Here is a 1092585-nt window from a genome sequence, read left to right as displayed (position 1 = left end):
AAAGGCCAAGCAGCAAACACATGTTCTTGGGTGTGCCTGTCAGCATTAATGGGGCAGTCATCTTGGACTTCCCATAATATTTCACAATTTGAGTGTCCTGCATTAGTGAAGATGTAGTAATACTCAGGATTTCAGCAGTACAGAAACTCCTTTTTGTATGTGGTATTGTGATACATCAGACAGAACTTTTTTGAAAGCATATTGAATTTTTCTTAATTGCTCATTATAAAAAAAAAGACAATGGATCGGATATTACAAGTTGTAGTTCTTTCACTGATAAACATCCTGACTTGCAGCCTATGTGTCACAGTATGGTAGAGGTTAGGTGTTTCATGTCCCAACTTCCTGCAACAAACTGATGTCAGCATTTGTTGCATTTGTCCACTCCTTTTTGTTGTCCAAAGCTGTTCTGTTTTGTTTGAACTTCATCGAAAGCAAAAAAAAAAAGTGTTCAAATGACTGTACTGTCGATGAATTTTATTTTTAATTATCTATTTATTTTACCATATACTGCTATAGCAAATGAAAAATAAATTAATATTTATTTATATGTAGTCTATGGTTAGAATCCCACCAGGGTCAATTTCTTTGGACAGCTTGCTGTGTAGGCTACACATACAATAACATATAGACACATAAATAGATTAGTAACAAATAATAATAAAAATGTGCCAAGGAGTTCAGTGGAACAAATGAATCTATAACATAATATGCTCCAAAATTATGGAATACTCTTCCAAAAACTATACAAGAAGTGGGCCCTGTTCTTGTGGTCTCTGTACTTTTTACTTTGGCTTTTTACTACAGCCTGTCTTTTGATTGTCTAATCTTATATTTGTGTGTTGCACTTTTAGTTGCATTCCATGTATAAAATTATGAAAGGTGCCCTATAAATAAAATTTATTATTATTGTTATTATTATTTATTATTATTATTATTATTATTATTATTATTTTATTAGTTATAAAGTTTGATTATCAATAAAACAAAGAAAAAAATAGTAGTTGGTGTAATATTGAGCCACTAAGATTAAAAGAGACACACGTTTTGTTTATGCTATTAGCCCCAATATCAATTACTAATTTTCTAATCAAACATACTCTAAAACAGTTTTTAATAGGTTTTAACACTATTAAACCCCCGTGAAAGCCTTATTTTCTAGCTGATTCGAGCCAACTCAACGTACCTTTGTAAGGTTCGTTCGTTTTGTGTCACTGTAGTTGTGTTTTGGTCATAAGGCAAAATTAACTTTGCCATCTCTTTTGTTGAATCAGCAGCAACATTTGAGGAGTAATCTTGTGAATCTTGCTACCGTAGTTTTGGGGCTGCACGTTAAAAATGTAACCACTGCAGGCGCGCAAACCTTGCAGGCAGGAAATCCGCAAACGGTTTCTCAGACAACACACCGCGTCAGTGTTGATCGGGCGGCGCTGTGCTGTTAAACAAGCGGCCATTGTGTCTTTGACGGGTCGTCTTCCATCAGAGTGGATCAGTTCAGTTGGCTAGCGGAACAACAGCAGCAGCAGCAGCGGCAGCAGCGGATGGTACAGATTCGGCTGCCAGCCTCAAACCGAGATTTGTTACTGCTCTCTGTGTTTATGTGAAACAAAGGTAAAGTAACCTTTTTTGTCAACGCCTACAGCTAGGTTAACTACAGCAGAATGAGTACACGAGCTAACGGATTGAAACGTTAATGTTAACTCAAGTAGCAAACGGCAACGTTGTGTTAGCTTTTAGCTAGCTTGTTAAACGGAAACGGATTTGTCATGGATTAGCTAAAATGGTTAACGGTGAAGAGCATCGTTGTACAATGAAATTGAAGCTATGGAAGTGAAATCATAAAGAATTTGTAATTTAAAGCAGACTTGACATAGATAGCCTTTGTTGTCGCATTTAGCTAGCATCTTAACATTCAAATGCAATGTAGCGATTAGTCACGTTTAGCTGATAGCTTGCCTTGAATGGTGAAGTGTTAGCAGTCAGTTCCTGTATGAATTAGCTAGTTAAGAGGATTAGTAACAACCAGTCTGCATCAGACTGGTTTCTGCCCATCAGCAACCATTACATTTGCTTGCCATACTTGATGTACAACTTCCTGTAGCCTCGTAGGGATAAATATGTTTGTGTAATACATTATGTAACGCTAAGACATGTGCTCATGTTGTTATTTTTTGTTGCTGTCCAGAACAGTCTGTGGAGGTTGTTGAGGGGCAGATGAGTTTGATAGGTGAGCAGATCAGTCAGTGACTAGCAGCTGTTGACTCTAAGTACTGTGGACGTCCAGTTCATGATATACAGTATGCAAGAAAGGAGCTTTTGTTCCTAGGACATCTCAGTCTGGTTCATCACAAAGCCCTAGTTACAAGCCCCTGTTTTTGTTTTTCTCTAAACTCAGTCTTTAGAATAGTTTGTCAGATATTTTATGAAGAAACTGAGATGCAAATTTAACTAATCTTCATTTAGATATTCCAAGGATTTGGCCATTTTTTCAGGTTGGTTATATGCTTTAATCCTTTGAAAAACTTGGCAACAAATTGGCTAGATTTCTTTCACAAACATGCAATGAGCATTTGCTTCACGCTGGGAAAATGGATTAACTATGTAACACCCAATAGATGTGATTTTATTTTCCCAAATCATTGATTATATGCTAAAGAAAAGATCACTCCCTTACTGTTCATAGTTTACTCCTTTTTATTTATTGATACTCTGCTCTGAAAGACTACTATGGAATCTGTGACAGCTATGAATGTCTGATGTGTATTTACAGTGTATGTTTAATGCTAAATACCAAGAAAAAGTAAATTACAAAACACAAACATGCAATGAGCAATAACAGAAGACATGACCCCCCAAAAAACAACAACACATTTATAATAATTCTTAACTATTTTTAAATATGTAATTATGGTACAGTTTTCCCTAGCTTTTTTTTTCTTATATTGCTAGACATTTTCCCCAGCTGTTTTAAAATCAATTTCTAAATCTACCAATTTCTTGCAAGTGGTGGAACATTTTGTACCAAGTTGCTCATTGCCTTTTTCCCCATGCTTGTGAAAGAAATCGCACCAATTTGCTAAAGGTTCAAAGGTTTAAATACAAGTACAAGAAAAGTGATGTCGCTCCAGGTTACAAAGGGTTAAAGCTACACCACCTTACAGTATCTTTCAATGTGTCTGTACAATGTGATAATGTATTTTTCCCCTCATCTCAATCAGGTGACGTTGTCTCGTATGGAATGACAACCTCACACCGATATATTGAATCCAAACCAGCGGGTAAGTTGACACTGCAGTCAACGTGCATACTGTGTGTCAATTCAGCATGTGTTGATGTACTCCCCTGATGCCATTGTCCTGTTTCACACATATACGTTAGCTCGGTTTGCTGACATGGAGTGGCAGACACCAGCTGTATCAGAGAAGTTCCAAAGCCGCTTTGGCCGCCGGCCTGGAACATCGGACAGCGGGGACACTGGTATTGGCACCTCGGCATCTGACAGCACAGAAGGTGATCAACTTTGCTTGTTCCTCCGTTGCCTGTTGTGTGAATTGTTCAATAGTTTTTTTGAAGTCTCTGTCATTGATGGAGCTCCAGTTTGAACTCTATACAGTCAGAGGTTGTTGATTCTTGTCAGCCTGCTCCTTACAAGCTATCTGTGTTCTGCAACCTGGTTGTTTATTAAGAAACTTCCATACTTTTATATCGGTGTTACGTTGAAAGTTGAATATCATGTAGTGAGAAACTTCACGTGGCCCTCAGACTCAACCACAACTTACTTTTGCTCAGGCTAGAAGAACTTTGTCTTCATGTTTGTGTTGGTGTTTCTTAGGCTATTTATAGAGTGATAAAATGCTCGTGATCCACTGTGGGTGCTTGGGAGATTTGCAGAGGTAGATTAAAGCTCTAGCCAAAAATGCCCCAAGGCTCTGCTGCGCTACTCTGGGGTTACGGTTAATTGGGAGGATGGGGTGTTGGGATGCCAGGACAGGGCAGCTAAATGGAAACTGAACCTTGCCATAGGTGTAAAATGACAAAATCAACATTTTTAATATATTTTTTGTTTGATATTATGTGATATTGATATTGATATTATTTGATATTATGAAAATATCCCACTGGAGAATATGTGAAATCTCACTGGAGATTTGGTGTGTGTGTGTGTGCGTGTGTGTGTGTGTGTGTGTGAACTATATTTATACTTGACTACACCAAGTGGAAATAATAACAGACACACAGTATCCATGTATTGAGTGACCAGCTTGGGACAACAGGAAACATTACAGTAATAATAGACTGAAAAAACATGAGAAGTGTATCAACACTGAAGGGTTTGAACTTCATAAAGCTGGTATTTATCACAAAGCTAGCAGTTGGAAACTGTTCTTAGCAACTGCAAACAGGTTAACAGAGTCCTTACATTTCTCAGGTAGTCATAAAGATACATTTAACACATTATTCCATTTGCTATATAATAAACATTGTTGTGGATCTTTAAAATCCTCCTGCATGTCAGTAGTGTCCATAATCACTCTGAATAGTTGTGTAACTGCAAATGTATATGTGACCATTATCTACATTATGATAATTACTTTTTTTATGGACACACTATGGACACTGATTTTGTGTTTCCCTTATTGATATTAGCAATTTCAAGTCCTCTGCACATCTCTTGTCAACTGTCCAGTCACCACATCTAAAATCACTAAACCTGAAAGAGTAGATGTAGAGAACAACTAGTAATGTAAGCAAACGCATATCTTCTCCATCTTCCAAATAACTGATAAGCCAAGTCCTGAGGTATCCAGTGTTATTTTACGACCATTCATTCAGCTTGTATGACAACATTCCTAGGAGGATTGAAGCTACATTCAAGCAAATTGTGGCTCAGCTTCTTTATTGAACTGTTAACATTTATCAGTTATTTAGTGTGTATCTTGTTTTCTAACCTTGTGCATGTGTGTGTTTTTGAATATGTTTCCTTTATAGTTGTTGTCTTAATTTAAGTGTAATGGAACTACTTCTTACAAACCTCGCTTGTTCAGTTACAACTGTTGAGCATGCTACTGGTGCTTGTACAGCTTTGTCCTGGCACTTGAGTCGACAGCCGTGCCTAGCAACATGACAATTAGCCCCAAATTTAGCCACAATAACGACCCGTTGTGGATAATACGGCGTAGCATACTCGGTGTGTAAATATAACAGCTTTAGACAACCATTTTTAAAAATAAGAAGTGAAAATTGGGTTTACAGCTGCAGGTACCTTTCATTATGTTTTCTGCTCTCCAAAGGCAGGAATGTCTGCTCAGCAAACATCTAGCAAATATTTTTCGTGCAAAGTAGTTTAGACTTGTTCTAGCCAGTCATGTTGAATCATTTGAGCCTGGAGGCTTGTTTTATATGTGAAGTTATACCTTCCTGAAAGCTTGATGTGTTTCCATAATATTCTTGCCTATTCACTAATAACTATTTTCCCCGTGTGCAAAAAAAGTTTCTAGTTTAATGAAGTTGTGGTATAACTGGGCAGGAAAAACATGTCCCATTCACACTTTGACTTTGAATGTACACATGTGTGATGTTACAGTGGGAGGAGGCAAGGTGCTTAAATAAGCGGCACCCACAGATCACTCTGTAACATGAGAGGTGCGCTATAAATACCCCTAACCTTTCCTGTGTACGCCTGTTTGTGTGTGTGTTTGCTCAGAGCTCGGTACAGGCTGGTTTGGCTGTTGAGGACAATACAGTTTTGGGCACCGGGCGTGCCTGCTGTGCCGCTGTCAGTCTTGGCTTCGTAGGTTGACTTGGTACACTCCAGAAATGGAAAGGACGGACTTTTGTATTGATTTAAAGCATTCTGCAGCCGAGCTCACCTCAGTTCAGCTGTAGAAAACATGCTACAGCTAATAACATGTTTGTTGCGCTGGAGTGATTACCAGGTTTCCAGACTTCAACAGGTCGCTCAGGTTTGTAATGCTGTTGAAATCAGAGTTATGTAACTCTGGATTGTGTTTAGGCTTGTGGAGATATCTGTAGCCTGGTTGTAGTGATCTTAGCCGTCTTCTTAAAGTTCTCTGTATGCATAGTGTGATGTCTGAGGTTTTCAAATGAAGATGGCTAACATTTTTGTGTGTGCTTAATGGAGTGGATGGGTGTGTACTCTGAGGGTGCTTCTCTTTGTATGTTGTTGAGGGAATAATCATAAGACTTTATGACTTCTTCTAGTCAGCAGTTCTGTTGTAACAGTGGATTATAATTGTGTTTACATGTACACTCAGCGACTTGACAACCAACAGCTTTATCTGTGCTATGCAACAACATATGTTTCTGTTAATCATGTAATACAGAGCTTTTATTCTGCGCATTGGTTTTAGTCTATTATAAGCCTATTCCCTGGGTTGAGTCAGTCAGAGCCAGTTAATTCTTTCAGTGGTGACACCTCATCATCAAAGTAGGCCACCCATAAACCCTGCTGCATCTACTTTACATCACTGACTGAAAATAGAGAAAATGGCCTGCAGTATTGCTCCAGATATTCTGCACCGATTTAACAAGGTTTACAGTGAGAGAATAACAGTTAATGCAATTTCCAATGACGCATTCTTCTTTTCCCTTTTTCAAGATTTCTGCAGTTCCAGCAGCAGCCCCCCTTTCCAGCCCATCCGCAGTCAGATCCCCATACCCACTGCACATGTCATGCCATCCACGGCCGGAGCCCCGGCCTCTAAGCCCAAGTCATGTGTCCAGGAGGACTCCTTGTCCTCTGAGGGTCACAGGTCTTCCTCTAGCTCCAGAACCCCAAGTGGCTCCACCTCGAAGTCTTCCTCTCTCTCCAAATCGGCATCTTCGCCCAACCTGGATGCTCAGGCTGGTGTGGGAGGCGATAATGTGGGGCCAAAGCCAGACTGCCTGAGCCGCTACCGCAGCCTTGTCAATGGACTGGACCACTCGCTCTTCCCCTCGGATCACACGCGGATGGATGAGGGCCAGAGGTTTGACACTCCTGCTGTGGAGCCCACGCTAAATCAGTCAGCCCTGTTGGGGGGGTTATGCCCTGATGTCAGACTCCGATTACAGGCGACCGGGATTAGAGACGCCCCAGACTGTGTGTCTGAGGCCTACAGAGGAGGCATGGAGCACAGCTATAAGGTTTTGCCTGAAGCTAGGCCCGGGGTTCCCGGCACGGCAGAAACCTCTAATCAGAGGGGCAGTCAGCCTGGTGCGGCCGGATCTGCTGGAGTTTATGCAAACCCTCTCAGCCTGCAGACACAGGCTCTGCTGAGGGAGCATGCAGGCTCCAAAGGTTATGAGCCATTGCGGCAGGACAGATGTGGTGAACTGTCCAGCTGGCAGCAACAACAGCAGCATAAGCAGCAACTGGAGAGTTTACGCCTGCAAGTGGAACAAATGCAGGTAAGCATTTATCCTAAAAATTCTACTATATTAGAGGTAAAGAAACACATCAAACACACTTTAGAGTTTTTTCAGGATTCCGGCAGAGCCTTAAAAAGTCCTTAAAAAAAAAGGCATTTCATTTGGTAATCTAAAAATAGGCGTCAGTTGGTTTTAAAATGTCTTAAATCAATCTGTCAAAAGTCTAAAAATTGTTAAAAGGATTTTATTAATTGTTTTCTTCTCTGATGTTGCGTTGTAAACTCTCAATAATTGGCGATAAACAAGTTTAAAATTATTAACAGAATGCCTCTCACATTACCTTCAGATCGATAAGGATAGAGGAACCAACAACACATTTACCACATCCAATGAGATGACAAATTAAAACTTTTTTTTTCCAAGGAAAACCAAATGGATACTTTTATAATCATAAATATTTTCCATGTATTCAACTTTAGAAGGTTTTCATTTTTTTTTTTTTTTTTTTTTAGCATTTTAAGTAGATCATCCAACTTTTAAACTTGACCCAAAAAGTTTCAGTTTATTTTACAATAAACATTTGGACAAAATTGTTTCTAATCATCAGTAATTGATGTGGGTCCATGTGTTTTTTTTTTTTGGCTTAAATTTTGGTTATTGTGAAAAAGGTGTTAAATTGAATTTGTCCTTGGCTGAAGGAACCCTGTTGTTTTATTTGTTTCATAACTGTCACTGCTCTTTCGGATCATAGTTTAGAGGATAGAAGATCATGTCACTTACTCCCACAACATCACCTCTGTGGGCCAAAACAAACTTGTTTCTCTCTGAGGAAAACACCTTGTTGACGTAACAGCTATTAGAGTAGACATGTGGGGCAGTCGGGGGTTTGTGGACATTGAAATCTGGCCAGAAATGCAGCTCATGACACATATATAGGTCAACGTTGGGAAATAACGTTCCATTAAATAAAGCCTGAAGCCATACAGACGGCGTGTCCTATTTTATGGCAGGATTTGTCAAGTCAATCGGCCAAATCAAAATCACAAGCGCTTCAGAGGGTTTCCTGGTTTCTGTGATTAGGTTCATAAAAAAGTTATACTGTATTACTTATTTGATAAAGAGAATTCTGTGCTGGACCAGGGCTTAACAGCTGGTTGCAGCTTCCCTTTTGCAGTCTGTAAAAAAGTGTTGAAATGCTTAAAAGCTTTTTGTTTTTTTGCACAACAGTGTTTTACCGTTTCAGCTGTGTTTAGAATTTTTTTGCCCAGATAGCAGATAATGACTGAGTGCCACTCTGAACTGACCTCTGGTCCTTTGAGCTGACACATTAACAGACGATCACTTGCTTGAAAACAATTTTTAAAAAAACCTCATTTGAAATACTGGACAGATTATTCAGACACAACCAACAGGGATTTTTGCTGTATGAAGACATTGTGGACCTTCTTGCAAGTTTTAGTCACGATCATCATTCAAACATTGTCTCACAGACTCAGTGATTGGCTTTTAAAGCTTTCAGAGGAGAGAATTTATTCATGGTGCTAAATGTATTCTTCAGTGCACCAGAATACAGCGACATTTGGCAGAGCTTCAGTGTGTGTTGGAAGAAAGACTTTAAATAGTCACTGAGGTGGAATTACATTCTCCTCTGAAGAGAGATCTGCACTTCTTGCTGCTCATCAAGAATTATAACTCTATTGTAATAGCTGTTGGAAATCGACCATGCTGTTTTTTACAAAGTGTGTGTTACTCTGTTGTCAGGTGACTCCCGTAAGAATCATTTCATTAGGTGTCAGGCTAAGCAAGGCTAGCAGTGATTCCTGAGCTGTTTGTATTATGTTTTGTCACTATTTTAGGAGTTGTGTGTCAACACCTGTATTGCATGCACTATAATCTATCTATACAGTGCTGAGATAAAGTGTCAGCAGTACACACAGTTTGTTACAGGGTAAGAAGGGTTTGTAAATCTTGTCTCATCACCATTGTATGTTTTCTCCACATGATGCAGCTCTAACTGTCACATGGTGTCTTTGTGTTCCAGTTGATGAGTGCTGGAGTAGGTCAGTACCCATCTCTGTACTCGACGCCCGTTCACTCAGAGTCTGGCAAGTGGGACGCTCTGGTCAAAGCCAGTGAGAGTCTGCTGAAGGAGAAGGAGCTCATCATTGAGAGGCAAGTGTTTCTGATCATATTACACCTCATGTGGGGACATTTGGAGGGGAGGGCGATGATGAAATTTGAAATGCTTTGTGATACACTTCATTTAGACTTGATACTGTGGCATTGCATCATTTAGTCGGTTTAAAGGATTTAATACATGGGAGAGAAATTTAGTTCATATATGTGTCTTCTAACTCAAGGCACACACTGACCGCATTAGCAGTGTGTGAGCGTCGCCGAACCTGTTCATTTTTTCTTTCTGCGCTTGTGTTAACAAGTCAGAGCAGCCATACTGGCTGCATGAGCAGTGCTGGTCAGGCGTGTCACTGTCAGCTGCGGCACATATAGAGAAATGATGCATATCTTGCGGCGTTTTCAGCAAAAGTATACCGTGAAAATGGCGTTTTGATAATGATATTGAATCTATACCACCTTTTACTTCAGTTTAAAAGTCTCTCTCTGTCACAGAGATGAGGAAATACAGTGATGTGTTTTTTATTCTCCCGTTAAAAAGATAAAAACCCTTTGACAATGTTTCTGTCTGCAAATTCCCATCATTTGTTGACACAAGGCATTTTATTGTGAAATATTTGCATGACTGGGGCTGTTGACAATGCAGAAGCTTGTGCGTCTTTCTAAATTATATATTATATTAGTGGAAATACAGTACTCAAAGCAGCGGGCAGCCCCGCAGAAGTGCTGCCAGTGTGAACACCACGAAGCGTGAAACGACAGCCTCGCATTTTGGCGAGAGTGTTTTTCCACAATGATGCTGACTTTGTTTCTCTTGTGTTGACGCTGGTTGTACTCGGTCGTCATGCAGACAAAAGCAGCACATGTCCCAGTTGGAGCAGCGTCTGAGGGAAAGCGAGCTGCAAGTTCATGGAGCCCTCCTTGGTCGAGGAGCTTCTTACGGGGATATGTGTATGCTGCGGCTACAGGTTAGTAAAAAAACATGCACAAAAGAACAATTAGAGCCCTGTGTTGTATTATCATTATCCTTACGAATGTTTTACCCTCAAGAACCTTCATTAAAACTTTGATATCACATGGTGGCTTTACAGGAGGCTCAGAGGGAGAATGCGTTCCTAAGGGCGCAGTTTACCGAGCGCACTGACTGTGTTGCCCTGGAGAAAGCAGAGGCAGAGCGCAGACTCGGGGCCGTTGAGGCTGAGACACGGCGACTGACTGACAGCCTGAAGGAGACCTGTGAGAGACACGCAGAGGAGATGAAGAAACAGGAAGAGAGGGTTGGTGCTTGCTTAACACATCTTCCTTTGACAGGAAAAACATAAATGGCAGTGAAAAGTTCGAATCATAACATCCATGTTTACAAACTGTCTTATTTTTGTGGCATTTATTGGTTGAGAACTTTGAATTTCTTCCTTTTCATTTAAATTTCTGTAAGATTTTCACGTTAGTAATGAAAAGAAGTTGTTTAAATACTGTGAAATTTCATGCCACAACAGTACCAAACAACTGATTTTTGTTTAGAAAATATCTCTCTCCTCACTGGAGCTTAGATGCTATTGATAAAATCCCTGTTAGTACACAAATAGATGAATAGATGTTGTGTTTAACTGGACGCTTAACAAGTTCAGTTACCCATTTTCAAAGAGAAAGATGAAAGAAAGATGCTCGAGTGGCTTCCCGGAGGCCAACATGTGACTGTAGGAAGAGTTGGTTACATCTTGAGTGAGGGATGGGGTTCACACCTATTGCTTGTTACTTTTTGAGCATATTATCATACTTACCACATTTGCATGTTTGTGCAGATCCGCAGTCGAGACAAGCACATCAACAACCTGAAGAAGAAGTGTCAGAAGGAGGCGGAGCTTAAGAGGGAGAACCAGCAGCGTATTGAGACTCTGGAGCGCTATCTAGCTGACCTGCCCACCTTGGAAGACTACCAGAGCCAAAACAAGCAGGTCAGGACAGTTTCATCCGTTCTTACTGCGTCTGTTCCGAAATGCTCAGGTCAACGTGTGTAAATCTTTAAACCTGGACATGTGTTTGTTTTTTGTGCCAGCTTGTAGAGGCTGAACAGCAGGCGGCTCAGCTACAAGAGAAGGTACGAGAACTGGAGGTCTGTCTAGAGACAACGCGCTCCCAACTACGGGAAAAAGACGCACAGCTGGAAGATCAGAAACGCAGGGAGAGAGACCTGCTGACCACCATTACCGAGTATGAACACACATACACACACATATACACACACTCTGGCAACACTATGCCATCTTCTCTGTGGACATGTACGTTCAAACACTATTAACTCTACATAATGTGCACGTGTTTATTTTTGTCTCCGTCAGTATGCAGCAGCGGGTACAGCAGGGCCTTGAGGATGGAGCCAGGCTGCCCTCCCTGGATATGGAGAAGCTCATCGGAGAGAACAACGCTCTGCGAGAGGAGCAGCAGAGACACAAAAAGGTCTGTTATTTGTCTGTTTTGTGTGTTTTCTCTGTAAAAGCTCATTTGGGTACACCTTATACTTGAAATACTCCTTGGACATTAGGAAATTTGAATTGAAACAATTATTTGTTATATAGTATATGATTTTTTTTTTTTAACACCACTTAGCTCTGAGCAGAAATGGTTCATAATTGTTGGTTTTCTTTTACCATCAGGTTGTGTTGTTAATGCGTTAATTAGCTAATAAGCATCTTGATTCCGTCCTGGTTGTCTTACGGTTTCCTGTTTTTTCTAATGACAACAACAGACAGTTATTTTCTCCCAGGTTGGCGGAGAACGTAAATGCTACTTGGCTGTAGTCTTTACGACTGTTCAAGTGCAAGCCGAGATACAGTCAACGTGAGGCGACACGGGTGTCGGCCTTCATCGCTGCTAGTTCTTAAATGTTTGTTTGGTGTGTCTCGGTTTTCAGGCAAAACATTATCACTAAATGCATCACTTGTACAGTTGTTGACTCTCACAAGATGAGCTGGAAAGTGTTCTTTTCTAGTTAATTCACATGGTCACATGTCCGCTCTTCCGTCGTCTGTTCAGAACTGTGTTGCAGCCCCGAGATACCAAGAGTGCAAGTGAACTGTTTTAAATTGATATCTTCCAAATAAGTCCACATAAACTGTTTTACTGTTGTTTGACCCCAATTGACTTCAGTTTGAAAAAGTTGATCAAGTTGAGCTTAGAGGAAGTTTGAAGCAACAAGAAGTGTTTATTTCTCTGGAAGTGTGTTTCTGTAATAAAGTGTATAGCATTCATCACCTGTTAATTGGTTTTAAGTAATATTTGTCGGTCTGGTTTGTCTTGTTTTTTGAGTGTTGCCGCACTTTTTACGTCTTGTCTGCAATGTTAACCATGCTGCCAGAGCTAGGTCACAACCTGCCAGTCCTACACTACAAGGGAAAAAATTCATGTTTTTGATCTTAAAATTTAAATGAGAGGGAGTTGACTTTTGAATTGTGTTTCTCTTTGCAGGTCATTGAGAAGCAGCACCGGATGATGGAACAGCTTGGCTCCCAGATCCAGGTGTCTATCTCTTCACAATGTGTCTAAATAATTTGTATGGTTACTGTACATTTTATAGTCTCTCAACATGTGTGGGTTATTGTTTGTGTCTGCAGGCGTTGGAGGAGCAGATATCTCAGGAAGAGAGCACCTCTCAGGCTCTCAGAGAAGATGTTTTGGCCAAAGAGCAGAATGCTTTAGAGCTCCACACAGCCATGAAGGAGGTGAGACAGGCTAATAAAAAAAAATCTGGTATCATATGCAAAAAACCTGTAAGTCCTTAATAAACCTGTTGACAAACTGCCCGACTGACTGACTGCTGTGTTTCAGCTGTCGGCACAGAACCAGGAGCTGATGGAGCAGAATCTGACCCTACAGGAGCAAATGAGTGATCCAGAGCAGAGGAGCACGAACCAGGCCTCCTCTGCCCTGCAGCCAGCCGGGGCTCGCCTCACACAGAGGCTCCATGTAGAGATCGCTTCCTGTCTCAGTGACCTGCGCTCCCTGTGCAGCATTCTCACCCAGAGAGCTCATGGACAAGACCCCAACCTCTCGCTGCTGCTCGGTCTCACATGTAAGCACTGCTTAAATTTTACGATATCAGTGTGAGAAATTGTTTCAGGAAATAGTGTTGTGAAATATTAAAGGGGACTTCTTTTGCTTTTCCATATTTTCTGTCATAATGGTACAATGTTAGATGTTCATGTTGAACGTGGCCAAAAGTTTCAAATAGTGAGGTAAACGTATGTAACACCCGAGCAAAAACCTTTCATACCTTTCTCAATACTTTTTTTTTTTTTTTTTTTACTTTTGAGACAAGCTGATGTCAGCTTGTGATGGATTTGTTTATATGATCATCTGCTCCAGACACACTACTGTTTACAATACATGCTACATGTAGCTACATGCTAATGTCAGGGAAACTATAATCTTGGTTCCTGATAGTTTTTTACATTTCTTAATCGATTTTTCGATCACATTCCTGCTGAAACATGTTTGATTGTGAATAATTTGGTTTAGAAGCTTTTATTGGTCGTTTTTAACAGGAGAAAGTGCTGCTCAACTCCGTAACAGTCGTGCAGTGACGTTGCAGAGACATCAAAAGCGTGGATGTTGAAGACTTGAATTTTCTTCAGAAGTAGGGCTTAAAGACAAGAGCACTAAAACAGAACAGGCAGAGAATAAATACAGGTTTTTCCAGCACAGACTATATCAGGAGAATAAAATGGTTTTTTTTTTTAATATTAAAGCATGTGAACATGTTCTAGGAGAAACCCAAAATACTAGAAATATAACTGAAAATGAGACTTGTGTTTTGTGTTTTCAGCTCCCCCACCAGTGACAGAGCAGGACGAGGACTGGATGAGTCCAGAGGTGCTGCAGAAGAAGCTGGTTGAAGCTCAACAGCTCCGTCGAGATGTCGAGGAACTACGCAATGTAATTCTGGACCGGTATGCGCAGGACATGGGAGAAAACTGCATCACCCAATAACATTGCCCCACTTCACGTCTGAGGCGTCTAAAATGAGCTTGTCTTTCATGACAAGTTACTGAATGTCAGAAAGAGGACTGGATTTTAATTTACTTAAAATGAGGACAGAGGAAAGCCCAAATGGTTTAGCTTCTTCGTCTCCGGACTGACTGTACGCCGATTCTCAAGCCTGCCTGTAGCTCAGAACCCTCCCTCCCCCCCGGTGAGTTCATCTATTTCAGTCCAAGGGCTAACGAAAAAATAACTTACCTCTAATACTTGATCCTTAAGCATTGTGAGTGTGTTTTTTTTTTTTTTTTATTGAGGATGACATGAAAACTGTCAGTTACCAAACAGTCTTATACTTTTTTGTTCCACTCTAGTGGATAACTATTTGTGTAGAAGTCCCTCAAATATAATTTATTTAAATCTTGATTTCCCTCTCGAGGGGAATTAACCAAGATGTGGTTGACAATCAACTGAAAATATCTTAACCTGTGCTTTTTAACTGAATTCACAAGGACGTGTTACTAACATGCCATTATTTAAAATGGTGAACACTGTAACATAAGACTCTGCTGTGAGGTATAAGACTTGATACTGAAGGGTTTAATACCAAATCAGCTTTTCACACCAACAGGCCTACAACAGTTTTACTACCAAAGAAACTCTGGTCGAAGCAGTTGTGCAAGTCTGTGAATGTTTGTGAGCGCTTCTCTCTGCTGCAGGCCTCGTTCTGAATGAACACCAACATGTGCCTTTCTGTCACATTTGCAGCCACAAATGCTAATTCATTTTTAGACCAACCACAAAGGGCTGTTTGCAGCTGACTCTTCCAATATGACCTTTCTCTCAGCGTATCAACCAGTAGGATAGTCAATACATTCCCTGACTCTGAATGTAGCAGATAATATTTGGGCCTCATCACAGAGCTTGTGGCGGCTCCCTACACTGTTTTTGTTCGTGGTAGATATAAGAAGAGTTAAACTCTTCAGTCTGGGTGACGTTTGTAGACTCTGCTCTAATTTTAGTTTACTGTACATTTCAGGTTGGTAATGGCTGACTCGCATTCGACAGAGTGGTTTGATAAATGTATGACTGAGAAACAGTATTAATCTTCAGTATTATTTATTTTGTATTGTTTGCATTGACAACTCAGTGTGAAAGCCTCCTAATGTGTTGCTGTAATAATGTGCTAATGTGTTTAAGCAAAATTTCATAAAGGTCCCATGAAGTGGCTTTAAGATTGTAATTTTCTCTTGTGGTTTGACGTGTCGCGTATTAGATAAGATGTGATGGGATATGATTGGAGAGTTTAAAGCTGTGTAGCCGTCACTGAGCATCCTTCACCTTCATGTCATGTTTTAATGTGGTGATGATGATGATGATGATGATGGGAGGGGTTGGCTGGATCACCCTGAAATCACCATTCACACTGTACTGGATGGAGTTTTGTATTAGGTGCAGGATAAGCCATTTAAAAAAACTTGACACTTTAGAGGAAGAGAAAGGGATTTTAATATAAATATATGCAACAATGACTCTTTTTGTCAAAAAACAAACAAAACGGCACACCCAGGAACACACAAGCCATTTTTTTTTTCATTTCATGGGACCTTTAAAAACTCTAGCACAAGATTTATCTTTGGAAAGTCAGGCTCCGCATGCCTTAACATCTCAAATGTTTTGCAAAAGGGAAAAAGATGTTTATATTTTCATACTTTGGTCCTTGTTTGTATTTGCATATTTTAGAAATAAAGATTTTCAACATCTTGTTTTGTTTCAAGTTGTTTTGAATTTTGTTTTGATTTCTTTTTGGTTTATAATTAAAGATATACTGTGCAAGATTTTCCTACAAAGCCTTGTCCCCCTCAGTCATCACATATGACCTGCTAGTTTTTGCTGGGATTTTTCTGCAGAGACTGGTGTATTTTCTTATTTTGCTGTGTTCAGGACGTTCCTGGGTACAGTGTGCAGATGAGATCAGGACTGGATAAAAAAAAGTGACTTAGGTGCCGGACCATGTGAAGGGTGCATCCAAGAGGAAGCTACAAAAGTCACACAGTAAAAAAAAAACAAACAAAAAAACCCCAAAAAACTCGTAAATATAGTAAAGTGAAACATCAAGTGGACAACACTGGGGTTGGCTTTCACTTTTGCTGCCCATACTGTTTACAAACAGTATTTGATACTTCCTGGATAGTGTACCTTTATATTATACAGTATTTTCATCCCGTCTGTGCAGAAAACAGAAGTACCAGTTTTCTATAGACCAGTTCATTGCTATTCTGTTGCTAGGGCAACAGTTTTGGACCCTGCTTACTTACTGTCAGCTACGCAAGGAAACTAAACTTTTTTAGTTTTCTTGCAGGTACCAAGGAATCAACACCTTGAATACGTTCCTCATCAGCTATTTCAGCAAGTATGTTGTCAAGTGAAATTGTCTATAGAATCAGTGCAGCTGATTTTGTGTAGACTGTGAATCTCATTAAGTGGATTGGGTATCAGCCTCATTGATCCTGATAAAGTATTTTTCTTTTGTCAGGATTACAAGATACAGTATATTGTTTCCACTATCAGTTAAATGATTGATTCACGGTGGATCAATAACTCAGTTTTCAGAAGCACAGCTTTCTCTGTCCTCATGTTTTGCAACATAAAATGATCCCAGCAGTCAGAGTGCTGGTATTGTTCATGCTGGTTCACTGTCATGATTTAAAGGTCCAGTGTGAAGGATTTCTATCTATTGGCAGAAGTTGAATAGAATATCCATAACTATGTTTTCTATAGTTAATAATTACCTGAAAATAATCAGAGTTGTGTTTTTGTTACCTCAGAATGAGCTGTTTATCTCAACTTATGAAGTGAGACCTCTTCCCTGGAGTCCACTATGTTGTTTCTGCAGAACAGACAAACTGTCTCTAGGTAGAGCCATTCGTGTTTTAGCGTCGGACACCGTAGTTCTCCTACACACTTGGCAAACAGGATACTCACTGCTAAATGCCACTAAATCCTACACACTGGACCTAACTGGGACTCTAAAAAGGAGCAGAGCCATCGTTAATGTAATCAGTAACACCTGCGCTTTTCCTGGCCGATAAATGACCCCTACAGGTTTATGTTATTGACTTCAGTCAGTGAATGAGAGTGCTGCTTTTTTCGCAGAAGCAGAGCAGCGTTAGTGGTCAGTCCACATGACTGTAGCGTCCGGTGGTCATCATCATAGCAGCACTGCGGGTAAGCACTGATGATGTCATAACCAGGGACACTGCGCCCTCTGTAATGCAAATATTGAAAACCATCAGTCACATGTTGTAAAGACAAAAGGATACTTGGTCCATGCAGGAGGACGTTGGTCTCACCTGTGTTTGTCCAGATGCTGCCGCAGGAGGCCGATTGTTTCAGAGAAGCACATTTTCAGTATGTAAGTATTGTTGCCGTCTTCTGACTTCACCTTAAGCGTGATGACATCACTGGAGCTGGACGTCTGCAGTCTAGTGACAGTAAACAATCAGACAGTCATTACGTGGACTATTACCCGGCTGCAGTTTAAAAGCATAAAATTCAAATCACACTTGATGTTATAATAATGTCTCAGACCGGTCTGAGACGCCTTCAGGAGGTCACAGATCACAATCTAACAAGTGCTAGCCATCCACGGTGACCTGCCCTATTTTTCAGACCAGTGCATACAGTAATCTCCACAATCTTGACAATCAGCCACTGCGGCCAAATTCAATCAGCCTTTACATCATGTAGTGTGTTTTTGGATCTAGTAATTCCTTTAACCCCACAAAACCTGTTTGTCCTGTAATTTCTACACGATTGTAGAGATAAATAAGGATTTGAACACTGTTTTAAAAATATGCCAGAACTATGCATCCTTTTATAGTTTACCCAAAAATTCATCCTGACCTACTTTGTTCCTTTAGAAATGACCCTTTATCAGTTTATGTGACAAAATGGTGTATCATGATTGGTTGTATGCAAAAAAATAATGGATGTGAATTTTTTTAATACCTCTCTTTGCTGGTTTGCAGTGCTGGCGTCTCTACCAGGATCACTGAGCTGCTGCTTTGGGCGTCAGATGAACCCTGATGAGAGTAATCACTAAATATTGAGCATACTGAGGTAAGTGTACATTCTGCACAAGCACAGACAGCAGCGGCGTGCCTCAGAGGGGGAATAAGATCTGTTTTGATTTGGAGTTATTTTACATTTGTGTGGTGTCACTCTGTTGTGTTGTGACTGGTAGGTCTATTTATCTTTAAAACTACACTATAAACAGGAATGTAAGACACTGCAATGGTAGTAATAAAAGTCGGTATGGGTAGTGGAGACAGAAATGGTAAATTAAAGCCATGCTGATTAGGGGTCGACCGACATTGCTTTTTCAGGGCCAATACAGATATTTTGAACCGTTGTGCATTTAATGATAATCTGTTAACCCCTAATGCTGCTGCATGTGCCCACAGCAGCACTCATACTTCACGGCACCCCTGCATAAGTGCATAAGTCAGTGCCCCACTTGGGCCACCATGGTTAAAAAAAAAAAAGAAAAAAAAAGGTACATGCGATTGACAGACAGGCAAGAAAGTGAATTCATGATCTGCTAAACACACAAGACCTATGAGTACAAACGCTTTTGGTAACGAGGTGGATCCTCTGCTGCTCACCTGCAGGGCAGCTTTCACTGAGTCCCTGATATCGATCACACGACCAGCCTTCACCACCACCTTTGGTAACCTGTTCAGGAACTGATCCATGCTCAACTTCTTGCCTGTGACCAGAAAAAAACATGACAATAAAGATGAAGAATTCAGACTTTTAGGGAGTGTCTGTGATGTTTGCAGATCAGACCAGGTAACTGAGAGCTGACGGCATTCGACGGTTCATTTTTCTCCCCACGAACAGCTTGTCCTTCACCAGGAAACTTATTCCACGGTGCAGTATAGATAAAATCCTCATCTCGCTTGTCATGAACCTGTACAAAAAAAAAATCTGAAGAAGTAACAAAGTCGCACATTTACACATTTGCTTGCAGACAAATAGAAACAAACCTCAAAAGGCACACCATCTGGAAATCTGTCCTGGAGCTCAGACGGAAAATACCCATCCATCAGATCTCTCATGCACCGCTGCGAAAACCAGAGCAAGAGCATTTGAACCACCAAAGAATATCAAGTATGGTAATATTTTCAGTACAACTTTGTTTAGTAGGCTAACCTGGGTGCTGTGCTCCTCATAGGAGCGGAAAGGACCTTCAAACATGACGATGCCGTTGCCGTAGAGACTCAGTTGAATAGGATCCTTTTTTGCCAGCTGTGCGCCCGTGGATGTTGACTGCACAAAACTCTCTCCGTCTCCAGCCAGGATGTTTAACTCCTTGATCCTCCGCAGCACGAGGTCAAAGTTCATGTGGAAGTTTGAGACCACAGAGGAGTCTGCAAAGACATCCAACATGTTAGGAAAATTTAGGTAGAAGACACAGCGATAATCCGTGTGAGGTAAATGTTTAGGATGGAAACTACCTGGCTGCCAGAGGCCTCTTGCTGGCTGCGCGCTTTCAGCTGAGTCACTGCTCTCATCGTCTCCCACCCAGATCAAACCGTAGTCATTCAGAAAACGCTGCACGATAGAGATCAGCAGAATTTTATTTGTTATCATCATAAAATGAAGATGTTAACCCTTTGAAACCTGGATTAATATAGTGTTTTTGTGCTGTGTTCAGACCCATTTCACAAGCTATTTACACTTTCAAAACCTGAGCAAATTGGTTTCTTTTTTTTTTTTGGGAAAAATGGCAGTGATCCACCTGGTGAAAAATTCCCCACAACTTTAATTAAAAAAAAAATCAAGCAAATGACCTTAAAATTAGTTTTAAAACAGGTATGGGAGGGGTATTAGAATTTTTTCGTCTGAAAAATTATATTTTTAATTATTCAAATTTTGTATATTCAAAATTATGTTAGAAAAATTTAATATTCTGCATCTTTAGGTACATTTTTAAGGTAATTTCTTTTTACTTTCTTTTAATTTTTTTTTTTTTTTTTTTTAAAATATAATGGTTTTTTTTTTTTTTTCCTTATTATTTTTTTGCGCTATCTGGTTGAAGAGGTGTGTTTTCTCTTCTCCACGTCTTTGAAAGAAGTCAAACCCACTTGATCAGGTTTCAAAGGCTCAATAAAATGTTATATTTAATCAACTTACCTCCATTTCACACACTTGACTTTGTAGCTTTTGACACCTTCTTTCAAGGTCATCTCGACTCAGATCATGCACGTTCTCTAAATCCACCACTGGGAAGGTAAGATGCAGCCACAATCAAAAACTTCATGCAGAAATTCAGCATAAATGAAACTCATTTCTGCAGCTGGTACCTGATTCTTTCTGGGGCTTTTGATTTTTCTCCAACAATGAAATCCTTTCATCCTTTAAGAAGAAATGTAATTTTAACATGGTTGAAAACTGTATTGTATTTTGGTATTCATGTTGAGGCGGTGTGTGTTTTCACCTTGCTCTTGATCTCCTGTGCTTGGGTCTTCACTTTTTTTTCCAGCAGACACACACGCTGCAGCGCTGCGGTCATCAGCTCAAAGTCGCTTGGTGCAGCACCTGAATATTAGGGTCTTAGAATACGTAAAACCATCCTTTGCACTCCTAAAATATATATGTTTTATATAGTAATCTCAAAGTTGCCATGTATTCAGCAATACATACAAGAAAATACTTGGTTTAGGAATTAAAAAAAAAACCTTTGTATTAACATATACCTTTCTTTACTGGGGATTTAGACTTTGAAATTGAGCTGGAGGCAACGTTGGCCGGAGCGTGAGAGTTTGAGGGAGAATTTAGATCAGAGCATTCATCATCAGCTGCTGAGGATGACTGAACTTCTAAAAAAAAACAAAAGACAGAAAAAACATAAACAAAAAATAAGCAAATAAAGTCAGTCAAAAAGCAGTTTACAGCATGGGTTTGACTTAACATACAAAATACATGAAGGACTTATAAAATATTATGCTTTGTTAGAGATTAAATCATCCAACTGTACAATAACAAGCCAAAAATATAATTACAAGGGTAAGCTGGGTAATTGTGATTGACATTTCTCCCCATTTTCTGAATTTTTACAAACCAAATAATAAATAGCTGACTTACCCCATGGAAAAAAATAATTAGTTGCAGCTCTATATGAAATAGTTTTTAAAAAATGTTTTAACTTTTTTTTTTTTTTTTTTTTTTTAAAGCGCCACCTTCACCCTTTGAAACCTGGAGCAACATATCTTTTCCTTTGCTGCCTGCAGACTTCTTTCACAAGTATTTAACCTTTGAACCCTGAGCAAATTGGTGGGATTTCTTTCTAAAACATGAGGAAATGGCAATAAGCGACCTGGTAAGAGATGTTCCCCTACTTGTGAGAAATTAGTAGGTTAGGAAAATTATTTTTAAAAGCTTGGGAAAATGCCAAAAAAAAAGCCTGGAAAGAAATATATTCATAAGTCATAATAACATATTTAGAGTTATGTTAACTTTACTACTTTACTTATTGGCCTACATTTGATGCTGATGATACTTACATACTTTTACTCTGAATATTTCCTCCACCACTGAGTGCTGTTTCAGTGACCTGTCAATGCAGTGTTTTGCCTTTATGTTTAGCATAAGATTTAAAAACATACCTTTTAACAGATTCTTCCTGAAAGGCACCTTTTGTTTCCCCCTGCAGGTCAAACACAGTTTCACATGGGTCTTGTGCATTAAAGGTTCACACTATAGTTCACCAGTGTTGCATTTAACCCACCATTGCTCATTCAGAGGGCCCTGCAGCGGAGTGCGCCTCGTTTTCTTCAGCATCGACAAAGGTGAGCTCATTTTACCTGAGACAGAAAAGTCTGAAGCCCAAATATCCCAAAATGGCTTGAGTGTCTTCACGAGAGGTTTCTGCGCTTTTTTCAGTTTGTTTGGAGTCCGTTGCTAATAGCAACGCAGAGCATGTAGCTGGAATGAGGTGAGACTTGTTTTTTCTGATTGATCCGCAGGAGGTCGCTGTTACTCAGTCTGTCTTTCTGTCTGTCTGTCAAATCAACTCAATAGGCTTTGCTGGCAGGACATTTGACATGAATTGTCAATGCACAATTACAATTAAAGTACACACTAAAAGTAACAGATCACATGAATAACGATATCATCAAAATAGAATAAAATAGGCAATTAAACTCGAAAATAATATTTATATATCTATGCATATATCTACGTATCTCTATACATCTCCCCCATCTCTCTCTCCATATATATATATGTGCGTGTGTGTGTTTATACGTTTTTTTAATGGGAAAAAATAAGACAAGGTCAGGTTCAGGTGACTTTATTTATACCCGTAGGGTAGATTTGTTTTTCAGTAACAGATTGCATCCACATTACAAACATACATTTAAAACACAAGACAGATACAGACAGTATGTTTTGTATGTTTTTTTTATGCTTCTGAAAAATGTTACTGATATCCAACCTCTGACTCAGTCTGATGTCAGCATGCTCTCGTTGTCTCCTGGTGTGGTCGCTTGCAGCCGCTAGTGGGCCGCTGCGGTGCAGCCTCACTGTCCGGTTCAGCCTCGCTGGTTGTGGGAAGTGTGCGGGCATTCAGAGAGGATGCTGAGGCCTGCCAGTCCCACGACTCATCCGTCACTAACCCGGGGCTATTAGGCTGGTCCGGGCTATGGCTGCACCTATCGCACATTTCGACGACGACTGGCCGTTTTTGGGGGATGTGAGCATGGTTTCAGACCGGAGGCTGCTGCCGCACAAAGGCCGAGCGGCCGCCGCGGAGGAAGCGGCGCCGAAGCTCCTCCTGGATGAGGATGATTTCCCGGAGCTTCTAGACAGCAGCTTCTCCCCGACGGAAACCGGCGTTTTCAGGTCCATGGAGGACCTGGTGAACGATTTTGACGAAAAGTTATCCGTTTGCTTCCGAAACTTTGACGCCAGGACGGACAGCATCGCTCCCGTGAGCGATATAACCGAGGAGTCTCTGCTGGAGAAAGACCAGTGAGTGTTTTGTTTACGGCCTGTCCGCAGGCCAGCGGCTGCTCATCATATGTGGATGTGGAGGTTTGACTCACTGCTGCAGGCTGCATGCTGAAAATCGTGCAAATGTGTGTTTTTTCTATAGTTCGACATTTCCCTGGTCACGAGCATTTCCTAGAAATGGTTAACCTACATTATCTGTTGATGATGTCATGGGTCTAATACCATGATACACTGCCACCATCTTTGGCCAAGCCATCAGACCTCAGAACATAGATCCGCTTCATAACACTGGAAATGTAAGCTTCATTCATTACACATACACTCAAACAGGAGCACTAATATCAACACACTATTGGCATCTGTCCCTAAATGGCTTTAAAATACAGATATTGACCGATATGAGCGCAGCAAGAAGTCCTGTTTTTGGTTTAGGTGTTTATTTGGCACGTGATTTTTTTTTAATTTACCCCCAAATCACCTTTATTGTAGGCCTATATCTGAGTGTGTTTATATTGTAGGTTATATTAACCTTATATATCTTTTTCAATTTATTTTATTGTCTTAATTAAAGTGTTAACTGTTTTTTATATGCTATGCAATATAAAAAATAATTTACCATTATTATTATTCATATTATTATTATTAATTAGTTCATAGGAAATTAATATGCAACTGTTTTGATAATCTATTAATAGTTTCAGTCATTTATCAGGAAAAAAGCTGGGGCATTTAAAAATAATGTTATTGTTTTAAAACTGCATATCAGCATATTACCCATTTTAAAGACAGTTAATGTGTTTAATTTTATTACATCCTCATGATTATACTTACATACTCATTTAAGTAACATTTTGAAAGCAGAACATTTACTTGTATTTGTGTATTGTCAGAGTGCGGTATAGGTATTTTTAGTTAGTAAAGGATCAGATTACTTCCTCCATCAATGGTGTAGAGCATAAAAACCCCTCCAAACATGGAACTGGCACTAAACATGAGTTGAGTGTCCCAGCAGGAGACCTCGTGCTGCAGCTTTGGGCTTCTGTGATGCCTTCAGATATCGTCATCTGTGGTGTTTTCAACTTGATAAGCTCTGTTGAGGATTATACTTTCAACCGCTGCATCTAAACTGTTTAATCCGATTGCGACTTGTGGATGTGATGTCTAAAAGTATTTCTGTGATGTCTTTGTGCACAACATCTCTACCACTTCCCTCGCTAGAGATATAGGCTTGTTTTCCTTGAGTTGCTGTTATTAAAGCGTTTCTCACTCCAGTGATTCAGTGCTGCAAGGAGTGCTTATCCTTCCCTCTAACCACTTTTCCTGTCTGTATATTTTCTGTTGCTCTTGAGTAAGACATCCTGACTGAAACAAACAAACAAATGACAGCACTCAACATTACATATCCTGAAGTGTAATTCGGTTGCACATTTTGTTAGACAGCCTCTGCTTGGTAAATGTCCACGTCTCTCAAACTTCATGCTCCAGTTTGTACATTTTTTGAAGTCCAACTCTCTCCAGACTGTTTTTCAGCATTTTGGACTGAAATGTTGTTTGTCCCTCCACAGAATCTGGAAGTCTTTGACCAATAACTATGGCCATGTGATGCCGGTGGATTGGAAACAGTCTCGAACATGCTCCCTCCACATCCCCACAGTCAACCTGGAGGACAAACCTGTGAGTGACTACCCCTCCTGTCCCATCTCTGTCCCACTTTCCCCTTCAGCCCTCAGCCCCCTCCCTCCCTCCCAAAATCTCTTTTCTATTCATCTCAAATATTTTTTGTGTCAGGGTTTAGCGCTCTGATTAAATTCCCTCCCCCTGCTCTGTTCCTGGTTAGAGAAAGACTGATGTCACAGCAGAGCTGTCAGACGACGAGGAGCTGAGGGAGCAATTGGACATGCACTCCATCATCGTCTCCAGCCTCGCTGAGGAGCCGCTTTTCACAGCAGAGCAGGTGAGTTACTTATAAACATCAACATCCTGTATCCCAGACGCAGCCACACAGTTCAGGTCTATTAATACAGAGCAGCAGCTTAACATGGCTGAAATCCCTCTGTGTTTCCCACAGAGATTTAGCAACTGATGGGTTATTTTGGGCGCTGCCTCTCTCATGTGTGCGCTGGTGCTCTGTGCAGGTTATCGAGGAGATAGAGGAGATGATGCAGGACTCTCCCGACATGGAGGCAGGGCACAATCCCTCTCAGTCGGACCTCTCGATGCTCTCCCTGGACGTTCAGCGGTCCACACGGAGTCCCACCTTTGAGTTGAGTAAGTGTCCACTGATCAGGATTTGAGGCGGGACAAATTATCAGTAATATATCATCAACCACGCTCTTGTGATATGATGTCTGCACAACAACATTTCTGACTGAGGTGTTTCAGTATCATGATTTTTCTTGTTGAGGTTAATCTTTTGATTTGTTACTGATGCAGTGGTGTATCAACATCTTACAATGTATTCTTGATTAAATCCTTTTATAACTTTGCACAAGTGAGGTATAGACCAGTGTGGGCTTCAGTACAAGTTCATCAAAATTCAAGGATAACTTTATAGTTGTTTTTTTTTTTTTTTATTGTCAACAAATCCCATGAAAAGAACCAAACCAACAACAAATCGCTGCAGTGTACCACCCAAAAATGATTAAAAACACATCAATGAGCCACATAATTACACTGGGGGACAATTTCCTTAAATACAAATTCCTATATTGTTCCTTTATTGATTATACAATACAAGTTTTGAAAATGTAAACCCACTGAGTTCACTGAACTTGAGAGAATAAATTCATTTAAAACCTTTGCCGGGCTTATCCTTTTATGTTATCAATGGACGATGGATTCATGAAAGTACAGTGTCAAAATTTACCCTGCACATCCTTGATCGGTATCTGTGTGATAACGGATGGATGATGGATCAAAAAACATTAGCTTCTGTGTTTTTTGTGTGTGTTTCAGGAGTGAGGAGTCTGAGTGTTGCGGAGCTGAATGAACGTCTGGAGGAGACAGAGACAAACATCAGGAGGTTCTCAGAGGAGCTGGTGCAGCAGCTGGCTCTCAGGGACGAGCTGGACTTTGAGAAGGAGGTGAAGAACAGCTTCATCTCAGCCCTCATTGACGTACAAAACCGACAGAAGGAGCACCGGGAGCTGCTGAAGAAGAAGAAGAAGCCCAAAGGTGGAGCCGGGACGTCGCAGGCCCACTTGGAGAAGACGCCTGGATCAGTGAGCATTTATTTTTTCTCCTCTGTTTTAAGGAAACATCACCTGCCTGGCTTCTGGTGATAATGTGATATCTTTTTTTTTTCCATTTCCACTGTTGGCCTGCATTTCTTGCTCTTGTTTAATAACCGACTGTATTTTTCTGAAGTCTTCTCCCGTCTTTGGTCTTATGTTTCTCCGCTTTACTTCGTTCCTCCTCAGCGCTTCAGCATGGAGGGAATCTCCTCTGTCATTCAGAACAGCTTCCGGCAAACTTTTGGGAGTGGGTGCAGTGAAAGACAGGTTTACTTTGTATTTCTCTCTCAGCTGCTTAATTTCATCTTCTTGTTTTCTACACTTAAAAGATACCCTTTGATAGAAATGTCATCCTGCTGAAACAGCCACCACAGCGCTTTCATCTCAGCCATCATTTTCTCTCTCGTCTGTGTCTCTGTTTTTTAGTATTTGACCACAGTCATTCCTTATGAGAAAAAGGGACACCCTCCGTCGCTTGAGGACCTCCAGATCTTAACTAAGAGTGAGTTTCTTTATCTGTACCAGCAGTATTTGATTTACAGAAGCCGTGATTGATCCATTCACTCCTCTGTTTCTGCTGCCTTACAGTTCTACAAGCGATGAGAGACGACAGTGACAAGGTGCCCAGTCTCTTAACAGACTATATTCTCAAAGGTGAGCTTTTGTCCTTTTCTCTTCTGTTTTGTTTACACGCTGTAGATGTTGGTGGTGTGATATGTCGGCAGTGTGTCTGCACTGGATCAATGACTGATCAATTGTGACTGGTGCTGGTGATGTGCAGTGAAAGAACCACAACATACTGTGCATACTGCAATACTTCACATTATGTTTGGCCATTTTATCACATATTGTGGCTGTTTAGGTTGTGTTACCTACATCTCAGTCAAGAGCGTGGTACATCGTTAAATTATCTAGAAACCTGCTTGATATCTGCAGTCGGGTCAGGTTTGGTTAAGTTATATTGCTGTTCTACTTTGAAATTCAGGCTGGTGCATTAAATTATGAAACCAAATGTAAACTTTATTAGTTAGCTGCGATAAAGCATCACTTTTCCAAACATTTGTAGATTCAAAAAGCAAGAAAATATTTACAGTTTTAAAAGCATAATTTAAATCTGGTACTAAAAAGTCTGGCAGCTGACTCTGAGGTCTCAAATGTTGAGGGCTCAATAAGTCTGAGCAATAGTCTTTCTGCAGAGATGGACGACACATCTCCCCCTCTCCCACTTTATAAGAATGAAGCCAAAATATCACTGATAACAGACGCTTCCATTTTGTGCTGGTATAACATGGAGGAGGGCGGGGTTTAGGACATGTAATGAAGCCAGCCACCAGGGGGCGATCCAAATGTTATGGCTTCATTTCATGGAAGCTGTCATGATGTCCATCTCTATAGAGTGGAGCAACAGTGACATGTATTTGTCGACCAACCCAGAAGTTAGAGTTGCTCTTGTTCCCTTGTTGAAAAGCCAGAGGGATTTTTCCATTTGATTTTGCTTTAGCACAGAAAACCTAACCAAAAACTCATTCAAGAAACCCATTGACTTCAAAACAAGGAAACTCTTTGCCAAGTTGTAGGACTCGTTCGTGTAGCACTCTATACACAGTCTGTGGGTTAAAGACATTAACAAGAAGATCTATCCAAACAGTTTCTGTGTGTAACTGCATTACAGTGCAGCAGTTAATGCAATCTTAGACAAAAACAGTCCACGTTAAGCAAGTTGCGACTGTTGACTTCCACGTTGTACTGAAATCAGTTTCAGTACAGCATCAACAGCTGCCTAAAGGCGAGAAAAGTTGCCAGTGTTTTAGAAAAAAATAGCCATTCATGTAAAATGCTGTCCTTTCTGCAAAAAATGCACTCTGTCTTTGATCTCTTTCATGTCCTTCCTTTCACGTGTTCTGTTTTTATTCTTTCATGTTTTCTGTCTCTACTTCTTATGATCTAATTTATCGCTGCCTTGCGCTCACTAGCTCTGGTGTGAGCGACGGACGGAGAGGTTTGTTTCACATGTTGATGTGCACTATTGTGATTGTCGCCGCTCACACTGGGAGAGCGCCCCCTCTCTACCACTGAGCTGTAGTGCAGTTTGACCCTGATGTTCTCCTCACTTTACACCCCCTCTCCCCCCACAGTGACTGGCTGCAGCATGATCCCTCTTAATGTCAACACCCACCGACAGTGACACATATTAATGCTCTATTTACTCTATTTAGTGACTTAGGATCATAAGTCACTAACAGGTGTGCTAAAATTTAGATTTGTCCTTTTGTTTTTCCTCTCTGTAACTCCTACTGTGTACTGATCCCCTCATGCTGAAGCTCCATCCCTATGTCACTCAGAGCTCTGCTAATATTCATCTCTACTGTTATCACAGTGCTTTGCCCAACGTAGACCAGACGGACGGTGCCCGACGCTCTGCAGAGGCTTCAGAGAGTTTGCCATGGCAACAAGACAAAGACGACTCATTGTATTATTTGCAGACATGAAGCACACTTAATTTATTCCTGCATGTTTTTTACCTCAAGATATGTCTCTTTGTGTTCTTTTCCTGATTAAGTTGTATTTATTTTGTGTTGAGCATTGTGATTTTGCTAACGTTGTGTGTTCCTGTGAATTTTGACTTCTTTTCAGTGTTTTTTTTTTTTTTTTTTTTTAATTTTTTTTGTTATTTTCCTGCACTGTAAGAGTATCTTAAGAAAATATAAATTCTATAAGAAAAATACCCAGGTATAAACCGAGCTCTGCTCCTTGGTTATAATAAGTACGAGCTGAGGTACAATGCAAAGGGCTTTGTATTTATTTAAAGTGCTTAACTATTCACCAAGCAATGAACAAATGCACCAAGCACGTTGAAGTTGCAGTAACAGAGAATTATTAAAAGAGCTTTGATGCATCAAAAGTGTAAAGCTTAAACAGTAAAGTAAGATTATTCTTGTTTGGTATTATCTTCAGGAGGAAATAAATAAGTATTACAGCAGCACATGAAACAGATCAGAGAGGTATGAAGGAACAGGATACAGATACATAAAACACAGTGTAATAATAACAAATAAATGAGTTAGTTACCTTAAACCAGTGTGCATAAACATAATGATAAAACCATCATAATTCAACACATGTTGCAGCAGACAAAATGTGTCATCTGCTTTCATCTCAGCTGAACAGCACGTACATTATCATCATTGTTCTATGGAGGATGACGTGTTGATGTAGTCTGGACTGAAATTAACTAACTATGCATTTAAGTGAATTGTGACCCATGCACTGTCTGTACTTTCGTGACGCTGACTGAAACTCTGAATCAGAGGCCGCGGCGTCGACGTGCCTGCTGCGCACAGGGCAGCTTGTTATTCTGTATCGTGTATTTACAAACTGCCTTTGCCTTTGCCTGAACTTTTGTACATTATAAATAACTTATTTTCAATGAATGTCAAATTGCTGGACTACTTACAGAACCTGCTTCATTGTTTATTTATATTGTTAATATTTTGTTTAAATATATTGATAAAAATGCACCCTCTTTGTCTCAATGTATTTTATTCATTTCATGATAGACATGCAAAACAAGAAACACAGTGATGAAGAATTAAAAGCCTAAAACAGTGGGTTATGGTTATAAGTTAAATAACATTTAGCACAAAGTAAGGAGTGAATGGAAAAGGTGGCATAAAAAACAAAGCCCCTTATATAGAATATTAAAAAAATATATGTAAATACTCATAGAATATATAACTAGCCTTGTGGTTGGGTGGGAATATGTGAAGTGGTAATTAACTGCCAATGCTCCCATTACCAATTGTTTGCATATGTGATGAATGACCCGCAATGGCCGTAACAATTTAAGCTTAATTAGTTGAGCATTTATTTCTTTTCCATGTGTTCGAAAAATTAATGATCCAAATTACTTGCCATGACAGCTTATGCTTTACTGTACTGCAAAGAAACATGTTGGGTTTTAACTGGAATGAAAAAAAAAATCAGAAACATTTCAGAAAAAATAAATTAAAAAATGAATACATGAATGAGTGAGCTTCCAAGGCAGGCAAAAAAAACAGGTTTGTCCATCTGGAGAACAGGGGAGAGCAAGAGAAGGGTTTTCCTTACCAATATGGTTTATGCTCGGTAGTTTTCACTATTGTGTGACTTTGGTTAATGCAAAATAACCCTTTAAAATAATAGCTAACTCAATGAGGCAGCAGTAGACCAGCAGCTCCCGTGTTCAGTGAGATAAAATTACTGTTTTTGTCAGTCAGGTCTGGCTTCAAAGAGAGCATAGATCATTTTCACTTTAACAGGAGTTCTCTGACACACAGTGCTGTCTGACAGTCCTTAAACTGATACTTAATGGGGACGCTCTTTCCTTATCTGCTGTGAGGGTCCAAGAACAGAGGGGTGCTGTATGTTGTAAAGCTCTCCAACACTAATTATGATTTGTGACATTAGACTTTAAAGATCAAATTGATATTGGATTGTAATCACTATTTTTACAGCCCTTTGAGGCACGCTTTGTGTTTGGGCTTCAATGAACTTTGACTTGATTAATCTGTAAAGCACTTTGGGCTGCCTTTTGGTATAAATGTGCTATAAAATAAATTTGCTTTGTCTTGTGTGAGTAGGCCTTTTTTTAAGTGTCTGTAAGTTTATATTGGGCTTTTTAAAGATATGATCAAGTAGACTTATAGATCCCAACTGAAGTATCTGCGAGGGAGTTTTAGGAAAAGTAGTCATAAATAATCATAATGTTAATACATAAATCATTAGAAATATTTAAGAACTCATTAGAAATCTCTCTAAATAAAATAAGAAAGGGCACAGAGAAAGAAAAGCAAAACAAAAACATTCATATCACATCAGGGAGTTTCACCAAATAAGTCTTTTGTAATATTCTAAAAGCTTGTTACATGAGAGAAAAGCCCTGAGTTATCTGTAATTAATTTTAAGTTATTGCTTTTTTGTCGCTAGATTATTTATTTATTTTTACACAGCTTTATTTAACAAAAATATGTACAAAATATGTCAGGTAAACAAGAACACAAACATCCATGAGACATCTTAAGGCAATTGACATTCTACACATACCATAATTAATAGTAAACAATCATAATACAATAACATAAACCAGTAAACAACAACAACAAACGTTTATTTTGTTGTAAAGAAAAAATAACGTACGGACCTGGATGCGGCTGGAGCGTGCTCCTTGATGACGTCACGTTAGTAAAGACCAAAACCTCTATGAATGGACACCATTCTCGCCGGGTGCGGTGGCGCGCGCCTGTAATCCAAGTCACCGGGAGGCTGAGGCTGGCGGATCGTTTGAGCTCAGGAGATCTGGGCTGCAGTGGACTGTGCAGATCGGGTGTCCGCACTAAGTTCGGTACCGGTATGGTGATCCTGGGGGAGCTCGGGACCACCAGGTCGTCTAAGGAGGGGTGCACCGGCCCAGGTCGGAAACGGAGCAGGTCAAAGCCCCCGTGCCGCTCAGTAGTGGGATCGCGCCTGAGAATAGACGCTGTAGTCCAGCCTGAGTAATACAGCGAGACCCAGTCTTTTCCACTGTCAACAATCAGCTGTGATAACATACATTTAACACCCGTGTATTTGTATGTTACAGCAGCTTCGTCACTGCGTCTTTATTTTCTAGGTGCCATTAAAAAACAGCTCCTTTTGTTGGTCCTGCAGCACCTCCACCTGGAGGAGAGGAGCGGTGCTAAATCAGTCACCACAGATTCTATAAATCAGTCAGTGAACTTGATCCAATCCAAATGAATTTATAAAGCACATTTACAAAACAACTACTGACCTCACTGAGCGTGATGGGATATATGGCTACAAAAGGTCACAGAGGTAGGAAGGAGCAGCTCATTTAGAGCTTTATAAGCAAACAGGAGGATCTTAAACTGTATTCTAAGGTGTATAGAGAGCCAGTGGAAGAGACGCTTGTACAGGAGAAACTTGATGGAGAATCTCCTCCAATGAATAGTTGAGACACTTTTTTTTCCTACTGCTTATGTAAATTGTGACAGCCCCTGTGCTAGGATCCTCTGCTTGTTTCCTTGATTGTTGTGTCATTCCAGGTCAGCAGACTTGATGAGCACAATCAAGTGTCATGAGACACACCTGGAGCCGCTGTGTCCCATGCACATAGGTCTACAATGAGAAGCAGTCAGTCTGAGGCTGGCAGACCCCCTCACCGCTCCTCTGCTTTCTCTGTTTTTGCAGCACTACATACAGCATATTTTCAACCACTTACACTACTGATGCTACAGATTTCTCTTTACTGTGTTACTGGTTAATTGTATCCTGGGTTGTTTCATCCTGCATATCATTATTTGATGATAGATTGATCAATAGTATCACCTCTTAGTAGTTTATGAAAGATTTTTCTTTTAATACATATCCTTCACAAAGACTGTGTTTCAGGCATACACCAGGGTAGGCTATCTAAGACATTCATCACTGCTGTGTTTCCTGATGTTGTTACTTTATCAGGCACCAGTTTAGTCAAATCATCTCAATGATATTAATCAGAGTGAATTATATTGTGGACACAAGTCTTTTTAGGTGTAAAGAGGCTGACGTTTATTTTACGCTGCTGTACTGTCATCATCAAAACTCAGATTAACACTGGACACACATGATTTTGTGCAACTTTTGTTTGTACTCTTTCCTTCTCTGCTGGTGTTGGAGAAGAACAGCACAAAAAAAACATATAACAGAAGCACACATACGATGAAACAAAAATACCATCACTTTATACCACAAATATTTACTGTTAAAATGAAAAATAAGTGACATCATCATGACTAACACTAGCAGCAGTGTGATCACATCAATAGAGTGGTGCTGGATAACTGAATAACCTCCTCACATCACCATCTGCTGGTGACAAACATGACATTACAGCATTTCCTGGTGTTAAAAATTCACCCTGTGACCTGAGTTAAGTGAAAATGAAAGAAAGTTTTGACTTTGTTGAGACGCCATTACAGCGTGTGAGATCTCTGCTGGACAACATATGTTTGGAGTATCTGAATAAGTCAAAGAAAGGGACAGTAACTTGGTGAGTCTTGCTTTTAAAAGACAGTTTAGATACCAAGAAAAATGACTGAGAAAATTGCTCTCTTTGAAAGCTTCCTGAACTGCCACGTGTGCTCAGAGACTTTCAGAGATCCTGTGTCTCTGAGCTGCATTCACAGATTCTGTTCGAGCTGCCTGCAAAAATTCTGGGAACAAGCTAAAAACAAAAACTGTCCCATTTGTAAAAGAAAAGCATCAAAGGAACCAATAAGGGACTTTGCACTGAAGGAGCTGGCTGACTCCTTTGCTGGCAGACAGACAACTGGATCATGTGAGACAGAGAAAGGAGAGACGAAGGTGGATGATGTGTGTGGTAAACATCAAGGAGAGCCCAAATTGTTCTGCAAGGATGAAGACAGAGCTGTGTGTCCTGTCTGTGAGTTTTCTCTCCACCAGAATCACACGGTGGTTCCTATAGATCAAGCAGTCAGTGAGCTGAAGGATGAGCTGAAATCTGACTTAAAAGCTCTGCAAGAAAAGAAGAGCAAACACCAAAAAGTAGAAAAAACATATGATGAAATGATTCAACACTCCAAGAAGCAGCTGTTGTCCACAGAAAGGCAGATCAGTGCTGAGTTCAACCAGCTAAACCAGTTCCTAAAGGAGGAGGAGGAGTCCAGACTGGCCGCTCTGAGGGAGGAGGAGAAGCAGAAGGGGAAGACTATCAACAGAGAGAGGAAGATGATTCAGAAGCACATTTCCTCTCTGTCAGACAGCATCTCTGCTGTTGAAAAAGAGCTGCAGAAGTCCAACGTGGCGTTCCTCAGCACTTACAAATCCACTCAGAGCAAAGCCAAAGTCCAGTGCTCACTGTCAGATCCACAGCCGGTCTCAGGAGCGCTCATAGATGTGGCCAAACACCTTGGCAACCTGTCCTTCAGAGTGTGGGAGGACATGAAGCAGAAAGTCCACTTCAGTCCTGTCATCCTGGACCCAAACACTGCAGCCCCCTGGCTCCACCTGTCTGGAGATCTGACCAGCATGAGAAATGACACAAAGCAGCAGCTTCCCGACAATCCAGAGAGACACACCAAACATACCATGGTTCTGGGCTCTGAGGGATTCAGCTCAGGGAAACACAGCTGGGAGGTGGAGGTGGGAGACCATCCTGACTGGCGTGTAGGTGTGGCTAAAGAGTCAGTTGACAGAAAGGGAGAGATTTGTGTGTCACCAGATTATGGAATCTGGTGTATCATGCATTATGATGGAAAGTACACAAACGGTCGTAGTATGAAGATCACAGTGAGCGACAATCTCCAGAGGATCAGAGTCCAGCTGGACTATGACAGGGGGGAGGTGTCCTTTCACGACCCCAAAAACTCGACTCACATCTACACTCACACGGACACGTTCACTGAGAAACTCTTCCCGTTTTTCAGTATTGTATACACCAGTGATGCCAAAAATGCTGAAGTTAAAATCTGTAAAACTGTTTCTCTTTGATGTTAGCGTTAGTTAAGACTTTACTGTCCGTCTCAGTGGAATAATCAAGACTAACATTTGCAATGTTGTACTTATACTGAGACTGCATCACATTATCAGGTCATAAACTTTTATACAGGTACAAACCAATTCAAATATTTGAATATTAACTTCTTAGTCTGGTTATCAGCATCCTACAATTTAATACTGTATCCACTATAAACAACAATGTCCAGATCAATGGACTCCACAGATTATTTGTTTATTTGTGCAACTCTAAATTGGACATGTGAAGGCTTAAACCTCTTCGTTTAGCGCTCTGAGTGGTGGCTGAGACTGCACTTCCTCATTCTATACAACAGAAGAAAAGTCATTTGCACTCAACTTCCCAAGGTGCCTTTTCCTGCAAGTGTTACACACTTCAGTTTGAACATGTGATGTCACCAGGTTGATAAACTTCAGCCTTTTTTTTGCCTAATCTCTCTTTGTGTGAGACGTCCACAGAGGTAGGACGTCAAGCAGCTGTAGCTCCTTCCTCCACCTTTTCTCCCCTGAGCTCTCAGCAGGATTTGCAGCCGTGCTCCCAGAATAAGAACATCAATAAAAGCTAAGCAAGACTGTTATATATCTGAGTATATGTAACATGTATTGATTTGATATTTTTAGTCAGATTTATTCTTGTTATCTCTTTGTAGTAAGGTTATTGGTGAGTCAGCTTTGCCAAAGGCCAAGTTGATAGTTTTAAAATGCTAAATACTTTTTTATTCTTCTTACTTTTCAATCAGTGTCAACAGAATATTTGTTCATGTTTTTTTGTTGTGGGGGAGAGAATACAAATAGCTGAAACTGTATTAGCAGTTGAAGAATTAAGCTGTGAATAACCCTCTTCATCAGCATCTTGTTTTTAGTGAAGACCACATTGTATAGACGTATCAGTCATCAGATTTATTTTTTTAAATTCTTGGGTCCTTTGATGATTTATTTCAGTTTTGGATCTGTTTGGATTTTAATCTGAGGGGAAAAAACTGTTTCATTCTGTATGCATTTTTGTAGTGTATATAACATACATGTTAAATGACAATATCCAATTTGTGAGCAACATAACAGATTTACACTATGCGTACTGCAGTTGTGAGGATGTACTGCCAAATTCACGGGAACAATATATGAGACGATGTCATGATCTAAATTTCTGAGTTATTTATTTCCTGTTTTGTTCTAAAGGTCCTCATGTGTCATGTCTTGTGGTCCCTCTGTCTGTTTTCTACCTTTTTTCTGACACACCTGCCTTCTATCAGTCTTGTCAGTCTTCCTGCACACCTGTTCTCTATTAGTCAGGTTTGCTCTACACTAGTGTTACCTACCGTTCCCTCATTGTCAGCCAGCGCCTCTTTTTCCCTCTGTTTGAAGTTCCTGCGTAATCCAGCTGTGTGTTGTTGTTGTGATTAGCTCTCTGTGTATATATACCTGCATCTTTCTTTCCTTTTGTCACTTTGTCAGTGTTGATGGTGTCACTCCTGGTCTGGTTTGCCTGTCTGTGTTGCACTCTTTTGTTTTTTGCACCTTCGTGCTTTGTTATCAGTTTAGTTTAGGTCTGTTTGAGGTGTTTTTCCAGCTGCATTAAAGCTGCTGTTCTGCATTTGGGACCTCATTTGAACTGAAACGTAACAGATGGCTTATACTGGTGAAATGAACATGCAGTTTATGGGAAATGCCTCTGGTCTATGTTTCTGCAGTCAGTATTCCAATGGCACGCTTCCTCAAAACTTTCAAAATCTGTTGTCTGATAAAACTGCAGATTTAAAAACATACCTCTTTAGTAATTATGTGGTCTTGATATGTCACAGCTGTCAGGGGGATCTTGGAAAAGAAGTGCTCACAAACATGGATTTTCTCAAATTTGCAACTAAAGTTTGACATAAATAAGCCTTTTATGTGATTAAAAAGCCATAAATCTCTTACCTATGAAAAATTAGAACAAAAGCAACAAAAGCAACATATATAAATTACTATACATAAATCAATTAGAACTTGAAAAGAATGACTAAAGATAAAATCAAGAGATGATCCTAATTATTTTGTGTTATGTATTAACAGCAGGAGGCACTAACCAATTTTCCCAAAGGTTTAATTTTAGATGTGTTCAGGTCTAATGACCGGTGTTGGGATGGTTACTTTTTAAATGTAATAAGTTACAGATTATTAGTGTTAAAAATGTAATGAGTTACATACCTATATGAATTACTTCATTAAAGTAATGTAACTTATTACATTTGATTACTTTTTGGTTACTTTTCTGACGAATGTTTTGATTCTACCCCCTTTATAATCAAAAAGATTTTGATTAGTAACTGTATTTTAATTACATTTTTTTCTCAGAACTGTTTGCAATCACATTTATTTTGTAATTTAATTACTGTAACTAGTTGCATGTAACTAGTTACTCTCCAGTGCTGATTATGACCACAATAATAAATACTGAGATGAAGAAGGAAGTCACTCTTCCTTAAAAATCAAGCTGTTCGTCTCTGAATATAATAATGTGTGACAAATATTATCCACTTGTTATAGAAATGAGTTGCAAGCAAGAGCCAGGCTGTTCTGAGTGCATTTGCTCATATTTGAGCTTTTCAGTGCATCACTTTAATTTGTTGTTATGTTGTGAGGTGTTTGTGTATTCAGAGAGTGAAATGTGGGATCACTGAACGTTTAGAGACATGAACCGGCAGCTTTGTTGTTGCTTGCAGAGGGCTGGTCTTTCAGAAAAGAGCTGAAACATAAACAAAGATTAAATTCATAACTGTGTTTTTTATTGTATAAGTCTCTGCCACGTGTCAGCTGCACCTCGCCCGGCTCACTGAGGACTGATGTAATGCTGTGAGTGAAAACACCAAAATATCCAACTTCTGGCCTGATGTAGCCCTGAGCAGAAACACAGCGGATCCTTTGACAGGAAATAAAACGCAGTTCAGTTATAACTATTAAAGTAACAGTTTGTAGCTTTGTGTGTTGCTCTTAAGGGACAGACAAGGATACACATGATTTAAATTGTGCTTATTATAAATCTGACACAACACACACAACACACACACACACACACACACACACAAATAAGGCCCTGCTGTAATTTATAGGTAACCCACAAACACATGGAGTCTGAGTCACGCTTGTCTGGACGCTGTTAAACTCCACACAATCCTGCTCACCATCCATCTCCCTTCAGCCTTTCAAGAGCAGCACAAAAGTCTGTTAAACATCTGTAAAACATTTGTTCTCTCTCAGATAAGATTTCCTCATTCAACTCTGTGCCGTCACCCCGGGCGTGTAAAACACAACAGCCTGTGTCCGGCCAGCACTCAGAGCAGTGAGGAGCGTTTTTGTGGTGCTGTACCGAAACGGTTTCTTTGTGGTGGATTTCTATTTCTCCAAGTATCATGGACGCTCGAAGGGCTTGTTTGATGTTTTGCCTTCTCCTGCTGGCACGCTGCACGTTCCAGCAGACTACCTCAAAGAAAAAAAATGGCAAGAAAGGTAGGATATTAACATGGCAATGGAAATGAAAACAAAGTCCTCATTTGGTAAATCCATGAGGGACTTTCACAGAACAACAGTGAAGTACTATGAGAGTTCACCGTTCATACTGACTTAATGCATCATGCTTTAGGATAAATTTTGCATGTTTTTTGCTTAAATGTACGCCCTTTCAACAGACTCTGCAAACAGTGCTGCAATAGAGGAGCTGAAGAAACAGATTGCTGACATTGTTCAAGAGCTGAATTTGCTGAAAGAGCAGCAAGCTTTACAGACAGGTATTCTTCCTGCAAAAAATATGTTGTAAATAAAATACAATTGCTTTTTTAAAGATTGTGTAGCTCAGTTTATGTATCACAAAGAAATACCCACGGCCCAATCCACTAAAGTAGGGGAGAGCGGGGCCAATTGTAACATTTTTTGGTTTTGATGCCATTACTCAAAACATCTCTTGAGCTATTTGGATACAATTTTAACTTCTTTCTTCTTATGCCCTCTGCAGTTTGCCTGCGAGGGACCAAGATCCTCGGTAAGTGTTTCCTGGCTGACCCGGTGAAGAAGAATTTCCATACAGCCAGTGAAGACTGCATTGCCAAGGGAGGCAGTCTGAGCACTCCTCTGACAGGAGATGAGAATGACCAGCTCTACAGCTATGTGCGTCAGAGCATCGGCCCAGAGGAGCACATCTGGCTGGGCATCAATGACATTGTGACCGACGGCCAGTGGGTGGACCAGTCAGGCTCCAGCGTGCGCTTCAAGAACTGGGAGACAGAGATCACCCTGCAGCCAGATGGAGGGCGCAGCCAGAACTGCGCCATCCTCTCCACCACAGCCAACGGGAAGTGGTTTGACGAGAGCTGCCGAGCCGAAAAGGCCTCTGTGTGTGAGTTCAACATCGTTTGAGGGTCTGACATTAACATCACTCTGTGCAGATGAAACACTCATCAAATGCTGCTTGCAGAAAGGAATGAAACATGAAGAGTATCAGGTACATTTATGCAATGCATGAAAAATAACGTGCTGCATTTTTTCTAAAGCTCACATTTTCTTGATCAAGCCATTTAGATGCAGTGCACTGACTTCACACAGTGGTCTGGGATACAGTATGTCACTGTATAAGCTAAATATTTTGTTTGAATTGTCCAAAATACCCCCACTGTATTTTATACTATATTAAATAATCATCAAGGTAAACACCACTGGATGGCTTGTCTTTGTTATATGTATTTTTATGTTATCTGCTAATCAATGCAATAAAACTTTTTTTTTTACTGAGTATAAATCATGAGTACCTTTTCTAAGGCACTGTCTTCATTTCTACTTATGGATGTCAAGCTATGCTGCTTTTATTACATTATATAATTTTAATAAACATGTCTCCTAATTTGTAACCTCATAATTGTCTTTGTGCTCACAAATTCAGCAGATAAGATGGGAATCTTATCAGATAAAGAAATGCTTGCCTGAGAAATGACTATAAAACTCTTAAAAAGAAATATGCTGTTGCACCTTATAATAATAACCAAACAAACTATTTTTTGGTTTTAGGTTGCTGTCTTTTTTTCCCTCTTTTCTTACCGGGCCAAAGGAGGTAAAAGGCTACAAGTAGTCAAAATTTTCCTTTTAAAATAAGACTCAATAACACTAGACAAAGGAAATAGTAAACATTCAACAATTAGGTCTTAGGATAACCAGTACAATGTGGATAACATTTTGTCTTGACCAAGTATCACAGCTTTATTAAACATATTTTAGGCAGAGAGGACAGGGGTGTGAGATTTGTCTTAACATAGAGAGGGACGCATGCCAAACAGAAGGTTTGGGCCCTCCCAAAAGAAATTTTGAGCATCAAACACTGCATTCTGTTGTTTATTTCTGAATCAACGTGTGCCTTTTCTGCACAAATTCATGCTGTTAATATCTTTTTAAATTATTTTTAAAATACCTTTGCCACTTTCATGATTTTATTGTGGGGTACAAATTCACATTCTGAATTTTGAGTGGATGTGTCCTTGCATTCCCCCTGAAATCTATGCCTATGAAAGAGGAGGATGTATGGGTGTAGAGATCAACATTTCCCTAACTAAAACATGAAACATTTTCAGATTTCAAACGAATGCACTATTGAGCCCTCTCGAGGTTTCCTGGTCCAACTTTTCTGAAAACATCTGTGAAGGAAAGTCCCAACTTCATGAGTCAAATGACTTCTTGTGTCTCCACCCTACCCACACGTTTTCCATCATGGAAAACCAGTTTCTGTTTTGGCACTTTTAGTAGTTTACTCATTTAAAGCAGGGTTAAAGCAGATTGCCATGTTTGGACGTCTCCATGGACATCCACCAACATCAGAACTCAGAAGTAGCGTTCACAATGTCAAACGGTCAGACTGTGAAGTATTTCCACTCATATTTTACGTGGCTGTTAACCAAAGTAACTCCATGTATAGAGTTCTTGCATTGTTTTACAGTGGACACTTTATTTCCTCAAAACTGAGAATGGATTTATGGCAACTTTGACTTTGTTTCCCTCTGCAGTTCATTTTCTGAACTGCAGGAGGCGACATGGCTTAACAAGAAAACACAACACAATTTATTCAGCCTTTTCACACATTTTGTTTGTCACACTTAAATCCTATTTCCCCCCAGATGAGACAAGTTAATATTCTGGCACCTCCTAGTTCAGCCGAATGACAATAGATACCCTAAAAAATATTTTAATACACAATGTTACTGTTTCCTATCCCAGTTAATGCAAAAAACTTAAATTTCACAGAACAATAACCTGTACTTGACTTTAAATCAGTTGGGACTTGGTTTTAACATGACCTTATTGATCAGTTTGTTGTTCTGTCTTCACAACAACACACTCATCACACAAACTTGTTAAATTATATGACTCACACAGATTCTCTTTTACAGCTAACAGTAAATAATAACACAATTTGGTCCTAAAACAAAGAAAGACATTGCCTTTTTCTCACTGACAGAAATTAAGAATGTACAAAGATTTTAGTTTCATGTCAGAAAGGGCCTGTAGTCCCCAAAACACACTGTAAAATATCTCTCTGACTCGTGATCTCTGACAGATCACTTTACAAGCAGCAGATCAGTCTTTAGATTCCCAAAGTGTGGGTCCAAAAAAGAAGTAAAACACTCTGAAAAGACACCTCAAATGTCCTTAGGTGTATCAGCGGGGGTGTGTTGCCCCCTCTGTAAGGCACATTTATGGTGTAATGACATTGTGTCTTGACACTCCAAGCAGGCGATAAACAATAGAAAGATATTACTCTGTGCACATACACTGCTGCTGCAATCTGCTGCAACACAGACCATCATCAAACCATCATGTTGTAATGATGCTATAAAAATGCAGGGTATTGCAATGGAGTCCTTTCTGTACACTGCCTTAATGTGAAAAAAAGAAGAAAAACTCAGCATGTAAACAGCACACACGTTTGCTCCAGTATAGACAACTACGATGCATGCAAAATCTCTCAAAATTGAAAAATACTCATTGCCTTAATGTAACACACAATCTTTTCTTAAAACTCGCATAAAGAGGATGGTTATGTACTGCCTTTATCTGAGATAAAACACGGTAACAGCTGTGGGCAGGTTTCAGCAGGGTTATTTTTTGTTCCTGGCTTTGGTGCAAAACTGCGCTCAGGAGAAAACGCTTCTCGCAAGGCAGGTAATCACAAAGATACCAGGGAATGAATATCTCAGAGTTCAAGTAGGTCAAGAGAAAAGCAGAAAGCTGAATCCAATCTCCTGCTCAGTTTCCTCCCTCTGGCTCCAGCCGCAGCCCCAGTTTTGGAGAGTCTTCACTTTGGTCCTCAGTCTGGTAAATGACATTGTCCACCAGGGGCTGGTTGTGGCTCGGGGGCCTGACGGGAAGTGGAGGAGCCTGAAACTGCTGGTAAGTCCCGACTGGCATTTTGTCGTCACCAGCGTCTTTAGAGACCAGCGGCTTTTGTGAGTCTTTGGGTCCGGGGAAGGGTTGATGTGTGTTATACTCCCTGTAGATGCCCATCTCTTCCCCCTTCCTCAGCAGGTGCGTGTAGACCAGCGCGTCCTCTATGGAGGCGTAAACATGGTACTCGTCCTCTTCTGTTTTTGGGAGGCTGTTGTGTCCTGGGAGGAAGCTCACGCCATTTGGATTGTAGATGGAGACTTCATGATTCAGCTTCTTCTTCTTCTTCCTGTTTGATAAAAAGACGAAAGAGCTTTAGTTCTGTAAAGCATCAAACTATCACACTATTACTAACAAAACATTAAATGAAAGAGAATACTGAGGCAAACACAAAGTTTACCTACCTCTACCTCATTACTATACTTACAAAATAATAACTTGCAAGTGTGCAATATGAAAAAACAAAAAAACCTGCTTATAAGGTACGAAATATAAAATTTCAAGAAAAAACACTCACCTAATCACCACACAGACCACGACCAGCACGGTGACAAAAATGACCAACAGAGCAGCCACCACACTCAGGATGGTCGTCAGCAGACGGTCTAAATGAGAGAAAACAACAACAGATACAATCTTTCATTAATACTCTCTGTCATACACTAAATTAGGCGTGCAGTCATTATAATTTGATATTGTCTATAAATTCTGAAATAAGCTTCTGAAGACTGAAGATGAACAAATATTAACTTCCTATGAACATAACAAAGGAAAAAAGAGGAAAGAAAAAACCTTAGTTCTGTTTCTTGGGAATATTTGGATTAATGTCACTAATGTCATTCTCACGTACACACATATGCAAGTGTATACAATCATAAAATAAGAGAGCCATGCTTCCACATGAGGTTGTGCTTTGGCACAGTAGTGCTTGGAGCTATATGCTAATGTAATCTTAGCTGAGCATTCATGCTATTATTCATTAATTGCCAGTATACTAAAATTACAGCTGACACTGTGTGAATGTTAAATGTCATCATTTTTCATATTGTAATGTAGATCGAGTAAGCCTGCAGAACGTCCTCTTACTCTTCTGCAGGGTGATCTTGGTGATGACGCTGAAGTGTCCTCCGTCTACTTCAGGCATACAGTTGGACATGTTGAGGTAGAAGTTGTCTGAGACAACAATCTCAGCCTCGGCCTCCTCGTCCTCCCTGCGGCTGTACAGCTCCTCCGGACAGCCAACCCTCTGCACCCTGATGTTAGTGTGCCGTTCGTTGCACTTGGGCTGGCTGAGGTTGGCGAACATCAGGTGAGCCTCCATCTTAGGGGGAACGGAGATGATCCAGGAGACGGTGGAGTAAGACCTCATTCCTACTGGCCAACCCGGAGTAGCCAAAAGGACAGGATTGTCTCTCTTTAGAGACACATTGAATATGTAGCTTTCTGCATTTAATTAGAAAGAAAAGAATATTAAATATCACTGAAAAACATGCATTTATTTCAGTCAATTGAAGCAGTTTGTCACCTGATATCTCCTCTTTCAAAATGGCATTTAGCACATGTTTGCTTGTCCGCAGTGCTGTAATCCCCACGCCGGACACAGTGACAGAGGCGTTGTTGTGGATTTGGACCATCTGTATGGCTCCTTGAGTGCAGAACTGTCCGATATGATTGCCATCGTCTTCGTCCACTTTGATAGAGATGCTGTTGTTGCATTGCTGCCCAGGTAAGGACTGCTTGAGGTGCCCAGAGGCAGAGGTCAGCTCCACGGTGCCGTGTTTAGGAGGACGGAGAGTCCACGTCACACTGCTCAGAGGAGCAGGGAGGCAGCTCGGCAGCACAGGCACCGACAGACGGACTGGGGACTTCTGGCACTCCATGGGTTGATGACACTCTGACACGAGAGTACATGTAGTTTAAATCAAGAGAGGTTTGGAAATTAGACTGAATTTCTGCTTAAAGAAACTATAAAAATGACAAAGTCAGCTCACCAAAATCACAAAAATAAGCTTTTTTTGCGCTTCTAGTTAGAATAAAATGACTTGAAAATAATTTCTACCTATAACAGTGTCAGATATTCCTATGGGCAAGACATGCCGCTGCCTATTCCCCACCCCCCGGCTGTGACTCAGGGGTAGTGGTTGGCATCCTTGGGCAAGACACTGAACCCACCAATTTGCTCCTGATGCTGTGTCATCAGAGTGTGCCTGCGTATGAATGGTTTCTACCTAGTAGAGGGCACCTTGTACGGTAGCCTCTGCCACTACTGTGTGAATGTGTGTGAATGGGTGAATGTGACATGTCCTGTGAAAGTGCTTCGAGTAGTCGAAAAGACTAGAAAAGCGAAAGCCAATTGGGTGAAGCACAGAAACAAGAAGATGAATTTGCAAATTTGCACATACTATATTCTCTTATTGTTTGTTATTTGCTATCATAATGAGCAATATCGGTCAAAAAACGCGGTCGCAATCATTTCAAATCTATTTCCAAAGGGCGAGGCTTTGAGGGAAACAGGCCATATCTCAACTTTTCTTCTGTTTAAACTCAGCAGACACATACTAAAGACTTTGAGAGAGCAGTTATTGAAATACATTGTATGAAACATGCGTGTCTTTATATAAATGAAACGACTTTGACGAGTCTTGTGAGGTCTAATATCACCAAGCTTGATTTTGGCAACTGAGCTGCTTCCCTCCATTGACCAAGAGAGGGCTTGATCCCGGACTGCCACGTGTGGCTATATTTGTGTTAATTTCTTTATTAGCTCTTGCCAGTAATTAATATGATGAATATAAATACTATAATAATAATGACAATAATAACTATGAATATGATCTGCCAGGAGAATCTTGCCTCGGGCGCTACATGTGTGAAGTTGAGCACTGCCTTAGAAACTGTCTCTACAGGAGCTGTTAACTCTGATCTATCTGGATTAACAGGGACAGTGTTTCTTTAAGGGATGTTGAGAAAATAATTCCATTCATTCCACTGTTTTTGAGGTGGAGGGAGAAATGTCAGAGACATACCTCAGAACAAGGACAAATTAAAAAAAATGTTTTTTGATACCACTAAAAGTAAGAAAAATATCTTTTATCATAATTTTAAACACCATGTTGATTAGGTTGTGCAGAAATCGATGGAAAAATACCATGAAATGTGACAAAACTGGTAACCTACGCTATGAGATTAACTACTCTGTGTAAGTCAGGGCTCCAATATTTACTTCATCAGATACCTACATCAGATCCAAAAGACTTTTTTTCAATAACTGTCAAGGTCTTGTTTTGTTGAAAGACAGAAACTGTTTAGAGTAAGATATAATGTTATTTATCCAGAAAGAGATTGTTTTCAGTCATGATTTTTGTTAAGATATGTGATACAGTATTAAGCACTTGAAACCACGATCAACATTTTTCGTGTGCTGCTTTTAAACGCCTTTCACACACATTTCAACCTTTGTAATGAAAGCACATTGGTTTGATGCTTTTTCAGAAAGATGGGATGAAAAGCAATCAGCATCTTGGCATGACATGTTTTTCACAAAAAACATAAAAGGTGATGAGAAAATGACCTAAAAATAACCATACAAATATATTGAGAATCATTAGAAAGTAATCACATAACTAGGGAAAAATATTAAGAAAACTATAATTATTATAATTGTAAATTTAATATTAGGTTACAAAAATCTTCTCATTATTTCTATCTATTATTTTGATTCAATTTCCCACTTTTTCGTGTCATTTTTTCTTTCAATTTATTTTACTTTGCTTTTAGCTAATGTTACATAATCTTCTTGTAGATTTTTACTAATTTTTGCAAAGTTTTGGGTTATTTCTTGTTAAGTTACCTTTTTTCCACATTTTTCTGAGAAATCAAGCTAATTTGCTCAGGTTTCAAATGCTTGATCCAAGAAAGCGGAGTTTTAAAAATGAGTCATCTGCGGGAAGCCTCCACGTAACAATCAAATCAGGATTTACCTATGACTCTTGTGGCGGTGACTTGTACGTCTTCAGGGAAGCAGTCCTGGAAAGTCAGCTGACTCCCTGGTGTGACTGTGATCTTGTCCTTCAGCGCTGATCTTATTTTCATCTTGCAGTTGGAATCTAGTCTCGACTTCTCGATGTGCAGAGAAAGGCCCTCCATTTTGTTCAGATCCACTTTACACGTCACTACAGAATACAGCACAATGACATTAGCATTTCTTCTGTTCCCTTTTATCTCACACACATTCAAATATGTGGGCGCGTGCATGTCAGATCCCGACCATGTCGAACAGGAATTTGACTGTGATTTGACTGATAGTGATCGTTGCAGGAAGTGTTTCCTAATATTGAGCCACTGCTGTCATTCATGACTCAACGATGAGGCAATCTCAGAGCTCCCCTAACCAGAGACCTGAGGGCGCTGATAAACACTACGAGCCCCACTCTCCACGTCACTGTTTCATTACTCATCCGCACCGACGCTGTCTCAGAAAAACTGGGAAATTCTATCAAACTCCTGACATATGAGACTGCACCCTTGTTTTAACATGATAAGAGAACTGAAAATGAAAGATTAGTTATAATTAATAATCACACGCCTGCTGCAATATGTCAAGGAGACATAAATTATCCTTTTTTTCTGAACAGCAAAACCTCCACCAACACAGAACAATTCTTCAAGTTGCACATAATCTGCTTCCATATATAGACTGATAAATCAAATAGCTGATTAGCAAAAATGTTTATCTGTTATACTTCTGAAACCTTATAGATTTGTTGCTCATTTGAAGCTTTACAGAAATTAGCTTCTTTTTCATTTGAAATCATTCATAAATTAATAATTTGGCACTGACAGACTGATAAACTGAAATTAATTTGCAGAATGTAACTGCACCTTGCCAAAGTTACTAATACTTATTTGAAGTATTTCTTTATAGCAACAAGAGTTGATTTTGTTTTTCTACCACAAGCTGTAAAAACTGACATGATCTCTGCTGACATGTTAGCAGACCTCCATCCATCAGACACAAAGCAGCATTAGTATACGTTTGAAGTCGAGTTTCTGGTCACCTGGCAAATATGAGACTCTGTTTACACTTGGTTTAAAAATGTATCTGGTGCAAACACACCACAGGGTGACAGCAGTAAACACAAGTGTAAACGACCACAAAAACACACAGTGATCCGGTGACTCAAACCACTGTCAGACCACATATCTTTTGTAGTGTAAACACTAATGTGTCCTAATGTGCCTGCCACAAGAATGTAGCAGAATAATCACCGATGCAGGACGTGGTGGTTGCTTTGGACGAAGTGTTGCTTGACTGTTGACTGCATGCACAATAATAATGGTACGTCATCAGTATGGGCAGATCTTGGCTTTCAAATGAACTATTGAAATCGGCCAAGATGCTTTTTCTTATTTTGCACAATGAACCAACATTACATATTCTTAAAAACATTGTATTTTATGTCTCCATCTGCTGGAGGACCATCATGATAAGAGCATGCATAATATGATGTTAATTCCACTACAGAAGAGACTTTATGATCACTAAAATTACATGGGAAAAAAAGTGGATATACCAATATCGGTATCGGTTATCGTCCAAATGAGTTGTTATACAAAAGCTAATCAGATAACAGCAGAAAATCCAATATTGTGCAGCCCTATTGACTGGCCATCATTTTCCTCTTTGGAAAGAGATGTATTAGATTCTGCTGACAGCGTTATCTCCAGCTGTACCAACACAACCACTAACATGACCAGTGAGAGTGCTAGCAACAGTGTGGCTGTAATAACTGTGCGAGGGGACCTTTGACCTTCTGTCCTGAAGAGCTTTCAAGTTAGTATAGATGTAGAGCCAATGCTAGATTGACAGGGGGCGTGTTTAAGTAATTAGGACAGACGATTGGGACCAGTTGTGGGACTGCAGTTGCTGAGAGATGTGTCTGAGTGCTGCGAGTAAGACGGATGGTGGAGTTTCCTCCTTTTCTGTGTGAAGTTTTAGCTTCAAGTGATTGTTTGTGTGTTATTGTCTACAGATGAACTGTCAGTGGAGGACCAATCCAGTGTTGGACCACAGAGAGCGAGCTGAGCGAGTGACATCTATTGTATCAGTGCCAGGACAGCAAGGCTGCAGGTAGGCCCACATCCCTTAACTTTAGCCTGACAGCTGAATGCTCACTTTCTGGTAATATATGTATGAGCAGCCAAGCCGTTGAAGCTCTAGAAAACTGTTGACCTTCATGATAGTATTAAGTGCCCAGCCAGCAGTTTGTGGTGACAATAAACAGCGATGTTTCCCACATGTCCATTTGTATTTGGATTGCCAAAACGCATTTTAACACCAAGTATTCAGCAGCTTATCAAAAACGTTGTCTGTGTGCTGAAAATAACTGCCAGCTGCAGGTGATGCTAAGGCAGGGAGAGTGAACCAAAACAACAAATTTACAGCCTTGAAATCAAAACGGATGTTAAAATTCTCCTCACAGATAAGAAATCAGGTAATTATTCAATGTGGGTTTATCATTAGAAGCAACCTCTTGATGTAAAAAACATTAATTATGACAGCTCTAAATTTCAATTAATCATTTAACCCTTAAAATCATCCTTAGAAATAAGCATAAATCTCAGTTAGTATCATAGCGTGGATAAAACCACAATCATCTACAAAATCAAAGCTTTTCTCTGGCTCCAGGTCTATCCACAACTTAAATATTTGAGATGTAAAAACATCTTCAGAGGGCCCATTACATAACTGTCTTGGCAGAGATCAGTTAAAACTGATGCACAAACCTGGTAATCCTGTATGTAAAGATGACACCTTGAGGCTTAGCGACAGTCCTGGAGAACCAGCACGTCTTCTGTCCATCTCGCAGTTCGTCAGCGTCAGAGCAAAGTTCCCCTGATCCTGGGCCGGCTGGGGGTCCTTCAGTTTCAGCACTGACGCCACTCTCCCTTTGCTTTGGTACTTCACTGCTGTCTGCTTCTTCAGACAACGCGGCTCTATAAGATTTAAGAACTGAACGGATATCTTGTGTTTGTCCGGAACCTGAAAGTACCACTCCATCACGTCATCATCGGGAAAACTGTCCGGGTAGTTTGGGGAGAACAGCTCTGAGGACGAGGTCCCTCTCGGTAACGTCAGGGTAATTTTGGCGAGGGCTGTAAGAGGAAAAAGACAAACAACATTCAAACGATGTGATGTCTGACACACGAGACATGAGAGATTATTCCCCAAAATCTGAACTCACATTTGATTTCTTCCCCGAGAGACACGTCAAACTGGCCATTTTGCAGCTTTTGCCCTGCTGGGACGTCCAGAGAAAAGCTCCCTTGATTCAGTATCTGAGCACTGCTGACAGGCCCCGTTTTGCAGTATTTCCCTACGGCCACATTCCCTGTTGTCTGGAAGGCCTTGAGGGAGTAGCTGTGACCGTCTGGACATCTCTCTGATGGATTAATCTGTTTTAGACCCGTGTTGCCGAAGTCTATTTTGAAAGCTTTCGGCGCAGAGGCCCTCAGGTTCCAGGTGAACGAACGGTTAAAATCCAGCAAGCCGAAATCAGCCGGGATGATGTGGCCACTGCACGACTTTGTGGTACATTCTGAGAGGAAATATTAAAGGGTTAGTTAAGATTTTTTGAAGTGGGGATGTGCGGGGCACTTATCTATAGACCGTATCTGAACTGAACTATATACTTCAACTATCCCTTCAACAACAAATAGAAACAACCATGCTGTGTAGTTCAACATGATAATTAGATTCCTGAACAGGATTATTATTTTACAGCAGTACTATATTTACCTATATTTCGCACAATGTCCACACTGAATACATCTTGAGGTTTGGCGCATTCAAACTCCACTGAGACAGGAGTGTTGTCCTTTAACAGAACAAATGGATCACATTGCCGTGAGCGTCCTGCACCCGTGCACACTTTGCAACCTCTGACCTGAGAATTACTGATATTGAAGGTGGTGCCTCTGTCAGGGGTGATGGTCAGCCCTGAAATGAGAGGGGATTAAGAAAAAAGGGAGAAACATTGGTAAAAATAAATAAATTAATTAAAAAAACACCACCAGTACTGAATATCAACATGAAATCACCACTTAGATGTCACTGAAAATTACACTATAAAGACGTCTTGCTCAGTATTAAATACATGGCTTTATTCACTGTTAACAAAGTCCCAGTGACTAATGTGTTGAGGCCGACAGCTTGGCTTCTCTCCCTCTGTGACTAAGCAGGCCTGTACTGAGCAAACAGAGCCGTCTTCACACACACCAGCACCTGATGCACTGCTCCAACCAGCTCTCTATTGTCTCACATATCCTGGTTTAAACTGCATTATTTCTCTTTCTAAATATATTTCTGCATATGTATCTGAAGTGGACAAAACAGACACAAGCCTATCATCTGACACATGACTCATCAGATTAGCTCCGCCAGCCTTTTGGATGATGAGGTTTCTGTTGAACAAAAACAACAGGAAAAAAAAGCTCACTCAACAACAAAAACACTGACGCCACAAGGCCCTTCTCTCAGTTTAGTCCTCATCCTGTTCCTGCCTTAACTTCATTTACTCTGACACCACTAATCAATGCGCTCATTAAAGTCATCCCAGCAATTCATCAGCAGCCACATTTACTAGTAATCAGCACAATAATAACAGCTTAAAATAATTAATAGCCTTATGATGTCTGATGAGACCTCCGTGTTTCTTCCTGCAATCACTGTCCTGTAATTTCAGGGATAATCAGAGTCCATATTTAAACAGATCATCAGCATTTCAGAGTCAGTTTGTCGCGCTGGTTAATAATTCAGTTATTAACGTACCTGATACAGTGGAGGCGATGAGCGTAACAAGTAAAATCTGAAGCGTGACTCTTGATGTGGACATGCTGTCACACACACTGTACCGTGACTCGTATTTGATCCGATTTGAGGGAAATCAGTGAAAATCTGCGAATATTTCATTTCTTCTCGTCCAGAACCTTCATGCGCCACATTTTCCCCGCGTTTACGTAAAGCTCGAGCTTGAAGATTGATAAGAAACAACTCCTCCACTTCCTGTAAGTGTGAGTGTGTCACAGGGAGTGTTACAGCGCCAGGTAATGCAAAGGCGTGGCCGGCTCCGCCATTTCCGCAGGTACACACTTCATGAATGTGTTATAACAACATCCAGTCATATTAATGTAAGTGTGCCACGGGCGTGTTGCGGCGCCAGGAAATATATATATATATATATATATATATATAATAAATAAATGAGCACAGTTACGTTACTTCTTACTTACTAGATTATTAGGTAAACACTGCCTACTTTATACCGGTTTTAGTCATTTTTAGCTTGTTTTTATATCCTATTTTCTACTTTAACCATTTGAAACCTGAGCAAATGCGGCCTCAAAGACATGGGATGATGGAAATGAGTTACGAAAAATTGCGTGAAATTAGGGAAAAGTACAAGAAAATTACTTGAAAATAAATTGTTTTGTTTTTTTAAGAGAGAGAGAATTGCCTGGAAATTAGAAAAAAAAAACCTCAACAAAAAATAAAACAAACAAAAAGAGGAAAAACATGTAAACGACCTGGAAAGATGTTTAAAAAGTTAAATAATTCTGTAACTTAATTTTAAATGTGTATTCTTCTTTTTTCCCTAAACAATATCTTTGCATGTTGCTTGTTGCCTTTCCTCATGTTTTTGAAAGAAATCAAACAATTTTTCTTAGGGTTCAAAGGTTTAAATGCATGAAAAAGCCATCTGAAAGTAGCACATAAGAAGAGCTGTCACTCCAGGTTTCAAAGAGTTAATTAATTACATTTAATTGTCTTTTTATTATGTGTTTCTCTCACACTGTGTCTTGATGCTTTTGATGTTTTGTGTGGAGCACTTTGAATTGCCTTGTTGCTGACATGTGGTTTATAAAAAAAAATATGCCATGCCTAAAACAATAATGCAGTCCACTACAACTGTTGTGCAATTAAGCCTGTTGTCATGGAGGTTACAATATGAAATTGTTTTAGAGTTAATTTAGCTGTTTAACTGTGCTACATTATACTGAGAGGTATTTCTGTTATTTTATCAACCCCACATAAAACACTAATGAAGGGAGGATTTATTACAAGGCTGTTGTTGTGTTAGTATCTGAATAAACCGCTTACCAAGTGTATATTCCCCATAGGATTTAAATAATCAGTAGCCTCTCTATTAAAAGCTTTTTCACCCTTAAAGATATACATCCAGTCATCAGTGTGTCATCAACACAAACTGGTCAGTCAGCTCAGCAGGACATAGGCAGTTTTATCAATGAATCTGACTGATAAAGTCTCATAACATACATTGATAAGTTACAGTTACACATCCAGTCCTTCTAAATAAAATAAAAAAGCGAACAGGTTGTATGTGGTGGAACTTTTTCAGTTCTGGGGGGCAAGGCCGCCCACGTGTATGGAAACATTAACATTACAGTACTAAAACAACCATTTGTAACAGTAAAATATTTTAGGAAGGACAGAGATGACCGTACTCTGATTGATTTTACACATTTAGCAGTCTGATGAGCTTTTGTGAACTGCTGGATATAAAGCCACCAAGCAGTATGAAGCAGCTACAACATTAAAATGCTGCTCATTTCACATCAATCATTTATCACTCTGAAATAGGCCATTGTCATTTTGAATATTTTGATACTGAAGTAGACTTTGCAAAATAATTCCACATCCTCACCTAACAAAAAAACTCTGAAGTAATGTATTATTAAAGCTGCATTAGTTCGTATAGCCAGACAATGTATGAGATAATGAAAAATCAGTGTCTATTTTTATATTTTGCACTGCATACATGTTAAAATATGTTGAACTTTTTGATCCCTTTGGAGGTGTCATTTTGTGGAGTGAGTGCATTGTGTTGCATTATACTGACGGGCATTTCTATTTTATTGTCCATCCTATTCCTATGTGAAGGTAAGCTGCATAACAGGAACACCTCTCTGCATAACGCAACACAGTTAACAGCAACATCCTCCAGGATGAATGCAGAGTTGAATCAACACCTCTCTCAGACAGCTTCAATCAACACTTTAACCTCTGGATCAACATCAGTTTTTCTGTGCTGCGTTCAAATGCCTTTCAGAAGCATTTAAATCTCTGAAACCTGAGGATATTGGTTTGATTTCTTTTGAATACATTGGAAAAAATGCAGTGAGTCTCTTGGCAAGAAAAGTCCTGCAAACAAATTGTGAAAGTTGACAAGAAAATTATTTCAAATTTAGAAGGGGGTGGGGGTATTATTAAATTATCGATTATTGACAAACTAGGGAAAAAGTCCAGAAAACTATATTTGCAGATCTTATATATTAAGAATTATGTCTCACAAAGAAAACTCATTTTTAATTTTCTTCTTTTTTTTTTTACAATTTCTTATTGGTGTTTTTGTTGTTGTTATTTTTACTTTTCCCCTTTTCACTAATTTCTTGATAATGTTTTGGCCATTTCTTTCGAATCTGCTTTTGAAAGAATTAAAGCCAGTTTTCAAAGGGTTAAAGCTGAACATTATAGCCAGCATTAGTTTTATCTTAGTGTACCTACAGTAATGAACTGGCAGTTCAGTGTTTGTTTTCCAAAGGCTTTGGCACCGCTGACTCAGAGCCTTTCAACCTTGGATCACATGCTGCGTTCGCTTGAAACAAGTCTGTCAAGTAAATTGATTTAGGCTACAGAGAGCAGGTCAGAGAGAATCTGAGATATATTTATACCCTATAATCAATTTTATTTTAATTGAAACCGTTGGAACATGAATACAAATATGCACATGACATTATAAATCTAACAATATAATTATTGAAACCCTCTCTATGTCAATCATAAACAACATCTATTTTTCAGAACGCATTGGAAAAAACGTTAACATTTACTTATGAACATGACTATAGGTTAAATATGTGACGTCACACTTCAAAGTTCAGCTTTCAGTGCAAAAGTCCTACACATGAGATAAGGCAAAAACGTTCTAGAAAGATTAAAAACTATACAAACACTGTTTAAAGAGAAAAGTTTGCACAGTTTACGCTGACATAATCTATAGGAAGGCCTACAAGGGTATACAAAACACATTGGTCCCAGTATAGATTACTATTGGCTAGTATAATCCATCATACTTTACCTTGGTTGTCCTAGGAGCTCTAATAAGGGTTAAAGAAGAGCCCAAACTAAAGCGTCTCATCAAAAAGTTCTCCAAAGCTCCACAATCATTCACACTGTAAAATCTGACAAGTTGATTTTATTAAAAAATATATATATAGGAAACCAATTGCCTTAAAAAATGTAAGCAAATATAACTATTACTCCTATTTTATCTTTTCTTTATATCTAACTGTCTAAATGTGCCGTTTAATGAAATCAACCTTTCCAAGTTTTAGCAACTGCTGTAAACCAGATTTGCTGTGCTATATATCTTTATTCTGATGGTTGCAAACTTGTAAATCATATTTGTGCTTTCTTAAACAGAAGTCACAGATTTCATTAATTCTTCATTGGCAAAATCCCCTCTGTAATGATCATATTAAGTCAGACTAAACGGGAGGGAAATCCAGGCACTCCAAAAGTGTGGAAAAACTTGAAAAACGAGGAGGAATTACGTTACAAAGCCTTTATTATAGGGGCTAAATCATTAAAAAAGCCAACATGTTTCAGCCACTACCAGTCTTCATCAGGGTTTCAAATAGAAAAAAAATATATACAAAAACCTGTTTTTGAAGCCCTGACGAAGACCAGAAGTGGTCGAAACATGTTGGCTTTTTTAGTGGTTTAGCCACTATAGGCTCCTCGTTTTTCACACTTTTGGAGTGCCTGGATTTCCCTCCCGTTTAATCCTGTTGGTTCTTGTTTTCCATCAGCACCCCATACAAGTTGGTGACCTACATTTGATCATAGCTTACAGAGTAACCAGTCATCTCATTTTATTTTTTGTTTGAGTCAGACTAACTTGATTTACTGTAGTTGCTGACACTTGGCTAACCACATTTGGCCTTTTTTAAGTTGCAATAACTTCACAAAATTAAGTAGCCTAAATACAGCAAAATTTTCGAGTAAACTCAACAGTTAGATATACAGCAAACGTAAATTAAGACTAATGGTTATATTTACTTTCCTTTTTCGAGGCGAGGGTTTACAAAATTATTTTAAGTAAGATGAACTTGTCAGGTTTTACAGTGCAGGTGAACAGTTGAATGGCTACAGTTATAGTATAGGCAGCACAGGCTAATTATAATAAAGATTATTTTAATTATCTCGGTCTCCTCTGTTCCATCCCATTGGGCAGAAATCCTGCAATGATCGGGACTGGCCATATGAGAGCAGCAACACTCCACACAATGATGACCAAAGTCATGAAACAAGCCACAAGTGTCGACTCAATGGGCTTTCTGTTCAGCCTCCAACTTTTGTCCCCCTTCAGCTCGTCGAGGCTGAAATCCACGCAGCAGAAAGTGATCTGATCTCCGCTCTGCTGGCCCCTCGACCTGCCCTGACCAAATCTCCGGTACCGGGACATCCCGCAGCCCACGCACAGCCGCAACTCCTGCTGACCCCCGGTGACCCCGAGGTGCTCGATGACGACAGGCGAGATCGCCCTGTTGAAAGACGCGGAGAAAAAAGCCCTTCCGTGGTTGTTGGTGGTGTAGATGAGCACATCACACTGGAAGCCAAAGCTGCTGTCCCAGCGGGCCACCAGCGAGGTGGGCTGAAGTCTCTGGACGCTCACGTTGCACTGGGACAGCGTCTGCAGGGAGGAGGCGTCGGGCGAGGCGTCGCTCTCCTCCACGGACCTCTTGGCGAAGCGCACGTCCACCTCCAGGTTGGCCATGAACCTGTTGGAGGAGTTGATGGGCGGCAGGAGGAGGTCTTCGTCGCTCCAGCCTTGGCATCGCTGGAGAAGTCCGGCCACCGCTGTGAGAGCCAGCAGGAGGGTCGGGGAGTCGTTCAGCATGGCACAGGGCGCGTCTCTCCTGCTCGCATGGTGCTGTGACGATCCGCAGGCGACGGACGCAGGCGTGCAATGTTTGGAAAATGCCAGTCGCCGGTGATTTTTAACAACGCAGCTCCCGATGGATGGAGAGATTCAATTCCCTGCCCGACTGGTAGAAATGGAAACGTCCAAAGCCTGTCACATGCGCCCGCCCCCCCTCCCTTTGGATATTTGCTGTATGACTTGTTCTCCAAATTTGCCCTGCAGTCGCTTTACAGTAGAGGCAGGATGGGCAGCGCCGTCATCACAGCTCGGAGCCTCTCTGAGCTTCTCTCCCTCTCCGTCACTTCAGGTGTGAGCGCTCAGCTCGAAAACACAGAGGAGTTGTGAGGGGAGAGCCTCCAGTGCGCAGGGACAGCAGTTTAACACACATCTTCCAATCAGCAATCCTCACACACACACACACACACACACACATACTCAATGCAACTTTATCAATGAAATGATCTGCGTGGCTCACTTCTCTACCTGTTGAGAAAAGACTCTGGATGACTTAAATGTGTGGTACACTGTACCCGTGACAACAGGGGCGTCACAGTTGGGGGACTGATTACCGGGACCCTCTAAAAGTCTGGAATGAAAATGTTGGTTTTGTTTGCAGTTTTTCAAAATCTTGGTAAAGCAAAATCACTGCCTGTTCAAGGCAGGAATATCACACCATTATGTTGCCTCACTGTTCTGTGTATGATGCACAATCATGGAATAGGGGGGCCATAGGTGTATCGCTTTTAGTCCACCGCAGGAGGTAGTAACGGAGCCAAAAAGGTGCCTGTATAAACCATAGACTGTAAATAAAGATGCACGACAGGCCCCCACTTACCCCCCGCTATGTTTAAGCAAGGTTGAAATATCCGAGATTCGGGCGTTGCCATCTTGTGATGGTGATGTCATTGAGAGCTGGATTCTGTGCAGTAGCGATATCTGTGGTGGGGGACCCACTGCAGGAGATTTCAAAAGCAGCTAACAGCATTTAGCGGTTAAAGAAGAATAGCAGCTGTAAATTTATGCAAAAAGGAACAAACAATGACATTTGGGAGCTCTTTCTTCTCCTATAGCAGAGGACGAGATCAGCTGCCATATAACAGAAAAACGAAACGATAACTGTTGCCGTTAAATGTTATGCCTCTTTTGATTGCAGGATGTCAGCATGTCGGCTGTAATCACACACTGGAGCAGAGTGATGCCACCATCTTATGGTTGAGTGTAAAAATGCAAAGGAAGCATAAAGAGGGGACTTTGTAACGGCTCTATAGCGTGATTTCTTTTTAAACTTGTCAGTGTTGAAAAACCAGGAACTATGCAGTACTGAATTGGAGAGTTAGCTTGTTCAACTGTTTTTCACTATTTTGGTGTCCAGGATTTCTTGGGTGGGCCTAAAAGCCTTCTCGATGACACACTAGAGCCACCTTTAACATAATCCCACTCCCACAAAATAAAAATGAAGTCGCTGCGAAGCAACAGACTCTTGTAAAAAGCTCAGTAGCCTAAAGCACAAGCGTCCCTTGAGCCGAAGGATGAGCTGCTGTGCAGCTAGAGACTCGTGATCTGATTAACCAACTCATCCTCATTTTGAAGTCATCAAATACTGCCGCTTTCGCAGTGATTTCGGTGTATGATAACAATGCCAAAAGCTCACTCTCAAGCCTGTATGGCATACCACCAGCTGGCGTCAGTTTGAAATGCAGCTGGATGGAACCTTTTGCAGTGTTATGATACAATGCCAGTTGGCTGGACGGCAATATGACATGCAGACAGGCGGCATCAGTTAATAACGCGGCCAGCACCAGTCTCGGCTGTATGGCATATGTCATATGTCATATTTGTAATAGTTTGTATTTTTCATATTTATGTATTCCGCTGATCTGCTTCATTTTCCGTAAATAAATTCTACGATTATAAAGGTCTAAATGTTTCTTTATGCCAGGAACAGAAGTCTGGTGGGAAAGCTGTGATAGCTTTATCCACATATTTATTTTGTTGTCTTAAAATGAGTCAAATTCAAATATGCTGACACAAAATATATTCAATTCACCCAATTAAACACCCACAGTGTTTAACTTTTCCATCTGTGAAACATCCCCAGGTTGCTTAAACTTGCCGTAGAGGACAAGAGCTCAGTGTCCTTGTGTTATAGCCCTGGATATGAGGAAAGAGATATAAAGTATTTTCTTGCCTAAAGTAAAGTTTAATAGATTTTTCTGAATTGCTTTGATACTATTTACATCTAATTTGGGCTTTGATGCAACTAAAGCTTACAATTATCTGAGGAACATGATGGGATTTTAGGTGACAAAGGTTACATCAGTGACTTTCACTGTGATTGAGCTAAAAGATCAGAAATTAATCTACATCCCACACAGAAAAGATTAACTTTGGAACCTTTATGTAACAGATTACCAGAGTCACTGCGCATGGCGTGAATTAGCAGCCCACTGGACCGGCAAGGGCTTCAGTGCCTTGCTTCAGAGCACCTCGGTGGTGGAGATGAGGTGAAGGTAAGAGCTGTTCTGTTACTTCACCACCAAGATCTGTTAACCTTTGGAGTCCTTGTGCCGCTTTCAGATGCCCTTCACAAGTATTTAACCCTTTGAACTCTGAAAAAGTTGGTTTGATTTATTTCAACCACATGGAAAAAGAGGTAATAAGCACCCTGGTAAGAACCGTTCAGCAAATTGCAAAGAAATTAGTAGCTGTAGAAAATTATTTTGAATAAGCTTGGAAAAAATATTTAAAATCATCACAATTACATATTTAAAATTATGTTACAAAATTATTATAATTTTTAAACATTTTTTCCAGGTTATTTCCTTGCAGTTGTTGTTTATCAACTTTCTTTTCTTTTTTTTTTATTTTCAGGTACTTTTTACAAACACATTTTTGATTAAATTATTTTATCATTGCTCATTGCCTTTTTCCTGTGTTTTAGAAAGAAATCAAGCCAGTTTGCTCAGGGTTCAAAGGGCTAAAGTAGTCTAAACTGCCAACATGTTTATCCCGCCATTTAGTGATAAAGTGAGTCAATTGAAGAAAACCAGCCTCGTCCCAAGAGGGAATGTTGGCATCTTACATTTCTGCAAAGCATGTATATGTTACATTTGCACATTTCATACGTATAATATCAATGTTTCTAAACTGATGTAGTACACACTACCGTAGACTACTCCTCAAAACCAAATAACAACATCTGCAGTCTTTTGTCCACCCTTCACAGTGTTTCCATTAGTATTTTTGGCACCTGACATGAGTGTTTTCACCAACACATCTCGGTATTCAAACCGGTGTTTGTGGCACATGGCAGTCTTCCCCGGAAGCGTTCCAGCCACTGAACCTGAGTGTCTTTTAATGACCTGTCCATGCTTTTGCAGCTGCTTTTGTGCCACCAAACACTGGTGTTTTTTTTTTACCAACACATTGTGGCTTTTCCGCCATTGTTTAAGCCATCAACCAGGGTGATTTTCACTGACCCATGCTGTTTTGTAGTGGTGTTTAAGGCATGAGCCTGGGTGTTTTAAGCCCAAACATGACCTTTTCTTAACCATAAAGGTGATTTTTGTGCCTTAACCTCACCACACTTTGACTACAGTGTTGTTGTTGTATGTTACGTTTCAACACATCTGCCATAAATCAATGTACAAATACAATGTCCATTGTTTACAGACATACTCAATATAAACAATATTTTTCTAGTGAGTGGGTTGAGAATACAAACCATTGTCATTGGAAACCCAGAAAAATACTATCATTCATAATGTGCATTCAGTCATAAAATCAACTCTTTGTCTGCACTATATACGCAACGAGTTACTATGGTTACCTGTACTGTAGTGATGTTCAGCAGGTAAACAGACTGTGTTGAATTTGTTCTTTAACTGGTATCCTTTAGCATCATTATGTGTCAGAGTCCATAATTCAGTATGCTCAATGCCCAAAACAAAAAGCCCTGCTGCATTTGCGATGGATTCAAAATGTAAATTTCATTATTGTCAATTCACAGCACAGTTTGTTTCTCTATACTTAAAATCAGTGGGTTGTAAATTGAACCAGTGAAGATCAATACACAATATGGCACAAGACTTTGTGGTTGTTTTACTGGCTCTTACCCATGGGTACTGGGTTTTATTTCTCATATCATTATTGCCTCTGCATCACATATATAATGCAATAAAAAACAAAGACAATAATAATAATATTAAAAAAACGTTGTGTTGTGTATGTTTGTAGCTTTTGTATATGAAAACATCTCTGAGAGGTAAACCCGGCAGTCCGTAATCCGTCTGCTTGTTTGTTCATCTGTTCTCTGCTCTGAGAGCTTTCTGTACGTTGGTGTTTGTTTCTCTCAGCCATATTGTGCACTCAGGGGCAGCCAGACACATCAATAAACATGTGCCTCCACAGCGCTGCAGCAGCAGGGGTTTTGTACACAGTGTGTATCACCTGGCTGCTGCATCTGATGCTGAAGAGGAGGACACACTCACCGCCACCCTCCCTGTCCCTCTACCCTCTTTGTGTTTTGGATCCAACACTTCATCACAAACAGCAAATCTGATTACATTTACAGCTGGGGACACAGCTGCAGTTAATCTCAATTTTGTAGAGTTATAATAAAAGTTTAAATATTAGGACTAGTGGTTGAACACCTGGTCCATTTTGGCAAGGAGGGTCTCAAGCTGCGGTCACTGTGTGAGCCAGCGTTGGCCTGAATCACACTGAGCTCAGAGTCAAACGTGGAACCCAAAAAAATGACGTTTATGGTCTGAGCCTGATGACCAGGGGTGGATTATGAGAAACTTGGCCCCTGGAGACAGACATGGAAAAGGCCCCACCACCTCTCCTACATAGGAGCAGGGCACGCCACTTTTTCTTGCATCTTTGTGTGGTTTTGTATCTCTTTGTGGTCATTGTGTGTCTTCCCGTGGTTGTTGAGTGTCTTTGTGGCTGTTTTATGTGTGAAATTGAGATAAGTTAGTGTCTCTTTGAAGTAATTTTGTGTCTCTTTGATGTAATTGTGTGTTTCTTTGAAATCATTTGTATCTTTTTTTGTAATTTTGTGTATCTTTGTTGTCATTTTGTGTCTCTTTGTAGCCATTTTGTGTGTTTTTGAGCAAATTTTGTGTCTGTTTTAAATAAATTTGTATCTGTTTTGTTAGTTTTCTGTCTCTTTACAATTGTTTTGTGTCTCTTTGAGGTAATTTTGCATCTCTTTGAAGTTTATTTTGTGTCTCTTTGTAGAACCTTTGCTTGTCTTTGTGGTGTTTTCTTGTTTCTTTGTGGTCATGTTAAGTCTCTTCCTGGTTGGTTTGTTGCCCATTAGGCCCATAACTTTTGTTAGATTTACCAAGTATCAATTATAGAATGAAATACCATCTTTAAATGACATCCTGTTATATAATGTGTTATATCTTTGCTACAATTGCTCTATACTGCCTTTCAATGCATACAAACCCTTGACATTTTGTGCAAAATGCACTCTTGACCTCACATTGTGCAAAATAGTAGGCATGTGTTCTTAAATTGTACAATTCATTACAGCATGGCAAACTAGACATTAGAAAAAAATCAGCAGTTCTTTCACTTTTTTTTCAAACAAAATGAGGTTAGTTATATTCCTTTTGTTATTCTTTAGGTGTTCATGTCAAAGATGTCAATCATTTAATTGTCCATACGTCTCTCCTCTGGTAACCACTTTTTAAAGGTTGAGCTTTTAATGAGGAAACAGTTATGCCAGTGTATTCTTCCTAACAATGTATACATAATGCATCAGAAAAGATAATATGCTATTAACAGAATTGGGTCATTGACCAGAGGCAAAATCGTGATGAATTATTCTCTTTGATCTTTGCAGGCTAGGAAACATGAATGCCACTTGTCTGAATTGTTTTCTTCTGTGCTGTTTAAATGGTGTAATTTGCTCTCGATGCCTGCCTCCATGTATTTGATGTGAAGGCCAGCTGAAGTGAAAGATGCTTTGGTGTCAATTTGCACCTGAAAGCCCTCGTCCCCCTTGTCTCCCTTTGATTATGGCGATGTGTTTTCTCCTCCACATTTTTTGCTTTAAAACAATCATGTGGTTTGGTTCTCTTTCTGCACACTCAGACATCTCTCTGGTGCTCACAAACACTCCCACACATTTCCAAATGCTGGTCCCTCCGCATCAGATATGCTCTAGACAATGTGCTGGCGAACAGAGCAGGAAAATGTAAATGACTTTCTTGTCCATTAATTATGCTATAAAAATGTAAATCACTTTGGTGACAAAAAATGCAAATGGGACTAAGATAAAAGTCTCTTGTGCCAAAGGAGAATGTATGAAAGATTCATTCTCTCAAAATGTGGTTCTTTATTCAGGAAACTAAAAGGAGGACCTGTTAGTGGCTCCTGGCTGACTCGGTGCCGGATCAGACACCATTAGTCTGACCTACAGGCTCACCCAGACAACTGGCTCAATTAGAAGGTGAGGATTCGGGTATGTGCATCCTTATAGATACAGTGTTCGAGCTCCTCTCTTTACATCTGAGCCTCTTGGATCCCCTGTCTGTCTCCAGTCGCCCCTGTCATACCACCAATCACTGCCAGTACTCATCACCACGGCAACAAAACAGGCGGTTTCCCTGGAAGCGGAGGAGCAGTGGGGTGTCGAGGAAATATTCTGTTTGGCTGATAACAACCATAAAACTAATAACATCTCCATCGCTGTTATTGTCCTGTTTGGTGTCAGCGCAGAGAATATTGCAGGAACAAATAATCATAATGATGTCATGTCCAGGACCTGTCTATCAAAAAAGAAAAAAGGATTCACAGGGTTGTTTGAGTGCATCACAAAGCTACAGCTTCCTCTCTTATTTCTCTTCTGAAGGAACAATATGAGTCAGAGGATGACCCGCTCAGCTAGCAAACAGCCGGAGACAAAGTCTGGGCAGCAGTGAAGCACACAGTGATCCTAAGGTAAGAAATGGATATAAAATATCTGTTAATTTCAGTCCTTGAAGATACCAAACATTTTGAAAATGGCCTCATCTACACCTGCAAATCATATCACTTACATACAGTGATCAGTGGAGGACAGTTACAAAGTTCATTTACTCGAAAAAGAAACTGTACTTAAGTACAGTTTTTTAAATATCTGTACTTTTTCAAACTTATTACTTTGACTTCACTACATTTGAAAGAAAAATATTAAATTATACTTTTCTGAAATACAAAAATCCATAAACAGTGATCATGCATTGGATGAGGGGCCCACTTTAGAAAAGTTTTTTACCCCCTTGCCCAGAATTATAACTGGCCTGCTCCTGGTTTCCTCCAATTGGATTTTCTGAATGGATTTTGGAAATAAGAACTGTGGAAAAGTTTATGATACTTACCTGTTTTGTTTAGCAAGATAATCTCTTCAAACTAACACCACTTTCATGAATTTTGAAGCCTAAATTCAATTGCCAAAAGTAAAAAGCTATTGTGAGGCTACAAAATGGACTACACAATGGCCACATGATTTCAGCATTGCCAACACAACCAGGCTGTAAGGCTGTGTTTGGCCCAACAAGTCTCATTAAGCCACTGGTATGCAAATGCCTTTTTTAAGAAACACAAAAGCTTCAGAATGTATAAGTGCTGTATGTCCTGACGCATTTCATGTCGTAGAACAAAAGGCGAAAATCTGTTAAGCTTGTACTAACTACAGATCTTATTTAGGCATCTAACTAAAAACCCATTGACCTCTAACTGAGGGAACCAAGAGTCCTAAAATACTAACTCATGTCTAGTGTTTAGGACTCATGCTGCATTCAAAGTCGGATATCAAAATTTCCCAGTTGAAATTTCCAACTTGTATTGAAATGTATTGAGTCTCTTAAATGAAGTGGAGTACAAATAAAAAGTACTCCACTGTATTAAGTGCTGTAGAGTACTTTATATAAAGAGTAAATATGCAAAGTCACTTTTAACCACCGCTCAAACATCAAATGTATATTGTTTTGTCCTGATATGATTTAATATATCTCTTTTACTCGTTTACTAGAAAACAAGCCTCTCAGTCTCACAATTAACGTTTAAGTGAGGGCAGTTAAAATGCTCGCGAGCACATATAGAAATGCATTTAAAACTCAGTGCATCCTATCTTAAGATTGCCACCAGAGCCTCTATTACAGCCGGTTTGAGTGCATCCAGGAGAGTGCAGAGGGATCTGAGGAGTTGTAAACTAATTAGCTCCATTAATTGCCGGGGAGCTGCTCTGAAATCAGGCAAAGTGGATTGGGAGTCAAAAAGAAGACATAACAAATGTTTTGCAGAACAGCTTGTCTGTTTCAGAATCTGCATTTTTCATGTTGAGTGAGGGGAAGTCGTGCAGAAGCAGAAAATTAGAACAGGACAGATCGTGATAGACAGTGAAGCTGGCAGACGCTTCTTAACAGATTCTTTAAGATCTTGTTCCAGATCCAAACCTCCTCATCTCCTCTGTACTGCCATGTTTCTCTCTGAGGCCTTTTGTCCTCCATGAGAACTGATAAGTGAAAGACACAAGGGGCTGTCGATGTGAAACAGGCCCTGGAAATAACATCACACTTATCAGGCTCTCTGAACCACAGCCAGAGGCGTGCAGAGACCCATCAGCTCCTCGCAGGGCTCGGGGAGCTCTGATGGTGTGAGATTGCTTCTCTGTGGCACCACCGGTCTACTCCTCATCGGAGTGGATGTAGATTGTGAATCACACACCCGTCCACGAAAGGTCATCTTGGACAGGTGAAGACAAGTCAGCCCCCCCTCCTTCTCCTCATCTGCTTTCTAGCTAACGCATTGCTGCTTTGGCCGCTCTGTATGGTCGTTTGTCATCGGGTTCTCTGCTAGTGAAATGCAATCGTCCTCTGAAGCAGGGAGAGAGGGGGTGATTACCATGGGTTGTTTGTCATGGCGGGAACGGCGAGGCGGATGTCGGTAGAGAAGGAGGATGATTGGTTGCTTTCAAAAGTGATTTGTTTGAAAAACAACAGAGGCTGCTCGTACCTGAGAGGCGATGTGGCGGTCCAAAAATGTGCAACTTTAATGCAACCAAAAATAAATGATTAAAGGGCTTTGTCATTAGACTGCGGAGTGGTGCCATGCAGGTTTTGTTTACTGTTAATTACAGTGAAAAATAAAAGAAGTGGAACGCTGAGACAAAGCTGGCAAGTGGAAAGAGGATGAGACTTTCACAGAACTGATTCCATGTTTTATTTCAGTGTGTTCTTTCTCCGCAGATTTCCAGCAATAAATTGGCTTTGCTCACTCAGACGCTCCCTGAGGACATCGAGCTTCCATCTGCTCCAGTTATATGATACCTATCATTTTTCCTTAAATGTCATGTTGTTAGAGGAACATTATTTGGAAAAGAATATTGACCAGGGGCAGACAAATTTCTCCAAGTACAGACCTCACCGCATCTGATGAGGAAATAACTTTTGTTTTTACTTTTATGATTTCTTAGTAAGAGTTATGGGTCTCATAAAAATATAATATTGATATTTATTTGGACTGAGGAAAACATAATGTTTGATACCAAATTAGGAACTACCAAGATGTTTTTCCCCCTGGATGACTTTTCTTTGTGTGTGTGTGTTTGTGTGTGCGTGTGTGTGTGTGTGTGTTTAATGAAATTACTGAAAATTAGTCATCATCCACAATGAAACTGGATGCATTTTGTAATTATTGGTCACCATGATATGAGCACACGTTTTTAAATCTGTAAGCACTGAAATGTACAGTCAGCTGAATAAAGGGAACATCCGTCACTTATATTAACTCTAAACATGAAAGTGCTCCAATGAAGTCTGAGCAGAAAAAGTGACCCTCAATCTAACATTCTTTTAACCCTTAATTGACCTTTTCATCCATCCTGTAAGTACACTTTCTTTTTCCTTGCTTTATGAAATAGACTCCTCGGAGAGGAACATTTTTTTTCCAGATTTGTGCAGCATTTCAGCAGGAATTACAATTTTGAACAAATGATGAAAGCTCATTCAGCAGCCCCTCTGTGAAACACTGTAACCAGGAGGAAATGAGTATTGGATTCATTCATCAGGGAGTCTCCCTCTTTATCTGCAGACAGATCTGTGGCTCTATGTGGAAAGGAAGAGTCTCAACTGTGTCAAAAACCCATTTCCCTCTCTCATTCCTCCTCTTCAGCCACATCCTGTTGTGCCCTGAGCAGAGGCGCCCACTTAACTCTGATATACGACGGCAGGCCGGAGCAGAGCCCGGGGTTTAGCTCTCTGACGTCAGGCCGAGGAACTCTATCTCCTGCTAATGATACCCCACCCCGCTGTTTCTCCTCCCTCACCAGCTCGGGCTTCCTCTCTCCTTCACTACTTCTGTCTGCGCGTCAGATCAAAGGTGAGAGCCACAGGGAGAACTCGTGGAAAAGAGGCTCTGATGAGACACTGCCTCCTCCTTCTCCTCCTCCTTCTCTTACTCCTCAGAGCCTCTCTGCTAAGTTATGAAGATGAGGTGCTCTCTCAGTCAGCAATCACTTTACACTGGAAGATGGCATCAAAGAGGTAGTGCTCCTCTCAGAAATCACGTATAATGAAAGCCCCCGCAGTGCTGCTGGCACTAAATATGTGTCATGGAATTATTTCAGTCATGTTGTATGTTCATCCTCCTTATGTGGAGCTATGATCTGAGTTAATTTACTTTAGTAAATTTTAAAAAAAACAGTCTTGTACATTTGACCCCAGAAGATAAAATAAAAAATAAAAATAAAAAAACAAAGCAAAGAAAGTTTCACTTTAAAAATACGTCAAAATCTATTTTCACTGTGGTCCTTGATGAAAAATAAAGTTTTAGGTAAAATATAAAATATCGGTGTGTAGGCATTTTATATGATATTTCTTAGTAGCCACCCTACATTACGAGATTAAAATCTAAACAAACTGGTTTATTTATGGTTAAAAAATATTTTACAACAGTTTTAAAAAGAATTAAGTCATGAATGAGAACAACTTTTTGGCTGTGAAAAGGTCTACTTCCAAATGACACTTTGTATTCATAGCTACAGGTCCTTAGTTCATCAAGAAAACCTGGACACAGGTCTCGTGGCAACATTAGCGAGGGGACGCTTATGAGACTGGGGGATTCAGGATCCTCCACCAGAAACTGCATTTGGCCAAAAGTCAAACACTGAAATTTCCTGTGTGCTGGTGAATTCTCATGCACTGATTTGCATTTTTTTTGCATCAATTTAATGTTGTAAATATCTTTAATTTTGTTAGAAATTAAAGACACTTACTGTTACTTTCATGTTTCCTTTTGGGAGGACAAATGTAGCCTACAAGCTCGAAATATTGAGGACGACGTCCCTCCTCAATCCCCCCTGGAATCTATGCTTATGACCCTTAAATTGACTGTTTGACCATCTGCAGCAGAGCCTCTGGACCAAAATCCCTATATTAAAAACTTTTTAATATTTGCAATTGCAGTGTTAATGGCTTATTGGGAAGTAAAAGACCCACAAGTATCTATTATTGCATTACAGACATGTCTAACATTGTTACCAAATAGGAAAGACACAATCAAAGGGATATTCTTCACAACCCTGCAACCCAGACGTTATTAATAACTATTTATCATTACCAAAGGCAATGGTTAAAGCCTGTCAACCTTTTTAAATAGTTCTTTAAAGTGTCACCATTAATCAGAATTATAAAAGAAAGTGAGGCTCTTGACGATAAATGTAATTTCTTCTGTCAAATTATTTCAGCTGTAGAAAACAATTTCCATATCTCGGGGCAGTAATTTAAGTGGAATTAAAATTAGATTGGAATTTTTTTGATGAAAAATGAAAAATGATGATAACACGAGGGGATTAGGCTACAGGGTTGCTAGGGTAACAAGCAGAGCCATCACTCACTGAAATCACTGAAATCAACGATGAAGCTCATTGTCATTTATGTCATGCACAAGCACACACACACACACACACACACACACACACACACACACACACTGTTTATATATGAAAAAGTAACAAGTTTTAGAAGAAGAAAATGCAAAGAGATAAAGCACACAGAATAATCTTACTGCAGGTTTAATGAAATATACCATGTAAAAAATATGTATGCTTCTTAGGGACTGTAATTTATTTACCAGAGTGGGGGGTGGCTGAGGTGCAACCTTGTTTTTTTTGATATCATGACCTGCTCCAGAGCTGCAAATATTTTCTTTGAACCTCCCTGAGTTGCTGGAGGAAAATGCATGACCCTCCCTCCACCATAATTAATGATATTTTACAGTTTCGGGCTGTGATAAATGGTTTAATTTTGGTGATTTTTAAAGAGAAAATGCCTTTCAATCCCACTTGTGGGTTTTAGGTTTTCTGAAGGTATTTAAAATTATGATGGAGGATTAGGGCCATGTAAAGGGGAAAGAAAAGTTAGACTTCGAGAATAAGGTCATAATATTACGAGAATAAAGTCCTAATTTGGAGAATAAAGTCATAATATTATGAGATAAAAACTCGTAATATTATGAGAATGAAGTCCTAGTTAACAAGAAAAAAGTTGTAATTGTACGAGAATAAACTCATAATATTATGACAATAAAGTTTTAAAGTGTAAAGTTTTTAAGTTTTAAAACTTTTTTTTTTAAAAAGTTAATTGTATGAAAAGATGTATAGGGAAAAGTCATAATATTATTAGAATAAAATTGTATTTTTTACGAGAAAGGGTATATTATATTACGGAAATAAATAGATGCCAGCAAACTATAAAACAAGCGAGAGCAGAGGTCAACAGGTTACAGCTTTTTTCTTATAGTATAACGACTTTATCCTCGAAGACTCAAGGAACATTTTTTCCTCAATGTGGCCCTAAAACTCTGTGTGAAATAAATACAAAGTACATCTGTTCAAAGTTGAATGCCCCCCCCACGCCAAAACAAAAACATCATTCCCTCCCTAAAAAAATATTTGATTTGCCTCTTCTGTTTTGCACCGCCCCCTGCCCTCAGATGAATGAGGAACAGTCCCTAAAATGATCATTTCTTGCGACATTCGGTTGTCGTTGTCGACGCGCATAGTGTTGATAAAGTTAATTCAAATCCAAGATGGCGGCGCCTATGGCGAAGTCGTGATCCAGGAAAACAGGTCACTGACATTGTATTTTAAAGCTGAGTTTGACATTTATAACATGGACTGCTGGATTTATGTCACCACGACCATAACGCTGAAACAAAGGACCCGGAGATAAAACAGTAAGAACCTTCAAACTGAGGCTTTTTGTCTAAAATGTGTCTCGTGTGTTTCGTCTTCCTGTGAGATCAGCAGACAGACGGAGGACCAGCAGCAGACACAGACAGCTCTGTGTGCAGCTGCAGCTTCTGTTTGTAGCGGCTGCGGTGCAGACAGACACGTTTTTATGCTTTTATGATGTAAATTAATGTCATGCTAAGTGTAAAACATGCTAGCATCAGGGGTAGAGCTGTTTTCAAAATGCGACTCTGCTGTATATCAGCAGAGCGACGAAGACCTAAAGTTAGTTCAGAAGTTACATTTTTACTTTTTTCTCTGCGTTTTATTGTGTTTAAGGTGCGAAGTGGTGATTTAACCCTTTAAAACCTCAGCAAATTGGCTTTATTTCCTCCAAAGTCATGTGAAGAGGGCTACTTAACAATCTCCCCACCACCACCAAACAAATAACAAGAAATTAGCAAATAAGAATATATACTGTATATATGATTATTATTATTATTATTATTTTCTGTACATTTTTCCTTGTTTTTTTTATCATATCTAATAACTCCACTCCAGCTTATATCAAGATCATTACCTTGTCACCTTTTACAGTTTCTCATAATGTTTTTTTTTTTTTTTTTTTTTTTTTAACCATGTTTTTGAAAGAAAACAAGTTTTCTCAAGTTTCTGAGGTTTAAATGTTTGTGAAAAGGCATCTGAATGCAGCACAGGAAAACTGATGAAGAGACAGGTGGTAAAGGGTTAACCCTGTGAAATCTGGAGCGACATCACATTTCTTGTGCTGTCTTTCATCAGTATTTAAAGCATTGAATCCTGAGCAAATTGGTACCATTGCTTTCAGTTTCATGGGAAAAGGGGATTTAGCAACTTTGAAATGTTCCACAAAATGCAAGAAAGTAGTTTACTTATAAAATGATTTTAAAAAAATCTTAAAAATGTCTTTTTTCCAGGTCATTTCATCATTTTTGTTTTTTAACTTTCTGTTTCATATTTTGGGGTCATTTATTCTTTCATTGATCATTGCCTTCTTCCCATGTGTTTGAAAGAAATCAAGCAAACTTTCTCAGATATTAATGTGTTAAATACTTGACACCTCAGTTAAAGTTGCTGTGTTGATTTGAAGGGGAGAACTTGTATAAGCCCACGGGGCCTCTTTCCTCTCCTGCACAGATAACTAACCTGTTATCACTTTCCTCCACAAATCATGCAAACAACATTTACGGGTATCATCATGATAGAGAGATAAAGTGATTAACAGGAAACAATTACATGAAATTAGGGACTGTGGCTGGTGTGTGACTTTCTTTTATTTTAACCCTTGAAACTACAAATTTCTTTTTTTTAGCCTCCCTTAGTGAATGTCAGAAAATGCAGAACGGCTTTAAACTCAGATTTGGTTATGTTTTGTTTTGCGTTTGTTTGTTTTTTTTTCAGATTGAACCGTTCGTCATTCATGATGTGTCCGTGGACCATCTGAAATGTGAAAATAAAGTGGTAATTTCTTCTTTTTTTAAAAATTGAATGAATTTGAATGAAACCATTTAAACTTGTATGCCACTCCAATTAACCAAAAATGCAAGAATGAGCTTAAACATTATTTGACCAGCATATATATATATATATATATATATATATATATATATATATATATATATATATATATATATATATATATAAACATTTTTCTTGTATGAGAAATTTAAACTAGCTAATATTTGGAGTTTTTGCGTTAAATGTGTACATGTATATTTGCTGATTTGTTTTCTGCAATTTTTTTAATAGACTTATGGGCACAGGACTTTTTGTAATATCGATATTATGACCAGAGAGGCAATCAAGACTTTCTCACAGAAATTATTGATTTCTTTAAAATTGTATAATTACCATTATAAAAACCAAAATCCCAGAAAAAATTTTGACATTTCGCGATTTTGATATAACTTTACATCGCTGCAACATTCTGACTTTTGTCGCAGATACAAATATGATATCTGAGTTTTTCTTCTGATACCAAAACCATATATTTTTTTCTATTTAACAAAATAACTTAACTTTATTCTGACTTTTGCCAGAAGAAAAACAGTCTGAACTGAACAAAATCAATTTAATCAGTTTAAATCTTAAAAATTAGTTTAGGAAGTGCAAGACCAAGCATCAATTCCAGCTTTCAGCCCAGGACAGTTTAAAAAAAAACCATTTCTGTTGTCACCCAAAAGGTATTAAAGTTTCACACTGGGCTCTACAGGTCTGATGAGGATACGGCTGTTCAGATGAAGCACAGCCTTCCTCCGCTGTGTGAACCAGCTCGTTGTTTGCAGAAGTTACAGGAGACGCCCGAATGGATGAGCCCAGTCACCATAGAAACATTTTCTCAGTCTCTCGCCTCAGCCCACTCACTTGCACGTTCAGAGATGCACACAACCTTGAGTGCTCGGCTCTCCCAGCCTCAGCCTGAGGGAGGAGCGTTGGCTGCTGCGATGCTTAGGTTATACTCGAGAGGATTTGGTGAAAAACACGTTCCCACAAGAGGGGTGGATTGCGGAGAGGAGAGAGCACTTTTTGCTTGTTTTACACTCATTTGGTGGAGTTATCCCCAAAAGATCTGTTCAGCCCGATCGGTAAATCCCTCAGGCTGGTCAGATTCTTACTAAATGATGTGGAGACTTGAAGTTTGAGCGAAGTTTCTGAAGCCCTTTTTTTCATGATGTGTCTCTTCTGCGAGTCAAAATAACTTAATCTCTTTCTTTGCTTTTGTAGATCGCTGTTTTAATGATTTATTTCCCTCCTCAGCACTGAGCTCTTTCTCTGCAGTAATCTTGTATTTTCATCACATCATTAACATCACAGAAGATAGAATAACCTTTTCAACAACTTCTCCACAACTTCAGATAAACCGATCTGATTTCCTTTTTTACCTAAGTTCCACCTTTATCTCTGGTCTTATGGTGTGCAGATTATCTTTTCTTCTGCTCAGCAGCTACAAAGGTCTCGCTGTCAGAGATCCAGATGCGTCACTGCTGTGAAAATATTCTCTTGACAGGTCAGGTTAGCAGCAGTTGTCCTCTGCTGCCGGGGAGGCAGAGACTGTACAGATATCTCAGGGTACCTTGGAAACTGTGTGTGTGTGTGTGTGTGTGTGTGTGTGTGTGTGTGTGTGTGTGTGTGTGTGTGTGTGTGTGTTTGTGTGTGTGTGTGTGTGTGTGTGTGTGTGTGTGTGTGTGCGTGCACTAAAGACAAATTTAGGTCAAATAGTTTTTTCTTACATGCAGTTGACAGTCTGACCCACATTAATCCACTGGGAAGCCCGCAATGAGTGTGTTGTTGTTAATGTAGGATTGAAATGAAACTTTGAATGAATGAATGAATAATTCTGTTTTTGTACATGCAACATATCGTCCTTTCATTCTCCAAGTAATTGCAAACACATTTTGGAAGCAGGAACTTCCATCCAGGTGATGTCCTGAGGACGTTAAAGCGGTTCACATCCTGTAATGCAAAGAGAAGTCTATAAAACTGCAGGGATCAGGGAATGATATTGTAGATCAGTTGATTGAAAAGTGTCATCCTCACATCAGAGCAGGCGGGCAGTTTAATAAGAACAGCCGGTCTGGAGCAGAGCATAATCACATCACGCTGACTAAACCTCTTATTTCACAAAGTCATGCTGTTGTGTGAGTGACGTGGTGCAAAGAACACTGAATGCCAAAGAAAATCACGTTGTGAGCAGCAGAGCTATCAGTCACTCAACAAGCAGACTCAAATAAGCCGTTAAGGTCCACAGACTCAAATGTCTGAAAACGTCTGCAGTTGTTTGTGCTGATTTGATGTTGAACGTGTGTAATATTGCATTCTGTGGGCATATGACATTGCATATAAAGCCATCGCGAGTGATTGTTTTCATCATGGGGGAAAATTTCTGTGGACAAGATGTGGATTGAACTTATTTGATGCCTATGAAACTAGTTGTTCCCCAACTGGTCCAGCCACGGGGTTCTGATTTTCCATCAGTTATTAGTTCAAGGTCCACATATTTGATAAATTACCACATATTCAGTTTTATTTCACAAAATGTAAACTCCACATTGATTTAGAGCACAAAGAAATAACACATATTGCAAAAAATTGACAGAAACAGCACTTTAAAATAAAAGCTTTGTGCCAGGAATTCACTGTTACTTTAAAATAAAGTGAGGTTTTTTTTTTTTTTTTTTTTTTCCACAAACTTGACACCCCAATAAGAATGAAGTCATGACAGTCAGCACCCACCAGTGGGGAACCATTGTATTAAACCGTGTAGTGACCGTAACATACTTATACAGCAGTAGAAACTGCCCTGTGTTACTTAGGTTGTATAAGTGATGTTTTCTTTGGACGGAGAATCGTGTAGAAGCATGAAAACAAAATGTATTCCTGAAGTTTAAAGATTCTGAGAGGAAAATTGATGCTAATAATGCTAAATTGCAACCAGGAAATACAGTAACTTAGTGGTGGATGATGATTCAGTATTACGTGGTTACCAACCGCAACAACTTTGCCAAAAGTGGTTTTGTTTTTACTTCTGTCTATGAGTCTGTGTGTGTCATCATGGCAAGCTGTTTTGAGTACATAGTTTTCCAGGTGTTTACATGTCTGTCTGTCTGTCTGTCTGTCTGACTGTAGACAGGTTTAGTCACAAGTGTGCAAGAGGCAGTTACTTCACAGGTGTTAAGTTCAGACCACAACGAAGGCTGAGTGGTCTAAACAAGTAGGGAAGGGCCAAACATTTTTTTTTTTATAATTTCAATGGATTGGTAACATATTGATAATATTATCTTTTAAAAAAACAGAAAATGCTGTTTTTTAAATGAATGATTCCCAAAAAGACGTTGCCAAATACTAACAAATTAAGATGAAGTTGTTGTGTAGCTCTTGTAAAAAGATGATGTAATGTTTAACAGTGGAGAACAATTCAAACCTGAAAACATCAAATTCACGATGCACCTAACAATTGTTTTCATTATCGATCAATCTGTTGAATTTTATTTTTCGGTTAACAAATTGATTGAGTCAGCTGGGGCTAAACTTTTTATATATATTCCATTTACAGAGATAAAGAATATAGAAAAACAGCAAATCCTCACATTTGATAAGGAAAGCCAGGAAAATGTTGCTAAAATTTTGCTACATAAATTAAAACCAAATGATCAAATTATTTGGCAATTTAATTTTTGAAGGTCAATCAGTTGACTGATTGTTTGCTGCAATTCTGATAGATCATTTTATGTGTACCAACTGAATTTTTCATATCATATTTGAAAAAAAAAAATCTTTAAGTGTAATATTAATTAAAGGCACATCTGACCCACATTGAAATAAATCTTGCAATAGTTAACCCACCTCTGGATTATTTCATTGACCTTTAACATCATTAACAGCACCTGGACCCTGACTGTCCATCTGTCCCTGTTTCAGGTGACAGAATCATGCAGGTGTCAGTAAGAAGACTGGTTCTGTGTCCGCTGGGTGTTACCTGGTCCGGCCAGATCAGGGGTACTCTTCTGACCCCTGTAGCTCGTCTCCTGTCCCCCAGCACCCGCACCCTGTTCAGTGAGACGGGAGTTTGGGAGAAGGACTATAAAACAGAGACCCGACGCAGAGTGGAAGAATGGTGGCACCCACGAATTATGGCGCAGTGGCGGAAGGATGCGCTGGAGGAGGTGAGGGGGCCTTTACGTTTCATTCAGTTTGTTGATGTTCTCATAATCCAAATTACTTAGTGATGATTGTGGTTGTGTTGTGTCTGTCTGCAACTCAAGTTATAGAGTAATTAGTCAGGAAAATAAAAAGATCAACTGATTGTACGGCCTATTAAATGTCAGAAGAAATTAACAAAAATGTTCACTAATCACAAATTCTAAGAGCTTAATATGAAGTCGTCAAATGTCTTCTGTTAAACCGAAAGATATTTAGTTTACAGTGATATGAAATGGAGAAATGCAGGAAATCTTCATATTTTAGACACTGGAACCAATAAATTTTAGGTAGATATAATGAGGCAAAGTCCGTTCCCTTCCAGTGTCCCCCATGGGACCTTATTTCTGAAAAAAAATATGCACAGTTCTTAACGACAAGAGACAAATAAGTCTTTGATCCAGTTTGAGTTGTGCCATGAACTACATGTTGATGTTTGTCAATTTAAAAGATGATTTTGCAAGTCAAGAAAGTCACAGCTTTTCTTAGTGCCATTTATTTTTGTGTGAATCCACTCAAACCATGAAGACCAGTTGCTCGTGTGAGTGGCCTACATCCAGACGTCTGCTCCCCTGTTGAATGCTGTTAATGTGTAGCATGCCCCTTGGTCGTAAGAGTGAGGGATAAGGTTTGGCTCATGTTTAAGTGAAAACACTACGGAGAAAGTCATTGTGTTTGGTATGAAACACATTGTGGCTTCAGCGAGAGAGAAAATAACGACGTTACGTAATCAACTTGTCTTTCTAATTATATATATATATTTTACAGTATTTTACTTCAACAGTTGTACAACAAACTGCAACGTTCTTGACATGCAATATTATCTTTTAAATTGACGTGCATCATATGTGTAATTCATGCCACAATAGAAATGGAACCAAGAATGTCTCGCACCATTTACCACCGTCTATTTTTTTTTTCCCAAATAAGCTCCCATGGTTCTCCACCCTAAGGGGAGGGACGTCACCTTTCTATGCCTGCAAAAACGAAGGACTGAAGCAGTTATTAAATTATCTAAATAGCTGCAGATTAATTTTCCTGTCAACTGTTAATGTATAGAAATTGTGGCTGACCTGTTGATAAATTAAAACACAGATAACCAGAAACCTGCATGTATACAATGATATCCATAACCAGGTTCCTCAAGTTCAGTGCAACTGTCACGCCCCCCCAAAAAATGATGAAAACTAGATGAGACTCAAAACCGTGAACCTAATGTTCATGTAGTAAGTTTTCAGAAGAGCTTGCCTTTCGATCTGCCCTTTTTGTGACATTACTGGTTCTGTATAAACAGCTGTCGGTCTGTACTGTTGAATAAATAAAATATGAATGAATAAAAATATTGAAAAATCGTTATATCTATACATTGGAAACACCTTCAGCCTTTTCTTTCAGAGTTATTGATTAATAGGTCATTAAGCCTCCTTTCACATGTTTCCCATCTATTACTGGCACTCATCTCAGTCCCAGAGCTGATTATATATCCTAATGGTCTTACTGGTCGGCCGTCTAGGACACGCTGACAGTGATTAAGTGCATTCATGACAGTGCTGGTCCCTAATTAATTTATTGAAAAATTCATGACTCAGGTTTCCTGTAATCATGTATAGCCGGGTGTAACCGGTACTTACCGCGTTGCCGTGGTAACAGTGTTGTGACTATAAACCATCCATAATCAGTGCCGCCTCATTTTGTGCTCTGACACCATAATCAGACGCTGTAAGAGTCTCAAACAGAAACACAGCAGAAGTCATTGAGTGCTCTCTCGCTCTGTATGTGATGAGTTATTATTCCTGTCCTGACCTCGGCAGGTTAATGCAGCGTCTTTTATACAAGACTCATTCAAAGCCAGAGCGATGATGGAGAAAAGAGCCCTGTCCTGTTATTTTAGTCTCTCGCAATTAAAATGAAGTTTTCTGCACATCTTATGAACTCTGTACATGATTTGTTTCCCCAGAGTTCCAACAGGAGGAAGTTTTATGTCCTGTCTATGTTTCCGTACCCATCGGGGCGGCTGCACATGGGCCACGTGCGAGTGTATACCATCAGCGACACCATTGGCCACTTCCAGAGGATGAGAGGCCATCAGGTATGTCTGCTTTTAGTAAATGTGTTTTTATCATTTCCTGCTATTCCCCCTGAAACAAGCAAGGTCAATACACTCAACACACGGTGAGCTCAGAGTTTTTATCTGGAGTTAAGTACTTAGAAGAAGAGGAGTTAGAGGCCTTTTTGATGGAGGAGGTTTTGACTTGTCACTGAAGGAAAAGCATGGCTGAATTCCTTTTAGCTGCTTCAGTTACAGGCTTCGGGTGTCGTGCACGCCAGCTAACTTTCATAACTGACTGGGACACTTGAATGAAAAGAAGCTATCATTATTATTATTAGGCAAGAGAAAGTTATTTATAAAGCACATTTTATACCCAGAGTCCTTGATAGATTTAACACGTAAAAGCACAAGAAATAAATTCTAATTAGTCTGCCCAACTGTCTGTCGTGCAAAAAGCCTTTTAGCTTTAATCTACTGTAAATATTCATCAAGTTGCTAATAGTGTCTTCTCATAAGTACGGAGATTAAAGGTTAAAAGCATTTAATGAGTCACTTACCACTCTTTCCAAAAACTAGAAAGAAAACAAAATGTCAAATGTATTATAATAAAGTAATGTAACATGTTAAATCAAGGGAGCAATGAGATGCTAAGTGGAGCTCTTTCTTTGCCTTCTTTGGGTGTTAGAGCTCACAGATATAATAGAATTAAATATTACATTTCCCATTCATTGTCTAAGGAATTTTTTAACTACTGATGTCAGACATTTAAGAGTTATTCCCTGTTTTGCTTTAACTTATCACTGTGAAGTAAATGTTGAATGCACAATGTAATGGCTATAGAATAAGAGCACCATTAGATCAACCCGGCCTCACTCCCAACTCATCAAATACTGATGCTTGGTTAGTGACCCTCAGCACTCTGAGCAGCTGCCTTAGGGCAGGTGGGAAGGGAGATGGATTGGTCTGACAAACTTAGGACTTTCACCCAGGAGACTGCTTTTTGTCTCCTTTGTGAAACTGAAAGTCAATTGATTTATTTTAATAACAACAAAGTGGGCTACAAAAAATTTCGCTATTGGCGTAAGTCGCCTGACACATGTGATGTTTGTCACATGACATCACTTTACGTTAGTAACAAACCACTTATTTTCAGCCGAACTGTGATGTGTTTTTTTCTAAAGCTAACCATGTGCTTATTTATTTTAAAAAAGAGGCTGCATAGACTCAACGAGAGGAAACTGTACGTTTTCTTTGAAAACTGAAGTTTATTTTGAAAACACACAATGCATTTAATGAGGGTAAATTGACGCACTGTTCCTGAATGTCCAAAAGTAATGTTGGAGAGGTACCTAAAGCGTCACAATTTGACATGTAGCGTTGATTTTTGACTAGTGGGGAGAGAGAATACGTTGTTTGGCCTGGTTCCCTGTAAGCCTCGCTCTCACAATGCAGTTCTGTCTGCCAGCAAGTACCATCTCTCAGGAAAATGAAGGCTCAATCTACGGCACAAACAAACTGCATCAGCATATTCTTTTTTTTTCTTTTCGTAATAGTTTTGATTTTAGGGGTGTTTTAATGAACATTTAAGTCATTTTTAATTTTTAATTTTTTTTTTCTAATTATACTTACTTTTATTTAAGAACCATTCTTAATGCAGGACTTTTACTTGTGTCTGAGTATTTTTACAGTGTGGTATTAGTTCTTTTACTTAAGTAAAGTACTTGAATACTTCCAAAGAATAATACCACTTGGTAGCGCTAGGGGTGAAAAAGTATTCTGTTTCCACTTTAAGCAAAGCGTGTATATGCTCTGGAGTACTGACTCAACTCTTCTTGAATATGTATAACTCCTCACATTAAGCGGCTACCCTTTAAGAATAAGACAATTGTGACTCACAGCTTTTAAGTTTAAAGTTATGCCTGGGTTTGCTTTATTGTTCGTTATCTAACCCTCACCACAAGTCCTTTTCTGTGGCATAAATGTCCATGTTTTATTTCAAATGTGCAGTATACCACACTGACTTTTATTTCCAAAAAAACCCAAAACATGTGTTGTCCTTAGAGGCACTTTGAGGAGCATATTTTATTATAGCAAACTACCATAATGGTGAGACATCTGCTTTCCCGTCTTAGTTAATGGTTTGAAAATGATTAGATTTTGGCTGTTCCCATGATAATACTGGTAAACCACCAGTCTGTACTGGAACAGTGAGTGTTCCATTTAGAGATAATGGAAATCTCCTGTATTACGTTATACAGTATTCACTGTCTGATATCTGCTTTCACACTGAAAGCTGATCTTTTTCCTGTTTGACATCACTCGCTGTGTACAACATTTGATGAAGAATCTCATTAATATCAGCTCTGTTTACTCTGCTGCAGCCTCTGTTTACACTCGCACTGAACTGTGATGCTGCATATCTCCTTACTCATATAAATGCTATAGTTAGTGCACTATATGTACACTGTGCAAGCAGAACATAAGTACCATTAGTAGCATAATAATAATACCTCCTGGCGCCACTATCTTTCAATTACATGGCCAAAGTTTACACTATTATAGGAGCATGTAATTGGATTTGTCACTGCTTGTTGCACTTGTACTTGATTTTTAATTTGCTGTATTGATTTCTGCCAGCACATTGCACATTTTCACGTAGTGTAGTTTGCTTTTGTAGATATTCATTGTGCAGTTTGTAGCTTTATTATTTCAATAAATAAACTAGGGTTGCACATTCTAATTATTTTGCAGTATAAGGGGCGATTTTAATGGGAATGGCATTTTTTGCATTTCATTTTCACACAAAAAAATTAATTAAAGATTAATTAAATTAAAGTTAAGAATTAAAGAAATTATGATAAAAATGATTGTGATGTGATTTTTGCTAAAGTCTTTGCCAAACAAGCATGTTCCCTTACATCTGGAATATAATCTGCAGGGCAGCACTATAGCACCTCAGCGCTTCATTTGCGATGGTATGTTGTGACACATATTACCTTTTCAAAATATTGCAGCCCCTGCAATTTGGATATCACACAATATTACTGACTTGACTTGACTTGACTTGATAATCGTGCAGTCCTATTATGAACATGTTTTTTTCTGCTAATGGGACAAGTATCAAATGTGTCATCCATTTATGTTGTTGTGTAAAAACAATGAAATCACTGATTTTGGTTGTTTGTACTCAGATTGGATGATTCCATGATCCTCTCTGTGAGCTAAGAAATATTTATGACACCTTGGACCATATTAACCTTTTGTAAAATAAACTCAGATAAATATGAAGCTACAAAGTCAGATTAGAGGCAAGTTGTGCAGTTCTTGTAAAGTGACAATTGGGAAAAAATAGCAGGATTTTAACTTGCTGTGATTAAGGTAAGGTGAAAGTAAAATCCATACTCAATTCTTGTTTCAAATCAAAGTGTTGCAGACAAAATTTAGGGCTCTGTTTGATTTCGGTAAAGTGCGGCTGTGATCAGTGTCTGTCAGACAAATCATGCTCCTGCGGTCACACACGCTTTCTGAAATGATGGTGGCAACCTATGTTAAATTCTTTGGTTTGTTTCTCACGTCACCCATCCCTGTCGTAATCCTGATGAAAAACTGGTGTATGACAAACCTCTCCTTTTTTTCCCTGGTGCAATTTATTCTTTTGTTTCCCTCCCTGAACAGAAATAAGGTTTCACATGACTGGCAACTACCTCCTGCCCAGGAGTGTAGTTTCTCTCAGCATCTGTCAGAAAACGAGCCTTGTTCCGCTGTATGCACACAGTCTACTCTTTTCACTAGTTAATTAAGGAAGGAGCATCCTGTCGATTGTCACACCCTAAAGCTATTTTCTGGCTTTTAAAGGGTCTTTCAAGTGTGAAACTCTCCTTTAAGTTTTCATAAAATAGAACAGTTTTATACCCAGACTCAATGTTCCTGTTGTTTTACATCGTATCAGCAACAGATTGTGACCAAAATCTCATCAGTGGAGTAATGATAGAGTTTCTCAGCTCCTTTCCCACTGGACAAAACAACTCAGTAACACCTGCAAACATCTGTCTTTGTTATTTAATAGGAAAGGTTACAATTGACATTCAGTCCTGGGTCAAATGACTGCAGCAGTCCCAGGTAATTATCGGCTCCGGCTTTGATTGTCTCCAATTAGCAGTGATGGAAATATGACAACTGGTGGAAAAACGCAATTTCTTTATTTTGCCCTGTGCCATGTAATGATATGTCGGCACAAAATACCATCCATCTGCATCCAAGCATTGCTCAAACATGGTTAAAAAATTAGTGAGTACAGAGTTTGAGAATGAGACTGAATAAGTAAGAAATATATAGAAGAAATAACATTTTCACTGGCCTCTATGAACAACTTAGTAAGAAATGTACCACAAATTGCAAGAAATTAGTTGTTTTTTTCAAAAGCTGGGGAAAAAAGCTAGGTTTAAAAAAAACTATATAATTATCATAATAACATTTTTAAAATGATTTCCTTATCTTTTTTAACTCTTTTTTGTTTTTTAACTAATTTTCAGGTAATTTTCTTGTACATTTCACTAACTTATTGATAATTTTTGGGTCTTTCCTTCTTTTGTTGCTCATTGCCCTCTTCCCATGTTTTAGAAAGAAATCAAACCAGTTTGTTCGGGTTTCAAAGGCTTAAAAACAAAGTGTACTGTGCAAAACATAGTCAGCAGTTAGAGTTAGGCTAGCTTTTTCCTTTTTCCTGTTTCTTTATGCAAAGCTGCCCAACTGCTGGCAGCAGCTACATATATTAACAGTATGGATATTGCAGTGGTATCAATCTTTCATCAAACTGTCTGCACAGGAGTTAATAAGTATAAGTATTTACCAAGATTTTGAACTATTCCTTTAAACAAAAACTATTTGCATGTCTTGGTACTACAAAAGCTACAGTAAAAGATAATGTGCTTTTGTAATTGGGTGAAATGAAGTTTTCTTCCGTCGCCCTCTTCTTCCACTTGTCCTTTGCTTGTTAATTTCTTGCGCATATGAGCTCCTGTGTAAAACGGTGCTACTTAACAAGACATAAGAGTTGAATATTACTGGTTTGGTTAGAGTCGATTAGAGAGATGACAAAACAGACAAATGCTGGAGTTTGCATTTCAAAGCAGCCACAGATGGAGTGAAGCTTCGAGCTGGAACTGTGTGGGCGGACACTGAGTGGCCTAACATTCACAAAATCAGCCACCAAACCCTCCCTGTCCCTGTAGTCATCAGCGCGAGCTGTGGATTGATGTCTCAGCTTGGCACTGACTTGCTCCACATCACAGTGGACAGACTGTCATAAAATGTGCCTACACTGACTCCCACGTCCATCTTCCACTGCCTTGTCACTCACGCTCTGAAATGTACTGGGAATCTCCATGATAACAGGTTGCTGAAGAGTTGGACGAGCATTCGCGCTTTGTGTGGACACAAGGATAACTGGAGCTGAAGCTATCAGCAGTGAAAAGATAATTTTCCTCTGCTGCTGTCTTTGAACTTTGAGAATTGTACTCAGTAACGCAGCCTGTCCATCACAGCCAGTCCCTGCAACGTCCCCTCATGAATACTGTCTCACTTTAATGAGACTTTTAAAGTATTTACACTGAATAAACAACGTAGTAGTGTATCCCTCCTAATGAGGGATGTTATTTACATAGGCAGTCTCTGGCTTGTGCCTCACTCTCAGTGCGTCTGTCTTCCTCCTGAGCAGTCACAGTGCCCTGCCTTGCTGAGCGCTCTTAGCCTAATACCATCCACCGCTCGGCTTTACAAATGAGGCCCATGCAGTTACCAAGGATACCAATTCGTCTGAAACATCAGACCCGTTAGAGTCCATGCGATGATCCTCTCCAGTCCTCGACTCCTCGTCACTCTGCTTCTCCTCTACTTTACTCACGCCTTCCACTCCTGCACTTTCATCTCGTTTCCCTCTCAGTGCGCAGAGACACACAGCCGAAGCTCTAAAGGGGAAAAAGAGATGAGTGAAAGAGACGTCGTCTTGGGTCGACAAGGATTTATGTAAGGAGGGTGTGTGTTGGGTTGGGACATGGACACAGAGAACAGAAGGATAGAGGGAGAAAGGAGACAATGAGTGGCTGTAGGTTGTGACGAGGAAATTGTATGTAAAATAGCTCACTAAGTAATTTGCATCAGGTTTGCAACCTTGCTTCCACTTGTTTTTTCATTATGTAACATCTGCAGTTACATAAAAATTGTAGTTAGTCTGCACGCATCAAGCACAATGTATAATGGAGCTGAGCTCACAACATGGGGATTTTCATGTAAGGGTCAACATGTGCTTCAATTAGAGGACCCCAATGCTGTTTTGTAGAATAAATTACCTCAGACAATGATCCATTTTTGTTTAACTATTTGCATAAATCCTTTTGTCACATATCTTGCAAAGTCAAGCAGTCATTTTTTGTAACTTTTAAAGTGCCCTCCACTCGAAAAATTAGTTTTGCTTATTGCTGCTTCACTTGGATGTTTGACCTTGCTTGTGCAAAATGATGAATACAAGCTATATTGATGGAGCCTTTTCTCTCCACTAAACAGCCTCGTCCTTCATTAGAAAAGTAGGCTATGTGCTTTAAACAACTAAAGAGCTAATAGAACAATGGCTAAGTGTCAGGGAGAGGAAAACACTGAATTTGTCAAAAAAGAGGCCTTTTAATTAAGTGGTATTGTTAAAAAAAAGAAAACACACACATAATAGATAGAGAATTTTAGAATAAGTTCCTCAGGAGTTCAGGAGAACTCATCTCTCAATATTCATAGGGAATAATCTGCTCAAAATTTGTTCAAATAGCTTATTTTACACAAACTGAAAAGTTTTATTGTGAAAACATTTCTGGCCATATCACCTAATGTATGTGTACTTTGACACTAGAAAGCTGCTCACAGGAAAAGTTTCTCTCTGCTCATCTTAAATGTCATTTGAACACATGTTCATGTATGAGCATGATTTTAGGACATTACTACTAGTTTGGCAGCCAGTTATGGTTGAATAGGCAACTTAATGCCTCAAGTGCATACAGTACATACTGACTTGTAGTAGGAGACATATTTGTATACAAAAGATAAACTTATGAAAAATAACAGTCTTAAGAGCTTTCAATGAGGGAAAATGAGTAGGTGTAATTTAAAGAATATTTAAAAGGAGACTGGGCTTTTTCAAACATAAATCTTTGTTCTTTGTTTTTATATGTCGTGAAAGGTGTGAGATGATCTTTCAGGGTTATTGCATTGTGTTGTGGAAACTGATGCACACTACATAAGGGCTTGATGCAGGGTGAACCTGTCGATTTTTTTTCTCCATTTAATCATTTCGTCTATAAAATGTCAAAAAAAGTGATAACAGTCATGTTTTTTGTCAACATATTTAATTTGCAATGATAAAAACACCAGAAAAACAGCAAATCGTCACACTTAAGAAGCTGTGAACAGAGAATGTTTTTTGCATGTTAAATTACTTGAAATGAATAAATTATCAATATTATCCTTTATATAGTGATTTCATTGCTTCTCAGAATAGTTTTAAAATGCAGCTGAAGAAAATGGATGCCAAGTTACTTGGTTTAGTGAAACTTTCTGTCTTGGACAGTTGTCAGTTTTGTCGTGGTTTCTGGATTTCAGTGGGTATTATTGTTTTTCATGACTGTAATGTTGATATTTTTATATGGTGTATTAGTTTAAAATTGTGCTGTTAGTAGCATAGACATGTCATTCCCATTTCCTGCCTGCATCTAACCTAGACTCCAGAACTGCAATTAAAATGAGTCATTTGACTGATTGATTTTTAAAAATTAAATTTATAACATTAAACAACACACACAAAATTCACCATATTACCGACACATCACAAAACCATCAACATGCTGCAAACAGATGCCACAAAACAAGTGATTTAATGATTTTAGTACTAAGCACACTTCTGCCCTGTATTTTAATGTATCAAATAAAATAAATCAGTCGCTCATAGTTCCTAAATGCATCCGCAGGTGTTGAATCCAATGGGTTGGGATGCTTTTGGACTTCCAGCCGAAAACGCAGCCATCGAGAGAGGTCTTGACCCGGAGGAGTGGACTCAAAGGTACCTTAAATATCTTGTCTGTTCTGTGGAGTGTCTGTTGTTTTTACAGACCTTAACGTTGCTGTTGTGTGCCGTCTCCTCAGTAACATCCAGTCCATGCGGGAGCAGCTGGACAGCCTCGGCCTTTGCTTCAACTGGGACCGGGTGAGGAGGAACTAAAGAGAACCGAGCGTCAAACAGAGACTTCTAGGTATGGTTTGCTTTCTTGTGTGTTACATCACACACTGCTGACATGACTCTGGCTTCTTCTAACAGGAAGTGACCACCTGCCTTCCAGACTACTACAAGTGGACTCAGTATCTATTCATCAAGCTCTTTGAAGCAGGACTGGCATATCAGAAAGAGGTAGGAACGGCCTTCGCTCCAAAGTGCTTATCCTGGTTTTCTTATGAAAGGAATAATAAGATTGGTTTAGGTTTGAGGTCGCTGACAGTTACAGAAATGATTGAGGCAGCTCACCCGTTACTCGTGGAGGGAAAAGAATGAACTGAAAAGAGGAGAGCTTGGTGGCCTTTTGATTGTGTTTAATGAAATGGGACGACCTTGAAATAAGCTTTTAGTCTGTCTATTAAATCCGAGCTGCTTCTTAAGCTCTGCTTTTTCATTTTATCTGTGTGTGTGTGTGTGTGTGTGTGTGTGTGTGTGTGTGTGTGTGTGTGTTCATGTGTGTTTGTGTGTTATCCAGGCTGTTGTGAACTGGGACCCTGTTGATCAGACAGTGCTGGCTGATGAGCAGGTGGATGAAAATGGTCGCTCCTGGAGATCTGGCGCCCTGGTGGAGCAGAAGCTGCTCACACAATGGTTCATCAAGACTACAAACTATGGCAAGGTATGGCTTTTGTGTGTGAGAGAGCTCTGTGTGTGAACATGACAAGTGGCGTCTGAATGGCTGGCCAGCAGCTTCACATGGGACAAAATGAGCAGCGGACCCCTCTGATAACAATCATGGCTGACACTTTTGTAGCAGCAGCTGCAGCCCTGCCTCTCTTGGTTTGCAATCAGACCCCTGGATGCCGTCATTTGTAGCGTCTCCCGACCAAGTAGAGAGCGAGTGCGGGTAATGCCAACAGGAGGCCTGGCCAGCTGATGAGAAGCCTCCACCTTTTCTGCACAGCACAGGCCTGTTGCAGGGCAAAATTACCCCCCTGTGGATCTGTGATATGAGTCATCCACAGGAAATAAGGTTCGTGCATTGCACATGTCAAACATGCATGTTTGGCACGTAGGTATACATGTGCTAACACATTCAATGCACAGAGTGGTCCTCAAGGGGAGAGATGCTTTTTTTATGTGGATGTAGAAAGTGCTTAAAGTGTAACTTGACTCCTAGGTGTAAGCCTAACTCCACCCACAGCTTAATTTTGAAAAACGCCTAAAAAAATCTACAGTGCGCTAAGAGGGAGTGTGAGAAGAGGATGAGGGGGAGCGTGGATGTGTGAGGTAGGAGCTGAGTAAAGGGAACCAGCATTTATCCCAGCAACTGGTATACAAAAAGTAGATGCCACGTTGAGCCATTTTTAACGCCTAATATGCAGATTTTTTAAATAAATTTGGTTTAAAAAATGTTAGTTTTAACACCAGCATTGATGGGTTTCATCATGTTTCAGACCTTTGACAATGAATATTTAAACTTGAGTATCTCCTTTTTTAAAAAAAATGTTGAATGTTTTAATTCTTGGGGGAGGTGACATGCAGCAAAGGGCCGAGGCCAGAATCGAACCCGTGGCCGCTTTGGCAAGGATACAGCCTCTGTAGATGGGGTGCCTGCTCTACCAACTGAGCTACTGGCAGATTGACAGATTATTTTAATCATTAATTATTCTATCAATAATTTTTTTCAATCGGTTTGTTCTATGAACTTCCAGAAATTAAAAAAATTATCACAACTTATCACAATTATTGCAGTTTTCTATAGCCCAAATTGACATCTTCACATGTTTTGTTTTGTATGACCTACAGTCTTAAACCTAAAGTTATACAGCTTACAATGATATCAACCCAAAAGTATATAATAAAAGTAAGTGAAATTTAATTTATACATCTTTCTAAATCTGTGTTACAAATCGCTGCACAAAAGGAAAGCCATTAAAAGAACAACGCAATGGTACAACAATAACATCACAAAAGGAGAAAATGGCACCAAGAAAAGTAGCTTCACAGCTCTTTTCTAGCAAACTAGAGTGACTAGAGTGAATGATTCATGCACAAAAACACTTTAAAAAAATTAAAACACTTAGATCTTGAGCTATGAGACCCACGACAGCAAACACACAGTCCCGGAGTGTTTTCAGTCTTGAGTGAGTTACAACTAGTAGACCCTGTTCAGAGGACCTGAGGGGCCTAGCAGGGACATATGGCATTAGTATTAGGGAAATACGAAACACTGGGGCAAGATTATTAAAAACCTTATAAGTGAGGAGGAGGATCTTGAGTTGAATCCTAAATTTGATGGGTAGCCAATGACGTGACATCAGAACTGGGGTGATGTGAGAGCAATACAAGATCTCAGGGAGTAGTCTCACATCGCCCCAGTTCTAACACTTTTGAAGCTAAAACCAGGGAAGGATTGACGTTTCTGCTTGGAGAAATGTTCTTCAAAACATGACTTAAATATCAAAGTAGTTGCAGATTATTTGTCAGTCAACAAATGGATTTATCCAGATTGTTTCAGCTTTACTTGTTACATGCAAAATAGTGAGTCAAGCTGATGCTATGAGGAGAAAAGACAGAGCAAGGTATAGCATAAGCAAGTTTATATAAGTGTATTTTCATACCTTACTAAAATAAAATAGAAAACAAAGTTTGCCTGGAAGGTGTGAAATCAATCCAAGCACCTCTATGATTTGAAAATAGGTCAGCAATAATGGAAAATACGTTTGATTTCTTATAAATGTGTTAAAACATGTAAAAACACTTTATAGTCCTTTGAGGGGTTTTGTTAATTCCCTTGCCAGTCATTTTTAGTAAAACATCAATTTGTCCAGAGTCAGGTGTCACCCAGTTTTGGCTGCAGCGATGAAGTCGCCCATGCTTGTCCATGTCAGAGGTGTGAGAGGAGGTGGAAGCGGCCTACTGCGACAATGTGTTCCTGCATTTCTAATTTTCTCAGAGAGAAGTGGGAAGGAAGGAAGAGGAAGGTGTCGAGGAAAAAGAAGTGAGAAAGACAGATGGAGCGAAAGGAGGCCTGTGAGAAAGCGCAGCATGCCAAATAAAAAGTGCTGTAATTGGACTGTGATTTCCCGCGTGTGCGTCTCTCCGCTCGCCTGTACACGTGTTCAAGTATGTTAGACAACATTAACTTCAGACAATATTTACTCAGCAGTCATCAGTTTAGCGGTCAGGTTGCTCCACGTCGTACTGAAGGAGTTTCCTCATAAATCGGAAACATATTGTTTGTTACAGGACACAGATGACTGCATGTTATTACTGAGATAGATTTTTTTTTTTTTTTTTGGAAGTGGAGTGTGCAGGATGCTAAATGATCACGTGTCGGGAGCACAGTTTTCAATTTCATGCATAATCACACTTGTTGCACTCATGCACACATGCCGCCTGCCTATTACATCGCGCTGACATCTAAATGATTCACAAACCGAGAGCTCAGTGTATGGCTATAATATGAGCAGAGGTGTTTTGTGTCATTTAGGTACATTAACCACAAACAATTTGTGACTTGGGCCATTTGTATTGTGTAATATTTTAGTCAGACGTGTACTTAATGTGTTTGTCTCACACACACACACCCCTGATTATTGCTATACCATGCTTTTTATTTCAAGCTTGTCTTAGTTTCCATGGAGACTCTCGTCCTTGCTGTACATCTTTCAGTTACTCTGCATCTGGCCAAACTATATTTTCTAATCCAGGAAATGAAAACATTTCCTGCCACTGCCTTTCATTAGTTGCCCGTCATTGCTTTTCCTGTATTTTTTCCTCATTGCCGGTAACATCTTTGTTTTGCTGCGTCTTCTCCAGGAGTCTCTCTGTCATGCTGACACAGATTCGCCAGGATTTATGTCTCTGTCTCTTTCTCCCACTCTGGAGCAAATCCATAGCTGACACACTCTGCAGCCGAGCTGGTGATGACTATAGCCAATGTTTATGTTTGTATTGATACGGCTGTGATGAGGTACTGCATGCTGAGCGGCACAGTGAGGGGGATTGTGGGTAATAGATTGTGACAGACTGAAAAGGAAATGGGGAGTTCGAACATCTCTGGCCTCGGCCCAGCTGTGGCTTTTTGGCCTGAGCCTCGTTGATATGCATAGCTTCCTTTAATCATGCAGAATAACTGTTGTTGTGTGCGTGTGTGTGTGTATGTGTGTGTGTGTGTGTGTACGTATGCACTTCATAGACGATTGCTGTGATATCAAAGAAAGTAGGGCGAGTGGAGGTCAGGATTTTTGAAAATCCCTCTTTGTCTGCATAATGTGACCTGGTTGGCTCTGCTGCTTTGTCAAAATAAATTGGCTAGGCTTTGAAAAGAGGCCACACCGAGTCAATTGCATTATCCTAGACAGCCACAAACTTATGAGGAGCTTGTTGCCCCCCTCTTCAAAAATGATCTCTATTCCACTGTGAAGTGGAAAATGAGCTATTTTAAACTTGTACAAATGGTAAACTTGTGTCTTTGTTTCTGTCTCCTCCTCCAGCCGCTCCTGGATGCCCTGGCGGACCTCCCGGAGTGGTATGGTGTCAAAGCCATGCAGGCAAACTGGATTGGAGACTGCACTGGCTGTTACTTCGATTTCAAACTCAAGGTGAATCTCAGCTCCCTTCCCCCTTCTCACTTTTTATTCATTCATCACTCTCGCTTGCTTTCAATCTCTCAACCTTTTTCCACCCAGTGTTTCCCTGTTGCTCTCCGTTCCTGGGTTCCATTTTTCATCTCTTTCTCCCCAAGCACTGATTGCTTGCTTTAAATTTAGATTCCTCTGTTTAATTTAAGTATTTCTATTAAAAATCATGCACCAAAACATAAAAATCTTGTTGCCCGTGTTCAGCGGGTGCAGCCATCTGCAAGCGGCAATTTACACAAACAGATGATGTCGCAGATTTGTTTCTATTGAGTTTTCTAAGAGTAGTATTTACAGTTCTTTGCACGTCTGTCGTTTCAACCTGAGTGGTCGCAAAAAGCCCACTGAGAGCCCTCTGAGCACCCTTATTAAACTGTTCTCCTTGAAAGAGAAACAGAAAAATGGTTACTCAAGTCGGTCTCTTAATTTAAAAAGTCTTCATATTTCTAGAGAAAAGAGCATTACAGAATGTCAGGGTGCTTCTGGGTTTTTTTGGTCTTTATGTGAGGGGGGTTTTCTGGCAGAATGCATAATTAAAGTGCGGACCAAGGGCCGTTAAGGAAATTGGATGGCTGCTTGTCTAATATTACATCATCATACATTGTCAGAGGAACTCTTCACTGAATGATCTCCCCAGGGGGCAGGAGATATGTGTTGGTATCTCTTCTACAACATGACATACACTAATTAACCCAGATCCTCTTAGAATGAATGTCATCTATAAATAATTATAGGATTAAAGACATTGCAGACTCCTTATGTATCAAAAAGCTTCGTTCAGCACATGTCGCATATACATATCACAAGCCCAAGATTATTGAATTTAAGCTCTAAATGAAAATTTTATCAATTTATTTGTTTGGCATTTATTTCATAAACAAGCCTTTGATGAGAAACACCCTTCATACGAGGTACCAGATGGTATGAGCACCAGACGATTGACAGCCATGCTAGCAGCTCTGTGTGGCTGTAGGTTCATGGTTCAAGGTAGAATTTATTGTCATTTTCTAATTATGTAATACATTCTAATTATGTATACAGAGGCACCAAATTGCTGTCCTTCATTGCTAAGGCAAACACAATAAGAACATACATGAAACACAGAAAAAAAGAAAGTAAATTGCAATGACTGAAAAGTGCTGTCACACATGTGGGAGTGGTACAGGTGCTTTAAGATATTTATTATATGCTCACAGTCATGATGTGAACATGATGATGTTTGATGTTTAGCAGGTGTACTTTTTACCATGTACGCCATCTGAGTTTACTGTTCTCACATGTGAACATTTCCTTATTAGCACTAAACACAAACCACAGCTGAAGCTGAGGGGGATGTCGTTATGTTAAAGGTCTCATTTTGTAAAAGGTCAGATTTCCATGTCTTTTGCTGTACTAATATTGTGAAAGCATGAAAGCTCACAATATTGAATTAATTCTCACAAGTTGTAATCAGAAACTTTGCCCATCAACGAGCCGTCAGAACTTCCTCTAAGTTGTGATATCTCAATCACAATATATAAATGTAGAAAGTGCCGCTACAGCGCTGTTACACTCGCTCCTCTGCTGCAGATGTGGAAGACCCAGTTACCCTGTCCAATCAGAGCAGACTGGGCTTTACCAGAGGAGGGGTTAAAGAGACAGGCACTAAAACTGAGTGTTTCAGACAAGACGGTGAATACAGCTACATTCAGGCAGACAGTGTGAGAAAAATAGTGGGGTTTTTTTTTACATGAAATCATTTAAGCATGTTCAGGTAGTAACTCAAAAAAAGTATGAACTTCAAAAAGAGCATAATATGGGACCTTCCAGTATTTAGTCATATATCAGTGTTTAATCAACAGTATAAATTAAGAAAAAGTTATGGGATCACCAAAGTTATCAGAATTCATCCTGAGGGAGCATGACTGTGTGTAAAACGTCACTCAAAACCACAAGTGTGAACCTCATGGTGGTGCAAGAGGAAGAGTTGGTGTGGGGATTGGGGATCACTAAATTCAGCAGGATGAACATCTAGGAATCATGAACTGCTGTGCAAAATTTGGTCTCATAGATGTTAAGATATTTCACAGGATAAGTTTAAACTGTGATTTTGTTAAATATAACTTCTTACCAGCCGTCTGCTTCATTAAACCTATGTAAAACTTAATAAGCTATTAAAAATGTCACTTCCCAGTCCAATAAATAATTGCTGATTGGATTGTTTCAACACTAAAATGCATTAATCAGCGTTATGTAACTACAGATGCTTCTGTACATAAAACTGTAATAGAATTTTGTAATTCTTCCATTCAACCTTTAGTGTTGGTCAGAAGGAGAGGTAGAGACGTCAGTTACAATAAAGCCAAGTGAAAAAAATTAACTAAAGATAATAGGCACTAAGGACATTAAAAAGAAACTTAGATAAAAATGGCATTAAAAAAGTAACAACAACAAAAAAAGCCAAATTTGTAAAACAATAAAATCTTAAGAACAACCTAAAGCAATTAGAATTTAAGCAAGTGAATCAGTGACAGCAAGAACAGCTGGAAGTAAAATAGAATAAAAATACAAAAATATTTAAAATAATATGTTAGAATGACAGTGTTTATCGCACATTGTAGACATTATATTTTAGAATAAAGCACTTGTGTGGTGGCCTGAGGAGCCTGCAGGTCCTCCTCATTAACTTGGCGGCTGAGAGGTTCCCACATGCTTCTCCTCTTATCTCTCAGGTGAACGGGGAGGACACGGGGGAAACCCTGTCAGCTTACAGCTCCTCCCCAGAGACGGTGTTCGGAGCGGCTTACCTGGCCATCCTGCCCTCCCACAGACTGCTGCATGGGAGCAGCTCAGTCCGCTCGGACCTGAAGAAAGCCTTTCAGCCAGGCAGAGGTGAGCCTCTCCACACTGATCCATCACTCTGTGTTTTGGTCTGTTAAGGTGTGTGATTTCCTGCTTTTGAAGTGGAGGAAAAGTGTTTTTTTGTTTTTCTTTTAGAAAAGGCACACATTTAGATTTTTCCTTGTCAGCAGCTGCGTTCATTACATTTTCAGCGATGAGACGGCTCACTCCTCTACACCTACACGCTGTCAGTGCTTGAAAGGTTCTTTGCAAAGGTTGTGATCCTTAACATCTCATGTGTTTTCCTTATTGAGTGGTGCCTAATTAACAAAAGCAGTGCAATAGTGGAAAATCAATCCTCACATAAAGACGGTACTACATGTTTGGTATTTCATTAAAGATTTGCACATGCAGATATGTTTATTTAACTGTCAAGGTATGGATTTAGTCGCTGCAGCGGAGTGAGTGTTTGTTAATTGGGATTCCCTCGAGGTTTTCTCTGTCTCGGTGGTGAGTGATTTTTGATAATGAGCTACCAGGGGAAGCAGCGCTGCCTCTCTCACACCTCCTGCCCTCTGCTCTCCAGACTCCCTGACAGAGGTCACCGCTCTCAACCTGTTCACCGGCCACGAGGTTCCTCTGGTTATCTCACACAAGGAGACATTTGACGGCTATCTGGATACTGTGATTGGTGAGTTATTGGTATGCATGTGTGTGGGTGGGTTTTACTATCACCTAGAAATCGTAGCTGGTAAGTAAGGAAACCATTTACTTTCATCTCTGAGCTGAGAGGCTGAGTAGACTCCTCTTCATGAGGTCCATTGATGAGATGAATAATCATTACCCCTTTTTGATTTTCCCCGCATTAAATTTGTACCAACGATAAACAAGGAGATATAAATAATGTTTTCAGCTGTAGTGGATTTCATTTTGCAAAAAGTGCTGCCGTTACACTTTATGCATTTTAAAAATGGATCCTTTTTCTTTATGTCTTTGCCATGTAGTATTGTTGATGCTGTAATGATGTGAAACCAGTGGGTGTTTGTCTCACGGAGAGTGGAGGTGGATCCCAAGAGATTGTTAATGATTAGTCACATAACAACCTCAGGGTTTTTTTTTTTCTCTCAAGAGATCACTTATGTGTGCTTATTTGTGTGTCCATGTTTTATTTTATTTATTTTTTTTACTGTGTTATATGTTGATGCTACTCCTGTGTGTGTGACAGGTATCCCTGACTGCAGTGAGGCCGATCTGTCTGTGGCCACAGCTCTGAACCTGAAGTGGACCACAGTGCTGAAAAGTGATGAAGACGGGACACAAACTCTGATCAACTCAGATGAGGTCTGCTCCGTTGATGATGAGTACAACATTGATAAATGACTCATGATTATGAAAGACTAAGGGCGTGCGTCCACATAGCACTTTTATTTGGCAGATAAACAGTGGCAGAGTGGTGGAGTGCCTCCACCCAGCACTTCATAAAAAGAAAAACATGCTTTTTTAAATTAAAATAAATCCACTACCAAGCGGCAACTTCAGGGGCTGAAAATGAAGCCAACAACAAAGTGCCAAAAACACATATTTAAACAGCCACTTAACAAGGGTTCTGAAAGCCAATCATTGCCCATAGATCCACCATGTTAAAATGTATAACTTTACAGCAAAAATAAGCATGTTTACAGCCGGAAACAAAAAACGGTTTTGGTCTCTATAGCAAATTTCAACATTCATGACAGTTGTACAAGGGGGATTTTTTTTACAAGTCACCTGTTTACATTTTATTAAGACCTAAAGTTAAACATGAGTAAGTTCAGGCTGCTGAGTGACAGGCTGTCTGCCTATAGTGTCCTCCGCTTCTCAGTCAGATCCACCCCTCGCTCCACCACAGCTCAACCTTCTCGTCCACATTTGGTCACTTCTGGCCAAAAAAAAAAACTCAGGATGGCAATGGCCGAAATGCAGAACTCAAGGTGTCAAAATGGGAGTCCACAAACTAGTGGGTGATGTTACAGTAGAATCTTAAGTAACACTACATTAACAGAGGGTTGACTACACAGTCAGGGACACCATATATGTCACCTGCCATCAGATCAGCCAATAGCAAATTACGTTTTTTAGTAGCTGGGTTAGGGATGCACGATATTGGATTTTATTGCTGATATCTGATATGCTGATGTGTAATAACTCTGATCCCTCTGATAACCGATACCGTTATCAACATATCCACGTTTTTCCCCACCTCATTTTAGTGATCATCAAGTCTCTTTTGTAGTGTTTAGTGTGCACGTAATATACAGTCATTTTGCGAAATAAGAAAAATATTTGATGTTTTGTACATGTTGACTTTGTCAATAATATATATATATCAGCAGAAATCAGCATGTTGGCCAATTCTGATATTTCATTTCAAAGCCAATATCTGCCGATACTGATGACGTGCATCCCTAGTTTAAACCAGTAGAGGGTAGTTTTAATATGAAAATTCAAATACTTCGTACTAAAATGTCAAGATTTGGACCTGAATACATCAACTACCCTGCTTAATACCCATGTACACTGTTTTTTTTGCTAAAAAAAAGTGTTTTGGGGGTTTAGCTACTCCGTTAACTATGGTTTTTCACTGTACACCTTCTCTCCTATAGACAGTAAAAACTTAAGCGGTCTTTCATCCTCTTTTCTTTGTAGTTCTCAGGCCTCACCAGAGCGCAGGCATTTGACTCCATTACCCAGAAGGCCAGAGAGCAGAAGAACGGTGGCCACCTTACCAGCTCCAAGCTCAGGGATTGGTTGATATCAAGACAGCGGTACTGGGGCACACCCATCCCTGTGGTGCATTGTGGGTCTTGTGGTCCAGTTGCTGTCCCTGAGGAGGAGTTGCCAGTTACATTACCAAAGCTGCCGTCCCTCACAGGAAAGGGTGCGTCCCCACTGGAGGACGCTCATGATTGGGTCAACTGCAAGTGTCCCAGGTGAGAATGCTGAGATGTTTTATTGGCGCACGCAATCTGCTCTCTCATCTTAACGTCAGCATATTACATTTTTAGGTCCCTGTTATTATCTTATATAAATGCCATGTTTGATTTTTTATTTATTTATTTATTTTTTTTACTTTTTGTCATTGGCACTTTTGAAGAAGCTTATTATGATTGTGAATTATATCTCTCAAAGGACCTGAAACAAACCGTTGTTTTCTCCCACAAACTCATAGTATTTAATACCAATCAATGTATTTTTACTCTGTAATAACAACTTTATATACTATTTTCTTGTGATGTTGGCGATGTCTCCCTCCTAATATTAAAATGCGTACAGACATGATGCACACCAGACACACAAAAGACTCAACCCCAAAATCAAAAATATATGTTTTCTCCAATCTGAATTATCTTATATCCGTGTTTTCTAACGTGCAATTGTCTTTTTCATTTTCTAAATTGGTTCATTCATATAGTTACTTCTCCCTGGTGATCAGTGGAATAAACTGTTGGCCGGAGTGTGTATTATGTTGCCTGCGTGCAAACAACACAGGAAGATGCATATAAAAACGTTGCTGCATAGCGTTGAAAACAACATCTCCACAGGTAACACAAAGAAGTCAAACGGTAAAATCACTCGTTGGTTGATCTGGCCATAACTCACAGCCAAATGCAACTTGTGACAACTGTTCATAGGAAGACATTCCTTTATTTTGAAGGGTCATAACCCCAAAAGTTTTGGAACTACCGACTTAAACAAACAAGTAAGTCACTGAGTCTCCTCCGCCTCCTGTCATTCAGTGTTGATGTTGTAAATAGGATGCAGAAAAGGGCATAGGCTGTGTTATTTCTTTTCTACATGACATAAGCGATTTGGGAAATGATCCTGTCCATTATGGTGTTTGTGGAGTGAGAATTAAATTATGTGCAGAACCTCTTCCTTGTCAAGCCTCTCCTCTGTACTTCCTGTATTTCCTCAGGAGACCAGCACCGACTAAATGAGCCCGCTGTCACTATGAGGCTGAGAGGATTGACAGCTTTACAAGAACACAGAGCATTGAGAGCCCGTGAACTGTGTGATTAATACTTTTCCTCTGACGGGGGTTATGTAATGAGTGGCATCTGTGACAGGAGCAGCATGAGACGATGATGGAAGTTACATAAGCCAGCTGTGCCTCGAGAGAGACACACAGGACGAACACTGCACACGCACATTAACCTTTTGTACACAGGCATAATTACTCGTGCACTCACCAGCGAGTCATCTCAGCGAACGTGTTTGAAAATGTCCCTCGCTGACATGGGAATTCCCCCCTGAATAAGACTAATCACCGTCATGGCACCATGTTGATTAAAACAATGGCCCACTCAGTCGCAGATGGCACAAGTCATCAGATTGTGTTCAGTCACTTCCACAAAGCTACTATAATTCCTCCCATCAGCGGTGATTGATGGCTATAATCGCCAAGACGCTGTTATCTCCTCTCCTCCCATCTCCCCTCACTTGTTAAGTGTCGGTGGAAATTTGTTCTCTTCACTCGTCGACCATGTCCAATTAAAGTTTGAGTGGAACACAGTCGAGCAGGGTGATGAGAGATGGGCGACAGAAATGGAGTTTTATTTGTCCTTGAGGAAGTTATTTCCTGTGTGAGCTCGTCTCGTCTCTGACCCTCTGCTGCTCTGTAAATTGACCTGCCAACTGAACCCCTGTCTCGGCTTAGCCTGGCTGGGAAGGTGTGGTGCGTGTGTGTGTGCTGTTCCATGAATTCACAGGTAAAGAGAGGGACCACCTAGTTAGCTCAGCACACACACACACACACACACACACACAAGAAAACACACACAGCAGATGGAGGGCTATTTTCCATGGGAGGAGAGCCTTGTGGAGTGGGCAGCTGCCTCTCTTGCCTCATCTGTTCGAGAGCCTTTTGGCTCTTTTTGGCTCATCCTGCAAACACACGCACACGCGCACACACACACACACTCATTCACACTCACACCGCACTCACTACAGGTTGCCGCAGATTTAGTTACCTGCTGTCGTTGTTCGGCTCCTTTCACAGCTTAGAGAGGGTCCATCTCCAGAGAGAGTACCTCTGTGCGTTGATCCTCAGTCGTCTGACTGTGGCCACTACCAGCCATCTGTCAAATGACCACAATCTGGCCTCTGATTGGCCGGTCCGGTGTGAGATAGGAGGTATTGAATCTCACGTCCTCCTCGCTTCTCCATTTTTTGAAGTTAATATTTTCTTTTGTGATGGAATGTGCCTTGCTGGGTTTTAACACCTGGTTTCCAAATATTAACTTTGCTACACCTTTGTCTTGTTGCTAGGCAACCTTCAGCTCATACCTTATCATCGTTGCCTTATTATAGACCTGTTTGGTTGGTGGTCAAAGGGTTTTGCTTCTTGATGTGTGTGTGTGTGTGTGTGTGTCTTTGTTTGTGTGTGATATATTTTTATAAAGTTGACTTTGATTTTACACCAAATCTTATAATGTTATCTGACATTTCCAGAGAAATTGTACTTAAGTGGCATGATAATTCTCTACTTTAACTTACATAACTTATTACTTATTTTAAGTGTTGATGTGTCTGTTAGGACAGGTATGGATAAGTTAATCATGTTCTGTCCACAAGTTTATGTTGTTTAAGATTAGAACAAATGCAAAAATATGATGTGTAAAAGTCAAAGGAGATAATTTATGGAATGATTTTAAAAGGAATTAATAAGTTTGTCAAACACCTGATAGATTCAAAAAAATAAATAAAAATAAGACGATTAACAAATATAAAACCAAGTTATGAATGCTTGTGTGTATATGAACATTTGTTTGAGGCTTTTAGTTATATATAATATATATACAATTTGTCATGATTGTTTCCTTCATTTTCATTTTATAAATGTAATGAAAACAGTACAAAACGATTAATGTGAAAAACAGTAGGTGCCATAAGCTAACCCCACACCTTTATTTTTATTCCATGTATTATTGTGATTATTGTTATTTTTATTATTGTTGTTGTCATTTATTTATAATTTTTAAATGTATTTTATTGTATTTATTTTATTAAATTGCCTTAATAATAATTACATGTGGGAGAAAGAAATTGTGAAATGGATGTTTGTGTGAGTGAAAAAAACAAAACAAGAAAGAGACCGACTAAACAGAGACATCCCATAAGGTTCAGGAATGATACCTGCTCTGCTGCACATAGTGAAGCTCAGAGCTTTGCTTCTGTTTATCTTTCTGGGACACTGATTTTAACTCTGTTGAGACTCATTATAAAGTAAAAGGCAGGCACTTTCGCTGTTCCATTAAGTGCTTTAAAGCTCTCTTTTTCCTGTGTCTTTTGCAAACGTCCTCTTCTCCACTGTGAAAGTGAAGTTGGCAGATTCGCATCACGTACCCCAAGTGCTGTTTGGCTTGGATGGAGAAGGGGCACGGGGTGGCATTTCCAACACAAACACATGATCATGTGTTCGGCCCGCCAGTTCCTTCCCTGTTAGCACAGCCTGTTAGTCAGGGCGCAGGAACAGAGCTCTGGTGCCAGTCTGGCTTCAGCTGTGCTTCTCTGCAGGGACATGACCCCCACAGCCAGATGGAGCCAGCTTTACACACACATACACACGCACACACACACACACACAAATCACATAATGTGCATACAAACAGAGATCGTTCATTTGTTCGCGTTCTAATTTGTCAGCCTAATATTGATTTTTGTGCTGCTTCTGCCAACTCTCTTTGTCTCTCTGTCTCCTCTGTCAGATGTAAAAGACCGGCGAGGAGGGAGACGGACACCATGGACACATTTGTGGACTCCGCCTGGTATTACTTTAGATACACAGACCCTCATAATCCAGACAGGTATGAACAGCCTCCTCCTGAGACTTCACTTTCTTGTTTTTTCAACCATTCTCGACTCAGCGAAGGCAACTGAAATGCGAGCTCTTTATCTTCTCCCCTTGCATTTGTTTTCTCACACTGTGACAGATTTTTTAGCACAAATTGCACAGGTCTTATTTACACTCTCTTCGCTCAAATGAAAATGAAAAGAAGAGAAAGCTGTGGGTGGATAAGCATATCTGTCTGTTTTTAGATACTCAAAAAATACATTTTCTCTCTATGTAATCTCTGCTGCGTCAATAGAAACTTGATTTTTCTCTCTTTCTTCACAAACACACACCCAGTTCTATATGTGAAAGTTGCACTCAAAACACATAATTATGCTCACTGTAAGATCACCCACTCTCTCCTACTTGCCCATTTCAAACATGCATACGCTGCCTATGCACACAAACACTCGCCTGGAAGTTGCATTCCCTGCCAATAGAGATTATGGAGCTATGGCTGTCACCTGCTGGGATGGTTGCAACACCCTGAGCTCAACAAAAGAGATTAATTTCCCAGTGCCCTGACCTAGCTGTAAAGCTGCTTTAAAAGGAGGGGGTACTGCTCTCCCCATCACTTTTCTTAGCGGGACAGATTATGGCACAACAGAAAAAGCAATTACACTATTTGTGCATTTCAGTTAGCCTGCTGAGCCTTATGTGCACGAGGGGGAAACGATAAAAAAATGGGAAGCAAGAGATGTTGAAAGTAGCAAGAAGGAGGAAGGAAATAGGGAGAGTGTGTTATTTAGGCATGTTTGTGTGTGTGCGTGTGTGTTTGAGAGAGAGAGTTCCCTGGGCTGAGTCCAACAAACCGGCTAAATTATCTTCAGCCTTGTGGAGTTCATAACTTTTTTTCCCTGGCTCAATTATCCGGAGACATCATCAGGCAGAGAGGGAGGGCGAGAGGCAGAGAAGAGTGGAGGAGAGAGTAATGACTGGTGTGAAAGGTGACACACAGAGATAGCAGACTGCCCTAAAAAGCATCATTAGGTGGAATCCCTGCCTCCTGCTGACCATCATGCTGGTCAGGCAAACCACATGCGGCTCGAAAATCTGAAAGAAACCAACCAGTTTCGCTTCATCTCAGATAGATTTCTTTCCACAAATACTCAACTGTTGACATGAGAAGCCGAGTTAAGAGGTCTTCAGAGCTGAATTTGAAGCGCATATTACTTCAGTGAGGTTTTTTTTGCTTATTTTGTGAGTGTGAAGCCAGTGAGATAGAGGAGGATACAGGATGCTTCATCCCTGGATCCTTGTGTAACAGCACGCCCCCTAGAGGAAGAGTGTGTGCATGTATATGAAGTACACTACCACTGCTGCTGTGTGACAAAACGTTTACAAAGAACATGGGAAATTTAAGTAGATAAAAGTCTGCTTTACTACTGCACTCTCAGTTGCAGATTCATCTAACATTTTTTTTCAACCTTTATTTAAATTTTAAACTTTAAGCATTAATCCTTCACTTGAATGAGCAGAATAATGGCTATTGGACAAATTTAGTGACATATGATGGCAAGTTGTCATTTAAGTGGAACTATGCTCATTCACCCTCATTGTGTTTTCCGAAGCTTTAAATAAAATAAATGAGAGCACGGGTACATGAGCTATATTACAGTAGAATAAAGCTCATTTTGGTATAAAAAAGAAAACAAACATTCAGTGGGGCCAAGAAATCAGGCTTCCATTTATTATCTATACAGCCCCTCTAGACTTAATACTTGTTGACATCCCAAATTTGAGACTACTTCTCAGTTTGTCAAGCTTATGTTCGCAAATGTTGATTGAACTTGCTTGTGCCAGGGAGATCAGACAGTGAAATTCTTAGTTTAGGTGGTGTTCCCCTTTAAGGGCTTTATAGATATAGATAGAATCTAATGCCTGTCATGTCTAAGATTAAACTTATTTATATCACCTTTTAAACAAAGATACAAAGAGCTTTACACTGTAAAATAATAAATAAATTAAATCTATATTAAACATTTCAGCACCATATTTGGAGACAGTCTGCAAATAAAATAGAATAAGATGTACCACAATGAAATAAGGTTTAGGTAAAAGAATGAAATAAACTATTCTACATAGTAGAATAGGAAAAACAAAACAACATTGGTTAAAGACTTATAATCTAGAGCTATATAGTGAGCCTGTATCTAGGTCACCAATGCTCTTATGCTGTTCTAAACATGTAGTGTCTCTGTTTCCTGGAAAGATAAAGATTGTCAGTGGAAAAGGAAATCATGCATTTGATATGTAGTTGGAGTTGTTGGAGTAGTTGGCAGGAGCAGTGAAAGCAAGGGTGGATAAATTACATGATCTGTTTGTGAAGTTTATGTAGGTGTTTTTCTTCTTTTCTTTCAAAGAACCAAAAAAAGATGTCACTGTACTTGACAGTGTTTGACATTTGATCTTTAGGAGTTCAGTGTGTCACGGTAAGAGAGGGCTACTTAAACTGTTTATTGAAGATCTTTAAAAACCTTCAACTTTCCCACATTAAGACTTGACTTTTTTAATGCATTTTATTAAATCTCTCACACTATGAATTCAAAGACAGCTTCAAAGCACAGCTCCCCCAAACTTGCTCTTCTTCTCCAGGCCCTTTGAGCGCCACCTAGCGGATCATTGGCTGCCTGTGGACGTGTATATCGGAGGGAAGGAGCACGCTGTCATGCACTTGTACTACGCTCGCTTCCTCTGTCACTTCTGCAAGGATCAGGGTCTCGTCGCTCACAGGTACAGTGCTTCATCTGCTTTTGTTGAGCATGTTGTATGTGTGCATGGTAATTAACCCTCTTTATGTTTTTCAGGGAGCCTTTTTGGAAGCTGCTGGTGCAGGGTCTGATCAAGGGCCAGACCTTCAAGCTGGCAGACAGCGGACAATACTTAAAGAGAGAAGAAATAGACTTCACAGGTACACTCGACCTAAATGTTCAGGTGTTTGTTAGAGTGACAGATGGGAGAGGAGAGGGCTTCCCTCCTCTTGGCTCAGACAGATAGAACAAATTATGACAACGTATATATATTTTTTTATTGTAGTATGTGGTAACATCGAAATCATCTCTTTTTGTGCTGCTTATCACAGATTTTCTCTTTTTTGTGCTTTACTGCATCACCCTTTTGAATGACAAGTTAACCAGCTTCAATTGACAAAAGACAAATCACAAGCAATCCTTTGAGGAGACTTTAGAGGTCTCTTATAATTGGCTTCACACCCAAGGATCTTCATCCTCTCTCTACTGCTTGGTAACAGAACAGATCTGAGAAGCTGGCAGCTTTCATTAAAGAAAAGCCTCTTGATCCTGGTGTTAGAGACTCAGATTGACTAGGCCTTACATATATTTCTTTCCCTCGTCTTTTATTAATTGTTATCAAACAGTAGCCAGTAGGAAACAGTAAAAGTAGAAGCACTCTCAGTGAGATTAAAATGTGGTTCTTAATTAAAAAAGCTTGGAAAGTGTGTGTGACCTTGTCTGGCTGTATCTGACCTCTGGCTCCTAACCTGTCTCTTCTAGATAAAGAGCCAGTGGCGCGTGATGGTGGTCGCGTCGAGGTGACGTGGGAGAAGATGAGCAAGTCCAAACACAACGGTCTGGACCCACAAGAGGTGGTGCAGCAGTATGGCGTGGACACAGTTCGACTGTACATCCTTTATGCTGCACCGCCTGAACAGGACATCCTCTGGAACGTCAAGAGTGAGACCTGATTAAAAAATACACTTAAAGACACTTAAAGTTAACATTCAGCATAATAAATTCAATATGACACCGGAGCATGTTAGTTTTGAGACTAAGCGCCCTGACACACCAAGCCGACCGTCAGTCATTCGTCAATGTCAGGCCCTTGCCCGGTGTCTGTCGCCCTGTTTTTTACAGTGTGTTCTGTGCCAATGGCACTACTCAGCCCTTGTCAGATTTTTTTCTGCTAAATAACATCTTGAATCTATCCTGTCATTCTTCCGGTTTCCGTATTTGATTAAGGAATACAGACTACCGTCACCTGCTGGTATCAAGATTTATTTTCTCTCACACATGGGGCAGACAACTTGTTAATTGGCTGCAGGCTGTAGTCTTTGCGGTGTGCTCAGGTGCAAATTTTTTGGCCAAGATACAGGCGAAGTGAGCAACAGTCAGCCTTTGATGTCAGTTTGGCGTATCCGTGCCTTAAGAAACTATTATTCAGTTTTTGTCAGGTTTTTTTTCCAGATGAAAAACATCAATTTTTAAATGTTTTTTTCCCGACAGTGTGTCAAAATATCCTTTTCTCTTGTGTCAGCGGATGCCCTTCCCGGGGTTCTGCGATGGCAGTCTCGTCTCTGGCAGCTGGTGACCAAGCTGCGGGGAGCTCGGCAACTCGGAGACATCCCAAACCCGTCCCTACTGAAAAAGAAAGAGCTGGGAGAGACTAAGAAGATCTGGCAGAACAAGAACTACGCTATTGGAGAGGTATAGCTTCAGACTGGCATCAGTCTGAAATAAATGGCTGAAAATGTCTCATGGTGACATTACACTCACAGTTAGTTATTGCCACAGTCATTACCAGTAGGGGTCAGTAATGGGCTCATATTCAAAATTACAACATTTCACAGCAAGTTGAGGTTCATCTTCCTTCAATAAGATAGGTGAATCACCCAGTTGCAGCTGTCACCTTTGGTCTATTTTGAGTTTTTTTACCCTTTATCTGCGGGGGGTTATGCTTTTTCCACTGCACCACACTCAGTTATAAGGTACTGTATGATGGCATGGTCCAAAGTAATATGCCACTCATTACACAGCCCAGCAGCACATAGTCCTGAGCTCCAGCCTTTCCATCCAACACTGAACATCCGCTGCAACCTGAAACCCCCAGAGTAAAGAGTTAAAGAAGGAGGGGATGGAAATTGATTTTAAATCCACTCCGACTCTTTTCACACTTTATAAATAGCCTCCTTTGGCTGCCAGGTTTGATTCTCTCTGTACACCCCTCAGGGCTGGTGCTTTTAAAGGACCTCAGGCTGTTTGCCATAAGCCCCCAAAGCCGAGGCCGTCCTTTGATCCGTCCTTCAGAAAAGCCTCAGTGATCGACCTCCTCCTCCCTAAGGCCCATCCCAAATGGGTTCTTCTTCCCAGAAGGCTAAGCGGGGCAGTGTTTACATGCTGTGTGCCTTCAGCCGGTTCACATGGTGATAACAGGAAGGAGGCTCTTCTTTTGGACCTGTTGTTGTTTTCTATTGAGTCTTCAGAGGCAGACTACTAAATAATACTGTTAATCATCTGGGAGTATCCACATGTCCAGTAGCCAAAACAGAACATTGAGCGTAAACTTTATAGTTTTTACCGACTGACTTTGTCACATGTTTTTTATTTGTGCTTTCAGGTGACATCTCACTTCACGGAGGACTTCCTCTTCAACGCAGCCATTTCTCGCCTGATGGGACTCACTAATACACTAACTGTAAGTATGACTTCCGGTACCTTGAAATAATGATGTCACATTTATTACTAAACAATGTGGAAATCACTTTTTTTTACCCATGTCTGTGTTCAGAGTGCAACAGTCAGGGTGTTGCAGCACAGTGTTGAGTTTGAGGAAGCTCTGGCTGCACTGGTTGTGATGACAGCACCCATGGCCCCTCACCTTGCTTCTGAACTTTGGGCAGGTTGGTGACATGCACATTATTGACACATTATAAATCATGCACTTAGACACTGGTACACCGCTCCCTGTCATGCCTAAAAACATCCCCCAGCTGTTCTAAAATTAGTGTAATCCATGACCTCAAGTGGCTTTATTGCATTTATAAAAATAAAAAACATTCATAAATAGACACACAGCAATAAAGATACAATAATTTATTGATGATCATCCTTCCAAAAAGCAATGTAGTTAAGGCATTCAGCAAAGTGGTTGCCAAGCAACACACACAATATGGAGCCAAAGACGATCACCCCCATGGGCATTTGTATACCCAATGTTAGGAGAAAGAACAAAAAGTTCCCATAATGTTGCAGTTCCACATATGTATCTACTATCTGCAACTATTATGCTCACTTACCCCGAGCTGTGTTACTTACCAGTAATATAGTTTTGTTACAGTGCTACGTTACTTTTTGTTTCTACACTGTAACACACGATAGCGCTAACGATTGACAACACAGAGAAAAGTGAGCATAATAGAATAAAGATAAAAAATGGAAGCTAGCTAAAGTTACATTGTAAAGTAACATAGTTAACTTAGCACAGATTGTTAGTGTAGTATGTTAGCTTTGGATGAGGCTAAAGGGCAGGTGGATTGGGCGGCCAGGTATTTCTCCAACAAAGTGACAGCACACAGTGGGTTTCCTGACTGCTCAAACATAACTCCCCGGAGGCTGTCTTTGTTTCTTTGGTCAGCGCCTTTGTTATTTTTTGTGCATTCATTGAATGATAGCATAGCGTGGTCCGGTGATGATGGTTTTCTGTAGGCTGACGTGGCAGTTAGAGCTGCCCTGGTTCCCTTGTCAAAAAGCCTGTGAGTTCTTTTCCATTAGGTTTTGGATTACTGCTGAAAAGGATTATGATTAATTATGATGTTTACACATTTACTTCAGCAAGATAATCTTCCCAAATGAGCATGACTTTTAGGATTTTTGAGGCATAAAAGCAGTCGGCAGTAGTAAAAAGCTAACATTAGGCTATGAACTACACTGCTGCCGCATGATTTAACATTTCTACCATAACAACGCTTCAAAGCCGTATTTGGCACGATGATGTTCTGTAGTCTCCTTAAGCCACTTGTTAGCAACCGCTTTTTTAAGACGCACAAAAGCTTCAAGGTTTGCGAGTGAGGTATTGACTGACATATTTTGTGTTGTAGAACACAGTACCTAAAACTCTCTTAGACTTGCATTAACCACAGACTTTATTTCAGGCCTCTAATCAAAAAACAGTTTAAAAAAACACTGATTTTGAGACGAGACAACGGGATTATTGAAATTCTAACAAATCTTTTGGTTTGGGGACTCATTCCTGAAGCACTTCATATCATTGCAGATGATAAATGACTCAGGCTTCAGTTGGTGGTAGCCCTCTTAAGCTCTGCCTCAGATATGACAACAGACTATTTGGTGCATAAACTGTGATGTGGTCTCAGATGTCTGATTATAGAATATTTTACAACAGCTTTGACTTTCAAATGACAAACCTGGAGATGGCACATCTTGCACTTAATGTACATTGTTATTTAATACGTTTTATGCATTTGTTTTAGATTGTGAATATCAGTGAGATCAAGGATGAAATTTTGGACTGACACGGTGACAAAAGTATGTGAGGTTTGTGGTAAAATGAGGTTATTTCAAATGTCTGTAAGGGGAAGTTGGCTCAGACAAACGTGCTATTTATCTAATACCACTGAACAGCAGGGGTGTAACCAACAGCTGTTGAGTCACCAACTCTTTTAACTGTAATAAATCCTTGAAAAAAAACAACAAACCACTTATAGAGAACCAACAAACCTGCTCTTTATCACATGAAAAGCACTCAAATTTGGTAAATTTCAAAATGGTTCAAATCATGTACAGAATTAAAAAACATCTACCACCTAAAAGTAGTTTCAATTAAACGGAAGTTTACATGTTTTAGAGGAATTTGTATTTTCAAAAAGCAGTTAGTGAGGACTAACATTAGATATCATTGTATTAAAGTTAACAGGGTTAGTTTATGCAACAGATGTAGTGTGGAGTAGAAAACATTTATCGAATTTCTTTATTAAAAACAACATATTGAGGGGACATGAAATGGTAGAACAGAGAGTAACGAGTACAGGCACAATAAGACAGGATACAAGATAGTGCTTTTGATAGTGTGACTTTGTTTTCTGCATTGATGTGCTTTCTTTGTTTTGTAATGTGCATGTGTATGTGTTTTTTTCAGACTGATCTGTTCTTGTTTTGTCTTAATTCTTGTTTGACTTGATTGCTATGTGGCTGGTGAGTATTGGGGCAGAAACTAGGAGTATTTATGTTAAAAATTAAGTTTTTTTTCAATATAAAATTGAAAACATAGGGGGTAGGATTTGATAAGTAGTCACTTCCTTCCGCTCTTTTTCGGACATGAAATGCTTAGAATGTGTACTGAATATGTCCAGTGGGTATTGTGGTGTTGTTATCTTGATTTTTTTTTAAACTTATATTTTACTTTTATTCTCCCATTTGATTTGGCATGTTTGAAATAAAGATCTAAACAAAAAAAACTAAACAAACAAACTAAAGCCATACAACTGTAGGCTTAAATATACTCATTGTCCATCAAATGAAACTGAAAGTAGTGATTTTTGTCTTGGTCAAGTGTAGAAAACAAACAAAGGAAGGTGTAACGTCACTTTTTGTGCTGTGTGTGAAACCTTGCCCCCGCACTGGCCTGGAGGACATCCCCTTATTGTCGATGACACACGTACACTCTGCACACAGCTGAGAAAAGAGGTTCCGGAAAAACATATTGTCCAGCTGATAGCGGCGGTCAGGAAAACCTGACAGATAGCCACTGGGAGGAAGAGGTGTGTGTGTTTTGAATGAGTGGCTGTGTGCATTTTGTTTGTGCTCACACGTGTAGTTTTTACGACATGCTAGTGAGAAACTTGAACTCTCCTGCTCCCAGTCACATTGTTTTTTTCGCTCCTGCTCGTCTGTAACTCTAACACACAGTTCAGGATAGAGGAAGTTCACATCCTTCCCTTGGGCCTCCAGAGGGATGTTCACTTAAATCAGGACAGGGGATGGTGGTGGTGTTGTTTGACCCTTCATCGAGTTTCTTTTTCCTGACATGGAAGCAAACAAATCTGGTAAAACAGCAGCATAAAAGTCAACCAAAAAATTTATCTGGTTTGCTTCAATAAAAGACAACCTGCTCCGGTCTATTTTCAGTAATTGTTTTTCTTCCCGCCACTTGGCCAAGTCAGTGTAGTTTCTGTTTAAGAGAGCCTCGGCTCAGTGAATCATCTCTGCAGCGTGAAAGCAGGTGTTTCAAATGTTGTTCCTGTGTTTTTTTTTTTCACAGGTCTTTGCCAGGTGAAAAACCCCCTCACCCCTGTCCTTCAGCGAGGAGGAGACGTCCTGCAACAGTTCTGGCCAACTGTGGACCCCGAATACCTGGAGGCCCCTGATTTTGTGGAGCTGTCTGTAATGGTAGGATCACACACACACACACACGCATGCACACACATACTCGCGATCTTGTGGATGTTTTTTTTTTCTGTGAATGTATGGATTTGGATAAGCAGGGATCTCACAGTCCTGGAAAAACCTGGAAAAGTCATGACATATCATGATCTAAATTTCCAGGCTTGGAAAAGTCATGACATTTTGTTGTGCGTAATGAATCTTGTAATGAATCAATGATCTTCCATGGATAATATTCCTTGTAATGTAACATAACGGCAAAATTATTCTCTGAAGGTATTGATGTAATAGCTCAATTACGCATCGACGTGTGACGTTTTGTTTGTTTTTGTACATTTCTTCATTTTCTCCCAATGTTCTGTCGCTTCATCCATGTATGCCAGCTAGCTGAAGTTGTGTTTCAGTACAGTTTGAATCAGATTCGTTTGGAAAATGCTGGGCAAGTAGAGCAAAAAAAACAAAAAAAATTATTATGGGTTCTTGAAAAGTCCCACACATTTTCATGGACAACATTTCAAATGTTTCCCATGAAAATGTGTGGGAACTCTGAAGAAAGAGTGGACAAACGTTGTGCCACAGTCGTGCTCATGAAACTTAACCGCACCAAAACACATAATTGTCAAGCTAAAAAACGAAGCTCTTTCTTTTATTTTATTCTTTTTGAACATAAATGTTTTCTCTCAGCCCTTTGCTTATTTATACATAACTTTATTAATCATTATATGAACACGTTTGCTCTTGCAACCAGAGCCATTTTCACTCACTCTTCACTCTTAAACCATATGTCTTTGGTCCATGATTACTTTCAGAGTCTGTAATTTTCAAGAGAGCCTATGATTACCGTGTGTGTGTGTATGTCTGTGAGTGTGCGCTTTTGTGTGTGTGTCCACACGTGTGTGTGTGTGTATCTGTGTGTCTATGTGTCTGCATGTCAAGTGGTGTGCTTTAAGCTAAAAAGACAAGTGGGTCAATGATTAAAAGCCAGGAACAGAGCGGCTGTGTTATTCCTGACTCACTGTTACTCTATCACTCTCATTTCTTGTGCCTTTTTTTTCTGCCGTGAGCTCAATCACACACATAGAGAAAGCTCTCGGTCTGGCAGTGCATGTCATCATCGACTGTGTGTGTGTGTGCATGCACATTCAAAGGCATTAAGACAATCAGAGAGAATACGAGCTATTGTTCAGAAAACCAACTTGGATCAGATCGAGACATCTCACATGTTAACAATGGCATGGACGAACACACATACGTGTCAGTCTTCAGTGTCCTCAGTATTGGCTCAGTTAAGAGATAAAAGATGAAAGTGCTTTAATCTGACTGTTTTCTCTCTAGAGGGTCGTACCCCCAGAAAGAACCTGCTAACCCCCACCCCCACCCACACACACACACACACACACGCGCACACCCACATGATCTGTGACGATAGCAAGAACGCACAAGACAGATATGAAAGAAACCCGTAGAGTGTGTGTGTGTGTGTGTGTGTGTGTGTGTGTGTGTGTGTGTGTGTGTGTGTGTGTGTGTGTGTGTGTGTGTGTGTGCGCGCGCGTGTGTGTGCGCTATCTTTGTGAGGACCAATATCAGTTTAAAACCATGGCAGTGATGACATCTCTGCATTGTGACTGTTGGAAGGTTAATACTTGGTTTTAAAGTTAAGCTGGAGATAAACTTGCTTTTAACTATGTGTTTGCATGTGCATGATGGGTTTCCCCATGCATCCTACTTCTGCAATATGCACACGACTGCTAGAGGCAGTATAGTGATGACGTGTTTGTTTTAAAGCCCTTACATACCATCTATGGTGCCTCTATTTTCTGCCATAATCTGTGAATTAGGATCATAGTAACCTTGACTGTCACTATGTTTATTGTTTACATCATGCAAATATTGAAGTTATTTTCAGTCTGAGTTCTTTGGTACCCTCTAGTGGAATTGTAACACACATAAGCAAGTATGTAAGCAATTCCATTTATGACACAGCTGGTTGTCTATAAGATGGCGTTGTTAAAAAGCAAGTACACCTCTGCTTTTAGGGTTAAGATTAAATGTGTTTATGTGTGTACAACTCTGCTCTCTCCATAATCATATTTGCTCTGTCTGTGAGCGAAAATAATTCTCTTTTACACATCTTTACTTGTGTATTCTTGTTTTGTTCTTGTTCCCTTCTTGTACATCTCTCACACACAAGTCATAAATCCCATACACCCAATGTAGTATACACCCTGTCTGCCCTCACACACACACAGTACATATATTTGAGCTTCCAGTGCTCTATGATGATGTTGATGTTGGTTTTCCTTCAGACTGAGCTCTCTGTTGTGGGCTCCCTCAGCCCTGTGGAGGCAACCTCACTCCTGCTGTCCTTTAATCACGTACTTGGGTATGTCCCAGAAAGGAGGCCAAGGCTGAGCGGCTTCAGACACACACACACACACACACACACACACACACACACACACACACACACCATTGACTTTCAACCACTTCCAGAAACATGATCACATTCACGGTGTGCACACATGCACTTGCTTCTAAACATTACAAGACTGAGTTGCCTGTCCCATACCTACCACTAACTATGTGTTTTAAGGGTTCACTGTATATGTGGATGCAGAGGTGGAGCCTGTTATTTTGGGCCTGTCATGCCAGGAGAGAAAAGTTTGGGTACAGTCTGAAAAGGCAGAAATGCTTTCAGATGGATATTTTTAACAGATTGGTAACTTGTCCCATCTATTTATGTCTTAATTTTCACCCTCAGATAAACAACAAGGCCTGCGGGACAGTGACCGTTCCTCTGCAGGTGTCCAAAGATTTGGAGCGGGTGCAGAAGCTCATCCTGGAGAGCCCGTTAGGACAGAAGCTTCTTGGCGAGCGCAGCATCAAGAGAGCCATCCTCTCTCCCAGGACAGCTCTCATCAACTTCCTCATCGAGCAGTGATGTTTAGGCATTCACCGCTACTTTTGTAACTTCTAGATGGCTGTGAGTGCCTGTCAATCAGTAGCTCTTATTACACAGAGATCGCGCTATATGGCCTCTACAAAGACCCATCTCTACACCGCCTTTGCATTTCTTACACAGAACCAAACAACGGCTCCAGTATGTGATTTGAGATAGCATGCCAGCATCACGGAAGCAGAAATAACGTGATGGATGTGACCCACATAACAAAAGCTTGGGCCTTTGGTGACACTTTCTGAACAATAAAATTGAATTCTAATTCTAATTCTAAAATTCAAATGTATTTAAGAAGCCCATTATATTGCTTAAAGGCAAGACAACTCTGTCCCCCCAATTCAGAGATTGTACTTTTTATACAGAACGGTGAGGTGGCATAACGGCACGATATTCCCACCTTGTAAAAGGAGCTACTGACTCTGACTGGAAAGAGAAACAAAAGAACTGGACTTTTATGTAAATTAAGACAAAGTAAAAGAACAGTTGCTTAATATTAATTATCATAACTTCAATGTAAATATGTCTAAAGGCTGTTTTATTTATATTTAACCTTTTTTAATAAAAGAGGCAGCTGAGTTTGTCGTGTTTTTTTTAAAATCCTGAAGCCAGATTTACCACCTGTCTCTTTCACATCATCCCTGGGTCAAGTCAGACCCTCTTGACAATCACACATGAACCAAACACCACTTTAGATTCCACTCATCCTTCAGATTCCCTTAGTCTCCCGTAACACCACTTCCAGCATCGCACCCCAGACCACAACCTCACACCTCTGTGTCTGCCATATTCCTGTCAGGGCTGAGTCACACAGTCCAGATCTACCTTATCAGGGTTTGTCTCCACCTCTGCTGCTGCTTTTAGCCACAGATCTCTTCTGAACATCGTTTGGCTTCATGGAAGTGACACTGCTCTGTGAACCCTGTCGCCATCAAAAGGTTTATTTGAGGTTGCTGAAGGGCCTAATGTGGTTGGGGATTTTTCAGCTTGCCACCGTATCACGTTTGTCCATTGTTGCACTGTGCCTGTTCATCAGCTTGGTGCCTCTGTCTCAGCATATGGTGACATGACTCAGACATCAGCGCTGTCCTGGCAGAGCAGCAGCAGCAGCAGCAATGAAATGTACCCATGTATACACCCACTGGCCTATCTTTACAGGCTCGGTGAGTAAGCACTTACTTGATACGTACAACCCCTTTCAGGGCTCACGTCGCCTGTGAGAGTTTTTGGGAGCTGTGCAGCAAAAGTCTCATATTTTGTCTGGTTAGAGTCAGTGTTTGAATGAACAAGAGGTTATTAGATCTCTTTGAAAAGTGAGATGCACGTTTGCAAGGTCAGCTTCCGTTTGAGGAAGTGTTTTATTTTTATAGCATAAGATATTCAGCATGTGACTGATAAAATCATGCTGTATCACATTATGAAAAGCAACAGAGGGCGTGTTTTTTATTAAAACATGATAAATAAAAAAAAAGGTGTAGACAGACAGAAAAACATAACATTCTTCACTTAGCCTTGTTTCCATATTTCTATCTCTGACCATCAGGTGACAGGAAAAAGCTCCCAGGAGACACTGAATAACAGGAAACCAGGAATAACCAGGAATAAGAGGAGGTGAGCAGAGAGCCAACGCTGTGTTAGTTATTCTCGGTATTGTCTCAGATTCCATGAATTTGATCCCAACCAGATGCTGCAACAGCACAAATCAGGCAGTGGGTGTATGCTGGAAAAAGATAGAGTAGCATTTTTTTTCTGTCACCTCATTTTTTGTGTGCTGTGTTTTCTTTCATGATTTTAGACTGGTTACATGAGACTGGATGAATGGGAGGTAGTTTCTTACCTCTGATCTCTTCTGTTATTTTGTGATATTGCTGCAATTTTCTCTCCTTGCTAGTAGCACCAGCTAATGACCTGAACTGAACATTAGGCTGCTGTTGCCATGTAATTGGAAAGAGCATCATTGTCAATTTAGACTTGGTCAGAAATAGCCGGAAACACTTAGCAGACTGATTTTGTTTATTTTATTTTTTTAAATAAATAGATAAGTGGGACATTTTTGAACAGTGCTTTCCAGCAAAATGAGGTCTGAGCCGAAACTGATGCATTCCCTCTCATAATTAATTTTGTCACTAACAGCCCCTGGAGTCATATAACACTTTTTGTCAGCTCTGCAGTTTCCATGACGACTAGAATTATTGAATAGGCAACAGAATTCAACTGTGACTCCCTTTCTCTTCAGACCACAGTCGTCATCTTTCGTACACACAAGTTGTACAGCATGAATTTGCTTTGATGAGTTCTAGAAAATCACTTCCCTTTCTTTTAAGAAACTCTGCTGGTGAAAAAAAAGGTGGGTGGGGTGCACAGCGGTGCAGTCAGTCACCCTCCACTGCACCAGCGCAGTCCCTGGACAGGGCTGAGTATTCTCACAGGGGGACGCAGTAATGCCACAGCTCATTATCTCGCAGGCTGACCTCAAGGCTGGTAATTTGGTCATCCATGGATGTTTCTTGTGTGAGCTCATTGTTTAAGCAGAAGTCCTTTTGTTGTTTGGGGGATAAAGCTTAACTCTTGGCATGCATGTGAAGAGCACCATACTTGCCAAAGTTGTTCATTTATGTACTGTACATCTCCATAGTAACTTAGTCTTTTAGTTATTTCGGCCTTTTCTGAAGGTGGAATAGGCTATACTCAACCCTGTGCACAGGAATGATGCACATATTTGTGTTTGTATTTCCTATTCACATATTTGAACATGTTTACTTTTCTCATACATTTCTTGTTCTTAAGCAGATATTGTACATATTTCTTACATTTGTATGCACATATTTGTGCATATTTTTATATTAGAAATATTTAAATTTTTGTACACGTTTCATGCATTTGTATGTACATATTTGTACATATTCCTTATATTTCTTATGCACATATTTATATATGTATTTGTTATATTTTTATTAGAAATTGTAGCAGGAAGCAAATTTTACCTTCTACTTCTTATATCTGTCTAATTTCTTATTATTTTTCTATGCCTATATACTCTTTAAGAGCAAATGTCACATATCCCAATTTTGACCAGAAATTAGTAGTAGTAAATATTTCTGAGAACACAGATGTGATGTTTTTCCATATCTGTGTTCATATTTGTGATTTTATACACTGTATGTAATCCTTATTGTAGATGGAGTTTATAGTACAGTATAGGTGTTGGCCAGTATTATTTCCTCATACACACACACTCTCTCTCTACTTTCTTATCTGACACAGCTGTTAAATCCATCCATTTCCATCCATCCAAAACATCTGTTGTTAAGTACTCAGCACACTGTGGCTGTGTCTTGCTCATTGCTGCAGCTGTTTAAAAGTAAAAGCCTGCTGACCCATTTGAATTTGACTGAATTTTGCAGTTGCATATGCTTTTATGCAAATATATTTGCTTTGCAGTGTAACAAACCAGCTCAAAAACCATCAGTCTAAGGGGAAATGGTGTTGTAAGATGTGCGGAATATAAAGCCATCTGGATAAAATAAATAAAATTGACTTCACCTGTTTCCCACATGATTGCAACGGATACCTTAATGAAATTTTGAGAATTTGGCTGCCTGAAGAGATAGTACTGTACATAGCAATGGAATGGATTATTTACATCATCAGAAGTCAAGGAAATATCGTGAATGTTTTTGCCTATCCCCTTAATGTGCGAAGTGTTTCAGTACTGGTCTAGTTTAATTAAGTGCTAAGGACACCATCGGGCAATTCAACATAACTGGTGAAAACAAATGATCTCAAGTTTTCCAAAACTCCTGTTGTTACAACACATTAGAATTAACCTTTAACTGAGACCAGGAGATACCACAGAATGCAACTGCAAATCACAAGCACTTAAATGTTAGCAAGATACCACTCAAAAATGTCCATATAGGTTTAAATTTTTAAAGTCAATCCGTAAATGTCAGTTGAGACAGCTTTATTTTTATAAGTGCCAATATATCGAAACTTTGTAGCTCCTGTCATTCATTCAAATACTGACTTATATGAATAACAACAGTTTGCATGTGAACATGAGCTCTGAGGTTTTACTACAGTAATACCCTCAGCTTATTGTACGTGTGAGAAAAAAGAGTGAGTTAAGCCTACTGCTTGGAGGGAATGCTGCGTTATGGTGACTGTTTCCCAAACATACAGATGGCTGTGCCTTATAAACCTTCTGTTTTAATTATGCAGCCGGCAGCAGCCTTGAGGCCCCCTCATCATACTGGCTCAATGTTTTTTCACATCAACTGGTGCTGTCAGACAATATATTTAAAACTCAGGCTCCATCCAGGACACAAATAAAGTGTGTCCCCATGTGTTTATTGGGGGATTGAGCATTTGTTTCCATACACTTTATGAGTTCATCTGATTGTACCCCAACTCTGTCTCAAATATTCCAGCCAGGGTCAGGACACAATGCGTAGGGGTCACTGTGTGTGTGTGTGTGTGTGTGTGTGTGTGTGTGTGTGTGTGTGTGTGTGTGTGTGTGTGTGTGTGTGTGTGTGTGTGTGTGTGTGTGTTTCATGAGCAGGAATGTGTGACGTCATTCATCCAAAACAGAAGGGGCACTGGCACTGTAAATAGCCCCCCTCAACCACAAAAAACACACCCATACAGTAGTCACAGTAGTTTTATGGGTTCACTTTACTACATAGATTGTTTATGAGATTTGGGAAACTTTAAAAAGTTGTGTTGGAGTGCCACAGGACTTCCTAGATGCATCCTAAAAATAATTATCCGCCTCCCATTTGCTTTACTTTAGATCTCTTTCCATAATTAAGCAAGATACTTTTGTAAAAACGGCAACATTACACTGTAAAAACACTCCAAAGCTCTGCATTGAAGGTCTTAATTAAAGGAATACTTCACCCACAAAATGACCATTTATAAATTAATTAGCCATGCCATGTTACCTTGGATTAGAGAAGAAAACGTTTCTCTCACATGCCTTCATGGAAAACAGCAAACATATTGATTTATTGATTGGTTGGAGACCACATTTAACAATAGCAAAAGTATATTGGTAAAGATTATCTATCTTCCAGTCAGGATAAGTGCTATACTTACACTACTAAATACTGTCCGTCTCCAACTAAGCAGCGCTAAAACATCAATTAGTCTGCAAGTTTTAAAGAGACTGATTAAGTAAAAAATTGTATAGGTCTAAAGAGAAGTCTCCACCCAAGCAGTGCTTACATATATATCCAAATTAGTCGGCTCTGAGTTTTAAAGAGGAATTACATAAGTCTGAGATAAATAAAAACAAGTAACCACCATAAAATTTTCACAAATCTCCATCCATGCTGCTTTCTACTGTTTACCTGAATGTGACACACCCCAAAACAAAACAACAACAAAAAACCTCACACAGAAAGGCATACTAGTCTGCTGCAGAACTGTGCACACAGTTCTGGTCTACTCGCAATGGGAGAGAAGTCTATAGCCTACTTTGAGCAGGTTTACCTGTGTTTAAAAAACCTGTGTGCATGTGCTTATTTTAGTGGAAAAAGAGTATAAGAGAGTGAAAAATGTGCCAACCAGCCCCAGTCTCCCCTATGTTAGAGTGAAATGAAAGCACTCAAGGAAAGTACCTCAAATGTACAGGCCTACTTATGTTTAGTAGGATACGATATACTTAGTTATATAACTATACTTAGTTATATTCTACTAATGTCCACTTTTTATACTCCCTGCTCAGCTCTTTATTTTATGGAGCAAAATGAAAAAGTCTTTTGCTGACTCAAAGAGAAGCGGCTGACTCAACTAGCTCTGGATATTTTTAACAATGTCACAGGATGTAAGTGAGCAAATGAATATCTGCCCCCAGGTTCCGCTATTTTAGGACCAGACAAAGCTACTTTTATGTAAGCTAACGTTACTGTGTGATGCTACCCGCGCCGGTCTCAACTCAACTTTTTCTTGAGGCACAATTTGAGCACTGCACCTTTAAAAACAAACTGTTCCCTGTTTTCAGTCGTGTCGACCGGTGGCCACGTACGGCTCGTGCTCCAGCGGTTATCCCACGGTCTGGTCGTCAACGGTAGAGACTTTTAGCAGTTAAACGTCGTGATTTTAACGACATATTAGCTGTTTTATCCACTTTTAAGTACTTTTTTCTTCACAGAGGTGCGGAGGGTAAAGTTTTGAATGAAGGTTCCCCGCTGAGACTGTAACGTGGGAGGAGGAGGGGGCAGTTGGCGGGGTCGTCCAGGCTATCGGATCTGAGATCTGCTCACATTCATAACCAGACAGACGGCAGCTTATTCAGGACAGAGCTGAGCTGAGCGGAGGAGCAGCTTCACCGAAGAGGGAAGCTTTTTTTTTTTCTTTTAAACTTTTAATCCTTTACACCGGACGATACAAAAGAGCACCAAAGTTTGGATTAACAGTAAAGTTTCTCGCTGTGCGCGGACCCTCGTCTCCTGTCAGGACTAGGAGCTGCTGGACTGTAAGCTAATAATTTACTCTGGAAATATCACTCTTTCACAGACTAGTGATTTAGTTAGGCTTAAGCTTTAAAAAATCACTACTTGTTACTTTACTTCACTGAAGCACACACACGTTTTCAAAATGGATAAATACGAGGATTTAGGACTCGAGGCGAGTAAGTTCATCGAGGACCTGAACATGTATGAAGCATCCAGAGATGGTTTGTTTCGGATGAGGAGGGATGCAGGAAATAACCCCGACTTTGAAGAGACCAGAAGAGTTTTTGCCTCTAAAATGACTAAAATACACATGCAGAAACACCAAGAGGAGATGGCAAAAAACAGCCAAGTCATGAAAATGAATGGGGGCCACAACAACACATATTACACCAAAGACAGACCGCCCATCAATAGTTACAGACAGCCGGTTGAAGCGGCAGCGAAGCCCCCGATACTCTCTGGCCCTGTGCCGGGCACCACAGCTGGGAACCAGTACGCCCAGTTTGACGGTCAGAAACATCATATTCAGCCTGAACTTCCAGTCGGCAGGGCATATGGCTACGGAAACAATTACGATAATAAGGAGCGTTCAGAGCCACAGTCATACCAGCACAACACCCCTGCCCCCCCCAGCCCAGGAAACGCGTCTCACAGCGCGCCCACACATGCTCGTCACCCAGTCAGCCAGCCGACTGCCTGGGCTCCATCCAGAGAGAGCCAGCTCTCTCCTACTTTGTCTGGGTCTGTGGGTAGCAGTTCATCTCAGCAGCAACCCCAGCGTCAATCTGCACCTCCTTCCGCCAACAGTCAGCAGAATCAGGCTGTCACCCCCTCTGTAAACCTGAGTCAACCCTCCTCTGCTGGGCCAGCCGGGGGATGGACTGCAGAGCCCACAGCCAAACCTGACCTCATCCCTGGCCTGCCTCTGAGTGCCTTCACAGCAGGAGCTGACTTCCACAAGCAGCAGCCCTCCGCACATTCTGCAGCCCATTACACACCATCTTCTCCTACTTCGAGATCATCTACCAGCCATAATGGTCCGGTGACAGCCTCCTCGCTCCTGCCTGCACCCTTTGAAACACCTCCACCCAAAGCCCAGGTGGCATCTACTCCCTTGAACCCTGGTAATGTGTCCAAAAGCAGCAGCCAGGGTCAAGGTCAGAGCCAAAAACCTGTCTGTGGACATGCTGTCAGTGCTGAAGCTGACATCCTGTCCACCCCCAAGCCTGTCCATCCCGGCCAGTCTCTCCTTACACAACAACATGAACAGGGGCCTTCAGCAGCTGAAATAAAATTAGAAGCCATCACCAATCAGCTGGAAAGAGAGATGGATGCCCAACCAAAGGCTGACTACTTTGGTAAGACAGTTAAGACCAGGGCTATTCAGTTAGTTTGAAATGGTATCAGTTCATGACATTGAGCCAAAATTAGGGGTCAGAGAATATGTGAAATGACGTAAACAGATACAGAAATGATGACAAAACACTGAAGGAGTGAATATGTTGTATTTTGTAAATGCAGAACAACATCTGTGTATTGTATTCTATCATGACACATAGGTTCGAGGCATTTTTACATTCAAATGGTAATACCACGGTCAAAAATAATTCCAGGTGAGCCATATCAAGGCCATATCACAGACATTTGGAAAAATGCATTTAAGTAATAGACAGCATTTAATTGCACACAACTGTAACAACACAACTTGACAGCCCCTTGTCCTCTCTTTACAATGTTGAGATAAATTCCAATATAAGCCCTTGTTGATGCTGTGTAGTCCAAACTTTAGACTCTCCAGCATCAACAAGGGGCGTCTGTTACTTAGGCCACTGCTATGAAACCCGGTGGACGACAGAGCTGCCCACCCACAGTTCAAAACATGATTCCACTTGTTTCTGAGTTCATATTCACGCATGCACACACTGTCACCCTTTGTCGTCCTTCTGTGTTTCCCTCACACACAAACACATTATTATTCTGTGTGTTTCTGTGGCTTAATCAGGAGTGCGACCCAGTTGTCCTAATTCTTTGTTTGGTGACATTCTTGATGGTTTTTGCAGATAAAATAGCAGAACTTATTAAGCAGACACCACAGGAGTCCGCTTGCTTTTTTTCTCCTGTGGAATGCAGACAGAATAATTTTCTAATTTGTTCCATGTCTTTTTTTTTTTAAATGATTCATTGTCTGCCCTCTAGGCAGCTTGAAAAAAACCCTTTAGCAATAAAAGGTGGGGCCACAGCCAGAGAGAAGAGTGTTGCCCTTGTATCTCCTCCCAGTGATTTAGTGGATTACTATTGATGACATAACTCAATAATTAGAGCTCGATCATTTCTCTCAACTCTGTGCTCCATTAAGTCTGCAGTTGTTTGAATGTTCCTTGACCTTCGCATGTTGAGTATGTTTGACTGGCACAGTGGCACTGTTTGCCAAATGATGTCACTACTACAGACCTGTGCTTGCACATTTTCACGACTCTTTGTCAGCATGCCATGCATGCTTATGCAAGTGATCTACACGTGCGCACGGGGAAATGATCATAAATTACAACACCTGGTTCTAGCACTTGGTGGCACATTAGGAAAAAGAAACCATGGCTGTTTTTTTTTTTTTTTTATTTAGACAACTTGTGTATTTGTGTGGGAGATCACTTGCTTGTTGAGTTTTCTGAATATTGCAAGGAATTTGTAGGTATCATATTAATTTTAAGTATAAAGGGCTGGGTTACCCCAACAAGGATTCATTTAATCTAAGATTAGCTCCAATAAGAGTTTCAAAAATCTAGGTTTAAAATGAGTTAATCCAGATTTAAAATTAAGCAGAGCATCATTAAAATTCATCTTTATTTAATAAGTCCAAGTTTATTTGTTTAAACAGAATTTAAACAGATTTTAAATACAAGTGTCATATTGAAAGAAAAATAATAAATAAATAAACAAATACATAAATGCATACATAATTAGCATGCTGTCAGCACCTATTAAGAGAGGTGGGGATGGGGGTAAACTGTTGAAACAGCTGCTTTTCTGTAACAATTAATGTTGCATTCTTTCTAACAGTACTCATGATGGCTCGTGAGAGGGGCTCAAATTTTTGTGAATCAGCATTTTAAATTTTTTAAAAAAAATTAATCATTACAAAAGGAAAGTGGGTTCAGTCTGTCCCTCAACTTTCTTCAAGGATCTTTGTTTTTTGCTCAACCCATCTCAAAAGGCAGCCATTGTTAAAGTTAAACCTCCGCAACTGTAGGTTTAAACTGTGGATCACAGTTTTAATTTGAGTTTTGGTGCAAAAGAATCAAATTTACTTTTAAGCTAGTTTTAAAGTTTGGTACAACAGAATTTAAACTTCAACTTGTCCTTGTTGGTGTAATCCAGCCATAGGGTAATATTATCATCAAAAGAAGAGAATAGGCTTGCAGGCTGTAGCTAAGATTGCAACAAATACATGAGGCCACTTGTCGAGTAATAAAGGTAGGAAGGGTTGTTGAAGAATGTCCATCCTCAGCAGAAAACACTGCTTTCTATTCCTCATAGCACTGCCTGCAGCACTTCAGCTGCTCTATCGGGACTGCAGGAGCGCTATCAGGAAATGAATGCAACATTGTAAAAACACATGCTTTACTGGGAGGTCAGATGACAGGCTGTTGTCATCAATGCAGATACAGTAAAAAGGCAGGACATACTGTTAGTTGCTGGGAGTGTTTTTTTTGTAGAGACAGCTGATGCTCACGGTGCAACCAGGTGTTTTGGAGCCAAGGCCATTCATGAAAACAGGACGTCCCGCTACGAAAGCACGACAGTGAGAGAAAGAGAGTGTGAGATGGGTGATGTAAGATAGGTGATATCATGTTCAAGACCACAGTGTACCCCTATTACACACACACACACACACACACACACACAACCTTGCCTCCTTGTTGAAAGGAATTTCCTGCTGGAATGTCATGATTGTAATTCACAGCCGTCCTCAGCCCCCCGGTGTGCTTGTATTGGTTTGTCAGGGAAGATATTCTGGCATACGTCACCATCACGACATGGCTCACAAATAGCACAACGATGTGAATATTACGGATGTGTGGGAAAGCACAGAGCGCAGTCAGTGAAAGTGTAGGTTTTAAAGTAATACAGTATATGCCTTCTTTCACACACACATTCCCACATAGCCCACACACGGTTCTTGTATGGAGATTTCCACAAGACCCTGGCTCATCCTCTGAGTCACGCTTTTATGCTCGACTTTTGTAGGTTAGTTTCATAGTTGTGAATAGTATATACAAACTTTTTAAGGACCTTCAGTACATGGTCATATTGGTACGTAGGTCCCATCAGTGCTTGATGATTGTTCGATTGACCCTTTAAAACCTGGGCTGACATTAGTTTTCTTGTGCTGCGTTCAGATGGCTCCCATAAGATGCTTAACCCTTTGAAACCTGAACAGATTGGTTAGAATACTTTCATAAACACTGGAAAAAAAACCGCAATGACCAACTTGGCAAGAAATGTCCCACAAATTACAAGAAATTAGTAAAAGATGACCACGAAAATTACCTGAAAATTATTTTTATAAAAGGAGGGAGAAATATTAGAAAATTATTAAAAACTAGGTAAAATGTCTAGAAAACTATTTTTGCAATGATTATAATCATTTATATAAATGATGTTACAGTAAAACCCAAACATATATTTTTGCTTACTTTCTGGTAATTTTCTTGTAACTTTTTTTTACTAATTTATTGCTATTTTTGGGGTCATGTGTTGTTAAGGAACCAAAAATAAAACTAACCAAGTTTCAAAGGGTTAAGGCTGAGGTTTCTTTGAGCCTGACACAGGACTGAATATAATGTGCTTTTATACGTCTGCCAGTGCCATGGCAGTGTTTAACCCATCTAGTGAGGTGTGTCTACACACAGGGCTGGGATCCATCAGAGTTCCCGACTGTACACCAAGTGCTGATTGGCAAAACTGCAGCTGGAGGTTCTGGGAAAATGAGTCCAGTGCCAAATGGCTGCACTGGGGGAACACTGAGGAATGTCTGAAGGAAGAGAGCAAGGAATTTTAGAAATGAGGTCTTAACATACAAAGGGGAGGGGGGTCCCAGGCGATTTTAGAGGTGCCTGCAGTGCAGTTGAATGGATGAGTTGACAAACGAAGAGATTTAGTGACAAGTTCGTGGATGCTTCTTTATCCCTGGCAACAAGAGCCTGAGAGGATGTGAGATTTATAGCCATGTTGATCCAAGAGGGGAGAAGTGGTGGGACATCCCAGTGTTCTGCCTTTCCTCTCTCTCTCTGTCACACACACACACACACACACACACACACACACATACACGCACACACAAATTCACTTGAGCGTTTAGTGTTGTGTTAAGATGGAGGATTAATTTATCCCATCTGGCTGTTGAGTGGAAAGCTTCATCTTAACTCTTCCCAGGGATTCTTGGCTTGTGCTGTGGCAGGATTTTGAAAGCTGACTTGTGTGTTTGTATGTGTGTGTGTGTGTGTGTGATATCCTCTCATGCGCATCATTGTGTCTTCTTTTCTATGAATATAATGGCCTGTAGTATTTGATTGAATTTAATATGCTGAGTCACTTCTCTGGGTGTGTCTGTCTGTGTGTGTTGTGTTAAAAGTTAGAAAATGACAAGCACATCCTAGTGAATGAGAGTGCAATGTACTTGCATGTATATTGTGGTGAAAGTGTTATGGAAGGAATTGAGTCATTTTTTTAATGAGAAAAGTTTTCATTGAAAAGTCCTTTAAAGTTATACTGAAGAAAAATGAGAAAAGAGCTAATACAAGCACTGCTACTCTAATGGCTAGCAGCAGCTAAGCTCAAAGCACTGTGCACACTTTGCATCAACTTGAGTCATTTGTAATAGTGAAAAAAAAAGAAACCAAAGTCAGCTAAAAGTAATGGGTTAGCATTGGGGCTGCCAGACTCAGAATTTGTTAGTCACTCTAATCGGATCAGGCCAAGGAATACAAATATTCAACTATTGGTTCCTTTTTTTCCATATAGAGCTAGCTAGCTAAAGCATGCTAATTTGCTTGTGGAATTGTGCGACATTATTTTTGGCCAACACTAGATATCAAATGAAAGCCAGAGACAGTATTATATGTTAATAAGTTGCTGATGAGCTGTAAATTCACCACTTCTTCACACATCTGGCTCTGTAGCTGCCTGTACCGGAGAGCAGCGTGACAGTCAAGAGCGCTCACTCTGCAGCTAAATCTGGGGATGTACACTGCACACTGGCTGATCAAAGAAAAAAACAACAACAATAAAAATAAAACAGACTGTTCGACTTGAAGACTCTCAGTCGACTGAGAGGTCTCTGACTGAAGTTTCGAATCATCGATTTTAAGGGGGCAGCTGTAGTAAACATTTAATAAAAACAGAAGTAATGAAAACAGTGGAATAGTAGAAAGAGGACAGATATACGCACATCACATAGGTGCAAGGCCATTTAAAAAAATAGGGTACATGAGGAAGAAAGTAGTGCCTGCACACTTACTCCACGCCACAAAAGTTATTTGAAGACGTTTCCGATCCTACTTGATCTTCTTCAGGTTAAATGTTTGAAAAGATTAAACCACACTTATATTTCTACATAATGCACAGCAATAGGTTAATGAGCTTTATGGTGGCGGGTGTGGTTTACCATCAGTCAGGGTGGTAAAACAAATGACCATCAACAGTTCAATAAATTACATAGGAAATGCACAGAAGAAGTACATAGGGGAAGAAAAACAGTGATGTTGAGGTCATATTACAAAACATCAAACATATCTCAATTGATAAAAACATAACATTCTTTATATCAAATTCACCTTTTACTAAAATTCATTACCAGTCTTTGCATTAGTATGCCGTATATATAAATGTAGGTGTGGTTTCATCTTTTCAAAACATTCTGACCTGACGAAGATCCAAGTGGGAACAAAACTTTTTCGTCATTAAACTTGAGTGGCATGGAGTGAGTATGCAGGCGTTACTTTTTTTTCCAACAGTGGAATAGTAAGCAAACTGAAATGGCTAAACAGTAGTAATAGTTTTGCTATGGGTGCCAAGGTAAGCTTTGGAACCACTGCTACAAGATGCAACACAAGTCTATCCATGAAATGTTTTTCATTCTTTTCACCGAATGAGATGTCGATGTAATATTTGTTGATTTTAATCCCTTCGTAGATGTTGCAGATGAATCTGAAACCTTGGGGCTAACTGTAGAAGTGATGACACACAGTTCTCCTTTTCACTCAGTGGCCAGCAAGCTGCCATTTACTGGGAGTTTTGTCAAATGGGAAAGGTGAGGGGGCGGTAGAAGGGGTAAAGTTTTGGCTGCATGTTTTGCTTCCCCTCCCCCCACTTGAAGCGAGCAGTCAGTACCCTGAATAATCACACTGTTTTGGAATATGGGACTCTGGCCAAAAGCAGATTTGTAGTGGCCCAACCGGTGAGGAGGTTACTATTAAAACAAGGACTTTTAAGTTGAGTTTAACTGATTTTTTTGTTCTCATGGGGCATCCAGATCAAAGCTATAAATAATTTAAAGGAAAGAAAATCCTTGTCTCAGTGTTAGATCTCGAAAAAGTCCTAAAAAAGCACTGCATACTAATATCGTATGTGTATGGTTTCCCTGAGAATCTTATTCCTGCTGTGTATTTTGTTTTCTGACATGTTTATAGTCAACATTTACAGAGGAAAAGAAGAAAATGTGATTTAAAGGATGTTTGCGCATTCATTTCAGAAGTTTGAAGGCAACTTTTTTTGTGTTTTCATGTCAACAAATAGCTTATATAAGAGCAGCATTCTTCTACTTTCTAATAATATCCCTCTATCATCTCTAAATCTTCTTTCCAGCCATTGGGGCCCCTGATGAAGTGTCCTCTGTTGTGGCATTAGGAGAGGCTTTAGTTGAATTATATATAACCCAGTTGTATATTGCATTGCTGAAAGCAAATGAAGAGAAACATTTGAAGGTTCTAAAATGTAACAGTGTGTTTTTGGAAGAGGCCGCCTCGTGATGTGTGTTGGATACAGTGGAAACAGAAGTTTCTTTGTCAGTGTTCGAGGAGGACCTGGGCTGGGCCGGGCTGGGCTGGGCCATGCTCTTCTGCTGGGCTCTACTTCTCTGTCTCCAGGGAGTTTTTCTATAAAAACACACACACAAATAGCCTCATGCACTCACATCCTCGCACTAAAAGAGAAGCTCGAGGTCTTGCCTTCATCCTCCCTCAATGTCATCGCCCCTTCTGTTACTTAAACTACATGCTTAATGACTGGAAGGTGAAATTGTGCTGTAACTGATCGATTTAGCAGCTAGCTGACTAGCCATTATGGTCAGCAGTGATGGGGTTTGTCACTTGTCACAATCCATATGTCAGTTGTTGTGTCATGCTATGTCATGCAGTGCATGCTCAGATGGAGAGATGGAGATTGGCAGGGAAGTGAAGCTAAGAAAGATAATATTTTCATGCCAGGTCTTAAGAAAGTCATGTTGCATCCTAAGCAGCTCCAAATAGAAAATGTTGTATATTGATCACATGTGTTGCTCATGAGCTGTCCAAAGTCAAAGGCGAGATTATGTAATATCTCCTGGCATGCTCTCATGTGATTTGTCTTTTTAAAGACCTGAACTATTTTTCACCCAGCGCACAGGAGAGAAAACTTCTTGCTTTCATGTGTTTTGGGCTTTTATCTTTATTTCCTTTTTTCTTTGCACATACTTTGTAGATCTTGTTGGCTTGGATAAGTGGATAGATTAATATTAAGTGGACTCCAGTGTGTTGGGTAGGAACAGTTAGATTTTTATCAAAGTCCGTATTAACAGACTTCTCAGTCTTGGAGCCAAGTTAAATAAGCAAATCTGGATATATTTCCCTTTTCGATGATACAGCCCGCTAACCAGCTTCCTGACTTTTGTGAAGTGTTTTTTTTTCTCCGTCTCCATTGTTTTTGTCTGGTTTAATCTGGATCATGTCCTCCACAACTCCCCTTCATCCTGACAAGTACTGTGACTTTTCTAACTTGGTCATATGCTGTGTGTTCCAGGAGTCTGCGTCAAGTGCAACAAGGCTGTGTATGGAGCCAGCCAGGCCTGTCAAGCTATGGGTAGCCTCTACCATGACAGCTGCTTCACCTGCAGTGCCTGTAGTAAGTACACACACGCACACCCTCACTTAAGCCGTTTTCTCATATGAACTTCAGACAATGTCCAGATTTTTTCTTTAGCTCATGTAGCACACGAAAGAAGACTGTCCATGTCAGAAGCGTTCTTACCTACTGGAAATACTTCATTTGGTTTAAGCGAGGGGTGGCTTCTGGGTAGAATATGCAGGAGGCAGGACATGATGTGAATACACCACGGTCATGTAGCTGATATGTAATATTGTCACCCCCTTTTGTTCCTTGTCGTTCCTTTTGTCTGATGCTTTTGGCTTCGGCCCTTGTCGACAGAAGTTCCCAAATCTCGTCATCTCTTCATTTTGATTCTCTTTCATTTTTCATTGCTGCCTATGTGAAACTGAGCATTTTTCTGCACCCTTTGGATGTTTGCTTTCTCCCGCATGAGCTGCATGATAGAAACATCCTCAATGTCCCACTCAATTGATGTGAATGCTTCTGACAATTATACCCCTTTTTCACTTAAATTAGCGCATGTATGCAGGTTTTTTCAAACACAGGTTAATCTGCTAAAAAATAGGCTATAGAATCCTTTCCCATTGCCAGTAGACCAGAGCTGTGTACATGATCGTGCAGCAGATAAATATGCCTTTCTGTGTGTCTGGGTTTTTTTTTTTTTGGTGTGTTAAGTTTGATGTCACAGACAGGCTGCAGAACAGGTTTTTAAACAGCAGAAAGCCGCATGGACGGAGGTCTGTGAAAACTTTTAAAGTGGTTAATTCTCTTTATAGATCTCCTATTATTCAGTCTCTCCTTCAGACTTGATACATGGATTGATTTTTTTGCGATGCTTGGATGGAGACGGATGATATTTAGTAGTGGTGAGTCATTGCATCTCACCATTAAGGGGTTAAAATTAGCGCATTCTCGTGGGTGTTGTATTTCCATCCAGGCCGGTTGGAGCTGGAGTTGATAAATACCTGTGACTACCCTAGAGTCATTTGATGCGGGTGTGAATGCGGATTGTTGCCTTTTCCATTACATTAAAAAACCATTTAGTGGGTGTTAGTGGGGTTTTTTGTGCAGTGGAAAAGGGGCTTTACCTGGTCTATTCACACAATGGCTCTATCAGATATTACACAGACTTTGTACCAGGGTGCTGGCAGAATAAAGTCTGTTTAAAATCCACTCCAACTGATTCAGAAATTTGAATTCTCACAGTCAGCTCCTCGGGGCAATGTCCAGATAATTTTAGGTTTGCAGTGCCTGTGTGAAAGGGGCTTGATCCTTTTGCTCCCATTTGAACACTTTCACCTTTGCTCCTCTGTCGGTTCCTGTGTAAAGCTCATGTCACCTCCTGACTAATAGATTGCCAAAGACCATGTTCTCTTGAATTAAAAGTGGTACCTTCTTCTTCAGTCATTCAATGCCCCGGGCAAAAACACACAATTATTTGGGGATTACAGTACACTGCTGCCGGTGTTTGGTTTCTGGGAGTGCCAGTCACTCCTCCGGCCCACACAAAGACACACAGAGAAAGACTTTTTGCCGACCTAATTCATCCATCACCAGTCAGTAAAATAAGTTTAAGTATATGTTTTAACACATAGAATGTATCCAAGTCTTGTTTAGAACTCAAGATTAAAAATCTTTGACTTATAAAAACCACAGATCATTTGTGAGAAAGACAGGGATTATAAGCATCAGCATCTACTTAGTGGCTTTTTGTAATGAAGCAATAATGACTTGTAGCTCTTTGTGCTGGTTAGCTACAGGGCTTATTTGTTTAGAAATACTTTGGCAACAACTTGAAAGGCTATATCTCTTCTTTGTTGTGCTCTTTTGGTTTTAATTACCAGAGGCGGATGCAGTTTTAACTTTTAAGACAGAATGAGGTTAAAGAAACTGCATGTCATGTGTTGGAACAGATAAAAACAATATAATATAGGACAAGTTGCATAAAGATTTTAGTGCTTGAAAATGAACTGGTGTGTTGTGTCAATATTGTGTGTCATAGCGTCTCATTTAATGCTGCACTGACCTGGTTTTTGTTTTTAGTTAGACAGTTTACGGGACCAATTAGGTACAGCCAGGTGTCAGTTGGGGTTCATAACCCTGGCTGCACTGTCCGATGTATGAACGACTTGTAGCTTCCTGGCTGGACAGCAGCACACTTCCCTCACTGAAACATGACCTGGCTCTCCTTACCAACCAATTAAAATCGCTGTCCCAATTATCAGATGGTGGGTATGTGAAGTATGTGCGGCACTGTGGTGACCTCTACTCAGGCCCATTATTCTGCAGCACCTTTGACCTTGCTGGTTACGCCCCTAAATGTATGATAAACATCTCTGTGTTTTCTTTTAGCCTCCGTTCAGTGTTTATATGTGTGTGTGTGTGTGCATGTGTGTGCATGTGTGTGTGAGCAAGGAGACTAACAAGAAGAGACACATTGTGGCTCAGAGGAAAGCTGATGTCTAAAGTAGAGGGAGAAGAGAGGAGTTTACACACCACATACCTCTCATAGCTTGCTCCATGTGAAGGCATACGGGTTGTGCTCGCTGTGAGTGGCCCCAGGGAAAAGCATCTCAGCTGGGGAGGAATGCAGGCATAGGGGCCCGCACTAGGTCTGGCTCAAGGAGGACACTGGGTGCCGTTATGTCAGCTGGGTGCAACAAGATGTGGGAGGCCATTTAGTGGGAGCACACCACACGCAGCCAGCATGCAGGGGCACGCTGATACATGCATATGTATTCATGCATGTGCCCACACAGTAAACAACACAAAGCAGTTGAATATACAGTGACTGTATTAACAGCAGCCTTTGTCATCTTCCTCCAGAGTCTTTATGACAACTTTCATGCTTCTCGAGTTGCATAACAAGTCTTTACGACCGTGAACTTCCTCCCATGCCCTAACTCCATCACTTCCCCCAAGGTGATTGAGAGGCAGGAGGACATTCCTGATGGCCAGGAGAGCTTAGGCTATGTGTCTAGGATTCAGCACTTTGCTGCAGGAGGGGCTTTCCTCCTGGTTAATCATCGACTGTGTACCAACATTTAACAGTTAAACCCAATTCGGTTTGGGGATTAAACTCAAGTTTGTGATCAGTAGAACTAGTTTACACATTAGCCAACTCAAGTAATCTGTGGAAATGTCAGAAAAGATGGAAATAAAGAAATAGGGCTCAACATTAAAAATTTCCCGATGCAAGTAAAATGCTTCTCCGGGCAAATCTAGCAAAGCACTTACCCATAAAAAGAATTAAACACATCGTTTTTTTGCGGCGCTGATTATGGTAGTAGCTAAGGAGTGAGCCATCTCGCTTCCTTGAGTTGAATCTGAGGAAGAGCATTTTTTTAGCTCGAAACGTCACTTATTTTCACAGAATAAAATCCTTTAAGGGGAGCTCCCTGGTGTGTGGACCTCTACTTTTTCTTATTTTGCTTCCTTCTCATCTGTGTGGAGAGCTGCATGTGTGGAGAACCGATTGGGCATCCGCAAGAAAATGGTGGCAAGCAAAGACAAAGTTTATAAGTTGAAACGCAAACAAGCATTTCAGTTATACTGGAAACGGGAATTGAATTGGGTAGTATTGAAAGATGTGGGCGTAACTCCAACTCCGTATTGCACAGTTTGCCGCAAGTTTGAGAGTAAGGTGGATAAAACGGCTGTTTTTCAAAGTCATGTCAAGCTCCCGAAAAACGTTGCTTAAGCGACATAAAAAGAGCAGACGGCGTCTTGCTTTTATTGCAGCTAAGCGGGCTGCCCACAACTCCCCCTTCTCCTAAGCCTTTTTTGTTATTTGATGACTGCTAATAAATAAAACAGTTTGTATAAGGTGGGGTAAAAATTTACTACGGACAAAGAGATTTCTGATTCACCTGCTTGACCAGGGAAGTTTTATTTTATTTATTTTAAAGATCTCATCCTTATTGCTATAATGTTGACCCTTTTTTTTTACCTGTTTCTTTGTCTGTGCTGTTTTACTCTTGCTCTGTAAAACACTTTGGGCTGCATGATTATATGAAAGGTGCTTTATAAATAAAGTTTCATTTGATTTTGATTCCAAGTGAAAAAAAAACCTTAAAAAAAACACTTACGTTAAACCTTGAAGACTCATGTATTTTGTTTCGCAAGATTTAGTTTAAAATGAGATGCAGGTAATAATGACTTCACAACACATGAAGTGTCTTTTCTGGGGTAGTTTTACAAAAACTAAAGCGGCAGCAGTCCAAGGTGTGACTTGAGTTTATAAGGTACTGTGGTACACAGACCCTCTCAGAATCTGCTTTCATAACATCAGCCCCTCATCCCAGCAAATCAGCAGGCTTTTGAGAATACAAACAAGGATCTGATTGGTTCTGAATCCACTGGCATGCTAACATCTGGTGGGAAGATTGTCAGGACCTTGACCAAATGTCCCAGGTGCTGTTCATAGTCAGAGAAATGCATTCAGACTTCCAAAAAGACATGTAAACCCAGGGAAGACTTTCTCTGTCAAAACATACATATCTTTAATGATCTGCAAATGTGGAATTGTTATAATAGAGATGCAGCTCTTTTGCTGAGATGCCACACTCCAGTAATTTAGGAAGGAACAAGGGTGAGGCCCAGTGAGAAAGCCATGGCAGTGCCGTTGTGAATTTCTTATTTTTTAAAAATGGGATTACATAAGGGAATTCATGGGATGTTTTAATTAGAAAATGGCCTTGTGTTTTGTTCTCTCCCTCAGGTATTTTACATTTTTATGAAAGCGCAATAGTCACAGCTCTTTCTGGTGCTTTTCAAATAGTCAGTCCTCACTCCTGACTTTAATTAAGCTCTTATCTTCCTGCAAAGCTCAGAGCCTTCCCTCTGTGACTCAATGGGAAAAACGACAGGAATGTAAAGAGCAGGAATGACTCGTATCTCACTTTCATCCTCTTCATCCTTCCCTCCTTCGTTTAGGGACACAGGGCCAAGACTGTCTGTCAGTAATTACACTTGGTCAACTCTGCACCTTGGCCTGCTGAAATGACTCACCTCCTTTAAGTTGGTAACTGTGTTAGCCTTGGCCAGACGGCAGTTGCGTTACCATAATTATTCTGTAAAATAGTAAGATCATGTAATTGTGAATAACTGGTTCAGTCAATTTCGTATGCCACAGATGAATCACAAGGTTTCAGTTTTTTAAAAGTTTGTTCTCTTTGTTCTTGCCTCTTTATTTCAATGTGTAATTTAGGCTTATTTCAGTCAGTTGTCGACTGATTTTAAGATAGCAGTTGATAGAGTGGAAGAAGGTCAGCCTCTTTGGCTGAGCTCCTTTTCTTACCCAGTAGAATTAGACTGTAATTTTCTTTACATTGCAGGTTGATTGAACTATGCAATATATATATATATATATATATATATATATATATATATATATATATATATGTATATATAGTTGTTGACTATATTCTCCAGAAATTCATCTGCAGAAAGTGCTGCATGTAAAGTGTCCTGTAGTGGAGGTCTGCCTGTGCCTGCATTTCTTCCCTCTCTTAAAACTGAAACTGTGAAATTCCTAGTGGCTAAATGAGCGTGTGAGACTATCTGGATTACAAGTAATCAGGTAAACAGAGCATGAGATGAAGCACGGGAGATAAAGAAGGCTCCTGTTCACTAAGTTTAACCCCTCCCCTCCCCTGCTGTCCCCTCCCTCACCTCCCCACTCAGAAAATGTCAGGAATGTTTTCTCTTCCTGTGGGACCTGGGCAAGAATAGCTATGTGCAGTAGTTGTGCTGTGTGTGTGCGTGCATGTGTGTCTGCGTGTGTGTGTGTGTGTGTGTGTGTGTGTGATGCTTAAAAAAAAGCCAGCCGCAGACCTTAGAACTATTAAGGCACACAGACAGACAGGAAGCACATCCACCATGTGGAAAGACACCAGAAAAGAACAAAGACGAAGAATAGCAGGTCATTGTAGGCCTTGCCCTGTGTTCGCCATGAAATCCAATAGAGCATAAGTGTTTAATCTGTTGCACCTGTCTAATAATTGAATTAAATCAAAATTTTCCCCCACGTGTGTCTGATCCAGATGTGTCCCCCATCCTACTGTAACCTGCTCTGTGTCCCAGCAATATTATATTAAGACACCGGCACACCAGAGATCCGTTTGTTTGATTTATCTGCCTGGGATTCAGCAGGATATAATGAATATTGCAAAAGGGCCCATTACCTTCGAATGGATGTAATTAATCACCACAGTCTTTACGCATTAGAGCTGCAACTATTTTCTGAGACCGGGCTCATGGCTTTGCAAGACTTTCCAGTAAAGCATTTAGACACTGTATCATTGATGGAGCTTTTCTTGTCTGCTTTAATCCACTTATTGTAATTCAATAACTAAAAAAAAACCTTGTTTTGTTTTGCCGTGTATTGCAATGATACAAATGGACTTTTCTGTGTGTCTGTTTGTGCAGGTCGAAGGCTGAGGGGGAAGGCATTCTACTATGTCGGAGGGAAGGTTTTCTGTGAAGAAGACTTTCTGGTGAGTGCAATACACAATCAATACTCAGTATAGCTCAACTGAGGTAGCTGGTCTTGTGACCTTTCTTGCATTCGGTTCAGATAACAAACAGTGCCTTTGCCTCTCTGAGCTGCATTCACTTTCAGCCAGTATATATCTTTACTGTCTCAAGGTTTACAAATTATGTATTTATGATTAAGAAGAGGCCATCACTTGAATTACCATTCACAGGATATGCCTTACACACTTAAATGCAGGCTTAAATCAACCTGTCATGCTTCAACTTAAATAAAAAATATCGGTTGGAGACTTTAACCTTGTGGCCCCATTTTTTCGCATCTAGTGCAGCAGATTCATATCAGTTTCCTCCCTTGAGTGGGACTGGAAGGAGGTCAGTAACTGGAGAAGCTGTTTTGCTATGGTTTATAGTGTGGAGGGCGGTCAGGCCATTCACACCAGTGCAGAACAAAAGTATATACTTTGCAAAAACTGTCGTAATTTCTCGCATGCATTTCTAGCCAGTGCACATGTGTGTTCATAGAAAGTCCTTGCTTTTTTTTGGTTACTGCAAGTATTTCCCCAGCTCATCCTTGTGTTCACACTGTCAGTAACTCTGTGTGTGTTAACCCCAGGAGCCCTCCGTATAAAACCTCATCTAATTGCCTTTCCACCAAAAGCTCTTAGTTGCTCAATTAAAATAAAAATTTATACTAAATTAAATTTGCTCTGACTCTTCCCCCTCTGTGTGCTGTTAATTACGTCTGCTCTTCTGCCAGACCTGTTAGTGGGGCCTCTGCTCACTGACACTGCTCATACATATTAACACATAATAAAGCTGAGCTGACTGATTCTAATACTGTATCAGTTAAATGTCAATCACAGGAACCATTGACTCTGAAAGGCTTCCTAAAAAAAAAAGCATTTCACACAACACAAGTGCAAACTGCACTGGTTGTTGTGATTGTTTTTGTTCTCAGACGGGGAAATGAAGGATTTTAAGCAGTTCTAAGGAGGATTTTAGTACAACTATGCCTACTAAACCTTTAAGGCTACTCTGGATTATGCCTTGAAGACATTGTGGAGCAGTTTAGTGCTCAGTCTGAAACAGAGAGTCAGAGATTTCAGTCATCCATTAAATAACCTCATTCCAATGACATCACTGTCGTCTTTTCTCTGCCTGTTGAAGTACTCTGGTTTCCAGCAGTCTGCAGACAAGTGCAACGCATGTGGACATCTGATCATGGACATGGTGAGTGTCTGTTACATCTTTCCAGTTGTGTGTACTTTTGTGTGATTTGTCTGCAAGTCTGTGTTTGTGTGTGTGGGTCCTAGCCAGGTGATCTCAGCAGAAACTCAAGAGTTACTTCACCCTAAATGAGCTTTCTGTGGGCACATCTGGATAAAGACTCAAGAGGAAGCTTTGGCTCTGCATGTGCTCCTCTCTCGGTCACACACACATGCACACACACAAACAGTCTCATGGGTACAAACAGAACACACACACACACACACACACACTCAAAGCATTGATCAAGTCAGGAAGTGTCGCAGCATGTGAGGGATTTTTGTAGACATTGGTCTACACATGTTCTCCATGCAGTATGCTGAGATGAAGGAGATGTCTCTGTTTCATTTATCTTTCCATCTGCATATTTAACATGCTTTATCTCACAGCACAAATCTGTTTGTCTTAATTACTGAGACTGTATTTTGTATGTTTTGTAAGTTATGGATATGCTTTTGTATTCAACATATGGCATATTATCTGTCTTTGTCTTAAATTTGCAATTTGCTGTATTTTTCTTTTAGATTTATTTGAAAGACATGTTTACTCATATATTATCCTGGGTACTCTGGGTTGGTCTATTCTTATCTTTGTCCTGTCCTCAGCTGCTCATTTGACCTAATATACCCTCAGGGATTATTAAATATAATATCTATTATAAAGGCAAAGATTTTACAACAATAACTTTTTAAGCTGACTGGAGGTAAATAGTGAGAAAATATGCTGCAGCAATACTAGAATTATTGGTGTCCTAACACCAATCTCTTTACTCATTCCTCTCTTTATAGATCCTGCAGGCCCTCGGGAAGTCGTACCACCCCGGCTGTTTCCGCTGTGTCATCTGTAATGAGAGCCTTGACGGAGTGCCCTTCACTGTGGACACTGAAAATAAGATCTACTGTCTCAAAGACTACCACAGGTGAGTGCCACAGTTCACAGTATTTCTAAGGAACACAAGCACATGAGATTGATTTATCTGTGTTGAATTAGTTTAGCGTGACACAAAAGTCTAGGTTTCTTATCCCGAGCCCCTAAACGTTCCTCCGCTACTGCTGGATCTGCCTGAGAAGGGTTGACTGAGTCTCTCTGCCACGTGTGGCAGACACATGAGAAGTGTAGTCAGGGATGAAAGGAGAGGGAGGGGGAGGGAGGAAAGATCACTGTCCAGTTAGAGGTGTGAAGAGTGGCGTGCAGCCATGGCTCCTCTTGTCTAACAGTAACATGCTTTGTAGGGACAAAATCAGAGCTTCTAACATCTGAGTGAAAAAAATCAAGGTTGTGTGTGTGTGTGTGTAGGAAAATATTATGTACCTGTTAGCCACTTGTAGAAACTACAGTTAAAGTTATCAACAGTAGCACCTGTAGCACCTCACCAGCAGCGCTACAGCTGCAGCTTTTCCTCTCCCTGCTAGGACAACTTGTACAGCTCAGCCAGGCACATGGCCGATCACTGTCCACATGCTTTCCACGCTGATTAAATCATTATTGTGTATACAGTATGTGTTTGACTTTTAGCCACAGTCATGCCCATCCACACTGAGAGGCCCTTTGTTATTCTTTCAGACATCCAGGTGCCAGCCATGTGTGTGGAAATAATGAATTCACATTACTTTTTTGTTTTTCTACTTCCTTTTGGATTTTGGGGGAATCACGTGTGCAAGGGAAAGCCAGCACATCTGCTAACCTGGCATCTCCTTAGTGGAAGCAGAATAGTCCTAGTCAGAGGAGAAAGAGAGAGAGAGAGAGGTTTAAAGGTCAGGAGAGGGACATCAAATATGAACTGTAACCTTTATGGTCTTTGGACAGAGTAAATTCAAATTCAGGTCATTAATGAACTGAGCGCAGAGCGAACAGATCTGTGAAAACTTGTTTCTTTTTTCTCTCCCAGGGTCCTGGCGCCTAAATGTGCAGCCTGTAACCAGCCCATCCTGCCCTCAGAGGTAAGATAACAGTCACTTTTATTTAGGACTGAGTCATAATAATTCACTATTATCATATACAGCATAGTCTCTTTATATTACCATATTTTGAAAATTCTCATGTCATGGTATCATGGTTTTCTAGTGGTGGGTGATGTCTTGTGGCTTGTTCCACGAGGGATCTATAAAATGAACACATTTTTCACATTTTTCTTTTAAGCCACCAGCACAAAGATGATATGTCACATCCAGGCCACTCTCTACAGCGCGATAGTGTGTGAGCAGGCAAGGCATGTGTTTTTGTATCCGCAGGGCCCCAGACTGCAATCCATCTAGTTGCATTTTGCGATCATTGATCACCAGTGCAGCTTGCAAATATTACTATTATATGAACTGGAGAGGTAAAAGTTTGTCTCCAGCTCACAGCAAATAAATCCTATGTTTAATAGCTCCCCTTTAATGGTTTAAGTCTACAGCAGCTGCTAACAACATCTTCTCATTGGAAGCTTCAAGTTCACAGTAAAAACATTAACACTTTTGGCCCAAGACAAACCGGATACTTTAAAAGCGCAAAATTGTTCTGCTGTAATTTACTTTGTTAGTACTTTGTTCAGCTTTATTTAAACAGTATTTTATTTAACTTTGTTATAACAGTACTTTCTCTTGATTATAATAGTATTTTATCTAACTTTATTATAGCAGTACTTCTTTAATTTTATTCCCGCTGTGTTTTTTTTTTTTAAATTTACCACAACAGTACTTTATTTAAATTTATTACAACTGTGCCTTGTTTAACTTTATTATAACAGTACTGTTACTTTTTTGTAACAGTGCTGTATTTAATTTTGTTGTAACATTAAGTTGTTTAGTATTATTTTAAAATTTATATATTGTGCAGTGTGATACAGCCTAAAAAGCAATATTATTTATAGGCCATATTACCCAGTCCTATGGTTCACTTTTTACTTTGAAAATTTCCCAAATTATATATTAGGAATTTAAGCGGATAACTAAACTTGTTGATGTTAAAGGTATGCCATTTAGGATTTTCTTAAATTATTTTTCCTAAATAAGATTCGCGTGTGCACACCAAAAATGCAAATATAGCGCGGCTGAACCTCAGTCTGGGGTTGACAATTCCTGCGTAGTATACCTTTTAAGATGACGTTCTAATAATTGGCCCAGTACTAGTCTTATATGTGTTACATACCCATTTGAATATTGAGTGATTTGTTCATGCTCCCGGCAGTTCATTAGTTTTAGGTTGAAGCTCTGTCAAAACACCTAATACAAGTTTCAGTGCAGAGGAAGTGTCAAATGAATCCCAGCATGGTGTGAATGAAAAGCTTTATAACTTTATTACATGTAGAAGTTGATCACTTTAACCTGTGGCCCTTCAGCCACCAGGAGCTCAGCAGATAATAAATCCTTATCTGCTTATGTTTACTCAGTTATGACCCAAACAGAACTTAGCTGTGCAAGTAGCACATAGTTCAATATCACCATATTTCCCACTAGACCACAGATCAACAGAGTGTGCGGCCTAATATCTCTGGGCTTTGATTTGATGTGGTGACAAAGAGAAGCCGATGGACGGTTGAGAGATATATAACTCACACACAGGCAGGACGTGCTGGCAAAAGCAGAGAAATGTCCAAAATTAGAGTTGACTTTGCTGGAATGTCCCCTGCCCTCCCCTTTGAGTAAGCAGTGAGGCCGGTATTTAGAGGAGAGGTGGTGTGTGTTTGTGTGTGTGTATTGGGGTAGGGGTCTTAGTCTGTCTTGTGCCTTTATGTAAGCTGTTGTTACGGATGTTCAGGGGAGTTCCTCTCAAGCTGATATTGTAACCAGAGAAAGATGACTGAAAAAGAAACGGGGACAAAGAGCACACGCACAGAGATACGTGATCTTTGTACATATTTGTAAATGATTAACTAAAATCATTGGCTTTGTTGTTACATTTTATGTCATTATTCATGTATGTGATTTATATGCCATTTTTTTTTATTTCATGGTTTTCAATTCTAAATTTAAAAAAAAAAACTCACTGACTGTATCAACAGAGTGGGTCTATACTCGACGATGGACGACTGATGAGCACTTAAACTTTAAGGCTGTCATGTAGAAGGGTGCTTAAGTACAGACAGCTGAGCTCTTGGCTTACATCAGTGTGCGCACGCTTTTTTATCGATCTTTTGAAGCTTTTGTCAGACTGAACAGAATTAGACAGTGGAGCGTCTTCTGGCGAGATTGGCTTCAGTTGTCCGTCTGCATTTCTTTCCAGGGGTCTGATGAAACCATTCGAGTGGTATCCATGGACAAAGACTATCATGTGGAATGCTATCACTGTGAGGTGAGTTAAAAAGAAAAGTCGCTTTGCATTTGAAAACATTCATGTTTAGTGGCTTAGAGTGAGGAACCCTCTGAAAGGCTCATTAAGAGAAATCATAATAAGTAGATCCCTGATCTTAATTGCAGTCTCGGCGGTAATGACATGCTGCTGAGGAGAGCAGGTATGCAAGGCCTCATCATCCCGTCTCATCATTTTACTCAAGTGCCTCTTCTATATTGCTAAAGACTGATTGACAGCTGCTGTTCTTTCACTTCATGAAAATAAAAATCAGTGGGCTGTGAAGAGCAGCTCCCTGTTCAAGTAGTGTTTAACTCTTGAGTGGCCATGTCCTCCCAGTGGTGTTTAATCTTTCACAGTGATCACAGAGGAGCATCTTGACTCTAAAATTTTGTCTTTTTAAACATAATTATTTTTTTTACTGCAAGCTATAAGGCATAACTATGGTGAATTACAAGCAAATGTCTACATCTTGAGACGGTGTTTGGGTTGTCTGTCTGGGCTACTGAAGAAACACGGCAATGCAACATGGTGAAATTTGCAGGCAAGGATCGGCTCTTTATGTAGATTAAAATGTCTCATTTTAAAGTAACAAAAACACCACAATTCATATTTTCGGGTAATGATACACTAAAGGAAACACTTTTTATACTTTATTCTGTATATGCTAATATAATGTAAATCCTACTCACTGTACCTTTAAGATCAACTAATAGTGAGTTGAAATCTTTTTGTACATGTAGAAATGAGCCTAAAAATGTGCTGTCTTTGCACACTTTCGAGGTAATTATTGCTGTCCAATCTGTCAGTGCTTGGTAACAAGGTCAACTCAGAGCAGAAATCAGCCCAATTATCCTCTCCTCTGTAACCTGTCAGTGGATTTGTCTCACCAGTTGTGCCTCCTTTGTGTTGTTCAGGACTGTAAGATGGAGCTGAACGACGAGGAGGGTCACCGCTGCTACCCTCTGAATGGCCATCTTCTCTGCCACTCCTGCCACCTGAAGCACATGGAGCCTTCCGGCTCCTCTCCCATTGCCGCCAACGCCTCCTTCTAACTTTGCTGCAGATGGAGGGAGACACCTGGTGGATAAATGGAGGAACTGCCAAAGCATAAATGACAACGGGAGCGGACATGTGTGCAATTCTTGTTGTAGAGGATTGATTAATGCAGTGCATCAGATCATGCCGTGGTTTGATGTGTATATCCAGAGGAATTTTTCAGAAGTTTCAGTTATGCCTGAAGAGGTTTTCGCCCAATAATGAAGTACTGTAATACACCAAAGCCCTACTTTGAATTCAGCGTTGCGTTATTTCCGCTGCACATGGACTTCGCAGAAGTGTTGCCATATGATTTGTTTTTTATGTAAATAACAATTGCATTGGCTGTGTAAATATCTGATCTGTCGACTCATTTTCAAGTCAATCCATAACTGTTCTGTCTAATGCTTCTTTTGGCTTATTAGCCTAGATATTGGATAATGGTTTAATCATATGATATAGCTTATACATGCAATAATAACTTGGTGTGTATTTCCAAAAGAAAAATATACAAGAAAAAATACTAAATTGGGGTTGAGAATTATTTTCAAAGTCATAGCATAACAATACTTTAACCATTATTTAGCCAGAGTTACAGATGGTGTTCATCTTCTTTTCAAGGTGTTAACTTCACAAACACAAAGGCCTCTATTTGGCTTCATATGCAATAAATTATATCAAATTTCTTTTTAGCATGACCATTCCATAAAAATGTTAACAGCGCCATTATCCTCCAAGTTGCTTTGGCTTTGTGTGCTTAGGTTATACTATTTCATTGTCATATAAAACATTTAAATGTTTTTTGTTTGTTTTTGTTTAGTCTGAGCAAGAATGCTTCAGAAAGCCAGGTTATACTATTCTGTAGTAAACAAACAAACAAAAATACAATCTGTTCTGAGCACTTAGAGATATGTGAGTTTTTAATGCAGCTATGAAGATTATGGTATCAGGCCTGTAGATCCATGTGTTCTCTTATGGTTGCAAACATATATTTAAAAGATATAATATATATATATATATATATATATATATATATATATATATATATATATATATAGTATATATTAGGCCTATATTAATTTACTTTTATTGCAAAACCTCTTTAATACTAATTTGATTTGCTGTGGGGAGTACTGTTTTGATTGCCTACCTTTGCCATCCAAATATTCATTTCTTGAGTTTACTAACTTAATACTTGCTTGTCATTTGAGGTCCTTATTTCATATCCAATTGTAGATTAAGATGAGGAGCAAACATATTCATGTAATGCTGTATGAGTGAGAAAAATATTTAAATAAATGCATTGCAAGAGGCCACATTTTCCATTTATATTTGGTTCTTTTTTACAGTAGAAATGGTACAACCATAGCTTGCTTTCAGCACAGATTAAATATCTATTTATTGGACATTTTTCAAGTAGATCTGCCTTTATATTATTTTTTAAATAGGTATTTAAGGGACAATGCAGGCCATCAATAGTGGGGCAGCATGTGATTGGTCAAATATTGGGGTGAGGGCGGGCGGAACCCTCAGCCCCTCACCACCTCCACCTCCTGGAAATCGACGTCAAGTTGTTTCAAACCCATGACTGACATGTTTTGACATATTTCTGGTAAGTTTAATTGCCATTACCGTGTCTTTCATATTCTACCATTCAGTTCAGTTATTGAAAAGATGTAACTTTCCACCTCGGTAGCTGAGCAGTTTACAAACAACCGTCAGCAACAGTTAGCAAATTAACAAACAACTCCACATCCATAAGCAGTTTACCTTAACTCTTAACAATAGGATATTTATAATACCCCATTCCTTGAATAGAAAACAAATGCAAAGTCAATACCGGACTGGCTATTCAGTAACAGACTTTATCTAACAATTAGCATTTGTCAATGTATTTGTTTCTTGTTTTTGTTTTTTTTTTTTTTTTTGCTGAATATGATCATTTAACCACTGACTGTGCATAGAAACTGTCTCGTAATGTGGCAGACATTTTGCCATTGTAGGAAAACCACAGGTGCTTTTAATATCAGTAATTATAGCTGCATTTCACTCAGGAGAAGCCCTGGTATTGTGAATGCTGGCTTATTGGAATAGCTTGCTGAAACATGACAGCAAAACACACTAGCAGTTATTCATGGCTTATTTCAGCAAATTTCTGCTTGGTCTCAGCCTAGATTTAGGACACCAAGAACTTGTAAAGCATCGAAATGTGTTTACTGTTTCCCTTCTGACAATGAGAAACACATATCCACAAGGAAACATTTTTGGGACACATCAGAAACAGTACTTAGCTTCTTCTCAAAACTTCAAGTGTGAAAAGATCGAGCCAGCCAGGAGTCGAACCTAGAATCTTCTGATCCGTAGTCAGACGCGTTATCCATTGCGCCACTGGCCCGGATAGAATTTACTACAAAAGCTAGTTTGTTTTTTAAAGGGACAGTCCGTAGTTAGTTCGTATCATAATCATTCAGTAACACTAACTAGATGTCGAGGAAGCGGTAACGTAGACAAGCAACTGTGATGTTCTTTGATAGCGGATTTATATTTAGAGTAATGCTGTAAATATAGCGTACTCTTACTGATATTGCTCTTTAGAACATATTTGGGGCAATTCTACATTGTATGAGAGAGAGAAGGGGCGACATGCAGACAAGGAGCGGGGCCGGACTCGAACTCGCGTCCAGCGGTAATGATTCAAACATAAAACTAACTAAATATCTCGTAAACAATTTCTGACTCCCAGTGACAAATTTATGCTAAAATACATTGCCTGTTACATAGCTACTACATATATATATTATATAGCTCCTAAATCTCTATATATATATATATATATTTAGTGTAGTGTGCTCGAAGTTCATGATCTAATAACACAAAAACAGCCTACACATATAAATAAATAAGACTACATTGACTCTCGTTGCCCGCTATACCGCCTTTAGCCAGCAGATGTCGCGGTTGGACTTTGATATCCACTAGAGGCTTTCACCTACAGACTTTGCAGTCAAGGGTGTCAACAAATATCTAACGTGTCTGTATGTTTATGTAATTATTTACATACATGTTATACTGCAGTGAAATATCTAAGATTTATAGTACTATAACATATTACTAATGATGAGGCGTGTATCAGAAGGACCAGGCTGTAAACCTCTAGATGCAAAGAGGTCATGGGAGCTTTTTACCAGCATGTTTGTCAATGGTTAAATACTCTGACACACAGATTGAATGAATTAAATTAGCCTATAAAAACCAAAAAACTAAGGTATCACTACTGTAGAAAGAAACGAGGAAAAGTGATGCAGCCCTCAGTTGAAGGTTTGACTGCAGAGCAAGCATAGACTTAAGGCAATCTGCAATATAGAGCCCAGCATGTCTTTCCCAAATGGACTGTGCAAAGTGGGAACAGACCATGATAATGCATATAATGCACTGCAGTGCCTTTACCATAATCAATGCCCTCATTATGTCTATGACAAGTTTTTTATTAAAGCTCTCCATTGTGGGCTTTGTGTTTGGCATTGGCTATGTTACATCTCATATGTAGGTTATATACTATTACACATGAGAACATTCACACACAAAAAAACCCATTACTCTGCAGTACACACACACACACACACACACACACACAAACACAGTTATTACTGTAGCCAATGAGCAACCAGATGACTTCATCTGTACTGGGTGGAAGCGCTGGTTTTCTATTCACTTCAGATACAGAAACTTTTCTGCTTCACATTGCAGGCAAATTTTCAGGCATTTACTTTATTAAATATATTTCCTCTGCACCATATTTGTGATACTTTAAACCTGCTTCTTTTTTTCTTTTCAACAAAATCTCATCCTTTGTCATTGTTACGCAGCTTAAAAGGAAAATAAATGAGAAAAGGGCCTTCATGCAATTAGCTACTTTCTCCAGTTTGTGCAATCAGGTATAAGTGACTTTAATGTTTAATTTGTGTTGCAAAGCTTTATAAATTGTTTTGAGAAATAAGTTTTCTTTGTGTTTGATATTTTTAACAACTGCATATCTTTAACATATCCCCACTGTTGTCTCTGCGATATCTGCACACATCTCCTTTTTCTGGGCATGTTTCAACCCATTTAGTGACATATGTGATAAACTGAGCATCACATGAAGATGGCCTGTGTGCCTGGAGGCATTTCTGTGTTTTTGTTAATGTTTACTTACAACTTTCCTGCATGTTATCTGGATATTTTTATTACCTGAGATTGTATTCTTGTTATATTTGTGAGATAGACTAGAGAGTTATTTGACTCATATTTGTGATGATCAAGATATGGGATTTTGTTAAACTTTAAGTGAATAAAGGCTTTTTAAATCATAACCGTAAAGGAGATTTAGAGCTGAATCCAACATAAGAGATACCATTTGGTCAAGAAATCAATGCAGTTGTGATGCAAATGATAAGTCAATGCACAATATGCTGCTACTCTTGTTTTGTTATTATGATTTTTTTTTACTGGATATTGCACACTTTGTATACTGTTTTCTTTTTTCCCGTTGTTTGCTGTTTCTAAAAGTTTGCTGTAGATCCTGTTCACAGTGTCAGCGGTTTTTGCAAAGGAAAAAAAAAACAGACCTAACCACCAAATCACCAGTTAGAGTAGTGCTCTCATACTGAGCAAAATAAACGGAAAGGTGAGTTGGAAGGATGGTGGCTGATGAACTGTTGGTTTGTGTGGATGTTTTGTTATTACACTGCTTTCTGTATGTAAAGTAAAAATGTGTACAAACTAAAAGTACATCCTATGTCACCACCACAATAATTCTTCGCAGGACCAGGCGGTGTTTGAATCGAGCCACTCTTACACCTCTCTAACCCCGCCCCTCCAGTTAACTCCCCCAGTGACGACAACAGAGTCCTCCCAATGCGGGGGCTTTGTGGATGGGCTCTGGCTGCGCCGTGGAGAAAAACGTGCCCGCATCCCGTGTGGTGTGTGTCAGTGACAAACAAACGCTCAGAGAAAACACTCGGCAGTTTTCATTAGCGTTGCATCTAAACGGCGTCATACAAGCAGAGGCATCCACGAAGGGAGCGCGGCATGCATGCATGCATTGATGTGTGTGTGCAGATATTTGGAGGTGTTGGAGGTTTTCGAGGAATTAAAAGTGGACTGGTGCTGGCTCACTGAGGGCTGGGCTGAGACTTGTGACTGCCTGCATTGTTGCCTGTTTCCTGGGATGGAATAATTTCCCTCTTCATTCATCAAAGGAATAACTGGCAGACTTCTCTTTCCACTTTCAATGGTGCTTGAAGGGTAAGAAAAAACCGAGGTGTCAGTGTTTATTCTCTGAAATCATCACCGCGTGGATGCTTGCATGCCTTTGTTTTTCAACCCATTCGCTCCCGAGTGTTTGTCAGCTAGAGAGCGACACGTTGTTGCACAGCATTTCTTTACTCACTCACAAAAATGTCAATTGCATGTTTCCCGTGCATTTCTTTGTGTGTGGCTGTTTGGCAACAAAAAAACAAACAAACAAAAAAGACACCCTCTGTGCCTCTTGTGTTTAGCAGAGAGATGGACGGCATCGGGAACACCATGCAGAAGAAGGCTGCGGAGCTGGAGCGGCTGGCCGAGGTGCTTGTCACCGGAGAACAGCTGAGGTAGGTCGGATTGTCCCAGTCAGAAGTCCCGCTGATCCTGGGCGTGCTCGCAGGACACACATGGAGGAAAAGTGTAGCTCTCTTGTCAGAATTATCTGCAAACCGGCCACCAAATTTTGCCGTCCTGACTGAATATCTGATCTTATGTACCCTGTATTAATATGTCATTGTTTAGTAAGTTTTCATGCCAAATCATGCATGTTGTTTCTGGCCTTGGTCTGTATGAACAAGGACATGACATTACATGATACACTAAATATGGAAAAGTGGCTGTTGTAAGCATGTTTGACAGTAAGCTGATGATCATGCATGTAGGTCTCCCTCATTGCAAATTGCGACTACAGGCAGTTTTAGCCTCCCTGCAGCATGCACAGCCAAACAAAGGCATCCACACATGCACGACCCTCCCTGTGCATGCTGCACCTACAAAACTTGCACATATCAACCCAAGGCTTCGTTATCTGTAGATTCTGCAGAATGCTTAATGACACAGGAGTCATTTGTATTGCTCCAGTAATACAGTGCCCTTTGAGCTGCACGGGGGACAATCAACCTACAAATCATTACCATGCCCTGCCCATTCATCCTATCAGGGAGTTGTACTGCTCACCCTGGTAGTGTTGTTGGCATGCTGCACCGTTTGACCTCCCGTACGTAAAGAAAGGCCCCAAACCCCCGGTGGTGTTCACGAGCGCACGCTCCCAGCAATGAATAGAGGCTCAGTAGGTGAAGCATGGCACCAATGCCAGGAATTTCAGCTCCCCACAGAACTATGAGGAAAATATGCCACTGAATTGTGTTTTCCAGCTGGGTGGGATAAACTGAGTTATCTGCTGTTCCTGAAAAGGGAGGCTACATGTTGTAATGTTCTGTTCTGGAGAACCATAAAAAGCAACACTAGTCATCATCATCACCTCAAGAGAGTCTGGACAAACTCTTTGGTGTACTCTTGCTTAGCACCAGTGTGTATTCCTGTTTGTCATTGTAGCGTGTGTGGTTGTGCATGTGTCAGTGTCCCTGGCACAGCTGCATACTGAGGCTGCCAGCTGGCAGTGTGGCTGGTGTCAGTGAACGATGGGTTGGTCAGGGGTGAGTGTCCCAGAGCCCTCTGCCTCTGAGACGCTGCTGTTCTGGGGTAAAGGGCTCAAGGTTGTGACATTCAAGTCTGTTTCTAAATCTCTGTCTCTCTGCGTGTTGTACAAAGCTGAGAGCTTTTTTAACCGCACTGGCAGCAACGTCCCCTTTTTTTTTTTTTTTTTTGGTCAGCCCCCACTTTGGTCTAGACTGAATTATTTCAACAACTTTATGACTTAATGACATTTTGTACAGACATTCATAGTCCCAAGAGGATGGATGTTGCTGACTTTGGTGATCCCCAACTTTTCCTGTAGTGCCAACATGAAGTTGAAATTTTTAGTTTTGAGTGACATGTCAATAACCATTGGATGAACTGCCATAAAAGTTGGTGCAATGTTGTTGGTGCAAATTTAATGTTATCGGACCAAATGGATAGTGAAATCTGGATAGTGAAACAAGCCATATCGTGAGGGTTGTGATGCTAAAAAAAACTATCCAATGGCCTACATACTTTCACAATGTAAGTCTGTGGGAAATGTCTGTTTGGATCCAATGGCATCACATAATGGACCTGAAAGCTGTAATTCCACTTTTTTGCCGCTACAAAAATTGGCTTCACAGCGCAGTGCACCTTCTGGCTAATATACCAGCTTCGCATCAACATGTTCCATTTTCACTGTGAGTTTGTTGGCATGTAGCTGTTTCTAAATACAGTCTCACATAGACTGGCTGTAGGCTCTTAGTCTCTTTACACTATGCAGTATGAACAACGGACAGTTTAATGATTGATGTTCTCCCTCAGTATTTCACCTTGAATTCATGAAACTAAAAATAGACCTGATATGAAACACTGCTGGTACAAAAGAAAGAAGTGTACCTAATCCACACCCTTTGTTTGATCATTTTTATCATAAGCTCATGGAGCATGAGGGACATGGTTCCTGGTACTGATAACAGCATGCTGCCTGTGTTTTTTTGGAATACCTTATCACAGGTTAGTGTCCCGTCATGTCTCCTGCTCTTATCTTGGAGCAGATCTGTTTCAGGCACAGAGCTGAAAAACAGACAGAAAGAGGGATACCGTGACACACAGACACATGCAGCTGCTGTGGAAAGGCTTGTGACCACTTCATAGTTGTGAATAGAAGGCTTGTTGCGCCATGGCAGACTGTAACAAAGAGGGAGGCTTCGTGAATGTTTGCAGCCTGGGACTCGGCATCATTATTGTCATGCTGGGAGCCACAGACTTATTCAGAAATGCTCTCGCTTTTCATTGTTTGATCCACCACAACTTTAGGAAATGTTAAAACAAAGCATTAACAACCAGGCTGTTATTATGCACCATTGGTACACAAAAGTAATACACCAGAATTTATATATAACACACATAATCATGAGCCAGTAATTTGTATAACTATGTTATTGTGAAGGCTAGTTTATGTATATATAGAGTGAAAGTCCGTCTAAGGAAGTAGGTTGAGGTGGTGGAGGGGTCAAACAAACACGAAGACCCCCCAGGAGACCAGTGTTTGTGTCCCATGCAAAACCAAGTGAACTTTGAGTTATTTGAAGGCATGTTGTCACCTTACGTTAAGTACATAACTTTACCCTAAGTAACGTGATGACACCCAATAATCTTTGTTTTCCTAGACCTAACCAGTAAGGGTGCTTGTTGACTGGGTGCCATTTCTTAAGATATCATATGCACTGTTATACGCACCTACTAGAGTTGGCTGATATGTCAGCCCAGACGTTTCCAATGGCTGATATGATCACACAGATGTACAGTATGTGAAAGTGTGTTTAAATAGCCAATTTGCTACGTTTCACATGCTCTTATTTTTCTATCGTCTTAAACAGAAATATACAACTGAATACCTTCTGAGTTCAAGTTTCTTTCTATAACTGAACTAAGACTAACATAACATAATTGTAAAATCACCGTAAACACAATTCAAACTTACAGAAACAACTGTCTTTGGCAGCCTTTCCATTGTTCCAACAATCACCAACTCTGGTTTTGTAGAGCTGATCGAGGCAAATCACTAAATCAGCAAAATAAAATTAAGAGAAAAATCACACATCCCAAAAAAACAACAACAGGCAATGTACTCAGCCAGTCGTCGATAGTTAATATACATGTCCAATTGCCCAAATCTAACACCTGCCACAACATAAAGTCTGGCACCTGAGCCTTCCATAAGGAAACAGCAGACGGATGATTTTGCTTCCAGCATCATGTGAAATGATCTATGGGTAGATTAGACTGAGGCTGAACAGAGGAGGAGAGGAGGATGCGCTGTTTGGTTGGAAGTGAAATCTGTAACTTGTTCAGCTGAGGTTGTTTGCCCAGAACAGTGTGTGTGGGTCTTACTGGGCAGGCTTGGACCAGGGCTGTCACTGCTAATCCGGAGTGATGCTGGCCAGCTGCACACAAACACAGCACGGAGTGGAGCTGGCTCGCCGCAGGAAGCTTGGCTCAGGCTGTGGTGGGCTGTTTCACAATAATCAAGGTCAGGAGGAGGTCACCTTGATGATGTGAAACCAGCATCTAGGCCATCTATAGAAGTATGAGAATATTGTCATGTCATCACGCAATATAGTCACGTTATAAAACCTCCAGAACCCCATGCCTTCACTTCGAGCCCAGCAGAGTGCTTTGCTCTAATTTTATAAACATAGATCTGACCTTGTAGAAATGTTGAGTTTAAATCAAGTTTTCTACTACTAGAAAACATATTTTAAACTTATTTATAATATGCAGCTCACATAGATTAAACTCAGCCACCTTTTACATTTGTTGTTACTCTCGTCTTTTAACTTCCAGGAGGTAATGTTGCTATTATTGACATTTCAAATGGGCACAGTCTTTTGCTAATAAATCAAAAGTTTAGCATCATTTTTTTTCTATTGATGTATGTATTGTGTTGAACATTGTAACATTATGCATATTTTTATATTTATGAAACTTAACCTTTAATTTTATTGTATTGTGATGTAGTACAATGCACATTCATATATTTTTCATATGTTTCACACTGTATAAATGCAGAGCATTATACATATTTAAATTATTAATATTTTACATACTAGTGTTAGCTACTGTACCGTAACGCACATATTTTTTTATTTTTATTTCCTTTTTTTTTTACTTTACATGCTTATTTTCATACTGTTATTTCTACTTTGTTTTTTATAGCTCTGTATGCTTTATATCAGCAGCTGTAATAAATCACAGTTTCCCCAGGGATCAATAAAATATTTCTGATTCTGATCTCTTTTTTTTTTCTGTGGCTTGTTCGCTGCCTTCCAGGCTGCGGCTCCATGAAGGAAAGGTGATTAAGGATCGGCGGCACCACCTGCGAACTTATCCAAATTGCTTCGTGGCCAAGGAGCTCATCGATTGGTTGATCGAACACAAGGAGGCATCGGACCGAGACACGGCCATCAAGATCATGCAGAAACTATTAGACCAGAGCATCATTCACCACGGTAAGGCCAAGCTGTGTGTGTGTGTGTGTGTACGTGTACATGTACATAGTGTGGACGGTTAGTTTTATACTGTATGCACTTCTGTTGTAGTTTCCATTTTCCATAATGGCGAGGGTCTCTCTCTCTCTCTCTCTCTCTCTCTCTCTCTCTCTCTCTCTCTCTCTCTCTCTCTCTCTCTCTCTCTCTCTCTCTCTCTCTCTCTTTGTTTCTTGACATTTTCTGGGAACGATCTGTGCCTCTTAATAGATGATTCTCTGAGTCTTTCAGCCAATTTGGCTTCAACATAGCATCTCACTACCTGTTTCACATTTAACCAGACGCTGAAAACAGAGACAGAGGGCTAACTCATTGTCTCTAGTTAAATTTTCACTGAGCCAATTCAATATTAACTCATCCCAGCTGTAGATTAATGATTTAATGATGCTTAGATTTTAACCGACTGCTGTATACAAACACAATCAAAATTCCCATGATCCCATTCTGTGACTCTTGCACTTTTTTCCACCATCGTTATTTACATCCACGCTTACTGGTTGTAACCTTAAAACTAAACCTCCATGTATGTGTGTGTGTGTGTTTCCAGTGTGTGATGAGCACCGAGAGTTCAAAGACCTGAAGCTGTTTTACCGCTTCCGGAAAGATGACGGCACGTTTCCGTTGGACAGTGAAGCCAAAGTCTTCATGAGGGGGCAGAGGATCTATGAGAAGTAAGAACACACAGAAACACATCATGAAACGCAAACACAACCACTCAGTCGTGTTATTCGTAGAGGAGCCAGAGACTGTGGGCTATATAAAGATGGACAAAATGACAGCTCCCCAAAAGTGAAGCCAAACATTGCAGTCGTCCCTTGGTGGCTGGCTGCAGTATAGGTCATAAACCTCGCTCCCTGCATGTTAGTGGATTGGACATGGGCCAAAATAAAACATCTAAGATGTGATATATATTTTACCCAAAGATGGTTTCTGTCATTTAAGGTAGTTGTTATCATACTCAAGTGTTCGTTTTTGTGATAAGTTTGTTTTTAATTACTTTTGTCATGCCATAAAAAGCGGGTGTGACATCATGATTGACAGCTATAAATAACTTGTGATTGGGGCGGATGAGTGTATAGGCGGAAACTCGATCCCGCGGCTACACTCTCCAGTTGTTTCTGCACAGAGTCCGGCTTTTAGTGATGTTACCAGGGCAAGATGGCAGCGTCCATATTTTGGATATTTTGACTTTGTTTTAATACAGTGGGAAGAGATGCAGTTTCTGTCTTTATATACAGTTATTTCATAGAGCTTTGAGAGTGACTGAAAGAAATGACAGAGATTTCCCCAGGCTCTTTTTGGGCATCTCTTAGCATTTCTGATTGATTATCTCTTGCACCATTTTAGCATGAAGCTGAAAAGGAATATTTCAGAGGGTTGCATATGTGTTATACTATTTCTTGGCCTGGATGTATTGCAAGGCAGATTCTGTTACATTTAAACAGAGCCAAGTTACCTAATGGGATGCTCTGATACAAATACTGATTGTTTTTAAGACATGAGGCCTACCTCCTCAAAGATGGTTCTGGTGAAGCTCGTTGATATGATGGACAGTGAACTATCACTTCATAATCAGATAATGTTTTTTAAACTTCATGGCCACTTGAAAACAATAGCACATGCCATGCATTGTATTTCCTGCCTTCCTCTTTGCTTCTTTGTATGAGAGTTCCCCACAGCAGGCTGATTAAGAGTGTCAGAAATGCCGCCCCCATTAACGTTTAGAAAGTTTGTTTTGCTGGTAAATTTCATTAAATTAGATCAGGGGGCACAGTATTGAGCTTAACTGGTTTTTAACCACAGTGAAAGCCTGCAGGGATTGGAAAATGAGAAGATATTGGAAGCTTCTTGACAAGAGATGACTCATAGCATTTGTCCAGAGACAGGCTGAATTTAGAGGAGGGCAGAGGACACCACTAATGGGACTGTTTATGTTTGTCATCAGTTTTGTACCCATGATGCTGTTGTTCCAATAGTGAGACTAATTGTTTCTATAGTAACCCCAAAGACGTCCTGTGTTTCACCTCTTGGTGGCATCCCTACAGTTTTGGCCTCAAGCACATAGACACACACACATAGACACACACACATACACACACACACACACACACACACACACACACACAGCTTGACTCCCCTTCCCTCTCCCACACATCCTACTATCTCTTTGTGACATGAGTAAACAATATTTCTGTGCCTCTCTTAACACACACACAATTTCACTATTATAAACAGAGACCTATTTTTCATGCCTGTTTCTGAGACAACGCACACGCACATACGCACACGCACATACGCACACACACATACGCACACACACAGCAGTTGCATAAGAGGAAGAAATAGTCCAAGGGGAGACATCTGTCGTCTCAGCTCTCAAAGCTATGTGTTTATGTAATCGCCACGGTGCGGCCCAGGACACAAACACACGGACGCGCACGCGCGCGCACACACACACACACTCACACACACACACACACACACACACACACACACACACACTCAGACACCCCTTGAGCTTGCTCTGGTGCTTGCAAACTAGAGTTGCTTCATGATTACACTTATGGCACAAGTATCAGTCCTGCGACATAAAAGAAATAAATCACCTCACCTTCTCTTGTGCCTGAGTGCAAATATAAGCTTTGCATCTTTGGTCAGAGGTTTGGAAAGAGGCAACCAAATTTTGGTGCTTCTAAATCAAATGAGATGTTTCACTGGGTGTCAGAATATTAGAGCTCTACCTCAGCATATGCACACAGCAGAGCAGAACCATTCACTACCTACCTTTTTTATTTTTGTGCTTTCTGACATAAGTTTTGTTGAGTCATCAGTGTCAAATTTTATTTATTTATTACATAAATACTGATTTTCTTGACTCATTCCTGAAATTCACCAAAGGCACCGATTTCTCTGGCTTCATTGTATCTCGGTGCAAACCTTGAAAATGCTAAAGAGAATCTGTGCACACCTGAATATGTGACAGGTGTGTGGGAGGAGGGAGCAGTCTATAAACAAAGAGAGAAACTCCTGCACATGTCCCACATGTTTATTGAATGTAAAAAATGAACAACGTTTCGTTCTCACAGACCTTCATCAGGTTTGATGGCAGCATCAAAACTTTTCTACATATACACAAACAGAGACTGCCTCAATTTTCATCATCATCCAATCCAATCTTGGTGCATACCTAAAATCTCAATTTAGCTTGTCGAGCAGCTCAAGGGACAGTGATGTAGGTCAGTCCTCCACTTTGGTCCATAAAGAAATATCGCAGCATTATAAGCTGGATGATTGCCATTAAATGTGGTACACAGGTTCATGTCTCCCACAGGATGAATTGTAATAACTTTAGAGATCCCCTGAACTTTCCTCTAACAGCATCATCAGGTCAAAATTTAGATTTGTTAAGCATGTTTGTGACAAAATACTTTAAAAACTAAAGACATGTCTCATTATCTTTAGCTGTAGTTTGTGTTTAGTTTGCTAATTGCAAATGCTGCCATACTAACAGTCTAAAATAAGATATTGAACATGGTAAACATACAGTATGTCACCCTTCCCTACAGCCAGATTCACATCTAGTTTTTTCCATTGGAAAAATGAAGAGGCCTCCACACATTGATTTCTGGTGATGTCAATTGTCAAATCAGCACACACACACACACACTCAAATAAACAAACTGCAGAGAAACAGTTGAGGTGTGTCAGACAGGACAATGTTTTACCGACCTTTTAACTCGTTCATTTGTCATATTTAAATGTCTGTGTGTACTGTAGATTGTGGTTTAATGGCATAATTTTTTATGATTTAGTCATGTTCATATTAAATAATTGTAAGGAAAATGACCTTTTGAATGAATCATTTCAAAATACTTTTCTGGGTTAGATTTAGTGAGAATGATTATTTTTAGTCAGCCTCACTGGGGAAACTACGAGTTATGTATGGTGCTGAAGGTCACTCAGTTGTAGCATTTAGAGGATTCAAGCTTTGCTCCTTCACTTCCACATCCAGATTTATCCTGTCAGTGTAGATATCAAACCAGCAACCTTGTCGAAAACCTACTTTTCTAGCCTACTTCTGTTGAATTTGAAATTTAATGTGATTTAAAATTTGCATTCTCAATTTTTGGTGTTAAGCCCTTTCACCTGCATTAAAAAAACCAAAACAACCCACTAACATCTGCTACTGTCTGACTTTTTAAATTTAATGGGAAAGGTTACAATCAGCATTCACACCCAGGTACAATGACTGCAGTAATAATAGGTACATATTGGCTCTGATCGGTAGTGATGGAAACATGACACCTGGGTGGATGTGCTACTTTTAGCCCCTTTACTGGTGCAATGAAATGACACGCCAACACAAAATACCATATGTCTTTTTCCAAGCAGTGCTAGAAAATTGTTCCAAATTAGTCTGCATTGAGTTTAAAAAAAAGACTGGATAAATGACAGATATACAAAAGAGGCAACCATAGTAACATTGTCACCGTCCTTCATGCTGCTTTCTCCTGTTTACTAACCTGTTTTTTCCAGTCCATTCGGGACATCAGTTGTGAAACACCAGAAAAACAAAAAACAAAACAGAATACTGTTAATACTGGCATACTAATCATTGTCTCAATGCCTGTGTGCCAGGACACAGCAGTCTTTTAAAGAACCATTTTGCAAGTTTAACTGCCTCTACCATTAACGGCAATTTGGAATGTCTTTGGTTATTAAATCAGGTCCAACACACAGGGTTATTAACAAAGGATGTTTAACTTAATGGCATTTGAACATTTCATCTTTTAACAAGGCTGGATTATCTAAAAAAAAATGCTAATCTATACTGAAAGTACAGTAAGCAATGATATCAAATATTTGCTGTTCCAAAAGGTCACTGTGGCCTTTGGAGACTGTTACCGAGATTAAAAGCTGTACAAATAAAACAGCTTGACATGAGAAAGGTCGATGTCAAACTGTTTGTGTAACACAGACGCATACAGTAATAGTGTGTTTACATGGAAACTGGTAGACGGTAGACAGCACACCAGATATCATGTCATTGGACAAGAGCAAGATGATAAAATTAGGTAAACCAGACAGAGCATACCAGTGTTTTGTCAGAGACTCTTGATATGTTTTCGCGTCATCCTGTGCCATCTCTCTAAATTTGGACATTGTTGTAGGTTGCAGCGCAGGCAAAACTCATCTTGAGTTATTTTTTATCCTTCATCAGCAGTTTGAATCGCAGCACGGATAATGGATTAGTTGATCCAGTCAGAACTGATCAGTTCATTGAAGGAAAGGAGAAGCAGAGTGTAGAGTAAGTGAATGCATATTGTAAGACCAGTACAATGAATGGTTACGTTTCACTTTCACTGCGCCTGTTGTTCGGCAGGGACAACACAGTGGTGACAACAGTATCCTCAGCACTGAGAAAGTGATGCAGTGACTAAATATCTGTATCTGTGTATATTTTTTTTGTGGCAGCAGATGTTTATATTGTGGTGGTCTGCCACAAATAAATGAATCTGCTGGAAACCCTGCTTTTTGATACAATACCTCCAATGGTAATGGTAGATGGCATTGCTGTTCAAAGTTAAATTATTAGAACTTTTTGCCATCCTCTGTGACAGATGTTACATTGGTCCCTCACATAAGGAGGAAACGCAGGCTATCTTGACATTACTAGAAAAGTTATATAAAGCAATAAACACAAATTAATTTTATGTAGTATATTGCCATCATGCATGTTTCATTTTAACATCCTGCCTGTTTGTCAGACTGTTGGTTTGTTTTCTACGTGCCATCGAGAAGGTTTTGTCCATCTGTCTGATTCCATGTGAAGGCAGTCATTCAGCTGTTAAGTGGCCAAAATGCAGCTGAAATGGGGTCATAAAGTGGGAAAATGTGTTTGCATATACAAACATTCTGAGATAATGGTTATGTGGGAAATGGCAACAAATTTGCTCCTGTTTCTAATTTAGGGTTCTTGCTTTTCTTGTATTTGTAATGTCTCCAGATAACTCCTTAGACCAGACCCACAAGCAATTTAAACCCAACAAGGATAAATGCACTTTATAATGATGCAGACTTGTACCATCTCATTTCATATATAAAAATCTAACTTGCTAATAGAAAGTGATCATCTAAGTCTAAGCTTTGTTTTATGAGTAATGTTCAATATACTGAGCTGTGGGCCTCTCTTATTAAGCAAATGCAGCAATCTAGAATTAAATTAGAAGAAGGCTATTACATCTTGATTTTCTTCACTTCAGCTCTACTTAGAAATAAGCTGTGTTTCAAAATTACTTAGGTTCAGCATTAAATAATAATTAAATAATGGTTAAGAAAAAACACATTTACTTTCCTCCATATCAACCTTCGGGTCTAATGATTCCAGGTCTGATGTTTTTTTATAATCTATTGTTTATCAGTTGTTAGTTTTTTTTAGATTGAAGCTTTTTCCATAAAATGTTTTCCTGCCTGCGACCCTGTGACTTGCTTACTGTATAGTGCTCTCACATGTCCCTTTAATGACCCTTAAAGCTGTATTTTGTTGTTGCATGGCCCTTGAGAGTCATTAGTGTCCCACCTTCATGCAAGACCAAATCTGAGAGCAGGTAAAAGCCTGGTGGTCCTACACCCACGTCTCAGTGGGCACCACTCCAGCGGAGTTAGGTACGCTGGGTGAACAGCTGTGCTGAGTGCATATTCAGGTCATGGCAGCTTGCCTCAGCCCACTTTAAGTTATCATAATCCTTTACATACTGTATATACAGTCTCACGGATTGCATAATATGCTATATAATACCTAAGATGTTATCATTGGAAGCACTGCGCTTTACTTTGAGTACAGTACTTTGAGTCAGTCCCTGTGAGCTAACATAACATGATCTGTCGACTTAACATGTTTAAATAGATTAAATGGCTTTGTGTACACAGCCACGTCTCAAAGAACATAATGTCCCATTCCTTTAACAGTTGCATTATGATTTTGGCTTCTAATGTGGGTCATATGTGGGCTGTTGTCCCCCAGATGCTCCTAATCTATCAAAATTTGACATCTAAACAAAGTTATGTGTTCTGCAGTGTGTTGACTTTACATGAGAGAAGGACTTATGCAGTCCTGGGTGTGCACCTCACAGGATTTTCGTAAAAGCATTCAAACTGTAGTTCTCTTTTAATTCAACCCAGGGTTGAACTTTGAGAAACACAGTGCCGTGACTTTTACAATGTAATGACAATGTATTTCTTGTCTTGCAATGTGGACCTGCAGCTTTGGATCAACAGTCACTGTTAATTGAAGCACGCTTAGTGCATGGTGCTGGCAGAAAGAATGAAAGAGTGGAGGCTTTTTACCGGCTGCAAGGTTTCATTCAGGTAATTTCACATATTTGGATCCTCATTTAACTAAAGTGAAAGCTGTTTTTCTGGAGCTGCTCTCTGTGGAGGTTTAGCCATTAATGTTCTGCAAGATGCTAAATTGTCTTCCCTAAACAATAGCCATACCGATGGCTTGTCCATGTCAGACAGAAACAGGCTCATTTGCTTTGCTGCAGAAACTTTGATCAATACAACTCTCATGTCGGTATGGTAAACATGTAGCTAAACCCTGCAGCCAGTTAACTTAGCGTAAAGACAGGAAAATGGCTACCCTGGTTCTGTCAAAGAGTAACATAATCTGCCCACCAGCATCTCTGAAGCTGACTAATAACATATTATATTTAGTTTGTTTTATCAGCTCAGAAACTAAAGTGTTAAACGCAGTTATGTCCCAGACTACTTCTTGGCCAGGACCAATTTCCATGTTGGCTTGGATCTGGTGATTATGCGCCGTCGACTATAGGATGCAATTATTCAGTATCTTTATCTGACAACTTTTCAGTTAATTAAATGTTCTGAGCATTTCTATGAGTCTCCAAGTTGCTATTACGTCCATAAATGAAATCTGCCTGTCTGTATTAAACTGTTTGGTTTGTTGTTGACAGTTTAGTGAATGATTGATAGCCACTAAACCAGAGTGTGGGAAAGTAATTACTGCCAGCAAAACCCAGCCAACAAAGACGTGGAAAGTTTAATATCTCTGTGTCTCTGATGGTAGCTACAGCTCGTTGTGGGCACATGTTTTCACAAGTCCAGGTGTGCCACAGAAAGCTTATTGTTCCTTATAACCACTGACTGGCTGATTTATACTGTGGGTACTTATACTTTGGGTGTGAGTGACGGGTGTGAGTGTGTGTTTAGAGGGAGAGAGTCAGCAATTGTCTTCTGTGCATGTGTGTACTTGTGTCTGATTTTGTTTGCTTGAGTGTGTATGTGTCATCTAGTGTCATCCACAAGAGATCACACCATTCGCTTCATATAATCCTTGCATAAAGACTATTCAGAATTGCACACATCTCTAAATGAAACGGCAGTGAATATAACTACCTTTATGAATGCTTAACCAAATCTCCCCTGATTGTCAATATAGACATAATGTATGAGTGAACTGCGGAAAACTTCCCTCCATCTAACCAAAACTTTGCTTTTTACAATATCTGCAGTTTTACTGGACACTGAATGCATCTCTTGGATAATTAAACAGCACTATAGGGTCATGTAACAGGTATTGATGATGAACGTTGCAACATTTCTGAGAACTTGCATTTATTTTCCGTCAGATAGATATGCACTGTATAAAACACTAAAATACTTGAGCACTGCCAGCTGTTGCTATGGAGACATCGACCAGAGCTACAAAATTAATGTTCAGGCATATTCTCATTGCTCTCGCTGGTACAGACATGAGTACTGCACTGTGGGTGAAAAACTAATTTGATTCTGATTGCTAATTTTATTTCTGAATTTATTTACAGTTACAAAAAGCAAAACTTCAGAGTGACATTAGTGGAGTGGTTTGCTTAAATTTAAGCATGGCTTGGACTGCCTTTTAAATTCAACACCATACTCCATCACACTCTTTGATTCCCAACTGCTTAAAGTAAGGAAACATTGCTGTCTTCTCTCCACAGGCTGATGAACACAGAAAACAACTTATTACAAAGCAGGGAGGAGGAGGGCGGGACATTCGAGCGGGCGCTGGTTGCCTCTGAGTTCATCGATTGGCTGCTGCAAGAGGGGGAGATGGCAACCAGGGAGGAGGCAGAGCAGCTGGGACGGAGGCTCCTTGAGCATGGTATCATCCAGCACGGTGAGTAAGATGTGGGAACTGTTCCTAGTGTGTGCAACATGCATCATTCAGTTAGTGTTAGGCGTGTAAATCACTAGTTTCATCACAATGTGATATTCATTGATTCTTTGGTTAACGATGTGATATTTACTGATACCACAAAGTCTGCCATGATATGATTTCGATTTGATGCAGTACATAAATAATTGTAACCAGTTATGTACAGTTTACTGTACTTTAAATTGACTCTACTAACACACATAAAACTTAACAACAAGAACAATCAACAAAAGTATAAAATTTGGTTCATAACTGTCAAGGTTCAGGTTTTCGTTCACTCATTATTAGCTTAAGCACTTGTATATTATTTAAATTAGTCCAGACTTTCCCTTTATTCATAACTTAACAATTGACATGTGTTATACTTTTTCTTACTCACAGCTTGTTTAAGCCACTGCAACTCACAAAGTAAAAGCACGGTTGAATTTCAGCCTGCGTGCGCGTTTTTCATTGTCACATTGTTGAAACAGAGTAGCTAATATTTCCACGGTGCTGATACATTTTCAAGAGAGGAGTAAATATCATCATCATCTTTTTTTGGCTGCTTTCCACAGACGTGCCTTGGGAATTTCAAAATAAAGGCGCATCTTAAAGATAATGACATTGATCAATGTTTTCACTTTGCATGGATGATATTGAATAGTTGATCCCTGAATAGATATGAATGGATTACTTTAACTATTTAATATATACAAAACTAGGATGAAGTTGTGGGTCATTAAATATATTCACACAATCTGAAGTACTTATAAAATGTATTACTTCTTGTTGTGTCAGCTGGGTTGCAGACAGACAATATAGAAAGACTGATGATCTGTGAGTGACACTTGTTGACAGTAAAGCCAGTAGCCTCTACAAGTAGTCATGTCTCACCTCAACATGATCCTGTCAGAGAGCTCTGCTGATTCATCATGGCTGCTGATTCTGCTCTCCTGGCTCTGTGCTCTTTTGGGTCATGCAATCTGATAGCTCTTGTAGATACAGGATGCTTTTGCACCTAACTTGTTTGACTCGGTTAGAACAAACTCAGTTAGTCCAGTTTGTCTAATCATTTGGACTGATGTGAAATCTCTCAAACCCTGGTGCTGATTACATAGCCGAACTGAGACCACTTGAAAAGGAGCAGTTCATGTGTGGTTTGAACACAAACAAACCAACCACAGCATTTTATGATAGCAGATATATGATTTTAACATGATTTCAAAAGCTAAAATAAACTAATAAATCCCAAAACTAATAAATCCATCCGTTCTGATCGTGAAATTTGTTCAGAAAATGATCTTATAATTGATTGTTTTAAGTATAAAACATATTTATGAAAAACATTTGGTAAACATGATGTCACATAACACATAGAAATCAGTGTGGGTATTTTCCTTGATCAATAGGTCAATCTACACCACCAGTTTTAACTCTGTGGAGATCCATCTGACTACTTATGTCAAGATAGATCTGAACTGGATTACAGTTATACCTTTCTATTTAGAAAATCGTACAAAAAATCCTCTATCTGTCACACTTACAATAAAAAAAGGTTAACCCAGTCTCTCATGGGAAATTGCAAACATTTAAATGGAAGTTCAGCAGCCGTTTTCGTCCACTCACACTGGCTTGGATTGCATTTCACTGGTCGCGTGTCTCAAAGACCTGACCTGACCTTCTCAGGTCCACGCTCCAGAGTGAGTAGGGTTACTGAATGTTACTGAGTAATAAAAATGAGGAAAATGCAACCTGAATGTCATGGGTCACGGGCATCAGGGGGTCAATGGGTTTTACTGGCTACAGAATAGGAACCAGGGCTATTGCGTTATCTCTGAGAATATCTGATATTTATTCACTTGTTTAATGTGATTGGTTCAGATTATGGTCTTAGTATTGATGAAGAGGTGTTTAAATACAAACACCACTATGTGTACATACTTGTTTATTCAAAATGTAGCCAAAGAAAAATGTTTTAGTTGAGTATGTTTTAATACTGGATCTTCACAAATGTATTGCACAACATATAAGCAGCAAAAGTCAACAATAACAACTTGATTACAAAGGACAAACAAGACAAATTTCTGTTCTTCAAAAAGTTAATGCTAAAATGTTTATCTAAATACAATATCTACAATAAAATTATGGGGCAGCCTCTAGCTTAGTGAGTAGAGTCCTTTGCAATGGCCCAGGTTCGATTCTGGCTTGTGGTCCTTTTCTGCATGTCTCTCTCCCCCTTTCCTGTCACTCTATAGCTGTGCTATAATAAAGGCATAAAAAGCCAAACAAATAATCTTTAAAAAACAAACAATAAAATCATTACAATATATGTTCATTGTAAACGGAAAGCTGTCAGAAAACACATACAGGTGGATCTACTGCATTCATTTGCTGCATTTTTCACACTGTACATCATCACTGAAGTAGTTTTTTTTGGGTAATTTGACAGGGGCTTAAGGAATTCTAATTGCAATTAAAAAGAGGATTAATGCCTCCTCTCTGTGTGTGCAGTGTAATGAAACATGTAACTTCACGGTGAAAATGTGTGTTTGCAGCCATTAATCCAGTTAAGGGCGTAATCGATGCCCGTTGTTTGAGTGCTGTAGCATGACAATATGAGCCATAAAACTGTTAGTGTCTTCTTGCTCAAAAGATATTTTGTGTAAGTATTAGACATTGAGTGAATGCTGCTGACACAGCTAAGATGGTAGTTGTGTGCATGTGCATATTTGTCTCTTAGGTGTGATGATCATCACTGCACAGTGAGTCCATGACAGTTTACATTTGAGATTCTGTTTAACAATGCCCGTGGATGTTGAATGAGTTTTGCAGGATCACCACATGACATGAAATTTGATTTGATGCTGTGGTCTGTGGTTATACCACTGTATGATTAAATTAAGAAGTATATTGCTGCAGAGGAGTCACATGGCCGTGGTGCTCGATGTTTTTTTTTTTTTTTATTTGAATAGACATTATTGTGCAGATTTAACTGCATGATAGGTCTATGGAGATAGATACACAATAGAAGAATTCATATTAAGTTGAGGCATTGAACATGTGGTAGAATAACATTCAACACAGCTGGGAGTTGACATGTGGAACTATTTTGATGTGCACGGACTGTAAATTTCAATAAGGAGCAATACATCATAAAAATACAATTTCCACTCAGTTAATGTAATACAGAGTCTGATCTGCTTCCTGTTGACCTCATTGTGTCATCTTCCCTGTGGAAATAACTGCTCTACCAGTGGATGATATGCAGACTTTGCACTGTTCATATCTTCATATAAAAGTTATTTAAACCAATTAAGTTTTATTGATAATGTGTTTACAGGCCTTCAATTCTCATTAAAAACACATTCTAAACATGCTAATCTGCATTCGTGCTCTCTGCTGTGCTTGGCAGAGTTCATGCTCACACATCCGCAGACATAATGTTGTATAGAAGGCACGTCTGGAGGGATCCACATTGTGTTGTGCTATAATTGTTTACGGTGGGACAATATGGTAGCTGTTGTGGTGCATTATTACTGTTATCCATTTACCTACACAGTTGAAGGTTGGAGCTGGAAAGTACGTCACAAACGTGTACTACAGTTGATGCATGGTGCAGCCATCTTGGATTTTGAAACTGGGGTTGGTAATGATCCCTTTTTTCCCAGCTGGAAATTCAGGGGGCGTTCCAGTTAACATTTCCAACTTGGAACTGACATTGCAAATGACAGTCACCAGATACATCTGACTATCTGTGATGAGAAAGGAGGAAGCTTTGAAATGGACCTGGATGTAAAAGTTGCAACTTGCAGATAATGTACATACTGTAAGCAAATTAAGAATATAAATCACAGAAATGGTCAGATTAGAGTTGCTGTAACGCTGTGCCAAAGGCAGTTAGCCAACAGCAGGCTGTAATCATACTGGGCAAGGCTTTCTATAGTAAATCTTGAACGGACTCTGTTCCTGACACAAGATCGTCCCACAGTAAATCAGTTGAAACCAGCATTAGAAGAACTGAAGAAAAAAAAATAGTAAGAGAAACTAGCAGTCCAATTTCACAGTGTAGTTCAGTCAGTTTATTAGTGTTGAGAGAAAAACATTCCTCTAAAGGCTGATCCATATTGTGTGTTTTTCTTTTGTCACATATAATAAAAGGATTTTGTTCAGTTGACAAAGGCTTTACACCCACAAAAGGACATATGAACTAACCACAAAGCCAGTGTGTTTCGTTTATTGTTCTAAAGGCTGGTAAAATAAACTCTCACTGAATCACTTCACAGTGGAAATACACTAGATTAGCATGTGGCTGACATGTTGGTTAAAGATAGCAGTGATACTGTAATTGGCGGACAGACAGTAAAATAAAACTGCCTTTAAAGTCTTGATCAATTCTAAATCTGCAACTGTTAGAGATGCCGTTTTAATGGGACCTAGAGGTTCAATTTTATTTTTTGTTTTTACAAAATTTGTCTCATTTGATTTTTCTATACTTTTGTAATAGTCCAAGTACTGTGCATTGTCGACCAGAGTTATGTTGAGAGGCAGTCGGGTTAGAGGAAGATTTTGGAGGAATGGATACGTGAAGAAAAATGTTAAAATATTAACCTTTCTTTGCTCTTTGCACAATTTTATGTTGCATTTGTCTTTGTAAGCAAAAAGCCTGATAAGGACCTAACTTTGTCGCATGCTGTTGATATTGTCGGCTAAATACCCTGCCAGTCAATAAATGGTCCACTAGCTCAACTACAGCCCCAACTGATTTAGTGATTATTGATTTTAATGTGGATATGTGGAGGAAATATCTTTTTCTAACATGTTTGAATTGTTATTCTTGCTTACTAGTGCAATATAATCTAATTACATCATGGAAAGTTGGAAATTATGGTCTTTTTTATCATTTAACCCTTTGAACCCGGAACATATTTCCTTTTAAAAGCATGGTTAGAAGCCAATAAGCAACTTGAGAAGACATGACCCAAAAATTAGCAAGAAATTGGTAAAAGGTAAAAGAAAATTACCTACAAATTAACAATAAATAAATATATAAATGATTAAAAATAAAAGCTTATATTTAAATAATTTGTTAAATCTATTAATTTTTGTCAATTTACGTGACATTTCTTGTCAAGTTGCCAATTTCTTCCTTCCCATTTATCTGAAAGAAATCCAACCAACTCACTCAGAGCCCAAAGGTCCAAATACTTGTGAAAGGCATCTGAACACAGCACAAGAAAAGTGATGTCGAGCCAGGTTTCAAAGGGTTAACTGAGGCGGTGGAATGAGAGTCGGGGCCATGTTTGATCTTTGGATCTGCAAATCTTATTGAAGGAGGTTGGATGAGAGGAACAGCTGCTGCTATTGAGGACAAAGTTGGATAATTGAGCACTAAATCAGATGGGTCATGTTATTTTTAGGGGGTAAAGTCAGTTGATGTACATTTGATTATTTGTTCTGTATGAATTGGCCCCACGAAGCATCTAGAAATGACATTACAGCAGCCTCTGATGAAAATAAACCAGTTTAAATACAGCACAAGAGGAATGCAGTCTTCCTTATTTAGCACAAGCTGTTGGGTTTAAGTTATAGGCAGGTTTCTGATGTATGTAGCGGAGTGCTCGATGGACTTTCACATTTATTTTGATATAATAATTGTAGTGTGTATATGTGTGTGTGTGTGTGTGTGTTTCTTTTCTGGAGCCTAAGATTTTGAACTTCTTATGAACAACATGAACATGAACAAACAAAGGCATTAATCCGTGCCAAAATAGAGGAAATTGGAAAATTACTAAAATAAGTTCAAAACAACCAAAAAAAGAGGCAAATAGATTTGTGTTTTTATGAAATTGTTCCATGGATGGCAAATTTAGTTTGTAAATTGTAGACTGTTATATGTGTGTGTTGTTGTTTTTTTTAAAGTTATTTTTTAGGGCGTTTTTGCCTTTAATTGATAGGACAGCATGAGTGTGAGGGAGGGAGAGAGAGAGGGGATGGCATGCAGCAAAGGGCCGAGGCTAGAATCAAACCCGCGGCCGCTGCGGCGAGGACACAGCCTCTAAACATGGGGTGTCTGCTCTAACCACTGAGCCACCAGGCACCCCGTTACATGTGTGTTTTGTCCTGAGAGTCTTAACTTTTTATCTTTCATTTTCAAAAATTCTGTCTTGACAATCTCTAAATTTATCGTATATTTAAATTCTTCATTCTACATCATAAAGCAAGGCTGAAACATTCACACGTGATTTTGTCAGGAGAGAATTCATTTAGATAAAATTGGACTCTGGAATCTCCTCAGTCCAGCTGGTCTTATCAGCTCAGCTGAGGTCGACGCTCTCTGAGGTTGGTTTATGTTTGCTCAGCGCAGGTGATCTCAGCTCAGTGCTCGGTTTGTTTAGTGCTGCTCAGTTGAGCTCAGAGTTTCAGGCTCAACTGAGCTCAGTTCAGGTGAGAAACATAAATCTGCAGGGTTATTTTTTTCAAAGTTTGTAAAGCCATTTTGCTGAAAAATATTTTTTTCTTATCATACTATATGTAGTCTTTGGGCATAGATAACTAATGTTTACTCTGTATATTGCATTATATCTTAGGAAAGAAAGGTACTTCCATGTGCCCAAAAACTTCATACAAAGTGATAAGAAAATAGCTCAGACGACAATCAAGTAGTTTGTATGAGCTTTATAACAAGTTGAATATCCAAAATATTCACACAGATGAAGTATGGGAAAAAAAAGTTTCATATTGAAGACATTCAACATTTGTCTATGGAATAATATGTGAATTTTCATGTGATCTAAAAATGTCATAGTTGTACTGGCAGATACTTGCACAAAGTATGCCAGAATTGGAGGCTCATGCAGACCTTCAATAACAGGTGCGCAGGTGGAAAATGTTCATACACTGTCGTGTTACTTGCAATAAACTTTATTTAAATATACAACATTTCAAGTCCTTGGACCTTCTGCAGATAAAATGAGTGACTTTACATGATGACGGTAAAAGGTATTTAGATAAAGATTTTAGACCAGTTAGACGAAATGTCTTGCCATATTCCCTTATACTAATTATAATGTTCGGGCACAAATTGGCTTATTTATTCTTCCAATGTCCATTTTCCTTTGTCACCAGTCACCAACAAGCACCACTTTGTCGACGGGCCCCTCCTCTTCCAATTCAGAATGAATTTCAGGCGACGACGGCGGTTGATCGAACTTCTTCATGAGCGCGGCCGCAGCATCCCCGAGAGTCACGACAGCCCATTCTGTCTCCGCAAACAGAACTCTGACGGAGGCAACAACAGCTTCCTCTCAGGTACACGCGGTACTATGTACATGTCTAATTATAAACTATATAGTATAGTATGTAGTATAGTTAAAGACAGACAGGAAACCTTTAATTTCTTTATAAAAGCTTTCTTTCTGTGTTTTTACTATAAAATTTACAGGCTTACCATTTATGGGATTCTGTCTTATATGACAAAAACACAGTGACATATTCACCCCTCCTGCATTATCTCCTGACACACATTATCACCTCACACTAAATGGTGTCCTTGATGGTATCTGTTTTAAAAGATAAGAGTAGAGCTATTTGTGTTGCTAGGCAGAAAAATGTGGTAAAAAATGTCTAGTTTACTTTGCCTCTAAAAATTTGTATTTAAATAGAGACAGAGGTCCCAGGGGAATAAAGTGTTAATACAACTAATGTTTTGGACAGTTATGAAAAGTTTAACCATGTCTCTTTGTCTCTGTCCGACTCAGTGAGTCCCACTAAAGAGATAAAGTTGGTGGTCGGAGTCCGGCGGAGCAGCATGAGCAGCAGCTGTGGCAGCAGTGGTTATTACAGCAGCAGTCCTACGCTCAGCAGCAGTCCACCTGTCCTTTGCAACCCCAAATCTGGTGAGATGACACTGATACACGCATAAATAGAGTCTAGTTTGTGTGGGGCCTCGCTGTGCAGCCCGTAACAATAAATAGTAGAAGTGTAAAAAGTTAATTTGTTTTTTAGTTTTAGTTCATGTGTTAGCTTTTATTAATGTGGTTTGTAAATCTCTACGACTGTTGTTGTATCTATGACATCACTTATAGACAGGGCAACTTAACCGAGTCGTGTTCCTGGTTTTCACCCAATGCAGACATTTCAACTGTATGCATCTCATATGTAGATTGATGTAGAAGTTGAAGGGATGTGGAAGATGTAAATACCGACAGATTAATTCCTCCTGGTCAAAATTTTGTAACGTTAACGCATTGATTATAACTTGAAGCTAGGGTAGGCAGTTACATTTTTGGTGTCATTGGGCAAAAATTCCACATTATTTTTTGGCATATTGTAATTCAGATGTTCTGAAAGAGACTTAGAGACTTAGACCAATCACAGGCCACTTTCAGAAAGAGCAGCTGTTAATCATGCCGGTCATTGGGCAGGTTTCCATAACAGATTTTAGCAAAACTTAAGCCGTATTTGGAAAATGTCGATAAAACATAATTGCGAGATAACTGCGTTTACAGTGATGGTATGTGACCTCTTCTCTGGAGATAACATTGTAAGAATGTGGCAATACATGTTCAAAACATTAGCAGGTTTATTTCTATTGCAGCCACTGCACAAGCCGTCATTATTTCCAATTGAAGGAGACATAGACGTGTTATGCGGGATTTCTGGGAGGTGATAGTCCATGATTACACAGAGGAATTGTGGATTCATCACTTTAGTATGAACTACTCAACTTTTGAAGAGTTACTTGATGCAAAAACACCTCTTGTAGCGCCTGCTGCATCATGCCCGAGGGAGCCATTTCCGACAGAGACAAGCACATAGCAGCATGTGACCTGTAAAAGTGAAAAAAGGTTTTCCATTGCAGTTTTGGGAAATATGGCTTTTTCGAAATCGCCTGAAATACCATGTCATGCGAGTGTAAAAACTTTTTTTTTTGTGATACATTGAAGTTTTTTCAAAACTGATGTGTTTCATCTGGCGTATTTATATTTGCAGCTTCAATTTGCGCCATTTGAGGGTTAACAGAAACCCGCCTATTTGTCATGTGTGGCCAAACAGGCAGCACTGATCAAATGTGAATATGAAGATTCTGCATTGCCTATTTCTTGTCTCAAATGTAAGAGGAAACGTGTATGTTCAATTTTGGAGTGAACTGTCCCTTTAAAGCTAGTTTCTTGTAAGGCTAAAAGTACAAAAACTCAAAACAGGGTACACCAAAAAATGACCCAAATCCATCTCCCCTCCATTCATTCCTTCAGAAATTATATATTGGCCTGATTTCGTTTCAGTGGGCTTCAAATGACCTCTTATTAACTACAGAGGAAGATCAACATGAGCTGCTTGTAGCAAGTGATCATCATGCACATCATGTAGTGGAGATCTGAATGAAGTGGTGCCTTTGAGCTGTGTGTGTGTGTGTGTGTGTGTGTGTGTGTGTGTGTGTGTGTGTGTGTGTGTGTGTGTGTGTGTGTGTGTGTGTGTGTGTGTGTACAACTGTGAGCTTTCCTTTGATGTGTCTAATCCAAACAGGGAGTCCTTGACAGTCTCTTTATAGCAGCAGAGCCCCTTGACATGAGTACTCACAGATGCGATACACAATGAACAGGAAAAGGAAAGCAGGCAGACACACACACACACACACACACACACACACACACACACCCCTGTGTCTCACATTAACTTAAGTAATGGTTTGTCTCACACGATGGCAAGATAAGGAGTCCAAACAGTAGATGGTACCAAAGTTTGTGGTGTGCATTTCTGAAGCCAGGCAGATATAATAAAAGGTGTTGGCCTCTTATATGAAACTACAGATGATAAGGTATTAAAAAAGAAGTTGCCCTGTAGGTCACATCAGGATTTCCACTGAGAGATTGTGGAATTGTTCAGAACAGGAGGATAAAAAGGTCTCTCTCACTTCACTTCCTCTGTCTTATCAGATTAGGCTGAAGCACTACTGACCACAAGTGAGTCATCAAGAACACACTGACTTAACAGTGTGTTGTTGTGCTCTCAGGTTTGTTTGGAAGATGTCAATCCAGTGCAAGCCTTTTAAGCACTTTGGATTGGAGTGTATGTACATGTGTGTGTGACTGCAGAAACACAGGGATAATGGCTGAAAAACATTAAGCTGTCTAATGAGATTCAATTTGTGCCTCATGTGTCACTTTATTTCATATGATCATACTTTCTGTGGAAAAGCACATGCTTTGGTCTGAAGTATGTGAGATGTGTGCACACACATTCTTCTGTAATATGTTTATGTGTGAAAAATGTATGCTTGGTACAGTATGTATGTGCATGGCTCATAATTACTGACCAGTGAGCTAAAATCTACCAGATTTCTGTTTTGCCGTATGTCATCATTTCTACTGAAGGAGTGGATTTAAAATGAAATAAAAATCATTTTTTTGAGACACAGAAGTCCAGTTACAGCTGGTGTAGAGTCATGCTGAAGTGAGTAACAGTTAGGGGAAGTTGGAGGAGGGGAAGGTGAGCGATACTGTTTCAGGAAGCAGTGAGCCTCCAGGCCATGTTAGCATGTGACTGACATTAACACTTTCTACACATTTTTTTACCATGGCTGTGTGTATGAGTGTGTGCATGTTCATACCTGTTTTTGTATGTGTGTACATGTATGTAGTCCCAATTATCACTGTAGCAAGTAACATGATGTGTGTGTGTCTTTCTCTCAACAGTTCTGAAAAGACAAGTTAGTCCAGAGGAGCTGCAGACACCAGGAGGACCTTTTATAAAGAAGACATTCACTGTAGGACACACACACACACACACAGACACACACAGACACACACACACACAAAACAGAGCTCTAACAAAGACCACTTCAGCGAGGATGTTTTCACACGTACTCACAGTCACACATTCCCTGTCACACCAAAGTCATGTGCACACACACACACACACACCAACACACACACACTAATCAATCACATTCTGCTTTTTGTCTGAGATGAATGTGATTGCCACAGGGTACCCATTCAATAATTCCTTGACACAGTGGCACAGAACCTAAATTTGATCTTGTCTTTTTGGGACCAGTACGTGTTGGAGAGAGTCTAACCACAAAGACTAAATGACAAGCTACAGCCACTATCTTTCCAAATTTTAGCTTAAGTACCAAGTGTGTGCATTATAAACAGTGAGATGTCACTGTATCAACATTTCATGTGTTTTGGTTGCTGCTCAGATTGTCGGTGATGCTGTGGGCTGGGGCTTTGTGGTGCGAGGCAGCAAACCCTGTCACATCCAGGCTGTGGACCCTGGTGGACCTGCAGCTGCTGCTGGCATGAAGGTAAGAACCAGACAGATGTATGAGGCCCTGAAAGCACCGTGAGCCCCAGCGTGCTTCCTGCATCTCTTCCTCCATGGGGTTTCTGTTTTAAGCATAAATGAACTGTAATAGATTGAAGGTTAGATGAGGATGTATTGCAGTTTTGTTTTACATGTGTGAAGAGATACTGTAGGTTATTTTTTGGGGTTCTGTTATTTTATCACTCGCTTTATGACAGTGGACCCACAAGGCAGTATGGGGAAACCCTCGTTAAAGCCTTGAGATTGAATTTAAAACGTAATGTTTGCCTTTGATATTTAAGAGAGCATCTTCTGTGTGTTTTTACTAGGTTGGTTGCTGAAAGTACACTGAAAGTACTTATTTAAACAGTTTTTCGAGTGGGTTTTTAAAGGGATACTTCACCAATTGCAACCAGCATTTGTATCATTTGGGTAGCATGTGTAAAAGGGTAGTTGCTCGAACTATGGGCTGTACTTTCGCATTTTCATATTGCCTACTACCCATGCCGACACCGCGGACACAAAGATTATAAACAATATGTACATCAAGTGACAAACTCGCCCCTCTCTCTCTCTCCTTCTCTTTATCTGAAAGTAAGACTGAAACCAGGCAATGCTGATCGAATGTGAACTAAGATTATGTAACTGCAGTGTCCATTTCTCCCCTAAAATGTTTTCTGAAACATGTTTTAGTTGTTTTTCAGTGTTTAGCTTTAATTATGAGAGTTTGTGAACAGGAAGTAGCACCATAGCGTTTCCTGCATAGTGAGAACGGACATCAAGTAGTAAAACACTGCTGATCAAATATAAAACAATATTCTGTTACTGTGTGGCCTATTTCTCGCCTCAAATGTTTTCAGAAACATGTTTTAGCTTACTGTTCAACTGTGATACGCGACGTTTGTTATCAGTTGGTCGCTTTACATCACCCACCGGCAGAGCGTTTATTAGTCCGGTACAGCGCAGTGCATTCTAATAATTATAGGTTTTCTACCCCTTGAGCCAAAGGGAGCCACAGCCACTTTTCTCTGTTTTCCCTGGTCATGTAGCACCAATTTCAAAAAATATTGTCATCTTTCTACCGCAGAAACAGCCTAGCTTCTTTCCAGAAGTGAAATGCTTCTTTAAGTACGTACCTAAATATGTAGTGATATATTTAAGTGTAGACTGTGTCACAAATGTTTGACAAGAATGGAAGAGGGGAGTAGGAAAGGAAAGGAAAGTACATGGACACATGCCGTAATGAGGAGGATGGTCGGGACAGGAGCAGAGAGCAGCAAGAAACGTGTCGAGGGAGGGAAAAAAGTCACAAAGAGGGAAAACAGGGTAATGATGGCTCTGCTGCCACAGCTGGCATGAAGGTATGTGAGCAGAGTGGCAGCAAGGAATCCTGGGAATGCAGAGCATGGCGACTTAAACCACAACATGAAGAGAGGAGGAGATGGAGCTAAGACTGAATGAAAAAAAGCAGTAGGAGACAGAAAGATGAACTGAGAGAGCAGGGGGGAAATAAAGCGATTAAGCACATGATAAACTATTGGTTATATTTTAAAAAGTCAGGGACTGAATATTTTATAAAGTATTGCTAATGCCCAGTAGACACGTGAAATTATAGTAAACAATCAAATTTGCATTTGACATGTCATTGTATCAGTTTAATATGGAAACTCAAAGGTGGCAACCCTTTTTAAAAACTCTAAATTTGAAAAATCTGAAGCCACAGGGTTTTAACAGAATGCACTGACTCAAAACACCATGCGACTTTTCAGTTTGATTTAGAAAAAATAATGCAAATTTACTGCTATTTCTCCCCATAATGGCAGCAAAATTAACTATTTCCAACCAAGTAAAGTAAAGGGTGAGAGGGTCAGAGTCCCTCTGACTCAGAGGGAAGTCAGCCAGAAGATACATATGCCAAATAGTGTGGAGGAAGGATGCAAAGGATCTTGAGTATTAGCAGTGAAAGAGGAACTGGTCACTGGAAATAATATCACTTCTCCTTTTGTTACTGTTCACTGGTGTATTTTATCACCATGGAAACACGTGTCTTGGTTCACAGTTGGTCATAAATGTCATAAAGTGTGTGTCTCTGTGTCTTTGTGTGTGTGATTAGCTCTGTTGATTTGAGCGTGGACTGATTGTGAAGCGTACTGCGAGGTTTGAAGTTACACTTGACTTCAAATTTTAAGTCATTTTAATCTTTTTAAATTAAGTCTGGACATTAATATAATTTTTCTATATACAGAGGGAAAAAAAAAAAACAACTAACCACAATGTTAGGACATAAACACTTAAGACTACACTCCCAGTGTGCAGCAGTGTGTCAGTGTCACCAGTTTATTTATCAGGAGTTCATTACACTCCCTGCAGCTTCTCGAAAGTTACTCATGTTCCTCCTCACCTGAGTAGTTTTATTGATGTGTAATTAAGCAGTAACAGGGGATGCTGTGCTGTGAGGTGCTAGCACTGAGGTCCAGACAAAAGGCCAAAGAAGAAACTTATACCCATTGACCTCGGGGGCGGAGGTCGTAAAAAGCCCCATGAAGCTCTTCCCATTTCTCATCATACACTTGGAGTGTACTGCGTCTCTCTCTGTATCTTTTTCCACCTCTCACAGACACTCACATCAGCATCGGCCTGACCATAATGGATCCGAGCACTTATGTAACTGTACATCATTGTTGGAGCCTCTTCTAATGCACTTTTATAATGCAGCAGGTAGAGCAGGATGTGTGTTTGTCTCACTTTATGTACATTTGTGCATCCTGGACTGCACTGCATGTTTGCACACCATTATGTGTCCTGAACAACATGTTCTCTGGCATTATTTGTACCTCATGGATATAATCATCAGAGCTTCTGCATTTAAAAGATTTTCAACCCTAACACTAATTATTTCAAAATGAGATGATTTAAAGAAAACACTCTTAATACTGTGTGTAAGATTATTTGCACGTATGACCAGTTAAGACTTGCGTAAAGTATGTAGTCTGACTCTCTAAAATGAAAAGTTTGACATTTTAGGAAATACTGTTGTACACTTTGTCAGCCTGCTGAGACGCTGGAGTCTTATTGTCACTGTGAGGTTGCCAGACAACCAAAAGACTCCAGGAAGCAATTGCGAACTGGAAGTGATGTGTTTTACGTCAGCAAGCCAGAGCAAAAGGGGGAAAGTTTTATTATTTATTTTATATCAGATTTGTTTTGTTTTTGTTGTCTTTCTCTTTGTGGTTCTGTTTTTTGTCTTGTTTTCTCAGTGCTTCATCTGTATGTGTGTGATTGTGATGTTTCCTTCTGATACTGTGTGTGATGAAAGTTTTAAATACAGATCTTTTTAAAGGAAGAGGAGAAAGACGATAGTGATGGAGCATCAGCTAAGAACAGAAGCTCAGTTTTATGTGTGGTGGATGCTTCAGATAAAAAATGAAAGTTTGCATTCAGGGGAAGGATTTAAGTCTAAAAAAGACTTGAAAAGAAGGTACACAAGAGTGGAAGAGATGCAGCCAGCTCACCTGCAAAAATATGTCACAAGCACATACTGACAGTGTTTCTGTAATCACCGTCAATAGCAGACAGTGGAGACAAAAGTTTCACACTCCAGCTTAAGCCTGATTGGTTGCTGCAACTAATTTTGGATTTGGGCCAAATTTCTGTAAAATGGGGCAACCCTTGCTTACCTGGTAGAGTTTGTGCCCGATATTGGCTGAGTCCTTTGCAGCGACTCAACTTCAATTCCGACCTGTGGCCATTTGTTGCATGTTTTCCCTCTCTGTCCCACATCTTTCCTGTCCGTGTCTTATTAATAAAAATCAAAATGCCCAACAACTAATAATAATTAAAAAAATAAATATTAATTTATGTAAGATCGTCTTTTGTTTGATATTCAGTTAAAGGGGACTCATGATGCCTTATTATTTGCTCAAATTATTACTGATCCAGCAATTTGATTGGATTTCAGGTGTGTGTGGTTTCAATTCAGTCAGTTGTTGTTTCTCTGGCTTTCTGATTCCTCGGGAGACATGCATGCAAATATGGCCATAGATCATCCATCACCTGAGTATTTATATTTTCGACACAGCTGTTATGACTAGATGAATATCTCTGCATGTTTGCCTACTTCTGCCTCTTTCCTCTCACTGTGCAAGCATAATTTTAACCCTCTGAGTGCAAGGAGCCATTCAGTCCAGCTGGGCCCCAGCCAAGACTAACAACCCCACAGGCTGAAAGGAGAGAAGCATCCGTGGGAGAGAGAGATGGGGGAGGTGTCAGAGTTGGAGAGAGTTAAGAGGTTGAAAGGAATGGTTGAACAGAGATAGAAATGAAGAGAAGTGGAGGAAAGGAGAGTGTGTCCAGAGGACTTTGACTTATAGGCTGCAGAGGTTTAGATGTGATTACAGTCAGAGTATGAAATTCCTCTGCAGCACTGGATTAACAGTCTGAGTCTTTTTGTCCCCTGCGTTTTCCTCTATTACTCTTAATCTCTTTTTCTACTCATACCCTCTGCCTCTTCTGACCTCTCCCTTCCTGAAACATCTATCAAGGCCGGAAAAAGATTTAGTCGCAATTGCTGTGGAAATAATTAAAATAAAAAGTCACTTTTATCTTTACGTTCTGAATGTAACATCAGTTAATGTAAGAAAATAGCTGCTCCCGGTAAACTATTTCCTGAGTCAAAAGCTCATGAAACTCATCTGTAAAGGTTTTTCTTCTCAGCAGTCTGAGTCTGCACTATGTTGATTTATAGGCAGTATGAATATCAGCATGATTATGTGCTTTTGTTCTCTGGGACACACCTCAAACCTTTATTTGCATCTTGCAGAGCTTTTGGAAAAGTTTTAGGAGCCAGTGAATTGGGAGGGTTGCTTGCATGTGTGCGCCTGCAGGAGCTTGCCAAACCGAACCACCGCAGCAGCAGCAGAAAAAGCAGCATCATGTTGCAAGAACGGCAGTGAGAGGCAGCTCAGACACCAAGGCTTGCTTCTATCAGAGCTGCCAAGTTGGAGCAGGGGTTAAATAACGATAAGGGAGGCGGGGTGCAAGCGTGACACTTGAGTGATTTGAGCGTGGCTGTCATGTTGTACCTGGTGTCATTTAGTCAGGCAACACTATCACTGTTTTTCTTCACTGATGGAGCTTTGAGTGTGTTGTCATTCCTGTGTTTTATGGCTGGTTAAGTTGTTTGGCTTTGTTAGCTGCGGCACTGTGAGAGGACAGATGGTTTTTTAAGGAGCGCTGCACCAAAAAATATGTCATTTGAGTTTCAAAAATTCATCCTCTGTACACTTAAAATGTGGTTCTGTAATGTTTGGAGCTTGCTATTTTGCAGAGGATGACAGTGTGGCCGGAATAACCTGTTCAGGGGCCTTTAGGGCAACAGTGACCTTCAGAGTTTATTTTGTGTCATTCTGCTACACGTGGTTTCACAACAAAATACAAGTTGTAGTTCCTTTAAAGCTACACAAGAACAAGAACTATTTATGGTGGAGTACAGAGGCTGAGTTGAGTCTTAGAGCCTGAGGAAAGAAGCTGCTCTGTAGTGTGGTGGTGCGACAGCAGATACTTCTGTATGGCTTGACAGACGGCAGCAGGGTGAACAGGCTGCTGCTGGGGTAGCCTTATGCAGCATGAACTAAATAAGTCCTTTTTGACATATAGTTTAATATTTTGGGATATGCTGATTTGGTTTCAAGCTACAGTGGGCATGGTCTAACTCAGAGAGCAGGTCTCCCAGCAAGTTCAAAAACTTGGCTATTAGGTCTCTTGCATCTTTCTCCTCAGTATTTTTCGGAAGTCCCAGTACTCAGAGATTTTGACGTTTTGAACATAATTCTGAATCTTCCACTTCAGCTTTGAGCAGCATGTTCTCCTCTTTCGCTGATCCCAGGTCAGACTGGAGTCCACTCACATCAAGTTCAAGCTTTTATGCTGTCGCTGTTGTCAGTTCAGCTGGTCTTCATCTCCCTGATAGTGGAGGCTTGAGTTCATTGATGATACTTTTCTCAGTTTTTCAAGCTCTTTTCCTAAGCTTCTCCCTTGTTGACCATGTTGCTAACATTAGCACGCTGGTTTTGGGCTTGTGTTCTTGTCTTACTGCCCTTTTTTGATGATCTGCTCATTCTGCCTCTCCAGCAAAGTGGTTGCTTCAAGGGGAGGACACAATATGTGATGATTAATAGTATTTTCCGAAAGGATTATGCTGAAGTGATTCAGTGCTCGGACAACGTGCATCTTAACACATTTAACCGGTACATAACCGGAAGTCTCCTCTTACAGTGGATTCTTATGGAGATCCAGAATCTCTAAAATGTTCATTGAAACTTCTCCAACCACTCTTGCAACATAATCCACTTCTCCACAGATCCAAAATTTTCATTGCATGCCAAACAATGCAAAACACTGCCAGTACGCTATTTCCTCATCGTCCTCCCTTAACTCTGTTGATGGAGTGATGAATGTTTTATTCCCCAAAGGCAGATTATTAGTCTAGTATTACTTGTCTCTTTTACTTGCTGATTCCATTACTTTCACTTCCACCTGTGTGACCCTTTTTATTGGTTTAAAAGTTGAGAGCATGACAGCCAAAAGCGTCAATTATCTCTCCCTCTCTGTCCGTCTTTTCTTCAGGTTTGTCAGTTTGTGGTGTCGGTGAACGGACTGAACGTCCTCTCTCACGACTACCGGACCGTCAGCAACCTGATCCTCACCGGACCCAGGACAATCGTCATGGAGGTGATGGAGGAGGTTTGAGGAGAGCTATGACAGAATCCATCATAGATAGTAGTACAATAATGACGTGGAGACTGGAAGGTTTAGGACTTGACCTCAAAACCACAGCGACAGAGCAGCAAGTCTCTCAATGTCCCAACATTGTTTGGACAAGGTGGATGACTGAGAGACTGTTTAAGAATGTGGATATTCAAGTCAAGTGAATGATTCAACCTGTAGACAAAACACACAGGTTGTTATTTTTTCTTTGAGTTTAGAGGCGCACTCATAAAAGAGGGAAAGTGCAAGAGCCACAACTTCTACGGATGTGGACGCAGACTGCTTCAATGTGTCGACAAAGACCCTCAGTCTTAATGAAGAGGCCCCAGATTTAATGTGTGAAATAGGACGACTCATGTTCCCTGTTTTTCTTTGAGTTTGGAACTGTTTCATGAATATGTTGCTGAACATGATGAGCGTTTAAAAGAAATCATTAGAAACCAGGAGATGAACAAGTACCAGCTGAAAGTGTAACAATAAGGAAGAATATTTCATGCTGACACATTCAGTGACCTCTCCCCCAGTTAGTTTCCAACAATGGATCTGATGGCTGAACACTGCCCTCTGCTGGGAGAGACAGTACAACACAGAACATTTATACAATGATGATGAAAATCACAAGTTTCAGGGTGTTTTTTCATTGCTTGGAAAACCAGCTTGTTAAATAGAAAACAAGATGAATTTCTAAGCTTGTCATGTGCAAAAACCACTTAATTGATACCCAGGTAGATTGCTGTGTAGCTGCAAGGAATTAGTTTACATAATAAATGTGCAGTGATAAACTGTACGTGGCATAAACGGGCACAATGTATATAGAAGAGTTACAAAAGAGTTAACGCACAAACAAACTGAAGAAGTCCTGCTTTAGAAAAATAGTGTTTATCAAACAGAAACTCATAATTGTGCAATTTAAAATGAACTGCAGTACTGAGAATGTCTCGAAAACTTTATAAATAATTGTTTTGTGTAGGAGTAATTACCCCTGAGCTCTATAAGTATCTTTTAGTTGTTTTTTTTTTTTAAAACACAAAGATATACAAACCAGAAAGTTCCACAATGACATAGAGCAAGTCTCTATTATATGTGTTGTTAAAATATTCTTAACTCTAAAGTATTTGTAAAAATTAGGAAATATGTCTAAGAGGTGTTGCATTTATTGACTAAAAAAAACCCCAAAGACTAGGAGTGTTTCAAAACACTGGCAACACCAGATGAATCATAAACTATAAAAGTCTTGTTATACCTGCCAGATTTAATTTGGAACTGTAAAAGATTTTCTTGCTGCGAACAGAAGATTTAGTTAACATTAGATACAGAAAATGTATCTAAATATTTTTGACGTTTGAAGAATTAAAGGGTCGAATGATATAATTAGCACTTGAACTATTAAACATTCGTTTTTTTCAGTAACAAACACACTTAAATGACAAAAACATTCTTCTTTTTTAAAAATAAAATATAGATTTTGAATTTGTATACATATATATACACATGCAGGGACTTAGACTCTGAAAAGACCTTCTTAGTTCTTTTAATACATTTTTATCAGTTAGTTACCCTGTGTTATCTTGAATTCAGAAAGAAAACAATGAATTGAAGTCATAGTGGATCATGTTTAACTATATCAAAACATCAGTTTACAAACTCTCTCACAACTCACGCAGTATAATCCAAGTCTCATTTATTTAGTTGTATGCTCAGCACTTCCCAAGCACATACATTTTCACTGAAACCTTACTATTTTAAAAAACTTTGGCATAAACTGCACATGTGCATTACTCATTTGTGCGTGAGGCTGTTATTGCAGTATTTCAAATAGTAAGGTTTGTCTTCAGGAAGCACTGAGCATACTATCGAATAAATGAGACCTGGATAATACTGCATGAGTTGTGTGAGAGTTCGTAAGTGTATAAGGGGTTGACCGATATTGGTTTTTTTCAGGGCTGATACTGATTATTAGTAGTTAATGAGACTGATAACCAATATTTGGAATCGATATGCATTCACAGTAAAAATGAAAATATTTCTGGCAGTATTTAGAAATTGGAATATAACCAACTCCAACACAAAACTCTGTTTAAATACCTTTAGCAAATGTTTAATCAAAAACTGAAACATTCAACATCATATACAGCAAGTTCCCTGCAACAAGTCGAGTGAAAATATAAATAAAAATGAATACATAAAACATAGCTCCCTGAGGTTTGACAAAGTAAAAGTTCCTCCCATGCTGACACTTTTTGTGCACTTTTTAATTAATTAATTTTATTAGTGATCATTAAAACAAAATGCTGTCGCAGATAATTGGCAAAATACTAAGAATCAACCCCAATAATCGGCCAGGCCAATAATCTGTCGACCCCTAAAATGTATGGTTTCATATAGTTTTGCTGATGTTAAACTTGGTCCGCAGTTGCTTCAATTCATGACAAATGTTCGCCTTTTTTTAGATTCTTTGTTCAGTCTGGAGGCATGTGAGAAAAACGTCTTCTTTCTAAATTTAGCACAGCACAGGGTGAGTTACTGATACACACATACAGATGATTTTAGGGGTGAAGTATTCCTTTAAAGAGGTTAACTAAAAGTTAACTGCACTAAAGCAGACTTGACATTTAGATAAATGTGCATCATTAGCCTCCCAAATAACATGAGAATTAACTGTATGTTTATAGACTGTGCCATCATGTGCTCACACATACAAGCATGAGAAGATCACCTTTAAAAGTTCATGATAATAAATAGAAGAGCATGGATAAGTGCTGCTTATGTTGCTCATAGAGCATGTGTCTGTAAACCATGGTTGAGTAAGTAAACACTTATTTACACATTTGTTTTAGACAAAACAACACCGCCTGGTTCATTGAATACATACTTTGTTCAGTTCTGAAGTGAAATTAAGATTCAATACAAATGCAGTAACCCCTTTTTTATCCAACATGAGCATATATTCAGGAAATCCTTGTTGCCAAACTGTAGATGTAACTCAGACATTGTGTGTGACAGTAAAATGCCTCCAAGTCTCTGAGGTGGACATCTCATTGGTTTTTCCTCCCTGAGCTTTGATGTTGTACGCAGTGAAATGCATGATTCCTGTAATTCTGTGCTTATGTAGCATTAGTTTCTAATCCAAAGCACTTCTTCAGTCTATTGATGTGTAGGACTGAGTTATCTGACAGATCACTTCAGAAGTAAAGTAGATTTGGGCCTTCAAAACTCTTTGTTTCTCAATGCTCTGTGCAACGCTGTGCAGGAGAACAGCAGAACAAAAGTTATATAGTTTAGTTTATAAATTTGTTATATAATCTTTGATGTTCTCATGACATTTTGTGTGAGTCACTTAGCTCAAAACTGTCATACAACATAGTTATAACATTGTTCATGTAAAGGTCATGGATAGTTTGTTGTTTCGGGTTTGCTGTGTTTGGTGAAGATATAATAGGACCCTCAGACACAGACTTCAGTATTTCATTTTTTTTAACGCACCATTCAGCAGGTAACATGGCAAAAATCGCATCTTCTTCTCAGTGATTCTGCAGTCAAGTGTTTTCTTTGGTCACGTCCTTAGTCTTGAGCAGCTGAGATCTACACTTGGCATGAATTCAGTTTTTCTCAGTTTTTCTATTTTTAAGTAAAGGTATACTATGCAGGAATTATTGTTACTGTTTGTAAACAGTATCATCTATGAAGTGAAAGTAAAAGCCGACCCTAGATTGGCATTTCGCCTAGCTATATATGCATTTTTTTCAACGCCGTGTCCATGAGTTTTGTAGCTTCCTCTTGCCTCATGCCTGTTGCTTGTGGTCTGGCACCTGGTATCTACCTTTTTATAAAGTCCTGACGTCACCTGTGCGCTGTGTCCAGGAACGTCCAGAACACAGCAAAACAAGAAGAAGGTAAGAACTGAGGATCTCACAGCACACATCACAGCACACTTTTAATCAGTCGTAAGTGATGACTGAGAGGGATTACTTTTGTATGAGTCTGTACATTACTTTTATAGGGAAATACTGCATAATATACCTTTTTAAAAACTTGCCTACCTGCAGTTTTCAACCCAGTATTTGTTCTTTAAACTGTGTCTGGTAGCAATGTGGCTGAACGGTTGTGACTCTTGAGGATTTGTTGGCTGTTTGTCTGAAGGCAGTTTGGAAAGGATACAGTGGTTGATTGTGGTAACAGTTGACTTTTGGCAACTAGAAATATGCAGAAGTGTGAAATGTTTGTATTGGACAGTCTTGAAGGAGTTCTTTGTGTTCTGAAACGGGTTCACTGACCGCTCAACGATAAGCCTGAAAGCATTTGCCTTAAGACCTCATTTTGCTGCTAATCACAGTCGGTGGTCATCTAATCTTTTGTTCTGTTCCCAGATCTGTTTATCTCTGACTTTGTGCATTAAAATTGCCCGTTGTACCAGGCGATCATGCGTCAGTTCTGTTGACAATCAGTGTTTTAAGGACATCACCTTCCTATAGCACAGTAGCGGTTTCAAAAGCAATGGTGTGACAGAATGTTTCTCATCACCGTCTTCTACATTGTGCTGTTGAGACTGTCAGCTTTAAACATCAAATTTGATGATTCTCTTGTTTAATTAAAGGGATTCTTCTACTTATGTTCACCTCATGAGGCCACAGTGATGGCCCAAATATTTTCATTGTGTTTTATTTTCTCCACTGCGTTTGAATGTTGGGTTTGACAACAGTATAAGCTCACAGTACCACAGTTTGTTTTTGACAAAGCAGCTGAAGCTCATTCTGATGTATTAAACAGCTGATTAAGTGTTTAATAAACAAAGTGATTCTACTCTGTGCTTATGGTTTCATCCCCAGGACTGTTGGAAGTGTTTTTGCTTACTAATTGACATGATTTAGGCTCATTTTTTGGATTTTGGCTCTGATTTAGTGCTTTTTCAGGCCCACGAGTATGTTGACTGTACATGTCTAAAAATCCAACAAAATCAGGTAAATTGTGGAAATTATGATGATGATGATGATAATAATAATAATAATAATTGAAACTGATACCTTCACTAAAGTCCAACAAAGTATGTTATTTATTAAGTGTTCCACAAATCAGTTTATTTCCTGAATCAACTAAACTAGCATTATTGAGTCTCAGCAAGTTGACACTTACTTCCCACTTTGATCCACTTTGTGTGAACCAATGTGACAGCATCCAGTCAAGTTGCAGGAGAGAACCGTGAAGAGCTAACATTACTTTAGTGGTCACCTGTTAGAAAAAATGATACCAAAGATAATTTTGTCCACATACAAAAACCTTGTAGTGGTCAACAAAAAACATTGCAGGATGCAAAACATGCGATTTAAAATTAGGAATGTAGATGCATTAACTTTCAGCAAACTTATTTTAACAATCTTGTAAATTCAATATATTACTCTGTTGTTAAAATTGCATTGCATTTGGTGAAGAGCGCAGTATGACTGAAGACTTGACCCTCAAAATTTTGGACTTGACTCAGGACTCGTCAATCTTGACTTGGGACTTTCTTGTGACTTGCAAAACAATGACTTGACTTTGACCTTTAAAAGTGAAGCAAGCCTCTGATGCATCTGTCCTCGCCACATGGAGCTTCATCATGTTCTATTTTTATTTGGCAAAGACAAATTAAAGGGCATCTTCAGAGGTAGATCAATAAGTGTCTGATGAAATCTGATAACCTAAAGCAATGCATTCCATATCTGTGAGCTCACCAGATTAAAGACAAAAGAAAAAGTGAATTTCCTTTTGATTAATTTTTTTTTTCACAAATGACACATTGCATACTTTTGCCTCTTCAGGCCAATAAAAATCTTTCAAAGCAAATCTGAAAAGAAAAAAATCAGTCAACGAATATGACTTGCTAATTTTTTGCATAATAATAAACATAGTGCAAAAATATGAAGACATAATATGAAGTGAAAATAAGAAAATTTACAATAGAAAATGAAAAAAATTGTACAAATCATACAATTATTTACTTCGTTAAAGTGTCTGTTTTAAAAAGTGTACAGTTGTTTAGGAATTTGTCTGTTATGGAAAATCTGAGATGAAAGAAAATATTGGAAATATCAAACTAAAATGTTGCCACTGATTATGAGGTGAACACTATGCTGTAAATGCTCCACCTGGGTTTCTTCCCCTCCTTGACTGGCCAAAAGTAAAATGACTACTATACTTTTTAGATGCACTACCAAAAATCTACCAGCAGGGGGTACTGCCATACTGTAGTCCCTGATTCTTTTAACACACGTCCAGCCACGTCTCAGCCAGTGTTGTCTTTGAACAATTTTATGGATTTCAGTAAAGGACCGCAGACCTTTTAGAATAATTTGACCGTCTGTTTTGTGAAAGGTCTGAATGTGAATACCATGTACAGGAATTAAATATGTCTGCATTTCAGTGGAAGAAATTGTGAGACTGACTTTACTAGGATATTGTTGATGTCAGGTCACAGTTACGTCATTTATCCCCATTCAGTCTATTTTTTACAGCAGCCCTGAGAGCCAAGTGAGGAAAACCTGCTGATCTGTTTTCTCATCCCATCTAAATTGTTTTCTCTCCTGTGTTTATGGCTGAAGAACAGCTGAAAAAAAAAGGTTATGCCACCATACGTAAAACTTCAATAAATAGCCTGGGCTGTTATTTGCTAAAATCACTGAACTCAGCTGGCTTATATTTGGGACAGACATCTATATGGGACAGGTTTTAACTCCTTTCACACAAAACTGTTGCTCAGCAAAGACGGTAAATACATTGAAAGTGCTTATTTAAACCTATTTTTTTGTATGTCTCTCTTGTTTATGATGCCAGTATTACAGTTTACTAACCATGTGTGTAGCATGTCCGTATTGACAAAAGTTTAATCGTATATACGGGTATTTGTATGCACAATCTAAGAAGGTAACTAAGCAAACAAAATGGTTTTATATATCAAAAGAACTTCTATAAAAATGAACTGCATGGTGACTTATTGACCTAATCTTTCTAAGTTCCTTAATTTTTTTGTCATCAATGTCAATCAATTATGTTAATTTTAAAACATTTTTTTTAAATCTGTATTTCCAAAAAAAAAAAAAACAAAAAAGGAAAAAAAGGCTTTTTTTTGTCAGGATTTTTTTCTCTCTCAGTGTTTGTTGTTGTAAAACTCAATTTGGCCACAGGAGGCTGAGGTGCACCCCTACCTCATGTTCTAAATAGGACTAAACCAAGCCCCCAGGAACAATGCTGGGCTTTGAACCCAGTGTGACATACTGGCCAAACTGTGTAACTAAAACTAATGAGTCTGTCGTATGATGTCATGGGGCCCAAAAAACTTTTCCCCCTAGACTTCACTGTGAAAGAGACTGTAATCTGTAAATCAGTTCTTAAGCGTCACAACTCTTGCGAAATGACTCATTTCACTGTCACAATTTGATCAGTTTAGTCCGAAAACATTTTGAAATCTAGAAGAGCTGCATGATTAAAGTAATTGATCCCCACTGAAGTTATTGGAGCGCTAAACTGGCAAAAGTCTCTAGTGTGCTTGCTCTATGAGGTCCAATGATGTGGAAGATCTGGGTAATTTTATACTCGGATAGTCAGACTTTCTGGCTTCATTTGTCACCGAGCAACTTCCATAGCAACGAACAAACCTCCATCTCCAACAATATATCCAGTTCTTTTTATACATCAATGGAGTAAACATGTTCATGTTTTCTTCCAGGTGACCTTTAATTTGTCCGTACGCTCTTAAAAAAGATACAAATATTGTGTGTTAGCAAGTTTTGTAACATTACTGTAATGTCAAAACTATTTTCCCCACCTGATTGACATATGTTTTGAAAATTAAGGAACTTGCAAAGATTATCATGGCAAAGCCTTTTTTCGCCTGCCATTAAATCATAACCACAGATGAGAAAACAATTTAGATCAGATCAGAAAATAGATCACCAGCATTATGTTTTTCACTGGCCTCTCATGGCTAATTTTTCAAATTTAGATTTACTTGCTTTGGTGTTGATGACATTGGATGGATGATCTTTTGAGCTGTCTGACTCCTCTGTACATTTCCTGTGGACTGGAGTAATCATGTCTTGTGAGTTGCAAAATACTGATTAATGTTTACCTACACTACACAGTTTTGTCATTTTGGAGTGACACTGCTCACAGTGACTTCACAGGCACTTGGTCCTCTTCTCTTTCTTTTTTGCTTTTCCCCTGCTTTTTTTTCCTAGGAAGACTGACAGATACACTAACGAGAAAAGGTGTTATCAGATGAGACCATGGCCACCTTTCATCCACCTATCTGTCCACCTATCTGTCCATTCATTGCATTTAGAACATTCATTGATTAGCTCAACAACCAACCTTCACGTCGCCTCGATCCATTCATCTGTCTGTCTGTGTATGTCAGTAAACAGAGTGATACATACACACAGGATATTAGAAACTGTTGCACACACACACACACACACACACACACACACACACACACACACACACAAACCTGAGAGCGACAGCCTGCTGGACATTTTTGGGAAAGATAAAGAAGAAAGATGAGGGTACAACATAGGGGATTAAACTGATAAGAAGTGTGTTTATTTAACAAAAAGTGCAAAGCAGCAAACTTTGGATACAATTTGCACCGACTGTATAAAATTCTAAGTTTAGTTAAATTATTCAGAGGTGTCCGTGTTAGAACAAATATGTGGCAAATAGTAATGATGTGTTTGGAGAATTGGTGGGCATTTTTATTAGCAATTTTTGTGCTTTTCATGGGCCCTCAGAGAGTAATGTGTTGATTCGGCGTGCTCGCTGTACACTTAATCACAGTCGCACTGCCAAAGTTACTGTAGCAGTCCAATTCTGGGCCAGCAACACACTAAAAATGAATGCGCTCAGAGAAGTCTGGGATGAAAGCATTCACCAAGTGGCATAAATTATAAGATCATATTAAGGTTTGAAAAGCCCAGTTGGCCCAATTAAAGCAACACCAATTGAGACGTTACAAGCCAAGATCAAGTAATTAATATGCTTTTTTTTTTTAAAAAAAAAAAAGTGCTCTCATGACAGAAGCTGAAATAAGAGTATTAAGGAGAAATTTGATGTGCAGTGAAAGCAGGTTTCATTCAGAGTGTTAGACAAGGACAAGGAAAACTTTCTCATTCCTTTCTACCCCGACTCTACTCTTCCTATCAGTGTTTCCTTAACCCTTTGAAACCTAGTGCAACACCACTCTTCTTGTGCTGCTTTCATACACCTTTCACAAGTATTTAACCCTTTGAACATGGAGCAAATTGGTTCATTTTCTTGAGAAAAACATTGGAAAAGGGCAATAAGCAACTTGGCAAGAAATATTTCACAAATTGCTACAATTTATTTAATCATTTAAAAATATTTTGAAAAACCCAAGCAAAAATGTCTAGGAAAAACAAAAAGCTATGGAATAACTATATAAAAACTATATATGGCTAGTTATCATAATTACATATTTAATTTATTAATAATTAAATTTTAAGCACTTTTTCCAAGTCATTTATTTTTTCTTCTTCTACTACTTTTCTTGTAGTTTATACTAATTTCCTGCTGATTTTGTGTAATTTTCTTCTTTTATTGCTCATTGCCTTCTCCCCACTTTTTTAAAAGAAATCAAGCCAGTTTCAAATGGTTTAATTATGATTAGTTCTAATGACATTTTTTTAATTAAGTGAATATCATCAAGCAAACAGACCTTCATATCTGTTTGTAAAGTTAACAAAAAATCTTCAAAAATATATATGTATTTTTTCCAGCTCCTCTGTTGGCATTCTTTCCAAAGTCTCCTAATCTCTCACCATATTTGTCTTAATGCTGGGTGATATTAAAGATGTGGTGTCAGGCTGTTATTCTGTTTTTATATCCATTTTTATTATGTACCACAATACATTATGGCAGAGCAAACAATGTAATACCAGAAAAATGAAATTCAGTGAGATTCAGTGGGGGAACACAATCTTCAAAGTTTAATTAGCTTTTTGACACAGAGTGCCAATAAGTGCGGCTGCTGCTCTGATTAAATAAAGGTTATCAGTGTGATCACATGTGGGAAATATGAAGCTTTTTGAATATAATCCAGAAAAGAAAAGAAAAGAAAAGAAAAGAAAAATGACGTGTAGCTGGAGAAGAGGAATGTCTCGGTGCCCACTCACGCTGATGGACTGAATGCCTTTGAGGCATGATTACAGTGTTTTCAAGTGAATTGTCTCCTGTCCTCCACTTCCCTCCCCACAGGCAAGCAGCTCAGGACAAGTCACAGCAAGCAGAAATGTTAGCCACCTGCCAAATGCTTCTTGGACTGTGGCTGCCAGCTCGGTCAATTTGGCGAGCTACTCTGGCAGGAAGTCATCTTTTGTTCAACTGGCATTTCTTTCTAAAAACTTATTTGACCAACTGGATGGTGGGACTGGAGATCACATTTACATTTCATATAGTGTTGGTACTGGAGTGTTGCTTTTTTTCGTGGCCTGAGTAGGATGCAGGTGTATGAGTGAGGACAGTCTAATTCACAGTTCAGAAAATTTTTTGACACAGTTTAGCCAGATACTGCCATAATCCATTTCTTTCTTAATTTTTGTCTTTACTGCATTTCCCGCCTGCACTATATAGGTTACTTGCTGTCATCCAGTCAATGTCTTCAGGACTGAAGAGAGAAAGACAAGACTGATGCTAAAACGAGTTGAATACTTATGCTATTGGTCAAAATGACAATGCTAACATGGTGATGTTAAGCAGGTATAATATATAGATATATAATAATAATAATAATAATAATAATAATAATAATAATAACTAGATACCAAGATGGTGCTTATTAATACTATCAGAGTTCCCCAAGGATGACATTTTTCTATAGGCTAAAGCAGAAGTTAGCATTGCCCTGTTCCCTCGTCAAAAGCCTGTGGGATTTTTCCATTGGATTTTGGATCATTGCAGAAAATAAGCTCTGTAGTGAACAAATGTTCATGATGATTACACGTTTTGTTCAGCAAGATAATCGTCCCAGATGAACAGCGAGTTCTGTAGTCTCATATAACCTTTAGTCTTAGTCTTTAGTCTTTAGCATTTAAAGAGCTATAAAAGCTTCAGAGTTCGTGAGTGGGGGATTTACTGATGTATTTTATGTCATAGAATAAAACATAAAAGTCTACTACTCTTGTCTTAACAACAGATCTTATTAAAGCCTTCTAACCAAAACTCATAAAAAAAAAACACTAACTTTGAGACTAGGGAACCGGAGGTGCTGAAATGCTAATTCATTTACAGGTTTTAGGTCTAATTCCTGGAGTTCTTTATGGAGTTGCTTTCTTGGTGCATAAAAGTTTCTCTGCTCTGGACTGAGGCTACTTTTTGCGATATGTGTCCCCTTGATTCATAGACTTTAATAATACCTACACAGCAGCCCAAAGATGGCGCCTGTTCACTCCAGTGGAGTTGCTTGCCTGGCATGTTTGCCAAAAAAGTTTTCTAGCTTCTGAATTTGCTTCCGCAGTATGTGGCCCACTGACTTTGCGCAGTAATGTTTCTTCCACTGGCCTCGCCTGCGAGTTCCTGCTCAGCTCATAGACTTTACACTGTCATGAATTTTTAAATCACTTTTCTCTGCTCAGTGAGAAAAATTACAGGCAAGGCTGCTGGCTCTTGGAGGCCTGGTATAATGTTTACATCGTTCTCCATCTTAGCTTGGTGTTTGGGCCCCATGTTCACTAAGCATTAGAGCTGGCCCCTCCATAACTGGGTTGCCCATTAAATGGGTGAAAAAATTCCCCTATTGGCGAAGATATTGATCTGAACGATTAGCTGATGGAATATAAACATACTTCCCATTATTACATATCATCAGTTGTGCAGATATTTGGTCAGAAACCAAATTACTAGATGATGTTACTATGTGAAAAATTAAATTCACCAAAGATATTGCAACTTATAGGACCACAAGAGTCTGCATTAAATTTTATGGTAACCTATCTAATAATTATTAAGATATTTCCGTCTGGACCAAAGTGGTGAATTGACTGACCCACAGACCAACAGTGTATTCCCTGGAGCACGGCTAAAAATGGCAAAAAAAACCCCAAAAAACAAAACCCACCTCTGTGCATGGATCAGAGATGACGTAGTGAACTTTCTGTGCATGTTACAGATACCTTTGGTAGTAAGCACCCATTACAAAAAAAAAAAAAAAAAGTTTTTGGACAAGTACTCTCTTGAATAAATCACCTCCATCCATGCATCTCACCATGACAAGTTGCATAATGTGTCATGACCTTAAGAGCTGTCAGGTTAGCAGCCCTCTGGGAACAGCAGGCCTGTTACCAGATGACAAGCTGCCTAATAACTGTGACTAGTTGGGCTAATCAGTAGGCTGTGGTCACTTCAGTCTGCTGCTGCCCTCATATTAACCTGCTGCTTGTTATTAACATGCAGCTCAAGAGCCGAGTGTGTGTGTGTCCAGGAGAAAAAAAAGGGCGAGGTGTTTGTCAGCGTGTCTGAGTTCATGTGTACGAGTGTGTCAACTCTACTTGAACTCCAGTTCTTTAGCTTGAGCTTATAAGACAAACAAACCATGTTTCTTCTGCTAGTTTAAATGCAGCTCATTGTGTGTGTGAATGACATAGTGACACGGTTGCTAAGCCCCTCACCTCGTGTTGTCTCTGTGTTGTAAAAATGTAGGGCAGGGGGCTTCAGGTGTGTCCGTGTGTGTGTGTGTTTATGTTTGAAAGGGAAAGAGAGCAAAAATGTTTCAAGTTAATGCTTAGGGAGTGTTTGGTGCATTTTATGCACTTCTCATTATTATTGTTTTGATTATTTTGACTGTGTTCATGCATATGGCATTCATTTTGGCAAAAATGTGTATTTATGTTTAATTTTGGAAATTCCAGCTCAGCTCCTACATTAAGTCTAAAATAAACTGTAAACAAAATTGTTACATTCATACTGTTAAGTGCAAGAAAAAAAAGCATAATTGAAACTTATTCAAACTGCAATTTTTGATCCCAAGCCATCAAAGCATTAAAACTTGCATTATCATGACAAAAACCTGGCATTTAAAGGGTTAAAATTCTAAAAATGAATGAATATTTGATATTTTTGATTAAGACTGATTGGTTAAAAATAAACTCAATGAAAGTAAAAAAAAAATCATATTAATGTAAAATATTTTTTAAAGCTTGATTCTGAAAAGCGCATTTTGTGCGCAGAGCGATACGAGTGTGTGTAATATTTAAGCGAGCCTTAAAGGTTAATATTACGTGTCAAATTAAGTGTCAAGAATCAAATAAAAAACAAACAGCCACATTATTGAATGCCGCAGTTTCTGAACTGCAGGATGTTGCATTTTTTTAAATTTCTGTCACATTTTTGAAGACATGCAACTTTTTCGCATTAATAACAGTGATATTTGAGAGAATGTTCTGCTGTCTGCCTCTTGGTGATTGATACCTTCCAATAAACATTCGTCTTTCAGCCAGTTCAGGCTTAAACATGTGCTTGAATAAACACAGATGAGGGGGTTCCTGTTTCCTGGGAGAAATCCTCTGCTAACAGAACACGATGCTTTCTGTGTTTGTCAAAGCCAACAATGGTGGCTTATTTGTAATAATTACAGGAAGGTAGAGGAAATACAGGAAGATGAGGTGGAGTTTGATCATTTTTACTACTGCAATATATTGGTTCAAAGGAAGCACCTGAGAAATTGCTGCTTATTAACAGCAGTGCCACCAAAATAAAGAAAACAGCTGTTGCTTAAATTAACAATTAAAAGGTTCCTGACTGGTACCATACAACTCATCTAAGTTCATCTAAAAAAAGTAGCATCTTGGAGGATAAAATATGTATGAAAAATTAAATGGATGATGTTTCAGTTTTAAAAAAAGATAGGTTTTTTTGTGTGCAACACTAAATCTTTTCAGTGTCAGACCAAGTATAATTAGCTGTCAGAGTTGTTACTTTTTATCCATACTATCACAGAGTCCCCTTGGTGCTGTAACATCCAGGTTTTACAAATCTGAGATCTGTCACATATCACCTGAGTGAGACAGCGGATCTAAACTGCACACATTTTTCTAATTCCTGAGGTGCATTATACTGTCTGTACAGCTGTTGAAGGTGAATACTCCACATGCCACAGATGTGCATGCAGACTTTTATGACATAAATCAGGATGTTGTGATTTTTTCACTTTGGTAAAAAGCAGTTCCTGTGTGTGTGACAGTAATGCTAAAATCTCTATGACCACTAGGAAAGAGAAATACCTGCCGAAAACAGATATTTGTTGCAAGTGCAATGACTTTAAAAACTTTATGAGGCTTCACAGTAGGACCATATGGCACCGAGCTAAATGACCTGTGGATCAACTCTACCATGTGACTGATGCATTTATTCATCAGAGCCACAGTTGGGATGGACGGCCAAAGGTAGACAGAAGGAGGATGAACAGATTAGGAGTGGGGGTGAAAGAGGAAGAGACTAAGAAGGAAAATAAGGAGGAAATAAAGTTATAAAGGGACAGATAAAGAACACAGAGGGAAGACATCAAGAGAAATGAATACATGAGAAAAAAAAAAGGAAAAGCGACATGCAGGGAGGACAGAAACATGGGTCACCCATCGGGCAAGTGTTTAGGTCTGTTGGCCTGTGTGTCCTCAGAGAGGAGCTGTCAAACTAAAACCACCTGGGACTGCAGCCACTCAGAATACAAAGTTACACCAAAAATTTCTACACATTATTTTTCATACAGCTCTTCGTTTCAGCCAGGTGCATTCTAACTCTACTGTTTTTTCAGAGAGCACAAGTAGCTGTACTTAACTGGTTTTAAAGGTCCAGTGTGTAGGATTTAGGGGAATATATTTGCAGAAATGGAATATAATACAATAATTATGTTTTCTTTATTGTAAAATAATCTGAAGATAAGAACTGTTGTGTTTTAGCTACCTTCGAATGAGCCTTTTATATCTACATAGGGAGCGTGTCCTCGTCCACAGAGACCCGTATATTACAGTTGAGCCAAATACTTGCATGAAATGAGTATCTGGTATGATAATGTTCTTTTTATAACTACGAGTATTACACCATTGAAATGTGTTAGTATATGTTCTACCATCAAAGAAAAAATCCTCATTTGCTTAGCTGTGTTAAACCTGTAACATTTGTATCAAAAATGCACTGAAGCTTGATTCTGAGATTGTTCTGTAAATATCGTTCTAATAATAGCAATTCTGATCAACTGTTTCAATTTAAGGTTAAAGATAACTTCAGATTAGGCCCCAACCATTTTAGATTTATACCCTACTGACTTACCGCTTAAATCTGCTCATTAGGAGTACAGACACAGATACAGATAATGCTGTTCTCCCTCATCCCTAACCACCATGTTTCTGCAGTAGCCCAGGATGGACAAGCAATAGGACCATTTACATTTTCACTACTTTTTTTCTTTTGTTCTTTTGTGTAGACTTTTTGGGGGCTTTTTGCCTTTATTAGATAGGACAGCTTTATGCTTGAAAGGGGGAGAGAGAGGGGATAAGATGCAGCAAAAGGCTGAGGTTGGAATCAAACCTGTGGCCGCTGCAGGGAGGATGTAGCCTCTGTGCATGGGGCGCCCGTTATATAAACTGAGCCAATGGGCACCCCGCATTTTCACGTTTTTATATCGGTGGTCGTGGTAAGCAGCCCCTCTGCCATGAAAGTGTTTGAAAAACATAATTTTTTTCCTTTTCCTTTTTTTTTACCAGTTTAAATCAGCGGATCGGTTTGTTTTGGAGAGGAGGAGACCTCAGCAGATGATTCGCCACCTGGTAGAAACCTCCTGAATATCTGGATCTTCAGTTATCAGACAAAATAGGTGAGAACTCATTAGCCTGTGCTACACTAGCGGCCTGTCTACAACATGCTGAACAGTGTTGAAAAAAAACTGTTTTGTAAAATGAACCTGCTTTATTCAGTGTTTGTACTGGTTCTATTCAACTGGTCCGTTTTGTGCGGATAATTCGGCTCACGCTAAAAACCTTCTGACCGCCTGGTTCAGAAGTAAATTGAGAACACATTAAGTTATCACAGAAAATAGGTGAGCACACAGTGAAACACTGATTTTTTTTATTCAGTGTTTTTACCATTTTAAATCACCTAATCTGTTTGTTTAGGGAAGGACGAGAGCTCTGCGGATAATTTGACTCCTGGTATTAACCCTCAGAACAATCAACACTGAACGAATTCTAACCGGGATAAATTTCAGCTGGGTGTAATCTGCAATCCATACAGCTAGATGTCACTAAATCCCCCTAAATCTTACAACTGGACCTTTTATGTTGTCTATTATAGTAACCAAAATTGTTTTTTCATCTTTCTTTAATATCGCTGGATTAAAGTTGCTCAGTCATTTGGCACGTCTTAGTTTAATCCAAGAATGACACATAGCCATGCTCTAATTCATTAATTTGTGTATTGATCTTACCAGGTCTGAGAATGCAGTCAAAAGATTAACTCTGAGGACTTATATGTGATGTATAAAATATTCAGACCTCAAGTTCTTTCCACCTGATTTGACCAGGCAAATGAAAACTACAATCTTTGAATTTGCTTATTAAAACGCCTGGCTGTGGATTAAGAGGGTGCAGCCGGTCCAGCTGCAGCTGTATTTGTTTGGTGTGTGGTCTGCTGCAAACGGGCAACAGATGAACGGGAAAAGAGGACGACAGACGGACAGGAAGGGAGGAAGAGGCTGAAGGAAGAAAGAGGAGGAAGGAGGGAGGATGACAGAGAATCCTTATCCACTTGATTATAGTGCTCATGGCATCTGGACAGTTGTTTGGCTAAGGCGCGCATGTGTGTGTGTGTGTGTGTGTGTGTGTGTGTGTGTGTGTGTGTGTGTGCGTGCCGTGCCCCAGGGACACACCTGGAGTATGGCTGTTCAGCGTTTTAACTCAGCCAGCCACTGGCACATTTCACCATCCTCTGTTTCCCATCACTCCCATTCTTCCCCCCTCAGGGCAAGTCACAAGTCTCTTCACCAGCAGAGGAGCCGAGTGTATAAATAGGATTACAAAGTGCGCTCAAGTCTTTTTTTTGTCTTAGCCCAATAGAAGAAAGAACTGGTCTTGACTGATCCATTGTAATGCTCATTTTACTACTGTCATATTTGTCTATTTAATATGAAGCAACAGCCAGGAGATGGTTAGATTAGCATTACATTTAAGACTGGGGGGAAACAGCTTTTCAGGCTCACAAACCCATCAAAACCGCATCATTTTTACACGTGGATAAACAAACAATACACAGCATGTGAATTTGTGAGCAAATTTAGCAGCCTTGTTTATATAAAACTCATTTAAAACAGCAAATATGTTTACAGTAATGCAGAGAAAATTGCATTTCCATCAACATAACAAGGAAATGTTGCAAATTATCATATCTGGCAAGTCACAGAAATGCTAATAGCCTACTTAATAGCTAAATCAGCAAAATGTTCACTAAAAAATGTATTTCAGTTGTTTTCTGAATAATGGGCAATATAAGTCACTATGACTGGATCCAGTCATAGTGACAACAGCGTTATATTTTCTTACTTTTTTTTTTTAATTTAACATTTTACTTAAATCTGGACAATTCCCTTACCTTAACCAAAGAGCTATTTTTCCTGGAGTCAAGGTTCTATCTATCCCAACCATCTTCTTCCAAAGCCTACGGTGCATGAATGTAGTGCTTCATTAATTTAAAGAAAAGTCATCTCTGAATATAATCCAGGTGGCTATTATGTAGCCACAGCAACTTAATTAAGAAAGCAGTTTAGTAACACATACATGTCATTCTTAGGAGATAAAGTTGGCTTTAGTGAGGCTATTAGGCAGATTTTTCCTGGCTTTTGGGCAGAGCCAGCCTTTGTTTCCCTCCTTTTTCTGGTCTTAATGCTAATCGCCCCCTGGCTGTGGCCTCATACACGGATTTCCCCAAAAAATGTCCAGTTCTTCCTTTAAAAAGTTTTAGGGTTAGAGAGAGATAGACAGACAGATAGAGAGATACACACGCTGTAACAAATGTTCCCATCAAATTACATTTAACAACTGGCAGCTGTAGTTGCAAACATCCTACTGTCATTTTACAGTGCCACTGCCATAAATTACTTCAGCTAGATATTACCCTTAAATTTATTACAGTATTCTAAAGTACCATGTGAGGTTGTGACTTGGTTTGTGTTGTTTTGCATTTTGAAAAACTGTATAATAGGGCAGAAATTTGGCTTTATTTTTACAGTATTTTTTATGTTTGGTATGATTCAAATTTTCTAAATCTAACGTTTGGTTAAAATTATCTGACTAATCTCCCAACAGGTAGCATGCAAGATTACTGTTCTGTGATAGAAACAAGTGAATTGATCTGCAGTCACTATAGATTCAATCAGCAACTTCCCAGTTGTTCTATGGGAAGAGACATATCACAATGGACATATTTGAATCGATATTAATGGACATTTTTGCGATGGAGAAATCCTGTAACTTGAAATGCTCCGTGTTGCTTTACATTCCGATTGTCAAACTTTCAGCTTAGGTTACCTGTGTCATTGTGCCTTTAACATCGGAGCTCGCAGCGCAGTAGGGCATGGCAGCGCACCTGCTCTGAGCGCACTGAGCCATTTTCAGCCGGACTTTTTTTTTATTCCTACAAGTCAAACACACACACACACACACACACACACACACAAAAACAACACGCGTTTCGGTGAGGGCCATGTGGCTCCTTTAAAGCCACTGATTCCGGATATGTGCCTACGACAAGTCCCGTCGTGATCGCGGAGGCGCACATAAAGGGCCCAGAGGGGCTGAAGCCGGATTGAAACCTGCAGGTTGGCAGCGGAGGCTTTTGCGCAGCGGCACTGGGTCTCTCTCTCTCTCTCTCTCTCTCTCTCTCTCTCTCTCTCTCTGTCTCTCTCTCTCTCCCTCCCTGAAATGAACCGGGGCGAAGGAAAGGGTTGGGACAGGGAGGAATAGCTGGAGGGAGGGATGGCTGAATAACGAGGAGAGAAACACCCACACTCCGGACTGACCGAATTGTATCCGGAGTGAGAGAAGAAAGGAAGAGAAGGGAGAGAAAGAGAGTAAGGAGACAGAGGACCCCAGCAGTCTTTGGTATTCAGAGGATTTCCTTTGGGGATAAAAGGACGCTTTGATTTGATGACTGGAGAGGTACGATTTCATTCATTGTGTGCGTGTGTGAGAGACTCAGGTGCGCGGCGCTGGAGTGTTTGAACGCAGCGTCTTAATTTGAATAAATCTGATTGTTTGACCCAAATCTGGCAGAGAAACTTAATTGAATTTATAGCACTTTGAAATGATCACCGGTGAGAAATCTTGGAGCCACGGTCAAACTTGTGCAGAGTCACAGGCAGGTGGAAAAATGTGGATTTTTATTTGACTAAGGACAGTTTTCCGAGAATAAAACAAACGCGTGCGATATTCGGTCTTGTGATGTATTGTTTTTGAGTCTGCAAACTTTGTTCCGAAAATAGCCTTAAAAGACATTGCCTGCGTAATTTTAATGAGGGCGACGCCTGTACCCTGTTTTTCATTAACCAATTAACCAGTTGCAAAGTTGCCCTTTGGAATGGAAAGAGGGAATTAGGCACGCAGAAGACAGAGAAACTTTTTTTTTTTTTTTTTTTTTTTTTTTTTTTTTATGTTTTGCTTATTAATGTAATTTAAATTTGGCTGCAATGTGCAATCTGTTTCAATTTGTGATTTTATAGAGATCATTTTTTTTAATTGGACCTCACTCTGAGACACTCTAATCTCAATTTAGTGCGATTAACTCCCATTTGTGTATGTTAAGGAGAGAATCTGTTTAATCTTTCTCATTTCCCTCTTCATGTCCTGAGGCTGATCTGTTTAAAAAAAATCAATTCTATTTCCTGCAGTAGTTCCCGCTTATCAATATGCATTGTCATATTCTGGCCCTTTGACATTGTCTGGATTGAAGGAGCTGGTCGTCCTTTAAACACCACAGGGTTACCTCCACATCAGACCCTGAAACAACTTTTGTTGCACGTGCTGTTTTATTCATTCGTCTGTCAGTGAGTGTGTGCTCCCCCAAGGAGAGGAATGATAAGTCTGTGTGTGTCCATCCTCGGTGTGTAATAATGAGTGGCACACTGGAGAGGAGGTGGTGAAGGAGGGTGCAGAGAACAAAAAAGTGAGAGGTGAAAGGAGGAGATGAGATAGAGAGAAGAGGAGCTGTTGTGTTTGCTCTTGCTGTCCAACAATGGCTCTCAAGAAATGTTCCCTCACTGTACTGTCAATCAAACTGCTCTCCCCCTGTCTGTCCATCACTCTGTCTTTCCTCCTTCTTTTTTTCTGTCAGCTCTTTTGTTCATTTCTTCTCCTCTCTTCCCTCAAACAAAGTCCTCCTCTGTCTCAGCTTGCTCTATGTGGGCGGGTGGCTCGACCGCTGCTCTGCGGTCAGTCTAGACTGTCAAGCTACTGCTCTGTAATTGTATCAAAGTGGATATTAGACAGGAGTTAACTGATTCCAGATCAGCGTCTTGGGGCTGTGTGGGCAAGGTGGGTCTTCTTGACCCACAGCCTCTCTGCAGCTGCATTCATGGGCGCTGAAATTCCCCCTTCTGTCTCTCTGACTGCTTTTCTTTATTGCCCCCTCTTTGCTTTGCATTTTCTTCTACTGTATTGCTCAACATAATGTTCCTTCTTCTGTACAGGTCTAGACTGCTGGTTGTGAGGATGTTGTCAGCGCGGCAGATTAGTTGGTGCTTGTGGGCTCCACTGGTGCTACTGGCCTTCGTTTCCCATTTCCCCTCGAATGCACAGGCCCAAGGTAAGTACTTTTTCCTCTTCTCCAGTCCTCTCTTCTTACCCTCCAGTCCCACACCCACACCCATCCCCTTCTTCTCCCTTACCCTGCCCAAGTAAGCCCCCATCCCGCTTTTCCACCACATCAAACTTTTCTTTGCTTTCAAGTTTTCCTCCCCTTCCCACCTTCACCATCCAACTTCTTCCCATCTGTTCCCAGCATCACTTTTCTAGGTGTGGGCAATATAGGCTTAATATAATATCAAAATAATTCTGGCCATTTTTGCGATAATAATATTCCTGACGATGTTACAAAATCATGGAGAATATTTTAGTGTTAATTTCCAGAACATACAACTGCAACATAAACAAGTAGCTGTATATGTATGTCAGCATGTAATGGTTCACCTTCAAATATTCAGTAAATCTGACCAAAACTTATTTCTCAGGTTATAAGTGTATGTTTAAAATATATATAGTACAACAAAATAAAAGCAGTTACAAATTAGAAATCGCAACAGTTGCCAAATACAAGTTTATAGTTTACTCTAACTTGGAAGTTGCAAAAAGAGATTGAAAAGTCAGGGCTGTTCATTTAACAGTCAGGACGCCCAGGTCAAATGATGCCACTGATTCAACCCAACTGATATCGCTCCTGGCTGGTAACAGTTTCCTTTTCTGCCATGCTTGTTTCTGCCACACATAATGGCATGATCACATTCTGTCAACAAGTTGAAATATTGCCATTATCACAATATAAATGTTTAGTTTAGTTTAGTTTGGTTTAGTTTAGTCGTTTCACATAATTCAAAACACGATGGGGATAAAACATAAAAAGTACATGCGAGGGTGTGGTAGAAACCTATACTGGCTAATATGAAAACCACACCAAGAAAACATATGAATAGTGAATTACAAGCAATCAGAACATCAATACATTTACAGTAGTTGCTTAAACATCCAAAATCTCACAGTATAAGTACAGGGTTAAAAAAATAAAAGCAAAAAATAATCATTTTGAACATTTTAACATCAGTTAATGGATGGATCATTCTTTATCCAGAAAAATAAAAGGATCATTCTTTATCCAAATGAGTGTTGAATGTTTCTTATCATTTTGGAAATCATAGCAGTATTATTGTGAATGATATGATATGGCATACCCCTACACTCTTCTCTCCTCCCTTCCCTCACCTGACCCCTCTCTGTCTTCTCCTCCCCTGTTTCAGCATCATTCCTCCCCCTGCCGTGTCTCTCTGTTTGATGTGCAGACTCAGTCCAATCAGATTACATTACGCTCATGATCATATCACCTCCATATCATCATGCCATCTCACCCTGGCGGCATGGCAACACTTGCAGCCCTGCTGCCAACACTGCCACGCTTCAGAGGGGCTTTAATAAACGTGTTGTAACGGTGCGCTTCAAGCTGTGATGATTTGCTCCGCAATGTGCTGTGCAATATCAAAACGCTCATGAATGCTTCGCAATCAACCTCACCTAAGCAAATCTGATTTAATCAAACTGAGTCTCATCAAAAGTGGGCTGGTGTCTGTTTGGTCATGGATGTTCAAAATCTGGATGCACATATGAATGTCATTATGTGGCATCAGCTTATCATTTATTAAAATGCATTAGATGTATTTTTTCTGAATGAGAAGGAGCAGGAGGTTATGTGATTTAGTAATAGATGTTGGAGCCTATTATTTCAGCTCCAGCTGTAGGATGCTTTGACTGAGCAAATTCAACTTATTCCAACAAACCGATCCAAGAGCTCCTTTCTTAAGCTTATGACCGCAGTGCATGTGTGTGTGTGCTACTTAGTGTGTGAGTTCAGTGTGTGGTTGCAATTGGCAGCTTATGAAGTGCTCAGGGTCAGACCTACTGTAGTTATGTGGATAGAGATCATATAAAAATGACCCCAAGGGACATTTAAACATTTAGCTGACCCTGCTTTGTGTGTGTGTGTGTGTGTGTGTGTGTGTGTGTGTGTGTGTGTGTGTGTGTGTGTGTGTGTGTGTGTGTGTGTGTGTGTGTGTGTAGCTCACATTCCTTCCAGGATGTGGAGTTAGAGGAGCAGGGAAGCAGCAGGTCTTGTGTAAAGGAACACTACACATAGATATTAGCGAGAGATTTTCTCTCTCGATTTATCTGAGGTTGTTCAAAATCAATAATCCACGTATGACACAAACCTGAATGGATCTGTGTGTGACTGCTTTGTGTTTATTAGTCAGTGAAAGTCCTATCTAAACAGTGATTGCTTTGAAATGAAAGGAGGATTTTTTTCTATTTTCCTTTATCTCTCCTCCCCCATTTAGCTTTCACTCTTTGCTCTCTCCTCGTCTTTCTCTGTGTTCTCTCCTTCTATCCTTCTCGCTCTGTTTCTCTTCAGTTATTTTATTCTCATCTCTTTTCCTCCCTTCTCCTTTTCTCTCTGAACATTTTATCCCAATTTTCGTTAGCAGTTCTGTAGGTCATGTTTTTCATCGCAGGCAGACAGAGACCTGAGGTGAGACAGAAGTGTGACAGCATAAATTAGGCTGGGATTCGATCCCAGCGATTGAGTCACAGCACATGTGACGACCTCCCAGACACTATGGGAGCGTACCCCGCTCAATCCCTTCATTAGGGAGCATGTGATAGCCATTAATTTTTTAGCCCGGTCTGTCCCTATAAGCTGCAACATCTGGTCTGAGGGGATTTGAGCTTGAGGATTAGTGTGTGTTCTACCCACGGAGGATGTTTGTATATACAACACAAATGTCTGGGTATCATCAGCAGCTCCCACTACCAGTGAGTGGGTTGGTTCAGCAAGGGGTTTTTCTCTGTAAGAAATGACTAATGCAGCGAAAGATCTGGCATTAACACCCTACACGCTTCTTTTAAAGATCATTTTAAATCCAAGAATATCATGCAATTGTTTCGTAATTTTATCCGGATCAAGAACTCAAAACTGTTGCACAGGCTTTGAAACATAACAGAAGCTACACTGCAACATCTGAAGTGAAATTTCATTCTAAAATTGTCTGTGCTGAAATTTAAATTATGTAAACATATCATGATAGTTTGCAGAACTGTCTCCAACAAAATTTGCTGATATACTACAAATCTCTGAAATATGTTGAGATGGAAATGTTATTGTGTCAATATGCAGAGTTGTTTCCAGCATCACTGTAAGAGGTGGGACTTTCTTTAATCAAAAGTCAGTGTATCATATGTCATGCCTGAAGTCAGTAATTACTTTTTAAATATTTACAAACAACAATCTTTTCTTAACATTAACCTGGGGCTTTAACTTTCTATAAATATGTTAATCTTGCATTTGGAGCAGATATTGTTGAGAAAACAACTTCAGTTTTACATTAGTTTTGCAGGTACTTGCTCACAACCCAAGGTGTTGGATGAATTAAAATTTGGACCAAATGATGGCACTAAAATAAAAGTTAGATGATCAACAAAATCATTAGAATTGATCTAGGAATCTTGAATTTGCAGCAAATGTCATGGCAGTCCATGAAGTAGTTGTCACTAGAGGAAAAATTAAAAGACCACCAAAAACAGTATAGGACTCATCCTCTGGGGACAAGGAGTGTCTGTACAAAATGTCATGACAGTCCATCCGATAGTTGTTGAGACAGTTAAGTTTTTGAGTGAAAAAAATGGGACTTTCTGGTGGTGCTAAATTAAAAGTCAGGGGATCATCAGATTAGGATTAATCCTGGTGGGAATGTCTGTTCAGAATGACACGGCAATAAATCCAGTTGCTCTGTAGATACTTCAGTGTTTTTTGACCATTAGACTGTATAAGAGTGGACGTAGCCTTTGTGTCTGAAAACTAACGACAATTCTGCAGCGCTTTAAACCTGCATTCTTTCTACTTGCCAGCAGGGGGCGACTCCACTGGTCATAAAAATAAGTTTAATTGTTTACAAGTCATTACAATAAGTGGCCCCATACTTCTCCTTGAGGTGTGACTCTAATAAATATTTTCCTTATGTGTTTATGGTCTCAGTCACTAGTTTCAAGTCTTCTTCAATACAGCATGATGTTCTTTTTGTAAATTCTGGTCTAATTTAAAGTAAAGTAGACAATAAAGCGGGGTATGCTTTAGATAATAGCTATCTTGTGAGTCACAAGTCACAACCATGTCAGTGTCCTTGGGTCCTCAGTCAGATCCACCCCTCGCTCCTCCACAGCTCCAACCTCTTGTTCAAATATAGTCACTTATGGCTCCAAAAAACCTAAGATGGTAACAGCCAAAATGTCAAACTTAAGGCTCAAATCTGTAGTCTACAAATGAATGGGTAACGTTGGAGTGGCTACGCCCACTTTTTTCCCATACAGTCTATGGTTGAGATTTGTTTTTACTTTGTAAGTGAAAACTTGCTGGTGGTGCTAGATGAAAAGTCAATGGCTGACCAAATGAAGTAGTATTAATCCTGTGGGCAACATGGATGTCTGTACATCATTTCATGGCAATAAATTCAGTTGTTCTTTAGATATTTCAATTTTATCCAGAGTGGTGGACTGACAGACAGCCATCGCCACCATGGTGGGCAAACAACCTAAAGGTTTTGCTAGAAATTGTCTTTGCTTATTTTAATTTGCTGCACTGCATATGAGTACAAGATTTTAGGAGACAAGATTTCAACACAGTGTACAATCTGTCCTGCTTATGGCGCTTCAGTTGCACTTTCCTGTGGGAAAGGCTCTCTTGCTGTTCTTAATGCAAAAATTGAGAGCTGTGCAACACAGTGGATTGTTTTTTTGTTCTCTGCCTGTTACCTTGGCCTTGAAAAGTATTGAAAAGGGAAATGTAAATTTGGTTCTCAGCTCACTCCTCAGAAGGTGCATAGAGTGACCTGGCACATTGTGTTGCTGTTTTCGATGCAGCAGTGACAAAAGCAGGATAGATGGAGGAAAGATGTCTGATGGTGGAATTCTGCCACCACTACATCTAAACCCTGACCTGGTTTGTTATGCCTTATGGTTAATTATGCATTTATTTTTATAGTCATTTGTGGTCCCTGAATGAGTCAGGTAGACATTGTAGAGATGCCAAATGCGTGTGCGTTGTCCAGTGTGTTTGTGTGTGTGTGCATAGTTAATTACGGTAATTGATTTTGTTGATTGTCTGACGGGTCAATACCGTGCTTCAGAACACATCACACCAGATTATGAGCTTGAAAACACATTTACAAAGATATTGCAATTTTGTGTTTTTGTGTGTGTGTGTGTGTGTGTGTGTGTGCGTGCGTGCGTGCGTGCGTGTGTGCGTGCGTGTGTGTGTGTGTTTAGTTACAGGACAGCCTGGTGAATTAGTATGAGTGAAAGTGTTGGCCAATAATTTCCGTTATAATGAACAGGGAGAGAAGCCAATGATGAGAAATTATTTATTCATAAACAAAAGAGAGGATGAGATGGAACAACCTGTTTTGAATTTAAAAAATGCTAAATTATCCAAACCCGGACTGCTGGTAATCCAGCATGTCATAATCATCCGCCACTTTGGACTAAATGGAGCATTGAATTGTTGGAGCAGTGATGTGCAGGGGGCTTTGTTTTTACTGTGGTTGTAAATAAACAAAATTATCTTTAATTAATGGGAACATGAGCTAATGATGATTTTTAGGAAAGACGAGGCTTGATACAGAACAAAGGCTGGCACAATGTTTAATAACATCACCCTGGATATCCAGTTCACTCTACCTCCAATATGCATGCATATGCCAAATTATACAGTATGGGCACCACATTGTAGGTAGGAATAATGAGTGTCAGGTGAAGTATTTGCAGTCTGAAAAGCATGAAATAGGATACCAGCATTTTGGAACACAGACATGCCTCCTAAAATCACAGAGTGGAATAGCATGCAGAGCCTGAAGTGGCTCATGTTTGAGCAGATATTGTTGTAGTAGAAGGTTGTAAATCGGCTGCTTGGGTTCCTGGTTTTCTTGAAATAACTGAGAAAAACTGCCATAATGGTGAGAAAATGACACGTTTAAAATGAGTCTTTGCTTGCTGCTGCAGTTTAATATAAAAAGGTAACAGGACTTTTTAAGAGTGATCAACAGATCTTCCATAAATAATCCGAAATTTAAGGTATTGTATGCATGGGGAGCTGTCATGATGATGATCTTTATTATACAGTCAACGATACAGAGGGTCAAATTCAAAGCAGGAAGTCATCTATAAACTTTGATGGCTGTTTATGGACAGTTTGGAGTATAATTTTACTTGTTTTCCATCAATGGCAAAAGGTGCCTCATTGGCAGTGTTGGCATTGCCCTGGTTCCCTTGTCAAAAAGTCTATGAAATTTTTCCATTGGATGTTGAATTAGAGCAGAAATTAAGCTCTGTGGCAAACAGATGACTAAAATACTCACACTCTTTGTTTAGCATGATAAACTTCACAAATGACCACCTTTTTCAGGATTTTCAAAGTCTAAATGCAATTGCAAGAATGAAAAAGCTAACGTTAGGCTATAAACAAACTACACCATGGTCGCATGACTTAACATTGCCACCTCAAGGCTGAAAAGCTGTGTACAGTGTGGCTCAGCGTGATGACGTTCTATAGTCTCATGTAGCCACAGCAACCAGGTTTTAAAAGACATGTAAAAGCTCATAATTTAAGAGTGGGGTCTTTTTCTGACATGTATTGTTTTGTAGAACAAAACACAAAATTCTCTTAAGCTTGTGTTAACCACAGACCTTATTTGAGACATCTAAACAAAATTCCATTCAAAAAATCCATTGAGATTTTAAAATGAGGGAACCAGTAGTGCAAAAATGCTAACTCATTTCCAGGTTTTAGGACTCATTCCCGGGGCTCTCCATTTCCAAAAAGGTTTGGCTAACCTGTCGGTTTGTCTGACTGTTCTTGTTTCATACTCCAATAGATTTATCGAAGTAATGTTGCTGCTAAATACCAGGGTGTAGAATATAAATGTTGCATTTCATTTTGTTAATGACCAAAATTATGAAAACAAATAGTTGTGACAACTACCCTTTAAATCATTCTGTAAAGACTAAAAACAACAATTTTTGAGGTGTACACAGCCTAGATCTGGAAATGGTCTGTGTTAGAAAAGCTGACGCTATAATTTAATATTTTATTCTTGTTTTAATGTTAACCATCTCCTGCAGGATTATTTGAGTATTTTATGGTGATATTTTCTTGGCTGGCAGGCATGCAGAATATAATGGCTTCCTTCACCAGACTGCACATGGAGACGAATCATCCAACAGACTCTTAATATTCAGCCAGTCGTTAAGAGAGATTTCACACTCACACACATGCACACACACGCATACGCACACACACACACACACACACACACACACACACACACACACATACACAGACACACAGACACACACACACACACACACACACACACACACACACACACAGACACACACACACACACACACAGACAGACACACACACACACACACACACACACACACACACACACACACACACACACAATGCAACAGAGAGATAAGAGTTGAGGGAAAAAGGCATCACTTACACAGGTAAAACGATGAAAGGGAGAAAAAAGGCGTTAAGCCACTGAAGGACAGGAGTGGAGGGGCACAGCGAAGGAGAAGATAGGATGAAAGAGCAGAAGAGAAGACAAGGCAAGAGGAGGAGGGGATGGAGAAGGGAGTTTAAACCCGAGGATGAGAAGAAGAGATGTGATAAAAGAGTGGAGTGCTCCATGAGAGCGGCAGAGGAGATAAAAAAGAGTGAAGAGGTGGAAAGAAAAAGCCAGAGTGGATTTGGGTTAAGTGCTATCTCGGTGAGCAGAGTAGTTCTTGTAGCTACGAGACGCCGGCTTCATCAAATGACGCGTGCTGCAGCGCTGGATAGGCACTAAACACACGCACACATCCCCCATCTCCCTCATGTACAGTACAGTAGCTATCTGGTGGTGACAGTGAAAGCCAGCAGTTGTCATCCATAAATCCTGCGTATTAGTGAAGCTACTGTAGCCTGAATACTCACTGTGGAGTCAGTGCTTGGCTAATCTGGAGAGAGGAAAACAGGGAATTAAAAAGGGCTGGAAAAAAAGGAGGGAATGGAGGTGTAGGAGAGATAAAAGCGGGAAAGAAGAGGAAAGAGGAAGAAGGAACTACAATATAAAAGAAATATGAAGACAATGGAGTGAGGAAGTAGATGAGGATATGAGAAATATTATGGGAATGAGAGGACAGAAAAGAAGAGCTAAAGGGGCAGAGAAAGGAGGCCACTGGGACAGAAAAAAGAGAGACTGAGAAAAGCTAGAAAACTCAGAGATGACAAAAATGTGACAAAAAATGGTGGTTGAATGGAAGTTAAACTTTTGAACCCTAGGCAAACTGGCTCAATTTCTCTCAAAAACATAGGAAGACAGCAATGAGTACCAAGAGAAGAAATAACCCAAAATTAGCAAGAAATTACCTAAACAAAAAAAAATAAAATAAAAATGAAATGAAGAGAAATAAAGGACTCAACAAATAAGGCAAACAAGACTTGGAAAAGGTGCTTTAAAAAAGTATAAATATTCTGTAACATATTTTAAATATGTAATTATGCTAGTTATAAATATAGGGGTTTTTTTTATCCTTGGCTTTTTCTTTTTCCCTATTTTTTTCCTTAACTTAAAAAAAAAATCTAAATCTACTTTTTTTTCCCTATGATTTTGAAAGAAATTACACCAATTTTCCCAGGGTTCAAAGGTTTAAATACATATGAAAGAAATATGAATGCAGCACAAGAAAAGTGATGTCTCACCAGCTTTCAAAGGGTTAAATAGAGATTACTGAGTAAAAGAAAGAATAAGAAAGAAGGAAAAGTGAAAGGAAGAGAAGGGATAGTATGAGAGGATGGGACAAAGCCAACATAGAGCAGGACGTTGAGCCAAATCAGGAGATGGGAAGAAAAAGCTTGCAGAAGAAGTTGAAACAGAGACAAGGAAGGAGGGGAGGGCTGGAGAGAGGAGATGAAGTGTAGCAGAGGATTGGACAGCATTTACTCATCTAACAGGAATCCCTGCTTGCTTTTACCGCTGCTAATCCTGGGAAGAGTCATCCCTTCTCAAACTGGGGGCGTCAAGCTGCGCCTGTATCGCTCTAACCCAGATAATTCCAGTTCATACTGGGCCTCCAGTTAAAAGACTCTCTAGCTCACACACTCTCCCTATGGAGTTGGGAGATTAGAAGCTCATACTTCAAATTAGACCCTTTTTAAAAGCATCTTTGAATAAAGGTTCAATTGCACGATGTGAGAACATGTTAAATATATTTTTTAAGGGATTTTTGGCACTGAGGGTTTGTATCTTTTTCATTGAGGCTTCAGTGACTCAGACTATTTACTGGAGCTAAATGTTGTTGCTAAGCTGTAGTCGCCAAAGTCCTGCCAAATGGCTGGACCTGCATTTACTACCTGGCAAGAAGCTTATGCAAGGAGCTGTTGGGGGCTTGTTGATTCCAGCAGTGTAGCTCTCTCAGATAAATGGCTCCAGTTTGTGTGTATACTGTTGAGTTTAAGCTCCGTAAGTTTTGGGTGGAGAGTTTAAGCCATCCAGCCAGGGTCTCTACAATATTTACACAAAGTGTCTTATTGTGAGAGGATGTCTGATGCGTTTCAGCAAAGCATCTTGGCACTTAGATTCAGAGAGAGAGTGTGAAATGTTGAGCTCTTGGATGATATTTATGCCTGTTCGGTGGTAAACAAGAACAGACGTGGCAGTTTGCGAAGGGTAATTTATATCAGAGACCCTCATGTTCTGTCAGCATCCGCAGCTATTGGAGCTATTATGTCCATATTCATTAATCATAGTTGCTGTCACTGGAATAGCCTCCAACTCATAGACCTTGACATGCATTCACAGAATAAAGAGGGTCATAAGTTTTTTATTATAATGCTGTGTGTGTTTGTGTGTGCATGTGTGTGTGTGTGTGTGTGTTCATTGACATGCAAAGCAAAGATGAAGGTTTCAAGGCAATTTTCACCCGGTTATTAGTACCCTGTCTGCCAACTCAATTCACCTACCATCAAGCACACACTAAATGATACCAGAGTAATAATCTACCAGCTCGATCACAGACTTAAATTATTCATAGGTTCGTATTGTGTGGTGTAATTATAGCGTTTCATCCTATGCATTTTGAGTATATGATAGGTGGCACTGTGTGGTAACGTCAGAAAAGGAGTGAGCAAAATGTAAAATGGTGAAGTGCTGCGCTGTGTCTCTGCAAAACGATCACACAGCATCATGAGATCTGGTGATGAAAAGTTCAAAGAGAAGTTGACCTTGTTTGACAACTTTGAGACTTTATTTTGTTATTTTGGCTTCAGTTGGGACTTTAACTTGTGAGGTAATGCCATGACTAAAGTATTAAGGATGTTTGGAAGGAAAATCATAACTGATTTTTTTTTTTTTTTAAGGGTTATCAAGAACACAAGAACTTTAAAAAAACTTTTCTCTTTTCTATGATAATTGTTTTCAATAGAGAGAGAATATATTATATATATATATATATAATATATATATATATATATATAATATATATATATATATATATATATATATATATATAATATATATATATATATATAAATAATATGATATTATATTTTTTAATATTATGTATGTTATGTTATATTGTATTTATTTATTTCACATGCAGTCTATATATATAGTATATACCAGGGCTGTGAACTCAAATCACGTGACTTGGACTAGACTCAGACTCAAGTCACTAATTTGATCACTTAAGACCAGACAAAATTTGAAAAGGACTTGCAACGTGACTTGGACTTTAACACCAATAACCCCTGTATAAAGAATGTTATTTTAAGTGTGCCACGCATCAATTAGTTTAGTGTCATTTCCTGGATCAGCTGATGCGACTGCTATTCATTTCAAACAAGTTGAGAACCATGAAGAACTAATATTATGTTACTCAGCAACAGTTGGAAAAAAAACATACCAAAGATATTTTCTTCTGCCTAAGAAAACTATGCAGTGGTTGACAAAAAAATTGCAAAATTGCAGTATACAAAACGTCCCAGTCAAAAATTATAGAGTTGTGACAAAGTCGCCCAAAAAATAGTAAGCCAATGCTAATATTAACATAGAGTTCTAATTTATAGCTAAGGTTATTAACTCTTATTAAAATGGCATTATTTTGGTGAAAAGCAAATTATGACTTGTTGGAGACTCAAAGTTAAGGACTTAGATTTTGACTCAGGACTTGTCTGTCTTGACTTGAGACTTGAGTGCAAAGACTTGAGAATTACTTGTGACTGGCAAAACAATGACTTGGTCCCACTTCTGTTATGTACTAGATTATAAACAAATCACCGTATTTATTTTCCTAAAAGCAAACTAAATCTACAGTTTATCACAATTTTTCCACCAATGTTGATCTAACTTCATTAATTTCATTTTAGGATTTGTGGAACGAACCTAAAAATGTATTTTGTCACTCAGCTAACACACCGGGTGATACACCTACCCAAATGGGCATTTCTAACTTTCACACTCACAAGATAACAATACGATGATGCACTTTTTAAAGAATGATGCTCTCTGAACGGGATTTTCCTTTGAGAAAGATGGAGGTCTGTTCTCATCAGCGTGAAAATCCTGCACAGTACACCTCAGGTTTGTCATCATCATATCACCCATTTTTTTTCTCTACACAGTTTCTTCATAGTGGCTTACAGTCTTTGCATGTCAGCACTCTATAAAACATCCATCACATGCCATTCATTGACAGTTCAGCATTTGTTTTTGAAGGTTTTAGGATCGGTCTTATGGGTCAGTTATTAATGTGAGCGCTTCTTCAAAGTTTGTTATAACTCAAAGGGATTCTTCTGCATTTAAAACTGCAGCTCAGTAGTATTATTATCCACTTATCTCCAGACACCAGGTAGTTAGAGGTTGTGCTCAGTTTTTTTTATTTATATAGACTGTTGCAAAGTTAGCTCCCTTACTGACACAGAAAAATTATTTACTTGTCCCAAAATTCTTATGATTCCAGTTACTGCTGATCTGTCTGAGTGTCATGTGAATCTGAGTCAAATAGTAAACACTGTGAAGGTGCAATATGTACAATATGGTCAAAATTTTAGATAACATTCTAAAATAAACTAATCTTATCAGCAGTAACAGTTTTGACATTATATCAAAGAAGTTTATAAATTGTGTTGCAGAGATTTCTACTGAAATATGCATGCTAACCAGCTAAGTCTGGCCTATCTTGTCTTATAATACTAATTATAAACTTACTCAAAGGGCCATAGTGAGTCACAGTAGCGTCATTGTAAGCAGTATGCCCTCAGTTCAACATGAGAGGACAAAGAGTCCTATATTAGTTTTAGTTGTTTTGAGATACCTGCCATCTCTCCCAATGCAAAGTTCAGCGATCTTTTTACGTCCTTGACTTCCTCTTCCCTAATTGACAGCCAAGGTCAGAAATCCACAATACTGTTGTGGTTAGGTCAGCTATTTCAGGCCAGTGTACAGACAAGTTTAGCTAGCTAGGCTAAGTTAGATTGCAGGTTGACCTTGTTCAAATCTGTGATCCTAAATCATTGTCTTAATTCAGCTTAACAATAAAGTAAGAAAAACAGTCTTAAATCTTCTGCAAAGTTGTTGATTCTGTTGATGGATCTTACAGTTTGAGATATTTTTAAAGAGTGCTGACACGTAAAGCCACTTTACATTTGCAGTGTCATCAGATTTGTGGATGACAGTGTCTATTCATTTGTAGAAACTTTGTAGAAACATGAAAAATTAATGGTTTGGGGTAAATTTGTATGTAAACTAACCTAGGATGATATAGCAAAGCAGTGAAATGGTGATATGTGCCGCAGACATAAAGGTTATGTCAGTGGCTTTTGTTTTCATCTGAGGTGAATCTGTAGTATTCCACAATACTACATTCCTGTGTTGCTGCCGTCTGTTATTTTCTTCAGTTGTGTGTCTCTTTCTGAAAATTAAAAACAGTCAAATTCTCTTTCACTGCTTTTCTCAAAATATGCTGTTTAAGTGTGTTTGTAAGAAGCAACACACACACACACACACACACACACACACACACACACACACACACACACACACACACACACACGTACAGAACCATGCAGAGAATGGCTGCTGTCACCATTTTTAACAGGCCACTGCAGATCTGTTTTCCTTGACACAAGGCTGGTTTTAGCGCGCTCCTGAGGATGGTACTGTACACCAATCAGTTCTCCCTGATGTTGTATAGATCAAAAATGTACACTCACGAATTGGCAGAGGCAAAAACTTTTTTTTCTTGCTTCACTAGTTTGTGACAGAAATTTAAATCACCCTCCTCGCATCACTTGTCCTTGGAATGTGTTTTATGAAGAGAATTTGACTGCAAATAGTTTCTTCTAAATCTGTGCCTTTTTAAACCTTTTTCATGCTATATTGAGCTGAAGCTGAGCTGTATGCCATGGTGAACCTGCTTTATGTGTTTGCTCTCATGCGATACAGGAACTTCAAAATTGAAATTCACTCAGCCCCTCTTTCTCTGTCTTTCTGTCCATCCATTTATTCATTTCCTTTTTGAGTCATTTTGATTTGTGGGTTTTTGGGGTGAATGTTTTGGTTTTGGTGGTGTTTCTGGATTTAACCACTGGCATTTTGTTATAGTCTTCATACAGTATATGTGTTGGCTGGTGGCTGGGAGCTTTCTGTTTAATATAACCGTCATTCATCATTTTCTAATTTCAAATTATTCCCTGCCTTTATTGGAGCTTTTTAAAAATGTGGTTAATTGTTTTTCAGTTCCAGTTCCGAGGAGGCTGCGTTTTAAAGTGCTGAGCCCAAGCAAACTCCTTGTCTCCTGGAAGGAGCCCAAAGGAGACTTTGACAGCTATCTATTCCTCTACAACAGTTCACCAGGTAGGATCATTTTGCTGTACACACACACACACACACACACACACGCACTTACTTCTATGCCTAAGAGATGTGGGACTTGAAGTACATCACTCCCGGAAAGATAGTCTTTTTATAAAACTAGGTTGTCTAGGCAGTGGAAAGACACAACTGCGATTGAAATTGGTGCAATGAATAGAGAAAACAAAGGAAAAGGGCTGTGGCATTTGCTTTTCTCTAAAGGTAAAAATCTTACAACTACCAGAATGCACTGTGCCACACCGCACCAATAAACGCTCGCACTGATGGGTGATGTAATATGAGCTTTGTCGTTTTTTCATAGGAAACAATATGGCAAGTGGCTGATAGCAAACAATCTCAACTTACAATAACACAGTGAGCTAAAACATGTGTCTAAGATTTAGGTGAGAGATAGGCAATGTACTAACAGAATTGTGGTTTATGTTCAGTGCTGCATAATTTTATTGTTTGATCTAAGATTTTTCATCCTCCGCTTTAATAATACAGGAAACAGCATATCACCCACTCACTGTTCACAAATTCTTTTATTAAAGTCAAGCGGTACACTAAAATTTGTTTCTGAAGACATTCTACGTAAAAAATAGACAGTGCAGTAACAGGTTCTTGGTTGATATGTGATCAGCACAGTCCACTTTTTTTAGTTTAATTTGAGTTTGGTCTGAGTTTGAGAGACAGAGAGGGGCTTTTTTTTCTCTGTCCTTATCCCACAGATATAATTAAATAAAGCACTGGAAGTGGGACTCATTCATTCCTATGAAAGTTGTTTAGTTGTGCGTGAAGCCAAAAAAACTCATTTCCATGGTAAGAAATTACTTGGATGATCAGTGCTACTTCCTTATCACTGGGCCTATAAAGATGCTGTGCTAGAGACGTCAACCAGCTGAGCCAGCTACTTCCAGTTTAGCGCTCTGCTAGCTTGTATGGAGATAAAATGATTTAATCTTCTGCACTTTCCAAATTTCACCAGACCAAATGGATTAAAATCCTGATAGTGAAACACGCCATTTCTCAGGTTCTAAGTGACACACAAAATAAATCTATTGATTTACTGATTTACAGACATCTCTTTCCCAATTTGAGTCTTGAAAAAGTCTTTTAAAGCCAAATGGAATAAGGTGACGGACTCAGAAGTCGCAATTCCATTGTTCAGCCGATACAAAAATTGGCTTTGCAGCCTGTCGCACGTCCTTGGGGCCTGCTCTATCTGCTACTGTACTCTTTGGATCTATGTTAGCATGTATATGAATTCGCGGAGGTAAAATCTGTAGTTTGAGCAACAGCCCATGAGCCAGAAAAATCATCTGGCAAAATTGGGCTGAGAGATGAGCAGGGTGATCTTGATACTGGTAAGATTGAGGGAAGCTGAGGGAACCACAGTTCATTTACACATACTACCCACCTTGTTATGGTACAAAGCAAGTTCAAAATCGGCAGAGTATGCCTTTAACTTTGAAATTTTCAGGGGGAGGATCCCATCATGACTTGGATTTTTTGTCTGTCAGGAAGGATTATGTAATTTACTTCTTATCAAAGCTCCTTTGAAGGGATCACACTCTTGAGAGATATGGAGGACTCAAAGTTTGTCCTGCACCTCTGCCAAGTTTGAGACAAAGGAGTGTTTTTGCTGCGTACGTGGAGCCTGTCAGCAGTTTTGAAAATGGGACTGATACGTACACAGGACAGTAGAAACACTGACTCAGTCCGGGACAGATGACAGACAATGGCAGCCAAAGCTGTCATTCATTCAGCGTTAAACTGCATTATCACTGTATGGAGCTGTGAGCTTGATTGACGCCTGACATCCTGCTTTTATCCTGCATCTGTCAGCAGCCAATCATTGTACAGACACAGGGGCATGACCTCGTCTCGTTCTGGGCATGCACAGTGCAGACAGTAATCACCCTAATTGCCATTGACGGCTCCTTCATGTAATCACAGTGCACCTACCTTCACAGCCATACATCTCCTCCGCATCAATTCTTTATACCTTTGTTGGTATTAATGCTGTGCTGAACACTGCAGACGATTCTTTCGCAGCCTGTTGTAAAAATGAATAAGTGGGACTGAATAAGCACTCTGTATCATAAAACTTGTTTCTCACAAACAACCCTTTGCGAGAAACGCCTCGTCTGACAATTTCTCGCCGCCTTCGACAGCTGAAAAGAGAACAAAAACTGAAATTTATGGCCACTTCCTCTCTGGGAGGAGTGCAGCAGTAGCTCACTGGTATTCAGCAAATGCAGTAAAAAAAAAAGACTTTCTCAGTATCCTCACTATATCCATGCACTATGTGGTAAATGAAGCGGTCTTTGTTAATAAGCAGGATGAGGACACAAACACCTATCCTGATGTCCTGTCTTTTAGTCCATCTGAGTCAGATGATTTGAACAACACCCACGGCAAAGCTTGTTAACATTGGCTGAATCCTTTTTGCTGAGAATAAAACACCATTTTTGATCACAAAAGGAGCTGTCAGTGGCGGCTAACCTTTGACTCAACATAATGTACTTTTTTTCCTCTGAGTTTGTCTAAAAAGGAGCAACTAAAGTGCAACTAGATAAGAATTCAGGTTTTAGGAGAAAGCAAAAATGACTCCTTTACCCCTAAATGCTTATATTCTTTAAAACCTCGCCCCTGTTAGTGTTGCCCCCATTATCAGCTCTTATCCTTGTGGATAATGTAACCTAAGGCTTATTGCATCAACTTCAGCCTGTGTTTCTCTGTCCAGTGGCTTTATTCTCTGTTCTATGACAGTGCATGAATTAAACTAAAATAAGCAGTTATTGGAAGTCTGTTAGCCTGCCAAAAATTCTGAAATTCAAATAGTGTGGAGTCGTGTCTGTGTGTACTTGCATATTTGTGTATTTATCAGTGCCAGATGTCTATATTTACTCTCTCAAATCCCTGTGGAGATAAAGCCAAACCCAGGAGAAGGAAAAGTTTCAGTTTTTACTGTAGTTAATGCAACTGCAACTTAATGTTGCACTGTTGCTGCATCCAATTAGAGGAATAATTTGGGCATTGGGGAGTTTGTTTAGTTTCCAACCATTGGGAGGTACAAGTGTAGAAACCAGCTGTGAGGTTTATAATAGGTTGTAGTATTTACTGCAGCAATACATGAGAATATGTAGAAAGCATTAGAAAGCAGAAACACGTGGATGTTGCTTTGCACAATTCATGCAGTGCAGTTTAGTTCATCAATATAAAACATGTTAACCTTATGCACTCTTGCATAGATAGATGTTTTAACCATCACATCACTAGCTTTGTGTAAACAGGTTGTCATTCAACCATTAACTCACACATAAAATGTGGACAGCCAATCAGAATGAAGTGTTATTGTAGTTGCGGTGGGGTAAAGAGAGGTTACCAGGAGATATGGCTTATTCAACTTTTGACAGCTGCATGTTAATTATGGATGGATCCAGAAAAAGCAAAAACAAGTTACTTCCTTTGTTCCTCAGAAAAAACAAACAAAACAAAAACAGCTGGATAACATCAGCTGGCCTAGGACTTTGATAGCAAACAAGGCAGCTGAGAAAGCAGCACAACAGGTAACATTTTAGATGTCTTATTTATGAAGGTGGAGGTTCTGGTGCAAAAAAGGGCGAGGCATGTCAAATAATTTGGGGAGGGTCTTAGGTCTTTCATTTTGCCTTCAGGGAGGGACATGTTTTCTTTAGAAACAGCCAAAATTACACCACTTATCATAGCCAGAAACTGTAAAAACATGAATTACTATTGGATTTTGAAAATTTCTGGTGGTCCGTAGACAAATCTGAGCTTAAAATATTGATATTTCATCAAAAACACTTTTTTCTAAGTCTGCCAAAATTAAACGGTTTGTGATATCTAACCAGCATATATTACTAGGGTAAAACAGGCAGATGGTAAGAAAAAAATATTTTAGCTTCAGTAGTAGCCTACCTGAAAGCTGTAGGTCTACTTTAAGAAAAGTACAGATTTCTCACCAGAAAATTACCACTTAGTCCTCCTCCTTAAACTATTGTCTATTATAAAGCAAAAAAATGCGGTTTGAAAACACTCTTTTAAAAGGATAAATGACACAGCTTTTTGTTTGTTTGTTTTTATTTTTTATTAACAGTTTTGAAAGCAGTACATTCAGTGGTCAATAGAAAATATTGATAAAAATACCTGCATACCTGCATCAATATAAAATATTAAGTTATACCATAAAGCTGTAAGATTTGCATCAATAAATAGTTTTGGTTAGTTTTTTATTACATAGGCCTATTTTTAAGTTTGATATTGTTTGAAGATATGCTAGTGCTATGAGGGCAATCAAAAAAAATATCCATGAATGAAAAGTTTGGCTTAAATAATAAGCAAATTAATTATATACTGTATATTCTTGGAGAATTTTTTATTTTGATATTTATTTATTTTCTCTATTTTTTTCAACAAATCTGTTCTTTGAGAGAAATCTTCTTGCCAAAAATCACACCGCTTGTGTCGCTTGTCCAGATCAGTTAAGGCCATTAAGGCACTGGTCCAAATCCAAATTAAGCTTTCTAGTGCGTCGTTTCCTTCAGCTGACTGTGGTGCGTCAAACCGTAATGGACTCGTCACTGCCCCCAGAGGCCGAGGGTGAAACACACCCACCGGTACCTGACAGGACGTGTGTCTGCTCTCCTTATGACGGCCACGACAGGCCTGTAACACTCGAAAAACTTACACAAGCGATACAAAGGTGAGGTTTACATAAAATATTCTTCTGCTTAACAAGAGAAAGTACTTCAAGGAAGAGAACTAAAGGGTTGTTTCCCCAAATATGCGTATGTTTAACCGCCCCATCTCCATTAAGAACCAGTGGAAAACAGGTGGCTTCAGGGTGTGCTAATTGCTAACCTTCTCTATTAAGCTGTTAACCGATAGTAAATGCTACATTTGAAGCAGCTCACAGGACTGATATTAACGCTCAACGACTAGTGGAAGGATGCGTAAACGCATTCAGAGATTGTGATAATAAGAGTGTCACATTTCGAAATGTTTTAAAACGCCAACGTTATAATTAAAGTTAAGGAAAACTTGTAACTGAAAACATAATATTTGGTTGCTGAGGGAGTCTGAGATGCGACAAAAAGGCAGAGACTGCAGTGTTGTAAGCTGAGCTATACAGGTTTTTATCATTATTTCTCTCTCTGTGTGATGGTAACATGTGTATTATAGATTATGGTATTCGCCTAATATAAACTCAGTTTGTTTTATTTTATACAGTATTTTTGCTGCTGTCTTAAATGTATGTTTTTGGCCACTGTAAAGAAGAACATAGCTGTTTATGCTTTCTGATGATTGTACCAGGCCTGTTTTAAATCTGTGGTGGTAATGTGATGGTTAAAAAGTTTATCTATACAAGAGTGCATATGGTTAATGTGTTTTATAATGATGAACTAAACTGCAATGCATGGACTGTGGAAAGCATTCATGTTTAGCAGTATGTCATGAATTTCCAGCCAATATGTTTATTGTTGTTTAAAGTGAATGTGACAACAGTTTGCTACAAGAGCTACTTAAACTTAATATGAGAGATGGGGATTTTAATAGGTTTTCCACAACTGAGTCATTGCACAAAATATGAGTTATTTTTGTTATGGAAACAATCTGATCAGCATTTACCTTGTTTGAACAGACTCTAAACTAATTTAAAGCAATAGGTCGACATTTGGGGAACCAAATGTTTGTTTTCTTTTCAGGAGTTGCATGAAAAGATCAATACCACTCTCATGTCTGCATGCAAGTATGGAGCCAGGAGATGTTAAGATAGCATAAAAACTGAAAGCTGCTAGAGGAGGAATGTTTGAAAATCTACAACACACCTCTGGATCAAACTTGTTTCTCATTTTTTCTAATGATAAAACTGTTATTCAGAAATAAATAGCCACACTTTTACTTTTTTTGTGTACGTATAATACAAATATAATAGAACTTTTATTATTGAGATTTTGAGGTGCTTGTTTTTGAGTGAATATTTAGTACAGACATGAAAGTGGGCAAATAATTGTTATTTAACAATAAAGAGCCACAGCATGTGATTTCTTCTATATCGACAAAAAGCCATTTTTTACACTTCTGCTTGTGAACGTATAATACAAATAAGATAGAACTCTTATTGTTGAGTTTTTTGAGGTGCTAATAGGCTTGTTTTTGAGCGAATATTTAGCACACAGACATGAATGTGATATTGATCTTTCATCCAACTCTCGGGAAGTCAGTGAATAAGAGTATTCTTCTAACTGTTTATTTAAGTTTTAACACCTCAGGTGTTAGGTGTTCTTGTGGCTTTCAGCCTGAGATAGAAATGAGAAAGGAGGTCTCGTGCCAAGAGCAGAAAATATGGAGGCCCAGTTTTTTTCCAGCAAAAAGACTAAGCAGACGATTGCAGGTGAAATCCTAATCTCTTTCTATAGACCTTTTTCACAGCAGATATTTTGACTTGTCATTGTAGGAAAAACAGTCGTGTCCAAGTAAGCCATCGCAGTGAGCCAACAGGCACAATACCGGCAACCTGGATCTGGCTCACCTAAATGGAATGCAGCTGTTTTTAATGTCATCAATTACATCTGCGCTTTTACTGCCACGACAAGTTAAAATGCTGTCTATTAAAAAGGTCCGTCGTTGCCAACGACATCAACTTCAGTCATGAACAAGAGATATATCTTGTAAAGGAAATGTTTTATGAAACCCTGTTGAGTCCTGTGTAAATTGAGACACGTGTCCTCGGTACAACAGTTGTCATATGTTGACTATACCCATATATTTGGCTGATTGACAGTAGTTTAGTCTCCTCAGCACAGACTAAGGTTCCAGTTTGTGGAGTGAACACTGATCCGTGCAGTTACCTCTCCTGACCTGCTGTACCCTCCTGTAGGATTTATCTCTCTTCTCCTTGGGGCGTCATTAGTCATCACCCTGCAGGCACAGGGGACAGAAGAGCTGAGGAAGCACACACACACCTTATTGATGGCGGGATTGATTGCAGGGTCAAAATTAAAATGGGGTGATAATGTGACCTGTTGGCCTGATGGGGATTAACTGCTAAGGAGAGGGCACAAGCACACACACACTTGTTTCTTTGTGACGATCCATACAATTTATTTCAGGAATACTTTTCATTTTCCTAACGTCAAAACCTTAAACTTTCGGATCTTTAATCTTGCTAAGCTTCTCACAAGCCATTAATATAACATCAAAAACAGAATAAACTTTGCACCACAAAATGTCTCGGTTTTGTATTTTTTATTCTTTTTTTTGTGGCACAAAGACACACACAATAGTAAATTCACTAAAACAAACAACTGTTTTGACCTTGAATGTAATGTTTGTCTGCCTTCAGAATGGAGTATGTTAATCAGCTCTTCTGCAAAATTAGCTGCATAGTGGCTCCGTCATGAGAATATTAATATTTTGCTTCCAAGTATATTAATATAGCAACAAGAAACAGAAAAACCCTGAATGAAAAAATATTCTTTAGTCTAATCTTTGTCTCTTTTTCTGTCTCTGCCAGGTGGTCAGCAGAAGGAGATCATAATATCTAAATCTGACAATAAGGTGTTGATAACGGACTACAACCCCTTTAAGGAATACACGGTCAGTGTCATCAGTGTCAGCGGCAGCGAGCAGAGCAGACCACTAAAAGGCAGACATAAAGGTGTGTTCGTGCATTTTCCTTCTTTACTTATATTCTGTTGCTGTACTATAATGTCTAGTTCCACATACTCTGTTCTTCTCTCCTGTTACGGTATATACTCCTCTACTCTACTGTATTATAAACTGTTGTGGTCTTCGCTCTTGTATCAAAGTCAACCTTGGCTCGACCCATTCACCTCCCTTCCCGCCCACCCCATAGGCGCCCTCACACTTCCTATATTACGTTGTTACTGGTAGTGTTTCAACCTGAAGCTGTTCTGCAATATTTTGTGTGCATGCGACAAGTTCCGTCTGGCTGCGTTGTCAAGTGACGCTGCCTGGGCACATGTGAGGCGGATGCGGCAGGTGCCGTTCGGCTGTGAAGCAGGGTTAAATAACACCACCACCGGTTCTGTCCCGCCGCGTTTTCTGCTGACCCTGTCCAGTGGCGTTGCATGTGAACATGATAGATGCCTTTTGGCTTCACATACTTACATTGACAGCGCTGAAAGCGCGGCGCTATTCTATGAGTTTGGAATGAAAATGGACTTGCTTTCCTTTCCTTTCCTTTCCTTTCCTTTCCTTTCCTTTTCCTTTCCTTTCCTTTCCTTTCCTTTCCTTCTGTTTCCTTTTGTTTCCTCCAGTTTCCTCTCCTTTCCTGTCCCCTTCTCTGCTTTGCATAATGCTGTACTAACTTTATTCTGATGTGCTGTACTCTATTCTTTTATCTTGTTCAACTCTGCTATATTTTAATCGCTTCTTTACTGTATTGTCTATGTATCAATCTCTGTGCTTTCCTTTTTGGTACATGAAGAGCCAGATAAAGAAAGGACTTTCTAAAGTCATTGTTTATTCTATGTGGTTTGGTTAACTTGTGATTAATCTGTTTAATCTGCTGCAGCTGAAAGAGTTGAGAGTGACGGAGAAGACAAGACTGAGCCCGAGAGGCTGACTGAGTCAGTTGTACCTCCTGAGGATGCCAACGAGATCTCTGGAGGTAGGACAAACGCACACAAACACTGTTTCCAGGAGAGGAGGCCATATACAAATCCATGTGCTCACATGGACGTATAAAATTAAATGAATTGCGCTGAGTCTTACTCCTCCTAAAGAGTCCTCCAGTCAGTTGCCATAGTGATGTTTGGAGGGAGGAAAAACAGCCATCCGTGTTGTCTTTAACACCAGCTCCATAGATCAGACAGGCAAAAATATGAGTGTGGTGTCTGTCCGTGTCCAGTTGGATCCAACTGCAGAGTGTTTCCCCCCCCATGCAGAGTTTGTGTGCAACCAGTTAATAGCAGAATCCACCTTTTAAAGCAATACCCAGACAGACATCGGCCTGGTGGTCTACTTACCCACCAAGTGAGAGTAAAGATGCCAAAACCATCTATGCTTCAATGGTGAATCATTCACAGTGGTGCTTTGTGGAAACTCTTTACCATATGCAATTCTGAGTGAGGTGACCGTGACTCCTGATATTAGGCGATGAGTGTCCCACAATGTTAACGTCTGTGCGGTTGACTGTTAATTTAAGCTCTCCTCCTCAACAAGACTGTCTGGCTTTCTGTCTGTTTGTTACTAAAACCAAGATGCTCTTACAGTTGGCAGAATTATTGTCTTCATATTTAAATGGCTAATATTTCAACCTCCACTGAAATGCGAGTATGTGCTTGCATAGAAATGGTCCTCTTTGGATTTCTTTACCATAACTGTGAGTTAAGTGAGGAACTCGTGGTATTATTGATCGTGTGTGTTGTGTGTGCGTCTCTGTGTGTGCTTCTGTATGTGTTAAAAGATTGAGCTATTGATTTGCTGACTCTGGCATGAATGATTCTTGTGGCTGAATCTGAGACACTCCAAATGCTACTGATGTGTGAATGGGATTGTTTTTATAAGATTTATAAGTCACTTTCCTTGAATTTGGTGGTAAGGGGCTTATCGCCACAATTTTTGCTAATTGCTTGGCTCATTTGTGTTTTGGTGTGCATGGTGATCATTTATCATGGGCATGCAAAGGAAGATACTCAGGAAATTGTGATTGTTGAATAGGGTTTTAAAAAAAGTCCATCCTCAAGTTACTATGAGTCAGAATTTTTACGGATTATAACCCCCTATGTATTATTTGCACAGTATAATTTCACTCTTGCTATATGTGCGGTTCATATTTGCTGATAGAGCAAGAGAGGCATTCACACCAGACACACACACACACACACACACACACACACACACACACACACACTCACGCAAACACACAGAAAGCAAGAGAGAGAGCATCACTGTGCAGTTAACCATGTTATAAAATGTATTTATAGACACTTTGCATTTGTGAATACATAATGAATTGGCTCTTGGGTGGAGATGAAAACATCGATAGTAAATCAAAGTAAATTTCATATTGACTGCAATCTCTGGTAACACTTAAGCGCCCTTATCACAATGTATTAACCTGTATACCGAGCTATGGAAAAGTATTAAATTTGCAATAAATAGTGTGTCATTATCATATCTATATTCTGATCCTACAGTTAAACAAAAAGAAGATATACTTTTTCTTTATGGAAAATGCTGTAGTGTCGCTGTGCACAATGCTTTCTTTACAAAAAGTGTTAAAATGAGCTGAAACACAATACAAACTAAAACAGCATTTTACTGAGTAAAAAAAATAGGCCTTGTTGTTTTATCAGAGATGGTAATTTCAGCAGATTAATTTTCAGATCCAGCGGATTGATTTTGTGGTTAATCAGGGCAAGTCATATCAGGTCAAAAATCCACAAAATCAGTCATAAATTGTGTGGTGACTAGGGATGCACGATATTGGATTTTTTGCCGATATCTGATATACCTATACATAACAACTTATTTGGCTGATAACTAATATTGATGTATCCACTTTTTTTTCTCCACCTAATTTTAGTGATCATCAAGTCTCTTCTGTAGCGGAATTAACATCATATTATGCATGCGCTTATTGTGATGGCCCACCAGCAGATGAAGACATAAAATACAATGCTTTTCAATGTATGTATATTCATTTAATGCGCAAAACAAGAAAAAAATACTTCAACTTATGGTTGATTTTGTTGAAGACAAATATCATTTCCATTTTCGGTTTCTTCAAACATAGAGAGCAACATGGTGTGTCAGAGCCGACCCCGGGCTGATTTTGTTTTGGTAAAATACACAGCTGTGCTTGTGAGATAGTGGTGTGCTCAAAGACTATCTTTATCATAGAAGAAAAATCTCAATCTCAAGAAAAAAAACACAGGTGCTGTTGAAGAAAAGGGTCACTACATGGGAAGGAAAAACAAACTTCAGTCACTCATACGTGGTGCAGGAACAAATGCACTTGCAATAAGTTAAAAAAGCCTTTATTCAAAACATAGCTACTTGCATTAAAACACCCAAAACAACCGACCGGTTTCGATCCTAAGGTCTTCATCGGGGTGTAAAAGGGTTAACAGCTGGGGCAGCTTAGACAAAAAAATGTGAGCTTGCATGGTAAACTTGCCTGCCATACACTTAATCACTAAATAGAAACTTTAACCACCACTGAACCCATTTAAAAACTCACCCATAACTTTTTAAAACTAAAAACCAATGAAAAACATTTAAACTGTAATGACACTCTCTCAAACACACACAGGTTCAGATTGTTCTTTTCCTCTTCTTTGCTTCTTGCTCTCCTCCTTGTCTTCCTTTCAGTAGGTAGATTAAAAACTGGTTTTCCTTCAGTTTGCTGTTATCAGAACCACTCACCATTCACTGCAGCAGAGGTGACCTTGATTGGTGTTCTGCTTCGTACCTGTTGGGGATTATGATAATATCCTGCTGTGCTTCAATAGAATCTGTGAATCTACCATACTCTGTGTGTGTGTGTGTGTGTGTGTGTGTGTGTGTGTGTGTGTGTGTGTGTGTGCGCACGCACACCTGTGTATGCAGCTTTATGTACTGTAGTGATGATGATGATGTCTCAGTGTGGGAGACTGCTCTTTTATGTTGCACCGTAACGTGTGGCTGCTTCTCTATCTCTGCTTCTCTATCTCTGCCTCTCTGTCAGGCTTTGTGTGTGTGTGAATGTGTGTGAATGTGTGAATGTGTTGTGTGTGAATGTGTGTGAATGTGTGTGTGTGTGTGTGTATTTTATGTTACAGTGGTGATACCAATGTCCACAATGCTTCATGGCATTATATGAAGCCTGTGTGAGTGTGCGCATGTGCGTTTGTGTGTATATTAGCAATGCTAACCCAGTCCATCAACACTTTGTTCCAGAGTAGTAATCAGCTTGCTTTTATGTAGGGGTGTTTTGTTTACAAAACCTTTCATTAACAGCTGGCTCATAGTCTCATCTCCTCTCTGATGTGTATATGTGGGTGTGTTTGTGTGTGTTGCAGACATCAGACAAGTTGGTTTTCTTTTTGTGTGTGTACTACATTGTATATGTGGATCACACCTCAGTCATAAAATTTTGCAAAGAAATTATGGTTGTTTATTTATCATCATGAAAAATGTATTTATAAATACACTTAACGGTGTTTTGCATATCACCTTGGCAAGTGAAGGTCAAAAAATGCAGAAAATTCAGAAAAAGAAAAAATATTCAGCAAACTTAAGCTTGTTATCGTTGGCTGCCTATATCAAAAGCTTCCTGGAGCACAAGAGTGTGCTTGTGCAGGTATGTGTGCACATGTGTTTGTGAACATCTAACTTGATTTGAAGTTGCTCAGAAGTGTTTTAAAGTAGAGGGGGGAGGGCCATTAGCTAAAGGAAGTGTCACGAAACTTCCTCCTCTCTCAGTAAAATAACTAGCTTAGCCACCCACTTTTCTTCTAAAAGTACGCAACAAATTACTTAACCGCATCTTGCAGAGTGTAAGCACAGGCTGCTGTGAACTAAATACGGACTGTCCATGCCAGGAGATTTAAATGAAACTAATTTTCTGTCTGCTCTTGGGGTGTCATTGACTGAGTCTGGCTCTGAGCAAACAGGAAAGGGTTTAGAGGCAGATTTTACCTTGGTGCGTAGTTTGTAGTCTGTCCAAGTTTCCCATATTGATGTCCGTCATTTGTACAGTAGGTCGGCACCCTAAAAATCGATGATTCGAATCATCGGTCAGGGACTCCCGAGTCCAATCTCAGTTTGGAGAGAGGACTGAAGCATTTTTTGCAGACTCTAAATCAATCAGTGATCTGAGCACCGGATTCAGCTGCTCACTGCTGGAAGATGTGGAGAGAATTCCTTCTCTCTTTGAATATCAGTTTCTGAGTTGAAGTGTCTGACTTTGTTTTTTCTCTTTGCTGTGTCATTGTCTGCAGAGAAAAGCAGCATAAATACCTCAGCATGCTGCAGTGATTTAAAATCATAGTCTACTGTGCAGGATAGAAATAACATTCAAATGATAGACGACTGTAAATCAGATTCATCTTGGGAATTTCTGAGTCACATTGAGCCATCGTCATTCACTACCGTTAAATGAAGTACTATATCACCCTGTGAAATCAGTGAAGTTATTCCTTGCATAGTTTGTTAATGAGAAACAACAGAGAAACATAATTACTGTGAAACATAATTGCCTTATCTTTATTCGCCACTAACCAACCTCCAGTAATTACAATGAATAGACAGGACACATAACATGTTTTTATTTATAAGTTGAATTGAAAACCTGAATACATGTGTCTAACTTTTAGTTCTTCAACTGTTTAAAAGAAAGACTTTTTTCTTGAGGACAGAAAAAAAGAGGTGGGAGAGACAGGCATACTGGGTGAATCATACAGTGGCATAGGCAGTGGGGAAATATTTATGTTCTTTGTGAAACTGTACATGTGTGTGAATCCTACATAGGTCGATATCATCATAGCAACTATAAAAGAGAAGTTACTTCTGAGAGCACTTTGTGAGTGTGTGTATGCAGTTAGGTAACACTCTTAAATATTAAGTTTTATCAATTATTTCTTGCTGCTAAGACTTATGTGTTTGCTTTATCTTGAAAGGCTTGGCGATAGAAAGTACTTTTATAAGTTATTTGTCTGGTTTCAATTTTGTTCCAACCTCCTCGACCCTGATTAAAAAAACAAACGAAAACTATATATGGTGTAAATTCACATTTATATTAGAAATGTCCATTTCTCAAAGAAAATGTTCATTTCCGAACATTGTCATAAATTTGCTTGTAATAACAGAAAGGCAGATCTACAACGAAGACCGGGCCTCACAACCACAAAATTATTTAAAAAAATAAAGATAATAATAAATGAAAAAAAAAATAGCAACTTGCCAGTTGGAATGCCAGCAAAGTTTGTCCGTTCACTTTCCACATGTTTCTGTCGGTTCTGCCAACAAAAGAGTCTCTCCGGACTCCTTAATCAACTGGCTGCATTTAGAAATGGCGGTTTCAGTGCTTGACATTCCTACTTTAGTCTTGCAGTCCAATGTGTCAAAACATCAACATCTACTCTTTCCAGTTTGGACTGAGACATGCAGACAGAGCAAATACTGTATAATGCTATTACACATGGGGCCATTTGACATCAGCTCAGGAGGTTGCCATTTTTGCTCGGTTGATTCAGTGGTTCCATTTTGGTTCATCGCCTACAGAAACTTTCAGAAGCCTCTCTTGTGGCAACATTGCTCACATTTGTCATCTCTGATATTTATATATAATTATCCCAAATGGATTTTACATAGATTATTTTCATAGATTTTCATGTTGTTTTTACCCATGCTAGCATCATGACTCTCAAGATTGCAATGCCGGTTGGTTCAACCCTGTCTCCTAGAAATTACGTTTGTATATTACTAAACTGTTTCTATAATGAAATTGCGGTGGCAATGTAATCACTGCCTGGATTATACTTAGAGACAAATTTTCTTCAAGTACATCAAACACTGCATTTATGTACCGCACTGAAATGTCAGGGAGGTGGTCATTGTGGATGGCGGGCGTACAAAGTGCAGGACTGTGAGCAGAATCCTGGGTTGGGGTCCAGACTTCTGTCTGTGGTTAGTTTTAGGCAACAAATCCCATCAGCCTCAGCTGCACTCTGTGTTTGGCAGTAATTAGCAAGCTAAAACACTAATTTCAACAAGGTAACAATGCACATCAGTATGTTGTCATCATGACTGTGGGAAGCAATGAAAAACAACATTTTGTTATTTAGGTTAGTGGACTTGATGTATGGGCATGTCATTCCACTCTCTCTGCTGTTCTTTACTGTAAACGCTACAATTAAAGTGATATTTTGGCAAAATGTCTTTTGCTCTTCAAATGATAAATGTAATGTTAAAGCCATAGCTTTTTGTTCTATTATCTACTGTATTAACAGTTGGCCATTACTCCTGGTTTCATCCGTGTCTCATCCAAAATAAAGTCAGTCAGGAATTTTGCAGCCAATAATAACAAATATCTTTGTTTTGCTTATCAAAAACAAGAATGAATCCATTAGTAGTCCCCTGTGCAGGACAGTAATATATTTTCTTTGGGAATTGGCCCTAAACAATGTTTCCTCAGAAATAATAGTCATTATTTGGACAGCTGCGTGATTTTTAGATCAGAGGACATCTGTGTATGTGTGTGTGTGTGTGTGTGTGAATGTGTGAATGTGTGTGTGAATGTGTGTGTACTGTGGGTGTGTCCATGGCTGTATTTGTTACAAATGTGGGTCAGTAGCCTCCAGTAGTAAAACAGATGGTTGTTGCCCTGCAGACCATAAAGATCTAAGAGATACTGTAAGTCAGCAGAGGTTTCTCTAATCAAAGCCTCAAGCAGTAAATTTCTGTTTTCTTTCCACTGACACTGAGTTTTCACCTGGCCCATTTTTTAAGAAGCTGACTAAATGGGTTTTAGTTTTGATCTGTTGAAAAATAACCAGATATTTTTAAAGAAACCATACTGAAACATGTTTTTAAAATTACACTGTTGATTTTATTTCCTTTATTGTACTTGCCTTTCCTTAAAGTTACTTAGCCAGATCAACTTTGGTATCAATACCAATTGTCTAATTAAATGCTTGACTTGCTTTTGTTTTAGCTTTTGCTTATAATCAGAGAGCTGGGCCAATAGATTACACCAACAACTGGAAATCATTGAGCAATAAAGGGCAAAAGCCTTTCTTTTCTTCCATGCTACAGTGCCTTTTTCAATACATATCGCCTAATAGGATGTGAGCCGAATGTTGCCTTCCTCACTCCATGACTGGAGCTTTAAACCAGCGCTCACACAGACTGACACGCGCAGATTGCACCCAAGGGACAGGCGTAGTTAAAGTTGAACTAGAGGCCAATGAGATTCTGTTGACATTCACCACTGTGATGGTGAAAGAGGGGGAAATAGTCCTGGAGTATCCATCACATCTGCAGAGGGTAACAAACACACACCTGGAGAGTGAGGCTTATATATTTATAGCCAACCTTAATTCCTAACATTATCATTAATTTCAGCCTTGGCCCTCCTGAGATAAGTGTGTGTTCATCCTTCCATATTCATCATGTTGTTAATTCCCAGTTTTCACATTGATTTCGTCTCCATCTCTCCATCTCTTTGTGCACATGTGTGTGCATGTCTGTATGTGCGCTTGTGTGTCTTACTTTATTTATTGCCCTATTAGTTTCCAGAATTACCAGTCACAGACTTACTCTGTCGTTTTATATTTTGCCCTGTATTTAACTTAATTCATAGCCTCACCATTCAGCTGGTGTTATGCTCAGTGGCTGCACAGGATGTTTGTGGCCAATGAGATGTGTCACTAGGCTAGCATATAGTCAGAGAGACTGAGCGAGTTGGCCAAAACCGATACCACAAATGAAAGGAGACAAAAGTGAATTCATGCAGCCCGTTCAAGTACACGTTTAGGCTTCAAACTAACTGGCATATGATGCTATCAGTTTCTGTGAGTACCTCTAAACATTACATCACTTCTTTCCATTTGAGAGCAAAAAGAGCCAGCTATGCATGTCAGCGCTAAAAGGCATGACAGGCTCCAAGAAATTTAAAATTGATGTCGTAAATGGGATTCACAAATGATGTGAAAATGCACAGTTTCAATGTGAGCTCATGTGTAGTGTGAAGGGGAAGGTAAGGAGAGCGCTAAAGAGAAAGTATTAAAATAAACCGAAATGAAAAGTGAGGCGGCAAAGAGTGAACTCAGGTAAGTGTCCTCCAGAGATGCACTTTTTGTCTCCATTTGTCCCGTATCACTTAACACTTTTTCTATCACCGCAAGTTGTGTTTTACATTTTACATTGGACGTTTGCCAGCTGCTGAATTATTCCTGTTGAGAGGAGCTAAAGAAATATCATCCTCACACATGGATGTGCGGTTGGAGACTTGGGAGTAGGTCAGCCATTGCTCACTTGGACGTGTGGGTGTGTGTGTGCATGCGTGTGGTCTCTGTGCTGGCCAGACTTCTGTCCTTGTCCTCGATTAACTGAGGGGGTTCATGGCTGAGTTGAGCTAACTGTATGACAGTGCTTAACAAGTGCATGTGTGTGTGGATGGGTTAATGGCATTTCGCTCATTAGTCACAAGGACTCCTTAAGTGCAAAGGTTAATTAGAATAATAAGCGTCCTTTCCCTCCCTGAATTTCCCCTGCTATAGCTTCTCTTGTCTCCCTCTTCATCGTCACAAATGGAAGTTTTATCACACTGTATGATTCAGTGTGTGTAGTACCAGCGAAGCCACTTTGGCTTTACCAGTTTTCTGCAGAAACAAGTCCACTGCACATGTTGGTTAACCGGAAATTAGCCAAATTGAGAACAATGTGTTTGTAAGAATACAAAAAGCACCGGCTGTGGAACAGCACATTTTTACATCAAGTTTAACTTTCACATCATATATATCAACTATTGTGGGAAAATGTTATCTTAGACAACACTGCCTGAAATACAATACCTATCTTGACATTTTACATATGTGATTAGAAGTGACATTAGTTCATAAAGTAATTTAAGGTCTACATTTAGAACCAAAGTACCGTAAGTTCATAATTTATTTGTTATCATGCTTTTTTTTTTATTTATAGCTCTGCGCCACCTCCTGCTTTATATAACACCAATTTTTTTCCCTCCTTCCCTCTTTATGCATTTACTAGTGTTTCCAACACTGGAGAGGCAAGCATTTTTTTTATATGTGTGTCTCTCTGTGATCATTCTGTGTCCCCTCTCTAAATACGGAGGTTTTTGCGGGCCCGAGAACAACTCTTCATGAGTTTTACTCAGCAGTTTGTTGAGTTTGAGTTGGGATTGAGAGTTGAAGAAAAAAAAAGTTTAATCATTACACTCAAGACTCCCTCTCAATCAGTTTGTGGTCAGATCAATCAGAGCTGATCAGGTCAATGGATTAGAGGAGCAGCTGCTGCAGAGGCAAGTAAAAACAAAGTTTGTTTTGCTGGTTAGACCCAACACTGGACGGCAAGGTGTGCCGTTCCCATGGGAATGTGCCTGGTTTTATGTAAAATAGGTTGAAGAATGATAGACAACATTAAAACTATAAGAATTAAGGAACAGTTGAGTTTCCTTTTCGCTGTGCTTGGCACTTTTTTGCTGCATCTGTTCCCAGACTACACTCAGCCGTGAGAGAGAGGGCGAGAAACACAGCTCCAAAAAATCTAAATGTGGCAGCAAATGCTGATAATATGGCGGTGCGCCACAAATAACTGAGTGTTTGGGAAACCCAGATTTAATCACTCTTTCTTCATCCGCTCCTCATGCCTTTTTACATTCTTTACATTTTTCCACTTTGTTTTACTACCTGACCCTTCTTAACCCCTTTTGTCCCCTGAGCTATCTTGTCAATCTCTTTCTCCTCTCCAATTTTCTCCCTCTGCTGATCCCAACGGTTCAAACTTTGCAGTTAACAAAGCACATCTGATCTTGAACTGCTGTTTGACATTTTGAAGAGAGAGGTTTTCATTGTTCAAAAGCTGGTGGTTTAAAAACTGATGTTGTATCATTTGTGGAATATGGGCAAATCATACCTCTGTTTTGCATACGTTTCCACGGTTTTTCAGTGGCTCATAATAACTGGTTTTGCTGCAGTAAATCCTTCTTATACAGCTTCCTGACTTTGCCACAGAAGTGCTTACAGTTACTGTACCTTCACTTGAGTTGATAATTACATGCATCTGTCAAATAAATAGATGCTTGTGCTTGAATAAGTCTACAAAAAGCGACTACAAAATAGAAACATGGGGTGGGCTGTCAGGCAAAAGTGTCCCTCCTGCAGAATTGATAAGTAAGCTAGTATTGTATTGAGCAGTGACACAAAAAAGCTTAGTATGAGAGCCACACCCATCTCTAAAGTTGTGTGTGCATCGAGCTAAAAAATAACCAGACATGATAAGAGGGACTCAACTTTCAAAATAGAAACCCACTCAGTTCGACAAGTGTGTGTGTGTGTGTGTGTGTGTACCAGACAGAGAGATTAGAGGAAGACAAATAGAAAGAAAATAGCAGGCAAGGCAAACAGAGACAGGTAGAGATGGAGCGACAGACTGAGGTAGAGAGAGAGAGAGACAGTTTATAGTCTATGTTTTGCTTTCAGCATACATATAACGTTTGTTCTGTCAGAGCGTCTGTGTACTCAGTGAAGTAGAACAGAACAAGACAGTGGATTAAAGATCAGGAGGCCAAGCAGGGAGAGGTCTCGGGTGTACAACACAAACCGCCTAAAAACAGCTGTCGGATTACACCTCAAACCCCACTGGATCACACTACTTACACAAACACACACACACACACACACTCACGCCTACACTCACATAGGCCCACAGGTCTCACAGATGAATATGAATGTTTGTGCTTGGCTGAGTTTGTCTTGAGTTGCTCTGAGGGCCACTGAGCAAACGACAGGTGTATCAATCTGCTGCCTGTCTCTTGATTGAATAAACAAGCCAATAAAACAAAGAAAATCTTGTTTTTGAGCTCCTGTGTGCCACCAGTGTTTATTGGGAGAACCAGCCTGCTCTGAGATTATGCTCAGGTTGTTTTAGAGTCACTGGCACCAGCTACTTCATTTTTTATTTATGAGAAAAAAGTGTATTTTAAAGCAATACTGATCTTTGTTTTACTGGTGTATTGATTATTTCCAGTGCCACAATTTTACAAAATCTTGACAATCTCAACTTTCAGGTTCATTTGCTTGCTGTTCTTGGAGTTTCGTTAATATTACATGAGCCATAATTGTCTGTATGTTTAAATTTATATTTTTCGGTGCCCTTTTTCTCCACGTTGACATAATAGTCAAGCTTTGAAAACATTTGACAAAACAATGCTCACCTTTCACAATCTTAATGTCTATTAAATAGCTAATTTGGAGTTTTTGGATCATATCACATGATTTCCATCAGCGATGATGACCAACAAATTACCTATTATATTCTACACTTAATTTTATGAAGACAAGAGGTAATGCCTTTTCTTCAAAAAATACCTCACCCACAAAATAATCATTTATGTATCAATTATTCATGTTGAGTTACCTAGAATTCATAATGAAATCTTCTCACATGCCTCTGCTGAAAGAATCCATATACCGCAAACATTGTTGATTAATTGAAGTAAACGGGGACCACATTCAAAAACAGCAAAATTATATCAAAACATTTGTTTACAAACTCAACACAAGTTGTGCAGTATAGTCCAAATCTCATTCATCCAGTTTTATGGTCAGTGCCTCCCAAAAACCTTGCGTTGCCTTGCCTTCAGACCTGTCTGAATGGGACTAAAAGTTAAAGCATAGATACGTTTATTTTTTCCCCTTTTTCACCAACATGGAATAGTCCCCTCGCCTGATTTTAAACCGTTAAGCATTTCCAAAAATAAATTGGTTGGAAAACCAAAAAGTTGATTTTCAGCTGGAACCAAAAAAAAAATAACATGATGACATCAGTGGGCGTGGCATATTATATGAATTGGAAAGTAACAACAGAGAAGTCAAGTAATGCATTATTTTTGTTTTTTGATTTTTTTCTAGGTAGGCTATCGGTGGGATCCACCATCTTGCTTCTACCGTTTACGTCTGTCAAGCATTGTTCAATGCCCTCTGTGGATGACACATCCTTGGTTACAGTGGTTCTGGTCAAAACTGGGTGAATGGTGGTTTGCTAGATAGCACTGATGTTCCAAGAATCCTGAATAGAACTGGTTCAAGAACCAAAGCTTATTTAGTGGAAAACAAGTATTTTAGTCCTGGCAATTGATAAGACGTTCCCTAATTTTGGCAGCAAGCTAGCTGTGACCTAGCTAGAAATGACCACAGTGTGAACATGGGATTTAGTTGGTCAAACAGTTATTTTCACATGATTACCATCTTCTGGGAAGTGAGAATCATAGAAATTTAGTATAAATTAACCATAAAGTTTTGTCTCTTCTTTGGCAAATGCAGTTAAACAGGTGTACATGAAGTTATGGTATGGAAAAGTGCCTAGAAAGGTCATATTTTCACTCCATCATGTCTGTCTCTTTAAATGCTCTCCACATTTTCATCTCAGTTTGGCAGAGCACTTAGCAAGCACACCTACACATGGGCAGATGAGGTGGAAAGGAGCAGACTGTATTGATTTAAAGTGGACATTTTCTCTACAGCATGCAGGAAATAGCTTATATTGAAACATTAACTTCTACATGATAAACAGCAGACAGGAGAAATAGATCCTATTACTATTCATCCTGAAATGATACATTGGGAAAATATCATACAAGGGTGACCATAAAAGTGGGCAGTTCACCCACTGTATAATATTTCCATTTCATCATTTCACTAGAGTGTATTTTAGTACCAAGTGGATTAATACATCAAAATTAAACAAATCAATGTGTGTTAAACTATTTGGGAATAAATGTGCAATTACTTTTGTAATAAATTACCTTATGTTAGAGGTGAAGTGCTCTTCTGAAAGCTGGTTCACGCAGGAATCAAACTTTTACAAAGAGAATACAGGAAATGTTCTCACTAATGTGGGGACTGTCGCTGCTACTATCCATCTATCTGCATGCCTGTCACTGTTCGCAATGTTAATTCCAGACTCGGAAACACAATCACAGTGGCGGGGGAAATAAAACTTAACTAGAGAGAGATTGAAATGACAGCACACTCTGTCTGATCCCTGGCTAAATAGAGGTCAGCAATAAATCACGTCCGGCTGGAAAGAACTATTGTTAATGAGAACAGAGAAAGCGAGGATGGAGATGATGACAAAGTTTTCTAAACTAGATAAGAGTGTGTGTTTGGAGATCTGTTGTGTGTGACTCTCCGTATTTATTTGTTTGTGTATTGTGCATTACTCTCCCAACTATATCCATATGTTTGAGTGTGTGTGTTACTTTGGGGGAGTGGGGGATTACAAAGCAATCTGCTTTGCTTCAATTAATCTGGTCTGCTTTGCGATAACATGTGCATGTGTTCATATGCTATATTTGTGTGTTGCTGCTACTTTTACAGCTACTGACTATGGCATACACTTCTTGTCGACCCGTGGTTGGTATAGCTATGTCACTTTCACTTTGATGAGTCAAAATGGTGTTTATTTCCTCTGTCATATGGATGCTCAGTAAAGCCTGGACTTCCCTGTTGGACTGTTTGTTCATGTTTTCTTACATTTTTTCGTTAAGAGCTGTTGTGATTTGTGTTGTCTTTTGTCAACATGTGTAACAGCTTTTTAAAAATGGCGGTTTCCGATGCTGCCTTGGCTGTGTTCAATCACTGTACACCTATGTCTCAGCCATTTAATGTACAGTAGAGGACTTGGAACGGGCGGTGTTGTCTTTGATGTATGTGGGAACAGGCAGATGAAAAAATGTGTGGGTCCCAGATACTAATTAACATGAAGGATGAACACATCAACAACTGAAGTGGAAAAGAAGCAGGACATAAATATTCAAAATACAAAAGAAAAGCAATGCAAGTTGAACATTTGGACACATTTGAATCCCAGAGACACCAGAATAACTGTAATTATGAAAGTAATCATGCACTAACATAATTTCGCAGTTTACAGTCAGGTATGCATATCTTTCTTAATACCACGTTAAAATAATGGGAGGGAGAAGCAATATGGGGGGAGACTCAGTATATTGATAATCAATCTGTTGTGCAGGTAATTTAAGGTCAAAAGGTTTGCGGGTGTGGGAGGGAGCTGACACACACTCTGTGGTAATTGGCGGTAGAGGTTAACAACTTTGCAGGAGCAGGTGATGCGAACACAACAAGAAAGGGGTTTTCTTACAGCTACGCTCTTTTATCTATGAAAAAGTTTTTCTGGTCTGAAAATGCCCGACGTCTTCGTTGCAGCATGTCTGTTTTTGCTCTGCTAGAAGTTGCAGCCACCCAACAGTGGCTTCCATTGTTGCATTCACATTTTTAATACCCATTTCTCCACTCCCACACAAGTTAATTCAATTGTATAGGAGCCACATACTTTTTTCCCACAGCACTGCAGACTGCTCCATGGGTTGTAAAACGTGGTCCCTCCCTCTCTCATGGACACCAGGTGGACAGTCTGTCTAATCACAGGCTTGCATGCCAATTATGGTTGGTGCTTGTCCAATTGTGTACTCACATGTGAATGAGTCTGATGATGGCAGCGTCTTTTCTAATCACGTGCTTCTATGCAAATAAGGTTCAGATGTAGTTCAGCCAACCTCATGCTTCACAATCAATGAATATGAAGACAGAGACGCAAATCTGCAAATTTAGCCTGATGACATCAAATGTGTCAGTAACACTGGGGCACAGTACTGGTCTGCAACGGGGCTTGATGGTTTCGTGCCTTTTCAATTAAAATTTCAGTAATTTCACCACCCTTTATATTAGAAGAGAAATGGGTTGTGACATTGTTCAGAAAGTCTGGCCTTCAGTGCCTGTACTTGTGTTTATTGTATACAAGGTTCTCAATAGGCCTTTTCTTTAGATGGTCTTATGAAAAGTAACATCTGGATTTAGCTGCTTTGGTTTCGGGGTCTTGGTATTGTTCATGATGACTCATTGTCTCACTGTCATGGCTTGCTGAGACTCTTGAACGAAGCCATCATCGACATAATTAGTAACACCAGCTGGGAATAAAACCTCTAACATTAGCCACGGGTAAGGTCTGTTTACCTAGTTGTGAGTGAACATTTCTCATGTATATACACCTGAATCTATGTATGAAGTAAAATGTGCATATCTCTGTGAACACCTGGGAAAATAGCTGTGTAATTGCATTTGCAAAACAGCTGTTGAGTAATGAACATTATTGCTTTACTACTTAAACTAGCTATGGTTAGCAGCCATGCTCATATCTACAGAAATTAATAAAAAACCATATACCGACACAACTTTTGGTCGCTGAAACATTTGCTCAGCAGACACATTTTCTCGCTCATGTGAGTACCGGTCATTTCCTGGCTTGATTTTTGAAGAATGTTTAAATTAAGCCAAAGAAATCTGGCTTGAAACCATGAACACTTTGTTTAGTTTCATTTCCATGGTAAAGCTCGCTGTAACATGTAAAGTAAAGCTCAAACACTTGGTTCCTGTCATGTATACCAAGAAGTCATTATATTTGACTGAAATGAGGGTTTCGTCTCCAACAGCTGGCTGAAGTGTAATACACTCTCCAGCAGAGAGAAGAAAACTTGCCAAACTGTACTGCTGTAGAAGTATTTATGTCATCCATGACGTTAGAAACCGTCAGTGGATGGTGGAACTAAAAAGGTTGTTAAATGTAATACAGACACAGAGGATTGGCAAATTATTTAGGTACAGATATTTTGTTGCATGACTAATGCACTATGTAAAAAATGGCAAGTGTCCCTTTTTAACTCAAGCATCAAATCTGACCTAAACTGCGGCGTCTCTGCTATTTAAGGTCTGTTAAAAAATTAAGGACTGTGAATGTGTCAGCTCGAGAGCAGTTCAGTAATTCTTGCTCCTAGGGACGGTTGGTTCCCATATGAATGCATACAAACATTACAGCAGAGACTGACAGGTCTTGTGCTCTGCCATGGTGGTTTGTTTTAGTTAGTGGAGTGTTTAAGAAGGATATCTGTGCCAAACAAAGCCTGTCTCTTATTAGTTAGCCGCAGAGATGCACAGAGTGACGCAGAGGAGTGGCGAGAAGCACAGAAGAACAGGAGTAACCGTAGACTTGTACAAAGGAAAGACTTGGCACCACATAATCTGTCAATATATCTGTGGTATTTCATCAAATCTAAATACAGAGTTTTGCCCGCTCACCATTTTTCTCTATTCCTGCTTCACTTGTTTCCCATCTTCCCTTTCTCACTTTTTTCACCCTCACGCGCACAAAGACACAGTTCCCTACTGTTCCCCACAAACTGCACTTTGGCCTGCAGCAAAGGCGTTAGACTGGAAGAAAAAAGGGGGAAAGGACTATAGAAGAAGAGGAGGAGAAGAAAGGCAGATGGGGCTCAGAAGGAGCGTAGGGACCTTTGACAAGCCTGCTATTGTCTGGCAGAGAACAGGGGAGAGGGATTCAATACCATCTACGGCAGTCAGATACTGGAAGCATTCTCTTTGATATCCATTGTTGGAGGACAACACTGTTGTGTATCCCTGAACTATATTTCTTTGTGTCTATGTGTCTGTTTTACAGACATCTGCAACTTAATTGTTGAAGAGATGTTTATGTGATAGCAGATTCTTTTCGAAAACACTGAGGAAATTTAATTGTGAAAGTTGACAGTTTATTGACAAATTATATTCAGAGAGATGCTATGTTGAAATTGATTCAATACAGGGCATGATGTAAAACTGAAGAGGAATTTTAGTGAATTCACTGCCATCTTAGTCTCTGAAGACCCACTACTGCCATCTGGCTTTTTCTTGATTTTTCTTTATTATTTTATGTTTCTGACATCATCAGTTTTTTAATGTGCATTTTCTGTTATTGTTGTTTATTTACACACTGTGAATTTGTATTTTATTGTTTCCTGCTTTCTTTTATGTGTCCTTGTGTGTGACGCACTTTGTAACAGTAGAAAGGTGCTTTATAAATACAGTTATTATATTTTAAAAAAAACAAAAAAAAAACGATTCAAGTTCTTAACAAAAACTTCGACTCCTGTTACTTGAAATTCAGTCCAGCAAAAAATACACTCAGGTTTCTAAGGTTTTGCATAGACTTTATGTATCTCTCCTGTTGGGTGACTAGCTGCAAAACTGAGCATAATTTGTGATATTGGACTTTATTGATCATATTGTGACCACTATTTGTACAACTCAACACGTGCCCTAAAGCATGCGTTGTGTTTGGGCCACAATGACCTTTAACTTGACTGATCTGTAAAGCACTTTGGGTTGCCTTTGGGTATGAAATATGCTCAAAAAATTATCACACTGATACGAAAACATACAGTCAGAATGAAATAACAGTAAGATTGTGAGTCAAGGTTTCATGTATACTAAGATGGATTTTCTACCTTTAGCAATTATGGAAGTTGTTTCTCAGACTATAAAAAAAATGAATGGCAGCAAATTACTTCTCGAAGAAAAAAGACTCTTGATATCCAAGTAAACCGACAGTTTACAGACGTCAGCAGGGATAATGTCAAGGAGAGGGGCCACCTTGATTATTGGTTCATATGTAAAACACCAGTTGAAGGCCGTTCTCACCACTCTGCCAACAATAGACTAGGGAATGACCAGCAAGCTGTAATTAGCAGTAATTACGACCCTCTAATCCTTTGTTTACCATCTCCTTCGTCTGTCTCTACCCACAGTGTCAACAGCAGTTACTATAGATACTAAAACCCCCTGAATGTCTCTCGCTTTTTATCACAGAATGGTTCCTCAGCTTTCTTTGTGTAAAGCGCTTTTAAAGAGAAGAGAAGAAGCCTTTCTGGGGCTTAGACGTGGTTCTTTCTTTTCTTCAACCTTAGAGTTTCTTTAAAGGCCATGCTTGTTTGTTTTGTATGAAAGGAAACTCTACAAAGAATCATCTTAACACTCTTTGGCCTCTCAGCCTTTTGCCATTTTGGTGGAACTCTCAAACTAAGCTAAAACTTCTCTTTTCAGTCGTATAGTTGAATAATTAAAATCCTTTTCTTGTCCAGTTCAGGCCACTCTAAAGGGCATCAAATATATTGACTTTTTTAAAAGAATGCTCCTTCCGCTTCAAGAAATGGGGACATTTTGGCAAGAATAACACCTATGACCATTATGCACTTGAACTCTGTAGAATATATTCATAATTCTCTTGGCTTTTTCAAAGCATCACCTGAAGAGCATTTTTAAAATAGCATCTTGGCTTTTTATGCTATGCATTTGCAAATCAAAGATTGTCACCAGCTATCTCTTGACCTTGTTGTCTTCTCTTCGCTGCTCCGTCTGCCGTCTGTAGCAGATGGATGGTTCAAACAGTCAGACAGACACAGACAGCAGACAGAAGGCTCTGTCTGGAAAATCACTTCTTGAAATGAATTCCTGTGTGGTTTACTGTTACACAAGGTGTCTTTTAAGAATTTCAGTCTTGAGATAATTTTGGCTTTACATGATAGCACAGGTGGTACAGTAAATGTTACATATTTTTTAGGGAGGAAAAATGATTGCTTGCCAAAATACAGTAGTCTCAGCTCTTCCTGTCCATCTAATGTGTCATTCAGAGTCATTCGTGTGTGGATTCCTGACAAATTCGGATAAGACCAAGAAGGATGTTTTTCTTTTTTTTTTTCTTTAAATAGCTACTGAACTCATCCGATTCTGGACCATTTTACAGTTGATAGTTGACATAGTACAAAGAAGGGAACACAAGGGAAATAAAACAGAAACGAAGGTCTTGGGACTCGCCCAGGACATTGCAATTACCCAGTATGCACCTGAGCCACTAAACTAACATCTGTTGTCAGGGCGTAGTGAGAAATTAAACCTTTCACTCTGTGTTCCTAATGAAAACACTTAAAAACCTAGTCCCTTTTGTGTTTAGTTTGAATTGATTTTGGTGAACATATTAACCGTCAGCAGTTGTATTATCTGTCGACACATATTGTATCTCCCTCCTCTGTAGTCTTTGTCTTAATGTCCTTATGTGAACAAAAATGCAAAGTGATAATTCTCATTTTCTACAGTCAGCACTCTCATTTATCTTTATCATTTAGACACACATTTCCAACCTGATCAGCATGTTCTGGATTATTCACAATTACTTTTGGAGACTGATGGGGGATTTATAAGCAACTTTAAGTGGATGTTTTTATTCTTAGGATATCACAGAAGTAAGGATGACACGATAAGCAGTTGAGGAATTATGAAAAATGAAAGTGTGTGTGTGTCTGTGTGTGCGTACTTACCAAATAATGACTCATATCTGTCCATACTATTTAGGTTTCAGGTGTAGATATCCCTTTAAAACTGTCTTTGAAATGAAAAGTGAGGTTGTTTAGAGATTAATTTCAAGAAGAGGAGCTTGTGAGAGATACCGGTGGAAAAAAACACCAGAGTTCAAAGGAGCCTCTCAAAATGCTCTGTTTACATCATGTATTGAACATTTTCTCGAGCGAGATAAGGAGAGGCGATGCAGGATATTTGTCAGAGCTTGGACGGTTGACTAGGGTTCAGATTGTGTATTTGTACTCTCTTTGTGTCGTATGCTGTAAGCAAAGCAAATGGGCTGATTTTTCCTTTTGTTATGAGTTATTTTTCTGGCTTTGTGTTCAATAAAGAAAATCTGAAACCTGCAGACATGATGGGTGCATTTATTGTGTTGTCTGAGTTTTGGCTGAGAAACCTGCACATCAAAAGTAAAAGCACAATGTTTTTAATAGGACTCATCTTTTCAATAAGCCATTTATGAGTCATCTATTCTGTTTGTTTGTCCCAGGCTGTGGTCCGTTTAAAATTCATGTCAATCTGTCTTCTCTCCTTCTTTTTAGTTGATCAGTTCGTGTGCCACACTGAGGCCATTGCTGACATTGTGATCCTGGTGGACGGCTCCTGGAGTATCGGTCGGCTCAACTTCCGGCTGGTTCGCATGTTCTTGGAAAATCTGGTCAATGCCTTTGATGTTGGCATTGATAAGACAAGGATAGGTGGGTCCCTGCTACTTTCCCTCTTGAACAGATGGGTACACTGTGGGAGAAATATGGCCTTCCTAATTTTGTTTCAGTGTTTTTATTGCCTCATAGCTGTCACATTTTTACTCTCTTTGTATATCAGCCACATATAAGCAACAGCTATATAAGGTATAAATTCAGTGTGTGTGTGTGTGTGTGTGTGTGTGTGTGTGTGTGTGTGTGTGTGTCTGTCTGTCTGTCTGTCTGTCTGTCTGTCTGTCTGTCTGTCTGTGTGTGTGTGTGTGTGTGTGTGTGTGTGTGTGTGTGTGATTGTAGGTCTGGCTCAGTACAGTGGTGACCCCAGGATCGAGTGGCATCTAAATGCTTTCTCAACCAAAGATGCTGTGATTGATGCCGTTAAGAACCTGCCATACAAAGGAGGAAACACTCTCACAGGTGCTGAATTTCACAGATTTTTTATTTAGTTTATTTAATTTATCAAAAGGACAGCGTGTGATGACATTGATGATTTATAAGAAATTAAAACATGGTTGCACCAGATTTGGTGAGACGCTAATTTCCATCTGTACACTTACAATTAACAGACTGACGTACAAAAAAATTATATATAACAATACCGAACACGCGAAAAGTATATGCCGCACACAACAAAGGAAAGTAGGCAGACGCCTGATAGCATAAAACACAACGTGATGTACCCAATAACCACGTCTTTAAAGTGACCAAGTTACTTCTGCAAATGAAACCCACTGTGCAATGCAGAAGTCAGTATGAACCACACGATAACCTCAATTCAAGTGACCGATGCAGATATCTAGCACTGTAAAAAGTAAATACAAATTGCACCATAATAAATACAGTATGAAATACAGAAAAAAACTAAATTTAAAAATGATCATGTTACCAGTGCATATATTATAAAGTTGTTTTGCTTTTGACAGTGGTTTATGTTGTTACAAAGATTCAAGCCATTTCCCTTTCTTATTTTGTCTTCCTTTCTCCCCCCTAAATGAATTCTCCTGACTTTCATCCATTCTGGTCCCTCTGCCTCTCTGTTCCTCTCAATCATACCTTTTCTTTTTCTCCCTCTATCCCTTACCAGGCCTTGCATTGACCTACATTTTGGAGAACTGCTTCAAGCCTGAATCTGGCTCTCGGGTGGGTATACCCAAGATTGGGATCCTCATCACAGACGGGAAGTCCCAGGATGATGTCATACCTCCGGCAGAGAGCCTGCGAAACGCTGGTGTTGAGCTGTTTGCTATTGGTGAGGGAAAACACAAGCATACACCTGCAAAAGACAGTGGCCCTCATTTATCAGTCTAACGTATAAACCAGCACAGAACCAAGCGGAGAAATCATCCTGTGATAGGGTTCGCAAGTAATTCATGAAATGCTCTTATCTTGTGGATCACAGTGTAGGAATGAGCAGCCGCTGATAAATGTGGCCATTGAAAACAATCGTCACTTACATTCCCCACCCCAATATATTTACCACATGAGGGAGGAGAAAACTTTTCTGGAGATAGAAAACCAGACGTTCTGCAGGCCGCTTTAACCAACTGGTTCTGTTTGTCAGCCTGAAAAGTGTTATCAAAGGAAGTCAGAAAAACGCAGTAGGGAAAGAAAGCAATGCTGCGGTCCACAGCGTTATAGTGGATCATCAAACTCCAGCTGAGATTAGGATATTTGATTTATGCATCCATGATATGAACCGACCCACAGCCTACACATATTCAGAATACTCACCCATATATTATATTATACAGATATTGTTATGATATATATTTACCTAGAATATATAAATTACTAATACTTTTTAAATTATATAAAGATGCTTTGGCTTGTCAGTGTTTAAAATAAAATTTGCACACAAATTAGAGCCAACAGCAGCGGTGTTCAGCCTTCAGTCAGCCTGCAGTCAGTCCCACAGAACCAGGACACTGCAAGAGAGAGAGCACTGATGTAGGCCGTTACAACAGTGAGCAGTACACTAACAACGGTGTTGCCTCTAAATGTGATGCTAAAATTCATGTTTGACCTTGTTTCCCAGGTGTTAAGAATGCTGATGAGAATGAGCTGCTCTCCATCGCCTCAGAGCCGGACGAAACTCATGTCTACAATGTGGCCGACTTCAACATCATGAGCTCCATTGTAGAGGGTCTGACCAAGACTGTGTGTGAACAAGTGGAGCAACAAGACAAGGATATAAAACAAAGTAAGGGCATTATAACGTGTTGTACCACCATGACGGATATCACAAGTGCTTTTAGTTCGTCTGAACAGCCATGCTGGGAGGGGGAGTGAAAAGCCAGTTGTTATTGAAAGGGAGCGGGAGACACTGTATTGTCTAAATATGGGGAAAGAAAGTGCACAATTTCAAGACTGTCTCACCTGAGAGGCATTCATCGTGTTGCACTCAGGTGTTTGCATAAAAATTGTCAAAAATAGCTGGACAAGTCAGATAGTGCACACCCTGCACAGGTCCTTTCCCACCTTCACACAGAGATGCATTTTTATCCAGATAGTATGATAACAGTGAGTGATTGCACTCGAACCTCTTCTGATTTTATAAGGCCATTTAAGTTAGGCTAAAAAAGTTTTTTTTAAGTGTGATCACTTTGGGTCTTCCTAATGTATCTTTGCATGACTGGATTATAAAATATCACATTGAAATGACAAGCCTAAAGGCAGCTGAAGCTGTTGGAAGTGTTTATCAAGTCCTGTATATTTAGATAGAGCTTGAGTGGCCAGAGATTGCTGTACTTTCTCCATCCTCCTCCTCTTTCTCACTCTCTGCTCCAACAAGTTGTCATTTCTTTGGAAATAAAGATGCAGAATGGAAAAACAAGAAAGAGGATGTCCTTAAAGTTACACTGTAAATCCACTCTAGTTTGTTTTGATTATACTTCAACACTATCTCCTTTACTCTGATCCTGCTTGGGAGTTATTCTGCGTAAAAGTTCCTCACTGGGAGTAATTAAATGTTATGTAATGAAATCTGATTTCTTATCCTTTCCTTTTCCTCTCCTTTTATTTATTCAGAACAGATACCAGAGAAGACGGGGGCGCCACTCGAGCTGGTGACGTCAGAGGTCACGCCCTGGAGCTTTAGGGTTTCATGGAGCCACGCCCCTGGAAACGTAGAGAAATACCGAGTGGTTTATTACCCTGTTCAGGGAGGAGAACCGCAGGAGGTTAATACTTTGTTTTTTTTTACCTGGAACACAAGTGGGTTTATGTGCTGAAAACTAATTTTTATCCATTTAATTAGGAATAGCTGAGGGAATAAATAACCACAAACAAAGCACACATTGCAGTTCACTCTTATCTGAAGGTAAAACATGCAGACAGAAGCACAAGCAAGGCCTAAAAAAATACTGAGGTCAAGAGACTCAGCAGGAGCTCAGAGAGGAGAGTTTAGGCCGTGTTATGTGCTGTTTTTCCATCATATTTACTACACCAGAGGGAGTTACCGGGTCTTCCGGGCAAGTGTATGGATTGAGCTCAATTTTTCCCTGAGATGCTGGTGGTATCATTCATCCATCCCTCTCGCTCTCATCCCTCCATTCACAACTCCCGTCAACATCGGTGCAGGTGAAGAAGGCTCGCTAGAAATTATACTCTGGCTGATCGAGACACCTGCTTGATTTTTCCAGAACATTTTACCACAGAAACCATTAAATCTTTTGCTTAGCTAGGTTTACGGGGACCAGATGTTCTGGAGCCACATGTGAGGTGACCCTTCCAGCTGGCTCAGCGCGGACCTAATCTCTATCACAACTGTCATCCATACAGATCAAAATGAGAAAATATTCTTTTGCTTTAGACGTTTGTTCTTCAGGCCGTTCAGTAAATCGATTGTGTTTCCCTTCCTCTACTATTCTCTTTCGATCTTTCTTTCCTGCCCTGCTTTCCTCGCTTTCTTCTCTTCCATTTGTCATTTTCATGTTTCCCCCATTTATTGCCCCACTTTCCGTTTTCCCTGCCATTCTGTCCCCCTTTTTCCCTCTTCCTCCATCCATTTCGGCTCCCCATCTCTCTGTCCTCTCCCCTCCATCCATCTATCAACCCCCCCCACCGCCTGCACCCCCCCCTCTCCCCACTCACGCTCCTGTACCCCAGGCGGTAGTGGACGGCAGCGAGACTTCAGCAGTGTTACAGCATCTCAGCTCTCTCACTGAATACCAGCTGGCTGTGTTTGCTGTGTACGCAAACGAGGCAAGTGAAGCTCTCAGAGGATCAGAAACAACCCGTAAGTTTATTCTTACACACAAACACATATGCAGAAATGTACTTACAAAACCTCACACCAATGCTTCAGTCAACATCTAAGATCACAAGTTGATAACAATGGCTTATGTTGCATTGACATATTAAAAATGATGCCCTGATGATACAGCAAGATTAAAGCGTCCAGGAGGACAAGACAGTGGTTTTTAATCAAGACCAACTGAAAAGACTCTTGTTTATTAGTATGATTGAATTGTGCTGTTTGTTTATCTGTGTTTTGTGTGTTTGTGTGTATGCAGTGGCCCTTCCCACAGTGACGGGCCTCCAGCTGTTTGATGTGACTCAGAGCACCATTAAGGCAAAATGGGACACTGTGGATGGAGTTTCTGGCTACATGCTGCTGTATGCGCCGCTTACAGATGATGGAGAGCTGGACGAGAAGGAGGTATTGAAAGAAATGGACAGAAAATGTAAAAAGGAAAAGGTATACAGTGGTTAAATAATTCAGTTCATAGTTTTAAACAGCAACTTGGCAGCTCAGAGTCTTAGAGACCACCTCCAGTAAAAATCAAGTTCTTAACCTTGTTAACATTGCCATGTGGAGCATTTTATAAGCTATAAAAGGGAAATGAGCAGTCAACACTATGGCTGAGCATTTCTGCCTTGGAGTTGTAGTGACAGTCTCAAAAATGCAAATTCAGTGAGGGTATTCATACATCACATACGAACCAATCCGTCAACTATCAGAGAAGCCAGGTGCAAATATGTATCAATAGTTTGTAAACTAACTTATCAGCGCTGATGTTCATGTTCCACAACGTTTATCTAACATAACATGACGTCAATCATGGATAACACCACTCACCCCCTGCATGAAACTGTGGGGGCCTTAATCAGCTCCTTCAGTAACACACTGTGACAACCACATGGAAAGACGGAGCACTTCCCCAGGCCCTTCATTTCAGACTCTTTCATAAGACAGCGTAACATTACGTAACACTGCTGTTGTCTTTGCCTCCATCACCCAACACTTATAACACAATAGCTACTTAGTTCTTTATTTACCTAAAGTTATAATCATTCATTTATTCATAATCAAACATATCTACATGTGCATTTTCTTTTCAATATCCTTTATAATTATAATCTAACATTTCTGTGCAATTTCCTACTGTTGTTACCACTTGCTGTGCAAGAATAGTTACAGGCTTTTACACTAAATATGCAACACACCATGTGTGTATAACAACTGTCCTGTGCAACTGTTGATCATGGACTATTGATCATGTATCTGCACAAGTGAGAGGTGTATGTACATTTACATGTATCTCAATTTTTATTTGATCTAGTTTTTTTCTTTTTAATTTTTTTTAGCCTTTTTTCTCTTACTTCTTACACTTGAGCTTTTGTGATTTTCCTTGTGTGGGATTCATAGTCTTATCTTATTTCATTAGCAACAAACTATTGGCTGTTTGACAGTGTAGTCAAGCCAAAGGATCATGTAGTCTATTACCGTTAAGTTTCTAACATTGTAGAAGGAGCAGGTATACTCTAGCAGCAGCCAAGCAGTTGAGAGGTAGGTGGTGATAGAGGCAGGGACTAATCTGCTTATTCATAAATCTGGTGTGTAGAATTAATCATATGCCATTCGAAGGGACGGAGGGATGTTTTTTATGGAAAAACATCTCTTAATATGAAATTGTGATAAGTCAGTATGTACGTCTTTAATCAATGCCAGGAGAGAAACTTAAAGTTCAGTTTTAAATGTTTGTATTTGTGTGTATTTTTCTCAGGTGAAGGTGTCGGATGCAGTGACAGAGTTGGAGCTGGATGGGTTGATCCCTCACACTGAATACACCGTCACTGTTTATGCCATGTATGGGGAGGAGGCCAGTGACCCCATGACAAACCAGGAAACTACATGTGAGTCACACACAAACACACGTACAATTTTTAACTTCTGTCCCCATGAGGGCCCTCATCCTGAACCTTTATCCCAATCTTAACCTAAATTAAATTTTATATATTGACTTATTGAAAAATAAATCGTAACCCTCGAGCTGCCCTTAAGAGAGGAAAACACTGGACAAATGTTCTCTCTTTTCAACACGTTCTCACACATGTTCTCACTCTCAAAGTCTAAAACTCAAATTGCTACTCACAAAGCTGTAAGTGTAAGAGCTACAAACATGTTTCAAACAAAAGCTGTTTCTCTTTCTCTCAGTACCTCTTCGTCCTCCCAGCAACCTCCAGTTCTCTGACATCACTCACAACTCCGCCCACATCAGCTGGGACCCCGTGCCCAGAGGAGTTAAAGGATACCGCATCATGTGGGTCAAGACGGATGGATTAATCATGGAGGAGGTGCGTTTGACATGCGTTACGCCATGACTTTATGTGTTTAAGATGTCATTTTTTGATATGATTGTTTTTGACAGCATTTTAATTTACGAGCGTATGTGTCTGAATGAGAAAGATGAGGGGGAAAAGGAGAGAGGGAGGAAAGAGCATCGAGAAGATTAATTAGTGTCCAGTGCAAATTGTTTTCCCTACTGACAAACTTGGCCTGTAGATCAGTTTTGCCAGCCCCATGTACACTTTGGAACCCTGTCAGTATGTCAGCTACTTGTGAAGTTTATTTTGGCGAAAAGGCTGGTCAACTTCCAGTTGTTGAGGCACTGCTCTGAACTACAAGAACTAGAAGAAAACTTTACAAATAATTAGTGGATTTATTTCCCTTTTCACTGACCATGATTGCACTTTTGTATTTTTGTGGGTTTTTGTGTGGATATGTCATGTCTCTGTTTTTTGTGCAGGTGGAGGTGGGTCCAGTGAACTCTTATGACCTCAGTGAGTTGACGTCTTTGATGGAGTACTCAGTGGCCATCTTTGCCCTGTACGAAGAGGGTCAATCAGAGCCGCTCACAGATGGATTCACCACCAGTACGTCACTTTTTTAACTCTTTAACTTTAATATTTAGAAGATTCTGTAGATTCTGCTTGTTTTGGGGACTCATTGTAAACACTGAGTTCAAAAACAGGCAGATTTAGATAACTACTGTTGGTGCCAGTAGTAATTATAAAGTACATTTGTTAATTTGTTTTTCTATTATAGTCCAATTTGTCTTCTACATCTGTGTTTTGATGTTTCCCTATCACCATCTCTGCTGAGGACCATTTTGTCTCAATTTCCTGAAAATAATTGTACCAATACCATTAGAAGGGAAACTATTTCTCTCAGTGCCAAACAGTGTTGAATTGTATTACGCCTACTGGTCCTTCTTCTGTTTTGGCAGTATGCCCGTCTCATTTACACCTCGGCATAATAGCCCAGTCACATTAAAAGGTCATTTTGCTGTCCCTTACTATTCCGTCACGCTAACAGATATTGATTTGTAGGAATATCCCTTTAAGCAATGAGCAGCTGGGCTGCAGTGCTGAGTCAGCTGAAAGGAATGTATTTCTGGCAAGCGTCTATTAAACTACTCACTGTAAAGGGCCTTGTTGATTTTTTTTTATTTATCTTTGCAAACTTTGTTCAATGGACCGGGATTAAGTTAGGGAGCTTCATGAACTAACACAAATATATCAGCACTTTTTATGCTTTTAAAATGAGGATGGGGGAAATGGTGGGAACCTGCATGACAGGCGCTCACACCAAAAGTGCTGTTATAAGTTAAGATAGTTGCTGATGTTCCAAACTGACACTAGCTTGCGGCTATATGGCTTTTACATTCAACTTGTTGCATTAGTGTGCATGTTTTTCACTGTGTTTCAATGACAGACGGCTTTAATCTTTCTGATGTTCAGTTCTTGGCAGCTGTAGTTATTTGGGGAAGCAAAAAATGAGATAAAGAAAAGCAAATTTTTGTATTTGTATTTTAATCAACCACGCTAAGCGTGGTTGCACCGCAGCATTCAATGTTTCATGCAACATTTCCATGAAAGTTTCATCAAGCAGTGCAGTCCCAACCAAGCTCACTTTGGTCAATTCTCCTTCTATTGCCTAGTAATGCGATGCATGTGCTGCTTAGTGGGAGGCATTAGAAAAAACTAGTGCAGTACACTGCAGAAATATCACAGGAACCTACAGGAAAAGCACACATTATTAGAAATGGTGTGCAAATGACAACTTAACAAAAAGTAAAGAAAAAATAATATACAAAAAATGAACTCTCCCTACCTTCCAGCTCCAGTTCCTGGTCCTCTGGATCTACTCGCCAGTGATGTCGACACAGACAGCTTCCAGGTCAGCTGGGATCACTCTGCCAATGACATTGTCCTCTACAGACTGTCTTGGGCTCCGTTCGCAGGTGGCGACACAAAAGAGGTCAGTATTAATAAAAAATGGTATGTGAAGGTGTTTGCTTCAGACACAGTTTTCTTGAAGATGTTTATGCACCCACAAAAAATGAATTGTGACAGTGAATATCATCCTCACAGATCATGTTAACAGGGTTCCCATGGTCTAAAATGATTTCAAATTAATAGCACAGAAAGTTTTAAATATTTATTGCTTTGGCGATTGTTATACACATTTTGATGTCCGGATAAGCCATATCTCGCCATTTTGTTTGGTTGTGGATCTACTTATATGGGTGAAGCCTCTTGATGAGACATGACAGCAGTCAACCTTCTTATAGCATCACATATTTTGAGGTTCAGGCAAGATTGCAAAACAATTATTGACGGGTCCATAAGAAAAAAAAAGAAATATATGTATAAAAATTGTCAAAATCATAATCCAATCACACATCAAATGGCACTTACATCTATCTGTCTTTAGATTTTCTATCCACAAAAAGAGGGACACCTTTGATGTTTTGTGTAGTAGCCATTTGTGGGGGTCTGGTCTATTTGCGTAAGCAGCCAGTTGGCAGTGGGAATTTCTAATGAGCGAGTAAAATTAGCAAGCTCTAGTTTTTTCCTTATCCACAAATACCTGGGAGGTGAGTGTTTAATAATGTATTGCTGTATCCCAACACAGCCATATCCTTTTTACATTACTTAAATTCATGGAAATGGGGTAAAATGTTGTGGAAAAGTTATAGAAAAGTTTTGACCAAAAAAAAAAAATGTGTGGGAACCCTGCATTGACAACACTATAGGCATGAAAGTCTGAGTCCTCGGTTCACCTGTGCGCTAGCTACAAACTTGTATTATCACTTCCTCAAGCTGACAGATACTACACCAATAACCTGCATGGATTTTGATTTTTTTTTTTCATATAGCCAGGGGTCCACGTATTATCTCTGTTTCCAGAGGAGGCTGAGCTCTATATGCTCAGATAAATGGGAGCCTATAGACTTGCATATAAGCTTAACAACACTACTGGTAGCTGGTAAAACCCCTGGCATGGCTGAGTATAAATAAAGGCTGAATAAATCTAGAAATTAATGGCTTGGGTGTTTTATTACCATGATCTGGGGTTTAGAGACAGCTGGGCGGCAGCGATAGAGCCCTTAGGTCTGTGTGAGTGTGTGCGTGTTTGTGTGTGCATGTTGTGTGTCTGTGTGTTTTGCTGAGAGTCATCAGAGCTGAAAATAACACTCTGGGGAGTTGGAGTGGTGGGCTGGTAATTCCGCCAGCACAGAGAAAGGGATCTACGCAGCTTTTCTCTGTTTCTCACCCACATACTCTACACATGTACACACATAAACACACAGCTGCCGAACGCTCTGTATTGTTATATCTGAGAGGAGATTAAACATAATTCAGTCAAGCAGCCACACAAAAACAGAGTGAAAGATTACCCAGATTAAAATATATGATAATGTACGGCTCCATGAGAAGAATAAATTATATCAATGTTGATCGTGCTGTTTTGTTTGGATTTAATTTGTTTTACCAGCATCCAGATACCTTTGAGAAAACAGGTTTTGGGCCTTTTTGTGCTCTTTGTTAATCAATAAAATGTCTGTTTGACTCCACTCTTTAATCAGACAAATACCACAGAGGGCAATGCTGTAAAATAAGTAAATCTATCTCAATAAATGCAAGGAAATGTTCAAAGAAAAGCGAGAGAATGAATCACTAAAGATGCACTTGCTCCTGGGAAAGCAATAATGGCCTGCCCCACTGCTGAAATTAGCATGTAACTGTGCCTCAAAGGGCTCTCTAAAGAAACAAATTCCTGCACATAATATGGTTATTGAGTCATCTACAGTGAATTCCAATTTCAGTGTTGCTCTCCATGGAAGTAAGCTGTACTCTTGATGACCTCTTTGTGTTTACCTTGGGGTCTGACTCATTTTCTTGTGTTGGACAAATTGTAGTGGTCGTTTGGACTCCTGCAGCAGCAATTGATCCAACTGGCTACGCTGTTGTATTCAGGAGAAACCAGACATTTCTGAATGACTTAAATTATTCAGCCTTTATTTTGACAAGGGATTATACTGAGACCAAGGTCTCTATCTACTGTTGTATTGAAAGACAAAGAAGTTTGAATGACAATGAGTTTATTGTATTTATTTTATATCTGGGTCGAACTGACCCCTTTGTTGCCATACAATTATAAACAAACAATTGTTTACTCTAACTAACAGAAAGTAAATAATACCAGTTTTTGTCAGATGACATTAATTATATGAGAAATCATGTTTTACAAGAAATAAGTTAACATTTTGTGATGTTTTGTGATGTGATGGTTGTTTTTACAGTAATTGATTCTTGGGGTCTCCGGGGATTCCAGTCACGAGTCCTTGTATTTTAAATATGTGGCAAGATGAGGAAAAACATAATAAAAATATAGTAAGGGCATCTAAATGACAATCAATGAATTTCTTTCTGCATCATTTATTTAACATATTATTACAACCAACTCCACATACAAAGTACAACAGTTTGTTTTCATAGACACCAGCTTTTGAAAATATGTACCACCATTTCCTGCTGTTTTCTTGCCTGAAATCATGAGCACTGAGGCAATTTGTTATTTTATGTTTTTAGCAGCTTTCTCTACTAAAACTCAGTGGTGACCTTGGTTTTGAAAGTCTGGTGTTGTACTTAAAGTATAAATAAGCTTGTCAGGATGTTGGTTAATGCCCAACATTTTTATCACATCTTGAGGGTAACTTAGGAGACTCTTCCTGTTTATCTTATAATGAATATAAGAATAACAAATGAACATGCCACACACAAAAAAGTGATCTTAACAGCACATTGTGAAAGACATGATTAAAGGTATCGAAAATTATTTATTATTTTTTTTTATTATTTATTATTACAATTATTTATTGATTGCTTGTTTTCATGTTTCTTTTTCTCTAATTCCCAGTCAAGTTTGGTTGTCACTACAGAGACTTTAACTTTCAATATTATCATTGGCCAAAACTCAGATTAAAACACCGAATGAAAGTGTGACATGACGATTAACTGACAACTGTCTCCTGTAATGTTTTGACCAAAATGAACTGTTGAAGAGAGGTTATAAAACAGCAGGAGCACACAGTTGACATGTTTGAAAATATCATCCAACCTCCTTGAGGAGTTGTTTTATTTGGAAAGAAGATTTTGTTGGAAGTCAAATGAAATATAAAACTTGTATGTGTGTTTCTCTTCTGTAGGTGGTCTTGAGTGGAAGTGATAATAGATACATCCTGACCGGTCTGAGTCCTTCCACTGAGTATGAAGTTATGTTGACGGCTGTATTTAAAGATGAATCGGAGAGTGACACCGTGTCTGTTATAGAGACCACATGTAAGTGACATTTGACTCACGGCTGTTGTGTTGCTGACTTTACTGCTTTATATGATCAATACACAACTCAAAAAAAGTCAGAATCTAAAAACTTTTCCAGAGATAAGAGAAAGAGACAAGGGTAATTTTATAAATGAAGACACTTGCAGGGATGTCAAAATTATCCAGTGACCTAACTAACCCTCTTCACTGAAGTGCAACTGCCTGCTGAGAATAACAGACCAGTCCAATCACATTAAAATGAGTATTTCTGAGCTCACAGCGTGGCTCTGCATGAGCCCATTTGCATTGACTTTGTTTGTTGCACCTTATCAAAGAAGAAGAAAATCTATTTTCCTGTCAATGATTTGTTATGTATTTCTGTCTAATTACCTTAGTTATTGCTACAGGGAGTTGTTGCTGAAAACTTCTATTATCTGTTTTCTCTTTATTTTTCTAGTGGCCAAGACAACAACGATTGCTACGACGCCCGCAAGTAAGAAATGTCCAAATTGTTTGTGTGTAATGAAACATCAAACTCAAAATTGTACATGTATAATAATGACCAAACGCTAACTTGAGAAGATGTGGCACAATTGGCATGACATGTTGGATAAAATTGTGCTGTGAAACGTATATTTTCATTATGTTAGGAAAGTGTTGCTTTAAACATTTTTGCTTGCATGTGTCCAGTGGGCAGCAGGCTAAGTGGTACTTGCTCTGAAAAACCCCCCTCGCCTTTTAAAGACGCTGGCCAAATCTTAATCACGATTCAAGCCAAGGCATCTGTCTACAACGTCTACTGCCATTCAAATATGAAAGGCTCTACTAGTTTCCAAGACATGTTCTTGTTGCCAGAGTGCAGCCGCAGTTCTAGCAAGTTCCCCGAGCAGAGTTTTGGTCTTTGTCGCTAATTTAGTTTCAAGAAGCAAAACCAGAATTACTGAGAGCTTAAAAGAGCTGCTCCACACTGTCTGTTCTGACTAAAGTTGATGAATGCAAAACTGAAACATTGATTACATTCTCAAGGAGGATTCACCTTATGAAAAAAGTTTGAAAGCCCTTTTGTGTTTCTATAAGTGTGTTTACCAAGTTGGCTTCACCCAGAGACTATAGTTCAAACTTCATTATCTCAGAGGCGACCCGGAGGCCATCTGGATTGTGTTCTGTATGAGGAGCAGGCCACAGCTAATCGAGTCAGAGCAGTTTCTCCACTCAGGGCTTTAAAAACTTTGAAAAAGCAACATGTCTCCTTTTATTTAATTCCCAGCTCACTATCCTAGAAACTTAAAAAACAGCACATCTGCTTTGTTTAAAACTCCAAGAGCTTCTGTGAAAATCACAACTTAAAGTGGTCGGGTAAAAGACAGCAAGTCGCCTCTATTTTTAAAAATTGAGGCTCAGAGTTTAAGGCTGCATTATGTATGGAGCCCTCACACTGGTTTGCATCTACCCAGGACTGCTTAGACTTTAAAACATGCCCACTTGGTTTAAAGCAGTTATCGAGACTGATGAAACACAAACACTTTGTTTTGTTTCAAACTCGAACTGTTCCTGAGAAAAATGAAGCTCTATTTGGGCCAGATTTTACTGCAGCTCTATTATTCAGCGTGTTACAGCTGTCTAAGCATATTGGCACTCTGACAGTCACTGTTGTGATTTTCTTTTGCATACTGGCATTTTGACTGACATTTTTCTGATTCACAGTTTACCGAACCACATTAAGTGTTGAGAAAACATATCTTAAGCCAAGATCTTGTGTAAATGTTTCATATATATCTCCTGCAGTAACTCAGTGCACTAACTTTTGTCTGTGGTGTGGTGTCACAGTGGCACGTCAAGCTGTGAGAAACCTTCTGCTGAGTGATGAGACCACCCAGAGCTTAGAGGCATCATGGGAGCTTGAAGACCCCCATGTGGAAAGCTACAGGATCTCCTATGCCGACCTCAGGGGTGACCACAAAGAGGAGTCTGTGAGTTGATCAAGTTGTGAGCTACAACTGTAAAAAATCAATCCTTCACAAAAAATCAAGTACAGATTTAAGAGGTTTAGGGGCGTGTGCTATAGTTGATCTGTGGTTTTGTGCAGTGTTTTCTGATCTCTAAAGTCCTTCTCTAGACATGTTTTTTAAGTTTGTTAAAATATTCTGCTATAATTAATATTTGTATTTTGTTTGTTTTCCTACATAAAAAGTTCTTAGCCACATGGCTCACAGATCTGAGTGTGGTGAACGTAAGTGCAATATATGTACTGTATATATGACTCACCCCATATTTTGAGAATCTGACTGGTAAATTTTGACATTGATTTTTATTCTTAATTTTTATGTAATGTTACATTTCAGAGAATGGAAAAATGGAAAAATGTGTGTTAACACTTACTATGCTAATGTGAACTTGCGCTCTCTGTACTGACATGTCCGCTCTGTATTGGAGGTTTCAGGGTTTTTTTTGCTGGTGTTGTGTTGAAGTCTGTCACTCCATTGATATGTGTTTCTCTAATCGAGCTTGTCTGGGGTACATTTGAGTCTGAAATTTTAGGGAAGTGCATCTCAAGGAATGTTAAAACACCCCTCATCAGTATAGTCAAGGTCAGTCATTTTTGGTGGCATAAACAGAAGAACAACACATTATTGAGTGTAGGGTGACTTCAAATATTTCTCTCTTTTATGCGCTATTTTATATCCGTGTCTATATTTTAGAAAATCTCCTGCCTCATGTTCCTCTGCCACTTTGGACATTGTAGCTCTCATGCACATACATGAAAACACACACAAAGTTCTTCCATAGTGAGCCGTGAACACTGATTATATGGAATAGACACCACTGAAGTTGTATTCGGAGGAAGATTCTGGTTATTTCACATCTCCAGCCGACTGGATGGCACTGCAGCGGTCAGTGTCGGGTCATCTGCTCCAATCAAAAAACTGATTACACTTTTAGTCCCGGTCCACTCAGCCTTTCCTTCCTGATTCCTCTATCTGTGGTAAGAGCCCTTGAGCTCAGTGCCATGTACTGACCCTGATCACTGATGCACACACACACACACACACACACACACACACACACACACACACACACATAAACTATATATATATATATATATATATATATATATATATATATATATACACAGACACACACAAACTCTCAAACTCACAAACATCTGTCCCTCTATCTCTCTATTTTTCTCAGTTTTCCCTCCCTCCTGTCGTCTTCTCTGTTGCCGCCTCCCTTTACTTTCCTCCCCTCTCTTTCCCTGCCCCCTGTTTTAATTTCCCAACGTGGTGTCAAGAGCCGTAGAAGATGGAGAGGCCAGGCCAAGCCAGAAGACATTCCATTATCTTTTCAGCAGCCATTTACCTCACTGGGAGCAGAGATGGAGGGCAGCAGAGAAAAGAGCAAAAGAAACAAAGGGAGGTGGAAAAAGAAACAATAGCTAAACAAAATGGGAGAAAGGCTTAAACCTGTCCGCTGGCTGATAGATAAGGGTTGTTTCAGGTCGCGCCTCGTTCTGAAAGTTTGGATGTGCTTTGATGTGGATGTGTGTGAGAGACAGATAGACAGCAAAAGAGACACCATAAACAATTCTCTTTGTTTAATAAGCTGGTTGTGTTTGTTTATGTTATTTCAATGTTTGAATGTGTGCGCGTGTGTGTGCCTTTCTGCTGTGACACTGGCAGGTGTTTCAGCACCGCAGTCAGAGTGGACAGCTCCTCCAATCTGATTGGCTGTGAGAGATTTACCTGGACCTCTCTAAATGCACTTCTCTCTCTGTCTTGCACTTTCATTCTAACACACACACACACACACACACACACACACAGGCTTACATTGGGCTGGGGATCAGTGCTGTTTGCACAGTAAAGAAAAGTTAATCTCTCTGCTGTTGTTTATGTTAAAGTCTTGTTTTGGTAAAGCAGACAGTTAAGAACAGACAGATGAACATTAGAAGATGTTTTATGTGCATATCAAATAGTGTTTTGGTTTACAAATAAGTTAATTAAACAGGAAGCAGGAAAAAGTTTACTTTTATTTAAGGCATATCAACACAGTCTTCATAGACAGAAATTTTGCTTAGTTGTCATAAAATTGTAGATGCAGCATAAATTAAGTGTAAAGCTCAATTTTTAATCCAACATGAACAATACTTCGAAAGTTCTCAGAATAACAAACATTAAGACATCTACAGTTCCATAACAACTGAGCAAATGTCATGTGCTAATAAGTGGTTGAAAAGCAGAAGAACTAATTTCTATGGACGGATTCTGCATATGTACTGGAAATGAAATAGCACTGCCTTGTAAAGGGAAGGAACGTCTTACTCTGCATTACTCTGCTTCTGATTGGCTTACCCTGACACTCCTGCCCTAACTCTAACCAGTCCCACTCCTCTCGCCCGAACCAATCCAACCAAGAAAGGTGACGAGTACTAGCCAATCAGAGGGAGAGTAGAGTCGGTCATTCCTTTGCTACCCTTTGCTTACAGAACGGGAAAGATTATGGTATTTTAATTGTTCTGATTTCCATTTGTAGTCTAAGTAGTATTGACCAATCAGGTTTCAGCAGCAGGTAAACTGTCCATGTGGAAGGGGCAGTTTTTTTAAAATTGCCTGCATTCATATGCAGATAACTGCATGCTGATGTTCTGAAGTCTTGGTGTGAATATCCATTGGTGTCTCTGTATCGGCCGTAGATATTGGCCCTTGATTGCAGAGGCTGAATAGTCTGCAGATGATAGCCGATAGAATCTGAGATTGCATTAGAACAGCGGGAACCTTGAGTGGGGATTGCACCGTTGCTTCCACAGTCAGGAATAAATTGTAAAGCTTATCTATAGAAAGTATCCATCTGGATTTCTTTTTTAAATGGCAGCTTCGGTTTTTATCAGGTTTCTTTATCTTAGTGTCAGTGTACCACATATTGTTTTTGTAGGGTACTTTGACATTTTTAGATAAAGAGGTACCTATTTGTATGAAGAAATAGTTTTAGAATGTACGGATGCAGAGAAAGAACTTCAACACTTATAAGTTAAAACACAGCAGTAATGGGTTTTTCTCTGCTTTTTTTTTTGCCTCACTGTTGGCCTCAACTGATTTTATTGACTCAACTGAAGTGAGCAGAATTCTTGAACAGTTGTGGTTCAAATCCCTGAAGGTATACATAACATTCTGCAAGCCCTTACTGTTTCACCTAATTAGGCCTGGCCTTAATCTTTCCCTCCAAATGTTCCTATAAGCCAGCAAAGAGCAACATATTCTGTGTGCAGTCTGCTATATGGTGCATGCATCCTGATGCTTGTGTGTTTTTGATTTGTATGCCGCTTGTGTTTTGGGCTTTGTGCAGGTTTGTCCCAAGTGAACAGAACTTGTTATTGTTTTACAACTCCCTCTTCTACACTTTAAAATGCTCCCCTAATGTGTATATGTGTATATATGTGTCTGTGTGTGTGTGTGTGTGTGTAGGTGTTAATTTCAGGTGGTCAGAGGAGAGCAGTGCTTCAACCTTTGCTGTCAGACACCCAGTACAAAGTGACAGTCACTCCAGTGTACACCGACGGACAAGAGGGCATCAGTGTCTCTGTCATGGGTGCAACATGTAAGCCACAAAAATACATAGACACACACACACACACACACACACACACACACACAGACTCTAAATTATTAACCACGAGGGTCAATTCTCGGTTTTCATTATACAAAGATGCAGTTTCTAGTTAAAGAGAACACATCAGACAAAGCTGAAAGCAAATGAAAATTAATTTTATTGCAGCGTGCAGAATGTTCATTTGCATTGCATTAATTTCATGTTCATCTACATTCCTGAAGGAGAATTTGAATTAATGCGCTGACAAATAATGATGCGTCCTTAATTGTCTTAACGACGGCCGTTATTAATTACAGCAGCTCCTTTCATTAATGGGACGATTAAATTATTTTGCTCTGCACTAATTGATTTTCTCAACCATTCTCTTGATTACCTCTTATGAGCAGTAGTGATTGTTTCCTCGTACAGAGAGTTGAAATGTCAGATGAAATTTGTCATCTTATTAGATGGGGGGTACTGTAGCTCGCCATATTGCAAATGAAAATCTCTTCTCAGCGTGGAAAGCAGCATAGTCGTAAATCTGAGCCCAGGCATACTCGATAAACAGTAAGTTATTATCTGAAGGAGGAAAAAATCAGGGTTTGTAGGAATATACAACCATGTGATAACTCAAATTTAACCCGTCCTATCACTGTTTAGAAAATAAGTTTTACAGTGTTACCATAATTTAGATTTCACTGTATGTAAAAAAATGTACAATTGGACCATACAGCGCTGTTTATCAGCAAACTACACACAGAGTGCTGTGTCTATTTTAAATTGTAATCAACAACAAAGACTGAAAGTCATAAGCCATGATAAGGCTGAAAATTGATCATCGCCACTTTTATGGACTACAATAGGTCTGTAGTACCAAATTTAAAACTGTCAAGTACTAAAATACGAAAAGGTTGTATCAAATGCCTCCTCCTACTGGTACTATTCTTGAGAGCGGAGACAATGAGTTGAGTTGAAATTAATAAGCATCCTTTTTTTAATATTTTTTATTTTATTTTATTTTTTTTCTACCTTTAATGCATAGGACAGAATAAGTGTGAAACGGGGAGAGAGAAGGGATGACATACAGCAAAGGGCCAAGGCCAAGGAGTCAAATCTAAGATATATTTTCAAGCAAAATTTACAAATGCTTTCTGCATTTTGTTTTATGTCATTGTAAATGCAATGTCCTTCTGTTTTGACCTTTTAAATAAACAATAATTTGAAAATGCCATCTTTGACTTTGATCGACTGTTTCACTGTTTTCTGACATTTTATTGAGAAAACTTAAAAATGAATCAGCACATTTATTCAATATTATGTCTTTTATTTATTAATTATATAGTTAGTTTTAGCCCTGCTCTACATATTCAAGACTGATTTAAATCAAAGTTTTGCTGATTTTATACTGCATTTTGTTTAGGCAAATTTCTTGTGTGGCTTCTTACATTTAGACAGCATTTATTAGGAACCCATGACGACATAAGACCTTCGTAGAGGATTTGATTAATCTTTCAAAACTGTCTGTCCTTTTTATATTTTGCTAATCATTTTTTTTTTAAGATTACATTTCCCTGTGGAGTTTTAAACCTCTTGTAGTTATATGGGGACGTTTTTTCTATGAGTGGGTCCTTGTTTTGTTTATCTTGTGCATGCACATTGGTGACATGATACACACTGGAATCAACTGTAGTACACCATTACACCGATCAACAGGTGGTAAAACACCTAGTTATGCTGCAATGCTCCAATAATGGCAAGGAGGAACAAGACTATAAACTAGTAAACATGGATGTTAAAAAAATGATTTTGCAAATGTTTTATGAGGAAGGATTTGCAATGATACATTTGCACAATGGCACAATGCATTTTTGTGTGTAACACTAAATGCAAACATAACTTTTGTCTGTTTACAAGAAAACTTCCAAAGTCAAGTTCAGAGAATCACTACTCTTTTCTGATTTTGTTTGTGCTTCGGCAGTACCCCTGCTGTCTCCTGAGAACCTGCGTGTGTCAGAGGAGTGGTACAACCGCTTTAGGGTCACCTGGGATCCACCTCAGTCTCCTGCAGTGGGTTTCAAGATCGTCTACCAGCCTATCTATGGTACAAACCCACACAAAAACATGCACACACACACACAGAAGCAGACACTAATGCACTCATGCTAATCCTAACATTATGTGTATAATCAAGCCATAATCCCCCGAGGATGACTTGCAAATTGTAAAGATTGTAGAGATTTTCCTCAATCTTTTTTCCTTCTTTTATTTATTGTGATGATGGAGCAAACACATTCACATTTATTATATTTTGTGTTTTCATACCACACAAGTACACCTTTATATATTATGTATACTTTAGTATACACACATACACATACATACACACACACACACACACACACTGAGTCACTGTTAGACAGCTGTTAGTTGTCAAGCACAGGAGCTCTTTTTTTTTTGTCTGTGCTTTGCCCGGAGACTCAGGCTCATCCAAACACACTAATCTGCTGGTAATGGGAGGACTCACCAGCAGCAAACCTGTGACAGGCCCATATAGCACCTGAAAAAAAAACAGACTGCTCTTGGAGTGGTTTGGCTTTCCTGATAGTGACTTCTCAGTTTTTCTTTATAACAAGATGCTTGAGGCATCAAGTAAAATGTCAGTGATCCAGAGCTGAAATAAGACATTACCCTTCTTTATTATTTATTGTCATGAAGCATCATCAAAAGCCCATTTTCACTGTTCTGCTGCTTCACTAGTGCTAATTGTTTCATCCTTACAAGACGAGGCTCCAAACGTTATAGTTTCCATGTCTGTTTTTAGTCATCTAAACGCCATTACTACTTCTCTGAGGATTCAGCTTCAAGCAGACAGGCTGCATTAATCTGATTTAAGGTATTAAGTTGAAGTGAAATTAATTTTTACCAGGCTGCTGTTTTCACTTTGAGAGTGTTGGTACATGGATAGAAGAAAAGTGCCTGTGTGTGCGAATGCCTTCAAAGGGAGACAGGAAGAGAGAACGAGAGAAAGATACCTCCGCTATATACTTCATGTAAATTAAAACCTCCTAAATGTAGCAAATACATTACATGCACACATATCTCCAAACACACATACATGGAGACACAAGTATACACAGTCTGTTTCCTATTAAACAATGTTCCAGTGGGTGGTGTGCTGTAAAGATAATTGCCGCTCCTCCTTTATCTGTTTTTTATTTTTCTTCTTGTATTGGGTTTGTTGTTGTTTTTTTTATTCAGCCCTTTGTTATATGTTTGCAGGGTTAATATTTTGTAAAGCACTTTGTAGGGATTGTTTAGAAAAGCTGCATTAATAAAGTTTGTTTGTTGTTATTATGATGTATGAGTATGTTCTATTTTAGTGGCCCAGAGGAATGTGTGTGTGTGTGTGTGTGTGTGTGTGTGTGTGTACGTGTACTTCTGGGTATCTTTGTTTAGTGCAGCCAGCTCGTGTTTACAGCAGAGATGGAAACAGTGCCATAGTTCAGTAAGGCTCTCCATAAATGCATGCATTCATGTATGTCTGTGTGGGCCTGTGCATATACATGAGATGATTGTAATGCAGTTTACTATGACAATGTTTGCAGATTATCCCTTGAAGTTCTTTAGAATTTTTGAAACAATAGTGTCTTGATTTCAGACAGCGGCAGACAAAAGCAGCCTTTCATTTTTGGCATGGCGACAGTCGATTTTGGCAGCTGAAATAACAACTCACTAGCTGATTTTATCAGCCGTAGCTAGCTAATTAAACCCGTGTTAATGTAGCTCCGTGAACTGCCCGAAAATGCCGTCTCCAACTTCATACAGTAAATTATGTAAACATATAAGGCTTAAAGCTGCATGTACCATGTAGCAGGCCAAAAGACACCATCCTCACCAGCTGATGATCCATAATGACAACCTGAAAATACAGAAAGGACATTGTTCTTGTCTTATATTGTAGAGCTTTAGTTTCAGTATTTATAAGTATCATAAGAAAGATTAGACTAAGTCATTTTAACCTAAAATCTATTCGACTGTGTGTTTTTTTGTTTGTTTTGTATGGGTTTTTTTATTTTTATTTTTTAATTCACCACTGCTCTCTGTATGCTCGGGTTGGATGGTTTGCTTTTTCCACCCATAAACTAAACTCTTGTCTATACTGATCTGGGACGAAGGGTGTTTAAGTATGCTGCTCCCTTGGCTTGTGATTAATTGCAAAACTACCTGAGTCTTCAGGAGCTGGTATCATTGGATGCATTTAAAGCTATTCTTAATTACCTTGAAGACAGCACATCTGGTTGTAGATGCTGTGAATGTTTTTTGATATCTTGTAATTCTGTTATTTATTCTTTAATTTGAAATTGTTATGTTTATATTACATCCGTAATTGTCTGATTTGTGCTGCTGACTTTCTTGATCAGAACACTCTTGAGAGAGTTTTTTATTCTTAGTGAGTTATTCTTAGTTTACTCCTGGTTAAATTAAGGCTAAATAAATTAGAAAAAAATGTAGGATTAGGAAAACTAATGTGTTGGGTACATGTAATACTGTCTCGGGACAGCAACACAATGTGCAGGACCTAACCCACCAAGTTTCAACTGAGATTAAAATATTTCTGCAAAGTATCAAATTCCTCTTTTTTTGTATCTCCTGATAAACTCTTTGATTTACTCTGTCCTTCCTGTCCCTGCTCATGTACACGTGTGTGTCTTTCTCAGTTCCAGGACCAGTTTTGGAGACAACAGTTGGTGAAGATGTGAACTCCATGCTGCTTCTGAATCTACTCAGTGGGACGGAGTACAGTGTCCAAGTGACGGCTTCCTACCCTACAGGACAAAGTGAACCACTGCTGGTGAATGCTAAGACATGTAAGCATCTCTATCATAAATCATATGTAAAGACCACTCACACTTTGCTCTAAGAGTAGGTGTAAATTGTTGATATGATATCTGATTGTGGAAAAAAAACCCTTGGTGTTTTCCTTTGTAAAAATGAAACCTCATCTGGCACTTGTTGACATGGTTTTGGCATGACTGTAAACAGAGGAGGCTGTCTCACTATTTGCTGTGGTTAATAATGAAAGTGAGGTTTGTGAAAGTGATATTCTAAATGTAATTTTAAATTGAACTTTCAGTGATGATAACCTAATTTACTTTTGGAAAGTCAGAGTAAATTTTGAAATCAGACATTCCAAAATGAGCCCTAATCGGGATGTCGCCATTACCTTAAGTTTCCAGTGTAAATTTGTCAGTGTGACTATTTTCTGCAGCAGCAGCAGCAGAAAAGCAAACTAGTTTGAGGAAAGGTACGACGTGCATATTAACTGCCTGCTGATACTACACACTCTAATTTCCAGTGAGACTTTAGCAAACAGACAGATTGAAGGATATTAATATTTCCCAGTCAGTCAGTAAGAACAATCCTTTTTGCATATAGATTTGGTATCAGTAGGTGCAGTAAGAACTGATGCAGGTTTTACCATCCCTCACATCTAAATCAAATAGACTGTAAGAGAGTGAGGTAATAAGAGAGTGAGAGAGAAGTGTATGCAGTGTAAAGATGTGTGAGCATGCATGTAAGTATGTGCTCTTATTTCAAACCCACTCTGGCAGACTGTCAGAGTTGAGCTGTGTCACTGTATCACTAAACATTTACATTGTCTTCTTGGCTTACTGTCTCTCTGCGAGCGTGTGTGTGTTTCTGAAAACTGCTGTATCATTTCTTACTTTTAAATCTACTGTTGTCTTCTCGGCTTACTGTCTGTAGGACAGAAGGGACTCGCTGAATGGTGGAGCATCAAACGGGATGAAAACATACATAATCTAATTTCAATATGTCATGAATTTCTCAAGCACATTAATGTATACAACAAAAGGAGATTGATTTTGTTAAGCTTTAGCTTCATAGAACAATCTTGAAAAATAAAATGTAAAGACTAAATGCAGAGGGATTAATCATTTTACTCATTGTCAGCAATTAAAAGGGTGTTTCCTTAGATACCCAGATTTTTTTAAAAAGTTTGTGCGGCAGTGATGTGCCATCCTCAATATGTTCTTCAATCAATCAAATGTAGGATGAGTGACAACTCCCTCACTCCCTCTTGTCTCTATACAGTTCTCATAATGAAAAATGCTTTTATAAGAAGGTAAAGATGAAATATGAGGCAGTGACATGTAGATTAATAAGCCCTCCATATTTAAACTTTTCACTCTGTCCCTGGTGTGGCACTTGAAGTTCGTGCCTCTACGTCCAGCTCACTAAATTTAATAAGACTTTCTTGGCTCTTTATAAGCCCTGTTTCCATTCATACAGTGCTGTATGTATAATAACTTTATATACATTTCAGATGTATCAGATTTTCCCATATTACATGGGCCGTATTTAGATTCATCATCCATATTTTTTCCACTGGAGGAACTCTGATTTATTAAGGGGGATGCATTCAGTCATTTGTCATTCTAATAAGGGAGATACAGTAACATATTTCCCCGGGTACACTGCATTCATTGCAGCTGCACCATGGGAGCCAGCTGGCATGTTTACACCAATAAATTACACATACTAGCATGTAGCATAAAATGGTAATTATTGGTACCTTGAGGGCCATTGAATGAAATGAAACTGTTTCCCCCAAATGAAGTTTTATGCAGTTTGTGTTGAGGTGCTGAAGCTTCAGATACACAATAAAAATGTGTTTTTCTCAGGACCACTTAGGGGTGCTCATTCAATCTGGTCTTGAGAAACTTCATAGAATTAGCACAAAAAATTGAAACCAAATGTCATTTTTTTCATCAAAAGTGAGAGAGCTGTGTCTCAATTCTGGACACGGCTTTCGTTCCAAATTGAACAAGGTGTCCCAAATGAAGTGGTCTTTAGTCTGAAATGTGTCTGTGAGGGTAGACTAAGTCATAGACACACCATATGGTCCACCATGGTTAATAATGATAGTACTCATGTTATTTTGACCTTTCTGATAATTGTATGTATTTATTTATTTATTTTATTTTACTTACCCCTTCTCTCTTTTAATTCTTTTTTTTCTCATTTTAATGTTTTTCTTCTGTATTTAAACTGAGTTTGCTTACTTCCACTTGAACCTAATAGTGTACTCAGTAGTGTCTTAGATGCCCCTCAAAACAGTAAATAAATATTAAGTTTTCCTACTACAAATAAAACTGTGAAATAAAGCTAAAATATTTTGCCTAAAACCAACATTTTTGCTGTCAGCAATTGCAGTCAACAATTTTGCCAGTTTGGCTGTCCAGCCTGAGCACTCACAGCATTTGAGTCCAAATGCAGAGCTTCATGTTGGTCATGGACCTGCTTTTTTCCTGTGAAAACATGCCACAATGATTTTGTTTGAGAAAAGCACCAGTCTAACTCAGTTTCTTATTGTATTTACACACGCGCGCATCTATGTAATTACACATGTCCGTACTCATATTTTGACATGCACATCTGTGAATGTTAGTGTGCATTTTGCATGTCTGTGTATGCAGGTGAGTTTATGTCTTCTATCTTTGCTTAACATTGAATGAGATGATGGATTGTCATATACATTATTCACTACTATTTGAAATAAGGCACCTGCCATATGGTCCCAGTGTAAAATATCCATTTACTCGAGCTAGAGCCAAGTTTATTTTATACCATCAGCAAATTCTGTTAACAAGGCAGAAAGAGAGAAAGACGGAGAGAGAGAGAGATTGGCTCCTGGGAGGTGTGCTTGCCTATGGTACACTGAAATCTCACTACCAAACAAGCTTCAGCTATTTAAATTGCTTGTGGTGTTTTGCATTTTGCTGCATCATGCCTCATTGTCTCTCCATAAGACAGTTAAACACCAAGCCTGACTCAATTTTTGCTTTATGATTTGTTCTAACATCTGCGCAGCTGAGTGTTGTAACTGGACTGTCAGTATAGATACATTTGCATTATTTCCACTTTTATTGCACACTCTTACGTACTGTGTGGTACAGTAGTGCCACTTGTCCATTTGTTGCAGTTCCAAATCTAACTTTTTAAATTTTGAACATTAAACATCTACACTTGTCTTCACACTGTTTTCAGTCAGTCAAAGTTTTAGTGGCACATTATAAAGTATTTACATGACTTTACATTTGTAAAGCCATTTTACTTCTTTGAACAGCCAGAGTTATCACATTTCTGCCAAAGTAGTTTACAGTTTACTAAATGATGCATCTCTGCAAATTTAATTCCAATGCAGCAAGGTTGTAAAAGACACTTAGCAGCCATCACCAACAAAATAAGCTTGTCAACCTTCTTTCCATGATGAAGATCAGACTATGACAAGATGGCACCAGCATTATTAAACACTAACTGTGACTTCATATCAAATCAATATGTAATATTGTTTATGATAAATAACAATAATAAAATGTAGCTTTAAACATAAAAATGTATTCAGAACCCTTTGTTTTGTTCTTTGACTAAAAACAAAAACAAAACATTGTAGACTTTTTTTTTTCTCAATTTGGCAGTTCCATTTCCTTCTTTACATGCACCATATCAGGAATACACCAGCACACAATCAGAAGTTTGAGTAACCTGCTTACTTAATTAAACAAGGACAACAATGGGGCTCAGGAGAATAAACCAAGGTGATTATTGGGCCAAAAAAAGAATGCATTGCTTTATTTGAAGGGGAAACAATGTGGCCATAAAATAGTTGGTTAGAATACTACAAACATGAAAGACTGGCCAAAGAAAGACTGACAATGTGTAGATTAACTAAAAGTATAATGAAATAGTTTTCTTTGACTAAGATGAGGCTAGAATGCCTCAACATTTAGTCAGCTAAAAACAGGATGAGGTTTACATTATTAAAACTAACAAGGAAGGACTAAGACTAAATATAAACAAAATAGCTGACAAAACCTAGGTGAGTCGTGGGTTGTTGTGGGAGTTGGGTGGTAGATGCCATTTACCAGACAAGTAACAAAAGGGGCAGTTAGGAAAAAGGAAACCATTTGTCAGAAAGCATTTTTCCAGTAGTGTTAAACATACTTTGGATACTGGATATCACATTTCGCCATTTGAAAGGAGCATAAACCAGTGTGACAAGTGATCAGAGTCACAAATTTTCAAGGTGTACTATACAGGATTTTTCTGTCAGAAAATATGTAGACTCATACAAAAGTAATGCCTATCAATAATCAACTATGACCCTCTAGAAGTGCGTGGCGGTGTGTTTTTCTGCAGACTCCTCTTTCTGTATTTTCGTCTTTTCTTCTCATTTACTCTGTTCAGGACGTCTACGGGCATGTACCCCCAGGGCGCTCACGTGAGGTTGGGCTTTCTAAAAAGGTAGTGACTAGGTGCATGACCGTAAGAAGCAGCCATCCAAGAGACACGGCACTGAAACAATGCAAATATTTGGTGGCAAAATGCCAAATGAGTGTGAATCTGGGGTCGGCTTTTACTACCAGTTTTGCTGGCGAGCGTGTTTTCAAGCAGTATCTTACAAATTATGCATAGTTTAACTTTGAGGTTCTGCTTCGCATTTTTTGGTTAAAAACACATGTAAAAAAAAAGGAGCTTTCTGTCATTTATTTATCTTCCCATCTCTCTCTCTCCAGTGTACCTTGGTGTCTCTGGCTTGTCAACCTACCAGATACGTCCTAACAGCATGTGTGTCCAATGGCAGCCTCTCCTACATGCCACACTCTACAGAGTCTCCGTACAGTCGACACTCAGTAAGTACATTTAAGGTTCGTGAATGTGATGAAAAAGAGTTCATTTCTTGATTGAGTGCCTTCATTAGTGTGAGAATATGACACCAGACAAGCAGCTCACTCCAAGCAGTAACCTGATTGACTTACCTGTTTTGAATTCAAATTAAGTGTAACTTCATCATCATGCTGAAATGTGGTCTGGATCCCACCTTTCTTTACTGCAGTTTTAAAAATAAACTAAGCAGCTCCACGCAAGAGTTAAATTCACACTAAGTTTTCAGAAACAAGCTGTAATCCTAGAACTCATGCACGGCCACACAGTCGACAGCTGTTCTCACCAACATTTCAGTGCGCACCTTTAGTCATCCCGACAGATTTCAGCGTTCCACGTGGTGAGAAACAAGGCTTTTGCCAGCTAAGTGACTGGAATTTAAGTCAGTCAGTAAATCTCAAGTTTTACTAGAACTGTGGTATTCGGAGAGGTGGCAGGATTGAACTCCAAATTTAGAAAAGATGAACAGTCTATCCTTGAGACAATCCTCCTCCTTTTATTAACACCACAAAGTGAAGTCATCTCTCTGGTTGAGTGTCCGTGTACATGATGGCTACGCGTGTTGGTTACATGTGCCTTTCTCAGTCTTCTGGATTCATGTAAATATGAGCTTCTGAGGAAATATGTGTTATATATTACTGTCATTTCACATGACAGGGGTGTCTGTTGTAAAGGATATTCATAAATCTTTCTTTTTGCAGAAAAGAAGGGAGTATGATATGTACACGATCGCTCACCAGTAAATGACATGGGAGGATATCGCTTTGAGAATTACTTATGTCATCGCGTCAGAAATAAAACTAATAAAGACACAGAGTATGACCTTTAGAGGGTGTTTACTGCTCAGCTCGCTCAGTTAATAAAGGGCAAGGAAGAGGGAAGGAAAAAAAAGGAGTGAACAAAGGAAGTAGATCTTAAAAGAAAGAAAGAAAAAAAACAGGAGAAAGAAATAAGCAAATATCTACTGTAAGGCTGCCTTCTTTCTGCCTTAACTTTGAATTACTGAAGTGGGTAAGGAAAGCATGGGGACAATGCCTTCTACATCTGTCACTTTTATGCCCTTTTCATCAGAAGAACAACTCAACAGAACACACAAGGTCATTCATCTCTTCACATCTATCATATCAGTACGCGATCTAAACCATCCTTGACCTTAAAAGGAAAGTGCACCACATAATATGATCCCTAATTTTAATTTAAAGGGGAGCATACATTATAATGTATGAATTAACCATTAATGAAATTAACTTATTTACCTAAATAAACCAGAGAATAGAATAAGGATATCTACCAAATAAAACAAATCTAAAAAATAAGTGTCATCTTACATTCCTCCTCTTCCTGTTCTCATTTCAAAATCTCATGAAAAATAAATCTCATCCTACGCTTCGATAATCTATTTCTGAAAAATCAGTCAGCAAAATGAAAAAAAAATCCAAGTAAACCTCACTCATTGAATCAAATGTCTGAAATATAAAAACCTTAATAAAGCCATTGATCAATATGTGCTGTCGGCATGAGGGCATTTCGGAGCTGGTCCACTCACAGTGAACAACTTCAAGCTCAAGTTTTATTTCATCTGTCCTCAGAGGGCAGTTGGTTTTTGCAGCAGGGGTTCATATAAAATCTACTTTTGAAAAATATTAAGAATGCTGTTGCTGTTTCAACACTGATATAGAGATAGTCATCTGTATAGCAGTCTTCACAATGATTGTTTACATTAAGTGTCGGCCTATAGCAAATGTCATATAGATTATTGGTTATCTCAGTGAGGTAGGCCTTTTTCGGTGTATGAACCTGTTGAAATGTTTATTTCTGATTAGGATTTTTATTATTTATCTGTTTCTTGAGAAATCTTTCGTCTACATTTATTTTTCAAATGTCAACTTGTATCAAAAGGTCACATGGACCGCAGCCTCTTGCCAGAAAGGAGGGTTTCGAAAACCCTCCTTTATGGCTGCGGTCCATCAGGACCAAAATCTCATGCCTCAAGAACAGTTTCTTCCCCTCTGCTGTCACAATCATCAACAGTACTCCAACCCCATCCTCCCCCCTCCCCCACCACCCACATGACACAGGCTCTCACCCAGCCCCAGACTCTGAAAACATTATATTAACGTTAGGCTAAACAACTTTTTATGCATTACATGAACACACACTGGACTGGATTTCTTTACACTGCAAACTTTTAGTTAACTTATTTATTTAGACTGTAGATATTTGCACTGGAACTCCAACTTCTGCACATGTGTACTATTCCTCCATTGCACCTTTTTTACGTATATTTTGTGTTATTTATATTCTATTTTTTCATTTTATATTTTCAAATTGTTTCTGTATTTTTTTTATCTTATGTCTTATATTATTTAAATTCAATATTTCTATTCTTCCTTTATGTTAACTGTTTTGCACCACAACACCCACTCAAATTCCTTGTATATGTAAATGCACTTGGCAATAAAACCAGATTCTGATCCTGATTCTGACATAGGAAGCAGAACCTGATGCCGTGTCGATAGGTTTTCAGGTTGCAGTGAGCCATGAAATGGTTACATCATGTAATCCCCATAAAATAATAAAATACAGGGTTAATTAGACTTTTGGGCAGACAAGCTGTTTCCCATTGCTTTCAGTCTTTACACGATGCTCAGCCAATCATCTTCTTGCTCTAGTTTCTGAGTATCTTCTCAACTAACCTTCATCAAAAAAAAACCAAAACGAATAAGCAGGTATCCCTGGCATCAAACTTTCACTTTAAAATAATCTTGTCTTGCGCCATAGAAGTCTTGTAGATAGTCTTCAGGAAGAAATTGGTCACATTACAACACCTTGTAATACTAGTGACATAAACCTAACAAATTCTTTTTAACAAACTGATTTTAAATAATTATTATTAGTTGCACCAGTTTGGCAAGTCAAAGTGTCTTCTGAGAGAAAAGCCGACAGTAAATCAAATGGATTTTCCCGACAGGGTTTCAGTAGAAGAATGGAGGTTAGTTTTGATTAAAATAAATGTGCATTGGCTGGTATTAAGACATAAATAAAACTACTTCAATTTGAAAAATTTGACAAAACAAAGAAGCAAGACTTCTCCTTTCCATCATCCTTCCCTCCCGTATTTTCCTATTGATCTCTGTGTCTACCTCCCTCCTGCCCGATGCAGCGACTGGGTATTCTAGCTGGAGTTTAGAGATTTGGTTTAATCCACGCAGAGCCAACCAGCTGCTTAAACACCTTCTCAGATGGAAAAGTGCACTCTCTCTGTGACAGCTGTTTCCCTAAACTTTATTATCTATGGCTGTTTCCTGTGTGGAGGAGGAGCGAATTTGTCACTCTCCAAGATGAGAGACACATTAGGAAATAGAATTAGACTAATGAAACTGACAAATGGCAGCTATTAGTGCATGTGCATGTGCACTCTCAGTTTCCAGTTTGTCCCTTTTGGCTGCCAATATAAATTCTCATTCATATTTTTCCCTGTAATGCTGTTCCTCTATGGCTGTTCAAAATAAGCACTAGAGTGTTGTGAAAGTGTTTTCAGTCTGAAATCCAAGGGACATTGACAAGAGAGGAGGAAATAAATCAATAGATTTATTTTTCATGCGATATACTGGTGTTGTCCTGCATGGAATTAAAATGCAATTTGTTTTAGTGGACATAGACTAATGATATTTCATACACTTTTCGTTCTTTAGTGCACGTCTGTGAGCACTCCTTTGCTGTCAAAAGTCATACAAGCATGTTGGTGTGCTCATTCTCCGGGGCTATATTCACGGGACAGTCAACACTTTGATTAATGTCTTTTGGACCAATGATTAAAAGTGGGGAAAAGTAATGGCTGCAGAGGCTTAATGGTTGTCCATACAAAGCATATAAAACATGATTTCAACTTTGGAAATTTCAAAAAAAGCATCAAATATTATCTTATTATTTACTTAAAATGAAGCATAGTCAATTATGAATAAAATGTGAGATATCATACTATCATGCAAGTGTCTGTTTTGACTGACTTGTAGTATTGGTTTGTAAACTTGTTCAATAATCATCTCAGTAGAGTTGATTTAAAAAAAAAAACAACAACCCAAAAACAAATTGTGACTGCAGTCTGAGAGTGCTGCCAAACACTTTTTGCCTGCCACTGATGTTAAAAATGCCCATTTAAAACCATTTATTCAATGAAAGATAATATATATCAACTTGTGAGGGCATTTTAATCAAGACTACAGGGCTGTAAGAAGTCTAAATTAAGTTGAAATGTATGCTTTCACTGTTCTACTCATTTCACCTGTCAAGCTGCAGTCAGGACTAGAGCCTCCCCTCCCTTCATTGTCAAGTGCTGTGGGCACAACTTTGTGAGAATCCACAGTAACAAATGTTGTGGAGGTCTCTTGCTTGGTAAGGGATTAAAGAGGGGGAACTAAAGGTGAAATACAAAAATTTAATCTGTATGGAACAGCGTTAGTCTATGCTGCCTTACTCTTCACTGCATTTATCTGAGATAAATCTGCCAGAGATTGGAGATGTCTGATGTTTCAGTCAATTTTAACCTGGTTTGTTGGGAAACTTTGGAATTAAGAAAGTCAACAAAACATGAAGCTCAAACGCTTATTGCCTTACAGGTAAATGCAAAATTTTCACGTCAAGTTTGAATATCTAGATAGCCTGAATATGTCTGTGCAGGACAGTGGGGGATTGCTGCTTCTGTGCTAACCTTTAATGTGCCAATAGCCCTGCTTAATATCCAACTCTGTAAGACATGATTATACTGAGCTGCTCCCAGGCTTAAATATGTAAATCATGGCCGAAAAAGAGGAAATGTGAATAGAGTTAATGTGAAACAGGAGCTTTGTGGAGATTTGATCTTGTTTAGATTGTATAACTCTTAATCTGAACTCATTTGACTGTAAGTCATTTTTTGTGGTGTTGTTTGCTTGCAGATGGTCAGAGGCAGGAAGTGAGCCTTGGAGGTGGTGCTTCCCGACAGTGTTTCTATGACCTCACTCCCAGCAGCCAGTACCAGATCAGCGTTCACACCCAGATGCAGGAAATGGAAGGACCTTCTGTCTCCATCACTGACATGACGCGTATGTTGCAAATGTTTTGTCTATACATGCATAATGTTCTCATGTCCGCCTTTGCACTCAGGACAAAAGCAGCTCAGTGGAATTTATTTGCATTTTGAATTTCATCTAATTTATTTCTATGTTTATCCACATTTGAGGAGCTTGACTCACACTCAAACCCTTTATTCTAATTATTTCTTGTCCAGCATCCCACACTGACTCATTTCTTCATTCTTCTCCCCTCACCTTTGTTTCCACAATTAATCCTTCCAATCTCTTTTTTTTTTTCATTTGAATATTGGCTTAAAAATGAAAAAAAAACTCAACAAAAACATAAAAGTACAAATTGATTCAATATTTGGAAAATATGCAAAACCATAGTATAACCATACTGTATTTTATACATAACATGTATAAAATACAGTATAACATCAAAACTGTATTGTAATGTAATTTTGTATAGGTGTCAAGATACTGTGTAGAGACAATTACATGTCACATTCAGAGACGTTTACACATTGTGCAGCTAAGTATGCTGCATGTCTCTCTCCTAAAGGAACCTGTTGCTTATCAGTATCATTTAGCTTTGTGAAGTTTGGTATTAACAAATTTAAAGTTCTGTAAGTATTGAACTCTGATATATATTTGCAACATGGGTCTGTCTCACCTCTGCAACTTTCTCTTCTATTTTTCTTTATTGTGGTCCCTCTCTCTCTCTCTCTCTCTCTCTCTCTCTCTCTCTCCCCCTCCCTCTCTCTCTCTCTCTCTCTCCCTCCCTCCCTCCCTCCTGTCTCTCCCTCCCACCCTCTCCCTCTTTACTCTCTGTGGAGATCGAGGCTGCTGTTGCAGCTCATTGGTCAGCTGTGGAGCTGAGGTGAACTGCAAAGCTCAAGGGACCAGGACAGCTCAGCTCACTACCTGGGTTATAGATAGACAGATGTGCATGCATGCACACATACATACACACGGATTCCAGACTGATGTTGTTGATCCACAGAATTTGAGTAGACAGCTGTGGACCAAATTCAACAGGAACCTCTGCAGTTTGATTTCAGCAACAGTTGTTTGTCCATAGACGAATGATTGCTTGGGCTCCAGTAGTGCTGCTTGCAGCGTCCTCAAGAACCGCTCGTTCAAACAGCTTCACACTCAGCACTGCGCTTCCTTGAGTCCAGAGCAATGCACCTGCCGTGCCTTTGCAACTCCTAGCAATGGTAGAGTATACAGGTCATTTGGATGTACAAGCTCAGACAAATATTTAATGGCCTTAATGAAGTCAAAGTCCATTTCTGGGAACAAAAGCGTTTATTCCAAAACGTTACATCACTGACACTTAAAATACTTGAGTTTGCTGCAATGTAAAATCTCTGGTCTATTTCTCTTCATTTGTTGTTGAATGTGCTGTGGGGAGCGATGAAAAGCAAACTGTGCCCAGCATGCTGCTCTGCTGTGTAACAGTTAATAGGGGTCCCTTCTCAATACACTACACAGTGTGTACGTAACACACCACTAATAAATATGCCTCATAGATCTCCAGAGCTTACACTCGACACTGCACCTCCGGGCTTTTTCGGCAATACACCTGCGTGTTAAGTTGTTTGGATGAACAGAAAATTGAAGGACAGACTTACAGACTCCTGCCATTTTAGTTAGATACTAATGTTGGACTTGGTGGGGTTGAAGCTAATTTTAACTACTGTATATATATATATACTATACTGTTAGGTAGTTTATTTTATAACAGTACATGATATTTTATAAGGTGATCACAGCATTTTATATTTCTGCCAACTAACTATAGCTGTCAGACAAATATAGTTGAGTGGAAAGGGTAGTACTATTTCCCTCTAAAACATAGTGAAGTCTTATATATTAGGTTAGGTAAGAGTAGCTCAAAATTACTTTAGTACCATGATTGTAAAGGTGCTTTTATTACTTTCAGATACCACCCGCAGATACTGTGATTGCCTTTAGGGGACAGATGGGAAACAGCAGATACAGAGAAAATGACATCAGCAACAGTAATGAGGTGGTTCTCTGACATGAACATCTCCTTAACCCCTCAAACTCCACACTGTTCGTGGTTCAGTGACATTTGCCACAGTCTCACGTCAACAGTAAACTTCATGATTGAATCAAAAACATTATTCACTTAACGTCACTTTTGTCAAAAAAGTTGTTGAAGCTGGGGAAACATTTGCTGAGATCATTTGATCTGCTTTCATGAAGTACGTTCCTCTTCTGTGAGTGGTCGTGGATGTTTTCAAGATGATTTGCTCTGTGTACCCTGGTTTGACAGAATCCACTGCTTTCTGCTAAGTAATTGGCTCGGCACTGAGGCATACCTTAACCTGGAGGCTGTTTTGGCTCTAAAAAACAGCCTGTGGTCAGACAGATACTAGACTGATGAAATTGGTACTCCTGCTGTCCCCGACTCATAGAAGGAAGGGAAGAGAGAATAATAGAAAGAGAATAGAAAGATAAAGTGTGATTGCCGTTACTCAGAGATGGAAAGAATGATAAACAGCGAAACACAGCAGCTAGATTGCTCATGTACACGTAGGTGGTAAATACAGATTGCAATAGAAATCTTTTCTCTGTAAAAGTCCAGAACTCAGCTGTCAGAGGAAGGAAGAGGATTAGGAAAGTTTCAGGTTAATAGAAACAAGCTGCTGCTGTCTCTCATTGTGCCAGCTTATTGACTGTTGCTGTGTGTGGTCGGCACATAAATCCAATGATGGTGCCACTTGTCACTGCCGTCATGATCGATGACCTTGTCTTGTTTGCCTCTGTGTGTGTTTGTGTCCAGTGCCAGCGCCCACACAAGCTCCGACTGAACCCCCCACCACGGAGCCCCCTCCCACCATCCCACCTGCTAAAGAAGGTGAGCAAGAAGCTAAGAACGTAATACACACTCTCATATTACTATTCCCCTGTTTTACAGGTAATCTTCTAAGTGGTGTAATTAATTTTTATGGTAGCTGTAATCACCTGACAGAATATTTTATCAGCTCTTTAAATGCTTTTTAGTTCAAATTATGCAAAGCCATGCAGGCAAACTTTAGGATACGCCAACAGTCGTATAGGTGTCATCAACTAAAATTCTGCACAACTTGCAGCAACAAATGCATGCAGTACTTCTATGTGTCTATATTTATGTGATATCTTATCTGCATACTGCAGGCTTTTACATCACCTAGGCAGTATTTTGCGCGTCTTTGTACATTTAAAAACAGACACTTCAATAACAGATAGTTTTACATATTCCCATATTATTTCATATTCATTTAATATACAGTATATTATATATCCTTATACTTTTTCAGTGTTTTAGTGGTGTGCGGGTCAAGGTTTTTTGTAAGTGGTTAAAGTGGTTATGTCTTAAGTATGACCTCAAGCACACAGCTGACATCCTACGAGGTTTGTTTATGTGAGCACACAGCTGACAGCTACAGTGGTTTGTTTACATGACGTTACAGAAGTGCATATTAAACAGATTCAGTGTGGACAGAGAGGTACCTGCTTGCTGTTCGGACAAAGTCTTAGGCCTATGTGTATTTGAAGAAGAACACTATGACAAAGAGAGAGATGTCAGACTTTAACAGATTATACTGGTCAAAAGCTGATAAACATCAAGCCTGAGCGTATCAGTGGTGATGAAAAAGCTCCTTGTTATGTGAGAGAAACGGAAAAAGGGGAAGACAAGGTGAAGGTTGTACATTTGTCATTAGCAGTTATGATAATTCTACAGTTTGCTCATTTTGACATTTTAAAAGAAACTAAATTGTTTGGCTATTCTGTTGTAAAGTATGTGTGCATTCATTTTTTACTGCATTTCTTAACCTTGATGTGCTTAAGTTGTATGCAAAATTTGATCAAGGTTTGTTATGGCAGATCTTTGCTATCAAATTACTAATTAAGGGATACAATTCAGGAGCAAAAAAATGTAACCAAGGATGCAGAGCAATAGCTTTGCTCTTAAATTCAAAAGGAAACAGAATAGTAAACCTATAATGGAGTAACTTCACTCTGTCGCTCTGTTCTTGTTACACAGCTGTGAACTGTGTTTAGTTTCAAAATATCAACAGTGACCTGGAAGGAACTTTGGGGGTGCTTTAACAAAATCAGGGAGGTTAAGATCCATAAAAACATTTACTACATTCCACAGTGACTTTATTGTGTGAACTGCATGCCGGCCACTGTGGGCTGCAACCTACGCCAAAATAAAGAAACACTACTCTAATTCAGGTTTATGAGGTTATTACCTCAGGTTCAGTAGAGCAAACCTAAATGCTCCCACCCAGCTTCCGCTTCAGTTTCTGCTTTGCACTCAGTCCAATGACTTGTGACAAACAATGTGGCTCCAACGTACAGGGTCCACCTGTGATTTACAGGCGACCAGTTATGAATCTTTGCATGTGCATCTTGGCTAGTCTTCATGAATCAAGGAAGCTATAATGTTAACAGTAATACCCAGCCACACTAATTGTGATATCAGTTTTCTTTTCAAGCATTTATTGAATCTCTTAGAAGCTTAAATAATAGAGGAAATCCAAACTTTTTCCATTTTTTTTCCAAACCAATTCAAGCTGCCGCAGTAAATGACTCCTGGCATAAAACAAGCAAAACATTCTGACTTTAGAGGATTTTTCCAAACAAGACCAGCCGAGGAATATTTGAAACAAAGGGTGACAAGTTCACAGTCCGACCCTCCACCTCCTACCCAGACCCACCTCCTCCTCCTCTGTTCCTGTCTGATGGGCTCCGGTAAAAGAGCACTGCAGACTCCACAGACATGAACCGATACACCCGCTGAGCCCGTCTGTAAGTGTTTCTGTCTAAGTTTCTGACCTTTGTCAGGCCGGTGCCTGCGTCTGTAATGACAGGCAACCTTTAATCAGGACAGAACCGTAAAGACAGGAGAAGGAGAAAACAAAGGTGCGGACGGTAAAAACAACAAGAGTATGAGAACGAAACAAAGTGATGGGCAGGATGAGAAAAACAGGCCGAGATGGGGCTGCAGACAGAGAGCAGAAGGGAGCAGACAGAAAAAGACAAATGAGCAGAGAGACTCTGTGTTATTGAAACAAGTAAGAAAAGGACGTGCTGTATAAAAGCAGATATAGAAAATGATGGCAATGAGTGGAGAGAGTGCAAACAGAGGGAATGGAAAAAGTTTCAGTAATATCAATCAGCCCATAAAACTGATTAAAACATTCTCCAGCTGACCTTTAATGTGACATTTCTGACAAGCACGAGAGCTTTACTTTTGAAGTTCTGTAAAATATACAGTAATAGCATCTGTCTCTCATGAAAAACAGTAACATTGGCAGAGTAGATTTTTATGTGAATTAATTAAAATTCATTTCTTAATATGCTCTTCTCTTGTACTTTGTTGCATTTAGAATAACAACCACTTTTTTTGTTATTATTTGTTTATTTAAAAGGGACATAAAATTTTCCTCATATCTCAGCACGATGATAGTCTGACACGGCGCTGGATCGTGAATGACAATGTGTGTCATAAGTGACAATCGATCGTTTTATTCAGTGTCATGTGACATGGTAGAGGACAACCAACACTATGTCTGGAACACGTCATGACATTCTGACAGAAATTCTACCATGTTTGATTTATTTTTTTTAATTTATTTTCTTTAAATCTCGTTCCAAAAATTATTTCCATCACAGCCATCACTGTGAGCCATAGGAACAGATAAATCTGCTGCTGTGGACAGCTGTAGCAGCACCCCAGCCTTTTTGATATTTCCTCTAAGGACTGACGTTACCACCATAGTGTAAAAACAGAAAAATGCTTTGATTTCAGCAACCCAGTAAGTACTGCCATTAGCATCAAGCTAGCAAAGAAGGTTCGGGATAGATTAGACAAACATAGCATAAACCTAACAAATAGTGTCAGGGGTTTTACTCACCACCACTGCAAAGGGTTCCAGCTTTATTTGAAACAGGCATAGGCCTTTATTGTCCCATTCCCTGAGTGTGTGTGAGTGTGTGTGTGTATGTGCGTGCGTGCGTTCGTTCGTGTGTGTGTGCATTCATCATTTCAGTGGAGAGAATCCCTTCAATTTCTAAAAAATCCTTTAATTGTGAAACATTTGCAGGAACTTCTTGTGGAGAATTCGTCATTCGACTGTAACAATCAGATGACATGACGAACATCGCGAAAGAGGAGAAGCGATGGATGTTTGCGTACAAACGTTTAGTCTGTCATGTTTGTCAGCAAAGTCACACTAAGATTTAATGACTCCAAAACTGCCTAGTCTGACGTAGTGACTGTTGAATTGACAAACATGTTATGTTGTCTGAACCAGGCCATTAGATAACCATTAGATAAATTTGAGATATTTTCTGGCCTTATCAAAGCTGACATGGTCATGAACAGAGTTTGGAATTTAGCGAAGGACTGAAGTTTGAAAACTTGTTAAACCCACAAAACAACTTTATAGCAGGAAGGATGAAGGCCACTGGGAGTCATTTAGAAACCTGAGAAGAATAAAGGAAGAAAAGGGACTGACGGATCAGGAATATGAATGAGCAGCATTTAGACAGACAGAGAAATACACAAACACACTGGATGTAGCACATTGTTGTGGTCAGAAAAGTCCGTTTGAAACTTTTAATTTTAGAGCATGCACTATACTTTTAATCTTATGAACTTTACAGTGTGCAAATTAATCTGAGGACCCAGCCTTCGCATATTTACCCTTTTGCAGGGGATGTATATTTGCAGTGCTTCATTCTATGCATATTTACTCAGTCTCAGTCTGAGTCTGAATATATTAGGCAGCCCGTTAACATTCAAGTTATGCTCTGTCCTCCGAAGACCTTCACTCTGTATGAAATTACTTCTTTAAATGCAGAGACAAAATGATGTGCTGACTAAATCTATATAATCTCTGTTGTCCATCTGTCCATCTAGTGTGTAAGGAGGCCAAAGCTGACCTGGCATTCCTGGTCGATGGTTCCTGGTCCATCGGAGATGACAACTTCATGAAGATCACACGTTTCCTTTACAGCACTATGGGATCACTGGATCTGATTGGATCAGACGGCACCCAGGTCAGTGGGTATTGGTGAAAAGCTCTGCTTTTAAGGTTGTCAACCAAATTAGAAGTACTAAGTACCAATTCATGTTAAATCTTTGTGCCAAATGTTGGTACCTGAGAGTGCATCTGGGTGAGAGCGCCAGTTTAAGACAAGTGACGGAAGCGCTGCGAAGCCTGGAAGCCAGCTAAAGAATACTTTTTAAGATGGACAAAAAGTTTTCAGGTGCTTTGCCAAGTTCGTTGTGGAATTGTGATGTGCCAGTTTTCTTTGGCATATCAGGCACTCGACTTTTTGGGGTGTCATCTTCATAAACTTTGAAACTATTCCAGATACTTGACATTTTCAACGTCTTCCTAGCATATCTGTAAGCTTGTCACATGTGGTCAAACTGTCCCAGATTCAGAAGTGCTGTCCTATTAGTGACTGACATTAGTTTAGAGTAACAAAACTATAACTAAGTTTTAAGTGTCTCTTGTATGATAATCAAATAATGTTGATGCATAATGAATAATGCTAAATAAGTATTTCTTGATTCATGGGCTAGCTGGGATTTTTGGGTTAATTCAAAACATTCTTGTCAGCTTTAGAAAAAAGGTACCATCGGGTACTGGAACCGAATTACAGGTACCAGTACTGATGTCTTTTCAAATGTGAACGGTACTTAACCCCACAAGTCCATCATGTGACCACGGGAAGAATGTCAAATCTCAAAAGAAAAACTCAAGACTAAAACAGTAATGAAGTTTTACTTGTATGCTTGTACCGTACTTCCCATTTTCCCAAATGCATCATTACACCGGGAAAGATTTCAGAATTAAAAATGTTAGAATTCAGTCTTGACCATCTGTGTCTGAATAATGTTGCAGTGAGTCACCTCGGAGAGCTGGTATTCACATTTACGACTGCTCGTGGTTCTTGTGTCTAGTCTAAATGTCTGTGTCTAGTGAAAATTACTGTATTGCGAGTTTGTACAGTACCATAAGTTACCCAGCAGAAATACAAATGTGCCCAAGGCTTTTAATTTTTGTTCACCCGCTTTGTAATTCATTCTCTTTGTTATACTTTTTTCTCTCTGAAAAATGCATGCTCATGGGATATTGAATGTAAAGCAGATGCTGGGGATCCAGCCAAAAGTAACCACAGAGAAAACCATAAAAATGATTAAATAAAGAAATTACATGTCATAGTGTAATCTGTGGGTGAAGAACCCATTCACAGACAAGAGAATGTAGTGAAAAAATATATATTTGTTCATTTTCAAATAAATGTTTGTAGGATAATTCCCCAAGGGAGAAACACGACCAACTGCTGCATATTCTGCAGCGTTTGTAATGTTTCTAGATGTGGTGTTTGCAAGCGCAGCACAGTCAGTGTCTAACATGTCATAAAATTCACATATCCAATAACCCATAGCCCCCAACTCCTCTGCTCCAGCCAGCTGCTTCATCCTCTGTCCCCCATCTCTCATATACTGTATCCCATTTCACCTACAGCTCCTCAGAAAGAACAGAAAGAGAGAAAAAAAGTCTCTCTTTTCAAATCTATCAGAAACTAGACTTGCATTCAGTATTCAGTTTTTACCCACTCGTAAACATAATAGCCAGATGTTGAGGAAGTTATTTTGTAAATGAATAATCTTAGAAGGATGAGAATATCGGAAAATAAGGGAAAAATGTCCTGAGGACTATGTATGCAATTATTATAAATATGTTATATAATTATATTACACTTTGCTAAAAAGTGCTTACAGTATATGTGCATATATAAATGTGTAAAAGAAAAAAAAAAATATATATATATATATATATATATATTTCAAACAATGTCATGGCCCAGGACAAATACTGATATATATCTAATACTGGTATATATATATATATATATATATATATATATACCAGTATTAGATATATATCAGTATTTGTCCTGGGCCATGACATTGTTTGAAATTTCTAGTAGTGGGCAGTCCCAAAAAATATGAAAGTGATCTGCCATTGGTTTACTGCACAGCCTCCAGCATTCATTCTGCCCCTGAGAACCCTGTTGTATAGATTTTAATTTTGGAGTCGCAAAATATTGTATTATGTAGAAAATACACATTTTATATTGTGATATTCATTAGAAGTGACACACAATAAAGCCAACAGTAAGTAGGGTGTTATTAGTGTTAAGCTCCCTGGCAATTTCCCTCCAGCTAGATTTCACCTTATTTAGGTTTTTGTGAAATGAGTAGTTATACTATCAATAACTGCTCATTTTAACTTTGTTAATCAACTGTTTCTTGTCCATCGTGATGCTTTTAATGCATGCAACAGGAATAAAGTGTAATGAATGGGGTGTTAAACAAAAGTCCAGCTCGAAAGGGTGCATTGCATCACATTGCGTTGTTTGCTACTAGTTAGGAGATTTCAGTAAAAAAACAATACAATCAAACTGAAACTCTCTGACCCTCATCCTTGTCACATCCAGTTAGGACACAGTGTAACCTGCAAGCTGTTTCTTCCTTCTTTCTTTGTTGACAGAAATTCTGGATGTAACAGACATTTGTGCAAACAATGAATCTTGACCAACCTGAGTTTACTCTTTATCCTTTCGACCCATGCGGGCTTGGCTCATTTATTGTTTGAGGAATGCTGCTGCTGTTGCCATTAATTGATTCTGGAAGGATGCTTTGGAGCAGAATTTCACCCAATTTTCTTTTGCTGTCCCCTGACAAATCAGCATGACCACACAGCCTTGTATCTATAGAAAAGTTTAGAAAAGTGAGGAGGAACTTTAAACCCCAAGTGATTCAGTCTTTACTTTCTGGAAAGAATTTTCTTTTTAGTTGCTGCGCAGTATTCGATTAACTCTGCTCATTTGCTGCCACTGTGTTTTGTGCCAGAAAACATTACTTTTCTGGCAGGAGTGGTGATCGTAATAAGTTAAGTCTAGATGCATTAAAAGCTGGAATAGAGTTCAGATGGTTCAAGCATCGACTAATGCGCTATCAGCTTGATTCTACCATGAGCTATCCTTTGAATTACATTCGTACAGTGAATATTACCACCTCCACTGCCTCAGAGGGTTTCTCGTGTATCTGGTTCATCAGTAGTAATGCCAGGCTCTAACTTGGGGCAGTAATTCTCTATTGTCATTGTGAACTAATTTCTTTGTGCTACTTGCCCCTGCATGCCCCCCCCGTGCCAGCAGAGCTCAGCTGGTTCATTTGTCATACTGTAGAGGTGCTTGCTAAACCTTTTTCTTTTATTTGTGTAATGTCGGCTGTTACGCAGTTTGCTACCCTTGGTGTGCCCCATAACCCTCTGGCAGTGGGCTACCAAGTGCAAAACACAGGCTGTAATGTGAGAGAATTGGCTGTACAGTAAAGAGAGAGTTTGGCTGGTAAATGTAGGCCTCTCTGAGCCAACAACAGCACCATTAGCAGTCTGGAGGTAATGATAGTTGTTCTCCTCTCTTAGAGAAAGCCAATTAGATTGATTATAGTGCTGATTTGGGAGTTATATATATGTGTATATATATATGTATATATATATATATATATATATATGTATATATTCTGTGAATTTTCACCTACAGACTTGCATAGTTAAGGCTGTAATATTCTAGTTCGACATCGTGGTCTTTTACTTCATCGCTCAGTGTTAAAAATATTAAGGCCACCAGCACTAACCAGTTTAAATAGAGTTGAAACCTGTGACCTACTGCTCTCACCCATTAAACCATGAAAATGTCATCATGTTGGCTTCTTGTGTGTGATGCATAGTTTAATTTGTACAATATTCACTTTGTGGGGCTGTTTCAGCTGCACACCCAATTTGTATAATTACAGTGTTTCCTGCAGCGAACCAAGGCAGCATCTGTTTGATACTGTTGATGCTCTTCTGAGTAAATGCAAAAATTGTAGGTGATAATGGGCTAAGTATTAGGTTTTAGGCCCAAAGCGCAGAAATTTGGCTTCATAGCATTCACAAAATGCCACATAAGGTGCTTGAAATAATTTGCTTTCTTAGTTTTCATTTTGGAGCAAGCTGAATCAAATTTGTACAAACCAAGCAACAACCCCCAGGGGTGAAAAATGAAGCCAATGTGGAAGTGCCAAAAACTGCAGTTCTTTGAATGGCCTTTTGAGGTTGGCTCCCAAAGCAAGTTAGTCCCCAGTGACCCCCATGTTAAAGTCATAGACTGTAAAAATAAAAGACGTAGCCACTGTGACATCTGAGACCTTGAGTTTGGCAGTTTGGCAGTTGCAGTCTCAATTGAGTCCCAGTACAGTTTTCATTAATGTTGAAATTAGCTATAGACAGCAAAACACCTTTTTTTAAAAAATTTTTTTTTTTTTATCAGGCTGTAGACATGTTTATTTCTGCTGTGAAGTTGGGCATTTTGACGTAGGGGTCTGTGGGGATTGACTCACTTTTGAAGCTAGCCTCAAGTGACTACAGTTTTTGGCACTTCCACAATAACTTAATTTTTCAGCCCCGGCAATTGCTGCTTGGTTAAAATGCCCTACTTTACAGCACAAATAAACATGTTTACAGCTGCTACAAAACAGAGTTTTGGTCTCTGTTGCTAATTTTCCCATTCACTGTAAGATGGATGAGTTTTTATGTAACTCACCCATTAAAATTCTTCCAGATATGGTCATCTTGGGTCACTTCTGGCTCCAAAGCCCATGATGATTACAGCAAAAAAGGAAGTCCACAAACCTCAATGGTTGAAGTTGCAGTGGCCAGGTCATTTTTTAAATGCAGTCTGTGGCAATTTTCAGTGGTATTGTTGCTGACATGAGTGTGAGCAGATGATTGAATTTTCATTTTTGGGTGAATGATTCCTTTAACAAAAGTTTAAAACACCAGGGGTCCAGAAGATGGGAATTCAACTTTGGTTAATTTGAATGTTACCTGAACTCATTTTTTCTTGTCTTTCTGTTTCTCTCTGCCTCTCTGCAGGTGGCCATCGCTCAATTTAGTGACGACGCACGGACAGAATTCCAGCTGAGTTCCCATGGCAACAAGGAAGCGCTGCTGGAAGCGATTCAGAGAATCAGATACAAGGGAGGAAACACCAAGACAGGTGAGAGCAGTATGTTATCGGATTAGTGTATACATTTTTCCTGCAATAAATAAAGACAGGTAAATTCAGGTGTCTGTTTAAGTCGAAATTGATCTCAACCTCTTCACAAAACAATCCCACCACAAGGTCCATTGGTAGCTGTTTGGGAGCTTTCAGTTGTATCACACAGTCATCCTCTGTAGAAAAAGTTTTTCCATTTTTCAGAATACTTGTGCGTATTTGTCCAAAATTTCATTACAACAAGGACAACTCTACATCTTGAAAAAGATTGCATGATTCAAGAATAAACTTTAAACCTTGACTTATCAAAACCAATCTTGATAAGCAAACTTAATAAAAGCATGTGAAATATGGAATATCTTGGAAGATAGAATACTGTGTATACCGATTTCAGGATACTTGTTGAAATGATCACATATTGCAGAGAGGAAGGACTTTTAATTTGGAGTTGCAAACAGTTTGGGGTCGTAATAATGTTGTTACATGTGACAGTTTGGGAACCATCCAGCTGTGCAAGTACACACAAGGTGAATGTCAGTAACTTCTAAGTGTTGATGTGGCTTCACAGGTAATACTAGTTTTCAGAGGACTTGCCTAAAGCCTCAGTCATGGCTCAGTTTTTGTTCCAAGTAATTGTGTCCTTGAGCTCTGCTCTCAGCTCCAGGGCTGATCATCTCCTCACTTATCCCTGCCTCTCACTTCTTACTCCTCTGTCTCCGCTTTCCTCCCCTCAATCTCCTCTACTCGCTTACCAACCTCCTACTGTCCTCTCCTCGCTCATTTTTCTCTTCTTCTCCCTTTTCATTGCTTTCCATCTTTTTCTCTCAGCACTCCTTTTTCTGTCCTGTTTTTCATTTTCTTGTTTTCTCATGTGTTCTTTTTTTTGTCAGTTCCCCCCTACCCCTTATTCACCTATCTGCTGCAGTGTCTTATAGCTTAACAGGTGGATACAGGTGGTGTTTTAGCTGACAGGGCAGTGTGTTTGTGTGTGTATGTGTGTGTGCGTGTGCATGTGCGTGCACAAGGTCTTCAGAAGAACAGAAAATAAACCATGAAATTTCATCTTCCCCTCACAAAGAGCAAGAGGGGGCAGCCAGCTCTCACAAGGTTAGGCTAATGCTCACAGGCTCACAGTATTTCCCTCTCCCCCTTTCTCTTTGTCTCTCACCCACACATGCACACATACACAATTAATCCCCTGGCTCACAAATAATGTCTATTCTTTAGGCTGTTCTTATTTCCAGCTGACACCAATGCAACATATTGTATATATTCATACGTATAATCAAAGCTCCAAATCCTTTTTCTGTGTACGTGCACGATTCTTACCTGCACCATTTTTTACTGCACCATTTGGTGTATTTTTTCTTCTTTCTTGGCACTTTTGACCTGACCATGTACATATTGCCAACTTTTCAACTTACTTTGAAATGAGATAGTCAGCTAACCTATTACCTAGATTTTTTTTGACAGTTAGAATATGAGGAAATATTGAATGTTAAATTGTAAAAGGGAATAATTGTTTTCTTGAAAATTGAGCTGAATTTCAAACACTGTTCAGTAAAATAATTTAAGATTTATCATGGTCAAAGTCAGGGTGACTCTGAACAGAATCACACTGAAATCTGTAGCAAACCTTTGAAGGAAAAAAATAATTTATTTAATTTATGAGCGTTAAAAAAAAATTCAATATTTTCAATGTGTTATAATATTTGAATGAATTATACCTCTTGATTATAAAACATATCTGTTAACTAGAACTTGCTCTTAATTTTGGAGGTTTGGCAGACTATTCATGCAATATATATGTATAATTTAATACAATAAATAATAAAAAAAAAGAAATATGATTGATGTATTTGTAAGATACTTAAGGAAGAGCAGTATTTCAGAATATGAAAAAAAGTTTTAATGCTCTTCCTCTGTGAATCTTGATGCTAAACTGTATAAACACATATACAGTATATTAGGCTGTGATACTCTGTACCTAAACCTCCCTACTTACATCTTACTCCTCTGGTCCACTTACAGACGAATAATGAGTGTCTCTGGCTTGCATTACAACCCCAAAGTTCGCACTCCAAACCCAAACTATTCCCTTTTTTCGTTCTTTAACCTCAGCTTCTCCTCAGAGACCCCATCAGGGCCCCTCACTGGGTCTAAATCCCCCAAAGCCCTCAAATAAAAAACTGTAGCTTTCTGCCTCTTTAACCCCGCGCCTCTGGCACATATATCTGTGTGGATACAACTGCTAGCCAACAAGAAACCCCACAGCTTTAATGCCTCTTTTATGCTTTTACTGTAAATGGCTAGCTTACTTTATATCCCTTGTCCTATATCCCTCAGGTCAAGCAAACACATTGTAAATGCATTTTAAAATGTGCTCAAAGCTATGCATATATCCGCAGTAACGTTACTAAGATTTTGTCAGCTCTAGAAATGATTCATTTGAATCTTTTTTAGGGGCATACAATTGTATAGTAGATGTAGGTTTCTTCATGATGTTTATCTATTCCTAAACATTTTGTTTTGAACCAGCCTGCATCAGCTCTTTGGCAACAGTGCTTCCACTGTAACTATGGCGGATAAGTACTTTGCTCGATGGCACTGCGGAGGTTCACGGAAGAAAGGGCAGCTACTTATTCAGCTTCCCTGCCAACTTCTGGTTGTAAGCCTTCTCTCTCGACCATTTTTATAAACAGTATGTAAATGATGCTGCCTTCTTTAAGACTTTACAGTCGTTTTTTTTCCCAGTGTCAGTACCCTCTCATATAAGTGAGGGCAGAGCATGTTGAGGATTCAGGGTGTTGAAGCTGATATTTAGGGATCTGGCTTTTCATTATGCATTTATTCATTAAGGTATTAGTACGCTTCTGACTGGCTCTGGCTTGGTGAATGACTTATTTAAAGTAGCTGTAATAGTCTTTATCCCTGTATATATATTGTAGTGTGAGTGCGTATGTATGAGTAAGTGTGTGCGTCTTCTGAGATTGATTTTCATGCTCTACATGAGTAATTGTGCTAATCCCCGACACAGCTTGTACAGTATATTCAGATTGAAAAATTGTGAATAAATGTGTGCTTGTGGGCAAATGTGAAGATTTCCATGTGTGTGTCTTAGATGATTGACTTCCAGTACATAAAGTAATATTCTTTTTATCTTTAACTGTGCAGTTATATATTCCCACATTGGATTATTTGAGACATGATTGCCTTTGTTCTATAATTTAAGTTTAGCTGCCCGTCTGACTACTTCAACTGTAGTAATGCAGCTGTGTAAGACCCCCACACAATTTTCAAGGTTTATGAGTATTTTATGAGTTCAGTAGTGGATGTACGAATGGCCAATGGATGAGTTTCACTGACTATAAAAGCCAGTGAGACCCATTCAAAATCCATTGTATATTTTAAATAATACATTTGATGTCCAATTTTATTTCTTAGGAACCTATTGTAACTTTTTAGAGGTTAGAGGATTTTATAGCTCTTACTGTTCACAATAACCCCACAATAACTTATTATTATAACTAATATCACAAGCCATGTTTCCATAAACATATGTTTCTGCACTTTTTGAAGTATCATAATAAAAAAGCAGTATGGAAACCATAAAGTTTGATAAAACTTCCTCAATTGCACAAAAATGTTTTTATGCTTACTTGCGGTGGTCACACTATACCTTTACCTAATTAGTTCTTTCATAGCAAACATTAAAATCATATGAGTGATCTGCTTTTTCCGCTGTTAGCATCTCCTCAGATATCCCCATAATGACAATGGTCTTTGTCTCCAGACAGCATGAAACATGGCCAATACTAGCTTGCCTAATTGAATCAAATTGCAAAAGACTTCTCACTGTTACTCATTATAGATGGGTTACCCCAGATTTCCACCAGATCCGTGTGTGGATCAGATTCGCAAGCCTCCTATTTTTGCGGGATGCCGGATCACTCCACATAAATTTAGTCGAATTTAACACAGAGCAGACAGGAAATTGGTTAGCGATACAACATTAAAACATACTGTTGATGATTAATGACATTTTAATCATAACTTTACCCGGACTTTAAGAAAACGGCAGCATTTTCGAAACAATAACAATGGCATAACATGACAACAACAATCATTTACTGTCCCTGTTATATGGCGACTAATCTCGTCCTCATTTCCAGCTGCTGTTCTGCTTCTTTCAGTTATGCGCTTGGCAATTGAAAGAAAACACAGCTACAGTCTACTCCTAGTCAAACAGATTTCACCTGTAGCCACAAAAGAAAAGAGAGAAAAAGTCTCTTATTTTTCAGTATATTTCACCAACACAATGGTTGCTCTAACAGGAGAGATGCTTTGAACTTTTTTTTTATTTTCTCTTATTGTTTCACTTCTTAAACAAGAGTGAGAAAAACTCTTGGACAGACAGACAGACGGGAGGCTCAATCCGAACTGATATCGATTTTTTTTCATGCACAAAAAAAGTGATGGATCACTGACAGTTGATGGGCTTTTGAACCCAAGATCCACTGACATGTTTTGTTTTTGTTTTTGCTTAACCCTTTTCCACATCTGACCCCTCTTTATTTTCTTCATCCATATCCTTCTCTCTCTCTGTGCCCTCTTACCCGCCCTCTGCTTTCATCTTCCACCACCCATCCAGCCCCTCCTCTGTCTCATACCCCATCTCCTCTGCTCTGTCCTATGTCTCACTTCATGCCTGGCTAGCTGCTGTAATTCCAGTCTCGCCCAGCGTGATCAGAGGACAGTGTAGAAACAGATGTATCACTGGCAGATATCTGACAACACAACACTTTACAGGCCAAGCACTCTATCATTTGTCAGCACTGACAGCTTGGTGAAAATAAAAAACAGGAGGAGGAGGAGGTGGGGATGGAGTCTGAGGGTTTGTTTGGTTCGAAATTGGGAGACAGGGACACCATACACACTCCCACATGTACAAGAAGTGTTTGGTCAACTGAAAGGGCCATTTCCTGCTTTTGTTTTTATTGCAAAGTTTTCTGATCTTTTAATAACTGATACTCACTCTTGAACACACAAGAGGAGTGAGAGGAGAGACTGTTAAAGGACAAAGGAGTTAAGAGGATTAATGGCAGTGATTGTCCATGTAATTATGGAAAGGTCAGGTGGAGATGAGTAAATGAGTTTTCTGAAGTATTAATGCAAATGATGATGGACAGTATGCAAAAACTGGCATTAAATTAAAATGACATACTTGGAGAGACTGTGATCATTGGTTTCCATGCACAAATGTAGTGTATGTGCACACACATTGTCGCCTATATGAGAAGTGTTTAGCACTCTAAAGCAATTAAAGCCATGAAGGACACATTGCAGGTCCCCTTCTCTCTAGGTCAAGTGATTGCACTTTGTTTTATGTCTCTTCATAACAAAAATGAGCATCCTTAATGTTTTCAGAGTTTGTTTCAACACAGCCCAGTCCCCAAACAAATAAGGTTGGCATTATACGTTTCTGCAAACCACAAACATGTAACATTTGAACTTTTCATACATGTCATATCAATGTTTCTAAAGTAATATGCCAGCCGACTCTGTCATCTGAGAGTGGAGGGGATGCTGGATGGTGTGACACCTTGGCAAGACACCAGCAAAACTGCACACAGACCACTGTTCAAGACCAACAAACAACAAATCCAGTTGTGATTTAGCAAATCACCGCTGTGTCTCCAGTGATTTTTTTTTTTTTTTTTTTGTAGCAGCCTGTCCCTGCTTTTTTCCAGCAGTGATTGTGCCCACAAAACCGGGTACTTTAAGCCAAAACATGATCTTTTCTCAACCATAACCAAATAGTTTTATTGCCTAAGTCTAACCACACATTAACCACAGTGTTGTTGGAATATTAAGTTTCAGTGTATTTTTCACATTATAACATTCAAATGTAATGAACAATGCAAGTATTTTTCTGGTGTTTGGGTTGTTCAACAGTAGTCCAGTTTACTTTTTATCAGTAGAGAGAAAGTTCTCTGGAGGCTAATAGATCAACAGAAATATGATTAAAAATACAGCACAAATGAGCATAATGCTTTTGATTTAATCTTTAGCCTTGCTAATGTACTGACTGTTTTGAATTCTATTTTGCAAAACTTTACATGTTTTTTGAGAGGCATGTAGCACAATTGTACAAATGGTATCATTAAATCCACTGACAAGTATGCATCAAAATCACATTGACTGCTTTGTTGTGGGTGGGGATTGAAACCTTTTAAAGCTGTCTAGACAAATTTTTCTGACTGATTAAGTCCATTAGCAGGTGACGTGCACACTGTCAAGAGTTCTTCTAGTTTTAACTTTCTGACAGACTGGATCGAACATTTCCATGTTTGCCTCATCTCTTAGTGTTCACTTCTTATTTAAATACATCAGACACTGTCTGCTTTCTGGCATATTTTAAGTGCATGTGATAATTAGGAAAATTTATTTTTATTAATGTCAGTGGGAGAATAAAGAATACTTGTTTTTATTAATTAGCAAGTACATTACAGTTGTAGCAAAGGTCACAAGCATTCACATCCATGCTAGAGGTGGGGAAGAGGATTCCCTTTAGACTGTTAATGAAGATATCTGTGTTTTCAACAACTCTGGTTTGCCAGCCATTCATTTCTCTGTTTCATAGTCTTGCACCCATGAGGAAATGAAGCTTTATATCAGACGATGGTGTTAAAGTGGCTTAAAGGACCATACAAGTACATCTTGAATTTCATTTTTACTATAAATGTATATGTGATATCAGTTTGTATCATTGGTTAAAATTCATCTAACTTCAATGTGAGAACAATCTTGCAATAACTTGAAAATGGTTTGAGTTTGAAAAAAAATTACTTGGAAGCTTTTATTTTTCCCAGTTGTTATAGTTCAATCACAGACACTTATGTCAAGGAGTTGACCATTTGTAACAAATGTTTATACAGAGGGATTTGGCAGAAAAAACACTGCTGTTTGAGGGAGCTCTCAAAGTATCCGAGCAGCAAGGGGATTCTGCTGAGAGAGCCAGTCCCTTAATAAACATACATGAACATTAAATCAACAGTTCGAAATATCACATATGGAGGAGCCGCGGTATTGGGGCGGTGGGAGAAGCTGCGTCAGCAAAGGGTGCAGGCATGAACGTAATCAGCAGAGTAACAGCCATAAGTGCCAGGTTTTAATATCCTGCTGTAAACCTGCATGAATATGATTGGAAGTCACACACAGTTTTGGGTGAGCCAGTGACTGTTAAGTATAATTAAAACAACTGATGCCAATCAGACAATACATGTGTCGCTTCAGTGCTTGAGCTTCAGGCAGCACATTGATATAATGTTACAAAACATTGACAGAAAAAGCAGATACAATGTCTAATGTGATAAGTTATCTAAATTAAAGGTATGCTAAGCAGGAATGGTCACATACTATTTGTAAAAATGCTTGCTCTTGAAGTTAAAGCCAACCCCAGCTTTGTCCTAGCTATATATATAGAAAAATTTGAAAGAAAGTTGGAAAATACAGACTGCAGAGTCTGCGGATAAATACACCACCACACACTTCTAGTGAGTCATAAGTGATGATTGAGAGCTGCTTTTGTATGAGTATGTATAGTGTTTTTTGGAAAATCCACCATAGTATACATTCAGTTACTACAAGTTTATTTTACAGTTTAACAGAAATAGATGGACTTGGAAAGCAGAAATAAATGGTATGTACAGAAACAGATAGTTTAAATGTTAAGTGTAAAAAGGAATATAGGCTAAACTATGCAAATATACTCGTCTGGTAGTTAAATCAAGAGGTTTCTTTTTGTCTTTGTTAGGTCGGGCCATCAAACATGTGAAGGAATCCATTTTCACCCCAGAGGCTGGAGCTAGAAGAGGTGTTCCTAAAGTTTTGGTTGTTCTAACTGATGGACGTTCGCAAGATGATGTCAACAAAGTGTCTAAGGAGATGCAGATGGATGGTGAGTATTTTATAGACAAAACACAAAAATAAAATCATTGGTAGTTTGTTAAAGTTCTAAAAAAAATTAAATTAAATGCACAATGTGGGATTCATTAACACTGAGAAAGTAAGTTGTGTTTGTTTGTACAGATCAGGCAAGTTAGAGGACAGATCCCCATTTTTCCTCTTAATTCTCTGATGTTTTATACACTATATGTCACATTTTACTGTTTTAGGTTATCAGACTCTTCAACCATTGGTGTAAAAACAGTGTGTTACATTATTCCACTTAATCCTTTCTACCGACTTTAAGCTCTTAATTAATTCTCTTCTTTAACTATTCTCAGGCTATATCATCTTCGCCATTGGCTTTGCGGATGCAGACTACGGGGAGCTGGTGAATATTGCCAGCAAGCCCAGTGAAAGACATGTCTTCTTCGTGGACGATTTGGATGCTGTGAAGAAAATAGAAGAGCAGCTCATTACTTTTGTCTGTGAGGCCGCCACCGCCAGTGAGTAACCCCACTAATGTTTAAAATGAGACAGAGAATTTAGAAAGGTCCTTCAGAAAGGACTCTTTGTGGTGGAGAGAGACAGAGAATGACTCAAAGCAGACCCATTATGCTTTCCCTTATTTTCTGTTTTATATGTTAGATGTTCTTATTAAATGTGGCCGAAGTTTTAAATAATGAAGTAAACTTATATAAAAGTGTGACAAAAACATCCGGCTTCCCATCGTCCTGAATAGTCTAAACAGGTATTGTACTTTTGAATTTAAAGCTGACGTCAGCTCGTGAGAGACGTTACTGCAACTGTTAACATCATATAGCCTACACTGCTACATGCAGTTATATGCTAGCATAAGGGAAACAAGCAATCTTGGTTGCTGTTGTTTTTAATTTTTTCCTGATTTTGGATAGTATTCCTGCTGCATGACCGATTGTATAGATTTTGATTTAGGAGATTTAATGGGTGATTTTTTTTTAGGGTAGAAAGTGCAGCTGTACTCCGTTACAGTCTCTCCCCAAGTTACAATAACGGTGCCGTGATGCTGAGAAACGGAAGACCTTGTGACACTGATCAATCGGTGCAGACTTGGCTTTTTGGGTAGGATGGTTAAAGATACAGGTGATTAAACTGAGCATATAAGACAGAATACAGTATGAGGAAAATACATGTTAACATGTTCAAGTAGAAAAACAAAATACAAGTACAAACTTGACAATAGATATAAAAGATCTCCTTAAAGAGAAAAAAAGAATTAAAAATGTTACAGATGAACTTACAGGCTCTTTTGTGTCTTTCAGCCTGCCCGTCTGTTTTAATGAGTGGTAACACAATGGCAGGTAAGAGGTGCAAATGACAAGAAAAAATGCATATATACTGTACAACAGTCACACAGGTCCACCCAGTGTATCTAACCTTGATGGAAAGCTAATTATGATGATGATGATAATAACATAATTATGGTGCACACTGTCTGGGTATGAATCATGGTAATAAGAGTGATCACATGGAGGAAGAGGAGGATGCCATTTGTGATGAGGATGAAGGGAATGATGATTTGTCTCTTGCAGGTTTCCGTATGATGGAGAAGTTTGGTCTCGTAGAGAAAGAGTACAGCACCATACCTGGAGTTTCTTTGGAGCCGGGTTCATTTAACAGCTTTCCCTGTTACAGATTACACCGAGACGCCCTTGTGTCACAGCCCACAAAGTGAGTATATTAGCTCATCAGATCTGAAATCACGGTTTACAGTACATGTTCAGCTGACTCATAAATGCAATCTGTTAACCATGGCTAACACAAGTCCTGAAGCAGCCAAGTAAACATTTATCCAGTCACTGTTGTCATCGAGTTCAAGATCACGCTGAGAAGAAACTCAAGGAACAAACACACAAAGCTATAAAAAAGGCTTATTTGCTCTGTAAGAGGAATCATGACACAACACATTTTTGCTTAATCATGAATAGAATCTGCAAATGTCTGCATGTTAAGTTCATCATTTCTTCCATACACCATCTCCATGAAAGCCATAAATTATTAATTTCAACAGAGTGCATGCTAAATTATGCTCATTTTCAGATCCATGCCTGTATTATGGTTTTCTACTAGAACATGTTTACATGCTTTAATATTCAAAAAACACTTTATTTTCATTATATTGTCTGCGCTGGAATATCTGTATTCACCCTCTGTCTGAGACGCTCAGTTTTAGTGTCCTTCAATCAAATTTATCAATCAAGTTTATTTATAAAGCACCTTTAAGAAGACAGCAGTCGATCAAAGTGCTGCACATAGGATACAGAAGTAAGAAATAAATAGATAAATTACAATAAAAACAATAAAATTAAAACACTAAAATAAAAACAGTAAAAGTAGAAAAACTGCAGTGCCTGTGATTTGTGGGCTCATTTATGAAACGCCAGGGAGAAAAAGAAGTCCTTATTGTCAAGCCTAAATTCTGAAAAAGCCCTGTCTTGTCCGTATCTTGGCGTGTCTACACAATCATTACAGCCAGGTTAATGATTGTAACGGAGCATAGCGGCACTTTCTATGGTAAAAAATCACCAATAAAAGCCTCTAAACCAAAATCTTCACAAACTGACACGTTCCAGTTGTAAGTTTATCCAAAATCTGGGAAAATTTAACAACACTGGCGACCAATTTTACATATTTTTCCTGACGATAGCATGTCGCTTCATGTAGCAGTGTAGGCTAGGTAATGTACACTCTTGCAGTAGCCTGTCTATTGCAGATGATCATATGAAGACATCTGACATGAGCTGACATCAGCTTGTCTCCAAAACAGAAAAAAACACATTGGAAACCGAGTAATCAGAATGATGCAGGTTTTTCTCACGGGGATTACTTTTACATATTTTACATATTATTTGAAAATTTGGCCACATTGAAAATGAAGGCTGTAACATTATATACATTACAGAAAATAAGAAAAAAACCACAGTCAGTCCCCTTTAAGTTTCTTCTTTGTTACAGAGAGGTATTTGATCCTCCTCCACTGTTTATCCATCTATGTTTGCTTGCTAAGTGACTCTCCCTTCCTCCTCTGGATGTGGGGAGTGGTGACCGTCAGCGGGACACAACACCAGAGCACTTTGAATCATCAGCCAGCAGGACACACAGGATCCTACAACTATTTAACAGTCCTGCCAATGAAAATGTCCCAACTTTCTGGCTAATAGTAAAGCGATGGGGAGCTAACATGAAAGACAACGTGACAACGATTTTTCCTTTATCTTTTTTTGGAATAACTTTTTAGGACACAAAGGTTTAAGTCCCGCTCATAGCGCCTGGGCTGTGTAATACAAACTATCTTGCACGTCCCACAATCAGTATTTGCCCCCTATTGCTGATGACAACAAGCAGTGTAATTGAATATTGTAGAATTTGAGCCATTCACCATTGAAATACTGTTGAAAAAGGACTGTATTTCCATATATAGTTGCCAGACTCTTAGTGACACTAATTTATCTGATGAATTCATGTACATAGACTCTGTGTGCCCATAAGATTTATTTCAGTTTAAAGTGTTTTTCAAAACTTACAGAGAATGTCGTTTTTACAAATGGTGGAATTTCTCCAATAAAAAAGGAAATGTACGGAAAGCTGAGAGCAGAAGCAGATTATTGCAGTAATATATCAAACATGCAGTTTCCACTAATCCCTGCAATTCCTACTGCCAATTAGCACAAAAAGCAAATTGGCAATTTCAGATCATTTTCTTTCAGGGCCTCAAAAGCTCAATTGTAGAATGTTTTTTTTTTTTTTTTTTTTCAAAATAATCACAGCCTGCAAAAACTGCATCTCCAGCATTCTCTAAGCTTCTGGGAGGCTCTACAGTATGCATGAAAAACAAAACACATAGATAAGTGCACTAATTAACATTTACTGCATGTGCCACCATGGAACAGAGTCTGTGTGAGCAACAAAGAATAACCCCCACAAATATCTTCTAAAATTATAGATTGTCTGCTTTCTGCATATGGAAATACACTGTAGATCTTGCTGTCTATCTCTTTAAATTCTATCTAATTTTCATTGCTCACACAGGACAGTTTTAGGACCTATTATAGCGTCAAATTTTATTAGACCGTGCCCAATCAGTAAGTATCAATAAAAGATTAAAGGTGCTAAGGTCCTGTCTTCAGGTCTCATTAAGATTTCACCTTGTGCATTTCAAGTGGGTTTCAAATTGCAGATTTAAACTGTGACCAAAAGTAATTAAGAGGCTTCACAGCATAAGGAGACGCTGGACACAAATGCCTGAAAAATGTTCACTGGGATGCATGCAGGTGCAGGTTAGAGGTCAGAACTTTTCCCTAGGACTGCACTGCAGGAAAGTATTCAAGTATGAAACCCATGCACACAAACACTTACAGTAACAGGAGCATGAGTGGCTTCAAATGTGCTTCTGTAATGTCTTTCTTTCTATAATGTTGTCAGTTTGGAGATTCTCTTGGTTTTCTTACAGTCAACCAGCTTTAACTTTAGCTTTCTGCTCTATGATTGTTCACTCTGTGAAAAATGACATTGACGAGTTCTCTGAAAAGTTGAAGCTGAGATAATTTGAACCTGAAGTGCTGGAAGGCAGCTGCAAAAAAAAGGCTCGGCTTTGAGATCAAAAAGAGGCTTGCACTCGGAGACAGTCTCAGGCAGCCGAAAGCACTCTAAAAGCATTCACAAGAGCTGAAAAGAGACAATGGCACTTTGGAAAAGACACCTGTGGATACATGCCTTTAGGGCTCAGCCAAGCTCACTATATGTGTGTGTGTGTGTGTGTATGTTCTCTCATGTGTGTACCAGGTACCTTCACCCTGAAGGTTTACCCTCTGACTACACCATTTCTATGATGCTCCGGCTTCTTCCTGAGACCCCGCAGGAGCCCTTTGCATTGTGGGAAATCCTTAACAGGGACAACGAGCCATTAGTGGGATTAATCCTGGACAGTAAGTTGTGTTTTGTTTTTTGTTTGTTTGTTGTTGTTGTTGTTGTTGTTGTTTGTACCTTCAAGTACTTACTGCTCCAGGTCACCTGAGAGATCACCTGCTATCCAGTAGACTCATATTCATAAATACATAAAGACAAAAACATTAATGGAGAACACCTTAACAAATCTGGATAATACATGTGGTGACAAGAAAAAAAAGATGAAATTGCAAGTGTACACATACACAGATAAATATAAACATCTACATAAAAACATATAGCCCCAATGTACAGTACTAGAAAACCGCTAAAAAACCAATGTGAATAGCACTAGTTTCAGATGAAAACCTAGTGTACAGTACCTAGAGTCAGTCAGAACCACCTGAATATCATGGCAGAAGATCAGTTTGTTTTTCTTCTCATACATTATCTCTTATCCAGCACCAAGCCTATTTGTATCTGGATGTGCGTGTTTTTTTGAACTTTTAGCATCATCAAATCAAAACAGCGGATGCTAATAATGCCGCAGGTTGTAGAAGTGTGGCAGCAGAAAAATCTTTGCTTTTTTGATCCAATATAATATACCTCTAGATAAGCAATGTTTTCATCTCACCTGTGTATCCTCAATCATTAATGACATGTAGAGATACCAGAGCACTTCTGTTAGCCTGTCCTGAATGGGAGAATCTGAGTACACACCATGATTGCAGACACAGAGGTGTTGATCCCCGTGTGCATTAGAGTCAGTAACTGGAGATCACAGTTTAACATAAAGCCAGTGTTTCTCAAAGCCAAAGCAGATGGGATGATGGTGTCATAGGATCGACCATGGTGCAGTGGCTGTGTTTGAATCCGACTGCGGTAAGTGATGTTACAGAAACACTGCACACTGGGTGAACTCTCACCAGGCGTCAACCTTTACAAGTGTTTCGGACACTGACTTGGAGGAGGCCCAGGGCAGACCCCTGACCTGCTGTGGAGATTATATTAGCAGCTGCGATGGATGCTCTTGAAATCCACAGGAGTATCCGGAGTAAGTTGAAGGGAAAAGTGATTTTGCAAGAAAAATTAAGCTTCATCTCAAAGTCCAATGGCCTTAGAAGCCTGTAGACTTTGGAGAAACAGCTACAAACTCAAGAAACTGAAGGCACTCCCTCCCATACCATACTTGACCTAATTTTGGATAGGCCAGTTATATTTTTTGTGTTTTGTGTTGTTCAGTGCAGTTTTTTTCAATTCAAGGAGATAAAAGGCACTTCAACTCCAGTTATTGGTATTGTTTTGATTTTCAAAGAGTATTCATTGATTGCCCAGCGTGTTATTCATGCTGAGTGTTGGATGGCTGTCTTACAGCCTACACATAGACTCCTCTCTGCAGCTGCTGCCAGGCAGAATTAGCTTCTTGATGACCAAAGACATCCAAAGCAAGATGAGCTGAAGGCAGAGAATGGAGGATTGTTTTTCTCAGGAGATGAAGGGCACTACACCAACTCAAGTTGATTTGTTTTGATTTGCAATTTTTGTTTTTTTTGTTATTTTTATTGACAAAAGCTCCAAGAACTGATTGACTTCCCACCTCAGTGACTAATGTTCTCCTGTTTTGCACATTTTCAGTAAAGATTTATTTCTATGGAAGTAATTTGTCTGGTGATTGTTTAAGTGACTGTTTTATATTGGCTCAGCCAATATGATCTATGATGCCAAGTCTAACTGAAAACAGGTGACACATTTTAAAACATGTAACTTTGTTCTGTCCTTTCTCTAGAGTACGAGTGAAATAATCAGGATAATGTTCATACAATATGTTCTGTATATACTGTACATATGTAATAAACCACAACTGTTATGTTCTGGAAAAGCTTGATAATGCAACATGAGAACTGCTTAAAGATGACCTTGCAAAATGTGCAGGGACCCTGCACTTTGTTTTGTTTTGCTTTTCATGGTGACCCCTATACAGTTAAGCAACAACAACAATAAAACATGAATTGTTGTTTGAATATATTGTATATTTAATTGTTCAGAAGGATCCCTAACTTGTTCATGTTTAATGCGCTGAAATTTCAAACAAAAGTGAGAAAAAAAAGGTAATGATGTTATGGCACACCGGCATGATGACAGTAAATTGCTCCAGAGGTTTAAAAAAAAATCTTAAAATATTTTGACAAAAGTTGTACCAATATTATATTTGTGACATGTCAGAGGTTATAAAGCAACAAAGTAGTCAGCATGCTTACTTAAATAATCATGTTATTGCGCACAGACAGAAGCAAAAATAGCGTTAGACAATAGACAATTTCAGAGACAGTTTTTATTGACTTAATACAAACTCATCGTTCTTATTGACACCATTTCCCTTCACATACATTATTAGAATAATGGGGAAGAACTTGATTCGCTATATTACAGGGTTTTTCAAATGAAAGATGAAAGGGATTTTATACCAAAGTCACAATGAAATGATCACTTTTATCAGTCAAATGACATCTTATCAATTTTGTATTTTTCAACAGTAAAATAAGGAATGCAGACAAAGCAGCACAGAGATCAAGTTGTTTAATGCTAATATTATCCAGCTCATTTAGTTCACTGTTGTTACAAGCCAGGTCTTTATTTGAGGGGTCAGAGACAATATAGGGTCAGAGACAATATAGTGTGTACAAGGCAAGTTTCTACTTGATGTGAACATCAACCTTTTTTATTCTCCCTCACCACCGACTCTGTCTTTGCCCCCCGCAGACTCTGGAAAGACCTTGACGTTCTTCAACTACGACTACAAAGGAGACTTCCAGACCGTCACCTTTGAAGGAACTGAAATCAAAAAAATCTTCCATGGCAGCTTCCACAAGGTAAGTCCTCAATATATTTGTGCTTAAAATTATTAAAGTGATGAAATGGATGAATAATTTTGAGCTTTTTATAAAGTTTTATTCTAATGTGCTTACTTCTGTATTACATTATTATAGGAATATAGGAAGCGGTTTTGAGCTGCTGGTTTGAATACATAAGCAGTTGTAAAGACAAAAAAGTTATGTAATTACTGAAATTCAACGTCAGTCATACTGATTTGAAAATCAGCGTTATTCTACTCAGAGAACTTAATCAACAGTGCCTACATTTGTCAGTTTACTCTACATATTAGGATCACACGTACAAACCGTCATTACAACATTTTGGTAATAGCTTTTCAGACAAATATTCAGATCTTCTGCATTACAACTCTGCGTAGCATGAGCAGACAGATGGAGCAAAAGCTTTCTGTCCAGCCGTTGATAAAGAGACAAAAATGAGAAAGATTGACTGTATTTTGATGTTTTTGAAGTGGTGCAGCCTTCTGGGTGGTTTTGTCCGTGGCTCTCAGGCTGTATTTTTTCTCTTGACCTGTCAACACTGCTGTGATGAGTGTGTGTGCAGGTGATGATAACCCTCCTCTCTCTTCTGTCTCTCCCTCCCACTCTCCACTGCTTTCTCTACACCCATTTTACTTTTTAAACTAGTGGAGTGTATAGAGTGGGAGTAAAACTGCAGATTTCATCACCCTTTCAGATCTCTGTGTGGTCTCATATGATGAACTTATACGGGACATTTGTCATTATATCTAACATTTAGGGACCAAATAGCTAAAAAAAATAAATAAATCAGTAGATAAAGAGATTTCCTTATAACCCTTTTACCAAACATGAATGTTACATAAATCACATGATTGTAATACCTCCAACAAAGTACATTTGATGTAGACCAGATTTCATTGCCATAGAAGTAACTGTAAGTGGATTTACAACATGGTGCTCAAAGTTTTGACTACTGAGTCCCAAATTAGGGAGCAAACATATAATCGAGGGCCACACAGGAAAAAAGCAGTTGCAACTTGTCCATAGAAATTGCAAACTTCAGCCAACGGCACTAGCATTGTAATGCATGACACTCCTGAGATGTTGCCAATCAGCTTTCTACGGGTTGTCATCCCTTATTAGGAGACGCTTATTAGGAGGGCGCAGTTCGATACAGTCTCCTAGTAGTGTATTAAATGTAATGTATTGAATTGGCCTACAGATTATTAGAACAAAATGCATGCATCTCGTGACGTTCGGGGGCCGCACAAAATGTTTTTGAGGGCCGCCGTTGGCCCACGTTCCCCACTTTGAGCAACAGTGATCTGCAACATCTTTATAGCCAACACTCTTTGGTATGTGTGGTAGTTTACCTGACTTTGTTGTCACATTATCACTATTCCCTTTTGACCTCTGACTGGACCACCAGAGAGGATAGTAGTTTGTCCTCCAGCTGATTCTCTGACAAAGACGTTTCATATATGCCTCAATCACTGGAATTCTATCCAAATATATTTATGTAAATTATGTTTTGGCAAATTAGTCAGACTGAATTGAAATGGCATTTTTTGACATTCTCCAAAAAAAAGACAATTTTCTGCTCACTTGGGACAAGAAACTGTTTTGTGAAAAAATAAATTATGGAATAAATAGTGAGGCAAATGCCTCAACTGAATAAATAATAACATTGGTTTAGCCTCAAAAGGCCTAGTGAATGACAAATTCATCTTGCAAACACTTTGTCATGAAATATCACATTAGTTTAAACAAACAAACAAAAAAAAAAATTTGCCGAATAATAATAAATTCTTTTGTCTTTGTGGAAGTGTTCTTTGAATTAGGAGATATATTTACTTCAGCAGGGCTCATAGAAATGTTTGTTACACTTAAAAGAGTGGGTAACATTTGCTTGAAAAATGGATGGAAACACAACTTGAAATTTCATGGAGTCCAGCCACAGTCTTTGTAGATAGTATTTATTTGGTATAGAGGGGCTGTTGTGTACTTTATTTGTTAAAACTCCCTCTGGATTTTGCTGGAAAAAAAAACAACACCAGCCCACCAAGTCTCTGTCTTTCTTTATCTCAATTCTCAAAATGTCAGGGAGTAGCTGTCCATCATTCTCTGGGCCCTTTTGTCTTCTTCCATTGTTTTCTGTCTCTGCTGGAGAACATGACAATGTTGAGAGAGGGAACAGATGCAGAAGACTGCCTGGCCAGAGGAAGTGTTCGTCTCTGCTTAGACAGGATGACAAGTGAATAAGAGGAGCGTACTTGTGCGTGTTCATGTTTGTGTGTCAGTTATAAAGGGATTACCATATGAAGACGCCTCGTGTGAAAGCAGGAATACCCAGCAGGATCTGTCACCGCTCAGTGAAGCACGCACAGACACACAGACTGAGAGAAACTCAGAAAACAAACAGGTGAAGGAGGGAGGAAAAGGAGCAAAGGAAGAAATGGATATGACAGTGAGCTTGAGACACAAAGAGGAGCACAGACAGGAAACTGCAGGGACAAACAGAGACATGTAGACATAGAGAGGAGAAGTGAAAGTTATCCTCAGCATAACTCACATATCGCTCAGAGCTATAACACACTCCAGAAGTGTATCAACACGTTCTGTATCTCCCTAAATGATTGAATGCCTCATGTTAAAAATGTTAGAGAGCACTTAAAGCTGTCCATTTGCTCTGTAAAAATTTACACTCAGGAAATTTGCAGCAGTGCCTGTGGAGCTTTCACAGAGTGAAATTCAAAATTCACAACTAATTCATTCGCCTATAAATGGTTATTGTAAAGCTGTTTTCAAAAATGTTGGTGGCTTCCTGGATAGGAGACGAGGAGATGATGATGTAGAAACAAAAGCAGCAACTAGAAGTAAATGTGTTGTTCCCGTTGGAGGGACAGGTTTGGGAAGACTTAAGCTGTTTGTTTGTGAAAGGAAAGGAGGAGACGGTGTGGCTGACAAAGTAATGTGGTGGTTGGATCTGTTTTCCTGACGATTAACAGCTTGATGATTAATCCAGATAGATCCACACACTGCAAAGTGAAATATAAAATGTGTGCTGACAGTAGTTTGGAATATTTTCATGATATTAGTTTTAAAAGCTTTTCAAACTTTGTCTCTGAGCTTGTTTGTATTCAGCTACAGACGTTCAGCACATTTCTGTTTTGATAGGGTAAAAGAGTACAATAAACTCGTCCCCTTTATCTGGATTTGGGTTGTAGGAGACTGATGAGGTTGGAGGATTTAGAGAATCACAAAATAGTGAAGGGAAATACTGTCCATGATTGATACTGAACACAAATATAAATAGGACACTTATATTTTTGATACCGGTTTTCATGAAGTAAAAAAAAGATCAAAGATTTTTTTCTGTGCCCCCAAAAGACTTTTCTCTCTCAAATTTTGGTCACAAATTAGGTAGAAGCCATGTCAGTAAGCACAATTGGATGTCCTGCCAGATTTCTGGCAACGACATTGGAGACGGCTTATGGTAGTGAAATAACAATTTGGCTCATGGGCAGCAGCTCTGGTGGACAGTCACAATGGCACACTCCTTTAAAACTTCATCTGTGACATTGTGTTGTGTGATCAACCTTCACATTTAGAGTGTCCTTTTGTTGTGACCACCCTAAGGCACACCTGGGTAATAACCCTGCTGTTTGATCAGCATCTTGATATGTCACACCTGTCAGGTGGATGGATTATCGTGAAAAAGGAGAAGTGCAGATTTTAAAAAATTTATACATAACATTTTTGAGAAAAAAGTCACACTTTGAACATAGAAACCCAAGTATATTTTGCCTGCAGCTGGAAGTACAGCATCAGTGTCACATACACTAGCATTCGCAAATCAAGACACAGTACTATCAGTGTGAGATATAAGTATTACTTTACTTCAGTCAGAGTAACCTGGAGAGAAAAAATAGTAGCTCAGGACCAACCCTTTTTCAAAGTAACATTTCAAAGAATTAAGCTTGTAACCCGAAGCAACACCTGGAATTACACTTGAGTTGCCTGTCAACACTGCAAATGGTTCTTGTTTTTTTTTAAACATATTCATCATGAAAATTGTTTTCACAAATACCAGACGGAGATATATAGAGCTAACTTTTTTTTTTTGATTGTAATTGTAAAAAAAAGTTGCAGTTGCCAAATTAGTCATTAAACACTGTTAAGTGTGCAGCTGTGATGAAACGTTTAAAAGTTAAAACGGCAGCTTGTTAATAATTACTTTTAAAGTTTTATGATTCCATTTGGAAGCAGCATTTTAGGGTTTATTGTGCAAATATTGCTGATAAGAAAAGACAGGAGATGGGAAAACACTCAGTGTACATACACAGGCGAAGAAAAAGTGCATATGTATAAAACCATAGCTGCATAGATGTAAATGCTGAAACAATCAGAATGTGCTCCAAAAAAATCGCACAAACTTTAGAGGCAACCATTCACTTACAAAAATCACACTGCACACACACACACTCCATCAAGCAAGTATAAGCGAGCACGCTAGTGCAGATCAGAGACAGCCAAGTCAGCAGAAATATTGATGGCCTCATCTGCTTCAACCCACATTATCTACAATGCATGTTTAAAAACTGCCATAACAATTTAAGTGTGTGTGTATTTGTCTGAGCGCCAGTTTTCCAGTCCGATCATCATAGCAGGCAATTCTTCATTTTGTGTTAAGAAGTTACCAAGAGGTGAAACAAGTGAATATCCTAGTTCCAGGTCTCATATATGTTTCTCCCCAGTTCATCCTTGCCTTCCCTCTTCTTTCATATTTTGTTAAGTTTTTAATCCTTACTCTAGTGTGAACTCATTCATGTCTTGCAATCTGCCATAAAGTATACTTTTAAAAAACAATAGTTTTCATTTTCTCATGACAGTAAGTCACTCTGCATTGAGCGATAAATACACCCAGAGCACAAAACTATTTAAGAAAGTCCAAGCTGTCTAAAATTAGGCATTATTCCTGTTGATTTTTCCTTGTTTTGACATTTTTATTCAGTGAAGAGAATGTTAAGCTGATAGCTGAGTGTTTTTCTGGATTTTTGCTATCAAAGTACAACAGAGTTGCAATTTAATTTGCAAGATTAGTGCTAAGTCACATGCACAACATGGCAGAGATAATATGCCTCTGTCAGTGGTTTAGAAAATAAAGTAATTTGTCTTAGAAATGATAAGAAAAAAGAATTCTGATAAAGAAAAAAAAAACCTCTGCTGACAGAGAGGCACAAACAAACGAGGTGCTTTATATTACAGAAAGATACCGCTGATGTGTAAGACAGCAGTAGCATTAGAGAATACAAGACTGTGTACGTCTGAGAGGCTAATTTATCTTGTGCTGGCAGTAATATTAGCTGTGGATAGATCCTGTAGTTTCCAGCCAGCCATCTGACCTGCCAGCAGCAGCACAGAGTGAAAAACATTATGCCACTGATATTTTTATATTTCATCCTCATTTTTGTGGTCAGTGCTTTTTTGTTTACTTTGTTGTGGATATTTGCCTATAAAACTGATCAAGTCTCAGTCTTGAGGTTTGTCTACTGTCTGTTAGGGGTTAAAGAATGACTCTTGGATGAACAAACATGTTTGTAACATTTAAATTAGCTTCAAATTCACTCATTCATGATGTTGTAAATGTCAGAAGCCCATTCAAAGTTGGAATGTAATTCTATACTAAATATGCACTATACTGCTCTCAGATACTCTCGTGTGATTAATAAGTGGTCACAGTTGGATTTGACCAGAGAAACAAGTGTATGAAAAGTTGAGACGTTCTAGTGGTTTGCTTAACTTTGGCATGCTTAACTTCTAGCACGTAAAGCTTAAAGGTACAGTTCTCCTCGAGAAGCTTAGCTGAGCTAACAGCACACTTATTTCTGCGCAGGGATACGGTTTGTGGGTGTAGTTTGGTGAAAAGACAATATTTCCTAATTGAAACTGCTCACAACAAGGTCTGTGGATATCTTGAGTAAATGGGTCATGATTTCTGAAAAGGGGCATTGCTGTTGAGTTTTTCAAATGTATTTTTTTGGCGCTTTGAGCACAACAAGCCGAGTGCCATCTAGTTTTATTATATTGGAGAGAGGACAGAGATCTCTACGGCTAATATCTCCAACACTCGCCAACTTAAAACAATCTAGATTGATAAGAAGCACTACAGATAAGAGGAAATACGTATATGTATTTTTGAGTTTTGGGTAAACTGTCTTTTTAAGAATACTGGTCCTTCATTCGTTTCACTGTGGTATTGACTTTGTACTGGCTGAAAAATAATGTTGTGTTGGGGACTTCTGAAATCCATCTTTACATACAGCTGCATTACCATGCATTTATAACATAGCCATTACAATAATAAAATGTTTATTTTTGTATTGTACAGAAAAAAAGGAAAGTAACAGCTGACTGGAAACACTTTACCATAACTATCACAGAGGCTGACCGTAACATGTTCACAGGCTGTAAATGTCCGTTTATGTGAAAATATGGTGGTATTATATTTTCCTATGAGGTTTTCATATGCAGGTCAACATTTTATAAGGGTTGACTTTAATGCAATACAAGTAGTTATTTCTGAGTGTAGCCATTCAAATATTAGATATATTATACTAACCTGTGAGAATATATCCCCCAAAAAGCTTGATAACAAACAGCATCTTTTCTGATGCCTACTGCAGTTTTTTTTTTTTAGATTTCATATAGCTCAAGTTTAAGAACAGAGGGATGGTTCAGATAGTCAATTTTCAAGAGTAAACTTCCTCCATACTGAAAATAAGTCTGAGTCACTGGTGGAGTAAATGAAGGAACCAGATAGCCTAAAGGAGAGTCTCTGACACACACACACACACACACACACACACACACACACACACACACGGAAACATATATTTCTATACCTTACAATGCTCCAGACCTCAACTTCAGCAACTAAAAGCCAAAAAATACCGTAAATGCCTGCACCTTAGAGGATTTTCGTGATCTTTGTATCACACAAATATAACACACACACACGCGCGCACACACATACACACACACACACACACACACACACACACACACACACACACCATGCCCAGTGAAGTGTGCAGACTGGAGGATGAGAACAGAAAGTCATTATAAAGCAGCCGTCCAAACGTCAGCCAAGAAATGGGCCCTGACACTTGAATATGAACTTTGTCTAACTCTGCATTAGCCGAACCTTGTTACTGTGTGTGCAAATGTGTATGTGTTGCGCACAGGCTCTCATGTTGCTTTAACTTAACAGTGCATGCATATTTTTATTGAAATATGCATGCACTATACGTTATAGAAAACATCCTATAATGGTTAAACGTGTAGATACTAATAGTCTATTTTTTTACCATCCTCCTCATTAACCATGTGACCAGTTGAATTTCACAGTTCACGGCTCTGGCAGTGGTTTCCTCTAAAGAGACAGTTAGAGCTCACAGGCACTCTGACTGGACAGGCCAATTTGTGTGCTTAGATGCTTTTAACCTGCATTTATAAAAAAAAAAAAAAAAAAACACAAGCAAAGGGACCCATTGTTATTGGGATTAGTCAGTGAAGAGGTGGTCAGTTGTTGTTGGTAGAAGAGGTTTTGTGTTCTGGCTGATCACAGATAAAAGAACTGTGAAAATGCTGTACTTCAACTGATGTTACAACGGTTTTATTGATTCTGTATATGCAGTTGTTAGTGTTTATGTCTGACAATGTGTTTAAGACAATAATGTTAGGCAGTGTTGGGCTCGTCACTCAAAAAAAGTAATTTATTACTCTTTACTCTTTTAAAAAAAAGTACTTATTTGTCCCTGCCAACAACAATTCATCACACTACTCGTTACACACCACAAAATTGGGCCCTTCAAACTTTGCATTTGGTAATCTAACACTATATAATTTGCAAATGACTTATACCTGGGGGTCTCCTGTTGCCTGTGACTGGTATTTTCCCAAGATCTGTCTGACAGATTGGAAATCTATAGGGAGATTTAAACGGAGGGCAACATTTCATCCACTACATATCCAGCCAAAAGCTTTATTCATTCTTTGCTGCTTTTAGCCTCCAACAGTCCATGATTAAAATCCAGTTTTAGTTATTTAACGTCATACATTGTTGTGCTACAGTCATCCTCTGAAATGCAGAAGGGCTCATCTTTGTCGGGGTGTATTTTTGCAAGCTTCGCGTTATTGTGCTGCTGTAGTAGGTGTTTCAGGAGGTCGTGTTCTCACGCTGGAAAGAGTCTGAGTACCACTAAATGTTTTCAGTTTACATTTGACAGCAATATCCCTGTCATCTTTCTCCTAACAAAATCAAAGTAATCTAGCCAATGAATGTAACTGTTCCGTAACTCTTTTGACCTAGCTTGTTGCTTTGTAATGTGCATGTGTGATGATTACAAAAATTAGTCCAGGAATGTAATGTAATTCTATTTCATCCCTCCTGACCAGTCATCTCAATTATATAGAACCGCAGTTTGTTGGATTACTGTTGCCCAACAATAATGATGGGTATTACAGACAACAGGAGTATTGACTATTGAGGCAGAAATACTTGGTAAAATAATACAAACAGCCCACCTCTATCTTCTTTAAACTGTTGCTGTTTTATCTTAATCTCAAGTTATTTGGGTCAAAACAAAAGCCTTTTCTCATCTTATCTGCACCACAGGTGTTAGATGAATGTGTAGTTTGGGAAATACTCTAATCTCAACCTTCTTCTCGCTCTCTTCCATTACAGCTCCATGTAACCATCAGTAAGACATCTGTGAAGGTGGTGTTAGATTGTTCTGTGATTGGGGAGAAATCCGTCAGTGCTGCTGGGAACATAACAACAGATGGGTTGGAGATCCTCGGAAGGATGGTTCGGTCCAGAGGCAGACGCGACAACTCCGCTCCAGTCAGTATGAATTCTTGTCTGCATCATTGATATGTGCACTCTGAAAAGAGAGTGATTTTCATGGCAATGTCATAGGTGTTCTAAAGACAAGAGGGTTATCAGCGAAGTAGATTATGGCAGCGGCAGCATAATTATTAAATCTTCAAGTTAGAGTAACATGCCAGAATTTATTTCACAATCTGTTTTCACATAATTATTGAGATAAAAGCTTTTAATGTTTCCTTCCACAGCAGGTCCATATGATGTAAACCAATGTTAAAGGTAGAATACATTAAATTCTGCTTAAATCAAATCTGGCTGTTATAATTGTCCCTTGTGCATTGATTGCAATGATAAGTCAGCAAGGTGTATGTGTCAACTATAATGGCCCATAAAATGGCAACCATTAATATCCAAAAACATTTTAGTGAGTCACTCAGGAGGAGTTCATTTTATTTATTGCAAGAGGAAATTACAAAGTGCTTTACTTTGTTAGCTGTTCTCTATCCATTAGGTAGCACAAGCACTTAAAAAAAACCCTTTTGGCACATGCAGGCAGGGCAGAAGTTGAGATATTGTGTGCTTCTGGGAATACTGAGTGCTGCTATTAGTAAATTTATACTTCTTAGCTGCTCCAAAGAAAAGTATCAGCTGGAAAATGCTGCGTGAAGAAGTTTTTATGAAGGAAAATATGACATTTTCTTCACTTGTCACGAGATTGTCCTTTACAGACCAGTAATGGATATTGATTCAACACTACGTGGTGTTGGTCATGTTTGGAAAGGTCTTTTCAGAAAGTAATCTGAAACCATAAAGGCAGCTTTACCTGGCGTCAGTTTATTCTGTTTTACTGGCTGTACTTTAAGTTGGCCAGAAGTGAAGGTTTTAGCCGAATAGTCATTTTATTTTAGGCACCACGATGAGGCGATATTTCTGTTTATCGAGAGACTCTTATCTAGGAATGGCTTTATGGAATTTCTTCAAATTTGGCTCAAACATCCATTTTGACTCAAGGATTAAGGCAGGATCATATTTTGGTGGTCAAAGGTCAAGGTAACATCACAAAGCACATTTTTGGCCATGATTTAATTTTGACAACACTGACAGAATCTCATCCAAGTCTACAATCATGTGCTCGTGTCATTATGTATTTAACTTCCCAGATAAAACAGTTCTACAGTCATTACGTCTAAGTGAGAGTTTTCCAAAGTTAAAGTTGTCTGTGATATATATATATATGTGTATTAAGCTTGATATAGATCTTTGTTGAAAGTTCGGGTAATGAAACATCAGGTTTCTGAGTGGTTTAGAAATGTAGATACTTGAAACTGCTCTACTAAAAAGAAATGAAGACAGTAAATGCCAGTAGGCTGTTTCTTCAGTTGCGATGATAAACTTTGAATCAGATACAAGCCAGTGACCTAATTTATAGCCTTCTCTATAGTTTAAGACTAGCGGAGCCTCACAGACATTCATTCTGTTTGTTGAATCTATCAGCCAGGCTTTATGTATCTCCCAGCATTTTTCACTTGGTCATTAGAGCTTGTAAACAAACTGTCCGTTCTTGTTTCTTATCACCACTGAAACACCACAAATTTCCATCTTTACTAAATACCATGCTTAATATTCCATTTGTTATGTTGCCTCTGTTTTACATCTGAAATGTGTTAACTGATAATATTGTAATTACAGTAAGAATGGAATTGCTTGGTGTGTTTGAGTGTAGTCATGTGTACTTGTGTATGTGTGTTTACAGTTCCAGCTCCAGATGTTTGACATCATCTGCAGCACATCCTGGGCCAGCAGAGATAAGTGTTGCGAGCTGCCAGCATTGGTAAGAAACTAACACATGCACATACTCTCACACAGTCATGTGCTTACACACAATGCTTTACTGCCTCACCAAGTGCAAAGTAGTTTAGGGCTCTGAATATTACAGCCCTAGATAATTAGAGTTATAATTGTGGTCATGATCAAATTAAGTTACGACGAAACCAGCATTAAAGACAAATTACTTTGAATGTGTATGAATGGCTATTAGCACTGGCAAAGAAATGCCGCTGCTGACGGTGCCTGTGGCCAGGTGGGTAATTTAATTTATGTGATAGAAATGCACCTGATGAGCGATGTTGTCTTTCTCACACATATACAAGTCAAGTCTGAGCGTGCCTGTATAAGAGCACTGATTATCAATTAGCACCCCGGGCATAAAACATAGCCACATAACAAACAGATACACCATGTAACCAGTTAATTAGGTTACACCTCTGCAGTCTGACAGAATCCATTAAAGCAGTGTTTTTGCGATGCCTTTGTTGACATTCGGAAAGGTCAGAAAAGTTTTCATTTAACTTTGTGGTAATTGGTAGGCTGTTGTTAGTGATGGTAGTGGATTGCATTACGTGACTGTCTAGTTTTTTGTTGACAAGGGGCCCATTATACAAGAAACAGCCCAGTATAATACAGCCCCATGAACTCTGTGTTATACCATTTAAGGATCAGTGTGAAAAATATGGTGCAATTTACAACCAACCAACCAACAACCAACAAAATGCCCATACCTTCTCTCCCCTTCATATCCAAGCTTGTCGTAGAGCCTGTGGTGGCTGTCAGGTAACGTAAAAACATGAAAGGCTCTCTCTAGAGCCATTGTTCGGTTTGTCCATTCACTGTTTCCCAGAAAACTGAAATCTGTGTATGGCAGTAGCTGACAGTGGGGGGATCAGCAAACTCATAGTTTTTTTGTTTGTTCTTTTTTTTCTTTTTATTCTGTTTGTGTGTGTGTGTCCTGTTGTTTAGTTCTGTGTTGCTCTCTAAATTTGGAGGTTTTTGTTTGTGGAGTATGAGCTGCGGATTGATAATTGATAAATCGAAGCCCATCACAGCTGTGCAGATCAGATAGCTTGATGAAAGGAGCAGCTACTGCAAAGGTCAATGAAAGCAAATTTGAGACCCAGTGCAGTGAATGGTTAACTTTCACTTTCACCGCATTCTGCTGCTCCGTTTGTGCACAGAGTATGCTCTACGCTCCAAAAGAGTGGTGCAATGAATAAACTGAACAGTATATGTATTCCAACATCCTCCAAAATCCTGACATGGCCTCAGGTGTTGTTATCGTGAATAAATAAATTCACAAATAAATGAGTGTGTGGCAAACTGCTGTTCTGGGCTACTGAAGAACAATGTTGGTGCAACTTGTCAAGTTCCATGAGGTATGTGCCACCAAACAAAGAAGTTTGCCTATTGTCCCACCCCACTGTGCTGTGACTACATGCTTTGATTGGAGCGTTGAAGTCGGAAGCAGTTAGGGTGAGGTCTAAGAGGTCATATTTAGGGTTAGTAGCACAGTAGGGCTAAACTGAGTAAAACGCTTGTTCGGGGGGTACGTTCTTTATTCCCTCTGCGTACCCCCACAGGCCTCCAACAGGTAAAAACTACTGTATATAGAACTGTGTAAAAACACAATTACAGTCTGTTTAAAAATGATTAAATTGAATGCCTCATTGTACCGCCAAAGATAATGCAATGCAGCGGAGCTACCTTGTGGGTGTTTTTACATTTTACATTGAAATAAATCAATCAAATCAATGCATCCTGTTGTTAAAATGGACCAGTTGGTTAATTAAATACAGGTTGATAAAGCCTATGTTTCCTGAAAACAAGCTGAAAACCCTGCTCTTCTCTGTCTTCATGGCTTGTTGCTTCCGTATCATATGTATTTTGGCTGTTAAACACCATAATTCTTATTTTAAGGTGATTTTTGAAACTATGTTTATATATTATCAATTTCATATACCATGCCTGCCAGCAGATCCCCCTAAGTCCTACACAACGGCCCCTTAAATAAACTTCTCAGTGCAAGCAGGGCATTCTTTTAAAGTTTTGTTTGGATAAAGTATTTTATCAGTAGTCATAGGGACCAAGAAAACATTGATTTGTTTTGTACCATAACTCAGCTCAGACAGTTGGGAGTCAAAGACCTGAGAGAAGCTGGTGAATGATGGGGATGTTTGACCATCGTTATTTTTCTGCTGGTTAGCTCTGGGTGTATGTAGGTGAAGTTTTAAATGATGCAGCTCACGTCTTTCCTGAATACAGACCAAATGCACTGTACATCTGATGTATTTATGTGTGTTTTCAGAGAGTTGAGGAACAGTGTCCCTCCATGCCTCACGCCTGTACCTGCTCCCAGGACAGCAAAGGACCTCCAGGACCCTCTGGACCCCCTGTAAGAGAGATTATTCATTCATTCATTCATTCATTCATTCATTCATTCCAATCTTTTATTCTTTCATGTAATTGCCTATTCATACTTTTGTGGTCGGTCTAGTATCGTCAAAATTTCTTTCAGTCTATTTCTGTCTTTTTTCTCTCTCTGTGTTTCCACTGACGTGCTGAATTCCTGATGTCTCCCTCCATTTCTCTGCATTTGTTTTCCTGCTTTGTCTCTTTTATATTCTGTTATTTACGGTATAAATACACCAGTGCATTCATTAGCAAACTTTCTCTGTCGAAGAATGAATACATCAGTTATCCATTTTGACTATCCAGACTCTCATTAAAAAGTTTGTATTTATTCCAGAGGTGTTTGTACCGACAATAGTAAGCACTGCTGGTAGATGTCAGAGTAGAGCAGCCACTCTAACGCCATAAAAAAGTTGATTACCTGTTGTGAATTTTACAAATTACTTTTATTGAAAGAAATCAATGTAATCCAATATGAAAAAACAGAAAGGCAATTCATATATACAATATAAGGAGCTTTTAGAAAGTTGATTAGATGCAAAAATTAATGGCAGTGACCAAGCATTACCAGACCAATAGTGTCCACCACCATGAAGACACATATCAGAAAGTGCAAGTGCAGGTGTCAGTCTGTACACATGTTTTTTAGTATCCATACATAGGTGTTTGCAAACCAAGTCCATATATTGGGAATTTGTTTTAATAACTAATAAATATGTTGCCATACGAGACAAAATAGATGCATTTGCTTTCTTCGCTTCTTGCCTACATCTAGCATTCGGCACTGCGGCTACATGAAGAGGCTGAGCTGTCTTCCCTCTCTGTATTCACACTGTCGCTCTCTCTCTGTCTGTATGTGATCCTCATCTTCTATTAAATCCTCCTCCTCGTCATCATCATCCACCTGAATATTACTATCTGACCTGTTAAAGGCAGCTGTTTGAGTTATGAAATGATACTGTGCGCCCTGTACCTTCCTCTTATTGCGGATGTATGTATCTTGCAGATTATGGCACATTGTCTTCAGTGCATCTCTATCAAACAACTCTAAGGGCCTGTGATGATGTTAAAAAATTACAGAAAAGTAACGCGTTCCAAAAGCTTTAATGACGATAGAAAGTTTTTGAATCTGTGTAAATGCGATTGACACAATGTTAAGAAGTCTTTTTTTGTTTGTTTGGTTTTTTTAAACGTAACAACTTCTGATCAAAATACAGACTTGACGTGCAGAGGTCTTTACTCTCTTTGACATTGAGCAAGTTCTATCCAATTACAAGCTTTTTGAATGAATCCTGTGAAATGTGGAATTAGAAATCTTTGGGCGTTTTCATTGGGGTGGCGATATGTTAGAGAGAGAAGGGATGAGCTTGTGGTGCAGCTGTATTCCCCTCACGCAGCCGCAGGTAAAACCTGATAGGGGCTGAGAGATGAGAGCAAGTAAATGAGCTCATTTACAGCCTGAGACTTTTGTCTATATTCTCTCCTCTTTTTCTCTCGCTATTTCTCTCTCTTTCTCTATCTTCTGCTTTGCATTTTTCATTCCCTTCTCTCTTCTTTCCCCCATTTCTACATCTCTTTTGTTTTCTCTCATTTTCTTTCCTCTCTTTAGTTCTCTGTCTTTGTCTCTGTCTCTGCCCTCGGGTAGTGAGGGCATGAGAGGGGTTTGGGTCAACATCGGTGTAGTTTAAGAAAGTAATTATGTTGCAATTCCATGTATCACAACTGATTACAATCCCCCCAATTTCCATCCCTGTCCGACAAGCCGGATCCACTTACTCTTCTGTAGGGTTATGTCCACAGGCCACAGCCCCGTCCTCTAGTTTTCTACGTCCTTTTATTTCTGTCTGTGTTCTTCTTTGAGATTTCAGTGTTTCATCCTTTTACCAGAAGAATATACTAAAGATGTCAGTTAAGACAAGCCATATGGGTTTCACTCATGGCTAATGCAAAATAAGTTGCTAGTTGCTTCGGGATTTGCATTTAAACTACTGGTAGTTGAACTTAATTTGAAGAAAATGCCATGAAATTTAACCTCATGCTCTCATCTCTTGACTTAAAAAATACATTGAAGACTTAATTAGCAAAGACTTATTTTCTGTGTTTTTTGTTTCTCCTCTCTCATTGACTTCTATCGCCTCCATCTCTTTTCTCCTTTTCTGTTTTTCACTGTCGCTCTCCCTCCAAACTAGATCAATAGCAGTACTGTAAAGCTTTCAGCTCCTCATTGTCTTTGTTTCTTCTTTTCTCTGTTTTCTCTTATACCTCCACTTCATCCACACGCCTGAGGCTCTTTTCTTTTTTTCTCTTTTTGTACCACTTTCTGCTTCTCTCTTTGTGTCTGTGTCTGTCTCTCTGTCTGTGTCAGTATTTCTCGCCAGCATTGAATGGGCTTCTTAAATCACATTTTAACTGCAGCATACGGGTGTAGATGAATGGTTTAATGGTGAAATCATAGCCACTTTGGTGCTTAAACGGCACCCTATAGTCGGCAGGGTTTTGAGTAAGGATGAAAAGTCAGTGCCATTCCCCTTGTTAACACAATATAATGGTTGTTAACACAATAAATGTATTGTATCCCCTGTGGAAGGCAAGCTTCCTACAGACAGGAAAACTTTCAGAGTCCTAACAGACTGTGAAAACAGAGGCTTTCAGTATAAACAATGGATGTGTACAGAATTTGTTGCTGTGCTGCAGAGACTTTGCTCACTCTGAACCAAGGAGTATGGAGAAAAACAAATAATACCTGGATCTGTGGGGATACCTGATGTAGTGTCTAAACACACAGAAAGCTTGCATTAAAAAAAGACAAGTGGAGGGCAAATAAGCTGGAGAGCAAATAATTATTTGAAAGGATTAAAAAACTATAGTAGCTGGCATCTGATCATTGAGATTTTTGGAGCTTAGGCATTCCCAATAAAGGTGGGTTTTTTGTTGGTATTGAGCAGAACAAACGGACTCTTGTCTGTAGTGTATCTACACAGACAAGGCAGCATTTTGGCAATCTAAAGTATGGCTACAACAGAAACTTGCTCTAATATCACCATCCATAATGCAGTTTTGCCTTCCTGAGAGTAATTTCTGTGTTTGTGTTCGCTGTCAGTAGCATGTCTTTTCCTGTCTCGCACAGCAGCAGGCCTGTTCAGTTCTTTAAATTTTTGAGTCATGTTTGAAATAATATTGATTGCCTCAACTGAATTGCAATCTGTGCCGCCTGATTTGGCACAGACTCAGCTCAATACCAAACATCACTCAGCAATCAATCTGACATTAAGGAAAACAAGGCTGATGCTGCCTGCCATCTCAGTTTGTTCAGATTGAATTGTGCCCATGCTGTTCGAGATGCAAGTGTTGTTTAAAAAATGTAAATTCGTCCTTGGCATCAAATTGCTCAGTTAAATGATAGTAGCGCTGTACTTTATTCTGTCGCCATGAAACACCCATGAAAAATCCAAACACAATTATTTGTATTGCTGCTAGTCAAAGCTGATTTCAGTTTCTCTGCAGGTTTGCCCGACCTCCAACAAGTAGTCACATTGTTTGAGAAAATCCATTCAAAACAACATGCAGAGACGAATTGCTGAATTGATGAACACAATCAATCATTTTGAATAACACATATTTTTGTCCTAACATGAATTTACAATTGCATAATTTGATTCAAAAGTGCTGTAATTAAAGTCATTGCCTAAAGTTTAATTGTGTCTTTTTGCTGCCAAAAGGAAAATTGAAAGAAGTATTTCACTGCCTGAAAATGGTCTTATCATAAAACTAGGCTTTTTGCATGCATTTTTGCATTAGAAAGACAGAAACACATGACCAGAGAAAACACAGAAAAGGGACTTTGGCATTTGGTTCTGCTCATGAGGTAGAAAACGAACAACTACCAGAATGCGCTGCGCCATGCCTGAGCAGCTTCTTTCCCCAGGCTGTGAGACTCCTCAGCTCCTCCTTTGATGCCAGAAAGATGCAGCAGGATGTAGGGTCAACTTTAATTTAATTTCTTCTTAAGCCATGTTTAAGAAAAATGACAAATAAATCTACCTTGTACCATGTACCTATACGAGACCAACCTATTAGGTGACGTAATGTGTACTTGTCCATTTCACTCATGGGCGGTCAGCTGGTAACAAATGATCTCATATTACAGATGGTCAGCTAAAACATGTTTCTGAAAAGATTTTAAGCAAAAAAAGGGCAATGTAGTAACAGAATCTTGGTTTGTATTTTGTCAGTGTTGCCTAGTTATACCCTTTGTTTGGAGTTTCATCTCAGCTTGTGTTGCCTGTGCTACATTATATTAACTGTATGCTAAAGTAATATCGATTACAAAGCATTTCGTAAACTTGCCATTCAGTGACAGAGTGAAATGTATTATTTTGAGAATCTTTGCATGCAGGAACCCTCACACTGAGTACGGGGGCCAATCTGGCACAAACTGGACTGTTTGTAAATTCAGAGCTCTGTGGGAATGTACTATTCAGTTATTCAGAGCACCGCACTGTGGGAGTGTCAGAGCTAATGACTCCTTAATGGTAAAGCAAACGGTAAAACTTCAGATTTTCACTGGTATGTATAGAGAAAGTGACTGTGGTATTATGCTAATAAAATGATATAGATTACAATCTGGTAAAAAACAAGAATATAATGATTCCATTACCACTTCCTTTTACCACCTCTGTGTGTCTCTTCTCATATTCCTCATTCTTCTTGCAAACATCCCTCCTGTCCCCTCTGGCTAAATACTGCAGGAACTACCTAGTCTCACCCTCATTCCCAGGGGAGACCTATTTAAGCAAACACAGGAAGAGGATGTATCCCAAATGAGCCAATGATTAGCAGATGTGTGTAGTTTGTCCATGAATAAACCTTGTGGCTCGAGGGGTCAGTCTGAGGTTTACAATTCCAGACTTTCTTACAGATGCAGCGTGATAAAGTGCAGAGCTCAGAGGGGCAGTTTACAGCACAGATCAGCACTGGCCTCTGTCCATCAAATTCATAATCCATTAATATCAAAGACCCGTGCAGTTCCACTTTTATTAGATTTTTAAAAAAAAATGAAATCCAATTTCCATCATTGAAAGGGAGGCGTTTTACAAACATGTGTTTCTTAGCTGTTACTCTCTTTGTGGGTGCACAACTTGCAAACACTGACTATGCTGTTTTTACAGTGTGCGTTTGGCCTGTGTTTCAGGGCGGGCCAGGCATAAGGGGAGCCAGAGGAGACAGAGGAGAGCCAGGAGTGACGGTTAGTAAAATGCACTTAATTTCAGAGACCATTTATTATTCTGCAAAACCTTCAGATCATAATTAGTGTCAAATATTGTCTATCTTGCATCTTTTATATGATTATGTTTCCAAATGAGAGAGAAGTAGCAAGCTAACAGAAATGGGGCTGCTCAGACTGGATTTCTCAAACATGCTGAGCATTAAAGAGCTTCATCCTGATTTCATGTGCCATAGTTCAGTCAGAGGCATCGGGTAAGTTTTCAACTGGAATCAATTGCACTTAGCTCTGTACCTCAATGTCCCACTTCTTACACATTTTACTCATAATCTGAACAGGCAGATCCAAACCTCTTTCTCCAAGGACAGAACTGCCCCATCCTGATAAAGAAAAGAAGTTACTTGACACACAAACAAAGAGCCTTCTCAACAACAGCCCACTTCATCCTCAAGACTGGATGTGAAGCACCCTTGGGCTAAAAGAAGTGGTCATTTTGGAAAACGCTTTATCAGTTCTCCAGACTACCTAATCTTCCTTCTTGCCTCAGACTGAAGGCAGTCTCTTATCACCACTATCACCACTGGTACTGTCCTGTCTTTAATAGACACAGCTCCAGCAAAACCCTGTCTTGGACTATTAATAAATGATTTACTGTAGAGTTTGCATGTGCTACAGATTTGCTATGGCAGTCTGTTCCAAACTCTTACCATGCATCCAGCTGTGGCACTCAGTATAAGAGCTAAAGCTGCAAGTTTCTCAGTTCCCATGTTTGTAATTTAATCTTAGGTTTAAAAAAGAAATGTGTTTTGAAGCAGCAGGGGTCCTGCCACTGCTGCTTAGACACGCAGGGCTGTCAGTCAAGACACTAAGCTTTTTTTATGTCCCACTTTGACTTAGCGACAGTGCATCGAGTGCAGTACTTTAAGGGGCCCACCCAGAACTTAAGCACATCCCAAGCCTGAGACAAAGACGTGATCAAACCCATGCAAGGCTTTTTGCAATATAGTCCATATGTGTTACATTTGATGGGTGTGATTGTGTTAGTTTTGGAGTCAGATTTTCCTGTTGGCACACACATACTCCACAGTGCACACATATATATTAAGACATGCCTGCCAGATCACACTTGTCTTAGCTCAGCAGCATTTATACCTCTGCAGCTACAGCCAAGTTTATTTGAATAGTTGGATTATTCTGTTGTGTAAGAGCAGCTTCTCCATGAATTCATCCTTTTTCATTCTCACTAACCATTTGTCTATGTTACTTGTTGCAGTGTAAGAGCTGATAAATGGGAAAATAACTTGTGCAGTTATTAAAATAAACCTTTAAGCAAATTAAATCGATTCATCTCTTCATGTAGTCTTGCGTTATATTTTACTGATATTTATCATTTAGTTAAACATACCATGACACATTTTAGTCTTGTTTATTTTTCCCCCCACTCCATTCATTCATATCTGATCCAAACTTTTTTTTGATTGCATGGATAAGTAAGACATGAAGCCAGTAACTATACGGCTGAACAGTAAAACAATAAATACAGCCTGAGTGAAGATTACTTTGGCTACTGCTGCTGCTGAGCCAACAAGCTACGAATGCTGCGAATCAGTGGCGGTTTGCAGGAATTCCTCTTCCCTGACTCCCGCTGCAGGAACCCTGTCAGCAGCTCATACACATGGATCAAATGAGCCGCCATACCAGCGCAACCTGATTAGAGATGGATGGACAAGTGTCCAAATCTATTTCCTGTGGTAGATTCATTATGGAAGCAACCAGTGGTAGTAAGCATGTAGCAATGATGTCTAATGAAGTTTGTATTTTTAAGTTGATGGACAATGTATGTGTTGATTAGTCGCAGACTTTGAGGAAATGGGCACACATCTATTACCTCAGCGGATATAAGCGTTACATTTTCATATAAACATAACATTATTTAGATTTTTGTAGTTGTGATAACAACTACATTGCTAAGACCAGGCATTGTCATGAACAGCTAATATTTTAGATTTGATATTTTTATCTTTCCAGAAATCAGATCTAACTTCCATGTTATTTTAAATGCCACTCTGGTTCCACATCGCTACTTCTGAGGAGCATACAGTTTAAGAATTCTTACAGTGATTAAAATATGTTTCATGAATAAGTGATATTATTGAGCTGATGAGGCTTCTAGCAGGTGAGAAAATCAATGATAGAAAGAAGAATCTTCATAAAATTGTGCTCACAAAATCTTCTCATAGTAACGTCAGTTTAATATAACTGTCCTGGTCACATGATCTACAACTGCACAGTGGTGATTAAAGATGTTCACATTTCCATTTGTTCTTGAGCACCTCAAGGATTCCATTTCCATTTTTCTGCAAAGTTGAGTAAAAAAATCTTAAAATAATTATTAATAACAATAATTAATAATAATTATTTCCACAGGGACCGCAGGGGCCAATGGGAGAGACCGGCCCTTCTGGACCCTCAGGACCGCCTGGTCCTCAGGGACCCAGTGGTCTCTCTATTCAGGGACCCCCGGTAAGACTTTGCTTGTGTTTGTATGTGCAAACTGACAGGCAGTTTAATATCACATTTTGGAAATTTCCACAATTACTGAATTATTTCAACATGATGGTAGTGTGTGCATAACTCGGCTACAGCTCCCTCCCAAAACAAACAACTGTTACTCTTATATTTTGATAAAATACGCTAGTGGTAAAAAATTGGAAAAACTGAAAACTGGTACACACATTATTTTATTTACATCACTGCAACATTAAATTTTGATGGAAACATAGTCACAAAGAGTGTGCTGTTTGCCTTTTCACACACTTTTCCCCACTAAAGTCACAGAATGTGTGCAATTAGACACAGACACGTTATTGTGCTGTCAACCACCTTGCTCTGTTAACTGACAAATGTTGAGGCATGCTTCAAACAGACTTCCAGACACTCAAAGGATCTTGTCCAAAGCACGCTGAAGCTGTTGAGGGGACGTGTGGTGGCCGAGCATCTTATTAGGATAACTGATATTGGTTTTTCTGGTCCTTTGGTAGCTATCGGTGCGACCACTGGTCCAGCTGAGATGTAATGACTGTTTGTTTTACAGGGTCTTGCTGGGGAGAAAGGAGAGAGAGGAGAGACTGGTCCAGCCGGACCAATGGTAAGACAACATTTCCTAAAAAAATGACATTATAGTAATACACAGAGGTGAAGTTTGTGTTTGGGCAAATTGATTTGATCCCAACATCTCAGTAGAGTCCAGAGGGGCAACTATTTTCCAATCTGCCTGACATGTAGTGACTTCTCCCTCTGTTTTTGTATTGAGTGGTAGTATTGGGTTTTTACCAACCCCACTGTGTGTGTGTGTGTGTGTTTGTGTGTGTGTGTGTATGTGTGTGTTTGACTATTTTTATAAATTGTCCTCCTCTGTGTGTACGTGTTGAGAATACAAATGAGTCCCACATCCATTATCACTGAGGTGCCATGGCCCTGCAGGCTCACAGAAATGAGACTTGTTGCCCTCTGAAGGCATATTTCTGTAACTTAAATCCAATTTTCATTATTTTTCTGTGCTTAAACATTTGACTTTCATCTCTAATACCTCACGTTAGACCATCCTAATATATGTATTTGTTTATACACTTATCTGTCAACTCTAAAGGAGGTTATCTATGTAATTTGTTTTGCCAAGTAACTGCTCCTGAAAATACTTTTTTTCATGTGAACATTTTTTTTTGTGAACCAATAACCTCAAGTGTGGAAAAAAACAAAACACTTGGACCAACACACACAAAGGAGGCTTTTTATTCAGGCTAAATTGCAATGATTAAAACTGTTGCAACTAACTAGGCTTCTGACGTGGAAATTTGTTGACTTGTTTTTAAATAGTGAATATGTCTTGGTGCCACAGAGTGAAAAAATAATTAATTTATTCATATGTACTGCCCTAAAGACAGAGAGCAGTATCTACTGAAGCAGTAAGGGTCAGAAAAAAATGTTTTAATTTTTCAGTATGACTCTCAGAAAGCCAGTAATCCCTCCATGGCCTTTAGACTGATACTTAAATAAATTTTGCTATCATACCTTTATATGATACCTAAAAAAAATAAAAAAAGGAACCCCACAAACAAACTTGCTATGACTTTTGGTAAGCTTAAAGGAAAAGCAACAGAAAATTGTAGTATCTAAAAACTAAATGTGTATTTTCATCTTTCTTTTTCAACCTTTACTTACATTGCATTAAATGCATCTTTGTGTGTCCTTTGGCTATTCAAATATTTATTTTAAAATTAATACGAATATATGATTTATGTAATGTATTTAAATATGTGCTTTAAAAATAGCTGAACCAAACCAAATAAAATCAATTCCAAAGAGTCAAAAGCTGAGATAGCAATTATTGATAATCTGTTAAGCTGGATGTGTTAACTTAAGGATTCTTTTCTCTATTGAAACTGGACTGAACTGCCTCATGTAAAATAACAAACAGCATTATCAAGATGTGGCTTCATCAAAATTGATATTATTTAATTAGATACAACAGCAAGGGATACATTATTAAGACAAAGTTGACTGTAGTTGCTGCAATTTTCTAACTCTGCATTCCAGTTTAATGATGCAAACAAAAGAAGAAAATAATTATCTGCTACACTTTTGGTTATTCTTGTTTTTATTAATTTAGATACGGGCCATGAAGAAGGTATAAATGTTCTTTAATTAAAACAATAATACATTTTAGCTAAAATGCTGTATATTACAATGTCTGTCAGACCTGTATATGCAACACTGGATTTATCGTACAGTTCTGTGAAACAGTGAGAGACCTATTAGAAAGGGCATGAGTGAGGTATGGAGATGAAGCTTCACATGGCTACGTGTTTGTGTGTGAGTATGAGTGTGTGTGTGTGTGTGTGTGTGTGTGTGTGTGCGTGTGCGTGTGCGTGTGCGTGTGTGTGTGTCTGCGTGCATGTGCGTGTGTGTGTGTGTGTGTGGGGGGGGCTGTGTTGTTGCTGACACACATGCACGTTGACACAGACAGAGCGGTCTAATGGAATCATCGAGATGTGAATAATCATTACCAGCGTCTCCATTATTGGGCAGTGAACCAATCAGAGGTAATACTGAATTAATTAAATGGAGTTCTACTGGGAGCCCTGGACATCAGCAAGGACCGAGTCAATGTTTCTAGGAACTCTGTACTTGGAGAAACGTTTACTTCACAAAACTTTGTCATTAATGTGTCTGGATGTTTGTAGTGACACTTTTTTTAAACATCACTGTAAACATATCTTTCATGCAAAACACACTTGTAGTAGCTAGCTTTTGTCTGCCTCGTACTCTCAAGGTCCTGCACACCCCCACAACTGTTAGTTATTCTGCTTAATTAGACCTTAGCTCAGGTTAAGGTTGGGTAAAACTGCGCCGCGAATTATGTTAAGCCACCAAAATAAATGCACCAAAAATAATCTTTTGTAAGTTGTCTCACCGTAATAGATGCAACAAGAGGATCAATCAAGTTCAGTCCATACACACACAGTGCTGAGAAGAGATCTAATCAGGCTAATTAAGGGAAAACACCTGTCAGTGCCAGTGCATGCCACAGGTGTGAAGAGCCTCTCAATCCATCCAGTTTTTGGGCAGTGATCTTTGCCACTTCATTGCTACTAGACTGATGAATCAAGTATTAAAGGCATGATTGAACCTAATGAAATGTAATGATGTGTCTGCCATTCACTTTACCATTATTTGTCCTACAATATGTTTTGTTAATGACCACTTTGGTGATACATCGCAGTATGGGCTAATAGGGGAATACATACTGTGTAGAAGGTAGAAGGTAGATTTATTGGTCATTTTTTAAACCAAGTTTAAAAAACAAAATTACTTTTTTCCTTGATCCTGCTATATCGTTGTAGTTTAAGGATGAGTTAATTAAAATCAGCAGCTACTATGAAAATTCTCTCCAGTTCCTTGGGCATGTTGCTGCTGGTGGCATCATTAAATTCCTGCAGGGCATTTTTTGAATTGCATCAGAGTCTTGTGTCCAAATGACTCCCACAAGGTCAGTCCATCCAGTGCAACAGCTCGATCCGGGATGTCAGGGTTTTAAGTATGTCTCTGTAAAGATGTGTGCAGAGCAATCTCTGATCTCCCATTCCTGAGTGAGCCTTAATCACATCTCATTCACTCCACTCTCCTGCAACCGGACATTAGCCAGAAGAAGGCTTGGTAGAGGAGAAGCTCTCGATCCAAGTCGGGTCAGCCTTGCCTTGATGCCGGCTCTCCTCCCCTCTCTTTGTCCAGCGCTTTAAGGTTTCATTTCTCCCATCTGGTCTGACTTGCAGCTCAGCACATGCCACCGGTGGGGATCTTCTCGAGGTCAGCTGAGTACAGTTCAAAACCCACACAACTTTTTGTGATGTTGATAAGTGCTTCTCTATCGTAGAAAAGTCGTGCTTCAGCAGAAGGGGTCATGGTAATGAAAATACAGCAAAATACAGCAAAAAAGTAGCAAGGATTTGAGGAGCTACTGACTGCTGCATCTACATGCGCTACATCTCATAAGCTCTAAAAAAGTTGGTGTAGGCTTTGTGGGTTTTTTTTGTTTGTTTGTTTTGAGCTTTTGGGCAAATATTCCATTGTAAACTTAAAGCATGCTGTAACTAACGTGTACTGTGAAAACTAGTCCGTGATAGGAGACTTTGGCCAATCACAGTTCATTACTGAAAAAGGGCATTGCTATTGCTGTTACACAAATTCAAATGTGCGTGCACATCCCTTCAGATGGTGAAAGCCTGATTCAATGGTGGAGAATCCTGCAGAAAAATTTGCTATTCCAATATTGGTAGCAGGTACCTATGCCACAAAACAACCCAGAAAAGGAAGGAATCATCAAAAAGAGTGTCAATAAACAAAATAAAGCGTGTTTTATGATCAGCAAAGTGTTTCAGAAATGGAGAGAAAATTCTGATAATATTATATTCTTCTGCTTAACGGAGCCAAAGGCTCATGGCTACTGCTAATTAAAGTTCATGTTTTGTAGCTAGCTAGAAATTCAGTGTGTTATTTGAAAAATATTTACAGGCCCACAATTTTGCAAAGAAAAAAGAACAGTTACTCTCATAGAATACCTGCCGTATAGCTGCATCAGGATAACAATCACGACCATGATCACTGAGATGAACTATAGTACTCATACAGGTTATTGTATTGAGGCTTAGGAGACACAAGACACTTTTGCCTTTTAAAGAAAACTACACACCCCAGCTTTAATTTGTAACAGCGCTAATGGAATAAACCTTGGTTTACTCTGTTGTAGAGTGCTCCCTGACAGATAGTTTTCTTAATTCTTCTCAATTAATTTTACTGCCTTGGCTGATTACCTCATTATCACCATATTTGAGCATCAAAATGTCCTTTAGAGCTTAAACCAAGTGTACCAAAACAGATACTGTGCATACGTGTCCACTAGGTTGACTGCCCCCTTTAAAATGTCTTCAATGTCACAAGACACTTTTGCTGAGTTTACTTAAAGAAATCTCTTAAATTTTTTTGAAAGTGGAAAATGTAGGAGCCAACATCCCTAAAGGCTCTTTCAGGTACATACTTTTACACACAGAGTCAAAGTGGTGCAGCACTATCGGATGCAGGTTTGTCCTACAAATACTTCTGCTTTATACCAAGCTCATGAACTGGAAAAATAACACTAATACTACATTTATAGTCCTCCTGGCTAAAATGGATTATTTTTCTTTGAGAAAATCTAGTGAGATTTGAAGTGAGCAGAAGCCTGCACACATTATTTATCTAGGTGCATCAGTTAGTGTTTTCCATTTCTGTGTTGTCTGAGCACCAGAACAAATTAGATAAGATGGCTGGTTTTCATTATGGCTCTTAGCCCAGATTCACTGGAGGATGTCACAGAGCAGAGGTACTAACCAGTCCGATTTAGGGCTCAAGGTTTGCCTGTAATGGATTTTTGAACACCCTCATAGATTTTTAGGAAAGAAAAAATACTCTAATTGTTTTAACATGGGCTAATATGGTTGGCAATATACATGTCAGTGGTTAGTACCTGAACTCGTAGTTAGAAGGTCTTGATTTTTTCCCTGTGATGAACTGACAACTTGCTGTTCTTTTTTGTGCCCTCTACCCACTGCATCCACTGGGGATAAGCCACTACAACACTAATCTGTATAGGGAAAACAAATTTCAGACAACGAGTGGATTAAGTCGTTTTAAATTCATTACAACCAGATTTAGCTGCAGTCAAGCTCTCCACGTGGAGCTGACAATGCAAAAGTTTTGATTTTGAGAGACAGCTCCTGCGGACAGCATAAAGGAGCACTATTATATTTTTTTCCGCACCAAAGCACAATTTGTTATAGTCGCTGCTCCCATCTGCCGATCACATATCTTGTCAAACTTATCAACCTGCAGCAAACTGCACTTTTCTAGGATGGTTGTATTTTTTGTTTTTTTTTAAATAAACCCCCACTTAAATACTGAACTTAAGGACTGCGGTCACTCTCTGCAGGGTGTCTTTTTAGGTTTGAAGAGTATTTGTAGTGACTGTGAAATCATGCTGATTAATTTAACTACACAGAAAGTTTGTGTCAACAGGGTCTTAATTATACATTTTACAGAGCTAAATGAAACTAACTGTATCGGACAGGTGTTTATTTTAGTGCTGATGAAAAAGAAACAGATGCAGCTGTAAATTGTTGTAATGCTGATGCTGATAATCATGTTTCTGGTGATTAGAGTTTGCTCTCTCTGGATTTTTATTCATTTATATATACACTTCTGTAGTCTAGTTCATGAAATGACTCAAATTAGTTTCCTTTGTTAAGACTTTCGTGAGTTGATGAGACTAGAATCCAGTCACTGATTGGAAGTCATACTCAAACTGTTTCTGAATTTCTACAGAATTTCTACCACACCTGTTCAGTTTTTAGTTTTTCTAAGAAACGAATGAGCGCAATAACAACTGGTCTCTGAGCCAGCTCACGGAGAGCTGCAACACTTCCTGATGCAGCACTATCTAGCTCTCTCTCTGCCTGCATAGTCCTATTAATAAAAGCTGGCAGTGCTGCCCTGTGCCGCACTATGTTACCGAGTAATAATGTGTTTTGTCAGAGAGAGGAATATGAATGGGTGTGTGTTGTTGTGTGTGTGTGTGTGTGTGTGTGTATGTGTGTGGCTCAGCGGGGGAATATTGTAGCTTCCAGGGCCCTGTTGTAATATATGAGGGACCACAGAGAATATCACAACTCTAAAACATCAATTACCTCTCTCGCTCGCTCTCTCTTTCCCTCTTCTTGTTTCTCTCTCTCTTTCTCTTCTTCTCTTTCTCTCAGTCTCTCTCACCCTCTCTCCGTCTCTCGCTGCAGTAAATACAATGTAACCTTGTCATCAGCGTCCCCTCCACCTCCGTTTCAATTTGACAGTGAAAAATGCAGCTGCAATGAATAGCAGTGTGTGTTTGTGTTAGTGTGTTTGTCCATCTTTTTCATCTCCCTCACTTTCATTTGGTTTGTGTGTGTAACTGTGTGTGTGAGTATTTGCGTGCACGTGTGTTATCATATAATCTTTTTTTTTTTTGCGTCTTAGAGGGGTGTTGATTGTGTGTTTGTGTGTGGCAATGATTTAAACTTGGTGTCCTTCTAGATCTTCCACAGATGTAAGTAGTTGCCCCTCTTAGCCCCCCATCTAACACTCGCTTGAATACTAACAAACTCACAGCTGTGAGTGTGTGTGTTGTTCTGCAGCAAAGCAATCCCAAGGCTAATGTTTTGAATTGGAATCATCCATGTGCTTGGATTCTGATCATTAAATTGGTTTGCCTTGTTGCTCATAGTATTCTCAAGTCTTGCTCAAGAGGCTCAGATAGGTGTTTATACTGGGAAGTTGTGTGTGTGTGTGTGTGTGTGTGTGTGTGTGTGTGTGTGTGTGTGTGCACTTGTATCTTGGCATACATGCCAGTTACATAGCCAAAATCTGAAGCACTTTATTTATTATTATTTTTATTATTTATTTATTTAATGTAACACTAAGCAGACATTAAGAACATACTTAACTTAATTTATTAAAAATATTCATGTTTTTGTCAACAGTTATAAATTCTCCTACAAAGCATCTGATATATAGATAGCTTATGAGTTACTGACAACATAGAATGGCTGTTATAATGAAAGTACACACACACAAATATTATAATGAGGTTTTTTGTATATCCTTTTTAATCTTTACATTTAAAGAATACTTTTCCCCCAAAATGATTATTTGTATATCAGTTACTCACTGTGTTATCTAGATATCTTAAAGAAAATGTTTTTCTCACGTCTTTGCAGTAAAAGAAGCAGTCTCATTTATACAGTTGTATGTGTACTTCCCCAACAGACGTCCCTTTCTGAGTGGGAACTAAACTGAAATAGAAAGTTATCAATGCTCTCTTCAAAGCCAGACTCTATTGACAAAAACAGTCATTTTACCTTGCACTTGGGCCTTTGAAAGGGTTAGTTCTGATTCAGCAAAGTCACATAATAACACATAACAAACCACTGATCGGGGTAGCAGTAGACCAGCAGCTCCTGTGTTTATTGAGGTGAAATTGCAATTTTTGTCAGCGGAGTCTTGCTTTGAAGAGAGCAGATAGAAAGATAAATTTCGCTTTTAGTTCAGTTCCCCGTCAAAGAGGGCTATCTGTTTGGGAAGTACTGAGCATACATCTGGATAAATGGGACTTTAATTGTACTGTACAAGTTGTGTGCAAGTTGGATGTATTGATGTAGTTTTGGTGTTGTTAAAAGCGAACCCCTTTGCTTCAAGTTATCAAGACTTTACTAATTTATTGGATTTTCTTTCATTGTGAAGAATTCAGTGTAATACAGGCTGAGTAACTGATATACAAATGACCATTTGACGGGTGAAAAATCCCTTTTCGTCATTTAGAATCAGAATCAGAATCAGAATCAGAAAAAGATTTATTGCCAGGTATAGTTAACACAATACGAGGAATTTGTTCTGGTGGGTTGGTGCAACATAAATATAGAACAAATTCCTCGTATTTAGTCAGTAATCGCTTCTCTTTCATTGCAGTAGACTATTTCAACCAGTTTCAACCAGTTTCCTGAGCAAATAAACTTGTTTTATAAAGTATATAGTTTCTAAAATCACATTTGAGTTCCTTGATTATTTGTTTTAAGACTTTTTTAGATTTTTAGAAAATTCTTAAAACAAGTTGCTGCACTGTCTTTTTCCTACTCCTTGTGTGTGCGCATGTTGAGGTTTGTAGATACACGTGTGAAAGCAGCAGGAGAGATATTATTTCTGATGTCTTGGGAGGATGCGCATCAGCCAACATCTAAACAACGGCACATCATTAATCATAAAAAGGCCTGTCCTCTGTGACCCCGGCCTGTAATTTGTAGGACCTTTAACAGTGTTAACTGTCCTGTTTTATGAGCTCTCCACTAATACTGAAGTGCAGAGATAAATCACCTCAGCACTTAATCCATGACTGTATTTTGGAATCGACTGTGTGCATTGACCTGCAGAGAGGTGGATGAAGGGGAAATGGGGCAGGAGATGGCGCAGCATGGTGGCCTGCTGATATAGAGACTGTCCCATACCCTGAGGGTTAGAGGTTGACTCTTTCCACAAATCAAATTTATGTCCACTGCTGTCAAACCATCGTTGAGCAAGACAGCAAAGCCATATCTGCTTTGACTTTTGGTTGGACTAGAGTGAATAAGTGAGATAAATCCAAAAGTCAAAAAGCCCTGCTCTTAAAGAAAAATCCACATTAATTTGTTTTCTGTTGCAATGATGAAAATTTAGCAGTGCTGATGCTACTTTTCTTAGGCTCATTCCACATGTACAGGGCTATGTTTAAAAATATGGCTTTTTCTATGTATTTTGGCCTTTAGTCCTCATATAAAAATCTTTTTAGGTCACTGAAAGGGAATCTTTTCCAAAACTCCAATCAGTGTGAAGATTTACACAAACTCTTTATTCAGTGTTGACGTGTAAACAAAGAAAGCTGAGTTTGTGGTGTGTAACGGGTACATTATCTCCTTTGTGAGGTGTTAAAAATAAGGCAACACTTTTGTGTAATTACGGGCATGACCAAAATAGCACTGACTCTAACCTCACTAACAGGACTTTACATGTTTACACATAATTGTACAGTTATCTTCCACTATATTGAGGAGCAGAGGCATCAGACTGCTCTACGGAGGTTACAGCTCCTGGTGGCTTACTGGTGATATCTATTTTTCAGATTTCTAATTGGCCACCATCTTTTTTTTCATTGTGTGGCTTTAGGGTGATAGCCGCCTGTTGGTTAGGCATGATAGCACTTCAGTTGTGTCATGTTTACATTTGGATGGATTTTTAAAAAAAAATTATTACAGTGTATGTGGACAGGATTTTTTTAATAACGAAGGAGGGAGAAACTATGTTCACAAAAATACCCTTGTATGTGTGGACTTGTCGTTAGTTGTATATCCTAACTAAATGTAGAGTGACGTGCTGTATTGTATGTAACCCACAGTCAGTGTTGTGATAGTAATTTAAACCTGCTTATTTGTCTTGTTTTGTTTGTTTAGGGTGTTCCTGGAAGCTCGGGCTCCCTGGTAGAGACGGCCCCCCAGGAGCAAGGGTAAGATAATACACATTACCTCTAATGTTACCCAGCACGGCTCTTGGCAATATACAGTGTAGTATAGAAATGTTTTGATGCTTATGTCTGTTTTGCTGCAGCATCAATGACTTACAGTGTATGCAGATGCAGATATTGTAGAGCAGTTATAAAAATAAGTCCTTTTTTTTTTAGTTTTGAGTTAATAAGGCATGAAAACACAATCCTGGAAGTGATAGGGCAGTTTTGGTGTAAATGAAAAAAAAAAAAAACCCATACAATAGACAAAGATAAATGGTATATACAGTATATGATATGATGTTATATTTATTCTGACACCATCATTACTAGTTGAAGAGACATTGCTCTAAAATAAAAGAAAAGGCAAATTGGAAATGGTTTTCAGAAAAAGGCAAGTAGGCATAGCAATTCAAAACATCATGGAGATCTAACAAATGTTTTTATGATGTTAAAGTGAATAGAGCAAGCATAAAGAGGTAAAAAGATGTGCTCTAAGATATACAAAATTGTTTTTCAAGCTTGTGAAAATATTTGTGGCACTTTTCCAGTGGTGTACAGTCAGTATGTTAATGTTTGTGTCTTTGGTTTTATGTCCCTTCATAAAATCAAACATGTCCTCTCCCAGTTATAGCAAACAGTGTAGTAGTATCTGTAGTTGACAGAGAAATCAGGCTGTACAATACCCAGCTGGGCTGTAAATACCAAAACAGTAACACAGCCATAGCGTAATGTTTTGGTAAGCAGAGGAGAGTTAATTTTATCCAAATATGTAATGTGATAACAGGAGTTTTGTCCTGGACTGGCTTCTGGCAAGGTGAAAGACACTACACATAATCCATCTGCTGTCTCTCTGTTGGCTGACAGGGGTCTAGACGCTCATCCCCTCAGTGGTAGTTTTCAGGACATAGTTTTCAGGCTTGTCATGTGGTTTCCTTCAAGACAACTGTAACAATTTAGCGGGGTCTCTTCTCAGAGTGCCAGAGTTCATGAACTTTTTTTTAGCAGAGCAAGCATTAACTCGCAATCTGCTTTTGTTCAATTAAAGGTGCCAACAACAACAACCACAACATAAAGTTACTGGTATAAAATTAGATATTGGTACTTTGTTTTGTACTGTTGTTGTTTGGATTAACAACAGTACAGTACAGTGTTTGCTGTACACTTTTACATGTAAATCATTGTAGTGATTATAGTTTTGATCATATGTTATGATATGTGACTATCAGTACCTGAATATATATTATATATATATATATATATATATATATATATATATATATAGAGAGAGAGAGAGAGAGAGAGAGAGAGAGAGAGAGCGACAGAGAGAGAGATTTATATTAGTATTAAAGACTGTGTTTCATTAATTTGTTCAGCCTTTATACATCGTATCCCACACCATGCAGAATTATGTGTAATTTTTAGAGGAGGCAAATCAATGTTGTGTTATCTTCGATTCAGACCTTTGGAGTCGGGAGTATCTTCAAGGTTGTCATCTTATCTTAACCTCCAGACACCCAGAGCCTCCTCACATGCCTCCTGCATGCCAACAATAAATGACTCTGAGGACTTTCAAAACGTCAAAACTTTATCATGGGCAAATCATACATTTATGAAGGCATTCACATACCTTAGGGCTGCACAATTATTTGAAATATTACTGGAATATTATTGGAGTTGCAGTATGGCCAGGTGCAACAGTCAAATCTCAGGAGCTGCAGTTCACCTTATTACCATATACTGTTACAAATAAAGCATTGTGGTGCTACAGAGATGCTCCAGCCTACAAATCATATTCCTGACGTAAGGGGAACATGCCTATTCAGTACAGACCCCAGCAAAAGTCACATCATCATCATTTTTATATATACTGAAAATTAGAGGCAAAAATTACAATTCTGAGTAAAATTGTGACTCATACTGCAATTGTAACGGGGGGGGGGGGGGGGGGGTTAGACACTCCAGCTACATCTTATCATAATTTGAAGGACAGAAACTTTATGTAAAATATTATTGATTCCTTTATGATACCATTAACAAAGCCCCGTTCAGCAGTTTACTGAATCCAGTCCTCCTCAAAATTTTAGAATAATCGTCTCACAAAGAACTGTGCAGTGATTTACCATCAACACGCCCACACTCTCAGAATACAGTACATGTTTACTAATGTAATTATTGGGTGTAATCATGTGAAATTGCTAATCAGGGTGCAATTTTAGCTGCTATATTGGGAAAGATTCCCCCTCTGCAGCACTGATTATGACAGGCCTCTCACATCCACATTTCATCAGGATGTTACAGATCAGTTCTGTATTTTATATTTGTGATTTTTATAGAGACCACAAGAAGAGACATCCACCAGTGGTATGAACCACACAAAGAGCTGATTATAATTTAGTTTCCATACACGACAAGAAACATCTCAAATCAGTTCTTGTATTGTTGCAGAATAACCACAGCATTACACTCTGATGTTTCCAGCAGAGTGTAATACTGATTCCCTCCAAATGTTTTTTTCAGTGGATGCGTTGAAAGCAGTAGGGAAGGAGGACGCAGTGAATACTGATAAGAATCAATTCACATGAGGTCATCAACGCAACAGCAATTTCTGTTATCACTATTCATTTGACAGCGATATAGAAAGTAGAGTGAAGCCAACTGAACAGTAATTATGAACAAGAAGCAGCTTTTGAAAATGACTTCACTCACAATACTCATGTGACTGTTTGCCACTAATCTGTATCATCCAATGTGTACAAAGCAGAGTGGGGAAAAGCAGATAGCCCTTTGTTGACTCACAGTAAAACTTACCAGCATCGCACGAGTCCACTGGGCATAAACACTGTACAAAAGTTTTGTGAGGTGTATAAAAGCCAAAAAAACACTCGGGCGAAGACTGCACCGCAGCGGCCAGTTAGATCACTTGAAACAACAGTAATTGTCTCCAGGGTAGTTTATTTGTCCATATCGCAGTGAAACGGATCACAGGAAGCTATAAATCTTTATTTTGTCATTGAGGCTTGCATAACAGAACTTTTAAAAACTTTTTCAACTTTCGACCAAACTGAGTAGATCTGTTTTTTCTCTCCAAGATATGGGCTCGTAAAGAAATGCTGCCTGGTACACTTGTCGTAACTCCCACCTTTAGTATTTAAAATATACTGAAGGCAGAGCATAAACATGTTGCAGCTCGGACTATAACAGCAGTGATACATTTTCATGAGCCTGACCTCCTGTGAGAGGAGGCAGGAGGCTGAATTTTTTATTTGAGTAATAGAAAAAGAAAAAGTTACGTTTGGATTATAATATAGCCAGTATTGGGGATGTTTGTAGTGTAACACCAAGCTGTCTGATGTCTCAATGTCTCTGTCTAATGTTTGTTTAATTCATAGTGGCAGACTTTGTCACCCTTTTTGTCTTAAGGTGATTATTGTTTGTGTTCCAGACGTTATTCTGCTCAATTTGAAAGGATGTCTAAGTGTCATTGTGACATTGTGAGACTCGAATATTTGGAGGAACTAAGTCCTCCTCCAGAGTCCCACCAGGGCGAGTGTTTACTGTGTGACACTAGAGTGACTCTCGCAGAGGGGTTTTCAGTCGTCGCATTCAGGCTCAGCTTTTAGAGAAGCTTATACACATGTAGTTATTTAATAAATTCGGCTTTGTTGTTTTCAGTCAAACACTGTTTTTTGTATATTTATTAGGAAGGTAAAGATCCCCACGAGAATTTAACAAAGCTTGATGCTCTGGTTGTTGTGAGGAGCATTTAGGATGGAACGCCACAGGGGAGTCTCCCGCTCTAAGATGTGATTTCCCTCTTTGTTTTACCAAGTGGGACAAGAAAACTGTACAACCAAGACTCAACAGAATATGTGCTAAGAAGCAGAGCAAACTAACACATAAAGTGTTGTTAAATGCTCCTTCCAAGTTTTTTAAAGATTCAGTGTGAAGGATATAGGGGGATATATTGGCAGAAATGGAATATAAGTATGTTTTCTTTAGTGTATATTTACCTGAAACTAAGAAACTAAATGTTTTTTACATAACCTTAGAATTAGGTGTTTATATCTACATAAAGGGAAGGGTCCTGATCCACTAAAGGCCACCATGTTGCACTGTCCTGTTTCTACAGTAGCCCAGAATGGACAAACAGAACACTGGTTCTAGATAGGGCCATTCCTGTTTTAACAGTGGTCACTGTAGTTAGCAGTCCTATGTGACATTGCTTTATTCAGTGTTTTTACACTTTTCAATCACCTGGTCCATTTGTTTTGGAGAGGAGGAGACCTGTGTTGTTTATTCAATTCCAAGTAAAAATCCTAACCGGAAGTTCCTGCCAGGCCCATGGGAACAGTTTTTGGTGGTTGCAATCTGCAATCCTCTACTTTATGCCACTAAATCCTACATACTGCTCCTTTAACCTTCCATAAAGCACCCACAGACTGCACACTTCATTAATGGCTTACACAGGTTAAACTGAGTGCCCTATAACGAGTGTGTTCATGTTGAAATGGCATCAGCCTCAGCGTGTGACCACTAAGTAACTTCAGACATCCAAGCTTAAAGGAAAGGATGAAACGGACCTCAGGTTGAGCTGTTTTCCAGGACATTCAGCTTCCAAAATGTGTATTTATAACACAGAATTTGTTCAATTTGAATGCCCTATAAATACTGAGATACATCAAAGCCATCACTATGTTATTATATATCACGGATATACCTTAAGAAAGCCAGATCCTACCGAATTGTCATGCAGTAGGTATGAATGTGCTTCTAAAGCTCTAGTTTCATATTCACGTGCTCTCTTCAAACCACAGCATCATGGAGAAGACATTAACTGGCAGAGATGATTTTATACACCTTGAGGCAACTAAAATACACGTTGTGAAAAAATCTGAGTTAAGAAGAATGTACCTGTGTTTTGTACAAAAAGTTCAAATGTTGATTGGAGGCATTTGTTGGCAGATTTTAAGGTTGCATACAAACCAGTGGAAGCAGCAGATGCAACAGCTACTGAGTTTGTTTTCCATCAGTCGCCTGCATGTTAATTGTATTAGAAAATAACTGTGTTACTGTTGGTGTAGTCTGGAGACTTTCAGGAAATTCCTCAGACCATTTAGAGAGGGCTTGTGCAAAACAAAGTTCAACCTAAAATTATGAAAGTTTAGTTAATATTAAATATACTGTCTGTTTCCATCTGCTTTTCTCAGGGTCTGCCGGGCAATAGTGGACCACAGGGACGACAAGGACCTCCTGGACCTGTTGTAAGCCTTTTTTCTGTTTATTCTCAGTATGTGTTTTTCTGTCACATCATCCTGATACATGGGCTCACTGATCCCTCTGCTTCCTGTCACCTTCCACCTCCGTCTCTTTCTGCTACTGCTTTTCTTTGTCTCAGGGAGCCCCGGGAGCACCAGGAGCTCCAGGACCTGGTGGATCAGCAGGGCCCCCAGGAGATCAAGGACTTCCTGTGAGTGAAAATGTTTTGTTTTATTTTGTTAAGATTGATTTGAAGAAAAACAATATGAGATACTGAATTTATTCAAGATACAAGAACTATATTCTAACAGCCTGTATGTTAGTACAGTCAAAAGAGTTTGACATACTTATCCAAATTATTACTGAAATAAGGGCTGTGTCCCAAAATTCTGCACTAACATGCTATTTAGTACACTTTAACAGTGTGTGAGATTTTTTAGTATATCTGACAGCATAGTATCAAATCAACTGTACTTGTAACAACAGTATTTCTGGTGAAATATTACAATATGCAAACAATGGACACTACGACAGCATGAATATCCCACAGTGAACTGTGGTAGACCATCACGTTCATAACAGACACTGACTGAAACAGCTCTGTAAGGTCAAAAATACTTATATTTAAGTCTGAGAATTTACTTTGCTAGGCATGATATATTTAGGTAAGTATTTTTATATAGCCAGAGCTAAGGTTGACACTTTTTTACAGTGGTTATGTGTCTCCAACAGGCAAGAAGGCTCTCAGGCGCTGACGTGTTAACAACAGTTCAATGCGTCAAAAAAAGATAAATGTTGCTGTTTACTCACACAAAATTATGTTATGTTGAAGGACATGACCTCTCAACTTCCTCCTCCTCCTATTTTCCTCTTCTTTAGTTTTTCTACCAATGTGCCTCCCTAAATTTCCACGAGTACTACAATCTCAGAGTCACATCACAAAGTTACAGATTTGTTTAAATATGAATAACATTGCGGTTCAGTTGCATCGATGACAAGAAGCTCATGCTTTTCAGATTGTTTATTTTTCTCCTTTTTGTCCTTCTCTTTTTTTCCGATCTCTCTTCTCCTGACTGGAAAACAGCCTGTTAGTATTGGACAAAGTCCTCCCAATTACAAATGTATCATTTAGTCAGAAATTAGTTTTGCTGATTCGGCTTATCTTATTCTTCTTATCTCAAAAAGACAAATCTCATAAGGTTACTTAGGATTTAAGGATTAATAATGAATCTTTTGAAAATCAAAATATGCAAGAACAACTTTGATTCCGAGAGTAAAGTAAGTCACTATGTTAAGCCCTGCAAAAGAAGTAAAAGAAAGATGTACAAGTGACACAAGCACAGAGACGGAAGCGGAGGAGAGGATGTTGGATTCCAAACTTTGTGTAATGCTAACAGGAACAGATGATACTGTGATGCTGGTGACAGCTAATCTAGTCTTGGGTCAGCTCTGCAGGCCAGCACCAAAGTTTGGCTCAGAGAGGGAGAGCTATAAATCACTTACCGACACCCCCCCTCCCCACACGCACACCCACACACACACACGCACACACACACACACATAAATACAGGAAAAAACACTGAGAGATCACATCTGCCTCCTTTCTGGGCCCTAGAAGACACACAAACCCCTTATGAATGTATGCATATGCAGCAAACATACAAACAGAAAAAAGAAAATGCAGTCTTATTTTCCTGAGCCATAATCTCTTTAACATCTTAAACTTTTAGTTTCAAACTTCACCTCAGCTTGAAATTGCTGATTCAGTCCCCATTCTACCCTGTTTAACCCCTCTCCACATTTCTGCTGCAGGAGAATGTTTTCCCTTTTTAACAAGTGGGTTTTATCTGAAATAGCAGCTATTTAAATCTGCAGGGAAATTTTAGCATTCTGTTTCATCGTGTTGTAACTGACCTTAAGATGTGGAAGTAAGTTTTGTTGAGGTGGACACGAAAGTCCCACTGCTCTGAAAAATTTGCTGAAGGACAATGGATTTATAACATCCAAGGTAAGATAAGAATGGGAATGAGTAGGACTTTAGTAGGAAACTTTTATCAGAAGGAGAAAAAAAAACTTTCTTCATTTTTGCTGGAACAGTCTCTGTATTCACACAGCACTAAATGAGACAGTTAACCTTTCAAAAAATCATATTGCCCCAGCTGGTCTATTGCTTTGCTGCATTTCTAATGGCCTTACTGCATGTTAACAAAAACAACCAATCAGGGCTGAGAGGGCACTAACACAGCTATCAATTACGTCAATCACTTTTTGTGAACGTCGGTCACACTGTCAAACTTCACAGCGCTCATCAAATATGAATCAAGATTCTGTAACTGCATTGTCTTGTTCTCTCCTCAAATGTTTTCAGAAACATATTTTAGTGTACTGTTTAGCTGAGAAAGATGAGAAAGTAGATCCAGCTGTTCGGTGGTACTTGGTACTCCCTTTCACTGTTTCCAACATGCAGCAAACTTTCTCACAGCTAAACATTACACTATTTTTCTGAAAAATATTTTTGGTGAGAAATAGGCAGTATAGTAACAGAAGCTTTATTCATTTGATCAGCACTGCTTTTTTGATTAACAGCTGCGTGAGACTCCTCAGCCCTGACTGGTTGTTTTTGGTGTGCTGTGGTCTGATTCTAGGAAGTGCCAACTGAGGCAGCTGGAGGGGATGAGGGACATTATTTTTTCTTTTTTTTCTTTGTCATGTACTACTTTCAGAACATAGTGGCAGTTTGAGCACATTCGACACAAACTTATTTTCATAGCGGTTACCAACTGTGGCTTTAAAGCACTCGTGCCACTCATGTCCTCACGTCTAATGTGGAATCTAAAACTTTTTGTTTTAGGAATGACATAATTAATTTGGAAATGTTATGCTCTATCTGTCAAGGTCAATATTCATAATATCGTAAATCGTAATAAGAAACAGAAAAAAACATGTTATTTTTACTTCAATGTCCGATCTTTGTAAAGTGGTCAACTAGTTCAAGTAGTTTGTGTCTTGAGGAGGCAGAAGTAAAAGATGTTTCTTGTTGATAGCAGCAGAATCCACCTTGATTCTGCATTTGATCTGGTGATTAAAAACTGTTTAATTGACTGTTTCATATACCTCTATATTTACAGCTAGCCTCACAAGTCTGACGAATTGTTGTAGCTTGAGTGTGTGTCAAATGAGTCCAAGTGTGTGTCTGACCTAGACAAAATACTGCTTTTAAATTTCCAGCAACTAGACCACCTGAGGGTTTTTTTTTAAATTTATCTTGCTTGACTTGGTAGGACGCCACCCCATGTTTGCCAGTTACAAAAGAAAAATAAGCAACAATCTTCTTGTGACTGTTTTATCAGTTCACATCGAAGAGCTGTGCAATAGGAAAGTCATCATAAACACACTTCCCCCTGCGGATGAACTGTAAAACATTCTGAATGAAAAAACATCGACTCTTCAATTCGGACTCTGCACATGCAGGGCACTGTGGGAAGATAGTTTTGATAAATTAATTTAAAATATAAGATTTGGATGACTCTTGTCTTTTTCATATTCAGATGCTTACTTTGGCTCCCACACAGTTTAATTTGGTTTTCCCATGTCACCCTGATAAGACGGTAGACATTTATATGCCCATTAAGACTTAGAAGATCCAGGCAGACACACAGAGAAGGTCCAGGAAAAGACGTTTATTGTGGAGACCTTCACTCCAAATCAACGGCTGTGTCAAATGTTGGCACGGGCTTCGTATCATCTGCAATATAATACACATTCCCTGTGATATGCCAGGCCTGCACAGTGCACGCACATTTTCTCCATCCTTCTCTATCCACCAACTCGGTTAACACACAGCCAGACAGTCGGTGGTCAAGGACATGTTTCCCCCAAGATAAACAAGCCTTTATTCAAAAGCTGTAACAACATCAAACTGATATTTATCATATCAGCACATGGCTTTGTGGCCAGGAAATAGTTGTCTTTTATTTGCCTCTGGATCACAATGCGTTACACTTTGATATGCATTCGCCGGCTTTATGTGGTTGGCAGTTGTTGTTTTTGTGTGTGTGTGCATGTGTGCATGTGTGTGTGTTGTGATCAGATATGCATCTGTGTGTTTTACAGTGTTGGCAGCAGCAGAAAGGAAGCGCATCCAAGGCACAGAATTGCTCTCTGTTTTTTGGCACATGTGCTTTTGGGCTTATGTGTGTGTTGTCTTTAGGACACAAAGAACATGGACACAAATTGAAATGCATGTAGTCATAACACCTTTTAGATCAAAATAAAAAAGTGTGTGTATGTGTGTGTGATGAGGAGGCAAAAAGAAAAAGAGAGCGATGGAGAGTAATGGGGTGGGGACATTAAAGGAAGGGGGGGGGGGGGTGAGCATGGCTATTTCTGAGCACACATCCCACTCGAATGTTTATTCTCCTCCTGTGCTTTTATGTTCCAGGGTCCTGCTGGTACCAAAGGCGATAAGGGAGAAAGAGTAAGTCATTCCACTCACACGCTTCAACCACTGTTTAGAGCAAATCATGTTTTACTGCTCTATTTTGCGGTGGAAATATTGTTATTGTGCTGAGGTAAAACTCAGACTATTACTCACTAATGCTTCACACCCTTGTTTTGAAGAAACAGAATTACCCTCCAGTAAACATTCGCTATTTCTTGTTCATCATTTTCACACAAACATTCACTTCATTTCTCTCTTTCACTCCCTCAAACTCATTGAGAGCAAATCAAATCAGTGTTCATGGATCAAATTTGCAGCAGAGCAGGGTATTTTTGCTGACACAGTAGCCAGGCCATCGCTGCCGAGGGCTTGAGAGACACGCAACTTGCCAGCTTGAATCAAACCTGTAATTTCTGTTTCTGCCCCATTTTATCAACTGTTAGGGACCTTTGTACTTAGCTGCAGTTAATTTTTGTTCAAAGACTCAACATGAAGGTCGCTTAGAAAAACATGACAGGATTTTCTCCTCTTTGTTGTGCATTTTGTGGGGTGGCCTAGTTGTAAAGAAAGCTGGTTAAAATCTTGTTAGTATCTTCATATGTGCATTCACCCTTAAAACTGATTTATACAATGATTTAAAAATAAACATTTAATACAAAGATTTTTTTTCCATACATTTTTGTGATTTACACAGTAAATGTATGTCTCATCAAATGATTGTATGATAATGATGACGACTGGTCCAAGGCAAAGTAGGAGAGTGCCAGCTGTTGAATTAATTGTAAACATCAGTTAATCAGTGAGACCTTTATGGTTTAAAGGGACAGTTCAACCCCAAATCAAAAATACAGATTTTTCTTCTTACTTGTTGTGCTATTTATCAGTCTGGATTGTTTTGGTGTGAGTCGCTGCATTTTGGAAATATTGGCTTTAGAGATGTCAGTCTTCTCTTGTAAGTAATGGAACATGGTGGCACTTGGCTTATGGTGCTCAAAGCGGCAAAAGAAAAGAAAAACTATTAACAAACTCAACAGCAATGTCTTTTGACGCAGTTACTCAAGATAATCCACAGATCTGGGGTAGTGTGCATCTATAAAAGGCTCATGCTCATGACAGCGCAAGATGTAAACATTAATGGTGTCCACGGCTGAGCTGTAATGTTAGCTAGCTCAGAGGTGCTAGGTAAACTAGCTGTGACGCACACTTCCTTCTGAGATGTGATGCGGTTGACAGGTGTAGTTTGGTAGAGAGAAAATAATGCCTACATGAAACTGCTCACAACAAGGTCTGTGGATTATCTTGAATAACTGATTAATTATTTCTACTATGGATATCTCCAACACTCGGCAACTCACACCAAACAGTCTTTTTCAATAAAATACTGTTCTGAAGCAGTATTACAGTGTTTTAATATTGCACTCCTATAAAGTGTTGTGACCAAAATTATGGTCAAAATCAAAGCAACATATTGGCTTTCCTGACCATTTTTTCTTTTTTGCCAAGAGCCAAAATTGTTAGTTCCTACACTTCCCAGAATGCAACTCTACAGCACCTTTCATTAGACACTCCTCTTTGATTTCTACTTAATTGTGTAATTTACAGATACTTTTCTCTCACGAGTGTGATATCTGCTATGGCCTATATAAATATAAGGGACTTCAGAGTGTGGAATTAAGGTGGAGTGCACTCGTTAAAACACCCAATAAACATCCACCCACCAATTCATCAACCACTGGTCTGGGCGTTTGTTTTCCTGTGGTTCCTCAAATAGAAGTAGTATCTGTCTCCTATGTGGTTGTGTAATATCAGACCATGAGAGCTTTGTGCTTGTTCTTCAGGGTGATGTGCAGTCCCAAGCTGCAGTGCGTGCCATCGCACGGCAAGTGTGTGAACAGCTCATCCAGAGTGAGTAATCGCTGATATTCACACGTTAACACCAGAATGTTACTCAGGACAGATTTGTCTTGCTGAAAATATTTCTGACATCTTCTGGCCTCATTGCTTTTATTTTATTCTTCCCTCTGTTAAATTTTGTTATTTGTTAAAACGTCATGAAAGAGAAATACATCGAATAAAAAAAAGCTAATTGTAAATGATTTCAAACAACTCTGCTCTTCTTCCTCCTGCAGGCCATTTGTCTCGATACAACTCCATACTGAACCAGATCCCTGTCCAGTCTGCGGTGTCTGTCCGTACAGTACCTGGACCACCTGGAGAGCCCGGTAGGAGAGGCCTGCCAGGACCTCCGGGAGAGCAGGGACCAACTGGCAGGCCAGGCTTCCCTGGTACCAACGGCCAGAACGGACGACCTGGAGAGAGAGGTAATAGAGGAAAATGTTTAATGATGTGTTTATAAGTAAAGACAGAGATCGACAACACACATCAAGAGAGAAAAGGACAGAGAAAAATTATACATGGCAATTTCAATCCCTATACCTCTTATTCTCAGTAATATACAGACTGATCTCAATCCATTGTCAGTCCTTCACTGTTCAGCTGGTGTCTAGACACTGTGACTGAATGCTGTTGTTTATATTAGCATCATAAAGAGTGAGATAACATTTGAGAGTTTATTAGACTGCCTTGGTGCAGTGAGCAGTGGTGGACTCATAATAGCCATAACTGGAAAATAAGATGACAAATAAAATGTGGAAAAACTACATTTTGCAATAAAGAAGAGTACAAGGTGTGGTTTAGGAAAACATTGTCTATATGAAGCCTTTGACATCTCTTTTATCGAGTGTTTAGTTTATTTAATGATTTTGGGGCATTTTATGTCTTTTTTTCAGAACTGACAGGAATTGGGGTGGTAGAGAGAGAGAGAGAGAGAGAGAGAGAAATGGAGAGTCACGTGCAGCAAATGTCCCTAGCTGGACATATTTTTGTCAAAGCTTACAAATAATAAATCAGTCACTAGTTTGGAAAGAGGAATCATTATTTAGTTAAAGGGGCACTGAGTTTGTAACATCAGAGTAGGACTGGGTGATATAGAGTAAATCGAATATATCAAAATATTTTTTAACAAAACCTCAATATAGATATTGCAACGATGTTGTAGGATTGTCTTTTGGTGCTTTGACAAAATATATTTTTACACAATGAAGTTATTAATAAATAATCATCAGTGATATGGATATAATGACTAAATGGGTTAAGATGTATATTAGTACAGAGCTTCAAAATAGTACAGAAATTCTTAAAAATGTATGTAGAGCCTATGTAAAAATGTGCTCTAGAATTATAAAATGTGTTTCAACAATACATACATGGATGCAAAACTTACAGCCTATTTTAAAGTGAAGCAAAACAATGCGAAGTTTAAAGAGGAACTATGCCCATGTTAAACATTTATAAATGTTATTCTGATGGTCTAAGACAGTCCAAAAGTATTGGTAAGCATGAAAACATCTGCTAAAACTTGAATTAGTGATGTCATAGGGTATAAAGTCTGACACTGCTCCATAGAGAATGAATGGTGAAAGGTGATCGAGGTGTCAAAGAGAGCGCCCAGGTGAATGTTCATTTTCTGTTCCAGGACTGAAAACACTACAACAGAATAAAGCTCATTTGGGTTTAAAAAGGAAAACATTCATCGGGTCCACAGAATCAGTCTCCCATTGCCTATGGGAGACTTCCAGATTTAATACTACTTTAATACTTAATACTATAGACATCACAAGTTTGCGAGTAACTTCTCTGGTTTCTGGCTCTGAGAAAGACTAGCTTGTGTTCACAAATATTGATCGAATCTTACTTGGCCATGGAAATAACATATTAGACTTCTTAATTTAGGTGGTGTTCCCCCTTAAGAAAACCCAAAGGAGAGTGTATATCCTTTGTGAAAAAGTAGGCTAAGCAGAGATGTTGCTGATGTCTCAATTTCGTCTTCACTTCCATCTCTGTGTTTCCTGTGAATGAATGACATAGCCAGTTATTTGGACAAAGATAGTTTTTGTGACGTGGCAGTATAAAGGCCTGGCGTTGTAATAAATGTTCATGTGTAACAGGAGTGTCCAGCTGTTGAGAGCATAGTGTGGTTATGAGATAATCAGATGCATTACAGTATGAAAAATGTTGCATTTTCCTTGTCAACAATTGCCAGAAGCTTTTACTGTGAAGAGAACATAAAATTTGCTCCAGTTGGAGCTTAAACCTGCCTGCTTGTTGGCTGCTTTTCGTGGTCTGGCCTGCTCTCTGACTCACAGTCAGGGTCAGAGCAGAAGGCGGTATATCCATGAGGTCATTCCCCTGCCACGAGCCCTTAGTGGTGTAGCGGCCTTTATGAGGCTCCGTCTTCATCACGCAACCCAAACTAAAGAACCGCATAGCGAATGAGTCTGTACACACGGAGGGTTAGGAAAGCTGAGAGCGGCTGTCAGGAAATGTCCAGCATGGTTACCTCCTCCGCAGTGGTTCATCCCTTTGAATTTTCCCCAATAACATTTACAATCTGCAGTCACCACACATACATAGACACACACTTTATTGTTTATTAGCTGAACTGAAACCAGAGCAGGCCAAATATTATAAAAGATGTATGACAGGCTCAAGAGTATTAGACATGTTATTATAAAGTCAGATGGTCCATGTAAGGCTGATACCAGGAACAAAGCTGCGCTCAGGCTCAACAGACGAAACCATTTATTTTTTGCACATACAATATACGCCTGAATATAGAGACTCTGGGTCAACTAGTGGCCATCGTAGAGAGAAAATCGCAAAACAATGCTGACAGTGTAGAGAATAAATCTCATTTTTGCAATAATGTAAAATGTTTTCTCCTCAGCCTTACTGTACTTACTTCCTCTTTACTGATGCAACTGATTATGACAGTAATAAAAGCAGCAGGACAGAAAATCTGCAGATCACCAGTTTTGTGTGGTTCTCTAATATTAGAGTGTACGAAAAATATTCCATTAGGTCATTCAAACAGCTGCGCCGCTGGACAGCAGTGCAGAGCCAACTCTGGGTTTTATCATTTTATTACACTCATCATCCATGCATAATTAATGCACCACATTTCTCCAAAAATCTGCAATGTAATACTGCTGTTGGGATAGAAACTAGTAAAAAGAATTATTCAGATGTTCTTCTTAAGTAAAAGTACCAACAGCACAGTGTAAAAATACTCACACTATACAAATAAAGGAATTACTGCCTTATGTCAGAATACATAAACAGCAAAAATGTACTTAAATCTTAATCTTTGGAAATACATTGTATTTATAAATGTAGAGGAGTAAAAATGTGCAGTATATCTCCCTGATAAATGTCACGGTGGAGAAGTATAAAGTAAAAATACTCAGGTACAGGTACAATCACCTCAAAATTGTACTTCAGTGATTTACTTACCTGGGATAGTTAATATTACGGATCCTTTATTGAGAGGATCTGTGTGTGCACCAATAAGGACAAAAGTGACATGCGATTTTTGAACTAAACATGGATCTCTTTGATCTGTGTGTGTTTCCAGGTGTACCGGGAGAGAAGGGAGAGAGGGGAAGCCCAGGAGTTGGAACTCAAGGACCTCGAGGACAACCTGGACCTCCAGGTAAGATACTGACAAACATATAGACAATCCTGAAGACACTGGATAAGCTAAACCAATTAAATTCAGTCTCTCCTGTCCCGATGCTCAAATAACTTTTGGAGGCACTGGAGGTGGTTCAAAATATGATAATTTAACATGATTCTGTTCCCGAAACTTTTTTTGTGTATGTTTTCTGACCAAAATGTTTCAGATATTAGAACAATATAAAAGCATAGATACTTAATGTATTTTGGATCTGCTTTAGTCTTTGTTAAATCTCTTTCTGAAAAAAAGCAAGCAGACGTTTTGGACCGTGAATATAATTCTCTGTATTGATTTTCCCTCTGCGCTGTGCAGAGTTTGGGGTTTGTGTTATGAATATATGTCAGCTGGGATTTTCTGTTTACTGTTGTGCAATCAATACTCACAAAACAGGCTGACAAAACTCCTGGAAACTTTTCTATGATTAGATAACTGTTAAAAAATCCTGAAACTTCAATATATGAAAAAGGAAATCTTTTCTGAGAGAAAGGTACGGGGCAGAGCTCTCCGCCTTTATTAGCTGTGCTTTTCTGGAATATTTGTGGGATGTTAATTTTAGCTCTTGGCAAATGAAACTCCCCTCAGAATATTGATTTTATATTTCGGCTGACTGCTGAAGTGAGTCCTGATGGAGCACTTTCTCTTGTGTAAACAGAAAACAGAAGCCTCTGGCTAAATTTCAGCAGAGAACTGTTACTCCTGCTCCTGCCCTCAGGACATTTGCTATCATCTCCCACATTCAGAAATGACAGTCATGTCTTTTCTGCCATGTTGTCCCAACAGCCAAGAGAGATTTAGAAGATATTGAATAGGTGATGGTACGGTGACAGGATGTAGCCCCTATGACACATTTTCAGTTTATTTTCCTCTCTATCCTACTTTATCCCCTCTCACCAGAAATCACAGTGGCAGTCGTTTTACACAGTGTTTATTGATGACTGACTTAATGTACTCACCTGTCTTTAACACAAACGTTCCATCCTCAGGCCCACCAGGTGAAGGACGGACAGGCAGCCAGGGCCCCACTGGTCGGCCTGGCAGCCCGGGGACACCAGGGAGGCCAGGAAATCCAGGTACCACAGGACCAGCTGGCCCACCAGGATACTGTGACCAGAACTCCTGTCTGGGCTACAACGTCGGAGGTAACGAACATTCAGCTGCTTTTTAAGCACTTACTTTAACCCCCCTAATTTAGCACTTATGTGCAATGTGCATTTTTTAAACACATTATTTAGAAAGCACTATAATGTAGTTGTGAGCAGAAACAAGGACATTTTCAGTGTTTTTTTACAGTGTCCAAGCTACAGGACAGCGAGGGGGAGCTTGTCTCCTCTTAACAGGACATGTGCTCCCCTAAGAGTATTAGTAGTAGTGAAATTTTTGAGGGTCTCTGAAACATTGATAATATGCAGTTATTCCATACATTTCTATATCTTCATCTTCGTGCATCGTGTGTAAAACTAGGCTATTATTGATGTATGATTAATGCATGAGTGCAGTGATTAATCACTCATTTTATTTATCAAAGATACCGGCATGCCATCGCCATCCAAGCGTGGTGGCACAATATCATAAACTTCATCACTGTAACTCAAAGATCAGAAAAAAAACTTTCTTAGGCTCACTCAGTCTTCGTGACAAATCGCCATTTATCATTTTTCAGTTTTGGAGTTTGCACACAAATGTGAAAAAGAAAACAAGGAAGTCTGGAGATTTTATACATTTGTGTGTATAGGCTTTTTTACTGTTTAACCGATCTGTGTCACATTCGTGCCATTAAACTATAGAACATAGTACATCACTCTCTAGATAATACTGTGCACTGATGTAGTTGGCTGTATTAAATTATACTGCAATGTTTGATTTTGATACCTGTGTGGAGGTTTGATGTGATCATTTACTGATTATTGTCAGCATGCTTGCATATGTAAATGTTTCTTTGCAACAAGAGTCACAGTCAGTTTCTCAAAGTCAATTCTAAACAGAAATTAATGAAAAATGACTTCTTGGTGATCTTGTTGTCATTTAGATTTTTTTCAGTTTTCAAAACAGGCTTTGGCAAAGTGTTTTTTTAGGAACCGCTAGACGAATAACACACACACACACACACACACACACACACACACACACACACACACACACACACACACAGTAGGTCAGGTTTTGGCAATTGAAACAAAAACAACATTTCGACTGGCATATTTTCCCAAATTAGGTTACAACACCAAATATCCAGACTTTACAAAAACATTCTCTGCTGCTTATTTAGACCTTATTTGTCCCGATTTGTCCTTTTGCAACTGAGCATTATTCTGTCATTTTACACTTTAAAAGGACTTGTTCAGAGCAACCTCAGTGTGATTGATTTAGATTATTTATTTTATTGTTAGTTTTAGTAATTTATCAACATAAAAAGCTGAAATCATCTAACCCTGCCCAGTCTTTCTATCTTATAAACCATCTTTTACATGTATAAAACATTAAATATTGTTTTCATAGTGATGGCCGGCTGTGAGATAGTTACAGTTCTCATAAAGCTCTCAGAAAATTGGAGAGTGATCTGGCTTTTATGGTTGTTCCACTGTGAAGTTTATACATTCATGTCCACACTGATGGATTAAGAACTTAACTGTGTCACTGACCGAAGCTATTTGTCTATATTGAGATGTAATAAAATATCCTCTAACACTCACATTACGCAAACACACACACACTAGACATCTTAGAATATTGGTAGTTATGAGGACCTTTATGGGTCCATTGTCTTGGGCCAACTCAACAAGAACATTACGCATCAAACAAGTTCTGAAAACTCATCTTAATGAAACATCATCTGCTAAAAGTAGCTGATGGATGAGACATTACTTCATCCATCAAACCATATTCATTTTATATATGTGGATTCCAGTCAAATGTTGTTTTTTTTGTTTTGTTTTATGGCTTAGAAGAGTCTTGCCTATTATTCACAACCGTGCAAGGATAAAATGTTGCCTCCCTGACCACTTAAAAAGAAAATACCCACTTGGAGTAGTATTGTTACTTTTACAGCAGCTAGAGTTTGACCTTAAATTTGGCATTGTCATTGTCACTTTAAGTGCAGTTTACTAGTAGTTTTCCAACATACCTAAACCCATGGTTGTCTTATTTAAAATTTATTTTTCTGTATGCAGTTTAAAGCTGAATGAACTATGGGGTTAGCCTATTGAATCTCCATTACTAAATGTGCAGAGGTCAGTATCAGTGCTGCTGGAAGATGAATAGATAGTTTTACTCTCAGAATTGTTTCTTGGTATCTGTGACCCCACTCCTCACGTACAACGTAGCATTTTTTTTTAAAATTGTTTGCGTGCTGGAAGTATGATATTGCGTTGTGTGCAGAGTGAAGTTAGCTAAATGTTTAACCTGCTAGCTAGCAAGAGAAAATGTCACTATCAAAAAGTCTAGAGAGGAAAGTTGACAGCGAAAATAGAGCATTCATTAAGGAATGGAAAGTTGGTCGTCTGCAGTGAAGCTGTCGCTACTTGCAGAGATTATAATATTAGATGGCAAGTCAATGGATGGATCACTTCCTCCGCAAAGCAGGTGCCCCTATCTGCGAGACCCGCTACTCACTGCATAGACCAGACACGCTGTCGAATGCTGTGTCTTGGCACGCTATTTTATACAATTTTCAGCTGTTTTTGGGTACGTCATATTTTGACAATTTTTGCCATACTGTGGTATGGCATTTTCAGGGGATTTTTGAACATACTTTTTTATGCTGTCTTTGGCCGTTTTTGCAACATCCTATGCTATGGCGTGTCTCAGCACGCAGTTTATGTGGTTTAAAATGGTTTTTTAGCAGTTTTTTTAACATGTCATTTTTTTATTTTTTTTTAAATATTTACCATACTATAGCCTTGCATTTTTGGTGGATTTTTTGACATGCTATTTTGTAGTGTTTTTGGCTGTTTTTGCAAAATCCTAAGCTATGGCGTGTCTCAGCATGCTGTTATGTGGTTTAATGTAGTTTTCAGCACTTTTGTGGATGTGTCATTTTTTGAAATTTTTGCCATACCACAGTATAGTATTTTTGGTGGATTTTACATGCTGTTTTTGCAACATACTATGCTTTCATGGGTCTTGGCAGGCTATTCTAAGCTGTTTCTGGGGGATTTTTGACCTTGCTATGTTCATTTTTGGTCATTTTTTCAACTTGATAAACTATGCTGTTTTTGGCTCTGTCTTGCTATGCTGTGTCTTGGAAGGCTATTCTAAGCTGTTTTCAACTGATTCCAGCTTCTTTTAGGATGTCAAATTTTGACATTGTTGCCTTACAAAAGTCTTAAATTTTTGCATTTTTTTTTGCATGCCAAATTTTACTGATTTTTCCTCTTTGCAACTTTCTATGCTATAGCATATCTTGGCAGGCTATTCTAACGGTGCGTACCCACCAAACGCGATTAAAAATGATCGCGCCTCAAGATTACATACAAAGTCAATGCAAAGACGCGATTTGACGCCTCATTTTGCCGGGCGACGCGATGGACGCGATTGCGCGGCGCGTTGGACGCGTCCAACGCTCGAGTTGAAATAATTGAACTTTTGCGGCGGCGTCGCGTGAAGACGCGCCGCGACAGCCTATCAGCGTTGAGATCGTCATCGACGTGCTGACGTATGGACGTCCTGGTGTTCCCTCGCAAAATCTAATCAAACCGCCAGAAACAATGGAGGAGCAGCTTATCGTCGCCGTCACCGCTCACCCAGAGCTGTACGACAGTTCCTGTCCCTTGTTGCAGGAGACGGTGGAACTCGCTGAGCTCACGCCGCATCCGTAGGGTAGCATGCATTTTGCAACTTTCTCTGCTATGGCGTGTCTTAGCAGGCTATTCTAAGCGGTTTCCAGGTGTTTTCAGCTGTTTTTGGAACATGTCAAATTTTGACATTTTTGCCTTACTATAGTCTTGGATTTTTGGTCATTTTTTTGACATGCCAAATTATGGCGTATTTGGCTCTTTTTGCAACTTTCTCTGCTATGGCGTGCGTTGGCAGGCTGTTCTAAGTGGTTCCAACTGTTTTCAGCTGTTTTTGGGACATGTCAAATTTTGACATTTTTGCCTTACTTTGTCTGTACTTTTGTCTTGAATTTTTTGGTCATTTTTTTGATACGCCAATTTACGCTGTTTTTTGCTCTTTTTGCAACTTTCTCTGCTATGGCGTGTCTTAGCAGGCTATTCTAAGCAGTTTCCGGGTGTTTTCAGCTGTTTTGGAGACATGTCAAATTTTGACATTTTTGCCTTACTATACTCTTGGATTTTTGTTCATTTTTTTGACATGCCAAATTATGGCATTTTTTGCTCTTTTTGCAACTTTTTCTGCTATGGCGTGTCTTAGCAGGCTATTCTAAGCAGTTTTCAGCTGTTTTTCGAGACATGGCAAATTTTGACATTTTTGCCTTACTATAGTCTTGGATTATCTGTCATTTTTTTGACATGCCAATTTATGCTGTTTTTGGCTATTTTTGCAACTTTCTCTGCTATGGCGTGTCTTAGCAGGCTATTCAAAGCAGTTTCCAGGTGTTTTCAGCTGTTTTTGGAACATGTCCAATTTTGACATTTTTGCCTTACTATAGTCTTGGATTTTTGGTCATTTTTTTGACATGCTAAATTATGGCGTATTTGGCTCTTTTTGCAACTTTCTCTGCTATGGCGTGTCTTAGCAGGCTATTCTAAGCAGTTTCCAGGTGTTTTCAGCTGTTTTTGGAACATGTCAAATTTTGACATTTTTGCCTTACTATAGTCTTGGATTTTCTGTCATTTTTTTGACATGCCAATTTACGCTGTTTTTGGCTATTTTTGCAACTTTCTCTGCTATGGCGTGTCTTAGCAGGCTATTCTAAGTGGTTTCCAGGTGTTTTCAGCTGTTTTTGGGGCATGTCAAATTTTGACATTTTTGCCTTACTATACTATTGCCTTCATGGCCATTTCTTTGGACATGTTAAATTATCAGGTTTTTGGGCTTTTGGGGCCTTTATTTCCACTTTGTATACTATGACACATCTATACAAGCTATTATATGTAGTTTTTCGCCATCTTTAGGAGTGGTCAAAATTAGACTTTTTTCGACATAGTATACTATGGTATTTCCATTTTTTCTACATGCGAAATTATGAGGTTTCTGACTTTTTTTCAACATTGTAACTATGGCGCTTTTGGCAATTTTTTGATATGCTAAATGATGTTTTTGGCCTTTTTTAAAACATTGTATAGTATTACATGTCTCTACAAGCTATAATATGTTGTTTTCAGCCATTTTTTATATGTCAAAATTTTACATTTTTCGACATACTATACTATGGCTGTTTTTTTGACATGCTAAACTGAGAAGTTTTTGGCCTTTTTTCAACATTGTATACTATGACATTTTCAACTATTTTTTGACATGTCAAAATTTGACATTTTTTTACCATACTTTACTATGGCAGTGTTTGCCATTTTTTTGATATGCCAAATTATGATGTTTTTGGTCTTCTTTTATACTATGACATGTCTCTACAAGCTATAATATGTTGTTTTCAGCCATATTTTTGACATGTCAAAATGAAAAAAATTTTGAGATACTGTACTATGTTTTTTTTCAGCCATTTTTTGATATGTGATATCATTACGTTTTTGGCCTTTTTTTCAACGTGGTATGTTATGAACATCATAGCATAGTATGTCGTCAAAAATGATCCAAAATTCCTCAAAAATGTCAAAGTATAGTATGTTGTCAAAAATGACCTCAATTTGTAATAGTATAGTACGTTGTCAAAAAAGACCTCAAAATGTCATAGTCTAGTATGTCATCAAACATGACCCCAAAAGGTGTATGTTATTTCATCAAAAGTGACCCAAAATGGTTTAAAAATGTCATATTATCATATGTCGTCCAAAATGATTTCAAAGCAACACAGTATAGTATGTATAGTAGGGCTCATAGTAAAGTGTGTTGTCCAAGATGTGACCAAAAATTCATACGATGGTATGTTGTCCAAAATATGTCCAAAAAGTCATAATATAGTATGTCGTCCAAAATGGCACAAAGTCACACTATACTATGTCATCCAAAATATCATAAAAAACTCATACCATAGTATGTATATCACAAATATCACAAAAAGTCATATTGTAGTATGTCATTCAAAATATAAAAAAGTCACATCATAGTATGTTGGCCAAAATATCACAAAAAAGGTATAGACATTATAAATAGCAATTTGTAGTGAGAGCTTTTCTGGTTGGTTGGGGAAATAGCAACTCTTGAATACATTGATATAATAGATGTTTTTCTTAATATATAACCCACTGTAATTCATATTTTTGCATCGCTGTGCTCATGATATGAGTGATCTTCTAATGAAAATTTGAGTAATATGTATTAAAAAACAGCAGTTTTATGGTATGTAACTTTAAAAAATGGCTGACGTCAGTGTTATCATCATTACTCACAAGGAATGTTATTTCTTAGTATACTCTGTACACTCTTGTTGCACTACTTTCTTTTTCTGTGTTTGAAATCTTCATTTATACTATCTCATGTACAAAGAAAAAAGGCATCAGACACATTTTCCCTCTCTCAAATTATTGTTTATAGTTGTCTGTCTATTTATAATAGCTAACATTATTTTAAAAATCCTCACGCTGTATGTATTTTTCTCCTCTGCAAGAGAAAAGCAGATTCCAACATTCATTTTTCTACCTTCAAAACTGCAACCCAACAGCAGGGGAAGTTCTGTCAGTGCGGTTTGAGAGGTTTAACTCTTTGGTGTTGCTGGGTTTTCCTCTTGACTTGAGGTAACATCTTCTCTTTATCTCTTATTTTTTCTTTCCATGTGTTCCCCTCCCTCTGTTTCCCCTCTTTCTGACTGAAGTTCAACAGGACTATGGGAATGATTACTGAGGAGCATTCTCCAACCGTCCTCCTCTCCTCACCTCCCTCCACTCTTCTCTCTGTGCCCTGTACATTAAGACTAAACACTGAGGAAACTGATAAATTATTCCTTCAAGGCCTCCATATTTCTTGGGATGGGTAATTACCCCTGTCCCCGGTGTTTAAACTCTAATCCCTGCAGCAGCGGTTTTTACTTTTTGTTTTTCCTGAGACATTTTTCCAAATTACTCTTGCAACCAACACTCGATTTTAACAGGATCTTCTGTATAACTTTTTTCTCCAGGCCTGAAGATCTGTATTCAGTCTTAAAGTTAAAAAGCAAGGCAACTCTCTTAACAGTACAAGGGATTTTTTTTTAACTCTGTGCCCCCTATTTAGACTCATTATTTAAACTACATCATCTGTCTTTATGCACAAGATGCTCTGACTCCTCATTATGAATAGAAACTGGATTAATTTCTACTTTCAGATAACTTTTTTGATAGAATTGGATTATTTATCTGGCTGCTTCATCATTTGACATCCTCTGAGACAAACATGGATTAACATACCTTCCCATAAGACCAAACAAAACCCTGTAATGCTGCTGCGATGATCCCTACCACTGATCTCAGTGCCATCTGTCAGTGAATACTTTTACATACAATGGTTTGTAGCAGCAGCCTTTACTTAAAGCTCAAATCTCATCGAAGCCGGATGGATTGACTAAACAATGATGAGTTGCTTTGATGCTGATTGGCCACATTCATTACTGAACAACCTCTCAATCAGTACATCTCATGTACTGTAAACTTTCCCCTAATGTGACCCAAATGTGATCTTTTTATTTCAGTAAAAATGATCCAATCTGGGCATTACTGGTTAGAAACCAATTTCTCCTAAATTTCATTAACATACTTCTACATTAACCAAATCTTCCTGAAACTCGTGGGTCCCAAATCTACCCCTATTTAACTTGTTCGTTTTGCCTCCTCATTGATTTTAAGTGATTAAGTCAGCCTTAACTCCGCTCCATGCTCCCTCATGGTTGTGGTTTTGTTAGCTGCAATGATCCAGAAACAATCACACACTGACCCTGACTATTCCCACCACCTCAGTCCAACAACTGCCTCACGGCGGCTACCAGCCCTACAACCAGCCCTACAACCGGCCATACAACCCTGCTGCTGTGGCTTACAACAACGATGAAGGAGGCAAAGACGATGAGGAGGATGAGGAGGAGGAGGAGGAGGGAGAGGAAGAACAGGACCCCTATTACCGTGGTTACAATCCTCGGTACTACCCCCAACAGCCCTCACAACTGGCTCATGGCTACCATGGTTACCGCTCGAGCCCCACCAATTCTGAGGACATGGAGGTGAGGTCACCGGGCGTCTCCAGGAGGTTTTCACGTGACACCTTCGTCATCAAGGAGAGTGAGGAGGGAGGACTTTAGAGGAAGGATGGACACACCTGAAGTGCTTGAGCCCTGCACGCTATAACACAGACTGATTTTACACACACAAGTCAGATACTGACACGCACCCACACATCGTCCCCTATCTGAAACTGTGGTGAGAGCCCCCCCTCGCTGCGTATCCAGTGGTTTTCTCCACCTGGTAAAACTATGTAAATAGCCCCATGGACTCTTGTACGATATCTCTGTAACAGGGGGGTCCGAAAAAGTGCCTGATCTATGTTAGCATTATCCAGTGGTAATGTAAAGGTAAGACCTGTTTCTTCTCATCTCACAGTTGATTTCAGGACTAAACCCGTCTGTTTGTGTGAAGCTGCATGTCTCCTTCGAGCCAAACATTGAGTGTGTAACTGGACATGTGCATCTTGTTTTGGTTGTATGTAACTAGCTAGATTATTTCACAAGTCAAATGGGTGATGTTGGGCTGGCAACATTTGTACAGGCTGCTTTTTATAAGGATGAATCACAATTCCCCGGCTACAATGCAGTCTTTTTTTTGGTGTATAAACGATTATTGAAATGAATTGGAAGTGATTTTCTCCGTACAGTATTGTGTTGTTTGCTTCTTTGTTGAACACCAAAACTGTCTGTAAAAAGCATCTCTCTTTTTTTTTTTTAATGAAACTCAGGTATTTTTCAATCTGGACTCTACTTCCCTGTGTTTTAGTGTCTAAATGACTATTGAAGAGTTGTTTTTTTTTTTAATTTGTTCAATATTGACAGAGACCACTGCAGCCCCAACAGTGAAACAAGCTGCAGTGTCATTCCTGCGGGCAATTGTGCACAATTTATGTCCATTAAAAGTGTCTTGTTTTTGCCACGGCCAAGCTCAGATTGTTATTAAAAGCGTCAGACATTACGGAAAGGACCCTGCAGAGAAAGGCAATGTTTTCCCATACCTTCACTGATCCAGTCTGTCTGTTACTGTGACCACGTCTCGCTCCAGCAGCAGTCTCGTTCTCAGATCTGGAAAGATGTGGCTTGCTGCAGGAAAAAACAATTGAAACGTTAGTGAGCAATGGAGAAGGAGTGCTGAAGAGTGTACAGAAAGTGCAGCTTAGCGTTACTTCAAAGATTTCTGATGTCATGGCAATTTAGGGGATTTCAACAATTTAGAAAGTGTGCAGGATTTCAGAATAAGACCTCTCCTTGACCGAGACTTGGTAACACAATAACGCAGAGATTGGTAATAGGAATAAATTTTATATTCTCTTTCATATCTTTCTGTTTTCAGACACTTTTAACAATCTGAGTCCGTCAGTGTCAAAAACAAGGACTTTTAATGGACATAAATTGACTGTGCACCATTTCCTGAAGGTAAAACATACCAGCCGGTTTTGTCTCCACAGCTGCAGTGGTCTCTCTTTCAATACTGGATCTATATCAAAAAATGTACCTCCCATTAGTCACTGTGACACAAAAAACATGTGAAAATAGGGTCCAGGTTGTAAAATACTGTTTCCGTTTAATACTACCTTACTACTAATACTACTACAACTGTGGAACACAAATGGATTACTTTTTTAATTTATCACTTTTATTCAGAGAAATTTGGCTTCAATCACATTTTGTGCTGCGTAATTTCATTCTGTTGCTACAAAGATGGACCAGGTGTGTTCTGAGTTTCGATAATCAGACTTGTGGTGAGTTAAGAATACACATTTGTGTTGTTTGTGTCTCGAGTTGCTGCCCCAGTTTGTTTCATTTATTGTTCTTATGCAAAGTTGGGCCTGCTCACTGTGGAAACTGTTTGCTCACTGGCTGACCTCTGACCTCTTGCTGGAATAAGACCTGGATCCAGTTATTACTCAAAACAGTCGACTGCCTCTCTGTGAAACCAATAAGGACTGAACCACACAAGTGTAAACTTCACCCCTCCTGCACTGCAGTCTGAAAAAACAAGCACTAAAGTAACTAAAAGTTGAGCTGTGAGCCGGCCCCGCTCTATTTGAGATCCAAACTTGAACAGTTTTAATAAGGAATGTGTCTCGCCACCACGCCCCTTAGTACAATATGAACTTATTTATTTTATATTTTATTTGCTTTTATAACCAATAAATCTGTAATGAGACTATAAATGTGTTTTAGGTCATTTGTTTAACTTTAATGACAGAAAAAGGTTAAACTTTAACTAGATTTTACATTTGTGGAAAAAAGCTACTTGACGACAAAAGTTTTTTTTAAAATTGTTTATTAGATATTTTATAACTTACATAAACCGAATACATTTATACTTTAACTCACTGACAAGACAAAGAGCTCAGGATTTCTTGATCAAAGTTAATGTGATGGCCTGAATGTTGTCATAGTAACACATTAATTGGTTTCACTGTGAACCCACAAATTTTCAAAGGCAGGATCGGCACTAACAAATGTCATTTTATCATGAGCCAAACCTCATGGTTGCATAATCAGAGGAAACCCATAGAATCTGATTTTCACTGATCAGAGCTGTGCCACAAGGTGAAACCTCTAGCTGGTTCTGGATAATTCAGGTCCTTGGTCACATTGGGCGGTCTTTATTTCATTTCATCTTGTAGTCCTTAGGTCTGTGGAGAAAACACAAGACAACACATTAGTATGGGGACGCATAATAGTCTGGAAAAAGAACTGATAACAGGGAGAGAAACTGACAGATGAAAAACCAAACAGATCTTATCGCCTTTTTTTTTCCTTTTCAAAATGAAACCAGACAGCATCCTCTTTTTGTATTTTTTCCCTTTAATTTTGAGCCGAGATTGCAGCAGACAGATATTATCACACCGTGCTGTATTGGTTTTGATACAAAGTGAAAAAAATGTTATCAATTGTAATAGCTCTGCTATCAACTACAGCGGTATGTTTATGTTGTTGATTTTCTGTCTGAGCTCCGTGTGTGTGGGGAGTAGGGGGCCGCATATCCAATAATCATCTTTTTCCTCTGCGCCAAGGTTTTCAGAGAGAATATTAACTATGTGTTTAATAAAGGGTAACAATTGAATCGCCCTTGATGACCTCAACCCCATCTCCCCTGACACACACATATATTTGGTCAGTAAAATGAAAAAGACAGAGAATATTAATAAGGGCTAAGGCCCATCCCTTAAATAAACCAGGATTAGCTTGACCTTGACGACCGCACCGCGACCGGCCTGAGCACACGCACTGATTGGCTGAGGAGATTGGACCAGTAAACAATAAGAAGTGGCTCATTCATCACCATGCGTGCACACACTGACAGCAATACCGAACGCAAGGCAGACATGCTGTACGCACAAGACACGCACACACACACACACACACACACACAGAGGACAGGAACTGAATGAAAACAGTTTCTGGATCAGAGCCCTCTGTGTGGATTCACTGTTTGCACTCATTCATACCAAATGTGGGTTATGTTTTGTTCATGTGTCTGAAGCACCAGATGGAGGGTTTACCCCATCGCAATCACTGAAGTGGTGTCAGCATTACAGTAATTTTTAGGATAATTTGTTGGTTTAAAGGGTCAGCCTCTTGTGGTAGCTAGCCATGCAGATTTTGTTTTAGTTGTTTAGGTTTGAGAGTCTAAGATTTCTGCAGCCGCCCCAATATAATGGAGGTGAAAGGGATTCTGTGCCTCAACAAAATCTCAACGTTGTTTCGCAAAACAATTTTGTGTCCCTGTTGCTCTGCATAATCAGCAGAACATGCTGTCCAGTTTTAGTTAGGTATATTTCTTTTTTTTCCAATTTAACTGGGATATGACTTGTTGAACAATTTAACAATTCAATGTGCAATTTTTAGATATTTTGAGTACCATAAACAGATCTCCATCCACTGTATTGGGGTAAAGGAAGACATTTCAGAGGTTGATATACTTTTTAAAAAATTGACAAACCCAAAACTATCTGCATGAATGAATAAGGAAATAGCCTTTCAGCTGTGTTGTCCTAATATTCTGGTACTCGTTATGTCCATGTGGTTGTAATTTTAAACCAAGAATTGTTGGCAAATAGTGTTCAATCATAATGCAAAAAGAACTCCACTAAACTGTATGTGCATCAAATTATTGATGATGTTAAGAAACATAAAAAATGACTGTGTCTGCATGACTGTGTTCCACAGCAGTCTTGTTAGAGGTAAACTGCTATTTTTCAACCTGGAGATTACTTTTCCATGTTCTTGGGAATAAGTGACTAATGCTAACAAGAGTTTTTGAAAGCCGTCCAGGATTGAGAAAGATCTCTGCTTCCGCAACAGTCAAACTATCTTAAATACAGGCTAATCCCTACAGGCACGTGTGCACCATCAATTTACATCCAATAAAAGTGCTGCACTACAGTCTGTTTAGTCCTTCTCAACACTGGACCAATTTAAAAAAAAATGTTATTTCAGAACAAAAGGATACTTCACACATCTGCTCTGGAGCAGCTGTGTAGGAGAGGGACAGTCGGACACAATTTGCAGAAAAACTTCTGCACAACTGTCTAACTTACATAAGAAATACATTTATTGCAACTTTTCTGTAAATGTACGCAATATGCCTGATGAAGGTACAGTTACTGAAACATCGCCATAAATTTATTTGTTATGAAAGTTAGACAGTTTTGTGGACAAAAAAAAAAAAAGGTTGTTTCGATTAGTCACTTAGACACAAAAAGGTTGAGATTGAAAGAAAACTGGGTAGTTGGAAACACCCTGGACAGTAACAGTGTATTGACTGCAGTAATGACAGTCTTACTGTATGTTACTCACCAGCACTCGCAAACTCTGAGCAGTTTAAATAAAAACAACCAGTGGACTTTGGTGTCGAGCCACTGACGCTAAAGATGAAGAGGAGCAACGCTGACCTGGATAAAATGCTCGGAGACAAACGACTGGATGGATTGATGGACGTTAGAGCTGAGCAGGTGGAAGAGAGAGTACTCTCAGTTAACCTGTCAGAATGATGTTTATGACAGCAGAAGCCAGAGAAATGCAACAGGACAACATTATCATGATCAGCGAGGCATGGGTCACAGTGTCAGTCCAATCTCCAACCAGAAAATACTTTACTCAAAAAGCCATGAATATGATTATGCCAAATAACAGATGCTCTCTCTCACACCCCGCAGAGAAACCTTGTATGTCCACACAGGAAGTGGAGGGAAAACAGCCGACTTCCCCCACATGTGTTTGTGACATTTCACCATCTACATTCAAATGTTTGGCACAACAGCCGAGCCGAAGAAAAACACAAAAATCTTTGAGATAAAAAGTTTCTGTTTAACAACAGCTGACACATCTACAGAGCACAAAGCTGAGAGATCTGATCTATTACAGTGCGCTTCAGTGTTGTGTGTTTTATAATAGCATAATGTACAATGGGCTTATTTTATAAAGCTTTTCAGGGAAACTCACAATGCACTCCAGCACAACACCAAAAAAACTTTATATGCACTGAATAAAAATGTCAGCTCTGGGGGGAAAAGGTCATATATTCGGGTACTAGAACTGTTCTGAAGTTTCTATTACTGAATTTGCACAGGAGTTACATCGTCGCTGTTCTCAGCGCATTATGTCACATACTGACCGCTCTCTGTTCCCTGACAATCACTCACACCACAGCCACATGTGTTTGTAGTTAGAATGAAATTCTTAGTTTTTCCAGTATGATTTATGTGTCAGAGTGAAAAGAGTCAGCAAGCTTTAGCATGTATTGTATTGTATCGATTCATACATATGTTGTGTAGTAACTGGGGGGGTGGTGAACCCAAATAGTTGACGGTTCAATTTGAGGAGTCGGGCTAGTCGTCAAATCATCGCAATTGCTCCTAATAAACAATGATACATAACCTATTTATTCTTTCGAGCACTCACATAAGACTGTCGTGCTCGCAGGGCGCTTAGTATTTTTAACTTATGAGGCCAACAATGAGCCCATTAGAAACAGTGCGTGGAGACACTTCTAAAAAGCTGTTGATGGTTAGCATCTCTCTGTCGAACAGAAAGTTCTGTTTACGACCAAAGAAAGCAAGCAGGACTCAAACACACTGACGTAAACTTTCTGTCCATCAATCTGTTCTGCTCCATTTCAGTAATTTGAACAGTGCTGCATCTACACATGCACCCCTGACACACTAATATCACAAATGAGAATATGGATTAATGACAAAAAAAAGACTTCATAAACCAGACTGGACTGTAAATTATTGGTTGGGGACACCCCCTGGTAGTAAGACCACAAAAATAACACAGAACTGTGAGAAAGCGTCTGCACTGTTCACTGCTGAAAAGGTCTGAGCAGGGCGAGGCAATCCCCCGCACTCATTTACGTAAAGACTGTACGGCACTGGTTAAGTGACACACCTCCCACTGTGGCTCTCCTCCAAAGTCAAATTCACCATGGCATTGGTACCTTCACCATCTGCTATCAGATTTCTAAACTGGTATTTCTTCAGAACGCTAAATACAAAAAGATATCTGCTTAAAATGGCTGCTAAAAAGCTGTCAAGGTAAGTGAAATAATCATTTTACAGTAAATGACTTATTGCAATATTCCAAATAACTGAAGGAATACTTATTGACAACTGTTGTATCGCAGAGGCAGGGTGGTTGAAGGGTGTGAGAAGTAGAAGCATGACACAGTGCTCAGATCAACATCACCCCCTTCTGGCATTTTGTCATCAGTACAAGACATGAAAATATGATTGTGTGTGTGTTTGTTTGTTTGTGTGTGTGTGTGTGTGTGCAGTACTCTAATGGTACAAAGGACAAAAAGATGAAAAATGAGTCTGAACTCAGATCATTTAAATGTTTATCAGGCAATTAAAAAAGCCAAGCTGGAAGTTATCATTACCATTACTCTTAAAACATTTGCAATACTGATGCTTTTACTGCTTTTACTCTCGTGGTCATTGATGTCTGTTTTTGTAAAAAGCTATTAAATACTATGTTCAGGCTGGACTCAAATATTTATTTATTCTGATATTTGTTTAGTAGGTTTTTGGTTTTCAATTTGGAGATTTGGAGATTCATCTTTTGTTTTTTGGGTTTTTTTTAACAACTGACAAAGAAACTCTGAACTGACATAAATCTTACAAATATAAATCTCAAATTTTAAGTTTGTTGGAGCTAGTATGTTGTTTTATGCATATGTTTCACAGCGCTTTTAGAGGCTTTGTCTTGTAACTGGAGCCTTTTATAATGAACATTGACAATGAACATTTATGATCAATCGGCCCATAGGCCAACGCTACTTGAACTGAAGATGTCAGTTCTGGTTAATTTTGTTTTCAATAGCTCAAAGCCCATTAACTGGTGACTAACTGTAATCGCCAAGCGGCACCGCTGGCTTGCTCTCACCAAATCTGGTTGGTTTTCCCAGCAGATAATTGAAGAGTAGCAAAATTATCCTATAGGCTGACATGCGTAGCTGTTAAAATTATATTCCCTGTGTTTGAACAATTAACTTTTGACATTCCTATTTCAAATATTTGCTGATGATTACTACCAAAGCAGTAGCAGTAAAAAAAAACATGTATTTTGGGTAAACTGCTGTTCATTTCCTTTTGGATTTCCAATGTGGGTGATTTAATTTGATTTGATTTATTTATTTAGGTCACAAGCAAAACAATGCTCGATGACAGTGAGGTAGGGCTGAATTAAAAGACAGAAGCCATAATGTATTAGCTTCACTATCTTATTTTACAGAGACTCTTATGTGAATGTGAAACACTCCACACAAACACACACCAAAATGTCTTTGAGGAAAACAACGATAAAGGGAAAGAGTTAATGATCCTAAGTGTAATACAGCAGATAGATTCTGCATCCATCACTTTCCATCTGCATTAGCATCCACTGTATATGCAGTGACACTGATGTGCACTGTGTATCGACAGTGTCTGCTCATGTTAGTGTGTTTGCAAAGACTGTGTGTGTGTGTGTGTATGTGTGTGTGTGTGTGTGTGTGTGTGTGTGTGTGTGTGTGTATGTGTATGTGTGTTTCTACATACGGTGTCCACAGCCTGGGGAAGGCGTCTATCTCCTCCTGCGTGTACTCGCTGAGTTTCCTGGGGATTTCTCTGGGCTGTGGCAGCTCCTCCGTCAGGTTGGCTCGGATGTCGTCTGGCAGCTCCTAGTGAGGGGAGGACACGGAGAAGACAATGAAATTAGAAATAAAATGTTGGCAGGACAAGAAATTGAAGGGGAAAGGAAGGAAATGAGACATAGAAAGAACTGAAAGGAGGTGACATGAAAAAGAAGGTGAGAATAAAGACGGCATCAGTCGCTTTTTCTAAAACACTCATAAGCAATTTTACATTGTCTAAACTGCTCTGAGCTGTAGATGAGACTGCAGTCATTCACATCGCTCAGGAAGCCCATCTGCTAGTAATCAGGGATGCACACTGCACAACATCAATTCTGACGGCGGATATCAAGTCTCGACCAAAATAAACGACAAGTATCTGACTCTGCTCAGCACTGACTTGTGACATCAAACACCTCATGTATTACATTACAAGTCAAAACTCAAAGATCTGGTTTTTTTCCCAGTGCCTTGAATAAATGATCATGTTCTCTCGCATGGATAGAAATTACATCCTGTTAATATTTGGGCAGACCGCCCAGGTCAATTAACGGCCTGTTGAGCACTTTTTTGTTTCAATTCATTTCAGAGGCTGTGGTGTGTGACGCTGGTGGTTCGCCAACATCATTTTAAAACAATCACAACTGAATGCTCCCTAATGCCTGCAGATCACTGCACCAACAACGCAGTGGAAGTTTCCTCTTTTGAACTAAGGAGGCAGAGTAGACGGGTTGATTTATTGAGAACAAGATGGAAACATGTTAGTCATCAATATGTTAATGTGATCAAAGCAGTATTCATTGATATTTAAGCCACTGTAACAAGCTATATTGTTGAACACAATGCAGAAAGCACAAAGCACTACACTGATGTCAACTATCAGCTGCTTATCTGCACTTCCCGCAGACACAAAGAAACATTAGCATCCATTTGTCGTGTTTCTGGCCATGCAGTGAGTCTAAGACCAATATTCACTCTTCCTTCAGCTCTGCTTTGGTCTCTACCAAATCCTGAGGGGAAAATACCTGTCTCCTGAGCTGTTAAATTCTCCACTTTGTTTGCAAGATACTTCCTAACTGTGTCTGTTTGCCATTCTGTGTGGAGCAGGTAGGGCACAGAGCATTTTTTAAAAAATGTCTTAAAAATGTCAGAGTAGCTGACTGTTGCAACTGAAAACAACACAATAAAAGTGAGATTGAATTACATAGGTAAAGTTGGGGGTCTCAATAGTGTGCACATCTCCTTTCCTCCTCGACTGCATATCAGACTTTATACAGATACTTCCATTTAAAATAAAGGTTTCAAGTCCCAGTTATAAAAATTTAGTTTTTGAACCCCGAGAACCACTTTGTTTTCTCTCCTCTTAAGAGTCACTGCAACTGATACAAGAGTGAGAATGAGTTAACGTTCTGCTGAAGCAACCTCCAAATCAGCTCTTCAAACACACATACCAGCTGAGACAGTGTCGGTGAAGAAAAGGATGAATACTTATCCATACAGGGCAACAATCAGATTTAACTACATTTAATCATTCTATAGTTATTAATTGATTAAAAGTGTCAAGGTGACCTGGATGATGGATGATTAAAACTGGATCATTCTTTTGTGTCAGAATCTGCTGAGAGATATCAGTGCAGCGCTCCCCATAATGTGCCCTCTCTCTGATTATCCTTAATAAGCCTTGATGATTAAGGTGGTGAGTGCAGCAGCCTGAAGAATCATCAGCACGGAGAGATACGGAGAAACTGGACTTACGTCTTCAGGAAAGATGTGTAACCGCTGCATCATGGTGCGGCGTAGCAGGTTCCTTGGCAGCATGCCGTAAACCGCTAACTTCACAATCTGGTGAGAAGAAGCACATTAAAAAAAAAAATTGATATGCAAACAGCTCACTGTCTGTTGTTGTGAAAAAGCAGCTATTGATAGCAACCTTAAATACTTTTTTCCCCATTTTTTTCTCACATTTTCCTCCAAAACTGTTTTTCAAAGAGAAACTGGTTGTACAAATGTGAATTCGAGTTGGAGAGAGTTACTGGACTGAGACATTGGACAGAAATATTGGAGAGAGACGTTGGACAGGGGCTGTGCTGACAAATCATTCATCTGTCCAATTCTGTTTCTCCCTCTTCGCTCGCCAACCCTCCAAACCTCATTTTAACTAAACCGCCATCAGGACACACGTCTGTGGTCACCGGCTGGACTGAAGCCTGCATCAGCACAGAGCCAACAGCAGAGCAAACTAATCGCCTGGTTCTGTAAACTACAGATTGGAAACCAGTGCAGGTCATTCACCTACGGTTAGTGTTTCCCACAGGATGGGAGCAATTTTACGAGCCACATGTGGAAAAAGTTGACAAACCCTTTGAGTTTGGCTCCCATTCTGCTGTTGTGGTTGACATGTTAAACGATTCTGAACAACCCCATTGTTATTGTTAAGCATCAAATCACTACGGACCTGTGAAGCTCAGTATTTGGATTAAACAGCCCATGTTCCTCTGATAAGGCCCAATACAATATTCGCATGTTGTACAACAGAGACACTTTGAAACATCACTTCAGTGTAAAGTAGAAGGCAAGTGTTACTTTTATGTATTTGTCAATGGTAATAAATCTCATGAAAACACTAAAAATGTGTTTTTCCAGCTCGCAATACTTTCTGAACCCGAAGCACATTTACTGTCACCAGGAGTATACAATTTTTACAAACAGGCCACAAACACAAAGTTTTATCGTTTAAAATAGACTAAATAATTTCCCACAGTGTTACTCCAATAGGAGTGCATTTGATAGAGACTATTTTCAGGATCAGATCATAAACATTTGGTGTTCTGGTGAGTATTTACAGCAGCAGGACGGTGTATGTGTGATCAAATCAAAAATAAACTTAGTGTCTATGCTTTGGCTACATGAGAAATGCTCCTTAGTGGATCAATTTATTATTGGTTTTGGTCTTTTCATGGAATTGGTTGACAATCAGATACATCTACACTATCGCCAGTTTTGTTCTTCACGCTCATGAGTTGTTGTTTTTCTCTCCAACAAAGAGTCCGTAACCCTGAAAACCATGAATATGTAACACAACCAAAACCCCCGGAGTTATCCTTGAACTGACACGTACTGAGTTTCAGAACACACCAACCACCACCATCACCAGTATAAATTCACTGCTGTTTAATCCCCACTCTCTGCCCTTCACATTAATATGCACGAGCAGCACATATGAAGGCAGGGATAAATGTCAAACCACGAAACACCTGCTCCGCACAGCATGGGGCCGACAAAGAAATGCGACTAATCCCTGAGAATGTGGGTTAAATTATACATTCGGTATAATAAAAATTCATGTTGGAGGGTATGTGGCAATGGCACATCTGAGCACATCAGCGGTTTTAGAATTCTCCCTAAATAACAATTTTAAAAAATTAGAAATAATGTTGATGACACTTACAGCTTTTGGGTCTTTTTGGTGCAGCTGGGCCGCTGTTACCTGTTTGAATCCACCCGGATACCTGTAGGAGAAAACAACAAGCTTTGTCAGTCCTTGTTTCTACCATCAGAGGATAGAAAATTGTTGAGTTTTAACATCCCTGAAACTTCTCGTGCAATCCATTTACAGCAATTACAATGAAAGGATGCAAAGACGAGACTTGACAAAGAAAATCTTCTACCAAACACAACTGATTATTATATTTACTGAAAAAATTAAAGAGCTTTCTGTTGCTTGATCTGCACTTTTAATCAAATTATTTTTCTCTTTTGAACAATAGAAATACATTAGCCATCTATTAAAAATGGGAATGCATGTTACCAGTTTTTCAGCAGTGAAGGGATATTAAAGTATCTAATGCAGACCTGTGTGTCCCTTCAAAGTGTCGTATTCAAGCAAACCTTGGACTAACACCAGTCACCTCTAATTCCTAATTTACGTTCATAAAGTACTTAACTGAGGAGAATTGGTTATTTCCAGCAGTTTATTGCCACAAATCACTTTCTCCAGAATAAAAATGTAACGAGACTCTAACCAACCACAAAAGCTTTACGTTTTGCAGGTCTAAAAAACATGAATGAGGTATGAATGTGACAAGAGGCTAATGACACATAGAGACATGCTTTTCTTGAAACATTTTCTGATCGGTTTGTAGGTTTTTACATAATGAAGAGCAAAGAAAGACAAACTGGAAAGAGCAAAAAGGAGGAAGAGAAGATAAAGAGACTGGGAGAAGTAAAGTATGAGGTAATGTGCACTTACCCCGTGTGTGATGAGTAAACTTTCTGCTCCCACTTGTTTCCAGAGAAAGCTATGTGTTTGGTGTTTATTACTACAACATGGTCACCACAGTCACCTGTGAAGATAATCAGAAGATGCATATTTCCGGGTTAATCGATATGGCGATATTTTTGACACGATATAATTGATATTCTCCATTTCAACTGAGAGACAAGTGCAGACCCAGCTGGTATGACAACGATAATGCCAAAAACAGTGGCTGGTTTGTTATGCCAACTAAGACCAATCCCTTTTTTTAATCCTTATCTGCCACCATGTGGCCATTTCATGCCATGACAACATCAAACTCACACGGGTGTGATGTGATTTCATAACAGAAAAAAAATCATTTCATATTAGGAATGAACAATAATATTAACATGTCATCAGTATGTTCAGATATTGGCTTTAAAATGAAATATCAGAATCGGCCAACATGCTGATTTTTTTGACAATATCACAAAGCATTTTTTTTTATTACTGACAAAGTAAAAAAGTACAAAATGTAAGTTGAAGTATTTTCTTACTTTGCACAATAAATGAATACTACATACACTGAAAAGCATTGTATTTTATGTCTCCATCAGCTGGTGTGCAATCACGATAAGAGTATGCATAACTGTAGTGCATAGTGCATATTTCTGCTACAGAAGAGATGTGATGATCACTAAACTTACGTGGAGGAAAAAGTGGATGTATCAATAGCCAAGTAAGTTGTTATATATTGCATATCGACAAAAAAATCCAATATTATGTATCCCTAGTTTATACGTGGCGTAATGGTATTTGAAGTTACTTATAACCTTATATGTGTTTGTGTTCTGTGACAGGTGGACTCCTACTCACTCAGTGCATGGTAGATAGGTTTGTGTTTCCCCTGTAATCTAACAGCACACATGGTCGCAATCTTCCCAGGAGGCTGCATTCTGGCATCGATCAGGAACCAGGAACGAGCGAAGGTTGCCCATTGCTGAAAGAAGAACAAGAGAAAGACTTGGTTAGATAAACTGACTGGCAGGAGACCTTCACGTGATTAATAGTATGGGAAACAAAAGACAACAAAATCTTTTGTGAAGAAAGACCATTTCACTACAGACAATCTGACACGTTACAAAAGGAAAAGCACAGGTGTACATAATAAAATTTTGATGGCTGAATTCCATTTAGCTGTTTTAGTTTCACAGTCGTGGTATTGTGCATGCTGGCTCGCTGTCACACTCACATGACTTACTCTAGAATATAATGGAGTCATTGTTAATGTTATCAATTACACTCGTGTTTCTTCAACTACGACAATTCAAAACATCTGCTGTGAAAAAGATTTGTGGAATAAGACTGAGTGGCAACTTTCTGTCTCTACTTTTCTTCTAGAATGTATCAGACAGATGGAACATTACTGATAATGAAACAAAATTAATTCATCAATTTCTGTTTCTTAATGTTGCCATACTCATCCTTGTAACTAACCTAGACCATATAAAGATGCTACGATAACCCCATACACACAACACTAAGTCAAATAAAGCCCAAGTTATTATCCCTGGACAGACCTTATTACACTGATTCACAGAATACACCAAACACCACCATCATCAGCACTAAAACACTGCTGATCAATCCAAGGTCTATGAACTTTACGTCAACCATGATAAAATTTAAGGGTATGTGTCAGCAACAACTTCCTTAGAGGCATGTGGCAGATATAGAAATCATATTTTGTGAATGCAGATTAATGTTGGGAAACTCAGATTTTTTTTTTTGCATGCAGATGATTTTAAAATGCTTGACTAAAAGCACTAGCAATTTAAATGGTTCAGATTATTTTAATCAACCATCATGCAAATGTGTAAAAAAAAAAAAAAAAATATATATATATATATATAATATATATATATATATATATATATATACACACACAGATTAAGGAAAAAAAGGATTAACTTGGTATGGTACAATAAATTGAGCAATTTAAAACTCACATCAAAATCAAATATATTATAGTCTGATTTCTATGTCATTTTCGATGTTAAAATGGCCGGGCGACATGGAGAATATCACATATTACAATACTTTGACCAAATACCTCCAATTTGATATTGCGACTAAATTGTAGGGTTGACTATTGATGCTTTCACAAAATAATTACACTGAGATTTTTGATAAATAGCCATCAGTAATATGGATATAATGACTAAGTGGGCAAAGGCAAATAATAATAATATAACAGCTTGAACAATCTGGCAGGTTTAGAAAAAATGCATTATTTTATTGTAATGCAGAATTTAAGTCCAGGAAAAGACAACACCTCGATATTACGATATCCCAAAATCTAAGACGACAGCTAATCTCATATCATGTTATCGATATAGTTATGATATATCGCCCAGCCCTAAATTTGCAGCAATTGTCTCCATCTCTCACTCTTTCGGGATATACGATTACTCACACCGTTTGTAAACATGTCAGTGTGTAGGGGATACGAGGACACGGAAACCCCCAAAACAAAACTTCAGGCTAGCACAATCTGACAGAGCGATTTTAAAACATTATGTGAGAGTTTGCAGTGGCTGACAAGAAATAATGTTGGTCTTACAATTAAATCGTAATGCTTCTTGCAAACGATATTGTTGGTGTTAGGATACAACAACTGACTCTTTTATTTTGCTAACTCGCATAGAAAGGCCATTTATTGTGTTACTAAGTAGCCGCACACACTGCGGCTAGCTCGTTAGCGGCGCGCGTTAGCTAACTGCCTATTTGTGCTTTACATGAACAAAAGCACAAATACCGGACGGCAAAAGTACGAGATACCAATGAGAACATGTAATGCTTTGTTATAATATCTGCGTTTACCTGAGCAGATCGTGAGAAACTTGACATTTCGATGAGACAATCAGCAGCACATCCTCAAACATTTGACCCTCAACGTGAGCGATGGTCCGTTTGGTAAATATTCCCGGTTGAAACAAGATTTGAAACTTCGCGTTTCCTTTGTTGCGGATCTATCTATATTTAGATCGTTTAAGAAAATGTACCGCCATTTCGTGGCTACCTTACAGGTAATTGCTATTGCGTCTAAACGAAAACCCTTAAAATAAATGTTCGAGTTTTCTTTTTTTACATTTAGTTTAAATTTCCCTCAAATATTTTCTACCCGGTCCTATTTTGACGTAACACCTCAACGTCATTTCCTTCCTACTGCACGAAAGAGAGCGGGGAATTTTGACAATCGCCCATTATTGCTAAACAACATTTTTTAGTTGTTTTTTTTACTTTGGAAACAAGTACAGTTTGAGACAGTTTGTTTCGCGAGTCAAAAAAAAGTTTATTCAACAAAACGTTATCGATCTAACCCGCCGTGAGAGCCAAAATGAGAACTTTAGAGGAGGTTCAGGCCACTCTGCAGATCGCTAAACTTAAAGAAGACGATCTGCAGAAAACCATCCACTGTCTGTCTTTTGGACAAAACGTTTCATCTGCAGACTACTGTCTGATGGAGCTGGACGACACGCTGTGCAAACACATAGAAGCTGGGCAAAGGTAACGTGAAGGTGTCAATATTGTGAATGAATGTGTTGAGTTTGTGTATATGAAGCACGCGGATAGAGAGGTAATATCGCTTTATGTGCCTGTGTTTTGTATTTTTCTTTGCAGTCATTAAGTGTGAATTGCATGGTAAACCTTTCAATCTCTTTCCATTTAAAAATAATGAAAAATACCCTCCATAAGTTCTCTAAAGCTTACAGTGACATCTTAAAAATGTTTGTTTTATCTGATCAAAGTCCAAACCCATAAGGCTATTTAATTTAATCTCTCTCATTTCAGAGGGTGGAACAAGTTAACCTTTTTTACTTGAATTACTTTTAGAAACAGACTTTCAACACTGTTACGTTATTTTGCCTATTTTGATTAATCGATGAATAAACTCATACTTTCAGCACTATTATTCATTTGTTTAAAACCTGGTCAGCAGGTACTCTGTAAACTGCTGTCTTCCCTGTCTTTTTTTCTTGTGTAACTGAAATGATTAATGTGGTTGGGGATAATTAACTGATCTGCAGTTCAGTGGCGCAAGATGCATGATCAGGATGGATGTAGATGTGTATACATTTAATAGTAATTTACTCTTTTTCCAGTCTGGTGATTCGAGGGGACACAGATGAGCGTGCTGTCCTCTGCAGTGGTGACAAGACCTACGATCTGAAAATAGCAGACACATCTAACGTTCTGCTGTTTGTACCAGGATGCAAAACACCAGAGCAGCTAACAAACAGCCAGGAAAGCTCTCATGTGGTGCACACTCAGGTATGGAAATGACTCACTCACAGGTACCTGCTCAATGTACTTTAACACCCAAACAAACACACAACCTTCTGGGTACATATGCAAATACAATAATGGTTAACTGCATTTATGACCCACATACACTAACAGTATCCTGCCTCTGTTGTAGATCTGGGGATTTTGTAACAGTTACTGGGAACTGAGGAAACAGCGTCCGAAATTGAAGAAGCTGAAGAAGATGTTAATGGAGAATCCTTATGAAGGGCCAGCTTTAGTGGGGCAGGAGGAGAATACAGAAAACAGGGTGAATACATATTTTACAATGAAGTCGTTAATATCTTGTATGACTGTGTGTACATGTGTGTGTGTGTGTGTGTGTGTGTGTGTGGTGGGGGTATGGGGCTTATTGAAAGTAGCTGACTAAGATGATGTGTTTTGAATGTTTCAGTGTTAAGCGTTCCCTTGTTTTGAATGTTATTGTAGCCGTTAGTCAGCATGTGTTCCTCTGTTACAGTACACAATGCAGGATCTGCTGGAGAAGATCCAGGCCAGTGAACAGGAGCTTAAGACCAATTTAGAGACCATCCATGCCTGTCAGATAGACGGTAAACTGTGACATTTTTTTGAATAATAACAACATTTATATTAATTGTTAAAGTTTTACTAAAAAGCAATAAACAGGTACAAAATCATCATTATGGAAGTGGTCCTGGGAGCTACAACGCAGGAAGGATGAATCTCTCTATTCTTCTGTATATTTCATATAACTTTTTTAAAAACTAGATATTTAAAACCTCGTGTTTACAGAAAGTGTCATTTCTGTCTTGCAGGCTACTGGCGAGTGCTGGACTTTGACTACGAGATGAAGCTGCTTGGTCACGTGTGTCAGCTGGTGGATTCTGAGTCATGGTCCTTCAACAAGGTTTCTCTTCAAACCAGTCTAGAAGAGTTAGCTCCACTGGAGCCAAAGTAAGTTATCGTCTGTGATCATGAAACAAGAGATGAGGTTATACTGGCTTCCTTCTATTTTGAGGCTTGATAAGTCTTATGATAAATGTTCAGCCAGTTTCCAATAATGATGTTCTCTTTTACAGAGAGATGATCGAGCACTGTTTGAACTCTTATGGGAAGCGCTATACTGAGAATGGTAAGAAAAAACAACCTATGGCGACTCAATTGACAGACTTGAAGTTTTCATCAGTAAAACTGGTAGCAGAATCCTACACAATATGACAGTACAGAGTACTAACATCCCTGTATCTTCCTTCCTCTGTATAGACAAAGTTTTCTATGCACTGCATGAGGACAAAGTGTGTCGGGGCATGGCGCTACTGCTGCTGCAGAACGCTGTCAAGTTCAACCTGAGGGAGTTTCAGGAAGTCTGGCAGCAGAGCGTCCCAGAGGGCATGAGCACAAGACTGGACCAGCTCAAGGTTTGCCCGTACCTCTCTTATATACTTATTTTATCTTTTTATTTACTTTTGAAGAGAATAGATAGTAATTTACGGAACATTTTAACAATTTGAATTAAATAAAGTAATTGCCCTAGACTGAAACAAATCCTCTCAAAAATGCAGCTTTGTACTGTTTCTTGTTATAAAATGGCATAATTGCATTCTTTATAAAGGTGACAAGCTGACTAAAGTAGTACCGTCATAGAGCTTTATGGCTCCTAAGAGTCAAGAATCTATTGAATTCACCAGACTCTTATCTTGTTGTTTTTCTCTTTTATACCAGTTTCCATTTATAGTATCTGATGATTCAATTTCATTCTGTCTCTTTCTTAGACCAGCCGTAAATAATCATGCTTCTGTAAGAAAGGAGCAGTCGTTTCTCTCTGCTCATTTTCACTGACCTTTCTCAAGAACATTACTACCATGCTGACGGTGTTGTAAACCTTCCAGAGCGTTGCCCTGGTGGATCGCAGCTCCCGTCCAGAGACCATCTGCCTGCTGCGGGTGGAAGATCTTCCAGAAGACACGCTGGAGCGCTTCAACCACCTCTTCACACTCAGAGAGAAATGGACAGAGGACGACATCACACCATACATACAGTAAGTGTCATCCATTTAGGAAATTATTGTAACATTCAATAAAAGTGGGAGAATAACCCACAATGGCAGTTACCTGACCATTTATGTAGTATCAAAGGTACACAATTTGGTTTTGTTGACGAAAGTGCAAAAAATTAAGCGTCTTATCTGATTATAATGTGTCATGCTTCCTCTGTCTTTTTCTCGTTCAGGGACCTGTGTGGAGAGAAACAGACCACCGGAGCTCTGCTGACCAAATATGCTCGATCTTCACTGCAAAATGGGATCAAAGTCTTCAACTCCAGACGGCCTGTTGCTACATGAACATGAGCACCACCAAATTATACATTTACATATGAGAATGAATGTGGTTATGTTTGTTTCTAGAGTGATTTTTGCAATGGTCAAAATTGTTTTAACTCATAATTTTCCCTAACTATGCTCAGTTAGCACTGATAGTCTTGCAGACACTTAATGTGTATAATTCATTTACTTAAAATCCAAATGTTACGTTTTCTCACTGAAACCAAACTTCATCTTTATTTCATATTTTTCTGTAAAAAATTGCTACATATTGGTAATAAAGTAAGTTTTTATAATATTATCAGATGAGGGTTTTTCTCGGTGTCCTTTTGTCCTTAATTAACCTAACTTGAACAAATTAGATTCATTTTAATTGACAACAGGAAAATAAAATGATAAACATTAACTTACCAGGCGGTTGTCCACAAGGTGGTGCTCTATATTGATGAATTCAGTATGAGCCCCACACACTTACTTGATCATACAATATGTGCTGATTTACATCCAACTGCATTGTCTGTTGTGTACTGCAGTCAAATGACACAATGATTATGTTCACAGAATCATACAGATTGATGATTTCTGAGACTGTTAAAAACCATCAGGTTTCTGCAGAGACAATCCTAGTCTCAGCTGCATGTAGAGCTGAAACGATTTGACCAACAACTATTCTGCATGTGTTTTAATCGATAACAAAGATTAAGTTTCCAGTTTTTCAGAATTTTTTTTTGTCTTTGTATAATAAACTGACTCTTCTTGGATAAAAACACAAGATGTCACCAATGGATCAGGGCATCTCTTTGTATTTGCCAAATTTGGTATACTAAACGGTTAATAATCTGTGGATTTATTAATAAAGGGCCACAAAGAGCACAATTCACGGTACATCCACCTTCTTTGCTCACCTGTGCCATTCTCACTTCAAGAGCTTTCAAGTCATGGGCTGAGCAGGTTGTATACATTACATGCACCGCAGCTATCATGTACAGATCAAGGCACATGAAACAAGTAATGTGACATTACCACATTTTTGGCGTAATCTATTACTCAGATCTTAGAATTAAAATTCATTTTTTGACTAAAAGCAAACACATTTGTCAAGACAATTTAATGTGGAGACTGAATTCAAGCCATAGAGAGCTGAGCAGTGAAGCATATGTGATCAGAGTTTCTAGCTGAATACAAATCAACATCACCTCTGCTCGATTGATTGTTCACAGCATTATTACAGCTGCTACAACACATTTGAAAAGACAGATCAACTTTGATCACACAAAAAAGTGCATAAAGCACAACAATAATAACACAGAAGTAAGTGTAAAAAATGCAGCAGAGATACAGAGAAGAAAAAGAGGTAAGTGCCTTTTAGGTCAAGTTAATGCAGACAAAACAGAAGAGATGAAAATAAGAGAGACAAGGTGACAGAGCAAAGGAGTTGGGTTAGAACAGATCAGACTAAGTTCAGAAAGCATTAAAATAACATTAAACCAAACTGGCTGCTAGTGGGGCTCAATGTGTTCCTCCAGAAATTGAAAACCTCACACACGGGTTCAATAGATCAAAATAATCGTGGCCTCTTTTAAATGATATACAAATGTTTATTTTTAACCAGTCCTGTCTGTCAGAAGCCTCACGTTAATGTGTGCATGTTGTTTTCAACAGATGATGTCTGTGGTGCATTTGTGTGACTCAGTGTGTGTTAACCATCACCAGACTGCGTATTTTACTAACACAACTGTCTGCGTGTGAATCAGTGTTACTGGCACATGAGGAAGTGCTTAACAGACAGAAGCTACACTGCTTTGTTTCAACACAGACAAACACCGACTCACACACATCTGTGTTTCCAAACTAACTTTATCTGCACTGGCTGGCTGACTCACCCTGACATCAGCCCTCAGGAGTGCTGACTTATCAGTTCATTGGGCAGAGGGATCCCAGCTGTGTGTATTTTATATCTGCTGCATTGGTCAGCGAGGCGCTCCGAAAATGATTAATTCTCTTTACTTCCTCTCCTCCTCTGTATGATCTCTGCTGTTCACCTTTTCACTCATCGTGCCCCATGTCTCTCCGTTCCTCTTTCCATGGACTGAATGCGTCTATTTTGTCGTCATCCTTCTTTCCTCTGCCACAGAAACTGCATGATCAGTTCAAATTCCAAGTATTACAGCAGAAGTACAAAAAGAGGTGACAGGGGTAGACCCATGCTTAATGATTTTATTAATCAAACACTGCAATGACTTTTTTGCGTGCATCAAGGGAAAAATAGCCCAGTACAATGTAGGCAGATGTAATACTTCAAACCTCGACCACAACAATTAAGAAAAAACATAAAAATTAAAAAAGTATAATTTTTGTAGATGACTTCTCTTTAACACTGGAAACTAACAGAAACATTGGGGATTTGGGCATCTCCTCAATCTATCAACTCAAATATTCTTATTTATGAGCTCCTAGTTAGTGTTTGATTTTGTAACACCTTATATTAAGGCATTAAACCAATATCTCACCCACAAAATGACCATTTATAAATCAATACTGTCATGCTGTGTTACCTTTGGTTTGCAAAGAAAACATTTTCTTGTACACCTCCATGGAAAAACATATTGATCTATTGATCGATTGGGGGCTACATTAACAGCAGCAAAACTATATCAAAACATGCATTTACAATCTTTCACACACAATTGTATATTTTTTCATCAGATAATGAATGAACTAAGAACCAGGTACAATACAAATATTTATATACATATTACACATGTATTTTATTGACATGTATATTGAGACATCTTGTTCACGTGATTGGTCACGACTGTTCACATATGTATTTAAGATGGCGTCGCATATTGTAAATCTAGTCTGATGAAGAGTTGTCCTGCTGGAAATGTCACCTGGGTGCGTTAAATAAGTAATAACTGGAGCCCTGCAGTGTATGAGATATTGTTTTGCCTTAGTACTTTTCACTCATGTTTGGTTCAGCATCTGCTCCAAGTTTGGATTGGATGTGTGTGCAAAATTTCACATAACACATAACTGCAGTATAATTCAAATCTCATTTAGTCAGCCTTATGCTCAGTAGTATCCCAAACACATGCATTTTTGCGAAAGCCTTACTATGTAAAAGTGAACTGGAAGTGAAACTTATCTATGCTCCCTTCAAAGCAAGACTCCAATACATTTTTTTTAAGCAAAAATGCATGTGATTGGGAAGTATTGAGCATATGACTGGATAAATGAGACTTGGATTATACTGCACAAGTCAAGTGAGCATTTGCAAACAAATGTTATATTTTGTGATGATATTTTTTTTATTGTCAAAAATGGTTCTTAATCAAACAATAAATCAATGTGTTTTCCTCAAGAATTCAAGGTAAGACAGCATGACTAAATGATACAAAAATGGTCATTATGTGGGTGAAACTTGAGAAGTCCACAAATTTTCTTAGTGTTGTCTCAGTCAGTAACCCAGCATTTAGAAAACAGCTTTTTACTTAAGAAAAAAAAGGTAATTAATTTGTCTTAGTAATGCGCTCCTCTCTGCTAAAAGTCATTTAAATCATTATGTAAGGTGATCATATCAGCATCTATTATGTTGCTCTGGATTTTCAGTAAAACCTTGACATCTGTAGTCCTGACTAGATTTTATCCTGCTTTACATTCAAGATAATCATGACACTGCCCACTTACAGAGAGGTCACTTAATCTCTGTTTTATCTTCTCTCAGATTTACTAATTTATCCCTGGCTGATTCACATACAATTTGTAAACAAAGATTTCTTAATTCATCCACTCAATCCGTTTTTTTTCTTTTGAAAAAACAGCTGGTTTTGAAATTAACCAGTCCAGCTGTTCATAGTCATCATCCTGTCTTCCTGTTCACTAGGGGCCTCAGTATCATGTTTGCTAACTGTCTACCTGGGCAACATGTCCTGCAGGTCTGCCACGACGTAGGCAACCACAGTCCACAGTGCTGAGCAGAGGTTCATGTCATGAGGGTCCTGGACAGTCATGGTATCACCCTCAGTGTGGTGGAACCAAAAGTATCGACTGTCTTCCACATGGAGGGTAGCCCCTGTTAGAGAGATGGAGGACAAACACACGCAGCTCCAATAAATGCTGAACATGTTGAAAGGTCAACTGTCCAAATCATTAGATTTTACATCTGAAAGAAAAAAACATCATCACTGCATCCGGTGTAATCCTCCAGGACATTTCTGTGGGAGGGGAATGTAGGTCTGACTAATACACAGAGTGGTTCAATTCCTTTTGAAAAGAACTCATCACAGATGTATGTCTAGTCCGGCCCTTACATGTGGAAAACAGCCAAAGTGATGAAATACTCAAACATGGGTGTGACAGTGATTGGGCACGCCGGGCCCAGGCCCAGGGGCCCCCAAGCTAGAGCCTCTGTGTATTTTATTATCTTTGCATATTTTAGGGCTTAGTCAGTGACAGAGCCTCGAAAGTCCTGAAAAATAAAAAGTAAAAACTGAAGGAATTAGCATCACCACCGATATGTTGCATGAAATACACCATCATGATACATTTTAAGTGGGTGTTAGTCCCCTCCGTTTACAGGACTTTGAGTCTGCATGGAGAAACAATAGCATGAGCCTTTTACACTTCCAGGCCAAGGGAGCAGTTTTGTCATAGTTCACCTCTGCTCAGTAACTGGTAAAGAGAGAAGGAAGAAGTCTCAGTTTCGCTGAAACAAATTTCATTTCTTGTTCTGGCTTCATTTCTATTTCAAACTACTATCTCATCCCCCTTGATTTTTTAAAAAAATTATTTTTAAATAACTAGCTCTATTTTGAGGATTTATCTATGCACTCTGGGACATTATTTACCCTTGAGGACCTTTTTGTCCCCAAATAATAATGACATTTTCTGTTAGAAATTTAGTAGCTATTCTTACTGAGTAAAAATGTAAACACACCAATTCATGTAATCAGTGGTTAAATTAAGTACATTTATTCAAGTATATATATGTATACCAATACCAAAGCCTAACAAAACAATAGACTGAGTCCCCTCCTAAAATGTAGGGACTTATTTTTGATTGTCCCTCCCATCAGATGACATTTAAAGAAACTCCTCTAATTTAAATTAAGTTTTTAGCCTTGTTAAGATGTTCAGTGGTGTTTTTAGATGCTACAAGACATACAAACACCTTCATATACCGAACCTTGTCAACTAGCAAGATGGGGCTTTCCATATTATCAGCATAACACCAGGACCAAACGAGGGGTATAGGAGGGGAAAACCAACAGAATTGGAATAATGCAATAAAAGAAAGACACTTAGATAAACTTTAAAATAAATTATGAGGAAAGAGAAATAGTGGAATCAACAGTAATCAGCAAGTAATTATCAGTAAGAATTTGTCGTGGTAACCTGAATAGTTAGCTTTTTGTCATGGGGAAACATCTTACAGTTGGTCATTGTTGTCAAGAAAAGGAGACAGTGGAGCACATCCTGATTTCATGAAGGAAGTATGAAAATGACAGAAGGGCTATGATTACAGACACAGAGCTACAGAGGCCAGGATAAGTGGAGGCCAGGACTAAAGAAATGTTTGAGTGTGGGGACATGGTGGAGGGGGGAAAATGGATATTTAGGCTTTTGAAAGCAACCACACAACCAGATTATAGAACTGTCATACAGCGATACTCAATTTACAGCCTGTGGACAAAATCTGGGCTGTGGGTGGCCTGCCAACCATTATGTCATTTGCAATGACAATAAACTGGGATTTATTTTGTTAACTTTGAATGCAAATAAGGTGCCCGAGTGCATAAACACATAGCAAAATAGAACTTGTTTTTAAAGAAAAGTGCCAGGGGATAATCTCCCAAACCCCCCAACAGAGCGCTAATCCCCAAACGTCTTCAAATCCTAGAAACACCCCTGTGCACACCTGATCTGTGCAGGGCTGCTGCAACTGGATTTGCCTCTTGGCAACAAACAACAAACACTGAAAGGTTGAAAACAAGCAATTCATTCATTATATATACTGAAAAATATTAATGGCTATTTATTATGGCGGTCCTGGTCACCTGTCATTTTGCAAAAGTTGCCCCCAAGCAAAGCAAGTTGAATATCCCTCCTGTAATACAACAGGATAATATTGGATGATTAAAGCCAAAAGGAGGCAGTAATGTAACCTGAATGATGCCAACTGCCGTAAATTTTCAAAGAAGAAAAAGAAAGGGGGGATTATCACTGGAGAAGCTGGGAGCTACTTATCATTTTGAAAGCTAAGGCTGCTGTCAAATATCCAAAAAAACAGCAACGAATTCGATGGCATCACCCAGATTTATTGATTAATGACTGAGTGCTTTGTATGTTCAAATATAACTAAGGGGGAGTTAACGTTAGCACTCCTAATTCACAAGTTTATGTATTTTTTGTTTCTATGTAACTTGATGTTTTATGTTTCACGTCATAAGTGATGCCTTTCAGATTTATAGCCAGCTGTGACCTGCCGCCTTTTGGAAATGCGTTCGTTCAGTTTTCGTACAGAGGTCTGTGTAACAGTTAATGCCACTCCAGTTAAAGAATTACAATCGTATGAAATATTAACACCGGCACGCAGTTGTATGCCTCCATGCACCAGTCAAGTTGCACTCGCAGTTTACATCCATGGCTGTGAAAACATGGGTGCTCCATACACACAAGATCTATACATTAGCACAGTTTCAAGGTGGTGGTTAACAGTTGTTGAGTTATGGTCAAAAACATGTTTAATGAGGTCACCGTGACCTCGACCTTTGACCTTCAACCACCAGATTCCAATGAGTTCATTCTTGAGTCCAAGTGGACGTCTGTGCCAAATCCGAGGAAACTCCATCAAGGCTATCTTCAGATGTTATGTTCACAAAAAATAATAGGATGCAAGGTCACAATGACCTTGACCTTTGAACACCAAATTCTAATCAGCTCATCGTTGAGTCCAAGTAAATGTTTGTCAAGTTGAATAAAGTCCCTCAAGGTGTTCTTGAGATGTCGCTCTCACAAGAATGAGATGAATTTAAGGTCACTGTGACTTTTGACCATCAAAGTCTTATCACTTAACCCTTGAGTCTAATCGAGTGTTTGTGCCAAATTGGAATAAATTACCTCAAGGTGCTCTTGAGATGTCATGTTCACAAGAATAAGACTGGTGAGGTCACAGTAACCTTGACATTTAACATATGACCACAAAAATCGAATCAGGTCATCATTGAGTCCAAGTGAATGTTTTTACAAAATTTGAAGAGATTCCCTCAAGATGTTGTTGAGACATCACGTTCACAAGAATGTGTGGGACGAATAGACAAATAACCTGAAAACATAATGCCTCCAGCCTCAGCTATTGCTGGCACGGAGGTATAAATGTAAATAATATTATCTGTATATAAAACATGAGAACAGAATGAGCACATATGATGCAATTAAAATATAGAATATGTTTTTGTTTCTTTTGAATATTGCCTATAGATTCAGGTCATTGATCAGAAATAAGCATATTCATATTAGAGCATAGAACCACCACACAACTCTGTAAACACATTTCATTCCCACTAAATTGTGCTTTGAAGTTTGTATTTGCTAATACAGCCTGTGTATGAGCAATTAGACAAAACACTTCATGTAAATAGGGTGCATCGCTTTAAATGTTGATGGCGCGAGGAATTGTGGGACAGCATTACTTCCTTTCCGTTCAGAAAGGATGGTCCAGTGTCTTTGCAAAATGCGATTATAGCCTTTAAAAAAGCATTTAATTAATATAAAGAGTAGTGGAAGAGCTATTTTTATGGCTGTTAGATATTTACGGCACAATTCATTAAGTCTGAAACATTTCTAATAAAAAAGGACTATTCGATCGCAGCCTTTAGTTTCACTTCCAAAACGATGGCAGAGACGTGTTTTGTTTTGGGTTGCAACGCTGCAAAAGGAGAACTTGTGAGCGTCCATGTGTTACCAAAGGATCTGCAAATCCGAGAGAAATGGGTGCAGTTTATTTGGAAAAATCGCAGTGTGCCTGACAAACTTCCAGAGAAAACTCGGATTTGCAGTAGCCATTTTCCAGAGCACTGTTTTGAAAATTTTACCCAAAAACAAATGGGTTTTGCCACAAAACTGGTGCTGAAGCCAGACGCTGTTCCATCCATTTATCCCGGGGACACAGCGAGTACGAGCCAATATGGTGGTCAACCCGTAAGTGTATTTTTCATGTGTTTTTGATCACTGACTGTGTCCAACATATCTGCAGTGCTTGATAATGTCAGCCACCGTCCACTCCCACACTGCTCACTAAACTAACCTGCTCCTCACTGCTTGTCTCACGTGCACACTGACACGCGTTCATCACGAGGCAAGCACCTCAGTGCTGTTGGCTTCAAAAAGAAAACAAATCTGCATATTCAGTCTCCCTATACATCTTACGACGTGAAAACACGGTGGTTGAAACGACACTGAAGTTAGCTTCACATTCGTAGCTCCTGATTCAGCAGTTAAGGGGAGAGTTAAAGGAAACATAATAAACGTTGTACAACGACCGCTTTTCTGCTTTTTGCACCCTTTACTGTGGTGAAGGCGTGTTAGACGTTTTTAGTAAAGCCACGGTGCTTTGAAATTTGTGAAACCTTTATTATACTTGTAACAATGCTAAATAAGACAGATTTTGCGGCGCCTTTCGCATCCAGACCATATTTTGTCTTTTTCACAAATCTGAAAATGTGTTGTTGTTTTTTTTTTTTAATTTCCATAAGCTTCTCTGGGATAATCTAGTCCAGTTGTCCAAGACTAAGTATAGTGGTGTTTGATTTGAACCTGATGCAATTTAGTCTTTAAGTGTAAAAACAGTGAAATCTCCCTTTATATAGAGTAATGTGCTACAATTTACACTACTTTTGCGTTACTTTAACCAAAAACAACTCCGAGACATGACTGGGCAGGTGGCCAGCGATAGGTTTTGCTCGTGCCCAAACATGACCTAAACCCTCTAAGGCAAGGGTGTCCAAACTTTTTTGAATGGGGGCCAAACTGTATAATGTGAAAATATCTGGGGCCAAGTGTTCCTCGCATCAGCTTATTTTAAAAAAACAACACCACACAAACAAACAAAACAAATGCAACAGTTTCATCTTTCACCGAAAATGTGTTCAATTTTACACCATTCCTGAAAGCAACGATCCTCACTGTCCACTTTACACTTCTTTGCTGTGGCCACGTCTGCTTCATGGCAGGAAATGTCTGCTGCTAGGTAACCGTTCAGTTTGTTAGTTTACTCTCTGTTTATAAAAACACATTAGTTCCTGCTTGATGCATATCTACGAACTGTATTACAGTCCTTCCATTGTGAGCTGAAGGGAAAAAATGCAAAGTGATCATGCTTGATAAACAAATACTGTGTGGCAGGCCAAAGTATATTTTGAAAGTTAAGCCAAGGGCTGCCTAAAATTGGTCTGAGGGCTACAATTGGCCCCAGGGCCGGACTGTAGACATGCCTGCTCTAAGGGACTGTACTTTATTTATCAGAGGAGGGGGCTGGCTGGGGTGTAACTTTTTTTTCTGGATAATTCTTTTTACGGATAAGCCTGGAGTGAGGCAGAGAACTAAGGTGATTTTTTTCCCTCTCACCTTAACCCTCCCTGAGGCTATACACGTTTTTCCCGATCAGTCACCTGTAGTTCCTGTAGTTTACGACTAGTCTGGTAAGGCCATCCTGATGACATGAGCTCAACATTTAGCCAATCAGCGTATCAAAACATGTGACGCCATTACAGTGAATACAACCCAAGCCACACTGGGTAAATGTTATCAACTTAGTAAGAAATAAAGAAAGGGTGTCTGCATCTGACATCACACCATTTTTCAATAATACAAACAATTTTTTTCATCTTTGCAAAAAGGACCTTTGGTTTAAAGGCACTTTAACACCAAAATAATCCACAGGACCCAATGAAAAAAAACCTATTTCAACATCTGAATTCACTTGGTCTAACTTTTGCAGCCTCATGTCAACAAATCATACCAGATTTGCTTCAAGTGTTTTCCATTAATTAATAAAATGGAGGTAGCTTTAAGAGCAGTCCCAAAAAACAGAACAAGCCGCGAACTCACCAGCGAGATAGCAGCCCCCAACACATGATCACAGCCAGCCGACCACAGCAGCATCAGGAGGGACAGAAACAACATCCAGTATGCCCACTCAACAAAGTCATACGAGACAAAATGTTGAGCGCACACCATCAGGATCGTCTGACCAGGCTACTTTAAAACAGTACTGTCAGTCTCAACAGTACAGCATTCACATAACATAATGTAGCTGCGTGATTTCCTTTATTCCACTGTGCTCCAATAGGTTAAATGATAAGTCCATATTTATTCTTGTTGTTAAAAAGGGCACGAAAAGACCAAAATCAGCAATGAATTGGTCCTTTAACAACTACTGTATGTATAGTCAAAGTGCTTTTCCTAGTGGTGGATGGAGTACCTTAAAGCCATAGGATACTTGAGTAAAAGTACAGATTTCTGACAGAGAATGACTTTGGTAGAAGTTGAAGTCATCTATCACCTGCCTGCCCTGCTCTGCAGAAGTCCAAGAGAAACACTTACTAAAACTCTGTCATTTCCACTGCCATAAACATCTTGAATGAAAGATAACGATCCATACATCTACATTAACACTACGCCACTTTGCCAGTTGTCATTTTCATCCTGTCTATATTATTTGAATTAGGTATTTATTCTGTTTTTAAGAACACATGTTGTATGTTTATTGTCCAAGTTTGTTTTGCACTGTATGTTGAGCTGCGTCCAAGATGATTATCTGTCACAAGTTTTCTGTTTTCTGAATCTGGCTAAAATTATTAATGGAGTAAAAGTCTTAAGGAATTTGATAATAGCTATGCTTAAGTATCAACATTCATTTTATGATATTAAATGTACTTAAGAAATAAAAGTGAAAGTACAAGAAAATATTGTCAATAAAAAAGCAAGAGGTCAATATGCTGTTCTTTGTAACATGTATACCACCTTAAAAATGTAGCATTTGTACATTACACTTGAAGAAAAACTGGGTTCACAACTTAAAGGACTTGAAGAAAAAAATCCTTTTTTTCCTTCCCTCCCCTTCTTTCATTTGTCCATCTGTCCTTCCTCCATCTCTAATTTTATTTTATTGTAAGTAATGAAAATGCTTATGTGAAGTACTCTTTTTTTAGTAAATGTAGTGAAGTAAAGATTAAAGTTGACATATATTTAAAAACTCAAGTGAAGAACAGATATTCCCAAAAATGTTAAAGTTCTGTAACAAATAATTATTACTTTACATTATACCACTGCTTTTTCCTCTGTGCCACAGAGCTCCACTGTTGTCTAAAAACTGCTAAAAACACACCAGTTTTTCATCATGGTCAACATGTGCAGTATAGTTTATTTTCAGACAGCCCTTCATACATTTTCCTTACAATCCACCACTGAAAATAGCACCAAATACACCGTTCACTTCAGTATAAGTCCTGTTTGATAGTTCAGTGCCCAGCTTATAAAGTCTGTTAAACCCAGTTTCTATAACGAAGCTTAATATTCATGATGGATTATGAAATATTTATGTTTTAGTCAGAAATAATGCACTTGGGGTTGAGAGATGCAAAAACAGTTGGTTTTGGTCTTTTCGTGTGATTTGTAGAATAAATACCTGCATTTGATTTTCCTTAGTATACACAAGTAATGATAATGATGATAGTGGTAGTTGTAATAATAATTTAAAATATTAATAAGAAGTATATGTTTGACATGATGGAAGATAGATGTAAAAGAAATTACTTTAAAAAATCAGGAAAAAGCATCCTTTGCCATTCTGTCAGTTTCAAATGTAGCATCTGAATCACACCTCAAAGGATTCAAGAAAATATGTTGTTTATTTCTGTAAAGTTGACTTTGCAGTGACATCAGATTTTTCCATTTCTTTCATCCCAACCTCACAACTCTAAACATAACATTTCATACTTCAGTCTGTTGCTTTTAATATTATTAGTTACTGTGGATGCATAATGTGTTGTTGTTCCCTGTGTCACTGTTAAGGGCATCAGTGGCAGTTTCTGTCAAACTTTGCCTGCTGTTAGACACGTAGCCTGCCAGACTGACCCTCCAGAGACAAAATCAGTCAGACCCGTCAGATCAGTCGGCACGCAGCTATCCATGAAAACGCTGCAGAATCACTTTCGAAGTACAGGTTTGTAGTCCTAAATATTATCAAGTCTTCTATTAAATTTTGTTTAGTTCTTGATTTTACTAACTATAATAAGTGTTCATTCATTTTGTATTTTGTATTTAAGCTACCCAGGCCAAAATACCCAGCAGAGATTGTGGCGTGTGTACCCTCACCTTCCCCTTGGACAGTCCATTGCTGTTTCTACAACCCACAATAGTAAAGAGACCATCCAAGAGACCTCGACTCAGCCTTACAGACGAGGAGGAAGGCCCTTAGGAATGAGCTCGTCTATGGTGTATCAACCAGACGATTCAGTGTGACTCTGAGGACTCTCACTGGCTGTTTCTACCTTTTCAGAAGTCTCTTTACGGAGAGGAGTTGGTGAATGAAAAAGCAAGTGGATGGAACAATTAAGACAACTGAAAACTGGAGCAAGGCCCCGGGCTCTCCGCTGCTTTTTTAGAACTGTTTAATAATAGATAACTGAACATCACAAGGCATCTAATTATCCTGTTCGGTTACCGCTGTTTAAAAAAAAGGGGGATGTGTTTGTGGTCTGCCTGGCCGATGGTTCAAATATTTTTCTGTTCTTTTTATTTTCAGTTCCTCTTCTGCATGTTACACCACAATGTCTTTCTGAGTACAATGTGATTTCACTTCTACTAAAACTGGACAGAAGTGGAGAAGATGTTTGCACCGCGAAAGCCACAAAGATCACTGCTACTTAAGGAATGGCGATTTAAAATCAACTCATGGAACTAGTGAAAACACCAGTAAAATCTTGAAGATATTTGACTGGTCGGTTCAGCTCTACAAGTGTCTCTTCTATGGCATGAAGTTGGTTCTTTTACAGTATTTCATGTTGAAAATATATAAGAAAAGGTAAATAAAAGTGGAAACAAATTTTCATGTAGCTTTTGTGTAAGCATACTGGTAATATAATGTTCCCGAATTACTGTAGGTCAGACCAGCACGAAAACTAAGATTTCATTGGAGATAGGTAAACTGTTCTCAGCCTTTGAATTAGGGTGGGGCTGGTGTAAAAATGTTCAAACTGGTTTGATATTAAGCCAAACATGGGACTGGTCAGCCGTTCCTAATCCATAGGACGTCTGACAAAAGTTCAGCAGAAAACATTGGAAAGTTAGGACATCTCTTTTGCTGGCTTCATATCCAAAATATCACAGTATTCTTTTGTTTGTTTGTTTGTTTTGGGTTTTTTTTTTAAAAATATATTAACATGTGCCCTCTTGTCACCCCAAAAGACATGAAAGTTAAAGTAAACATACAGGGTGCACCACTCAACCCCTCCCACCTCTACTGAGACTTGATCCTCCTCATGCTGGCTTCAGCTTGGCAGTAAATTGTACATGACCTGTCATACACTAGTTGCTCTGTTAGTCTGTTTGTAAACTATCATTATGTAAATCACGTTGTCATATGGCTTTTTCTCAAAGCAAAAAAGTTATATTTAGTGCTGTGACACTGTCAGCACAGTGTGATGATGTAGGCTACTTTTTAGTTTGCCAGGATGTGTCCCAGTGACGAATGCAGGTTCAGCCGGAAAATCAAACCAATTTAACCTTATACACCAGACCAGACCAGCAAAACCAGAAATCAACCTGACTCTACCTTGTAAAACTGAATCCTGTCATATGGGTTTCATTATTCAACTAGTTATGTGGGGTGGTGACTTTCTCTGTTGTTTTTATAGGACAAATATAAATATAAAAACACCTAGTTCAGTAGATGTGTTGTAATAAAACAGTTCACTATGAAACTGTTTATGTGCTGTTATTTTTATTCTTATTTTCTAATTCCGTGGTATAGTTTATATTTTTAGTATTTACAGACTGATAATGTGTGCTCATAGTCGATGGAGCGAATCTCTTTAATTTTTGAAAGCATCTTAATGCTAAGATGACAATACTTGTAAGTAGAGTAATTCACTTTACTTACAATTGATTTTAAAAAAAGAAAACATCTAATTTCTAAGCCTGTCATCTTTTTAATTTAGATGCATAAGAAATGAACTGAAATCTTGACATGCAACTTCCATGCAAAATCCCATGATCTTTTTACGACAAGAACATTTCCATTTCCTTCAGATAATACAGTTTTCAGTCAAATCCATCTCATTTGGCTTGATCAAGTTTATTTAGTCACTTATGTTTTGAAGGAGGTTGTATTCTTGATCATTAGTTCTTTGCCATAGACATACTGCTTATAATAAGAAATGTAATAATGAACATATTCGTCAATCTTCTCCAAGTAATAACAGCTGAATGGAACAGCTTAATTTCATCACTCTTTTTTCAGTAAATCTTTTTTTTTTACAGATTTTGAATATTCAGCTTTTTTACTATTTCTTTATAAACACTCGGATATTTTATTACTCATATAATACGTTATCACTATATCTTTATCAGTTGTATTAAAAAAAAAAAAAAAAAGAAGAAAGAAAAAAAAAAAGCCATTCATGAACCAATCACTAGTGAGTGACGTAAATTTTGCGCACCCTACCTTAAACGTCATTTTCATTCGACACCGACGCCGGTTTCTAAGCTAACTGGAGCAGCTAATAAGACGTTCATTATGTCGTTTCAAGAAAATTGTCGATTATGCAAAACCAATTTGATGGTAAAAGGAGTGGTCTCAAACTCAAGAAATCTCTTCACTCTAAACTCACTGGAAAACCCGTTGCACAAGCGGTTTCGAGATATTGGAGTCTTCTTACCCAAAAGATATGGGGTATTCTCTCGCAAGATTTGTGGCAAATGTTACCGAAAGTTGGTCAGGGTGGAAACGGCTCTGAAATTTTTGAAAAAATGGCAAAAAACAGCAGAGACAGAAGCGACCGTAGAAAAGGAGTTACAGAGGGCGACACAGCAACGATATATGGCACAGGTATAACGCTAACATAAGCACTGACGGCAAAAACAAAGAACTGCGGCATGTGTAACCCGAGCAGCTACAGCACACTGTTTTGATGTCCTCCTGAGACGACAGTAACAGAAAACACTCAAGTTGTTGCATGTAATTTTAAATTTTCCCACATACACTACTGTGCAAAAGTCGTAGGCCACCATAGATTTGTTGTTTTAGCTGTAAAGTTGTAATGTGAATGTACATATTTATTTCTCAGCCTCTTTGTTAAGATACAAACAAAGAATACAGAGAACTTGTACAGTACTATGCATTAAAACACAAAAAAAGCCAGAACAAAATGACCTCTCTCCAGAATAGAGTCAATATTTACTGTGAAACATGGAATTGTACATTCATAACAAAAGCTAGCTCAACTAATATTGAGCTTTAGAAATGTCCTGAATGCAACCTGGTGTAAATACACCAGCAGATTAGCATCATAGATTCAATGCTGTCTGCCTAAGAGTGTTTAAGACATACTAAGTGGAAAGGGATGTCACACTAAATATTTGCAACTTTAGCCTGTTGAAGTTGTTTTTTTAAAAAATATTTTTAATATTGTAAACATATTTCCTGTGTACTCTAGTTTTATTTTAGTAAAGAGACTTGTGAGAAAAAACCTTGCTAAAATAAAAAAGGTGAAGGTGGCCTAAGACTTTTGCAAAGTACTATACAGTCCAGATCCTGGTTTGTCACATTCTGGTCCCCATATTCATCATTTTTATGAATGGCTGAGATGTTCCTCAGCAATAAAAACAATCACACTATCAAACTATTACTCTTCTATAATGATCAACGACTAAGGAAACACAACTTAGCCCAAGTCAAACAACTAACATTACAGTCTTGTTCTATTTCTTAAATTGTTGTTTTGATATTTGTGTTAATGGATGCGATGTGTCACTTTTCCCTGCATTTAGGACAATGACGGCAGCGCATCTATAATATTTAGACATGTGGCCTCCCAAACCGACCCTGCAGAGAAAAGATCCATTGGCACACAGCTGAAAAATGTCAAAAATAGAGGTTTGTACTTATGCATGTCACAAAGTCATACATCAATCAACCACCACATTAAAACCACTGACAAGTGAGGGGTTTGAGTCTTCGAAATCATGTGGATGTCACATGACACATTCCACTCATCCAAACATCGTTGCAGACCACATATCCTCCCTCATGGCAACAGCACTCTCTGATGGTAGTGGCCCCCCAGCAGGACAGTGCTTCATACCGCAAAACCTGCTCAAGAGGACGGAGGAACACGACGGAGAGCTCAAGGCATCCACTTGGCCTCCCACTGCCCCAGATCCCAATCTGATTGATCATCTGTGAGACGTAGCGATTCCCCACCTCAAGACTCAAAGGATCAGCTGCCAACGCACTGCTCTCAGACACCATTGGACACTTCAGAGGTCCTGTTGATCCTCAACACATCAGAGCCAAGTCTGATCCGAGGAGTTCCAGCCGACGACCGGTGTTACCTGCATGTCCCACGGATTACATTGGGATCTGGGGTATTTTGAGGCTAGGCTGACGACTTGAGTTCTTTGTTACGTTCCTCGGACCATTAATGAGCAGTTTTCGCGGTGTGGTTTGGTGCATTGTCCTGCTGGGGTGGCACTGCCACTGCTCAGTTTCATCGCCAAGGGGGGTGGGGGCTGGACTTGGTCTTAAGCAGTGTTTTGGTGGGTGGCGTGCATCAAGTGGTATCCACATGAATGCCAGGACTCAATGTTTCCCTGCAGAACATTGAATTGCACTAAGATGATCAAAATTATTCACTGCTGTTGTGGTTGATGGGTGTATATTAAATTAGGTATAACTTGTGATCACTTACTTTAATTTGGGTATTTTGTCTTTGTTGAGTACTTTATTAAAATAGATGAATGATTTTTTTCTGTGCTTTGAAGGCACCCAGGCAAAAATACCCAGCAGAGATTGTGGCGTGTGCACCCTCACCTACCCCTTGGACAGTTCAGTACTGTTCCTGCAACCAACAAAAGTAAAGAGACCCTCCAAGAGACCTTCCAAGAGACCTCGACTCAGCCTTACAAACGGGGAGGAAGGCCCTTCAGATAGCAGCTCGTTTATGGTGGATCATGAGCCAGAGGATTCGGTGTGACTCTGAGGACTCACTGTTGCGGGTTAGCAGCTATGGCTTTGTATCTTTTCTTTTTTTTTTTTTTTTTTTTACCTTTTTTGGAAATCTCTTAATGAAGAGGAGTATGTGAATGACAGATTAGTTAATGCAACGTTTGCAAGTGATAGAAACATAGATTTTTATGGTACAGAAAGTGTCATAAAATAAAGTTACCATGCAACAAACTGTAAGCTCTGGGCTACTGACATGGTGCTATTCTACGGTAATTAGGGGTTTATGTAATACTTTTTCTTCACTCCTTGTGCAGATGTTACTTTACAGATGGCCTTAAGTAAATAAACAATAAATATCCTCAAACAAAGAGAAGCAGAACTATAAAAGCAGCCCTAAACAGCAGAACAGAAAAAATCCCGCAGAGGTCCTACTACTTTCAAAGTGCCCTTAAGCAAGGCACCAAACCCTCACTGGAAAATTGCATGTTTGATAATGGAAGACTGTCAGTATATCCACACAGCACACGCTCATCCTTTAACTAACTCTCATTGTTGCTGCTTTGAAGCAGGAGTGGTGCCTTGCTGAAATGTTCGCATACTGCGTTTTGTTTTTCTGTTCCCCGTCTATAAGTTATATCACAGCTTTTCTGTGTACATTGCAGTTTCACTTCTTTAAAACCTAGACAGAAGAAGAGAATGTTTGGACCACTATTTTTTGTAGCAAAGCCACAAAGAAACAGACGCACCATCAGCTTTTAAGTACAGCATTGGTGAGAGCTCTTTTTTTTTTACCACCAGTAATTCAGAAAAACAAAAATTTGTCATCCCCTATACTGCTAAACTGGAAGTTTCAATTCAGATTCTTAAAGAAATGCCACCAAAGTGAATATCTGCCCACACTTCCCTAATCTATACAGTTTCATGTTGAAAGTTCATCAATGAGGATGTGATTCTGTGTACACAGCACTTTCACAAGAAAAGAGAGGGTATTAAAACCAGAACCACAGAAATAAAGATGAGTTACTAATTATTTCAAGTGTATCTGTTCATGAAAGACTATTTTTGTCAAATATATCCATTTATCGATTCTGAACATTTGAAATGGTTTCAATATTCATTTTCCAAATTATCGCTACATCAGTTTGGTCCAATCCCTCTTACTGTTTATGTATACTACAGAAATTCTGTTGTTCTCTGCTACTAAGAAAAGATAAGTCGTAATTTTATAACCTTGTTATCTTTTAATTAAAAAAATTGTAACTTAATTTTCCAAGTTTTATCAAAAATAGTGTACTGCATGGAAGTTAGAAATTCCAGTATCGTGACAAAACTATCACAAACAACCATATCAAGCACATTTTCTTTCGATGTTTTAGTATGAACTGTCAATGTGCTCAATTATCCTGTCAATAACAACTGCTGTCAGCTGCAGACAGAGAGACATATTGATTCAACTGACCTGGCACTCCTGCTTGCATCCACAGTTTGATGTCTTCCCCGTCTGCATCTGGCTCCAGTTTGGTCAAATTAATGGGAGCCAACAGTTTCATCACTTCTTCCATCACCTGTTGACAGAAACTCTTAGTGCTTCTCAGTTCATCACACAGTCTGTTATACACAAGCGCTTTTCAAGCACGTTTTTAACGTAATTCCAAGATGCATTGTCTTATTTTTTCCATTATGTGGCTTTTGTAATTCAGACAGCAGACTATAAGCCCAAAGTAAACATTGAGTGAGCATGTAAATAAATGTTACAGTGCCACATCCACTGACAAAATATAGTTGTTCTGTGGTAAAGCGTGAGTTTTCTGCCTTTAAATGCTCAGGAGAAATACCACTGAAGTTGAATATGCAGTTCAAAGTCGAAGCTATTTTCAAACGTCCATTGTAGGAAGCAATGGTCTGAACCTGTCTCAAATGTAAGGTAGGGATAGATGAAAAAGAAACGGTACATTCGCTTGACTGAATACTAATATACACCACCTTGCAGATTCTGTGCTTTGCAGAATTCAGGTGTTTAAGCCTAAATAAGTACTGATCATTTTGTGACACAGCTGTGTCTTTTAATCCTACCTTTCTTGCTGCATCACTGCCAGAAAACCGCAGAGCCAGGGGGGTAAATGTCCCCAAGTCAGACTCCATGACCAGGTCAAAGTTGGATATGTTCTCCTGGGTGGAGACAAGAAGTAGAAAAGGTAAGGAGACAGAGCAGACAGAAGAGGGGGAAGACCAAGAGAGAGCATGGAGACCTAAGGTGTGACCGAATGATTAAAAACAATACAAGCTGTTCAGTCATTGGAAACAGTGAACCAATCAATGACCACACACACAGCCACAAGACGGGAATTATACACACTAGGACAGCGATACTCAACTTATCTCCCGCAGGCCAAATCTGGATCCCCTGCACCCCTGACAGAGGTCCAAGCTAAGCTCCTGATGTCCTTAAGTCTAAGAAACATCCAAAAGTCCTAGAAATGTCCTAAAATCCTAAAAACAAAACTGGACAGTTCACTTCGGAGTTATGTCACATTGGTTAAAATAAAAATGTTTTACCAAGCTATGCAATGTTTCCCAGGTTTGTAAATGGTTTCAAATTAACAGAATGTTTCAGAAAAGTCCTGAATAGACATCGTTTTGACTTTTGTTCAAAACATGTTCATAAAAATCCGTTCAGTGAAATATGTTCCTCCTATTACTTATTAAAATCTAGTGCTGTTCTGCATGACAATTGAAATGTCACTAGTATCACATGATCAGCATTGGTGTATGCAGCTAGTTGGCGGTGGGAATGTCAAACAAGCTAGGAAAGTTAGCAAGTGCTAGCAATTAACTTGTGCGAACATGCGTTCATAATAATGTATGGCTTTCAAACAACAAATATAATACATGGCTCAAGAGAAACAGGCCTTACATATGCTGACTGTGTGTGCTGTGTGGTTAGACATTAAGACATTTCATTACATATTCTAGGCTACATTTTTGCTCATTACCTTTTTAACACTACTGACATAAAGTCATGGAAACGTGGTAAAAATGTTGTGGAAAAATGTTATGGGAAAGTTTTGTAATTTGATGAAAATTCATTGGTTAGAAATGTGTGGCAACTCTGTGCGGTTTCAACTGCCTGGTACGTTGGTAGCCAAAGCTCTAAAAGAGCTGTTTCGATCATTTACACAAAGAAAAATCTGGTAGCTAGCCATGGCCTGTCCAGTTCACTGCAAGTACATTTTCTACACTCCTATACTCTATACTTTCAGTGTGGTCTGGCCCTGCCTGCCTCTCACTCACAAGAACAATTGGATTTACTGCTACTGCTGTTAAAGTACAGTAGACAGTACCTTGTGTCGATCAAAGTACTGCTTTGAGCCAACCCCACCCTGCTCCTCAGCTGACCACAGCACTGCTCGCATGGTTCTCCTCGGACGCAAACCTGGAAACAGATAAAGATTCAGATGAACACACAAAATTACAAATAGTTTAATATTAATATAGAGCTCCGATTAACATATGACCCAACTGCCATGATATAGTGATGGAGTTTCTTTTTCTTTTTGCTTTATCCCCGACTAAAACTTCTCATCACTGGACTTTGTACTCTTGGTTGGATGAACCTGTCCCACTATACACTCGTTCAGCTCCATTCTTTTGTCCGTAATAATACTGTAGTGTGTATCTGAGGCTGTTTCCTAATTATGTTGTCCTTGTTCCTCTACAAACAGTTGGCGGAAATTACAGTTTACACTCTGTAGAATTGTTGTGTAATTTGCCCCTGTGTTTAGAACGGGATACTCTGCTCCCTAAATATAGCCTTTTTTTTTGCTCCCTCATATATGGAGTTTTACTATATTTTGCTTTTGTACACAGTTCTACCAACTCTTGGAGCATTTTTGGCCTGATTACTTGTTTTAAAAAAGATGGCTGATCTCAGTAGTGCAAACAGGTTTCATTAAGCTTAACAATAAATTCAGTCATTTCCTTGACCCTTTTTAAGCTTGCTGCCATCTATTTTTTTTTTATCCATCTCTGTGGTATGTAAATGTTTCTTTCAGTGGATATTCATCTGAACTGTGTATTCGTTTGTCTATACACCATGTCTGTTTTCATATTACCTAAGTTTTTGATGAGTGACAGGGCCTCCCAGGAAATCATGACTCCACCTCCGTCATCCATGGCACCTTGGCCCACATCCCAACTGTCCAAATGGCCGCCCAGTAAGACAACCTAGTGGATTTGACAGAAAAAGAGATACAAACATAGACATGAGAAACTGTGGTGGGATACTTAAAGTGATAGTAGTGATAGTATGAGGTACTTGGTCATAGTCAGTGTATTATCTACAGTAAATAGCTGTTGGCACTTCACCAGTTGGAAAAGCAGAAAGGAGTACTGACACAGGAGCTAATCAATGTGCTGCTTTGGAAGGGTCAGCGACAAAAGTTATTATAGCCACCTAAAAAAGGCCCACTGACTTAAAATCTGTATCAGCGATTAACAGCAACTTCCAATAGGCCACTGAAGCTATTGAGCTATTCTGTATTAGTACTCGATTCTGCTTACCCAAACTTGGACCGTCATGTACTGTAGGAAATACACTGACTATGAATTAACTACCTCATACAACCACCCTTCAAAATTTGATCCATCCCTTTCAGAAAGGGGTGTATTCATTCAGCTTGGCCATGTCTAATCGGAATCCAATTGCAAGAGAGCAGGATCAGATAACGCTTTCTGACCCATATCTTGTCGACATTTTATTAAAACAAACAAACAAACACACACACACACACACACACACACACACACACACACTCGACATGGCTCAAAGTGACTCAGTATTTTTTATCAGCAAGGACAGACAGTTTCACAAAAACAGGAAAACAAAGATGAAAACACACAGTTTGGAGTTATATGCCAGATTCCAGGAATTTTATGGGGAGGGATTCCCGTCAGTGGGATGACCTGATGTTCCAGGTTACAAAACATTTCTGACCTGAGCAAGCTGAGTGTGGACAATGACCCAGAGGCCACACATTCCAGTCAAACGAGAGTGAGTGTTTCTCCTCTCAACAACTATTTAATGGATTGCCATGAAATTTTGTGCATACATTTTGTAGTGGCAGGAGGATGAATCTGCTTGAACCACCAACAGGTAAAAGTTTTCACTTATTAAAGGATTAACTTAAAACCTATCCTTCCTTTATAAAACCTTTCCTTTGTAGTTTTGTCTCACATTTTGTTTGTCATGGTAATCTGAATTTCCTTGGTTGATAAATAACTTTATTTTACCAAAAATATATTTATGTTGCCTTCCTTTCCCTTTTACAAGTTGGTTCTTGACAAATAAATTACCAAGAAATTTACAACATAATTAGAATAGCATCGTAAAGTTGTTAGTATGCTGACATTAGCATTTACCTCAAAGCACCGCTGCATCAGTACACCTAAAAGAGCCACTATCATGGCTGTGGACTCTGTCTTGTTATAATTTCCATAAATATTTGTATTTACTTAAGGTGAATACTCCACCAACATACCTGAAACATTAATTTAATAGTATTAACATTAGAAAAATGATTAGTCTACACTTTTAAATGCTTTCAGCATGACATGGTCATACATCAGCTGGGACTATGAGACACATACACACAAGACACAAAGACATACAGATAAGGTGCTGAGTTCAAGATCCATGAATCACTTAAGTGGTCCTGCAATACCAAAAATGTCTTCCTCTAAATTTCCTCTAACATGTAAGTTTTCCATGTAAGGGTTTATCCCAGGTTACCGCATGCATTGGGGATTTCACAATCCAGTCTTTGAGTTGGAATCAGCTCATAAACACACTGATCTTGTAATAATTCAGCACAGCTGCAGTGTTGAAAGCATTAGGACATTTATATTAATCTAAACCCCACATGGATTATTTTTCCGTTGTACAGAAATTCTAACATATGTTAACCTCAGAAAGCTCCTTCTGCTCCTGTTGACTTTATATTGCTACACTGTAACTCTACTAAGGTGTACAGTTACCCAGTGGTGTAATGCAACAAAGTTATGATACTTAGTTACACTGCTTCAGTTTTTTGGGAGTATGTGTACTTTACATGAGCTTTTACATTTGTCAACATTCACTTTTACTTCACTGCATGTCCCCTTAAGTTTCAAAAAAGACCTTGTTTTTCTTCAAGTGTTCAATGTGCTCCATTCTTAAGTTGGGTTTTGTTTCCAAGAAATTACCTTTATAATTGTCAAAATTCTGACCGCTTGCTTTTTTATTACTGGCATAGCATAAATGTAGTTTTGATGAGGAGACAGCCAAATATGTTGTAGTCAATTAGTTTAAATCAAGAGAGATCAGTATGAAAAAAAAAGTTCAGTGACATGTACGTAGTTTAGATGGGAATAAAAAGCATTTTCCCTAAATACACACTGACAAAATCACTGTCACGCAGCATGATTTGTGTTTAAGCCGTAACCATAAACAGATAGCCTACACATCAGGATATTTTAGATTTATTGAAGAAACATTTTCATGAAAAAGGATGGAAGATGTGGAAGTTGAGTGGGTGGAAAAAATTCTCACAACTCATCCCTCTCAGATGACTCTGACTGGCTCTTAAAGGCTAAACTGTGGAAATGACTCACTAAACCCCAAATGTACATCTTTCTATGAACGTGGGCACACGCACACACACACAAACACAGAGCCCAACCACAACTGCTGCTACTGCCAGCTGGAGCACTAAGTTGCAGAGCCAGAAATGATGTCAACCATGCCATGTGTTTCATTTCCTTTTTCTATAATGAGCAACTAAACGTTGGTTCCCAGATCAGAATAGTAACAGCTTACATCAGCGACGTTCCTCTAATCCAAGTCTACTGACTGATTTCTCAGTTAGCTCCACTTATTTTCCACATATTGAACAAGAGAGACTGCTAGAACACCATTCACTTGAATTACACACAGTGGGAGCTTTGGAAATACATTGGACACAATATCATACAAACTAAGTGTGTGATCTGTTAGCGATCAAAGTCAGGAATCTTGTGTTTGGGCAGTCTCGGACTATGATGTTAGGATGTGATATATTTGCAGGCTCAAGAGGCTGTGAGGGAGCTCAGGCTTACACACAGTTCATGGTCACACTCCTGGGAAATTCCCACCTCAATCACCATCTACCTTCATTGGCCAACAAAACATATCTTGTCAGATGTTACAATATGTACAGACGGCTCTGTCCCAAATGATATGTGGACACTTCCTTAACAACAATTACAACACCCAGGCTCCAGACAACATCCACATATATTAGTACACGCCATGATCACAGGACACTGTGGAAATATCACACAGGCGTGAAGTGTGTGATACATGGAAATGGAAAATGGAAATTCTGTGGGTCAAGTCTTATAAGAAGTTTCTCTCCTGTTTTCTTGCTATGCTGCAGTTTGCTTCACATGGGTTTTACCGCTTATCTTCACAAATCAGAGCTGCTACAATTTACATACCCTACTCAGCTATTTAGGACAAGCTAGTTCAATTCGTCAGGGGCTGTCCCTGTGGATGTTTATCCTGCTTCTTTTCTACTTTTCTTCAGACAGATGCAACAGCTCTGAGCAGACACTAAAGACCTTCAGACTGTTTCTTCCAAGAACTCCAAGTTAAATCAGCCCACTAGTCCTGACTATGTACCCACATTGGGCACCGTGTGCTGAGCATGCCTCTTCTGGTATGACAGAAGCGTTAGTGGGATTTTTTTTCTATCATACTGCCTCCTCTGCAAACAGAGTAGCATGTATTTGGAGATTTGTGCAGCAGCACCTTGGTGGTTTATCAGGTTCTACCTGCTGAACGTGTCTGAGTCTTTACCCACATGTGTGTGAAGGACGTGACTGTAACATCGTGTGACACTGCACTACAGAGCTTCAATTTGGTTTTAGGGAATGTGTTTAGTTTGTGCAATGATGTGCTTCTGACTTAGAGCAAGACATATTCTATATTCTATGATTAACATGTGTAATAGTCAGAGAAGTGGCAACTATAAGTTGTACGTAGGTGTCTCTCTATGTGTGTCTACTCTTTTGTGCATGACACATTTTGTACAATGCAGACTGGAATCAGATTGTTTTATCCTATTTGTGGGTAAATGTTCCTACCAAGCTCCCTCCTCAGCTGCTCTCCCTAAGGTTTCTACCATTTTCTTTCCCTGTTAAAGGATTTTTTTGGGGGGAGTTTTTACTTATCTGCTGTGAGAGTCCAAAGACAGTGGATGTCATATGCTGTGGAGCCCTCTGAGGAAAATTGTGATTTGTGATTTTGGATCTAGTGCATAAATTTAAATTAAACAACACCGCTAATCCCTATTGACTCAAAAGTTTCACACACAGCATTCTACTGCTTTACAAATTCAGAAAATTGAAAACAAAAATGGAGAATGATAACAGGTTGCAGTGTTGCAGTTCAGGAATATATACCCCAAAGTAGATTTAAGTGATCATTATGTGTATTTACATCAACATGTGTTCACAAATCATAACTTTGTACCATATAAGGATAGTTTAATTTCAGCAGGCCTGTAATTTTATTTGGGCTGTTTAGATTTGCCAGTAGAAAACTTGCAGTGGTCTGTGAAAATTGCAGGAATGTCTGGCTTGTTGTAATTTAAATAACTGTTTTCATACAAAAAGAGTTCAGGGATTTGTGTAAATAGGAAGCCATGGCAGGAACTATTCTTGGGAATTTTCACAAGACACTGAAAACTTCTACTTCCAAGGGACAAAAAAAACATTTTTCAAAACACATCCAAAACAAGATGATTAACAGATTAATAGTTTGTTTACACAATGCTGTTTCTCCATAGCAACATAATTAATGCTGACTAACTGAAAGTGAATTTTGTCAGAATTTCCAACCAAGATGCGCCTCATCGCTTCTCTGGAAAGATTAGATCACACACATCTGCAAAATACAGGCAGCCTAAACAGCTGTGGGAATATCTGGAGTCGGCGAAAAGAGGTTACACTATTCTTTCCTCGTCTCACCAAACCAAGGAGAAGAGAGAGAAAGACTAATTAAGAGAGAGACAGGGACATAATAACTGAGTCTTTCTGAGGACATCTGTTTTCCTGTACAATTGATGTGGAGGGCCCACCCAAAAAGATTTGACCCAAAAGACTGGAAAAAAAGAGCCCACTGCATGAGAAGATACTCCGTCAAGGCCAGTAGTCTAGTTTTCTATGATATGCAAATCTGTGAGCAAAACCACTATATAAGTCTGGATGCATTTCCAAAACTTTGTTAAAATATGGTTGTGCTTAGGTGAAGCCTCATCCTCTCATCTGTTAATTTATCATGTGCTTATAAATTGGGAATATTTCACATACTCAACATACATTTGTGAAAGCCACAAAACACATCACTACCATGTACATATGTACAAATATCAAATGCTTAGACGGAAATAACATCATGAACATAGCAGCGTGTTATCAAAGTTAGCTGTTACAAAAAGCTGTATGTTAGAAAAATAGACATTTTTACTTGAGTCAAATTTAAATTCATATCTCTGATGGAGTTTATTGTGGATAGATCACATTTGTATGCGAGTCAGAGTATAATTAGTTGCATAATGTGTATTTTTGTTTTCATAACCACACCTGAGTTTGACAATAAAGCATTGTTGTGGTTGTGTTACAATTTTATCGGTCCTCCCATGAAACCACTGTCCCTGAGTGCTCCATGACGACTGCTTTCTGTATGAAGTTTGGGCCGCTAAATGTGTAGGCGACCCCGGAGGACTACTAGTAGTGATATGGACTCTTCACATGTCTACAATTGGCTATGTTTTGTCACTATTGAACTTAAGAAGTATGCCAGTTATTCTGCAAATACCCTTTCTCGCAATGTTTCCGAAGTAAAATAATTTGTGTGGGTTTTTTTTCCAGATTATTTTTTTGGCTTTTATTGCCTTTAATTGACAGGGCAGTGTGAGAGTGAAAGGGGGAGAGAGAGAGGGGGAGACATGCAGCAAAGGGCCAAGGCTGGATTCGAACCCGTGGCCGCTGTGGTGAGGCCACAGCCTCTGTGCATGGGGCACAGCTCTATCCACTGAGCCACCAGGTGCCCCTGCTCTGAGATTTAATGGAATTTACCTCAACCGATACCACATAAAGGTTCATGAAGATTAAGACAGTAGTTTTTCCATAATCTTACTGAGAAACATACAAACTGACCCGAAAATGTAACCTCCTTGGTATTAATGCGTCAGACAGACAGGTGTCTGTGACGGGAGTGTGAGGTCTACCTGCTCAGGGTGTTGCCAGCCTTTTATCTCAGCCACTGTGTTATAGGAGAAAGCATCCGGCAAGTTCTTGGCTCCCATTGTGAGTCGGACAATGATCTTCTGCCCTCTCTGTGCCATGCGCCACATCAGCTCAGCATCCTCCACAGTGATACAGGCTGCGGGGATGTGGTTCACTCCATCTTGGTAGTGCTGCACACCTGTGTGGGGACTAAAAAGAGAGACACACAGACAGAGACCTATGAATCTTCTGATTAAATCATCATTACACCAAAGACATTTTAACCAGGGATGCACGTTAATATCATCCGCAAGTATTGGCAGATATTTCTGTCACAAACTTTTTTTTTATTAACAAAGTGAACATGGATAAAACATCATCCCAAAGTTTAACCTTTTTTTTTTAAAAAAAAAGTACAATAATTGAATTTTACATACACGAAAAAGCATTGTATTTTATAGTCGCCATCTATTGGAGGGCCATCGTGATGAGAGTATGCATAATATGATGTTAATTCCACTAAAGAAGAGACTTGACAATCATAAAAAATAGGTGGAAAAAAGTGGATACTGTATATTGATGTCAGCATTGGTTATTGGCCAAATGTGTTATTATATGGGATATTTGCAAAAAATCCAATATTGTGTATCCCTAACTTTAATACATTTTCCTCATGTAGGCAGGTACGTAGGTCAGTTGGCCTATCGGTCATTCAGTCGTTGGGTAGGTAGATAGTTTGTTTGTAAATGCTATTTTGCTTTCCTTGTTTTGTTTTCTTCTGTTTGTTTACTTACTCTTTTACATGTTTACATGTTTGAAATAAAGATTTCAATCAATCAATCAATCAATCAATACCTGTTAATAGAAAATGGAGTAACAGATCGAATGAGCGCGGCCACAGCTCCCACTTTGGCTGCCTCAGAGGCACCATCAACACGGTAAGGCCCTGACGTGTCGTAGTTGACAAATGGTTGGTTGTAGACAACAATCCTCCCTATGGCCTCGTTGGCGCGGTGCTTCAGTTCCTCAAATGAATTAACAACCAATACTTCTGCTTCAATACCTGGAGAGATAAGAGACAGATATGGGAAAGTAAAACTGAAGTAGATGGCAAATGACGAGCTTTAAAATGATTTTATCTAACACAGTAGTATGGGCTTTACCCTCAGGTGGTGTCCCTACACTGCTTCCCAGTCCCAGTATAGCCAGACTTTTGGCCCTTGGTGCAATCATTTCAGCACTCTCGTTCCCTCTCACCCAGTGTGGGACTTTGACTGGCTCTGGAGAGGAAAAGGGTGAAAGGGGAAACAAAACCACTGTTACAGTCAGCAGAGCGCATTGCTGTAAGAGATCCCTTAGTTTGTGTAAAATGTATCCTCATTGCACACTTCTCCCTTCTTGCATCCAAGCGAGATAGATAACACGGCATACTCACCTAAAAGTACATCCAGCCCATCCTGTGTCATAGCATTGAACATGTATTCGATGGCTCTCTCAAGGTTGTGCGAGCCACTGATACGGTTCCCTATGGTGTCGGTGAAGTCGGCCAGCCGGTTGTAAGAGCGATTCTGGGCAGCTCCATACACAGCCAGGTCAATGATCTGTTGGGCCACGTCAGCATAGCCAGCTACCTCTTTAGCGATGTCTGAGACTGGGTTCACACAGAAACACGACAAAAAATGTAAAAAATGCTCAAAACAATTTCCAAGAGTCCAAAGTGATGTCTATACTTTGCTTTTTCTGTCCAATCAACAGCTCAAAGCCCAAAGACATTTACTATCATAAATGACATAGAAAAGCAGGAAATTCTCACTTTAACCATTTGAACTCTGAGAAGATTGGCTATATTTCTTTCAAAAACAAGGGAAGACAGTGATAAGTAACTTGACAAGAAATGGCCAAAAATTAGCAAGGAATTAGTAAAAGTTACAAGAAAAATACCTAATAAATAGGCAAAAAAGAGAAAAAACAACAAAAAAACAGACACAAAACAAAATGACCTTAAGCAAGTGCTACATATAATTAGTTATAATATTTAATGCTTCCCCCATCTAATTTTAAGGTAAGTTCGTTGTCACTTTGTACTATTTTTTATTTTTTTTTTGCATTTTGCATTTTGCAGAACATTTCTTACCAAGTTGCTCATTATGTTTTTCTCTACATTTTTGAAAGAAACCGAACTAATTTTCTCAGGTTTCAGAAGTTTAAACTCATGTTAAAGACTTCTGAACACAGCACAGGAAAACCGATGTGGATCCAAGTGTTAAAGAGTTAAGTAAGCTGGAAACAGTAAATGTTTGACATTTTTGCTAAAAAAAAAAAAAAAAAAAATAGTTGGCAATTCATTTTCCTTGAATCGACCGAAAAGTTAGTGAACTAAATGTAACAGCTCTTGGTCTCATATTGTTATTATAAGATTGGTGACATCTTGCTGTTCCCAGCAAAGAGCCACCACAATTCAACCTGACTACAAGTCTAATTAGCCAGTAAGTGAAAACACATGTGTGGCTGTGCACAAATCAACCTGTCTGACTGAATTAATTAAAATTAAACTGATGGCAACCCTGATATCCATACATATACATAACCCTAACTTCCCATAACTACATGTCTGCGGGTAGGAGGGTTTGTGTTACCGTTGCTTGCAGCGGGACTGGATACATCCATGGAGCCAGCATCCTGAGGGTCACAGTCACACGGAGGCGACAGCAGGAAGAGGAGCGAGAAGAGGAAGAGGAGAAATGGCGGTTCACCTTTCTGGGCCATCTTCAGACTGGAAAACATCATTGCACAAAACATCTTTTGCTTAAATAAACCCGCGCAACTAACAGCACATCATCAATCCAACAAATGCATACTGACGATAGTGGATATCAGAATGAGGAGTATATGAAGAACTCGGGATGGAGAGAAAGTTCTTAGACAATTATCATAAAACTTGATTCCTAACCACCATAAAACATCACAAACACCAACCCGCCCCGCTAAGGTGGAGTCTAGGTTATTGTTGACGTTACAAGACTTGACTAATATGTCATGATACATCCGTGTTTTCAACTATACTAACACCTGAATGTAAACACCGTTTGCGCGCGCTGATTCAGCGTGCTGAATGAAATGTAGACTTCCGTTCCCACCGTTTCACAATAAAAGCGCCGTCTCTGTAGGTTCTGTTGCAATACAGTTTATGAAAGTGTAACCTTACTCACTTACTTACTGTTCACGCTATATTTTGGGTTATTTTAGTTCATTAAGTCACCAAAGACAGTCAAAACTCAAATTTGTGATGTCATAAGGTCTGGAGCTGCTCCATGAACAATGAATGGTTAATAATGTTCTTGATGACACTGAGAGAAACCAGGGGATCATGTTATGACTGTATGGGAACATTCTCTGTTTCTGAAACGAGCACACTAAAATAGAATAAAGCTCATTTGGGTATTAAAAAAGACACCATTCTGTGATTCCCCCTGATTTTCACTGTCTTTGGAGCACCCCCAGAGTTTCAGACTGACTTGGCTGGTTTTTGGCTTTGAGGGGAAGTAGCTCATGCAGCCCACGCAAACACTGATGTACTGAAGGTACAAGGTACAAGGTAGATTTATTAGTCATTTTCTAAATATAGTTTAAAAAAACTGAAATAAAATTTGTCATTGATCCTGCTTTGAAGACTAAACTTTACTGGGCCAATTAAATAATGAATAAAAATTCTTAATTTCAGTTTACATCTGACTCTCTGTTTAAATATAAAGTATGTTAAAAGAGTTTAAAGATTGTACATGCCTTTTACTAAAAATGCAGACATAATTACATCCCATATGTAATCTCAGCAAAAACAAGTGTTTGAGATGAGCTCTGAGCTCTCAAATGTTTGATTGTGCTTTGTTTCAAAACTGACATTTCTGGAGAAATACCATACTCTTGTAATCATAGTTAGCATTGTATGAAGATGTGATTATAGATAGAGAAGTATCAGGTGCTGCTGCAGAACCAGATACTTCTTTTCAATGAAATAATAGAGCATGGTCTATGAACTATATTATTGTTACTTGGGACTATTAAATTGCAGAAGGTGTATCCCTATCAATGTTGCCTTATTCTCACATTGCAAAGAAAACAGATTATAACGTTTTTTGGGGCACAATTATATAATGTGTCTACTTCTAAAATTTCAACATCTCCTTGTCAACTCTTTTACTCGTCAAAAGATTTCCAGTGCTTGGATATGTATTGAATTGACACTGTGGACAACACAGCACTTCTCTGCCCACATCTCACTCTGTGGTTTTCATCCCCTGTCCTCTACCACTAATCATCTGCGTTCCTCAGCAGTCATTGGCCTTCACTGTGACTGTCCCACCCTGTGAGTAGGGTCTGATTAAAGTTTACTTACACTTTTCTTACACTCAACTACTACCTCAGTATTTTACTTTATTTTTGAATTTACAGAAGGTTAACTCCTGTTTGCTTTCAGCCACTTGCTTTTTATATAATCATATATGATATGTAGTGTCTTCCTGTGCTTCACCAGCCTCTTATTTCACTGTCATTTGCCATTTGTGTTTTCCTCTCTGCATTATCGAGTTTGAAAAACATCGGACCATTTGGCTCCATTCACATGCTGCTGGCTTGGTTTAACACAGTGGTTTGAAAACTTTTCTTTTTGGCATCTACATTTTTAAGAGGATGTTTGTTGAGGCTTGGAGGAAATATTTTTTCTGCGCTACTGTGCAAAAAAGTTGGAACAAAAGCTACAACCGAGTGCTTTGACCTACAGCTGACCTTTCAATGTAGGAACATTGAACACATAGTTACATGACTAGTTACTCATTACAAACTTGAGTGTCCAGTCAGAGCTTTTATGTAATTTCTGTAGAATGATTAGAGGACCTGCTACAGAATCTGATCTTGACTTTGTCTTCTTTTCACACAGTAATACAACACAGCAGTTCCAAAATACTCTATTGAAACACGACCTTATTGCCTAAGAGGCAAACAGTACAAAGATTTTGTGTACATTTAAAATGGGAAGGTGGGATGAAAGGCAAATGGGTCAATAAGATGGCAGAAAGTAAGGACATAGGTGGTTAAACATTAACAGAGATGCTGTTGAGTGAATGCATTTGCTGTCTATGGATATGTGTATCAGAATGAAGTATGAATGTATGCTCAGTCCAAGAAGCCAAAAAATGACAAACCAGTTTTAGAATTGCATTAAAGCTGCATCTTTTATGATGTAGTGAACCTCATAAAATACACAATTTCAGCAACACAGTTCTCTCTTGGCCAACTCGTGGATTTATGTGACCATCTTATCTGCAAGTCGATTTTTGGTTGGTTGCCACCTTTGTGTAGGCGTTTATTTGTTCAACTCAAGGCTTCAGGCAATTCATATTCAATTTCGATTAAACTGAAAATTAAAGCTTGAATATATTTACAAGGAACTTATTATTCCTATGTAATTATTTATGGCATGTATTTAGATAAAAAAAAGGTGTTTAAGAAAATCTAGACAACTGATACTGAAATTGAAAATGAATTGAACCGAAGCTTGTCAAAAACACTAAAAACAAGACATTTAAAAACAAAACTGAGCAGTGGGCACAAAGACTCGATCATGACTATATACTGTACAATCCCAGTTTATCACTGGCATATTAATCCAGATTATAGTCTTAGCATAAGCAAGTATAAATTAATACATATAAATTATAGTATCATCAGCATACTGTATACCTTACAGAGATCCTAGAACAGAAAGGTTGTTGTCCTAACCCTCTATGGGTACAGTTTATGTCAGACATTTCTCTGACATTCCTGTTGTCCATACTAACAAAAATGTATGTGTCTTTCCTGGACCAACAGCACAGCAGTCTCGCCCAGAATTAATCCAGTTGAGGTTCTGTACAGCTCAAAGGTCAAAGCAGCTGTAAATGAATATATACGATGTATTGCAAGGCACAGAGGGTTCCAGTGCCTGACACATTTCACGTTATCAACAGTAAGTCACAGTGGGTTAGTGATGAATTTGTCTGGGTAATCCAGCTGTGGTGAATAGGTAGTTTGCATTTGCATTCATATAACCTGAAACTGCTTCAAAATAGTATTTTCTATTATGGAAAAGATAAATATATCATGTAAACACTATTAAGACTTGACTAAAAACACATACACACACAAAAAAATGTAGCCTTACTCACCAACCTTCACTGAGGGTACTGCCTCATGAACGGGGATCAAGCTTTTAATAGCCAAAAAACACTGCCACTAAACATTTTGCAACATATGGGGGTGGTGACCTTTGAAACAAGGTAATCAAAAAACAAGCAAAGATTGCCATTTCAATCCTATTAGGAAATGCTTGTACCAATTAAACATTCCTCAGTTGAACTCGATCTCAGTCATTCAAATCAGAGCAACAGAATTAAAAAACAATATAATTTCACTGAGAATGTGTGGATCGAGACAGGTCAACTCATATTTTTACCACTTATCCCCACCTCTCTGTATGCACTGACCACTGACCGCAGTCATTTTGATGACCAAAGTTGGTTTAAAAATTTTTATTTGACCTATCCACAAAGGTTTAAGGCCACAAATAAAGCTGCTAAGACATTTCCCCCTGTTCAATAAGAGGCTGATTTAAAAAGCACTTTTCTTTGACACACAATAGGCAGTAGGTAGTTGGTTAAGATTCATCACAGACTATACATAGGGGAAATCCCCAATATTGTCACTAAAATATATATATTTAACAGGGTGTATACAAGCAAAGATTATGCACTATTAAAAAAGGGAATACCACCCTGTTGTTGGTGCTGTTAACTGCCCCCTGTATCCTCATTGAAGCTCCCCAAATCTCTAGAAGGTCCCAAGCTCTTTGGGTTGGCTGGCTGAGGTAAACTGATTATTAGGAAACACACATCTAAAACCTGACATGCTTGCACTATCTTACTTGCAACTAATTAAAAATAATTTGTGAGTAGTAAATAAATTGCAGATTTGCTATCCACCTGTCAGTTACATGTCACTGTCCCTTTAAGTTCAAACCTGCTATTGCTAGCTGCATATAGCTGACAGTTAGAGAGGAATGTGCTTTGGCTGCTTCAGAAAACGATGGTCACCTCTATGGTTTCTGAATTATAGTCATTCGCCCTGGCTCTACCTTAGCAACCCTGTTCCACGTGCTTGCAGCACTCAGTCACTGAATAAAATAATCCTGAAAATATTACTTATGTTGGATGCAAGGTTGACAGCCTAAAGACTACCACTGAACGCAATGAAAAAAACTGAAATATCTTAAAAATGGCTTAAGGAAATATAATCTCTTAACATCAAAATACATTTAAAAAAAGCTAGTAAAATAATTTTCCAAAAGACAAATAAAGCACATTTATATTTGGTCAATTCTATAAGTGTCAAATATCTGTGAGAAAACAACAAAAATATGTACCTGCAGAGTAAAAAAATCTCTCAATCCAATACTGGACAGCATATGAAAAAACATATTCATTCCTCACAAGAACAAAAAATCAATTCAGCACAGAAAGCGTACAGAAAATGAAATGTAACAATGAAAAATGTTAAACAAATTTGACCTCAAATAAAGGGAAAAGGGTTTAAATTTTGAAGGCCCTTTGTAATACTAATCCCATACAGCGTACCATTTTAATTACCAGTATTCAAACTGCGTTAAGGCTATTCAAATGTTTCTGTGAACTTCCTCAGTGTTGTTAAGCTGCGCTGCGACAGCTCCGGCTGTAGTTCTGCTATATGCGACAATAAATCTGTCTGTAAATCAGAACCAAGCCCGGCCCAGTGTGGTTCAGTTTACAGAAGTATTGTGAATCTAAAAGCACAGTGTTTTCAGTATTCTGAAGCTGACTACTTTGCTGGACTAGAGCAGTTGTGATCCATTTGGATATTCTAGAAAAGACTCCTTTCTTGAAATTGAGGATGTGTATTTAATGTCTGACTCCTTCCCCAGAATGGAATGATAGGAATTTATTTTTAAAGTCTTATTTGTTCCCTTATGATCTTCTTCACAAACAATGAACATCATAGAGCGAGATGTAAAGGGGAAGCAGAGGAAGAAGTTAGGAAAGATGGAAAAAAATAATGGTGGAGGCACTGAAGAAGAACAGAGGTGCTTGACTTCAAACTTCATCGAGAGGAATCGTCTTCAGGTGTTTATAGATCCATTCTTAGTCCTGACTGGGAGGAGACAGACTCCATTTAAAGTCCCTTTTGGTCAATTTAGGCGTAGAACTCCTTGGTAGGCGCTTTGTGATAGGCTGTTGTGGAAACTTTGGTGTCTCCCAGGTCGTAGCTACCTTCGTCCTTCTTCTTCATACGGTATGCAAGGAGGAGGAGGAGGAAAACAGCACAGAGGAATCCGACCACTCCGCACGCTATCACCGCTGGAGAGGACAGAAAACAAGAAATTATTTTTTATTTCTTCATTCTAAAGCGCTTAACATCCATTCTTGCAAATTTTGCAACTTATCATTAAAACCTTCATCGGATTTGTCTTCAGATATTCTCCCTGAATCAGCTCAGTGAATTAAACATGTGGGCACAGTAAAGATGCAGTAAAGCTGAATGGAAATCTGTCTGTCCTTACCTGCCAGCACTTCTGTCCTCTCCCACATGTTCTCAGAGGTCACCTCTTCAGGGGAGTCCATCTCATATATTATGCTGCCTCTGCCATTTTTCTCCAGAAGTTCATTGTCAACCTCCTCGACTTCATCTTTCCGGTTTTTGGGTGTCGACACCAGACTGTTGTCCTCTTCGGTGTCTTTGTTTACGGTGATGTCCATGCCCAATTCAGTTGTTTCACTTGGCTCGCTAGTGGAGCTGGGACGGGTACTCTCTGTGAACCAATCAGCTGTTGGGCCTGCCACCTGGAGGAACGTATGAATAAGTTAAATGCACCGGGTAACAAAGTAAGGATGAAAAAAGGCAAACTAGGGTTTTGAATACTTTCTGGTTAGCACTGTATAAACCATGAGACAGACGCTGGAAATGAAATGTGAAAGCTCTGCGTATCTTTAAGTTTTATTATAACACATCTCAGCAAGTCTGACAATCTCATGTCACACATCATATATATCAAAATGCATAAAACAGATGTATGCTTGAGAGGGCTTTAGTTCATGCAGATGTCAGAAGAAAACAGTGTAATTGGATGCAAGTCTGTAAATCATTAACAATGTCCAAAGGCATTTCTTTAAAGTATATATGGGTACATCATTTGTAATATTTGAATCTTTGAAATAGCCTATGGCACATTACAAGTGCTTTATCTTGGGATCAATTCATAAAGATTTTCTAACTTTGAGATAAGGATTTTTGTAAAGGGACAGGGAACATACCTCCTCATCATTGCCTTTAGGTAATACAAACGGTGTCTCTGTGTCCTCCTCCACTGTGGTTGATGGATCCTGGCTGTCTGCTGCTGTGGTTGATGGGTTTTGAGGAGAGGTTGCTGTTGGCTGCGATTGAGTAGGAACCATTTCTTTGGAGACTGTGGTCTGAGAGATGTTGAGGATCCTCCTGACTATCTCTTCTTTATACGTGACGTCTGTGAAAGTTGAGATTGAGGAGACAGTCACCATAAATGCCAACACTTAAGAGTGAGTTTCCTGTCAACTTAGCACCATTACTGATTTTGGAGTAAAAAACAATATCTGTACCTATCACCTGTAAATAGACTGCAGACACATGATAGTGCTAGAATCTTATTTTTGCAGAAATCATGTATTTGTTATTTTGTTGAGAATGACTGTAACTTCATGGTTTGAGAAGATTCTGCTACTCATGTCTCAGCTCATAAGGCTGACATTTAGTAGATACATGGTTTTAATCGGACAGTGACGCAATGTTAAAATGTGCCCTCAGGATGCTACTCAAACAGTTCCATTTACACGCAAGAGGAATACAATCTGTGAGTTTTATAACATACTGGAATTCACTTAACCGCATTTGAGTTTATAATGTGATCACACACTAAATGTTCCTGCATATTATTCACCGTGGGCATGAAGGTGAGTCACTGATAATGACGGCAGAGAGTATCTGACATCTGTGCGCTTCCAATAAAATGTCACCTGGTTAACTCCACATCACCTCAGGACAAACATCTGGCAGACTGTGAGTGAGCGCTTCTGTGTCTGAATATACAAGCACTTGTGTCTACAGGACATACATTGCTCATTTGTCTGATGTTTGCAAAAGAGTGAGAAGATCAGATAAAACACAGTGAAATGAGGAAAGCTTTTGTAAAACTAACTGCCTCTAAGGAATTTTAAATTTGAAGACAGAAAAAGTCCCAAAAGCACATTATGACTAAGATGAACCCCACTAATGCTGCATCCAAAATTACTTCCATGCATAAAAATAACAAAATAAAGGCAGTGTTCTCCTCACCATAGTCTCCGGATCCAGAGCCTGAGCCATCAACATCACCATCTTCGTCATCTATCGGGAGGCCACCTGACGTGTGGCCCTCTATATACAAGTCGTCTGTCGTGGAAGAGGGTGTCTGGGAGGACACAAAAAGCTGTAAGAGAGAGAGAAATAAGACAGGTATTATGATTCAAGCAGAAGATAAATACTAATTAAGACAGGAGAGACATGGAGACGCATGGAGACACACGGTTCTCTGTTATTCGCACTTGCAGAATTCCTTCCACTAATCAAAAACACATGAACGTCTCTACAGTTTGGGAGTGAAACAATGTCTCTCACAGCCAAAAACCTACACCGTGTGTTCACTGGTGTCTGTAAGTTTCACCATAGTGCGTGTTGCATCTGTACTGTAGCATGTGCATTTAGAAGGAAGCTGTCTCTTTATGTTCATTTCATGTGTGGCAGTAATTTGGGATGCTTCACAGAGCCAGACAGAGATCTAAGTGTGTGTGACGAGGAGGGAGACATCAAGCAGATTCAAAGGCAACACACACAACGGAGATGAGGACTCACATACACAGACAGACAGACAGACAGACAGACACACACACACACAGGAAAAAAACATGTTATATATGAGGTTGTAGGGAAGGACAATCTTCCACTAACCCAAACGCTACACAAAGGAGTGTGATGAAAGCCAAAACCATACTTGTCTGACACTTGAATCTAGGCTTGAACCAAGAATGAGGTACTTAAATAGGTGAAGTTATTCAGGAGCTTGCTGAAATATGAAAAATGAAATACGTCTCAATGTCTGAAGCAGGTTAAAACAAGCTGTGATAACTTCAGAAAAACAGTAATATAACAAATGGTTTGGGCCGACTAGTGAAAAATAAATCAAAGAAAGCAACCTGATAATAATGAGTCTGAGCAGATGTTAGTAGTAAGACAGCGAGACAGACGAGCACACACATACTTACACAGACATGGATGAATATGGCCCATTGAGACCTGAAATATGTCTGGTATGTATACTATGCTTCCACTAACACAGGTGCTGAGAGAGGGAGAAAGGAGGAAGACTGGAGAAAGGAGGGAAAGGAGGGAGACAGGAACGGTGCTGTATGTTTCTCCTTAAACAGATGCTATTGACAGGAAGAGGATCTTTTTGTCCAATAAATATTTACACCTGAGGAAAGTACAGGAAGTAATTCTACTGCGCGAGACTCCTCATGCCAATAGTAGCCTTCCATTTCACAATATACCACAAGAGAAATAAGAGGTGACTCACTGTAAACCACAGCACTTCACATAATAATGCCAGTTTTGCACAGACCATACTTTTAGTGCCAATAAACAACAGTAGATCAAAGCTCAAGACAAACCGCTCTGCTCACTTTCCTTTGTGACTTTTTAAGACATTTGATATTTTTTATTGGTACTAACTGAGATGTAACAAGAGAGAAACCATTATGACATAAAACAGATGTTGTGTTCAGATTGTGGTGAAAACAGGCCAAAGAGAAAATCATTAACATCAGTTTCCAAAAGACATCAGAGAGTCACATTGCCAGGGCTGACTAAAATAGCAGAGGAAGCTCTTACATTCTTACTGTCTTCAACCAGGGATTGCAAAAGCAGATGCTGCACTCGTCAAAATGAAAGACACAGACACTAAAAACTGTTACTGCAGGAGACATTAAACTCACTCTTTCAGCTTACAATAAACGTAAAAGGCCAAAGGGAGTTCTAAGCTTATAGCAGTCTATTATTTCCTGCCAAACTCACAGCTCCAGGTTGGACATCACTGAACTTGGTTGTCTGGTTTCTTTGATAGCTTTGAAAAAGAGCAACTCGTGCTCAGTTCTACATTGACTGGACTGTCCCAGTGAAGGAGGGACACAATGTACATACTGAGAATGAGCAGGATTCCCTTTTAAGGCCACAACTACTACTACTGTGATCTTAGGTGCTACTGAACTGATTGATTGCTACACACACCACCTCCACCATGAACATGTTCTCAAAACAAAAACACTCACATGCTCAGTGATATAGGGCTAGGCTGTATTGTTATGATGACTATCACCATTTTACAGATATAGTGCAATTTTGATAAATGGGCAATATGATAGATAATACATTTTAAAAGATCAAACTGACATTTAAAGCAATTCATTGTGTTGAAGTGCTTTGCACTACATTCTTCATATGTGTAAATCTAAAACTTTAGAGGCTAATTTTAGAATGACAGTGCGCCCTGGGAGGGACCAAACTGATCCAAACTGAGGAGGGCAGCTGCTAAACTATTTTTATTAGAAAATTAAACTATTTTTATTATTGATCAATCTGTTTTATTTTTAGTTAATCCGTAAGTTATTATAAAGGCAGAGACAAACGCATATCACAAATTCCTGGATAAATGTGACATCTTCAGATTTCTTATGTCCAGCCAAAAGTCCAACACTGAAACAGTTTAGAAGGAAAAATAACAGAGAAAACTAGCAAATCCTAAAATTTGAGAAGCTTGAACCAGAGAAAGACTGGCATTTATGCTTGATAAATGACCTGAACAACTGATTATCTGAGGTACTGGGGAATACTTGTCTATTAAATGACTAACTGATTAGTTGTACAATGTAACATACAAAAGGAAACCCAAAGGCTAAATAAAAGAAAAGGTTATGCAGCAGGGTTACCTGGGAGATTTGACTCAGCCAGTTAGAGGTTACACACATCTGGAAAACATACATATGTACATAGCTCACACACACACACATACACACAGGCCGTATATAACCATCTGGTGTCCCGGTGCTTTGTTCAAGTGAAGACAGATTTCTGGAAACAGTCAGGTCGCAATGATGAAACACTACAGACATGCAATAGGATATAGTGTGTTTGGGGAGTGCATTATTGTAATCAACAAATCCGTTTTATTGTGTGTGTGTGTGTGTGTGTGTGTGTGTGTGTGTCCACTGGATTTATTGTTGCAGTAAAATATTTCCTCCACGAGCTGGAAGTGAACGATAATGAGAGAGCAGTTGGGTCAAGAGTGACGTGTAACAGCCAAAAGTACACAGCATACCTGTCATCGCAATCTAGATCGCAGCAGCAACACACAACACTGCATTAGAGGGGGTGTTTATTTGAACAAGGCAAGAGTCATAAAATGTTTGACCCACCTCAACGTCAAATGTGTCAGTTTAATTAACAGCAGTCATAGTTTCCAAAGGTTTCACAAATGAGATATTCGCTGATAAAAGAATAATGAGCCAGTTCAGAGTATGGATTACTTATGTTTTTGTTACAACTCTGTTGCCCTAAATCTGAGCAGGAGTTTGGTAAGATTGTATGGAAAGACATGGGTATAAAGACAGAAACAATATCTCTTTTTGTTTTACACAAGAGGGTATGATAATGGCCTAAACTGAAATGCCAGAATGTATCACAGTTATTTGAGTCTGCTGACCCCAAGCTAAAGGTCCTAGTCCACAGTGTTGGACAAACGAAGCAATTTTCATTTGTTTAGGGGCTTAATATATTAAAAGGTTTATGGTGGAGCAAAGAGCAGTATGAGAAGGACCCCCCTCACCACCAGAACTTAGCTAGCTCTGGTTTTACAGATCTCTTTATGTGGTGCTGAAATTGAAAGTCACATTAACTATAACCAACAAAGCCACCAAAATGTCACAGATACAGACTGGCAGCAAAGCAGATGCTGTCAGACAGACAGGATGTGTAATTCTTCCCTTGTATATACAGAACAATGTTATGCTTAATATGTTGCGACTAATTCTGCGATACTTTAAACTAAGAGATCAATTAACTTCGGGTAGACTACATTGTATGCTGATTCTCCTCAGCTATAGATGTCGACCTTTTGTTTTATATTCCTGGATTATCACCAGTGCAATGTTTGCTTGTTCTATTCAATTAAATCTTTATGTCGTCTGCGTGTTTCAGAAGCACTGTGAAAATAAACATTTATAATACAAAGTGACAGTGTCACATGCTTCCTCTTGCCTTCTATGGTTGGGTCTGTAACCCACACAGATATGCTTGCCTGGACTAGCCCAGTGGGATTCACTGTGAGTCAACCATCCAGAAAATGACACAACTACCGGCTCACAAGCTCACAATCCTGTTTCAACATTCATCGTTCAGATGTGAGTAACGTCAGTGACTGACTAACCAGTAATTCTACAGCCACGCTCAAAGAAATAGACAGTTTGAATATACGCCGTAACCCATCACGCCCTGCAATTTAAAACTGGAGTCTGTGTATTAGTGGCATGACGTGATAGGGAATCAAAGCATGTGTAGAGCAGAGTACAACATACAGTTGCAAGATGATAAAAGTACAACTGTAGCTGTAAGGAAGCTGTTTTTCTGTAATCACATCCATTTATAATACATATTCTCAGATTACAAATCATGGGGCCTTAGGTGGGGAAAAATACATTCAATTTTATTTATTCCCCCTTGTCTTAACAAGTCTTTCAGTATTTAGCCAATGTTTACTTGCTTGCAAGCTCCTGCTAGACATATTCAGGACAGTATTAGATTTCAGCTTTCTCTTTCACAATATTCAGTCCATAAATCATAAATATCAAGAATTGAGATGGCAGAGTTCCCTGGCTCTCGTTTGGGACTTTTACTGTGAATAAATCATGCAAGGATATTTTTGCACTTCTGACAATGCGCAGAGGTCTGCTTTAGCCTGTTATTTCCAGGTGTTTTCCAGCTTTACAACACACACACACACACACACACACACACAAACACCAAGAGTGGGAGAAAGACAGGGAGACATTTTAGAACATTTTTATCCGAGTTCATTCGTGTCTAATACAGAAGTTCATCATGCAAATAATGACATTTTAGACAAACCCCTCTGTGGGTGGGAAATCCAGACCAGGTCTGGTTTGGGTTGAAATGTCAAAGTTGTGAGCTAGAGGCTAAACAGACTTTGGCCCAGTGTGAACTTGACACCAACTAGACGCATGAACTTGGGTTGAATAGTCTGCTTAGTGTCTGGGTAAATATCAGCACAACCTAAATCCGTCCGTACTTTAATATACCTGTAATGTAAATACGGTTGCTTCCTGGAGAATATTATTAGCATGTGCTTACAAACAGCTACCACGCTTATTTCCACGCTGATCACTTTTAGCACAGATTTACAAGCACCGTCCACCTGGACCACCAATTTGGGAGAGTGGGTTTAAAAAAGTGCAGTTAAAGCTAGAACAGTAGCTTAAAGTCTGAAATGGAAACAAACAAAACTGTTGACAGAACAAATGTAAACGTTATGGAGGCTCGCATTTTCTGGACGCATCTCAACGGCTAATTAACGTCTTTAATCGGGATAAAAGAAACACAAAAAGTCAACGTTTTCGAGCCAAAACAACATCCAAGTCTTCGTTTACCTTCGCTCACCATAACCTTCGTTTCCCCCGACATGTTAATGAAAACCTACTAAAATTAAAAGCTACTTACTTTTTCACTGATAAAGCCAGTCGCCAGCCCGACGAGAAACAACAACCGCAGATTCCTCATCTTAACTTTCCAAAAAGAGACGACAGTTGTAAGACAAAAGGAGAAATAATGAGGAAGAAATAACTTAAATATACGTGAAACAAAAGTCGTTTCGCTAATTCCTGGTCACGTTTTTCGCTGGTGTTTTCGGCTGCTTCGTAAAATCTCGGCACTTTGTTGGTCGACTCCTGAGCGCGTTGTGTGAGTGAAGTTTCTCTGGAAAAGTTGTTTGGACGATCAGTGCAGCGTGGCTCCGCGGTGACGTCAGCACGGCTTGACGTCAGTTGAAGTAGGCGCTGCACGAGGAGCGTGAAAGGAAACACCATAGATGTATAATAACAAGGGAAAGACGCTACATTTAAGGAAAATGAGGAGAAAACGTGCAAGGGATGCGTGGGAAATTATTTAATGGATTATGAATTTTTCATAATAATAACAATAATAATTCATTAACAATTTACGACACCCAATTTAAAGTCCATGATCCTAATTATTCTGATCAGTATGACACCGTTTATTTTTTAGTAATAAACTGCCCTCAAACCTAGGGAAAAGGCTACATGTTCTTCTCCCTAGGTTCGGCACTTTATTTCACAGCAATTTTACATAGAATTCCACATTTTAGTATCCAATACTGTTTTAATTGTGTTCTGTAAATAGCTGAGGTAAGGGACTGAACAGTGTATTGCCACTTAATATGTAGCGTCAATGCATAAAGTGACTTTTTAACTGTAGATATGACTCCCTCTGGTGCAGAAGAATGGTTATGACAGCAAAATACAACAAAGCATTAAAGTCACACCTGACACATAAATCTGAAATATTACAGAGAACCCCCCCCCCCCCCCTGAACTTTTAGTTTTCTTTGCGCCAAAATAACTTACCATGAAGAAAGTTTTCTTTTTCTTTTGAGTAAGCTCTGAGAGGAGATGTCACTTTGCTTTTCCGTCATCACTCATCATGACTGCATAAATTACACTCTTAGTCCACATCCTGCGAAAAAAAATATACAAAGAACTTGTTATCTAAATCACCACTGTTTAGGGTGATTTAATTTATATATAAATATATATTTTACTGGATGTAATTAGGACTTTTTAGACAGAGAATTTCAAACTTCCATGCTGTAACTGCTGCCAAGGGTGCTTAGAAAAAATATTCAAAGAAATATTTATATCTGCATACATCATTCAATTTGAAGTTCATGTGACCTTCAGAGTCTCTTTTGTTGTTGTTCAGTGTCATTAAAAATGCCAAATTAGATCCACTGGCACTTAATGTATTTCAAAAATCATGAAGAATTCCAAGAATGCTGGTTTTCATTTAATAGGCATTAAATATAATACATAGATACAACAGTCAGAAGGTGAAGGCTGGGTTTTTTTTAGAAAAAATACAAGGTACTATAAGGCAGTGCTTTCAAACATTTTGGGTTTATGAACCCCGAAAATGAAGCCATGTCCACTGATGATTGATGTTGTCACCATTTGCTTAATGTCAATCAGCTTTGACCAGGAAAACCAGAGGTAAAATGATTTTTAAAAAAAAACAAAATTATCTAATAAATTAAGGTGACGGGACAGGACGTACTGTATGGACGTTTTGAATCTTAAATATGTTTTTTTTTGCTTCCCTGTCCTGTTAATCATCTCAAGACCCTTATAATTTGTTGAAGGTATCCTGACACCTCCTGCTGTAAGGCATGGGGTGTCAATGTGTATAATGTGGCAACAAGACAAGAATGACAAATTTTCCTTTGGTAGATGGTTTTTACATGTTGTCATTGAGTTCCAGTCTTTAAAGGTTGAGTGTGTGGCGTGTAGCGGCATCTACTGGCAGAAATGGTATATTACATTCATAACTATGTTTTCATTAGTTTCTAATCATCTTCAAATCACACTCACTGTGTTTTCACTACCCTAGAAATAGCCATAATATCTGTATAATGGTCTTCTTCTATGGAGTCTGCCATGTTGTTCTACAGTAGGCAAGAATGAACAAATCAAACACTGGCTTTAGATAGGACCATTCACATTTTCTCGTCGGCCACGACAGCTCTCCTTCATGCATTCTGCCATCTCACCGCTAGATGCCACTTAATCCAACACACTGAACCTTTAACGTTTGAATGCTGACAGCAAATGCATATAGGTGCAAGACAAAGTCTATATCAGCTTCTAAGTCATAATCCTGAAAGTTGCTCATGTGTTCAGACCCCTTTAGTTTGGGTCAAAGGTCGATTTAAAATACTCACAGTGGCAAAGTGTCACGCAATGTCAACAAAACAAAACTGGCAAAATGTTTAAGAAAAATTGCTGAGATAGTTCAGCCGTTGTTACGTCAGAAAGGCCTGGCATTGTGTTCTGTGTGCCACTGCTTTAAATCAGCAGTGTTGACAGTCACATCTGATGTCAGATTAACATCTCATAAATCATTTATTTGCTGAGAAGCTAATGTTTTAGAAGGTCCTTGTTGTCTAATTTCTGTCACAGTCGCACGCTGTAACTACTCATCTCAACAAAAGCAAATTCTTACTTACACAAAGAAAATAACACTCTATAAACCTTCACGATAGACTTTACACATTCATTTGATTTACATTAATTTAAATAATATGATTTATAACTTATTAACACACGTTTTTCACCTATGAAATTAGGCAATATCTTAGCATGTCATGTAGTTATCATGTTAGTTGGCTTATTATTTGTTTCAGTTCACTCGCCCACGCGTCCACTCACTGATCTAAAACCACTGATGACAGAGCAATACTCTGTGCCCACATTTTATCCACATATATGAAGATATGATGTGATGTGACATGAAGGCATCTGATCAAGTATCTGAAATCACTCCAACATAGAATGACACATATTAATAGGGACACAGAGGCACGCACAACACACTGGAGTCCCCGGACATTTGGATACAGTCTCAACCTCTTCTTGAGGCATGGGAGGGTAAAAAAAAAAAAAATGTTAATTTCCAGCCTTCACAGAGAGTTCAGGAGATCCAGGGTGGGAAAACAATTGTCTCTAAAGCTGTTGAGTCTGTAGGAGGTCTGTGGCATTTTACAGAGCGGAGGTAGAACATCATCTGACTCCCGCCTTGATGTCCGATGCTTTCATATTTCTCTTCCAAACTTGAGGGATCTGTATCACAAACACGAGGAATCACACTTAGGACTTGATCTTTAACCATTCGTTTATCTGACATAATTGTGTGTGTGTGTGTGTGTGTGTGTGTGTGTGTGTATGCATTACTATAGGGGGAACTGAAGGCTCGAGATGTCGTCCCAGAAATGACAGCAGTCGTCTCCATATCAGCCCGCTGCCCAAGAACATGAAGCCTGTTACCAGCCAGAAAACACGAGGGTCCTGGTAATAAACATAAACAGTGTGAGTGTATGTGGGTAAAAACATGGAAAAGGTTCAGAATGCACACGGAGAAAAATTGTCAATACATTCTGTGTTTTCACACCTGCTTTTTGTAGTTTGGTTGAATCGCGTTTACCCCCTTGGTGTGGTTTGTTTGGCAGGTGTGAAAACAGCAATCATACTCAGGTGCGGACCAAGACAACCGGACCAAGACCTTTTTGAAGAGATGGTCTTGGCCCGGTTACAAACAAGCTGCTGTGTTTTGGTTCATTTGTGGTAAGAACGTGATCTGACCTCAATCGGACCCAACAGGAGAAAGCATTGCACCATAGCCAGCTGCACTGTGCTTCTGTCTTTCTGCTTAAAACAGCTGTGCTTGCCCTCTCTATTCATATCAATGCTTAACAAGTATAAGCTGTGCTGAAGATCATGGGCATACCTGATGAAATTTTGGAAATATTTTTGATTGTTAGGTAAGTCACAGTCCAGGAAGACAAATGCCTGCCTTCTCTTGAACTGCCTTGATATGCATCTTTGGTGACTCCAGTGCATCAACACATTATTTTCCAGCCACAGTCGCGCTTGACTTTGAAATGTATCATTTGCCTCAAGTGATAAATGCAAATAATGCAATAAACGATGACCAGGTCCAACATGCATTGTTGTCCATTGTTAAATTGGAAAGTGGCTAATCTATTTCTGGAGCAGAAAACTTCTTTTACTCTTTGTTTATTTTCCTTCAATGCATTTTGCTTACAAATAACAATTTTGTTCTGCCTTTAAAAGCTGCTGTGTGGACACAAACCAAACACAAGGCATTATGTAAAACTGGTCCTCGATTCAGTACAGAGGAAACAAATTATAATTGTGAAAAAAACTTCAAACAACCCTGCAGAAACATCTGAGGGCTAAAATATTACACTTATTTCAAATAAAACAACTTTGAAACAAACTTTTATTATTGATTTATAAACTGTTATTTATCATATTAATTAACCTTTTTTATGTTAAATGTCAGTGAGAAATGCACATTAAAAAATATTTTATAGTTTTTTCTTCAATTGTTTGTTTTGTCACCTCAACAGTCCAAAACACAAATAAAAGTAAACCATAATGCTTCTGCAGGAGGATGCCTCACCTCTTCAAAGGACGACTCCAAATTCATTCCAAAGGCCACGCCTATCAGACCGAATAAGGAAAGGGAGAAGGAGCCCATCGCCAGCTGCAGATTCAGCCGCATCATCACGTTACGATGGCTAAAATAAAACAGAGAGCACATTGTTTCAAGAAGACTTATTTTACAGGTTAGCTTCAAGGATAGGTTCCCCATTTCATTTCATGTCTGTCTCAAAACAACATTCAGTTGCTTGTATGTACACTAAAACAGTTTTTGCTTGCTGAAATCAGTCCACATGTTCATACCGACCATTAAAAATATCCCCCTCCTAATGTGCTTTCAATGTATGTAATAGTGGAAAGAACACACAGCCCTTGTTTTGTACAAAAAGTATTCAACTGTTTATCTTCATGTGAAGCCCAGCAGTCTGTGTTAGAAAAATCAAGCTGATAACTTCTGAGGTTTTGGAGTTTTGGTACAAAGGTCCCCCACTTTTTGTTGTTTTCCATCTGCTGCAGGTCAAAAGGGAAACACAAAGAACATACTATGTACTAAAAAGGATTTACCCTCTTGGTTTGGACTTGTGAAAAAAACGTTAACTTGTGTACCCATTTCTGCACAAAATGAGGGCTGTGTTTTTAATGTCTCATAACTGACTAATAACTATTGTTTTAAGACAGACTTGAAAAGTTGTGGACCTATCTTTTAGCCATTTTCTCTGAATCTTTTTAGAGTCAGAGAATGAGAAAGAAATTGTACAAAAACTCAATAACACAAAATATAAGCTCAAACATAATTAAAGCAGATTCAGACAAAATACTGTTAATACTAAGAAAACATACGAAACATGCATACATACTGTATACCCAGTGTGTGTGTGTGTGTGTGTGTGTGTATACCTGTCCAGATTGATAAAGACGACACTCTCCGAGTCATCTATCAGCCCTTTCAGCTCTCTGGTTTTGTTCCCCATCTCCTCAGCCTGTAAGAAGCAGTTCACAGTCGCCGTATGAGCCCTCAACACAATCACTGTGTCTTACACGTAGATGACAGTTAACATTGTGTGCTTGTGCTTTTGGATATTTACACAAACAACACAAGAGGGGCAAGTGGACAGGTTCAACATCACGATAAGGTGCAAGTAATTTTAAATATTATTGAGCATACAATATCAGGAGCTTATTTAATAATATTAATTATTTAATATTAATAAGGAAAAGTGACTCATTTTTGTATTTGTTTAAGCAGCACTACCTGCATGAAGTAATTCTCCAGTAATAGCTCCATCTCCTCAGCATGGTCAATACCCAAACTGCTCTCCTCACTAGAAAGAAAGACAGACAGACAGACAGACAGACAGACAGACAGACATATGTTTATGCACACACACACAAATAAAATAATAACACTGCTTAAGAAAGGGTCTAGCAGTTACAGAAGATGAAATGACAAAATGACCTTTTATATCTACATATATTTCAAAAACATGTGGTGGTTCTGGCCTGGCTCCATTCCATCTCCATTCGGTCACATATCCAATTTTATTTTATTTTTTTTATTTTTGGCAAACTGTAACGTTTTGTATTTTTTTTTGTATTGAGTCTAGATTGTGGCAAAAAGAATGGTTACCGCTTGCCTTATTTTTAAATATCCAGTTTCACTAAGGTCAGAAAAAAGAGAATTAAAGGAGAAAGGGAAAAAGACAGTTATATGCAATAATTCACATACAGTAGAAAAAAACCCAAGTGTTGGTTCCTGGTACCTGGTTCCAAACTTTTACCTAAATACAACCCCACAATTATTTTTGCAGTACCTAACCCACATAAAACCTTGTCCTTAACTCCAACCAATGAGGAGGATGGAACATGAAACTCTATTTGAAGGGGAGAGAAAAAAAAAATCAATGGTGAAAAAAAGTGTATGTGAGTGCATGTGTGCAACTTACAAAACTCTCGGGTCTGTCCACTTGGTCAGACAGAGTTCTTCAATCGTCTCATCCTCATCCAAAATCTTCAGCAAAGTATCCTTGAAGACTTTTATGTCTGTCTCCAACTCTGATAAGCTGTCAGAGTAACAAGAGTCATCAGGGAAACTGAGCGAGACAGACAAAACAAAGCGTGAATGTTTACTGTGAATGTTTGAGACTAACACTGCCTAACTGACTTCATAGCTCTTTGATCCAAGGAAAGAAAAAAAAGAGTGCTAAAGAACACCCGAGTGTGACTGGAGAGAGGCCAATTTTAGAGATTTTAAAATTAAACTATAGGAAAGTTTTGGAAGAAGATTAAAGCGGGATGCTGAACTGAAAAAATATTATGGCTAAGAAGCTAAAATACAATTAGAAAACAAAAATAGAGTGGGACAAGATCTGAGCCTTGAGCATGTCACACATGATTAATGAAGCTTCATAAAAGTCAGGGAGTTTTTTGATTGACTGATGAAAACCAGTATACAGGGTTCCTACAGCTTAAGGAAAGTGGGATTTAGGTCTTTTTAAGACTTTTTAATGCCACTTGTAAAGAAATTTAAGACCAATTTTAAAGCAGCCAACACTGAGGGGAAAACATGTACTAACATTAGTAACTTAAGGTTAGGGTTTTATTTTATTTTTCAAATGTTTATTGTGACATAAAACATGCAATGATGTTAATGCAATAGACATTCTTTAAATTATTATCATTTTCTTTAAAGTTACCTATCAATTTGAGCATTTTCAGTACAATGTCATAAAAAACAGTGTCTAAGCTTTTTAATATATTTGAAAAATTGATTTAGACATTTTAATGCCAAGGCCTTATTTTAAGATTAATGGATTCAGTGCCCTTTAAGACTTTTTAAGGATCCGCAGGAACCCTTTGTATAGTCCCAGAAAAGCTGACGCACTACGTCGTATCCACAATTTAGAAAAGCACTGCAATCTTGATGCTATCTGCCTTCATTAAAACAGCATTTACAAACTTTAGTGATGTACATGTGGTTGTGTGTTTTACCTCTTACTGTTTTGCAGCAGTATATGTAGTTTAGTTCTATCAACCGAAAGGATCTTTGGATCCACCAGGGATTCCAGCGTGTCCAACATTACCGGTTCAACCTCATTCAGCCGAGCTTGTAGAGTGTTTATCTGTTAACACACGTACACAAAGACATAAATAAACACAAGCAAGCTTCATCTTGAAACAGAGCCTCGTGTGGCATACTAGACGAAAGTTTGGCCACATGTGCCAATTTACTTGAATGAAAAAGGATGTCCGAACTTTTGACTGCTACTATACGTTCTCAGCTGACAGAGGTGGCTTTATCGAGGTTAGGACATGCTTAAATGCACAGACACACAGTGTTTTCCCTAATGTCTCACCTTGTGCTGCAGGATTGCCTCTAGTGCTCTGAACTCGAAAGGCAGAGAGTGGGACTGTGATGCCAGCTGTGGGGCCAATTCCAATACCAGCCATCGTTCAAATCCAGCACCACGGAAATCTAACACCAGCAGGGACTGCGGGGTTACAATGGCTTTTAAAGACTGCGGAGAAAAAGAGGGATGAGGGGGGGTTAACCTCTTTAGAGAACACTGAAACATTTACTCTGATCCTTGATAGTGGATGCAAACACTTAAAGAATATCCTTATTTCAAGACTGAAAGATTGACATGTTTTGTAGCCCTTTTTTTTCCAAGTTGTTTTATGTACACAAAATTTAATTTAAATGTGAATGTGTCTGTGTGTGCACAAGCAGCTGTGTGCTACTCTTCGATGATTGCAGTCCCAATAGTTGACTTTGATCTGTAAATATTTGCAGTGAGAGACCTGAAAAACTGTGATACACTAAAGTACACTTCTGTGTTTGGTTCTCAAAAGCCACAGTTAAGATATCCAAAACTGTCCCACCAATCAGGACGACTGACGAATAATGATTGTGAATGCAGCTTTCACAAAAAGTCAATGTGAAATGAATGAGTGAAGCTTGCCAGTCTGTCACAATGTGCAGACATTGAAAGCCCAAACACGCAGCTACAGCACAGAAAGCTTCCAGCACTTCAGGTAATGTACCAGCACTGCTCTTTATCCGTATTTTAATTTATTTAGCACATAATCAATTATAGAACCAGAGAAACATGAAGCATGCTGTTATACAAAAATGTTAAGCACAGAAATGAGTAAAGTACATTTAAATATTTGTTGCATCAGTCTCTTAATAATTACATGTTTTCTTTTCAGTTTTGGTAAAATAATATTTCAATAGTTGTATACTTGTCAGGAAAGATGTATGGAGATCTACTACAGTATGTTACACAAGTGTGTAGGCCTGACTCAAGGCTAGCATTCCACTATTTAGCATTCAAATGTAAAGTAAGGATTTGTCTAATTTTGTCTGTGTTATTGTTAATTTTAAAGATTCATGCAGGATATAAATCAAAATAAGTAAACAAAGAAGTTAAAAAAAGAAAAGAAAAAACACAAATTGAGATACAATTTAGTGAGTAAATTTACTAAAAATATGCCTTTCAGTTACACTTTTGTATTTTTCATTTTTATTTCATTTTAGTATTAGTTTCAGAGTGGTGTTGCTTGTTTCAGTTAATTTTTTAATTGTTGAGAAATGTTTAGTTTTTGTAGTTTTATTGTAATTATTATTATTTAATGATAATGTGGGGGATATTTATCAGTTCAGAATAGGCATTACAGCACTCTGTGAAGGTACTTGCCTCACAGTCAAGTAGACATCCCAGTTTCAATAAATATATGCACCAATGCTCATGCTTATTGTGTTGACAAATTTCACTAAATTGAAGAACTAAAGAGTTCCTGAATATTTTTTTAACCAGTCTTGTAAGTACACAGTATTGTTTTAGTTTTTTATTTAGGTATTTTTTTTTAAACTGTAGTTTTTATTTATTATTTCAATTTAGTTTAGATAACTATAATAACCTTGCTATTAATCACATACAACGGTATTTTGTTAATTTTTATATACATCATTATCAAAACTGATAATCAATGACTACATTACTTGTTCCACATACATCAGATGTGTCCAAAGTCTGGCCTAAAGGCCAACTGTGGTCCTCAAACAAGTTTTAAATGGCCTTCGTCTTGACTTTCAAATTATATTATATGATGCCGGCCACACAATATTGGTTAATCAAGCAACATCACTTAGCATTGTTTCCCCTCACCTCACAATGGCAGGACTTATATACAGTTCGTAAACATGCATCAAATAGAAACTATGCAGGTGGAACTGATGTGTTTTTAGAAACAGACAGTAAACAAGCAACCAGAATGGTTACCGATAACGGTAACAGCAGACATTTCCAGCTAAATAACCGCCATAGCCGCAGCACAGAGGTGTAAAGTAAACAATGAGGGCAGCCTATTATTTTTTCTCTGAATAATGAAACAGTTGTGTTTGTCTCATTTGTATGGGATTATTTTTTTAAATAACATATTGCATGCAAGAAGCAGCTGCCCCCCAGTATTTTTCACATAATGTAATCTGGCCCCAGTTCAAAAAGGTTTGGACACCACTGAGGGACATCATCCCATGACTTTATTCTAACTACAGCATGTCTGTGAGGCTGCTCTGTCGTTGCCTGCTGCTGGTTCTGTTGTGTCCCAGCTGGGCCGAAAAACAAACATGTCTCACATCAGCCTCCAACTGTGAAGAATGCATCCAGTCTGGCCCAGCGTGTGCTTGGTGCTCCACTGGCCCTAGCTCTAACATCCGCTGTCATACCTCAAAGGAGCTGCGGAGAGCCGGCTGTCGTAAAAATGACATATATTACCCTGAGGGCAGTGTGCAGGTTGTCAAAAATGACAGCAGGTAAGTATCCTGATACTGGTGCTATATTACATTTATCATTATTTGCCCTCAATAAACTCTAAGATGTTGATCTTGTTGCTGGTTACCACTGAACTTCTGCAGCACCGAGCTAGCAGATGCCAAGACACTGTTCCTCCAGCCCCAGGAGTTGTCTCTCCACTTGAGGCCGGGTCTGAAGCAGTCCTTCCCTCTCACTATCATCATGCCTACAGACCAGCCTATCATGGAGCTGACCATGGACACCGGCCCTGTGCCAGCAGGAGTTAACATCTCATTCAGGAGCATCATGAATGGAAACCCTGTGGTCATACAGGTCAGTAAAACTCACACAGATGTATTGTGCATGATATTAGGAAATACAAATTATTGTGATAATAAAGTCTCTTTTCTCTAGGTGACTGTTGAGGCTGACCAGTGTCCCAGTAACAGGACTGGGCCCTGGTCTGTCCACATCACACCAAAAGGCTTTTCACTGAGTGTCAAGTTAGAGATAACTTTAGAGTGTAAGTATAACTTCCATGACACAGTCAACATATCGTCAAAGAGCTAAGTATCAGAAAATTGAAATTTGATTAATAAACTGACATTTGAAAATGTGTAACAGAAGTAAAGGCACACATTTGTCTTCTATAAAATGACAAATGAACCAGTTTTAAATAAAATGTGCTTCCCCAGGTCAGTGTGACTGCAAGAAAATCCGTGAGGAAAACAGCCCTGCCTGCAACGGCAATGGGGCTCGCGTGTGTGGCCGGTGTGCGTGTTATGATCCTTATGTGGGACAACAGTGCCAGACAGAATTTTTTTACCGAGGTGAGGACGACTGTAGCCCAGGCCCGGATGCCCCATTGTGTAGTGGTAGGGGAAAATGCGTAATGGGAGGATGCGAGTGCCAAGAGCGAGAAAACCCTAACGAAAGGTACAGCGGACAATACTGCCAGTGCAGCAACTTCGAATGTCCGTTCCACAGGGGCAGGTATAGTATGTGATGACTGCCATGCAATATTCCTTTTTAATTCTTCTTATTTACATAACAGACTTGTATTTACATTTATTACATTAAAATTTTATCTAACAGAATATGTGGAGGCAACGGAAGGTGTGACTGTGGGAAGTGTGTTTGTGATGCTGGATGGACCGATGAAGACTGCAGCTGCTCCCTGGAAACGGAATCCTGTTTGGCAAGAAACGGGCAGATATGTAACGGCAGAGGGAATTGTTTGTGCGGAATATGTGAATGTACCAACCCAAGATTTAGAGGCCCGACTTGTGAGCAATGCCCTCTTTGTCCAGGCGTATGTGCGGAGCACAAAGACTGTGTAGAGTGTCGGGCGTTTGGGACCGGAGCAAGGAAAGACAGGTGAGAACTGGTTGTATTTAATACAGGCTCATATTCATATGCTCATACGATAACAAGGACAATTTTATTATTAAAGGCATAAGTTGAAATTTAAACTCAGCACAAAATTTAAGGATAAAGTATGTGGTGCTTTCTGGATTACTGTTATGTCACCACAACTCCCTCTTACTGCTTTTAGCATTAAAACTATCATTTTTAAGTTTTCAGTTAGGCTGTGAAAATATATTTTAAAAGATCAGTCTTGACTATTAAACCATATAATGAGCCAACGTACCAGCGATTTAATTTGTTTTCTTGAATAGCGTACATAATCGACGTCAGAGGAGAGATCTGACGGAGTTTATGTGTTACAGAGTTGACAAAAAGTAATATATTTATTAATTTCACAGCAGTCGTCAGACCGTAATCCTTTTTAATTTTAGATTTTGAAGGGCTGCAGAGTTAACATGTTATGGTTTAGACACACCCAATATCTATAATATTTAATGAATTTATCAAAAATTAGACAGCCCACCAAAACATGAGCAGTAATCTCACCTTTTTGGAAACCAGGAATTGAGAACAGAAGGAAGTTGTTAGGATGCAGCTAACTCCTTTCATGCCTGAGTAAATTATGTTTTTGTAGAAATCTGATGGTACACTTCTTAAAAAAGGCCATCTTTTTTCACAAAATATGTATTTAAAACAAAGATGGCTATGGCAGTTAATTTTAACTACACTACTGTTATTGATACATATTGTTAGTTTTAGATTTGAAGGCTTTTCATACTAATTTTAAATTGTTGTATGTTGTGAATTCTTGTCTGGGACAAGGGTGTTTTTAGAAAAGTTAGAAGTTAGAAAAATGAAAGCAGATCATAATATTTTAGAAAACATTTCATATACACATATATATGTATGTGTGTGTGTATATATATATATATATATATATATATATATATATATATATATATATATATATATATATATATATATGTGTGTGTGTGTGTGTGTGTGTGTGTACACATATATATATATATATATATATATATATATATATGTGTGTGTGTGTGTGTATATATATATATATATATATATATATATATACTGTTTCACTCCAGAAACAGAATTTGTGTTTGTGTTGGGCTTTTTTGGTACGAAGTTCATCCCAAATCTCAAGAATGGGAGCTTTACATAACAAATACTTGTTTGCTGCTATATTGACGCTCTGAATGTCATGTACAGAACCTTTAAATGACCAACACCATGTCATTTTACAGTTACTGTGTTAGTCCTCCTCAGACACTTACTGTTTTGTCACACTACTAATTGCAATTATTATTATTCATGCCTATTCAATCTACAACATTTGCATGTATCATTACATGCTATTATAAATTCCATTTATTAATTTCTATGTCTATTACTATTGTTATATGTTATGTTATTGTTACCATTGTTGTTACTGTGCATCTCTCCCTGTCTCTTTCTCTCCTCTTTCTCTTTTCTATATACCATTTTGTAATCTACTGTAATTCAGTTGTTTTTTCCTTCATTGATGTGAGGGTCTAAGGACAGAGGGATGTCGTATGCTGTAAAGCCCTCTGAGGCAAATTGTGATTTTTGATCAAAGGCTTTATAAATATAATTGACTTCACTTTACTTTAGTAATTTCAAAACTCATTACTGGTAGCAGATCTTTTTCTTGACAAATTATAGAGCAAAACTTTAAACTTCTTCCTTTTCCCATGGGTATCCCTATCAAAATGCAGCACAGCTACACAGTTTAGATTGATTTAGATTCGTTTCTGCCTTGAATTGACTGCATTCTCTCACTCATCACCAGGTGTGATCAAGATTGTGACTACCTCAATGTGACAACGGTGGAGAGCAGAGCTGATTTAAACTTCACAGAGCTTGTTGTGTCGTGTAAAGAGAGGAACTCAGATGACGACTGCTTCTTTTTCTACAGCTACAGTAGGCCGTTGTCAGGACACGTGGTACATGTGGCGCGGGCTAAAGAATGTCCAAAGCCTTTTCATTGGGGTTGAAAAGAGAAACCAATGCGAAGTGCCTAAAGTCTGCAAATAAAGTTTTAATATTTTGTTTTTTTTTAAATCTAAATCCCTAAATTTGTTTTCATTAATGTTAAAGAGTAAATGAAATAATTTCCATTCTTTGATACTGTGCCTCCATGAAAAACATTCTTCCTGTTTTCCTAATTTTACTGCACAGTGTCATCCTTTTGATGGCATCATGTCTAATTTACAAAGAGATTTACAAAACACCTCTGCTTTAAAACAGAGTGGTAATGAGGTCTGCATCAGCAGGAGAAGTTGATTTAAGTTTTCTGCAGAACTATGTCATGAAAAAAGAATTGTTATTTTTTATCAATGGCTTGGCTTTTGGTCACAAAATATTTCCTAAACAAAAGCCAGATCAAAGTTGATCTCTCTATTTGGTTGAGAAAAGAAATGTCTAATCGATCATTAAGTGTCCTTGTATGAAATAAACAGAGCATACCTCCAATCGTATGATAATGCAGTTGTTCCTTGGGATGAGGCTGGTACTGTGCTGAAAGCGAAGGTCTCTGGCCTGAAGACTTAGCTCCTGACAAAGCTCTGTTTTCTTTTTCTCTATAAGAGAAAAAGAGATGAGAGGCATCTTTTTTAGCAAAAGAAAAGAGAAAAACATGTTGCAGAACAACAAATGCAGCAGAGCGAGGGAGGTAACCATCCATTAGAGGATGGTTACACCAGATTTCAAGCGACAAGTAGCACAGAAATGTAGGCAACAATAAACTGTATCTCCAACCCTGCATGGCAAGGATTAAAAAAGTCTAATGGCACACTGAAAATGATACCTAAACCCAAGTGGGAGTGGTCATACCACAGAATAACCAATCATCAGACTCAATGACAACCATGATGATGCTCTTAAAATAAAAGACATCAGGCAAGTAAATCAAAGATGAACAATATTTATTTCCAACTACTTACCAAATGTTGTCACGTTTCCCTCTTGGTCAAAATTCATCTGTGAAATAAACAAACAAGATTACGATCACCTGCCTCTGGCAATCACAAGGCAAAAAAAAATAACAACAGTTTAAATATATATCAATACATAAAATGTTTGACAGTTTGGTGGATATTTGATAAGATGTGGGAAATCTGTGTTAATTCCAACAGTTTACACCCGTTTCTCCAAAAGCATCTTGCCATTTAATTCATTTGATTTAGATTCAATAGTAGCAGCTTCTGTTCAGTGAAAAGTGTGTTTGTTGACAGTCCTTGGCGCATCTCTTACCACTACAAAAGCTGGAGACACGCTGGAAACGTCTGTCACTCTGTGGCGGATAAAGGACACTGTTCAAGGGAAAGACAAAATTTAACCAAATGCAAAGCAACACTTTTCTACTTTGAAAACAGCAATTATGAGGATTAAAATATCAACACCTTGTGTGCCCTGTATTTCATGGGACCACAGCAGTATTATTTTAACGGTTTGATACTCATCATATTAGGAGTTAAATCACTGTGGGATACTAGATTTAGTAGAAACTTAAATCTCCCATACTTTCAGCTGTACTAAAAGCATTCAGGGAAATTAACATTTAAAGTAGACAGTGGCACCCCAGAAGTTTTTCATAGGGATGGTCTAAAGGGGCCAGTGAAAAATCTTGAAGTGGCACACCAAAACCAAAAGCCATGGTGAAATTTAAATAATTTAATCTGCTTATGCTGTATATGTAAAGACAACATGAAGAATTAATAAACAAGATACTGATATACTTTGGTTTCATGTTTTACAGGTAATGTTACTAATTATCTGATGTGCACAGAATAAAACTTGTGCAGTTCTCATTTTGAGTTCAACCACAGCCCTGTATTGATGTGTATTTAAACATGTTTTCATGATTTACTGATCTTCTAATAGGCCGGTTGTCCTTAATTTGTCTTTAATAGACAAAAATAAAGCTTTAATTTGACTGAGGACACTGATTGTAAGTAACAAAACATGCTATCTCAAGTTTAGGAAAGACTCATGAGTACCCATAGGATCCATTTTTATTAACATATCTACAATTCTACAATTCTACAATTTCATTTAGCAGACGCTTTTATCCAAAGCGACGTACAACACAAGCAAGAATTTAGACTTAAGGAAAAAACCCTTAGTAAGTGCAAAAAGTGCTTCAGGTGTGATTGGTCACAGGTGCCGTCTAGTGGCAGAAGAAGTGCCGCACAGCCCCCCCCCCCCTTTTTTTTTTTTTAAACCAACCAAAGTAATAACCAGTAGCGATCTCAGCATCTGAGATTCAACAATCTCAGTATCACTACTTACGATGACAGTCAACATACAACATCACACAACTTTGTCAGTGCTAGATAATCATTAGGTGCTGGGTTTTGGACCTTCTGACTTAATTTACCCCAAAGGGCAAAGCGGAGAAGAGTCAGGTTAAGTGCCGAGGTGTTCTCGGAACAAATGCGGCAGCATATCTTGAGGTGAGAGTACATGGGAGCCCCTTAAAAAAAAAAGAAAGCATGCCAGTTGTTGCCTCACCAAAATTTAGCCTCTCTTCCTGACAAACTAAGCCAATGTGGTTGGCACAAATGGATGCCAAGCTCATATTTGCTGAATAATGCAAAACAGATCATCTGGTAGATTTTCGATGGCTCTTAGGCTGCTGCTCGAACTACAGATTTTACATCTGTATTTTCATATGCCAGCAGCCACTACAGACACAAAAACATGTCAAGAGAGAGACCTGCCTCACTCTCTCAAACTCAGATGAAACGATAAATCTAGGCCGTGCTGATCAAATATAAACTAAGATTCTGTTACTGTTACCATAAATGCATCATCATGACTAAATACTGGACCCCAAGATAGCGGCTATTAAATTCAATGGAATTGCTAATCTGGCGCATACACCAAAAAAGTTTTCTAGCTTCAGGATTTAAGGTATGCGGCCCACTGAATATGTGCAGCTAAACCAGTTCCCACTCAGTTCATAGACTTTAGATTGTGATGATGTCAGAGATTTTTAAATGGTTTATTTTGGCTTGAGGAAAGTTTGACAAATATAATACCTCCCTGGGGCAAAAAAATACAAAGAGAAAAGAAAAAGATATGTCATTGAATTCATGCTTGTGCATGGATAAATACATTTCGCTACAGTCCACCACTGTTTACAATTACACACATTCAACTATTTTACCATCTCTAGCCAATAGATTTTTAATGATAGCAGTTGTAAAATATCTAATACACCAGGGATAATCAACTTGCTTTTGCTTTTGCAAAAATGACAGATGTTTCTAGGATTTTAAGACCTTAGTAGAATTTGAGGTCGTTTCAAGAATTTTAGGACGTTTCTAGGATTTAACGATGCTTCAAGGATTTTAGGACATTTCTAGGACTTAACGACATCTCTAGGATTTGAGGACATTTTTAGGAGTTGAGGACATTTCTGGGATGTTGGGACATTTTAGGACATTTCAATGATGTTAGGACATTAGGGGCTTAACTAAGACCTCTGGCGGGAGTGCAGGGGATCCTCCTCTGGCACTTTTTAGATAAACAAGCTCTATTTTGATGCTGTTTTATGCACTCTGGTGTCTTATGTATACTTAAAGCACCAAAACATTTCCCAGTGTAAATCACTTTATTTTTATTGTGAGTTAGAAAATTGTTATGGGGGACACCAGGCAGTCCTGGGGAAGGATCCCTGTGGACACCCCTACTGAGGTCCAGGCTAAGCCCCCAATGTCCTCAAATCCTACAAATGCCCCTGTAAGATATCAATGCAATAACATCACACAGGTATGAACGCTGCTATGGACACAGATGAACTGTCAGTATGCATACTGACCATCTCTTGTTCTTACCTGGCCGTGTTGCACCTCCTTGCAGCAGGTTCTCCTCTGTTGCCACAGCAGACTGAGATCTCCTGGGCTGACACCTTGACAGTGCTTGACTGCAGGGTCCATTTAAACCAACAACACTGTAACTCCTGCTGTACAATCCCAGTTTTCTATTTCCAAGTGGCACGGTGTACTTCTGTGGGTAGAGTACCGTGCGGGCACCACAGAGGATAAGGGTTCGAGTCCCACCCATTCCCAAAGAGCTGAAAAGTCGTTTTGAGTAAAAGTTCCCACCAAATAGCAGATACATCCTGGTGCAGTTAATGCAGCCAGACAGCAGCACCTTGTGTAGTTTCATCTCCACACGCAGACACTGCTGCAGCACGGAGGTCCTGACACGTCCAGCAGCCGGAGAAAAGGAAGCTTTGGCCACATAAGCACAGAAAGAGGGAGTTCAGGAGTGTCGTAAAAAGATGACAGTGTGTATGATCTCTGGGTGCTCTGGTTGGTGGCTCCTCTGTGTCCTCGAGCTGTTTGACAGTTTACTCTTTAGACCAGTAGGTCCATAACCGCAGGTACAAGAATGGCAGTTCGTACTTACATTATTAGCAAATATTGGTTAACGTAGCCTCTCGTAATGCTAGTCATACTGTATGTTGTCTTACCTAACTTTCCTCACAGTGTTTTCAGGAGTGCTTTGTAGCCCTGCATGTTGGTTATGCTAGTTAGCTCAGTTTCGAGGAACAGAACAGCTTATGCTCTTCGTTAATTATCCATTTACAATTAATGACAGTAAACGAAGATACAAGTGAGTCCTGCCGCTAACTACAGACTTTGCCGAATCGACACATTAGGCTGGGCTTTAGTCCGAAAACAAGCTGTCAAAGTTAGCATCATGGAGGAAACTAGCAAACAAGAGGACAGGCAAGAGCATTGTACGTGACCATAATGCACCGCGGTGACATGGACCGGCTGCCAAAGATCGTCTCTATGAAGTAAATCACTCGGACTGAAAAATTTGACTACCGAGGTCACGAGTATGTACAGTGTGACTATAAAAACAGGCTGTGAGCGAAACCGAATCCCCAGGTATGGAAGACCATTCGCGCCAAGAAAAGATAAAAAAAAAATATGAAAAGTTATGCATGTTAGAAATTTTAAAAATGTGCACATGGTAAGTCTAAATTATGAGGTAGATCATCAGTTTTATGAAATAAGAAGTCAAATCACAATAATTAAGTCAATGGAATGCAAATACAAAGGTTAATGGAAAGGTATGACTCAATAACTCAAAATTTATGAATTATTTAATTATGAGATAGTGAGTCAAATGTATGAGGTTTTTTTTAAAGAAAAAGAAAACCCTTCAGAAATCAAGAACTGATAATAAACTCAATATGGCAAACTAAAGTCTAGCTGGGATAACCGTCTCAGAGCATTATCTCTGTTTTCCATTTTATACTTGAACTTGTAGGCCAAAGTTATTTCCAGGAAGACTTGCAGGAAATTATCATGAATAAAAGAATAAAATTCTGATAGAGACCCTTTCTTGCCTATATTTTGTTCGCCAAATTTATACACACAGGTCTTAAAATACTACAGCCATTTAGTACCTTTACATTTGTTGTGATTTGTTTTGACATTAGTTGTAACACGTTTTGACATGTGGTAATATGTTTTTCAGACATTTAAAGCCCATTTTAAGACGTGTCTCTTTCCTTTTGCCTTTGAAGTTGACAAGCCCGACAACACTGCCTGACTTCCTGTATTTTATTTTTATTGTTTGTGCAATGATAATTTTTTGTTATGATTTGTCATTATATTATATGCTCCTATTGAATTTACTTTCTTTCTCCTATTTTTGACTGTTTTTATTTGTTAATTTCCTGTGTTTTTTATTTGAGAATGCTCCGTTTCTATTTTATCTCCTTGAAAAACACTTTGGTTTCCATTTGTTGTTTTTAAATGTGCTATATAAATAAATGTGACTTCACTTGAAATTTTGACTGCATATATCTTCCACAGCTTGTTAAACCTCAGGACATGACCTCAGTTTCCACACGGTCACCGGCGTCGTCATAGTGTCTGGTTCTGACACTGCAAAGTAGTTCCTCTCAAAAACTGCCCGTCGCTGATTTGTGCGAAGTTGTGGATATCATTAACGTGCTTAACAATATTTGATGCTTTTGTGGCATCCAGAGAAAAAAATAGTGTGGGCTCGCTGCTCTGGCTTCGCGAGATGTGGACACAGAGCTGCTGAAAACGGTGCAGCATCAGCATCTCTCCACTGATACAGATAACCGGAAGGATGCTTTGACAGGGAGGAAGCGTGGGGATTTTATTGTTGACACCGAATATAAACAGCGCCCGTCCTTTTTTATTGATTTGTTTGATTTCTTTTCCTTTTTTCCTTGTTGATAATCGGCATCAGTAGCTGCCATGCTCGCGTCGTGTCAGTCCAATCCTGCGGACAGCAGCAATAAGAGGAGCTCCATCGCGAAGCTGCTGTTGGGGGTCTTTGTTGTCTACATGCTGCACACCGCCTGGCTGCTGTACGGCTTCCTCAACACCAAAGCCTGCGATGGGAGCGCAGGGGAGCACTGCATCACCTCCTACCTGACAGCAAGACCCAGGCTACAGGTTAGCACAGGCCTCTGTGTCTTACTCCTCACAGCAAACAGACAAATCAGGGAGAGAAAAAAATCAAATACTGCTGCATGGGCCTGGTCATTGAGCTGAGAATAACAGACTGTCCTTGCCTTTTCTTCACGTTATTAGCCAGTACTGCTCAGCATAAAACCCTCGGCAAATTATGCGTTATCTTCAGTAACTCAATTATAATAATGACTCTTTATGTTAATATTTTTTCATATTATTTTTTTTAGTATTTTTCAAAATATGTATTGAAGTGAGAAATTCCAGTATTGTGACAACACTATTACCCTGAACATGATGGATGAGTTTTGGAATAACACTGCTCGTCATCTCTTGTAATTCAGAATGTCTGGATATAAGTTCAGCCTCAGTATGGTTAGTTTGGGGGTAGTCAGGTTCATCATTAAAATAAATGTAACAGACATGTTTGGGATATAGCCAAGTTTTTCTGTTTTGTTTTGTTTTGGTTGGAAATGTAATGTAATGTAATTTAATGTAATTTAATTTAAATGACTATTTAGTAGGGACTATTACAGTATGGATAGAGAATTGTTCAATAGTTATCTAACGCAGTGTATCGCAGTATTTATAGCCAGGGCTAATCTCAGAAGCCTTCAGAATAACAAACATCAAAGACAACAGGGTGAAATGATGTTGTACTACATTTTGCTGACCTTATAGGAATAGCAGTACAGTTTGCTGGCATGCTTGCATATACAGTAGGCTATATACACATGGACATCTACACATGCATATCCTTGTATTTTTACAGTTTCATTTTGGACTCAAAGCAATTTTGAAATTAAAAGCCTGATTTAAATCTCCTCTGTTCTTTTGTTTTATCCAGATGAGTGTGTTCACCTGCCTCGTGCCAGACAACAGCCAACTCAACCTTGCTGTAAAAATAGACCCATTTGATCCATACTCTACATTTGAGAAGTGGGTTTGAAATGTTGATACATCTGCATGCAAATTTAAAGCAGACAGGACTTCCTGCTCATTACTATCACAGCACTAACACTGTAGAAACTATACATCCATGGCATGAAATGTTGTTTTATACATATTAAGAAAGAAAAAAAGATTTTTTGTCCGTCTGTCAAGCTGGCTGTTTTCACTTACTATGTGTGTATGTGTGTCTCTCCCTCTATAGGCAGGTGAATGTGTCTTTGCCAGAGGAGACTCGGGCTAATGGCACTCTGTATGCAGTCGTGTACGTCCACAAAGCTGGAGTTTCACCTCTGGAGGATGGCAGAGAAGTCCACTACGCAGTTCAGCTGACCACCTACATCACTCCTACACACACAGAGGGGCAGAGAGACATGCAGAAGGTAAACTGTTATTTAATATCTGACATAGTCCGATCATATTTCAAACCAGCGTATGTCACCTTTAGAGCAGATTTAGACACGCAGCCTTGCTCCAAATAAACTGTTTTTGTGGCTCCATCAGAGTCCCGGATCAAAGAATCCTGTGTCCCACTGGAGACCTCACCTGCCAATCACTATGATGTCAGAGGACTTCACCTTCAACAAGGCGGGGCTTCCCAGTGATGTGCGCCGCTACATGAGAGTGTAAGTAACAGGAGGCTGTGGAGGTCAAAGTCAGGTGATCAGTCAGAGAGCTGCTGACTCCTGCTTTATTGCTGCCTCTCATCAGTTTGCACCAGGGCTTAAGCGAGGAAAGCTTTTAGCTCGTGATCTAGAAGCACCTATTGTATCTGTATACCCTGAACCATATGCCCTGTATTTACTACACAATGTCGAATGTATCAATGGTTCCCAAAGTTTGTGTATGTAATGGTCTTTTAAATGGTTAGTTCAGATTCACCAAAGTCATATGATAACAAACACAAACTAACCGACCAAGGCAGCAGTGGACCAGCAGCTCCTGTGTTGAGCGAGTTAAAATGACTGTTTTTGTCAAAAGAGTCTAATGTTGAAGGGAGCACAGTGAGTTTCACTTTCCCTTTAGTTCCCCATCTCTTGTACTGAGCGTACGACTGGATCAATAACATTTGATTACACTGCACAAGTTGTATGAGAGTCTGTAAACAGATGTTTTGACATAGTTTTGTTGTTGTTAAACACAGACCTATTTTACTTCAATGCTTCAGGAATTTTCTCCGTTTTTGGATTATTTGTTTACTGTTAAGGCATTCAAGAAAAAAAAATTCTTACATGAATTCATGAAGAAAAATGTTTTTTTTTCCCCATTATTCATGCAACATAAAATGAATTACTGAGACACCAATGATCATTTGGAGGAAAATGCAAAGATTAGAAAAATGACAGGAAAACAACTGAAATTTGCATTTATGTACATTGTTAGCCCTTGGAAAGCCCCCCCCCCCCCAGGTTGTTAACCACTGGTATATAGTTACAATGACCAGCATGACCAGCCTGAGTGCTAGTCAGTAAAGATACATGTGTGAGTTGGGGGTTGACTGTTTATCAATGGTTAGGCAAATCTAGATCGAAAAGTAAACACAAACCCTGTCAGATCTCTCAGATATACCTTGGGGGCGTCGCTGAGTAAACCATTTAAATGCACATGTGTGTAATCCTTATAATCGCCTTGCAACACTTCCTGCAAATAAGGAATCTGCCCCGGGCCAGCGTGTGTGTTTGGATTCAACTTTCCTACTGGTTCTCTTTGTAGCTCTCAGGAGGGCCGGCAGATGATCTACCTGCCTCTGCTGCTGGTAAATGAGCTCAGCTTCAGAGTCAGAGACCTCATGGTAGGACGACTTTACACACAAAGTTTAACAGACATGTAATGCAACCTAATAAAACCTTGCCTTAAAATGACTGGGCTTTGAATTAAAATACCTTACACCTATCTATGCACATATTCATAGGAGATCAGCAGCAGCACTGTTCAGCTCCCTCTGACTGTGTCCTATGAGGGAATCTCTTTAAGGAGGTTCAGGTTCTGGGTGCACCTGCAGGATGTGGTTTATTCCCTGCGACAGTTTGGTGAGCTCAAAAGATAACATATATGTAATAATAACCCAGTACACAATATAGCCTTTGCATTTCATATATAACAAAGCCAGGAGACTGACCTAAATAAAATCTTTTTATACTGCATCTTGGTGTTTCTCCAGGCTTCACAGAGGAGAACGTGGATGAGATTAAAGAAACTTTGGCAGGCTCCAACCTCCAGCTGTTAGTGCTGAATGCACTTATCACTGCTTTACAAGTAAGACTTAAACATACGGTACCATGCACATTATAATCCCAGTCTCAATATGTAACATAGTATGTCATGAACAGGGTTGCGCAGTAACAGATTACAAGTCTCAGATTACATAATAAATCATTTTAATCAATCCAGATTACATTTGATTAAATGTGTAATTAGATTAGAGTTACATTGCCAAGGACACAAAATAAAACATTTTATTAAATTTTTCATGAAATTCCTATTTAACTTTTTTTTTTCACAATAACCAGTGCTCAATAAACGCATAACAACGTGTATGAAATATGCAGTAGAAAAAAAGAATGGCGTTGAGTCAGCAGCAGCAGTCTTTGTATATATTTTTATGGAACAAAAATTTTTGTTTTGTTGCTGTGACCGTTTTTTCAGTAAAAGTTGCAATATTTTAAATGTTTGATTTTTTAGTTATCCAAATGTATTAAGATAAGATTATTCTTTTGGTGATCCAAATGATTACGTATTTACTAATTACAAAAAATTTGATGTAATTTGTATTCAGTAATTTATCACACTCCAAAGTAATGCGACCTAACCCTGGTCATGAGGGCATGTAGCGATGCAGGTGTATTGCAGATGAAGCTTGATAAATTAAAAGTATGTTTCCTCTCAACATCTGGTTTTCTGCAGCTCATCTGTGAGTTCTTGGCTTTGAAAAACGATGTCAGCTCATGGAGAAAAAAGAAGAGCATGGCGGGAATGTCCAGGAAATCCGGTAAATACATCATCAAATTAAACAAGCTTGACTTTTTAAATTAGTCTGCAAAAGCTTACCGGCAAACATGAACAGCATTAGATTACAGTAAAGCAGCACCTAGAAAATCTCAAAATGATTAAAGTTAGAGCCCTACTGTTCCTTTGGTGTCTTCCCTCTCTGTTTGTAGTTCTGTGGCGTAGTCTCGGTACTCTGCTGATTTTCCTCCATCTGCTTGAGGAGACCAGTCTACTGGTGCTGCTTCCTGTTGGACTGGGAGCATGTGTAGAGGTATAATCAAATATTTCCAAATGAATAGTCAAATAAAGATTATAACAGACAGTTTTAACCCACTAGTTTGTTGTCCTGCAGGTCTGGAAGGTGTTTACAGTGTTTAAGATCCAGTTTCAATGGAAAAGCTCCAAGCTCCATGTGAGTATGGTGCCATTTAATCATCCGTTCACAGTAGATTTCACATGTGTGGAGTGATGTAATTTGATGTTGTGAAAAAAAACTTTCTTTTAGTGTTATCAATTATTTTAGTAACTGGACTTTCAGCTGTGATGCAGATCATCAGTACATTTTTAACCTATATCTGCCTCCTCTCACACTGTGTAGGTAAATAAGCTGGATGAAGAAGAAAGGAAGACAGTGGAGTTTGACACGCAGGTAGATTTCTGTTGTCATTCTCTGCCTAAGGCTTTGTTTAATTTTAATACTGTGTGTGTGGGTTTTCTCTCCAGGCGTCCAGATACTTGTCCTACTTGGTCTATCCTCTGTGTATCAGCGGAGCTATTTTCTCACTGGCCTACTTACGCCAAAAGAGGTGAGCTTTGCCACATTGGCTTAAATGATGCTACCAAATGTCACACACTTGTTTGTGCAGTCTGCTTGTACCATTTCAATACAAACTCTTAGCTGGTTTCATCTTGGTTCCTTTTGACTTACTGTACTGAAGTGTTCAAAGCAGTCAGATTCAAATCACACCTGAATGTTTTTTGAATAACAGTAATATGTTTTTTATGTTGTAATATATTTGTCATAATGTACATGGACTTAGAAGCTTCTATATTAGATTAATGTTAAATTGCATTATTTTGACAGTTACTATTCCTGGTTGATCAACAGCCTGGTGACTGGTGAGTTGACATCCATCATTTGTACCAGTGAAACCAGCTCCTCTATCTGTTTATTTCTTAATTGCACCACTTTTCAATGGACTTTATTTAATTCTTGTCAGTTCTTCTCATTAAATTAAGGCAGATGCCTTTATTTTTACATTAATCACCAGTGTGCTGCATTGACACTTTGCCTCTTCGCCTCTCAGGAGTGTACGCCTTTGGCTTCCTGTCTATGGCCCCACAGCTCTTCATCAACCACAAGGTCTGCAACTTCATCACAGGCATCAAAACTCAGCTTTTTGCTGTGTTTCAAATTGTGTATTAACGTACTGCTTACCACGTACTCAATAAGTATGTACTGTATTCTGTGCACTTCATTAACGATTCAGGATCCTACCTCAAGCAGACTGCTCACACTGATGTGCCTCAAGTAGTGTGTCTTCTCTGCATCACATGATTGCACCTGTTGTTACCTGTCCGAGCAACCATTTAATTAAAATTGTTTATCGGAATTATAAATCAACATTACCTTCTCTGCTAAATTTATGATTTTAAGGCAAATTATTAAATATTTTAGTGTTAAATACTCTCATTTTCACAGTAAATTATATGTGAGCATTTGTCTACCTTGCTGTCCGTCATAGTACGGTTATGTTGCATTCGCATTCTGTGTCATTGGTCTTCATCTCTGGACTAGCTTCAGTCGACAGCTTCAAACGAAGTCTTAAAACTCCTTTTTTGTGGACTTGCATTTTAATTTTTTATGTAATTAATTGGTATCACATGGTATCACACCTAATTCGGATTTTCTTTTCATGTGTGCATGCATATAACTGTGTGTATGTGGTTGGGTACTTGTATCTTATTCATTTTATCTTATTGTCCTTTATCTGTATTATGTAAAACACTTTGAGTCTCACTTGCCCAATGAACTGTGCTGTACAACAAAGTTTTATTATATATTATTATTATTATTATTATTATTATTATTATTATTATTATTTATTATTATCATCATCTATCATTATTATTATATTATTATTATTATTATTATTATTATTAGATTATTATTATTATTGCAATGCATTTTGGGTGTATCAAGTTAAGGTAACACCTCATACTGAGAAATCAATGCAAATCTAGTAAACATCATTCACAATATTCAAGGTATTTCATTCCACTCAGTACAATGATCAGAACATTTGGTAAATAATAGACTTTGTGGGCTGTGTTCAAAGTCTATTATTTACCAAATGTTCTGATCATTGTACTGAGTGGAATGAAATACCTTGAATATTGTGAATGATTGTCTGAACTGGCTTCTGCTGTCTCTCTGTGTTTCTCTGCTCCTCTCTCTGGACCAGTTGAGGTCTGTGAGCCACCTGCAAGGGACAGCGTTGATGTACAGAGTGAGTGTGACTCTTACTGTGGCTCACTCACAAACAGGAACAGTAACACACTTTGAGAAGTAAAACACAAAGGTTATCTGCTCTTAGCAAACTTTCTCTGGGAGATTTGTATTAAAATGCTTCCACTTCCTCTCGTTTTCTTTCTCTCTCTCTGCAGGGAGTAAATACGCTGATCTCAGATCTGTGTTCCTGTGCCTCCTTCTTCTACACCTCTGGATCCCTCTCCTCTTCTCATCAACTTTCCTGCTTCAGAGATGAGCTCTTTTTCTTTCTTTGCCTCTACCAGCGGAGGTAGGACTCTGCAAAAAATACAGCAAAACAAACACACTCACGCTGAACAAGTAGGTCCTTTGTACAAGCAGATTCTTACAATCCATATTTACGTTTACTAGGCAGCAACATCTAGTGGCCATAGTAAGTATGACGGGAGAGAAAGAGCATCAAAGTCTGCATCAGGAGGAGGTTGGGATGGATGGGTGGCTCTTTGATCTAGGAGAGCACTGTTTGTGTCCACTGTAAAACAAAAAAATCAGACTTTACTTATTTTAAGTTCATAAATGAATGCAGCATAACGGTATGTAAATTTTCATGGATGATGTCAATTGTGTTACAGAATGTAGGCCCACTTATTTGAACCTGAACTAGAATCTCTTTATAAAATCAGCAGAGTAGTTCTGTTGCGTAAACCTAACCAAAAAGCGACAATGTCACAGCAGCCAAAACCACATGTTTAATATTGTGACAGTTAACGAACATATATATCATTTTTGCGTTGATCTCCTGTCATTTGTAGGGGCACCTATTTATGAAATGATCCTTTTGGTCAGATTAAAGGGTAGGAACAAACAACTTTTGTGGTCACATGAGTTGGAGGACTTGGTATCTCTTGAGCAGCAATTTCTGCAAAAAATTCTCAAACATTACAAAACATTTGCACAAATGAAGACACAAAAAAATCAGAGTCACAGACTTGTGTCATGTAGAATTTGCGTCAATTTGTTTTACTTTCTCACGTTCAAATATTCTTTCTATAAAGATGTTTGGGAAGCACAACATCATTCCTTGCTGCAGCCGACAGTTTTCAGTATTTTCAGTGTTTTTTATTCAACATGCACCTGGATTACTCTTGCCTGGATTTGTGTGTAATATATAATTCTGCTTTCATCTCAAATCTCCACCAGGCTTTATGCCCACAAGTCCAGGAGGCGAGAGTCTGCGAGCCACAGCAAGAAACTAAAGACTCAATGAGGAGAAGACAATTTCCTCTCCTTCCTTTTTTCCCAGAAATGAACACACAACAAACACATAAAAACTCATCTTCAAAACAACATTGAAGATGTGAAATAGAAGCTCAGACAGGACACTCGGGCCACAGCGGCTTCAAACTGATCCAAGATGAGCTGTTCTGCCTCTGACCCTGCACCGCTGCGCACTCTTAGTGCTGCTGTTTGAAGCTTCCACCTATACTGCTACAGTGATTGAACAGACAGACACTATCAGCTGCACGTTATGCAAGAAGAAGATCAACAGCATCATATCACTGGTCGTAATGTGCATTTGCTTGATCCTGCTCTTTGTGCATACATAAGGGGGTTACTTAAGATATCTTGTGGTACATTGTCAAAGGTACAGCTCCAGACCCCAAATACAGTTCAGTAATCATAAATCAATATCCATCTGCTGCAACTTGACTTAAACTTTCTGATGGACTCACTTAACTCTGTGTGTCACTGACTTTCATATGTCTGTCTGAAAAGTTTGAACCTTCATTTCTCCCTTTAATATGTACTATTTAACCCTTTGAAACATGGTTTGACATCACTTTTCTTGTGCGGCATTCAGATGCCTTTCACAAGTAGTTAAACCTTTGAACCCCAAGCAAATTTGATCTATTTTGAAGAAAAGACAAAAAAGGCAGTTAGCAACTTGCAGACAACTTCCTGTACTTTATGCTACACCAAGTAGAAAACTGAAATATTATAAACCCAAGACAGCTTTATTCTTGTGATTGCATTATAGCATCAAATGGAATATATTCTGCACAATTATCCCAACTCAAGGCAACATATTTGGCTTTTTTTAGAAACTTTTGCAAAAATCACACGTGCAATCAGGAGACATCAAATCAAATGTGTAACGACGGACATCCAGATGGATCTTTCAGGGTTACAAATAAGCAACATGACCACAGACAGTAATGAGAGGATGAAACAAACAACACAAGGCACCTTTTTACTCTTCATCCAGTTTAGCAAAACAAATAAGTACATTTTGTTGATGGTGTTTAGGCAGTAGAGCAGTGATACTCAATTTACGGCCTGTTGGCCAAATCTGGTAATAATTCATAATTCACAACAAAAACAATGGGAATTGTTTTTGTACATGTGTAGTAGACATGAGGTGCCAGAGTGGTGCCAGTGGAGGATCCCCTGCACCACCACAGAAGTCATAGCTAAGGCCCTAATGTCCTAAAATCCATGAAACGTCCTGAAATCATACACATTTCCCCACTCCTAGAAATGTGTTAAAATAGCCATGTCCTAAAATCATAGAAACATGTGGCTGAATCCTGGCATCCTGTCATTTTGCAAAAGTGGCTCACAAGCAAAGCAAGATGAGTGTCAGGTAACGCATGAGAGGCTACCTGTTGTGTAGATATAATGTTAGTGTCATATATCTAGAACACCATTAGATATAGCATTTTGTCATCCTTAACGTTCACCTTCATGCTTTACATATTGAATAAGTCCTACTGTCAGTCAGCAGTACAATTACTTTATAAGAACTGACTTTCCAATATTGACATATAAAAAGAGACTACCCTATAGTCAGCAATTTGACTTGATGGCATGTTTCCTGCAATGCATTTTGACTTATAACATAGAGTAGCTGCTTAGATGAAGTATCAGTCTGTTCCATTTCACTCAGCACACAAACACATCACACAGTACAAGAAACATTTATCTACAGATGACATAAACATTGAACCACAACTATTTTATCCAGCTGCTTATTCTGCTTGTATTGCACCAATTCCTGCTTCTTTGCTAACTGAATTGCTTGAGCTGGAAGATAATTTAGAAACCTCAAATGATTTTTAAAATTATTTTAATTTTCATTGTTTTGATGATACAACCTGCTTGCTTTTTTTTCTGATACGAAATAAATATGATAATATAACTGGAGTTAAGATTTATTGCTACTGCATTGTGTGTTTGGACTGATACTATGTTGGACTAATGATAAAAATAACTTACTCCAATACCCTGCTGTGTGTGTGTGTGTGTGTGTGTGTGTGTGTGTGTGTGTGTGTGTGTGTGTGTGTGTGTGTGTGTGGCCATGGTTTCTATCAACACGTGCAATCAGGAGAGAAAAGAACACAGACAGCAGACTGGTAATCATAGCAACTGCCTGACTGGTTTCTGTTGGGGAAGTTTCATACTTTGCAGTTGGTATTTTGTGTCTTTGCACTTATAAAGAGTAAATAACATCACTGTGCCCCAGGTGTGAGTTTTTAGGGTTTGAGTTTGGTGTCAAGTGCAAATTGACAGAGAATCCTAAAAGATGTTTGTTTGTGCGTGTGTGCTAGGCGTGTGCTGGGTGTCTGCTGGGTGTGTTATGGGTGTTTGATGGGTGTGTGCTGGTGCATTCCTCTGGTAACACTGGACAGATGTGATGTGACAGATATGAGGATGACGTGAGTGCCGTCAGTCCTGAGAATGTCTTCAAGGGATAAATATTTTCAAAAATCTGCATATTATATCAAGTGAAAACATATTGCATAATGCTGTCTTTTTGTTCACAGTGAGGCTGAAAGATAATTACTGCACATAATGTAACCCGTTAAATGGACATTTTTAAAACCTGCAGTAACTGAATTTTTTAGCCACTGGACAAGTCGTGAGAATATTAGCATGTATAGATTTTACATCGATATGTTAGAAGTTGTTCCACCACTTACAGAGCGAGCTTTTGTTTGGATTAATATATTGTCCTCCTGATGAATGTAAGTCCATTATTCACTGTCTTTTAGCTCTGTATTGGGTCTCCACCAACCTAGAGTTAGGGTTTTTCAATGGCCCTTACAAATACCATTTCGCATAAAACCTAGATGTTCGTGGGCTAAAAGACATGGATCGACAGGTGTGGTGGGTCCATGAGCGAGTGGAGCAGTTGCACTTTTTAGACGGTGGAGATTACAACTAGAAAATTGAAAGAGCTTTAAAAGAGTGTTGGTGAGTATCATGGATATGGATGAAAACAATACGATAAAGTGTGTACCCATGCTGCAGCATGCTGCCAGAGGGTGAAAGACAACTTTTTTTCACTACAGGTATAAAATTGTGAAGGTTTCAATTTATTACAGACATTTTGTCTCAGAATATGAAAAAAAAACCCCGGGAACATTCTTTTTCAGAAAGGAAGATAAAAAAAACTAAATGTTTGTACTGAGTCTCAGAGGCTTGTGAAACAGAGCTTGAACGTGACATCATGACTTTGGCTTTCTATGAGAGCAGAGAGAGTGAACCGAAACCATAAAGTTGGCTTAACAGTGACCTGTACCTCAACAAAAAAACTATATATCCAAGAACCCCTTTCACCTTGTCTTATTGTTCTCAAGTTTTCATTTGACACATTGTTATTATAGCCTACAAATCCTGGTTAAAGCCGCTTTAACATCCACACTTCACTCTTCTTTATGTCTTTCTCCTAATACATTTTTTCATAGAGTCTATATTAAAATAGAAATGGGAGTTCCCTCTTGACTAAAGAAAAGAAAGTCAACAGCTCTTCAAGAAGCCCTGCAGCACAGGTTGAGCTGAAATACAGAGGAAGTCATGACATAACACTTGTCAGCATCACTGACGCTCTCAAACTGACACTCTGTCACACACGCTGTTTCAGTGAATGGCTGCACCACTCAAAGAGCCACATTGTATCTGTGCCTGTGATTGGCAGCAGATAAATAAAGGACAAGTTTCTGTGAAACCGCACAAGATCTAGGAATGTCCAACACACACACACACACACACACACACACACACACACACACACACACACACACACACACACACACACACACACACACACACACACACAAAACGTGACATTTACAAGATGCTTTCAGTGCCACGGTGGTGGATGGCGATGTGGGTGGAACTGCTGTTAAGAGGAGCTTCTGTAAAACAAACAACAGAAACCACACACACACATATACAGACACACACACACAGAGCAGGGCACACCAGGTTTGCCAGCGGAGGTTCAGGCAGTGAACAGACACACACACCTGTCAAAAAGATGCTGCTGGGCCTTGTGCTTCTCTCCTGCCTCATCTCTCCAGGTACGAGCTCACCTCAGACTCCTTAAACTGTAGGTCAAAGGACCAGGGGCTTTTGTTGTGACTTAAATAAGCAGGCAGGGTAAGGTTGGTTAGTTGCTGAGCTAAGAGGCAGCAACATGCAGTATAAATCCTGTCGGGAGAACATCAGTTTCAGGGTTGCTAAAAAAAAAATCAGTCTTGTGAGAGTGAAATTACTGCTCACACCTTGAAAAATCAGTCTGTTTTCTGTCAGATGTGAACTTGATGAAGATTTAGAAGCAGTGGTAGAAGGTATTCAGATTTTGCTGTGAGGAAATATTTTGGTTCAAATAAAAGTCCTGCATTCAAAATTTTACTCATGTAGAAGGGCAAAAGTATTAGCATCAAAATAAAGTACCATAGGTAAAAGTACTGATTATGCAGAACTGCACATTTCAGAAAAAAATTGAATCAGACAGTTCTGTATTGTGTGTCCCTCCATGAGTTGCCGTAGGGCAGAGAAAAGTATGGTGGGAGCTTCTGCTGTTTGTATAATGTGTGGTTTTGTCGAGAAAACAAAAGGGCAGACGTTGCTGTTGAAGCTGTCACAACATCTTCTGTCCCATTCTCTGTTTTATGAATTATCCAGTTAGGTGAAGTCAGGATGCTCAGCTACATTATTGAACTCTAATTCACTGATGCCTGAATGTGTTCATTAATTTAATGTTGTGGCTGGTAAAGCTGGAGCTCATTTTAATGACTTAATATACCGCTTCTAGCTTGTGAATTTCCCAGCATGATCCATGAAGTTTTTTTTTTTTTATCTTAATCTATATTATTACATTAATGAATTAATGTATTAGTTGAATATATTTTGTATTATCTGAATCTGCAAAGTAATTAAAGCTGTCGGATAAACATAGTGGAGTCTATAGTACCATATTTCCCTCTGAGATATATTGGAGTAGAAGTAAATGTACTTGAGTGAATGTACTTCCTACTTCTGTTTAGTAGAACTGATTATAGCTAGGTGATTATTAGCTATTTGTGTGGTCAAGTTTAAGATTTTTACTGAAATTTTTAAGTTTGAATAAAATTACAAACCCCACACACAATTTATTCATGAGGTTTAGCCATGTTTTTGAGACTTTTGCAGTGTCTTTACTAATTGTGGCTTCAGAGTTAATGTAATAATACTGGAAATGTGTACCAAACATAGAAGTAAAAAAGTAATTGAATATTTGTAACTTTCACAACAATAGGGAATGTTTTAATGATACCTTGTCTTTGGGTTTCCAGACTTCAGTGTGTATAAATTGTTCATGTGTTCATCTTGGATTATTTTTGTGTTTACTGTGATGCATCATCACGATGACATGAGACAGCAGAACAATAAACTGAAAGGGAGGAACACTATGCAGCCTTCTTTTCAATACTCTTTATAATTAAAGAAGCAAGCCTGACAAGTTTTGACAATGCTGTCTTTGGGAGTAGCCGTATTTCTAGTTTGGGGGATTTTTTACACGACTTTATGGTGTATCATAAACGTTTCTCCGGTCCTGTACTTCTTCTAGAGTCAGACTGAAAATATCTAACAAATCGGAATCTGCCATAAATTTGGCATTTTAATTGTGGGCTTTATTCCAGGAGCAGACAACCGGGAGCCTCATTTTGTCTCCTAATGCTTGCACTGTTAGAGAAGGTACAACCTTGGACTCATCTCCTGTGTGCGTCATTCTCAGAAATATCTGCATTCCTGTCACACCAAGGACAAACTCATCTAAATTCATTCTAATCTACAATTTTAACAGATTATCAAGATATTTTCTCAAGTATACTGTGAGAGCTAACATCATTAGGATTCTCACACAGTCTGAAAAAGTGAAATCAAGGACAGTTGTTACTACAAAACACCACGACCTAAAACAAATGAATAAATGAAGAAGGCAGCTGTATTAAAGGTATAAAATGTAAGAATTGTCCACTACTGTTTGTAAACAGTATCGCCAGCAAATGTAAAAATGAATCCCAGATTCACTCTCATTTGCAACATTTCAGTTCTTCTGTGCTGTGTGTGTGTGATTTTATGTAGCCTCCTTCTGTGTGCTGCTTTCGGACACTCATAGTGTCAAATCCCATAAAGCCCCAACACTGTGTAGAAAGAAAATAAGAAAATACAGCTAGAGCGCAGAGTCTCCGCACATAAAAACACTGCCACACAGTTCTAGTGAGTCATAAGTGATAACTGAGAGGGATTCATTTGGTTTTTTTTTTAGGAAAATATTGCATTGTTTAGCTTTAAAATAGGTCAGTGGATTCCCTGTTCCCTTCTATAATGAGAAGTAGAAATACGCAACCACCTATTAAACAATCATACAAAACACTGTCAAAAACACAAAAACACTGAAATAATAAATATCCATAAATATCAGCATTTCTTCTCATTGCTTCAGGCCTCAGAGCACAATGTTTTTCCATGTAACTTTCATCAGTAGATGCAATTTGATGACTGCTGTGTATTTAATATAATGTGCTTCATCTCTTTTTCTTCCGTCCGCCTTCACATCATGTTTCTCTGTTCTCACTTGCAGTGCTGTCATTGGATTGCTATGTGTGCATTTCTGCTGCCACTAATGCCGCATGCAACAGTAACAACAGCACCCGGACATGTCAGGTGCCGCTGGACACGTGCATGACTGTCATCGACATTTTAGGTAACGATAAAACACAACAACAGATCCCTGTTCAAGAATGTGGAAAACTACAGATTTCCTGATTCAATATTTTTATAAAATGTCCCATTGGAGCATATTGAATCTAAATATATCTCTAAAGCAGGTCTTATTGTTTAATTGGAGAGTCTTTACAGCTCGGGGCCTATACATCCTTCTTAATTCAGCTAAACCACTGTGTAACCAAAATAACTAATTCCAATACCCTGCTCTGTGCATGTGTGTGTTGTTCAGGTTCGACCAAAACCATATCGAAGTCATGTGCCAGCGAGGCCACATGCACAGGAGCAGCCTCATCTGCCTCAGTCGACTCAAATGGAAACGGAAACATTGTCAATTGCTGCAACAGCTTTAACCTGTGCAACTTTGACGGAGCTGAATCCATCCACACACACAAAGCACTGCTGCTATTAACTGTAGCTGTGTTATCACTGCTGTCACGCTGAAGTCAGTGGGATTTACACCACTGTCTCCAAATGTAACCGCAGTATTTTGTAATATAATGTAATGTATCTTGTAAAGACTGTTTAGCTCTGTAATTCTGCTGAAACATAAAGCTTATTAATACCACTGTATAAACAAATACATGATATTTTAAAAACTGACAGGACTCTGCCTCCCCTGTATATATGAATGCTCATTGTAATAATTGTAATAATGTGTTATGGCTTGAGTCTGGCTGGATGCAGGTTTTTCGGCATTGTTCCATTTTTCAAATCTCAGGAACTTTCCAGTTTAAGTTGTACTGTGCCTGATTCTAATGGGTTGTCCCAACTGTAATGTAAAATGTATCATATGATAAGCAAAACAATAAAACAATGACTTGCTTGTATACACCTTTACAGTTGTTAATTTGCTAAATTTTGTTGGAAGGCTCCGTTCACCTTTGTCCTAAATCCTAAACCTGCTGACACAACCAGGGAATAACAAAATAACCGAAGTCTTATTTTTGGATGAAAGACCTCAGTTAACCACTATTATCGACACAACACTGAGGGGAGAATTCACAAAGAATCAGCCGCAGCCTCTGATGGCATCATGAATTACACCACACTTGCCATCTGTCCCATTTCATGGTCTAATATACAAAAATGATTGTGCTGACGATATTAAAGAGCAAACACAGCCATAAAGATCTGCAGCTGAGTGCAATTACCTTGTGGCAAAGTGTAAATGTTGCATTCACACCAAGAACGCTTGAGGAAGAAAAATGGCGGAGAGAAAAAGCAAACTCAAGTTTTCAGACAACAAGCTACAGATACTGACTGTAGAGGTGCAGAGGCATCCCTGTCAGACTTCAGGCGAGAAATTTAGAGCGTGACAATGGGCCTCATGCAGCAACATTCTCTTAAATTTCTCTTATATTTTCCCTTAATTTTCTGGTAAGAGAAAATATAAGACAAGTCAACTCCAGATGCACCAAACGCTCTTAACCACACAAATTTTCTCTTACCCAGGTGCGCTCAATGATGAATCCCACTTGATCTTAACTCACCTGTTAGAATAGGTAACACCCCCCTAAACATTATGTATGGCAGGCTTGGTGCCGTGTGCAATGGCACATGGCCAGGACTGGAGACATGACACCAAAGAAAGCTGATAAAAAAAAAAAAGAACTTCTGCAGTAGTTAAAATGATGTAAGCCTACTGTTAAATAAACTTAAAGTAAATTTGTTTTTAGGAAAATGCATTTAAGTATTAAAAGTAAAAGTACAGATGCAAAAAGATTTAAAGAAATTGAATTAAAAAAAATTATTAAAATCGTTACAAGAAAATGCAGCAATGCCGCACATACATTATGTATCAGATCTGGAATCATAAAATGTTTCTTTTTTTTATTTTTTGCATGAAAAATAACTTACACAGAAGAAATGGTGGGCAATAATTTTCTACTTAATCCACTAACTGTTTCAGCTGCACTTGTATATTTTCATATTTTTGGTTTGTGTGAAAAAATCTTAATTTGTAAAGTAGTTATCTAAGAAAAGTAGTGGAGTAAATAAAAAAAAACCCTGACATTTACAATGTGTGAAAAGTGGATTTAAATCAGTGTCTTTGAAGCCTTCTTTCCCTGCCAACATGAACATTAAATAAAAAACTAACTCATGGAGATATAAAACCTGAAATGTAATACTTCCCAGTAAACCTTTATCACAGATAAGAATGTGGACAGCCTGATTTCCATTTCGTCATTATTTTTATTTCTTTGTTGTTTTTTTCTCCTCCTATTTGACAAGATGGCTGATTTAGCCCAGAAGACAAAATAAAAACCAGTGTTTACTAGTACTAGTTCTGTACAATTTACCAGTGATTTCACACCAGTATAGCTTACAATATACCAACATGAGCAGATTTACGCAACGACAAGATAAAATAGATTGTTTTTTTTAACTTTTTTTTTATCCCCATTAAACCCAGATGTGTGATAGTTTCATTGCTGGCAAAACCTGGAAATCAAATCAGGGTTAAATAGGGTTAAAAAAAAGTTAAGATTTTTTTTTTTTTTTTTTTGGTGCTGTGCAAATATGCTCTTCTCCATACCAGTATATCATGCTATACTAGTACAGTCACCAGTATATTTCATATAGCAGTATGTCATACTCCATGTGGGGTCACTATTAACAAAGACACGTGTGATCTGTTGTTTTTTCAGTTCAGTGTTTTGTGTCTGCGAGACAAGTTCCAGTCATGTGGCTCCACATTTCATGTGTGTGTGTGTGTGTGTGTGTTGTTAGGAGGGACATATTTAAAGAGTTACACCTGACAGAAACTGGCAGAGATTCCAGTTGTGAGGTTGGTTTGTGTTCCCAGTAATTTCACTTTGTGACACCGGCTGTGGGTGAGGGGACAGTTAAAGGCGTGACACCAGTCGCGTTTGGGGAACGATATTGGAACTGTGGGTGAGGAGAAAGGAGAGGACACATCGTCCTCACAGAAATAGGTTCAGTCAAGCTCAGTGACAAGTCTGAGACATGATGTCTTTGTCTTCCTCTGGGACAAATATCCAGTTACTCAGACTGAATCCTCAAAATCCACTTTTTTTTCTGGTTTTGCTCATCAGAGTCAATGCTGGGATTGAATATCTGCTTGTAAGTAACAGTTTTTTTTAGTAGAGGAAGAAGACTGCTGAAACAACACAAAAAAACATGGAGCCAGCCGATAAAAAGAGTAAACTGAGTTTAAGGAGTTTCCTGTCTGCGTTGTTTACCCAAAAAGACTTGGATACTTCACATTTGGAGTCTTAAAAGCGGCTCAGAGAGGAGCTGAGGAAGACTTCACGAAGGAGAGGCGACAACAAAAGAAGAAAGTAAGTGAAATCGGGAAAAAAAGACGACGTTAGTTTGTGTATTTCTTCAGTCAGCAGACCGGTGCTAGACTGCCCTAAAGTTTAAACTTCCGTTCATCCCTCCATCTCCTCCTCTGCAGTTTCTGAGTCTATAAATAAAACCTGGTGAGACGGAGGGAAGATGGGAATGAATGGGAGAGAGAAACGGGAGAAGAAATGCAGGGTGGAAGTCTCAATTTCCTTGTTGAAGCATCCGCTCAGAGCACCGACGTAACCAGAGCTGAACAGACACACGATTTGATCTGCCCATTCAAAAGAATCCATGGTGACGTGGATGTATTTCAACTGAGGAGAACGTACACGTCCACGGGGTCACAACACATGACACCAACACATACTGACTTGGCTGCTGGCTGACATCTGAGTCCAATCCTGTGGTGAAGTTTCATGCAGATATGTTGCAGATCAAACGCAGCCCGATCAGGTTCTCATGGCTTTGCTTAGAAGACTGTTATCCCACAAAGACTAATTCACCGGATGTCAACAGATTCAGTCGTTCCCACTTGAGTGTTTGTGTGAAGTTTTTATACCGCAGCAATCAGGCTCATCTCAGGTCGAGACCCTCAGTTTAAAAATCATCTTCATCTTCGCTTGTCCTCCTCTCATTATTATATTACAGTCAAGGAGAGAGAAGCTGCCGAGTCCCTGATTGAGTGTTTTTGCTCTGTCCTTGTAATACGAAAGTCACAGTGGCGAAGAGACGACCTCAGCTTACACAGGATTCAACATCTAATGATTCTTCACGGACTGTTGTCAAAGTGTCGGAGCCGTCATCCTTTGATGTAAAGCGCTCAGCTCCAATAACCCTCACGCATCATGACGTCACTTTAATTCCCCACTGCTAACAGCGAACCAGAACGATGCAGACCACTTCCTGTTGGTCAGCTCAGGTGCGGTGGGGCTAGTGTGGGCGGGGCTGCGACATCATCTTGAGCCGTGATTGGTCGATGACGTCCAACAGGTTTTTGGCATCAACTGCAAGAGCATGAGCTGCAGTTAGCATCTGCTTCTTGTAGTCCTGCTGGAGACTGGGACAGAGCAAAAAACACACGGACACATCACTTAAACACAGTGGTACAGCTGGACAGACTCGTGAGTGAGATCAGTAGGACAATACTCTGGCATGACTAGTTGTGACTCAGGCGCCCCCCTGTGGCAGACAGCTTCTGTCCTGAGGTGAAAATGTTTTTCTGTCTGATGCCGTCTTGATAATTTATAAGACAGACTAAATATGATTTCTTAGTCTTTAATACAGTAGAATGTCTTTATTATGATTATACTGTATACATGAATTAGGTGTGCCTCTGATTAGTGCAATAAAAAGACTACAAAAACAACTTCAGCAAACAAATTTTCACAGCCGACAAGTTTCTGGAGTGTAGTGATTGCACATATCATATCACATGTGAGAGGTAGAATCGTATCGTAATAGAAATTAAAGTAACTCACTAAATAAATAAATAAAATTGTAAAATCAAAAACAAAAAATACAACAAAACAATAAAACTGGGAATTTGTCAATCAAATCAAATCAAATCAAATAAATAAAACAATATGGTTGTAAAAAAATGTACATTATCACAGTAAAATTGTAAATAAAGAATACATACAAAAATAAACCTTGACTGAGTTCAGAGGGTAGGTGGAGGGTAGAAAATAAATCGAGAGGGTAGCTGTCTATTAACAGGAAACTTAACAATGCCTTCCACTGTAAAGGCACTGACAGGCAATTAAGCCGCAAGCTTCAGCTTCCTTACATCTATAGATATTATATTAATTTATATTATTAATAACATTACTAATGTTAATATCTGAACCTACCTGGTCATCACATATTGTTGGGCTAACTTCATCTTCCCAATCAGTTCTGCCAAGTCAGAGTTCAGGAGTTTCTGTGCCATCTCGATCTGTTGAAGAAAAGCAGATCATTAAATATCTGTCAGTCTGGTAGAAAAAAATAGCAATGCCAATTTTTACTGATAATTCTTCTTCTTATTCTTATTATTATGACAGATTATAAAAAACACACAATGAGTGTGTGTGAGTGTATGTTACAGTTATGGTGAGTGTGCTTTTTACCTCTCTGTGCGTACTGGCTGGAAGTTGTGGTAATGTTTCATCCACTGTGGCCAATAACGTCCTCAATGCCAGACCCACATCCTGAAAGACACACATCAGGGAATGAATTTACACATTATTTAAAAGAAATACCATAAGCTGCACATGTAGCCTTATAATAACATGTCATAAAGTGATGCAGAAAACACCAGCCTTAGAATTTAAGTTATAGTGATGGGGGCGAGGATAACCAGAGTGAAATAAGAAAATGAAAGTGTAAGCTAAAGGGACACCGGAGGAGATTTGAATTATTTAATCACCACAATTAGAAGGAACATCAGGCAAGGTTAAAATGTCAAAACTGTAGAGTCTGGTTAACAGATGAATCACAAATTATTCATTGGGAAGTCTTCAGCCCTCTGAGGAGCTGCACAGTGTCTTTTAATTAAAACGAGGTGTCACAGCGGTCAAGGGAAGATAACATAACACTGCATAAACAGAACAGCACTCATCTGTGTAACACCGAGCTTTAGGGTCAAGGTTTGCAGCTCAAGAGATAAAAAAAAGAAACTTCAGAGAGCCTCTGAGAAACAATGGTGCAGAGATAAATGTGTTAGAGTGTCTCGGTTACCTTGACCATTGGAACGTATTCCTCTGGAGGAGCGGGTTGAATCTTGCTTGACATCTCGATCACAGCTTTGACCAATCCTGTCACGTTCTCGTACACCTTGTCGTTGGAGCGGTCCAGATTGGCGGTGGGGGGCGGGCTGATCTCTTGGGGCTGCAGCTGAACCACAAGAGCACAAAAGAATTGTGAGTGACAGGCCGACTGAGCAACCATACAACTACAAATCTGTGAGAACGGGTGATGACAAACACAAGAAAATTCTGATGAAAAATATGAGTCTGCATCCTGCACGGTTATAGCCGTGCATCAATCATGCCTTTACTTAACTAGGGAGCTTCTCACCCATCTGGTGGTAGAAAATGAAACATACAACACTGCTTTTTAAATAGCTGAGTAGATTAACAGTTCAGACAAAGTCAAGAGAACAAAACTGATGAACACTGTAACCTTATACAGAAGAAACTGTCCTAAAAACCAGTGGTTCCCAAGTGGTTCAACCGCAGGGTTCTGATTTCTCCTTAGTCATTAGTTCAAAGTCCACACATTAGATAAATGACCACATATTCAGATTTATTTCACAAAATGTAAACACCAAGCTGACTCACAGAATATAAAGAAATGAATCATATTGCAAAATTTAATAGAAAAGGCACTTCAAAATAAAAGCCCCGTGCCAGTAATTCACTGTTAATTCAAAATTCAAAAAGATTTTTTTATTTTATTTTTTTTCACAATCTCGACACGTTCACAAGTCACCTACAGTCCAGTCAGAATGGACCCGTGACCCACTTTTTCGACCGCAACCCACCAGTTGGGAAAGACTGATAGACAGTAAATGAGTAGATTGATGAGTAACCTCATGTCTGATGAATGAATGAATGAATGAATGTGAGAAATTGATTTGCATTTTGTCATTAGACGTCGGGACTGTCGGTCAGTTACTGCCTATGTCAATAGTGTGCACGATTTACCTTTAAATTATATTTGAAATATTTCACAGCAATCATTACTTTTGCACTGTTTTTACTTTTTAATAACCATTTGCTGAAATGTAATTTACTGGCTATGTTAGCCTCATGTGCAATCTGTATTTGTCTTTGTTCATATAATTACTTTCAATTTGCATTTTCCTACATTATGCATGGTGATCATTAATCTTGCATTGTTTCTACTTTTAATTTTTATAAATGTTTAATCACCTTACATTTGCAATACCTCCATTAACACACACTGTATGATAGAGGCAGCTCTCTAAAGTAGTTCTGGTGTCTACTGTGTTTTAATTCTTATATTTCTTCTGATCGATGCCTGGATTTACCTCGGGATCATCAAGGTATCTTTCTATTCATCTCAAGTGTAGTTATCTATTCTGGCCACTGGGTGGCAGTCCCACACTGGTACAAACAGATATGGTTAATCTGTCAATTTAAACCTAACCTTGCTTGACTGATGCTTAACTGTAAACTTTCAAATTGTGATTTCCACTTGCCTCCTCTAAATCCATCTCTGCTACTAATTTAGCTTTTCAACACTGTGGTCACTCAGTCACCCCCTCAAAAGGCTCTACGTTCTGTACAACATGGAAAAAAGGGAAAAACTTCACACGAAGCAACACAAGAGGGATTCCTCTACTATTTATCAAATGTAGTTTGGCACGAACAAAGTTTTTCACTTCAGCCTAGAAACTGGCATGATTAATGCTTAATTGTTCAAAATGTTTTCAAGCGTGATTAAAGTAAAATTATTTAAATACTGTTAGTATAAGACAACAAACACAACTATGCATATTTGGATGTTAGTTTTGAGAAAAAAGACTAAGAAGAGAAAAAATCTAATTGGTATTTACACAACAACTGGGATGCAGAATTTGATTCGTTGGAGAGAGAAATCTAAAAAAGTGATGGAGGGAGGATTCATAAATCTGGTAGTGATCAACTAGCAGACAAGACGCACAGTAAACACACACAGACAGTGTGCTGCTTACCCGCCAGGGCTAGTGGTCAACAGTAAGGCAGGGTGCAGGAGGAGGAGGAGGAGGAGGAGGAGGAGGAGAGGGGGTGGGAGCAGCCAAAGGAAAAGAAGATAAAAGGAAAATATTAAAGCATTAAAAACATGCAACCTGTTTATCTGATAATTGTATTGTACTGTAATTGTCGGTTTGTGTCTGTGTATTCTTATGTGTTCTTTTTTATTAGCATGTTTGTGAACAAGTATTTTTGTTTGGAGTTTGTGTGTGTTGGTGGATGTGTACCTTGACTCCATCATTGTAACTGTCTCCAGTATTTAGACAGGCCAGGCTGCCCACCTGGCTCTGGGCGCCGGGTCGAGGGGGTTTCTTTGGGGGAGCCGCATGCTCTGCAGGAAACAACACATAAAAGTAAAAATGATTTCTCCTCACAATGTTACAGTGTCATACATATGACTTATGGACAAATTGTTCATTTACATTCTTCAGCAGCTCTTGCTGAGAGACTGAAGTCCTGCTGCAACTAATGTGGTAATTCATACCAGTATCAACAAAATAAAGATTTATTTTTACTGTTCAGTAATTATTGATATTAAACACAGAGGAGCAGCAAATGTTTGCATGATATCATATCATAACTGCCAATAATTCTTTCTAGAATGACTAATGAACTAACTGTTTGAGCTCTACATAAGAACAGTGAAGAATATTTTGCAGGGTATGTCATTTAAGTAATATTATTATTATTATTATTATTGTTGTTATGATTATTATCAGTATGTATGTATGTAATTAATTCATTAATTTGTTATTATGATCTTTTTAAAAAAGTTTTCCCTTATTTATTTATTTATTTATTAGGTGTGTTCTTCATACGTCTTTTGACATTATATTGGTTTATATGGAAAAGAAGCATGAAAATACCATTCACTATAATAAACCTGGAAAGTTTATAAAGATAACAACAAAAACAACAATAATAAAACTAATACTAATAATAATACCACTAATACTATTACTAATAATAATACATGATAAATAAATTGGTAAATAATAAATAAATTTGTAATAATAATCATATATAATAATACATTTTTATAATAATCATTTTTTCCTTTGTTATTTGCTTTCCCTCATATTTCTTAAGTGTGTTATTACTGTCTTTTGACATTGTGTTTGTAGATATGGAAAAGAAGCACGAAAATACTATTTTTATTATCACTGAAAATGTCTCTTCACGCTAAAAATATTTAAAACATAAAAATTCAAAATGAAAACTGACAGACAATGGTACACAGAAAAAAATGCAACCTGTCTTTCAAAATCTCCCCACAGTAAAACTATTTCAAGCCGAATGTTTTTCTGTTTTCCCTGTGTTCAGCTGTTTACACGGTGGGTATATTCACGCTTCGAGCACACACAACATATTGGGCTTGACACGCTGTCTGAGTCCATATAAACAGAGGTTGGTTTGCTCGCTGGCAGGCCAACAGGCTGCAGAGTTCACAATCAGATCTACCGTATTGTGGCAACAGACTGTAAACTCTGCAGGCAGACAGTGACACACACAGATTGACACTAGCTGCCGGTTTGTGGAGATACACAGAAACTGTATATAGAGGATGAGTTGTAGCTTAACAGATCTATGTAACGGTAAATGTGTGAACTGCATACTGTGGGGGATTAGGAGACAGGATGAAAAGACAGAAAAACAAAACCACAACAAGGTGTCTACAGGTATCAGAAACTAAATTTTAACGCTCTTTAAGACATATTCAAGATCATTTTTAACTATTTTAAGACTAATTTTTGCAGAAATCCTTGTCTTACTATATAAGCATTGCAGATTAGTGTAAAGGCATATCTGAAGTCCTGTGCAGAGGAAAGTTTTCTGTAGGAATATAGTTATTAGAGTGAGTTATTTTAATCTACATTTTGCCAGCAGGTAAGTACATGTATAAAACCTTCAGTCGTGGGTTAAAAGTTTTGAAACATCAGAAATGTAGATTTTCATGCAGAAAGCAAGAACTTGGCATATTTTTGCAAACATAAAAAAGGTTCCCACACATTTACATGAATAAAATTGTCAAACTTTTCCATGACTTTTCAAGGATCCACAATGATTTTTCAGCATTTGCCTGACTTTTTTTTTTTTAAATATGTGAGATTCAAACTCCATTGGAACATAATTTCAGTTAGTTGGCATACATGAGCGAAGAGAAGGGATGAGAGGAGAAAATCGTCACATATCGACATATATTAGAGCTATGTTTTGTCGACAGCTACAGAAAATAAATTTGCCGTTATATTACAAGATGTGGAAGGTTATCCACAGGAGATTACTATAACAATTTTATCACACAAAACAAAATTTACATGACTTTTCAAAATTTTTCAACAATTTGGCCTTTTCTAAATTAAAAGATGATCAGTGGAATAAGATAAAAATGTTTGTGGCAATGAGGATCTCACATATTAAAATTTCATTTTTTTACTTTTTAAGAATAAGGACCTGCAGACACCCTAACCAATCGTGATTGTGTGACTGTAATTGCAGACTGGCACAGGCCTGTCTATTACCTGGTTTTCCAACGGGCTGGTATATGTGCTGGTTTCCTGTCTGCAAATAAACAAACACAACAACAACACATGAGTTAGCAAATTCTCAGTCACACATAATCAGAAGCTTCACAGGAAATTAGGACTTCACGTGCAAAAACCCTCCTGAAAAATGCAGGGAATCCAATTTAATTTACTTGTCACACAACACAGCGTCTCAATTTGTTCTTGTAAAACACACACACACGTCTCCAGTCGAGGAGCTGTTTCCGTTTTCAGTGGTTTTCTAGCACTCTGTAACTTATGTTAACAAAAATATTCTGTCTGGCTGCGCAGGGATAACAAAAAGGAAAAAAAGCACTTCTTTTGTTAGTGCTACCCTTTTAAAGCCAGATAAAAACCCTGCAGCATGTCTTTGTGATTTGATGGTTGTGAGCATAAAATGATGCCACAAAACTTTGCAGTGGTGCCACACATGTTATATATTTACTTTGTTGTATTATTACTGAATCTTTGTTTTCTTTTCCTGTGTGAGAAAAACAGTACAGTCGACTTTGAAAGCCATCAGTGTTGAGGTCTGACAACCACCAACACCCCAAAATACTCTACTACAGCATTTTACACACACACACACACACACACACACACACACACACACACACACACACACACACAGAGAGAGGAGATTTTCCCACCACAAACCACAGCCATTGAATGGGAGGAGGAGGACAGGCAGAGAGATGAATTATAGAGACAGAAATATCTGACCCATGGCAGCTTCAGACTGCTACAACAACTTCTGCTGGCATCAAGAACACAACAGACATCGATATACAACTCTGTGTTAAGCTCTTGAGATTCCAACGTCGGGATAAAGTTACACCAAAGTTCTGAACAACAACATAGTTTCAGGACATGAAACTTAATCACAGAAAGACTTCGAGAAAAAAACGATGACTCCTGTTTCTAGTCTACAAAGAAAAAAAAAGGTGATGAAGTTACATTTCAGCACCATCTGTGTTAAAGTATGTTATAAAGCATATAAGCAACATTATGTTTGCCGAGTTAAAATGTGCATCTGTCATTGCAAATCATGTCAGAGTTACACCATATTGCTCATCTTAAAATATGATGTGGTTAGATGTCTGCAGTGTGAACGATTTAGTGCCATCTAACTGTGCGGTTGCTACTACCGACTTAATAACCCTCCACTTCCAAGCATGTAGATAAACCTAAGGTGGTCTTCAAGTGACCTAAAAACCCGAAAGGCCCCTCTAGAGCCAGTGCTTGGTTTGTTGTGGGCTACTGTAGAAACATAGTGGTGCAACACAAAGAGGCTGCTTCCTATGTAGATATGAGGGGCTCATTCCTAAGGTGATAAAAACACGACTCAGGTGGTCATACACTAATGAAAACATAGTTATGAATACAACATTACTATTCGGCCAATAGATATTCAGGTGAGTGATGACGAGGAGGAGGATGAGCACCACACACTAAAGAGACAGAGAGGAGGACTGCTCAGCGCCGTCATGCAGCTGCAGTGTCAAATGCAAGATGCAGGGAGAAAGTAGCAGATGGCAGGGAGGTACCTCCAGTGCAGAGAAACAAGCTAGCAAATGTGTCTAGTACTGCAAATTTTCACATCTAACAGAACAATAAATGCATTGGATGCAGCGTGCTAGTCACAATTTTCTAAAACATAAAGTGAACCTCTTCTTTACATTTGCTTAAACAAGGGGACGTTTAGCATTATTGCTTGAAAAATTACTTCTTAACTAATAAATCAAAAGTAAAAACAGAGGCAACTGACTATTCTTTTTATTACTCTGCTACTCTTTTAATAAATCTTTTTAAAAAGGTTTGGTTATCAAGTTCTACATATGAAATATTCAGTTTTAGGGCACAATATCATATCATATGTTTGAGTAACATGTTGAAAACAATTTCCTTTTAAAGTGACAGACAATAAGTTGGAAATAATCCAATAGTTGACAACTAATCGATTAATCAATGTAGCTCTAGTGTGTAATTATTGATAGCCAGATTTGGGCGGGAAACAGGAAACTACAGACTACCAGCATGCTGACTTACTGGGAGCAACACTGGGACGTACAGATGAATAAAGACGGCTTCTTGTTTTCTTGCAGCAATGTTCTATTAATAACCAGCTGATAATGTGGGAATCCATTGACCCCTCATTGTTGACCCCGCCCCTGACGGGCCACTTCCTGTCCCTGGATCCATCCCCTCAGCTCTAATCAAAACAAACACATGCTGCAGCCAACTGCAAAGAGTCCAACCACAATGTGGACTTACATCAACATTTGCCTTTATCAGACATCCTCCTTGTCTTAAAATACAAACAGTTCAGAAAAATAACTTCCCTTTGTAATGCGGTGAATGGTCATGATTTTGACAGCGAAAGTTAGAAAGAGGCGATATGAAGTACAGTTTATTCAGCTCCTTCTTTTCAAAATGTATTTCTTTAGGTAACCTGTGAAACAGTGTTATTTTCCTGCTGCATGCATAAATAACGCCAACTAACAGTGAGATGGATGGAGACAGAAACCAGCTGGAAAAAAATAACTTACTGGTGCTTGAAGTCCACCGTCTTCTCTGTCCAGACTCCCTCTGGAACTTCTTGAGTCTGGTTTCTAAACACACACACAAACAAACATAAAAATAATATCTTCATACATTAACACCAATTAAGGTTGGTACTCATCCATTGTCAGTATCCCCCCCAGTTTGGAGAAGCAGGCAGGAGTGCGGACACAAAAGCTAAGCAATGTACTGCTGTACACGGGGGGCAGCAAGAAAAACATTTCAGCCAACTAAACAAAAAAATCACCATCAGTTCGGAAATAAAGCCATTATTTAACTCTTTTCAAAACAAGACTTCATTGAGAAAAACAGTGATTTAACATCGCTGAGCACAGGAGCTGCTGGCCCTCCGCTGTCTCGATCAGTTCATTTTTTGTGCTACTGAGTGAATTTGGCATTTAAAAGAATTAGTTAGATTCGCCAAACTCACACAATAACACAAACAAACTAACTGATCAAGGCAGCGGTAGACGAGCAGCTCATTGTTTAGCCACCAGACTACATTGTTTTTTCAATGTAGTCTGGTGGCTTTGACAAGAGCACAGATGAGGAACTGAAGACACTGAAGGACTTTCCGGTCTAAAAGTGATGTCTGCCCGAAAGGTAAAGCGGTGAGAAAACTCTCAATATAGCTTCCACTTAAACTGTTATTAATATTTTTATGTTTTTATGTGTGAGTTTATATGTTTTACTGCTGGCCCATCCACAACAGTACATTGCTTAGTTTTCATGTCGGGAATCCTGCCAGCATTTCTAAACTGGGCTCTTGCCAACAACTTCTGCATGTAATACACTGACTATAGATTTGTACCTTTTACAACCCTAGATTTAAAAAACCCCAAAACTATCCCTTTAAATTCAGGGCTGGTTTAACTTTAATTTTCTGTCAATTAAAGATTCAACGAGACACAGTAGTCACAGTTATGCAAAATTGTTTTTTTTCAGTGAACAGTAGGTGTAGTGTTTGTGACTTTAAAAGCAGTATTGGATTTTAATTGCTGGGATACTCCCTGAGACAAATACCCTTTTATGGTTTGCCATCAGCACTATATCACATGCTGTCGTAACACTGGTGCATTCTATGGTGCAAACTCGATCACTTAAACCACTACATTTACTGATTTGTTGAAGAGTTTTGGATTTACATAAAAATCTTTTAGCATGAGCAAACTGCCACTCCAACTCTCCAAATCCAAGTTTGATCTTAAATCTTACAATAAAGATGTGAATGAAGAAATTAATAAGTGATTAACTGCAGCAAAGCTAACATAAAAAAAAACCAACTCACTAACATACAAATCCGAACAGCCTCCCTGCAAGAGTCTTCAAATAAAAACAGGAACATACTGTACAAAGCTACAAGATGCCGAAGTGCAGGACTTGTCTTCCAAAACAAACTTTTTTCCAATTTAAACACAACTGACTGACACTTAATACCTAGATTGCTCTGAAGTCCCAGAACACCCACAGACACCACCAAAAAAAAGCCTTGCAAAAACACCTCTACACAAAAAGCCAACCATACCATCCCACCAGAAACTCACACACATGTTAATGCCTACCAGTTTTCCAAGACAGGACTTGAAGACCAGCATTGCCTTTGAGCTCATCAAAGTTGTCTGATGAATTGTTTGTGTCCGAGAGGTTTGAAGCGTTGTTGTGTCTGAGTCGTTATCTGGTTCCGATCTTATTATATCTGCCTCTGTGACTGAGTGTTTTCCTGTCTGTCTACTAATCTGTGCCAGCAGTTTCACGAAGAGAAGAATTCAGATTCAATTCCAACTTCCTGCCTCCAGCACACTTATATCTGACTCTGACGCATGATGAGAGGGAAGGAGAAGAGGAGGAGGAGGAGGAGGGATGGAGCATGCTGCCAAAGAGCCGTCAGTGTGTGAGCACATCTACCCTTCTTTCCCAAATGGTTCTTCCTTCCTCCTCCCTTTCTTGCCCCTCCCTGAAGTGACAGCGTTATAAAAACCAGCCAGCCTCCAACACGCACACACACCGTATAAATATACGCCTCCTGAGCTTTTCAGTAATTTTGCGTGTTGTCATTTAGTGGTTGTGGGTCAAAGACAGACTGTTGACTGGGCTGTCAGATTGTCTAAGCCTATCATTAGCCTGGAATTCACACAGGCCACACCTGCCTACAAACTCTCTCTCTCTCTCTCTCTCACCCCGCACCTCCCGACCCCCACACGCAACCCCCCCCCCCCCCCCCTACCCCCACACCCTAGCCCTCCCCCCACTCTCCCTTAATAACCTCCCCTCACAATCCAAACTCTCCCACACTCTCTAATACATTCCACCCCACACACTCATACCACCACCCCCCTTCCGGCCCCCACCCTCACCTACTCCAACCCTAATCTCTCTCATCAATCAATCCCCCCACCCCCAGAATAAATAGCCCAAACCCCTCCCTACAATTTTTAGCATGAGCAAACAGCCACTTCCAACTCTCCAAATCCTTGTTTGGATCTTAAATCTTACAATAAAGATGTGAATTAGAGAAATTAATAAGTGATTAACTTCAGCAAAGCTAACATAGAGGAAAAAACCAACTCACTAACATACAAATCCGAACAGCCTCCCTGCAAGAGTCTTCACAAATAAAAAACAGGAACATACTGTACAAAGCTACAAGATGCCGAAGTGCAGGACTTGTCTTCCAAAACAAACTTTTTTCCAATTTAAACACAACTGAACTGACACTTAATACCTAGATTGCTCTGAAGTCCCAGAACACCCACAGACACCACCAAAAAAAAGCCTTGCAAAAACACCTCTACACAAAAAGCCAACCATACCATCCCACCAGAAACTCACACACATGTTAATGCCTACCAGTTTTCCAAGACAGGGACTTGAAGACCAGCATTGCCTTGAGCTCATCAAAGTTGTCTGATGAATTGTTTGTGTCCGAGAGGTTTGAAGCGTTGTTGTGTACCTAGAGTCGTTATCTGGTTCCGATCTTATTATATCTGCCTCTGTGACTGAGTGTTTTCCTGTCTGTCTACTAATCTGTGCCAGAAGTTTCACGAAGAGAAGAATTCAGATTCAATTCCAACTTCCTGCCTCCAGCACACTTATATCTGACTCTGACGCATGATGAGAGGGAAGGAGAAAGAGGAGGAGGAGGAGGAGGGATGGAGCATGCTGCCAAGAGCCGTCAGTGTGTGAGCACATCTACCCTTCTTTCCCAAACAGTGTGTGTGTGTGTGCTCTGAGGAGCCGTTAAACGACAAACCTGTTGAGTTAAAGTCGGTCGGTCAGCTGGAAGAAACTCGACTCGACTCAAGTTTCAAAAACATTAAATCAGAAAAACCTGAAACTGAGATTTTAACAGCAGGGACCTCAGAACACACACACACACACACACACACACACACACACACACACACACACACAAACACACACACACACACACAGACAGACAAACACACACACACACACACACACACACACACACACACACACACACACACACACACACACACACACACACACACACACACAAAATAAAATTCTTGAGCAAAACCCCAGACAGCTCCTTCAATCAGTGCTCACAGAAATATGCATCCTGGATAAAATGTTCCTCCCTCTCTTCCCCCGTCTTTATGTCACAGGGTCTCTCCTCAACAAGTAACATTTTTCACACTAGACAGCCTCTAACACTGCATTCAGTTAAACAGTTTAAAAACAATACTTAACAGTAATATAATAAAATCCAACTGACAGAACAAAAGACAAACATGACAACTCAGGTAATTTCAAAACTCTTAACCTCCAAAGGTTAACTGATACGCATATATATTCACTTCCACATAATGAGATTCTTCACTCATACCAAAAAATCCATTTAATTTCAGAGCGGGGTTTCCATTACGGTTACCCTATAAAAGAGTCAGGTTTCTTGCTCTTGTAACTTCATCCAAATACTAGGTGTTTTGTTAAAGTGTGTTTACTTAGAAAATAATGCTACTGTGGACAATTATCAGATTTTCTGCAATCAGAATTCTGATCTTTATAATGACTGAAGTGATTTTCTTTTTTTTTTCTTATCTTTTTTTAAATTTATGGATATATGTTTGTCCTCAAGGAGTATGTGGTGGATTTCAGAGTCCATTAACAAATTTACAAAAACAAACATGCAATGGAAACAAAATAAAAATACCTCAACACAATGGACAAGTAGACGGCAACTAAGCTAAAACCTTTAAATTACAGGTAAGGCTAACACGGCACCATCCACAACAACATCACACAAAATAGGACTGTGGTCTTAAAAATGTAGCCATTTTTCGATTTTATGTTTTTCTGCAGTGATATTGTCCTGGTTATGCATATATATGTGTGTGTATATATATATATATATATATATTCATATATCATGAACACTATTGTTTTATAATGTTTAGGATAAAACTGGACTTAAATTTTATTCAAAATAGCATTAAAAAAATGATCTTACATTTAACTTGCAGAATCAGCCAGCAAACCTTTGCTTACTTGCCTTGAAATAGACTTGATTTGTACTTAACACTTTTACTAACAGACTACAGTTCGTAAAAAGGAAACCTCAAAAGTGCCATTACGGCCTGGGTTTTATGTATTAACTTTGTCTATGTGTGTGAATTTTTCAATGTGTGCGCTGTGTGTGTTACCAGCAGCCTTTCCTCCTGTTCCAGCCACCTCTGGTCCTCCTCCATCTGCTGCTGTTGTATCATCAGCTGTTCCTCCATTAACAGGCACTGCTGCTCTACACACTGCTGCATGTCTACTGCCCTGTCCTACACACACACACACACACACACACAAGCATGCAACAAAAGACAAGCATAGCAACAGACATGTACACCAACACAGGGACACACGCACAGAGTCACAGATGAAGAGAAACATGCACAAACACACACAGGACAGACAGACACATATACCAGACTGATGAGAGGCTGACCTGAGATGATGAATAATGGGTGTCAAATGGGCAGTATTTAAATATTGACATAATAATGTAAATTTGTGGACTGGACTCATTATGCAGGGGGTAGTTTTTATTCACAATGCTTCCTCACAGATTGATCGACCAATCATCTTCAGGCTGCTGCCGTGAATTTAATTTTTACTGTTGGGCAAATTTTGTCAAATAGTCCCAACATACAAAAAGAATTTCCAGGAAGAAAGAAGCATATTGTTTAACCACTCAGAATTGAAGTTGCATATCAAAGACTTTAAGACTATAAACTCCTGAAAATTGAATAAATAAAAACAGCTTTTTATCATTTTGTGAATGTGACTGGAGGTGAGCTCAATCTTTAACCTGCTGTGTCCATACAAACAGCATAACTCTGTGTGTGTTTCAGTTCTGTCATGACTTACCTGTGTGTGCATGTGTGTGTGTGTAAAAGTATAAAAATTGGTCTCCTACCTCCATTGCAGAGCCCCACAGTGCCATGTCGTGCCCATGTGGATGGGGGAGGTGCTGTGCGTGTGAGTGTGTGTGGACGTGGTGGCGGGGGTGTGTGTGTGCATGATGTGTGTCCACCATTGCAGCCTGTGGAGGGTACAGGGCGCTGGGCACCGAGGGGAGGGTGTGAGGGCCGGGGTATCCTGCCATCTGATCCAAAGAGGAGGGACAGAAAAAAGAAAGACAAAATGTTAAGTCTGTTATCAGTTCTCTTTTCATTATATCTTTACCTACAGTTTCTTATTTCTGTTTTTATCTACTTCAGAAATATATGCTGTGAAAATGCATGCAAAAGTGTGTATTTAATTAGATGACATATAACTTACATATTTAAACATACAATTTCAGGAAACTTGTAATACAAAAAACAACTGTCTTAATTTAAGTAATCAACTGTGGAAGTTTTATGACATTATCTATAAATTACAATTTGTACCCTATTTACATGTACTGTCTAATTTTTTACCTTAAAATGTGTGGAATTTTACAATACATATATTTTGTGGGCCATTTTATCATAATGTGTTTTTTCTCATACACTGGGCAAGAAATTTCCACTTCAGTAGCACTTAACTTTCCAGCGTCATTCCTTTCAATATTTTAAAGATTTTTACAGAGGGTTTTATTCATATATCATTTACAGCCTGATTCATACAACATTTTATTCCTAAAAACATGAGGAAGTTGATTTTTGACAATATTTTCTGATTTATGGAGTGATAAAAAGGTATATCCATGATCCCCTCTAAAAATGATTTGACTGTAATATGTTGACAAAATGAAACAAGAATACCGAAGTTGATTTAATCCAAACAAATCTGCATGTTTAATTAGATAATGTCTCATTTATATATCTAAACATACAATTTCAGAAAACTTATCATACAAAGAAATGTATTATGTGGGTAATCCAATGGGGAAGTTTTATGGTGATATCTTACAATTTAAAAGTTTTACCATATTCATCTGTAGTGACTCCCCTTTATTTAAAGTACTTTAAATTATTTTTGTGAATTAAGTCAACACTCTTCATCTTTTTGGAATTTGGCTATACAAATACCAGTCTGGTAATTGCACATATTTTCTTAAAATTTAATTTCAGAACTACATTCAAAGCACAACAACAACAAAAGAGCAGTCAGTGGAGTTTGTCAGCGTACCTGGTAGTGCCCAGGATGTTGGGGACTGGGATAAAAACCTTCACTTGAGCGAGGACTGGGATAGCCTGGTCTACTAGGCTGCAGACAGAGAGAGGAGGACAGAGGTGAAGAGAGGAAACACTGTTGAGAAATGGAAAGTCAGAGGGGAGAAAAATAAAAATGCAATTACAATGCTTTTTCATCTTTTCCCCAAGTTGAACGTTAGAGGACGGGACACTGGGTCATTCAGACAATCAACACACAAACCTTCGGAGCTGTTTGTGTGGCTGAGTTAGCTGTCAATCAAAACAGGGGACACCCACTGGGCTGCAAGTCCAGCAAGCTGTTAGTTGACTACTGCTCCTATGTTACTAATATCCACAGACTATCAGTATTAACTACGTTATATTGCTGGACTACTGATCACTGGGATCTCTGGTTAGATGTGATGGTGGTGTGTACACAGTGTTATGGCTGCATGTTCACCAAAGACCTCTCTTTGAAGCACAGTTTTTTTCTAATTTGGAGAAAAAGGGGGTGTGTTGCTATTGAATAGGTTGGAAAAAAAATGTGGTATAATAGATTTTTAATCTCTAATGAAAATTGAGATATGAGACTTTTTAATCCAGGCTCTTGCTGAATGCTGCTGGCTAAGGGAACAGAATTTAGTAGAATCGAGTAAGTTTATCTACTCGTCTCTATTCTTTTCTGTTCCTTTGCTGAGTGCTAGAAGCTAAAAACAGAAGTGCTTGGTGAACCCACAGCCTTGTTTCCTCTTTTGTTTTCTGGTGATTTGTTGTGATGAAGCTGTTGAAAGATGATGAATAGTTTCCCCTCTTAGATGACTCGAGGCGTTTTGTCTTTACGATTTAAACCTCTCTAACACAGAGCTCGTTTCTAGCACAGCAGTGTTGTAACCTCTACCTTCCATAGTCTCTCATAGTAGCTTTCTCTGGACCACACCTCCGACAGCGAGACAGACACAAGGACACACAGGTAGGGAAACAAACAGCAAAGAAGGGCAGGGAGGGATGGAGACAAGGAAAGAGAAAAGGAAAAGACAGTAGGAGGGACAAAGAGAAGCAGACAAAACAAAGAAACAGAGGACGAGACAAACAGGATCTTTACTGACAAAGAGGGGCTCTTACAGCATGTTGTGAACATGCTTCCACATGGAAGGACAAAGGGTTACTTAGGACAAAGGACAAAGTTATATCTTCAAAGTTTAAATCTGCCCCCAAACAGATTGACAACCCAGTGGTAGTCGATCCATGTAGAGGGAGGTTTCTCGGGGAATACCCAATTTAAAAATAGGAAGATAAACACAGGGACGACAGACAGACAGACTGGGAGGTGAGGTTAATGACACAAGATACTCACACCAGGGTATGACAGAAAAGGATTACTATATGGAGACTTATGGATAAAACATGAACTGACATCAGTAACTTCGGGTTAAGGACAATAATAGCCAAATGTAGATATAACCTCATATGCTCGCATTGTGACCGTTTCAGCCAGGCTGTAAAATGTTGCTTGAAGGGTTAATTTTCTTGATTTTGTGCTTTTGTAACAATCCATGTCATCAAGTTATGCGAGAGGCATTTGGTAAATCTTTTTTTTCCCTTTAAGATATTACTATTTTTTTTGTGATTTTACAATGCAAGCCAGATAAAAAAGTACAATTAATTAAATCCTACACCCCATATTTTGGAATTTTTAAGACTTTTGAAAGATTGATTTAAGACATTTTGATACCATTTATGGCCTTATTTTTACATGAATGCTTTTAAGACTTTTTAAGGATCAGTGGGAACCCTGAAGGCAAATGTTGTGGCTAAATGGTAGCCCTTGATTTGCAAAACTCTCACAAGCAGTTTTAAAATAATCTTGTCTTAGTTTTAAATATTGTGACAACAGTGTGGTTAAGGTCTGGTTAGGTTTAGGAACAAAAGCACTTGGTTAGGGTTAGGGAAAGATAATGGTTTTCATAAACCTGTGGTTACCATCTAGATGAGACCAAATGCCTCAAGATAAAACTTTAATCACCACATTTGGATTTAAAGGAAACATTTTGGAACATGGAACTTGACAAAAAAGTTAAATGCATCATCAATTTACCTTCATCAATTTAATATTTTTTTTTTGGGCTTTAGCATTTAAGCAGGGTTACTTCTGGACAGTTTTAGGGCAGAACATTTTGGACTCACTTAAAAAAAGATTTTTTTTTGTTGTTATCAGGCACATATTCCTGTTGTGAACATGGCATAACTACAGGAAGAATTTTTGGTATGTTGAGGGGCAATGTAATTAAAATTCTCTTTTCACTTCATGTATCACTCTGGGGCCTAATTCATCGACTCCCACACAGACTCATTTATCACCATAAGGGTCACGGTGCAGTGAAAATAGCTCTGTAACAGGAATGTCTCACAGAGACTCACTACAGGAATTTATTCTACTTTTAAGAATTCATTTGTAACCTACCGCCCAACTGAGGGCTGAAAACAAGACTGACTATAGTTAAGTCTTGTCTTATAGGACTATTTCTGTCAAGTTCCCTTCACTTATCTCACTCGTGGCACTTGTATCTCTGATTGCAAAAATTAATTTTATTTTGACATGAAAGCGTGCATTTTTAAGCACACAACTTATGTTTTTAACATATGTGTTATGTTTCCCAGCACTGACAGAAAACAGTGGGGAAGTGGGGTGATGTTACAGCTCAGCAGGCGACTTAAACAAACACTGCAAAAACAGGGTCACCTACCAACACAAGCTCATATATAGCACTAATGGCTAGCACCAACAGCTCGGTCAGGGTGACAGAGTCAGCTGTGTATAAACAAGCTTAAGTAGAGAGAGCCCCTTTGGCCAACCCTGTATGTATTCATAGTAACTGTGTCAATCCCTGGCATCACACATTCTTACAAACTTTAGTATTTGCAATAAATCAATGTGAGTGAAATCAGTGTGCAGATCTAAAGCATTATATTGAATCACTGTATGTATTACAGTTGAAGCTCTTTCCTCTTGAACATGAATGCGGGCTGCAGCTGGAGAAGTTGCTGCAACACAGCAGCATTAGTTGTGGACTTTGGGGTCCACCTAGTGTAAAAAATGTTTTTAACATACTTTTTGACCTCCTCATTTTAATTCCAATGAAATTTAAAAGCAGACAAGAATTTTTGTTTTGTTAATTCTGTAAGTATTTTTTTCCCTCATGATATACAATACTGTATTGAAGTTAAATGGGTCCAACTGTTAGTCAATGGATTAAGGTTTTATGATGGGCATCCTGAACAGGCCAAAAATAGGGTGTCAAAATCTGAGAACATGTAAACACAATGCCTGACGCAAACACAAACATCTACATTCAGTGACAACAGAGGACATTCAACAGCATGTCCAACATAAACAAAGCATGCCAAACATAAACATGCTAATGAACAGTCACTGGTGTTGGCAAGACTGTGCCAAAAATCACTGCACTCAGTACTGGTTAATGATTCAAAGGTTGCATTGAGTTTGTGAATCCATTCATCAAAAAATGTTGCAACATCTTTCAAAATGTAGCCGACACTGGATTCTTTTAATATTGTTATATGGTGGAAATACAAAGGGAAACGGGATGTGGGTGTGAGGAAAGCAACGGTATCGAATGCAGTGCTACAGGAGGGCTGAATATTAATCACAGACATTTCTTCAGGTAACTTATTATTATGAGCAAAAAGGCTTGAAATGAACGGGCAAGTTTTTTGTGCTGTAGTGTCTGTGCTTGTATTATTGGGCTAGGCTCAATCAAAACATGATGACAATTGTTGCTTTCTTTTTCATTATGTTGCCAGGTCACTGTCAGTCATATATCATCATAATACACCCACTCAGTTCTAATGAAAAAGATGAGCTCAGTTTTTAAGAATTAACCTCTCAATGAATAAAACCTAGGAAATTTTTCTATGCTGAATCCTAATTCTTACTTATTTACTTAACTCAAAAGAAAAATGTAAAGAAAAAGTTATCGGGGGCTGATAAAGGTCTATCTTTAAATACTTTAAAGCTTAAACCATAATGTTATATTCAAAGTATTGTGTTCATCAGTCTGATACAGTTGTTACAAAAGAAACAAAAATCTATCCATCTTTATAAAGTTATAAAGATTTTGTGCAAGATGCCTGACTGACCTTATTTGGACTTGCAAATCTTTAAAATTTAAAAACGTTTATCAAAGGAGCTACACTTTTGAATGTTGCAACTTTTTTTTTGATAAATATGTTTTTTTAATGATTAAAAAACAGCTTTAGTGCAGTTTCACAGTACACCACCTGCCTTCAAGGGTCTGGACATGTGTCTTTCTGAGCAGGGGAAGGGAGAAGGTGTTTGGGTAGTTACAGGGAGGCTTGGCATTTGACTGGGTGGATGGTGGTGAGTGGAGGGCAGAGTGAAGGCAGAGGATGCTGAGACAACTCTCTTTGTATGTGGGAGAGTGAGGGGGGCAGGGGGGACCAGCGGGGGCCTACCACATGGCTGCACAGCAGGATGCCTGTGCTGAGGGTCAGAGTCAGGTTGTAGTGGGGTACTGGGATTAGTTTGGCAGCCAGGGTGAAAGCTGCCCAACAGCAGGGTTTTAGGATTAGAATTTGTCATGGGCTTAGTGTTTTCTAGGGTGTGAGGACAAGTATTTGACATGCGGGGCAGAGAGTTAAAGTTAGGACTAGAGTGGGAAAGATATGGGGAGAAGTGGAAGGGGTGGGAGTATGAGTTGTTTGACTTTGGCTGCGATGAACAGAGCAGGTGGCCGTTAGTGGGGGGATTTGTCATGTGGGGGCAGCTGCCATTGGACAGGCTCTCTGAACTGGTGTGAGGTGGAGGACAGAAGTTATTGTGAGATTGTGGGGACACATTGACTTCAGGACTGAAATTAGTGTTGGGCTGAGAGAAAGAACAACTGTAAAAAGAGGCGTTTTGAAGAGGAGGTGATTGAGGATTGGGAGAAGAGGAAAAGCGATGGGGAAACTGCAGAGATGATGAGTAGAGTGGAGGAGTGGGTAGGTGAGAAGAGGTGAAGGGAGATGAAGGACGAGGGTTTCCAAGGCAGAGGGAAAGCTGTGAGGCAAAGCGCTGGTTTGGATGACAATGGTGGTGAGGCTGAGGAGCAGACAGACAGTCCAGACTGAAGGTGGGCTGCAGGGAGGGGCGACGGCTGGGCTGCAAACAGAGAGACATGGGTAGAGGACGGACAAATGGAAATAAAAAAGGTACAACAGATGATAGAGATATGTAGTAGACAGGTGAGACAGACAGGGATGAACTGAAGCACAGACAGCAAAGCCGCATTTCCATCAAAAGCTTTCAGTATAGCACCAAAAGTAACACCTATAAACAGGTACCTAGATCCTGGATCTGTTTAGCGTTTCGACCGCAGACAGTACTCTTACATGAGGGTGGGGTTTGGTCACTCACTGCTTTGTCCCGCGGCTCCCCCTGTATTTCCTTGTTCACCAGTGATACAGAGGAAAATCTGCACCTTGTTTATCATCCACAGAATATGACTGCAGGCTGGAGTGAGTCTTTCTTAATAGGATATTGAAAAATAGCACGTTCATGCTTTGACTCATTCTCAGGTGCCAGCAGGGATACGATGCTCCACCAAGTTTTTTTCTCCAGATGAGGATTAGAATAATTGAGGTGTGTTGATGGATTCAGGTGGCCAACTCATGCATTGAGCAACATTACAAGCGAACGTTCCAACTTAAAAGTTACCGGCAGTCAGCATTAGAGGCTGCGAAACATCCTTTCATTTTCATGAAATGGTTTACTCAAGTATGAAAAACTTGTGATCGTATGAACAGTGGTTAAATCAGCCACAGCTCAGCCCTGAGCACAGAGTGTTGATTCTCCTCTGACCAATGAATGGACTGAAATGTTCCTAGCTCCACCCTTCAGTACTGGATCAGTGTGCTCAGTACGCCAAGTAGAGGAGTGACAAAAAAATGGTACGGTAAAGAATGGCTCCTTTGGCACAAATCCATAACTTTTCACAATGGAAACGCAAAAATTGCGTATCAAACTAAACTAAACTGAACTGACCTGCTTGGTAGAAATGCAGTTTAATATGCACAACAGTAACCAAAGCCATAAAGCAACTGTGACTTTTACCTCACAGAAAAACAGTAAATCCCTTTAGTTGTCTATAAAAATATTACAAATGCAGCATTCAGGACATTTAGATTAAGATGGAACAGCTGCATCACTGAAGACTTAAAACAAATCTTATCTTAAAAACTACCATTCAAGACAAGTGGCTTTAGTTGTAACCAAAAGAAGTAGTTAACAGATGCTAACAGCAGGGGTATGAGGGGGGCAGTAAGTAAGGGTGAAGCAGCCGGCAGCTGGGGCAACAAGCTGTGAGGAAGGATGGAACTAGGAGAGGTGGGAGAGAGGGTTATGGACTTACAAAAAAAAATTTAAAAAGTAATGTAGAATTTGTAAGGTCATCATGTTTATACAATTAAAGGGAGGAGTTTATATTATTTGAAAAACGTGGAGAAAAGAATGTGGCGAAAGACTTGCATATGCATATTACACCAACCCAGTAAGTCTACCTTGTTTTAATTTACTAGACTGCGAAAGTGCAAAAGCTGAAAAGAGTCACATGGTCCTACATTTGTAAAATTTTGAATGAGATCATTTTATCTTATAAAAAAGGACACAGCTATTTGAACCTGACACTTTCTTATAAAGCCTGGATTTAAAACCTAATCACATTTGATGTTCCCGACCTTTATTATCATAGTGAGAAAGCCCCACTTGAAAACTGACTATAGCAATAATGTAACATCAGGATGGTCCTGCAGAAACCTTTGAGTCAAAAGAATAATTAAATCAAATGAGTTAACAGCTAAATTAATGGTGGCCAATTAATGGTGGCAAAATAGACAACAGAAGCAGAATCACTACGTCTACATGAAAGCATATCAGAGAGGCTAACTAAAGAGTGCATGGGGGACTTACAATAGTCAGGACATCTCACTGCACAACAGCACAGACACAACAGATACCGAGACTCTTTATTACAACACCTGTTGCACTCAGACACATACACAAACAGAGACACAAACACACATGGTGTAGTAGTGCCTTACTTTTGGTGGTGCTTCGTCTGACCCTCCAGAATCCCAAGACACTGTGACCTGTCTCCTCATCTCCATCCTGCTCCTCTCCTTCTGCTGGAGCTTCTCCTCCTCTAATATAGTGCTGAAAACAAGAAAAAAACATACAAGATGATGTAACACAAAAAAGGTATTGGTATCTTTATTTGTTTTTTGCTGAAATGTCACATCATATTTCCAACACTGAAAAGAAGAAGAATGGTGATAAATGATAGGGTAGTGTCTCTGGCACCATCTCAAGGACAATGTACACATAAGGCTGTCACAATACCAGAATTTAAACTTTAAAAAGATTTTTTTTTAAGAAAGGACTAAGAAAAGATATTTGATAATTCTTTCAATAGAAAAGCAAAAAGTAAGGCAAACAAAATAGGATATTTTTGTAATTAACAACCTGCACACAGTGCCTGGTCAAAAACCTGATTGTAGCGTCATACTTTTGATACTATCGAATGTATAACTAATAGAAATTGTATTGTTTTAAACATGTGGGAACTAAGCACAAATTAACATGGCATTAATTACTTTATACTTAAGTAATTACTTTTCTGGTTCAACATTCCCTGGTATGATGTTAGGCTGGGTATGAAGTGAATAATGACTAGATTTAATTAGTTTCATTAGTTTTTGAAAAACTATGAAAATGTGCCGTGATGAAATTGGCAGACAACCAACAACTTACTATAGAAAATATGAGGCACATTTAGTTTTTAACATACAGTACATGCAAGTTAAGTCATACAAACATGCTTCTAAGTGTACAGACATCACACAGTTCAGGGGTTTCCTCTACAGAAAACTACTCAACTGTCAGCTTAAGTGGTTTTCTGCCACATAGAAATATGAAATCACTGACAGCCCTTTAACACACACACACACACACACACACACACACACACACACACACACACACACACACACACACACACACACACACACACAGCTGTGGGTGTGACAGCTTCATTAATGTGTGCTGTAACACCCACACAAACTCATGCATACGCAGCATTCCTCACACTATTTGCACAGGGCATCAAAACACAAATTACCTAAGTCAGAGGAAAACAAATTCTGGTTTGAAATGAAATGTCTTATTGCTCAGTTCATTACGAAAAAACGCTAATTATATTCAGTGAACCAATAGTCACACACTAATAAAAATAATACAAGCCAGTGTCAAGTTAATCTCTCCTGCAATATTGCCGGGACTTTAATTTTAATATTTTGTCTTTTACATTTAGTCAAAGCAAATGTTTCAGCTTTACTATATATTCACACTAACTACTCTCATGACCTCTGCTGTGTCAGGCAAAACTGTTACCGCAACTAACACACTAAATCAAAGTGTAATATTGCTACAGATTAAATTGAATCACTGGGAGGCTCAGCAACATCCCACGCCCCGAACCCAACATTCTTTAGGTCGAATGTAGCCAAAGACACCACACTGAATTTACTCGCTAAAATTATCCAGACTGACCTGTTTCTTGGGAAAACTGCTGCTAAACCAAACCCAGATTCCCAGAGGAAGGAACTGCTGCTGAAGAGTTGACGATTCCACAAAACAGACAACTGAACTGGTTGAACAAATCCATCACACAAACACACTCTTCACACAGTCACACACTCTTTCTACTCTCCTCAGCAAGGGTAAGAGCTATTTCCAGAAACATCATCACCTCCTGTTCTGTTGTCTCCTGCCGTGTGTGTGTGTGCGTGAGTGTGTCCCTGCACCTGTCGAAGTCTGTCTCCTGTCAGATCCTCTTTTCCATCACAACACTCAGTCTCACAAACACATTTATAAAAAATTACTAGTGCTGAAGTTACAGTTTTCCACTAAAAGATCCAGCTGTAAACAGATCCAACACAATGAACACTGGCTTAAGATCATTAATTTATATGTCAGGCACATTTGTGTAAAGCAAAGGTCAAAAGTCAACAAATTACACTTTTGCATGACGGTACAATGATGGTGGCTTCTTTTTGTACAGAGTATATAATGTTTTAAGCAAAGTCACACCTGCCAAGAACTAGCTTTCTTTTACCACACTTAGATAAGTGCAAGAAAACCACTGAGTGCATAAAAATCCTTGCAGCTTCATTACATAATGCCTTTAAATATCAGATTATTGTGTATACTCAATTTGTTCGACTTTAAGATTTACATATTTTTTTAACAGATGCCCTTTTGACTTTTCTAATGGTACATGTCCCCGGGGGCATTTTTTCTTTTTTTTCCAACATGAGAGCCTCTTCCCAGCTCTGGACTTTTGATATCGCCTTGTCTGGAAACTTTCTCTTATGAAACATAAACATCTGAGGAGAGAAATAAACCATACAGTTAATGAATTTGTCTTCATTTTAGATTTGACAATGGTTAGTTTGAAAGTTTTTCAGGTGTTTCCAGAGGTGGTGAGTCACACAGGATTCCCCTGATTTGTTAATAGTAGCCTAGATTTAATTTTATGCATACGGGGAGGGGACACCCCGACTCTGGAAACACAATGTTGTGCTAACATAATTCACTGCATAGCTGCTAACATAGACAATGATTGGGAGGTGTGGAAATGACTGATCCTTAACATAAAAGAATTTGGTTTTTTAGATAAGTTTTTGTATTTTGGTTGTATCTTTGAGTCTAGTCATTGACAGGTATTTATAACATTACGTATTTTCTGTTCATATCAATACAAATTGTCCGGATGAAAACTGTTCACAAATAATATATCCAGTCTTCTTTTTCTTCACAAAAAAAGGTTGTGGATATCGGCTCCAAAACGTAATTAATTCTTCTTCTTTTAGCTTTACAATTTTTCACTTACTCAAACGTTTCTCTGTCTTGATCAGGACATTTAAGAAAGAAATCTTATTAATGTATTTCTTATTTTCTAAATAAAAATGTAATTCTTTAAACCAGCAGCCTTCCTGAGTCCGATCCTCTAAAAGTTGTTTTCAGCAGAAATATCTTTACTTGTGTGCTGAGCTGTACATATCTTATGAGTTAAAACAAATGAAGACAACATTTAAAAATAAATTGGTTTGCATAAAAATAATAAAGGGCCTCTAAGTGCTTGTAAAAGTTTTTTCTACCAGAGAGTAGTGTTTATAACAGCATAGCTGCACTGAAACTCTCAGCATTTTTATTGAATGTCTACTCAACAAGCCAGGTCATTACACATTGATCTAAATGAAACCAGTCATTAATAAATTGGCCAGCCCTGCCTCACAGTTTAACAGTAAATGACGTCATGCATGAATGTGTGTGACGATAACATCAGCACCTGGCAACACTAACACTGAGTGTCTCCACCCCCACCTACATCGTGCTGCCACCTGGAATAACAAGGCCTGTTTAGACTATTTACTCAGACTGAGCTGACTGCACAATCTTGGACTTTTCTGCACCGCCCTGCTTCACACTCACGTAGCGCTCACCTGAGAGCCGCTCAGTACAATCACTACTGGTAGAAACGGAGTGTCACAGTTTAGACACCTGGGCTAAAGTGCATCGAGCAGAAGAAAATGTTGGCATGAATATATGACATTTGCAACTTTTGGGCCACCATGTGTAGGTGTTTCAAGCCAAAAGGTGATCTTTTCCTAAGTTTAACCAAATGATTTTCATGCCTAAACCTAATCAAATTTTTACTATGCCGTTATTGAGAAATGTCTAGTGTCAACATATCCACTACAAAACAATGTACATGTAACATTACTATGGTTTGTAAAAACAGACAATAAAAAAATTTCTGGTGGTTGGGTTGGCATTGAGATGTCAGTTAGACACCTTGGGGCAACTGTTACAATGAAACTACCACAAAGGCAGGTTCACATATCAATACAAACAGAAAATACACATGCGTTGATACCTTAGCTTTCATCAAAATCTGACCAGTAGATAACTTAATGCAAGAATGATCCTGTTATTTCATAACAGGGGTCAAAAAACGAGTTATGCCACTGCTGAAAACAACACTGGACATGCTTATTGAAAGATAAAGGATTACCTGATTGTGTTACTATACAAACACTGCATACAACAACAACAACGAACAACTCTAACTTTAGAACTTGAACTGAAAATCTTGTTCGCCATCGAATTTAAAGCACTTTACAAAGGGATCTCTCAGGACGGGACAGATAAGTACAACGTCCAATAGCTGTTTCAACGCACAAATGGGTGCATGAATATAGCTTTAAGACAGACTTAATAAATGTGGATCTATCCTTTGGGTTGGACATGCAAATAAACAAATGTCTTCCAGTTGAACTACCAACACCACAGCATTTAGAAAGCCCAACGAGACAGAAAGGTTCATAGAAAAGACAGTACTTTACCTTAATAACAGGCCAACCCAACAGCAGCAGAGTATATCCAGTTGAGCCCTTTTAAGAGACTACAGCCTACAATGACAATGTAGCTAGTAGCACTCAGAACTGATGCGCTACTGAAGGTCAACATGAACAACCGCAACGGATCCCAGCAACGCTAAAAGGATAAAACGTACTTCTCCTGACAGGATGGCTCAAATATGCCTTGTTGTAGCTGAACAAAACCCCACAAGACTGCAGGCTACAGTCCTTCCCCACACATTCAATTCACTATCAGGGTAATATGATCTGAAAAAAAGGAGCCTTGAGCTGCTCGCTTTAACCATGGGAGTACAGCTCTGCAGTAGTGCTGCTTGCCTTTTTCTTTCCTTCTTTCATTCTCTCTCTGTCTATTTTCTCTCTCTCTCTCTGTTCTTTGCAGAGCTCGAGCTCCTGGCAGCTGCCCACTGTGTAAACACACATATATACACACTCGTGCACACACACACACACACACACACACACACACACACACACACACACTCGTGCACACACACACACACACACACACACACACACACACACACAGTCATGTTGGTCCACCGTCTAGGAAAACTGTAGTAGTAGCTGAGACCTGCATATTTGGCAGCAGAGACCTATAATTGATATTATGATATAAAAGCCGGCCAGACCGAAAGTAAACCAAACTGTATAACCTTATATGGCATGACTTTCCCCTATTAATAGCCAGTGACCACACTTAACGTGGTCAATATTGACTTGGTTTCCAAGATACTGGATGAGGCACATTGAGGGTTCCTCAATATTTCTTCATGCCAACACATCACAGTCAATTAAAATGAATGTTAGCACTCAAATGCAGTTCATATGTGCTTTTCCACACTGGGTTTTCAGCCCATTAAAACCTACAACCACAAACATACTGTACATGTGTCAGACTAACGAGCGGACCTCCATGCTGTGGGGGCCAGTGCTTGTCTAGAGCCAACCTAAGAAAGCAAGATCAGGAGGACACAATGAAAAGGTGCAAGAGGTCAGGAGGAGCATGAAAAGCAGAGTTTGAAAAGGAGGCAAAGAGAGCGTATGCAGAGTAACATTGGGGAAAAAGAGGAAAGCTGACATTGAGAACACTGTAAGGGTAATCGTGGTGGAATTTAAGGTGTGAGTCATGCTGGTTTTAAGCAAACTCATAAAACCACAGGAGTTAAATATGTGCTCTTATTTTCCTGTTTCTGTGTGTGTGAGAGAGAAAAAGAGAACAAGACAGAGAGAGAATGTGCATGATGAAGGAAACAATGATGGCATCTTGCTGTGCTGCTGAAACTGGTGTTCTACTTGTGTACAGGAACTGGTGAGTAGAAAATGTTTCAAGCCTCAACGTTAACAATATGACGTAAGACAACCCAGACCTATACACAATTTACATACATTATATCTAATTTTCTCGTGGTGATGATAAGAAAAAATTATATGAAAACATAACTGTGGAAATATCTAATTTCAGCTTTTCTTTGGTAATTCTTTCAGTAAACTTTCCTGGTAACTGCATTCACTTACACGCAGTACTTGGTACTACTGTTTTTGGAAAGACCTTCTACAAAAGCCTAAACTGGGTTCAGTCAGACAGCAGAGAAGGCCGCTCTATATGTTTGAATGGTCTTGATGATTTTAGGTCATTTAGCTCTTTACAAATAAAAGTTATTTTGCATGAAGGGTTTGTTTTACACACGGAGAACAAACGCAGTGCTTAAAACAGACTGACAACTGAAAGGGCAGAAAGAGACAAAGATCCTTTGGACCAGTAGATCAGTAATTAAAGAAGGAAAACAAATTCAAGAAAATATATTCAAAATCAAAGTACCACTGCAGGGGCAGCAACAAAATGTAAGCTTTGATAATTTAAATATTCTTCTTTTGAGGCCCAACTGATTTGAAATGTAAATAATACATTTAGTATCTGAATCAAAATATTTTTATTTCTGTAAAAATAGCTATTATTGAAGGAAAAGAGGAAAAACTATAATGTGATTCGAGACTTTTGAATAGTAGTTTGTTTAGATTAAATGACTGATATTTATACAAACGCTGCAAAATTTAAAAAAAAACAGCTCAAAATACATAACTTCTTATATGTAGATGAAATACAGAAGATACTGATTACAATAAAAGAGTAACAACATTTGTGCATGTACTTGCACTCAATCTGCAGAATCAGTAGTTGTTTTGTAAACACTAATGACGGAAAGCAAACCTGGAACACCTCGATTAGTGTACTATTGTCTCACATGAAGTCTGACGTTACTTAACTCAATGGGAAATTCATGTAAAATCTGTGTTACAAATACATGCCATTGGCTGTTTCCACTGTAGAGTCAAATAAAAATCACACACTAGGTTATTCATCGCCGCCAGCACTACTCCTATTATTATGACCCATCTTGCAATCAGCTGGAGCATCACTGCCAAAAAACTTCAGGTCTGTTCACGTTTGAATGATTATGAGTTGTTGATTCATGGTGACTGGGAAAAGCCCTATTTCTACTGTTTCCCAACTAACTCCCGAGCATGGTAATGTAATGGAAAAGAAATAGTCCTTCACCTTTTTTAATTGTACCAAATTGTAATTACTAAACGACAAAAACATGACTTTATCCACTTTAGTTTTGCTGGTTGTCAGAAGGAGGTTCTTAGTTTAAGCTAGTGCTGTATCTCTGTCTGACAGGACTCTGGTACATAAAGCAGAGCCAAAGGGTCTTGGCAAGCATTTCTATACATAAAAATACCCCAAACCTATTTCAATTCATATTGCTGGTGTGCTTGTTTTATGAATGCATGTTTGGGGGAAATTATGATCTGAGTGCTGGGGGTGATTGTTAGCATCCTGTGATTTGAAATATTTATAATCACATACTATAACCCCACACTGACTGACATAAATCCTTAAACATGTCAGGTTTATGGAGTTTTTTTTTCTTCTCCCCTTGGCACCTAATGATGACGCACACCGTGCCCCAATGCTCCTGGGAATTAAATAAAAATATTTTGTTTTAAGTCTTATGAGTGCAACTCTCAGAACATTTTATAAAACATTTTAAATGGTTAACTAAGTGGTTAACTGCACTATGACGTTATTTGACTCATGAATAGGTTGGACCCTTCCTGTTTTAAGCGGAATAACAGTGATGATTTTCTCTGGGACTTACTCAGCTTTTTCAGCAGTTGCGTAAAGTGTTGTCTAGCCATGCCTTATCTGATGACAACAGGCCCGGGATATTGTCTCTTGATAGATTAGAACTCTCTCTTTTTGCATCTGTCTCCGCGCGAAGCTACTAACGAGGCAGTGATGTATCATTTAACAAGAAAGCGAGGCGTGACGGAGATATCTCATTTAATCCATCTCCGTCACCATCACATCTCTCTTACCATGCCAACCATTATGTCATCAGCCCAAACAGGAAGTTAATGAGCAGTCTGTCGAGTATTTGGGGAGTCAGGTTTCGGGTCCATTTGAAAAGAAAAAAAATCACTCAGGGTCCTCAAAACTTTTCCATGACTTTTCAAGGACCCACATATTAAAACAAATCTTACCCCACTTGCCCTGTTTATTTTTTAACATATCAGATTAAAATTCTATTTAAACACAATTTCAGCTAGCTGGCATACATGAGATACATTTTTGTGTGTGTGTGTGTGTGTGTGTGGGGGGGGAGAGCTACTGGGTGCCCCAAACAAAGGGGACATCCCCCCAAATAATAATCTTAAAAAAAAAAAAACACCTTCCTAAAACACTAAAATGGTCGAGTGTGCTTTCTCAGTGAAGAGGGCATGTAAATGTGACCTCAGCTGGATCAAATCAGTCTTTCGCCTTACACATATGTATCTGACTTTATGTTCCTTTCATCTTAAATGATTCATTCTGGTCTGATTTTTTTTTTTTTTTACCAGCAACCAATGTGTGATATGTGCTGTAGCTCTTTGTCTGCTCCATGCAGATTACCATGACTGATACAAACAGTGACACCTGCTGTTGGGACGCTGTAAAGAAACACTTCTTCAGGAAAATATTATTGACTGTGGAACACTCCTTTATCTTAACTGCGAGTGGGGAAAATAGTAAAATACAAGTAGTGAAATTCACAAAGATCTCTATCAGAAATTCACTTTTAAACCACAGATTAAAAGTAAACCTTTGAAAACTAAAAACTAATGAGGATGTTCCATTTTCTCCTTCTTTGAACATTTTGTGTGATCACTGTACGATCTCCCCATGTCAGATGCAGATCACATTCATACAGCTCTTGTGCTGGGTTGGATAATCCTAATTTGTGAATAGAGGTCTGCTGATGTGCCCCTGGTAAACATACGGTTCAGTTGTCTGGGGATTGTCGGCTCATGGTGCAGAATTATGCTCATGAATGTGGGAAATACCGGACTTTGTAAATGGTCAGTAATAGAGCTCATAAATTCAATGCTTTCCAGATGCTGGATAATCTGTGATGACCTGATTGTTTGATTAAATTGGATGTATGTCTAAGGGCAGTGTGATGTTGTGCATGCTTCCTTTTATTTAATGGTTTATTGGGATTAAAATTTAGGTTAGAGTTACAATTATTTGTATGATTACTTGTAGTGCTTTTTAAATTTCTATACAATTTATGCATTCTCACTTCTTGTTTACTTTTGCATTATTTGTAATGGTGAAGCACTGATTGTATTGAAAATGACAATAGACAGTTGGTCATACAAATTTTTAAAAAAGAAAACTGAATGCATAGATCAAAGATGGACTGCGTGTGTTATGGGGGAGATATGTTGGGAGGTTGTCTCAGTAAAAACCTACATTTTTTTATTCTAATTTCTCTGTGCAAATTTAATAAACATAATGTAAAAAATGCGCCACTGGATCATTGTTCCACAAGTCACAACATTCTACGAGTTTCTGTCACTCAATGCGTTACCCCTAAAGCTCACTATGAGGAAAAAACAATGTCTGGTTCACTCAAGGATTCACAAACATTGTATGGTTTTTCAGATGAGGTGATGGATGAATATAATAATTTAACATTCACACAACACTCGAGTCTTTCAAGAGGTGGAGTGTTGGTGGTTTGTGCCCCTGAGTGAAACACTGAACCCCAAATTGCTCACACTCAGACAGACAAAGACACTCACACGCTCTCAGACCACACTACATTTAGTACCTCAGTTGTGTTTTGAGTTCAGTGAAGCGTGGCCTCTTGCTGGGATCATACGACCAACACTTTGTCATCAAGCTGTAGAGGGTAGGAGGGCACTGAGGGGGCATCGCCAGACGCTCGCCATTCTCTATCCTGCCTATGACGTCGTTGTTCTTCACACCCTGGAAAGGCTTGATGCCGAACATTAGGATCTCCCACATACAGACGCCTATGGAAGACAAGAAAACACAAAAATTCCCTCACTATCAGACAGCTAGTGATTGGCTCTTTAATGCTGCAAAAGGCAGAGAGAAAAGAGTAAAACACTAAACAACAAAGCTGCCGCACAAAACATTGGGACAAAAATGACACCGAAATTAAGGAAGGAAGCAAATAGTCTCAAACTTACCAAACATCCAGACGTCACTGGCTGTGGTAAATCGCCTGAAGTTGATGGACTCAGGAGCCATCCATTTAATAGGCAGTTTACCTTTAGAGGCTGAAAAACAGAAATCAGGAAAACAACGTTACACTTCAGTGATCTGCTTCGTTTATGCACCTCCAATGAATAATAACTGTGATTTCCTCTAAGTGTTGTGACAGACCGAAGACTGACAAAGTTGAAAGGAGAAGACGAAGTGTGCATTTATGAGGAGTGTGTGTAAAGAGGTGTTACATTTACCTTTATAATAAGAGCTATCTTCCATGTATCGTGACAAACCAAAGTCACCGAGTTTTACACAGTCAACTGTAGACACCAACACGTTTCGTGCTGCGATGTCCCTGAGGAGGACAGAACCAATATGAGAATAGTCTTCAACGTTTATTTCAGGCACTTGTCAAATGAAGTAATAATTTATATCTCTCATTTAGTTTCTGCAAAGACAGCATGACAAGATCCCTAGTATATTTTATAAAATGTGTTGTCTCCAGGAGTTGGTGACAGCATCTTCTTTCCACACCACAATATGTCTCAATTTTTAATTTTTTTTTAAGCAGGAAAGACATTTTTCATTGTAACTCTTCCAGAAGGTGGCAACACTGGGCTGTGTTTTACAGAAAAATGTATTTGCCATGAAATAATCTTAAACATGTTGAAACAATTATTTGGTAAATAAATTCCCAAATTAATGTTTTTGCAACTTTGTACTACTATTCATTTTGCAGGGAAATATCAATCTTAATCATTTTTAAGTATTCTGATTTAGTGGGCTTGACCCTAATGCATACCTGTGTACAAAGCGCTTGCTCTCCAGATATGCCAGTGCCGTGCTGAGCTGGTATGAGTATAAGATGAGAGTGGCCAGGTCTAGACTGTACTTCCTCACCTGGAGAAATGACCGTAACTATGGAGGATGGAGAGAAAAGACAAAGAGACAAGATAGAGAGAGAGAGAAAGAGAGAGAGAGGAGGAGAAACAATTTGATGCTGAACAACTCAACACAGCTCAAAATGCTTCAATGTTACAAAGGGATGAGAAAAATGAAGCAGAGAGCAAAAATGAGCTATTGATCGTGTGACAAAAACACTCAAAATTGCTTAAAATGCAGTCAATCTGTTTTGCTGCAGATAATATTTTTTAAAATCTGATTTACACCCAGACTTTAAAAAACATATTTTCTCTCTTTTTTAACAAGTACTGGAAAAATAAACTCTGAGCTCTGTATATTTTGGACAAGCATATCTTTGATGGCTTTTCTAAGCTTTTTAACACATTCACATATCTAGGGCTGCAACTAAAGATTATTCTTATTGTTGATTCATTTGGTCATTATTTTCTTAATGGATCAATGTCAATAAAATGTAAGCAAATAGTGCAACATGCACTGTGTGATTTCCCAGAGCCCAAGGTGATGTCATGAAATAGTACTTTTATTCACCCACGATCCGAAAAATCCCAAACTACTCAGCTTATTATCTTGTTTGACAATGAACAGCATAAATTCTCACATCTATGAAGCATGAAAACAGCAAACGTTTGGGTTTATTGTTTAACAAAGGATTTGAGTGATTTGATTGCAAAATAGGTGTCCAGTAATTTTAATTTTAAATCCTTATCAGTGTCCTACCTCTCCGAGTGTGCAGAGCTCCATAATGATCCAGACTGGATTATCGGTGATGACTCCCATCAGTTTGACTATGTGGGGGTGGTCAAACTGACGCATGGTTACTGCAGGAAAAGAAGGCAGGGGACAGATCACAAAAAGCATGAAAGTTTTCTGAATGGAAAGTGCTAATCTGCAAACTCCTGAGAGTCAATAACTGTTGGCAGGTAACATTCAAGAAACACACATAAGGAACTTACGTGCTTCTTGGAGAAACTTTTCCCTGACGCTGTCTGACGTCGAGTTCTTACACGTCTTCACCGCCACAGACAGAGCCGGGTTCTCCTGCAAGACACAGATCCAAGCAACGATCAGCATTACAACAGAAGCGTCTTTATTCAACATATTCATTGCATATCAAAACACAGTAAGAATATATGATGTTTGTCTACCACCTTGTATTTAAATCATGAGTGTTGCAAGTATATTATGATTGTGAAGTGGCAGGCAAACCCCATCATTTTCTTCTGCTACAACTATATATATGTAATGTGAGTTCAATATCAGTTTATTCTTTTTAGTCAAGCTTCAAAGTGACTTTGCAGTCAGTGTGAGGGAGAACAAAGACAAAAGAGGTGACTACAAGACTGCATTAATTACACACACATGTATAAGTCAGTAGGAGATTTTCTCCAGCCTTAAAAAGATGCCTGTAAAAAGATGAACCAGTTTTGTATCTACAGAACTGTTTGTTATGTGAGTGAATGGTTTAATGCTGCAAAATTAGCATGGATTTGCATTTTTTGCCACCTGTCCACCCTCTGCAAGTAAAGGCCGGTCTATTTTAATTTGATTACTCAGGTATAAAGCTACTTTAAATCAAGAGCTATAGATGTTAAATGACTGTGTGAGAAAGATACATACCGGGCTGACGTAAACTCCTTGGTGGACGTCTCCAAACTGACCCTCACCTATGCAGCGTCCCAACTCAATACGATCTCGCTGAATCTCATAGTCCCGTGCTATACACACAATATACATAGACATGAACACACACACAGATACAGACACACAAACAAAAAAAGACCTTCAGATCAAACACACACATCAGTATCTGCACATAAACTTTTATGTCAGCCCTTGCATATACCAAGCATGTCAGAGTGTTTAACAGTGTGCAGTTTGTTTAAATTTTCAACCCTCATCCTACCAACTGAAGTACCTGCAGACCCCTGAGGTATATTTTTTTGTAATATCTCACAGGTGCTTTAGTCTATTATTCTTTTTTTTCAGATCTTTGTCAATTATCAATTATCAATTGTCATTTTTGAACAGACGAACACTTTGCACATCTGTTTAAAACAGGTGTGTAGGAGATGGACCATTAAGATGCAATTTGAGAAAAATCTCCGGCACAGTCTAACTTGCAACAGAAACAAATATAGTGCAATATTCTGGTAGACTTTAATCAAGTGGTGTAATGTCACAAAGTAACAGTATTTTGTTACAGTACTTAAGTATTTTTTAGGAGTATATGTATTTTACTTGAGTTTTTATATTTCTGTCAACTTTTCAAAATGTACACTTTTATTCTACTACATTCCCCCTATGCTATTTAGTTACTTACTATAAAATAGAGAATGAACTGAGAAAGGGAGGGGAGGACGGACAGACAAATGAAGGAATGGGAGAGAAAGAAAAAATAGATTTTGTTCTTGAAATCTTTGTTGCAAAAAAGACCTTTTATTCTTTAAGTATAATTTACACTCAAGTTTGTAGTTGGTGTATGTTATGGAGAAGTAAACATCAAAAATCTCAAAATTCTGAAAATTCTGTTTGTTTTACCAGCATTAACTAGTACTTTTACTTTCAATACTTAGGCATTTCATATCATAAAATTACTTTTGATACTTAAGTGCAGCAAATATCTGATAATGTAAGACTTTTACTCAAGTAATATCCTAACAGGTGACTTAAACTTCGACCAAATACATTTTCTGATAAGATACATGTACATTTACTTTGCTTACATTTCACAATAAATGTATTTCTTTTGCAAGTTAGACTGTGTGGGAGTCTGTCTGCAAATTAATGCTTTTTGAAAGTACTAATGCGTGGGGGTCAAAAGCGCACAATTCCAGCATCGCATTTTCAAAAGATGGAACTAAGAATAATCTGTTTTTCAGATTATATTAATCACGTCACTGATAATGTTTTGAGAAGAAATAGGTAAATATTTTGCTGTGATGGTTGTTTCTCACAGTAGTTTACTTTTGGGGTCATTGTATGTTACACATGTCGGTAAGATGAGTTTTATTGGCAGAAAACGTGCCACTAATTCTGTGAATTATCATTACCTGAAACATTTGTCAAAGAATATTATTCAAATGTTATACCATTGCCATTAAAGGAGATGCAGTTCTGGAAACAGACTCGACCACATGGTATCAATTTCATGTGTGCGACATTATGTGTTGCCATCTTTACAATTCAAATGTAATCATCCTGAATTTCCAGATGAATAAAGTTAATCCACCTTCCTACTCTGACAAGCTTAGTTTTATAGCAATCAGCAGAGCTCAATGTTGACAGCATGCAACAACAGCATCAGCAAACCACAGCCAGACATGCCATGCGACACAGACGAACTACAGCCAATAACACTTAATGTATACATGGACATGAATATTCACATGAAATTAAATTTAAAATGGATAAAGTCAGGTGTATTGAAGAATAGTGAGACATAATTGGCAGGAATTCAAAACTCACAGTCGAGTTAAGGGCCAATCTTTTGTAATAGTCAGACATTTTTTTTCTGTATTTTTTGAGAAATAAGTGAGAAAAAATGCTGAATTTTTAAATTCATTGTTAAGATAATAAGAATCTGTGAAATGTTGGCTGTTGAGAGGCTGGTGGTTTGCTGGCGCTGCTGACCTGACTTTGTCCATGTAATCCATATTCAGATATATGAGCATACATGAGCACACAGGTTTTGACGAATCGCTGACTTCTCTTTTATACTGTTCATGGTTGAGAAATGTTCAGCACATGTGCGACCTTTAGAGACAACTACACTGGGCAATAAAATGCCTTTAGTGGGAGAGAGACTAAATGAGTTTGCAACATAGTGTACAAAAAAGTATCCAGTTGGCCATAATTAATGCCTGTGTGTGTGCCCTGCCTCTAAATGTCGCCCATGTAACCTGATCTTGAAAAAAGTTGATCATTATGGTTAAACAATGAAGTGGGACTATCCTGTTTGTTAGTGGTTTGGGTTTAAAATGCTACAGTATTTAAATATATACGCATCTATTTTAACCCTTCCCTCTCACTGCACTTCCTCTTCCAGGCCAAAGTTTTAAATAGGAACATGCTCTGAGTCAACTCGCCTGGTTAAAGGGTGTAAAAATGGAGTTGTTATCCTAAGCGGTGAACAACTTGCATGTTGTCAAATGGTATCAATCTTAACAATCATACAAATGAGTACAGTTTGTCCTTATTTTTCATAAACATTAAAAATAACAAGGTCCTTGCCCAACAACTGGGATTCAGTTTCTGAAGCTACCATCGATTCAGCCCAAAACTGACAGCACAGCAAACATCAACAGAGGAGGGGGTCAAATCAACGGGGTTCAGATACAGAAATAAATTCGGTTTTATTTTACAGTTGCAAGCAAACATAAAATAAGGATCACAACAACCACCAAATCAAAGTGCCATCACAAAACAACCAGACTTATGGTACGTTCCAATCATTACCTTGGTCTAGTCCATAGTATTCTGGGGGAACGGGTTAGTGATAGGAGACAGAAATAACTAGCTGTGAGTACAGAGATCCATAAATTTTGACTGCAGTCCTTTAACAATTGTTTGTAGGTGTGACAGTGATGCAGATAAGTTGGAGGTACTGTAAGACAGTGACTGACTGTGCCACTTATTATATAAAATACCTGGTTCTAGGATATTCAAAGCCTTTCAGTTTTGTCTCAAGGTAAATTTTAGTTTATTTTAGTTTATTTGTTGTAGTTTATTGACCTTTTTGCATTATTAGGTTCATAAAGACAATTGTTGTTTATTTAAACAGACTAACAATTTGCTGTTACTCTTGTGTACATGTACGCAAAAGCATGCACCAAACACAAACACCATGGGTCACCCCGAGCTAGCCCAACAGTTTGTAAGTGTACGTTTATGATGCAGACACAGTTTTAACACCAAATGGACCCCTTTACTTGCTAGGCTGCCTATTTTCTTTCACAGAACCAAAACAGACAATGAGTCAGTCTAGACGTGAACAGCTTAACATGATCTTGGCTGGCTTCTGCATTTTTGAGTGTACCTATCTTATAACTTCTAAATCCATCATATCTAAAAAAAAAAAAAAAAGTCACAGTGAATATTTTGCTATCTCTCTATTCTTTTCGACTGGCTTGCTCTCTTTGTGCCTTTTTTCTGTGTTTACAACTGTTCACAAGACTCTAGAAAAATCCATAATTTATGAACGGTCAAAAAGCAAAGCCATGTTGAAATTTGGTCGCATAAAAAAACGTATGTTTGTGACACCCAGACAACATTTTGAGGCAGTTTAATGGGGAGTTTTTGTAAGTAAAGACATTTCACTTAACGTTCCAGCTCCTTTCACCGTCATATGTTGGCATTGATATCTCCACTACCTCTAAATGTTGCCTATGTAGCATCACCACTCAGAGTTATATGAACGACACTCCTAAACTGGGTGAACAGGCACGACTTAGCAGCAACAGCAGCACAGCAGGCCCTCTTCACATTTACTCTCACATTTAACAAATCAGAGACATCCTTCAGGAGTCTTGGGGCCAGATAAACCTCTACATTAGTATCAATATGATGACTTATATAGCGATTAGCAGGACATAGAGCCATTTAAAAAATGTTTACTGTAACGTAAACATTGTGTTGAGATAATGCCTCAAAGCAGATTGAGTAAGCTTGTGACAACTCACTGAAACAAATACACATCACAGACCTATTAATATACACATAGTGTGTGGTTCAAGTGGTTTCCCCTTTTATATTTGATGGCCACATGTGACCGCGGAAAATGTAGATCAATTCAAGCCTCAGTCATAATTTTGCCTGCAATTCTTATATCCACCAATCTAAAAAAAGATTAATTCAAAACTGAAGCCTGAATAGATTTATAATTAGGTCCATTGTATCATAAATTCTCCTTTAAGTTGGAGTGTGATGAAATATTTATACCAGCTCATCCACAGCATTTCAAGTTACGCTGAATAATGTTGATTGGGTTGAACCAAAGCTCACAATGCGAATCACTTGATTAAATAATAAATTATTTATTGTGAAAGCTTATCAGTTGATGATGTTTTTATTGAATATAAACAACCATGAGGGTAAGGCAGGGGGATATCCATAAATAATCTGTCTCTAAACAAACATTCATAACAGACTTGGAATAAGGTTACCTTTCTCCCTGACCCTTCACCTCTACAACCTTTCCACCTGCACACACATAAACTAACACTCACATGCACACACACAGGTGAATACACCAAAGGATTGCATGGTTTTTGCGGCCACTAAACCTGCACAAATAACATAAAAGAAACTGTGTAACTCTTCCAGCACCTGCAAAGGGTAAAATGCAGCCCAAACTGTTCTGTTAAGTCAATATCAACTTGGTGCTCCTATGGTTTTGGCACATATTTAAATTAGGAAATATTCACACAAAACTGGCCCCTTTTTGTACAAATGAGCCTCACTGCAAAAACAGCCCAACTCACAAAGATCAGCCCTCATAGCTACATGCAGTTACAGTGAAATTAGTAGCATCTTCAGAGAGTTGGTGCTAACTGAAGCGCACTGACAGACTGGGATATTAAATGCCAAATACAGCTTTACTCTGTCATATTTTCATTTCTTGCCTTACGTTTTGAGGAATGCCTCTGCACCGTGTCAGTCAGGATCTGTGGCTCACGGTCAGAACATTTTTCAGAAAAGTTTTCTTCCTCTCTCTGTCATTGTTCTGCCTACTGTGTTCTTAGTGCAAAGGCACCATATATACTTTGCAACATGAATAACTGAAATTGCAGAATTAAAGGGCAAATTGAACTCAGAGGCAAAATGTTATGGGTGTGTTTGCACCGTAATATCACAAGAGCATCTTTTGTGAATTGGACCTTGAGACGGGGCAGATAGCAGGTGCAAGTGATGTGCATTTACTAGTGCTATCAGCGGCCGCAATCCATTCTAAATGAATTCAACCCACAGGATGCTGCACAAGTCTGCAGAAGTCCAGAGGTGCACAATGACGACCTGACATTTGTGTCTCTCCACTGTTACATTAGCTGCCGACAATCTTGTGTGGACATGTGTGTACTTACTTGAAGGCATGGTATAGGTGTCCTCCTCATCTATGATCTCAGCATAGTCGTCCGTTTCTGCAGAGCCAGAGAAAAGGTTGGGAGGAAAAAAGAGCCAAGAAACACTAAGTCTCAGTAGGTGACACACAAAAGAGTAAAAAGAGCAAGAGCTGACAGCAAGCTCACGTATAAAACTCCACTTTTATATAACAAGCTGAGTCACCCAGCCAGCATTAAACATTGAGGTTATCTGACTCAATATCAATCGAAAGTCTCATTATCAACACAAAATGATTCGCATCACCTGAATGTTAACAAAATACTGCAATTATAACCCGTGTCACTATGAAATACTTCGATCCACCGATTCCAAGCATTAAACGAATAAAATCACCACATGCAACTCAAGAAGCTCTTTGAATGTGCCTTCACAGACAAATAACGAGTGAAAATGACAACAATAACAGAAACACACCATCTTAAGACAGATGTACCTTTCCAAAAGACCATCACCATACCCAATTCCAAGCACATGCACACCAATTTAAACTTTCTTGTACTACAAAACAGCAGCACTCGAGGAATGTCGGACAGAAGAGTACAATAAAGAGAGAGAGAGGGGAGCACAGAGCAGAGGAAAGGGGAGGGATGGAAAGGTTCATTCTTTCCACACAAGTTGAAGAATAACAGGTTGAGTCATGGATTAGGCTGAAACCGTTACAGGCAGATACACAGATAAAGTAAACACATACAGTAAGCTAAATGTAAACACAGAGCAGGAATTCCATGAAGTTACTAATTCAATATGGTTAATAGGAAGAATGTTGTTTACCATCGCCACTAGTGTGACCTGCAGAAGCCACATGCAGCATGAAACACACACATACACACAGAGGGCAACAAAGGGAGAAAAGTATTAGTTTTACTGTTACAAGAGAAATAAATAAGGTCACATTATTCAATGACTTGTTACTATATTCAAAGTAATTTTTATGTAATTCTGTGTAACTGTGAGTTAGTCAGAGGTCAGTCAGGACAGTCAGAGCAGAGGAAGAGTGACAGTGACTAAAGCTCTCCATGTGGACATCTGGTAAGACAAGGACTCTTCACTGCACACACACAGATGAGGCTTTATAGAGGAGACAGGGTACGCACACATATCTATGAAGCCTTTATCCTACTGTTAGCAGTCACTGTCACTCATGACATTTTGAGCAGCAGACAAAGAGGAATATCAAAAGGGGAGAAACACACAAACAAGACAAGAGAAAGCGAGACGGGAGTTTATACCTGAGACGCAAACAGCTCGGGTCCGTACTCCGTCCATCCGTTTTTCCATCCGCCTCTCATGATTTGAAACTCTGAACAAAAGACAAGCGAACCAGTTTTTGGCTCACATTACCCAAACTTATGCATTCTGAATGAGCTTCCAGTTGCAGCTATGAAAATGACAGTGCACCCAGAGGAACAGAGGATCCTCCTACATCCTGCCATGTGTTTAGCTTTACAATATGGAATGTTAGAAAATTATCAACACATGTCTGTTTCTGATAAAGAATATGAAACTGGGCAATACAAGGACTTAAAATCAAATTATCAAGATAAAGATTTTGCTCTGAATTCAGGTCCAAGGACTGCTAAAAAAAAAAAAAGTTACAGCATATGCTAAAAGCTGCCATTCAAGTTTCCCTCAAAGCAGACTCTGAGGTACAAAACAAAAGGAGTGAAACCACCAAATAAAAAACACTTATGACAAAAAAGTAAGTTGTGCTAGTTGAAGTCAAGATGAACCATTACTAGCTTCAGCATCATGACATATTTTAGTCAAACAAGGAATTTGATTGTTGAAAAGTGGACGTGCCATAACCAACATGCTTATGAGGTATGCTGAGGTACAAACTGGAGACTTCCATGGTGCATAAAAGGTCATGAGAGTCTTTTAACTTATTCCAAAAGTCTGTAGTGTCTTTGAGATAGGAGGATGTCTGTTTGCTGCTCTAATGATTTTTTCTTATGCAACACCTGAACTTTCACAACACCCATTTTATGTCTCACAGGAAATAAACACCTTGTTTCTCTTGATATAGCAACTAATGAGACAAAAGGAGTCTTTTGACTTACTTGGGGATGGACGGCAGAGCTCTGTCCCCCTCTGCAGACACAAAATGAACACATGAATTAGACACAGAGCAGTCTGCTTCATTTTGTAGCATAGTTATTTTTAGAAAAGACTAGCAAAACACAGGCTGGTTATTCACAGTGACAAAGCTTCATCAGCAATAATCACAGCTGGATACTGTTTGAAAGAGGGCTGACAGCAATTTCAACCCCTGAGTACTATTTATAGTTTTTTTTTTTGCTACACTCTTAACAACATGAAAAATAACCACAATCATCAGCAGCTGCACACAAATTTATCATCATAACACTGCAAAAGACCCCAAAATGTGTGTGTATAGTGAACCGAATAAATGTAAGAACAGTCGTGCGTCCTACCTTTGTGGACTCTGACAATGAACGAGTGAGTAGCTAAGGAGACGAGCCGACAGTAGCCGTCAATCAAGTCAGCCATGTTTTCTGCCGTAGTCAGCGATGCCGTAGTGACTGTGAGGGGCTACACACACACACACACACACACACACACACACACACACACACACACACACACACACACACGCGCACACACACACACGTGCACGCACACACACACACAAAGGATTAGTGAGACAGAGCGTTTCTTCACAGTGACACAATGAGAGCTTTATTAGGGATAACGTCTTCCACTAGTGCATGTAAACACACACTCAGTCTTCCACACACATACACATCCCTTCACAGATACTCTAGTACTGATGCGCACATGCTTTTCCACTAGTAAGAACTGCTTCGAGCACACACCCACTCTCGACAGACACACTCACGCCGACACTCAAGTGCAGATGGCAGCACCCGCCTTCACCCTCCAGTGCGCTTCTCTGTTCTTTCCCTACATCTTTTCAGGTTTTTCCTGCAGTGTTTGTTAGTATAACATAAAATGTGTTTAAAAAATTACATTTCTGCTTAACAAATTAAAACACAACATGACTGCAAACTTAATAGCCAAGACACAGGTAATAATGTTTCACAAAGAACCACCCTACGATGGAAAAGCCAAAGGAAAAGTATGCAGAGTGTGTGTGTTTTCACCTCTGGAGCTCCTGCTACGTTGAGCTGCAGCATGCCTTTCCTGTCCTTCTCTTCCAAAGCAGAGTACTGGATGGACTGAACCTGGTTAAAATTAGCTAAGTGTGTAGGCTGCAGACACAAAGACAAATACAAAGATATATTAAAAAATAATTTTTAACCTACTGTATCCATCGGTGCCCTTTATTGAGCTCAGTGGAAAAGAATCTTTTCAAAGAACTGTAGATCAGTCATGCAAGAATGCACAAGGTTAAGGCAGATTTTTTCCATCCCACAAGTTAGTCATGTATTTCCATTTTTACATGCAACAACGTCAACCACAGATTTCAGTGTTTTAATACCAAGCACGAGAATACAATGTCAACACGGGTGAATTTTAATGTGTTTGTGAAGGCCAACCAGGACACGCTCCTTAATGGACTTATTCAATTAATTTTAGACATTTTGACAGGCAGTCTGTCATGATTAAGTTGAAATTTAATGACTCAATTTGAGCTCTGGAGTTACAGGTGTGCAGGTGTTTCATACATTTTGAGTTTCACTGCAGGACTTTCCAGGCCCAAGGCCCTCAAATTCAAGGACCCAACGTGGAATAGTTTAAAACACAGATCGCTGTATTTAACTGTTAGAACACTGAGGATTTTTATACAATGAAAACTGGCAAGCTTTGCGGAAGCTCACTGAAAACTGAAAAAAAGAGAGGCTTGAATGTGTTAGCACTGTGCTGTGTAACAGTGATGGCAGACACTGTGATCTCTTGCTTTCTCTACTACAGCACAGTAAAACAATATATTGTGTGCACTGAGCAATAAGAGACAGACATTTTTCTTATCAAATTCAGAAATTTTCAAGGATTTCAATGAGCTGTAGGAACCCTTTTGTATTGAAAAATACCTGACCATGAGCATTTCAAGACTTATTTCAACTACGGCACATAGGGAGACAGGAACGTCACAAGGGGCAAACCAGTAGAGGGCAGTATGGAGGATTGCCACTTTGGCCTTTGGTCAAAAACATGCAGAATGCAGTAGTAAGCATTCAGCACTACTGCAGTGCATACAAGAGCAAAAACCCTCTAAAGTTCACAAAAAATACTGAACTGGATCGTCCGTTAGCTGGAATGGATACATTAATAAAGTGAATTTTGAAACTGCTAAAAGACTAATAGTACACAGTTATACCTTGAATGAGACTAGCTGTCAAAGTGCATACTCACCATTGAGCCCTTATCTGTGAGGTAGCTGATTCCTTCTTCTGGTCCGATAGCCAACTCTACTGATATTACCCAACTAGACTGGAGAGAGCAAGACAGTGGGAGACAAACGGCATTAAAACACATGTCACATTGCATTATATCATCTGCTTTATTAACTAAATACAGCACTAGCAAAAACATACTATTGATGGCATAAAACAATTAAATGTTCTCATCTGTTTTCACTATTTTCAGTATGAAATGACCTCTAGGACAGAGGACGGTTTGCTAACCTCACCTTGCTTGGTTCTCCCAAGCCTTTACAATCAAAAATGACACTCCACTCTACACCCTGTGAATGTTAACAGGCTATACCTCCTGACTCAGTATGAATTTAAGGGTATGAAAAATGTATCAATGGATTTCACCTTTACTAGTAACACTATTTGTCTATATGAATTGAGTGTTGCCCTACCCCCAAAGCACATTTGAAGCACTCTTTGTCGAAGCGGTAGATGGGGGAAAGTATCTCAAAGAACTTGTGGATGCTCTGTTCATCGTTGAGGTTAGCAAACTGCTTAAAGGTCTGCTGGATCTGCTTACGAAGAGTCTTCGCCTGATAGAGGGGGAGAAAAAAAATTTCCACAGGGTTAAGTCTATCTGGGAGAAAGTTTGTTTAGAGCCAAGAAATGCACAACAGACAAAGCACACTGCAAGTGACAACAGGACGTTTAACTTCATTCTAGACAATCAGATTATCAGACATTCAGCCAGACATCCACTCAGTCATCAAGTTGGTCTCCCTGCCAGTCAGCCAGTCACTCAGTCAAACAGCCATTAGCTCATCTGGACAACAAAGCGTGACCAGGATTCCCAAAGAAATTTCCGCCACATTCCTCACAATAAAAGGAAGTACATCAAATATATGTGAGAAACAGTCTCAGTTGATATATAAGACAACTATGGAACACACGAAATCAGCTTGACAAGATGACATAGATAAAGAGATATAGATTAAGATTAATGATTAATGATTTTTGTTACACACAATTATGCCTCTTGCAAAGATGGGTAGATTTATGAAAGTACATTTTCCATATGTAAAATCTACATTAAATATGCTTTTGACAGAATATAGGGCATATTAACAACACAAAAAAGGTCAAAGGGGGCTATGGGAAAGGGAAAAAAAGACCTTTCTGCCACTGTCACTTCCGTTATCCAGCAATCCAGTTTTAAACAGGTAAATTTTCCTACATTAACAGTCATTTAGACTCACCTTCAGGGAGTCCAGTAGACTTTTGGGGAAGAACCTTCTCAAACCAACGTCTTTCCTGAGAATAACAGAGTCACAATATTTATCATTGAACTGCTGAAATCTACAATCACATTATTTCTTACATACACTGAATCAAACTGAATTAGAGGTAATGTGATTTACAGTGTGGATAAAATAAACCAATCTTACTCTAGTAGTTCATAATTGGATTTTTTATCCAGGGCGTTTCCTGGCATCTCTCTGAAGAATCTCCTGTATAATTCACAGTGAGAGGGAGAAATGGATGTTTGAGTTCATTTATTCATGGATAACTTCTGTGATATTAGCAATGACTAACAGTCAAATATCTGTTTGAGCAAACAGAATTATTATATATATACACATATGTAATAATGTCTGAAGAACTAGTGTGTGTGTGTGTTTGCGTGCGTGCATGTGTTCTCACCTTATTTCCAAACAGCCCAGTTTCAGAGCAACATCTTGATCCACCTGATCAGCTATATGTTGCATGTAGTCACTCTTAACCTAGAGAAAGACAGTGTGACATCACAACATTTTAGAACAACGCTGCTGTATGGATAAAGTCATACAGAAGCACCATGACAGAGCAGAATGAAGTATTATCAGTTAAGTATCAATTTATTTATCCATTTAAAGGTATCATGCCTGCTTTGTTAGATGTAGAAGTGATGGAGCAGACACATTTTTTTTTGTATTATTTCAGGACGACAGGAGATCCTGCTGTGTTGCCTCACCTGGTGATAGAGGTAGTTGAGAGAGGGTTTGTCTTCAGAGAAATGGCTGAGGTAACCTTTAGGAAGGTACCGCATCCGCAACTCATACCTAAGAATGACAAAGACAATATGGCTAAATATCCATAGAGCCAGCAAACACACATACACACACTCAGAATGAAATAGCCCGCAGCATCCAAATTCAATGTCTGTCTAAGGCACAGAGACAGAAGGTGTATGCTTACTCATACATACAGCTGACGCATGCACAGACCTCCATGCATTTTAAACCTCATACTGTGGCCCAATTTGAGGTATGCAAGAGAATAAAAACCTGAACAACCAACAGCCTCATTTATATAAGTAATGAAATGTTTACTATCACACAATATGACATTCACTTTAAAACATCTTTCCATAATTTGGACAAACCTTTATCAAAAATGTCAAATGTGAAGGAAAATCCCCAACACCATACTGGGTGATTTGAAGGAAGTCTGGGGAATTTAAAAACCTATCTCTTAGAGCAGCTATCGTGAACTGTTGGTACACGGGCAAAATATGGCCCACCATAGCTTTGCATCTTTCCCGCAGAATACATATCAAATCAGAAAATGTAAGGAGGAAAAAAACTGTTCCAATGATTAGAATATGTAGCATTTTTTTTCTTCCTATATTGAAGCGAACCCAAAAAACAGTTGAGATGAAAATAACGTAATTAGAGATGATTTAGCAACCCCATTTATGTGCATTCCACATGTGAGATTTAAAGATGTTTTAAATCTATGTGTCCACTTATTATTAGTGAGTAACAGTGATGCTAAAAAAAGTGATAAAGTTTTCTGAGTAAGTTATCATAACTAATTAGGAATGGCAATAGACCTCCTTCAACCTTGTCTTCCATTCTCTCTCTTTCTAAAAAACACTGATGGGCCACTGTTCAAAAACCCAGTTAAGTCAGTCGAGTGGACAAATTTGAAGGTCTAGACCCTGACAAAAAATCTTCATCCAAGAATGGGGACAAACTAATAGCTCTGATTTACCCTTTTTAAAAATATATTTTTTTCACATGCTCTTATTCTGTGTTTTGTTTAATATATTTCTTATTATAAAATAATTATACTATAATATTAAACAAATGAATTAAATGATTAAACAATAATGGGCTAATTATCTCTAATCTTTTTTTTCTGTAAGTTAGGCCCTGGCTGTGTCTGCTTGGAAAAATTCTGTCTCTTGGTGAAATGTAGTTGACTGCCCCTGGTTAATATTTTAATTATTTGTGCATCTGACTTACAAATATTTAAGCCTTGAATAATAAACATGGCGTATACCACGAAATCCACAACATGATCCTGACTGGAAAAATCCCACATCATCAATTTAGAGATAATAAACTATATGTTGCACATGATCGAAATAATTTTATAAAAAGTTTTACATATTTAAAAGAGTAATTGTCATGCCGACGCTGTGGGCCTGGGCAATTTTCTCACATTATTTTCTTAATTCCTCCTGCACCACCTTCACAGGAAGGTTGTAGTACATTTTGGCTACATGGAGCAGTAGATTCTATGTCTTGTTCAAAGTCACCTCCGCACGTTGGCTGTTTGCCAACACAGGGTCTTGAAACAAAGTTTTGAAGTTAGTAGACGCCCTCTCTACTCACTACATTAGTGTCTGGTGGCACAGTGAGACGTGATATCGTATTTTGCTGACAGTGAACTAACTGAGAGTGATAACCTTGTAATACCATAAAGCCTAATGAGATTCCTGCTGTTACTCTTGCCAGTTAACTGTGCCACAGAAGGACCCAGATGGGCCATCATTGTTTATCGTGACATATTATTTTATGACTGACATATTGCAGTGACTACAGTGGAGAGAAATGGGTCAGGAGAGTAGTGAGCCCTAAGCTGCTGCCATGCGACGGGCCTGTAGTTAGATGACAAAGGAAATCAAGGCTAAAGACACAATGAATAAAACATCCTCGTTGTATAATGAATGAACCAAAAAGAGAGTGTGAGAAGAGAGAAAATGATGCATGTTTGAGAAAAGAAAGAGCGGGATGAGAAAGAAAACACAGACGTGAGAGAAAGAGGGATGGAGAGAAAGATCAAAGCGAAAAAGAACGACTGCAAGCGCACGAGAGAAAAGAGAAACACGCGAGGGAGCGAGAGAAGAGTGAGATAGAGTCAGTCCATCCCCTGGGCTACTTCTGCTGTTCTAACAATAGCTCGGCAGCAGCAGAAGCTCCTGTGGGCTTGCAGCTCTGCCGCCCTCCGAGGCAAAGCTGCAACAACTGCTCGGCTGCATGTTAGCGGTGTGAACAACTCGTTCATTTTGAATTCATTTCAATTTTAATGACTTTGGGTGTAACACATCAACTGCAGGACAAAGGACTGAATTGTAAGGAGAGCTGTTAACAATATCAACTGAAGATGGCTGAGCGCCAGCGTCGTTGGAGTGTAGGCTGAAAACAGAAAGAGCTGCTTTCAAATAGCAGCTCATGCCCCCTCATCAAACAGAGCAGATCATCCAAACCAGAGTTTAATCACGGGAAACTGAATTCCCAGGGATACACATGTATTGTGTTTCCCAAGAAATAGAATAATGAGAAAAACATTGTAGGTGTAAACCAAAAAGGCTGATACATTGAAAGCACTGGAAAAACTACAGAAATATTTAAGCCCTTTATGTCCTTCCACTTGAATGCAATTCTCAGAGTCGGCAGGGGTGTTCAGCAAAACAAGGGTTACTTCCTTTTGGCCCATCAAATTCATCTATTCTAGGCTCTACCATATACAATTGACGCAGAACTATGTCTGCCACCAGCTTTACATGGAAAATATTTCGAAGGATTAAACAATGAAAAACAGAATATGAACTTCATACCAACGTTACAGAATAACTTTAAAATTGCATGTGACTTGCTTTACGAATTCTGTTTGCCTCTCTTTTCCCTTAATATCTGTTAATACCACTAAATAATAAACTAAAGCAGCCAAGTTGGTAGCCCATATGTTTATGCATATTTCTCCTTGTTGCATATAGTGTTGCTTGAAATATGGCTGATGCATTTGCTTGCTACAGGCTGCAAGTTATGCAAGTTATACCTAAAATTAGTTAATGTACCAGGATTGCCAGGATAATGTATGTCTGCTCCTGAAACAGAAAATGTCTATTTTTTATGCACTTGTATTTTCATGTAGCTGTGCAATTGTACCAGTTAAATTTAGGTAAATATCTTACCTCTATATTCACAATTGGGAGGTATCGCAAATGAGAACACGCATTTTATGAGGAATATCAAATCTCAAGAAAATGTGGTAAAGGGGAGTAATATTAAACTCTTGGTTGCAATATTTACTGTCTGTACACTGTAGTTCACATAAGTATGTTTCATGTCTACTGGAAGTGTAAAATGGTTTCATTGGGGCCATATACGCTTGTAAGGCAGCCTTAATAAAATATACTTGGTGGTTGTCAGGTTTGGAGCTTAAACAAGTGCAAGTCTGTAAAGCCGAATGGGGTATTTGCAAAGATGTCACTCGGCCTGCTGGTTGATATTAACATTAATGCTGCATATGCAAGGAATCTGGCACACAGTGGACAAACAGACAACGCCTTCTGAATGACTTCTGAACAAAAAAACAGTCCCACAGGATGGCAGGATGGCAGCATAGAACATGCATGATGACATGTTATGATGATGTTGTGATATTTTCTTTACAAAGAATAAAATAAAATATACTGAGTACAATTTAGGGATGGACCAACTGTCCACTGATAAGGGTATCATGTAAGTGCATTGTTTCATTCCAGTGTTTTAATTCCTGTTTGTGTTTTGACCAATTTGTTAATGCATTCAAAAGGTTTTTGACTTAAATTGTAATACCCAAAGTCCAGGTATCGGTGTCAGGACTGAGAAAGTTAGATTGGTGCATCCTGAATATAATTATAATTATTTTGTGGTTATTATTTTATGTATTCTTCTTATTCGAGTAATCTCCAGTTATGTTCAGATCACCCATGTTTATCCTTTGAGTGAGGCAGCTATGTGACATCTGGCTGTAACTTCTGTCATGAATAGGAGAAGAGGGTGAGTGTGACAAATTGAATCTTGTTGTAAGTCTACCTCCACTCCTCCTGGGGGTGCTGTTTCTCATATTTCTCCCTGACATGACACACGCCCAAATCAGGGTGTAACCAATGGAGTGCATCAGAGTGGAGATGAGTCAGACGGAGGCCCAGAGAAGACACACAGCGCAGTTTGTGGATCTCTGCTATCTTCTGGATAACACCCTGTTGAAACAAGAAGTAAGACAAAAGTGAGAATTGGGAAATACTGACAATAGGGGAAATGTAAAAAATGTTTGTGTCTTACCCTGACATCTGTTGCATCTCCATGCCGAATATTACTAGCCCAGTTACATGGCCCGCTGTTTGTCTCAAAATAATGGAAGATTTTCAGAACCCTGTCCATGGAGCCTGAGGGCCGCTCGAGGCCTCCCGCAGAGCCGCTGGTACCAACACCAGTACCACCAGGCATCCCAGACCGGGATTTAACCCCACAACCACCCGCTGCCGAGTGATTGAGGTTGGGTTCCAAGAAGGAAGACGACGCCATGCCTGTTTCAGATGCTCCTGCTGGGGCTAACTGGCCGTCATATTCTGAAAAAGAAAAAGGGACAAAGAGAGGTCAAAATGGGACTTCATAGGTAACGAGTAATCTGTAATTCAAATGTCTTGTATCCTCAGTGGAAATGTGTTCAATGATCTTACTCTATTAAAAGGACATTACACAGTCAAGGAGAGTGAAAATCAACAGGTTGAAAAAGGCGACTAGGGTCCCCACTAAAAAAACTGCTTCATCATACCTTTTAAACATGCAACATGCATTACTGTCAGCTGAAAGAACAGCTGACAGTAAAAAACCCAAACAACCTATCAGTCACCACCAGTCTGTCATTCATACTGCTCTCTTACATTTGTCATGACTCAAATCCAGTTACATTAATATTCATAGAGATGTCAAAAAGAACTCATACAAATGCAGTCTCACTCAAGGACAAATCCAGGTGGAGATAATCAACTGTGATAACACTGCAACAGCAGTTAGGTTTCCAACCAAACGTAGCACAAATTTTAACCAGCAGTGGCAAAAGAAAATGTGAATCAGTGTGCTTTTTCATCCACTACTGTTGTGCAAATATGGGTGGATAGTTCATTGAGTTAAGCAGTAGCTGGTGCCAATTCTCCAGTCACTTGCCACAGAAGAGAGAGCAATGAGGTAGGAGCGCGAGTCAAACCTCAAATGAGGGAAAACAATAGATAAGGGAGGAGACCAGACAACGGAAATAGAGTTTTGAACAACTAATAATACAGTTCAATGCTATTGGAAGAGCTTTGGTTACAGCACTTTGTGCATAAATGAGTGTGTTAAAAATCTCCAGAGATGTCAAAGTGCAGTGGCCTAGGCGATGTAACGTCATGACTGAAATAGGGGTTTTCCATTAGCACTTTTGGCTGCGCTGAGTCAAACCACGCCACAACGATTTGCATTTTCTCTGTCAGTTTTAAAATGCTGCATTGGAGATGGACCATCTCCGGTGCAGGGCAAAATCACACACAACCGCCACAAAGTAGGTAGCCGTGCCATCTGGCTGACTGCAGCCAACCCCTGACGACCCTACTCTCCCCTTTAAACAAGCATGTGTTGTGAGACTCAACTCGTCTGCCTGTGCAGGAGCTCACCAGTAAGTGCATTTATTTAAGTCCAAGTTTCCATGCACATTTACCTTTTATCTATTCACCAACTCTTCTACCCTCACTGGGCTTAAAAACATTTTTGCAAAACAGTTTTTTTTTTTTCAAAATGCACATGAAAGAGTATGGAAATTGTATGGAATTGCATCTAGTAGTGAGACAAAAAACTATTAAAAAAGTATCAGCGAGGCTATCAAACAGTCAGTCATTTATTCAGTCTGTCGGGAAAACTCAATAGAAACCAACAAAGCGCTGGCACAGGGTCTTTACAAACGTACCTAATGGACTCACAACTCAACATAAATTAGATGAGATCAAATAAATAAATTCCCTGTGGGAAACACCGTCAGGTCAAAGTGGACAACCAACAGCTTAATCAACCAGGCAGTTATTCTTTTCAAGCACTGAGTTTAACAGTAAGCCACTCCAACACCAGTCAGTCAACCAGTCTGTCAGTAAACAGGTCATTCTGTCCTACCTGCAGCGTAGACTGGAAGTGTCCAACAAGCCCAAGCCATACCAGAGTCACCTAAGGCAGATTTCTACTGTTGTCAACCAGCTGCATGGCTGCTAGGCTGCACTTTCCAATCTGGTGTTTGTAAAATCTGGCTTGACACGCTAAGGTCTGCTGTAGGAGGATTAGTAAATTGTCCTGGACATACTGGTGTTCAATGGCAGTGGCTGCAGCTGGGTAGACGCTTGAAGTAGGCAGGTTGTGGCCTAAAAGTGGGATGATTCTTACTGGCTTATTCATAATGATGAGTTTACAGATAAACACATGTAACATTTATTCTATTGCCACAGTACAAGGCTACAGCAGGAATAATATCACACTGCAGTTCTCACCAAGCAGACTTTCATAATCAAGCGAAACCAAGCACAAACCATCCACAGTTTCCACAGATTCTTCTTTTGTGTCTCAGGACTCTTACGCTTTTTCTCATGTCATAATGCAACAATGTCAGATGTTCATATTAAATGTTATTAAATTAGGTCAAAGTTTCAAATAATGAGGTAAACGGATGTTTAAGTTCCCTGTGAGCAGAAACCTCTGTTTTCAATAGTTTTTTCTACCTTCCTGACAAGCAGATTTCTTTACGTGGTCATCTGCTCCGAGAACACAACTGCAAGTGTTAGCATGAGATAGCCTACGGTGCTACATGAGCTTTCATACTAATCAAAGAAAACATGTAAATTTGGTTGCCAGTGTTGTTCATTTCTACCTGATTTCAGATCATATTCCTGCTGGATCATGTCCAGTTGTGAAGATTTTGATTTAGAAGCTTTTACTGGAGATTTTTCACAGCAGAAAGTGTCGCTATACTCTCTTACAGTCATTCCCTGGCTGCAATGACGGTGCAGAGTAATGCAGAGAGCAAGACACTGAAGACCTTGAAACGCTGACCAATCAGAACAGGCTGGGCTTTTTCAGGGTTGGTCTTAAAGAGACTTAAACAGAAGGTTGCTTTAAAGGTTGTTTCTCGCATAGGTTCATCCTTAGAAATGTTATCCTTGTGTGAGACACACAGTCTGCTGCTTCCTGTGTCATACTGTCACTTCCTGGATATCCCCTGCAGGCTTTGTTGAGTCATCATCCCTGTAGTGACTGGTTTCAGCCAACTGTGAATGCTCGGGATCATGTAGTGGAAAAAAAAAAAAGACACAAGTAAACTGAATCTTATTGATGGCTAATTTCATGGCTAATTTCCAGTATTGGGGATGTAATCTATGACTAAAAACTTACCAAAAGACTAAAATTGTGATCTGCATCATCATCATCTACCGGGAAATTCTGGGCTCAAAGATTTGGTTATTTATATGATGATTTACTTAATCCACAAAATATAGAGACAATAAATCCAACTGACAAGCTGTGTATTCAGTTACAGTTACTGCCGACCCAGGTTGTTTGACTACTGTTCTGGACAGCCTGTAGCAAGCAAAAAAATCACTACTGTTAACATCACATCACTACATTCAGCATTTTTCTGAGTTGTGTTCAGGTCATTGTCGGTCAGATCAATTCAGATTGAGAGAAAAGGGAGAAAGAAACAGAGACCGAAATATGGAGACTGATCCAGGGAAAGTTGGCTCAGCACTTTTGACAGCTTGACCTCGAGTTGCCTCTTCAAAGACACGTGCTGAAATACATCTCTGTGTGTGTATGTGTGCATGTAGCAGCGCGCACACACAAAATGACTGCATCAAAGTGTAAAGGACTATGTATCTGATAACGACTCAACAAGTCTCTTGTAAGAATTTGCTATACTAATTGTGTTGTGTGTGTGTGTGTGTGTGTGTGTGTGTGTGTGTGTGTGTGTGTGTGTGCGTGTATTATTACTTCCTGTATCTATAGAGCAGTATTGCACAAGATTTCCTTCTTGGAGGCTTTACTTGGTGATTGATGTGACGTAAGCCTCCCACGTCTTTTCTTCATGTTATGACACATTTCTTGGTATTCTTAACCTTTTTCTAACAATTTTATTTTTTTATTTGGATTGTTTTAGGAATCAGTCATCTGTATTGTGATTCTTCTTAAAGCTACAGTACATATTTTTTCTGCAAATATGAGAAAAAGGTTGTTTTTTTTTTAAAAAAACTGTCACTACATCCTGACACGAGGCAGATAATCTGTGAAAAAATGCGGTTCCTTAATTTCCTCATAGTGTTTCTAATGGAATTTGCAAAAATCGAGAAAACAAATCAGAGCTAAGACTCTAACACAACCATCAATCACGTCAATCACAGCTTGTGAACTGCGAACTGTCAAACTAAGCAGCGCTGATCAAACATGAATCAAAGATTCTGTCACTAGATGCTCATTTCTCACCTCAAATGTTTTCAGAAACATATTTTAGTGTACTGTTACTAGCTACTACTACTACTAGCTGTTAAATTTGCACCGACTAGTGGGCAGTGCTTCCGTTTTGGCTTAACTATTTTCAACATGGCAGCCGGGTCACAAACTTTCTCTGTTTTACAGCTAAAAAGTACACTGACATATGTTTCCAAAAACATTTAGATCCTAGGAAGATCCCAGCTGGACTGAAACATTGGCCAGTTTTTATCTCTTGTGTATGAAATGCTGAAAATATTCACTACCAAGAAAAAGTTTTATCAGTCTAAGTATTTAATCATAAATAGAAATGTGTGTTTCAAATGCCGTTTCATGTACATACGTTCTGGGCAAAAAGTTCATGAGGCATACAAAAATTGAAATGCTGGCTAAGTCATATTTTGATCTTTTCACTTATATTATTTAGGATTCTCTTATTGAGTCTCTGCAGTTTAACAAACTTAAACAAAATGGGTATTTGTTGATTACTAGCTCAAATAACAAGATGTATTCTGAAAAGAGTGGAGATGTTCAGCAGATGACAAAGTCTGCTGTATGCATTTGTACTGTTATTAAAAGTGAGCTCGTAGGTGTGATGAATAGAGGTGACTGTATAATGGTCACAGGCATGGCCACATACTTAACAGACCCTCAAGGCTTTAATACAACAGATTAGGGGAGATCAGATTACAAACATCCCTCTTACAGTATTACTATCATCATCCAATTAAAATTATACCACTGTGGCTATGATACCACTGGATTATTAGCTGGCTCATTACAGTCTCTAAAGACTGCACTGCTGATTTAATTCTACTAGAAAGACCACTATACCATTTCATTGTAACAATACCTGCTACCTAATAACTACAGACACTTTACCTGATAAAAACATCAAAAAGTACAGCTAGTTATATTAGAGTAGCTCAGTAGCTGCAGAGATCAAGCTTTCTAAACAGTGAAACACTGGCTCCTTGTATTTTTGGGAATGCTTCAGATTAGAAAGCTTTGTGCACTACATTTCGCATTATACTATAGTTTTGAACAAGCGCCATGAAGATCAGCACTGTATTTGAAAGTGGGAGAGTTTTGAGTCACAATACACCACACAACACACTACACTCCCAAAATGCTAAGCTATTAAGTTTACCTTGAAAAAGATCTGCTGATTAATGTACTCCAATCAGGGTTTCCACGCCTTCTTAAACATCAAGTTCAAGGACTTCTCAAAGACTTTCTAGGCCCAATTACTAGGAACTACTGTAGTTGTTAGAAAGAATTTTTTTTAGCCTCTGTTTGAGAGAAAATATTTTCCCTGCATGAGAGAAACCTCAAGTGACATAAAATTAGTCAAAAATACGAGCCAATGCAGCAACAGCAACCACTATGGATGTACGATATTTTAAGATATTGTAATGTGAAATAGTGTGCTTTATACTGAAATTTTGGGCTTTTATTGCCTTTATTAGATAGGACAGATATAGCATGAAAGGGGGAGATAGAAGGGATGTCATGCAGCAAAGGGCTGAGGCTGGACTCGAACCCACGGCCGCTGCAGTGAGTATACAACCTCTGTACATGGGGTGCCTGCTCTACCAACTGAGCCACCGGGACCACGATATTGGATTTTTTGCCCATATCTGATATGTTGATAAAAAACAACTCATTTGGCTGATAACCAATACCAATATCGATATATTCAATTTTTTCTCCACCTAATTTTGAGTGATCATCATGTCTCTTCTGTAGTGTTATTAACATCATTTCATGCATAATCATGATGGTCCACCAGTGGTTGGAAAGTGACACAAGTATCCACAGTAACGAAAGCAGCCCACAACCAAAAAAGTGAAGAGGATGGCAGCATATCTGTGTTGGCAGACAATATCAAAAAAACTCCAATTTCTATTCTTGCTTGTTTTCTTTCCCAAATTCACAAACTTTCAATTATTTCAAGGATCCTAGAAACCTTGTTCAATGACAGTTATTCAGGATTCACATTTTGCCCAAACATGGCCACATCAGAGAGCTTTCACACTGACCATATTCTGTTGTTGATACAGCGTCATGTCCCTGCTCTGTTGTCATATCATTTAAGTTTACTGTGTGAGATGCTAGGTTCTGTGTTTGGTGGATATCAGAACAACAACATCAGCATTGTGTGTTTCTTGTTAATTTTGACTGAAAAATTTACCACATATACTAAGAATTTTGATGGCACAAAACCAGCTTCTTTTAAAGGAAATACATCAAAACACGCCTTGTGGAAAACCCCATCCAGAATGTACACAACCTGTGATACACACGACATACACATCTTCAGTTGTTACAACTGCTACTCTCTTAGTTCATCCCCAGCCTTCATGCCTCGTCTCAGAGGGGCATGCTAAAAAATGTATTGAGGACATTATTTTGACTGCGACTCATTTTTAAATAGAAGCAGTAGCACCAGAGGAGCTATAGAGTCACAAACCCCAGTCAGCCATCTGCTGCTGCTCTCTCTCTCAGTCAGTAATCAGATTAGATATTAAGCACTAAATTGTTGTAACACTCCACTGACTGCATACACTCACACAAAACACAATAGCGAAACAAAATCACAAACACGTAACCTTAACCTAAATACTACATACAGCTCAATGAAATCCTATTAGATCAGTAGGAATACTTACATTTGCCTCATTACATGCATACCAACAATCTATTACATCACACATAACTAAGAAATGTGTGTTTACTTGCTTCCCTGCAACATTTATCAAAGAGATTGTTGTTCACCAAGCCCCTTGATACTGAACCTACAAACAGTATGTGACTGACTGTATATGAAAAAATACTCTGAATGATTGATTAATAGTTCAAGTAGATAAAAGAGTTAATTTGCTTAATAGTCTTTGACAAAAATTGGAAAATATTTTGTTTTGTCTGTCAGCAAGATATGTGAAATTGTTATGAATAGATGTTGCTGACTTGGTGAACATAAAGCCATTGGGCATTAGCTTCTGGTGCAGATGAAGGGTGTTTAACAGATACTTTTCGATTTCTTAAATTATACAGCATGAAATGATCTGAAACCTTGTCTTTGTCTTGTCTCTTACATAAATTACTGTTTTCAAAATAGATGCACAATACAGCACAAGACAAATGCAACCTTTTCTCACTGCACCAATTTCTACTCAACATATCTACACTAAATCCCCATGCATGCCCTCACACACTCAAATACAGAAAAAAAAGAGGAATCAAATCAACTAAGCCATGCAGGCAGCCAGGAGGGGAGCAGGCGGCTGCCAGGCCCACCACCCCCTCTCTCAGTGGGGCTCCAGTGACTGACAGTCAGCCTGTAAAACTGCAGAAGGCTGGAGTGGAGCTCTGTCCCGTTGCAGCAGCAGAAGGACGGTTTATCTCCTCGTCTAACTGGTATCTGGGTTACTGGGGTTAGCACAATCCTTGGGGGAGCCCAGGCCTCTCTGTCTCTTTCACTATCCCTTTCTCTTCCTCTTTTCCTCAGTTTCTTATTCTTCACATTTATCCAGTTTTTATTCTTTCCAAAGCCTTCATCTTTTCCTTTCTTTTTCACATGCCAAACCTCCTGTATCTTTCTTTCTCCATCCTTTACCTCCTTCATCTGCAACTCTTCCCCCCCCCCCCCCCCCCCCCTTAATCTCTTCCAGTCACTCATCTCATATGCTCAGAGACCTTTTAGTTCCTGCCTTCACATCTCAAATTTGATCCTCCTGTCCTATTGAACCACCTCTTTTCCTCTCTCCCTCTCATCTTTCTCTCATCCTCAAACAATCTCCTCCACCCTCCCCCTTCCCCCACACTACCACACTCTGTCTTCCGTCTTCTGCCAAGGATGCGCATTATCTATACCAGGGGACAGAGATGAAAAACTCTGAACATTGGCTGTTTATCTACATACATAAACATGATGTGCGACTGTTCAATACTGATCTAAATGTTGCCTGCATATAAATGCAATGCTTTTGTGCTACAGTGAGCCAACTAAAAAAATGGAACAGCACTAAAAATGCATGAGTGAATGCATGTGTGTGAACTGTTCCAGTAACATCAGAGCTACTCGGGTAACTTGTAACCACCATCTCCCACACGCTCTTAATCACCTACCTAATTACAGCACAGCACAACTGTAACACGGGCAAATTAACAGATATAAAAGACAACATAGATCAGTTGTTTTTTTGTTTTTTTTTAACAAAGGCTTAAACCAAAGCATAAGAGAAAAACTGTTGCGTTTCATTTTAGTATGTTTCACCTTCACACAAATAATGAAGCTCAATACATAGACTAACAAGTGATATTTTCTTGGATGTTTTTGGTGACTTGCCACTCTGTATCTCTACATGGACCTGCAAGCAAAATCAAAACAAAGTTCATTCTTGTGAATGGTCTTGCAGCATTTCAGTGTGCCTATTTTCATTCTGCAGCTGTTACAAAAAGCTCATGAAGTTAAAGCTTCATCATGACTGCAACTGGACCTCAGGAAAGAATTTAGGTGTCTTTTAAGGCATTGTGACAGTAGCTCCTTTTACACTGCCTGTTCAAGGCGGGAATATTGCACTGTTATGCGGCTTTGCCATTCTGTATCAGGTACGATCGCAGAATGGTAGGGACAGAATTGTCTCGCCTTTAAGCCGACAAAAGAGGCAGTAACAGTGCCTTATCAAGGTCTATGTAAAAGGGACAGCCAACAGGACAGGATCATAGCTGGGACAAGTGACATTTTGACTGTGTTTTATACTAGAAATTTAAAAACTAGCTAGCAGCAGTTAGCAGCTAATTTAGAGAAGAAGGCCATAAATGTCAGCAAACTGAACAAAAAGAGATTCTGGAGCTCCTGACCCTCCAAGCAAAGGACGAGATCAGCCACCACGCAACAGAGACGGTAAATCATTGACATTGCCATGCCATGGTTATCGTTAATAAAATGTTGGCATTGGCGTGTAAAATGTTTGCTTCCACGGTGCTGGCAGGCGATCTAAAATTCACAATGGAGTGGCATGATGCCGCTATTGTTTGTTTGTTCTATGTAAAAAAGCAAAAGCGGCACAAGAAAGGACTTTGTAGCAGCCCTATAGCTTAATCTTGTAAAAAGGGCTAGAGACACATCCACAAGATTGCACTAGAATCAAAACTTTCTGACAACAAACAAGGAGATGGTGTAGGAGATTGTAATAATGTACCTTTTGACAGAGGCAGCATTGATGAAAGCGTTGCGAGAACATTAAATGCAATGTGGCAGGAGAACAGATAATTCTTTTCACTATATTACAGATTCTTTCCATTTCGCCATTTTTAAAAGGTCGCTGTCGTGTCCTATGGTCATGTCTCCCTTTAACGATGTTACACTGCCCCATTATTTCCGGTGATACCACTCTGTTTTATCCATATCTGTGATCTTTCAGAAAACATAAATTCAGACTTCATGAGGCAGAAAACATAGCTCAAGTAAATGAAATCCAACCAGTGTAAGGATATTTACTGATACTGATACTACTGATATTTACTGATATTACTTTCTGTTCAGCAGAATAAGAAGATGCTTCCAAGCAGAGCGAGAAATGAAAACAAGCATAGGGAGTGATGAGGATGATTTTTCTATTTCACTCTAAATAATGATACAAGGGGGCAGAAAGGTGCACCGCCATCTAAAGAAACATCCCACATTTGATAAACAACTACACGTCACCGTTATTTGTCAGTACATAATATGGCGTGTTGATTGATACACATATTAGTACATACTTGGTAGCGGATGCTGTGCGTAGATGCAGGCCCCCTTGCTCCAGCAGAGCGGGATGCAGCCGCTGTTCTCCATTTGTTTTGTAGGGAAGGCTGTTCAAGGTCTGGCCACAGGGCCCAGACAAACCTGCTGGGCCCCGAAAAAAGCATAGAGCCAACTAGGACTGGATACTTCGCTAGCTTTTTTGCAACTATGAATTACAATCCTGGTATATAAAATAAATAAGTCAAGGAAATGCAAACAGCAGAATCCTAAAATGTCCCAAAAAGTTAGCAATTGAGACCTGCTGTGTTGGTAACTGTGCTAAAGTTGGTTATGTGGGTGATAATATCCATTGTGCAACTTTTGTCCACCTCACAAGATAGCCACAGAAAACTCGATAGGAAAAAAAAATCAATCAGAGCAGGAGTTCAGGGCTGTAAGTAACTCCAGAAAAGAAAAGAAAAGAGCCCCGTAAGAGGAAACAGAGGATGTCAAATATCCTTTGTACTGTAAAATCTGATGATACAGCAAGTATCCCCACAGGAGGTAGAGAAAATACTAATCCGTGACTGTCTATGCTCTAGCGGCCACAACACTCGACATCCATCATCAGAGTCCAAGCCCAGTTGATAGAGATTTAAATAACACTCAGATAAAGGTCTGACTCAGCTTCTCACATCCACTGTGGTCCAGTAGAAAGTATCCATCCAAATCAACATTAATCTTGAAGTCAAACCTTCTTTTACAAAAAATAAAAAAATATATTAAAAAAAAAAACTAAAACAAGTAAAAGAAAACCAAAAATTGAAGTGCAGTTTCTTGTAATCCAAGCTACTGATTACAAGACTGTCACTTTCTCCAAAGATTGCAGAAACATCATGTCACATTACGACTTGGGGAAGTGGCTCGGGGTCCAGGTCTTAGCAATCAGTCCATCCAACACATGTCATGACCTTTAACCCAGAACAATACGTTTACTGCTGTGGCAACCTGATATGTAATGATCCTTGTAGGGTGGCTCTTTTTTTTCCCAGGAAGATAGAGCCCATGTGGGTGGAGAGGAGTCAGTAGGTTGCTTGAGGACACTTCAGCACAGCAGAAGTTTCCCAAAACTGACATCCGAGCCTGGCTTGTGCGGCTGAGGGGTTGATTTCCCACCCATTAGGCCATTCTGCAACTGAATAAATCCTCACAAATTATCAAATTCAGTTCTTCGGTGCACAGCTGCGGATCCAATAAATCAACCCTTTATATGAAATTCTGAGACGGCGACTTCCCTGCAGCCATAAATCTTAAATCACTGGGTTTGGCATTGTGTGTCAAACATCCAGGTTACAAAATAGCACTGACATCCCTCACTGGCAAAGTAAGACCCCATATAATTACATCAATTCAAAAGGTAGTAGTTTTGTTCTGTAAATCCACAATGTTGTCCGAAGGAGATGGTGAGATGGATGAGAAAAAGAAAAACTGGCATCAGCAAAGAAAGAGAGAGAAATGTAGGGCAAAGGGGGGCGTAGAGAAATGGAGCATAGTGAGGGAGAGGTAGGTAGAGTGACCGACGCAGGAGGGAAAAAGGAGAGCAAGAGGAAAAAGGATGGAGGCAGAAGAAGAAAGACAAGAGACTACGCAGAATAACCAATTAAAGGAAGAAATAATTAAAAAGAAAAGATATGTTAGAAAGAGAAAGCAGATGAAAACAGCGCAAAGAAAGAGAAGTGGAGAAACCCCAGGGAGAAGCTGAGCCTCACATCTTCCAAAGCTTTCCCACAATGCTCTGAGCCTGCAGGAGTTAACCAGGTCAAAGCAGGTGTCCGATGTCAGAGAGAGACATAAAGCGACAGAGACCAGAAGGAAAAGGTGAGGCACAAAAAAAAAAAAGTCAGAGACTAAAAAGGCTGTGATGTGAAGCCAGGCAGAATGGAGAAAAGACTATGACGAGAAAATGATGTTGCAGGAGTGGGTTGGAGAAAAAAATTGATGCAGTAAATCCGTTCCGAAGCTGTGTGTCGCTCAGCCTGGCTTCTGAAGGCTTTCTTCTGGAGCAGCGGAAGGGCAACTAGATCACAACATCATCCCAATCTCTCGCTCTCTCACACACACACCACACACACACACACACACACACACACACACACACACACACTGCTGCAGCCACACACACTCTGTACATCCAGCGCAATCCTTGAGCAGGCAAAATGAGTGCACCAGAGAGGCTATACAGTGAGAGAGTTATGTGTGAAAGCCAGAGCGAGGTTGTACGTATAAGAGTGTGCATGTGACTAAGCAGGTAGGCGATTGTGTGCATATGTGTGTGTGTGTGTGTGTGTGTGTGTGTGTGCGCGCGCGCGTGCGCGAGGGAAGGTTTGTGTGAGTGTCAGCAAAGAAAAAGGAGTGTGTGGTGTGCAGAAAAACATGGAAAAGTGAGCATGTGCATGTGTGAGCCAAGTGTTTCTCCTCTGCTGTGTTTTGTGTATAGGTTGCTAAAAAGCTGTTCCACTCACTAACTCTATGTGTGTGTGTGTGTGTGTGTGTGTAGGGGGGGGGGGGGGGGGGGAGGGGAACAAGAGGAATAAACAGTGTAATTGGGACTTGATGCAGTGGAAAGTAGGCAAACTGATTGGACAGTACTTTTAAATATGTTAATAGGGCTGCACTTTTAATCAACGCTCAAACTTTAATGAACAGCCTGTGCTTGCATAAACACACAAACACAACATACACAAACAAGGTTTTACCAGGATTTAAGTTTAGCCATTGAAAACATACATTCCACTGTTTGACCCCTTACCACACTTGTTTCTCGGTTTCCTTTGTTTCATTATCCGTCCCCTTTTTCTGTCTGTCCTTCTGTCTGTCTGTACTGCCCTCGGCAGGTCTCTGCTGCCCTCTGTCCTCACTCTGGTGTCTCTCCTCCCAAAACATATTTCATCTGCTCCTGCAGCGTGGCAATAAAGCACGTCAACATTCAATTCCTCTGACGTGCCAGAGCACAAGATGAACGTGAACTCTTTCTAGCTGAGCTTCCAGCTGCACAACACTAACAACAATGAGTTTTATATTTACTTATTTAAAAAACAAGATACTTTGTTTATTAATGCCCATTAACGACACACACACAAGCATTTTCTGACCTGACACCTCATCAAATAATCTAAAAAAAACACGTTTTATATTGTGACAATGGTACAGTAGGGAGTTTGGCTAACTTTATGGTCACAATGATCTTGGTCATGTTTAAAAAAAAAAAAAAAAACAATGTCTGCCATCCATCCACTCCGACACTTCCCTTTCTACGCAGACACTGGACCTGTTTATACCTGGTATTAACATGTGACCAGAAGTGGACAGCTTCAATTAAGTCAGTTAACACCTGACATTAGAATGTGTGTCCACATATGTCTCAAGTGACCACATATGATAGGAGCTCACTTTCCCTGCTCTATATGCAACCAACACGTACATCTTTTCTGTTTGTAAACACCAAATGCAATGTTGTTTCTAGACGGCAATGCATTTTCTGTGCCCAGTCTACTGGGAATTAAAGGAAGATTGAGGAAACCAAAACAATATGGACTGGTTCTATTACTTTGCATGTTTTAGGCAAACCAAATCAACCAAGACGTTTGACACCCTCATTATGTATCTCTATGGGATTTTTGAAAAATGCAGCTGTTGTGGACATAGCCAGCTTAGAAATGATTAGGCCTACATATTCTGAGAGGATGTTATCTGAGTAAGTGACCGACATTTGCATTCGCTCTGCCAAAAGCATGTGGCCGTATGCAGCCCTGACCACCTCTGAATGAGGTCTGAGCTATCAGATCTCAATGTGTCCTCTGTGCGTCTTGAGTGCATTAACACCTGTACTCAAAGCTTTCCACCTGCGGTCATAAATACTACAGCCACAAGAGGCAAACAAACAAACATACATCTTGACTGAATTTGCTAGACTTTAAACCACATGTGGTACTCAAATGCCTCTGCCAAATTATGAGCCATGACTCCAGATCTATCTTCTTTTGTGTTTTGAGTTTTATTACCACTTAAAATTATTTTATGATATAAATTCTCTCCTAACGTAGTTACAGAGGCTGAATGTTATATTCAGTATGCTCTCCACTAAAAACTTACTTGTGATCCTTAGCAGCAGCACTGAGAATGAGAGTATTCCCTGGGCTGTTATATTCGGTTTACACAGTCTGCACACTGAGCACCATGCTTCTGTTACTTTCTAGCAAGGTTAGACAGCATCATCTCATTATAAGTTTCAGTTAACCTCAGTCTTAACCCCAACTTTGGAAGCGTTTCTCCCACTGGAGTCTTGCCAAAGTTAAGGTCAGGAAATGTAAATTATGTTTCTGTCCTTTTCAGGAATGACAAGTTCTCAGCTCCAACTATAAAACATCCTCCTCGAAAACATAGGATCAACTGTTACCTAGCAACAGCCATAGAGAGAGACCAAAGCTAAGGGCCATAAAATGTCTTATCTATACCTATGAAATTATTTCTCTCTCTAGAACATCACACCTTGTGAAAGATATAAATGGGTGAATCTCTCTTTAAGGGACACTTCGCTGATTTTCAACCAGCTTTGTATCAAAACAATGTGGGTAGTATGTGTAAATGAACTGATAAACTTCCCTCCATCTAACAAATGCCCAGATATCCCTCCCCTCCCAGCGCAACTCCACCAGATAATGCAAACAATGCAAAAACCATCATTTCACTGATTTGCGCTGGCCTCCCGGGCTGTTACTCGGACTACAGGCTGTACCTCCGCATTTTTGTATTGTCCAGCACACAGACACAGAGGACACAGAGTATACAGTTGGATCAAAAGACAGACCCGCTCCTCTCTTTCTCTCTCAAACTCAGACCAAAATCTAATTAAACGGTAAAATGGAATATAAATCAAGATTGTGTAACTGCATTGCCTATTTCTCTTCTAAAATGTCTTCAGAAACACGATTTAATGCCCTGTTTAGCTGTATTAGAGAGTTTGCAAATAGGAAGTGGGCGCCATGCTGCTTCCTGCACAGTGTAAACTGAGGCGAAAAAAAAAAATCAATAGGTAAAGCTAAGCAGCACTGATCAAATATAAACCAAGATTTTTGTTACTGCCTTTTTCTCTCATCAATTTTTGTTTTTCAGAAACATATTTTTGCTTACTGTTTGTACTACGACATTTGTTACCAGTCGGCCGCCACTATGTCAAATGGACAAGTTTGCATTATGTCATCCACCAGCGGGAGAGTTCATTGGTCTGGTATGGTGCATTGCATTCTGGTAGCAGTAGGTTTACTACATCTTGAGCAAAAGTGATTTCTTCGGTCCTCTGCCTCTTTTTTCTCTGTTTATTTGTTTGGGTCTTTCTACTGCACAGACAGCCTAGTATTATTTAAGAACCCTCTTTATATCTGTGAAATACTTCTTTAATTACCATGAGAAATCCAACTGAAAGGATACTGCTATTACTATTACTTCTGTTCATATTAAAAAGTAAATCAGGCACAAAATTCTGAACAAAACAAAGCTATCTTCAATAAAGTCAATCTTTATAATGCAAGTGTAATGCAAACATTCATACACACTCGCAAACTTATAGGTTTGCACTAGTTGTCATCTAGTGGTAGATGTTTAACATCTTTACACACAAGAAAAGTTTAATTTGTATTATAAGCTGACAGGTAGTTCAACAATACTCGCCTGTATAAGTAAAAGGAAAAAGTACTTACCAGCGTAGTATGATATTCTTGAAATATCTGTAACAGAAAAGGGTGAGAGGGATTAGAGAGAGGGAAAATCACAAGATATTAATTTGCTACATGTGTAAAACAGCAAATTATTCACAGTGAAACATCATGTAATGTATTAAGTCATTTCATCAACAAGAGCCACTGTACTTCAGTATGAATGGAATCGAGACTTAGTAGTCGAATTACTGTAAGATTGATATGTGGTCAAAAGTATATGGATGTAATGGGTTTTTTTTTAAACAATTTTGCAATTAACTGACCCTACAACATATTTTCACATAACCATTTGTCTTCCATGCATGCACATTCAGATAAACTGTATCTTCTTGCAGTGTTTCTCCTATCACTACATTATATAGTTATAAGGACATAAACTTGACGATTAATGTGAAATAATGTCCCTTAATCGTGTATAGTTTAAGTTATTATTCTTTTTCTTTTTTCTTTATAGCTGATTAAATTTTAAAGATCACACATTATTTGCTTCAGTGGTAGCATATGGAGTTGTGGCAAGACTTCCAAGAAACAATACAATGTCTGACAAAATAAAATCAAAGCAGTCAAAAATATTACAGTTCTGCAGTCAAGGCAGCCATCACTTTCATCTCTGTGGTCAAACCAGCTGCCGTTAAAGCTAAGGGGCACCCATATTCTGGCCTTTATGGTACATGCACTGAAACAGCTTAGGGTACACACACGACTCTCTTACTTCCTTATCAAAATAATACAATGTACATACAAAATATATGTATATGGAAAAAAAGACATGGCTTATATTTACGGGAAGTATAAAACACCTCTGTCCCTTAAACACTAAGAAATCCCACTAAAATGTGAGGGAAAAGTTTACATTTTTGGATTCTGGGTTGCAGGAAAAAGAAATCTTGACAGAAATTTCATTTAAGGACTACTCTGACAACAGAAAGACTAAAAATCAAACACTTTTAATGTATCAGTTTGGAGAATTGCCAAACTTAAAGCCATTAGTCAGTGGCTACAACAATGACTTTTCTTTTTTTTAAATGCATTTGTGTCCCTTTGTATCGATCTGTGTCAACTCTCTAAATCTGTTTTATTTTGCGGGTCTGTAAGCAGAGCTTAACAAAGGAGGGAAATTAAATCACAGCATTACTGAGAAATGTGTTAATTGACAGAAAGCACACTGCCATTAGTTAAATTACTTACATAATAAAAAAAAATATCAAAATTATCCTCAACTCATTTCCTGTTCACTGACTAACAGATTATTTTAGCGCTACAACAAACCACATCAGAGAGGACTTTCAATCATCCAGCCTAATAGTTTACAATGCTTAGCTTATCTGACCGACAGGAGTCAATTTCTAATCACACTAAGCGCATCCACTGGTTTACATGTCAGCACCGACCAGTGACTGTGGAGCAGCTCTAATGAATCAGGAGGATTTAATATTAGCTACTTTCCGGAAAGTCGGGGCCAGGCAAGAATCATGACTTGGCAGAATACATCTGCTCTGTCATGCTGTAATAACTTCACCTACTGGCCTCATTTAATTCTCAAATCTGTCTCATAACCACCTTCACATCACCTTCTACTCACCACTCCTCTATCACATCCTTTCATTCACTTTGTCCTGCGATCTCACACTACAATGACACCAAAATGAGCAATATGATGAAATGTCCAACAGTCTGAAGCTCGTTGATCTGTTACTAAGCAACAGACACAAAGGACTGCGGTGCTAATTAGGATGCCAAGGCTTTGTCTGATAATATATGTAAGATTAAAGATAAAATGTTCAAATTATACAATTTATACTGATAGTATAAAGGAAATTAATGCACCTTTTAATTTTTTTTTTTTTACATTTTACACAGGAAATGATGATGATAGAGAGACAAACCTAATTTGCCACTTGAAAACCTACAACTGACTAAATGCTGATTTAGTCATACACATTATACTATAAGAATTAGTATATAGCACATACTGTATACAATGAGTACGAAGTACAGGATTTTGACATTGTGTGAAAAGCTGCACAATTAATGGAAATATTATCAAAAACACAATATGGCCATATGCAATATCCACATAGCACAAGCTGTAATTTTTTAGGTAAAATGTGTCACAAGTTCAGCATACCATAATGAAGTATTGTGGTGCTACAGAGATGCCTGAGCCTTGCCCCTGCAAAAATTCCATCATCATAATTTTTATATTTAGATTTTTCTTTTCAGTGAAAAAGAAATGCAAAAATTACCACTAAAATTGCAATACATATTGCAATCGCAAGATCAGTCAAAATAATGGCAATATGACTTTTTTTTTACATATCGTGCAGCCATAATTGTGTATCCTCTTCATTTCCTTTATGCAGTGCATCCTGAGTCAATGCAGTGCATTAGTAGCATATTTCTAAAATTAGTATCAATCGTGAAATCTAGCCTATTTATTATACTATTTTGTTTAAAATATTTGCACAATAATAAACTGTGTGGTTTATTACATCATAACATTTTGGCTTTTAATTTGACTCAGACATCTTACTCAGTTTGATTCACTGCTGCTCAGTGTGTGTTCTGCCACTTCACATAATTTCCTCTAATCACATAATCCAATTTGTTCCTGGCAGAGTTGTGTCCAAAATGTTGGCTACAAGTATGATGCTATTAACAAAAGCAACACAACACCAATCCTGGCATTATTCTCCCTCTGCCTCACTTGCAGTGTAAAATCCACGAGTGATAAATGTAACATTTAAGGCACTGAAACACTATGCAGTTTTGAGCCAGGACTGGCAGTGCATCCAGTAGTAAAGGCTTTTAGCATGCATTGAAATGCTTCTTGGTGTTAAAAACATAATTGTGAGTAAAATGCAAGAGCACTATTACACTTGAAAATTGCCCAATTCAGCTGCCTGTGCCAGTGTATACTCAAATATTTTAGATACCTTCAAGAAGTATGACAGCATACACATAACCACACATGCAGATATTGCTAAAGAAGCCTGCCTTTTCTGGTTTCAAAACAAACATCTAGGGCAGAGATATTTTCTCAAAGTCACTAGAAATGACCTCACTTTAAACCCAGCTCTAATCTTTCACATCCACAAATGATGACACAAAACTAGAACCTGTTATTAAAACAGTTCTGAAACATCTGTCGCTGGAGCTGCTTAAAACATTTTCACTTGCATAAACACTCCACAGAGCTTCTCCCTTCTACTCGCACACGTTTCCCCCCTTACTCACTCAGCCTTTCTCTCTCCCACTCAGAGTAGAAAACTATTGCCTCTGGCTGCAAAGCACAGAGGCTACGCTACAGTTGACACCACGCTAAGGGCATTGCACAACTCTATTCTCATCAAGAAAACAACAACAGCCTTTTGCAGCCCGTCTGCGCTGATCAGTCTGTCAGAATAGAGTACAACAGAACAGAACAGAGTGGCGCAGCACCGGGTGCAACATCACAGAGAAGAATGAAGTCGCCACAGTAGCAGCTACAGCTTTAATGAGGTAGCTGTCATTGTAAGTAGCAGCTATAAAACATTACTGTAGTACTGGGACTACTGCAGGTATAAGGAAGTAGGACAGAGAACAGTCGGGTACACCAGCGCCCCTTCACACATCTGTATTTTTATGTTTGGCAGAGGAAGTGTTTACATGAGCTCACATCATCAAAACATTTTCATGTGCTGTCTGTTAAAACATCTGTGTTAATAACCATCGAAGGCCAGCTACAGTATATAACCCAAGAGGGGCTTTCATGGAGGATCATTTGCGTATGTACAGACCATCAAATGAAGCTGCATGCTCAATTTTGTTGAAAAATGTGCCGATTAAAATGCTTAAACATATGAAGAGCTCAGCACGAGAGAGTAAAAGTCCTTCACAAGGTTTGTGACATCCCTCACATCAGCCGCACAGCTTATTATCACACACTGTTGTCAATTATTTAACAATAAAGACAGTGAACCACACGCTCTTTTTTTAATTGAATCATTTGTATCAAAGACTTGATTCAATTATAATGTTTTTAATGCAATATGACATTAAAATAATTGCATTAATTTAACTAGAAAAGAGCACTCAGTGGCAAGGTTGTTATAGTTTTGCAATTCATTATTTGTACTTTTATTTCATTTTTATTTTTTTCATTTCATTTCATTTTTAGTAGTTTCATTATTTATTTATTTATTTAAATAATAACATAGAGGGTGTTTGTCAGGGGCAAGAATTTAGAAGTTCAGAATGGGAATTACAATAAATACACAACACTTTGTGATGGTATTTCACTCAAAGTCATGTAGAGATCTCATTTTCAAAAAACATATGTACTAATGTCTCCCCATGCTTGTTGTGTAGGGGAGACCATATGCAGGTTATATTATTAAGGTGTAAACAGGGCAGACAACCTATATGGAGAAAAAACTTGTAAACAAAATAATCCATCAACCTTAAGGTGATTGCAATGTATGTTGTCCCTTGTGGAAACAAGATTCTAAACTGAAGCAGTTGTTAATCACTTGCAGTCCCAGTAAACAGGAGTGAGGAGTCAGCAGTCAATGACAGTATAAAACAGAGTAGTAAATAAAATACGCTTTGCAAAAAGTCATACAAATGTGCACAAAAATAATAGGCAGAATGGTCCAGTAGTATTTGAGGCTAGCTGCTGACAGTCAGATAATAAGAAAAACTTCAGATTTAAGAAATAAAACTTAGATTGACATCCAAACTACTATTGTAAAACCGAAGTTTGCCTGACAGATTACTGATTTGCACTTTATCTAAATGACTACACACACTTTGCCCTTTGCAAATGAAAAAAAGAGAAGATTAAACAGAGTTCCATAAAATCTTAACATATCTAGATTTTTACCATTTTGGGCCCAGCTATCAGCTCCAAACCATTTTATTTCTCCTACTTCAAATTATTCAAGTTAGTTTGTTCAAGTACACAATGATGTTTTTCTGTTTAGGATGTGCATCAAGTCATTATAAGACAGGATGCTAAAATTCATCTGTAAATAACATTATTTGAAATGTAAATGTTTTTGACTTCATATAAAATCAGGTTTTATGAGGCAGGACTGCAGCGTGCACTCTCCCCTTTATGCTTTCCTATTCTGGCTGTTTTTCCCTGAACTCACAGATTTATAGTTTCATTTTATACAATGGCAATTTTTTTAACACAAACAAGTCTTTTTACAAGTTGTTTTATGGCTCTACCTCAGTGTGCAGAGCACTGCACCAAAGCTAACGTTTAGACATTCACAAATACATTGATCCAAACCACTGCGTCTCTGAGGTCTCACAAAGCCTCACATCTCTGAATTCTTTCAGGAACTAAGAGCAAAGGATTTTGCTATTAGACACCCACGAATATTTGCTGTATGTTTTCATATGAATTCCTCTGAATGTAAGCTACTTAGATAAAATGTGTCTGCTGTCAGATACAAAAAGAATTTGTGGTATGAAAAGCGCAAAGATTCAAACAACCATGATATAACATTTTTCAGCCAGAGCTGTCAAGCCATGGATTAATGTATCTGTTCTTACTTTCAAAACACTTGAGGTTCACTTGATTTTGCACCAACATACTTTAACAACCTCATAAGAGGAAACATTAGTCAAATTTAAAAATTAATGCAGTGCCGCTCATGTTTATCTGTACTGTAAATATATATTTGACAGTTAGTCCTCTTGCTGCTGCTGTAATCATGATTTTTAGATGCATTTCTGCGGACATGTTAACATAAAATAAAATTTAAAGAAAGGAAAGGTGTTTTACTGACTGTCTAAAACATTACAGAGAGAGGGTAGGCTGGATCAGTTATTACTGCCTATCACTGCAAATTCTATGGGATTTTATTCCTAATTTGAATCATGATACAACTGCTAAGTCAGGTTTTTCCCCATAATGATCTCTGAAATGCTCAGTTTGACTTCCCATTACCATGCAGCCCAATGTGTTGAATATCAACTAGACAACCTGACACCTTATTTTCCAAACCCAGGTTATACATGGATTTTAGAGCCAGGTGCCCCAATCATTCTGACACAGATTTTTTTCCCATATGCCTAAAGGTAATGTCAGGTATAGGGGCGTGTCAAATGTGTCACACAAACTTACTAAGCGTTACCTAATTCACTGCTCTAAGTCTAGACATCAGAACTACATGTAAACCTAACATCAAATCTGTATTTTGATAAGGGGTTATACAAGTTATTTCACAATCACAGTGTCTGACAGGGAGTGCTGACCACATGGAATAAGTTACACAAAACAGCGAGCTCTGGATGCAAATAGGGGAGGGCTGACGATGACACAACAACAGCCCATGCTTCCAGTCATACTTTGACTGGTCTGATGAGATAGTCTGCTGCTGTGCTGTCCAAAAAAAAAAAACCAAAGACAACTATCGCGTCAACAAACGGGGACTCAACACATATAAATCAGTTCAAGAACTAGCATTTTAATATAAGTGGAGAAAATATGACACAAACCATCAGGTATCTGAGCTATGGCTATTTATGCAATAGCAGAAAACATGGCCTGGGGCATAGGATGGGTGTTGGAGGTAGAACTGTCCTGGAATTCAATACAACACAATAAAGTAACCACAATTGACGCAAGACACGAGACAACACAACCGAGATCATAAGGAAGAGGTCTACATCCTGCATAGATTAAGAGGGTGTGTGTGTTTTTATATACTAACAGACACAAAGACAATCTTGTCAATGTCTGAGGACCATCTGTATTCATCTGTTTGAGCATAAATGTGGGTTTGTTAAAAAGGTGACTACAGCTGGAGCTATTTGCGTTTTAACATGCCTTAAACTTCCTTGAAAGAACTGCCAGACATTTCATGTTTGTTTTTTTGATTTGTTAACTAACAACCCCACCACCATGTACACAGCTGTCAGTTGCACTCCCACGTATAGCCCCGTGGACAAGAAAAGTGACATTTGATAGCTGTGGCCTGTGGTTGTTTCTCTGCATTTACAGAGAAACAGAAATCTGATGTTTAACTCCCTGTGGTACAGGTCTGACCAGACATGGCTGCCCTGAAAGAGTCAAGAGATCAGATTCCACGTAGTTTCTCTGTGATTAGATGTGAGCCACATTAGATGCACGAACAAAGTTTAAAATTAAGGCGTCACAGTACACCGGTATTGACAATAACTGTGATATTCAAAAGTGTAATATTGATATCAGATTTATGATACACATATGATAATAACGTGTAAATAATCCTGTTACTCTAAAATCGTTTCTATTTCTTAACGTTCTTGCTTTGTCTCCCTGTCCACAAAAAGCCCATACAGACTCCTATGAATAAGCAGGTTGTCAAATCACAGCTGTCAGTCTTTTGTTCTTCATTGTCATAGGTACCGGTGTCAAAGATTTGTGACAGTGGCGGTGGTAGTGATAGTCAGTCAGTAACAGCTGAAGTGATAGTGATAAGTGTAGTGGTAGCAGTGGTTGTTTTACTACATCTTTAGGTTTGTGGGAATTTAAAATTTCTTACTGGTCATATAAGAGAAACATAAAATGTCAGGTAAACAAGGGGAAAAAAAAAAAACGAATACTCCATGCAGCACACATTTCATTTCACACACGTTTTATGGAGGCAAGCCTCTCGAGTGAAATCCAAAAACATCCAGGGCAACAGATACAAACAAATCGTGCCAATTTATTCATTTGTTAAATCTGCTGTCAGAAGCAACCAACCAGGTTTATCAAAGGAAAACAGAGAAGGTTGACACTGTATCTGAGTTCTCAGCGTCTTTGTTTGCGCTCCACACTCTACCTGTCTGTGAGGGTTTTCACATGCAACTGCTTGCACGGCGGCGAGCAGCGCAAATTCCTTTCTAGCCCTCAGCCTGCCAGACCCTCTCTACCTGTCTAACACAGAGCACCCATACACCAGTCCAATCACAGCCCAACACATTCCCCAAGCAATCATTATGACTGCACACGTTCATACCTCCATTGGTGCAGCCCAGGAAATCCCAGAACTGCATGTTGGCAGTTGGTACACAGAGGACTGAGCCTCCGCGAAATCACAGACGCCTGTATGTGTTCCTGCTCTGTCTCTCCACTTCCTAGTTGTACTGTATGCTGTCACTTATAGGGGAGGGAAAACACCCGCCCACTGATTGTTTCGGACTGACACACCTGAGGGCTGAGTTTCATTTCCAAATTGCTGCTTCCTTCTCCTAAGCTCCCATTTCTAAACGTCTACCCGCTATGTCTCCCATCTTATCCACTACTCTGTCTCTCATCCTTATCTCTTCCTGACTGAAAACAGACGGGTGTAAAGATTGATCCAACATCCTCAGTGTTTCTTTCCTCATCCCTGCCTCCTCAGATTAGTGAAAGTAAAAGGAGGAGAGGCGAGGAGAAGAGACAGAGGCTGAAGAGAAACAAAGACATAGCAGAGTGCAAGCTCTCCTTCATCTGCTGCGTGAATAACATGTGAATAAAAATCACGATTACGATTATCATTCATACTAACAAATGCCTTCTTGTATTCACCAAAATCAGACATTTAAATTAAAACTGCAAGAGAGACAGCTTAAGTTACTGATGTGCACTAGTCAGGTTTTTATCTGACTGCTGACCTGAGTACAACGCCATGAATCACAGCACTGACTGGACATGCAATCAAGCAAACATTAACTAGACTTTCAGTAATAGCTATGCTTTAGAGTGCTTGTGTTCACGTATTGTAAGGGTAATGACTTTATGAAAATGCCAAGAAGTTAAATTTATTGACAATTCACTTACAAACAAATGCCATCATACCTATTTTAAGAGGAAGATGCTATGTCGTTAGTAGAATTGAATCATATTTTGAGTTTATTTACTGGAAAGTCAGCTAACACATGCTGTGTCAGGATTCTGCCCAAGTGTAAAAGACTACAATACATTCACATCTAGTTGTCATTCAATGTCAAACATTGTTTTGTAACTCCATCGCATCAAAACATCTAAGGACTTCAGGGTCTTGACCCTCCAGTTTGGCATGCGGGAGGTGTCTACAAGGTTGCGATCAGGGGCAACAGTCACATAAAGGCAGGAAACAAGATGGGCAAAAGGGAAGGAAAACAGAAATCTGTCATGACAGTGCAACTCCTAAACCTCTGAAACCCAAAAGAAAAACTGACAAATCACATCCTCAGGGCTGCTGAGCACCAGGCTCCGCACCACGTTTAGAGTAAATGTTGACATTGCATATAAAATAGTACTTGAATCCCACCGTGCATGCTATAAAGGAATGATTTATGTCGGGTTCAAATATTAATACATTGCAATCGGCCTACCACAGCGATAAGTGAACAGTATTATGGTTGACAAGGCAGCAAGCAACCCAAAACACTTGAGACGCACAGGTTAAGTAAGAACTGCCCCCTTTTGTCTCAAAACCGCTGCTTGCAACAATAAGTCTCAGTCTGAGCAACTCGTTATTCATACAAAAACAGACGTTTTTGTTGTTACTCTGCATGACAGAAATCCTCCTTGGCTTGGACCTTTGCACCTAACCGGGAAACAGAGAGGGGTGGTTTCGGCCACTGCACCACTGTCGGTCTGTTAGGAATACAAATGACTTGGCGGTGTCCAAATGACCAGTATTTCATATCATTCAGTCCACGATATTTCACCAGAAATCCCCACAACGGCTCACATAAACACACCCCAGCTTATTGCATTCGTGTTAACCCCATTGTCTGTGTGTTACCCCCTTTAATGCTAAGCTAACTCAGCTAACGGTGGGCTATTCCCATTTAATCCGCCCCCCCAGAAAGATCAATACTCACCCGCTTTAGCCCCGGAGCCCGGCCGCACCTACTCCTCGTACCCGGCCAGCTTTTCCAGCCACTAAGTTTTAATTTTATCTGAACACGTTGATATCAGCACCGGCTTGGTGGCTGTGTCTCTCCGTTATGAGTCCCTCACCCTGTCTGTTTTTGTCCTCAACAGCGCCGTGCCCGGTAGTCGGTGTCCACTGACGCTAGCTGTTAGCTCTGCTGCTGCTGCTGCTGCTGCTGGAGGAGCTTTTCCAACATGGCTGCATCTGACTGGACTCACTGACAGGAGGAGAGGGGCCCTACGTGTCCACTGGTGCTGCAAGGGTCCCCTAATGTTTTTTTTATGTAACACCCCACATTCACAATAGCCCTTTTCATGTATCTTGTCAGATGATGTAATGCAGGGTTTAGCTCTCCAGTCTCAGTTCACCTCAAATTAACTACCTTACACTTTACAGTCGTGATCAAACTGATTGCTGTGATTAGCGTCTTTATTGTGGTTGCACAGGGAACAATGAAAATTTATTGGTAGGTCGTGCAAAATGAGGAAATAATATTGCCACTACAGTACCATCACGTTTTGTTTGAAGCTGAATTCATTGCTTTCAGTTATAACAATCTAGGGGTCCACAACTGAAAGACTTAGTGGCTATAAATGGCCGTAAAATCATTAAAAAAGCCATTGACACAAAATAATAAAACTAATTAAGCAATGCTGATTCCAGAACAAAATAATTAATATACACTCACATAAATAGCCTATAGCATGAAACTGTTTTTCGAAATGAAAAAACAACAATTGATTAAAAAAAAAAAAGACACAAGTCGTAAATTATTTAACCCCTTGAAACCTGGAGCAACATCACTATTCTTGTGCTGCTTTCAGATGCCTCTCACAAGTATTTAGACCTTTGAACCCTAAGCAAACAAATGCGATTTCTTAAAAAAAAAAAAAAAAACATGGGGAAAAAGGCAATGAGCAACTTGGTTAAAAAATGTCCCACAAATTGGTAGTTTTCGAAAAAATATTTTTTTAAAAGGCAAGGGAAAAATGTCTTGTGTATACGTATTGGAAAAGAATGTCAAAGCAGTGTTCTCTCACAATAAACTGCACTACTTCAGAATCTGGTACATATTGAAAAAAAGATGAAATAGAAGCAAGTATTGGAAAAAAACATAAATAAATACAGAACTGAAGAGAAATGTAATAAAAATATGAAAACAAATACACTACAAAAATGTGTATAATATATTTGAATTAAAATAAAAGAACAATGCAGTCACAAGAATAAATATAAATGTGGATAATTGTCCAAATAATTAGCAAAGGTTCACAGTACAATTTATTAAAGTATATTCAAAACTTCCATTGCCAATGTCAAACTACTATATTTTTTCATGTGTCTTTGCTTCACTGGTGGTGGAGTTGAATAAAAAGCTGTGTAAACTGAGTTGCAGTCAGTGATCAAAACTGTCTTGCTGTAAGTAAGGAATCAAGGGAGGGGGAGGGGGGTGGGGGCTGATGTCCATGAACAAAATAGTCATTATCTCACTGTGCAGTATGTTACTGAGTGAAGCTGAAATTAAATTGCTCTCCACTTTGTCAGCCCCACTTTGGGTTCGTAATCACTGTGCTGGCAGGGCAGCCATCAAATCCACCTTGTAGGACAAATCATGAATGTCTACCAAAGTGGATGGAAATGTGCAGGATTTAATGTTTTTGCAATGCAGCCCAATGCACCAAAGCACAGTAAAATAATAGGAAACAGAGGATACATGTAAGAGCCCACAGTCATGCAAAAGCTGATGTCTCATGTTTAAATGAAATCTTCAGAGATTTCTTTCATACATTATTCATCACAGTGTCATAATGTAAGCCAAACAAAAGAAGCTTTGAAATAAAGATGCTCCCCAAACACACACACAGGCACACACACACGCAAACAAAATTATTGTGACTTTGATGCTGACTGCCATTATGCTGTGCAGGGTCTGTGTGTCTCCACTGTCTCACAGTCAAAGCCCAAACAATCCAGCTACTGACGGGCCCACCGTCCCACCTACACATGTAGCACATTCATGCATGCAGCTTATACACAAATGCAGACACACACACTCAGTTCAAAGATTATTTTTATTTATTATTTCCAGAGTGATGCAAATTATTGGGCGAGGGAGAGAGACACTTAGGTGGATTAAAACCTGTGATGTCATTGTTGCATGGTGTCCGCTAGGCCAGCAGTATACTCCACATTTACACTTTTGGCAGTCATACAGTTTGGCAGCTGTTGGGAAAAACATATTATGTTCACTCTAAAATGAATCTAATTAAACAAAATGGGAGAGAAAGGAAAGGATGAATCAACCTTGAACATATTGCAGATCACAGTCCCCCTTAAGCTCAGTACAGTATGCAGTAAAAGCCCCACTGTAGATAGAGAGGTTGACGTTGTGTTTCACATATATAACCTAATTCAGCTACAAGGAACAGCAGGTTCAGCACTGTGTCACATGGAGCTACAGCTTTTCTTATGTGAAGGTAGTCAAAATTCTGTTTCAGAGGCCAAAGAATTTGTTTTGCAGGAGAAATAAGAATGTGAATGTCTTAATATTTTAACTTTTGAAAATTCTTGAACAAACAGAGCAATAGGCTATCAGAACAGTTTTGGGTCAGTTGCCAGATTTTAAAAGGAGAAGCAAGCAAAGCTATCTGGAAAAATTTTGTCCAGCACTCCCATCTTTATTTGCCAAAGACTTGCAAATATTTTGCTTCACTCCCCCTTTACCTGTTATTTTTCACAAGTTTGTCAAAAAATAAGATATATTTTTCCAGGAATGGAAAAACACAGGGATTTGAAAGAGCTATTATACAATGCACTTTAATCCAGCCACGTGGGAAAGGACAGGGGCAAATTTGAACCATGAGAGATATTACAAAAAGATCCATAATGCTGTGCTGGGTGAGTGATATTAAAAACCAAGCATATTTGTGGCATTTCGGTAAGATTGCATTTAGTTGCCAAAACAGTCTGTATATAGAAGCAGTTTGTATTGAGCACAGCTTGCCTTGAATATTATACGGCTACAAAACTACTGGTGATGCACAGCAAGAGAACAAAAAAGGCTATAGAGCTCCATTTAGTGGACAGATTGAAGAGGTACACTATGAAACAACAAAATATTTACGGAGCCCCCAAGTCCTACATACTGGCCCTTTAAAGCCAATATTCTGTAGTTGTGGGTAAACCATACAGCCTCTGTTTATGACAGTGATTCCAGTAAATAGTCAGATATGTTCATTTGTCATCTGCTGTTAGAATAAATGAGTGCCAGTCTGATGATTATTCACAGAAAACAGTTTATTCACTGATAGCATAAGAAATACTTATAGGGAGTCATATGTTTAAACGATTAAATGTGTCTTTACAGCAATACAACAATATGACTTTATTTTAGACCCAATTCCTAATGCAAGTCAAATCTAAAACATGTTGTGATCTATAATTTTTGTCCAAAACACATTCCTGCAGTTAATAAAACACAGCTGTCACAGTTGCATATAATCAGTACACATTCCTACAGTAATTAACATCCAGTTTTAACTCTATAGGAAATACTCTTACACACTGGACACACATCTGAATTTTACATAAACGTTTTCAACAAACAAATTTTAGCTTCATGATTTTCTCATAGTGTACATCATTATAAATGTTGGAGGAAGAATCTCTATGAGAGAGGAGCAGAAAACAAAGGAACAGAGATGTGAACAGGGACAGGGATTTAAAAAAACAAATTAAAGAAGGATACAGAGGTAGAAACATACAGTAAGAGTTCAGAGAGGAGGAGGCTGAAAGAGATGAAGAAAAATTGGACGGAGAGACTGGGAATAATGCCAAGAGAGAGTTAAATTGATGAAGGGATAAGGAGACAGAGGGGTAGAACAAAGTCACGAGGATATACAGCCTGTGACGTTATCAGCTCGAGATAGTGCAGATGAAAGGGCTTGACAGAGGGAAGCTGTCCGGGTGGATATGATGAGGTATGATTTGATTTAAGTGCATGGGATTCAGGGCAGAGTGCGCTCTAGCATGCCATTTCAGTGGACTTTGAGATGATGTGGTCCACGTTACTGCTGGAGATACTCTCCATAGAGACGTCAGTGTGCGAGCGCCCACGCTTCTCCTCGGTGCCGCGCGAGTGTGTTCGGCTACGCTGCAGCTCGTTGGTATGCGCGCGGCTCCGAGAGCCATCAAAGGACGAGATGCTGGAGCTGGAGCTCGTCCGCGAGCGAAGTCTGGTCATGCTGGCACTGGACACTGGAGGAAGAGGAGAGATGTTTGTACTGTACTGCATCAGAGAGTTTATCCAATCAATAATTTGCCAACTGATATAGCACAATATTGATTCAACCCACACTTAATCCACTTATGGTAATAAATGTCCCAATCATTTTCTGCTATAAATGTGGAGTCACAGTAATCTCATATTTACAGGAAGTGATGTTTAACAGTGGTATATTAGACATAAACTGAGGAAGAATTGAGTTTATGAGTAGCTTCCAGATGGGAATACTTCCAGTGATGATCTCTGACATGTATTGACTCTAATTTAAGATTAAGCTTTACTTTTCATTTCAGGTGGAAGCACAAAGGGCTGCACAGAGTGCGAGGTACAAGCTGTAGGCACAAAACAAAGCCAACAACTGACCATAAAAGTAAATCATCAGTTAAAACTAAAAGCAAAACCTAATAAAATAATTATTAAGATGAAGAATAAAAAAATAAAAGGCACAATGTAAGCCAGAAGTGATAAAAGAAAAGAAAAGAAAAGAAAAGAATAATTCTAAAGGTAGATAATCAGAAGATGTTAGTGCGTATGAATTTAAATAAACCAAAAATCTAAAAACAAAATAAAATAAGATAAATAGACCAATATGAGATGATGAGTTGAAAAAAACAATAAAATAATATGAAATACAATAAAATAAATTGTTAAAATAGTCGAACCAGACTACTGGAACTAGAACAGGCAGCTAAAAACTTTACTTTAACTTAAAAAAAGATGATACTGTTGGCGTATATCATCAGGTAATGTTTCAGTGGCTTGAAGCATAAAAGCTAAAGGCACTTTTAGCTGTATTTGTGGAAATAACCAGGCAACCTGTTCCAGATGACCTTAGTGGTTGAGCTGGCTTATAGCTCACAAGCATATCGGAGAGATAGTGATGTAAAGCCTTAAAAACAAGCAATAACATTTTAAAATCAATTCTAAAATTTACTAGAAGCCAGTGAAATGACTTTAGGTGTTTTTCGGTTGAAGGTCATGATAGTGACTTACAGTATCCCATGCCCTGGATGAAATATTTCAAGGCTTCGATCACTTTAGCTGGCTGTGGAAAAAAAAAAGAAAAGTATTAAACATATTTTCAACTAATCAAGAGTGCAGATTCTACATTATTGCCAGCTGAATAGCCAATAAAATGTCAAAGCCTACCTGATCCACCTGAGGAAGTCCTCCACAGTCAGCCATCTAGAAAAGAAAGTTACGATAAAGTCAGAGATAAAATCTTAACCTGGTGTTAAATTATTTACAGTTAGTAAAGCTGACCATAAGTCGTTATTTGACAATTACAGATCACTCTTAGATTGTTCTTCACAGGTTTCTAGGCTTCACTGTATGTTATCTAAAGTTTTCTCACTTTTAAGAAATAATTATTTGGTTGTTTGCTTCCTCTTTAGGTTACCTTGAGCAGTGTGGTCTTGGTGGGGTTGAGTTTGGAGTTGCAGTCGACCACAGCCTCCACAGCTGGAGAATTATCTCCTACAACCAGCAGGCTGGAGCACCTGTAAGCCAACCGACAGGCAGGTGAAACAGGCAGAAAGACCAAGACACATAGTTAAGATGACAGAGCCTGCTGCCAAAATGATCCTGAACACAACTGGAGTGAGCAGTGAGCATCTTAGGATCGGAGAATGAATTATTGTAGCTCATATAGATCCCTTCAACCAGATTATGTTGCCACCTTTTCATGTAAAGTAAGTTTAGATGTGTTAATCACAAACCGAAAACACAGATTGAACCAGGTTTTATTCTAATTACAGTTAACCCTTTAAAACCTGGATCAGCTTCACTTTTCCTGTGCTGCATTCAGATGGCTTTCACAAGTATGTAAACCTGTGGACACTGAGCAAATTGATTTGATTTCTTTTGAAAACATGAAGGGAAAGGCAATAAGCAACTTGACAAGAAATGTCCTGCTAATTACAAGAAATTAGTAGATTTAAACCGTGGCAAAACAATGCCATTACAAATATTTACCAAATAATGTGAAAAAACAATAGACTATCAAGACCCCGCCGCTATGCCCTTTCAAAAGGTCAAAGTTGTACTAACTTGAGCGTCCTGACGTTGATGTTTCCTCCAGGAATAGGCCGCTCCACCTCCAGAGCGTTGCGGTTGTTGTAGGAGCGGAGAAACTGACTCACGTTGGACTGGTTCATCATTGTTGTGATGTGGTGACGGTATGTAGCTATGAGGTCAAGGTTGGTCTGGATCTCATCCTGAAAAATCAGTTAGATGGTAAGACATCAAGGCTGCTTGATTTTTGACAGAGTGTTTAAAGATGCATGTACCCACATTTGTTGTCATGGTAACAGAAGCTAATCACTGAAGCCTGTAAACTTACCTTTCCAAACAGGTGTGTGATGATTGTGTCTGGGAGAGTGTGGGTCCATTCAGTGATCTAAAAAAAACCACAAAACATACAAAATTACTTTCACATTCACATCCATCTACAGTCAAATATTAACCTATAGTTTATTTATGTTACATCTGGTCAATCATGTGGAGAAAATATTTGTGTCAGAGTGATAGGTAGAAAGTAACACAATATTGGAAACAGATGATGGTCTTATTGAATACACACACACACACACACACACACACACACACACACACACACACGCACACTCACTCTCTCACACACACACACACACACACACACACACACACACACACTGCTCACCTTGCTTGCAACAGAATCCATTAGTCCTTCAGCGCTGGGGTTGATATTGATCAAAACCAGTCCGTCCACCATATCAGGGTGATTCAGCTGCACACAAACACAGACGACCAGTTAGAGATATAAATTCAACAACTCATTTACACCTGTTAACATTTTCAACACTTCTCCTATTTAGTTTGTGAGTGTGTCATGTCACTCTTGGTAAACGGATCACGTCCTTGATTTATACAGCCATAGATTTCAGTTAATTCCATGAATACCATCTTTCTGTTCCCTATCTAGAGTGTTGTTTTTTTTTTAATGACAACATGGGTGTCGTTACAGACTGGAAAGATTATCAGTCTTTATCAGTTCTGCAAAGGAGTGTCATCTAACCTCAGGGACTCATGAGTAGTGATTGTACCTATTTAGCTTTGCATAGGAAAGGTGTGATACATAAATTCAATTTATGTATATTCCTGTCTACACAGCCAAGTTAGGATGTGTACTAAATATAGTAAAAATTCAACTTAATATTTTGCAAACTAGGCGATCCATATTGTCTCTCTGTCTGAAGTTCAAATCTGATTAAGAGATAAGATTTGAACTCACAGCGAATTTAGCCAGGATGTAGGCTCCAGCTCCAACTCCCACTCCGATCACACTACGCAACCTGCAGAGCACACAGTCAAAAGGTCAAAATGGAGACAAATCCTCATGCACTGTGTGAATAAACATGTTATAAATATCCTAACCTTTAATAAAGGGCTGACTGAAATGTTTTCATTAAGTATCAGAATAACTCACCCATAGTGTTTGAGGACAGCAGGCAGTGCTTCAGACAGCTGGTCCATGGACGGATAGGTATACCTGAGGGGGCAAACATTAACATAACCATCAGAAGGTGTGAGATTCACTCACTCAAAACTCATTTGTTATAATATTAGAATTGCAGCATGAAATGTAAATACATTTCAGACTTAAAGTATTAAAGACAGTGCACTGACGCTGAAGGCAGTGTTTTGGCTCCCTCATGTTGTCCTGGTGCTTCGACGTGACAAACAGGCAAATGTCTGATGATTTCCCGCATGTCCTCGTGGTTGAACAGTGTCTCAAAACAGGACTTGTCTATGAGAAGGAAAATGACATTAATCTTGTGAAGTGACAAAAGCTGATAGAAATATGAGAGAATACAAGGAAAATTACACAAGAAGATAAGAAAACATGTATCATCAAGGTTAATATTTATTTAGAGAGAATTTAATATGCATTTGCTGATTCAAATGTACAAGATGCTTGAATTAAAATGCAAAAAAAGTTATTTTTTAGAGGATATCAAATAAAAGAAAGGGTAATTTGTGCATCTATGCAAACCAAGAGGTTTTACACAATTAATTAACAAACTGTATTTCTTCAGATACACAATTACAACACAGTAGGAAATCTGTTTTTTGACTTTGCGAAAATATCAACAAAGTGATGCTATAAAAAATCAAATACCTTTGATATGCCAATCTTAACTTGCATATAAAGTTTTTATACATTGTTTTGTTTTTGTTTAGTGAAACATAAAAAAAGACTTACGATTCAGTCCAACATCATGAAATGTCAGGATTGTGGGGCGGTTTGTCCTCGGAGTTCCTGACATGATGCAGTGGACGTTCCCATACTGAGTCTCTACATGCTCCTCCTACAACAAGTCACACATTTAAATAATTAATACATGCTGTTGTTTGTGTGTACATCTGATACATTTATAAACATTTTTAAAGCAGATTGGATCATTGTTTCTCATTATGTTTTTGTGAACTAAAACCAGAAATCCAGATGCTGATGTTCATAATATTACACTCATTTCACTGTGCACTTTATATCTAACCATGCATAAAAAACCTGTGTTATTGAGGTAAAAGTAATTTGACTTTGCACAGGGATTAGACCTGCAGCAGTGACTCTAGCAGAAAGGTTAACTTAAGCTCTTTGGGATACTCACAGTGATCTGGGGCTCAAAGACAGAGTCACACTCGTTCTCCTCCAGGACCATGGCTGCTGATGCGGAGTAGACCACAACAGAGATGAAGGAGATATGCAGTAAATGTAGAGCAGATGTCCTTTGCAGATCTATAGATCCTTACAGTCCTCTTAAACTTTGAAGCAAAGAAGTTTTCCTCCTGTTTTGTATTTCTTGATGCTGCCCGTCCCGCAGTCCTCAGAGCAACAGTTCTTTTGGTGTGCGACAGATTCAACGTTTGAGCTGGTTTATATATCCTCAGACACTGATCTGTCTCTAAGCCTTAACTCTAACCTGGGTCACACGTGGCTAATTGACGCCTTACTGTTTTAATCTGACCTCAGGCTGCTGTGTTCCCACAAAGACAGCTCTAGATTTCTGCAGGGAATTAATCAGGACATCCACTCTGTTTTCATGCAACATACAATACTGTGAGCAAATTATACAGCTCTAATGACAAATGGTCAACATTACTTGAGTCATGAAATGTATCCCTAGACATTTATTAAACTTATTTTTCTCAAAGTCAGGTTTGAGTAATCTTTGTACGAGTCTTATGTCTCACATACAACAACTAAAATGTATTGAAAACACTCAAAATGTTACGCGGGGAATAAATCTGACCAGAAGTGTCTTGTTATAAACGTGATTGGTGGGAACTTCAATTAATAAAATCACAAGTAAAGCTTGTTATTTTCTTTGCTTTGAGGCATCAGAGGAATCACAACACCTTCAGCCAAGCCGTGAGGAGGTCAGCTGCCTAATCTCAACGTGCCATCTGTTCCTCATGGAAAAACATTCAGCTCCCTCCAATTCAGCTAACCTTGACCCTCCTGCTAATTGGGTGCATTGACTTTATTTGGGGAGCTACTCTGAAATCCCTGTATGTCATGTTGGTCTTATACAGCCGTACAGATGAAATGAACCAAGAGTTTTTAAAGAAAATACCTATAACTTTAATCCCACACCCTACAAGTACATTAGGTTAGTCTAACCTTGAAAAAGTCACGATGCTCTTTGAATATCTTCTACCTTCATTTAAAAGCACTTTAAAGTTGGACCTGGCTTGCTGGTGGGGGAGGTCCTGGTAAATGAAGGAATATGGTCTAGACCTGCTCTACCTTGAGATAACCTTTGTTGTGATTTGGTGCTATATAAATAAAAAAGACTTGACTTGACTTTTGCTTTAAATTCTCTGTGAAATGTCATCAGTTGGGGTTCATGGGACTAATTATCTGTAGCATTGATGGTCATAGTTTATAACTTGAAACTTCTCTGTAAATTAAATTTGATTTAAAGAAAAATCCCCCAAATAAATAAAATAAAATAAAATAAAATAATCTTAAATAAAATAAAGTAAAATAAAATATTTAAATTATTTTTTTTTACATATACATTTTTATGATGCAGATAAGTCCCATGCAGTTGGCCTGTTGAGCCATTTTCAACCCATGTAATGCAAATTTTTATACATTTAGTAAGAAATGTCAATATTAAGTCATGTCAAGTCACGTCAATTAAAAAAAAAAACATGTTTAAAGGTCTAGTCTGACGGATTTAGTGACATCTTGTGATGAGGCTGCAGAACTAAGACTTCTCCCATGTGCCAAGTGAGTAGGAGATGGTGACTGACGTGAAAACACAAATGGAGCAATGTAGAGCCAATGTTTGGTTTGTCCTCTCTGGGCTACTGTAGAAACTACAAGGACCCGTTCTGTATGTAGAGATAAACAGTTCATTCTATGGTAACAACAACACACTGATTCTTGTTTTTAGGTGGGTATAAACTGATAAACACATAGTCATGGAAGTTGTGTTGTTTCTGCCAATAGATTTCCCTAAATCCCATTCACTGGACCTTTAAGTGCACAGTACCTTTTTAAGCTTTCAAATCAATCTATTTCACTAGGCAGTGTAAGGAAGTTCTTTAAAAGTTGTAGAATAAAGAGAAAATAAATCGATTCTCAGATACAAAAAAGTTAACACTGTAATGCACTTTGGTGGTATTTCTTCCAGTTACATCTTTGTGAAAATGTAATATCGGAAGTCTGAAGTCTTGACTTATGGCTGTTTTAAAACAAGGTTTACTAAGTTTGAGGAGTTTTCTGATATACTACTTTGTAGGTTTATAGCTTCATAAAATAGTGTGCTTTTGGGTAAAGTGAACACACATCTACAAATTGCTTCATATTGTCCTAGGTGATTTAGTTGCTCTTAAATGAAACAGTGTTTCGCTTGTGAAGGCATCAAGTCAAAGGTTTGGGGATTAGCTGCAGGAAACAAATGAGTGCTATCCCCTCAGTCACGTAGCTCTGAGCAAAACACTGAACCCCCAACATTGTGACTGTCAGTGACTATCAGCCTGACAAACACTACATATACATATACAGTCATTGTCAAGATATTCCCTCTACCCTTTGATATACTATAATGTAACGAGGTCCAGACAGTAACAGGTGGACGACGACACAGACAGCAACAGCTGGCTGAGCGGAAACGCGGCAGACTGCACAGTGACCATCTTCTTTAAGACGTAATGCCACCACTGCCGTGATGACACATACACACAGAGAGCTGAGTGTGCAGCAGGTTTAATCCATTTAGTGGTAGCCGAAGAGCACCGGGCGCCAGATGGGTCTTACTCAGCCTCACGTCAGTCTGAAGCCATTTTAACATCAAACTAACCCTGACTAAGCTTTGGCCTGCTAGCCTATTTCACCACTGACTACTGTCCCATATTTTGGGATATGTTGAGGGCATTTCAATTGATTGATGTGTCACCTACATTATAAAGATGAGATGTGACAATGCCAGCAACATTACTAAGACTTTATCATGCTCATATTTGATTCTACAGTTAGAGTGACCAGTTTTGCCATTAATATTAAAACACCCTGATGGCAATAACTGTCTCATACAAACACAGTTTAATTCATTTTGCTCTAAATATTTCTACCCATATTTAGTCTGTCTGCAGATGAAACTTCTGCCAATTCAATTAAGATAATACCTGCAGCGGTTTCATTGGAGACACTGTCACTCGATCAAACAGGACATTAAGCTTGTGAAACAGATGAAACTATAAATAACACATTCAGTCATCCACGTTGACTTTGTTCAACTGTCAACAAAGTAAAGTGCTATTAAAACATTTACAAGATTGAAAATATAGGGCTACTGCTGAGGCTTATTTGACACAAAATGACTACAAAACGAATATTCCATTAGTTAACCATTTGAAACATGAGCAAATTGGATAGATTTCTTTCAAAAGCATGGCCTTACCCGACTCCTTTGTGTCTGTGTGAGTGTGATTTTTGTTTATTTTTTCCAATCATCTTTTTTATGTGTGGTGTGGTCCTGTTGTTTTGGTTTTGTCTCTCCTATGTTCTCCCCCACCCCTTGTCTGCACTCCTTCACTGTGCACACTTGGTGGCACTCATCAGTCTACACACCTGCCTGCAATCAAACCTGTTCCTACAAGAGAGCCAGCTCTACAATCACTCCGTGCTGGATTGTTGCTGAACATGGTCTGTTGCAAGTAAAGTCCACCTCTGTTTCTTACCTTTTCTAGTTTTCGCCCGCTTGCCCGTTTGTGATTTTGCTAAGGCCTCTTTGTGATCCAGCCAAAGATACTACAAGTACACAGTTCACCCCTCACCTCACCTCAGCCAGTCATCCAATCTATCATTCTTCTGCACATTTCACTATTGTACCAAAGAACTCTTCCTTATTATTTTTTTGTTAAAATCTGTTCTGTTTGTTTGCATGACAAGACGGCAATGAGCAATGAAACGACAGAGCGACAGAAATGATCAAGAAAAGTAACAAGTAAAAGAAAATTACCTGAAAATTAGCAGGGAAAAAAAGAGTTAAAAAAAACAGCAAAAACAAGGAAATGTCTGGAAAGGTGCCTAAAAATTCAAATAGTTTTTTCGCGCAATTTTATGATTATAAGTACAGTTTTTCCTTGGCCTTTTTTCTCTATTTTTTATTGTTTTTCCCTAGCTTTTTTTTTTTTAAAAGATTATAAAGCACCATGTTGTTGAAGGAAATTTCAAAGTTTTTAATACTTGTGAAAGGCAAAAAGCAGCACAAAAAGTGATGTTGCTCTAGGTCTCAAGGGGTTAATAGATTCCTATTTTAACTGAATACTGAACTCCCCCTACATCAGTTCAAGTCATTTGGGGCAGAGGTTCAATAAGGGTCGAACAATAAGCCACACTGGTTCACAATACAAGGAATAAAGTGATTTATAAAAAATGATTATAACACTAAAAATCATATTGCCAGGCTATGTGATGCTGTGAGGAATATCTGAATTGTGTCCAATATGAAAACATATTTTTCAGAGAAGATAAATAAAGTCAGGAATGCCTTCTTCAAAGCAGACATATGAGTTTCCATAGCAGGAAAAGCACAGGTGTTACTAATTACATTAATAATTCTATTTAAGTGTCTCAGTAAACCCTGACAGCGTGACAGTGAGCCAGCATGATAAATGGAGTCCAGGGATTTAAGATTGGCGGCAGAGTCATGTCTATAGATAACACCACTGTAATCCAAGACAGACAAGAGAACGGCTTCAATTGTCAGCTTCCCACTGAGCATAGGAAAATTAGCTCTGTTTCGGTACAAATATCCAATTTTTGGTCATAGCTCAATGACATGTGTGTCCATGTGAAATTTAATTGTAACTTTTAGATCCAGCCAGATACCAAGATCTTTATTCTCTGAGCTCCTCCCAATATTATGATGATTCAGGGTGGTAATATGCACACTATTGTCCAAAAAATATCTGTCTCTAGAAAAAAGCATGTATTTGGTCTTGCCTGCATTAAGTACTGAGTTCAAATTAAATAATGCATCTTGCAATTTGTCAAAGGCTTGTTGTTGGCTTTCAGCGGCTGAATGTGCAGTATCAGCAAAAAAATACAAAACAATATCATCCACATAAAGATGGGCATTACAACTTCTTATAGAGGATGTAATGTTGTTAATATAAACTGTGAACAAAATAGACCCAAGACTGAACCTTGGGAGCTCCCTTTGGCAGCAATAAAAATACAAATACATCATTCCACAAAAAACACACCATGTTGTCTATGAAACCGGTCATCCTGAGCCTGCATTTCTTGTATAAAAGGTGCTATACAAAAAAAGTTTATTATTATGATTATGATTATGATTATGATTATGATTATGATTATGATTATGATTATGATTATGATTATGATTGTTATTATTATTATTACTATTATTACATCAGATATAACCAAATAACCCCTGCTCATAAGAATTATGCAAAGTAGCACAGTGGTGGATAAAGTATACAACTCTATTACAAAGTATTGATAATCCTGTTCAAATATCACTCCAACCCAAGTGTAAGTTGCTGAGTCAAATTATTACTTGGGTTAAAGTACTCAGGTACTTGCTTTAAAAAAAAAAAAACCTTAAGTATTAAAAGCACTTTTTTAAAATCTCAACATTACAGTATACAGTACATTGTCACAATACATTTACAGAACCTATTGACTTAAACAACCCACTGAATGTACTGACTTGCTTGTAGTTTTTGTTGAATAAAAATTCTTGTAGGCTGCAATGAAGTTTGTGTGTGGTAAACATTTAAAACTGTATGCATCATTCTTCATCTCAAAAACTTTAAACATGGACTTGAGGTATGGCCATGGGTGACCTGATGAGGAATCTTCATCTCCATCTGCTGCTGTAGCCATTACTTACACCAAACACCATAGCCACATAGACACAGTTGCCTGCTGATGACCTCCCTTCTCTGTCTCTATTTATGATCTGCTTAATCTGAGTAGCAAATGTCTGAGGTAGACGTAGGGGAACATGACCTTGATAATAAACCACAGGCAGAACTGCATGATTACAGATTATGGACTTTTAACTTTTAGATAAGAAAAAAAATGTGAAAAGAGTCAAAAATCTAATAACTGTATTTCAAATGTAATGGAGTCAAAGTGATAAGTTTCCAAATTAATAAATAAATAACTGAAATAGAATAAAATAAAAAATAAATAAATAAAAATAAAGTAAAGTACAGATACTCAAATACAGCATTTAAGTACAGTACTCAAGTAGGCTAAGCGTACTTTGTTATTGCCCACCACTGGTGCGGCGTCAGTCATTATAGTAAAATCTAGTGTTGTTATTTAAAGTAAATTTTTTCAACGTCACAGCCATAAATTTGCCATTTGAGGCTGCAATTAGGTTAAAAAGTTACTCAAGAAATTGTCAGACTGAGCTTGTAGCAGACATTCTACATCTTTCTGTCTTCTCCACTAGATGGAAGCAGCTGGATGCAGCTTGTCAGCTGGCAGCATGGAGAAAGTCCAGTCAACAGACTGCTTTCTTGTTCTCTTGACAAATCTTGCTTTGGAAATTATTGTTTTTTTTAACATTAAAATTACTTTGTACTTGGACTCTTTGTTTTGATTGATTGACTGGTGTCTTTATTTTGAACGCGTACAATACAAAAAAAGCAGTAAAAACGTGAATTTTAAAAAATAAGGGAAAAAGGCAGAATAAATTCCATTCAGAAACTGTCTCAATTTACATGTGTGAAAAGAAGCAGAAAGAAGTACATACTTATTTAATCCTCACCACTTGTCACTTGAAGCGTTGTGTTTGGAAATCCCATGTGCGCGTGTCTGTTCCGTAACAGAAGGGATGGACAGTGAGATGGAAAGTGACTTTTGAAAGCCAAGAATCCTGACATACTGTGAAGTGATCATTGACTTACAGTATGTAACCTGTTGTGTAACCCGTTGCACATGTGGTCGTGATGTTTGGTGTTGTGGGTGAGAAAGAATCTGGTGTATTGCTTCTGTAAGAGGTTTGCATGAGGGCAAGTATATTTATTATCCTTTTCATTATCTTCAGTGACCTTGGCTAACATATACATATATATATAATGCAGCTAACATCATAAAGTTTTATTGCTATACTGACAGCTGGTTGTCATGGTAACTCTTCAGTCTGCAGGTGAAAGTCCTGCCATCCAGCTCTCAGCTTTCAAAACACTCTAATTATACACACTGCAGCTGCTGCCGCTTGCTACATGCTTAACTGTGTGTGTTTCTTGTTGTTTGTACGTGTGTGTGTGTGTGTGTGTGTGTGTGTGTGTGTGTGTAGGATTTCTCTCTGAACCTCTGTGTATGTGTGTGCTTTCTTTAGTAAGCATGTTTCTGAGGGTCTGTGTGTTTACATGCAAAAACACACTGGCCCTTCCCACGCTTCCTTGTATGGTGTGGTTATGTGAGGGGACATCATGTGGTAAGATTGCCATGGATTGTCAAGAAAAAGACATTTAAGTAGTTTTGTAATATTTATTATTATTGTTGTTGTTGTTGTTGTTGTTGTTATTGTTATTATTATTTATCCATAGGATTACTTCGCAGGGTCTTGGCCCTCAAGCTGGAAACCACTGCTATCTATAGATAACAAAAACTACAAACTTATCATACAAACTTATATCTTTGCACCGATTTGTATCTCATGCTGTTTTATTGTCTTGTATTGTATTGTATAGATGAAACCACATCAAAGATCCTCTTCACATCAGCTGAACTGCAGTCACTGTAAACTGACACTCTTAATCATTTGTTTCCTCGAGTAATCTAGTTGAACTTCAAAATATTTGCACGGCTCAAAACAGGAAGCCCCTGAAATATCATTTGATCCAGCACTGCATACTGCTGCTTCTCCACCATCTACTTCTGGCCAATGAAGGGCTCAATTTTCAAAGCACAGCAGTCCACTAGGTGTTATATCACACCCCTTAAACACAAATTTAGACCTGAAATCATTAAATGCGATTGTGTGTCATTTCGACATCATGAAGATTTACTTGTGTGTGAAACAGAAAATGCTTGCTCAGAAAACTGCTGGGAGAAACCGTGTTTCCATTTCATATCCAGTTTCTTCTTAGTTTGCTCTGGGGATTACATAGTATTTCACACTGCTGCATGAGCAGTGTGCCTCAGGGACAGAATTACAAAGTGGTGCAGGGGAGGGGTCACTACTGTGTAATTGTATATATCAACATGGTAAATCAGTGTAAATGTTAAGTTTGCCTGTATCCCTTTTCATCAGCTGTGAGTGACACAGAAACAAATGTATATAGACATCAGTTGTCAGGAGGCTGATTTATGAAAGATTTACCTTGTTTCTGAGGTGGCAGATGAAGAAGGGCAATTAACAAGGAATTACCAGTTGTAATTAATTTGTAATATAAAAGCATTAACTGTTAACCTTTAAAAACCTGGATCAACTTTAGTTTTCTTGTACAGCATTTTCATTTTCATTTTCACACGTATTTAAACCTTTGAAACTTCTTTTTATGGGAAAAAGGCTATCCGCTACTTGTTAAGAAATGTCCCACAAATTGCAAAAAAATACCAAAAGGTGATAAGGAAATGACCTAGAAAAACAAATTTCCTTAACACTGACACTTATATGCAAAGTTGTTATAACTGTCATTATATATTTAAAATTAGATTAAAGAAAAATAATTATTATTTTACCTTAGCATTTTTTTCAGGTCATTTCCTGTTTTTGCTCTGTTGTGTTTCTTTCCTTTTTATTTTGCAAATTTCGTGTAATTTTTTTGCAACTTTTTATGAATTTCTTGCAAATGTTTGTTAACAATTTCTTGTTAAGTTGCCCACTGCCTTATTTTGATGTTTTTGCCAATGTTTTCAGGCCTTAAAGGGTTAGTAACAGTTGTAGTCACCCACTGGTTGAATGTAGCAAAGTAGTATTTAATTTTAATGCACTTATGTACAAATTTGTAAGGACTTTTTTATGCAACTTCTACTCTGCTACATCTCAGCTCTTTTAACCCATCTCAACCCATTTGTCTGACAGCTTACGTTTCTTTTCAGATTACACTTTTCTCATACTTTTCCTAGCCAGTGTCAATAAACAAAACAAAAACAAATAAACAAATATCAAATATATAAAATAAAAATTGAAATGTTACTCTGTGGGCTTAGAAAAATTCTCCTACTTAAGATAGATAAACTAAAAAAACCTGAACCTTTCAAAAAACTGGAAAATTCACAGCAATAGGGATGTTGTTCTGACACCATGAGTGGCTCTCACAGGACAGCGATGCTACAAACATATGATGATATAACAGATGCACTGCTGTAGATTAAAGCACTTAATTAGCACAACCACAAACATAGGATACACATTAATGCAGCAATATTAATTCCAAAGCATAATAATAAAGCACCACAAGGACATTTTTTTCTGCAGAATAAGTATTTTTGATGCTTTATTTTTTGGGATAATACTTCTGTACTTTTACTGAAGAACATTTTTTTTTTGTTGCTTGGGAACATATTCACAGTGTGGTATTAGCACTTTTATTCCAAGTTACGGATACTTCTTTCACTAATGTAGTTATCCAATAGGCTAGCTGACAAACCGGTCAAATGCACTTTGGTTATATCACTGTAAGGTCAGACTTTTTTTTTTAACTACAGGCTATGTTTGTATTCATCAGACACAAATACGACAGAGTGAGACGAAGAGCTACTGAACCAGATTGGAGTGCTTCTATAAAGGCGATGGAGGGTTTAAATAGCACCATCATTACATAATGCCAAGAATAGCTTTCCAAGAGTAATCTAGCTAAACAGGTGAAAAAATGCGGAGTTATAAGAATAACAAACATTGTGCTTTAATAAGCAATTTCACATTAGGCCTTATTATTATAATTATTATTCAAAAGAAGTCACACAGATATTCTCAGGTTCTATGGTTTTAAATGCTTGTGAGAGGCATCTGATTGCAGCACAACAAAACTGATGTCGATCCTGGTCATAAAGGGTTAAGATCAAGAGACATAAAATGCCAAGGTTATATAATATTATTTAGCTGTACCATCACGCATGCCATGATTAAAGAGTTGTGACACTGAAAGGTCTGACATAAGAGAACAAGGTAATAAATTATCTCTATTCATAGTTGTTGCTTTAGTCCAGCTCTGGCAGGCGAGCCTGAGCATAATGATTCATGATTACTGTGATCCATTATAGTTACCATCAGCAATCATTGGTTTATAAAAATAAGGCTTGAACACTTATTTGACATTTAGTTGCAGCTGTGGTAAAAAGATCCTGAAGTCGTTGCAGGTTAAAGGCCCAAAGTGTCCTTTAGGCTCTGTCAGAGGCCCAAGACTGCCGGCTGAGGGTTGACCTACAGGGTGTCAGCTCACATTTCCAGAAACCATTATAGCAACCCTGTTTAGGCCAGTGCACTGCTGTTTGTATGTATTAAAACAGGTGGAACTGGGTGTTCCTCAAGAGGATCAGATGGGGGGAGAGTACATGAATTTAGAGGGTTAGTATGTAGTGAAAGGATGTCCCAAGTGTTTATTATTACTTGTATTACATTTAATTCAAATTTTCAAAAGTACCCAAATAAAAACGTTTAAATACAAATAATTTGGACCACTTTGGACTGCCGATACTTTTTGAGGGTTGAAGCGCCAATGGGCGGAGCAAACCAGCATTAAAAAAGTTAAAACCAAATTGTGTTAAACCTGCATTCCTTCTGTTAGCCATTGGTTGCAAACATAGACCAAAAATAATGGATGTAGCTACCATTATGGTGGAGGTGTGGAGGAGCGAGGGGTGGATCTGATTGAAACCTGAGGACACTGTCCGCAGAAAGCCTGTCACTCAAAGAGCCCGGCCCTTAATTATGCGTATCTTTAATCCTCACAAAATGTAAGCAGGTGAGTTGTATAAAAATTCTATCCCTGTACAGTTGTCATGAAATTTGAAATTAGCTATAGAGACCAAAATCGTTTTTGCACCAGGTAGTAAACATGTTCATTTCAGCTGTACATTCGGACATTTTAACAGGGGTATCTTCAGAGATTTACTCTGTTTTGGAGCCAGCCTCAAGTGGCCATTTCAGGAACTTCAGTACCACACATACCCACCAACGTGATGGTTATTTGCACCCTGCTGTAACTCAATATTGTAATGATTCGCTCCGAGGCCAAATTTAGCAATAATCCACTTTATTCATTTACTTTATTAATCACTCATGAAGAAATAATTTAGACGTAAGAACCCTCATCCTGACCTTTACTTTAAAGGTAGTACTTACTTTTAACCTAGCATTTTATAGCTAGCTAAATGCTAACTTAGCATTTTCTTCAGGGCCCCTGAACCAAGGAGCAAAGGGGGATGATCCTCTAGATAAAATGGGTCATGTCCCTGGTGAGTGGGTCATGTAGCTGCTCAGCCACAGCTGTTCAAAATTTTTCAGCCCCAGAGGTTGCCACTTGGTTACAAAAAAAGTCTGATTGTATGCAATTTTATGATAGAATGACCGTACTACTATTTTTTTTACCTCAGTAAACATTTTTCTTATGCACTCACACTGCTGGTTTCATGTCTCCGTCAAAACAGCATGATGTTCATTTTGTAATTCATGGCACTATTAGGAGTAAAACAGATGTTAAAGCAAGGTTATGCTTTATAGGGTGTTGCTACCTTGTGACTGAACAGTTGCTACCATGGTGGTGTCCTCAGGTTCTCAGTCAGATCCACCCCTCACTCCCCCACAGCTTCAACCCCTCATCCAAATATGGTCACCTCTAGCTCAAAAAACAACAACAACAACAACAAAAAAACACCAAGATGGCCCCAGAAAAACTACCATACTCGAGACTTAAACATGGGAGTCCACAAACCAGTGGGTGATTTCACTTAACTAAGTCAATTTCTTTGTAGTCTGTGGCTGCAATGTCCTTATGTTGCACGCCATTCCCCTATCTCTTCCCCATGTTTCCATCTCTCATGACTGTGTTTAGACACGTACTTTTGAAACCTATGTTTGAAAAGGTGTAAAATACACACACTGTACAGTATGTGAACAAGCCATATACACCTCTATTCTATGTTTAGATGTTTACAGTCAAAGCCCTCATTAACAGACCTCAAGACAAGTGGTGTCCTCTTTTCCATCTTGTTTTTCTTCCCTCTGAAAGTCTTTATCCAACTGTCACATTGTGTTTGGAACCCACTAATCACCACTTGTGACATTGATTATCCGCAACAGAAAAGGTGAAAGGTCACCATCAGGAAAATCAGAGGCGGAATAACACTTGGCCATGATACAGTAGTCAAATACTTGTCAGCATGATGCATGCAACAAACACTGCTCCAGTTTGGAGAGCACATATACACACACAGAAACTTACTCTCTATCACCAACATTGGGATTTGTGAACATTCAAATTTGAATGGGATGAACTGGAAAGCATTCAAGAAGTGCTTCAGCTAATTTTAGCCGGTAAGAGTAGTTTTTTGAAAGGTCAGTGCGTGGGCTAACAGTTATGTCAACCTCTACTCAAAGTGATTGATAGTGAGGTGAGGCCCCAGCTTGTCCTGCTTTAAGAAGTCTGTGCGTATGACTGCCTTGTGACTCTCTGGACTCACATATCCATGCCATTAACCTTGTAAACATACCAGATAAAATTAGTCCTAAAAACCCAAACCCAAAACTGCGTTGATTTCTTGGAGGCCTGCCTCAATGAAAGTCAGTCTAGAGAATGTGTCCTGCAGCTTTCACAGTTTTTGTTAAATTTTGTGAACAAACTCATTGACTTACAGGCTTTGGCAAAAACACGGCAGCTTCACACTGTCATTTGGCTGTATACAGGAACACAAACAACTTGAGACCATTGTCGGTTAAGGAGAAAGTTAATTCCATGAACTGGGACTCAAAGGTTTGACTTGTCCAATCTGTCTGGTGGCTCAAAGGACCGTCTATTTTTAGTTGGTTCAGGCAGGGGAAGTGGGGGAGAGAGGGAGGAAAGGAAAACAAGGGAAGGACCAGACAGTCCTGTCATAGCAGAGACAACTCGTTTGACTGACAAATTCACAAGTTCTTTTAGTTATATTTGAGAAAAACATGAACTGAAATCACTGATGTGTATATAATTTGTTGCTGTGCACTGTACGTTAGACCAAATGCTTCCTTGACTGGATCTTACAATCAGCCTATAGGAGGGGTTAGGAGAGGACGGGGGCGCAGCACCTCTTCCTCAGAGGGGAGGGAAAAGGGAGTCAAGTGGATGTAGAGGAGGAGGAGGGAGTGAGGCTCTTCTCCTCTCCCTCTAAGAGCATTAACTGTAGAGTGTTCTGGTAGTGACAGGGCTGTCAGGGTCAGATGGCTGCTCAGCCTGATTAGACCAGCTCACAGCAGATCCTCAGCTGCACTGCTACAGCAAGGTGCAGCTACAAACCCGCACTTAGAGCACAAACATCGCCCCGGCCAGGCAGAGGTGGATAGTTCAGTGTTATAGTGGGGCAGAGCAACAGGTTGTTGCACCGAGACTTTATTTTTTCTGAAGCTTTACCTGCATATATTTCAGCTTCTAGAGGCAGAAAAAGACTGAAAGCAGGTGGAGTTTACTCTTGCAACGAGGCAGAAGAACTGAAGTCTGTGGTCAGGGATGACGTTGAATAGCAGGTAAGGACATTCATTTCCTAGGTATTGTATTTGTTTTGCTGCTATTATCATAATATAACAATAGCTGTCAACTTTGGGAACAATAGCAGACACATAATGGATGCAATTTCATAGAAATTCATTTCCACGGTGGTATTGTTGAGACAGTAATCAAGCTAATCACAGTCCTTCTCTGGAATAGGCTGTGAGTGAGGAGCATGTATCAGCATTGCAGACTGTCGCTTCCACAGAAAAATGTGGTGTGTCACTAATTCAGCTGCTGGTATAGATACAGCTATAAATACAGCTGCAAGTATTCAGTGTCTACAGGGGTTTACTATAACAGGCAGTCAGCTGGTTGTATATCAGCATTCGCACTGTTGTAGGCTGCTGCTGCTGGTTTTGCAGCACTAACTGGTTTGTGGATTTTCCTGTTCAGCAGCCAAACTGTCCACTGAGGTAAGAGGTACGAGTGTACACTTTAAACAACTCACTTTTAGGCATTTAGCACATCTTGTTTTTCAGAGTGCCTTGAGATTGGAGCTGCTGCAGAAAACCTCTGTGGTGATGAAGGCAGCTGAGGTGAATGTGCTGTAACAGGACTGATCCTATTTGAGGCTACTACTAACCTGCCTTGTTGCTATCTTCACTACTAACCCACGAGCTTATACTGAAGCATTGCACATTGAAAAGTTTGGCAACCTGAGGCGGCTCTAAAATAATATTGAGATCCATATTTAACTTCTTTGGGTTCTGACCCAGCCTGTGACAGGGAAAGAGTCAGGCAGACCAACTGGAGACCTGCACCTGTTTTTACAAGCCAAACTATGCTCTAAGGTGACAGGGTAGATCAACCTTACATTATTAATTGGAATTACTGCTAAAGTCTGTCCATTTCCCTCATGCTCCTTTCTATGATGTTTTTATGCTCAGCTTTGCTTCAGCTAAATGCCTAAAATGACTGCAGTACTTGAGGAGAGTTAGCATTTAAATAAAAATGATAAATGTTTAGCTGCTTTTAAACACTTTTCTATCACGTCTGTCTCTCAGTTTTAGTGAAATCATCGCTTTGTGTCGTCTATGACAGTGCCTTCTGACGTGTTGCTTTGTGTGATACATATTTGTTCTTATCCTGTGTGTCTTCGTGGAGTTTAATTTTTGTTGTGCTTGTGTTATATGAGACTGTAAAAAATCATATATGACATCTCTATAATACTCAAGGGACAGTTCTCGCCTAAATCAAAATGCATATTTCTCCTGTGCTGGTGGTGCTATTCATTAATGTAGATTGTTTTTGTGTGAAATACAGAGTATTAATGATATTGTTATCTTTTCATGGACAAGAGGCTCTTGATTGTGAGAGCTTGAGATGTAAACATTATGGTGTCCCTCTTGGCTGCGCAAGGCCCTCAAGAACAGCAGCAGGCTCTGAAGCCAATTTGGCATTGTGGTCAAATCGCTGAATTACAACTTTTGGGTCAGTCAAGTAATGACAGAGTCCAAAAATACTTTTTTCGATAAGCTTCCATTGTGAAAAAAGATGACTGTAAATTAGTGGATACTTTTTTTTTGAGCCCCTGCGAAATGACTCATTTCATTATAAGGATTTGAGCCATTCCGTCCAATAACATTTGGAAAATCTAAAATCATTTTATCCCCATTCAAGTTAGCAGAGAGCTAAACTGGAATTTAGCCGCTCAGCTAGTGGTAGTCTCCAGAGGACTTGCTCTGTGGGCACATGGATGTTGAAGATCCAGATAATTTTATGCCTGGGAAATCAAACTTTTTTGTCTTCATGTGCCAATGAGCAACTGTCATATGACTGACTGAAGTCCTGCCTCCCACACTGTATCCAGAATTCTTTATACATTCATAGACTGAGGAACTATTTTCTCTCTACTGAATCATACCTGCCAACGAAATCACTGTGCAGAGGGAAGCGTACATCTACTAATGGGTGAGAGGCCAATAAACATTAATGGGGCCCTCCTCGACTGAGCTGTTATGTTACCTATTTCAGTGGTGCAATGTGAGCTAGCAGTAGATGCACGCTTCCGTTTGCATGGTGATATGGTTGGGAGACGCAGTTCAGTAGAAAGAAAGTAATTCCTAGATGAAACTACTCACAACAAGTTATGTGGATTGTCTTGAGTAACCAGGTCATGATTTCTGGAATGAGACACTGCTGTTGCAAACATCTCTATGGACAATCTCTCCAACACTATAACTCACACCAAAACAATCTAGATTTATAAATAGCAACACAGGTAATAGGACAAGTATTTGTTTTCAAATTGAACTGTCTTCTTAAGCTGAATAAAAGTTCTTGGAAAATAATTGACCTCTATCCTGATTAGCGGTGACACGAGATAAATTCCTAATAATAGACAGTCAACAACCTGGAATAGACTGCACTCTTCTGGGAGAGTAAGTCGACATGTGATTATGAAGTGTGTGTGTGTGTGTGTGTGTGTGTGTGTGTGTGTGTGTGTGTGTGTGTGTGTGTGTGTGTTGTCAGCGCTGAGATGAGGAGGTAAGGACGGATTACCCAGACTACCTCTGGACTTTCCTTGGTTGTTTGTCTGAATGTTTGGACACTTTAGTGAGAGGATACAACAGTTTTCACTTCACTACATCCTGTATGTATGAAGTATTACAACCACATTGAGATTTTTTTTATTTTGAAATTTCTAGAATAATATTAAAAATATTATGAGAATAAAGATGGAAATTGAGAATAAAAATCATAATATTACAATAATAAGTCAAAATTGAATAAAAACAAAGTGTATTTCAAGAAAGAATAGTCAGTGGTAACTCATAAACATTTATTTTTCTTGAAATATTATGACTTTATTCTCATTGATTTACAACTGTATTCTTGAAATGATATCTTTTAAAATGCAAATTTTGACTTTATTCTCAAAGTCTCATGATTTTTTTTCTCAGTGTGGCACAAATACTTAGCCTTTTAAGTAACTATGTGAGATTTTATTAGGTTTATCAGACAAGTTTCTGTGACGCATTTATTTAATGGTTGGTGTGGCCTGCTAAGTAGAGTATTAAACTTGTTGACTTTTGAAGAAGTTGCATGTTAATTTACAAGCTGTTTCCATTTATTTCATTTATCTCACTTCATATTTATCTGGATAGAATGTGGCAGACGTGAATCTTCTAAAAACAGTTAAGCATGTTGTATAGCCGGAGATCAGCCCAGTGCCGTTTGCATCTGAGAATAAAGGGAAATTAGTTTTTTTAAAAAAGAAAAAAAAAACATTATCTAGATAATCAGACTATAATTTTAACTTTGTTAAGTTCAAACCAAATATCATAAACATATACTATATGTAGACATATACTACACATATGTATCTGAGCAACAACAGCTATTTGCATGACAAAATATTAAGAATATAAAATCTGATTTGACATACATTAAAAATGCAACCAAAGAGCTCCAAAAAAAGAGCTGAATGACATTCACTGGCAAGCATGTTTAATCCAAGGACAATGTGTCAATTAAATTAGCAAATTAATCCGTTATTGCAGCCTAAGTCTAAGACGACCTGCTGAAGCAGTAAGTAAGCCAACCTCTCTTTTTATTCTGCTCTATGGTTGTATGTAATCTTTTGTCCAAAAACCTGAGGAACTGCCCTCACATCCACTGCTCTTGTACTTACATACTATAGTACATTAAATAGGCCACCAGTTTACAGACTTTATCTCTTTTTTTTCTTCAGACCAAATTTAATTTGGATGATATTGTCCAGGCTGATCTAATAACATTTTCCATCTTGTCTGAGCCACATCATGTATTAGATTTTCTACCTCATGCTGCCTCTGTCATCTGTCCCCCAGTTTTCTTGTCCGTTCCATGCAAGTAGGAACACTTTTGCACATGATTCAGTAACTGCATAAGGTGACAGGGTCACACTGTGTGTGTACATGCTTGGATGTGTGTATGCAGTCAACTGACTTGTCAAAAAAGAGAGAATAAGCACTTACTTGCAAATAATATTCTTAAATACATGCATACTGTGAGCTAATGGTCTTGGTATTTGAGGGCCTTTAACTTGTTAAATTAAATTTTGATTTTAAATCACTTAATGGACCAAACAATTTCCAAAAGTCCACTCAGGCTTATGTTACAGGTCTGATCTTTTTTTGCATGCAAAGATATTTGTCAGCGTCATTTATTATTTAAAAACCAATACTATAATTTTGTTTAGTTTGTTCAGTTGCAAAGCATTTAAAACCGGCCTGCATGCACATATGTTTGTCTGTTCTATGTACATGAGCTGCCCTCTACATCCCCGATGAAGACTGTCATTATTATGTTTCATCATATTTTATATGGGCTGATGATGGATATGTTTGGAACACTGGAAAAAAGTGCTGAATTTTATTACTTTATTATGATTTGATTAACTTTGTTAATTGTGAAACATTTTATGTATTTTCATTTTTGTTTTTCTGAAAGTTAATTATTGAAAGAGTTAATCATTTTGTTGTGTTTTGTACTTTAGAACCGCTGGTTGATGGAGTTTGTGCGGCGGAGTGGTGACTACTGCCACGCCCAACACATTTAGAGCCTGTCTGGAATGAAGCTGCACAATGCAGTCCTGCGACCCTGAAACCTGAAAGACCATTGGCCTATGCCCTCTGAACTAGCCAGCTCATGGGGTAACACGTGGAGCCTCGACACCGGAAGCTAACTGGAAGAAGGACAGAGAGAGCTACTGAGAGACAAAGAGAAAAGGACTGAAGCAGTGACAATCAGAGAGAGAGCTGCACACTGTGGCTTCCTGGACTTTAGGGTACAATCAACTGATGGAGTAAAACTGTACTCAAAACACCAGGACCTCAGAATTGGGAAAATACTTTAAAGACCATAAACAGTCTCCCAACAGGAAGTTAAACAAGAGACAGGAAGTCCAGAGTCACCTGGAGACCTGATATAAGCAGCTACCTGCTTCAGCTGAGGCTAAAGGGTGAGAGGAGACTGCTCACCAGAGCTCGACTAAATATAGTGATGCACCAACACCTCTAACTCCTGCACTTTATTAACACTTTCTGGCATGATTACAGGATGCTGAGGTCGTTTTTTGTTTTTATTTTAGTTTGGTCAGAGTGAGCTGAGATCAATTTTTTGCTTGCCTTTATATGCCTCTAGTGAGTGTAAGATTATTTACAAGAAGGTTGTATACTGCCTTGAATAGAAATACATAACCTTTTAGATTTTTTATATCAATTACATATATTATACATTTTTAGAAATAATAACACTGGTGAAAGTTTGTTTTTAAAAATAATGCATTGACAAAGCGCACACAATTTGTGTAAGGCTCTTCTGTGCTCTTGGAAGCAAAAAACCTGCCAACCGAATCACTGTGCAGAAGAAAAATCTTTCTTTACCAACATGTGAGAACTTTGATATCACCCAGATAGTTCTTGTCAGTATCCTAAGAATAGTGTCTGTATATGAATTTAGAAAAGTGGGGCATCCCTGAATTAAGATTATTGAAATTAAAATTCCATCCTAAAATACACTCACATCCCTGTTATCTTAATGGAAATGTGACAAGAACATTCCCAGTCCACAAGCGACACTCAAAACAACTGCTATCATTTTGTCATTTTATTTTTGTGTTATATCCAGTATACAACATATTTATTATTGTGTTAAATGTAGTAGCATTTTTATGTATTTTGATTATGAAACAACTCATTATTTGTGAAATTTTACATTTGCAGTTTAATGTCATTTCTCTAAGCAGACCATCACAGGTCTTTTAAGTTATACTGATTGATTAGACAAAGTTGGGCAAAGATGTAATTGGAATTATGTGAGGCTGAAACCCTATCGACCAATAGATAGAGGTGTGAGTTCCATCTTAGCAAAGCCTTGGGGAGATCAATCAAGTGCAGTCTTCGCCCACCCACACAGGTTTTAGATGAGGTCTAAGTGAAAATACATGTGGGGGTGGAAGGCATTGCTGCAGCATTGCAATCCACATTGAATACTGTTGTGAGTTACATTAAAGGTCCATCATTGAGACGAACATAAAAGGACTGTAAATATGTGACCTTGTGATGAGTCTAGAGATATCTAAAGAATGTAACAGGTTTGGTTGCTCCTGAAAAAACTTAATAACATAGCAGTAAAGTGATCTTGATCCAGGTTTCTAAAGGGACAGGTTAAAGGGACAGTTCACCCCAAAATCAAAAATACATATTTGACCTCTGACCTGTAGCACTGTTTATTTTATTTTATATTTTGTGGTGATCCAAGCACCTATGACCACTGAGCTAGCTAACATTACATCTCAGGCAAGGAAGATGCCATTAATGTTTACATCTCACGCTGTCAGGAGCATGTGCTTCTTGTCCTTGTGTATGTGCATGCTTCCCTCTGCGTGATGATATGGTTGGCAGGTGTAGTTTGGTAGAAAGAAAATAGTCCCTATGAAACTGCTCACAACAAGGTCTGTGGATTATCTTAAGTAAATGGGTCGTGATGAGTTTTTAAATGTATTTTTTGGCGCTTTGAGCACCAAAAGCTGAGTGCCATCAAGTTCCATTATATTAGAAAGAAGGCAGACATCTCTACGGCCAATATCTCCAACACTCAGCAACTCACACCAAAACTATCTAGACTGATAAACAGCACTACAGATAGGAAAAATAATTTTGATTTTTGGGGTGAACTGTCCCTTTAACTTTAAGATAACTTTAGGTAACCAGTTAAGCATTTAAAGACCTTGTGGGGACTTTTTGTGTTCAGATGCTAATGTTTAAGAACCTTAAAAATGTGCACCAAATCTGGCTCAAATATTTGATAACATGTTCAGTTTTAATTCATACAAGTACATTTCTCCCTGACATTAAAAGGTCAGAGGTCATCCTGGGACGTCAAGGGTCACACTGGGCACCATGAACCGTCCAGCTCCGGTGGAACTGTGCCACAAAAACATGAGATTCCTCATCACACACAACCCCACAGACAGCACTCTCAGCTCCTTCATAGAGGTAAGAAATGTGTGTGTGTGTGTGTGTGTGTGTGTGTGTGTGATCACCATCAGTACACTGAAGACTTCATAAAGGTAACATACACATGCACATCTCCACATACCTCATTTATAAACTGTACATGTTTCCTTTGCTGATGACAAGTCAAATGAAACAACTATTAAATTGAATTGTGTTGATCCATTTGAGTTTTGGCTTAGTCTGGAAAATCATCTTCTACGGCCGTTGTCCTTTTCAGGATCTGAAGCGCTATGGTGCCACCACAGTTGTACGAGTATGTGATGTCACTTATGACAAAACACCGTTGGAGAAAGACGGCATCACTGTGGTGGTGAGTACACTAAAAAAACACACACATACAGTATTTACAATAAAATTTAGTTATCTTATGACAAAATACAGTGTCAGAGACACTGAAACTGTTCTGCCTCTCTTTCAGGACTGGCCATTTGATGACGGAGCCCCGCCCCCCAGTAAACTGGTAGATGATTGGTTGAGTCTGCTGATGAAGAAGTTTCAGGAGGATCCAGGATGCTGCGTGGCTGTTCACTGTGTGGCTGGACTGGGAAGGTGAGAGACAACCCCAACAATTAAAATGCATTTGGTTTTTATCTGAATGAAGAGTCATGTTTCTGGTGTGAGACTTGGTCAGACAGCTTGGGTGACAGTCACACCATAGTTATTGTTCCACACATATGATGAAAACTGTATAAAACAGAAAAATTGGATGATAAGTTCAGATGCCTTTTGCTGTAGTTTTAGTGGCATTGATCTCTTTGTTATACTTGATGGACATATCCACACACACACACACACACACACACTTTTACTCTAACAAACTCTAGCTGGAAAAGTGATGAAACACGAGACAAAAACGGTAGCTGTAACCTGATCGTTTTATTTCCAAACAGCATGACTGTGTATGTGTGTGTTTGTGTGTTTTTGCGTGCATACAGGGCTCCTGTGCTGGTCGCTCTGGCTCTGATAGAGAGCGGGATGAAGTATGAAGATGCTATTCAACTCATCAGACAGTGAGTACATTTGTATACTACATCCTCATCATCAGACTCTGGGGGGCTGCAAAGAAGCCTAGTGAGCCCAGTTTAGGTTACACCTAAACACCTGTACTGTATGTATGACAGTTACAAGCTGAGCGTCCAAACTAACAGTATCCAGCTGTTGTATGGTAGCTAGAAGGGCCCCACTTAGGAGTTTTTTTTTTTTTTTTTTTGCACAGTGGTGGAGCACTATATGCCTTTGTGGGAGGTTAAAAAGGATTTATAGTTGTCATTGCAAAATGTGCCCATTTTAGTGGCCATCAGGAGCCATTCCTTAGAGGACCACAAACATTTTTTTTGGTTTAGCTATCTTAACGGTGCCCCCCCGCTCATCATACAGAAATAACAAATATCATGGTGACACAGCACTTAAGCTTTATGAAACAAAATCAGTGTCTTAATCTGATTTTGATACACTGTACACATGAAAGCTTTGTGAAATTTGTAAATTGCCCAACATGGTTTTGAAACACGTCTTTACACCACAAATAGAATTTATCCCCTATTTCTACCTTCTTGTGTAGAAATTTAAGCTGTTTTCTGTTTGGTGCCATCTAGTGGTGTCATTGTCAAAGAAGACATTGTAGCGAAGACTGCATTTGAGCCACCTGAAGAGCTCAGATTCAGATCTGGATTGTTCATTTTTGATTACCATCATCCATTGTTTTTCTTTCTGTGTGTTTCAGGAAGCGTCGTGGAGCGATCAACAGCAAACAGCTAACATACCTGGAGAAATATCGATCCAAGCAGAGACTGCGCTTCAAAGACTCTCATGCACAAAAGAACAAGTGTTGCACAATGTGAACACACACACACACACAAACACACACACACACACATACACACACACACACACACACACACACACACACACACAAATACAAATACAAACACTACTTCTACCCCTCGACAAATGCTCTCAGGAATCCAACCATACAAGCCTTGTGTCACTGTCACAAACACTAAACATATACTGGTTTCATGAGTTTGTGTGTACCCCAATTATTTCTGAATGTTTTCTCAGCAGATTTATTTTAAAAAAAACATCTATGTCCCCTTGTTTGTGATGATTAGTTGTCTTTTAAAGATGATTTTATTAGCGTATTTGCTTGATATTGTAGTTTAAAGCAAGGAAAAATGCCAAAGATGGGCAAGGGAGAGAAAATCAAACAAAAGGTGGAGCCAGCTGTTAATGCATATTAGCTACATTATGGACACAGAGTTGGGTCAGGGATAATGTGTTGAGCCTTCTAAATCACATTAACATTTTTATCAAAATAAATTCATCGTGTGCACAAAAGGGGACACCTAGATTTGTTGTCGCGGATTTATTATGACGTACTATATATATTGGCCTTCAAATAGTCAAATCGTACCAGATACTTTGTGAAAATACCATTGAATTTCCATTATTTTGTGCAGATCTTCAATATTTTGAAACATCACCATGATCACAGTATAAAAGGCCCTGAGGTATATCTCCAATGGTTTTTTGATATTGTTTTATGACCTTAAAAAAACAGTTGAGATATATTTTATACAATGTTTGGGGACTAAAACATTTCACACTGACACACAGGATTAAAATCAAGATATCAGCTCAGTGTTTTTACTGTAAATTTGTGTCAAAACTCTAAGTTGACCTTTTGTTTCACATTATTCTGTTACAGTGTAACTGGAGATATAAGGGTTCATTTTCATCCCAACATTTTCTGCCATTCATTATCGATTAGTGTGAAAATCAGCTTCTAAAATGTTCGATGAAGCATTTTGCTAAACACTCAGCCTTCATTTGGTGTTGTGTCATTCACTGCTTTAATATGACTTCAGTGAGCTCAAGTTATGTGTTTACATATCAGTGTGTGCATTATATTATGCTCTGTTTACTGAAACCCACAAAAGGAAACATCTTTGTTAGCAGCAGCGGCTGATTTCAAGCCAGGTTTAAAGTACATATATTGTAAAAAATGTTAATAATTCTACAGTAATGATACATTATACACATTTTTATGTGACAGAGAAATGTAAACTAGTTGTAAATAATATTGAATGAGGTATCTCTTTTATTCTTCTGGAGGTCGTCTCATTCACCGACTACAAAAATTTGCAAGGAAAATGAAACCATGGCAGGTATTACAAATATTTTATTATCTTCGAGGTGTCAGGGAGGAATTTTTATTTTATCAGCACTTGATGACACCATCTCTCAGTTTTAGCCCAGGAATGACAAATGGATACAAATAGCACAAATATTGCTGCACATCATTTAGACTAGGTTACAGTATTGTAAAAAAGATTTTCTTGTGGGGTGGAGTTTACTTGTTCATTTGTATTGTTCCTGAATGATGCATGTAACCAACTGCTTCCTTTTTTTGCTGATGATAGAGTGTGCACTTTTTATGTATTAGCAGGTTGCTTGTGACGGTCTCCTCATCATCTGATGTCCTGATAAGCAATTTGTGAGAAAGAAATGAAGTAAAAAGAGGGAGAGAAAAACATCTTTACCTGAAAACTCAACAAATTGGCTACAGTTTACTTGTTCATATGATGTTTGTTTGTGTGAGTGTGTGTGTGTATATGTGTGTAGGCTTTCACTGTTGTCAATGGCTGGGCTGACACTTTTTAATGTAAAAACAAATGCTGTAAATGTATTTCTGTAAATTCTTGCATTGTTTAATAAAGTTTTTGTCATTGTCCTTGTATTTGACCAATTGTTCATTACTATTTAGATACTTTTTACTGTGCCTATGCATATCTTTTTTTTTTTTTTTTGCTGCTTTATATAGCTCAGTTTTGCTTGATAGTATAAAACAAACCTAAAATTCACAAACTGTAGGCAAAAAAGGAATTGGTTAAACCCTGTTACTGAGAGCAAATATGTCATTAAAAGAAAATGCGGCAGAGAAAATCTGCAAAATGAATTTTCTGTGTTTTTATAATCTCTGTACTATCGCTATAATAAAAACCACTACCAAGTTAAGTCACCCTATAGCTTGATGATAAACTGTTTAATGTGGTAATATAACAATACCAGAGCTTTTTATTAGACAGCAGTAGTCGGGCCCCAGCTTTGATTGCCCATATGAAACATTGAAACCTAAACAATTATTTCCTTTCTGCTTGCCCAAAAAAGCATTTAGGCAGATAGCACTAAAACATGAAGAAAAACATAAATGATTGCACATTTAATTATATACATTTATAGTGCAACTTACCTTTAACCCCTATATCTCATTAATTTGGACCTTCACTTATGAGGCTGTTGACACAATGGAGAACAAATAATAGGAAGCTTGTGAAAGAAATCATTCATTTGATTTGATTTGCTTTATTTATCTAAAAAAGGAAATAGAGAAATTATTATACAAAGCAAACAGACAAAAAAGTAATATTTACAGACAGTAACAAAACATAAAGTAAAAGAAATCATCAAACACATGATGACTTGGTTTACATATGCGAAATGGAGTGAGAAGAAGTAAAAACGTATTCACTCCCACCCCCTCTCCATAAGTCACTGAATTTTAAGAAACAAGCTTCCGTATTCATTCTATACTATAATTAATTGAATTATAGTATAGAATAATTAATTGGATATATACATACATCCACATACTCAAAATCATTTATGATTTTCATTATTATTAACAGAAAAAAGGAAGAAAAATTAGGAAAAAATAAATATTAAATTACCAAATAAATAAACAATAACCCTCCTTGGCCACAATGTGTTTCTTTGAAGAAAATTGGAGTTGCTGTAGTTCCCCTCTCCGCCGCAGTACAGTCCTCCCGCCACAGAGGGCGCTGCTTCTGCTGTGTCTCTTGTCCACTTCCGCTGTTTGGAGGACTTGTGTGGCAGATTCGACAGAAATTTCTACGTGCGTATTGAGAAATTTGGCTCTAAATCCAAATTCAGCGATTATATTTAGTCGTATAATGCCTCATATCCATCGATAAAATAGTTCACTTTTGTTGTTTGGACTCTGGAGAAATGGATGGACAAAAAGCAGGTACGAATTTCGGCTAGCCTCAAGTCGAATATGTTTGTCGGGTCTTCATGTTACTTTGTGCCAAATCAAAATAAACAAGCGTGTTTAGTTGGAAACGCGTGCCTACGCTGGTCTCCAGTGCTTTATTATTTTATTCACACTGTATTTAGCACCTGCAGACGTTTCTGCAGTAGCTTTAAGTGGTCTGCAGAGAGTGTCGGTCACTGTCGCCAGCCGCTAAAAATGTCAGTTGAGTAACGGTGAAGCTCAGTGATTAGATTATTAACAAAGGTTTCCATCTTTTTATAAGGAAATACCTCAACGTATCAGCAGTCAAATTAATCGGTGCTTTTCATGATAATGATTTCAGTCGATTTCACTAAAAAGAAAAGTATCGTGAAGCTGTTTTAGAGAAAAAGATCAAATACTGGATCGAGCCACTGCCTAACGTGGATTTATTTTGTGCATTTTTCTGTAAAATGTCAACGTTAAAGCTGTTAGCAGTGTTTCAGCAATCATCATGTACATGATTTGAATTAACATCCATGTATATTATAATCACTTGATGAACAGTTCATAGAAATTATGTTTACTGTTACGTTTTTCCACAGGTGGGAATAAGACTACTGGCCAACAGGAGATACTGATGAATAATTCTGATATTTTAATGAGCCAAAACAGCCTGTTCCTTAAGATGTGGGCTGAAGAAGAAATAGAAATAAAATGCTGAATGAAATATTTTAAACCATTTTAGCATCATTTTTTCCAGCAAACATATTGAACTGCATAGAATCAACAAAATGTTGCACACTTCCCTTTTATTTCCCTTATTTTCTCCCCTTTAAAAAAACTCCTCTTACATTTACAATATAGAAATTACATTCAAACCATAGAAAGTGAAAAAAATGACAATTTTCAATACTGAAATATGCAAAAACAAACATGCATAACATACTACAATATTTTGAAGCTAATGTGACACTTTAAATACAGTTTGAAATGTACTGCAGTGACATTTATTTCAGCAGTTTTTATTAATTTGTCTGTTTGGCACCTTCGATTGCTGGTGAAAGCAATCTGTCATTACAAAGATTTCCATGAGGTTTGCAGATGGCTGAAGAGTGGAGTCTGGATTATCAGGATTAGGAAATATTAAATGAGTCAAAACAAAATTTGCTCTGTTGTTTAAAGCAGGCACTTGACATTAATCTCTCCAGCTCTTTTTAAAATTATTCTCTTTCCTTTCCCACTTATACCTTTCTTCTTCGTGTCTTCCCAGCTGGTTCAGTGTTTATGTGTCGGCTGTGCAACCTCTTCTCGCCCAGTCGCTCTCAGCTGCTGGCCCATTGCTCCCAGAGGCACCTCCAGCAGGAGCCACATGATGATATCATCATTGCTCTGCAGCCCCTTGTAGGAGAGCCTGTGGAGACACTGGCAGGTCAGAAAAGTGTCATTGTCTGGATTACTGTCACAGAAAATAAATGTGTGTAGGATAAGATCATTGTTTGTTTTGGTCTTTTCGTAGGATTCTTTAATTGAGGAAAACCTCAATTTGGTCTTTTAGTAGGATTTTTTAATTGAGGAAAACCTCAATTAACCCTCTAGTGTTTTTGCCTTATTTTTTCTGCCGTCTTGTTGGCCCACAGAGAGCCCAGTGAAGCGAAAACGAGGACGACCGAAAGGCTCTACGAAGAAGACGCGCACAGATTTGACAGAGGCCAACTCTACCTGTTCTCTTGAGGATCGTGTTCAACGAGAAGAAGGAAATAAGGAGGAAAGAGACAGAAAATGTAGCTCAGTAGAAGGTAGCACTGTTGCCATTTATGTGTATACCATACATTTTTCTTTTTCATTAAGTAGAGGGGGATGATTGCCCTCTGCCTTAATAATTTGCTTGGTGCTTATAGCCAGTTTTGAAAAGTTTATGTAAATATACCTGACCAAAACCTACAAGGATGAATGTAATTGTGAATATCATTTTGCTGGTTTTGTGAAAATGTACACACAGTTGACATGAACAAGATATCACACTCAGTTTTATTCATACAGAAATATTATTGGTAACCTAATTTTCCTTAAGAGTCACTATAAGCCAAGCATTCTATTTTTTTGTTCCTAATTATTGTAAATCTGCTACACAAAATTTGTTTTCTGCCCTCGGCATTCTGACTGTCTTTTTTTCCTCTGCTGATAGAAAGTCACGACGGTATTTTGGGGCTGGAATGTAGAGACTGTCATCGCTCATTCAGCAACAGACGACAGATCCTCAAACACATCTGCCTAAAAGAAGAGGAAGAGGAGGAGGAAGAAGAGGAGAATGGTGAGGAGTGAAACAAATCAGCAATAGAAAGGGTTAAAATGTGGGGTTTAAAGTTTAAAGTTGGGGTGACTTTAGAGATCATTCTTACCGTAATTAATTATTAAATACCACTGCATTAACAATTGATATTGAGAAACTAATTTTTTAGGGAGCATCAGTGGTGGAGCAGGAGTTGAGGGTACTGGGAGTTTGGATCCTGGGGGGGCAGATCCAAACCAGGCACAACAAAACCCAGCAAGACCAGGAATCCTGAGAGACAAAGGTAAGCATAAATTTAGGACATGGTTTCTTCGAATTATTATTACCAGGAGGGACACCTAATTATTTCTGTAACTTCACAGCTAAATGTGATCTATGATGAATGGTGAAATTTATAACAGCGGTCTAAACCTTTCGCGTTCTCTTCTTGTAGACGCAGGCATATTCAAAACCCCAAGAGCAAACCGAAACCGCACCTCCAAAGAAGGAGGCCTAGCAACAGGAAACAAAAAGTCGGTCATCAGTGTTGTTCTGACAGAGGATGAAACGCTTCCAGGTTTGCCTTAAAGAGCTTTCATGTTGTGGTGAACGACTCAACTGCTGTAGGAGACTTATTTTAAATAAGGGGTGTCACCTTTTAAATCAACAGGCGTTTCTAAAATGGTTCCAGTAGAGGACAGTTCAGCAGAGACAGAGTCTGCAGCCAACCAAGCTCAGCCTCAGGTAAGGAGCAAACATTCACCCAAACTGCAAAATGTATTTCTCATTTACCTCTTGTATTATATAGCCTGACTGATAATTTAGGTTTTATTTGCCCATGTTTTGAGATATCTCTGAGATGTATGCCTCCATCCCAATATAGTTATGTAGATAGATTTCATTTGTGGTGTTCACAAAAGTGAAAAATGACATTTTATTCCTTCAGTACAGTACTCAGGACAGTGTACAGTGTGAACAGTTCTTTTTGGAAACTTAACCAAAGAGATAATGTGTATTAATAGTGTCAACAGCCTGTTGTGTAGTGATCCCACTGACCTCAGTATTAATTACACAAGGATATCATCATAAAGCAAATTAAAAAAAATTCTAACATGTGCATAGCATTTAAGCATTTCATCTGAATTAAGAGTGCGATGATTCTGTGATGATGTGTTTTTCTTTTTATCATTATCTCATGTTTATGTGATTTCACTTCTTTTTATACCAGTATTTTATGAGTTTATTCATTGACTTTGTGTGGATTGTCAGCAGTCTGCAGTCTTCCAGAGTCAGTCACAAGACCTTGCAAGTGAGGCCACTGCCTGTGAAGGAAACCCTAAAACAAATCAGGAGCCAAGGTAATATAAAAAAATGTCTTTCTCTCTGATAATAATTTGCAAGTAATATTTAACTGATGGTCACAATAACAGATTGTCAGTGAGCATGAAATAGAAAATATGACAGTGAGAGTTTAGTTGTGAACTGCATGAATTATTAATGTGGTGAGATCCTGGTAGTGTGTGGTTGTAGCAGTCTGTCAGTGTTATCTCCTGTCAGCAGGCTGATCTCTTTCTTTTTTATTTGTAGTTCTAACCCGACCTCCACAACGACAGCAGCAGCCAACAGAGGCTTCCAGGAATATTCTATCAAGCAAGATGCTACCAAGTACTGTATGAATATGTTTTGATTAAATGTATTAACATTGATTTTATTTATTATTATAACTGTAGCTTTGTTTGGAGGTTAAGTGTAGCTGAATGTTTTTGTTTAAACTACAAGCTCCACATTTAATCAGTCTGGTTCTAATCTAACAAATTAGCAGAAAAGAGATGTTTGACTCTTATTTTTGAGGAGTTCAAAGTTATTTTGTTTGTTTTCTCATTGGTAATGTTGTGCCATGTAAAGCCAGTCAAACAAGTTTTGTCTGTTTTATTCACAACGTTAACAACAATCCATAATAGCCACCACAGTGATTTTGATTAACTGGTAAACATAATATTGTTACTCTCTGTTTCCCAGTTTGCTTCAGAGCCAGTTGAAGATCTTCGCCTGCGAGTTCTGTAACAAGATCTTTAAATTCAGACACTCACTGGTTGCCCACCTCAGGACACACACCCAGGAGAAACCGTTCCAGTGTCCACACTGTGACTACGCGTCAGCCATCAAAGGTACGTCCAGGCTCACCGGCACACAGGAGAAACTTTTCTAGAGGCCACAGAAATTTCAGCTTGATTAGTAAAAGTGAGACCTAGTCAAGTTGTTAATGTTACAATTTGTGAGAATGTGTGTGTTTTTTTTTTTAAATTTGCCTTTATGAGACAGTGCAAATCAAAGGTGCTGACAGGAAACATGGGGGAGAGAGACCCATTAATTTTAGTGTCCCTTGTTGTTAGTGGAAGGGATCTGTAGAGGTCTTTTGTCTTAACTGCTCTTTTAAACTGATACTATTAAGTAACTGGGGAAAGTTACTGAGAAGGAAAAACACTTGGCTGCACAGAGTCGGGCCCACTTCCTTCATCTTCCTCGGAGATTGTACCCGTGTATATAATCAGGTGACTTTGCAATTGCTGACAATGATTATCATAGTTACTAAGTCTGGATATGTCAAACTCAATATTTCCTGAAGCAAAAGTATTTGTATAATAGCAAACCACAGCGATCTTTAAATTAGAAAATGTTAAAACTTAAAGTTATAAATGTACTTCTTGTTCTGGTTGTAGTCAACTATAATTATTCCCTCCTATGCATATTATTTGTAACACTGCCAGAATACACGCTAAAGAAGGGCGTCTTGCCTAAAAGGTTTTTGTGGCAATATTAAAAAGTTAAGTTTGAGTGCTGTCCACGTCTTTACTTGACTTTGTTATTTTTGATGAGTTATATATATAATATATGTTAATATATTAGTTATATTAACAATCCAGCACCCAGTCTTTAAGGTCTACTGTGAGTTGAGTGCATTGTGTTTCACTTTAAAAACTTTAGTTACAAACTTTTTAAAATTCCTGTGAAAGCCGCTTACTTTCTTGCCTACGTACTTACTTGATTTTCCCTTTAAAGCAAACCTGAATGTTCACCTGAGGAAGCACACAGGAGAGAAGTTCAGCTGTCAGCACTGTCCTTTCAACTGCCTCAGCCCAGGACACCTCAAGGTGGTATTAAATTATTACTGTTATTAATATTAGCAGCACTCATTATCATGCAAGCTTTGAGACACAGTGTGAACTCTGTTGTGATTCTGGTTGCAGCAGCAATTCTGTGTTTCTGGTCCTGCAGGTCCACATAGAGCGAGTCCATTTGAAGGTGAAACAGCACTGCAGCTTCTGTGAGAAAAAATACTCAGACGTGAAGAACTTGCTGCAACACATGGAGAAACGACATAACCTAAAAGACCCTGCCGTCAACCAGAGCTACCAACAACTCAGGTTTGATCTACATTAGTATGTTTTATCACAGGCTGTGGATACTGTGTACACACTCTACACTGTACACTGCTGCTAAATGGCCTTCTCTATCCGTCCATAGACTCTCGTATTCACTGGTTTTTATTTATGAGTCTACTTTGGCTGGTTCTTTCTTATTTGTATAAACCAAAATCAACATGGCCTGAGCTCTCACAGTCTTCTCTTGATGTTGGTCCCCAGGGTTTGAACAGAACTCGGTAAAAAAACTTTAAAATTTGCCGTCCTCTGTAACTTACAGAAGGACCTGGAACTGTCTGACATGATCACTATGTGAGAATTTAAGTCAGTTTTGAAACATCAAGAAAATAGCACTTATGGTCAGTGTCATTGCTACTCAAATTCTCACTGAAATTGAAAATTGCACATATTAATGTATTTGACTGTTCTGTATTGCATTTTAACTGGACGTTTGTAATTTGTGATAGTTGTATTTGTCTGCTTATATTTATTGTTGTAACTATGTTTTATGCTGCCCTCTTGGCCAAGTCGCTCTTGGAGAAGAGATTTTAAATCAATCTTTTTACCTGGTTAAAGAAAGGATATAAGTATATATTTACAATACCTTCTATTCTGTTTTATCTCGTCCAGGTTAAAGACTCGTCAGGGCCTCAGACAGCTCCTCTACCACTGTCCCACCTGTAACCGCCGCTTTAAGAACCAACTGGAGCGGGAGCGCCACCTGTTGGTCCACGGGCCCCAGCGTCCCTTCGCCTGCCTCCTCTGTGACCATGCTGCAACCAGGATGGCCACACTCACTGCTCATGTCAGGAAGCACCTCTTCCTGTACGTGTGCTGTGTGTGTGACGGGAAGTTTGTCAGCTCTCAGAGACTGACGAGTCACCTGAATGAGTCTCACCCCGAGCTGGACCAGGTGCAGGCCTTCACCGACTGTATCAACAACAGCTACTATCTGATACAACCTGGAGGAGCCATGTGGGGGGATAAGGAGCTGGAGGATGCAGAGAAAGGGACGAATGAGGAGCTCAGGATAGTGCAGGAGGGTGAAGATGAGAGGACAAGAGAGGAGGGTAGAAGTAATGGTGTCGGAGGAGGGGAGTGGCGAGATGGGGAAGTGGAGCAGCTGGAAGTAGCAGTGAGCGAAGAGAAAGAGGAAGAACAAGCTACATCTCAGGGTGAAAGTGTGGAGGAAGTGCAGGCGAAAGAAGGAGAATTAGAAAACAGAGGTGCACAGCAAGCTTCTCAACATCTGGTCCATCAGGCCCTTTCTACAGAAACCACAGCTCCCTCTGATGGTCAGGAGGAAGCAAGAGCTGGAGAAAAGTCACAGGACAGCACAGTGGACGCATGCACCCCCACAGCTGAGGACAATACACAGACTTTTTTATCACCTGAGAGCAGTCACACCCCACTCTTGGAGGCCAGGACTCAAGAAAACACACACACAGCTGAAGAGAGTCCACATGCGGCCAAAAACACACACACAGCACATCCAGGGGAAGATGGACAAACTCCAGATTCAGAAAAGGTAAATTAGTTACAAGTACTGAAGAATGGCAGTCGAGACAGCTTGGACTGTCTTATTTTGTCCAACCAACCATCCAAAACCCAAAGATATTCTATTCAATTTAATATGCTGCATCCATATTCATATTAATCTAATATTAAGACAAAGAATTTGTGAAGCTCAAACAAGACAGTGTTGCTGTTTTATTTAAAAAAACTGACTTAAATGGATAGTTCCTATGTTTTTTTGCAGTGGGGTTTTATGACATACTTACCCATAGTTTATGTATTAACCACAGTAAATGGCAGAGTCAGCATGTTTCCAGTTTGGAGAAGCTGGCAGGAATACCAACATTGAAGCTATAACTGCCTAAAAACCTCTATATTTAACATATTTTCATGGCTGTACCTTGCTGTCAGACAGTGATTTCTGACAGGGAACTGAAGCCGTTATCGAGCTTTCTTCAAAGTCACTAGACTCCTTTGCTGAAAACAGTAGTTTTACCTTGCAGAATTTGGGTGCTGTACATAGCTTAGCTTCCATGGCTTGGGGTTGTGCAGACTCCCATTCACTATACACTGAATATGGATAAGAACCTCATACAACCCCACTTAAAAACATCTGAAATATCCCTTTAATTCAAAATAGTAGCTGATAAAGTTTCTGTTGATTAATTAATCGACTAATTGTCAGCACTAAAAAGCCAATGGTTACTTCATCTTTTGTCTGAATTATGTCATTCATACCTGATTATTCATTCAAAGTAATGTTCTCCTGTATGTAGAGAAAGGGCAATAAAAGACACTAATTGCTCTCAGTAAAGATTATTATATAGTATAATTATTTAATTATTTTAATCACACTACATTTCAGTCACTAATTCATTTATTTGTCTAAAATGCACAGCACATTTTTAGAGGAAATCATCTTTTTTATCTTCTCCTCAGGTAGACTTTCACCTCCTCAGCTTTGCTCTCGGCAGTCTGACTCTTTCTTCGTTTTCTGCCGGCAGGTGTCGGAGTTTGTCCATCAGAGTGCCTTCCAACAGGTGTTCTCCTCTCTTCAGAAGATTCGGCTTAATATGGAGTCTTTCCAACGGCTGAGGAAAATTTACGGAGACCTTGAATGTCAGTATTGTGGTGAGTTAATGAAGACCTCCTTGAGTAGACTGGGTTTGTTTTGTCTTGTCATTTTAGTTTAATTTAACTTTATATTACATATTATTATTTATTCCACAGCTTTGAGTGTGTCTTTGCTTTTTTGTTGCACAGGTAAACTGTTCTGGTACAAAGTCCACTATAACGTTCACGTGCGCACTCACACCAAGGAGCACTTGCATTACTGTACAAAGTGCAGCTACTCTTCCATCACCAAAAGCTCTTTGAAGCGGCATCAGATCCAGAAGCACAGTGGCCTGCTGCTGCCGTGTTCAAATCCTGGCTGTAAATACACCACACCTGACAAGTACAAACTACAGGCCCATTTGAGGACGCACCAGGAACAGGTAATCAGCCTTCACCTTAGAAAATAACTAATAATTGAATTTATGTTTTTGTCTTGTTTACCTAAAAAAAAAAACTTTACATGTTAAGTCAACACTTAAGTTTATTTGCATTGAAATATAATATGTTTCCATGAAGTTCATGAAAAGTATCATTCACTATGCAGCCCCAACTCAAATTTACCCTGGGCTTTAATTAGGAGAACACTGTTAGTGTTTTACCCATTATTTCTGTGAGGTATGCAAACACTGACTTAATTTTTCTTGGTGAGAGTTGTGAGTCGTCTTTACGTCTTTGTCTTGCTGTTGTTTACAGGGCGTGAGTGTGACTTGTCCTGTATGCCAGCAAAGCTACCCAGAGCACAAACTAAAACACCACATCAAAACAGCCCACCCTGGTAAAGAATTATAACTACACACAGACAAAACATGCATTCTACCTCATAATGTTTGTTTTCTAAAAATATGTAATGTCAAACCTGTCCTTTGAATTGGCGTATTAACTTTTTCTCATTGTTCATTGTGCTTACTGCATCACATCTAACTAAAATAAATAGCTAGTCAAATAAAAAAATTCCCAAGGTTGCAGTTTGACTTTGTGTGTTTGTGTTTGCGTGTATGTGTTGCACAGACACCCTCCCTGTGCAGGGTAAGGGTCTGATGGTGCAGCGCGCAGAGAAGTGTCCCTACTGTGATTCCTACTTCCTGAAGAACAGCAGTGACTTTCAGCGGCACATCTGGGCACACCAAGGTGAGATATTCCTCTGCCTTTAACATATTCGCGCAGCACGAGTGTGAAGAAACACATCTGGGCCAGTGAGTGATCGTGCACGGTTTTTTCACTGCTTGAACCACCACTGTGTGATCTGAGCTTCCATCTGTCTCTCCTCCGGCTGGCTGTCCTCCAGGAGAAGGGACTAGACTGAAAACACACAGCAGACGTAGAAGGAAATTGGACTCTTGGTTAAGTTACGTGTGAAATGATGAAAAAACAAACAAGTGTACACTTGTATGCTGGTGGCATTCTCCCAAAGACGAAAAAAAATAGAAATCTGGCAATGAAGACTGGCAGAAGTTGCACAAAAGTTATGAGACGTGTTATTTTTCAGTTTTAAGGACTGTTTTCATTATGCAATAATATCTTGGTCAGCACATGTAATTTTTGCTAAGATGTGTTTGTTAATCTGGACTCTAATGTGAGGCTGCTAAAATCACCTCTAATGGACGTGATTGTTGAGCTGAAGTTGTTTACCACATAACGCATATCTACATTACATGTAATGTGCAGTGTCTTAGGGAAGTCAATTGTTAGTCTACTCTTGTTCCTCTCAGTCCTTGATGAGCTGTTTACCTTGAAGTTACATCTGTCCCGAGGCTGAGGAAGCTGGCAGACATAAATCCAGCACAGGTGTTGATGAAGGTCTCAGTGAGCACGGCCAGTTTACCCGAAAACTTTGCAATGCGTATGCTCATTGTGATTTTCTGCAGCTTTGTTTTTTTGTTGCTTTCTGCCATTGTCCTTGTTGCTTAAGAATTAGCTTCACTTTGTATTTAACTGCTGGCTGCACCCATACAACACTCACCTGAGAAGAAAACTGTGCCCATAAGCATCTCAGTGTGGGCACATATCACTCACGAGGTGGTGGACTGAAAGCATACTTCATGTGTGTTTTACCGTAATTTTGTAGCCATTTATTTTATGCCGTTCCATTAAATTACAGATAATGTAATTATTCTTTTTTTTAATTCAATATTTTACTTGTACAAAGACATATTTCCACAACATCACATAGTATCCATATTATATCACGTATTGCACAGTTTTTTTTTTAATGTAATTACTATTCTAAGCAAAATGTCTTATCAAAAGGCCTGTCTTATTTTGGGCAATGTTGCCTCAAGTACCTTCATTCACCAGACACCATCTCATTTCTTCACACCTTTATTCAATTCAATTCAATCCTTTATTCCAGACTCAGGGTCCATATAAAAAAAGGCAAAACATCACATACAATTGATACATAAACAAAGACAGTATACAATCATGGTATAAAAATAAATATCCTCGAAAGAGACAACTATACCAGTGTCTCCACAGCTGGGATTGGTGACGTATAGTCCTATACCTTACATCGAGTAGAACTAGTATCATTTCATTCTCAGTCACATTTAGCCGCAAACATTTAACTGAGACAACACCACCTAGTTCTCTGGAGTAATATTCTCATGGTGTAATTTTATATCCCTTAACTCCATAAAAGTCATCTTTCTAGTATTTTGTTGCTTATGTTGTTATTCTTTTGTGTGTGTGTGTTTGTGTATGTAGGTTTGAAGCCGTACGTCTGCACTGTGTGTGACTATGCCGGCCGCAGCAGGAGTAACCTGAAGACTCACATGAACAGACACAACACAGAGCGGCGCCACCTCTGTGATCTGTGCGGTAAAAAGTTCAAGTCTAAAGTCACACTCAAAAGTCACAGACTGAGCCACACTGACGAAGGTATGTGTGACTTGTCTGTTTATTATTCTCCATGTTACACTTGATTATTGTATGTCTCAGGTATTTTGCTTAACAAGCAAAAATTTGAGGAAACATAAAGTGATGATAAATTAAAGGAATTTTTGGTCTTGTTTAGGGAAACGGTTTCAATGTTCAGAGTGTGACTTCACCTCGGTCTCCAAACCCTCCTTACTCAGACACATGGAGCAACACGCTGAGTTTAAGGTCAGAATGAACACACAGGCACACACACACAAGCTCTACTCATGATGTCGCATCATTGTTTAGCAATTCAATTAATATTTCAGATGTATTCTAGTCTTTGAAATATATTGTTTGCATTAACTTGTGTGTGTTTTTGTCTGTCTTTGAAGCCATTTCGCTGTGCCCACTGCCACTACTCCTGCAACATCGCTGGTCCCCTGAAGCGACACTACAACCTGAAACACCCAGATCAGAAATATCAGAATGCGGGACCTGGACTGCCAAACTCTGATGCTCTGATACAGCAAGGTCTGATCTCTGGACTTTTCGTGTTCTCTAAAGTAACATTTTACTACAGTAAGATATTTTCACTTCAAAAAGATTTTTAAAGTTTGTTGACACTATAGTGAAGACTGTCAGGAGTGAGAATCTGTTTGATGCTACAACAAAAATCATCTAATATTAGATTAGGCCTGTAGCAGTTCAGAACAAAAAGCGTGTTCAGCATAACCCAACTTAGCTTTTGTGTTTGCCTGTGTTAGGTGGTATGAAGTGTCCTGAATGTGAATTTGTTTATGGCACCAAGTGGGAGCTCAACCGCCACCTGAAGAGCAAGCACAGCCTAAAAGTGGTGGAGTGCACCTGGGAGGTAAACAGAATACTCATACACAAATTAGAGACAGTGAAAAAAAGGCATTAGGTGATTTGTAGCCATGTTAGTGACATGGTTCTGAGGACTGAAGTATCTCGACAACTGTTGGATGGATTACTATCAAATTTGTATTTAGGCTGTGCATTCATGATCCCTGGAGGATAACTTCTACTGAGTCTGGTGATCCCTCGTCTTTTCCTTTTAGTACCACAATCAAGTAAAATTTTCACTTTTTCAATTAAATATTTTAACATGTATTATAGTTGATGGATTGGCAAAAAAAATGGTACAGACATTCATAGTCTCAGGATGCCACTTTGTTGATACATGACTTTGCCTCTAAGGCTATCATCAAATCAAAATTGACTTTTGTCTTGTGACCAAAATATTTGCAAAACTACTGACACTCCAGTCAGCCTCAGCTGGACTAATGATACAAGTACCAGAAATATTTACATTGACACCAATACCAGTAGAGTTCTTCATTTTATACCTTTTTTTTTCTACTTTGTTTGATACCCAGCATAGTAGCATATAGTATATGCATCAATCGTTCTTATTGATCGAAGACAGTTTTTTCAGGATAACACAATCTGAAAATAAATACGTCTACACATGCAGGTGGAGGAGGCAGTAGAGGCCCAGTATGTGCCTGTGGAGCACGAAGAGCAGCTGACAGAAGTACCTGTAGCAACCCTGCAGGACAATGGTAACAACAGCAGCAATGATACTTACAGTAGATACAGACAATCCAAACGATAGAACTAAAAATAAAAGAAAATCTTCCATAGATTATTGTGGGAATTGTTTGTAAATGCACTATGTGACTCATCACTTATGTGTCTTTTATGTTCAGTTGATATCCAGCAGATCACTGAATTAAGTTCAGAGACTCATGACGCTGTCACCTCTATGGTTGCCATGGCTCCAGGCACTGTTACCGTCGTACAACAGGTAATAAACATCACCTCATATACTCAGGAAATCATGAGTGGCTACAACATAATGCTGAAGTTGAGTTGTGGCTGAAGTTGCAGGTGGCTGATGAGCAGGAAGTCAGTAACTGCAGCAACCAGCTGATGGTGGTGAATGCAGAGGGAGGTCTAACTGGCAACCAGGTGATGGTGGTGGAGGACGCACACGGCCTGGAGGCTCTGACAGTCCTCACTCAGGGAGAAAACGCCCATCACTATATCGTCTACGTCCAGGAACACACTGTAGAAATTAACTAGTAATGTATTTTAATACCTGTTGATCCATCAGTGCTGAGTATCAGATCTGCTTACATAAATTAAATCAAATAAAATGTACCAATAAGCACTTAAACCTGGAAGTAAATGTTCCCCTGTCATCATTAGATTTTCCTTCATCAGATTTATTATTCAGTCGCTATTGGTAGTAATAAAAACATTAAGTGCAATTCAATGAAGATGTGGCATATTTTGTACTTATAAAGTATATTTAAATAAAATCCCTGTGTTCTACTGGATACACTATAGTGGCTTTATTTTCTCAAAATTGTTGATTTGAGTTCCAATTGTTGCTCAAAATGTTTTGTCATGAAACTGAAATTTTCTTTTCTTTACCCCCCAAAAAATCTTTTCTCAGACTTTTTGCAATGTACTCTCAAAATATCAAACGATATTCTGAGACAGAACATATAGACAGCTATATACTATATATACATGATCTATCTTTACTAGATTTTCACACATTTTAAGTCCAGTGTGTAGGATTTAAGGGAATATATTGGCAGAAACTGAATATAATAACTTTGTTTTTAAGAATGTTCTATCACCTAAAAAAAAAGAATCCTTACATTTTTGTAATCTATGTATGAGACTTTTATATCTCCATAAGGAGCAAGTCCTCGTCCACAGAGTCCACCATGCTGCACGCCCCTTATGTTTCTACAGTAGCCCAGAAATGACAAACCAAACAGCACTGGAAAAAAACTAATTTTTAAAGTGGAAATGCTATTTTTAGTGCCTTTACCTGTTTAAATAGTGGTAATTCTACAGATAATTTGGCTCCAGGTAAAATCCTCCTAAAACTTGAACACTTGGAGCTCAGCCTTGTCACATTGGAGATGTTTTAGCTGGTTTCAATCTGTAATCCTCACAGCTAGATGCCACTAAATACAATATACTGCCCCTTTAAGATGGGATTGCTGCCAAGAAAGCATATATTATAGTGCAGTATATACATGGATGTATAAAGAGAGACAGGTGCTGATATATAGTGGATGAAATTAGATTAATGTAACTATGTTTAATGATGCATCACCATGCAATGTGAGGCTGACTTGAGATTTCCTCTCAGGTCTGTGTGGTCGTTCAGTCTCAGTCCAGTAGGTGGCGGTGGCGCGCTTCGTGGTCAACCGCCGGTACATTGTACGGAGCAGAAGAGCAGAAGAAGAAGAACCGGTGGGAAATTTGACAGTGCGCGAAGGATTGTTGTTCAGAAATGATCGATATTTAACTCAAACCAAACACCAATCTTGGAAATACTAATACTAACACGTCATGGATCGGTACGTGTTGGTAATATCCTTCTGCCAAACTGGTCACGAGCTGGCGGAGGAGTACACCTGTAAGTTTACACTTTGCTAACATCAACGCTGCTAAACCAAGTTCTGACTAGTTAGCCTGTCGCTGAAAAAGTATGTTAATACACTTAGCACGATATCCTCATCCTCATCCTTAAATATTTAATTAATATGACTGTGAGCCTTGTCAGGTGGCACAGTAAATATCAAGTTTACATTGCTGACAGTGTTTGTTTCAAGAGAGTCGTCACTTACATACGTTTTCTTTGTTGCGTTCAACATTAAGTTACCCAGTCAAATCCAGATAAGATAATGTTATTAACGTTACGTTATTTAGTAACGACAAGAATTTGAAGATCGATAAAAGATTTAATATGCCAGCAGCACACATCTCCTTGTTCATAGATTTCAGTATTTATATAGATGAGCTAACGGAGCAAAGCTATTACAGTTAAGTAAGACTAGCTGTGAAAAACATTTTATTTAACTGAAATAACGATTAAAAAACAGACTCAATAAAGGGAATAAACGAAAACTAACTGAATCTGAAAATCGTTTACTCAAAAAGCTAACCAAAATAAATAATGTCATTAGTTTTAGTCAATTTGGTCTACATTTTCACATAGCAAATGAGAACTAACTGAAATGAGCAAATCCACTCTCAAAACTAACTGATAATTACCTGAAATGAAAACATAATTTAAAGTACAGTAAAGTAAATATAGAACTATTATAAATGTAACACATGAGATGTTATTTATATGTTAGATAAATTAGTAATGTCTGTCTGGTTGTGATGAAATCGGACAACTGAGCTGCCTTTGTTCACAGGTCTGGAGCCAGTAAAGCAGATATATGACAAACTTGCGGACATCTCAACTCAGGACTCAGTGAGTGGAGTCTCTGCGTTTCCAGGTACGGTAAACTAGGCACCATCTGACCTCCTAACAGAAGCTGCTGCTGTTGTTTACAGCTCTCCTCACCTCTGTCTCCCCTCTGCGTGTTTCCCCAGCTTGCTCTCTCATCGGCAGCCCATCAGCTCAGAGGTGGTTCTTTGCTGTTCAGGCTTGCCAAGGAGTTACGCAGGTGAGGCATTTGGAAGATTCAGACAGTTTAATTTGCCATAAACATGGTTTATGTCACACGGAAATGGGAACAGGCACCTAGACATGTGCTTAGGGCCATTTTCGATTTGTGATGTAGGAAATGCTTCTGTCCTTAGATGAGAAAAGTATCTATAGATCAGAAAAATATGTTCAAACATAAATAAAGTCATTTAGTGGCTCTAATTATATAGAGAGTTCTCCGTTAAAAATTGACTGTTATACATGAATCCTCTCACGGCTAGACATTTATGACTCTTTCTGAATCTTATCCTCCCAGGTTATAGCATATATTTTGTAAGGATGGCTTGCCAGTTGTGCCTCTGCAACACAACCTTTTCGGTAGAACAGAATCCTATAAAATAAGGTCCTCCTAGATAAGTAAAACAGAAGGTGATTGTGAAGAAGTGCTGACCTTTTACTCACCTTGGCAAGTTTACAGAAAGAGGTGGAATTGCAGTTTAAACCACTTCTGCTGTTGCTGCTGTTGTGAAGTTGGGCTAGTGTCCTCAATACTTCCACACAACACACGAAGACAATTCTGTTGATACAAGTGATAAATTCAGTATTGCTGAGTGTTTATAGAAGTTGCCAAAGCCACAATGTACCGCATACTGTCAGCAGAATTTCAAAACACAACTTAATAGCATGTTTGCAAAATGTCCACATACTGTATTTAGTCACATCAGTTTTTTGATTTCCACTCAATGGTATTGGTGTTCATTTTGTGCAATTTCAATGTCAAAAAAAAAAGGTTGACTTCACTTGTATGCTTACCAGCTGATCTCATGTGAAAGATGCTGGTAAAAGTATTAATTTCATATTGTCCTATTTAAACGACTGAGAAGGGGATATAACGTTTAAGGAGCAAAGGTATTTGATTTTTACCATTCAAATTATTAATATGAAGATGAAGGAAAAGGAGCTGGAATCCTGAATTTATACTTGGATCTACGTATATTACTTGTTTTGTAGTTCTGCAGCTCAGACTGGGAAGAGCTGGGGACAGGCCATCAGAGGACTGACAGTGAAGAGGAGAAGCCAACTGCTGTGGAGTCATGTCTCTGTTTTCTGAGTAATCAGGAGACACCGGACCAAAAGGCTGACCAGCCAGCACTGACAGAGTGAGTGACAGATTGTAATTTCTGTTCTCTGTATAAAATATGCTTGTTTTTTCTGCTCTGTCATGTAGTTATCTGCCTAATAAATCTGATTTTAACTCACAATAAGATGATACTATGTAAACATTAAACTTAATCATTGCGCCTGCAAGTCATTTTTTTATTAGCATTTTTAAGTTAAATGAATAAAATCAATAGCATACAAAAATGATTAACAATGCATATATATGTGTTTGCGTGTGTGTGTGTGTGTGTGTGTGTGTATATGTATATATATAAATAAGATGACAGACACAAAGAACAGTTCACACATCATTCAAAATTCATAGGTAATAGTAATTGATAAAGAGTAGTTTCATGTTACAGGATTACTCAGTTAGCAGGTGAGACAAATAGAGAAAAAAAAGTCCTTTATGTTATATATTTATTCCATTTCTTCTTGTTTTTGTTCAACAGGCTGTTAGAGGAGGCTGCAGAGGGACTGCATTTACTGTCAGACAAGCTGCCACCTCCAGGTAACGTTGACCAATCTCAAGCTCTCACTTTTGTAGCATTTGTGAGTATTTACATCATTTTGTAGTGGTCATTATTAACTGTGTGCTCAGTGGGGCTGTCAATTTTCAAAATACATAGTTTAAATAAATGACAACATGCCATTTTTATCCAATTTTTTCGAAGGCACAGTGTTTGTTATTGAATCCAAAATGCTTCCACGCTACTTCTCAAATGACACTTGGTGTTGTGATAGTCTGCACAGCACAGTTTCTCTAATGAGGAGAACAACAGTCGTCTAGTTTACTGAAGGGGCAACAGAGCACGGAGTTAGTTTACTCCACAAAACAATGTCTCAAGCGAGAGTTTTGTCTTTGCCAAAAGCTTCAGATGACGAGGAATTAAAACCTCTTTACTCAAGCCAAACTCCTCAGCTGTGTGACAATGATCCATTCCAATTTTAAGCAATTAGTTCTTGAAAATGTGCCTGCTGCAGGCAATCTCGTAGAAAAGGTGGCCTACTGTGCTTCATGAATATGCACTCACCACTGGGAATATGGGATACTTTTGCTTTGACTACATCTTACCGAGTCTGTCTTCTGAAGTGATATTTCACTTTTCTTAAAGAGCATTTCATAGCACACCACCTCCGCAGGAGCTCGGGAACAGTCACCTGACATCGTTAGCTGCCCTGAGGGGCTGAAGCCACTACGGGCTTCTAACTTGTCTTAATATTTTGAATGGCAAAAAGGCGATTCTGCCCACTTGTTAAAAAGATGGCGTCAGTGGAGCAACCAGCTTGGTTCATTGACCCCCCTCCCCCCCATGAAATTCTATAGAGACATGTAGAAAGAAAACAGTAGAGAGAAAATGTCTAATGATTTCCTCTTTATTTTTTCCATATCCACCCCTCAGGTAAAGCTTTGCTGGATGTACTGGTGTTAGGCTCTGCAGAGCAGTCCCCTCCTGTTAAAGACCTGCTGCCTCTGCTCGGAGCCCTCAAACACATGTCCTGCTGGCACGCTGCTAAGATCACTGTAGTCACACAGCACACCACCGGGTGAGGAGACGAAACAAACACGTGCACTACGTTTTTTGAGGCATGCAAAGCAAATGATGAATACACGTGAAAACTAATCCTGATATGCAAACACACTAATACAAGAGCCTTCCCTGAAGTCATTGCATTTCCCGGATACCTGTATATTCTCTGGGCTCAGGAGTCAAAGTGAACATATGCCAGCACACGACTATCAGTTTCAAACATGAAAATCTGATGAGAAATTGCAGAGATGGCTCAAAATGCAGGACACGGAGCAGTCGTGTGAGAATTTACAGTTACTGTTATCTGTGAAGTGCTCCCAGTTTACCACAAGGGGGGGTTAGAAGAGTAAATATGTTCAAATGTCAATTAACAGTGTTGCTTGAGTAATCTGAGGAACACTTCTACAAAAACACTGATTTTAGTAAATGGCTTAAAAAGCTGAATGAAATTATTAGCAATATAATGCTGCTGTATGTATGTGTTTGTATAGTGCATTCTCAGATGAGATTACATGGTGGAGAAGAGGGCATGTTACTCAGGCTCGAGCTGTTTGGTGACACCTGGAAGCTGCTTTACATCCTCCTGAACCCGCAGCCACTGTCGAGATCACAGCCTCTGTACATGGGGTGCCACTCTGTCCACTGAGCCACCAGGCGCCCCCGATACTTTTTGTTTTAATAGATGGTAACATTGAATATAACAATTTTGTCATTTGGATTGTCCACATTGTCATCTTTGTGTGTTTGTTAATCTATAAACACAACATCTAAGGCTGTCTCACAGTGAGGGGTCCATTCTTAGTTATTCTTAATTCAGTTTTTTTCAAACTTTTTCCTGTTAAATGTTTTAGTTGTATGCTGTACAGATTATAAGCCCCTTAAAGCAAATTTTAGATTTGAGATATTCGCCTGCATAAAAACAATTCACTTGACTTGATGCGAATTTGCTTAAAAAGGAGAATTAATCAGGACTTTGATTCCTAATTTGCAGCAATCAAAATAAAAGTTCTTTTTTTTTTTTAAATATTATTTTTTGGCTTTTCTTGCCTTTATTGGAGAGAACAGAATTTAAGTGTGAAAGGGGGAGAGAGGGGATGACATGCAGCAAAGGGCCACAAGCCGGAGGCGAGGCTGTGGCAAGGACATTGTGTTTGTACATGGAACACCCGCTCAATCCACTGAGCTACCAGGCACCCCAAAAGAAAGGTTTTTAAAAGTTTGCCTGTGCTGGTCATTGAGAAATGCTTTTTTTTTTTTGCCCAGGTGGCAGAAAGCAGCGTCCCTCCTTAGTGCCAGTCTGGTGGAGCCTGCTAACATCCCCAGCTGTATGGGCCATAGAGAACTGTGGAGGGGTGGCCTGGTCATTAGAGAGAAGAAGGTAAGGACCTGAAAAAAATGTGTGTGGGTGTTGGTGAAACTTACAGGGTGCAGTTCTTTTTGCATAATTTATTTCACTTGTGTCTTCTGAACTTAATGTAGAAAGATGGAGAAGGAGTTGGAGAAAACATTAACTCAGTTGAATCATTAAAACGTGCACCAAGAGAGAAGCCCAACACTATCATTTTTGTTGAAAACACAATGTAATGGTTACAAACACAGAAGAGAGGGTAATGATGACACAGGGCTCTGGGGGCCAAAGAGGCCGGTTTATTAGAGAGGAACAAGAAGGATTTTGAAGAGGGTTGTCTCTCTGTGTGGCACTGTGTACTTGACTCAGCAGTATAATGAAGCTATTTGTCACGAACAGAAAGGTTAAGACTTTTAGAAAAATGTGCATATGGGTGACAGCAGTTTTGCATGCAACAGAGAAGAAAGTAAAGATTTATCTGTAAATCTCTGCCTTTGCTTGTATGAATCTGTGTACACCTTTGAAGCACTGTAGGTGTTATTGATCATTTAAAAGCAACAGTGAAAGAAAAAGGTGTGTGTGGGGGGCACTAGTGTTAAGAGAGAGAACTTGTCTTATCAACTCTGTGAATGTATTCTGGACAAGTACTGTAGAGGGCATGAGAAAAAGCAGTGTCCTTTTGAACTTACCTGCCTGCTTGCCCGGGGCTTTTTATTATGGGCTGTGCTCTCTGTCGGCTGGAGCACACGGCTAGCTGGGCTCTGCAAGAGACGACAGAGAAAACAGCGTCTTCTTAAGAACCTTCTGTACTGGGGCTAATCATGGTCGGAGACCTGAGTCATGCCCCAGTATTTGCTCCTTTATCTTTTTCATATGAAATTACTCATGCAGTGCACAGAAGGCCAGAGGGTAAATTTTCACATATTTTCTTTTGAATTGTGTGAATTTTTGAGTCAGCGGGGCACAGGTCTTTCTCAGCTGCTGAATGAATCTCGAGGTATTACTGGAGGTCACGAAGGGGTCATGGGAAATAACGTGGCTCTGCCTTGCTGGCATGGTCCTTGCAGAGCTGACCTGGCCCGGCCCAGCCCAACCTGGCCCCGCTTTGACTCGATCTCGCTCCCCAATGAGTCTGCTGCAATTGATTATTTAGGACTTATGTAAGGACAAGTGTTGGAGAGCGCCTCTGGGCAGGTTCTGTCTGTATTTCATGGACAGCGCTGGTGTTATTGACATGCAGGTTCATTGCTCTTCTTTATTGTCTTAGGAATTTAGTGTTGGATTGGCATGAATACTCAAGGTTTGGACATCTGTATATGGTCAGCGTATAGATTAATCACTTTTTTTGCTTTGTAAAATACATTTAAAAGTTAACTGATCCTTTTTTATATTAAACATTTATATTTTTTGGATGGACACAGTGATGTAACTGTTGTCTATGAATAGCTGCATAGATCTATGAAGCAAAAATAACATATCTATACAGCCCTCATAACATTCAACATTATCAGTTAGTCAGATATCACTTGATCTAATGTTACAGGCAGAAAGGCCACAAGGCAAAAGAGTGATGTTTGGAGGTATATTGGCAAAATAAACAAAATGAATGTGCAATGCAAGCTATGTAACATGAAAGGGATAGATCCACCCAAAATAAAAATACATATTTTTCCTCTTACTGTGGTGCTTTTTCTAAAATCTGGATTATTTTAGCGTGAGTTGCTGAGTGTTGGAGATATTGGCTCTAGAGGTGTCTGCCCTCTCTTTGATATAATGGAGCTAGGTGGCAATCAGCTTATGGTTCCTGTTTTCAGAAATCTTAAGATAATCCACACCTTCACATCCAGACCTTTGTATTAGCAGTTTCAAGTAGTAACTGTTTTCTTTTGCCTGAACTATGCTCGCCAACCATGTCACTGCGCAGAAAAGTTCACACCAAAACAGTCTAGATTGATAAATAGCATCACAGGTATGAGAAAAAAATATGTTTTTTTGATTCTGGGGCGAACTGTCCCTTTAAGTTAGCATATCACAGCTCATTTCTGCAGTTTTTGCAGTGCAGAGAGGTAGGCGAACCCTAAACTCAAACTTTGCCAGGGGGTTCTGAATCTATTTTTCTGTTCTCAAGTTAGATTTTTGTTTGTTTTTTCCAATGAAATAAAAATAATGGCTTTTAACAACAGTACATGATTTCATTCTCCTCACTAAAAAGATGAAAATAGTTTCTATGATGTAATTCATGCCTTTTACTTTTTTTTTTTTTTTTAACCACACCATATGGCCAAAAGCTGGCAAACCACCCGTGTCCACATTTTTTCCTTTTTGTCTGATGTGATTTGGGCTCTTTACCTCCAATTAGGGGAAATCATCATGCCACAGCATTCAAAGATTTTTTTTTTTTTTTTAGATCAGGGTTTCTCTGCCTTTGTTAAGCTGGCACAGAGCAGGACCAGAGAAGTAGGTGGGGATGAGGGATCTGTGAGGGGACTTAAAAATATTCTCTCCAGACATGTTTTTAAGAAATAGAAAAATAATCTGCTTTGAATAACATTTTCTGTGTGATGAAAGTGTTTTCCACATTGTTCACCCTCATTAAAAAATCTAGAATCTATCATAATGCAAATATGTTGAGCACAAGATGTCTCTTGTTAGTCCGTTGTCAGTGTGTGTTTCCACACGATGTTTCCAGAGATTTAGGTTGCAGAATGTAAAAGCAAACTATACGTTGTTCTGCATAGTGATGCTCAAATGTCACAGTGACAATAAGAAAAGAGAACATTTTGACAGGAGAGGGACTTTAACAAACAAGTGCACTTAGTCAAAATGAACAAGAAAGTAGGTAAAGTAAGTTAAAGATAAGTTAATTCATTTAATTCTACCTCACAAGTAAGCTGATTCCTTTGCTGGCTCGGCGTTTTTGTGACGTTCACTGACAGCATCGATTGAGAGAGTGGGAGTGCTGGGGTGGGCGAGTGAGAGAGGGAGCACACATACTTTATATTGGCAGAAGGAGAGAAGTGTGAACTCACCACTTATTAAGAAATGTGGGCTTATTTACTTCTGATCTTTCAAAGTTCAAATGATCAATACTAGAGAAAGATAGATGAAGGATGAGTCTTTTTTCGATTTTGTTAAGTCTTCTTTTTCGTGTGGTTGAACAGATGAAGAAATGAAGTGGAGAAATAAGTATGTGGTCTGGAGGGGCAGTAAGAGTTTTACTGCCGATAGCCTGAGGGTGGATACTCGGCTCTGATGCTCAGCAAAAATGATGACAGGGCACCAAATTGATCGTCTGTGAATGGGTGATGAGTTCTTCAGATAAAATCTTTGCAGCCTCATAGCTGAGAATTGTTTTAGACAATAGAGAGATTTCAACTTTGTGGTAGCATTTTGAGGAATGGCCATTTCCTGTTTGAGCATGCACAAAGGCCCATAAAAAAGTGACCTCTCCACTTTGTTTTGGAAGAACTTGACTGGCCTGTTACGAGCCCTGACCCTCGAACATCTTTGGGATGAACTGGAATGTTTCAGTGATGCTCTCAAGGCTGAATAGCAACAAATTCCTGCAGCCATGATCCAAAAACATCTTCCCAAAAGAGTGGAGTCTGTTACAGCAGCATTTGCCCATGCTTTTGGAATGAGATGCTAAACAATAAGATGTTGTTGTAACTCCTGTGTTACTTCACACTTTTGGCTGTGTAGTGTGCTTTATTTCCTGTAGTAGCTTGGATAGGAAGTGGATAAGCTGAGGTGAGTTGACAGCTTTTTTTTTGTTGCTACTCTGGAGATTACTTCACGCCTACTTGTACTTCTTTCTCATTAAGCGGAAACTCTGGCAGGTGCAGTAGTTTGGGCTGAAAATAGGCCGAATTGGCCAATTTAGTGCTTTCCCTCCATGTTTCTCCAGGGAGAATCAGCAATCTGTTTTACTGTGGAGTTTGCCTTAACATCTCATACTGTTGGGTTTTTGTAACCAAGATTTTCAGTTGCTACTCTATGATAATTTAAACATTGATCAGCTTGTCTCTGAAAACATACAACTTATTTATGATAACTATTGCATTTCGCAAAGAATGCCAAATGAGGGTATATTCACACAGTCAGGTCAAGGTCTAGTAGTTCTTACTTCTTGTTTAACATAACTCAAATTGGTGTCTCAGAGTTTTAGGCCTTAGACACTGGAAGTTGAAGCAACCTTTAGATTCAATTCTGATAATATTTCTGGAGTCTTTGTTTGACCTTTTGACATTGTTTATTGGAAATAAGATCTAAGAGGGTTATCAAATAGATGTAGCAGAGGCCACATATAATCAGAGTTTTCTGTTTGAAGCTGAAGATTTCTGGCTTTTATCTCTCGTGCTGTTGCCAAAATCCATGGCAGCCGTTTTACATGTTTGATGAGGATTTTCTTCTTTGCTGAAATTTCTTAATAAAGTTTGCAACAGGAACCGTTTGTGTTTAACCCTAAAATAATTTTCAAGTGGCATTAATTGATGTTTTGGGGAGCAGCACAACAAACTCCAAACTAAAACTATTAAGTAAAGTTGCAGGCCAGTTACATTTTTATCCCAGTCAGCTGGCGATGCAATTGTGCGCTTGACGAAAGTTTTCTCCAGTCATCTCTGCAGCGTCTACTGAGTTGGAGTGTGCTGAGGCAAGCATGCAGCTTCTCCTTCATGAAAGTGACCTTTTCTAAGTTGCTGCCTTCAGAAGTGAGTGGGCTCCGGCAGTCAGTCAGTAAAAGCTTCACAGTTTGAGAGTGGTGGAACAAAGGAGAATACCCAAAGGAATAAAAGCCTGTCTGTTAACAACCACCAGCACTTTACAGCCGTGTAATACATAGCATTACAACTAATATGTGTGTATGTGCACGTGTGCCGTTAACTATACAGCCATGTGAGAATGCAAACCATGCCTGTTTGTGTGAGTTAATTGGAGAAAACACACTTTATAGCTGCATGATAAACTTTAACATTGTTGGTCAAAGAATGAAACAACTTTAAAGCTTTTTTCTCTCTTTTCCTCAGTACATGTCGGAGCTTCGTTTCGATGGCTTTTCTCTGCGCTGTCCATTGCATCACACATCAGGAGCCAGTCTCTTGCAAGCTCCCTGCACCACTACAGACCACAAACTGCAGTCTGAGGTGAGTCATGAGCTCCTTAATACCTGTCTTTATTGTCCTACCTTTGAAATAAGTTTGAATCAACATGTTAAAGTGAAAAGCATTCAACATGTTTGCAAAGGCCCAAACAACATCAATGAACTAATGGGCTGATAGTTGAGTCGCCTAACGTTGCCTGTGTCTTAGCCAAGAAGTTGCACTTGAACACACCGCAAAGACAACAGCCAAGGTGACAATGTGACAGGAAATAACACTCCATAGCAGCAGGTGGCAGTAGTCTGTATTTGTCTCTCAAAAATCTTTCCTGCAAGAAAAACCGGACAGATACAAGACGCTCATAAGTGAAAGAGCACTTTAATAATAACATTAATAACGCAACACAAATAATTTTGAACCATTTCCGCTAAAGAGCTCAGTGACTAAAAACATAATCTTTCATAATATGACAAGTTTGTTTCAGTCTCACTTCCTCTTGACTTTAGCCTTTTTTTTTTGTTGCTTTCCTCAATTCAAATTTTCTTCTTGTGCGGTGAGCTGAATTACCAATGAGTGAGATTTTATTTACTGACAGGCTCCAACAGCTTAATTGCTTAATTGGCCAAAAAACAGGCGACAAAGCTCAACTAGTGCCAACGTTGCGGGATGCACTGCAAAAACTAGGGAGATAGACGCTCACAGATGGCCCAACGTTGACCGACGGCCAGCTGTCAGCTTTGTGTATTAGGGCTCTTAGAACTCAAGAAATTACACTTTATCTTTTGGGAGGAGACCATGAATGTAACTATAACTTTTTTTATTTACAAGACAACTTTATGTCGCACTTTTCACAATATTAAAAGAAATGTAGTGAATAAAGAGTTATTATTTCTGTGAGTTCACTGATAAACACCCATATAGCTGCGTCCATCTCAGTCACAGTCTCATTTTTCATGGCTACAATATGAAATGATGTCCCCAGTCTTAATCCCAGCTACAAAGCTTTGATAGCCTGAATGTTTCTCCAAGTCAGTGGGCACAACAACAGACCTTTTTTGGATCATTGAATGAATCAGAGATGTGGGCAGCAATTTAGAGGTCTGGAACCGGGCTTTGTCCTAACTGCATCTCATTTAACTTTTTCAAACACCTCAGGGTAGATTTATGGGTTTTATTGCCAGACACTTGTATTGTGGTTTCAAAAGTCCAATTGTTTACTTCATTATTTCTTGTTTGTTCCTCTGCGACAAAGATTTAGTCTTCAGTGTGTCAGCAGTGGCCCCACAGTAGCAAGCAGAGTCTGCTGCCAGAGTGCTGTAGGCCCTGCACTTGATCCAAATGCTGTCAGTGAGGAAATCTTGTTGAGAGAAATGTAATTTGTTATTATTTGCTGCATCTAGAATGAAGAATGTAGCCCGATTCAAACGGGAGTAGTAATAAATGGTGATCTCTAATAATTTGTCAGACTTGATGCAGTAATGGTCTGTGACGTGTGCAAATCGGCGATGTCCATAATTTGTCAAGCAAAATCTCCACTGCAAATTCCCTACCATATTTTGCCAATCCAAGAAATAATGTCGTGATAATATAAGTCCTTTGGCAAACAGCATGTCTGTGATTTCGGGGCAAATTTAGGTTTCTTTTCTGCCTCTTTTCTTGCGGCAAGAATTGAGGCTGCGTTTGCAAATATAAATGAAAGCTTCCAGAGTGTTTTGGGTGCAGGAGGCTCATCTCACTACACAGCGTGGAGGCCCATTTGCAGAGAGAACAAGTTTAAATGAAAGGAGCAAAATCTCAGAAGACAATGAGATGGATGGTGTGACAAAGTGTAGCAGAATTGGTTCTGTTTGTTTAACCAACATTTTTATAAAGGAAAGAGAAAAAATGAGATTAACACCATATATCAAAGCTAGTGGTGCTGTGTAGTGTTTCTATGTTGTGTTGAGTGGATTTACAAATGACAGTATGCATGATATCCAGGGGATAAAAACAGTAAATTCAGTAAAGGAATTATTTTGCTCATCCCGTGCAAATGTGCTGCACAAAACACAGATTGTAATGATGACATTATATCAGTGTGTCTAGGTTACTACAAACTTTTAAAGGGTCTGATTGACAGGATGATGAGTAGATAATGACTTAATTTACATTTAGGGTTGAACTGTTCCTTTAACCCCAGTTCAACTCACATCTTACCTCCAAGCTAAAGAGTTGAATGAGCTGCACACAGTCCCATCTCCTAATGATTTCTGGTGGCTTGAAGGAGATGAGTTCAAAAGGGTCACTTCCTGTTTGCCCTTTAATCACATTGAGGAACCCGTGACTGAAGGACCAGCAGTCAGATAAATCAAATGTATTTTATCTGCCAAATGAATGCTGACCTCTTGTACCTGTCATGACCTCATAGCCAGAAAACAGAATTTGAATATAGACTTATCACAGAGAGCCAATGGCCGAGGGTTTACAGATAGAAATCGGCCCACTGCAGTCAAATGTTGCTTCCTAGATTCTGCACTCATCTTTCTTCCAGCCATCTTTCTCCACAGTTTATATTCCCCTCATTTGAAACGAACTTTTTTGCCAAGTTGCATCTTTCACTATTCAGTTATCAGCTTTTGCTTTTTTTTTTGCCAGATTTTGCATTCCACATTTTTAATGGAGTGGTTCAGAGTTATTTGTCTTGAGGTGATATGGAACAGGCTGGTGCTGAGAAAAGAGAGCGAGCTGTCAGCAAGCTGTGATATCTCCATCCAGCCAACATGTAGCCTCAGTTAATGTCTCAAGTATCAACACTGTTGAAAGTAAGTGATTCATATGACCTTATGTCAACCTGCGTCTTTTAGCTCTTATTTATTCAAAAACTATGACGTTGCCAGACATTTCCATTGTGCACAATACATAGATTTTTTTTCGCTTTTATGTTTCAGCTGTCTTAATTTCAGTTTAACTCAGTGATCACAGAACGCTGAAATACTGTGGCTAAAGTACCACAAGAGACTGTTATACTTAAGATATATTATTATTTTTACAGCCCAGACGGAAACTTTTTCAAACAGGTGTAAATCAGTTATTGATTTAATCATTCACACTAAGTGTTTCATTGATTTATCAATTAATCATTTGGTTTAAAAATAAAAGTCAGAAAGATATATAGATATATCTATATAAAGATATATCTTATCTAATTTAACTACATATATATATATATATATATATATATATATATATATATATACATATATATATATATGCATAGTAACATATATATATATGTCCGGTACAGACTCACACAACCACCAGCATGGCTGTTGACTCCTGGTCTTTTTGCTTGATAAATTATTTCAAAATAGTTGCCGATATATTTATGTTGATCGACTTACCAATCAGTCAACTAATCATTTCAGCTCTCCTATAAATATTGTGACATGCTCTGCTCTTAGTTGTTGGATGATAACTGGGGATGTTTTTTAAGTAATCAAGATTGTTTTACTTATTTTTTAAATTTTTTAAAAATTTTCCTCATTCTGTTGGCCATTTTTTATTTTGCCACTGCAGCAGTCACCAACTCAGAATGAATAACGTAGGTTGACAATGTTTACCCTATAAGAGCAGAAGTACTAAAACCCACAGCTCACTTTTGTTGTATCATGTAATAAGTCATAATCTGAGTGTGTGTACTTTTCAGTGAAGATGTTGTGTGTTTATCTGTTTGGGGGGTGGTTGTGTGCAGTGTAAAAGCTGTGTGTTTGCATAGAGAATTCACTGTGTGAGACTAGGTCTTTTATAACAGTTGGCACAAAGTTTTTTTTAATGAGTTTTCTTATGTAAATTAACATCCATAACAATAAAACTACACAGAAGCTGTGCCCAATAACTTATGGCCTGATATGGGGTCTAAAGCGCACACACACATACACACAGGCTCTGTTTATTAGCATTAATAGCATATAAAGACAATTGGTTAAAAGGACGTCTGCTGTACACAATAAAGAAATACTGAAAGAATTATGAGCTCTTCAGACACGCGTTGTTAGTGGCTGTTGTAAGTTTTATATTGTTTAATATGTTTGTTGTGTTTAACCATAATCTGCTTTGTGAGTTTGTATCTGGCAACAGATAGTTTGTGTTTGTTGTTGTTGTGTGTGCTCATTATTAAGTTAACACAGCAGAGTGCCACAGTTAAGGTGTGTGTATATGTTTGTGCATGCTGCTCATTTACATGTCTGTGGAGAGTGTGACAGTGTGTGTGTCTCTGTGTGTGTGTGTGTGTGTGTGTGTGTGTGTGTGTGTGTGTGTGTGTGTGTGTGTGTGTGTGATCTGATCTCATCAGATCTGTGCACAGAGAAGCAGATGGCGGTGATTGTCTTGGCACACAATAAAAAAAAATACTCTGAGGACCACAAAACTATCACATTTCCCCTCTGCTGGGATAACTGACTGTAAAATCTAAAGTGTGCTCAGACAAAAACTATTAGGCCTCTTTACGGTCAGGAGTAACTGTCGTGATAATTACTAACACTCACAGACGCTCAGCCTCAGTGGGCGGGGAGGTCACACTGTGCTGTGTGAGCACTGAGCTCAAAGTGTGTGTTCAGAGTGTGATTTATAAAACCTAAGCTGCAGGCGAGTATGAACTATACACATGCTTACTGTAAACCTTCAATTAATATCCTGGGCTATTATTTGCTTAAATCATTGAGCTCAACAGACTTGTATTTGGGAGAGGCGTCTATTTGGGATGGGCTCTTAATTTCACACTAAACTGTTGCTCAGCAGAGACATTTTTTTAAAAAAAAAACATGGGCAGAAGGTAACGAGCAGCGAAAGAAGAAATGAACCAGAAGTTAGCAAGAAATCTGTGAAAAGTACAAAAACATTGCCTGAAAATTTGCAAAAAAAACCCCTAAAAAACAACAGCAACAAAAAAACACAAACCCAAACACAAGAAAAAAAAAACCAAAAAACAAAACATAAAATGAGAAATTATCTAAAAAAAAAACTTATAGAGACTTATTAGAGAATTATAATAATTCTCTAATTCTGTAATAGTTCACTGCACATTTTTCCTTTGCCTTTTAAAAAATAGTATGCTACATCTACTAATCTCTCTTTTCGTGTGTCTCTTGTTTACTAAGCCAGTAATACTGTCTTCTTTGGTGCTCATGGTTTCAGTAAAATTAACTGAATAATTGAATTGTGGAGATTCTTACCAAGCTAACGCTGTGTGTAGTATCTCCATATTGACTAAAGTTAATTAAGGTTATCTCCAGCCAGTAGCCAACAACCCGATTTTATACATCCCAAGAACCTCTATAAAAATGAACTGCATGGTAACCGGACCAGGCCTGTAATTGAGACAGGCCTTTATTTGTCAAAATGTATCACCACACTGGGCTAGTGGAAGGGACTGAGCGTCTTAATGGGCCTGGGCTTATATTTGAAGTTTTATGATATATCACATTGTTGTTATATCATTGTCTGTTACATGGAAAATATGTTTAATCACGGTATATTGAATTTTACGCTGTTGTATTGATGATATAGTTAATTCATAAAGACACTTTATAGGCAAAATATTGAGATGAGAATCTGTGTTTAGAGCGAATAGATTAAATATTTGTCAAATCAATTTCGTATAAGAGTTCAAGCAAAAAAGTAATACAGCAAGTGGACAGTAAAGGAAATGTTGCTATAAAAGCAACTTTTTCAAACACATTTTCAAAACAATGAATATCCTCTGAATCATGTCCCAGTAACCTTTTTTGTTCTTCCACCTTCGTTCTCCAGTGAGCTGTTTATCAGAGGAGCTTTTTATTAATAGTGAATGTTCTCCAGCACAGATCCAAATGCCCTGCAGTATATTCAAATGGTGACATTAAGCCACTCTCTCGAGTGTCCTTTTTAAGAGCGCCTTAACTCTGTTTGTCAAGGAAGAGAAAGGTCTTCATATTGCACTTTCTTCTAGGATTAAAATAGCCTTTTGGCCACAAAATCTGCATTTAAATTTCTGCACTTCCTCGACTCTTGAACTAGTCCGACAACAAGACGTATCTGTGAGCTCATGTTTTATTTGCTCTGGCAACATGAGTCACATGAGTGCAGATTTTTAGCGACCTGGTCCGCCTTAGGCAAATCTCAGCTGTTTGTCCAATATGGGCTCGGTTGTACGCAGTGACTGACAGAGGAACGCTGTTGAGGCACATGATTAACAACCAAGATGGCTGCCGCTGCCGTGCAACGTTCTTTTGAATCTGCTATGGAGTCTTGATTTAACAAACTGTGCACCGGCAACACAGAGGGAAGCTAAATGCCTTCATCTGCACACACTGCACACTGCAGCGACACAGAGCTGGTTGAAAATCTGCAAATTTTCCCTTTAAAGCTTTTGTTGATAAGGTAGATGTCATACTCCCATCAAAATTTGGAATAAGTTTCATTTACCATGTGGCCTTGCTTGTTGCCAAAAAGATGATGCACAGTAAAAATCCATGTTTTGTTGCTCTGATTGGTTGTAGGTCTATCCAGTTGTTTCTGGAGGCATGTTTGGCTTACAGCCGTTGTTAACGTCCCCTTGAAACTGAAAATAAACCGAGAGGTTACACAATATGCAATAGCAGGCTACTCCTAAACCACTTATTGATGTTTCCATTCGTGACCAACAGGAGTCTGAGAAGCTATTGGGCCTTGTGAAAATGGTGCAGCTGTCCAGCCTGAAGTTTTCTCCATGCTGGATGAGGTGCTTTATCAGTTTGCTCGTATTCCCAGTTTTTACTGAAATAACCCGTTCACATTTTGTGCATATAGATTTACCATCCACAACAGAGGTGAGGTAAAGCCATAATTCGGAATGTCTTGGTGGCATCACGGCACTAGCAAGCCAGCTCATCAAATACACCACACTTCAATCACTACACACACACACACACACACACACACACACACACACACACACACACACACAACGCATAGCTCTGGGCCAAGCACACATTGAATTAAGTTACATTTATTAACTAGTAAGGCTTACAGTGATTGGCTACAAACAAAAACACACAAATAATTTTTTTTTTTCGAGAACGAGGGACAAAAGGATAAGTGCAGGTATTGTTTGACTGCAGGAGTTTCAGAACCAATAGGAACCGAGTTGTTTCGGTCGATACCTTAAAGATACTGAGTACTGATACCCAGCCTTATTGTTAAGTCATTTTTGTCAGCAACATCACAATAACTGCTTATTGATGGCTTTTGTGTTGAGAATTCATAATAGACAGTTTACATTACTTTTAAACCTTTGCCTTTCACAAATAGAAATACAAGTTGCAATTTTAATAATTTGATGCCCGATATTGCTGTTGAACACAACTTTACGAATGTTCCCCAGCACTGTAAATATAATGTTTTTGATGTATTTGTGGAAGTAGAGAAAGTGTTGCTCAGTGAAGGTTTCTGTGGCTTCACAACAGCCTGTTATATCTGGATGAATGGTGCACAATGTAACACAGCAACAGACTTTCCTTTGCATATACAGCACTTACTGTTGATTGCTGCTTGGCTCTTTACATGGAAAGTACATGGGACAAAATTGCAGCAAGCTGTGCAGACAAATACGAGCATAATTTGTCCTGCAAAGGAAAAACACACAGCAGCAATCAGAATAAAGTCATTTTTGCACTGATTACATGTTGAATCATCCAGAGTCATGCTGAACTCCCAAAAGCCTTTTAACCACAAGAATATGCAATTTTAAACCACTACAAAGGACAATTTCAGTAATGAGGACAGTTAAATATTGGAGGTCACTGCATTAGTCAGTCTCTTCAATCGGTTCAACAAGGGAGTAATAAACTTGCCAACTTGCTAGCAAAACTGGGAATTTGACCCAAGTTCATTAAAATCATCATCTACTCTTAATCTATAAGAGTGTATCAGAAATAGGTCAGCACTTAATTCTTTGTTCCAGATCAATAAATTATGAGATTGAGATTTCAGGCTTACTGTGGTATTGTAATATTCTGTATATGTGAATGACCTGTTTTTCCATGTGACAAATGATTTATATATTATTGATTTCCTCATAACATAATGAGCTCATTAGATAAGTAGGACAACTGCAGACTGTTGAAATCTATTTCTTTTTTTTTTTAAGTGAGCTTCAGTGTGTTGAATACCTGATTGGCTCCTACAGAAAACAGACGAGGGTCTGTGTGTTTAGGTGGTTGCTGTTAAAGGTGTTAAAACGCTGAAGCGATGAGTCAGTAAATCAATTTGTTGGTCAACAGCAAGTTAATTGACAACAATTTGAGAATATTTTGTCTTTTTTTAAATTTTCTGTAAATTTATTCTTTTTGTATATACTTTTGAAGTATGAAGATGGCACCTTTACCCCTTTGGAATATATGATGAACATTTTTTTCTGTTTTTATGACATTTTATCAACCAAACAATTTAGTAAAAAATTTAATTAAAAAAAAGAAATTAGTAGATCTATTGATGATGCAAAAAAGTTTTGGTTGCAGCTCTAGTGTTTAGGCAATAATATAGTGAGTATAAGGGCGGCTGTCTAATTTTTTTGTGTGTTTCTCACCTTTTTTTCTGTGCACACACTTGGACTTGTCTGCACCAAAATATGTTTTGTCTTCCACATTTGAAACCAAGGAAGATCAGACTTCAGGGTCAGTTATATAACATCCCTTCTGAACTGGTTAAGGTTCAGTATCTTGCTCAAGGACACTTCAGCTGCATGTTGGTCTTTCAACTGCTGGATGCTCTCCAACTCCTGAAGCTGTTCCTCATAAACCACTGCAGTGTTCTGTGTGATAACCCTGTTGTTTTATCATTCTCTTCTCTGTTTGTTTGTTTCTTGCTTTCTTTCTTTCTCTCCCCTCCACCCTCCTCTGTCTGTACGTCTGTTTTGTGTTTACAGGTCTTCCATTACTACGCACCAGTTTTAGATTTGATTCAGCTGGTTAACCTGGCAGACCTGCCCAGCTTTTTGATGTCTACAACCCAGTTTGAACTGTATCCTCATTTGTGGTGTGTGTTTGTGTGTGTGTGTGTCTGTGTGTGTGTGTGTGTGTGTTTGGAACCAAAGCATCATCATTTCTTTCTTCATCCACATTTAAATGGATCCATCCATCTAGATCCAAACAGTTTAAGTGACAGTAATAAAACAACCTTAACTCTTTATCCATACAAATAGATTTTAATACGCTTGAAATTACCTGATTGAATACAGGTTTCATTATAAAGCTTCAGCTGCTTATACCGCTGACTTCTAAGGATTGTCCTGTCTTAAAAGGTGGTTGGTAGCGCCTTTTCCCCAATATTGTGTTTTTCCTTCACCACCAATGAACAGAAGCCTGTCTGGGAAGTCAATGAAAGCTCAACTTCTGTTGGACCAGCTGAAGTCACTGCGTGGAAAGGTATCGGCTGCTAAACTTTAATCTTACATGTACGAATATTAAAAAATGTAAGCCATAGAACTTTATAATTGCTAATCAAGTAAGTAAAGAAATTGCATCTGAACTCCCATACAGTAGATGATGCATATAAAATAAATCTTGTATACAATTTATCCACTATTTTTCCATCTCCAGGTTGGAGCATTGTTCAGCCTGTCCTGTATAATCACCCCCATCGCCCAGCCTGCAGCCAGTCAACTCAGCTCTCAACGCTGGAGAGAGTCTATAACCAGGAGACCAAAGTCTTTACCTGGTAAGACTGTTTTTTTTCTTTTCTTTTTCTTTTAGTCCTTTTTATTGCCTCTTTAAATGGATGACCATTTGGCAACAACAGAGAGGAGCCATATCACCTTCCACGGGGAAATAAATTGGTAACTAGGATTACACTGATATGGATAATAAAGCCCTCTGTTGGGGAAGCAGACTCGGAAGTGGGACTGAATCAATTTGGAAAACACTGCCTGAAGAAATCAGAACGAAATTCATGAGACAAGATATACCTGATATAACCATACCCTTGAGGAAATTGGATTGCTGCAGCAAGTGGTAAACAATAAGAATTGGTCAGAAGGGATTCAGTATACAATACGCTTATCTTCACTTGAATAAAATATGTTAAGTAGACTTGTATGGGTAAAATATTCATAAATAAAACATTTATAATGCTGAAAAAATGTCGCTGCAGCAGCAAACCATAGAACACAAAAAAGTTATTAAAAAAGTTGGTAAAATATGAAAAAGTAAAAGTCCTTTTATGTTGTTAAAATCAATGTAATCTCACTACTTTTGTCTGTACCCTGCAGTGCCCGATGTAGAGGTGAAAGGTGAGAGTGCCCATTACCTCCTGCTGGTCCAGGGCTCAGATGATGTTGGGTGCGGAGTATGCAGGGTCAGGATGCTGCACTCAGACACTCAAATCAATGGAGCGGCTGCCATGGCAACCATCTCTGGGTTGCTGAGAGAAAAGCCTCTGTCATCATCAGGTATATTATGTTGTCATGTTCAAAGAGGTGCGTGTGTGTCAGTGTATTTCTGTGTGGGCCAGTGTGAATGTTTCAGTGTCACTTTCATTTGTTTAAATTTTGTTTAAACATAGCATTTTGGACCAGAAAGTCTGTTTGAGACATTAAAAAAGTGATGGACCAAAACAAACTTTATCTAACTCAATCAGATTCCTCCCCCTCTGTAGTTGTACTACAGGGGTTTTTAAACTCTGACACTCTGGGACCCCCTCAGTTTAAAATCAATCACCTTTCACTATCCAGACCCAGTAATGTCAAATACACGTAGGTAGTGCGACATGAAAACATATTTTGCAACATTTAAAGTCAGCTGTGAGACAACTATCACTGGATTATTTTGATACTAAAGAAAACTTAAAAACGTGACGACTCGCAGGCAAGTTCTGAAGTTATAAGGAATGGGGAGGTTTTTCTGTCTGCGATTTCAAAGTGGTTTATGAATGTTTATTTGGAATTGACATAATAGGAGATAATGATGTCCCCACGAAGTGTTAGTCACACTGAAGCTAAAAGAAAATGTGTATCATGTCTGTGCATTCACTTATGAGCCGGAGATAAAGGAGCGTAAATTTTGATGCTAAGGGTTTAAAACTACCTTAATTGCCTTTCCGAGCTGTGTGTCACAGACAATGCTGCAGCTCCAACAGCTGACCATGTTCGTGCGCGGGCAACATCTGCAGTTCGAAGTACAATAACTAATTATCTGTTGTTTTCAGAACACCAGCATGCACCTGACCTTCTCACCTCCCCTCTCTCTGCTGAACTGTAATCAAATGTAAAAAGCACTGCAGTATTTTACCAACATTTGGATCTTTAGGACCATTTAACAGTAATTTGTTTCTGTGCCATATTGTAAAGAAAACCCTTTCAAGTCTTTTTTTCGAAAGGAGCTCTTCAGCTTGATTGGAGTAGAAGCTCCTCTGGCTTCATTGACAGAATGAGGAGTTGTCATTGTTCATCAGGCAAGCCTGAATTATCTTAACTGTTTCTCCTTCATCCCTCCCTCCTCTCTCTCAGCACTGTAAAATTGGACTGTTCTGTTAAGGATAATCTCTTTTTTTGCCACTAAAATAAGAACAATTAATCATAGAGAAGAAGAGTAATAAAGGGCCTTAAAGAGACTAATGGGTTCAAAAATGAGAAGGCAAGGTGATGAGGAGTGAGTGAGTGTATAGACGGATTAATAACCGAACAAAAACCTTGGCTGGTTATGGCCGAGTAGGAAGACAAGCATGTGAATCATACTGTTGTTTGTTTTGTTCTCTAAACTTAAAGCTTTTTTGAGATGAAAGTCCTTCATTGTTCTTGGGCTTTATACGATATTCAAGAGACCTACCGTGGTGTTTCCTCCCGAGAGTTCCTGCTGTTGTTAACATTTTATGCAACCTTCAGGAGAAGGCTTTTTTAAAAAATACTTTAAATGCAGAGGAAGACTATAAAAGGTGCCCTAACTGCTGCAATGACAGCAGAGTTTTGAATAAAAATGAAAGTCTTAAAATGCACACCTGAGGGTTGTTGCACCTGAACACAAAGCATGAAATGCTCAAAATACCTTTGTGTCCCACACTAGCACAATGTTTCAATGCTCTCTGGCCAACAAAGGGGTTACAAATTTAATTAAGGAGCTGCATATGTCACTCAGATCATTAATAAAGCAGCAAACAACTGCTTGCTTTGTTTTGCTTGCTTCGTAAGAGTCAAGAACTGAGTCAAGAAAGTCATTTTCATGAAAGTTTCCCATCTGCTAGCTAATGTGTTCAGCTTTGCACAGCACTCATACTGTCGTTATAAGTCAACCTGAACCAAGGTGGTGGAACGGCATCGTCGTGTTAGTATAGCACCCACACTCTGGTCCAAGCCCCTATACCACTGTGCGCTCTCAATACAGCCGCTGTTGTTGCCACTGTTCACCACATTAGCGGCTTTAGCTACTAGATTCTAATTTGGTCACCTCCATGTTAAGAGCACGTGCAAGTAACCCCAGCTCATACATATGCTCTGAAATGAAGTGGAAGTATGAAATTAAATGAATTGAAGTTGCATGAAAGTTAAATTAGCAGAAAATGTAAATACTCAAGTAAAGTGCCAGTACCTCAAAATTGTACTGTATTAAATATATGTACTTTGTAACACTCCATCACTGGACGTTGCCTATTCATAAGTCAGAGCCTGCATGTTCCAGTGTTGTGGCTATTCAGAAGATCACTGTTTTGTCATAGAGTTAATTAGATTGCCTCCATAACTGCAATGAATTCACACAAGTAACCACTGTCATGTTCACTTTCCGATGTTAATAACAGAACAAATTTTCTGAATTTTTTTTTCAGAATCAAGCCAGTTAAAGTTGATTTTGAAGTGAAATCTGCAGAAAGTGATTCACTACAATATACATTACAATCATTACACACATTTATTTAACTTAGATCTTGACCTCCCAAATATGGCGCCCACGCAGACGCATTGCGGCGAGCTTAGAGCAGCGTCCAATGAAGTATCTACGTTTCTAATATCTATGAATTTGTCCACATAGAACCTTTCATAAAATATTGTGCGAAAATGCACACACAATAGTTCATATGATAGCCTATGAATAGCCTCCTTACAAAACTGCATGGGGCAGATTCCTTATTTCCTCCCATCATCGCATTGGTCACATAGACTCAGCCTTTCAGAATATGTGGCTTTAGTATAATTTGGGTGCATCACTTTTTGTATGAAAACTTATGAACAGGTTGTAAAAAATAGCCTGCATACGTTTATTATTGTTTACTAATTTTCTGGTTCCCCAACTCTTTTTTACCTTAATATGCATTAATATGGAGTAGTAGTAAATGAAAAAATGAGTAATAGTTTCACCCAAGAGTGATTTTTTTTCCTCTTTTAGTTCAAGTAAACTGACCTTCTTGTGTAAAATCTGTGGAGCATTTCTTGCTCCTCCGTTGCCCTTGATCCCACTCGGGAAATCTAAAGATGTCCAAGGAGTTCCTTACCAAACAAAACACAATTGAGTTTCTGATCTGTTTAATGAACTCATTATACTCTTTTTTTTTCCATTCACTACTTCTCTCTCTTTTACCAGGAGGAGCTATAGGCAACATCCTCTGTCGTCTTCCCTGTCTCCAAGGAGACAACTTGCTGAAGAGAGAGCGGAAGGTGACTCAGGTCCAGAGACTGGTACTCAAAGAATACCTCAGTAAGTGCTACATCTGAAGAGCGTCTTTAATGGAATACAAATCACAGAAAGTGCTGTAGTTCTGGGAACGAATGTAAACATTATGTAGACAGGAAAATGCTGCACATTGTTGTAGTCAAACAGATTTCCTCACCATTTTTGTTGTATTTTGGTGCTACCACTGTGCTTTTGATGATTAAAAAAATATATATTGTCATTGCTGCTGTGTGAGACAACAACACAACAAAATTAGGCTGCCACTCCCTGATATTCAAAACATAAAAAAAAATATAAAAGAAAGTCAAAATAGGAGCAGTACTCAAAGTGCCATCCAGTGTGCAAATAAACAAAAACTAAGCAGCACACAATCTAGCAGCAACACAAGATGCAAACCAGTATTGTTAATTATATATACAGGTGTTATTATTGCTTGCATGCTAATGTATGATAATAACCAAGACAAGCCGCCAGAACAGCTCCTTGAGCTCGCTAAGACACGTCAATCAAACTTTAATGCCCCCAAGCAGGATGTGGAAGCGACCTCTCACAGAACAGTTGAGGAGAAAATGGATTTGGGAGTTTAAAGGGAACAGACTTTTCACATAACAGACACACAACATTTTTTACATATCCAACTCGGTATGTTGTCTCATTCTCTTTGTTTGACTGTTAGAAAAACAAAGGTATTTTTCACTTCATGTTGACTCAGCTACAGACACACTTACATAAACCTGACATTGCACACTGTTCAGCAGTTTTTTTTACAATACAATATGAAGGAGGTGTTTTAAGAAGGATGTGTTTGCCTCATGATGCTAACTCTTTCCTGACACTGACAGCTGCTGGCTCACACCACTCTCTAATTTGTCTCATTCACCATTTCATCTTTTTATGTTATCCAGACAGACACAACCACTCATTGTGCCGGTCATGGAAATTCTGGAAAAATCATGGAGATTCACAGTCAGGTTTTCTAGGCCTTTGAGAGTCATGGAATTTGTAAATATCATTTAAAAGGTTTTTTGAAAAAGTTAATGAATTTTGTTATTGTTTTGCAATTGAATTCAACACAGTAATCCTTAGTTTATAACCTTCCACAGCAGAAAATGTATTCTCGGTAGGGATGCGTAGCTGTAATACGTGTCATCGTCTGACATTTCATTTACCATCACATATGTTTCTCCATTCCCTCCTCATGTTGCCAGCTAGCTCATACGTTTGAAAAATGCTGAGCAGGTGGGGCAGGAAAAAAAAGTCTTTACGAGTCCATTCAAATTTTATGGAAAACTTTTGAAATTTTGTCCATAAAAATGTGAGGGAACCATAATATTAATTCTTCATGGTTTGGGAATCAACACATACTGTATAATGTTTACTGTCTTTGATGGGAGAACACATCATACCATTTGCATCATGGCTCCTATCTTCAAAAACAGGTCATAAAAACTAGTCTTTTTAACCAATAAATCTATTTTGATAATTTGATAAGGGCTAAAACATTTATTGATTAATTGTTCAGTCAAACCACAAAAAGCACATTAGAACCTTTTTTTTGATAACTTATCATTTTTTTTCTGTAGTTTTGAGTAAAATTGTCAAATATTTGCTGCTTTTCTCTGTTTTATGTCATAATGAATTCATGTCTTTGGGTTTGGCATTTTTCACTATTTTCTAACATTTTAGAGACAAAACAATGAATGAAATAACTGAGAAAATAATTGTCAGATTATGAAAATAATTGTTAGTTGCAGCTCTTACATGAATAACAGAGCATTGATCTGCAGTTGTACTGTAGTTAAAGACTGGACATGTTCCCTTTATTCAGTCACCCGTCAGTAGACAAAAAAGGTTAAGAGTCCTCAGTGTTGACTCCTTATATTAATTCCATTGAGCTCAATTTTCAGTCTTTGAGAGTGCTTGTGTTTGTATCTGCTATCGGGGCCACGCAGAGCTTCCTGAACTGTCGTCAGTTTGAACTCTCGGCTCGCTGCAGCTCTCAGCACAGAAGGAATGGTGCATAGAAGGACTCTGTTGAAATATCATTATTTTACAGACGCACATAATGTCCCCTTGGCAGCCAAAGATAGTGAAACACCAGTGGTGTGGAGCCAGATTAAAGGAAATGGAGTAAAATTCTTCAGACTTTGGGAAAAGCAATAGGGTTGTTCTTTGAAAAGGCCATGAGCAGAATGAAGAGTCCTGACAGACCACAGGTCTTAATGAAATTCACTGCAATATATTCTGACTTGGCATTAAATTGGGGAAAAGGCATGTCCTTATAAGTGACAAAACTTAGAAACACTGGAAGTTTTTCTGATTATGTAAAGTGTGTAGCGTGTGCGCTCTATCATAAGTCTGTCTGTTGTCTTGTAGGCTGTAATCTGTCTGTGTCTCATGCGTGTGATGAGTATGCAAGCATGTGCGTGCTAAGAACTTAATTTAGCATTTTCTCTGTTTCAATTTCACTGGTTATCTAACTCTCGACTGTTTATAATGTAACGAAAAACTTTTCCCAAATTGCCCCATCACATCTGTGTAGCTCTGTTGACTTTGTTGACAAATATTAAAAACACTTAAAATTTACAACTAAAATTAACTAAACATAGCAATTTGTGGATATTTTTGCTCAATAAACTAATACTTTAAAATATGTCCCTGAATAATATCATCTGTATAAATTTGCCCCTTGGCAACCTCATTAAAATGTCCAGAGAGAGTGTGAGAGTGTTTGCTGTTCCAATAAAAAAAGCTAAGGCTGCATAAGATTAAAATGTAAAACTACACCTGTTTTACACACTGCGGCTACAGCAGAGAGGAACCCTATCTCCCCTGATAAATGCAAGTGATTCTCCCTGCTTCTTCACATAGATCTTTGGAGTCTGGTGTAGTTCATTATCAGGATATTTTCTCTTGAAACTTACCAGTGTAGTGTAGAGTAGTTGTGAAATTCAAAAGTTAGTCCAACGAGATTCACTTATTCACTTTTTAGTTACTTCCTCCCTGCAGCTCACAAAGAAGGCATTCAGGTTCTAAGCATGTATAGATCACTGCTGCTACATGAATGAAAACCAGACTCTGTTTTTGTGTCCAGGACAGAAAAAAGAAGCATCGGCGTCACCTTTAATACCCGTCAGTGAGTTGAAGGTCATTCTGAGTTTGGCGAGGGAGCAGTACCTGAAGATGATTGACTCCACTCTGCCCTCTGCTGCCACCTGTCTGACAGACGAGCTGGAGAGCAGTGCTGCCAAAGACCCAGGTATGGACTAAGAAAGAGTCAAAAAACAATTTTTTTCACGATCCAAAGCCACAGTAGATGCATACACAGTGGAAATGAGTCAGTAGGCTGCTCAGTCTTTCTCATGCAGATTCAAGACATGACACCACTCACAGTACACCTTTTTCCACATCATCCTGTGATATGAAATGCTTTGTTTGTTGCCCTTAAATAACACTTTTTTTGTTGTGCATAAATAAATGTCTGAAGTTGGTAAATGTTTCAAATTTCAAATGAATACTTAAAACTCTCAGTTTTACTTTGAGCTCCATTCAGCCAGTGCTGGTTTAGAAAAAAGCCGTCAGATGTCAGCAGAGTAGGAAGAACAGGAAAAACTTCCGTTAGTCCGTCTTGGCCATGTTCACGTATAATTTCAGAATGGTTTATCCCCACTTCTTGCCCTGTTGTCAATGCATTTAAACAGCCCAAATTACTGTTTTGTTATGTTACCTTTTTGGAGCAGTTAGTTAACAAGTGAAACTAGATACAAAGTACAGGCCCTTTTAAAACAGATGAATTGTTTATACTGTGTGTGTGTGTGTGTGTGTTAATATAGGGTGTAATTCTTTGTAACTGCCAGCAATGGTGGCTTTTTTTTTAGCTATTATTTTTTGACACTTATTATTGTTCTTTCTGTCAAGTAGGAAATGTCGCTGTCAGAAATTCTTGATTGCTCCAACTCTGAATTACAGCTTCAGTAGGAGGCCATCATGAGAGGTTTTTTTCGACATGTCTGCTTGTCCGATCAACATGACTAGATGAAAGGGAGCCAGGACTATAGGATACTGCAGAGCTGCATTATACATATATACACTATAAAGCTCCTTGTATACAAATGATGGCATTTACTACTGTTAATTGGCTTTAAATTATTCAGCCAGTCTGAAGATATAGACATGGTGAACAGTACGTTAGAAATCTCTCAATACTGTGGGCAAAAATCCACATGACAATCACGAAAGCTGATGTCTGCTCAGCCATTTACCAAAACACATATTCTGTTTTTCTCGTGAGTTGTTACCCAGTGTATAGGTATTCACTTCACGCCCATTCATGGGATGACACTCTAAAAAAAAACAATGCCAGCTAATAATAAGCAAATAAATTATAAGTTATAAAACAAGTCCTAGCCTGCAGCCAGAGCTAAATGTGCACAGTGAGGGTAGTGCTGCTTTTAAAAATGTTACCTTGGGGCCTAATAGACTTGCATGTCAAGCACTTTTCATGTCATAAATGCTGTGACATTATTTGCCAATTATTTTTTGAGTTTCTGCACAAAATTGTCTGTCATGATCTTTATTGAGTAATTCTTGCCTCAATCTATGTTACTAGATTGAGGCATTGCCTCGGTAAAGTGGAATCGGAGTGAGGAGGACCGTCAGTATCATTTACATGTATTCAACCCTCCAGGACTTCGCATAGAGGATGTATTTGTATTTCAGAAGAGTTGAGCCACAAAGCATCAAAACAGAAGTGATGATGGATGTAAATATGTAGAGACTTACATTTTAAGGTGCAAAGCAGGTACTCTTTTCCTGTAATCTTTGCCCACGCTCTGCTCTGCAGATGGGAATGTTGTTTACAGCAAGGAACGGCTTCTGCAATCCATCAGGAATGACTTTTGCATCTGTGTATCGGTGTCGCCTAAAGGTGTGAATGACTCTGTGTGGGCTTTAATACCGCTGGCGAAGTGGTTCAGTCTCTTCATGTAACACACGCTTACAACCTCGGGGCATCACTGTGCATTAAACACTGTCATCTTGTCAGTAAATCTGTTGAGCATAGTTTCATCATATTTCTGTCATCCTTGAGATATCATAAAGCCTTCCTGTCCAAGCACAAGAAAAGTGCAGTGATGATATTTTGGATGCTGAGATTTCATCTGTCTGCAGAGAGTTCAATTTGTTGACCTGGCTCAAGTGAAAGTTTGGATAACTCCTGTAATCCATCATGCTGCACATGGTGCCCATATAGCCTGTGGCTATGCACTAGGTAGTTTCTCCACTGTTCTAAAATATGATGCTGCCTCAATAATATCTTCCAGAATTTTTCTGGCAGCACTAAACTCTATTTCCTTTAAGGTGTTGTAAATGCTCATCCATCAGCATTTTGAAATGATTGATATCGTCCACCTCTTTTATGACATCAACTACTGTGAGCCCCAGCTTATGGGTCAAGCACAGCCAAACAGTGTTAAAGCATCTGAAGCCGAGCAGTTGCTTGTTTTTTTTCAAGTCCATATCAGACAGCTAAAAATCCTCATATGCACAACTAAGGCTCTTTCTGTCCAGATTTGAAGGCTCATTTTGTAGTACAGGGATTTACGGGCACAGTGAACCTTTGGGTCCATAGTTGCTTCACAATAGAGTGGTGCAGGAATAAATCGTAAAAAACTGTGAAATGAGTTAGAATTTTAGCACTCCCAGTTCCCTCGTCTCAAAGTCAATAGGTTCTTGGTCCGATGCTTGGAATAAGGTCAGTGGTTACACAAGATGAAGAGAATTCCATAGTTCATTCTACGACATAAAATATGTCAGTAAATACCTGACTCGTAAACTTTGAAGCTTTTATGGGTCTTAAAAAGACGATTGCTATCAAGTAGCGTAATGAGCCTACGGAGCATCATCCCAACAAAGATGATTTTACATCCTCTTAGTGGTGGCAACATCAAAGTCATGTGGCTGTGTTGTAGTTAGTTTATTGCTTCATTTTAGCTCATTACTTCTGGATATTTCATATACCCAACAATGGAAATATTCAGTCAACACAACTTTTGCTCTGTCCAGCTAATCCTTGTTTTTTTTGCCATTGTAGGTTTTCAGACCGTTTCCCATTTGCAATCTGACTGGCCTGAGAGAAGCGTCCTCCACAACATAGAGAACCTGCAGAAGAGACGACAGAGGAGGAGGTAAATGAGATTTAAAGAAACATATGATAACTCTGCGTTCCTAGAATAACTGTATCTAATCTACAGAGTATTTCGTGTGTTAGATTTGGTCTGTTAGGTCCAGGCTCCACTGACAGTCTGCTGGGTCCTAAAGACAATCAGAGGAGCTCCTCTGCATTACTGGACGCCAAAGAACTTCTCAGACATTTCACATCTGATGGGTTGCCTACAGGGGAGCTGCAACCACTGGCTATCAACAGAGGGTAGGTTCAATCAGCTTTTCTGGCTCCATGATTTGGACTGTCCACAGTGAGCGCTGACTGGAGCTTAAATTCATACACTGCATCACAGGCAGACATAAAGATGGTCATGAAACAAGACAAGTGACTCAGTACAGAAATACTATAGGTTTAGAAATTAACTTTGACACTCTATAATCAGGTAAATACAATCTGTGTTGTGTTGGGATGGTTCTGGATGACAGTTAATGAGGCCATAATGAGGATTTTATTATGATCATTAGCCCGCAACAATGAGCTTACAACCTTTGTAAAAAAAAAAGTGGGTTGAGCAAATAATTGTTGTGCAGCAGAGCAGTCATCAGTTACTGCTAATAATTCTGTCAGGCCAAACGGTGTGTTTTTAATAAGTGACATTTGTATTTGTGGTTTAGTGGGGAGAAAAACACATTTTCTTTGACAAACTGTTTTATTTGTTTCTCCTCTTTCTCCTTCTTCCACATTCTCTTTCTCTTCAGTAATAATGTGTTTCAGCTGTCACCAGACCTTTCTCCCAGGAGAATTGTCCAGATGCCCTTCAACAAGGCCTCAGCGTCGCATTACCACGGCATAGAGTAAGTTTATACAGCGACTGTGCAGCTGCAGTAACCAGTATTTTACTTAATGGGCTGCTATTTAAAAAAAACGTTATGATCAGCAGAATCTCAGATGGTATCAAGCCACATCAGTCTGCATTACTTTTTTTAAATTTATTATTAAATTCATATATATATATTTGTTCCTCTAGGTTCTGCCTGGACAACCAGCGGTCATTGGACCGGGACCAGGCCTTTGTGAAACTCCAGTCCCGTCTGATTCGGTACGAGACCCAAACCACCTGCTCAAAGGAGCCCTGTGCCCTCCCCTTCGCACTCAGCCCTGCCCCCTCTCCTGCTGTGATGTCAGAACCAGGAAGTGTGCCTGATGGAGAGACTTTGCAGAACGCTGATGTAGCACGACTTAAGCGCAAATCGTGGGACACGGACGTTATCGGAGGTTATCCCCGCAAAAGGTACAATAATCGGTGTTGCTCCCGAGCAGCAAGAAAGATTGAACAATTGATGGATTAATTGATGGGTGGATGGTTTTGACGATCTTATGGTTGTGGTACGTGGAATGTTGTTTCTTTGTAAGTGTTAGTAATGTTTACCATGTTTGTGTCTTTGTATGTTTTTGCGAATGATCCAGGCTGGTGAAGTCAGAGAGCAGTGACTCCCTCTGTTCTCAGAGCAGCGGCAGCAGCGGGACACACCCTGCGATCAGGTCTCTACGACAACAGCCGAGCAGATCGCAGTCCACATCCTCAGGTAAAACAAACACACTATGTGTGTGGACTAGTGTTCCTGCTTTCCCACAGCTGATACTTGACTTTCCACTAAATAACACTGTCTGTATAATCAGTTAGGGGTTTAATGGTACATATTCGGTTCACACTGCGATGATGTGGCAATTTGGTTCACACTGTCATGATGATAATACCTAATTTTTTTTATTTTCTTGACATTACTACCCAGGTTTGGTGACCCTTCCATCTGCAGACAAACCTAAACCTCAGCAGCTGAAAACACATCACTCACAAACAGGGGAGAAATCTACCAAAGAGTCACGCTCCCAGAAACACAACAGGGTGAGTGTAAGAAAAACAAGCATGCAAGGTACTAAGTTTTCCTTCATGTAAGAGAAGTTTAATGCTAAGAGACCCTTTGACAGTGGACGTTGACCATAAGTTTTTACTACTGCATTTCCCACACCAACAAGTTTATAATTCACGATTAAAGGTTTTATTTTAGTAGTTCTGTCCATTGGATTGTGCCAGTATTACATTTTTATGCTACAATTATCATGGCCCAAAAATCATAAACTTAATAGAAATATAGTAAGAATAACCCACACCAAGTTTGCCTGGGATTTCTTTGGCTGTACCAGACTCCAGATTATGTCACTTAAATCAGAGTTGGCTGTTCTCCACAAATATTCCTCTTTTCTGTTTCTTTTTTCTGTATAGAGTTTGAGATTTTAAACAGGGTTCAGCGGTCACATTACATACTCAACAAGCCAAGCTCAGCCCTCTGAGCTGATGCATGTAAATTACGCTAACGAGGGATCCGAAATTTGCAACATTTTTTGCTGAGACTAGAAATCAAACAAAAGCCAGAGACTGTATCATATTAAGTTGCTGTAAGCTGTAAATTCACCACTTCTAAGCAGAAGACAGAGGATAACGTTGTCTCGGAGCCTGACTGGGTAAAACCTCTCTTCCTCAGGGCAGCTACCTCCATCTCACTCAGGCTCACCTTAGGTCTGGGTCTGCAGCTACCCATGACAGAGAGCATCATGCCAGCAAAGAGCGCTCACTCTGCAGCTTAATCTGTGGACTGAGACGTTCTCATAGGTACACTGACGGACAAAAAAAAAAAAAAGACCACCCGATTTGAAGAAACTCAGTCGACTGAGGGCGACTGATGATTCGATGATTTTCAGCAGCGACCCTCATAGATTTCATACCTTAAAAAATTAAAGGTGGTCAAAAAAAAACTAAATTTATTGGACTCAACACAAACACACTTTAAACAGAGTAAACAACGTCAGGAATAATAGCGCAGATTCTAGCAAGTTTCCTCTTTGTTAGTCATCCAAAATGTATTCTGTCCCTCTATCATACTTAATGTTATGATCCAGCACCTTTAAACTCCCAGCACTCCAGTAAGTCAATGAGCTAATGTTAGCATTGCCTCAGTATCTGGAGCTAAACAGATAAGGAGACTGGATCGCTGTCCTGCTGCGGTCACTGTCTTTTTACCCATCAGTGCATCTGTTCGAAGGTAAACCATTTAACAAAGTAAAACTGATAATGAAGGCAGAAGCATTGTGTTGTGCTCACGGGTCCACCTGAAAACAATGGTAGTTACAGTACTGACAGTAATAGAAACGTCAGTATGTTTCACCACAGTATAAGCTGGTGTACTGCCACACCTCTCATGATGACCTTCTTGTTGTTCCTTGCTCCACTGGTCCAACTTTTAGAAAAAAAAAATAGAGTAGCATTCAAGAATTCAGCAGTTACTTGGGTCAGTAAAAGGAAGTCCAAGTAATCAGCTATAGTTGTCCCACTTTTAACAAATAATTATACTGTTTCTCCTAAAATCAACAACTGAATGTGTAAGTCCCCCCTTATCGAAAAAAACACAGACGCAGTGACAGACGGACGCACAAAACACACTCGCAGTCTTCCCATGACAGATGAGAGTTGCGCAACAGCTCCAGTGAAGATTAATGTTTTATGTTTTGCATGTGATCACTCTGAATGTGTGGGCTGCATTATGATGTCTCCACAGAAGTACTTTAACAACTATACTTTTATCACCTGCTGCCTGCCTCCACTCACGCACACACACTTTTCTGTCCCATCTTTGACGTATTTGTACAGTAAAATGTGTGCAATGACAGACACACACGTGGACCTACACACACACACACACACACACACACACACACACACACACACACTTTCACACCATTTCCTCTGTCCCACGTACAGCTCACAATCTGCATCCCGACCTTGACTTGTTCTGATTTCTGATTACTATGCAAACAGGCTTATCATCCAAACCCAAGTATAGGAAAGAACAGTTGGCCCTATTCAGAAATAATGATAGCAGTTTATTCAGGACAGAGATTAAAAGCTGCCTTTCTCCTCATGAGACTGAATGGCACAGATGATTCTTCACAATAATTTATGGTGTTTCCTCAGAACAGTCGCTGTGACAAGATTAAAGGCAGATCTGTTTTTTTCAGGAATGTATTTTCCCTGTCGACACTGCCAGAAAAAAATATTTGTATGTTTGCACCTCACGCTGAATGTAAAGGCGTGCAACACTGCGCAAGGACGTCCCCCAAAGTCGACACTTTGACATCTGCTTCTTTTGAAAAGTTAGCTGCGTTAAAATTAGTTTCTCTGAAGCGGTTTTGAGTCAGGTGGGTAGGGAATAAACACAACTAGATATAATGTTTTTTACAAAAGTGTTAATATAAAACTGTGCGTGTGTGTCTGTCTTTTGTGTCCTCAGATGCTGCAGGAGGTGGTGGCTAAAACACTCAAACACCACGGGATCACTGCCGAGCACGAGCGCTTTGAGGCCTGCAGCAAAAGACTGTTTGATATCTCGAAATTCTATCTCAAGGTTAGTCCTTTCACTGCCCACATTCACAGTCAGCGCCGTCCTCCCTCTGACAGTTTCTTGGTTTGTATGCTTCTTTGCGTCCAGGACTTGTTCTGCAAATTTGACCATATGTCGTGTTTCGTTATAGATCCTCAGAACAAATTAGTATGATAATAGGAACAGTTTGAACACACCGTTTGTGCTTTTCTTTTTTTTTTTTTTGCCAAAACCCCATTTCTCATCTATTTTCTTTTGTGCCTCTTTGTAAATTGTGATCAGCTGTTTTTGTTTAATAGAAAATAAACACTGAGAAAAAAGTGGTGGAAGGCGTACTCAGATCCTTTACTTGAGTACAAGTAGCAATACAGTAATGTAAATGTTCTCTACAACAAACACTTACCTTCAAAACTTTACTTTTACGTTAAAGCAATTGTTATGCAGAATTACCTTTTTCAGAATGTAATGTTTGATACACTGTATATATTTTATAATAATAATAATAATAATAATAATTATTAATATTAATGTGTAATTGATGCATTAGTTTGTATTTTGTTGTTATCACTGGGAGAGGAGAAGCAAATTTCATCCAGCAAAGTGACACAATACATGAAATAAGCACAACAGAAACTATGTGAGACCCCTGTGTTTAACTCTTTAAACGTTACCGTTGCCACTGAAAATGACAACAGAAATAATCAAGTTTGCCGACTTCAAATATATCCGCAAATGAAATCAGATGGCAGTTTTCCACCTATAAGTGATTATTGTCGATAGCTCGACGTCACAGGGATTTTTTTCTAGATTTCTCTCTGTACATGGAAAAATTATTCTTAAGTACAGTACTTGAGTAAATGTACTCAGTCACTTTTCCTTTTTCTCCTTACTGTTTTACCTCACTTCTCTCCCCAGTTAAAAAGCAGTCAGCTTTGACCTAAAATGATCAAATAGTATGATGTAAAGCCCAAACGAGTTCATCTCACTCTGCCAGCATGTGTGATCTCCTCTTCTGTTGTGTGATCCCAGGATCTGAAGACATCTCGGGGTCTGCACGACGAGATGAAGAAAGCAGCCAGCATCAACGTTAAACAGGTAACACGACCAAACACTTACAGTTTTCCTCTAATTGGATTAGTTCTTCTAAACCTGAATCTTCTAAAGGTTATTTTATGCTGCTGCAGGTCATTGACTGGGTGTTGGAGAAGACCTCCAAGAAGTAAAGACGGTCGAGAACAATCAGTGAGAAAGAAAATGTTTTGTTATTTCATGTTGTTCCTTAAAAAACGGCATCCTCTTGTCACATTTTCACACATTTCAAAGTGTTTTGCCTTTTAAGCCTTTCTGATAAGTTTTAAATTGTTACATTAAGCCTGTTTTAATAATCTTAATCCTTTATTTAATTTTATCTTGTCTTTCGCGAAGGCTATTTAACTGCGACATATCATTTTTTCAGATGTATTATGTTTTGTGTTGGTGTGTTTTGAGTTTCTGTTTGTGTTCTGGTACACTCCCACTGCTGCAAAGCCTTGAAACAGAAAAACAGAAACATACTGAGACAAAATCGACCTAGTCCACTCTGCACTGTGAGAGGCCATGAAGGCTTCGAGATAGTTTCTTTGGGTTGCAGTCGTGTTTTCGACATGATTTTAAATCCTTTCTCAGTTGTGTATTTTGTCTCTACATATTTTAATAATTTTACAAATGTACATATTTGATCTTTTTACTGTTTCTAACACAATACACATAAACACAATAAAGTGTTTTTTTCTTATTTTGTGCACATTGCAACTTCCAGATCACAACCTGAGCCAGTGGGAAAGTGTGGGTGTATGTGTTTAGAAAAAAGATATAAAGTATATGCGCAGTGTGTGCTGTTTCTGAGAAATATGTATTACATTATCAGCGCTGACAGCTAACAGCCCAGTCTGGATGGTAGCTGTTATTCAGACACTGAAAACAAAGCCACGAGCGGTGCAGCACATTATGCAGCATCGATTATCACTGACAGTCAGACTTTGTACTAGTCTGTTCTCAGTTCAGACTGATGAGAACACTGCTGAGATTCCTGCTGGATGTCACTGTCTGTTCTCCTGGAGGAGCTGGCTACAGGTTTCTGGCAAAAAAAATCTCTCCCATGCCAAGACAGCATGAAATGATCTTTTTTGTGAAGCCAGACTTAACGACAAAAAGTTTCAACTTCACAGCAGTGGACAGTGTTATTCTAGCATTTTATCACCTGCATGAATTCGATGACAGTTTTGTGACTACGCATGAAATTTCTTCCTAGCCGAATGCAGTAAGGGGAGCTGGTGGTCTGTTCAATGAGCAGGAATAACTTATTATGTTTTAGTGTGTTTTTTTTTTGGTACCTATTAGTTTTAATTTTTGGGATAAAAAGGAATTCCTGCTCTAGTTATAGGTGCTGTCTGTAACTCTGGAGAAAGATAATTGTCAAGTCTCATGTAGACAAGTGACACTTTGTTGAACATGTACTGCTGCTTTCTGGTAACCAGATATAGTTTTGGATTAACATAAAGTATCCAAATATAGTGTTTGTCATCGCAGGGATACTCACTTTGAGTCTTCTAAAGGGTATGTAAGCTGCACAACCTGACATTTTAAGTTGAACGTTTTTGTGGGAATGGACCCAGTGTGGTATCCATCAGTGTGTGGGAGCGCCACTGAATGTCAGGGTGAGTGCAGATAATAAAAGTTATGGTATCGCAGTGGACCAGCAGTGGAGATAATATGGTTTACATTGTAGCTCATACTTGTGCGTCACACACAAAAATCCTTGGTAGGAAGTGACCAGAAAAGGAAAATACTGTGTGGCTGTGCAGAAAAGGCAACAAATGGTGCCACTTATCACCAGTCCCTGGGATAACACGATAAGGGTAACCATTAGCATTAGTCTCCTAGAATGGAGATTAAAGCATCTTTTTATTTTTGTTTCTGTGTTATTAAAACTTTGTACCGTTTTAAATCTCAAAACAATGTCAGATAAAATTGTTCCAAAAGAAGTCAAAAATCGTAAAACTGGAGCTCAAGTGTTTCTGTGGAACAACAAACGTTACACAACCAAATGTTACAGCATCTCATGTACTGTATCATGTAGATGCAGTGGACATGAATTCTTGGTTTTGATTCCAGGACCCTAAATGATTTACTGAGAGGTTCTTTGGGCCCATTCAGTGAATACAGCAGTGAATAGTTGAGCTGGCCATCTGTTGTTGCTGCTGCTTGTTGGGACATGTAAAATAAATGTTATTAATGGCCATGGGAGGTTGTTGTTCCAGGGACTTTGGGTTTGTCTTTTGACTGAAAGAGGGATGAGAAAATGAAAGTGAAGAGGCAAGATAAAGGGGATTTATACAACTAAAATGGGAGGGAGAGGTTGCAGAGGAAAAATAAGTCTCTAAACAGTTTGATCAGACAAACTCAAAGTGTGAAGTATTTTCAGCCTAGTTAGCACACGGTTGTCTTTTTGCCAGGGAAACTGTTTACTCTGTTTGAATGTGGGGAGAAAATTTATAACATCATGACAGCAGGTGAAAAAGGCCTCTTCTGTGCGTAGTCCTTGGATCAATATTTTACTGAAGAGCTAATTCATACAGTAACACAATATATTGCAAGAATATAAAGGGGAAAAAAATGCTATGATAAGCAACCATGCATCGCCATCCAAAATAATCATTAGCAAATTTAATCATTTTCATAAATAAACTTACCAAATTGCCAATATTATTTCTACATATTCTAATGTGTGCAGTTGGCGTTGCTGTACCTGATGGTACCTGCTTCGGGAAGGTACCATCAGTGTTAAACACTGTACTGTCCCTTTTTCATTACTTTCACATGAATTAAAAAGTACAAAACTAGAATGCAATATGAATGTTACACAGGCTATATCACTGTCAGTAGCTATAGTTTTTGTAAAGTGGTAATCTGCTATAAAGTTCAAGTGTTTGAACTTTTCATGTGTGGTCCTCAATCATATGCTGGACTCACTGACCCAAAATAGCAACGTAAAACACTCAAATACAATTAAATCCATGGAATTTATTGATAGCAAATAAGCAAACAAGACAATAAAAATCCCAGGCAGAGAAGCAGTCAGACCAGCAGGGCCCACACCAGACGCCTCTGTCCTCTGCTGCTGCCACAGAAGCTTTTCAGCACCTCCTTCTCCAGGCCAGGTGATGCAGCACACCTGAGGAGATGTACAGACAAAGGGGGAAGGGACAACAGCACAAGACACACACTGTTGTAACAATTACAATTTTTAAATAAAAAACAGCAACATAAGCTTTACTTGCCCTTGCAATTGTGCACCTGATGATGATGTATGATCTGGACACAGTCACTGTGGACATTTGTAAGCTTATATGTGGCAAAACAAGCATAAATTAATGACGTCTAGTTTGAGTTACAAGAAAAATCCCTGTTTTATCTCTATTCATAAATCAGTATACATCTGGAGTCTTCAGGGAACCTTTCTTGTTGGTCCTTACTCAAACCAACTCACTGTATTTTGGCCTATACCACAATTTAGAAACACTGAGGTCTGAAATTTAAATTTATCTAGCCTAACATAACTCACCTAAAACATTTTTGGCTGGCCACTATCACTATATTAGGCCTCCATATAACCCTAGCTTTTGCTAATGGAGTGTTTTCATTTTTCCTGTCATCTCTGTGTGTTTAAAAGGTGGATTGATATGTGAAAAGCTCAAAATTTCAACTCGCATGTGTCCATCTTTTTCTCAATTCACTCAAGTCACGTGCATTTTTGCATTAGCCTTATATGCCATTCTGCTGTCTGGAAGTTTTTCTTCACATTTTGTCTGAACATACCAAAAAACTCACCCACACACACACACGCATGCACACAAAATCACACCATCACAATTTCACAGTTTATGTAATCTCCCTACAGTATGGTCTTAATGCTGTTTAAAGCCCTCTCCACACCGTCGCTGTTTTTGTTCTAAATAAATTTCTTTAACTTTTGCCCAGAAGCAATCCAATAGGCATATTATAATATATAATTCAGTCATTAGTTCTCAAGGCATTAAACCCCTTTGAACACGACCTTGGTGTCCTCAGTGGTTGCTGCACCTCTGGAACGTATTGTTTTAGTTTTGATGGTGTATAATTTAGGTTACATCAAATAAAACTGCTAGTTTGCACAGACTGTTACATTAAGAGACTTGGACAGGCAGTGATGCTTCCCTATAGGTAGCCATGTTGATGTTTGACGTCACTTATAATAAACATTTCTAGAGCGATGTTTGATACTCTATACCTGTACTGCAGTAATGAGCTCAAAGTTAAAAGAAACTAAAGTCCCGAGAGAGAGGATGACATGGATTGCTGCGTTTGTACATTTTATATAAGAGTAATTAGTTCTGAACAGACTATAGGAAGCCACTCCAACAGCGTGTGTGTGTGTGTGTGTGTGTGCGTGTGTGTGTGTGTGTTAGTATAGGTGGCTGATTCTGTAGGGATGCACTAGTGTGTGACGGAGCTCATTTTGGTGACAAAAACAGTTGTGCTAAAAAGCACATTAACAATGTTTTATAAGACTTGATGAAAATGAGGATCCATTAAGATGAAATTACAATCATGATTGCCATCTAGCCTGCACAGCCAGACACCATCTGTGCCAAAACTTTCCTCTGAGAGACGATGCTGGTACAGCCTGACCGTGAAAAGACAACATGTCATCAACTTCTGACACACAGCTGGAAAGCATTTTATACTTAACTTTTTTCTCTGACCTTACCTCTCTTATTTTTATAAGCTTTAATGTTAACTTATATTTTAATAAAAAAAAAAAAAAGTTTGACATTTTGACATTTTATCTGCTTTATTGCCAAGAATACATTTTTTTGGCTTCACACACCATTGAGCAACTTTTATAGGAATGAGCTGCCTTGACTGCTATTTTGACTTCTCTTTATACATCCACGCTGTAGTCTAATGCTAGCTTATATTTGACTGACATATATGTGTGGTATCAATCCTCTTATCTGACAAGCAGATTTCCCAAAATGTCAAACTATTTCCTTGACTTTTAACCAATGCACTACACTATAATATTATATATTTTTGATTTGTGGGTGAACTGTATCTTCAAACAAATATTGTAATGACAGATAGACACTCTTAAACTTAATTTAAGCATTAACAGTATTTTAAAAAACATTTGAAATCAGTATCAGTTGATTTAATTGCCTTTTTTTGAGGAAGCAGAACAAGTTGTGGAGACAAAATTGACATTCTTGCCTGATAAAGTTAATATTGTAAATGTATTAGCAAACACTGGCCTACTTACACATCAAGCAGACACAGAGCAACATTATGATTTATTTGAAATCATGTCTCTGGCCCCTTGATGAATGTCCAAGTCCATTGTTCACTCTCCAGGAACTCTGTTTTGGTCTTCACCAGCTCCTGAGGGTAATGTTAGGCTCTTTAGCTGCTAAACGTTCCACGATGTTCAACAGCTAGTTGCTAACTTTGTCTTTCTGCCATTTAGTGTTGGGCAGGAGGCGTACAGTGGGTTCATCAGAGCTTTTCGCTGAAAACAGCAGTCTGCTTTTTGGAAACTACACTGACAGCTTTGTGGGGGAGCCAAAATATCAAAGTTGCAAATCTGAAACAATTAGTTGAACAAGGATAAAACCCTCCATGAGCTGTAGAGTTGGTGATCATATTCTGTGGATTTATCACAATAAAACACCACTTTTTTACATCAAAGCTTAAATAATGAATGTATCTTTTTTCTGTTTAAATAATATAGCTACTTTCTTTTTGAGTTTTCTCTTTTATATCATATCAATTCCCCCAATGTCCACTCTGAAGCAGATTAGGGCTTAGGTTTTGTTTCAACTTTAGGGGACACATATAAACAAGGGGTTTGGGGGGCCTCTGCAAGAAAGCTTTAAGCATTAAACACATTATTTCCTGCATTCTGATGAGTTTGTGTTCTTTCTGCATTAATTTATGGTCTAAATGTCTTTCATTTTGTCAAAATAAATGTCCTCTGCTACTTTAATGTTTTTGCTAGGGGCAGATGTTCCAATGTTGAAAGGGACATGTCTCCTGCATCTCTACACCCATGGACTGCATTGTATCCTGTCATTGTCACGGTGTCATTATTTACTTTATGATTTCATCGTCCAGATTCCCCTGCTTGTGTACGTGTTCCCTTTCTTTGTTTGTTTCAGACCAGATAGGGTCTCTCAGAGGTTTTCTGTCTTTTGTGTGTCTGTCTCCCTCCCTTTTATCATTTGCATACAAATATTGACTATTATACTGATCCTGAAAGAGCAAAATAGATCAGAATACATCTCCTCAGAGCAGTTCCCATGATTGTGGATTTTACATGAACCGTGCACTGATGCACTGACCTCGCTGGTCAGTAAAAAGGACCCATGTCCAGTTGATCGGATAATCTTGTGATGACATGTTCCTGGAGTGTTAAAACTTAAAAGTCACTTTCTACAAACTCCCATTGGCACTATTTTCATGGCAGTATTGCTATAACCGTGGCATCAATTCACGTGTGAAAGAAAGCAAAGCACACACACGCGCATGCTTCCGTGCAGAGATTCATGGGACAGAGGAAGACACAAAGAACACTCAGCATGTGTGTGTTTGTGTTTGTGAGAAAGAGATGGGGGTTCATTCAGGGGGGACTGTGGGGACTTGGCAGTGGCATCCTGAAACATTCCTTTCTCTCACAAACACACCCCTTCCTCAGCCCACATCTCTTTCATCATCAGGATCCCAGAGACTGGCACTTTGTATTTTCGTGTGTGCGAGAGAAACGGAGAAAAAGGCCAAAGACAGTGAAAGGGTAGGCTGTGTACAGCCAGTGGGAGAACATAGTTTCATGATTTGAGGCTGCGTGTAGGTGGCTGTTTTTTGAGTGTAACAGAGCTTGAGGTACAGTGCTTATTAAGTGGGAGGGTCACGGCAGCGACATCACCTCACAAACATGTCTGTCCTCTGATGTAAGATGCTGTGTCCTCCTGTGTGTGTACAGTATGTTGCTGAGATGATTACTCATCCTCCTCTTGTACGTTAACAGATAATAACAAGGACAGAGTGAGGAAATGACCCAGCTTCAGTCTCTTGCTGTGTGCCTTTGTCTCACAGATTCATGGTGAACGTTCTCACGTCTCGCTTTTAACACATCAGAGATCAGTTGTGTCTCAGTTAATATTTCAGATCACACATTTGACAGACAGCATGGTCCATGGCCACATCAGTAAAACCATAGCCTGTTGAAAATAATGGATGTAGCGACTGTGATGTCACCTATTGGTTTGTGGGCTCCTGTTATGAGGCCTCGGGTTTGGCATTTTGACTGCCACCACTTTGGTTTTTGTTGGAACCGAAAGTGATCGTATTTGGATGAGAGGCTGACGTAAAGAGATTACTATCACTGTCCCAAAAAGGTTTTAGAGATACCGGCAAGTTAAGTCTGGCAATATACCAGATTTTCGTGTAATTACTTTTTTCTGTTTAAAATATAGAAAATATAGAGAAATCTAGATACTTTTTTTTTTTTTTTTAATAATTAGTGGTCTTTTTTTTTTAAAGATAACTTGTGATATGTATTTGATGTAACTCTTTTGATGTTATGTATTCAGTATATCCCTTTATGGTATTTCTTGTGCTGTTTTTGGTTACTTTTCATGGATACATGTTCTGTCCCCCATGTGGGAATATAAGAGAGTGCCAGTCAGCTCTCAGTGACCTGATGTGATTGCTTCAACCTGAGAGTGGATTGTCTCTCAATCAAGCAGATCACAATCACCTGAGAGATTAATGTGTTTGTGTCTTTATAATACTTGCTCAGCTTTGGGATGATAATTAGAAAATGCCCAATGAAGATCTCTGTTAGACTGAAATGTTGCACAATTAAAAATTGCTAGGAGCTTTTGATACACTGTGCCGATCTTGGGTTTGATTCTTGCCTGAGAATATGGAGCCTGCCATGGCTGCTTCAAGGGAATATTCAGGCAAATACAAATGTATGCTGTGGACTTAAAAAAGAAAAGAGATCTCACCTCTTATGTCAGTTTTTCCTGTCTATATACTTTCAGTGTCAGTCATCAAAAATCCAGTCACTAGCATTGATACAGTGGAAACCAGGCCCCAGCTTGCCCAACTTTAGATGACAACATCCACTGGATCATCAAGATGGTCTCTGGTCGTGGTCTGGGCCGGCCTGGTGCCAGGGTCAGCAGCCTGGTTCTTGGATTGAGTTGCGTAATTGGCGCCAGGCTCACCTGCCTCCATGGTGTCTAAGTCAGCAGCCTTGTTAATACCAGGTTGAGCTGCAGGGCTCATACTGGGGTTGTACTCACTCTGTGTGTGTGTTTGGGAGTTTTGTGAGTTTTCAAGTTGTGACAGTTATGGGGTATAGAGAGAATAGGGTGGGCCAAAGGCAAAGGAGGAGGGGGAAAGTGGGTAGCAAGAGGAAAGGCAAAGCCAAAATAAGTAAAAAGTCTAGTAGCAAGAACATCCAAAAGTAGTTAAATAGTGGGTGTCTGGACAGAACAAAAATAGATACAAAAATAGTTTGCACACTAGATGATGCTCCTATGGACATTCATGTATAGTATTTGATACCTCATGTACATAGTACGTCAAATGTTTATTTGAAGGCATCTTTGGATTTTAGACTCACATGACCTGCCAGGTGACCTGTCCATATGAGTACTCATGTGGTGTATTTCTGTACTTTCTCATGTGTGAAAGAGGGCTTGGGCCTGAAATGTCTCATTTGGAGGTAATATATGTTTATAGGAGCATCATCTAGCATACGGATTCTATTTTTGTATCAAATAACAAAATAACTCCAACTGAACAGCCGTTTTAACATTTAAGAATAATGTGGGGAACGATTGTTTGTTTCCTGAGTCAAGCCAGCATGCATATGGTCCTTATTTCAGTGTGTTTGTAAGTGAGCAAAAATACATTCATTTAGTCCATTTCAGAAGTGTTGGAATGGGACTATACTTAGGTTTTCTTCATGACATGAAGAAAACGAGAAACCTAAGTATAGAGAGTGCAGGCAGTGCGGTCGCACTGGGGCCCAAACTGTATAAGGAGTCTGTGGCATGAGCAAGCCAGACCAGATTGGGATGGCCCCTGGCAAAACTGTATCATAAATGTGAAATAGAAGTTATGTTATCATTAAGCTTTTTAATTAGCTAGGTGTATATTCCATTCGTTATATGTAAACTTACCTTTATCATGGTTGGAAAACAAAAGTTAGCACCAAGCAAACTATGACAGAATTGTATGATTTTTCTACATATACAATAAAAAAAAAAAAATATATATATATATATATATATATATATATATATATATATATATATATATATTTATATATATTTTTATTTTTTTTTATTTGGCACTTGTTTTATATACAAATGCTATGATGAATGCTGAGTAAGGAGTGTATTTTGTTGTCCAATCTTAAGTCTCTATATGATCACGTCACAAGACCATGATTCCCTGCGAGGTGAAGCGCAAAATCTGTCAACACTGAGGAGCTGAGGATTCCCAGGCAAGCCAAGCCAGCACTCAGGCCATTTAAACACAAAAGAAACGACAGGAGACAAAAGACACAAGAGGAGAAGGTGGCAAAGCTTCCAAAATTGGACTCTTTTTTGCAAACAGTGGCCAGTGACAAAGCCCATCGCGCTGGCAGCGGTTTGTCAACAAACACGCAACAGGTAAGCTAACCTTAGCAGCAAGCTAGATAACTTGGTCTAAATAATCGTAACGTGAGACTGTTGTGTTAGATGTGAATTTTAAGACAAGGCATACAGGTATTATGTAGGCTAAGTTGAAGGCTGCTAATATATTTATGTCTCTACCAGGTGGATAAACAGCCAATGTATTATGGAAAGCTAACTAATAGCCTAGTAGATGCTAACTTTTCCTAGCACAAGATAACCGTTAGATTTACATATTTTCGGTTGCAGGTCTAACCAACCAGAGACAGAGCCATTCAAATTGGTGAGTAAAGTGTCTTTTCAGGGGCTTTGGGGTATCTGTTGGGCTGCTGTGCCTCTGTTTAGAAGCTTGTTAATTTTTGGGAGTCAGGTCGCCGCCGAGCACCTGTTTCACTGAGTGTGTACTTTTGTACGTAAACTGTGCGCGTGCAGCTGTAGCTGGCCAGTTTTATAGACATGGCGCTGTTTGTTAATAAGTATTGCAGCTCTCTTTTCTCTTATTTACTATTATATTTTTGCCTTTATGTCTTGGAGAGCAGTTGTCGTGAGGTTGTTGCACAAAAGATGCCTGAAAAAGTCCGTGGTCATTTCAGCATGAGAGTGAATTGGACAGCTCCTTTGCTCTCAGGTGCTTGTTGTCATGTTTGTGAACTTTGTCAAAGCGCTGCTTTTAATCACTTTCTCTTTGACATCTTTAGTCAGCAAATACAATAGCTGAGGTAACACATCGCTACTGTAAAATCCAACACATGGTTGGTGTTATATATATATATATATATGTATGCCTAATTGTGTGTGCATATCTCAGTGTGTCAGTATGTGTGTGCATGTGTACTTCATAACTGACAAGCCCAAGGGCTTGTCATAATAGCCTGCACCGTGCCCCAGCTTTACTAACTTAGACCACTGCCCACATCACTACTGCACTGAATTCAGAGTTTCAGTGTGGCATGGTGTAAATTATAAATCACATTTTTACCAAACCTTCTCAGCAACAACAGGAGCTCACTGTGTTCCAGATGGCAGGACGCCTGGCCACGGCGCTGTGCTTCAGTTTGTGGGTGGCTCCTTGTGACATTTCTCTCTCTAAGCAGGGAAAACAAGATTTTAGAGTGCCTGATGCACAGTGTAGTGCAGGTGGTCCTCACTCTCATCGTCAAGCATCACACTCAAATCCTCATCTGAAATATATTCACATCCCTCATTCTGACCTAATTCATAAAGGCGTGCTCAAAGTTTTCAGTCAAGATAGACTCAATTTGATATGCCACATGAATTTCATAATGCAGTTTATAGTTGCTGCAGTTACACTGTCTGAGGTGTCCTTTTATAACATCTCTGTTTAAACATAATTCTCTTTTCTTTAGATTTTTTCTAAGCTGCCCGCAGTTGAGTCATGCTGTCAGACTCTTTCAGGTTATAACAATGAGCATAAAATGCCTGAAGTCTTTCATTGTGCTACACAATTAACTCTTAAACCACCTGTAGCTAGCACTTAATTGTAGCCAGGCTAAGAAAGCATTTTTAATTTAGAAAAGTAGCAGTTAGATTTTTAAAGAGGTATTATTTGATTCTTTTTTTCCCCTTCAGGGCCGCACTGTCAACAAAAAATGGAAGTATTGTCAAGGTTTAAATTATATGACCAACAACAGAGTCATGCAAGGATGAGAGAGGGTCCTTTTCATTACGCTGATTTATGCTTCCTTGCCTCCTATCTCCTCTGGTGACCTGAAAACTGGTTCCCCTCCACCATCACCAAGGCTCCTCCGTTGCTAAAATGCACCTGGAGGCGAGGATGGAGGAGAGGGGAGGCCTCTGGAGGAGCCCAGAGGGAGGATACACCAGTGTATCCTACATGTAAGTCTTTTATAAAGTGGCTAAACTGCAGAGCTCCTTAAGAGTCACAGAGATCATTTATTTGTGTTCTGTCCTATATATATGATGCACCTCCTCATGCTTCTTCATTTATTCACACATTTTATTCACACAGTGCTCATTTTGCAGTGTGACGTGACGGAATCTACAGATAATATCATAGAACGTAGTCACATGATGAAATGTAATTTAATGCGCCGTCACCCTGTGTGTGACACAGAGGACTATTTAGGATCATATTTAATCGGAAGTGGTGTGGCATCACACAAAGCTGTGGTTTGTTTTATTTAAAATTTACTGTACAATCAAAGATGCACGAGTCAGAGTCTTTTAAAGCCCACCAACCCGGTTATAAGAATTACTCCGTAGGCCAACCCATAAATGTACGCCTTAATCAATTACCCAAACCCGAAATGCACATACTAAAACTGTCTGGTAACACCTGCTGTTGGCTATATCCTATTTGATGTCAATTCCAGGACATATCAAAACACAAAACATGTGTTTTCTGTTTCAAAAAGTACACATGTAGGAAGACAGTAAGAGCTCACCCATCACTGATCTCATGTGCACAGCTGATATCCTTCAGAGGTTTGCTAACATGATGTTACAGGAATGGATATTTCATATAGCCTATTCACTGTGGATAGAGAGGCTCTTGCTTGCAGTCAAAAACAGGTGTTGGATTTACATATTATTTAATAATATTTTTATTTGACATTATGACCGCAGAAATTTATCCTAAATATGTCAGAATTCAACAGATTTTCTTGCTCAGATGCAGAATAACGGAGCGCAGCAGCTGATAAGAAAGCTGCTGCTGTGAGAGAGAGATGGAGAGAAAAGGGAGGAGAGGAGAAGAGAAGATGGGATCTGATTTACTGCACAGTGTTTATGAAAATTATAAATAACTTACAAAAAAAGCTGTTTTGTCACTTTATGACCCATCTGACCAAAACACATGTTCTCACACAGGTAGGCTGTGTGGTATATTATATAATAATGCAAGTAATTGCATAGCTTAAGTATTTATAACATGGATCCCTGTATGAATTTGATTTGAAAGGAGTACTGAATGGTGATTAAAATCTACATCAACAATAACAATAATAAGCCTACTAGGCTACTAATAATTGACTATGTTAAAGAATTTACATACATAAATAAAGGCTTCCTGTGTTTATGTCAGACTTTTATTGACCTACAAGACGTTCTTTTCTTGTAAGGTTTTGAAATTGCTCTTAAATAAGGGGTCTCTTCCAGTCAGTCTGAAAGCTGATCAGCTGAGCAGCACATCATATGTTATTGATGTAGCTCGAGACTGATGCTATGGGACAGAAGATTTCTCATTTCGCAGCTTCGCCTCACCTCTCCTCTTGCATCTCCTGTGGGTGGGACAACCCTTGACAAGAGGGCTGACCCCACTCAGGGCATCAGTTGGCTAATCAAGTTCCCCTGTGGCGCTCATTGATAGTTTTTTATTCTAATCAACAAATCGCTGTTTCATGTCGCAATGCCAGAAGAATCAGTCAACTCAAACTTTGTGAAGCAGACGGATTCAAAGGTCAAGACCCAGCCAAACATTTCAAGGCACATTTTATCCATTAATCTGTAGTAGAATAAGTAACTTTCTCAACACTGCCTAACCGTAACCATTGACTCTTTAATCAGCTTTTTCTCTACTGGAGACATGGCATTGTCCGCATTTGGACAAGCTGTCCCCAGTTAACAGGCCTTTAGTTATATCCCCCCTGTACACACACACACACACACACACACACACACAGAAACATGCACACAGAGGCAGTGGAGAATCTGTGAGGACTAGCCACAGCTGAGGAACGCAACAAAAGACTGAGCCAAGAGAAAAGGTTTTAATTCAGAGGCGCTTTTCACACTCATGCACGCTCAAAAACAAACAAACAAAAACCTTAGTGGAATGTATTTGCACTTCACTGACCAAAGTATTCAATGTGTGCACATGAACATAACTCTGGACATTTTTAGCACTCACACTCTCTCTCTCTCTCTCTCTCACACACACACACACACACACACACACACACACACACACACACACACACACACACACAGATAATGGCTGATTGCTAATTGATCTGGGTCTTGTCTAGCCCCTCAAAATGAAAAGCTGACAGTCTAAGTCAATATGGCCCCCTCTCACTCTTACTCTCTCTCTCAACAATGAGTTAAGTGACTATTGGTAAGCGCGGATGTTTGTGTGTGAAACTTTCATCAGTATCAGTGCTGGTCCATTTGTGTGTTTTTTTTTTAGTCTTACGATTGGCACAAACTTTTTGTCTGCCTCGATGGGGAAGATGACCTGTGGAGTTCTTTGTGTTTTTCCTCCACATGATGCAACAATTGCTATCTGCAGACGTTTAGTGTCCCACAGAGAGCTTTGAGTTGATTCAATAACGATCGGAGGAGAAGGGAAAAGGTGATAAACACAAAGCGGTGGGGAAAAGGTGGGAAAATCTGGCAGTAAACAATGTCAACGAGTTAGCAATGTTAGAGTTATGGCTATATTTTAGGCCTAAACTCTTTTCCCTCAATTACATGAATGTGTCCATCCATCTGTTTGTGTGTGTGCGTTTGTGAGGGAAAGCGAAAGGATGCCAGCTCATTACCTAGGAGCCAAGTAATCAATGTCAAAGAGTTACGATTGTGTTAAACGCTGCTTACAACACAATAACTCTCATGCTCTTTGGCTAAAGATGCATGAATCCTTCCTGCTGTGCAGATCAATAAAACACTAACCAAATCAAACCAAACTGTCACTAATACTCAGTAAATTAGTACACCACCTTTCATCTAAACTCTCCTCAGGATAAAACACTGCACTGCAGAGGTGTGTATGTTCACAGCAGGGTTCATTCAGCTCTGAATGTGGAAGAAGGGAATAGTCTAATATCCTCCTACTTAGATCCAGCATCATTAGCAAACAAATTGTAGCTGTAATTTACATTTTAATATGATTGAAATAGAAACTCTCCAAAGCCCACATTTGATGAGAAATGAATAAATATCAGGTGCAGACAATAAAAACAAACTCATTGTGTCGCTTTTGTTAAATACATGATTTATGTGCATCGATTGAATTAAAAACTAGGCTTTATCATTCTGAGTGACAGTACAGTAGCTGCCGAAGGCATCAGAGTATTCTACATATCAAAGCAGCCTTTACTCAAAGAGCGTCTCTCCACTTGAGGTTATCAGTAAGTGCTGGCTTCTTGGCTGAACAGAAGTGTTACAGTGCCTCCACTAGCTTTAAGTTTCAACAAAACAGATGATAGTTCTTCTAGACAGTGGCGGGATTATAATGTGTAAATCATCATCCACAATGTGTGTGTGTGTGTGTGTGTGTGTTTGTGTGTGTGAGAGAGAGAAAATCATAGACTGGAAACTAAAGATGGACGACATGGCAAGTCAAAAGTAATGCCAAAACATTTCAGTATTGGTCATGAACCCCCATGTCAAATATACTTTTCCCCAAAGATGTTTCCTGTCACTTCGGGTAGTACTTATCATATATATATGATATATGTTAAAATGTTTGTTTTTCTGATAAGTTTGGTGTAATTAGTTCAATGACGTCACAAGCACAAGATAGAGCCGTCTGTTTCTGGGATATTTTGCTTCATTTTTGCACAGTGGGAAAAAGCGGAGACATGCCATCCATCTTTAGAAACAGTCATTGTTGTGAATGGTCACTGGAAATGTGTGTTCAAAATCATAGGTGGTTCCTGCACTCATAACCAAAAGTAAAGTAGCCATGATAGAAGTCACACTGTTGCTCCATCCTGTGTCTATAAATCATTTTGTTCAAAATTCAAATGTCTTCTTCTCAGTCATCTAAAGGCACAAAGAAAGACCTGGCAGCCAGCCATGTTAGAGACTGTGTAGTATACAGATTTGTTCTGCTGCATATCACCACTCCACCTGCACAGACACACACACACACACACACACACACACACACTCAAAGATTTGCACTGGCTGCTGCAGGACAGACGCAGGATTGAAGACTCCCATCATGGCTATCATGTTATAATGAAACACAAATAATACCTGACAGGATGATTGTTGATTGAGTGTCAGTTTTCAGAATATGAATATTAGAAGTACTTTGACAGAAGTTTGGTTTGTTTTTTAACCATTTAAACAGGATCAGTTCTTCCGAGAGTACCAAAAGATTTCAGTCGTAAATCAGGCTTACAATCACAAACAGTCCACTTTCCTCTCTGAAACAAAGGAGGAAGGAATGAACAGCACCATCACATCAGATCAGACTGCAGATCATTTGGGGAATAGATAAGCATTTTGGGAAGTACGCTCATTTGCTTTTTTTTTGCTGAGAGTTAGATGAGAAGATAGATAGGCTACCACTCGTGTGTTTGTTTGTTAAATATAAGGTTATAGCCAGTTGCTGCGTAGCTTAGTGTTAACATGGAAAACAGCTAGCCTGTCCAAATAAACAAAATCCACCAACCGAGACCTCTGAAGCTCATTAATTAACTGTCTGAGCTAGCTCGCTGTTTCACTCTGTTACCAGTCATTACGCAAAACTAAGCTAACTGGCTAATTGCGGTCTATAAAGTGAAAGAGCATTTTTCCCATGAATACTTTTTAAAATTTGTATTTATTGTGTAAAGTGTTTCTCAAACAAAATGACTCTGGAGAAGTAAGTTTTGGGGAATAACATTCATAATAGTTGATTCAGGAAATTAAGGGAAATTAAAAGATTTGTGGCACTTTTTTTCAATAACAATTGGGCTTTAAGGAGGTGTCAAGTATTTTCAAGTTAAAAAGCTCAAGTCCAAGTGAGGTCCAAGTCATTTTTTTACAGTCCAAGCAGAGTTGCAAGTCAGTTTTTATTTTGTCAAGTTGAGCCAAAGTCATCAAATTTATGATTCGAGTCTGATTTGAGTCCAGGTCATGTGACTTGAGTCCACACCTCTTATCAGAAACACAACAGTAAACGCCATCTGGATCCCCAAATTGCCACAGTGAGCTATTACACTCGTGTTTTTCATTAGTTGGATATTTGATTGTTTTTTTGTTTTTTTTTGTTGACTGTTTGTGAGTAATTAACTGTTACTGGCATTTCTATGAGTGATTAATGAAATCTGAAAGCTTGTGTATACTGTAATTCATTAACACCTTCTTTTGAAGACATGAAAACTGACTTCAGATCACTGTCAAATCAGACAAACACTGAAATGCCTTGACCACTTGATGCTCACAGTATGTAACCTGATTTAAAAAAATTACTATGACATTTTGAATTTGAGTCAGCTGTCATGTTTTGGATAATTGTGTGGGCAATCGTGCCCATAGTTTCGATGATGAATGCTGACACCGCTAACAAGACATTTCAAGGGACGCTAACAAAGACAAATGCATAAAGTTTTTCCACAGTGTGTCAAATGTTTGGTGAAGAAAAATGACTGAGTTAAATTCAGAATGTCCTTTCAGAGCTAATGGTGAATAAATTATACAATTGGTAAATGGGAGGCAGTTTGCCATTACATCTTGATTGAATTAAAAGTAAATTCATCTCAACCACGCTGCATGTGTCCAGTCCTTCCAGGCCCGGACGTGACAGCAATGCCCAATCGGTGTCCTTCTATCTGTGTATGTCATTGGTCTTCTTCTAGTTCAGTCCGTTTTTTCTTCTGTGGTTCTTCAGTCAACATTTCAGCCCATGCAGCCCTTTAAAGGAGGGTTTGTCCCAAAAAAATCTGTCCATTTCACTCAAAGTAACCTGAAACTGTTTCTCCAGTGTTTCAATGAATTGGAGTTGGAGACCCAAAAAAGGTCAATTTCCAGATAGAGGCTACATTCACTCAGCTTGGGTCCCCGACTGAAGGAGTTTGACGTGAAGTACTACTGCATGCGGGCTGCAGAGAGGTGGAGAAACAAGGTGGATTTCTGTTTTCAAAGAAGATGAAACATCCTTTTAGAAAGGTCAGGCCACCAGACCCAGGCGGGAAATTTTAGCAGAGAGGAAGGAGTGGAGGATGAAGACGATCGGCTTTGGACACGAGTGGAGGTCCAATTGCTGGAGGAGGAAGGAAAAACAACAGAATTAAAAAAGCTGAACAAGACAGAATAATGCAGAACATTTCAGGGGTAAAGAGGAGAATATGATTAAAAGATGCAATGGTTCATTTAAGCAGGAGGGATGACAGAGAGGAGAAGAGGCAGGGGAGGGAAAGAAAAGAGAAAAAGTTTGTAAAGCACATGAAATCATAAAAGTATACTCAAAACTACACAAGCAACAGTTCCCCATGAGGCAAGGATTAGACAGACTAGCTGGAGCTAAGTACTGACTGTGCACACACGCAAACACCATCACCGTGAACAAAGCTCTGTTCATAGCCTGAATCAACAGAGTGCTATGACTTATATCCTGTTCCTTAGGCCTATAGGGACATTGCACCTATAAATTCACACTTAGACTACTGTTCACTTGGTCATATTTAACACTGAGGAAGTTTAAGAGGTTACCTCATCTCCAGCAAATCCTGTGCAATGAAACACGAGTAAACCTACACATCATGGCTGCTCCACAAAAGTCTTTTGTATCCACAGAGTCTAATTTTCAGGAGGTGGGATTAATGAAGTGAGTTTTTTAACTGCAGTGTCAGTGGGTCTGCAGGTTGGTCCAACACTGACGTATTTCTGCTGTTGGATGGATTTTCATGAAGTTTGTTTCAGATATTCATGGTGGCCAAAGGATAAATCCAAATGACTTTGGTGATCCTGTGGCCTTTTCTTTAGCACCGCCATCAAGTCAAAGTGTTCCTTCAGTGATATTTATGACAGGAATTCATAAGTTAGGAGATAATGACTGGTACGGAGGTTGGTCCCCTGACTTTTCCTTTAAAACACCACCAACAGGTAGAAATTCTAAGGCACTGTTGGGTATTCATGAGAAAGGAGGAGTGGTGCTAAATCGGGGAGGCACTTAAAATAATATTTAAACTTTAGTTGAGGAATTAATGCCTTTTTTATATGGCTTAGGTAAGGTACATTCAGCTTTAAATGGTTGTAATTTGTAGGTTTTTTAAAGGCCCTCAGAACCCCAAACCCCACAAGTGGATTAATAACACAATTTATTCTAGTTGGATTATTGTTTTTCACTTTTCTGATTCTCCTTAAACACGACATGTGCGACAAACGCTTTAAAAAATAAATAAAATTTAAGCTTAAAATAGTGATATTTCATTAAATCACTTTACTCTATGTCTAATCCAAAATGTCACCTAAAAGAAACCATTGGTGTTGACCATATCCTGTAAAAACTAGAGATTTTGTGCCTCTGCATGTATGACAAAGAGTTTTTTTCCAACTTCAGGATTTGATTTTTCAACTTATAACCATCAGTTATCAAAGGCTTCGTTTTTATTGGTTCTTATTTGATTGGTTTTGCGTTCGTTTTTGTTTTTTTTGGTTCTGGTCCTGTGCTCTGCTGAAGTGCACACACTGCTGGTGTGATGGTGCAACTTTTAGTGAGGATTTGCATTTTGCTCATGAAAATAGGTATATGTTTTGGTGATAACTCCCTCCCTTCTTCTCTGTGACCCCTCAGGATAAATTGTAACAACTTTGGTTATCTCTAAATTTTTCATCAAGCGCTATCATCCCATCAGATTTTACATTAGTCTAATAGCCTAAGTTGTTTGCGACCAAATACCCGCTTTAATATGCCATTCATGTCAGCCTCAGCTGCACTTGTGTTTAGTACTAATTAGCAGATATTAGCAAGCTAATAAGCTAAATACAGGATGTGGAAATGGTGAGAATTGTACCTGCTTAACAAGAATATGTTGCAGTGTCGTCATTATAATCATGTTAGCATGCTGGCTCAAGCATTGCATTAGCATTTAGCACAGAGCACCACTGTGCCAGCAGCTGTAGACTCTTGTTTTTTTCTTTGCCTTGCCGAGAACCAGCAGAAATGTGTAAGCTCGGTAATGTTTGTTTCCAAAATTACAATCAGTCGTTTGGCTTGATTCAAGTTCTATAATACATTTTCTGTATGAGGGAGATAAACTGTCAATTGCAGTGACAAAATTAGACATAGGTAGTCCCTGCCAACTAATGACAGTATAGTCAACACTTTGAGAAAAAGCCCAGCTGATTCCACTTTCAAATGCTGAGTTAATGAGCCATCAGCCGCATCCACAAGAGCCCTGGGAGTTTTATAAAGCCCTGTCTATGACTGTGTTGGGATTCAGAAATGCTAGACACTAAAATCTGTTCTGCTAAGTTAGCCAACAGAGGGTTTTGAATCAAAGCTCCAAAGTCTTTGCTTATTTGCCTTCAGCATAATCTGAGCCGTGAAACATGAGTGTATCTGACAGAAGTTTCATTCGGAGCGGTTTGTGGACCTCTTTACAGACAGTTTGAAGCATCGATATAAAACGACTCAGTTGCCAATTTTCTAATCCCATAAACTGAGAGTGTAAATATTTTAGTTTTTCACCGTCACTTTATTTTCCGGCACACGGTAAATCCCAATGCTATGACTTTATGAATGATGAAACATCAATGTTGTGTTTTTGGGTAAAAGCACTTTGTAGAAGTGCCAAGGGAGGAAGCTACTAGATCTCATCCTCCTGACACCAACATTAATATTCATATCAGTATTGTCAAATACGATCCAAGGAACTGAAAATTTTACAACAGAAGTTATAAATACACTGAGTAGTGAGAGTAATTGTGCCTGGTTGTTTCAAGTAGACATCGATAACTTTGACATTGGCCCACGAGCCACCTGGACTACATACTGGGAGCTACTGAGTGAGCGGCGTAAACAGATTAAAACTCTTACAGTAAGTGGCAGGCTATTTTTAAAGAGAACTGCAGTTCTGAAGTGCTGTAATTTACTCTCTGCTGTAGCACTTTCCCTCTGCCTGTCTTGTGTACTTGTGCTCCTGTTTGTGTTTGGCTTCATTTCCCAGAGGGCCCTCCGAAACCCACTGAGAGTGGATATGAACTTGTTCTATTTATTGTACTGAGTTGTACAAGACCACAGCAAAGTAAGCTTGTTGTTTGATTTTTTTTTCTATCAATGTAACTTGAAAAGCAAAAACTAAAAAGCATAGTTATTTATATTAATATTACTGCTTAAAGAAGAACATTTCAACTCAGTTTAATGTGAAACAGGAAATTACTGAGTGCAAGTATGACTGTGACAAAATAATTGTCAGAAACAAATGTTGTACGGATGTGTTAAATTTGCACATTATTTTGTCGTGCATATGCTGAAACACCTGGTCATGGTTTAGAAAAGATCACGTTTTGGCTTAAAACACCAGTGTTTGGTGAAACAAAGCTAGAAAATGCCGTGACATGTTAGTTAGTTCGAACACAATTTTTAGAGAGCCAACAATCCTTTGCCACATTTGGAAAATGGAATGTCGCATTCTAGTCAATTGAAGCTACTAAAATGCAAAAATGGCAAATCATCCTCCACTTTGATTATTTTCTGCCTGTGTGCTTGTTTTAACATTGGTGAGTCTAGAGTACTACTCATTTCTTCACATGATTTCATATCATCTGTGTTTGACTGTTTGTACACAGAGCAAAATTGAGTTTCATTGGACCATGAAAATTGAGGACAACATAGTTCCTATCAGAGCACAGCGTACAATTTTTTAAATCAAAACATAATGCTTTAAAAAAGGAAACACTCACAATCTCCCCCTCCTTCCCTCCAAAGTCAAGAAAGAGCATGCGAACTCCGTCGTCTGAGGACATCTTTAGTTTTTCGTAGGGATAGGAAAGGAGCACCCGTGGCTTTGTGGGTGTCTGAGCTCCTCTCTCCTCCCCAGTCTCCCCATCTCCCAGTTTGGGGTCAGCTAGCACAGAAAAGCCCTGTTCATAGTGAATCACAAGCCGGCACTCCTGATTCTGGTATAGACAACCTGCAAGACAAATAGATAGGGTAGTATGTTTTTCAAAAAAGATGCTCATTAATAAATCATCCCATGAGATAAAGTGCAAGTCAGAATTTGAATCACCTGGTACATTATATAATAAATCATTACACTGAGAGGTACGATAGACTCTAAATCACATACTTTTATGTCAGGAGCAGTTTACCTTTAAATGCATATTGTGGACTTCAAAAATATATTTCAGCTCTGTCCTTGGAAAACCTTCTCTACTCATTACTTGTAGGTAGGATATACATTTTCCATTGTCGAATGACTTAAGCACCAAATTTTGCCCTGTATTGGAAGGGCAGGGTCATTCAGTATGATTGACACTAATGTTACTAGCAGGGTTGGACTGCCCATCTATCAGAGTGGACACTTCCTGGTGAACCGAACACAACTCCGTTTTTTTTTTTAATGTGTTGTTGTTGTTTTGTCTGACCAGCCTGTAAAATTGGTAGATCAAGTGACACTGGGTTAGCCCAATCATTTTCATAAACCCCTCCTCCTCTGGAATCAGTGCCTACATTGAACAGCGCATCTGCAGAAAAAGAGTGCCAAAAAAGAGAGGGGGAGTAAAATTGTGGATGGTGGCAGTGTGCTACCTCGAAAACAATAGTTGCAATCTGTGATAAAATGAAAAGAGGATGAAGTAACTATGCAGAATTTAAGCAGGAAGTACCATGGCATTTCCACCATAATTGGATGTAGTAAATGCAGGAAATCGTTGCATAAAAATTCACTAGAATACAGAACATAGAGTGTTTGACGTTTAAAATTTCTTGGTATCCCCAGTTCAACGTGTGTACCCTGAAAAGCTGAAAAAACATACAGCCTTGTGTAACAGAATATATATGTGACCTTTTTGTCCCCGTCCAGCCCTGGTATCTAGGTTGGATATTTGTACAAAATGCTGTAATTTTCCATGTTACAAATATAAAAAAGATGTATGACAGTGGCACAGGTGATCATGTGGTTAGAAAAGATGCAAAACAACATATCAAACATATATCCAACACCATAACAGTGTTCCTTTGTTATGCAGGCTACATATCACAAGAAAAACGAAAACACACAAAACAGAATTTTGTCACAACAATAACATGACACATTTCCACTGAAAATCAGTAAATACAAGCTGAATATTAAATGATTTTTGGCAAGCCCTATCACGAGTATGCCGTATTGCACCAGTGATTCCACAGATCATAAAAAATACCTAAAATACTGACAGTTATGACATTCTTATTTCCCCTCTCTCACTATTCAGAGGGCATTAACTATCTCAGTGTCCAGTTCATTAGATGAATGAAGTTTATAGTGTTCAGTTTTTGTCAGAGTTGATGTTTGTAATTTGCTGGTGTAGAAAAGTATTTCATTTTACTAAAAGGTATTTCTGATATGTCTTCTCTCCCATTTATATCAGTAAGGGAAGACTAAACATTAGAGACACGTATATATTGAATAAACTGGCTACTTAAGTGTAGATTCAGGCTCTTCTTATTAAATTGTACAGTTATGTCGTGTTGTCAAAGCCCAACTCAGTTCAAACTCATGTGTCCTGTGTCTTTTACAATACAATTTACCACATTTCATTGACAGACTACTTTCCTCATGTGGAGACCAAGCTGCTGAAAGCAGAGTAATGTCTCTGTTCCACATTCTTTCCCACTCCCTCTCCTTTCTCCTCACAGCATGTGTTTGGCTGAAAGAGCACGCTATCTTTATCTACTCCCAATTTACGCATCACTTTCCTCTGCTTTAATGACAAACCTGTCGCGTCTCCACACAGTGTGATCTTGCCGCATTTAGTATTATTTTTCAGTGCCTTGACAGCAGAGTTCCCCCCTGCATGCTGAAAACTTAATTTACAGAATAAGCTCCTCTCTCTTGACGACATCTGATCTATTGAGCGGCGTGTTTGTGTGACAAAGAGAGACGGTGAGCGAGAAGAGAGTTGTTATCTTTCCTTTGCTTGCTGACAGCCTGAGCAGGATGTGTGCGTATTACATGCACAGGGAGGGATGTGTGTGTGTTTGCATGTGTGTACATATGACAGTGAGTGTATGTGTGTGTGTGTGTGTGTGTGTAATGCCTCTAAGCTAGTGAGTAATCGGAGTATATTATCTGTCTTGAAGTCATGCGAGAGACATGGAGATGCGTATATGAGTGTGTGTCTTCTCTGTGGGCAATAGAATAACTATGCATGTGTGTTTACATATACTGTGTTTGCTTTCTGTGGTCTTTGTCTCTTCGTGTCTTTTGTCCAACTGCCAACAGGAAGATCCTCTGACTTCTTAACCGGGTTGTCAGTCAAACCACACTAATCATCCTGTACACACCTAAATCCCTCCCTTGAATGTCTCTTTAGCTAAAGGCGATTATGAAGCCAAGGTTGGCAAATATGTACCTAGTGGCAAATACACACACCAGACTCTGGTCAAATAATTCTTGTTAGTTTACTTCATCCTGCACAGAGTAGCACATAGATTGGTTGTACTGCACAATAATATAATCAAGTCACAGGATGGCATGCTAAATTGATTTAGATTTTCTGTTATTGTATTGATTTTTTTGGCATCTCATTGTGTTTGGCACATTTGAACTGAAAATTTAAACATAACATAATTTTCTATAAATTAAAGAATGAAAACGCACTGCCAATCTGAAAAAACTCATCACAATCACAAACAGTGCTACAAAGGTGGGTCATATTAGTCTGACTGCCAATTAGCTGCAACTGCCAGCTGTAAAAAGAGGTTGCACTTTTAATATGGGAGTTTACAAAACAAACTGAGACTCCACTAGTATGGAGTCAGGGCCCAAATTGTAAGTGCACTGATAAAATAAAACTCCAGATTTATTCATTATGTCAACTGATGATGACTGTCGTCATCATCAGTTGATGATAAGTGATAAGTGGTGATGTAAGTGGAGTATAGCGTCAGATCAGGCAGAGCAATGAAGTCATTAACTGCTTGACGAACCAGCTGAGTAATGTCCAATCACACAGTCTTTAGCCACAACATTAAAACCACTGACAGGTAAAGTGAATAACATTGATCATCTTGTTACACTGCAACGTTCCTCTTGGAAACCCTGTTTCTTGACATTCATGTAGATGCCACTTGACATGTACCACACACTCACACACTGTTGCATTTTAAAACCCCTTGTGACAACTACAGCAGTGGTCCCCCAGCAGGACAATGTACCATGCCACACCACAAAAAACTGCTCAGGAATGGCCTGAGGAACGTGACAAAGAGCTCATGGCATTAACCTTGGCCTTTAAATTCCCGAAATCCCAATCTGCTTGAGCATCCATGAAACGTGTCGGTACCCCAGAGGTTCTTTGTCTATGCCATGACAGGTCAAAGCCAGACCCAGTCCAAGGAGGCCCCAGAGTGTATCGCACATGGGCATACGTCCTGAATTCAAAACCTTACTTAAACATGCTGTATGTAACGCTGAAGACAAACAGTTGATTATTGAGTCTTATTCTCACATTGCCAAATACCAACGGGCATTATTTAGGGTGGTTGTCGGACCGAACCACCAACCCAAAGTGCCGGTATTTGATGACCTTCTTTCTCCAGAGTTACATTAAACACTTTTAAGGGTCAAATAGAAGTTCTCAGTATTATCAGCAAAATGTACTTGAAGTATGAAAAGTAAAAGTTTCCCCTGTCTGTGTTTTGCTAACTATTATATCCGATGCTTTTGTGATATCACAGCTGCATTAATGTGCATGTTGAACTTCACTGCTGTAGATGTTTAAGTTGCACTTATTTTAACTCCTTTGTAAACTGTTGGGTGGTTTAATCTACAGCAATGCACCATATTCTATAAAATCAACATATGTTCACTGACCTGTGAGAACCAGGAGTCTCTAAAAAGACACAATAAATAACTTCATCCTTAAGTTTATCACAGACACATAGTGTTCACTGGACATGGATGAAAAACTATAATCCTAAAACTAATTAAGTGACAAATGTAGTAGAGGTACAAGTACAAATTTACTGCTGAGAATGTGTAGCGTACTTCTGATTTGTACTTAAAAACAGCACTTGAGTAGATGTACTTAGTTACGTTCCACCACTGATAATACACAATATTCAACATACTCATAGACAGCGATGAGGAAGCAATGTTGGCTTCAAATGACACTGATGAGGTGAAGTGTAAGCGTCAGTAAGGCTCCTACAGTAGAAAGTTATAGTGTGGGTTTTAGACTTTTTTATGCCAGGAGAAGAGCCATATATTACAGTAATTTCTCTTCTCTTTATCAACTGTGAAAGACACTAAAACAACACAGGTGTGTTGATTACAATGTCGGGAAGCAATGCTGATAAGGACACTGAATCAAATAGAAAAACGAGGCACACACACGCAGTAGCATATCAAGCATAATATCCCCAGAACCCTGAAGACATCCCATTCATGATGAAAAATGAGTCTCATAATGTGTAATATTATTCTAATGATGTATAAATCTGGCAGGACAAACGTCTCCCTAATGGCACAACAGAGTTGTAAATGGGGCAAAGAGTGCTGCCTCATTGTTGTGTTCAGGAGGGAAAATTAGACCTGAAACTCTACTCTTCCACCTGAGAGCCTTGATCCATGGGGCAAGCAGGGTTTCCCACCAGAATACACACAAACATACACACACAGAGGGGCTTTTCAGGCTGCAACAAAGGCCCTTCTCTCTGTCTGACGGTGAGTGGAAAAGACAGAAGGAGGGGCAGAGTGATAACACAGGGACAGAGAGAGGAACTGGATGAATGAGAGAAAGAGAGAGGCAGCGAGAGAGGAGGGAGACACTGACTCTGTTACCATAACGCTAAAAGGTTATTACGGGACAGAAACTCGTTTTCTCTGTCATTAGTTTTAAACTTGTAAATGACGTTAACAGCAGGTAAAATACTTCATATTTTGAACCTGCATCCCACTGCGTTAAATGTCCGAGTGTCACAGCAGGTTAGTGGGTTAATTTCTTACCACTGAGGTAAAATAGCTTTTTTTAAAGTGGTCCAAGTCATTAAGCTTTTTACCCGTTCATTAAGGAAACACAATTGACCTCTAAGACAGTTTTACAGCTGTCACCTTTGACAACAGCATTAAGGAAGGTTGTGGGTGTGCAGGAGGACAGAGATGTGGGATTACTTTAAACTGATAAGTGTGAAGCTGGTCATAGAGTTATGTTTTGGATCTGTGTTTCAGAGTTTATTCTTGAGCTTCATTTTAGGAGTTGAGAAAACACAGGGTTCATTTAGTAGCTGTTCTGGGGCTTTGAAGCAGCCCATCATAAGCACTGTTGCTGTGCACAAAACACCTGTGACACCACGACCAACACGAGGAGGCTAACACTTTGGTTTTGTACAGATGAAACAAGAGAGACATTAACATGTTTATTAGCAAGCTTTGTAGATGCTGGCAGGCAGATTTTGTTACCTTTGGAAAGGGCCAGGTTAGCTGTATCCATTTGTTTCCAATATGGCAAACCCTTTTAACATTTAATCAGTATATCAACATGCCAAAATATCACTTTGACCAGTTTTAAGTTAATTTAAAGGTGTTTTCACACCTGTATTTTGCGCCATTTGGTCTGGACCAAGGGAACATAATTATACATTGTTGCATTTTAGTTTTTGTCCTGTTTCTGTCTTTTTACAAATGAACCAAGAGGAGTAAACATGAAGTTACACAGACTGACTGACAGGTTAGTCATTGATGGGACAGTTTGTATGGGCAGCTGTTACCCTGCATCATCAGGACACACGTTGGGAAATCAAACTACAATGACTGCAGGATTATGTACCACCTTAATGCGTCTGATGTATGTATTTATGTTCTTTGGTGTCACAAAGAGCTCACAAAGAAATTGCTGAGTATTAGTATTATTAGATTGCAAATCAACTGCATGTAATTCTGGGCTTAATACTGTGGAATCGCTGACAAACACTTTTTCATGCGACTTAATGAACTGACAAAGTACACGGAAACAGGTACAAGCACAGCAGTTTTAATAACTTTGGACTTATTAAAATTCCCATGCTGACATGCATACATGTTGCCATTGTGACCATATGCATGCATCAATTTTAAGATAATGGACAGATTTCATTATCAGGAAATGGAATTTTTAATAGTTTAGATTCTGAAATGCTAAAACAAATATCTGCCATCATAAAATCCTTGCTGGTTTGTTTTCCTTCACAACACAAACAAAATGTGCTGGAGTCTGCTTGAGACTCATCCAGACCCACCTTAACAAGAGATCTCGGTTACGTAATTTTGTCCAAAACAAGGGCTCAATTTACAGCTTTGACACCAGCCCAAGAGAACTGGACTATCAAAACAAAATGCTCCAGGGTTTGGTTAAAACGGACCAAACATCTCAGTTGTGAAAGCACACATACATTACATTTTGACAGGACAAAACTGATTTTCAGATATCTACTCTCTAATAAGAGTAATGACTACAGATATCTTCTATTGAATTTACACATATTGAAAAAGAATTGGGATCAGTAGAAAGAGTAAATTCCCATTTTTAATATTAATAATTTTATTTCAGATATGTCAGACACATCAACAAACCATTTTGGACATGTGGGCATTATAAAGTATCACAAAACCTTTGGCAAACTTTTAAATGACTAGTAATTTTGGATTTGTAGCCCTAATTATCATATTCTATATTTTGAAGTTATCAATATCCTAAATACTAAAAGGACTTGCCATATATCTAGTCTCTATGGAAAGCTAAGGTAAACTAAATTAAACAACAGCTGGCTGTATCTTCATATTAAACAACACACAAGGTGGTATCATCCTCTCATCAAACTCTCTGCATGAGAGCAAATTAAAGCGCATTCCCAGTTATCTCTGACTGTTTCCTTAAATTCCTCAAAACCTGCAATACCATGACAACTTGGCAAACTCCATCTGATAAAACTATTTATATGAAACACTGCCCAAGACTTGTCAGATTATTGATTCTTGATAGGTTGATTAAGACTCCAGTGAAGTGAGACAAGCAACAGAAGACAGGGAGAGCAGATATGCAGTAGACATAAGCAGGGTTTAAACCACGGGACTACATGATAGGCAGTTATCCCACTAATTGCTCAAAATATCAATATAACCTCTGAAAAGTTTAAGTCACCTTGGACACAATAATAACAGAAATGACGGCAGGCCAAGTGCCTGTGAAATTTGATTTCAGAGCCGAACAAATTACTTTCCCCTTTAAAAGTCCCTCTAAGAATGGCCCGCTGCCCGTCGTGTGATTGAGAGTTAATCTATCTTCAGAGCAAATCTTTATCACGAGCCTTGACAGTGAATAAACCATCACAATGATTTATCAGAATGTTACACAGATGAAAAGATGACAAGGTCAGTGCACGACTCCTCAGGTGGCAACTGCTGAAAAATGACTGAATGCACTTTGTATGCATTATCACACTCCTTCTCGGGGGAAGTGTAAATTACTTTTCTACTTCCATAACAAGAAACCGAGGGCTTGGTGTGATCATCAATCTGTTTTCAGAAAAGTTATGGGATCCATTTCAGACAGAAATTCAATGGTGAGCAATAGAGATTCAAAACCAGTCACATCTTTCTGTCATTCTTTTGGCCTGTGTCACTGATCTGTATCCTAAATTAGTTTTACACTCAGTACAAAGTTAAAGCAATTACATATTTTCAGCCATTGTGGGGGCATGATTATGGATAGTGATGCCAGTCTCTCAGTACACCACTTTGAAAAACTGTAACTAAAATATCTCAAGATCTACTGAGTTTATTACCATGAAGTTTTGTGCAGACAGTCGTTGTCCCCAGAGGATGAATCCTTACTTCTGGCGCCACCATGAGGTTGTCTTGTAATGTTGAGTGATTTCTCAGCACATTCTAGATGGATTGCTATTCAGTTTATTATAGACATCCATGTCCTCATCAGGATGTAATAACTTTGGTAAACCCCCAAAATCTCATCTTCTGTAACACATCATGTGAAAATTTTAATAGGAAGCCTATAATACTTTGGTTTATGATTAAACACCTACAAAGCTAATGGCTTTCTCATCAGCCTTTTTTTACTTTGTGGTTAGTGCGAATAGGCAAATGTTAGCTTGCTAACATCCTAAACTTAGATGGTGAAAACAGTAAACCTTAGGCCTCCTAACATTATCATGCTGGCATTGTCATGTGATGTTGTCACTGCGCTGAAAACACTACCAGGCCTAAGTACACACTCACAGATCTGCTATTATGGCTGTTGACTCTTAGTATTTTTATTGTTAACAATTATTGTTAATATATCAAATAACTACATATGTTTGAATGGTCCAAGTGTCTACTGCAGTGATACTTGACTTACAGCCCACAGGCCACATCTGGCCCATACAGGGTGCTGGGTGGCCTGCTGATCATTTTCTAATTTACAATGAAAATAAATTGATAAATAATTGATCCACACTTGGGGATTTTTTTGTACTTTGAATAGAGATAAGGCTCTAGAGTGTAAAAAACCCATCAAAATAGGCCTAAAAACAGTGCCAGGAGAGGATCCCCCAGAACTTGGCTAATTATTTTTATATTAATTATTAATGTTTGTTTTTTGACTGGCCTTTGGCCTTCTGTCATTATGCAAGAGTGGCACCCCAGGCAATATAAGTTGACTACTGATCATTTCAAGGTCTTTCAGTTTTTGTTTGGCCTGTAACTTTTAGGTTGTCATCAGTGTTGTTTTCTGAGGCAGCAGGTGATGAGGTGAGCAGGTTTTTGGTAAAAAGTTATAATGATTCTCTGTGCCTACCTGCTCAAAACCAAACCTAGTAAAAGTTAGTGTAGCTCTTCAGCTGCTATGGTAGTTAGGCATAGCAGCTAAGCAATGCAGTCATGCGCCAGTCCAATTACCAAATGCTTGCGCAGCATTTAGCAGCGCGGGTAGCGAAAAAACAGAATTAAAATGGGATTAAATATTGGACTTCTTACATTCATGAAGTGGCCAGAAACACAACCTCAAACTAATGCTAATCTTGCACCATATCTGCTCCCCTAAGTAACCAAAACCATTTAATGCAGGTTTTGAAGGCCTTGTTCGCTCTCCCAGGTGTTTTTTTTTTCACCTATCCCAACTGATTGGACCTCTGCTCAGGTTGAAAATGGGAAGAGAATTTAATACGGTCACTGGACTCCATGCACCAATAAGAATGATAAAGATGTAATACTCACAAAGCTAGCAGGAGAATGAGGAAGATGTTAATCAAGCACAGTCCCACGCACTTCTGTGAAGAGCTATTATCATCCAAATAAGTGAAATCACCTGTGTGGGTGAGGACGGGTGTGCAGGGCCCTTCACTTTATTGACTGAAGCCGCAGCTCGTCAATACTGAGCAGCTTGTTTTGGTCTAGACTGCGTTTTGTTATGGGATTAAATAAGATGTCCTTTTAACATTCACATTTCCCTGCTAACCACCATGACACATAAAATGTGATTGTTATCAAACATCCTTGGTGTGTTAAATTTAAATTGAGCTCTGCAGGCGTGAATGCAGCCTTGCTATGCCAATTACAGCGTGACATTTACACCTGGATCAGTGGGCGAAGACACGATGCAGGAGTCTGGTCACTGTGGTGATGAAGAAATAATGCTTGTATCGTTTGCTGCTGGAAACATCTTGTTTTGTATGAGTGGAATCTGAAAAACTCAATTTGGCACGGTGTTATCATACAGTAGATGGAGAGAGGAGGGGGACCCAGGGGAGACGTGCAGTTCCCAGGACAGCTTGTGCTTGGAGAGAGAGCAAGGCAGAGAATGAGCGAGAGAGAGCGAGGGTATTCTGTTGGAATTCCCTGACGGCCCAAATTCACACACACACACACACACACACACACACACACACACACACTCTCTCTCTCTCTCCCTCTTACACACACACACGCGCACACACACACACACACACACACACACACACACACACACACACACACACACACACACACACACACACACACACACACACTAGAATAGCATTCCTTTCTATAAATAGCAAGTGCTTTGTCCACATCTTCCATATGGCTGTCAAATTATATCACAAATCCTCTCCTATCTCAGTGTACGAGTTGAGGTGGGAGTCTCTGCAGTACGTGCGTATGTATACATTTTGCTGTCTGCACTGGATTTAGACTTTATTTTCGGCTTCCAAGACCTCAGGCAGTACTTACCCTTGCAGACTCTAAAGTCTCTGTGGATATGTTTTGCTGCAGCATGCCTGAACGCGTCTGAGGATGCATCAACAGAATTCAGCACAGTGACCTGTGCCGCTCACTCGGCTCCATACACAACTACATGTTTGTGTGTGTTCTTGTCCAAGTGTGTTCTTTGAGTCACTTAATCTAAATGTCTATGTGTACTCACTCGTTGTGACTTCTTTGATCATCTCAGCGGAGGCATGACATCCGTTGACTATGTGTCTGGTCCACAGCGACAGATCCTTGGTGGTCTCAGCCCGGAACAGGTGCGTCTCGATGCCGAGCCGTGTGCCAGTCCGAGTGGCAAAAAACAACTCTGTGCCAGAGTGTGGCGACCCCCGGTCAGGGCCAGAATGGACCAGACTATATAAATATATACACACACAAACTTTGATGTAGTATAGGGAGGGGGGTGGGCATTTTGTCACTATAACAAAGAAATGATCAAAAAGTCCTTTTTAGATAACACTTTCTTGTTATGAGTTTTTTTCCCTTCACTGTTGAGTTTTCTTACCAAACAGTTCATTCAACAGTTTTTATTCAACAGTCATAAAAACTGGTGATTTAAAGTTTAACAGAGGAGCAGATTGGTAAAATTGGTTTGTAATTAGCATGCAGACATTAGCCTTTAACACATTCTGTTCTGTGGATAAGTTCAGCTCCAAAGCACTGCTAGCCACTAGCATGTTAAATTTTTTTTGCCTTTGCAGTTAAATTACAACAAATCAAAAATTATCACTCAACATAAAGTAGATAAAAGTAGCCAAAACAGAGTGATATTATCACAAGTTCAGCCTCTAGTTTGCCATAGTATTTTATAAATATCACATACTTTTATAGGTGTTGCATTTAATATTGGTTTTAAAATCAAAAGCATATTACAGTGACAACACAATAGCATCCACACGATATCTTAAATGTTTTTACTGTGTGTGACTGTGATGTGTTTACATGTATACATATGTATATGTGACCTACCGCGTTGCTAGAAGTGGATAAGTGTGTGCAGGACTCTGCCAGGCCTCCTTGCCTCGTGGCACAGTCTCATACAGGAGCAGATCTTTCTCTGTCACCACCACTAGCACCGGCTTCCAGCACTGCTTCTCACTCTCCGTCTGCAGCACAAACAGATAAACAAGGAGACACGAGAGGTTGTCTATTTATCCTCAATACCCACTCAATCTGTGCAGTGCTGTGGGGTGGGGGGGTGGGGGAACTGATTTATACAAATGAAAACATTTACACAAAAAGCTATTTGCATTCAGTTTTACATTAATATCAACTGCTGTTCATGGAGCTGTAAAAGATAAATTGAATTAATCAGTCCTACAAGGTTGCTCATGTTGAATTTGAGCAGGATTTGATGTACCTATGCCCTCTTAGATTTATCACAAATACTGAAATCATCCTCAGGTTTTCAGATGAAAGCAGGTATTTCATCAGAAATATCAATGAGTGTTTGCCAGTGAGCTGGCTTTATGGGACTAATGATGTGTCTGAGAGAGGAATGGTGTGTGTGCTAATACGATAAAGACTCAGTGCAGACCAAGTGGCAACCTCTGGAGCTGAAAAATGAAGCCAATACGGAAGTGCCAAAAAATGCAGTTCTTTGAACAGCCATTTGAGGCTGGCTCCTAAAACCAGTCAATCCCCATAGACCCCCCAACAATGCCAGACTTGGAAAAAACATGTTTACACCCTGGTATAAAAAACGTATTTTGTCTCTTTAGCTCTTTTCACCCTTAATGACAACTGTGCGGCAGTTGAAATTTGGTATATTGGGGGGGGGGGGGTTCCAACTCTCGCTCCTCCAAAATGCCAAACTTGAGGCTTCAAAGCAGGAGTCTACAGTCCAATAGGTGATGTCATTGTAGCTACATCCTTTATTTTTACCGACTGAGGTGTGGACCAGTCTTCATCTTTCAACCTAAGTCTTTTCAACTGTCTCTCTGTCATATTTTGTGTCAAAATGCCCCCAAAATGGTCTAATTTATGCTATTACAAAGCTGCTAGTGTGCAGGTACACTTTCTACGCATTTACTTTGCTGTGCCCTGTCGCCCACCCATCCCTCCTAACAAGCCAACCCCTCACTTTAGCTTCAGAACACACACTGTTAATCTCGTAACTAAAAGTACACACACACGCACACGCACACTCGTATTTCATTTTTACAATGCTCCAAAACTATTCTCATTATGAGCGCTTATCTGCAGCCGAGCCATGGAATCCTAAGCTGCTCTTTGAAGTTCTGCCTCAGCCAATCATATCGTGGGATTTAAAGGGTCAAGGGTCAGCTTTTTAACATAATGAGAATATGTTGCTAAGTAACAGTATTGTACTGCATTTGAAGGATCAAATATTGGCAAATTCATGAGGAATAAATTAGACAGATATGGATGTGTGTGTGTGTATGTGTTTGCACAGGTAAGTGCAAGAGAGACTGCAGCTTTACCTGTGTGTGTGCTTATATGAATTTTAAAGATGCGTGGAAGTGTGTTTACAGTAAATATGCACAATGGAGGAAAATACATTTAAACACAGGTACCTATGCACACACACACACATACACACACACACACACACACAAGTTTTTTCCTGGATTGCTGTAAAGCATCCCTGAGCTCATATAAAACCTAAACCTAATACTACCCTTAAACCTTTTATCATTAAATAACCATTAAATAAAAAAATGAAATATATATATATATATATATGCCCTTATATAAAACAAAGCAAAACCTTAAATAATATGTCAAAATACAACCCAAATTTCATGGCTGTGGACACAAAAAAATTACCAAATCAGGTCTTAACCTTTAAAAAGGGTCTATGTGAAATTCAACGCCGATGAGGTGTCTGGACACGGTTGTCAACATGGAGGTGTCTGACCCAGCGGCTGGAAATTACATTACAAACTAAATAAATAGCACCCGGGCTGGGCAACAATACTCACAGAGCTAATGGGGTTAACCAGGGGGAAATGGAGGGTGGTTGCTACACTCCTGTGGCGACAGCATGATGGTATCAGCGGTAAATGCCGTACGAGCACAGTACAAAGCAGTGGCCATGAGCTAGCCAGTAGGATGCCGTAATATGCACGCGTGGCCGGACCAGATTAACACAACAAACCAAGAAGAAACTGGTATTCCAGCACACACAGAGGTAGCATGAATTCATTCTCTGCTCAGGATGCCATTACTCCACTACATCTTTACATAACAAACACTATGTTTGCTGCTGTATTAATGCTCTGAATGCAGCATACACCTTTGAAGAGCCCTCTGAGGAGAGTGTGTCCTAATTTTTTTCAAAAATTTCCACACTTTTAAGGTGTAAAACTGGTCCTCACAAAGACAGAACAAGAGCACACATGCACTTATACACCTACACACTATCATCACAAAATGGTAATAAGAGTGAAGGTACCCCATTAAAAATGTGAGAAATCTCGATGCATGGGTATCACACACACACGCGCACACACACACGCAATTGTACGGTTGGGTATTATAAAGCATTTTACACTTTCTCTCTCTTCTCTCTCTCTCTCTCTCTCGCTCACACACACACACACACACACACACACACACACACTCCTACCTTCCCTGCCAGCCATCCCAGGTGTCGTATCTCTTTGCTGCCAGCTACCCCCGTCCTGGCTGTGTTCTGGATGACCTCTGCCAGCGCCCGCTGTGGTGGGATGATCATTCAGGACGCATTAGATTCAGAACAGCTCTGAGGAGCCGAATCCTGGCCACAGTATGGAATCACTGAAATATCTCATGCTAATGGTCACATCGATGAGAGTTACCTGATAAATCATTGAAATCAAAGACAGACCTGTGCCAGTGCAGATGTGACAGAGTGCATGGCGGAGAACCAGGACAGGGCAGATGGTTGGTCTGGGCACCGCAGCACCACAGTGTGCCTGGCATCCGGGGAGTGCAGCTCCAGTTGTCTGGAGGAGGAGATAAGAAAAGTTAAAACAGCTTTAACCTCGGTGTTATCATTGGTTCGAAGACTTCTATGGTTCACAACCCTCGACAAAGAAATTCTTTTTTGAATATTGAAAAACTGTTGCTGGCCTTATCAGCAGACCCAATTGGCCTCAATCATAGACTCAGGAGAAGAAGTGGATGTAGCCTCCAGGTCTGAGAAGTGAAGCCGTAAACCCACATTCTTTCTAATGGACGTTGGAGGGCAACTCCACTGGTTGCAAAATTAAATTACAGGAAAACAACCCTACTTCTCACCTTGATTTATTACCGCAGTAAACATTTTCCCAATGACTTTATGGTCTTGATTGCTAGCTTCAAGTCTTCTTCAATACACCATGAACATTGTAAATTATGGTCCCAATTTAGCATAAAATTCTTGATAAGGCAGGGTATGCTTTAGGGAGTAGCTACCTTGTTACCAGTAGTTGACGTCACAGTGACTATGTCCAATTCTTTCATACAGTCCATGGTCTCAGTTGCATCTCAGCTCACAGTTTTAGAAACCAAATGTAATCCATTTAGGTCTTAGCTTCAACAGATGCTTGTTTGTCTCATCTACTTGAAATTGGGCACTCGGTCAGAACAATGAAATTAAGTACATTGAGAGTTGAGTCAATTCAAGTTGTTTCGAAACATGAAACAGACATTGCTCATGCATCCTCTGTGGGCCATATGACACGGCGCTGTCTCCCAGTAAATTTCCATAGCTAATCTCTTTATATCATATGGGAGTATTTCTGGCCGCGAGAGGGATGCATCTTTAGGATGCTTCTCACTCTCATTGAACGGCTCTTTGATTGTGTGCTCACAATGAATATGAATTTTAAAGAGGTACATATTGCAGCCTTGACAGTGCATAAAGCAGTGCACTGTATATTGCAGCATCAGTGCAGTTAGTGTTCATCTCAGTGGAGAAATACAAATAGTAAAAATACTATAAACAGCGATGCTTTTGCAAAGTTTATCTGTCTGTTGTTGTAAATAAGGATGCGAAGTAAGATTGATATTACAATTAATTTTGACACATGAACTATTAATTATGGCTGACTCAGAGGCAAAGAGAATAAACGACTCTTTAGTGTGCACCATGTGCTGAGATTTGGCTGTGTGTTTACCACCAACTCTAGCTTTCCAGTATCTCTGTTCCCAGCACTTCACTGTCCAGGTGCTCCCAGTGTTGAAAATAGAAACTCCTCTAAAACCAGGGTGGTTTCAACTCTGCAAACATGCTTTCTTTGCAGCTTTCTTTATTCATACAGTACACGCTGGGGAACTGGAAAAGCCCCAGTGAATGTGATGAATCTGCTCTTCCGTCAAACCCTCGGAGGTAGGAGAGACCATCTAGATCAGCTCCAGGTGTTTCTCTGGGTTAAAAATAGAAATGCTGCCTGTAAAAGGCAAGTTGATTAAGGACAGGCCAGGGGGAGAGCAGAGGGGAGGAAAGGGGGGAGACTCCAGGACCAGATGTGCAAATGATAGAGGAGGATCTTTAAGGATGGTGTTTGTTTTAGCAACAACTCAACTCCTGTGAGTTATACTAGACCTAGAGGAAGTGTTATGTGCCATTCTCCAGCCAAGATGTGGGGTGGCTTTGGGGCTAAATTACCCTATCTCTTTCATGCATGACACAATGCATGCAAGAGATAGGGTACAGCACATGGACTGGATGACCCGAAGATCCACTTGAACGTATGGAATTATAAGTCCTGCCTGTATGAAGATCAATCTCTCAGTTGATCAAAGGGTCGTTGTTCTCAAAGGATTACCACTATATATAGCAAATATGTATTCAAGCTTGGTAGGTCTGTCCCGGCATACAGATATGATTCATGCTGTCACTTTATTGTAAATATTCATGAATGAACTCTGTATGCTCGCATCAGTTGCATGGAAAAGCATGTTTTAATGGCTAAATACCCATTTTAAAGCAAAAGCGCGCGATAATACTGTTGAAATACTGTTGAAATACTGATGTAACAAAATATAAACCTATGGGCAATAAGTGATTAAATGAGTGTCACAGATGACCTTAGAGAACAAGAAAACATGGTTAGATTTCACAATTAGTCTTTTTAATTGTCTATTTTGGCCCACTTGCCTCTGCCTAAATCCTGATCATGACTGAACATGGAATAGTTGTTGCTGCACACATGCAGTGGAGAGTGTTTTTTGGGACAAGTCCAAGACAAGTCTAAAGCCTTGGCAAAGCATATCTCCAGTCACGTTTCAAGTCCCTGAGGATAATTCTTTATAAGTAAATTCCAAGTCAGTTGCAGGTTTTTCAGGTCTCTGAATGTACTTTTTAAAATGACATGACATTTAAACATTTACCTTTTAAAGCCATGTAACGACATTTTTATGTAGCTATGTCCTCTTAATACTTTGCCCTATAATCAGAATTGTTTACGTTGTGTGGCCATGTAAGGCCTGCCTGTCACTGTATTATTAATTCATTTACTTAAAAGTCAAAAGTAGACACTTGTCTTGAATGCTTTTGCTTTCAAGTTCTTAAGGTAGTCAAGTAGAGATAAATGTTTACTTGTGATTTAAGAGTATTAATTCCTGGGAATATATTACTCTTTTCCCAGGATCCTTGGGATTTGTAGGATTATGCCTTCTCATGTTACACAACTCTCAAAAGTGAACTATCTTTGGTCAGATCTTGAGGTTCAAATAACACAACAAACATCCCTCAGAATCGTCTGATCCTCTGGTTTTCAGCATACGCTCTAAATAGTTTTATGTCTTAGCAGTTACATGGAAGCATTTGACTATCTTTAGAGCTCTGACCCGAGTGTGTAGTGAGAATGGGGAGTGTTAGGACTGCACAGTATATGAGTGAAATAAGCAATAATGCTGCTGAATATTGCAGTCAATAATGATTTAGCTTTGGATAAGTGTACTGACTCCTTCCTTTCTTCTGCTCTCAGCATACTGATAAACTGGAGCAAATTGCTCTCTGAATTAACAAAATAAAAGACAATTATTTCAAACATTCTCTCACTGAAGAAACTGAACACTGAACTGAACTCAAAGGGGGACTATAAAAACTATGATGTTAAGTCCACATTTTAAAGTGCATTTTTCTACTGATACTCTCTTTCAGCTAACTCAAAGAATCCCCAAGTGCAATCTCACAGGCTTTCACAATGTGTTTATTGCACAAGTTAACATTGCACCAATAATAAAAAAGATATATTGTGCAGTCCTAAAGTAAATTCATCCCATGCTGACCTGTTATTTTTGTGGTTGGAGGAATTGGCAGCATTGTTCTGTAACATTTAGCTGTAACTTGTGAAATCCTTTGCACTCGGTGCTCTTGTTGAAAGCTGCTCTTCAGTCAGCCCTGCTGCTCTGATTCAGAATGGAGGTTTGCATGTTGGATCTCTTGTTGAATCGTCTGAATAGTTGAGTTTTATTTTGCAAGTCCCTTCTTTCGCTTAATCTAATGACTGTCTACTGACTACTTTTGCCACACATCTGAACTTTAAACTGCTATTTCAGGATGAAAAGTAATCAGAGAATGTGTAGAAAAATGCTGTGAATGGGCGGGGCTAACAGTTGGATTTCCTCCAGTCCATGAGTTGCAGGTTTTTCAGGTAAAAATGTGCAATGGGATATGGAATACAAACAGGTTTTCTGCTTTAATGCACTGATGTTGCAGACTTCTTAAGGGATTAGTAGGATACCAAAGTAAGAGGTTGTGACATTGCAGTTATAAGCCCATTTTTCCTGCACTAGTGAGTTGGTTATTACATCATAGTATGCAGGCATACACCTGACAAAGACTGGAATTGGAGAGACAGTGTGAGTCGTCCTTTCAGAAACTAGTCAAGGGCAAACAGAACTACAGAAAACATTCACACTGTGAGGAGCCGTGCTGATTCTGTCAGGAGTCATCTCCTCCTTTTAGTAGCCATACATGTTTTCAGTGGATATCTCACACATTAACACTGCAGGTTTTTCATGTTGCCTCAGTATTGACACAGATTAATAGTGAAAGATAAAGGTCGTCATTTTATTTTCTTCTTGTCTTCGCAGCGCTCTCTTCCACTTTTCCTTATCTTTGCCTTCCCTGTTCTTTCTCAATTCCTTTCCATTTTCTCTTCCACTTCTCCTCACTTCCGATTTTCCATACCTTCTCATAACATTTTTAATCCACACTGGAAATGATAGGAGTGTAATCCCTATCATTTTTAAAAATGTAATCTGACACCAAAGTAAAAGAAAGTTTGACTGTAAGTGACTTAAACATTGTGTACATTACAGTTGAGTGAGAAAAAATGTCTTCCGAATTGGTTAAAAAAAAGATAAATCAAGTCTTCTCTTTTATTTTTCTTGTCTTTTATTACTTCTCATCACTGAACGTGCGCCGCCTTTCCTCATATCCTTCATTCCTGTCGGTCCTCTCAGGCTTACACACAGTTTAAACAACATCTGCTGAAATGAAGAGAGAAACCCTCTGAGGGATGCAACATTGCACTGAGTCTCGTATAAAAAGATAAGCCAGACTTCCCTGTCACTTAACATAAAGCCTCTTAAAACCGTTTCCGAAACCAAAATAAGGAAAACAGAGTAGGTGTCGTCTTGCCCTGCAATCTCCTACCTGACACACATTATCTATGAACTCCATGATATTGAGAAGCATCCAGCTTGCTGGTATAAATGTGAGTTTCATGGATTAAGCATTACACACCTGATTTCAACATGGGTGTTCCTTCCATTTAAACCTTTACTAAACATTTACTGGTGAGTCAAAGGGGAATTTGCCCTGACTGAGAGGATGAGGAAGAACCTTCATAAAATAAATGATGGTCAAGGCAAATTTGGCCAGCTTTATCAAACCACAAAACAATGTTATCTGCAGAAAGCAAAAACTCACCTTTTCTCTAGATGAGTTGTTGACCCCAAATCCTGGACCAATAAAGTTAAAGTTATGGCCGACAAAGTGAATGTTCAACCCTATTGTGCTCTTAAAAAGTTTAATGTCTAAACTGAGATTTGTGCAAGAGCAGCTGATTTTTTTTTTTTTGCCAAACACACTCTAGACATTTTGAAATGTAGGAATAAATTTCATTTCATTTTTAAAGGGAAATCAGTTTAACTCTTTTTCCAATTTTCGGGGAAAAAACCCCAAACAAAACATCTAAAGGTAACCTCTAAAGGTGGGTCATGATCTTGACGCCCTGTCTTCTTTGATATCTTGACACTTCTTTGCTCACCTTCTGAGAGTAAAATAAGAACAACATCATGTCTGTGCACCCAGTGTGGAGAGCTGAGAGACAATTACCATAGCTTTTAGTGAGCAGAAACAGCTAGGCTTGCTTTGTTGTAAAGAAATAAAAATACACCCACTAAGTTCACCAACTGACACAATGTGTTTAGTTTTAGTTTTTTACCTGTGTGCAAACAGAAGTGTGAAAACAACAATTGTTTGTCACAGTGAGGTGAACTGAAGACACCATACTAGTGTTGAGAGGATTAATTCATTTTTGTTTGTCAATAACTCCTTTGAAAACCACAAATAGTTTTTTTTACATTTGTCTTGTAAACAAATGAAATAAAGCATGCTGACTATTGAGGTTCAGTCAAGGTTTATGTAAGCTGTAGTGTCCCTGGCGCAAGGTTCACGTGCCAAACAGTGATCATCATCTTGTCTTTTGCGTCGAGCAGGAAGGCTCCATATGTTGTTGCGCCGCTTTGTGTGCTGCCCTTTTCAGTTTAACACGGACACCTGCAAGGGAGAACTGGCCAAGCAGGCTCCCCTCTGCAGACATCTCTGCAACCCTTCATCGAGAGACCACAGGGTCAGTCAAATTGCCTTAAAATATTAGACAGAAATAGCCACCACACTAGAGGAAGAATAGTTTTTTTTTATTCAGGATGTGGAAAACATGAGAGACTGCTGTAAAAGTAAAAAAAAAATGAAAAATGGTCTCATAAAAAGAGACTATGAGAAATAATTCTGCTTTGGAGGAAAGCGACTATTATTATAGTACACAAATGAAATGCTTGGAAGTGTGTCTGTGTTTACTTGTGTTGCCAGGCAGCCTGCTTTTCCTGCAACATTCTTACATTAACACTTGCTGACTACATCCTTATCTACAAAGTGTTTTGTTTTTATGCCCCGTCATGCTTCAGAGCATATTGCAATGACCAGCGCGCTGAGCATGAACACCTCTGTGCATGCTTTAAGCCCATGTACCCTCCACGGAGGCCCCAGCTATGAAAGAAAACTTATTGATCAAAATGGAGAAAATTCAAGTTAACTGAACAATAGAGCAAAAAAATTACTTTGAAATGAAAAACAGACAGGGTAGACAAATTATTAAAATAAAATTAATCAGATACCACAATAATTTACCACTACTTTTTATTTCACATCCATGTTTACTTTTTTATTTCTCAATTCACATGTTTTTTTCATCACCTTATTTTTAACAATAGCTCATGTATAAACAAGCTTTGGAGGTGCTTGTTTTAAAACTTTGGACAGAGCTAGGCTAGCTGTTTTCCCTTAAACCTAATGTTTTGGTAAGTTAGGCTAACCAGCTCCAGCTCCATGCTTGGCACACAGACATAAGAGTGGTCTCGAATTTTATATCTAATTCTCTGCAAGAAAGCTAATAAGCCTACCTCCTAAATTGTTACATTGTTCCTCATAAGACCTTTAAAAAGACACTTTGTTTTAAAATGATCTACACAGTGTGAGCATGGCCTCAGACTGTGGTCGGGTTTTTTACAGTTTTCTGTGGCTTCACTGCTCATGGACGCTATCTCTATCAATTACTTACTCCACAAAGACTGAAATGAATCTTTGTTTTTATTTAGAGGAAAATAAAAGTTACACTGAACAGGAGAGCCAGCCAGCAGAGAACCATCTGCTTTGTCTGTGGATGCTGTTCCTATTTTTCATTTTGTTTACAAGTATTTTTTTATATTGATTGTTGTGTTAGCATTTACATTTTACAGCCGCAGCGCTGAGCCGTCTAACAACGTCAGTACAGACGGGGAACTTTGAAGTCACTGCTCACTATTACGACTTGACTTTGATGTTGCCTCTGTCGTCTGAAGCTTTGAAGTTTAGTGAGGTTCAACTATCTCACACTTCTAAAATCATACATATGCAGAGGGGGACACACATGGATGGAGAGACGGAGCGATAGAGAGACACTGAGAGCCGAAGAGAAAGAAAAAAAGAAATCAGGAGAGAGGCAATAATGGGAAGCGGATGGAGATAGAAGGCGAGAATTGATTCAGACAGAAAGAGACAGATAACAGAGAAAGCTGGGTATATGACGGGAGAGAGATCATGAAAGAAAAGAAAGGGAGGGGACAGAGCGAAAACAACAGGGGCAAGAGAACACAAACAAATAAGAGTGAAAAACATGAGACAGGAGAGAGTGATGGCAAAACAGAAAGACAAGCAGGAAGGGACACAGGGAGAGACAACTGGGACGGAGAGCACACATTCACAGACTGTGACACCAGAAATGTTTAAACAGTAAATCTCAGTCTGCCCCCATGCTGTTTGATTGGGCCTTTGTCAAATTACTAACCAATTAACTTGATGACACCTCGTAACAGACCCACCCCCCTGCTGACTGAAAATTATCAAAGTGCCACTTCAAACGTCTGTCTTTAAGAAGAACTGACTAAAAAAGTCTGAGACAACAGTACCCGGTAATCCCATCAGGACAGCAGAGGATGGCTGCAGACACATGGGGAGACTATCCTATTCTCTCTCTGTCAGCATTGAGTAAAGCAGTGGAGAAGAATGGGTTAACCTTTGGTTCGTTGAGGTAATCATCTTTTGGTTGCTTCAAAGTTGAACTTTGGAGCATCTGCAAGTGACAATAGTGAAGCCAAACCTCTGAGCTAGTTTAGGCAGTCAAATTGAGGTCACCACTGCAAACTCAGGACATACTTTTCTCACTGCAACCAATGCACCCTGTTTATAGTAGTAGAGTACTGCTATCTAGCTGAATTTGAATAATGTTTGATTCAAATTTTGATCAATTAAGTGCACATTTAGTAATGGAAAAGACTGGCAATATTCTGTTAATTTAGTACTGTGTTATTAGTGTAAATCTCAAGATTTTCAGCTAAAGTAATGTCTTTTGAGTCACTAGTCATCACTTAATAAAATAACTATATTTTATATAATATAATATAATATAATATAATATAATATAATATAATATAATTATATGATTACTGAGTCTATGGCCCATTGCTGAAAGCCCTTGCATCTGACATATTACAACCTGGTTGTCTGTGGTGAAATTCCCAGTAAATATCCCAAGCTGCGTGCAGTTAGTGTGTGAATCCAACCCATTCTCACTCCCAACCCTTCAAATAATGACGCTTGGCCCTACAGGACAAACTATGCACTCTAGGTGCCCCTCTAACGTCAGCTTTGTATGTTCAGGGACCAGCACATTAATGTTCGCTTGTTACATGCAATGTCTTTTCAAAATAAATTCTGTTTTCACACGAAATGTAAAGTTTAATACATGCAGTCTTTTTCAAAATAGACTTAATATGAAGATTAAAAAAAAACATTTGTCTTTAGGTTTCCTTTCTTAGGTTTAGGAAACAAAGCGGGTGAGGCTTAGAAAAAACATCATGGTTTGGCTTAAAGTCACTACATCTGTCACTTTTTAACGTATGTAACATCATGTGGCATATGTTACTATAGCACAGTAGGCTACACATACATGCATGCTACCTTGTTATTAAAATAATTCGATTGATTTTTGGTTTTTGCATGACACACGAACAATAGGCTCCTGGGTGAAAGTCGGGAGTTTGTTTGACCCATCCACCTCCTCTCTCACCCGCTTTATGAAAAGTTTCTTACTTGCTATACTAGGCTAGTTGTGTCAAAAAATGCTAACTGCCCGCTTTGTCTCACACGGTCGCGAAACGTTCCCTCTGTGCGTCAGTGTCCGACTTCAGAGGCCACTGCCAAAACTTTGATATTTGACATGTTAGGAATGAGACTGGGTTGGTGAAGAGGCTTGCTGTTTTCCGGTCTCTGCAAGCATTGCGAGTAAATGGTTACTATGGCCGCTGGAAATGTTGAAATAGAGATCTTAGAGATTGTTACTTTGAATCCCATAAAAAAACCAAAACCAACAACCTGTTAGTCTGTTTGTTTAAAAGGTCAAAAAAATAATCCTCACTGCGGCTCCCAGTCAAAGGCCCATTTGTTTCTACTGAAGATGTGAATCTTTAAAAGCAATTATGTACGAGTTAGCCGACTGAACTTTGTGAGTTAATCAATGAACTAGTCTTTAGTGTGTCAATGAAAAGCACAAGAGGAGCAGACAGTTCATATTTAGGAGAATCTGAAGGAGACGGCAGCATCTCCAGAGAACTGCCTTCAGCTCAAGAATGAGGATTTTTCTATGGTATGTCTGCGTGTGTGTATGTGTGTTTCACCTACCTGTTTTCAGGGTCTGGTGTGGTCATGGCTCGGGTTACACAGCACATCTTGAGTGGTATGCACCTCCTATCGCCCTGCAGAGACAGGGAGGGCTGTGTAGGTGAGCTCGGGGGGTCATGTGAGGAGGAGCTGATGGGAGGGCTGCCGAGACGAGGAGACTCAGGAGGGGGGGTTTCCCAGCCGATCTCTGACACAGGGGAGCCCTTTTTGACATACGGTGTGGCCTCGCGCATGTACTTCACTGGGCAGAAAAGGAAGACAGAGATTTCCAGTATACAGTCAGACATTATAATGGGGGTTAAACTGGGACATGGAAGCAGCAGATTGAGAGATTTAAATGTTCTGAAGAAACTTTAGCTCAATGTGGTGGGTAAATTTGAACAAATTAACTGGTAAAATTAAGGTGTAAAGCATCCCATACTTAAAGGGAGAGAAAATATTTCAATCACTAGATTCCCGCAGCAATGATTGGACTATCAACCTACTACTGGGTGGACAACACAATTTCATAGTGTTAATAAAATCTGCAGATCATGTCTCTACACTGAAGAGCATGCTGTAAACCTTGTTTGATTAAACGCATAATGAATAAATTAACTTGCAAATAAGACAATGTATTCTGAATTATGTATTCATACTTACTCATCAAGTGGCTCTACACTTGTATAACACAAGCACCCAAATTATTTCCAATTCGACTGCACCGAACACTGAAATCACTTGACATTTGCCTTATTTTAGCATCATTTAACACAGAGGCCAATTCAAATCTGAATAAGGTCTGTATGTTTAACATCGTAGCCATCTTTTGATGCAAAGCCAATATCAGAGGCAATAAACAAGTTACTGTTTTAAAAGATTTACTCTTTTGAAGGTAGTGTGTCTTCGTGACAGGTCAGAGGCAGGATTTGGGGGCACTGTTTAGATACACAGCAGAAATAGAAACTGTTTAATTATGATACCTCTGAGGCATTTGGCACGTATTACAGACTGTCATGGGGCAGCAGATACTTTAGAAAGATAACTCTCAGCAGTATATCTGTGCATAAATGATGCTTGGACTCAAGATGTGTGGGTAGTCTAGAAACTTGTCTGAGTTACATTTTTTTTTTTTACTGTGTCTGTTCAGTAGCTGGTTCAGGTTTGTATTAAAGGTTGGATTTTCTTTGAAGCAACAGTCCATCATCAAATGAAAAATACAAATTGTTCCTCTTACCAGTAGTGCTATTTATCAATCCAAATTGTTTTGTTGTGAGTGTTTGACATATCGGCTGTAGAGATGTTTGCCTTCTCTCTAATGGAATTGGAACTAGATGGCACTTGGCCTGTGGTGCTCAAAGTGCCCCAATTTTTTTTAAAAAAAACACAACGGCAATGTCTCTTTCCAGAAATCATGATTGTGTTACTTAAGATAATCCACAGACCTTGTTGTGAGCAGTTTCATGTTGTTCAACATGAAGTGTTCAACTATTTTCTTTCTTACCAAAATACACCCACCAACCGTATCATCATGTTGTCACGATACCAAAATTATGACTTCGATACGATACCTGCCCAAAATATCTCAATACCTGTACTGAAGTGATACCATGACAAAAACCTGAAACACCATAAAAGTAATGAAATAATATATAAGATAAATCCTAACGCGACAGAAATGAAGGGCTTTAAAAGGGGATGACAGAGGATAGGTATTTATAAATTTGAGGTGTTTTATTATCAATATATTAACATTATTATAGTAGAAATTAACCTTAAAATGGAAATCTGGCCTGTAGCCATCAGTTTTTTTCTTGTCTTGTTAAGTCAATAAAGTTCTTTGTTTAAACCGCACACAAGAGGGAGCTATTACGTAATTACGTTATCACATTTTCTAGCCAACCTGACGCTCTTTGAATTCCTTAATCACCATTGGCATGTCTGTTGGCAAGATGCTTTGGATGCTTTGATGTTTTAGACACGGGCTTTGTGGTGTACCGGGGGTAACCCTGACTGTTTGCTGTGTAAGTGAATAATACTATTTCGCTCTGTGTGTCTGGTTTGTCAACAAGCCGTAGATGGTCGGCAAGGCGTGTATCTGAAATGCGAGCAGCCACGGCTCGTGTTCTAAAAAGTCAATATGTCTCAAAAAAATGTTCCTGTGATTTAAGGATGTCTCTTTCCCAGTGTTAAGCAAATGAGGAAAGGTCTTTCTGGGCCAATGTGCATCACGTGATGCTGTAATTCCACTTTCGGCCACTATGTAAATTTTGCATGAGCGCATGGTGCGCTTCCTGGGTGCTTGGCACAGACACCAACAGTCTCACTGTTGCAAGCGGAGAAACATGGCTCTCATTAAAATGCTGTCATTCATAAAGTACTGGTATTAATATAAGGTGGTACTGTATAGTTTTGAACAGCTGGATACTGCAATACTTTTATAGTATTGGTATACCGTGCAACACTAATCATCACTCAGATGGAAGCATGCATCAACTGTTAGCTCAACTAGCCCACTGAGCTAGCTCACTGTACAGCTTAGCCGTAGATGCAGGCTTCCTTCTGGGCTGTGATGCAGTTGGCTCTTGGTAGAGAGACAATAGTTCCAACACGAAACTGCACACAAGGTCTGTTCTTCAAAAATATTTTTGGCGCTTTGAGCATCACAAACCAAATGCCATATACTGTAGTTCCATTATATTGGAGAGAAGGCAGAGATCTTTACAGCCGATATCTCCAACACGGAAATCTAGATTGATAAATAGTGCTATTGGTAAGAGGAAAACTATGCATTTTCGATTTTGGTGGTGAATTATCCCTTTAAAGTAAACCGAAGTCCAAAAGTTGCACATCAAAATAATGTGTGCAGCCTGTTGGTATGCAATAAAAATGTTCATGTTTGCTGCACAGACAGCAGAAAGCTGTTGATCAAATGATTACCTTGCTATTACAATGAGCTGGCACAGTTGGCCTTCTCTGCTGTCAATTTGAAATGAACAGCCCAAATTGCCGATAGCCAAAACAGACTAAGTTAATTTGCTAAAATGTAAGCAAGCTGTAATGTATTCATGCTAGCTGCACTGATGATTCACACCTTGTCTCTGCTGCTAAAGGCAGGCAGCATCAAGAGATTTACGATACCAAAAACCCTGAACATACCCCCACAGCTTCAAGTATGTCCTGATAGTCACAACTGATGCTGCCCAGTACCTCAGAAACCCCAGTTTCTAGCCAGTAAAACAGACAGATTTACTTGTAAATGTCAGACTCTGAATCACCGGAGGCTTGGTAACTATTTTAAATTCCTTGTGTTTTAGGTTTGAGAATGGGAGAAGAAAAGAGACGACAGGACACATGTCTCAGTGACAGACAGAAATAGAGAGGCACAGATAAAGCGAGTGCTCAGTGCGCTTTCTATGTCCTGAATGTTCTGAATCCTTGGTATGCCCCGGATGTTTAATTGGCATATCCCACTGTACGAGCCGCATATAATTGGAATATGGCTGGTGGCATTTGTAATCCAGCAAGTGAACTATTCTTAGTGGAAGCACTATGGACCCCTATGAGAATGTATAACAAGCCTAACCGCCAACCTGTAAAGGAGAGATGACAGGCTGACACATAACACAGAGGAAGAGACGGGGGTGATGTGAGAGTGTCCTCAATGGACCTGCAGTGACGACGTGATCCAATTGCACAGCAGAATATAACCCACACAGTCGGATCAGATTAAAGGACTGAAAATCCATTTGTTAAAATGCATCATAACAAGGCACCATACAAGTGAATTCAATGGACTGAAAAGATCGAATCTGCTGCAGCTGGATGATGACAACCTGGTCTGGTTTTGTCTGTTACGAGCCGTGCATCCGTGAGACTAATGTGACACAAAGGCACAAGTAGGATTTAAATTTAGAGATGAAAAAGCAACAAGGTTTTCAGATTTGAGATGGACTTATGCAAGTAAACACAATGTCTGCCTCATATTCTGTGCTACAAAGCATGATGAAGCTGCAAAGGAACACAAGATAAATACCTTAGATTCCCAAAGTGTGTGTATGCCTGTGTGTCTGTGAGCCATTGATAATGATGGACTTTGGAAATGATCTGATGCACACATTCCCTGGTAGATATTATATTAGACTCCTGTTATCAAATGCACTGTTTAACTTTATAATAGCAGCATGCAGTAGAAAAATCAAAACATGGTCTGTGCACCACATTGTGCTTCTTAAAATATTAATTCTGCAGAATTTCTTTGTCTTTATGAAAATTAAGAAAACAGTATAAACACAGTTGCTTTTGGTAAAATAATTAATGTATGATACAGCCTTATTATCAGTACAATACATCCTGTTTCAGGGGTGAAATCAAACTGACAAATCTGACACTGAATTATAAATCAAAACCTTCTACTCCCGGGGACTTCCATTAACCTCTTGCATCGACCATAAATCTGGCTTCAGACTTGACAGGACTTCACTTACTCACTCAGGGGTGTTACAAAGAAAAACAGAATGAAAAGTAGCACTGAAACAAGTAATGCATTAATCACAATTTATTTCTATAATTGATTAGTTGTTTGAGTCATTTATCAAGTAAATTTGCCAAATACTCTTTGGTTTCAGGGTCTAAAATGTGAGCATTTTCTCTACTTTATAAATCAAATCTTCAAAAGGCAACTTTGGTATTTTTCAATCCAGACACTATTTTCCCATGTTTTTGTGTCTAAGTGACTAATGGGAACAACAGTTTTTGAAACTGGTCCAGTATTGAGGGAGTCTGCCGCAGCCAGCATCAGCAAAACAGGCTACAATTTAATCCCTGCAATCAACACCATCAATTTATGTCCATTGAGAGTGCTTGTTTTTGCCACTGACAGGCTTAGATTGTTATTCAAAGTGTCTGACAACATTATGAAAGGATCCCCACAAAGATAGACCTATTTGTTAAGAGTACAATCTTTTTGTTTAACCAGAAACAGCCCAGAAATGACCATTGGCAAAGCCACCAGACTCCATTTAAATAAACAGTAATTTGAACTCGTATCAAGCCATCATACTTTCACGTCTAACTGGATGAATTAATGGTTTATTTCAATCAAAACAGAGTGGATGTTTGTTGGAACAGTGGAAGGACAAGCCTGATGGCTTTCGTGAGTTTTGTTTCGCTCCTTGACTTGGAATGTGAAAGTTGAAAGTGTGTTTTGAAGTGAAAAAAACCCTGTTTATTTAAATGGACTCCGGTGAGGCTTACTACAACGATCATGGCGCTGTTTCTGGTAAAACAAAAAGGATCTTACTCTTTAACAAAGAGGTCTACCTCAGCAGAGATCCTTTTCATAACATTGTAACACACTTACAGCAACAATCTGAGCAGCAAAAACGAATACTTAATAAACTGATGCTGCACGCTTGCCCAAAGGGGTCACATTGCAGCCAGTTTTACCACTGCTGGCTGCAGCGGTCTCTGGATCAATACTGGGCCATTTTGAATTGTTTCACCAATTCATCACATTCGACACAACTTGGCCAAACAGGGTCAAGGTTGAAAAATACAGAAGTTATTCTTTAAACAGGCAGTTAGATGACTTCACCTTTGGCCCTGGGATTATCTGATGGACATTTTTTTCATATGAAATTGATTATTCAATAATTAATTATGAAAACAATCATTAATTGCAGTTCTAATGAGGACAAAGGTAAGTAGGAAACTTTACTTAAAACACATTGACTTTTAAATTATACTACAGTTATATGGCCAAACAGCTCAGTCTAACAGTCCACATTCTAAACTGACTGAATTGGACTAAACAAATCAAATGCAGTTATTACGCAAACATAATGTCTAGTGGATCATTTGTCAACAGTTAACATTTACAATGACATTCTGGAGGGAGGAAATGTAAACTCATCGGCCAACGTCACTGTGCCCAGAAATAGAGCTGTAACTGTTTCCAGCGGAGGGGAAAATAAATGGGGTGGAGTCGGTGTGATCATTACAGCGGAAGTGTGTAAATGTGCATGCATTCCCATGGGTCGTGTTTCTATTCCATTACAGCAACAACACGGCCAACTCTGTGCAATAACCTCAATAGCACGATAAGAACTTGGAGAGGATAGAACTCAGACTCGCTCGGGCCTTAGTTTGAAAGCAGCAGTTACATAAGTCAAACCAAAAGATCCTAATGAGGGGCTGTCCTTCCCCATCTGTCTGATTTTATAGTTTCCATTCTTCTGGCTCATGCTTGAGACAAAGTGAGCACACAGACGCAACTAAATCTTTTTCTTTTATGACTGCCACTCTCCACTTCATTCAGAAACAGTAGCTTGCTGTTTCAGTAGCCGTGTTGCAGACGTCTGAATGACAATGTATCACCAGAGACTAGCTGTTAAACTCACTTCCATTGATGATATTTAGTTCACTTATTTAAAACTGTACTCAACCCCATTCACTTACACATTTTCCAAATGAGGCGATACATTTCTTCAGAGGTGTTCATTGTGTCTTTGCACATTCACAATGTACACACAAACTTGTTCAGTTGCATTCCTCAGCATGTGTGTTTGTGCAGCACCAACCCCCTACCACACACACATACACACATACACACACACACACACACACACACACACACACGCATACACACATACTCTCACTCTCTCTCTCCACTCTATACCACAAGGTGTAATTACTTTATCAGCCTCATTGTGTCTTTTTCACTTAATGGTCCTTAACATCATTTAATGAGCTCTGAAGTCATTGGACTTTCTACCATATGCTTTAAATGGGGATTTTTATTTGGTGAGAAAATGTACCAAAGGAAAAAAGAACCCTCCTGTCATTAAGCCTGTGGGAGAGAAAGTAGACAGTGTAATGCTGGTAGAAGCTGGAAAGAGAACACAGCAGGTCAAAGAGGTAGAGAACAAGAAAAAAGGTCCTCTGATTGCAGAATGAAGGCTTTTCCTCCTTGTCGGCACTGAGCAGGTAGCTGGATACTACGGCAGCACAAAAGGCCTTTACAAATCCACCCTCAAGGCTTTTTTTTGTAAGATTTGGACCAATATCTCAGAGAGTTCAAATATCACCTTCACTGAACAATGAACAGTCACTAAGGTGGAGGACCTTCTCATAGAGGGAATTGCCAACGCAACTTGAAATGCGCGTGGGCAGAATTACTCAATGAGCTCTGAACTTGATGTCAAACAGTTGTGAACTCTGGAAGCTTGTTACTTTGAGTGAGTAGAGAGGAGGAGGCATGAAATATGTGTATAAGAAAGAAGACTTTTATCTGATGACGATATTTGCTCAAATGTAATATTTTGGAAGAGATAGCAAAGTAAGTTGACACACTATTCTGTAATCAGCAGATTTAAGGAAATGAATGGCTAATGTCAAAGGTCTTGCATATAACATCAGAATATATTGTTCAGGCTGTTAATAGGGTCATAACAATTTGAGTGTGGACATTTGGGTCACCGTTTTATGTGTGTATACAAGTATACTGAAAACAGAAAGACAAGAAGTTCTCAAGAGCTTATTTTCCAAAAAGTCAAATATGGAGAAGCAATTACAATAGATGTTTACAACACAATGTGACATCTCCGTACACTAAACAATAATCTGAATATTAAACACCAAAAATCTCCCAAATATGTTAAACTACAGTGATGGCCATAAATCATTACCTCATATTATATACCATCCTTTACCCTTTAGGAGATGCTTTTGTCCAGGTGACTTAAAATTGACTGTTTGCCAAACCCCTCATTTGAATAGTGATTGTTAAATCATAAACCCTCTTTACACAGAGTCCCTTCTTTGTGTCACCTTTGTTTTTTTATACAGAACCAAACAATGGCAGCATCATGCCGCCCCAGTGTGTGATTTAAGACAACATGCCGGCGTTCTGGAAACAAAAGAAGCGTTGGCCTTTAGTTTGTCACATAACATACACGTCTGCAGCACATTATATGCAATATCAATGGCATAATTACAATAATTCACTGAGCACCCAGACCTCATTGTTTTTCTTTTGCAAAGGAAAATAGTCTCCCTTGGTCAATGAGTTTACTGTCCCTTCCCCAGAGATGTCCTCTTGCAACTGTTACTATTTCTATTACTGATTTAGAGGCAAGACAACTCTATAACCATTTTCCACGATAGTACTTTTAATATAGAATGGGGATGTGGAATAACAGCAAGACATTTCTCTACATGCTGAAGTGTTGTGCATGTGCTTACAGTAAGATACTAGGCAATTAAAGACTTACAAACCAAAAACACAAGACCAGAATTATAAAGAATACAAATACAGTGTGTTAATCTCTTCTAACATGAAATGCAATCATGGGGATGTCCAGCTAATAGGCTGAATAGAAATAAACTAGCCTTACTGTACTTTCAAGGCCAAGCAGCATCTAACTACATTTATTTGTGGGGTTACAGTTTTGTTCAAAAGCATATCTGTGTAGTTATTCCTGCACTGTGTCTCTTTAACCTCAGTCTTTTTTCACAATATCGTGTGTAGCACAGAGAAACAGAAAATTCTTGAATTCTTGAATGAATTCAGTCCATATAGGGGTCCACCTTTAATGTTTCCAAGTATTTAAAACTGAACTGAAAGTGAAACTACACTCTCTCCAAAGCACGACTCCGTTAACACAAACAGTACTTTTACCTCACTTAAAATTAGTGAGGAGCTGCTGGTCTACCTTTGCCTCTATCAGTTAGTTTGTGTTATTGTGTGACTTTGGCATTATAAAGGGTTAGTTTGGATTCAGTGGAGCATTATGTGCCATGAGAAATGAAAGCTTGAGGGGCGTACCAACAGTAACTAAGGGCTGTTGGTGAATTAGTGCATTTAACCTCTGAAGGAACAAAAGCTGTACTGTGTTTATTATCTGCATATCATATATCGCTTATGACTACTGTACAAGTTGTCAAAAAAAATGTGCAACATCCTTTTAACCAGAGTCTTATGTATATTCTTTTGTCCTGGTCCTCAATTTTTAAACTTTTCTCAATGTATTCTCACAAAACCCAAAATATGCAGTGGCAACTATTCACAAGGCCAAAGGATGTTGGCAGAAAAAAAAAGTGGAAAAAGTGAGAGGCACGATATTTTATCTCAATTATCATCAATCTAAAAACCACTGAGCTGTGTGTCACATGTTCCGTTATTTCTATAAATGGCAACATAAACCACTATATTTACCCAAAACCACAACCACGGAACGTGTGAACAGATGGTAGTTTCTACAGTCGACTCAGGTTGACTCATCCACAGTGACACAGTTTCAACAGAAGTGCATGAAGCTGCATAACAGACTTCCTAATGAGGGTCATTTTTGGTCATCCTGTTGAATCTTTTTCAATTCCCAAATCAAGCATTAAAGTAAAGTATTTAGCCACTGAGAGGCTTAATTTATGACGACCAGCACAAGAAAACTAGGACAAAACAAACACAATATGCAAAAACACAACGCTTACACCTGGAGGGGAAAGGACTTTTTGTCTGCTTCAAACAAAGCCAACAGGATGAGCTTTAACTCCCTGTCTCTGCTTTGTTTTGGCTGTATAAACATTCACAGGGGAATGAATGATTGAATCTATTATCTCCGCCACAACAACCACTACTGCAACGCTACAGTTGTTGTTATTATCATCACTACCACCATCATCCGCTCTGAGTCAGACTCCACAAACAGAAGCAGAGGAGATGATAGTTTCTCTAATGACATAAACAGGCAGCTGGTAGACACATCGACTCTCTCTCACACACACACACACACACACACACACTCTCTGCACACTCAATCACATATACTGACTGTAGCATCGGTCTAGACTACACTGCTGATGAGTAAACGTGATTACACACATTCATTCACACACAGGCTCCTATACACACACTCTGCATCACACTGCTGACAGAAGCACATACACACACTCACAGACATACCCATCCAGATGTCAGATGATGACAGGTACTGCTTGTTAGGAGATCAGCTTGGGAGCGTACAGGACACTGACTCATTTCCTGTGTGCTGAAGTGTGGCAGATGTTCTTTATTGTATTCTGACTTTCAGTTCTTCTTTTCTTCTGCTCTCACGTTAAGGCTTTTTGGGCTTCATGCTTGTCTGCCTCTGTCCAAAATCACAAATACATTGTTTCAAAAGTGTTTAAGAATTTTGTTTGTAAATCCAACATGGTTTACACTGTTAATTGGATGCGGAAAGCCTGACAGGCACAGCAACAACAAAGCAGGGCAGAAGTGACACTTCCTTCACCTGCAAGGTTAGCTTTAACCTGACAGTAAATGTGAGGTTGCTTCATATAAAGTAACATAAACTGTAAGGCTTAGATTCCTAAATACCATGTTTCAATAGAGTGCCCATGGTATGAATCCTAAAACCCGGATCTGAGTTAGCATTTTAGCACCTCCGGTTCCTGTGTTTCAAAGTCAGTGGGTTTTTTAAATGTTTTTTTTTAGGTTAGATACCTGAAAGGTCTGTGGTTAACACAAGCTTAAGAGATTTCAAGGGTTTTATCTGACATAAAATATGTCAATAAATAACCCACATTATTTGATGCTTTTATGTGTCTTTCAAAAGGCGGTTGCTGGGGCGGCCTCAAACTCAGTGAGTAGAGCATGCGCCCCATGTCGGTTGAGTCCTTTGCGGCGGCCCGGGTTCGATTCTGTCTTGCAGCCCTTTTCTGCTAAATGAGTCTACAGGACGTCATCACGCTAAAGACAGCATTACAGTCTTGTTGTGGCGACGATACATCATGCGACCATAGTGTACTTCATTTAGAGCCTAACACTGTTTTTTTACTTCTTCACACCCGTATAAAACACCTGTTTTCCTGGAAATCAGTTCCACTTTGCCATTCTATAACAGTAGCCTACACAGCAATTTGAACTTTACAGCAAATAAAAAATACTTTTTTACAGCAGGAAAGAAGAATTGATTTCCAGAACATTGCCATTACACAACTGTTTACTATTTTAAATGTTAAATATCTTGGTATCGTATCAGTAGGCCTTGACATCAGCGGATATGCAAGTTCAGGTATCTTAACCACTATCAGGATCCAAACAAAGTTATTGGATCATCTCTCATACACATTCCTTGTGTATGCTGTTATTTTCCAAAAGTAGTTATTTAATACATTCCACACCTACATAAAGTACCCATCTACAAAAATATAGGTTACTGGGGAAAAAACTGCACAAATTGTTTTAGCACTTTACAGTAAAAATGAAAAAGGCCCTGAGTATTCTCAACACCACTGGCTACTGACCACCTATACTATGAGATCAGTGAAAATCAGTGTAGCCTTTTAGCAGCAACCAAACCTTGGGAGGGTTTTGTTCAGCCTTCTATTAACGATCACACAGGTGAAATCAGCAAAATACAAAAATGCTCCAGTGTGGGGTAGACATCATTTATATTTCCATCTGGCTTTAAAATGCTCCGTAATCTAAATTTGGAAACCATTTTCACATGAGCAGGCCTATATCCAGTTTTAATTGTAAACACAAGTGAACTGAGTGACATAATTCTCCAAAGGAATTCTTTTCATCTCTTTTTATCTCAATAAAATTGGTCTTCATGCTGAGGCAAAACAGACTTAACACCCCCATGGTTGGACTGGATTTTCTATCACCATTGCATAAAACAATACAAAAATGAAAACAATGGGAGCAGAATAAATGTGCAATGAGGACAGAATGGAGACAGCTGTGAACATTAAGAACAGTTATCCTTGTGTGACCATCTCTTGCAGCCACAGCTGACGCCCGTAAGGTTCTCTGATTCATCCTCCAGGGATTTATGAAGTTGTTGATGTTACCATCCAGGGTGTCTCACAGGTTCTCTATGGGACAGTGATGTTGGGAGAGAAGGCAGGATCTAATGACTAAGAACGCTGGGCCTTTTTGAAGTTTTTTTGAATCTTGTATACTTTCTTTCCTCCACACACCTGACCATTAGCCTTTTTTTATGTAAGACATTTTGACATGACACAGTAGAAAAAAGCAAAAAATAATGGCTGAATTTCTCTTATCTCCCTTACTTTTAAGGTTTCTGTCATTGCCTACTGGGACACTTCAATGGAGGATGTTAGTAACTCGTGCTTTTCCTATTATGACATGTCAAAATGTTTGCTGTGAAAGATGCGAATCGCTGCACGAAGCTTGTCAGATTGCTTTGAAGAAGCCGCAAAAAATTCAAAGCTACAACTCCCTCTAAGTCTAATGTCCTAAACCTGAAGGGAGACAGGGTTCAGACACTGCTTGGACAACTCAGCAACAACTTTGTTTGAATCATACTGAGGTAGCGTGTGTGGCCTGGAGCTGCTCTCTTGTAGGACCAGGATGTGCTGACAGTTTGCCAAACAACCTCCTACCCAAGGAATGTGACAAAAGCCATTTTCACAGCAGACATTTGTACTTGTCACAGCTAAAAAAGCACAGGTGTTTCTCAACATTAACAATGGCTCCTTTCTATTCAAGCGACCAAGAAAGGTCACCTGATTGCTGGTCACTGTAGAATTTGAACCTGTTTCTGACCCAATATTTGAGCTGCATGACTCATTTTAGAGTCAGACCAAATTTCAGCTTTGTAAGGCATTGTTTGCCATGCAGTGTACAGCGGGGAGCAGGCTCCAATCATGGCCTAATCAACTGCTGCTGACCGGCCATTAGATGTTTGAATGAGTTTCTGACAAGTCAAAAATTTTGTTCAGCCGGCGTCAGGCTGACAGTTGAAGTAGAGCTTCAAGTTGACTTCCGCCATTGTTTTTTTTCTTAATCATACAGTGTAGCTGATACACAGCTAGTTTGTTGATTACTATCAGACTGTTTGCAGAAATTGACTTTTTAGCTCTCTTTGTGACATCTACTGCTACATTATTGTGAACTGTACCTCCACTAGCAAACAAACTAATACCTACCTTTCCTTTCTACCTCACCAACCCACTTGCACGCACTCTCTCTCTCTCTCTCTCTCTCACACACACACACACATACACACACACTCAAACATTTGTGCCCACATGTAAGTTGAATATGAAAAAAAAGTTTGTAGCTGAAGAATTATTTGGTACATGTATAAAAAAGGTTTGTGCGCACATATGATTTATAAAAATAATGATAATTATTATAAAAAGTTCTTATACAGTGCTTTTCTAAGTATTTGAAGAGGCTGTAACAATATTTTGTAGCTGCAGAAATATTTTCTGCATGCATGAAAGAACTGTGTGCGCACAGATTTCCCCATGTGTAACAAAGTTCTGTAGCCATGGAGATATTTTGTGTATGTGTGAAAATGAATGTGACTTTTCTCTTCACCACCAACTTGACTTTCTATTATTACACAAAATAATTGATTATTGTGTTTAACATTTCAGTTTTATATGTGGGCAATGCATGAAGAAATTTATATTTTTGTTTGCAAAAAAGTAATTCACAGATTTTAAAGCATAGAGGATGGTTTTTGGCATAGTGGCAGTATTTATAATTTGGGTTAGTTCGGTGCCAGAGATCTAACTCCCCTTAAGAAAAGCTCAGAAACCATAAACAAACCATCCTTAAAACTCTAATAAATGCAAATAGAGCTGCGTATTTGACTCTGTTTTACAACTGGGTTCTCAAAAACCCTAAACAGGGGTAATTAATCAATTCCCGTAGCGAACGTCTGAAAACCATGTTTATAAGAAATTCTTGGGAAAAGTTCATCAGGCATGAAGGTGATTTAAACAATTTTCACCGTGTTGACCTCTGACAGTACATGATGACAAGAGACATACAAAGAAACTACAATCCATATTTTTACATTTGACACTTACAACAAATGTGTTACATGATTTTTATATTTATTTTTTTACTGCCAAATTTAAAAAGCTTGTGTGCAGGGAAAACCTGCAAAACAATAACAAAGACAAACAAATAATAAACAAATAGGAATAGTTTTTCAGCAACAGTTTAAAGCAACAGTAACAGTAACAACCTAGTCTTTTTTTTGTGTGGGGGAAACCGGAGAAAACCCACAATAACAATAAGAAAAATAAACAAATAATAAACAAATAGAAATGTTTTTTTGGCTGGACAGTAGCATGTGAGGCCACGTACTGAACACAACCTTGTCTTTCTTTTTTGTGTGGGGGAAACTGGAGTGCCCGGAGAAAACCCATGCAATAACAAATCACTGAATTTGGGCCACAGTTTGGATGTCTTTCACTACATTCAAACTGGAAATGCCCATGTGAATGCCTGGCCTACGCAGCGGGGCTGCAGCGACTGGTTGCACAGTGTGGCTGCAACTAGCCTCCTGTGTCTTGTCCGTTTGTAAAAGTGGCCCCTGAGCAAGGTAAGATGAGCATTCTTGTTTGAGGGCGTCCAGTTCTTTGCTGTCCTTGTCTTTCTCCTCCCTCATCACCTCACACTTCGCCTCCAGAGCTCTTTCTTTGTCCAGTTTTTTCTTGAGCTTTTGGAGGTCCTGTTGAATGGCCTCATTCTGGCGTTTTAAGGCTTTTTTCCCGGCTCTCAGGGAATCGTATATGCTGGTCAAAAAGCTTTCGGCTTGGAGAGAGCTGCAAATGACCTCAATCTGACCTCGTAGAGTGGTGTTGTCTTCCTCCAGGTCTTGGATCTCGGACCGGGTTGTTTTTTTCCTCCACAGCTCTCTCTTTTGAGAGCTTTTTCTCCAGCTTCTGATGCTGGTTTTTCAGAGTGTCGTTTTCGTTGGCGAGAACTTTCTTCTCTGTCTTCAACGCTTCATAACTCGAGTGTTGAGGTTGTCGTTGAAAGTCTGGATTTCTGCAGTAGTTTTGATGTTGGTGTGCCTCACGACATCTGTGCTTTCCTTTAGCAGGTTGTACATGTGCTTCCAGTCCTCTTCACTGTGAAGCTTTCTCTGGACCTCAGAGTGGTTTGCACTCAGGACTGTGCTTTCCTCCATCAGGGCTGTCTCTTCTGCTTCCAGATCTCTGAGCTTGTTCTTACAGTCCTCTCTCATCTGAAGCTCTTCACTGACATCCTGGATTTTCTGCCTCCAATTGTCATTTTCTCTTTGTAAAATGGCAATTCGGTCCTATGTCTTTTTGCACTCGTCCTTGAAGATCTTTAACTGGTCTGATCTTTCCTGAAGATCCTGGCGTTCCTGCTGAAGGGCATCATTTTGATGGTGCATTGCTTCCTGTAAGTGCAGTGCTGCACACAGTTCCTCCTTTTCTTTCTGTAGAAGACATTGAGTGCTTTCATTTGCGCCTCATTTTTTTGCTTTTCAGCTTCATATCCGGCATGCACATCACCAAAGGTGCTCATCTTTGCCTTGAGGTCTTCAATGCTCCGCTGCAGAGTTTGATGATGAGAGTCCATTGACTAATTTGACACTTGCATTTTTTGGTACGCATCATAAATAGTGCATTGATGCTGGACCTTGTCCGTCAGCACCCTAACTTGTCTTTGAAGGCAGACGCATATTTTCCTCGCAGATTTCTCTTCTGCCTTCGCTGCATCGAATGTTTCATCCAACATTTCACACCTCCTAAACTGTCTCTTGATGGTGTGAATATCTTGGTGAAGGGTCTCCAGCTGTTGAGTGATGGCCTGTAGTCTTACACCCATGGCGATGATGTCGCAGTCTGCATCTTCCTGGTCCTTATAGACATCCATGTTGTCGCTGTACAACTCTAAAAGAGAGTCGGGATTTTGGCTGCAGTTTATGTTCTGCTCACTGAAAGCTTTTCTTTGAAAAATACTTCTGTTTATCACAGAAATAAAGTGCTCAACTACTATTTATCTTCAGAGCTGAAGAGATGCTAACCAATATAGCGCAGGGGAGATCGTGTCGAGTGTGTTCGTGAAAGTTTGACTATCTACTTGAGTTGTGATTAACAATGTTGCTTTTTAAGAAAGATTTGAGATTAAAAAGTTGCAACATCTCATTCTGTGCTAGAATTGAATCTTTTTTTTTAAATACACTCTTTGCACTGTGATGTAAATACAAGCCAGCAGTTGCCTTGGCAACAATGAACTGAGTTGCATTATAGGTAATGTAGGCATTAGAGCTGACCAATTACTTGGGGAAAAAAAACTATCTTGATTTGGCTGGACGTACTCAAAAATTCCATTTAACAGTTTTTACATGCAAGTTAAAAATTTAGATTTAATACATAAACAAATACAAGGGTTTCTTACCATTGACCAAACATTGACTTTTGCCCACCATTTTTATGCATTCATGATCTCAAGTTGGCAACTTGTGTTATAAATGAACCTTTTTATCAGTGTTAGTATACTCGCCTGGCATTCTTTATAATTAAAAGTTTGCTTACTTGTTACAGCTAATAGTTGCAGATACTAAAATGTGTAACTACTACAAGTTAATGATAGCTATAGGAACAAAATTAAGAAATATTTCATTTTTTATTGTCATTTGTTGACACTGTTTTTCCACTGTCCGCCATTTCTGCTGCCCTGAATTGTCACACAAACGTCACAAGTCAGCAACTCGGATATCATCAAAATTTCCCAATCATTTTTACGACTTTGGAGGGCCATTCATGTGCTCGTAACTCATAATTACTATAAATAAAATATTTCCAAGGAGCACGTGAAGGCAGAATAAGTCGCTGCAGATAAAAACGATATTTCCTGTTTTGGTTGCTTCATAATGAAAGTTATTGAAAAAAAAAAACCATGTGGGGCTTTTATTGTGAAGAATGTATTGGAAATTAAACGAAGAGGAGAAGTTGCATAACATCACTCGATGGAAACGCAGTCATCTCGCAATTGTGTTTTATTGATATTCAAAAATATCCCTTAACTTTTGTGCAAATCTGTAATAGACACCCCCATATTGGCCAACAGAACACACACACACACACACACACACACACACACACACACACACACACACACACACAGAGCCACTCAACAGCCTCAATATGCATTGTGCTAACATGCCATTATGCCTATTTGTCTGTTTTGTCAATTGTTCTTTTCTCCCACATATTATTGACTTTGTAACATCCTTTGCTTGTTCTGTGCCTGCATCACCTAAAAAAAATGAACAACCAAATACTTATACCTTCCCACAGCCTCTGAGCTTTCAAACAAATCTTTATGGATAACTGTCAACAGCCAGAGCAGTACGCAGGGACAGACGGACCCATTTATTTTTTATTTTGTCCATATGGTCTGAGCACTGAGATCGTGGTTTTACGACCAGTCGCACAGTGTGAACAGAGGCATTGTGAGCACTGGTTTTGCATCACAGACAATTTACTTGTACTGTGGGATTTTGGAAGTAAACAACAACAACCCAGGCTCAAATCTTACATGCCCAGCTTTTGGCTGTGCTCCAAGTGGACTTCAGTATCTCATCTAATGGCTTTATTTGCAGTGCACTGTTTAAGCTCCACACTGTAAAGTGGCAATATTGTGTACAACCACACACTTGTTACTATTACTTATTGTTTTCCATCAGGTTGTAACAAAAGAAATTATTTGTGTATAGCAGATCCTTCCCTGGACCCTCCTTAACAGCACTGATGGGGTTTCTATAGCAGCTTTGTGGCACAGCTGCAGAACCCTAATTGACCACAAAGAGAAATTCACTTTTGACTTGTCAGACTGCATGCTGAGCCACAGAAAGGAGCCAGCAGAGAGCCAGCGTCTCGCTCAGGGGACACTCTAACAAAGCGGATGCTCTCTGACATTGGGACTTGCACCCACAGTGTTCTCAGTTTTTGACCATGGGGCCAATCTGCTGCCCTCTTACAGCCTGCATCAGGCTGGAGCGAGTGGTCGCTGCCTATTTTAGCTGAATTTGTTTTCCATCATCCTAATGAGTTTCCAAGATGGCTTGTCAGCGCTACATTAAAATACACAGAATACAAGAACGTACAAGCTCTGTCACATACACACTCAGACGAATTGCACGGAGGTGCACACACAGATGCACACTGCTCTCCCAGGAGACGTACAAGTTCTCTTAAGAGTTGAATCTGATGTTTCTTCTCCCTCCTCATGTAACAGTCTCCTTTTCCATCTTAGAGGGTGGCTTACACTCAGGAATAAAAGTAGGAGTAAATCACTCATTTTTTGGCATTCTTATTATTTGAAATGAAAGTTGGCCACATGTTAGGCACCTTTTGCACCCCCAAAAATCCATGAAAGGACTTGAAAATGCACTTTTTTCACTTTGTGCTATTCCTCTGTTTAGCTGCTTTGCCAAAAGCGAATGATCTCTGTTAAACTGCAGTTCTGTTGAACTTCTGTCTCTCTGTTACCCTTAAGTTAACCCACCCTGCCGTCTTCATATCAGCCTCTTAGCCTCCCTCGTTAGCTCTCCTTCTGTTCTGTCTCTTTCTATCTCTCCCTCTCAGCACTTTCCCCATTAAATTCACATTTCAGCTCTACCACCCTCCCATCTCTCTCTTTCCGCCCGCTCTGTTCCCTCTCTCCTTCTTTCTTATCTGCTAAGTTTTCAGCTGGGACCTGATTTTTCCTTTGCAGTATTATAGCCCTTGTGTCCCCCTGGGAAGGATCATCACCATGCATGTGTATGCGTATGTGAGTTGGAGAGAGTGCGTATGTGTGTTTGAGAGAGTATGCACATGTGTTTGTGTGTGTGTGAGAGAGAGAGAGAGGGAAAGGGAGAGAGAGTGAGAGAGGGAGAGCGAGAGACACTTTGTTCTTACTATCTCGGGTCCATGAGTCCTCACAGGAACAGGAATAAAAAAACTCAGAAGTGGGCACTTGTGTGCAACATTTTCCGGTGTGTGAATGTGTGTGCATGTTTGCGTACTTGTGTGTGTGTGTTATGGGGGTAAAATGATGTTCATCCTTCAGAGTGGAATCTGCCAGCCATCAGCCTAATTTTCATCTTCACTTTTGGCTAAAAACAACTGCACAACACAATTTGGCTGCACTGCTCGCATGACTGAGTTGAAAGCAAGTGGGTCTGTGTGCCTTTCCATATGTGTCTGTGTGTGTGTGTATATGAGAGAGACACTTGAGGAGATGTAGAGCTGGATTTGTTTGAACATGAGGGGAAAAGAGACGATAAGAGTTCGACCTTGTATGAATCTCCCATGGCACCTCTGGTTGCATAATAACTGCTTCCTTAGAAATCTGAACTGTGCTTCTGTGCAATAAGCAGCCAGTTAGTCACCTGTTTCCTATGTACTAAACCTTGAGTGTCTCGCAAAGTTGCACTACATTCAGCACTCATGTCCAAACTTTGGCTTGGGGGCCAATTGTGGACTGATTTTAAATAGCCCTTTATTTTCAGTCACCTCATGATGGCAGGACAATCAGACAGTTTGTGGACATGCACCAAGTAGGAACTATGTAGGCAAAACTGATGTGTTTTCATAAACAGACAGTAAATAAGCAAACTAACGGTTACCACTGTGACTTTTTTTAATTACCCGTATGATGCGAGAAGCAGCTGGCCCCCAGGTATTTTAACATGATCTAATCTGGCCCCTATTAAGAAAGATTTGGACAACCCTGACATATGGGATTAAGTAAAGTTTCTGTCCCCCTCCTGCTGTAAATTAAATACATTTGTTGACAACAAACTTTGACATTATATTTGAACAACAAAACAAATTTGATGAAATGAGATATGAATAATGTAAGCTGCGGCAATAAATACAGCACCCTTTGTTCTTCGCTCTTGCTATTAGACAGTACCTCCTTTCTTTAATGGAAAGAAAATCACTCCCTGCAGCCGGGTTTTTCATTCCTTCAACACTCTGAGCCCCGCTGCTTTTCATTCTGTTCCTCTAATCAGGGAGTGATTTGCGCCTGAGATGCAAAGTGAATGCAATCAACTGGCAGGTAGAATGGGAAATTTGCAGCACTTTGTGGCCTGAGGACCATTGACTGACCTGCTGGATGATATGCAAAAAAACGCTCAACACCAGTCTAGGAAATTGGCAGCCATGAGGGATGATAAACTCTCAGCCTCGCTGAAGGATGAGGTTCCCATGCATGTTAAGGTCCAGAGTTCCCTTAGGGATCTCTGAGTGAGGTTATACTGGGTCTCGGTAAAAATGAAGCTGAAATTCACAAACACTTAACTCAGGGCTGGGCAATATATCAATAATATATTTATATCGTGATATGAAATAGATATAATCTTAAAAGTTGGATATTGTAATATTGTATAAGCTGTTTTTTTCTGTTTTTAAGGGCCACATTACAGTAAAGTGATGTCTTTTTCTGAACTTCTTGCTCTATTAATTGCCTTTACTACGGTTGCAACAAATAAATTAGTTGTCAACTGTTAAATTAATCGCTGACTAATTTGATGGTGTGAGGTTTTTTGGGGTTTTTTTTTGTAAGTAAATATTCTCTGATTCCAGCTTCTAAAATGTGAATATTTTCTTTCTTTCTTCTCCTCCTCTAAGACAGTAAAATTAATTTCTTTGGAATGTGGACAAAAAGAGAAGACATTTGAGGACATCATCTTAAGCTTTGTACATTTTTTTCACCAAACAACTAGCTGATTAGTCAAAAAAATAGTCAGCAGATTAATGGACAGTTAATCGTTAGTTGCAGCCCTACTCTTAAAACACTTAGCCATTATATCCACATTACTGTTAATTAGTAATATATATATTAAAAAAATAAAAATATGTAAATATTTTGTGAAAGCACGGCAAATACAACATTGAGGCAATATCAATAAGGATGTATTTTGCAAAAAAAATGGTAATATTGATTTTCTCCATATTGCACAGCCCAAATTAACTCTTATCTCCCCAGGTACTGCTTCCTAAGATAAGATCTTCATAGGATAAATTGAGGGCATGTACGTGGAATGAAAAAAGTTTGGGATTCCCTGACCCACACACTCCATCTCCTCTATCATGCCCTCACTCACACTCTGCCTACCTTCCAGCGTCACCTCCTTCCCGGCCCGTTTCAGCGCCTGAACAGCCTCGTCGTGGGTCGCGTCCCGCAGGTTCACACCGTTCACGGACAGGATGGCGTCCCCGACGTACAGAGCCTGTGTCTGGTCCGCTGCGAGCCCCTTGAATATCTTACTGATGAGGATGGGCATTTTATTCTCCTTCCCTCCTTTGATGCTGATCCCAAGTCCCCCGATCTCCTGCTTGGTCACCTTAACGCACCGCTTTCTGTTGGCGATCGCCTCGGGCACTCTCTCCGGGAGGTCCGTGAACGCGGTGCGCACATTTTGGGGGCAGTTGTTGGAGTTGGCGTTGTTGTTGTCAAGGTAGGATCCGTTGGTAACGCCGTTGGAGTTGACACTGTCGATCACGTTGTCGTTAACGCAGCTCTCCTCGCAGCTTAACGTGAGCGCTTCCTCGTTCAAGTTGACCAAAACTTTGTGCCACCGCTCCCGCACCAAAACCTCCACAAATCCACTTTTTTGCACTCCGGAGGCACCTGAAACTCCCGTCGCTATTACCACCGCCATCTTTGGAGCATTTCTTTAAAATGACATGTGATTTAGTTCCCGGCACGCTCTCACACATTAACTTACACGCCGTCTCCCTCACGCGCAGGCTGGACTTTGCCCCTCTGAAGTTTTCTGCGGGACTTGTCAGGCGTCCCGACCAACCAGCCAGAGCCCTTTCGGCGCAAGGCTGCTCCCCGCTCCGCCTGCCCGAGATCCTATCTGCTGGGTGGAGTTTGCTCCCCCCGCCGTCAGCCGATCCCATCTCCAGATCCTGCATGCACAAAATGTGTTCATCATTTCCCCTGAACGCTTGAGACGTGACAGTTGATGCAGAGTTAAACAAGAATCAACAACAAACTTATAGAATCAATTAAGTCATCAGTTTTACTCATATCATTTTGATAACACAATGATATATACTGTGATGTTAAGATACATTTGTCAATATACCAGCCTTAAAAGTAAATTAACACATATTTCGTGTTTTCTTTCGCGTCATTTGGCCACGTGAAGATGAAGAAGTGACTGAAAACTGTATGTTTTCATTATGGTGTCTATCTTAAAACATCTTTCATTAAATAGACTAATCTCTATTATGACTAGAAATGAGTTTCCAGTCTTCAAGTTCCCACTGAGACCCTCTCTGCTTAAAGCGTTCACGTTGCACGCCGGTTACGCGCGCACAGGAATGCGCCTGTGCCTGTTTTGATGTTTCAGAGAGAGAGAGAGAGAGAGAGAGAGAGCGTTTTGTTAGGAAGCTCTGACATGGAAAGACCCCCCTCCGAGGTTTTGCTCTCCATCGCCATTATTATTTTCCCAAAGGACATCTACATACCCTGTCAGTCCTACAGGCTCGTTCAGAGTTCAGATTAGTGAACTCAGGCCGCGAGGGGGCAACCAGTGCTACTCCCATGTGGCAATGATAGGGGTCCGAGTCCTGAGAGTGACTGACAGGGATGCAGGAGATGGAGACAAAAGCGGTGAAGCAGCTTCAGTCAGCCACCAGAACATGATGACAGGAGACCAAAAAAAAAAAAAAACAAGCAGCAGCTGCTGAGACTTCAGAGAGTATTTCAAGTGCACAGAAGTTACATCTTGTTGGATGTAACAACACTTAGATCTATAAATATGCATTTTCTTTAAACAGCCATCACTCTGAAGCATGACAGTCTGCTTTCAGAAACAAACGGCTTCATTCTGATCTATCAGCTATAGAGCTACGACACCTACTGGTGACACTTTAAACTGCTGTCTGTGAGGATTAAGATCTGTCATGGCATAGCCGTAAAACCACGGGGATGCTTGCACTGCTAAACAAAAACATACACAAGGGTCATGTGTACCAAATGCAACCAAAATAAAAACAGACTGCATTAAAATATGTTTATGGTGGGAGGATTTAATGTAGTTGTATCAACCTTTGCACTTATATTACTGTATTAAGTGATATTTTCTGATGATTTTTTTATTGTGGGTGTCTTGTTGGCGACCCTAGTGCAATTCTGTTCTATTCTATTCTATTATGTAATGTTCTGTTCTGTTGCACTTATTCTATTCTGTTTGATTCTATTGTGTAATGTCCTGTTCTGTTCCACTTATTCTATTCTGTTTTACTCTGGACACACAACAGTAATCCTTTTTTAATCCTAAAATGTGAAAATTTTAGGCAGCTAAGACAAACTAACTGTCTTTACTTAATTACCCAAAACATTTTGTAATTCATTGACATGTACAATTTTGTTTTACATACAGCCTTTTTAATTTGTTTGTTTTTGATAAATATGCTCCAGGTTCAGGCATTTCATAGAACATTCAAACTCCATAAAGTTTGAATTGAATTAATGTTTTGTTTTTTTTAATAACCAAAAACAGACATGGATGTGTCTGTGATTAAAAAATACAATGAATTGCCTCATCAAGAGAGTTTGATTCACCTCTTCACATACATGTGGCTTTTGTATGAATGGGGATTTTTTCTGTCTATCCTTTTTAGAAAAAGATTCAGAATTTGTACGTTTGGGAGTCCAACATATGAGGAGGCATGAGAAACCAATATGTGTGTGTGTATGGCACAATGTTAGCCCTTTGAGCTGCCCCTGAGTGTTTATACAGTCATTATTTTACTGTATGAATGTATGACTTGGTAACAGGCTATTAATAATAGGCAACAATGACCTGCATTTTTTCTAACACTGAGCAACAATATTTTTGCTCTATGAATTGCATTAATACTTAATTATTTATTAATATTATTTATTGTAAATAAGAAGGTCAAACATGAGTTGAGAACCTATATTAAAGGATATATGTTATGAGAAATAAGGGCAGTTATCTTAAGTTATGATTTAATATTATGTTTCTATACATGAGTCATAATTAATTAAGTTAATTAGTAGAATATAGTACAGGCATGCTGTACAATGAAGCAGCCAAGCTTGCTCACTTCCCCGCCCTCTAAACTCTAATGGATCATTACAACTGAGCTGCACCAAAGCCGGGAGTTATTTTAAGAAAGAGACTGGAACAGATATACTAAGAATACTTTGGCTTAATGAGGTTTAGGAGCTACAATTGATTTTTACTTTTATATGGAAATGAGCTTTTAGACGAAATGTACATTCTTTGTTGTGGTAATGACCTTGAAAACAAATAAACAAACACAGAATGCAATCTTATTAAAGGTGATGGTATTTAAAGGTTGTTAATGAATCTGTTTTAATCCTCCATCAGCCTATAGCACGTTGACGGCACACTTTGTTTTTTCAATGCAACAGGGAGCAGCTGCAGGCAGTTGTACTCGCACACAAACTCACGAGCACACGAGAGGTTTGTAATGTCAGTCTGTGAACTGGCTTTCTGGAGTCATCAGGGAAGAGTGGCGCTTTGCTGAGGAGCACTGCAACCAATTTCAAAGATGGCAGTTTTATGAGATATGGTTCTTTCTGGATTTTAAGGTGCTCTGTGGAGTTCACAAAACAAAAAGCTCTGTTTGCATTCAGTGTTTCTCACCAAAATGCATTGTGTGCGCGCTTGAGGTCTAATAAAGGCACTGAGTGCGTTTACTTCCTCATGACGATAACAAAGCCAGTTCATCCTGCATTGTTTTTATCCATGTCTACTTTAATTTTTTTTTGCCTTTGTTGGCACATTGCAGACTTCTTTGTGTCTTACTGCCACCAGCTGTTGATCAGTGGAACAGGCAGTCAAAGAGATCTTTGTCAAACAACTGCACAACTTCCACAACTGCTTAGATCTGTACTAGTACAAACCATTTGTGAAGCAAATACAGTTGCCATCAACTGTGGGAATATTGGAGGGGATAAGGCAGAACGGTGTTAGATGTGACGGATGTCCTGCAATGCATGAACAAGGAGTGCTTCTTGATGCTCTCCATGATGGAGTCATGTGAGAGAAACATGTTGTTAGTATGAAACAAAAAAAGAGAGCGTAAAATCAAAATGTTTCCTCAAAAGAAAGGCAGACTGTAGATATTTTCTCAGAGCACAAATGTGGTATGCAGTAATTTGGATGTCTGAATGACAGTGTCAGTCCACTAACAAGCTGTGGGGAAGAAAAACTTAAATCACTTCCCAATTAAACACTGTTTCAGTCAAACTTTAGTTGAAAATCCTTGAACATATTCTGTTACATACATTTTACTTTCCTATTTATACTTATCTTCTTCATTTCTCCTGTCTATTATCTTTCCATTGAACTATGACCCTTGTGTTTAGATATAACTAATGAAAACATAATGTTTAATACCTACACACTATTTATTAGGTTTTTGACACTACGAGAGTCTCACAGTAAAGAGCCAAACACCAGCACTTCAGGAATGCACTGGTTTGGCAGCTGCTTTGTTTTGGCTGCTGCTGCTGGCATCATTAGACTTCCTGAAATGAATTTCCATGTCTAAGATCAAGCTATGAACACAGAAAGGCAGTGGTTATTGATGTCCCAACAGCTGGTTATATATACAGATGGTGTATTCACATAGAGTAGATCCTGTGCGGATCAAGCACAGGAGCTGATTTTCAACTGCTACCTGAGGAGATCACTTAAATACTGATGTGACTTTTTCCTATCAAAGCAAAACAATATATAATCAAAAAGTAGATACCCTTCATTTTTTATTTGTTTTTTTTTACAGCACTACATGTGCATTCATCTGATTACAGAATAGGTGGTGTGGTATCCTTGTTAATTGTTGGTAGAAAAAAAAACAGAAGCAATGACACAAATAACACATTCTGAAGTTGCTTGAAAAAGTGTGTTGGTTGTTAAATGGTATTTCACATCAAGTTTAAACACAAGATGATCCGTGTAAAATCATAGACATGCTGGTAGCACCACAATATGACATGGTTGAAATACAATGCATAGCTTCAGCATCATAATCCATATCAGGCGACATGTGACCAAAAGTAATCAGATTACATTGTTGATTCATGAAATTGAGAGTTAAACTTGTAGGCACATTCATGCGCGTTTTCACTCTATTTGAAACATAAAACAGAAACTAAACAGCAATTTTGCCGAAGAGAGCGTTTGTGAAATGATTCGATTTGTTCCAAAGACACTGAAGTATCACTGTTTTCATGTTAACCCTTTAAGAGCAGAGACTTTGCAAATGATTTCTCAGTAACTGATGTAATGTGGAGACAGATTTTGTTGTAGTGTTTGGGTTGACCACAGATGCTTGCTGTGGTATGAGTCAGTGTTGTTTTGGTTTAGTGGATTGGTAGTAACATTGACACACACACACACACACACACACACACACACACACACAGACAAACTGACATCAGTGACATCATGCAGTATTAAAGGGTTCTTTATTGACATTATTATCAAATTATGCTATATGCTATATTTCATGCCATAAGGGGTTAATGTCATATAGTAAGAGCAGATGGGTGGCGCATGAGTCGGGGAAGAGAAGCACGATTGCATCATTTAGCGAGAGATAAAACTTTAGGTGGTAAATACTGTTCAGTTAATGCATTTGCACACAAAGAGAGACAGCAGAGCATCTAAGCAGGTAAAGTTAAAATACTCTGCTTAATATACATTTACTTGATTTTATTGTGATTTTTTAAAAACTTATAAGTAGTTATATACTTCATGTAGTGAAATTTGCACCTGCTGTTTTTGCCTCCAGATGAAGGGATGGCTGATAGCTGATAACTATGTTTTAGTGAATAATGTTCATGAAATGTTTTGCAGCAGATGTTAGCAGCATGATGAGAGTAGCCTCGGTCACATTCTGTCACCAGTATTTAATATGTTGTTTTTGTTGTTTAATTAGCAATTAAACCTATTCTAATTTTATTGTTTATTTTATTTAATTTTGACATTTTTTATCACTTCTGACTTACAAGTTTGTGTATTATTCAGTGGTATATTCTTCATCTTAATTATTATTTTAAGAGTTTTTATTTTGATTTTTGTGGATTTGCTTTGCTTTTATGATCAGCTGATGAGCCTGCAACTTGCACCTCATCCTTTGTTCAGCATATTGTGCTTCCACCTGGAAAGGAATGTGCTATATAAATAATAATAAATTTATATAAAATTAATATAAATAGTAAATAGATTTTTTTTTTTTTGTACAAAATGGAACAAAAAAACCAAAAAAAAAACCATTATCATTGATGGTTCATGGCATTGAAACCTCTTCTCTGCACTAGATATGGCCACCGGCTGCAGATTCCTTTCTGAAGATCAGTTTTTGTGCTCCGTCTGTCTGGATGTTTTCACCGACCCTGTTTCTATTCCATGCGGACACAATTTCTGCAGGGTCTGCATCACCAGGCACTGGGAGGGCAGAGAGAAGTATCAGTGTCCACTGTGCAACGAGAAGTTTAACAAAGGCTTCAAACTTTGTGTCAACACCGGATTCAGGGAGGTCGTGGAGAATTTTAAGGAACTTTGTGAGGTAGCTGCCAATAATTCCCCAGTCAAACCAGGACAGGTGCCATGTGACTACTGCCTTGGCAACAAGTCCCAAGCGTCTAAAACCTGTCTGGTGTGCTTGACTTCTTATTGTGAAACACACCTAGGGCCTCATCTGAGAGAGGCAGCCTTAAAGAGACACAAACTGACCAATCCTGTGCACAACCTGGAGGATCAAATATGCAAGAAGCACAATAGGCTGTTAGAGCTCTTCTGCAGGAGTGACCAGACATGTGTTTGTGTGTTGTGCACAGAACATAGCGCTCACGATACAGTCCCCCTAGAGAAGGCGTGTGTAGACAAGCGGGCTCAGATGGGGACAAAAAAGTCAAAAGTTCAGGAAATTAAATGTAAGCATGGGAAGAAGGCTCTAAAAACAAAAGCGGCAGTGCAGGCCAAGAGGAAAAGCAAAGAAGTAGTAATGGCTAGAAGTCTGGTGTTGAATCATATGCAAACTCCTCTTGTTTGGTGGATTCCAGACATCTTCAACACTGATGGCTTTGTTCAAGGAAACAGGCACTTCTGTAAAGGAAGACTGTATCATGAGGTTCAGGCTGAAGGGAGCTGGGGTTCAGGAGCAGTCAGAGAGCTGATGTGTGGAAAGAGGACATTCGTACCTAACCGTAGCAATGGAAACTGGGTCATAAGGTTGGGAACTGACAATAACTGCAAGAATCCAGTAATCCCTGCCAACTTCTTCCTGATAAAAAAACCTGAGAGAGTCAGGGTGTTTGTAGACTATGACAATGGATCGGTGTCCTTCTGTGATGCAGACACTGCAACCCTGGCCTACACTTTCACTGGCTGCAAGTTCAATGAGATGATTTACCTCTTCTACAGGCCCGCAGAGGATGACAGCGGGACACAGAGGCTGCAAACGAGAGTGCGGAATCTGAGACTATGGTCACAACTTGAAAAGGCTGCATTGTGCCTTGTCACTGTTGTCATTGCCCTGATTTTCATGTGCCGAAGTTAAACATCACATCATCTTTTACGAAGACAGAGTTGAAACAGATTGTGATGAAGTCTGAATCTAGCAAAATCTGATCACAGTATGCCCACCTTATGCGCATTTTGCATCTTTAAAGACCTGCTGGCTGAGCTCAGTTTAACTGTAAATAATGATTTTCCTCCTCTGTAAAGACATTTTTGATATTTGCTAGAGATAAAGCTTTGCTTCGGTGATGGATGCACATACTTGCAGACGCAGAGAAGGTAAAAACCAGCATCTTCTTCCTGTCACTTAATCATGTGTAACAAACTGATCAAGGCTCAGTTGATAAATGTGCAATAATGAAGTTGTAATTAGATTTTTATGAATGCTTTGTTTGGTGCTGAATTATCAGTATTTAAATACAAAAATCAATTTACATAAAATTTTACATTTGTATGAAAAATGATGGTTGTGTCATCTCTTGATGTCATATCTGTGACCACAGTGAAGATGGTGACAGGGGCTCAAATAACCCACTAGAGGGAGCAATCTATCTACCCTTCATACAAACAGCAGCCCACACTCACTGTTTAATTGAGATAGGGATAAATACACATCAGTTCAGACCAAGGAAATATTCTTCTTTGTTGAACCCTGAGCCTAAAAGTCAAAGGTTGTGTTAAACACAAATTTAGACGTAATGGGGAACCACTACACAAAGTCATCGGCCTATATGTCCTTAATAAAGCGTATAATATATCGCTGTAGCAGGATTACATACTGTATAATAACATATATAAGCTTACAAAGTGCTAGAAGTATAAGACAAGAGCTTCGTCTCGGATGAATCGCCATGAACTGTGTCACAATCAGTCTCGAGAGTAATTGTAATAATTGTGACAACTGTAATGGCTCCGTGACTTTTCATCTCGGGCCATCAGGTCTAAAGATTCAATTTCTCTGGTGAAATATGTTGCAAAATCAGACATATGCATTGTAATGGGAGTTTCCATTTCTCATCATCATCTCTCTCTCTTTTTCATATCATAATGAGTAGCACTCTCTGTTTGATCACATTGTTAGTGTCCTGTGACGCACCACTGTGTGTTGATCTTTTGGTGTAAATCCTTGTTCTCTCTGTACTGTGCATGATGACGTATACTGTGTGATAAATCATGTCATTGTTTCATTGTTTGACAACAAATTTCCAGAAGAGCATCAACCTAAACTGTACTTTGTGTGTTGCTAACTAGCAGATGTTAGCATGCTAACAGGCTAAACTAATGGCCAATATGGTGTCATCCTTGTGTACCCAAGGGTCTGATATAAACCAACATTGTAAGAGACTGATAAGGATTATTTTTGCAGTTAAAGAAAAAGAAAAGAAAAAAGTGATATTACAGACTGTAACATCAGTAGGCTATAAGCTGTAGGTGGGTGGTTTTTAACATACTGACTCAAGGAAACATTCATTACACATTTGTATGGGGAAAAACATTGCTGACAACATAGTTGAGTACTAAGAAGATACTGGAAAACATAGGGCCCCGGGAGCATAGATAAGCTTCTGTCAGTATTAGAGGGGATATGATAAGCATTAACACGTTAGCATTGTCATTATTAGCAAGTGCTTGGATTGCTATTGACTCTGTGTTGTGTATTGCATCTTGCGTCTGACGTTACATAGGTTGTGTTTACTCTACAATATTTTTCTAAAGTTGAGCAATGCCATGGTTTGTCAGTCGAACACTTTTAACTATCGGATTGCTACATATCTTCTCACTTCATAGAGCAACAGCAAAGAGAGAGACAGACTTTGTTGGAAAAAGCGGTGTTAGAAAAAAAAAAAACACCACTCAGTTGCAAACACAGCCAGTCTGTGAAGTCTGTCATTCTTTGACAACCAAACTGTTTGAGCAGCACTGAATCAAGGCTTTAGAAGGGCAGGTTAGCCATTCATTGGTACACCTTCATGTGCTGTCTGTCTTTTCACAGTCCCACTCGCACCTAAAAACAGCTTCAGCATTATTTTGCAGTAATTCAGAGGATGAACTGAGTTATAAAATGTGTAAAGAGACCACTTCGGGTCTGCACAGCATTCATGCAGCATCCTATAACTCAGACAGGGAGGCGTCAAAGAAAACATGTCCTAAAAACACCTCAGTCTGAGGTTTGAGCTGCAGCTTGGCGGTTCCTCAGATGTTCTGATGTTTGCACTTTTCTAGCCAGGTGGCCAGTCAGTACGTCTGCAAGTCTGTCAGTAGTGGTCAGTCAACCATTCATCCAGACACTCAGCACATCATTCAGGGAGATGATCTTCTTTGCAGCTGCTCACTGAATCAGTTGAGTATCAAACAGCAGCAACATATACAGTGTCAGTGCAACCATAAAGCCGGTTTAGATTGAAGTTTTACGATACTGTACATCTCAAAATCAGTTAGGAATCCGCCAATAATACAAAAATTAATATTGTAATAGGCCAGCCAAGATTTATCTCACTCCAGTTTGAGGTTTACTTTTGTAGTCGTGTTACATTTGCCTTTTAAGGATTTAATGAAATGCTGTTGATGGACACCGTTCTCCCACAATGCATAAAGAAACAATGCACAAAGCAAACAAGCAGTACTCACAGCTGCAATATATAAGAACAAATTGTGGTTGTGAAACAGCTTTTTGGTTATCCCGTAAAACAGCATTAAGTGATCAGCCTTTTATCAAGCAGCTTCAGGAGTTCATAATGAGTTGGATCATTTGCTGTTGCTGTGTTGCAGCAGGGAGAGATCTAAAACATGCAGAAGTGGTACTCAAGGAGAGATTAGAGCCATGTCACCAGCATGGCTAATGAAAGCAGGCAACAAATTGCTCGGTTTGGTTCGTCTTTTTGTGTTTCCATTTGCTAGCTTGCTCTGTAATTTTAACATAATGTATGTTAAGACAATGCAACAATAAAATAAGCTCAAAATCCCAGATCCACAAGCATAACTAACCCATAGTATTACCTCACACCTCTGCTCCGCAGAAACCATAACATAGCTGCAACCAGATGTGTTGACCACAGTGTCAGTCCCCCACTGACTCATGCTGCTGATGAGCAAAAGTTTCCAGTGAGGAGCTATTTTAGGAGTCAGTAGCAGTCCCACATGGCATTACAGGGTTTTCCACCGCGACCCTGCAGGTGGGGTTCAGGGATAGAGGTCAAAAGATCACCACCCACTGTCATGGGGCTCGGGGCTTTGGTAACCTCCGAGTCCCATGTGATAATGTGAACATCCTGAATCCAGAGGAAGAAGTTTACCCAAAAATGCAGATGTGTGGAAAAATTGCGTGATGTGTTTTCACTTCTCAGAAAAGAAATTATATAGGTATATAGGCTGTAGGAAGGGAAATTGGCATCTAATTCTATTGTGGTTCAATATATTTGATCATCTTTTATGTTATTTTATTGGCATAATACGTGTTAAGTCTCCGATAAAGTGGAGCAACCATTTTGTTAGTATTAGGTAACACTTTACATACACTCGACTGACCTAAAACCTACATAACACATCCATGTTACCATTTATAACATAACAGTGTGATGTTGGACAAGGATCTCTGCCACACATCAAACAACATGAGGCACCAGTTGTATGAGAAATCAAGTTCATTTATCATTTAGTCATGAACACTGCTTCCGCGTTTTTCCAATCTATTCATTATGCTTATTTTCCCGTGTCCCTCTGTTATCTGCAGTTTAACATCTCAGATGTAATACCTTCTTGATTCAATTCATCCAAACAAGTCAACCCAAAGCTACCTCTCATTTAAACACAAATCGTTACCTCCTTTATCATCCGAGAAAAGAATACTTTCAGTAAAAATATGATGAATATGAAATGAATATGAAAAAAAGAGATTAAAACTTTGATACAAAAAATACAAATTTATTTTCAAACATTGAGTTTTGCAGTATTACTCAGATGGATACAGCAACAAGCAGTATAATTCAAGTCGTAAGCAAAACAATACCACATACCAATATATACAATTCATGTTTACATTACTACAGATTAAAGCTGTGTATTTGATACACACTCAAACAAGCTATACAGCAAGTATTTACAAAACTTTTGTCATTACAAAAATAGCTGTTGTTGATGTGCACTACTTTTAACAAAACAAAAAATCCATTCTAAATCTAAAAAACATCACACATTAGCCTTAATAAATGGGAGCGTAGACATTATGGATTTTACAACAAGGGTAAGATTTCAGGCAGATGTTAGAAATGACACAAAGTCACTACAGTGACCTCTCTTACATAGGTTGAGCCCTTTGTTTGGACCAGGTCAAAGTACATAGTCCAGTTATTTAAAAAATGTGTCCAATAGTTGTAAAATTTCCATGGCAGTGCCACTAAAAGGTAACGGCTCACCCTACGTTTCCGTCTGCTTTCTTGTTGCTCTTTCTATTTTATCAATCTGAAAGTAAAGGGTTTACAGTATTCTCAAAGTTTTTTTCTAGATAAAGGTGTGTCACAGAACAATAGGTGCTTGAATTTGTTTTGAAAGAGGACATAGTTGAAGCCACTGACTTGCTTTGCTGAAGCGTTCCTCGTCATGATTTGGGCTGAACAAAACACTATTGTTTTGTGCTCTTTGTCTAAAATAATATATCTTTTTTCATGACTGGCCAACCTGACTGTCAATCAAAGAGTATTTCTGGAAGCTTCAGACAACAGTGACTCTACTTTATGTCTGCTCTACCCTGTACTGTATCTGTGCACTGTCATATTATTTTGCCTCTTGAATGGAGGCTGTTATAAGTTAACTCTTACAGTCTCCTCCAAGTAAGAACACCAACAAACAACTGTCCAACTAACGTCTTTTCTTACTGGTTGGTCATATGCGCCACCTAATCTGCAGATGTGGAGAGAATCAATATATCACAAGGTTTAAGTGCTTTGACTCTACTTAATAGTAGTAAAAATGACACTTATTTGTCCACAGGAGGCTACACAGCTAAATCTTGCTCCAGGAGATACAGAGATATTTAGTTCTCTGTGATCTCAACCAAAAGAGAATTCTTATTTTATGAATACAAGTATGATTATGGCCATAATAAGCATGTATTATTTGTATTATTATGTGTGTTATTTTCCTTGTTGATATGTTGACAGACCTGTTTTAATCTAAATTTAGATTTACCACAACTCATGTTTTGGGTAAAATGAATTGTCCCTCGAGTGTGACTTTATGACCGATAACCGCTGTATCCCAGCTCTGATGGCTGCCACACAGCATTGTCTCGGGGGCAGTGGCTGTGGCAGGCACAGGTTAGGATCGCCATGACTGGTTTCCTGCTTATTTTACCGTTGGAGCACTTGAAGTCCACAACGACGGTCTTGGTTCTGTGGGGGGTGCAGCAGCGGCCGTCTGTGCAGGAGCCACAATAGCGAGGCTTGTAGGCCAGGACGCTGGTGCAATTCTTGTAGGAGAGTTGGACGGCTGTGTCGCTTCTCACCATCTTCTGGCATTTATTGCCTCTCTGTACGAGGAAAAGAAGCCAATCACTGAATAAATGTGCACTATATCTATAAAAAATGTCATTCTTCTTATTTATTTTACCTATTTTTTTATTTATGTTTTTTAAAATGTCCTTCTGTTTAGGGTTTTGTTGCTTTTATTGCTTTTGTTGTTTTTGGTCTGTTTGTTTATTGACATTTTATGTCCTGCATCTTGCTGTATTTGTCCCCACAAATCTTCCCTAGTTCCCTAGTCTCGCGTGTGTTCAGTAGGACTGTTTGGCTTTCTGTTGTTGTTGATATTATCATTATTATTATAATTATTATTATTATGATGAGTGATTTTTATGAGGAAAGTCCAGCTGGTTATGCTACTGGCATCTAATGATACATGAGGAAACTCATACATAAGTAGTTCCCCAATAAACTACCCTAAAAGTACCTTTGGTGTAAGCTGTGTCAGCTGTGTCTGGTCCAGCTGGTTATCACACGGTCTGATCATACACAGTCGGCTCTGCTTCACCATCTCACAACGACGGTTCTTATTGGTGACCCTGGTGGACACCCCCATGCCGCAGGTTTGAGAGCAGGCGCCCCACTCTGTGGTCTGCTCAATGCAGTTCAGGCTGGGATCCCAACCGTCAAAGCTCACCGTTTCCTCCTGACGATAAGCTGAAGGGACACACAGGTGGACAGTTTCTTAGAAAGAGAAATCATCTGCAACAGACATTGTAGAAAACCTATAAGCATTGTGATTGGATTCAGCTGCCTGCAGAGTGAAGTATCACATTGCTGTTTCACATTCCAGACTTTAGTGTCAACACTGTCTCTTTCCTCTGTGTTTCCTCCTCCTTTCTCAGCCTTCGCTCTATTTTCCTCTTCCTTCCTTGGTTTCTGCTCCCTTACTCTGATCAGGTCACAGAAATGTACATAACCTTTAAACTTTATATCTCACACTACAGTGACACTAACGTCAAAAAGGAATTGGTGATTGTATGTATCAGTCTGTACATATATATGATCCCTGTCATCCCATCTCACTCTACTTCGGTCGACTCACCTGCCATTGCAAAGCCACCCAGTGCACTGGCCTCGGCCTGGGGCTCACACACCCACTTCTCGCAGCACTCTCCAGGCACCTGGACCCTGCGTGGCATGGGGCAGTCCGGCCCGGGCAGCATCACATCCACGTTGCAGCGTGGCACACAGGCAATCTGCCCATCGCGGCACATACACTGGTACTTACAGCTAGGGAAGAAGGTCTGGCCGTTTTGATAGACGGAACCGTCCAAAACACACACATTTCCCCCATGAGCTGGAGGACAGAGACAAAATAGGGAAAAGTGGTTTTATATTTGGTTTTTAATGTGTCTTTCACAAGAGATATAACTGACATCAGGATTCCCTTTTGTACTAACAGAACATTTACTGTGTACTTGGAATATTGCATTAAGTGTTTAAGAAGGTCTTTGTCCACTCACCGGTACAGATACCTGTCCTCTTGTGGACGTCTGCGCTGTATTCACACTGCAGACCTCTCCGTGTGTCACAGGGGTTCATATCAGAGCAGACTTGCCCTTTCTGACGGGCACACACCAGGCAGCAGAGGCAGTCGTCCAGGATTAGAGGCACCCCAGAGGGACACATGGGGGGCTCCTTAGGACACTGGCATCTCCGAGGACACACCTGGGACCAGGCGAGCGTAAACACCTGGGTGGGAAAGAAAATAAATTAGTGTTTCATGCATTGTTGAAAGTCTCTAATCCAACCAAAACCACTGGGTCTTGAGAACTGGAATTAAATAGAACATTAAAAAAATACATTTTTAGTGAAACTAAATATTACATATCCTTATTTGTAGAGCAAAAGCTGTTTTTTTGGGGTTTTTTTTTAGCAATCAGTGACTTCAATAAACCTTAATAACACTTACTTGCTCAGTGAAACTCATTTGTAATACTTGTTGAGTGTCTAAAAACATGTTTCCAGCAATTTATGCAAATTAATATAACATGTTATGCTTTGTAATAGCACAGGTTTCGTGTGAGAATAAAAAAATAACTTTGTCTTGAGAATCTCTTATTTTGAAATAATCTGAAAATCATTTTGAGCTTCCACAATGAAAACATTTTTGTTTATAAAATAAAAAATGTTCAATATCTTAAACCTCTTTATACAAAAAGTATCTGGTGTAACAATACCTAAATGAAAATGTTTGGTAAATGTTGCAGTGCCTACCTGTGCTGTAAAGAAGACAAAAAGAGCTCTTTCTGTCAGACTGGTCATCTTATTGTTAAGCAGAGCAGACTCAAAAATATCTGCAGTCTAAAAAGTGTTATTTTGTCTTTATCAGAGCAGATATGAGTCCTTTAGTCCGGGGTTGTATCTTCCCTTCTCTCTAGCTGTGGTGTAGCAGAAGGTTGTGATCTCTTTGTCGTTCTGGCTCAGGACTCGGGAGAGGAGGACTTTATATAGTGGAGCTGTCCTGCTGGCACCATGACTACAAACAGGAAGGAATGTCGGAGAGATCGCCCAGAGTGTTGGAGGAAGATGAGAGAGTCACATTTTATTGTGAGATCCTGTCAAAGAGGAAACCACAAACAAACAGAGTGGTTTCAGCATTTACAGTTTAATATTCTGCAAGAAATATTTGTTATTTGATATATGCATGGAGTTAATTTTATAACTGATCATTGTTAATTAAATACCTTTACAGTTTTTAATTAATTATTGACTTATTTGCTTATATACACTTCATTTTTTCCCACTTAAGTATCCTAACTGGGAATTCCCTTTGCAACCCCTGATGTTCATGCTATTAAACAGGGCCTGGGGGTTCCCTTACTGACAGTGGGTGGTGACCCTTTGACCTCTCTCCCCAAGCCCTGCCTGGGAGGTCACACTGAAAAACTCTCTTATTCCCTGTAGGATTGTAACTGCTTCCTAAAATAGCACACAGTGGAAACTTTGATTCATTAGTAGCTTAAATTAGCTGGGGGAATGACACTGAGGTCAACACATCTGGTTTGACCAGAGATACATGGATGGATTTGGGGATGAGGCTGACTGGATCCCGGAACAGAAAGGGGGCAATGAGCAACTTAGTAGGAAATGTTCCCCAAATTGCAAGAAACTACTTGATTTATTTAAAAGAGAGAAAGAGAAAGAGAGAGGTTAATACATTTATTTATTTATTTTTTAAATCTAGGGAAAATGTCTCGGGAAAAAAACAAGGGAAGAAATATAATCATCATAATTGCATATTAAAAATTATATTACATAATTGTTTTATTTTTTGAAATAATTTTTAGTCTTGTTTACCTTGTTTTTTTTGCCTACATTATTTTCCCAATTTCTTTTCTTTAATTTTCAGGATATTTTCTTTTACTTTTTACTAATTTCTTAATTATTTTGTGTTCATTTCTTCTTTTGTTGCTCATTGCCTTCTTCTCATGTTTTCTTGAAATCAAGCCAATTTGCTCAGGTTTCAAAGGGTCAGATAAAAAAAACTATGATTAATGTGATTAAATAACGGTTAATAACCAAATTGTTGGTGATTACAAAGGGGTTACATTCAAGTATATTCATTCCAGTAAAAGTTTATATGTAGCATATGAAGTTTATTCTGTTCCTTTACATCTTTTTGTCAGTATACAGGAATGGTTTCTTTTGGCATAGCCTATTTCCTGACATTTTTCAGCTTCATTGCCCAGTTTAAAACATTTGTCAGTGAAGCATCAAATGTAAAAAAAAAAAAAAGTTACATTACCTTGTTGAAGTACTTAAAATATCTACATTACTGATTACATTTGCACAGGTAAAATGCGGATAATATGGTTTGTAGTCTGTTTATTTCTACCTTTTCTACCCTCCAGTGGTTAATGTAAAAAACAACAACATAATGTGCAGTGCCGAAATTATCTTATCACTGGGCTATTGTTATATTTTTTTAAATGTACAAATAGTTATTCTAACCGTATGTACAAATGTTATCAGAAAGAAATGACGGGAAAATGCACGCATTATTTTAAATTACCAGTTTCTGATACTAATGCTTTTATTTTCTCAGGGCGCCATCAGCTGGTTTGCTCGGGCTCACGTTAACAACCCGAGTCAGCAGCGTACTACACCAAGGCACCCAAGTTAGTGAATATGAGCGACAGAAGGGACACATTTAACGCCAAATTCAACGTTTGTTTTGACGAAATAACAATGAGAAAGTGGAAAATAGCACACAGAGGTTGGAAAAAGACCACACAGACCGGGCAGTCAGCTCTGAAGATGACAAACTGTAACGCCAGATGCTAGCTAGCTGCAAGCAAAACGTTAGCTTAGCCCTAAACGGGGGAGCAACTCAGAGAGCCACTTGTTGGGCTTCAAGTTGGGACATTTGATTGACAGTTTGTCCATTGCCCTGGAGTCCAGTGCCACGGTGGACACTTTTTGTAAAGGACGACGGCAGAGAGCACACCTGAGCCAAGGTAAGACAGCCTGCTGGCTTATTGCTGCAATTGTTTGTTTGGCTCTGTGCGAAATGTTTTGCTTGTTGATAGTCGGTGTGTGTTAAGCACATTAATACCACTTGTCGGTGCCAGGTGCATACTTTAATTCAGGTTGAAAGTGGTGGCAGACTGATGGATTTGGATGAAAAATACAGGATGTTGTTGTATGTATGTATGTATGTATGTTGTAGTATAAATATTAAGCAAGTTGCATTGTGCTGTTGAGTCCAGTTATGGGTGAAATTCTGTGATGACAGAGATGCTAGTGATTGAACCTCTTCCTACAGTGTGTGTAATGCAGTTTTTTGTGTTTTTTGATCTGGACCACTGACTTTTTATTTGTTTATTTATTTATTTTTTGTTGACTGTTGTGAATCGTTTCTTTTATAGACCAAGTGGCTATAGGAGAATCTGGAGATCATGTGTTTACATAAAATAATAGCTGTGTCTAAAATTAGACTTAAGAGTAAAATGAATGCATTGTCATGTATAGTTAAGCATGTACTGTATACATATTTATGATGTAAGGTATTTAAGGTGTAGGAGCACTGCTATTTTGCTGTATTGGTTAGGTCCCCCCCCCCCCCCCCAAAGAGATTAAGTGGGCTTTCCTGCACACCCCCACAGATGTTTTAATCGAAACTCACTGGACCAGCTGCTGAGGTTGAAGGTGGACATGTGCACACAGTCCTAAGAGGAGGTCTAATTAGCCAAAACAGATACATACACATATGTGGGCTTTGCGAGGATGTGCAGGGCTGTCAGGAAAGATTATTGTATTAAGTGTTGGAAATCCAGAGCATTAATTTGAATTGGTACATGATGAAAATCCAATTATTAAACAGGCTCACCCAGGAACCCCTTTAGAGGGGTGGGAAGCCAGTTGTTTTGTGTAACTTAACAAAAATAATAATATTAATTGTAATAACTAGTAATAGAACAACAACAATGACTTTACTAAGGACAAAAAGGTCCAAAGCATACTCAATAAAAAGAGACAGTAGTCTATATAAAACAATACAATAGGTACAATAAAAACAATAAAAAACAGGTGCAGGTTCCAACATATTTTCCTCCCAACTTCCCCCCTTCAACAATGAAAGATCTCACTTGCTCCCAGAACTCAAAGGCTTCTTGATCAGGATTTCTTTCCAGAGTCTATTTATTGATTCCATCATCCAGTTAGAGAAAAAAGTTAAGAAATGCTTTCTAAATGACTTGTGATTTCAGTGAGTGCTGGATAGTGCTGCCAAAATCTTGATAAAGTGCTGTTCAAACAGTTTGCCAGTGGAAGTTGAAGAATGTTAATTTTCACAGGATGGTTGTGTTTGCTGACTCTGTGTGGATTTCTGATGCTTTACTGCAACTACTTTGGTCTTTTTAAAGCAAATTCTGCCTTCAGTTTGCTGCTCAAGAGTAAGACAAATCTGGAGATAATGCTGTAAAAAGGACATTTTTCACAGCTGGAGACTTTGCAGTGTTTCCCTCTCCTATTTTTTCATTCTAAAATATGTTTGGTTCATTTGATTGTAATCCCCCAAAACAATGCTTTTCCTGTGACTCTCTTAAGCTTTCTTTTGCTTACTTCGCTCCTCAGCATCAGATGCCCCTTCTCTCAGCGAGGCCTAGTCACTCTGGCAGAAAAAGTATGACCTAAGATTGCTCTTTCCATCTTTTTTTTTGCCTGTATATATCTCACAGAATACCCTGTTGCACTGGCCATCCAAAAGTTTGAAATGATTAAATTGTGAACATTTGCAAACACGCTTATCCTGACGCTATAGGCTTGTTTAATGCGTGACAGCTTGGTACAGTAAGTGCGATATCTCCCAGGAATGAGGTGGGAAGTCTGCATACGCACATTTATGGTATCTGTGAAATATTTCCACACTAGAGGGGAACATATGGAAAACAGACAGGGGGCAGGGATGTAGAAAGGTGAGGAAGTGGCCTCAAATGGAGAAAGATGGAGGAGATGGAGAAGGAGGGGTGGATGAACAGACAAGCAGCAGCCTGCTAGCCTGTGCTGTATTTTCTTCCTGCTCTTCTGTCTGTCATGTGTCTAGAGGGGGTCTGTGGTAAGACCAGTGTTGAGGTTTTACACTTTGTTATTATCACACTCATCTTTTGTTTACCCCCTAAATAGCCTTTATTCTCCAAGAAAGGCCTCAGCACCACTTTAAATTGAGGTTTGACACAGTCTTCTCCAAACAAAGACAGATCACTCAGTAAAAGCCGTCTACTAACAGTGTGCTTGTCAGCCTGCTCGCTGTTGTTGGACTCTGCTGTAGGGCATCAAGGCTTTTGCCAAGTGGTCAGGCCACACAGTCAGCGCCACCACAGAGAGCTCACCATGATTTGCTCAGAGTTTACACCGACAGTCAGACATCATTAATGTTTTTGTGACAAAATAATAGAGTAACCTGTGGTTAACAGTCTGTGTGGTGCAGTAGCTGGAAGGTCTTTGGCCCTTTCATCATGACATCCTCTGCCCACAGTGGGGAACTTATAGAGAAAAAATGTAAAAAAACATCATATGGTACATGTTTTATTATATTCAGTTGAGATACATTATGTGCAGATATTAAAGGCATATTATGCAAGAATTGTCAGGTACTGTTTGTAGGCAGTACTGCCAGTGAAAGTGAAAGCCAACCCTAGATTAGCCAAATTAGCTTTTTGGCTTGTTTTTGGCACTGTGTTCGTGATCCGTGTTTTCACAGACATGGATGCACCGTATATGCAATTTGCAATGCATACAACCACGAGTCAGTCACCGTTCTAGTTACAAATGAAAACAAAAACATGAATCAAAGTTGCGTGTTGCAGGAACTTGTCATATTTATGCTTCCGCAGGTGTAATAAGAAATGGACAGTTAACCTCACATCAGTCTGAGACAGCTGAAAAAGCTTTGGTCGAAAAACTTTGGGCTGGAATCAAATCCGGGCGGGGAGGCTTGTAATCCTCTGCCTGGTACTATTCAGTGTAAAAGCTGTTTTTGTAATTAAGTAAATTATTTAGATAGCATTGTTTTATTATAAATAATCTTGCTGCTTTCCTGATCTTCCTCAGTTCATTTTAATGTCTAACCCCTAAATTTTATAACTTAATTGTGGCCTTACTTTCTGTACAAGCCAACAGCATTCAGCAGCTGCAAACCTCATGGGACAAATCATATTTGGAGCTAAACTGTATAAAGTATAGAGCAAATTTAGCACTGGAGCCCCTGGAGGGGTATGATGTAATTACAGGAACAGATTGTTGTTTGTAATATCTGTGTCTGATCATTGCATACACAACATGGTAGACAAGCTGCTGATTTCCTGCATGGCATCATATTTTCCTGAACATAAAGAGTTCATTTGGGGTAAACGGTCTCTCTTTGCTGTTTGTTTTTATGCATATTATAGCACAGATTTAATTCTCTTACATGTTTCTGTGATGTGTATCCCTCATCCACTGTACGATGCAGAGTCACATGTGAAGTAAATCAAAGAGTTGAAGCACCAGGGATCAGAGTTTATTTGATCAGTGCTCGTCCAAAGGAAACCCAGACAAATAGCTTGAATAATTCCACATGGATAAAATAGCATTTCCTGTAGTCCAAATATTATTTTTTTTCAGATCATTAAACATTGGCTTCCAGTATTTAGGCACGTAACTCCACAGCAGACCACAATACATGTGGTATCGACTGAAAGGAATTTTAATCACTGTTGATCTATCCATGTTTTTAGACACAAAGTGGAAATGTCAGCTTAATGAGATGTACAACTAGTGAGTTAAAGCATCACAGATGTTGCTGCAGGCATTGTTTGGAGACAGGTTGTATTTGACTTTGAGTTCATATGAGGCTCTGGTTGAGTTCAGAGAGAGTTGAAAAGTTCTGAGGAAAAAACTGTGCCTGGTCTTTTCTGTTCTATTTCCCGTCTCTTCACCTTACTTACTTCCATGCACATCATTAGTTCACACTACTTCCTCCTCAGATTCACGGTTGAATTTGAGTGCTCCTCATTTTTCTCAATTTTCTCGCCAAGTGACAGACAGTGGGTTTAACAGCTTGGGAGGCCACCGCAAATCTCTCACTCAGGGTTTATTTGCTGCACGCCACTATACATGAGCTGAGACATCAGGATGGAGGCAGATGTGTCTTATGGTGGGTGGCAGTGGATGGCCACAATATGGAGCTTGCACTAATAAAACACATGCTATGGGAAAATCTCAGGATGTATTTCATGAAGATGTCAAACACTTTATGTTGTGTCAGAGCAGATAGATGGATGGCATGGAAACCTTGTGTATTGAAGAGCAGGCAGTGAGTGGGAGTATTAGAGAATTAGAGGTGTTGTATCAAAAGGATAGTTTATGCTATCCTCAATGTGCAGTGTAAGCTTAATAGTCACAGTCCCTTTTGTCCTGCCGACAAGAATCATAATAACTTTCTGAAAGCCATGGCATCTCAGTAATGCTATGTTGTTTGTGTCCCAAAAGCACTGCTGTGTGCCTCCCTCATTCCCTCACTCAGTCACTCTTTTATCTCGGGCCTCTTTGTGTTATACCGTTGGCCGTTCTGCAACCTCTCTCTCTCTCTTTCTCTCTCTCTCTCTTTCTCTCTTTCTCTCTTTCTTCTAGCTGTCAGTGCCTCATTCTACATGTTAGATCTGGATCTTCCATCCTCCAGGAAATTCAGCCTCTCTTCTTCTCTCTCCCCCCTTGCTGTCTCTCCCTCTGTGTGTTTGTTTCATTCTCCTGTCTGTGAGAATGATGTGCTTCAGTTATGTCTCTTGTTTGTTTGTGTTGCCTGTCTTCTCTCCAGGGTACATGTTGAGGAGGAAGTTGTGTGGTTGATATCTTGATATCTAATATTGGTCAGGCTCCAATATATATGATTTTCTTTAACAGTGCATTTTGATGGTTCATTTCCATTATCCAGTCAAAAATTCATCAACATTTCCGACTGTTTAGGATTATGTAGCCTTGGCAAAAGTCTGTCCTATCAGTGTGGAATAGATGCTGTTCTAACATTTTTGGTTGTGTTGTGCACATGCATTTTTCAGATTGGTTCTGGACTAAGATGCTTCATGCAACTGGTAGGTATCTTTTGAATAACAGTGTTAACTTATAAAAGGCGTTCAGCTCTTTGCACTGAATCTTTTGAAATTGGTTTCCTGGCTGAAGGTCTTTTGCATACCAAGTCTGTATTTTTATTTTTTATTTTTTGAATTGTCATCTGTCAAAAAGGCTTACGCACAGAACCTTGCACACTGGGTCTGATTGGTTTAATTGTTCAATTTATTGCATAAATAAATAAATGAGACAAATTGGAAAGAAACATTTGCTCCCTCGTTTGTCAGATTACTGACCTTTCTGTTGCCACTCTTTGCTCGCATTTGTTGTTTGGCACTGTGGCTACCTGAGTTATGAAATGATACTATGTGGCTATGAGATTACACTCTGCTGTAAGCATCATGATTCGCTGTATGCATCTCTGGATAGGCAAATGTTGCCTTCTCTTTCTTCACTGCTTTATTTTATAAACAACTCTCTAAAGGCTTTTGCCAAACGACAAAAACATAGAAAATCAAAACCTGTTCAAAATCTTTAACAACTGACTTAAGTTTCATTGTCGGTTTATTTAATTTTAAATGTGGTGCAATTTCTGACAAAAAATATAAACTTGGCGTGCAAAAGCTTTAAATCTGTGTATATTAGATGTCCAGTTCACTAATGAGGTTGTGCCATATTTTCTGTGGAAATATAGGGAACTATTCCTCTTATACTTGACTACTACTATACTACCATTGATACCACAGGCTAACACTATCTCTTATTTATTGTCACTCAAGTGACTCGTAGCTTCTCTGACAGGACACTTGGTTGAGTGTTCAGTTTGGGTCACCATTTGCAGCCATGGACGGGCTGGATCTGTTCCACTGTGATGTTTGTTTGAACTTCTTCTTGGTTGAAGAACTGAACACATGGCTGCCACTTGAGGGAGATCTCTTACAAAAACAAACAAAAAATATTCAAATTTATGGCCGCATTTTTTTACAGGTATTATTTTTAGCAGTGCACAGAGAGGACGGAAAACAGAACAAACCGAGGGAGGTCTGACTGGAGATGAAACACAAACATTTCATCCTGGAAGGGAGGATCAGATCACAGCTTGACCTTTGGAGTCTGATCTTTATGTCAAGATTAACGACTGTCACTGAATTTTGCTTGGCCTGTCAGTTGATTCATACAAAGCATTTAGAGAACAACTTTTCCATAAATGTCATATATCAGATCGGTTGCTTATTGCTTGTTTCAGATCAGTGCGTATTTGAAATACATCTACCAGATGGTGTAAGTCAGTGGCTGTGGCACATTCCCACATGTTCTGCTGCTACCTGCTTTGTTCAGGGCAATGGTTGTAAATCTGCAGTGTTTGTCAACCACATAATAAAGTCCAATTTGTATAGAAAGTGACGCAAGTTAAGAGACGTGAGGGTGTCACACCTAAAACACCATGACCACACATTTTGCATTATTTACTGAACACTATCCTAAATACAGGCCCCTTATACTCAGTTTACATGTTGTAAGTGTGGATGTGCTGTGTGACCTGAACGCACTTTATTATTGCTTCAGAAATACTGTTAAAAGGAGTCATTAGGTCTTACTATTGCTGTAGTTATTGCTCCTTTGTTGGAGCAGAGTCTAACATTTGTACAATGTAGACTTCCATTTTCTATTGTCCTCTTATTTATATTGACAGTTGCCTTAAACCAGAGTCATTAAAACCACACCTAAAAAAGTAAATTTGGGACAATTAAAAAAAATGTAGTTAATATTGCTGGAAATTTCAGGACTTGTAAGAGTAGCAGTACTTTGAAGAATATTGATTGTTGGCAATCTTCTGTTTTTATTTTGTAAAATATTTTCACTTATTAGGGATTAAAGACAATTGAAATTGCTTGACAAATTTCAGTGTGTTCTTTTGCCAAAACATATGTTTTTCCTCAGACTGACCTTCTGTTGTAAAGGTTGTCGAGGTGCTCGGCCAAAACCATAGCAACCAGTGACCTAGCTGATCCATACATTGTGAATTATGTTTACAATTCAGCTTATAGGTCCCGTGAACTGCATTTGGCGTTGGCATTTTGGGAATGGGAATGTTAGGTTTCACCTAGGAGAGGGCCAGAAACGCAACCTTAAAGAAGGGCAGAGGATGACTTTTAAGGGTTACAATTTACAACACCTTTCTTATTTGTTGTTTACTTAGTGAGAATGCTCTGGAGCCAGAGGAGAAAAGAAGCAGAAGACAGAAAAGACATGAGAAACGAAGCAGGGGTCAGTGGTCTGCCCCTCTGAAGAGCCTGGTGCCACGGCCTTTATGAATGTAATGACCTATTATTCTCAGCTAAGCATAGACAAGCACATGTCAGCCTCATGCAGCAAGCCAGCTATTATTTAACCATGGCTGTTTGCACTTTACCTCGAGTTATGCATGGTCCTGGTCAGTACAAATAAGATGTGGTATTATACATATTTTCTGTCTGAAGATGACTAGAGGAGTGTTTTTTGATACAAAACCGACATGATGGGTTAGTCAAACTTTTTACCTTACAGTCTAACAACTTAATTTGTTTTGCTCTCTAGAACAGCTGACTGTGTGCACACAAGTAAACACACCAACGCATGCACAGCATTTTCTGGTGTTGGTTCTGAGTTTAACACCAATATTTAAATATGACTACTGCAATAAATTGAAAAAAAATATTTATTTGGGGTAAACATTTTGTTGAGCACTGATGGCAACCAAAGGACTTTGTTGCAAATGTAACAAAGAGGTTGTCAATGGCAACCTGGCAACCATTCCAGTCAAGCCCTGCAATATTATTGATTTCAACCAATTTCAATGTTTTTATTGAAGGACTGCAACATTTCAGCCTGGCCACTAGAGGGCAGCATTAAACAATGTGATCCTAAATTAACTTGAACTTTTAATTCTCTCTCTCAGTACAAATACATTTCAGCCTGGCCACTAGAGGGCAGCATTAAACAATGTGATCCTAAAATGATATTGACGTTTATTCTCTCTCTCTCTCTCTCTCTCTCTCTCTCTCTCTCTCTCTCTCTCTCTCTCTCTCTCTCTTCTCTCTCTCTCTCTCTTCCTGGAATCAAATGTGATAATCAAACTCATAATTTTTGTCTTTGTGTTCCTGGCTTCATCTATAACAGATCACACACTAGAGCTATAAAGCCCCAGGTAAGGCACTTGTTAATGTGACAGCAATGGAACACCACTAAATAAAATCCTTACTCAAGGATTGAGTCTAAGTGCCTGATAACCTGTTTAGGAGCCCAAAGCAAAGCTTCTTCAGGTCTGTTTGACTGTGAGACCACAGTTCAATAAGGGCCATATTACCACTGAATGAATGAAAACAATTTTGTATACTGGAAATTACTAGTAAAAGGGAGAAACACAGATTGCTAAAACATTTTTTTTTGTCAGAAAGGGTTGATTTTCTCTAAAATAGGACTCAGGGCTAAATAGACAGAATGACCTGTCTTCCTGTGCTTAAGATATATTCTTCTCTATTGTAGGCTGACAATCAGGAAATTGAAAAAAAAAACTGGTACACGGAAGTTAAAACATGATAGTCCAGATACAGTCTGAAGCACTGTTAGTCATCCAAAATGGACATTAATTTAATAGTAAATATAACAGAAGACAAACAGTCATCTTGCAACCGCTTTTTCTACTTAGATAATATACATCAAAAAATTAAGTATTTTGCAGTTGAAAGAAAATGTTATTGATTTGCCTTCACTTAAGTGCTTCAACTTTCCGTCATTATCAGATATTATTTCATTACATTTTCCCAGCACAACAATAACCATCCAGTGTTAATGAGGCTTGTGATATGGTGGGGGCTGAAGCTTTCAGCCTAAATGGGAAACTGTTTGTTCTGTGGCAGCTGTGTAGCAGCTGCTCTGCTCACACAAATACACAAAATCGCAAGCCCTTCACTGTAAAGCACAAAAACACTCATGCAAACACTCACACAAGTGTATCTGTTTATGTAAATAAATAAACCATGTACTGTCTCTTTTTCTTTGTAGTTTAATGTTTGTAGGTTTTGCTCTCTGTTTAATGAACACACATGAATGCATGAACACATACACACACACACGCACAGAGATAAAGACAAGATCACACCACACACTGCAGCTTTGTGGTGACTAGAAGGGCAATCAGGCAGCCTGAGGCAGAGCAAAGCTTTTAGGTCCACACCATTAGCTGCCTTTTAGTGGCCGAAAGGGTTTCCATCTACTTAAGGTTTTCATTCTCTGGCATCAACTTAACAAAGACTTGCCGTGTCTGCTTGTTGCATCTCACAGAGTTACTCTTCAAATGTTAAGGCCTTAATTAACCTTGACATCTGTGAAGCTATATAGGTTAACACACAGAATATCAAGCTACCATGACCAGGAGAATAGCTTTTTTATGAGATGTTTAATTTTTTTTTTTTTTTTTTTTTTTCAGTCAGCAAAGGCAAATTATATTACATTAGATTTCGGGCTGTCCCCCAAATACCATTTTTTCAGTAACAAAGCTTCCAGTGATAATTACTTGCAGATATTCAGGGTAGGCATCAATTATATTTTTCATGCTTCAACATGCTTATCAACTACCAGACCTGACTTTGGTTGGCCGTAGCGCTGCTGTGTAAGTGTGTGTGACAGAGAGTGATTTAGGGAAAAGAAGGTGGGAGGTGGACTGTTTCATGCAATGTTTCTGTTGTTAATAAACACAGGTTGGGCTCCATAACTAGATGCAAAGCAAAGGTTTTCTTTAGGTTGCTAGATGTGGATAACCATCTGCAATTTGTCTCACCTTTTACTTTGCCTTGTCAGATAGCCAATTTAATTGCTTGAAGCGGGGATTATTGAATGCCTTACTAGCCTTACTAATAAAAAAAACAACAAAAAAACAAAAAAAAAGCATTCCAATACTGATTTAGATTCTGACTATAATTATATAATATTATATTATATTTAATATATTTAATATAATATAATTTAGATATGTGAGAGCTCAAATCCAAGCTGGCTGCCATTTCTATGTTTAGATTACTGGACTGATTTTGTAACTTAACAGTGTAGAAAAAAACCTTTCAGGTTTTATTGCCAGCTAAATTTGAGATGTCAGTTCATTTGGTTATACCTCTGATATCGCCAGAATTCAAGGAAATGTATTTAGGTCAAAGTCAATGTAAAAATTTACCAATTAATTGAAATTTGCAAATGGACATCTAGAGGTGTCACTGTAGCAAATTTAGGAGAATTATGCTGTAGTGAAATGCTTCTCAAAGCCATGAAAGATTAAGTGCAGCAGTGACGTGTGCTTGTTCAGACATCCTCTCCTTGTTGTGTTCACTTTGTTTTAAATTTTTAACATACAGAGTCAACAGAAATTTAATGCAAATAATTAAATTGCGGATCCTCTGTGCCATCGTACTGAAGCCAACTTGCCAATAAATCGCGTCTTTTAAGGGTTTTTCGATGTGTACCACTGGGCCTGAAAAAAGTTCCAGGCCAAACACTGCTTCTGGTAAATACTAGCTTTGCAGGAAATGTCAGACTCTCAAAAAACGCACAATTGTTGTGTTTATCCACTTTAATTTAAGGTTTAATTTACATGTGCATAATTCTTCAAAATTTCTACACATTTGTAGCTTATAATAATGTACCAACTTGTAAACACTTGTAAATGAGCACTATATGAATAGTAGTTCATACAAAGGTTTTTTCTAGAGATTTTTTTAATGACACAATTAAAGATGTATAGGAATAAGACTACCAACATCTGTTTTAATGTATATGTTTATTATATCATCAGATCAGTCACTTTAAAAAATGCAACCAGAATTGTATATATTTACAGTACTGTGCAAAAGTCTTAGGCCACTTTGAACTTTATTTTAGCAAGGTCATAATGACCATACATAATTATTTCTCAGTAGTCACTAAAACCCAACCAGTATACAGTATAGAAGAAAATGCAAATATTATAGAATAAAACAACCTCATCAGGCTTAAGTTGCAAATATTTACTGTGACCTCCATTTCCACTGCATGTCTTGAACACTCACAGCAACACAGCAGGCAATATGAGATTTACAGTACTAATTTTCTGGTGTATGCACACCAGGTAGCATTCAAGAGATGTCCAAATCTCAATATTGATTGTTTGAGCTACCTTTTGTTATGGTTGTATGATTCCATGTTTCACACTAAATATTGACTTCAGTCAGAAGAAGACATTTTGTTTGGACTTTTTTGCTGTTTTAAAACATTGTACATGTTCTCTGTATTCTTTGTATCTTCATAAAGAGACTAAGCAAAAAATGTATATATTATGTCCTCGTTACATTTTTTCTAAAAGAAAAAATCTATGGTGGCCAGAGATTTTTGCACAGTACTGTATATTTCAATTTTGACTTTTATTTGTATATTTAAAAGAGCTGTGACATTACAGCGGCAAAAAAGAGAAAGGAAAAATCGCCATGCTCATCAATTGCCATCATTGCTTTATTTTCTCTGCAACGCATTATAGTTGAATTACAACAAACTGTATGTCAGACTTTGGCAGAGAAACATGCGAAAAGCTGAACATCAGTCATAGCCAGTAAACTCTAGCACCACACTAACTAAGAAGAAAACTTTATAATACAATGAAAAACTTTCTGTTTAAAAAAAACCCCAACTCATTAGCCTTCCACAAATCTAAGAGCACAAACACAGTCATTTTAGCCAAAAAATCTTTCCCATCTCATTCTTTTCTTTTGGCTACAACATGCACAAAAAAACACTGTCATTTCAAGTCATAGAAGATCTACAGTCATTTGATTTATTTTCATCACACAGTGTCAAATCATGTTTCTATCATTTTAGGATCAAATATCTCTTCATCATTATTGAGCTTAGATAATCCAGTAATCAGACTAGTCTGGATCAAAACACAATATCCTATTATTGTTGACTACACAACAGTTACAGTGACACTGATTCATAAAACAATCTCATAATCTCTTAACCAAGATTAGGTTTGACTCCCAGACACAGAGCCAGCTCATTTCTCTGGATCTTTCCATCCTTGTTGACATCACAGTGACGTAGCAGAACGACTCGCAGTTTGTCCAGCTCAGAGCTCGTGAGGTTGGGCTGGAGAGAACAGAAGAGAGGAAGGGAGAGGGAAAGTAGGGATTCAAATCAGGTGTGGCATCACATTGTGTCCGCAGTAGATCCTCAAGGGTTTATAATTCTCAATTTCTCAGTCACAAATATTCGGAGTTGATGTAGCTGCATAGAGGGTTGTAGAAGGTAGATTTACTAGCCATTTTTTAAAGTTTAAAAAACAAAATTACATTTGTCCTTGATTTTGCTACATATTTTAAATAAATGGAGAAGAAATAGAATATATTGTATATTTTTTTGTAAACACTAATAAATAAATGTCAGAAAGCATGATTGCAAAAACACAGCAGCAAACTTACCCTGACCAGTCCCATCATGTCTTTGACAAAGCCGTCCACCTCAGGACCCTCCAGTGCTCCTGTCTTACTCTGAACAACAAAAAAGAGACAGAAAAAGAGAGACACGAGCGCGGATTACATTATCTAATTTGTATTTCACTTGCATTATTCAGTCATTCAGTTGTCTTCCTTTCCTTTTCTGGGTGTGTTCCTTTGGTTTATTGGTAGAGCTGGAACACCTCCCAGCATGCATTGGTCATATCATTAGTAAGTACCTCGGAGTGTGTGCCCATTAATCACATAGCTGCTGACATTGGATTTATTTGAAATGTCCACCCTCAGTCTGATTAGAAACCGAAGTACACCAGCACTACTTGACACTTTGCAGGGAAAATTTAATGCTTCTGACCTTCCCTCTCACTTCAGTTACGCAAACGCTCTTGCTTAAAAGCCATTCCAAATGAGACCAAAATAAGATATCGCCGTCTTGCCACGAGGCCACAGCTTTTTAATGCTAAAATCTATATCTTGACAAAGGTGCTGCTTGCTATGCTGTTAATTTAAGGGCTGGAAAAGGCAGCCTATGTGTGAAACATGACTGACTGGTGGCCTACATTGACCTCCGGACATGTTTCCAACCAGGCCATTAGCTCAACTATGACTTGACAATATGGACAAGGACATAAAATGATTTTACAGAATAGAGGAAGCTTATCAGTGATTCCTGCTCCGACTTATTGGCTCCTGTCTGGAGCTGTACTTTGAATGAGCCTGACAGAGTTACTCATCTTCCCAGAGAGTGACTTGACAACATAATGGGTGCTTTATTTTATTATGTTTCATTACAGAGGTAAGGGAGCTAATTGGACCCACTGTTGCTGAACCGAGTCCTCTTCTGGACACTCTATTATATTATGCAAAATTGAGAGTGTTATTAATTGGCGATCGAAAATGTTTAGTGGAGGCCCTGGCTGGAAAGCTTCTGAAGGAAGAGGTTTAAAGAAGGTGATTGTCTGTCGTCCTCCTCTCTGGCTTAGAAGTAGCTAGCATATAATTCAAACCTGCAACCTTTTGGTCAGCTTTCCTTACTGCTTTTCTTACCCATACCACTAAAAAATGTCTACAATTATTGAAAAAATTTCAGAACAGCAACAGAACATACTTCAGAGGTTGTTCACTGAACTGTCTACACTTTCACATGGTTTCTTTAAGGGCTGCCCCCAGAAAGTCAGAGATTTGAATCATCAGTCGGAGACCCCTCAGTCGACTAAGATAGCTTCAGACTTAACTGCGGCATGAGTGCTTTTGACTGTTTGCTACTCTTTGGTAGAGGCTGCAACATCCGCTGCAGCAATACAGAGGGGGAGACCTCTGCATTGTATGATTCTGAGAGAACATTATCTTCTCTCTTCTGCATATAAGTGGCGAATTTACAACTTATGGCAACTTAATATGACACAGCCTCTGGCTATCTGTTGTTAGTGCTATTAGCACGTTTACTAAATAACATAAATTACTCTGTCACACTGAACTGGGTCCCAAACTTAAACTGTAAAACTTTGCTTGGGGAAAAAAACAAATTGCAGAATAATCAATTCTGCAAATATATATCAAAAGCGAAATCTGATTCCACTGACATGATTCTGAGTCTGGTTCAGCCTTAATTTCTTAAAAATTGTGAAATGGCAGTTATCATCTGTGCTCCATCTGTCATTGTACTTACAACATCATAATGGTCAAAGATCTTCTGAAAGTCTCTCTTTCTCTCCTCTTTGCTGCAGGCCTTGGAAAATAGGAGAGGCGTTGTTAAAAAATTGAGAATATGAGAGCAGATAAATTCAATAAAAATAACAAAATACAGATATAACTTATTTAACTGTTGCAACATAATTTATTCATGTTGTCATCTGCCAAATATTAAACTGAAATGGACATTTTTTTTTTCTTCAACTTATTACAAAGTACATTTTCATTGCACAATGTATAGGCTACAGAAAACACCACTGGCATTTAAGTTTTCTAAAAGTTTAGACTTTAACATTGCAATTCTATCTGCCATTGCCGTGGGATCTCGCGGGAACATGAAGTCCTCGTTTTCAGCACCAAGGAAGTGTTTTTATTATTGCGCAAACAAACACAGTACAGAGTATTGTGCTTGATTTCCATGGTAGCCAGTGGGCGGTTAGTGTCACTCCAATTAGCAGATTATCAATATAAGTGGTTTGCAGTTGCTATCCCCAGTAGTGGAAATGACAGACAGTTGAATTAAGACGGTTGAAAAGTCTGTTCCCACTTTGAAGAATAAGATGAAGCACACACTTACATCCATCTTGAACTGGAGCAGGAAATTCTCCTCTAAAGCCAAGATCCTTATTGAAGAAGAAATACATATTTTAAGGGTTCAAGTTATCAAAGACAAAAACATTCTTGTTATTGAATTGTCGCCTTCTTTCTTTTGCAGGAAATTTAGGATAAAGTATAGGGCAGAGAAGATATGTGATATGAGGCCCATATTTTCATGTTCATTTCTATAAAAATTGATGACAGTTTAGAACATTGTTTTTTGTTATCAAAACTAACAGAGTTTAGTTATGTGTTCCTATGACAGTGTTTCCTCTACACTCATTTAGGAGTGGCGGCCCGCCACTCCTAAATCCTACCCGCCGCTCCTTCAAATGTCGTTTTTTTTTTTCTTTTCTTTTTTTAAATTACAAATACACCACCGCCGCATCACAGCACAGTCCTGCACTGCGTTGGGTGTCGTGAGTGCTGAGGCAGATAACTATCTTGCTCCGTATCTACTCTTTGGGGTAGATACCACCGCCCCCTCCCACCCCCCAACAGAACTAACTGGTGCCGACGTTAATTAGCTACTCGCATCCAGGCATCAGGTCGGAGAGTCAGAGGAGTGTCGGCTTGAAAATAGCGTGCAACTTACCGGAGAAAAGGTAGACTTATTAGCTTAAGAAAACGTATAATAGATTTTATTAGTTAAATAAACATTCGCATAATATTGATGGGCAGCTAAGGTTACGTAGCTTAAGTTAATTGGGCCCGGTGCCAACTCAACTCAGTGTCGCTAACGTGAGTAAACTAATTGATAGCATTAAGCGATATACACGCCATGATGTAACTGCTGACTGCATTTTCAGATGAGCTTGTTCAAATATTTTTCAAAGAAGAGAAAGACACCTGATGAGGATGGCGCTAGTCAGGTATCATTAGCCTTTTTACTGACTCAAATTATGATGGTTAGGTAAAAAATTATGTTCACACTTGTAATCAAATGTGATGTGAGTGTAAATTATCTAACGTTAATGTTTTATGTAATCGTATAAGACAAGTAACAGACAGGGAGGAGCAGTGCAAGTGAAGGAGAGCAGAGTGCAGGAGGGGGAGTGCCGAGTGAAGGAGCAGGAGAGCAAAGTGATGGTGCAGGAGAGAGAGATGAGAGTAGAGGAGAAAAACATAAAGGGAAACACAGGCTATCAGGCTGGGACCCTAAATGGGTTGAAAAAAAAAATAAAAAAAATAATAAAAATTATTGTTTCTATTTGTAGGTGAAGACTGACTTGAGAAACAGGCTGCAGGGGGATCACCCTGCAGCATGTATGCTGCTGAGCATCAACGGGCCACCTCTTGGGGAATTTCCGTACAACAGAGCCTTAGAGCTGTTCTACAAAAAACCAAGAAAAATCCATTGTTCTGAGCCTGGGTGCAAACTTTGCCACTGATTACAGCCCCATCAAGAAATTATTATTTATTGTTTTTATTATTTTATTGTTGAATTTTTGTTATTATTTTTTATTTTTACATTCAGCCTTTAAAAAGCGTCATTTGTTTACGCCGCCACGGCTCCCCGGAGAGCCTGCCCCCGCTGCTGAAAAAAATCCTAGAGGAAACACTGTATGATACTGAATAGTGCCACAAAGTGGCTGATGCTAAATGTTGTAGAATAAAGAAGCGGTGTAGAAATCTCCATTCAGTTCAGCTAGCTATCTGGAAGACCTGCTGCTGGGTCTCGTCACCCACACCAGCCCACGCTACACACCTGAAGCGCAACATCAGAATGTCTTATCCATATGCAGTGTTTATGTCTCTACATGCAAACTGGCTTACCAAAGCCCTCATTTTGAGATGGCATTTCGCAAAATTTGATCAAATCCCTCTTTTAAGGCTCTCTGAGTGTTGTGTATTGTGTAATGGAAGTACCTGGCCAAGTCGTTCAAATCCAAACAGCCATCCTTGTTTTTGTCAAAGATTTTCATCTGCAAGAGAAAGAAGATGTACTAAGAAACACGAAAAGAACTTCAGCAACTGTTAATCTCTCCATCTGAACTGTTGCTGTTTTTTCCCTAACACCACCTGTGACTCTAGAGCTGGCTCGTCATTCAATCTGACATCAAGCGTGAACCCAGTTCTTCCACATTGAAATCTGTGAAATAGTAGGAATAGGCTATCCGAGACTTTGGGTTTCCACAGAAGTAACCCAGGTTAATAAGAAATACCTTCTGTGTCACTCAGTCTTTTGGCAGTTGAAGCAACACATAAAATCTCCCGAAAATACTGTAAATCGCAAGTCAAAGTCCCTCCTACCAATAGTTTCATTTGGCAGAATAACTGATTGCAGCTGCTTAAATCTTTATACAGCTTTTATTTGTGACGGTAAATGTGTCAAAAATAATGTCTTGAGGACTGCTGTTGCCTACCATTTTGCCATTTCCATTAATGCACAGTAAACAAACTAGAACTTGCAAGCTGCCTGAAATTGCAGGATTTGACAGTTAAAACCAGTTCTACACAACGACATACAGTAGATGTAACACAGTCAGCAACAGTAACATGACTTATTCATCCAGCTGCACATAGAGGGGAAAGAGTTTATCTTAACGTATTTGTCAACACTTTGCTGTCAGATTGCCTTAACAACTGGCTAAAAACAGTATAACTACCATTGTGTCTGTGTACTCCTCCAGCTTCTCCGATGACACTTCCTTGTGATGTTGTTGGAATAGGTCTTTCAGGAAAGCCTAAATGACAAAAGTTTGTCTCAAACTGGGACAATAAACAATCAAATCCAGTGGGTGATATACAACTACACACAATTAACTAGCACATTTTACACACAGTATACAGTACTTCATTTAAGCACATTGCATTATGTACTGAGGAAGAAGAGAAATATCTCAGTGTGACAGAACAGGAAATAGTGGTTGAGTCAGTCTCAATGCCACTGCTGATGGTTGTTCCTCGAACAGAAGAGAGATATGTTATTGTTTCGGTAGTGCATTGCTGAGTAACAACCTTACCTTGAGCTCCCGAGCCGAAATGTAGCCGCTGCAGTCAACATCATACTTCCTCCATATCTACAGCGGGCAGGAAAGGGCAGATCAACAATGCTTACATGCAATGTGCATTGGGTATAGGTGCATTTGAAGTAGTAGGAATACAGCTAACTTAATGCCACCATAAAAAGTGTCATCATAGCTGGTCATGTCAGTCTTTTATGTTTTTTTTTTGTAGCGCTGAAATATTACACGATTACAGGTATTATAGGTATAAAATACATAATTCTTACGTTTAAAAACAGCCTGAAATAGACATTATTAAAGTAAAATAGAACCACAGTGAATTTAACATTAAAACTGTGCACTGGTGTCAGTCAGGTTAGAAGCCTTTGTTGGCCTGTTGCTGGTCAGTCTGGCTTTAACGTTTAAGCTTGAAAATATTAATATGTTTCGTCTTACCTGGCATTATCATTTTCTCAGAATTTTGATCTATTTCATTGTTGGTGTTATAGGCTCAGAATTAAAGAAGTGCTTGAATTCTTGAATGTTTTCATCTAATTATGTTACAATTAGGTTAATCTGTCGAGTAAGCTCATGTGTGACATGTTTTTGAGTCCCAACTAAACACTATGTGGTATATGTCTATGTACACCAGTGAATAGGAAGTCCCATATCATAGTTAATCTGGTGATGACACGTAACAACCGTCAGTCACATACACTTTATTTTCTGTATGTCTTGGCCTATCAGGATACGTTTGTATTGGGGTGTAACGATCCAATGTTATTGATGCAAAGTGAAAACATCTACACATATAGTCATCTTTAAGATACACAAAAGGATATTTACTAGAGCTGCACAATTAATCAAAACATTAATGAATAAGACAATAAGGTCATAAAAACAGGAGCTACATTTTTTTGGTAAAGGTTGAATGTGTCACAACATACGATTATAAATAAAGCATTATGGTGATACACGGGTGTGTGTGTGGGTGCGGGAATAAAGTCCAATATATATATATATATATATATATATATATATATATTGTAGTGAAAGTGAAATGCAAAAATTACCAATCCAACTTAAATGGAGATGTATACTGCGATCACAGTATCTTTCACATTATTTACAATATGATTATTTTGGAACATTGTGCAGCCCCAATTTTTAGTGATATTGTCTCATATAAATCATAGGCCCCAGAATTATATCATATTGAAATTGTACCATGGCAAACTTTTTTTATGTCAGCAAATAGATTATTGTTGTCCAAAGAATTAATGTTATAGAAAATTGTGATGAAACTTGTGATTTACTCTTTAGTCTTTGTGGTTTCAATGTTAAACTTAAACTGTTAAATCTTAACTGTTCATTTTCCCTATCAGTGACACATTGTAGTTGACATATTTCTAATAGTTGAAATTACTGATGGGTAAAACTTGTTTTTTATCGTATTGTCACATCACATAATGATGTTTTGGTACAGTCTTTGATGTTACCTTCATGAAGTCAACACTGTTATCCAGAGGAGCTTCTCTGCGGAAAATCAACAGGAAGTTCTCGTCCTCAGGGAGGATCATATTGGCCAACTGGAAAACAGGACAGAGAGCAGAGGTCAGAGCAGATAGTATTGATTGGATAATGATGTGAGCGTTTCATCTCTTCAAGTCTTGTCCATTTTGTTCTCGGAGAGTAACAATTGCCACCCAGTTTACAGCAGTCATACATACAGATTCCAGAACAGATAAGTATAACTGGTCTGGTCTCATATTTTCGATCAGGACAGGGTAACTGTATTTCCTACAGAAGAAATGGATCCAATCAAACTACTGACAATGAGGTCTGTGGATTATTGTGATAAGTTGTGACACTGTACATAGAAAGATATGTTTTATTTCTATTTACCCCAAATGTATCAAGGTAGCAGCAGAAGTTTTAGCAGCAGATATCTCACAACCCCTGCAAAGTGAAATTACCTGTATGGTTAGATACAAGGGCCACATGAGACTTCATGTTATACTCTCATTTGGATGACTAACGCTGCACCAGCTCATCCTGGCTGCTCTCCAGCTCATGATACTCCTCTCTTGTCTGTCCTTTTTTAATAGTATAAGCCTTCCATTAGCAGATTAAACTGGGCCTCATCAATCTATTTACAATACAAGGTGAAACTGCGGCCATTTACTTTACAAACAGACAGAACCAGCGCAATGCACCAACAGTGATGCCAACTATAGAAGACCCAGACGGTCAGGAAAGAAACGCAGGTCAGCACACTTTAAAAAAATCTTGCCATTTGTTTTTTCTTTTTTCCTGCCAACATGTGTCAGTAAAGCAACAATATATGGGAGGGTGAGTTCATTACCTAGTTATCTGTTGACTGAAGGTTGTAGTTTATTTGTTGTGCATAGAAGAGTTGGCAGTTGCTGGGAATAAATAATAAATCTTGGAACAAAGCAACATACTAATGTTCTGCCCTTTGTAAACAGCATACATTACACAAACACGCATAACAACAGTACCTACTGTAGTGTTACTTAAATTATGTAAGAAGACGGCATAAACCAGAGATGGATGACAGGTTGAAACTCTCATTTCATCAAACATCCACCCACCTAAGTGTCTTAGACTATAACAGAGGCCCCACCAGATCTTCTTAGTTAGGTAGTACAATATATGCGTGATATAATGTACAGTTGCATACCCTAGTAGTAGTGCAGTGCGAAGTGAGTGGGTTAGTGTTTCTGTAGTTGTATAAATGTCATATTTTTCTTGTCTGATAGTGGGCACTGTGTCTGACAGATCAGTCACATGATGCTGAGAGGAGTAACAGCAGTTCATGCAGCTATCACACAGCACACTACCACTTTGTGATAGACTTGCTTGCTAACTTCCTTCCTAATGCTATTCATAGAGCAGAGGCACCAGTGTAAGGGGAAAGAGCATTGCTTTAGAGGTAAATATTAGTCAGCACATTGTAGCATACTGTAAATAAAAAAAATCGAATCCACAAGTCTAAATTTTTACTGTTGGCTGTTGGTTGTGCTGTGCAGAACAATTTCTGTCAATACCATTTAGAATGTCTGTTTCTGAGCTATATTCATTAAAGCTGGAGTAGGCAGGTTTTTTTTGGCATGTATTGGCAAAAATTTCATAATTTTCTTAGAGCATATTGCAATTTTTATGGACTGAAAGAACACTAGGCTGCACCTCCTCTTGGCTCCATTTGTAGGCTTTAGAAAATCTAGGCCCTGACGGGAGACTTTGGCCAATCGCAGGGAACTTCAGGGAGAGGGCGTTCCTATTGGCTGTAGATGCGCGCACACATCTCCTGCACATGACATTAGATTGTTTCAGTGTTGGACTATTCTGCAGAGAAAGTTTCTGTTCCAGTAATAACTGCCAACACTGCAAAGCAACCCAAAAAAGAAAGATGTCTTATCAAAAAGAGCGTCCAAAAGAGAGCCTGACAATAAATGCAATAAAATATGTGTCAGTATCAGAAAGGAGTTTCAGAGATTAAAAAAAAATCCATCCATCCATCCATTTTCTTCCGCTTATCTGGAGTCGGGTTGCGGGGGCAGCAGCCTAAGCAGGGAAGCCCAGACTTCCCTCTCCCCGGCCACCAGCTTTTCCCGGGGGATCCCGAGGCGTTCCCAGGCCAGCTGAGACCCAGCATGTCCTGGGTCTTCCCCGGGGCCTCCTACCGGTGGGAAGTGCCCTGAACACCTCACCAGGGAGGTGTCCGGGAGGCATCCTAATTAGATACCTGAGCCACCTCATCTGGCTCTTCTCAATGTGGAGGAGCAGCGCTCTACTCCAAGCTCCTCCCGGATGACCGAGCTTCTCACCCTATCTCTAAGGGAGAGCCCAGCCACCCTACGGAGGAAGCTCATTTCGGCCGCTTGTACCCACAATCTTGTTCTTTTGGTCACTACCCAAAGCTCGTGACCATAGGTGAGGTAGGAACGAAGATCGACCAGTAAATGCAGAGCTTTGCCTTTCGGCTCAGCTCCCTCTTCACCACGACAGATCGGTGCAGAGTCAGCATTACTAAAGGGCACTCCACCCTTTTCCGGTGCTCTCATCCCGGCCACTTCACACTCAGGCCAGACTCCGGACACTGGATCAGCAAACTCTCTGTTACTGCAGTTATACAGACTAGATCAGGCCCTGCTGGTTGTCACCAGCTTAGTGTTCTGGGATGTGCACTGGCCGAATTCAAGGCACTACAGTCACCAAAGTTCTGTCTCCAGAGCTGCTGCCTGTTCTCCTCCTGGTGAAACAGTCCACGGTGTCAGGTTAGGTTTATGTATATTTATATATTATACATTTGGAAAAAAAAGAGAACATTGATATAAAATCAAATAAAAGCGGTTGTGTGCATCCCTTGACAGCAGGGTGTACAGCTACAAAGAGGTTTGACCACACTGTTCCTGCACCAGCCACTGCACATCAGTGTTATTGGCAGACATGTATTGATTTTTGTTTCTTCCAGTTTTATGAGTAAGAGCCAAAGCATTTGGGATCTGTGGGTGCAATGCATTAAGCAATTGGTAATGAATGGGCACAAGTTTCTTTTAGAATAAAAGAAAATGCGCTTAATTGCATTGATGAAGCACTGCTGCTGTGCCAAGAGCCACATCAATTACTAGGAGTGGGGGCAAGAAAGCTATCTAATCAAAATATGGCTTTAGATTTCTGGGAAACAGCTGCAGCTTGTTAAGCTGCCAGTCAAGCTTGATTTAATTTAATAAACTGACTCAAACAAAAAGTCATTTGATAATCAGCCTTCATTAATAAGAAAGCAAAAGTCCTACGTGGGAAACCAAAGAGATCATTGGGTACTTTCCCATTAAGATTAGATTTAAATGTAAATGTGGTGCATATTGTGTGTGTGTATATATATATTTATATATGTTAGGTATTTAATTTAGATATATGGTTTTAGTGCTGCTCTCCTGGCTGTCACTGCAGGATAACTTGACCCTCAGCAGTGCCGGAAATGAGTTTCCATTCCTCTTGAAAATGGTACAAGCTGGGTTACTGTTATGGGTACATGAGATAAATAAAAGATGAAGAGGAAATGCAGCAGAAGAGGGAGGTGTCATAGAGAAAGACAGAGGGTGGAGTGGAGACGATGAAGATGGTGTAGAATGAAGCGGAAGTTAGGCTGTGAAGCCTATGTGCAGATGACTGAGAAATAGAGAGGTGGTGTTGTAAGGGAGCTGACCATTATAGCGTCATCCTGGATGTTGCTTAACTGGTTAACACCATATGATAGTCATTGTCTGGACTGATATAATATAGAGGAGACATTTATAAGTTGGTACTTCACCTTTACTTAATATAAAGTACCCTGCCTTTAGTCGAAAGGAAAATAATTATTAAGTGAATCAGGGGGCAATTTTAGACACATAAATTGCACATTACCTCATGAATCTGTAGTTTCCCATCAGCAGTGACATCATAGGCAGACATAAACCTTTGCTTCAGCCTTTGGACTCTCTCTTCAGTCACTTTCTCCTGTAGAGACACAACAGGTTAAAATGTAACATCAATTGTCTTGCCCCAAAGCCTACATTAACCGGATGATACAGTGTATATGTTCAGGCAAAATGAAACGGTGTACACAGTGATTTATAGGGGGGAAAAAACAACTTGTATTTTACACTGCTTCCTTTTTAAATCATGCCTTTGAGAATCAAAACAGTATAAACAGTATATTGAAGAACAAACCCTTAACTGGCTGAGTCACGGTTATTTTAAGCAATGTCACCATGGATACTCCTTTGAGCTCACATTTTTTTCTCAACCCAGGGCTACCTGCTTATAAAGGGTTAATGCAGCTCCTTCTAGAAGTCCTTGGTCTACCCACTCTTTCTAATTCAACAAACAGAGAGCATGGTGCTTTATTTTGCAAACACTTGCCTCACTTGCCTGTAATTTTTCGTCCATGACAAGATGAAATATTTCCAACACACATTGTCATTCTTGTGTATTTTGTAATGCATTTTGAGAGTGTTAGATATGACTGTCTTTAGCTGCAGCAAACTGTAATTCTGCAAAAAAAACCCCAGTGGAATACATGATACCTATCATGTGACTTTCTCATCAGTTTAACGCCACTGTGTTATAGATAATGAAGAGTCAGGAAGTACTTTCACATGTGAAACGTGATGAACAGCAGCATGTGGAGTATGAACATATTCTAGCAGATTATAAATAACTATAAACTGAATGAAAAAGCTGCAAAGAAACTGTTTTTTTTTTATCTGACTTAAGAATCACATTTCCTTTTCCTGTTCAACCAGAGCTCAGACAAAAGCTTGAAGCAATTAAGTGTGAGAATATTGTCAGCTATTGAAGTTATTTAGCAGATAATTTTCCAGTGTCTCTTTGCAACCCCCCATCAATGTACTGTAGCTATAGAAACCTGTTTATCTATGGTGCTGAATGCTGTATCATTGTTTCATGTAGTGCAGAGAGCACACAGGCTGCAGACTAGCAGGTGCCTGGTCCTTGCCCATTACAGAAAAACAACTATTTGTCTTCAGTATTGCCTTTCTGTCAGACACTCCTGTTTGGCGCCAGTAGTCCCTTCTTGCAAATGGGCCATTCCATATTTTTGAAGGGGGAGGGCATGGTGCAAAAAACGGGAGGCATGTCAAATATTTTTTTAAGCACTTGTTAGGGACTTTTTTTTTTCTCTTTTTCCGTTGGCTTAGGGGATGGACATACTGGACAGATTGTTGTATTTGGTATTGATTTTTTACTGGCCTCTGAAATTCAAATTGTGCTAGCAGCTTTGAAAGCCTTTTTTTGTTTTAATTGTCTAAATTACACTATTTGTTATAACCAGAGACGATAAAAGAGATATTAAAATAGGATTTTTAAAGTTAAAAAGGTCCTTGAGCAGATCAGGTGTGATAAAAGTAACTAAATATAAGCTTTAAAATAGTGATATTTCAACATTACTTTCATTTACATGTCTCATTAAATGTTTTGCCAAAAATTTTCACTTACCAGTTCCTGTAAAAAATATCTAATTCTGTGGTATTGCATGCATTACAATAATGCTGCAAGGCATTTTCAACTTAAGGATTTTAATGACAACTTTTCACTCTGAAATAGCATGGATACATTTTTATATAACTGCGCCCTTAAATGGTGCTAATGTCATTCAGGCCAGCCGCTGCTGCCACTGTTGTATATAGTTTATTATGCAAAGTGATCATTGTATGCACATTGTCACAGTCTGTTCTGCCTCTCCTGCAGCTGTGGGATCTTCAGTCAAGCCAGTATTTCAGCAGCCTCACTATACTCAGTCTTTGCCAAATTGTCTTCACCCCCCCCCCTCAATAAAATAAAGAACAGTCCCTGAGCGGGAGTTTTTAAAGTGCATATTAATATTTGACTGAACTGCATAACAAACTTTAATGATGTCTTGGCTTTACTGGTAACTATCAAATGCAAATTAATTTACGACTGTGTTACTTCATGCAGGGGAAATCTGCATAATTACTGGATGTGTTGCACTCGAGCTAATGGAAAGACAAAAAGGTCGAAAGACACCATGTGGTTAATGTCACCCAGTGGTTGAATGTAATATAAGAGAATGACTGTGCCATGAAAAACGCACAACAGTACTTATCCTTGGGGCATTTATGATGGAAAGCAAACATCAGAGACAAAGTGACATGTGGTAGGTGGTCTGTTTGTTTTAGTACAACCCCATTAGTATCCGCGGGAGTCCAATCACTCGCGCAAACACACACTGGAGCGTGTACTATTAGGTGTATGCCCATTTGGTTTTCCATTATAACTGGTTAGGAGCTTTTCCTTTGACAGGGACCAGAGCTCTTAAATTGTGTTGAGTCTTACATTGTTAGTCACCCCACCCATCCAGATTACTGCATTGAGGTTCAGCTGCCCACACAACAGAGATCACAAGTGCTGCAAAGTCTGTATCCAAAGCCAAATGAATTTCCGAGACGAAGGGCTGGATGGTACGGAGAACATTAAATATCACAATATTGACGTAATACATCCATATCAGTGATACAATGGTATTTTAGGGTTGACTATTTGCGCTTTCACAATTTATTTTAAACAGTAAAATTAAAAAAAAATTTAAAAAATTGTTGGGTAGGTGGATATATTGACCTCTAAAACCAGGAAAAGACAACACTTAGGATGTAACGATATCCAAAACCTAATACTATATCTAATCTCATATTACAGTACTGATATAATATCGATATATTGCCAAGGCGCTACCTAAGAGCTGATTTTAGATTTAATGCTGGCCAATTGTCTTACTTTAAACAATTAACATAAACATGATAAATTATGCATAACATTTATTTTAATTTTTTTTTTTTTAATAAATTGTTGCTTGTACTCGGAGAACAGGTGCAATAGAGTAACTATCAGAAGAGAAACAAAGAGATGTAGCAAATGTAGGCTTTATTTCACACAATCATGTTATTGTTTATGCACTGTATTGAATTGTTATCACAAGTAATGGATGAATTCATCCCAAGTGGACTTACCTGTGGACCCAGTCTCTTCATCATGTGACGGAAAAAGTCATCGAGCTCTTTGCCCTCAATGTAGCCATTATCTGTAAAATGAAAAAAACAAATCCTTGGGTTATAAAAGCAATGAGGCCAGTCTTAATTTTACTCAAAACTCAAGTACTGAGTGAGAGCTAAAAAATAAAGTCACAAAGTGACTCTATCTCTGCCAAAGTATTTTTATACCCTGAGTTTCTAAGTCTTTCTGCTTCTTGTTACTGTGCACCTTTCTATCTGTATTAAGCCTCTTTGAGACATGTCAGATGTATGTGAAATTCCAGTTTGTAAGATTTACATAGGACAGAATAGTGTCTAGGACAGAAACAGTAAATTAATAATTAAAGTTTATCATTTTACAATGAAAAAAATATTTAGCTTAAGATCAGTAATTATTTTCTTCAGTGGGGACAAATTTGTCATCAAAAACAAAGACAGTCTTAGTCTCTCAGTCAACAGAAGAAGAAAATAATACACTATTGTTCCAAATATTTTCAGCATATTTATGGCAAAAAGAAATTAACATTTCATTATTGTCCTCACCATCTGCATCAAAGTGTTGCCAGATTTCCAGGAAACCAGCTGCATCCAGGTTATCAAAAGCACTGTCCATTTTAATAGAGAAGGACAAAGTGAGATGAGGACTGAGGTGACAAACTGTGTTGCACTGTTCAGTCTGCTTGCTTGACATATTCTCTCTCTGACTAAGTAAAAACCACACCCCCTCTGGGTGTGAGTGTGAGGGAGAAAGCGTACTGTAACACTGTATTCGCCATCTGGTGGCTTTATCGCTATACTACAAAGCAGATCTTCAACAAAAGCTACAAAAAAACAAAAAAAACAAACAAACGACAAAGCACAGATTTTAAAGCCTGTAAAATTATTTTAATCAATGTTAATATTCACATGAAGAAATGTCCAACATCAGCAGAAAGACTTAATCAAACATATTGATCCATGACAAAATGGAACAAATATCAAGACTGATAATGAGCATGTCACATGTCATATGCATTTTTTTTCCAGCTCAGAGAGAATGTTTTGCATCATCTTTTTTTGAGTCATGGTGAAAGTAACATTACATTGATTACATGTAACAACAAATTAATACATACAAAGAGTTAATTTCTACATTTATGAACACAATGTACATGTGAGAGGAAAAGAAAATGTTCAAGACATCACCGGCCACTGTTTTTTATTCCAAATAAGTTACAAACAAACCCCTAGTATAGTAGTGTACTTAGTACCAAAACAAAATAGGATTTGTTGTGTTCACATAGGCGTGTGAATGTATCACAGTGTGTATATTACACGTGCGTATATTACACATACATATATACACACGCACACTCCTACATGTATGAAAGCACATATATACATACAGTACAGCTCATAGCCACATCATGCAGTCACACACACATGTAGACTCAATGCTACTGGTTATTTTCACTTTTTCCACTCTTCGTGCACCAACATAAAATAAGTGGATGCTCATTTTTTCAGGAGTGAACAGATCAGTCTTTCGCACAACTTGACAGAAACACAGCCAGCTGCTTCTGAAATCCCAAACAGAAAGCAAATACAGAGATGTATCCGCATGATTTCCTTGCATTTGGAAAATGTAGACACACAGCCATGTTCACTTTAAACATATGTTAAAGTAGTGTTTTTTTTTCTTTTCAGTGTGCTGGCACACATTTCAAATAAAAAGTTATGTTTGTTTTTTCAGAGTTAGACTTTTAATCAAAGCAGTTTATGGCATCAGAGAATAGATTGACTATATACAGCAAGAACAGTGTTATTTTTGAGCCATGATTAGTGACAAAGAAGCGACATCTTATCAGAGTCCTAAAAAAAGACATCGTTAGACACCATAGGAAAAGGTGCACCAGACCTTTGGCCCTGACTTTTTTCTTGTACAGTACAACAAAATACAAATTGTGCCCCTTTCACACTGCGCATAAAGATTGAGCTTGTATGCACAGTTTGGCACACAACTAGATAGTTAAAAGTTCCAGTAATTCCACAGTGGTTAATGTGACACAATGAAATGGTAGATGGATCTCACATACAGATGCTTTTGAGGTACAATGCTGCAGCCATGTCATATACAGTAGGATAATGGCAGAAATGAGGCAGATTTTTATGTTTATGACATGCCAGCAGTTCTGTCATCGGTCAAATTAGAGCTGAAGTGATTAATTGATAAGTTGTCAACAATTACTTGCCAACTTATCTGATAATCTATTTATCAGTTTCAGTATTTTTTAAAGAAAAAAAGTCAGAATTCTCAGATTCCAGCTTCTTAGTTGTGAATATTTTCTGGTGTATTTACTCCTCTGTGACAATAAACTGAATCTCTCAAAATACTCTTCAGTTACAGCCCTAGTTTTTATGGAAGTTAGTTGGATAAGGGTTAAAATACTGTGAATTGACAGTTTAGTTAGCATTATATTCATTAAATTTGAGTTAACTATATGTTAATATTGCATATCCAAACCTATCTCCACACCCTGTTTTAGTGCTTTGTCAGCACTGGAAAAAGGTCTGGCTGAAACTGTCGTACCTTGCACAAAGGGAAAAAACTTTTTGGTTGTTTGTATTTCTTTGAAACAATCACAGTTGTTTTGGGCAGTGCCCTCAAAAATGTGACAGGAGGGAACTTGTTTTGATGGAACATTTGGACATGGAGAGGCGAGCCCTGGCATTTAAAAGGGAAAATGCCTGCTTAATAAACGTGTGATTAAACCTTAAAGGAGGTTTAAGCATGTGGGTTGCTCACTCTGAAGTTGTTGTTGTTGTTGTTGTTGTTGTTGAATCATGCACAGCGCTAAAATAAAATGTGGAGATAAATCTGGCTATGTGACTTGTTCCGCTTGGCAACAAGGATTTAGAAACAGTTAGATGCAGATAGCGGAAGGGGAGGAAAATTGTATTTAAAATAGGCTGCATCCTGTGAGTCAGACTAATATTCCTTGAATTTTAGACTGATGTGAGGCATTCATATTTGTTTACTGTTTTAAGGTAATTTTAGAAAAATCTCAGTTACAGTAATGACTTGGATTTTAATGGTATTTAGAAGTTTACAGGTAATTACTGTTACTCCAATATGACATGAATGCAGCATTATCTATTGCAAATAGGTTGTCTGTCCCAACCTATTTTTCCAGTCTTAGTTAAACTGCATGGCTTTAAATCAAAGAAAACAATCCAACAATAAGGGTATGAACTGTAGCGGTATGAGTTACCCCAAAATCTCCAGATATATATAAAAAAAGATGAATTATTTTGAACACCAGGTCTTTTTGAGCTTCTGTTGGTTGACTGTGCAGCAGTGTGAAAAGGGCATTTCTTGCGTTTAAAAGACAAAGACAAGAGGAATCAGCCTGAGAGCTTTGTTGGTGTTGTGTAGCAATTAGCTCCTGAAATTGCTAGATACATAATAGCCTGGAGGTCCATGTGGTCAAAACACAGCTACCTCCAGTGCACTTTCACTTCAGGCACTGCATTCAATTTATATTTTACATTTTTAAACAAAGGTCAACTTGTTTTATAGGTTGAATTTCAAAACATTGTCATTGCAGAGAATGAAGTGAAAGTGAACTGAATTTGAAAACCCTGGAGGTCAAATCTGAAGTGTTTAAAGGCTGGAATTCCCTCAGTGTCCCGCTTTCACACAAAGATCAGACTGAAGAGGCTATTGTCAAAATCTGGATCAAAAAAGCTGCTGAAATAGGAAGTAAAAGTCTTCCATTTTACCTTCAAGCAGATTATCTGACATTCCTCTTTTTCAGCAAATTCTTTGCATTCATTGGACCATCAGCACACCAGGGAAATAAATGCAAGAGTGAAATAAGGAGGGAGCAATCTATCTGTCTTTAAGAGCAACACAGAGTCTGCAGGACTGTGTAGTTTAATGCTTAATAGTCTCATTTGTTTTGAGGAGTATCAGCTATAAATGAAGCTGTTTGTTGTTGTTTTTTTTTTTTTACATGAAAAAACTCAAATATTTACGATAGCGCTCTGTATTGCACTTTAAAGACAGATACTCCTCTCCCATATAAACAGCGCATAAAAGATATCTGCATTGTAAAGGTATTTTAATATAAATGTTATTTTTTCCACAGTGTCTAAACGCACAGAACAGTGTTAGTTAACAGTGCTGAAGCCTTATTGATTGGTTATCAGTGAAGTTTAAGTGTACCACAGTCCTCTTAAAGCAACACTTCATACGGTCACTCCAACTCTCTCACACGAAGACAAACGATTTCGGTTGGGATGATTGCTATGGTCTATAGCTGTCATTCAAGAGTCCAGGTAGTCTTCTCTGAGTGACATTTAGTTTTGCTGATAGGAAGCTACATGAAAAGTGTGTTTCTGATTTGTGGTGGGCTGAGATTCTCAGCTGAAACTGTTTTTTTCCTGAAAAAGAAAATAAAGAATTGCATAATGGATTCAGTCACCTCTGACATAACTTGCTGAAAATAGCATATAGAAAAATCTATACAAATATATTGAATGATAAAATGCCATTGGGTCCTGGTCTGGTCGTATGTTTGAGTTAAAGTACAGTACAGTGATCCTGGTATTATTGTTACATCTGTTTGGTCCCTGGGAGAGGAGCTACTGCAACAAAAAGGAACAAGACGGTAGATCATTAGTTAAAGAAAGAGATTTTTGATGTACACTCATAGTTTCACATTCTCTCTGTCTCTCTCTGTGCTTTGCATAAAAGTCTGCAGGTTCCTGAAAGCATCTTTTTTTTTCTTCTAGTGGTTTACAAACGTGTCATTCAGGTTTCAGTATTTATGAGCAGAGTGTACCCCAGGAATCATTCCTCAAATCCTGAAAAGTTTCATCATTTAGAAGTGTGAGATTTTCACCTGACAGCAGAGAGTAGAACGACAAAAAGGAGAAAAGGCTGTTTGTGAGAAGGAAGCTCTTAGGAGACTTTTGCACAGTTTGGTTTACTAGGTGACTGAAAAGTTTACTGGAGATATTCCCCAAAGTGTCAATATCAATTTTTTTTCATAGATTATCAAACTAATTTTAATTTGACACAGTGTATTACTTGATACTACAGCAGGTCTTCCTGCAAACCAAACATGATTTGTACTTTGCGGTCAGACAGGACCTACAGGTACAACCTCTAATATAAATGAAAACATATTGATGAGATTCCCCCTTAGTCGCTTTTCTAAAGGAAAATGTGAGGCTTGTCAACAGATTTTTGCTGTAAATTTGTTTTACTCATATTAAAATAAAGTCTTTGTCTGCCTCCTCCCCAGAGTCTGACGACTTCTTGCCCGCTGCCTTGTCCTTGTCTGGGTTTGAAGATTGGTCCTTGGTCTTAAAGGAGCCATGATCCTCGGAGTTGGCACGGAGAGCGCTGGGTCGCTGAACAGAGTCTGACACAGACCCCGCCCTCACTGAAAACAAGAGACAGAGAAGATTAAATTGACAGTGAGTGTTGACATTGCTTTGAGAAAAGATTTTTTCTTGGTACATGTAACTGTAATTAAAAGGTAACTTTGGAATTTTTCAACTTGGACCCTATTTCCCCAATTTTTTTGTGCCTTAAGTGACTAATGGGAACAACAAATTTTAAATCTGGTCCTGTATTTAGCAAAACCCCAGCAGTCAGCAACACATAAACAGGCTGCAGTGTAATCCCTGTGGGTAGCTGGAATCACTGAATCATTTGATACGCATACATATAAAACAACACAGATTTTATCAAATGAAAAACAAAAGCACGCCAACAGTTTCAAAAGACAATTCTTATTTGCCTGAAAGCAAAATCATGCTCATTAACATGAATCAGATGTGTGTATCTCTAACAGACCACAGAGGGGAGAGTCACAACATACAGTAGAGAAAAAAGGGAAGGGAGGAGGAGCAGAGAGAAGAAAGTGAGACCAAAGGAGAGAATATAATGCACAAAAAGAGCAAAGACAAAAATCACCAGGCTGACTGTTACATAGTTGATAACACTGCTGTCAAATCCTGACGGTGACATCAAACATCTACCAGTCTATCTAGAGAAAATCTGCTCTTTGCAAAGGACAGGTTTTTGGTGAGGGATAGAAAAATGGAACTGCTAATGTGTTTGGAGGAAGATGCTTTTTTGATTTTTGATCAAATGTTCATCTCGCTGCAGTTGAAAATCTATTTATTTATTGGTGTTAACACCATGACGTGAATGGGCTAAGTGAAGATAACGCAAAGATTTTGACAGAGAGTTTGTGACCCACCATCCTGAGTGTTTTTGTTGGCAGAGCCTCCAGTCTGGCCCTCTTTGTCTTTCTCTGACATCGTCCTCTTCAGTGTGGAAGGAAGAACTGTGACCTTGGGAGACACACCGCCACTGCTGGGGGAATCTGAACTCTCATCTGTCAGAAAACAAATATTATCAACTTAAAACAAATAATATCTCATCTGTCATACAATCTCACAGGAAGATAAAAACAGAATTACTGCAGTAACAATCCCCCCCCCAGTGTGTTAATCATGCTCAGACTTGTACCTATGCTCCTGCTGGTACTGCTGGTCCTTGGCTTCTGTGGGATGGTGGGCCGGGCAGCCAGAGCGGGCTTTGCCCCCTGTGGCACTGGTGGTTTTGGACTTACTGATCCCCCAGGGGAACTGGAGGAAGACGTAGCCCTGAGACGAGGGGCTGGGTCGGGCTTGGTTTCGCCACGAGGAGGGGTCTTCTCTGGAGAACCAGTTGGAGGGTCTGATTTATTAATGGAGCCACTGGGAGACCTGCTTTCTGAAATGACGGGCTGGGGCTTGGCTGCTGACACACAGAAAGAAAAAGTTTAAAAAAAAGAAGTTTATGCAATGTATGAAAACAGATCACAAAAAATTAACATGGAAATAAAAAAACTAGGTGCAGGTGTTCATGAATCATTAACGTTTAAGTTGAAAGTTAACTTTTCCATGTTTTCTTGACAGGTAAGATCACTTACCTGTCGCATTGCTGTCAGGCCTGTCGGGGCTGGAAGACTGGGGGAGACACAAGGACAAAACATTTGATTACTATATGCACGAGTTCAGAACGGTGAGAATTTTTTAATTTTATTTTTTAACCCATTACCTTGTATGGTTAAATACATAAATAAACACTGTGCAAAATGTTATTGCCACCTTTTTGAGTATGACATGATTTACACGTTGTAGTCAGTTTCAAATCAAATATATTTTTAGTTTGAAGCTTTTATTTTAGCAGTGATGGGGGGGGCAGTGAAAGTGCTCATGTACACGTAACACTGCCAAGCAACATTCAAACAGAAGGGGGCGTCTTTGTGTTAGAAAATGCTCAGGATACAGCTCACACACCCCAGCTTTGTATTAATGACCTGCCACTTGAATAGCTCTCTCCATTTCACCTGCATACGCACATGCACACACGCACACACACACACACACACACACACACACACACACACACACACACACACAATAAGAAACTTACCACACACACACACACACACACACACACACACACACACCTGGAAGCAAGCCAGCACAAGCAGATGGCGGTAGAAGCTTTAGTGCCACTGATACAAGGTCAGAAAATTCCCTAATGCCGCTAACACCATAAACCTCTTACTGTACTACACACACTGTGATGGCCCTATTATACATCTAGTGAACACATTTACAGGTGGTAGCAACTCATATTTCAGACACTGATGCATCAATAGTGAACCAAACATAACAAACAAAAACAATTATGTTATCTCGCTAATTCTACTGCCTTTGAATCACATAAGCATTTATTTTAAGTAATTAAATATCTCAATTTTTGCTTTTGAAGAAATTAACATGTGAATGTTGAAAAGAGAGAACTCATAGTTTAAGGCATTTTAGTGAATGTGGGAATTTTAAAGGTGAAATATTCCCACCACATTTACATCCTGCAGTGAGTCATGACAGAGAATTTGCATATCGGCGTACTGTCTTGTCTTCACTTAGTCCATTTGCTGTTCATGCCTCCATCTCTTCCACTCTGCACTTCCCACCTGCTTTCACCTTGTTGTCTGGCAGAATATCAGAGTTGTTTTTGTTTTATGTCAACATGTTGACAGGCGCAATGACTAGCCTGAAGATAAACAGTCTCAGCATCTGTGTGCGCGCCTGTGTCTGCGCTTCTTATTTAGTTCTCCCAGCTGGAATTTCACAGTTAGTGAGCGTTAAACAAAACAGCCTTGACAAGCTGAGACTGAACACCTACAGCGCTTTGTCCCCCCCAACAAAATCTAAAGCTGTCCTTACTTTATAAAGAATCTCTCTATATCTCACTGCTGCGCACCTATCATAAAACCATGAGCCTCATTTTTGTAGTTTACTTAACTGTCATCTTTTTTTGATTTTAATAACTAAAAATAGATAGTTTCCATTATTAACATGGACAAGTTTTAAAGGAACAGTTCACCCCCCAAATCAAAAATACATATTCTTCCTCTTAACTGTTGAGCTGTTTACACTCTATAATATTTTGGTGTAAGAAGCTGAATATTGCAGACATTGGCCATAGGGATGTCTCTCTCAAATATAATGGAACTAGATAGCATGTGACTTGTGGTGCTCTGTGTGCATCTACTGCCAGTTCACCTAGCACCAGTGTGCCAGCTAACGTTACAACTCAGCAGAGGAGGACACCATAAGTTTACATCTTGTGCTGTTACAAGCACAATGATCTCATCCGCGAGTTGATGCAAGCTTCCTTCTTTGCAGCATTATATATACTGAACTTTGATATATATTTTATATATATTGAACTTTTCCTTAAAGCTCTGCTGTTATTTATGTAACAAATGGCTTTGCTGTATTTGGTTTTGATATTGATTTCAATATGAGTAGAAAATCCTTTTTTAATTGATAATATAATATAAACTCAAGGTCCTCTTACTCACTTTTTGAAGAGCTTTTAACCAAAACACACTGCTCTCATCAGCAGATTAACAGTGCTTAGTTGCTGTGAAATTGAGGATGTTCAAACTTCCCATGATCCTAACTTAAAAGTTATAAAGGATGAAATGACAAAAAGCTCCCCAAAAATAAGCAAGTCAAACCCTGAGTTAAGTAAATTTTGTCAGCTGCTTTTTGTGACATTAATAATAAACTGTCAAGCTAATTTTGTAACAGTCTGGAAAAAAAAGCCTTGCAAATCAGGACCAACACAAATGTTTGTGGTGCAAGATATACTATATTCAATAAGGGGAGTCACCAAAATCATCTTGTCCAGGTTCAAATCAGACAAGACTTTCGCCACATGTTGCTTTCTGTCCTTAGTTGTAACCCAGGTGATTACTAATCACATAGCCTCACCTTGTGTGCTCTTCTCTCCTGCTTGGCCTTCATTTCTGCCAGGAGGCCGCTGCCCATCATCTGCAACCCAGGGTACCGCCTGCCACCCTGAGGACTGCCCCTGCCATCTGAACACTCCCAGGGCTCGTCTATGGAATCAGGCGTCCTCAGCTCCTCTGAGCGGTCTGAGCTGCTGCTGTAGTCTGTGGGCTGCGAACGGCTGGAAGTGTCTCTGCAGTAAAGATAAGAATTATTAGGTAATTTGGGGCAGATTGGTACATTGAAATTAACTAAGTGGGTGATATGTTTTTCTGTAACAGAAAAATGTTCATCTCTACCTGGACTTTGGCTCAGGTGCTGGGCTCTTTAACGCCACCTTTGGAGAGGAGGGCTCCTCAGGGATGGAAGCTGGCGTTGAGGCTGCAGAGACTAAGGATGTACCTGAAGCTGGAGGGACTGCTTGGTTTTTCTCTGATTTATCTGCTTTGTCCGATTTATCAGATTTGTCGGATTTGGAGGAACGTTTGATGAGGTTGAGGAATCCTCCTTTACTTTTCTTCTTCTCTCCATCCTGAGTTTCTGAACCCTTGGAACGTCTATGAGAAAACCAAACAAGACACAAAATACTTAAGGTACAAGTACATTTCAATACATCTCTCCTGGAAAATCAATATTAAAATGCACAGTCCTTCATACACGCATAAAGTATATTCCTTACTTGGAATCCATTTTGGTGACTTTTGTAGAGAAGAATTCATCCACACCTTCATCAACCCTTCCCATGAGGCCGTTCTGCTCCCCATCCTGAGATGGCGTACTGTTGATTTGCTGAAAGAGTAAGTTGAAGAATCTGATACCATATTTGGTAAAAGGTCCACTCATCTTTTGCATGAATCTTCTATATTGAATGTTATCTCGCTTGCAAATAAGAGTAAGCTTCTTTGTGGGCTACTACTGTCTTGAACGTAACCTGAAAAATCCATGCAAAGCTGCTGAGCTTTACTCACAGGTATTTTGCTGGAATGTGTTTTCTTGTTCCGACGGGGTCGCAATTTGGTGAAGTGCTGCAACTTTTTTTCCTCCTCAGATGGCAGGTCTACCATTGCTCCTGGCGTACGTTGCTCCAGTTTTGGCAGGACCTGAGATGGTGTAGGTGGAGTCTGAGATGAAGTTGAAGTATCCTCCACGTGGATAGGGACGTCCTCCAGGGCCTTGTCCAAGTCAAACTCCATTTCTGTAAGTTGGACAGCCATTATGATGTTTATTGTTAGATATACATGAAATATCTCATGTACTCTTACCTGTCATTAGGTCTAAGTAGCATTAATACTGTATTGAGGGATTATTTGAAAGACCAAATGCAGAATGGTAGCATGAGTATCATCGACCTGTGGGCCCACCACCTGCAGGGACAGGCATAATGATCGGATGCAGAGTGTGCCGGGCGGCATGCAGGGGTGTTTGTGCTTATGCACCCGACAGCAGTTTGGGGTACCTGGCCTTCGTGGAATCTTTAGGTGGTGTTACTGCAGTACAGTCCATCTCTGTGGAATATTACTACAGTAGCTTGGAAAACAGCAATATGGAGCAGAGGGTAACAGGCATGAATGCTGCTGACCTCCCTTCCTTCTTCTGGCTCTTTTGCGGGGGAGCACAGCAAAGCCTGTGTTAGTGTGGCTTGTATGGAGGGTGCTTATGGACTATGGGAAGGAGCCAGGTGGCTGAGAGTCAAGCCAGGGCCCACAAAGCATGTTGGAGAACCAGAGAAAAGGCAGGAGGTTTGCATACTGAGACTGTCCTCTAGTATCCACATACCCCTTTTTGGAGCATGTTGTGTTGAAGACTGATTCCACATCAATATGTTACCCTTACCTAAACCTGACCCAAACCCACTAAGGGACTGTACTTTATTTATTAGAGGAGGGGGTGGCTGAGTGTGACCTTTTTTCATCTTATCCCTGAAGTTGTAAATGTTTTTCTTAATTAATCACCCTCCCTCCATCAAAAGTAACATTTTTTTTATGTTCACACCAAATATAGGTAGTATTGGAGTCAGTGCAGTAAGGACTGTTGGAAACTTTGTTTTTACAGTTCCTGACTATGATAAATGGTGTGATTGTGCAAATTTTTAAAGAAAATATGCCTTTCAAACCTGCTAGCAGGGTTTGGGGTTCAGAGGTTACATAAAATACAGGCAAAATACTACCATTTAAAGTTGTATGTCCTTCACCTAAGCCAAAGTAAAAAAACACAAGTCCCTCCCCTGCTTTTTCTTTTCCAATGTTAATTGCCTGACACATTTTGCACTAATCCTTTCCCCCCTCATAAATAACAAACAATCCCTAACACTATCTACCAAGGCACTTGCATTAACAGGTGAGGAACACTATTAAATGGGAAAACAAATTTCAACACAAAACCTCCAACATGCTCAGCGGGCCCTGGTTCTCCTCTCGCCTGCTATGAGCAAACCCCCTTTGACCCAGGCTTTGCTCTGCTCTCCTGCCAGAGAATCAGAAGAAGGGAGGGAGGTAGGCAGGGTTCATGCCTGTTTGCTTTCTTTCAGTGTCCACACACCCATGGATGTGGATATACAAACTTTTTTTTCTCAGTGAAAAGGTCGTGGGATCCATAATTAAAGGTAATTTTTTTTATCAAATTCAGTGCTCCATATTGCCATTTTCAAAGCTACTGCAGTAATATTCTATGGAGACAGCATGTGTGCTGTCTGCCTCAGTCTTGCATATGAGACTACTTAGCTGGGAGGAGAGTAGACAGCAGCTGGGGAGACATTCATCAGTGAGTCGCAGCAGCAACTCAAATACAGCAAGGACAAACTCCAACTCCCCAGGTTAAATCCAGCGCTGTAACAACCCATGCTGAGTTAGCGGTTTAGCTGTGGCTGAATTGGAGTTGCTACAGTAAGTCCATATCAGCCTCTCTGGAGGTGCAGGCTACTCTCCTCTTGGCGAAAGCATTCTCATAAGTCCAGTGTATAATACAGCTCAATGTAATATAAAAAGTAAACTTTTTAATATATATCTTAACAGCTTACCAAAGGCACGAGACACTGGCCGAAGCATTCTGCTGTGGATGCTCTTCCTCTTGGATTTAGGCGTCATCTGAAAGAGGAGCACATCAGATGTCAAATAAAATGTATGGTAATTGTTAACAAAATATCAAAACTGTCATTTCTATTATTCAAGATTGGTTGAGCTTTAAAGTTTGATAAGCCATGTTCTTTAAAAATTAAAATATCCTGGGTCAACAAATGAACAAGCAATATTGTCAACAATTATTAATTATCAACACCAATTTCAACTATACACTGCTATACATTTTATAGTCTGCCAGTTTGCGCTAAGACCAAACAAAAGACTATAATAATCCACGTTAACTTGTTTTTATAATTTATAAACTTTACAGGTATTACCTACACATCTTGCATTGTTTTTCCTTAGTTAGTTTAAATATGTGCCATGATGACAGCATAAGGTCAAGTAACACAAACATCCCAATCAAAATGTATAAGGGAACCTTTCAGGTTTAATCAATGTTAACAAGACACACTTGTGAATTTAATTAATTTCCCTCATTATGTATTTCGAAATGTCATGTGAGAGACTTGGGCCAACTGTTGGGGTTGTAGAAAAACAACTCGTTCCACTGTCTTCATAAATTGGTAGAGTAAACACAGTAACACGTGTTGCATATTATATTGCATTGTGATCCACATTTACAGGGTGGCGATGACAGAAATAGTACTTTAAGTGAAGAGGAGCAGTGCAATGTGGCTCGATGCATTTAGAAAAATATACAGTTTAAAATATCAGTATTCAACAATGACTATGTTTACTTGCACACTAATATTCAGAATATGACAAAATTCTAAATTTTACGTGGGTCATGTAAACAACATAATCATTTGGATATTTGAAATTAGGTCTTTTTCCCAATTAAGACATGTGGGATATGCTCACATCATTTGGGTTTTAATAGCATTTTCTGGACATTTTGGCAACGCATTTGGAATTTGCATCTCAGTCAAGGTTTCATACTAAATTGGATGCAACTCACCAAGAGATGCATGCTTAAAGGAATATGACCACTTTTAAATAGAAATCAAAATCAAATCAAGAAAATCAATCAGAAATCAAATATCACAAGCAGCTCCAGTCATTCCACTTTTCAATATTTTGATGTGATGAATATTCTAATCAAAATTGGAACAAAAGCTGGAACATTTTGTGCATGTAGACATAGTCAATGTTATGTAATTTGGCAAGTGAGGAAATGATACATAAATGCATCCTTCTATACTCACCGTACTGTGACTTTTGGACGCTGTATTTAAAATAAATCTTAGGGATCACATATCTAAATACATGAGGCTCTTTGTGCTATAGAAACAGCTACAGCACAGAGATCGGTATAGCAGGCAGGCATAGTGACGAAAGACAGAAAAGGGGCAGAACGGTAAGACGAAAAGTGGATTGAAAGGAGAGTATGGGGGGACAGTCCATCAGTACTTACACTGCAGCACAAAATCTCCATGGAGCAAAGGTGGAAAGAGAAGGAAGAACAGAGGAAAAGAAAATTGAAGAGGAAGAAAGACAACACACAGCAAAGCCAAGTGAAGACAAAAAATGAAAGAGTTGTTCATGTAAAACAGGTGAAGATAGAGGTAAATAGAACAGAGGGATGGAAAACAAGAGTAAAGACACCAAAGAAGCAGACAAGACCAGATACAAAAGAACATGCAGCGTCCTGTTGAGTGTAGCCTGCATCCAGATCACCACAACTCACATTCATGGTTACAGTGATATTCATTTTCTACGACAAATTGACATAAAAAGGCCACCAACCTAGTCCTGCGGAGTATACTTCACTCCTATACAAATTTTTAGGAAAAAATGTTTCCAATTGTCTTTCCTTTATCACATAATAAAATGTGACACAATTATTTCAGGAAACATGTAGCTTTGGTTGGCAGCTGTGTCTCCACACACATCTGCTCTGATAAGAGTACATATAACCCAACTACAAAAGCAGCACAGGTATGTAGCAATTTGAAAAAAGTTTAGTTTTTTTTAATTAATACTGAAATTACTTCTCAATCGTCCTGGTTAACTGTTAAGTTGGCTGGCTCTGTGTTTTTTCCAGGAGAGGCTAATATTAAGCAGGTTTAAATGCTTGTATCTGTTTAATACAACTAAATGTTACAGGTTACATTTTAATTATTTAATTTTACTGTAAATTCAATTGCATGAAAAACATAGGAGACCAAGATTATGAATCATAAAACAAATAATGGACAGTTAAACCACTCAAACCTACCATGCATGTCTCCAGATCCTCCAGCCTCTCAGCCTCCAGTATCTCGGTTGATGCCCGTTTGGGAATCTTCTCCTCTGGGACGTCCAGATCCACCGACTCCTGCTGCACCAAGGGACGACCTCGCCGCACCAGATGGTCTGCCTGGGAGGACAAGATAGGAGAGGTGTTAAGGTAAGATAAAACGACGAGAACAAAAAAGAAAAGAAGATGTGGATAGGCAAGCAGGAAGGAAAGGTGAACAGAGAGAAAAAGAGTGATAAGATGAGAAAAAGTGAGGAATTGACAGAAAGGGGAGGATATAGAAAAGATGAAAAGGAGTTTCAGAGAGAAATAAACAGCCATTATGAATGGAGCCAGTAGAGGGCTCTGTTGATTTTAATCTTACCAGAGTTAGTTGGGAGGTGGAGAGAGCCTCCAAAATCTCATCGACAATACGATCAGACAGGAAAGATGCCAGACTCAGCTTCACCTCACTGACACAGGGAGAGAGAGACAGAGTGATGGTCAGGCTTCAGTGATTTGTTGGGGAAATCTATAGTTGCATACATGTCACACTATTCAACAAACACACACCTGATCTTGTTGATGATATCCACCCCAGACTGCTCCAGGAGGGTTTTGGTGACGAAGCTTTTGGGTACGACAATCTTGGTTGAGCTGGCCTTCATGAGCTCTGGACGAAGACTACTCCTCTTCATCACATGGGGACACAAAGACTCTGCTGCATCCACCATCGACTCCAAAAGAGTCTAGGGGAAGTGAAGGTAAGGGAAGAATGGACATGAACATGCGTGTGTTCAGTGATGAGGGAACACCTTCAATAATCTTTTTTATAGTTTTTATAACATCAGCCCCCCCCTTTGTTGTTTGATTTGTTGGCTCGATGCAAATGATTTAAACTGACCTCTCATCTACTTCATGCTAAATATACATAGTTAATGTTTTTGTGTTTTCTTTTTGTGATGTTTGTGTTGTTTGATTACATTGCATATATTGATATTTTATCATTTCACTGCTTTGAATGTAAAGAAGTTGGTATCCCAGTAATGATTTCCAAGTCAGTGAGACAGCCTGTTAGATTTTTGTATCAGTTGTTTTTTTTTTTATTGTTATACCCCTAGAGGCCAAAACAAACTATTGTGTGTTCTCACCATCACACACCTGTGGAGACTGCAGCTATAATCACTCTTTGTCTCAGTGTGTCACTGCACCCTGAAGAAGGCCCACGCTGATACGTGTTGGTGTATTTTTTATGTTTGTAGCCCTATGATTTAAAGGCCTTTTATGCTTTACAAACCATCCTGAGAGCCTGGATCTGGATCTTTTCCATCACAGTTACGAGTCCCTGCCTCTTTTGACCTATATTAAGTATTTATTTATTTATTTATTTTTTATTGGAAATTGTTTTTTTGTTTTTTCATATGTTGGATGATTTTTATTTTATTTACTGCCTCATGTGAACTCCATTAGTATTCCATGAATAAAATGATTAATGAACTGTTTGAAATTCTTTTCCGTAGATTTAATGTTTTCTGTTTACCGTCTGTAGGTGGTGCTTTTTTCTCATTTATTACACAACTGGCCCTGTAAACCACAAATACTTTGTTTGACATGATGTGTATATGATATTCTTTGACCCCTTAGCAGTATTACATTTAAGGTCTTTGGCCAAAAAGAAAACGTCACTTAATTATTTTAAAGGATAACTTTTTGGCGGTTACTTAAGTTACCTGTGAAAACCCTACCTGTAGTTGTTGGTCCATGACATTAGTCACCTCCCCAGCCATAGACTCCAGTTTCTCCTGGATAGGTCCCGCTGATGAGCTGTTCATCTCCTCTCTGGCAGCTGATCCCAGGTGGTAGAGGTGAGGGAGCAGCTGTAGAGACACAGGTTGGAGGACACAGGATGGATATAGGAACCAAAGACAGGATGTAGAAACCTTATCTCCAAATGAGCTTCAACATAAAATCTTAAAATTTACAGCAAGCAAAGCCAGTAAAGTGTAATGTGTTTCTCCTCACCGTTTTAGAGTTCCTGGCATCTTTGATCAGGTTCTCTGCTGACCTGACGTCCTCCAAGATGGCGTCTGTCTCAGAGTTCCTCAGAGAGTTCAGGTGGTCCTGCACCTTCACACAAATCCTGTCGATCATCTGGAAGAAAAAACACAAGACATGAAAGTTTATGTTTGAAATTTGAAAGACTTAAATGTACTTTCTAAAACTAAAATTGGCTTAAAAGGATAACCACTTACTATATGATTAAATGTTATATTAGTTCAACACCTAATATAAATATATAATAAAAAAAATTGTTGATTTGTTGATTTGTCTAAACAGTAGTTACATAATAACTACAGCAGCATGACACACTGAAACATAGCTTTGTCCTCACATAATATAAATGTAATAGTGCAGAAATACCAAAGGAATGAGTGAGTGCAATATCTTTTGTCAAGACTAGACCAAAACACCCCTACTGTCTACATAGAAAGTTAATGTTAAGCCAAGATAGTACCGTTTTGTATCAGCTGTCCTATTTAACATTTTGATGCTATTTGGTCTTACCCAGATTTTTTCTATCTGTCTGTTTACACACCTGTTGTGTGGTTGTGGTCACGATGCCCTGCTGCAGTCGGTAGGCCTGTTCCTGAAGGTATTTTCTGGTTTCATGGTTCCTGTACAGATAACTCTCAATCTGGGGGGAACACAAAGTCATTGTTAGGATCATGTAAAGCAGTTGGTTATTTTATTTTATTTTTTTTATTCTCTCTTAAGTTATTGCATATAGTGTGTTTTAGACACCACAAAGATTCTGTAGCACCTGTACAGAAAAGTTGAAAAGGAACTAATGAGAAAACGTTGCATACCTTCAGTAAGGCGTCCTCTGTTTTCTCAGGGCTGGCCTTCAGAGCCTGGGAGGCATCGATGATGGGGATGGGCATGAAACGAATGGTGAAGTTTCTGAAGGACACACAGCCAGAGGAGTTTATTATTCCACATTATTAATTTAAGAAGTCAGTATGTGCATATTTAATTTATTACAAGGATAACTTGCTGTCATTGAGCTTATTGAACCATGCCATATACAGTAATTATATGCCATAGCTCAGTCAGCATATTGCATGTGTGTGAGGGAGTCTGGATCACATGTGGCCACGCCCCTCAGCTACTCTCACATTGGTCTATTACTGAGCATTGAAACGGTACTATTAGAGATGTTACTGATCCTGAAATAGATGCCGCCACACAGTATTAATATTTGTATTATGAGAGGGGAAGGAGAAGAAATGACATGAAAACAAAGTGAAGACAGTAGAAGAGAAAGCAGAAGGCACAGAGATGAAAATCAGGGTGTTCGGTGGCAAAGGAAAGGTGAGAGGATTGAGTCAGATCTTGCTGGTTTTCAACCTCAGAGGTAAACTGTTTCATGTGTACTCAGATATGCCTGGCTTCACGATCAACACATACACACCACGGAGCGCCCGCACCAAGCAGCACGGTGCCAAAACTAATGAGGATTTGACTTCTGCATGAACCCGTCTGCTCTCTTCACTCGTCTCTTGAACTCACAGATCTGCTGAGAACATGACCTACAAACTACTCCCTCCATCACCACCCTATAATAGGATTCCTTTCATTTCATCAAAATACTGTTTCATGTCGTAGCTGAAACTAATTATTTTTATTACTGATTAATCTGCTGATTTCCTTCCCAATTCATTATTTGATTTTACTGACTTTTGTCCAATTAACAGTCTGAAACCTAAAGATATTCAGTTTACGTAAAAAAAAAAACCTCTCACAAATTGAGAAGCTTGATGCTGGCTTTATATTGTACAATAACAACAGATGATTATTCAACAAAAGTTTCATTCTTTGTTGATCTACTGATCATTTAATAAAGTGATCGTTTCAGTTGTACTTTGAACATTTAAAAAAAAACTCCCTTTAGATGCCAATTTATGATTGTGTTTGATGCTGCCACATCACATCCACACTGCTTTCATCATTTGATCTTATTTATATAATCAAGCTTTAAATGAGGCCCTGTATATCCTTTTAATGTACAGTATGTCTAGAATGGCTGAAAAGGATTCATGTTATAACTTTCAAAGCTGGAGAATATGGGAGATCTTTTGTACTTCTTCTTTTGATTTAAAAATGTCTCCTCGCACATATCATTTGGAGGTATTGAATGTCTGGGGAGACCTCTGAAGAATGAAAATGTTGAGCATAATGAAAACAATTCTGACAAAGGAACACAAGAGGCCTGAGGAAATTGACTGAAAGGAGCAAACATGCGCACACACACACACACACACACACACACACACACACACACACACACACACACACACACACACACACACACACACACACACACACACACACACACACACACACACACACACACACACACACTGCTGCACTGCAGAAACACAATAGAGAACAGGAGCAGAAGGAAAAACGAGAATTGTTATTGCAATAATGCAATACAGAGACTCAGAGGGGAAATTGGAAGATGTGCTGCTGGGAGAATATGATAAACAGAAAAAGGAGATGAGAGAGGGGAGAGATGTGGATGTACAGATGTGTCCCAGAAGCAAATTCAGTGAGATGTATGTCATTAAACACACACACACACACACACACACACACACACACACACACACACACACACACACACAGAATCTTGAACATTCAGACAGTAGACAGACATCTGATTTATTCAGGCTTCACTTTTGGTCTCTTGTCCTTTGCCTTCCACAGCATCGTTCTCTCTGCTGTTGTTTGTTGTATTCCACGTGTCTCACTCTCTCCACTGCCTGGTTTTCTTTCCCATCATCCTCTCCTTTTCTTCCTGTCTCAACATACCTCAAGGTTTCCTCCTGCTCAGCACAAGGTCAAATGACATTTCGGCTGCAACAGCTAACTACACATCTGCCCATACAGCAGCTTTCATGTTGCACTCCATATGAGTACTGTTACCAGCATGCGTGCACTGCTAAGATGTTTACATTGTCAGCTAAAACACTTAAAAAAATGTTTTTAATTGTCTGTGCCAAGGGTTTTGACATGCTGCTGTCTCCACGGATACAGACAGAGCTACTTACTTCTCTAGAGCGGCGGCTACATCCTGGAGACCCTGAGGGCTGGTGTTGTTTTTATCCCAGATCACAGTCCTGCACACAGAAACGCAAACTGTGACACAAGCAAGTTGATCTACATCACTGCAGGTGCCAACTACGGACAACCAAAAGGTGAATTCGACACTGTGTTGTGTCAAATAATCTAACTTTCTTAAATTGCAGTCACAGATGGCAATTAATTTTGATGTTGTATGTTTTCATTGCACACTGATAAACACGTTATAATGTGTGTATATCTGCTTACTATCACACTGCAGGATGTTATATACAAGTCATTAAATGTTGTAAAAAAGCAGAAAAGTAAAGTGTTCTGAGGAGCCAGTAGAAGGGATTAGTACAACTAAGGGCACTGTATATTATTTACTGTTCTTTATAATAGACAATCATGTGACAGAGCTTCTGACCCCCGAACATACTCTCACCTGAGTTTGGAGTTGATCTGTAGAGCCTTGGCCAACATTTTGGCTCCCATGTCCCCCATGGCATTCCCGCTGATGTCTAACCTGGTGAGCGAGGAGTTGCTGCCGAGAGCGTTTAAAACAATGGTAAGATCACTCTTCAGTCTGGAGTCTGCTAGAGAAAGAGAAGTAAGGGGCTGGGGAGGGAAGGAGTGAGGGGAAAGGAAGTATACATGTGGGGTGAGAGAAGGATGGGAAAAAGACAAGGTGGTGAGAGAGGGATAGTATAAGGAGAACAGAGGCTCAATCTTATTATGCCAATCTTATGTGTGTGTGTGTGTGTGTGTGTGTGTACATATATATATATATAGATAGATAGATAGAGAGAGAGAGAGAGAGAGAGAGTAGCATTAAAAAGTCATACTTTAATATATCATTCATATTCAATGAAAAAGTTAAAGTGTGTGATCCCATATAACAAAAAATCCTAGTAAAGTATGTCATTTACAATATCATAAAAAGTCATTGTATAGAATATTTTCCAAATTACATTCCAAATGTCGTATACTGTGTTGTCTGAAATAGGATAAAAACGTCATAGCAAAGTATTGCCTCCAAAAAAAGCAATAAAACATACTATAGTATGTTTAAAATATCACAAAAAAAGATTTACTAAAGTATGTTGTCCAAGAAGCAAAAAAATGTATTAGCACAGTGTGTCATCCGAAATAGCAGAAAAGAAGTCATACTGCACAATGTCATCCAAACAAGCATAAAAAACATCACACTATAGTATGTCGTCCAAAATAGCACAAAAAATCATACTATGTATGTCTTCCAAAATAGCAAACAATGGTGGTACTACAGTATGTCGTCCAAAATAGCATAAAAAATTCATAGTATTGTATGTTATCTGAAATATCAAAGGCAGTCATAGTCATTGTATTATATGCCGTCAAAAACTGCGCAGAAAGTCATAGTACAGTATGTCGTCCAAAACAGCACAAGGAAGTCATAATATAATATTTCCTCTGAAATAGCATTAAAAAAAGATATACTGGAGTATGTTGTCCAAAAAAAGCATAAAAATGCTTTTTGTGCTATTTTGGATGACATACTATACTATGACTTTTTTGTGCTATTTTCACCAACAAACTCTACTATGACTTTTTCATGATACTTTTATATTTTATGTTGTGTTGGACAATGTGCTACTCTATGACTTTTTTTTTTTGTTGATATTCTGGATGACACAGTGTACCAACCCATGTCATATTTTTGGTCAAATTTTGGACGACATACTATATTATGACTTTTTGGTAGTATTTTAGATGAAGTGTGTCGTCAGCCATTTTTTCAACATGCTATATTATGGCATGGCATTAGGGTCTCAACAAGCTATATTGCCATACTATAGCCTTGCCTTTTTTTGGTCATTTTTTCAACATGCATTATTATGGAAATTTCGGACGTTTTTGCAACATTCTATGCTATGGTTTGTTTAAGAACGCTATTTAATGCTGTTCTGAGGTGTTTTCAGCTGTTTTTGGGACACATTTTTTGACATTTTTGCCATACTATAGCCTTGCTTCCTTGGTCATTTTTTCATCATGCTATATTATTGTGTTTTTGTGTGTTGTGTTTTTTATTTAATGCTGTTTTTGAGGTCTTTAAAAGTATTTTGACGACATGTCATTTTTGACATTTTTTGCCATACTATAGCATTGCCTTTTTGGTCATTTTTTCAACATGCATTATTGTGGTGTTTTGGGCCCTTTTTTTGCATTATTCTATGCTTTAGCATGTCTCAGGACACTATTTTATGCTGTTTTGAGGTGTTTTAAAGTGTTTTTGTGACATGGCATTTTTGACAATTTTTGCCATACTATAGTCTTGCCTTTTCTGTCATTTTTTCAACATGCATTTTGTGGTGTTTTTGGCCCTTTTTGTATAATTGTATGCTTTAGCTTATCTCCTTGGGTACACTATTTTATGCTGTTTTGAGGTGTTTTAAACTGTTTTTGTGACATGGCAATTTTGACCATTTTTGACATTTTTTGCCATACTATAGCCTTGCCTTTTTTGTCATTTTTTCAACATGCATTATTATGGTGTTTTTGGCCCTTTTTGCATTATTCTATGCTTTAACATGTCTCAGCACGACATTTTATGATGTTTTGAGGTGTTTTAAACTGTTTTTGTGACATGGCATTTTTGACATTTTTTGCCATACTATAGCCTTGCCTTTTTTGTCATTTTTTCAACATGCATTATTATGGTGTTTTTGGCCGTTCTTGCAACATTCTATGCCATGGCGGTCCTCAGCACGACATTTTATGCTGTTTTGAGGTGTTTTAAACTGTTTTTGTGACATGGCATTTTTGACAAATTTTTGCCATACTATAGCCTTGCCTTTTCGGTCATTTTTTCAACATGCATTATTATCGTGTTTTGGAACGTTTTTGTATAATTTTATGCTTTAGCTTCTCTTGGTACGCTATTTTATGCTGTTTTGAGGTGTTTTAAACTGTTTTTGTGACATGCCATTTTTGACATTTTTTTCCATACTATAGCTTTGCCTTTTCGTTAATTTTTTCATCATGTGTTATTATGGTGTTTTTGGCTGTTTTTGCAATATTTTATTCTATCGCATGCCTTAGGGCGTTATTTTATGCTGTTCACTCTGCTATGGCGTGCCTCGGCATGCTATTTTGTGTTGATTTGAGGTGTTTTAAATTGTTTTTGTGACATGGCATTTTTGACATTTTTTGCCATACTATAGCCTTGTCTTTTCGGTGATTTTTTCAACATTCGGTATTATTGTGTTTTTGGCTGTTTTTGCAATATTTTATGCTATCGCATGCCTTAGGGCGTTATTATATGCTGTTCTGAGGTGTTTCAAACTGTTTTTGGGACACGTCATTTATTGAATTTTTTTGCCATGGAACTGACTTGCTTTTTCAGTCATTTTTCAACATGCATTATTATGGCGTTTTTTGCCTTTTTTGCAACATTCTATACTGTGGCGTGTCTTAGCACTCTATTTAATGCTGTTTTGAGGTGTTTAAAACTGGTTTTAGGACATGTCATTTTTGACATTTTATGCCATACTATAGCCCTGCATTTTTGGAGATTCCCAAATAGCATATTATTTTATGGTGTTTTCTGCCATTTTTGTAACGTCCTTTGCTATGGCGTGTCTCAGCACGTTACTTCATGTGCTTTAATTTGGTTTTCAGCTTTTCTTTGGACATATTTTGACATCTTTGCCATACTATAGCCTTGCAATTTTGGTGAAATTTTCAACATGCTATTTCAAGGTGTTTTTGGTAGATTTTGCAACATTCTTTGCTATGGCGTGTTTTGGCATGCTATGTTATGTGCTTTAATGTGGTTTTCACCAGTTTTTTGGACATGTTATATTTTGATGTTTTTGCCATAATATGGTACAGCCCAAATTACCACAACATAGCATATTGAAAAAACAGCCAAAAATGGCATACTATAGTATGGCATAAATGCCAAAATATGACATGTTCCGAAAACAGCTGAAAGCAACATAAAATAGTGTGCGTAGGACACACCATAGCATAAAATGTTGCAAAAAAAAAGCCAAGAACACCATAATATAGCATATTGAAAAAACAGCTGAATATGGCATACTGTAGTATGGTAAAAAATGTCAAAATACGAAATGTCCCAAAAACAGCTGAAATCCTTATTAAATAGCATGCCAAGACACGCCATAGCATAGAATTTTGCAAAAACAGCCCAAAACACCATTATATAGGATTTTGGAGAAAAAAAAAACAGCTGAAAATGCCATAGTATAGTATGGCAAAAATTGTCAAAATAGGCCGTGTCCCAAAAACTCCAAAAAAAGGTGAAAACTGCATAAAATAGCATGCCAAGACATGCTATAGAATAAAATGTTGCAAAAGCGTCCCAGAACACCATAATATAGCATGTCGAAGAAAGAACTGAAAATAACATACTATAGTATGGAAAAAAAATTGTCAAATATGACATCCCAAAAACAGATGAAAACCGCATAAAATAGGGTGCCGAGAGGCGCCATAGCATAGGATGTTGCAAAAATGGGCAAAAACACCATGAAATAGCATGTCAAAAAATCCACCGAAAATGCCATTCTATAGTATAGCAAAAATGTCAAAATATTACGTGTCCAAAAAACAGCTGAAAACCACATTAAACCACATAAAATAGCATGTTGAGACACACCATAGCATAGGATGTTGCAAAAACGGCCAGAATCAACCCTTTCTTCAGCCAGCAATCCCCCAAAAAATAAAAAAAACCCTAGATTGGCAAGTAACAACTGGGTTTAACATTAGGACATAAGTACAGGCTGAGCAAGACTGTTCACTTTGTCTTTCATCATATCGTGTGTACCATATATTGATGTAATGCTATTGAATGAGTTGTTGTGATCTCTTTGTTATTAGGTCACGGTTTGATTTGAATTTAGTTTGTCAGACTTTTTTGCGCAATTTTGGATGACATACTATAGTATGACTTTTTTTGTGCAATTTTGGATGACATACTATCTTATGATTTTTTATGCTTTTTTGGACAATAAACTTCCATGTTACTTTTTTATTTAATTTCGGAAGACATACTGGATAACGTACTAAAAAAGGCACACTACATCATGACACCCATCACATCCTCATAACTCATAGTATAACATGTTGTTCAAAATATGTAAAAAAAAAAAAAAGTCATAGTATGTCATCAGAAATATCACAATCATAGTACATTTGTCATCTTAATTACCATATAATGTCTTAGAATAGTATTTTGTTCAAAACAAAAATAAAAAGTTATACTATACTTTATCAAAAATAGCATTAAAAAAATCATAGGATAGTACATAGTCCAAAATATCCAAAATTGGCATACTACAGTATGTTGTCCAAAACATCACAAAAAAGTCACACTAAAGGATGTTGTGGGAAAAAAGTCATACTATATCTTGTACAACAAAATAGCATAAAATCGTCAATTTATAGTATGTCGCTCAAACAACCATTAAAAAAAGTCGTAATAAAAGTTGACATCCAAAAACCGTACATTATGTAGTCATAGTATAGTATGACATAAAAAAAAGTCACTGCATGACACACTCCCAAAGAGATCTGAATGATGTTGGAGTTCCTCTCCAACAGAGCTTTTGTCTTTAAAGGAGAGTGATAAAGTGAGGGGTATTTTATAGCAGATTATTTTGGGCAGCAATGTATGTGTGGAGGAAAAGCATCAACATGGTTATAAAGACAGAAAATTACTTTTTTTATGTCTTATGCAGAGAGGATTAGTAACAGCCTGCATGTGCTCCTGTGGGACACTGAGCAAACATTAAACATGCAGACTTAAATAGGTACAAGTTTATGGATCAGTAGCCACAGTAGCTAATTCTCTTTCCAGTGATGTAAAGTCTAGAAGGAGATTTCACTGGGTTAACAACAGCTAAAGCAGAATAGCAGAATGTCCAACTGTAGCACAGAAAACCAGTGCACCAAAACCATCTGGTTGTAGCAGTAAATGTAGAAGGGGAAGCATATAATGGCAACATCTGTATTTTGAGCCAACAAAAGTAATTACAAGTCCTGTCCCTCCCCATGAAGTTCATGACTTTTGGCAGCTCTGATTCTCAGCCGTTATTAATCACTAAAATGTGACATAATTTCCCTGGGTATGCATACACGTCGTGTTTAATAAGACCAAGAAAATGAGAAATTGTAATCCAAGACATGCAAATAAAAGTGACCTTATACCACAGACAAATTGATCTCTATCATGAATGTCGGTAAAATGATGAATGGTGATTAATATTCTGCTGAAACTCATTTATCCTGCAGTGTATGTGCAGCAATTGCACATCTTATCTCTCCACTCAAGTCTGCAACAGCTCGGGAGAGTGGAGAATGGTGCTCTTTCTGATTTGTTTGTGCTGATATGTTACACATTGTAATGTAAGAGCAATATAGGGGATTTCTTTGTTTGTTTTGCCCATTCCCATTTTATTTTTCTCCAGGGGAATATTTCTTGGCTAGGAGAAACTCCTGCTGTCTCATCCTCACCTTAAAGTTTCCAACCAGGTTAGGGTTACTATCCCCAGCCGAGAAATAGTCCAGCGCTGTGTCGAAAATTGCATACAATGTATTACATACTCAATTTGTCAACTATTGTTCAGCATGCATTTTTGTGTGACTTATCAGTAGTAGAATATGCATTTTTTTTGCACTGAGCTGTAATTACCCCATCACTTCCTGAGAGCCTTTTAACCGGTTGGAGACACATAACCATGGTAACACGGACCAACCTCAGCCCAACCTGCAATTTAAAGGTATAGTATGCAGGATTATGGGCTATTGTTTTTAAACACACAGGCCGGTAAAAGTAAAAGTAAACGCCAACTCCAGATTCACTTTCTTTGGTGTTTTGCCTTGTTAAATTTGTGTTTTGTTCAGCGCTGTCTCTTGAACGCCTGCTATTTACAGTCAGGCACCTGGTCACTATTATTCTTTAAATCTTGACCCTACCTGAGTGCTGTGGGGGTACAAACCCACAAATGTCCCAAGGATAGAGGGCAGAGTCTGTGCAGTAAAATATACGACACACACTTCTAGCAGGTCATAAGTGACGACTGAGAGGGGTCACTTTATTATTGACACTGTATTTGTCTACACATTGAATTTTACTAAATTCTTGCATAATATACCTTTTGAAAAAAAATGTATTATATATATTATGTCGAGTAAAATGAAATCTTATATTCACACTTAGAGTGAAACGTAATTGAGGTTACAAAGCTGCCTAGGGTTGCTGCTCTTGATGAACATTGTATTTCCTGCAACTCATTTTGGGATATTCATGCTGCTGTAGAGTCCAGAAATCTCTGCACCACAGCTTTTTTTATTTAGCAGGCACTTCTCTGTGATAAGCTGCCCCATGCCACAAAAACAACAATCTGCCACCTCCTTTCTCACCTCCCTATGTCTTTTAATGCCTAAATATCCATCCTTAATGAAGACATTTTGACCTACAACCTTTAACCTCTGCAAATCACTTTTCAGTACCTGACTACTCGTCCATCAAGTTTTTCCCATCTTCCTTCTCTCTGTGTATCCCACATGCGCAGCCAGATAACTGGCTCATGCACACATGCTATCTTCACATACACATAATGACATAAACCCACACAGACAGCCAGCACCAAGAGACCAATCCAGCACAGTGCTGCTCAACAGGACCATCAATCGAGCACAACCACTTCTGTAGAAGACAAAAAAGGGCAGGCACCAGGGCAACATTTGTTACCGCTCCCATGCTGGTGAGAGAGATAAATCGAGCGAGATAGATTGAGGGGCAGAGAGGAGGGAAGATGGCTAGGAGCTGGAGAAGATCCTTTCGTTTCACTGCTCAGCAAAGGAAGAAAATGATAGCTTACCTACCTTCTCATACTATCAAAATAACTCCTCCTTTAGACATTGATTGTAGAAGCTAAGCTATCATCACTCAGTAATTCATGAAATATGGATAGAGGTGGTGATCATCAGCAAACAGTAGGGTGATAAAAAGTTACGTTTTTAGTCATTTTAAGTACTCTGTTGTTTTCAAAATACACTGTTCTTTGGTGTTTTCCTTTATAGCTCTGTAGTGACCTGAATTTATGCAACTGACCCTTCCTATGAGTAAAAATAGTATGAATATTTGGGTACAGCTCTTATAAACCACATGGTTTCAGTTTAATGTGATATGTAACTGATCACTGTAGGGTGATTGTTATCACACGGCCTCTGATGAAGAGGTCAAAGGTCAGTTGTGGAGCAGCTGGTGGAGATTCAGTGATTTGCTTCAGCTGTGTGCTGTCTGATATGTAATTTCAAATTGAGGCGTCTGTTTGGAGGACATTCTCTTTCAGCATCTATCTACCATTCTGTGCAAAACCGGAGGGAGATGTAAGTTAAAAACTCACCGACTCCTCTTCCTGAATCATATGGACTAGGCTGTCCAACACTGGAGCGAGGTTTCTGAGTCAGGTAGAGGAAAGACAGGAAGAAAATAGATATTGAGAACATGATAATAACACTAACGGTAAACTAAGGTTTCTCTCACAGCCCCGTACTATACACGTCAGCTGTGCACCCTCTCCTCCTGTATTGTATACTTACTTGGATTTGATGTTGTTGAAGTTCTTCCCCAGAGACAGATGTCTGATGGATCGGTTCTTGGCCAACCACACCAGCAGAGTGGACAGGTCTGAGTCCAGACCTAAAGGGTGAAGGAATAGGTTAGAAATGATAATAACATTGATTGAATGTAATTGATTTTGATAGTTGCATACTGAGGACTCATTAAGAATTAGGTTAGGCTAAAAAGCTGATTTATAGCACAGTATGCATGGAAGCTGCAATCTCACCGTTGTCAGAGATGTCTAGACTGGAGATGTTTGGGATCTCAGCAATACAACCTTCAAGTATCTGAGAACCTCCTGATCGCAACTATAAACACAGGAGAGCAAATTTTAAAGACAATTACACACTCACACATATAACACATGAGACACCAGGTAACATGCAGCCTGGTTATTTACTAAAGTACAGGTTACTAGAGCTTGAAACAGTTTGAATACATGACTCCGTAACTGGCGCCTGCACTGAAATTACACAGCTTTTTGGTGGATCCTGCCGCATGGCCGCAAAATGTCACAGAGCTTCCACAAAGGCATTCACTGTGCAAATGTTTGTACAAATGGGTGTGAGATTTCAGAACTGATTATACAGCAGAAATATGTGTGCAGCTCTGGAAACAACAGAGGAAGTAATATTGTCACTATGCCAAAATGTTGTACTTCAAATATAAATTTTTTTTCACAGCTATTTCAGTAAAACCGCAAAAAGAAAAGAAAAACCCCTGGGTTCACAAAGGATCATTTGGATTAAATAGGTCCTGTTTCCGATTTATTTTTTTAATCTTTTTTTTTTTTTTACTGTTTTTATGCCATTTATAACTTTTGAGAGACATTGCTGCTAGCTATTTGTGTTTATTGAATTTATTGTATTATTGTGATTGCTATCACACGTTGCGTAATTTTTCCCTTTCTTTTTTTTTAAATTAAGAACCTGCACACAGTGCTGATACAGAAAAGTCACTGAACAAATACCAATACATTTGTATTAATGTGAATAGAAAATTTGCGTTGAAAATTTGATTGTAGATCTTTCTTTTAATAGCTTTGGTAATTTTGAAACAAGTGAATATATAAAAAAACTGAGATTGTCTGTTTTAAACACATGGTATCAAACAAAGTGTCTAATGTATCAATGAGTTTGACAACATTAAAAAGACATGTTTTAATATGAAAATATTAAAGATCGCTGTCTAACAGATAACTAATAATGGAAACATGCGGGATAGAAATGACACAATAATTAAAATAACAACACAGATCATCCAGAAAATAAATATGAATCCTGAGAAGAATAGGGTCGGCAGAAAATAAGGCATGTGCAAAAAAAAAACGAGGAGGAATGAGATGTTAATTATTAAGAGTGAGCACATTTATACTTACACAATGGCCAAGCTTACAGAAGCATTATGGGGAGAGAACAGCATGTCAAAGCCACGCCAACAATTACCAGCAACAAAAAACACACAGATGCTTAATGATCATACTTCGACTCACAACCATGGGCACAAACTCACTCAACAGGAGTCATACACACAGTCGTTATTTTGCATGCTGTCAGCCCACTCATAGCAGAGATTTGGCCTGCTGCCACCAAACAGTTCATTAAGACCCCGAAAAAGGACGGAACGCATCATTTCCCCCGCAGCTTCAGTTTGGGAAGATTTCTATGGGAATGTGGAATTGGATTTCCTGTGTAATTTGCATTCATGTGTTATCTTTAGCAGCCCCATTGAATCTGCAGCAAGCTCTTTTTCTGTTTTAGCAGGGGAGATGAAGACGAGGAGCTGCTGTGTGTTGTGTGTGCACGTTGTGGGTAAGAGTTGTGATGAAACAATTAGGAACGGAAACTAAGCCTCCTCCCACCCCCACCCCTCTGTTGCACCCCCGTCCGCTGTCTGCCAAGTATTCCATTATACAGCCTCTTAATGGTGTCACTGGCCTGTCAAATGGGTTTGGAGTGGATCCTAAAAAGCTGATTGCATTGGATGAGTGTTACCTCCAAACTATTAAAAACCACACTCTCCCAACTTTGTCTAACAAGAGCACTTACACAAATACTGTTTGAATTGGAAACAGGGAAGAATAAAGGAATACAATAAAGAAAATAGCGCCCTCCTAAAATCTACTGATTGCAATCCTTTGATTACCCAGAATTAAACTGTATTTTGCTGCATTGTTTTTAAACTGTTTTACCTACTGTTTATGTGTATAAACATCAGCATCAATATAATGTGTGTGTAAAACTGCTCTGAAAAAATCACTGTTGTCACAGCAGAAATTTAAAATCCTGTATTCATCTCTAATGATTATGAGGAGCTTCAGCTCTACAGTTGCCACGTTAAGACAGTAATTTCAACACAGCTGTTTGGGGAATTATCCCTTACAATCCAGGTACAAATGTAGAAATTGTAAAAGATATACTGACTTTAAATAAAATGTTTTATAATAGAAAATGAGTCTGCATTGTGTAATTCTGTCAGTTTTACCTCACAGCAGCTGAGGTCTAGAGACACGTCCTTCAGATTGAGGTTACTGGCTAGGCCAAGCAGGAGAGCTCTGAAAAAAATATGCATAAAAAATGCAGTTAAAAAAATAAATCCAGTCAAACAGACTGTTAAAATTTGTTAATGTTTAAAAAACAAAAAACAAACAATTGATTGAACTTTCCTAAACCATAAATGTAACATATTGGAATTCTTAATTTAGGTTGTGTTCCCCTTTAAGGTATATTATTTCAACTTTTGCAAACTCTTAATGGTGTAACTTTGTAGATTGTAAAATCATCAAAGTTCCCCTCGATGTGTTATATTTTATCCCATTTTGTTCAATTTTGTAAAATAATAAGACCAATTTTAGTAAAAAAGATTGCACTGCAGTGTCCCAGTTGGTGCAGATACGGCTGCAGTGCCTGTCCTCTGATATAAGCTGACAAGACAAGTTTACTTTCAATGTACCTCAAAGTCTAACAATGCACAGCTTTAAAAGGGAGTACAGGTAACAAATGAAGACGAGGAACACAAAGTACAGTGTCGGAGAATGTGGGGCAGAAGCTCCTCAGACACATTAAATGTGAATGAATTGTTCTCTCACTTGAGGGCCTCTGGTGGCAGCTTGGTTCCTGACACGTTGATGGAGCTGAGAGACATGGCGCTGCTGAAGAAGTGCTTGAATGACGGAGGCACCTCTTTGCCTTTCCTTCAAAATCAACAAGAGAGCAGGAAATGAAATAATGCAGATGCACTAATGACTTGAAATACAAGTCACCAACATTTTTTAAAAAGCTTTTTCAATGCAACATCATATATGGCTCAATGATGACCGAAAAGCCTGTGACCCATTTTAGCTTTATCTACTAAGGAAACTGTTTCTGCTCCACAAACAAAGTCTTCAGAGGGGATTTCTAATCTCTTCCTTATCTACTTACTTTCTCTCCTTCCATAGCTACTCTCTGTTGTTCTCTCCTCCTCTCCCCATGCCTCCTCCTCTCTCTCACCTCTGCTCATCTCCCCTCTCCACCCCCCTCCCGTCCTCTACTCCCCTTGATGAAGTCCTCAACTCCCTAGAGGCACACTGGAAAAAGAGATAATAATGGGAAGAAAACTCCACCCACCACCCATCTGTTACACACAAGACCTGCACCACACACACAGACACACACACACACACACACACACACACACACACACACACACAAAATCAGATTCAAAACACAACTGAATAGCGCACATTTACAAACCCAGTCAAACACACTGTGCCATTCAGTATTACATCCTGTCTGTAATGCCACTTTATCACCAGCAGGTGTCACACACCAACACACAGACACAAATTTTGGCTAAAAGGAGCTACTGTAACAAGCCAGTCATCTCAGGACAAATCTGCCTTTGGGTGCAAAAAGACACCACTGATGACGACAGGAAGGAGAATCCCAGAAAGGCATCAGTGGGGCTATCAGCTGCAGCCCATTTTCCAGTGGGCACGTAATGGATGACAATGTACAGGAGATTCTAGACCTGTTTCATATTAAACAAGTTTGGAATGAAACTCAGTATCCCCATAGCATTTAGGCCCTGATCTCAAAAAAGGATGGAGCTGGCAGTTGTGGATAAGCGTGGATGTCTGTAATGGTATTTGGAAAATCATGCAAATGCACTCTTAATCAACAAACCTTGTAAGAAACAAGCTAAATCAACACACAGGGTTCCCACACATTTTTACCAATGAATTTTCAAAACTTTGCCGTCAGCTACTACTGCCATTATCATTAGTCATGCCTCCACTATTAATATACATATATGACTGTTATTGCCTGTTACTGACTTGACCCTTTTTGAAATTTGTTTAAAATTTTGACAAATCTGTATGCATTATTTCTTTATTTCTTTTAAAATAGATATTTTAAATATTTCTTTTCCCCAAAGGTGGGAGCAGCTTTGCCAAAGATGCAATCATGAATGGGTCTATGTGTATGAGGTGATACTACAGAGCAGCACTACATTTTAAACTAGCAAATGCAGTTCCTGTGGAACATGCATGTGGATGCTTAACGCTGAAATCAGTTTAAAACCATGGCTAAAAATGCAGAAATATATTACAAATTGCCAAAAATATCTGAAAAACTGGCAGAAATGAAAGCTGAACTGCTTTAAACTGAAGAAGCTGCGAGTTGAACTGGAAGAGTGTCAAAGGAAGAAGATGATGTTAACTGAAAAGGTTAAAATAATAAATGTTTCATATGAGGCATGAAATGTAGAAAAAAACTGAGTCATAAATGTCCTTCAAGAGCATAACATTTCGACATTCGAATGGTTTTTGTGTAGCTGAAAGTATGCAGAAGTTGCAGCTGACAAAAAAAGGATAGAACTACTACTAGCATTAATAATAACAGTAGTAGCAGTTGTAGTCATGGAAGTATAACAAATAGCAGTACATCTGTCACTACAAGGAATAGTAATAGTATAAGAAGCAGTAGTAGCAGTAGTAGAAGCGATTGCAGTAGTAGTAGAAGTAGGTGTGTTAATAGTAGCAATTGTTCCAGTACAACTACTAGTAGAAGCAGTAGTAGTAATAGCAGTACCAGGAGTATAATTAGTTGTCCCAGTACTAGTACTAGTAGTAACAGTAGTAGCAGTAGTTGTGGTAGAATAGTAGTATTAGTAGAAGGTATTGTAGTGGAACTGCTATAGCATTGTCAGCAGTAGTAGTGTAAGTAGTTGTATTAGTACTACTAGAAGTGCAGTGGCAGTAGGTCATAGTAGCAAAAGTACTACTATTACCAGTTTGCTGGTACTAGCAGTGGTAGAAAAAAAGTAGTAGTAGTAGTAGTAGTAGTAGTAGTAGTAGTAGTAACAGTAGAATTTGTTGTGGTTGCAGTAATACCAAAGAAACAAACAGGAGCTGATGGAAGTCTGATCTGCTAATCAGAAGCACCTGTGGTTCCAAATGTCAAAAAAGTCATAGTTTAGCACTTTGAAGAGGTTTTTGGTGTAGAATTCCAAAGGAACAGTACAAAAACTCAACATTTAAAAGGTTGAAAAATGGCTAACTCTAGTGGGGTTAGGGTTTAGGGGTGGGGGTTGGCTTAGGGTTAGGGTTAGGGTTCCTTTGAAGCATCCACAGTAATTAGCAATACAAGGAAAGGATTGTTGTGTTACACATGTTTGGGGATTTTTTTGAACATATTTTAAACAAAACCCCCCACAGTGTATATTCAAAACCCCACAGGGGTTCTTACCTGTGAGGGAAAATGCTCTTTGACATGTTAAGAACAGAAAGGTGCTGGGCCGAGCCTCGCAGCAGAGCCGAGCAAACCTGGAAAACACAAATAATATATCACCAAAACATCCAAGCTGCATAAACTGTCTCAAATCTTGGTTTAATTTGATGTTTTATAAAAATGTAATTTCTTAAAGTGCTTTAGCAATCAATGAGTTTTGAACGTTACAACTTCTTGCACAAGAAAGCATTACATCTGTGTTGTGTGTTTAAAAGTGTGTACTGTAAGTGTGTTTATCTGGTTGCATGTGAGAGAAACACAATATGATTTAGGAGCTAATCAATATGTTCAGTGACAGGCTGACAGCTGGCTACATCTCAGGCTAATCAATAAGCTGTGTTTGGCTCTCAGACCCACATCAATACATCACATACGGTATTCAGACCATTTCACAAGCAGCAGACAGCAACACAGATTGAGTGGGTGTATACAATTGGATTACATTGGCTGCAACACAAATATTAATGTTCTGGTACTTTATTTTACAATGCTGCATAATGTGGGACAACTCTAATTAAATGTTTTTTGTGCACTGAAAGTAATTCTCTTATTCTCGACGGCTTGTTTAATTAAAAATGTGTTCTCCATTATTACGTATAGCTTTATCTGATTATCTTTTAATTGGCAGGATATCATCAATGCATGTGCTGACTCACCTGGTCCAATGAGCAGTCAGTGTTGGAGAGGTCAAGGGTTGCCAGGCTGTTGGGTTGACCCAGGAAGTGGTAGAAATGCTAAATGTAAAACAAGACATGACACACATTGTTACAAAGGGGAACATCAGTCTGATACACTCCTGAAGAATATGTTGCATTGTTGACCCACATGAGAAATGTTTTCTAATGGGTTTTAGAACCATGTGATTTTACTTCTGCATACTTTATGTAGCTATTGTGGACTTAAGGGTTTTTTCATGATCTCTCTGTTATTCTACTGTTGACTGTCTATTATCCCTTTCCTGCGTCTATTCATTTCCAATTTTCCAACCTTTCCACCATTTACATATTTCATCCTAGGCCTGGGGTCGTATCAAGGTTTTTGATATACCAGGGTATTTGGAATTTCAGAGCTAGGTTTTTCAATACCATCAAAAATACAGACAATTCTCTATTTGAACTGATATGGAGATGCTGCTGGAGCTGTATTGAGACAAAGTTGTGATTTATAATGGTCTGAAAAGGCCTCTACACAACTGAACCACTGATCTGTTTTAATCAATTGAGTGTTATTGCTACTAGTTTGAAGACTGATTGGAAACTGTGTGTGTTTGTACCTGCATGTCGTCTCCTCGGAGGACGTTCCCTGAGAGGTCCAGATGGACCAGGCTGCTGGGGATGGACGGGTTGGCACTCAGTGACTGGCAAAGGCTGTTCACCCCTGAAACACACACGCAGCGTCAGCATTATCACAACCCTCAAATCTCCACTTGATGTTCTGACAGCACACTGAAGGAAATAGCGGAGGAAATGAGCAGTGGGTGAAGACAGGAAAGAACGGGTTCAGAATGTAGAGTGAATGCATGGAGAGTGAAAGAGTGTGCCTTTTCATAGTTATATGAATGTGATGTTACACCTTTTTGTATGTAACGCTATATATATTGAGGATGAGGAACTCACTTTTTTTATATGGCACAACAAAATCAAAACATCACGCTCATGAAGTGCAGAACTTAAACGAATGATGAGGATTTATTTGAGAAACTGTGAGTGTATGCATTTCTTTGCATGCAAGGAACTCTATTTCAGTGTGCACAAGAAAACGACCATCTGTGCGTGACACGACTGACCCGTGTCACGTCTGTCACATGGCTGACACACTGAACTAGCCATAAATCAAGGCATGACTGTCAAGTAAGTGACTTATCAGAGCTAGACAACAGAGATAAAAGAGTGTGATAAATGGAACAATTAGAGAAATACACACAGAGAGAAAACATTTATATTCAAGATATTTCCAAGAGATGCAAATGTCTCAATATAAAAAAGTTACATTCAACTAGAATTAAAATTCAAGATCAAATGGTAGACCTTCTTGAGTTTCACCAAACAAAATCAGTGCTAAAAAAAATGTTCTCAATTTCTCTTTTGCTCTGAGCTTATGGGGTTCTGATTATGGATTGTGCCTTTGGCTAGACGAGTGGGGCTCAGTTTAGGCAGCACAAGCCTCTCACTAACTCTACAATGTGAAATATGAGAGCTCCTTATTGATTGCCTGAGAGCAGAGCATGTTTACAGTGGGTCCCTAAAGACGCTGCAGGAGCGTTTACTTTGGGTGAGAACCAAGAAGGAATTTTACCTGCAAGTGACTGTTGACAGCAGCTACATTTAATCTAGGAATTATAACAAGAATGACTACAAATCCCTTTGCAATTTTTGTTTTTTTGCAGAGAAGCAATCAGCCCCTTCAGAGCGTTTCATTAAAAGCCATTACTTTAGAAGGATTTTCCCATCAAGTTAAGAGGTTACGTCTCTTCTGATTAAACAAAAGTGGCCTAGTAAGCAGCATTTATGCAAATGAAAACATGTTTGCATGTTTGCAGATTGTCCCTGCACATACACATTACAAATACATCTTTTTTATTTCTCTCAATCTTCCCTCACAGTGTTAATAGAGCAAAAATTAAGTGTCATTAGCATCCCAGCAGTAGGTGCGATCAAATTAGTTGAAAATATGAAATGCATCTGATCATAGGGGAGCGTATAAATTTAAACAGAAACAGGAAAGCCAGCTGATAACAATATTAAATTTAATTTTTAATATTTTAATGAACTGAACCAAGAAAATTTCAAAACTGCAAATGTTTTCATTCATCATCCACCTGTTTTGGGTGTTTCTAAACTGTATGCAAAGGGCAGCACATACCTTTGGGTGATAGTGAGGTTTTGGAGAAGTTTAAATGCTTGAGCCCCAAACGAAGTTTGGCAAACTGAGCACCCAGGGAGGAGACACCTGCAGCGAGGGAGAAAGACATGGACAGTGATTCTCCTCATAGTGACTGAACAGACAAAAAAAGATAAACTGAACACACAAATAAAATGACAAATGTTAAAATGTCTATCAAAGCAACATTACAAACAAAATTTAAAAATATGGTGTTGATTTTAGATAAGAACACTTTCAATAAATCCTCATGTTAAATTTTACATGAGGACAAATAAGCCAGAGATCAGTGAGACCCAGGAATCTGACAAATGTTTACATGCGCCTGCCTGAATATTTGGTGGAATGTATATTTAATTCATGTGTCCTGGATAGAGTGAGAGGCCTTAGGATAGAGGTGATGAAATATTGAAGTTGTTGAACTCACTGCACTGAAACAAAGGAACCTTAACTGTATGTAGTATACCTTAATTAATGTTGCACATTTAAGAGTTGGCAAGTGAAATCTAAATGTTAAATGTACCCTATATTTTACTTTAGTAGGACAGTTACCTTTCACACCTAATGTAGAACAGAGCTGTGTAGACCAGAGTACAGTGGAGAGTAGAACAGACCAGAGACGAGTACATTAGACGACATTAGAGCAGATATCGTACCTCGGTCCTCCAGTGGGTTGTTGGCAAGATTAATGGTGGTGAGTCCTGAGCTGGGGTTGTGAGCCAGGGCAGCAGCTAGCTTCTGGGCAAAATCACTGCAGAGTGTAAAAGAGTGCATCCGTTACCTGTGTATGACCAATGTTCTGTACGTGTGCGACCTGTCAAAAAGCTGTGGTAACATGAATACTGTTTCTTGCCAAGGCAGGAGAGCAGAGCAGAAGAGAAGTTAGAAGGCCTGTTTTACAGAACACATGTTGATATGTCACAGTCGGAAAAGCAGAGGTGTAAACAACAATGTTAATGATGGCTGAATTCCATTTAGATGCTTCAGTTTCAGTGTCCTGGTGTTGTGCATGCTGGATTACATTGACACTGTCATGGCTTATTGGGACACTTGAACAGAACAGAGATTTTGTTAATGTTATTAGTAACACCTGTGTTTACTTATATAATAAGTCAAAATTTCAGTTTGGTATGTGTACAACATTTCAGCTTCATCTTCACATTAATGTCAAAGTCGGAATTTTGGTATTCTATCTATAACAGTATGACATTTACCTTATTTCCAGAAGAATTTTTTACTTTTTTACAGTCTTGTGTGTTGCATTTTCAAAAGTAAACAAATGTGTGATAGACTTTTTAAAAAAGGGCTAAATCAGATAGGATCTGAGTGTCTAGATATCACCAAGCTACCACTATGGGTTGCTGTGGTAGGCAGGTAGGCATCAGTAACTACATTGGTGATGTGGCTCTCCAACACAGAAGCATAAGAGTTGGAAGACCATCATTTCACCCTCTAAACAATCATGCTGTCAAGTCGTAGTTACTGACTTGAATTTCTTTTGGCGGCCGTCCACATACTGTTGTTCTATACAGTGTCCTTTGTAGCGCTCTGCTAGTCACAGCATGGATTCTGATCAGCATTTCTGTCACTTTGGATATGACATTGTGGTTGTGTGTCACATTAAGCGTGATGCCAAAGACACTCTGAAATCCAATTTAAGCATTTAAGACATTTTAATCCATCTCCAAATGTGATTTTGATTTTATTTGCAAAAATTGCATTTTATGTTGTTTCCTGTCCAAACTTCAATCTCGATAAGTTGGCTATGCCAAAAAAAAAAAAGGATTCAAGCAGTCTGAACAAGCCCTTAGTTGCTAGTATGGGTCAAACTCTATAAAGCTTGGATTCTACACTTCCATAATTCAACTTAGTGACTTTCATTAGAGTCTTTCTTTCTGGGAAAGAGAGAGAGAGAACACAGAGAGTTTGTAACAGAGGTTTTCTGCTAAAAATGTGTAGTGTCTAAATTCAAGCTAATATAACTCAAGTGATTACGTTTGAGTTGTTTTCTCGCGCTTGACAAAGCTCTGGCAGCAATTCGATAACCTTGAGATGTAAAATTGGTGGAGTACCCCTTTAATAGTTTGCATACTCTTACGTTTTGAGCCCTGCGTTGTCCAGAACCAACTCTTCCAGTCGACTGGAGCGAGACACTACCCGAAGGATCTGCTCACACACATCTGCAGACTAAAGAAACACACATACATACATGTACACAACATAGATGTCAGAATAACTTTTGTTTTACAGAATTTTGCAGGTATTGTAATTTTAATGAGGCAGAAAAAACACAGTCTGTAAATTTACTACAGTCTTTGTGTTGGTGCCTGATAAAACAGTGGATAGTCAGGTTGATATGAAAAGTGGAAGGTATAATGTTACATTTTATTAAGTATTAAGTATCACACTCTCAGCAGTACAGCAGGTCTTAGCTCACTGATCCGTTAATCAAAAGCTTTAAAAAATATACTAATTAATGGAACTAGCTCCAAGGCTTGAAGTGCACTTTTATCTAGAACAGCAAGGCCTGGAGTGAAACATTCAAGGTCATAGAAATAACACAGAAATTTACTTTTGGGACACAGGATTCCCGCAAGTGTTCTTATGCAAAATGCTGTGAAACGACTCTGGAAAGTATATGCTAATTAAAGTTTCACTGAAAAAACAGCATACAGAGTCAATTCTGTCTCTTTCGCTTAAAGACCAGTTATGCGTGACAAGGAGAGACTGGGGACAGCAGACTTGAGACACTTTAGACGGAGGAAAGTTTTCTCGCTTCTGTGGTCTCGACACCACAGGAGAGAGAGTCGGGGGAGCGAAGGCACTCATATTTAGACGGAATTAAAAATTCAATGGTTGGACATCCGTGCCCTACCTAAATGCTCACTGACCCAGTTCACCGTGTGCTGCGTCATACACAAACATGTAGACAAACACACATCCTGCAGTCGTATTCCTGCACTCATTATCTGCACTGATTCGTAACACAAATGTTTCCATGATAAAAACAGAACTTTGCTGGACTATTGTCTGGTTGTTATTCTTGGTAATTGGCATTCATGCTATAAGGGCCTGTTTCTCTCAGTCAGCAGCCTCAGTGTGGCCAAAACACTGGCAACATTGTCCCACACTGTTATCTACAGTGTGGGGGAGAGCAAGAGGGGAGGAAGGGAGAGGCAACGAGAGACAGGGATAGAAGAAAGGTACCGTTGTTCACATGTTTACTCTGTGAAACTGTGAGTATTACAGAAGAGGAATACGAATGGTGGCAGGCAGTAAGGGATGACACATAACACAGAAAAAAGAGATATGAGGGTAGTGAGGGATGAAATGGAGAAAAAGAAGAGAGAGGCGGCGGTCATAGTGTAGCAGAGACATACAAAGGAGCCTGTATTTTCACAATAAAACTGTTGGGGGACAGCACAGTGACACTGTCAGCATGTGCTCTGCGCCATTTACCACTCATTAAATAAGAGCCTTGTCATGCTGTGCTGTTCTGACCCTGCTGAAATACATCACACACTTTCACGCATGTACACGCTCCCACGCTGTGCGATCATGAGGTAATCAGAAGGCGAGTCCTTTTTATCACTGCTGCCCTCTCTTCTTCGTCTCCTCCTTTCTCATTTTCGGCTCAGCATCTCTCTGTCAAGACAATCACCTCAGTCTGATTGAACTGAGGATGAGCAGCATAATCCCTCGCTGTGATAGCCTGCTGTGTGTGTGTGTGTGTGTGTGTGTGTGTGTGTGTGTGTGTGTGTGTGTGTGTGCGTGCGAGAGAGAGAGAGAGAGAGAGAGAGAGAGAGAGAGAGAGAGAGAGAGAGAGAGAGAGAGAGAGGGGGATAGACAGTGTTTGTGAGGACATGCGTGTGTTATAGTATCCAGTCCAAGGCACTGTGAGATTCCTTATCTGTTTGATTGAAAAAGTATAATTTAAGCCTGAGGCCTTTTCTTTTCCTTTTCTTCCTGTTTTATAATCCACAGGCAGCACAGATGCAGCTGTAAACAGTTGCACAGATACAATAATTAAGGCTGATGGGCATTGTTGCCCTTGAGTTGAACTTTAACATGCCAATAGATTTGGCAGGAGCATTGACTGACTTACTGATAGAGAGTAAAAGCTAGTTTCCCAGCTGGAAATATCTACTTTAGTTTCCTGCTCTGGGCTTCATTCTTTAAACCTGTCTTTCCTGATACTTTCTGACTCATTTCCTTATTCATCTGGCATCTCATCCATTCACTCTGTCCATTGACCTCTCCACTCGCCTTTATCTCTCTGCTCCGTTTGCTGTCATCACTTTCTCTCTTTCACTCTCTCTTTTCCTCTTATTCTTCTTTCAGCGTTATTACTGTTTCATTTGGCACAGCATCAAAATCAACTCATGCTCCAGAGCACATCCTTGCACCCCTTGATTCTCCATTATCACTGTATAAACATGCACAAGATCAAACAATGGGAAAAGTTGGGAAAGTTTCCTTAAAAACACCCAGAGGAGTTTCTGTTGCATTTAAGTCACCAAAATCTGCCTCTTTACACAACAAACACTACTACTGTCCAAAACACAAGCAGAGGTATCACTGGCTAACATCACCCAAAGAAAAGGGTAAAACACAAAGTAAAATTTGAATAAACGCACTGAAAACTTCTAACACAAAAGCCTTAGGGTCCTTTATAATACACTCTAATCTGGGATAGAAAGGACACACGTTGGAGCACATGTGCCTGTGTGAGTATTTGAGCCTAAATATGCACATGGCACAGTGAGGGGCAGGGTTTTAAAAAGCAATACAAAAGGAATTGTCTGTGACGGAGGTGTGAGATAATTGTTTGGACCGAGGAAGCTGCGTGTGGTAATTGATGAGACTGAGCGAAGCCTTGAGACGGAGAGTCAGTTATGGAGTGCTGCAGGGGGGCAACAGCCTGAGACATTGAGCTCCTTTGTCTCGTTAGGATTAAGAGTCTTATCACACAAGAACATTGGACTGATCCTCAGTCAACAGACTGGAGGGGAAGATGGAGGAAACAAAGGGGGGAAATTCTGTATAGGCAGATACATACATAGTTAGGCAAAGGTAGTGAGAGTAAATGTACACACAGAGTGGATATATTATATATATATATATATAGACATACATACATACATAAATATACATTCTAAATTTATGATAACAGTCAAAAAAACAGAGATATGAGAAGGATTTGCATAAATAACAGGCAAAGAGCCAAAAACAGGCAGCATTGACCAACTTTTAACAGATCCATTTTCCAACCAAGTTTTACCAAAATTAGATTTAGAGTTAGACCTTTAACTGTGTGCTTTGCTTCCGCCATAGTACAGTAATAAAATTCAAACTTGTACTTTTCATTAGAATTGGAGTATAGTATGACAATTCTCCTGTGAAACAGCAACTCTCTATTTTAAGGAGCTCTGTAAGATATTCATATCTACAAGCCAGAGGTCGACTGCACATAGCTCTCAACATGGAGGTGGCTGAGCCAGCAACCAGCAGCTAACGGTGATAACAGGGGTTACTGAGAGAACTATCAAAGTTCAGCTGGAGGAAAACCAGAGGGTGGGCGTTACGCTTCCATGACAATGCTGTCCCAGTATCATTTTTGTGCCACAACTCATGTGTGTGTTGCAACCACGCTACTTTCTCTCTTCTCCTTCTCCATTTCTCCTTCAGCATAATGCATGAGGCTATATAGTGCTTAATTGGGAGCCGTCCACTGTACACTACTGTTCAAGATGCATTGTGGGATACTTTAAAGTCCACTTTACAAGGTATTATGATTCTCACCATACATTTTGACAGCATAAAAAAGTGGTAAACTTACTTTATATAGTGAGTGATTTCAGACACAGCCTTTCTCTCGCTTATACAGTGAGTCTCCATGTTTTGGCCAAATCAGCTGGAGTCTGTAAATGCCTGTCACTTGAGACCTGGTATTTGACAGATGGGACAGCTAGAGGGACACAGCCCTGTCCAAGCCCCCACCCCACATTTTATTGCATGGGGGGAAAAACAAACAAATATCAAAACATATATATTCAAAATCACTGCTCAAGTGCAGTAGTGCATTAAGGAAATGACCTTTATAAATGTGGGAGGAATAGAGAACAAACTAACAGGCAGCAAGACAGGGGAGAGACACATCTATCTATTTGTCTTGAGTAGTAATTGTCCTCACTACTTAACTCTGAGAAGGGATTGTATTTGGTCTATTTTGCAGTTTTGCAGCAAACATTGTGATACTATTTATCCAACATAAAGAACAGTAATGTTTGAAAATCTGCAAGTACACAAAAAGGAACTACTGTGATGGGAAATAGAAATGTTTACTGCCTCTGTGACATTCAATCCAGTCTTATTGGTATGCAAATAGAGAGACCCAAATACTAAAAACACCTTATCTAATACAATACAATTCAACAGCACCAACAACAAAAACCTCCAAAATAAGAGTAGCATGAAGCCTTGAGCATGGAGCTCATAAGACAACCCCCCCCCAAAAAAGACAAAATACTCAAGAACAGATGGCTGTCATTGACTCCCTGCCATCTTTTCAAGAGCTGAAACACCCTGTGTAAAACAACAAAAATGACAGAGGTTCATCTAGTTCATGGTCCTTAATGGATAGCTATCATAAGTCAACAATAACCGCGGTTTTGAGTTCCCCAAACGGAGCAGATATGACCAGTGAGAGAGAGTTTTTGAGAAACGGGTTCACTAACCAGTTTGTAGTCCTTGGTGGAGAGCTTGGTGAACCACTGGTTAAACTCCAGCACTGCTATAATAGCCACCAGGTCCCTGAGGAGACAAAGACAGGGAGGAAAGAAAAGGTCATAGCTGCAATTATATAGTTCTCTTCGTCAGCAGCACCTCAATTTAGTGGTGACTTCAGCAAATTTCTACATTTAAAATAAATCATGTCACATTTGTAGTACCTCTCCTATCTTTTTGTTTGTGTTTCTTTTATCCCAACAAATGTTTTCAGCCACACTGCCAAATCTGAGGCAACTTTTTTTTCCCCAGATTATGTTGGTTTGCTAAGGTCATATTTCAACTGTTACTTTTCTGTGCCAACACTTACCTGTTCTCCAGATGGCTGAAGTCCTGCAGGTTGAGTTCTCTGGTGTCTTGTGTTAAATAGATGGTGTCAACATCCTGGAAAGGAAACAATTGACCGACATGAGATTATATTGCTCATCAATTGCACAGAGCAGAAGAACCACATACAGTAGACAAAGGGCTGTTTCATTTTGGAAAAGCATCAAAAATATCTTGAGAAATATAACATTATGAAAGAAAATGGTTATATATTCATATGCTATTGTGTCACCCAGCCAACAGCTCTGGAGCGCAGTTGAGCCGGGATCCTTCAAAGCTTTGCAAATAATACTGACCCACTGCACCTCTTCTTTGTAAGGCAGCCCCAACCAGTCACAGACACATCTGTACATCTGAGAAAACCCTCCTAGAGGGGAAAACAAAACAACAAACAAAAAATATAGAAAACATGAGTCCATCTGATCTTGGATTCTGCAAAGATGCATGTAATTTAAAACTATAATTGTATCACAAATGTATTTAATCCATCATGTAAAACGACTATACTGTTAATCTAAACTGACTGTATAAGAGGCTGTACCAACTGCAAGCAAACACACCATACATCATTTCAGCAATGGGATGAAGAAGCACAGAACAATTACTGGAGAGTCACACATTCTTACCACAAGGTCCAGGCTCCGCAGGCTTGTTATTCTCCCACAGAGTCTGCAGAGAGGTCAGCCTGTCTGGAGGCTCCATGCAGAGCTTCTTCATCACTTTACTGAGAGGAGAAGACAGATTCAAGCAGAATTTAGTCATCCCATTTCTATATTTCCCAAATGTAGCTGGTGAAATATTCAAAAGTCGATAATCCCTTGAAGAGATTCTGAAACTAGCAGCTCCAGACTACTTCCTAACGGCCTTACTTGTCAGTGGACATCCTGAAAGCAGAAAGCTGTAGAGCACTGCTGAGTACTGCAATAATAACTAAATTGAACTAAACCCTGCAACTAAAAAACAATGGTGCACTGAATCGACTCCAGCTCAAAATACAAACATCTGCCTCTGTGTCAGGTAAAAGACTGTGTCCTGTTTGCAAAATGAGGTTGTAGAAGTTTATTGTTTAACATCTGAGATCATTTCTGCATTCATATTCATGCTTCCTGTTTTCAACCAAGCATATTCACAGAGATTCACATCCATATAACTACAGACACGTGCTTTTTTTTATATAAAATACAGTGTACCATAGCTGTGATCTAACCACAGCAACCTCTGGAGATCAAGTCAAAAGTGTGTCTGTCTGTTGCACCCCGTTAAACTACGGGTGGAAAAATCTTTGGTTATTTCTTTAGAGAATCATTCAGTAAGAACATACAGTATACCATGCAAATTCAAAATGCATGTTCACAAACAAATAACAGACACTTAAAAAACATCCTTTGCCATTGGTTAGAATACTTGAGATAAAAACAATAAATAAGTAATAAATAAGTGGGCCACACAGTTGGGGTGAAGACATGTAGAGGTGTAACTCACCTCGGTGGTAGACTGGGACATATCCTCAGCAGACAGTTTCCTATGTGAGCGACAACCTCATTGACCTCGTCTGTAGAGAGCAACTTCAGAGAGAAGGAGCCACGCTCGTACTCTATGAACAGCTAAAAGGAGACATCATTAATAAGTGATGCACACTGGCACGCATGGGTTCACTGAAACTTGCTTCAACCACTTATTTCAATGAAAAAGAGAGTTAGTCTTTCTTTCTTCACTCTATTCCACACTGAGTCAGAATGGGTTTGGAAAAAATAAAATCTAATGCATGAGAACAGCATATTGAAAGTGAAAGGATTTAACATGAATGTATTTTGTGTCTACATGAGTACGTTTTTATCTGACTACCTTGCTTTCCATTTCATATTCCACTTTTCTGCCCGTCTACTCCACTGAATCCACCCAGCTATAACGTAATCCACAAAAATGAAGCCAGCACATCTGTCTATCCACTCAACCATATCTACATCCCACATCTTTGTCTCAAGTTAAAGTAAAGATTTAATGACATTTACCAAAACTGGCTAACCACTTCAGCACTCGCTGCAATTATGCAAATGCTGATGCAAGGCATACACGCCTTCTCTATAGGCCAAAATTAACATAATCCTTGCTGATACTTATTAAACATGGGAGACCATCAGTCAAGATATTAAGAGGACTGACATCTCTGGAGATAAGTGGGAGAGGGGTTCAGCTGCAGGAACAGTGTGGTTAGTGACGGATTATCATATTTTGTAGGTAGATCCTACTGAATGACAGCTGGCCAGCACTGCTAAAAAAGCAAAATGGAAGCTCCTCCCAGATGGGAAGCATTTCTGGGCCTGGATCTGTTTTTGGTGTCCCATACATAAATCAATTTTTAAGAATTATACTGGCATGTTTCCCTTTCCATTCTCTCTATTTAGTCCACTGTGTACTCATTACAATATATGTTGTGATTAAGGTGCTTCCCTTGAATTGGAGACATTGGGTTCAAGTACCAAATCAGAAAAACATTCATTCTGAATGTAGTGTCCCTGAGCAACACACTTAAGTTTAGGCTTCTCCAGTCTCCCTTCCCTGTAGCTGACTCTGACCTTTGACCTTACTGAGGTATGTGTGAATCATAGAAGTTTCCCTGCAGCTGTATGTTTGGTCCTTTTGTCTCATATATCTGCTAGTTTTAATCATACTGGGGATGTCAGGTGAATGCAGTACACTGAACTCTGTATCAGTGAGAATCCCTCCCTGATACAATGCGGCCACAAGCTTCCTGTTTTTCTTTATGCATCTTTTCTGCCATTGTAAAGAAGCTAATTGCAAAGTTCACTGCATTACTGACAGTAAAATTAAATCTTTAAGGACAGAAAACAGTTTGTTTTTGCTGATCTTAGAAGATGAACAATGTATAGCAGAAGCATCATGGCATTTATGTAATAGTTTTTAATATGTATACCTGCAATCAGCATAATTGTATAATGTGGGTCAGTCTCCTGTAGGTTATAGTACATACAACATAAGACATATCTGTTTTACCTGGTTAAGTACAATTTAAAGGAATACTTTGACACAAATACACCTATCTACTTTCTAATAGATAGTTAAAGCTCCAGTGTGTAGGATTTAGGGGCACATATTGGCAGAAATGGAATAAAATAACAGTTTTCTTTAGTGTTAAATCACCTGAAACTAGGAATACCTTGATATCTACATACAGGAAAGGTCCTCTTCAACAGAGTACGCCATATTGTTCTACAGTATCCCAGAATGGACAAACCAAACACTGGCTCTAGATAGGGCTATTTGGGTTTTTACATCAGCTTTCAGTTCTGAAACCTCACCACCAGATGCCACTAAATCACAAACACTGGACCTTTAAGTGAGAAGATTGTTGCCACTCTCATGTTGGTAAGCTTGAACTGGAGTTAGCTGGCAGTTAGCTTGGCATAAATATTGGAACAAAGGGGAAACAGCTAACCTAGACCTGTCCAAAATTAACTAATACACCAACCAACACCTCAAAAGTTAATTAGCACATTTTATCTTCTGTCTTTGATGCACACACCACAGCAACATTAATGTAAATATATAACTTGTGGTTTTAGGCAGTTGCTAAAATACTAAGCTAGTTTCCTCCCCACTCTAGTGCCATACTTATCACACAGATATAAGTGTAGTATAGATATTTTTGCAAGCAAGAAAGTGAGTATGTGCAATTTCCAAAATGTGGAACTAGTCCTTTAATATTTTGTGTTCTCTAAGTGTGCTGAACAGTGTCAGTTTTGGTGCTTTGGTACTGTACCTGTGTGGGCTTGTTACAAGCAATTCCCTGGATCTCCAGATAATTAAAGGAGTGTTCCACCTAAAGAAAGAGCACAGAAATCACCGTTAAAATACTTATACTCTGTCACACATAGGCATGACATCAAATTTACTTGAGTAACTATTCATCACAATACATAATGTCACACACTCTTTCCAACCTGCTTTAAACTTAAGGCTACATTGAATTATACTTAATTAAAAATAAAAATCTAAAATGACTGTTAAACATTTTTTAATGTAACTATCAGATAATGGAAAGCTGCTGTTGTATCTTTCAACATAACCTATAGAGCTGTGTTCATGTGCTTGTGTGAGAGCGTACAGTATGTATACTGTATCTGTGAGTAATTGTGCTTAATAATAACAACACTCTAGTGAAGTGACTGTGTGTCTGAGGAATGTTGTGTAAAAATATGTCTGCTCCATAATTAATAGGTAGGGATGTAGTCGTTTCTATTTCTTCTCTTTGCTCATGTGCAGACCACCTCATCACTGACTCACACAAGTTTTTTCTGGTCGGCATTAGTCACATTTGTAGATTTAAATGGAGACTAAGGCTGGAAGATGAGATACAGTCACTTCTTTGTTAAAGTAAATCAGCTCTTAAATCCAGTATTTTATCCCTGCCAAGTGAATTCATTTAAAATGCAACCACTCTGAGATGCACTGTTCATTTTTGTGCTTATTTGTAAGATATCATATGTTCTGAATTGCTCGTGGTTACACATACTGTAAGTAAGACAATGCAGAACTCCAATTGATTTTTTATTGAGTGTTAACAGTTTTCACGTGAATTGTTTGAAATGTGAGTAAGTAAATCGAAAAAGGCCTACTCCTCCTCATTTCCCTATTCACATCCAGAGAAAGGCTGTCCAAAACAAGCCTGGCTAAAGACAACCAGAGCATTCTCACATCCACATTTTCTATTTCTGTTTCAAGACAAAATTTCAGGACAAAGAAAAACAAAGAAAAGCAGCAGCCTGCCTTTCCATGCCTAAAAAGGACAGGAAAAGATCTGCTTTAATGTGAGAGGGGGGGAAACCCTTGAATACAAATGCCAACTATACAGAGCCCGCAGTTTTCCTGAGCTCCCTCTCCGTCTCTCCTTCTTTTTCTCAAACACAGACATACAGCACAGCGCCCGAGGGCAGGCCAGGGAGCGGGGCCAGACTATTCCAGGTGGGCTCCCTGTTCCTGAGGCTTGGCTCGCAGATGAGAGGAGAGAGCGGATAACAGACTGTCTGTCTACTGACAGTCTGCCTACTGTCTGACTACACTATGCAGAGTGTGTTTATTTCAGCACTGCCTGCGGTTACTCACTCATGTTCAGCATACCAGTTAAAAAAAAAAAATCCATATGTAAACATGCACACGTATGCCATCTTTTTCAGTCCATGATTTGATTACATGGACTGATTATTCAAAATATATGACACAGTTATTATAAGTGGAGGTCAAAGCTCAGACAGACATGACAAGAAAGTGAGCTTAGGACAAAGAGGCACATGAAAACCACAGAACTAGGTAATATTGGTTCAAAGCAAGTGCTTAGAGAACAATGAAAATAGAGTATTCCTCTTAAAAAAGAAAAGTTAATTTCATAAACAATAAAATAGAATATTTTAAATTCAATAAATAAAAATCTCATTAACCAACCGCAGTACTCAAAAGTACCCCTAGGGGTACCTGTACCCCATTTGTCTTATAATATTGTGTCTACTGTCAGCCAATGTTTGCAAACTTAAGGTAGATGCCAATGTATAGGTGACATTACTAAATAAATTCCCTGATTTTCTGACTCTACTTAAATTGATAAATATTAATTAGTCCTGTCAGAAATTCATCATGTACTGTACAGCAATTGTCAGATAAATTTGTAGAACTCTGATCTCATACTTTGCTACAGAGACTGCTTTTCGGTAAAAGTTACATGGGCTGTTTATGACCAACAACACTAAGTACCTCTACTTAAACACATTAAGATATCACTCTGGAGGCAAAATATCTACAATTTACCATATAAAACACAAATATAGATGGAGTGGATAAAATGGTTGAGCTCCATCAAGAAAAAATCTATTGGGCAAAACTTTGTAACATGTTAGAGTAATTTTGATGTGATGTTATTGCATTCCAATTATTTTCAAGTTTCAGGTCACCAGAGATGTTTCTTTTTGATCACTCTTGTCTTTACTGTAGGATTAGAAAAATCTGTAATATATAACTACATATAAATATATATAACATATAAACATTTTATAGGGGGTTACTTACTATCATACAATCTATGACTCACCCATGTATTCAATGTGCACACAGGTCTGCTTCAGAACTACAGTACAAGTACAAATAGTACAGCAGTATATATTGTGTTGATTTGCATATTGCAAACAATTTGCTGTATTTTACAATATGCAGTAAAGGTGTCCAAACCTAACTTGAACGCAGTCAGATCATTTCACACAGCCAGTAAATGTGTTGTAATACTGAACTGAGCGCCAGCCAATGATAAGTAAGCACACTGACAAATGTGAATTTGAGCCAATGGCGGGACCTCACGCTGAGAGGTGTAGGGAGGAACCAAATGTCAGAATAATTGCATAGTTCACTCATTCGTTCACTGTCCATCTGTCACCTTAACCAGCCTCCTTTGCTTTTCTTTTTGTTGTATTTTCACAGAAAACTTTACTTTAAATGTGTTCATGTTTGATGAAGAGAAACTGGTTTTCAGATTAGAGACTGAGAACATGAGGATCCTGTTGCAGTAAGCAAGTTGTAAACATTAGTAAGTGAGACAGTTCAGAATGTCAAATTACTATGCAATACTTTGCATTATGTTATTTCTGGGTATCTAAATGATAAAAATATGCTCAGTGTGATCTTTTGTTTCATAAACTCCCACACTTCTGACAAAAAGCAGAGAGCAAAGAGAGTTAAAGGCAGAGTTTACAACTTTACGAAATATTGGTAATAAGAGGCGTCTGAATAACAGAGCTAAGGGGGAGGGAGCGATGAATGAAAGTGTGTCTGTTTGTGAGAGAGCATGTGCGCATGTTTTGGAGGAGACACTGACAGCCCTGCAGCTCCTCAAGAAGAGCCAAACCATCAATCGGAGGCAGAGACAGAGAAAAACCCACTGAGAAGTGCAGTCGAGAGCTATAGGGGGATTTCAGCTACTACTGAGAGAAAAACAATCCACAGAAAAGTGTTTAACTGAGGTTTTACTGCTGCAGCAATACATTTAATATTAAGGCCCGGGCTCAGTAGAGCATTACTGATGAAATCCCCACCTACTGATTGTCCTCTTGTGTGTTTTAGATGCATCTCTGGGATTTCAGGCAGAGATGCATCTAACGCGATACATCAAACACACCACCTACACCACATTCAGGCAGCCAGAAGCATAAATAGACCCCGACATCGTCTCAGCTTTGATTCAACAAAAACTGACTGTAGCAGAAAACTGATTAAACAGAGGACACTATTAATTCGAAAGCTCACGTTTTGGAACAGTGAGCAGAGGCTAATCTTCATTTGCAGTTGGCTCATCTCCACTGTAATATAGATTTCACATCAGAAAAATCAATACAAGGACAAATACTTTAACAGTCAGCCTTTTTTATGGATGTTGGCAAGCTTCAGCTTTCAGAAATGAAAGTGTGCAGCAAAAACCCATGCACCACTTTCACTACTGGTAACATTGTTAAACTCTGAACAAAAAAATCCCTTAGTTGTTTATAATTTTAATAAAATAAAGTTTGCAGTAAGCATATCATTTCGCTTTTTTTTTTTTTAAATCTGTAAATACCAACAACATTAAACTTGAATTTGACTCATCTAAAATGTGTTAGCATGCTTTAAAAAATAGTGAGAGTCAATTAAGCTATTATTTGATTGACAGAAAATTAAGTCAATAGTTAGTTGTAAAATATGAAATTAATCACCAACTATTTTGGTAATCAATAAATCATTGAGTAATATTTTTTAACTCCTTTCTACATTTTTTCACCACGTTCTAACATTTTATAGAACAGAAAAGTTATTGATTAGCCAATCAAGGAAATAGTTGACAGATTAATGGACAATAAAAATAATCCTAAACTGCAGCCCTAAATGAGAGTAATCCTTTGCTACAGAGAGTTCTTTGAGAGAAAATCAAGCATACATTAAGTTTAAGATAAAATCTATTAGAATCCATTTGATTTAAGACACTGTAGGTTACCCCTGCTGACCTTTGGCACAGTGGTGAGTGGGGGAAGAAAACTTGATGGATAAAGGGGAAGACAGAGCAAGAAACTGGGATGAGGAGAGAAGGAAATAATCTGGATTGCTGGAAAAGAAGGAGAGGATGAGAGTGAGGAAGCTGAACGAATGGCTTAAAGGAAAGAAGGAGAGCAGAGGTGATCTGTGGCTGTAATCTGTCTGAGCAAAGCCAGAGAAGAGGAGGATAGAGATTTTCTGCATGAATAGAAAGATCTGAAAGAAAGCAGAGAGTGTGCTAAAACCAAGTCAAACAGACATATCATGTTTCATCATCTCATGTGTAAAGAACTTCTTATTTCCACAAATTCCCAAGACGTCCGTTCATTAAGTCCCATAACTTCTTTGGAAAGTTGCATTAAGACTTTAGTTCTTATCTTGTTTTAAAACAGGAGAAACATCCAAAGTAAGGAAGATAAAGTACAACAGAGAGGTGTGAGGAGGTATAGAAAAGGAGAGCGTGGAAAGAAAAAAAACAGAGACAGACTGAGACACACAGTAGAGTCGAGGAGGGTTGTTGAGGGGGGTTAGTTCTTCATAAAGCAGGTGTCTAATCCCTCCGGGTCACAGGAAAGCATACAGATAGAAAACAGATGCAGAACCACCTACATAAACAGATCCTGAACCTGCAGCTCACTCTGAAAACCTATGACGTCATGTGAAACCGGGTCAGCCCGATTGTTTTTTATGGCCTCCTCTACCTCCAGTAAACCAGTGAATCAGTTTTCAAGCTACCGATCAATCACCTACACTGTCCCTGAAGGTATCTTATCGACTGGAAGGCGTGCAGCTATTTAAAGGACAACTGCAAAATATTTCCTGGACCTGGTCCAAGAGATGATGTTATGTTATCTCGTGACTTGGGGAAACTATTATGAAGAGTTACTCTTTCTTTCCTACCAGGGGAATCTTCAGTCAAGATACTGCAGGGAAATCACCAGTCAGAGGTCTGTTTCCATATACAGTCACAGCACTGGGCAGTTTTTGTGACTCTGCTCTTTGGTTTCTTTGGAGTCTGATGATTAGATGTTTTGCAAAGTTTTTTGCTGCTGAAGACACCAACTTATCAGTGGTATTAATCAGATAATATGAAGGATTTCTCACCTATGGGGACTTGAAAGTTGTTTCTTAGACATTCCATCTGCTCATGAATATCATGTGATATGACTGAAAGCTCAAGAACAATTATTAATTACACCACACGGTGTGACTGTTTTGCCTACTGCTGCTTCCAAGGTCAAAAATAAACTGAGGGAAAAGTCTCAAACTCCAACACTGAAAATGTGGACCTAACAAATGATAGAAATTGTTGCATGTAGAAAGACGGAAAAATTATATTGTTAATAATAATAGGTCTGTTTCAGTGGGTATGTATGCAAAGGGAGCAACCTAACCTTGAAAGCAATCTGATCCATAATTGCTGCCATGTACTAATTCACCACATAATCGTTACCATATAACAGCCTTTTTTTATGTCAATGTTTTTCTGGTTACTTGCTTGTTTTTCTTTTTGTTCTGTTATTTTGCCTTTTGTCTTTCTTTTTTGTTATTGAATATGATTGATGGTGATGATGATGAAACCTTTTATAATAAAAATTAAACAAACCTTTGAGATGTATAAAAGAACAATGAACTGAGAAATTCAACTTTTCAAAATGCTCTGAAAAAAATATTTGAATACCTGCATTTCCAAGACTACCGGGCACAATCTGTATGCTGATGAAGGTCATGCAAAATGATCCAGTGCTCTAAGGGCTCATTTTTACTTCCTTTAGCCATGAAAACAGATCTGATCACTTCAAGCATCGTAACCATCATTGCCCTCATACTTCCATGCATCTTTATGATTGCATGGATACATCGTAGATGGCACTAGATGACAGAGTCAAAGGTTTCTGACAGCAACACACACAGAAACAGTGGACGAGGTTGTAATAATGTACCTTTTAATGGAGGCTGTGTTGTTAAATACTCGGGACATGGGGAAGGAGAATTATTTTCAATACATTACCAATCGCTCTGTTCAGTGATTTTTCAAATGTCTCTGTCATGTCCTACAGACATGCTTCGCTTAAACTATGATTTCCAGTGGTACTGCTTTGTTTTGTCTATATCCGTAAGCTTTCAGAAAACATGCACAAACATGGGCAAAATGACATACAGAAAGATCCCTCTGCATCCATATATGTATCTTACCCGGAGCATAGAAGAGCATTAAGACATTTTGTCAACTGCGTTTTCAAAACACAAAAATTAGTGTTAAAATCTTGATTTGTGATTTCTACACAAACCAATCTTACACCTAGATGTACAAAGATGTGTACAAAATGTATTTCTTTAAGATGTATTTCTTTACATGCTTTAATAACTGGACTCCATTTTATATCCATTTATCCATTTATTTAAGTTTAGGGTTGCAGGGTGCAGGTCAGTGGGTCAAATCAGAGAAGCTGAAGTCTGATGTTAAGTTTAATCCTGGCAGTAGAGATAGTATTAGCTGTGAACTGCTGCTGCCTAATGTTTTATTGAACATCTGCAATGCATTACTGACTGCTGGTTTTCATGTGGCAGAGGTGACAATGATGCTGGTAAAGATGATGACAGATGTTTCATTGCTGGTGATGGTGCTAATAGTTAGCATCTGCGCTGCATTACGCTATGGCACCGCTGTTCAAAAAACCGGCATGTCAACCAGCTGTGTCACTGCAATATAACCAGAGCTACTGCTTCAGCTTTAATCCACCCTACTCTACTACATACACAAACACTGACTGGGATGGCAAAAGTGCTAAGCTGGGGAAATGTGTGGAGGAGGGCACAAAAATGCTTATTGCTCTTACTGAGTGAAACATCTAAAGAAAATTAAAAATGTACACATTCTTCCATGTTTTTTTCCAAGAGGTTAGAGGGTTAGAGGTTAAGGTTAAAGGCTGATAAAAAGACCAGAAAATGACACCCACTAAAACTGGTTTTGTGTTCGGGATTGCAGGATGAGGCCCCCCAAAAATATTCTGAAGTTTTTTCTTACATTCCTTATACTTTCTTACATCAAGATATATTTTACAATATTTGATCACCTAATCTTTTATTTATTGGGTGTGGTTTACTGGTTTTCATTGTTGTTCCTGGAAAAAACTGTGAATTCCATTGCTGCTCTTACCTTGGTGGGAATGCGTGCTGTCAAGAGGTAGGCTCGGTGAGACGCAAGGGCCTGAGAGAGAGAACAGAGAGAATAATGAGCATGCAGCTTTAAATATACACTCTGACCAACAAGAGCAAGAAAATGACAAAGAGCACAGAGAGCTCGCCTATTGACTCATCAGGATGAAAAGGCTTGTGACTGTAAATCATCTCAGTCAGTATGGAACGAGAAAAAACATGACAAAGACTCTTCTCTACTTGAAAACAAACATATAAACACACAGTGACATTTACAGAAGTGCCTGCTCTTTAACAGCACAACCCACTGAGATGCTTATTACATGTAGCTGAGATGCCTTTGTTTTATTGGGCCACCCCTCTGTCTGCTGAGCGAGGCCGTTATAGGTCACTGTGTTGTTCCTATTAGTGTCATTCCTGCCTGCTGAGCAACCTGGACACCGACCGCCACTGTTAATTAGAGCACATGGTGAGGATGAAGTTTCTGTTGCTGCTCTGTGAAAGAAAAGTCAAGGCTTGAGGAGGCCATAACTGAATGCATAAACTTGACATTCCTATCCTGACAAGCAGCCCTGAAGGGTCATCATTCTTCTGGTTCATTCAGAGCGCTGCCTCTGAATGTGACACTGTTACAGGGATAATTTGCACAACTCATGTAATTGAGAATGTGTTAACACTGACCGAGACATCTTTTAAACAAGGATTCCAGTGCTGCGTAAACTGAACAATCCAAACCTTGAGTCTGCCTGTATAACTGAATATTAGCATAACAATCTAAAATGCTGTTTTGGTGTTTAAGTGCAGGTTTATTCCAATAACTTTTCCATGCGTTTGTGCAAGAATTAGTTGAGTAGGTATGTGCGTGTGTGTTTTTGTGTGTGTGTAGCTCCAGCGTAGCTAGTGCTGCCTCACGTACATTTAACAACTCGCTCCATGTTTTTCATGTCCAGGGTCCTGGTCTTTCTTATGCCATCCTTGTACTTGTCCAAGTGATGTCAGAGATTAACAAATCTGCTTTTTCCTGGCATTACGTGAATTTACGCCTCAACTAAGTACTGTAGAAGCTGCAACTCAGATCAAGTCTGATGTTAACCACACAGAGAACAACATTACTTCAAGTTACGTGACCATATATTCTTTAAATATATACAGGTATTTATGAAGCAAATTTCCATGAATTAACCAAAATGTTCTGGGTTTATTCATTTGTCCCAAACTTCTCCAGGTCTGGAAATAGCTATTTTTCCAATTCCAAGACTTTGCAGGTTTTTCATGACCATACCAACACAGAAAGTGGATTATCAGTGTGTTGTAATCCAACTGAAGAACAAAGGTCAAAACAAACAAGTTTAAAACCTTTAAAACCAAAACAAGTTCATTGCCTGCTACAGATTGATATTTAAAAGTTGAAATCATGTGTAGGATAGTCAGTCGAGGCTTTTATTTTACACCAGCTGCCCAGCGTGCTGCCTCTACCTTCATGTGCCATGACACTGTCAAATAATAGCACAACACAACCAAGGCTGACCTTTCAAACGATCAGACACTGTGTTCTACCCTCTTGACAAAAAACACCCTTTGATAGTAAGCAAAGGCATTTCCTCTGTGCCCTCCATCATCATAGCTGAAACCTCATGACCCTTGTAGCGAGCCATTTCATTGGTCTTTCCTTTCACTCTGACCGGCATGCTGGAATAAAACTGTAATGTCACAAATTGCATAAAAAAGCACCTTACGTCTCAAAAGATAAGCAACTTAGGCCTGCTGGTTTTCAGTGCCTTGACGTAAAAATGAAGAATGGTCACAAAGGAAGAGAAAATGCCAGTGGATGAAACAGGGAACATAAGGATAAAATGAAGAAATTAAAAAAGTGGGTTTAGAGCAGATGAAACATGCGAAATGTAGCATGTAACAGCAGGGGAGGAAATGAGAAACTGAAAGCAAGGAGACGTGTGGGAGCAGAGATTGATCAGAGGTGAGAGAAAACTGGAGAGAAGGCTTGAAAGCAGAAGAGGGAATGAAAGTAGTACAAAGGAGGGATGGGGAGAGAGAGAGCACACTGTTACAAACAAGCACCAGATAAACAAGACTGGCAATGAAGCGCAGGGGCGGGAAGAAAGATGAAAAAAAGGTGAAAGAGCGAAAACAAGATTAAGGAAAGTCACAGTCTCTTTTTTTGAAAGATGTGATGACAGAAACAGAGGGATGAGCGTAGAAAGGATGACAGTGTGTCCTGGCCCTCTGAGGCTCAGCTCCACAGGCAGGGTCTGTGTGGTTTGATGTGATGGAGACAGACAGGCAGGACTGTGTGACCAAAGATAACCTCTCCTAAAGAGCACCAGTCACCACTGCTACGGTCAACTCTCCCTCTCTCTTTGTCTTTGTCTAGTTTCTGCACAGCAGCTCTCCTTTACATACTATGAGTGTGCAGATATGATGGTGATGGAGTTTCACTTTGAAAGATGAATTAACATTAGATGAGTTGAAACAAAGGTCTTATTTTGATAGTTTATTGGCCATCGGTTAAAATTGATTTGAATTATTGATCTGAAAAATCTGTATCTGAATTCTGTAATTGAAAATCTTAACTGGAATTATTCTTTATTTTATATTTTTTGGGTTGGGTATCATTTAAAAAATGAAGATACCGGTTCCAGGAGCAGTATGCTTAACAATACCGATACCAATAGAATGCTTTATTTAATACCTTTTTTTTCTTCACATCATTTTACACTCATCATTTGAATGGAAGCATTCAGTTGCATATGATGAAACAGGCGTGTAGAGCAGCCATACTTTCTAACATTGCGGGGACAATCAGGTATGCTGAACTGCCAACTCCGTCAAATATACTGTGCTCAACCACACCACAGACTGTATGGGTGGTAGCTGCTGAGCAAGTCGGCCAATCACAAGTAGCATTAAAATCAAAGATAATTGCCGTGATCAGCTGTGAGCAAAGCCATACAAATAGCCATTTTTTCTAGATCTATGTACAAAAAAGGTATCAAAAGTAGGTATCATTTTAAGTTTCAAAACTACTTGGTTGTACTGGCCTATTTTGGTTGATACCTTAAATGTATTGAGTACCAATATGCAGCCCAATATACTGCAGTATTAAAAACAAAGAAAAAGGAGAACAGTGGTCGGCTTGATAAAGAGATGATGTTCTGCTGTCTGTATGAACTCAGAAGTAAACGAAATGTAAGTATGCAATTTGTGGGAATAAGAGTTTGGTTGCAGAACTTCCTCCTTTTTGTTTTCCATACAGGGGAGCCCACGTTGTGTGTGTCCGACAGCACATGGTTCTGGTTTTAGTTCTTTACAACAAAAGTGAAAAATGCCAGGTTTTATCTAAAAGGACTCCTGCACATGAGTGAGTTTTCCAGGAGCTGAATAGCTGCAGCTGCAGTCACAGACAGTAATGACCAACCTGCTGACTCTGAGCAGAGGGGAGGAACCCACTGACCACTGAGGCTTCAAATGGTCTGCTCAGTTTAGAGAAGTTAAATCACTAAATATTTGTATTATGCCTTAAAGGACACTTTTATGTCTTTCTGACAAATTGATTTTGGTGTGCTGTATAACTTGTCTTAAACTCTGATTCATGTTGCACATATTTCAGTTTATCATCCTCCCTCTTCCTGTCAATGCGTGACTGCCCCTTCGCGCTCTGCCCGAGTTCACTCCATCTGCTCTTTGGAGTGGACAAAGCCATAACACCCTCCTGTTTTTTGGACCCCCCTCCTTGTTCATAACTGCCCTCCTACCTCTCTCTTCGTCTCGCTGTCTCTCTCTCACTCTCTCTCTACTCTATCCCTTGGACTTAAAGCCTCAAGCCTTCCCTTCAGCCAATGATTTCACAGAGACCACCATCCCGCCTTCAGCTCCACTCAGCCAACCAGATGGCAGCAGCATTGGAGCATGTCTACAAGACCAGAGAGAGCATCTGCTATAACTCTCTCTCTCTCTTTCTCTCACAAACACACACACACACACACACACACACACACACACACACACAGACACAGACACAGACACAGTGAGAAAGAGAGAAAGCGAGCTGACCACATACGAGATAACTGCCACAGGCTCCAAAGCACCATTTGTCTCCTTGGCCTGCCACACACAGACACACACACACACACACACACACACACAGACACACAGACAGACAGACAGACACACACACACACACACAGACCTTAGTTTAGAGCATTTCTGAGCCAAAATAATTTAATTATGAAAATTTGACACAGTCTTTTTTATATTGATGAATAATATAATATCTAATAAATATTAAACAGAATGCAACACACATTGTCTTCTTCACATTCACCATCACACACACACACAAACACACGCACACACACACAAACACACAAATACATACACACACATACAATCACAGACAACTGTGCAGTCCATTCATAGTATTACCATTCCCAGATTATCTTTTTTTCTGTCAGTCAACCCCACCTACCCCCCTCCAATTGACCCAACACATGTGCACCCACACACACACACACATTGTGTAACTATGGCAACAGCTAGCTCATACTGCACACACACACACACACACACACACACACACACACACACACACACCACACACACACACACACACACACACAATTTGTGAATACATATACGCACACACTCAAACACACTGATAGACACTCACTCACACATGAAAGAAGCACGCCGCAGTGCCAAGTCTTGCTTGAGAATGTCAATGAGTTTTCAGCCCTCTAAACAACACTCACGCTGGCCTACAGTTATGCTCAATCTCTGTAGGAACAGAAGCAAAACAGAGCAGTGTTTCATCTGCACTCATTCAGCTGTGGCAGCACTCAGCCACAGGAAATTTACCCCCACCAAAAAATGCTTTTATTCATCCATCATGTCTTGGGGTACATTGAAGTCTTATTATATCGATCTATCACACCATTTCGCATCCATTCCTTTAGTTGGGTATAATTTTTTTTTTTTTTGGGGGGGGGCTAAGACACAATAAAAAAAGGCATGCATGCAAGGCTTTTGTAGGCCTAAGTATTAACACAAAAATAATAATACTTACTCAAACACTGCTTTGTCACCTTTTGACCCACTGGTATTTATGTATACGATTATACCAAAGAGTAAGAAAAGGTACTCAGCACACCTGATGTGAGTGGATATTGATCAGTCACAGTGGTAAATCTTCCCAATGGCAGGGAAAAAGTTGGTTGCTAAAAATGGTATCGCACCCCCCACCTGGCAGCCTACAGCTCATCTCGTAGATCAATCAGAATTGTTACTTTTAAACACTCAATGAATGCCACTAGCGCCACTGCAAACACCACGTGTTTGTGCTAACTGGGTGGAGATGGGCTTATAATTTACAACTTCAGGACTGCCACTGGTGATAGAAGATACCCAACCCTACTTGAATGCGTACAAAAAAAAATTAAGACCTGGGTTTCATTTATTGATTAATCACTTGACCATTCATTGACATTCCAAAACCAATCCACACCAAACAATTGCAAAAAAAGAAAGATTTATTGATTAGGAACACAATCATTTATTGCTCAACTAATACAAATAGGGAGGAAAAACCCAGCCGCAATTACATTTATCCTCACACTGCTGCTGACACAGACTCTTTATTGCATAACTAATGCTAGCATGTCCTGCATGTGCATGTGTGTCTGTGTGTAACATTAATGAGTCATGATGTGCCGGCTGCAAACTGTTAACGCAGCACTGTAGTATGAGAGTATTTTTAGGGCTATGCAGAAAAAGAGAGAGAAAGAAACAGAACAAGAGAGAGAGATAAAGGGACACAGAGATCAACAATCGAGACAAAGCAGAGTGGACACCAGAGAGACGGAGCGTGAGACAGTGCGGCTGAAGGGCAAAGTGAAATGACTTAATAGATTCTAAGTGCTGTTTTGCTGATAAGAAGCCAAGATTTAAATCCAATCACAGGGAAAGATATTTAATGAAGGGGAAAGTGTTTAAAAGCCGTTTCATCTGTTAAAACCAACGCAGCTTGGATGACCCCATCTTAGCTTTTAATACACTGAAATCAATCAGCTCACCGTGGATCCAATGCAGTGGATTTCTCTCCCCTTATCCTGCACTTCTTTGCATTTCCCTCCCACTCCCTAATCTCTTAATGTCCTCATCCTTCTTTAGCTCAATGCTCTCTTGCTGTATGTTTAACGATTGCCTTAAAACATACTTTGTGATTAAAGAAGGCTTCAAATGGCGTAAAAAAGGGCCATGATGCCCGTTTTTGATGCCTATGTGAGACTTTATGCTGTAGGATGTATGTCTATTGGATAATCGAGCCATTACTGCACAGAGAAATCCATTCTGTGGGAGAAGAAAAATGGTCCGTGTTTTTTTCTTCCCTGTATTCTTGCTCTCTCTGTCTTCCTTATCTTAAATTGGATGCCAGGTGGACTTCACCTTGAAGAAATGCATACTGTGCATGAGGTACAGTCATCACACAACATGCTAACAGACTGTAAAGTGTAACCTGAAACTGTTTTTTGCTCATTTCTTTCTTGTGGTGCATCTTCCCATACCTTCTCCCTGTTTTCTTGTGACTACATTATGATTATGCATATGTTGCATGTGTTTGAACGCGGGGTGCGTGGGTGAATGTATTCAATGAGACAATAGAGCAGAAGAAGCACGCAAGCACGCACGCACGCACGCACGCGCACGCATGCACACACACACACACACACACACACACACACACACACACACACATGCGCGCGCACACGCGCGTGCACACACACTGTACTGCTTTAATCTTTGAATAATCAGGGATGGTGTAACAGAGAAGCAAGACTCTCAAGGCTGCTGCTCAACAGGCGAACATACAGCAGTAATTATATAAGTACTGTACTGTATCAGTCATCAGGTTAAGGTCTTCACATGTTATTTTTTTTGGTTTTGCATGAGAAAGACTTTAAGGATGAGGACAAGCAGGTTGATTTTGCAAATTTGCATCTGGCTAGCCATGCCAACAGCGTTAAACAGAAGCACACTGCCAGTTGCCTGAGCTTTTCTTTGGGAACTTGGATTCACTCTCATGATACTGCTGTTCTTTTTTACTGCTTGTTAACTGATTATTATTACCATTATGCTGCTGTCAGTGTTGCTGGTGTCTGTCTATAGGCTCTGTTTGGGTTGGAGGCATTTTGTATGTGGTCTAATTACCCTCAGGTCTCCTTCAGATCGGGTCTCTTTCTTTTTATGAAAAAGAATTTATGCTTGAGAGGTTTGGGTAGTTTATCCAATTTTAGGTCGGTTCCTGGGTCTAGATCCAATTTGCGTCAAATATTTTGGACCCATGACGACTTTCACTGCAGGCAGGGATGAAGCTAGAGACTTTTCTTGAGAATGTATTGAACTACTAAAGTTTATGTCATACCTCAGGCTGCACCGAGAGTAACAATTATTTTCATTGTCCATAAATCTGTCAATTAGTTTCTCAACTAACTTATTAGTTGTTTAGTCTATAAAATGTCTTAAAATGTCGAAAAAACAGTGTTTTCCAAAAATGATTTCCTCAAATGTCTTGTTTTGTCGACGGCCCAAATATATGTTTACTGTCATGGAGAAAAAAAACAGAAAATATTAACATTTAAAAAATTGGAATCAAAGAATTTTGACAAAAAAAAATATATATACTCAAACCAATAATTTGGCAATCAAATTAGTTGGCAATTAATTTAATAGTTTACAACTTATCATTTCATTGTTGCAGCTCAATTAATACTGCACGTTAAGTTTGCCTTTTTTCCAGAAATTATAACTAAAATTTCGCAGTTGCAGAACTGTACCTTTCATACAGCCATCGAATCAGTCAAACATCCTGAGAATGACCCTAAGCACAAATTAAAACTGTTAATCCTCTCTGCTGCAGAGGAAGCCCACTCCTCTGTTTTCCCGCCATAGGCCTGCTGAGGGAATTGTCTCTGACGCCAAAGATAACCACTTATATTAAATGATACAGTGAGAAAACTGAGAAAGAACCTCAATTCGGCTGACACAGGAGAGATCACCACACTGGGATCGGCTCTGAGGCCAACTTGAACTTAATCTGGTTCCACAATAAAACCTCCAAACCGCTCTAAAATCAGGCAGAGAAATAATTTGTTTTACAATACATCGATTCTCCACTGCCAAGACAAGCTGCTGACAGTGCAGCTGAGGTCTGGTCCTGTAATGTCTGCAGACTCGCACTGCGCCAAAACCACAGCACAATGCAAGTATGTCATACTCTTTCATATTACAGCATGGTTCAGGGAAAGAACAGCTAATATGATGTACAACTTGGTCTTTCTGCAGTCTCAGACAAGAAATACATCAAGATATCTGGACTCTCCTACCAAACAGTATAACACTATCAGACACCACAGCTGCCAGTTAGCATCCTTACATGGCAAGTAAGGACATCCCCTTGGTCTCAAATATTAATAGAATGGTTTATAGGATTTGTTGGAGCATTACAAAACACTACAAAAAATAAAAAATAATTGCAGAAATACTTAATAATGAAACATTTTTCAAGGGAAGAGTCTCCAGATAGCCAGGCTGCTAATCACTTTGCCAGGTTAGTTTTTTTTTCTTTCAAATTATGGACATCCCATTTTGGAGCAAACCATTCTCGGCAGTGCAAATCCTCCCCACAGCAAAGCCGCAGCCAAGGAGAGAATTAAGAGAGAGACATCAATTTCCTTTTATCACTGCCCTGCTCATCATTATGTGTTTTACTGCTGAGGAGACGAGCGTGGCGGGGGAACAAAGGCGGCTGACAGTGGTACTTCCTGAACTCATTTGATTGGCTGGTCTCATCAGACCACAGCTGCAGCGAGCTGAGGCATGAATAAAATGTGGTGTCTGATTATATTACATTTTCTGCTTTTATGCTTCCTTTTTTATTGCTATTGTTGCTTGTTTTGTTTTCAGCTAAAATATAAAGTGTCAGCGAAAATGCACAATGTTGAATAATAAATGAGACGTATATAGTTTGATGATTGAAATATATGGAAGCACTTTTGAGGCAGTAAAATTCAGCCGCTGACAATTTGTCCTCCGAGTGAAAACATCCCTTTATATTGAACTAAATACAGTCCACAGCAATTCAGTGTATTTCAACATATACATTATTTCTGCATGCTGCCGTGCATGAGTGTCTCACTAGGCTTCAGTCCACCTCCCAAATGTGTCCCACACAACACAACTGAGGCTGACCAAGCGTTCAAAGGGCCGAGCAGAGGGATTAAATGATTGTGCTTTCAGACTAGGATTATAGTCCAGGTTGGCAAAACGCCCTCCAACACTGGATAGACATCAGGGTTTTTAGAAACTGGACTCTGGTGGGAGTGATAGGGAGGGGATACCTCTTAGAACAGTGTCAGCCTGCAGGGCGTCCTCTAAGAACCCCGTGTGTCTTTAGGTTGCAGAGATAAGGAATAATCACAAGGGTTCACTCATTCATCAGCATGCCAGCCAGACACAATAGGGAGGAGGTTTGTTATGGTGTGTGCGTGTGGGTGTGTAGCTATGCGATGGTGAGCCAAGGTTTTCTGGGTAAATAGGATATCACTGTAGACCACAGGGATGAAAGAGCGGGACAGAGAGAACCGCAGAGAAAGAAACAGAGAGCAGAGGTGAAGTGTTTCTTATTTTTCCGAGTCAAGTAACAAAAAAAAGCAAAGTGGAGAACCTCCTCAAAGTGAAGTACAGTGCTTTGTCAAGGAGGGAGACGCAGACAGGTATGACAGAGAGAAGAAAAGAATGACAGAGACAAAGGCAGAGCAGCGAGAGGGGAGGAGGGAGGGGGATTTTGTTCTGTTGGCATTACCCACGGTTTCCCTGCGGAGTGGGTAGATAACATCAGTCGGCACTAATAACGCACACACAAACACACACACTCTGTGCTGAACACTGATTCCAGTGATAAAAACACAATTAGTGTGGTTTAAATCATGAATGATATTTCTCCTCAAGTTAAGCAAAGGTCCTCTTATCGTGATTAGATTTATATAATCAAAGAAAAAAAGGATCAAAAGGACATGTAGATGATTTTAAACTAACACTGGGTTTTCTTTATTGGCTCTAGTGTGACACTGTGCATCTCAGAGGAATCAGAAAACAGAAAACCTGAGAATTGGGAAAGTGCCTTTAGGGTGAATCTCGCTTGACAGGAAAAACAGATAACTTTTAGTAGAAAAACAATATTTTTATTTTTACCAAATTAATTAATACTTTACCCATAAAATGATCATTCGTATATCAATTACTTATCCTGAGTTATGTTAAATGCATGAAGAAAACTTTTATTTCTCCCATGCCCCAATAAAGAATCAAGCAACAGGGAAAATTCTTGATGAATTGAAAAAAAGGGGCCAAAACTACAGTAACACTGCAGCCAGCACCCCTGCAGTATATAATCCAAGTTTGACTTAACCAGTCGTATGCTCAGTACTTCTCAAACTCTTTTGCTTATTTTAAATACCACTTTTTTTGTTTTTTGTTTTTTTTGACTGGATTTTTGAGAAATACTGTTCATATAACTGAATACATGAAGACTTGGATTATACTGTGTGCATTAGTTGTGTAAAAACTTGAAAAGAGATGTTTTGCTGTTTAAACATAGTCCCCTTTTATTCCGATTCATCAAGCTTCTTTTTTCACTATGGAGAAAAACAGTTCTCTTCTCAAATTCTACATAGCACAGGGTAATTGATCATTTTGTACAAATGATCATCTTGTAGGTGAAGAATTTATTTAAGCACAAAAGGTGACATGTCTAAATACTGTGACAACCACTGAAGATTCTTCAAATATTCACTAAATACAACAATGACTCTCAACGTTTAGGAAAAAAAATAGGAGAGGAAGGCACTGCTTTTGTGCAAAATCCTCTTATTTCGGCAAAACAGTGTCGAGGCAATGTGTTATATTTAATAGAGTCAGGGTTATAAAACATCAATACTCTGTTCAACATATTGCTGATCTGTCAAAATCCACACTCATGATGAGCACACCCACACATGGAAACATGGACACACATCACTGCTCACAAAGACCCAGAACACAGTGACCTGGGAGGGTATTTGCTTCACTGTGTCACTGTTAGATCTGTATACTATATGTAATAATGTGAAAAATAATATAAAACAATTAAAGGGAATAAAGAATAAAATTATATGAAATAGAACAATGGAGGAACAGGGTAGAAGGTTAGCAGCTGGCAGAAGGCAACAATAAAAATGGTAATACAACATCAACTGCAAGGACGCCATAAAAACAAACCATGCGGCAAAATCATATGACAGCGCTGGTAGAGAAGTCAGTTGTTCTCCTGGTGAATAACTATGTGTGTCCCTGCTGTCTGTGACAGAGTCCTTTAATGCAGAGACAAACTGTCCAATATCATAAACACACTTCCACTCTCCTCTGATCTGTATTGATCTGGTTTAAAACTCAGGGTCTGAATAATCCTCAAGATTAAAATATGGATTTAAAGACTTCAGTCATACGGGCAACCAACACGTCAGGCAAGCCCCTCCGGAGGAGATTAATTATGCAGGTTGTCTTATTTTCATCACTCAGTGTTTTGACAGAAAACATTGCATTGATTAGGTGCGATTGTTTTTGTGGCTGTTTACTATGACATAGTGCGCAAATGTCATTATCATCCAATCAATGCTGACCGTTGCCGTGACCTACAAACCCCATTCAATTGCATCCAACAAGAGCAGACCTGACACTGTACCAAGCAGGCCACTGCATTACAGCACCAAGCAGCACTTTTCCCACAGTATGACTACACAGAACACACAGGAGAAAGGACCAGTCAGACCAGTTCAGCATATTCACATGGAGCAAAACTGCAGAATTTGAACAAAACTCAAACTAACTGTCATTAAAATAGGAAACCAAGACATCAGGATCCTGTGGTTGAATGTGAACCCAGACATATTGGAAGTCAGCACTATGATATTCAATTATATTACTGAGACTGTCTGAGTGACGATGACCCTGACCTATGAGATAATGAAGATGAATGACTGTGGGCGGGGCTTAAATAGAGCTAGGCTGTGTAGCTGGTTAATATCTCTCCAGGGAGGATTTTGTAGGGCATTATGGGCTGGAAACATGCTAAGCCTTGCTAGTAAAAATCCTATATTGCTTGGTGGAGACTACAACACAGAAAGACTGGTAGTCTGTAAAACATGACAGTTAGTGAACAGACTATAGGACATAATCATCATGCTCAACCTGATTCTGACAGCTTCACTGGGAATGGTTTCTATCTATTATGGCAAAGGATTTTCATGATGCATACACAACTGTAAGTCCCTTTGGACATTTGAAATGAATGTATGACATAGGCAATAACACAAGCTGTTGTGTACAAGTTTACTAGTGCATACGTTGTGTTAATAATGAAAGAGGCTACAATAGAGCTGACAAATAGCCAATTTAACATGATCTATTTTTGAAATTGTAGGCTGATTTTGTTGAACTGGAAACAGAAAAACCCACCAGCCTACCTATCTTTATTGAACAATGTGATGAAACATTTTCATTGAGAAAAAAATCTTTTTTCATTTAGAGGAAAAGTAAATGTGTTCTACCTGACCTAGAAACCATTTATAGAATATTTCAAAAACATAAACCTATCAATGTTTTTTATAACACTGTTACCTACAAGAACATCAGGACTCTTATCAAACAATTATTTATTTATTTATTTAGTTATATTTTTGCCTGTTTGTTCTTTTACTATGTGTGTACATTTGTATGTGTACATGATCTTCGCATATTTGTTCAGAGAGATTCTATATGTGAAGTTTGAAGGAAAAAACACTGACATAAGTTTATTTTTTAAAAAAGTTATAATAGAGGCATAATAAATTTTTATGAAATCCTATGTGGATTTTACTGAAACTTTTATTTTGAAAGGTACACGTCAACACATTTGGTGTTTTATTGTTTTATTGTTACATTATTGATATTACCCTCTGAGGGTTTCTTAGTGTTCCCAAGTGTTGTTAAAATATTATTATCGTTCACTGGGAAGGTATGCATCTTTTTCGCTTTGTTTACCTGTGGTGTTTTTATGTGAAGTTATTTTACAGAGTAAAGTGAACGTATTAATGTTTTTAAATTTTGGAGCTAAAGGTTTATTTACATTTATGCATAAATCTGATTATTTAAAAGCAATTTGTTGAGGAGTGGGTGGCAGAGCTACCATGAAGCTAGCATCAGCAGAGAGCACTGTTGGGGCCATGTTGTGCAGCATTTTATGCATGGCTATTTTAAAAGAATATTTTAGACAACAAATGTAGTTTGGTTATTAATTTAATTTGTGAGAACTGCATTTATCTTTTTGTAACATTACTGTGCATTATGGTCTCTTTTTGTTCTCATCTTTCTTCAGGAGGTCACAGAGTGCATAATGAAAAGGAGACTGTGTGAATGGTTTGTTTCTCTACAACTACAAAGCTGCTGCCATGTCTGGTGCTTGCCAATAAAGTGCTTAAAGACCATGCTAGGGAGTACAGTCCTTGTCCACTATACAAGGCGCACACACACACACACACACACACACACACACACACACACACACGCAAACACACAAACACACAAACACACACTCAGCACCAACCCCACACAAAATTCCTCCTAATTAACCAGCTCAGTCAGCTGAGTCTGATCCAGCACATTACAGAAACCAAACCACTCAGAAAGAGGCTGAGAATAACTGTCTGATAGCATGGTGTGAATACTTTGTGTGCTAAAATTAGACTGCCTGACTAACCTAAACTAGCATCTGTACTCAATCTACTCTGAAACACAGCTGTGGTTGAACTGGTCACAGTATGACATGGCAAATCAAGTTGAGAGGAAATACTGTGAGATGTTGTTTTAGGTTCATCCTATTTAAATGGAACGAGAAGATAACACATTGCTTTAAGCAGAAGTAAAGAAGTGTAACTAATGAGATTATTGCAGACTGAAAGATTTAAATATATCCATATTTTGATCTGTGTGAGGGAAGAAACAAGTCACCCTGATGTTTCACAGCTGGACTGAACTATATTTGACACCCTTGCCTCCAGGCAAGGTGGATTCAATTCTGCCAAAAGGGACCTTTCTGTGTTGGTGTCTCCTGCACACAGCAGGTAATAGGTATTGGAGACTCAATTCATCAGGTATTACTGTCTCTAAAAGAAAAGTAGGTTACTTGAAGGTCCAGTGTGCAGGATTTAGGGGAATTATTGTCAGAAATGGAATATAAGAAGTAGGTTTTGTATGTTTTTGTGTATAATCGCCTGAAAATAAAAACTGATGGATGTCCATTACCTGAGAATGAGCCTTTTATAGTATCTACATAGGGGGTGGGTCCTCGTTTATGGAGATCATCATGTTGCACCGCCATGTTTCTACACAACGAACAAACCAAACAGTGGCTCTAGATAGGAACATTCCGGTTTTCTTATTGGCCACTTTAGTTAGCAGCTCCTCCGACAAACCAAATGCCAGAGAAACACTGACTGATGTGAAAACTGCTTTATTCGTTGTTTTTACTAGTTTTAAATCACCTCTGTTTGTTTTGGAGAGGAGGTGGATATTTTGGCTCCTGGTAAAAACCTCCTGAACAATGAACACAAAAGAAATTCTAACCAGTTTCATCAATTTCATCTGGTTACAATCCTCACCACTTGATGACACTAAATCTCCAATCTTACAAATTGTTTCTTTAAGAGTAAAAAATCATATTCAGTTTCACCTTAATCCTCTTCAGTGTTGTAGGGCAGAACATCACATTACAACTGCAATTCTAAGAGTGATTGCGGCGGTCTAATCTAGTCCATTTGACAAAACACAAATCATCAAAGACAACGCTATAGTGGACTATACAGTCACTGCAGGATGTACTCAGCAGGGAAACAGTGACCTGTTTGACACATTTTTTCTGCCTGGTTAGCTCTGAATGTCACCTCAATTATGTTAATAATCACCACAGCATTGTATGGTAAAAAACACAGAGAACCTTGAAGCAGAATTAACCATTTAATTGGCATAATGATTACATGCCAAACAACATAACTGTTTGAACTCCGGCTGAACCTCAGTTAAAGGACAAAGAACTGCATTTCTGAGTTCACTCGACCAAGCAAAGATTCAAATACATACTGTATACACAAAACGATTCCCAACCTCAAATATGAAAGCAAATCTAAAAGGGAAGACCCCTGTGAGGTCACTGTGGTTTTTGTCAGACTCTGCTCTGACCACAAATCCCAAAATACAAACACCCGCTGACTGACTTAGAGAAAAAAAAAAGAAAAGTGGAGGGAAAGAAAGATTAACCATGACGTTGCCTGACACTTTAAAAGCACATAACAGCAAAACAAAATGACGTTCGCTTTCCACAGAATGGTGAACTTTAACATGTTTAGCTCTCTATTAAAAGAAGGATCGTATATGAGTCTCATTGCAGACAAGAAAGCCCAACAATGCATTCAAATTTAGGTCTTTAAAAAATTAAATACATTTACTACAGCATGTACTGAGACATGTGACAAAACTAAATCACTGCTGCACTGTTACATAAGCAAATTTCACATTGGATCGCATAAAAAAAAACACAGTAAATTGATCGTAGTGAAGCTCCACCATTCAAAAAAAATCATGAATATCATGTCAGCTTCCATAAACACAAAAGATCGGCATGTTTCATATGAAATGATATGAAACAGGCCATTTCAAATAGTTAAAAAGCATGGCATTTATGATCATCTGTCTTTCTCAATAAAAATGATTCACTAATAAGGATGTTTGTCCTACCTGTGATGTCATAAAAATATCAGTTTTAACTAAATGTAAATTCAAGTGATTCTAGGATGTTTCAGTACCAAGTTGAAGTACTAATAACTGTTTCGGCTAGGATAATCATGACATACAATTTTCAATGAACCCATGCCTGTTTGTAAACCACCTAACATACTATAAACATTCGTATTTCTTGTAGGTCTAATGAAGACTGCTGATTGCTCCACCATAAAATACTTTTCTATCTCCTTTTTCAATGATTCTTTTCCAGCACTTCACTCATAGATCATCATTCAGTGATCGCTGGAAAGTAATAGCAACCAACCATGCAGAGCTAAAATAAAATGTAAAGGCAGCAATAAAGTCACAGCTATTTTTAAAACTTTTCTGTAAAGAAAGTAGTCACACTACGAAAAACTCCAACAGCCTGCAGCAAAGACTGGATACCACAGTCTGTTATAAAAGGGAATTTTAAATGTGGAGGATACTTGCTCTGCAGCCTTCAAGGAAGGTGGTTTTACCACCATTAACAAAAGATACCAGTGCAGGTTCCCATGAGAGGACATTACAGGTGATTATCAGGGAGTACAGAACTGGGTCACTTCTATTTTCTCACTGCCCCTAATGACAGACCTCCAGGTTAATGAAAAGGAGAGAGCGGTGGCGGGAAAGACAATCTGGAAAAGACTCTAGGCTTTGGTCTGTTCTCCCATGTAAGCATGGTGTTCTTTTCCACCTTGGGACTATATTACAGTGCATTTAGTCTTACAGAGGTGACCAGAAACATTAAGAAATAGTTGTGTTTTAAGAAACAACACTGGATCACAACACAGAGAATTTGCAATGAAACACAATCATTTAATATATATTGTTCTTTTGTAACAGTGTGGTTCTCATCATTTTGTTTGACTTAGAAATGGCCACATTTTCTTCTATTAAATTATGCTTCAGTAAAATGACCCCATTTTCTACAAAGCTAAAATCTGCAGAGTCATGTTAGGACAACCGGCACATTTGAGGAATTTGGCAGGGAAAAATACAGAAAGGTCACTACAGTTTCAGTTTTTAAAAATCCACTCTACAAACTTTTTTATATATACACAACAGATTTAGGCTGCATCCACACTCGTCTTCTTATTTTAAAATGCATAACTATTGCTGCTTTTACACCTTGCCTCCTAACTTTGTTCTCCAATTGGGCCTAATCTGTCTTGGTGTGTCAAGCCAAAAGATTGTAGCTAGGTCAGCATACCTTTTGTAATTTTACCCCATCTCTCTAATATTTTCTATAACCAAGCAACTAACCACTAGACAAACCACTTCCTGTTTACACTGTCATGTGATATGTGTTTTCAGGCGTTAGTATAGACAGAGATTAATTATGAAATGGTGCTAAAATGCTCGCGTTACCAGAGATCATTTTCATTTTAAAACGCCATTGCAAAATGAAAACATATGAGTGTGGATGAGGCCTTAGTTTTCTCAGAGACCAATGTGTGAAGTGATGAGGGGTGATGTGTGCAAGTGTGTGCTAAAGACAATGAAGGTCAAAATCAGGACAAACTGAGGGAGAGAAACAGAATACATTGTGTAATTTATGGCGGGACTGAAGAAAAGACTATGGTTTAAAAGTGGAAAATCACACTTGAAGACAAAACAATATAGAGAGCTACTTTGATGCACAATTTCTCAATTTAATTTTAAATGCACTGCTTCTGATGTGGTGACTAGACAGGATCAGTCCACGTTTTATCATGTTGTGTCTGTGATACAGAAAACCCCTAAGGCTTGATTTTGAGTGACACAAGTCAGCAGCATGACAGATTATTCTCTACAGTGTGAACACGTCAACATGTAATGTTGAGCTTCCTGTTGTCGCTCTTAACATAAAACCATTGTCATCACTTGTTTTTTCTGAATGCTGACACCATGCAGTCAGATATCTGCTTTACCCTTTTCACCATCTTCAAAGTAAAGCGAGAACTAGATTAAAATCTGTGTTACTCTCGATCTAATTGTGTTGATGTGTAACAGCTCTGTGCTGTGTTAGTGCCACTCCCACATACAAAGCAAACAATGCGATGCAATAAAGCAGTTAACTATTGGTGACAGTCTCTGGCTTGGACAAACACACACGCCCATACACTTTCCTTTATTCACACGAGGAGATCAAGAGGAAGTTTGACACTGCGCCAACCCTCCAGTGTTGTACTTTTAAATGGGAGCCAGGGATCTGTGAATGAGTAACACTGCCACATGAGTAATAGCAGGACAACAGAACACATTATGATCTTTGAGTCTGACAAAATCATGGGAGTCAAGCTGTTCCTCCTTTTATATTATAGATTTATATTGAATTAATTTATTTTGCAATGCTATTAGCAACCCTTTACTTCTGTAAAACTTTTATTATGATGATTTATAGTACAAACTTGTTTTTCTCTGTAACTCCTCTCTTTTTACTCCCTCCTTCCTCTCTGGACTATACACTACCTCTCCCCCCTTCTTCCTCCTCCTCTCCCTTCGTCTCTTCCCCGGGGTGTGTTTGATGGACTGATGTTATTATCTCTACCTCCTTCATCCCTCCGTCTTCAAAGGAGGGAGATGACTGTATCTATCAAGCTTTAGTGTGCTTAAGAGATGCCTCGGGCACTGTAGTGCTCCACTCCCAGTCTGAGTGAAGCTCCGCGGGAAAAAAAAAGGAGGGAAAGACTTGTGTGTATTTGACAGACAAGCAAATTGATAGAGGAAATAACCATATTACTCCCTTCATTATCGGTGTAGTTTACACTGCAGATACATTCCCTGCATTGTCTGAAGTAAATCAAACTGTATGTGGCTGCAGTAAGCCGACGAGAAATTCAATAAATGTCAGAGAAAAACATTAAATGTGGACTGTAAATCATAGTGGGAGATAGATCGGTTATGTGTTTGACACTTGCGGGGATTAAAACTTAGAAATAACACAATGGAAAGGGCATAACAGACAGCTAGACGTGTCATAATGATATACAGATGCTCAATACTTATGGTATAGTCCTTTAAAATCTCTAATGTACATTGTCATGGGGTACAATATAATGTAAAAGTGGCTTAATAAGACAACTCTTTCACATTAATACGGTAATGTCTTGAACGGTACAGATTAGATAACACACCCACTGGTGTGAGTTTCACTGTCAGTCACAGGAAGCAAGCAGCAGAGCAAGTCAGTCAATTAAATTAGTTACTTTTTATCTTCTGTTAGTCAAACAGATTACTCTGCTCATACAGCTTGAAAGTGCTAGACATCTTAGGCAGGGGATACACTTGCCTTTATACCCTGTACCCTGTGTAGACAACCGGCTCTGTCGTTAACAGAATTTGTATACTTATACATATTCCTGCAATATAAAATTGCACTTCCATAAGGCTGAAGGACTTCCTAATTCAGATTTTAAAAAGAACAGATTATACAACAGTTTTTACAGGATGCACAGGAACCCCAGTACAAGTTAAGTGATCTTCTTCACTCTTCAGTAAAATGGTCCTTTAACATTTTGCTGCATCATGCTGGTACGCTTCTCAGAAACACCACAGACTGTGTTTCACTTTACAGTCAACATTTGATTATAACATCTGATCTAAAACTATTTGTGAATATATTTTTCTTTCATCATGTCTAACATGAGATACGATTACACTCACAGGCTAAAAGTTCATCATGTTTGTTTTCTCTCTGAGCCACTTCCTGTATAATTGGTCTCTCAAACTGTGTTTTTCTGCAGACCAACAAACAGTGGTTTATTTGTTCAGTCCGCTCAAGCAGAGCGCTGATACAAACTCACCGAGTCATTCTCATGCTCTGCGTCTGGATGAAATACCAGAGCCACTCCACTGGAATTCCTCACTTCCCAGTACTGACTCCCACTTCTTTGCATTGTTTTGCACTACTATGCCTCTGTTTCCAGCTCCCACATGATGACATTGTTGTCATAACCACGCCAAGAGAGTCATTGCCAAAACGAACCCTTGACTGGACAAGATTACAAAAAAAAACTTAACTAATGCCTATCATATACTGGTAGACTTTGAAAATACGTTTGGAAGACTTCAGTCTGACACCCTCTCCCATCTACGGACAAATTGAGTTTTTAACAGACTATAAGATTTTGCAAAGACTGGGGATCTTGCACGGTCACTATTTGCAAGACTATTACCAGGTGCCTTTAAGATTATTTCACATCCTGCTCCGGGTGGAAATATTACGTCGGACTTCCTTTAAAGATTTGACACATAAGCAGTTCTTAGAAACCACATTTTTCTGGAAACAAAACAAAGGCTTCACATGGTGACATTATCCTTGCCAATTCAGCATTATAATAATCCATAAAGATAAACTGTATGTGCATACAAACTTAAAATTTTGGGTTTTGTCTCCTTAACTCACCACCAGACTGCTTTGGTTAGCTGCTTTAGTGGCAGGACACTGTGGGAATGGGAGGCAAACTATCAAAAATGAGGATTTCTCACTAAATTAAGTGCTCCTTGGTGGATCAAATACATGTTGAATTAAACACAGACTCTTGTTCACTCCACAACTCAACCAGTTTCTCCTTCTGTTCCACAGTACAAGAGAACTGAGAGTTTTTCATGATCTTGCGCCTCCCCAGCGTCCCCTACATGTATACCGTCTATCCAATTTGCATGCATGCATTGGTTGTTGAGACTCTTCACATCATTGAATTTCTGTATTTACATGATCCAAGACTTAAAACCAATGATAATATTAAACTTATTTAATTCTGTCAGAATGGGAAGATGAAGAAAAGATTGACTTAAGACAGCTCAAACTGAGATTTATGCCAACCTTGCACCAAACGATAGAGATCATGGGAGCCAGCACCAACTGAGGTAAAACTCTCATGATTTTATTCCCATATTGGAAATTTGTCTGCAGCAGTGAAATTGCTTAAAAAGTCGTTTGTGAGGCCTGCATTATTCTCACAAATGTGGCCGTTCTGGATCATAAGACATACATACTGTTGCCCAGTTGTACATCCCTATAGCTAGCTACACTGTTCAATAGCTAATCTAGCTTGGCTACTTTCTGTTTGCTTTGTATTGAATTTAGGGATAAAAGTTTATGTAAAATTAAAGTTTATTTAGAAATCTGTAGGAGGCTCATGATGCTTCCACTAAATGAGGTTGTTCTATCTAAGTCATTTTTAACAAATTTCTAAAAAGATGACGTAAAGCATTAGTAAAAAAAATCCAGGAATTTTCCTTTAAGTCAAGATTTAGTGAATATTATAAAATGAATATTATAAAATGATCACACAAAGCCAAATGAATATTGCTGTAGATCTCCATGTTTCTAGCTGATATAACACTGATGACTCAGAATCTAGCAGTAATGATGGTGTGTCTCTAATTAATGATTACCCACATAAACTGACAAATGCAATGTTCTTGCAAAGGAACTCACTCTTCCAACCTCAGCGTGCTCCGACATCATTTAGCAAAGTACAAGAGATGCAAAGGTGAAGCTCATTATTTCTGTCTCTCACCTCTCTCTGCATGTCCCTTAACAACATATATCATTTGCTCCAGTAACGACAAATGTCTGAATATTAGAGTTAAAATGAATAATAAGCATGCAAATGTTATTATGCTCAGAGGTCGGGCTTAAAGTTTTGTTAATGTCACACAATATCAAATCTCACAGCAGACAACTTGGTTATTCACAGAGCGTTTGAAAGTTCTTCTTCATACTAATTTCTTTGTGTATCCCTCACAGAGCTGTATAACTAAAAGCTTCTCATTCCACTGAGGGTTGTACAACTAATAGGCTCTTGCTATTTCCACTCAGAGCCAAACAAAATTAACATGCAGATTCATTCACAGTAACTGAAAGCTCTCTGATTCAACTATCAAACTTTATGGAGCCTGCTCAGACACTGATTTACTGAGGGAACTTTTCTGTCTTAACTATCTTCAGCTTTTTATCTGGTTTAAGCCCAGAAAGAGCCAATATGCATTTTTAATGATCTACCAGTTATTAATTATTTAGCGTTTGGTGGATTTACTGCTCCGTGGCCAGCAGTTAATGGTCTGAGCTGCTATTTCCACCTGGCTAAAACACACACTGAGGGCTGTGATCAGGATACATAGTCAGGGTGTTACTAGATGAATGAATTACCTCAGTATTGGGCATATGTGTTTAACTTTAGCTGCTTCTTTTAATGTTGTAGCATGACTTTTCAGGGAGGCTAAATTAAGACTTTCAGGAGGGAGAGACGTAAGACAGATACTGAGTGAAGTGAATGTGACAGGTGTGTGCAGGTGTTACGAGCAACCCCTTTGGCGCTCAATTGCCAAATTGGGGTCCTGATTGTACTTCTTCTTGGAGTCATAACTCTGAACACACAAACAGCACACATACTTTAGATTAAGTGTGACTTAAAGGTATACTATGCAGGATTTTTTGAAAAGACAATAACAGACTCTTAAGTTATCAATCAAAATGATCAGTTATGACCCACTAGAGGTGTGGAGCATTGCATTTATCAGCAGAGACTCTCCGCCCTCTGCCTGTACTTTCTTATTATTTTGCTGTGTTCGGGTTGATCTTAGACAAAGTATGCAGGTGACGTTGGGACTTAATGGAAGGTCGAGACCAGGTACAAGACCATAGGCAATACACATCCAAGATCAAACTACGAAAATTGTGGACACAATGCTGAAAAAAACTGAAAATAAAGCAAGGCGTAGTGGCGTGAATCATGGCTCCATTTTCACTTTGACTGCCGATACTGTTTACAAACACTAACAGTAAGAATTGGAAATTCCTGCATAGTATGCTACACCTTTCAATTTTCCAAAGACATCATTATCTTTTTGATTGCAAAAAAATGTCGAAAAATCCACTCGTCCCCACATTTTGAAGTATTCTTTAGTATCAATCAGTAATCCAGTCATGGTTGTCAGCACACCAGTGGGTACACTAAAATTAAGAACAGCTCATAGCTAATTCAGCGTTCTTTTAATGGTCCTTATTTGCCAAAATGTATAGGCTAGGAAAAAAAAACGAGGCTAAAGTCACAGTCTATGGGATAACTTACTAAATCTGTGGTCCACTTCTACTTTTCAGTCCGACTCATCAAACTGCGACAGATCATTAGTCTTTCAGATCCTGTGCAACACTTTCTTGTGCAATTTGCAACAGTCTCTTAAAACTTTGGCACACATTGGCTACCCCACAGAGAAAATCACATGACCCAAATACTGGGCAAGCATGCTAGGAATCGTCTGCAAAACCTTCTTATAAATGAAAAAGATTGCAGGAAGAAACCTCTCTGCATTCAAAATGATTCTGGTCTCACATAAAGTGGGTGTGACCAGCAGGACTGAAAGATAATGATGCTTTTTGGAAACAGTTTTTGGATTTTCTTATTACGACATCACCACAATGCCCAGTCCTCAGACTAAAATGAGACAGGAGACGTTCAGGGTGATGCCAGTGCTGTTTCTCACAATCTCTCTGACTTTGGTTTGCATGAAATTACACCCAAATCAAAGTATTAACTGAATTTGAAAAGACAGAGTGGCAGCGCACTGAAGTGCTGCTCACTGTGATGGTTAAATAATGAATGTCTTTCAAGTGCCGAATACAATAGAGGGAAAACCTAGGGGGGTTTGATGTCCTGAAAACTGTACATTTTAAGAGCAGAGAAACATGGGAGAAAATGACAAAGAATTCCTCCCCTTAATGAAGGAATAGCTTGAAAACGGCAGGATTTGACTCACCAAGACTCTGTTCTCCGTCTTGTCTCCTTTGATCTCCAGTTTGACTCTCCTCCTCAGCGACAGCTTCACCTTCCTCCCCACTGCATCCCTCACACTCTCTGCAGATAAGAGAGGAGATAAAATAAGGAGAGATTCACTTGGAAATGTTTGCATATCTGTGCATTGAATTAAAAGAGGAAGAAAATTGCTTTCAAGTGGTTTATCATGCATTACAAAGAGCATCTCTTTATTCTCTTTCCCACAGATCCAATCTGAATCAAAAGCTCAAGCTGAGTTCAATATGTTGAGTTCAACATTTTGACTTGTACAGCAGAGCATGGATCACTGCGCTTCTGCCACAGGGGGGAATGATTCTCCAGATCTACTGTTAAGAAAATAACTTGGTGATAAATGTAACAAGCCCAATTTTAACACACCACGGGAAAAATTAGCTTTCTTCTACTTTTCATTTAATTTTCGCATTATGAGTCCCTCTCCTGAGGACTGATTTGTGTCAGATTTTGGCACATCTGCAATGAGATGTGAGAAAATGATTCTGACATCGAATACACACACACACACACACACACAGTCAGTCTAACTGTTAAACAAAAAAAACTGTGTGCATGTCCTTATATACACACTTACTGAAACAAAAGCCAGATAAACAAAAAATCAATGAAACAACAATTTTGAAAATCAATTAACCATTCAGGACATTTAACAAGCAATGTGACTAATGGCGCAGTCAGACCTCATTTGGCTCATTATCTCATTACTTCTATGAGTGACAAGACAAAAAAAAGATATAGGCTTATTAACTTCTGGTCGCAAACTGACCCACCTTCTTCGATTTGATCTGACTGATAGCCTATCGAAATCACAGGGCTCTCCACTGTCCAGCCAGTTAGAGAGACAGGGAAGGACTGATCTCACATTTAGGTTTGACTGTTTATTACCATCTTTGTAAGCTATATAGCATTGCTCAGCAAAAGAAAAACATGACACTATAATGTCTGTAGCTCTGTGTGGCTCTGCTTTCAGTCACAATACTGCACTTCAAGTCCATACACAGCCAGTGGCTTTGTGAGTCGGTGAAGCTTTGAGCCAAATGCTAACTTCAGCAATGCTCACAAAAACAACACACACATGCTGAAGTTTAGTTAGTCCATAAAAATAATGCAAAATGGTAGAGCCATAATCAGTCAGTGTGCACTTAAGCTTTTGTAATATGTTACAATACTCTATAGATTTATATTTGTTTTTCATTATATGTGAGACTGTTATTCTGCAGTGCTTGTTCTTTTTTTCCAGATTTTAAGTTCGGTCGTGGTGATTATGAAGTTGCAATTTATGGTATGACTGCAGGTCTTCACAATTCAAGAACTTAATAAGGATGGCATCCATATCAACTAATGCATCAGTTAAACTCATTTCATCATTACACAGCCTACATGAAAAAAGCAGTATTGCCTATACAGTAGTGATCCTAGACCTTGGGGGGCCCCGAGCAAAAAAGCCCATCGAGGCCCCCTGAAACCCCCTGGTGTTCTGGTGACCAGAAAGGTATACTTCTTTGTAATTGTATTGATGGTTACACCTACCATACTGACAGTTACAGGTAGCTAGCTGACTGTCCTAACTCACAGTTCCCTGCTGTCATACGGTAACTAGCTAACTTTTTTGGGGCAGCGGCTGTGCATTGCGATTATGGGAGTTTTAAGAGGGTACCATAGTTGTCATTTTAAAATTTCCCAATATAAGTGGCCATCAAGGGACTCTTTCACAAATGTTTTTGGGTGGCCTGAACATTTGCTTGGTTTGCCTCTCCTGACGGTGCAGTGAGTACAAACTGTTTGTTGACTGTGTCTAATGCTGTGTTGGTCCTACTACAGAATGATTAATTGCTTTATAGTGAGTAAAAAAAACAGAAGATGAGGAACTTAAAAATGCATAGTGAATCAAAACTGCAATTTGGTCCAAAAGATAGCAATTAGATTATTTTCCCACAGCGTTCAGCCCCAGTTCACACCCACCCGCTGCCAGGGAACTGGTCTACAAAGCAGAACTGGGTCAGCCGCCTCTCCACGTTCCTCACTCAGCCACCACACAGCGGCTGATACAGTCTGTGCACATATGTCTGAGACAGAAAGGGATTCTGTGTGTACATCTGTGCTGGCATGCAGTGTATCCTCGCCCACAGGCTTCCACAAACCATCATCAGATCAAAGTGAAACTAATAATTAGGCAAAGTGCAAAATGATTCATCTGCCAGCTACATAGAAAATGCACTTCATTTCCTATTGCAGCATTTTTTAAACTGTAGCCATGAACTCATGAGGCACAGAGATGTCTCCAGTGTTGTTGTTTTAATGTTTGTTTGTTTTTGACAAAAAAATGAAACCATCTATGTTTTAATAAGTCTGGGCAGTTTTTGGTCCCAGACAAAATAAAAGCTCATTTACTATATAATTTTTCTACTTCATTTTTTTCTGCTCCTTTGTTAAAACTGTGACAGCACAGGAGCGGATATTAAACAGCCAGCTGCTCTGTGGTTCCTATTAGGCAGTTAAGGCATGTGTGCAGAAGGTCACAGTGGGATAATTTTCAGTAGGGACTCGTGTGGAAGGTGGGGAATCAGGGACCTATGGCCTTGTAAAAAGCCCGAACAAACAATTCACAAGCCCATAAAGTCAGTCTCCCATTTATTGACCCGCGGCCAATCCTGACTGGGGTGCTGATGATGTCACAGACTAGAGCTGTGAATTCTGAAATTTTAGGATATATGGATCCTGATAACTCTTGTTCTTTCTATGAACATGCTGATGAAACTTCACTCTACTTATTCTTTCAGTGTAGAATAACAAAGAATTTTTGGTATGATGTAAGTTCTCATGTATTCAGTGACTCCATTGTTACTCTTTATTTTACCATTAACAATATAATCTGTTATTATGATGAGTAACAAGTCTTTGAACTATGCTGTTCGTTTCTTTATTTTATTTATTTAATGGAGAAATTCTTTATCCACAAACAGTAGTTTTTAGGTTCCCAGCCCTCTTTCCATCTTTTCTTGATTGATTTTAACTCAATGTTTTCCTCTCTTGCTCTTACAGACAACAACAAAACTAAACGGTTTTTAGAATATTACAAAGACTAAATTAGTGAACCCCCTGATATGAAATGAATTGTTTGTGTTTGTTTGCTTGTCTTTCTCTCTGTGTCCATTCTTATTTCTTTCATTTAAGATTTGTAATGATTTATGTATTGATATTATGATTATTTAATTCTTTGTAAAATGTCATTTATCTGTCATTGGAATTGAAATTATCATCTCTCGTGTATTTGTGTGCTCTTGTTTTATGCCTGACATACTGTATTTTGTATGCTGTATTGTTGAATAATGTTTTTTTTTTTTTTAAATGGCTGCTCCAACACAGCTGATACAAATGATCAACTTGTTATGAACTCCCGAAGCTGCCAGCTGACCAGGTGATCATTCCATCAGCTGTGTTGCAGTAAATCTAAAACATGCAGGACAAGCAAAGTTGCAAACTAACTTACTAAATAACTAACATTAACAAGTAAACATGAACTAAAAAATGTATTTTTTTATGCTGCAATTTGGAAGTTGGAACTTCGATAGCAAAAAAAAATGTGTTTCTTGCATTTAACACCAGCTAATGTCTACTTTTTTTGTTGTTCAAGTTAAAGGGTCAAGTGAAAGGCACAAAAGTATCCCATACAGTCAGAACTCTTCAATGTTCAGACAACACAACACAGCGCCCCTGTTGAGACGCACCATGGCAACACTTAATGCTCCAAGATACCAGCTTCTACTGCCAAACATACCAGCTTCTGATGGGAAACCGGAGTCATTTTTTTTTGCCCTATCACCTTAAGGAAAATGTTTCCCAGACATCTTTCAAAAACCGTTTTGTGTTTGCTTCTCCCCATTGTCTTCTATCACAACATCAGCAATATCTTCCTAGCACACAAACACAGTTTCTGAATGTGTGCACCTCACGGCTCCGCGTTGGTTCCAGTTTGTTTCTGTCTGCAGCATCACGCAGAAATTTCTTAAAAGTTCTGGATGCTGAGAGTGATCTCGTATGCTGCTGAATCACTGGCACCAGTGAATGTTCAAAACAATGGCGGGTTATTTACTCATCCAGACAACACCACATGATGTATGAGACATGATCATGACCAACCAATTTCCTTTCGTCAAGAGGGCAGAGTTGGGAGAATCAGGGAAATTCTTGAGGACAGGGGTTGAAATTAAATAACTTGTTGACTCCAGGTTGGACCACAAGAACTCTGTTAAAATATCTTCTTCTACAGTCAGATAAACAAAGAATGAGTCCCATTAAAACAGGTTCTTGGTATCTCAACAGGTTATAGTCATCTTGTTTAAATTTGTTCTAGAAACTAAAAACATTGTTAATGAGTTTCTCTAACCTCACGATAACCTTGATGGTCTACAGAGCTAAAAAATTGAATTTGTGCACATCCAAAATACTTTCCAGAGGACTCACACTGACCACGTGGACCTACTGGTCGATCCGTCATGTTAAATTCTAATTCAAATCCCAAAAATGTCCAATGATACCAAATGTGTTAGGTAGATTTTGGGGAGAAATGATGAACAAGACATTTCAAATATTTCCAACTGATAGAAAGGTTCAGCCATAAAAAACATTCAGCCTGAGTTTGAATAATTCAATAATTGCAAACATTGTAGGTTCGCTGAAGTTGAGGTAGAAGATGACAGAGAACATAGAGATGTGTTACTTGCAGACAAAGTAGAATAAGATGATTTTAACTAACTTAAAGCTACTTAAGGGGGAACTTAAGGCTGTATTGAATATTAACAGGTAAAAAGAAGATGCTACACTCCATAAACTTTAACATTAAGACTGTGAAATTCCTATGTTGAACTGAAGAAAGAAACACACTTTTTGTCTTCAAGCATCTGCTTTTTTTAACCACTGCAAGAGCTCAAACAACAGTAAAATAAGCGACAGACTGGCTGAAACATTCAGTGACTCAGTGAGTGAATGCATGTCTGACCAAGTGACTACATGACCTAGCATTTTCCTTCAGTCTCATCTACATTCTGCACTGTGAGTCCCTTAAATACAGCCAAAAAGAACATTGTGTGTGTCCACAAGAGATGGAGAGAGACAGAAAGAGCTTGAGCTTGTCCAACATTGCACTGAAGTGTCAAAAGCTGAGCTACTTTGCCAAACAAAGAAACCCTGGGCTCGAGCCAAACAAGCTGTATGACTCTGATGTGCGTCCACAATCAGTACAAATAAATCATAAAAAACATGACTTTAGCTAAGAGGACAACCCGAGCGAGGTTAAACTCCAGGCAGGAGTGGACCAAGGTTACTGCAGGGAAAATAATCCTACAAGTTAGTAATGTGTGATGACAGGCTGACCAGTCACACCTAAACTATCAAGCTTTCTGTTCTTCCAAATATAGGCAGTAGACCACATCACATCAACAGTACCTTGATCAACAACAGCAGGGCTCCATGTATACACAGCTTCAAGCTTTGCTGCAGCTAAAGCGTTTACTGTCTCATTGGAGATGAGAAATTATAAACAGCCTGAAGTCATGTCTGTTTTTGACTGTTTCACCGTGAGAAATGCATTTTAGTAATCCCACTGTATATTTTTGGAAAGTGATAATCGCCCCCACATTAAGGTTTTCACAATAAAAGCGCACCTGTGAGGATAGGAATTGGACATTATCAATACTACAGGAGATAAAAGCATTATTATTGTGTCCCAGCGGGGAAAAAAAATGTATGCGTGGATATTTTGTTGTTGCAGTTCAATGAGGACACTACAGTAGTGACTGAGGAGCACATGCACACTGTGAGTTAGAGGCAGTATCAGTGATTGTTCCAGTCTGAACACATGGCTACGAATGATTTGAGCTTACCCAGAAGCTCTTTGGGGACCTCAGACACCTCTTCGCTCATTTTGCTGAAGATAATATCCAAAAAGACGAGAAGAGTTCAGTCAAAACATCGAGAAGCCTCAAATTATGAGAGAACAAGGAGCACGAGAGTGTCAGGTGGTGCCGCAGCCGCCGCCGGTGTGTTTCTCCCGGTTACATGCTCCTCTCCTCCTCTTACGGTGTCCGGACAATGTATCCACGTTTATGCATCTCCTCTCGGTTTACTCAGGGTTCAGAGGTTGTATGCTGAAGAAAGAGTGAGAAAATACAGCCGCTAGAGTGGTCTTAAAATCATGTTGATCGCCAGCAGATTCAGCGCTTCAGGGAGATGAAAAGACCACCGCTCACGCTCTCTGGCTGTGGCCCTACCGGAAAGCTGTCGGTAACACAGTAGCTCACCAGCCAATAGTGGGAACCGGGGCCCCTCCCCGCTCGGTGATGCGACAGCAAGGGAGCCGATGCGATGCCGGGGCGGTGTGGCGTGGCAGGAGGGGGCGGTGGTGCTGGTGTCAGACCGATATTAATGAGCAGGGTACAATGGTGGTTCCCAAACTGGGATCCAGGGACCTCTAGTGGTCCTTGACGAGGTCTCAAGAGGTCCTAATCCCATGCTTGTGTTACAGCACAGGAGGAGGCTGGGGGGACTAACACCAGTCCCAATAAATAATACAGCTATACATAACATAGCAGATTAAAAAAGGCCTAGCCTCTGACAAGATTACTCTGAAATCACGACTATTTGTAGGCTATAAATACACTCAGCCCTGTTTATGTTTGTTTTCAGGTTTTCAGATGTTGATAACAAATGTAGCTACTTTCTGCAAGACTGAACAAGAAAGTAAAATCTGTTTGTTTTATGATTGCCCATATTGTATTTTCCTTTTGAAAATAACAAATATACAATTCATAATTTAGTACCAGAGCATCCCAACCTCAAGGCGAAAATGAATATTTTCGATAACATTGGTAAATATTATTGAATAAATAAACAGCAGTGCATTTAGCTACATTCTCGGACATTAAATACTTCCCCCAACCTCTTTCCCTCTTTATTCCATGTGTCTTTCTAGATAGCAGTTTTTATGATGAGAGTTTGTTTGTTTGTTTGTTTGTTTTGATGTTATGTGTATATTTTGTCTAACTTTCATGTGTTGTATTCAGTATACTCATGCTTGTATGTGACAACGATCTCTGTTTGACAAAAATCTTGCACAATTTAAAATGACTTCGAGTTTAAAACAAAGTGTGCGGCTCCTCTGTCTGATTCTTTCCTTCGTTCTTGGACATTTAAAATAAATTTAAATGCTTTTATTGAGAAAATCTACAACTGCCGAAATCTTTTGGAGCAATTCACCTGGTAAACCATGTTAATGAGTGACAGGTTGCAGTACTTGTTTGGACAGTGCAATAGGGTGTTCTGTAGAAAGACCATACGTTTTTGGTGAATAATGGAATATGAATATGAAAATCTAAATGAATTAAGTAAGTAAGTAAGTAAGTGTCTCTGACACTGTTTATACACAATTCGGTATACTAGGCTATATACAGTGCACTGTACTGCAAGTTCAAATGCTTTGGTCAACAATAACCAAAGAGGCAAAGAGAGGAGAGGGCGACACCCTGTGGTGATTTGGTTAAATTACAGCCAGGCTCAGATGAAAACATATCATTCTACTTTATTTAGCTGCTTAGTTATCAGTTTGATGTGACACAACTTTACAGATTTTCATTTATTTCTATGACAGCATTTATTTTAGATATAGCTCACTTTGAAATACAAGTATCATGTACTACCCATTATGTAATGTCACAATATGATGTTAAAATATTTGCATATTTCTCCCAAGTGACAAGTAAGAACAGTTCGTCAGTTTTCACCCCCATCTATTAAATATTCCTGTCAGTTTAAGGTTGAGCATATACTCTCAATTAACATGCAAATGACAAATAACTTAAAATATTTGTTTTCAAGTGGGCAAAAATGCCAAATATGAGTAAGAGGTACTTTGTTAATATTTGTGCCATGGACTCTGTCAGCCTACATTTACACAACGAATGGTGAAGTGCAGTTTGGGCTCTGCTGCTGGATGTCACCGACTATCTTCCCTAGTTTTTCAGTCATGGAGCAGAGCTGGGATTCCTTCAGCATCTGTGGCAGTTTCTTCAGCTGCTCATCTGGAGCCTGGGCAATCCACGCTCTGATCTGATCCATGAGAGGACCTCTATGTTTGGGGAGAGTTCCCGCTCCCGACTTATGAATATACCTGTTGAAGGGAGATGATTGTTTATTAGTGTCTATGCATTTAGTGAATTAAGAGGTGAAAAGTAGTCGAAAAGGTGCATCAAGAGAGTAGGCTTACGTGGAAACAAATGTCTTCATTTTAGCCACGCGCATCCTGTGCATACTGAAGAATCCTGACACGAAAGCTCTGAGAGTCTCACCTGAGTAACAAAGTTGTACAACGTGACGTGAGCGTTAAATCAAACTTTTTTTTAAAACTAAAAATTACCTCGGGGACTTCAAATCCTTGTATGAATGTTATAATTAAGTGCTGGGCGGTTAAAACGGTAGGTACACACCTCCGTTTGCAAGATCCTCGCAGGAGCCACACATTTTGTCGTGGGTAACTGATCCAGGGAGTAGCGCAATCTGTCCGCTTGCACATTCCTGGTGTTTTACGCACGACTCCAGCGCAGAAGATGAGGCAGAGAAGTAGCCATCGGAGCAGCTTTCACAAACAGTGTTAGTTTGCGGCGTACCTACAAAGGAAAACAATGCATTATGATTTATTATAGTGTTTCAAAATACCGTTGTTGCTCCGGAGAGCCCAAGTGATCGTGCGTATTTTAGCAGAATTTCGAATGTACTTCGTTAATTTATCCTTTAAACGTCAAAGTATTTATAGGACACTATTATTATTATTATTATTATTATTATTATTATTATTATTATTATTATTATTATTATGGTTCTCAGCGTATACCACAGTGATGGAAGCTAATTGATGACAAAATTCTTCAAGTAAAACAAGAAACCAGGGAAGAAACCTTCCCTGATAAATACCTTTCGTTTTAACACCGTGTCCTGGTCCGCACTCTGCATGTCTCATGCAGAAGTCACCGGTCATATAGAAACCCTCTTTGCAGCGACAGACCCTGTTGGTGGTCGCGCTGCACTCTGTCTCCACCTCCTGGTTCTCAGTGCAGAAGTTGTAGCAGTACAGACACTTGGGCAGGTAGTTCCACAGCTCAGTGAAATGCTGGCTTTTGCAGGGCTCGCACTTGGTGGGCGTGGTAGCGGTGCAGTAAGCAACCATGTACGTGCCCGGTTGACACTTGTTGCAGATGAGGGTATTCCCGGCGGCATCTTGGTGCACAAAGGTGGGAACGGATTCAACACCAAAGAGCAAGAACAGCCCCGGTAAGAGAAGCTGAGGAGAGAAACATGACACTGTTAGTTACGGTTACTGCAGTCTCTGTGTTGTTACACGAACATGTTTTCTTTTTTTGTAATATTTATTATGATAAATAAAAATATTATGATATTACACTGCAACACTACCACCATGTAGAACTACACTGCAACGAAATGTCAAAGACCAGTAACATCGGAAAGATATTAGAAACTTGAAGACAAAAGATGAGTTATCATGTAACACAGATGATCATTTTGTCCCATTTTTTAAAATTCTGATCAGCTGTAATTCCATGTTCATTCGGGTCATATTTGGATTGTGTTGTGTTACTGTAACTTTCTTTTCAGTTAATTTTTAATTTATTGTTTTGCCTTTTTGGAAAAAATACAGAAATATAATACAAATAAGAAATATTTAATTTGAAAAGTATCTGTGATTTTATATTTAATTGAAAATTGCCTAGCTCTTAATCACTTTAATTAATTTGCATAACCTACAGCATCAATATTTCCTGCACATGTCTCAATAACATTCAAGAAGATTGCTTTTTACCAGTTGCAGAGGTAAAAATTTAACTTGTTTGTTTTTCTGTTGGACAAACTGTATCTCCCCAGAGTAAAAATGAGTTGCTCTATATGTGAAAATACATCGATAGTGCTGGCATCAATTGTAAGAAAAATATTTGATCACTTGAGAATTTACATAAAACCTTAAAAAATAGTGTCCAAAATCCTGTCTGCTTTTCATCTGATGATAATTTGACTAATGTCCATTTTATATCCCATCAAATATGATCTAAATCATTATCACATCTGCCTATGCTGGATTTTATCATCCTAAACTTCAACAGAATATAGTTATACAGAATACTCACCATGCTGATGATGTGCATGTCGACACTTCTGCCAAAGAGGGTTTGACAGCAGCATTAGTGTCCTTTGTGAAGTATTTAAGGAACTGTACTGTACCTGTGTGGGCGTTTTGTGTGGTTTGCGGATGAGTTGTAGAGTCGCCATTCAAAAGGTCAAACCACTTCCACGTGCGTAAAGCAAGGCTGAATTGAGCAAATGGCAGCTAAATGAAGGCGATAATGCTTTAGGAAGTATTAAATGAGGTGTTCGTCTGACTGACCAACAGACCAACATAAAACTGTTTTTTCTGTGGTGTAATGAACTTGTTTCCAGTTCTCTCTTGCCTAAAATGAAACTCATATTTAGATTACATCAATCTGGCTTCTCATTTACTGGAATCTATGACTTCATCACATCTAACACTAAATGTCCTGTGGGTCTCTGTATCTGATATGCAAACTTACAACACACATCTTCTCTAATGCTTTTCTTATTTTTTTCTGTCCTACTTTACTAAGAACTGTCAAAGTGAAGGCCAAACTGCCCCCTCAAAATATTAATGAAAAAAAGAGACCTGAAATAGCCAGCAAGGTGTTAGGTCTGTGATAATTTTCCCCTAAGTGTTTTTAAGATGGGAAAAATGCAAAGACTGTGTCCTGATGTCATGATCTGAGAATAATTTGAGATAAAGTAAATGTATCTCTGTCATATCACTAAATGAAAAGTCTATAGTCATGGATGCATTACTGAACAGGCCTTCCGGGCCAAGGCCCAAGGGCCCCAACTTTCGGGTGCTGTAGTGAAATTCAACTGCAGCATTTAATACATATTAACACATGCCACCCAGGAAGATATTCTAAATGACCACAAAGAAACATAAAACAGCTGCAAAGATGCAAAACAGCTGCAAATGCACAGTGAGACTCAAAATGACAACAAAAGGGTCAAACAATCACAAAGAGACAAAAAAAAAACTACAAAGAGACTACAAAGGGATTCATCAATGACTAAACAAAGAGATTAACAACAATTACAAATATCCCTAAAGCAACTACAATAAGACATAAAATGATGACAATGAGATAAAAATGACTTCAAAAAGACAAAAAGCAACTACAAAGAGATGGAAACCAACTATAAGAGCCATACAATGACAACAAAGAGTCATAAAAGTACTACAAGATGTAAAATAACCACAAAGAGTCATAAAACTACTACAAGAAGATGTAAAATAACTAAAAAGAGTCCACAAACCACAAAGACACATAAAGCAGTTACGAGGGGCATAGCAACCATTGACAAAAAAAGGAACACTAAACCACTGAGAGATTCAAAACAACTTCAAGCAGAAGCAAAACAACAACAAAAGAGGATAAAAAAATATATAAAATAAGTGTATCTTGCTCCTATGGTGGTGAGGATTTTTCCATGGTTGTGCCCAGGGATCCATAATCTGCCCCTGTCTACAGTAATTTCCCTGCGCCTAAAAAATTATAAATTTTCCTGTGCCTACATTAATCTTTTTTAAATGAAAAGCTTGTACAACTTGTACAACGGTGAATTGTTCTGTTGTGAAGGAATTAACATGAAATTCACCTTTTTCAGACACTCATGACTCAGAGTTTTTGAAACTGTTAAACTAAGAATGTTTTAGGGAAATGCAACTTTTAAAAAAGACCAGTTTCCATGGAACCTCATCCGGTGATTTTGTTAAACATAAATTATGAGTTTCAACCATTTTCCACTGGCTGGTTGTTGAAACAGCCTCATATATGTTGATGTGCCAATAAGTCACATTTTTCCCTTGAATCAATGAGTCACTGAGTGATCACTGATAGGTGCAGTATGACAATGCGCACATTTTACAAATGAAAATGAATTATTTTAAAATATCGTAATGAGTCAAACAAGTATCGTCACTTATCTCCTCCTGTTTCCACAGAATATGAGATACGATACCATTATTATAGGGCGTGTCTACAATGAGGCTCCGGCCCCCCCGCGACCCTTATAAGGACAAGCGGTTACAGAAAATGACTGACTGACTGTGTCTACAATGAATAAGAATGAGTAAACTTTCCAGACATTGGGGGTCAATCTGGGTTCAAGAAACACACACTTTGTGGCTCTTGGTCTTGGATGTGAAACTGGAATAGAAGATGTACTGTGAAATGTTATGTTTTGAGAGGTCTACTTATTTACTTTTTGGAGCTTCCAACTGTCCGTCACTGATGCTGGAGCCCAGTCCCCAGAAGAAAGTGTAATATTGTACATTTCTACAGGAATTTGTTACATTATATATTTATCAATATCATATAAACATTTCCAAAATTACATAATATATGACGTAGCTTTTTTGATTAGAAGCTGGAGGGGATGGTGGATGGCATGTTACCTATAGGCAATACCCTACACCAGTGGTTCCCATCTGGTCCAGGCATGGAGTCCAGATTTTTTCTTTGTCATTCGTACAAGGTCCACACATTAGATAATTTACCAAATATTCAATTATTTTTCACAAAATGTAAATGACACGTTGGCTTTGAACACAATGAAATATAAACAACATATAGTAAGAATAAATAGAAACGGCACTTCAAAATCAAAGCCCTGTGCTGGAATTTCATTGTACTTAAAAAAAAAATTCCCCCATAAATTTGAGTTCACAAGTCACTTGCAGCCCATTCAGAATGGACCCACGACCCTTTTTTGGACCACTACCTACCAGTTGTAAACCACTTCCATGCACTCTATAGATAATGTACATAGTTATGTCACCATAGCAGGGTATAGCTATGGAGGAGCAAGGAATGGATATGACTCAAAGACTGTGGCGCGTTGCCTTGCAAACAGTATGTCAACCAAGCAGCTGCGCCCTTAAATATATGTGACTTTGGGCCTTAATAAAATGTTAACAGCTGAGTTTTAAAAATATTCACCCCTGTGCAGTTGTCATGGATGTTAAAAGCAGCTATAGAGACTCATCATTTGTCAACCATGACCAAGTGTTTTTTTATGCCTAAACTTAACACACGTTAACACAGCTTTATTACAATGTATCTGCATTATTACTACTTCATAATAATATGCAATATCTGTGGTCATTTTTTCTGGCAATCAGATTGGATGATCACTTAAGAAGACTGGTTTAAGTGGTTTAATGCTCAAAAAAGTTAATAAGTGGACCCATGATCTTGGATTATTATGCTATAAATACAGTTCTCAAAGGTCAAAAATGAAGAAAATGATAAAAATAAGCCCACCTTCTCAAAATCATTAGTTTGTTCATTAGTAGTTCGATGTACAGATATTTATTGATGAGTGTAGCATGTGTGTTGAACTCAGGTCAAATTCCCATCGAAATACCTCAGGCGGACACTCTTGTGGGAAAATATGTGATGTGGAAGAAAGTGTTTCATGGCGAGAAGACAATGTTGATGATCCAAGATGTGAAGTTTCCTCTGAAGAGGATTCAGAGTAAATCAGGCCTAGAGTGTTTGCCAGCACTTCCATCCATATCCATGACATAAAATTGGCTTTTGAGCTCTTATTCCCTCAGCCACAGAGAAAATTATACTGGACATGACCAATGAGGATGGAACATTCTTAAACCTTTACTTAACACAGTTTTAACCTAAACATAAACACTTATGCTGGACCTGTTTAACCCTGGTGGGATTTACATGAATTTTTTTGCGAATGAAAGACACATTGACACGTTGGCAAAGTTGTTTTAATGTGAGGTTCAGTGGCGTATTACACAGAGTAGCGTATATTTACAATTTCTGTCTCCACTAATATCTACTGTGAGCCTGTTTATACCTGGTATTAATATGTTTCACTGATCTGAACACAAGTGGAAAGCCATAACACATCGCTGTTCACACTTCTGCTTATCATGTGTCACCAGCTGATTTCTTGGCTTTAGATTTCAGTTCCGTGAAAAGTTAACACATCCACACTTTTGCAAGCTGTTCTGTAGCGTGCTTGCAAGTCACATTAGTGGTTGTGTCAGCTGGAGATATTGCTGTCGGCAGAATTTCACATCTCCTTTCATAAGGCCAAAGGATGGATAACCATAAAACACTTTGTCTGACTCAAAATAAAATGGGTAAAATTGTTTTGGTGCCCTGTCACCAAAATAACACATCCAGTCACGTCCTGCACTGAGGGCATAGTCCATGTTGTGGATGCATAAGGATGCTTTAGCTTTGACACTACAAAACATGTGAGGTCAAATGCGTCCCAGACTACCTTGGCAAGTGGTTTGAGTGATCGGACCTCAATGTGTCTTGCTTGTATAAAGCACTGTCACCCAAAACTCATTATCACCAGGTGTAAACAGGCCCTATGATAACTAACATACTTACACTATCTTACTATTTTTTCTTATAATGTTTAGAGTTATAATTTAAAAGATAAATAGAGCTACCAATCATGACACAACAGGCACCATATCAATTTAATATAAATCTTCCATACTTTGTTCCTCAAAAAGAAATTGTACCTCCAAAAGCAGGCTACATGCAAAAGAAATGGCTGTATGTGTATCAAGGAGTGTACTCACATCATCCAGGAGTGACAAGCAGACTAGATAAGGGCAACACAAAGAGCCAGGACTCCCCGGAGTCTTGACGTACCTGGGTGACTGCTCAGCTTCAAATCAAACCAAAATCATCTTATTTTTCTGGCTATTTCTGGCAGGCTATGTCTGACTCTGTTGCATTGAAGACTGAATTACAGCTATAGACAAAACTCCAGCTTACCCTCCAAACAGTCAACCCAAGGTCCTGCATCTGACCAGGCAGTATTAATCACAGTTTTGAATAATGGGGTGGCCAATCCCTTTACCAAGAACCACCCCAGGCCACTCCCTGGACACACCCCTGTCATCATTAAAGTAATAAAGAGCAGCTGTACTTATAGGTCAAATCCAGTTCCTCAGTTACAAACAAACAACTTTTTTTTTTTTACAAACTGATTTTAATAAGATCATTTGACATTAGTGTTCACAAGTTACACGAGCTTAAAGAGGACCAGTCAGGCATATATACAATAAAGATCATACATTTAATAATATAAAAGTGATAAAACAAAATATAAAACAAATATCACTTCATGAACTTGCAGCATTTGGAATCCAGTATTTCTGATAAAGTAATAAAAACAAGCCTTTACATATTCAGAAAGTAAAATTATTATTTTTTAAATAGAAAACAATTGCACTCCTTTGTACATTCATAAAGCTGACTCTTTAAAAAAATTCAGATGAGCTTTACTTGCCAGCAGTCCAGAACAAACCAACAAACAAAGGAAAACTGTAGGAAATACATGTATTTCATTATGAAACCAAATCCTTCCTCTCAATCAGCGAGAAAGCAATAATAATAAAAAACACAACAAAACCACAACATCTGCCAGCCCATCTTCCATAAAATAGTGTGCTATTTACATCTTAAATAGTTTTTCATTTTTCACAGACTCCGGTCAAAAAGATCCCAGGAAACCTTTTTTCAAATTTTTAGTTTCGGCCTGCCTGGAGTACACAGATGTGTGATAGTTGTCTTTCTTTCTGTCTTTTAAGGCTTATTAGATTCATCACTGCAGGCAGATACTGTAGACTGAGAGTGAAGTTATTTTCATCCCTTTGCACCTCATATAATGAAAAACTTCTTATTTTGGCATGGGGTTTGGCAATAAAATCAGAAAGGCAAAGAAGAATTTACCTTTCCATCCTATGTTACAGTTAGGCACCTTTTGCATAGCTTCATATCTGAAAGACCTGACATTTTCATGTAACCCATGTCTGTTACTCTTTCACATACATTTATCCTCCTGCTTACTAAGTGTGTGTTGTTTTGTGTTTGTGAAAATGCATTAGTGTTTGTTTATGCTATAGTTGGCGTGTATTGCTGTTTTTATCTCCCAAACTTTATTCATTCAATGGCTTATGAGCCTTAAAACATGATTCATCATGAAGCATACTGACAAACATCTTCTCATACATCTTGTGCGCGGATGTGGTCCCTATGATGCGACTGATCTTCTTCAGGCCTTTCAGCAGATAGCGTGGTGCTCCCTGGCTGCGCAGCACCCTCAGACTGTGAGACAAACCTTTGGCTAGATCCAGGTCATAGTTTGCAGTCTTCCAGAGGTGAAGAAGCTGCAGGATGTACTGCCGGGGCATGCAGGTAGAGAACACAGCCTCAACATCCTCCTGCTTAACTTTGACCCCCGGCAGGCTGTTGGTGACCTTCAGGAGGTCATCTAGGGTCAGGTTTTTTAGGCTGTTGCAGCGGGAGACTTTCCTCTCACAGTGGTTCACACCTGGAGAGACAGGGTGTGCACATTAATTCCCAAATGCTGGACTTGAGTAAATGGCATAAAAATAAAAGCACAGGTTTTGTTTTAGTACCTTGTATGATGCCGTACATCTTGTCCTGGTCTTTGTTCTGCTCCCTCCACAGCCGCAGCAGCTGCAGGACCTGCTGCTGCGGAGAGCAGGCCTTCTTCAGTCTCTCCAGGCTCTTACGATCCACCTTCCGCCCGGGAAGACTCTCCAACAGCCGCTCCAGGGGCACTGAGGACAGTCGCAGGGAGGAGAGAGACTGGAAGACTGCCTCCTCACACAGGGTCACATCTGGAAGAAATTGTAAGAGAAAGACAGGGAGTCGGTCAGGGAGAGTGGGCCTTAGAGCATTTTTATTAAAGTTTCTCTGGCACTGATTAAACCCCCTAAAAAACGTCATTTCTGTTCATCAGAATTACATATTTAGAAGTTTTACCCATGAAAGAAATCCTTTGGCATCTTAAAATAGCTGAAATGTAACTCTACACCTTTGTCTTATTTAGGGCACAGTCACACATGAGCGACTGCAGATGAGCTACCATCCCTTGCTGAGGCGATATTCATGTTCAATGTATCAAGGGAAGCTAACTTGCTTGCTAGTGTTAGCTAGTTTGCGAATAAATAGCCATGAAATACAATGATAATGGTACATCAGATTGAATGAAAGTGAACGTGAGGCATTTGTTCGCCAACATAATTTTGCTCTTGTTTGACTTTGTCTGTCAGGCAACGATAACAAATGTGCAAATTAGTCTCAGCCTCGACCCCTACCCACACCTTAGCGACTCACCTGAAGCTTGAGTGCACCTACTCACTCTGAAATCTACTTCTGGCTCACTTCAACATAAGAAACATGATAATAATGGATAACATGAGCTTTCAGCTTGACTGTGTTATCAGCTTTACTGTGTTATCAGACAGCTAATAATGTGTTATTATTGTTCGATAAACCTTGTTCCCAATTGCCAAGTCTTTGCAAAATACTGATACGTAGCTTACACCTGCTTCTCCTCTGACACCCGTGCTTTCACTGCAGTGTTATGCTCATAATACTGTCACAGTGTGTTGTGTCCTGATATCTTCAGTTATTTGGGAAGACTGGACTAAGAGTTCAAAACATTTAAACTGCCTTCATTAGTTAGTCTGTCTTTTGTTTTCACTGGGTGGGATTGTTGTTGGGAAGATTGTGTTTTCTTGGGTTTCAGTTTACTGTGTTTTTCCCTCCTGTGTTCCTGTGCTGCCTCTCCCTCATTTAACCCATCTACAAACACCTGTCTGCATCAGCCTTGTTAGATCTTCCTTCTTCTTCACTTATTCCCAGCCAATCAGCTCCCTGCCTGTTCTTCTGCCTCATCACTTTATCCGTCTCACCTAAGCTCCTCTGCACTTTTTTCCACTTGCACTCAATCCACTTATGAGTCTAGTTTGTATTTAAGTCTGTTTTTCAGTTGTTTTTTTTACCTTGTAAACAAGGCCATATGGTATTTTATTGTGTTACAAAACCCATTAGCGAAATGAGCAGTCAAAGGCTGAGCATTTCTGCTTTTGAACTGCAGTATAGCAATGACAGATTTAGACAGTGAGGGTTTGTTTTTAACAAAAACCAAAGTAACTTATCCCATCAAGTTGCAGGTGGGGCTTTACATATCTGTAATGTAATGCAGAGCAGGTAGGCCCAAATGCAGGAGACAGCAGGTAGCAGGAACTCAAAAAGATGACTCTTTATTACTGAGCATCACAGGAAAAAATCAAGAATCCAATAAAGACTGATTAAGATTTTGCTTCAAGGAGGGTCTTTAACATCATTCATCATACAATAAAAAGCTTTGTAACAAGGGCACATAGAAGAATTGACACATTGAGTCCATCTGTGTTGCTCTGCACTAAAGAAACAAGAGCTGTATCAAGAGCTACATGTAAGCAAGTACAGGTGATTCATGGTAACATGTGCTGCACTTTTCTGCTGAGCAGCACTGCACCACGCAAACACCCACGCTATTTCATCATACATGTTGTACATTTTTGCAAGCCAAGGACTCCTGGGGCTGTCCTTAAAAGTCAAATGTATTTTTTTTCTGCAAAGAGCAGGGTTTTCATATGATGCAGAACAGTCAGTTCATCAAGTTGAAGCTGATGTGAAACTGCCATCATGAAATTGCAAATTTCATGTGATTATGAAGCATTTCTATTTTTATGTCTGTGTGAATCTGTTTTCTGATTGCCTTGCAGAACATGAGGGACACCAATACATTAAAACCAAAAAACCAATGTCAGTGTAGTATTTTGAATTTAATGTGAAGAGGATATTAGACTTGTTTGTTTGATGTCTGGATAATTTAAGAGTGGCTTACTCTATAACTGACATTGACGTGCTGGTGGTTTCTCCAAATCACGTTGCAACTTTGGGAATCCCAACTGCTTTCAATTTATTTTTTTTTCTGTTAAAAAAACTGCTAAACTGTTCCAGGATCTGCTGCAGACAATCTGTGGTTGTGTAGTCCGCAGGAAGACAATTTGTGAATGAATGTTTGAGGAGAGCATCACCCTCCCTGAGGGACAACAGCTTTGTGTGTTTCCTTCTCAGTGTGGTGTACAGTGTGCACGAGTGTGCCAGGGTCTGCACGTCTGTATGTGTGTGTTCCTCAGTGACTGTGGTTTCTCAGGCTCTGGGAATTCAGTGTCATATTTGAGGCCTCTCAAATTAATTGTCAGCATTTGTCATGTTTAAAGTGTGAGTAACAAAGACTTACCAGCTCATCTTGTCTCTCTGTGCTTGACTCAGCTTCCTCTGTTATTGTAGTTTGAGGATGTGACAGTTAACAGAGTAATTGATCCATCATGGGGTCATTATGACAGCAGGGGCATAAACATCGAATCAACCCTTTGCTTTGGCTTTTTTCTCTTGTGTTGGTTTTCAGACACGCAAGAATTTTGGAAAATAATGGAATCTGGACAACGAACCTGACCGAGGAAATCCCCTGCCTTGAGGAATGAAAATGACCAAATGTCTGAAATAATTCAGCTCTGGCTGATTTTAGGTTGTTGACAATTGAGGTTTGCTGAAAAACATCATCATGTGTGTGTGTGTGTGTGTGTGTGTGTGTGTGGGCACACTTGTGTGCAGTGTATACACTGTAAAAAAACAATCTCTACCCTGATTAGGGATGCATCGATCCATTACTGATATCATATATCTGTACAATACTAACTCCAATAGCTGTATCAAGAAATACTGACAATGGGGACAATCTATTCAGTTCAATTCAATGTTTACCTCTGATTACAGGTTATGCACTAGGTCATGCATCAGCAGCATGGCCAGTAGACTACCAAAGGAAATAACAACAAACATGTCAGCTGTTTGGCGGTAAATCATGCTTGTCATGCCAGTTCTACAACAATTCTACAAAAGTTCTACAAAAAGTTCTACAAAAACCTGCAATATCTGGACATGTTAATTTTAAAGATGTTTTACTAAGTTGCTGGTGCACAATTTATAATAAACTGGCCTAACAAGTCAGTAATTTTATATACATAAGCGGCCTTCACCCATTTAAATTAAAAAGGGCATTGCCCCTATAATTTAATGGTCTATTATATGCATAATGTAGGGCTTATTAAAAATGTCTGAATATTTGGTAATAAAACAGTTTTTTGATTTCTAATGCCACCTTTTAGTATTTCTATTAAATGTCACTCATATGCACAATATGTTTTTGAGTTAAAATATCTTACTGCTCACTCAACACCCAGGTGTCAATTTTGGGGCCTAAAAACTCAGACTGGTGCATACCTAATCCTGACTCCAGCCTGCATTAATTCTAAAAACTCCCACATGATTCATTTTAGTGATTAAACCTGTGTCTCACCTGTGTGACACAAAGTGTGATGCTGAGAGCACTCCAGTGTTGCCGACTTGTCCTGACAGAGGCTGTCTGAAGTGGACGTCCCCCATCTCAGTGTCTTCAAGCCCAAACTGGAACAGTTTCTGTGGGGCTGACACGGCTCGGTGGAGGAGTCTCCACTGGAGAAATAACCAGTGGGACAACGTTCACACACGGTGTCACTCACCGGTGTACCTGGAGGAGATACATACAGGGTGATAAATTGACATAATGAATAAAATTGTGATTGTGACAGAATATATTCATTTTAGGTTTCATATTTTATATTATAAGAAAGCACCCAGATTTACAGATTATTTTTATCTCTATTATTAAAAAATAAATCTTACACATTTTAGCTACTTCCAGCATGTCAAAATGACCCGCTGCATTAACTGTAGCTGAACAAAGCATCAAGATGATGTGATTCCAGGAACTATGACCACAATGACATGTGACAATACGTCCGGACAACAGATGACTGAGTGATTCTGGGAATGAGTCACAACAGGCTTATTCATTACAACACCTCCAGTTTCTATATGTTGTTTTCAAATGGGAAATACATAACCGCAAAAAGTGACTTGTCAGCTGATTTTTCTGATTAACTAAAGTAAATGTGAATGAATACAAATCTGTCAAAAAACCCCAACACAATTTAAGGCATCAGCTTGTGATGAGAAAAACTGATAATACGATCAGTTTGAAACACATTTTAATGACAATGACTCATAATATATGTACAGCATTTTTAATAGATGATATAACAATAATATTGACTAAAATATTTGTAAAAGAATTCAATTACTCTTTTTATTTATTTTTTATTATTACTTCAAGAGATTATTTCATCACTTAAAACATCACAATGATTATGATGTAATAATGCTACTGAATATAATAATCAATAATTTAAACATTATTTTCCATCTACCGCTAAATTTTAAAATACACTTACAAGTTCTAACCATACAATGATGACATTACAGTAAACCATACAAACTTCTGGTATATGACTTGCAGCCATATGACCATGACAATTTCTTCATAGTGGAACTATGCTACAATCACATCCTCATTTAATTTTTTTTTTTTTTTTTTTATCTCTAAAGCGTACAAGTGAAAGCGTGTGGGAGGAGGATGAGCCATACCGTTATCAGATTTAACCTTTGATCGGTTTCCCTCTGTTGTGGCACAGTCTCACCATTTAGCAATAAAACATGAAACCACAGGCCGATATGCATACAGCAAAGTGCTAATGTTTCCGGCACCGCTGACGACAAAGCGAGTACAGTGCCTGAGAATGTGTCTGCGTAATATGCTGGCATTAAACTTTTTTATTCTCAGAACTTCCTCTGTTGATGCAGAGTCAGCGTGTTAGCAATTTACCATGAAATATAGATTTAGATGTCATCTAAGCAGTAACTGAAATTGTAATCAGGGGTAGGCTATATTAACGAACAGAAGGAAATGTAAGGATTTTTCAACGTGCATGAAGAAAAGCTGAATTGTTAAGTTGAGTAACTGATTGATGACTGATTAATTAGCAGCTATCTTGATTATAAATTTTTCAAGCAAATATGATAAAAATCCTTCTAATTTAAGAGACCATTTTGCTTTTCATCTTCTTATGATATAGTAAACCTAATGATAATTACTCCTTTGAGAAATTCAAGATGATTGTAAACTCTAAATGACTGCTCAAGTTCTTCTTTTAGCTTTATTTTACTTTTACTATATTTTTTAAATATTTAAAAATATAGAATTTCATCTTCTTTAAAAAAATAGGCAACTTTTTGCATTAGATTATTATGTATATTTAGCAAGTCTGTGTATAAGCCATGCAACTTTTTGTATATATGAAAAAGAAATCAGTAAAGTCAATTTTATCATGGAGATCAAGCAAGACTAGTCTGTGTATAAGATATGTAACATTTTGTACATAAAGTTTACAAAGTGAAGTTAATTTTTTTATGTAGATTAAACAAGACTAGTATTTTTGCTGGCTTATTTTTTGATTTTAAGGTATAATTGTTAAAGTGTAGCTATACTTGATAAGTTAATTGTTTACAGGGTTAGCTGGATAATTCATCACACCGCCGGTTTCTATCAACGTCGTTTAAAAATCTGAAACCATTAAATCTTATGCTATAGATCTCACCCCTTAGGTGATTCAGTGGTGTTAACTGAGGGAGAATGACAACATTTTCTCAACTTCTTACCCTACTGTTTGATTAAATGGGCCGATCTCAGGCCCTTAAAATGTACCTATGAATCTTCCTTTTATACTACTCCTGAAATTAACCAGCTCTTATATGGACCAGCACTATTCACATCACTTGTGGTTTCATACCTCGTGCCTCCTCCCACGTCACACTCATATTGGAGCAGAGTAAAGAGTAAATAACACAGTGTCATTGTTAGTCGTGTAGGTATGACTGAGAAGACTGACTGTGTTGAAAACGTATGTGTACAATGTATGTGTGTTGAATAAATGCAGATTGACTAGATATATTCATATAAAGATACAAGCTATTTTTTTATTCTTAATGTCACAGGTTTAATAATGCTACATTTACATATGCTGTGATTTTTTTTCATCTCAATCATCTTAAACTTTTTTGACAAATTTTATGGAGATAATCCATTAATCAAGATATAATGAGAGATTTGTTGTAGCCCTAACATGAAGAAAACATTATTTGTATTGTTTCAGTCAATCATTAATTTATTAGTTGTTTCTTTTTTTTATGTTCCACTGTTTCTTGTCTAGTTGATATCTAGCACCAGAAACACAGATATGTCAGCTGAAAAGATTTCAATTATTGTGTTCAGAGTGACAGAATAAATCACAACTGGAAACAGACAAATCAGGAGATCAAGGGGAACAGTCATCAAAGGCATGTGTTTTTGTGAGAATGGACCATCAGTTTTCATGTGAGTTTGAAAAGTCCAAACCACAAATCAAGTCATTACATAATCAGCCGTTCAGGAAGGGGAATCCCCTGAAATGCTGTCTCATGTCTGCAGTGTCGTTAGACTTCCAGGTCTGCTTATAGATCCATGTTACAGGAATTTATGGAAAATGTTGTGCCATCTTTGAAGCAGTGCCAGAGCTACAGGGGTCAGATAATAACCAGAATCTGCGGAAAATGTTGTTTCATCTCTGCAGCAGCTAGCTTCTGGTCTCAGGTCTAAGATGAAGTCATGAGCAGTGTAGTGCCAGTTTGTTCTGTGGTTCCAGTAAAAATACCAGATTCTGTTCACTGGAATGTTGAAATTCAGCATCAACCTCTCTTTAAGTTGCCCACAATCACTACTGACGCACCAAGGAGAGAATCTGCAAGAATTACCAGGTCAGATATCCACAGTGATAATGACATCCTTGGTTGCATCTGGCTTAATAATCAGTCAAGACTGCATTTGGTGCTGCATTGTGAAGAAGATGATTGGAGTAAAGGAATTGTAGTATGATGCTGAAGCTGACAGCAGAGAACTAAGTGAACAGAAACCAATGTATTTTTGTCTGTGCTGCTGTGAGCTGCTGTGAATTCAAAAAGGAAGTGCAGCCTCAGAAATGCAGTGGCAAGATTATGCTCCTTTACTAAGCCAAACAAACTGTTGATCCATGTCTTAAAAGTTTCCTCTTTAGTTATTTAATTATGTTGTAAAATATACGTAATCATGTATAAAGAGGAACAAGTGATGGAGTACTTTGCAGGAAATGTCAGGTCATTCTCTAGAGCTAGTTTTGGACGGATAGTCCACTCCTTAACTGACAGATGTATAAAGTCATAAACAAACACCTGTTATAATATCAGCCGTAAAAACTGAGATTGAGTTTTAAAGAATAGGCCAAAAGACTGATCAATGAGGATTCATTTTACTTGTCTTTAAGGTTGACAATGTAATACAGTATTGTGCCTGGCAGAAACCATGACGTATGACTGACTACAATTTAGGCATTGTGGTTAAGAGAATGGAAGCCCTTTTCTGCCTATGTGATGAAAAAAATTCTGTTAAGTCATGAAATGAGAAACTTTCTCAAAGTAAATACTTTGTTTCTCAGAATAATTATTTAGTAGTGCAAAAGGATGAGAAATCCTCTCAAAATGATGACTTCTTTCTCAGAAAAATAACTAAGTAAGTCAAAATAATAAGAAACTTTATCAAAGTAATTACCTAGTGTTTTTTTCTTTTTATTCCATTATTTTGAGGTAAGTCAACATTTTCAATTGTAATGACTTAACAGGATCTTTAAAAAAATGGACTGATGGCAATGGGGTTTCACACAAGAGGAACCGAAGGAGAGAACAAAAAATGTGAATAACATTCACATGACTCATATGTAATTTAGGATGATTTAAAGCTCCCATAAAAACAAATGTGAATTAGTCAGCTTCCCTCACTCAGATGAAAACCCTTAAATCACACAGAGCTAGATTCAATCAAAATTAAACTGACAGATAAACCTTTGTACGCACAGCGTCATGAGGAAGAACAGCTTAATACCAAATGCAGATGAAATAGGTTAAATGTCCTAAATGATGTCAGCAGATCTGCCCTCATGGTGTGAGAAGCTCTGACAGTATGGAATAAAAAGGACATTCATCACATGGTGATTACAGAGACAGAAGTTGTGGCTCAATGGAATTAAATGATGCTGTTTAACAATTACAAAATGTGGTATCTGCAAATAAGTTCATGGAAAATACGAAGTGATTGTTTTCCAAAAAAAAAAAGAACTAGGTGAGGATGAATTTCCATATGCATGGTTTCCTTCAGAAATATTCAATAGCACATTGGTCTAGAATCATCACAATTTCTTTCATCAATAATAATTTCATGAATGAATGAAAGAGTGACTGTTCACTGTCTGATTATCAACAAATATCAATAGAATAATATGTAGAAGAGCTCTGTTAAAAATGGTTTTGAGTCAATAGAAACAGAGTTGAGTCACGTACTTAAAGGTAATTTTAAAGATTTTAAAGGACAGAATTATGACATCTATTTGTGTATTAACTTAACTGCAACTAAAAAACACAGAAGTTTCAGGCAACACTGTCCCAACTCAGAGCAGGCCAGGTGTGGAAGCACAAGAAAGACATGCAGGAATGTGTGTTTTGTAAACACACACACACACACACAATGTTGCATGTGTATCCATACAACATGTCTCTGCCTAAAAGACACAGGAATAAGGAGTAAATCTCAGAAAAAAATATATAAAATAATAATAATATAATAAAATAATAGAGAGGCTATGACATGTTTCTGTTCTGTGTTTTTCACTTTTACTGTCCAACTTCAAACCAAACTCTGTGTGTCTGCGGGTGAGGGACAGACAGAGTGAGTGATTCTAGGAAAGGGGCAGAGTCAGTTTAAAAAAAAAAAAAAAAGGTGGTTCTGTGAAAAGAGGCGTCTGCATCTGGAACAGATCTGATTCAGAGAATTGGAGGAAGGCGAAGAGCTTCCAGTGATAAAAGGGAGCGGACATCTTAATGTGAAAATACTGATCTGTATCTAATGTGTGTCTCTGATTTGCCAGCATTAGGGTTCATTCCCTGACATGCCAGTAAAGAATATCTGGAATTAAACTGATTTGATTGAAGTAAAAGAGTAAAGCATGAGATGAGAAGATTAAAGGAAAGGTCAAATATGTAGTGATAGGTTTCTACTCAAGTCTCTTACTTTTCTTCAGTGTAAGTTATAACACAGAGGAGAATAGACTTTTATTCACTGAACTCAGCCAGTGCTTCCTCCTAGGTTGTGTGCTGTCCCCATTCCTAATTTTTCTGGTTTTAGTACGGATACCTCTTCTAATCATCGACCTCAAATTTAAATCTGATTTACATGCTGACTGGGTAGACAGAAAACCCACAATATAACCAGATGTCTTTTTTATTAAATATCTTAAACAAAGGCAGTCTGCTGGTACAATAACATAATAATAACAACAATAATGATAATTTTAAGCTCTGTCTTACCTAAAGCTGTCACTCCGTAGCCAGGTGGACAGGTTCTGTGTGTGATGCAGAACTCCACCACTAGATGGAAACCTGGAGCACACTCACACAGCTGGTCGTGAGTGCTGTTACACTGCTGCTTCACAAGCTGTCTCTCTTTGCACACCTAAAACACAACAAACCAGTCACTGAAACTGTGCTCCTGCATGTACATGATAACATACAGTAAAGACAAATTTACGTGTTCAAATATGAGCAGAAAGCATACTAATTTATCTAGTTGCTTCACAAGCGGTCGTTACATACAGTCTCTTGAATTGAAAAAAACGGCATACTAGAATGCACAACAGATCTCAAAGGGGACATGTTAACAACACATATTACATAATCAGTGGAGAGTGTGAATCTAAACTGCGATGGGAATATCACTAAACCACGATGAGCACTTTTACACTTACACACTTTCATTTTTAGTAAGAAAAACTAAAGTGGAAACACTTAAAAAAAATGTACAGATGCTTTGCCAATATGTAAACAAAGCATACAAACATGCATCTAAGACAAAAGCAAAAGAGAACCACACAAGTATAGATTCAAACTTTTGATGGGATATTACACTATTAGTAAAATTTTTGACCATGGGATGAGCTCAGATTGGGATGATTCACTTAAGTGTAGGAATAGATACAGAAAGTAGATACAACAAAAGTCAATCACACTCCTTAATGAACGAACAAGAGAAACGTGTCTGAAGAGATGGGCTCATACATACCGAGGTGCAGTATTGACACGTGTCCCCCCAGTGCCAGTTCTCAGCAAAGTGCCTCTCAGGACAGGCCTCACATTCTGTGGGTGTGTCAGCAGTGCAGTGTCGTTTCACAGCCGTGCCAGGAGGGCACTGGTCGCACAGCAGGAGGTCAGACGTCACAGGGTCGCGGTACTGGTACTTTGGCGGTACGGCCTGCTGCTGGAAGGCCCAGGAGAGAGAAGCTGTGAAGAGCTGCAAGAAAGAGAAAGTGGGTTTTAGTGGACTGAGTCAACAGCTGCGACAAAATCTCTAATGAAAGCCATCTCGTGCACAGCTCCTCTTTGGCTAAAGGTTCAAATATTTTTTTTCATATTTTGGAACACTCGCCAACCCAAAGCTTCCAGTCAAGAAGGAGTTGAAAATAAGGTCAGAGCTGTAAAGTTGAAGCTCCTGGTAGATATGCATTCCTAATGTGATTTCATCTCTTTTATAGAGAGACCATCAGGGAGTTAGAGGAGAAAATTGAGCAGCAAATTAATGGATTACTGCACATGCGCAACATTTTATAAACAACAACACTACATTTTAAATCTTTGTGTCTTTGCAGGAGGCAATATAGTCCCTCTGAGTTGCCTAAATGATAATGCTAAATTCTGTGATCATTTTATCCTAACTTTTAGCTTGATTACGGTCCATATTTTTTATCGAACTTTTGGTATTTTGTCTAAAATCTTATTGGTTTTCCAAAACTTTTAAACGAATTCAGATGTTTTTGTCGTGCCAGTTTCTGCACATATTAAATTGTACGACACAGGATTACTGATGATAATTGTGCAGCCCTGTGTTCTCTGACCTCATCAGCAGTCTCCTTCCCCTGTCAGCAGCTCTCTAAGATAGGCTGCTTTGTAGCTGAAAAGCATCTGACGTGATTCAGCGCTGATCTACAGTGGTTTAATACCGCTGTGCAGCAAGAGCACACCACACCCATATATTTTTCCCCCCTCTGAGAGCAGCACATCCATATAGACACTTTGTAAAGTGGGTGACTGTTAGCGAGGCCTCTGAGACAGACATATGTAGCAATTGCCTCAAAAACAAGCACATGTATCATCTCTTGGGCAGAACCGAAAAGTTTTGGCCTTAAAAATCCAAGATATCATTTGGTGAGCATGTTTGACATGTAGCCATGCAGCTGGTCTAGGCCACATGCTGACCAGATGTCACACATCTGGCTCCTTCCACCCTGAAGTCCCTCAGCCATTGGCTCTGCGGACTTTCCCGTTGGCAGGGATACATCCTCGCCATTTGGACAAACTAACAATAGGCCGTCCTTTGCATTGTGTGTATGTGTGTGTATGCTTCCATGTGGTTTTCTGCTTTCCACATGTTTGTTTGTGCATCTTCAGAAATGATTGAATTCATGCAACAAACAACACATTCGTGCAGGAGTGCACATATGCAGGAATGTGTGTGTTGCTGCATGTGTGTGTTTGTCGGTGTCCAATTATCCTCTTCCTCAGTGTTGGTCTGTGTGCTCTGCGGTCTCCTCTCCTGGCTGCTGTTCATAAAGAGAACTGTTGGAGGTTACTGGGCTTTCCCCATTCACCATCAGAATACAAAACACTCACCCACACTGTTTTACAGTTTACCCGCTACACACCATTGATCTCCTTCCTGCGTGTGTGTATTTGTACTTATCCCATTTACCTTAAAACTTGCAACCACAAAACACAATGTGTATGAGTGTGTGAGACAAAATGAAAACCAGAGAGAAAGAGTGTTGTTTTCAGTGTATGTGTGTGTGCGCACATGTGAGTCTTTCATTCACTATTATATTACTAAATATTTGGCTACAGAAATCCTTTCAGCAGAAATCGACGTGTGTTCATGAGTGTGTAGAGAAGACTGTGCAGTGCAGCTGTGTCTTCCCCATCTGCCATATGTTACTGTTTTGATCTATATGTATATGTAGTTCTTGCTACATGCTCATTTTTAATCATCCTGAAATGATGTGCTATGCTGAAAAGAAAAAAAGTGTAGGTCCTTCTATTTCTGTTCCCTTTTGCAATGGAGGTCATTGAAAAAGATAGTAAAAATAGATGAATGGGTTTTACACACCATAATAGAAACCTTAGCTTCAAACAGCATGGCAAGCGCAGTGGTTTTCCCGGCAAAACTTATCGACCTCTGAGCACAACATTTGGTGGAAGGCTTTCATCCGCAGCGACTTGCTGAGCAGTACCATGGCTGCATCTGTTTGTTTGTAGCATGGGTGGCCCCAGCAAGAATCAAACCTATAATCATAGCCTTGCTCCTCAAATTAAGAAATGTATATAGACACTATTAAAGGAGCAGTGTGTAGGAATTAGTGGCATCTAGTGGTGAGGTTGGAGAATGCAATCAACTGAAATACCCCTCTGCTCCCTGCTCCATACCAAGCGTGTAGAGAGCCTATGATGGCATTCAGGTGAAATAAAAATGTGACAGGCCCTCTCTAGAGCCAGTGTTTGATTTATATGTTCTGGGCTACAGTAGAAACATGGCCCGACAAACATGGTGGAGCTGCTATGTAAATATAAAGGGCTAAGCTAACAAAAACCAAACAAGTATTTTCACAAGATGCTGCACTGATACAATTTTGTTTAATATTCACTTTCTGCGATTAGATCCCCCTAAATAATACACACTGCATCTTAAAGCAGTGAAGCCACATCCAGTCAGTTTAGAAGCATTAGGTAGGCAGAGTGTACAGAGGGACTGAAGGAGGGTAACCTGTTTTTTTTTTTTTTTTTACAAATCTGGGTATGGTTATACTTATAATGCTGGGTTAGATTCAAAGTGAGTTTACTGGCAGTGCAGGACTACCCTCGGTCATGAGAGCTGATGAGTCTGAGCACATGTGGAAGTGATCAGGTTCTTATTGTTTTTCAAATCCTTTATACAGCACAGTAGTTTGGCTGGACTCCAGCTACAATATACTGTACAGGGCAAAGCAATTGAGAGTAAGAAGTAATGTTCAGTGTGTTACATCAAATAACGGCACATGCATTTTCAGACTTTCTCTTCCTCTTTATCAGATCTTTATCCATTTAAAATAATTAAAAACACAAAACAGTTCAATGGCTTATGCATCATCTTCATCATTACGTCTATTGCAATACCTTTGTAGCCTGCTAATCACTCGTATCGCTTCCAATTTAAACCAGTGAAAGAAGGAAAAGCCTTTTATATTCAAATCAGTTCCTGGCACATATCAAAACTGACATATAAAATGCTTAAGATAAAAAACCTGGCCAATGATCAGCATCTTACATCGAACTTATTCTAACCCACTTCAGGTAAAACCACACTTTTCCAAACCAGCCTGTACAGTAGCTTTTTGCTACCGAGGAAAAAAAAAAAAGTCAACTTTTTTAAGAATCAACTTATTGGGAAGTTGTCCTGTGGTGTGTGTGAATCTGTCCATCAGCAGCTAAAAGAGATATTGAACTTTTCACCCTCCTTGTCGCCTTAGAAGCTGCCATCTGACGACATCATGGACGACCGCTGGAAACCCAAATTACACAGCTGCAAGGGGCCACTGACAGCCATAATTATACTGTTAACAACATCAGAGCAAAGCTCAGCGAGAGGCATATCCTACATGGAGCACGGCCAGCTGTGGAGGAAAGGATGGATGAAGGTATGAAGGTAATGATAATGTTCTACCTTCCCTGAGCAAGACGCCCTTGCGCAAGGCAGGGCAGCTGCTATGTGTGTAAAAAAAAAAAAACGCATCTGCCTTGAGTTGTGTGTGGAGCTACTTGTCGGAAAAAGCACTAAGTTGCCATCCCTGGATAAATAATGGTTAAAATAAAAACACCATATATTTATTCTGGTAAAATTGGCTTCATCTGACACAGTTTGCTTATGTAATCCATGCCAGTAAATCCCATTTGAAGTGAGTTTAGAGAAAACCTTGTGTTTATGCAGAGCAAAGACGACCTTTACAAAGTCTTTAACAGAGAACATGTGCTTTTTAACAGATGTTATCCACTTGAATGAAACAAACAGCAAGTGTATTCCAGTCTGTTAAGTGTGGTGTGCACAGAAGGAGATAGACTTCTTGCAACAGGGAGCACAAGCGAGACAAAGTGAAAATCCAGTCCGATGTTATTGATGGTGTCCTGACGTTAAGTAAGCAAAGTTCTCCACAGTGTGTTTTTCTATTAATGTTGCCTGGGCACGCACATTATATCTCTGACATTCAATGACACAATTTCTGAAATATTGCCAGTCCTTTGGCCAAACTGGGTTTATAAGACTCAGGAGGGTTTCTGTTCTTCTGTGACCTGTCTGTTGTCAAAATTATAACCAGAGACAAGTGTAATGATGACAGAGTGCTTTGGTGAAACAGGCTGAACGAAATGACAGATGTGCCATAGCGACATAACTACAGAGTTCAGACACCTGACAGAAATAGCCTTTAAGTGATTGCACATGCTTTCCATATGAGCTTATAAAGAGGGCAACATCCTGATAATGGGTGGGTAATGGGCTTATTGGTTTTACACACATGGGTAAAAAAAACTGCATGAGTTGATAAAAACTAATAGGAGCTCAAATGCTCTTTGTCGAAAGCATTGAAATGAGTAAATAGAGCAAGTCAGGCAGCTTGGTCATAAGAGATAGCTTAAAATAAAAGCACAAAAGGTAAATTTACAACTTAAAAATTAATAAAAATGCATATTGCAAAAAAAGGAATTAGAGCAAAAACAAGCAACTGTAAGCAGACAGCAACTTAACCAAATTTAGTCAATCACAATTACTTTTTGAAACAGTAAACGCGCCCTCCTTTGTATTGTTTGTGGAAATATTAAAATGCTTCCAGAACAAATTACTGCAGCATTTAAATAACTTCCAAACGAACAGGGTTCGACCTAGAGTTACAGTGAATGTGGAGCACACTGAAATGTGAAGAAAGAGGAGAATCAGAGTTCGTGTAGAGCCCGAGGTCAGTTTTAGATTCATGGCATGAGGAGAAGAGCCATGGCACAAAGGGACCAAACCACACGACACCAGCTTATCCACCAGGCACATGGCTTCAGTTAACTGTTGAACGCAGGTGGTCTGAGGGGGGATTCCAGCTCTTGGAAGTGTGTGTGTGTGTGTGTGTGTGTGTGTGTGTGTGTGTGTGTGTGTGTGTGTGTGTGTGTGTGTGTGTGTGTGTGTGTGTGTGTGCGTGCATGTGTGTGTGTGTGCACGTGTGTGTTGGGTCCTGTGACTACTGAATCTGTCTTTTCCACTCATATAGAGACAGAGGGAGACATGCTGCCATGATCCATCACATGAAGTCTGTCATCACACAGTTATTCATATTTTTTATGAAATACACTGTTGAAATTTTTAATAATGCACACAATATTTTACTTTAAATACTCATGAGATTATCTCAAACAAAATGTGCCTCTAATCTTGAATTTGCTGCTAAAAATGTTGCGATAAATATAAGTTATGTATATGTATGACTGTATGGACAATTTATCGAACCATGTCAGTCTGCTGTTGTAGTGTAAACCAAGTATGTTATGTAGACTAAAGCAGAAATAATTAGTCAATGTATCAATCAAGAAATAGAGAATTACCCCACTTCTGTTTTGATTATTTATTAAACAAGTCTTGTGTTAAGCAAAAATGTCAAGAATTCATCTGTTCCATCTTAACTGTTTTTTGACCTTTTATCAACCAAAGTATTGATTGAATCAAGAATGTAATGGCAGTTTATCAGTTATGAAAATAATCATTGATTGCACTACTGTTAATCGGTGAAGGCATAAAGATTTTTTTGTTGTCTTCCCTTTGTCCTGGAATTCAGACTCATTTGAAAAAAATCTGAAAAAAATATTCCAGTATCACATTATGTATAGCCAGTGGTTGAATGAAACTTACATTTATTCAAGCACTGCACTTAAGATTTTTTTCTTAAAATGTCATACTTGGTTTTACATAGAGGATTGTTAAGGCCCAAAGAGGCCAAATTATGCAATATATCCCAAAAAAATTAAAAAAAAAAAAGAGCAAGGACTAGAAAAAAGTCCAGCAAATGAATTCAAATTTGTGTAGTAGAAGAGAATTCAACAACTGCATGACCTCCCAAATTCATATTGTGATCCTATGGAGAGGGCTACAATTCAGTCAGCTACATTCGCAGAACGCCACTTACACATTCTTGCATCAATGTTAACAATGCAATAATTTTATATACATATCCACTAATTTTGCTTATAAACAAGTACTTTTTACATTGAGTACATTTTGTTGATAATACTCAAGTACTTTTACTTAAAGGAGCAATGTGTAGAGTTTAGGGTGGCCTATTGGCAGAAATGGAATATATACTACTCAAGCCTATGTTCTTAGTATATAATTGTGTTTTCTGTAAACCTAGAATGAGCCCTTGATATTTACATAGGAAGCGCCATGTTTCTAAAGCAGTCCAAAATAAACAAACCAAACACTGGCTCTAGGGCCTTTTTGCTTTTTTTAGATTACCTGAAGGCCACCGTATGTTCTCGACATGCTTGGAAAGGGAGAGGTAAGCAGAGGGGTATTCAGTTGATTGCAATTTTGCAGTGGGGCTGTATAAGGCTTATCCATAATCAGTGTATTACATATAGTAGAAGGTGGTCAGAATGCCCCCATTATGGAGAAGCAGGCAGGAGTACCACCATAGAAGCTAAGCAATGTACTCCCGTGGATGAGGGGCAGCAGAAAAACTTATTTTAGCCACCTAAAAAATAGTTCAGCCAATGAAATATCAATTTCAGTTTAAGTGTTTGCTATACTTAGACCCTTTACTTTGCTTGAAACAATGATTTCTGGTGGGAAACTGAAGTCATTATATCGCTCTCTTCAATACCTGACTCCATTAAAAATATCAGGAATTTAGCATCACTCAACGCAGAAGCTGCTGGTCTACTGATGCCTCGATCAGCCAGTTTGTTTGTATTTTATATTGTATCAATTATGTCTTGTGGTGTTGTTGAACGCATAGATGGGGAAAGTAAAGCAGTAAAAATATTCTTAATATAGAAATTAAACTTTTCTCACATTCTTATATACCTATTGTCAGCCAAACTTTGGCTACAAAAATTTGCATTAGCTCAGTCTTGCTGTTTTGACACTAAGCTTTATCTCTTCTGCCTACTGTCTTTCTGCTCTTTGTGTGATAATTACTTAGTCCTAAACACACGCGCGCACACACACACACACACACACACGCTAGATCAATGAGTTCATCACAACTGTGCTTCGCAAAACACGCCCACACACGCTCATGCTTCCATACACGCTCCAACTATCAGTTGATGGAAAAGAGGAAGTTTGGTGTGCAGAAGAAACTTCCAGAGGTTATCGTTGCTTTGTGAATAAACGTTTGTGCTTGTTTGTTTAAAACATGTTGATCCTGTAACCCCCCCCCACTCTGTCACACTCACTTCCTCACCCTTTCACTAGTGTTTGTCTAGAGAAAAGTTGTTTGGCCAAGTGACCTCTCTGTAGCTCCTCCTGTCTGCGTGTGAACCTGCAGTGAGGTTTAGGGAAGTTGGTGCAGCTAATGCCAACGGCCACAACAGAGAGTGGTGGAGAGGAGGCGTAAAGATAAAGAGAGCACAGATGAGAGATAATAATAGAGGCAGATAATGGGGATTAGTGGCTGGATTACTCAGATGATTGATGGGTGACATGCAGGTTTATAGCGAGCTGACTGACTGGCTGGCTGGTTGATACCTGCTGATCAGACAGACAACTTCACTCCTCCACCACGGTTTACAGTTTGAAACATGTGTCAGCACAAAAAGACTGACAGCGTATCACGCTGTTGTCCAATTTCCACGTCTGTTCCACTGACATCATCCTGGGAAAGGACCCAAAGAAAAAGTGTGTGTTTTTCAGTAGACAGAACACAACCACATGAGTCAGAGGCATGCAGGAGAACAGGAAGAGCACACAGGTGCAGAAGGTGCATTTACTACCGGACCTCAAAGCAAATACAATGTTTTGCAGTGTCCCTTTAACATAGAATTACTTACAGACAGAGTGCATGGCTGATATGAAGGCAGAAAGGTAGGAGGGATCAAGAGAGGTGCAGATTGATTTATTGTCTGGATACTGACAGTGGAGACTGACAGAGTGGTTGAATGTCTGACTCATTAGTTGGCTAAATAGTTGCTTATATGACTGGCCAGTTGAGTAACTGACTAAGTGAATGATGGATTAACACAAGAACACTACGTCAGAAATTTTAAGGACAAAATATCTGCCTATTTTAGGTAAACTGTGGAGAGCCGACTGGGGGAAATACTTTGTGTGGATATCATGTTAAATGGTGTCAGAATGCACCAGTGCACACACATAGTATATTTATTTGTATATTACTGCCTTGGACACTTCACACACAAACAAGCAACACATCTCACAAACAAAATAACTGACTGCCTGTGCTCTTCACAACATAAGATCTCTCCCTCTTTCTCACGCACAAACGGATGAACACACATGCAGGCCACGAGGATAGATAGTGGGTCCAGTGTTTTGTATCTACAGTGTGTGATCTGTTTCTGCCCAGATATACATCTCTACATCAACATATGCAAAACCTGCATGGGCCCCAACACAGCACAACATGCAAAACACACCAAAGGAAATAACTGCTCCTGCCCCAAAGGCACATGTTTAAAATCCTTTGGGAAGCGTTGTAGAGCAAATTAGTGTAACATCAACCTCACAGTAAACACCATCTGCTGGCAACACGCTACATCTCTATTTTCAGAGTGTTGAGTTTCATTCATTTTAAATGTGCCATAGAAAAAGTGATGAAATATGACCAAATGTAAACTTTCAGTCACTGATGGATGATGTAGATCTTATTTGTATGTCCATTTTGTGGTTGTGAGTATTCACGGCAGTGAATTAAAAATGTGGGTGGAACATGAGCTTCATTCATCATCAAAAGCAAACAATCTACAATATAAACATATCTTAATTATATTTTCAAAACCAGAAAGCTTTGCTTTTGTTCATCTTGAAAAGATGTCATCATCACATACTGGTTGTCCTAAGAGACATATGGTACTTTCTGCATTGTGTACCCTGCATACAATGCACACAGCTTACAATATGGTATAATCTGTTTAAAAAAAGCAACCCAAATAGCTTCAAAAGTCAACACAAACTAGAATCTCTCAGCTCAGTCTCAACAAAATTGAGTCCTGCCTGCACACGCTTGTATTGCAAGGCTGCCACATGGGACTGCATTACAATGTCAGGTGCTACTCTGTCTACACTCTGCACATCATAAATATGTCACCCTTTACAAACTGGGTGTATTTTCCCTCCATTCACTGCTGGTTTCTCATAGCACAAAGCCTACACAGAAATCCCATTACCTAATGAACATGTCATGCCAATATTTGAGCCTTATAAAGTGGATGAAGTTTTACTTAATGTGCATTGAAATGTCACACATAAGTGCCTTTTTTAATACAAGTAAGTATTTTACAACGAAAACGGTCTGAACTTGACCTATAGTAACTTTCACATGGGATCTTGCAACATGTCTAAACCTAGAGAGGATCGTATCTGTTTTCAGAATCAGTGATGCTCCGAACAAGAACGATCATGATCGACCAAAATGTCAAATTTACAAAACTGACTTCATCACAAGGGGCACCGTGAATGAGATGACTGATTGCTGGTCCCTATGATGAGTTTAACTACCTGCACAGGCTCGTGCTATACAGAGAGAATATGACACGTGATTAGCGCATTTCTTTCTTTTTGTGGAATAAATATGGACTGAGGCGACTGCATACCCGACTGATCACCACGCGTCTGACCGCGTGTAGCGCAATAATAATCCATGTCTGGCAAATAAAAATGCATCCCCCGGTGCTCCAGCGGATCAGATCGGTTCAGCGGACCAAGAACGAGAGCTACATAAACTCATGTGTACTCACCACTATCAGTTTCATGGCCGGGTTGGATCTCGCTATCCGTGCGCTCATCTCCACTGCGTTAAAGTGAACTGCGGTGTGATGGGGTCCATCACACATCTGTACTTATACAGTAGGCTACAGCGAGAGAGAGAGAGAGAGAGAGAGGAGGGGGGGCATGTGCCCACCCACACAGCCCTCTCTGTGTCTGTCTTTGTGTTTCTCTCTGTTCCCTCAGTCCTAAAAATAAATTGTTGCATTCTCACGAGTTGCGTTGCGTTTACGCAAAGAAATGAATGGCATAGTAGCGTCAAATGAACATCAGATGATGTGGATCCACTCCTGAATTCAGAATCAGATAGGGTCGACTTTTTAAGCAATGCATCTCTGATAAATATGAAATATTGTAAAGCAATACTGTACAGTATAAATATATGACACAGTGCCCACAGATGGGAATAAAACAGCTATGACATGGAAAAAATACAAATGTATCTTTCTTTTGTCTTGAAAGAAAGAAAACCAATAACTTGCCTTTTTGACATTTTCTTCACAACTGAAAAATTGTGGTGAAATAAAACAGGGCGAAGCACAACTATAAAGCAGCTACTATTCCATGAAGAATTGTTTTTTATATATTTGAGACCCAGTCTGTTACACACCCAGTGTGTCAAAGTAAAAAAAAGAAAAGAAAAAAAAAGCTTTAATTAGTGTGAAAATAAAGAAACATTTTCCAAGATAAATGTTTTGACTTCTGCTTGACAGCATGCAAATACAATGATTGACAGCTGCTTATTTTGACCAGTCGAAATCATTTAGTAAAACAGGTTATGCTTATTTGAACATTCGCTGGTGGAACTTGGAAATGTTGTCTCAGTGAGGCTGGACAACACTGTCCATGTGCTGAGAAGAACTGTTTGAGAAATTTGAGCCATTTGATGTCGAGAACCAAAAACCAAAATACTGTCTTTATTAAACCTGTGAACCATCACAGATTCTGTTACACAGAGTTTAAAGTCTTCAGACTGTGCTGCAAACATGTAAGAGCCTTTTCCATAAAGTGTATTTTCAGGTTTTTGATCCCTAGACTCCAGATAGTTTTGTTTGTTTGTTTGGTTTTTTTTTTTTACAATATTTCACCAAAAAAACTACTGTATGCTTTATTGTCACATGTCTTGCAACTTATTTAACTGCCTGTTTTTCTTTGCCCTTTTATTATTCAGGGAAATTTCACTGAGAGACATTTTTCTATAGAAACACTCTTATCACATGTAGACAAGTTTTTTACGTTACTCTCCCCAACCAGAGCTATCCTGTCGGCAAGGGATTCAACCAGAAATGTTTTGACTTCTTCTAGCCTTTAGGCCACCACCACCGCGTTAAACAGTGGATTCATGTAATGAGATTTACTTTAACTGGAGGCTCTGATACTGAAATAATATGTTCTTGTAAGTGATGGTGAGCACTACACACACTCTAATGGCTTAATGACTGCAGTTGGCTGTATTGTGTCATTTGAATGCACTATTGCATATTAGATTTTGTTACTTTTAATATAATGTGTATATGGCTAAATAAACTGGAAACATCAATTTGTTTAATTGTCATCATTTGCTTAAACTGCTTTTAGTGACCGCCATTAAGTTCCACCCACACCCAAGGGGAAAACATTTCAATGCTCTTCATTGACTTTGTATTGTGTGATGGTGCCTCTGTGTCATTTTGATATTTTTGAGGTTATAGGATGATCTTACCTGGTTATTCTCAGGTAGTTGTAAATATCAAAGTATTTCATTTCTGGCCATTCAGTTTTCTCCAAGATAGGCAAGGTAAAGAAAAAGGACACTGAGATATACTGATAATGCTAAATTCATTACTATGAATTTTCCTCTCTGGTACACATAGGGTGCTAAAATAAAATGTTGACATTTTGAATTCTAATGTTTTCAGCTAACTCCAGGCATTTTGCTGTTTAGGCTCTTGGTTGCATCTTGTGGCACTGATTGTTTTCTGTAAAACTTAGCTCAAGGTCTTTACAAAGTAAAGCTTTACAAAAATGGGGCATGCACTTTTTATAGGCTGGAGGAAATTAAATACATACAGAATGTTTGGCATATAAAAATGAGAATAATTTGAAAAATAAAGGAAATTTAAAAAAAAACTGCCTTAAATCCTAAAATTGAATATCTATTATGACGGGACTTGAAGTGTTTACTTTAAACATTATCATAAGAGATACATTTTCTGATCTTAATAGCCAAAGAATTTAATAGGGTTAAGTGTTTTTTTTTTGTCCCCAGCTGGTCATGAAAACACTTCTAAACTCAAGGTTGTTGTTGTTGTCTTAAATGAATTGCCTCAATAACCAAGAGACCTGGAAATAATTTCAGAAATGTTTCGTTCTTTTCAGTGAAGGCAATTTCTCAGATATCAGTCTTCCAAAGCAACATAAGTACTCATGGGTACTCATGCACACTCATGGGTATAAACAATTCAATCAAAAGAACATTTTCCATTTTCTCAAAGAAAACACACTCACGCACACGTTTATACATTTTGAAGTCGAATGATAGATGTATACAGTATCAGTGGGCCAATCCAGTGACATTTACCAGTGACATTTTGGGTTTGAAACTTGTTCAAAAGTTGGTCTTCTGTCTCTCCAGTCGTCTGTTTAATATCCTAAATTAAGTGTTCCAAATAACATTTAAAGGAGTTACTGTACAGAAATACAATATAAGGTTTCAACTAAAGAACCTCTCACATATAGGTCAAAAAGAATACTGGGTACAAACATAATAAACCCAAAATGGCACTCCCACAGTGTGATCTTGACATATGATGGTGATACTAGACCTCTGATGTCAAAGATCCTAAAAAAAACAACAAAAAAAACATTTGTCTTTTGTAGTTGCTTACAGTCTGCCCTCCATGCAGAGCCATGACAAAATGTCACAGCCCACTGACGCAGAAGCACAAGGTTTCAACGTAATCAGAAATATCATACTCTCACCCACCTATGAGTCTCTGAGGCATGTGAGAGCCGTCTAAGTGGTGAGGTCACAGCTCACCACAGGATGACTTAACACACGTACACAAACACACACACACACACACACACATGTAACAACGCAGAGAAATACACACGTCTTTCAGTGTCGAGGTCAGAATACACCGCAACAATGCTGGACTCTTAAACACACGCTCGACAAGCCCTCCTGACGTGTTTGTTGGCGGTGAGGTCTGTAGCGTACGAGCAGGGATGTGTGGGTGTTACGAGGTGAACCAGATGCTACACAGACACACACATACACACACACTTATAAATAAAAAGAACACTACTTGCTGACTCACCATATGTCCATAAATTGTTTGCTGGTTTTGGCCTGTCAACAAAAATACTACATTTTGATTTATTTTGAACATCCAGTCAAAAGGTTTTTGAGGCTAGGTGTTGGCCCTGAACCATAGCATGTGTGTACACTGTATACCATACATATACGTATATATGTTCCCGAGACACAAACAATGCACATTAGAATTACACCTATAGGGATAATACTGGCTGTCTGTCTATCAAGCAGAAAACTGCTCACAGTAAAGTGACTTCAAACATGGGTATTCATGTGTGATGCGTAATTCCTGATTTAAATTCAACTGCAAAGATGTTGAGATTAGGTCTTTGCAGTGCTTTTGTCATCTTGTTTGCATACTACAGGCAGATAGCAGATCTCCCACTACCTAGTCACCAGTATCATTGTTCAGATCCATGGCAACTTCTGTGTACATGTGTGCATAGTATTATCTGGCTGCATGGTTGCCACAATTGTGTGTGCATGCTCTTTTTACCTCTGTATGTGTGTGTGTGTGTGTGTTAGCCAGTTCCACTCATTTCCATAACAGATCTCATAAACGAATGAATGGAAAAGGGAACTGATAACTGTTGTTGTGTTGATGGTAACCTGAGACAGAGAACAACAAAGGCTTTTACACATGCATGCAAATATAGCATTGTTGTTGGTAAACTGCAGAGAGAGAAGGAGGTAGAAAAAGATAAAGAGGAACCAAACAACCTCTTAAGGCCACAAAGAACATGGAATTAACAGCAGAGATTGTATCAGTTGTACAAAGCACTACTTTAGGACGATTGTATTATAGTAGCAATTCAAATGTAGTAAATGTTTTAACTCAGCATGAGTCTCCAAGAGCTAATGTGGCAGACCAAGACCATGATTTTCATTAGGGCCCTCAATGAACTGTACATATCTGACATGCCTGTGGTAGTATCCTTTACAGGCCAGTTGATGCTTACTGTTACTGCTACCTCTGAACAAGATTTCTTCTTCCATTTCACATTTCTGTACTGTTCAAAATGCTTGAGGAAGCAAAGCTTTTAAAACTTCAATACAGAGTAAATTAGTTCTTAATCAGGCATGATTTGCATCGCTTGGTTGGAGTCATGTGCAGTGTTTGTCTGTCCATTCCTGGAAATGGATTCTGCTCTCTTTTTTGTGGAAGTTTTTAATATCTATATTAAGAGTTAATGATAGCAGCTGTCGTTTATTTTAGAGCACTGAAACAGAGAGCTCTAAAATGTATGGTTTTGATCCATATCAATAAAACTGTATAGACTTGAAAACGTTTTGAGTTGCCCATAGCAAAATGTTTAGCCAATAACCAACTCCCAAAGGCTTGTTGAGACGGAGGTATGGCTACGCAAGACACAGTACTTTTTGATCTCAGAATGTGTGATTGGAGCATCACACTGAATCTAAAACCATCAAATATGGGGCTAATTGTATGGTCATTATGCACTCCCTATGGGATTACATTTTTCCTAATTTGTTGAAGGCAAAATTATTAGGGGCTCATGTAACTTAGACAATGACTATGCAACACTTTGAGAAATTTCCTGTCATATAATTCATTAAATTAAATTAAATCCAATTCATCTACTACCACTATCTGACAAATGCTTTTAATGCCCAGGCCGGTTGCCAGAATAAAACATTAGCATTTCATGTTTCATATTTTATGTATATGAGCTGAGTTTGCTCATCAGGAGGAGGTGGGGATGGTGGATGGTGTGACATCTCTGCAAAATAGCTCAACTAGACTGAAAGGCAGCAGAGCACTGTTTGAGACCAGTGACATTGCCAGCCATGTTTTTGGTGACAAATCTCAACATTTTTAATGACACACTGGGAAATTACTAACCATGTTTTTGGCTGCAAAATTGAGTATTTTTTTAACCACATGTTGAGACATTTGCAGCCAGTGTTATTGGGGACAAAACCAAGTATTTTCTAGCAAGATGTCAAGACATTTCAGCCAAATTTGTGGTGACCATATTTTAGTTTAGGCCAAGATATGATGTTCTCCGAACTCTAATGAAGTGGTTATGTACCTAAACCTAATCACATGTTAACCACAGCATTTTTCAACATAAAGTTGAAAATTGAAATGTAAAAAATCATAAACCTATGTTAAGGTGGAAGTTGGTTTCAACAGCGTCTTTGAAACAGCATTGTTTAGACATGCAACAGATTTCATCTGACACTTCATGCACTTTTTAAATATAAGGTCAATTTCCTTCTGTTAAAAGTCAGCGGGCTAAGGTGACCTTAGTGCAGAAGGTTTTTCAGGAAACCCAGGCCACACCACTTAAATCTGTGTTGTTGTACAGACAGAGAAGAAGCATGTTGCCTTGTTAAGGTTCTTGACCTTCTCATATTCTCTTCTCCGCCTTCCTGCGGTCCACCACCAGAGTTCTTGTTTCAGGATATTTTATATCTCTCACTGCCTGGGCCCCTCAGATGGAAATCACAGTGGACAAGTCTTTATTTTACTAACTGATGAAAAAGCCCCAACAGGATACTGAAATTATCAATGTGTGGTAAAGATACCTATAGAGAAAATGTGGACGCGTGGAGAGGGGAGGTAGATTGGAACGATGTTGAGCGGTAAGGAGAGTGAGAATGATGCAGTGGTGTATCTCATGAAGGCCCATGAGATACATACTGAGACAGTGTGAAGAGAGTGAAAGGGAAGCAGTAGCAAAGAGAAACACAGAGACAGGAATGAAAAAAGGATGAGGGTTTTAGCAGACCTTGTGCCCAGCGTTGGAAGTTTTGCCAGTCAAAGCAATGAGTCACATGTGACCTTGGGAGAAGAAATAACAGCGGAGGGATCCCTGGACTTCCACGGCAGCTGATGTGGTCACCTTGTTTTCTCTGGTGAGGTTTCTGAAAATGATTTAGGGGAAACTCTTCTGGGCTTATGAACTGCGTGGTGTTGAGAGTGACGCATGCAACAAGGCTCACTCTCAGGAGATGTTTGCATGCCTGTCTGATGGAGAGGTGTCATTTTCAAAGCACTCTTTCTGTCATGTAGGTTTTTATATCAACTGAATACTACGTTAGGTAAATTTATTGACTAAGTATTGGTTAAAAAAGGTCCTTCATGTGTTCATATTGTCTTGTAAATGTAGTTTACTATGGTTCAGGACCAAGATGTATCTGTAGATGAAGGTAGACAAAGGTATAAACTGAGAAAATTCCATAAAAATCTGCTATGACATAGGCCATGTAGTATTACACACAGCTACTCCACATAAAGGTGGGATTTTTGTGTGGCTAGATGGTTCTGGAGTTAGGTGTTAAAGATGACATGTGGAAAAATGCTCAGCAGGCAGAAGTACATGCACACAAAAGGTGATGATTTATTAACCAAAAATCACAATTGAGGCAGAGGAGAAGAACCAAAGTCCTGGGGAAAACAAACAAAAGCAACTGAGGTAAGAAACAACTTTAAAGAAAAATTACAGCCTCAAAGCAACCTGCCGCTGGCAATCACTTCCCCCCACTCAATGCGCAGGTGGCATTTTATAACCCCTCCTGGCCCCTCCCTAATTGGACTCATCCACCGCATGTGGGTAGGGTAAACCAAAAAGGTAATAAATCTTAAGCCTGATTCTAGCCGGCCAACATCAACATATAACTGGCAAAATATTTACAGGTAAGACATAATCAATCTACTCCTTTCTCTAGGTTGAGTTATGCTCCCAAATCCTCAATCTCTCACCAGTGTCTGATCACCCAGCCAGAGGTACTCAGACTGCTGAGGCCTCCCCTTCTCCCCTCAGCCCAGGTTGCCAGCAACCAGTGACACTGGTGAACAAAGGGCAAAATTATCACCATCATCAATGAAGCAGGTTAAAACAAAAAACCTAAAACAAACACATAAACCTGGTATATGAAAAACCTACTTTGTTAGACATTTTATTGATAAAAATTGAGATAAGACCCATAACTGATAGCTTCACTCTGACTAACAAGGCACAGGTGGCCTAATCAAGCCTGCTGACAGTGTCTGCTGTTGGGGATCTGGGCATGTGAAAGGGTATTGAGAGAATGTTTTTACAGGCCTAATATATATATATATGTTTTGTACATATTTATCTATATGGTAATTTATTTAAAGGTAGAGTCTTTGCAGTTGAAAATTTGGCAGTTGCAAATTGTTCAGTAAAGTAAGAAATCATCACGTATTTGGGACCAAAATACATGTTCTAAATAAAAAATAAAAAATAAACTGAACAACTTATGTGCTGCATCAGTTTCCAGTAAATTTATCAGGTACTAGCAGAGGACTCTAGCAAGAGAAGGAGAGGAGGCATATGTCTTATGGTGTTTGATTCTTGATTTATGACTAAATACCTGCTAAACTAATAGTATGGTCAGAGTAGCCTAGTCAGTCTCAGCTTTACTTTCATTGACAGATGTTGGCGGCCTAACATGCTAAGCTAAAATGATGGTGAACATGGTAATGTTAGCGTGCTTACATTAGCATTTAGCTTAAGGGTGCATCCAGCCTCACAGAATAGCATTTCTGTAAACTGTTAAGTCTTTGCACCTTAATATAATACAAGCAGTTCAGCATCACCTTGCCAGTTTAATTAATTAAAAATAACTGGAAAGTTGAGCAGGACACATTTACTACATCTGAGTCAAGTATGACAAGAGAGTGTAAGAGTTTAAACTGGCAACATGACCTTAAATCTAATGCTGAATAGAATAGAATAGAATAGAATATTCCTTTATTGATCCCCCATTGGGGGAAATTCCAAATGTTACAGCAGCATGAAAAAAGAAAAGTGAAATGTAACAAAGAAAATAACAATAACAATAACAATAAATAAGTAATAAAATAAGTATGTACATAGAGGAAATAAGGTATGTACACATAATAATAATTAAGTAATAGAATAGTATGTACACAAAAGATGGATTAGAGAAGAATTCTTCAATAGCCTGCTAAAGTTTCCAACAATTGGCAAATTATGACTTTATAGCAATATATCTCTTTTCGTGACCAGAAATGTAGTGACTATTTATATCATTCAACAGCACAGTTATGTAACTAACTCCCACACAATAGAGAGAAAAAAGAAGGCAATTGTTTACTACTGTTTACTTCTATTTTCATGTTAAAAACACGCCTACTCTTCAGCAGCGGCTTGCCACTAAATGCTACACACGTACCGTGGATTCAAATGAATGGACTTCAGTTTGGTGTTTCTCCTGTTTCCAGTTGACCTTGACATTCCCTGGCATGCACTGCTTGACTGTAATGTACAAAATGAGATATATTTCACATTCCTGCCACTGGTTGACAAGCTAATAGGGGCTTTATGGCAGTGCAATATATTAGACAATTGAATGCCAACAGTGTGTTGCAGAATCTTATCAGGCAAAAGACAGAAAGGGAAGAGATTGTGTAATTAAAGAAGATTGAAGTTGACATTGCTGAAACAACACATGTATTGTTTTGAATGGGAAATGTGATATTGAATCTCCTGGTCATTATAAACTTTGCTGTGAACTAGACCGTGAACTATGCACCAATAGGAATTTAGATTCATGTTAAAAGCAGAGATATTTACGAGGTCCATAAAGTCAGGTGCTCTGTAGCATGTCTCAGAAGATGGAGGACTACAGTATAATCATTTTTGAGAATGAATGAAGTGAGAAATTACCAGACACTGTAAAAAGCATATCCGATAAACTAACAGCTGAATTACAAGGACGCTTTGCACAGCGCTTTAATTATTTTAGCGCCAGCAGGGGAAAAGTGACGGTCAGGGAAAGTCAACAGACAAGAGGCAACAGCCCGCTTCCCTGTTTGACGAATTCGTTTCATGAAAGGAGCGCTGAATGTGTGTGTTTGTGATTAATGTTTGCCTTCCAAAATGAGCGCGTGGCAAAAAAGTTCTTACTCACCAGCCACAATCTACAGTGGCTGGGACCCAAAGTAAAGATGGCCTTACTGTGTGACTACTGTACTTACAGTGTACACTACAAGGTCTTACCGCTTGCGACCTCAGTTACACCTCCGTAAAATAACCAGAGTAAAAATAAAACACATACCATAAAGAAAGAGGAAGTAGATTTTGGCTGCAGGCCTCTAATCTGACACACAATTCTGGAATAATTCTCTTTCATTAAGGAATATTTGATAATTCCCAAAGCCAAACCAGATATTACCCATGGCATAAAAATGACTATGCATGTACAGGACTTTTTGGATCCCTTTGTGCTATGATAAACTCTAAGTAATTTTACTACTTCTATGTAAAGTAGTGAGTGACAAGAAGATATACTAAAGCACCTCTCTCTTTAAATAAGGCTATTTATTTTTTATTCATTATGATGGGGTAGTTAAAAAAAGATGGATAAAAGTGGAAAATTAGCAAAACAATAATAAAAGGGTTTGTGTGATTTCATGGTGGTTTAGATGTGTGTCCCCTCAACAAATGAAGTCACCAAAATATTATGGAATGCAAGTTTTGAGCAGGGGAGTAGCAGAGCGCACAAAACATACCTATTCTTGGCAAAAAGATTGCAGGACGCTATTGGATTGGTTTTGTTACACCCTCTACCACTCCTCTCTGCCTGCTGGGGCGCATGGGGAGCCACCAGGATGCCAAACTGAAACAGTCAGTGCATCCCAGGAAATTGCAGTTTACCTGCGCGAAAACATGTTCTATATAGATGTGCAATAAATGCTAACATCTGCATGCTAACAATTTCATATGTTTACAATTACACTGCTAACATGCTAATGTTTAGCAGGTATAACATTGCAGTTTGCATTTAAGTGTGAAGTCCACAAGATGAGAGTCAATACCACTAAGTCTATGGCCATGGTACTCTACAAGAAAACTGTGGATTGCAACCTCTGGGTTAAGAGAAAGTCGCTGCCCCAAGCAAAAGTTTAAGATATCTCAGGGTCTTGCCCACGAGTGATGGTAAAATGAAGCGTGAGATAGTGGTTTGGTGTGGCGTCAGCAGTAATGCGGGCATTACAATGGATTGTTGTGCTGCAGGCAGAGCTTAGGCAGGAGGCAAAGCTCTTGATTTACCAGTCCATCTTTGTCTCAAACATCATCTATGGTCATGAGGTGTGGTTTCCTCTGGAGGACGGCTGGACTCAGCCTTAGAGGTAGGGTGAGGAGCTTAGACAACTGAAAGGAAGCTTGAAGTAGAGATACTGCCCCGTCATAGCTAAAGGGGCCAGTTGAGGTGGTGCCTGCCATTAGAGGTTTTTTTGGGCACGTCCAACTGGTAGCAGACCCATGGGGTAGACTCCGAACATGCTAGATGGATTATATATCTCACGTGGCTCATGAACGCCTTGGGATCCCCCAGAGAGGACCGTCTGAGTACCTTTTTCAGCCTACTGTTCCTACGACCCTACATAAAAGTGGATCTTAATGGGTGGGTGAACATCATTTCGCATGTTAGTGCACTAACCTTAACACTAAATATCAGAATGTTGCAGTTTTAAAGATATATGTTCATAAAGTAATTGACAAACTGACATTTTGACCTGATAGTGACACTAACAATGCAAGAAACCAAGTAAAATGATCATCACAAAAAAATCTTTAAATAAAAATAGCATATAGCCAGCTAACTTGATATCTTCAGGCAGCTGTTCCCACCATCTGGAGCCCCAGTTAGACCAAAGCCTTAAGCCAAACCCCAAATGTGAAAGGTTTCTAAGAAATTTCTAGAATATATATTGATTGTTTTTCTTTACCATTTCTTTTGCATCCTCAGTAAGTCTTGGTGAAACTGAAATGGTGAAACGATCACAGTACTGCATTGTTCTGGGCAGGCAGGGAGATCTATCATGCTGTGACATATGCAACAAAACTACTTTGAAAACATTATCAAAGCGGTTTCATTTTCAAGTCCAATTATGAAATTTATAGAAACCAAAGCCTACTGTTTCCTTTTCTTGCTATCTCATGCCTACTATCAGCCCATTATTTTGAATTTATTGTGAAGTATGCTTACTCAAAAATGACATAATCAAGACTTGACAGCGGGGTTTCCACTTGAGTCGTACATTTTCGCTTTGTTGTCTTTTTCCATCATTATCTCTGTAAGTATTTTCCGCTGGGTTAATCTCCTGCAGTCTCTGGTTACCTTGGAAAAGATGACAAACAGGGCCAGCAGCCTCTGAAACAGCAGCATGTTTTCCTGCTCTCTCACCAGGATGCCACTGGCATGCAGGCCACTAGGCTTTCCCAGCACTGGGCACTGACTGTAGCTCTGCTAAGGAATGGCTTTCCCGCCTGTCTGCATGCAAGCGTAAGTCGGGGAGTGTGTGGGTGGGCGCGTGTGCTGGACAGTGTGGAGTTAATAGTGTGTGAAGTAGGAACAGGCAACATTTTGTGTATAAAAAAATCAGGCTAGATTTGAACTTTTGACCCATATTTTTGACCTTCACTTTGTTGTATTGCCTTGCTTGCATTTTATTTCTGCATTCCTCAACATCCCATTACAATCCATTAATAAACATAATGGCATTGCACCATGCCCAAAGCAATAAAAGACATAATAGTCCTATAGTTACTGTGATTATGATTATGACAGGAAGCAGATAGACTTAGCTGAATGGCTTTTTTAGTTATTATCCACAGAAGCAAAAAGAAAAGCAACCCAAACACATTATGTTTGAAAAAATGTCTTAATTTTGTTTGAAACCATAAATGTAAACCAATTCCACTCCAGTATTATTCCAAATAAATTATTTTTATGCAGTAAGCTAGTAAAATTCCCTTGACGATGTAGTCAGACTTTGCTGAGCTAACAACATGAGACATTTAATGGAACAATGAGGTGTCAGATATTGCAACAGGAGTTCCCAACAGAAGCATAACAGTACATTAAATGAGTCACACAACTCTTAAAAAACGGTGGAAAATGTAATGACTTTCACGTAATCCTGTTGACCTCATAGTCAATCATCTGACTCTTAATTAAGTCCCTTGCTGGTCAAAATGAATGACTACTTTTTTCCTGTAAACAAAAATACAGATTGTAAGCCAAAAACTGAAAGAACCCATCTTCTCTATGATGTGGGCTATATATTATTTATTATTTATAAACCTCCCATGATACCATGTGATATCTTATCAACGTGTGAAGTCTAAAGTTTTGCTTACAAAGGGACACTTATTTTGTCAAGCAAAACATTTTTTTAAAGGCCAGTAAAATAAAAAGTTTACTCGGGGATGACAAATAGGCCAAAGTAAAACCAGGGAGACAAGGGAGATGAGACTTATTCAATAGGGGATCAAACTAGTCCAGAAGGCAGACAGAGAAAATGACAGTACCACTGAGGCAGAAGCACAACAGATGATGTGGCAGGGAATGAATGGAAGAGGGCAGGTATGCGGGCTATATTGGGCTAATGGGGAAGTTGGAACAGGTGTGCAGGTGGGTGGAGGAGGATAGGTGCACTGCAGGTTACTGCAGGCCAGGTGGGGGTGGTGAAAGCACAGGAGAGCTTGTACATGATGGGGGAAGAAGCAGACAAGAAAATAATATGTTATATGTGTATGATGACATTTTAATCACCAACTTAATTGCACTGTATTGACCTGTATTGGATCCCACACCCAGTGAAAAGTAACACACAGCGATGCAAAACTGTCATTGATCATTTCTATACCGATAAGGTGTAATTTTCACGGCCAGTGCCCATGCTGTCTGAGTAGTGAAGGTACTTGCATCCATCTGGGCGCGTAAGTCTCAAAGTGAGGTGTGGTCAGGCACATTGTTGGTGCATTGCTATTTTGAGGCAGCAGAAAAAGATTGCACCGTTTGCCAAAAAAATAGCTGGTCTTAAGTCAAAATGACACAGGATTTTCCTGAGATTTAAGGAGGCATTATTCAGATGGTAAGATACGTTTACATGAGCGGGTTCACAATGTGAATACACTCTGCTTCTTATACAAACACCTGCATGGATGGGTTTTGGGTGTGTGAAGTAATACATCATTGATCAGAAAAAACTCAAATACATTATCTGAATGTAAACAAAGCAGAACACAGCTGCAGAGCTGCTGTTCAACCCCTATTAAGAGAGACTGTGCATATTTATCCATGCATGCATGCATGGGGAGTAGTATCAATTTACAACTACAGTTTTAGTCTATCTGCTTGAATGTCCCACAATATTTGCTTTAGTGACATTATTGCTCCTACTGCATTACTCTTTGCAAAAACCTCTCACCTTTCTAATTTGCCAAATCCACAGGTACAGGTGGACCTGGCTTTCAAAGGGAATGGGAGATGACAGTCTGATTGGTGGAATTCATGCTACGCCCAAAATACACCTATAATTAAGGGACTAATTACAGCCCCTTAGACACCTTACTTTGCGCACACATTGTGTGCCATTTACCTGGCAAAGTTAAACATGCCTTAAATGCACTTGCACCACACTTTATGCTAAAGATCATTTAAAAAGGCCCCTAAGTAATTTCTGCTGTTAGGGGCCTCAAAAACAAAAAAGGACAGATTTTAAAGATAATAATATAATAATATCATATATAATGATATATAATCCGTCTAGCAATAAGTAATGTAGGATGGGATTATGAGAGCGGTTGTCTTAATTGTTAAATAAAGTTAATGATACAAATCTGACTGACGTGACACATGCAGAAATCACGTTCATGCGGAAATGTATTAAAGTTTTATTCAGGTTAAGTTTGGACAGGTGACCATGACCACCAAAACCTCGAATTAAATTCCAGATTTCTCAAGGTTTTAACATTTTTTTGAACATTTGGGATAATGTACACAAGTAAAGTACACAACTCAACAAAATAATAATTAATGCAGAAATGTTACATATAATATCTTTATTTTATCAAATCTAGAAACTCAGCAGCATCATGTCACAGGTTGTCATTTGTCCTATTGATTGCTTGCCTATTATCAAAAAGGTGGGTCATATCTAATAGTCTGTCAAAGGAGGACGGCAAAGAGGTGAGGGAAGGAAACAAAATAGCAAGAAAGTTGCACGTTGGATATATATGCAAAGCATCCATTTATTCCACATCTATATTCACTTGTCCTTTTTAGGGCCATGGGAAGACTTGTGTCCATCCCAGCTGACATCGGGCAAGAGGTGGGGTATACCCTGGACAGGTTGCCAGACTTTCTTTACGTTTAGCAATAAGCTCTTTTGTGAGGACTGCGATGCACAATAAATAATAACAGAAAGAAGTACTTCTTTTTAGATTTTGTCTGAATTATATATTAACCTTTATTAACTGAAACCAACGCCAAGCTCAGTGAATTGTTTGGAAGCAGACCCACCATGTTCTCATCCCAAGTTGCCACATCTTGCCCGGTCGCGCTCCCACCAGCCAATTGAGGGAGGCTGACACAGCAGGAGACCAGTCGGGCTCATTGTGGTTCTCCAGTGCTTCCTGTGCCAGGACAATCTTTGAGTCCAGCCAGGTGACTATGGGTCAAATTTGAACCAGGAGGTTGCTCTGCAAAACCTAATGACCATTTAAAATGGGCGATTTGGGGTGATAAAATTACTTTGCTTTTTCTCCAAAACAAACAGCAGTGGAGGTTGTTAACAGCTTGCTTGATTTTCTGACTGTGCTGCTTGCCTTGTTGGACTCTCTTTGAGCAATGTCGTCACTTTCCCAAATCTCAGCAATTAAACTGGCGAGTAAAACATTATCACAATCCTTAGGAAAATAAGACCCAGGTTGTAAAAAAAAGGTGCCTGTCCTGATTTCATTTGCTTATTCTTACCAATATATATAAATTTAGGAGGCCCAGGGGCCGACACAAGACTTCCAGTCAGCCTCTCTCCCTCATTTAGAACCAATTATACATGTTTGCTTTTCTGATGAGACACACTTATGCTAAGGCTAATTTTACAGTGACCAATTGCAATGTGAATGCAGTACACTACTATATTGTACTGAAATGCACAGCAGGACAGACAGATGCATGCTTTCATTCACTTTTTTAACATGTTAAATTTCAGGCCAGCAACGAGTTTGAGCTAAATGCACCGATGGATTCATTACCAGTAAAGGGCGTTAAAAACTATATTTATCTGAGCTGGGGTTTGACTGACTGGAAACGGCACAGAGGAAACTGTTGAGTCCTTCAGGAGAGAGAAATTGATAGGTGCACCGATGGAAAAATGCCACAAAAATGAAAGAGGCACAGAGAAAAAAAAGAGAGACGGCAAAGGAATTTGAGAAAAAGAAGTACAAGAAAAACTAATCTGATATATAGATCTCATCTCAAATATGACAAATAAGGAAAAAGAGATCAGGGAATAAATAAATATAAATGAATGTGTTCCTTTGGGCCTTCACCACACCAAGCTGTATTTGTTTAATGGAGGTTGTCAGAAGGAGAATTTTGTTAGGCTGTGCCCCATCCATCCATGGGAGGTTTTCTTTTCAGCAAGGTCTCCCCTTGTCTGACCACAGCAGTGGTCTGCTGACGGTCATGCTGTGGCCAAACTCTGGGCTGCACGACTTTCTTGGAAGCGTCATCATGACCACATGAAGAAAAAGAGGGAATACCATATTGTTCTGTGAAAAGAGGACCTGAAAGCATGTGTGCAGGACAGACAGGCAAGAAACATTTACACACACATACAAGACAAATGACCTCTTACACTAGAAAAAAGAAAAAAAAAAGACAGGATGGGAATCATCACTAGAACAGCTGCCTGCCCGGAGAAGTATCACCACTGTTTGTGCATGTGTGAAAGAGCAAAGGAGAAAGAAGGGATGTGAACTTGTTTCTGGATTGTAATTTTATCAGTTGTTTGTCTGATTGCTGTTATTTCCTTTAATTACTCTGAATGCTTTGCTGATCGGTCTAATTGACAGCAGATGTGAACTCCACCTGTTTTCATGTGGATCTTTTAGAAGGAAGAACAAAGAGGCAACTCACACCAACTTTCATGAATAGGACCGGGGACAAAACCACAAGAAAAGGTCAACTGCTTTCTACCAAAGATGATTCAATGTCCACCAATCCAACCATGCACTATTAGTAATTGTACCTCTGAAAAGAAATGCACCACAATTTTTGTATGACCCATGAAATCAGGAAGGCAATCTCGTGACCAATGCACTGAAGAGAGAAAAGAAGCAAGTCTACCGAATGTCTGTGTAGGGGGGGCGGGTAGGGGGGGGGGTGGATGGGTCAAACAGTGTTCATAGCCCTGTGAAAATATGTGAACTTTAAGCTATTTGAAGATATGTCATCGCCATGTTTTTTTTCCTAAACCTAACCACAGTAACCTTACTTGCCTAAACCTAAGAATGTAACTTATAATTAAGTACATAACATCAGTCTCTGGGCATTTATTAGTTGATACCATACAAATCAGGTATGAGGACACAGTCCACCCCAGTTTCCTTTATGAAGTGTACATTAGACATAAAAACATTAAATGAAAACATGACTTTTGAAATCAAACTGCAGACATCAACATAATAAATCAATGAATGATATCTGGAGCTATAGGAGAAGCATTGGGAAATTTCTCACTTGGATGAATTGAATTGTATAAAAAGCCACCGGTGGCCTGACACCTGTTTTCTCACCCCTATGGATCTGACCGGCCTGGTCTGACAGAAATACTTGAAACACTACAACACAATATTATGTGCTGGCACCACGGAAACGATGCTGACGAGAAGTCAATTGGGATCCTTCATCATGGTGGACACAAAAATTGCCTTGTTCAACATAAGTATTATAACAAGTATGTCTGTGTATGAAGGAGGTCAGGGTGGTGGATGAGTCAAACAAATACAGGACTTTCACCCAGGAGATCGCTATTTGTGTCAAAAGTCAACTTTGACTTCTTTTACGTATGAACTTAAATATTTTATGTACTCTGCGTACTTTATGTACTTAAATCACAATGTGCTGTAATAACATGACATATTCATAGTATGTCATGATATGATCTACTTATATCTCGTTGGTAACAAAGGGACTTCTTTTAGCCAAAACTTTATCTAAACCTAAGTGAGTACAAAACTGGCTATTTCACAACCATGGGTTTTAAACTGTGACTGTTCACAATTAACAGTCTATTGGCATTATTTTCATGATGCCGGCATGTAATTTTAAAATAATGCTTGCCACCACCACATAATGCAGCTTTATGCGTTTCTGTGAGACCAGGTTGGATGACTGCTGCACAGATTTCATCGATTTAAACTAGATGTCTAATTTTGTGTTATGGTTTTTGGTCACGGAGAAGTCATGCATACATATCTCTCAGCTCTCACTGGATGAAGTTAGATTTTGTGCCTCACTTTTTTTTTTTCAATTCTGAAATGTAAATCTTGGAGCAGGTCATCGGTGGATAGACTGTCTTTAATTTGATGTCAAATTAAACTATGCTTCAGCCTCTGACACTGTTACAATACACAATGTTTAATCATTAGTTTAACTGAAAAAGCCCTTCAAGATACATACTTAACATGTTTGCTAAATTGTATTTTGAACTGGGGTAGGGCATAATGAGACAGCTGTATTATTTAGTCAATGCAACATTTTCAGTATTACTGATTTCCAGACATCCAAACAGGCTACTTTAATTATTTATTTAAAACATGTGTTTCAGATTATTTCTCACATACTTTGAAATAATTTGATACACATGTCTGAATTGAATGAAGGTGCTGTAATCTTACATAACTTAATTTCAATAAATATTTAATCTCACACTGAAATAACCAAAGACAATGCTAAATGGCATCGCTAAGCTTAAAAGTGTGATATAGTATTCAGTGTCCCTGCCTTTTTCAGCAGATGTTTTGACATGTGACGGTATAAACACAGATCTGAATAAAGAAAGCTTGGTTTCAATTTCAAAGTCCTGGTATTTTGCATGCGAGCTCACTGTCGCACAGTCAAGACTTACTATAACAAAGCCATTCTTAGTGTTATTGGTAACTCTAACAATGAAAAAGAACATGAATAATTCACTGAAAATTAAATTGTCTTTAGCTTTCGTTGACTGAAACTAGACTAAACGGACATAATCAAATGTCTTTGTGCCTAAAAACAATAAATGAAACATTTTCCTGTCAAAAGACTGAGGCTAAAACTAAATCAAAATCATGTTCCAGTGTCACAAACACTTTCGTTGCAGACACTTGTGTATGTGTATGTTTGGATTTATCTCTAATTGTTTGCAAATTTCCTGCTCCCTGTGCCCTTAGTTGTGAAAGTAAAATAAGTCTCTATTTTCAGAAGACATATTATTGTGCTTTTATTAAAATTCCATTAAGAAACTGAATTAATATAGCATGTAAATGTTGTAAAATGCATATAACAATGTTCTGAAAAAGTTTTAAGATCATTTTTCAACTCTTTCTCTTACTCTTTCATTTCTCATCTCTTTGGGATCTACATTCACAACAGTCAAACAGCTGTTATTTTCTCTCCTCAGGTTTGGATTAATATAAAGGCCTTGAATTACAGACAGCTATTTGGGGTATTTCCCTTAATTTGCCTCTCTGGTCGCAACATCCTTTCTCAACGTACAGTAGGTCAGACACGTCATTCAATAGAGTCCAGGGACAATTTGAGGTTATTCAAGGCATTCCTATTGCGGTAAATCTGTGTAATATTATTATTTTACCATCTATCCTGTCATCTCCCTGAACCACACGCAGAATAGGAATGATGCTGGGAAAATACATAGAATGTGTTTGTGAAGTGTAATATGAGCTAGTTATAGAAATTCATGCTGGCATTTGTCATCAATTTACTGCATGAATTTTTGGGTGGATTTGGACTGAAACTATTTTGTTTTTTGCCTTTGTTCCTCAGAAGTGATGTCAAAACAGGAGTGATGAAGCAACAAGGATGTAAGCATCTATCAGGATTCATTACAATGAGATCTCCTGTCACATAGCTTGTCTGTGCTTTAAACAGTTAAAAATCTGATTTTTTTTGTTCCTGTGTAAATGCAGCCTTAGAGGCCATAATCAGCAACGCTCTGGTGATGCCTCTAAAAACAGCTTTGCGATCCCCGTCTGGTCGGAAACTATTTATTTCCAAATTCAAAGGCAACGGGAAACATACATGAATGTTCCCCAGTGGAATCACACAGTGGCTCGGTGCTGGGAAGGCAGTGTGGGCCAGCCAGGAGAACAGACTGGTCATGAATTGGTGTGTGGGCCAGCCAGTGCCTCTGCTGGTAATGCTAAGCAATGGGTGGTAGAGTGGTGGAGAGCACTTATGTGTCAGGGGTGAATAAACAGTGAGGTTGGCTGCTGTAATGGTTGGCAGAGTTTCTGGCAGTTAGAATCACCTTTATTAGCTGCAATGCATCACACGTAAGCTACAATTAGAAGAGAATAACCACAGTAGGCAGCTATTAATTCTTTTCTGGTAGCAAAGCAGTGTGCTCGTTTGGCTGGCATGGAAAATGTCCAATTCTGAAATTCTATTCAACAGTTAATACATGAGCGTCTGTGCCATCTATGAAGTAGCTGTTGAGATATTTCAGTCCGGCCATGATATCCCTTGAGGCATACCCAGTTAACATGGCAAAAAATGTAGTCGAGTTGTCAACAAAACATGACATAAAAAGGTTTTGATTTATATTCAAGGCTGCCGTCCCCACAAAGACAGTGTTTCCAATACATTATCTAAGGTGGTTGAGAAGGGCAAAGGCACTACATCTGCTCAAAACATTTCCATTAGGTTAAAAGTGCTACAATTTCAAAAAATGCTGACTAAAAAACACAAAATTCCAAAGCAAATGCAACAACGGAAGCATGCTGCAAAAAAAATCCCGAAACAAAACAGGCTGCTGTCATGTCTTGTTAAGCTCCTTAGTCGTGTTTTTTGTTTAGATTCATTTTCTATTTTATTTTGTTCCTCACCTTTCCTCTCGTTTCAGATCCCCACCTCCTGCTTCCTGTATGTCTCCTGCTTCTGTGATTGTCTGCCCCTCCTTGGTATGTTTCACCTGTGTCCAATTATCCCTGCCTTCCTTGTGTATTTAGTTTGTGCATTCCTTGTTCCCTGTGCCAGTTTGCCTTCGTACCATGTGTTTAATAAGTATCTCAGCAATATAAAGAGAGAATCCTCACATAAAACTAGGCCATCTATGCAGTAGAAAAACACAAATACTTTGAAATTGCTGCTACATGACAGGAGAAAGAGGACGCTTTTGCTCAACTTGCTTGCTTTACCGAACAGAATATTTCTCTTATGGAATTGTTTTGGACCATTGTAATGTGTTTGCCCTAGTTGGCCACTATAGATATTGGAAAGAAAGGGATGACAATGTACAGTAGCCTATAAATGACAAAAAGTCCTTGGTGAAGACATGTTTTTACTCTGTTTTGTTTACATCTCGTCTTTATTGTGGTATATTTTTAGCCAAGTTAACTGTGTAGTTATAGATATCAGGTCTCTCTATCTATGATCCAGACTGATATATCCCAGTTATTGAAAGGGTTGCTGTTGAAATTTGGTACAGACATTTATGGCATAACTGTGGTGATCCCACAGTCATTACATCTGGCACAATCATCAGGCCAAAATTTTTACTTCATCAATACTTTGGTTTATGACCAACCTGCAAAACAAACATCTTCATTAGCCTTGGTTGTACTTTGTTTAGTAGTGATTAGCAAATTCTAGCATGCTAACATTTTAAGAGGCTGACCACAGTAAATATGCTGTTAAACATCGTACCATTGTGCAGCCAAAGAGTTTATATAAACATCTTTGTAGAAAGTCTATGATATAGCTTCACGGACTCTTAGTCTTGCTGCAGTATACTTACAAGAAATCATTTTGACACACAGCTGTAATGCCTCGAAAATGTTCTCCTCCCTTTTTCTTTGCAGACATTTTTGTGTTGTGGCTCAAATAGTATAGTCTGTCCTTATATTTTTCCTTAAGAAAGAGATAAATGACATAAAATACTGCAGCAAGACTAACATCTTTAAAGAGACAAATACTGCACGTATATCACTCTAAGGAAAATAGCCTGCTGGGGCTGATGCATCCTTAAAACAATGCTTAAGCAAAGGGTCTCAGCCTTAATAACAGGCAGTTCAGTATGGCTCCATAAAGCACAGTGTTGGCAACTAGCTGGCATGATAGCTCGTAACTTGCAATAACAGTGGTAGAGTTAGCTTGTGTAATAGGTGATTAAACTACTGGGATTGCTACTGTAAGAGCTGGCAGAGCTGTGTGGCCTGGATCACATAATGGCTGTTGTGTGTGTTATACGGTACTACAAACCAATAAAACTGCTCCACAGAGCATTAGTTTGTACCCAAACAGCAGACTAACTAAAGTGTTGTTTCCTTGGACAGAATTTTTCAAACTCACAGACAATCAAATAGCTGCAGATGATTTCAAAAGTCTTATGCTGTCTCTGTAAGTTCTCCACACCTCTGTCAGTTTGATCAAACTAAGGTTGCAAGATAAGAGTCATGGTGGACAGATGCAACAGATGTAGTACATTGTTTGGCATAGCATACAGGGTGTTGACTGTAATGCTAAAAGATCTAATCTCAGTACAAGGTTAGAAAGTCTGGGTGGGAAAGCTAAATTAACATAAGTCTCGTCTCCCTAAAGAGTCGGTGTCAAACTGCTTTTAAGACGCCTAAGCCTCCAGCAGTAACCAACAGTAGTACGTGGCTATGAAGCCTTTTAATGCTGAGAAATAGTGAGTGTGTTTAGCAAAGGTTAAATGCAGGGCTGACTGAAATATTGGGATTAATTCATATTGGCAGTGTCGGGAGAGGCAGTGAGCTGCTGATGTTGATCAAAAGTGACAAGGTTACAAATGATGAAATGTTTTGATTTGCTTTCTTTTCCCAGCAATATGGGCTTGTTAAAGACACGTTGCAAATATGGGTTTATTTTTTATTTTTTGGAAGAGATTCTGCTACTTTTCCGACTGGATTGATAGCCCACAAACTCACAGAAACTGTTTCTCTGCATGCCGTTTGACCCTGTGTTCAACAATGACATTAACTTGGTTGAGCTCAATTTCTGGATGTCTCTGAGATCATGTAACATAAATACATATTCTCCAAACAATGCTGGAGGTTATAATTCTTTGTGCCAGTTGGCCAAGAATTAATCATTATGTATCATCTTCAAAAACACAGTAGTGGTTTAGTCAGGCTCCAATATGTCATTTTGCTGCAATTTGTACTTTAGTTAAACCCACAAGCTGCCCCATAGAACACCCACTGTGAATGCCATATCTGCCCTCTTACAGTTTCGTTTGAGTAATATCTGGCTTTTGTGAAATCTTTGCTAAATGATTCAGCGCATAAAATGTTCTTGAACATTGTGTGATCACACCATAGTCGCATGCAATAACCTGCACTGGCAGAGCTACAATACTCCTCATGTGGACACGCCTTTCGCAGATCTTCTGACAACCAGGTCCAGCCCGGCCAGCAACCACCTACCCAGCCCCATTTTCCTAATACAAATCTCGTCTTTAATACCCACAATGTGAGTCACTGCCGTTCGTTTTACACTATTACACAGTTTCTGTCATGTTTGTCATAATGACTGCCATGTTTGTGTGTACTTTTAGGGTAGAAAACACGCACAGTTTTCCCCGTTATGTGTCGTAAACATGGACAAGTGTGTTTTCCTAATTTTATTAACAGCCAAGGCGTGTTTATGATGGTAATTCCAGCAAACAGGGGTACTGTTTTCACTCAGTTTTATGAAGATGGGGATGCTGTCACACATCATCCTCTACAGCTCACCTCCGGCCCAGGGAAGCTTGACTCACAGCAGTGCTGCCTGAATCGTAAGGCAGAAATGATGCAGCATTATTACAGAGTAGTCGTTCATTTTAGGGATTAGTTCACATTTAATAGGTTTTTCCTTCATAACAAAAATCTAGTAAGGGCATATCTGATTCTATGGTATAATTCTGTATAGTGTATAAGCCTTATGCCGAATCAATTTATACAGGCAATGCAAACACTGTCAGCTGCAGACCAGTTGATTTGAGGCTTGAGAATAATCAGACTGTAGCCCAAAAAAAATTAGGGCTTGAGAATTGGCTTAAGAAGTGACTCCAGTGTGATTCCACTAACACAGGACTTTACCAGACAGAAAGCTCTGGGTACGCTGTTGACGCCTATAAAGTGATGACTATGTCTAATGTTAAAGAAAATACTCTTGGAAAGGCTTTGCTTATGTAAGTTGAGACATAACCCAGCAATATTAAAAGCCTTTGATTAGGCCATAAGCTTCTAAATTTACAGCAAAAAGTGTCTTCAAAGGTGCTGAATTTCTTTAATGTAAAGTATATTTAGCACTTATAAAGGTTTGGCACATAGATTCAGCTCATTAGGGTTTATTAGAGCAGATAACAAAACAATTATCAACCAAGTAAAACGAGTAAGAAAGCAAATTCTAAATCCAAGATTGAATGTCTCAAGTAATATATGTACAGCCAGGCCCACACACAGCCCCACAGATGCTAACACATGATCAGATCGGTATAAAACTATTTAAACAAGGAACAGAGCAATGGAATTAACCATTCTTTTTGTTGTGTCTGCACCACAAGAACTACGAACATCGTTTTTCTTAGAACTTTTAGATGTAGTACTTTTTAAGCCCATATTTCAAAGTAGGCATTCTCCCAGCACAAGAAAAGGAACCATAAGTGTTATGTACTTGGTCCAAATGCTGAAATTGTGCATTGATTGGTCAAACACATCCAATGCATCACTGGTAGCAGCCATTTTTAAAAACCCAATAGCCTTGTAAACAACAGACAACACAGAATTCAAACAACAGCTTGTGACGAAGAAAACAGAGGAAAAATGGGACAAATAGATGGTTAAGTCCATGCTTTACTGAGCAGATAATGTGACAGTGAACTCATTAAAGTGAAAGAGTTTTTCTTTTTTTACAGTGCGTCACTGCAGTGTTTCTATTGGTGGGGCGAATGCAAACAAGCTTGAAAGTATGTAGGTGTCAAGGGAGCACCCCTGTGTCATTTAATTTGTGCTGCTGGTAATTGTAAGTCACTGCAATTTATTTTTGGATGTTTATTAAAGCATCTATTTTTAAAAATAGATCTGACTGTCAATAGACAGGATGTGGTCCTGGTCAACTCACTCTACAGTCTTAGTGTGAAAGTTATCGAGCACTTGTTATCGCCAAGGATGTTTTCACTTTGTTTGTTAGTTGATTAGTTCTTCTGCTTCTCAGCAGGATTACAGAAAAACTAGATTGATTTTCGCAAAACCTGGTCGAAGGGTGTAGCATGGGCCAAGAATGACCTCATTCTAATTTTGGAATGGATCTAAATCATGGGCCAGATACAGAAATCATTTGCCACTTTTGTAAACATTGTGAGATTGGGCATATGTCTTCAGTGGGGCTCTGCACTCTCCAAGTGCCTTTTAGTTTATCCAGCATTCCTGGGCACAGTTAACTAGGTGATGTAAGATGATGTGCTTTGCATCACTGTTCACTGTGTGGTTGAAACAGTTAGGACTGATGGATGAAATCAAAGCTAAAATACCAAACTTAAGTACAGGAAATAGACACAGAATTTGCCTACAGTTAAAACTCTGCTTTGAAATTGCGTGCATTCCTCTTATTTAACTTCACTGGACATCACAAATGCATTGACAGGGTCGCCTTACAGTATGATCTTCTTGTTAATGCTCAAACTATTACACTTGTGTACCTATCCGCTTATTCAAAACACATGAGCTATCCCATTAGAGCTACTGGAAATTATGAGTAGGACTACTTAAGAGTCACATCACTTCAAGAACGACAGCTAAAATAGAACCAAAAGGAAACAGAGTTGCAACAGTATTGTTTCACCAAGGTGGGACAACTCTCACTTCTCTGTAGCCCATGAGACATCAGCATGTGAACTCCCCAGTAAGTGTATTAATATCTCACCAAGGTTTAACAAGACCACTGCTGCTGTGACAAACACACGAGTCACCGGTGAAATATTTAATGTAGGTTATGAAGTGAGAGGGAGTGGAACGTCAACGTTTTCCTACTGAAACCAAAATGATCATAGTAATGCAGCTCAGAGCAGACGACAATATGTGTGTTAGGGTGTTGTCCTGTCAGGGTGTGAAAGCACAGGCTAACCATGTGGTATGATTCATTGACTCAAATATACTGACGAGAAAGTGTCCTATCTATTCTGTCAGTGAACCAAACCAGGCAGGATATCCTTGGTAGACTGGATTGAGACACCACATATTTATTGGGTGAATCATAGGTTTCTCTTTGGCTGAGCATTTTCACACTGTGATGTTAACCGGTCCCTGTTCCTGTTGTATCTCCCAAATTGGCAGCGGGACCCACTGAACTGGGCTCAACTTGATTCAGCTTTTAAAATTACTAATTAAAAATTACTACTAAGAACATCTTCCAAGCATTTAAGGTGTGCCAATCCCATTTAAAGATATTGTTCACCATTTTTGGAAATATGCTGGTTTGCTTTCTTTTCAAGTTACATGAAAAGATTGATGCAATTGTCACATCTGTGCATTGAATATGGAGCTATATGGTTAGCTTAGCTTAGCTTAGCTTAGCTTAGCTGAGCTTAGCGTGCACTGACCTGTCTTTGTCGGAAACTTAAGGAACCCACCAGCCAGCAACTCACTAATTTACACAATGAAACTAAAATGGTCTTTTTTTATTTTGGACGAACTCACTGATTACAGTGGAGTGTCAGAGAAGGGGCTTGAGCATTCCCAAAATGTGTTGGAAAAAAAAGGAAGGAAAACACCCTGGACAAGTCCCCAGTCTAACACTACATTACTGGGAAATACGTTAAAACCTATGAGCAATTTAAAGTTTTAAATTTAGTTTCCTCTGGACAGTTAAAAGAAACCCATATGAACCAAAGACTATGTGATATGTGTGTGTGTGTGTGTGTGTGTGTGTGTGTGTGTGTGTGTGTGTGTGTATCATGATGGACATAGCCACCGTGATGTCACCCATTGGTTTGTGGACTCATCAAGTTATTTTGGCTGTCACCATCTTGGATTTTTTTAACCAGAAGTGATCATATTTGAACATGACAGAATAGCTGTTTTTGTACCAGCTTGCAAACATGTTTATTATTGCTGTAAAGGTAAGCATTTTAGCGTGAATCCAGAAATAAGTTAGCATTTTGCGCCTCTGGTTCCCTAGTCTCAAAGTCAATGGGTCTTCTGATTGGGTTTTTTGGTCAGACGCCTGAAATAAGGTCTGTGGTTAACACAAACTTGAAAAGACTTTCAGGTTTTGTTCTATGGCATAAAGTATATCAGTAAGCACTTCACTCCCTAACTTAGAAGCTTTTATGTGTCTTTAAAAAGGTGGTTGCTAATAGGTGGCAGAGTGTTATCAGCCTTGTTGTGGTGGCAACGTTTGTGTCTTTGTGCGATTGAAGTTTCTGCCGATTGCATTTAGACTTCTGTATCCTAAAAGTGGTATTCATTTTTGAAGATTATCTTGCTGAACAGAACATGCAAGTATCATTAAAATATTCTTGCTACAGAGCTTATTTTCTGACATAATTCAAAATCCAATGGAAAAATCCTATAGATTTCTTGAAGAGGTAACTGGGGCAATGCTATCTTCCACGTTGGCCTACAGGGGCACTCTATGGGGATTGACCTGCTTTTAAAGTTAGCGAGTGACAATTTGATAAACTGCAGTTTTTGACACACCTATGTTGGATTCATTCTTCAGCCTTGGAGTTGCTGCTTGACATGAACATGTGGAAAATATAGACTTATCTGGTGATTTATTATGTGCTGTTCTCTCCAGCAGCCCTGCCATTACTGTGGTGTCAGAGTCAAATGGAACCCATTTCCACTGACAGTGAAAGGATGGATGAATGTTTTGGTTAATCACTTTAATCTACTCCAACAGAACAGACCTTTAATGAGCATCTGACATTGCAGAGCCATCTTGTTATGAGGCTTCAGTGCAACTCAGTGAGTCACAGTTCCTCTGTCTAGAGTTGCAATTGTTTCCATCTCTTGATAAGAAATAAGCTCCAGGGGGTCAGGAATCCAGTGAAGGGACATTCCCTGCTTTTATGCAACCTGCCACACTACAAAGAGCTTTGCTCAGCCAAGCCTCGACCATCAGCCAGCTGCATTGGGCCTCTGAAGGCAACATCAGAGAGCAGAGTGTGGTTGCTGGTGGCTAACCAGTAACCATATTATGAGCTGAGCTCCTAAGTCTCTCTCTAAACCTTCTAGAGGTTCAAAGCAGCGGTGAGGTTTGGGGAGAAGGCCACTCTGTCATGCTCCCATTCAGATGGCTGAGTATTGTGGTCCAGTGTGAGTGGATTGGCCAAATCGGGTCCATAGTTTATCAATGAACATCTGGAAACTGGGTCTGCTTGTGGATGTTGGTTCAAACGGTGAATGATGATCTTAAATCATCTATCAAACCTTGTGTTCTGTGGCAGGATTCAGTGAAATTGAAACAATGACAAAACTGTCTTTGATCTGAATTTCAGAGGTTACTCTGAGACTTAAGAGTTGGAATGAGGCAAAGAAGTGTAACATTTGAGCAATAGTATGTGAGGTTGCTCCCTGAGGAGAGTTGTGTCAAGACTGTCACTTCACACCCATGATGCAAACAACCAGTTTTAACAGAGTTTTTGTTTTAGTGGACAGCTCTACAGAAAACATGGACCAAACATGAAGGCGGTGATTGTGGGTGCTGAAAGCATATTAAAATATTACCCTTTAATCAAAATGAACAACCCTGGTTTTATTCTGGGTTTTTATTGTGGGGACATTACCAGTAAATACTGAGAGATACGAGTCTGTGTTCGTGCGTCTCGTTTAATGTCAGGCCTGTCTTTCCTGCCTTAAAGGATCAGAAAATACTTGAAATTTAAAGAAAATTTTAAAAGCCCTTCAAGGCCAGCCAGAACTCCTCCCAGAGTCTTTCATAGCATTTTCCTTGTGACCACCGCTGCCCTTTCCTAGATTTTAAACTCTCTCTCGGGCCAAGACAGTAATAATCATATAATCATCTTGTTAGAGTTCTTATTGTTAATACAGTTTCTGGTAAATGTAGGACACACATCCTGGAACATGCCACTGTCTGCATGTGCACATATGTGTATATAAGTTTCAATGTTCATGTCATGCAAGCACTGTGTATGTTTTTGGGGGGTTTTCTGTGAATATTATGATCTCCATGTGTGTTTCTGCGCACTGGCGTCTGTAAGTGTGTATGTATGTGTATGTATCTGTGCAGTGTGTCTGCTCCGCAGTAGATCCTAAAAATGTGGTTTAGATGTCCCCGTTTCATGGAACTGGGTAATTTTTTTCCGAGTCTCTGTTTTAGTAATTAGCTTTATTCCTCTGAGGCAGCGTAATATGATTGAAATAGCTAAAGAAAGACAGAAATATTTTTTTTTAATTTAACCCACTCTCTGTGTGTATTCTCGGAAGTTAAGACGGTTGATGTGGCTTTGTGATCCGTCATGGTAGTTAACTTGTCATAGTCATGTCTGTTCTTTTTAAAAAGTCGTGGTAGTAAGTTGACCTGAGAAGCTGTGTGACAAATTGAGCACATTGCCACATTATTGCTACCATCTCCTAACAGCTACGTTTGCGGAACATTTTTTTCTTAAGATACTGAAATATTCAAACCTCAATTTACTGCTGTATGGTAATGATGCAGGCTGGGTGGACTCCTGTTCATTTAACATACCTGTTTTGTGTGATTTTGCAATAGTAAAAGTCTTATCAATACAATTCAAAAATAGGGTTAGGGTTACAACTGTAGAAACAGAATGGAGTAGGAAAGACACTGATGTTAGCCATGGTCATATATGACTGAAACAAAAGAAAACTGGTTGTTAATTATTATGGTGACAACACACATCAGTGAGCTGTGCAGTGAGTCACACTCACGAGTTTGACAACTCTGTTTTGGCCTATTTTAACACTTGTTTGACTTATTAAACAGCAAAATACAACTGTTTATCAGTATCAGTTTATGTCTTTCACGGAACTAACACCTTAATTCCCTTGATAATTCATTGTAGAAAACACTTTATTCAAAATTTCTACATGACCAAAATAAAACTGGTTACTAGTTGGTGATCTGACTCAACAATTAGCAACTCTGGTTTGGTGGAAATAAACCCTTAATCCACCGAGTTAGATAGGCAAACATGTTGATCTGCATACTGTTTATTCCTGTTGGCTCTTTCATCCTTTTAGCTGTCTGCTGAACAGCATCTCTTTCTCATTCTTCTGAAGTGCTACAATAATGTAGCACATTAACAGTTATATATTAACAATAACAGATTGGTTTTTTTTTTAAAATTATAACGTTACTGCTCCACTGCTTGATTGGTTGTTACTACAAAACCTCACCTCAGGGAGTTTGCAACTTGCTGCAAGTTAGTTTGTTTAACGGAAGTTTATAGACTGGATCACAACATTTGTTTGCAATCATTTCCAGATAGAAAACCCTTGCATCATGAACATTATATGAAATTGTGCTGATCAAATGCTGCCTCAATTGGTTACTTTTTAACCATTTAACAAAGTCCGACCTAAAAATTAAAGAAATAGTAAATTCATTTCACAGAACATTTCACAGAGCAGAATAAATTGCCTCCTCAATTACTTAGTGTGTGGTAAAGCTGAGAAAATATTACAAATAAAGCATACACAGAAACTGTTACTGATTTTTATTTAGGTGGCTGAAATATGTTTTTGCTGCTGCCCCACCCACAGCAGTTCAATGCTTAGCTTCCATATCAGAAGATTTAGTTTATCAAAGACATAGCAAAGCAATACAGTACATAAAATAAGCACAGCAGAAACGTCAAATAGGTCGGACCATTGTGTGTTATGTTATATATATAGATTAAGTTATGTTGTAATGTTAGCTAGACCAGATGATTTCATTCATAGCAACTCAAATCAATTGTCAGTCGTATCCCCAGAAGTGACTCTTTCCAGCGCAGTATCACATGATTCGGTTTATGTGGAAATTAGCCCACTACAATGGTTGCAATGGCCATGGTTCACATAAAAATGGTCGCTCTACTGTCATTTATTTCTGTGACAACAACAGTCAGACAGAACATCTCTGCCAATCAGATAATAAGAGAGACAGATCCACAGAATTTGAGAAAGAAAGTGTTTGAAGAGGAAGAAAGCAGAAAGTGAGCGGGAAATTACATTCCTGCAGCCTCCATGTGTGTGACACACCCCACTCACCCTGCACCCTGCCTGAGCAGCTGGCCAGCTCGCTTGCGAAAGAGGCGCTGCCGAAACCCCCTTTTGTTTTTCTGGCTTTCCCCTTCTTTTTAGTGGGGCATATTAAAACCGTCTATGGCCGTTCTGTGGTTACACAATGTTCCAATTTCCTCCTCTACACTTTGAGTCCTGCTCTCCTTTCCTCTCTTCTTCTCCTCTCCTCTCACTGTCTTTATTCTGCCATCACATCAAGGAGCCGCCAAATTAGACGTCTGAAGTCAAAGCTCTAATCATACTACCGGTCCAGTTTCATTGGGTCAATTGGAAGAGAGGCAAAGTTGTTTTTCTCAAGACAGTTACGGGAAATTTGGAGGAAATATAAGTTCATACTGCACTTGGACTGGCCTTAATGTAATGTAAGGACAGCACTATAAAGACAGATGAAGGTGCATGTATTGGCCAGTCACTGGCCAAATGCAGAAAATTGCCTTGAGGATGTAAGAAAAAAAGAAAACCCGGGAAAACTGATATTCGAGAGCTCGATTTCCAATGATAATGATTCTGTATGACGATGATACCATATGATGATGATACTGCATGATGATGATAATGGTCTGTTCTTATTTCCTTCGTATTTCTGTGGTTTTGTGAAACAAAGCTTCTGCACATAAAAAGAGCCAATCCTTTAAGGCAAATGCAATTTATTCCCATCACATTTATGTTTATTTTATCATTATGTTGTATTTGATTTGTGTTTTTCTCACAGCTTTGGAGAGCACAGTGGACAGATGGTAAGTCAAAAGAAAAAATTCTTATTACGGGCTGGACAGAAATATGCACAGAGGCTGGAGGTTCTCACTGACCCGACTGTTTTTGTTCCAAATTCTCTTTTAACGGCCAACATTAAACTCAAGTTTCTAGCTATATGAAAGAGTTGTCCCCTATTATAAATGAATATTTCCTTTGGCGTAGTCAAGAATACCCCTCTGAGCATTGAATTTCAGGAGTGATTTATTATTAACAACAAAAATAATACCTTCTTTAGTCCTTTTACTGTTGGATGATTTACACCTTCCCTCTCTGCTTTATGAATTAAGCCCTTTTAAATCGAACTAAACTTTCCCTTGCAAAGTTTTTGCAAAGTGCAAAAATCCACCACACCCATGAATAAATCAAATTCAGCCAAAAATACCAAAACATACAACATGACAATTAGCCAAAGCAATCCCAGGCCTCAGTGATTTAGATGGCGTGAAAACAGACCCATAATATTATATGAAGCCTTACATGTCAGACAAGAAAAATCCAACAGATTTATTGAAGTTGCAAATTTCTTTAAGTATATGAAATGTGACAGACGGATTCAGCAGTCCAACTGTTTATGTGTTTCTCACAGTGTTTCAGCATATACCGTATGTGTGTCTCTCCCTGTGTGTTTGGCTGTGACAGGGGAGTTTCCAGACTCCACAGACCCTGATGAATGGGTCACTGTATGTCCCTGTGTGTGTTTGTGTGTGTGTGTGTGTGTGTGTGTGTGTGTGTGTGTGTGTGTGTGTGTTCGTTCAACATTTTGCACACTCTTTTCCTCATCAATGCAAAATATTCGTCCCCTCAAAATACTGATCCTTTCTCTCATCGTTGCACCGTCCAACACACACACACACACACACACACACACACACAACATGCTCTCGGCTTGATGTCACACTATTACAATATCCACACTCATTTCATGTGAACTGTGTGATTCACCAGAGCTTGTTATTTCACCTGCGAGACGTCCCCACTCCTGTCATGCCGTGGTTCATTTCTGACCCAGAACATCGTCAACCACGGGTCCATTTTGTGAGTCACACCCACTGACAAGTGGCAATCTGCTGAGCCTCCAGACACGCGACCGTGACTAAATATCAACAGGGTTCCAAGCTACTGTGGCTACCAAGATTAACAAGCTAAGACTGGCAGAAACCCTTAAACCCCAGTCAAATATGATGTATTGGGGCTAAATATTACCACAGTGATTTCTGCCCCAAAGCGATGATCCTTGTTCTAAATGAAGACCATGAATCTGTGTGGGGTTGAGCTTTGATCTAGCCACTAATGACCAAAACCAGGTTCAGTTGTTACACTGCTGGACTTTATTTGTTCCAGTAATGTAGCCAGAGTATATTAATCTACTGTAGTTCAGCACATTAAATTGGTCAGAGAACCATATACTTTAGATCTGAGTTAGTTTTTTTTTTAAACATAATTTAACTCCCTGAATACTGGAAACAGAGATTTATTCTTGTTGCAGAGCTGAAACTTTGTTAGTCTATTGCTCTAGATCATAAATCGTATGTAATAGTGGACAAACATCTCTCGTCATTTCTCTGCTCACTTGCCAATCGGAAAGTGGAGTGGTAGTATCCAATTCCTGCCCCTGCACCCATCTGACCCAATCACGAGCACATTGATTGACACACAAAGAGCTGTCAATCATGATGCCACACCCCCTTTTTCTAGCATCAAATAAGGAATAAAAACTGGTGTATTTTGATTTTTTATTTCGGTGCATATCTGCTAACATGGAGGGGGTGGTGCTTTTGACCTGCCACCAGCAAACAGGGCTGATCAAGATGCTTTGGCTTTACGTTTTGGGAGCTGTTATGCAGTCCATCTTTATATACAGTCATTGCTCAGAATGTTTGTTCCTTTTAAACAAATACTATTATTGTTACAGACAATAGAGAGGGAGAGAGAGAGACAAAGAACCAGACGTAGAATAACATTCAGTGAAGCAGAACTGAAGTGAGCTAATTTACAGCAAGTGGATGATCCAGTATAGTATGCTGTATACTTGTGCGCTTATATGGCTAAAATTGCAATGATCAAAAAGTTTTATTTATTTTTCCTTTTTGATTGTGCATCCCAGTTAACCAGCCAATTGGGGGCAAATATTGTTAGCTGTTGCAGTGACAAGATACCACCAAGCCCAAAAGTGATTTTCTTTACAGACCACCCCTCGAACTGCAAACAACTTCAATGATTAATCTTTCCATTATGTTTTTTTTTATCCATGGAAGTTTTATATTTTCAAGATATTCTTTGGACTCCAACCCTTGCTCCCTGAAAAGCATTTTCCCAAAAGGCCAGGCCACTATTGTAAATAAAACAGTTGTCAGGACACCGAAAACTTCAAATAAAGTCAATTATGGATCTTTCTATTACTAATTTTTGAACCATGGTAGTGTTATTTTTGTAAAACTTTCCTTAAGCTGAAACAGTTTTCAAAATGTGTGATGTCATTTGTCATTGCAATGTAAAGTTTTTGTGCTGAGTGCATACCACGGAAGTAAACCTCAAAATTAAAAAAACTTTTTTGATGTATGCACTAAGCAACCAACTACACTGGAATGTATAGTCAGTATCTTGTTATTATTATACATCTATAATTCTCCACCATGTTAAATGTTCTAAAGGGTCATAAGGCTTAAACGTCATATAATCAATGCGACTGTATGTGGGCTTGTTGAAAAAGAGGGGGAAAAATATTGAATATCAGTCTATAGGCTTTTGATGACTATGACATGCTGAAGTCAGTAGCACACCATCGAAGTTGACAGCTGACATTGCATCGATAAAGTTTAAAATTTCCCCTCTTAAAAAGTGAGAACAATCTATCACTTCCATCACTGATGTCCTGGGTTCATCTTTCAAATCCTACTGATTTTCTCTTTTCACTGGAGCAAAGCTGTGTTTGTCCCTTAACATCCCGGGTGCATCTTGAGTGACCTATCCTCTCTGCTTTAAAGACGTAATGTTTTCTTCCTCACGGTCCCTTTCTCCCAAAGAACCTCACTGTAGTGCTGCCAGCACTCTGTCTGCTCCTCTCATCAGAACCAGTGAGACGAGGACACAGTCGCTCTCTGTCCTCCTGCTTTTACTTTGGCGCTCTGTTTATTTCTCTAACAGGACAGTGACAGATTTAGCCCATCAGACAAGAAGAGAGGGAGAGACTGACTGGCAGGAAAAATGAAAATAAGTGCTTCAGGAAGAAAATGGGGAGATGGTAAAACGATAGAGAAAGAAAGAGCGAATGGAAGAAAATTATTGTAGCTGCTGTGGCTCTAATTTGTCCATTTTCAGAGAAGCTAAACACTCTTTTGTCAACACAAATGGGCTGAACAACCGCTGTGAGAGGGTCTGTTGCTATGGTGATGATGTCAGTGTCCCAGTCAGAGTCTGAACAAATTAAGATGAGAAATAATTCTACTGGCAAATGGATAAAAGTTAAAAAAAACAGTAGTGTTTAAGATTTAAATATGTGAAATGTGTTATATTAAAGGCCCCCAAAACGTATTTTCTAACTTTGAGTGCTAAAGTCCAACATGTACACATAATGTTCTGCCAGAGCTAACACAGTTTTGACTGTTTCACAAGAGAGTATGCTATTTTTATGTTTTTGTCAGTGCTCTTCTTTCTGGTTGGAAGTGGACACAGTTAAAAAATGTCACAAACTTCTATGAACCTATCAACGTTTAATAACATTTGTTTCAATGTGCATTGGATTGGTTCCTTCTGTTGTTACTGTCACGTACATCTGGTAGAATCACATCCACATTAAACCCATAACTAAATTTTGTTTGTGTCAAACTTGTAAATAATACTTTAGGTTTTTTTTAAACAATAACTTTTAATATTATAGAGAGATACTAAGTGTTTGGGTGATTTAAAAAAAGGTAAGCTGGTATGAATGATTAATATATATTTGCATAAAAAGACTAGAGAGAGGTTGGAAATTTAGCATGAAAATGCTCAACTCAGTTGCCAGAAGAATATATTGGTATTATGTGTTTCTGCAAACCATAAATACATTACATTTACATGTTTCATATATCATATCAGATCTTGAAAGTGACGTATTTTTTAAAATGATGTTGTCATCGGGGGGAGGGGGGGACTGTGGATGGCCTGTCACCAAGCTACAGACCACTGCAGAACTGTGTTCAAAACCAATAACAAAAATGTCTGCAATTTTGCAAGTTTCCAGGAGCTTTTTAGGCACCAAACATGGGTGTTTTTTAGCAACCTGTTGGCATGTTTCCATCAGCCTTTAAGGCTCCAAATGAGCATGTTTTGAAGCGATCCATTGGCATGTCTCTGTGGGTTTTTTGGGCTTCAAACTTGGGTGTTTTGTAGCAACCCGTTGGTGGGGATAGCACCACAAAAAAAGGTTGTTTATTACCAAGACATCACTGCTTTCCCTGCGGACATAGTGGGGCAAAAAGCCATAGTTTTTACTAAGATGTCGCTGCATTTTTCTGTGGGGATTATGCCCCAAAAACTGGGTATTTCAGCCAAAACATCATTTTTCCTGACTGTACTTAAGTCTTTTTTGTTCCTTAACCTAACCACACATTAACCAAAACATTGTTGACTTTAAATGTATTTGCTGCATGATAACATGCACATGTGACATATCTGTGGTTTGCTGACACATATGATGCCAACATTTTTTCAGATAATTTCATTGATATGTTAAGGAGGTGCTGGAGATGATTTAACTAATACTCATCAAAATTTCAACACATCCAGCAAACAAAAAGAAGCCCATGGTGAAGATCTAATGTAAATTTAAGCTCAAAAAAGCACAGTCATGTGGAAAATTTTCAAAGACACTAAGCCAAAATCAGTCTTGGCTCATCTTGTCAAACTGGACCTCTTTCTTCAGGTGGTGAGAACTTTCAGCACAGCATGTGACAAAGATTTATATGCAAAAATCACATTACCACATGTTGTGGTGAAAAGTACCTCAAGATGTGTCTGCGTCAAACAGCACACGCCTATGTGTAAAAAATGACACATCCATTTCAGGATATGAAAATCTCTTCAAAACTAAAACTGTTACAATTTTTATCCTCTGCAGATGCATTTATAGATTTCATTAAGCCATTAAGACACAGTCATTCACACTAGACATAATAAAACACATTTCAGGAGCAGTTCCTGATTCTCCCGCCCAAATCTTTATTTCCACTTCAAATAGTGCCCAGAAAAACAAGGCAAGCTGGTGACCTGGAATATGCTGCTTGTAATGATTATTTTAAGGGAAACAGCAAGTATTCCAAGGGTGCAAAATTGTCCAGGATCCTAATAGACATCATAATCCCAAACCCTGAGCCGACAGCATGAATGAACATTTATATGACAGCTCCAATGTTCCATAAAATCAATCATCCATCCCAATCCTCTTTTCGTTTTTCCTGCCTCACCCCTCCCTTCCTGCTATTTGCCGTATCATATGTTCCACCATATGCCCTGGGGAGAGAGAATATACGCAAACTTTCATCTGTAAGTGACATGCTGTCATCACGGTTTGGGTGGAGGGAGAAGATGGGGAGATGAAGAGTGAGAATTAAGCATAGTATAGTCAGAGATGTCACCTCTGTTTAGGTGCGGTGGTAAACGTGTAGAGACTGAAATATGCACCGGTAGACATAAAGGTGTGCTCGTCAAGAAGTTGATTTAAGGGTTTAAGATGCAATACGGAAGAGAGACATTCTACAAGTTATTTCTGGTGGCTTTAGGTGCTGCTGGGTGGGGGCTGTGGGCTTTGGAAAGAGCTGGCCCTCACAGTGTTGCGGTCACACATTTTGAAAACACTGAAGGCAAAGATGAGCACAAGTTAGTCCAGGAGGAGGAATCTGAAATCTGAGCCAGTGGGCTGATGGCAAGAAGACAGCAAAGAGCACAGATGAGATGAGCACATCACGATAATTACCCAAGCTGTCTGTGATGACCTACCAAGCCCATCAAATCTCAGGAGAAAAGTTGATTCACCATCATGACCCCGAGCCAGGGAAAAGGAACTTAAGACGACACCCTCAGCTGAAGCACTGATGAAGGGAGCTTGTGGTGGCACCTTGGCCAGCAGAGACAGTCTGCAGTGCCATATGTAATAGAAAGCCATTGTAGTGATCACTGTTAGACCATAAATTGTTAACAAGACCATTTGGGAAAAAAAAAATTCGCCCCAACTGTTACTGCCATAACTTAGCAACTGTAATAGGCACGGAAGGCCTGTCAAGCTTTGGATTTCTCAACATACCAAAGTGGTGTGCATGTGGCTCGAGTAATACTCTGCCTTTGAAGAGTTAGGAGGGTGGTGTATTTCCTTACCCTTTCTTAAACTAAAAACACAAAAAAGTAAGGAATGTGTTTGTTAGAGTTCAAACTGTAGTTGTTCACATGTTGAGCCAACTAGCTCACACAGTAGACCTAATAACCTAGTGCTAGGCTTCTTCCAGAACAAAAAAACAGTCTGATCTTACTTTTTTTGTTATTGTACTTTTATTTCTAGGACTAAATAGCTGTACTACAATGCAAAGGAAAAATGCTGTTTATTTTCCTGTCAGCTGACATGTCATCTACCTGATGAAGATGTTGTTTAATTGCCTAATAAGGCCGTGTTGGTGATAAAGTCTGTCGATAGACAATGCAAGCCAGCTAACTCTAGCATACAGGGAGCAATGGAGAAACCCTTAAGATTTGTAATGAATCTTAAAGCTCCATGTTATACAGTATATCAGAAAGGAAGGAGTGAAAGCACTGAGAAGGTGCATGCATATATAAAACATCACCATAAATCAATTTAAACTCACAAAAAATGTGTTGTACTGTATCAAAAGCCTCTTGTAACTGACAGCAGAGCAATAAATAACAGTATCATCTGCATAAAAGTGAACATTTCCCCCGGGCACATTTTGACAGATATTTTTTTATATATGATGTGAATAAAAGAATGAGCTAGAGAAAATGCCTTGAGCCTGGCTACACTATGATCTGTTTGATAAATTCAAACCAAAAGAAAGATTGCTCTGACAGTCCCATATTGAGAAGACTGTGCTTCAATATTTCATGATTGACAGTGTCAAAAGCCTAAGACAAGTCAGTAAAAAAGGGCTGCACAGTGTGGCTTGTTGTCCAAAAGTTCAAAACCTTCGTTAAACCTGATTGATAATAAGACAAAAAAATATGTATGTGAGTAAAAGTTTCTGAAGTTGCTCACGCACAAGGGATTTCACAGTCTTAGCTTAGACAGACAGTTTGGAAATGGGCCTGTAACTGTTTAAAAGTCTTATCCTTTAAACAGGGGGAGAGCAAAGGCAGACTTCCATATGTGAGGAATTCCATATTCCAAGTTTTTCCAATGTCTAAAAGTTCAAGGGTTTTGTGCACCTCTGTCATAGTTTTGGATTACACTTTGTTTATTCATCATTCTTTTATTCATTTGGTTTGTTTGAATCTTGTGTTCTAACTCTGCTGTCATTTCAGACCCTGACACTGCCGCTGCCTGCCCTCATCAGTAGATTCACTCCACCTGCTGATCATCACTCACCTGTTCTTCATCCCCCATTAGCTCTCTGGTATATCTACCGGTCCACTTTAACTAGCTCTCTGCCAGATTGTCTTTGTACCCAGTGGCTTAGCTTTCCAGCACTTCATATCTGCCTTGTGATTTTTTAATCTAAATTTTAACAGTGCCTGCATTTCTGGATTCTTTCTCAGCCCGACCCCTTGTCACTCTGTTGATTGCCTGCATCATTTTGTAATCCTTGTAATTTTGCTCAGTAAAGACTCTGTGACAGTGATCAGCTTAAAACTAAAAGCTAAATGACTATCCAAACAATCAGAAAATGAAAAAAAAAAAAAAAACACTTTCTCATGCAGATGGTTTAGTGTCCTTGGAGTTCCCATTGAAAAGAGATGTTTTGACAGAGAAAGAGATGTTTTGAAAACCCTTGAAAATGCTGGTTGGAAACTTTAATACCTTTTCCATTACCAGATAAATAGGCTTAGCTATAGTTAGCAAGCTTAACAAAAGCTGTTAGCTAAAGTTGATTGAAAAAAAGAAAACAAAAAAAAGGCCGACAGTTGTCATTTCAGCCAAGAAATTAAAAGTCACTGCCGAGAAATTGGAGCATATATTTTTTTCTACCTGTTTGTCATATGAAAAGGTTAACAAAATTAAAACATTTCCTTGAGGTTGGGGAAGATTTTGGTCAGGATTAAATGAGAAACACGAACTAAGAAGTAAACATCTATTCACAATAAAGTGGAACTTCTTAGCATGTGTTTAGCAGTGAACCCAATTGAAGACAAATTTATATGCACACACTTATAATTTCCATGGCACTACTTCAGTGTCAAACTACAGCTGCTGGTTGTGCCGGCTGCACATAATCCTTAATTTTTAGTCATTTAATGAAATTTCAGGAGACCGGTAATAGGAAACATAGTGGGAATCAGGACATGGAAACAGAAGAGGAAAGAGACGAGGGGAAAAACAAGACGAGTTAGTGGATGCTCATCGTGTGATGTCTGCAGACAGTCTTACTTTTAATTGGTTCTGTCAAGTTTGTAAAGTGCATGCTCCCTTTCAAAGAAGGCTATGCCCAAACAGTTATTTAAATCATTTTTGGAAACATATTTAGACCATAGATTGCATAAATGTGAGTACATCTCCAGTGTAGTACCATTTATTTGGGGTAAAAACACAAATCAAGCACCATTTAAGTCAACTATATCTAATACATTTGCAGCTTTTTTTGGATTTACAGATGACTATGCGAAGTTGTGTGTGTGTGTTCACATGTATAAGTGTGTGCATATGAGGCTGGATTTCTTTCTGCCTCATGGGACAACTTAATACTGATTTATGCCATTTCTTCTCTCCGCAGTCAAGAGAAAGTTTTCCCACCTCACCAGAGAGGGAACAAGGGAGAGAAAAAATAAGTAAAACATAACGAAAGATCTATTAGGGAAAATAGAAAAAAAAATATTTTGGCTAAATACTATAAGTAAAATAAGATTAGTGTTATCTGATCTTAAAAAAAAGATGATGCTTGTAACAGCTCACTGTTGTCAGGAATAAAAGCAGACACAGAGCAGAACAAATTCGCTGATGCTCAAACATGACACTCAGGAAATCCTGCAAACCCAAAGTAAATGCAAAAAGTGGTTCCTTTTTGACAAGTGAGGTTTAGACAAATTCACTTTCTTGTAGAGAAATGTACTTTTATGAAGTGGATCCCATATCCCAAGTTTCAAAGAGCTTTGTGACTACTCAAAGTTTAAAGTGCATTTAGGAAAAGCAAAGTCAGTTGTCTATAGACTTTTCCATATGTCTAACTTGACGCACATTGATCACTCTCATACACACATGCTTGTTGTTGATCTTGTCATTTTTCATATTTTGAATTGTTTCTACATAAATTCTTAAGTATTTAACCAAGGTTTATGAAAAATACTAATATTTCTGCTATGCTAAGGTCAAAAGCCTCCAAATCAGCAAGTAAATCATAATCTGAACAAATAGATATATGCACGCACTCTGAAATACACTCCCTGCCAAGGGCGGAGGTTTTGTTTCAACATTGTGGAATACCCATATGAAACAGGGGTTTGGGGGTCCTCCAAGAGAAAACTTAAAGCGTAAAACACTTATTTTGGTGAATTTCTATGCACCAAGTTATGCCTCTTTTGCATTAATTTATGAGTGTCTTACATTTTGTCAAAAAAGTCTGATACTTTCATTTCTTTATTGGGGTGGACAATTAAGACGTGACTTTGGGTGACAATGACAAGGACATTCATCAGGTGACATCTAAATACCTTTCTATCATACGTGACTAAGCAAAATAGGAACCTGCAGCCCTCTCAAGAAAATTATATTTACCATTATTACCATACCATTAAATCATTTGTCTATATAGCCCCAATGTTTTTCAAATAAGTCAGTTCCGTAACATGAACAGTTTATTGTATTTCTGAGTAACTGCATCAATTTCTTTTTAACAATTCTCTGTTGGAATCACTGCATTTCTGCTACACACCATCAAGAATTTGTCTCTCCACCCTTTCTCTTGTCACAGTTAAACACTTCACCCTTTGGTAAAATTTATCGGGTGCATGTGAGCGCAAAGGGCAGAGTAGGTCTTTTTCGCAAACTGTCACTGACATGGATCCATAATTCAAGCAGCCCCTCAAACCACACATCACTATTTCAACCCACACATCATGAGCTCAGCCCACACATCATGGTGCTGTACAAGCTGTAATACAGCCTGCTGCTCGCCCCGCCAGTGTAGATATTCTGTAGTTCATTTTCACACAACATACTGAAGCCGTCAGTACAAGGGTAAAACATTGTTTGTGTTGTGTACACTGCTGTGAGGTGAACAAAACTGTGCTACATACATGAAGTAAATGATTATGGCTGCTGTTGTTACTCTGAATCCAGACAGAAAATATCAAACCCATGTTCAAGACATACACACACACACACACTTCAACACACATGCAGGACTAGCCGTGCCTAAAGCAACACTAGTGGCTCCAACCTCAGGCTTCAAAAGTCGCTCCAGCCTTCTGTTGTCATTCCATAAGTCATCCACCACAAATTAAATTTTCTGTGTCAGTGATTTATGCCGTGAAGAAAAAGCCATAAAAATAAAGATCTCTGTTTGAGTCCAAGGACGTCTAGTAGCCTCCTCTGAAAGTTTTATTTTCTGATTCTGAGAAATCACAGAGCAGTATAAATCACTAAACATGGAGATGTGGATTTGTACTATCTTGTCAGTTTAAAGTGTTGTATTTTGGGATGAAAAGCTTTATAAAGGAAAGGGTTTTTTTTAAAGCCAGGGTCTCTGTTATTGCTCTAATAAGTTTCAGAGGAAGGGATACTTTTTTCATTGCCACCCATACAGCAGGTGCATTTTACATGATTTTGAGGTGCTTAAATCTGAGAATCATGCTGTTAAGTAAAAACACACACACACGCACAGAAACCCAACCCAACCCTGAAAGATCCACTACCATATCTTCAAAACATATTCTAGATGTTTTTCCCTCACATTATACACACCCATGGTGGGAAAAGGTATTTGTTTTTTAAATACTTTACGTAGTATGATTTTGACGTTCTTTGCCTTAGTATTTCCATTTTTTGCTACATGAACTTTTCTGCGTCATTATGTTTGACAGTTATAATTACCAGTTACTTTTTTGAATCATGTTTTACATACTCGCATAGAATATTATAGATTAGGCTACTCAAAAGTATAAAATAGTTAAAATATTTAGATAACTCTCAGGTAAAATAGTTGTTTGTTGAATTACAGTCCCATGCTGTCAAATGTTGACATTTTGTGTTGGTAGCCAGAACTAACAACCAACTCAAAGCATCGTTATTTGACAACCTGGAAATATCAATTAAATTAGCTCCATGTCTACTATATTAAAACACTGCTTTGTTTTTGAGTAATAATATTCAAACTGACAGAGGCCAGTTTGCCACCTAATGAGCATTTTTGACTTCCAGTGGTGTACTTTTTCAGGGTGGTATTATTACATTTAAGTAAAAGATCTCAATTCCTCTTTCACTGCTGCTCTTTACAAGACGACACACAAGATGTAAACTCAAAGGTGAGCTGAGGTCACCTTGCAGTAAAAAAGTGATAATTGGTTACACATATGTTTTTGTGTATGTGTGTATCTGATGTATGTGTCAGACACGGATGGTAAAATCAGTCACTCAGTCACACTCCAAAGACTCAGAGCGAGACAAACAGGTTGTGCTGCCAAAACACTGATGGAGAAGACCGGGAAGCTTTTAAACTGCAACAAAACCACTTTCACAATGCGTTTCAAGGAAGCGAGGGGGAATTCTCCTAAGGACTGACTTGTTGAAAGTGACATGGAAGTACCATTTAAGGTTTTCCATCATCTTATTTTCTGTTTATTTCATCACACTGTGAGTAGGCTGTATTAAACAGACTGTGAAAATGACCAACATGACTAAGTGACTGAATCAAATAACCAAAAGAAGCATGACAATGAACAGATATTCTGTGTGCTAAACAATAATTGGAAGTAGGGACTGGATACAGAAGTTTCAAAATTATCTGTTAGTTTTTTTTAATACATAATAATTCAATACACACACACACACACACACACATACAACACATACATATATATATATATATATATATATAAGCCACAAATTTATAATGTGTTGCTATAGTAACTGGGCCTAAAGATGATCAGCACAAGCTCACACAAGACAATCTGACAAGGAAGAAAGACACAGTTTGCTCTTTTAATCACCTTATCCAACAACTGACAAGGTGATTAGCACCAAATCTGTCTGTGTCTCTGGCAGCCTGCTTTGTCTGGTGTGCATACTTAAGTACTTAATGTTGAGTAAACATCAGTGGTTTGCAATATCCTAAAAGTGAGACCATGTCCACATTCATGTATATAGAGGTTTACAGGTCTATAAAAACACTTAGACCTGTAAATAGGCTTCTTAAAATTTTCCGTTTCCCCACTAACTCACCAGTTACAATTATAAAAGATGAGTATGATTTATAAATAGAAATAAATCTTATCTTGCAGATTGCAGTGAAGATGCTATATGCACTGCTTATGTCCATCCATCCATCCATTTTCTTCCGTTTTTTTGTTCCTGCCGCTTATCCGTGGTTGGGTCGCGGGGGCAGCAGCCTAAGCAGGGAAGCTCAGACTTCCCTCTCCCTGGCCACTTCGTCCAGCTCTTCCTAGGGGATCCCGGGCGTTCCCAGGCCAGCTGTGAGACATAGTCTCTCCAGCGTGTCCTGGGTCTTCCCCGGGGCCTCCTACCGTTGGGACGTGCCCTGAACACCTCACCAGGGAGGCGTCCTGGAGGCATCCTAATTTGATGCCCGAGCCACCTCATCTGGCTCTTCTCAACGCGGAGGAGCAGCGGCTCTACTCCAAGCTCCTGCTTATGTATACTAAACAATATTATGAAAGCATCAATTTTGGTTTTTGCTTCCATTTTTCGAGTGCCATATCCAGGAAAGTACATTTGCATACACCTAATTTTAAACAGCAAATTATTTTTGTATTAACATAATTAGGAAATGCTAAAAATGATGATGAACAAATCAGTAAAATATTCTCTAGCAACATACTTCAGTTATCAGCAAAATGTGTAGTGATAATGAAGTTCATTCGTTGTCTGCCAAAAAAAGGCAATCCTGCAATACACTATCCACTCGTAGTGAATATGGAATTATTTTTTTCTTATCTTTTTATGAAATGGCACCCAAAATCAGGATCCTAAACCAAAGTCAGGAGTCTGGACAAGATCCCAAATTTCTGGTGTCAAAGTATTGCTCTTTTTACACTCACCATTTGTTTTTAGCCTACATGGTATATAAACGTAGTGTTTCAGTTCCTTAAGGAAACATGGTATCCAAACATAATCTAGTCAGCGATTATATTGCCACAAAAGGATGAGACAGGGTTGATTTTTCATGAGTTGGGACAAAAGATCAAATACTTTTAAGATTTAGCTCTGCCCAAACAAGTCAGGGTAGCTCTTTTTTACTGTGTGATAGCCATATGATTAATATACCATAATTGTATCTATGGATGTGTTTGTAATGGAAACAATCATGGAGGTAAATGCTATAGTTTGGTCTGTGTTTACTGAATATTGATGTCTTGTTAAACTGGTGGTGAAAGCAATTTAGTATAATAGGATGTGTGTTTTACTTTAGTTGCTACTTGTTCTTTTGCAAGGTTATTTCCACACTTGTAGGTGTAGTTCAGACGCAGACACACAGGAGGAATTTAAGCTAAAGTCAATCATGAAGAACAGGAAGGATTTTTAATATTTAAGTGCAACCACAGGTCTGGATGAGGTACACTATAAAAACAGCATGACATCCAAAGCTTAAGGTGGAGTCGTGAGAAACGGTGAGGGCTCTAGAAGTGGTTTTCTCAACACCCATCTGACTCATATTATTTAATATCGCCAGCTACTTGCACACGACAATTTGGGGCTTACAGCTCCCTATCTAATCCAACGTTTCATTGAGAGTGAGATAAAGGCATTTGCGCAATCGATCACTACAAATAGCGTCTTAAACCCTTAGAGGCTATATTATGAGGAGTTTTGTAATCTCAGTGAGATCAGAATTTGATTAAAAGATTTCAAAATTTCTTATAAGGATAAATGGAGTGCTGTCTGTGTGTGTTATTAGACAGCATTGCCACACTGTTTGTTGTCAAGGAGGAGAAAATTATCTGATATGTTTGATTTGTTACTGGAATAGGGTCTTATGTTGGCAGTTTGGCTTCAAAATGAATTTTCCTCAAACCAATTATGGAGTAGTTTGTATAATACAGCTATTTCTAGTTTTAGAAGTAGTACAGCCAGCTTCTCTCAAAAGAAACACAACACCATGAAGACATTAAATCACAGTCATTATTAAAATATTCACCAAAAGACTGTCTTAAAACAGCTGTAGTGAGGCCAATGAAAACAAAGCCAGTGACTTCTGTGCCAGGTCTAATAACTTAAAGGTGATAATGATGGTGGTTTAATTTATCATTTAGTATTGCACGTGCTCCCTCACTCCTAGACAGTGAGTGTGTTTATCTTCTCCTGTAAATGTCTGTTTACAATATATTTATCTGTCTGTCTACCTGAGTGTCTGCCTGCCTTCCAGTCTATCTACCAGTGTTGGAATGTAACTTCACTCAAGTACTGTACTCAAGTGCAACTTTGAAGTACTTGTACTTAATCTCCATTTTCTGCCACTTCATACCTCTACTCCACCACAGTTCAGTCACAACTATTGTACATTTTACTTTACTTGTTACTTTGCATGCAATTTCATTACCCATCAAACTTCATCTGAAAACGTAATCTGGTGTCAAAGAAACCTCTAAGCGTGTCTGGATCAGTATTTTGGCCTGATCCAGTGTAGCCAGCGGTATCCAGGTCAAAACTTTCTCTTTTGTGCACTGTTCATTTCAGGAATTCTATAAGATAAGAAAAGTACTTCTTCCACCACAACCATTCTGCCCTGCCATTTGCCAAGTGGGTTCAAAAAAATGAAGCCAGTGTGGAGGTGCCAAAAATTTCAGTTCCTCAAATGGCCACTTGAGGCTGGCTCCAGAACAGCATAACACCAGGATCACGCTGGATGTAGCAGCTGCCTAGCCATTCACACAAGGAGCACATTTCTCCACACCAGTCAGCAAACAATTCTGCTCCTCTGCTATCTGAAGCCTGTCCTTGTTTGCTTGTGTGTCTCTGTTTGTGTATGTGCGTGTGTGTGTGTGTCTACATGTTTGTCTCTCTCTTTCTCTTTCTCTGTCCACTTTTGTCTCTCGCTCTCTGTTTAGACAACACAGACAGACATGGATGCACTAGATGCATATTTTATCATGTATCATTATCAGATCATTTATGTTATATTTAATATACACTTCATATTGTTTACAATACATTTTCAGTGTGTTTTCCTGGAAGATTTTCTCGTGGCTCAAATAAAAAATAGACCAGATGCCAAAGCTATTGTTGTGTCCAGTGTGAACAGTCTGCTGACTGCTCAACATGGGTGCTAAAAGTAAGCAGGCAGCACTTAGCAAAAATTATTGTCCGTGTGAACCCGATATTAATCCTCATAGACCCTCATATTAAAATGCCCAAATTTATTGTAGAAAAATGTTAACTGCCTCGTACAAAGAACAGTTTTGATCACTTAGTTAAGTGTTAGTTAATTTCAACATTCATGACAACTGTAAACTGGGTGAATTTTTATGTAACTCACCAGTTAACATTTTATTAAGGCTTGAAGTTATGCATGATTACTAGCTTTTCTGCTTTGAGTGACAAGGCGTCACCACAGTCTGAGTCAGATCCACCCATACTCCTCCCCAGCTGCACCCTCTTGTTCAACCAGATGGTGACGTCACAATGGCTACGTCCATTATTTTATATAGTCTATGCTATCTACCAAGAATGTGCATTGTTAATCTGTCTTGTGATCACCTCTCCTCTTTACAGATAAAAAAAAACTCCTATGTACAGAGTAATGTATGCCCGCTCCCTTCTAAAAATGGGTGGTGAATTTAACTCTAAAAACAAAATTACTTGGTGTCCATTTAAAGGGTTCAGGGAAGCTGATCAAACTTCCCCTCAGGGACTTAGTCCGGGAAGCTGTGGCTCGGACGATGCAAATGACAGCAAATCAGGCCTCACATCAGTATAGCATGCTACAGTGATTTTAACAAGACACTCACAGATTTGCACGCATAGAGGCACATATTTAACTTTTACTGTTTTTGGCACCCAGTAACATCAGTTTTTTTTGCAGCCAAACAATATAAAGGTCAAAACCTGCAGGCAATATAAGGTGACAAAACTACTGCTGTACATCTGGAATTCATACATTATAGTGTTTTGTGAAGAAATAAGTAGCATATGACTCACATATGATTAAACAAAAACAAACATGTTTTTTGTAGACATCACATGGCATAAGCACTGCTGTTTATAATTTTCCTCGAGGCTAAATGTTTTGTCCAGAGGATAAAACTGTGTCCAGAAACCGGGTTTGATCAAGTGCCACGCAGTGCAATGCTGAAGAGAAATGCAGACAGTGAGATGAATATAAACATTTTGTTCCGCAAACAAGGCTTGTTTTGCGGCTGCGACAATTTTTTTTTTAAACGACTGGACAAGTTGTTGAAAAAAAGAACATTAACGGTTCATGTAGAGGCGCAAGAGCTTTACTTTTTAAGCAAAAACAGCTTCTGGCTTTTTTTTCTCCCCTTCATTTGAATAGCTGGTTAACATTTTACTACTATGACAACAAAACTGACATTTGATATACTGAAGTTGGTCTTTTCAACACTGTCCCATTAAATTTCACGGTCAGAGCACAAAGTGGAACGTGGATCAAGAGTTGTGAACATGACGAAACCACTGCGTTGAATTTATATCACTTCATTTTCACCTGTGTGTCACACACCGCAGATGAGAAACAGGAGAAATAAGCTGTTAAAACAACTTTGGTTAAGGGTTGGGATAAGGTTAGAGCAATAACGTCTATGTTGAGGTTTAGCAACACGACAGCTTATTTTAGGCTGGGGGAAGCCATTGGTCATGGTTAAAAAAGACCAATTTTTGCCTAAAAATTAAACTTCTCTCAGTAAAATACTTCCTGGAAAAGCTGGATATTGACCCAAAGTCAGCAGAGTTTAAGGCAGATGTAAACACCCATCCATCACCCCAACCGCAACACCATTAAGTTCCATCATACTGTTTCCATGTCAAACAAATGGCTGATTTTGTTAAAGAAACATCATCTTTTCATGGGGAGGAGAAATGTGCCTCTCAGCTTTCATGCAGGTACAGCACTACATACTTGCTTTCTAAGATATCATTTCTTAAAATTTCAGAGGCTCGTCTGTATTGATGCTGCATGTGTGATATGAGAGCCTGGACCAACATACTGTCGGTCAAAAACCTGTATCAATAGAGTGTCAAAGTGAAATTTTAGAAATCTGCGGTCACAGAAAAGTTGTTACCTGTATATCCTAGTGGAATCAAAACCTCAGTTTGTTTTTGACATCAGGCTTTTTTTTATGAAATGGTTGAACTTGGCCACCTGCCTGCATGACCTCAATCATCAAATTCTTAGAAGATTTTTGTATGTTTAACTGGTCTCAACAATGAGAAGACCTGAATGCAGCTTATTCTGGCATTTTCTTTGTTTTCACACTTATTTCAACAAGGCCAGAATTAAGAACTCAATCTCTGAGAACCCAATCTGTAGTTCAACCTGAGATTTATTGGCAAATAACTTAAAAATGTGCATGTCTTTTTACCTAAATTCTAGATTTCTGACACAATTTCTCATCTACCCAGCCAACACTGATTTTTTTTTAATTGTTGACCTTACGGGAGTGGGTTCCTTATGGGCCTCTTCTTTTTGCTCTGTGAGTCGTGTTTGGGCTACTGCAAGAGTGTTTTTTCTGTCCTTGGCCATTTTATTTTAATAGTGAGATAATGACAGACATTTTCAGACACTTGTATTTACTTGTTTTTATAGTTGGATATTGTACACCAGTTCATCTGCAACTGTCTTAACTGAACAATGCACAAACTTCTCACAGAAAGTTTTCAGGCTGTTTCTTACTAAACTGCTGTCTCACAATGAAGGGTGGCTCCATTAATACATCTGTCACAAATGTTTTCGTTTTAGCTGAAGACCCTTGGCTATTGTCTGCAATTGTATACAAACAGCTGATTCTCTTGCTCACGCTTAATGTTGAACAGCAGATCTACCACCAGCATACTCATACGACAGGGAAAATGCAGCCAGATCGCCAGAATAAAATGTTGGCATTGTACATTTCTGCGAATCAGTTATATATTATAAATGTACAGTTCTTGCGTATAGGTGATGACATAGTTCTGATTAGAAGTAAGCTCTATGAGCTGAGTCTCTCATCAGAAGAAAGAAAGGACAGTGAATTGTGTGAAACCTCAGCAAGACAGCTGACCACTCCTCAAGACCATTGAGCCACAAAAGCAGGTATTTTTAACAACATGAAGGGATACTTCCAGCTGTGTTTGTTGCAACACATTTGGGTATTTCTTAAAAACACATTTCCAGCTGTGTATGTATTTTAGGCCCAACATGATCTTTTCCTAACTTTATTCAAGTGGTTTTTGTGCTCAAGCTTAACCCCACATTATCCACAGTGTTGTCACAACATAAAATTAAAAACACATGTAAAAATCTAAAACATACAAATTTACAATGTACAACTGTTATATATCCATGGTTTGCAGAAATGTAAAGGCTAGCATTAATTCTTGTGACTGTGTTGCCAAAATGGCAAAACATGTATTAGATGGACAGAGTTCTTTCCAGCCTGCTTTCTTGTAATTGAGAGCATGCTCTCTCAACAGCGTTGCATTGTGGGTGGTATGGAGTTGTCAGGGAATGAGTTGTTGTAAAGAATCCAATCCTGACCCTGATTATGATTATTTTTTTCTTTTTTTTCAGGAAATAGTGTTGAAAAAATTGTGGAATGTGTGTGCAAAGATCGTGTCTGCAACAGTCTGAACAGATTTATTTTTGGTTGGCTAAAATTGTGCAAAACATGTGAAGTGATCCACCGCAAGCACATACTCATGACCACCTTTGCTTGCTCCATATGCACAAAATCAACTGAGACTGCTGCACTTTAAAGGTTGGATTGATCCTAATGCTACCCGCTGGTGCTCTCTGAGGGACATTTAGATGTTTCTACTTGTCACGAGTAGTTACTCAGGACATGTGCTTTCAGTTTGAAAGGCATACTAAGCTGCTTTTTGTTACCAGAATATCAGAGAACTCCTCTATCTGTTCTTCTGGCTGCAGTCTCCAGGGTTTACTCTGCCTCTTGCCCATTGTGTGCTGGAATAGGCTCCATCTGCCTATTATGTCACCAGCCACTAGAGGAGAGTCAGGGGCTGCATGCTTGGCCACACCAGCCCAAGATCTATGAAGGCCCATACAACAATGCAGTAAAAGGAAGAATGACGGTATTGTGGATCATGGTTAAGGTTAGCATTTTATACCACTGCGCAGACCTTAATTAATCACTGATTTAACCACCCAGCAAGCATGCTAAATGACCCAAATCCAGTGATGCGGTTCACAACCAGGCCAGACATTATGTCATTTTGCAAGAGTCAGCAACAACAAATATTCTGTGAGTTTCGTTACAAACTTTCATGTTTGAGTATGGTTTCTTTTATATGTTTTTCAAAGCAATCACATGAGTAAAAAGGGGAAATCATCCAGTGGGAGGAGTGTTTTATGGGAAAAGACGAAGAGATGAGTTTTCAGATGGAAGGTGGGAAGTGAATGTGTTGTTCTGACCACACTGAGAGGGTCTTTCCACAATCAGTTAGTAAATAGGAGTTAGCGTGTCAGGCTGGCCCAAGGCCTAGACTTGGGGATGGAGATATCTTTGAAGACTTCCATTTGAATCGATTCATTTGAGTTTCTGTTTCTGCTTGGACTGTGATTCATGCAGATGCTTGGAAGTAAAAGTGTTTCAGTTTTGGCAGACAACAATAGAATGTCACAGTGTAAATCTAATTTGGGAAAAAATGCCTCATACACTACATCAGTCAATGCATTAAAACAGATTATTCCATCCTGTAAATACTGCTGTTTTGCAAGAAAAAATTTCAAATTCAAAGATTAGCTTCCTTTCCATTTTTTTTTCCAACCAAGCTAAACTGGGTCCTCAGTAGTTTCTGGATGAACTTCAAACTGCTAAGAAACATAACTCAGTAGGCAGCAACTTTGTGCATCCTGTGGGCCCTTGGCTTGTTTGGACAGAAATGGCATTTTCAGAATCAAGAAAAGGCATTAATATGATTTCTATCTGTAGTTAAGAAGTATATAATTGCTGGAAAAATTGTCTTTTCATAAAAGTGGGCTGACTATGCAGTAGATAGACAAAATACTTATGAAACTGGTTCTACATGACTGAATAAAACAGAGAAAAAGGGCAATAGCATTTGTTAGCATTTAGATAGCTATTAGCAATTAAGTTTAGGGTATGGGTAATGGTAAGGATAACATTTTGGTACCTAAAAATGAATAATGGAGTGGATTATTGCTACTATTGGTGGAATATTTATTCAGTAGAATGTCCCTTTGTAGCAGGTTTCATATAACCATCATGTTTGTGGTGTATCTTGTGGTGGTGGGCTCAGTTTGTAGGGTATGCCGTGTAAACAGCGTACTAAAATATGTTTCTGAAGACATTTTAGGTAAAAAATAGGCAATATAGTCACAGAATCTTGGTTTATATTTGATCAGCACTGCCTGGTGTTACCATTTGATCAGAGTTCGTTCTGAGTTTGAAAACGAGAGGGACCAATTCGTCCTCAATCCACTACAATACTCTTTGTGTCTGTGGTATCGGTCACATGACAATCCAAAAGTACAATTTATAGTTCCAGCAAAGCCCCAGAGCCAGCTAAAATCCACCAGATGACAAAATGCACTCACTGGGCAGATTTCAACTGGGAGATGAACAGGGAGATCTGGGCGCTGGTAAGATGGAGAGAAGTTTACCACAGTTCATTTACACATACTGTCCAACTTTGTTAGGATACAAAGCTGGTTGAAAATCAGAAAAGTATCTGTTTAACCTCAATTTAATTTTCTGTATTATCCCAGTATTTAGCTGTCAACGTACTTGTCAGTATTTTCAAAGTTTTAGATCAATTAAACTTCTCATTTGAGGTTTTTTAGAGTCAGCACCACTGATTACAAAGACCACCAGTGTTCATGGCTGACTGCTCGGGAAGTCGTCAGAGCACACAGAAGATTAAGCGCTGAAGGCAACATGACTGAAACATGACTTTAATTGATTCCCGGTGAGGATTATTCAATGATGGTGAAAATCATCTGACTCACTTCCTCAGAAAAGTGAAATCATAAAAACAAAGAGACACATCACACAGTGTGTGACTTTGGCTGTCACCACTCCTTGTTGCGTGTCTTGCTGCTTTTCTTGGGAAGGGGCTTTGTCTGTGCCTGATTCCCTGCTAAATACCAGGAAACACAGGCAGCTCAGTCACTTCCACAGCTGTAACTGGGCCAATAGTGAAATTTGCGCTCTACCAGTAAATTAATGTGGTTCAGAGCAGAGGTTAGGTTAACATTTTATATGCTGAAGTTGCTGTTGACTGATTTGTCACTGACACACACGAGGGCAGTTTAAGCTACAAATGTTACTTCCAGTGTTGTAAATGGGTTTTTAAGAAGCAGAGAAAACAGGGCTGTTTTGTGGTGTGGTTACCACGACAGAGTCAGCCCTCAATCCAGGAGTGTGAATCACATTCTTAATTAGAGAACGCAATCGAAACCACATGTAAACAATTAGCCTTCAGGATAGTTGGGTTGTTGCTATGTATGTGTGTGTGTTTGTGTGTGCTCGTGAGTGCTTGTGTGTGTGTATGCACTCAGAGAAGGAATGCTGCACTTTCCCAGACCTTGACTGAAACAGTGTAACAGAGAAAGTCCACAAAAATTGAAAGAATGATTAATAACTGATGGTACACACACACACACACAGTACAGTACCCACTCCTGTACTTGTGAGTTCTTTTTATTATCTAGTTATATAAAATTGTTAAAACATTGTGTAAAAAAAAAAGATGGACAAACGAAATCAGGCCATACACAACATAACATACAGGCTCAGTGAAAGCAGTCACACAAGTACAGTGAATGAGTATGTTGAAGTTATTGGGAGGTAATTTTTATTTTTTATTTTTAGTTAGACATTCTTGAAGCATTAACCAATCACTGAAGCATTTGACAGTTAACCTCAAAAACAAAAAAGTAATTTCTCCTCATACCTGCAGTGTCTACAGTCTACATCATTTTTGTGTAAGTAGCCAAGTGCTAAAGATACCAGCTATAGAGATGTATGCCTTCTCTCCAATATAATGGTACAGCTAAATAGCATTCAGCTTATAGTGGCTTATTTGACTATATTATTTGACACTCAACATGAATGTCTATTTCTAGAAATCATGACCGTTTTGCTAAAGATAGTCCATAGACCTTGTCGTGAGCAGTTTCGAGTAGGAACTATTTAATTTCTTTCAAACTACACCTGTGAGCAATATCACCAAAAGGAAGGAAATGTTCATCTACTGCTAACAAGTACGCGGGTGCAGTTTCATGTAGATTTCATTTTTATTTTCTCTCTACTGAACTACACCTGCCTAATGTATCACTGTGATTTGTCTGTGAAAAACACCCAATCACGGTGGTCCAAATACTGCTGGGAAATGCTGTAATGTAATCTGTTAAAAAAACGCCCACATTCTGTGGAACACAACAACGTTCAATGCCACAAATGCTGTGAAACATGGCAATGTGCAACTAAAAACACTGAGGTTTGGTGCAACGGACACCAGTGGAAATGCTGCAAAGGGTTGCCAAAAAAGCTCCAGTGTTGCTGTTTGTTGGTCTCAAACAGTGGTCAGCAGCTTTGCAGGTGTCATTGCCTAGGTGTCACGACATCCATTATCACCTCTAATTTCACGACAGTGTCAGCTAATATTATATTACTTAAGCAAATTTGTGGTTAGCAGAAACATACATGCCAACATTTCCACAGACAATTAATCTGATAATTTCTAATTTCTAAAAATCCTGATTTAGAATAAACTGATCTTAGAGAAATGCTTTCAACAGTGAGATGATAAGTGATTTCATACTCTTTTTATTTTCATAAGGGTCAGTCATACAATAGCTATTCCCATGTTAGTGTAAGTGGCTGAGTTCATTGCTTTTAGCCATGTATGGCTTTTATTTTACGATGTTGGCCACACAAATGCGTGCTGTTGGCATTGTTTCTTTCTTTTGAACTGTCATTGAAAAAGCTGCACCAGCTAGCCAGTTTTTGTCAGCAACACCAAAAGCCAGAGCCATAAAAGAGCTCTTATACCAAAATACACAACTCTCAACATCGACAAATTCCTTAGCAGAAATGATATAGACTCCGAAGCTTGGAGCAAACAGTGGTAGAAGCCAAAAGAAACTCCTGTCAGACTCACTGATATCATGTGTGAGGCCTAAAATATTTTCAAGCCTGTGTGTGTGTGTGTGTGTGTGTGTGTGTGTGTGTGTGTGTGTGTGTGTGTGCGCGTGCGTGTGCGGTTTAAAATGTTTTTCAAAGATAACCCAAAAGAAACAAACATTACAATCAGCAGCAAGATCTGATTAATGACAGCGACTTGTCCAACTGTGTAACAGGCCTATAGCATTTTCTTTGAAGAGCGTTTGCAACAGTTGAAATAAGTTGTAACTTGACTGTAAGCAGAAAAATGTGTTGCACTTTCCCAGCCAACACTGGGTGTATTTGAAAGATTTCCGTCTGTAAACACAAATAACATAATAAGAGGCCAACCACAATAAAAGCTGCGAACCATTTAACTCTTCGGCTGCTTTTCAAAGTGATGACGATCCAGCTCAGTTCCTCAGGGAGCAACAGTCCATGTCTGATTAAGATGAATCTGCCGTTTTTTTTCCCTCTTTCAATTAATAGTCTCGATAACATCGACCCCTCCCTGGACTTCAAAGAGCAGAGTGCACTAACGCCCCTGATGACTTGCCCTAGTGATCGAGAGCTTAAGACATCCCAGGACTCTTGAATAAGGAAATTCCTCTTTGTGCCAAGACATGTGGCTCTGACCATACTCTCTTCTTCACTTACTATCCCTCTTTGTTCTTTTCTCTGTCTCTTGTCTCTTTGTGTCTTCGTCTACTAATTATGTCTCATTTGTTCTCATTATCTCTTTTCTGTCTCTTCTCTCAGTGTCTGCCACCCATCCTTCCTTCTTTCTCTCCATCCCTCTGAGGCCTCCAAACTCTCTAATCCCTGTATGTTTTTATCACATAGTGACAAACCAGAGGATGCAATTATGCAAGAATCTGTGTTTGTGGATGCATTTCTGTTTTTTTTTTTTGGTTTTTTTTTTGTGCATGGACACTTTTTTGTCTCATGTGTTTATGGGCATGTATATGAGTGCATGTCTCAGAATATACATCTGTGTGTTTGTTTCTGTGTATGCATGTGCAAGCGTAAAACCTCTCCCACTAAATGGTTTGTGGTCTGAAGGGTGGGAGGAAGAGTAAAAGAAGAAGAGGAGAGAGGGAAAATGTTCAGGCCCAGAGGTGCTACTCCCTTGTTGATGATAAGAAAACATCCTGGCTGCTTCTGTGCGCTCTCCATGGAGTCAAAATGTTTACATTATTATTCAGATGATTCATCAAAAAAATTCCAGTTTGTCATGATTAATTCACTGGCACCCAGACTCACTGACTTGCAGTGTTTAAAACAGTGCAAGTTGCACTTTAACAATCTGTTTGCTTCAGCTGACAACATTTAGTTATTTTCACTTTAATGGTGTAAAAACGAATATACTGTATCTATGGGATACTGTTATCTTGTAAGTGTTGTGGTGCCCTCAGACTTTTTTGAAAGAACGGACTGAGTATCTGTAAAAAAAAAAAAAAAAACATTTTATTTAAGTTGCCTATATTTGTTAATCTGTCATTGTTTTCACCCGTTTTATTATTAAGAAGATTGTGTTTACTTGATTTGGGGGTTTCTGTTTATTGTGTTTTTCTGTGCTGCCTTTCCTTCGTTCACTCATCTAGCTGCTCTGCATCAGCCTCGTTAATCCTTTCCTGCTCCTCAGTTATTTCCAGCCAATCAGCTCTCTGCCTGCTCTTCTGCCTCTCACCTGAGCTTCTCCGCCCTTTTTCTCCACCTACAATTCACCCAATCATCAAACTAAGTCTTGGTTTTCAGGTCCATTTTTGTTGGCTCCTTGATTTGTTTGTGTGATCTTAAATTTACCCTGCTCCAACCTGAAATGAGGAATGGTCCGTCTGAGTTCCTGTTGCCTGCAGTCTCCTGCATTTGGCTCCACCCGCTTCACACTACATAAATCTGTGTTTTATTGTGTTACGCTCTGCAAATCTGACATTTTTCCTTTTCTGTTTCACTGACTATTTTGGCATCTCTGGGCGTGTCTCTGTAATGACTAATGTACTGAGGTTTCAGACAATAATGAATCATCACTTTTGCATTGTTATTTACATCTGTACCGTTGCATAACCATAAATTTACATCGGTCAGATGCAAGAAATTGAATTGTGCGATTTTATGATGTGAACACTCCACTGTGGGAATATTTGAGGACACTTTAGAGTTCATATATTTTAACACTCAAATGAAATGGCGACAGATGACAAAAAGCATCTTAGGTAGAAAATATAAAGTGATTTCAGACCCTGCCTCTGTGATCAGATACTGTCCTTAAAAGTTAAACTGTTTTACTTGAGAATTATTAAACATAACACACAGATATAATCACATTTTATTAACCCTAATCCTACTAATTGATCTCACAATATAGTATGTCAAAATGATGATATAAATTGCAATTGCAACTACACAGTTTCAACTTCCAAAGGCCAAAACATACAGGAATGCAGTGCTCTGTTATGTGTTGTTTGACATTATGATAAGTAACTGATAAGACTCTATAAACAAGTGTGTGTGTGTGTGTGTGTGTGTGTGTGTGTGCGTGCGTGCGCAGAAGTCTGTCTGTGTTTTATAAACAGCACAGCTCTGTTCTGACCCTCTCAGCAGTTTGCTCATTAGTTCTTCACTCCTCTAGTCTTACGGTTAAAACAGTCAGTTGGTGCATAGTGGCACATGAGATACTTTACACACTCAATACTTCAGTACTAGTAGCAACCTGCAAATCTTACATTTAGGGTCTTCTTCAGTGGGTAGTGATGACTGGAAGATGATGGGAGTGTTTGTGCTCTGTGTTTTTGCAGCCGTGTTCAACTACCTCTCTGCCTCGACAGAAGTCTGCACCAATGCCCTACTACCTGGAGCTAAAGGTAACACATGCCCCAGAATGTGCTATGAGTTTGCTTGTGTGCATATGCTTATGTGTGTGTGTGTGTGTTGGTATTTAAATATGGGTGTACAGCACTTAAACAACATTTGTCAAAAATTCTATTAAACACACAAGTCTGTGTTGTGCAGTAACTCAACAACAACAGCAAAGAATCTCAAATAGACTTATATATACTGTTATGGGTTCTTGAGTGCCCCCAGTCTTAATCTTTGTTTGGTATACTGTTTGAGGTAAGACAATTTAAGTTTATGACCTTATAGTAAATCTATAGGTGTACTCATTTAATGTCCTTGTAATGTATATGTAAATACCTATTTGTATCAAATGGAAAATTCTGAGGAAACACCCCAAATGTGCTTCAGGGTTTACAGAGCTGATGATGAAGGTACCAAGCATGTAATGTCCTGCAGTTTATTAGCTAGCAGTCTGCTGCCCCATAGTCTTTTGGAGGGAATGCCTCCCAGTGTGTGCTTTCCATTTTACAACATCCAGTAGCTTGCTCTCCTGCTGACTCAGACAGACAGACCTAATAAAATACCCACAAAAAACCCCAAATACCCATAAGCAAGTTTTTCAGTAATTTGCGCTACTGACAAACATGGCATTCAATTTAGCTTTAAAGTAAGTTCCAGAGATGTTACTTGAGCAATCCACATGCAGAAACTGAGATTGAAGGTATGTCAAGTGAACAAATAAATAAAGAAATAAAAGCTAAAATCACCACCTTGTGGTTGTATGCCTCTGCAAACCAGTCAAGTTGCAGTTACGGTTTACAATCATGTCTGTGAAAACATGAATCCTTCTCCCCAGCAGCGCAGAAGATCTATACAATCAGCACAGTTTCAAGGTGGACACCAAAGATTATTGTCATCATTTTAAAATCTGACCAAATGTCTCCCCCTCTGTTCTTGCAGAACATTATGATGTCATAGTGAGGTTGACCTTTGACTTAATGATATGTAATATCATCACTTCTTCATTCTATCTTATTAGACATTTATCTGAAATGTTGTCATAACTAGAGCATGAATTCTTGAATTATGGCCAAAAACATATTTTACTGTGACCATGACCTTTGACCACCGAATTCTCACGTAGTTCATTCTTGAATCCAAGAGGACGTTTGTGCCACATTCTAGGAAATTCCTAAAGGCATTCTTGATGCAAGGTCACAGTGACCTTGACTTTTTACCACGATAATCTACTTAGTTCAATGTTTAATCTGGACGAACCTTTTTGTCAGATTTGAACAAAAATTTATTGAAGGCATTCTTGAGATATTCACGTGAGATATTCATGGGATGGACGGACAAAGAGTCAGGCAGGCAAGCAACCCAAAAACCTTTTTTTTTAAGTTAAAAATCAGCATAAAAGAGATTAAGTGGACAGATTGTTTCACAAAAGTCGTTACTGAACTGTAAAGTCAAATGGTAGCATGGGAAAAGTGAAAAAGGCAACAGTACAATCTCACTAGGAAGTGAGTGTAGATTTTGTCAGCTTTCCACTGAATTTTCTGTACTAGTAAAAAAGTCCCTTTGTGGCAGCGTGTATTTAGACAGCTGCCAAACTGAACTGATTATTTATTTAAGACTCATCATAGATACTGCTGACCACAGAGTGGGTCTCTGAATGTGTATGTTCTCACGTCTGCGTATTGGAGTGGGTGTCAGACGTGCATTTCTCTACATTACGTACTACCAAAAAATCTCCACACTGGTCCTATTTATTTTAACTTTTTTAAACAAACTTGCTTTTATTGCATTTACTGGTACTTTGACCTCAGCAGCAGATTTACTGGCATTTTTTTGTTGAGACATAAGAATGACAAAACACTCAAGATTCTTTAAGAAACATTAGCTGACAAACGAATTAGTGAATTCACTCACTTGTGTCACCTAAATTAATACTGCTTACTAACATATTAAATGCGAGAATATTTTTTACATAAACCTCTTTGCTATTTGATACCTTAATCACACAAGCGAGGCATGTAAATAATTAAATGTGCAAGGTTTCAGTTCAGTAGTCCACCAAAGGAAATCATTTTATACCGGCAGAAACATTTAAAATTGCAGTGATTTAGGTTACTTACACAGCCTGCAAAACTGAATAATCAATTTTCCTAAGTACTCCTCCGGTCTAATGGAGGGGGTTAGTTACAGTCCTTCATTCCAAAGCTCAGCACTTAACAAGATATAAAGGGCTGCTGGCATCAACAACCGGGGCAAAATTACAACTCTAATAGACACTCAGATGAAACCTCTCAAGATTTCTTGCCAAGAGCTCTTTGAACAGCTGACCCACCAGAGACATTTCTCCTACATCTCATTTGTGCTTTCAGCACAACTATGTGGTGTCACTAATACTTTAAATGAGTAAATGCTTTTGAAAATGGTATTGGCTTGGTTGAGCATAGATTAAAATGGAATATGAAGAGTCAAGGGACTTTTATAAACATCTAAAATTGATTCAAACTTAACCTTACGGTAGGACTTGCCCCCGAACCCACAACAGGGCCTTCACTGGATTTCGTGCACAAACACTCAATCCACTCGAGCGCTGTGCTGGAGTAGATCTTGGCCAGTTGTGAATTTGGATAATGTATCATCATTCTGGGATGGCCTTGATATCCCATCCATGTGAACAGTGAGTGGGAATATGCAGATTTAATCCCTGCCCCAGTGGGAAAGCAAGTGAGCTTTGTGCACTGTCTCTAAATGACCCCTTCCAAACTGAACTGTGCATGAAATACGATGAGAAACATGCTCTCCTTATGCATTCATGCTCCTCTTTACTGTCTTTGCTTTTTAACCCAGGAGATCAAGGTGAGATTGGAGAGGAAGGAGATCAGGGAAAACTGGGAAAGAATGGACCACCAGGACCTCCAGGTATAAGACATCCATCCATCTATTATATCTACTATATATGGTGGTAAGATGGCTATTTTTTTAGTTATAAATTGATATTGTAAATATCAATTTATGGTGACAAAACAATGGTGACAAAACAATGCAAGGTACTTCCTTGATGAAAGTTATCTACTTTTGGAAAGTGGAAGTAAACATTCACATGGCCAATAGCAAACCACTACATGCTGAAAAAATGAGAAGTAGAGAGAATACAAACAAAAAAGCCAACCATATAAGTCTTTTGGATTCCATGCATTCTTCATCCTCATCAAAACCTGATTCCTGCATTACCCATGATGCATCTCAAACACAGACAGTTTGATCAGAGATTCATGTGCGTTAGTGGCAAATGGAGCCTTATGCTGTGAGCCCCAAGTAGAGATGAGCTGGTACAGAGCAGCTACATTTGTGGTCTTTAGCCCCAACTGATGTTAACTCAAGTGACACACTCCTCAAGACCCATAAAAAGACTTTGATCTGTAAAATTGGTGGAATTCCCCTTTAAGGCTGGAATTATACTCCAAATAAAATAACACTTTGTTTGTTATCAGATTGCGGTGAAGATGATGCAGTGGACAATTATAAGCAAAGTCACAGTGACTCCTGGTCTGTTTACATGGTACCCACACTATAGTGGGTCAAATATGTGAGTCACAATAGAATCAGCTTGAAATTCTCTCAAGTAGAAAAACTTGGAATCTGAAAACATGTGGTCGAGAAACAGTGAGAAAGGCCAGTTTTAGGTGCTGTTGTATTTAACTTTGCAAAGTTCAGAACATAGACCCAGTACCTGCCACACTATTATACCAATAATTCAACTTTTTTAAATGAAAAATCCTGGAAAGAATCATTCGTATTGAAAAAAAATCTCACTTCGTTGTAAGAGTGGTAGATCAGGAGATTACGATGGTCATTTTAGTTTTTCAATGAGCCATGACATTTATTATTATTGTTTATTATTTTATTTGTTTAAAGGTTCAGTGTGAACAATTTTGGTGACATATAGAGGTGAGGTTGCACAATTGAAACTTTTCCAGTGTGTTTAGCATGTAGGAGAACCAAGGCGGCTGACCTAAAAATGCAAAAACTCAAACAGTCCTACACAGAAGTGTTTGGTTTTTCACTTCTGGGTTACTGTAGAAACACAGCAAACTCTGTGGAGGAGGACCTACTTCACAAACTGCTTATTTTAAGGTGAGAAACACACAAGATTTTTTATTTTCAGGTATCTATAAACATAAATATCATACCTTTCTGGCAATTGGTGTGCCTAAATTCTACACACAGGAACTTGAACATTATTGTGCTTTTCCTAGTGTGACATGTCAGATTGTCCTCTGTTAAAAAGGCCTAATATTGCAAATAATAAACTGACAATAGTCTACTTTGCCTTGTAACACACAACTCAGAAACAGCCTTGATCTAATGAGAGCCTCTGAGATATGTGTCTCTGATAAAAGAAAATCCTGCTCTTCCATCTTTATTAGCATGCTTGCAACATGTTTGGACTAAAACTGAAAGTGGAACAGAAAATAGCAAAGGTAATGTACAGGATTCACGGGAATGTCTCACTTCTCTCCTGTGTTTGCACAGAAGCTTAATGTCTGACTTCACCTGTCTATAACAGCAAATCGTTTACATTGCTGCTGTAACCTTGACAAACATTAAAGTTTAACTTTCTGTACTGTGAGCTTCCAGACAGCCTGCGTAATTTTGCCCTGGCAGCAGCTTTTGCTTTTTCCTGCTCTAGACAGCTTGCTCTCCTTTGCTTGGCTCTGTGATAGACAGACAGACACATGGACATTCGACAGATGGACAGACAGACCTACACTGCTGTGTTTCTGTGGAGGAAGTAGACATGTTAATTGCTGCTGAGGAAGCAGCAGTGTCTGTCTTTGCCGTATGTGGTCCAACTGGACTCAAAGACTTGCTGGCCGACCAACCAGCCATATGATATACACAGATGTCTGCACACACAGACACACACACACAATATACTGCACAAGGCATTTCAAGCATATAGACATGAGGAGGCAGATGTACATGTGAAAACACACAATACATAATTGTACATTGTGTAAAAGCACTGGTTCCTGGCTGCCCTCTTGCTCTCCACAGATGTTTGTTTTACTCACACACAAGCACATACATGCACACACTCTGCAACAACAGACACACTTCAGTCATCAGACTGTGTGAGAGACATATGCCAGGGTGGCCTGTGTATTTTCCAAAAGTGTTAGGAGAAACAAAGCATATATATGTGAACTCTTTTCAACCTTTCAACTTTGCACATATTTTTTAACAGTATAGCAAACCCAATCATTATGGTTTTTCTCTGCGTATGCTTCCTGTAGGAATAGACGCAGGTTCCTATGATGACTTTGAAACTGCAGTATGTCAACAGCTCCACAGATGACGCATGTATTCCCTGTCTTCAGTTAGGCCGTTTTACAGGAAGCAGTTGTTTAATTTTGGAATGCTAAAAGGGAATACATGACTGTGAATGCTCCCGAGGGCAACAAAAACAAATTGTTGCTCCAAGCTTATTAATGTCAACAAACCGTTGTGCTGGATTTCTGCATTTGTTAATTGTGACTTACTGTAAAGCTGCTGGTAAACTTTTGGCCAGAATTTTGATGTTTCAGACAGCAAATTTAGGTGTCACAAAGGTTTTTAATTTGTGGGAAGAACTTGTTGGGATAGCTTGTATGAACCATATGCGCAACTAATAAAAAATCTGGCTCAAGGCCTTTATTTCATGTTACCCAGCTCGCCTTCCTCCATCCACTAAAGAGCAGAAATACCTGTATTCATATTTGCTCATTATGTTTCAGCAAACAATGTGCAATGAATGATCTGATCTAAGGCCTGCTTAGCATTTTAATCTCTTGTATTATTGTTATATAAAGCCCTGGAAAACATCTAGTCCATTGAGCCTTTTTGAAATAGCTTAAGGCTGTCTCAGGCTCTATGATTAGAATGAAAAATGTGGCCTTCACCTAATTTATCCTGCAGCAGCTGGAGAATCCAGACGTTAAACCAGTTGGAGGGGTTGGCCATTATAAAGAGCCACTGCAGTGATAGGGAAGACTGTTATCTGGACACTTAAACGGTTTAACTGGCGAGCATAAGCACTGCGAAAACAACATTAAAGTAAAAACAAGAGAGCAACAGATTGAATTTCTTCATATAGCATAAAACAAATACCTATAATCATGTTTCCCAATCAGTTCTTGTCAAAGTGTTCTCTAAGGCATACATGGTAAAAATTATGTCAAAATTGCACACGGATTATAGTGAAATAGTGATGTTTCCCATAAGCCAAAGCTGTACAGAGTCTAGCAGACCTCACACAATCCATAAGACCTCACACCCTCCGCCAACACTTCTCACAAATCATCAAGTAGAAAATCAACATGAGGAAGTGGGAAATGGTATTGAATTGTGTGTGTGTGTGTGTGTGTGTGTGTGTGTGTGCGCGCGCGCGTGTGTGTGTGTGTGTGTGTATGTGTGTGTGTGTGTGTTAATCCCTCAAATGGCAATAGGCCTCTCTAATGTGTCACTTAGTATTTCAAACGCCATCAATTTCCAACTGAATAGTTTCCTGAGGAAATACTCGTTCAAGTGCTGGCAGAAAGCTTTAGTCTGCTCTGCAGTTTCCCACACACACACACACACACAAACACACACACACACACAATTTCTCTCTCTCACATTCTGATATTCTCTCCTACACTTTCACTATATCCTCCAAAAACATGCACCTTAGTATCTCATTTAACACCAAACTATAGCCGCCTTAATGTGACTGAGGAGAGACCAACTGCAGTAGTCAGATTACAGAGAAAGACTGTAATCTGTTAGATATTGTGGTGATAACAATCAGAACAAAGATAATAATTGATAATCACTATAAGTAAGCTTAGCAGTAAAGGGAGTCAAATATTTCCCTGTCTTATAATTTATTATTCATTTTGTACAAAGATACTGAACAAAAATTAAATTACTTAAATAAGTAATAAATATATGCATTTGCTCTGTTAACTACATTTAAAAGTTGAACTTCAACTTTCACCAAAACAGCTAAACTTGTGACAATGCACACTTTCCAGGGGCATAAATAGAGACAATGCAGGCAGAGCAGTTGAATTGGGGTCCCATTAGGTAGGGGGGCTTATGGAGATAGTGGGACTTCCAGGAATGTGTTGGGGGCAGATGGGCCTATGAGTGATTGCCACCTTGGAAACATTCCTGTGTTTTTTTTAAAGAAGATTCTTGATAAATTAAAAATGGTGCCATTTGCTGTTTTTGCCCTCAAAAAATGCAAATCTATCTCCATCATATTTTGTTTGTTTTTTGTGAAATAGTCAGTAGCATCTTTAATCAAATGATATGTTTACTCTACATAAACTATAACTATAATTATGATTTCCCATTTGTCTCTTCGATCCTGTGACAAGACAATATGTGGACAATAGCGTGCAGAGCCCATCACAATGGCGTGCACTGGGGCCTGTCGTAATACGCCGCTGGCACTTTCTCACAGACTCATACTTCACTTCAGTTAGTGCCCGAAATAAATCAGCATTTTCCCCTCTAATTTATTTACTGGCATAATAATAATAGCAATAACAGCATCAATTTAGGAACCAAACTATGCAGCGATTGTTGGAAAAAAGCCTTGGGGCTTGCAATCTCTGCAAGCACGCAATTATATTGATTAGGTCTGAGAACAACAGAATAATCAAAAAACAAAAGAAAAATGATGGAAGCCATGAAAAGCCAAGTCATAATTGTAAGAACATGACAAGCCTGAATGATAGAATAAAGGATCTTTAAAAAACTATGATGAAGCAACTTCACAGTGATACTTTACGATCAAATTTTAGGATCTGCTGTACATTGTGTCTGGCTTTTTCTGCATGTTATGCATTATATGTTGGAGAGTCATAATAGAGAGATTGTTTTACCTCCTCTCAAATTTCCTGAATCGTCCCATATATTATTCCTCCTCTCCTTCTCTCCTTTGTCTTTTGTTTTTCTCTTCCTCCACAGGATTGACAGGAGAGAATGGGCTTGTGGGAGAGGTGGGGCACACAGGAAAGATGGGGCCTTCTGGAGAAAAAGGTAAAACAAGAAAGTTATTACTATAAGCATTTTAAATGTAAACATTGTCTCTGTCTCTGTCTGTGTCATTTTCTCTACATAGTCAACCCCATATGGAATACACATAGACCTTTTGGATACATTTGCAAGTAAAGAAGATTGCACGCAATAATCAAACAAGAGAGAGCATCAAGTCAAAAACCTCATCCTCAGTGTCCTGTGAAAAAAACAAACATTTACAAAATGAGAGAAAGATTAATGGATTTTATTACCGTCAACCGTCTATAAGAACGTCATTGTTCCAGTGTCATGATACTTTTTTAAACCTGCCCATCGTTGTCAACAACAAGCTAGAAAAATGGCAAAAAATGTAGCTGTGAGGTTTTTACAGCATTTTAATGGCTTTATAATTGCATTAAAGAAGAAATATAGTTTCCTGGATCCTCCTCGGCTTGGACTGCAGCTCCATAACCGAAGACTCAGAATATTAAAATAAGTAGAACAGACATTTTTACACAAATCAGCAAACTTAATTAGTCCCAAGACTAATACACACTAGGACGGAATCTTTCCCATTTCTTTTCATGTTTTAAATTATCGCATCCAAAGATAGAAGAAAACATAATCCTACAGCATGATGTCATCCATCTGCTTTGCCCAGGGTGACTGAAACAATTTCTATCTTTATTTTCATTTTTATGAGCAGTCATGTTCCCGTGCCTTTCAAGGCATCCACTTTTTCCTCAGTGTTCATTATGTTAAATACACTTACAGGAAAGAGGCTGTGCATCAGCCATCTCAGGCAGCACGAGTGAGGTCACAGGTTTGGATTTTCCTTGATCCTGAGCGCCTGCAGCTCATAAAACACCTGGAAAGAAAGTTTTTAGGGCAATGTTGGCTTTAGTGGAATCTGTTAAAATTCAGCTACTCTTTTACAGAATATTGTTCATGTTACAGGCCTACCCATAGAAAATATTTTCATGCCTTCATTAAGTAAATTGGTTGTCATTCAAGATACAATTATATTGAGCAAGAATCATTTATACCTCCTTTAACTAAATGCATATGTCTGCTTATTATTAGAGCGTTTTCAGGGCTTACATTTTGCTTGGGCAAAAGAACTATCCAGAGCTATAAAGCTATGTGTAATTAGTAAATCCATGTGCAGAAAACAACCATCTAACTGAAGCAGGACTGTTCAGGTGACTGTACTAAATTTTATATGGTCCCAAGCAGGGCTGACACTAAACTGCATATGTGGTAGCATTATATCTAATTATCCATGGAGCTTCTTTCCTGGCAACAAGATGATATGTTTAAAGTTGACTTTTAACTTATATGTTTTCACTTTTTTGTCATGGTACTCCAATTTTTACTGTTTATTCCATTATCAAAACCCACCCAGTCAGATCAGACTGTAGAGGCACAGTATGTCCTCACACAAACCAGCCTGTTGTCATGTTTGTATTGCAGCCCACTTCCCCAAAATGTGCAACTGTCAGTTCATTTCCTCAGAAAAGACCAAGAACAAGTGAATATGATCTGGATTATTTACACACAAGGTTTCAGTTAACCCTCATCTGCACATTAAAAAACAAACAAAAAAATGTCCGTCATACCATATATTAGGAGCAAATAAATCAGGGTTACAATAGGACAAAATTTGAGTTGGGTAAATCTTTAGCTGCGTGCAGTCATATTTAAAATGTTTTATGTGTGATGCAGCCATCTAGTGGTAATTAATTGTAACTACATCACAAAATCATCTTACAACACAAAAAGCTGTCAGGTTGCTGAGTTGTTAGTAGGTAGTCAGTGTTAGATTTATTCATATTTTAGGCTATAAACATCAAAAAGTGTATTTCCAGGAATGGAATATAATGTGTAATTGTCTCACATGTGACTTTCTATCACTCTGTAGGTGATAAAGGTGATAAAGGTTTGGATGGGCCTTCTGGATTAAAAGGGAAACAAGGTGATTAAGTCTACAGCATGCAGATGCTACTTTTTTTCCCAAATCCCAAATGTGTACATACTGGTCCTTCTGCTCCTCTCATACCAACATGATGATGTTGCAGTAATTTTGCAATCACAAATAAACACCCTCGTCGGTATTACTCTTCTCTTGTATGACACATTAAACTGGTAAATATAGAGTTGAGCAAAGTATATTGGTGTCACTAACTTCACTGAATAAAACAAACATTTCATAGGAATGCTCCCTGCTGCAGAAATACAGCAGAATTAAATGCAACTCAGCTGTCAGACATTTGTGTCACAGTGTTGTCTTGGTCATTTACTCCAGCATACTGGAGTTGAAATCAAATGATCACTATGATGTTAAAATGCTGACTTTTGGCTTTAAAATGTTTGTTTTAGCACATTTTATAGCTTCAGTAGTTCCTCAATTTTATGACCATGCAGCAGGAAAATGACTGTAAACATCAAACAAAGCAAACCGGGAGTTTTTTTAAGGTCAAACACTGGGTTGTTCTAAGATCAGTCCACCTGATCATGTGGTTCACTGAACCTAAACAGCCATGAGACAAGCATGAGGAGAACATGTCAGAGCATCACCAGGGACGATACTGAATGTAGGCTGATGTCTGTTGGTCACAGACTTACCCTGAGTACATAATAAGAAATGTTATGACTGCAAATAGTCTTTCAATTGTATTAATTTATTTCAAATGGCCCAAGGCTAGGGTGGAGGAGGCATTTGCAACGCAGCAGGACTTGTCTTCATAGAGTGACTGAAGACTTGCATTAGGCTCTTGAAGGAATATCAAGAGCACAGAGGAGCTTTGCTGTAAGGTCTTACAGAAATATACTCTGGTACAGTTTTGTCACATATGACATTATGCAGGAAGGTGATTCTGTGCTGTTAAAATCTGTGCAAACTCAAATCATGAGCTGGCCTTTGTTTAATCCATCAGGCACAACATGTGACTGTGGCAGGTACAGGAGGGTGGTTGGACAGCTGGATGTCAATGTGGGCAAACTGAGAAATGCTGTCAAGTTTGTGAAGAATGGTGAGTGCTGACTGGTGTAACTGTGGTTTAGCACACAGTGAAAGTAAGCCAATTGAATATCTTCAAAAGTGTTAAAACAACGACATGCATCTCTATATATACACATGGTGTGTATATATAGATATGATAATCAACTTTTTGACCTTTAAAGACCTTTAACCCTTAACCCTGTCCTGTGCAGTCATCTTGGGGCTGAAGGAAACAGAAGAGAGGTACTACCTGTTGGTGAAGGAGCCCAAGAGGTTTAGAGAGGCTTCAATGAACTGCAAGCTAAGAGGAGGCACCCTGGCCATGCCAAAAACCACCAACACCAACCGTCTCATGGCAGACTATGTCAGTCAGGCAGGACTGACGAGAGTTTATATAGGAGTACAGGCTCAAAGCAAAGACACAGTAAGTGATCCCCATCAGATGTTCACAATGCACACACACACACACACACACACACACACACACATACACACACACACTGCAACAGGTGGAGTTTCAGTTTTGGACACTTTGCCACTGTTTGTATAAAAGAACATGGGAATCTGGGGCTCAATTATCCTGAAACCTGGATAAATAATGAGGAATTATTTTTCCAGAGTACCTCCTTTTGTGAAAATTTTTTAAAAAATTCTCCTATGTATTTGTCATCAGGATGGAACAAGCAGTTATGTTTATGCAGACTCCAGCCCTCTGCAGGGGTTTGCAGCTTGGAATCAAGATGATCTCAATTCCAGAATATCTCCTGCCACAAACTCAAGCTGTGTGGAGCTGCTCAGCACTGGGACATGGAGTCATGTGGAGTGTGAAGCCACCATGTTTTTTATTTGTGAGTTCCCGAAGAGCAGGAGAAGAGGAGGAGGAAGAGGGATACCTGCCTCAGCATCATCATGAGTCAATAAGGTGTTCAGATGTGTGAGACATACATATACATATATATGCTGGTGTGTAGAATTGGCAATTATTGCAATAATAAAAAGTAACTAAAATGAAAAATAAATTGCCTGTGTAATCAGATGATGTTGCTTTCCTTAATGTTTGTGTTGTCTACAGGTTGGTGGCAAGTAGTTGATGTAAAATACATTTCAGTGGCTAATATCTTCGTGTTTAACTGAATGTAAGCGCTAAATTCATACAGCTTTCTAAGTCGTTTGTTTTGTTTTTGGCTGATTGATTGTTTGGTTGATAAAATGTCAGAAAACACTGGAAAAATGAAAAAATCACAATTTCTCAAGGTGATGCTTTAAATGAAAAGGAGGGGAACCATGTGCTAAAAAGAGAGATAATATAATATCAGTTAATATGTGCACAAATACGACCAACACAGTAAAGCTTTGGATCAGCAGCTCCTCTGGATTGCAACACATTTCACCCCCTCTTCCTCAGACAGGATCCTGCAGGATTCAGAGTAGCTGCTGATGTAAGCCTTTCCTGTGTTCTTCGTGCCACTGTGTGCCTGTGTTTGTGCACATACAGCACTGAGCATATTGAAGTTTCTTACTTTTTGCATGCAACAACTGCCCTTCTTTCTGAGTATTATCACTAAAGCCTTTTTCCACTCTTTCTAATGGATTCATGGATTCCTGTACCAACTAAATGAAGAATCATCAGATTGTTGCAGCATTGGTTTTAACAGACTAAGTGAAACAAGAAATAAAAAATAGAGTTGGTAGCAGAATGGTCTGTGGTCAAGTTCTGTACGTTTATATTTTATAAGGTTTTGAGTTTTGAGTATGAGAATTAAGACTCACTACTGGGTGGCGGCTTGCTTTAAGATTTACATCTAATTAATAATCAAACCAGTACTGCTTTTGAATTTTAATTTTAATTACTTTAGAACTTGTCATCTTGCTGCAGGCTTATACCTGTACAAATGCAAACAGTTCTTAGCTAGAGAAGCTAATGGTTTCTCACAACAGTCTCACCTCAAATTACATGTCTTGGAAGAAAACAAGTTTTATTATAGCCATAAAATCTAAATCTTATAGTTAGAAATTATTTCAATATTTGTTTGTTTGTTTTTTTGTTGTCCTATTTATGCCTTACCAACTTAAAAATTAGGAAAAGTCCCTCTGAAGGCATGCTATTCAATTCTCAAATGCAGGGGGAATTTAAACTTCAATTTTTTTTTACTTTGCATAAGTCCTATGCAAATCAGTTATGGTCATGTGTATGCAGATCTATGCTTGTCATACGTATGACACACACGCACACACACATACACGAGCACACATACACACACCTCCTACGGCCTTCCCTCCACCTCTTTGGCAGATGACATCAGGAGCCTGTCTGTCACACTTTCCATCCAGGAGCTTCTGCCTGTCTGCACCGTTCTCACCGTCTGTCTCCCAGTGAAGAGTAAGGATGAAGTGTACGGCTCTTGTTGCCTCCCTGCTGTTGATTGCACTGTTCCGCCCGGAAGCCACTGATGGATCTGCTGAATGCAAAGGAAAAACAGTGAATGTGTATCTGAAAAAGTCCTTTCTAAGTCATGGGGACACTTTCTCTCTCCCAGACACATATATTAAGGTAGGTCATCACATCTCTTTACATCAGTGAGAAAGTGAGTGGCCTAGTTGTAGTTTTGGTCAGGTTAAAACAATTGTACATTAAATGTTTTAAAAAGGTCAAAAAACGTTTTTTATCAGTTTCTTGCAACAAAAAGTTGAGAAATCATTTGTAACTGCGAAAATGTTTGTTTCACTTGTGTATGGGAGTCTCTCTTATTCCAAAAAAAAATGTTTCTGCTTTAATTTCATCTAGATGACAGTTGGCAAAGTAACAAGGACAACCCCAGTCATTAACAACAAACAGACTGCAGAATTTAAACAGTGGTTTGTCTTCAAGAATGCCCAAAGTGACATCCTGAAGATTGAGGTCTGGGACGAAGATGGGGGTCTGAGTGGCAAAGATGACTTCATGGGAAAATGCCAAGTTCAACTGCAGAAGCCAGTCAGTGAAGAGAAATGTAGTTTTGACAATGGTGAAGTGTTTCTGAGTTACATGTGTGTGTGAAACAAATGAAAGCTTGTTTAACACATTGAACCTGTTATGGAAAACAGACTGGGTTTGTTTTTCTGTTCTTGTTTTGTTTTGTTTTGTTTTGTTTTGTTTTTTCAAAACATACGCATACATTTATAGATATTATTTTCAAATGAGTAGCCGAAGACAAACTCAGCTAATATGCCCTCTGTATGCCTGTAATCAGTCTTTATCATTACGTAAATGAAAATCAACAGTAAATAAATGTCTTTTCCTTCATGTACTGTATGTATTTGAAAAGTGTGTCCACCTGAGTGTGATGATATCAAATCTTCCTCTAAACAAGAATGACTTTTGATGATTAGTGATGCCAATGATGACTCAGTTTACTTATAAAAAAAAAATAAGTGGCCAGATTGTAAGACACACAAATGAGATTTAAGGTGCAACTGAAAAACTCATTTAAAGTCTCAGTGCTGTCAGCGAAAGATGGTGTAATGCATCTTCCAACCAGAGATGGCAGGCTTGGACAGTGGAATTAGCACTCAGTGAAGAAGAGAACAGTTGGGCCATGTTTGTTGTTTTGTCTTTGAAAAGACAGTTTGTTGAGATACTGCATAAAAAGTTGGCTCCCCTCAGGTGACAGTAAACACCTGTGCAATCAGAGAAATACCTCAGAAGATGCAAAGTTCTGTCGGATAACAGGTAAAAAAAAAAAAATATTGGACCTAATCAAACTATGGTACTATTTGTATAATCTGGAGCCCTTCTATCTTCAAAACATGTAGATGTGACGACACCAAGTTGTCTATTGTTCATCTTGTATAATGTAAAAATAGGAGTGTTTGGAAAAACCCTTTTAAAAAATCATTAGCTCAGGTACAACAGGTAAATGTAATGAGTAGTTGCTGAGGAAAACTGGACACATTTCTAACTATAGACTGACCTTTTTCATGGAAAACATTTTGACTTGTTTCAGAAGCAAAAACAGGTGCAACTATAGTCATAACATTAATGATGGGCCTTTGTCATTGAACCACAAGCCCCTGAAAACTGAATGCAGCTATTTTAAACTACAACATTACCATAATTACCCTCATTACACCAATATATTCCCTGCTATGACCCTTTAAAGCATCTTCAACTGGACAGACAGCCAAGAAAACAACTTTGCATGAATATCAATGCTGCTTTGTGTCTGCTGGATGTTGAAATGTTAAATTGGCAATTGTTGGGTAACATGTTAGTCATACCAAATTTATAAGGCCATATATTGCTGAGGCATTGTGCCTCAAGAGGCAAACAAATCAATTACAGGTTTAAGGCAAATGTATTTTGAGGACATTTGGAAGCACGTATGTTGACTGGAATGCAATTCAAATATCTGAGATTAATTGCAGTCTAAACATTTCAATGTAAATTGTCAGTAACTTTGCATGTGCTTCAATTCAAAGCCCAGTAAAGAGGGACTGCTGTGGAGAAACATTAGAGAAAATGCTAAACCTCAGTGCTTGGGGACATTCAGTTGCTCTGTGGTTTGCAGTAAGCAAAGTAAAAGTAAATTCATTATAATCCTTTATGTTTTTCTCAATTTTTTAGATTATAACACAGATCATTTTCTCCCTCCCTATGTGTGTATGTGTACAGTTAAAAAATGTGTTTTCACTCCTAAAAGCATTTTGTGCTGCATTCTGTGCAAAGGAAGTGCTATATAAATACCATAAATTCATTTATTAATTTCTCTCATACAGAGTTTTTATATTTAGTTTTATTTTTGTTTTGTTTCATGAATTGGCACATTTTGTTCCAGTAACAGAGGCTGTTCCTCTTTCCCCAACCAAAGAGATCCTTCCTCTTTTGCTTCTAACAAAACTCTCTAACTTTCTAAAAGAATTCAATATTAGAGGTTGTCATTTTTTTTTTTTTTTTAGTGTTGTGTACCTTTACGCCTGTAGAGGGAGATACACGGATGGTTTTCTTATTGGTGAAAAAAAATCTTCCTTAATTAAAACACTTTTGGCTCCTAACAATCTACCGCTGTATCAAAAACATGGAAAACATACAAGCCATATATATGCCATATATGTTTGATTTTTGTCTGTCTTTTTTTGTTATATAGCATCAATTGATTAAACAATAAGCATCTCATCTGCCTACATTACTGACATATCTACCAATTGTGATTGCAAGTGTTGCACTTGGCAGAGGCTGTGTTGCATTAGTTAATACGAGGTTGAATTAAATGTGACAGCACATTATAACTCCTGCCATTAACATTCAAGCCAGTTTTCACAATTTCCCTCCCATGGATGACCACCGTTGGTCATGTAATGATGCCTGAGCCAGCTCCTATTTGCTGAACCTAGTGAGGAAAAAAACTACTGAAAAAAACTCCTAAAAACACTGTTCAGTGGATTTTAAGTTTTCTAATGTTTGTTGTACTGTTGGACATGAATGGGTAACTTTAAGTGTACAAAAACTGTGTTGTCTTTATGCAACCTTTAATATTTGCAGGGAATACTGAACAACTTATTTGAAGCTGTTTTGTCATACTCATTGGCCATGTATGGCCTGCATGGTTACATGACAATCTGTTAAGTCCATAAGGACTACTCACTTTCACTTAAAGGCTACAGCCGTATCCAAACGTTAATTTTCAGGCCTGAAAAGGTTGATTTTAAGGAAAGGAAAGTTACATAATGCTCATTTCTTACAACAGCACATTCCCGAAAAAATGCAGGCTGATATACTGTTTTTTTTAACAGGAGAAAAACAGGGTTTTGCTGACTGTCCTGAAACTATGCCATCCTTAAAGGCTCAGTCAGCAATCATCATGTAAATAAAAGAAAGAGACTGAATCACAAGTTAAAATACGCTGCTACTGTATACAACTACAAGCATACCGCTATAAAGTATAAATGACAAATATAAATAATTGGCAAAGTAATCTTAACAAGTGATAAACAGTTTGTTTTGAGAAATAAAGTATATATATATAAAGGTGGAATTAAATGCATCATATGTCCACTATAACTCGCAATTAATGTGAAAAAAAAAAACTCAGAATCCTGCTTTACATAGGATCTCAGCCCAAGGAGTTGTCTTGCCCAAACATGTCCTCCCCACAGCTTCCTTTTTGCTGTGTCAGCAATTCATTGAGCCTAAATAAAAAAGACACCGACACTGACCGCAAATTTCACAAATGTCAGTGGCACTGAAATGTAAGTCTGGGGAGGCGGGGGAAGATAGTGTAAATCTGATGGCTTCTGATGGAAGATCAAAGTATGGATGGCGATCTCAAGGTAAGAATACACATCAAACCATTTTCCTGCCAATACACAGTATAACATTTACTGTAACAAAGGTAGAAGTAATTATAAAAAAAAGTCTTTCATGTGCACAATAAAATGCAGATAGTTACAAAGTACTGCTACTTAAACCACTGAGCAAATTAGGCATCTGCATTGCTTGTTTGTGGTTTTCATTGCCTTACAACAATGATGTGTGTTTCAGTGTGGTGGATTGAAGCTGCTGCAGTGTGTGTGGGGCTTCTTCTGCTGATTTTGATCTTAGGCGTGGTGGCACACAGTAAGTACAGTACTGTTCCAACAGTGAGCATAAATACATAGCAAAAGCTCCCATTTAACACTCAAAATCAATCACTTTTTTACTTTTTCACATGATCATTTTCATTGTTTTTCATTAACTCTCAATGAACTTGTTGCAGCTTCTGGTGCTATTAGTCACTGGGACGTGAAGTGTGAAAACCTGATCTATAGCCTGACTGTAGACAGAGACAATCTGAGAAATGAGCTTGACCAGTTGAAGATTAAATCCAACAACATGACAAAAGATATGGAGGTTCTTCAGAGCCAATACAATGCTATGGCTGCAAATCGAGATAAGCTTCAAGAGGAGGTCACCATGTTAAATCAAACACTCAGAAGCAAAGAATCGAACAAAACAGGTAAGAAATGTACTGAAGCGAGACTTACCTATACCGGATTGTCTTTTATTTGGTTTTACCGCTGTAGAAAGGAAATCCAAAATACAAGTACTTTATCAAACAGCAGGAGAGCTGTGTGGATTGTTAAGTGCATGCTAGCATACACCATTAAACACAGTGGTCAGAATAATTAGATAATGCTTTAACTAATACAGTATCATTCCAGGCAAGCCACTGACTTTTCTGCTGGTCTTTCTCATCTGTAAAGGGTTCAATTATTGATGAAGCCAACTGGTTTAAATAATCCTGTCCTGTTTATTGTTGGAGGTACTGATTACCTCTGTATAACTTAAAACACACAACACAAAAGTCTTGTATCCAAAATAGCAACTCTCTGAGTCAAAGTTGTGTAAACAGTAATTTTTTGGCACTAAAAGTGAAGGTTTAATCCGTGTAACTGTTAAATTCCAACTATCTGCAGTAGGAATCAGTAAACCAAGTGTAGGCTCACTGCATGATGCTGGATCTATGAGTCTTTACAACAAACTGAAGCTCAGTCTTTGTGTCCTCACACAGAAAAAAGTGTTGACAGTAGAGTGCAGATCTCCGTGTTGGAGATGCATAGAAGAGTATTACTGAGTGTCCAGTGTTCGCCTCACTCTATGAACTTAATAAGGTGGCAATACCTGAGACAGGAAGCCATAGCTTTTCAATTTTTTAACTGTTGTCTATTCAGATCACTTTGCTGAGCTGAACAAACCGTGTAAGCAGATTCTGTTGCTCTGACATGAGTTAGCACGTCAGGCTAATTCTAATACTTGTAGTGACCTAAACCAGTGTTACTTCTTAGGCCTTAGAGCATTTCATTTCTCCTATTACTGTGTTGAGTTACAGGTTATACTTAAAGGGCCAGTGATCAGGATTTAGTGGAATCTTTTTATTTCTCATATGTGTTTTCTTATTAATGCATAATCAATCTGTAATCTGCATAATCACCTAAACTAAGAATCATTGTGCTTTCATTACCTTGGACTAAACAATGGAGTGTGCCATATTGTTTCTACAGTAGCCCTAAGCAGACAAACTAAACATTGGCTGTAAGACTAGGGCCATTCACATTTTCGCATTGGCCACCATAGTTCTACATGGTTTGCCGAGGGCTCTGAATGCGCTAGGTCGAGCACTGGTCTGAGCTTACATTTTACCTTACCATGAAACACGGGCTAACTGCCTCTTCTTGCAATACAAAAATATTAAAGTTTCTGTTTCCATGTATTCTACATGAATTAAATAAATGTGTCAACAAATGTCTCATCTTGTTTTAAGAACACTCAGGTGGCCACATTAGAAAGTCAGTAAGAGAAAGTGTTTTCAACCAAGTCATGAAACTAACATTAGCTTAATCAGCTAGCTCGCCAGCTACTGCTAGTGACAGTTGTCATCCCAAATCAATGATTGCAAATAGGAAATGAGAAGCCTAGTTTACCTCTGTCTAATATAAACAGTTGTTTCAAAACTGTAATCAATTTCAAGTGGCAAATCTACAAGGATGTCTGCCCCCTGCAGGCTTACATTTAGCTACAGTATGCAATAGAAAAGCATGTCTGCCATTATTGGGGTGGAGAGGGTCATGTAGGACTACAACAACTAAGTAATATCTCTTTATCAAAATGTTCAAAGCTTGTTCAATATTAGATTACAGTTCTCTTTGATCTTATGTATGACCTCAGGTGTATACAGCAGCCATGTGCTTGAGGAGTTGCCATTTGACTTGATACAAATAACATTACTTGACGATGCTGTACTTAAAAGCTCTCGAAACTTGCTAACTGCTGGTCGCCAAATCTTAACAATTATTTCTGGATCACAATAACTAAAATACACTTTTACCGTCTCTAGGTCAAACTTGCCACCAAGGATGGAAAACATTTGGAGGCAAGTGCTACTTTTTCTCTCCTAGTGGAGTGACTAAAACCTGGGAGGCCAGCAGAAAAGACTGTAAAGAGAGAGGAGCGGACCTAGTGATTATAACAACAAAAGAAGAGCTGGATTTTGTCAGCAAAACTTATGCAGTAACCTGGATCGGTTTGTCTGACAAGGAGCAGGAAAACACATGGAAGTGGGTGGATGGGACTGATCTGGTGGGCAAATTCTGGCAAGTTGGGGAACCCAATAACAGCGATGGAAATGAGGACTGTGCTGAGGTCTCGCGTTCAGCAAAGAAATTTAATGACGTGCCTTGTGACAGACGATTTTCATGGGCATGTGAGATTTAAGTTCCTGTGGGTAGCTTTTTCTTTGTCTTGCAGTTGATGTAATTCAAGACCTCCCTGCCACTGTACAGCATACTGTGAATAATATTACTCCACCTGGAAAAAACTATACAATAACAGACAGTCCACTGTTCTTTTTTGTTGTGTCTGCATTCTAAATGTGTATGTTAATGACAAGCAAGCCATTCAAATACACTGCTACTTTCGTCCTTGTTTTAAATTTTTCTTTCATGAAATAAAAAGCACTTAAAACAATATAAAGGCAATATGTACTTTAAATAAACTGGTTTCCTTTAATCGTTATAATATTGCTTAATAATATTTGTACCCAGCTTTCATCAGTTATTTGTAATTCAAAGTGAACAGTATAACCATAACGGACAGTCTTCTAGATATTTTCTTCCATTTCCTCTAAAATAAACAATAAAACAAAATAGAATAATTGATTGGCTCAATTTATCTCTCACCATTTCCTTGTTCAAACCTCACAACATCAGAAGATGCTGCATTATTTAAGGAACTGTTGATTATTTATAGGGGGGGTGCAAAATAGGGGAGGCACTTCAAAATATTTTTTTAAGCACAAGGGAGGATGTTGTATTTTTATATTTGGCTTAGGGAAGGGACGTTCAACTTTTAATAGCTGTATTTTGTTTTCATTTTAAATACCCTCAGAACACCCCAAAAAATAGGTTTTAAAGGCATGATTTCTTAAAAAAAATAACACTATTTATCATATCCGGTAAAACTGTAAAATATGGTTAATTGTGGTTAAGGGAGGGTCATGCACTTTACCCCAGTCACCTAGAGAGGCTCAAGGAAAAATATTTGTAACTCTGCGGAGGGTCATCATATTTAAAAAAAAAAAAAAAAAAAAGTCACACAGCACTCCTTCTCTGAGAAGTAAAGTCCCTAAAGTTTAACAATCAGCAGTTTTGTCCGAGAGATTTGTCTCTGGCTTCCTGCTGCTCCATAACATGACAGTGAGGCCTCCAGAGACCCATGGGATTAAAAGTATTTCCATGTACAGATAACAGGGTCAAATATGTGCTTCTAAAAAGTCATCATTTCCTTTATGCTTGAAGTAAAAAAAAAAAAAAGCCCTTGGAAAATATTTCAGATCTCACAATGCTGGTCTTCTAAACAGTTGTCTTATATAACATGATAGGACACAGGATCTTAACCGGGTCATATTGATTGTAACACTGAAATGAACTGAGCTCTGAGGTTTTTTAACTGAGGTTAAATCAACATTGGTTCACATAAACCAATCCTTAGCTAAACATTAACTGTGACCTACCACAAGAAACTGCTCTCACCAACTGGTGTAAAAACATGGCAATTTTACTTGACAATTTTGTTCAAGAAAAAAACTGTATTCCAAAAAGATATTCCCTCCAGTGGCCGACTTAATGTTTTAGTGCAAATGTGGTAAATGTGTGTGTTTGGAAATCAGTTCTCCGCTCTCCTCAGCTGCAACTCTAACCTTTAAGCTAATATTTGCTTTTCAAATGTCTTTGCTCCAGCACTGGGAAGGTTAACCAGTGTACACACCATTGTTCTTTTTCTACAGTGTTAAAAGAATCAGTGCCATCAATATGTCTTGACTCTTACTATTTAAATGTCCCCTTTCGTTATTGTCTGAGTGGTGGTATCTGTTGATGGCTGCTCACACAGGTGCTCCAACAGACTGACAAAGTTAGAGTAAAGTTGCTGCCTTCAGTTGGTGTCGGAAAAAACAAGATTAGCGCATAACTTTACAATGTGAGTAATTGCAGAGTTATCAAGAATTGACAGTTAGGGTGTGGAGAGCATAAAACAAATGTTAACAGTTGACGGAGTAAAGGAGTGATCCGTCTGTGGTGTTTCATCATGGTAAACACATCCTGAAGCCTTTTATGACATGTTTAATATACTACCTTATGAACGTCTGCCGCAGACAGCAGATCAACTCTGCCAAATGAACAAAACCAAATTTATTGTCATGTGATAACTATTAATAAACATTTATATCAATACATGGGTTATCTTAACTGACATGAAGAAAATGCATTTAATTGCCATACATTATGTCAAATGGGAAATGTGTTTTCAAGCCTTCCTCTCTGTTGTAATAAGCAGCTTCTACCTAATAATTTAACAGATCAGTTATATGACTCTTCCAAATTTTACTGGCTTCATCATTCCAGTGTTGGACATATAATGTATAATGTACTTATAATGTAATAATACTCTGTAACAAGTTCAAGTCCTGCATTCAAAAACTTAGTTAAGGGGGAACACTGCCATTTTAGAACTTAAATATGTTTTTTCCATGGCCGAAAAAAGTTTGATCAATATGTGTGAACATGAGTTACCCTCTCTCCAAAAAGAGCCAGAAACCAGAGAACTAAGTCTCAAACTCGGGATGTCATCAAGTATAAAGTCTGAAGCTAATCAATATACAATGACTGGGAGATTGAGTTTGTAGACCCAGTGAGTGTTAGTTTTTTTTTTTTTATACCCAAATGAGTTTTGTTTTATTGTAGTGTTCATGATTCTGAAACAGAAAATGTACCCATATACTCAGACATTTCCCTGGCTGCTTTCAGAGTCATCTAGAATATCTTTTCCACTCGATTCTCCAGATTATACGTAAATCTCATTCTGGAGAAATATGGTCCTTCAGAGCTTTACTACTATATATGATGTTTTTGGATTAATCCCATCACTGTATCAATGTGTGTTGCATTTAAGGTTGTGAGGTGTTCAGTCAATAGCAATATCATCACGTGTTTGTAGCAGTTATGTCTTGAGAAGAAAATGCATCTGTAAAAAGTCAACTTTTCAAGTTTCTAGCCTTGTGACTTTTTCCATCTGATCCAAGAGGGTTCATAACAAGCTTATTTAGTTTAAGGAATGGGAGATTTTCTTGGCCCATAAAAGTGCACCTCTTCCTTAATTTTTTGAAAAATAAAATAAGTGAATAAATCTTATTGTAAATCACAAAATTTAGAATTGCATGGTTTCCACTGGACAGGAAAAGTGTAGAAAAATGTAATCTGAAAAGTAATTAAAGCTATCAGACACATATGATGGGGTCAAGAGTACAATATTTGTCTCTGAGATGTGTTACAATAGTAGCCAAAAGATGCGTAAATATATTCAAGTAAAGTGCAAGTAGGCCACCTTGAATTTGTACAAATGCACATCAAACCACTGCATAAACCAGCCTAAATGGAAGTTTGCCCATTGATTATGATTTTCATGAATCTCAAGAGGTCCAATTTATTCTTCTGCATCTATAGTCATTACAACAGTTTAAAACCACTTCAATTAAGTGGCCATTATTTCCTCAAAAGACTAAATGAGGTTTGCAAAACGGGCACCTGCATTTAGGAGCTTCCGTGAGGTCCTTGAATGCAGCGTCGGTTTCCAGGGAGTGGCCCCTGCACCTGTCCGACCTGTTTGGGGGACACATGACTCCGGAGGAATTTCCTCGGCTGCTCCCGTCCTTTGTTCAACGGAGTCTTTTTAGTGGGAGGCAGAGGGTGAGAGCCAGAGGAGAGAGGGAGATAGAGAGAAGAGAGAGGGAGATTTAGAGATGTCGGAACCAGCCACTAATCCCGCTGCCACCTCGTTCCCAGCGCCAACTATTTCTCTACCTTTGGGACTGGAAGTGTTGAGAACTTACTCTGGAGCCCTGGTCTGTGTAGAAATAGTAAGTGTCGTCATTTTTGAGGAGTTACGCATGATGTTCAACTCTGTGATATATGCTTGAATGTATCAGCGACCTTAGTATTGCTTCAGATAGCGAGCTGCAGTCACTGTGTCTTTATTAATAATTGATGGCCTTATGCCGTTTAAGTCCAGTTAGACTTCATGTTGTGGGCTAGAAACTCGGTGTTTCCTCTTTGATTTGCGGACTCCTCAGAGTTTAGATGCTACCAGCACACATCGTCGCTGTGATTGCCTGAGGCTGGATTTTGTTCCTCGCATTTGACAGTCAATGTAAGGGCAAACGTCGCCTCGAGCGACACCTGTTACTTATTTCAGTGTGTGTGTGTGTGTGTGTGTGTGTTCAGTGTAGGCCTGTAAAACAGCAAATGTGTTATTCTTCTTTCACAATATTAAAATGTCCTTGCATGCTACCTGTAGGCTTATGATGATTTGACTACTTATCTATAGCTATGTTTGCAGCTGAAGGCCTATCTTCAGGTGGAAACAAAGTGTTAAATGCAGAGTTGTGGCCGTTTCCAACATGAAAACCTTCCATTTCCTTACACTAGAAAGCATATGTATAGTTGGGAACTTTCATAACACCATTAAGTTTTTTGATTATCTGTGGTTATATCTTGTTTGCCCCTTTGTCCAAAATGAACCATGTAACATACCATTTAGTCTGCCTTGCACCAAACATAATGCCTGAAGCAGGACACAACAATAATGTAAAAAGTAGTGTATCATAGGTAACACGTTTTGCTCATGCAAAAGCCTAATACTTAAAGTTGCACCAATTAGCTGTGACCGATCCACGTTTAAAGGTCAAGTGTGTATAAAAAAAGTACTTTCTTTAGTGTACAAGCACCTAAATAGGAATTGTTGTGTTTTAGTTACCACAGAATGAGCTCTTATATCAGAGTTTCTAAAATGTTTTGATTACGTGTGTATAAGCTGACTTTGACATCAGTAGGTGGAGGAGATGGTGGATGACGTGACCTTAAAACTAGGCCAGACGGCAGCCACACTGCAGACCGCTGTGGCTCTGGAGGTAGAGCAGGTCATTCACTGATTGGTAGATCGGCGGTTTGGTCCCCAGCTTCTTCAGTCCTCATGTTGAAAGATCCTTGTGTAAAATACTGAACTGAACTTCAAATTGAATGAGAGCGTTTTAAACTGAGTCGCAGGTGTTCGGCCTCCCTCATGTTTTAGCCACCAGCGTATGAATGCGTGTGAATGGGTAAATGTGACTCTGCTGTGTAAGAAAGTGCTTTGATTGGTTGGAAGACTAGAAAGTGCTATACAGGTGTAAGTACCATTTCATTAGCCCAGAGAACAATCAAACCAAACACTGGCTCACATTTTCAACATATAGAATAAAACTCACTGCGTCTGTGACAAAAGGTGCGTGTTTTTTTCTTTATCTCCAGTTATTTGGTGGTCTCGTATGGATCCTGGTGGCGTCCTCCAATGTCCCCGTGCCTTTGCTGCAGGGCTGGGTGATGTTTGTCTCCCTCACCACCTTCTGCCTCTCCTCCGCCTACCTCACACTCCTCCTCACCGGCCTGGCTGATCGCATTAACACTGACTGGAATTCCTTGGTGAGCTGATAAATGAACTGTCAGTTAGTCAGTGTACTTATCTGTCCATCTGTCCTTCCACCCAGTGATTCATCCTTCCATCTAGATTTCTATCCAACTACCTATTCGCAGCTGTCTGTCTGTCTGTCTGTATTATGGCAGCTGTAGATTATTGGTAGGACTGTGTATCGCATCACCCGAATATGCGTGCACAAGACAGACAGAACAAGGAACCGTTCATGTATAAAGGGCTCCATAGGGTTACTAGAGGTCTACAACTTTACAGGGAGCCTTTAAGATGGTCGTCACTGTTTGATGTTGCCATGGCAGCAACTGTTGTTTTTGTGTCTGAAAGTCAGAGTACAGGTTCAGTTACAAACTGCAAGGTAGTGTTATGATCTTGGCAGTAGTTTAATATACGGTATGGTGCCTTGTTTTTTGGTTTTCTCTTTACATGTTTGACCATATTCACTGTACATTTTTAATTTTGATGTATGAAAATGAAGTTAATTTTTTTTGTCACTGTGATTACTGATAGATTGCGTAGTTTTTTAAAGTATGATATTCTTTGTGGTTATTATGCAAGTTCCATTATGAGGAACAAAAAGAAATTCTCTCGTGATTTCACTAACCGTCACGCAGCACTTGTCCAAGTGTGGGCACATAGATCCACATCTGAGGTATTGTGTTATTTTATTACTCACAAAATGTCATGCCCCAGTCTTACAGGAAATACTTCTACATCATGCATTGGTGCAGTGTGTGTATGTGTCTGCAAAACTCTCAAAATGTCCTTAAAAGAGCATGTATGGTTGAGTTACAACAAACCAGTTACAACTATGGTTCAGTGAAGACAGACTTATTCTAGGATGAAAGAATATGTATATACATGTGCATTTAAGTATGAGAAATGTGAAAAGTCTTTGGAGATTAGATCATCATGATGTCATATGCTTGGGTTGGTTGTGGCTCAGAGGTAGAGCGGGTCGTCCTCAAATCGGAAGGTCAGCAGTCCGATCCCCAGCTCCTCCGGGCAACATGTCGAAGTATCCTTGGGCAAGATGCTTAACCTCAAATTGCTCCTGATGCCGCATCATCGGAGTGTGAGTGCGTGTGAATGATTACTGAATAGCAGGTGGTGGTTGTACGGTAGCCTTGGCCACCAGTGTGTGAATGTGTGTGAATGGGTGAATGTGACAATGTAGTGTAAAAGTGCTTTGAGTGGTCAATAAGACTAGAAAAGCGCAATACAAGTACAGTTCATTTACCATACTTATGGAGGGTGGTAAAGCCGTATTGATTAGGGAACCCCTCTATGGAGTCTAATCGCTGGTGGTGGTAGTCTAAAAAATGTATACAAGAAGGAGTCTAGGCCATAGGCCATCCATTTGCCATTCTTAACAACTATCCAATAATGCACCCTAGCACCTAAATGTATTTTTGGAGTACAACATATAGAGTGTAAATAACAATAATTCACTATTAAAAAAATATCTTAGCACAGGGAAGCGTTTTCTTTTACTGCAGTAAGTACAGGTATGATATGATACATTTATTATAGGCCTATAAGAATAAAAAGTGCCATGTTATTGTCTTATGTCACTGTAGTGGACTCTGTGTTAAGTCTGGGCTCTCAGACAGAGCCAGTCTTACCTCAGGCTCCAGGCCCCGCTCCCAGGAGTAGTCAGGCGTGTGGGGTTGTTTGTTTTCACCCGAACAATGAGTGACATGGATGATGAGCTCACACCAAAATGCAACAAAGGCCCGCCTGTAGTCCCGCCAGGCTCGCAGAGACGACAACACAAATTCTCATTAACCTTCTGCACTCTCTGGCGCACCCTCTCTTCCTTCTGTATCGTTAATCCCTTTCTCTGTATCTGTCTTTCTATTTTCTTTCTTAATATGATGGTTTCCAAAAAACTTTTCAGTCACTTGTATATTTATTCTCTTGTTTTTTGCATACCATGTTTGTTGTATCTACCATGTTATGCTTTACAACAAATGTAAAAGCTTGATTCTTTGACAGACAGTCTGGTTTGTTATGGGAATGCCAAAGTCCAGATAGCTGATATTTGACAGTTAACCAATAGAATAAAACTTACATGCTGGTAACTTTTTGTTCCCATCTACTGCTACTACTTGATTATTTTGTTTTTATTTCTAATGTGTTCTGTCTTTTTTTCCTTAGGATGTGATGTACCACTTTATAGCTGTGCTTTTCTACTTTGCTGCCTTCGTGTTGGAGGCAGCAACTACAGCAGCTAATGGAGGAGCCCATGTCAAGCCATTGGCTAACAGCACTGAAGCTGTCATGTGTATAACCTACCCTCGGGGCAATATATTTACTGTCTTGAATGACAGGCAATACAGTATTAATGTGGCAGCTACGGTGAGTACCTTATATCTTTTCAACTAAGGTCTAACACAGTGCATGCACAATTTGTGCATTTTAATTCATATTGCAGTCACAGTACTCAATGATTTAATATAGCCCAATGTAAAAATCCTTACATTGGAAAAGAATTCACTCTACTCAAAATAATAATTCTGGCCTTATTAGAAAAGGTTAAAAGGACAGTTAACCATAAATTCAAAAGTACATATTTTTAATCTTACCTGTAGCGCTATTTATCACTCTGCCGGCCTATAAATGTGCTTCATTCAGCCTTGTTTTGTAATGTTTCTTTTTTTCTTGTTTTTTAGTTGGTGACTATACAATGTCTTGATATACGTCTGTAGGAACTTGTAATGGATTATTTAAAAATATAATATTTCATTATTTTCTGACCAAAAGATTGTTTGCTTTCTCCCCTGTTGTCTTTTTGTCCCAGATATTTGCATTTGTGGTGACACTATGCTACGGCTGCAGTTTGGTGATGGGCTTCAAGAGATGGAGGGGGTAACCTTGAAAACCAGCATAAACTAGTTTTATAACTGCTTTGTAACTTCAGCATGTATTAAAACATCAGCCACACTGTCCAGAGCTCCATAGAGGGCACTGCCACTCAGTTCAGCTCAGTGTTATTTCCTGATGGGAAATAACAAACACATTGATGACAAAATTTAGCCTCAGTTAAAACATTTCTTACGATTTCTGGAAAGTTCTTCTGAAATGTTGAAAGGATTGGATTTGGGTAGGTTCAGTCTGGGCTATTATGTGTATTTAAAGACAAGGCTAAAGAATATCAGTCATCATTGTAACCTTGTATATGAATGTGTTGAGGCTATACAGGGTGATTTTGCAAGATGTAAGTTATGCTTTTGCCTTTTTTTTTGTTCTTCTACTCACATCATTAATCATACAACATTTCCCCATTTCCTGAGTAACATCCTCATTGGAAGGAATATTTCCCATTTCCAGTACCACAAAACATGCCTATGTATGCTGCGGGAGGTTATGCACGACAGAACATTAATGTGATGGCGCAACTTCTTAGAAAGATCTTATTATTGCCCCATTTCCTGAATCACATCCTTATTAGAGGGAATATTTCCCATTTTTAATACCACAAAAAATGCCTATGTATGCTGCTTAATGGGTTATGCACAACAGAACATTAATGTGATGGTGCAATTTGCTTGAAAGATTTCACTGTACTTCAGTAACCTTGGTGCTAAGAAACTGTAAAATCACTCAAATTAAGGCTGGAGTGCTGAACCTTTGTCTCCCTCCCACTGACAGTAACAGTAATTACACAAACAGTGATGTATGCATATGAAGTATGCCTGAGGGTAAGCTTTCAGCAGTCGATCGCTTGCTCTTTTCGGTTTTATTGATAAACTTTTATGTAGAAAAGTATGTTTTAAAAGTATTAGATGCACAGAGCTTTTAAGAAAGGTGCATAATTAAAGTAACACTTTAAAAAAACAAATATATGTATTTTGAATGTCAATAAATCATTTTAAATTTGTATCTTTACCTTTGTGTAAGATGTCTGATGTTTGATTACCATTTCTAACAAAGCTTTTGAGCCAACAGTATAACAACGTTGATATCTTGCTGTCATCAGTTCGTAGTTGCCAATTCGGACTGAGTCGCTCAACGGCCCTACAATCTCACATTGACACAAAAGCGGCTTGACTCTGTTGTTAAATCCGTTAATAATCGCTAGGTAACAGTAACCGTGTAATGTTGACAGTTAGCCCTGTAATTGTGTGTGTGTGTGGGCAGACTCTGTTCCTGGTGCGGATCTCACACTACAACATGTAGTGGCTAATTTTATCAATAGCACCTTTAAACCTTCTTCTGAATGCCAAGTTTCTTCTGTCATCTGGAGCATCCACTCCTGAAATTTTCTTGGCGCTTCTTAGGAGTTTCTGCCCATACTTCTAACTGCTGCTCCGTGGCTGTGGTCTCTCCCCTCCTCCTGTCCCCTTAAGCTCTCGCTGTTTGACATAAAATGCATAACTTTTGCTATGCCAGCTTAGGAAGACAAATAGCGCAACTACATTACACTGACAAATACAGAGAGCTTTCCCGGCAATAGGCTTAATCGGCATTGTGAGAACTCATACATTTATATGTAAAAGTCCCGCACTCCAGCTTTAACACAAATGTTATCACATTTTTTTTATATGGCCACTATTTAAAATGTGAATTGATCTAATATTTGAATTTCAAAGTTGTAATCTGTTTTTGTGAGCACTTTTTGTCAAAATTTGTCAGTTTATGTGGTACAACTGTCTTTAACAATATTGTAACTACTGTATCGTGCACTCTCAGTCAAAATGATATCTGTTTCTGTTTGAACTTTCTGAGTGCTGTCCTATGTGGCTAACTCCAGTAACTTACTGATAAATACAATTTGATCAAGTTTGAGTCCTACATTAAACTGATTATTTAATCTGACGTCAATAAAAATGCTTTCATCTGCAAGTATATTTCAAACAGTGATCTTTATCTACTAATAGATCATATAAGTAGAGTAGCCTAGTATGTTTGTAGTGTTTGACCCTGATTGATACAAATGATACATCATAAAATTACCCAAATCAATAACTGTCTTGCTACATGATCAGTTAGTTGTATTCACTATACGTTTGTTTGCATTAGGCTATTAAATTGTATTGATTTAAAAATCGTTTTAAATTAAGATTTTTTTGTTTTTTTGACACATGCTGTTTTTTTCTTTTTTTTTTCTTTTAAATGCATTTTAGAACTACAGAAATAAAGATTTTGAACAAAAAGATGGTCTTGTCTAATCATTGCAGGGTGCATTGTTATTTGCCACGGTGTCTTTTTTATTGCCGCCACTGATGGGCGCCAAAGTAAAAAAAAAAAAAAAAGTTCGACACACTCGGGCCTTTATGTGAGATGACACAACTGGGATATACTGGTTAAAACAGTTTCCCAGGCAGGCATTTTGACAGAAAGCTCATTGCCAAAGTTAAACACTATCATCTCTAAATGCTCTTGTGTACCATAATTGATTCATTATTTGTTTTTTTTAAGTTAATGATAGTACTATTCAAATACATTATAACAGCCTGCAATAATTGTGTGTTGTCATTTTTATTTCAGCCACTAGGGGTCACCTGTTATCTAAAACTGCTCAGCTTTCCCATGTTTATCCGGTATTTACACAAAAATAGTAAAACGTTGGCATCAACAAAAAATGTAGGTGACGTTTTACACTAATGTGCTTGTATGCTGCACCATCAACTCTTACGAAGCCAGACATAATTAATGGGGGGGAAAATACTTTGTTTGTACGTAAAGTAAAGTCTGTTAATTTAGACAAGTCCATAAATTCAGCCGTTGTTTGTGCGATACAATGCAATGCAATTATGAAAATGAGAAATGAAAAAACGCAACACGCAACTCATGAGCGCGCCTTACTTTCCCTGTGCTCGTTCATTCACTGCTCACCTCTGCATCCTCCATCATCACGGAGTTAAGAAAAACAGAATAATACCGGAAATATCACGTTTATTCCTTCACAATAAAACAGCCTGTGCAACGCATACGCTGTAATAAAACAGGCCCAATGCAGGCCCAAAAATATGTTTTATTTGATGTACACGGACACAAGTTTTTTATGTACTGAGATATCAATGTAATGTTTTGTTTGACAATAGGAATACTCTTTTCTAAGTATATTGCTATAATAACACCTTTGTCAGACAAATGCTAATTTACAATTTCCATTTTATTACAAAGACGGATCTTTTTTTGGCCACAGTATTTTTATTTAGATTTTCCAGGCTATAAAATACAGCTTTTTGCAATCACACATAACACATAACATCACATAACATGTAATTACTATCTTAATACAGAGAGAGAATAAAAAAAAAATAAAGATAGAGAAATAAATGAAAACAAATAAGAAGGAAGAAGTTAATAAATTGCCATATATACACAATACATATATACAAAATGGAGTACATTAGTTCATTGCTAAATATGACAAGTATTTAAAAGGATAAACAATATACACACACACACACACACACACACACATATATAGTATATCTCCACTGATTAGTGCTTGGCCTGTTATGTTTTTTTTCCATAAATGTGCAATTCTTTTTCTTGTATAAAGCAAGCGGAGGCCTGTTGATGCTCGTTCATTTATACTATAGTAATGTTTCTCTCGATACAGGCCCAACAAAAAAACTTTAGGGTCCAGCGAGATCCTTTTTGAAATAACGTTTAAATCTTTCTGAATTGATGTATTTTATTTTGATGTGCAATAATAAACCGGAAATACTTTTTGTATTGGGGCGGGCTTGACGCTTGTTTCTCGTCTTGCTTTTTTCTCCCTCTCAGTCAGTGTTGAGAAGGCAGAAAACAGAGCACACGGGAGTGTCGGCATTTACCTGTCAAGATACGGACTAACGTTACCAGCCTAACATTGGGAATATCTCTAGTTTCGACTTGCAAACTGCAACAGATTATCTTCGCGGTGCAGCCATGAGTATGAGCGGGGCGACGTGGAGGGGAGAGGGGGATTTAAATTTCTCTTCGGTCCCAACAGCTTCTTTTGATTTGAAGTAAACGGTGCACCGGAGCAGAACCGAGCAGTGCTGTCTTTACACGTTTGCCTGAGATAAAAGTTGTTGTTCGTCCATTACGCGAACAACATAGTCTGTATACACAAGTTTGTTGTTTTTTGTTGAAATTCTTCGGAGTATTTTTCCTGGAGAGCGGAGGTGGCGAACTGAAAGCGGCTCACCGAGTCGGGACTGACCACTGGAGTTGGTCCTGAAAATGGAGGCTGTTATCGAGAAGGAATGCAGCGCGCTCGGAGGACTCTTCCAAACTGTTATCGGAGACATGAAGGTAAGCCACATGAACTTTGCAACACCACTTATGTTAGCTGAGAGCCTTTAGGCGACGTCCAAAAGCTATCCAGCCAGACTAGTTGACTTCCCAAACATCAGTCCGTTGTTGTGAACGTAGATTTCCTTCAACGAATAAGCTAATCAATTCATGTAGGGTCAACCAACGGTAACTTACCGCGAGCCCGACACAGACCTCTGAACCCAGCTGAAATCATCAAATTATGGTGTATTTCGTTAGAAAACGGTAAGCAAAAAGGAGTAAAGCGAGGTAAATTTGATGTAATATGTCTAAATGATGTTAATGATAGTGCTTCTGCTTTTGCCTTTGAAACCTGAGCAAATCAGTTTGATTTCTTTCAGAAACGTGGAAGATAACAATTGGCAATTTAACAAGAAATGTCCCAAAAATGAGCAAGGAATTAGGTTTAAAAAAAATAGGATAAAATTACCTGAAAATAATAATTCTTAAAAAAAGAAAGGCTCAAGTGAAAAAAAAAAAACAAGCAAGAAAATACCCAAGAAAGGGCTAAAGATTGTAGATTTTGTAACATAATTTTAAATAAATATTTAGAAGAATTATAAATAGAGATTTCTGGGCCTATTTCTCTAGTTTCTTTTCAATAACAAATCTCCCCACCACAGCTAATTTTCTGGTAATTGTCTTATCACCTTTTTTTTTTTATTTTTGGCAATTTACGGGACATTTCTTGCAAAGTTGCTTATTATGCTTTCTCCACTATTTTAGAAAGAAATCAAACCAATTTTCTCAGATTTCAAAGGTATAAATGCTTGTGAAAGGCACCTTAACGCAGCACAAGAAAACAGATAACCTTTGCTAGTTAACTTAATATATTTGGCTTAACTTTTCTCTTTTCTTTCCATTCTTCTCCATTGGAAAAGCTGTTTTTTTTAGCATTCATTTGTTCCAGTTTGAAGTAGATGCAGCAGAAAAAGTAGGGCTAAGTAGGGCAATCATCAGTCTCAAAACTAGGGCATCTTATTTTGATGTCAACGTTATCTCTGTTACAGCTTGGTTGATGAGACAATTAGCAATTTCCCAGCTGTTGTACTTGCCTGGAGGAATCCTGGGAATGTAGCTGTCAGGGTCGAAAAATTACCCGCAGGGTCTGACGGCTTTGACATGTGTAGGTCAAATGGTCAGCCATCGGGTCTACTGGAGTCATAAAGTTTGTTATGAATACTGCTCAAACATTCAGCACTTCTCAACCTCCCATATTTGGTAGTTCATGGTTTCTCTGTGTCTTAACTGTCAGGTAACTATGCTGCCAGACAATCCAGTGAAAATTAGTGAATTTGTTTTGTTTTTCCATAAGATGTACACATTTCCTGTGTTTTTTTGGAATACTGCAGATGGGATTGTGTACTCAAAAAATAAAGTGACAGCTCACTAAAGCTAAGCTGTCAACAAAAGGGGTAAGAACGAATGGGAGAAATGCAAAGAAAGCCTTTCAGCCGTGGTGCTTGAGTGTTTGATATCTGTGCTAAAGCAGACAAAGCTAATAGAGATGGTGATTGCAGAAAGAGAGGTAGACTGATAATTCAGATATGGGGATAAGTTCAGTGGTGTAATGTAATGAAGTAATAATACTTTTGTTGTAATACTTTTCTATTTTTGGTAGCATCTGTACTTAACTTGAGTTTTTATATTTCTGTCAACTTTCACTTTTGCTCAACTACATTTATTAAATAAAATGTATACTTATAACCCACTACATGTCCCTTAAGGAAGGACAAATAAAAGGATGGAAAAAGTGGACTTGCTCTTTAAACCCTTTAAAGTTGTAAAAAAACAAACAAAAAAACAAACTTGTTGTTATTAATTGTAATGTGTTTCATTTTTAAGATGGTGTATGTTACAAAGAAATATACTACAAAACTGTCAAAACTTGAACCACTTGCTTTTACATTTACTTGTACTTTTAATACTTTTATTTAACATAAAATTACTTTTGATACTTAATTTCGGTAAATATCAGATACTTCAAGACAAGTAGTATCTTAATAGTTGATGTTAAGTTCTATTAAAGTCAATTTCTGGGAAGACATCTGTACTTTTACTGAAGTATGGCTTTCAGGTATCTAATCCACCACTGGATAAGCGATGTGAAGAAAGGGCAGAGATCACAAATAACATAAGTGATGTAATGGGGATTGGGAGACAAGGAATGGGAGAGAGTAAAGAGGTGCAGTAGGCAGAGAGAGTTGACTTGGTTGTTGGGTGTAATGTTTGACAGCATAACATGACATTCCTCAGACCCCTGACAGTAGTGGCATATCAGTGACAAACATGCTCATTCGATATTCATCACTTTATCTGGTGCTGTCTTACTACCATGTTAGCCTCCTCTTTGCAATACATCAGGCCACTTGTTCTCTCCGTGATGGTTTTGATAGGAGGCTCTTCAACTATTTTCAGCCCGGGACCTGAATTAGGTAAATTTAGAGTCCCATCGGGAACCAGGCTCATTACACCATAGCATTAGTGCTCTTGTTGTGTGGGGATCTTTCCAAAAGAGGCCTCTGACCCATTTTGCAACTCAACACATGCAGGACAGGGAAGTATGTCAATTTTCACATTAGCGGATGAGCAAAATAGGAGCAAAATAAAAGCCAGCTGTTTAGAAATTTCTTGATGATTTCTTACAAGTTACTCTGTGTTCAAACCAAACCTCACATTTATCAGTTGTGTCCAACCCCACTGAACTTATTTTTATGTTATAGCTGAAAAAAAGTAATTCATCCGTATTAAGAGAGTCCACGCATAAAACTAGACTGTCTCTGCAGTGAAAAGAAGAAAACCTAAAACCAGACGCTTACCATCTTACCAGACGCTCCCGCTGGTGGGTGACTTGATGTGTTCTGGGCCGAGTGAAACGATGGCGGCTCATGATCTCGTATTACAAACAGTAAAGTAAAACATGTTTCTTAAACATTTTAGGTGAGCGATAGACAGCTCAGTGACAGAATCTTTTTTTTATTTGTTCAGCGCTGCAGAGTTTTACTGTTTGATCTCTGTTTTTTTAGCATTAGTTTTCACTGTGCAGGAAGCAGTAAGACACTATGGATCCCACTTCCTGTTCACACACTTCCGCTATTACCGCTAAACAGGGCATTTAATTATGTTTCTCAAAACATTTTAGCAGACAAATAAGCAGTGCAGTAACGTAATCGAGATTTATATTCAACCAGCACTGCTTAGTTTCACTGTTTGATCAGATTTCGATCCAAGTTTTAGAGAAAGAGAGAGAGGGGTGGGTGAGTTTCTTAATCAGCTGTATACTCTTTGTCCACACTGTTGGCTGTACGGGTGGCGGGAAATACTAAAATGTGGAAAAATACAGCCTTTAGGTCAAGCAACAGCCTCAAGAGCCAGTTTGCCACGGGGGAAGAAGGGCTATCTAGGCACTGGTTAGATGAGGGAAAATTTACTACAGTTCATCCACAAATACTACCCACATAGTTTTGGTTCAAAGCTAGTTGAAAATGGGTGAAATATCCCTTTAAATCCCTCAGGTCTACTGGCAACAAGACAGAAAAAACTCATGGTTTGGGCTGACATAACTCGTTTACATGTATGTAAAAATCTAGTCCTTGGCTAGTCCTGTTTAACCGTGGAGGTGAAGTGAGGCCTCAGTATGTCCTCATGCTGATCGATCAGTTATGTAACTGTGAGAATAGTGAAATCTGTTCTGATTATTGTGGCATTTATGTTTGTGTCCCTTTCCCCCCACAGAGCAGCTACCCTATTTGGGAGGACTTTATCACCAAGGCCAGCAAACTGCAGTCGCAGCTCAGGTGAGGCCGCGTTCATGTGCACACACAGCATATTTGTATATTTCTGTGTTTTGGTGATGGGTGGAAACATGCATTAATACATATTTTCTTCACAGATTCTCTCTGAATTATGTCAAAAATTTTGCACTTATTTCAGAATAGAAACCTGACTATAGATGCACACAGATGGAATTATTAAAAACATAATTGAATTTAAAGAACTAAGTACAACTTTTCCACTACGACTGTTACATAATATCTCCGACACCCCATGGTGAGCCCCATATACACCCAAAAATTTTATTCTGTGAACTAATTTTGTGCGTTATATGGGCTTTTACATTAGAAGTCAGTTTCAGTTCCCTTCCAAAGAAGGGCCACGTGTCCTTCAACTAACAAGAAATGACAGTTTACATAAAACCCCAATCTCCTAACAATGCTGTCCAGGAGTCATTATGTGTCCCTTCCTCATTTAGTCTTCTTCAAGCCTGATTTAATTTGTATTTCTAATGCTGTAAATTTGCACACCTCCTGCTAAAATTATTCCAAGTCCTCTGCTAACAATGGATGCCAATCCAAGCCACCTTTCATAGTTGGTTTTAAGTGGGCACGTGTCAGGAGACAAACAGCTTATGACAGCTGAAATAAAAGCTTATTGTCCAGCAAGTACTGTAAATATGAATGTCCTGTGGGCTTAATTATTCTTTGATTAACAATGCATGGCAGTTCTCTAGCCATTTAACTATCCACGTGTCCTGAGACAGACTAACAGTGACAGTTATATAAAGGCTAGGGGACCACTCAGTGTCCCATTCTTTCATTTTCTCAGTATTAAGGCTGATTAATGGTGATATGTTATTCAAGTGTCTCCATCATTCAGGGGTTAAATATGTGACCCCTCCATGCTAAAGCTCAGGGGAGTATTTGTGGCCTTGTTGCTAATGACTGCATGTTTGGCAGTAGGATATCTGTGCGTCTGGGGCAGTGATAAAAGAACAAATCTACCATTAATTGTACTGGTGAAGAGGTGAATTGAACCTACAGTACATCAGTGGGGTCTGTTTTTCCAGTCATAGCAGGTTAGTGGCAGCTTGATGATGGAGACTCCTGTAGAGTTGCCTTCTGTACAATATATTAATATGTTATAATGTATGAAAACTGTCCCATACTTTGTTTTGTGGTACTACACTTTCCTGCTTTATCAGGTTTAGTCAAATGCTGCTCACAGAAAAGATCAACTCCTTCTTTACAGGATGAGTTGGGCGTCATTCATAGAAAGAGGACCATGTTTCTATATTTTAGGCTGACGTTTTGCCAGATCAAGCATGGCTTGCTCCCTGCTCAAGGCTGTAGTGGTTGTGGCATATGGCTGGCTGTAACGATGCCCTTGCTGCTGAAGCGCTAATAAGAGTGTGCTCTCCGGGTTTGCTCATGTTGACCTACAAATGCTCTTTTTCTGTCTGCTTTAAAGCCTGTCTCCAGTCACTAAAACTTTAGCCAAACTAACTCCTTTGACTACAGCATAACCCCCCACCCAAAGACCTCTGTAATCTGCTTGGGTACTGGGCAACATAGAAGGGTACACACACACACACACACACACACACACACACACACACACACACAGAGAGTAAAACACAAACACACCCACCTTCCCTCCTTGGCCTGGATAAGTGACTAGCCAGCAGTGGTAGCGGCATATGTCTGTGTGTGTAATGACGTCCTAGGGCAGACTACTCTGTAATTTAGACCCTCTGCTCCCCTCTCACAAAGCAACTAGGAAATCAACCAATTACAGTGTTGGGCCTGTTCTGTCATTTTTTGGTCCAAATATGGTGTTTTTATTCTGCCCATTCTGGTTTTAAGCAGCCGTCACATACACACACACACACAGACAAATGCATGCATGCGCACAGAACTGCTTTGAAGAAAGAGGGCAGGGTGGAATATAGGTTAGCTGATTTCTAATCACAGTCCTCTTTTAACTTGTCAGTATTTGGTCTGTTTGGTGGGCCATGGCTGATGCAGCTGTGTCAGGGCATGGCGTACACACAGGCCTCCCTACGTCTGCTTCAGAAGTTATTTGTGAAGAAGCAGACCACCACAAACTTTAAATTCAGCTTATGAACTGTATGGTCTGCAGCTTTCCTGATCAGTTTTGCTATATAGATCTGTGCAGATACTCATAGACAGCAGTTACGTCACTGCATCCCTTCCAGAAAATGTAAACATCTATATATAGAACAGGGTCAATATATGTTTGTATTTGTTATATATATATATATATATATATATATATATATATATATATATATCCTTTCTCTTTGGCAAGCCAAAAAATTACAAACAATGTAATTACTTGATACCTTGAACAAATACTGATGTCCAAATCAACAGACAGACATACAGTGCGTACATTACCTGCATATAACATCTAAAGCACTCTCAAAGCACTGTCTCTGTAATGTGTGTTGGTATGTTGTGTCTGAAACAAGTGGAGTTAAGCACAACCTCTTTCTATGATTCAGATTTATTACAGTTACATTCCAGTTTCTGTTGAACTAAGAATAGATGGGGGCAGCAGTGCTGAATGTATCATTGTCAGAAAGAGCACTCTGCTGTACTATGCCAGTGTCTATGGGGAGTTTAGATTGGCTTGGTCAAGGCCATGCAGAATAGATATGTTAAAGTCGTTTGTCTTGACTCCAGGACAGGGCCGTTTGCAGATTTTAAGGCCAGTGGTAGCAGTCAGGTCATTGTTGGAGCACTGGGCAGAGCTGGAGCCCTGTAGGAGCACTTTTTTAAATCTACTGCCACAGAGGTCTTGATGCTTTTTGGCTGACTGTCAGAGCTGAAATTAAAACCTGATTATTCTGCCTTAAATGCAACTTAGTATTCATTTATATGCTGAGAGGTTACCTAATTTCACTGTAGACTGAGCCAGAAAAATTACAAAAGATTTTGAATGTTTAGTTTTTTTCAATGCTGCCTTTTTTAAAAAGCCTTACATATTATATTGACAGCATCCCCAAGGAAACACTGATTGAAGTTGAAAGTGCAGTGAACCGGTTTAATAGTTCGGCATTTCTCTTGTAAAAGCATGGAACAGATTACAGCCGATAATCATGGCTTGTAATTGTAAACTTCTGCACATTGTACTTCAGTGGGCTGGGGCCACTGATACTAAAAGCAGGCTTCTGTTAAAACCACTTCCCACACAAACCTGTTTTGCATTAATAAATTAAACTCGACTGAACAAGACTTTGCTGCTAGTGCACGTAAAATAAAATCCACAGACCAATGTGTAGATGGTATAAATTAGTGGAGACAGATATCAGTTGGAGGTTGCTCCGGTGGCTGCACTCATTGGGCTTTAAATAGAAAGGAATCTGTGTGTGTGCCTGCGCGCATGTTTCTTTTTCCATTTGCAGGACACACCCTTGGATCTTCTGGTCAGCTCTGCAACACAACACTTATTAACCAATATTTTATTGAGTTTTTGAGGGAGAAAGAGAGATCAACTGAATGCTAAGACTTGGCTGTCACTTGAAGAATATTTAGGACTGAAACTAAGTTTAGGATCAGGGTTCTGTATCGGTCCGTCAGCTGTGTTCTGTTTTGTTCTGTCAAGCTTGTAGGAGGCTCCTCTCAGAGGTTAACTTTAATTCAATTAAGCAACTAACAACTTTAACAATCTTGAGATAGTACTGTTAAGCTAAGCATTAGGAGCATACTCTAAGCACATAAACCTTAAGTCTATTTAAAATATTTTCCTTGCATAAGTAACAACACAAGGCTCTGTGGTCAGCACATGTCCTAGGTCGGAACCCCAGGGTGCTTCAGTTTCATCCCACCCCAAATGACATGCATTAAAAGATTATTCCACTGATTTAGAATTTTACTCTTATGACAAAAATTCAAATTGGACAGTTTTTAAAAGGCATCAAAAGAACCAGAGAAATTGTCTTTCATTCCCCGCAGACTTACTTACTGGTGCCAACATGGTTTACATTGCCACTCAAATGTTGCTAGTTTGGTCTGAGAGTTTGGTATTCTAGCTGCTACACTGAGCTCAGAAAAAAAGTGTAATGAATAATGTTGTTTAGGACTGCCCCCTGAAAATCAGAGATTCAAAACGTAAGTCAGAGACCCCTCAGTCGACTGAAATTGATTTATAAGGATTAGTAACACATGTGTTCCGTCTGCAAGTCACACCTGAGAGTCAACACCATTCTGTGTTCAGCTATTGTTTTGCCCAGTTGTAAAAGCCACCTGTCTGCACTGTTGATGGAAATTCACAAGTTGTGTAATGATGGTTTTCCCTTGACCCTTGGAACATTTGGCCCTTAGAAGTTTTGACAAATGACGGTTTCTTAGGGTTATAACAAACATGCTCTTTTTGGCTGAACATATATTGGAAATTTAAAGGGCAATGTGTTTCTTTGAATAGCACACAAAATTACTGAAAATGACTTTTGTCTCTGTCAAGGAGATCAGATGTTGCATACATGCATGTGCACACACGTACATGCACACACCAGGAGCGTCATCTTCATACCTGTGATCTTAATCATAAGAGGCTTTGTTGTTTCTGATGTCAGTGAGTCAGTATTTGTCAGTTAACCAATCAGCTGGCCTGCCAATGACGTGCCAGCTGGCAAAGTAACTGGTCAGTCAGGCAGCCAGACAGCAATATGGTGTCTGTAATGAGTACAACAAAAAAGTAATCCCACAATGGGAGCTTTTTATGATTTTTATAATTCTTATATATATATATATATATATAGAATTTTGACCTTTCTTCAGCCTGTTATGTATAAGCAGTATGTTATACTGCAATTTGTAAGTCTTCGGTAAACCATTCAAGATGACAGAGAAACAGGTTTGAGTTGTGAACCTCCCACAAGCTCGTTTTCCATTTTAGAGCTGAACAGTGTAGATCCCACATTGATCCTTCCATTGACCTGTAAGTGCAGCGAACTCAGCTCAGAGCTGCTGTGCTGAGCCGGACAGATTCCAGCGGTCTCTAAGTAATCACATAGACATTCCTCACACAGCAGGGCACGTTTAAGTTTGAACTTACTCACACGCTCACACTACATACAGACACTATTAAACATTAAATTTTCAAATGATCAGGGTAGATGTAAGCTTCGTAATCTAAAATGTAGCCCACATGTGCATTCAAGAGCAAAAAAAAAAAGATTTATTTTTCTCTAGGTTTTAGAGCAAATCAAGAATCTGATCATGTTTTTTTCTCTTCATCTTAACAGATTTTGTGATTTTGTGATTACTGCAGTTAATTAGCCACCTGTGTTTGTGTAACCTTTGACTGTTCAAAGGGATTCTGTCATCATTACTGCACTGGGATTTTCTTCTTTTTTTGTGTGCAGCTTTTATTTTTGTATATTGTTTCACATCAGTAAAGTGTGATATATTTATTTTTTTATACTAAACCTCTGTCTTCTTTTCTCCCAGGGCAACAGTGGGTGCTGTGGCTGCTTTTCTGGATGCCTTTCAGAAAGTGGCCGACCTGGCCACGAACTCACGAGGTAAGAATATACACACGGATTCAGACACTTGAGTGTAATAAACAGTGGTTTGCTATGGCAAAGCAAATCCCTAATCCTTTGAAGGAATCAGCAAAATTTTCAGTCTCGATAGACACAGTTTAGCACAATGCAGAAGGGGTTAAATCCGTTAACTCACTGTTTAACCTTGTGTGTGTCTGGGCACCTATGTGTCAGTATGTTTGTCTGTGAAGCCCCACTGTGCAAGTCCAGTCTTTCACCCCACTGTGCGGAGAAGTTCTGTGGGTTGTTTGCTTTATCGTATGGGTAGTAAATCCGTCACTTTGCTGTTTGAAGCTCTGCTGCTGGCTTTGTCTTCGACCTCTACCCCCGTTTTTCCCTCTGCTTTCTACCCCCCCACCCCCACACATACTCTACCTCTGCTACATCTGGACTCTCTGGTGGAGTATGCTTCAAATCTGTATAAGAGGGAAAAAGAGAGAGAGTGAGAGATCTCATCTCTCTCTCACTTTGACACCTCCAGCCCTGCTCCATACTGTTAATACTATTAATAGGAACTGAGACAGACACACACATTCATCACTCCACACACTGCAGAGAGACAGAGAGGGGGGAGAGAGATGGGGGAGCACAGGGAGTCATCATTCTCTCTCTCCCTCTTTCTCTGTCTAACACACAATATAAATGTTTGCTGCGAAGGAGTTGGATTCAGTCGGCTAAAGAGTGTTGCATCATCTTTCATCTGCTCTTTCATCACTTTCTCTTCCCATTCTCTCTACGTATTGTGTCTTAGGTTTGCAGTATCGCATAACACCCTTATCCTTTTCGTGCTCTGTTGCTTAGGCTTCGCTGTATGCTGGAGCTCGTCAGCATAAAGGAAAGCATAATGTGTTAAAATACATTGTTGGCTGACACACTATCTATATCACAGATGGATAAACTGTCCACATGATAATTGTACCACGGTATTATAATGAAGCTTGATTACCTGGATAATAGATTGTATTTCCATTAAGGCTACAGTTGTATATCTTAACACATTCCTAAAATGTTTATATTGAGTCCTGTACCTCAGATTGGTGAGGCACACTGCAAGGGTACCACATTTCTTTTCACCACTTACACACCTAAACCTTTCATTTAGCCTATCATACTTGTTATGAGCTTATGAATGCTTTGACAACATAATAGCTTTTGATATGTATATCTTTATTTTCTTATCTGTATTATTCTTTATCTTTAAATTATGGAATTGTTTTTTAGTTTAGTTCACCCTTTAGCTTCCTTTATTCTTTGCAGTAGCTCATATGTCTGGAAAAAGATATACTTTGCCAGTTCCCAGCAGTTCAGCAGTCCCATCACACACTCATCTGTGGGCACGCACACACTTTGATAGCTGCTGTAATGACCAACATGAGTTGGAGAGAGTGTAACATTGTGTTACATAAAGATGTCAGGTTTTTTATTTGTTTGCTTTCTTGTTTTGAAGTTTTGATGTATTGAGCTAATTCAAGGGCCTCTGTACAGTTGCTGGAAGGCTGGAGGATGAATCTAAAAGAAAGTTTGTCTCATTACTAAAGCTAACTTGTTTTATAGTTGCTAGCAATATAGATGTTGTGGTTTCTAGTAGCTCAGAGGCATGAAAACTTGTGCATGATTTTAGGTCAGCCCCTACAACAGCCCATAATGTCTGTTAGCAAAAGAAAAATCTTTTTGAAAATTTGATCCCTGGAGTATAATTTACCGAGGACTCATTTGTCACTAAACCAAAATGCTCTGTTGGAATCTGCTGTATCTACAAAATAGTTATGTACATGTAATGAACCTCCAGACATGCCTGAGGTAGCTGCCTCTACTCTGAAGATATCAGCTTACTTGTTCACCTACAAAGCAGAAGAGCAAGGTATATTTTTTAAAGACATCACGGTGTGTGTGTGTGTGTGTGTGTGTGTGTGTATGTATGTGCGTGTGCTCGGTAGCTGTGATGTTAGAGATCATCTGCATGGTTTTGTGTCTAGATCAGATAAAGTACACACTGACAGATACACAGTTGTTTTCTGTTTGCTCATCATGATCAGCCAAAACTGCTAAGGTCACATCATACTGAGATGATAACTTCCTTTTTCCATTCTTTCAGTCCTTCTCCGTCTTCCTTCAACTTGTCCTTCTGTGTGTCTCCAAGTCCTAACCTGCTTCATACAGCCATTGCCGTGGTAACCGCATGGAAATCAGGTGTTTGCGGATCAAAAGTGTGTGTTAAAGGGCTAAAGTAAAAAAGCAAACAGCCCTTCTTCTCCCTCTACACTTGACAGAAAGCAAACTGCTAGCTTTCTATTAATAATAATAATAAAGGCGCGCAAACATAAAAGAAACCATAGATTTGACTGTGCATGTTTTAGAGGTTGTTTAGTCTCTTAATCAGAGAGAACAAGGCTTTCGGCCGCCTTTGTAAAGGCTTCTAACATCGTATAGCCTTAAAGATATTGGCAGTGGTGATAGCTCATAAAAATTCAAGGGTATATCACTAAACTCAGCAGACTTTGAAATGTGACAGCAGTTATGTTTATAAGTGTTCAGATGAAAGTTTCTCCGCTACTCTTTTATCTGCGTTATCACTGAAGCAGCATAATCAAAAGACATATTAACATAAATGAGTCTTTTCAAAAGGTAAACCTTGGACTGCAATTTGTTCAATGTGCATCTTTATTAACATATTTACATGTGAAATGTGTACACTGAACATTTTAAAAGGCTTTTTTTTAAAGTAACACTTTAATTTAAGAACCAGTCCATTTGCAGTTTACTTTGTTCCCAATGTAGATAAAGTCTGGACATGATTAATTACTGATTAAACATTCTTTTTCAATTATGCCAAGCAAGACATGAATCTGACACATCTGTCTTTATACTGATGGTGCATAAGATGTTTTCACTCCTGTCCTTGAACACATTTCTAGTCCTGAATACCAACTGAATGCAGGACCTTTTTCTATTCGTAACACCAGTAGTGATCTGTTCCTCACCGATGTAGTTGTTTAATTGTCGTCACTGGATAAATATGTGACAGGGAGGTTCAAGCTCTTCAGACTCCTCTGAAATACCTCATTATTTCATTAAGTTCACACTTTTGAGAGACTAACGAAACAGGAAAACACCTTATTCACAGAAGCTGACCTTTTGCCAAGATTTCTTTCTGAATTTATTAACAACAACTATGGCCTATTTGCACATGTTTTCATATACTCCTGACAAAAAATAATTAGTTCCACTGTTATTAAATTAGAATGTAGCTCATGCAATGTCATTATCAGTGTTGACAGGCTGTTGGGCCTGTTCTCCCATGCCTGCTCAGCAGATGTATAAGTTATTTTAAATATGTTGTCATCTGTTGATGCAGTTGAAGCTAGCTGACCATCAGACCCAATCAGCTGTGTAGAATGCCATTATATATGCGCTTTCTCTCTGTTCACTCTTCTTCATGTATAATGCCTTATAAGATAATGCAACGCAACATAATAATTGTAATCTTAACATGAATGCAGCTGTTTTTTATTAAAGGATGTCTGTGGTCAATGACTTGTGTTAGCAATATAGATGTAATTGTTTCATGCAGAACACTCCTGGGCTGTGAAACAATCTTCTGTAACATCAGTAAATGCTGATGGCGTGAGCTAAGCCCTGTGGTGTAGTAAAAATCTTCAGAATGGTTTTGGGAACAGGCCAGCGAAAGTCTGTAGCTTCATATAATTATCAGCTGTTGCATGTTGTTTTTGTTTCTGCATTTGTTTAAGAGATCTATTTTAACTGATTTATGAAAGCCAGATGATTTTATAAAGATAAAAAGAGGAAAAGAATCCTGCAAACTTGGGACACTGGCACAGTTTTTGAATAACACGGACCAGGTTGATGACACCCAATGAGAACATAGTTAGTGTTGAGGAATAAAGATTAACATGCAAGAATTAATGTGTATTACCAAAATAAACTCAGAATGAGTGCATATTCTTCTTGTTTTTGTCAAGATTTGTGAAGGTAAAGTCCGGTTTACAGGTTTACAGTTGAGTGAAATAAAATAACTGGAATTCCAAGTGGGGAAAGTTTGAATAAAAGAAAGAAATACTTAAGTTTCTAGACAAAGCCTTTCTTTTCCACTGTTGTGCTCTATTATTCAGTCTGCTGGAGCTGACAGTGAACACAGACACAGCAGGCTGGATCTGCTTGCTTTGGTAGAACACATACATATAATTACTTACAGTGTGTACATACAGTATACACGCAACTGCTAGTGAACAGAGAGCTGTGCACTCTTAACCATAGATTCACACACACCTGTATACATTCAAATGCATTCATTCAAAGAGATGTGCATTCACAGCTACACACACATGCAGAGGATTAGCCGAAACCACCTGTTTCTCTGTGCTCTGTTGTGGTCTGTTCAGATTTGGACTTTCTCCATGCACAAAGAGCTCGCTTGTCTTTGTTGTTTCGGTCTGATAAAGTACATTGAAGTGTGCTTTGGCATCTCCCCATTGCCTCTTGTTTCTTCTTGTTCTCCAGCTGTGTTTATTGAACTTCTGCGCAATGTGCCTGCACAGTTTTTATTGTTTATATTTTTCCTTCAGTTTTATTCTTAGACTGTCCAGGTTTTACCGTGAATTTTAACACCAATTCAATTTCCCACAAATGAAACTGCCCTTTCCATGATCTTCTTAGTTATATCCCTGTGGACATTTATTCATTGTTTGTTTTCTGGCTTCCTCTTTTGTCTTTTCAACTTTCTTTGTTTTAGCCGTAGGTGCAGAGTACTGAACGCTTAGCTTTGGCTACCCCATGTATTTTCAAAATGGATTAGACATGTTTCAGTGTGGTCTAAAACACTGGTTGTCGACAGCAAGTTTCTCAAGAAGTGACCTGAGCACATTTGTTAATCATTTAGGGAAGTTTTGGGTCTGACCTGATAAAAGTACTCAGACATTAGGCCACATGGAACAATGTCCCGGAGACAGACAAACAAGCTGTTTCCAAGAGGGGTCTGTGAAAGAGCTGAAAGGAAAAATGTAATGCTCTGGGGAAAAAGGGCAGTGGATCTTTATTATCTCACCATTCAATTTGCTTTCAACTGAAGGTGTTTATGATTTGATTACATAACTTTTCTAGCTCCAGATGTACATGATCACCCTGAATAGTCTTGGTTTGATTCTAAAATGAATGAGTAGGGTTACGGTGATGTTTCACATTTTCTAAGCAGTATCTGAGCATGTTCATGACATTAGCTTTTGCCATGGTGCACAGGGTAAAGCTTTTAGTAGAGAGGATAAACGCATGCTTTTAGCAGAGTGTTTGCTGGAATTAGTTCATGTATCTTGGTTCAACTAATTAAGTTAAAAGAGCAGAATGACCCTCATTGATTCACATCACATTCTGTCAATAATGTCCTTACCTCATTATCCCCCCCAAAATGTGACTTCACTGCAGTTTATAAAAGTGGCCACTGATGGAGAGACTTCTGAATTCCAGTGAAGTCATTTTTTTTTGTGTATCTAAGATCCAATGTTTTTCCCTTCCCTACTAGGTCTATCTGTTAAATCCAAGTAAAGGGTACAACAGATGGTAGAAGACAAGTATACGCTACACACATCACTCTAATACACTCCTGCTTTCTTTTCAAGGTAATATGCTTGTCTTGTACCTAAAGGTTATCAAGACTTTTCTTGTTAAATACTCAGATTGTATCGGGAGGACGTGCAAGTCGATTTTATGAGTTAATTTTACAAGTAAAACAAACTGGCCTTATATTTTGCACAATACCCAGATTGATATCTCTGAAACACCAGCTGGTATTTTGTGATCCTCATTTCAGCTTTTTTTTCAGCTGTTGGCTTACACAAAACGCTGCAGTCTGTACCATATTTTCTCCCTATGAGGACATGAAACTGAACTGGCCATTGCTGAAGGATGAGACAAAGCCCTATTGAATCCATGGACAGCGAGGGAGAGAGAGATAAAGAGAGAACAGACGCAGGAGAGCAGAGAAGGCAAAAGAATAATACTTTCTCTTGTTTCATCAAGCGCCATTCCATTTTCCATGTACATCCCCTCTGTCCCTCTGTTTTGTATCAAATTATACTTTCGTCATAGTTTCCTTCTGCGCATAATGGGTTTGTGTATGTGTCTGTTTTAGTGTGCCTGTGTATGCGTCTTTTTTTAGCTCGTGTGCATGTTTCTGTGTTCGTACAGTATACCAGTGCTACCTTGTTGTGGTATCCCATTCACCAAGTGAGTGTGAGAGTGACAGAGTGGGTGCGTAGTGAGATGTCTTTTCGAGTCAGCCACGGTGAAACAGCTGATGGCAAGCAGGCTGCACAGAGAGATGAGGTCATTCCATACAACAGAGCAGACAAGGAGCGCAGATGTTAAAAATAACACAGTAATGCAATTTGACCCTCTCCATGAAGTACATATTGTTGGCCTCATAACAGACATCAGTTGTGTAAAGAGTATATTCTCAAAGGTTTTAACTTTGACAAAATTGAAGACTATTTTGACTTACCAAATATTACAAGACTATAGTGTGTTACTGGTATCCACACATCACTCTCTGGGAAGACTGCCTAACATCCTAAACAGTCTCACGTGGTTTACACAGAGCAAGTTTTACCAGTTTTGACACATAATTAGACGGCTTGTTTGAGGCTTGCATTGACCCATCTTTAAGTTGCTGAGTCTGACCTTGAAAAGCACTGTCTGAGGAAAAAACTACCAGGAGTTGAGGCTGTCTTGCTTAGCTCAAAAACACATTTACACACCCGCAATGCTGAACTTCTCACACTACACATGGCATAATAGTTTATTCACAGTTGTAAAAATAACCAACCTGTGTCACATGTTGGTTGGCAGCTGTCAGGACACTGTCTGTGCATGCAGAATTTGTGTGTGTTCATATACAGTGTGTCAGTACATCACAGTGTGTCTGTGTGTGCATGTGTGTATATATTAATCCCAATGGCTCTGTCAGCAGCTCTAGTGTTGAGTCTGTTTGTACACGTCTGACTCTGTGGAAATGAAATACACACCTGCCACAGAGCTGGCATGTAGAAGCCTGTTAGATCTATTTGGGCCTTAAAAGATTATTAAGTTGTAGAAACATGTTTTTACAGCCGATAATTACTTGAATCCTCCAGTCACCTATCCAGTTATTGAGATTGCTCTGAGCAAGGATAATTAATCATAAACAGAGCATTACATCATATTCAACCTACCACAACAGCTCCTGTTGTTTTTATTTTATACACAGTTAGCTTTTTAAAAGCTACCCTTGTATGAACATTTTTTTAATTTTTTTGTCTTGAAAATAAAATAACTTGGCTGTTTTAGGACATCCATAAGTCTAAAAGATCTAAGAATCTTATCTATGTTCAGTAATAGCCTACTAAGGTGTCAATGTGAATATTTCTTGGAAATATATTTTCATGTAAGCCTTTGTTTCCCTCTGTTTACAAGTAGGGCAAATTTTTGTGATGTAGAATTAGTGTTATGCCATGAATACGATAAACCAGTTTTTACGCACATCCTGTCTGTTTGGAAGAATGCCAGCTATTGTTGTCATCATTGCAATCCTGTTGTCATTGTTACAATGCTTCCTGTTATCCAGTAATACTTCTTTATAATCCCTGTCCCTCTTCCTTACTGCAAATGGTTTTTTTTTATTTTTAAATTTGCATTTAAAGACAACTGAAGCCACAATGTTTACTTGGACTGGTGGTGAAAAAGAAAACATCAACCAAACAAACCCCCCTTCCATGTTGACTGGAAGCAGCCCAGTTTGTCTGAGTAAGCTGCAGTCTTTATTAAACTTTAATGATATGTCTCTCTGTAGACATGGAGAGTCAGAGGATGGGGGTTATGGAGTGAAGATGCTCAAGGTTTGTTGGAATAAAGGGTGCACATTAAAATCTACAGTATGAAATGAGCTAAAATTTTCTCATAATTAAAAGCAAAATGTTTTCATGTGGCACATTTCATACCCTAAGGCATCCCAGACTGCTTTAAGTGTAATGTGTAGTGGGAATAAAAGTTGGGGTGTTTTAATGAAAATAATCAATCCAGCAAAGTAATGCGGTGTGGATTTTACCATACTGCACTGGTTGAGATGCCCTTGCCATTGCTCCATATTTTCCAGCCTGCTTTGAGTTTTGACAAAGTAGCTGTGCTACATCTTTCTGACCTGTATACACTGCCTAGCCTCAGCCCATTGTATAACCTCTCCCATTAACATCAATCCCGCCCCTCCTTATGGAATAGCTTAGTTCCACTGAGGCCCTTGTGTGCCTACAATGAGTTCAGCACCCGAAAATAACTTCCAATTTAGAGGTGTGTATGTACTTCATTTTGAACTATCTGCAGTGGATTTCTTATACCTGGTAAAATGAAATGTCTAAGACAGAGAACAAACTTCACAATAGGAAATTAAATAAATGTTGTTTAAATAGCTGTCCATGCTGTGTTGCTGTGTTAAACAGATATTCAGGGTAAGTGGGGCTGTAAACCCCAGATGTCTCTAGAGATTTACCTTTAACTATTTCCAGTCATCTGGTAATGCACTTGGTGCCACTGTTAATGCAGGTTAGAAGCTTCCACAACTGTTATCTGTTATCTATGCTTGTCACTATTACAGGCATAGATAATATATTCACATATTATCTCCCTCTTAAACTTCTCAATTTTGGTAGTTGATGCTTTGAGAATGATTAAAAGTTAGTTAAAGCAGAGTTGATGTGAAGAGTTACAGCAACATGATGCATGGAAACATTTGTTTTAATTAAGACCATTCAGTGTCGGTGTGAAACAATGGGATCTATAAAGTTGTAGTGGAAGATAAGAGTTAGTAATTGGTGTGTGAACTAGATAATGGAGATCTCTGTGATCTTTGAGCCTGAATAGGGGAGTGAGAAATCAAGTGTGTGTCAATTGGCATGTGTGTGCAGGGCTTTGAGCTCGTCAGTGCATGTGTGTATGTACAGGCAAGCACATGCTACACATATTCTCCTGTGTATGTGTTGAGTGTGTGCATATGCATGTCCTGTTTCTTTCTCAATGAGGCCTCTGTTCCCTCTCTGTCATCCTTTTCTACTGAGTGATGCTGGGCCGTATTATTACTGTGAACTAGCACACGTCCAGCCTACTTTAGTTATAGTAAAGAAGCAATGCAGTCTGAAATAGACACTTATCTTTTTTTGAGCTGCAGAGAGTTTTACCTGAATGCAGATGTACTCTGACTTCACAGGCTTCGATACAAAAGTGAAATTGTCTGTAAAATGATCTTGGACACAATTGGTTTCTAAAGCCAACTTAGAAGGCACTGAACTCAAAGTTTTTATGGAAGAGGTTTCAGTCTAACTCCATCTGTATTTTGTTCATTTCTCTAAGTAAGCTCTGTGTCTGCTTTCATGGACAGACCCCCATACAGCTCCACGAAAAAAAAAATCAGGCCCCTCTCAGTTCATGGCTTGGCCTCTGTTACAGAGCAGCCTTAGATCCTGAACTGAACCACTGTCTCAATGCCCACTCTGACAGGGCTCTGTCCTCTTTTCCAGTTTCATTCCAAGACCAGCCTGGCCGTGTACATTTCCTGTCCTCTCTCCAGCCCAGACCTAGATCCCATCCTCTGGTTGAGCTCCATGCCTCTCAATCCATCCTCTGTTCTCCTCTGTTTACCCTGACCCTGTCCTGGGAATCTTATAGATCACTGGAACCACCAATTAAATCAATTAATGGGTCAAATACACAAACTCATACATAGACTAATTCAAGCTTGCACACCATTGTGTACACATGCACACACATACATACACAGCAGGAGTAAAGCTTCAATTATCCAGACTAAAATGCATAAAATGATCTCTGCCCCTCTCAGACTCGCGGACAATAGATTCCTCGGGGTGATTTAGTGCTGGTCTTTCTCTCTGCTCTTTGAGAATTTATGGGTCAAACTCTTGCGTCAAAGTCTCATGGAAGAGTCACTTGCCTTGCCATTTAGTTTGCACTATGAAACACATTAAAATACAAGGGAGCGTCTTTAAAAAAGTAGCCTCAACCATCTGCTTTAATACGAACATCTGCCCATTGACGTTGCAAAAACAGGCTCCAAAATGTCCTTGTCACGGAGTTAAGGGACACAAATGTGTGAGTGTATGTTGTATATGTGAAAACAAAAAGGCTAAGACACAGGACACTATGTCTTCAGGAGAGTGAGAGAAAGAGAGAATGCAAATGTTTTCTAGACACAGAGGAGAGTAGGCCAAACACCTTTTGAGTGTGTTTGACCCAGAAAAGAATCAGAGAATCCTCTGTGCACTTGACTATGCGTGCATTCAATGTGTGTCCACACAAGTGTTTTGTGGGTGTTAGTGCTGTTTGCTCTCTGTTTTTGTTTAAACATAAACCCGGTTAAACCAGTGAGCTTTGGATTTGGAACAACTAACATGCATGCAAAGCCAAATTCAAAACACATTTCTTTGACAAATGAACTTCACTCTTTCTGAGGTGGTTTGATAGGAATTTATTAAGCATGTTGCCAAATTCATGTTCCTTTCTGCAATGATGGACTTGTCTTACAATTATATGTTTTTTTTCTGGAAAAGTCACATTGTATCCTGTTGTGTCATTTGCATCTCGCCTTAATTGAATGTAAAGAATTTGACATTGGTGGCCTTGCTAAGCATTTTTTGTCTTTGAAAAAGACGACAGCAAACAAATACAACAGGAAAAAAACAAGTTGTGATGGTGCAACCTTTAATCCCAGTATTTTTTGATAGATAATTGGTTCTCTGTTGTTGACATTTCCTAGAGGTTCACCAATTACATCAAGTAATAAAAAGACCCTGTACTGATAACATTTCTACTGTCTGCTGATATGTGCTTGTGTTCCTGAGAAACTGAGGGCGACCAATCTAGCCTGGAAAGCATGTAATCGCATCTGTCTGCTGACTGTGTGTGTATACTAATTTGTTTGCCTTAAAACACTGGTCTATGTGTGTCTTTTTGTATGTCTAGCCCACAACTGACTGTGTTGTGACTGTGTGTGCTAATTTTAGGTTTCTCTCTGTAAAAGTTAACATTGTACACATTTACCACAAGACAACTTCCCAGCAGCCAGGCTGTTACCCAACAGAGCTTGCTTTTGTTCTGTACCTCCATGCACACACTTAAAGACTCACACAGGATTTCACAGAGATGGCTAAGCTTACACTCAGAGTGCTGCCCTCCCAAGGCCTTGATTAGAACCCAAATACTGACTCACAAGAAGACTAATCTGGCCTAATGAGAACTTTGTGTCTGAAAAGTTTGGCCTTAAACACAGTGATTTGAATTTGACAGTCCCTGCAGTGTAGACTAAACGTCACGTTGACATGTAATTCGTTTGTCATTTTCCCTTTTAATAAGTATTTGATTCATTTCTCAAGAAGCCAAGTCATGTAAGGTTGCCTGTCTGCTCTGTCCCTTTCTTCTCTCTTTCTTTCTCACCTTCACATTTTTGCTCATTTCGTTTCCTCTATTTCTCCACATCCTCCTCTCTCTCTGTACTTACACCCTCAGCTCCTGTCTGTGTCCAGGCTGTCGAGGCCAGGTGCACACACAGCCGTTCTGTGACAGCAACACCGAACCATTTTCTGTTTATCCTCAGGAACTCCCTTCAAGGACAGAGAGAAAGATTGGAAGATGAAGGGGGTAGAGATGGAGAAGAGTAAAGGCTAGGTCGCAGTGGGAAGTAACAGAAATTAAAGTTGTTTGTGTGCTAAGATCTTCCTGTATTTGGTGCATCGCACTTGAGAACAGAGTGCAACAGCTAGGCTACACATTTGCATAAACACTCAATGATAGAAACGCACATGCACAGTGGGATGCCGTCATCAGCTTGTCGCGGTGTAACTGGGCAGGTGAGCCATCTGCTGCAGCACGACCACTGAAGGTGAACTTTGATAAAGTGTTACCTCATGCAGTCCATGAAAAAAACATAAGTCTTTTAGAATAAGGTAAAGTGACCTTATACTGTGCATGAAATGTGTTTAATGAAAGTGTTGTAAAATGCTGAACAAGCATGTCATGCCATTCTTTAAACAGATCTAATAAGTATGAGTTTATCACTGAGTGTGTAAGACAATACAGCCATTGTATTGGTTGATAGATGGATAAGTAATGGCTAAGTTCAGTCCATTTAAGTCACTCAGTCAGCGGGTTGACTCAGTGAGCTCTCAGTGTCTGGACTGTTCTCTATCGTCCCATAGACACTTCATTAAACACTCTGGATGAATGATGTGTTTGTGTGAAGAGTTTGTGTGTGTGTGTGTGTGTGTGTGTGTGTGTGTGTGTGTGTGTGTGTGTGTGTGTGTGTGTGTTAGAGAGAGAGAGAGAGTGTGTGTGAGAGAGTGTGAGAGAGCGCACGCGCGCAGAGGCGGGTGCATGAATGTATGTGGGGTGACACTGGGGTTGAGAATGTCTCATCACTAACTCTTAGACAGCTTAGAGGTTTCTTACACATATATAACCACACACATGCACACACACACACACACACACACACACATATGCATGTAAAGGTTCAGACTCACACATGGTAGATGTAATCTGGTGGTCATTATTGCAAACAAGGCAGTGTTGTGTTGTACTGACAAACAGCTCAGTCTCTCTAGTGTGTGTCTGGTTTAAATTATCACCAGTATCTCCCAGACTAGAGGCCTCCCACTCTCCCTACAGGGAAAGCGAAGGTCAGTGGTACATTCACATCCTAAGAGCTGAAGGTGAAAAGCCAAGTTTTGTAGATATTTTTGATAACCCTGTTTGGTTTCAAGGAAGTGGCAAGTTAGGTGAAAACCTAATCACCATTGCTTTCTGTTAAACCAGAGACTGCAGTCTTGCCTCTAGCTTTGTCAGAGAAAAACTTGTTACTCTTGATGAAAAACAAGGAAAATGGCCTGTACGTCCCATAGTCGAAAGTCAAATTTAGATGTTTTTTCTAGTGTCTATTCTAATTTTGGGCCCTGCACTACAATAGCAGAAAGGTTTTAGACATCCACAACATGCAAACCTTTCTTGACCTTAATTGATACAGACCAAAGCAAATATTGACATTTGTCCCTATTTTAATGATGTAACCTTTTATCCCAACCCCTATCTTTACTTTCTACCTTGCAGCATAACCTCCTGTTTATTAACAACAGCTAATATGTTATGAATATCATAACAAACTATAGAAGCTGTTGTCATGGCTTAGTACCAGATGTCCTGTCTCTTTCACCACATTAATTATTGAATCAGGCTTTTTGTATTTTGGCAATACAGTATAGGGGGACTTGTATGTACTGATATTTATTATACATTATACAGATGCATATTGTCTATTTAAACACCCCAGTCACCAGTACCAGATGGTGCTATTACTGTGTTATAGCCATTAACAGTAATTTCTATAGTCTGGTATTTTTGCTGTGTACTATAGAAAAGTGATTGAATAATATACATCTGAATAAATGTTTGCTACATTTATTCTTCAATGAAACATTTCACACATTGCCCCTGGGCTTAAACACAGGAGAGAGTAATTCAGTGCCGCTCCTTGTGCACACCCACACCACAAATGTGTTGAGACCTCTGTTGAAATGTCTTTTGAAAAAATGTTGCTTCCAAGTACACGTCTTAACACCACTGAAACTCTTCTCCTGGCTTTTTCTAGAGCTTTTTTTTTAAAGCATGTGTTTATAAGGCCCTAATTCTGTATGTTTTAAGTATACCCTCTCCACTCTTCTGCTTGAATGATGTGTTTTTCTCTGTGTGATTTACACATGCATGTTGTTACAAAGTCATTCTATATTACTGATATTGAAAATGAAAAAAGAAAAGTGTTAATTTTATCCCACTGTAGTGTTTAGAACCCTGTAGGTGATATTTGCACCTAAAACCTCACTTCTGCCATTTTCACAATGTGAAGAATTACAGAATTGCAGTTTAAAGTGATTGTCAGAATGACGCAGGCAGGTATCATTGGCTGTGACTTTAGTCCTACATACAAGAGAACCATGACTCAGACCCCATGACTCAGACTTTAGTTTATTCAGTTGTTGAGTTAAGTTATTGCAGTGGAAATATGAACCTCTGTCCTCTTCACTGTGAATGATTAACCATGGCATCAGACTTTTTGCACGTTCTGATCATATGCTGACGTGATGCAAGTCTGTGCCTCTGTATCCAATTTGTCCAATAAAGTTTGGAAAAAAAACAGTTTTAAAGTTGGCTAATGTTGATTGGGTGTCATGATTTGATTGTTTTTTTTATATTATCATTGCTCTCTGCTTTTCAGTTCTGCATACCCCAAATAAGAATGACGATATTGTAACCAAAATAGCAATGAATTTAGTTCATTGGTAGAGGTCCTAGTAAATCCTTTCTTTCTATCTGTCTGTGGAATGTGTGTCAGACCAGAAAGGAAGATTAGAGAAAAAGTGGGGCACCAGAGCCTGGAAAAGAGCAAGAGTGGGCTCTAGGGTAATCTGTAATCTATTCTCTCTCTCTGTCTCTCTGGTCATCTTATGACACGCTTAAACCCCGTCATTGGGGACTGTAAATGCATAGATTCTGAGTAGCAGACTAATAGCTGCTGTTGAGCTGTTACATGCTGTGTATAACATTATGCAAACACTGGTTGTCAGTGAATGAAGCCCCATATTGGCAGCTCCATTACAAAAACTGATGGTTTTCTGTGTAAGCTTTTAGGGTTTTTTTTTTTTGGGGGGGGGGGGGGGGGTGCACCACATTTGATGCATTGAATGCCAATGAGACAGGAATGTAATGGCACTTTTGGTGACATATATTGTCCAAAAATCCATTGGCCATAGACCTAGCCTGACATCAAAAGCTTGTGTATTTGTATTTGGACACTCAGTGTGAATATTAAATAAAACTGTGCCCCCTAAACATGCAGCTCTGAAGACCTAGCAATGATAAAATTTTAACTATTTACTACTGTATTTGGGAAACATTAGGATAATAGAGGCCATGCAGGCTTTTTATTATTAAAATGAGTGAAGAATTTTCCTTCAACAGTGTGAAGCATTTCACACTATTCAGTCACTAAAGATGACAAGGTTACGGTAAAAAGGATACGGTGAAATGTTGTATTTCAATCATGCGCTTTCCCATGGGACATTCTCCTCTTCTCTTAGAGCATTTTATTTCTGTCCTGACTTTGACCGCTCATTGAACTGCCCAAATGCTTACCGACAGGATTAACTCAGGCACCATGTTAACATTATGGTACTACATTCAAAGACATCAGAGACGAGGGGTGGGAGCAGAGGACTTAAGCCAGTTCAGAAAAGAAACCAGAACGAGAAAAAACTAAAGTGAACAGAGAAAGATTGGAGCGTACAATAGAGAACTAGATCAGAGAGAAAACAGCTTAAAAGAAGAAATCAAAGGCATATAGTGGAATAAAGGGGAGGGGGTGCAGTTCCTCCATGACCTACATTTGCATTGCAATCTGCAGCTGAAGCCAACATGTGCAGTTATGACATCGCAGTGTATGAGTACAGTAAGCCAGTTAGCATAAATTACCATATCAAGTCTGCCTGGAGACTGTTTGCGAGCTTGGGATTGTCTAGAGACCACCCTGATACTGTTCTCCTGTGCAGCATGTGAATTCCAGTGATCACACTATCATACAGTAGTCCTGTTCTTAACCATTTGTCTCCAGGCAGAAGTGTGTCATACTGTTAAATTTCTCTGACAAGAATGTTTGTTTAATGTCATTTCATGACAACCCCAAAGACAATGACACACGCTGAAGACATCAGCAAACATCTGGCTTCAGTCCACTAGTAGCACAAAGACACTAACTGAGAAATTCGTTCCAAGCATTTTTATTCTGTTACCCCATGTATTGCTAGATGTATTGCCTATCAGAGATCTCAGATGCAAAATGTTGATAGTTTTAATGATGATGTATTGGGCAAATGGAAATCACCTTTTCTTTGTAAATAGGGACTGAATGTGCAGCAAATGTGCAAGATGAGAAATAACTGGCACAGCGCTCCACCGAGTGTGACAGGAAAAGGGATGGTGGCATTTTGTGGACAAGAGCAATGCATTCTTGTTATCTTAATTGGTTCCCATCCATTGCTTTAGTATCCATTCAGACCACAGTGCTGTGAGACAGAAACGGTGAAAGGGGGAGAAAGACAGAGGAGGGATGCAGAGATACAGTAGCTCAGTAAGCATCTAAATGAGAACAAAAAAGAGTAGCACAGAGCAATGGCTGCATGTTTCAGCTATCTTTTCTTATTTATCTGTGGCCTCAAGACCTCATTAGCATTCAGGCTGCAGAACCACGCGTAGGTGACATACTGTCACACTCTTTGTCATCTATACTCTTGCTTCCCCCTGTATCTTTTTCCCTCCTTAAATCTTCACATCCCAGTTTTTAACAAAAAGTCTACATGTATATCTTTTCCTATAGTCTCCATGCAGCCCTCCTTTCTACTCTCCGTGACACATTTTAAATAAGCATTACGTCAGCACTGTAAAGTTTTGCTGGAATTTAGTACAGCGCTCATTAGTATTCAGGCTGCAGCTCTACGGTGGCACACTGACACAATTACTGTTACCAGCCTCGGCTCTGTTTAGTGTACATCAGTCCAAAACTCTTTCAAAGTACAACATCTCTAGATCATCTCTGTATACGTCACTCATTCGTCCCTGTAATTACTCCTAACACTGCTCGTACTTTCCACTCTGATGACATTACAGAATAGAGTAGAGGAGTGCAGGAAGGTAGTGAAAAGGGAGAGAGAGGACAAGTGTGGGAAGATGGAGGAAAAAAGGGATGAGGTGGTAATAATAGAGGAAATTTGGAGGGCAAATAGAATGAAAAAGAAGAAACAAGATAATGACAGAAAGGAAGGGAAAAACAAAAGCACATGAGGACAGGAGGGGAGATTGTGGGAGCTGCAGCCTGTAGTAGAGGAGAGCGATGTAAAGTAGAGAAGGGTGAGGGGAGTATCATGCATTACTATTACTATTCAGGGTGCATTTCACTGCATTGCAGTGGCACACTGACACACATACTACAGTTTACAATGAGTCTCTGTTGGGTCTTAAAAAGAATACAGATTGTGAATAACTTTGCATAAAGACACTCAGACATCAGCCTTCAGTTGTTCTGGTGACTCATTTGACTATGATGCAAACCATTAACAAACAGCATCATAGGTTTAAACCTGGCTAATGGTCCGCCCACTCCCCAGTCTTCTATCTCCTGTGTGAATATAGTGCTATGTAGTAAGAGAAAGGGCTGTTAAAATGTATAATGGTTAGTAGTTTACAGTCCTCATAAGTGTCTATGTCCTTATGTAATCTTCTGTATGGCCACGACCATAGGTTCAGGGTTGAGTGTGGAAATTTTGTTACTTGTACAAGTGCTAATGTTGCAAATTCAGTGCTGGTTCTTTTAATGCCATTATTTGGTTAATGTCAGCACATTTTAACCAGTTTGAATATTTTATTTTCTGTTTCATGTTTACACCTACATTACTAAATAAAACCAGATGATGCTTAACTTTAGGCTAAAACACGGATATCTTACAACACAAAGTAAATTTAGACTTCACCATAAAAACTTCAATGTTTAGACCTTCATAAACCCCAAAAAATAGTGTTATTTTCAGTACACAGCTCTGCATAAGATACATGCCTATCAACTTGACTATGTCCCCAAGCAGGAGAACCTCTTTTCCAACTGTACACTTCCAGATTTTTTTTTTTATTATCTCAAAATAGTCCTCATCATTATATTCTCTCCCCCACTCCTCTTTTTTTTCAACACTTCTGCTTATTTTCTCCTCCTCTCCCCTCTGTCATCCTCCTCCCTTCTCCTGTCTTTGGATGACAGCTGTTGGGAGCTGTAGTCAGACAGTCCAGAGTTTTTGTGTGTCAGCACTGGTCACACTGCGGCAGGTGCGTGTGTTTGGTCGCCCACACATTTGCATGTGTTGATGCCCATTGAGGCTAGACTCGCTGACTATCGATTGTGTGTGTGTGTGTGTGTGTGTGTGTGTGTGTGTGTGTGTGTGTGTGTGTGTTTTGGAGGGGTGGGTGGCTCCCAGCTGACATTCTGTCAGCAGCTATTGATGAATGAAGAGGTGAGTTGGTTCTCAAGGAGGCCAGGCTAACTATTAGAGCAGACTATAATAAGCTCTTGACCTTGGAGACCATGCACTACTATCCATACATATCTCCTTACTTAACCCCTTTGCCTATATTAGATTTATGGAGATCATTTTCAGTTGATAATTTTGACTTATTCATTTCTACGATGGTTCACTTTTTTCGAACGACCCCAAAGTGTCAGATTTATCAAAGCAGTCACAATAAGCCATTTAATTTATTGTTAGTTGAAAAAATGAAACTGTAGACTTACAGTGGGCTACGAGACTGACAGAGCAGAAATATAAATCAATGAATGAAATCCTAGCCTGTGTCTGTGCTATGTGGGTGGCTCCATCTGGGCATGCCAACTGCTCAGTTAGGTGTGTGTGTGTGTGTGTGTGTGTGTGTGTGTGTGTGTGTGTGTGTGTGTGTGTGTGTGTGTGTGTGTGTGTGTGTGTGTGTGGGGGGGGGGGGGGGACAAAGACATCGTAATAAGAATCTTTAACATGATTAAGGTCTTTCTTACACAGTAACATACTGTAGTAGTTGTTTGCCTTTAAAGTTACACAGAATAAAGAAGTTACTTTTCTAAAAGTTTGTTCATAAAAAGTAGAAAGTGTTAGAGAAATTACATTATATTTACAAAGTTAAAAAGTCAGTTCAGTGTCCTTGTCTGAAATACTTTACAGAATATGCTGCAAGATGTTAACAACAAAAACAATACATTCAGTTTGTTCTTATTCTAAAAACCTAGAATAGTATGAATTAAGCCTCTTTTCTGCCGTGCAAAAAACCCGTTAACACCCGCGAATGTCTGGCTTTATTATGTAATGGAAAAGGTTACAATCGGCATTCACACCCAGGTCAAATTACTCTGCCGTAGTCACGGATATTTATTGGCTCCAGCTTTGATCTGCATTTATGGAAACATGACACCTAGGTGAACATGCTAATTTTAGCCCCATAACCGATGAGATGCGATGATGTGCAAACACAAATCATCACACAAGTCGTCATCAAGTTTGAAAGAGAGACTGAATAAGAAAGAGAAATATAAAAACAACTAACCACCATAAAGTTTTCAAAGGCCTCCATCCAAGCTTTTCTCTACTGTTTACCAACCTGTTCTCCAGCCTATCCATGAAGATAAAGTGACACCCCAAAAAACCCACACACAGAGAAAGGCATGCTGGTAGTAGTAATGAAAAAAAGGAGTCTACGGCCTATTTTTTGCAGGTTTACTAGTGTTCAGAAAATGTTGGTAGAAAAGTGGTATCAGTGACTGAATTTAGATTAATTCTACCTGTGCCTACTGTAGTTCTTCCACTCATAGTAAAACTGTCAATTTAATTACTAGTTGTTGCTTACAAAGTTGTCAGACAAGGTAAACATAAATACAGGTTGATTACAACAGTTTTATGTATTCACCTTTATTAGCTGGAGGCTTTATTGCTTCATAGCTTGCAGCCAAGCAAACACACGTCATCATTTAGGAAAAAAGCCACTGCTCATTTCTCGGTGTGAAACTCCCCCCAGCTTTGTTTGATTGGTGGCCAATGCAGAGAGGAAAAGATGTGTCCTTAAATATAGCCGGACTAGTGTAGATATAGCCTTAGTATTTTCTCCAGCTCTCTAATTAGCTTGTGAACAGATCTTCTTACCTCTGTCCAGCTGGGTAAGTGCATGTGTGTGTATCCAGCTGTATGGTCTCCGGTCTCTTATCAGTGTAACCACTGGCCCGTGGTTAACAGAGACCATCTGGTGCCCATACAGAGTTGGTTTTAGCTAGCAAGCCTCTCTGATCTACATGTCAAAATTACCCCAGCCAAATCCCACTCTCTCTCTTTCCCCACTTTGCTTTTGAGCAATTTGCCTCTCTCCCTCACATTTTCTTTTATGCTTTATGTATGGAAATATAGGGAGGGTTTGTTTTTTATATTTACCTTTCTGACTATTCCCTCCCTCCCTTCATCTCTCCTCCCTAAATAAATCCTTTTTCTCTCTCGATATCAGATTTCTCTTCTTTCTCTAATGGCAACCTAAGATATTGGTAAAGGTGTAGCCTTGCTTAGTGTGGTTCACACTTTCTTTGGCTGGTTTAACAGAATGGACAAACCATAAGATCTGCCCTTTTTGATTGATGTGTCATTTGGATACATGCAGGAGTATTACAATAATAGGTTAAAGCAAAGAAATGGAAGAAGTCAGAGATTTCAGGCTGAATAGTTTGTAGTCTGGCAATCATAGAGAGAGTTTACTCTATTACAACCCAAGGTAGAGGCAAAGTCCCACCATGTAATATCATTATCAGGTCTATATGCTAAATTTCAGAGTTGTCTGCACACGATTCTCAACACAGAGGTGTATCAACCAGGGGGACTTAGAAGGTTGGCGGCTTGCCTCCACAACCATGGCGTCGCAACATCAGCGGTAACCATCGTATGAGGGTAGCACAAAGCATTGGCAATAAGTTAGCCATTGGGATACACACATGCACAGACATGTGCTGCCTGACTGTCTAACCACAACAAACCAAAGAGAAGCTCAGTTTACAACACACACACAGAGGTAGCGTGACTTCACTCTTTGTTCAGGATGCAATTACTCCACCATATCTTTACATAGCAAATAGTGGTTTGCTGCTATATTAGTGCTCTAAATGTCACATACAGAACCTTTAACTGTCAAAACGTCTGGATCTGCTTGTTTTGTGAGGTGTAGAGATGGTTACTGCCTCTTTTAGTGTGGGGCTGCACAGAGGAAGGGGTCCTGTAGCTTATTTAATGAAATGAGATAAGATCCTATAATCAATCAGATTAATGTGATGAATAAGTTCTGTTCTTCAAAAATGTCAGCAAAGGGTTCCTTTAAAAAGTCAGAATTGATTTAAGTCTATATACTATATTGCCAAAAAGGGGTTTTTATTAAAAAAAAAACTTTGCAGTAAATTTGCAGTATACAGTACAATTGACTTTGAACTGTAATCACTGATATCACAATGTTTTGCATTCTTTACACTAAAGCTCTGGCATACAGTTTACACACGCTTTAATATGAAGACTTAAATTATATACATTTAAGGAGAAAAAAACAGGTTTAAATACATTTATTTATTTATTTAATTTGGTCAAAAACAATATTGTTTTCATTCTGCAAATAAGGCACTGGTATTTTGAGACTTTACCATAAGAGCAGGCATGTAGGAGAGGATTGTACACAGTCGTATTGTTGGTGTCATGTTGCTGACTGCTGCATTGATGCCATTATATCTGATGTTCTCACATCAAGCCATATCACTTTTTCATAATAACTAGAAAAGTACTCCTGTTGTATACATACAGACAAAGGAAGGAACTTTGTCCTTTCACCTCTACTGAATACTGCAAAGGAGACGAATTGAGCCTATAGCCTGCTGCCTTTGGGGAAACTGTCTTGTAAGCTTATTTAGCAAGTGAGTTAATTGCAAGACTAGCCAAAAATAAACAGTGGTTACACAGCATACCTATATCATAGAACCTTAGAGTCTTGCATCATATTGAGATTTAATAAGAAAACACTTTAAATTGAAGAATGCCTTCTTACAGTGTCTTTGCAATACATGAATACATCAATCTTTTAATCTACTGTCCTTCCAAAATCCCCTTTTTCACACTCTCTGTGTCAGCACAGTGTGACATTCCAAGGAACAGTCTGGAAGCAGGATGAGGACAGAGAATGACTTGGCAGCTCCACATCAAATTGCCATACTATCTCTCTCACTCTCTCACACACATAGACACACACACTCTAACAGAAAACTATCACCTCTGTCACAAATGTCCCTGTAGACCACTGAGACACTTGTTCTCACAGAAAGCTGAAACATCACAGACCAGGAGACAAAGCCTTGTTGTGGAGATATGAAAAGTAGTGGTTTCTTAGTACTGCAACCTGACACACAGACAGATAGTTAACAGCTGCAAGACAATCCATTGACTGAAAATTGTCTGCTCTCTTCTATGGGACTTCGTTGATTATCCAGGCCTGAGACAATCTGTGTTTTATGAAAAAGCTAACCAAATCGTACTCTAGCCATGAAATACTGTGAAATATCAAAACATTTCTCAGTTTCTAGTGCTGCCTACTTGCTCACTAGGTTTTAACAAAGAGAGGCAGCAGTTTAGCATGGTGCTTACATCGATGCATCAAAGAGTCAAGCTTATAGTGTATAAGTGTATGTGTCTGTTATTGACTGGTCAAGTGTTTGTGGTGCAGGATAATAACAAGCCTCCGAAAACAACCACGTCACACAGCAGCTATTTCTTCTGACAGCCAGCTACGCCACAACACACACACACACACACACACACACACACACACATACACACACACACACACAGCAGTGGTCAGCAGTGCAGTGAAGCAATCGAAGCTTGCTTTTGTGCCTCTGTGTGTGTGTGTGTGTGTGTGTGTGTGTCTGTCTGTGTGTGTGTGTGTGTGCGTCTGTGTGTGTGTGTGTCTGTGTGGGGTGGACAACTGGAGCTGCCATTGGAGCTATTTTTATCCAGGGGTCACTAGGTGCTAGACAAAGTAGACGATGTGTGTTAACAGCCACTTTATCCTGAGAGCAACAGAACAACTTTCCACAAACAGGGCAGATTGTCCTGATATCCACTTTTGGCCGGCATCTTAACCCTGAGCACTTTTGACCACATGCAGTGGTGTGAGCTCGTAATGCGCAATATGGTTGAAATCAGTGTTGTGTTTAATAAGAAATATATATTAATATTTTTTTTACAATAAAAGATAATCATAGCATTTACATCAGACAAATCTCATATGCACAAAACATTTATTGCGTCAGAATTTAAGAAAGAAAAAAGCAAAAAAACACTTAATTAGCCATACCACATGCAGCTGTGCTGTGCATTATATTGGACTGCGTGTGTCTTATGTGCTTCCCCAAGAGTATGACATATCAGTGACTTGATACATGGAAGAAAACAAAAGGGTGCTAACCTCTAAACATCATCGTAGCCTGAGTCAGGCTGTAGCAGGCACTCACAATATACACATACAGTGTTTCCATGGTAACTGTCGGTCATGGCAGCTACCTGCTGTGAGTGCAAGAAACACACAAGTCTCTTTGAGACATGGAATACATGGTATTGCTGAATTATTTTAATTCAATGAAAGACTGATAATTATCATGTTGCCATGGTGTAAACCGCTTCAGTTGCAAGGCTCAGTCACCTGTAATGTCTGCCCATTTATGCTCATGGCATGGGAGGAGTTCTTTTTCCATACCCACATCTTGAGCAATTCTAACGTCTGTGGACACATTTCAGTCTCTTTCGGATATCACCACATGAAAAGAAATGTGCCATTAAGTGGAACTCATTGTTTTAAAAGTGTTTTCTTTCCTTCTTTTTTTTCTTTCTTTTTAAATGCGGGTATTGCAATAGTCTCACAAAATTTGTCTTGAGTGTGAGCTAGAGTTTAATCTTTTTATCACACCCATAACGACACACCTGTGCATATAGCCAAGAGCAGATTTTGGTGTGTGTGTGTGTGTGTGTGTGGGTGGGTATTGGCAAATGAATAATCAACTGAAACCAAAAATCTTCTCTTGAAAGCTTTGGCTACACAACTCTACAGTCATTTCATTTTCTAATGAAAAACATTTGCCAGCTCTAAATCCTACTTTTTTTCTTTTGGCTGTGTGGCCTCCTCGTGGCACTATGGCATCTATCAGCCACACCCAATAGAATAACAAGCAGTCATAGTAAGGGTGAGATGGGAAGATGGATAGATGGATTGGATGACTAAACAAGTCAAAGCAGGAATGAATGAGAATTATGGTTTTGTATAACAGAAAGGACTTTTACAGCATGTAGTAGCCACACCCTCTGCAATAACAGTCACACACAGTGAAAAAGGAATGAATGAATGAATGGATAGAGGGAAAGTTTTGAGGTCATAATAGGCTCAATGGGACGGACATTGAATTATGTATTATTGAAATCTATCAGAAAGTTGTAATTTGCCATCCAGAATAGCTTCATTTACTGTGACGCTGTATCTCTCTGTGTTACAGTTTGTCTCTTCTAAAAGTCCAAAGCGCTGGTCTTTTAGAAGAGCAGGGCAAATGCATCTTGTCTGAAAAGAAGTTAAAAATCCCACAGCGACTGAGACTACTCAACACAAAACTTCACATCTTGCTAAGTGACATCAAATATCTGTGGCACTTGTTTTTATTTAGGGATATGCAAAAGAACACTTTATCCACTCAACATTTCTTCACACATGATCCTGTGGAATTTAGACATTCAGTAATTCAGAACATATGCTCCAAACTGTGGGCCCATCTTTTTCCCACTCCAGCTCAGCCTGAGGTACAGTTCACACAGGGTAGCTCCAAAAAAAATCTCACATCAGTATAAAATGTTGACGAGTCTGGTCCTGGCGCATACATTTTCACAAATCTGTTGTGTCTTTTACAATCATAGCTTTGCTCGGACTTGATCACATAACTACTGAGTCATAATTTTAGCTGGCATTTTAATTTGAAAGTTTGTCTTTCTAATTTATCTCCTTTTTGTATCCTTCCAATCACCATGAGTGAGTGTTTGAAGCCAGATTACCAGCCTCTTCTAATCTGTTTTGTCCAGGAGAATCCAACTTTGTGTATGTGCATGTGTGAGTTTGTGTGTGTTGTGAATTTGAGTGTGAGTGAGTGACAGTGCTGTGTGCGTGTCTCTGCATGCAGCAAGGACTGTGCTGACAGCAGAATGGCTTGCTCTGTTGGAGGGGATTCACACTTCACATCAGATCATCACAATCAAACTGTCTTTAACACATACACACAGACACACACTCACACAAAACCACGCACACACACAAACTGCTTCTGATACACTGAACAGAATGTTGCAAGACATCCACACAGTTTAATACAAGATCTCTATGCCCCTACCCTTCCCCTCCCTCACACACACACACACTCACACACCAACTCTCAGCGGTGCCTCAATCCCACAGAGAAACCGGCCAGTCATACTGAGCAGCTTGACAATAGTTCTGTCAATCACCGTCAAGTCCCTGCTTAGCTGTCGAGCCTGAGGCCTTCCACTGGACAGCTAGTTACCCTGTGTGAGGGAAACTGACGTTAGCCTCAAGCACATTTACAAGGCTCCAACTTCCCTTCACTTCTCTTGACCTGAATATACATGCAATTCGTAACTCAATTATTCCCACTCATTCCCACAGTGGAGAGAGTGGGGTCAGTGAGTGCTTGTCACAGATGTTTTATTAAAGACATCCAACGACTATTCTTTTTCAGCAGTCACTGGACTCTCAGTCTAGCAGAAATTAATAAATTAAGAACATCCCATTCCCATTCAGTTTTTAAATGAACAGCAACCTACAAGATGTGTGATGAACTGTGGTCAATGAAGCTGAGTTGCATTTTTTTAAAATAGGAATGAATAAATGGGAAATTAAGATACCTCTTTGAAATCCCAATTTCTGTATTTCAGCACTGCGTTGTTTTCTCGTTACCTGTCAATTCACTCAACTAATCGCCAAAACAGTGGCTACATCAAGTAGCTAAGACAAATATGGTACAATTTTTTAAATGTTTTTCTTTACTTTCAGTTCAGGAAAATCAGCTTGTTTTATTGAAACATGTTTGTGACAGTCTATATCACAGTGTCATTTTGCCCTCCAGCCCTCTTCTTATAGTCAAAACTGTGAGCTCTAGGGCGTCGGTGGCTCAGTGAATAGAGCGGGCGCCCCATATACAGAGACTGAGTTCTCGCCTTAGTGGTCGCGGGTACGACTCCGACCATCTCACTAACACTTTGCCCTTTGCTGCTTGTCGTCCACTCTCCCTCCCCCTTTCATACATACGTTCTGTCCCATCAAATAAAGGTGATAAAAGCCTGATAAAACTGTGAATTCTTTAATCATTCAAAGATTTTCCCATTGATAGTAAAACTGCCCCATAATATTTAACATACATCCCGTCTTTTTCCAGTATGTTGTAGTAATACTGATCCATGTCTGAGGTTTGGTTATTAAGATGAGTGGATGATTCTGGCAATTTCACATAAAAAAGGTTTTGTAAATCGTAATTTTCTGTCTCTTTTTTATGTCTTTCAGGTGGGACCAAAGACATTGGATCAGCGTTGACCAGGATGTGTATGAGACATCGCAGCATAGAGGCTAAACTTAAACAGTTCTCAATGTAAGCAACATTACACATAGTTTATGGTGTGCTGTTTAACCCTTTCATCATCTCTCCTCAACCACAGGATATTTACCAACATACAGGATCTGATACAAAATATCCTTTCCACAATTTTGGTGAATAACTGGCTGGGATGTATGAGGGGTTAGGTGGGAGCTGGGATTTAGTTGGGGTTACCATGTCAATAAGCCCCATCACTGTGGTTACCTTGAGCTAAAAGAGAATATTAACAGGGACTTCATGTGTCCTATAAACCTCCTCTACACACACACACCCTGACACTTTCAAGTGATGCAACATTTGCTAATGATTTGATTTTCAAGTTCTGACAAGAGGTTGTTGGCACTACAGAGCTTTTCAAACCTTTAAAGATAAACATCTGCTTGGGTTGAAGTTTATTTCCTTTTGTGGTGTTTCCCATATTAGCAACTAACAGTTAGTGTACTTTGACCCACTACAACAACTCCTATAAAATGGTCTGTATTTAAATTGTTATTTCACCATATCCTCCGTGTCTCGACATTTTGTGTGTGTGTGGGTGAGAATGTCCCTTGTCGTGGAATGCTGGGAAAGAGACGATTTGTCTGGCAACACTGGCATCTATAATGTTTCAGTGTAGAGACACACACACACACACACACACACTACACAGACAAGGGGCTCTCTAATTTCGGGTGGCATTTCAGTAGAGATTCCACTCGGATCTCCATAGCAGGGGCTGTACACAGGGGGGCTGTGGTCACCACCCACCCACTGGCGTATACACACACACACACACACACACTTAGGAGAAATGTCTACAAGCCAAGAAGGAGAAGTCTAATTTTAGTTTCATGCCTGCAGCTGCCTCCCTCTCACACTCACAGCCTCTTCAACACACTCACAAAAACATTTCAAATACAAGATGGACGCAGTTGGGTAATGATTGACAGACATGACTGCACAAGCTTCTTACTTCCTCCTGTGACACACAGTCAGACATAAACAGACCTTTTCTTCTCGCAGTCTCTGTTTTTCTCTCTTTTTCTCTGCCTGCTAATGATTGACAGACAAGACCATACAGAAAGGTAAACCAGACCGAGATATTTTTATGTCCGACAGTCTGTCTGCTACTTTCTAATCAGATGACAGATACACTGACAAACCCCACAGAGCAGCTCTGGTATTTAACATTTTAGAGACAGGTTGTTCAGCCAGATTATTGGTCAATGAAACTTATTCTGGAAACACATCATTTATGAAAATTGTAAACCCGAGCAACTAGTACGGTAGATGAATTCCAGTAGTGACAAGTTTAGATTTTAAAAGGTTAGTCTTAAATATCTATTTATAAATGCTATAACTGATCAAGCTTATGTCGGATTAGAAGTAAGTGTCCCAATGTTTTCACAGGGGCTTCTTGGAGGGTCTGATAAACCCTCTACAAGAACAGATGGAGGAGTGGAAAAGAGGAGTCAACACTTTGGACAAGGACCATGCTAAAGGTAGGACAAACAAATGTAATCACATACAAGTATATATCACAATATACCGAAATTCTTCTGATCTTATGATACGTCTTAAACATTTTAAAGCAATGTGAAGTGCCGATGTATTGATAATGATTTTTTGTTTTTTTTAATTTTTTTTTTTTTGTTATATTTACATTGACATGAATAACCTGTTTATGAGACTTTTCGTGGTTACAATCAAATAATTGATGTCTTTAGATGAGCTAAGAGAAATCAGGTTATTCGTATTCCCCCATACTACTGCTTTACAACTGAACTGCTAGTTTCCTCTCTGTTCTGAATGCTAACAGCTGTCTGCTCTGAGCATCGCGTCCCTCTCTCGGTCTCTCTGAATCAAACACACATACTACGTAGTAACTTCTTAATGTTAAAAAAAAACAATTACGCTACTCTCATATCACTGTCCTCCCCACTGGCGTCAGCCTGGCACTGTCGTGGCATAGAGGACAGGGGGCCAGTAGTCGAATGTATGCCACCTGTTTTATCACTGAAAGAGAAAACTATGTTGCCACACCTACCTGTTAGTCAGCGGCTCTCAGTAACCAGGATAAGGTGTGTGTAGGTGATATATATACCATTTTGGCCTCTCATAAACGGGATAAGGGCTTATCCAGGTTTCTGAAAGTGCTATATAGTGTTTACATGCTCAAACACATAAACAGGATACTCCAAAAACCCAATCATAAAAGGGTTATTTCTGTCAATGTAAACATACTCAATGACTTTAAGCAAAGGTTGACATTCAGGTTGTTGTACCATTTTAGTTTATTCTTGCATTGTATGGAAAAACTGTACCTTAACACCAAGTTCTCACACACTTAGTTTACTTTTTTTCCTTGTCCATGTGAAACAGAGTATAAAAGAGCCCGGCAGGAAATAAAGAAGAAGTCCTCGGACACACTGAAACTTCAGAAGAAAGCGAAGAAAGGTAAAAAATAAAACAAAATCTTTTTTAATTTAAAAGCAAAGGCTATGTGAATTAAGAAAAACAACACTGCTGCAGTGCAGCTAATCTGACAATGATGGAGATGCATCTTGTACCAACAATCTTGAACTAAATGTTGTACATACACACTAGTAAAAGTTTGACCACAGAGTATGAAAACCAGAAGACATCACACTACACAGAATACACTAGCTCATTATCTTTATTGTGCAGGAATAAAAACTTGCAAAGTATAGAGATCAAATACTTGGGACAACGTAGAGTACTGTCTGCTAAACGCAGTGAAATATATCTGTCTCAAGTGTCTGTCTAGATTTAATTCACTTTTTTTATTCAATTTTTTATCGACATCTATGAGAATTTTGTTGTTGTTGTTGTTTTATGCCAATACAGCTAAATGTAGAAATCTTTGGTCTGCCTGCTGTGTCGAGAAGTGTAGATCAGGACAGACGAAAGAAACTCACCTTTTAGTGACTTACTCCAAGTACTATAATTGGTTTTACCTGAACAATGGGCACCTGGGCTTTGTTATTATTTTAGTTTAGTTGATTGGCTGCACTGGATTAGAGACCTCTATCTACAAGAAATCAAATTCAGGACTAAAAGATAAATCTGATTTTTGATATTATTAAAGGGTTTCAGCTATAGAAGCAACCTGTGAAGGAAAGTACCATCCATTATTAAAAATTGGAAAATGTCCAAATTGTATATAAGATGTATCCATTAGACAGCAGTGATGTGTATAGAAGAAGTTTGTCCTAACTGATTAGACTTGTACAAATCTAGTAAGGCTAAACATTACCTTACTTGGTAAACAGTGTCTGAAAGGGCAAAAGGCTTTTCCCTTCCACCGTTTTCTTGGCTCCAATTCTACATACGCATTCACCTACCTAGAGAAAAAAGGGCATACACAAAAAAGGAATTTGATGAATATGCTTCCAATATGTTTAGGGATGTTGATGGTTTCAGGTTTAATTCAGTGGATGTCTTACGTACTTAAAGTCAACAGATGTTTAGGTCAGGAAAAAGTAAAAGAAACAGATGAATGGGTCTTCTTAGTCCTGCTATGCAACAGATTTAACCTTGCTGTGTAACTCATACTGTACATATCATTGTGCTGCTATGTGGGATTGTGTCATTCCCCTACAACTGTCTGCATGACTTTGATTATCATAAAACAATGTTTGCATAAACTCAAGATAGACCATACAATTTGTCAGTGCTAGGATTGTTGTCATGGTCCTCTCTGTTTCATTTTAATTTACGAAATATATTCAATGATCTAATATTTTTTGAAAGCATTGTGGAATGTGAATTCACTGATCAATGCACCAATCTGTCAGTGAAAAAGGAAGCCGTGAATTTAATGCCACTTTTCTTTTTTTTTTTTTTATCTGTTTGTTAGTATTGATGCACCAACATATCAGATCATGTATCTATAGAAAAAAAACCTGCCTATATTTGGCTTTTTTAAACACGTAATGCAACTAGCAATTAATGCAACTTCTTGACATTCTTACAGTGCTTAAGCAGACATCCAGTCACACATGACTGCACCTTTAGGTAATGCATTAGTGTTAAGAGCTAGCTCTTTTTTAGTTGACTGTTGGATCTTTTTCCTCTCCCTGTCCCCATGTGGTTCTGTAACCATCATTCTCCGTATGCTGCACTGCAGCTGATAATCTAGGTAAGTCAGTTTGTGGAATAGACACACCATCCAGGTTGTTGCTTAAGTTATAATGCTTTAACAAAAGTATTGGTTGCATTGTGAGGAAGACACCATAGACACTGGGTTTCGTGCAAGGATTCAATATGTTTGGATGCTGCTAAGTATTGACATGCTTGATTTCCCAGATATGGCAGCTGTTGTTTACAACAGTGGTCCTCTGTAAGTTTTGACCCAGGGTCCATCTGTTTTACTGCCTCCTCTACCTCCTCTTCTCTGTTTTCTTATGACTTCTCTCATCCACTGTCTGCAGTTCTGGTTCAGAGGCCCCATGTTGTAAAGCACCTGAAGTGATGAAGTGTTCTTGAAAAGGAAATTGAACAAGAAACAGAGATGTGCGCCATGACTGAGCCTTTGCTCTGACCCACTCTGGGGTTCAAATAAAAAAAAGAATTAGTATCAGAGTTAAAACATGCTGTGTTCTGAAGAAGAAAGAGAGCAAAGAAGGTGAAGTGGAGGCCACAGTAGACTTGAGATACACTCAGGTTCTATGTGGTCCAGTGAGTGGCTTCTTCTGCTTTACTGGTCTAGTTCTGTACCCATAATTTCTACAAATTGTCTGTCTGTCTTTTTTTGTTTTAAAGCTCTTTGATGTCTGCCTTAAGTTTGGTCCATGCTGGCAAGTTTCTGTTTCTTTGCACTATTCGCACACGCACACCATGTTTCTTGTTCAATGAGCCACTGAGTGGTGAAAGTAATTGAAAAAAGTGTTCCCAGAACAAAACTTTAAAACTTGACTTAGTTTAAATTGTAGTTTTTATGCTTGAAACACTTTTTAGATTTCTTTTCTTTTGACTATAGACTGTCCACACCAAATAATCACAAAGAAAAGTCCATAAAAGCAGATGATTTAGAAACATGTTACTTAACATGTAATATTCTTGTTTCCTATGTATTGGAAATCAATTTAATGTTGTTTGGCAGCCATCTTAAATTCCATCATTTTAGTGATTCTCCACTTGATGCGAGCCATTATAACCTCACATAGATTACCTAACTGCATCAGTCCCACCCAAAAAGTCAGTAAACTCTGTGAACTGTCATACAGAAACACACACACAAAGATTTAAATCAAGTTAAGGAATAGGCTTAAAGTTTTAGTCATATTACTTAAAGGAAAAGCACAGACATAACACCCCATCTGTCTGCTTGTGTCGGTGAGTGTATATCTCATATTTGATATGAGTCTTGTGAGGGTGTTTTTCTGACCTGCGACCCCAGCCGTGCTAAGTAACAGCCTGTGACTGCAACCTAATGTAATCATTGGTCATGTGAAAGCTGAAGAAGCTAATCTCATTTCCGTGTGTATGCACATGTGTCTACATGTGTGCGGACTTTGCGGACCCCCACTTTATTCATCGCAGCTTAGTCACTGCATTTTTGTTGAGCTGAGTTTGGTAAAAAACAACTTTATAATATCCGTAAGATTTCTGAGACTTTGGCTCGATTGAAAGCTTTCAGGTTTAATAATAGATTGTACAACAGCTCTTTGGTCACTTACCTATTGAAACATCTCCAATACAGTGTTTTGTATAGACACATAACAGAAGTTCTCCTCCTTGCTGCCACAGCTGTTGTGTTGGAAGTGTGGATGCGCAAATAAGATACCAATCCCATTTTGTGTGTTTTGGTGTTGCCATATTGTGGAGACTAGTGTGTTGATTCAATTAACAGAAATACACACACATGACGTCTACAGTATATAATCGCTTAGTCACCCTTAGGGCGTGAATCCAAAACTGCAACAGTGACAGTACATGTCACAAGCAATAGTTGTCCTTAATTAAACACTGAAACGTCTTGTGAAATATGCTTCAGGGTGGATTTGTTTACAGTGCAGTCAGTGCCCATTGACCTTCAGTGAACCTCAGTGTTTGTCTGTGGTTGCAGAGAAAGAGGAAGTAGCAATCAGGGCCTTGTCATTCACATAGTTGCACAAGCACAGATGCTCAAGTTATGGCACAGAGACCGAGAATGTGTTCAGCTCAGTACTAACAACCACTCTGCTCACCACAAGCTGAGATCTCATGCCAACATGTGCCTGCATTGTCTCAGCAGCACATGTGTGTCCCTCTGTGAATACAGCCTTCTTCAAAGCTACATATGCGGTTTTTAAATCAACTTTGTCTGTCTCTAGCTGACAGAGTAATGATGATGGCTTTTGGTTGAATATTTAAGGTATTTTTCACTCTATATGTGGTTAGTTGATAGTAATTTATAATATTTACCCTTTGTCGTCATTTTCCACGTGAGCTAGTATCATGAGCGTATGCATATTTGGAATTGATGTCTTCGAGATCCACTTTTAAAGGCCTAATATTACTCACTGAGCCTCAATGAAATGAGTTGTTTTGCATTTCCAGAGAAGATCAAACTTTTTTCCTTTAAGTGAGCAATGTAAAATGAGTGGAAGGATAAGGTGCTTCTTGATTGGTCAGCCTTAAACAGAACAGAGCTACATGAAGAAGTAATGTGACACTGATTGTGATAATGTTAAGCAATACTTAAGATACTCACAGGCACTACCAAAATGGCAACAAAGAAAATATTTGGCTTTCCACTCGTCTCAGACAAAGTACCTCAACTTACAGTAGCGTCTCTCCAAACCCACTGTGGTTATGTTGAGAAGACAGCCTGCCAAGACCTGAACTAGTGGGGAAAAACCAGGATACAGTGTGCTCCCTCGTTTTACCGCATGCCAAGGAGACACCACATTAAGGCCAGCTGAGGCCTAAAAGTTTAAAATGCTTTTTTAGTCATCATAAACAGAGTTAATCAAAACAAGGCTGTGATGTTACTGGAACATGTCACAGTGTCACTTTAATGCGTTACGACAGAGCCTGGATTTACTCAAAGCTTCTTTTGTTGTCATGGCAGGTGTTGATCATTGTTCCATAAAGCTCAATTTTACTTTATAGATGCACTTGATTTTTGCATTACCATTTTGTTTCTAACAGGTGATTAAAACATTATTTGAAATGTCAGCCCAGCTTACAAGTATTTTCCTCGGCAACAAGATGGAAAAAGAGTAATTTTGCCTGGATGGAAGTGAATACTAATGATTTCGGCCCTGCAGTGGAAACCAGACTAATGAGTGAGGCCTCTCAGGCTCAGTCAAACAACCAGTTCTCCGCAAAAACTCGTACAATGTAATTGTATACTTGTCTGCTCAAAAAATGGTCTTTGGATCTATATGAGACTGAAAATATATACTGCAATTTAGTCTTTCTATGGTCCATCTACTTCATCATGGTCTCCCTAGTGTAATATAGTAGAAACTGCCATCAACACACGCATAACTCACATTCCTCTCAGCATTACAGCCACCAAACCAACCTTGGTAAATGGGTTCCCTCTATATGGAAACTCAGTTTGTCATATTTTGTCAACAACCATCAAGTTCTAAAGACTATCTGTGCAGGGCTCGTTTATTTTCTGGTGTTAAAATACTTGTAAAGTTGTAACAATACTGTAAATGTCAGTCATTTGCAAATATATTTATGTCATCAATGTATTTACCAAAATTATGATCAGAACTTGTAACATTTTGGTTGAAATACGTAGGCAGCTTCACCGGACAAACTTACCTGGAATGGAGAAAGCAGCCCAGAATAATCCCTCTCGCTTTAAGTACAAACTTTGTTTGAAAAGAACTTCAGTGATTAAAACCTTTAGTCTGTTCTCAGTAGTGTCAGTTATTGTGAAGCTAGTGGGCACATAATGACAGTAAGTGTTTCCATTTGGTGCTTTTCTGTCAACTTAGTATTTATGTGTATGCTTGAAGTCATTGTTAATTGTAATTTTAATTGTGGTCTAGTCGACTGATGGAGAGATAAAGCAGTAGAAACAGAACTCCCCACGTCCTGTATCATACATAATGCATACTGACACATTAGAGAGGAAGGAGCTGTTGGTTTGTCCTCAAGATTAGATGCACATCCTTATGCTTTACATTTGAGGTGAAGCTGATTTGGCTGTGTAACTTTATCTGTGTTTCTTAACTACTGATTTGCATGATATATGACCCCACGTTGAATGTTGAGGAGAGACGCCAGTTTGTTATCTTGGCCCAGACACGAGAGCAGACAGACAGACCACAGAGTTGTTCACTGTGGGTTTAACCTTGATGTATCAAAGTTAAGACTGTGTGTGTGTACGTTTGTGTGCAAGTGTAGTTCAAGTGGTTAGATAATGCTTTTGAGGCCCTCTGTATGTCATCTTGGGCAGTCGCCAGCCTTCCTGCCTCCTCAGGAGAACTCAAGAGGGCTTGATTCGGCTTCAGTCTATCCTGTCTTAAAATCGCAAACTCACCCGCAAAATGCATGCAAATGCACACACCTATACACAAGTAAAATAAAGATGCACACAGTGCTTAACAACAGGATAACCTTGGGACTCTAATTGTGGTTTACATATGCATTGACAAGCACATGTAGACAGCACAAGGAACAGATGGTCGTGGAGATAGCTTGCACACTTGCCATTCGTGAAAACACACAGAGTCTCTCTTAACCATGTCTATAAACACTCCTCAAATATAATTGTGTGACAATGAGTAGGTGAAGAGATGGTTAAAAACAAAAGGTTCTCACTTTGGACTATCTCATCATAATGGATTGAAGTCCAATTTGAGCACCAGATCAGCCTAGAGCAGATAACCTCCTTGTCATCTCTGAACAAGAGACAGGAAACACTTCTATGACGAGAGGCACTTCATGAGGAGGTGATAGCCAAAACGTAGTGGGGAGATTCAAATGCTGGCACTGAAGATAGCAATGACCACAATGAAAAGATAAACATGTAGATCAGTAGTAACCGTCCAACCGGCCAACACCAGAGAGAAGTGATGAAAATCCAAAACACAGAATGTTCTTTCATTGCTACATTATCATATCATTTTTGATTATTCATGCATGTTACAGTAGCATCACTATTCTTTTTAGTGTTTGTGTTGTGAAGGAAGATAAATGGAAAGTTTTGTTCAGGTTTAGTGTAAAAAAATCTATCTCAGTGAATTGTGAAGTAGAAAAAAGACCAGTCATATGTTTCCTTGTGAGTTTGCTATGTTATTTTTCCTGTAATAATGTAATCATTGTTTTTGTGTGTCCATTTTCTTTCCAAGGTCGTGGTGATATCCAACCCCAGTTGGACAGTGCCATGCAGGATGTTAGTGATAAATACATTCTGCTGGAGGAGACAGAGAAACAGGCCCTGAGGAAGGCTCTCATAGAGGACAGACAGAGGTTCTGCTGCTTCGTAGCCATGCTGCGGCCCGTAGTGGTGAGTACAGCAGAGGGGGGGCAGCCTTCAGAGAGCACTTAGAGAATAACAGAAAGTTACCTCACTCTTCATTCTATCCACTCTGCTCTCTCGCTGGCATTTATTATTTTAGGATGAGGAGATTTCTATGTTGGGAGAGGTCACCCATCTCCAGGCTATCTCTGATGACCTTAAAGCCCTGACCTCTGACCCACACAAGCTGCCCCCTGCTAGTGAACAGGTGAGGAAAAATATCAAAAGGTGAAACAGCTGGTGCTAAATCAACTGACCTACATTTCATTGTCAGGTATCATGCTCCTTTGGACCTGTATGAGCTATTTATGTGTTTTTAAAGGGGCTGTTTGTTTGGATTACATAAAGTTCTGTTAAGTGTTGTTCATCATTACAAGTACGACTAATAAGTGCGACTGATATTTTCTCAGGTGATCATGGACCTGAAGAGCTCAGACTACGGTTGGTCATATCAAACGCCTCCCTCATCCCCCAGCACCACCATGTCCAGGAAGTCTAGCATGTGCAGGTAGGCTTCCACAGCCAATCACATGACTCATAGACACAATTTTGTGAAAGAGAGGCTTTCCTTTAAGTACATGTCTTCTGTAATCATAACATCATTCAGTTTGCTAAAATGAAGTCAATGGAAAATGAAATTACTCCAGCCATTTTTAATACACATTTCCAAGAAGTAAGAAACAATTAGATGAAACCCCATACAATGTCTATATGTGGTCATGTGAGAGGATATATCATAGCATGACAAGTATACACATACGATCAACTGACGTCTGCAAATTTGTCCTGTGGACCTTTTCAGTAGTTATGGAGACAGCATACATCAGTGTAATGCAGTGGAACAAGGACATGGAGAAAAACGTTTGTGTTGTGTCTGCCACCCGGTGGTCGATATGAGACGGAGTGTTTTACAAATTCTTAATCGTCTTTGTACCTCTGCCTCATCTTGTCTTTGTTAGTGATAGCTGTTCATTAGGTCACTTCGTGGAGAAATGCAGTTTAAGTTAAGCTACATTATCAGATAAATGTTTTGGGGTTTTTTAAACTTAAGTATTAAAGGTTATACTTTTTATTTTGTAGCTGTTCAGACCATGACTTCTGCCGTCTGTCCTTCCTGCTTTATGTGTGTCTCCCAAAGATTCTTCCTGAACTATTCCGGTTTAAAGAAAGAAATGTTATGGCTGGGTTGTGCATTGCTTTCCATTTGTCCGTTTAAAATCTTACATCAATTTTGGGGTTGTGGGTTTTGCGTGATTGAATCAAAACCTTAAATTACCTCTTATGTCATCATGAGAATGTTTAAAGGCTTTCCAGGCTGTGAAAACATTTTAAATCCATTTTAAAGAAGCAAGTTAATAGTTTCAGTTCACAATAAGAAAGTTCCCCTCTTGATCCTGAGCTGTGGCTTTTTTTTAATAAACAAGTCATTGTGAGACAGCCACTTTGATGATTTTGATGCTTTGTTTTTTTTTTTTTTATAATTTTCACACATTTTAAGCTGTAGAAGCTTAAACTATTTTTTGCCATGTTATTGTGGATTTTATTTCCAAGATTTGGTATTTGTCATTGTACTGGCTTTTCAATATATTATTTTCATATGTGTTTGAGATACTCAAATTGTTGCTTTCAAGTCTAAATTCACACAGTAATTAGACCCAGTGTTTATGCTGTTTTTGCTTTTCATCTGAATATTCTCTAAAAGCTGTCTCAAAGGCAAGAAATCATGTGATTCCCTGCCTGTAATTACTGTCATTATGATTTCACGCCTCTTATGTTGGTTTGTTTTGTTGTTTTGACTGGATTGGCCTCAGTCACTGCCTGCTGCATCTTGGTGTGCCGTGTTAATTGTTTCCCACCCTGTCTCCCCCCAATCCCCTGATTCCATTCTGTCCCTTTTATTCCTTTTTATCCCTTTCTTCCCCAACCTTCCTCCTTCAATCCATGTCTTTGGGTGCACTTGATTCTCTTTACCCCGTCTATCACTGCCAAACTTCTCCTTCATCTGGTCCTCCCCTCATCCCTCACTCCTTCCCCTTTCACAGTAGTCTGAACAGCGTTAACAGTAGTGACTCCAGGGGATCCAGTGGCTCTCACTCTCATTCTCCTTCCTCCTCTTCTTCCTCCTCTTCCTCACACCACCTCTTCCACCACCATCACCCCCGCCACCGGTACCGTAGCTCCACGCTACCCCAGCAGGCCCCAGCCCGGCTCTCGAGCATCTCCTCCCACGACTCGGGCTTCATTTCTTCATCACACGACCAATACACATCGTCCAAGTCATCCTCACCGATGCCAGCTGAAACAAAGGTAAGAAAAACCCTCAGCTACCCACACTTAACCATAATTTTACCTCTAAGTGTGTACGCATGGTTGAAACAAGACTATAAAACCACATACGCTCTGTGATTTACAAGTCATTGTAGTCAGAGACAGAGAGAAAACCCCAAACCAGCAAGTCTTTTCTCACACATCTCCCCCGTCACTATGAGAGGCAGTTAACTGGCAGCAGTTAGTGTATGTGATCATGGTGAAGTCATTTCACTGCTATTATTATAGCATAAATGCTCAGGAAATTAGTCTGCCTCCTTTCTAGCCCAGGGCAACACAGGTCAGCCCCATCCTGCTATTAAAGCGCCGACCGCTGTGACAGACTGTGGTTTGGCTTGAACATACTGCTTGTTGTATTTTCATTAAAAGTATCACAGTTAAAATGACATGTTACAGTGTCGACAGTGGCTTTTACATCGACCAGGAGCTGGGCTCTATGGGCAGATCTGGTAGTGTCAGTCTTATAGAACCATCTGACACAAAGTTTCAGACAATTATTATTGTGATAGTCCAGAGGATTATCTGTGTGGGGTTTGTGGTTTGAGATCAAGCGTGAGAAGCGACTGCACTAGCTTACATTTTGTTAGCACGCCAGCAACCAGAGTTCCCCCATCCAGAACACATTGGTATAGTTAGACTCCAAGTTTTTATGATGCAGTGAAGGTGGTTTGGCAAGTCAGTACCTGACCCATTTGCTGTACAGTCCTAGGAATCAGCCCTCACATTGCCTCATTGGTAGTGCAGTTACAGTAGTAGATATTTAAAAGAGTCTCATGGCTAAATGGGGCTTAAAGGGAATTACTTCTTACCCAAAGGTCAATAAGGCCATGGCTTACACTTACAGTTTCAGTGTGTAGGATTTAGGGGGATATAGTGGCAGTGATAAAATATAAAATAATTTGTTTTCTTTAGTGTATAATCATCTTAAAACAAGAATAGTTGTGCTTTTTCATTATCTTAGGGGGAGCGGAGTGTGTAGGATTTAGGGGGATATAGTGGCAGTGATAAAATATAAAATAATTTGTTTTCTTTAGTGTATAATCATCTTAAAACAAGAATAGTTGTGCTTTTTCATTATCTTAGGATGAGCCATTTATATTATTATTATTATTATTCATACCGTTGCAACCGCTACTATATAGGGAGTGGGTCCTCATCTACAGAATACAGTTTGCCATGTAGCGCCACTGTGTTTCTACAGTAGCCCAGAATGGACAAAGTCAATACTGGCTCTAGATAGGACCATTTTTATATTATTGTCGGCTACTGTAGTTTGCAGCCCCACTGATGAAGCTGTCTGAAAAACACTGATTTCTAACGAGAAACGTTAGAAACGTTCTGCAGCTGGCTCCCAACTCAAAATCTTATTTTTGGAGGACAGCATGCAAGAAGGTTCTCTCTCTATAGGCATGTATTCATTATCAAAATAATGTAATAACATTAACATAACCAGGGCTAATAGATCTCTTTAAATATCATGTGTCACACATGTCGAGCTTGTGAGGATACTGTTAACATCCTAAAGAAGAACTTTGCCTGTGCTTCCTTTTAACAACGCTCCAACACTCTTGATGTCCATGCAATTAATGCTGGTATGACTCCCAGTGCAAATTCTCACTCGCCTGTACTCCTCACTAACTGCTGAGAACCGTGGAAAAGTTTGCTCTTTAACAAACTGCTTCTCTCTGCATCTCCCTGTCTACCCCCACCCCCCCATATGTCTCAATTTCTCTGCCCTCCTCTCTCCCTCTCGTCTCGTCCCTTTATTGCCTGCTTGTTGCCGCCCTCGCTGTCCCAGCCTTGTCCCAGTTCCAGGTCCTCAGAGGTATCAGAGACTGGGCAGCTCCACAGTGACTGCAGCTCTCCCTCTCCTCTAGCTGCTGCTAATGCGCCTCAGCACGCCACTGACAAGGTGAAGCACACTTACCAGCCATAAATCTTAACCCTCTTTGTTTCAACAGTACACCCACCACAGCTTCCTCCCAATAAACTTCAAACTCGGCTGTGTATTACGTCGACTTTAGTTTATCTCAAATTTACAGCGGGAGCCTCCCCGGCATGGGCATTCATTCTCAAGTTTCCATTTAGTTTAGCATTTGTGCCCATTTCCTTTGTTGTGTTGACATGATCAATATTGATTCCTTATTATTTCTGTGTTCATTTGAGTGATTTTTTCCCCAGTATTGTGATCTTTTTTCTTTTTATTTTCCACTGTTTATCATTTCAGTAATTTATCCCATTATGTGTTTGTTCTATTCTGTTGGTTTCTGTTATCATCCCGTCTCCTACTGGTGTGCACACATCCAGTTGTCCAATGGTTTTGACCACTACAGTCCGGTCAGTTCCCCCTACATGCATAGCAATGGGGGCAGTTTGGGCTCAGGGTCAGGCACTGCCTTCCCCTTCTTCCCTCCTTCCTCCTCATCCTACACCACCTCCTCCTGCCCCACTCGTTCATGGTCACGTCCCGCCTCAGCCCTGCTACCAGACCACCCTCACACCTGCATATTGGGCTCCCCCATGGTGCCTTCATCAAGAGTTCCCAGCTGGAAGGTTTGTTTATCACCTCAGCCTTTATGATCAACAAACAACGTGCAAGCCTTTTTCATTTTTTAATTGTTCAGTGTGATAATGAAACAATGTAGTTAATCAGTTTGCTTCTCTTAAATGTTGATTGAATCTGAAGACTATCATAGAGAAATGTGAAATATCAGCACTGAACACTGATGTGTGTTCCTTTGCAGGACTGGGCTAAGCCAGGCCCATATGACCAGCCCGTGGTCAACACACTGAGGAGGAAGAAAGACAAGGAGATGCCAGCTGTGGTGGACAGTAATGGCAGTCTGAGTAATGATAGCTGCCCGTCCTCAGGCCCGCCTTCCATCTCGACCTTAGCACCAGCTCCAGCTGTGCTACAAACATCAGCATCAGTGGAAGAGAAGAACAGAACCGTGGCTGCTCCTCTCAAGGTCAGTTATAGTCTCAGTCCCATTCACACACAGCCTGCTGTCATTTAGCCAATCTCATTTTCAACCAGACATTTACTTTTGATATTTATGGCACATACTAACTTTTCTGTTGAGCTTCTTCATTTACCATTTTTGGTAACACTTTATATTAAAGTACATACATTTACCACCAATTAGTGGTTAATCAGCATGCATATTAGTAGCATATTGGCTCCTTAATAGATATGTTTGAAAAACTCTGTATTGGTCCATTAAAAAAGATACATTTCTACTTGTGTTGACTTTGTTCTTCCAAATAAATAATAATAAATAAAAATAAATAATAAATGCAAATAGAACGTCTCCATCTCAATAGACCTCACTTTTTTTAAGGTTTAACCCATCACTTGAGAAAAGGTTCTGTGAATTGCAGCAGTTAAGTGCTGAAATGCATTTACGAAATGCTAAGAGGAGGCAATTTTAGAATGGGGTCCTGTGGGGATCGATGAGTTTCAAACTGCTCGCGAATTGATTATGAACATGACCTCACTTTTGAGTGGGGAACATATTCTGTATTAAAATAACTTACTTTAGAGTTAATTGGACTCTATAAACACCATTTTGTGTTTTGTTACTTAAGAATAGACTGTTAAGTGTTTTAAGGAGAATGCAGTGTTATCACCTCTTAAGCTCACACTGAACAAAGCACATTATGATAAGATCAAAGTTTATGTACAAGAACTTCCTTACGTACTCTCAATAAACAGTATTTAGGAGGTCATTGAGGAAAAACTCTTAAGACTCAAGAGACTTAGTAGTTGTAGAGTATGTTCATTTGGAATAAGGCATTAATAAGTGCTTGAAAAGTCTAAATCCACTAGACTCTAACCAAAGAGAGGTGGGAGAGTTCAGTGTTGGTGAGAATTTGGCTGTCAGCCTTAGTACTACTATACAAACTCTACTTAGTGTAGAGTCATCTGATTTTTACTTTGCTATTTTATGTTTTTAGATGCGAAGGAGCCTTATATGATTTCAGACATTCTGTCTGTGAAATCATTCGGACTCCAGCAATTGCCATTAAAATACCAGAATCGTTCAGTGATATAATTACCCCTTAATTCTGCCAACACTGGACGTGAGGCCATCGGTGTCGCCTAAGTTTCAGCTGACCTCACATTCAACTTTCCAGCAGACAGATGTTTTTGTAGTCCTGGCATTTAGACCACATGAATGAGCCTCCCACCACTACAGTAATGTTCCCACTTAATGACTTTCATGAGTTGTACCTAATGATTTAAATGACTTCAATGAATTGTGTCTGGCTGTATCCAAACACTGAGACTTTCAGACTTAACCAAGTGTTTCTTTTTTTTTTTTTTCTCATTTGTTGATTGCTCCAGGCTGGTGAAATTGAGGCCCATGAGGAATTGGCTCTGGCTTTATCCAGAGGTCTGGAGTTGGACACCCAGAGGTCCAGTCGAGACTCCATCCAGTGTTCCAGTGGCTACAGCACACAGACCAACACACCCTGCTGCTCTGAGGACACAATACCTTCACAGGGTAACACTCTTGAATCTAGTTGCTAAACTTTTGAAACTGGAATTATTTTCCATTCTTGCTTGATATGTGATATTTGCCCAACATTCCAAATTCTCCATCGTCGTATTTTGCTCTTCATAACGCGCTACATATTCTCTATGGGACACAGGTCTTGACTGCAAGTAGACCAGTCTGGTACCCACATTGTTTTACTATGAAGCCAAGTTTATGGAAAATGTGAAGAATGTTGCTTTGCACTGTTGCGCTGGAATAAGCAGGGACGTCCTGAAAAAGACGTTGTCTGGATGGCAGCATATGTTGCAACAAAACCAATATGTACCTTTTTAACCTCAAGTATTTTGTTTTTGTACTGCTTTCAACTGAATTAAGTTTAACACAACATCCCAACTTTTTTGGAATTGGGGTTGTAGTATCATATAATGCAATATCTTGTTATATCAGTACATGTTAACCTCTCTATTTGTTCTTTCTAGTTTCAGACTATGACTATTTCTCAATGGCCGGAGATCAGGAGCCTGAGCAGCAGCACTCGGACTTTGACAAGTCTTCCACCATCCCCAGAAATAGTGACATCAGTCAGTCCTACCGACTCATGTTCCAGAGCAAGCGGCCGGCCTCAACAGCCGGCCTACCCAGCACACAGACTCCTTACCATGGACAGGGGGCCTACTCTGCAGGGCCCTATCCCCCCACACCGGTCCACACTGGGGCTTATCCTCCTACCCCGACAGGTACAGACTGCACTGACAGTGTCACAACTGGATAAGTATTCTCAAATATTTCAATTTTTACTTTCTTGATGTCCCATGTTGATAGTTTATCTGGTTGATTAATTACTCCCTTAGTATATTTTCATCAGAAGAATAGTTGTTCTGTAATTTTTTACCTTCTTTCTCTTTATGTTTTTTATCATCTTGTTATTCTTGTTAATGAATAATAATATACTAAAATGTACTTTATTTGTAGTAAAATTAGATTTGTTAATGTCTCAAATTCTCATTTGTGTCTTATCATTGCAGGCCCCTGTTCTGGTCAGGGATTTTATTCTGGATCCAGCTCCCATAATGCCTCTGGCTCATACTCTACAGGCCATGGTCCAGTTATTGTCACCCCTGGGGTGGCCACCATCCGCCGCACACCCTCTTCAAAACCCTCCGCCCGCCGGTCCGGCTCCATTGTGGGCACAGGCCCCATCCCTATTCGCACGCCAGTCATCCCAGTAAAAATCCCCACGGTCCCAGATATGTCTACAACAGTTAATGGAAGCAGGAGCGCAGAGGAGACGGGCGGAGGAAGAGGAGAAGAGAGCCCAGATTCTCCAACCTTTGCAGGAGGGGAGGACGCTGGCACGCTGCCTGTGATGTCCTGGAGCGGTCAGGCTACGACCAATCCTCCCACTGTACCTCAGCCCAGCCAGCAGCAGCAGCAGCTTCACCTTGAGACAGGACAGGAAGGAGGAGGACAGGAGGCGGGGGAAGAGTCAGAAGGCAACATGCTGGTGGCTATCCGCAAGGGGGTTAAGCTCAAGAGAACTCTCACTAACGACCGTTCTGCACCACGCATCGCATGATGACGTGACAGTAGAGTTATGTGAGCTGGTGTCACAGTAATGAGGCTCTCTGTTCATTGTTTGTAAATGAGGTCAAAGGCTTTAGAAAAAATATTGCTCATAGAAATGCGATGTACAGAATCAAAAGGCTTCTCATGAGAAATCTATCCTGTCCCACATGCAGTGTTTCTCATTCTGTAAATTTTCACTGCAGAAGCCATCTATAATGATTCTACAAAAAAAAAAAAAAGTGATGCCATCTTTCAGGTTCACATTTTCTGATTTGGCTTATGATACCTCAGAAAGTATATAAAGTCAGTTTATTAAAATGTTGGTTTGGACCTAAAGCGCATCACTGGCCCACTTGTAGATCCATGAATAAGTCAAGTAACTACATGGGCATTTACGAGTAGCAAGACAAGAACTAATTTCTCATAGAGGTCCTCGAAAAGCACTAAAATGTTTTTGCAAATCAGAGCCCAATGACAGTGTAAAAAATTAACAAGAGAGGGACAGAGTTGTATTACACTACAGTACGTACATTTCCTTAAGGGAGGCAGTAGACGTATTTTACACACATGTATCCAGTATTCTTCCTGAAGCAAAGGGTAGGACAAGGACAATGTGTCTGCCTCCTTTCAGTGTAAAAAGACACTGTATGATATGTGAAAACGCTCATTGTTTTAGTGCATTGTACCATCATTGGACAAATAAGCGTCCTAACTGCCTAGTGACTTGGCACAAGGGGCGCAATTACCAGTGTAAGTACTTCACAGCCTCAAGAGAGCAATATTCAGACGCACTATAAAGTCATGGCTCCAGTGGTCGGATTTTGATTGCACAGTTTGGGATCTCCTGAATTACAACGACGGCTTACTTGGAGGGTCGCCCTGACGGCTGCAGGAAGGTGCTGCGTTGTCAAAGCTGTCTGCCGTTCACAGTTCAAATACTAAATGCAGTATGTCCACAACACAGGCGGCAGTATGACCAATACAGAGAACTCCTCAGAAAGCAGAACTTCAATTAAGTCAAAGTTGAAGGAGATGACAGTGTGATTAAAGCATCACATGGTTGATGCCATGACATTAAGAGACACTACAAGTTTGCCTGTTTTAGTCGTTTTAGTATTTACATGATTTGTAAATAATTTTGCACGTCTCTGTTGGTGTGTCACACTTTTCCTTCTGCCTCCCCACGGTGCCACAGTCATTAAGTTTCACACGATTGATTTCATATAATGATCTTCAAAGCCCATTACATTGGATGTGAATTGGTTTTATTTTTCTGCATTTTTTCCCCAGTATGAATCTCATTTAATCTGCAATATCTACATGCTGAGCTTTGTAGAACTCCTCAGTTGTTTGTGTTTATATATATTAGCCCTTATAATATACATATATGTGTGTGTGTGTGTGTGTGTGTGTTGTGTGTGTGTGTGTGTGTGTATATATATATATATATATATATTATATATATATATATATATATATATATATATATATATAAGCCCCTTCTTTTTTTGTAGCATTCATTAGCCACACTGCAACCTGCTGCACATTGATTGCTCATAACATTACTGATAAATGTCAAAGTACAGATGTGCCATGTCGAAACCTCAACGTTAATTGAGATTTATATAAATATTATGAAACATTTTATAGAAGTTAATAAGGACACATGTTTTTGATGTTTTGAACGTTGCCATACTGGTTTTATTATACTGTCTGGTTGCTGTTATATTGCAGTCTTTGTTGTCTTCTTCGAAACGCATGTAGCATGCATGCTCGTTTCCTTTTGATTAATTAAGTTTTTACATCTGTCATTTCCAGTTCCGGTGTTTTGAGTTTCTGCAATTGCATCAAAGGTGACAAGTCCAGTACGTACATATTTTGCTACCTTAAAAATCAAAATCAACTGTATAATAAGAAACACATGACAGTAGGTACAATTTAAAATGTTCTGTTTTTCTGGGCAGTGAGGTGTTTTGCATATAAAGGCTTTGCCTCAGACTGCAGCGTTGTTAGACTATAGGCTGAAACATCCCTGATTCATAGTCTGTACTTTAATTTGCTTTTCAGTTCAAGCACTGTGAGACCATGGCTACTAAAAGATGTATGAAACTGTAAATGTTATTTAGCTGTATAAGTTAGTCCACGAACTCACACATTTTTAATTTATTTTCTTCTCCTCAGTCTTTAAATCCTGTTTTTTCTCAACCTATTTTTATACGTATATAAAATATCAGAGTAATAGAGTTCTTTCCGCTATCCATGCATGTATTTTGTGATGATGTGTTGTTCACGACCGTCCTGATATGTTTTTTTTAAGTCCCATATTTCACACATATGCATAATTGCACTGTATTTTAAGAATTGCATAAATGCTGACTGGTTTAAAATGATCAGCAGACACAACGAAGTGTGTTTCTCTGAGTTCCAGAAGTCTGCAACATTTTCAAAAGGTAAACAAGTCTTGGTTTTATAATGGAGAGGCCTGCATCAGTATTATAGGTTCATATTTTGGGACAAATGGTATTTGCATGATGCAGAGCTGCGTACGCCTCAGTTCAGTTGAGACACGGCATTTTCTTCAGAATGAGTTTTTTGAATCATCATTTCATCATTTTTAGAAATGAATACTTTTCTGTTAAACACATGTTTTGGAGCAGCTGAGCTGAGAGCGTACTGATAACAGCCCTGATATGAAGTTTGCTGGAACAGATGGCGAAATGCAAATTTGAATGTTTGTGACCCAGTTATTTACAACTGATTTCAGGTAACATGTTATTGAACATCTGATCTTATTAAATTTGAACAAATTATGTGCTGCCCACAATGTCTGACCTGCGTTTTCCAAAGACATCTTAGCATGAAAATCCAGTCTGTTTCTATATAATAAGGACGTTTCTTATGTATGAAATTCTACAACGGCAAAAGGAGGAATGACATAAGCAATATCGTCTCTGTGCTAGAGTTAAAACCGTAGTGCGAACAGGGGGTGCACCACAAACCACTTGCTTACAGCACTGTTTGATTTCAACAGAGATAAATATTTCTGCTCAGATGTTTCTGGAAAACCAGTATTCAGTCTTTCATATTATTGATGATGTTAATATTTTTTGTTTGTTTTTTTTTTGGCCGTCCACCTGTCTAAAAAATATATTACCAACCTGTAATTTCCATATTTAAATTGCTAGCATAAATATATATATTATATCAGAGATGCCAGTATATCCTATGAATAAGAAGTTTATAGTTTGAGGGTTTGAAAGTACAGTTAAACCTGGATTCTAGTTTAGTTTTTAGCTTATTATTCCTCCTGAGGAGAGTTGACCTCTCTTGTCTGTCCCTGTACAGTTCAACAGGCTATGATGCAGTTTGTTTCAGGAAGTAAAAGGTTGTTATTTTTTGTGTAATGACAGCTTTAGCAATATAATAAAAAATATAAATTTTGCTTTGGCTCACTAACTTCTTGAATGTGTTTGTGTGCGACTTCTGTGTGTATCAAGCAATCAGTTTTTTATCTTGCATTCATCACTGAACTTTGGTGAATAGCTGAATAAAAACAACCTCACATCAGCATCCGTATAATAGCTGTTCTGGAGCTTTCTACCATATTGCACAGTCCTCATTAGCAGATTGCATTAATCGTGCAGCGATGGTAATGCACATTGTTGGGAAAGCGTTTGTGGAAGTATCAATTTTCAAGCTTCCAATTATTTCACACTGGAAGAAGTTGAACTACAGCAAAGCTGCACCTGGAGAGAAATCTAGTGTGGTAAACCAAAGCTACTCAAAAAAAGTGGTTCAAACTACTTTGCAAAAATAACCTCTCAGTGAGCCTTTTCTCTATGCAGACATTTGACTTGTGATAGGATAAGCACAGCTGTTCCCAATAACACTAATGACGGCTCTGTTAGCTTTGTTTTTACATACAACGGCCATCAGTCAGACACCTGCCTTAAAGCTCAGAGCATGTGGGATATTGAACCAAACAGGATTACTCAGTTTGCCAGCTAACTTCTGAAATAGTGTCCAATCAAACAATTTTTTAAAAATGTTAACAAATGGCAGTAATCACTTATGACAATTTGTGGCCAAAGGGGGCTCAATTATGGTATAGAAGAGGCAGTGAAATGTGGTTGTTTTGTGCCTCTGAGGTGAGTTTTGGAATTTTTTTTATAATATTTTCTTTTTTGTATCTTCTTGTGGTTGTTTTATGTCTCTGTCTACTCCTTTTTGTGTCTCTTTGGGGGCATTTTGCATCTCAGTTTTTTTCTGTCTGTTCAATTTGTGTCTTTCTGGTCCTTTGCATCTCTTTATGGTATTTTTGTGTTTCTGTAATTGTTTGTGTCTCTTTGATGTCTTTTTGAGGACATTTACCTAAGTGATATTCTAAAGAGTGACTTTAACTTCTACCAGAATCTTTTTCTGGTAAGATATTGGCACTTTTACTTCAGTGTAAGCTCACAGGTACTTCATCCATTACTGGTAGTTGCTGCACAGTGAGCTTTGTGATCAGTTGATTGATTGTGGCAAAGCTTTTACACATGCCCATCCTGAAAATAATGTTGGATATTGAGTTGGAAATAACGTCATGCACAGGCCCAAATGTAACTGATGAGCAGGATAACACGGGTTAAATGAATAAAGTCTCTATTACCTTACATTAGCATTTAAACCGATGATGTGCTTAGTTTTGTCCAACAGGGGGCGCACTTGTCTTTAACACCCAGACATGGTTCATAGCTTCTAGTCGCGTAATGCATCACTCCTCCCACAGAGGCCTGAAAAACTCTACTAATCAATAAAGTGCAGCCAAAACAATGAATCTGCCAATCTCCCACACAGAGGACCTTATGTAAAACATACATGAACCAAGCTTTAGATTATGAGTACAAAGACGCCTTTTCCTCTTTTTGTCTAAAGTTCAGTTCTCCTCCTCGGAACACATAACTTCCACATGGTGTCATATTTTCCTGGGGTGTGGACCGTACTGTTTGGATAAATAGTTCAAATGCCCCACGTGCATAATAGCTGAGGGAGGGATGTGCACACACCCAAACAGACAAACACACACTCCCATTATTAAAGCAGAATACTATATGAAACTATTTTTTTATTTTTATTTTTTTGAAATATCAGCTTAGACACACTGATTAGGTATAAAGTGACCAACTTAAACACGCAGGTCCATATTCGTGTTTTATTGTTATGACAGAGGTACTGTAGTATGTCATGAATACAGCTGACTGCTCTTGTGTACTGAATGTACGTACGCGTGGCGGTGCCGTCAGAGTTACGCACGGAGGAAAGCAGCGCTGCTATTGGAAAATATTTTCGGGGCTGCTGGCCGCTGACGTGCCCTCCCATCCGCCTCACACCATCCTGTCAGCCAGGGGTTACAGCAGCACGGAATATGCTCGCAAATATGTGATTTTGTACAAATCCTACTCGCAGTCAGGTGATTGAGGTCGCGTGCGGACATCGACAACATCTCACCGCCGGTAAAGAAGAAACGTGCGCGCGGAGCAGCTCGTGTATTTCTACGGTTCCTTGTGGAGGTTGTTGGACGGGACAGCGGAGCATCGACTGAGGTGCGTCCGATAAGACAAGTTGTAGTTTGATTTTTGGGCAGCGGTCGCGGTCTTTTGACGCTTTGTATTTCTCAAAAGGCACATACAATAGGCTCGTTGATAAATATTGTGTCATTTTTATGCCAGCCTCGTGTTTAGTCCTTAAATAACCCAGGCTGCCTCCAAGGTGAGGATGTGTAGGATGGTCTCATGTTAAATTACAGCAGAATAATATTTCATCGTGCAGGCTCAAAGTGATGACCGGGCCTGTTTGTTGTATTGTCCACTGTTCTCCACCAGGTCCCCGGTGTATTGCTCTACCTCCATCCCAGCGATGCTGCCCTGCCTGCGGAGAGTCCTGCGGCCCGCTCTCTCTCTGAGAGCCGGGACTGGGTCGGCCACAGCCGGACTCAGCAGCCACCAAACAGCCGCCGCAGCGCGGCTCGCCTCGGAGCCTCCTCTGTCCATGCTGGTGCAGCGGTGTAACCTGGGAACTCACCCGCTGAAGGAGCCCGTGGAGCCCCTCAACTCGCCCCGGGGAGCCAAGGAGTTTATTTATACTCTTCATCCGTCTGAGAGGACCTGCCTGCTGCGAGAACTGCACAGGTTCGAGTCCATAGCCATAGCTCAAGGTAGGTGATGTGCTAAATGTAATACAGCAGGAAAATCAGTGGAAATGCACTTACTGCAAGTCATGAGTGGTGTTCAATATACAATATAGCAGATCATCTGATGTCTTCATCACAAAATGTCTGCTTTTGGATTTCATATATTTCAGTTATATTTTTATCAAAACACTGCTTCATGTTTATTATAGCCAAGGATATTTATTTAAGTTTACTCGAACTGTTCCCATTCCGTTTATACAAAACATATTTATGTGATCTTTTTTTTGAATAGATAAACTTTTGATTTCAAATATTTCAGTGAGATTTAGTCAAAATATTGCTTCCTATTTACGGGGGCCAAGAATCTCTTTTATTATTATTTTTAAGTTTACTCAATTTGTTCACATTCAGTTTATACTAAGCATATTTACATTAAATTTTATTATTTGAATAGACACATTTCTGATTTTATATATTTCTGTTCCATTTTACTTAAAAATATTGCTTTGTGTTTCATTTCAATCATTTTTTGAATGTGCTCTATTAGAATAATTCATAATTGATTATTATGGTTTTGGCATCACAGTCTCCATAATCTGCAGGCCATAGTTAAATCTCTCATGCACACTTGACAGCAGTTATCTCTGGGGTTAGATATTCACCTGTCAGCATAATCACAATGACTTATGCAGTTCCAGGTTGGGATGAGATAAAGTAACCTCAAGTGTGGTTATGAGTATAATATTGGTAACATCACAGCTTTGATTTTGATCTCCTGATGGGTAACCGAAGTCTAAAAAAAGTTGAAGTTGCAGTACAAAGTCTAGTTTCTCTAAAACATCATACCATAGTTCCACAGAGAAGGACAACTAATCTCTGTGTGTGCAGCCAACCCTGACCTCTGACCCCTGACCTCCCTGAGAGGAGAATCTATTGGCAGAAATCAATACAGGATAATGCCTTGCCATCATTGTAATTCTTATTTCCACAAGCAACACTCATACAGTATTCCAGTAGGGAGTGGACTACAGTATCCCTCAGCACCTACGTTTATAGTTGTTGTGGCTTTCTGATGAAATGTATGGATGTGCAGATGTTTAAATATGCTATCAGATTATTTCCAAATTCATTTTTTCCAACAAAACATAAGAATGAAATAATGAGGCTGAAAGAGAAATACAGTTGATGTCCCACAGACACTGAGAAAAAGACGGAAGTGGGCCAATCAATACCCAGACTGAGGAGAGTAAAGGGACGGAACGAGGGAAGACATGAGTGATGATGAGGAGGCTCTGCAGAACACGAGGTTGTCTCTCGAGGAGTATGCTGCCCTGAGCTCCTGTCACCCTTCATATTTCTCTCCAGCAATAAAGACTTAAAAATAGATCCTCATAATTTTTGTCTAATGGCTTTGCGTTGCCTCCCTGCCACTGTTGGATATTGAATTTGAATGAACAATGCAACTCCACAGCTATTGAAAAATGAGTACATTCAGGAAACTTAATCAATACCCTTTTCATATTGTCAGTGAAGATATTGATGAAAAATAGATCCACTGTGCTGAGCCTGAGAATTGATGATAAAAGATTAAGTATTGTTGTTTCATACCTGCAGGTTGCAAGGGAGTTTATAGAGTTTGCCTTGTTTACTGTAGTGGCTTGTGATGGACAGATGATTCCCTTTTTGTGGGACACTCTGCAGGGTAGCTGCTGATATTTCTGACCTCAGAAGGTTTCATGTCAGAATAATCCTGGGCTCCCTTAAAGGAGCACTGTGTAGAATTTAGTGGCATCTAGTGGTGAGAAGTGCAGATTGCAACCAGCTGAAACTTCTCTCATGTGCCAAGCGTAAACTTCTGTTTAGGATTCCTTCAGTGTTCATTGTTCATAAAGTTTTTACCAAGGGGATCCCTCCTCCAGGACGGACAGACGTGCAATAGATGTCATAAATAATAATTAAATTACAGTACTGACATAAAGGAAAGTATTTAAACCTTAGAACCATGAGCAAATTGGCTTGATTTCTTTGGAAACCATGGGGGGGAAAGGCAATGAGCAACTTGGCATTTATATATTGAAAGTTATGTCACAGAGTTATTTATATTTTTAAGAATCTTTTCAGTTTCATTGTTTGTTTGTTTTGATAACTTTTAGGTAATTTTCCTGCACTTTTTCCTTATTTCTTGTTAAGTTTGGGGTAATTTGCTCAGGTCTCAAGGGCTAAAATCAGTAAAAACACTGAATAAAGCACATTAAAAAGTTTTTCCTATGTTGTTCGGCTCTTTGCTGCTGTTTACTATGGTGGCTGATGCAAACATGCAAAAATTAGAAAATGTGAATGGCACCATTAAGCCAGTGTGTGGCTTATCCATTCTGGGCTACTGTAAAAACATAGCAGTGCATCATGGTGGACTCCCTGGATGAGGACCTGCTCTGTATTTAGGTATAAACAGCTCATTCTAAGGTAATGAAAGAAGGACCATTATTATTTTCAGGTGATTATACAGTAAAGAAAATGCAGACAACACAACATACTTATTATAATATATTCTCATTTCTGCCAATATATCCCCCTAAATCCTACACACTGGACCTTGACACATATAGCAACCGACTGCTGAATGTTGAGCATATATGCATGAGTTGCTATGAATAGCATCATGTACTGTTTCTTCTAGGCTCGAAAAAAAACAATCAGCAACGACTTGGGAAAATCACAGCACAGACTGTCATTGTTAATAGAAGCTCTGACACTGTGGCTTGAAAAGATATAAATGGCTCTGTTCAGTTGTTCTGCTTTTTCGCCTTTTATGTTGTCAAAGGAGGTTTTTCCAGAGAGAAAAACATAAACAAAAGCTGCACCATTTATCTGTTTGCAGATATCATTATTCATTCTCCATATGAACATGTGTCAAAAAACGTAAATAAAACTCTGAGAGGGAGGCATGCTACCGTCAGTTACAGTGGGATGGTATTGATTCTTTACATGATTGATCAGGTTAGTCAGTCACGTCTCTCCACGTGCATGAAAACATGTCAGTGACGCTCTGCTGACTGACAGACACTTAAGTGGTTAAAATAGTAATTTTCACAGTGAGAATAATGTTGAACTTGGTTTATACAAAGACGGTAGTGATGGCAGTGAAGACAGTGGCAATAGTTGTGAAGTCTCACAGTGTCATCTAACGGTAATAGTGCTAAACAGACCAACAGTTTTATTGACAAAACCATCGTATTTTGTTATGTTCACACCTTTATTGATAATTATCACCACAAGAAGATGCGACCAAGTTCGATTCCAACTAAATTGTTTTCCTCATTGCAAGAGGATATTAACTTGTACAGAAAAAAAATCAGTTTGTCTATCGCCTGATTTGAAATACCTCTCCCTGCCTCATTCCCCCTCTGTCTCGAGACTCGGGGGACAGAGAGATTTGTAGAAACCAACAACCCCTCATTAGGCGGCGTTTCAATAAGATTCTCCATGCTCCGTGCTCGTAATAGTACATCATTATTTTCCTGACGGATGTGGCTCATCCAAATGCTGGGAGCCTCCCCCTGTGCAATATCAACATTGAGGAAATAGAGCTAAATCCCTCATGAGACTCATGATTGCGAATTTTATATTGAGACAAAAAGCAAAGGGTCACACTCATACTGGACCACTGGAACAATGTGCACTTAGTGACTAGAAAATCATAATTTAAGACTATTCATATCCATAAGGGATAGAGTGGCATGAAAATGGAAGGATGTATTACGAACTTGAGTCAGATTTTGAACTTCCAATCCCCTCCTGTGAAATGTACCAGTGGATAAATGGATAGACATCACTGGGTTAATTTACAACTTCATTTTATTTAGGATTTAAAACCATCACAAATTCTTCATTTGAGGATAGCAGGATAATGTGACTTAGTGTTCTGAGGTGAATGCATGTAGAGGAAACTTACTTTCCTCCGCTCTCGCCCATGGGGCCTGCCTGGCTGGAGCTCGCTGACATCCTCACCTTCACGCTATAAACCCCCTCAGGGATTGTCTTACCTACTGTATTCGCAGGGCTGCAGAGTAGCTGAATCAGTGATTGCTGGACCAGTCGACTCACTCTCTCAGCACCTTGGCAGCTGAGAGATTGATTTTTTCAGACAGGAGCTTATCTGCATCCATCATCTTTCCACCCAGAGGCTGCCTGACATGTGAGGCAAAGCCCGTATTTTTCCTGAAGTTTTGTGCAGGTGGGACGAATGGTGAGAAAGCTGGACGTCTGGCTGTGGTTAAAGCTCCTGAAATATCTTTGCACTGGGCAGTCCTCAGGCTTAATGGAGTCTACTGCAGTGTTGCCATGCTGGATGTGGCCATGTTTTTCGAATGAATTTACCTTTATTATAGATTTTTTGTAAGATACTTGCTTGAGCATTAAGCTAGTTTACTTGCCACTCTGTTTTTCCAGTGCATTGTTGAGCAGCTGTGTCTCAGGAGTAAGAGTTGCTCGTCCAGATTGTTGGTCGATCCCCAGCTCCTCCAGTCTGAATGTTAAAGTACCCTATGGCAAGATACTGAATCACAAATTGCTCCCAATGGTGGTGCTATCAGTGTGTGAGTGTGTGAGAATGTTTAACCGATGAGCAGGTGGCACTTTGTTTGGTAGTCTCGGCCACCAGTGTATGAATTAAGTGGATAGGGGAATGTGGCATTCTGTATAAGCGCTTTGAGAGGTCTGCAGACACAGAGCACTATTAGCATTCATTGTGAGTGGTATAGCTGTTCTTATGGATTTCTTGCCAAATAAGAAATCTAATATTAACTTTCCTTTTAGTTTCATATTTGGTCTCCATCAAGTCCTTTAGCTGCTTAATGCTCCACTGTGTTCACCCAGCAGTTGCTAACTTTGTCCCTCTGCTGTTTGTGGTAGCACAAAGCCTGTTTTTTGCTGCAGTTGGAAATAAGTTAATGTCCCACAACAGGGAAGTTGTGGGCCATAATATTAAAACGAAGAGTTGAAAGATAAAACACTGCAGAGCTGAGGAGAACTGCAGAGTAGGTAGAAAATGTTCTGTTTGCCACAACAAACAACCCCTTTCACATCTGCTCCATTGTTCAGAGCAGAGTGTACTGGAAAAGCAGTAGTGGTGGTTTAGAGAGTGGATATGGGAAGGCTTTGAAAATATACTTTGTTGTTTTTTTGTTTTTTGTTTTTTTTTTTTTTCAGATTTGAAAAATTTGCTCACCATTCTTTTGACCTGGTGGCACACAGTCTGCAGTCAGCTTTAATTTGGATCTTCTGTTTTAATGTCAAACAGCTTTTTTAGGCATTTCCCCCATGTCTGTTTTTTTTGTGATGGCTAAAACTCCATTTTTTCTAAATGGAGCACAGAGCATGTATTTAATCTTAAGTCCGAAATAATCACAACTATTGGGCTTTAATACTTTAATACTGAGTGCCAGAATTAGCACATTTGGGACCCTTGCCATGCTTCCCCTAGAACCCACTGACCCTCACCCAAAACTAAGATTATCTCTTATATATTGTACTTTTACAAACTATAACGAGCACAAATGACAATACTTGGCACCCCCTCTTTAGATGGTCACCTATGTTGCCTATTGGAAGATCCACTACTCGCAATACATTTCTATTGCTGTTGCTAATTCCCTCTTAACTCAGTGTAATGTAATGCAAAGTTGAAGGCTGCTAAGCTGGGTTTTCTTTTTGCCTTTTGTAGATTCTGTGTCCAAATTTCCAGTAATCACATCCCCACCCCCTCTATTGCTTTTAAAACTTTACCCTCCAGAAAAAACACTGAGCATTTCAGAGACAGAGACTAACAGCCAAGATCCTCCCTAGGACTAGATATTTGTTAGAGTGGAGACAAGACCAGGGTTAGAAGAAAAGAATTTGTACTGGAGGTCATACAGAAGTACATAACTCTCTTTTTATTTGAGGTACATTTTAGAGGTTCGAAGACCTCTTGTAGTGTTTTGAAATACGCTGTTCTCAGAGAAGTATGAGGAGAGGCGTGTGAAGAAAACAAGGTGAAGGAGCAGAGAGGAGTAAACACACAGAAAGAGAAGAGACGGAGAGGAGAAAAGTAAAAGCTGTGAGGGAGCTCTAATAACCAAGACTGGTGACATTTAAAGTATCAATACCAATTTTAGTCTTCTAAGACAATTTGCTGAGTTTTTTTTTTCAACTCAACTCAACTCAAACCAGAAAGCCAGGAAGAACAAGATATGAGCTCATGATATCTCCAAAGTTTAACAGAGAGGTGTTTCAAAGACATGAAGATCAGACCCATCAGGGACATTTTGTGGTTTGCTGTCAGGACAGTTGAGAAGCACAAAACTCATCAAGGGAACAAAAGCAAAGTTGAAAACATTTGTGCCCTACAGTGCAGATTAAGTGTGGGTCCTGATGACTCATTGTCATGTTTAAGATGTCAGTAGCCCTTTTAACACAAAGGTTGTGCTATCTGTGATGCTGCTACCTCTCTTGCCTGCCTAAAGGCGAAACAGTTCTGTCCTCTAATCCCGTGACTGTACCTTTTTATAGAAGATGGTGAGGCAACATAACTGCGTAATAGTCCTGCATGATCAGGCACTGTAAAAGAGGCTATAATTATGCTGTCAGAGACCACTTAAATGATTATTACACGGTCCCTTGCACGGCAAAGAAAATAATGTCTGGGGTGAAATATAAATATTTTAAACAAATAAGCAGCTAATACTGGGACTGGGATATTGAGATCAAACTAAGATGCAATTAATTATTAAGTTAGGAGATGGTGCCCTTGTGATTGTTTACTGTGAGAGTATAATAATGATAGAGAAGAGAGAGAGAGAGAGAGAGAGAGGAAATAAAAGGGCCTCACTGTGATGATGAGATATTGTAATAAACCCTGTTTTCACTAAATTAGATTCACTTACTTAACTACTAACGTTATTATTTCAACACATGTGAACTCAAGCAGGAACCCTGTGGTATTTAACACTGTACAGTTTATAAACCATGCAGAGGGCACTATCTAAAAAAAGAAAGGATCAAATGATGATCTATGCCCATTTTTTGTAAAATTAGGAAAATCTATTTTCACACTCAGTCAGGCAACATATATTTGCAAAGTTATTGTTCTTGTTCACTTCATAAACATGTGGGAGTTACCCCCAGATTCTTATAATATGGACTAAAGTACAGAGAAATGAAGCAATGATTTTGTAGTGAGAGAAAAGAGAGATGCAGCAGAAATATGAATGAATTAGCAAGCAGAGATCCTTCTGCTCCATCTGGTCCGCTGTGATCATCAGTTACTGAGTGACTCAGTGACATCCTCTACACTGAGGCGGTTTTCCCACAGGCCTGCTGGTGAAGAACAAAATGTGAAAGGAGGCAAGCTACAAGAGTTTTCCCTTCATGGCTCAGAGGAAGGAGAAGTACTGCAGAGGGGATGTTAATTGGAGATGCAAAAGAGGAGAATGAGCAGCAAGAGGAAGGTGGATGTCTGGATGTTCTTTATGACTTTGTTTTGTTTTTCACCTCAGTGACCCCTCTAGGCTGCAGTTACAAATCTTAGGGGCATAAACAAGCCTCCTTTTCCTTTCATTTTCATGAAACAAACCGTGTTACTTTTGACTTAAATTTTTAAATTTCTCTTAGTCTTCTCGATTTCTTCTTGAACCATGAGCAGATTCAGCGGGTATAATGAATCCAGGATCAAGGCTTTGATCCTCTTTCCTCGGGTTTGTCTGTTTCGAAGGGAGGCTCTTATAGTTTCCATGCTGAATGCATTGCTTTCACTGTGCCTGGTGATATTATATTCCACCTTTTATGTTGAAAGGGGAAGCCACATCCTCACTCACTGCCTTTCAGATTATAGCCTTTGAGAGCATCTTTTCATTCTTCATCCTGCGTCAGCTCATACAGTTTCATTGTAATGCTAATTCACACACACTGCTGCATAATGGCAGTCCATGGTGACATTTACCCTGCTGTGACCCAAACAAAAGTGACACTCCTCTGTGGGGTATAAAAAAAAGTTTGGGCATCAGAACTGTTGAACATGTGAGAGTCACTATTATGAGGCCGCCATCACATTTGTTTAATGAGAAGTAACAGTGATTCTCGTTGAATTACTCGAAGTAGTAAAGTGCCAGACTGTTAGTTCTCTTGCTGTCCAGTGGAAGCTGTTACTGAGACATTTGTCTGGTAATAAAGCACCATTCATCAACAAGACTGTGAAACACGCTGTGTGTATTTATTGAGGGCAGTTTGCTGCCAACCACAGAGCTGCAGCCATTAATAACTAATCAGTCTCAGCGTGCCGAGGAGATTTCAGACTGAGTGTTTTTTTTATAGGAAACTTTTCTAAACTGCAGTGGGTGCTGAACTTGCTCGGCTTGTGACCCTCCAAAAACGATTAAAGGTCCAGCGTGTATGATTTAGTGGCATGTAGGGGTGAGGCTACAGAACTGAAACTTTTTCAGTGTGCTAAGCATGTAGGAGGACAGCACGTTCTCATCCCAAGTCACATATCACCACTTTGCCAGTATACTTTCGCGTCTAGAAATTACACTCAAGGTATCTGTTGTTGACCCTCTAGGATGCCACAACCATAACCGGATGTCAACAAAAGCATATGGTTAGGCTTAGGCAACAAAGGAACACGTGGTTAAGTTAATTTAAAAAAAAAAAAAAACATAATGGTTTGGTTCTACATTCACATGGGAAGTGAGCACGTGACTCCTGGGTGAAAGTCCAGAGTTTGTTGGACCCATCCACCACCACTCCTGCCCTATAGGGACCTTCCAGCTCCTTACATTACAGCATTACTGGCAGCTATTCAACCCGAAGCTGTCCAGCGGCAGATCATACGGTCACTAGATTACATCCGGTTGTATTATGAATTGACACCACTTTTGCGCATATCATTCGGCACACCAGGTGCCGTCTGGCTAGCAGTAGCAAATCATAACACAGCAAAAGGTTCTGTCTGGCCTCTTTACAAACTAACCACCTGGTGGTGTGTCATACTGCATTGAAAGGTGGCTTTTGGTGTGCATATGTGCATCAGTTGCTATTCACACACACACATGCATAGGATATACTGTAGATACAATTGATAAATATCAATCTCAATGTTATGTTAATATTACTGCTATTGTGTACTGTCCAAATATTTGGACAAATTCTATTTTTATGCTTGATAAACAGTCTCAAGAAACAAACACATGCACACTAGAGCATCAAGAGACATTTTTAAGATTGAGACAAGTGACAAAAAACAAAGTAAAAAAGGCCAGAACAAGCTTAAAAACAAAACAGTCCTTATAAGAAATTCTTGGGATAACAGAAATGCTGCCGCCGTGAGCAGAACAAGCCTGACGTGGAGCCAGAGGAACCACAGGTTGTGGTCCTGGGGGAAACACGGGTAGCTGTGGCCAGCAGGACTTCAGAAGATAGCGGCCGAACCCGTAAACCTTTGGCTGAAATCTACTGGGATCAGCCTCCTAAAGAGAAAGAAGACCTACAGCCAGGAGCTCAGTGTGATCCACCGCTGAAAAGGCTCAAAACCTGTGAGGCCAGCTGCGACGCCTGAGGACCCACAACCTGATGTGGCCCCTGAGGAATCACAGGTGCCTGGCCTGGACAGCAGCAATGATGAAGATACTTGCAGGCCAGCAGCAGCCAGTGCTCCACTGAAGGATTTCTCTTTACTGACAGGGATAAAATGGTAGAAGCCCCTGAGCTGGAGGTCATGGGAGATGAGCAGACCACCAAAGTCAAAATAGAGCAGGTGGCTTTGCTCACTGAGATGGAGCATCTGAGAGAAAAACTCCAAACTCAGTCGTCTTTTAATGCTGGAGCAGAAATGAAACAGGAGACGATGATCAATATCCTTCAGCCGGATTTAAATGAGAGGGCGAGCACAGAAAACGAGGCTTCACATGAAGTTAGTAATGTGGAGGAAGCTCTTGAATGAGGGAGGGCTCGTCGAGCAAAGTGGAGACCTCCCCAGCCAATCAGAGGGAGGGAAACGGCAGACTGGTGGATGTGCTGGTCCAGGCAGAGGAGGACATAAAGATGACACACCAGTGAGAAGAGGCGAAGTCCTGTCTCTTCCGATCTATGAAAGACCAACAGGCCCTGAACCACCAGAGACCACTTAAGGGACGCCAGTTGTCGATCTTGTGCAACAGATGACCGAGATCGACAACAAGCCTAAAAAACATTCTCTGTGATAAAAACTGAACTGGACTGGACTAAACTCTGTCCCTGTAAACTTCTGTGTGTCTTTACAGAAAACAAACTAAATAAAGGTATAAAATGTAATTAAATTACAATAACTAAATTAAATTAAATTAATATAACTACAATATTTTTTGACATAAGAGTTCTGAGTTTTGCTACTGTATATTTACATTAAACACAGCAGTGCTGGAGAAAAAGATGCAAAAGCTGTCTTGTCTTTGCAATTGTGTCTCTCATAGTATTTTCTCTGAATACATTATATTTAATAATAATAATTATTAATTTTACCTTAAGCAGCTAAAATTGATCTTTTTTTCATATTCTCAGTGTATAAACTGTCAATGCAAGAGGTTTCGCTCACTTTGTGCTGTCTTGTTATATAATTTTTAACATTAGGCTATTCCAAAAATGGTCAGACTGATGGACTTATACCTACGCATATTCATACCTCCTGTAAAGCATCACAGCTATATTAGCTTCTCAAAAAAAGGGAAAAAAGTGGGTAGACTTGTAGGCATGTCAAAAAGTCATTTAAATACATGTTTTATAAAATTACACATTTACACCTATTTGTTTTTGTGGATTATGCCATGTGCACAATGAATTTTCCTCAAAACAAGACAGTTTTAAGCCTCTGGTACTACAGTGTAACATTTCCCATCTGGCAAAGCTGGTCCTAAACTTGTTTTGCTTCAGTCTCACCACTCTCATCGGTAATTCACAAGTTAATCAGGCGTGGTAACATTTGCAGCTTGTGCAGTTAAACCTGCTGTGTAATCCATCACACTCATTTGTTTTTTGGCTTTGGAAAGCTAAATAAGAAGACTCAATGTACCTTGTTTTAGTCACAAACTTTTTTTTTGTTTCTGTTTCTCTGGGACCCCCAATGAATTATATTTAACTGAATTGAATCACACAATATGTCATTTTACAAACTGCACTTCTGTTTACTCCCTGTCAACTCTACATTAGCTCTGCATGACTGCATATGGACTTGCCCTTTAACTTGCGTTTGCAATCCATTCACCCATTTACAGTAGCAAACAATTAATGTATGTAAAAATGTAAATACAGAACCTCTAAAAAACCACTGTTTTAATATTCTGTTAGAAGACACTTTTCTAGACAAGAATAAAGTTTCTTTTACATGTTTTGAATCTTCTTAAGAGAATACATCAAGGCCAAGTTTAACCAGAAAAAACATTATAAATGCAGCCCAGTCTGTGACATTGTCTCCAGTTGGCAATCTGGAAGACAATTAAAATTTTATGATTCAGAAATATGAAAGTGAGGAGAAAAATAACTGCATATGGCTCTTCTTTCCTGTGAAATGTAGACAGATGGATCAAGGCATGAATCAAATTACCTGGCTACCACAGAAGCCCAGGTAATATTATTATGCGCAGCAGGATGTGTTTGATATTCAAGGTGGCGTTTGTTTTTTGTGAGCCTGTCCATTCGATCATGAGGTCATGATCTTAAGAGAGAGCGTAAGAGACAGGGATGGATCATTTCCTGGTTTTTTCTTTTCATGGGACAATGTGACCTCTAAAGACAACACACACTCACTTTTTGTCATCTCCAAACTGTTTTCGCTGTTCTCTCTTTTGCCTCCTCACTCACTGTCTTTTTCCTCTTATCTCTCCTACTCTCGGTCTGTTCCTCCCTCTCATACTTCCACGAGATGTACAATAACACACTACACATCATACCTCCCTGTTTTCACCTTGGTTTGTACTGGGCCTCCCATAGCCTTCTCTAAGTGACCTTGCTATACAGCTGCAGATCTCACTGCAGTCCCACAAGAATATAAAGTCAGCATTTTAAAGATATTAAAGTTGATATTTCTCTCAAGGCCTATAGTTACCGCTTTGTTATACTTCTAGGTTGAACTTGGGAAGATAGTAAGTTGCTTACATTGCTGGCCCTGCTGTTTGATGCTGGGGATGTAGAGCACTGTCAGTTTTCAGAACATTTTTTTTTTGCTGAATGGACATTTTTCAGGTTTAAATTTATGAGTCATTCTGTGAGTTTGCTAAGGTTAAGAGTAGGTGTGCTCAAACTGATGAAATGATGGTTTATATTGTATAGGTGCGGTTTCCACAACTCCAGTTTGGAAAACAGAAGGTGCTGATCAATATGTACAGAGCTTATACAGTGCAAAATGTACCTAGCTGCACTGTCGTAAACAATAGACTGGTAAGCATTGCAACCAGAAGTTTTACTGCATAACAATCGCAAATGTTGTAAGCGGCTTTGTCACAGCTCTTGCCACTCTACGGATTCAAAATAGTTTGTGCCACCATCTCACTGTAAAATCAATTTTCCCTGCCCCTCTTCCTTTACAGTAACATGCAGCAAAATAGAGGGCAGCCAACCATAAAGATGCAGTCGTTCCACAATGAACAGAGGCAATAAAATAGAGCCAGGAAGGTGGTCCTCACACACCTACACATACCACCGGATTAGCTCTGGTTCTTACACTGGTTCCATTAAGGACTCTTTCCACCAGCTTTGATAGAACCATTGTAATCCCAGATTCATCATCAACAATGGAGGTCGTTGCGCAACCAAAGTAAACAGCAGTGGCAATATGGCAGATCGCTTAGATTACCTACAAACTCCAAAAAAAGCATGGACCAACGTGTAATAACAGCTGCGTGCTTTTTTTTTTTTTTAGATAATTTCTCACTTAAGGTCTCCATTGTCACCTTCTCCATCCTATCTTTCCAACCTTTAGCAATGACACACACAATGATGTCATCACGGTTCGTACTTCAGGTTAAGGAACGTCAGCCATTTTTTGATTCCAGCTGAGAATCAGCTTTTAAGGTTGTGAACCAATTTATTTTTTTTGGTGGAAATGCTCTAAACAGTTCAGGTGCAGAAACCAGAATGAAACCTGTTCCATATTGGTGGAAAAGCTAAAATATAGGTTGTCATTAGGCAAAATGAGTAAAAACACCTGTGCATGTGTTTGTGTGTGCACCATTGGTGAACTGAGGCTTTGACTCTACTGCAGCAATTTTATCACTGACTAACTGGCATGTAGGAGGCCAGCTGTATGCAATTACCTGCAGTTAACTTGCGTGAATGATCGAAAACCAAGGGCTGCTGCAGGATTTGGATCTTCTCCAAAAACAAAAATGCAGTAAAATATTTGGTGTCTGTCTGTCTGTATCAGCATCATCAGGAAATGAAATATAATAATGGAACTGTTGTGTTTATTATGACATGTTATTACTGTTTAACCATTTATGTAAAATGCATGGTCCCCCAGAAACTTCATATCTGTGTGTTATGAAAAATCGCAGAGGAAGTCATTGTAAACTACTCAGAGTGTGAGGCACATCTAAGTTATTTTGAGCAGCCCATTGCTCAATTAAAAATATTTCTCCTTTTCTCGTCTTCTTTTCTTTGCCTCGTCCTTTGTTCGCATTGGCTGGGTGCCGCCTTTATAATGGAAAGGAAACAATGGCTTCTTCTTTTCCTCCTGTCATTTGTGACTTGGCATTTGTCTGTGGGATATTTCCAAGGATTTGTCGTTATTTTTTGTCTGTTTCTGTGTTTTGTTTCAGGCCCTCTACAGCTGCCTTAATTGGTGCTGGGGGAATAGACGGGTGTATACATATTTGTCTACCTGCCACATAGAGTTCACTGAACTCACAGGGGGAAACGGTACTTTGCTGCTGAAATCTAAGTTAGGCTTGAGTTTGTGTGGTGTCATGCTGCAGTGTGTCTCACTGGTATATATACTGATTAGGAAAACCTGCGTTTACAGGGAGCACACTTATTATTTTCCCCTCTGTAGATGGAGTTTTGAAGTTGTGACATGACCTTTAGAATTCCTCCGGTAGACATGTAAGGGTTAGGTAAAGGGGAGCAGATAAACATAAATTAATAGGCTTTCCTCCAAAAAAGTGTTTGTATGTGAATTGCACACACACAAGGTGGACTCTGTCATTTTTTCTAAACTACAACACATTATCATCCCAACTCAAATCAAATATTGCCGCTTGGTCAGTGGACTTATATGACAGGCTAGGTATCCTCCTGCGTCTGTTGTTGACATTCTGGGACGTGTGTTGATGTACATGTATGTTGTTGGTATAACACCTTGCATTAATGTTTATTGTCTGCCCAACAAAAGCACATGGGCAGGTATAGAAAAAATCATCAGAAATTGCTCAACAGTCATACAGGAAGCAAACAGAGGCATCTAGAGTGAAAGTCCAGGGTCTGTTGGACCCATCCACTGCCCTTCCGGTCCTATAGTGACTCCATCTCCTTATATTACATTTTTACCGGCAGCATTCAAAACCGACACCGTCCAGCAGCACATCATACTCCAGAGAAAGATGCTGTTTGACCCAATTACAAACTAACACCACCTGGCCATGTATCATATAGCTGTGAAAGGCGCCTTTTTGTCTGGCACTAAAATATCTGACCAAGCGCCAGTATTTGACAAGTTGGCAATGAGAGTGGGCTGTGAACAATGTTAGATCTAAGAAAATTAGATACAGACACATTTTATCGAGTACTGATTGCTTCCCATTTTGTTGTACCTTCTTAAATATTTTCTGCAAGTTTTGTTTTTTTAATCTAAACACCTATTCCAAGGTAAATTCATTTTAAAGTCAAATTTACAAAACTTGCTGCTACAAAGTCTTTCTTCCCGCAAATCTTTTCCCATTTTATGTTTTCTAATGACTGCCCCTGCTGTCTTGACCTGCATGCTATGTGCTGTGAAATTTGCTCTTTTCAGTCTCATAAATCATGGACAATGGCAAAGCACGGTGCAGTTGATGAATGGCTGCCCTCTATTGTTCCTGTTAGGCTGCTGAGCTCATGCACACATGCGCGTTTGGCCATACAGACCATCGTACGCACACAAAATGCAAATTATATAGATTCATAGATAAATCAACCGATAAACACATGCTTATACAGTCACACACCTTACCCCTTGACACAATAGTCTGTGCTGTATCAAACCACTCGTATAATGAGAGTCTCTTCTGTTCGAGAAGATGTGCAACTCAAAAATCAATGAAAACCCTGAAGGTAAAACAAGGATGTTTCTTGGTCAACATTTTCCAGATAAAGCCCAGGAGACAGAATACTAACAGAGGCAGTCACACACACACACACACACACACACACACACACACACACCAACTGCATCACACTGCTGCACAGTGCTGAGATGAAAATGCCCCTGCAAACCTGGTTTCTACCACTGTAACACTGATACCTGCATTTGCAGAAAACCTTATTACCTCAGTTTGTCATTTTCATTGACTGAATGGACCGTCATGTATTCATCATAACTGAGCTTTGCTGAGAGAGAACTCGGCTTTTCTATTCTTTCACAGACTTATCTCCTTTTTCCAAAGCTCTGTTCACACTTCTATTTCATGCTGTACTGGCACCAAGAGACAAAATGTGTAATGAGCCATTTGTCACGGCAAAACAAAGACAGGATAGTGTGACTCTTATGTCGCCTTCAGACAATCACAGCTAAAGAGGACTTGAGTATTAATGGTTGCCTCCTCAAATACAGAATAACAAGCAGCCGAAGAGGAAATAAAACAACAGAGTGGAACTTAAAATCTCAGGCTAAAACCCAACCGACCAGCATAAAAATAAATGTTGTTAAATGGATATGACCACCAATAGGAGTGAAACATATGGACATCGGATAATGATCAGATGCAGAAGTGATATTAGATAATATGACTTTTTCCTAATTAAACGTAGCGGCATTAGTAAAATGAGTTTTTTGCAATGCCACCTGAACCATGAAATTTGGTACAGGCTGGATTCTGTTGATTCCCGAAAGTTGCTCAGTGGCACATGAAGCCAAAAATATTGAAGTGCCACATAGAAAATTACCCAGATGATCTGCGCTGCTTCCGCATCATTGGGCCCCCAAAGCAGGTGTACTTGAGACTTCCACTAAATTGAATGGGGATGAAATGATTTACTCTTGCAGCTCTTCTGGAGCAAGCAGCCACCTTCAAGCCTGGAAAATGAAGCTAGTGCAAAAGTGCCAAAAAACTGCAGTTCATCAAACTGCCACTTGAGGCTGGCTCCAAAACAGAGTAAATCCCCATAGACCCCTATGTTAAAATGTCCAAGTTTACAGCAGAGATAAACATGTTTACAGACAGGTACATAAACAGTATTGGTCTTTCTAGCTAATTTCAGCATTTATACATCTTTTTAATTTCATTAAGGCCCAAAGTTTCACATATGTAAGGGTGGGGCCTCTTGAGTGACAGGCTGTCTGTGGGTATTGTCCTCGGCTTCCAGTCAGATCCAGCCAGATCCATTCCTCGCTCCTCCACAGCTTCAGCCTCTTGTCCGAACATGGTCACTTCTGGCTCCAAAATACCAAGATGGCAATGAACAAAATGCTAAATTTGAGGCTTCATAATGAGAGTCCACAAACCAAATGGTGAAGTCACAGTAGCTATGTCCATTATTTATCCAGTCTATGTCCGAGACTTTTGAAATGTTTTTGGACAGAATGCATCAAATCCCAATAGTGAAACGAATACTTTTGCAAGGGTATAAACATCTCTTTCACAGTGTAAGTCTGTGGGTGAAATGGGTTTTTTGGGCCCAATGGCATCATGTGACAGCCTGGAAAGTTGTAATTCCACTGTTTGGCCTCATAGTCGCTAATATGCTGTACTCTCACATTGCCCTCCGATACCCATACTGCCATTCTATTTAATATGCATACATTTCAAACTAACAACAGCAGAGCTCTTTGGGCTCTCCATCTCTGGCAAGCTTGAATCTTCAAGGCAATGTTAATAAATGATATTAATATCTGCTGTGTTCCAAACTGCATATGTTTTCCTGTTTTCCTACAAATTTCATGCCACGGACTTAAACAGATTTATGAGCAAGAGGGTCAAAGTTCAAGGCGCAGTTCTATGTTCATTGGCTTGATAAAGTTATTTACCAGTTAACAGGCTTGTTGTAGTTTTTAATCATTTGTAGGCTGTGCATAGTAAACGCCTCAGAGAATTTCTGTTCCTGACTGGGCAATGAAAAGTTCAAATCTGTGCTCAAAAAAATCTGTTTATCTGTTAACACAGTGTTTATCAGGTGTGTGTCGTACAGGTGATTCTACAAGATAAGAGAAGGTTTGCCAGGAATGAAAAATGGTTGCTTTGGTATTTAATCATGCTCGTGGTTAGTTACTTATCACAGCCCATTAAATGTTTTCACCACTCCTGTGTGTTGAAATTGAATTCTTTTGAGACAGCAGCTCTGGGGGATTTAAGATACCATGCAATCAATACTTTATACCGGAGGAGTCCAGGGGGCAATAGACAGCCATGTCAGCTATCACAGTTCTTATAAATGGTGGGATGAGGCTCGGTGGATTGGGAGAGAAAATACTTCAAGGGACTCTGTTTTTCGTTAATGGGATTTTTTCATGTGACTAGTGATGAGACGGTGACTCAGCTGCATTTTCATTTGGCCTCATTCTTTTCAAGTGATGGGAAAATATGGCAGGAACAGGCTTCTGATGTGCCCACAATGATGTATTTAGTTTTTTGTATCATATCGAAATGAGGCAAATTTGGACAATATATTAGATGATCACAGGCCTGTGTTTTCGCAGTGTACAGCAATAGTTTCTGCTGTCTGGGGAATAGTTAAAAAAGTTATTCTGCACTATCCCTGCTGTTTTATAACCTTGAATCTTGCCAGTTTCTTTTTTTTTTCTTTTAGAAAATCATTTCATAATGTATTCAAATTTGGTTGATTACAAAGTGTCAAATGATTTATGGCACTAAATTAGAGAAGATAAACCCTGAAAGGAATGATCTGCTTTGGTCTTACAAGTTAACCTGAACTTGGACAAATGTTAAATTACAACCCTGAGCCAAACGTCATTAAGAGTCATTACATAAATATATGATCATAGGTTTTACTTTCTCAGCTCTTTATTGTGTTTTTTGTGTGTTTGATGTGCTTTTTTCATGTAGTTTTGTCATATCGTCTTATTTGTTTTACTCTATGTCATGTGCTATTGTGTGTATTATTTCATGTGTATGTGTGTGCATGTCTGTGTGTATGTGTTTGTTGTTGAGGTTTTTTGTACAACTTTATATTATTATGTAATTGTGTTGTGTTTTTGTTCTGACCTTCCAAGGGTACTGCAGATGTGAATTTGCTCTAAACTATAATCTGGTACGGTACATCAAATGGTAACATTTATGTTTTAAACTGTACGTGGTCCTTTTTAGATAAATACATTAAGGAATAAATAATCTGTAACTGACAACTATGAAATTCTGATCTTTCATATCTAATAATAAAAAATCTTTTTAGATGGAAGTTCCTGAAGTGAAACCTTTTCATTTGGGGTCTGTAACCTATTGTGTATCAGTTTAGAGAGCATTATTATGAAAAGGTTTGAGAGCCACATACTCATATTACTTTGCCAAACCTTGTGCCAAAAAAAAAGGCAAACCTCTCCAGGTAATTCCAGAGGTTAATTACTCTTGTCTGCCTGAAGGTTAAATGTTATCCAATTAAACCACTGAAAGTGCCAAGTTGACCAGTGTGTCCTTGAGTAAAAGGTTTTTCCAAAGAGTGGAAGGATCAGACTTATCCCAGAAGTAAACAGATGTCTGTTGCTTACAATTTAAGACAGGAAACCATTGTCTTTCGTGTTTCCTTGGTTATATTTAATAAAAAAAAGTACCACAGAAGGTACAAGAACACATCTGATAAATGGAGAAAGCATACACAGCACAGGGTTTGTCACCACTGCCCTGACCTCAGTAAATAACTAATTTCCTTTAAATTCATGTTGGATTAATCCACCTAACAATTATTTGAGATCATAATAAATCGACCTAATAGAAAGACATTGATATCCATAATTCTACAAAGATACTTTTGTGTAATGTCAGATCAAGGCTACATTAGTATTTGTGAATCATTAATCATTCCGCATTCACTGTCACTGGTCACACTGTCACATCTTTACTGCCAGTCCCTAAAATATGACCATCCCTCAAACCACCTCAACCAAAACTTTGTGAATTAGTATTTTTTATAAGGCAGATGTTTACAGCAGAACATGCGTGAAGAAAAGACGGGCAATTTAGTGGAAATTTAGTCAAATTTGGTTGCAATTTAGTTGAATTTTTTTTTCTAAGGTCTAAATAATCAGTAACAATGTTTGCTATCATTAATATCTGGACAGTGATGAGGGAAAAGAAGATCTATGTTGACCAAAAGTACCACTGGTTAGTGACATCCATATGATCATCCATCAAAAAGTTAGCTCCTTTCTAAAGCCTTACAGATATTAGTGTTGTATAAGAGCTGAGAACAATTCAGACGGAGGTTTTAGTGACAAAAACTTGTGTGGTTGATGCAGCACTTCACTGACAGTGTTGGCTCACAGATAAGCACAGGAGGATAATTGAAAGCCTTTAATTAAATCCTAGAACAACCTCTGACTGACTAATAAATGGAAAGAAATGTGTTCAGGTAGTTAATTGTCAAAGACATCCATCTCCTGTGGGTAGGATCTTCATCTCTGCCAGTTTGTTTCTGTCTTGTAGTTTGATAGTTTATTCTTTTGTATCTGAGGGGATGTTCCAAAACCTGTGAAATTAGATAAAACCTTTAACGATGTTCTGAGGGGATTCGGAAAGAAACAGTATTTCATTATGCACAAGGTGCAGCAGAGACTGGAGGCACTGACAGGTCTGTGCATGTGAGTATGAGCACTGATGATGAATATATATACGTGTTGGTGTGTGTACATCTCTGTGAATGTGTCAGCAGTGTTTTAATTATCTTGCTGATGAAACAGCCGTTGATTAGGTGAACAGTCGTCCGTTGTTGAGACAGCAACATGAGATGGGGTTGAACTGAATACTGTAGTGTGAAGCTTGTAATGTGACACTCGGTCCTGAAAGGAAAGGAGGAAGTGAAAAGGAGATGGAAATGGGTGGGAACAGCAGACAGGATGGAGGCAGATGTTTTTGTTTTTGTGCTTTTGTTAGCATTTTGTGTTATAGTCTGAATTTATATAATATTATAATATAATATCACGAGGGGGGTCATTTTGCAAGTTTTCAGTGTAAATTCACCAAAAAGTGATAACAATGTCAAAATGTATTTTAGATGGGAAAAACACGTTATTGTGAATAGCTGATCATTTCGCAAAGTCAGTATTCCTCCCAGAAAGCAAATCTGGCATTTTGGCATCCGTGTCTGTGTATGAATGCATGGTTGTGTGTCTGGCTGTAGTAGCGGAGACAGATTGTGTTTGGCGAAATCTGCTGTGGTTTTACCCTGCAGTGGTGCAATAACACCTGAGAGCGCTGGAGCATACCTCATTATGTGGTCTAACATTTCCACTGACCTGACTAAAACAAACCCAATTTCCCAGAACCTGCGGAGGAAAGATCTTTCCTGTCTTCAGCCTTAAGCAAAGTAATAATCTCTTGTTTTACAGCAGGTCTCTGTGCTACTTCATAGTTCATTGACTGTTTTGTCAATGAGGCATATCCAGTCTGACACATATTTAATTGCACAACCTCTCATCACTGGTGGACGTTACAGCTCTTTAACTTTACAGCGTTCCTTTAACTTCAGTGTCAATGTTATGAAATTGGGATCAGATCTCAGTAGTCGTTTTATTTTTATCCACATGCTGGATGACGTGATCATGATCATCATTTAAAGCTGATGACCCTGCTTCAGCTCTTCCCTCTCTGTCCTAAGCCCCTCCTACAAGACAAAATGCATGTGTTTCATAAAGTAACCCATTGTTTCTCATACATTTATTCATTTAATATAATATCATTGTGGAGTTTCTCTCAGTTTCCCCTGCCCCTCTCTCTCTCTCTCTCTCTCTCCCTCTTTCTCCCTCTTTCTGTTAATCAGACCACAGATTAGACAAGAATTAGCTGTTTCACCATCCTGCTGTCCATCCACCTCACCCTTCTTCACTGGGAAAAGAGCAGGCAGCAGCTCCAGACCTTCGATTGACGCTGCAGTAGCTCTAATGTAGCCAATGCAAACCCCCCGGTGTTGAGTTTCACAGCAGGCTGGTAGCCAGCAGTAGCAGCAGGTCTAACTTGTGCAATGGCAGCCGTTTCCTGATCCAGTGGGGAGTCAGGGCTGTCCTGGAGGTGGGGTTTATGCTGGCTGTACCTGAGTTGCTACGGCCGCTGACTCGGCGTTCTTGAGTTGTTGCATGCTCCAATCCCAGCAAGATGGTCTTTAGTAGTGGGAAGTGGGGCGTACACACTGTGACTCAAGACTGCAGCTAATGTTAGCTACGTAATGTGAACTTAAAGATCAGCCAATTTCCTTTTCTGATATGCTTTGCCAAGGCTGACCCATGTTTTATTTCCTTTATTGTCAGAAACTGTTTTAAACTCTTTTTTTTAAGTCCATCTTTCTTTTTTGGATTTCTTTGCAGTCTGGGCAGGTTTTGCCGACACTAGAATAGCAATATCAACTTTCTCTGCAGGATTCTTTGCCATTGAATCAAGTTTTCACTCTCTAAAGGGGCGTGCACATGCATCTGCATTTGTAGAACAGCCAGTAGAGATTAGCCAAAGTCTCCTATCATGGACTAGATTTCCTAAAGACTGAAAACATGGTCAAGAGGAGGTGCAGAAGTCTAGTATTCTCTTAGACCACTTCAATTACAGTATAATTAAAGTTCATCATGGGATTTTTGCCCAGTGACACAGAAAACTGCCTACCCCAGTTTTAAATCTGTTGCTATGAAGGCAGGTAATGAATGTCTCCCATACCTTCGATCCTGTCCTCCCATTTACCATACTCTCTCTCTCTCTCTCTCTCTCACACACACACACACACACACACACACACACGCACACAGACACATACACACACATTCTCCAGTTATAATCAGTGAACCAGCAGGCCTCCTCTGAGGCCTGATTGGCAGCATTATTATAATTTCTTGACGTCACTTTTGTCCTCATTTGGATCTCGCTCAGGGGAGGCAGCAGCAAGAGAGGTGCTCTTTGCTCCTCTTCCTCGCTCCTTTTCATCTCCTCTGACACATTGCTGAATGCTCACCCTCACTCCTCTCTCCCCTTACCCTACTTTTACCCTCTGTTTAAAAGGTCCTGACTGATGGGCTTTGCCATTTCAGAACGGTGTGACATTTACCCTGACTTTTCCTCTCCTTAGAAAAACAAACCATAGAAAATGCAGATGCTTTATGATACATTTTTTCTTCCTCTTGTCATTTTCAGGACAGCTGGAAGTTGCACCACCGACTGCAGCACAGTTAAGATATGGTAAGAAGTCAAATCTTTCGTAACCTTTGTGAATGCTTTAGAACTACATGTGTTTCTATTTCACCTTTTTTGCTGATGTAGAGGGATGGTAAAAGGAGTACATTGATCTTAAAAATGCTAATAATTCTTGTAGCATGACAGCCTGGATTGACATCCCTCATTTAACTGTCAATCAAACACGAAGGTTAATATAGATCAGTCTTAATTAATGTAAATAGGCAGGTCATGGTTGTTCAGTCTTAATAGTTTGTTTCCATGGTCTCACCAAAGGAAATATGTACTTTGGTCAGTTTAATCTGAATCCAAGGTGTAAGACAGAGGCACAAGTTTTTGACACAAAGCACACATTATTTAGCTCTTCCGTCATGCTGGGCTCTGTGCTTGAGAGTCCATCACTCCACAGTTAACACAACAGATTATGTTACAGAAAAGCAGCAACAAACAGTCCAGATATCAGACCCAAGTCAGGATCTCCTCCTTGTAAAACGAGTGCTTGTACACCACCTGCTGTACAGTATCATGCATGGTCTGGACAGCTAATGGCCTTTAACCTAATATATTTATTGATTAATGTTTATGGTTTGTAAGATCCCCATTTGCTTCCGCTGATAGAGTAAAAAATGCTTATAAATGATATGGAGCAAAATACTGACCATTAAAAACACGAATTAACGCAAGGGTCTTAACTTGAGTAAAAAAGTAGAAATAAGACTGAACTAGCAAATAAAACAAAGAGAAGATGACTAACTTGGATATTTACTCCCAAGCATGTTACAAAAAAAAGTCAATTTGGAATATGAAGCGATGTGGGGTGAGTTTTAGAACGGTGTCTTGCAGATAATTTCACACTACAAATGGAGGGTTATGCACTCACACATGTGTAATCCACCTGCACACGCTCAACTAAAAGCTTGTGCAGGCCTACTTCACTCTGCAGAGCTCACTTACTGACATGAGATTACTCAGATTTCTCTGCTCCTCTCAACCTGCGTAGAAGTCGGAAACCCAGCTGGTAAACCCACTGTGGTTCATATCAACTTGTATTTGTATTTTTCCACACAGTATGCATTTAACAAAGAGATCTTTGTGACCATATCAGCAAAAACAGAAACATCATGTGAGAAATGTTTTCTGCGGCTCAGTGTTTCTCATGGGCTGAAATGCTGTTTTTCCTGCTTTGGCTCTACAGTAAAGATAACACAGTCGAGTTAAACGTTAAAAAGCAACATCGAGTCAGCCGGCTGGAGGAGCAACAGTGTCGAACACAGCACTCATGACTTTTCTCACACTGACAAAGCCTTTGTGTTGTGTGTATTGCTTTTCACCTCTTGGGAATTACACACATCGATGACTTCTATGGAAAAAATGTCAGTGCCTTTTCCTTACTATAAAAACATATCTGTTCCACACTGAGTCAGAACACTCAGGCCTAGCAGTCATGAAATAAGCATGATAACTGATTGAAGTCCTTTGTGAAGCTCCTTCATTTTTGTAGAGTAAACTTTGACTCTGTTCTCATTCATTATGCAATCAAAAATATCATCATATATGTTTTTTATATGAGATTAAAAAAACAAATATCAGTTATATAAAATGTTATCCATTTTAAACCCATCCATATGGACAAATTTAAAGGGATAGTTCATCCATGAATGAAAATCCAGTCATCATCTGCTCACTGTCATGCCGATGGAAATTTGAGGGAAGTATTAAAGTCCACAGAACACTTTTACAGTTTCAAAGGGAAAAGGAGTTGCAATCATCTACCAAACATTTGAAGAAGATGGTAACCAGGATTCAAACGTTAAAAGAATACATAATAAAACCACAAAATATTTCCATATTACTCGTCCAAAATAATACAAAAGTCCTGAAGCCCCAACGTGCCAAATTGTTGTGAAAGTCACTGGTTTCATGTTTTTAGCCTTGTTGTAGCTTGTAGCAGAAAACATCATAAATGCTTTTTATGCCTAAAATGACCCAAAATACACAAAAATGAATAGATTTACAAATCTTACATTCATTTTTACAGGTGCCACAAAGATAAAAGTACCTTAGCCGCTTTTCAGTGACTAAAGGAATGTTTTGTTGGTCTGCTAGATTTTAAGGTCTGTTGTTTACTGTAACAAAGAGTAACTGTTTTGTTACTCCTCCTGAAAGTGACTTGTATTTTACATTGTTTTATTTATTTTTCTGTTGGATTGCTAAATGTAAATTGCACTACATTCCTTTTACTTGAGTTGAACAAGCTCTTGCATTCATTTTTCCCAGTTAAGACTGGGCTATTTTTTGTTGGGTAATAATGCCCTGCAGTGTATGACAAGTTTTAAAATGTTATTTTTTGTAAATTTCATTGTTATATTAATTGTGTAAGAAAAAAATAATAGTTCGATAAATACAAAAAATAATCGATGGATTAATCAATTAATTGAAAAAATAATTGATAGATTAATCTATAAAAAAATAATTGTTATGTGCAGCCCTATATTTTACATACATTTGGCATCTGTAAATGATCACTTAACTTGAGGACACAAGATTAAAACTAGTAAAATGAGTAAAATGAAGGCTATTTTTCATTTCATGGAGACTTTATAGCCCATTTTTAGGTGGCCCAGTTACAAAATGGATTGTTTAAGTGGCTGTGTACACTAGACACATGCATGCATGAATGCTAATCAAAAGATTTACAGTATCACAAGTAGAACCAGTTAGAATGTATACTCCTTACTTAACAATCACAGACTCGAAATGGGTATAGAGTCTCTTCTGTCTGTCTACTGTTGACATAAGCTTTGGGCAGTGACAGAATCAGTAATTGGTTTTGATAGATAGATATCACATTATCACCAAAAAATCAAATATTTAGGAGCTGTAATACTTACTTACGCATAGTGAAATTTCCAACATGATATCACTACTCTCTTAGTAAGGAAGTGTTGTTAATTTACAGATTTTTGTAACTATTTTAGTCCCACAAGCAAAAGTATCATTTCCTTTGACTATCATTTTGCATTTTGGAAAAATTGTCATAGGTATGTGTTCAGTAATTAGCATTGTAAGTGAAGCATGATGGCAGTTGTCATTGTTTTTATTGCTGTGGTTGTTTTTAAGGGGTGTGGTGACAGTGAATTCTCATCCGAGGGCACCAGAATCCACTGTCTTCCAAAGACATGGTATGACACACTCTTGCACTTGCTTTGGTTCTTATAAACCAGTCTTTCTCCTAACTTTATAAGAAGCAGAGGCTGCATGGATGTGGGGCTGTCAAACCATCTCTTTTACTGCCTGTCGACTGGATGATTTATTTTGCCCCAATGAAGCCTTGTGATGTGTGTTGGAGAGGGGTTTCCCCAGCAAGTTGTTATATCCAAGAAAGAAACCTCTGCAGGCAAAAAAAGCTTGTGCATGTGTGTGTATGTGTGTGCGTGTGTGTGTGTGTGTGCGCGCATGTGTGTGTGTGGGGAATGGGAGTGGGCCACTACCGACCCCCCTCTGAAAGTGGCCTAGTGATGGAGTGTCCATGTTGGAAGCAATGCTGCCGGTGAGACTGATGGATGATGTGTGTCATATCTGATGGTAGAAATACCCTGAGAATAGGTCTGACATATGGATGTGCTACAGTTATACAGTGGTAAAACTAGATGCTGAGAGGGAGTGGCAGATAAAGGGGCTGGGGAACTTGGCATGAAGTAAAGAGAACGATAAAAATCTATAGAAAGAAATGAATATTGGTGGTCGATTGAGATGAGAGCAAAAAGGTGTGTGAAAAGAAATTTTCTCTGAGAATTTTTTGTGGGTTTAGGTATACTGAGGTGAGACCTGTGGGAAGGGGAAGTGTTGCCGGGTGATGTCTTGCAACTTGTCTTGAGTGGATGAGGTTATCTTAGATTACTTTTTCTCACCCAAGTCAACTTCTTTAAATAGTTGCTCTTTACTCTTAGTAATATTTCTTAAAAGATGTGTCAATAGAATGCTTGTAAATGTTGAGTGATTTTGCTCTTTACTATGAGAAGTATAGAGTAGCATGCTGTGTACAAATTTCATTGCAAAGCTATGCTTCAAAGTAGCTGCCTTAGTACAGTTCTTTCTGTTATGCTGGTCCAAAACTAGAGCATAATTGGGCAAATTTTTTTATGAGTACTTGTTTTATCAAGTTTTTTTTTTTTTTCTTCTGTGCTTAAAATTGCACACAATTTGCAAACATTTGACTCCATGTTTGTTTTTATGTTAAGTCACATTTCTATATTGTGCATCCATATATAATTTCTATACAATCCCAAGTTTCTGGAGCAACCACTCTGAAATTCTTTAGTATAGATGGCAAGTCCTGCATTTTGTATGAATTGTCTGGCATGTGCAGTCTTACAATTAAAATATAAAAAAATAGTTACATATGCCGGTATGTCTATGGTCTTAAACATTTTCAAAATCAGTTAAGATATGAAAATTCTCTGGTGTGCACCAGGAATCATGGGTAGCCCCAATTCCAAAAAGTTGGGATGCTGTGTAAAACACACACAAAAAGAGAATGCAGTGATATGCAAGTATTTTTAAACTATATTCAATTGAATACAGTACAGGAGGACAGTACAGTGCAGTACAGGATATTATTTTCTAACAGATAAAGTTGGTGTTTTTTTTGTAAAATGTACACTTATTTTGAATTTGATGCTTGTAAACACATTCCACCAAAAAGTTGGGGGTGCAACAAAAACCTGCAAAAGTCATGTAATGCTCAGACAAACAAACAAACACCTGTTTGTTTACATTCCCACAGGTAAATAGGTTAATTATTAACAGGTGATTGTATCATTATTAGTATGAAGGGAGCATCCTTGACAGGCATAGTCATTCAGTGATACCCATAGCCAACTCCAGACACACAATGAGTGTTGAATGTGGGAGAAAATAAACAAAAGAGATGAATGGCTTTTGAAAAGTCATATTTATTTTGCAAGTGCGGTAGATAGTGAATCAAAAATATTAAAGAAGTTAAAGAAAAATGACAACACATGATTCTGGACTTTTGCAGCCAAGTTTGCTGTTTTGCTGCTTTTCTCAGAGGGACAGTGGCACAAGATCAGCAACTGAATCCATGAGGGACTGAGGAGCGCCTGTAAGGTCACCTGATTTCACCATTTAATTTTATGATGAAAGACAAAACTTTAAAAACAAGTTAAATTTTCCAAATACTCTATATAGTTATTCGTTGACTAGGCAGAAAGTCTTAAGACTCCCTTCAACATTTTGTTGTATTTTATGGGGCTGTAAACTTCTGGGGCTTTCAACCTCTTTGTGTTTCTGTCATCTTTTCTGCTACTCTTAAGCTGTTTAAAAGTCTTCTCCCCAATCCTAACCGTATTTCACCTTAGAAGCTCCAAGGGCAAAGATGCTTTATAAATAATTTTCATCTTTTCCAGGATCTAGGCCTAACTTTAAAGGGAAACCATCATCATTCTAAGAATTTCCTAAATATTTCATCACCAGGAGCAACTCTTTGTACTGGGAAGCTTTGTGAATATGGCCTTTGGTCGATTGATTGATTGGTTGGTGATATTCTCTCATCCAGCCAAATTCTCATTGGCCGGACAATCACTGGTGTTACTTTAAATAAGGCCATGTGTCCACAAAGCGTTTCTTTTCCCAACTGAAAACACCAGTTGTTGTTGTATAATGCTTATATTTGTCCTCTTTGATGGTTTGTCTTTGTTGTATTTGTCCCACTCTCTGTGATTTGATGGGTTTATTTTACTAAGTATTCAAAAAAACTCATCAGCTCAAGGCTAAATTACAAAGTCTCTGAGAAGAATAGGATCTCCCCGGAGATCTTGTTGAAATGACATGATGGCTGAAATTAGCTTTTGGGCTAAAAATGAACTTAACTTTCATAGTGTCCAGATTGTCAGTTTTTTCTCATTTGTCCTTTGCAACATTTATGGGTGGAACAGACTTGTGAATGCAGTTCAGGTGGGAAAGCGGTACAGTGCTCCGTTTTTTTTTGTTTTTTTTTGTTTTTTTTTCTTTCTCAGATTTATTACATTTGAAATCACATTTATTTTTAACTTGAGGCATTTCATGTTCCCAATCTGACTTTACTAACCCTAGAGCCCTGTGACAGGAAAAAACAGACAGACAGACAAACAAAAAAGGCTTTGGTTGACACATAACGCTCCTACATAGAGTAAACTCGCTGCACTGTGGAAATTTAGTTAATCTAGAGATAAGGTGCAGATTTGTTTCCCCCATCGACCAACAGATTGGTTGAAGAGAGGGTTGAAATTCAGTTGACGAAGATTTTCTTTGGTTGATTACAGCCCTAGTTTTCTGATTTGTAGAGAAAGGGGAACTATCTAAACTTATTGAAACACACTACATGAAATTCATGATTATTGATGCCTTTTGTACATTTTGAGAGTGAAAAAACAAATTATTTATTTGTTTTTTCTATATTGTTTCAGTTTCTCTCCAATGTGTTGCTATATGGATGTGTAGGTTACTCTGTATATTGATGGTTGCCTACTGTGGCCAAAAGCAATTAAATAAAATCAGGAAGGATAAATAAATTATATGGTTGTGTTACATTTTGACTGTGCCAAGTTCACTCTTTCCCTTGGTAAGAATCAAACAATTCTGCAGTGTTAAGATTGGGAACTTTGGGTGCAGTGTGGTGATCTTTTGTTTTTGATTCTTACCTTTATTTGATTTTTGATCCTGCACCGGTAGAAGTCCTTTGGATGTGTGTGTCCTCCTACCATGTTTACGCTTTCCCTTAGCCTACAGTCTTAGTGCTAACTTAATGTGCACTAATGTTCATTCACTTAAGTAGACAAAGAGTAAAAGGGGAAAGTGAGAACCTCAAACAACTGTGCAACAACACTGTTATTGATCCAGGTGCAAGCTGTTTTTAAAAATTCTAACTGTAAAGCAACAAAGCCTATTGTGGCTTAAAAATGTGTTAAACTGACATCACTTTAACTTTGCTATAATGGTCAATTGACCGTTAATGTTAATATTGAAGAAAAAGAAGCAGAAACATGCAGAGATTAGCTTTAAAATATGTGAATATTAATATGAGGAATTGTTTCATCCTCAGTAGGACACATTTTCACTGAACTCATCTAGTTATACCCCAGTGACTTCCACCTCACACAGTGTAAGGGTATTCTCTTCCAGGAATTACAATGTTGATATACTGGCCTTCCATTCCATTGCAGTGAAAGGTTTCAGAGCCCCCCGGTGGGATAGACAAGATAACAGCACATCTAAAGATAGAGAAGAAAAAGCAGAGTTATGGGTAAAAATGTGTCACGAGGCAAAAATGACGCATAGAACTGACCAGTAGTTGTAATTACAGAGTGACACTGTAGACTGGATTTAAGCATCTGATTATGGCGCCTCATTGTGTGACATTGGTTACTCTCTGTCCACAATGAATCTATCAAATGTGGCACTCCGTCACATCATGTAAACAAAGCACTAACTTATCAGCTGTACACTCAGAGAGATAACTACTGAAAAGTTGGAAGAGTCCTTACTTCCCTATTATTCATATTCACAACAACACAATTGCAAGTAACTTAAAAAATCTTATTGCTGTAGCCACCATACTATATATATCACCATCTCCACATAGTAGCCTTTTGGTAGGATTCCTGGTAGGATCTACTCTGTGCGGCTTGACGTACAACAATAATTGAGTGGAATATGTGTTTATAAATGTGAAAATACAGCACTCATATCAGCAGGCAGCAATATGCCTTAAGGCCCAGTTAAGGCTGGACTATGGACTATTTTATGCATCGGAAAGGATGTACTAGTTAAAATTATTTCTGTTAGAGAAAAACTTGTAGTGTTATTCAAATTGCACTAATTTTACTGTTAAGCTGTTTTGTTGGACTGTAGATTTGGGTTGGGTTTTGAGGTTTGTTACTGTAACAAAGAGTAACTGTTTTGTTACTCCTCTTAAAAGTGACTTGAATTTAACATTGTTTTATCTATTTTGCTGTTGGATTGCTAAATGTAGATTGCACTACATTCCTTTTACTTGAGTGGAACAAGCTCCTGCATTAATTTTATTTTGGAGAGACTTTATATCTGACTCTAAAACACAGATTAAATTAAATATACGCCAATACCAATATGATCCGATATGTCCATTAAAGGCTATCGACCCATGATATTGGTGAACCGTTATATATCAGTCGGGCTGTAGAATATATGGAATACTGAGAAATATTTCAATCGTAATGCTTTGTATATTTATAATCGATAAGACTTTAAAATTCTTGTGCAGACCTTGCTATCTCCCACTCTGAACAACTAGCTGCATTAAATCATGATGTGATGGAGAAAAGAGAAGTTTTTGTGGGTGATTCCTCATGTCAACCCTGTGAATCAGATGTTCATTTTCCACTACAGAACTTTAAACATGATCATTAGCAATAAAATAGGACCAGGACTTAAGACAAAATTTTAGCTCAAAACAGCGCACTGTATCACAGTGTGTCACAAAGCTTCACTTGGCAGTTGGACAGTGCAATAGTATACAGTGCAATCAAACTAATTGAGCCAATGGTGCTCAGTTATATCATGTCCAGTTAGAGCTGATAGCTATTGATGATGCTATTACTGTTACAAATGTAGGTTGCTGTTAGGGAAATATGTAGATATCAAGTGCATAAATTTCCTGTAACATACAGAAGCAATATATAAATTCAAACCCAACATATGTCACAAGGTGCTCTTACATGGGATTAGCGTTGCCATTGTCATAAAGGGAAATTTCCAATGTGGATCTCAGCACGATCAAGCCGATTGTGGCAGCAGTCTTTCCTGTTGGTGATGTGACAGTGTTGATCTTATATGGCTTTTGGAGGTCCAGTCTCCACCATGGTTCGTGATCATTTTTGTGTGGGAACAGGAGAGTTTTTCTCCATAGATGCTTGCACGATTTCCATCAATGGCCCTTTCAGGGACACCATGCCACCCCAGGGAGGACTGAGTCACTTTTCCACCTCTGGCGATATTGGTAGCTGCACAGAGTTACAACACTTGTTATTAACAGTAGTTTGAGGAAGGCACAGAAGTGATCCATGTATTGATCTGACCAAAGCCACCAAAGAAGAGGCAGGCAGCATAATGTTGAAGAGATTATGTGGTAAAAATCACCAGTTGCAGCTGGCTGGCCAGTGACTTCCACCTCACACAGCGTCAGGTATTCTTTTTTTCCAGGAATCGAAATGGTTATGTACCGGCCTTCCATTCCATTACACTGTAAGGTTTCGGAGGCCCCAGCTCCAACAGACTTGATGACCGCGCATCTGATAAAAAAAATGAAAAGCAGAATTATGAGTGAAAGTATGTTACTGATTGAAACCTCTTCAAAAACTCATCAGTATATGCAGTTATATACTGATGATGCTATTTCTGTGAGTGAAATATGGATTTCTGCTCGAGAATTATGTAGATATCCAGTGCAGTGATTTCATGTAACTCACACAATTAATGTATAAATTCAACCGTAATATATGACAGAAATTACTCTTACATGGGATTAGCGTTGCCATTGTCATGAGGGAAATTTCCGACGCGGATCTCAGCACCATTGAGCCTTGTGGCAGCAGTCTTTCCTGTTGGTGACTGTGACAGTGTTGATCTTGTATGGCTTTTGGAGGTCCAGTCTCCACCATGGTTTGTGATCCTTTTGTGTGTGGGAACAGGAGTTTTCTCCATAGATGCTTGCACGATTTCCATCAATGGCCCTTTCAGGGACACCATGCCACCCCAGGGAGGACTGAGTCACTTTTCCACCTCTGGCGATATTGGTAGCTGCACAGAGTTACAACACTTGTTATTAACAGTAGTTTGAGGAAGGCACAGAAGTGATCCATGTATTGATCTGACCAAAGCCACCAAAGAAGAGGCAGGCAGCATAATGTTGAAGAGATTATGTGGTAAAAATCACCAGTTGCAGCTGGCTGGCCAGTGACTTCCACCTCACACAGCGTCAGGTATTCTTTTTTTCCAGGAATCGAAATGGTTATGTACCGGCCTTCCATTCCATTACACTGTGAAAGGTTTCGGAGGCCCCAGCTCCAACAGACTTGATGACCGCACATCTGATAAAAAAAATGAAAAGCAGAATTATGAGTGAAAGTATGTTACTGATTGAAACCTCTTCAAAGAACTCATCAGTATATGCAGTTATATACTGATGATGCTATTTCTGTGAGTGAAATATGGATTTCTGCTCGAGAATTATGTAGATATCCAGTGCAGTGATTTCATGTAACTCACACAATTAATGTATAAATTCAACCGTAATATATGACAGAAATTACTCTTACATGGGATTAGCGTTGCCATTGTCATGAAGGGAATTTCCGACGCGGATCTCAGCACCATTGAGCCTATTGTGGCAGCAGTCTTTCCTGTTGGTGACTGTGACAGTGTTGATCTTGTATGGCTTTTGGAGGTCCAGTCTCCACCATGGTTTGTGATCCTTTTTGTGTGTGGGAACAGGAGTTTTTCTCCATAGATGCTTGCACGATTTCCATCAATGGCCCTTTCAGGGACACCATGCCACCCCAGGGAGGACTGAGTCACTTTTCCACCTCTGGCGATATTGGTAGCTGCACAGAGTTACAACACTTGTTATTAACAGTAGTTTGAGGAAGGCACAGAAGTGATCCATGTATTGATCTGACCAAAGCCACCAAAGAAGAGGCAGGCAGCATAATGTTGAAGAGATTATGTGGTAAAAATCACCAGTTGCAGCTGGCTGGCCAGTGACTTCCACCTCACACAGCGTCAGGTATTCTTTTTTTCCAGGAATCGAAATGGTTATGTACCGGCCTTCCATTCCATTACACTGTGAAAGGTTTCGGAGGCCCCAGCTCCAACAGACTTGATGACCGCGCATCTGATAAAAAAAATGAAAAGCAGAATTATGAGTGAAAGTATGTGTTACTGATTGAAACCTCTTCAAAGAACTCATCAGTATATGCAGTTATATACTGATGATGATGCTATTTCTGTGAGTGAAATATGGATTTCTGCTCGAGAATTATGTAGATATCCAGTGCAGTGATGTCATGTAACTCACACAATTAATGTATAAATTCAACCGTAATATATGACAGAAATTACTCTTACATGGGATTAGCGTTGCCATTGTCATGAAGGGAATTTCCGACGCGGATCTCAGCACCATTGAGCCTATTGTGGCAGCAGTCTTTCCTGTTGGTGACTGTGACAGTGTTGATCTTGTATGGCTTTTGGAGGTCCAGTCTCCACCATGGTTTGTGATCATTTTGTGTGTGGGAACAGGAGTTTTCTCCATAGATGCTTGCACGATTTCCATCAATGGCCCTTTCAGGGACACCATGCCACCCCAGGGAGGACTGAGTCACTTTTCCACCTCTGGCGATATTGGTAGCTGCACAGAGTTACAACGCTTGTTATTAACAGTAGTTTGAGGAAGGCACAGAAGTGATCCATGTATTGATCTGACCAAAGCCACCAAAGAAGAGGCAGGCAGCATAATGTTGAAGAGATTATGTGGTAAAAATCACCAGTTGCAGCTGGCTGGCCAGTGACTTCCACCTCACACAGCGTCAGGTATTCTTTTTTTCCAGGAATCGAAATGGTTATGTACCGGCCTTCCATTCCATTACACTGTAAGGTTTCGGAGGCCCCAGCTCCAACAGACTTGATGACCGCACATCTGATAAAAAAAATGAAAAGCAGAATTATGAGTGAAAGTATGTTACTGATTGAAACCTCTTCAAAGAACTCATCAGTATATGCGTTATATACTGATGATGCTATTTCTGTGAGTGAAATATGGATTTCTGCTCGAGAATTATGTAGATATCCAGTGCAGTGATTTCATGTAACTCACACAATTAATGTATAAATTCAACCGTAATATATGACAGAAATTACTCTTACATGGGATTAGCGTTGCCATTGTCATGAAGGGAATTTCCGACGCGGATCTCAGCACCATTGAGCCTATTGTGGCAGCAGTCTTTCCTGTTGGTGACTGTGACAGTGTTGATCTTGTATGGCTTTTGGAGGTCCAGTCTCCACCATGGTTTGTGATCCTTTTGTGTGTGGGAACAGGAGTTTTCTCCATAGATGCTTGCACGATTTCCATCAATGGCCCTTTCAGGGACACCATGCCACCCCAGGGAGGACTGAGTCACTTTTCCACCTCTGGCGATATTGGTAGCTGCACAGAGTTACAACACTTGTTATCAAAAATAGTTTTTTGTTGGTATAGGAATTTTGTCACCAATTTTTTTCCATATTTCCATTAGTGGCACTTTCAGGGTTTCCTTGACATACCAGGGAAGACTTTGTCACTTTTCCAACTTTGGTGATATTATGAGCTCAACAAAATTATAATAGTCTTAAACATGTATTACAAATTATAATTTATGGATGTTAAGGCCCAGATGTGTTGATCTGTTCAAAGCTCCTAAAGAAACAGTTGTAAGCATACTTCATTAAACTCTCCCTGTGACTATTAAAGAAATCGCCTCCAATAGGGCTGGTTGATAAAACCATAACGATAACTTTTCTCATTGAAAAACGAGAGGCTGCTGATCGAATATTGATAGAATGCATTCCAGCCATTTTGTTAACAAACAACACAGCCAATAATAAAAAAAATAGCTCTGCGGAACCAAATGCAGTGATGACTTTGACTCTAGAATACAGTGTGACAACTGAGTTGTTTGCGCTTCCTCAGTGTTTCATTTTTGCCGATTAAACAGCTGATGGTCCGACAACAGTGCAGTGAGAAACACAAACAAACAGCTGGGCCTTGAAACAGTCAAATTTGCAGAGGTGGAAATTGCCCACTTAAGATGGAATTACTTTTTTTTAAAAAAACAGCACGCATCACTCTGTGTCTCATCCTGCCGCTTGCGCTGTGTTCTCGTTACGATTACCAAGGGCAGATGTAATTTTTTGGGGGCCTGGGGCCACAGGCACATTACCTTGTTTTCATCCTTTCCCTATCTGGGAATGTTGGCAAGCTGTTGGCAGCTATAGGAGAAGTAGGCCTACTCAGAAGTTGTTTTTTTTTCTGAGTAAAATGATTATTAGCACAGACATTTCACAGAAGATTCACAGGAGCTCAAGTCACGCCGGATTTCCACCAGATCTGTGTGCTGTCCAGCTCCGCTCTGTCACGTCAGAGGGAGCAAATAGATTGTACTATAGTCTGTGTGTGAATTTCCACTGGCTCTGCTGCGTCGCGGATCGACTCCGTCTCAGCTCTGGCAAGAATAGGAGGCTCGTGGATCAGATATGCAAGCCTCCTGTTTTTGCCGGACACCGGATCACACGCGTAAATTTAGCCGAATTTAACAAGACAGAATAAAACACTCCATGTTTACATCTGATCGTGTCTCACTTTACTCCATCAATAGAACATCAAAATGAGCAGATCCAGGCCTGCAGTCAGGTTTTCGGAGGTCATTACCGGCAACACAGGAAAGAGAAGTTAAGTATGTAGATTGAAAACCACAAAATTATGTATGACACCACAAATCCTTTTATAAGGACAACCATGGAAAGGAAATGGTGAGGAGCAATTTATTGGGAGTTATGGGAGTGAATTGGCACCATGATAATTAATCCACAGACTGAATGGAGTTATTACTTTTTCTTCTGTGCTGATATTATGTGTGTGATTCTGTAATTACTGCGAGAACTCCTCGGTCATGTGCTGCGCCATGCTGGACTCAACGCAACCGGTGGGGATTGAAGGATGACGGAGCACGGAGCAAAACCGCAGCAGAGCCTTAACGCAACGCACATGCAACTGTTGGAAATCTGGGGTCAGAGTCCTGCAGTTAGGAGAGGTTGGCCTATTATCAGTACAATGTGTTTAAATTTACTGAAGTTTGTTGAAGATGGAGCTTTAGATTTTTCATATAATACTGGAAAGTTTCATAAATAATATTAAATCATGTGTTTATTTCACCCCATCACACCATGGTCACATGAAACTGTGTCAGTGTGAAGGCAAAACTATGAGGGCAAAAAACAAACCACCACAAAAAAATAAAAAAAGCAGAAAGCAAAAAAATCGTTCATTAATCGTAATCAAAGTAAAATGTTCGATTATTTTTGGTATAAGGTTCAGACCTTTGCTGGGAGAAAATTTTAGTAGATGGGCTTCTTTGAATTTTAGTTGAATAGGTCCGCCAGTTGGTGATGTCTGTTCTACAGTATATTTGTCATGTTCAATGTCTGACAGAAAATAAATATTTAAACCAAAATGAACCATATGATACCTAAATATCTCACATAGGAGTAAAGGGAACCTTTACGCTAGACAGAAATAGTGATTTAATATATATTGAGATATATTTCGATGTCAACTGATATGAAAAAAATATTGTGGTAAGACTTTTTCCATATTGCCCAGCCCTAACCTCCAGATACATTCTTACTAAAAAAAAAAGCATGAAAAAATTGTAATATCTGTAATTTAATTGAAGTGATTAAAGGAATAACCTCACCTAAATGGCCACTTGTTTGTCCCAGAAAAGCCAACAGGACAAAAACCACAGCTGGAGTCATCATCCTGTGAAGCAAGTTTGCCCTTTTCAACTTTTCATAGCATCTTATCAAACCTTAATATAAAAGCCTATGCATACATTTGTACAGAGCATTTTAAAAATATATACATAATAGGCACATTATGTCTTAACACAAACTCACTTGAAGATCAAGACAGAAGCCACACCTGAACCTACATACAATTTCTACTACGTACCGTCTCTATCTTTTCTCACACATTTCCAAATCTAGGTCATGTTTGCTTTTCTTCTTGTTTTGACTATTAATAAATTAAGAGTATTTTCACACTGGGTCCATTTCAGGCCTCCAAGCAGTATCAGAGGGACGACTCAACATTTTTTTGGGATATGTTAACACTCCAAACAAAGTCAAACTTAGATCACCTCGGGAGGTTTGACTACATCTATCTGCCTGTCTGTCTTTCCATCCGTCTGTCCGTCCATCCATCTTCTTTCGAGTATAAGCTTTCATTTTATAAAGTTTGTAACTGTTTGTCTGTGTTTAGAGTATAGTCTTTCATTTTCTAAAATGTATAATAGGGGTTGGGACCCCAATTTTGGACACCACTGGACTAAAGTGTGCAATAGCACATAGTGTGTCATAAAGAATTTTTGACATAGTTTTTTGCCCTGCAGTGTGCCTGTGAAGCCTCATGCTTTCATGTGAGCTGAAAATTGGAGAAAACCCCTCACATTTCTGTGCGTTGTAGACTGTTGTAGTTTCATGACATCTGGACGTGAAGTACATTAACTGTCATGGATCAAACTCCTTATCCCCCTGAAGACGAGGTGGTCTGAGTTTGGTTCGCTCCAGAGGGGTCTAAGTTCGTTTGGGGTGTTTCACATAGATACAAGAAGTGCTCAGTCATCGCTCTGAACCCGCTAGGAGGGCTGAAATGGACTTAATGTGAAAACACCCAAGTCAAATCCAAGTAGCAGTTCTTCCTTTCATCCTCCTTCTTAAATCTAAGTAAATCTGTTTTCAATTGTTAGTGTGGAGTCCACTCTGCAAAAATTGAAATATGCATAGGCAGATTCTACATTATATTGTACATAAAATAATTCAGTGTTGTTGAGTGTTGTTTACTTTTTAATGTTGGTTTCTTCTTATTAGTTTAGTTAGGTACAGCTAGTATTTTTTAAAGACATATAAAAATATACATAGCAATCCCTCTCTCTTATCACATTTTTCTGTAAAAATGATCACATAGAGCATTTTCAGGCTAAACATTTAACTGACACAGCTTTAGATTTAACTTATCATAATAGACATCAAGAAATAGACATCACAGTCCCAAATATAATTAACATAAGTAGTGGTTACATGTACATATACATTAGTGTTACTTAATTATATCAGTATATGTTGGTCCAATTGTGTACATGTTTCGCTATTTAACAGTAACCAAGCTATAATTTAAAATGGTACCTGATTTTGTTTGTCATGGACAAAAAAATTACATGTGGTAGAAAATAATAAAAGCATGATCAGTAATTCTACCGAAGACCTACCTATGAGCTCTCTTACCCCCTGGAAGCAGCTGTGATCTGCATGCATACACAGACGGCAATTATTTTTATACTCACGCGTGGAACTTGACAGAGGACTGTTTGATTAACTATAACACTGTTCAAACAAGTATTGTTTTAGTATCCTCTTCAAAGGCTAATTCACCTGTCACACTATATAGACTCTTTTTTTCCAAAAGACCCACCCTGTTTGCTCTTACAAGACTGAAACGCTAGAGGGCTTTTAAAACACGTTTTTTTTATAATATGAAACAGGATGTAGGTGGCATGTACCCAGTCATGGGTTTTTTTTCTTTTCATTCCAGACCAAAAAGTGTGTTTTTTTTGGGGTGAGACAAATATTGATATTGCAATATATCGTGGGACTTCCTCTTACAAGATGTTATTGATACACTGGTGCCAAATATAAATATTTTCAAACATACAAGGCTGGTACCATTTTGAATTAACAGAAACACAACTTCATGGTTCTGTTTGGTGGCACTTATTAAATAGGGGGGTAACGTAACACGTATTCATGCGAAACATTAATTGAATCGAAGTAAAATGTTCAATTAATCAATTAATCATGATATTGATTTTAGGTAGGAGGTTCGGACCTTTGCTCTGAGAAAATTTCAGTAGATGGACCTCTTTGAATTTTAGTTGAATAGGCCCGCCAGTTGGTGATGTCTGTTCTGCAATATATATTTGTCATGTTCAGTGTCTGACAGAAACTTAATACTTAAACCAAAATTAACCCTATATTTAAATATTTCACTTAGAAGTAAAAGGAAACCTAGGGATTTGATGTATACCGTGATAAATATCGTTATTGATTGATATGAAAAAAATCATCGCCCAGCCCTGCTACAGTGCAAACATTGTTCCAAGGTGTCCTGGAGGGACACCATTCACAGCCAAGTACAAGAATGACAAAGAGTGGCTGGAGGACCTGGCACAGGAACTTGTTGACAGTAAGGTGTGCTCCTCGACCAACAGTACCTGAGGGAACCACACCTGAGCATGACTGAGAGATGACTCTTTCAGAGAGTAGGGCGCTGTCAAGGATTGGCACCGATGCTGGTGCCATTGCTAGCATCTACGATGTTGCTATGATGACTGCAGCATATGTAGATGCAGCATCCTGGAGCTCCTCAAATCCTTGCTACTACTTTTTTGATATATTTTGCTCTATTTTTCATTTTTTTTGCCACTGTGGCCCCTTCTGCTGAAGCATGACTTTTCTGCGATAGAGAAGCACTTATCAACATCTGGAAAAGTTGTGTGGGTTTTGGACTAAATGCAGCAGACCACACAAGGATCCCCACAAACGGCATACGTCAAGTTGCCAGTCAGACCGGAGGGGAGAAATGAAACATACATAGGCCCAAAGGAATTCTGTCACCAGCCCTAGTTTCTTATTGCATCGCAAATAACACTGAGTCTCACTAGATAAATGTTGTTTTTTTTGCACAAGAAACTATACTGAAATAACAAGCTTTAAATATGCCGTTACACAAGTAAACACTTGAAGTCCCTTTTTTTGTGTTTGCAGGCCAATCAATTTCTTACATTAACATTAAGTCACATGATATTACATACATGCTATAACTGATCTATCATTTTTTGGACTGCTTGTACTGCAATGCTGAATTTGAAATACATGCCTAGTTATGTGTGCTTTGGAAAGTCTTCCTCCCTAATAAAAACTAACTAACTAATCTAACAATGGCCATTAACCAACACAAATAACAGAAACCCAAGCCGAAAGTTTTACACAAACAATGCACCAAGCTGTCAGGTTAAAATCAGGTTGTTGATAGCTGATAGGCTAAAAGTAGGTTACATTTGAAACGTGCCAGGCTGTTTTTGTGATAAATTAGCCAGCTGCTGATGGCAATTTCATATTTGTCATACAAATTTAAGAGGGTTATCTCTTTTCTACTTTATGTCAAGAAATGGGAATAATCTTATTCTCAAAAACATTGAATTATTTCTTTAAAGTAGATCATAAACAATAAACACAGAAAACTTTTATATAGAAGAGTTTATTAATGTGGTATAAGAGGAACTCAAACAACTGTTGAACAGCAACAACATTGTTATAAATCCAGGTGCAAATTATGTAAAATTCCTGGTGCTGTGAAGCAGCAAAATCTCTTGCAGAAAGTGGCTTAATAATGTGTTAAATTGACAATTAAACTTTGCTTCAGTGGTCAGTAGACCATTATGTATCAATATTCTATTGAGGGAAAAGAAGCAGAAACAAAGCAAAGACAAGCAAAGCTAAGGCAAAGATAGTAGTTTTAAAATGAAGTTGACATGAGTATGAAGAATTATTTCACGCTCATCCGCAGGCATATTCGATGGAATCATCTGATTCTATCCCAGTGACTTCCACTTCACACAGCGTCAGGTATTTTTTTCTCCCAGGAATCACAATGTTTACATGTTGGCCTTCCATTAAATTACATGCAAAGGTTTTGGAGGTCCCAGCTGCGATAGATGAGATGACAGCACATCTAAAGACAAAAGAGTTATCAGTAAAAGTATGTTACGAGACAAATACAATGTATAGAACTAATAAGTTGTTGTATGTAGATACTGATGATGCCTTTGATGTAAAATAATTTGGTGTGTCTATATATATATATATATATATATATATATATATATGTATGTCTAGTGCACTTATTTCCTGTAACATACACAACCAACATACACGTTCAAACCTAACATATGACAGAAATTACTCTTACATGGGATTAGCGTTGCCATTGTCATGAAGGGAATTTCCAATGCGGGATCTCAGCACCATTGAGCCTCTTGTGGCAGCAGTCTTTCCTGTTGGTGATGGTAACAGTGTTGATTTTATACTTCTTCAGGAGGTCCAGTCTCCACCATGGTTTTGTTTGTCTGTTTGTGTGGGTACAGGATTTTTGTCCCCAGTTGCTTGCGCGGTTTCCATCAATGGCCCTTATTGGAAAGCCATTCCACCCCAGGGAGGACTGGGTTACTTTTCCACCTCTGGCAATATTTAGACCTGTTTAAAGTCATTTAATGTCATATTGAAAATAAGGTAACAAAGGCACACTTATGATGTGTCTAAAACTACTAAAACCAAAATTTTAATTTATTGGGAAATTATTAATAATTTGATTGAACCTATTAAAAGTGTAATCTCACCAAAATGGCCACTTGTTTGTCCAAGGACAGCCAACAAGACAACGACAACAGATGGAGTCATCATCCTGTGGAGCAAATTGACACTTGTATGATCTTGCTTAGCCTTAATTTAAAAGCCTATGCATATATCTTCACATACACATGCATACCTACACATACAATACACAGATATTTGGGATTAGGAAGAAAGCCACACTCAAACTTCACCTATACTGTACACGCTATTTCTGTCTTTACGTGTGCGCGTGCGCGCACACACACACACACACACACACACACACACATTATCCATATATATATCTATATATGTATGTATGTATATACACAGATAGATAGATAGATAGATAGATAGATAGATAGATAGATATGTATATAGGTGTGCAGCTTTATTTTCTGAAAAAAAAGGTTGCTGTTTTATGGTCCTTTATCTCATTTTTTGCTGTCCACAGTACAGTCACTTAGAACAGGTTTAGACAAAACATTTAACGAACATATATTCAGATACAAAAAGGAAAGACAACAGGAGCGCCTCTGATGTCCCTCGAATATATTCAGATCAGCCTTCCCCTAATACAATCCCTGTCCTTATTTAGTCACCAAAACAAATAACAAACATAAAAAAGAGAAAAGGGAAACTATCAGGAAGGTTGAGAATCAGCTCACTACACTCTTTGCCCTAGCTCTGATGCACATTCAGATCTTCGGATGTGAAAAAGATTATTTTTACAGAAAATTATTTTTATGATTATTTAGTTGCCATAGCTAAGCTGTAGTGTAAAGATGTACCAAATTTAGTTCAGTTTTATTGACAAAATTGCATACTGAAAATAAAAGAAAGAATAAATTTGATCAATAATTTTACCAGTGACCTACCTGAAAGCTCTCGATCACTGGAAGCAGCTGTGATTTGCATGGATGCATAGAGAATTCATTTTTATACTTTTGGGCAAAGCATGATTGATAAGAGCTGGACTGAAGTCCACCCTGGTCAAATAAAAAGTGTTGTGCTAGTTGGCGTCCTCCAATGACACACACCCTGTGATTAAACAAATAGAGTATGTGGGAAAAAAAAGAAGAATCTATGTAAAAGTACATTCTTGATAAAAGCTCTGTTTTCACTGTCTTTTTCTCTGAACACACCTTGTGAAATTCCTTTTTTTATGTTGTCTCTCATTTTGTCTGCTGTGTGTGTATCACTTACGCCATAATGCTCAGATTTGAGTGGTAGATTTAATGCATTTTTTTTCGAGTTTCCTGGTTGGCTAAATAAGTGCAGCAAGTACTGCACTGGTAAAAATAACAGCAGTCCGTCAAAATCAAAAATTATTAGTTTGTTTATAAGATATAGCTCTTGGTTGGGACAGCGTCTTGGTCTGGACACATGCAACGGAGAAGGATGGCAAAAAAAACAAGAGGGACACATTTTGGTCATGATCCTTTTAGAGGATGCAGTTTATGTGATTTTGCAGTGTTTTGCTGCATTGTCTGTTTGGTTGTGTTCTCCATATTGGCAGTGTGTGTGACTACGTTGCATATGTGTTACGAAGATGTTTTCTTTTCTTTATTTAAGCTGTCAGGTCCACACCGTATTATAGTTTTAGTTAACCTAATCCACTTGAAATCCACTTTTAAACCTAGTTTATTTAGGACCATAATCTTTTCTCTGAACTAAACTACACCTTTCAAAGCAGGTACAAGAAGCAAATTTAAAACATTTTTATGACAAGCCCTAAGTGTGATGCCTGCAGTCAGATTTTAATTTTGTTCATGGGTAATATGGAAGCAGTTAAGATGATAACATTTCAATCAGAATTCTTACAATAAGATAGATTGACAGTTTGCTGAACTCAAGATTAACATACCCTGGTAAGACCATCCTAATGACATGAGCTCAGCAATCTGTCTCTGTCATCAGTCTGGACTCTTTGCCACCCCAAACACTTTATAGAAATTACAATCTATTCGGGCCAATCACGGATCCACATTGTAGTTGACAATGCGTCGATGCATTGTACTTGATGACTCAACAACAGTAATGGTGGTTCCTGAAGCAACAAGCGCTGACCCTAACGTTAGTGGAGTTAACACAGCAATAAGTAAAATTATTGCTGAAATGAAGTGAAAGAAAAACCCCATGGATGCACTTGCAGAGTTTTTTTTAAAGAAAGAGATTTCTGTGGTTTTCTGACTGTATTTGACAAAAGCTCGATTTATCAACTGGCTCCACTGGTGATGAAGATGTGCCCTGGTACAAATAAAATAATTCCATTAATGGAGGACCAGCTACGAAGGGCTGCAAAGCTTGGGAACAGTCAAGCTGTGTTCACAATGCCACAGACATACAACAAGGATGCTGCTAGCTGGTATTTGGCAGGTTAGAGGCCTGGGTGCTGAATGAGAAATGGTGAATTATGCTGGCAATGCTTAGTGTATCACGAAAACCTCGAGAATTGTTGTCGACAAGGTACATGTCACATATAAATGGTAAATATAAATAAGTGGTATTTTTTTTTAGACCGTTACTGTCAACATATTTGTGTAGCAGAAGAGCAGATGCTAATGCTCAAGATTAGCTGAAGCAGTTTGTCTGTCAAGGCAAGTACTCCTGCCCTCTGAAAGTTTCTGGGGTGGCAGCAAGTCCAGGCTGATAGAGAGAAACAAAATGTGAGCTGACATTATTAGCATGGTCTTACTATACTAAGATTAATACTGGATGTACAGTATTAAGACATTTGGATTTCATGCTTTCAAGATTGCATCTAATGTTTTTCAGTGTTACTCAAGGCTTCAATCCGTTGACGCCACGACCATGGTAACACGCGTTTTGTGTAATTCGAGATTTTTTGGCTGCTGTTACCTACAGACTGCACGACCACATAGTATTGGCTGCCACCTGTAGAGAAGTTATTTAAGAGACCTGGCTCTCTCACTCTCTCTCTGATCAGACGGTAAAACTATACAGTGCTGATCAAATATAAATCAAGATAATAATACTGCACTACCTTTTCTTGACTCAAATGTTATCTAAAACATATTTTAGTGGACTGTTTAGCTGTAATTGTGAGAGTTTGTGAACAGGAAGTGGGCCCCATACTGATATCAAACTGTAGAACTTAGAGCTGATCCGGTATAAACCAAGATTCTGCTATTTGCGTTGCCTCACATGTTTTCTAAAACATGTTTTAGCACACCATTTAACTGTTATACAAGATCGTTTGCTACCAGCCAGATGCCATTGTGCCAAACGGACAAGTTTACAGTATGTCAACCATCAGCAGAAGTGGTTTTTGGTCCTGTGCAGAGCACTGCATTTTGGTAGTTGTAGATTTTCTACCTCTTGAGAAAAAGAAAATACCACATTGTCCTCTGATTTATCTGGTAATATAGCACCGATTTCAAAAGTATTTGCATCTTCCTACTCTATAGACAGTCTAGTGTCATGAAAGACCATCTTTTCATTGGTGAAATATGTCTTCAAGCAAATCAGGTGACCTCCAATTTTTTTTTTTTTTAAAGATTATTTTTTGGGGCAGCTTCCCTTTATTGGTAGGATAGTTTGAGAGTGACAGGAAAGGTGGGAGAGAGAAGGGGCAATGACACGCAACAAAGGGCCACAGGCTGGACTCGAAAACGGGCCGCTGCAGAAGCCTCAGCCATATGGGGCGCACACTCTAGCAGTTGAGCTAGAGGTTGCCCCATAACCTCCAATTTTGACTGTGGACGCTATGCTTAAATTGGCACGCAGCACATTGTTGATCCTGAGGAATTTGTCCTATTTTGTGGCAAGAAGGTATTTTTAAAGCCAAACAGGAGCATATGCAAAACATAAAAAAATTATATATATTTTTTTAATATTTAGAATTTTTAATGTCAGGCTTTGCTGCGGTCTTACCAGCTTTGCACTCTTACCAGCTTTGCGCTGGCATGAAATATAAGGGCCCTTGGATGATAAAATTATCTTGAGGTTGGACTCCGGAGCAGATACTATCTATGCCATCTGTAGGAAGGAGGAAGTTAATACTTATCAAATCCTACCTCATTTTTTACAATTTTTACACACACACACACACACACACACACACACACACACACACAAACGGAAGGTTCCCACCACTGCTGTAAATGTGAACACTAGTTTACAATCAGCATCTTTGTTGTTGTTGTTTGTTGGTTAATTGTCACATACTGTTGAATGAATTGTTATATTAGTACTTTACAAAAGAACTTTGATAGTACTTGTGTTTTCATGTCTTTTATAAAAATGAACATGGTATTGTGTGATAGAAGATATTTTTTCTCCATTAACGAATATTATAAAGCTCAAAAAATACACTCTCACTGCTCTCTGAAACATTCATTAAGAATGAATTGCCCCTTCATTAATGTCAGCTAGGCTATTTATACATTCTGAATACATCTGTTTTCCATACTTTGGTACAGACGCTTGTTATGAGAGGATTCTTGGCGAGGTCAAAACTGACCGTGGACCATACTGTGAAGGTACAAAACATAATCAATTTGTAAAGGTTTGAGTTGAGTAGTGGCTATGAAACAACCTTCAGACTTCACACTCTCTAGAGTGCTGATTTTATCTCTGCAATTACATAAGATGCAGTAGGTTAGAGGCTATGTGATTAAAATGTTAAATTTACAAGGGAGCACAGAGGGCAGACCTCTGCCAAGGCCTCTGTGCAAAATATAACACAATAGCTAGACTTTACACCACATGAGCAAAGTTTTGCCTGTTAGCATCAGTGGGGGGAAGTACATGAGGTGACTAAAATCAGTCGTGATAAATTGCATAAAAACTGTCTTCAAACGGCTTTACAGTTTGCCAATTTATTTAAAGAATATGACAAAAAGTAATTGGAAGAACTATAGCCAGAGGAATCCATTTTTCAATTTCCAGCAGAGTATAGGGGAGATAAGGGGAACTCCAGGAAAATTTAAATTTGATCTTGATGATTCTGTCGCCATGAAAGCTGTATGGACAGTTTGAAGTTTGGAATAAGCCCTTTAGTTCATGGTTAGCTGGAGTTAAAAGAGCAGTCATGTAAACTGTGGCCACTGAACTGCACAAGTCAGTGATGCTTTCTGTCAAAGAATACCAAAGAAGGAAAGTGTTGGACAAATGATAAGCTTTCCCTGGACAGAGTTCACTGCTATTGTTAGGGTTGAGTTCTTGTTTTTCTGCAGAGTCACAACCAAACCAAACAGCAGGACTTTATACAACACCAAGACGGAGTGCTCTTCAAAATAAAGTTGCCCCTAAATGAAAGTCTGTGTTAAAGATATGACATGAGTGGGCGTTTCAGGTACTCAAACAGCAAGATTGAAAATTCTCCATATGTACTGAGGGGTGCTGCAGCAGAACAAAAGCGTGAGAAAAGAAATAGATGGTACTCAGCTGCGATTATGCTTTAAGCAAATATTTTTCTGCAGATCACTCACTGAACTAGCATGAACTTCACTTGAACTTCAACTACTAGAATAGACTAAATTTTCCTGAGGCAATCGGTGACATATAAAATTTTTTCACGGCACCAACTCTATAATACATTGTATATCTTATCTACACACACACACACACACACACACACAGTGAATCTACCGGCATGTAAAGGGATGAATACATTACTCTAAATATTTACATTCTGATAGCCTTTTTGGTCTGAAAATGGAGTTGCTTGATATTTTTGACACTATTTCCACAAAAGGTCGAGGTTGAAACTGAAAGGTTTTTTGTATTTTATTTTCAATGATGAAACCCATTCCAGTTTAGGAAAAACATGTTTTGAGGTGACGACTGTGCCACACATAAAATATGATATAACTTACCCACTAAGGACTTTTAAGTTTTTCACAGCAGTTATTAATACATTTTCTGTCACACGTTGTTTTAAGAATATGGATTAGACTAAGATCTGCACGCTTAGGTCAATTGCAGCTGTTTTTATACCTCCACTTCAGTGACAGCGGTGGCCAAAAGAATGTTTTTCGGTTTGTAATCCTATTCTCATGAACACAATCTTTCAAGAACAGTTTAAGGGAATTTCTTCAAATTTGGCACAATTGTTCACTTGGACTCAGCAGTGAACTGATTAGATTTTGGTGGTCAAAGGTCATTGTGACCTTGAATCCATTGTATTCCTGTCAATGTGATATCAAGAGAAGGCCTTAAGAAGATTTCCTCAAATTCGCCACAAACATCCACTTAGGCTTAAAAATGAAGTAACTAGAATTTGGTGGTTGAAGGTCAAAGGTCAAGGTCACTGTAACCTCACAAAACCTGTTTTTTGGTCATAACTCAAGAATTCATATGCTAATTATAAAAAGATTTCACACAAATGTCTAGCGGGGAAAAAAAGGTGTGATGTCATTTATATCCAAAAGGTCAAAGGTCAACTTTGCTGTGACATCATAATGTTTTGCAACAATACTTCTCTGGCCGTTATTCTGCAATACAAGACATTTGTATTTGTGACACTAATCTTGGATGTCCACCTTGAGAATGTGTGAAAATGTGAAAATTGTACAGCTCATCTGTGCTGGCGGGTTAAAAATGTGTGTGACACATCTGTGTTTGAATTTGTAGCTTCTCTGCAGCAACTTTTGAACAGCTTTGTCAGCTGTCATGGCTACATTTGACTTTGTGCAGACACGGATGTAAAAAGTAATTGAAACCTTTGCTGAGGCATACAACCAAGAGGCGGTAATTGTTGTTGTAATATGCTTTCATATTTCAATTTGTTCCAGCAACATATTAAAAACCTGCATGAATAAATAAGAGTTATGTTTATTTGCGTCTGGTGAAATAATGTTTTTGTACCTTCTTTGTGTTCATTCTGTTACAGTTCTGCTCCGCAAAACTCAATTATGTCTGATGGGTTGTTACTTATTAATGTAGACCTAAACACCGTCTGCTTACTTTCTGTTTATTTTTTCAGTTGATGATTCATTGTTTGTTTTTTTACAGTTCTGCTGCACAATGCGATTCCTTTCGTAGGATTTGGATTCCTGGACAACTGCATCATGATTGTTGCTGTAAGTCTGTCAGCGTCATGTAGAGCTGTGCTCCCCTGCAGCATATATATACTCGGTGTTCAGAGTTTCTGTGCATAAAGAATATGTTGCATGTACTCATTATACTGTGGGAAGCTTTAGATGGAAGTATCGTGGGAGAAGAAAAATATATCTTTTTTCTTTGATGCTACTGTATTTATATCTCCGTTATTTTCTGTTTTCTCTCAGTCAGTGTTTAGCAGTCAGTCTCTCATCTCTATTTCTCAGAGGCCTCCAGTTTCTTTTTGCCTTTTAACATCTGATACAATTTTCAGTAATTTGTCTGCCACAAGCACAACCACAATTTATTAAGTCTTTGTGACGTTGTTCAAATAATGAAATCCAAACACACAAGAGCAGCATGTTACTGCTCAGAGAATGAAGAGTAATATATTTTTTTCAACTAAATTCAAAGCGGGCTTTCTCAGCATGATTATTTTTTAACACAAAGATAGAGAACTCTATTGGAGGCCTCTGCAGGGGGAGACTAGAATAATGAATAATGATGAGAGAAAAAACATATACTAGAGAAAAACACTCCTAAATTGAACATAATGAAATGACATAACTTTGAAAAGTAAAGTAAGAATATGCAAATATCTATTAATAATAGATATCTATTTATTCATAAGCTTTATAAAGCAGAGTCTGTAATAGCATGGAAATTGAAATCAATAAGTAATTACACTTTTGGGCTGGAAACTTAACTGTGAAATGTTTTTGTGTGGCATTTTTTAAAGGTCTGACTCTCTTTTTTCAGTCCAGACTGTGAGAGAAACTAATGCACCCTGCCTGGAGATCTTAGACTAATTTCCATTTTGTGCTGGATAAGAGCTCTGCACTAAGCCTCAAACCATAAACTGAAAGACTGAGAGCATCTAGAAAATCTTATAAAGCTTACAAGTAGACTTATTTGGTTGAAGTAAAAAAGAAAAACAAAAAAACGTATCTCTTATCCAAAATGCAACCGCAAGAATTTTAGATAAGACCTTTAATCGATGTAACGAGACATTAAACAGAGTTATCATTACCAGATATTAAAAACATACTGGCATCACAGACCATAAATTCATAGTCCAGAATTATGACGACTCACAAAAGTTCGCCTCAGTTTAAAGAGTCATTTGTGTTCTCTGACTGTCATTGAGAAAGAAAATGAATACATGAATTTCATGTCATAACCAGTACATCAGCTTGCACTGATGGTTTATATTATAGAATGACAAAAATCAATTGAAAGCTCTCCTGTGTTACAATCTAATTTCTGTAATGTGTGTGTTTGTTTGTGTGTGTTTCCAGGGCACACATATTGAGTTATCCATCGGTGTGGTCCTCGGCATTTCAACCATGGCAGGTAAGGGAATGTCATGATCCTAATGGGACTTAAATGTTTATGTTTTCGATAGGGATTAGTATCATGCACACACAGTCCATCAGGCTGTCAAGTGTCCGAGGCAGAGAGATGTTTGTTTTCTCTGCAACCAATTTCTGTTGGATGGTTTTTGTTCAGGAGGGTGAGTAGCAATGAGGCAGTGTATTTTCATTAGTTGTTGTTATTGATACCTTAGCTTTTGAACCATCCTTGATTTTTATGCCCTTTATTGTCATGGTTTTCATTATATAAATTCTGAGTAGGTTTTTTAAGAAATATACAGTTTCATTGAGGAGTGGTTCACAACACCTAGTGATACCCGCACTGACATCAAGACAAAAAGCTATGTTGTTTACTGCAAAGCGGACTTTAAGCATTTTTCCAAACATGTCTGTTGTTTAAAGAAATACTTCACCTGCAAAATGACCATTTGTCTATCAGTTACTGATACTGTGTTGCCTTGAATTCATTAAGACAACTTTTTTTCTTGCATGCCTACGTGCTGAACGGAGAATCTGTCATAGACGCAAACATTCTCCATGGATTTAAGTCATAGGGGGTTATATCAAAACATCAGTTCACAAACTCATGTAGTATAATGCAAGTCGCATATATTTAGTTGTATGCACGGTGCTTTCCAAATCCATGCATCTTTGTTACAACATTTCAGCATAAAACACTTCAGAGTAGCATCCCTGGGCCTGCGCGTGCACATGAGCTACTTTTTGTGAGAGTTTGTAATCTGACGGTATGATATTGTTTGCTCCTGTTAAATGCGACATGCTTTTAACTTTCATTCATCAATTTTTTTTCTCTTGTCTTTGGATTCTTCATGTACATAGGATGCATGCAACTCAAGGTAACATGCGGTTAGTAATTGTTATACAAATAATCAGAATTTAATCCCTCAGCTTTGGGAAAAACTGTTGAAACAAATGTGTATTTGCTACAAACTATTATCTCAGATTTAGTTCAGGTTCAGATATATATATTGCTGCCAAGACTGCAACTCATACTTCCTGTCTATTTCTTAATTAGAGTGATAGCATGCCAGTAGATTCATGCCAGTAGAAGTCTTTAAAACAATAATGGAAGAAGGCATTTTCAATTTCAGTGTCAACAGAATATCCAGCAGTTTCATAATGAAGCTTTAATGATAAAGTCACAATTTGAACATGGCTGTGATACTAATCCAAAAAAAAAAAGTGGGGTAACATTAGAGAAAGGAAAAGGAGAGAGAGAGAGAGAGAGAGAGAGAGAGAGAGAGAGACCCTGGCTGGCCTGGATAATGACGATTTCATCAATATGATAATATAGCTGACAAGCATTTTGAATGGGCGCAGTAATATCCACTTAGCTCAAAGACACACATTTGCATTTCAGTGTTACCTGTTTCTATTCAGGGTATCTTGAGGTTATGCCTCATTACTCTGAGTAAAAGCTTTTAAAAGAGGAGCATGCTGAAGCATGAGGACCCTAACCCTAACCCCTAACCCTATTTACATATATAATGATGGCTTATTGAATATTTGTATCTTTTGTAAAATCCTATGACCACAATCCTCACAATTACTCAGTCAACACTTAAATTTCTTTATTCCTGTTCCGTCTTGGTCCCTTTCACTCTGTTGTAGTCGAAGGAGTCCAGAAAAAAAGATTTCCACTTCTACTCTGCCAAACTCTGCAAGACTTACCTTTCCTCTCCTGATTCATTTGTTGCTGGAGATGATAACAGTCTGCTTTGGTTGTTCTTAGCTCAAGCTTTTAAAGATAAAATGGACTCAGTAAGTTGATCGATCTGAAAGACTCAGGAGTCAAAGCTGATGCTGTAACAGAGCAAAGTTATTTATTCTACTTGACGGGCAACAGTGGCCTGGGAACCAGATGAACGTGAGAGCTCATGTTTCATTCATATATGTGAAGTAGTTTGGTGATGCTAGGCTAGGGGAACTGGAGACAAAACTTGACCAGTGCAGAATAAAGTGAGGAGCAATGGATCTATCAGAGATAAACCATCGAGAGGAGGTATTACAATCTACACTCTGAGGTGCTTAACATGTCAGGCAAGCTTTCCACATGATCCTGCTCTCATAGATTTACAATTCAAACCAGTTTTTCAATTTAAAAATGTACATTTGTTCATTTTCTCTCGTCTCACATTTGCAGTGAATGGATAATTGGGATTCTGATTCAACCAAAGGAACAATCTCAGGCCTGATGGGATTTATAGACAAAAGGGTTATCAGGTTACAGGCAGAAAATGTAGAATTCATTTCTCAGGAAGGCTACTGGTAGTTTGACAGGCAGAGTGTGTTCTCTGAGTGACATAAAGAGATTAGATCTGAGCTGCAGAAAGCATGCATAAATGAGTGATTTGAGGAAAAATGAAAAAAAAAACAGAGAGAAGTTCTGTACTTTCCTTGGGCACGACCTCAACCCAGTTTCTATCACTCTGAATCCATTTTCACAGCATACACATCAGGGATATGTGGCGGTCTGCAAATAAAGAGGCTGCAGTTATCGAGCTCAGTACAGAGTGATTTACCACTTGTGTCAAACCTGTAGTCAAGTCTACCAATCACACAATTTTCTAGCAAATGTGGCTCCGCAGGTTCAATGAAGACGGAGGCTACATCGTTCAAAAGTTAGGCCAATTATGTACTTTAAACAGAGGTGATAATGTGAAAAAGTCCAAATGGGATTGAATACATTAAAATTACAGTTAATGTGATTAATGGCCTTCCTGTGCTCCCACAAGTTGGAATATTTTCATTAAATTACTATATTTGTATTCCACTCATATGTTTTTAGTACAGTATTTTTTACTTTTTACTAACTTAATAACATCCTGCATTAACACATCGGGCTTAAAAATGCTCTCTGAGAGCCTGTCAACAACTGTAACTGTCACACATGTAGGCACACATGCAGCACAAATGCCAAACACCCACCTGAGTGATAATGCCTGTGTGTGAGTAAGCCCTTGTACTGTTATGTGGAGATGTACTTGTGTGTGTTGCTGTAGAAAGCCTCCAGGTAAGATACGTGTTGCTCATACACAGCGATCGTCATGACCTACAGCTGCTAAGTGAGCCTTGAAGATAAAAGCAAGAGACACCAAAAAAAAAAATATCCTCTGTCACCCATTTATTATCTCACATTGTTTTCTGCGGCCCATTTATCCACCAATAGACGTTGGTGGATATTATAAATGCATGTATCTCTGATTTTGCTGCAGGTATAGAAAGTTTTGAAAGGTTCCTGTGAGGGATAGAGATATCCATCATAAAGTAAACACATGCTGAAAGAACAGAAGAACAGGGAAGGTGATCTTTCTGTGTTGGAAATACATAAACTGGCTCTGGTACTCTTTCACTTAAGCCCACAGAGACCAAGTTAATTCACCCTAAGGCTCCGATTTACTCCTTCTATCTTTTTTTTAATTATTGAGAGTGATGGGTGAAGCACAAGGCTTTTACTTTGCAATGAACATTGTAAAAGCAGGGTAGTTGACATCTTTGGAACTGCTTCAGAGGCGCCTGTTTTGTATGAGAGTGTGACTGCACCTCTCGCCAACCTGTGTAGGCGGAGTTAATCTAATGCAGCACACAGTGAGAAGCAGAGCACTGAGTTAAAGGCAGACAGCGGCCGACCCCAGCCTGTAATTACATTTGAACAGCTTGACCACATAATCAGCCTGATGGGCTCTCCATTACATCTGCCTCCCCAGGGGCTTGTAAGGTATGATGTCTAAGGACAGCACATTATTTAATTAATACATGTTCTGTTTTAATAATCTTTACTCTGTTTCCTATTTTTTTCCAACTAACCTTTATCACTGCCAGGAGATAGCACTATTAGCACCATTAAAGTACATTTAAGGTATGTTTGTGTCACATTGAGAATATGAGTGTCATCCTTCATATGTCAGAGAGAAGTCAGTTATATAGTAGGGCAAAAATGTTGTTACAGTAAAATGACCTTCATAAAACACAGCTCAGATTTTTATGCCTCCACAATGGTGAAGCATCATGTTTTTTTGGGTTCTTATGTTTGTATGTCCTATTTTCATGAATGTAAAACGTCAAGAATACCTCAAGGGAATTATTCAGATTTGGCGCACACCTCTACCTGGACTGAGGGATGAACTAGTTAGATTATGGTGGTCAAAGGTCAAGGTCACTGTGTACCCAATGTTTGTCTCATTCTTCTGAGGTAGATATCTCAAGAATGCCCCCGGGCAATTCATTTGGCACAAACATCCACTCAGACTCAAATGTGAATTTGATGGTCAGAGGTCACTGATTACAACAAAATTTCACACAATTGTCTAATATGATAAAATGATATAAACACTTGTGAAGCATCTACGTTTGCATTAACATCCGTATTTGAAGCCTTGTCTTCTGTCAGGCTACAGCTTTGTGCTCTATCCTGTTCCTCTGGTCGTCCACCACAAGCTCATGTGCTGATATTTAGCTTCAGGTGACTGTTGTAGCACCATGTGACAAAACTTAATCAGACCTCTGTAATCCTCTGTACAAGTAGTCCGTATGTGAAAACATGTTTTTCACAGGAAATTGTTCACTAGAATCATACATCTCAATATAGTGATAACTTATGTTTTACCAAAAAAAAAACCACTTAATACCTGTTAAAACATTTCTTAAAAGTCTTCACTATATACAGTATATTATGTGAGTCTGGCCAAACATGGATGTAAGCTGCCAGTTGACTGGCTGGAGGAGGCATACATCCAAGTGGCAGTAACTCTAGTTTTTATATTCACCTGTCAAAAGAAGTCATCAGAATAAAAGGCATTTTAATCAAATGTTTAGCATCATATAGTAATATAGTAAACTATAAAACACCTAAGTCATATCTTCATAGCGACCATTTTTGCTTTCTTATTTATCTCATGAGTTACAGTCAGACTGAGATCCTGCCCAATGCAAACAGTCTTTTCTGGTGAGAACTCCACAATTCCCTTATTTAGCACAAACCTACATTGTGTGTTTTGGCACTGACTGACTGGCCAAGAATTGGAAACTTGCACACTGTCCCTGCTGTCGCCCTGCCTCTCTCCTTCCACTCTGAAGTAATGTTTCTCACTGAGCAATGAGCCAACATGCCTGATTAGAGCCAAATACACACAAACCTGCAGCTTATTTACAGTGATGCTTCGTTAAAGGCGACTCTGTTCAACGAGGCCGGGGTCATAGGCCTGCTGAGACACCCAGTAAATAACGCTCTCTAAATCTCTGCTCACAATGACTTCACTAATTAGACTGTGGCTCTTTGGAGTCTTATCTGAATTCCTCTCTGCTTATTAATGTGGGTGCAGGTCCTGTGGGTGATTTGTTCAAATGTACGACGACACATTGTAAGTAGGAAGAAAGTCGCTGCAGCCAGTTTGGGTATTTTGCATCATGTTTTCAACCTTGCTGCTTCTATCTGGCTGTTGGATTGATACACTGAGAGCCTTCTGCAAGAGTAAGAAGGAGATTACGTCCCAGCAGAGATGGCACTGCTGCTTTGTTACCATTCCCCCGAGGGTGTCTGTGTTGCTGTGGCAGCTGCAGTAATGCTCTGAACTCAGGGTCACAGGCAACAAGGAGCAAAGCACAGAGTTTATTTTCTCTTTTAGAAACTAATACAACAGAACAAGCAGAAGTGTTCCCCATCTCCTGGTCTCAGTCATATTCAGGGATAAAGACACACAAGTTTGCACCTTATGCTTGTTTCATTAGTCAGTCTCAACACATCCTCATCCTCTTCTCCTCGGACACCACTGCTCTACTGCTCTGATTATTCATGCGTAGTTATTTGGCTCAGGGAGCGAGTTAACATCGATGTGGGAGCCAGCATTGCGTCTGCCTCCTTAATGAGCCCGGTAGCGCTGTGGTTGTCCATCACATCCTGTTCATAAACAAACGAGGTAAAAATAAGCAGTATATGGTAATTGTGCTCTGTGTGTTTTTATATTTAGAAGTGTTTATGAGGGTGCTATGATATTCTACTTACTCCACTGCTGATGCACGTATTTTGTTAGTACACTCCACCCACATTCTCAGTTATTCAGGACATCTTTTGTCCTAACATCATGCCTTACATATATTGAAAAAGAGAGGAATTAGTTAAGCAGATGACATACCCATGAGTGGCAGAGGGAAAAGCTTCATTTTAATGGGTTTCATATGATGGAAAAACTCCAGACTAACACATTCTGTGTCTTATGCCTTTTGGCTGTCCACCACGCAAATCTCAATTTCCCAACTCATTTTGTAATCATGTCTCTTTCTTGTCTCGTGTTCTCTACAGCTGCTGCCCTTGGCAACCTGGTGTCTGATCTGGCAGGACTAGGGTAAGGATTTCACACACACACACACAACCACACACACACACAGGCAACCATTACTGTAAATCATTGCAGGTTGTAGATGGATTTAGAGTCATTACCCTCATTCAATCAAATTATGAAATGTTTAGAAAAACTATGAGAACATTATAGTGTACATCTCATTATACAGATTATTACAGCAATGTGGAGTTTTTTTTCCACCAAAGTATACATAAATTAAAGTAATTTTTTAATTGACGGTTAAGGTTTACCATCCCACTCCATTCCCTTAGGTGAAGGCTAATCATTAAATTGCTCAGTATTAAACTGTAATTACTGAATCTAGCCCAGAGGAAGATAAACACTGCAGCAGGGGAGGAAGAGAAATAGTCACCAGAGGTTTGTGTCCCAGAGGAAGGAAAGCACAAAGGGGGATATGACTATTAATAAGAAAAGTCTAATAATTAAAATGATCAATGTGGTTTGTTTCAGTCATGGAGGTCTAAATAAGGAGAGGGGTATGCAGCCTGATTTTACTGACAGCTTTTGTCGTTGTGGTGAATAATGTAAGGTTACAGCTGTAGAAAAAACAAACTAGTGGACACCTAAAACTTGATGTTAATCCAGTTATTAACAGATATGTAGGATATCAGACACTTCATTTAAAAGCTTTCATAATAGTTTGTTTAAAAAGTAATTTGAGTCTTTAAAAACTAAATGCATTAGTTAAACAACATTTTGTATGCACTACGTTCCGCACGTATTTAGTGATGGGATTACACTGGATTTTGTTGTACTAGGAGTTGTGCAACATAATTAATTCGTGGTCTGTAAGCAGTAGAAGTCTCTTCAGCCTTATCAGGCACATTTTGTCAACCTTTAATGTATTGATGTAAATTTGAGGTTTGGGCGGTATCAGAGGAAGTGCAACATTTTTTTTTTGCGCAACTATGCACTATGCGCACATGATAAATCTGGTTCTAATGACCAGCATTATATAAGCTCTGTTTTAATATGGACCGAACATGCTATGTCTGACAAACTCCAATTTCATATCAAATATAATTAACTTCATTAAAATTTTCCTTTCCAGTTTTCTCCATTTTTTTTCCACTGACACAAAACAAAATCATTCTTTCTCCTTTTCTCCTTCCCCAGAAATTCTGAAGTAAAACTGTTTCAGAACAATGACTGCTAGATGTAAATCCATGCTAGCTGTGGCTTAGGAGGCACCCCAAACTGTACCCATTTGGCTGTGCAGGTAGCGCCCTCTAAGGCAGATGTATGAATGGGTGAATGTGACGTAGCTGGACGTAGCCGTAGTAGCTGGAATACTAGAACACTGCTACACAAGCGCAGGTTAATTTCAGCCGTGTGTGATTAGGTTTGATCAATACAAGCATAATAATCCATGATAGGTGGATTTATTAATTTTTTTTCAGCCTAAAATAATCATCGATGTGCCTTGGATCCTTTTAAATGACGCAGTGTGTTGGTCCAGTTGGCTGATTTGTGGTTATTACCCACTTCAGGGCTTCCTGAAGCACCATAGGGACCATAACCAGCTTCCTAACCTGCTCCAAAGGCCTAAACCGTAACAGTAATAGAGGATGAATCCAATGTGTCCCCAGACTCTTGGTTGTATTTCAATGATTAGTGATATAACAGTTCATTACTCTCTTATTTAAATACACAGAGAGTCAGCAAAATCAGACAGTTGAAAGACAACTATGATGCTGCCTTCGAGCTGTGTTAGCATGATGGATTAGTTGAGTTGTTCTGGCCTTTGTAAATGCTCTCAGTGGACACTCACACAGTTGTGTCTCTGTGTTAGCATCTGGGTTTGCCACTCAATCATAATTGAAAGTAGGGCCCTTGTGGCCAGCTTGTCAAGGTGAGACTCGATTAAAGCAGAGGAGAGAGGGCTTTTTATTATTTTGATGGATTTACACCAGTGAGTGTGAAGGCTGTTTGTCTGTTTCTGAGTCTGAGTGGAGCTCCTGCAGGTGTCCTTCACTGCAACATTTGCATTACGGCTTGTGTTAATTTCAAAGGAGAAAGGCTTTGGTGCACTCACATATAAACCTTGTGCTTTAGATTACTCTGGGAGTCAGTGGCACTTTAGTGGCAGCTGAGAGCTGATGAGGAGGCGCAGCAGACTTACTGATGAGGCCGTGGGTAGTTTTTTTTCAAAAGCCGACAGATGAGAAGACCCCAGATGCCTCTTAACTGCAAAATTGTTGCTGTTTTTGTATTTAGTTGCTCAAATCCACACTTCTCAAGTGCCAGTTTACCACATAGTAAAGAGCTTTTTGAACCGGCACTAGATTGGAGACAGTTTGTGGAAAGACATAAAAGTAGCAGGGGACATTTATTTTGACAAAATTAAAGCAATTTACACCATAAACTGATGCAGAAAAGGCAAAAATTGGTGCAAACAAATTCACCAGAATGTAGGAAATTAAGTGTTTGATGCTCAATTTTTTCTGAGCGGAGGATCTCTAAACCTCCCCACATATCCCCCTGCAATGTTGAAATAAAACTTATGCCTTTGGCTGCAACTAACTTATGCCTAAATAACAGTCCAAAACCAAAAGTTTTTCAATTTGTTGTCATAAGAAAATAAGAAGACCACCACATTTTTAAATCAAATTCATTTTTGGCCTTTTTTGCTTGAAAAACAGCCTTAACTAATAATTAATTTTCAAATTTGTTGCTGTTAAAAGGCTTTTAAACTAATTGTTGCAACTCTAGTACTCCTTATGATATCTAAATGTAAAACAAAACCCTTAATTATGAGTCTATCCATGTGCCCATACCTTTGCATATTTTGTATAGTTTCCTGTAGTTGGCTTGGATTACATTGTCACTTCTAACAAACTGCACTGCAGATCACTTGCAAAAGCATCAAGATTCCCATTTTCAGGCAGTCGGGATGATGATCAGCTAGAATTGTTGTCACCTGCCTAAATGAGCCAAATTAGAAGCTCTAGAGTTCAATTTAAATACTGCTAATGGGTTTAATGGTAACCTCACCTTACTTCAGTTGACATTTGCTGGAAAGACTCAAAGGAATTCCCTGTTTCTCTGTCAGAGAAGAACCTTCATTTTTGTTTCATGCATTCAAAAGGAGAAACCCTCCAGCACATGTGCCACAATACATTACTGATATTTTCTATTTCTATAGATGTAAACCAACATTTTTGCAGACACATATAATTGTACATAATTCTATACCTGTAGTCAGAGAGCAGTGCTATAATAAAAAACATACAGATGCTGAAGAAAGGTTCTGTATGCAACATTCAGAGCATTAATATAGCAGCAAATTACTATTGCTTCGTAGAGATACAGTGGAGTAATGGCAACCTGAGCAGAGAATAAAGTCATGCTCCCTCTGTATGTGCAGTCATCTGAGCTTCTCTGTTCACTGTTACGGTAAACAGTCAAGTCGGCACTGCGCTCATATGGTGGTTACCACTGATAACGGCACCCCAACCCAGCACTTTCCTTCATTAAGTTATAGTAAAATTAACAATCAATTCTTCTATTAATCATTATTTGACAAAAATAAAAAAAGCTTATTTCAAACAATACCAAATGTGTTTTTATCCTCAATCAAAGCTAACAGCAACATATTGCATATACTCTGACAGAACTGCATAGCCAATTGATTGACTTATTCAGTTTCATATGTTCAATTATATATTCTAAACAACCAATTAATCAATCATCTGTTAAGTATCAAGTCCAGACCTTTGAATCCACCCACTCCAGTAAGTTCAAGTTAGTGAAACCTTTCTGACAGAAACACAGTGTAACAAGATGAGTCATGTCATTTCCCTTCATGTGCACATTAGCCATCTGATTCTTCACAGTGAAAGTCAAAGGCAACAGCTTCTCTGCCAAAGTGTGATTTCCTCAGTCATGTCCTCAAACAGCGCAGATAGATGTAGCTGTCGCTGTAGCTTGTTCCCCCAGAGTCACTTTGGTCAATATTGTAGTGATTTCGTTGCAATGATTGTCTGTAAATCCTCCCACTCAACGTCTGTTCTCCTAAACCAAGAGACAGTGACTGAGCTCTGCTGCTCTTCTATGAAATTGCCTGTGTGTGTGTGTGTGTGTGTGTGTGTGTGTGTGTGTGTGTGTGTGTGTGTGTGTGTGTGTGTGTGTGTGTGTTGGTGCCTGTGGTGAGCAATCTGTGCCACTATATCCACATATGCATTTCCTGTGCGTATATTTTTCATGTGTAAGGGTTCATGCTTGGGTGAATTTGTAAGATTTTTCCCTCTGTGTGTGTGTGTGTGTGTGTTTTTTGACACATGTAGGAAACCAGCAACCTTGTCAAAGTCCATAATTTAGCTCATGAGTCATTCTTCCCGTTCAGCTAGTTGCTACGGATGCTCCGTCTGCACAGTACAGTTACAGCTGCTGTTTGTACTCCTTATGGACTTAATGCATTAGCAGATTTCTGGGGCAGACAAGGCAGCCAGTAAAACATTACTGCACTGAGCCAAGTTAGAGAAAACAGGACAAAAACATAGAGAACAGATATCAGTGGACTCAAAGGAGAAAAAACGGGGTCCCAGACTACTCTTCCTCCACTGTGACACATGATGTCATGTCGTGTCTTCCTTATAGTTGGAGAATTTTTTGAATGTATGTTTTGAATGAATTTGAATTTTTTTATTTTTTGTCCTCATAAATTAGTCAGGATTAACAGTGTGTGATTCATTGATCCCCAAAGGGAAAATCTAGTTTGCATTCCTTTAAACAGGTTCAAAGCCCAGACTCTGTTACAGACGAGAAGGGATTGAGTGTTTTGCTGACGGAAACATCAGTAGGGCATATGCTTGTTTAAATCATGACATAATTAAGCAATATTACACTAGAGTGGGTGCTTTGAAGTCATTTGTAGCACGACAGTGATGCCGTCAGGACCGAGGTACTTGCACCATGGTCCATAAGCATCACTGAAGTGTCACAAATGGCATTAAAGAATCCTATATGTAACTAGAAAATGCATTTCCTGTAGAACATGTGTGTGGATGCTTAAAGCTGAATTCAATACCATTGCTTCAAATGGAGAAATATATAAGAAATTGCCAGAAACATCTGAAAAAACTGGCAAAAACTTAAATCTGAACTGCCATAAACTGAAGAAGCTACGAGCTGAACTGCGAGAGTATCAAAGGAAGAAGGTGATAATAACTGAAAAGGTTAAAAAAAAAAAAAAAGAAAAGTTTAATACGTGGAGCCATAAAATGTAGAAAAAAATGAGAGGCATAAATGTTCTTGAAGAGCATAAGATTTTGACATTTGAATGGTTTCTGTATCTGAAAGTATGCAGAAGTAGTAGTTAATCTAAAAAAGTATCCTAGTAGCATTAGTAACGGTAGTAAAGGAAGAAGTAGCAGTGTCAAGTATTGTTTTTGCATGTGCAGATTCTCCACTTAAAAGAGACTAGTTGATCTACCCAGAGCTGATGAACTGGATTCCACTTTATAACCAAACACTCATAGTTTGGTAGCAGATAATTTGCAGTGGCATTAGTTGGCATCAGGTGAAAAATATTTAAATAAGAAAAAACAGAGAAAAGAAAAAATATTAGAAGTTTTTTGTTTCAGTGGAGTTTGCTGTGTTGTGTTCCAAAACACTTACGTCACTTTTACAGTATTTATAATGTGTCTGTTCCAAACATGGTGGTTTATGCTGCTCACTGTCATCTTTGTGTCAAGCTATAGGTTTTACCATTATTGTGTTGGCTTTTACTTTACATGAATTCAGCTGTGTTTCATTATCATCACCACTGTGTTCCTCAACTGTATACCTCAAATTCTCAGAAACTGCTTTGAAATCATAATTGTAAAATTTCTGCTTGCAGTGGTGAAGATATAGCAGAGTGATACTTTTAGTGAAACGGAAGGTGTGCTGCATGCTGATTTGAGCACATCCTAAATGTTTTGTTGATCAGTCAGATTGTTTGGTCAGAATTACTTGCTGCGTAATCTCAGTTTATCCACTGAAGGATGATTTCTCTAATGACAGTCCGACACTCTCACAGCCCATTTGGAAACACCATATGCACCATCAACTGTATCTCATTTATCACTGTAAAATTTCTGTTTCTTCCTCGCTCATTTTGCATCACTGCTCTCTGCATCAAACAGTTTCATAATAACACAGACAATATTGAAGCTGCCTTGTCTTTTTAACGATTGAAGTCCAGCACAGCAGAACACGGTTATTGCCCCGCATTAAGGGAATGCTTTGATAATGTTAATAAATTCATTTGTTGTTCAGTTTTTATTGCTTCTGGTGCAGCCAGTGTGAGTTCCAGCTTTCACAGTGAGTCTCATGCTCAGAAATGATCCAAGGCCTCAGATGATTGCACTTGCAGTAAATTTCATCATTTCAGTGTTTTGAATACTGCAGGTATTTTGTTTTATGGCTTAGACTTAATTTATTTTGCCTCCTGCTGTTGCAAATATGTGAAATATTTGGGCTGGATTCCACTCAGAGGCAGGACCACCAAGATATACAAAAGTATATTTAAAAAAAAAAGGTTTTGCATGAATATGGGAGTCATGACTTGGACTGGTGATGAGTTAACTTTTCATGGAAAACAAAACAATGTTACAAATGTAGCATGTCAGCATGTTATGTCTCATTTATCTCAATTTGACATTCTTTTTACTAGCAGAATAGAGAAACCAGAGACTCATCAAAAGTCTCCACTAAAAAGTTTTTATTTCTGCTCCATTGTCATGAAAGGCTATTGCGTTCAGGCACACACACACACACGCACACACACACACACACTTCAGCATACACACATACCGGCATCCTCACCTCGTCTCCTTATCTTTCTCTCAAATATGCTACTTTCTACTTATCACTCCCCTGACTCGACAGCTCCAGCTGCAGCTTATTTGTGTGTGCAGTGAACTGAGGATCCATTAGTGCCAGTGACTGAGCCAGACATGGGTCAGATATTGACTTGAATTTCTTCTCAGTGGTTGGAGCTGCTTGACCTGCACCATTTTTGTGCTCAGACTGGACACACAACAGGGAACATGCAGCTGCTCTCCTAACACTCTTAGCTTCAGTTGTTATTTTGGTCACAACACTGTTATTGCGTTTATTATGGCAATTAGTTAAATGTGGACATTGGCAAGGCTGAACTACCAACTGGGCTCTGTGCAATTTAGTTTTATTCTGGCCTTCATAGGAGACAAAGACCTCTGCACAAGCATCTCAAAGTGCGTACCGATGTGTATGGTTCTAAGAGGTCAAGATATAACAGGGAGAGAGGCCATGACTTTTAAAAGTAATCACTAAAATCTTAAAATATATTGTACACCATACTGGGAACCACTGTAAAGACGCTGAAACTGGAGTGATGTGGTCATGTCTCCTGGTTCTGGTTGGTCCCGGCAGCTGAATTCTTTACAGTCTGAAGTTGATTGATAGATTTTTGGTTCAAGTAAGAAAAGAGGCTGATACGTTAGTCTTCCTTTTAGGAACTAAGAGCCTTTTAAAGTTGAGTTTAATATACCCATGTGATTTAGTACACAGTTTATTAATGTTCATTCCTTTGTGCTGCATGTTGTTGTTGTAGCAGTAGTGGTAGTAGTTGTTATTGTTGTTGTTGTTTTTGTTTTTGCTACAAAGTCCCAATTTCCCTACAGAGATTATACTTTAATTATAGCTTGTCCTGGAACTACATTTTATTTATTTTACTACAATGATGGCAAACAGCGACTTAATTATTATTTCTCTCTGTTGTTTCCCCTTCTTGTACAAAATATCATTCAAGTTGACATTAAACATGTACGCTTTATCCCCACTGAGGGAATTATTGGCCAGCAATCTATGAACTTTTTGTTGTTCTCATTTGGATCTGGACACTGACAAACAGTCAGCCATCTCTGCTCATTGTCTGAGTCACTGATGAACCTGCGCACTGCTCACGATATCAGGTTGATGTTTAGCTTTATGGACACAGATGACAAAACAAATTTCACCCAAAACTAAATAAATTTATAGTTTTCTATGATAGTTTCATATCTACTGGATAAAATAAATTGTGGATCTGTGACTATTCAGTTACACAGAACTAATCTAAACACAATGTTATTCAGGGCTCCACATCAGACAAAGCTGACAACTTCAGAAGATTGAGATGAAAACAAAGTTTTGGATGATTAATGAGCTTTTGATGATGCATCTCTGTTACTCTGTGAAAAGCATTCTTTATCTGCCACCATCTGTGTTTATTCCATCAGCTGTGTAAATCACTGCAGATGATGGAAATTATTTTATCTAAACACAATGGGTTCTCTCTCTCTTTCTGGCATTAAAACTAATATTTGACATCATGCTGGTTTCATGACAGAAAGCATCAACAAGGCGCCGTCTTGAACATTTATCTGTTGATATCCTTCGTTTTTGTCACTATCAATTACTTAAGTCGTTGTGCTAGTTTTGTATCGCGGGTGGTTTAATGGATCATGACATGTTATGCAGAAAAACATCTGATGAACATGGGTGCTTGTAAATTCAATCTATGTTCGATATATGTTGCAGCCAGAACACAATTTTAATATGCCTGTGGGTGTGTGTACCACTTTTGCTGAAGTGATGCATTTTATCATTATAAGTCACTGTGGTTACATTTATAGGGTGTCTATAATATCCTTTTGGCTGTGTACCGTGTCTATATTTTGCATTCTGCACTTGCCTGAACACATTCATTCACATTTTGAGTCTCCTCTGTCAAGAGCAGATTTACATGTCTCTGTTACTGACCTTTATGCTTACAGTGTCTCTGTGCTCTGCTTGAACAGGCGTTTCTAGACAGTTCACTTTTACAGTTTGTTGTTACTGCATGTTTGATTCTTCTCTCTCCCGTCTCTCTCTTCCTCTCTTCAGGCTGGCAGGTTATGTGGAGGCCTTGGCGTATCGGCTGGGAATGCAGATTCCTGACTTAAGCCCAAAACAGGCCGACATGTGGCAGACCAGAGTCAGCTCTCACTCGGTCAGTATCAACACACACCGCACTCCAACCCACAAACCATAACTCTGCTCTAACCATCTCCATCAGTCTTCAAGAATAACAGACGTACATGCTTGTTTTACTTCTTTGTGTGTGAGAGTAAAAGACTGACAAAAGGCTTTTAGACTAATAAGCACTCAACATAAATACCGTTCGAGTGGATATTAATGAAGCTCCTGCAAAGAGCATTTGAAGAATCAGTGTGTCGTGTAATGCGTCGTAAACACCAGTCAGGGGTTTTGTACAGTGACAACAGAAACACAAGTCTCTGTGATGTGGCCCTTCAATCACTCTTTCACTGAGCAAGGACATTAGACCTGAATGACTTTTAATATACTGTGACTGCTGAAGTGTGAAATGTAATTAGCTGTAATTAGGTCGAGTGATTATTCGAGCACTCAAAAGGCTCTTTGCCGATTGGAAAAGGTCAAGAGAATTGTCATGGTGTGTCGTAGAGTACCTGTTGTACTTTCTTATAAACATGTCTATAGAAAAATGGTTCCCAACTGGTCCAGTAGTGGTGTTCATATTTCTCCTAAGTCATTATTTTCAAGGTCCACACATCATAAATTGCTACATATTCACTTTTATTTCACAAAATGTAAACATGTTGGCTTAGAACAAAAAGTAATCATGCATATTGCAAGAATAAACAGAAAGGACACTTCAAAAAAAAAAGCTTTGTGCCAGAAATACACTGTTCTTCAAAATAAAGTGTGTTTTTGACACATTCAGAATTGACTCGCAGTTTACTTTTGGACCTTGACCCACCAATTGGGAACCACTGCTATAGAATATATGTCGTGGTGTAATGGGAAATTAATGCCTTAGGTTACTGGTTTTCAGTCTTGGTTTTCTTTCCCTGTAGTCATTAGCTGGTTAATCATAACAGACCGCTGGCCAGGTGCTGCACGAAAAGATTTTGTACAATAAAATGATGACAAACCATCCTTATTTCTTGGTCAATTTAGATGAAACTGCTCTAAATAATCAGGCAAAACTATCCAAAGTATAACATTTTTTTAAAAAGAGACAGCTGAGTAAAAATCTGCTTGTAAGACAAATATAGGAGACTTATTTACTAGAAACAACAGGGCTGTAAAGTAGAATTTTCTTTTTTTTTTTTTTCAAAACCATTTTCTGAAAATGTATTCTGTCAGTACTATTCTTACCTCCATTTCCCTCTGTGCAGGGTAAGGCCATCGGTGTTGGCATCGGCTGCATCCTCGGCATGTTTCCTCTCATGTTCTTCAAGGATGATGATGAAAAGAAAGAAGGGCAGACAGAAGCGGAGGAGAAAACGCAACCCACACCTGCTCCAACAGAGAGCAGCAAAAACTGAAACCTTCATCTTGTCAGAGACAAATACTATTTGGAATCCATTAGAATACTTTAAACTGGGACTGGAGTGTGTGGAAATGTCATTCAACCTGTCTAATCCCCGGCTACTTTACTTTGCGAGGCCCAGTCAAACTATCAAAGGTATTCTGAAGAGGATTTTAGATAGTATTTGATTGTGGACTTTGAACTTTGGCATAGGGACCTGACTGTCTCTTGAGGAGACAAAAAATGGATGATTCATTGGACTGCTGCTACTCCAACTATTGCACCGTAACCTCAAAATGTCTTGACTGACCGACTCCGGCTGAAACTCATTTACCTAAACCACACTGCAGTGGCCTCTTTCTCTGTTGAATACATAAACCTCTGACTCTAAATGGTTAGACAGCAGGTAAGGGTAATTGAAAGTTTGGGGGCTTACGAAAATGACAACAACTTAAATCTCACTCTCAGAGCATGAGTATCTTTAAAGGTTTCTTGTATATTGTCAGAAATCCTGATAACTCATAGAGGAAGGCTGAGCAAAGAAGCATGTTAATGGTGCATTTCAGAAGTGTTAAATTAATTCTTAATCAGTTTTTTGAAGGTGATGATGAGCCAAGGAAAGAGGGTCACCTTTGCATATAAAGGTGCACCCATCCACTTAAAGTATCTGTAGTTTTACAAGCATGTCTGCCTTTTGATGATGGCAAAGTCTTAAAAGGTCTCGCCAGCCTCACTCACACTCCATGACAACCAGCAAGCTGCTTCTAGTGAGAATACAAGTGGTTAGATAAGTTACACCTGCTAGCTGCCTCTTTACTTCGGAAGATTTTTATGTTTCTTTTTTGTTTATCGATGAGCTTTTTGATGATTACATATGGCAGTGAGATGCACCAAATGTCTTCAGCTGAATGTAACCAGGTACGTGTAGTTTGACATCTAACCTTTTAAAGAGTGGCTTGTTCCTCAGAGGAGTTGTGCAGAAATGAGAGGAATATAGTGAGGCTGAGGGAGGAAGAGATGGAGAGTAACTGTGACAGAAAGATAAGAAATGCCAACACCGAGCCACCTGAGACCTCGTCCCATATTCACTGACCCTCTGGCTCCAACACCACATGATTTATCTTCTTCACCAACCTGCAGCTGAACTACAACAGTCCTCTCTAATGCATGGTGAGATAGCACCAGGCAGGTTGCACAAAACACCTTAAGATTTTCCTTTAAGTTTAAGTGAAACTTTTCCTAAAAGGTTCACTTGAGTATTTGAGTTTTTCTCCCTGAATTGGTCTTTTACTTAAAGAATTCCTAAGCCAAAAAAGCAAAAAAAAGACCAAATGAAGGTTAAATATATAAATAATTTACCTATGACTTTATCTTAGTCAGAACATGGCTAATGGCAGTAAGTTAAAAAATGAACACATCCTAAGAAGAGTGTTGTGCGACCATTTGATTTAACACTACAGACTTGACTGAAAAAAATCATTTATTTATATTTTTAATGTTTAAATTTTTTAATTTTTGTTTTCTGTCTGCTGTAATTTGGGTATCAAATTTACTTTTAAGTATCTGCTTCCTACTATTTTGTTCATCCAGCAGTATGACCTTTCCCTCCTCCAATCATTTTTTTTTTTTCATTTTTTCATCTGCCATTTTTATGAGAAGAACACCTTGAGGGTCAAATGTTATGTAAATGCCTCAATGTTTTTCCTTAACTAAGATTTTAAGGGATTCTATGCAACTGCCTTAAGTAAGTACCTCAGCTAAAGTGAAAATAATCCTTCAGTGTCATACTTTAGGAGAAAGCTGAAGGTGTTTTGTGCAACTGGTCCCAGCCCTCTACTCCACTTTGACTTCACAGTCAGTGAGATGTTTGTTAATCTGTTTTCATTCTGTGTAAAGTCTATTACTGCTTTTTTTCACTCAGCTACACTGTAGGTGTAGGTATATTATATTGTCTCTGCTGTGCTGCCCTCTGCTGGCTGAAATTCAGAGGAAGCTGTTTGTTTCTTTCAGTTACATACTGCCACACGCTATAGATCATCAGCTATTTGCTTTTCCTGTTTTGGTATTCAAGACCCTCGATGTCTTGCCATTAAGTTCTGTGTTAATCTACAGCATCAGCCCACCATGAAACATGAAGGCAGAAAGGATCTATTGCGGATAATAATCAATTTAAGTCTTAATTCAGCTGTCACTGATTTCCTAATTTATCTTTTGAAGAGTTGTGTTTGTCACCTGCTTGGCTCAGGTTGCTCATCTCATCAGCAGAAATGAAGACCGTTTATGGCGTTGAATCTGTTGAGAAAAGAAAGGAAGCAGCCACGTGTCACTGACTGGAATTTCCTCGCAGAAAAATGTATTTATTTTTGTTATAATATCCAGACTTGTATTCATGTATGTTCTCACTGTATATTCCCTTTATCTCAAAGGACAATGAATATAAGAATAGAAAGTATTTGTTAGCTAAAAAACACCTTTGTTAGTATATTTTCAACAGGAAGTACTTTGCAGTTGATCGCTCCATGTTACAGACCATACTTGCTAAACATGCTCTGAAGACTTACCCTGTATGAGATTGTTCTAGTTATTTATTATGTGGGTAACAGTGATCTTAAACAGTGACACAAATGAAGAAAAGAACTTAACATATTTATGTAGTTAGGATTTTTGATCTGATTGCTTGATTTCCACCTTGCATGCACTGCTAATAAAAAAAAACTATTGTACATGTTCACTGTGTAAGAACCCTAAAAAAAAAAAGTTAATGCGTTGCAGCAGGATGCAAATTCCTGGAGGTGATATGCAAAAGTAATGTGATTGACATGCAAAAGACTTTTGACTGCTTTATACGGCTGTCTGAACAAGCACAAGGCATCTTCTTTTCCTAGAAATGATAAACATAGTTTAAAGTTCAATGATCTGTTTCTGAGTAGCCTTGCAGAGGTTTTGCAGGTTGGTAACAGAGCCCTCTGCTGGGATGTGAACTGGCAAATGCAGTGTGGAGATTTGAACAGTGTGTGGATCCTTCAAAGAGCAGAATGTGATGAGAAAACTGCTCAGTGGGCAAAATGTGATGATAGTAATAGTTTCCAGTAACAGCAGTAATTTTCCTCCTTGCATTGGATCATTAAATTGCCTGTTTCACCACTATAAGACTGTTTTTTGTGCACAGTCAGTCAAGGTTTCAAAATACTGTAATTTTGGAGCCATTATCTTTTTCCAAAATTCACTTTACACTGCATCACTTAACCATGTTCTGCCTCTCTCCTGAAGGAAAACAAAAAGTTCACAAAAGCTCGGTGTTGATACGTTATCTTGAATCGATGCAAGTTAATCTTTGGAAAAAATCAAGAATTCCTTAAAAAACATTAAAGAATTCTGCCTGGGTTGCCTCCTTCATGTGTGTAATACAGTATGTTGCAGTTTGTGAGTACATACTTACCTTTCTGCTGATAGTTTTTGTGTACTTTAAGCTGGCTGCCTATTATTTAGTTAGAAATTATTGTGGAGTTCTTATTGCTTTCAGTGTTGGTTTGGACCTGCTTTGGTTTCAGAAGATTTGGAAGCTTTACTATCGTGAGATTTGGACAAGCAGGAGTCATTAGCCAGAGAAATTTCAGTCTACAGTACACAGACATTACTGTCCATACAGTTTATAGAACACGGTCCTGTATTTGGAGACCATATTGTTCATCTTATGATCTGAAAGAATTTCTTAAAAAACTATCAGTTCCGGAGTTGCATGTTAAAATTGTCTTCAATAAGGGAGAATGTGGCAATTTTTTAGCCGCCCTGGGCGTTGCTCCAAGGTTGGCATTGTTTCTCTGTCGTTCAGTCAAACCACCACTTTGGTCCAAAATGACATATCTCAACATTTAGATGGATTGCTGTGAAATTCTGCACAAACATTCTTGTTCCTCCGATGATGAAGCTCACCAACTTTGGTCATTTCCCCTGGCACCTTTCCTCACGGTTGGTGTAAGCTGCATGTGTATAAGCCAAAGTTACTTTACTACATTTATAGAGCAATGAACTACTGCTGTTGCATTAAAACCTCTGAAGCATCAACTTTGCAGGAAGTAAAAAAATTTAAAACAGAAAAGTCATTAAAAGAGTGACCAATGATAAATTGAAAAAAGGATAGTTATATGCACACTACTAAGGTGCAAGACTATCAAAAAACGACCTTTCATGAGGGAAAAAAGGTATCACCTGCACACTTACTCAATGCCACACAAGTTTATTGAAGACAACATTTTGATTCTTCCTGGATCTTTATCAGGTCAAATGATAAATTAACTAAACTTCAACACATCTGCACAGATTTAGTCTGTTCTCTGCTGCACAGTCATGCACGTTCAGTCATTTCTCTCTCTGAAGCGATGAGTGTAAATCACTTTAAACGCTATGAGATCAAATCTGCATAACATGGGTTACAGATCTGATTTTTTTTTTTTTTACTGTGTACTTGTATCTTTGCAGCACCATAATGTGTAGCATGTTTCTTTCAGTGCTATGCTAATGCATTTTATATTTTTTGCCTCATGGTATACGTTCAGTATATTCTGTACATATGTAAGAAGAAAAGAGAATTTAAAAAAATTTCTTAAGATGAATATAATATAGAGATGCGGAGAAGTTTGTGTGTGATGTTTCTTTTTTTTATTATCATTTTGTCTGCTTTAATTAAACAGTTCAGATCACCTGGCTGCAAACATCTGGCCTTGTGTGGATTTTCCCATTACATGCTGCATGATCACATAATACATTTTAGTTTATGGCAAATGTAATGTATCTTTTTTAAATTTATTTGTTTATTTGTATAGTGTAAGTGATTCAGAATCATAATAGCTGTAACTCAAATAAATGCTTAAACAACAAGACGCAGGTGAGATATTGTGCACATCTGTGTGTCCTTGTTTTAGCACTTTGGATTGATTGTTTTTTGTTTGTTCGTTCGTTCGTCTGTTTTGTGTATCAAACACATTTTATGTCTGCTTGTTTTTGGTGCTTGCAAAGTGTCTAGTTTTTTTTAGCATCCATTTCATAACTCCTTTGAGATTTGGGTGTGTTCAGGTTAAAGTCGGCCAAAGCTGCAGTGAATCGTGAGGTGACCAAAAGTTAGAAAGTTTAACAGGTGCAAAAGGAGAGTCAATCAAGCCCAGTCTGTGCACGCACGCACCGACACACACACACACACACACACAGCGAGAGAGAGAGAGAGAGTCCTGGGAGGAAGTCTAATCAGGCAGATTAAGTGAAAACACCTGTGGGATGCACCATGGCTGAGCTTCCAGGATCATGAAGTAGGTTTTCATTTATTTCATACAAAAGTTCACAGAGTTCTGTCTTGTTGAATTAGCCCCTTTTAACTAAAAGAGAAACACTTATAATGGCTGCTGTAACGAGTTTGCATAGAAGAAGCTCTTAACCCTTTGAAACCTGGAGCAACATCAATTTCTTGTGCTGCTTTCAGATGCCATTCACAAATATTTAACCATTTGAACACTGAGCAAAACTGATTTTAAATCAAAAACATGGGAGAGCAACTTGGTAATAAATGTTTCACAAATTGCAAGAAATAAGTGTATTAGGATTTTTTTTAAGATGATTGAAAATGTTTTAGAAGAAAAAAGAAGCAAGGATAAAACTATATAATCATCATAATTACATATTTCAAATAATTTAACAGATTTTTATCATTTTCAGCACTATTTGCAGGTAATTTTGATTTTTTTTCACTTTCTTTGACCTTTTCCCTTCCTTGCTAATTTTGGGGTCATTTTTTCTTTTGTTGGTCATTGCCTTCTTCCCGTGATTTTGAAAGATATTAAGCCAATTTGCTCCGGTTTCAAAGGGTCAATCTTGCTCAGTCGTCATTAACTTCTAAGGCTCAAACTGATGTGAAATTTAAATTAGTCATTCTGTTTCTGCAGTTGAACTTAAGAATTCATACGCTTAAATTTCACATGAATATCTCATGGGATATCATGATGAACTTCTGACATTTTATATTCAAGAGGTCAAAGGTCAACTGTGACATCATAATGTCCTGCAAAAACACTTCCCTGACCATCATTCAGCGTCGTAACTCAGGAACAGAAGGGGAGACATCTGGTCAGAAACTGCAGTGGTGACAGTAACATTGAGTGTCCACCTTGAAACTGAGCTGATTGTACAGATGTTCTTCATGTTAAGGAACCATGTTTTCACAGGCACGGATGTACACTGTAATTGCAACTTGACTGATGCGTGGAGGCAAACCACTGTATGGCAGTATTTCTAGTTTGATTTGATTTCCTGCACAGAACAGTACAATCAGTCTCACACTGCGACAGTTTAGATGACTTTTAGTGGAACACACTCTGGCACTGCAGTGACTTAAGTGTATTTTTGTTGTTGCTTGTTGTCATCTTTGTCCCATTTTCGTCTTCCCCCTGGTTGTCATTAGTTGTCTGAGAGCTCAGGTTGGATCAAAACAGAGCGCACACATACACACAGACACACACACTCACAGGCATATTTGTGTCAGAGGGGAAACATACAGGTGACACACGGGACGAGGACGCAGCTACTTTGAGAGTATCATCGGAGACTAAACGGCATGGGACAGGCGTCGCATAGAGAGGGTTTGATATGAGGCTGTAACTGAGAGCGAGTAAAGAGTGAACACTAACAGACAGAAAACAAACACGACTCACCAGCAGCTGCAATTATTAGAGAAAGAATTACATGCAATAATGGCATATTTGTTTCACTGAAGCTTTATTTGTTACTCAAATCTTTATCACTCTTTCCTCCATACAAACAATACTAAAATGGGGCAACACACACACACTCTCAGTCAGTACATTTGACCATGCATACATCTGCAAAAACACATACAAAAAAAATCTTTATGATCAGTATTAAGTCATTCAAATAGCTGCTCATTCTGATAAACCAGGCATACCGTATATGTGCCGCTCATCGTTCATTTCCCTGCACTAAAAACACATTACCCACATGAAGACTACACAGTGCGATGAACATATTGATAACATGCAAAGGTGACAGCTAGTTCCATATCAGTTAATTGCAGACTTGTTTCACAAAAACAATAGTATGTTATAGCAGAGCCATACTTGAGAGTTTTTTTCCAGGTAACTGCGGGCCTCTTGCAAAGCCTACAGGTCCCCCAGAGCAGTCATTCCATACAAGAGAGGTACTAATGTGCAGTTATACATTAAAATAATCAACAATAATTAAATATTGCCATCTTTGCTCCAAATCACTCAAAATATAAAATATTTAATCATAAACAGATTTGTTATAATTAGCCAGGGGAGACTGATAGTTGTTCCATTTGCAAGTTCCTCCCTCTTGTTTCCCTTTGAATTTGAAATAGTCCCCCAGCACTATTTATTAAATAACTGGTGTAAATTCAATGCATGCTACCCCTCCTGTCAACACTTGATGTGATCTGGGTTCTTGTCACAGCACAGCTAAGAGGTTTGATTTATATTAATATCTGTCCCATCATAAATCTTCATACTCTATTTCCAATTTATCAAAGGGACAGTTCACCCAAAAATCAAAAATACACATTTTTCCTTTTACCTGTAATGCTATTTATCAATGTAGATTGTTTTGATTGTAAGAGTGTTGGAGACATCAGCCATAGAGATGTCTGCCTTCTCTCCAATATAATGGAAATAGATGGCACTCGGCTTTTGGCTCTCAAAGTGTCAAGAAAAAAAAAGAAAAAAGAAAAAACTCAAAAGCAACGTCTCTTTCAAGAAATCATGACCCTGCAACTCAAGATAAGCCACAGACCTTGTTGTGAGCAGTTTCACATAGAAAGTATTTTCTTTACCAAACTACAGCTTGTCTGCTAGCTTACCCAGCACCACTGAGCTAACTGATGATACAGTTCAGCCGAGGAGGACGCCAGAACGACGCTCTTCTGCGCGGTGATTAGGTTCCTACTTGAAACTGATCACAACAAGGTCTGTGGATTATTTTGAGTAACTGGGTCACTTTTGGCGCTTTGAGCACCAGAGTGTCATTTAGTTCCATGATATACTGAAGAATGCAGGAACCTCTTCTGTAGATACCTCCAGCACTCTGCAACTCACACCAAAATAATCTAGACTGATAAACAGCGCTACAGGTAAGAGGGGAAAAAAGTTGTTTTTTTTTTATTTGGGGTATCAGAGGGTTGAGTCAATATGTAAACTGAGCCAAGCAGGCAATTCCAAAATACACATTTTTCCTGTAACAAAATAGTTGAGATGAAATTTTAAAGCAGGAAATAAAATATATTAAGATTGTGTCTCCAACATGATTTAAGAGATAAACACGCTCTCAGCATGCTATACCCAAAGAAATTGTAATTCCATTAGCCAACCAATGTCATTAATTTAAAGGAGCAGCCTGACATTTTCAAGTTCATATTTCTTTACCAGGCACTGTTACACCGCTCAAAAAGTATCCTTGTATTACAGTTTGTTAGTATTATTAGCACACCTTAGTATAATCATCCCATAAATGTAGCTAAAAGCTAACATGCTAGCCTGCAGCAGGTAGCACCATTAACAGCCAAACCACTGTGCCACTTTTAAAACTCCCAGTGCTCCAATACATCTCATGAGTGGTACCTTAATGATGACAAAAAAACAGAAAAAAATAAATAATTAAAAAGTGTGAACACATGTTTTTTTCACCGTGTTTAGCTCATCTTAATCATAAGCATCACCTTCTGATTCATAAACTTCTAGTTGTGCAAAAGCTTGTAAAAAGAGGAACTTGTGAAGTGTGGTGAGAAACTGTGATGTCACTGGAATAAATACGCTTTCTGCTCATGGCTGGTATGAGGGTGCACTGGGAGATGCTGCAGTGTGGCAGTTTCAGTCTGTCTAAATGGGCTCCCCTTCATTGCTTACTTCAGCAGAGTTCAGACAGTACAAACAACCAGCAGATGTCTCTGTTAAATCAACCTGCAGCTGCTGATAAACTCTGGCAAATTTACCGTTTTCAAATGTGCTCTTTTCTACAAAAGAATCATAGAATGAAAATAGCCCCATGCTCCTACTGAGAAGAAATACATTTGATTTATAAACTCAATTTCTTGGTCATACTTTCCATTTTATGTTTGTGCAATGGCTGCCTCCCAAAAAGAGAAACTATGAATTATTTCCTCTCAGTTTCACCACAGGTTTTTGTTCACTTACCCATGATAACAGGTATCCAGCACCGTTCACATGGTAAAGTACTAACACATTAAGAACTATGACACTATTAAACTCCCTGCTGCTTCAGCACAGAGAGATAGCTTGTAGTGAAAGTGGACTGACTCACTAAATCATTGAAAATCGCATGCTTTTGCTTTCACCTGTGAACATCAACCCATGCTTGTATTACACAATTTCATTAGTTTTTGCAAGTGTGCAATGAAAATCAACATAAGCAAAATCTTACTGTTTTAACTTGAGATATTTGTTATGTTTACAGGGCTATCGCTAAAGCCCAGGATCATCCATAGAGACTATGTCAAGGTGTTAACTTGTTCTGCAGAATGCTCGAGTCTCCTCACCTGGAGGAGCTGCCATCCTGCTTTAAAAGACTTCATTTAAGTTTCATCGGACAGTTTCAGGGCTGTATGGTCTCACTGTTATTTCAAGTGTTGTTCCACTCAGCCAGTACAAACTAACAGTGGAAGAAAGATTAACACAGTCCACATTTTTCACAACAAGGTCCACATGCACACAGTGGGTCAGTGACAGAGGCTGGTGGGATGTAATGCAGAGTAAAAGGACACACTCAAACACACATATAAACCAGGGCTCTTTCTCCTCTTGGTATGCTCTTTTGTTGCGGCCACACAAGAGCAGCCTTTGTGTGCCATCAGAGTGTGACTGAGTACGAGCGTGTCTTAGAGAGAGATGTGCATATTTGTGTCCTAGTGTCTGTTTATGCATGAGTTTGTATGTGTGTGTGTGTGTTCTGGTATTTGTGCCCCGCTTATGAGCTGCTCTCCCACTGTGCTGGCCTTGATCCAAACCAGTCGGCAGGACAGCGGAGATAGAGGACAGGGAAGAAAGCAAGCCTCCTTTCTCTCTTCACACTGTTGCATTGTTGTCAGAGCGGGCAGGCTGGTGTTGAGTTGGGCACGGGGGGGAGGAAAGAGGGGGCAGGTGGAAGGAGGCCAGCGTCCTGTTGGTGGTACCAAAGCAGTGTCCTCAGCTGAAGTTTCTCTTTTCAGTCCGCCTGCTGTGCTTCTGTTTGATGTTTTGTCTTAGAATCAGGTTCCGATCTTGGTAATCTTACCATACGGCAGAAAAGCTCCCCCAGTGTACATCCAGTACCATAGGTTCATGTCCTGCATCGAATCATACCAAAGTTTTTGTCCTGTTGTCCCAAAAAATAAATAATGTTTTTCCATTTTGAGTTGGCTGGATGCCCTTTAGGGATATTCACTTGTCTTTGAGAGAACAGCCTCGACTGAGAGCCTGGTAAAAGAACGTGAAGAGGGGATTTCAGTCTACTTTGTCATTGTTGTTGGAGTGAACAGGCTGGCACTGGGCTGAGCACGGAAACGTGGAAGAGGAGGAGGAGGAAAACGTTTTGGTGGTGGCGGAGGGTTCACTGGGTTTGTGCTTCCGATGCAGGGCGACTGCCGCCAGAATGCTGATGATGTGGACATGGTAGTACATAGACCTAGAAGGAAAAACAAGAGTGGAACTAATTCATTATTTTGTCATTATTGAACTGTAAGAGTAAAATGTTGATTGGTAAGATAAACTGACGTGACAAAATGGAGCAGGCCACAAAATAGCAGGTTAATAATAAGAATTTTGTAAATGTATACAACTAAGGAGAATTCTGGGGCTCAACTCAACTTTTGAACCTTGATAATCAACTTGAAGAAAGGACACTGTTGGCATAGCTCTCAATATACAATATATATGTGTCGCAAAAAGCCTGCAAATACATTGTACTAATGCTGCAACAATTGGCTGTTTATGGGATTGAAAGAAAATGAATCTGAAGCTATTTTGATCATTTTTAAATCAAATTATCTGGTTCCAATTTCTCAAATGTGCATATTGTTTTGGTTTAAATAGACTTGTATGATGGTAAACTGGATATTTTTTGTTTTAGACTGTTGGTTGAGCAAAAAAAAACATCTGAAGACATCACCTTTGTATTCGAAAATTTGTGATGGGCACTTTTCAACATTTTCCGTCATTTTTCATTTGATGAAATTATAAATAGAATAAATCGATAATGAAAACAACTGTTAGTTGCAGCCCTAACTAACACTCTCTTTATCTTTAATCTTTCAGACTTGAACGCTGCAGCAGAAGACATTGTAAGTATGACATTTTTGTAGTTTGTTGAATGGACTGGACTCTTAAAAAATCTCCTTCAAAAAACAGAGACAGATCACAAAATAAACAAACTTGTGATAAAAATTGGCTCTGTGGTGACTAAAACACATGCACCAGAACTCTTACTGCTTCTACCTTCCTCTACCTTGTTCAAACTTCAGTGCAGATGTCGTTAGCTGCTGATTTGCACCTTTGCAGCAGACGCTCTCACATACACTGTGAGATATAGCCAGGGATCTGTGTTTGTACACACGATCTTCATATGCACACTTGAAAACAAGATGGCAACCTTGTGGGCAGATGAAGAAATTTACTTCACTCTGACCCTGGTGGCCACATGAATGTGGCAAGCAAGAATTAGGCTTTTATGATAAGCAGAATAACGATGAGCACTACATACCTGTAATAAACTAAAGTGGGCTCTATTGCAAGAAGTAGAAAAGGCATGACAGTATAGCAGATGGCGAGCTGGGTGGCTGCCCAAGTCAGGATGTCATATCCCAGCTTCAAGCCTCTGAAGCCCAGTATGTGGTGGCGAACAGACTTCCGTACCTGGTGGGGAGAGACGGATGAACAGAGAGAGATAAATAACCAGTGAAGGGATTGGTGTGTTTGGGCTATGCTGTTTGCTATTTAAACTAACCCACCTGACTATACAAGAAAATCTAACACCTTCCTTTGAAAGATTTTCTCAGATTAAAACAATTTAGACTACTAAAATCAACATTTGTGTATATTATATCTGGCTTTTGTATCACTTTAGGGCTGTCAGCGTTAATGCATTAATCATGATGTGATTAAGGGCTGTACATAACGTTTTACATAATTGGGCTTTAAAAAGCAACAATGATACTGGTATCAAACTCAATTTTGGTGATGGAAAAATGACATGGCCCCCCTTTACAGACATGCCTAGTTTATGCTAGTTCCATGTAGTTTTTTTGCTGTTTTTGATTCCTAATCTGGTAATATACCTGTTATTTATACCTGTTATGTAATGCAAAATAATGTAACTGAAAACACGTGATTAAAAATGTGATTAATCGCAATTACCTGTTAAAATCCTGCGATTAAAAACATCGTTTGACAGCTCAAGTCTACTTTAATTAAGAGATCAGCCAGGTGTACTTATTCGGTTTTCTCTTGATCCTTTTGCTGAACCATCAATTTGAAATTCCAGAGGAGGTAGAGTACTCACAGCTCGTGCTGCGATGGTGATGGGGATGGCAGTGATGAAGGTGAAGTAGTACCCTGGATAAACACCATGCCACAAGGCAGACAGGATAAAGGTCAACGCCAACCTGTGCTTTGGGGCTCTGTCATAACACACCCTGAGGAGATGAGAGGAATCAAACATAAAAGAGTTTGTGAAATGGAAAGCTAGAAAACTCTTTCCTGACCTCATGCATCAGTACTGAAGTTCACAGATGCAGCACTTACGTCTTGAGCCAAATTCCTGTCCGAATGTTCCAGTTGTCTATGAATGTCTTGAAGCTGGTTGCCGTCTGAAAAAAGAGCAATAACAACTACCAGTAAATTTATGTTTCAGTCCTCATGTAATTGCTGGACTTTGACCAAGATGAACCAGCATGAAACTTAACCCTTTGAAACCTGGTGCAACATCACTTTCTTGTGCAGCTGTCAAACACCTTTCACAAGTATTTAATCCTTTGAACCCTGAGCAAATCTGTGCATTTTCTTTTAATAAGACTCCACAATTTGCAAGAACTCAGTAGATTTAGAAAATAATTTTTAAAAAAGCAAGTAATAGCATCAAGGGAAATAAAAAAATCATATTTGTAATTATAATAATTACATACATGAAATTATGTCACAAATTATTATAATTTGGGGCACTTTTTCCAAGTCATTTACTTGTTGTTTCTTTACTTTCTTTTTCTATTTTTCAGGTAATTTCCTTGTACTTTTGCTAATTTTTGAGTCACTTCTTTCTTTGCTCATCGCCTTCTTTCCATGTTTCTGAAAAAAAAAAAATCAAGGCAATTTGTTCAGGTTTCAAAGAGTTAACAGTATAGAGTTGCTCTACGTTTTAAATCATGAGAAACATTATGGGCACCTCAATTCCCACAATGTTGAGGTTGCAGATGAGGTCCCAGGATGGCTTTCCATTTTCATCCATCCCCAAGAAACCATAACCTGCAGCGTTGTTGACTGCATCAGCTGACAGGACCGAGAAAAAACAATCCAAACACATGACTTCAATGGCAACAGCAATGTAGCACATGTTCCCAACATATTACCACGTGACAACTGGCTACCTGACACATACACACACACACGCAGCTCACCTAGTGTCCAGGCAAAGTAGAATTTGGGCCTTGCTGCTTGTATGGAGAAGAAAGCGTAGGTGAGCCTTGTGAGGAAAGGGGCGTGGCTGACAAAGTGAGGGTCGACGTTGTAGGTTATCGGCAAGGACCGAGTCACAGTGAGGAAGAACAGCATACATCCACTGCAGACCAGCAATTTTCGACAGACAGCGTTCTGCAGAGAAAACAAATCCTGAGCAACAGACACACATTATGAATGGACATAACAACCACTTGACTATTTAAGTCACCAATCAGGTCTGGTAGAGATCATAGGAAATTAGTCATATATAGAATGAAACACTGGCAGCCATAAGACTGGGTGCAAAAACAGAAGAATCAGACTCCTGATACGACTGGAAAAGACTCATTGAATATAAGATGTAAACTGGAAAAAGAATATGGTCTTAGTCCCAGATTATGCAGTGACATAAACTCAGAAGAGGGAGCAGCAGCCAGCTATGCAGTCACGAACTTACCACAGGTGAAGGGTCTGGTGCCTTATCATAGCCATTCTGCCCATTACACGTCCCAGAGTGCTGCCTGAGCCTCCTGCTGATGTGCCTTCCCTCGATGAAGTCTATGTACTCTTTATAGTTGCTGCACGGTCCCACCAAGACACTCATGAAATTTAGATTGTAACTCAGGTACTCTATAAGAGAAGGTCTCACACTGCGGAAAGAACAGGAGAAATAACTGAAAACAGAGCAGGGAGGCACTTTATTTTCTGTATGATAACAGCATTTACTTCAGGAGAAATGCAACAATGTGACTGTATATTTTCATGAGTGGAAACATGAAAAAGGCACACAATTTTTATCATTGCTTGGCAGATGAAACGTTTTCTAAAAGTAAACTTTCTGTGAAGACACAAAGTAACTTTTAAAATTTCGAAAGTGACAAATCAGCTTCTGAATTGGTTTGTTTGATCAGCTAGATTATAGCAGTTCAGCAGCATTTTAAGAAACTAGAATTGGGTATCGAGATATGAATGAATCATATTGTAACTGTTTCCAAATACTGAAGAAGCAGGAAATCATAAAGACATCTGCTTTTCAATAAGCCAGTTATTTCCTGAAAGAAAATTCCGACCTACTGAGCTTCTGTCTAGATTCCTGATTACAGTAAAACCAGACTGGATGAGTGAAATCTGAAGAGAGTGACATCCAAACCTAACGGTAACACAGGAATCTTTAAGTGAGCTCACAAACAGTCGCTGAATTTAGATTTGCAGGATTATTAAACAAGAGCAAAACTTTGTTTTATAATTGTTTCATTTTAATGTATTTTAAAATTCTTTTAAAATGGCATGCATGGTACGCTCAGGACTGTGGGTTTATCTATTCACATGCATAAAAATGTCATATTTTCCATGCAAAATGATGCCTTTCTTCTAAGTTCCCAGCATGCTTTTTACATAAACAAACTATTCACCATGGTTGCATCTCCTTGTCACTGTCCTTCGTGGCTAAAGGAAAAAAACAGTTATTCATTCTTTAATTAAGTTGTGAAACCAGGTGCAACCTTCTCTGCATATATACTTTGACAGGGACGCTGTGTCCACATACATATCAACCCTTCACTGTAAACTTTGTGCACCCCAAAGAACAGCTTGAAATGACAATCGGCTAAATCCGGTAGTGAAAAAAGATGATCATTATTGACAGGTCACAGCCATGACCTCCAAAAAGTTAAGCTGCTGATGTGTCACACTGCAGGATATAATAATTTTTATTAGAAAGATTGAAGTTGAGTATTTGCCAAAGTAAAAACTTACTTTATAGCCAGAGCATTCTGCTCCGAGGTCAGCTGTTCAGACTTTTTACACATACCTGGAAAAATAATAGATGGCACCATTAGTAACCTTTTTGGAAACTTTCATTTTGCAACCAAATGATAAAATTAATGATGGTTGAATTCCATTTAGCTGCTTTATTTTCAGGGTCCTCGTATTGTTCATGCTGGTTCACCATGTGTTAATTGTGTGTGCACAATTAAGTATGTTTGTGTGTGTATCTTTCTCTCCTGCCTTACCATCATGGAGCTGGAAAGCCAGTGTGGTTATCTTCTGGGTTACTATCATCAGAGGCCTGGGCAGAAACAAATAAAGAAGTAACTAATGTTAAAATACGGATTCTGTGGAGATTCTGTGGTGAAAAAAATAGCATAATAATACACACATTTAATGGCTACATAAAGTTTTATAGTTCTAACCCTCACAATACTATGCCACAGAAACCAATCCATAGTAGTGATGATAATTCGCCATTCTAGTGTTTTCATCCTCTCACAGCCAGCCTGGTGATGGCCAAGTATGACAAAGTTTCCAATATGGGGAACAAGTTCTTAAATGTTTTAAAAGTCAGAAGGAGCATGTTTGTTTGATTAGCAGTGGGAGGTTTTAGTGAAAGAGAGCACTTTGCGGTCATTTATTAAATGAATGACTTGAAACAAAGCACGCCCAAGCAACTGCCAACTGAGCATCTGTCTGAGGCTACAGAATTTATTTCCCCTGTGAATCACATCATTCTTCTCCTTTAGTGTGAAACCAGGTCACCTATTAATCCAATGCAAGTCGTTCAACTCTCTAAAGTTTTACTTGTCAAGCTCACGGTGTTCTTTGGAAATGCATGTTATGAAGTTGATTACACCAGTAGAATAACAATAGCAAAAAGATTTCATCCATCAAAAACGTAAGATTCGGGGGGGGCGGCTAGCGAGCCGCAATGGAGTAAGTCGCACTTTTGTGAGCTCCTACAGAATCTCTCAATTACAAACATATATTACTCGACATCTACGCTCGAAAATACAAATTAAACGTGGTAACTGTATATTTAACACTACCCGGCAAAGTCAGTGAAGAAGAACCGACGCTAATGGCAGCAAATCTCCAAAAATACAACTACGAAGCTCGGCCCAACACAAGGCCCCAAACCTCCTCGGCTAAAAGTCCAGATAAATCCGGCCTGACCCCACTTGAACCTGGAGTAAGTACAAGCATGAACGCCGCAACAATCAAAGCGGACATCCTCTCCTCATTGAGAAAAGAAATATCGTCAGTTATCAGAGAAGAGTTGAAGAGCGCGCTGGCGAAGGATTTTGAATCGCTGAAGAGAGAAATGATTGATGTGAAAACCGAAATAGCTAACAACACAGCAGCTATCCGCACAGAGGTTGAGCAGGCGCAAGCGAATGTGAAGGCTGTCGAGGATGGATTGTCAGCGTGGTCAGATGAAGTTGTATCGGTGCAAACTACAGTAACAGACCTCAAGAAACAAGTTGAAGATTTGAAAGAAAAATGCGAGGACATGGAGGGCAGGATGAGGAGGGGAAACATTCGAATCACGGGAGTGACTGAGGAGCCCGGGTCAAGCTCTCCCACCGCGGTGCTCCAAACTCCTCAAGGAAGTGCTGCACCTGGACAGAGAGATACTAATCCAGCGTTCACACCGCAGCCTGACACAGAGGAGACCCGGAGACAAGCCCCGTATGATCATCGCGAAGCTACACAACGAGGGAGATGCCTTGGATATTCTGAGGAAAGCCAGAGACTGAGGCGGCCAACCAACCCGATCGCTATATTCCCGGACTATACCGCGAATGTCGCCAGAGCCCGAGCAGCGTTTACACCCGCCAGGAAGATGCTTCAGGGGAAACCTGGGGTCCACTATGGTCTGCTGTATCCGGACAGGCTCCGCATCTCCAATAACAACGATGAGCGGGAGTTTGTGGATGCTACTAAGGCAATGGACTATATAAAGAAACACATCCTTCCAGCTGATGGACCGGAGCATTAAGCGACAGTATCCCTCACTGTCATCAGGTTTGAAAAAAAAAAAAAGAGCCTGATACGCTAAATCCATGACCTTTATGGCAATATGATTATGAATATGCAATCTATTAAGCAGCTGTTTGAATTGAGGGATTTGTCACCTGCACATTGTGTAAGTGAGAGATTATCAACAGCATAGCCTACTCAAAAGTACATGATTGCCGTTTTGGCTAAAGTGACTTACTACAATACAGTTACATTTGAAACTTAAGTTATTGAGTTTAAGATGTCCTTATTTCATATGAGGTTCTGGGGTAGCTCGATGTGCACATCTACTGACTGAATTTAGTTTGGCTTCTGCCCAAACCAAAGCGAACTCTTGTCTGTTCGCACAGCTGCAAGTTCGAGATGCAGCCTAAAACTGTGCCCCACAGGACCAACCGGACACTTGTGTTAGCCGTGTTCTCGGCTGTTGTAGTTTTATGTTCAGCTCTGTTCATGTCGATTCCCATGTTCCCCAGGGATCTAAAAGAGCAACAGCGAACTTGCCCATCCACATACTCTTTCAGGATAAGAATCATTTGTTAAAGTTGAAATGTTACAAAACATATGCTGCTGTTATCTCAATAATTCTCAGGTATTTTTCATGTAGCCTCCAGTCCCTACTTGTACACCCACTTTATTACTTGCTTGATATTATTTCCCACAACCTCCTTATTAGCTTATTCTATATTATTTTACTCTTTCTTTTCTTTCCATTACATGTGACCCTGCTTCTGAGTTATGGGATCTCTTAAGGTAATAAGTTACAATGTTAAGTCTCCACAGCCCAATTGAGAAAGAAGATTTAATCAGTTAAAGAGAAATAGCTGCCAGATTGCATTCCTGCAATAAACTCACCTTTCAGACAAGGAACACGAGAAACTAAAGAAGTCCTGGGCAGATAAGGTATTTTATTCATCACACTCATCTGGCCGAAAAAGAGGTGTAGCTATTTTGATACACAGACAGGTCAATTTCACATCAACCAAAATTCATAAAGACTCGACAGGGAGATTTATAATGATGAATGGATTGATAGATGGGGTGGAAGTTTGTCTTCTGAATATATATGCTCCAAACGAGGATGAGCCTAGCTTTATTCGTACAATCTTCTCCATAATATTACAGCATGGCTCTGGTATCTTAATGTTAGGAGGAGACTTTAATTGCGTCATGTCCAACATTTAGATAGACAACCTATGTCTAACACTTCTACCTCTAGGATGAGCAATATGCTTAGGCATTTATCAACAGAATCTGGCCTGGTGGACATTTGGAGAAACAAGCACCCTAAAGGCAAAGATTTTACCTTTTTTTCGCATAGGCATTCTTCATACTCCAGAATAGACCTCTTTTTTACTCCCAAGGCAGAATGTTTTAGAGTAGACGACATAAAGATCCTCCCAATTACATTATCCGATCACGCTCCTCTCGTATTGTCGTGGAACATTGGTAACAGGCCAGCAACTAAACAATGGCGATTAAATGCGTCGCTCCTCAATGATAGAGAATTCATTGCATTTATAAAAACTGAACTAAAAAATTACCTTGACACTAATACTTCACCTGAAATATCACCCCTTACTCTATGGGACTGTGCGAAGGCATATATCAGAGGCCAAATCATTTCCTTTACAAGTGCCAGAAAAAGAAAAAGGGAGAAAAACAGCGAGAGCTTGAAAACAAAATAAGGCAGCTTGAACAGCAACACAAAAGAAACTCAACCTCAAGCTTATTGAACAATCTAAAAGAGGCACGCAGAGACCTAAACAGCTTAATTAATGAAAAAATAGAGGGCAATTTAAGGTTCGCTAATCAAAAATACTACGAAAATGGTAATAGGGCGAGCAGACTACTAGCAATAAGACTTAAAAAAAAACAACAATCATCAAACATAGTCCAGAAATTAAAGGAGAATAATTCAATTCTCACAAAGCCGGATGAAATATCACAGTCCTTCGCAGAATTCTATAAAACTCTGTACAAAAATACAGACACCTGCACAAATGATGAAGAATTGGCACAATTTTTAAAAGATATCAAATTAAAAGAGTTACCTGAATCTATGGCAAGAGAACTGGATGAGCCAATTAAGGACCTGGAAATACGTCAGGTAATCTCCATTCTGAAAAATAATAAAAGCCCTGGCCCAGATGGGTATATTAACGAATTTTACAAAGCCTTCGTAGAGATTATATCACCTTTATTACTACACGCTTACCACCATGCATTAAAATCTGGAACCATGGCCCCCTCTTGGAGAGAGGCTACTATAGTAGTGATACATAAAGATGGCAAAGATCCCATCAAATGCCAATCATACAGACCGATCTCATTATTGAATACAGATCTACGAATCCTAACAGCTATTCTGGCAAGACGTGTCAACAAAATTACTACAGAAATTATCCATCCCGATCAGACCGGGTTTATAAAGGGAAGATACTATGGAGACAATCAGAAGGTTGTTAAATTTAATGACACATCCAAAAATTAAAGAAGAGGAGTCAATGATTTATCCCTAGATGCCATGAAAGCATTTGACCGAGTATCCTGGCAATACCTTATCCAAACTCTGAAACGATTCCAATTTGGTCCGAACTTCATCAAATGGATACAAACCTTATATTCGGATCCACAATCCGCAGTTAAGGTGAACGGATTTCTCTCAGACCGTTTCACTCTGGAACGCGGGTGTAGACAAGGTTGTTCACTATCTCCTCTGTTATTTGATATCAGTATTGAACCATTAGCACAGCTGATTAGGGATAATGATAATATAAGGGGAGTGACGATAAACGGAGAACAGCACAAAATCTCAATGTATGCTGATGATGTTCTGCTGTATCTTACAGAACCTGCAACAACAATACCATGTTTAAAGGACATCATTTTCACTTATGGATACTTCTCGGGCTACTTAAATGTGGACAAAACAATGGCCATGGATATATAGGCGGCAACATCTCAGATACAACTAAATTGCAGAGTGGGTTTAAATGGCCAGCAAATGGCATCAAATATTTAGGCATTCATATACCACCTTCATTAGAAAAACTATACGATTTTAATTACAAAAGTTTAATTCATAACATTAGTAAGGACTTAGACCGATGGTCAATATTGCCTTTATCTCTACTGGGTCGCATTGAGAGTGTCCGTATGAATGTGCTGCCTAAATTACTATATTTGTTCCAAATGTTACCTATTGACATCCCCAGAACTACATTTGACAAACTGGACAAACTAATTTCAATATTCATCTGGCAGAGAAAGCGACCAAGAATCAGACTAAAAGTGTTACAGTTATCTAAAGCAAAGGGAGGGCTCAAACTACCTAATCTGAGATACTACTTCTGGGCTGCGCAATTAAAACCGCTAATAATATGGCTCCAGGATTTATCATATACACGCTGGCTCAATATTGAAAAGAGTTTATGCGAAAGACCTCTACAGGCCTTGCCTTTCCTAGATGTCCATCCAAGTAGAATAAATATGGGTGACTGGACCAAAATTACATTAAAAATTTGGAAGACAATAAAATCTACATTTGGGCTGCCTAAAACAATTTCAGCACTTACAAATATTGGCTATATGAATGATTTTGTGGCCTCTAAATTAGATACGGGCTTTAGGAAATGGTCTAAATACGGACTCACCAACTTACATCAACTCCACAATGCTGGTAATTTTAAATCATTTGCACAGCTGGCGGAGGAATTTAAGATACCAAGCGCAGATTTCTTCAGATACTTACAGTTGAGGGATTTCTTATTAAAACACCAAGACTGGGACAAAGTTACTAAACCAACGCAAATTGAAGAATTATTGATTAAAGTACAAACAAAAAAAAAATGGGATAAGAAATTAATAAGCTATTGTTACCAAATATTCCTGAGCATGAATTTGAATAACACTGCACAGGTCAAGGAGAGATGGGAAATTGAAATTAATTCAAACATATCACATGATATGTGGGAGGAAATTTGTACTGAAATACATCTGGTAACTAATTCAAATGTATGGAGAGAATTTAAATGGAAGGTCGTCATGAGATTCTTTCGGACACCTGAAATTACAGCTAAATTTAGTACTACAAACTCAAATAAATGCTGGAGAAACTGCGGCCCACACATTGGTAATCAGACCCACATCCTCTGGCTATGCCCAAAACTTGAAGTATTCTGGAAGGAAGTGTTTGAAACACTTATAAAATATTTGGTGGAAATATTACAATGGACCCAATGGTAGCCCTACTAGGTCTATTACCAAGAGGCATGGAAGGTAGAGCCAAAAAATATCTCTTACAGATACTACTAGCTACAGCAATTAAATGCATTACAGTAAGGTGGTTGAAGCCTGACCCTCCAACACATAATATGTGGACTGAAAAAATAAAGGAAATATATCAAATGGAACAAATAACCTATTCTCTGAGGCTCCAAAAACATATATTCACTAAAAGGTGGAGCCCTGCCATGGGTATACTGATATAATTTTATTTCTTTTATTCCATCTTGCTCTATTCTACTTTATTTTATATTTTTCTTTGTCACTGTAGAATGAAGAAAGCAGCACATCATATCAAGGTGATAATGAGGACAACAAAACAGTGGAAACAAGCAAATTGCCAAAGCAAATGAATGCTGTAAAACTAGCAAAAAAGCCCACTGAGTCAAAGAACCTTAGATTTTGAAGTACTTATAAATCCATTCCCTACACATACAACACCATCTCTGTGATTCACAAAAGATTATTCTGTCCGATCCGAAAGCTTAAAGAAGCTGGATCTCTAATTCAATATATGGCTCTGACCGAGGCTGACTCACAGGCCTGGCTGATCATCACCACAGTCACGCGGGGTGCAAGCGAGGCTGCCAGCAAATTCATGCACACCAGAACTAGGCAAAAAAGTTGCTGAATACAGGAGCCAGCAAAGTCAAGTGTTACCTTTAAAAGAACAACTGCACACGGAAAACACAGCTTTATCTGGTGTGAACAATTTAAAGTATTATCCTAACAAACCCAATGTATTTGCAGCTCCATGTATAGTTAAATAGTTGTCATGTTTTTGTGAATCCTGGGAGGCCCTGCTCTCTCTACAAGATGCACTCTGCAATGAGCTAAAACCAGTTGTTCTCTTTTTTTAAAAGTGACTACATGCAATCAATGTGAAAGTAGCTTTGGAATGATGTTGCAGTTAAAGCCTGTGGTTGCAGTTTCGGTTTCAAAATAGCCATTTTTGATGATGAAATCTTTCCTTTATGAAAGAATAGGCAACAACAGAGAAGTCACCACCCATCCTCTGTTATAGGAAGCCTTCTTGAAACACTTCTTTATCCTTATAGAGTCTAAATGTAATGAGGTGATAAGAAGAATCCCTTCAAATAAAGAGAAACATACTAAAGAGTAAACTGCTCACTCCTTTAGAAGCCACCTTGTTTCTAATACAACAAAGTCACAGTTGCCAGGAGTCTGAAAGTACCTCAACACTACCTGGCTGGACAATGTCAACTGTGAACAATCACCAGTGCTGCTCTTTAATCAGTGGTGTTGTATTTACACAAGGCCGTGGTCCTGGCAAATGTGTAAGCAGGAACAACATGGTTTGGAAACATTAACTGATAACATCCCAACTGTACTAAAACTGAAATGACTAATATGCTGTCACCTGGAGGGTGTGGCGAGGAGAGAGGAAAAAGAAGTGAGACAACAAAGTTACTATGTTTTTCCTTACCCAGAGAAGTCTGTAGACAGAACTCCATAGTTAAAGATAAAGACTCTGCTCACTTGGCACACTGTCAAGTAGCCCATAGCCGTCACCATGGAATACCTGTATGTGGAAGAATAAACAAAACAAATCACACACCTTCTGGTGATACAATACCTGTAAATGTGACAAAAAGGGGCTTCCACCTCTTCATCCAGTATTAATACGTTTAAATGACTTGTCACCTATCATGTTAGCAATTTTTGCTAATGTGCTACAAATTCTATTATTTAATCCCTAGAAAAATGTGCCAAATAGGAGATTCAACAATTATTTGATCAATTGTCAATCATTAAATTAACTGCCAATTTATATGATATTCAATTAATTGTCATTTTAAGAGTCATTTTTAAAGAAAAAACAGTCACATTTCTCTAATTCAAGTTTCTTAAATATTAATATTTTCAAGTTTCTTTCCTCCTCTATGGCAGTAAACTGAAAATCATTGAGCTGTGGACAAAACAAGGCATTTCAGAGTGAATGCTAAAATAATAATACTTATACTACTACTCCTACTACTACTATTTCTAATAATAATAATAATAATAATAATAATAATAATAAGAGTATAATTTAATTGAGAAAATAATCAACAGATTAATCAACAATAAAAATAATTGTTAGTTGCAGCCCTTTTCCAAATACACATTTGGATTGGACTTGGGAACATTTTAAATGGTTGAATGTTTTCTCTGCAGACTCAGACTGAGCAACCACATGGATGCCTTTCTTATGTATTTTAATATTTCATTTGCTGTAAACCTTATTGGTGTGCACTTGCAATTAGATATGGGTCAGAATTAATCATTTATTTGATATCAGTTAAACTGATGACTTGAAAAAAAAATATGCAAGTGACAACTTGCAGCTGAACTAGACTAGCAAACTGTCTTTAAAGGTTGTTAATGAGACCATGAAAATGTATGAACTGACCTATTCTACAATAAAATGCTACTAAATTATTACAAAACATCTGGATCAAGCTCAAATAAATTGAAGTCATCAAAAAGACAGGCCAATGTTCAACATCAGGATCACCCCAACAAATTCCTAATAAATACTGACATTATGTCACAATAATAGGTCATTGTTTTGAGAGAGTGTACTGGGGTCAATACCTCCTTTCACCCTGTGCCACTTATAAAGACATGTGTAACTTGGTATGCATGTTTAACCTGGGACACAGCTTACACTGTGTGTTTTGCTCCACAAGTAAAGAACAATGAGTTTTTATGTTCCTCTCCCTGCAGGGCAATCCCTTTACAAAAATGAATGCCAGGGAAACCTCACCAAAACCTCATTTATGACACTCCATTCATAAAAAAAAAAAAAAATACTATGACACATACGAGTTGTTTCAAGCAAACATGCACATATTATGAAACATATACTATGTAAACTCAAAGAGCTGCACACATACACTGTAAACATGGCTGCAAAGTGAGAAATAGGCACATAAAGATGCACACAAATACACAGTCTGGTAATCTCTAACAAGACAGGTCTGGCTGGCGTGTCTGGATGCTTTTTATCTGATGTGTTTTACGTTAGTTTCTATCAGCAACAGTATTTTAGTCCACCCCACATTTTTACTGGAGGATAATGAGGAAGAGTGCATTGCACTGCAGTCTGTGTTGAAATATGCGAGAGGGAGTTGATAAATGGGTAAATTCCAAGATGGGCGTAACAGCAAATCTTTGTTTTTCAGATTTAAATGTCAAAACTCGCCTTACTACAACAAATTATCAATACAATTAACATTATCTAGACAAAGCTGTCTGCCCTCTCCACCAGATACACACCTATGACGTGAAACAGTATTCAGCTGATCTTGTTTTACTAGTTTTACCTGAAGATAACAGCATCTGCAACTGCACAAGTATCGTGAAAATGAGATGTTGCTGCTAAAGCAGCTGTCAACCAACTGTCAGCATGATGTCAGACTATCAGGTCAGTCTGGTCTAGAGCAAGAACACTTCCAGCAACAGAACAAATTTTTTTCTATAAGCAACCGAACAAGGCAACCGAATGCAGACAAAGCACAAAACTATTTAGTAATGCCACACAGCAATAAGGAATCAACTCTGTTACAGCTGCTGTTTAAATGTCACAAATTCCACCACATTCCAATGCTGTAGCATTTCATGTTCCATTTTACGGTCTAATATTTTAGCTTTATCACAGACTTATGTGGAAGAATGCAGACCAACTCTTACCTGTGTACATTGTTGATGTCAGCTTGGATTATAATCAAGTAGCTTGCAACCACCACTGTGAGGATGTGAGCGGAGTACCTGCAGACAAGGACACACAAAATCAGAACATGTCCATACTTACGAATCTTTGAATAAACCAGTGTTCTTTATTTAATCCTGAGGTGGATTTTATGTATGTGATATGATGCAGTGTGTGTCAGTGTCCTAGACAAAAACCTGAAACCTGTTCCTCATGGAATATGCTAAAACTCCCTGGATTAGAACCGCATATGTAGTACCTCAAATGATAAATTCATTGATTCAAACATCTCTCCTCATTGCAGCGTGCGTCCTTGCCATTCTCCTGTAATTATAAGCCTGCAGCCCTGCACATTGAACATTAGCCCTGCCTGCTTGTCAGAATGGCAGACATTTAGTAGACACTGAGCTCAGTGGTCAACCACCACATATTCTCACTCAAATTATAATGTTAATTAAGGATTGTTACTGAGAAAATGAAGAGGTGCAGCATCATATTAGAGAAACTGAATGGAGTACTGTGTGAGTGAATCTCTGACAGTATCAGACAGTACCATCCAAAGCAGAGGATGAGAAAGGCAATGCCAAGAAGAGTGGCCACAGCGTGCCTGACCAGGGGGTTGGCATGGCTAGGACTGAGGTAGAGACGAAACCAGAAGGCAGCACCCAAGGCAAAGAGCTGGCATGCCAAAAAATTCACTGGGGGGGGGGGTAAAGATTAGAATAGGTTGTCAGACATGAAAATATTCAACAAAAAATCTGCTTTAGAAACCTGATAAAAACAACTCCTAATACTCACGTGGGGATGTATTATGACAGCATAATGCAAGATTATAGTGATTTTTTTTACACACATCATTCTCAGTAGTGTCAAAGGCTTATCCATTGGCTTTGCTGGGATGTTATTTTAGGATAGAACGTTACAGTCTGGAGCAATTGTTTACAGTTTAATAGTTTTTTTTTGTAACTTTCTTTAGGACGCTAATGGAGTCTAGAATTACACTTCTCTAGTTTGACAGCCAACTTGAATTTATCTCCAGGCAAATGGTGAAAATCACAGATTTCCATAACTCCTGAGCCAGACAACATACAAAGACAAAGGATCCCACTTTTTCATATTTCTGAATCACGTGGAAAGGTCATTGACATGGTTCAACCACTCTTTATTGGTGCAAAATAATAATAATAAAATTAAATTAAAATGACACATTTTAAGCCCGTAACAATAACAATTCTTCTACTTTGTTTTATGATAGTTTCCTACAATTGCCAAATTAAACTAGTTTATTGTCTTACATCAGTTGTAAGGTTATTAAATGGAGGTCTATGGTACCAGGATGAGTCAGTTCCAGGTTGTTGAGGAAGACTTCAAACACGACCAAGTAACTAATAAAGCGATAATATTAGGTTGCCTGTTTCTTAGACTTTGTTCTGCACATCATCAGTTTCTAAATGCAATTTTAGACAACACCGGAAAAGTTTAATCTACACGTTTACAGAGATGAACTGCAATGCGGGCGTTGTTAACCGTTGGTGAATCTAAGTGGCACGCCGATAACTGACAGACTGTATGACAGTGATATTCACACCATAACAAAGCTTGAAAAATGTTCATTATTAACTCAGAAATATCCTAGTTGAGCTGTGATCTATGGACAGATTCTCCTACCTGATCAAGAGGAAAGCCCAAATATTCACTGACGGGCTGTAGCCACTTTGATCCAGTGGTTTTAAACGCAACGTCGGCGCGCTCGCCCATCCTAAGTAGTTCTTCTGTCGCGACGCCCGTGTCCACAGATGTCTTTTTCCTTGTTTTAATCTATTTACTTCTTATTTTCTGTGACAGAAACACATTGTTTGCCTGACAGGCCCCGTGACAAGTCCAGCCAGTCCACAGTATGTCAGCCCAGGCGGCATCGCACTCCCAGCTCTCCCTCCTCCTCAGTTTCAGTACCAGTCAAGCCAAACGCAGACAGGAGGAAAATAAATAGGTTTTCCGGTCGTGGCTTCCAAATTAAAAGCCGTCTCGACTAGCGTAACAAATAAAGAAAAAACCTACGATCAGTACTGTCTGTAATGAGAAATATGTTATGCTGAATTGTTTTCACCTACAGTGTACTCGTAGAACTCCCGCTATTTAAAATACGATTTTTTTATTACAACAGTTCCCACACACACATTTTGATTTTGTGTGACGTCTCTTTCAAAAGTTGCAGTGTATCTTGTGATTTTATCTTAAAAAAAACACAGACATCGTGAGTAAAGATTAGGTTTAAAGAGAAACTTGTGTGTAATACATTTAACTGGGACACTGGGGTATTTTTAAATAAATATATGAAAGCCGTATCACCTACTTCCGGTTTAATTCATCTTTCAAACTTGAAGCAACATGATTATTTAAAATGAGTAATTTGTCTTGTCAAAGTATGAACACAGTGTTTGAATCTGGTTATTCAAGGTATGAAGCAATCAGCTTTGGCGTGCTGTGGTAACGTGTGTGTGCGTGTGTGTGTGTGTGT

General features: G+C 38.9%; 38 protein-coding genes, 1 long non-coding RNA gene and 1 other non-coding gene across 72 annotated transcripts; 23 read left to right on the top strand and 17 right to left on the bottom strand.

The window, feature by feature from the left end:
- The first annotated feature begins 1518 nt into the window (after positions 1-1518).
- On the top strand, positions 1519-16199 carry cep85 (centrosomal protein 85). 2 transcript variants are annotated; one of them, XM_042490462.1, is made up of 14 exons: positions 1519-1611; positions 3219-3278; positions 3379-3510; positions 6620-7410; positions 9413-9543; positions 10355-10472; positions 10596-10781; positions 11307-11459; positions 11561-11715; positions 11844-11961; positions 12970-13020; positions 13116-13223; positions 13330-13573; positions 14327-16199. In XM_042490462.1, exons 2-14 carry the CDS (start codon positions 3239-3241, stop codon positions 14488-14490), a joined length of 2391 nt encoding a protein of 796 aa, XP_042346396.1. In that variant the 5' UTR covers positions 1519-1611; positions 3219-3238; the 3' UTR covers positions 14491-16199. The 2 variants fall into 2 exon arrangements, with proteins under 2 accessions (XP_042346396.1, XP_042346397.1); XM_042490463.1 differs by lacking the exons at positions 1519-1611; positions 3219-3278; positions 3379-3510 and adding an exon at positions 5743-5963.
- A 1378-nt stretch (positions 16200-17577) lies between these two features.
- On the bottom strand, positions 17578-22344 carry ubxn11 (UBX domain protein 11). The gene is made up of 14 exons (XM_042489129.1): positions 22274-22344; positions 22152-22192; positions 21243-21365; positions 20984-21084; positions 20850-20901; positions 20680-20756; positions 20001-20097; positions 19696-19913; positions 19530-19607; positions 19330-19453; positions 19146-19249; positions 18490-18563; positions 17832-17963; positions 17578-17746 (listed from the first exon to the last, which is right to left on the bottom strand). Exons 1-14 carry the CDS (start codon positions 22342-22344, stop codon positions 17578-17580), a joined length of 1461 nt encoding a protein of 486 aa, XP_042345063.1.
- LOC121945106 lies at positions 17821-19199 on the top strand. The gene is made up of 3 exons (XR_006105942.1): positions 17821-17893; positions 18510-18600; positions 19152-19199. It is a non-coding gene; the product is annotated as an uncharacterized LOC121945106 (long non-coding RNA).
- Positions 22345-23027: 683 nt separating the features above from the next.
- On the top strand, positions 23028-29339 carry fez2a (fasciculation and elongation protein zeta 2a). 2 transcript variants are annotated; one of them, XM_042490335.1, is made up of 9 exons: positions 23028-23517; positions 25065-25173; positions 25337-25453; positions 25635-25767; positions 26455-26720; positions 26919-26999; positions 27159-27234; positions 27321-27386; positions 29110-29339. In XM_042490335.1, the coding sequence occupies exons 1-9, from the start codon at positions 23189-23191 to the stop codon at positions 29124-29126; spliced, it is 1194 nt and encodes a 397-aa protein (XP_042346269.1). In that variant the 5' UTR covers positions 23028-23188; the 3' UTR covers positions 29127-29339. The 2 variants fall into 2 exon arrangements, with proteins under 2 accessions (XP_042346269.1, XP_042346270.1); XM_042490336.1 differs by lacking the exon at positions 26919-26999 and having other exon boundaries at positions 29110-29338.
- Positions 29340-33709: 4370 nt separating this feature from the next.
- Positions 33710-36156, top strand: LOC121945776 (zinc-binding protein A33-like). Its single transcript, XM_042490110.1, has one exon. The coding sequence runs from the start codon at positions 33840-33842 to the stop codon at positions 35256-35258; it is 1419 nt and encodes a 472-aa protein (XP_042346044.1). The 5' UTR covers positions 33710-33839; the 3' UTR covers positions 35259-36156.
- A 2437-nt stretch (positions 36157-38593) lies between these two features.
- Positions 38594-40134, top strand: clec3ba (C-type lectin domain family 3, member Ba). Its single transcript, XM_042490772.1, has 3 exons — positions 38594-38768; positions 38948-39046; positions 39271-40134. Exons 1-3 carry the CDS (start codon positions 38672-38674, stop codon positions 39669-39671), a joined length of 597 nt encoding a protein of 198 aa, XP_042346706.1. The 5' UTR covers positions 38594-38671; the 3' UTR covers positions 39672-40134.
- A 345-nt stretch (positions 40135-40479) lies between these two features.
- On the bottom strand, positions 40480-51755 carry cdcp1a (CUB domain containing protein 1a). Its single transcript, XM_042490818.1, has 9 exons — positions 51511-51755; positions 50479-50679; positions 49925-50278; positions 49467-49835; positions 46661-46852; positions 44206-44574; positions 43767-44123; positions 43198-43285; positions 40480-42969 (listed from the first exon to the last, which is right to left on the bottom strand). The coding sequence occupies exons 1-9, from the start codon at positions 51572-51574 to the stop codon at positions 42543-42545; spliced, it is 2421 nt and encodes an 806-aa protein (XP_042346752.1). The 5' UTR covers positions 51575-51755; the 3' UTR covers positions 40480-42542.
- Positions 51756-55505: 3750 nt separating this feature from the next.
- On the bottom strand, positions 55506-57094 carry LOC121946240 (transmembrane protein 158). The gene has a single exon (XM_042490737.1). It carries the CDS (start codon positions 56660-56662, stop codon positions 55961-55963), a length of 702 nt encoding a protein of 233 aa, XP_042346671.1. The 5' UTR covers positions 56663-57094; the 3' UTR covers positions 55506-55960.
- A 12687-nt stretch (positions 57095-69781) lies between these two features.
- lars2 (leucyl-tRNA synthetase 2, mitochondrial) lies at positions 69782-112954 on the top strand. Of its 2 annotated transcripts, XM_042490700.1 has the most exons (21): positions 69782-69919; positions 75372-75616; positions 77608-77739; positions 85707-85798; positions 85882-85942; positions 86054-86143; positions 86484-86627; positions 90451-90558; positions 93306-93465; positions 94001-94105; positions 94640-94755; positions 96100-96383; positions 100161-100259; positions 102881-103018; positions 103093-103196; positions 103798-103977; positions 104558-104727; positions 105638-105715; positions 105809-105920; positions 109298-109425; positions 112181-112954. In XM_042490700.1, exons 2-21 carry the CDS (start codon positions 75383-75385, stop codon positions 112358-112360), a joined length of 2715 nt encoding a protein of 904 aa, XP_042346634.1. In that variant the 5' UTR covers positions 69782-69919; positions 75372-75382; the 3' UTR covers positions 112361-112954. The 2 variants fall into 2 exon arrangements, with proteins under 2 accessions (XP_042346634.1, XP_042346636.1); XM_042490702.1 differs by lacking the exons at positions 105809-105920; positions 112181-112954 and having other exon boundaries at positions 109298-109407.
- A 5455-nt stretch (positions 112955-118409) lies between these two features.
- On the top strand, positions 118410-142330 carry LOC121945966 (Wilms tumor protein 1-interacting protein). The gene is made up of 8 exons (XM_042490353.1): positions 118410-120191; positions 127888-127989; positions 134404-134471; positions 135637-135699; positions 136524-136654; positions 137624-137675; positions 139939-140007; positions 140922-142330. The coding sequence occupies exons 1-8, from the start codon at positions 118976-118978 to the stop codon at positions 141057-141059; spliced, it is 1839 nt and encodes a 612-aa protein (XP_042346287.1). The 5' UTR covers positions 118410-118975; the 3' UTR covers positions 141060-142330.
- Positions 142331-143364: 1034 nt separating this feature from the next.
- trnar-acg lies at positions 143365-143437 on the bottom strand. The gene has a single exon. It is a non-coding gene; the product is annotated as a tRNA-Arg (tRNA).
- A 2561-nt stretch (positions 143438-145998) lies between these two features.
- deptor (DEP domain containing MTOR-interacting protein) lies at positions 145999-180461 on the top strand. 2 transcript variants are annotated; one of them, XM_042490745.1, is made up of 10 exons: positions 145999-146328; positions 146586-146675; positions 151066-151244; positions 151828-151951; positions 160283-160461; positions 167605-167787; positions 168237-168374; positions 171174-171244; positions 171683-171787; positions 178411-180461. In XM_042490745.1, the coding sequence occupies exons 1-10, from the start codon at positions 146315-146317 to the stop codon at positions 178531-178533; spliced, it is 1206 nt and encodes a 401-aa protein (XP_042346679.1). In that variant the 5' UTR covers positions 145999-146314; the 3' UTR covers positions 178534-180461. The 2 variants fall into 2 exon arrangements, with proteins under 2 accessions (XP_042346679.1, XP_042346678.1); XM_042490744.1 differs by having other exon boundaries at positions 146583-146675.
- Positions 180462-199271: 18810 nt separating this feature from the next.
- col14a1a (collagen, type XIV, alpha 1a) lies at positions 199272-359775 on the top strand. The gene is given in 48 exon segments (XM_042490363.1): positions 199272-199380; positions 213173-213289; positions 220833-220976; positions 221856-221951; positions 241821-241976; positions 242277-242396; positions 243064-243228; positions 244015-244179; positions 245007-245158; positions 246087-246216; positions 246494-246639; positions 247988-248117; positions 248419-248558; positions 249011-249137; positions 250385-250524; positions 253760-253892; positions 254332-254367; positions 255702-255844; positions 259337-259469; positions 261439-261561; positions 264179-264328; positions 269060-269176; positions 274145-274291; positions 277080-277154; positions 281211-281350; positions 286291-286414; positions 294231-294374; positions 294703-294867; positions 295663-295701; positions 295933-296071; positions 299183-299325; positions 302045-302154; positions 310886-311044; positions 312780-312857; positions 315165-315251; positions 320460-320513; positions 322920-323015; positions 323587-323640; positions 333092-333110; positions 333113-333144; positions 338352-338405; positions 338540-338611; positions 342842-342877; positions 344680-344746; positions 344971-345162; positions 348315-348392; positions 349400-349555; positions 357422-359775. Coding segments are annotated over 48 exon segments (5655 nt in total). The 5' UTR covers positions 199272-199286; the 3' UTR covers positions 357760-359775.
- A 207-nt stretch (positions 359776-359982) lies between these two features.
- Positions 359983-373020, bottom strand: mrpl13 (mitochondrial ribosomal protein L13). The gene is made up of 7 exons (XM_042490145.1): positions 372933-373020; positions 370926-371049; positions 370062-370155; positions 369261-369321; positions 367568-367654; positions 365739-365860; positions 359983-360329 (listed from the first exon to the last, which is right to left on the bottom strand). Exons 1-7 carry the CDS (start codon positions 372957-372959, stop codon positions 360305-360307), a joined length of 540 nt encoding a protein of 179 aa, XP_042346079.1. The 5' UTR covers positions 372960-373020; the 3' UTR covers positions 359983-360304.
- Positions 373021-373271: 251 nt separating this feature from the next.
- Positions 373272-376907, top strand: dscc1 (DNA replication and sister chromatid cohesion 1). The gene is made up of 9 exons (XM_042490631.1): positions 373272-373619; positions 374216-374384; positions 374533-374667; positions 374878-374968; positions 375194-375332; positions 375458-375510; positions 375642-375796; positions 376268-376416; positions 376608-376907. Exons 1-9 carry the CDS (start codon positions 373450-373452, stop codon positions 376717-376719), a joined length of 1173 nt encoding a protein of 390 aa, XP_042346565.1. The 5' UTR covers positions 373272-373449; the 3' UTR covers positions 376720-376907.
- A 3068-nt stretch (positions 376908-379975) lies between these two features.
- LOC121945484 (carboxypeptidase Q-like) lies at positions 379976-410503 on the bottom strand. Of its 3 annotated transcripts, none has more exons than XM_042489683.1 (11): positions 410438-410503; positions 406870-407006; positions 405669-405884; positions 405397-405513; positions 405089-405296; positions 404236-404443; positions 398041-398152; positions 397270-397361; positions 396002-396097; positions 395388-395493; positions 379976-380773 (listed from the first exon to the last, which is right to left on the bottom strand). In XM_042489683.1, exons 2-11 carry the CDS (start codon positions 406997-406999, stop codon positions 380613-380615), a joined length of 1446 nt encoding a protein of 481 aa, XP_042345617.1. In that variant the 5' UTR covers positions 407000-407006; positions 410438-410503; the 3' UTR covers positions 379976-380612. The 3 variants fall into 3 exon arrangements, with proteins under 3 accessions (XP_042345617.1, XP_042345616.1, XP_042345618.1); XM_042489682.1 differs by having other exon boundaries at positions 410434-410499; XM_042489684.1 differs by lacking the exon at positions 379976-380773 and adding an exon at positions 393407-393573 and having other exon boundaries at positions 410434-410499.
- Positions 384349-389666, top strand: LOC121945487. Its single transcript, XM_042489687.1, has 3 exons — positions 384349-384900; positions 388774-388924; positions 389028-389666. Exons 1-3 carry the CDS (start codon positions 384595-384597, stop codon positions 389177-389179), a joined length of 609 nt encoding a protein of 202 aa, XP_042345621.1. The 5' UTR covers positions 384349-384594; the 3' UTR covers positions 389180-389666.
- On the top strand, positions 391408-394977 carry LOC121945486. The gene is made up of 3 exons (XM_042489686.1): positions 391408-391810; positions 392752-392857; positions 393745-394977. The coding sequence occupies exons 1-3, from the start codon at positions 391499-391501 to the stop codon at positions 393954-393956; spliced, it is 630 nt and encodes a 209-aa protein (XP_042345620.1). The 5' UTR covers positions 391408-391498; the 3' UTR covers positions 393957-394977.
- LOC121945485 (syndecan-2-like) lies at positions 409443-420395 on the bottom strand. The gene is made up of 5 exons (XM_042489685.1): positions 420149-420395; positions 414662-414794; positions 413608-413816; positions 412857-413136; positions 409443-412653 (listed from the first exon to the last, which is right to left on the bottom strand). Exons 1-5 carry the CDS (start codon positions 420206-420208, stop codon positions 412490-412492), a joined length of 846 nt encoding a protein of 281 aa, XP_042345619.1. The 5' UTR covers positions 420209-420395; the 3' UTR covers positions 409443-412489.
- Positions 420396-421497: 1102 nt separating this feature from the next.
- mrs2 (magnesium transporter MRS2) lies at positions 421498-438607 on the bottom strand. 2 transcript variants are annotated; one of them, XM_042490689.1, is made up of 12 exons: positions 437732-438607; positions 435144-435202; positions 434834-434870; positions 434358-434470; positions 428037-428198; positions 427672-427802; positions 426627-426773; positions 425936-426005; positions 425581-425663; positions 424703-424820; positions 423451-423564; positions 421498-423339 (listed from the first exon to the last, which is right to left on the bottom strand). In XM_042490689.1, exons 1-12 carry the CDS (start codon positions 438063-438065, stop codon positions 423280-423282), a joined length of 1428 nt encoding a protein of 475 aa, XP_042346623.1. In that variant the 5' UTR covers positions 438066-438607; the 3' UTR covers positions 421498-423279. The 2 variants fall into 2 exon arrangements, with proteins under 2 accessions (XP_042346623.1, XP_042346624.1); XM_042490690.1 differs by having other exon boundaries at positions 426627-426743.
- Positions 428578-434255, top strand: LOC121946208 (integrin beta-1-like). 2 transcript variants are annotated; one of them, XM_042490692.1, is made up of 7 exons: positions 428578-428715; positions 430241-430498; positions 430601-430811; positions 430893-431001; positions 431174-431471; positions 431574-431855; positions 433681-434255. In XM_042490692.1, the coding sequence occupies exons 2-7, from the start codon at positions 430242-430244 to the stop codon at positions 433883-433885; spliced, it is 1362 nt and encodes a 453-aa protein (XP_042346626.1). In that variant the 5' UTR covers positions 428578-428715; position 430241; the 3' UTR covers positions 433886-434255. The 2 variants fall into 2 exon arrangements, with proteins under 2 accessions (XP_042346626.1, XP_042346625.1); XM_042490691.1 differs by having other exon boundaries at positions 430182-430498.
- A 1539-nt stretch (positions 438608-440146) lies between the features above and the next one.
- On the top strand, positions 440147-449149 carry LOC121946067 (cleft lip and palate transmembrane protein 1-like protein). Its single transcript, XM_042490483.1, has 17 exons — positions 440147-440347; positions 441210-441301; positions 441516-441693; positions 441815-441936; positions 443024-443102; positions 443223-443340; positions 443472-443566; positions 444215-444299; positions 444469-444569; positions 444651-444710; positions 444897-444947; positions 445022-445104; positions 445383-445417; positions 445606-445661; positions 446764-446808; positions 446966-447099; positions 447990-449149. Exons 1-17 carry the CDS (start codon positions 440147-440149, stop codon positions 448054-448056), a joined length of 1602 nt encoding a protein of 533 aa, XP_042346417.1. The 3' UTR covers positions 448057-449149.
- Positions 449150-457020: 7871 nt separating this feature from the next.
- Positions 457021-536172, bottom strand: LOC121945745 (focal adhesion kinase 1-like). 15 transcript variants are annotated; one of them, XM_042490068.1, is made up of 36 exons: positions 536021-536172; positions 526190-526216; positions 510485-510771; positions 510236-510402; positions 506119-506206; positions 505809-505888; positions 505553-505615; positions 505364-505418; positions 504560-504700; positions 504106-504183; positions 502893-503000; positions 502203-502320; positions 501828-501858; positions 500997-501067; positions 500539-500556; positions 499728-499784; positions 497104-497124; positions 494266-494363; positions 493602-493686; positions 493366-493466; positions 492527-492642; positions 491979-492079; positions 491706-491795; positions 491321-491525; positions 481761-481872; positions 474637-474756; positions 473438-473626; positions 472674-472799; positions 467994-468056; positions 465421-465460; positions 463126-463229; positions 462859-462867; positions 460878-461033; positions 460268-460348; positions 460010-460095; positions 457021-459216 (listed from the first exon to the last, which is right to left on the bottom strand). In XM_042490068.1, the coding sequence occupies exons 3-36, from the start codon at positions 510725-510727 to the stop codon at positions 459090-459092; spliced, it is 3348 nt and encodes a 1115-aa protein (XP_042346002.1). In that variant the 5' UTR covers positions 510728-510771; positions 526190-526216; positions 536021-536172; the 3' UTR covers positions 457021-459089. The 15 variants fall into 15 exon arrangements, with proteins under 15 accessions (XP_042346002.1, XP_042345991.1, XP_042345993.1 ...); XM_042490057.1 differs by lacking the exon at positions 536021-536172 and adding an exon at positions 534187-534268; XM_042490059.1 differs by lacking the exon at positions 536021-536172 and adding an exon at positions 534187-534268 and having other exon boundaries at positions 472686-472799.
- A 3626-nt stretch (positions 536173-539798) lies between these two features.
- On the bottom strand, positions 539799-545061 carry LOC121945614 (protein NDRG1-like). The gene is made up of 12 exons (XM_042489882.1): positions 545011-545061; positions 544602-544707; positions 544025-544145; positions 543825-543887; positions 543630-543690; positions 543039-543125; positions 542700-542756; positions 542408-542574; positions 541758-541857; positions 541508-541543; positions 541352-541403; positions 539799-540330 (listed from the first exon to the last, which is right to left on the bottom strand). Exons 1-12 carry the CDS (start codon positions 545059-545061, stop codon positions 540098-540100), a joined length of 1134 nt encoding a protein of 377 aa, XP_042345816.1. The 3' UTR covers positions 539799-540097.
- Positions 545062-558205: 13144 nt separating this feature from the next.
- LOC121945641 (protein tyrosine phosphatase type IVA 3) lies at positions 558206-569324 on the top strand. 2 transcript variants are annotated; one of them, XM_042489933.1, is made up of 7 exons: positions 558206-558564; positions 563070-563534; positions 565435-565572; positions 565811-565903; positions 566012-566142; positions 566529-566603; positions 567317-569324. In XM_042489933.1, the coding sequence occupies exons 3-7, from the start codon at positions 565477-565479 to the stop codon at positions 567432-567434; spliced, it is 513 nt and encodes a 170-aa protein (XP_042345867.1). In that variant the 5' UTR covers positions 558206-558564; positions 563070-563534; positions 565435-565476; the 3' UTR covers positions 567435-569324. The 2 variants fall into 2 exon arrangements, with proteins under 2 accessions (XP_042345867.1, XP_042345868.1); XM_042489934.1 differs by lacking the exon at positions 558206-558564 and adding an exon at positions 558938-559002.
- Positions 569325-570493: 1169 nt separating this feature from the next.
- LOC121946202 (zinc finger protein ZFAT-like) lies at positions 570494-584172 on the top strand. 4 transcript variants are annotated; one of them, XM_042490680.1, is made up of 24 exons: positions 570494-570640; positions 571899-572057; positions 572266-572424; positions 572814-572939; positions 573088-573201; positions 573352-573474; positions 573568-573641; positions 574170-574255; positions 574485-574562; positions 574917-575065; positions 575958-576049; positions 576174-576322; positions 576950-577847; positions 578839-578965; positions 579098-579330; positions 579644-579725; positions 579959-580078; positions 581654-581827; positions 581964-582052; positions 582202-582340; positions 582574-582680; positions 583305-583392; positions 583540-583637; positions 583715-584172. In XM_042490680.1, the coding sequence occupies exons 1-24, from the start codon at positions 570622-570624 to the stop codon at positions 583913-583915; spliced, it is 3684 nt and encodes a 1227-aa protein (XP_042346614.1). In that variant the 5' UTR covers positions 570494-570621; the 3' UTR covers positions 583916-584172. The 4 variants fall into 4 exon arrangements, with proteins under 4 accessions (XP_042346614.1, XP_042346615.1, XP_042346613.1 ...); XM_042490681.1 differs by having other exon boundaries at positions 574167-574255; positions 583721-584172; XM_042490679.1 differs by having other exon boundaries at positions 574167-574255.
- A 940-nt stretch (positions 584173-585112) lies between these two features.
- Positions 585113-621432, top strand: LOC121945899 (MDM2 binding protein). The gene is made up of 23 exons (XM_042490266.1): positions 585113-585275; positions 586063-586146; positions 586244-586317; positions 587310-587458; positions 587912-587970; positions 588863-589007; positions 590255-590369; positions 595367-595483; positions 604359-604453; positions 604791-604857; positions 605032-605149; positions 605700-605879; positions 608998-609111; positions 612182-612346; positions 615179-615272; positions 615356-615514; positions 616009-616104; positions 616278-616541; positions 616718-616836; positions 617044-617156; positions 619597-619710; positions 620716-620781; positions 620871-621432. Exons 1-23 carry the CDS (start codon positions 585209-585211, stop codon positions 620907-620909), a joined length of 2613 nt encoding a protein of 870 aa, XP_042346200.1. The 5' UTR covers positions 585113-585208; the 3' UTR covers positions 620910-621432.
- Positions 621433-635892: 14460 nt separating this feature from the next.
- sntb1 (syntrophin, basic 1) lies at positions 635893-687654 on the bottom strand. The gene is made up of 8 exons (XM_042490817.1): positions 686917-687654; positions 666018-666258; positions 656409-656526; positions 656169-656258; positions 653546-653682; positions 652734-652930; positions 642057-642286; positions 635893-638412 (listed from the first exon to the last, which is right to left on the bottom strand). The coding sequence occupies exons 1-8, from the start codon at positions 687461-687463 to the stop codon at positions 638320-638322; spliced, it is 1653 nt and encodes a 550-aa protein (XP_042346751.1). The 5' UTR covers positions 687464-687654; the 3' UTR covers positions 635893-638319.
- Positions 687655-693140: 5486 nt separating this feature from the next.
- LOC121945391 (E3 ubiquitin/ISG15 ligase TRIM25-like) lies at positions 693141-694379 on the top strand. Its single transcript, XM_042489544.1, has one exon. The coding sequence runs from the start codon at positions 693141-693143 to the stop codon at positions 694377-694379; it is 1239 nt and encodes a 412-aa protein (XP_042345478.1).
- A 5113-nt stretch (positions 694380-699492) lies between these two features.
- LOC121945980 (CCN family member 3-like) lies at positions 699493-702252 on the bottom strand. The gene is made up of 5 exons (XM_042490368.1): positions 702076-702252; positions 701322-701550; positions 700901-701155; positions 700283-700512; positions 699493-699863 (listed from the first exon to the last, which is right to left on the bottom strand). Exons 1-5 carry the CDS (start codon positions 702121-702123, stop codon positions 699570-699572), a joined length of 1056 nt encoding a protein of 351 aa, XP_042346302.1. The 5' UTR covers positions 702124-702252; the 3' UTR covers positions 699493-699569.
- A 13653-nt stretch (positions 702253-715905) lies between these two features.
- On the bottom strand, positions 715906-731388 carry scgn (secretagogin, EF-hand calcium binding protein). Its single transcript, XM_042490103.1, has 11 exons — positions 731278-731388; positions 730714-730784; positions 727592-727684; positions 723658-723747; positions 722177-722233; positions 721820-721897; positions 721080-721135; positions 719191-719236; positions 718591-718650; positions 716889-716957; positions 715906-716556 (listed from the first exon to the last, which is right to left on the bottom strand). The coding sequence occupies exons 1-11, from the start codon at positions 731345-731347 to the stop codon at positions 716425-716427; spliced, it is 822 nt and encodes a 273-aa protein (XP_042346037.1). The 5' UTR covers positions 731348-731388; the 3' UTR covers positions 715906-716424.
- Positions 731389-734820: 3432 nt separating this feature from the next.
- On the bottom strand, positions 734821-816121 carry LOC121945717 (F-actin-uncapping protein LRRC16A-like). 2 transcript variants are annotated; one of them, XM_042490014.1, is made up of 38 exons: positions 815729-816121; positions 809794-809891; positions 786146-786196; positions 778703-778762; positions 776404-776525; positions 775548-775645; positions 775218-775288; positions 774905-774978; positions 774546-774621; positions 769907-769995; positions 768465-768559; positions 767791-767877; positions 766202-766305; positions 765585-765662; positions 764887-764963; positions 762243-762347; positions 761639-761708; positions 759381-759462; positions 759133-759232; positions 758937-758991; positions 750962-751134; positions 750504-750572; positions 748257-748350; positions 747986-748084; positions 747412-747540; positions 747135-747266; positions 745963-746138; positions 745775-745862; positions 745390-745530; positions 743108-743174; positions 741060-741286; positions 740771-740880; positions 740391-740648; positions 740074-740284; positions 737709-737745; positions 737264-737536; positions 736992-737129; positions 734821-736166 (listed from the first exon to the last, which is right to left on the bottom strand). In XM_042490014.1, exons 1-38 carry the CDS (start codon positions 815766-815768, stop codon positions 735988-735990), a joined length of 4233 nt encoding a protein of 1410 aa, XP_042345948.1. In that variant the 5' UTR covers positions 815769-816121; the 3' UTR covers positions 734821-735987. The 2 variants fall into 2 exon arrangements, with proteins under 2 accessions (XP_042345948.1, XP_042345949.1); XM_042490015.1 differs by having other exon boundaries at positions 737264-737533.
- A 1283-nt stretch (positions 816122-817404) lies between these two features.
- On the bottom strand, positions 817405-820883 carry LOC121945978 (tumor necrosis factor receptor superfamily member 6B-like). The gene is made up of 5 exons (XM_042490366.1): positions 820037-820883; positions 818811-819177; positions 818327-818506; positions 818107-818188; positions 817405-818010 (listed from the first exon to the last, which is right to left on the bottom strand). Exons 1-5 carry the CDS (start codon positions 820052-820054, stop codon positions 817791-817793), a joined length of 867 nt encoding a protein of 288 aa, XP_042346300.1. The 5' UTR covers positions 820055-820883; the 3' UTR covers positions 817405-817790.
- A 4090-nt stretch (positions 820884-824973) lies between these two features.
- LOC121945887 (tumor necrosis factor receptor superfamily member 11B-like) lies at positions 824974-847062 on the bottom strand. Its single transcript, XM_042490253.1, has 6 exons — positions 846959-847062; positions 836988-837215; positions 836237-836381; positions 830232-830441; positions 826429-826653; positions 824974-826340 (listed from the first exon to the last, which is right to left on the bottom strand). Exons 1-6 carry the CDS (start codon positions 847052-847054, stop codon positions 825946-825948), a joined length of 1299 nt encoding a protein of 432 aa, XP_042346187.1. The 5' UTR covers positions 847055-847062; the 3' UTR covers positions 824974-825945.
- A 57600-nt stretch (positions 847063-904662) lies between these two features.
- On the top strand, positions 904663-917611 carry colec10 (collectin sub-family member 10 (C-type lectin)). Its single transcript, XM_042490711.1, has 7 exons — positions 904663-904888; positions 907725-907796; positions 912876-912947; positions 914848-914901; positions 915863-915958; positions 916140-916351; positions 916601-917611. The coding sequence occupies exons 1-7, from the start codon at positions 904789-904791 to the stop codon at positions 916838-916840; spliced, it is 846 nt and encodes a 281-aa protein (XP_042346645.1). The 5' UTR covers positions 904663-904788; the 3' UTR covers positions 916841-917611.
- A 4509-nt stretch (positions 917612-922120) lies between these two features.
- LOC121945762 (C-type lectin domain family 4 member E-like) lies at positions 922121-925589 on the top strand. The gene is made up of 4 exons (XM_042490091.1): positions 922121-922233; positions 922445-922519; positions 922659-922898; positions 924777-925589. The coding sequence occupies exons 1-4, from the start codon at positions 922134-922136 to the stop codon at positions 925151-925153; spliced, it is 792 nt and encodes a 263-aa protein (XP_042346025.1). The 5' UTR covers positions 922121-922133; the 3' UTR covers positions 925154-925589.
- A 3005-nt stretch (positions 925590-928594) lies between these two features.
- mal2 (mal, T cell differentiation protein 2) lies at positions 928595-935616 on the top strand. The gene is made up of 4 exons (XM_042490943.1): positions 928595-928850; positions 930280-930450; positions 932618-932818; positions 933261-935616. Exons 1-4 carry the CDS (start codon positions 928734-928736, stop codon positions 933330-933332), a joined length of 561 nt encoding a protein of 186 aa, XP_042346877.1. The 5' UTR covers positions 928595-928733; the 3' UTR covers positions 933333-935616.
- Positions 935617-937222: 1606 nt separating this feature from the next.
- On the top strand, positions 937223-992735 carry LOC121945453 (protein MTSS 1-like). 3 transcript variants are annotated; one of them, XM_042489623.1, is made up of 16 exons: positions 937223-937714; positions 941471-941532; positions 946990-947063; positions 973383-973467; positions 974863-974954; positions 975835-975909; positions 982776-982933; positions 983046-983153; positions 983356-983453; positions 985123-985252; positions 987072-987185; positions 987581-987826; positions 988018-988242; positions 989622-989781; positions 990255-990512; positions 990801-992735. In XM_042489623.1, exons 1-16 carry the CDS (start codon positions 937643-937645, stop codon positions 991349-991351), a joined length of 2508 nt encoding a protein of 835 aa, XP_042345557.1. In that variant the 5' UTR covers positions 937223-937642; the 3' UTR covers positions 991352-992735. The 3 variants fall into 3 exon arrangements, with proteins under 3 accessions (XP_042345557.1, XP_042345555.1, XP_042345556.1); XM_042489621.1 differs by having other exon boundaries at positions 984988-985252; XM_042489622.1 differs by lacking the exon at positions 987072-987185 and having other exon boundaries at positions 984988-985252.
- A 2589-nt stretch (positions 992736-995324) lies between these two features.
- Positions 995325-1069300, top strand: tmem65 (transmembrane protein 65). Of its 3 annotated transcripts, XM_042489439.1 has the most exons (9): positions 996726-996926; positions 997053-997092; positions 997206-997537; positions 1020049-1020093; positions 1046371-1046438; positions 1047756-1047810; positions 1054150-1054192; positions 1063103-1063208; positions 1064419-1069300. In XM_042489439.1, exons 3-9 carry the CDS (start codon positions 997240-997242, stop codon positions 1064566-1064568), a joined length of 765 nt encoding a protein of 254 aa, XP_042345373.1. In that variant the 5' UTR covers positions 996726-996926; positions 997053-997092; positions 997206-997239; the 3' UTR covers positions 1064569-1069300. The 3 variants fall into 3 exon arrangements, with proteins under 3 accessions (XP_042345371.1, XP_042345373.1, XP_042345372.1); XM_042489437.1 differs by lacking the exons at positions 996726-996926; positions 997053-997092 and adding an exon at positions 995325-995489; XM_042489438.1 differs by lacking the exon at positions 997053-997092.
- Positions 1069301-1072326: 3026 nt separating this feature from the next.
- On the bottom strand, positions 1072327-1091988 carry mboat1 (membrane bound O-acyltransferase domain containing 1). Of its 2 annotated transcripts, none has more exons than XM_042490166.1 (12): positions 1091736-1091988; positions 1090049-1090126; positions 1087800-1087895; positions 1080283-1080338; positions 1080026-1080080; positions 1078728-1078920; positions 1078231-1078441; positions 1077999-1078102; positions 1077362-1077426; positions 1077120-1077252; positions 1076322-1076473; positions 1072327-1075247 (listed from the first exon to the last, which is right to left on the bottom strand). In XM_042490166.1, the coding sequence occupies exons 3-12, from the start codon at positions 1087886-1087888 to the stop codon at positions 1075067-1075069; spliced, it is 1239 nt and encodes a 412-aa protein (XP_042346100.1). In that variant the 5' UTR covers positions 1087889-1087895; positions 1090049-1090126; positions 1091736-1091988; the 3' UTR covers positions 1072327-1075066. The 2 variants fall into 2 exon arrangements, with proteins under 2 accessions (XP_042346100.1, XP_042346101.1); XM_042490167.1 differs by having other exon boundaries at positions 1078231-1078423.
- Between the last annotated feature and the right edge of the window lie 597 nt (positions 1091989-1092585).

The sequence above is a fragment of the Plectropomus leopardus genome, chromosome 7, assembly GCF_008729295.1.
Source record: "Plectropomus leopardus isolate mb chromosome 7, YSFRI_Pleo_2.0, whole genome shotgun sequence".
Lineage (NCBI taxonomy): Eukaryota > Metazoa > Chordata > Actinopteri > Perciformes > Serranidae > Plectropomus > Plectropomus leopardus.
Note: the sequence above shows the minus strand (reverse complement) of the source record. Positions and strands in the feature narration are given on the sequence as shown.

Coding starts and splice junctions, on each gene's coding strand:
- LOC121945899 (XM_042490266.1), top strand. CDS start 585,209: ATGGATCGGTACGTGTTGGTAATATCCTTCTGCCAAACTGGTCACGAG. Junction 587,459..587,911: donor GACCAGCCAGCACTGACAGA/GTGAGTGACAGA, acceptor TTTGTTCAACAG/GCTGTTAGAGGAGGCTGCAG. Junction 615,515..616,008: donor CCACTGGCTATCAACAGAGG/GTAGGTTCAATC, acceptor CTTTCTCTTCAG/TAATAATGTGTTTCAGCTGT.
- lars2 (XM_042490700.1), top strand. CDS start 75,383: ATGCAGGTGTCAGTAAGAAGACTGGTTCTGTGTCCGCTGGGTGTTACC. Junction 94,106..94,639: donor CTATCTGGATACTGTGATTG/GTGAGTTATTGG, acceptor TGTGTGTGACAG/GTATCCCTGACTGCAGTGAG. Junction 96,384..100,160: donor GTCAACTGCAAGTGTCCCAG/GTGAGAATGCTG, acceptor CTCCTCTGTCAG/ATGTAAAAGACCGGCGAGGA.
- ubxn11 (XM_042489129.1), bottom strand. CDS start 22,344: ATGAGCTCACCTTTGTCGATGCTGAAGAAAACGAGGCGCACTCCGCTG. Junction 19,914..20,000: donor AAGAGGCCTCTGGCAGCCAG/GTAGTTTCCATC, acceptor ATGTCTTTGCAG/ACTCCTCTGTGGTCTCAAAC. Junction 19,608..19,695: donor ATGAGGAGCACAGCACCCAG/GTTAGCCTACTA, acceptor TGGTTTTCGCAG/CGGTGCATGAGAGATCTGAT.
- LOC121945887 (XM_042490253.1), bottom strand. CDS start 847,054: ATGTGTGATGGACCCCATCACACCGCAGTTCACTTTAACGCAGTGGAG. Junction 837,216..846,958: donor CGGCCATGAAACTGATAGTG/GTGAGTACACAT, acceptor TCTTTCTTGCAG/CTCTTCACAGCTTCTCTCTC. Junction 830,442..836,236: donor CTACGGAGTGACAGCTTTAG/GTAAGACAGAGC, acceptor TATCTCCTCCAG/GTACACCGGTGAGTGACACC.
- fez2a (XM_042490335.1), top strand. CDS start 23,189: ATGGCTGCACCTATCGCACATTTCGACGACGACTGGCCGTTTTTGGGG. Junction 25,174..25,336: donor TCAACCTGGAGGACAAACCT/GTGAGTGACTAC, acceptor GTTCCTGGTTAG/AGAAAGACTGATGTCACAGC. Junction 25,454..25,634: donor CGCTTTTCACAGCAGAGCAG/GTGAGTTACTTA, acceptor TGCTCTGTGCAG/GTTATCGAGGAGATAGAGGA.
- LOC121945641 (XM_042489933.1), top strand. CDS start 565,477: ATGAACCGTCCAGCTCCGGTGGAACTGTGCCACAAAAACATGAGATTC. Junction 565,904..566,011: donor AAGACGGCATCACTGTGGTG/GTGAGTACACTA, acceptor CCTCTCTTTCAG/GACTGGCCATTTGATGACGG. Junction 566,143..566,528: donor TGTGTGGCTGGACTGGGAAG/GTGAGAGACAAC, acceptor GCGTGCATACAG/GGCTCCTGTGCTGGTCGCTC.
- mrs2 (XM_042490689.1), bottom strand. CDS start 438,065: ATGAAACTACACAAGGTGCTGCTGTCTGGCTGCATTAACTGCACCAGG. Junction 434,871..435,143: donor TGTCTCCAGCTTTTGTAGTG/GTAAGAGATGCG, acceptor TTTATTTCACAG/ATGAATTTTGACCAAGAGGG. Junction 428,199..434,357: donor GCATTATCATACGATTGGAG/GTATGCTCTGTT, acceptor TTTTCTCCGCAG/TCTTTAAAAGCCATTGTAAC.
- scgn (XM_042490103.1), bottom strand. CDS start 731,347: ATGGACAGTGCTTTTGATAACCTGGATGCAGCTGGTTTCCTGGAAATC. Junction 730,785..731,277: donor GCAACACTTTGATGCAGATG/GTGAGGACAATA, acceptor TTCATTTTACAG/ATAATGGCTACATTGAGGGC. Junction 719,237..721,079: donor GATTTGAACGACTTGGCCAG/GTACTTCCATTA, acceptor TTCTTCAATAAG/GATCTTGGCTTTAGAGGAGA.
- cep85 (XM_042490462.1), top strand. CDS start 3,239: ATGACAACCTCACACCGATATATTGAATCCAAACCAGCGG. Junction 3,279..3,378: donor TATTGAATCCAAACCAGCGG/GTAAGTTGACAC, acceptor CATATACGTTAG/CTCGGTTTGCTGACATGGAG. Junction 13,574..14,326: donor GCTGCTGCTCGGTCTCACAT/GTAAGCACTGCT, acceptor TTGTGTTTTCAG/CTCCCCCACCAGTGACAGAG.
- LOC121946202 (XM_042490679.1), top strand. Junction 573,475..573,567: donor AGAGGATGAAACGCTTCCAG/GTTTGCCTTAAA, acceptor TTAAATCAACAG/GCGTTTCTAAAATGGTTCCA. Junction 573,642..574,166: donor CCAACCAAGCTCAGCCTCAG/GTAAGGAGCAAA, acceptor GTGGATTGTCAG/CAGTCTGCAGTCTTCCAGAG.
- LOC121945745 (XM_042490057.1), bottom strand. CDS start 534,223: ATGCAGTTCTGGGATTTCCTGGGCTGCACCAATGGAG. Junction 501,068..501,827: donor GCTCTGCCGTCCATCCCCAA/GTAAGTCAAAAG, acceptor TCTTTTGTTCAG/AGTTTCAAATCATGAGAGGC. Junction 491,796..491,978: donor AGATAGCTCTTATTATAAAG/GTAAATGTAACA, acceptor TCTGTTTTTCAG/CCTCTAAAGGTAAACTGCCT.
- LOC121945484 (XM_042489683.1), bottom strand. CDS start 406,999: ATGGCCCAGAAAGGTGAACCGCCATTTCTCCTCTTCCTCTTCTCGCTC. Junction 404,444..405,088: donor ACTCCATTTTCTATTAACAG/GTATTGATTGAT, acceptor CTCTCTTTTTAG/TCCCCACACAGGTGTGCAGC. Junction 396,098..397,269: donor AGTACTTTGATCGACACAAG/GTACTGTCTACT, acceptor GTCTCCACCCAG/GAGAACATATCCAACTTTGA.
- LOC121945776 (XM_042490110.1), top strand. CDS start 33,840: ATGACTGAGAAAATTGCTCTCTTTGAAAGCTTCCTGAACTGCCACGTG.
- clec3ba (XM_042490772.1), top strand. CDS start 38,672: ATGGACGCTCGAAGGGCTTGTTTGATGTTTTGCCTTCTCCTGCTGGCA. Junction 38,769..38,947: donor GAAAAAAAATGGCAAGAAAG/GTAGGATATTAA, acceptor CCCTTTCAACAG/ACTCTGCAAACAGTGCTGCA. Junction 39,047..39,270: donor GCAGCAAGCTTTACAGACAG/GTATTCTTCCTG, acceptor TGCCCTCTGCAG/TTTGCCTGCGAGGGACCAAG.
- mal2 (XM_042490943.1), top strand. CDS start 928,734: ATGTCGGAACCAGCCACTAATCCCGCTGCCACCTCGTTCCCAGCGCCA. Junction 928,851..930,279: donor CCCTGGTCTGTGTAGAAATA/GTAAGTGTCGTC, acceptor CTTTATCTCCAG/TTATTTGGTGGTCTCGTATG. Junction 930,451..932,617: donor ACACTGACTGGAATTCCTTG/GTGAGCTGATAA, acceptor TTTTTTCCTTAG/GATGTGATGTACCACTTTAT.
- LOC121946208 (XM_042490692.1), top strand. CDS start 430,242: ATGTCTGTGAGGCTGCTCTGTCGTTGCCTGCTGCTGGTTCTGTTGTGT. Junction 430,499..430,600: donor GTTGTCAAAAATGACAGCAG/GTAAGTATCCTG, acceptor GAACTTCTGCAG/CACCGAGCTAGCAGATGCCA. Junction 431,002..431,173: donor GTTAGAGATAACTTTAGAGT/GTAAGTATAACT, acceptor GTGCTTCCCCAG/GTCAGTGTGACTGCAAGAAA.
- LOC121945978 (XM_042490366.1), bottom strand. Junction 818,507..818,810: donor ACACGGTGTTAAAACGAAAG/GTATTTATCAGG, acceptor TTTCCTTTGTAG/GTACGCCGCAAACTAACACT. Junction 818,011..818,106: donor ATGAAGACATTTGTTTCCAC/GTAAGCCTACTC, acceptor TCCCTTCAACAG/GTATATTCATAAGTCGGGAG.
- LOC121945485 (XM_042489685.1), bottom strand. CDS start 420,208: ATGAGGAATCTGCGGTTGTTGTTTCTCGTCGGGCTGGCGACTGGCTTT. Junction 413,817..414,661: donor CTCTGGATCCGGAGACTATG/GTGAGGAGAACA, acceptor CAACTTTCACAG/ACGTCACGTATAAAGAAGAG. Junction 413,137..413,607: donor CTAAAGGCAATGATGAGGAG/GTATGTTCCCTG, acceptor ACGTTCCTCCAG/GTGGCAGGCCCAACAGCTGA.
- LOC121945391 (XM_042489544.1), top strand. CDS start 693,141: ATGGCCACCGGCTGCAGATTCCTTTCTGAAGATCAGTTTTTGTGCTCC.
- cdcp1a (XM_042490818.1), bottom strand. CDS start 51,574: ATGTCCACATCAAGAGTCACGCTTCAGATTTTACTTGTTACGCTCATC. Junction 46,853..49,466: donor TTTACATACAGGATTACCAG/GTTTGTGCATCA, acceptor TGTATTCTGTAG/TGACGTGTAAAGTGGATCTG. Junction 44,575..46,660: donor CACCGCCACAAGAGTCATAG/GTAAATCCTGAT, acceptor CTCTCGTGTCAG/AGTGTCATCAACCCATGGAG.
- LOC121945453 (XM_042489621.1), top strand. CDS start 937,643: ATGGAGGCTGTTATCGAGAAGGAATGCAGCGCGCTCGGAGGACTCTTC. Junction 987,827..988,017: donor CAAGAGTTCCCAGCTGGAAG/GTTTGTTTATCA, acceptor GTTCCTTTGCAG/GACTGGGCTAAGCCAGGCCC. Junction 988,243..989,621: donor CCGTGGCTGCTCCTCTCAAG/GTCAGTTATAGT, acceptor TGATTGCTCCAG/GCTGGTGAAATTGAGGCCCA.
- LOC121945487 (XM_042489687.1), top strand. CDS start 384,595: ATGGCAGAGACGTGTTTTGTTTTGGGTTGCAACGCTGCAAAAGGAGAA. Junction 384,901..388,773: donor GCCAATATGGTGGTCAACCC/GTAAGTGTATTT, acceptor GTCACTGTTAAG/GGCATCAGTGGCAGTTTCTG. Junction 388,925..389,027: donor GAATCACTTTCGAAGTACAG/GTTTGTAGTCCT, acceptor TTTGTATTTAAG/CTACCCAGGCCAAAATACCC.
- mboat1 (XM_042490166.1), bottom strand. CDS start 1,087,888: ATGGTGACGGCTATGGGCTACTTGACAGTGTGCCAAGTGAGCAGAGTC. Junction 1,078,921..1,080,025: donor CAGAATGCTCTGGCTATAAA/GTAAGTTTTTAC, acceptor TTCTTTCCGCAG/TGTGAGACCTTCTCTTATAG. Junction 1,078,442..1,078,727: donor CACCAGACCCTTCACCTGTG/GTAAGTTCGTGA, acceptor TCTGTTGCTCAG/GATTTGTTTTCTCTGCAGAA.
- colec10 (XM_042490711.1), top strand. CDS start 904,789: ATGATGGGAGTGTTTGTGCTCTGTGTTTTTGCAGCCGTGTTCAACTAC. Junction 907,797..912,875: donor TGGACCACCAGGACCTCCAG/GTATAAGACATC, acceptor CTTCCTCCACAG/GATTGACAGGAGAGAATGGG. Junction 916,352..916,600: donor AGGCTCAAAGCAAAGACACA/GTAAGTGATCCC, acceptor ATTTGTCATCAG/GATGGAACAAGCAGTTATGT.
- LOC121945486 (XM_042489686.1), top strand. CDS start 391,499: ATGTCGTTTCAAGAAAATTGTCGATTATGCAAAACCAATTTGATGGTA. Junction 391,811..392,751: donor AGCAACGATATATGGCACAG/GTATAACGCTAA, acceptor CCCTGCATTTAG/GACAATGACGGCAGCGCATC. Junction 392,858..393,744: donor GAAAAATGTCAAAAATAGAG/GTTTGTACTTAT, acceptor TGTGCTTTGAAG/GCACCCAGGCAAAAATACCC.
- LOC121946067 (XM_042490483.1), top strand. CDS start 440,147: ATGCTCGCGTCGTGTCAGTCCAATCCTGCGGACAGCAGCAATAAGAGG. Junction 441,302..441,515: donor CCATACTCTACATTTGAGAA/GTGGGTTTGAAA, acceptor CTCCCTCTATAG/GCAGGTGAATGTGTCTTTGC. Junction 445,662..446,763: donor AGCTCTTCATCAACCACAAG/GTCTGCAACTTC, acceptor TCTCTGGACCAG/TTGAGGTCTGTGAGCCACCT.
- deptor (XM_042490744.1), top strand. Junction 146,676..151,065: donor GTCACCGGAGAACAGCTGAG/GTAGGTCGGATT, acceptor GCTGCCTTCCAG/GCTGCGGCTCCATGAAGGAA. Junction 168,375..171,173: donor CCTTTGCAACCCCAAATCTG/GTGAGATGACAC, acceptor TTCTCTCAACAG/TTCTGAAAAGACAAGTTAGT.
- dscc1 (XM_042490631.1), top strand. CDS start 373,450: ATGAGAACTTTAGAGGAGGTTCAGGCCACTCTGCAGATCGCTAAACTT. Junction 374,385..374,532: donor CTCATGTGGTGCACACTCAG/GTATGGAAATGA, acceptor CCTCTGTTGTAG/ATCTGGGGATTTTGTAACAG. Junction 374,969..375,193: donor CCATGCCTGTCAGATAGACG/GTAAACTGTGAC, acceptor TCTGTCTTGCAG/GCTACTGGCGAGTGCTGGAC.
- sntb1 (XM_042490817.1), bottom strand. CDS start 687,463: ATGGCGGTGGTAATAGCGACGGGAGTTTCAGGTGCCTCCGGAGTGCAA. Junction 652,931..653,545: donor TATCCACTTCTAGCAACGCG/GTAGGTCACATA, acceptor ATATTTATATAG/TCTGGTCCATTCTGGCCCTG. Junction 638,413..642,056: donor GAGGGAAGGAGGGGGAGATT/GTGAGTGTTTCC, acceptor TTCCTCCTCCAG/CAATTGGACCTCCACTCGTG.
- LOC121945980 (XM_042490368.1), bottom strand. CDS start 702,123: ATGACCAGTCTGACAGAAAGAGCTCTTTTTGTCTTCTTTACAGCACAG. Junction 701,551..702,075: donor TTGTCTTCTTTACAGCACAG/GTAGGCACTGCA, acceptor TTTCCCACCCAG/GTGTTTACGCTCGCCTGGTC. Junction 700,513..700,900: donor GGGTGGCTTTGCAATGGCAG/GTGAGTCGACCG, acceptor GTGTCCCTTCAG/CTTATCGTCAGGAGGAAACG.
- LOC121945762 (XM_042490091.1), top strand. CDS start 922,134: ATGTCAGTGGCACTGAAATGTAAGTCTGGGGAGGCGGGGGAAGATAGT. Junction 922,234..922,444: donor GTATGGATGGCGATCTCAAG/GTAAGAATACAC, acceptor TGTGTGTTTCAG/TGTGGTGGATTGAAGCTGCT. Junction 922,899..924,776: donor CAAAGAATCGAACAAAACAG/GTAAGAAATGTA, acceptor TACCGTCTCTAG/GTCAAACTTGCCACCAAGGA.
- LOC121946240 (XM_042490737.1), bottom strand. CDS start 56,662: ATGCTGAACGACTCCCCGACCCTCCTGCTGGCTCTCACAGCGGTGGCC.
- LOC121945614 (XM_042489882.1), bottom strand. CDS start 545,061: ATGGTCCTGGAGGAGAACGAGTGTGACTCTGTCTTTGAGCCCCAGATC. Junction 544,708..545,010: donor TCTTTGAGCCCCAGATCACT/GTGAGTATCCCA, acceptor GACTTGTTGTAG/GAGGAGCATGTAGAGACTCA. Junction 542,575..542,699: donor TCACACACCTGTTTGGAAAG/GTAAGTTTACAG, acceptor CTGATTTTTCAG/GATGAGATCCAGACCAACCT.
- mrpl13 (XM_042490145.1), bottom strand. CDS start 372,959: ATGTCAAGTTTCTCACGATCTGCTCAG. Junction 371,050..372,932: donor GTTTCTCACGATCTGCTCAG/GTAAACGCAGAT, acceptor TTCTTCTTTCAG/CAATGGGCAACCTTCGCTCG. Junction 367,655..369,260: donor ACCAAAAAGACCCAAAAGCT/GTAAGTGTCATC, acceptor TCTTCTCACCAG/ATTGTGAAGTTAGCGGTTTA.
- LOC121945717 (XM_042490014.1), bottom strand. CDS start 815,768: ATGAGCGAAGAGGTGTCTGAGGTCCCCAAAGAGCTTCTGG. Junction 768,560..769,906: donor GACAACGCAGGGCTCAAAAC/GTAAGAGTATGC, acceptor TACACTCTGCAG/TGATTTTGCCCAGAAGCTAG. Junction 747,267..747,411: donor ATGCCAGGAACTCTAAAACG/GTGAGGAGAAAC, acceptor GTGTCTCTACAG/CTGCTCCCTCACCTCTACCA.
- LOC121945966 (XM_042490353.1), top strand. CDS start 118,976: ATGGATAAATACGAGGATTTAGGACTCGAGGCGAGTAAGTTCATCGAG. Junction 127,990..134,403: donor CTTCACCTGCAGTGCCTGTA/GTAAGTACACAC, acceptor CTGTTTGTGCAG/GTCGAAGGCTGAGGGGGAAG. Junction 135,700..136,523: donor GACATCTGATCATGGACATG/GTGAGTGTCTGT, acceptor CTCTCTTTATAG/ATCCTGCAGGCCCTCGGGAA.
- tmem65 (XM_042489437.1), top strand. CDS start 995,413: ATGACAATTTGTGGCCAAAGGGGGCTCAATTATGGTATAGAAGAGGCA. Junction 1,046,439..1,047,755: donor ACTGCATCATGATTGTTGCT/GTAAGTCTGTCA, acceptor GTGTGTTTCCAG/GGCACACATATTGAGTTATC. Junction 1,063,209..1,064,418: donor CCAGAGTCAGCTCTCACTCG/GTCAGTATCAAC, acceptor CCCTCTGTGCAG/GGTAAGGCCATCGGTGTTGG.